Raw genomic sequence first — 1,129,875 nt, 5'->3', positions numbered from 1 at the left:
TGCCCAGGAAGGCATGTACTTACTTCCAGTAGTGCTGCTGGTGCTTTAAAAAAAAAAAAAAAAACAACAAAAATAGGTATTTGGAACTGCTTCTTGGAATTGTTTTGCATTTCTTTTTCTTTCTTTTTAAAGATTGTATTGACTTACGTGTTGTGGGAGAGAGAGCGAGCACACAAGCAGGGGGAGCGGCAGCCAGAGGGAGAACAGACTCCCCGCTGAGCAAGGAGCCTGAGGCGGGGCTTGATCCCCGGATCCTGGGTTTGTGACCTGAGCTGAAGGCAGACTCTTAACCGACCGAGCTTCCCAGGCGCCCTTGTTTTGCGTTTCTTCAGTGGTGCTCAGGAAAGCCTGACTTGGAAGCCGTTCCTGTCATGGGGTTGGGAAGGAGAGAGAGGGAGGCAGAAAGACCGGTGAGAAGTTCTTGCAGGAGCTCAAGGTTGGGTCACTCCAAAGTGATGAGGGTGGGGGCAATGAAGACAAGCATCCAAGGGGTTTTCTGAAGGTAGAATTAAAAAGTGATGGGACCTGGATATGGAAGCAGAAAGATAGCGCTGGGTTGGTCCTCTCTGACAGAAGATGGTGAGGGGAACTGATTTTGGAGAAAAGATGAAATGTTCACTTCTAGTGGAACTACCAAGCGGCCTTGGGTCTGGAGGTCAAAAGGACTGTCATCCCCAGAGACTGTACTAATTCATGAAACAAACACTGTAAAGTGCTTATAATAACAGCTTGCATTTAGTAAGCACCTGTCATGAGAGGGAGAGTGCTAAATCCCTGTGTAGTAACTTAATCCTCACAAAACCGAGAAGTGTAGGCGCTCTCATATTCTCATTTGATAGACGGAGGGAAAATGGTTCCAGAGGGCAAATTATACCCATTTCTCCCCCAGTTAAGACTGAATTAAGTGAGAGAGAGTAGGAAACAAGAAGAAATAAATGAAAATATCAACGTTATTACTGATGAAACAGGACTGGAAAATAGGGCATAGGTTTGTGCTAACAGTGGCTTCCTAGTACTTTCCCCTGCGCAGCACAGCCCCCTGATGAGCCAGGGCGAATTTGTGGAGGAGATGCCTTCACTCAGACTGCTGCCTCTCTGGCAGAGACACTGGTCTCTGAGGGCTCTGGTCCTCTGTATTTGAACGGGTCTGGCAACTTCACGAAGTTCTGTTGATTGCTGATGGCCGCAGGTCCATTTATAAAGCAGGGCCGATTTCCTAGAAGACAGGCTTCAGGATGATCATTTCGAGAGAACCTAGCCTTCAGCAGGCAGAGGGGGCTGGGGGTCAGGGCACTGGAACCATCTGCTGCCTCTTCTCGGTGGACTGTCTCCATGGTCTTCAGGAGCATCATGGCCTTAGGCGTCACTACACCAAGGGTGGCCTCTGCACCAGTGGCTTTAGTATCACTAGTTCCACTGGATGGGAATCTGCATTTTAACATGGTTCCCCACATAGCGTGCATGCACACTGAAGTTTGGGAAACTGCTGAAACTGTACCCAGGAGCTGCCTTATCCATGAAGGAGAAGCTTGTTTTTCTCCTGCTTGCTCCCCACTCTCAGGAAGCCTTGATTAATATTCTCCTCCCTGCAGAGGCCTTCCTGCTCTGAAGGCTGCCGACCACCCCTTCCTTCGATCATCATGATATCAACAATTTGTCTGTTATTTGGGAGCAGTGAAAAAAGCCTTCTCAAAACATGCCCTGAAGCTCATGGGGCTTATGTGATAACTTACTCAAACCAACCTGATACTTACTTCATTTCCCTGCATAGTCCACTCCAAAGAGTTTTTAAAAAGCAATTTTCTGAAACCTTTGGATAGGCCATTTGTTTCAGTATAAGACTTTTCCCCAGAGGGATTTGTGATTATAACTGGAGTGAGAAAACTCTGTTATTAGAAATAATATTTGGTCCTAGAAAACTCTAGAGACCTTGGGTTGAAGGGAGGGTGGTAGAAAGGGCAGGGGGAGTCAGGGGTGAGGATGGGGAGAACAAGGACTCTTGCTGTATCCGTAAGTTGCCGTTTTTGTACTTTAACAAAGAGGCAGAGAAATCCAAGGAAAAATAAAGGTTCAGAAAAGTGCTGGTTCTAGAGCTACACTGTCCAGTATGGACATCAGCTACATATAGCTATTAAAATGATTAGTTAAATTTAATAAAATTATGTTCAGTCATCCTAGCCACATTTCAAGTGCTCAGTAGCCATATTTCCACCATCAAGGAAGTTCTTTTGGGCAGTGCCGTTCTAGAAAGTCATATAAGGTTGACATACTGGCTGCTGGCATGTAGTAGTAGTTTTTTCTTTTTAAGATTTTATTTATTTGAGAGAGAGAGTACAAACAGGGGGAGGGGCAGAGGCAGAGCAAAAAGGACAGGGAGACTCCCCACTGACTTAAGGTTCGAAGTTGATGGCCAAGAAAGCACTTTTGAGACATCTTTGGTCCAAAAAGGGTGGTTTTGTGAAAGCACAGGGACAGGACCTTTAGGCAGAAAGGCTGCACTGGGGTTATGAGGAGTGGCCCATTATATACCCCCAAGTTGGGAGGGGGTTAGGGATAGTATAAATCTCTAAGGAATTTGGAAGCAAGGTTTCCAGAACCTTGAGGGGGCTGGCTACTGTTGGGAAAAGGTCATTTATTACCATCTAATAAAACCTTAGTCATGAGACCCTTCAGATGTATATCAGTGGGCCATATATGCTTGGTGGATGATTGCCAACACTATCTTGGGGGGCTTAGAGATAAAGGAAATTTATAAAGGAATTTTTGTATGTTAAAGTAGACTTACATGATCCTGTCCAGGAGCAGGAGGCCCAGCAGTTTGGGCTAGCATTGCCTTTTGCCCTTAGCAACGTATTGACATTGAGGCAGTTGAGTCCCTAGAGAAATGTCACTCTGCCTGTTTCAAGGACTTGCCAATGGGCAGTAGGTAGTAAGGAAATTTAAAAATTTCTCTTTTGCCTTTGTTTCCCATATCAAGGACCTGAGCTGATATCAGACACTTAACCAGCTGAGCTGCCCAGCCCCCAGTAGTCACTTATTTCTAACTCAAAACTGAATTGTACAAGAGGAGATCTGAAGGTCTGCATGGTCTTCCCTCGACATGGTGGGCTAAGTGTGCCCTTCAGCTCTGTGATGCTCAGAAGACAAAACAAGGGCATCTGTGCTCATTTCGTTGAAGTGATAGGGAGCTGTGGGCCTTGTACTGAGCTCAAAGACCTGGTTTCATTGTCTTATGTCACACCGTGTGTCATACACACACAATAGGGAATGCGAGTGGTCTCATTATGTAAGGACAGTCACTGACTGGGAAGTGTGCTTGGGCACCGGAGAGAGGGAGAGAGAGATGGTGTGGTTCTGGATTAGGCATAGGGCTTAGAAATTGAAAACTCATGCATCCTTACTCAGTTAAATGCAGCAGCAGCAACAAAAGCAAAGACAACAGTAACAAAAAATGCGCTCTTGTCTCCCTGCACTTTCTATAACTTGCATATTATTCTCTCTAGAAGAAAACGGGCATGGTGAGCAAGGCAGAGGTGAGTGCGTGACTTATTTATTTTAGCGAGCACGTACAAGGCGGGGAAGAGGAGGAGAGATAAGCAGACTCAGCGCTAAGCATGGAGCGCAGTGCGGGGCTCGATCCCACCATCCCGAGGTCATGACCTGAGCTGAAATCAGGAGTCTGACACCTAGCCGGCCAAGCCCTCCAGGCGCCCCAGAAGTGAGCTCTCTAAACTGTATTAGAATATGAAGCTGTCCAAGTTTAGCATTGCTTTTGAGGTTCAATTTTAACGGGTTAGAAACTAATCTTGAGGTAGGCTGATTTACATAACAAAATCTTAGTCTGGCCTCTCAGCAAAATGGGATTTTCAAACATGGAGGTATTCCCTTTCTTCTGGAGCTCAACATTTTATGTAGGGGTTTGCACATATAAAATGTGTCTGTACATTGCCTGCCTAAAATGCAAAGCACCTTGTCTTTGCAGTTTTTCTCCTCTGTTGCTAAGCTTTTTTCTTTTGACTCATTTCATAGCCCTGTTGGTTGGTTCTCCTCGCACACAAGTACAACAGCATCCCAGAATTCACTCTGTGCACGGGGCTTTGATAGCCTTTTTCAGTGTATTTCAAACTCCGTTGAGATCACGTGGACTCGGTGTGCTCCCAGGTGCAAACTCGCTTACTCAGCAATACTGAAGTGGATGGCAGAGAAGGAATGCCCACGTCAGGCTCCGCAGCGGAAGACGAGATTAGGGTGACGACAAGGGTTATATGGGGCCTTCACAGTGCAGCCTACTTTTCAGTCTCGTGTCTGCTTAGCCATCTCAGGCCCGGGGACATGTAGATTGCTGCCAGAGGACAGTTTTCAAGCGAGCCCAGCAAATGCCAATCCATCCGACAACCTGGATATTTCCCTGCAGCGCATCAAAGAGAGAGTGATTGTTCTCTGTATTTGAGAGTCCGGTGGGGCATGCAGACCTGTCTAGGTCCCCTAGGACGTTTGAAAAGGGCAAAAGAAGCTCGTAGACCTTAATTTCTACATTTTCTCAACTACACGATCAGGGGACATACCGTATCGCGAAGCTGGAAAGCAGCAGGAGGGCAGTTCTGGAGCTGTCTCAGCACTGGCAGGAAAACAACACCCAGTCCTGCAGTGCGGAGTGGGGTAAGCATGCCCACACACTGCTCTTTGAGGGAGCAATCAGACAGCTCTAAGATTAACCGCCTACGGCTGCAGCCACAGCACGGGGGAGGTTCTGCGCCATGCTGTGTCCCGGGGCCGGCCGAGATGTCCACATACGGATTCCAATCATCACAGCAACACTCACACCATGGAACACTGTGTGGGCCTCTGTCCTGCCCTCTCACCCCTATTTCGGGCTGGTCTTGTCTTTGTCCTCTCGCTGGGCCCCATTCAAGTCCAGCAAGGCCAGCTTCGGCTTGCCCTCCTCCACTCAGCCCTCCTCTGTCCTCCGCGGTGCTGACACGCATTTGATTCATGTATTCCAGACCTCGTTTCTGCCCCTGCCTCCTCTTAGCTCCTCAGCTAGATCAGGAACTTCTTTGAACCACGTCTTCTCAGGGATCTCCTGGGAAAGATTCTTGTGTATCTAAGTATCTTGCTCACTCTTTTTCTTTGGATCTGAATCTGTTTCTCTGTCTCTGTGGGTCTCTTTCCCTTCTCCCTCTTGTCTCCTGGCCCTTCTGACCCACCGACACCAGATCCCCTCGGCAGTCCCCACTCCTGACCCCCACGCCAGCAGATGAGCCTTAAATCTGGAAGTCACCAATGACTTCCACTGCGCTGAACAGAAGGGGAGGGGAAGGGGGAGTCATTGAGGAGAAATTTCCTGGGAATGAGAACAAGCTCTATTCCTAGAGTCACAAGTCCTGGCTTGGAGTTCTGCCTCTGTATACTGTCAGGCTGTGTGACATGGGGCAAGTGACTTGATGTCTCTGAACTTCTCTGTGTGAGAGGCAGCTGTTCTGCTCTTGTGGATTGTCTGGAGAGTCTGGTTCGTGTGGCTTCTGAACTCCTGAGCACCCACAGCAGCAAGATGCCTTATCACCCATGCTCTTCACGACTTCTTGATCGTGGTTCATGGAGAAAGACACTGGAGAAAGCCTCATGCCATGTTCAGAGCCAAAATATTGTTCTGCGGAGGAAAAGGGGCCTGGGGAGGGGGCGGTGGGGGGGGGCTGTGGGGGAGGGCCTGCAGATTCATCCTTCCACAGTGTCTTGACTCAGAAGTCCTTGGCATTGGTTTGTATCTGAGTGAGTGGATGTGCTGACTAGTTGTCCTTGGTGAACCAAAATACGTTCCTTTGTGGGATTTAAACAAATTAACAGGAAGAGCAGTGTGGGGGATGAGTGTGGAAACACATTTCAGTTTGCGTTTTCAACCCTTTACACATATGTTCTGAAAGTCACGCTCCAAAAACGTGCCCCTGTCAACCGCACAGTTAGCTGGGTGGTGACCTTCCTCCCTTATGCTGATGGGGGAGATAAGGGGGAGACATCTGTCCCCCGAGGGGCAGGCCGCAGAGCAGGAAGAGTTTTGGATTCCTGCTGCCTCTACCACCAAGCAGCTGGGTGACCTTGGGCAAGTGACCTACCTTCTCTGAGCACTAGTCTCTTGTCTTGTAGAGTGGGGGCCTCCTGTGAAGATGAAATGTGAAGTGTCGGGGCCCCCGCAGGCACGGAGCAGACCTCCGGTCCCTGGTAGGTTTTATCGTCACTTACCACGCCCAGAATCGGGAAATGGGACCAAACCGCTGTTACTTCGGGGTTTTTCTCTTACAGCTGAACTTAATCCTGACTAATACACTTACTTCACAAATAGATTCCCCACCTTTCTTAGGACAGGCATCCAAAGTTACAAGCCCCAAACTGCCTACACGTGGCCTAGCCTTTAAGCCTGTTTTGTATTTTTCCAAAATAACTCCCACTTTCTCAGTGAACATTTCCAGCGGGAAGTTTTCAAGTCCACGTATCAAAGACCCATCTGTCTCGGTTTGGGCCTGTGGGACTCAAACAGAAATGGAGGTGAGAGACGAGTTCTTTTTATTTATTTATTTCACAGAGAGAGACACAGCAAGAGAGGGAACACAAGCAGGGGGAGTGAGAGAGGGAGAAGCAGGCTTCCCGCTGAGCAGGGAGCCTGAGGCAGGGCTTGATCCCAGGACCCTGGGATCATGACCTGAGCTGAAGGCAGATGCTTAATAACTGAGCCACCCAGGTGCCCCAAGAGAGACGTGTTCTTAAAAAGAGGTCACGTGTCCCTCTTCCCTGTTTCCCCACTGTTTTTACTCACAGCACTTAGGACACCAAACGTATGGGTTTGGTTCCCCACACCAACCAACTGGCCCCCTGTTTTGACAATTTGCTAGAATGGCTCACACAACTCAAGAAAGCACTTCACTTATTATTACTGGTTTATTATAAAGGATATGATAAAGGCTACTAGTGGACGGCCAGAAAAAGAGGTACGTAGGGTGAAATCTGGAAGGGTCCCGAGCCCAGGAGCTTCTGCCCCCGAAAGGTTGGGGTACCCCACCTTCCCAGCATGTGGATGCATTCACAATCTGGGAGCTTTCCAAATGCCTGTCATTTAGAAGTTTTTACGGATGTTCTATTACGTTGGGTGGCGTGATTGATTTGATCATAACTGATTGCATTCAACCTCTAGCCCCTGCCCCTCACTGGAGTGTGGGGGGGTGGGCTGAAAGGTCCACTCCTTTAATCACATGGCCGGGTCCTCTGGCAACCAGCCGTCCACCCTGAAGCTATCTAGGGGTCCACCAAGAGTTACCTCATTAGCATAGACTCACATATGGTCTAAAGGGGTTTGCTATGAATAACAGAAGACGCTTGTATCACCCCTACCACTCAGGAAGTCCTAAAAGGTCTTAGGAGCTTGTGCCAGGAAGTGAGGACAGGGCACAGTCGCCACTGTGCCGCAAGGAGCTGCTGAGCAGGGAAGCCGGGCTGGCAGAGAACAACATAAGAGGCTACTAGGTCCCCAACACCAGGGAAGGCTACGTTAGCCCCCGTTTGACCACCTCTGGACTTCCCGAACATGCAGAGATAGCTTTAAAGAGGCTGATGATGTCTCCCAACGCACTACTGAGGAGGTCTGTAGGTATAACCAGGCTTCAGCACCCGATAAGGGTGGGCCAGCTGTGAATGAGCGAGAGAAACAGGAAGAGGAAGTAAGACTTATGGGCCAAATGTAGCAACACGGTCCACAAGATGAGGCCGGGTAGTGGAATTCCTGATGTGGGTCCCATACACCAGTGGCCTCAGTATAATTCTCACTGCAGGGATTGTGTTGAGTTGTGCATTTGGGGGCAACTGGCCATCAGCCAGAAGAGACTCAAACACTGCAGATGGGAGAGCCAGTTGAGGAAAGAGCTGGTCGGATGGGACAAAATGAGGCAACAGCCTTGTGTTAGTTTCCCAGGGCTGCCAAAGCCAAGTTCTGGCCCAATAGAAATGAATTGTTGCACGGTTCTGGAGGCTAGAAAGCCAAGACTGAGGTGTTGGTAGGGTTGGCTCCTTCTTCTGTGCCTCCTCACTTCTGGTGATCTACCAGTGATTTTCGGCATTCCTTGGCTTGTAGACACATCAGCCCTATCTTTGTTTTTATCTTCATATGGTGTTCTCACTGTGTCCAAATCTCCCCCTTGATGAGGACACAGCCACACTAAATTAGAGCCCATTCCACAGTGACCCCATTTTACTTGCTCATCTGCAAATTCCCAGTAAGATATTCACCAAATAAGATATTCCCAAATAAGATATTTACAGATACTAGGGGTTTGGACTTTAGCATCTTTTTTGAGGGGGAATACAATTCAACCCATAACACGTCTTCTTCTAATACTTTGAGGGTTGTCACATGAAAGAGGCTTTTCACCCCTGTGACCTCAAAGGGCAGGAAGCAGGCTGGGGTGGCTGTTCCACGGAGACAGATGACAGAGGCGCTGGGCTGTGCCTCAGGGGTTCTGTGCCTCTGGCTGTTCTCTGGGTAGCTCCATGCTTCCCTCCGCTCCTGCTGGTACCCGAGGGCCATTTTCTTCCCCACCCCTGGCCCCATCTAACCAAAAACAAAGATGCAAATAAATTATTGGCCAAATAATGTATCATCTGAACTGGAACATTTCTGAGCAAGACGGTGATGTGCGTGGTGGGAGCAGTCGGCAAGGAGGTACACTGACTCAAGTATGAAAGTATCAACAGCAACAACAAAAGCAAATAAAGACCGGCTTTTCACGATCCCCGCACACGTCGGTAATAAGTAATTCCAAACCATGGCAGTGATAACCTATTCCTTGAAAAAATGTTTTGTTGGCTTAAGTCATAAACAATTGCTAGGTTACTACTGTCGTAACATACACGTAAGCTTCAAATTAGCTTATCTTAATTTTTATCCTTTACTGTTTTTTAAAGATTTTATTTATTTGAAAGAGAGAAAGAGAACCAGCATGAGGGGCAGAAGGGGTAGCAGACTCCCCTGCTGAGCAGGGAGCCCGATGTGGGACTCGATCCCTGGATCCTGAGATCATGACTTGAGCCAAAGGCAGACGCTTAACCAACTGAGCCACCCAGGTGCCCTAATTTCTTCTCCTTTAAGAAATAAGTATTATATTCTACCTGGAAGTTAATTTGGAGAGCATCCTGTTCTAAGGTTGGCCTCCGACCCATGGGGACTCAGTGGACACATTCATTTGGAGAAGTTTGCAACTACTCAGAATCATTCAGGCTTGGTGAGCCGTTCATGTCTCCAGCCCCTGAGTGAGCCCTGCTTTTATTTATTTATTTATTTATTTATTTATTTATTTTATTTTTATTTATTTATTTTTTAAAAAAGATATTTATTTATTTATTTATTTATTTATTTATTTATTTATTTGACAGAGAGAGAGAGATCACAAGCAGGCAGAGAGGCAGGCAGAGATAGAGGAAGGGAAGCAGGCTCCCTGCTGAGCAGATAGCCCGACGTGGGGCTCAATCCCAGGACTCCGGGATCATGACCTAAACTGAAGGCAGAGGCTTTAACCCACTGAGCCACCCAGGCGCCCCTATTATTTTTATTTTTTAAAGATTTTATTTATTTATTTATTTGACAAGACAGAGATCACATGTAGGCAGAGAGGCAGGCAGAGAGAGGAAGGGAAGCAGGCTCCCTGAGTGAGCAGAGAGCCCGATGTGGGGCTCAATCCCAGGACCCTGAGATCATGACCTGAGCTGAAGGCAGAGGCTTTAACCCACTGAGCCACCCAGGCGCCCCTATTATTATTATTTTTTAAAGATTTTATTTATCTATTTGACAGAGAGAGAAATCACAAGTAGGCAAAGAGGCAAGCAGAGAGAGAGGGAAACAGATTCCCTGAGTGAGCAGAGAGCCCGATGTGGGGCTTGATCCCAGGACCCTGAGATCATGACCTGAGCCGAAGGCAGAGGCTTTAACCCACTGAGCCACCCAGGCGCCCCGTCCTCCTGCTTTTAAACAATAGATTTGAAATGGACAATGATAGTGTGATGATTATAAAGACAAAGAAACAGAACTTGAGTCACGTTAAGTCTGCCATTCTTCAGAATGACAGAATAAATTAAAACATCTACTCTCTTTGATTCATTTGTAGCACAAATGGTTCATCAAACACATCTGATAATTTCCAAATTACCTGTTCACATTTAGGAACTGTTGGTGTGGGCTCGTGTTCATTGTGGCCGACCCTCTCAAGGTGATGCTCCTGTCTGGGCCATGATTTGATGCAGGAAATGGCATTAAGCTCTTCCAGCAATCTGTAATCTCCCTATTAAACTCCCTAAATTAGGTAACTTGTAGCCTCCATAAATGAAAAATCTTTCTGAATGTCTGTGATATCATAAATGATGCTGATCTCTTCTCAGATACTGCTAACCTAACAGCAATTAAACATTTTCCAGGCCTTATGAAATTATCTGAGCTTTCTATATATTCCATACCTTTAATTATTCACAACATCATTGAAAATTGTTCCTTGGAAGGTCATGTTTAGTTAGGTCAAGTCCGATGTTGCGGGCAGATGAGAATTTGGGGGCGGCTTGCTTGGCTGAGAGCGTGGGCTCTGTTGCCAGACTGCTAAGTGTGAACTCTTATTTCTATTAATTACATTAAGATTATTCATCCCAGTGATGGGCTGGGGCTTAAGGAGTTTTAATACACGTTCCATTCAAAGGAGGTGAAATTCACCAGCGACTATGGAAGGAGGGACCTACACCCTACAGATCTGGGCATCCTATATCATCTCCGCCTTCCTCATGGGTGCCCACTTCTCCCGTCTCTCACTGTCGGTCCCTCGGAGCCTGCAGTTCCTCCATGTGGCCATGGGAGGGCAACTCCAGATCCTTGGCAGTGGGCAAGGGCAGCTAGCTACAGCCTCTGAGAGTGGAGCTGGGGGCTTGTGGCTTCCATGCGGGATGGAAACCCCACTGACATAGAGTTCAGGCTGCTGTGGCCGAGGAGGCAGGTGGGGATGGCATCATGCACCGGGGAGCTCCAGAGAGCTGACAGAGCAGGAACCTAGATTCCCCAGGCCCTGGGCTTTGCCAAGTGCTGACTCTTTAGGTGCTGGGCTGTGGACAGGTGCAGGAGTCCCAGGTAAGAGCCCAGGGCAAGGGGTATTTGCCAACCGCTATACAAGAACTTCAACTTTCTGCAACCAGTACAGTTGGGAACTGCCCCAATACAGATCCCTGTCACAAATCTCTGAGCAAAGCCCAACAGGCACGATCATCATGGTTCATACCTCGCAGTTATGTTCCCTAGAAAATGAACAATCCATTTCAGTGTGCTGTGAATATGAGTGCTTGGTATTGTTCTCTCTAATCTTTTGTACTGAATGAAAAAAATTCTCAGAAAGAGAAAAGTTAGACCATCTGAAACATTTCTGGGAGATTCGATTGTGTGTCATCTTTTTAAAAAACAGCAAAAACAAGTACACCTGCTAAGGGGTCATTTGGCACCAGTGGGTTTTTTAGAAAAATTGCAAATTAGGTAAATTTTATTTTCAAAATTCCTCATTCCAGTTTCTTTCCCCTGTTACCTCTGTCCCCGTGGTCACTTCCGTTCCCCACTGTCTGTCCTCGACCACCCCTGACCTTCTGTACAACATGGCAGGTGATTGACAGGTGTGCCTTGTCTCTTCCTCTTATACCCAGACTTTGGCTATCTTATTTTTACTTTGAATTGTTCCTTCCTTGTTCCTTGAAGGAACAATTTTCCTTGAAGATATCTGAAGGACATGAATATCCAAAGTTTTGCTCTGTAATAGCAAAGATTTCTTCTTTTGCTATGAATTTAGTGGCTTTTCAGAAATTGACAAAAGTCAACACACTACATTCATAAAGGCTCAGCAGCTTGTAGCTCTGTTTTTCACACACCAAGAAGTAAAAAATGGAATTCAATGAGCATCTTTTTTGTTACTTTCTGACCAAATTATATGTTGAAATTGACTACATCCAACTTACATGGAGTAATGAATTTATACATTGCCTGAGTCCAAAACTGATCAGAGAAAATGATACCGAATGAGATGATTCAGTGAGCAAAATAAAACGCACGCTAGGGTCGTAAATAAAAGTGTTTCAGCTCTCTGTCTCCATGCTGCCTGTGAATCACACAGCCCATCTCCCTTTCTCCCAGCTCTTTTTCTCCTTTTACTCTTCATCTTATCTCCTAGACCGGCTGCTTTATGGCTTGGTTCCTCTGATGTGCCTTCTTTGGCCCCCTCTGCCTGACACCACCACCTCCTTTCCTCTTCCTGATAGGCTCCTGGAAACCCTCCAACGTTATCCCTTCCTGGAGTATTTATATTATAAAAGGAGACAGTGAGGCAGCTGGAGAGGGCAACGTTCCAAAGAAGTGAGGACTACGGTATAATGAGCACCTCCTGGGTGTTGGGGCACAAGCATCACCTCATTTCATCTCCACAACAAATGGGTTTACCTCCCCACTTAACAGGTAGGGAAGTGGAGGTTTGGGGGCTAGAGCAGGTATAGTTACTGGGTTGAGGACACAGAGCTGACAGTTCTCTGGTGGGGCTGCTCTTTAAAAGCACATTTGGTAGGATCTCAAGCCCTGGCCCGTTCTCAAGACCGTGCCCCTTCCTCTCCCCACCTCTCTCTCCCTCCACCTGGGAGCCAGACCCCTTGTCCCTTGCCCACGTTGCCCGGGCTGCGGTGGGCGGCAGAGGAAGGGCTCCCCGGGCCCAGCTGCCCATCTGTGGCTTGAACAGGAAAGAGACAAAGGTCCCATTTGAGGGCTGCTGTCTGTTTCCATGTCTAGTTGCTGAGCCACCAGGAGGAAAAGCATTTGAGGTATTTCCACGGGAAATGGTAGCCAACAAAAGCGCCGTTGGGTGGTATTCTAGTTAATTGCAGGAAGGCGGGCAGCCCTCCAGGATATTACCTTTCTTGGGCTGGAAAGTGTTTCTTTGAAAAACGTTTTGGTTCAGCCGAGGCCTCCTAAGTTTTTGCAGATTTGCTTGTTCATAACTACGAAGAGAGTCACCAAGTCGGTCCTTCGGGGACTGGGAGGGGGTCCAGTGGGAGGCAGAACTGGGCGGGAGAAAACCATTCTGATGACAACTTTCTGCTAAATGATGGCTGGAAAACACTGGATTATATTTCCCAGCCGGTATCAATTCCTAAAGGGGGCCCATTCCCCCGAGGTCCGCCTCCCCCAGACGGAAACAGAATCAGCGACCCTGAATGAAATGAATGAAATGTCTCATGGCCCCGTGAAGGGGAGAGGGCAGGAAATGAAGAGAAGCCATCACTCTTCTTATACACACTATATATATATATATGTATGTATATGTATATATACATACATATATATATATATAATGAAATATATAATGAAAAGAAAAGCATTTGCAAGGGTGCATGAATCCAAGTGTGTTACTCCTGACACATTGGGTTTCCGTGTGCTTTTTGCCTTTTCGGGGGAATGCTTCAGTTCACAGCAGCCCCGGGAAATGAGCAAGGCCTCCATCCATCTCTGCACCCGAGAGATGAGGATGCCACGTTCGTGACTCACGGTGCTGGTCGCCCTGCACATTCCATCAGTCTGTCATGACCGTGCCCTCCTCCTCTGTGCCCCGCTCTGGGCTGCTGGTGAGGACTTTGAGGTGGCTGCTGTCTAGCCGTGGGTACACACTCCTCACTTAAGTGGAATAGTCCAGAACAGCCCAAGGTGAGCTGGAGCCCACGTGGCGCTCTGAGAAGGGAGGGCTGAACGTGGTTGGAGTGGGAAACCTGGCAGAACCTCTTGTAGGAGGTGACCCTCCTTCCCCCACAGGGCTCTTTCCATCAGAGTTCACTGAAGTCTAAGGACTGTTCCCAAAATGGAATACATGCATTCTTGTCAGCGAGTGTACCTTTCCTCTGCGCTACTTGTTATCAATTCCAATGTGAAGGCAAAGAAATAAAAGTCAACATGTCATTTCCCTGACTGCCTGCAGTTCCGGTCCCCCGCCCCCAAGATGAACACTCAACATTTCAGGACGTTGCTTTGTATCGTTTGGGACATTTTCATCTGTACACAACCTGTCTGATGTCTTCCCTAAACACTCCTCCAGGTGTGTGCCTCTCCTCCACCCTGCTGTGCCTCTCTCTGCCCCTGCAGGGCACTGTGAGTGCGGGGGTATTCACTCCCTGGCTAGCTACCGCTCTGCCAGGTGTCTCTGCTCCGGCTCACAGCTCCTGTGGGCTGCTTCCCCAATTCTCTGCATTCCCACCACGGCCTCTTCCCTCTACCTTAGAGCAGGCGTGCGCACGCGCTCAGCCTGGGCGCATCCTCGTGCCTTGCAGATTCCCTCAGCCCTATAAAGAACCCTTTTTATGAAATCCCAGATCACCCCACTTCAGGTTGTGTAGGACCTTGACTGACAGTAGGGACGTATATTGTTTTGCATCCTGCATCTACAGATGGATACGGATGTGCGTGCGTGGGCAAAACGTAGCAGTGTATCTCTCTGTGTAGCTGTCCCTCCTGATTTTAAGGTGAGCACAGTATATCACTGAGTGGAGGGGCACTGTTTATGTCATCAGTTCCCCCCCCCCCCCGATAAACATTTAGGCTTGTGCTCAGTTTCTCTCTGGTATCATAGCATCCCCAAATATGTATATGACTTCTTCCAGGAGCTTAAAGCTTGGCACAGAGTCACTCCACTTTTTGGCGCCTCCGTTTCCCCATCGGTCCATCGGGGACAGCCTACTGTATGGATCCTTGGCGCTGCAGGCTGGCGATGGCCGTCGATCTTGCGGCCTCATCTGCGTAGCGAGCGAGGCCACGGGGGGCGGGGGAGGGCAGGCGGTGGCAGCTCCTCACAATGCTCATTCCCTGCGAAAATAGTACTTTCTGGAAGAAGCCCCGAAGAGAGAACCAGCTCTAGAACTGAAACAGACGAAATGAAGATGCAGAGAACTGGATGAATCTCACAGTTCGGAAGTGTTCTGGGGGAAAGGACGTGTTCTTGGGGAATCTGGGGCGTTCCGAGGGGCGACGGGGCCGTCGGGGAGGGGGCGTAGGCGGCTAAAGGCCCCGCGCTGGGTCCCGGCCCGCAGTTCTCGCGGTTCCGGGCTGGGGGAGGCCGCGCCTGCCCGCCCCAGGGCCTGCCATCCGCTGCGGGCGAGAGCGCGGGGGCTGGGCGGGGATTGCTGCGGCGACGGCGGCGGCGAACTGCTGTCTCGGGCCTTCGCGGAGCGCGGCCCCAGCTGCCCCGACCAGCAGGTGTCGCTGCTGCCCCAGCGGACGGCCGCGCGCACAGCCCAACCGCTCGGCTCTGCCGTCCGCAGGCAGAGGGTCAGAAGCCCCCCACGCCCCGACTGCCGCCTGCGAAGAGGAGTGGCCCCCTCTTCCTCCTCCCAGCCAAGAGGCTGGGAAGGTGCTCTCAGAAGAGAATTCCGTGCAGGTCGGCTGCGCGCTGCGGTGTCCCTCGCCCACTGTCCAGGGCCTGTTCTGCATGCGGGGCCCCAGGGCACCGCTGCTGCGGGGCTCTGCATGGAGCCGTCGGGGTGCTCGGATGAAGGGTGTTACGGACTGCAGAATCCAGCCGGGGGATGGACAACTTGAAGGGGAATTTGCAACTGTAACAAAGAGGGACCTAGCCTGGGTCCGACAAGCCCAGTCCATCTCCTTCCTAGGAGGTTTTTCTTGACTCCAGAGGCTGTACTAAGTAAGAGTCTGTTCTAGGTTTTCAATCATTCCTTTGAATAATAGGAGAATAGGAGAAAAGGAAGTAGTTCACCTGAATGGGGTTAGAGGGTGACTGATGGTGTTGTTTCCTCAGCACTTGGGAGGCTGCTGGGATGCACGACTTTGGTGCTAAACCCTAGGGATCCCTAGGCGGCTGAGAATACCTTGGTCATCCTAATTGGGTACCAGCCAATGTTCAGGCTTTATCTCATTTAGTCCACAAGGGTGGTAGTATGGTTTTCTCCATTGTTCAGAAGAAGAAACCGAGGGTCAGAGAGGCTCCACAAGCTGGCCAGTGTCTCCAAATGGGGAGGGAAGAGCTGACATTTGATTGAAAGTCCCTTTAACTGGTGTTCTTTCCATGGTACTCCATGGTCTCCTGGATGCCTCCGAAGTTGGGAGTTGAGAAGTGACTTTCAAAGGCAAATCTGGGAGGCCCAAACAGTAGGCAGCTGTGGGTCGTGAGCACAGATAATTATAAACTGTACTGCGGTGGTTGCCTGAGCTGGGGCAGCAGCCCAGGAGCTCCTCAAGGGCTTGGAGTTGTGAGGGAAGCAACATGCTGGAAAGTGGGGGGAGATGGGGACTTGTCAGCGAGTGCACAGGTGGCAGAAATGTTTGCAGTGGGCCAGGCCAAGTGGACACTGCTGGGGCTGCTGGGGCTGCTGGGGCTTGTGGGGAGGTAAGACCAAGGTAAGACCAGGTTATGTCAGCTGGAGAGGGGGCAGACCACACCACCGAGAAGGCCTTGGTAACTTCATCTACGTCCTCAGTAGCGCGGACAGTTTTTGGAAATATCCTTTAGTTTTAGAACAAAAGCCCCAAGCCTGGTGGGCTCATGACTTCTGTGTGCTGAGCTGGGCAGGACCAGGTGTGTGGGCAGAAGCAGATCCCGAAGGAAGGTCACCATCCTCTTCCTTGTGAGGCTGGTTACCTCCATGGCTCGTCATGAAATGATGTCGGGTTCTGACAGAGAAGCTGGGAAAACACTCGAGCTTGCATGAAAACCCAAATGAAATGATCCATAGGGTCCTGGGTCCATCCAGTAATGCAACTCTTGTCAACCCAGGCTGAGTGCTGTGCTCAGGACCGGTGTTACAGACAGCAGCCCCGGCTTTCCCGTCTCTGTCTTTGAGAGCTCCCAGTCCTACAGCTGACAGACTCCACAGCAAGGCACTGCAAGCAGGATGAGTGATGAAGGAAAAATGCACCAGAGCATAGCTCTCAGCAGCACTGCTTTGCAAGTTCAGACCCCACAAACCCCTTCAGCTGGGTGCCTTTGTGCAGTGTGTAAACTGCACCACTGTGCATGGCTGTCCTGCAGACGGAACCCTGTTTGCATCAGGGACTGAGAAGCCCTTTGGGAGAGAAAGCATCAAGAAGGAGGAGAGTGACAGGCAGGAGTGGGTTCAGGAGTGAAGCTGGAGTGTGCTCAGAGTGGTCATCTCTGCTTGGGAAGTGCCCAGGAGAAGTTACTCAGGAAGACAAGGAGGAGGGGCCTCCTGGGCAAAAGGAATAGCATGTGGAGAGGCACAGAGGCATGAAATCTCCAGGCTGCCTGGAGGGTAGGGTGCAAGGTGGGGATGGTGGGTGACGAGATGAGCCAGGGCCAGACGGCAGAGGCCTGGGTGTCTGTGCATTGTTCTGTAGTTGAGGATGGGGTGAGCCGGACTGCAGAGAAGGGGCAGCAAGGTGGGCGGCAGGGTGGGGAGGAAACACTTTTCTGTAGGCTCCCTTCATATTTAATCACATCCCACATAAATGCTATGCCCAGAAACCTCCAGCCGTAGCTCTGAGCTCCACCTTCTGCCCATCGTGCCTGCTCCTACTGGGAGTCTTGGGAATAAAAGCTGGGAACCTGACTCTCAACAGTAATGCCACGTCCGAGGAAGAGTTCTGATACCACCCATGTGTCTGCTGGGAGTAACGGGGGGGCAGAGAGTGCCGGGCGGAGGGTGGTGCTTGGAAGGAGCCCGCCCGGTGCTTGGGCTGGTCTGGAAGGACTCCTCGTACCTGCCCATGGCTTGTGTAGATCTGGCTGTGGGCACGGTGTCCACCCCTGTGGAGGGCCCCGGGTTCCCCCCACCTGCAGAACAGTCCAGCAGCTCGCACTCTCCCCATGGCCAAGGCATACGCTTTCCAGATGTGATTATTTACCCTACCTCCTGGTGGGCAGCTGTATCTCGAGGACCCACTCCTGCCTCTCGCCCACGTGCATACCAGCTTGGACCTAAGTTTGGTTTTGTGTAGCCAGAAAATTTAGCAATTTTCTTTTTTCTCTTGTGTTCTGGCTTCTCTTTTGGAAGGCATAAGAAAGAGGCTGGAAAGGGCCCCTTTGACTGACGCAGATCTGGAAGGGCTGAAAGTATGCAGACAATGGTTGGTGGGCCAGGCTGGCTGTGTCCCACAGGCCTAGCCCCATGCTGGGCTTCTCTAATAAGAACTTGAACTGAGGGGCACCTGGGTGGCTCAGTTGGTTAAGCCACTGCCTTCGGCTCAGGTCATGATCCCAGAGTCCCGGGATCGAGTCCTGCATTGGGCTCCCAGTTCTGAGGGGCGTATGCTTCTCCCTCTAATGTTCTCCCATTTCATGCTCTCCATTCTCTCTCTCTCTCAAGTAAATAAATAAAATCTTAAAAAAAAAAAAAAAAAAAAGAACTTGAACTGAACCGAACCATGACCCCCAAATTGGAAAACACTGCCCTGATTCACTGAACCCAAAACCGAATCCAAATATTATTATTTTTCGACTGAACTCTGAATTGAACTGTTTTTTTCTTAAATACCTACCCAGCCAGTTTGAACTAGACACAAACATGTGTGTTTTCTGAAACTATTGAACCTGAACTTCAAAATAATCTCCTATCCGAGGGCGAAGTGAAACTTATTTGCTTGGGAGTGTCCTGTTCCCAGCAGGCCAGCAGAGTTTCCCTTATGGCAAGAGTCGCGCTCATTTGTTCAGCATTTTAACCTTATTTCTCAACTTTAAATATAGTGGAACGTACAGATCTTAAATGTGCAGCCTGATTGGTTCTGACAGATGCGAGGACCTGGACCCAGAGGACTGGTACCCCGGTCGAGAACTGGAGTGTTTGCGTCTGCCCAGAGATTTCCCTTTGCCCCTTCCTGGTCCATCCCAGCCCTATCAAACAACCTCTGTTCTCATTCCTGTCTCCTTCTGCTTCTCATTTGAGGCTTAGAAATATCCCCCAGCCCCCGCCATCCTCACCATCCTGGAAAGACGGAAAACAAGTAAGATAATACCCATTTTATGGATAAGAGAACTGAGGCTCAGAGAAATGCAAATGGCTTGCTTGAGCTCATGGAGCTAGGTGGTGGCAGAATTCAAATAACCCACGTTTCCGGTTTCCCAGCCGAGTGCCCCCACCTTCTGTTTCCAAACAGCTGCTGAACTGAGAAGTGGCTTTGGTGCCTCCGTGGGCTTCCTAGGGCCTCTGGCTTCCAGGGCACGGTGGGAATTGCTTGCCTCACAAATAGAGTGGTTTCACCTATTTTCAGAGATCTCTTGGCAAAGAGGACCCAGCGTGTCTCAGCCTGGGGTTGGGCTGCCCCTGCACATAGGACCTACTCGTGGGGCTTCTGCATTCCCCCCGCGGCGGCTGCATGCACTGGGGTGCCTGTTCCCTGTCTCCAGCCTGCCTGTGTGTGGCTGGCTGTCGGTGTCTCTGGCTACGGGTGTGTAGACGAGCTATAGCTGACCCCCGAGGAGCGGTGTCTGTCTCCTCCAGCTGTGGAGCTGGAGAACATTGACCAGGTTCCCAGGCTGGTTTTCCTGGGGAAACATTCTCCAGAGCCTACAACAATGTTGCATTTGATTTGATTCTTTCCCCCCTTTGCAGGCCGATTGTGTGGTTTGGGGTGTTTTGCTCCTAGTTATAATCCAATAAAGAGCAGCTGCTGAGATTTTTCCAAGAGGGCTGCTTTCAACCGCCCTCGTTGAAAATGCTCTAATTTATTTCAGTCGCTTGTGGGAAAAGCAGGCTCAGCTCAAAACAAAGGCGTCCTGTGCTGATGTAATTGCCCCGTGAGTCTCTCGTCAGGGCTCCAGGCCTGCTGATGGTCACTGAGGCGGCCCAGCGAGAAGCCTCCTTTCTAGATGGTGGCCGTTATCTAAAGGAACCTCTCTTCCGAGCCCTTCAGGGGGGTGCAGGCCCCAAGGTGTTTTCCGTGGCTTGCCCATGTCCTGTGGCTCACAGGGGTCCATTTGCGTGTCCGTCACACCTTCATGTGAATTAATTGGATCATTTTTCTTTCTGCTTAATATGCAGTCAAGCCTGCCCACCAAGGGGCTTTCTCTTGGGAGAAAGAACAGATTGAGAGAGGGAATTTCAGCTAAACAGACCTGTAGGGGGGGCCCAGGTGGTGGCACCTGTGGGAGGGCATTTTAGGCACTTTGGTATGTGGTGGGGAGGGAAGAAATGCCAAGGGCAGGGGTTCGACTTCAGGGGTCCACCTTTTCTCAGCTCTCTGAGCTGGTCTGTTCTGTCTCCCATTCTGTCCAGGCGCCACCAGACCCCTGGCTAAGATGATTACAGGCCACCTACTCACGGACTCGGTCCGACTGGGCGTGCATTTCTTCTTGTGAAGCCCAAGGGCCTCCTGGACTCCAAAGGCCAAAATGGTGGCCCCCCTGGCGGAGTGATGTGTGAAACATTTGTTGCTTAGTCAGCTCATAGATAAGACTCTGATTGAATTACACTGGGTTGTGCCACCTGTTTGGTGATAACTGTGTTTCCAAGGGAGGGACTCTGGGTACGTGCTGCGGGGCTGGCTGACTCAAGGGCCCTGTTTTCCATTTTGTTTGCAAAGCGATTTCCATAGAGCCACAGAGCTCTGTTTTCTTCAAGTTAGAGGAAGTCACATGCTGGTGAGCATTTGCCTGGGAGGTGACCTTCCTCCCCGATGGGCCCCCCTCTACCCTAAGGCCACTCCTTCCCTAGAACCACCTGGAAGGGCAGAATGAATCAGGTGGGCAGAGACGTGCGCAGGCAAGCCCTCTTCCCGCCACGGAATCCCAAACACTCTACAAGTACGGATTTCCAGGATTCACAGACTTTAGAGATTCTGGTTTAGTCTACCTCATGTGGGACTGAAGCATTTTTATTTTTATCTTAAAAAGTATGTAAGTGTGCATGTTCATTTGAAACCTTTAGAGAATTAAGAAAATCTCAACCCATAAGGTTTCCATCTCCTCCAACAGTCACATCGAACAATTTTGCAAACTTTCCAGTCTTTCTCCTTGTCCATACCGTTTTATCTGGAGAAGTGCCACACCCCCCACTTTGGTGTCCTTTCCCTTTTGCGCATCACGAGTATTTTCCCGTGACATTCAGTGTTTTCTGAAAGCATGTTTTGTGCGGGCCACACATAAGGGAATCTTTGTCTGCATGTCTGCTTACTTCCGCCGGCTGGGTTTTGGGTGTGTGACAAAGCTCAAGAGTTTGAAATACTTAGCTTTGCGCGTTCCCTTGTGCTGGGTCCCACTTCCCCCAAATCACCCACCATCAATGGGGTGCATTTGCCCATTTATTTTCGTAGTTTTAACATCACAAAAGCAGTGCATGCTCAAGGAGACCAAGTCCAACAGTGTGAAGGTGTGTGAAACCAAACACCCAGTCCTTGGGTTCCCCCCCGCTGAGCATGTCCCCCCGCCCCATGAGGGCCCCTGGGTTAGGGATGCACCTCTCATTTTTAGTGTTACTAAGTTCCCCAGCTGGTTCTACTCCATGGGAAGATGGGGAGCTATTGTGGGGGACAGGGTAAGCTGGGAATCTGAAAGCTGAGTTTCTGTCTTGGCCCCATCACTCACCAGCCCTGGGGATGCGAGCATGGTAAGAAATCCTGGACCTCACCTTCTTCTTTGCAGTGGAAGCGTGTTGACATCCTTGAGGCCTGCCTGTGCAGAGATTGTTCTGGAATTGGATTTAGCCCCACTGAGCAAGCAAACAAGCAAACAAGACAACATAAAACCCAGCAAGAGGCCTAGTTAAATTTGAATTGCAAATGAACCATGAGTAGTTATTCAGGAGAGATATGTATTTCATTTTATTTTCTCTGGCAACCCTACCTGGGCTGGAGCATGTGGAAGTGAGTTGGAGATAGGCTCTGGCAGGATGATTGCTCAGGGCCCCAGCTGGCCCTGTCCTTTTGGGTCAAGAGGGCAACTTTTTCCCCGGGAGGTCAGGGCTCATCCATCCTTGGACTTGAGACAGCTCCTCTAGCACTGACAAAGGCAGGAGGACAGAGGCCCTGGAGCAGCAGGGATAGGGAGGGCGCCCTCACACAGGATGTACTGTGTGCCAGGCAGGTGGTAAACACTCCAGTCTCCACGTTTACCCCCTGTTTGTAGGTGTGAGCCCTGCTTCTGACTCCCTTGGCCTCCCAGACCTCACCTGCACCCAGACCCCATTCGGGCCTCATTAGGGAGTATATTTGGAAATAATTCTGGGGCTTCAGCCATTGGCTTTCTATGCTTGTTTTCAGGTAAGCCCCGGGTCAGGAGTGGTTTTCCCCAAAGGCCTTACTTATCCAGCCTCCCCTTGTCTCCTCGGATCCCACTGAGGCTCAATCTTTTGTGCAGGTGTGAGTGGACAGCAGCAGGGCTGCCATTTGAGAAGGCTTTGGACCCCAATCTTTATCTTCCCTTCTTGGGTGACTCATATAGAACTGACTTTCCTGGGCATCTCCGGGCAGAGGCTGGGGTCTGCCAGGATGTTCTTCCTCTCCTGGGGCCCCTTCCTGGGCTGCCCGGGCATGGCAATCTCCTGCAGTGCCCTTTGACCCCTCCATAGCCTGCCTGGTATCCCCCAAACACCCCCACAGACCTCCTACCACCTGCTAGCCACAGCTGTGGGGCTCAGGACATTGTGGAACCCCGTGAGATACAGATATATTCAAGTCAGAATGACAGAGTACCATATAATTCTGCTCTAAACTGGATGCCGTTTTAACCTGTATGCTCTTAGAGACCGAGGATATTTTAGTAGAAACAAGCGCACAGGGAGGGCAACACTTATATTCGGAAACATTCTACACTCTGAGAGTTATTTCACTCAAGGGCAACATACCTGATCCCAGGAGCTAAGTCTGAGAACCTCCTGGAGCCTCACACTGTCCCCACAGCCCACTAACCCGTGGAGGTTAGTAATGCAAAGGAGAGAACAACTCTCTGAATGTGTTCTCTCTCCTGGGTAACCACTGTTACTTCCATCCCATCAGTACTGATGGTAACAATACTTTAGATTTACACACATGGTATATTTTTTCTGATCCATTTTATTTTTTAAAGATTTTACTCATTTATTTGGGGGAAAGAGAGCACAGATGGAGAGGGAGAAGGAGAAGCAGACTCTTCTCCGCTGAACAGGGAGCCTGATGCAGGACTCAATCCTGGAGCCCTGGGATCATGACCTGAGCAGAAGGCAGACGCTTAACCAACTGAGCCACCTAGGCACCCTTTTTTGATCATTTTAATATTTGAAACAACACTGAGGAAGCAAAAGCCTCTTCTCTGCCCCCCGTTTGGTTCCTCTATTTCTCTGTTATCCACACAGAGCAGTTTGGGTTATAATTTTCCAGACTTTTCCATCTGTACATAAACATGTCTGGGTGTGTTTTGTTTTTGACCCGGTTGGCATCACACTACACATATCGCAATTCTGCTTTTTTCACTTAGCAAACAGACAGCGAGCCCATAGACCTCGTTTATCCTTCTCCAGGGTCTGTCCTGCCCCGTGTGGCCTCAGCTCTGTTCCCGCAGCGGTCCTCTCCCGGCTGACGCTGAGGGTACACTCAGCTCTGTTGCTGGCAGGCACCTAACTGGTCACAAGTTGACCTAGAGAAGCTCTTTCCCGTCTAGCATCTGATGGGCGGAGGTCAAACATCATTCCTCTTCTTTACAGACATAAAGCCACAACACAGATGTGCCAAAGTCCTGGGGCCACGCAGCTAGTAAGGCACAGAGCCTGCGGGCCTTGGGTCCCTGCCTGGGGCCCTCTGGCTTGGAACCCTCTTCTCATGGGTCGGTGTGCATATGTATGCCCTGGGGATGGTGTGACGATGGGGAGTCCGATCCACTTGGTCTGGGGAGGGCACCTCTCTTGTAAGCTCCCACGTGGTGCTCACGCTACCAGTCTGGACCGCTCTTGGAGCAACGAGGCTTTGGTGTAGGGTAGCTTCAGTAGTGTCCAGAAAACATTTGTTGTGTGGGAGCCTTTGCTGACATCCTGTCTGGTGGGCACTTGGACCACAGTCACTGTACCCACAATGTTAGTGCTGGAAGGGCCCCAGGAGACCAGCTAGCTCAGAAGACCGAGGCTCAGGTTGGGGAGCCAGGGCTGGGCCACCTGCCAGGACTCAGGATCCCACGTGGGTCTTTTCTCCCCAGGATGCTAGGGACTGGGGACTGGCATCTGGTGGCTGTGGGATCCCAGTCCCCGTCCCCTGAGTTCCTTCTTCCTATGTCTCACCATTGTGGCAAAGCTTGGTTTGAGGAACTGACCAGGGAAGATGGATTGGTTCTTAGACAGTGAAGGTGTCGGATGTGGCCCTTCTATGCAGAGAGGTTCTCTACTGGGCTTTTTTTTTTTTGAAAGATTGGTTTGGCATGTGATGAGCACTGGGTGTTATACGCAACAAATGGATCCTTGAACACTACTTCAAAAACTAATGAAGGGGCACCTGGGTGGCTCAGTGGGTTAAGCCTCTGCCTTTGGCTCAGGTCATGATCTCAGGGTCCTGGGATCGAGCCCTGCATTGGGCTCTCTGCTCGGTGGGGAGCCTGCATCCCCCACCCCGCCCCCCTGCCTGCCTCTCTGCCTACTTGTGATCTCTCTCTCTGTTAGATAAATAAATAAAATCTTAAAAAAAATTAATGATGTACTATATGGTGGCTAACTGAACATAATGATTAAAAAAAAAGACTGATGTGAATTTAATGACAAATATTCCATACTGATTGCTGATCTACTAGAATGCCATCCACTGCTTTTCACTGGGCCTAACTTCCAGGCCTTGTCCATAGGAGGGCTGGCCACTCTCTGTGTTTGGCAGTCAACGTTCCTTCATCTTGGCTGCACCCTCCCAATCGTGGAACCAGCCATCCATCCATCTATCCAAAATATATTTTGCTTTCCTACTGGGAGCCAGGAATGGTCCTATGCACCATAGGGAGATTCAAAAATGAAAGAATCAGGTCCTCACCCTCAAGAGAGGGAGAGAAGTCAAGATACAGATAACTCTAAGAACATTGCTCTCACTGTCCCAGTTTCCAAATCATACTCACGTCCTCCATTTCATTTAGTCTTTAAAATCAGAGTTTGGGCTCTTGGGAGAGAAGGTGGCTGGCTTGGAGCCACCTGCCCCCAGCAGTCATGCCCCCATCACCTTCTGGGATTTAGTTCTGTGTGTGGAGGCCCTGAAGGCCCTAAGTGATTGGGGCCCTTGGAAGCAGGAGGGATGATGGGACATGGGGAGCTGGTGTCAAAGGCCCTGTGAAGGGTTCAGGTTCAACATGGGAAGAGGCTCGCAGCCCAGGGGATTCAGGATTCTAGAAACATGGAGGTCTTTCTGTCTGTCCCTGGGCAAGTGGGACTGAAGAAGATACTGACCCAGGGTCATGCTGCTTCCAGGGCAGAGCTGAGGCAGGCCCACTGCTCCCTGCCCCGTCCCTGTCCAGCTCCTTCAGTTGTGGAACCTGAAGGTCCCTGCTAGACCCTGGTTGGCAGACCCACGCTGGGCTCGGCAGGCCTCTCCTGGCTGGTATCCTCCCGCTCCTCCTCCTCTCGATTTAGACTTCAATTGCTTTTTTAAGCCATGACTTTGGGTTAATAACCTTAAACGAGTCAGGTAAGGGTTCAGCCCCTCACTAAGCTGGTGGCTACTCTAGTAAAGTCACTGAGGGCTTTGAGGGGGAGGGGGCGACTGGCCATCCCATTAAGGTCCACATGGATGTCTGGGCAACCGGGGGCGTGAAGATGCAGGCTGAGCATGTTGAAGGGTGGGCGGCTGCTTAAATGGCATGTGCCAGGTGTTGGCAGAGGGTGGTGCTTGCCCCAAGGACGTGGGTGTGGTGAAGAGAAAGGGGGTGCCCCAGAGCAAATCCTGCTCTCCTCACGCACTCCCTGCGGCCATGCATTCAGGCCTGCAGGTGGGGGCTTGTCCAGCGGCTTCCGTGGGAGGCAGTAGGGGGTGAAGTGGTTTCTTCGTTGGTGTTGACATCCCACCTCCCACTCCAGCCTGTGGAAGCCAGGGGTGGTGCTGAAAGGGGTCCCCACCTGTGGTGCTGATGGGTTCCAGCTGTGCCCCTGACTCTGTGAGCTGCCAGGTGGGGCTGGGGGTCGGGGAGGCCTGGCAGACCTTTGAGTTCTCATGTGCCGTGTAATGAAAACCAACACTCAGCCCATCCCAGAGTTTACCCCAGGCCTCCGGCCTCGCGCCTCCAGGGTTGCCAAGGGTCTCTTTAATACGGACGTTTCGCCAGCAACCCCTGGGAGCGCCACCTGCGGTAGGCGCACAAGCCCCGTTCCAAGGGCAACACGTACCTCCCCTTGCTGGCTGCCCCCTGTTCTCCAGATGAGGAAGGTGGGGCTGAGGGAGGCCGAGGGTCACGTGGGGTCTGCACGCCTGGAAGAGGCAGCTGGGCACCGTGCAGTTCCGCCTGACCTCGTCAATGCTTCCTCTACCGTGGTCAGATTTCTCTCATTTAGGCTGGCGGGCAGGAGTGGGGAGGGATGCTCTCACGGTGATGCACGCGGTATCGCCTGCGCAGGTTCCTGTCTGGTGTCTGTAGCCATTCCGTAGCCGATGCCCATAGTCTCTAGGCCTGGAACGGGAGAAGGGAAATGTGGAGTTGGGGTCGCCTGCTCCACGTCCCCTCCCGTCTCTCCATTTCCGGCTTCACCAAACCTTGGACTTCTGAGAGGGGAGAAAAGAGGGTATTACCATGGGTGACTCCCTCCTGCTGCTCAGGTCCTGCTGCTTTTTCACACTGGGGAAACAGGGGCGTGGGAGGGGGTGGTTTGCCCCAAAGCAGCTTTCAGAAGAGTGGCGAGAAGTTCTAGCTCCATGGGAGTCTTGCCTGATAACTATGTATCTGGCCCCAGTCATTCCATGCTGGTTGGGTTATTTGGTTTACTTAACCCGTGTGTGTGTGTGTGTGTGTGTGCGTGCACGTGTGTGTTGACATGGGCATAATATGTGTACAAGGGTGTATGGCGCCTGAGGACTTGAGCTGTTAATGTATCTTGGAGCAGGTGGGAATCCTTGGGAATGAAGGTTTCTTGGAGGCAGGAACTTAGCTCTGAGTTTCCTATAGCCCTGCATCGTGTCTGGACAATGGGCTCACTTGCCGTAGCACAGATGTGCATCTAAAACATGTGTGTGTTATTAGGTTTCCTGAATGCCCATAACTTAATGCACTCGGGGGAAAAGGGATGGGGTTGATTCCCCTGCAAAGAGAGAGATCTCTTTTGTATTTGGGGCTAGCCCTTCTCTAAAGTGATCTCTACAGGAAACACTTGAAAACTGGACGTCCTAAAATGAGAGGCATCGTGACAATAACAGGGCGTCTTGTCATTATGGGTGCAGTGTGGACTCTGGTGAGGTAGAAGTCCTGGGTTTGGGGCCGCGACAGTCTTTAACTCGGGGTGAGTTGTGTCACTCTCGGGGGGCTCAGGCCCAGTGTGTCCTCTGAAGTGAGGCAGTGAAGCCCGCACTTCCCAGATTTTCCTGTGCACATCAGTTCCCTGGGGATCCTGATGAAACGCAGGCTCTGATTTGGTAGATCTGAAGGGCTTGAGAGCGTTTCTAACCAGTGCCAGATGAAGCCACTGCTGCTGCTGCTCCACAGGCTACACTTGGAATGGCAAAGCTCTAGAAAGTTGCCAAGAGTCCTTTCTTCTCTTTTTTTTTTTTTCCCCTAGGGAGGGGAGGGGCAGAGGGAGAGGGAGCATCTCAAGCAGGCTCCAGGCTGAGTGCGGAGCTGGACTTGGGGCTCGATCTCATGATTCTAAGATCATGATCAGAACCAAAGCTAGGAATCAGATGCTTTGCACTTAACTGACTGAGCCACCCAGGAGCCCCAAGAGTCCTTTCCATGTGAACGTCCCAAACTGTGGTTTTGAAGTGGGCAAGAAGAGCTGGGGTCCCCCCATTTCAGGGGTTTTCTCAAGCACACAGCTCTGGACTCAGACGTCACACACACACATCGTAGGAGCAGAGACAAAGGCAGTAAGGATGGAAAAGCGGGCGGGGGGCACTGTGTGGCCAGATGCAGACACAGGGGGAGAGACTTGGACACAGAGTCAGAGAAGGAGGAAAGCCTCAGACAGCACAGGTGGGGAGCAGAGGGAAATGGGGGCATGGGGAGAAGGGGAGGGTCCCAGCTCTGCCTCCTTCAGGGGTGGAGTGTGCTGCTCCAACCTCCTGGTCCCCTGGGGAAGGGGAGGACACTGCTTCCAGCTCTAATCACGGCCGCTCGAAGCCCTGAGGGGGTCCCATTATTTTATTTATCATGTTTGTATTTGAAATGAGATTTTCCCTCCCCTGCCTTTCTCCTCCCCATCATCAGACTCCAGCCGCTATCCCAGGCCCAGAAAGGAAGGACCGACACCCTCCTCCGCCATTAATCAGAGCTGAGGCCAGCGGTGCAGTGGTGAGCACCGGGACTGCAAGCTACTGTCTGACTGAGCATTAGTCATGCTGCACGTTACGTTCTCTAATGAGAAAATTATTCCAAATTGCCTCGAGGGATGGTTGTGATTAAACTATTTGCCTTGACTTCCTCTGCTAAATTGAATGTGCATGAGTGCACACACACACACACACACACACACACACACTCTCAGAGTCACCCCAGTCAGAGCTGCTCACCCAAAGCCTTGGAATAGAGGAGGTATAGCCTCTGAATTCCAGAGGCTTCCGACTCCCAACCTGCTCGCAGCTTGCCTGCTACATTTTGAAGACAGCTAGGCCCGGAGGAGGGAGGGGGAACATTCGTGAGGCCGTATCATTACAGCAAGGCCCCAACTGCCCACATTCTGAAGGGGACTCAGTTTCTTTGGGTGAGCTTCTCCTGGGTGTTAGATGTCTGTCTTTTAAAAGGAGAGTAATTTTTTTGGGGGTGGGGGCAAGAATCTGGGGCTCTTTTCGGATCCCTCTTTATGTTCTTGACTCTGTAACTCCAATTTTATTTGGAACTCCTTCTGATGCACAAGCTGGGCCAAGCCATTAATATGCAGTCTTTATTTGCTGTTACAGGTTTTTGAAGCATATTTCAAAAGGGAACCAAAATGTACCATTACATGAGTAATTCATAGGAACTAGAAAGTTTTTATACAGAATTTGTAACATAAAAAATCTCCCCAAGACTATGCGTGGTCTTGGTTATTGGGACACAAACATACTGCTTCTCCAGTTGCTTCCTCTTTAAATCCCAGCCAGATTTCAGGGTTTGGCACAAATGTTCCCTTCTTTGGGGTCCCTCTCTGACCATCACCTCAGTCACAGTTGAGCACTTCCAATTCTGGGCTCCTACCACTTTGTCTTTAGTTGATAGAATTCGATGAAAATTTACTGAGTACCAGATAAGTCAGCTTTTGCTAAGTTATAGTGGGTCAACTGACAACCCCAACTTCTTAGTAGTTCATTCTGGGATCCAGGCTGAAGGAACAGGACCAAGAGGGGGAAAAAGAGAGCAACCTTGGGTGGTTCTTAATACTTGTGTTCAGATTGGCACACGCGACTTCTGTTCGCCTCCTGTTGGCCGAAGCAGGTCATTAGACCAAGCCTGAAGTCAGAGGGATGGGGAGGAAGATTTCGTCACGCCAGGGAGTGCTACCACAAGCATCTCCATTTATGAGTATGATGTGTCCTGGGTATACCAGGAAAAATTCAGCTCCCTCAGACTTATCTGGAGTAGTTTTGTGTCTGTTCTTAGCATTCTATCAGAATTCCCTCACCATGATCATTATCACATGTAGCAATTCTTTTTTCTCTTTTTTAGACAGGTTGTGTGCTGGCAACATACGATTCTGTCAACCACTCTCCTCTCTCAGCTTCTAGAGGAGTTTTCTCCTGGTTCTTTCCATGCCTCTGGACACCTCATCTCTGTCTCTCTGGACCCATCTCTTCCCCTTTTACATTCCTTGTAGTGTTATGTTCCCTTTGGGTTGGAAAGTCTCTTCCTTGGAGGTGATGTCAACTTCCTCTTCTATCTCTGTGGCCATAAACTCTTTTTCCCTGAGAAAACTTGGTCCTCCTCTTCTGTGGCACATCCAATATGGCCACACCTTCTTTGTAGCTCCTCTTATCAAGAAGTGAAATCTACTTCTCCTCCCCTTGAATCTGGGCTGGCCTTGGGACTTTGTAAGAGTCTGAAGCTGAGGCCTGGGATAAGCCAGCTGCCAGGTGAGGAAGCCAGTCTAGCCTGATGGAGGGTGCAAGGTGGGGGAGAACCGAAGTGCCCCAGCCGACAGCCAGTGCCAACCGCCAGGCTCAGGGGTGAGGCCAGCTTGGACTTTCCAGCCTAGAACCTCTTCCAGCTCATTATGGCTGAATGAGTAGTTCAGACAAAGCCAGCAGAAGATGCATCCAGCTAACCCCCAAATCACAAGCAACTGTAAATCTTTGTTGCTTTAAGTCCCTAAGTTTTGGGTGTCTGTTATGAGCAGTAGATAAGTGAAGTATCCTATACCCCTAGATTGGGTGGTGGCAGTGCCACCCAACCAGCCTTCTAACCTTAAAACCTGGGAGTCATCCTGTCACGTCCCGTCTTGCTCAACTCCACATCCAGTAGGTCAATAAGCCCTACAAAAGTGATCTGGGTCAGGGGATGGGAGTTGTTCAATGAGTACAGAGTTTTAATTTTGCAAGATGAGAAAGTTCTGGAGATGGCTTGCAGAACTATGTGAATATGCCTAATCTATTGAATTGTATACTTGAAAATGATTAAGATGGTAAACCTTATATGTATGTATTTTACCACAAGTTAAAACAGTGATTTTAAGCATCTTCTGGTCTGCCCCTCTTCTCAATCCCCACTTTCTGTGCTGCCTTCTTCCTGAGATATGGCTCCAGCCCTGACACTTACTTTATTTTTTATTTTTTTCCTTTTAATACCTAATGTATTATTTGTTTCAGGGGTATAGGTCTGTAAATTGTCAGGCTTACACAATTCACTGCACTCACACTTACACATATCCTCCCCAGTGTCCATCACTCAGTCACCCCATCCTTCCCCCCACTGACCCCCAACACCCTCAGTTGCTGGGGTTTTCTGAGATTTCCTGAGTTTCCTGAGATTAAGAGTCTCTCATGGTTTGTCTCCCTCCTGATCCCATCTTGTTTCATTTTTTCCTTCCCTACCCCCCATGGCCCCCCCACCCTACCTCTCAAATTCCTTATATCAGAGAGATCATATGATGATTATCTTTCTCTTATTGACTTATTTTGCTTAGCACGATACCCTCTAGTTCCTTCCATGTCCTTGCAAATGGCAAGATTTTGTTTTTTGGATGGCTGCATAATATTCCATTGCATATATAGACCACATCTTCTTTACTCATTCATCTGTTGATGGACATCTAGGTTCTTTCTATAGTTTGGCGATTGTGGACATTGCTGCTATGAACATTTGGGTGCATGCCTGACACTTACTTTAAAACCCAGTGTCTCCCCCTCTGCCTTCAGGGCAAAATCCACATCTGTACCAGGAAATGGAAGATTCCCTGTCTGCTCTCATGTCCTTTACCTCCTGCTCTTATTAACATCCTCCTACTGTCTGGGTGTGTTCCAGGCCCTTCTTTACCTCCATACCTTCAAGCCTTTCCCAAGAAATTCCTTCTATTAGCATGTCCTTAGTGGTTTTTATTCAACATTAACAACATCTCTTAGGTCTTCATAGGGTCCTGTTTTTAAATATAAGTGAAGTTACCAATGTATTCCAACTCTGATTTTTTTTTATCCTTTGGCCTAATATTTTTAGTTCTGAAAATCTAACCCATGGAAATAATACCAGTGCCAAACAACCAACAGATACCTTGGGGTGGATGGCTGGGAGTAGATGAGAAGGAAGGGACTAGGAGCCATGGTTTACCATGACAATCATGTGTTGTCGCAGGAGATAACCTAAACTCATGCTGTCATGTGTCGCGTCAGCAGGTGTCAAATGTCTGCCTTGCAATGGTGTCTTGTTGAGCACTTTGAGTCAATATCGCTCACCCTTACCACACCCCCTGAAGGCACGAGGTATTGCTTACTCTCACCATGTTACAGATGAGGAAGTTGAGGCTCAGGCAGGAAAGGTAGCTCCCCCCCTGGTTTTACTGAGCTGTTATTGACACACAGCACTGTAGGAGTTTAAGGTGTTCAGTAGAATGATCTGAAAAAAAGGTAATTTTGGAAAATAAACACTTATGGAAATATACATACAGAGAAGTGCACACATCGTCGAGAGAGAAAGCTGTCATGAGAGAAGAGATTGGTTGAGGAATCATATGCTGCCAAGACGTCGAGCAGCAGGTAGCACTGTTTGCTCTGTTCTAGAAAAAAAAAAAAGAAGAATTAGATCTGGTGATTGAACACCTTGACAACATAGCACAAAGTAAACACATCCATTGACCACCACCCAGAACAAGACATAGAACACTGCCAGTGCCCCGGAAAGCTTCCCCCTGTTCTCCCCTGCTCTCCTTCCCAAAGATAACCATCATCGGGCTTCTACCGCACAGGTGAGGTGGTTGCTCCCTGAATGAAGGGATCGGTGTCTTCCTACTGCCTATATAACATGAGCCCTCAAAGCACATAGCATTCCTGTGAGGGTGGCGACAGCGGGGAGAGGCCTGACTCACAGCTCTGCTCCGTCCTGGCCTTGAATTTGCTGAATGGAGGCACAGGCATCTCTGTGTCTGGGGAGAAGAAGGGCCTGTCAGGGGAGCAAGTCTCTTTTTATCGGCCCCATCCAGGGGCTTGTCTTTTCGGCATGTGCATGCATGTGTGCACGTGCACGCGCGCGCGCGCGCGCGCGCGCGCACACACACACACACACACACACACACACAGAGTTCCTGGTGATCTCTATAGTGTGAAGTCCGCTTGCAACTGCAAACCTTCCTGATAAATGTTTGATCTCCCCCGGAAAGCAGTTGTGAACTCCGTGTAAGGAAAGCTTTCATAGTGACCCACCATTTGAGCCTGGAGTCAAAGCCTTGTGTGTTTTCTTTCCTTTTTTTAACTGGAAGGTTATGTGTTTCTTAGCTACTGGTCAGACTGGATGAGACTGCCAAAAAGCTTTCAGGGAATTTCCTCACCATGTTACAAATTTATGAGTCATATGAAAAACTGGGAAAGGCTTCAACCAGCTGCCTCTCATTGACTCAGAGCCTTTTTTACAACACCTTGGTGCTGGGGCCTTGGATGGAGCCAGGAGGAGGGTTTATTATAACTACAAATGGTCTGACATTGCCTGGAAGGAGGTTGTGTTGAGCTCTCATCTTATCTCCACTCTCCTGTCCTCCCCAGCAGAAAGCTATAAAAGTTCTCTCAAAAGCTTCAGACTGAAAGGCCAACCACGAAGGCTGGGCAGATGGATAGGCGGGTGGCTGGATGGATGAGGGCAGATCTGGGGACCTTCTCCTTCACTTCTGCCTAGATGATAATGGGTTACTCAAACTTAACCTGCCTGAAACCGAGTTCTGATCTCCCCCCAACCCATGCTGTCCTCCCCATCTTAAAAAAATGCTCACTTCCTCTGGGCTAGACCGTATTTGCCAAAGATGGCTTTGAAAATGTCCCCAATGTGCCCACCATGCTCTTCCGTGACGTGACATTGCTGCTCTTTCATCAAGAGATAGAGTTCATTTATCACCCCCTTGAAATAGGCAAGGTTCTGCCGCTGTTTTGAATACTAGAGTGTGGTAGAAATGACACTGGGCCAGGTTGGAGCATAGACCTTAAGTAGCCTGGAAGCTTCTACTTCCTGCCTTGCAGGAGACAGCCACCATGTAAGAGGAGCAGCTACCCAGGGACTGCCATCTGTGAGAAGAGGAGAGAGAGAAGAAGAAGAAGGAGAAGGAGGAGGAGAACGAGGAGGAGGAGGAGAAGGAGAAGAAAAAGGTGGGGGAGGGATGGAGGGGGGAGGAGGAGAAGGAAAAGAAGGAGGAGAAGGAGAAGAAGGAGGAGGAGGAAGAGGAGAAGGAGGTGAGGAGGAGTAAGGGAGAGGAGGAGGAGAAGGAGGAGGACGAGGACGAGGAGAAGGAGGAGCTGTCGTCATTTTGGGCATAGATCTGCAGGCCTGGTCTCCCCAGCTGCTGCCACACGGAGCAGAAACAAACTACCCAGCCAGCTTTTTCCTAAGTCCTGACCCATAAAAACATGGGCAGAACAGATGGCTGTTTCAAACCACTAAGTTCTGGGGTGGCTTGTTCCACAGCGGTGGGTAACTGAAACACCATCTTCCTGGTCGCCAGACCAAAAACTTCTCAGAGCTGTTCTTGACTTTTCTCTCTCTCTCAGATGCATATCCCACCTGGATGCAAATTCTGAGGGTTCATTTTCAGACTATACCCAGAATCTGACTACTTTTCATGACTCCTTTACTGTGTCTCCAGGCCTCACTGTCACCTCATTTCCCCCCTAGATGATTACAGCAGGCTCCTGTCACCCCTCTTCAGTCTCCTCTCTGCACCATGGCCTGGAAGGAGCCCATGAAGTCCAACTTAGACCATGTCTCTCCTCTGCTCAGGATCCCCAAGGTCCCCACTCTACTTGGGCTCTGCTCCCTCTGGCTACCTCTCTATCATCATTTCCCTTTTCCCTCCCCATTGCTCGCTCTGTTCTAGAAGCACTGGCTTCCTTGTTGCGTCTCCGTCCAGTGTCAAGCCTGCATTTGTTGTTCCTTTTTACTGGAACGCTCTAGTCCAGATGGCTGTGTGACTCACCTGCCCCCTCTATAAAACCCCGCACTGGTTGGCACTTAGGGATGCTCCTCTCTGCCCCCCATCCGTCCATATACCCACCGCTACTCCTTCCCTGCTGCTCTTTTCTCTATGACATTTGTCACCTGATGGCCGCAGCACTCCAGCTGTTCAGTTCTGTCTCTCTTCTCCATGGGGTGTGAGGTGTTACCCCATGGGGGCAGGTTTTTGGTTTGTTTGTTCACAGACATTTCCTAGAGCCTAGAACACTGCTGGGCACATCGTAGGAGCTCAATTTGCCCAATGCATGAGTTGAACTTCTGTGAGCCTGAGCTTCTTAACTCCAAAATGAGGAAAATTATAGGTGCTTTTAGAGGATTGGGAGGACAAGTGAGGAGGTTAAGCACAGTGCATGGCATTGAGGCTGGGGCAGAACAGTGCTCAGTAAACCTCAGGTCCTTTTACCCACATTCCTACTTATCCCAATAGCCAGCTGCTTTAACTGTTCTATTCTAGAAAGGCTGGGAAGAAATTGTATGGGTGTAAACTTGTATTCATTAATAAAAACATATTAATTTGTAAAATATTAATATACTAAAGTATATTTAAGATACATATTATATATGTAAAAAGATATGGGTAAAATCCAAATCTATTTATAGTATATTTAACTTTCTTTGTCTAGCATTGTTTTTGGTCTTTACTACCTTCTAGAATGATCTCTTCTGTAAGTTAGCAACTATGTGATAGAATGTGTTCTCTGGGATCTGTCAGTCACTAACTCTTGTCAGTGAGTCTGGCTGGGTCTTTTGTCTGTGGTTCTGGCTGGAGCAAATATGATTGGTCCAGCTTGTGTCAATTGTTTGTGCCTGGTCCAATCAAGGGCAGTTGGGGGCAGGGAAGCAGGATTACACACAGAACAGGTCCCATTTAAGCCATCTTCAGCAGATGTTATGGGCGGGGCAGTGCCCAGAGAACAGGGCTTGGGTGGGGCAGAGACCTTATGATGTGTCATCTGCACAATGCTTCCCCATAATTGTCACAGGCCTGGGTCCTGCTGATGGGGGCATTTCCCCCAATCTCATATTCTAAGGTCTGGGAACAAGTCTGGTGTCCCCCAAGATCTGCCCTTTGTAGGCCACTTCCTGTCTCCTTTCCCCTTCTCCCTCTAATCTGGGAGGCTCATCTCTTTGGTCTGCCTTTCCCATCAGAGGCCTTTCCCTACATTTCTGCTGGAGACTGGCAGCTCACTAAGAGCGGGACATTTAGAAGAGGGTTTATGGGCAAAGGTGGGGGTGTAGGGGACTCATAAGGGATTGTGCCATCCCCGCAGATGGCATAGGCTGAGCTGTTAACACTCTTATGTTCAAGGGAGGCAGGAGGGTTGGTTACTGGTACTTGAAAGGACAGCCATCTAGAGAAGCAGAGGATTGCAACCAGCCAAGGTGGGGATGCAGGGAGGGAAAGAGGTGCATGGTCACCCCAGCCTCACTCTCTCCTGTCCTCTGGCTCCTGCCAGGGCCCCTCATTGGTTGAATCCAGAGGACAAGTGGGTCATTGATGTGGTCCCTGGGGGGCTCCTGGGGGGTTCCTAGAGTAGGGGGAGGGTGGAGGGTAGATGGGTTGTCATAAAGGAAGGCCCAGCCACTTCCCTCTGTATTTCTCTGGCTGTCTCCAAGTGTGAGTCCTTCCCTGTACTGAGTGTTGCAATACTCAGATAACGTCCACCCTTTGGGGCAGAGAATGCTCTTGCTGTTATCTTTAGGAATTCTTGAGTCATAACTGATGACTAATTCATTATGCAAAGCATAGAGTTTGGGTCATTCTTCCCTAAGCATATGCTTATACTCGTTCCACTAAAACTCCAGCTACACACACATGCCGTGGGACCCCTTCTGTGGTGTTGTCCCAGTCCTGGGAGGTTGTAGGCGAACAAAATGTTGTTGCCAGCAGAGACCTTGGAGCTAATTTCCTGATAGCCCAACGGTATCATTCTCCTAGTAAGAAAACCAGAGCCCAGAGAAGGGAAGTGGCCTGCTATCAGGAAAAACTACTTACTGCACTCATACTGCTGGTCACCAAATATGTGGATGTTTCCCCACACCCACTGATTTTTGGACACCAGATAGGTGTGTGATAATTCCAGTTTTCAGTTCTGACTCTGTCTCCCTGGAGTCAGCATCAGGTCCCACAAAAGCTCTGTCCCACAAGACTGCCTCCACTGCAGAAGCCCATCCCAAGCCCCAGGCTGTCATCTATGCTTCTGACTGACTGGCTTTATATCAGGGATCCCATGATCCCATCCTTGGGTTCAATACTTTGCCCCAACAGCTCAAGGGACTCAGGGAAACACTTCTGTTTGTCAGTTTATTATGTAATAAAAGATGTGCTAAACGCTGATCCAGAGGAAGAGCCAGAGGAAGAGACATGAAGTGTGAGCTCCAGTGAGGGGGTGCAGAGCTCCTGTGCCCTCGCTGGGTGCACCACTCTCCCAGCACCTTCATGCATATAGCAACCTGGAAGCATTCCGAACCCTATTCTTTTGGGGTGTTTATGGAAGCTTTATCATGTAGGTGTGATTGATCATTGACTCCATTTCTAGCCCCTCTGCATCTCAGAGAATGAGGAGCAGGTCTGGAAGTTTCAGCCTTGGGATCATGGTTTGGCCTTCTGGTGACCAGCTCCCTACCCAGGAGCCCAGCAAGAACAAAAGACGCTCCTATCACTCAGGGAGTCACAAGGGTTGTAGGAGCTCTGTGCCAGAAACTTGGAGGAGAGACCAGTTATATTTTTGCTATGATGGCACACCTGTACAAAGCCACACAGCCAGGCTGGTGGCAGAGCTGGGACTTTACTGCAGCCCTTCTCCATGTCTCTGTTTCTTTCTACTTTGCCCAGTTGTGTGGGGATAGAATGCTATTAGATAGGCAGAGGACAGCCAGGGCCATCTTTCCCTTGTCCTCTCTGTTCCTTCCTTGTTTTGTCTCATTTGTTCATCCAGTCACATTTCCTAGGACCCAGTGGGTGATTGGTATGTGTCACACACTGGTTCAGTCAGGGATCATGGCAACATTACCAGTACCCAAAATAGCCAGTTCTTTTCTCCTTCTGGGCTCATGGAAGACTCACTTCCCACTGAGGAGGTATCCAGAAGGGAGGAGCAAGCTTGTATGTGTTAAGGCTGAGAATGGGGGGCTGCTTGGTACCACAGAATAAGCCATGTCAACTGATACACAGCTCGTGTTTGGAAGAGGAGAGAAAGACATTTCTTTTTTTTTTTTTTTAAAGATTTTATTTATTTATTTGACAGACAGAGATCACAAGTAGACAGAGAGGCAGGCAGAGAGAGAGAGAGAGAGAGAGGGGAAGCAGGCTCCCTGCTGAGCAGAGAGCCCGATGCGGGACTCGATCCCAGGACCCTGAGATCATGACCTGAGCCGAAGGCAGCGGCTTAACCCACTGAGCCACCCAGGCGCCCGAGAAAGACATTTCTAATAATGGGATAGAATTATGGGATGGTAGAATAATGATAACATGGAGGCAGGAGTGATGGACCCCACACAGTCCACAGAGTAGCCCTGGGCAGCAAGGCCAAGTCAGATGTGTTTCTCATGAGCAGGACAGTGCTCGGTCTGGACTATAGCCCTAGCTCAACCGCCAGTCTGCTCCGTGACCTGGAGTGCACCACTTTCCCTCTCTGTGCCTTGTGTATACAATGCTGGGGTCAGACAGGATCATCCCTAAGGTTCATTACTGATCAAAATTCTGTGTTTTGGAACAGATCTAGTGAGTCAATTTCCTGACATCCTGGTCTGTGCTTCCTCCCTCCAACTGGCTCGGGACTGTCCCCTTGTGTGTCAGCGGGGTCCACGTTGCCTCATGGGGATGAAGACTGATGGAACAGGATGCAAAGGGAAGGAAATACTTGCTGTTCAGGCTGTTGACTTCCAAAATAATGGTTGTAAAAGCTATAACTAGGGATTTGCTGGCCAAGCTTTGAGGAGAGAAGGAAAGGCTCTTGAAAATCCTCAAGGGGAAGTCCTGAATGACAAGTAGAGAAGCTCTCTCTTTCCTTCCTTTACCTCCTTTTTGCCCTGCACAGGCATTGTCCCTACTTCCCTTCTCCAAGCCATCCCCACCACTTACTTGCCAGATGAGTTTGAGTAAATGATGGGTTCAGAGGGCCTCAGATTCCTTCTTGGCTAAATGGGGCCATGGTAACTTCCTCCCCGCTGGCCCAGGGCATCAAGTGGGGAGTGGGCACAAAGCACTTGACCCAGGCATACTCCACTGTGGGCACTCACCAGCAACAAGTCCAGACCCTGCCCGGTACCTGCCCTCCCCCAGGGCGGCCTCCATGGAATTTGGTTCCTGTAGATCACCAGTTCTCCCAGGTCCCAAATATCCCACCTTGGTTCCAGCTACCACTCCCTACAAGCCTTCACCATCCATATATCATTACCACACCCACTGGGACTATGAGGTGCTTGCTTTCAGGGTCACGCAGGTGCACAGCCTGAAAAAGGAGCACCTCTTTACACGTTGTGTCCCTCTGGCCTCACCCTCCACCTGGCCTGTCCAGCCAATGTGTGGCTGGTCTGGGGTAGACAAGAAAGCCTCTAATGCAAGGGTGCTCAAACTTCAGTGGTCAAGCACCTGGAGGGCCAGTTAAAGGGGTTTCGTTAAAGCATAAATTGCCAGTCCGAGCCTCAGAATTACTGATGCAAGAGGTCCGTAGTGAGGCCCTAGAATGTGCATTTCTAGCAAGTTTCCAGGTGACACTGAGGTTGCTGGTCCAGGGACCACACTTGGAGAATCTCCAGAATTGCAAAGTGGCACCAAACTCTCTTGAGGCTGCATGGAAAATTCAGGGATGAGCCACTTCCCTTGACGTGTTGATCTAGTCTTCCTGTTCTCTGGATTTGCTGCTCTGGCTGCTGTTCATTCTCCTGCAGCTTCAGAGCCCTGAGATGTTTGCCTAATTTATGGGACTTGGCAGACACTCAGAGGCTGAGGGAGGACAGAAAACTCCTAACGTACAGCACATCTGACTCTTGTGTTTGGGTGTTTTTTATTGCTCAGTGGGGAGAGCGTACACGTGGAAGGCCTGTTCCCCAGTTTGCCATAAAACTTGGTAATGGAGTGCAACAGGGTGGTTATGAGTTATTCAGGGGGCTGCGCCCTTGCCCACCCTGGAGCAGGCAGGAAGTCCTTCTGGACTCCTTCATCGAGTGCTGGAGCTGGCAGTCGATGGCGATTGGTGGGGATTTGTTTGCTCTGTGGGCTAATTAGTATCATTCCCTTAGAGGGAATGGAAGGCACGTGCCTTCTTCTCCTTGCTGCCTGCATCATGGACATGATGGGAGGCCTTCTTGATCATGTGAGTGGTGGCCACACTCTACAGATGGCAGAACAGCGGATGGCAGGGGCTGGGTCCTGGTGAGCACAGGTGCCACCCCAGCTCAGATTTCTACTACAGAGAGAAACAGACGTCTACCCTGATGTTTAGGCCACTCTTGGTGTGGTCTCTTTCCATTGCAGCCAAGTCGATATCTTAAATAATAGGCCACTTGCTCACAAGGAGCACTGCCTTTCCCTGAGAGTCATTCTTCTTCAATCTCCCCAAGCCATTGGAGCACTGGAGGTTAGATGAAGTCCTCCTCCTTTCCACTGTATGGACACTCTGAGTATGGATTTGAGGGGCACGTCCAGATCCTGAGCAGAGCCAGAGCAGTGATTTTCAAACCGAGGCATGCATGAACACACAGAGGTTTGGTTCCTACTCCACATCCAAACTGGACAGGTTAGGATTTTAGGGCATGAGACCCAGAAACTGCATTTTAATAAGCTCCCCAAGGTGACAATGGCCTCAAGATTTGGAAACTGATTGGTTAAGTTTATTTATGCTTCAGGACCTCCTAGCCAGGGTTCCTAACATGGCCTGGCTCACTGTATTTATTCAACAAGTATTTACAGAGCACATTCCTATAATATGCTAGGCACTGTCATGGAGCTCACGTTCTAGTATGAGAGACAGACAAAGAACAGCTAAACACACTCACAGGTAATTTCATGTAGGGCTACCTGCTTTGAAGCAAAAGAAGACAGGGTAATTAGGATGATTTAGGTTGGTTGAGAGGGAAGGCTTCTCTGACCAAGCGCCATTCAGACCTGCCTGAGCAACAGGAAGGGGTGAGCAATATGCACAGTTATAATGTTAGTTATATAATGTTATAATTGTAACTATATAATTGTAGTTATATAATGTTAGTTATAAGCTGAGCTGGCATAACAGATAGACTTCCAAAGTCAAACAATTTAAAGAGTAAGATATTTCTTTGTTTCTCACATAATCCTTCAATTGGTATTGGTTGGTATTCAGGCTGGTGTTCCTTTATACAGTCATTTGGGGACTAAGGCTAATGACTGCTCTGTTATCCTCAAATTTTGACTTTCAAGGTCTTCCTGGTATCACCTTCCCATTTGGATAGAAGGTCAAAGAGCTTGGGGAAGTGTGTTGGGAGTTTTCTATGGGTCAGTCTGAATGGAACCGACATTACTTAGGCTCATGTATGACAAGTACAAAGCTGGTCATGTGGTCATCCCCACTGCAAGGGAGCCTGGGAAATGTAGTAAGGTCATGTGCTCGGGAACCAGGAGAAGATGGATTTTGGGGGGACGGCCAGTGGTCTCTGCCAGAGGCAAGGGGAATGGAAAGTGCAAAGGCTCAGATCAGGGAGTGAGTTTGGCAAATTCAGGGAACAGCAAGGAAGTCCATGTAGCTGGAGTAGTGAGGTGGGAGGAGGGGGAGAGCAGATAACAATGGAGATGCAGGCAAGGCCTACTGCCAAGGTGTTTTTCCTCTCCTCACTATAGTGAAGCTTTAAAAATGACAGTCTTTTTGAGCATAGCATCATTCCAATGTACACAGAAGTAAAGAGAATCACATAGTAGACTATGGTACTCATAGTACCATAGTAGACCAGGTACTCATCAGCTTATCAGTGTTTGGCCAAACCTACTATAATTTAAAAACAATATACAAATTATCCTCCTCTCTCTCTGCCTGCCTCTCTGCCTGCTTGTGATCTCTGTCTGTCAAACAAATAAATAAATAAAATCTTAAAAAAAAAAAAGGGGCGCCTGGGTGGCTCAGTGGGTTAAGCCGCTGCCTTCGGCTCGGGTCATGATCTAAGAGTCCTGGGATCGAGCCCTGCATGGGGCTCTCTGCTCAGCAGGGAGCCTGCTTCCTCCTCTCTCTCTGCCTACCTCTCTGCCTGCTTGTGATCTCTGTCTGTCAAACAAACAAATAAATAAAATCTTTAAAAAAAACCACACACACAAAAAAACAAAAAAACAATATACAAATTACTCAGGCAGCAAGAAGAGGGGGTAAGTCTCTCACCCCTACTTACCTCACACAATCTCTCAGGGAAAATTCTGACAGATATTTGGAAGCATTTTGGATCTTAAAAAGAAAAAAAAATACGATAATGATCCAATCATTATTGTCATCTTTATCAGAATTTCTAATTTTTAATATCAAACAAATCAGGTATAAATTTTTAAAGGTGGAATTACCTATCTTTACTGTGCCACAGATTACCTCAAAGCGAGTGGCTTAAACTGACCATAGACATTTATTATCTTTCAGAGTTTCTGTGGTCAAGAATACAGGAGTGGCTGGGCTGGGTGGCTCTGATTTGGGGTTTCCCATGAGCATGCTCTCAGGATGCAGATGAGGGCTACAGTCTGATAAAAAACCTGCTCCTAGATGGCTCCCACACACAGCTGACAAGCTGGTGCTAGCTGTTGGCAGTAGGTCTTAATTCTTCACACAAGACTTTCCCTAGAGCTACTTAAGCGCCTTCACAAGGTGGCAGCTGGCTTTCTTCAGAGTGAGTGGTCCATGAGGTCAAGGAGAAAACCACAAGGCCTTTTGTAACCTAGCTTCAGAAGGTCCACACCACCCTTTCGTGGTATGCTGGACTCACGTGAATCACCTGGTGAAGGGAGAAGTATAGGCTGGTGTGCAGAGTAGGAGGCAAGGACCACTGCAGGCCATCTTGGACGCTGGTGACCACTGAGGCCTAAGTTAAGTTCTTTCCAATGATCTCTTGAAGCCATAACCCTTTCAGTGAGCCCTAGAAGGACCAGTTTTGGAATCAGTGCCTAGATATGAATAAACAGAAAGATTTCTGATGACTAGCTGAATAGAATAGGGGTATTTTCTAGCTAAGAGGGAACTTAGAAGTGATGTATTTCTACACTCCCATTTTACAGAGGAGGAAATTATTTCCAGAGAGACAAAACGGTTGTTTCAGGCTAGAGGGTGAATTTGTGGTTGGATAAAGATGAAAAGATCCAAGCTGTTAACGCCTGGACCTGCAGTGCTTGGGATAGTTAAGGAACCTTTACATTTGGAGTCCAGAAGTCTGGCCCAAGGTCTCCACATGGGTGTGACCCCTTGCCAGCCTCTGACCCTGAGCTTGGTCATTGTCTAAACAAAAATGTCATCTTTTTGGGACAATGTTTAGGGACAGTGTCAAATATTCTCAATAAAACTCAACATGCCCTTTAAAACATTGGGTTGGCTGATGCTTTGTATAGCCCTATTCTTTTAAGTTATTTTGCCCCAGTCAATGGTGTTGGGGGATTTAAAGCCATATAACTTTATTTAGTCAGCTTCCTGGACCTCTCAGACATGCTGTCCATGAAGCAGCAAACTTGGGGCATCTGTGGAACCCCAGATTTGTGGTTCTCTTATGCTTTTCTTTTGTTTTATAGTTGCATGCAACAGAAACCTCACTGACTAGCTTAAGTCAAGGAAAAAAGCTAATTTGTTTCAAGAGACTAGGGGATACCTCACAAATCAAAGGAAGGCTTGAACAAGTAAGATCAGGAATAAAATGGGGCAGCCCTGAATGGCTCAGTAGCAGGAACCAGATCGTCTTCTCGGTTGCTTCCCACTGACACAATCCAGCCCCAGAGATTTCTAGACCCTCTGTGTTGATATGGATGTCAAAGTCCTGGGAACCAGAATATCTCTGATTGCCTTAGGGTCATGTGTCCTTGAGGATCAGTAAGCTGTGGCTGGTGGCCAGGATCAGGTAAAATAGACATGGCCTTTGGGGCCCACCTTGAAATGCCTGGCTGTGTCCACTCCTGAAGGGGGAGTTCCAGAGGCTACCAAAGAGGTGTCTAAGGTACTCTGTGAAATTCCACCATGCCACAGGGCTTAACCTTGAATAGTGTATAAAGTCATTCCTACCACTTTACTAGGCAGGAAACCAGCATCCTTAATACCACTATTAACTCACTTGTTTTCACTTATTTTAAGCTCAGAGCTTTGGGACTCAGGCCAATACCCTTTCCTTCTTAGGATTTAGCTTTTCATCTGTAGTGCGGGGTTTGTCCCTTCAAATTCTAGTACAACCTGCTGGCTGTACCACTCAGCAGCCCTTTTATTCTGCCTTGCTGTTGGAGATTCCCTGGTTGGGCCTCACACTCGCATGTGAATACGTACAGATCTATGTGTGTGAATTAGGTCTCTGAGAGGGTGTCGCCCTAACTGTGGAATCAGGTACTCTCTAAACTACCCTGGTGTATATTCTCTTAATGAGAATGGATCAGCTCTGGGTTGAGATAATCATGTGACAAGGGGGAATCATCTGGATGGATTGTTACATTTTCCAAGCAAGAAATTCAAGGGCTCATGTATCTCTCTTTACAATCTATAATTGTTGGTGTAATTTAGGCTAGAGCTGGAATTAGAAGTTTGTCCAGGGTTTGACTGATGAGAACTGCAGCAATAAGTGAGGGATGGGAAGAGGTAAGTGGGTTTGGGGTAGAGGCTGTGGGTAGAGAGAGAGAGAGATTTCAGTAAGTCTCAGAGGCCACTTAAGTGTTCACAAATTCTTGGACTTTAATGAATAATCTTTGACAAGCTTATAGGAACCCTCCAATCTTCGACAATTGGGAAAACTCAAATCTACCTTATGGTTCATACAGGGTTGTGTGGGTGGTAATGGAAATGGGGGTGAGGAATGTGTCCATGGAAAGGATCCATCTCCAGCAGGGAAAAACCTATCACCAGACCCCACAACCCCCAACTTTGTCCCCACCCATAACGTGAAGTCCAACTCAAAGATGGGTCCTGAACCATTTCCAACCTTTCCTTGGGATCCCAAGTCAAAATCTTAGAGTTACATAATGATGACCAAACAAGGCTTCAGAGATAATAGCTTGATCCCACTACTTTCTTTTCAAGTTCTCCCAAACCCCCAAGGTCATGTCTTTGGCAGGTCTACACTGGTAGGTAACTTTCCTCTCTGGGGTCACTAGTTTTTCCACTATGTTAGCTGCTGAGGAGACAAGCGTCTCACCCTCACACACCCAATCACATTCAGGGCTCATCACTTTTATCATGGAAGAGAATCTTTCCCAGAAGTCCCCAGCAGAACTTTCTTTTTGTTTAATTGGTCAGAAGAAGTGGGTCAAATGTCACTCCAGATTCAATCACTATCAAAGAGCCATTCAATTGCCTCTACCAGTTCAGACTTATCCTGATTCGTCCCCTGGGGCCAGAGGTTGGGGGGCAGGCAGCCCTTCTCTAAGCCCATGGCTGCTCACTAGGTGTGTGTACAGTAATATAGTAGGTAGACGTGTGCAAGGTGGGGACACTGGAGTGGGGACAGGACTCTGGTGGCACCCAGCTTGGCCATCTCATCTATATTTGGGTTCTTGAGTGACCTGCCTGTAATTGCAGGTAAATCGGTCATGGAGGGTTTTTTAAATAATTTATTTCTCTCTCTCTCTCTCTCTCTCTGTGTGCACATGTATGTGACAGAAAGAGAGTTATGACCTAGGGCCTTATAATATTCCTTCCTTAATTAGATTGCGGAAATGCACCATTTTGCTTTAAAAGAAGTGTAATGAAGATGGATTATAGTTCAGAGTCTGATTGGAAAGAACTAGGAACTAAGATTAATTAGCAGCAGCATGTGGTTTATTTTCAAGGTCATTTTTACTCAGCTTCCGGAAATACTGGCTGAAAATCTTCAAACTCTCACTGAACTTTTCATGTGCAATGGGGTGGAGGGTTTTGTGTTCTTGTTTGATGGGGATAGGTATTTGCCTTCCTGGAACACTCTCTGGGAGGCCAGCCCCTGTCACTTGCCATGTTGGGATGTCTGTGGATGGCCATCCCAAACTAGACCGACCCCTTCCCATTCCTACCCTGTATGACTTCAATGTGAAATGCTTTCCAGCTGACATTTATCAGAAGGCATGTGGGCGTCGGATCTGGGGGTGGTTTTTAATTGTACAAGCTGTTTAAAATCTCCTAAAATTCCTCAGCATCCTTTTTTTTTTTTAAATTAGTGCTTAAAATTCTCAAGGATTTTTCAGAACTGAGAACTTTAAAATAGCCCCATTGTTACAGTTTCTGTGCAATTTGGAAGGTTTAAGAACTTTATGGATAATTCTTTGGTTAGCTTTCAGCCTTTATTTTCTTCCATGACACCTTTGACTTCTCCTGAAAGGCTACTTCTTCTCCTTTCTAGTCAGGGACTATCACTACCTCATAAGCCCATTAGTAGATCCCTGTTTCTCTTGGGATAAAAGCTGAACTCCTCACCATGGCTCACAGGGCCTGGCCAGCTCTGCCCTCAGCCTCTCCCTTCCTCCCTTTATCCCAGGCACACTGGCTTTCTCTGGATTCCTTAAATAAGTAAATCTTTTTTTTCTGTTTCAGAACCTTCACACATGCTGTCCCTTGTGTATGGAACGTGCTTGCCCCTTGATCATGGGACAATTCCTTTTTACCTTCCAGGTCTTGGTTTAAATGTGACCTGCTCACAGTGACCTTCCTTGACTTTCCAAACGAAACCTCTCCTTTAAGTACAGACCACACCATCCTGTTTGGGTCTTCCACAGCACTCATGAGTTTGCCATTACTGTGCCTATTTCTGGGTGTACTTGACCGAGAGCAAGATCTCAGCAGCATGTTCACCATTCTACCTGCAGAACAGAGCTCTGTGGGCTCTGGGTCAGAGGTGGTTGATCAGTGAGTGAAATCCTGCCTGCCTGGGCAGCTTTCCTGGGGCCACTCATCTGAGGTTGCCCCTTTTACAGGAATGGCTCCTTGCCCAGACTGATCTCTGAGGTCACTGGTTCCAAGGATATGTCTTTATACTCCTCCATGCCTCCTGCCTCTGCCGTCAACTTAATAAAGAGTTATTGATTGATTAATTAAAAGAACTCTCTTTCCAAGCAAGAGTCATCTGCTTCTGCCAAGCTAACCACTGTGAAATGAAGTAAAAAGTCATCGCTTAGAGATGTAGATTGATTAGGATACATTTGGCTGCAAGTAATAGAAGTCTTAACTTTTGGTGGTTTAAATAATAAAGATACTTAATGATCTCACATGATCATAGCAAACCCTTATGTCTTACTTACTGCTTGCCAGCCTTTGCGCCGTATGCTTTCTTTATATGCTAAGTCCTAATATCCTTCCTAAGAGGGAAATGCTACATGGTATTCACATAACAGGTGAGACAACTGAACCTCAGAAAAGTTAAGCACCTGGTCCAAGTTCAAGTGAGTGATAGAGCAAGGACTTGACTGTTTCTAAGTCTCTATGGCTCTGGGGTTGACATTTTTCTGCTTTGTCCTGGCAGGTCTTGAGGTCTTGAGGTGTTATGTAGGAGCTCAGGGACATCAGCGTGCTGAGTCAGTGTCTCTGTGATTCCCTTGGCCTTCCTGTCATGGTTCCTACAGCTCTGTGCCTCTCTCTACTAGACAACAGTGTCTAGAGCAGGAAGCTGGGGGCAGTGGACACAAGCACTCTTTCTCATACTACCCTCACCTGTTGCCAGGGAGGAAAGTCTCTTTCAGAAGTGATTAGAGAGTTCCTTTTGCATCTCATTAGCCAGGACAGAATCTCATGGAATCCCCACACCAACCCTGGCAAAGGGAAATGGGGGGGGCATGAATGGCCGGCTTCAGTTGACTGAGTTTTCATCTCTGAGGACTAAATATGCTGCCACCTGAATAAAATTGGTTCCGTGAACTGGAAGAAATAGGGGAATGGATGGTGGGTAGACCCCACCAAGCCTAGCCCATCATGTGTGCTTTATTGAGGGAGTTGGGAAAGGTATTCAGGATCAGGAACCCATCCTTGCCAGAGGCAGGGCTTGGGTGACATCCAAGGGTGCCAATTTCCTTTGAATCTTAATCCTCAAGCAAGCCCAGTGTTATTCCAGAGATGTGTGCATGTGTTTGTGGGTGTGTGTGTATACACGCAAGGGGGTCCAGGGCCCAGGCAGGGGACCATGGTTGGTGGTGGAGAAGGAGCCCAGCGTGTTCTTCTTCCTTCTCTTCTGGCCTTGCTGGACATGCCATCCTGGGATTTCAGACTTCACTGACAGACAGTATATATATATGTATGTATATATATATAAAATGAGTGGGACATGGTAGGGCCAGCATCTTTCTGCCTAACTCAGGCCCTTGGTACCTGCTTGGGTGACCTGAGAATGCCTATTGTGTCCTTGCTGTGTCCTTGCTGTGTGTCACTTGTACCCATATCTCAGTTAATCTTCACTACTGCTCTATGAGATCAATGCTGTTATTATCCTCCCCAGTTTTCTATCATGAGAAAAATAATATTCCTTGTTGTCTTTCCTTGTATTTAAAAAAAATTTAAAAATATTTTATTTATTTATTAGAGAAAGCAAGAGAGAGTGAAAGAGAGAGAGCACAGGGAAGGTGGAAGGGGTAGAGAGAAAGGGAGAAGCAGACTCCTGCTGAGCAAGCAGGGAGCCCGATGTAGGACTGGATCCCAGGACCTTGGGATCATGACCTGAGGTGAAGGCAGATCCTTAACTGACTGAGCCACCCAGGCACCCCTTGTCTTTCTCTTTAAAGGAAAGGCAGTGTATTAGTCTGGGAGTGAATTTAGAAAGAATAGCATCATTCTATTAAGAAACAGACACAACCTTCAAGCTCATTTCATCCAAAATTCTTATTTTATGGTGTTGAAACCAAGACCCAGAGAAGGATAGCAGCATGCCCAAGGCCATGCGGCATGCCCAAGGCCATGTGGTCAACTTACTCATTAACCATTGGAAGTTCCTATTTGCTACCATGGAGAATGAGAACACACTAGACTTCTTGCTGGGAAGGCTTTATAAAAAACCAAATCAATATGCTTAATATCACTTTTGTTCATCTCCTTGAAAAATGCAATGTGGCAGTAATGTCCACTGTCAACATTTTTATGAACTCTGTGGAAAATATGATGTTAAAGACTTTTGGGAACCACTTCATTAAACTTGGCTTTTTCTAGGCCACCATAAAAGGTAAATAAACCCTAATGAGTAATACACCCAGTCTGAGATCCTTTAAGCTGTACAAAGAACCAGTGCCTCAAAACACACTCATCTTCCCACCCCACGCCCCAGGGGAGTCTGAGAAAGGTGATACTAGCCCTGCACTGTGCACCAAGACCTTCAGACAAAGACTTATTAACCCGCAAATTAGATACTAACTAAATAAAGACAGAATTTCCATAGACTGAAAAGAATTGCATAGCATCAGTAATACTGTAAAGTTAGCACTCTGCCAACTGGCCTCCCATCAAAGCAGAATTCCTTGGTAACCAGTACACAGAGATTAATGGGGGCTGCTGGGCCTAACAGTGACCCCAGGCCTTACTCTTTCATTCCTCTTGCAAATTCTATGCTAGATGTTGGGGATTCAATAGTGATTAAGACAAAGTCTCAGCCCTCAAGGAACTCATTGTTTTTTGGGAGGAATTGCAGTACAAGGAAACAGACTATAATCCTGGGGTGCAATGGGAACTTGTAGAAGGAGTAACTACTCCATATTGGGGGAGCAGAGCCAAATCACTTCCTTGGGCAGACTGCAATGTTGAAGGAAAGAGCTCCTTTATAAAATATGAAGAACTTGGGTGTGTTTACAAGATTATGGGAAGGAGCCACTGGAAAGAGAAAGGATTGAACTCAGTTATTGGCCTGACATTCCTAAGAAGGTGAAAAGGGATGGAGGCAGGTGGGAAGATGGGCCTTTGGAGGAAGGAGAATCCTCTCTGTGAAGCAGATGAGGAAGGGACAAGGGTGGACACAGATGCAGACAAGAGTGTGGGGGGAAATAGGAAGATGCAGCTGCCTTGACTGAACACCTTATGAGTACATGAGGGTTGGTGGGAAGGTAAAGGGCTTCAAGAGAGTGGGAAGTTTAACAAAACTTCTGGGTAGAACACCAGCATGGCTGATTGTGTTGCAGAAGATGTCTAATGGGTGGTGATGGGGGCCAGCAGTTGTCAAGGACCATGGGAGAAGAATAGTACCAAAATGAGTGGTTGGTTAGATTTCCCCAGAAGTACTCAGCATTATGAATATAGGAACAGTGAAGGTGGAACTCAGTCTGGGATTAGTTTTTTCCAGGTAGATCTAAGGGAAGGAAAATGGGGCAAAGGGATTAAGAGTTTTCATAAGACAGGCTGAAATAATTGATCATGGGACATAGAGAAGGGAGTGGAGACAGAAGGAGTTCATATATTGCAAGAAATGAAGAAGTCAAAGGTCTGGAGGTCTCAAAAGGTTAAAAAGAGATGCTGTGAGGTTAGTAGAGGAAAAGTGCTGGAAGATACAGGGGATTGTTGATGGAGAATGGACTATATGAGAACTTTGCTTCCAGGTAATGGTGAGTTAGTTTAATTAGACTATCCTGCATGCTGGAAACAACCAAGAACTCTGGATAAAATACAAAAAGTCTTAAAAATGACAAGAGCTGACTAGATCGCAAGGAATTATAAGGCCAGCATTTAAGGGGAAAAGGAAGTCAGAGAGGCAAGTGAGCACAAGAGAATTGTTTTTGTTTTGAGGGAATTTCACATTTTAGCAAATCTGAACTTTTGTTTTGTCTACCAAAATTGAAGTCAAAGACCAGCACAAAGTGCAATGTTGAGTAGGAATCTTTCCTCACTATAAGCTGGGCTTCCTAAGAAACCTTAAAGCAGGATGAGCTAAATTATTATTATTATTATTATTTTTAATTTTTTTTTTTTTTATTTTCAGCATAACAGTATTCATTGTTTTTGCACCACACCCAGTGCTCCATGCAATCTGTGCCCTCTCTAATACCCACCACCTGGTTCCCCCAACATGTCACCCCCCACCCCTTCAAAACCCTCAGATTGTTTTTCAGAGTCCATAGTCTCTCATGGTTCCCCTCCCCTTCCAATTTCCCTCAACTCCCTTCTCCTCTCCATCTCCCCTTGTCCTCCATGCTATTTGTTATACTCCACAAATAAGTGAAACCATATGATAGTTGACTCTCTCTGCTTGACTCATTTCACTCAGCATAATCTCTTCCAGCCCTGTCCATGTTGCTACAAAAGTTGGGTATTCATCCTTTCTGATGGAGGCATAATACTCCATAGTGTATATTTTAAAGACTTTATTTATTTATTTGAAAAAGTGAGAGAGAGAGAGAGAGAGAGAGAGAGAGAGAGAGAGAGAAGCAGGCTCCTGGCTAAGTAGGATGAGCTGAGTTAAACCAACTGTGACATGATCTTATAGTGGATTTGTACCATTTGGGTGATTCAGGAAAACTCAAGCCTCAATTTTGGATTAAAGTTTGGTTCTAGACTAAGGTTACCAGACACATATCTCTATAAATAATTTTTCAAATATGATGACTAGTACAGTGTCGAAGATAACTATAGCATGGAAAAAATAGAACATGTGTAACCTGTAGGTGTAACAGACCCATTGACTTCAGATACCTTTATTATCAGACACACGTTATGAAAAAGCTATTTTTTTTCTGTTTAAAGAAATACAAATTAGCTTAAAAATATCTGCAGGGAATAGGAAACTACAAACAATGGCATAGATTGGAAAATCAAACAGAATTCTTAAAACTGAAGAATACAATAATCAAAATAGAGAATGTTCTACCTTCTGAGGTAGAGCAGTTACTCGTGTTGACATTGTCCAGAGGGTGGCCATGAGGAGCCTGAGGCTAAGAAGGGGAGGAGTTCTTCAGAGGGGTTGATGTGATTGAGGGTCTGAGAGGCAGGGAATTGGGTGGGTCATTCATGTGACCTGTGAAGTCATCCAAAATTATGGCAGGACTTGGGGTGGAGGAGGGTAAGTGCCAAATATATTACAGGATAAGAAGAACGTTAGGAGATGACAGAGATGAAGAGATTTAGAGTGGTCTTGCCAGATGAGATTGAAGCATCATGGTACAAGGGATTCTAACAGGAGTTAGAAGAGGTGATCTGGAAGTGGCATTGAGGAGTGCAGAGATGGAGGTCACCTCTCTTTCAAGAACTGTGCAAGAACTGTGCAGGATCTGCTAATTTACCAGTCAGCCTGACACAGTCTCATGTATGCTGGCAGAAGAAAGTCCTGAGTCAGAGGCAAGTGACAGTTTATTACTTACAGCACTTTCATGGATTCTTTGAGCTTCAATTCCTACAGAGTGATGCAAAGAGGTTCTGGTGATATATGTGCAGGAAATAGGTTATATTTCAGGAGAGGAAACCTGAGTTTAGAGACTCTGACTCTTTTATAATGGACAGTAAGGTGGCCTGCCTTCTGTTCTGAAGAGAGACACCATCTCTATGGTTCAAGCCCAGTTGCTCTACAAACACTTTGACAGAAAGTCCAAAATGAAAGTAGTCAATGCATCTGCTGGCAAGATATATTGAAATGTGAAAGACCCTTGGAGATCTGTCAACACCATCAAGCTCCAGGTCCACTGGATGTGAGGACGAATGGTTTTTTACTTAAGTCTCCAAGGAAGTGCTTTCAGTGGCCAGAAGGATTTTAGCTAGGGCTAGGAGGTGAAGCATGTTATGAACTTCTTTGAGGAAGCTAGGGATTTATGGCATTTCTTCCTACCCAGTAAAAAAAAGAACTGCTTATTGGATCATTGAAACTAAAATTTTGAAAAAAAATGAAATCAAATTTTGTACTGGAATTATGGGTGGTATATCATAACGTACTACAACATTGTTTTGCAGTGTGATCAAGAAAAGTTTCTCTGGGGGAGGGGCTGGCACTGGACCAGGAATGAGGACATGTGGATGGTCCCATGGGAACATTTCCCTCCCTGGTCAGCATTTCCTTATCTGCAAACTGAGAAAGAAGGAGCTATTTAATAGTTTGGAGATCCCTTTTTAGCTCTAACAATCTATGATCTCCATACTGTGAAAATTGGGAACCCAAATAATATCACACTTAAAGAAATTCTCAATTCACTAGAAAACCCTACTTTCCAGCCAGGCTGGGGACAGAGTTTGGTTAAAAAAAAAAAAAAGATGATTAAAAAAAAAAAAGCATGTGGTGATAGAGGCAGTGATGACAATGACCATGGACTAGAAGATGGAAGACGTGGTCTCCAGGCTAGTGATGTGCTTTACCTGGCTTTGGATGCCAGAAGAATCCATGGATATTACGTTGCCTAAGGCAGTCAATTTGTTTGAACTTTCTGGAGAGGCTGACTGACCAACTCTGATTTCCTAATGCAGGCCTAGACCTTTAGAGCCTCAGAGAGGCAGTATGCGTCAGAGAATGAATGTGGGCTTTGGAGCCCAACAGACCCAGGCACCAATCCAGCCTCTTCCACTTACTGGCATGAAACCAGAGTGTGCTATTTTGTGGCCCGCCCACACCCCTGTCTTTTGGGAGCTGCACACCCACTTTCTGGAGATGGCCCATATCCCAGCTCTATCCACGTGGTTCTGCCCAAGTGGCACAACTCATAGGATTCCGTCTTCTGCCACAGTTGATTGGTTAAGGGGTGGGTGTCTAGCCCAAGCTGAGCCAATCAGAGTCTTTCCCTGGGACTTCTGAAACTGGAACTGAGGAATGGTGTCAGTCCTCCTCTGCCCCAGGGAGGCTGTAGATGCCGTCCCAGTGGGAACTCAGGCAGACTCACGGCCTGCCCTGTGCAGGTAGCCAGTCTGCAGTGCCAGTGGAGGGCCAGAGAGAAAGGTCTGGCAGGATTCGAGCCCCTCCTGCTGGTTGCTCTGAGGCCTGGTTGCTGCTTGCTTTCCTATGCATGCTTTGCTTATTTTATTTTATTTTATTTTTATTTTTATTAGCATGTATTGTTGGCTTCAGGGGTCCAGGTCTGTGAATCATCAGTCTTACACAATGCACAGTGCTCACAATAGCACATACCCTCCCCAATGTCCATCACCAGCCACCCTATCCTCCCCCACCCCCCACCAGCAGCTTTGCTTCTTAAACACTGCTGCATCTTAGGAACCCCAGAGTCTCTTCTTGGGTAAGATTGGCTAAGTTGGCCTGAATCCTTTGCAACTAAAAGATGTCTGACTCATGTAGGACTCCTGGGCAAGTGACCTCACGTTTCCTCAGTGTCCTGATTTATAAAATGGCAACCACTGGGACAACATACACAGTAGAGCTGCAGGACTAGCCATGCAGATTAACTGAGATAATTTAGGAGAGCACCCGGCACCAGGCCTTGCCAGTGGGGGATTTCAATAAATGTTATTTCTCTCCTCTTTGGTCTCACGGGCAGGTAGGGTGCTATTTTTTTTAAGCTAACTTTTATGGAGCCCTTACTCTGAGCCGGACAATGTACCTGGTGCATAGAAGGATAATCTCCGTTAGCCCCCACAATGATCCCAAGAGGTAGCTACTGTTTATCGCCATCTTACAGATGAGGAAACAATGGTGAAGGGAATGGATCTGGAACAATGAATCCGTTGTTCACTGGAGGTAAGGCCCTCCAGCCCCAGGCAGCCCTGCATTTTATTTTTTTTATTTTATTTATTTATTCGACAGACAGAGATCACAAGTAGGCAGAGAGGCAGGCAGAGAGAGAGAGAGAAGGGGAGGTAGGGTCCCCGCTGAGCAGAGAGCCTGATGTGGGGCTCGATCCCAGGACCCTGGGATCATGACCCGAGCTGAAGGCAGCGGCTTAACCCACTGAGCCACTCAGGCGCCCCGAGCCCTGCATTTTTTAAACCTCAGAGGGGGTGGATTTGGACCATTGAAACATGGGGGTGAGGGCAAGTGTTGAGAATTTACTACCTTGACGAGAGGTGTAGGCTGGAAGCAGAGATAGTTCCAAGAAGGCTTGGCTGAGGTAACCATGAACAGGAGAGCTGGGGCATGCAGGGCCCATGCCTTTGGAGCTTTAACATCCTGGAGGAGACACTCTTTCCCTCAGTGGATGGAATCCTTAGCTCTCCCTGTGGAGCACGGCGGGTTCTTCGGAGGTCTGCCCACAGCAGGAGGGAGGGAAGGACCTACATTCAGTTCCCGCTGGTGCTTAAGGCTGCCCTAGGCCTCAAGCAACAGTCACTGAGCTTGGGCCCAGGACAGGTGGGGTGGGGAACCAGGGAGGAGGCTGGAGCAAGTTCCTAGGGAAGATGAGGCGCTGAACTGGGCTAGCCCCCGGCATGGTGACAGGGGGTGGGATGAGAGCTCTTTTAAAGATCTGTCTGGACTTGGTGACCAACTGGACACAGGAGGTGAAAGACAGTGAGAGTCAGTGGGCTTACCTCAGCCTTGAGATGAGGTTGTTTCCGGGAAAGACTGAGGAGGATTACTGAATTTTCCTACTGTTAAAAGGGAAGAAAGAAAGAAAAAAACTGTCAAAACAAAATATCCATTACCGGCATGGGTAAGAAATGGTCGTCCTTTTGGACTTTGGAGGCATAGGCTGCATCCCCGTCTCCTACCCGCCATTTGTCACATCGCCTGCACCCATAGCCGGTTCTCTTCAGCTGCTCTGCCATCCCTGCAGATGCCAAGGAATGAAAACCAGCCTGGTGTGGAGGGCTGGGAGGTAGGAACAGGAGAGACTGGTAGCAGGAGAGCCGAGTCCTGGGTCTGTGTTCCAGAGGCTCTAGGAGCCGGCTGTGTGAGCACAAGCAGCCCCTCGCTTCCCCCTGGCCTGTGCGATAGCAGCTTCCCCGCTTCCTGGTGCTGCCACAGGCCTGCTGAGTGGGCCTGGGGCCCTCCCTTCCCCCTCTGCCACAGGCTTTCCCCTCTGTCTGATACCCCAAGGTCTGGAAATAACATTTCTTTCTTTTCTTCTCTTTTTTAAAAAACAAGTTTCTTTAAACCAGCGGAGGAGACGACATACTTCAAAGTTCTTCCAGCGTTCACATTTGTGGATTCTCTGACCATGTCTGGGCCTCAAAGGATTGTGGCAAGAGCTACATGACTTCATCCTGTCCTAAATTGGGGTGCCCCCGTGGGAGGGCAGGTGGGCATCAGTGCCAAAAGGCCCCGGATGCGCTGACCTGGGCAGGCCCGGGGTTTCTGTCTGCATCTGGTAACCATTACCTCGGCTCTCGGGGCTACGCGCTCCCGGGGAAGCCTCCGCCTGCTGCTAGGAAAGACTCGATTTCGCTTTCAGCAGAATAATTTAGACATCATAAGGTTTAGAGTTACCTGAAGGAGTAAAAGGGGAGGAATGTCATCTGAAATCGAGATTCTAATCATCTCTGGTGGGTTTTTGATGTGTTGGTTGGAGCCTGGCTTTTGGCCCAGCCGGAGCCCCTGGGGGCAGGCCCCGCCCAGAGGTGCACAGTGGGGAGAGGCTACAAGGGGCTTTTACTTGGGTTCCTGGCTGGATTTGGAGACATGGTTCTCTCCAAAGGGGGGTGCCGCTCACTCATCTGTCACAGATGGTTCAGTCCCTCCTTCTTGCCCAGTCTGGCGACCTTGGCTGGGTCTTGCACAGTTTGGCTTTCTTACGTCGTGGTCGTGGACGTGATGAGCTCTCCCCTCCAGGCCACGCCCACCTTCATTGGCGTCGCTGTGTCCTGTCCCACCTCCCCTCCCACCTCCCCCTTGGTCTGTGGCCCCAGAGTGTGGCCATCGCCGGCTCTGCTCGGCCCCTCCTTCAGTGCCCTGGCCCGACTTCTGTGGGAAAGAAAACCACAGGGTCATGGTGTGCCTCCTGTTTCCTAACTCACATGGATGGACAAGCTTGAGGTGAAGCCATCTGGGATCTCAAACGCTAAGGCATCTTTCACAGCAAAGGCACAGATCCGTGGCTCAGAGCCTGTTTCTCCTCTGTTTAATCAAAACCTCCAGAAATAGTCCCTCACCATTTCCCCGTTTTCTAATGAATTAAATGCACACCTCTCAGTTTCAAATTCCAGACCCTTTGCAATCTGGTCCCAATCTACTTTGCCAGCCTCTTCCCTCCTCCACCACCGGCTTTGCTTTGAGAAGCCCGCAGAACCCTTAGCGTGCCCGCACCCCCGCCCCAGGCTGGCCTTCCCACGGCTCCCGCTCTCGCTGTCTGAGCGGCCACCTTCCCAGCCAAGGAGGGGCTAAGGCCACACTTCAGGAAGCTTCCTGGTGCCTGACATGCTTGAAGCTCCTCCTGTCTCCCTTCCTAGTCTGCATCCTGGAGGGCAGGGAAAACTTCTCTGTCCTCCCTGTGTCAACCGGTGCATAGAAGGGGGAATCAGAGTTTATTGACTAAGAGGAAATGGGAAAGGGGACAACAGGTCTGGCCTTGGAGTGGTGGGAGAAAGAGGCCGAGAATAGGATGAAGTTTCAGAGGACCCTGAGGGGTCTCCTGGACCCCTGGACTGTGGTGCTCTGTTTTCCACGGTATGTCCCGTCGTTAAAGCATGAAAGCAACAGTCCCCAAACTCATGGCCACCACAACAAGTGGCATTATTAAATTTTCTCCCCCATAGGCCATAGGTTTGGGAATATTTTATCTGCCAAATGAACTACATTTATTTGCTAATTTATTTTCCAATCTTTGTCATTCCGAGACCCACGTAGTGCCCCTTAGAGCTTCCGACCAGACGAGCTGGCCTGAGCCACTGTGATGCCACTCATGGCCAGAGCAGGGGAGCTCCGCACTTTCAGTTTCCTTCAGTATGACTTCATCACAGACAAATACAGACTGTCTTCCGAGTTCCAGAAATAATGACATGAAGAGCCCCTTCATTGCCTTCCTGAAAGCTTACTTGGAAATGTCTGGCGTAAGGTTCCTTGTTTTCTGTTACAATGAAAATCCCCTGGTTGGAGTAATGATTTAACATTGGTTCTTACCCGCACCTTAGTGAATGGGTTTCTCAGGTCTTACCAAGAGCAGGTTGTGTGTGTGTGTGTTTAAGATTTATTTATTTATTTTAGAGAGAGAGAGCAGGCGGAGGGGCAGAAGGAGAGAATCTCAAGCAGACTCCCACTGAGCATGGTTGATCTCATGACCCCGAGGTCATGACCTGAGCTGAAGTCAAGAGTCTGACCCTCAACTGATTGAACCACCCAGGCAATTTCAAGAGAAGGTTTTGATAAGGGAAGTGTGTGTGTGTGTGTGTGTGTGTGCGCACGTGCGCCCTCAGGGACAATGTGGGGACAATGTGGGGAGACTGGACAGCCCAGGAAGATAAGTTTTGGAGATCTTTCCTTGTACCCATAACTGGCCTTGACTGGGTCCACACACTCAAATGCAGGGTGAAGGGATTCTGAAGTCAGAGATTGGCAGACTCTGTTGGTCACACCCAGCAGCCATCTTCCCTTCCTACTATAGAACCCCATTTTACTCAAGAATGGGGTGTGGGTGTGGAAGCTAGCTCTGGCCGAGCTCACACCCTATTTTTCCCTGATGAGAAGAGAGGAGAGACTTCCTTTTTCCCTCCAGCCTGCATCACACATCATCATGTGAAGGTGTAATGTTTGGATAGTGATGGCCATCGGAGACCACCAAGAAAAGCCAAGAGACTTACACAGAAAGGTCTGGAGCTCACTGGAGGGCTGAAAGAACCCAGACAAGAGCCACTCACCTCTGCATCTTTTTTTAGGAGAGATTATGAATCCTACCATTTAAGCAACTAAGATTTTGTTCCTTGGACCATCTTAAATTTTTTTAAAAGGATTTTATTTATTTATTTATTTGAGAGAGAGAAAGAGCACAAGCAGGTGGGAAGTGAATAGGGAGAGGGAGAAGCAGGTTCTCTGCTGAGCAGGGAGTCCGAGGCAGGGCTCTATCCCAGGACCCTGATATCATGACCTGAGCCAAGGGCAGATGCCCAACCTACTGAGCTACCCAGGCACCCCTGGACCATCTTACTTTAAAGCTTGTGCAGGCGTTATATCGAGTACAGTCCTCACCGAAGGGCCTGGCAGGATGGGAGAAAGAAAGTCCTTGTCCCCAGTCTGTTGGTTCTGAAGGCAACCCAGAGTGGGCAGGACTGTGTGCTCCACGAGGTGGATAGAGTCCTGGGGCTCTGAGCCTGGTTCTTCGTCAGCAGAACAGAGCCTGAGCTTATCTTAGTCACATCTCTCTCACCAACCTCTACTCCCACTGTGCTCTTACCAGGCTCCTTGAATGGAGCACAGATCATGGTCTTTTCCATGACAGTTTTGCACCTTCCTCCACTGGTCCAGGCCTTCTTTGCAAATGGCTTTCACTCTTGTCTAGAATTTCTGGTCTTCGGTCTGCATCTCGAAATCTACACATTTCTCCAGTTGGCTCAAATTCCCACCCCTCACTCCTGCCCCTCTCATGTCAGGGCTCACTGGACCCAGGGGTCTCACAGGTGGTAATGAGAGCTGAATTTCCATTTGGTCGCACCTGTAGGGGATATGGCTGATGTCTTGCCCACAGCCCCTGGCACCGACCATTCTTATAAACCAGAGCTGACCTGATACAGCCCCTGTGGCTTGTGTCTGACAGTTTGGCTAGAAACACTGGGGCTTTTATACTCCAATGAATAGCCCTCCATTGATGCCAGTGGGGTATAAATCCCCCAGCTCCCTTGCTCCTCTGCTGGGACAACTTTGAGGCATTTTCTACTCAGACTCTCAGAAGTCCCAGTGGCATTGACCCCCAGATGCCCTCAGTGACAACGTGCTCATTACTACACCCCAGATTGGCCTCCTTCTCTTCCCTGTCTCCCATCCCTATTCTCTTACTGATGGATCTTGGGAAGCAAGAAAACAACTTGGACAAAATCCTTGTCTCAGGCTCTGTTTCTAGGAGAGTCTGGCCCAAGGAATACATTTTTCTCACTGTCCATAGGATCAAAACCCAAATCCTTCACCTGCCACATCTCAATTCCAGCCCGATAGTTTAGGTCCTTCTGCAAAAGGGCAAACTGGCTAAAAATCGTTTTGCCCTGGCCTCTAGCCTGATAATTAATGCTGTCTCCCACTTGCCCTGTACCTGGTGTGTGAACGCAGAAGTATTTGCCTCACCTTGACCATGAGCTTTTGAGAGACAGGGTCTAGATCCCTAATTCTTTGTGCTCGTTGGAAGCACCTGCTCAGTCAGGGTAGATCAAGGTCCAGAAAATTCTTGTCTGTGATTCAGCAACCTCTTAACAAAGAGGAGACTGATTTCGAGGGGAGGTAGACTCCAGAGAATGAAGACCAGAGTTGCGCAGGAAGGCGGGTGGGCGAGAGAAGAAACCGAAAAATGTGCAAGTCATCAAGCCGTGGGGAGCCCTGCAAGTCATTAGATAATTAACCGAAGTGAAAAATCAGAAAGCCAGCTTGGGATGCCATGCAGGGGTGCAACTGCTTTTGGAGTTGGATTGAATAAAGTATTTTTATTAACTTCACATTTTGCCTCTAATGTTCCCCTGTTCTATCTCATCCTGGACCCCTTGAGTTCCTTGACTCCCAGACATGGTGATAGGCAGTGGCAGGAGCCACCCTCTGGCTGGCCCTGCACCCCTCCCACACCCACCCTCCTTCCCCCCACCCTTCCCCCCAGGCTCCCTTAGCTCTGGCTCTGGTTTGGCTTTCTCTGTGCCCCGAATCCCCACAGCTGCTCCTCTTCCTATCTTTGCTCCCTTTGGGGCTACAGAGCCGTCCGAAGGCAACTCCTGAAACGTGAAATTTCCCCAACCAAACTGTGTTCAGAACCTTCCAGACCCTGGCACCCAGCCCAGGCAGTGAATGGTGTGTTGTGTGGGGGGCCATCCTGTGGGCAGAGTGGGTAGGCCAGGAGCCCCTTTCCTCAGTCTCTACGCTGTCAATGTCACCCTTGTTTCACACGGTCTCAGTTTCTTGGTCAGGAGCCTGGGACGACAAACACCCAGTGTGTGGAGAGCACAGAAATCAGCAATGAAAGGTAGTGCGCCTTTCCTGCGTGCCTGCACCTATTGCTGGGTGTTGTGCAGCCACAGGGCTGCCTAGTAGGCACCGGCTGAAGAGGGAAGGAACATAGACCAAAGAGATCAGCGGATGTGGGAGTTCATAAACCACCCCGGGGTCCTGTCTCTAAAATCTGCCCTGGAGTAGAAACCCTGAAATACCGCAGCCCTGCTCCCCAGCTGCCTCGCTTCAACCCACTTCAGGTCTCCCTCATCCTTCTCTGCCACCTGCATTCCTTCCCCAGAAAACACCCCTGTGTGTATGCTCCTCTGTCCAACCCCCCTTAAAACCTCTCTATTGTCCAAGAACTGAAGTCCGGAGAGGGCTCTTGTGGTCTGGTCCCTCTGCCTGCCTTACTGGAAAGTCTCCCCCGTTACCTCATGATCCCCTCTACAGTTTTCCACCAGGTCTCCTTTCTCTGCACATCTGGGAGGACCCCATAACTCGGGGTGAGGACCCCCACCCGATAGCTCTCTCTCCTCTGTGGACTCTCTTCTCCTTCCACGCTCAGTGCCATCCATATCCGCTCCTGTGGAAGGGCTCCCTGGAGAGCAGACTCTAAGGCGGGCTTTGGGCGCGGAGTGTTTAGTGGGGAGGGCCTCTGGGGTTGGGGTGGGGGCGAGGGAACTGTCGTGAGCAGAGGCAGAGGGCAGGCTGCCTTGATGGCCCACGACAGCCTTGGCGGACTCTACAGGGCTCTGCAGCAAGTGGGGCCCAGTCAGAGTCCAGGTGCAAGGCAGAGGGTCCCTTGGCCTCTGCCAGGGGGAGCTGGGGCTGGCGACCACACAGAATGCATTTAGTCCCGAGAAGACACGGCAGGAGCCATGGCAGTGCAGGTCGCTCAGAGCCAGCGTCCAGTGAGACCCTGGTCCTTGTAGGAGAAGCTGTGGAAGCTCTGGGGGTGCCAGGCATGCCCCAAGTCAGAAGAAGCCCAGACTGAGTGCTCCTCATATCCTGGCAAAGCCCAGGTGGGGTGGGAGTCCCTGGCCCAAGCCTCAGAGCCTCTCCAGCCTTCCGTTTCCTCTGCCTTCCCTGCCCACCCGGCTGCGCAAGGGCCAGTCATGCACTCAAGGGATTCCTGTGTTCCGTGGCTGCGGTGTCTGAGCCCCAGTCCTGGGACCCATGGCCTGACAGAGACAAATATGCTTTAATTAGCTGACGTATCCATGTGGTGTCAACTGAGGAAAACCATGAGGTCCTCCATTCCTTCCTGAGAGCCTTCCAGGCAGGAGGGCACCCCCGTTCACTAAGCCCTCGGGGACACAGATGGGCCAGGTGAGCTAAGAATTGTGGTGTAAGAGGTGAGGTGGGGGGGAGGAGAATTCTTTTTTAGACCGGGTTTCTCTTTGAAAATTTTCTGGGCGAGCTCGAGCCTATAGACCCTTTTCAGAGCAATGTTTTCAAAAGCCTAAGTTAAAAAACCAAGGATTACCAAGCAAAGCAATTGCATTGACCTAGTCCGAAAAACCGTGCTGGGGCTGTATGTGCGTGTGTCATTACTCACACACAAGGCAGGAAGATCTAGCCGCAGGTCCTGGCGACGCCATTTTGAAGCTGTGAGGAGTATGGGCAGTATTTCCAGGTTAATGTTCAGAAAGAACCCTCAGGTGGAAATCTTGCTACAGCACGCAGAGTCCCGGGTGCTGGCTGCAGGGCTTGGGGCCCACCGTGGAACGAAACGCTAGACTTCAGGCACAGGTCAGGGAGGAGGAATCGTGCTTCTGGCTATAAGCCAAGCCAGGTTGAGAGTCTCTGCCTAGTGCCTCGTGCACTTGTTGCTAGCTGGGGACTGAACAGGTGTAAGTCAGCTTTCAGAGCCTTTTTTCTCACCCGTAATGTGGGGATGGCCACACTGACAAACTCAGACTTCCGTGAAGGCCAAAGGAGATGCCGTGTGAAGAGGCACAAGCTCCTGGATGCTCAGGCCAGAAACCGACTGTCACCCTGGGCTGTCCCACCCCCAGCCTCCCCAAGGGCCCCCCACACCCTGTTACTTCCACCTCAGCACTGTCTCCGCCAACTCCCTTTCTATTCCCACTGCAGCAGCTCCATGCAGCAACAGGCCCCCAGCCTTCAGCCCGCCATTGCCCCCTTCAGATCCAGAACTCTCTGTGCGGTCAGAGTGGGGATGCTCACACTGGATCACTCTCGCTTCAGACCTTCCTGGGCTCCCAGGAGGTTTCAGGGTTGGGCCCAGATGCCACGGGAAGGTTCTATGGCATCTGGCCTCCACCTGCCTCCGTGCCTCCTGTGGGCTGCCCCTGCCTGTCCTGTTGGGTCCAGTGGCACCGTGCCTCCTCACCTCCAGGACCGCCGCTCGCTGCTCCCTGCCTCAGCACGGAGCCGTCCTCCCTTCTCCTCGTTAACTCCTCCTCCGGCTTCATCTCAGGTGTTGGCTTCTCTGGGGAAGCCCTCACCGGCCCCGACTCCTGGGGAGTCATCCTGCCAAGCCCTTTTGTGGCATCTGCGAGTATTTCGGTCATGGTCACTGCTACACTGTGTGCACTGTGTGCCTACTCTGCTCTGCCTCCTACCGTGGGGTAGGGGTGGATGCTGATGGCTGCAAACCACGTTTCCCAGGATCCTTGCTAGTTCTGGCTTCTGGTTAGGTCCCATCGATGGGAAGCAATGACAGGAGGTTGGGAGCAGTCAAGGTATCTCTCAGCTTCTGGTAGAGCCTTTGGCAGGGTCCCATGGCCTCAGCGCCCCCGGCTGGCTCTGGTTCTCGGCTATTGCTAACTGGGATGCCTTGCTGTCCTCTGGGGTCTCTGTTTCCCTGACCAGACCCTGATTCACCTGGAATGTTCACTTCTCTCTCCCGCTCCAGACTGTGTATCCCTCACCTCGGAATCCTCAGCACCAGCCAGCGGAGGCCGAATCTGCGGGAGGCCCCCAGGCTCCTCTCTGTCCCACAAGCACCGCACACCCGTTTCTGCCTTTGTGGTTTCATCTCAACATTTTATGCTCCCCATTCCTCTTTCCTTCCCAGGCCTGTCTGAAGTCTGCCCTTCAAGGCCCCTCTCAAATGCATGAAATGCCCCTTGAAGCTGAAGTCCAGCTTGTACTGGTTCTGGTGAAGTCCAGCAAGGAGGAACACACAATTTGCTTTTGTTTCAAGGCATGTTCATCTGTTTCCCTGGAGACTGTAACTCTTGTTGGCAGGAGGAGCATGATAATAGAGACAATAATAGCTAAAGGAGGCCCAGAGACACTACATAACTTGCCAGAAGTCACAAAGTGACAGAGCTGAGGCAGAGTTAGAGCTGCCTGACTCTGAAGACTGCGGGCGCACCACTCTGCTTTCTCCCTGGGCCTCGGCCCCATGGTGCCCTTAGCAGAAAGCACCCTCTGGGTCGCTAAGTTTGGGGAGTTTTCGTGAAGGGGACTGGAGGGGTATTAAAAGGTGGGCAGAGTGGCTTGTTATGGGTCAAACCTCAGTTTCTCACGCCAAGGTACTTGGTCACCAGGCCCCTGAGGTCAGACCTCATACTCCCTTTTTTCTTTTCTTTTCTTTCTTCCTGTTAGCCCAGCACCCCCCAAGAACCGGCTTCATATCTCAGAAGCTCAGCTCAGAAGTCCCTCCAGCCGTTTCTAACAACTTGCTGCTTCACGTGAAACCCCATCCAGGTAATTTTCCACTTCACACTGCAAAGAATAATAGCCAGGGGGCTCTTTTTGTAGGAAAAACTCAAAGCTGAGCAGCTTCCACTCCTGGGCAGACGGCAGAAGTCGGCTGGGCGGCGGGGGCCCGAGGAGCTGGAAGACATTACCTCTGCATATAGATTTCCACCCATCCCTCGCTCCGGCTCGCCGTGCTGAGTCTCGATATTTCCTGGCCATCTGAATCCACTTCTGGCTCTTTAATCACAGGTCCCTGTGAGTCTTTGGACCCTCCTGCCTGGCCTTTCTGGGAACTAGGCGTGGGGTGTTCTTGGGGGCTCTCCTACCCGCTCGGAGGGATTTAACTCACACCTGCCTGCACACCGCCTTCCCCTTAAGCCCACTATGCGTCATGCACAGTGCTCAGTGCTTTTAGATCATCAGTTAAAGTTGTCACCATCTCCGTAACAGGTTGGTTTGTCCGAAGCAGATGCTGAGATGGGGTTTGGTATGCAAGATGTTTATTAGGGGTGAACACCTTGGGAATGGTTTGGGGAGGATGCAAGATGCAAGTTAGGAGAGTACAGTGATGTATAACATTTGTTGCTAGAGTGACACTTCAACGTGTTTCCTAGACAACAAGAGAGAGAAAATCTGTTTTTGATAAACAGGTAACAGGCAACCTCGGACAAATTCTAGACCCCAAATGCCTGGCATGGAGCTTCGCCATTCTGGAGGCTGGCATGGTCGTGGAGGCACAGGGACTCTAGTGATCTTGGAATTTGTCTAAATGGAGGGGAGGGAAAGGTATTCTAAGGAGCAGGTATAGTGGGGTATAAAAGGAGGTGGAAGTCAGAATTGACAGGGCCTGTGTAGGGAGCGTGAGCCAACTGGCCGGGTCTGTGCAGAATGGAAGGAGCCAAAGAAATGAAATGGAAATGGGGAATATGAAATTCAGCTTCCTTCTCTTCCATTCCACAGGCTTCTTTTGAGTACCCACAACATGCCAAAGCAGCTCTCAGGCCAGATAGGCCTGGAGGGAACAGGAGGCCTCTCCCCCTCATCTGGCTGACAAGGCCTCAAGCATCAGCCTGTGTGCTGTGTTTTGCAATAGGAACCCAGAGGCTAAGCCGGTAGTGTACGTGCCCTGCCTGTGGGCCCCGCTGCCGGAAGGCTGGTGAGGTCAGCCCGGCCTGAGGGAACCCGCTCCTCCTGGGGCCAGGCAGCCGAGCCTTCTTCCCCTTCAGGTGAGAAGCCCGTGGAAGAGGTGATGGAGGAGACCTTCTCTCCACTCTTTACCTGCCATGGGAGTTTGAGGGGCTATTCATGCCCTTTGGGTCCCCAGGGAGGACAACAGTGAGGCTGACACCAGCCCTCCCTCCTGCGAGGTCCCCTCAGCGTGAGGCCTGGCTGGGAGGGGTATGGTCAAAGTGGGGGTCAGGAGGTGGGAGATAAGGTCAGGCTGGAGTAGAATGGGCCCCTCATCCCATGTGACTGGTACTCTTATAAAAAGATGAAATTTGAACCCAGAGGAAAGGTGAAGGGAAAGACACAGGGGAAAGGACCTGTGAAGGCAGGGGCAGAGATGCGGTTTAAGCCGAGGAAGGCCAAGGATTGCTGGCCCCCACCAGAAGCTGGAAAGAGGTGAGGAAGGGTTCTATGCAGAGTCTCACAGGGAGTGGGGTCCTGCGGGCACCTTGATTTTGGACCCTGAGCCTCCAGAACTACGAGATGATCAATTTCCGTGGTTTTAAGCCACATAGTTTGTGATCCTTCGTTATGGTCCCAGGAAACAAACGCACCCACCATCTAACATCACCCGTGTTTTGGATATTCTAACTCCCAGAGTGGAACTGACAATTTCAGGATACCCTCTGAGTCGAATGCATTTAGCTTTATGCAAGATCTACACTGGGGATATAGTTCTTCCCTTTCATCTTGGACCAATGATGGACTTAGACTAGCTCCTATCCGGAACTGGTGCTTATGCGCTGCTGCTGTGTGAGGAAATGGGTCAGGCTGCAGCCACTGTGGTCCTGGGGGGTCCTCACCCATCCTCCAGCCTTCATGACCTTGGGGGTTGGTCCCTCCTGCCATTGAGGCTGGGTGAACTGCCCTTAGGGATGGCTGTCCAGAGGCTCAGGTGTCTATAAAATGTTTCTCAGTTACTTAATGGCTTGGGAAATGTACATCCAAAGCTATGAGATGTCCCCAGACCTGGGAGGGGGAGACTGGATGTACTGAGGACAGCATGAATGATGTTTGTCTTCGTAGGACACTCAGAGGACACAGTGAATACTGTACAGGCTGAGACAATGACCACCCTGTCTTCCAGGGCCCAGGGAAGGTTACCATTTTGGCTTTGTGACAGTGTTCAAGTGTGTGCGCCTGCGAAGCATTGAAACAGGTGGCCCACTAGTGCATCTGTGCTGATGTCACTGTGACCTGTGCAATTTTAAGCTTCTAGAGCTGTGCTTCTCAGAGTGTGTTGCGCAGAACCTGGGCTCATTGTGGTGTTAATAGAGGTTAGGCAGAACAATGATTTAGTGGTAATATATTCCCGAGATATATTGGATCCCACAGCCTTACACAGATTCATCTCCTGCAGGACATCTCAGAGCCTTCTATGCTAAAGGACATTAGGCATTGTGCATGCGTTTCCCAAATTCAACTGGTGGGGGAATTTTCTTCCTCTTATACATGGTATATCCCCTGGGACTATTTTCTGAAGAGTACTCCTTGGGGGTTGTTCTTCTAGAAACTATGCTAGTGGTCAGGTGACATCAATGATGGTGATGATGGTAAAGATGAAGATGATGGTAAAGATGAGGTCATGGTTCTGGTGGTGACATTCCTGTTTAGGACATTGGTAATGCGGGTGGGTAGTTTGGTGTAACTTTAGTAATCCCCTAAAGGAGAAGGAACTCCCAACTCAGGCCTTCTATATATTGATGACACTATTAGGCTTTACGGAGTTAATGATTCAGGCTAGTAGCAAGGAGATGGTGCCCCAGAAGACCAAGAATGTGCAACCCAGGGGGAGTCAAAGGGCCCAGAGCTAATAAAGCACTTAGCAACATGGGAAGCCCACTGAGGGTATATACCTTTGTTCCTGGAGCCTCTACTGACATGAATGAATAAGAAGAACATGATTTGTGTGACCACAGGATTCTTAGCATGGTGAGTGGGTGGGGAAACCTGTGAAGACTTGTGAACCCACTAAGCAATGATGCTGAAAAGTGTGTTTGCTTCTTGTAGGCTCTGTCTCTTTGGATGGCCAGTTCATAGCTCAATCCTACTGGAAACTATAAGATAACTTATGACCCCCCAAAGGGGCTGAGGGAATTTTGAAGGCAGCAGTGAAGTGGCTGCAGGAGTTTTTGACTGTGACAGTGGGGTTATTGACAATGAGAGTGGTGGGCTGATGGTAGGAATGATAATGGTGGCGGCAAAGTCATGGTGAAGGTGAGGACCATGCTGATGATGAGGAGAGTGGTCATGGGCATGACAGAGGCCATGATGGTAGGGCTACAGTAGGTGGTGGAGGCTGTGATAGGGATGTCCTGAGTTGTGATATTCATGAGTGTTGGGGGAATCACGGTAAACACCATGCACCAGTTAGACTCTAAGTGACTCTGGGTCCTCCTGCCTCATTTCCTTATGGGTAGGTCAGACTTTGTGAGATGCCACCCAGTCTGAGAAGAACAAGACCTTGCTTCAGGAGGCATTCCGTCGCCTTCCGTGTAGAAAGTGGCCCTTCACTTTGTCCATAAATCAGCCTCATAAACTCTCCATTTTGCAATTTGCAGGTTGTCAACCCCACAAACCACTCCTGCCTGGGATACAGAGCTTGAACAAATAAATCACACTTATGATTCATGTCAGTAGCAATGTCATCATTGCATAGGGTCCAGATCCAGGCTGACCTACCCAGGGGACACGGGCAGCCCCCTTCAATATTGTTCAAACCAAGCACACTATGATTCAACACTGAATTTCTAGACAGAGGCCCTTATATCAAAGTGACATTTAATAGCGCACTTCTCCCTCATTGGAGTGGGGCCTCCCACGGGGTGGTAGACATATAGCATCCCTGGGAGAAGGGGGAATGACTCAGAGGCAGGCTCATGCCCTTCTTTATGAGAAGACCACTGTTGGGTCCCCAGCCTATAATTCACCCAGCCCGACCGCTGATGTGGTATTACTCTATGTAACCAGAGCACAGCTCTGCTCCCCTCTTCTTGCACATGCCCACTGCACCTGATTTTAAGGAGGAAATACGGCTCTGCCGGGGCCTGTGTCAGGGTGGCCCCCTATCTCAGAGGTGGTGAGATGGGTCACGGCTGCCTGGAGGTAAATGTTTTGCACCCACATGACACATCCTGGCAAGGGCTGCCCATTGATTTACCTTAGGCTCGCTCTCTGTGGGTCCTTGCTGTTCCCTGAGGGGAGCTCTTGGTCAAGGCCTTGCCCGCTTCTGGGTGGCTAGAGATTTCACAGCCCTCCACGATTTCCCTGGCACGTGTTTGAAGTCATGGGAACCATTCAATGGAAGCCATTTCCCCTTGTTCCCTCACGTCATTATGCAATGGGGAGAATTGACAGTGGGGTTGCCCTTTGGCTCTTTTCTGGAAGGAATTATTGGTTTTATTTTATTTTACATATTTATTTTTGTTCTTTTTCTTTTTTTCCTCTAGGCATGAAATAACATTTCAGCCAGCTCTGGAAAACATCTGAGCTGGTTAGCAGTGTTAAAGCAGGCTGAACATTTCATTTGTAGAGATATCAGATATTTTCCTATGACCTTAAATGGTTAGAGTTCCAATTAGCTGGGGTGTGGGGGTTGGGGAAGAAGCTTCTGTTTTTGGCATTCTAGAAAAGAAGGTCTTGAGAGGGGGAAATGTCTGTGGTTTAGCAAATTAAAAGTTCTAGAACACACTAGAATTTGATATTTTTGGTTTGGAATATAAATATATAATATATAGAGAATATGTTTTGGATCAGAACTTGTATATATTTGGGATTGCAGTGCTAAGGGATGCTTGCTATGGTTTCAATGATGCCGTAAGGAACAGGTGACTCACAAAATACACAACCATTCTGAGTGATTGAGTTCCAATTTGGCTTTTGCTTTGAAATATTTCTTTTTTTTTAAGATTTTATTTATATATTTGACAGAGAGAGAGAGACAAGCCAGGGGAGTGTGAGAGGGAGTAGCAGGCTTCCCGCTGAGCAGGGAGCCCAATGTGGGGCTCAATCCCAGGACCCTGGGATCATGACCTGAGCTGAAGGCAGACGCTTAACTGATTGAACCACCAGGCACCCCATGCTTTGAAGTGTTTTGAAATGTAGTATGCTGAGAAGTGAAGTTATGACAAGATGATTTTTAAAAGATGTTATTTTATTTATTAGAGAGAGAGAGCAAGTGGGAGGAGGGAGAGGGACAAGCAGGCTCCAAGCTGAGCAAGGACACAGGGCTCGATCCCATGAACCCAAGATCATGACCTAAACCAAAATGAAGAGTTGGACGCTCAACCAACAGAGCCACCTAGGTGTCCTGTGACAAAATTATTTTTTAAAGTTTTTGTTGTAGGAACACTGGTTAACTTCCCGGCATCCATTACACCCCAGATGGTTAAGCAGCCTAGGTCAGTCATGCTAATCCCATGCCAGGAATTGACTCAGCCCCAAGAAGGTGTGAGCCAATTTGGGCCAATGAGATTTAATGGGTGGGGGTGCTTGCTCGGAACTCCTGGGAAAGAGCAGCCAGTTCTCCTCCTACCTTTCTGGCTGTGAACAAGGCAGCATGGGCTCCAAGAGCTGTTGGCAGCTATCGTGAGGCCATGGTGGTGGGGGGTTGGTATTAGGATGAAGCTAGCACAGCTGCTGACAGAGCAGAAAAGTGCAAAGAACGTGGGTTCTGTGGCTGCCCTACCTCTGGACTTCCTGTTCTGTGGAATGATAGAAGCCATGATCGTTCAAGCAAGGCTGGGAGAGAATTTCTGTTGCCTGAAGAGGTCCACCCTTCTTGTTCTTCAGAGTTCTCAAATGTAGGTTAAAGAGGTAAAATGCACAAAGTAGGACATGTAAACTTTTAAAGAAAGATATTCTGTGGCAGGAGTTGGGCAATCCTTCCTGTAAAGGGCCAGGTAGAACATATCCTCCTCTTTGCAGACCATATGGTCTCTACTGTGGCTACACAAGTCTGCCATTATAGCATAAAAGCGGCATAAGCAATAACTATATGAGTATGAAAAGAACAGATGGCAGTCCAGTTTTGGCCTATGACCTTAGTTTGCTGGCCACTGCTCTGGTGGTTTATAGAAAGGAGATATCCATAGGGACCGGGGTCATGGGAGGATTCCTGGAGGATGCTGAATAGATAGAGAATAGATAGAGATAGAGATAGAGATAGATAGATAGAGATAGGTAAAGAAGACATGGGTCAGCCATATTTCTGCATGTGTACCTTTAATGACCATGCCCTTCTACTGTCTGATGTGATTGTGGAAAAGGAAAGCTAGAGTGCATGTCAAGGGTACACCTGGCAGTATCCTTGGAGATCAAACCACTTCTGCTGTGCCCACTCCCCAGTCCTCAGTGATCAGCCATGAAAAGATCAAATATCAGAGGGCCACACACAGAAAGATGTCCCACCCAGGTCTGCCTCCTACCTGGAGAGCCCACAGTAGGTCTAGGCATATAGAAGCTCATAGCAAACAGCTTGAGGAGTATAGATGTGAGGGTCTTCAAAGTAGAGAGTTGAGACACCAGTGTCCAGGTACACTTGTGGGTCTCCCGTGACTCATGTGAAGTGAGATTTGGACTTTCTCAAAGTCAGAGGTCTCCTGGGACTCACCTATGGTGGGGGTGGGGGGCATAGTTTCTTGGAGAGCCTGGGCCATGATGGCAGGCTGAGAGCACTGCCTGCTAAGGGCAACCCTGAGCCTGGGTAGGAATGGTGACTATATGGGCAGAGGGAGCAAGAAAGAAGAGAGGCTCAGAGAGAGAGGGAAGGCAGGTGATTCTTTAGGACTGAGTGCTAGGCCATCCAGAGAGCCTGGTCCACACTCCAGGGGTACAGGGAGTGGGTAGCTCATGGGGAGGAAAGGGGTGAGTGGAGGAGGCTGGAGTTCACCGGGGAAGGAGAACCTTTCTGAAATGTAGGAACCCACATACTCCCCACCCTCCAAGGCTACAATTTAGAGACTTAAAAATACTCCCGCCATGTTTTCTCACTTTGATGTGTGAACATGAGGCGATCTAGTTGGAGAGAGGAAAAACAGAAACCAACCTGTTGAGTAATATCCTTCTGAAAAGAAATACAGACTTTGAAAAAGAACTGGGATGACTTGTGGAAGTCTTCAAAGGTTCTTTTCTTCTTTTATTTCTTTTTATTTTTAAAGCAGGCCCCATCCCTAACATGGGGCTTGAACTCACAGCCCTGGCATCAGGAGTTTGATGCTCTACCAATGGAGCCAGGCAGGCATCCCTTTTCTTTCCTTATTTTTCAAAGGCCAAGCAAGGATTTTGGTGAAACCTTTGTCTCAGGCTCCAGAACAATTGAGCATATGCATAGCTTCAGCTGGTGGCTCAGGGAGACAAAGGAAACCCCCAAATGGCTTTCTTTCTAGTAATTGTCCCCAAACACTGTCCAGGGCTGGTTGATGCCTACTCCCCTTTGCTTATTAATCACCACTCTGGTGCTGGCACCTGCCCACCTGCCCCGCTGACCACCCTTCCCAGCAGGTGCTGCATTTGCTCCCCAAACCCCTCATCTGTTCCACCATCTTCACGCTGCCCTGGCTCTGCCTCTGAAGCTGGGCTTTCAGGCCAACCTTGCATCTGGTTTCTCTTTGCTTTTTTCTCCCTTTGTCTTTCTTTGCTTTTAGGAGGAGATGGTGGTTTTTATGACGCCCCTCTTTCCTGCTCCCCCCAGCAATGACCTCGGCCTCTCACTTACCTTCATTCCATTGGGCTCCCTGCGACCTGCTCCCAGCAGGGCCAGCTGCTCCTTCAAGCTCGACTCGGGCCCTCAGAGATGTGTGGCTGCCATTTCTCTGGGGGGAGGTTTTTAATTTGTTTTGTGTTATTTTTTCTTTTTTCCCTTTTGTGTTTCTCTGTGCAGGATATCAGGTGTTTATAAACTTCTCTGGAGAGCTTACTTTTGAAATGAGAGGGTTGCTGTGGAATTTGGGGGGTTGCATGCTGAGATAGGACTGTCTCGAAAGGCCTGTTCCCATGAGCAATAGGCTGCATTTCCTCTCCCTCCTTGCCTTGTTGGGTCACCCTCTATGCGGGTCTCCTCCTGGAGAAGAAAGCAAATTCAACTACCATTTTATCTGTGCAAACTTACTCCCTCAAACCTCCTTCTTTTTAAATTTTTTTATTTTTAAGTAATTTCTGCGTCCAACGTGGGGCTCGATCCCACAACTCTGAGATCGAGAGTCACATGTTCTACCAACCAAGCCAGCCAGGTACCCCCAAACCTCCTTCCTTAAACTTAATAAAGAGATACCACAAATGATCAGAACATGGAAGAAATAAAAATTCCCAGCTGTGTCACAGACAATTCTTCACCAAGCGATTAAAATATTGCAGTTGTGTGACACAGATTAAAAACATGTATTGCTCTTAAAACTTATTACTAACCCTCTAAATCTTTGCTTTCACAATGTGGTTCCTGGACCAGCAGCGTCAGCGTCTCTAGGGAGTTGTTTAGAAGGGAGGATGCCAGTCTCACTCCAGACTTACTGAACGAGAATCTGATTTTTTAAAAAAAAATTATTTATTTGAGAGAGAGAGAGAGAGGACATGCGAGTGGGGGGAGGGGCAGAGGGAGGGACCGAGAGAGAATCCCAAGTAGACTCCCCACCGGGCGTGGATGGAGCCTGACATGGGACTCCATCCTGGGATCCTGAGATCATGAAATCAAGAGTCCCTTGATTCAATCAACTGAGCCACCCAGTCACTGTTCAGAATCTGTATTTTAAAGAGATCCCCAGGTGATTCCTGTACACATTAGCATTCAAAAAGTCCTGCTCTAATAACCTTTAAAAACATTAAATGGCCCATTTTACTGAACAAAACCAACCAAGTACTTAAACAATCACATGATACAGTGTGAAGACCATGGCCAAAATACCTCCCTTTAGCCTCTGCTCACAGAGAAGCCACTGAGCTGACCTGGCCTCAGTCTTCCATGTGCCGAATGAGATGGCAAGAACGCCCGCCTGCCCTCTGCACCTCTCAGGGTCGGTGTAAGGAGTTTTTGGATAAAGATTAAGCAAAACCAATGGGTCAACGCATTTTGTCAAGCACCATAAGTGGGCACCAGTAACTCCTGTCTAGGGGACACCTGCCAGTTTTTTGCCTTTGACTAGCATCTGAAAATCCTTCCTACAACTGGGGAATTTCCTCCCATATGGGCCTTGGTTTCTGAACGTTCCCTGTAATTTGCTGAGATGCCCAATGTCTTCTTGATAAACTGTTTTTTTTCTGATGAAATCACCCTAGTTGGTTTCTGTCACCAGCCACCTAAAAGCCTGAGTGATAGCGCCACACATCTTACTGGCTTGCTGAGAAATAAGGAGACAATACTGTTAGCAGATGGCACTTAGAAATGCCCTGTTGGGGGCGCCTGGGTGGCTCGGCGGGTTAAAGCCTCTGCCTTCAGTTCAGGTCATGATCCCGGGGTTCTGGGATCGAGCCCCGCATCGGGCTCTCGGCTCTGCGGGGAGCCTGCTTCCTCCTCTCTCTCTCTCTCTGCCTGCCTCTCTGCCTGCTTGTGATCTCTGTCTGTCAAATAAATAAATAAAATCTTAAAAAAAAAAAAAAAAGAAAAGAAATGCCCCGTTGGTGGCAGCAAGAATAAACAGTGCATCCACTTTTGTTTCAACCTGATAGAGCCCCGTTCTTGGATCAGTGAATTACAAGCTGTGGCTCCTAATTCATGGGGAGCTGGTCATCTTTACCTTCCCACGGAAAGGAGCTCTGTCTCCTCAATGCTCTTCCTCTGCCCTTGGTCAGAGGCTAACCACGTGTCCTCATCCGCTAAGGTCAGAGCTAAGATCTAGCTCTCTCTTACTAGCAAAACCAAAGGGGACAGGTTCTAAGACTTCTCCCAAGGTTTTATCCAATTTGCCCATCGGCCATTGACCCTGAAGCTCTTTAGGAGTGTTTAAATTTCTTTCTTGATATGTCAAGAGGTGGGTTCCCAGATTCCCTCTATTATCCCCCCAGATTGAATGTAAAACAAATGAATTCATCAAAGCCACAGTTCCTTGCTTATGGTCAAAGCTAACACGAGGGGTCCTCTTAGGAAACTAGTAGGATAAGTTATGTGATTACCATTATTCGGTTAGCTCGTGTCAAAATCTGTCACGAATAGCCTTATTTCCCCTGTTCCATTTCTTTCTTTCTAGGGCCATGTGCTGGTGATTACCAGTCTTTGGGGGAGCTGAAATACTTTGTCATTATTTCTTTGATTCCAAGGCATGCGTCACTCTAACAAAAAAGGGAAAAAAGATCACAGTGTGCCATTTATTTATTTTTAAAAAGGAAGCAAATGAAAATTAACTTTGCATTGAAATCTTCTGAGATGTCAGGTTGTCTCTTGAAAGGATGACAGCTTGACATTGAGAAGCACTGCTTTAGAAACTCCTAATTATGTGAGAGAAACAGTTGCTTAGGTCCATCATTTGTTTCTTCTTCATAAATTGGCAGTTTTGTGCAAAACGTTAATTGATTGATTGATTGATTAATTTGTCTGGTGGTGGGTATTAAGGAGGTCATGTATTGCATGGAGCATGGGGAGTGGTGCATAAACAGTGAATCTCGGAACACTGAAAAAAAATAAAATTAAATTAAAAAAAAGAAATAAGAAAATAACAACAAAAAACCGAAACAATTTAATCTCTGACTTTTTCTTCCTCAGTTAAACCTGTGACTTGCAGAAGACGGGCATAAAAAGCTGCGATCTTTCTGCCTCTTGCCATCTGCTTGCTTTCATTTGCCTTTCCTTTTTTTTTTTTTTTTTTTTTTAAATCCTGTAGCCCCAGGGCACCTGGATCGCTCTGTCACTTAAGCATCTGGCTTTTGGTTTTGGCTCAGGTTCTGATCTCAGAGTCCTGAGATGGAGCCCTGTGGCAGGTCCCCGCTCAGCGGGAAGTCTGCGTGTCCCTCTCCCTCTCTTCTTCCCTTACCCCTGCTCTCCCCGTCTCCCATCACTCCATAAATAAATAATCTTTTTTTTTTAAGATTTTATTTATTTGTTTGACAGATAGAGATCATAAGTAGGCAGAGAGGCAGGCAGAGAGAGAGGAGGAAGCAGGCTCCCCACTGAGCAGAGAGCCTGATGTGGGGCTCGATCTCAGGACCCTGAGATCATGACCTGAGCTGAAGGCAGAGGCTTTAACCCACTGAGCCACCCAGGTACCCCTCATAAGTAAATAATCTTAAAAAAAAAAATCCCGTGTCCCCAACCTTCCTTTGCAAAATGGAAAAATGTCAACCTAACACCTACCTTCTGCTCCTTTTTTCCCCTTTTCCCTCTTCCTAAGGACCTCCCAACAACTGTTGCCCCAGAGAAACTCCTGAGCATGTCCTTCTGGAAGCCCGTACCTAGTGGTACTGTTAGTAATTGCAAGACTGGAAACTCCAATGTCCCGCGATAGGAAAATGGACAAAACATTGAGCTCTACCATTCACACAACAGAGGATGACACAATCATGAAAATGAATGAAAACACCGTTGGCTGCCACAGCATGGAGAAATCGTACAGAAATGGCAGTGAATGAGGAAAGCAGGCTGCAGAGGACTGAAAGGGGCTTGTGCTGCTCTTGGATGGAAGCATTTCATTGCTATGGAGGTGACTTGGGGGAGGCCTCATATCTAGATAGTGGTACCCCAAAAGTCAAAGCATCCTGGACTGGAGTTGCGCCATCAGGTGTCCTGGAGAGCCAGAGGGACCTGACATAGGTTTTGCTTGAGCAGGAAGAAAACCTCCGATGACGTGCTAAGCAGCTGGGATTTTAGACAGTTTTGTGACCGCAGTGTGACTTAGCTGGCCCTGGTGCGTGTAGACACGCACAAAAGCTGTGTGATAGGTGAGGCGGATAATGACCAACACACAGCTCAGGATATGGCTGCTTCTGGGGGAAGGGAATGGGTTGGGAACAGGATAGAGCACACAAGGAGATGCACTTGTGAAAGTGATGTTCTCGTGTATAAGTCAGGCGATGGGTTCACGGGTGTGCATTTTATACTTAGGCTTTAGAATTTATACATGTTCATGTAAATGCCAAATATGACATAATAGAAAAGTTTAAAGCACTCTAAAATAGTTTAGAAACTCAGCAGCATTAAAGGCAGAATCAATGTGGCAGGTAAATAGGGGGTTACGCTGAAATTCTCTCAATTTGCTGTACTGTTTGAAATTTTTCATAATAAAATGTTGGATAAAAGCCCTGACTGGCCAACAGTTACATTAAGAACTTTTGCAAAAAGCTACCCCAACACAACAATATTTTGATTTTTTTTCCAGCTCTTGTAACTATGCATAGTGTTTTCCTAGATGTGGTTGTAATGGATGTAGTATTTTATAGCTTGCTTTTTTATTTAATAGTTTATTATCAACATTTCTCTGGAATTCATGGTTTTAGTGAGTACATGCATATTTGGGGGAATTCCTTCTATACTATGCAAATGCAGGTATCCCTTTCAGACCCCCATCACACTCCAAAAGCCAAAGATAGTTTTTAACTCAGTGGTAGGAATAATTAGAGCTCAAACATATGCTACTTTGTCTGAAGTTGCCTTAGGTGATGCTGTGTCTATCTTCCAACTGCTGTTTTCTCAAGATGAAGGAAAACTGTTTGAGATTAAGACACATGGGTCTAGTAATAGCATTTCCTCAGTTCATTGTGGTAGGCCTACTATGTGTTAGGCTCTGGCTGGAGAAATCTGTTACCTTTCCTTCTGGACTTCCCTCTTTTAGCCTCTGCTACTTCTGCCCCATCACCATCTCAAAACAGCAACTGAATTAAAGTCTCCATGGGTAAAAACTTATCCTCAAAACGACAAAAACAAAAACAAAAACAAAAACCCCCAAAACAAACACACCAAACAACAACAACAACAAAACCCAAACCCACATATGTTTGGAAGCATACCTCTTTTATTTTTTCCTGGTTATAAAAGTTATTCATGTGCATGGTAGATAACCTAGAAAATACATGGACATAAAACCCACCCGTCTTTCCACCACCCAGAACATGACTGCTGCTAGTGTTTTAGTCTTTTAAAGCAATGTATTTTTTTTTAAAGATTTTATTTATTTATTTGACAGAGAGAGATCACAAGTAGGCAGAGAGGCAGGCAGAGAGAGAGGAGGAAGCAGGCTTCCTGCCGAGCAGAGAGCCCGATGTGGGGCTCGATCCCAGGACCCTGGGATCATGACCTGAGCCGAAGGCAGAGGCTTCAACCCACTGAGCCACCCAGGCACCCCTAAAGCAATGTATTTTTTAACAGTCTTTCTGCCTGAAGGAGAAGTGTTAAACTACAACTATTCTATTTGTCCCATTTCTACCGTGCACCTGCACAGCCATAACCCAGATGAAATTAACACTAGTGCCGTATGGTCCACAACTTTTTACCCACACGGTAGCTGTAACAAGAAGTCTTCCCATCATCATTAAGATATGATTTAATATGTCGTCAAGTGTATAAAATCCTCCACTCAGAATAGCAAACAGCTGTTCACCGTCTCCAGTGAGCCTGGAGCCAGACGAAGGAGACTGAGAGGTTGGGGCTCTGGGCAACTTCTGGCCCAACAGGGGGAGGGCAAAAGTTAGTTCCTGGAGGGTTGGGGCCAAACCCTATTTAGTCCCTGTGTCTCCTGAAGTGCCCAGCTACTGGGGCTTGGATATTTGGGCTTGAAAGTATAGAACAATTACTTGCTCTTTCTATATCTTTCTGACTTTTCAGGACGTCATGGTTGGTGGTTTGTTGTGGGAGGGCTGCGGTTGTCCAGTTCTTTCAAAGAAGCCTGTGTTGTCATCTGCAGTCCAAAGTGGGGGGGATTTTGTGACCCGTGGGTGTTCTGTTCACACAGATCTGACTTTGCCATGTCTGCCGTCAGCTTCCCTTCCCAGAATTCAGTTCTCTTCTGCTCACCTTCTGCTGGCTGCCATCTTGCCCGCTTGTCCTTGCCAGCTCTCGGCAGGAGGGCTGAGTGTCTTGCTCCACCACCTGGAGGAGTGAATCGAGCGTCTGACTTGGAGCAGTGCGTATCTGTTTAGTCCACCAACCTTTGGGAATGCCTGCCATGTGCTCTACATAGCTCCAGGGGACAGAGTAGGGGACTCTAAGGCCATTGTAACAACCCTCCTGATATTATAGATAAAGAAGCCAAGGCTAGAGAGGGCACATCACTAGCCAGAAGTCACAGTAAAAGAAATATAAGAAAAGTTACTGCCCTAAGAGATTTTGCCACCTGAATATATATTATGCATGTCTCAGTAGGTTATACTGCATATTCATTGGGAGCTGGAAGATTTTGCCTACAAGGAAGTGCAGGTAGGAACATCATGTAAATAGAGGCCCAAAGCCATCAGAAACCCATACAATACTGTGATGAGAAAGATAGACATTTACAGGGATATACACTTGCTAGCAGTACCTCATTCATACCCTTTGGTCCTCATTTCAGTCTGCACCAGGAGGATGCTATCACTTTCTTCTACAAGCACCTGCACCTGAGGGGCTGAAGGCTTTTTCTTAACCTGCCTGTGCAGAGGATTGGAAATTTCTAGGAGGTCACATACCCAGGAATATCCTTTAGTCAAAGATAGATGGGGGCTGGAGAATAAATACCCCAGCTCCCTCCCTTCTAATGTGGGTGGTTGAGGTGCATTCTATAGTTTCCCCAAATTTCCTGGTGGGATCGCACCACTCAGTTGTTACCAGTTGCCTCCTATTGTAACATGTACATTCACACTCCCTTCTTTGGCTTTATTCCCTTCTCTGTTTCACTTCCCCACTCCCTCATCAGTGTTTACTGGGATGACCCCCCAAATAAACTCTTCACACTTCAACCTTGCTCTGGGTCAGCCTCTTAGGGAACCCAAACTAACTCAGGAGGTATCATCACCCACAGCCTCACTGAGTGTTTGCCCAAGACTGTGCCTCCATGGGAAAAATGGTTGTTAACACACAGAACTCAAAGTGAAAACCTATAGATGATAGTTTGTGTATCTACTCTGAGCCAAAATAAACTGGGCATGTGCCCACACTCCTGTGTGTAAATGACTTTGTCTTGCAAGGGGGCAGGAGTGGGTGAGTAAGGAAGCATTTACTAAGCACACATTGTATGCCAGGCTGTATTAGGCTGCCATATGCATGAGCCCTGTGAGGTGGGTGCACATTTAATCCAATTTTACAGATGGGAAAAGGGAAGTCAAGCAATTTGCTGGACAGTCACTAAATGGTAGAGCTCACATTTGAATCTAGTGCTATCTGACTCTAAATATGGTGCTTTTTCCAAGCTCTCATGCTGCAGCCTACAGCTTACAAATATGCCCAGCAGCCATGACGCTGGACTTGGGATGCCCTGCTGCTGGCAGTGGAATTCTTAACCATATCCTAAGCCCATAAACACTGCTCCTCTCCCCATTCCAAGACAAGCCCCCAGAGCAGTGATCCTGCACTCTCCCTTCCATGTACATATACCTCAGGCAGCCCTTCTGGGGCTCCATTTTCCTCTCTGTTTCAATTAAACCTCATGGGTCCTGTGTGCAGATATTCCATAGCAGGAAATGAGGAGGGCTGGAGGTGAGGAATCCTAAGCTCTCCTCAGGGAGAGCTTGGTCATTAGCCAGCCTTTAGTTGCTTCTAGCTGTGCCTGCAGTGTGGTCTGTGGACATGCAGTGGGTTAATGCTGGTCAGGAGGTGGCCTCAATGGCTGTACCTTGACCAAGCCAGCTCTCCACACGTCTCCCCTGCCATCACATCTACCTTGTTTTAGGCACTGTCACCTGAGTCTTATTTCCCCTCCAGTTCCTGGGGGACAGGAGCTAAGTCTACTTCACTTTTGTGCCATCAAAGAAGCTGGAACATTCCATTAGCAACAATAGACATCTGCTGAATGAATGGCATGGCTGTTTTCTAGAACCAGGCTTCATGAACATGTGCCTTTAAAGACTGAGTTTTTGATTGCTCTTAAATTTTGTTGACTATTTTTTAATGAAAATAGTCAAACTATCATAACTGTGTAATGAATATTTTTGAACATAATTAATAGTGTAATGATGCCTTTATGAACATCACCAAGATGTAACAAGTAGCATTTACCATATCTGATGTAGCTCCCAGGAGGCCAGGTCTCTTATCTGCTCCAATGGTGATAATGACCCTATCTTGCACAAAGACATCTTGTCCAGCACTTCACAGAGTGCATACACAGGAAGTAAGCCTCAGAACCATCCAAGTTGACTCTTCACCCAATTCCACACCAGTTACTGAGAGGCCACCGTGGGTCAGGCCATGTGGAGGGCACACAGTGACCTCAACTTTTTAGATGAGGAAGCATGGTTCCCAGGCTTGAGACATTCACCAGAGTCTAGAGAGGGCATAGACATGTAAATAGATATTGCATGATGACATGCTAAGTCTAATGCTCCATTTTAGAGAATGACAAACTGAGAACCCAAGAAGTCTGCAGTCTCATCTCTAGTGAACCTCACTAGCTCAAAGGGGGGAAGCAGTGGCCAGACTGGGGCCTTAAGCTCTAACTTTCTTGTTACTTAGCTGTGTGATTCTTACCAAGTTTCTGTCCACCTCTGGACCAGTTTTCTCCTCTTAAATTAAAGAGTCAGGCTGGAATCTTTCAAAGGTCTCCCTTCAGCTTTGAGTTTCTAGAACTTTCCACAGTGAAGTATTTAACCAGGCTTCCTTCTTTTTCTTATATGCCTGTAACCTTCTCTTTGAGCCAGAGCCTGAAGGGATTTCCAGCTTTGCCTGGATTCCATGATGGGTTCTAATTCCACCCTCAAGTTACCCACGCCAGGGCTAATTCTCCCAGTCAGGAACTCCTCTTGTGGAGCTAACCCATGTCCCTATTGCTGCAGTTTCCATGAATTTCCTTTGACCTGTCCTTGGGGGAAGCTCATGATTACTGATAATTCTAGTTAATCCTTTAACTAGGAAAAGGAAACTAACCATCTAATAGGCAGAATGAGGGAATAACTTGGCATGCCATCTGCAAAATATAAACCTAAAATATTCCAGAATGTTCTCTGAGAGGCCACAGCCATTAATGCCTGCGAGCTGGTTACTGCAGGGCCTTGTCTCCCAGTGGTGGGCACACTTGTGAGCTGAGCCAGGAGCGGGCACGGGCGTTGGCAGCTCCTGCTGTTTTCCCTCTCTGCGTGTTTGTGCCATAATAATTTTACTTGCTAAGGCAGAACAACTCCAGCTCTGTAAAGGGCTTTCTGACATCCCTCTGAGCAGCTGGCCTTCCCTCATTTCAGAAGATGTCATGGTTTATTAATTCCTTGCAGAAGCAATAAGAACTGGGTATTGGCTTAATTTGGGGCCAATTTACCGTTATGGTAGAAAAATGGGGCCTGTCTCCTTTGATTCAACACAGGGGTCGATAGTCCCTCCCTTAAGTCCTCCTGTGCCAAGCTCTCCCCCGACCCAGTTTTAACTGTGTCACCTTGGGCCCATTATTTACTTTTTCCAGGCCTCAATTTCCTCAATATGGAATTGGGGTAGCCAGTATGCATTTCACAGGATTGTGTGAGTGGATATTTAGTTATTGAGTTATTTTAGGGTCCCTTCTACCAAGAGTTTCAAATCAAAAGGCTATTTTTGAAAATCTGGGGATTTCACATAAAAAGACAGATTTTCAGTTTTTCATAAATAAGTGGAAGCCATGCCAACCTTATGTTCACATTCCCGGGGGAACAACTGTCCGGAGCTGAATAGAGGCATCCCCCTTTAGGAAGGACGCCTGGGACATGCCGGGGTCTTTGGGACTTCTTGCCCCAGTCTACATGGCCAGGGCCAGGGACTTCCTTCATGTCCTGTCTGGCCCTGAGGCCTTGTGTCTGTGGCCTGATGGGAATTTGGGGTGGGTTTCCGGGTCTTCCACACATTCTACAGGTAGAGGGCATAAGGACTCTATGTGGCTCTGTTTTCAGCTGTGTGGTGCTGGTCAGAGTGAGTGATTTCGTCATCTGTGTCACCATGGGGTGCCACGGTGCCTGACACCTGTGAGGCAGTCAGCACAACCACGTGTTCGTTAGCTGAACCATGGAACAGTGACGCTTCCAAAAGGATTGTCTTAATGACATGTTCATAACTTCAACCTACCTTATAATGTACCTGACAGCAAGGAAAGGAATAGAAAGGAGTCTTATGTATCTTAAATGTGAATACTCTTTTAAAAACATTTTATTATTTCATGCATTATACAAGTAATGAATATTTACTGTAGAAAAAAACAAATAAGGAAAAAAAAAGAACTTTTCAACAAGGACGTGATGGAACCATGGATCTAAGCAGATCTAGAATGTTGTGGAGCTCTCAGCTCTCTTTCTCTAGCATCAGACCTCACTTCTGTATTCTGATTCTGATTCCCATTCCCTGGTTGTTGGCATCATCATCTATGAAGGAGGGAGCCCCAGGAATGAACAGTTCCCAGCATTTAATCTTATCATTTCAAGCACAGCTCAGGATGGGGGTGCTGAATGCTAGCTGTTTAGTTCAAACGCATCTTCCTGTTTTCTGGAAGAGTGAAACTAATGTGTCATGGGAGACCTCTGCATGCCTGGCATGCTCACAGTCATTGTCTGATTCGGTCCTCACCAGTGCTCCCCACCCAGTGGCATCTGGGGCTTGAAAGAACCAAGCAGGTTGGCTGTGAGTCAGGACTATGCCCAAGCCATTCCAGACACCACCTCGGATCTGTCCTACGTCAAGGGCCTTGAGCCACTGGCTCAGAGCAACTTCCATACATTTGTCTCCTGCTGTCTTGCAACACCATGAATGCACAGCCCTGAAACGAAATGAAACGAAACGAAACAAAACAAAACAAAACATCAAACAAAGCATCACCCAATACTTGGAAGCTTAGCTCTATGTGCCGTGCAGAGCCTGGCAGGCGTGGGTTGGAGGACTGGATTTACCCATTTCCGGCAGTGTGATCTATCATGAGACTGCTTCTCCTCTCCTCGATGAGCTCTCCCTCAGCAACTCAGGACCGTCTTCTGGCCTTACCTGTTCGTTCTCTGGGACACGGTGCAACCCAAGGGAAGGAGAGATGAGTGATCTATGGAGGGAAAACAGCACGCAAGAACATTTCCTTTCCATGTGAGTGAGAACTTGACTTAGCTCGGCCCATTCCGGGATAGACGGCTTTTTCTTTCTGTCCTTGGCCTTCTGCATCTTGCTTGTGTTTCTCCCCACCCCGGGGCCCCCATCGCGACTCCCCAACTGCTAATGTTCACTTCTGCGGAAAATGATAGGTGACAGGTTGCTCCCTGAGATACCCACAATCAGATAAGCCAGGAGGGGAAACGAGTTCTTCGGGAAGAGAAGCAGACTGTACTTTGGAAATTAAATATTCCTTAGAGGAACACAGGAAACTTAAGATTCCAGCCCCAGGTTTCTGAGGACAGCTCAGCAGAACGACTGCTCCCTCCCTGGGGCGAGGGCTGAGAGGGGTGGAAGCTTTGCTCCCCACATCTGCAACTGTCATCTGGGGCCAGGGGCTGGGCTCGGCATCCGCCCCCACGCAGCCCAGGCTATGGGCCCCTACCCCCCTCCTCACCTACCCCTGCCAGAGCCCAGGCTCCGTTCCGCTCACTCAACATTACGCCTTGCGCTTTCCAGTTTCAGTTTCTTGATGCTCACTTGAAGCAGGGATGTGAGAAGCAGCCTGTTACCGCCATTCCCTATGTGGGGAAACTGAGGCACAAAAGGTTGATCAGGAGCCCAAAGAACAAAAGAGCTGAAGTGTGAGTGACCCTCTGACCAGAGCTCCGAATGTGCTCTCCTACATCCACCCTGCGGGTGCACGTACACACACACACACACACACACACACACACACACACACACGCTGAGTTTTACAGCTCTCTACAATTTACGAGGAAAGTTGAGTACCCAGAGATCTCTTAATTAAGCGGCCTTCCCGTAGGAGAAAGGAAATGGGCTTCCATATTCTTAGCACCGACATCGGATTGCATGATTTATTACCCATGGCTTATGCTTCTCCCCAAATCAACTCTGTACTACAAACATCTATCACTTTGAAGGCTGTTCAAGTGCCACCTTCCTCTCACCCTCCCCCTTCCCTAGTACCCTCCAGGCCGCAGCATTTCCTCTCATCTGCCCCTTTACCCCAAAGTTTCAGGGTTAGGCTGGAGTCCCGATCAGATACCCTGGGTCGCCAGCCCTGGGAGAGAGGGGAAAGCCCCAAGTCCAGGGCTGGCACAGGGTGCCACAGGGTGGATGGGGGGTGGCTGTGGGCTGCCCTAATCTGTGTGGGGAGGGGGCAAAGGGGGGGGGTGGGTGACTGGTGCCTGGTTCGGAAGCCCACTACGGCCACTGATGGCCGCCATGAAGATATATGGGTTTAATCAGGCCCCTGACAGGTAAAGACCCTTAACAACGAGGACAGTTTGTTCTCCCAAACTGTTGAGTATCTAAGCCCAATGTTTACTTTGGAATTGAATGAATAACATTGTTCTGGGAAAGGAAATTTTAAAAAGCAGGCTTGTAATTTACAGTAGAGAGGAGAGCCGATCTGGAGGTCTTGTTCCCCCCTCCCCTTCACTTCCCAGGCCCAAGCCCCCCTCCCACAAACCATCTCTCTTTTTGCTGTTTTAAACTTCTAAACACACCACAACCAACAAGCTCATCTTCTTAAGCCCTGGTCTCAACATTGCCAGACTCCCTAGAGCTGCCAAGAGAACTCAGTGCTTCAAGGCAAAGGTCCTGGCCTGCACCCCCCTAACCTTTTTAAAAAAATCAAAGCAAATGCCACTAAAATTCCAAATGCTGGGAGACGCATTCAAAATGTGGAATGAAGGGTGAAGATCTGAGGTAGGCCAGAGGTTCACCTGCCCCCACGTCAATAAAGGCAGGGCAAGCACCCTGACAACGCCCACCCCCATCCCTCCCCCGCCTCCAACCCAAGCTAAGCCTCGCAAAATGCACCTCTCTCCTGGGATTGAGGAATCCCTTCATAAGGAAGGTTGATTTGTTTTTAAAATAAATAAATGGAGAGGGGCACCTGGGTGGCTCAGTGGGTTAAAGCCTCTGCCTTTAGCTCAGGTCATAATCTCAGGGTCCTGAGGTGGAGCCCAGCATCGAGCATTGGGGCATCGGGCGCTCTGCTCAGCAGGGAGCCTGCTTCCTCCTCTCTCTCTGCCTGCATCTCTGCCTACTTGTGATCTCTGTCTGTCAAATGAATAAATAAAATCTTTTTATAAATAAATAAATAAATAAATGAATAAATAAATAAATAAATGGAGGGACAGAGGGAGTGAGGGATCGTTCCTTTTTACCCAGCATCTAGAAAACTCTCAGGGACTATTTTTTGAAGAGAGACCAGTGGCACCTCTTGTCTGTGCTGAGGCGTGGGGTGTTGGTTTGCAGCAGTGGACATGCTGGTCAGCCAGGGGGTGCTCCAGACCAGTCTGTTTACTTCAAACAGACATCTCATTTCCAGATGATGTATTCCTTGACCCCACAGAGACCAGCTCAGAGCCCTCCAGCCATCTCTCTTTCTGGAGTGCCCCTCAGTTAAGACAGAAGGAAGGGACCTGTGTGCTCTGGCTGCTGAGCTGGGGGAGGGCGTTTCTCCAGAAGGACCCCCAGCTCCCTGGGTCTGGCCTTAAGCTGGGTCCCAGCTTAGCCTCAGACAGGGACACCTCCCTCCCCTCTTCTCTTCTAGAAACGAGGGCCTCGATGCCCGCCTGCCCGCCTACCTACTTCGGATGCCTTGGATTAGCTAATTGATGGGGTGGGGGGGTGCTTTGAACATTTCAAGGCCTGGTCAGAGGCCAAGTCTCATTACTTTGCTTCAAAGTCAGAAACTCCATAAAAAGTTCATTGGTGGAGCTGATTGTTCCAGATTGTCCCAACGGAACTGAACCCACCACAGCACCCCAGGCCTCATGTTTTAATGTGGGGTGAGAACATGTGTGTGGTACTGGGCTATGGCGGGGAGGGGGAGGAGAGTAGGAACCCCCAGCCCAGCTTGCATTTTTTTCTCCTTTCAAACACTTAAAAATTACAAAAGAACTATAAACTCATTAACTAAGATTTGGAAAACGGAGAAGAGGAAAAGAAAATATTCCAGAAGCCCACCCCTTAGTACAATAATAATATTTCTTCTAGGCATTTTTCATATGTATAATTTTTATACAGTACAAGTCAGCATATGCATATAAAATGGCCTGGGTTTTTTCTTGCCCTTTTTCTTTCCTCTAAGCATTAAATCATAAGCATTTCCCCCCACCTCTTCGAAGCCAGTATTTTAAGTGGCTGGGTGATATTCTGTTCTGGAATGTGGAATAATTATTATATGTTGAAGTTGTTTATAGTTTTACATTTTTATAAATAACACGAACATCGGCATATTTCCCCCGGGATTGAGTCTTGAATTTCTTTTTTTTTTTTTAAGTAACATTTTTCTGATTATAAACATCACCCATATTTATTTTTTTTAAAGTGTGGAAAATCTGGGAAAGTATGAAGAAGTTAATAAAAATCACCCATAATTGTGTGCCCAGAGAGAATCGCTATTAACTTTTGAGTGTATTTCCTTCATATATATATATATATATATATATATATATATACACACACACACACATATATGTATATATATATTAGAAACAGGATCATGCTGCACAGAAGTTTTGTAGGTCCCTGGGGCCGGGAGAATAAAATTGGCAGAGGAAATATTATTTCCAGGAGAGATTCAATGTGTGATATGTGTGGTTTTGAACCTGGACACATGTTCCTTCGGACTGTGGAGGCTGGGCCAAACCTGTGCCCAGCCATGGGGCTGGGAGGGTGCCCTGAGGGCTGCTAGCCGTGCAGCTTTGTCAGGGTCTGTGGCCTCGCTTTGGGGATGGGGTCAACTGCAAGGCCATGGTGGGTGCGAGCAAAGGCACTTTCCTCATTTCTTCTGACAAGCGCTGCAGAGCTCCTGATTTATGGCCACACTTCACGGGACACTAGTAAACGTCCCATAGTGTATTTTGTAAGAGTAATGAAGTCTCAGTAACCCCAGCCCTCCCTGCAGCCTCTGCTAATAAATTTCCTTCTGGGAGAGGGGTGTGCCTGCCAGGCACTTGGCAGAGTCTTTGGGGCTGCGGATTAGCAGCCCCCTGCCCCAGGGCTGCTATTGTCCCCCCAATCTCACTCCAAAGGAAATGGGGGGCTTCGCTGTACCCCCCCACCTCCAGCCACCCCTAGAATGCAGAGCTCTCAAAAGGCAGGAGAAAGATGAAAAGTGAGTCAAGGAGCTGGAAGAGGAGGAGGAGAAACCCCAAACCATAATTGCTCCTTTCCTTCTGCAGCTCAGATTACTGGCCAGGGGCTGAGGGGCACGGAGGACTGTTTCTTTTTTGACTACTGTTTCCCTTGAGTTGGAAGATGAACTATGGGATGAAAGAAGACGGAGGGGCCATTGAGATGGGCTGAGTGGGGGTGGGGCTATGCAGGGTTATCACAGAAGGGGAATTGGGGCGGTGTGGGCAGAAGTGGGGCTCCAGAAGTCGGGTGGGGGAGGGGGGAGGGGGCCTGGGAAGGACTGATGGTACTCACGCCCCACCCCCACCCAACACAGACACTTTAAAGGGCTAGGACAGAAGAAATATTTGTCCCTTCATAGAATAGCTGCCCCCTTGCGCCTCCCCTCCCGTATATTTGGTTTGGGTGTTTTTCTTACTCATTATTTGAATTCAACTTTCCATTCAGCCAGAGCCTGCTTGGTCCCACATGATGGGTTGGGGGTGGGGGTGGTGGTGGCTAGGGACACAAAGATGGGTAGATACAACCCTCGTGGAGGTAACGGGAGTCAGAGCTCATACTTGGTGAGTGCTTACTGTGTACTAGGCACTATTCCAAGCCCTTTACATGTATGTATCAATTCACACTCCTTACAAAACCCAAACTCATAGGCATTTAATTATCATCACTTCCGTGTTACTTAGGGTTGAGTGGCTTTCCCGAGATCTCTCTGGTCTTTGAGTCCAGGATCTCAGGCACCCCCGGAATCATGAGCACAGAGAGGGCAGGCCACCTAGACTTTCTCCCCAATAAGCAGGTTATTCTACAAACTAGGACCTTGAGGCCCAGAGAGGAGAAGTAACTTGCCCAAGGTCACACAGAAGGTGGCAAGGCTGGGGTGAGAGTCCTACGGCAGGACCCCATGGCTGGAACTCTTGTCACTGTCCTGCCAGCTGGCCGTTAGCCGTCTGATCTCCCTCATGCATATTCTGAGAAGACAGTGAAGTGCGAATGCTTTTCTGAAGTCTGGAAACTTTCTGTTTGCAGTGAACGACGCTGAAGACCCACCCAATGGACCTGGAAGGAATCACGAGGAAGGCTGGTTAAAGAAAGGTTAGGAACTCCAAACCCACAGGCTGGGGAACATTCTGGTATCAGTGGGGGTGGTGAATGAGTTTTGAAAGTTCAAGACTGATGTTTTAGTGACTAGATATTTCCCATGTGTAGAAACTTCCCATATGATATTTACCAATTCTCCCACGAAGACTTGCAGTCCGTGGCATGATTGCCTGGACTAGGGTGTCCCGTGTGAACATCCAGAACAGGCAGACACTGGTGCATAAGGGAGAAATGGCCTGGGATTTGTCGGCTGGGTATCAGAGCCTGAATGGCTGTGTACATCGGAGACTCGATCATGAGATGATTCTGGTGCCCCCGCAGGAATTCCCAACCCTACCAGCAATTGCCAAGTGCCTGAGACAGACCTTATGGCAAAGTAAACCTCACAGGTAAAATCTGGGTTTGGACGCACTGGATTTGGGGAAAAGTAGAACTGGGTGGGAACTGCAGTTTTTCACTGCCCTGAGTTATGTCTCTGTCTCTGTTGGTCGTGGTGGCGGTGTTTGCTTCAGCCACCTCATTTGCAACCAGGGGATCACTGTAAATATTCTTTTAAGTTCTGACCCACCATTCTGTGATTCTCCATTGAGGATGGATCATACTTTAAGCAGAGCCCAGAGTGGCTGAATGTCATTTATAGCCCAGTGTCGCTCAGAAAATCAAGCATTCCAATTCACTCTCAAAAAAACATTGCAGGGACACCTGGGTGGCTCAGTCGGTTAAGCATCTACAGCTCAGGTCATGATCCCAGAGTCCTGGGATTGAGACCTACATCTGGCTCCCTGCTCAGCGGGGAGTTTCCTTCTCCCTCTCCCTCTGTGCTCTCTCTCAAATAAATAAAACCTTAAAAAAAATTGCAGGCTGGTTTCATAGCAGGACTGGGGAAGGGCCATCAGTTGGGTGACATCAGTGTCACCAGCCAGCAGCGGTTCCTCATGTCTCTGTGATTTGGATGCAAAATAAGGGCAGGGAGCCATCCTGCAAAGTACAGGGGGAGGTGGGTATGGCACAGCCCCACTATCCCTGATCCTCACCGCACCCCTGGGCAGCACGTGTGTTTATGGCTGTTTACAGATGAATGAGCCAGACACTGAAGGTCTCGGAGACTCACAGTGCTTGGGGGGGGTAGGTGTGAAATGACACAGGCAGGAAAGTAAAGTAGTGCAGAAGACCGCAGCTATAAACTGTCTCCACTAAGTGGTCTAGCACGCTGAGGGCAGACCTGTGTGTCCAATCTGTGTCAGTTCCCTCCCTGTTTCTCCTTCTCTAGGGCAGGGGACAACCGGAGGGGCTACGTGGTGGGGTGATGGAACGCTGGATTGTGAAGTTTTGGGGGGCCTTGGTTCGAGCACCGGGCCTCATACACTGCAGGCTTCAGTGAGTATTTGTTGAATTGAGCTGGGCTCCTGCTGGGCTCCTAGAGATGTTACACTGGCTGGATCACCCACCCGATCAGATAAACTGGGGAGGATGAAAGCTATTCCTGAATACAGAGGGAGGGCTATTCGTCTCCCTCAGAAGGAGAATGGTGAGGACCCAGGAGAGGGGCTCGCCCCCTTCTACGCTCCTTGCGAGGACACATGGGAGTGGGCAGCATGCCCCCAGCAGAAATAGACACATTTGTGGGATTTCTCAGCCTTTCAAATCTGGACCGCCTTCTGATGAGCATTAAAGAATCTCATCCCCTCTCCTGCTGCTTTTTTGAAATTTCAAAATAAATGAAATAGTGACTTTAGAAGAAAATCAATGACAGTTTCAGAGCACGCTTTTATCCCCCAAACTTCTCATGTCCCTTGGAGAGTCTGATGAACACGAGGCAGGCAATGATATAGGTCATTTTTCACTCCAGGTGGGTTTGGAAATTGAATTTATCAGGCGCTGCCTGGGTTTGAGGTCAGAAAGAACACTCCTCTCTTTGCTGCTTCTCCTCTCACCGTGGGGTTTGCAGGACTGGGTACTGTGAGCGTGGCCTTGACCTGCCCTGGCCAGCAGTCCTTGACCAAGGTGGCAAAGCTCTGTGACAAAATAGAGTGCCACGCAATGTACATTCTTGCTGTCGTTAATGATGTGCCTATGATTATTTATGATTCTGGGCTTTTCCACTGGACCGCGCGGCCGTTTAATTTTGGCTTCACCTTCTCAGCAGGAGTGAGCCATGGGCAACTTAGAGGGTATCTCTTTGCTCATCATTTATTTTGTTCATGGCTTCAGGCTCACCCGTGGCTGTTTTTTCCTCTGTTCGTCACTTTTCGAGCCTGCATTTCCTGGGTGTCCACAGGACATGAGAGACGCTCAGAAACACCTCCCCCCCACCCCAAAGGAGCTTAGGCTGGCCTACAGGAAACCAGACAGAGACCCGTTGTAGGTAAATGATTAGGTGTCTATGGTTAAGTGCCTTAAAATGCAGGCTTTCTGTCCAAGGTAACTATTTTTCCAACATTCTCTTCCATTCTCTAAGGCCAGAACAAATCTGGCCTAATTACCAACTCGGGCAACTCCTCTAACCTCTTTGAACATCAGTTGACTTGAAACCAATGTTGAGTGAGATGGTGTTTAGACCCCTTTCCTGGTCTGCCCAGGGTCTGGGGGACTCCTGTCACCACCGGAGTGAGGCCCATTGCCCTCATGATCTGAAGATCCCCTGTCCCCAAAACCCTCCGGTCCCGCCCTGTCTGACTGCTCTCCAAGGCACTTCCCTGCTCATTACCTGGCTCCTTTGCTTTTCCGACTCCTTGTCTTTTTTTCTTCCATCTTTAAGGAAAAAGTGAAAATAGGAGAGCTGGCATTTCTAGGACATTGTGGGTGGCCTATAAGGGGGACGATGAGGTAGAGGGCTGGGGGGAGGGGCACACAGTTGACTCACCAGATCACCCTGAGGAGCCAGTTCCCATCATCATGGCCCTGCTCACTGCCAAGAGACCATTACCATGCTCGTGGTGGGCTCGCTGCCAGCTGACTGGTCCAGGGCCATTGGGAGGGCTCCAGGGAGCCCAGGGTGAGTGGAGACAGCCACTTGTCCAAGAGATGTGAAGACACTTCATGGGGTAGAGAGCCCCCTGAGGGCTGTGGCTCTTCCCAAGCTGCAGGAAAGTGGCCCAGAGAGCCCTTCTTCCCCTCTGCCCACTTCACCTGGCCCTGCAGACTCAAACCCATGTCCCATCCTAGCATGTACTGGGTATGCAGAGTGAGCGGCTGCTGCTTAGCATGGCTCCTGACCGCATGGCTGGTAGGTAGCCAGTTGAGGTCAGTTTAATGACCGACTGCTTCACACCCACACCATATTAAGCTAAAATAGTTATGCAATAGACAAAGGACTTTTTACATGTCACTTATTTTCTTATTAGGATTTAATTAGATTTTCCTGTCCAGCACTCATTGTTTTGAAGACCCAAGGACGATGAGGTACATTTGAACTGAGAACAAGAAAGCCTGGATAAATCCTCCACCTCCCTGTGCCTCCATCATCAGACTGCCCAGACAGTGGTGAAAACAGCATCTGTAGCCTCCCTGGCAAATCAAACCCACTGGTGGAGGGGAAGGATCTGGGGCAGGTACCAGTGGCTGTGACAAGTGGGAGGAGCTGTCACTGAGCTGTTTCACATGTACAAGAACCCCTAAGAAGAATGTCCCCCATTCTCTCTGATCACTGGGTCCCATACTCCACATTCCTGGCATCATCTGGGAAGGCTTTCACCCCACCTAATACTACTGATCTTGCCACAGATGATGTGATGCTGAATGAATGAGGCCGGTTTCCCTAAGCCATCCAAGATGGTGATTTCCTTGGGTTTTCTTCAGGACCTTTGCTTAAATGCCTCCCCATCCTTTTCTGAATCAGAATCATCAGAATCCTTTTTCTGTAAAGGCTGAAGGGGTGAATGGAGCAAACAGTGTCTGTAGGAAGAGAATTCCGGCAGAGGGGCTAGCAAGGGACAGTTTGGCTGGGCTGCATGAGCAGGGCAGGCAGGGAGACAGCTCAGATAGTGGCCAGAAGCCAGGGTGCATTGAGTCTTGCAGACCCTGAGGAGGACTTGGGATTTTGTTCTAAGTGCAGTTAGAAGTCATTGGTGGGTTTTGAGCAGAGAAGTAGCAATGATCTGGGAAGGAGAGAAAGGTGAAGATGGAATTTACTGGTGGACTGAGTGTGGGTGTGCGTAAAGGAGCAATCAATGACAACTTAAAGGTTTTTGGTCTGAGTAACCAGATGAATGGGCAATCCGTCCTCTTGGAAGCCATGTCCCAACCACTATATTTCGCAGAATCTCTTGTTCATTCCTTTCTGTTTCTTCTCCTGCTACCTTGTTCAAACTCCCATCACGCCTCACAGGGCTTCCTGTGGTAACCCCTCACTGCTAATCAACAAATGGTTGATTAGATTTAATTATTTCACTTTCATGCCTGAAAACTGTGAGGGCCACCTGGATTGATTACTGAGTAACGAGTTGCCTGGCAGCTTAAAACAAGTATTTATTATCTCACAAGAATCTAGGTGTATCTTAGCTGGGTCCTCCACCTTAGGGTCACTCAAAGCCACAGTCAAGATGGCAGCCAGGCTGTGGTCTCATCTGAAGGTTCAGCTGGAGGAGGACACACTTCTAAGTTCACTCATGTGCCTATTGGCAGGATTCTGTTCCTCACAGGCAGTTGGACTGAGTGTGTCAGGTCCTTGCTGGCTATTGGCCAGGGACATCAGTTTCTTGACATATGGGTCTCTCCCCAGGGCAGGTCCCAACATGACACTGACTTCCTCAGAGAGAGCCAGTGGGAGAGTAAGGGAGGGAACCCAAGAAGAAAGCTGTAGTTTTTTTTTTTTTTTTAAGATTTTATTTATTTATTTGACAGACAGAGATCACAAGCAGGCAGAGAGGCAGGCAGAGAAAGAGGAAGGGAAGCAGGCTCCCTGAGGAGCTGAGAGCCTGATGTGGGGCTTGATCCCAGGACCCTGGGATCATGACCTGAGCCAAAGGCAGAGGCTTTAACCCACTGAGCCACCCAGGCACCCCAGTTTTTTTTTTTTTAAGATTTTATTTCTTTTTTGGTGAGGGGAGGCAGCACAAGCAGGGGGAGAGGCAGGCAGAGGGTGAAGCAGGTTTCCCACTGAGCAAGGAACCTGATGTGGAACTCAGTCCCAGGATCCTGGGATCATGAACTGAGCCAGACAAACGCTTAACCAACTGAGCCACCCAGGCATCCCACCTGTAGTCTTTCTTGCAAATAATTTTGGAAGAGACATCTCATCACTTTTGCCATACTCTCCTTGTTAGAAGGGCTTCTAGGTCTAGTCCACACTCAAAGGGAGGGGATTATACAAAGACAGGAATGCCAGGAAGCAGGGATCTTTGGGTGCCATGTTTGAGGCTGCTTACTACTCCTGGCCCCTCTCCTACATCTTCTGCATCCACCCCTCACTTTGGTCATGTCACCTGACTTGCTGGTCCTGAAAGAACTGTTTTTCTCCATTTTCTGTGCCATTGCCTTTTTCTGGCTGCTGTGCACTTTTTGGCTTGAACTCTTATAGATTTTCTTTTGCTCATTATTTCAGGCCTAGAAGTAATACTTTGGGCCATAACCCCTCTCCACAACTTATTTATACCCGCTATCATAGTCCATGTTCATATTTGGGCTCTGTGACAGGACTGAGTCTTATTCATTTGTGGGTTCCAATTGCCAAATACGGTATATGGCACATAGTAGATACTTATTCAACTCTTTGTTCAGTATGAGTGACTTTTTAGTTAAAGTAAGAGAAGAAAATTCAGGAAGGTAAGCTTATGCATAGGGTGGAATTCAAAGGTTTAAAAAGGCTATAATATGATGACCTGTTTTGGATCATCCATATCTAGCTTCCTCTCTCCAGTGGGAATTCCTAAAAAGAAACTATTCAATTGTTCCTGCAAGTATTCAAGTTCCCTCACTTTGGGCCTCTCACAAACGTGAGACAGGAAGGCCAGCAATCATTGGACCCATTTTATAGACGCCAATAGAGGCTCAGGGATGCTAAGTGTCATGACCACAGCTGGATGGCTAGTTCCTGGTTCGGTTCAGTTCAGAACGTATTTATCAATGTCTGTTATGTTTCATAGAGAAAATGCCAAAAAATTCATATTGAAAAGTAAGATATAGTCACTGCCCTCAAGGAGCTCACAGGTTCATTATGGAGACTGACATTTAACAGACCATTCCCACTCAGTGGGGAGAGCCCCTAATATGAATTTCCTACCACATGAGTTGCCTCTTAAATGATTCAGGTAGTAAAAATATGACAGTGTAAGGTCAGAACAGTGGACCCAAAACCTGATGGGTCTGTGGAACCATCTAGAGAGCTTTTAAAAAACACAGACTCCAATTTATAGGTCCCAGATGGGACCCAGGAAACCATGTTATTAAAAACCAGGTGATACTGATGGGCAGGCAGGTATGATCCCCTCTGGGCTAGTGGGCTTGGTCTTAGGAGAACGATCAGATCTGGAAGTATCCAAGTTGGAAGAAGGGGAATTTCCCACTAGCTCAGCCCATGAGAGCTCCAGAGGTATTTCTCTTTCCTGGACAGCCCCATCTTGGAATGGGCTTCTGGCCCTGCCTTTCCCCTGCATGGTCCCTACTTTGCTCCCCTGAGCCCCAGTCACACCCTTTCCTCATATTTCTGGTCACACCTCAGCCAAAAGCCCACCTGACTTAGGCATCTTGTCCAAGTTTCAGGTAATAAAGTGTTCTCTGGGAACAGTTCCAAGATGGCGTGCTCTCCTGCTGGGCCACAGTGGGCTGTACCAGCTTCCTCTTCTGAATTCCTAACACCCTCTACTCTGGCACTTCACAAGACATCTCCTGTCATAGCCATCTGTAAACAGGCCTCTAAACTCCTGGAGGGCCATCAGTGTGGGGTTTAAGTTTTGACCCTTTAATCTCCTTCAAGGCTTGGTCAGATGTTACCTTCTTAGTGAGGCCTTCCTGACCTCCCACTGAAACCTGAGTCCTGCTTCTTACACACCCAATCTCCCTGACTGCTCAAATCCCCCCATAGCATCTATCACCTTCTAATTCACTAAATTATTTATTTATTCTTTTTTCTCCTCACTTTCCTGACAATAGAATATGGATTCCAGGAGAATGGGTCTTTTCCCTCCTCTGTGCATGGATAGATCCTCAGAACCTAACACAGTACCTCACACAAAGTAGGTGCTACAGAAAGATGTTTTGGCTGTATGAATCTTGAGTAATGCCTTTGCATGCAGTGGTGCTCTCTAAATGCTATTTGTTTGTTTGGTTGCTTGGGAAAGCCAGCCAAACTGGGGCAAACCAAACACCTTCTCTTCGAGAAAAGGCCCTGGTTAGACAGCCCAGGCGGGGGGGACTCTCATTTCTTGAGGTTGATAGAATGAGCCTTGTTGAAGCTGTCAGGACCTTCCCAGCTGGGCTGAAAAATGTCTTTGGAATCAGATGCCAGGGAGGCAGTAGGCCAACTCCAAGACTTCCCAAGGAGCTGGAGTCAGGGCTGGCTTGACATCCTGTTCGTCAGCCCCAGCACACAGAAGAGAGGTCTTCAGCTGCCAAGGACTTTGTTTTATTGTCACTGCAGTTGGCTCTCCTGTAGGTGGGAGCTGCCAGGGTTGCAGCCATCAAGCCCTGGACACTGGGCTGGGGTAATAATAGCAATTCCATAATTCTCATCAGAGCTGCCGGCGAAAGGAGGAGCTGCTGGAGGGGGCTGAGAAAACAGGAGCCCAGCAGCAGTGGGAGGAGGAAGAGCTGGTACTGGCTGTTCTCTCTCTCACTTCCTTACAGACCTGGACTTGGAACGTGGCTCACGGACCTACTTCCAGCCCAGTCTCAAGTTCAGTTTTTCCAAAGCTTGTCACAGAAAGAGGGCCAGGATGTTATTCTTAAGCCATATGGACGCAGCAGAGAATTCTCAGGTAGAAAACCTGAGAAAAATTCTCAGGTGATACCATCTTGTAGACCCTTCCATAGACAGCCTGCATCCCAGACAAGAGACCTTGCTGCTTGAGAAGCATTTGAAATGTTACTTCTGTTATTTGTACCTTCTGGCTTTTTGGAAAGACAGGACATCGGGTTGAGAAACTGTACAAAAGTGTTCTCACTGCTCCGGAGCTGGGAATTCTGCCATGTGTGTGGGATGATAAACCTTTGCACCAAGCAGATCTGAGATAGCCCTGAGTTCTGGCCCTGGAGTAGGCAGGCCTAACTACAATGAGTGGCAGTTTGGGAGTCTCTGAGCTATTGTGTATACTCTTGTTCCTTATTTAGGAAGAGGAAAGAACAGATGTTCTGGAACCTGTCTCTCAAAGAGCCTCCCTGGGACACCTGGAGGTAAAGCCAGAACTGAGAGCCCAGCTTCTCCAGCCTGAGTGTCTATCCAAGGCACTAGGCAAGGAAGTGAAGGTGAGTAGACACCAGCCTCAGAGAACAAAGCTCATGTCATTATCAGTCTTATAACTGGATGCAGTTTTTCCCTCCAAGACCAGAGTTAAGGCTCAGTGACGTTTGGTCTCCCCTCTAGCATCTGTTAAGAGCAGCCTTTCGTGAAAACCACTCCCGGGCATATGAAGCCTGGCACCTATAGTCTACTGGGAAACAGAACTTGATGATGAGCTTCTAGAAATACTAAGGTTTGGCTGGACCTACTTGACATCATTCGGTCCAGGGTCCCATGGGATATTCATTTATGTCCCTATAGTCTCCCGGTGAGGCCTCCTGGACTGTTAGGAGAGCACAGGATAGTTTGAGCTTGCTATTAGAGTCAGCAGCAGAGCCCTGGAGTCTGGACAGTTAAGCCTCTTCTCCAGGTTGTTTTCAGATGGTGGAGTGTTTCTACCAATCCTTCAGACCCTAGCAAGGTTAAAATTACATATAGGCTTGGCTTTAGACATCCCCTCCCTCCTCCTTTTTTTACCACTTCCTCTGGCCACCTTCTCCGGTGCTGTGATCTGCCTACCCTGCCAAGACAAAGCAATGGTCTGGTTAATGGACTTTGTTTCCCCTTCTTTCATCAAAATGTCCCCTCTACCTGAAAGGCAACCAATTGTCAAATCATCCAGTCTTAATAATATGACATTTCCCCCCTACTGTCCTAATCCTATAGCTCAGTGAAGTTAACAAATAATTATCATAATTTACACTCACAAGCACACCTTAATCATTATAGATTTTTCTACATATTATTCATTCAGTGGAATTTATTGAGCATCTATGACAGACTTTATCAATTGTGCCCACATTCTTTATTGGGTACTGGTAACACTGCAGGTTGAGAAAGAGTCATAAGAGACTAGCTGGAACATCATAGTGTTGTGTTCCTGACTGTGGGGTCAGCAGGAAGGGAGGGTTTGCCTCTCTTGGATCAGGTAATGTTCAATGCAGAAGGTGATTGGCTTACCAGGGGGGCCCAGGCTCATTTAGTTCTCAGGACAATCCTAGAAGTTTGGCAGAATTGGCACAATTAACCTTATTTTTCCACCAAAGAGGTGAGTCCCAGAGAGAGGCAGAGACTTGCCTAAATTCATTTTGACAACCAGAAACAGGACAGGAAACTGAACTCAACTCTCCTGACCTCATGTCTCTTCCTTAGCTACTTGGGACATCAGGGCTGTCCTCCTATGTGAAGATGGCTGACTTTTGTGGTAGACATTTTTTTTTAACTTCTTTTCTTTAATTCTTTAATCTAAAATTCTTTTGTAAGTCACCATACAGTACATTATTAGTTTTTGATGTAAAGTTCCATGATACATTGCTTGCATATAACATCCAGTTCTCTATGCAATACATGCCTTCCTTAATATCCATCACTGGGCTAACCCATTCCCCCTCCCCTCTCCCCTCTGAAACCTTCAGTTTATTTCCTGGAGTCCATAGTTTCTCATGGTTCATCTCCCTCTCTGATTCCACCCCCCTTCATTTTTCCCTTACTTCTCCTAATGTCCTCCATGCTATTCCTTATGTTTCACAAATAAGTGAAACCATATGATAATTGACTTTCTCAGCTTGACTTATTTCATTTAGCATAATCTCCTCCATTTCCATCCGTGTTGATGCAAGAGTTAGGTATTCATCCTTTCTGATGTCTGTGTAATACTCCATTGTGTATATGGACCGCATCTTCTTTATCCATTTGTCTGTTGAAGGGCATCTTGGCTCTTTCCACAGCTTGGTTATTGTGGACATTGCTGCTATGAACATTGTGGTGCATGTGGCCCTTCTTTTCACTACATCTGTATCTTTGGGGTAAATACCCAGTAGTGCAATTGCTGGCTCATAGGGTAGCTCTATTTTTAAATTTTTGAGGAAAATCCACACTGTTTTTCAAAGTGGCTGCACCAACTTGCATTCCCACCAACAATGTAAGAGAGTTCCCCTTTCTCCATAACCTCTCCAACATTTGTTGTTTCTTGTCTTGTCAATTTTTTCTATTCTAACTGGTATAAGCTAGTATTTCAATGTGGTTTTTATTTGAATTTCCCTGATGGCTAATGATGATGAACATTTTTTCCTCTATCTGTTAGCCATTTGTATGTCTTCTTTGGAGAAGTGTCTGCTCATGTCTTCTGCCCATTTTTTGAACTTGATTATTTGTTTCTAGGGTATTGAGTTTGAGAAGTTCTTGAGAAGTTTTTGTCTGTAGAGTCATCTGCAAATATCTTTTCCCATTCCGTGGGTTGCCTTTCTGTTTTGTTGACTGGTCCCTTTGCTATGCAGAAGCTTTTTATTTTGGTGAAGTCCCAAAAGTTCATTTTCATTTCAAGACATTTTTTTAGTAGTTTATAAATATTCATTCCTAAGCACTGCACTTTAGTTTTGCCCACATCTTTGATATATCTTTTTAAGTCTCTTTTTATATAAAATTTCCTTTCCCCCTTTTTGTTCCCTGCTATGTATTTGTTGAAAAGCCAGGGTCATTTGACCTATATGGCTTTGCACAAACTAGATCTTGCCAATTGCATCCTCATGGTGTTGTTTAGCATGTTCTTCCACCTTGTGCATTTTTAATAAATTAATAGTTGGACCTTGAGGCTTGATCACATTCAGGTTTCATTTTTCTCCCTAGGTGATAGGTAGTAGTGTGCTGTTTCATCAAGAGCCACATAAGGTCTGCTTGTCTCCTTTCTTGTGATGTTAGTAGCGGTTGATCCTCAATGCCTGGATTGATTAATTAATTCATGCTTTGTTCTGATATCTCCAGTTTCTGCTTCAATGACTTGCATCTCACTTTGCTCAGCCTCTGGAGAGCATGACTATTTTTCTGGTTTCCCAGGGCCCTGCCCTTTCAACCGACACATCACACTCAGTCTCCTGTACCAGCTCAGGCTCTCAGAACATTTTGTTGTTGTTGTTTTGTTTCTTTACAAAATTTGGGTATTTGCAGAATTCTTGTGGGACCATCTTGAGTTGTTATGAAAGGAAGGATCCTGCTCAGACTCATCTCACTACTTGGCTTTCAGATCTGCCTATGAGCCCCTTACATACAGATATACTTGTAATAAATGGCCAGGGAGACCTTTCTGAGCTTGGAGGAAGGATGACAACAGGACAGCTTGGAAGCATCATAAAGATTTTGTCATCATGGAAGCTGAATTCTGCATCTTCATAGTTTCTGAACAGACTGCCAAGTTCTTCGACAAAAAACATTTCCTGTCTCCTGGCCACAGGAGGCTTTTGTCCCCTTTTTTGAGTAAGATGTGTCCATTTGACTGAGTTCTGGCCAATAAAATGTAGCTAAATATGTCACTCAGGACTATCCCATTAACAAAAACTGAGTGATTCCATATCCTTTCCTTTCCATCTCCAGGCTGGATGGATAGGGTCCAGCAGAGGACTAAGAGTCTTAAAAGTACAGCAGACAAACAAGATGGAAAAACCCTAGGGCACTGAAAGACCACATGAGAGTCTGCCCACTGGCTTGGAATATGTGCGTTGGACTTTGTGGGAGACAGTAATGAATTTTTATTGAATTAAACTGTTTTAATTTGGGGGGTTGATATAGCAACTAGTGTTATTTGCCCTGGCTTATACAAACTCTTTGGAGAGTGAGGAAGTGTCTCATGATGAAAGTAGAGGAAATGAAAGCAAACCTTGAAGAAGTTAAGGCAAAATAATTGGGGCTTGATCACATCTAAGTAAGTTCCATGCAGTATGATGTCTTACTCAATGTGGTATCACCTCTACTCTAAATAAATTATTTCTGAAAGTCGTGGCTGTCTGAGTTACCTGAGTACACCTCAGGTGTGGGGTGCTGTCTTTGTAGAAGACAATGAAGAGGCAATGAATCAGTAATTGTAGAAGAGGCAATGAATCAGTAATTGAGTAATGCTAGACCTCCTTCTGAGGTTGGAGAGATGTTTGTGGAAAGGGAAGGGCAATAAAATCATGGCCTCTCCACTCTAGGAGAAGAAAGTTGATAGGGACCCTGAGCCACCAATGGGGCAGAATCTGGGCCAAATAACGGCAAAAAATCGTTGTATTAATAGTTGTGACAAAGAAAGGAATAACCTTAAGATTTTAGAGGAAGGACTAATAGAAATCATCACAGATCCGAAACCCTAATCTTAATGTTGGCTGACTACATCTGACTCTGTATGTTCATTTGGATGTGTATTGGGCAGAGAACACTAGTAACATCTCAGAGTTGACCAGAAGATGTCTGCTAGTTTAGGCAGCATTTTCTCTTTATGGAGTTTTCTTTCTTCCTTTTTACTTAGGAGACTTTTGTTTTTCAGAACTTTATTAAGATTCCATCTCCTTTCCAATGGCATTTCAGTCTTTGGAGATCAGATAGATATTCCGGCCTTGGTCTTATTTCATCATCATTACTCTTTAGACTTTCACACATCTGATGACTTAAGTTCACCAGAGGTTGGCATTGTGGGTCCTTATTTTGGTTAGTTTCAGCTGCTTTTTATGACACATACACAGAGGCATTCATCTCCCCAAAGTTTTCAAGACAAGAAATTGACTGTGGTAGTCAAGAGAGGCCTCAGGGGTGCCAAGATTATTCAGTGGGAGGGGGAATAGTCTTTTCAACAAATAATGGTGGAACAACGGGCATCTGATGCAAAAGAATAAAGGTGGACTTCTACCTCATAGCATGTCAAGACCTAAATATAAAACCTAAAACTTTAAAGCTCTTAGAACAAAATGTAGGAGCAAATCTTTGTGATATTGACATGGGAAAGTCCTTCTTAGATACTCCATCAAGTGCACAAGCAATAGAAGCAAACAATAGTTAACTTGGACCTCATGAAAATGAAAACTTTTGTGCTTTGAAGGATACCATCAAAAAAGTGAAAAGATGACCCACAGAATGGGAGAAATACACTTACTAAGGGACTTGTATCCAGGAGATATAAAGAATCCCTACAACCCAACAATGACAAGACAATCATTTTTCTTAATAGGCAAAACACTTGAATAGACATTTCTCAAAGGAAATACACCAATGGCCAACAGGCACAAGCAAAGATGCTCAGCATCATTAGTCATTAGGGAAATGCAAATTGAAGTGAGATATCACTTCACACTCCCTACAGTGGCTGTAACTAAAACAGTGGGAAATGTAAGTGTTGGTGAGGATGTAGAGAAACTGGATTCTCCATACATTGCTGATGGGAATGTAAAATGGTGCAGCCATAGTTTGGCAGTTCTTCAAAGAGTTCAACATAGAGTTAGCATGTGACTCAGCAATTCCACTCCTAGGTATACCCAAGAGAAAAGAAAATTAGAGATGTACAAAAACCTGTACACAAATGTTCATAGCAACATATTCATAGTAGCCAAAAAGTAGAAACAATTCAAATGCCCAGTCAATGGATGAATGGATAAACAAAAAATGGTATATCTATACAATGAGATGTTATTTGGTTATGAAAAAGACATGAAGTACTGATACATGGTACAACATGGGTGGATCTTGAAAACATTACGCTAAGTGAAAAAAGCCAGTCACATATATTGTATGCTTCCACTTACATGAAATGTCCCAAACAAGTTAATCCATAGAGACAGAAAATAGATTAGTGATTGCCAGGGGCTAGAAAAAGGAGGGAATTGGGAATGTCTACTGACAGATATAGGGTTTTGATTTTGTTTTTGTTTTTGTTTCAGAGAGGGAGTACAAGAGAGTGCAAGTGGGGTGGGGAGAGGGACAGAGAGAGAGGGAGGAAGAGTCTTAAGCAGGCTCCATCCCCAGTGCAGAGCCTGATGTGAGGCTTGATTCCACAACTCTGAGATGATGACCTGAACCAAAATCAAGAATTGGATGCCCAGCCGATTAAGCCAGCCAGGTGCCGCAATAGGGCTTCTTTCTGAGGTGATTAAAATGTTTTGGAATTAGTGATGATAATTGCAGAACTCTGTGAATACACTAAAACCCACTGGACTATATGCTTTAAGAGAGTTAGTTGTATGGTATGAAAGCTGTATTTCAATAAAGCTGTTTAAAGAAGAGAGGGAGGTCAGTCTCTGGAGCCAGACTGAGTCAAATCCCAGCTCTTCTGATTACATGTGTGATCTTAGGCTATTCATTTACTCACTCTGTGTCTCAGTTTCCCCATCTGTAAAATGAAGATAATTATAGTACCTGTCTCATAGGGGTTGTGAGGATTACATGAATTAAGAGAATGGCTTCTGGCACAGAGCAAGGACTCCATAAGAGTTACCCTTTTCTAAAAAAAATTACTGGTGACTTATGTCATCATGTACAATGATGCAGCCATCTGTACAAAAATCAAGGGCTAAAGAAGGCTTCTCAGCAGGGAGGGCCTGGTCCAGGTTGATGGCCACAAGCAGGACCATGGCTTGGAGAACTAGGTAGCTCCCACATTGAAAGAACCACACACAAAACTTGCAGAGCCCTTAGTACATCCAAACATACATAAATACAGAATCTGGCTCAAGATTTTTGGCCAGAGTCCATTGAGAGTTATGAATCCCTCTTTGAACAATGGCAGCTATTATTAAAATCTTGAGACTTTGAGTTGGATGCTTTCTCTCGCCCAGACACTGATTCAGAGCTGCAACTTCTAAATAGTGAGGCTAGAAATTGATGCCGTTTTTGAGCTGATTTATTGAGAGGTTTCTTGATTTGGGTCAGGTTCCTGCAACATTTGGAAAGTGACGACTATAGCATCATTATTTCCCCCAAATGACCAAAATTATAGCTGGTAACCTGAGGCCAGTAAATTTCCCTGCAGCAGATGTTAAACTCTTTTAAAAGATGATTAACAATGGGAGACTTGGCTCCATGGCAGAGCAACCAATCGGAGGGCGTTGCTGAAGTCAACGTGTGAGGTAAAGGGCACATCCAGAGCCCCAAGGCATGGTGGGGAGCCCCGGCTGGAGACAGCAAGAGCCCACGTGTTGTGATGTAAATCAAGCCTGTGGTGCTGTGTGGCTGGACATGTGGTGCTGTGACAAGAGACCCAGCCTGGTGTTGGATCTTGGGTGTTGGGAGACTAGGGCTCGGGGTTTGTTTCTGCCCGCAGTGTGACTCAGGGCAAGCTCTTTCCTTTCTCTGGGATACAGTTTCCCCATCCTTTAGAATAAGGAAGGACCACAGTCAGTGGTCTCTAAGGTATTTTGTGATTTTTAGACTGATTTGTTCTATTACTTGAGAAGAATGCAGATACATCATTTGCTAACCTCCAAAAAATCTGTGATTTTTAGGTGAAACAAACAAAAGAGAACCACGATAGGTTATCCAATTATAGTGATGCTTGTTTTACATCACTACCACCTCAGAGTACAGGAGTGAAAAGGCATGAGGCTGGATCTAGAGATGCCATCCCTGGGAACCAAACTATATCACCAGGACTAGACATAAATGTTTGCTGGTTGAGGACAAGACTCCATCATAGTCCCCCATGGGAAATGCTATGCAGCTTTTGCTCATCTTTCTAGGAGTGAAGTTCTTCACCTGTTCATCTCTCCTCCCTTTTCTGAAGGTTTGTCCTCTATTCATGAGATTTGTGAATCAACTACCCAACATATACACTTACATATATGCACACATACACGTATGTGTATATAATCTTGGGTGGAGTGAGTGGTATTCTGATGAACCCCAATGAGGGTGTCTTGGGGTCCCTTCTCCATCCATTCCAAACTTTACAAATTTGCTCACAGTGTGAGATCACTGGAGATTGGAAAGGTACCACTGAAGTCCTTTAGAAATTTCCCAGATGGTCTTTGCTTCCCCCGCATCCTCAGGGAGAATTGGCCCAGAATAGAACTTGAATTATTCCAAGATTTTCCTGCTGTATTATAAGGCTCAACACAGGAAAACTCTTAAAGAATCATGTATGCATTTATTCAACAAATATTTACTGAGAACTTACTTATTCAGGGTCAATTTTGGCGCTAGCTCTGGAGATACAGTGCTGAACCAAGAGAGGAGAAAGCTTAGGATGTTCTGAGAGATGAAAGAAGGTCTATGTGAGGAGGACTTTGGTCCACTTATTCAAGCTGCTATAATGAAACACCATAGACTGGGTGGCTTATAAACAACAAACACTTATTTCTCTGAATTCTAGAGGCTGAAGCCCAAGATCAGGGTGTCAGCATGATTGGGTCAGGGTCCTTTTGGGGGTCACAGACTTCTTGTTCTGTCCTCACATGCTGGAAAACTAGGGAGCTCTGTGAAATTTCTTCTGTAAGAGCAATAATCCCATTCCTGAGGGCTCACCCTCATGCCCCAAGCACCTCTGAAGGCCCCATCTCCTAATACCACCATCTTTTGGGGCATTAGGACTTCAGCACATGAATTGGGGGGCAACAGTCAAGTCACAGCAAGGAGCAAGGTAAGTGAGTGGGGAGAATGATGTAGGACAAAACTAGAAAGGCAGGTGGGGATCAGGTCATGCAGGACTTAGGTGACTTGAGAGATCAATTTGTTCATCCACAGTCCTGAGGGAGGTGGCACACAGAGAGACATAGTTAAGGGAGGCCATGTGGAATTGGGGTAATCCATGACATTTCTCAGATCTATCAGATTGAATTCTTAGGTTATTTTTAAACACAATGAAAATTAGCTTTTTAAAGAAGTGAATTATTGAGCATACATGAGAAATGCCTGGAGCAGAAAAGAGAGTGTAGGCTTTAGGTTCAGACCTGAATTTGATTCTGGGCTCTGATGATTGCTGGTTGACCCAGGGCGAGCTCTCTAACTTCTTTGACTTGGGTTTCTCTTAATGAAGGCAGCGGTATCTACCTCATGGTCTTCACAGGAAATAATAGATAATGTCATGCCTGCACTATTTACAGTTCCTGGCACATAGTTGCTACTCCCTTCTCCACCAAGCTCCATTCTACCATACACACACCTATGTACTATGGGTCTCAGCTGCAAGCAACAGAATCTACTCTGGCTAGCTGAGGCAACAAAGGATTGTACTAAGAGATAGTGACTAACTCCCAGATTTGTTGGAAGAATTGCAGAAACACACTCAGGACTAAGGTTCCAGGAACACTCCCAGACCACACTCCAGAACAAACCCTGTCTGGAAGCTTCTTCTCTCACAGATGACCTAGAATCACTCTATGTCTGCCATCGCCCGTACCGGTGAGAATGGAAATCCCCAAGCCACTGGAGTTTCTGGCATTTTCCTGGTGACCCGTATATTCTGTTCACCCAGCAAGAAAGGCCTAGAGCACCCCTGCTGTTTCTAGCCACACAAACTTGAGCTACCGCTGTTTTCTCTTTTCAAGCTGGGTCATCTGATTCTCCACAAGCTTAGTGTGGGTTGGTACATTCTCTGACCAAAAAAATTTATTTTTCTGTACAACTGATTGATGTCAGTCTGTCTCAGAAATCCTAATAATCTTCTTACTTTTTCTAGCCTCTAGCAGGGAACAAAGATTATTCCATTTGGGCTTTTCTGCCCCCCCAAGCAGCAGCTCTCTCCCCCTGCCTCTCCCCACATCTTCTGTTTCTCACTCTTTGTTTTTCTGTCTTCTTCATTGCTTTAAAACCAAACAAAATCACACTTATTTTTTAAAGAAACCTTTTAGATCATAGAGTCCAACCCCATATATAGCCCAGAGTGGGGTTGTGTCTCATCTGAGATCTAGCTGAAGCCCCTTGTGACCTGAGGAAGTAGAATCAGGGGCTTTGGATTCTTATTTCAGCCCAACCACTAACACAAGGTGAATGAACCATTGACTGCACTTCTTGTTTTAGTCAGGACTTCAGGCTGTAAGTGACAGAAACTCAACTGGAACCAACCTTAGCAAAAAGGGACTTTAATTGTTCATGCACTCTGGAAATGCAGGAGTAGGTTGGGACTTGGAGTCACTCCCTGTTGCTCTGTGGCTTTTCTCTACTTTCTCCTACCTGAGGTGGGATTTCTACAGGCAGTGGAGTCTTGGCTGCAGGCTGCTCTTAACTCACATTTCCCAGATTTATCACTGAAAAGGAAAGGACTTCTCTCTTAAGCCCTAGCTCATAAAATCTCAGGAAAGATCTTTGGTCATGTGGTCCACCCTTTGGACCAATCATAGAATCCAGCCAATTGTGATTGGCTGAGTTTGACAATAGCCATGACCACGGAGTCACACAGATATGAAGGGAGAGGAAGGAGATGCAGGTCCTCTGAAGAAGCTGATGGAGTGCACAGACATGACCATAGACCCTCACTGCGGGCCATCCAGCACCATGATTTGTGTGGTCTCCACTTTCTTTCTCTGCATTTGCTCTTCAAATCCCTCTGTGTGGTACTATGGAAGGAAAATAGGTATAAAGTAGAACGAACAGAATTTGCTTGAAGAGAGATTTCCTTATACACGTTTCCTAGGAAGAAGAACATGTTAATGCCCAGTTGTCCAATGGACACAAGCCTATTCATACTTGTCACCTGTAAGAGCAGATTCTGAGGGAATGAGACACAGGACTGGTCATTTTCATGGTAGGATAAGAAATTGGAGTGGTTGTCTTTGGGTGAGGTGGAGTAGTGGGGGCACAAGTCTGTATTTTCTCCTGCCAGCACGATACCCAAACCCAAATCCACGCCCTGGTCCTTGAAGTTCAAACTCATTAAATCATACATTCTGGCTTGATGACGGCCTCTTTAAGGAAATAACAGCATCAGACTTTTGGCTTTTTGGCTCAAGCATCAGACTTTTGGCCCAAGAGTCTTTTTGTCATTGTTATTTTTGTTATTTAAAGCTTGGTAATGAAAACATAGCTTCAGGGGCCCAAAGGGGTTTTGCGGCATAATCCCTAATCCCTGATTACCTTTCAGGTTTAAGGAAAGGGCTTTGTTTGATTGAATCTTCTGAATAGCTGATTTACAAGACAACATTTTTGTTTGAAATTTTAGGGATGAAAATCCCGCTAGAAGATATCAGCCCTTGTCCCTATGAAGGGAGGCAGCTCCAGAAGCAGCAAATCAGAAGTCAGGTATAAAGCCATTGGCTCATTCTGAAATTCATCTTTTGTCTATTTTCTTTATAATCTGATCCAACTCTGCCTTTGTCATCTCCTCTACAACTTCTTGACTTTTTTATAAAAGGTAAAACTTTATTATCTTATGAATCACTAGCCATGAGGAGTTTTCTCTCTTGGTGGCTCTATTTTGCTTCTAAAGTGTGGAACCTGCCACTGCTCTAGCTTTGTTCTGGATCTGTTTCCATGGCTGATTAACAGAGGAGCAACTGTCCCTGCCTGTGAAGAGCCAAAGGCAGGACTCTGCTGAATTCCATCTTGCTGAAATCTGGCTGTGACCTGATTTCATGTCAGTCAGTCATCCTCACACATTCAAGACAGTGCATTGTGGGGCAATGGCCCCAGAAAGGAAGCAGAATTGTGTTTAGTTTATCTTTTCCACAGTATAGAGAAGTTTTTCATTGTTCTCCTCAAATAGCCAAAAAATGTCTGTTTCAATAGATTTTGCACTTGGACCCTCCCCCAAACACAACATATCTCCTTGAGAGAAGACAAAAATGTAAAGGATATCTATACGGTGTGGTCCATGCAAACCATCCTTCATGAATGATGTGGAGGATGCTGGGTGTGATGGCTGGGTGGTCCCCATCCCCATTCTGGGAGACCTGGGACTGGGTTTATGGAGGTTGGAGTTTTGTGGGAGGGGGAGTCTCAGCTCATACATTTGTCTCATTCACTTTGCAGAAGGTGTGGCCTCTGATAGTGAGCACAATCAATTCTTTGTTTAAAAAGAGTTACTCAGAGATAGAATTATGAACATAAATAATCACTTAAAGGAATTGTTGAATTTGGGCTGAATGTGAGCTGATCCCAGGGTTTATTCTGGAAGCTGAGCTTTTAAAGAAAGTGCAGATGATTTCTTTCTGAGAGTGTAGACATTGTATGATCTCAAGTTCTGGCTACCTGTGGTTTTGCTATATTGATACGTTGGAATGAATGGGGGAGGAGAGAATTTGGAGTGCGTTGTTGTAGAGCTAGATGCATAGGCACAAGCAGGTGTAGACATGACTAAGACCAGACTTGGTCTTGACAATCTCAGACTCCTTGGGCATGGCCCTCTGCTGACAACCTACCCTTGGTTGCCTTGGGGGATGTTGCATTTCACAATTCACCAGCTGAATACACTACACTATCCATCTGAACCTCAAATACCCACGGAAAAGAACTTCCTTTAGAAAAATAAAATACAGAGGAGTCCTCACATCTCACTCAAGGCCATCTAGGCCCTAGACAGAGCACTGTCATGAATCAGGAGGAACTTGTTGCCCCAGGACCAGACATCTACAAAGCTGGCTTTCATTTCTCCATCAGGCAGAGGGGAGATGACCTCATGTGGATAAACTCAGCTCCATGTGTTTTGTGGAACATGGTACATTAATTTGCTGTTCTGTTTTGGAGGAGAGGGCTACCCTTGCATGGTCATAGCGGGTGGACTTCTATTGTGCCATCTCCCTGTCCAGATGTCCTCCCATTACACAGACCTTTTGAATTCTTCCCATTTCAGACTGTTCATCAGAATACTAAGCAGAACATAATTAATACTAAGGCTCCACTATGGAGCTTTCTGGGACTCCTCAGCTCCTATATTGTTTTGTCTCATACTGTTTGTACTTCCAGATTCTTCTGGTTAGTATTTGATTGATGTATCTTTTTCTATATATTTTTTTTACTTTCAAACTTTCCATGCCTTCATATTTTAGATGTATTTTTATAAGCAGCCTATTGTTGATATTTTAAAAATTCATATCTATTATCCCTGTTTTTTAAGTGATGAATTTAGATTTTTTACACTTACTGTGGTTGCAGACATATTTGGGTTTATTTCTGTCATTTTACTTTGTACTTTTATTCGTCTTGCTTCTTCTTTTCTCTCCTTTCTTACTCCTTCTTTTTGGATTAAGTTTGTTTTCTTATTTTATTCTCTCCAACTTCTCATTAATTTGCATGTGATACATGCCTTCTATTCTTTCACTGAAATTTCATGATGCATATTAAACAAATTCAAAGTTAATATTTTAACCCTCTTCCCAGACAAGACAAGAAACTTGCAAGACATTAACTTTTGTGCACACCTTCCAGACTTACATGCTTTTATGTTTAGTTTTTAGTTTTTTTAAAGCCCCAAATAGATATTTTCATAATTTCTGTATATAAAATGTTTGGTTAGATTTATATAAATACTTACTAATCTCTTTATTCCTCAATCCTTCCTGCATCTTGGACCTTCACCTGGAATCATTTTTCTTCTTCAGTTATATTCTTTTGAAGTTGTTATTATTATCATTTTTTACTACTGGCTTATTTGGATGCTCTTTATTTTTATTTTAGAAATTGTATTTATTTCACCCAAGTTCTAAAAGATAATTTCTTTTTTTCAGGTACACAAATGTAGATAGACAAAGATTTGCTCCAAGCATTTAAAAAATGTTTTTATTAACATATAATATATTATTTGTTTCAGGGGTGCAGGTCTGTGAATCATCAGTCTTACACAATTCCAGTACTCACTATAGCACATACCCTCCCCAATATCTCCAAGCATTTTGAAGATGATTTCCATATTTGCCCTTGAGAATTATATTTTCTAATTTTTATGCGCTTTTTTGGATGATTGTTCTTTTTTCAGGTTGCTTTAATATCTTCTCTTATTGTTGGTGTCCTGTAGTTTACTATCATATATCCAGGTATATGTATGTGTTTAAATACTTTTGATATATTTTGTGCTTCTACCTGATCTTCCACCATTTCTAGAGAAAGAGATGCCACTTTCTCTTTGACAGTTGCCTCTTCTCCATCGCCTTTTCTCTTTCCGTCTGGAACTCTGATTAGAAATGCTAGCCCTCCTCATTCTATCTTCCACATCTCTAAATGCCTCTGGTCCCCATTGGTCTTCCTTTGCTTTACACTCCTATGCAACTTCTAGTTTATGTTGTGACACTGAATGCAGACATTATTTCTTTTGCCATTCCTTGTTTTAGTTCTGTCTCCCTAATGAGACTGGAAGCCCCTTGAGGACTGTGCTCATGTTTCATGTGCTACTTGTAGTCCCATGACAGTTGGCTCAGCGCTTGTTATAGTAAGTGCTCAATGAATATTTCATCATACAGGCCCATTATTTCATGGTCCCCAACTACAACGTACCCTGAGGATCACACATGTGAACTCTTAGGAGACTCACGGGTGCCCTGGACCGGGAGCACAACTATTCTTCCTCTATATGCCCTTGCAGGGTCTAGTGCTCTGTTCCATTGGCCTCAGCTGACTTCCTTGGATTGTACCTATTACCTCTTTCAGCCCAGGGGACTCACCTGCATCATTGGAACTCAATTCTTATCTTTCTTCTCTATCTGGTCTTTTTACACCATCCCAATTTGTCTGCCACCCACAGTCTAGAAATGCAATTTCAAGGGCAGGCCTTGAAAATACTTGGGAATGAGTGTTGTTTCTAAACAGCAATTTAGGATTTGATATCTACCTCCACTGGCTGTGTGGGCCTGGGCTCTGAGCTTTAGTTTCTTTACCTATAAAATAGGAATGGTGTGGTAAAAGAATTTGAGATAATGAATGTTAAAGTGCTTTCCAAATGTTGGGCATAGTTATTGTCTGCAAAACAATATCAAATGATGGCTGTGACCATGGGACATAGGAAACAGAAAAAAAATCTATATATTTGTTTTGGAAAAATAAAGTTAAACTCTATTATTCTGTCTTTGAAAAGATTATTAAAAAAAAAAAAACCAAAACTCTACCAATCTGACTTCAATGAGAAAGTGCTGAAGGGGGGGGGGGGAATCCAGATTTTTTTTCTGGACTGCAAAATAAAAAATTATTAAAAAAAGAGAATTGAGTGGTTTATTTAAAACTCTGAGCATCTTGAACCTATCTGAAACCCTGTGTCCCCTTTAAATCACGTTGCTCCTGAGTTAATAGGTAAGATTACAGCCAGGAAGAATAGGGTAACAGGAAATAAGGGAAAGGATTTAAAACATAAAAAGTGTCAGGCTTCAGAACTTTAAGAATGCTGAATCCCATCTTGTCCCAGCATCCTGCCTTGTAAGGCTTTGGAGAGGCCACTGATTTGCAAGGATCCCCTTGTCTGCTGCAAACCACTGGAAATCAAAGCCACATGTGAGCCTTACACTCCACCCTGTGACCTCCCTCCAGCTCTGCATGCCAGTTCCTGCCCTCTCTGGGACTCAGGGACCCTGGAATCTTGAAGACTTTGTAAGAAGCAACTTCATCTTTGGACACTCTTGTGGCAGCAGAGAGAGGGATGTCACTACAGAGTCCCTTGTCGTTTTCTTCTTCGTTGTCTTCTCCTTATCCTCCTCCCCCTCCTCCCCCTCCTCCCCCTCCTCCCCCTCCTCCCCCTCCTCCCCGTCCTCCCCCTCCTCCCCCTCCTCCCCGTCCTCCTCGTCCTCCCCGTCCTCCCCGTCCTCCTCATCCTCCTCCTCCTCCTCCTCCTCCTCCTCCTCCTCCTCCTCCTCCTCCTCCTCCTCCTCCTCCTCCTTCTTCTTCTTCTTCTTCTTCTTCTTCTTCTTCTTCTTCTTCTTCTTCTTCTTCTCTTCCTGGTCCTCCTCCTCCTCCTCCTCCTCTTTCTTCTCCTTCTTAGTCTCCTTCTCCTCCTCCACCTCCTCCTCCCCCTCCCCCTCCTCTTCCTCCTCCTTCGTCTTCTTCTTTCTCCTTCCCCTCCTTCTCCTCCTTCTTCTTCTTTTTTAAATGAAAAAGACATGTTACAAACATGGATCATTTCTTTTCAACCACCCAGTGCTCTGTGAGATGAATAGAAGAGACCAAATTCACATCTTATAGATGAGAAAACTGAGACTTGCTCCAAGTCACAGGGCTTTAAATGGCTGATATGGTATGACAACCCAGGCCTCCCTCTATTATTCTTCTAGTACTGTGTGGGGCGGGGCTAGTGACAGCACCACCACATATTAGAAATGATCCTAGGATCAGGGGCTTGCCAGCAGTTAAAAAAATAAAATGCCTGTTAGAGAAGCCAGCTGTAAATCCCATTTCATCAGTGAGAACACTAAGGGCCACCTACCCATGGGCCTACACAGAGGGGTGCATTTCAAACCTGGGTTTTGTGAATTTTATTCCACACTTAAAATGGATTTAGTGTTACGGATTCTGATTCTTTTAAAAAGTGGAAATCTGGGGCGCCTGGGTGGCTCAGTGGGTTAAGCCTCTGCCTTCAGCTCAGGTCATGATCTCGGGGTCCTGGGGTTGAGCCCCACATCAGGCTCTCTGCTGAACGGGGAGTCTGCTTCCCTCTCTCTCTCTGCCTGCCTCTCTGCCTACTTGTGATCTCTCTTTAAAAAAAAAAAAGTGGAAATCTATATTTGCTGTTTATGTCAGCTAGAGGAATTACAGTTGACCCTTGAACCACATGTTTGAACAGCATGGGTCTACTTAGATGTGGATTTTTTACAGTATGGTACTCTAAATTTATTTTTTTTCCTTATGAGTTTCTTAATAACATTTCTTATTCTCTAGCTTATTGTAAGAATACAACATATAATACATATAACATCCAATATTTGTGTTAATCAACTGTTTATGTTATCAGTAAGGTTTCAACAGTAGGCTATCAGTAGTTAAATTTTTGGGGAGTCACAGGTTATATGTGAATTTTCAACTGTGTTGGGGGTTGGTGTCCCTAGCCCCTGTGTTGTTCCAGGGTCAACAAGCTCTATTGAAACTAGAGCTTTCAGTCACTGAACTTTCTCCATTCCATAAAATACTTTCACATCCTCTGTCTTATTTGGTCCAGAAACCCCAGTGTCGAGCATGGCAATTAACTAGGACGATGCCCATCTCCGTGGAAGCTGGTGTTCTCTGGGCATTTCTACAAGCTCTCTCATTTCGTGGGTGGAGAAATGGAGTCACAGAAAACTTGACCCAGAAGTAGAGTTGCACACTTATCACTCTAAATCACCCACAAATTGTGCCACTTGACTCTCCTAGTAGAAACATAGTTGATGAAAAGTTCCTTGATTTGAGATGCAAGAGACATGGGTTCAAGTCCTGCTGTTGATGCTAGCTAGCCAAGGGACCTTGGTCAAGCTACTTTCTTTCCTCTAAGCCACTTACTGTTCTCATTTGTAAAATAGGGGGAAATAGTACCCACTTCAAAGAATTTCTGAGAAAATATAATGTGTACCAAATTCAATGTTTGACACTTAAAAATGTGATCAGTAATAAGATATTAGCTTAACTGGAATTCTTCTAGGATTTAGTTTTCTTATCAGTAAAAGAGGGATAGTAATCTCTGCCTGCCTTCTTCATAAGGTCATGGAATGTCCAGATGAGATTGTGGATATAAGAAAACTTTCAGAAATAATGTTAAACACTGTTGCAATTTTAAGAATGTTATTAGTTATAACTGTGTGGAAGTTGTTGACATCCCTTTACAAGTAGGATCTAGGTACCCATTGGTTTCTGCTCATGCCCTTCTCAAAACCACAGGGTATGATTAGCCCTGTTTTGTAGGCAGAGTTACTGAGGAGTGATTTGCTGGTATCAGCACAGAATGTGGAAATGGATTTGGACATGGGAGCCTGGCATCATAGATAAGTGCCCAAAGAGAGGCACAGGGAGGCAAGAGACTTTGTGTTCTCCGTGTCAGAAAAGGCTCACAGAAGGGCAAAATCTATGTTGAGTCGGGACAGGTGGCTAAGACTGGGGAACACAGAAATAGCAGAAGGCACTATCAGACTCCAGTACACCATTTGGGTATAGAAGGGAGATGGGAAGTCATGGCCGATGCAGGACAGAGTAAGTCCCTTCATTTGGCAGGAGCAAAGGACTGGGGAAAATGGAATTGATCAGAAAGTGCCTAGACCAAGAGTCCAGCCTCTAGACCACCAAGAGAATGGACTAGAAGGTTCTGGCATGTGATAGGAAGAAAAATTACACTCAATTCCTTGTGGGTGTGGGACGGAAGCCCAGATCAGAGCTTTAGAAGGCATCTCTGCTAAGGGTGAAAACTGGGAAGACATTCATCTGTTTTAACAAAACAGGTGGGTGGGTTTTCCTGTATAATCATTACTTTTTTATTTTTTATTATTTTTTTTAAATTTTTTTTAAAGATTTTATTTATTTATTTGAAAGAGATAGATCACAAGCAGGCAGAGAGGCAGGCAGAGAGAGGAGGAAGCAGGCTCCCCGCTGAGCAGAGAGCCCGATTCGGGGCTCGATCCCAGGACCCTGAGATCATGACCTGAGCCGAAGGCAGTGGCTTAACCCACTGAGCCACCCAGGCGCCCCTAATCATTACTTTTTTAAAATAATTTTTTATTGTGTTATGTTAGTCACCATGTAGCACATCATTAGTTTTTGGTGTCGTGTTCCATGATTCATTATTTGTGTATAACGCCCCATGCTCCATGCAATATGTACCCTCCTACATACCCCTCACTGGGAATCAAAATGAAGGTTTTAGAGGGGAGGAGGTGGGGGATGCATGAGCCTTGTGATGGGTATTAATCATTACCATTTGTGGTTAGGTTCAATAATAATTATGTCCAACGACAGTCAGATATAGTAATATTGGTTGCTAATATTTATAGAGCATTTCCCATGTGCCAGGCCTGGTTTGAGTAGTTGTATTAATTTCCTAGGGCTTCCGTAGCAAGGACCACCAAGTGAGGGACTTAAAAACAAGAGAAGTTTATTCTCTCATAGTTCTGGAGGCTAGAAATCCAAACTTGAGGTGTTGGCAGGGCCCTACTCCCTCCGAAGGCTCTAGAGAAGAATCCACTTCTGCTTCTTCCAGCTTCTTCTTCTTCTTCTTCTTTTTTTTTTCTTAAAGATTTTATTGATTTGACAGAGGGAGAGAGATCACAAGTAGGCAGAGAGTCAGGCAGAGAGAGAGGGGGAAGCAGGCTCCCCACTGAGCAGAGAGCCCAATGTGGTCCTTGATCCCAGGACGCTGGGATCATGACCTGAGCCGAAGGCAGACGCTTAATCCACTGACCAGGTGCCCCCTTCTTCCAGCTTCTATGGCTCCATGTTTCCAGGAATTTGGAACCCTTCCGTGGCAGGAAGGAGGAAGGTGGGTAAATGATGTTTAAAGGGAGAGAAGGTAAGATGTGGCAAGTGAGACAGGGCTCTGACAGGTAGGAGAACAGATGCAGCCAAGCAGAAGGAGGACAGCCCACAAGACTCCGTGTGCGTGTTTGTGTGTGGTGGCTGGACGGTCCTCTGGAGCAGTGAGGTGTTGTGTGTGTTCCTGGGTTGGGCTGTCTCCCCTTCAACTGCCAAACATAGCAGGTGTGGATTCATGGAAGCTTGGGGAAGGGAGGAGGAGTTATGGGATCACACAGGATTGGGGAGAATGGACAGCAGCCACCGAAGCAGAGACCTGGAGGATGGACACGTCCCAGGAGTCTCTGGATCTTGGGGTCAAAGGTGCTTACCCACATTTGTGTGGGATGAGTCTGGAACTACTTGGCTGTTAGAGGAGGCCCAGGATGGTCTGCATCCCAAGAGGTTGGAGAGGGTCACCTGGGGCATGGAGGGAGGGCACATTTCCCCTCCGTGGCTAGGAGAAGGTGCCCCCCACCCCCGGAAGCATGGGGAGGATGTACCCACAGGAGAGGAAGCAGTCCCTCACAGCTGGCCATGCTGGGGGCAGCGAGCAGCTGCAGGGAGCTCTGTGGAGGACAGAAAGATGCCCCTCTCCACCCATTTTTTCTTCCTCCCCCGTGCTATTCTGGGAGGGAGGGGATGTGAGGACTAGAGTTGGGAGGGCAGAATTTGCCTTGTTTTTTCACCCCGCAGCTCTCTGACTTGCTGTTTTCCTGTTTTTTGACCTCACTGCCATGGTGGCCTCAATATGAAAAAGTGACCTTCACAGAGCAAGGCGGGGATCCCCTAGCAAAGGACCTCCTCCTCCCAAATCTCTCCTGGCTGGGTCCTCCCTGAAGGCTGCCAGAGGCTGTCCCTTATGTGAGTGCCTTGGAATTTTGTGGGGAAGAGAAAATGAGACGACATGTATGACAGCCCCTTGGGGAACACATGGCCCCACATGAATGGCAAGTGGCAAGGCACCTCCAACAGCTGGATCCATGGAACCATCACCCAGGAAGCTAGCATAGACTGGGGCTGAGGTCATCAGAAGTCAGAGGTCAGAGAGACCCAGCTGCTTTTTCTCGCTCTGGTCCCCGTGGCGTTGTCCCTTCTGAGCTGGTTCTTGGGGCCATATACCTCCACACATGCCTCCCTGGTGGGGCGTTACCCCAACCAGGGCAAATTAAGGGGCTCATCCAGGCCCCACACTAAGGCATGAGTCTCTGCCACTGCCCTTTCCATCCACACCTCAGCAAAGCTGCCCTGGCTGCAGGCGAGGAGCTCATGTCATCAGAAGGGTTAGTCAACAGGGCAAACTGGAGATTTCTTTGGACTTATTCATTATCGACATTGCATTTTCTCATGACTGCTGCTTAGGTCTCAGGACAGAAAAGGTGGCAAAGCACAAGGCAAAGCAAATATTCGAGGTGCTCCTGTGTATTCCTCTCAACCTCTTGTGTGGCAGAGGTGGAGTCATAGGGCTCTTTCTGGTGGTGGGGGGGCACACAACCCCCCTCACCACCCCCGCTTCCCCTGTTGCAGCAACCCTGGAGACCACATGGTCTTGAGGCCTCAACTGTTGGATGGAGTGAGGCTTCCCAACCTGCCCGGGGGAAACTTCTGGAATGGGAAATAAGCCACTGAGCTCTGGGGGCTTACTGTGGGATGGCTCACATTCATTACTTTGATGAATATAACCCCTTATGTCAATACAGCCCCTTCAGTTATATACCACAGGCTTTTCCCAGAAACAGTGTCTCTTCTTATGAGCAAACTGGAGCAGGGACTTGCCCAAGGTCACGCAGCTAGAAAAGAAGCCAGTGGGTATGTTGGTAGTTAAGCCAGGTACAAAGAGGGCAGTAAGAGTGAAATGAGGGGGCTGCCCCTTCCTTGGTTTACAGAGCCAGGCAGGAGGCCAGAGCGAGAAGAGGGTAGAAAGAAGGAAAGAGGGAAAGCTTCCAGGAGAGCACACACCCCTTAGCCTCATGGCTGGTGTGGTGGCCGGCAAGGTGGTGTCCTGCGTGAGGCCCTCAGGGCCAGAGAGGCAGAATCATGGAGATGTGTCTCTGGGGACTCCAGTGCCTGGATGCAGGTATGCTCTGCATGGGAGCATGAGTGGTGGTGAGGCCGCGGAGACTTGGCAAGAATGAAATGAACAGGATGGAGATGTCCGATGAGCACTCTGCCCCAAAGCCGCCCCTCGCTCTGAACAGGCTATCATTGCTCAATGCACTTTTGGGCCCCTCTTTGGGGTGTGTCTGTCTCCTAGCCACATCCTTTGTAACTAAGCCACCAAAGTGCTGGTTCTGTTTTTCTCTTTCTGGATCATTTTAAATTTATTTTTTGAATAGATAAGGTCTATAGGGTTCAAACCCTTGGAATTGTTTAAAGGTCTAGAGTAAAAAGATGAACTCCCACCTTGGTCCCCACTATGCCCAGTTCCCAGGCCATCTGACAGGGACTCATTGTTGCTGGTTCACTGTTTCCATTCAGACTTTGTTTTGTAAATTTGCAAGATAATTTTATTGTATTTTATTATTTTTTAAAGATTTTTAAAAATTTATTTATTTGACAGAGATCAAAAGTAGGCAGAGAGGCAGGCAGAGAGAGAGAGAGGAGGAAGCAGGCTCCCTGCTCAGCAGAGAGCCCGATGTGGGACTCGATCCCAGGAGATCATGACCTAAGCCAAAGGCAGAGGCTTAACACACTGAGCCACCTGGGCGCCCCTGTATTTTATTTTTTTTAAAAAGCTTTTATTTATTTATTTATTTGAGACAGACAGAGAGAGAGAGAGAGAATGAACAGGGGGAGTGGCAGGCAGAGGGAGAAGCAGACTCCCCGCTGAGCAGGGGCCCCAACTCTGGGCTCAATTCCAGGATCCTGGGATCATGACCTGAGCCAAAGGCAGATGCTTAGCCACCCAGGTGCTCCAATAATTATATTATTTTTGTCCTTGCTTTTCTCATGAATGATGTCACATTATACTGCATTTTGCTTTTCTTTTCTTTTTTTTTTTTAATTTATTTATTCGACAGAGAGAGAGAGATCACAAGTGGGCAGAGAGGCAGGCAGAGAGAGAGGGGGAAGCAGGGTCCCCACCAAGCAGAGAGCCCGATGCTAAGCAGAGAACCCTGATATGGGGTTTGATCCCAGGACCCTGGGATCATGACCTGAGCCGAAGGCAGAGGCTTTAACCCACTGAGCCACCCAGGTGCCCCGCATTTTGCTTTTCTTAATACGTCCTGTAAGTATTTCCATACCATAATAAAGAGCCCAAAGAATCCTCTCTTTTCAACAGATATGTAGGGTTCCAGGAGGGGCTATGAATGATTTAACTAGTTCCCCCATTGCTGTGATAGATAATAAGGCAACATCCTTCACATGTCATTTTGCTGATATTCCAGTTTACCTGAAGGATGAGTTCTTAGAAGTGGAACTGCTGGGTCAAAGGTAAGGTGTATTTTACATTTTTTTTTTAAGATTTTATTTATTTTGTCAGAGAGAGAGGGAGAGAGAGCGAGCACAGGCAGACAGAATGGCAGGCAGAGGCAGAGGGAGAAGCAGGCTCCCCGCCAAGCAAGGAGCCCGATGTGGGACTCGATCCCAGGACGCTGGGATCATGACCTGAGCCGAAGGCAGCTGCTTAACCAACTAAGCCACCCAGGCGTCCCTGTATTTTACATTTTGATAGAAGATGCCAAATTGCCCTCTGTGGGGGCTGGTCGTGCCAATTTTTATTCCTCTTGGGAATGTATGGGAGCACCATTTTCTGAACAATTTCACCAGCAGAATGTGTGTTCACACTTTCAGAATTTAATCATTTTGATAAAAGAAAAGTGGATAGTTTTGTGTTATAGTATCAGGGGTGAAGTTGTATATATTTTCAAGTGCTTAAGAGATCGTTGTAGTTCTTTTTTAGAAATTATTTGTTCCTACCCCTTGACTATTTGTGTGCTGTGTTGTTGGTCTTTTTCTTATTAATTTGTAGGAGTTCTTTATTTATTATAGAGATCAGCTGTTCCTTACCAAGAATAAGTTGCAAATGTTTCTTCCTAGTTTGTCTCCTAAAAGGTTTTTTTTTGGTGTGTGTGTAGGTTATTTGTTGTTTTTGTGTTTTGCCATGCAGAAGTTTTTGATTTTCGTGTGATCAAATCAGCCTTTTATTATATAATATAGATAATCTGTTATAGTTAGGTAACCCTTCTCTACTACAGGTCTTTAAGGAAATCTTCCAAGTTTTTTTCTAGTACTTTTATCTTTCTATTTACCTCTTGTCTACATCTTCGATCAATTTTGAGTTTTTTTTTTTTTTAGAGAGAGAGCACGTGCACACGTGCACATGACCGTGTGTGGGGAAGGGGCAACGAGGTGACGGGGAGGCAAAGGGAGAGGGAGAGAGAAAGAATCTTCAGCAGGCTCCACATGCAGTGTGGGGACAGAAGGGGGGGTTTGATTTCATGACCCTGAGATCATGACATAAGCCAACATCAAGACTCAGAGGCTTAACTGACTGAGCCACCCTGGGTGCCCCAATTTTTGAGTTTTCTGGTTGAGTCCAAGCTTATTTTTATCTAGCTTATTAGCAAGATACTCTAATACTGCTTATTCAGCAATCAATTTTTTTCATCAATGGTTTGAAATAACACCTTTATCATAACAAAATCTTATATTATTTGGACTCATTTCTGGTCTTTCTATTATGTTTCATCGGTTTGTCTATGTCTGTGCCAATATTACCCTTTTTAAAAAAATATTAAACATGTTTATATCTGGTAGAATATGACCTTCTTATTTCTCTTCTTTTTCGAGTTGTCTGGGCTATTTTTTTGTTTGTTTGGTTGTCTTCTCCATACAACATTTAAAATCGTATAATCTGGTTAAAAAATACGTGTTAGTATTTTTATTGGAATTTTGTTAAATCAAAAGAGTAACTGAAGAATGATTGATGGTTTACTTGGACATTGAGTCTTCTTATCCAAGACTGTGGTGCAGCTTTTGTTTGTTTGAATCTTTTTGCCTCTCCATCAGTTCTAGTCCTGTTCCCAGATGGGAGACCTTGGGGAGATGCAAACATTTCCAAATCCACAAGCATTAGCTGTCCATAATACAGCAACAACTAAGCACCCTGCTTGGTCTCCTTGCATCTCTCTCTGGGCCAAAGCTCACTCACCCTGCCATCACCCTGGTGTTTGGACTGGGGTTTGCGGGAGAGGGGAGGATCTGCCACCAACAGATAGAAAGGGAGACAGGGAGGGGACATTGGAGCTGGGGAGGGAGACACCATCTGGGTATCCAGAACTGAAAGTTAGCAATCTTGGACAAAGATAGAAAGGGGCAGGCGTGGAGGACTGCGGGTTACCGGTAGGTCTGCAGGAAGGTGGGGAGGAAGAGAAACCAGAGGGTGGGCAAGAGCAAAGTGTGGGGGAGGAGGAGGTGGAGGAGAAGGAGGAGTGGGAGGAAGGGAAGAGAAGGTGGGGGCAAGAAGAAGAGGGTGGGGAGGCATCTGGGCAGGAGCATGGTTCTAGAGAGGCCCTGAAGAGATTGTGACCTCTTCAGGGGCTGGGACAATGTCTTCAGTGTTAACATCTTTTAAAATATGTAATAAATAATATACATATATAAGTGAATAAAACATAGTTCCCCTTCTTACTGAATGGCTATGAAGTCAACTCCCTTTCCACCACCACCAGGTCACAAAACAGATTGTTTATCACACTCCAGAAGCTCGCCATCATGTGTCTCCTGGAGCTGACTATTGTCCCAATAGTTTATGATCAGAAGACAATTGCTATTATAATAAAGAAAAAAATGTTGGCAAATTCAAGAACAGGGCTGAAATGCGCTAGAAAGAGGATTAGAACCTAGGCTAAGCAGAGAGACCTAAAGAGCAAATCAGGAAACTGAGGAGACAGTGCAGCCCCAGAGCAGAGGTCTGGGAGCAAGGCCACCACTCAGTGGGGATGTGGATCCCGGCATCTGCTTGGCCCCCTAGCTGCTTGGCTCAAAGCATGCTGCTTGGATCGGTCCAGGAGCTGGGCCAGCAGCTAAGTTCACATACATTTAAGGCCTGGGGACTTGGACTGCGCAAGATTATCTTAGTTTTTAAAAAATTTTTATTTATTTATTTGAGAGAGAGAGAGAGAGCAGGAGGGAGGGGCAAAGAGAGAGAGGGAGAGAGAGAATCTCAAGCAGACTTGCACTGAGTTTGATGCAGGGTTTGATCCCATGACCCTGAGACCATGACCTGAGCCAAAATCAAGAGTTGGATGCTTAGCCAGCTGAGCCACCCAGGAGCCCCAAGGTTATTTTGATTTTAAGGAGCAGGAGCTGACTTTAACTAACCCGAGTAAGCAGCGGGGAGCTTGGGCACTTCCTAGCACCGAGGCCAGCTCCTCCCAAGACTCCATTAGGGAAATGAAGAATGCTGATTTCTTGAACTTTCTGTGGGCTACTGATCTCCCTGTTCCCTGCTTCTCTTGGCTTCTTCTCCCCAGCCCCCACCCCCACCTTGCTTTCTCAGGGCACTGTCTCCTCTTGTCCAAGGCCCAAGAGAACCTTTCTTTCTGTACCAAGATATTTTCCAGTTCCTGCTTCCTATGCCTAGCTCCCTTCCCCAAAGGAAGAAGTCTAACTGCTCCCCATACGTGGGTCCCACCCTGTGTGGTGCCCTGGGCCCAGGCAGTCCACCTCATTTCTAGGGAGGGCACCATGAGTAGGGCTTTGTGCAAATTGTCTATGTGGCTCTGTGTGGCTGGCCCTTGGTGTTCATGGATAGTTCTGAGGTTTGATTCATCCCTGAAAGGTAATGAGGCAAGTTGCTGAGACTTGAGTCTCATTAGACTCTGCCATAGGGTGGCATGGGGATGAGGGTCACGTGAGCAGCCAGAACCCCCTTCACCCATCAGGGTTGCACCTCAGGACTTTGCTTCTTGGTGACAGGAGACTTTCACAAGAGAAAATTCCTGGTGATCTAGTAGCTGATTTTCTTAGAGTGGAAAGATAGATTCAGAAAACGCAGGATTCTCAATGTCTTGGGCCTATACAGACACTTTTATTTTTTGGAATTGGAGTATTGGTGAATGTTAAGAGTGTCTGGGCTTGACTAGTCAGGAGCAAAAAAGGGCATGGCCCACACTAGTTTCTATCATCAGGGAGCATGAACTTGGAAGTATGCCAGGCCAGGTCAAAGGTTGATGTAACACAGACAGCAGGAAGTTCTGGAAAAAGTGTGTGCAGGTGGGTCACCTGCTTGTGTGTGGCTGGCTCCATGCTAAGGGGTCTGGCCGCTAGGACTAAAGACACCTGGAAGGACAAAACAGGAGCCTATGCTCTCCCACACATGGGCATTTAGGAACTCTGTTGCATACTTTTAGAAAAGGGAAGCATCAAAGTCATTCAGTCCCTTCATGTTTCCAAACAGACGAGGCATTATGAGCAGACAGGGCCTTTGAAGAATCTTTTTGGGGCCCCTTAGGCCCCCTAACATCTCTCCCTTGCCTTTTTAAGATCTGGAGAAGTCTACCCAAAGGGAAGTCTTTGGCTTGAGAACATTGCTAGAAAGTCCATAACAAACCATGCCCATGTTCAAAGCACACTTCGGTGAGGTCCATCTTGACCACCTATTTATTTATTTATTTAAATTTTACTTAGTTAACATACAGGACAATATTAGCTTCTGGAGTAGAATTCAGTGGTTCATCACTTACATACAACACCCAGTGCTCATCCAACAAGTACCCTCCTTAATGCTCATCCCCCAACTAGCCCACCTCCCTCCATCAGCTCTCAGTTTGTTCTCTATTGTTAAGAGTCTCTTATGCTTTATTCACTCTCTCCTTCTCCCTCTTCCCATATGTCCATCTGTTTTCTTTCTTACATTCCACATATGAGGGAAATCATACAGTGTATGTCTTTCTCTGGCTGACTTGTTTTACTTAGCGTAATACATTCTAGTTCCATCCACATTGTTGCAAATGGCAAAATGTCATTCTTTTTGATGGCTGAGTAATATTCCATTGTATATATATACCACATCTTCTTTATCCATTCAGTCAGTCAGCAGACATCTGGGCTCTCTCTATAGTTTGACTATTGTTGGTAATGCTGCTATAAACACTGGGGTGCATATACCCCTTCAAATCTGTATTTTTGTATCCTTTGGGCAAATACCTAGTAGTGCAAATGCTGGTTTGTAGGGTAGCTCTATTTTTAACTTCTTGAGGAAACTCCATACTGTTTTCCAGAGTGGCTGCACCAGTTTGCATTCCTACCAACAGTGCAAGAGGGTTCCCCTTTCTCTACATCCTTGCCAATATCTGTTGTTTCCTGTGTTGTTAATTTGAGACATTCCAACAGGTGTGAGGTGGTATATCATTGTGGTTTTGATTTGTATTTCCCTGATGATGAGTGATGTTGAGTATCTTTTCATGTGTCTGTTAGCCATCTGGATATCTTTTTTGGAAAAGTGCCTATTCATGTCTTCTGCCCATTTCTAATTGGATTATTTGTTTTGGGGTGTTGAATTTGATAAGTTCTTTATAGATTTTGGATACTAACCCTTTATCTGATATGTTGTTTGCAAATATCTTCTCCCATTCCATAGGGTTCCTTTTAGTTTTGTTGATCATTTCCTTTGCTGTGCAGAAATTTTTATTTTGATGAAATCCCAATAGTTCATTTTTGCTTTTGTTTCCCTTTTCTCTGGCAGTGTGTCTAATAAGAAGTTGCTATGGCTGTGGTCAAAGACGTTTCTGCCTGTGTTCTCCTATGTCTGGATGGTTTCTTATCACACATTTAGGCCTTTCATCCATTTTGAATTTATTTTGTGTCTGGTTTAAGAAAGTGGTCCAGTTTCATTCTTCTACATTTTGCTTCTAGTTTTGCCAACAATATTTGTTGAAGAGACTGACTTTTTTCCATTGAATATTCTTTCCTGTTTTGTTGAAGATGGGTTGACCATATAGTTGTGGGTCCATTTCTGGATTCTCTGTTTCACCACCATGTTTAAAATCACATTCCTACCACCAGAATCTTCCAGATTTCCTTAACCTGCAGTATTTTATTTTTATGGCACTTTTTACCTAACATATAATACACTTCTTATTATTCTCTGTTTCTTTCTTCCAGGATGTATCCTCCAGGAGGGCAAAGGTTTTTGTCTGTTATGTTCATGGATACAACTCCACTGCTTAGAAAAGGTTCTGGCATACAGTGGACACCCAGCACACACCTGTTGAATGAACTGCATATCTATAACCCCAGGATGCTAAGATGGGGATGGGAGGTTATATAATATTTTAATCTAGGATTCCCAACCTTTTTCAGCGAGAGGTCCTCTTTTAAGTTCAAACATTTCATGGAGATATATATGATATTTGCTATACTTGGAGAGTATGAAGTGCTTTGAATTTGTCCTTGAAAGTGAATTTGAACTTTATTATATATACTTTTGAGAAAGAGTATCTAATGTTCTCTATTCTTATCCATTTATGCACTATCCCAGCACTGCCTGACACACATGGATTCACAAACTGCTTGTAGTAACTCTGAGGACACGAGGGCCTGTAGCCCACAGGTCAGACTCCTGTTTACAGATGGAAAGTGTTTGAATAGTGACAGCAACAACTAAGGGCCCCGCTGGTCTCCATACGTCTCCCTCTAGGCCAGAGATCACTCATCCCACCCTCAACCTTGTGCTAGGGTTGGGATTTAGGGGGAGAGGGGAGGATTTGTCACCAATAGATAGAAAGAGAGACAAGGGAGGGGACAGAGGAGCTGGGAGGGAGACATCATATGGGTATCCAGAACCGAAAGTCAGCAGTCTTGGACAAAGATAGAAAGGGGCGGGCATTTAAACCATTTAATACCATTTGCAACTATGGAATATTGAGCACTTACTAGTTTATTGGCTTTTTAGTTATCAGAGAGCTAGACTCAAAAGGTTTGGAAAGGGGGCACCTGGGTGGCTCAGTGGGTTAAGCCTCTGCCTTCAGCTCGGGTCGTGATCTCAGGGTCCTGGGATCGAGCCCCCCATCGGGCTCTCTGCTTAGCGGGGAGCCTGCTTCCCCCCTCTCTCTGCCTGCTGCTCTGCCTACTTGTGATCTCTCTCTCTCTCTCTGTCAAATAAAAAAAAAAAGGTTTGGAAAGGCTAACAGCTAAGTTTTGCATCGGGCAGAGTAGGAAAGAAGGGACTTAAGATGAACATGAACTTTGGAGCTACGGAGTTGATTTCCAGTTTGTGCTCTGCCCAAGAACATCTGGGTGACCTGACAGTTACTTTTCTCATTGCATTTGGGCCATGGAGAGGAAATGGAATGGCGATGCCAGGTACTTAGTAGTGTACCTGGAGCATCTGGGTACTCAGCGAATGCTTCTTCCCCCTAAAGTTCTGCGGTAGAGGGCACTGTCTGGAGAGCCATGTCCAAAAGGGTCCTGGGCATGTGAGGGAAGGACACCAAAGTTGGAATACGGGGCCAGGGCGGCAGGGTAATCTCCAATGTCAGAGAGTTAGGGCTCTTGGGGGGCTGCCGGTGGACAGTTATTGCTTGGTCCCTGCAAGCACCCCCTTTGGATGGAGAGGTGGAGGCCCTGTGCCTTTGTAGCGGGTGAGGGGCACTGCCATCCCCGCAAGTGGAAACCATGTGTTCCTTGCTGAGCAGCTGATTAGCTGCAGTCCCCTAATTAAAGAGAGTCCTGCTTGAGCCTCAAACTGAGACTCTAATTCTAATCAACCTTTTAATTCCAGTACATTTGGCAAAATAAAAACAGCTGTGAAGAGAGCCAATGAAAAAGACTAGGGTCCTCATCCTTGCCTTCCAGCCCTCCAGCTTTGGGACACACTTGGCCATTTCAATTGATTTTCTTCTCCTCCTTCCCTTTTAGACTTCCAGAGAACATGATACCCGCCAACCAGCATATACTTCCATCTGCTGACCCCTGGAGAAACTGCCTGGGTTCCTGATGAGGGCCGGCCCTCTATCTCTGCATGGGTGTCTGTCATTTCAACTGGGCTCTGTGGCAGGACCAATCACACAGATGCAAGCCACAAGGATGCCAGTGGGTCTATTTTCAAGAGACGGGGCTGTGAGCAACTCACAGACAAAACCAAAGAACACAACCCATTGTCCCAGAGCACCACTTTTCAGTTCCCAATGGGTCTGGCCTCTGTCCTCCCTGTTTTTGTTGGTAAGTCGAGAAGTGTCCACTTACATAGTATGTAATTTTAAGAGCTCCAAGATGCCCAATTCCCCTTTGGCCTGAAATAGAAATGCTCCTCCTAGGAGCATGCCTTCAGGTCAAGAAGGCTCCTGTCAAAAAGAAATAGCTAACCCGAGAGGGGGAGCCTCATTTACCCATTAGCAGGCATCTATACGAGAGCAGGCTCCTGGTGTTTTGGAGAGGGAGGGTCCATGGTGAAGGGAACGTAACATAGGACAAGCACCTTTGATATGGAAGCAAGTACTGGAGAATATCTGTGGCCAGGGCAGGAAGTCTGTAGTGGGAGGAGCAACTTGGGGACCTGGCATCCAGGGAAAGTGTAGTGAAGAGAGCAGAGGCCATCAGCCTTGATTTTACTGACTTCACTGTCTTGGATGACTGACTGGATTCAGGGACATGCTCTAGGTCCAAAAGTTCATGGAACTAACAGTTCATTCATGAGTCTGCCAGTGCTCTCCTTTTATTCTACTATGTTCCACAAGGGAAGTGGAGATCCTGCTCCCACCTCACCCAGTTCAACCCAAACATCAGGGAAAGCCCTAATAGTCTTCTAGAAATCGCCAAGCTGGAGGACAGGGCCAGGGCTTTGTTACTTGAATGCACCTTCAGGGGAGGGGGTGAGTCAGAGACATGCCCATTTGTTAAGCTCTATGGTTGATGAAGGAATTTGCAACCTGGTTTTATTGGGTCTACCAGGAAAATTAACGCAGTGCAGAGAGCTGAAGGTAGTTTAGGTGCAATAAAGTAGGACAGGCTAAAAATGAAGGTTGTTTCTGTATTTGGTTCAGCTGATAAGAGAGAAGTAAATCCATCAAACAAGAAAATATTTAATGTTCTCAATATTTCTGATGTGCCAAGTTCTGTGCTAGCTCCTGAGGGGGAGACCGCAGGAATATAAATTGGGGAACCACACTTCCTATTTTCTAGGGCAGTCTTGGCTCATTCTGATTTAATTCTTATCAGCTCCCCTTTTTAATCTCAGGAGTGCCCTGATATGGACAATACATTATAGATTTATCTTCGGTATAAAAATGCGGCCAGTGGGAAGCCTGGATGGCTCAGTAGGTTAAGCGTCTGCCTTCAGCTCAGATCATGATCCCTGGGTCCTGGGATGGAGCCCCACATTGGGCTCTTTGCTCAGCGGGGAGTCTGCTGCTCTGCCTGCTGCTCTGCCTGCTGCTCCCCCTGCTTGTACTTTGCTCATTCTCTCTCTCTAGCAAATAAATAAATAAATCTTAAAAAAAAAATGCCGCCAGGGAGCTTACAATCAAGGTAGAAAAATCAAGCAGCTCATGTTTTTTGGAATAAGCAACATGAGATAAGGCTAGATGGTATTAGGGAGCAGCTTATGGGAGTCCATGCATGGTCAAAGGGGAGCCCCAAGTTCACTTCCATTTGCTAGTTCGGTTCTTGTAGTAGCTTGTAGTAGCTCCAGGTGGCATGGCTGTGGGGCATTAGTGCACCCATCCCATGTCGGTAGCACCTTCTGGAGACATCCTTAAGGTCTACAGTGTGAAGGGTTCCCCTTAGAGTTGTGTGTCATAGCTCTGTGGGTCTTGGGTTTGGAAAGGGCCAAGGGATTAATGTCTTATTCCAGTCATTCACTCTCGGCTGGGAGCTTGCCAGCACCCTGAGGCCAATGGTCATGTCTTGTTTGTCTCCTCATGCCTTGGCACAGATTTGTGCAGCAGAGTAGTTCTCTAATACATGTGGGCTGAACGGAGTTAGATTTAGCCATTGACACCTAACACAAGCTCTTCAAAGACCTCCACAAAGATGGTCTGACACAGTGGTCCTCAGCCATGACTGGGGAGACACTCAGATGACTTGTGCACCTGAGCCCTTCATAGGTGTATGGCATTGGCATCTGAGTAGTGGGGCTTGACATTTGTGGGGTTCTGCTGTGGGGGCTGGGATTAGAATTTCTGGACTCTCCTCTCTTGGATCTGGAGTCTGGGTGGTGACAGGAGGGCAGAACCTCCTAAAGGGCTAGTTCCACATTGGGTGATTCTCACAGCCTGTGGTTTCATGATGCCCATGTGCTGGGTTCCCTTCAGAGGTGCTGACTCTGGTATAGACAATTAATCCAGGCTAAGAGCCTTCTGCTGGAGGCAGGTTACAATTCTGGAAGCTGTTAATGAGAGGGGAAGGGTCTGATCTCCAATCAGGAGAAGGGGTGGCTGGGAGCAGGAAGGGGGCAGGGTGTGGTTGTAATGCTCACTGAAGTCCACCATCACCTGATTAAAATGTCCCCACCTTAGACCTCTCCAACAGAGAGGGCTACCACAAAGGCTACTAAGGGAAGGCCAGAGGGAAGAGGTCAGGGAGTCCGGGTCCCCAGACATTGCCTCATACGGGACGTCCTGGGGCTTGGTTGCAGCAGCTTAACTTCATGACTGGCAGGGCTCACTGATCAGTTAGCTGGGGCAGGGGTGGTAAGAGAAGAAAGAAGGGGAGATAAAGATAAGCATATCTGATCCTACGAAAGTCTTGGGGACATGAATAAAGGGAGGTTCCTTGTGTAAGGACAAGTGGAATTTGATACAGTGGCCTCATGATCCCCAGTTTCTGCCCAAGGTGACAGGGTTCACCAGGCAGGGGTGGGCAGGGCAGAGAGCAGGCAGGGAACAGCACAAATGTGCCTGGTGGCAGGCCCAGACTCCCGCTGATGGCAGAGGTATGTCCAGGACACCAGAGTTCTCCCCAGCCAGCCGTGTGCACATAGCTCTCAGGGAGCCCCAGGGAGGCATGATGGGTGGGGCAAGAGGGAGACTTCTGGAACCAGCTCTGATGTTTCAATCAACTTTTAAAAAGCTGATCGCTTTGATTCCCAACGTGTCCCGGGAGTTGTTTCTATTTGCACTGTATCTTTTTTCAGTTGACAAGACAAGAAAAAGACAGTGGAAACAGATGAACTTGGACAGAGGGATTTCGGTTCCCTGTAACCTGACCCACAAAAGTGACCCTTAAAGGCCTGTGGCCTGGCTTCTGCTCTTGAGCCAAATAATGAACTGTCTGATTCCAGTCCAGTCATTTTTTACCTGGATGGCCTCACCTCCCTGAGCCTTGCTCTTCTTAGCACGATGAGCTGTGTGAGGGTCGAGACGATGTAGGTATGGGCTGGGTGCCAGCCACATCACCAGTGCTCAAGAACTAGTGGCTGCTAGCGCTGGTCTGCCTGTGTAATGACAGAAGCTCTTACCCAGTGCCTGCCATGTGTCAAGAGTCCCACTAAGCACTTTGCACACCCCAGTCCATGTATCCCTTCGGCCCACTTCCTAGGTGAGGAAACTCCACTAAGATACACTGAGGTTTGATCTCTGGCTAGTATGGTAGAGCTGGGATTTGAACCCAGGCAGGCAGGCTTCAGAGTTCAGGCTTGTTCTACTGCTGTGGTCCATATCAAGACCAGAGAGAAATCCTATCTTCCTTGCCCCAGAAAACTTGTGTCATTGACACAGTTCACCATGGAGTCCCTGTCTTCTCTCCCTGGACTGTCCCTTCCCTTTTGTGATGGCCCAGAGACTTAGAGACCTTCACCTTTTCCATGTTTCCACTTCTAGGCTTTTGTGTGCCTGATGTAGTTTGAGGCCCTCTGATTACATCTTCTTATCAACTCCTTCTGGAAGCTCTAAGAAGATCCCAATTTAAGGAATGGAAAATGGTGCTCCTTGGGTCACCCAACGTGATCCTCCCTTCCTCAAGAGTCCTGTTTCCCAGGGGGAGTGTTCCAGGAAGGGAATGGCATGAGCTCTGAGGCACCGTGGCCCTTTAGGGAGTCTGCTCACTTCTATGTGGTTGGTGCATGGTAAGAGGAGGACCAGTGGAGAGAGAAGGCTTGGACTATGCTCTCTTTGCTCAGCCTGAGCCTAGAGGGCTGTAGTGACCCATTAGTCCTCATACCATCCTCCCAATGGCACCTCATGCTCCTGCCCTGATTACAAAGCCTTCCCATTACCTCTGGGTCTGTATTGAGAGTAGGCTCAGGGATACCTGCGATCCCATGAGTGGTGATAGGAGAGCCTAGGCCTTGTTTTCCAGCCCCTCCTGTGGGCTAAGTGGGATCTCTCAACTTCAAGCGACACCATGTCCTCAGCTATCAAATCGGTGTAGGTGCAAGGGTGGATGTCACTTTGTTTGGTAAGGAAGGCAGCTGAGTTAATGGGAAGAGGCTTCTTGGGATGGGGGTGTGTGTCCAAGTAGCTTCCAGGAAGAGGCTGGGCTACCTTGGGGGCAACTTGGAGGCTCCCAGAGATACACTGGGGAAAAAGAAATTTTGTTTCTGGGTGGGGAGGGGTAGGATTCTGGCAGAGAAAATGGGGTGGTCACAATGCCCTCCTCACTTCTACTCCTGGGTCAACACACTGAGTGAATCCAAACCAGCCAGTTCATCCCACTTAGCTTCTGCCTGAACTTGTCTCTGGCTTTTCTTTCCTGGCTTTTCTGAACCTTCCTGAACCCTCCACTGAGAACCTGTGTGGTCGTGATGATGCCCTTACCTTCTGATTCTCTGAGAATTTTTGCCTTAGTGAAGCAGGGTCAGTACCATACACTAGAGTTGTGGTTCATAAACCTGAATTTTCCAGGAGATTTCTGATTGCCAATCCTTTGCTCTGAGGCAGAAAAATCTATAGATTCCACACTTTTCCAAGATGTCCGCAGCCACACTCCATCTTCCACGTCCTGAGTGGACATGAGAGCCAGAGGCTGTGACTCCAGTCCTTGTATCTCAGTTGGATGAGGTCTGTGTTCCCAATTCAAAGAGACCCTGGGGTTCTGTATCCCAGAATTTCTAAGAAAGTCTTGATTTCCAATAGCCTGCCATTTTGGAAGACCACATGTCAGGCCAGTGCCAGATGAATGTGTCCTGATTTTTGTTTCAGAAAATATGGTCAGCATAAGTGGGGAGAGAGAAATTGGAAAGGACGGCAATTGGAGCCTGGTCCTGGGCATGAGATGGAAACCACAGAGAGGCTCCTTTTCAGTTTGCTTAAGCAACAGTAGCTATCACAGCCTATCAGGTTGGAGGGGCCCTCAACGTCAAGGTTGTCTGGTTCAGCCTCAGTCTTTCCATGAACATGGCCTGGCAGTGTTGAGTGCTGGCTAAAAGTCAGATTGATGCAAGTTTGAATCCTGGCTGTGCCACTTCCCAGTTGTAACCTTGGGCTTAACTTTGATCTCTAGTTTGTAAACCTGGAAGAATAATGGTACTTGTGTCCCCAGGGTTGTTTTTAGAATTAAGTAAACAAATGAATGGAAACTAATTAGTCCAGCACTGGCTCATTGTGGTCATCATCTTCCCAGTCCTCCTCACCATGTGTCTGGTAATGTGCTAGACGTGGGGACACCAGGGTGAATAAGTTATAGGTCCAGCCTGAGATAGACACTGCTCGTTGCCTGCTCTTTATCCAATCAGTCTCCTTTCCTCCCTACCTCTCTCTTCCTTCCTCCTCCCTTCTTCTGTCCCTCCCTCCCTTCCTTCCATGATGAACCCTGGCTTATTCAGTGTGGCAAAGTGTCTCTCTAAAAAATACCGTGTCCCAATTTTTTTTTCTTTTGGCTGATAGAGGTGGTCATGTGATATGATCTGAGCCAACGAAATGTAGGTGAGAGTCATTGGTGGAATCCAGAAGGTTCTTTAAATGGAGATGATGTTAGATGTGGAGTAGTCGTCATGACAGTATTGGGGCAAGCATGATGACAAAAGTCACATGCTAGATAGAGCAGGGCAGCAAGAGAGAGAAGGAATTAAGTCCTCAATAGCACGGTCAGCAAAGTAGGAGCCATTGGTTAAACACAGCCTGCCATCCGTTTTTGTCAATAAAGCTTTATTGGGACACAACCATGTCCATTCCTTTATGCATTACCTGTGGCTGTTTTCATACTACAATGGAAGAATGGGGTAGTTGTGACAGGGACTGTGTCCCTCAAAGCCCAAACTATTTCTGGTCTGGCTTTTGCAGAAGAAATTTGATAACTCCTGCTTAATGGGATCAGTGTGTCCTATACCTACTCTGCAGTGCTTATCCCCAAATGTCTTAGCAATGGTAGCATAAATCTTTGTGTAAATCATTTAATTCTGTGGGTGTTTTGCTTTCTGACTCTCTGATGCAATACTGAAACATGTATTGCCCTACAACATTATTGGTTCTGCCAAGATGTTGCAAACTTCTGCTGGAAGACTCAGGGGAGGGTGTATCTGTGAGGGGTCATAGGCTGCAAGCAACAGAAACTCCCTCAAAGTGATCAAAGGAGAAAGGAAAGTTTTGGATAGACCATGAAAGGTTTGAGAAGTGATCTGAGGTACTAGGCAGTTTGAGGAGCATCAAAACTCAGTCTCTCCCAGATGGAGCTCTTGGCTATGGGAGAGCAGCACCTCCATGAATAGCTCCTTCAGACAGCCCTGTGGGATAGATGTTCATTCCCAAAAAGGATCAAGGAACTATTGGAGTCAAAGTGGTAAGGGTCCAGGCGCCTGGATGGCTCAGTGTGTTAAAGCCTCTGCCTTCGGCTCAGGTCATGATCCCAGGGTCCTGGGATCGAGCCCTGCATCAGGCTCTCTGTTCAGCAGGGAGCCTGCTTCCTCCTCTCTCTCTGCCTGCTTCTTTGCCTACTTGTGATCTCTGTCTGTCAAATAAATAAATAAAATCTTTTTAAAAAATGGTAAGGGTCCATCTCTGAGGGGAAAATTCCTACCTATCTTTAAAAGAACCGAGTCATCACTGTGCAGAGTGTGCTGGTTGCCAGTGCCCAGTATCAGTTCTCCCTTCCTCTGCCCTGGTAATAGAACCTCCAATTTTTTTAGCAGGTTGCAAATCCAGCCAGAATATCAATGAGTTTCCCAGTGTCCTTTGCAGCCAAGTGAGGGCATATCACCATGTTCTTGTCATTGGGGTGGGAAAAGAAGTGATTTATGTAATCTCTGGGACGTGAACTTATAGGCTGTGCCCCTACCCCTTCCTGCTCTGGGATGTGGATATGGTGTTTCTCTATCTTGTACCATATGAGTGAGAGTACCAACCTAGAGCAAGCAGCAGCTCAAGGGAGAGGGAGCCTGGATCCAGGACATTATGGAGTAGTCAGACTAGTGCTGGATGGTTCCTCTCCTCAGTGTATTTACCAAGACAGAAAAGACACTTCTCTCTTATTTAACCCACTGTTTTGGTCTCTGTTATTCCTAACTGATATAGTCACCACCTTCCAGGAAGCAATTACTCATACTGAGTTGAGTGTTGAGTTCCAGTAGCTTCCACCCAGCAGATCTCCTCTTGGAACTGTATACAACACTTCTGAGGTCTCATCCAACAGACAATCCATCAAATATTTCCTCTAACCCCACCCAATCTCCACATAGCCCCTGTCTTTTCAGCTCTAGTTTCTGCCCTGTTCTCTGTGGGACATGTCAGTCTCCTTTAGAAGCGTCCTGCTTTTCTGTATTCAATATGCCTCACACCATAAATGTTCAGACCAAGACGGTAGACTCAGGAAGACTGTCTTTCAGACTCCATTTTCAGATTCTCCATGCCAGTTTCTCAGCCAGCTTTTATAAATGGCCAATGAATCAATATATACTCTGAATGCTATCATTTTAATCTTTTTATTTAGCCCCAGTGAGTTATATAACATATTATATTAGTCTGTTGTGGCTGCTGTAACAAACTGCCACAAAGACAAATTTAAAAGAACACGCATTTATTATCTTAAGTTTTTGGAGGTCTGAAGTTTGGGATGGGTCTCCCTGGGCTACAAACAAGGCGATGCAGGGCTGCGTTCCCTTTTGGAGGCTCTGGGGGAAAATCTATTCCTTGCCCCTTCCGGCTTGGCCACATTCCCCGCTGTCCACATCCCTTGGCTCATGGTCCTCTTCTTCCGTCTTCAAAGGCCAGCAGCATGGAGCCAAGTCTTGTCATGCTGCCGTCTCTCTGGTTCTGACTCTTCTTCTGCCTTCCTCGTCTACCTTGAAGGACACTTGGAGTTACATAAGGAACTGATCCAGGATAATCTCCCTGTTGTAAGGTCAGCTGATTAACAACTTTGATTCCATCTGCAATCTTCTTTTTGCCAGGCACCATAATATGTTCACAGGTTCCATGGACCTCTTGAGGGAGCCGTTATTCTGCCTACCACACATATCGATGGTGGGAACTGTGACTACCACTGATTGATGCTTCCTGTAGGCCAGCCATTGAAGTAAGTACTTTATAGACTGTGCCTTATTTAATCCCATATTAAATTTTGGTTGCAAAATTCTAAGATCGCTCCTAAGAGTTCTGCCCCTGTGTACATGTCCTATATAATCCCCTCCTCATGAGTGTGGGCAGGACCTGTGAATATGATGAATGTCACTCCTGTGATTAGGTTACATAATACGGCAAAGATTATGAAATCATTAATCACATGATTAGGTTATATAAGACTTCATTTTAGCAGACAGGGAGAGAGAGATTCTCCTGCTGGCCTTGACGAAGTGAGCTGCCATGTTGTGAACTGCCGATGGAGGGGGCCACATGGCAAGGAGCCGAGGGCAGCCTCAAGGAGCCAAGAGCAGTCCTGTCCAACAGCCAGCAAAAAAATGAAGACCTCAATTATACAGCTGCTAGGAGCTGAATTCTGCCAACACTTGGATGAGCTTGGAAGCAGAATGTTCCCCAGAGCCTTCAGATGAGAAGGCAGACTGGCTGACACCTTGGGAAACCCTAAAGAGAAGGCCTGCCTAGATTCTGACCCACAGAAACTGTGAGACAATGACTGGGTTTGTTACGACCTCTGTTTGTTGTAATTTGTTAGGCAGCAACAGAAAACAAATACATATCAATGTGAGAGACTGGAGCTCCGAAAATCTAAGAAAACTACCAAGGTCAGAGAGCTAGTAAGTGGCAGAGCTGGGATTCAAACGAAGGTCTAGCTCCAAATCTGAATTTTTTTTTTTAAGATTTTATTTATTTATTTGTCAGAGAGAGAGAGGGAGAGAGAGCAAGCACAGGCAGACAGAATGGCAGGCAGAGGCAGAGGGAGAAGCAGGCTCCCTGATGAGCAAGGAGCCCGATGTGGGACTCGATCCCAGGACGCTGGGATCATGACCTGAGCTGAAGGCAGCTGCTTAACCAACTGAGCCACCCAGGCGTCCCCACATCTGAATTTTTAACCGCTACTGCTTCCCAACTGACAAACACGTATAACGGATTTGGTGTTATTTTTTAATTGTTAGTACTTCATTTGTGCCTGGTTGGAAAACAATTTCCTTTCTAGTTTTGGGAAATGAACTTATGGCTTTTCTCTTATCTGCAATGAGGTACCTTACTTGTTCTATACCATTTGGGCATGTCAAAGCTTCTGCTGGGCTTCCCATTATAAAGTGGTGCCCTGGTTTTGAACACGAGGGCACCAAAATTTAAATTCTGAAATAAGCTTAAGGTAGAAATTTATTGTTTCAACAGAATTTCAAGTTGACAAAAGCTATAGAGCAGTGCCAGTGAGTTCATCAAATGAGCCCATGAAATAAGCAAGCCCATGTTTTAATCCAGACGAGAAAAATATTGATAGTGCTCCTAAGCACCCAACGGATGTAGGTCATGTTGTAAAGGGAACGAATGCAAATCAATTGAAAAATGTTACTGAAATTTTAATAGTTTTTTATCTTTGGGAATGTTCTCTATCACAGATGTAAAAGACATCACTCCTATCAACAACTTCTACATTAAAAAGGGGGCCCTCCTACTTGAAAGAGGGTCATGGAAACTCACCTCTCCCCACCATGGCCGGTAGCTGTGCAGCAAATTTGTTCTTGTTCTCCTGGGTGCTTCACTCTGTGGCAGGTGGCCTTTGTCAGAGGCCCTTTTGATATGAACACCATCTCACAATTTTCTAGAAGGGAACTTTGAGTGAAGGGATTGGGTCATCCTGAGTGATTTGTGGTTCATCCGTTGGGGTGATTTAGAAGATTGTGGTAGAGCAAAATTCCTTAGCTGCTGACTGTTGAACCCTAGTAGGCAATTAGCCTGTGCTCTGGGGAATGGTTAATTAGTAGTTTCCCACTTAATCTTCTGGGCCCAAGAAAGGGTGGGCCTTGAATAGAGGTAGTTTAGGTGAACTCTTCTGTTCTAGGGTGCAGTCAGCTGAACACTACAGCTAAGAATGCTGCCTGCAGGCCAACCAGTATGGGATCAGAAAATCCCTGTGGTCTCGCTTGGACAAGTCAATGTGCCTCACAAGCCCAGTTTTCTGGTGTATAACGTGGATTGCATTTTCCTTACAACTTGTGGGGAGGATCTCATAGAACTGAAGTGTTTAGTTTTCTATTACTGCACAACAAGTCACCACATACTCAGTGGCTAAGAAAAATCTTCTCCTTATCTCCATTTCTGTGGGCCAGGAGTCTGGGCATGTCTTACTTGGATCCTCTGCTTCAGGTCTCGCAAGTTTACGATGAAGGTGTCAGTTGGGGCTTAGTCTCATGAGAGGCTGTCTGAGGAAGGATCACTTTTGTTAGTAGAATTCAGGTCCTTGCAGCTTTAGGACTAAAGGTGTCACTTTCTTCCTGGAGTCTATCCTTGAGTTATTTGCCACATGGGCCTTCCAACAAAGGCAACCCCTGACATGGCGCCTTGCTTCTTCCAAGCCAGCAAGGGAGTGAGATATTCCACCAAGGTAGATGTTATGATTGTATAGAATCCTATTATCACATACATGTAATTTCACATAATCTGTGACATTTTTAATATTCACTGGTTAGAAGCAAGTCACAGGTCTCAAGCTCAAGGACTGGGGCTCACACAAGGACATGAACACCAGAAATCCAGAAGCACAAAGGATGCCTTAAGAGCCTCTCTGCCAGAGCTTCTAAATCGCTTCAAACCAAGAAGTTTGTTCAAACACTGAACACCCTTTCTTCCTGCTGAAATCATCAGGTCCCCCAAGGACACAGTCAATGATCACCATAGCCTATTCATTTGCTCATTCCCTCACTCCACAACTAGTTGAGAACCTGCTATGTGCCAGGCAGTGAGTAAGGCACTGACCTTCAACTCCTTCTTCCTTCCTAAACTAAATGTTGGTCAGAACTGAGGTCAAAGAATTTGGGGACGAGATGAGAAAAATGTATCTTCTTATGGCAATAGAAACTACAATATAATGTATGCAATTGTCTATCTTGAGAGCAACCTACCATTAGATATAAATCGAAGATTGGGACAACCTGCAAATCTTGAAGGAAGACACAATCTAAAATATGACTATTATAAGATAAACCATAATTGATTGCATACTAAATGGGCTCAAATGAAATGATGAATTTTTTAGAAATGATGAAAAATTACTCGCACTAGATGATCTTTTTGTTCCCCCTTATCTACTCTTTGCCTATAAGAGGACTGTATATCCCTGCCTTTTGCCATGGGATTCACAGTGCCCCCAAGAACATACTTTTTGCTCCTGCTGGGCATGGCCAGGCAACTTGCTTTGGTCAATGGAATGTGGTTAGAAAGGAGTGTATACCATATCTGCTTGGAAGCTTTAAAAGCCATGGTGACTTTCCTTCTGCCACAAGAATGGCATGTTCCAGATTGGGGGGGGGGCGGTTCCCCTTCACTCTGGGCCCAGAATAAAGACACATGGATCAGAGTCACACCTCCAGGTGCATAAAATGTGAGTGAGAAGTAACCCTTGTTGCTTTAAGCCACTGAGATTTGGGGTTGTTTCAACTACACATACCTCAGTGAAAAATGACAAAACGTAATGCTAAACCAGCTGTATTTTCTGTACATGTAAGAGGGTGCTAGATGGTGCTGTCCCTGTTGTCTGAGTTTCTGCTGGGACCCTAAAGCAGAGGGGAGGAATGGAAGTTTGAACTACGGAGACACTGACATTTTGATTTATATTCTCTGGACTTCCTAACCATTTCAATTGAGTCATTTTCAAATGAGACAGAGAGGGTGGAGGGGTGGACCAAATAGGTAAAGGGGATTCAGAGGCACTCACTTAAGACACGGGGATGTTTTAAGTGGGGAATGTGATCAAGCATGGAGCAACTTTGTATGGTGACAGATGGTAACTAGACTCATTGTGGTGACCATTTCATAATGTATATAAATACCACGTGATTATGTTGTACACCTGAAACTAAGACAATATTGTATGTTGAGTATTCTTCAATGAAAGAAAAAGAAAATGAGACTGTTACACTTGCTAAAGGGGGCAAGGAAAGCTGTCATCCAGTCTTGGAGAAGTCAGACCCAAGAGCCTGTGATCGAAGGCAACAGTGGTGACTGGAATGGAGCTCTTGCCTGTTGGTACCCAGACAAGGTTGGCCCATTTTGTAAGTCTGCTACTTTATTTTATATGGATCTCCCTCCTGACAGAATCTGAGGCAGCTGTGGTACCCAGGAACAGGTATCTGGTTCTAGAGAGAAGCACTAGTTTTCTTAGAACAGGAATCTGAGAATGGAAAAGACTCTAGAAGCCATCAAATCCAACCCCTTTACAGAGGAGGACATCAGGATTCAGAGAGTTGAGGCAATCTGTTTCCTTTTCTTTATCCTCTGCTCACTTAGACAACTGGGGTTTTACTTTCTAGAGTGGACCTCTAGATGACGACACCAGTTCCCCTGCCATGTAAAGGGCACACGGCATTCCCTTTCACCCCTCCTGTAAGTTAGTGATTATGCCTTGATTCCCCAGGTTCTGTGTGTCCCAAGTGTCCTGACAAAATCGAGGTGTGACCCTGACTGTACCCTCAGCTTGGGGCTCCCCCAGGAAGCAGCTGGCAACACACCCGGAGGAACGGGTCACGGTCCTTAATCCGTTTGGCTCCATTATGTCAGATCTTCCAGCTTCTCTGTTTTACTTCCCTTGAATGCTTTGCTGTGCTTCCCATAAGGATGCTGGCATGGGAGAAGCAGTGCTGAGACCCAGGCCATCCTAGGTGGATTTTTCTGGAGGACCCCACCCAGATCTCATATGGCAGAGACATCAACGTCTGTGGGTCAGGGAGGACCTGTTGGAAGATTTCTGCCACCACACACAAGCACCCGCAGGAACAGTCACCCTCTGAAATGTCTGATGATGTCCCCAGAGCCAGGGCTGTAATCATGGCCCTCCCCTCCCCACACCAGCACCACAGTTTAGTTGGCTTGCCTGCGGGTTCCTCGATGACATGTCGGTCTCACCAGGACTGAGAATTAGAATGTCAGAGGTAGAGAAGCCTTCAAAGAGCACGTCCTCCATTGCCAGATTTCACTCTCAACTGCTTAAGTTTTAAGCATTTTGGGGGTAAATCGACAGGAATGAAGACAATGTGTGGAAATTGTTGCCTTTGGTAACTTCTGTCTCTGCATCCGTGTGACATATCTGTCACTCTTCTTTGCAGGGTGGGCTTGTTTACTTTGGAGCTGTGCACGATTGAGTTCCTGGGCTAAGTCTCCGAGGGTAGGCCGGGGCAGGTTACCAAGGCAGGCCCGGCAGGAAGCTCTCCTGAATGTGCGAGGCATGCAGTAAGTGCTCAATAACCCCCAGCCCGGGGTAGTAACAACAGAGTGGAAAACCCACGTGAAGACAATAGGCCGGTCCTGCACTTATAATACGGGACGGACATGTTCCTTTGGGACTTGGGGACACCAGGCATAATTAAGGGACCCAACCCAGCTGACTTCCCTTGATTTGGTTCCTCAGTTTAGAAATGCCATGTTTGTGGCTTCAGATACATCAAGAGAATTGAACCTGAAAGATAGGCAATTTGGCCTGGTTTCAAAACCACTGAAAGCTCCAGCTCTAAATTTAGATGTGATCTGGAAACTTGAGTTTCAAGTTCCCCTTGACTTGGACAAAGCCTGAATTTCAAACTACTGCCCATTTGAATGTATCCATTCTCATGTCAATTTCCACAAACTTCCTCTCTTTCCGCAACTCATCTGGTAGTCAAATCTTTCCTTTGGCCATTGGATGGCTTCCTCTGCACTGTTGTCTGTCAACATGACTCAGACCTTACCGTGCATCTTGGTGCGGTCTTCTCTCCTAGGTCAGACTGTAGCCCCCCCTGTGGCTTGGGGCTATGCCCAGACCTCTTTTCTTCCCCCTCAGTGACACTTGCACAGGGTCCAGCCTGTCACCAGTTCCAGCTGAAGCCTGAGGGTTGCTCAGTTGTAAAGACAGAAACCAGGTGAAGGTGAGTTCCAACCAGATTTTCAGAGCCTTCTGATTTGGTTAATTATTCTTTGCAAGTGAACAAGTAAATAAACAGGCATGTTTCTGGAGAACAGTGCTTTGAATTCAGAAGCTTGCACAATTAAAGAAAAGTCTGGAGAAAACCAAGCCATGTTACCTGGCAGAATTCAATCAATTGTGAATAGCTTTCCCTCATTCCCTTCATGTGGCTACTGCCTGACTTGTTTGTCTCCATTTTGTTGGGGGAATAAAGGAGTAAAAGGTTAGAACTTGGCACATGGGGCAGAACTAGAGTTCAGAGCACATGCATCTTTTCACACCTTCTCTCTTCTTTTTGCAGAAAGAGGCATTATTAGTTTCCAAGGGTTGCCAATGAAATACCACAAACTGGGTGGCTTCAACCACAGAAATTTATTGTCTCCCAGTTCTGGAGGCCAGAAGTCTGATCAAGGTGTTGGCAGTGTTGTTTCCTTCCGAAGGGTGTGAGGGGAAACCTATCCAGGGCTTCTCTCCCAGCTTCTGGTGCTCTGTCATCGTTGGTGTTTTCCTGCCCTCGTCCTCACATCATGCTCACTGTTACATCTGCAGCAACCCTATTTCCAAATAAGGTCGCATTCTGAGATCCTGGAGGTTTGGACTTCACTGTGATTTTTTTGTTGAGGGGGCGGGGGACACGATTCAACTCATAACAGAGAACATATTCTTCTTGTTTGAACTTATTGTTCTCGAAATCTGGGTGTACCAATTTGATTCAGTCTGTGCCACACTTGTGAGTTTGGGTGAAAAACGTTTGGAAGAAGTTAGTGAATGGTTTCTTCTGTCTCCATACGGTGATACATCCTTTCATCTATCCGTTGCTCTCTCTCTCTCTCTCTCTCTCTCTCTCTCACACACACACACACACACACACACACACACACACACACACTTTATAGAGCTAGGACTTTGGGATTTTGTAGTTGAAGGTCCCTGCCACACCGGGGGCGGTATTTGGAATCCTATTTGCATGTGTCCTATGAGCTACCTCAGAGGAGGAAGGCCTGGGTTCAGAACCCAGCCCTGTACCTACCAGTTCTGTGATCTCAGTGACTTCTTTCTCTTTGAGCCTTGGGTTCTTCATTTGTAAGGCAGCAACCACGGGTGCAGAGCCTGCTGCCCCATAGATCCTGGAAAAATCTTGGTGGCCATTAACATTGTTACTTTTGTGTGGAGAAAGAGTGGAAGCATGGTCCCCCAATTTCCAGGAGCTCAGCATAAGACATTCCCCCAGATGGATTCCCAGGCTCTGTAACAGACACCCCTTGTCTGGTTTGTCCTTACAACAATTCCAGAGCTGTGGTTCTTAACTATTTTGGGACCTGGATCCCTCTGAGACTTGGGCACTCTCTCCCCCACAGAGCAGGTGTATGTGGGCTTTCTACACAGATCTGCTTGTGATTTCAGATGGTATATGGCTCCTCTCCAGCCCACCCACAGAGGCTAAGAACCTTCCCGTAGGAGGGAGCAACCTTAGAAATTCATCTGTTCATTCAGAGACACTGACTGTGTGGCTCCACATTCTGGGTGCTGTGAGAGGGGGCCAGGGAGTAAGGGAAGGTGGGATGGGAGAACTTGCCCAAGTTGCTCACAACCATAGAGTACCATAATCAGAAGCAGAAATGATTCAATCTTATAGGAGAAGTGGAGCAATACTTACATGAGAGTTTAGAGGAGGGATATTGTTTCTTTCTTTTTTTTTTTTTTTAAGATTTTATTTATTTATTTGACAGACAGAAATCACAAGTAGGCAGAGCAGCAGGCAGAGAGAGGGGGGAAGCAGGCTCCCTGCTGAGCACAGAGCCCGATGTGGGGCTCGATTCCAGGACCCTGGGATCATGACCTGAGCCGAAGGCAGAGGCTTAAACCACTGAGCCACCCAGGTGCCCCGGATATTGTTTCTACTCCGAAATCATGTGGTTCGGTGGAGGGCAGGACATGGGAGTTGGAAAATGAAGGATGAATGAAAGTCTGGCTTCACATGATACGTTGCCCCAGGGGCCCTCCCCATCAGTCCATACAAGTGTGGGGATGTCAGTCTGTGGGCATTTGCCTTGTCCTGAATGGAGCCCATGGGTAGATTCCTAAAACGCAACCCTCTGCTAAGAAGCCCAATAGAATTCACATTGTGCTCATCAGATACAGTCTTCCTAACTCAATACCACCTCCGTAACACAAGTACTTGTACAAAACACACAAGACATTGACATTCTGCCTTCTTCAATCTTCACCTTTGTCAGGGGGTCTCTGGGCCTCAAGGGGGTCATTGTCGTTGAGGTGGGGGAGGACATGGCTCAGGTTTCTGTCCTACCGCATACACATGAGTCTCAAATGCCCTGATGGGGTTTCCAACAGGGAAGAGCCCATCCAGGGGTAATTGACCGCTAATTTCTACTTTCTCTCTACCAGGAGAGAGTTTCTTTCTACCCATACTCCCTCTCTTCTTTGTCCACACTGCACTAATGGCCAAGAGCTGAAACTTCTAGAGGTCAGAGAACATTGTGAGATGCCAGGTTCTGTTCTGCCTCAGCTGCTTTGAAAGCATATCCGTTTGGTTCTGGTTCATAAGGCTTCACTAGGAATTTTTCTGCAAGACTTCAGTTCCTTTTGTGGTTCAGTGAAAAGACTGGTGTTTGGGTTGGGTGCAGCATAGGGCTAGGCCAGGGCTGAGGCTCATTCCGGTTGGGGTTTTGTGGGGTGGTCGTTTGCGAGAGACCCTTATCTCAAGCTTTTTCAGCTGGAGTGGGCTGGGGCATGTGGCCTGGGAACCCACTTCGGACAGAGGGTTCACGAACTGCACTGAGAACACAGCGTGCTCCTGGCTGAGTGCCGGCTTTGAAGAGAAGCTTTAGGTTCCCGCCATCAGACAGTGTCTGAGGTAGCGAGAAGTTGGGAAAGTGATTTCTGGTTCGGACGTGGGCACAAACTTGCAATGTGATCCCAGGTCAATTAATTCCCCTCTCTGGGACCTGCTTTCCTTATGGGTAAAATAAGGAAATTGGACTAGAAACTAAATGAGGGATAAAGTACCTTTCAGAGCTCCAATATTAGGATGCTGTAAAAACACCTTGATTTTAAATTAACTGCGTCTCAGAGGAAAAGATGTGATATGTCCCTTCCTCTGTGACCCGCCCACTTCTGCCCTCATCTACTTCCTTAACACTATGCTTGGGACAGAACTCACTTAAGGGCATTAGCAGCCTTCCTGACACCAGTAACGTGCTCACAGAGGCCTTGGACGTCATTGCAGGAGGCTTCCCCGGTAGCTGGGGCTGGGTGGCAGCCCTGGGGGCCCGCAGGTCCAGGCCTTCCCTCCCCGCCTCACCCCTTCTTGACTTGCGGTAGACCTGGTGTGGAGTGCTTCGCCTGCACCAAACCCCGTGTTGGGGCAATTTGGGGCACCCTCCACGCAGACGGGAACACACCTCTTCGGGGTGCTCGGGGCACTCCTAGCACACCGAACATGTAATTCCTCAGATCTTGTCATCCAGCACTACAAGGTGTCCATGTGGGCATTTTCTATGCTTGAAAATCACCTTTAAATAGTCAAAGACTCTCATTCGTGTTAGATACTCCATGGGAATATGTCTGCTTTTGGATTCTTGCTTCTGGTTTCTTTCTAGCGGGGTGTCATGAACACAATCAAACTTTCATCCTAATGGATGTCTGTTGACCTCCCGCGGCTTTTCACAGGTACAGTGAGCAAAAGATACCTCCCTCCCATGGCCCATTTGAGACCCAGTGAGTTTGGAAGTGAAGTGCTCGCCCGGAGATGGGTAAGTGCTTTAGCTCAGAGTAACTATTATTGTAGCGGCCAATGATTAGGCGGTGATAGAGTCAAGGTGATGGATTTCTGCAGAGCAGTTTGCCCTTCCTGGAAGTGGCTCCTAAACGGGCAGGCGCTTCCAATTCTTGCATGTGAATGACATGGTTTCTCTTCCTCTCCCTCATTTGCAGTCCTGTGGCTTGCACCTGCCTGGGGGCGCCTTCTCTCCCTGCCCCCCAACCTTCCTTTTCTTTCTCTCTCCCTTCCTCTTTTCTTGTTTCTCTCTCTTAAAGTTAATCGGGAGTTTGTCATTATCTGAGGACTGCACTCTCATTACAGAAAAATTGGAAAAAGGCAAGAAACCCCACAAATGTAGTAAGAAAGATCATGTCCCCTGGGATCAGAGAAAACCGCGTTTTGGTCTCTTCCTACTTTATCTCTTTTTTTCATAGTTTTGAGTCCTGTTTGCTTATTTTACATGTGAAAGTCATACCATAGATAGAATTTTGTTCCTTGCTTATTTTTAGCTGTAATTATAACATAAGCATTTCCTTATGTTAATTTTATTTATTTATTTTTCTGATGTTAATTTTAAATTCATCGCCAACCTCCTCTACACCGTCTGCTGTAATATGCTGGTGTGGAATGCTCCCTGTAGGGCTGATATTCCCTTCTTTCCAGTTAATTGTTCCTAATACACTGTGGCTAGAAAAACACCCACCAAGCCTGTTAGAACTGTGAGTAAAGTAGAAGTTACTTGGTCCTGTGATCTTACAGGAAGGCAAGAGGGGCTTTCCTCAGGAGACTTTGGGTTTGAATTTTGTAACATATTCTTTAGTCCCTCAGAGACCTCCTTTACTTACGTTTTCAGTTCTCTACTGAGGCCTGAATGGTTGAGATTGTCAAATAATTGACCTCTTTATTTTTTATTTATTATTATTATTTTGGGAGAGAGAAGGAGGGAGCATGTGCGTGGGTGGGAAAGGGAGAGGGACAGAGAGAGAATCTTAAGCAGGTTCTGTGCTGAGCCTGGAGCCTGATGCTGGGTTTGATCCCAGGACCCTGAGATCATGACTTGAGTCAAAATCAAGAGTTGGGATGCTTAACTGACTGAGCCACCCAGGCACCCCTGACTTTTATATATACTTTTATATATACTTTTACTAGTACATTAGTAATTTTACTCTACTCTTTGCCCATTGGAGACAATTTCATATTAAAAAGGTAGAATAATGCAATTGTTAGGAGCTGCCTGTGTTCGAATCCCAGCCCTCCCCCGTCCTCGTTGGGTGACACCAGGCAGTCTCTCTGTGCTTCACTCCCCCACATAATGGGGTGATGATGGTACCCACCTCACAGGGTTGTTGTGAACAGTAAATGAATGAATCCATGTAAGGGGCTTAGGATAGTGGCCAGCATTTGGTAAGCTCTAGTGAGAGTTTGCTGTTGTTTGTTGTTGTGGTGGTCTATGTATGTACAGAGCATTTAAAAATTTCTCTTAAACATTTTGACTACTCTTTAGGCCTTTATTTTTTTTTTAAAGATTTTTAAAATTTATCTATTTGACAGAGAGGTAGAGAGAGCCAGAAAACACAAATGAGGGGAATGGCAGAGGGAGAGGGAGAAGCAGACTCCCCCGAGCAGGGAGCCCAATGTGGGACTCGATCCCAGGATGCTTGGGATCATGACCTGAGGGGAAGACAGAAGCTTAACTGACTGAGCCACTCAGGTACCCTAGGCTTTTTTTTCCCGACTGGATCACAACATAAAATGTTAGATTAGTTTCAGGAGTACAACACACTGATTTGACAATTGTACATGTTACTCAATGTTCATCATAATGTAGTTACCGCCTGTCACCATCCACTGTTAAAATATTACTGACTATATTCCCTATGCTGTACTTTCCATCTCTGTGCTTTATTTATTTTAAACTGGAAGTTTGTACCTTTTAATCCCTTTCACCTATTTCATCCAACCCCTCACCCATCTTCCCTCTGGCAACCGTCAATTTGCTCTATGTATGTAAGAGTCTGTTTCTGTTTGTTTGTTTGTGATGAATGGATAAAGAAGATGTGAGACACATATGCTGTGGACTATTACACAGCCATAAAAAGAACGAGATCTTCTTCTTCTTCTTCTTTTTTTTTTTTTTTTTGCCATAACATGGATGGACCTGGAGGGTATTATACTAAACGAAAAGAGTTCGATAAAGACAAGTATCATATAATTTCACTTAAGCAGGGAGGCTTTTTGCTTTTCTAAAGAGGTTCAGGAGTGGAAGGAGGAGGCAGATCGGAGGGCAGGGTGTGGAGAGAGGAAGAGCAAGGAGGAGGAAGAGGAGGCCTGGGGTACAGGGGAACCAGGCTGACATCTGGGTGCCTCTGCCCCTAAAGCTGGGGAGTGTTCCCCAGTCTCAGAGCCCCTGGAGTATTGCTCAAACTGGGCCAGGAAGTGAGAGTTAGGGCCCAGCAAGGGACGAGGCAGGAGCTGAAAGTCAGAACCAAAAGGAGGAGAGGGACTGGGGTTTGCCCTCCCCAGGGCCACAGCCTTGGAGGGAAGGCAATGCAGAGTCTGCAGATAGAGTCTGGAGTCTGGTGGGAGGGGGGAGAGTCTAACTATAGAATCTGCAGTTTTCCTTACAAGGGCTACAACGCAGTTGCGTTCTGGTAACGGAAGTGAAATTAAAAATATGAGCAGGAAATAAAATTAATTTAAAAATATCTGAAAACATGTATTCTGTGACTCGTCCAACTGGCTGAGCTTGGCTGGCTTGTTTTCCCTCAGACTGACTGATTAATAGGACAGAAATGAGGAGGTGTGAATTTATTTTGGACCCAGGTGGGGAGCCAGGGGGGTTGGCATTAACCCACTTAGGCTAAATCTGCGTTTTAAAGTCCAGGAGAGGTGCCCACATACTGGATGTCCTGGGGGGAGGGGGTGGAGGAGTTGGACGAAAGCATTTCAGACTGAGCTCCTTCTCAGCAAGCTTCTAGAAGCAGTTTGCTTTCTTCCGTCTTTTGAAAATATAGCCGGGTAGGCCCAGAGGCAGCCCTGTGACTAGTGGACTCGGGGGCCTGTCCCCGGCCAGGCTGAGACACAGAGCTGCCCCAGGAGAGGAAAGGATGGTGCAGACATCCAGTCCAAAATGCTCTCTGGGACCAGGCGGGAGGACAGGTCGGCATTCAGGGACATAAAATAAAACCCCGCTGGGCTATGTTCCTCACGGAGCATGGAGAATCATTTAACAGCATGAAAGGTGGTTGAGAAGCAATAAATAATCTTCAAATGAGGAAAGGCCACCGTCTGGGTGGTAGAGAAAAGGAGAGAAGCTGATTTCACTGCAGCTCAAGACATGCATAATTAAAAACAAAGACATCCTTTTTTTTTTTAAAGATTTTATTTATTTATTTGACAGACAGAGATCACAAGTAGGCAGAGAGGCAGACAGATAGAGAGAGAGGGGGAAGCAGGCTCCCTGCAGAGCACAGAGCCCGATGTGGGGCTTGATCCCAGGACACTGGGACCATGACCTGAGCCGAAGGCAGAGGCTTTAACCCACTGAGCCACCCAGGTGCCCCCAAAACAAAGACATCCTTAAGACAGATCTAAGTTGGCCTCCCTGGCCAGCTCCCTCACCCTACAAATCCCCCATGTCCACCCCCACCATCTCCTTTTCCCGGAAAAGCCTGGGAACACCCTCAGGAGAAAAAAAAAATCATCCTAACGAGAGAAGACACGTTCTTGAAGAAATTTTAACTTCCATTTTACAGCTTTGTAAGTATTTCTGTAGAAAGATGTCTCACACTCAGGCACTAAGTCAAGGGCACATGGATGCCACACTAGCCTGCTCTTCTGTGGGATGATTTTTACAACATCTGCAATTAAGTGCAGATTTTCTGCTGCCCGAATCTGACCGGCCGAGGGGCTCTGATGCTTCTGGATCTCAGCACACACGCTCAGGCACACGGAGCTGCATGAGGGCACATGCTCAAGCAGGACATCGCCCCACCCGCCACTCGCACAGGCGGAAGCCGCCCCGACGCATACTTGTCCGGGGAAAAGCTGCCTTTCCCCAAACCTTTTTCATTAGAAACAGATCTGATCGCTTTCTGTTGCTTCATCTTGATAATTGGCATTTTCCTCAAAAGTGTAGGGATAATGACCCTTTAAAAAAAGAAAGATTACTTATTTATTTGAGAGAGAGAGAGAGAGAGAGAGAGAGTGAGTGAGTGCAGGGGAGGGGCAGAGGGAGAGGGAGAAAGAGAGAGAGAGAGTCCCAAACAGACACCCTGCTGAGCAGAGCCTGGGGCTTGATCTCACCACCCTGAGATCATGACCTGAGCCAAAACCAAGAGTCGATGCTTAACTGAGCCCCGCAAGTGACCCAACTTTTTTTTTTTGCAATACTCCAGAAATCTAGAAGAGAACATGATTATATAAATGCATGTATTTTGATCTTGAGAGAAAGTGATTGTTGTCTGTGTGCATAAGTGTGCAGTGGGGGTCCAGGGAAGAAGAGGGCAGGAAGAGCTCTGCAGGGACAAGGAGAAGCATGGCGGGTCTGGCGGAAGGTATGAGGAAGTGCTGGTTGCCGTCCCTGAAGGAGCAATGGCAGGAGAAATGTGAAAATCTGGTGGGCTCTAACAAGCAAGCCCTGTGAACTGACCACTTTGTGGACTTCCTGAAAGTTCCATATTGCCTATCTTCTGGGATGGCCAGTGCTGCCCAGCACTGATTAGGAGCAACGTGCAGGAAGAGAAAAGACGGATGTTTAGTCCTGCAACTACCAGCCTCTGCCCAAGCTTGCAGAGTGTGGGCTCCAGCAAAGGGAGTGGTTCTGCGCTTCCCCAGGTCAGTTTAAGAGGCAGTGAAGGAAGTCAGAGCCACCCTCACATAAGCAGCCAAGCGGGGTAGGAAACAAGCCAGGCCTTGAGTGGCAAGAAGAAGTGGCAAGTCCCACTGGCCAATTTAAGAGCAGTGTGATTCTGAGACCGTTCCTTGACCTGTCTCAGTTTCCACATCTACACATTGGGGCCGATGGTCTCCATGATGTGCAGTTCTTGTGAGGCTATGAGATTATGTGAGCACAGTGGCTGGTCAGAGGTAGGTGTTCAGGGCTGAGAGGCCCACACTGCCCTCTCCCACCGGGTCCTCCAGGCTTCTCTTGTAATGGACTTGGCCGAATGAAGGCTGTACTTCCTTTTAGGAAGCTGCCCCCCACTCCTACACCCTTACTGCCTCCCTGGCTTCCCCTCAGCACTTGGAGCTGGAGCCTGTCACTCGGTTCCAGGAAGGATCTGGAGAAGGTTTTCTGAAAGGGGAAGGAGGAGGAGCGATAGCTCCATCCAGGCAGGGCACGGAGACCAGAGGAGGTGGGCCTGGCTCAGGAGACAAGCTCTTGCCTGCTCCCAGTTTTGCCCGTCTCCAAAACAGCTGGCCCAGATGTCTCCACAGTCTTCTGGAAAGCTTTCTCTGGTTAATTCTGAGACTATATTTGACAACACCGAGCAGTCGCCATGGGAATGGTTCTGATGCTGTCCCTTACCAGTTGGCTTTTTTTCTTTTTAAGATTTATTTATTTATTTTGAGAGAGAGAGAGAACGCACAGGGAGGAGGGGCAGAGGGAGAAGGCGAGAGAATCTCAAGCAGACTCCACACTGAGTGTGGAACCTGACATGGGGCTTGACCCTATGACCCTGCGATCATGCCCTGAGCCGAAATCAAGAGTCAGACACTTAAATGCCTGAACCACCCAGGCACCCCACCAGTTGGCATTTTCAGATGGGGTCATTTGTTTGTTGCCGGGGTCTCTTAGCATCTTGCCTGATTTCTCCTGGAGCCCCTGGGGGATCCACACACATACACGGTTGTGGCAGCTCTGTGAGATGGAAGCCAGCAGTAAGAGTCACCGCCCCGTAACCAGGGAGGAAAGTTACACACAGGTATTCAGGTGAGGTCTGTGGGGTTGAGGTCATTGATTCGGAAGCAGAAAACTGGACTTTCAGACACAGACATTTAATCTGTTGTCAGTTTTAAAAAATTCATTTTTCCACAGAAAAATAATTGAATATAAATCATCCGTCCCACATTTCACCCAGACTTCTCTGAAGTTGGGCCTTGGACATTGATTTTCCCAGCTCAGTATCAAGTATAGCATCACTGAAGATCACCAACTGCTATTTAGACGTTTTAAAGATACAATTTGAGTTCCAGGCAGGGGAGAGGGGTGGATAAAAGAGATTAGATGATAATGATATGGCTGTGGAATCCTGTCAAATAAAGTGTATTTTCTCTGGTGGGAAGGCTATTTCTGGAGCTGTGCATGAGTTGTTACAATGAGAGATGTGTTTATCCTAATGGGAAGCAAGACCGAGCTAGGTCACCGCACCCGGCACAGTTTTTAGAGTCTCAAGATACCACAAAGACATTTGTGGTGTCCAGAAGATGCATTTAGTCTGCCCTGGCCCTTTCAGTGTGTGCTGACTTGGCTCTGACAGGCACAAGAGGAAGGCAAGGAGAAGTCTAACAGCTAAAGTGGGGGAAAGTGTGTCTGTCCAGACCTGCCCAGTAGGATGCTTCTGGATATAAGGAAGAGAAAAGGTAATGCAAACTGACTAAAACAATAGGAAGTTTACCATATGAACTAACAAGAGTCTAGAATCAGGGGATTCAGGTAGGGTATGATCAGGGTGATAACTCTGTTTTCCTGTAATTCTGTCTCTCTGCCCTCTTCTAATTCTTTTCCTTAGGCTGACTTCTTTGTGGCTAAAAGATGGCTGCCACCAGCATCTCTGTCACTTGCTTCTTTGGTCATGTCCAGGGAGAAAGTGAGGGGATGTTTTGCCCTTTGGTCTGAACTGGTCAACTTAAGCCACCACCGGGATTAACAGCAGTCACGAGGCTGACATCCTGGGCTGATTGGTCTACACTAGAGTTCTGAATTCAACAAAAGCAAGGAGATTTGAGTCACCCTAACTGTTGGAATCAGGTTCCCCTGAGACACAGGTATTATAGAGTGGGGGGCAGACTTTGCAAGGAAGGTAAGGGAATGTTAGAAATGAAAGTAGTTCAGCAACCAACAGTGTTCCCAGCCAGAAATGCAGGAGCCCTGTTTTAGCAGAGCTCTGCTGTGGGCTGAGAAACCATCAGTCTGGTCTTTCTGCCTCAAAGAGCCTTCTGGGGTCAAGAAAAATAACAGGAAAGTAAAATTGTGAAATAAGTATCAAAAGTATATCTATATACTTTATATAGTATATAATGTAAAGTATAAAATATATGTATATGAGTGCTATTCCTACTGGAATCACGAACTTCACAGATGAACAACCTTATGGCTCAGTTTCCTCTCCTGTAAAATGGACACAGTAATACTGCCTTATCATCCTTTGCAAAGTGTACCTCAGTTTCAAGTATTAATTCCAGTGCTCTAAGAGATCTGCTCGGTGGACCAGATTGGGGCTTGATTTACCCCAGAGTGGAATGGTGACAACCCAGCCCCCTGGTATTCTCCCCCTGTTACCCCATCCACCCCAGTCCTGGCTGGTCTTGGCAACATTCCCTCTGGAAAGCATAAAAAATAAACTTCCCCAGAGTTGCCAGTCACTGCCCTGCTTACCACACTGGTGACTGGCCCTCCTGGATCAAAAGTTTGATGGTATCTGATCGCAAGTGGGAGCCCACCTCTTTCTAGTAACCTAGGCATGGCTGGTCAGAGCCAGTCCCAGGGATTAAGGCTCGCTGTGCGCCTGTGGGTGTGGACAGGGACGGGGATGGAGCCTGCTGGCTGGGTCCCACATACAGCGACACCGGAGACAGGGACTGAAGAGGGGTATTCCAGGGAGTGAGGAGCGGGGTCTGTTGTGGGGTCCCTGAAGACACAGGTGGTCTTCCATGCTCAGACTAGGACCCTCTGCCACTGCTGTCATAGGTGGTTCAAGTCTCACTGAGAGCTGAAGTCATGGGAGCAAAGGCTGTGGCACCTAGTCTTAGGGCAGCCCCTGGGAAATTGGATTTGATCCTTTCTGCGCGCCCAGCCTTGATTTTCATGGAACAGAAGCCAGCATTTCTCTCTCCCAATATGCCAGCAGATCAGGATGCTCCTCTGTGCCTCTCCCTCTTCCTCCAGGTCGTGTCTTCTCACAGGAGACACTCTGAAAAATGGATCACACGCGTAAGTAGACACGTAGGCATGCACGCACGCATGCGCACGCATGCGCACACAGACAAGCAGGACATGCACGCATGTGCACATTCCCTCCATGGCCTCTCCCGCCTCTTCTGTCTCTGAGACCACTGTAATTGAGAGATTGTATTCCACCTTTGGGCATGGAGGGCAAGCGCAGGAAAGACCCTTCCTTGCCGAGAGGCACTGCCTGTGGGAACATCTCAAAGGCAGAGCAGCGGGGCCCTGACCGCCTCAGGCCCCTGAGGGGTGCAGTTTGAGCAGCCCTCATGTGATTTGAGGGAAGAAGCCGCTCGAGTAGCTTTCCGGGTTTCCCACAGTGCCTTGCGCAAACAGCGACTGCCTCAGTGGCCCCACAGGGGCTTGGGCTCCAGGACCAGCTGAGATTTCACGGAGGGGAGTCTCGGGCGCAGAGAGGAGCTTCCTCCAGCTGCACTGCCGGTCCCCGGGGAACCTGGTCCAGGACCCTCACTCCGCAGGCCGTGTTGGGCAGCTGAAGCCTGAGGGAGGGACTGCCTTTCCAGAAACATGTGGGAGCTCCCCTGGGAGCTTGTAAGTTGTGAAACGCCTGGCGAAGTAGAAGTGGGGGAGGTTTCCGAGGCCCACCTCTGCTCACCACAAGATGGCAACAGAGCTTTGTGCCAGCCCTAGCATTGGGGTGGTGTCCAGCACTGAGGACTGGACCTCTCATTTCTAACCCCGATGGTCTGAGTATTCCTTCAGTATCTTCAGGGCAGGCTGAGAATTCGTTTAACCTGAGCCTTCCTGCTTTATTGCCTTGAATTCCGTTGTGGCTGGCATCCTTTGACGAGCTTTGATCCCCGTCCCTTTCAGCCCTTCTGTAAGCTCTGTGGCAGTGTGGGGGGCAGGACACAGTTCTACTCACAGGACTCTAGGGCTAGTGGGAGGACCAGTCAAAGATTGAAAATCCATTAAACAATAGGCAAATATGCATCATTCAGTGCCATGTGTAGGGCTGAATTTACATTTTTTCATTCTAGGAGAAGAGTTTCAAGTGGCTCTTCCACCTCGAAGCAACGATGTTTGAATCATGCACCCACTCTCCAGTAGTGCCTGCAGACTCCCTTTTGCCTCTGTACTCTTTAGTGCTCCTTCCCATGGGGCTGTGTCTGGCTGCAGTGGGTCCACTGGGGTGGCTGCACTGGGAGGAGGTTGGGAGGCTGGTGTGGGAGAGTGGGGAGCTCACAACACCCCCACTCGGGATCCTGTTCATGCTCCCTTCACTACCAGGGGACTCTCATGAAGTAGCCAACCAGGATGTCTGTGGAGGAGCTCATTCCTGATGTGCTGGTTAAATAGTGGTTTTTAACACCCCAGCTGGGTCCTGGAAAGCTGGGGTGCCAAGGGAGGAAAGAACAAAACACAGCAAGAAGCTGTGCCTTTCAGCTCTGCCCTGGATAAAGGTGCATGGAGTGAATGCTAGGAGGGGAGAAATGTGTCTACTGTATGCAAGAATGGGGTGAGTAAATGAGTGAATGGCGAAATGGAAGTCAAGGTAAGGAGAGGCAAACTCTTTACCATAGGCCTCTTGGCAGCCTGACTGTGCTGCCACCGTCCTGAGCATTGACGATGATGGCCTTGTGGTCCCCAGAAAGCTGTTCGTGGATCCCTAAGAAGTCAGTTTTGTAACAAAAGGAAATAGCTATAAAACAGCAAACTTATTCTCTGCTTTGTGCTGCCTCTGCTCAGTTGGGGGTCCTGGCGAAAGCTTGGCTTGCTTATGTAAAAATGAGCATCTCTACCCATCACAGGCATGGTTAGAGACTGTCTGCTTGTGCCTGAAAGATAGACTTGGGGGCAACTCTGTGGTCAAGGGCAAACATCAAACATATGTATTTTTTTAATGTTATGTTAGTCACTATACGGTACATCATTATCAAACATGTTTTTTATTAAGTACCAAAATAATGTATGTGTGTATATATCTTTGATCATCATTATTCACCAATTCCATATTTGTGAAGTTGTCTGCTCACGAACATTTATTTGTAGCCCACAAATCAATACAGCTGGTGCTTTCACAGCCATTTGTGGACATGGGCAGGGGGGCAAAAATTTGGGATCACCCAAAGGGCATATTCCCCCTCAAGGTCAATGCTTGTTTCGCTCTCGGACTATAAACAAGAATCCTTGTCCCGATCTATTTAGCACCATGTTTTGCTTTTTTTGTTGTTGGTGGTGATTTTATTGTTTAAAATGTCCCCCAGGTGTAATGCTGAAAAGCCGTGTGTGTGCCTAAGCCAAAGAAGGCTGTGCTGTGGCTTGCAGAAAAAGTACGTGTGTTAGATGAGATTCACTGGGTATGAGTTGTGGGGCTGTTGGCTGTGAGGCCAATGTTCCGAATCAATGATACATATTAAATGAGGTGTCTTTAAACAGAAACACATACAAACCAAGTCTAGATATCGATGGCTTGATGAAAATATGACCAAAGGCTCAAAGGAACCTAACTTTGTGTTTCTGCTAGAAGCAATGGTACAGTGTTGGCTAATTCAGTGTTTGTGGTGACTTTATAGAACATAACTGCTGCAAATAACAAGAATATGCCTTATATGGATATATACATATATTCGTAAAAAATTAAATACAGGATGAGTAATAAATCATATAATCTCTCTTTATCCATCCTTCTTTCTCCAGACCTGCTCCTCTTGCTTAGGGTCAGCAAATTTTGTCTGTCAAAGGCCAGATAATAGTTTTGGTTCTGTGAACCATATGGTCTCTGCGACCATTCTATCAAGAAAGAAGCCACAAGCAATATATAAATGAGTGGGCGTGGTGTGTTCCAATCAAATTTTATTTGTAAACACTGAAATTTGAATTTTCTCTAATTTTCATGCATCCCCAAATATTACTCTTCTTTTGATTTTATTTCAACCATTTAAAAATGTAAAAACCATTCTTAGCTTGGAGGAATGACAAACACAGACAGGAGGTTGTTTTGGCTTATGGGATTCAATTTGCCAAAGCCTGACGTAGATTATATGTTGGAGGTCTCTTCCTGTTAATACATGAGATCTACCTCATTGTTTTAATGGCTGCTCAGTATTCTATTACATGAATTTACCTCAACTTATAGAACTATTTCTTTATTGATGGACTTGAAGATTATTCCCAATATAATAATGTACATATCATAGAATATCCTTGTACATAAATCTTGAGGCACATGCATGAGTATTTCTAGGGAATAGAATTCTAGAATTGGAATTGCTGGGTTCCAATTGGATGCGCTTTGAATGTTGAGGCATTCTGACAAGGGAAATGAATAATGAGGGAGGATTTCTGGGGCAGGCTGGGACCTTTTTTCTCAGTCTACTCTCTGTCCCTAGAGCTGGGGTGCCTTGGAAAAAGAAAGCAGTCCTTACTCTCTTCCAGATACTCCTAAATACCACTCAAAGAAGTCCCTCTCACATATTGCTCCATGGTTCCCTCATCACAGAGCCAAGCCAGAAGAGTGGCCACAGCATCTAGTCCGATGGAGATGAGTAAGAAGCCTGGAAATGGGCCTGCTTTGCTAAATTGGGATCTGGGGAGTCCTTGGTGGGAGAAATCATGGGGCCCACTCTCAGGGCTGAGCAGCCCGGAGGAGCCTGCTTCCAGGGTTGCACCAACTGTCAGCCTCCTGGGGAGGGGGGGTGGTGGTGGTGGTGTTTGCTACAGGGCCCTGGAAGGCAGAGGAGGACTGTATCAGGAATTCTTGCCCAGGTTCAAGAGTAAGGAGAGGTCCCAAGGGGCAAGAAAGCTCAGCCAGCGAAGCTGAGGAGATGGGAAGTAAACTAGGATGTCAGGAAAGAGGCTGGGGACCAAGGGAGGACGTTGTAAGCCATGCCTAACAGGGCTTCAGCCAAACACAAGACAGAGGGCAGACAGTCATGAATGGATCATGACGGAAAGCACACAATTCAGGGGTATCCCCCTGAGATCGCCACCTGTGTGATGGCAAGGAAATTAGGCAATAAATACATAGGACACCAGAGCAAGAGATCTCTTTTGACTGTGTACGGGCTGAAGGGACCAGAGCATCAGAGATGGAGAACAGAAACTTCCAGGAGGGAGATCATCAATAGTACTGACTCATCCAACTAATGTATGAAGGTACAAGGAGCCAAAAAGTGCGCTGGGCTCTGCGAACACAGGAATGAATGAGATGTGATCCCCAGTGTCTGGGCCTCTCGCGGAGTGGGAGCAGCTGGGCACGGGAACCAGAGGCTCCACAGACAAGGGGAGGGGCTGGGGAAGCAGATAAGGGCAGGGCAAGCTCTCTGGGAGGAAGTGGCACAGATGTATGGAGAAAGCCTTGTTGTTTTTCTTTTTCCTTTCTTTTCTTTTTTTTTTTTTTTGATAGACTCTTCTAGACCAGTGTTTAGTTCACAACAACACTGAAAGGAAGGTACAGAGGTTTTCCATAGATCCCCAGCCCCACGCATGCACAGCCTCTTCAATCTTCCTGCACCAGAGGGACACGGTGGTTACAATGAATGAAGCTGCATTAACACATCAAGTATCACCCAGAGACCTGAGTTCACATGAGTGGGGTCACTCTCGGTGTTGTACCTTCTACAGGTTTTGACAAATGTGCAATGACACGTTTCTGCCATTACAGTGTGCCATGCATGATAGCGTGGCTGCCCTGAAACCCCTCTGTGCTCCACCTGTTCAGCCCTGTCCTCCCTGCAACCCCTGACAACCACTGATCTTCTTACTGGCTCCATCATTTTGCCTTTTCCAGAATGTCATAACAGTTGGAATTGTACAGTCTGTGGCCTTTTCCAGATTGGTTTCCTTCACTTAGTAACATGCAGTTAGGTTTCCTCCCTCTCTTTTCACGGCTTGAGAGGTCATTTTTATTTCATTTATTTATTTATATTTAAAGATTTATTTATTTTTATGAGAGAGAGAGAGTGTCAGCGAGAGAGCATGAGCAGAAGAGGCAGAAGGAGAGGGAAAAGCAGACTCCTCACTGAGCGGGGAGCCCGACCACAGACATGGGGCTCCATCCCAGGACCCTGGGATTATGACCTGAGCCAAAGGTAGATACTTAACTGACTGAGCCAGGCATCCCTTGATAGCTCATTTTTAAAGTACTGAGTAATATTTTCCATTGTCTGGATGTATCACAATTTATTCATTCATCTCTTTTTTTTTAAGATTTAATTTATTTGACAGACAGAGATCTCAAGTAGGCAGAGAGACAGGCAGAGAGAGAGGGGGAAGCAGGCTCTCCGTCGAGCAGGGAGCCCGATGTGGGGCTCGATCCCAGGACCCTGAGATCATGACCCGAGCCGAAGACAGCGGCTTAACCCACTAAGCCACCCAGGCGCCCTATTCATTCATCTCTTGAAGGACATCTTGCTTGCTTCCAAGTTTTAGCAATTATGAATAAAGTTGCTGTAAGTAGCTTTTTTGGCGTGTTTTGTATGTGGACATAAGTGTTCAAGTCCTTTGGATAGCGAAAAAGGTTTTATCAGGAGGTGCACTTGAAAGGAGCACTGTGTGTTGGCCACCGGGATGAGGGGGATGGGAAAGCCCTACAGGCCAAGAAGACTGTGAGCCAAGGCACGGGTGGCAGGCAGCTGGGCGCCTGTGACCAGCACGCACAATGGAGTGCAGGGTTACAGGGAGCTCTGTCATTAGAGGTGCAGGTGGGCCGCAGGCCATGGAAGGCCTTGTTTAACCAGTAAGGGATTTGGACTCTATCTTTACCCTGTGAGGAGGCATTGGAGGGTTCAGGGTGACCAATGGTCCTGGCTTGCCTGGGGTCTTTCTTGCAACAGTGAAATCCTGCATCCCAGAAACTGCCCCCATCCTGGGCAGACTAGGATAGCTGGTACCTAGTTTTGAGCAGGAGAGTGACATGGTCAGATCTGCTTTGAAAAATATTCATACCTTTTTTGTTGTAAGAATAATTTCAGATTCAGAGAAAAATTGTCGAGATCACAGAGTGAGTGCAGTATGCCCATCACCCAGCTTTCCTTGTTGCGAACATCTTTACATACATATGGTAACGTTTGTTGACACTGCGAGATTAACATTGATACATTACTATTCACTGGATTTAAGACTCTCTTTGGATTTCCGCAGGTTTCCTACTCATATCCTTTCTCTGTCCCAGGGTCTATCTGGGATCCCACATTTAGCAGCTTTGTGTTTAGAAAGCTAGACTATAGCTGTGGTATGCAGAGTGGACTGGAGAGGCAGGGTCTGGAGCCCAGGGGATTGGAGGGAGCCCGGTGGCAGGTGCTGAGGTCAGGAATTCCAGCTGTGGCAGGTGGAGGGGGTGGCTAAGGCCCTTGAAGTTTAATGGGGTAGACTCAGTGGGACTCAGGATTCACATTTGCTAAAGAATCCCTCTAAGAGAGGGAAGTGGAATGATACTAGGTATTGCTTGCTCCTACAATTGTCCAGTCGCCTATGCAGCAGGAAATCGGGGAGCACCTACCAGGAACTGGTCACTGACATCCTCTGGACGCATGGCTGTGGGTTCCACCTGCCACCCTCCCACATCTCCAGCTCCAGCCTGGCTTTCCCATTTCATGGCATCCCCCTCTCCTGACTTCTGCTGTCCGTGACTGTGCTAAACCCGAACCCTTCTTAAAGGAAAAAGTCCGACTGAAGGAATTTTCACAGCCTGTCCTTATTGCTACCAAGAATATATATTACCAATTTTTCAGTGGAAGCTCAAACGTCCCTTTGTAATAACCTGGTCTCTGAGCACTAAGTTTGAGGGTCATACAAGCTGGGACTATGACTCAGGGACTAATGCTGCCCAGTGAGAGGTATGTGCGTGTTGGGGGATGGGGAGGCAGGCATGAGGTGGTGATGGGGTTTGAGACTCAGGGGATCTGGGTATATAGTCCCTTGGGTCACAGCCCAGGGTTAAAAAAATCTGGAGAAATCCTGGTTGGCATGTTTCTAGCCCAGATGGAAGAGAAATAGGACAAACTGCAAAAGGTGCCAAAACCAACACACGAGAAGCCCCCGCTGCCAGCAAATTCGAGGTATGTTGGCACACGCAGCAGAAGAGAAATGTATTCACTCTGTTGGAAAGGGGAAGACAAGAAGACGGACGGCCGTTGAGAGAAAGCAGGTGCTCCTTGCCAACTGCAAAACTCCAGCTCGGGGAAGAACGGCGGCTTCCAAACGACCAAGCAGGATTGGAGCAAGCCAGGGGAAAGGGGCGCAGACAGCCAGGCGACAGGCATCTGGAGAAGTAGGGCTCGGGCTCGCCAGCCTGGCTCCCCCGAGCAATGCCCTGGGCCACTCAGCCTGCCTTTTGGCACCAGCGGGGAAGCATCCCATCCCCACATTCTTTCTTGCCCTGGTCCCTCCCTCAGACTGCTCCCTCCTCTATCTTCTGCTTATTCACACTCTTCCCATCTTTGGCCGGGGTGTGGGGCAGTTTTCACCTCGGGGCACATCTCCGCACACTCTCCCTATGTCCGCCGTGAGTCCCGAATGAGAAATTCTGCGTCATGAAGGGTGATGCTAGGAAGCTCGCATCTCCAGCTCCTGTGGGGTGTTCTGTATGTGAAGTGTCCGCAGAAGACGTGGTTGGAGTCAGCACACCCATGGGAGGAACAACAAGGGAGTCACAGAGACTTGATTCCTGAGGTTATAGAAGGGGTGGAGCTTTTGGCTTCCAGTGCAGAGGGTCCTATGTGCCTAGTGGCTGTGGAGTGTTCTCTAGGAAACTCCTTTGGGTGGTTGGGCCCTTTATGGCTAATGGCTTCAGAGTCTGGCTCTCCTGGACATTTGTATACTCTCCAATAGTCTTGACTAAACTCCCTTCCCCACACCTTAAATGAACAAGAATGGGTTCTGTTGTTTGCAACTAAGAATTGCAACTAGGTGATGGGGATTAAGGAGGGCATGTGATGTGATGAGCACTGGGTGTTACATGCAACTAATGAATCATGGGACACTACATCAAAAACCAATGATGTACTACTATATGTTGGCTAATTGAATTTAAATAATAAAAAAGAAGAATTGTGACTGTCACACTATCTATCTTAGTTGTCTGGGGCTGCTCTAAGAGGATGCTATCAGCTGAGTGGCTTAACCAACAGGCCCTTACTTCTCAGTTCTGGAGGCTGGGAAGTCTAAGAGCGGGTGCCTGCAGGTCCAGTCTTGGGAAGCACCTTCTTCCTGGTTTGTAGATGGCCATCTTCTTATATCCTCCCATGGTGGAGAGAGATCACCTCTGTTCTTACCAGAGCACCAATGCCATTCGTGATGGTTCCATCCCCATGACATAATCACCCGCCAGTGGCCCCACCTCCTAACACCATCACAATGGGGATAGGCTTCAACATACAACTTTGTGGGGGACACAAGCATTCAGTCCATAGCATTGTCCTTCAAGAGCAGCTGAAGAAATGACTTCTCTACCACCCTGCCTGGGCCCTTAGATTCTGTGCCTGTCTTTATTGCATCCCCCCCTTTAACCCTGAATTGCCTGTCGTCCTCTAGCATTTGCTGCGGTGGGGTCTGCTTCCTCACTGGGTTGGAAACATCAGCAGGCAGTGAGCCTACCTTTTCTTCTTTTTGTTTTGCTTGCTGCATCCCACAGCTGGAAAAGGATAGGGAGCATCTCAGCCAAGCCCATTTTCCACGTAAGGTGGTGCTCATGTCAGAGGCTGGTCATGTGACCTCCCAAGTACTGGAGGGGGCAGGAGCAGAAGACCCATGTCACCTCCCATCACATGGGCTGTTTATGTGGCAGATGCATCAGGACAGCAGTGAATTTAAATAGGGCCTTCTGAGGAGTTCAAAAGGCTTCACCAGGGCGCCTGGATGGCTCAGTTGGTTGAGCGGCTGCCTTTGGCTCGGGCCATGATCCTGGAGTCCCCAGATCGAGTCTCACATCAGGCTCCCTGCTCACTGGGGGGTAGGTTTCTCCCTCTGACCTCCCCTCCTCATGCTCGTTCTGTCTCATTCTCTCTCTTTCTCAAATAAATAAATAAAATCTTAAAAAAAAAAAAACAAAAACGCCTTCACCAACCTCCAGCTTGTATCATTTATACTCCTGGGAAGTCCACAGATAGAAGGAAGGCTTTTCTATTTACAGGAGGTGATATTGGGGTTGCGAGGAGCTGAAGTGACTTGCCCAGGATCAGCATCCAAGTTTGGAGCCTCAAGTTCCTTGGATTCTGGAGTCTGTTTTCAGGAAAACCATAGCACATGGTTCTGGTAATTGAACCACTTCCCAAAATGCATTTGGGGCTGCCCCCTGACTGATGCTGAGTCTTCAGGGGTTCCTTGGAGGGGAGAGGATGGAAAGTGCCTGAATGAGGTATCTATTGCTCTTAACATTTTGACCCAAATCGTAGTGGCTTAAAATGATACTGGTCATTTATTACCTCTCACAGTTTCTGTGCATCAGGAATGTGGGAGGGGCTCAGCTGGGCGGTTGTGGCTCCATGCCCCCCATGATGTGGCCATCATGAGATGTTTGTGACCAGGGTCCTCTTGAAGGCTCCTTCACTGACCTGTCTGGTACTGGGCTGGGAAACTGGAATGACAGGCAGCTCTCTATTTCTCTGTCTCTTTGTGGTCTCTCCAGTAAGGTGGCCTCAGGAAGCTCAGGGCTTCCAAAGTGTGTGTCCTGAGAGAGAAGCAGGCTTAGCCTCAGAAGCCATGCAACACCACCTCCACCATGCTTCATGCTTCAGTGAGTTAGAAGTGGGTCATTGAGCTGGCTGTGTTCAAATGGAGCGGAACTGGGCATCGCCTCTTCATGGGAACAGTGTAAAGAATTTGCACACATATTTAAAAAATGCCCCAGGTTATATGGCTAATGGCTTAGCAGGACCAGGATTGGAAGAAGAGATCCAATAACTCATTATCTTCTTAACGACCAACACTCAAATATTAAGGAAGAGCCAGTTTAGGGGGTCTGATTTGGGGGGTTTTCCTCAGGGTGCTACTTCATTTTTAAGCTGTTGTAAATCCTTGGGGAAACAAGATACCTGAGAGTAGCTAAACAAAGAAACAAGCAGACAGACAAACCCACCCTTACTGAATCACTACTAGTAATAATTCATGACGCCCCTTCTGTTTGCACAATACTTGGTCCAGATCCACACTGAATGACTTGTCGAAGATCAAGTAACAGGTGAGATCAGAAGCAGAAGCAGACCCCAGGTGTCCATATTCTTGTTTTCCCTTTGCTCCGCCTCATTGGCAGAACTCCCTGGATAACCTGTCTACCACTTTAGGAGAATATTCTCATTTCATCTCTCCTCAAAGTAGCAGCGACTGTATCCATCACTGACTCGTGGACAGGCTAACTACGGGGCAGCGTGGCTCTGGCTGTCACTGGGCAGGGCAAGGCTTTGCACAGTTAGCCAAAGTGCAGAGGGCTGTGGGGATAGTCCCTGATCTCACAGACCCAGAAACTGACACAGGCAGGTGGGTGGGATATTGCTTGGGTCCTTTGACAACTCATGACAAGGCTGCCATTTATGTCCAGGTCTCTTAATGTAAAATCGAGTTTGTTCCCATCCCCCCAACCTTGGGTTCCTGTGTGTTTCTGAAATGAAAAGAAAACTGGTTTTGAAAAAGTTGCTTGGGATTAATTACCCATCGGTGTGCTCCTTACAGATACCGAGATACTCAGGAAGCTTACCGATTCAATGTGCAATTACCAAGGACTCTGTTTACCCAGCATTGTGCTGGGATGTCACTCAATGTAAAATCTCAGTGCTTATTTACCTAGTTTACAGGGGTGGTTCCTGGCATCAAATAACTTTATGAGCCAAACCCTCACAGAACATGCTATTTAACCAAGTATCAATCACCTAGACAACACAAAAAAGTATGAATTCACAGAAATCGCACCTTTACCCGTACTTTCTAGGAAAAACAAATAATTAATAGTAGTGTGATTTTATTAAAAAAAAAAACACACACACACATACATATGACGGCAGAGAACTTAAGCACTATTGGAAAATTTGAAATGTGTGGCAGCCTTCTAATTAAAAAGATTATTTCCTGCAAACTCAGATGGAATAACCTTCCCCTGCTTCTATTTTTTTCCCATAAAAAAAACTCTCTGCGAGCAATGTGAAATTTATTATGAGAGGGAACATGCTCACTTTCCAAACATCCCAGTCAGTCCAAGGAGACAAGGCAGTGGTGACTTGGAAGACACCTTCCTTTACGCACAACCCCTTGGCAGGCTCGGACAGCAGGGGGCATGTCCGGTGAATCAGAGAAATGCCGACTGAAATCACCTACTGGGTCTCCCGCTCCCACCACCAGACTAATCCAAATGCCAGCTTTGTCTCTTGTACGTCCTCCACGACTTTTCCCAGCCAAGGCTTCAATGACTCAAGTTCTACCATGTTCCCTGGAGGGGCGATACTGCAGCCAAATAGAACGAATTCACCATTTGGAATTTTCCCCCTTTTATTGGCTCTAATTTTTCCTTCCCTTGTTTTCCTACTGTCATGTTCTTGCTGGATCCCTTTGGACCACCCACGATGCCTGCTCTTCAAACGTATGGACTGGAATTTCCCATCATTATTTGCTCTATGACACATTTTTGAATTGTCAGCGGTCACGGCTGTGGCACTGGGGTCCCGTCCCTTAGATTCGGACACGCTGTGAGTCTAACCTCCTGGCTAACCACACTGTTGATTCTCTGTTTTGTACACATACAAGCATCACCTCTTTGTGCCAGGGTCCCATCATCCCTGCGCTCAACCTCCTGAGTCAAATTTAGCACAGGGCAGCAGGAAAATCCAGGATGTGGCAAAAGAGGGAAAGTATCTTTGAGACCCAGAAGAAGGTTAGCCTGGCCCAGCTGAGGATCTCTGTCAAATAGAAATCTAAAAAAAATGAAACTCTAACCCACTTTCCTTTCTGCCTTAGGCGTTTTTACTCTTTCGTATGACATTCTTGCTACTTTAATGTGAATTTCTAGTTTCCAAAATTCTTTTTCAAAGCGTTAAGCCAAAAGCAGCCGTGTCTAATTACAGGCAAATAGAATCCTCTGGCTGTTTAATTCAGTCATAATATGGGAATACCAGAAATAAGTCTGATAATAATAGTCACCATTATTGATAAGTGTACCCAAACAGAGACCTTCTCCTTGCAGTCCACGAGGTGGCACAGAGCCCATCTTTCAGGTGAGAAAACAGAGGCAGAGAGATTTTAATTAACTTGTGTCAGTCACAGGCCTGGAATCGGAGCTTGGAGGAGCAGGATCACAGACCCACTTTCCACACTGCCTTCCGCTTGCCAAACGCACTCATCTTGGAATGACTGAGGAGGAGGCAGAGATGGAGGGGGTGGGAACCGGACACACACACCCCCCATTTGGCAATGAAGGCTTCTGTCTGCTGTTCCTCATCCCACGTAGAACATGATGAGTCAGACCCATTTGCAGTTCCCAGTGACAGCTGTTATGTCCCTATCCACTATTCTGTGTGTCCCTCCCACCAATGTCATGACGCAGTCTCAGCCAGGTCTAAGTCATCAGGTATAGATGGTCATGGGTGATTAGGACCTTGCTTGAGGGCAAGGCATTGAGGCCCAGGAGAGTCTATTGTACAACAATGTCCTTCTGTGGTTTGCTTTTACTTTTGAAAGTCTCCTCATGGCTGACAGTGATGCCCATGACTCCAACCATTGCCAAGGCTGATATGCGAAACACCAGGGGAACCAGAGTATCTGTGTCAGTTACCCAGAGACACCTGCCCCCTCCCCCTACCCCATGGGATCAACAGCAAGAACTCCGATCCCAGTGCTGCCACTTAACTTCTTTTAGAACTGTTCTCTGTGCCTTGATTCTCGAATCCATATAATGGGTACATACTATCTCTTCTCTCCGTTTCTCAGAAGGATATTGCTCCCAAATGTCAAAGCAGAACTATCCTGCTGTTCTTCTTACTTCATCCATGAACAAGGAAAGTGTTCCCATTGACCTTGACCAGGAGGACAGGCATAGCTCAGTGCTCCTCATATGCCTCATCTCTGAGCATCCAAATTCCATCTTTTCTATGGTCATGACTCAGCTCAAATTCTGAATCCGTGGCTTGGAGTCAGTCAAAAGTTTCTGGGTTATTCTCAGCTATGATACCTTCAGATTGCCTCTGCTCCATTTCCTCTTCCCTCAGCTTTTGAAACTCAGATTAGACGGCTCTTGGACCCTTTCATTCTATCCTGTATGACTTTTAATCTATTTTATATTTTCTACCTTTTTATCTCTCAGGGCTACATCCTGGATAATTTCTCCAGTTCTAGCCTTGAGTTCCCAAAGTATCTCTTTGCATGGTATATGGCTTCTGTCAAATGTATCCACTGAGTTTTTAAATTTCTGTTTTACTTCCTTATTTTCTAGAAGTTCTGTTTTATTATTTTACAACCCTGCTTATCCTCTACTCAGATTTTAAAGATCCCTTTCCGTTCATTGATTCTGCTGTCATTTCTGCTGGCTCTTACTCTTGGTGCCTTGTTTCCTTAGATCTGTGGGGATTTCCAGCTGTGAGCTTCTCATTTTTCTTAGAAATTGATGGGAATTCTTAAAGGCCTTGGGAAAGGTGAATTCTTTCAGAGAATTTTTGCTTCTTTGGGTCTCTGTTAAGTCCTCTAGTCTGGGATCACTTTAATCTTCCTGTCTGGGGACGCCTGGGTGGCTCAGTTGGTTAAGCAGCTGCCTTGGGCTCAGGTCATGATCCCAGTGTCCTGGAATCAAGTCCCAGGAGGGACTTGCTCAGCAGGGGGCCTGCTTCTCCCTCTGCCTCTGCCTGCCACTCTGTCTGCCTGTGCTCACTTTCTCTGACAAATAAATAAATAAAATCTTAAAAATAAATAAAAATAAAAAATAAAATAATCTTCCTGTCTGGTTTTTTCAGATGACCCATATAGACTGAATTTAGGCTATAAACACACAAGAGGTCAGGCTTACAATTCTTAGGAGAGACATTCCCCTCTTGTCTCCAGTGCCAAGATTCAAAGTAAGCAATTTTCCTTGTAAGTGTTACTGGCTCCCCAAATCTGGGAAGGAGGGTTGGCTTTATTTTCAGTCCTTACTTACACTGAGGGTGTGACCCTTGGAGGTTCTAATTTTATGGGACATCTCCTGTGGGACTGTGCACCTTGGACAGACCTGGGTTCGGTCTGCTGCCCACAAACCCTCATAAGGCTCCAAACATGTCCATTCTCAAGTTCACAAGATCCAGAAAATTCCTTCAAGGAATTCCTTCAAATGCCGGCTTGAGTTCTCTTCTCACTTGAGTTCTGCTTTCATTTATTTTTTTGGCCGGTATATTCCCTACTTTTCTTGCTAACTCATGGAGGTATTTAAAGATGATAAAAATATTTCCCCTGCATTTTTAGTTGTCTTGAGCAGGCTGACAGGTGTGGACACCTAGTTTACCACATTGCTAGAAGCAGACACCTCAGTTTAGATCCTAACTTTCCCATAGCCTCTGCAGCTGACAGAGCTTCTTCCTTCTCAGAGCCTCAACACAGTGTAACCAAGTTAGTCATTTGGCATTGGAGACATTTTGATGGCTCCCCATCAAAAACCGGGAGCCCATCAGAGCTTGGATTCTTTCCACTTTCTAGCTCATTGGCAACTCAGAGCTGACCAGTTGAATGCAATGGTAGGCCTCTCGCTCTCCTTTTTGTTTCCTGTGTGCTATAGTTTACAAATCCCTGCCCCTGTGGTTCCTCCCTGTTTGCTTTCCTCTTAAGTGAGTGACCGACACAATGACTGTCACCAGGCTAACACCAACCCCTCTATTCTATTTGGGTCTCAATGAAATATGAGCCTGAGGAGAGCAAAAGCTCATTTTTCTTAACTGCAGGGAACAGTCTCAGGTAGTATATTTAGATACTCACATGATTATAACACAGGTCAGTGTGGAGACCTCTGCGTTAAAGTACAATGGATGTTTCAAGTTGTAAATGCAAAGAAAGAATAGTTTGACAAATATTAGTCTATGTGACGTGAATCACTGTCTATGTAAAAAGTTGTCATTGGATTAGGAAAATGTAAGAGCCTTGTCTGAGATCTTTTCAAGATGGTTAACATTTATTCATTAAAAAAAAATCCATCATGCATCTACTACAGGCCAGACCCTACGTGAGACACGGCGTCCAGTGGTGAGCGAGACAGGCAAGATCTTCACATTTGTAGGGTACTCAGAGCATGGGAGTTGGAGCATAAGGCTGGACCTGGGTGGTTGGGCAGGCGGTGAGGTGGAGTGCTCAACTATGGTTGAGCCATCAGCAAGAGAAGTGGGCAGCTAATGCTTTCTCAGAAGCCTACACCAAGTGGCACCTGGGTGGCTCAGTGGGTTAAAGCCTCTGCCTTTGGCTCAGGTCATGGATCCCAGAGTCCTGGAATTGAGCCCTGCGTTGTCAGGCTCTCTGCTCCGCAGGGAGCCTGCTTCCCCCTCTCTCTCTCTGCCTGCCTCTCTGCCTACTTGTGATCTGTCTGTCAAATAAATAAATAAAATCTTTAAAAAAAAAAAGAAAGAAAGAAACCTACACCAAGCCCCACACCCAGACAGGTTGGATGGCCTGGGAAGAGGTTGTCTGGTTGGTTGGTTGGTTTGTTTCATTTTTTGTTTTTTTAGATTTTATTTATTTATTTGATGGGGTAGAGTGGTGAGCACAAGCAGGCGGAGAATCCAAATCCCATCCTTTCTGTGGGAGCCCAAAGTGGGGATCATGACCTGAGCCGGGCAGATGCTTAACGGACTGAATCACCTGGGTGCCCCATGTCTGTTTTTTCTTTTAAAGCTCCCAGGTGATTCTGATGACTAGCCGAAGTGGGAAACTACTGCTCTAATCAATAATTTGGGATGGAATTTCCAAAAAGGTGTTCTCAGGCTGGGTCACACAGTGCAGAGGTCTTGGTCCACCCATCGCTCCCTGCTGCGCAGGTGTGGGAGGCAGGCAGGGTGCCGGGGCCTGGCCCCACCCTGACAAGCAGCCTCGTCTGTCTGCTGCCTGGGCCATACGAACGTGCTACTTCCCATGTGTACCATTGTGGGAAAGGGTGGGAGATCCTGAATTGGAATATCTGCACCATAGGATTTGGAGGGGATTGGCAGTGTGATTTAGTTAAAAAAAAAAAAAAAATCAAGGATTCAGGGTCAAATAAACTGAGGTTTGTATCCCGGCTTGGCCACAGACTTACTGTGTGAGCCTCAACAAGTTATTCAGCCTCTTTTGACTTCACTTTTCACATGTGTAAAGTGGAAATACCAACTACTTTTCCTGGTTCTTATGTGGATTAGAAATAATGCGTGTAAAGCACCTAGCCCCGGAGTCAGTTCCTACAGGCAGGTGTTTAATAAGTAGTGGCCATGATCACTGATGTGGTTACCATTGTTAGGGAGTTCTGCCCACATAGCCACCAGGCCCAGAGCCAAAAAATTAAGACAGAAAGAGAAAAAGATGGAATTGGGCAGAAACATGGGATATGGTCCCCTAAGGTCTCAGTCGTAGATTGTCTCATGTGTCTCTCTTGAGGGCCTTCGTGGGTTCTAAGACTGATGCAGCAACACCCAATCAAACCCACTGGAAAGTGTTGGTGGAGACGTTTCTGCCCACACCTGCTGCCCCCCGCTCTTCCTGGGACCTCCAAGACTCCTGCGTGTTCTTGTTTCCAAGGCCTGTGGGCCTGTCCCAGAGTTGCCTTGGGTCTTTCCAGGCCAGGCTTCTCGGAGTCAGGAAAGAATGCACGAGAAACTGGGCAGGAGCTGCAGACCTTGAACAGGGCCTGCTTCTCCTCCCCAGGACATGACAGAAGGAAAGAGACACGGCAAAGCCCCTGCTCCAGGCCTGCTGGCAGACTGAGCCTCAGGGTGGCTTCCTGAGGAATGACAGCAGAGGGCCTGCAGACTTCCCTGGCAAGCAGGTCTCCCACCGGACGCTGACTGGAAGTGTCCTTAGGGTGACGATAGCCTGAAAAGTAGAGGTGAGCGTGAACACCAGGACACCTGGCCTGAGCATGAAGGGACTAGATTGTTGTGTCCCAAGAGAGCTATGTCTGCAGAAGGACTCTCTCCCATCACAATCAGATTGGTTTCAGTGCAGCCCATTGAGAAAGTTATTCATGGGTTGTCTTTGTCCTTTTCCCATCCCTCATGTCCCTCCAATCTCCAAGACTCTCAGTTATCTTCCCGATACATCCTTTACCTATCCCTTGCTCTGTTGCTTAATCTGTAATGGAAAGAAGACCAACCCTATGCAGATGCTAATGCACACCCCATTAATAGCCCAGCTGGGGCTCCAGTCCACACTGATGGACCCTGTGACTGTGTTCTACCCAGGCCAGACCTTTCTCTTCAAAAAGACGGCCAGATCCTTGAGGGTAGAGACTGTGTCGCCTGTATCCTGTGCAGGTCTGGGACAGTCTCCTGTTGGAAACAGAATCAACCACAGATATTTCCTACGAGCCTGCTCTTGGCAGGATGCCAAGATGGCATTCGGCCCTTCCCACCTTCATTGAAACCCAAGACTCCTCCTGCCCCTTCTCACAATAAGATTGCTGGGCAGAGGAAGCCCCTTGGGCTGGGGGTGGCCAGGTCGAGTTCCCTCTGTGGAGCACTACTCAAGAAAGGGAGCCACACCTGGCTGAGTCAAGCTCAGCACACCCCACCCCACCCGTGCACTCAGAAGCACCTTCCTATTTCATGTCAGCACCTTGGTGGTTTCCAGGAGCTGATCTATGGACAGTGTGTTTGCATCGTGGCCTCTTCCTGGCCTTTCTCATCCCTCCTCGTCTTCCTCTTTGATGGTCTGAGTCCCAGGATCCACATATGGTTCATTTTGGTATTTAAAAAAAAATTTCCTGGCGGGAGGGTTCTGGCTTCCAGGAAGGCTCTCCCATAGCGTGTGGGAGTCGGAAGCTGACCCAGGGGGCCTGGCTGTGGTCAGGCTGTCTGCACACCCTCCTCCTGGAGGCTGTTTCTCTTTGACTCACCTCTTCTTCCATTGTGACTTATTCTTGCCTTGACCAGCCAGATCACATGGGTAGAAGTCCTGGAGAAGCCCACAGCCTCCATTTGGCTGGAATGGCTCCTCAAGAGGACTTGGATGTGACCTTGGCTAAGACTCCCTCCATACCAGGTCTGTCCCCTCACCTGCCCAAACCTGAGGGTTGGATGAGGTCTGAGCTTCCACGTTGGGTTTGTAAACCATTTTGCCTTCTGATAAGTATTGAAATCCCATGACTTCTGCCATCAAAGTATACGCTGAATGGCTTCACTTAAGAATGATACTTATCTTACATTCGTTTAACTCTGTAGGTAGGGTCTATCTAGGCACCAGGACCACTAGCCAAGAAGATTTTGGAGAGCTGGTCTTTCTGTCCCTTAATTTGTGAAAACAATAGATAATGTTTCATTCTTCCAATAAGATATCTAACGAGTATGGGTGAAAGGTCAGGTGCCCCTCCCTCCCCCTGGAGCCCAGCTTCCTGGAGAAATACTCAGAAGGAGGCCAGGGGAATGGAAGGGAACTGGGAAATGTGACTCTGGGCAGAGAAGAGCCCCATAAGAGAAGCTTATGCCTCCAGGAGGTATGCTGGGAGAGGCCAGCTTGATGGTGAAAAGTCTGGCTGTCCCAGGAGGTCAGATCATAGGCCTCTGAGGCCTGTTAGCCTCCTTTCCCCGCTCCCATTCTGGGACTAATAGGGTCAGAATGAGCAGAGGAGGGCCTGAGCCCCATGTGGGAGGCCAAGAGAAGAAAGAGGCGTCCGGGACCCTGGGTGAGAGAGCTAAAGGTTAACAGCAGCAGGAAGCCGCAGAGGGAGACAAGAGGGCCTCCCACAGCCCTGTGGCCTCCTGGGAAAGAGGATAAGGCTCAAGCTTGATGTCAAGACTTGGGTACATTTGGGACTCCCTGCTCAAGCTTGACTAACAGGAACAAGGCTGATACACCCCTACTTTACGTCAGAGCCTGTGATTATATCTTCTCACACCACATTTTGTTCTCTACCCCTCACACGGGGATTTTAGCATGCCTGCATCCCCCTCCCCCCATACTACACAAAGTCTATAGTCCCAACAGTCTTCGTTCAACTACCTTTGAGAAAGTCCTGGGTCTCCACAGCGTCATTCTTTCAACCACATCACAGTCTTGTTCTCCCCAAGATACATGCATCTTGGTCTCCTTGTCTGCCTCCTTCACCCTAGAAGTACACCCCCTAACACCCACCTTCTGCATGAGCAGCAGCCTTTGATGCAATCACATGGCCTCTGTTCTTTCTTCTTCCCATGAGCCATGGCCTTCGTGCAGACCAACAGAAACCAAGACCCCGAGCCAGATCTCTAACTCATGGTTCACCTCCCTGTTGATGCCCAGGATCTACAATCAGCACCCCCCACCTCCCCAGTCCAGGGCGTCTCCACTGATGAAAATGAACTGAGTATTTGAGCAACAAAATAAATAACATGGTATTGGATTATAAACCAAACTCTAAAATAAATATCCATGAGTCCATACTTGTATAAATAAATGACCGAATAAATAAATCCAAGAAGGAGAAGAAACAAATATTCCTACAGAAAAACTCCAAATTATATGTAGGTACTCAGTCCTCGGGGAGGAGGAGCTCAGGCTCTCCCCTCCAGGGGTCAGGACTACACACGGCAACTTGCTTCCTGGGAGTGGGGCATGGAATGGGGCAGCACTTGACCATGGAGAAACCTTGGCCAGGTGATCAAAGTTGGCCACTAGTGATGGCTCGTGTTGGCAGTACGTGCCCCCAGCATGACACATGGAGGACTTGACCTTTGTGGATTCCTTCCAAACCCAGAGCCCCAGTCTAGCCACGTGAAAATGTCAGACTCTAATTAAGCGGCATTTTGCAAAATACCTGGCCAACACCCTTCACAAGTGTGAAGGTCATAGAGAACAAAGGACTGAGGGACTGTCACAGCCAGGAGTTGTCTACGGAGACAAGAGGACTAAGTAAATGTGCTGCAGTCTCTTGGCTGGGATCTTGGAACAGAATAAAGGACTTTAGGGGAAAAAAAATCTGGTGAAATCTCCATGAAGTCTGGAGTTTAGTTAATCTGAATGTACCAGTGTTTCTTGGTCTTGACCATCATCCCATGGAAATGTAAGATGATAACATTTGGGGAAACACACTGGGTGGGAGGTGTAAGGGAACACTCTGGACTGTTTTGTAACTTTTTCGGGTGAATCTATAATTACTCCAAAAGAAAAAGCTTCTTTAAAAAGAGGAGGTGGGCTAAACCAGAGGGTTCTTTCTTTGTATCTCTGTGTTTTAATTCACAGTTAATATATAAGTACAATCTCATTATACAGAATTCTTACAGGCAGAAGCTTACAAAACAAAACCTGAAAGTCTCTGTTCTGGCCCCTATCACAGCCTTTGATCGCCCTCTCCCAGCCCATAGTGTCAAGTGAAGGCTCAAAACTGGGAACTGCTTTACAGCCCCTGCCCAAATCCACTCCCTCCACTGAGCCATTGAACTTAATCTCCCTAGCGATCCATTGAGTCAGGCCCTGCTAGTCCTGCTTTAAAGACAGAGAAACTGAGGCACGTGGAAATGAAAGTTGCTGGGCCAGGGTAGGGGAAGGGCTGGAGCCAGGTAAGCCAGTACCAGCATCTACGCTGCAGCTGCTTAGAAAGGTGGCATCACTCCCCCTGTTCGCACACAACCCTCATATGCGCGCGCGCGCGCGCACACACACACACACACACGCACACCCCTATTTGTTGGGACTAACACCCATGTTGTTGGCAACTTACTTTTTATTCTACACAACCTCAGTGTGGCTTCTGAGTCAGTTGTGGGCCTATCACCCCCTTCCCTAATTGCTCTGTGCTGCTGGTTTTCAATCGGGGCAGTTTTGTCCCTGGGGGCTATCTGGCAAAGTCTGCAGACATTGCAAGTTGTTGCAAATGGACGTGGGTGCTGCTGGCCAATAGTGGGTGGAGGCCAGGGAGGCCGCTAAATATCCTGCATTACGTAAGACAGCCCCCAAATTATAATTATTCCGGCCCAGAATTGTCTGGCCCCAAATATCCAGGGTACTGAGGTTGACAAACCGGGCTGTATGGCTTTCTGTGGCAAAGCCAGAAGATCCTACGGGGCCCCCAGCTCCCTTATGCCTGATGGATGGAACTGCTGTCCGGTCCGGCACTTCGCAGCTCTCTCTGCTCGCTCCTGGACCGTCCCTTCCTGCCTGGGGTCCCCCCTCGGCTCTCCTCACAGAACGTGGACATGTCCCCAAACCACACTGTGTGGCTGCTCCTGCGAGACACCTCCCTTTTTCCTCCACGGAATTGCCCGCTCTGACAGAGCAGTAACGGGGTCCATGGGGCCCTGCACTCAATGTCTGGAAGGGAGAGTCAGACAATTGTATCTCTCCCGTTCCTAGGGAAGTCTAACTCTTCAAGGCAATATCTCGTCCCACGACCTCCCAGCCCCGACCACACAGTAGAACTAGCTGGGAGCTCTAAGTCAACACTAATGTTCGAGCCCATTCCCAGATGCCAGCTGAATCACAGTGTCTTGGGATGGTCCCCCCACATCTGCATTTTTTAGAAGTTTCCTCGGCGATTCTAATGCACAGCCCGGGAAGAGAGCCCCTGGGCTGGCGAGGGAGCCCTGTGGACTGACTTATCACCAGCATCTGAGCCGGCTTCTTGTAGTCCTTAAGATAACGCCTGGTGATAAATTCGTGTCAAAGAAGGGGTCACGTCAAGTTCCTGTTCTCTAATCCAGGGCTTTGCAAACTGTTTTGTGCCCATGAATCACCGGGGATCGGGTGAAGGGCAGCCTTGGATTCTGTAGGTCTGGGGTACGTTTCTAGCAAGTTCCCAGGGGATGCTGATGCCGCTAATCCAAGGACCACACTTGGAGTAGTGAGGCTTCACACATAGTTTCAGCAGCTAGGGGTCTTCAGGCTGCCCCACTCCCCCCTAGACTTAGGCTCTGAAATCTTTGCTTGTTCCTGGGTCAATCACCCAGTCGCCCTTTCGGAAAACTCCAGTTGAATGGAAACAAAAACTCTGAGGAGGAATGGCAAATGTTTACCGGGAGGTAGAAAATAAAAGCAAGGAGAAAGTGGGAATGTGGCAACTTCCAAAGCTTAAAAAAACAAAAACAAAAACAAACAAAAAGCCCCAACCCAAACCCAGAGCAACTCCACCAGGAACTTCGGGCCTCTTCCTGCTTTAATAGTTCCGACCAGCGTCCATTAGAATGTCAGCTAAGATCCATCAGGAGTGCAATTTCCTCCTGCAGACCAGGGACCTTGCTTTTTGCTGTTCTAGCTGCACTCTGTTCTCCATCAGTGGGATTTACGCATATGGAACCGAGTGTGGAATTGGGCCCATTACATTTAACTTCCTATATCTGACATATTTAATACCTACTTTTCAAATAAATGAAATCCCTGTTTAGTGCTGGCTGGGAAAGGATTAGCTGGCTAAGGGGTTTCTCGGGAGCAGTTCCGTCTGTATGAGGTGGTTCTGTCGGACCCAGCAGCCTCTTGAAGAGCATGCCCAGGGTCTCCCAGAAATTGGGGGACAGAGTTATAAAATAAAGAAATAACATTTGTAAGATATACGCAAATGTGTTTTTTACAAGTCTCTCTAAAAGAAGAGCTGCTTTATGTCAGAATTACAATTACTTATACTTAGAAACGCACGCCTCAGAATTGGGATGAGAGAAGCCTCCAAAAGGCACCAGATCTATGCACCTACTTTTATTAGTGCCATTCCAGAGAGGTTCATGGGTCCTGAGTTTGTGAAGTGTGATAGTGGGGTCACAAGTTGGCCCGGTTTTGACTGATTTTTCGGTGCCCACGAATGTTCTGAGCTGACCATGAGTGACTTAGGTCAGGGGACTGGGAAGTGGGCAGCCGAGGCTAGAGGTCAGCACCCACCTACACTCCGCCCTTACCAACTGGCTGCCTGGCCAGTGGGCATCGAGGCTGACATACCACAGGGGATCTGGGCTGGGCCCATGCTGGCGCTCCAGAAACTGGAGCTTCTGGAGAGAAGAGTAAGGCAGCCCCATCCCCTGCCCACCACCCCCCCTCCCCCAGCAAAGACCCTGTGGTAAGAGTTCATTTGCATAGGGTCTCTTGGTTAGGGGCTGATGGGGAAAGTGGCATGTGTACCAGTCAAGGGTTATCCAAGTGGAGAGAAGAATAAGAGAACGAAGGGGATGTTGTGTGTTTCCTAGTCTTGGTGGAGAGAAGATGAGAAGCTCTGTTCCAGACCTGTTCTGGGAGCGTCCAGGGTCCAAGCACTGCTGCTTTTCAACACGGGGACAGGATGGTGGTGGCAGGGTCAGCCATTTTCCCCTTTCATTTACAAAACCCGACCTTCCTGTCAGTTCTCATCCTGCTGTTGCAGAAAGTAGGTTAAGGCACAGACTGTCTTTACACCCAGCCTTGGGGTTTGAGGTCCTGGAAGGGGCCCAGTGGGCGTGTGGACTGGCTGGTGTGCCAGCAGGGGGCACTGTGTTTGCCCAGTTCTGTTCTTGGCTTTCTAGTATTCCCTTTCAGCCACTGACCTCAGCCGGGCACAGAAGAGGTCCCAAGAGAACACCGAGAAAATCCACAAAGAGAACCTGGAGAAAAATCCATCCTTGTAGATGTTGCTGCTATAAATGTCCTCAAGGCTCAGGTCAAGTTCAGGGCTCCACCCACTTGTCATCCAGTCTGGTTCTCCTATCCTCCCACAAGGTTCCAGCGTGCCAGACCACCTGCATGTCAAGAGTGAGGCCGCGTTGGTCCTGTCCTTGTTCCTTGTGTTGCTGTTACTGTGGGAGCCATCTGAGCAGCTCCTGACAGAAGACAGATGGATGCCACGCTCCTCTCTGCCCCCAGCCCCGCCCCCATCTCAGCCGACACAATAACAAACAGCCCTGTAAAAAGCACTTACATTTATGAACTGTTTATAAATTTACCGACGTTGATTTATGACCCTTGGCTGGACCCGACTTTAAACTCTTTCGGGGTATTTCTTTCTTTCTTCCTTTCTTTTTGGGATTTAAAAAAAAAAAAAGTGTTAATGTTATGGTTCACATTCTTAATATAGCCACACGCCAGGAATGACGCGGAAGACAGCTGGGAGCCCAACCAATGACCCATGGGCAGGAGCTGAGACTTGATTTATGCCTGGGACTGGGGCTGGTGGAGAAAAGCCCTGCTGATTGGTTCGGGGATGGGCTGTTGCTCCCAACGAGCCCCAAGAGGCCAGCTAGGCTGTGAGGGGCAATTGGAAGAAGCAGGAGGAAGATACAGTGGATTGAGGGCTGTGTGGACCTCTCCACTTTCTAGATGCGTGACCTTAGGCAAGTGATTGATCTCTCTGGGCCCCAGTTTCCTCATCTATGCAATGGGGACAGGAATATTGACCTCAAAGTATGGTTCAAGAGTGCATGAAGTAACACTTGTCACTGTACCTGGCTATGCCTCGGGGATAGGGATTATGATGTATAAACAGATTAGCTTGGGGGCACACTGGGATCTGGAGAACCTTCCAGATGAAGTTTCGTCAACAGTGACTTGCCTTATTACATATGAACCTGTTTGGTGGAAAGTTTGGAGGGAAGTCTGTCACTGGTCTCTTCAAAGGTGGTGTGACCCGGGACTCTGCGCGCCTCCTCCCAGCCACGCAAAGACTCCGGAGGGGTTGGGAGGAAAGTGAGAACACAGGAGGTCCCTCTGCCCCTCAATGCTTTGCCCATCCTTACACACGCCAGGAAAAAGAAATACCATTCTCCCTGTGTCATTACACCTTAATTACTACCTGTATCATTATGTACGTCTCCCTAGTCTGCTAAGAAAACAAGGCACTAACAGGTATTGAACACCTTGAGTTGTCAAGATCGTGGCAGGACATCTCTCCCTGCTCATCTCACACCACCTTCTGCGGTGGGGGTTGTTCTTTCTTTTACAGATAAACTGAGGTTCAGAGAGATGACAGTAAGTTGCTCATGATCACACAGCTAGTAAGTAGCTAAGACTCCTAAACTATCCATTATCTCCAAATCTTTCTTCTCTCTCTCTCTCTCTTTCTATTGAAAATAAAACAAAATACCTACTGAGCGTCTCTGAGCGCTCCTTGGGACGTGTGAAAACCAGCCCAGAGCACAGCATGTCCCTCAGACCAGGGAACGTCCCAAGTTAGCTTGTGCCCGCCCAGTTGCAGTAATGGACACAGACCCCACCTTTCACCACTGAGCCTTTCTGGGCCTAAAAAAGAGCAGGAAAAACAAAGGCAAAAGCGAAAGAAAACCTGCGTTCTTTCCGTTAGGCCAGACCCTCTTCCTCTGGCAGTGACCCTCTTGGACACCAGGTGGCGCCCGAGTAAGGCCAAATGGAGAGTGTCAGGCTGGCGGGATTTCGGAGGGGAACGGAGTCCACAAACTGTCAAAGAGAGTAGCTAAAGGGAACTGCCAGAGAAAAGAGAGGTGTCCCGGCTCCAGCTCTGGCAGGGTAGCATTCTGGTGTGAGACTACATGAGGACGCCCTGTCTCAACGCTGAGCCACCCTGGCTGAGGTCCTGCTGTGGTCCAGGCAGAGTGATGAGCAGAGTCTGGCTGCAGGGCCCACCAGGAAGGCTACAGGGACAGGACTTGGAAGGTGTGGGTGGGAGGACTCCTGTTTATCTGAGAGGTCCTCCTCCTAGTGTCCTCTCAAAGAGGACCCCCAGCTCTGCGGGGTACACCGCGGTACCCTAGGTGGACAACAGCTGATGTCAGTAGTTGCATTGGAGAAGTCCTCCACAGACCCCAAGCTTCTAATCGCCGTTGAGAGAGGAAAGGAGAAGAACTCTCTGAGGCAGCAGCTTCCCCTCAGATGCGAGGCGCTTCTGGAGCACCTGGGTGGCTCAGTTTGTTAGGCATCTGCCTTCGGCTAGGGTCATGATCTCAGGGTCCTGGGATTGAGACCCGCTAAGGGCTCCCTGCTCAGCGGGGAGTTTGCTTCTCCCTCTCCCTCTGCTGGCTGCTCCCCCTGCTTGTGTTCCCTCTCTCTTTTTCTCTGTCACGTAAATAAATAAAATCTTAAAAACAAAAAACAAAAAACAGGCCCTTCTATCCATGACCTTGTCCCCTCTACCATTGCCCACGGAGCCTTGATATTTGATTTCACGGTGGTACAATGTTAGAGTAAAAATATGGACATTTGGAGTCCAGGGAACATGAATAAGCCGGAAACCTTAGCAGAGTGGCCAAGTGGACAAAGGATGACTTGGTACGTCAATGTCACTCCACAAACCTTCCCAAAGCTACTGAGACACTCTCAGCTCTTCCAGACATCCCAGTTTTCTCATAAATCATTGAAAATGGTCTAGAAAACCCAATATTCAACATGGTATTACCCAAATAGCTTGTCTAAGCCAGAAGTGCATCAGAACTCTGTCAGGCTAACTGTTTTGGGGATTGGTTTGGATGAAAAGGTCACCCATGTGCATCTTATCTCCCTAAGGGATGGGGGCTGTTGGGAAGGGGAGATGGTTCTCTTCTGCTCTTGGAGTGCCCACACGGACAGGCCCCCCTGCCATGCAGGCTTCCAGCCTGGAGACCCCTGTATTCTTCTCCATCTCTGTGTTAGATTCCAAAGTCCAAATCTGCTAGTTCCATAGAGACTGAGCTCACTCAGCAATTCATTAATTACGTGCCAAGGGAAGGAAAGGAAGAAAAAGCTGACAAAATGTTCATTCAAAGTTAATTGCGGCCCGTAGTCTTCCTAATTGAAGTAGCTCGGTTGGTTTGCCCTTTTGTACCTGTGTTGTGTTTAAAATGGGATATCGCACAGTGTAAACTAAGCCACATCCCAACCTAACGATCTGGAAAATCTTGGTGTAATAAACAAAGCTGGCTTTGAGTTACTCAGGAGAAATGTACATCCGCCTGTGCCCACTGACACATGCATGTGCACAAAAGTGCGTGTGCCCGCGCACACACGCACTTGCAGGCGTGCACGAGCACACACACACGTACGCCTACACACACACATGCACCCAAAACATCAGGATCTCAGACCTTCTGTTCATGTCTTTTCCTCCCTAGTTCAAATTAAACACAGTCTCAGTCTCTTGCTCTCTCTCTTCCTCTCTCTTTCTCTTATTAAATTTATTTTTAACAGCACCTTAAAAAAATAAACACACCCTCTGTGCCACTCTTATACCAGGTGCAGCCAGGGGCAAATTTTTACAGCTGAATTACATGACCTGAAAAATACAGAGTACATAATGAGGACATTGAGAGACACCCATCCATAGCGTCGGGCCAGCGCTGGTGTAATAACATTCCTGGAGAGACCAGTAGCCCGAGCAGCAGCAGAGTCAAGGCTGGGGACCCTGACTCAGCATGAGGAATTATATATATCTTGGAACCCTTTCCCGAACCTAAACATTATTGCTAAGGAAGGGATAACCGTGCGAGCGGCCATGGCTCTCCAGCCCGGGCTCACACACCGCTGCGATTGAGTCTCTCCCAGATCCCGCTCTGCCCAGGTCCCGGACGCAGCCGAAGGCCCGGGAAGTTTGGACGCAGCAGTGGGGTAGAGCCACGGAAGGACTCCGTTTGCTGGAACCGCTGACTGGCCTCACCCCAAAACCCCCACCTCTCTGGAGCTCAGACGAGAGCCCCCTCAAACTCGGCCAGTGGAGGCCACAGCAAGAACCAGGAGGAGTGGCTCATCCTAGATAAATTTTTCTTTTTGAGGTAAAATTCACACAGAGTAAAATGAACCATTAACCATTTTGAAGTGTACGATTCAGAGGTAATTAACACATCCACAATGTTGGGCAACCACCACCTCTGTCTGGTTCTAAAACATTTTCATCACCCGGAAAGGAGGCTTCTTTGCCATTAAGTGGTCACTCTCTGCACCCCACCAGCCCTGCCCCATCAGCCCCAGCTCCTGGCAACTTCCAGTCCATTTCCGTCTCTTTGGATGTATCCATTCTGGATGTGTCATACAAACAAAATCATATACTAAGCAGCTTTTTATGTAAGATAGAGATTTTAAAACCTTTCGTTCATATCAATATGCATTTGAATTGTATAGCTTGACCAACTTTCACAGACTACATCAGTAACCACAGTAACCACCGGCCAAATGAAGCCCCAGAACATGGCTGACTCCTGGAAGCCCCCCATACCACCTCCCAGTCCGGCTCCTCACAGAAAGCCACTCTCCTGACTTTGGAGTCCTGAATGCCTTTTACTCGTTTTCGTCCTGTTGTGTGTGGTTGTAGTTTGTCCGTCTTCATTGCTGTGTAGTATTCCCTTGTGTGACTCTACCACAACTTATGTGTCCATTCAGCTGTCGAGGGACATTTGAAAAGTTGCTGGCTCCCAAGCTATGTAGTTTGAATTAACATTCAAGTTACACATGTGTTGTGTGGGTTTTTTAGATAAGAGCAGATTAAAAGCATCAAAATAGAAGAAATGAGTCCTATTGGGTGAGGGGGGTTGGACTGAACAGTCCCTGAGGTTTTCGTGGCTCAGACCATCCTGTGACTTGAGGCACAGTGAGGGAAGGCAGAGCAGAATCTAACCACCTCTGCATGTACTCTTCCTGAATAACATGGGGCCCTTTCGGGGTGAAGGGTCATGGATTCAGAAAAGCTCTGGCCAGTTTTTAAGATTCAGAGTCACCTGTTCTTCGTTCCCCATGTTGGACCCCAGATGAAGAGCTGCTTCCTCTGCCCACAAGGACATGCCTCAAGGCCAACCTGACTGTCCCTTCCTCTGGAATTTGTGTTGCGCAAAGGGAGAAGTTCTGTCTGGAGAGTCGGCCATCTGGCGGCTGCCCCAGCCAGTTTGTTAGGAATCCAGGCTCGCCCAGGGCTCACGGTTCAGGAACCTGGTAAGCTCCAGCTTGCCCCAAAACCTGGCCACTGTGGAGAGATGACACATCTTGAGCCCCAGTGTCCTACTGACCTGGGCCAGACCTAGGAGAAAGATACAGGAAACCTCCAATACGCCGCTTTACAGTTTGCCTGAGGCCAATTCTCCAATTACGCCTCTTAAGAAATCAGTAACACATTAAAATATATTTCCCCTTCCAAAAGTTGAATTGTACCTTTTCCTGTTACACTGTCTATCCCCCTTTTCACATAGCCAATGCAGGCTTCGTCATCTGGAGAATCGGCCTTGGGTGACCCCATGCATTTCTGGAATGAAAGTCTGGGGTGACCACTTTGAAAACAAAAGATTCAGGTAAAAGAAATGCAATCATGTGGGCATCCAGACATCTTACCTCCTGCTTTCACGCAGCTAAGCTCAGGGCATTCCTGATGTTTTCACTTCCATCCTCTGTGTTAAGCACAACCTGTGTGGGGGAATGGATCAAACCGCTCCTTCACCAGGAAACTTCCAGATATCCCTTTGGTGGGGAGAAAAGATGTCTTTGAATGTAGATTTCTCCAGCTTCATTTCCTTTCCCATCGTGGATGCTGTGAGAACCCTCGCTGTCTAACCTCCCCGTGGACATTCCCTCACTGGGGAACTGGTTTAGGAATGGGGACATGCTTGGCAAAGAAAATGGTGGAGAGGAATAAGGGGCTCACTTATCACCTCCATGAGCAGAGAGAGAGAAATCCAGAGCAGGGCCCTGGTTTCTGGGTGCCCTCGTCTCTTCTTGCTGTTTTGTTTACTCTGCTCCTCCTCCAAGGTTCAACTCAAGTCTCCCCTTGCTGTGGAAACCTGTTCTGACCTGCCCCCTTCCTCCATGTCACCCCTACCTCCAGCTCCTGAAGCCCCGCTGTCTGCCATCACCCACCTGGCCCTTGGTGTTGCTCTGTGGTTGGTCCTTCCTCTGTAACTTCCCCTCCCTACCAAACCATAAGCCCCTAAACCATGGGAGGAGAGGGTTTCATGGCCCACGCTTTCTGCCTTTACCCCAGCCCCCACCAGCCCTCAGCCATCAGCAGGGTCTCCATAACATTTGGTTGCTAATAACAATGGTACGAAGTACTTTCTTTACCTTTATCTTTCTCTATTGATGTATTCTTCATCAGGCCTTTTTTTTTTTTTCTTAAACGCAGAATTCTGGGAAATGGAAGACGAGAGGTGATAAGTATGTTTGAGGCAAGCATCCGCTCCCTCTGATGGACTGTGGGTGCCCGGGATCCCCTGAGGAGTGTACCAGGAGTGGCTGGGCTCGGAGGGGCAGGGTGCTCGGATCAATTAGCAGTGTCTGTCGTGGGCAGAGAGTGGCAAGGAGTAGCAAGCGGGCCACAGATTTGCCACGCTTGATCTCCTCCAACTGCTTCATCTTACAGTGGAGGAGACTGAGGTGCGGAGAGGGGAAGTGACTGTATCCAAGGAAAATCAATTTCCTAAAAGGACTCTGCACTCCGGGCGATGAGCTAACACGTTGGCACGGTTAGCATGCGGCTGTCTTGAACACGGTCTCCATAAGACCATCTTCCGCTTCCTTTGAGGTGGTGGAGTTTGACACGGGAAGACATATTAGGGAAAGGCATGAGTCAGATCTTCTGAAGCCGCTAAAGAGCATATTAAGCCATCGACAGCTTTTTCTGATTTTCGGTTTCTTACAGTAGTGGAACTCATTTTTTTTTCTTTTTAATGTAAACAGACTTTCCCCTCTGGAGCCAGCCAAGTCCCCCCTGGTGCATCTGTTAGAGTATGGTGGCTTTTATGACTTCACGATGGAGAGAGTTGAAAAAAGCAACTGGATGTCATAAGAATTTGTGCTGCTTTTTCTGAGATCAGTCCCCAAGGTTTTGGTGGGGACTTTGCTCTCTTCGTTCCTCAAAATTGGCCATGCCCTGTCGCGTCGCTTAGAGTTGACTTAGCATTCACTTCATTCTGAATTAGTTTCCCATCAGTTGTTGAACGTCTCTTGCCCTTGTAGACAGTGGACTTCACAAGGGCAGGGACCATGACTTAATATCACCACACCCCACCCCCCTCCAGCCTAGCAGACTGCCTTGAACATGGCCTACTCATTAGTTCATTCATTCCTGTATGCCCACCCACGAAAACCATTTGTCTTCCCAGAACTCATTATGGAAGGCACTGCTTGGGCAAGCTGGGTCATGCAGTCTTGACTATTAAAACTCTCATGGAGCAAGGACTCATCCCAATATGACTTTTCTTTGCCTTCTAGGGTGGTGAACACACTGACACAGGGTTCCAGAGGGTCTGATGAAAGGGCAGGCTTGAGGGAGCTAGGGAGAAGTTGACAGCAGTCCCCCCAGGAGGAGAAAAAGTATCTCCAGCTTCAGAATCTTACCGACTATTTCCCTTCTTCTATTCCTTTTCTTTCCTTTTACATATTTCTTATGTGAAAAATTTCAAACATAGGCAGAAGGGCATAATGAACTCTGTGACCCTTACCTTTAACTCAGGCCCAGTCTTGTTCCATCTTTGTTTCTTCCCTGTCCCTGATTACTTTGAAGCAAAGCCCAGAATCCTATGTTTCATTCATATGTCACAACACGTATGGCCCAAAGATAAGGAATTTTTCAAAAGATACTCATAATGCCATCACACGTCTAAAAACGAACAACTCCTCAATAACATCCAATATACAGCTCTGGAACTATCTCATCCATGTTCCTTTTTTGTTTTTAAATGGTTACAAATTTACTTGTCTGATTCAGTGGCCAAATAAAGTCTGTGTGTTGTGCCTGCTTGCCTCCCAAGCCTCTGTTAATTTCTAGCGGAAATTCTCATCTATGGGGCAGTTGTGTGTGTTTTTTTTTTTTAAGATTTTATTTATTTATTTGACTGAGAGAAGACAGTGAGGACAGGAACACAAGCAGGGGGAGTGGGAGAATGAGAACCAGGCTTCTCGCCAAGCAGGGAGCCCAATGCAGGGCTTGATCCCAGGACCCTGGGATCATGACCCGAGCTAAAGGCTGACGCTTAAAGACTGAGCCACCCGGGCACCCCAATGGGACAGTTTTGCTCCCCAGGGGCACTCGGCAAGGTCTGGAGACAATTTGGGGATTGTTGCACGTGGGAGTGGGTGCTGCTGGCATCGAGGGGGCGGAGGCCAGGGACACTGCGGAACATCCCACAGTGCCCAGGGCTGTCCCCATGACAAAGGCTAATCTACGCTTAATATCAAGAAAATTGACATTGAGAGACCGAGACCCGGAGGTGCCCCCCTCTCTGTTGTTCTTGCATGTTTTGTGTTGAGGAAGTCAGAGTGACAATGTCACTGCAGAAACCCCCAGCTCTGGATCTTGCTCTTTGTACCTTCATGGTGCGTTCAGCATGGCCCTCTGCACGCTGGACTTCCTGCAGTGTGAAGGTTCCATTTGCCCACGTTTCCCTGAGATCTCTGTGGCTGTCCCACATGTACGGGCATTTTCCTCAGTGGGCACACCATCTGCCTTTAGCTGGGTCCTCCTGTCGCCGGCCCACCTGCCTCGCAGACAGTGCGTGCCTGCAGGAAATGCAGCGGGAGCCCTGCTGTCACAGGAGAAGTGTTTCTGGAGGGCACGGACTCTCCTGGTGGCCCCATTTGGCCTCCCTGGGCAACCTTCCCCCAAGAGGGCTAGTCATCCTCCAACTCAGGAAAAATATCTATCCTTCTGTGGTTTTGAAGCTGATGCTAAGAAACTTGACATTTATACAGATGCGAGCTTTCAAAGCAGGTTCCAGGAATTAAAGTTATTCTTAATCAAATTAGCCCTTAAAAGGATCCGGAAGCTCTGGTTTCGAGCAGCTGGCATGTGGTCCATCCACATTCCCAAATCTGCATGAGGTATTTCACACACACTCCATGTAGTGTCCCCCATCACTTGCCCAAAAGCCAGATTCCTGCCTCTCCAATGGTTCAGGATGAAGCCACAGGCAAAGGTAGGGAATAGGACTCCTGCGTGGTGAGGAAAACAGCTCAGGGCTCTGCAATTTAATTTGTAGGACAGGTGAGCCCTTGCCCAATAATTGTTCATAAACTGAAACACGCAGTCAATAGCGAGAGGTGAGACTAGATAGCAGAAGAACAAACAGAAGAACTATTTAAAATAGGGTGGAGAGAAATAGCTTTACTCATGTAGCTCTAGGGTTTTAATTACTACTGCCATCCTCAGTCTTATGGATAGGAAGGCATCATTTCAAGAAAGGAAGGAAGCTGGAGCCTCCGTGATGTGGGGTTGACTGCTCATTGGCGGCTGCTCTGGGTGCCAGGGAGCAAGAGGGAAAAGGTACCCAGAGCTCCAGAGGTTCACGGGGCACACAGAAGGGGTTTGGGGCTGTGAGGTGGATTCCACGAAATGAGGGAACCCAGGGCAGGTCAGGGGTGGACGTGGGAGGCAGGGCTGGCCGAGAGGCTCTGTGTGTTCACAACTGTTCTAGAGCAAGCCGGGGAGAGACATAGTGTGATGTAAATTTTGGAAAGGTTGTTCTGGCCAAAAACGTCAGGAAGAGGAAAAGAGAGGGGCAAAACCAGGTTTCCTGAGTGGTTGGCACTGACCCAGGCAAGCGAGGGAGCATGTGCCTGAAGGCAGTGGAGACAGAAGGGGATGACAGGATTATCTCATTTAATCCTCCCCGCACACCGAGGTCAGAATCATCTCTCTTTGCGAGGCGGCCAACTCCTGGCACTGTCAAGGTCATAGTAAGTAATGCGTCTGGATCTGAACCCCGCTCTGACTTCCAGCTCCCAGCCTGTTCCAGGCCACCAGAGTCATCCTTCAGTTTCTGTCTTCAAGTTAAATGACGGTCAACACAATATGCAGGAAATAGGGCGGGAAAGCCCAATATGTTTTGGAAGGATTTCCATAGAACAATTAGAACATCAAAGAGTGCGTTGTCTGGGGAGAACCTAGTAGCTCAAGAAGCCCGTGTTCCTATGCTAAGTGGAGACTGCAAAAAGTCCAGTGTTAGACACTGGGAACATAGGCTCCCAGAGAGACCCCTCCTTCCTGGGGGGACTCCAGGGCAGTGGGGTGGCCTCCCACAAGGTCACGGCTGACTTAGAGACTCATAGACAGGTGAAGAGCCTTTGAGCGAGGACGGTGTGGGTGGCCTTTGTGGAGAGCACAGACCCAGAACTGCTCCCTTGGGCAAAGGACACCTACTCACATCAGACCCACCTACAGTCTCCAGGGGAAGAGAAGAATGGAATATTTCAGCTTCCCCTCTCTTTCTCTCTCTCTCTCCCTTTTGCTTGCTAGCACTCACACACACAATTTTTTAAAATGTAAAGAGCGAGGGGAAAAATGTCTATTTGCACCATCTGGCTTGTTCTTTAAATAGCTCATTCCAAGAAAGAAATATGTTCTCCTTGCCTTAATTTATGTTTCTACCTTTTTCTTCCAATAAACCTGCAGAAGGAAATGGGGGATGGGGGTGTGTGGGGGGGTGATGCAGTTCGGATGCCTTGCAAGGATTCGGCCACGGCTCTGGTATGCTGCTGCCTACACAGCAGTATTTAACCCAATTACAGGATAATAGGGGCTCAGACAAATTATCTGCAAACAGATATGTCTATATGTAAACCCTTGTATTTGGAACATGCATCTGGAGCCAAAGAAAGTTAAGCGCTTCGCCAGAGAGGGACTGAGCTCACAGCTTTTTTCTTTTCTTTCTTTCTTTCTTTTTTTTTCCCCCTAGCCCTGTGCGTGGAGATCCTTGAGTTAAATAAACAAGAAATCCCAGGTACGGACTAGATGGTCCTGCTATGAAGCTGTCCAGATGGAGGGCGTGGTACTGGGACCGTGCGCATCTAGGGTCTCTGTTTGCCCAGTGACCCAGGGGACACTGAGGGGGCTCTGCCTGTTTGGGCGAGGGTGGGCCTCATGCGACTGCTGTCCCCTAGGGGCATGTGCGGCCACCCTGCTCCTGCTCCCTCCCAAAGCAGCAAGGATCGAGCTCTCTGGAAGAATGCTCACAGGTTGGCCCAAACCGCTTCAAGCCTCATCAGCAAGGCAGGAGGCTGGGTGGGGAGGACAAGAGGGCACAACAGGAAATGACCAAAGAACCAAAGCTTGCATTTTATGATTCTAAACCACCCAATGCTGACAGGGCTGGTTCACTTTATAGCAGAGGAGGAAACTGAGGCCCAGGGAGAAGGGACTTGCTAAGGCCACCCTGCTGGCTAGTGGGGAAAGCTAAGACAGAATCCAGGTGCCCTAGCCTCTGGCACAAGCCCCTCTGAAGGGCCAGCGCTGTACTCATGACCAGGCTGGTGAAGGAAATGATTCTTGGCCACAGGACTATTCTCTGAGAATACAGGTTTTTTTTTTAAACACTTTATTTATTTATTTGACAGAGCTCACAAGCAGACAGAGAGTCAAGCAGAGAGAGAGAGAGAGAGGGGGAAGCAGGCTCCCTGCTGAGCAGAGAGCCTGATATGGGGCTCGATCCCAGGACCCTCTGATCATGACCTGAGCCGAAGGCAGAGGATTAACCCACTGAGCCACCCAGGCGCCCCTCTGAGAATACAGTTTTAAAAGAGAAACTGGAATTCATTTTCTTTTTTTCCCTAGGAGTTTATACCTTGAGGGGGGAACAAAAAACACCTTTAAAATATGAGGTCTATAATGTGTGCAATGAAAGTAGAGATCGTGTGATGCAAAATTCCTTTGTTGCCAGTGTGGGGGTGCGCACGCGGGCATGCACTCGTGTGTGTGTGTGTGTGTGTGTGTGTGTGTGTGTGTGTGCTCACACAGGAGTGTGATGGGGACCAGCTCTGGGGGTGGGGAGGTGTCCCTCTTTGGCGCAGCACAACAATGTGTTAACCATTCTGTTGGTTCGACAGCCACATTGGGAGCACTCCATCTGCCCCACCAAGGCCTGCCATCCATGGCTGTCCTCTCTCTGTCGTGAGGCCCCGCCACATTGCACAGCGGCTTTCTTTAGACAAGGTGCTCGCTGTTCTGTTTGGGGCAATGGATACCAGCCTGCGTCTAGGCCTCAGAAAATAATTTTGGTTCCTGGGGACAGGGAGGTGGTTCAACTGCAATTGCTCTCCCAGCGGCTGGGGCAGAGGGGGGGTCTCCTATGAGGCCGGCTGGAGCACCTTTAAAGGCAGTCCACCAGCCACCCTCCCCCATCATTGCCAGGAATTTCTTACATCAGATTGAACATCTGCTGGGCTCTGAGGACAGTCAAGGCAGGGTCCAGGAGAGCCTGTTGGAGGTAAAGGAGGGGGCGAGGAGGGAGAGGGGAACAAGGCCCAGGGCCCCGGCTGCAAAGCTCCCTGTTGCAAGATGCCCATGGTCTGCCCAGGCCTGCTCCTGTCTGCTTCTTCCACCTGTTTTGAGTACCAGGGCTTTCAATCCCTTTCTGTTGCCATGGAGCAGGGGGCAGGGCAGGGAATGGTGGAAAGACCAGGGTGTTGTTTTTGTAGACAGGAGGCCTGGTTTTTGTCGGGTGTGAGGAGATACCCAGGTGTTTTTCTGTAGCCCCTAGTGCAGGGCCTGGCCTGCTGGAGTGGATTTCAATTCTCCTCTGCCAAGCTACACTTTCAAGAGGTGTCAGATATCGAAAACCTCTCCCCGGAGCCAAAGCAAGCATTTGGGGAAGGGGAGGGGGAGGAGAGGTCCAGAAGGGGCGAGAGACGGTCCGAGAAGATGCTGGTTTAAAAAGGCAAAACAGAAGCAGTAAGAAAAGTTCCTTCACATGGTATTCCAAGTTGGCTGTTTCTTTTTCAAATAATTGGTTAAAAACCCGTGCGTCAAGCCAGGTAAGTCTGTTCTGCATTGCAAAGGAGCCTGGGCAGAGACCATTCTTGGCGCAGGTGGGATTTTGGGGGAACAGAGCTTGGTGAGGCGAGGGAAGGGGCCGTGTCCGGTGACCCAAAGCGACCTGTCCCTTAAGGGACACCAGGGGAAGAGCAGAAGTGACAAGAAAAGATGTGAGGGGAGTATGGGGAGGAAGGGGAAGGAGGGAAAGACAAAGGAGGAAGGGGAAGTCTAGCATGGGGCAGGGCTCCTCATTCCAGCTCTGGCCGGCAGAGCTCAGGGCCCCACTGGTGTTGTCTCGTGTGGGTCTCCTGTCCTGAAGTATCAATAGCTGTCTTGACCTCTGCCCCTTCCATAGGGTTCAGAATTCTCCTCTCTAATGACTCATGAAAGCATAAAATTAAGATATTCTGGGAAGCCAAAGGAATCTGGTTGAAAATGTGTGTTTGGGGAATGGAAGGCATTAGAAGAATGTTCATGTCTGGACGATTCTGTTGTTTTCGTCCCCTGTTTTCTCTTCAAATTAATGAATGAGTCACGGTCGTCTTTAGGCCTGTAAAGTGCTCCAGAAGGGGAGGCGGGGAAGGCCGGGGAATCTGACAATCTCATTTTCTCTGGCTTTTTGGACTGTTCAGACTTGTTGGTGTTTTTCTCTTCCTCTTTCTGTCTCCAGAGAAAGGCTCTTTCGCATCAATAAGGACCGCAACTTGAGTCCCTTTCTCCTTCCTCCCTCCTCCCACCCAAAGGCAGAGACCGCCCACCTTGAATAAAATCCAGCCAAATTAGGGGGATGTGCAGGCCGGTTTCCCCCAGACCTTCTCCAGCAGTGCCTGGAGCAGGTCAAGTCGGGGCTCTGCCTTCTCATTTCAGATGCAGACCCCAGTATCTGCCTTGGGTCAGCTCCCAGCCCACGGGCACACCCTGGGCGGGAGGAGAACGAGCCCAACCATCAGAGGGTTAAAGAATAATCCTTTCGCTTCCAGAAAGCATAGAAGACCCCCATTTTGTTTCTGGTGCTTCCCTCCAGTATACTCAATGGACCCCCTCAATCTGGAGTCATTGTCTAGTCTCTTCTCCAAGTCTGACCCCTGGCTCGTGGGCATCACCTTGCCACCAGGAATTCCAGAAGTGGCCCACATTCCATAATATTTCTTGAGGGAACCCTTTCTTTCCTCTACCCCGACAAATCACCTCTTCCCTTAGTCCTGTTATGAGGAATTACTCTGGTAGCAGAAGGAGGGGAAGGAGAAGGGTCTGACGTTTGAACAACTCCACAGAGGACACTCCAATGGAGCTTTCCCAAAGCCCTGGGCAGTCTCTGCTGCCTGATGAAGAAATGATAGCCTGCACCTGCCACCGTGTCTGGTGCCTCTGACCTTGCTTATGGACTTGGATGGCTTCCTAGCTTCCCGGGGGGGAGAGAGGAGACAGGGGACCCCAGACTTGTCTCACTGAGCACCTACGATGCGCCAGGAGTGGTACACCTCTGCCCCACAGACCCTGTGACAGCCTCATGGAGGCCGCTGAGATTGCGGGTTCATAACCAGCCCAAGGCCCCAGGCCGGGTCAGCACCTCGACTTGTCAGCCTACAGGGCAGAGGCCACCTGCCTCCTGGGGCCCCAGAAGCATCTTCCCAAGGCCGGGCTCATTTTTCTTCTGCCAGACGACAGAACTGGCAGCGTCCACGGCCCACTGTCCTCAGATCCCCGGCTTGGCATCAGGAGTGCCTCTTGGCTGAAGGCCGGGCAGACTCCTGTGCCCAGACCTATTGGGGAGGGATGTCGGAGTGGGGAGGATTGGGACCCCAAACCCGCACCCATTCCTCCCTCTCTCTCTATCCCAGCCAATGTCCAACATGTTTAACGTTGTGGTGCCAAAATTAGGCGAGGAACACACGTGCCTTATTCCCAAGCCACATGGCAACAACTATATAAATGATTAAATATGTATCAGATTCACTTCGCTCTAAGTTTGATTTAATTATGACACTAAAATTCTACATACATATGTTCTGTTTTTATAGGTTTTTGCTTGTTGAGTATGGTCATTTGCTCAAAGTAAATTGAGGGAACACTGTTTATATATGCCAGTTTCAGAGCCAGGAGAGAAAAGCTGATGTTTATGCACGATGTGATTATAAAATAATGACTGTGTTTTTTCAGCAAACAGAGTAGGACTCCAAAGACATTCCACTGGAAAGCTCCATCGTCTTCCAGGGAAGTTGCTGTTGCTCAAGGACCTGTGGCTTCTCTTTTGAATTGCCTTCAGAGTCCGTTTGTGTGGGCCACATGGAAACAAAATAAACCACTCCACCCCACCTTGTTATTGACCGAAAAATCCTATTACCCAGTTTGATTACTCACCTAATTCCCTGGGATTGGCCTCAAATGGCTTTCAAATGCTTTTAAATATCAGATCAACCCTCCAATGATGAGAACTAGAAACCTCTGAAGAACATTTCCAAGAATGCTGAGCAGGCTCTGGGAGCAATTCCAAAAGAACTGAGATCCAGGGGGGTTGGTGGGTGAGGTGTGTGGAGCGGAGCCTTGAAGGACAGGAAAGCTCGGAGCGATGATATCGAACAACCTACACACTGACCAGGGCTTCTCCCACCTAGTCTGTCTTTGGAGTCTCCCAACAAGGCAGGCACAATAGAAACTGAAGCCCAGGAGAAAATCATGATGTCCTTGTCACACAGCTAGCAAATACCTAACAGTGTGAGGACTCAAAGTCAAGGCGTTGTACCCCTGTGTGCACAGTACCCACTGTCCTCCTCCTATGTCACATAGTATTTCCGGAAGTAGAAGCCAGTCACTGGGCTTCCTGGAGGAGAGGATTCCTATACAGGAGAGGTGAAAGCCAGGCTGAGTGAGTAGGTTGGGCTAGCTTCTGGGAGACCTTTGGAACAGATAAAGGAGTACGGAGGAGATGATGCTGGGGCTACTGGCCATACTCTGTCACCTGAACCAGCATCTCGGCTGCTTGATGGCTTGCTAAACCCATGCCCCAACCCTCCTTTCTGAGGGCTGACCACTGGCAGCTGGAGACCTGATGATGGCCGGGCTATACCAAGCGGTGATCCTATGTGATGTGTGGAATATGAGTGAGCAATGTAAGGTGATGACCAGGTATGGGGGGACATCAGATCCCCTGTGGGAGGCATTTGTTGACTCTGCAACCATTCTGACTGGTCCCCAAGATCACAGCTGTGGAGTTGCTGCTGAAATTGTCTTGTGGCTTGGATGGGAGTTTCTCCAAGCTGCATTGTTCCTGGCGTGGTTCCCTGGCCTTCCAAGAAATTTTACAAACTCCCCAGTAGTCTCTAATAATCCCTTTCATGTAAATTAGTTAAAGTGGATTCTGTTGTCTGCAACTAAGACCAACTACACACTCTGGTCAACTCTCCTCCCATCTGTTGCACGGACACTTTCTTCAAACAATGTATTCGGTGTCAGAATGTGTCAGAATTTGTGCTGTGATGTGCATTTTTCTTATGTCCTATGACAACTGCCTTGTGACAGAATTATACCCACTTAGTGAGAGGTTAAGAAACAACTCAGGCCACACATTTAGAATTTGGGAACATTTTTAATTTTCCCACCCCTCCCTGACCTAACACTTTCAGGACATCTCTGCAAGGAAGATGAACTGGAGAAGGGACAAAAGGCATGTGGGTCTTTTAGAGAGAGGAAGCTCGGCATGCTGGTCTGGGGGTATTTTGAGGGGCCCTGGCTCCCTAACTTTTAGAAGGATTAGATGCCAAGGCACTAAGGGAGGCCCCGGAGACAGGATGATTCAGTTCATTCTCCCAGGGAAATCCTCTGAAGATTTCCTGTCCTTGGCTGTGCCTTGTTTTCCAGCAGTGATGGTTTTTGTAACATGGGGACCAGAGTCCTGTCAACTGACCCCTGGTTTGGAAATTCTTTTTTGTCACGGAAAAAGCCTTTTGCAATTGCACCATTCCCCCACTCTTGGGAATTCCATATTTTTATAGATGGAGTTTGGGGAAGGTGGGGCCACGTCCTTCCCCTGGACCCTCACCCAAGCTCTTCCCAGCACTCTTTGGACAAAAGGCTGAGGCAAGAGAAGTGGGAGCATTTTAATCCTCCAATTTTCCTTCTCCTTGAAGTAGGTGAATTCTGCGGTGTAGTTCTCTGGAACCAGGATCTAGAAAACCCTTGCTTCCTCTAATTAAGTGAAAAGGAAGTGAAAACATGGAAGGCAAAGATTTAGGTCAACAGGAGCAGTGTTCTCAGCCAGGGACCCCTGCCCCAGAGCAGGCAAGGGGTTGGCCAGCAGCCAGAGGGGCACTTCCGGAAGCCAGCTGGCCTCGGACAGCCCTTGGGAGGGTGCCTCCCTCATTCCTCTGCTCCCTCACTTCCTTACCTGCTTCGGTTCCTAAGCCCCTTCCCTCTCCTGCCCCCTCACCTCCCTAACCCTGCCCTCTCTCATCCCCTTCTTCATTGCTTTACCTTTCTTTCATCATCTCCTCCCCCCGCTCCACATCCCTACTCTCCTTATGTCTCCTATCCCCTCACTCTTCGGACCATTCACTTATTCACCCCCCCCAGCACCCCTCACTCTTCACCTGCTCACAGCCTGCTCCCTATGCTACCCAGCACCCTGGGCCCCCCATACAGCTCCTTCTCTATTCCAGCTACAATCTTCTATTAGAAGCAGTTGGATTTGGAGAAAACAAACCCAGGTCAACTTCATAGGAGATTCTGGGTGAAGATAGTTTCTATGGCAATTCATAGAAAATCCAGCTCAAAAATGACCTGGGCACTAAGGAAGTACTACGTTAGGAAATGGAATTGGAAATCTAGGACTGCTTCAACCTTCAGGAGTGGTTTGATCAGGGCTATATCTTCATTTCTTTGTGATGTTCTCAGCTCTGCCGTTTGGGTTGGTGGCCTGGCTTCCTTGCAGCCTGCAGTCCCAGAGAGTAATCTGCTGCAGAACAGCATCAACAGTTTCAGGCCTCACATCCACATACCGCGCCTCCGAGAGCAAGAAAGAGCGAGCTGTCCTGCTTCTCTCCCACCACGACCATGTTCTACAGGAGCTCTCTGCCTCACTCTGATTGGGCTAGCCTGAACCAATCACCACGGCCAGGAGAAGGCTGCTCACTGATTGGCTGGGCTCATTCCCGTTCCAGAAAAAATCACGGTGGCGAGGAGGATGAGACTGTGTTGATTGGGTCTGGGGGAGGGATTAATTTCTCTAAACCAGCACTGGTGCCCCACTGTGGGACGGGACTGGAAAGGAAGCTGGAAGGCTGTCGCGTTGTCCGCTTCCCCAGGGAGCCGGTCTTTGGTCTTGGATACAGTCTGAGCCCGGGGTCATCTTAGCAGGAGGATGGGCTTCAGGTCCTGACAGACCCAGTTTGGACCTGTGGTTAGCCACTCTCAGGTTGGAAGCTGTAACAGATTACTTAACCTCAGTGAGGCTCAGTTTTCTCAGCTGTAAACTGAGCATAATTCTACGGGTCTTCCAGAGGAGTAATATATGCAGAAGAGTCTGCATGATGTCTGGACACCGCAGACAACTGATGGATGGTAGCAAGAGCCGTGATGTGAGAAGTTTTAACCCGCCAGCGCAGGAGCAGGCTCTCTGTCCCCCGTCCACCCACCTGTGCCCCCTACTGGGAGGAGGAAACCCTTTTCACTGCATCTGAGCCAGAGGACAATACAAAGGTCTCAGGTGACCGGAGGAGCCTCTTCCCGGACTCTGTGGCAGTAGGTGAGTCAGGGGCCATGGAGATGCTGCTTATCGCCTCATCCACTCCCCCAGGGAGAGATTATTCCAGATGACATAGTAAGGACTGGCAGGCACCAGGCTTTGAAAACCTTGTTTGCTTCCAGAGTACCAAGCAAGATTCTGGGGACAGTACGACAGTGTTGACTGACCCTTGTCATCGGTGTGGAGCTTTAGGGGGTGAGAAGGGCTTTGGAGTCAGATAGATGTGGTTCGGAGTGCTTCCACTTAGGAGCTGTGTGGTTTGCCCCTCTGAGGAATGATTTCCTCACTGGTAATAAGAAAATGATAATGGGACTAACTTCAAGAGTTTGTTGTGAGGATTGAGTATAACAAACCTTGTACTCAACCTAAGACTGTGTCAGGGAAAGAGGCTTATCAATAAATGTTATTGCCATTATGATCAAATGTCAACAAAATATTTGTATTTGGAGAATCTTTTTATTTCATTTATAATATTCTGGGATCCTTTGATTGGCCCAGGGGTTCACTAAGATTAATAGGATGCTCATGTTATCCTCTCAGTTAAAGTTGCATCAACCTACTTCAGCCAATATTTACTGAGCACTTAAGTGCCAGGAGCTGCAAATGGGCTGCGGTGTGTGATTGTATAGGTTGTGCACAGCACAATTCCAGGTGTCCCGTAACATCCTAACCTTTGAAAATGAACCCCATGCCCTGGAATATTATACAGTGCACCTCCTGCATGACCACACAAAGTGCTCTACCTGCTCTCTTCTCAAACCATCCCACTGTTATGTAATTGAAAACTTGGATTTGTGTAATGTGGAATGTAGTATGGTGAGATTTTTATCAAAGGAGAGGCTGAAGCAAGGGCCAAACCATGCAAGACCTTCTTGGCTGGGTTGAAGATTTGGATTTTTATTCTTAAAGCAATGAGAAGCCATTGGAGGACTTTCAAAGGGGAGCAATACGGTCAGGTTTGCATTTTTAAAATATATCCTCTGACTTCTCTGTAGAGAATAGATTATAGGGGGAAGTGTGGAAGCAGGGCGTCCTCCATGTGGCTTTTATGGGAAAGGAATGGTCATGGCTTGGACTAGGGTGGCAGGAAAAACCAAAGGAGGAACAAATTCAAGAGTTAACAAGTTCTGAAGTGAGGAGAGGAAGGACTGAATGGCCACTGGTGGGTTTTCGGAGGGGAGGAAGTTCCTGTTTGCTCAGACTTCGTAACAAAATCTGTGAAGGCCTTTGTGGTGATTCTTCCACTTCCATGCATTTGGACTCTTAGAGTTTCCACAGCAGCCCCAAGAGTTGAGCTCTAAAGGGCAAGCAGACAAGTCGAGATGGAGAAAGAAAGAGGTTCAGGTGCAGAACCCCAACTCAACAGTCCTGCTCGGAAAGATGCTACAATCTCAGTGAGAAGAGAGCCATGTTTTTGTTGTGAGCTGTGCTGGGAGCCTCAAAACAGAGCAGTGAGCCTCACCCGCAGGGGACAGCAAACCCAGCATTTGAATTCCCCAAAGGAAGGAGCCTTTATGGAAATCTGCCAGAGACACTGGAATGATGAGTCAATCTCAGGCACCAGAAGTCTGGACGGATTGAACCAGCCTCAGAAGTGTACCTGTTGGAACACCTATTATTAGACCTCTCAACTGCCTTAATTCAACCCACAGAGGTGCGCCCTACCTGTATGTGAATCTTCTTTCCACCCTTAGTCACCCGTGTCTCCTGGCTCCCAGTCGTAGTCTGCTGCACGGAAATTACTAGGGTAGGCTTGGCACCTCCATGGGCAAAGGTCCCACACAGCCTCAACTGTTTTGCTTCTTTACCACAAGACTTGACGGTGGCCACTGCCCTGGACCTCCTTCTCCTGGAGGACTGCTGGGCCTCGGAGCCCCTGTCTTTCCAAAGTTTCATTATGAAAACCTAGACCCAAGCCTAAGAGTTGGGCCAGGGGTAGGGGACACACTGAGGGCTAGATAACCCAGAGGATGATATTTCCAAAAGGGCCTGCCCTCTGACACCTCTGGAAAAACAAACCCCAAACAGCTCCAATAGGTCAAAGCCAGTTTGATCAAGTTCGGGCTCTCAGAAAGAATGACAGTGAGATGGAGGCTTTCCACTTCAAGATTCCAAAGGATTGTCTTTCATTGTGTGCAGCTTCGCAACATGTTCATCCAGAAAGTGTGAGCTGGGCACCAAGTATGTGCCAGGGGCTGTATTGGACCTGGGGGAGGAGGAGGGGTGTGCGGGGGCAGAGGGGGGTGGTCTAAGAGAGCACAAGCACCACCCACAGGGAGTTTACAGTCTAGTACGCTGGGACCAAGCAGTCCCACTCTGACTGAAGTCTGAGAACATGTGCCCGCTGTCTCGCTATGTCCCTGATGCTGTCCCCACCCATGAAAAAAGGTGTATTTTTCTGTTTTAAATAACCAGCACTGCCCCTGAGTATGACAGGGGCACCCTGACATACTCACCCTGACATGACAGCCACCCAGCAGGAACATGGGATATTCTCATCGTACCAGGCAAAGAAGAGAACAGCCATGATCTCAAGCTCCCATGGCCACGATTCTAGAAACATTCTTTTTTTTTTTTTTTAAAGATTTTATTTATTTATTTGACAGAGAGAGATCACAAGTAGACAGAGAGGCAGGCTGAGAGAGAGAGAGAGAGGGAAGCAGGCTCCCCGCTGAGAAGAGAGCCCGATGCGGGGCTCGATCCCAGGACCCTGAGATCATGACCTGAGCCGAAGGCAGCGGCTTAACCCACTGAGCCACCCAGGCGCCCTCTAGAAACATTCTTAAGGTGAGGGCTTTGTCAATGCCTGGAGAAGCAAGTCATAATGAAAATAGCCAGCAGCCGAGCTTCACTGGTTCCTTCAGTCTCATAACCATTGCACGAAATGGGCGCCATGATGAGTCCTACTCTACAATTCCTCTACAGATGAGGGTGTTGAGACAGAAAATGGGTGGCTTGCCTCCCGAGAGCCAAACAGCCAGTGGTTCCTGAGGGCCCAGCTCCAGAGCCCATGCCCTGACCCCCACCCCCCACCACAAGTCCTCTCCAGGGAGTGCCTCCTGGAGAGGAGCCTGATTCACTCGGAGCAAGTATGTCGGTCTGTCCATGTTACCTTCCCTGAAGGGGTTCCAGGATGGGCACACGAAGGAAAGACGGGGAAACTGTTTGGCCAGGACTGAGGACTCTCTCTGTCCACAGGCCGGCACAATCGGGTAGGAGACTGACTGAACGAACAACTGTATCCAAGGGGTGCCGTGACTGGCTGGGTGGGTATCATCCTGGAGGGCACTTTCTAGAGAAGCACATTTTCAGAATGTTGGAATCAAACATTCTGGCAAAGCTGCCCTCGAGCTCGTGCTGTTGAGCGTTTTTGTGGGTGACTTGGATGGATGGTGAGCAGCTTGCTGGCAGAGGTGGGCTGGCAGGCCAGCGGGGGCATGCAGAGCTCTGTCTTTTAAGGTGGTGGTCTCCCTGGAGAAGGAGGAGAGGAGGTAATTAGAGCTCTGATGGGTTGACTTCTAGGAAACAAAAACAATCACCACTTAGCAGAAGGAGGAGCTTGCTGGCAAGACAGCCCAGGCTGGATCGGGTGGAGATGTTGGTTTGTGGTCTCCTGTCCCAGTTCTACACACCCTGGAGCCCTGGGTTCAAATCCCATAAGCCCCTGGCTGAGTCAGCCCAAAGGGGTCCCTCACTCAGGCTGCTGGCAATTTCCTGGGACTGGATCCCTCAGAAGTGACATCATTTGTGAAGGGTGCAAGCAGAGGCAAAGGAAGGGACAGGAGTCAGGTCTCTTGGCCTGGCCTGCACTGTCACCCCAGGATACTGTGAGTGTCTGGGGTCTCCTATTCAGTCCTCTCCAGGACCTCAGCTAGAAGACATCGCCATCACTGCCACTCATACAGGAGCAGGGATTAGTTCCTTGGTTTCCAAGCCAAGGACCAAGAGGAATAGAACAGAGATCAGATAGCATTTTCTTCCTAAGTGGGAGAGGATAAGGAATGAGCCGGGACACAGGATGCCACGCAGGGCCTTGCAAAGCCAGCAGTTCCCATTGCTGCTGTAACAAACCTGAGCTGACCTCTTCTTTCTTGTCCATTTTTTCACTGGGCCAGCCACCCCTCGTCTATACTACACATGACTCACTGTTTCAGAGAGATGGGGTAAGACAGATGCCCTCAGTCTCCTGTGAGCTGGCAGAGTTCCCCTGGCCCAGCCTCCTCCTGGCTTCTTCTCTTATCTCCATTCCCCTAAGCAGAGGTGAAGGCTCCATCCAGTTCCAGCCCCTGCCTATCCAGAGTGGCCCTTCATGCAAATCAGGCATCAAGATGAAGGCTATTCTAAGCGATGAAGTCATGTGATTCCACTTAATGGGGTGTGCTGGTTATGAATGGTCATGGCTATACATTATAAGTTCATCTGAATTTTAAAAAGCTTGACTCATAAAGACAATTAGCTTACAGAACAAGAAGCCCAGATAGGCAGTCCGAGGGCGTAGTGGCCCAGTAATGTCCTTGAGACTCCTGCTTTTCCCAGCATCCCATTCTGCCCTTCTGGCCCTGACTGCTCTGGGTTTCCTCCACCTTGTCACAGGATGGCAGCCATAGCTCCAGACATCACATCCTCACACAAAACATTCAAGCCAGATAGGAGGGTGTGATATATGGGCCTTCTTTTCACATGGATTCTGTTTCAGATCTGAGTCTGCTTCAGTCTAAGATCTCCTATCAAGCCCAAACAACCAGAACTGTTTGCTACAGTACACAGCCTATGATTCCTTGGGCTCTTTGTTCCTATGTAAAGAGGTTCAGAGCCAAGTTTGGATAAGCCCAACTTATCTGCCAAGGAACATCAGTGTTCTCTTTCCTATCTGTTCTCATCAGCCACTCCTGTCCCTTTGCCTCTCACATGCCTATTCCCATGATTCCTCTCTGCCCACATCTCTATTTGGCACTCCTGAAAGTCTACTAATGTCATGCAATGGGTCAGCAGTCCCAGAGCCACACAGGGCAGAGGTGGGAGTCAAAGTGACCCTGTTAAATATAAAAAGGATATTTGTGGTTCCTCTGTTTCTTCATTCACTTGTGCCTTTATTCAGTAGTTACACAGTGCCACTGCCTTTGGAACAGACACAATCCTGTCTTCCTGAAGCTTATCATCTGGCAGGGAGGCTGACGGTAACAAAACACTACCAGTGTATCATCCCGCTTCGTGATAGATGCTCTGCAGGACAGTCCTAGAGTTGCAGGGACTCTGAGAGCCTCTGACCTGGTCTGGAGTGGGGCGGGGGAGTGGTGGAAACAGGCCAGGGTTGGAACAGAGGTAGGAGTGAGACAGGCAAATGGGAAGATCACAGGCAACGGCGTGCTGCATCTGACCCACTAGAGCCTCTTGTGCTCGTCTTGTTCCAACTCTGTTCAGTGGTTGCATATCGGTGGCTTTAAACAAGCCATAGTGGGTATATTTACACTGTAGAAATTGGAAAGCACTACAAATTAGGGCTTCCTTCCCTGGAGAGCCAGGGACATTTGCCAGCATGCCATTGGGAAGAAGGGTGACTTCTGAGAATCCGCAAAGATCAGGTGCCCACAGTCATCATCTAGAGCAATTTTTCACACACTCCTGCATGCTTGCGCCAGCAAGGTACACATTCTCTCCTAGTGGATGCACCATTGAACCATTCTGGGTCCCACCACAGTTAGGGCTGTGGGGCTGAGAAGGAGTGAACTAGCATTTAATACTGATCGGCATGATGATGGTAACAACCCTCCCGGGAGGGTCTTGGACCCACAAGGCACCTTGCTGGTCTCCCCACAACTCTCCTCCAAATTCCATCACATAGCCTCTCCAAGCACATCTCAGGCCATTCTTTTCTTTAGACCATCTGCTCAAAGTAAAGCAAACCCAATTCCTTCCCTACTTGACCCTCACTCCCATTCCTGTTCCCCTGCTGCCCAGATCCTTCCTCCTTTTGAGACTGGTTCACATCTTCCCAGAATATAGACTTCTCGTGTCTCCGACAAATGGGTATATTGCATCCTCTAATACTTCCTTGAAAACCTACCTCCTCCAGGAAGCCTTCCCTGATTGCCCCAGCTCCATCTGGATGCCCTATTGTTTGGGGTACCTTAGCAGCTGGGCTTTCATTTTCCATCTGTGGGGTTGTTTGCTCTGTAACCAGCCTCTAGCTGACTTGTAGATGTGCCATCAGACTTGCCAATAGAGAATAAGCTCATCAAGGTCTCAGTGTTGCTGTTATTATTATTATTATTATTTAATTTGTAACTCCTAAAAAAGACTAAAAAGAGGCTGGGCCCTTAGAGAAATGACCCAACTGTGACTGGTCAATTACTGTAAAGAGGTAACAGTGAGTTCGAGAAAGGACGTAGGAGGGCGGGCGGTGAGAGCTTACTTGTTACCTTGTCCGGAGTGAGACAGGACACCGGGGGCAGGGCTGTTAAACTAAGGTCAAGCACAGGCTTTCCAGCACCTCCAATGACAGCTGTGTGACCTTGGGCATATTATTCCGATCTCCCTCTGAGCCTTGCTTTCTTCATCCCCAAACCGAGGACAGCGTGCCCACCTCTGGGCGGAAGTACACGGGAGCCGCACATGGCCGGGCACACAGTGTGGCAGACTGGCTGTGACTTTGTCCCTGATAGATGGATCAGAAGGAGTCTGTTTCTTTGAACCCATAGGATGCCTGGTTGTTTATTCTTGGACTTCCATCTGTTTTGCTCATTGTTATTTTCCCAACCTCTAGACCAGACTCCACACGTTTGCTCAGAATATCTGTTAAATACAGAGGCCAGTCGTGGCGTATCCCCAGTAGCTGTTGGGGGATCCATTATCTATTTTCACACGTCTGGGGAGGTTTTCTGGTAGCTGCCCCCATGCCCTCCCTCTGCCTGCGGTAGCCTATCCAGCTGGGTCCCATCATCCGTCCTCCCCGTTCGCTCTGTCTCCCCACTAGCCAAGAGTGCAATTACACCCCAGCCCCGCTGACTCCTTGCGCAACCCCACTGTGACAGGCCGCTCTTCTAAGGCTATGCAGATTCTCGACCCTGCTCTCTAACCCAGCCCTGTGCCTGCAGAGTCACCCTGCGGTTTGCTGAGGGTCAACCCTGATAACTCTAGATTTTCTCAAGTGGAACCTGAAAGTCATCAGCTGAGGGGGCTCATGAAGACAGTGGCTGGTGGATCGCATTCAGAGCTCTGGCTCCTTGCTCCAGCTGGGGCTCACCCCCACCCCACAGATGGACTCATAGGCACGTAGGGTTGAGGGAGGCCCCTCACCTTTTATTTTTTGCTTCAGCTCAGTTGTGTATCAGCTGGTATCTAGATTGGGGAAGGCCAGTTTGGGCCAGCAGACCTAGATCCATTTGCACCCCTCATTTCCCCAGAAGGGAAAGGGGAGCCATTAGCAGAGGTGGATCCCTTCCTCACAAACTCTGTGACAATGTCCTCGGTGGTGAGCGCAGCTCTGTCCACCGTGAGGATATGCCTGCTGGGAGCTCCTTGGCCAGAAGTCAGTGATGGGAGCATCCCCAGCCTCAGGATTCACTGTGGATCTCGGCTTCCCTGTCCATGGGACAGCGGTCACCCTTCTCTGGCCCTGAATAGCTGGCTCCAGGGAGAGAAGCCAGGGCACCGGTCCCAGGCTCCACCCAGGTTCCCGTGTGTCACTGCCGACACCTCCTTTGCTTTTTTGTCATTCCTTCCCTTTCTCTCTCTTGCCTCCCTCACTCCTTCCTGCTCTCTGGCTTTAAGGCTGTCCTACAGCCATACGTCTGCGTGGGGACCCGATGACCACGTAACTGAGGTCAACTCCGGGCAGTTGTGACACCGCCCTTGTTCTAAAAACCTCTCCTTGGTTCCTCTGACAAGTTCACATCCACTTCAATGTTTGGCTCCAAAGCCACCGGTATCCCTTACTCCATATTACCGAGGAAGACCCTTTCATGCTCCCCAGTGCTCCCCAGCTGCTGAGGTTGATGGGGGTTTGGGTAACACAACCATCCCACTGTTCTGGGGGAAAGGACAGGGGCACATGATGCTTTTGGCTCCTTAGCGCCCCTCTGAGGAAATCCCTGCAGCCTGAGTGTTTCTCAAATCCCTTCTAAACATGTTCACATTTTCAAAACATAGAAAGCAACAGTGACCTTCGGCTGCTCTCGGGCCACGTTGGGAGGAAAGAGGCAGAACCCACGCCGTGCCGCTTACATCCCTCCTGTCAATGGGACCTGGTTTTCTGCCAGGAGAAGCTCATCATTCTTTAAGTAATAAGGTTCATGCCATCGGATTCTTGGATGCTGAAGTTTGTTCCTTGTCTTCAGGGAAGGGGCCAGTAAGGCCACAGGAATAGGAACGAGACCGCATTCCTGCAGCTCAGAACTGGGACAACCCTGCCCCAGACCCCTCTCCCAGCTTCTGCATCACAGTCGTCCTGGACACTCTGTGACATCTTCTTGTGTCTAGGCCACGTGGGTCTCTGGCTCCGAGACTGCTGCTCCAGAGGGAGACTGGTGGTGACTCAGTGGTACTTTCCCTGAGGCTTCTCCTCCTGACATTGGCCAGTCGTTCCCAGATTGCCTCAGTTTCCAGCACACTCCCAGCCCTGTCTCTGAGTGCTCATGGACCAGAGCCAGTAAAACACCCTCACCACCTGCCTTTGACAGTCCCAAGGTGACCAGCCTTGATCCCATGACACAGTCATCTTTCTCTCCCAGTCTCCCTTCTTTGGAACTCTAGCCCAGGCCCAGGTAACCTGTGTCAGAGTGCTTTGGCTAAAGGACTGTGCAGAAGGAGAGGGTGATCTGTGTTGTACACATTCAAGTTATTTGGAGACAATCCCTGCCCATCTGGAGATAACCCATTGTCCTTCATCAAGCAGAAGCATCTTTAACCTCTCTTGCCTTCAAGAGGTGGCTCTCAAAGGTGGTCAGGTAGTAGGAGCACTTGGGGGGATTTCCAACCCTTCTACACACACAGATTCTAATGCCTCCACGCTGCATGGGTGGAGTAAACACTGCTGGTTGCCTCCTGTGCCATACTGACAGTAGCTCCTTGCCCCCAGTCAGGCCCACATCTCTTCTGTAATATAGGGGATGAAAGCCTGGGAACTACATTTCCCATAATCCACTGCCAGCAGGCTCTGATTTAGACTCCCCAGTGAGAACTGGGAGTTCCCTCTGTGAATAACCTGCCTCAGGACTATCAATGGTTCTAGGACTAGCAGCTCTGGAAACAGTGGTGGTTTCCTGCAGTAGTGAGTTCCCGATGCCCTGAAATCTCGCAGTAAATCTCAGAGCTAGCACCAGCCTTCCCTTCTGTTGCCTCTGTTAGTGCTTTCTATGGTCTAGCAAGACTCAAGTCTCTCCCTACTAAAACTACATGAATTGGGTTCTGTTTTTTTGACAGATACACACGGACTACCCTTCATTCTTTCTTCCTTATGAATAGAATCTTGGTTTCAGAAGGCCAGCCATTGGCCCAGCTAAAATGTCCAGATGTTGTCACAGGGACTGACAAACCACAGCAGAAGTCTACCAGGAACTTGGAGGAAACATTTTGCTTTTCTGATAGCAGCATGGCCCCTTCTTTCCTGCTCTTAATTCCTCTTTTCTACTTTCTGGCTGGAATTTGGATGTAGTGGCTGGAAATGCAGCAGTCATATTGTGACCATGAGGGAAAGGCCAAGGAAATTGCAGAGACTTTGGCCTTGGAATTCTTAAACCCCTGAAGTAATAATAGGAACTTCCTCTCCTGGACTTCTTCCTTTATAAGGGAAAAAATTCTTAATTTATGTTAAGTACCATTTAGTCATGATTTATGTTACTTTCAGCCAGGAGCAGTCCTAACTAATTCAGTATAGGTGCCCATCCGCCTCACCTCTTTGAGGAATCACTGTCGTACTGAGCCACATTACTGCAGGTGTGTTAAGATAGAAAACTGGTTGCAGACTTCTGCATGAAGGATTCCCTCCCGAGGCTCCTTGGCCTCTCATGAGAATACAGTCCACTCCAGCTGCTTCAATAGCTCCCAAACATGTCCAGGCATGTCTGCATCCACAAGATTTCAACAAGATTTAAACATCTTAGGCAAACTTTCCAGCATTAAAGATGTATGGAATTTATCTAGAATCTCTTAATCAAACAAACTCAGTTCTAAAACGTAAATTATCTCTCCCATCTCTAAAAAGCCTCCCTAGCAATCACAATGTTATATGTAATGAGGGTCACAAATTCACACAAATAGTCCCCGTTCCCTCAAAAAACAAAAAAAAAAAACCAAAAACCAAAAAACCTCTCAGGTCTCACAACTGGGCTACACTGGAAAAAGTTGTAAGTGACTGAGGCCATGCCAGGAGTAACAGTGACAGAGAAGGGCGTCTGCTTAGGTGAAGTTAGTGGGTGGTGTTTTTGCTTATTAAGGAGAAAAGAAAAGTGAATTTTGTCCTAAAATAAAGAGGTTGATTGTTTCAGATCTTGAAAGAAGACAGTGAGGGCTACAATCTCCATGAAGATAGGAAGCAGTAGAAGCTTTGTGGAAAGACTTTTATTTGCCTTGAATTATAACACTTGCAAATAATGAGTCTCAAAAAAGGCAGAGAAATGTCAGATGTAAAATTTTCCCAAAGCTGGCTAAGGTTTTATGGGTTTATTAATAAGATTTTTTAAAAAGAAATCTATTTAACATTTACTGCCAAATATTATGTTAATGCAAAAGTCAGAATTTTGTTTTCTTTCTACTGAAGGACCAAATTAGTCAGTCTGCTCTTAATAAGTCGTAGTAAAAGATTTTTCTTTATTAGATCACAGAGATTCTATATTTCAGAATGTCTTTCTGTGCTTTGTGCCATTTTTTAAAAAATTATTTTTAACATAGAAAACTACAAAACTTTCTTACTTTTAAAAAGGCTAAGATTCTGTAAGAGAGTTTTTTCCATGGTCTCGAGACCATCTTTGAGTTTGCAACAAAACCTAAAGTGGGTTGTAATTGCAGCCAAGGTTTATACCAGAAAAATAGTATAGAGCAAGATAGCAGGAAAAGGATTATTATTATAAATTTAAGATATTTTATGGATCCATAAAGATAGGCATAACATGTAGAAAACAGGGTAACGACTTTTGTCCAGTAACAATGTAAATACATTTTGTTCAGAGGAGATAAAATTACCATTGACCCTTGAACAAGGGGTCTCGGGGTGCTGACCTCCCTACCCCCACGCTATATAGTTGAAAATCTGGTATAACTTGTGACTCCCCCCAAACTTAACTACTCATAGCCTACTGTTGATGGGAATCCTCACTGATAATATAAACAGTGTACATGGATATACATTTTTGAATGTTATGTGTGTTATATACTGTATTCTGACAATAAAGTAAGACTGTGAGAAGAAAATATCAAGAAAATACTTTTTTAAAAAAAGATTTTATTTATTTATTTGACAGACAGAGATCACAAGTAGGCAGAGAGGCTGGCAGAGAGAGAGAGAGAGGAGGAAGCAGGCTCCCTGCTGAGCAGAGAGCCCGATGCAGGGCTTGATCCCAGGACCCTGGGATCATGACCTGAGCCGAAGGCAGAGGCTTTAACCCCCTGAGCCACCCAGGCGCCCCAAGAAAATACTTTTACAGTATTCTCCTGGATTTATTGAAAAAAGACCGCGTCTAAGTGGATCTGTGCCATTCTAACCCGTGTTGTTCAAGGGTTAACTATATTTGTCTAATAGAAAAGATAACTCCAAAGGTTACAGTGTTATCACTCTCTAGGATATTAACTGGTTCTAGATCTAAATTAGCAATCCTATAAATAGTTTGCCATTTATTTAATCAGTATAGTTGGCTCATTCCAAGTTCCTTTGAATCAGTCTTATCATTATGCTCCTTCCACCACGATACGTGCTCACTTAAAAACAAACAAAGCCCTGAACACTCAGAATGAAAAGAACATCATCGTTGAGATCAGTTTCTTAATGTTCCTTTTAAAATATCATGAATGTTAATCTTCTGACTTTGCAGGAAAACAAAGAAGAGATATGATATTAATCATCAACCGTAGCATGCAACATCTTCCAACACCATATGCAACAAACCCAGACAGAATGTCTTATGACTCGGGGGAAGTAATGGTACAAAACAAAGCCCAAAATTCTATTTCTGGAATGGAAAACAATTTACAGATTGATAATTTCAACAAAAACATGGACGTGTGGGATGCCAACAGTGTTTAAAAACTCTGTCATCAAAATTCAAAGTGCCAAATACTTAAATACGTTATCTAAAAGGCAAGCCTGTTTTGGTGAAGTGCATGGTCCAAATAAAGAAATTTGCTATCGTCAGTGACTAAAAGATTATCAGGAGTTAAGTTTATATATAAACCAGCATTTGAAATCATTGGAATTTATGGGGCACCTGGGTGTCTCAGTCGTTAAGCGTCTGCTTTCAGCTCAGGTCATGATCCCAGGGTTCTGGGATCAAGCCCTGTATCAGGGTTGTTGCTTAGCAGGAAGCCTGCTTCTCCCTCTCCCACTCCTCCTGCTTGTGTTCCAGCTCTCACTCTGTCTCTCTCTGCCAAATAAATAAATAAAATCTTTTTAAAAAGATGAAATCATCAAAATTTCTGAAAATATTATTTATTAATGTCAATAAAGAAATTAAAAACAATCAAAGTACTATTAGACTTGTAACAATATCAAGTGGTTAGTTTAAAAAAACAGTATTTTTAGATATGAAATATTTAGTAAACTTCAAAAAACAATAATTTCAATATGGGCATATTATTATAGTCTAGATTTTATTATAAAGCGTTTATCTACTACAATGTGAAAATTGCTTTTTGGAAAACATACATCTGGGCTATAAAATGTGGACCATTAATAACAAAGCTTGAACTATTTAGTATTGAAGTATTGTTAATAATTTACCTGTATATAAAATTCAAGACTTTGAAGATAATTTAATAGATTTTTGTTTACCTCGTGGAATGAAGTAGTAACATTTGATGTAATCTATTTTAGTTTATCATCAATGCTTAAGAAAAATAATTTTTCACTGAGAAATGTTTACATGAAAATCTCATTGTACAGAGTACCAGGATAATGCTATGGACAACATCTGAGATTTCCACCAAAATTTTAGAAAACCCTCCAGCTGTTTTAATTTGACGTAGTCTAAGCCATTGTGCTCAGTTGTCTTTGAAAGAGGCAATGGAAAATGTAAACAAAGAAAATCACTTTAAATCTTTCTTCCAAAAATTTTGTATTTACCACCATTCTTCAAATAAAACACTCTTGGGGATTAAATAATACATTTGAAGAGATCAGAATTTAAATAACACCTGGAAGAATATTGAGACCTCACGAGGCAGCCTTCAGTGTAACAGCTACAAAAGCAGGCTGGAAATTGTGTCAAGGTTTGGATATTTGTTTTAACAGAAATAATGAATAGTAATAGTGGAACATTTTGAAAAATAACTTTTTTTTTTTAGAGATTAGGTTTTAATAAATGATATCCTAACAAAAATATCAATTTTTTCTTGTAAGAAAAAACATTCTATGAGAGTTAATTTGGGGGACAACGTACAAGACTAAGTCTGGGAAACTACGGAAGAGAAGCAGGAGATGTTATAGAGACAAAGAAATGGAATGTATCTTCTGTTGGCCCCTGGGGACCCTCTGTCCTCTTCTCTGTTCTACTCTCTGTCCTGTCGAAGCTGACTTGTGTGGGCTCATCAAAGGACTCCCTGTACTTGGCCTGCCAAGTGGTTTTAGCAACTTGGAGGATCAGCAAAATGTCCCAGAAAGGAAGGACTCTGAGGTCAAAGTGATTAGAGCCAGGCTATAACTCCCTGCTGGGAGTTACTGCCCACCTGCCTCGTGACCCAGGGCCTGCGAGGCTGCCTGCCCACAGCTCTCTCTCCAGACTTGGTAGAACTTGCTCCTTCTCGGCTGGGCTGAGTGCGGATTCCCTACTGTTCCTAGCCCTTGGGTGCTGCGCTGTCGCTGGCCAACCTTCCTCTCGTCAAATTACCTAATTTGAGTGTGCCATCTATCTCCTGCTGAGACCTTGACTGATTCATATACCATTTGAAAGAACAAAAAATAGGATCTACTCCAAAAACAAAAACCAAAACCCTACTAGCATTAAACAAAAAATGTTTATTGACAATGCTAAAATGAAAAATATAATAAATGTTTATGTTCTTTTAACTTATTTAATCCTTTAGTAAGACAAACAACTTTTGGGTTAAAGGTGAACAAAATTAATAAAGTTGGGCCAATTAATTAAATATGACATTTGAACAAATGATTTTGTATGACTTCTTCAATGATGGAGATGTGGGATATATAAAAGGCAGTATTTTAATTTGTAATATATAACAAACGGGTGCGTATTTTTAATGGTGGCCATGACCTCTACCATAATAGAGGGTGCTCCTAATGTGAATAATGAACAATAGATGGTAGAAACCCATTAAACTACGGAGAACTTAAATTAAAATAACACAATCCAGACTTTATTATAATTTTTTTTTTTAACAAAGCAACACTCAGATTTCTTTTGGTCATTGTTTGAGGTTGAATCATAACCACAGTTTTTCATAAAATTTAGAAACGAGTCGAAGGAACAGGACCCCTGATTTTTTGCCAAATTTCCTGGGCAGAGGCCAGGGGAGACAGAAGTGGGCTCCACACCTCAGCTGGGAGCGGAGGCAGACCCTGACTTCCAGCCTGGTGCTCTGTGGTAACGACAGCAGGTGTCCCTGTGTAGCAGAGAGACGACCCCAGGGAGAACACTTACAGTCTGTTCCCTGGGCCTCTGGGAGAGAAAACTGCTCCACAATCAGTATGAATGGGAGTGCAGGCTTTTCCTGAGGGGTCCTGTCTCTGGGGATGGGGGCTGTGCTCGGTCAGAGGCAGGCCGTCCTCCAGCTGTGGGAAGGTGGCCGGCTCTCTGGAGGCAGCTGTTTGTCTCCAGCTCCCAAGCTCTTGTCCGCAGCCCCATCAGACTTGCCAGGGGGCCTTGTCAGGCTGGAGTGAGACCAGCAGGAATGCAGGTCTGCACCCCCCTTCCTGGAGACAGGGCATGCTAGAGGCTTGTCTGCAGTGATCTCATGAGGCTTGGCTACACCTGCTGGAGCCAAGAAAGTTCCCGAGCAAGAGAGGGGTTCTGACCCCTGGAAGCTCCTGATACATGTCCAGTGTGGGAGGAGCACACCAGGGGTGGAGGTGAGGGGTGGGAGGACCAGGGCCGGAAAGGAGGATTCTGGGCCAGCGTGCTAAGAGGGGAGGTGGGCATACCCCTGCCAGCTTGTCCCAGCTGTGCTGGCCTTCAGGCCGTGGTGGGCCTGCGAGGCTTGTCTCCAGATGTGCCTTTGCTAATGGTCTCTATTGGACTATGGATTCCTTCATGCTGGGGGATCACGGACAAGAGATTTTGAGAGAGAGAAAAAAGTACACCCTGGCCAGGCCCAAGAAGTGGGCAGGAGCCTAAGGAGATTGCACTCCTTGCCTCAACCCTTTCTCCCACTCCCTGAAAACCCACTCTGGGAGACAGGAGGGATATATTTGGTATATTCTTGGCTTAGAGTCACACACACATGCACACACACACACACACATCAGTCACGCTCCAGTTTTGAAAATGTCACAATTTTTTTAATGTGGCTGCGATGATGACATCCTTACACACTGGGAAGGGATTCTCCAGGGGCAGAGGCAGCGGGAGGCGGTAATAGGATGGGGGCAGACGGTTATAATCCTCCTGTGACTCTCCAGAGTGCACAGAAGAATCTGTCAGCCATTTAGGAAGCACAGTGTCAGGCTGTGGCTGCCCCAAGAGGAGGCTCCGAGACAGTTCACGCCATGGCGGCTGAAGTCCGCGGTTTGGAGATGTGTCTCAGCTAAGCTAGCTGTCGGCACCCAGCTCTGAGCCTCGAACAGCCTTGAAGGTGGGACGGAGGCCACTTGGGATGCTCTTCTCAGGTTGCTAATTCTGGAAAGAGAGTCAGGCAGGGGCAGCCCGAGGTGCAAGCTGCAGCTTCCCGGGTGTGACTCTCCTGGCCACTCGGGGACTCCACCTCCTCAGGGCAGGGAGCTGGGTGGTGGGCGAGGTAGACAGCCACCTCCACTTCTGGGGGACAACGAGGAAAATGAACACAGCTGCCTTGTCTAGTGCGTGTAGAGGACAAGCATAGAGCAAATAGAAACACCTTCTCTAGCTGTGTCCTCACCAGCCAGGAAGGCTGGCCTTCCTCCTGGTGGCTGTGATAAGTCATCTGTATGTTCTCCCAGGACCATCACATCCTTCCCCACAGTATAAGCCACCATCTTAGTGATGATCACAATTTCCACCACCCACACTGTGAACCACCAGTTCGTGTTTTTCTCCTCTGCCCGGTCTACTCTCACTCTGCCCATTCTATTTACTCAACACCTTTACAAGCTTCCATTATATACCACCCCCAGTGCTAAACCTGGAAAGCTCATGAATTCAGAAAGATGTAGGTCCGAATTCCAGTTTGGCCACTTACCAGTTGCATGACCTCAGGTGTCACTTAAACTTCCTGAGCCTCAGATCTTGTAAAAGGGGGACAATTTCACATGCCTTAGAATGCAATTGGCCAGAATTAAATGAGATGATACCTGTAAGGTGCTGAGCACAGTAGCAAGTACCCTAACTCTTCTTCTTAGCTCTGCTTCCCTTCCTTGAAGGTAGAGGTCTTGCTTGGTACTTCCCCAAATGCCCAGTAGCACCTAGCACACAGTGAGCACTCCAGAAAGATCGGTTGGGAGACTCGACGTGTTGTCTGGGGGTAAGCCTTGTGCTGGACGATCCTGCTGTGCCCTTCAGCTCTGGTTTACAAGACTTATGGCTGTAGTTGTCTTAGAGACACTATTCCTCTCCCGACGGTCTCATTTATTTTTTTTCTCTCTTTTGTTAGCAAATGAGTGAACGAAGACATGAGAGGTGGCACCTTGCCAATAGGGAAGCTGAGCAGTGGAATGAGGGAGCATGCTGGGTGGAGCCAAGAGATCTGGTTCAAATCAGAGCTATGTCATGAACCACATGTGTGCTGCTGTTAAGGCTTTTACGTTCGTAATGTTCAACTCTGCCTCCTCCAAAGTCATGTGGCTCATCCCTGCCCCATCTACTCTGTAAGGTTGCTGGCAGGGACTAGGGCCTCACATAGGCATGATTAAAAGGATATGGAGGATGAACAGAAATTGGGCAATGGGAGCTCTCACTGTTACTGCTCATTAAACCACATATACCTTTGTGCTAAGTGAAATTACTGTCCTGCTGAAAAGAATAGGTGATGGGATTGCTGGAATTTAGGTTTCAAATTTGGACTTAGCTGCTAACTTGTTGTGTGACCTTGAGCATCTCGTTGCCCACTTGGCACATCCAGAGTCTGTGTGAGCTCATCTGTTACTTCCCTCCAGGATTTGAAGGTTGAATACCATGAACAGACATTAACGACTTTGAAAAGTAGCAAGCCCCCTCCGGCTCTCGGTGCTTTGGAGAGTGACGATCTGTTGACAATGCACTAGCTGGCTGCTTGAGGCCAGACTCTCTTGGCGGTCATCCTGGGAAGCAATACAGGGCGGCCCAGACCATCGCCGCAGCCCACGTGTAAGGCAGCTGTGAGGTTGCAAGCACATATTTGAGAGGAAAATAATTTTCCCTCAACAATAAAATGGGCAGCTGTAGGAGGTGTGGCTCCCCGGCACTGGGGTTTTCCAAGCCCTGTCAGACTTCTGACTCCCACCAAGTGGGCTTTCACCTGAAAGATGCCTGGAGGGGAACCTTTGGATTCATCTACTCGCAGGCCCAGCATTTCTCTAACAGGGCCCTTGACACACAGCCAAGCTGAGCCCATCTTTCAGGCCTCTTTCCACTGTTTTGTGCTGTTTTGTCTCCCCTCTCAGTAGTCCCACATAATATTCCAACCCTGTAGGGAAGAAATGGGGAGCCCCAGAGCCTCTGTATTGGAAGAATTTCAAGAAAACTTGACACCACTTGATGGTCCTCAAATCTTGTCAGTAGTTTTGTCAAGAGAAAATGAAATCACCCAAAGTGGTGCTTTTTAAAGGTCAGTTTAAAAAAAATTTATTTATTTATTTATTTGACGGACACAGATCACAAGTAGGCAGAGAGGCAGGCAGAGAGAGTGGGGGGCGGGCAGGCTCCCTGTTGAGCAGAGAGCCCGATGCGGGGCTCGATCCCAGGACCCTGAGATCATGACCAGAGCTGAAGCCAGAGGCTTAACCCACTGAGCCACCCAGGTGTCCCTAAAGTTCAGTTTTAAAACATTGTCTTATGATAGAGCCAGTAAATGAGCACAGAGATGCTAGCTTAGATGGACCTCAAAATTGGAAAATTCAGAATTAGGAGTGACAGTTATAATCACATTAACATCGGCAATTTATTTCTGCTTTTGTTGCTGTTGTGGGTCATTAAGAAAATGAATAGCTGCAAATGGTAATCCTTTTTAACTAGCTTGCGATCTTGGGAAATGCTTTAATTAAATAGAGGTGGCTAAGAAACATCATTTGAGGTCTGTTTAAAAACAAGCTCACCTGCCCCTTTCTCTGGGAGTTAGGATGCATTAGCAAGTTTAGAAGTTAGCAAGTTTAGAAACCACAGACAAGGTTAGTCAGTGTCATGGAACATGGGTTCCGCATCTGTGCACCTCAGTGCCCGGCACAAACTTTGGCTCATAATAAGAACTTGAAAAGTGTTTGTTGAATAAATGAACAAATGGTCAGTTTACTTGATATTTTAATCTTGAGTCTGTCTTCCTGCCAACCCTCTACCATATTCTCAATGAAGATGGATGGATGGATGGATGGATGGATAGGTAGATAGATGGGGATCTAGGAGTGTCTCAGAGTCATCATAAGAAGAATGAATTCTCTTGGGTGCCTGGGTGGCTCAGTGGGTTAAAGCCTTTTCCCTTGGCTCAGGTCATGATCCCAGGGTCCTGGGATCGAGCCCCACATCAGGCTCTCTGCTCAGCAGGGAGCCTGCTTCCCTTCCTCTCTCTCTCTGCCTGCCTCTCTGACTACTTGTAATCTCTGTCTATCAAATAAAAAAAAAATCTTTAGGGGCGCCTGGGTGGCTCAGTGGGTTAAGCCGCTGCCTTCGGCTCAGGTCATGATCTCAGGGTCTTGGGATCGAGCCCCGCGTCAGGCTCTCTGCTCGAAGCAGGGAGTCTGCTTCCTCCTCTCTCTCTGCCTGCCTCTCTGCCTGCTTGTGATCTCTCTCTGTCAAATAAATAAATAAAATCTTTAAAAAAATATATATTTAAAAAAAAAAAGAAGAATGAATTCTCATTGTACAGTTCTCTGGATGGATGGCCTATATACATATACCTATATCTGTATCTATCTGTATCTATCTATATCTATCTTTTTAAAAAGTAGGCTCCATGTCCAGCATGGAGCCCAACATGGGCTTGAACTTACAACCCTGATATCAAGACCTGATATCTTGATACCTGAGATCAAGAGTGGGATACTTAACCAACTCAGCCACTCAGGCACCCCCCACATTTACACTTTTATACAAAAACCTTAATTCCTGTGGTGGCAGACATTCACCTTGCTAATAATCACACTGCTCAGCTTCCCATAGCAGAGGGGGACGGCTACATAATTAAGTTCTCACTGGTGGAACGTAAGCAGAGCCGAAGTCTGTGATTTCTGCATCACTTACAGAAAATACATGAAAATAGACTGCCTCCATTTCTCCTCTACCTTGCTCCCTATGAGTAGGGATGCTGATATGATAGTGACCCAGCTTTCTAGAGAGCACAACTCTCTAGAGGCCAACAGAGAAACAAAATGGAAGGATCCCAGGTGCCAAGTGACCAAATGAAGCAGAACTTCCCTGCAGACTGGGGACACTTAGCTCCAGGCTATCACATGACAGAGAAATATCCTTCAGCCTGATTGGGGTCTCCATTCCAGCTGCTTATACAGTCTACATCCTAACCACTACACCAGTCTGGGATTTACTCCTCAATTATAATCACTTTTTGCACAGGGTGTATTTGGCTGAAACTATAAAAAGTCCAAGGTCAGCATGTTGTATGTATGAGAATCCTCTCCCCCAGCACTCACCTCTTCAGGGACATGTGTAAGGGGACCAATGTGGTGAGATAGCAGCAAAAGAAGGGGAGGTTCTTAGAGATGTTGAGGCAAGACACCAAGGCGGTCTTCCATACCCTCTAGCTCTTACCACTCCTCCTCAGTCCCAACCAAGTTTTGACCTCAGAAGAGTAAGAAAAGCCTTTCAAAGAAGCAGTCTTTAAGTCCTTATCATCTCAGGGCTCCTATCTGACCAACTTTTCCCTTTTTATGTGGAGTCTGTGTGTGTGCACACGCATGTACACATGCATGTGAATCGTGAGGGCTAGAGAGTGATGGAGCTGAGAATTTAAATAAGGTCCCATCTAAAAAGCATGCTCTAACTTCTGTCCTGTGTGTTGTGCCAACTGTCCAACTGGGATGGATTGTGACTCTCATGCCAGGCTTGGCCTTTTCTCTAGACCTTACGGTACAACCATCGCTGGCTTACGCCCTGTGGGGTGTGGGTCCCCCAGCCCAGGAAACAGCTCCTCCTTGGCCTAGGCCTTCCATCTCTGACTACAGAAAATGCAAGGAGCTAGTAGCTTGTCTCACTCACAGTTGCTCATGGCTGTTCATTTCCAAGGGCCTCGTCTTTGTCTCTTTTGATCATTCGGAAGCTGACACAAAACCCCAGGACTGCAATAGGACTTTGATCCGAGTAATGGAATCAGGCAGAGGGAGAGACAGCAGCATATGCTGCAAAGCCTTTTCGGCTGGCTTTGGGCTTGGATGTTTAATGAGAGCAAATTCTGGAAAACCCGGGAAATAAAAACTGAAAGATGTAAATAGGGAGAGATTATCGCTGAATTCTTGTAATTGTCTTACAAGCCCCTCTGGAGGGGCAGACAGTGACTAAGAAGGGACTCCACCATGGGATGACGATTAGGGCTTGGCAGGCAGAGGTGCGGTTTAGAGTTGGTCCTGAATGAAGCTAAATGTTCCAATCTGGGTTTTTTCTATCACTGGTTTTGTCAGTTTTCCTCCTCCTTTCCCCACCCGGCAGGCTTGTTAGGCATGAGTCAGGAAGAGGATGCCGAGGATCTAGGGAAGTGGCGGGTTCCCTCCGGTTTAGTGGATCTCCACTTGGAAGGGCTGGATTGGCCCCAGCTCTGCCCTAACCAGTCACATGAAGGGACAAAATTGTCTTTCACTTCTCTAGGCCTCTGTCTCCTCACTGGAGGTGTGGTTCCATGCACCTCTCACCACCTCTGTCAGCCTGTGCTTCCCTTTACCTGTGCATCCATTCCTTGTGCTGGTCTGCAGCTATGGGGCCCAGGGAAGGGGGGACCTCAAAAGGCCAAGCTTCCTGCTGAGGCTATGAGGCTGAAAGTTGCAGAAGTCCACTTCTTTGGAGCTGGCCTGGCTTCAGCTAGCTGGATGAACTTGGACTTGTTACTGAGCTTGTGGTAGACATTGTGCTAGGTAGATAAGCTAGACAAAGACAAATACTGCATGGTATCACTTACATGTGGAACAGTAACAAAAGAAGAGGTCAAACTCCCAGAAATGGAGAGTAAAAAAGTGGTCACTAGGGGCAAGGGCTGGGGGAGATAGAGAGAGGTTGGTAAACAGGGACAAACTCCCAGCTGTAAGACGAGCAAGCTCTGAGGAGCTAATGAATAACGTGGTGACGATAGTTGATGCTGCTGCATTGTAGACTTGAAATTTGCTAAAGGAGTAGAACCTAAATGTTCTCACAAAATATATGTAGATATACACACACATATATATATAAGGTGATGGGTGTGCTAATTAACTAGACGGGAGGAACCCTTTCATAACGTACGCATATATTAAGTTACCGTGATGTACATTATAAATAGCTTACAATGTTATTTTTCAGTTAAACCTTAATAAACCTGAGCCAAAAAGGGAGCTGTGAGGGCTAAATCCAATGTTCCACGTAAAACGTTCTGCATAGCGCTGAGTTCAAAGTGAGTGCACACTTCGTATTTACCGCTACTACTATTATTTTCTGACTTCTCCTTGGGGCAGGACCTTCTTGCCGCAAACCAGACTTGACCTCAAATTCTTCAGTGTCTCCTTGGCCTCAGACTCTGAAACACAGAATGCTGACCTGGGTAAAGATGGTGTGACTCACCCATGGTGAGAGAAGCACATCCTTAAAAGATTTTCCTCCAATCAACAGGTACCAGGCCCCGCAATACAATTTTGTATACTCATTTCTGATTCTTCCAGTGTTCTTTGGTTTTCTTCATTTTACAGAAGAGACTGAGTCTCAGGGAAAGTAAGTGAATTGACCACAGTCACACACTTAGAAAGTGCTGGAGCCAGGATTATACCAGTTGGGTCTGGTGCCGAAGCCCACAAAACACCATCCCTGCCATGGGTACCAGATGGGCCCTTCCAACTTCACCTTGTCTTCTGATGAGGTTGACTTGGGCCAAGTGAGCAGGAAAGGGGCTGAGGGTTTAAGTGTACACAGTAGGCCAAACACCTGATTCTGGCAGCTAGAGCATCACACTCCAGCCAATGAAGCCAGACTGCAGGTTGGAGCTCCCCTCCCAGGGAACACTTGTGAAAGAAAGAAAGTTCTGGTTGGAGATATCCAGCCATAGACTCACAGAAAGATAATGGAACCCCACTGAGGCAGAATTTTATTTTATTTTAATTAAAAGATTTATTTGAGAGAGAGAAAGAGTATGCACACACACACACAAGTAGCAGAGTGTGAGGGGAGAGAGAATCCCAAGCAGACTCCCCACTGAGGGTGAGCCCAACATAGGGCTTCATCTCACGACCTTGAGATCATGACCTGAGCCAAAATCAGAAGTCAGACACTCAACTGTCTGAGCCATCCAGGCGCCTTGAGGTCGAATTTTACATGGGACAAGAGCTGGCAATGATTGTGTCTCATTGCTATCTAGGAAGAAAGAACTTGCCAAGCAAATTAATAATGTAAACAGGATTTCCCAGGAGAATCTTTAGTCCATGTAATCCTGTCTAATCCAATAAACATTTCCTAAGGGTGCTGAAGATACAGAACTGAATGACTCTTTCCCTTTCAGAAGAAGCTCCTAGGCTAGCCCAGAAATAAGCATCTAAGTGCTTATACAACAAACAATAAAATTTAAAAATAAAAAAAAAAATAAAAGTTCAGCATGAGCACAATGGTAAGAGGGAGGAACTGGGTTTGCCAAGGTCTAAGAAAGCTTAAGACTCAATCAACTATTTTGGAAACATACTCCCTTCAGAAATATCTCTAGTTGGAAAGATTAATTTAGTAATTAGTCAATCCCATCAATTTATTAAAGCAGGATATCAAAGGGCTGATATCACCTCAACTTTGGTAAGTCTAATTGAAACCACTGTATGAGTTTTCAAATAATAAGATTTCCCCCCTTCTAGAGACATTCTAGAATTTAGTTGTACATTTAGTTCAAGTGCATGTTCCTCTCAGTCCAGCTTCTTGGTCCAGTGGGCCATGTGTGAACAGATTATGTTTTCCATTTCTTAGGGGGCCTCAGAGTGTTTTTGCAATGAGCATTTTCCAGAAAAATGTGCAGAATAAGGCAGAGTGGGATTCAGAGCCAAGATAAATGGAGAGCACATAGGATGGTACCAAAGGGATGGGACCTGGACCACAGACTTGGTATTTCAGCAGAATTCTTGGGGAAACATAAGAGGAAGAATGTGGGGAAGGTGTTAGTCAAAAAATGGCAACGTTCAGAGGCAGAACCGGCACGAGGCAAGAACAATGGAGTGAGAGGCTTTGGGCCTGAGCGGTCTGCTTTGAAAGGTGGTTGGGAGGCTGTGACCCTCCCTGACAGGAAGTCCGAGCCATGGGAGGTCGACAACAAACAGTGGGCACTCTCAGTGGTTGCAGAGCCCGAGTTGGCTCAGTCGCACGCCCCCTCTCTCAAAAACCAACAGCCCTCCCTGAAAACTCACCCAAGTCCGACTACACTGACTCAGCAGGCCCGGGAAGCACCGAGAAACCCTTTGGGGGAAATCCAAAGCCCAGATCTTATTCTGAGAACCTCCCACCACCGGAAGGAAGAAAAGATCATGAAACTCAGCACTTTCCAGCTTGCCATTCCTCTCCACCGTGGTGGCACCGGCCAGGGGCTGGTGGCTCTGCAGCTATTTTTACCCTCAGATTTCCGGAACTGCCTACCGATACTGGTTAGAGGTCACCACAGTAAACACAGCTCTGTCCACAGCAGTCACAAGAAGTCTAAGCCACAATGCCCAGCTGTGCACAGCCACACTAATCCATACCCCCAGAGACATGGGCCCTAAAACCAGAGTCCAATGCCAGGGCCCATGCTGGACGGCAAGGGGACAGCTCCCTCCGGCTATCCAAGGATCAGACGTGAGGTGATGCACGTTGTGGCCGGCAGCCTCTGGCCCACTGGAGGAGGGCACCCAAGTTCACAGTTCGTGTTTTAATCCTTCGAACGGCCTCGAAGTTGACTGTTCCTGTGGTCTGTGGTGGACGTAGGCCAGAATAGCTCTTTATAGCCGCAGAGAGCACCCATGTGGAGAGCCGTCTTGCTCTAACCCTGTGTTAATGGTCACCAACTTGACCACAGTCTCTCTCCTCTCCCTCGGAACCCCTCACCTGTGAGCCTCCAGGCAGACTTACATTTTGCTTGCTATCTTCCATGTGTCTTTCAGTCTACAGACTTCTCTCAGGGGCTTGGATGCTGGTGTATTTTAAGAAAGAAATACTTCTTCATCATGTAGATAAATAAATAACGTCAATTCTGGAGAAGTCTTCTACACCAAGATAGGATCTTCTTGTGCCCAGCATCCGTGTGAACAAAGCCTGCGCACTGTGAAGCCCCACTCCAGGCTTGCTCGGGTGTGCCGTGAGGAGGCTGTTGAAAGTTAGTGAAAACGACCACTGTGTTCTCTCCTTAGCGGCAGCTAAGGGCCTTGGGTTTCTCTAGAAACAGCTAGAAAATGGGCAATGACAAACGACTTAAAAATTCTTGTTAATAATGGCAATTATCATTGCTGTAATGAAGAGAATGCTGTCTGCGGGCCAAAGAGCCCCTCACCCTTCTTCTGGAAGGGGGACTCTACACTGAAGATTTCTAAGTCCCTGTGATCCAAATGTTGTCAACTGAAAGCAATCAAATGTCCAAACTACCATTTTCAATCCTTTTACTGACCAGTTTTTTAGACCTCTAAACACTGAATTATAAAGTCTTTTCCCATCGGACTTCCCTCAGAAAATTAACTTGGATCAAGAAGGATTCAGTGTGGGTTGGCCTCTAAATCTGCCCAGCTCTGGGAGCTCAGATGTTGGCTCCCCGCCCCTCCTTCACAGGTCCCGGCTTCCGGTGACCGCCCGGCAGGGGATTTGCAGCCCCAGCGATTTCCCATCTCGGTTATGGGGCTGTGACTCCACAGCTGCAGAGTTGCAAGCCCACCGGCAAGGCCACCACCCGCTTAGAAGGCCAGGCTGAGGGTGGGGGGGGCAGAGGAAGGAGAGCTGTAGAGGGGGAGGGCAGAGGGAGAGAAAAGAAAGTTACAAAATGACGGACTTGCTAGGCCTACAATTTCATCATGCGATATTCAAATATTAGACCCTGGCCCCAAATAGCTGCTCACTTACTGCCTTTTCCCTTTGTGTTGGCTCCAAGAAACACGAAGCAAGAGGTAGCTGAACAAAATGCCCCATTCATGAGAGTCTGGCGGATGCAAGCGAGTTCATGACTTGATAATCCCTGACAGCCCTCATTAAATCAGGGAGCTGCAGGTGTGAAGGCGGCTGGGGGTGGGGGCTGCGATCCGGGCCAGGGGACCGGAGCTCTGTCGGTTGTGGGACCTTGTCAGGGCAGGGCAGCTTTCCAAGTTGATAAGGGAACGGTGCCAACTCAGAATGAATGCTTAACGCAGAAGTCTCTTTTCATGGCAAGAAGTCAGAGGCTGTTCTCTTCATTTGAAGCGTGTTTATAAATGCCTGGTTTCTCCAACAAGATGGAGCTCTAGAGAGCTCAAAACTGGCTAAAGGGGTAGAATCTCCTGGTGGTTCTGGAGTTCGTCCCTGTCCCGGTCCTGACTCTTGTCCCTCAAAAACCATCTTCCTTTTAGGCATCCATCCTAACTGCTGTTTCCTGCACACGGACTGCAGGAGACAGCCCTCCTCTGCAGCCGCAGCACGCCACGTGACTCCCCAGCGCCGCCATACTGGGCTTCCCCAGTTTGGTCATGGAGTGTGGCTCTCTGTGGGGAGGGCGGCTTCCCCCTGGGGAGCTCTCCTTCCTCTTCCACTGGGGAAGTGAGGGTATCGCAGGGCATGTTCCTGACAGAGGAATGGGTGTGGGCCCGGGGCAGGATTAGCTGCCGCCATTGTAGTGGGATTTTAGGAGTGCTTTTGGGAAAGTCTGAGGTCGAAACATTTCTCCCATACTGCCTTTCTGTTACTGATCCCTGAAACCCCTCAGTGGAGGAATTTGCTAATTTCAGTAAACATCTTGTTAAATTACAAGGACTGTTGAGAGTCATAATGCATAATGCTGTTTCCTGTATCACAAAGTATCAAGAGGAAACATCAAGGAGTGAAAGAACACAGGTCCTGTCCCCAGTGACTCGACCAGCAAACTCCTGAATGGCAACGCAGAAGCACGAAAAGGAAATGCGTGGGCAGCTCCGGACAGCCTCTTTGATCCTCAGTTTCTCAATCTGTGTAAATAAGGGGAGTGATGGTAGAAACAGCACCTGACTCCAGAGGATTGTTAAGAAAATGTAATGACGTCCAGGAGTCTGTATGAGCACCTTAAGATTATACCAGTCACGTGAAAGCTTCCCATTGTGCTATTTGCCAGAAGATGGGAACTAGGGAAGTGCAACTCTCTTAGATCCTTCCAGGTAGTTTTGCTTATGACCCAGCAGAGGATATGCTCTCCAGGGATGGAGGCCGCGGCATTTACCCCAAAGGCTTGGCCTCGTGAGGTCTCAGAGTCAACTGCTCACAGAGGAAATTGGAGCCTCTGGGTCTCCCGGTACACAAGCTGTCTTGTATCTGTGGGAGCATCAGGTTTTCAACTTCAGTACGCATAATGAAGCTTAGTGAAAATACCTATTAATAGACTCATTCACCTGGTCACCTAGATAACCACTAGTATTTGAGGAATCGGGAACAAAAACACCAGGAGTCATTCAAAACAATCCAAACCATTGAAATTCAAGCACCATGTCAACCAAAACACTTTGCAAGCAGACAAGAAAAATGTAAAACTAAAGCTAGTTCTAATGGCTTTTGCTAAACAAAATAAACCTGGAGGGGAAAATAAAAGTATTTCTTCCAACTGGAGTTTTTACAAGAGGAGAAAAATCAAATGCTTTCCTTAAACTCTACAAAGCAAACAAAACCCTTCAAAAGTCCATGAGAAATGGAGGTATTTAGGTGATTAACTTTGAGTGGACATGCAAGAAATGTTTCTGGAACAGTGTGGGGCAACTGGCCGGGGCAGTGCTTGTCAGAATCATCAGAATTTGACCGTATTAGAAATGCAAGCCTGGAGCTACAAACTTGAAACCTGGGACTTGGAAACTGAATCCATACTTAACTTCCTCCGCCCCTCCAAGCTCACCTCCCAGTAGAATAAAACCTCAATGTCTTCTGCAAGCTATAGTTGTGGAGGAATAAAAGGCAAAATATTTGAAATCATTAACGTTTACAGGGACCTTCCTTCTGCTTTTCTAATTGGCTTTTCTCTGTGTAGTTTGCTAGGGCTGTCATAACAAAATATGACCGACTGGGTGGCTGAAACAACAGAAATTTATTTCCTCATAGTTCTGGAGGCTGGAAGTCCAAGATCAAGGTGCTGGCAGGCTTGGTTTTCCCTGAGATCTCTCTCCTTGGCTTGAGGATGGCCACCTTCTGTGTCTAAACACGGTCACCTTTCTGTGCGTACACATCCCTGGTGTTGCTCTTTGTGTCCAAATCTCCTCTTTGCATAATGACACCAGTCGGATTAGATTGGGGCCCACCCTATCAGCCCCATTTTAACTTAATTGCTTCCCTAAAGACCCCAAATACAGTCCCATTTTGAAGTACTGGGAATTAGGACTTCAACATAGGAATTTGGGTGAAGGGGGTGTGGCCACAATTCAGCCCATAATACTATTCTTAAGCTTTCCATACCTTTGTCCTGGGAAGATTCTGCTGTGGGCTCTTTTGTTTTTAGCTCAGTCTGTCTTTGCTTCCACCCCGGTACCTCTCTGTCTTTCTGACCTTCTGTATCCACAGTTCCTCTGTGCATCCCAGTCTCGGTATCTGTCTCCCACCCTCACCCCAAGCCCTCTCACCCACTCCATTCTTCTGGTCTTTCTCCAAATACCTAATAAGTAATTTCTATGTGCCTGCTGTAAATGATGGCAACAGAAAAAGGCTGTCCCTGTCCTTAAGGCACTTTTATTCCAGAAGTTCAGAAGAGATCTGATCTCAAATAACTACATGTAAAGGCAGACTGTGGTAAACCCCATAGAAGACTAAAGCAGAGGTTGGGCCCACAGCCTAAGGCCACGACCTGTTTTCATAAAATTTTATTGAAACACAGAATGCCATTTACTAATGTACTATTTATGTCTGCTTTTGCAGAGTTGTGACATAGATCATATAGCCCTCAAAGCCAAAGATGTTTACCATCTGACCCTTTACAGAAAAAATTCACTGGCCTCTGAAGTAAAGTCAAATTTTTTACGAGATGAGAGGCAGGAAGAAGCCCATCTGACTGTTATCTTCTGGGATATGTCACTGAGCATGCGTGATTTAAGCTGGGCTTTGAGGGGTGAATAAGAGTTCAGGAGGTGGAAGTGGGTTCTAAGTAACATCAACAGCATGAGCAGATGTGTGAGGTGGTAGGAATTAAAGATGCCGTTGGGGCTCTAAGTGAAGGCCCTCGGACGTCAAGATAAGAGCCTGGACCTTAATCAGAGGGCTCTGGAGCATCTTGGAGGGCTTTTGCGCAGGAGGTGACACATAATTAGCACATTCTATGTGAGAGGCACTACATGGAACACACAGATGAGTCAGACCCAATTCCTGCCATCAAGGAACCTATGAGTTTATTCAAGGGAATGAGACAAGTACCCAAACAATTACTTTTCAGGGCGGAATAATGCTTCCCTGGGGGAAACTTAAACCAGAACAGTGATCAAAGAGAGTTTCAAGCAAAGTCAACGCTGACGAATGGGTGGAGGATGGATTACTGCTAATAGCGATAGTTCAGATTCACTCAGGCTGTGGTGCGAGTCAGGTCCTCGGCTAGGTGCATCACACACATTGCATCTCATTTAATCCCCTAACAATCCTGGGAGGAGATACACATATTATCCCCTCTTAACTGATAAGGAAAGGGAGGCTAAGTCTGAGCAGGGTTCGAACCTAAGTCAGATTCTCCCGTACTCTGTACATCCAAATTAGAGCCTCCATATTCTACACATCCAAGTTAGAGTCCCCCCGCCTGCTCTTTACTGCTCTGCTGAGAGGGGAGGCAGGGAGGCTGATCAAAAGACATTTGCAGAAGTCTATCATCTGGACAGAAGCAAACAGCGAGATTCGGGATTCATGCTTTACAAGTTAGTATTTGAGTTGGTTTTAATTTTTGAAAAGATTTCCAAGCGTAGAAGGAAAACTGATAAGCCTCAGGATGTGTACTCGGCTCTGACATGTGGTTTGTGAAGCCATGACATCTGCCTCCGTTTCACAAATGGACCATGGGCCACAGTGCTTCCCGAGAGATGGGCAGAGAGCAAAAGCTTGTCTTTCTAGGAGGGAACTCTAAAGAGGTATTGTTCTCAATACCAGGCCAATAATGTTCGTTTGACCACACCGTAGTATTTTGTACTGACATTTAAATGAGCCATAATAATACTCAGAGAAGCCTTTCTGGGCCCTCCAACCATCCTCCCACACCAGCCACCGCTCCGGCTCCTAGAGATGCCTCCTGAGGCCGCGTGCTACTGAGAAGTGTGGCTCAGACCGCAGCAGGGCAGAGGACCACACGACCAAGCAGGGAGCCATCCTTCGGGGATAAAATCGAGGCTGTACAGTCCTGATGACCAGCAGGAAGACAGCAGGGCTCGTTGGTTACGTGGGGATCCTGAAGGAAAGGTAGGGAACTGGCAGCAGGATCCAAGGGAGCACAGAGTGGGCTGAACACAGGATCGTGGTAGCTCTTGGGTCCCCCCTCCACCCCCGCTCTGGGATCCTCACATACCACTTGGTCCTAGATGACAAGCTGCAATTAAGTAAAGTGCTAAAGTTACAAGTTGTTCTAAACACTCTTCAACAAAGACTATTCTGTGAAAAGGAACCCCAGGCGGTTATAAACCTTTTTTTTTTGCTGTGTAGAAACCATAAGGTTTGCATCCAAGAATGTGCTGTCTGTTTGAGGCTGGCCTTTATTCTTTCAGTCGGGTGCCAGTGGCATGCATTTCAAATGAGCAGTTGTCTGTGGCCCCAGAGTCTGTGGCCGGGGCATATCTAATCAGGTTAAGCAGCCGTTCATCCCAGCTGTCAGCTCTCTGGAAATCAGAACAGTATCTGCAACCACACACAACTCAAATAGAAGGTTGGCACATGGAGACCTGAGTCTCCGACTCCTCCCTGACCTTACTGCGGTGGCCCCTGGTTTTTCTTTTCCTATGTGACTCCATACAACAGTAGCAAAGCTATTTTAGGGATTCAAACAGCTAATTGCAGATTTCCATCAAGGCCAGCCACTCTGAACGCAGGTTTGGAGAGCACGTTGGTGGTCTCTGCTTGTGGGGATGGTTTTGGCTTGTTTGCCCTGTGAAGTGGCTCATCCACACCCCGGACCCACAAAGCTGTTAATTGGAGGCTCTTCCATGTAGGCCGCTTGGTTCTGGGGGTGAGGGATTTGGTGGAATTTAGTGTGAAAAAAGCACGTGATGTTTTCTTGGCCCTAAACGCATGGCTAGAAGGGCGTTTAAAAGTCATCGAGTTGGCCTGCTTGCCGAACAGATGAAGAAACCGCAGTTTCTCAGAGAGTCCCATGGCCACAGAGGCAGAGGTGGGATGAGACTCGGGGCATCCAGACTTCCTTCCTGGTGCTCTGTGTTCTGAGATGTCTGCACAACTCCATCGTGTTGTTTAAGCTTAAAGGAGGCACTAAAAGAGGCCTAAGGCCAGGTTTAAATCCAGCTCCCCTTCCCCAGCTTTCCGACACATAAGGCCTGCCTATCAGATCGGTCAAGTAATTACACTTGCATAGCTCCTGACACTTTGCAAGTGTCCCCTTGACACTGCTTGATGGGCCTGTTCCTAATTAACAACATGCGGCTCCTTCCACTGAAGGAGGTTCTGCAGACTGTCCCCCTGGGAGGAACTGCGCCAGAAGCAGATTTTCATGCAGTGACTCCCTCCAGCTTCCTAAGTACTTCCTGGCATTTCTGAGAAGCAGTCTCCCCAGGGTTAGTGGGACACAGTCCGGAGAAAGCTGGGGACATAGGGGGATCAGAGAAATTCAGGAGACAGAGATCTGATATTTTTCATCAAGAGACTATAAAGATCTTATATTCCAATGAAAATAAGAACCTTGAATTATGCTTCTCCCTTTCCTTTAGAAAAGAGTGGATGTGCAAGTTAACATGCTTGCCTAAAGTGGCTTGCGTGTCTCTATCTCCAACTCTGAAGGTATGCTGCCCAGAGCAGCCCGCAAGGGCTTGTGAAGGTCTTTCTTCCTTCCTCCAGGGAAAAGTGTTGCTTTCATGAGAGAAAGGACAGACTCCTCCCTTGCTGGCTCCAGCCTCTTCCACTGACATGGAGATGTTGGGATGAAGAGTTTATCCCTTTGCCCAAACAAAAACCGGCCTTCTAAAATACGTGGGAAAAGTTGGAACTTTGTGGCCATTTTGCCAGATCTTTGAGGAAGATTAAAAGAATGAAACATGGGGCACCTGGGTGGCTCAGTGGGTTAAAAAGCCTCTGCCTTCGGCTCGGGTCATGATCCCAGGGTCCTGGGATCGAGCCCCGCATCGGGCTCTCTGCTCAGTGGGGAGCCTGCTTCCTCCTCTCTCTCTCTGCCTGCCTCTCTGCCTACTTGTGATCTCTGTCTGTCAAATAAATAAATAAAATCTTAAAAAAAAAAAGAATGAAGCACTACATGAAAAGAAATGACAACTGAGAGAAAATCATGAGACTGATTATTTAGAGTCAGAGTTGGAAAAAAGAAAATTTGGTGACTTAAAAGATTTTTCTCCCTTTTTCTCTCTTTAACTTTTGTCTTAGTCCATTCAGTCAGCTCTAACAAAAATACCATAGTTTGGATACTTCATAAACATCAAATATTTATTTCTCACAGTTCTGGAGGCTCGGAAGTCCAAGACCAAGGCGCTGGCAGGTTTGTTGTCTGGTGAGGCCCCACTTTCTGGGTCAGAGATGGTCATCTTTTTGTTCTACCCTCATATCTCTTGGGCCTCCTTTATAAGAGCACTAATCTCATTTATGAGGGCTCTACCCTCATGACCTAATCACCCCTGAAAGCCCCACCTCCTAACACTATCAGCGATTAAGATTTCAACATGTGAATTCAGAGTAGAGGGAGGCCGTAAACAATCAGACCATGGCAGGGTTTCTCTCTCAAAGAGAACATTAAGTCCAGTTAATACAGTAAATGTCTTGGGGCGCCTGGGTGGCTCAGTGGGTTAAGCCGCTGCCTTCGGCTCAGGTCATGATCTCGGGGTCCTGGGATCGAGTCCTGCATCGGGCTCTCTGCTCGACAGGGAGCCTGCTTCCCTCTCTCTCTCTCTCTCTCCGCCTGCCTGCCTCTCTGTCTACTTGTGATCTCTCTCTGTCAAAAAAAAAAAAAAAAATACACCATCAAGGGGTGCCTGGGTGACTCAATCACTTAAGCTTCTGACTCTTGATTTTGGCTCAGGTCATGATCTCAGGGTCATGAGATCGAGCTGAACACTGGAGTTACTTGGGTTTCTCTCTGCCCTTCCTCCTGCTTACACAAGTGTGCACGTGCATGCACACACTCTCTCTAAATAAATAAAACCTGAAAAAGAAAAAATGAGGGCAATTGTGTGGCTCAGTCAGTTAAATGTCTGCCTTCAGTTTTGGGATCTAGTCCCCTGTAGGGCTCCCTGCTCAGCAGGGAGTCTGGTTCTCCCTCTGCCTTTCCTCCCACTAGTTCTCTCAAATAAATAAAATAAAATCTTTTTAAAAAATTTTAAAAAGGGAATACACCATGGAAGAAAATGAAAGTTCATCTAAGAGATGCCAAAGAAAATGTAAATAACTGGGAAAGATAGTCCATACATTTAGATGGGATTGCAAAACATTATAAGGTTGAAATATCTTTCCTTTTTTTTTTTGAAATATCTTTCCTAAATAATCTGTGAATTCAGTACAATCCTACTATAAAAATCCATTGCATATTTTGAGAAACTCAATATATTTATTTAAAAAATTTTTATGGAAACACAGAGGTCAACAAATAATTTTGTTAACAAAACACAAGCAAAAAGGAGAAATCTATCTTACCAATCATTAATATATATCAGTAAACTTTACAAAGGAAACCCAGATAGGAAAAAAAGGGGCAAAGGATGTGAATGGACAATTTACAGAAAAGGGGACTCAAATGGCTGAGGAAGCCATTGGTCCATGTGGAAATATACTCAAACTCAGCAGAAACCAGAGGAATCCAAATCAAATCAACAATAATGTATCACTTCACTTCACTGGGATGCCAACATTGAAGAGCTGGATAATGCCAAAGTCCCATGGGTCTGGGGAAATAGGGAATTAGTGTCCCACTAGTGGAAGCGCAGTTAGGTGCACTCATGCTGAAAAGCTACCTGGGAATACTCAGCCAATGAAACGTGTTTCTGCCCCAGGTCCCAGCCGTCCCCTCTTTCACCTGTAGCCCAGTGAATTCATCCTCTAGGCCCATAAGGGAGTAGATAGGAGCATGCTCACCACACATGGTTTGTGGGACTGGGAGGTAGAGGAAATCCCTGTGTAGACAATGAGTGGAAATCTTGCTATGGAGTGCTGTGTCACTGAGAAGCATGGTGTGTTGTGATATATCTTAAGAATATGGCGATTAGTCGGGGGAGGGGGTGGAATAAGAAAGAGAATAAGGTTCATAGGGCCATGTCATTTATACAAATATTTGCACCCTTAAATATCACACTGGTACTTAGGAGTATATATACAAATAAAACACATTAGAGTGGTTGCCAATAGGGAGAGAAGAAGGGGGGCAAGAAGTGGGGCATCAGCGGAACCAGGGCTAGGCCCTGCAGACTGACCAGTGACCCAGTGCTGTGAGCGGAGCATTGTGCTCTGCAGCTGTAGTCCATGTAAAGGTGTAAGAGCAAGAGAATTCACCGCCTATAAAAGAAAGTTCTATGCCTCTCATCTATTTTGACATTGTACACATGCAAATTTGGGAGTGATTTATTCTACCGAAGAGATGTTGGTGCATCTAGGAGGATTTGACACATTAGATCTGACAGATTCTGGCTATGATTAACTATGTCTCCAGCACTTTGCCTGTTTACATTATGTTTTAGGGAGAACTGAGGCCTAAGGTAGTTTGAGAGTTGGTAGTTGGAAAACAATGCTTTGTTAAGCATAAAATTTATAGCAAATGTTGGCCATTTTGAGAGGGTTTAACACCAAACAGGTAAATTGGAGAAAGAAGTAGAAGTCCTCACTTGAAGACTGCTACAAAGGAAAAAGAGATAAAAGAACAATAATAAGAGATATAACACTGGGATGGACAGAAATTTATATTGTTCAAGTTTTACTGATCTTAAAATTTTGCCCTGGAGAAATACTATTTCAACATTTCTTTCTACATCTTGTTAAGTTTCTTTCCTGTAAAAGGAATTATCCTTACGCTAATTCATTTCATTCTCTAACAACCCTATGAATGAGATATTGTAAACTTTACAGAAGAAAAAACCTGAAGCACAGAGAGGTTCAGTTACTTTCCCTGAGCCATGAAGGCAGAAAATAGAGAAGGACTCAACCCAGACATGGCTGGCTCTTTCCAATGCTATATACCAGAAGGTATTTGAGATTAACTATGCTTGTAAAGAGACTTTTGACATTATAGTATGGTATGCAGGGTTCAGTGCAGGAAAACAGAAACTACTCTGTATTTTTAAGTGGAATGGGATTTAATACCATGAAGCTGTTGCTTAGGAAATCTTTGTAAGAGTTGGAGGGGCAAGCTCACAGCTGGATGACCAGAAAGCACTCCCAGAACACTGTAGAAATGAACTGCCAATCAGGAAGATGGGAGAAGGTAGATCAGAAGGTCAGAAACCACGTCAATAAGGGAACCAGAAATCAGGAAACCAGATCAGGAAGCTGTTATTATCACCAGTATTGTTTGTAAACACCCAAGAATCTAGTTATCAGACAATGGAAAGCTGGTTTCAGCCGGTGCAGTTCTTTGAATGGTTTTCCAAAACCATGTAAATGGAATTGGACCCTGTATCTTTATAATCTTCCTTACCAGCAGAAAACAGCCAAAAGCTTCTGGAATGAGGCATCTGTCTCATTTCTGCACCCAATGATAGAGTTTAACTGTCATCTAAAATCTGCCTGAGAGGGAGTCTTGGAAATGAAGTTTTTGGTCTCCCAGACTTTGTAGTATGGGACATCCACTAGAAAGTTGCATTATGGATGGTGAGTCCAGCAAAGGCATAATATTTATTTGAAACTCAGATGTCATGCCACTAGAAGTAAGAAAGTCAATGAACTAACTTCTTAAACTCAAGAATGTACTCCCTGCCTGAATCCTGTAAAACCATCATCATCTATTATCACCTGCTAGCAACATATCAAATAAAATAGACTTTATCAAATAAAATAAAACAGTAAGTAAGAAAAAGTCATCCTCAGTATTGATCCAAGTGGAACCTCTAGAAATAAAAAGTACAGAAGTATAGTCATTAGGGAAGAAAAAAAAAAAAAAAAAGAACCAAAAATCTAGAACCTCAATGATTGGTTAGACTGCAAATTAGATACAGTTGAAGAAAGAATTGGTGCACTGGGAAATAGGTTGAAGAAATTACTCAGATTGGAGTCCAGAGACACATGGAGTTGGAAAATATGAAAAAGAGATGAAGAGTCATGGAAGCTAGATGCCACATGTAGGAGCTACAGAGAAAGTCAACTCAGAGGATGGGGGAAAATATTTGGAGATAATTGCCAAGTTATTTCTAGAATTTATTAAAGATATACATGTCCAAGTAAGCTAGCTAAAAATAAATCCATTCCCCAGGACACCAAAGACAAAGATAATATAACAAAAATAACTGGAAAGAAAAGATAAATCACTTTTAAAGGAGTAACGGACTGATGGTAGACTTCTCATCAACAACAATGAAGGTCAGAAAAACATGCATTAATAGTCTAAATGTGTTGAAGGGAAATAACTCCACCTAAAATTCTATTATAAATTATCATTTAAGGAAGAAAACCATAGATTTTTCCATTAATGCACTAAGATAATTTAAAACTCACAGAGCCTCACTCAATAAAAGATTTAAAGGACAGACTCCAGGAAGCAGGAAACTGAATCTATTAAGGAGAGGAGGAGACACAAATAAAAATGGTACACAGGAAAACCTTTGTTCAATGTGTCACTCAGCAGGTTGAAAAAGTCACAGAGCAGGTAAAGCCCTGAACTCAGCCCTCTGCCTGGCCTGTGGCCACCTCCACAGCCCTCCTCCTCTGGGCCCTGGCTGCCAACTCAGCTTTAGCCCGTGTCAGCTTTCTGAGCTGGGGCTGGGGCTGTCACACCGCCAGCCCATCTGCATCCCAGCTCTGGCTCTGCCTTGCTCTTGCTGGGACCTTTCGCAGTCCCAGAACTTTGAAATTGTCCCTGCCTCCTGTTCAGCTCTGGGAGCAAGACCTGCCCCTGCCTTGCCACAGGCCACCTGCCGTGTCCTGCTGTGTCCAGACAATATCTTCACGTGGCAAGAACTACCACTTATGGAGCATCTGTGAATCATCCTCATGTTAGACATCTTTGGGCAAATTACTGAACCTCTTGGACCTTGGTGTTCTTAGCGATAAATGGGGCTAACAATAGCACCAAATTTCTAGTGCTGACCTGGGGCTCAATGAGTTACTGTATGTACAGCACATACAATAATGCCTAGCACAAAGCATGCACAACGTAAGTGTTGGTTAAACAAGACTTAGTTCTTTTTTTTTCATCCTTTTATTTTGATATTGCACTTTTGATTTCACATTTTCGAGAAATGTTCTGAGAAATTTTGCAATAGTAAAAAGCCACTTATTGTTATGGGGGATATTACCACTTTCTTCTGCCTTGTGTCATTCAAAAGTATTAACAAGAGTTAGTTCTTCTTAGCCCCATGTCACAAGGGGGGGGAACCAAGGCCTAGAGAGGCTCAGTAACTTGCCTGAGGCCACACAGTGAGTGGGGTGGGCCTGGCACTCTTAGTGGCTAAGGCCTGTGTGCATCCTTCTTCCTCTGCAGTGATGGGCACAGTGTCCATGGCTCCCTGTGCCCCAACGTTATCATGCTCAATGAGGCCAGTGCAGACTCCAGCACTCACAAATGGGGCAGTGACTCCTAAACACAGCATTGTGCCAGCCTAGGAGGGGGTCTTGTCCCAGGTCCCAGAGTTTTTTGGAGTTTTCTATATCATGTCCCCGTAACTGACCATGTTTGGTTTGGGGAACAAGCGTGGGCTGAGCCACCACAATTAAATGGCAGAAAAACCAGACAAAGTGCTCCTACCAGACTGGAATGCTCTCTCTGAGAAGTGGGAGGAGGGGGATGTCTAGATGAATTTAAGATTCAGTGGGCGGGGGGGTTACCCTGTGACAGGCAGCAGCCAGTCCAGCTGCTGAGCAATGGACTGTCCAGCAATGAGGTCATTGGTTTGGCTGGAGTCCTGAAGCAGGCTGCCCACCTGGAGAAGGGGCAGTGTCCACCACCCTGAGCATCCCCTGGGGCCTGGAAGCACCAGCTGGGGATCTCCCCTCAGCCCGTAGGAGCCCCCCCTCACCCCCTGGCTCATTTCTATAGGAACTTGACTACTACCAAAGAAGCAGCTTGAGCAAATGAGCAAGGTGCATGAAGGTACTCCTCCGACATGCTTTGAGGCCTGGGGGTCAAAGACAGGGTTTGTTTAAATTACCCTCTGCATGACAGCCTTCCACAAGGGCCTCCGGGGCCTCCAGGATTGAACCCTGGGCTCCTTGGGCGCTGCTCAGGGTCGACCATTCTTGGTTTACAAGTAACACTCTGTGTGAAACATTCTTCATTCACGCCTCACCACTTGGCGCTCTGGGCTCACTGACCGCACTCAAGTCCTGCTCCTCCGCTCTTCCTGGTAGACTGTCTCAAAGGGCTTTGTGAGGGATAAAACACATAAAAACATGCAGGTGTCCCAGAACTAACAGCTCTTATTACTGGGAGATGGGCAGGATAAAGCAGTGGTGGTTATGAGCCCGTCTTTAGAGTTGGGCAGTCTGGGTTTGAATCCCAGTTTTTAATTCTCAAAAAAAAAAAAAAAAAATTGAATCTCCCAGTGCCTCAGTCTCCTCATCTGTCAAAGGGGGATTAAAAAAAATGCCTACTCCCTGAGCTTGTTATGAGGATGAAGTAAGGTAAGGTGAGTAAAGAGCTTAGCACCAAGTTGGCACAGGACAGCCTCTGTACATAGAGGGTATAGTGACAACGGTGATCACGTTCCTTGAGGAAACTGAAGCTTTGGGAGGTAAAGTAACCTGTCCAAGGTCACCTGGTCAGTAAATGGCAGAACTGGGACTGGAACCAGGTTTCCTGGCTCTCCCTTAGGAGTTCTTACCCAGCTCCTGGCCCCGGCCTTAGAAACCCCTACCTCCTCTCATGCCCAATGCCTGAGAGCTTGGTCTTTGTGAGGATAAGATGCATGGACCTGTCTGGCATCCTGAAGACCTCTTACTCTGAGCCTGTAGAACCCATCTGCACCCAGGAGGCAGCATCTTGAGGTCGTTTCAGAAGAGTGAACTTCCATTTGGGGGAAGATACCTTGCAAGAGAATTGGGTCTTTAACGGGGAATATTCTCTTGAAAGGATAATGTGACTAGAAAGAGAAGGGAGCTGCAAGGGGGAGAAACAGAGCAAGCCTCTGGGCAAGGTGCTGACTGGTGTGGGGTGGGGGGTGGCTCGAGAAGGAGCTGGAGGAGGCTTCTTGGCCCTGGGGCAGAGGCCGGGTGAGGGGCTCTGTGCTCAGCCACCACTCTAAGAGACTATCTCCTCACTCTCGGAAGCCAGCGGAAAGCTCTACCTGGTCTGTGCTCCTCGGATTGTTTCCAATTGCCATGTGGAACTGCCAACATTTTCCACATTAAGAACAAATCAAAAGAGATTTTTCACTGAGCATGAGTTAGTGGAAGGGAATGAGAGCAAATCAAATTCATACAAAAATAGAGGAAATTAATTTTTAAAAAGCCCAACCAAACACCCTGTAATTTTCAGTGATTTCCTTTCAGGGAAACTGACCACTGTCACTATAAACAAAGCAGAGAATAAATAAATAAAAAGGAAAAGAAGGTTGTGCTTTTTTCTTTTTGCCTCCCTGATGGATGGTTTATAGAGGCCTCAGGATAAAAGTCAGCCTCTAATTGGTCCCAGATGGCGCCCGCCTCTGCCCCTGCTTCAGTGTTTCCCTGTGCCTCAGTCCAGGCTTGCCAGACATGCTGGTGGTAATGGGAGCTGGACCCTCATCCCCCGGCGGTGGCTGTGGCCAGAGGGAGATGGGCCATAGAAAGTCAGGGTCACAGAAACCTCGTTACCACCATGGAAATGACAGGCCGCCGGAGCCGGTGCCTGCGTCTGGCCTAGGACGGGCATGCCTTTCTCTGGCGGTCCCACTGCCGAGGAGAAGGCCTGGCTGGGCAAGGAGGTCTGGTCCTTCTGATGCCCCACTGGTATTGTGGGGTTGGGAGCAGCTACTGGAATCGGGCTCCCACCCTTTCTGAAATGACAGGGGTTTGTCACAGTTACAGCAACCATCTCGTGACATCTCTGTTTCTGTGGGATTGGGGATGAGGTCGGCACCGACTGCCCTCAGCTGGCATTGCTGTCTCAGCCGGCACGACACCCCTCTGCTGCCTCTGGCTTCCCGAAGCATGTGACCAGGGCAGTGGCTCTGGAAGTGTCTTCCCTCTCCTTTCCCCTCCCCCACCCTCAGCCCAGGAATGAAGCCCAGAATGCCATGGGAGTGGGTCCCCTCCAGACTCCTCGACAACTAGAATTTAGCAAAAATGGGGGCTGGACATGTAGCTAGATTCTAAACCTCTATTCTCACCATCTTGGCTTCTCTACTGACTATATTTTAGGGACTCTGGTATTTTCTTTCTTTCTTTTCTTTTCTTTTTTTTTTTTTTTGCAAGAGCAGACATTCTATTTGTACATGAGAAGACATAAGCCTTTCTCTATGAAGAATTTGAAAATAACTTTTCATTGCTGAATCCCTCTTGCAAAACAAATATCATGATGAGTTGGGGTAAATGAATCAGAAACAGATGGATAAAATTTATCTGCAATACACAGAATTCCAACCCAGAGGGAAGGGGTGGGGAGGGTAGCCTTTGGGGTTTCCATGATCCCAAATACAAGGAATGGGGCTTGAGCCACTTGACTGATCCAACTAGCTAATCTGGGGGCACCCAGTCCAGCATCAACAGAGACGTGTGTGCAGCTCTCCAAGGAGCACGGTTATCAAGAACACAGAGCTGCTATCGAGTTTCTAAAACGTGGCTTCTGAAAATAAGCTGTTCTAATTTACAGTATATCTTCTCCTAACTACTCCCCTGGAGCACATGGCTCCATGGAAGATGGAAATTATTTTGGAGATAACCAGTTGCTGGGTTTGGCATCCATTCTGCAACAGTTACATGTGTGGAAAGAGCCCCTGATTGGTGGGGTGGGCGTGTGCTGGGTAGGGGGTTGAGGGGGGAGTGGGGCAGGGGCACACATCAGTGGTTTCAACAAGAATGCAAAAATACTATATTTTGTGACAAAGTTGCTCCAGGGAAAGCAGATTGTTCACAAATCGGTTACAGATTTCCCTGAAATATGTTGGGACTTCCATGCAGAAGAAAGGGAGTTTGGGGACCAAAGGCATTTGGGGTTTTGCTGAGCTCAAAAACAGGCATGGAGCTGGAGACAATGACTGGTCCCAGCAGTGGCCCCTGGGCCAGTCCTCACCCTTCCTACACGCACGGCCATGCTAGTCGCATGTCTGCAGGGTGGCTTTGCAGGATTCTCAAGAGAGACCACTGTCCCCTGTTCCCCAGTCTGCCCTGTGGGGTTGTTAGTCTTTCCATAACCAATCTGCACATGTGAATACCACTGCCATGTAGCTATCTTCATCATTCTAAGGAGGAACCTGCTTTCCAGTTTAGGACATGGTGTTCTGAAAATGACACCAACATGAAAAGTGACTGGAGATCAGTTTGTCCTGACTTTAATATTCAACCAAAAATTTTTGATATTCAATCACAGACCCAGCTGTGCTACTTCCCAGAAAGTCAAAGGCATTAATTAATTTATTAGTTCACCCTTAACACTTCTGAAATGGGACTCTGCTTCTATTTTGATATCCTTAGTTTGGCAAGGGGCAGTGGCATCTACTCAAGCTGGATATCTCAGGTTCCTCCTTGAACGTTCCTTCTTTCTCGTTCCTTAGATCTGGTCCAATGGGAGCCATGGAGGATTAAGTAGAATCCATATACTGCCACTGTCTCCCTCCAGGCTACCAACATCTTCTGTGTGGACAACCTTAATCACCTCCAAGATGATCTCCACTATTTCCACTCACTGCCCCTCCTGTCCTTTCACTCCTCCATCCTCTACACAGGTGCCCCAGGGACCATTTTCTTCTCAAAATGGAATTCAGATCATGATGCATTTTATGCATTTCTCTGCATAAAACTTAGTGGCTTCCTACTGTAGTTAAAATTAAATCCAAACTTCTCACTGTGACCTTTAAGACCCTGCACGAGCCAACCTTTGCCCCCCTCAGCTACCTTCCATGTTCCCCTCTGCACTCTGCTCCATCTTCCCTGGAGTCCAGCTCCACAATCCCCTCTCAGACCCCTGCCCCCATTTCAAGTCCCTCACAGACACATATCAATGGTCCCTTCTATTGCTGCCTTTGAATCTCTCAGCTTAAACGTCTTCTCCTATTTGCTCATAGATAATGATCCAAAACCCCAAGAGCTTAATGTAAGTTAGCCATCAATTAGAGTAGAAAATAGAAAAGTTTTCTGGCTCTAGATCTGATGTTCAGTCTCTGACCCTTGTTAACACAAGGATGAAGACTGGCATGTGTGAGCACATACATTAACACATACAACACATGAGTTAACACCTCATCCTGGCAAGGACTTTGCTGGTGAAGAAGGGCTGATAGGAACAGGGCTGGAGTTCACGAACAAACCCTACAATGAAAAAAACAACTATAAATCTGGACCCTCCTAGCCCAGGAAACCCTGCCATGGTGGTCCTGTGAGTAAGGGCCTCTCCCCTCTTTCCTGACAGGAAATAGGGGAGAACCCTGGGACACCTACTGGGCTGGTGATACGTAAATTGGTGAGCATGAGCATTTCACTGCACCAGGTAGGCAGCACAATGACAACCAATCCAGACTGATTCTCTGGAGCATGAAGAGGAGTAAAAGCACACCAAGAGGAAGGTCTTATTTAGGACACAGGAGGGCAGAGGGGGGGCTCTTAGGGCATTTGGGTCTCTCTTCCATTACTTATCCCCATTACACAACAATGCAAGCTCTCCTGGAAACTTTTAGACATTATAGAAAATTTAGATCTAGAAAGAACAAATCTAGAGTACCCTAATGTAAAGACAACTATTGCTGTATTTTTTAAAGACTGATTTATTTTGGAGAGAGAGATTGTGTGCGCACATGAGCAGGGGAGGGGCAGAGGGAGAGGAGAGAGAGAAAATCTCAAGCAGCCTCCCCACTGAGCATGGAGCCTGAGGCAGGGCTTGGTATCATGACCCTGAGGTCATGTCCTGGGCCGAAATCAAGAGCTGGACACTCAACTGACTGAGCTACTCAGACACCCCAACTACTGCTATTTTGCTGTTTTTATTCTGGCCTTTTCTCTGTGCAGGTTTTTGGTGGTGGTGGTGGTATACTCTTACACAGCAGTCATCATACTGTTATCTATAGTTTTCTGTCCTGCTTTTTCCATTTAATCTAAACATTTTCAGGTTTTACCTACTCACTGAGAAAATTGTTACTAGAGGAATGGATATACCTAAGATTCAGTTTGTCTTTCCCCTATGAGTGGGAATTTATCTCTAATAGTTATTACACATAAAGCAATGACTCACAACTTTTGTATGAAAGATTTAGGACAACTTGTCAGGATTAGATGGATTCTGTAAGATGGGCTAGCTACTTTAACCTACAACTTCACATTTATTTAGTTCGTTGTGGTCTGTAATAATTTTTAAATCTCTCTTGATCTCCTTTTGTTTTCTCTTAGATTCTCTATCAAGTCACTTCAAATAGTTGCAGGAGTTTTCATCAGTCTGTAAGTGCGATACCTATCACACTTAGGGCAACATAAATCCTTTCTCCCATTCTTCCTAGGCACACAACCAAATCCATTTCCCGGTTTCCCTTGCTGGGAAGATGTGCCACATGGTTGAGTTTTATTCATTGGAATATGAGATGAAGTGAGCCACCCTGCTTCCAGGCCCGGTCATAGTCTCCCATGTATGATTCACCACATTTTTGTCTTTCCAGCAACTGGATGAACAGGCTGTAGAGGATGACAGAGCCATGAGATAGTAGGAGCCTGGGTCCCTGAATGACAGGGAGGAGAATCACCCTGCCTTTCTGAACAGCTGCCCAGAATTATTTATGTGGGTAAGAAATAAACTTGTATTGGGTCTATTTTTTACAACAGTTTACTCCATACCCACAAATACAGGGTGCAAATACAGCCTCACCAACATTAATATCTCACTTTGTTCCAAGTCCCTAACAGTAGGAGTGTAGGACCTCATCCCCCTTGCCCAGGTATTTCTGGAGGTCCTGGGCTTATGTGTGCACAGAAACAGTTCTGCTCACCCCATCCACCAGCCTCACCAAAGAATCCTCTCTCCTTTTGCATGGTGAATAAAGTACAAGAGCTATTGGCCCCCCAGGGGTGTGGCCTTGGAGCTCACAGTTGGGAACGTTCTCTGAGTTCCTCAGGGCTAGGTACTATCAAAGGCTCCACCTGGCCATAGGGCTGAGGCACCTCACGTGAGCTGTCCTCTGGGAGGGGGTCCTGGGCTCAGGTAGAACCCACGGGCAGCTAGATGGAGCTAGAAAGTTCTGAAGGGCATTGCCTAAGGTAAATGCAAGGATAATCAAAGGAGAGATCTCCTCCTTAAGCCTCCTTATGGAGAGACGTGGTATGGAGAGCAATGACAGCCAGAGATAGCTGGCAGGGGAGCAGGGTGAAGCAAAGGTGGAATGGCACATTTTGAATTTCTAGGAGCTCGAGAATAGGGCCTCTGGTCCTGCTCATGGGGTCTTGCAATGTGCCAAATCTGTTTAAATATGTGCTACAAAATTATAAGGCCTATTTCCTGAGCTGACTAATTAAGGGGGAAAAAAAACCCCACATCAATGACTGGGTCATAAAAAAGCTTCCTCTGTGCCACTGTTCTTGGTAAGGAGCCTCTTGCTCTGTGATGGTCCCACCTGGATAGCTCCAGTCTGCCTCTGGCACAAGTGGAGGTACAGGGAAGCGGGTACATCCCAGCTCCAGCAGCGCAGCCAATCCAGGGCTAATTCCTCACTTCCCTGGGCCCTCGAGTTCTGCTCTGTGATAGGGACAAAAGTGGAGCCTGTCTCAGAGGTCCTGGGAGGACTGAATGGATGACAGCCTCAGTTACATATGCTGGACGATAGCTATTCTTGTAAGATGTAGGCTTCCTCTGGCTGAATTGCGCAGTGCCACATACATAGACTATGACCTTATATTTACCAGACACCTGAACCAAGTACAACAACTGACCAATTTGGAGAGCACTTTTATGCTTTATTTTTATTCCATTTCAGGGTTTTTATTTTCATTAAAAAATGTATACAGGTCCAATTATTTTTTTTCAAACGAGGACTTTTTTTTTTCTTTTTTTCCTGGGCTTTGGGAAAAATCCCTGGTTTGGTTCGCGACAAACTTTGAAAACTAGCATTTGGGTTTGGTTTGGCTTTTAGTTGGAGAGAGCAGCTTGGGCTGATTTGGGTGCACAGTTTGGCTCAGTTCAAAGCCTGCCCGTGGAATTCTGATTCTCTCTCTGCTGTTCACCAGAGCATGCACCGGGGAGGACAGTGGTGCCCCGGGGACCAGCACATCTGCATATCTTGCAAGCTGCTGTGCCTTTGGCTCTGCATCGAAAAGCTACTTGAAAAGAGTGGCTCACGAGCATTTTGCATCGTGACCATTTTAGAGGTCTCAAAACCAAGTAGTTCACATCGCAGAACCCTGACAGAGACAGTTTTGTTTTTGTTTCATAGGCACTATGTAAGTGCTTTACCCAAAGAACCCAGAAGCACTTGGAAGAGACAGCAGCAGAACCAGGTTGCAACCTCAAAATTCAGCAGATTTCACGCTAAGTTCATGTCCACTAATGAATTCTAGCTTCCGGCCTCACACTGTTCGAGCATCACTGAATTTGTAGAAGATGTTGATGTCATCCCCTGAAAAATTTCTTTTAGATCTATTTTCCCAACTACTTTGAACCAGAGAGGTTAAGTGAATTTCCAAGTCACCTGATAGCACATGAGGGAACAAGAAATACCAGTGAGACTCCCGATGTCTGGTGTCCTGCTTTAGCCTCCAGAATTTCCTTATCTTCAAGAGGGTGTCTATGTATCTGAATGGGATCCTTCGGTTCCCTGGTAAGTCCATGGCAATCCAACACTCAAGTGGATAGTGTTTTCTCATTTTGTTTTGGGTGTCTCAAAAGCTGAACAGAGATTCAGGTCCATGACACAGAACAACAGTTCATAAATGAATGCTCTGTGATTTTATTTACATAGCTTCTTCAGGGATAATTATTTCCCCCCTGGGAGCCAAGTTTCCCCAAGCTCCAAGTACAGAGGGAGGCCCATTACCAGTTAAGAACCCACAACTCGGTTGCTCTTGCTTCTGCCTGTTCAGGGAAGAGCTTGGTCCCCCAGGTTTCTGGGGGTCATCCCCAGAGACACAGCCCATGGTCTGTGGAGAAAGAGCTCCCTCTTGTTTGGGGCTGTAAAAGGATCCTACTGCTCTGCTGCCTCCAGATTTTGTTAGCAAGACATCTTCTGTTTGCCCTCAGCCTTCTACCTTCCTAGGTCCCACCACATAGGAAACCTTGTGCATTTCAAAGGCGGCTGAAATCAGAGTCATAGCTTTCGAGCTCAAACCCTCTTCAGAACCATGGATTCCCTCTGACCCGGAGGGAAGATCTCCTCCTCCCCTAAACTGAGCCAAGCTGGTCCCATGGGACTTTCTTGTCTAGGGAGCTGTGCTCTTCCAGGTGTTCTTTGCTCCTTTGGTTGCATGTTTCTGGCAACCCTGTCTGCAAGCTTTCCAAACACATCCCAAGGAGTGCAAATTCCAGTTGAGGCCTCCTCTGCTTGTCTTGATTAAGATAAATGGTGGCTGTGGGTAAACGAAGCTATCATGAACTTAGAGCTTAAGCTATCAGTTTATGAGATAGAGTTAAATCAACCACATTAAATAAGTAATGAGAAAGCACACTGTAAACTCTAAGTGCTCTGCAGATAACAGACTGATTTGCCAAAAATCAGTTTGCCACATAATCTGCTTGCCGGTGTTTCCCATTTCACTGCAGTCCTTATTTGGAAGGGGTTGGAGGATCTGTGGCCCACTCCTGCCTTTGATCAGGTTGGATTACCTACCAACCAAAATCGTGTTTCTATTAACTACTTATAATGCTGACAATAATTCACACTGCATGAAATGGTTTCCACAGCCTTTGAGGGTTTTTTTCTTGTTTTCAGTTCTAGTTTTGCTGAGGCTTTCTAAAGCCAATCCCTGAGCTGGCTTATGGGGTTCCAGAGATCCTGCTTTCAGAGCAATAGTGGTATCCTCTCCTGCCTTCATCTTGTCCCACAATTGCCCTGTGTCCTGTCCTCAAAAGCCCCTGGGAGCAAGTCCTCAACACATCCTCTCACACCAACATGGAACCTGCCAGCTTGGAGTGCAGCTGTCATTTCTGGAAAGTTCCAGGGATAAGATTTATTCTAACTGGGGTAGGCTGTCTGCAATGTCAACAAATAATTTTTAACAGCCCTGAAGGTAGACTCTATTCTTCCACCACTTGAATCAGGATTTTGTGGAAGTCATCAGGACATTCTGGAACTTCTGAGCTCAGGCATTAAGACAGCTTGCAGCTTCTGCTATCCTGAAACTCATCAGCTACCCCATGTCAGTCAGACTCTCCTCCAGGGTGAGAGGTTGCATCAGCTCTGGGCTGTTCCAGCAACAGCAACTGAAGGGCCATCCAGCCTTGGTGCAGTCTCCAGACTGTAGAACCAGAAGCAAATACATGGTTCTTGTTTTAAGCCACTAAGTTATGGGGTGGCCCATTGTATAGCAAAAGATAACTGGTACACCCTCTGTAACAAGCTGATTGATTACTCTGGAATTCTGCAAATGATTGACTTGAAACTTACTGGGAAGATGTGAGCAAATCTGCATAAGGAATTCAGAGGTCTTCTGGGAGAAAATAGAATAAAACCTCTTTTTCTCTTCCCAGAGATTTCAAGTTGTGGACATTAGCCAGGGTGGATCTAAAGCCCAGACTAAAATCCAGTACAATAGCCTCCCGGAAAAAACCCAGTAGAGCAGCTGTGATCGGAGCTCAGCACACTCATTAGCAGCCATGGTGCTTCCTGTACTAAGACAGTAGCCTGAGGCAAAGGGACTCTAGTACTCTAGATAGCTCGTTTCCACTGAGAACAGCCAGACGGACATACTGGAGTTTCCTTGACCCTTAAGGAAGGGGAGGTGAAGGGAAGGAGGGGCCTCAAGCATTATCCTCTAAGACAATACTGAGGGAGAGGTTATATTTTGACTCCCAGACTGTGAAGACTGACATTCCAGGTGTATTACTATTATAATCTACTGGTTAATTTCCCATCTTGAGATTCTGAGGAGGAAAAATTGTTGGGGGAAAAAAAAAAGCAGTAACAGAAGTCATAAAGAAATACCCTCCCATTCACAAGCAGTGTCGGTCTTTCCTTCCAAATACATATTGTGTGAGGCAAAACACAAAGAAATAATTTTTAGCATATGAGGAAAATTGTTCATAACATTCCCACAACCTAGTGTTTGAAAATATGTTCTTGCCTTCACTGAAGATATTAATGGTTAAAATATTGATTTCTTTTTTCAAACAAAGGTTCTAAAAGGTAAATGATTTGGCTTTTTGGGGTTTTTTCCCCCAAAATCAACAAATCAGAATACACCTCCACCTTACTGAACTTGAACTCTAAACATGTGCTTAAGGGAGACAGGACTGACAGCCCAGGGACTTGAGGGTCCCATTAGCAGTCATCCACCCCCATTACCCTGTCTCTCTGGATTTCCTTTCATGCCACGGTTCTAACACTCTTTGCAAAGAGAGCCGGCAGACAGATTCTGAAATTTGCATGCAGATCCTTCTTGATAAAAATGCTTCAAGATGTGGCTGGGAGGGCTGGGTGGTTGACTTCTGGGCTTTGAGAAGCCCTTCCTGGCCTCTGCCTATTTCTCATGGTGGAGTGTACGCTGCGCTCCAGACAGAGGGACCCCTCACCTCCTCTGCAGCAAGGGGTTCCCAGGGGAGACCATGTGACCCAGAGAGTGACGTTCTTCAGAGCATTTGGAGGTCAAGGCTCAGAGAGGTGGGGACGGGCAGTAAGATACTGCAGAAGCCAGAGTGTGCGAACATGATAGTTTTGCAAATCCTGTTCAGTGACTCTCATCATGGCTTGAGTTCATCTAATGACCAAGGCTGGACTTGGGGTGAAAGGAAGAAAGTTCACTGGGATGGTTGGAAGCTGGGCCTACAAATCTGTCAGACCTTTTCCTTTAACTTGACAGGTTTCTAGGATTCTTCCATCAGACATGTCGCTCTAACACCAGGTTTACTTAACCTGGAGTGATATTTCAAGCTGTCTGTGAGTTAGGGTGAGGAAAAAAGTACATTTCTATTTTTATTCACCTCAAACTGAAATTTAGCATTCGTTTTTTATTGAGATATAATTGGCACTTAACATACCAGTTTCCGGTGTACAACATAATTTCCTGTTTGTACATATGGTGAAGTGATTGCCATAGTGAGTCTAGCTAGTATCCATTACCACAGCTAGTTTATAAAATCTTTTTTCTTATGATAAGAACTTTGATTTATTTTAAAGATTTGTTTAGTCATTTAAGAGAGGGCAAGCACAAGCAGGGGGAGGGGTTGAGGAGGGGCAGAGGGACAGGGACAGGGAGAGAGAATCTCCAACAGACTCCCTGCTGAGTGTAGAGCCCATGTGGGGCTTGATCCCATGACCCTGAGATTAGGACCTGAGCCAAAACCAAGAGTCAGATGCTTAACCAACTGAGCCATACAGGTGCCCCTCTAATGAAAACTTTTAAGATCTACTCTTTTAGCAACTTTAGCAACTTTCAGGGGATAATACAGTGTATTATTAACTATAGTAACCATGCTATACATTATATTCCCATGACTTACAGATTTTACAACTGGAGGTTTGTACCTTCTGACCACCATCACCTGTTTCACGCACCCCTCCTTCCTCTTTAAACAAAAGCTTTATCATCAGTATAACTCAGATATATAAATATTTTTTATTTATTTGAGAGAGAGAGTGAGCATGGGGGTTGGGGGAGGTGAACAGAAGGAGAGGGAGAAGCAGGCTCCCTGCTGAGCGGCTGGATCTTAGGACCCTGGGATCATGACCTGAATCAAAGGCAGATTCTTTTCCTTGAGTCACCCAAGCCCCCCCCAAAATCAGTTATTTTCCCATTTATAGTTGCATATGTAACATTACTTAAGCTCATCACTAAGTCAGTATTATCACAGTCTTCATACCTACTACTAAAGCTTGTTATTTAAGGTCTTTTTTTTTTTTTTTAAAGATTTTGTTTATTTATTTGACAGAGAGAGATCACAAGTAGGCAGAGAGACAGACAGAGAGAGAGGGAGAAGCAGGCTCCCTGCTGAGGAGAGAGCCTGATGTGGGGCTCGATCCCAGAACCCTGGGATCATGACCTGAGCTGAAGGCAGAGGCTTAACCCACTGAGCCACACAGTTGCCCTGTTATTTAAGATCTTAAAGGAACACATATAAAACTATATCACATCCTCATATACACTATGATGGTTCCTATCAAAAACAAACAAACAACACCAACAACAGCAACAAACCTGCTTGAGGGAACAGCACTGATTCCTAGATAAATAAGGATGGCCCCTGGAAAATCAGTTTTACTCAAGGGTCACACCTTTCAAATATTTTTATACAAAGCAAAATATGGAAATATTATGGAGTAGAAAGCAAACTTTCCAGGGTGTTTTGGGCCAAAATATGAAATGTTGAATGCATTTTGTGTATGTGTGGCTGGTTATTAAGATAGGACTTCAGCAATTCCGGGGTTCACAGTGCCCTGCCCCGTGTTAGGGACAGATATGTCCTTTACAAATTTGAGAGGTGCTTGAGTACCGCGGAGGAGGAAGGCCTCTGGTCCCTCTTTGGCTCAGGTCACTTGAAATTAGGGAGGATGCACAGAAAGGTTCAAAGAGCAAACATTTTCACAGGAGGTAAACTTGGGCTCAGATATGAGCTCTGCCACTTATTAGCTGTGTGACTCTGGGCACAGTACCCTGGCTCTGCATTTCCCTACCTGTAAAACTAAAACAGCAATACCCACCCCACCACATATATAAAACACCCAGTCCCTACAAGGGGCTCAATACAATCGAGTTTCAAAAAAGTGCATCCAAGTTCTTTTCGGTCTGTGGACCCACTCTCCTAAGGATTTCATGGCCCCAGGCCCCAATTTTCATCTCACCTCCAGCACCCCAGTCCAGTCTGGAGGGACGGATCTAGAAGACAGGCTTAGGTGAACCAAACCTTCTTCCTCTTTCTCAGTCTGCGCCTGGGGGTCTCCAGTCTTTCCAGCTGCCTCAAATGCTTCCACTTCGTCCACAAATCTGAGCGGGCTGATAACAGTTGGGCGAGCTCGTGTAGGGTCGCTGAGCTGAAGCTGGGTCATCCCATCGGCACCTCAGAGAGGCCTGCAATCCCCTGGCTTCCACCCGCACGCCGGGATCCCAGCACCCAAAATCCACGGCCCTGGTCCCGAGACGACACACGGCCAAAGAGGAGGCTGCCACAGAAGCCCAGAAAAGCATGCAAACCTGTTCCCAACTGGTGCACATGAGGCATGCACGGCGCATGCATAAGGCACGCAGGGGGGCACACAGAGCGCATGCCCGAGGCACCCAGGGGGCACGCAGGGGGTGCGCACAGGCAAATAGGGCACACACACAGCGCATGCCTGAGGCATGGAGGTGCTAGGCACAGGCACGTAGGGGACAGGCACCCGGCAGGCTCTCCTGCTACTCCGGGCTTTCCAGGAGGCTTGCTCGGGGATAGTGGGGTGGTCGGGGATCCAGTAGAGGTGGGAGGACCCAGGACATTTTTGACAGGTCCCAGGAGGAAGGTTCGGATGGTGGAAGGGAAACCAGCAGCGTGAGCGAGTCTGGAATCCGCTGCGTGCCTGGGACAGTGGTCAGGTCAGGCCAGGGAATTGGGCCAGGTAGGAGCACTGGAGGACAGTAGAGCAAATGGAAGAGCCCCATCTCCTCTCTTTTTCTCTTCAGACCTCTCAAAGTCTGCATTAATGTCGTCCCAGGGGACATCTTGCTTCTCACTGTTTCCCTATCATACTCTCAGCCCTAGACATCTCCCTTGGAATGGGGCAGGCCCATCTGGTAAAAATACCCTGGAATGAATGTCCCAAGTCTGGTCCTGCCCTCTGGAAAGGGCTAAGCGATCTTGCCAACTGGGAATAACTGTCCGGCCAATTGCACACCGGCTGGGATTCCCACTTTGCTGTCAGCTACTTCCTTCAGCCATGACAGTAGTGAGAATTCCTCTAGGTAAAGTATTGTGCTTCAGGGGAGAGAGAGCCCTGGACAGGGAGTCAAGGCCTGGGTTCTTTCCTGGCCCTGCCCCATCCTGGGCTGTAATGGATCATTTACTCCTCAGTTTCCTGCCCAGGAAAATGGGTCTGACTTTATGTCTGCCTGGTGGTAGTGAGAATTGAAAGAGGAAATAGAATCCAAGTCTTTGGACCCTGCAGAGCTGTGTAAAAGCCATTGTTGTCATTTGCTCTTTTGTTGCCATTGCCACCATGCCACCTTCTGGGGAGCTTTCATAATCTAGAACAGCCAGTTCCCCACAGTGGCTTTGCTGACTGCCTTGGGCCTTCTGTTGGCAGTCCCCCCACAGATGGGGAGATGGGGAGAACAGTGTGCAGCGCACCAGTCCAGAAAGGGGGAGGCTCAGGCTCTTCCTCACTGAGGTCAAAGGATGGGCTATAATCAACACATTTTGGATGTTTCTCAAATAGGCTCAGTGACCTAGTGTTATTAATAGTGCAGAGTAAGAGTATAATGCCCAATATTTGTGCTTCCAAGTTTGAAAAGCCTTTTCATCAGTATTTTTTAATTCTTACAGCAACATTATGGGGCTAATATTATCCCTATAAAATTATTCCCATTTACTGATGTAGAAACTGAGGCACAGAAAGGTTAAGCAACTTACCCAGGTCACTGGGTTTTTTTTTTCCCTGTTCAGATTCCTGATTATAAGAGCCTCTGTAGTTGGATAGGGGTAGGCAGTAAAAGAACAACGACTGTGAATGTCACCCATAGATAGTGTCTGGTCCAAAAGTGAGGGTGTTCAGTTTCTTCTGAAAGCTTCCCTGGTTGATAAATGGGTCTAAACTTAATGAGACCTGAGTTGCTGGGGCTGGTGTGGAGACCTAGGACCATGTGAGAGACGAGGCTGGGGGCCAGGGTCGTGCTCAGAGGAAGTCCTCAGTGGCCCCACACACGTACCACTCTGTCTGTCAGCAAACCAGCCTGATGTCCCAGCAAACCCTTCATTGGTGTTTTTGACCCTGTGATACCCAGTATCCCCTACCCCCTGCCTCCTAGAGCCCTGGGCAGAGAGGAGACTCGAATTCAGCCATTCTGAATAGGGTGGTACAGGGATGCGTGGAGGACTACAACTAGTATTTAGTAAGTGAGCCAATGGATGCCCGACACCCTGTCATTCTGCAGGAGATTGTAGGAGATGGTCTTATAAAATGAGTTGTCCCACAGCCCACACAATTGTCAAATGTCCAGCTTTTACAGTAGTTTCTGGAGGTGAAAAGCCTGCTTTTACTAGAACCTAATAAAATTATTTTTGCATGGTTTTATAGTACATTAAATTTTCCCAAGAATGCAACCAATACATAAATTAAGATGGTACTTCAACAAGTTTCATGATTTAGTTAAAATTTGTCCCCACTAGAAATGCTGCTGGTGGTTTTGGAATCCTAGTACCACTCACCTGCATCCCTCTGTGTTACTGGTGTAACTGGCACAGGGGTCCATTCACAGGTGCAGCTGTGCTCCCTTGGGGTTTTCAGGAGAGTCATGCCTGGGGATTTGCCTATGGCAATACCCACTAAATTATCATTAGTCGCTTCCTTTTTGTTGGAGTTGAGTTGCTGACCTTTAAAAATTTTGTGTGTACATACATAGTACCTTTTCCTTTCATTTCAGGATAGTAAAGGAGCATTATAAAATATTTGAAATACAGAGGAGGCGTTGCATTGGAGAAGGTTGAGAATCCCTGCTCTGAGCAAATAGCAGTTTGCTTCTTTTGCTGAGAATCAGTATTTCAGCATTCAGAGACCTTGACGGTCACCAGTCCCATCCCTGCCTCCATCCAGTGCTCAAATCCGTGAGGTTGGAGTGAGGGCTCAGGACCTTCACACACCTCTGCCTCCTTTCTCCCTCCTGTAGTGTGACCCCTGTGGGGTTCCGGGGTGGGGCAGAGCAGAAGATGGGCCTGGAGGACGAAGGACCTAGTGAGCCTTGTGGATGTTGGCATGAGGCATTGTAGATGCTAGGGTCCAAGAGCCACTTCAAGTGACCCCTTAAAACTCTGGGCACTAGCTCGTAGGAAAACTTGGACCTGTATTCCAAGTAGAAATACTCTCCTAGCAAAGGCTCAGTCTGTATCAGGGATCCCAGAAATCTGGGCTCACCAAGCAAGTAAACAAACATACCGCATCTCAGAACATGTCCTGGTGTTGGAGTTCTGAATGACTCTGTGGGCATCTGATTGTCATGAAGCAGGGGGCTAGGTGGAAATCAGTACATAGAGGCATTGAGGTCAGCATGGAACTCGAGAGCACCTAAGCGAAAATGTCTACTCTTGGTGGTTTCTTCCAGAGTCCAGGGTCTCTGGCTCCATATTCTAGGGTAAAGGGATTGTCAGAAGGGTTGCTTTAGCCAGGGTTGGCCCATATTTCCACTGAGTGTCCTCAAAACTGCCTTGACAAAGAGAGACAGGAAGTCCAAAACACTGGGATAAACTCCCGCTTTGGCATTTTAACCCGGTTGCTTTGCCGCACGCTGCTACCACACTCTATCCTTCCCACTGCCCCCTCCACCTCATGAGCTTGCAACTCCCTTGTCCTGTCTTATGCCCTATGCCCTTTCCGCTGGGCGCTGGACAGCCTTACTCCACCTACTTCCCGCCTGCTCCCCATCCCCGGCTGACACAGAGCCCTCTGTCTTCCTGTGGAATGCAGTAGCAATCCTGAGCGTGGTGTTGGACAAGGAGTCCAGCTCCCCCTATAAACTTTTTATAGCTTAGGAAAATAAACATGTGGTTTAAGGTCTTTGCATACGCAGTGCTCACAGAGTGTGAGCTTGCTTTACAGAACGATGAAAGAAAATATTGGTAGAGCTAATAAATTTCTGAGCCAGCCAAGGGACAGTCTTCCAGAAATCTCAGGGCGGCTTTGATGGTTTAGGAGATAAAAAGAGGAGTTACCTTTCCAGCTGCCATGCTGCTCAGAATGGACCGCCTGATGCAGCCAGCCTCCTGAGTTCCCCCGGGGTGGGGGTGTGGGGGCGGGGGTAGGCATTTCCCTGCTGCTGGAGGGCCCTTGGAGATCGCTTTCCAGATGAGGAAGCAGGGTCCAGAGAAAGAAAGTGGGGAAAGTGATGCCGGGTCACACAGCTCATTAGAGTTGGGGGCCAGGGTGCTTTTCATTTAAATGGCTCTCAGGTGTCTGCTGTGCCCTTGCTGGGGAGATGGGGGGAAGCAGAGAGCATATGCGCATGTGCAGCATGAAGCAGGCAGGGGGAGAGCTTTTAGGGGCCATTTCTGAGGTTTACTTCCTGGGTTTGTGGAGGAGCAGAGACTCTGGGAGGAGGGTGGGTGACTAGAAGGTTTCCAATTGGAGCACTGGGTAGTAACAATAAAAATGATAATAAGCATCGCTCTTGCTACTGTTTATGAAGCATTTACTCTGTGCCAAGATAGGAAGTCAACCCACTGAATCCTTCCAGCTTGGAGAGACCAGAACCACCATCCCTATTCTGCAGCTGAGGAACATTGCATGCCACTTTCCCCCAGTCGCCTGGCAGAGCGGGGAGTCAGACCCACGCTGTGTCACACCTCCCCCAGGGTCCCCCCACCAAGGCCCCCGACACCGTGCATCTGCTCAGACAGCCTGCAGCAGCAGGTCACGGGAAAGGCAAGAACAGGTGTAGTTCAGGTGAGTTTGAGAACCCCACGGAACTGTCAGGCAGGAGATGGGCGTCATGTGCTGGAGGGTAGATTCTAAAGCCAGAGGGGTGCTGGAGAGTTGGGTGAAAAGCTGGAACACAGTAGCAGCTATGACATATGGGAGCTCCCAGGACACTGACGGTGGCTCTGCCCTGGCTTCTGCCAACCGGAGGACACACCACAGCTTGCTGTCGCTGCTCAGAGGGTCATAGCTCTTGAGAGATGAGAGTCCTTGCTCTCTAGGGAGAGAAAGGCTCTCCCATGACCAACAAGGACACGGGAGGGCACACACATGTCCCTCTGCCGCTGTGCTTCTGGAGGGACTCATTCTTTCTAGAGTCCAGCAGTATCTGAATCAAACCATCCTAAAATGCAGCATGCTTCTGGGTCCAGAATTTCCTCTTTTAGGAACTGATTCTGAGGACACAATCAGGGACATGCACGAAGATAGGCATCACACCATTATTCTTATTTGTGAAAAAGTCACAAATCATATAAATGTCTCACTATAAGGGACCAAATAATGAAATACATGTAGCCAATAAGATCAAATCGTTAAATAATATTTATAACCAATAATTTTGACATATTGTTAAATTTTAAGTGACAGGCCATGAACAGTATGAGTAGCTCAAGATAATTTCTTCTTTTTTAAAAGATTTTATTTATTTATTTGACAGAGCACGGCGAGAGAGAGAACATAGCAGGAGGAGTGGGAGAGGGAAAAGCAGGCTTTCCGCTGAGCTAGTGTGGGGAACTCGATCTCAGGACCCTGGGATCACCACCCGGAGCTAAAGGCAGAGGCTTAACAGCTGAGCCACCCAGACGCCCCCTCAAGATAATTTCTTGTAAAGAATGGGAGCATATACAGATTTCAGTGCCCGTGCCATGTGGTTTGTTGGCTTCTCTTTGGATGGTGAGATTGTGGATGAGTTCTCTCGTTCTCAGATATTGCAAGGTTGTTTTGTTTTTTAATTGGAGTATATATTTTTTGTATTTTGAAAGAAGTTCTTACTGTAAGGATTCATCATAAGTACCTGGTGGCTCAGTCAGTTAAGAGTCTGCCTTTGGCTCAGGTCATGATCCCAGGGTCCTGGGATCAAGCCCCGAATAGGACTCCCTGCTCAGCAGGGAGTCTGCTTCTCCCTCTGCCCTCCTCCCCACTCATGCTGTCTCTCTCGCTAACTCTCCCTTTCTCAAATAAATAAATAAAATCTTAAAAACAAAAAGTAATATTAGCAAAACTTGCCTGGTACTTATTTCATGTCAGGCACTGTTCTAAGTACTTTGCAGGGATTCCAGAATTGAACTCCCAAGAGAATTCAGGTGAAGGAATCTGAGTTGCTGATCCTAGTTGCCCAGGATCACAGAGCTGGTATGTGGCAGGGCTGGGACCTGAAGCCAAACCATCAGTCAGCAGGGTCCGTGCTCTGACCCCATTCTCTAACCGCCACCTGACACTATCACTCCCCAATGAGACAAACGGGGTCCCCATGGCCCACAAGGATGTGGAGGACATGCACATGCTGCCGTTGGTAGCAGGGGTCCTTGATACACCTCAATCCCCTGAGTGCCCTTTAATGACAACTTAATGACAACTTTAATGACAACAACTTTAATGACAACGCATAGGTGCCATGTTCAGTGAGTGAATGAATGAAAAAAGAATGAATGCACATATGCAAATGACAAGCCCCACTTATTCTCCAGAATCTGAAAATAAGTTCTCACATGCTTTTTGCTAGATTTGAGCATTACCATAATGGTACTCAAGGAACCTTTCCCCCAGCCTGAGAGCAAGAAACTTAACTTCTTACTTCTTCTAGGAAATGTCTCTGATTGCTGAGACACCTGCCCTGTCTTCCAGCATCCTGGGAGAACGAAGTGTGGCTTATGGCTTCATGGCTCTGTCCCCACCAAGGGCATTCACCAGCTACGGTAGATTATTGCCTTGGTAGTCTCCAGTGGACCGTGTGTCCCAGAATTCACACTTTCATGAGTTCCTCGCACATTGACTTGTGTTGTCCGAGTGGCCTGCTTTGGCCACTGAGACATTAGCAAGTGTGAAGCAAACCAAGTCTTCGTAAGTGTTTGCACATCAGGCTTGTCTTCTCAGGATGGCCTCTCTTGGAGCCCAGCCACCACGCTGTAAGGAAGTCCAGCCCAGATCAGTGAGTAATATGAGGCCATGGGAGAGAGGCTCTGTGGGGAAGAGGCCATCTTGGACTTTCCAGCCCCAACCAAGCTCCCAGGTAAATGCAGCTTCTGAGTGAGCCCAGCCAAACTCCCATCTGAGAACAGTCAACCTGGAGATTCAGGAGAAAGAATCCATTGTGGTTGTTTTAAGCCACAAAGTTTTGTGTTTTGCAGCCATTGGTAACTGAAATAGTGGTCTTACTTACTTACTGGATGGCTCTTGGAAACAAATCCACACACCCTTGTTAAGCACTCGCTATGTGCCCGGCACGATGGGCTGATAATGAAAGGTCTCTGATTAAGAATTGTGAACCTGGGGAGATGAGACTGTCGCATGCAGTAAGACTGAAGGAGCATCCAGGGCTAAACTTGCTGCATGAAGAGGGAAGACAGCTGACTTCCCCACTGGTTCAGCAGCAGGGAACTTGCTGTAGCTGATCTATTTGGTAAACAGGGATATCTTGACCACTTACTTCATTATAAAACCATCTTTTAAGTCCTCTGGATCCCCGTGTTGCTGCATGACATTCAGGTGGCAGATAAAGTGATTCTCTGTGAACCATTTGCATGGGCCCAGGGAACAAAGAGGAGAGATGAGATGGGGAACTGAGTGGTGTACTCATTTGTGTGTGGACCATGGGCCCATCACTGCTCTTCAGGGGACGCGAGGGGGATATGTTTGTGCTTCTTTTGAGCCCTGGCTGTGACTGGCCTGCTCTAGAGGGACCCACAGCCTATTACATGGGAGCTGGAGAGACTCAGACATCACCTGACCTGATGTCCTCACTGTAGACAGGAGGAAACTGAGGCCCAGAGATGGGTAGTGCTCACTGGAAGGCACACAGGGTTTCTTAGCTCCTCCATCACTGGCCTTCCTGGTAACCAGAGCTTAACTTCCCACCTCCTGCACGCTCCCTCTTCCTGCCCAGCTCCCCACACGCCATCCTATCCCCACTCAGGGCTGGCCAAGCCGAGCTGGGCTGCAGGGGACAGCTTCAAACAGGGCCCGAGAAAGTCCACCCAGTTGAAGCAAAGCCAAACACATTAACCCCCACTTTCAGTCAATACACATGAAACTGCACATGTGTGGAGAGAATATCCTGGTTAAAACAAATCCTTTAAAGGTATTCTGAAGCGAGTCCTTTAGGAAGCGGACAGCCCATCGCTTTGCTCTCTTTCTTAGTGTGATTTTTTTTTCTGGGTGATGCTTGCCGGGAGCCGCAGTGCGCCTTGCACGCTGAAGGAATGCCAGCAGGGCTTGGAGTCCTACATGTTCCCAGGTGTCCCATTTGCCCCACCTGGCCTGAACGGGGGTCACTTCTTCCTTTGCTTCCTAATTTCTCCCTGGGACCAAGCGAGGAGATCCAGGACTGCATGCAGTTCTGTGACTCAGAGATACATCTGGAATACACGGGAGAGCCGGGGAGGCTAGCCCAGCCCAGGAGGCATCACTGCACAAAGCAGCAATGCAGGCTCTTGGGGTCAGGGGTTTCTCAAGGCCAGGGGCTGCAGAAGCCCTGCCAGGAGGAGACTCCCGGCGAGGCTTCTGGCGGGAGGACAGGATGAGTCAGGCCCTGAGGTGTTTTCCTCACATGGTTTCGGTTCTCAGGTCAGGATCTTGGCGCCCATGGAGAAAGCCTGGTCCAGGCCCTGGGGAAAGCCTCAGTGGCTGTAGCTTCACCCTGCTTGTATCGGGTGTGGCTAGGAGGTGCTTGGTTGCCGATAAGTGATTTACAGCGTGTTCCCTCCTGTGTTACCTTTTCCTCTTTTCATGTCGCAGCCCAGTCTCCAGTAATGGGATCTGCAGAGGCAACGGCTCCCCGCACAGCTTCCTGGAGGAGGGGCCCAAGTGGGGCAGGCAGCCCAGTCCCTGCCACTTGGCCTTGATTTTCACCGTGGCTCTGTGACGTCTCCAAACTCTGTAACCCAGAATCTTTGGCATGACCCCCTTGGTAGTCCTCCCTCCCTCCCTTCCCACTCCTGCAACCCCCAGCCCCTTAGAGTGCTATCTGCAACCACACTGTTCTGGGCTGAGGGTTGGGGAACTTGGATGCCCCAGGAGCCCCAGGTGGGATTTCCCTTCTCGGCCTCCTGCACGTCACACAAAGCCCCCAGACGAATCCTCTTCCACCTGCTGTCTGTCTGAGGATTCCCAGAACCTTTCCACTGGCAGGAATGTCAAGGACATGGCCCCCGTGGAAGACTGTTCTGGGGGTCCTCAAAAAGTTAAACACATTTTTGTTATATGGCCCAGGAATTCCACCCCTAGGTGTATAAGAATTGAAAGCAGGACTCAACAAACACTCGTGTACTCGTCTTCACAGCAGCATGATTTACAATAGCTAAGGGTGGAGAAAAGCGTCCATTGACAGAAGAATGGAGAAACAAATATCCACACAGTGGAATATTATACAGCCATGAAAAGGAGCAAAGTACTGCTAGGTGCTACCACATGGCTGACTGTGGAAATTGTTGTGCCAAGTGAAGGAGGCCAGGCCTTACGTGTATGACATGGATATGAAATGTCAGGATAGATAAATCCGTAGACAGCAGATCAGTGATTGCTGGGGGCAAGAGGAATAAGGAGGGCCTGCTTAGTGGGTTCAGGGTTTCACTTTGGGGTGATATAGAAGTCGCAGATGCACAACCCCATGAATGTAGTAAACGACAGTCAACTGTATACTTCCAAATGTCTTAGTTTGTGTTATGGGAATCGTACCTTTGAACGTTTATTTTTAATTCAAAAATTAAATTAAAATAAAATAAAATTTAAAAATTCAGATAAAAATTTTTTAAACAAAATATTTTTTCTACTGCCTAAAAATCTGCCGGCACCCTAGCACACGCCTACGGCGTTCATCCTCTCCACTGCTCGCCCAGGACTCCAGATGCAGGACGTGAGGTGGTTGGTGAGGTTGTCAAGGCAGGAAATTTGGGATCGGCCTGTTGTGGGGCCGGGGATGGGGCCACAAGGACAGGCTCTTGGCCGGGGCTGCACTAGAGGCTGTCCAGGGCAGGCGCCAGCCGTTCCAGGCTTTCCCCTCTCTCCGAGTCCCCAGGTGCACAGTGACTGCCGTCCCGGGGAGGGAGTCACAATGTGTGATAATGGCGGCTGAGAATCCTTTCTGGCATGCTGGGGATTGTTGTGAAGTCTGGATCTTTGGGGTGGGCTTCTCGGCTCAACTCTTGGGCCCCATAACCCCCTGAGCATCACTGCCAGCCCTTGGTTAGTCACTCTTAACCCCTCCTGCCCCAGAGTCACTCCTACCTCCACACCCTGTGACCCCCCAGCAGGGTCCTTTCCTCTGCTCTCCTTTATGGGGCACTGCGTCTTCCTCAAAGACCACCCCATGACTCTGCCTCCAGGAGCAGTCCCTCCCCAAACTCCTGAAGTTGCCGTATGGGCCTCTACTTCATGTTCATTCTATCCGGGCGCGGCTGTGGGTCGATCCCATGGCACAGCTGTTTGGTAGTTCCCACACTTCGGTATGAGCCATACTTTGCCTCCACTCTTTGAGAAAACTTAGGGCATCCTGTGCAACTGTTTTATCTTTCGTGCTGGGTCGGTATTTCATAAATTACAGTTGCCATTTGAATACGGACTGCCGCATAACTCCCTCCAATCTGACACAACGGTTTCCCTGTGAACTTGTCCGATGGGTGATGGGACCTGGGCCTGCCCCGGGACCGATGGAGGCAGTGTCTTCAGTAGGAAAGCATTTGCCTGCAGGGTTGTGATGACAAAGAAGGTGGAGCAGGGATGCTCCCTGTGTTGGGGATGTGGATAGTGGGGGGATGGCAGCGGCACCCCAATCCTAGCCTGGGATAAGCCCTTCTGGGCAGAGTTCCCAGTCTTCCGGGCCAGACCCACTCCCAAAAGAAACCCTTGAAGAAAAATTGTTTTCCAGGAGGGCTGAGAGCAGAGGGCCCAGTCCTGGTTTCTTCTCTGCTGCTGTGGAAAGTCCCCACATTTCTCTCTTCAGATTCTCATTTATTCTTCCCGTGACTTTAGGCTTCAGGTTGGCAGAAATAAGGCCCCACCATGGAAAACAAGCAGGGAGGCAGGTGGGACCCAGCAAAAGATGGCATCCCCAGAGCATTAAAATAAGACAATCCCCTCGTGTCTTGTCTCTTGCAGTGGTTTTGAAATGGTTTTTCTATTTAGAAGGAAAGTCTTTGGTTCCATTTGAAAAATAACATTAAGGATTCATCTCATCAGGAGAAGGGTTAAGATAGGCAACTATCTTAGCCCTCTTGGGCTCCAATGTTGGGGAAAAGGGGGTTTGCAGCAGGAGAGGGGAGAAGAGGAAGGCGGAAGGGACAGAGACTCTCAGCCCAGGCCTGGTGGCAATCACTAGGCACCCGTGGGGAGAAGACCATGAGGGAGCACAGGACATGGGTTGGCTCAAGAGGAGGGAGACTGAGAACAAAGAAAATGAATACCCACATGGGGAGAAAAAGCAAAAGGATGGAGAGGGGTGATGGGGGTAGAACCCAGAAGGAGGCCTCACGCTCTCCCTCCCCCTTCCTCTCCCCTTCCAGACACTGACGTTCTCCGGGCTTCCCTCTCACATATGGGCCTAATTCAGGTAGAGTGAAATCTTGCATCGCTCTGGGTAAAAATTATTGCTTCGGATAATGAAATCTTTGTCATTGGAAACTCCAAAAGAAAAAAAAGGCCCTTCAAGCTATGACTTATGGGCAGTGTGGTGATGGAAATGAATTCATCATCCCATTTTCCCCGCATTGAGCAGGAGGACAGGCTTGATTCATAACTGGGCCATGTGTGGCTGGTCCCCGTGGGCAGGGTGGCGGCTGGGCCTGCTGAGGAACCGACCCGGGAAGCTCCCAGAATGACTGGTGGGGGTGTGGAGAGCGATAAGTGGCTCCTTGGCAGGCTCTGGCCTCAGGTTTTCCTGAGGATTTGCCTGAGCTGTCAAAACATTTCAGGGCTGTGCAGAGACTGTCTACTTCTACAGAGAAAATCCCACAATAGCTTTATGAAATGAGCCATTTTTTTCTTCAGACCCTAAACCTCATACCCCCATAAAGATCTCCCAGAAAAAGCCATATGACCGTAATGGGTGAGCAAGATGGCTGAGGATCTCCCTCTGACTGTGGCCCTTCTTGTCAGAGAAGCTCAACGTCCTTCCGATTTCGTATTTCATGGCTGCCCCAGCTTCCCTGCCGTGCGGTTCAAGGCAACGAGTGGCTGATCTGTTGGACAGAAGATGAATTTAACTGTGACCCATGGATGTGGGCCCTGGGGATTTGGGAAGGACAGGACAGATAGTGACCACTCTCTCATGCTGGGGGAGGGGCAGACGGCAAATGATAAATGAATAAATGGATGGTATGCCTAGAAGAAAATTCCATAGGGTGAGGTGATGGAGAGGGTCCCAGGGGGCTTCTTTGGATTGGGGGGTCAGGGAAGCCTCTCCACGATAGAAGAGTCACTTGAACTGGGTCTCACAGATGAGATAGGACTTGTTATATGGAAATCTGGAGGACAGTACTCCAGAGCAGGGCACGGTCCTCGAGGTGGGAATGGAAGACCCAATTTACCAACAACCCCAGCAATTGAGTACTTTCCCAGAGTTAACATGGCAGAACCTGGACCCTGGTCAGCCAAAGATGTTTACCTCAGGCTGGGAGTCAGCAATCAAGACCTAACTCGGGTTTACCTGCCTGAGGAACCAGGGGCCCAAAACAGACCCCAAGGCCCCTCATCTTTGTTTGGCTCAGGCAATATGGAGAAGAAGAACAATCATAGAACATAGAGGTAGCCATGACTAATTTGAGTCCTGGCTGCCTGGGGCCCTGAGCAAAATCATCTACCTTATCTGTGAATCTGGGGGGATAACTCCTCTCAGACTTGCTGTGTGGATTAGAAATGACATCTATACATGCTTTAGCGCAGCTCCTGGTACTTGAGGATTGGTAGCTGTTTCAGAGCCTCTTCAACCCTTCCAGACCTTCCTCCTTTTTGTTCTCCCTCTACCCTGAGACCTGTTGCTTGGGAGCCAAGGCCCTACCTTCTGTACCAGCCCCTCACCCCACACCCTGGCCTTGTGGTCTTGTCCCAGCTACCGGCCATAATTCTCGAGATCTCAAGATTGCCCGTTTTCTTCAGACTGCAGGCACTGTTTCTTCTAGAACTATGACTAGGCAGAGGCACGCTTTCCAGACGCCCTCCCATGCAGACCTCTCTCAGAACTACCTGTTCCTCTGGCTGCAGACCTCTCCTGAAGGCCAAGTTCTCAGCCAAGCCTGGAGTCATCCTAGAAGGAGATGAAGATCTGAAGACAGATCTGAGTGAGATCCTACTTCTTCCCAGCTGTGAGACATTAACCAAGCTACTTAGCCTATCTGTGCTCAGAATTCTCATCCCTTTAGGATCGTTATTTAAGAGGAAGATACTATCATCACAACCTTATCCATTTCACCTAGGAAAGGAACAACCTTAGTTTAGGAAAATCCAGGAAGGACACTTGGAGAGGGGAGGGGACCCTTGGGGGAGGCTGGAGGAAGAGGAGGAATAGAGAACCATCGCAGCCCGCATAATAAGGGACCCGGAGTTGGCTGTGGGGGTAGGGCAGGGGGATTAGCAGAGAGAGGGCTAGAGCAATGGGGACCTGAAGCTGCGGGGGAGGAAACAGCTCAAGGCCCCTTCAGAACTTCAAAGTCCACTGTTTATTTTCTCAGCAGCGTGGAGTGAGATGGATGCCTCCTGCTATTGCCCTGAATCTTCAAGGAATTCTCAACACCCAACTTCTATGTCTGATTGTATGCAGAGCCTTGGGGAGTCAGGAAAAAGGGTCATCTCACTTCTGCATCAGCGCTAAGGAGGCATCATAAAAAAGGACAACAAAATACAGAGAGGAGGATAACTTAGCAGAAGCCCGGAATCAGGGCCAGAGGAGGCCGGAAAGGATATAAATCTCAAAGATTTCCCAGAAGTCCTGGAGTGGGCACGAGACATGCCATGGGAGGGGGCTCAAGCCTGTCAACCTGCGCATCTGTCTTCCTGGGGCTCCAGCCACTGCTCCTGCTGGAACTATGACTGGGCAGAATCACCCCTCCATCGTGCTCTCCCTCAATAGCCCAGGCCAGACCGTGGGGTTCTGGTGATTTCTGCAACGGGGAGCTGTGGGGGCAGCTTCCTCAGAGTGTTGGGGGGCTTGGCTGGTGCCTTAATGGCTTCCAACAGCCCCGTGCCCCCACTGCAGCCTGTGACTGACGGTCAGAGCAACCCTCAGAAAACAAACAGCACACACGGAAGCGATCTCTGCTCGTTTCTGCTCTGAGTGCTGGCACGTTCGGCAGACTGGCTGGTTATCTGAGCGAGGAAGGGCTGCCAAGGAATTCCCTCCTGTCCGAGGGTTTGTGAGGCTGGGTCCTTGGGAGGGGAGGTGGGGGGGCGGGGAAAGCCAGCTTCTGAGGGCGAGTTGAGTCACCACACCCACTCCTTCTTGTGTGGGGCTCCCCCTCCACCTCGAGGTGGGAAGGTGGGAGTTCAGAACCTCCTTAACACAAAAACCCAGGTTCTAGGCTTGGGGCTAAGAGGGAAGCCAGATGCTCAGGCCTATCCTTGGTCCCCCTGGGGGCCACTGAACCCCCGGGAGGTCTCATTTGGTGAGAGCTCCTGTGTGATCTAACCTGGGTTTAGGGGGCAGAGAGGAGAGAAAAGCTTGACTCAGAGACAGAAAGAGGTAAGAGAGGTCGCTCTTGGCATAGAAGAGACATCAAACCACATTGTTTGCTTTCAATCAAATTAAGTCTGGCCCTGAGCTCCCATGGCCACTTGTGGGGACCCTCTCTCAGGATAACGTGAGAGCCAGGGGTTTTATGAGGCAAAAAACAGGGGGAGGCTCACCTTCAGCTCCTCTTGGTGGTGGTTCAGAGCAAGAGGCTCTCACACTGGGGTCAGCCGAGACCTCTGCCCCACATGCGGTGACCAGCTTGCCCCGGTCTGCCCAAGGCTTTCCCAGGCTAAGCACTGAAAATCCTTTTTTCTGGGAACGCCTTCGGTTCTGGGCAAACTGGGATAGTGGCTTACAGTAGCTCTTCCCACTTCCCATCACTCAGGTGCCTTGGTGGCCATTTTCCTGAGAGGTCCTGTCCCCTCCATGGGTCGGGGTGCTGCAGGCCCACTGACTTGGGGAAGTCACAAGCTCCTCTGTATAGGGTCCCACCATGTTCTTGTGGCCCTCCCTCCCACCGGGGGACCCCCTTCGGCTTCTCTAGCTTCGGGAAGATGGAGGCCCGGAAGGTGGATTGGTCAGAGCGGCCTGTCCTCCCAGCCTGCACCACGAGCCTCCGCAGAGGCTTTGGACCTGCAACAGAGGGACAAGCCCAGCACACATGAGTATCTCGGTGACTTCCCTGCACCAGTCTGTGTACATCACTTCGCGCAGCTCACAGGTCGGGGAGTCAGGGCTAGTCTGTGCTGCCACAAGAAGGCTTTTCCTGGGACCTTCAGGAGCACAGTTCCTTGAATCCAGGGCTTAGACTATAAACGTGTAACCCCAGAGGGCCCCCACCTCCCCCTAGGCATTTCCCTCTGCAAATGGTGCTTGCTCACTCCAGAAAGGCTTCCACTCCTTTCCCAACGGGAAGTTTCCTCCCAAGGGACATGATACTTTCAATTTTCCGAAAATCAAGACCAGGAGCCTCAGACTCCTACAATGGCTGCTGATTACAGAAAGAGTCCAGGATTTAAGAACGTTCCAGGGCAAGGGGCAAAAGCCAGCCTAACAGACAACGATGCTTGTTAGCCGGGTAGCACCACGGCTGGTGAGAACCCACAGCCGGTGGCGCGGGGGTGAAAGGTGGGGGTTGGAAGTGGCCATAGTCAGGGCTGTGGCCAGTCTGGAGCTCGCCGGTTTCACTCCCTGTGCACAGAAGCAGGGGGTGGAAAAAAGGACGGGAGAGTGTTTAATCTACTTAAGAGAACAAATAGCTTTTAAGTACTTCAGACATGTCTTTTACATGTAACCAAATGATGTGCTAATTCCACTCCATTCTTCCCTGTTGCACCAATGAAGAAAGCACTGAGGCATTCTTCCTGCCAGCAGCCCAGGGCGGGTTCCTCTCTGTCCTCTGAAGGAACAAACTGTATTTCTTCAGGCTTTATTTGATTTCTTTAGGAATAGTCTGTAATCAAGAGTTTTTATACACTGCATTTATTTCCAGTTAGCTCACACACAGTAGGCCCATACGAATTGCCGTCCCGATCCCTCCAGGTTCCCCCTGATTTCCAGCACCAGGGGCAGGCTGAGGAGCAACAGGGCTGGGAGACGTGGTGACATGACCCTCAAGAAGTTGGGGACACTTCTGAGCATTACTGGGTTCCTGACTCAGGGGCCTCCAGAAGTGGCGTGGGTCTTCCAGGAGCTCCTCGACTAGATGAACATGGGCCACACTTCCTCACAGAGGAAGCCACCTTCCTTTTCTTTTCCAGAACTCGCCTCTGCAGCCTGACTGTGGGGTACTTGTGGGCCGCACACAGTTTGCCCGTCTCCATCTGTGACAGGCACTGTTCCAGACGCTGGCTGCTCCATGAGCTGATGGCCAGAGCGACAACAATACAGAACTCTGGGCCAGCTGAAGGACATGTTTCATAATTAAGGAATCGACCTTTTGTTTTTTGTTGTGGGCCACCGAGATTTTGGTTTTATTGATCACAGCATAATCCAATTCACTCTGACGGGTCCTCTCTACCATGTACACTCCTTTGTTTATTGAACAAATGTTTACTTACTGTGTGCCATCCTGAGCCCCAAGGATACAGAAATTAATACAGCTCAGGGCACTGCCTTTAAGGAACTTACCATTCGGTGAAGGAGACAAACAGGGCAAGAGTCAAACGACATTTTCCTTTACCTTCCACCTCATATACATATCTGTGTTAGATGTTAGCACTCTTTGGCACTTTTTTCTTACTGTATTCTGGTGGTTTTTGTATGTCTCCCCTCCAGCCAGGCTCAAAGCCCCTGGTTTGAGGGGTTGGTTAGAGGATGGAGAGATAGATGATGGGTGGATGGATGGGTGGATGGATACATGGAGAGAAGAATGAATGGATGGATGGACAGATAGATGGAGTCAGGTGGAGCTGGTCTGATTGAAGAGACACCTTCCAGGGCCCATCCTGTACCCTCTCCCCACAGCATAGGAAGCTTACAGCAAAAGGGACAAGGTATGGTCCTTCCCTGGCTCTCCTTTATTACCAAGACTGATACTGTTGATTCTAAAAACTTACCTGAGTGATAAGAATACTTACATCTCGGGACGCCTGGGTGGCTCAGTTGGTTGGACGACTGCCTTCAGCTCAGGTCATGATCCTGGAGTCCCGGGATCGAGTCCCGCATCGGGCTTCCAGCTCCACAGGGAGTCTGCTTCTCTCTCTGACCTTCTCCTCGCTCATGCTCTCTCTCACTGTCTCTCTCTCTCTCAAATAAATAAATAAAATCTTTAAAAAAAAAAAAAGAATACTTACATCTCTTTGATGCACCTTTATCAGACACATTCTATAGCCACTGTGCTTTTGAAGGGCCAGAAGTAATTCTTGAACACACAGACCTCAGTTTTGGCCTCTGAACATCTTCCTGCAAGAGCCCCCACCAGTCAAACCCCTGTATCCCATATTTCTCTTTTCCATTTCCTGCTGCCACTGATTTATTAGAAATTCAAGGCAATTCCAGGAAGCCTTAAATTGGTCTTCTCTCCACGGTTGCTTAGAATAGGATGGGTAAGTCTTTTAGGTTGGATTAGCTTGTCCCCATGCATTTTTAAATCTTTCATTTGCTTCTGAACATAATTTGAGGCAGTTTACCTGAAGAGTATTGTTCTGCAGTAGACATTAGACAAAGAACAAAATGCTGAGAGCTCCCGGGGACCCTGGTGGCATAAGGTCAGAGAGAGCTGGCTCGTGGCTAAATTGTGAAGTCAAAATCATGGTCTTCATCTCTGTTTCTGACATCCTTATCTCACTTATGTCTTCTGGTCTCCCCAAACCCAGCCTGGGCCCTGGAAAGAACACCAGGCTGGAGGCCAGGATATCTGAGCTCATCCAGGATCGACCAGGAACCAGCTGGGCATGTCATTTCATGTCCCTTGGCCTCGGTCTCCTCTGTAAGAGTCCAGGGTCACACCTCCGATGCCCCAGCCATGTCCAGAGCACTCAAGTTTTGTGACTCACACACAAGAGTAACATTTTTATTTCAAATGAAATATTATGTATGATTGAATAAGTAAAACAATCCTATGGTTGAGAACACAATACTATGAACAAATGCATAATAAGAAGTCTCATCCTAGCCCACCTCCATGTGTGTCTTCCCCATCAAGAACTGTGAAGGCTCTAAGATTTTATCCCACCTGCAAGCTAGCAACCAAGTCCGCCACATTGTCATGGATACGGGCAGAAGTCAGGTGACAGGGACAAAGGGCTTTGTTATCCATGGCACTGCAAACAGCACGAGCTTGCTGCTCTCATGGGTTCTCCATATCCCCAACTCCCATGGGGAGGGGGGCCCTGTGCGGTGGCCCAGGAGGGTGAGGAGCACGCACAGTGGGGGGCGGGTTGCCTCACCTCAGAGGAACCAGGAGCTTAGCAACTTGCAATCTTTTCTATTGGGCTGAAAACAAACCTCCCCAAACTGTCCTGAAGGGATAGCAAACAAGCAAACAAGCTTGTTTTCTGCACTGGAGGGACCCACTGTCACTATCTTCTAGGGGTATTGCTGTGAAGTCCCCTAGAGAAGGATGGTCTACAGCAAACACAGGCCTCTGCGCAGAAAATTGCCTCCCAGCTGCAAGCATCCAGGTAGCTAGCTGCTGCACTGTTGGGTAGGCAACCGCTCAGACTTTCCATGTGCTGCTGGAAGCAGATGCACACACATTTTCTAACCTTACTGTGTAAGTTGCACAAATGCAGAGCACTATTTTCATCAAAATGCACTTCCTTTTTTTAATTTGACAATGTAAGTTTCTCACATTTTTTTTTTATTTTTTTTTACTCTTACAGAGTTTCCCTTGAATGGATAAGCTGGTTTCTTTAGATAGTCCCCTACAGAAAATGGACACTTTCTGCTCTTTCAAACAGTGTTGCAGTAGATGATCTGGACCTTGAGGGTGTGCCAAATTGGAACGAAGAGGGATTGAGCACCTGGCCGGAGGGTGGTGGAATTTGCAGTTTAGTTAGACATTGTTAAATTGTTCTCCATAAGATAGAACCACAGTCTGGGGGCTTTTACCAACTTCAACCATTCTATCAGTCAAGGGCCAGAGAGATCCTCTCAAGAACAGGGAACAGGCAGGACGTCCACAGGAGGCAAAAGAGGCAGGAGCGAGAGCCTTCTGCCGCCTCCGACCTTGCAGACCCCTTCTAGCGCCCCCTAATGGCAGAGTCTCAGAGGGAGCCCCTGGTAAAGCAAAGGCGTTCTTACAGAGTCCCAGCCCCTGGGGCACAGCGCAGGAGGGACAGGAGTGAGTAGGGAGCCCAGGTTACTTAATAGCCAGCACACCTCAAGGGATGCTGTCAAATGTTTGCCTTCTCTCCATGCTGCCAGGTGAGAAATGGCATCCCGCTGGAGTTTCCACGTGCGTGCGTTTCTTTTATTAGGAGTGTGTTTCTGTCATTTCTGCATGTGTGTTGTGCCCTTTATGTGCTCTTGCTGTGAGCTCACCTCTCATACCCTTTGGCCGTTTTTCAGTTGAGCTGTTGGTCTTTCTTGGTAACATCTTAGTCCAAGGAAGCACACTTAGCTGAATGACTCCCCTACACAGAGAATGTTCATGTTCAGCGGAGAGGCGGGTGGAGAACCCAGTGGAATGAAGCTCACGTGGGGTAGTTTCAGACATGGCGAAACCCAGCCTGGGAGATCATGGGGCCTCCAGGGACCCTCACAGCACATCCTCTTCGCTCAAGCCTGTATTCCTTATGTCACTCAGGCCCTGACCTTGGAAGCCACCTCTGGCCACCTCAGACTGTGGCTTGGATGCTGTTTGCACATCTGTGGTCTCCATGGTGAGCCCTTCCGGAGACCCATGCCAGATCCTTATTGGTGCCCGAAATCCAGGTGGTCTTTGCCAAGGCCACTTCCTCAACTGACTCATGCAAGGTGGGAAATTCTGTCATAGGGCATTTTTTTTTTCAAAACCTGGAAAGTACAGGAGAGTTTTACTCAGATTCAGGGTATGCGGTTTTGGATGTGAAACGCACTTTCCAAAAGGGAACAGAAACCTGCATAAAATGGTTAAATCATGCAACAAGTTGGGAAACCCCTCAGCTACTCTCAGCTGAGGACCAGGAAGGAAGCGGAAAATCCTCGAACATCCCAGAGGTCCCTGTACCAAAGATCTTGTGCTTTCCTGATCAGGTTTAGCCCCTCGGGCCTCCACCGGCAGCCTGCCGCCTCTGCTAGGGATGGGGGAGAGAGGCGTTTGGCTTTGGATTGTGATAGCCACCATGCACCATGCCCTCGAGTGGCACTGACTTGGCAGGTTTTCTTTCTAATGCCTACAACCACTGGTAACTCAGGGTCACGATCCCCATTTTATAGAGGAGAGAAACCGAGCAGGTCACTTGTTGTGGGGCACTGGTCTGGAGCCAAGTTTATTTTTTGGGGTGAAGGCGGAGCCATTGAAGAGAGTCCCAAGATAAGGATGCAGGTGTCCTTAGCCAGCTCCGGAGGATATGGTGGAGGCAGAGACTCCAACCAAGGCAGCCCAGGCAGACCTCCTAAGAAAGGAGGCGAGGCTGGAGCTGGGCCTGGACTGCTGGGAAGGGTCAGGGCAGTAGGGCCCGGCCGGGGCATAGGAATGTGGTGGTCCTGGCACAGTGGGATCCTTCTGGCTCAGACGGGGGCTCACCATCTCTCCCTCTGCAGTGACAGGCAAGGCACCTGCTCACGGGAACTCGGGCTGGATGCGTTCCTGCATTGCCCGAATTAATGCTGTGTGGAAGGGGCTGGGCCTGGACGGTGTGGGAATCAGAATAAGAACTGAGAGGGTATGAGCCCCCACCCCCCTGACCCAGTGCTGACCAGAGCTACAGCTACGGGCAGGGCTGGCCCAAAGCCTTCTGGAGGGCAGTCTCCTGGCCATGCAGCAGGAGCAAGGGCCTTTTATCCCCATGTCCTTGGTGGGGAAATGGAGTAAGGTTGTCCAGGTTATATGAATAGGGAGGTTGAGTTCTTAGTCATTTTGCTAGGCTGTCATCTCATGTATCCCCTTTGTCCTAACTCACCTTCTCATTTGGCAATTTTAAGACTTCCGATTTCCTAGATCAGTAAATATTCTTCTATCACACCCGTTTTAAGGTCAGCATGTGGATGCAGAATTAATTAACTAACTTCTTGTATTTGTTTTCCAATTTTTTTTTTTAAAGTAAGCAAAGGTGCCACGAACATTCTTTCAGCCAAATCCCCATGCCCATCCAGGACTATCTCTTTCCTAGTTTACGAATTGTAGGCTTGAACAGTGTGGGTGTTTTAACCACTTTTGATACAAACTGCCCAAGTACCCACCAGCTGCTTGCAACAATTTATCTTCCCACCTGCCATAGGGACAGTGTCTTACTACATAGCGATGCTGGATTTATCATTTCAAAACATCTTTTCTGATCTGATGAAAAGTGAGGACTTGTTTTAATTTGCACTTTTTTTTTTTTCCTATTCCAAGTGAGGTTGGATTTGCCCCTCAATGTCCCATAGACATGTGGTCCTCACTTTGAAACTCCCTTTGGGTCTCTCTATTTTCCATTTATGATGGAAAGGTGATGACACCAGACCCCTTCTCGGATCAGCAGGAGACTCCGAGGCCCCCTGTCTCCACCTCTCCCCAAGAAAACTCTCTCCAGTTAGGCTCCAAATGAAACGATTGGACCTTTTTTTCTCTTTCTCACCTTGGAGGATTTTTTTTTTCCTTTAATACAAGATGAAACACATTCACTGTTTCTTTTGGGACTTAACCACAAGTTTCACCCAGTGTAGACAGCATCCATTATACACTTTGCTGCAGGAAAGAAGAAGAAAAAGAAAGAGAAAGAGGAAAGCACTCCCTCTCCTCCAAACTTGAAGGGGGTTCTCAAGCCAGGAACCAGTTTGGAAATAGGGCCTCCTCGTCCCCAGGAGAGCCAGTCAAAAATTTCCCCCTCTTCCGTGGGGGCAGGAACAGAGCTTAGGATGTGAGGGTCTAGATGGAGTCAGAGAAGGAAGAGAAAAGCCAAGTTGTCTCTAAAGGGATCCAGTCTATAGGAAAGGCTGAACTCTGCCTCCCCTGGAAGTCCAGATGTGGACAGCTACAGAGACGACTGTTCCTTGGGTACTGCCCAGATGTTTCAGGTTCCCACCCTTGGCATCATCCAGGGCGATGCCAGAGTCAGGTTTGCACCACAGAGCTGGCTCTGGTGGTAAATTCCTAAAGTGGTGTTAATATCTTCCAGCTGAAAAGCAGGAAGCCCGATGGCACTCTGGGGACAGGTTTCCCCCTGACCTCTGACTTCACCCTGGACTGTTCAGTGCGTGGTTGGAAGCTTCTACACCAGCATGATTCATATCCAGCACCAGATCCTAGCCAGGGTCCCAGGGCAGCAGGGATGAAGGCAGCGAACTCCACGGCTTCACGCGTGTTAATGTCAGGGTGAATCCCTCTCTAGGCACTTGCCCCCCTACTAAGCCAGCCATCTGAAGCAATACAGGAGCTGACAGTTGCTTTTAGTGCAGTGAGTTGACAAGTGATTCTATCCAGTAATATTCCTGGTTCAGTGAACAACAGCGGACAGTTAAGAACCCGCTACCTCACCTACTATCTGGGAAATCTCAAGTTATTACACACTCAAATTCCCACGTTGCTCACTTGTAAAATATGAATAATCGAGATTTCTGAATCATATGGAAGTTGGTCATCTCAGTGAGTGACAATTCCGTGCCTCTAGTTTGCTTAGATCAAAACTCCGATGGTCTTCTTGATCCCTCTCTCAGACTCCTTATCCAACCACTCAGCAAGTCTTAGCTCTGCCTGCAAAATATCAAAAGATATGCAGGATCTGAGCCTTTCTCACAACCTCCACTGCTTGCTTGCTGGTGCAAGCCATGTCATCTCTTGCTCATATCATTTTATGAGCTTCTTAGTAGGTTTCCCACTTCTACTGTTGGTTTCCAGGAAGCAAGCAAAAGCTGGAAGGACATTGACAAGAGCGTCAGTGTGAGCCCAGAGTGCCTTGAATAGTCTGGATGCAGAGGAGGCAGCTGGCATGGGTTTAAGGGAACTAAGGAGCCTGTTGTTAGAAACTGAAGGAAGGGGAATCCCTGGTATGCCGTGGCAGCCAGCCTAGCAATAGTGTCATCTATAGTTAATGGAAATAGGAGGTGCCCCCAGCGAAGGCAGTGAGTTAGCTAAGGTTGTTTCCAGCCAGAGTGCTAAACGTCTTGCTGCTTGAACTAAAATGCACCAGGAGGGAGATAAGGTAGAGAAGAAGCTGCCAAACAAAAGGGAAACAAGATTTTGCCGATTTAGAATTTCCCAGCCACTTTAGATGCCAAATGATGATAAAATTAAGAAATATCTTTCAACTGAAGTTCAAATCAAGGGCACTGCCAGGAAAGAAGAGTCCCCATATAAAGCTGATGGTGGCTGTCAAAATTCTTTAAGACCTCAGAAAGATCATAGTGGGTGCCTCAGGGTTCCAGTCAGCCAGATGAAATGCACTCTATAGTGCCGAGGGATGGGGGCTCTTGGGTGGCTTAGTTGGTTAAAGGTCTGACTCTTGATTTCGGTTCAGGTCGTGATCTCAGGGTCATAACATTGAGCCCCGCATCTGTCTCCCTGCACAGTAGGGAGTCTGCTTGTCCCTCTCCCTCTGCTTCTCTCTCCCAGTGCTCGCTCATAAATACATAAATTAATAAACTAATTAATTATAATTTAAAGACTTTAAGGATGTGTCCCACAGTCGTAAACAGTACGGCTTCTGAGAAGCTTAGCATTTAATGTAGGCATTGCAGTAGAAGCCCAATGTGGAGAAGAGCTTATCTCAAACAGACGTGTATGTGTGGCCTATGTCTCATGGAGAAAACCCCAATAAATTTCAAAGGAGAACCAAAAAATGATAAAGATAATTATACACACGCACACAAAATCTCCAGACTGCACTGAAAGGCGCAGAGACAGAACAGGATAAACAGACATTGGGACCTCCAAAACTCAACCGGCAGGAACCCGACTGAGAAAAAAAAATGTGAAGGATGACTCAGGAGATGAAAGCAAGAGCCACAGAGGGGAGCACGAAGAGCCTAGAAGGTAGCTTTAAGAGCAATGGAGAATTATTTCGCGGCAGAAATAAGACTGAGTCCTTATTGCCGAACTTCCACCATTTTCCCCACTGGATTTCAGAAATCTTGTGGGCCAGTGACTCCTGTGTGTTTCCTATTTCCCCCTTTTTGAACAGGAATGACTATAGCAGTTATCCTAGCCATGTCCCAACACCTGATGTTGGGGGCTAATGCGTCTGTCTCGCTTGAAGTTCTTAAACTAGAAAGGTACCGCATTCAAAGAGCTTCCCTCAGGAGCTACACTGCCTGAGCCTCCTTTGTGCCTAGATCTGACTGAGATGATGAGATTCTAGACTTCAGAATGTCCTTTTATGTTCTGTGGAATCTCCACACTATGCGTAGATGTGTTCCTTTTCTCATTCCTAAAATGGTGTGTTTTTTCATGAACCTCTTTCTTTCTGGATTAATCTTGTAAGAGGGTTGTTTTTTCCAAGAAACAACTTTTGACGTTGCTGATTCTATTATTTTCTGTTTCATAAATTTCTGCCTTAAGTTTTATTATTTCCTTCCTTCTACTTTCTTTGGGTTATTATGTTCTTTTTCTAATTTCTCAAGTTGCATGGCTATCTCCCTAATCATGATGTTTTCTTATTTTCTGATGTGAACATAGAAAGCTTTAATGGCCTTCTAATTGCTCTTTGGCTGTAGCTCCCAACTTCTTTTTTTTTTTTTTGGAGAGAGAGAGTTGGGGAGGGGCAGAGGGCAAGAGAGAACCTTAAGCAGACTCCACGCCTAGTGTGGAGGCGGATATGGGGCTCCATCTCACAACCCTGAGGTCATGATCATGACCTGGGCCAAAATGAAGAGTCGGACACTTGACTGACTGAGCCGCCTGGTGCCCAACTTCTGAGAGAATATCCACATGTTGTCTGAGGATCCATCCGCCTCATTTTACTTGTCTGTGCCCCTAGGGATAAACATTTAAGATTCTCCTTAACTCTCCAACACCAAAGCGATGCCACATGAACCTCCTCATAAATACCCCTTTACTAAACGATTGCCAGAACTTGGGGAAACGCATACTGAGTTGTCTTCCATGGCGCAGCTGGCCGTCCCAGAAGGCCGTACCCATTTGTGTCTCTCCAGCAGCTCGTGTGTCCTCACATCTTAGCCCTGGGACATTCAAGCAAGACTAGGTGAGCCTCAGGCGGCGTCAGATTGCTGTGTGCTGTTGTCACTCTGCAGGTTGAGTTGGCTTCTAGAGGAAATGGTCTCCTCCTGAGCGGGGCCACACGTGAGGGCGGAAGGGAAGAACAACCTTTGAATCCCTGGGGTGTAGCTTGAGGTGATGCTTTGTGAAAGGCCTAGAGCCTTGCTTGTGGGTAGAGGGCTCTGTCAGGGGCAGAGAGAGAGCCCCAGCAAGAGGCCCCTTTTCCCTCACTGGGTGCGTCCCAGGGTTCTGTGAAGGGCTCATGGTCTTCCTTACACATCCGGGACCCTGAACTATGGCCCATCTCGCCCCCACCCCTTCCCCTGTCAGCCTCCTTCCTGCTCTGCCATATCACCCATGACTCGGCACTTGCCTGGGTGCCCACGGCAGGGCTGCTGGAGGCCCAGCGGGGGCAGGGGGATGGCTAAGATGACAGGGTTGCACCAGGGACAGCTTCCTGGAAGACATTTTAAAGACAGAGCCTGACTCCCAACCCCAGCCTCTTGTGATCTTAATTTGTGGCTTTGTCTGATGGGATTCGCTTCCTTCTGCATCTTCCTCTGGCTGTTTATTTGGGTAAAGGATATTCTCCTCCCTTTCATGTCTGAGCGGTTTCCTCCTGTGTGTGTTCACTGTGAGGTCTTCTGTGCGCCTCGGCCCCACAGGGAGGGCCGGGTGCTTCTCCTGAGAAGGGAAGCCTTTGGGGCAGTGAGGGCAGACGGAGCCTCCCTCGGGGCTGCCTCCTGGGGGGCCGCCTCTGCCCTGTGGGCAGAGCCTGAAGAGCAGACTGAAACTCTGGGCAGATTTGCTTGGACTTGGGCTAATAAGATTTTTCCTTTAAAAGGAACTTTCCATTGTTTGTTTTAAAAGTGAAATGAGCATTTTTTCCAACCGCAGGGGCGATGCTGAAGGAGCCTGTAATTTCTAGGATCCAAGACTGGGACTTAAAAACAAGAAGAAAAGGAAAATACAAAAAGCCTTCCAATTAAAATGGTCTCTCTCTTCCTTCCCTCGGGCGTTCTCTTGTCTCCGGCTTCATACAGGGCCGCAGAGAGACTCTCGTTTTTGCATTCTACCCCAAGTCTAAAGAGATATGTGCAGCTAAGGAGACAGGAGGCACCGGGCCCAACGGGGAGTGAGCCTTACACTTGGGTGCACACCTACCTGGTACCGTCTAGTCCCCATCAGACCCTGGGCCATGGCCCGGACACTGCTCACTAGGAGCCTGGAGGGAAGATGGCCAAGAACACAGGCTCAGCTTTTCTCCTTTGCTACTGGGGCTGTGATAATCACAGCATGCAGTGGTAAGAGGGACAGCTCATGATGGAAAGGAACAGAGGGGCACAAAGAAGGGCCAGAGCAATTCTCCTTTGTTTCTCTTGTTCTCAGCCCCTTCTAGAGCGAACCAGGGGGTTGGGCACCCACAGGGCACTAGGATAAAGAAGACTTCAGCCCCGTTTTCTGGAACCCATGGGCTTGGACAACAGATTCACTCACCTGTCTGGACTGAGGCAGGTCGACCAAGACTAAGTACCCGGTACCACGACAGTGCTGAGCAGAGTGTCACGGAGGCTGAGGAGAGGGAGAGAGGAGTCTTGACCAGGGAAGGGAAGGATTCAGAGGAGACTAGAAGCTGGGAATCCCATAGGCCTTGGGGGGTACAATGTATTCTTCCTGAAGCAAGCCCAAGGGCAAGAGGGTGTGGGCCTGGGGAGGACACAGAGCACGGATGAGTGAGGTTGGCTCAGAGCCTCAGGGTGCACAGTGGGGGTGCGCTGGGGGGATGCAGTGAGGCCTCTCCCCTCTCCCCTCCTGAGTTGGGGGGCAGGCTGCCAGTCACTGTTCAAAAGAGCTCAGAGCTGACCTGGCCTGAGTGCTCAAGTTCATTACCAGTCTTGATTCCTCCTTCCAGAGTTTGCAGAGTTTGGCTGGAAAGTTTATGAGAACTGGCTTATTCTCTGGTGTCTTGGCACTTTCCCTTCATGTCCTGATTGGAACCAGGGAGGCTGTAAGTGCAAACGTTTTTGTACCTTAGAGTAAATTATATCTGCGTTCCTGGAGAAGGCCGTGGTGAAAGTGTCTCTTGTTTCCAGTGGCCCCACTCTCCCCCCTCAGGAGACCTGAATTCCAAGCCCGCGCTTCTATAAAGTTGATGAATGCATGCCAGGCCCTAATCCAATATGCAATTGCCCTTCTTTCTCCTCTCCTTTCTGCAGGGAAAGGAAGCTGGATTTTTTAATAAGGTAATAGCACCTCTTTTATATTTTCCTTTCATAAATTATAAGGAATTGAAAGCAGAATAAGGCAGCAGCTTGGCATAATGGAAAGATTACTGAACTGGGTGGGGGTGTAAATTGGTACAACCACTTTTGGAGAGCAAATTGGCAAATATCTAGTAAAACTGGAGCCGTGCCTGTCCCGCGGCCTGGCGATCCCTCTCCTGGGAAGTCCCTAGAGAAACCCTCGGCCACGTGTCTCGGAGATCCAGCAGCTCAGGCCGGGATAGCGACACACTGGGGAGAAGGAGTGTCCCAACAGGACGGTGGAAAAGTTGCTTCCCCAGACAGAGCTGAGACATTCATCAAGATGAAGGTAAAGAAATGATGGTAAGGAAAGAAATGACGGTATCCAAGTAGCTAAAAGGATGAACAAGCCCTGCACTTACCATCACGGTTAAGGCTCAAGAACATAATAGCAAGTTGCAGAAAGTCTTCTAGTGTGTAATGCTGTTTATATCAAGTTTAAAAACATACCAACCGATCCTATGTACTGTTTATAGACACATACATCTGCTGTGTAAGTATAGAAACAAGTGGGAATGGTGAATGCCCACGTCAGGATGGGCACAGCCTCTGGGGAGGAGGAAAGAAGGGGAATGGAATTGGATGAGGGACTTTCCACTGGTCATAATGTTTTATTTAGAAATGAAAACTAGGGGCACCTGGTTGGCTCAGTCATTAAGCACCCGCCTTCGGCTCAGGCCACAATCCTGGGGTCCTAAGGATTGAGCCCCACTTCGGGCTCCCTGCTCTGCGGGAAGCCTGCTTCTCCCTCTCCCACTCCCCCTGCTTGTGTTCTCTCTCTTGTTCTCTCCTTCTATGTCCAAAATAAATAAAATCTTTAAAAAAAGAAAGAAATGAAAACTGTCCCATCTTTGCAAATTGTAAAAATTCAGCAGTGTTGGGGTGTGAGTATATTCACTGTGATTTTGGTTTGCAGGGGGCCTGGTTGTACCCCAGCTCTGCCATGAATTCACCACTTCTAACATCTCTTTCGTGGCTCAAAGGTCTGGTAGGAAGTTGAGGCATAATTACGCAATGAGATGCTGTGGGATCAAGGGAAGGAAAGTCAGTACCCAGGGTCTCCTATGGGAGGGGGCCGAGTGGCACCTTCATAGGCTGCTTGAGTCCTCAAACTGGGTTGCAACCCAAGTATGGAAGGAGAAGTGTCACCATTCGGAGGGTTTATTGCTCCACTTTCCTGAGACCAGGAGTAGGATAGTGTGTAGTATGTGATCATGAAGGAGCACTGAACTGGGAGTCTGGAGATCTGGACCTGAGAGACCCAAATCCTATTAACTGGCTGTGTGATTTTGGGAACTCACGTTCCCACTCCTGGCACCCTCATAGGTGAGAACATGAGAAATATGAGGGATCACCCTTGTTCCCCCTAAGGAGGGGGTTTGTGTTGACCAAATAAGACAATGCCCAAGACAGGACTATGGAACAGAAGCTCTCTTACTTTGTCATCGCTCCCTGATGCTCAGATCTGCTTCTTCTTCCATAAACACCCAGCCTAGACTAAGGATTTTCTCTGTGCTCCACTCACTCTCATGTTCTACATATAAGCCACACTTTCTTCTGGAGCAGAAAGACAGCCCCAGCTACATGTAAGCTTGTGGACTGATATTATTGGGGAGCTTGAATTAGATACCCAAATAAAGACATCCTATAAGCATCTGGATCTATCAGGGTAAGACTCCTTGGAGAAGTCAAGGTTAGGGATAGGAGTATAGGATTCCCTGGCGAAGAGATGGTGTTCAGAGTCATCAGACTAGACGTGATCTTCCACGGAGGAGGAAAAGCCAGCAAAGTAGACCAGGAAGAAATGGTCACTGAGGGAAGGGGAAACCAGGCAATGACAGTGCCACTGATGTCCCAAGAAGAGGATGGAAAGGGACAGCGTGGTTTTCTGTGCCAAATGCTACTGAAAAGCTCAGTAAAAAAGAAGAGGACTGACGACCAGATTTGGCAGTGTGGGGGTCACACAAACAGCCTCAGACAGAAGGGGAAGACTTGAACAAGAACAGGTTTGAGTGGGGAGGAATCAGAACACATGTCCCTGTAACCTTTAGGGAGGAAGCTGCAAGCCATGTGATTCCAGCCTTGTGGCCACAGATGGGATACTCAAGAGGAGACACTTTCCCCAAGCTGAGCCAATCAGATCGTCTCTCCCTGGACTGGGGACTCAAGATGCAGTGACTCCCATTGAGTGACCAGTGCCTCTGGCTCTGGAGGGGCTTTTCTTGAGCTAAGTATAAGTGGGCAGGGTTTCACCAGTCTCCTTGCTTCAGGAAAGATACTAGGCCATTCAGTCCCATGCAGAGGAAGGTACTCCATACTCTACCTCCTTCAGTGTATCACTGGTGTTTGGGGAGCTTGTGTTGTTATCATAGATGCATTCAGGATGGGGCTGAGCAATGTCTCAGGGCAGCACTGATGCCAGAACAATCACCAGGCCACATGCAGACTGCTACCAGAGAGAGATACTTGTTGGTTTACTGTGAGACCCCCTAGCTGGCTCCTGGGTAGAGCTATGAGTGGTGGGTGACCCAGGAGTCTGAGGGTGCTGATCTGGCAGTCTCTAGAGAGTAAGCCTACTTCTCTCTCGCCCGCCCTGGACCCTGCCAGTCTCGCTTTGTGACATCCCCTCTGTTTGTTCCATCCACTCCCCAGGCTGGGATCTGATGGTGTCTTTCCTCTTGGAATCATCAAGGCCATCAATCATGGATTAGGGCCTTAGAGCTCTTTAGGATTTTGCCTTTTGGGTTTCCATAATCTGGTTTTTAGAACCCAACAGTCTGTTTCCCTTCCTTTCAGATGTGCAGCCCCAGACTGCCTGAAAGAATGGATGCCACTCCCCAAGTAAGATCAGGCCCAAGGCAAGCAAAGTGTTCAAGATGTTATCCCACTGCGTAAGGAAGACGATGCTGGTGGGCAGAAGTGACAGAGAGAGAAGAGGCTGTGGTTTCCTCTAGGTAGCTAGGTTCCAGTTCTTGTCCCTTATTAGACCTGCCTCACTTACTGCCCTGACTCCTTACACCAAAGCCCCTGTCCTTGAGCCCATTTGAGAGGATGTTTATTTTTTTCCACCTAAGGCAGTGGGAAAGGTCCCTGGGGCTCATCTGGGAGCTCAATGAGGCTGTTGACCACACAAGTACTTTTCTTGGGGGTGTGGGTGAGGCAAATGCCGGATGGACCCAAATTATCCTCCTCTCCAAGTTAAGTCAGACCTCACAGTCACTTCTGCCACCAAATGAGTGGGATTTCACTGAAGTTTCAGTGAATAGCCTTGAGTTCTGCCATCTTTCTGGTTTTTGTTTCTGTTTCTTTCATCAGTGCCAAGCCTTTCGAGCATGGGTCTAGAGCGAGTGATCAGTGCCACAGCGAACACTCAAGAAATGTTCAGTAAGTGGATTTTTTGTTTGTTTGTTTGGTCTTGTTTTCCTAGAGAGAGTCCTTTACTTCTGGTTCAGTCCCCACAAAGATCATTCAGCATCTGATTGGTGAGTAGAAGTCATCTCACTAACTCATATGACGTGTCACTTTTGCTGGTCTCAGACCAGAGACCTGCAGTCTCATGCCGTACCACAAACTGCCCTCCCACCCTGTCCTTCAAACCCTCTCTTTCTCCCCTTGCCTGCTCCCCACTCCCCCCATTTGTTTTTAAAAAATCTTTTTATGGTGGAAAATCTCAAACATAAAAGTAGACAGAATAGTGTGATGAATCTCAAAGTACCCATCTCCCAATTTCAATCGTTACTGGTATTTTTCCAATATTTCATCCATTCTCCATGGGTTTTTTTTTTCTTTCCCTGAAGTATTTTTCAAACAGATACCATATGCATTAGTTTTCTCTTATTGCTGTAAAGAATTACCAAAACCTGTGACTTAAGACAACAGATATTGGTTATTTTTTAGGTGTCTGGAGGGCTGGACTCCTTTTTCGAGGCTCTAGGGGAGCATCCATTTCCTTGCCTTTTCCAGCTCCAAGAGGCTGCCCACATTCTTTGGGGTCTGGCCTTCTTCCTCTATCTCTTATGTGATTAGATTGGCTCACCCAGATATTCCAGGCTATCCCTCCAGCTGAAGATCCTAATGTAACCACATTTGCAAGAATGTAACCATTTTTGCATATCAAGTAATGTATTCACAGGTTCCAGGGATGTAGACATCTTTGGAGGTCATTATTTTGCCCATCACAAAGGGATATCATTTAATTTTACCCTAAATACCTCAACAAAGTAGGTTTAGAGGGAATCTACCTCAACATAATGAAGGCTGTATATGAAAAACTCACAATGAACATCATACACAATGGGGAAAATCAGAGATTTCCCTCTAAGGTCAGGAAGAAGACAAGAATATCCACTCTTACCACTTTTATTCAATATAATACTAAAGTCCTAGCCACAGCAATCAGACAACAAAAAGAAATAAAAGGCATCCAAATTGGTAAGGAAAAAGTAAAACTTTCACTATTTGTGGATGACATGATATTACATATAGAAAACCCTAAAGACTCCACCACCACCAAAAAAAAAAAGAAGTACTAGAACTGATAAAGAATTCAGTAAGTTACAGGACACAAAATCAATGTGCAGAAATTTGTTGCATTTCTATATACTAATAATGAAGCAGCAGGAAGAGAAATCAATCCCATTTATAATTGCACCCAAAATAATGAGATACCTAAGAATAAACCTAACTAAAGAGGTGAAAGACTTGTATTCTAAAAACTATAAAACATGGATGTAAGAAATTGAAGATGACACAAAAAATGGAAAGACTTTTCATGTTCATGGATTCAAAGGACAAATATTGCTAAAATGTCTATGCTACCCAAAGCACTCTACAGATTTAACGCAATCCCTATCAAATTACTAACAGCATTTTTCACCGAATAGAACAAACAATCCTAAAATTTATATGGAACCACAAAAGACCCCAAAGAGCCAAAGCAATCTTGAAAAAGAAAAGAAAAGCTGGAGGTATCACAATTTCAGACTTCAAGTTCTATTACAAAGCTGTAGTGATCAAGAAAGTATCGTATCTGTACAAAAATAAACATAGATCAATGGAATGAAATAGAAAGCCCAGAAATAAACCCATGATTAACCTTTCAATTAACCTTTGACAATGCAGGGAGAAATATCCAATGGGAAAAAGTCTCTTTAATAAACGGTATTGGGGAAAACTGGCCAGCTACAAGCAAAAGAATGAAACTGGACCACTTTCTTACACCATACACAAAATAAACTAAAAATGGATTAAAATACCCAAATGGGAGAACTGAAACGATAAAAATCCTAGAAGAGAGCACAGGTAGTGGTATCTCTGACATCGGCTGTAGCAACTTCTTGCTAGATGTATCTCCTGAGGCAAGGGAAACAAAGCAAAAATAAACTATGGGGATTACATCAAAATAAAAACCTGCACACTGAAGGAAATGGTCAACAAAACTAAAAAGCAACCTACAGAATGGGAGAAGATATTTGCAATCTGATAAAGAGTTAGTATCCAAAATATAAATGATAAAGAACTTATCAAACTCAACACCCAAAAACCAAATAATCTGATTAAAAATGGGCAGAAGACATGAACAGACGCTTCTCCAAAGAAGACTTTCAGATGGCCAACAGACACAGGAGAAGATACTTAGCATCACTCATCATCAGGGAAATGCAATCCAAACCACAATGAGATAACACCTCACACCCATCAGAATGGCTAAAATAAAAAACATAAGAAACAAGAAGTGTTGGTGAGAATGTGAAGAAAAAGGAACCCTTTTGCACTGTTGGTGGGAATGCAAGCAGGTGCAGCCACTGTGGAAAACAGTATGGAGGTTCCTCAAAAAATTAAAAATAGAACTATCCTAAGGACACTACTGGGTACCCCCAAAATACAAAAACACTAATTCAAAGGGATACATGCACCCCTATGTGTATTGCAGCAGTATTTACCATAGCCAAATTATGGAAGCAGCCTGAGGGTCCACTGATAGATGAAGGGATGATGATGTGGTGTATGTATCCAATGGAATATTGTTCGGCCATAAAAAGAAGGAAGTCTTGCCATTTGCAATGACATGGACGGAGCTAGGGAGTATAATTCTAGGTGAAATAAGACGGTCAGAGAAAGACAATTACTGTATCATTTCACTCGTGTGGAATTTAAGAAACAAAACAAACAAAAGGAAGAAAGAGAAGGAGGACGAGCGAGGAGAGGAGAGAGAGAAACCAAGAAACAGATTTTTACCTACAGAGAACAAACTGATGGTTACCAGAGGGAGGTGAGTTGGGGGGGATGGTTGAACTAGGAGATGGGGATTAAAAAGTGCACTTGTGATGAGCATTGGGTGTTGTATGGAAGTGTTGAATCACTGTATTGTACACTGAAACTAATACAACTCTGTATGTTAACTACATTGGAATTAACATTTAAAACAATAATTTTACCCATGATAATTAGTGTGTATCTCTAACTATTTAAGTGTATCTCCATGACATTGCCCTATCTTAAAAGTTTAAAATTAATTCTTTAATATCAGCAATAGCCAGTCCCTATTCAAAGCTTTCTGATTTTGTCTTCCTGATTTGCTACATTTGTTTGTTCAAATCCCGGCATGTTTATACATTGCATTTGGTTGTTGGATTCCTTATTCTTATTCTTTAAAAACTCTCCCATCCACCATCCCCTGTCTTTTAAATGCCATTGCTTTGGTGGAGAAATCAAGGTGTTTGACCTGGAGGAGATCCCACGTTTTTTATCTGGCTGATTGCTTCCTCTTTCTCTTCTCTGATGGCGTTTCAGCAGAAGTGTGCTCCCCTCTGCCAAAGATTATGAAAAAAAAAAAAAAAAAAAAAATCTGGCCAGGAATAGACTCACCCAGGAGACAGGCAAAATACTTTTCTGGAGGAAATCGGAGGAAAAACGAAAAAGAACCGAAAGACAGAGAGGGGATGGAACATTTGGCTTTTGGTGATTACTGACTGTGGTAGGAAAAAGAAATCCTCTGAATCCATGAGAGAGTTTGAGATAATGATGATGACAATGAAGTGCTGTCCTATGAGGACCCACTTGCCGGGTGCGCTCTTGGCGCTGCCTCAGATCCTGCTGGAGAGGAATTCTCACCTCCATTTTACGTGGATGAGAGACTGAAGCCCAAAGAGGTCATTGTCATGCCCCAGAGCAGACAGTGGACCAGGACCAGAACCAGAACTCAAAGCCCAGGAGGTCCTTACAAGTTCACAGTGCCTTTATGTCCAGGAAAGTTCGGCGAGCTGTGTTAGGCAATGGGGTGGGACACTCCCACAGCTGGCTGGAAATCTGCCCTGAGCTGAGCTTCTCTCCGTTTGACCAAGGAAACACTGTAGAAGTTGCAACCTCCATGGGCTGCTGTGTGGCCCTGGGCTTGGCGAGTTGAGGGCTCAGTGAATGAATGAAGCAAGGCTGTTTCAGAGGGTCCTGGATGATCCGCAGGAAGCTGGAGAGGGTGTCATGTTTGTGCACACAGCCCTGGGAGCCAGGGCTGGGGCCAGCGGCCTTGTTGGCTTTATGGCCTGGTGGCCAGAGAGCAGTTCATTGTTTCAGAGGGAAGGGGAGAGTTCCAGAGCGAGTCACCTGGAGGCCACTTAGATCCACCCTGGGAGGTGTGGTAATGCAGGTCACCCTCTTCCCTTCTCCATCCAGGGCAGGTAAAAATGTTAATGTGCCTCCTGGTGCCATCATGTCTGATTTCATGAGAGCTGGACCCATAAGAGAGGGGAAACCTCTCTAGGTTCAGTTTCAGCACAAATTTAAGGCCTCGATTTTCTTCACCATAACTGATAGAGATACAAGCTCTCGGCTGAGCATTTCTAAGCCCCTCGGGGAAAGGTCTAGAACCTTGCCTAGGTCTTATTATTTCATTGTCTTTTGGCCATCTGAAAGTAGACAGACTTGCTGTGATTAGTTGTTTTAACTTTGAGTTTTTGCCTCCATAACTGTTCGGAGCCCTGTTTTCTGTCTAGAATCACATAAGGATCTCCAATCCTCTCCTTGGTTCAATCTCTGTGCCCTCAAACCCTTCTGCACGTCAGATTATCATCTGTAAAAAAGAAGGATTTGATTGGCTGTAAGGATTGAAGGAGAGAGAAACATTCGCATATGTGTGTATATTTCAGATAACGGCATGTGTAATTTCGTGAGTCCTTTTAGTTGACTTTCTCTCCCTCATTCTTCACTACAGAAAGTTCTGTCCCATTCTCTGATTTCCTTTCTCTTACCATCATCAGAACACAGATGACAGGGATCAGTCGAGACCTGGAACTTCTCGTTCAGAAATCCCACCTCGAAACCACAATAGGGAGAGACATTTTCCTCTAGTTCCAGAGACAGCAAACGAGAACCATGCCTGCAGGTTACTGGAGCTTAATTATTAAATAGAATTATGTATTTATTATATGTACATGTTTTTATTACTTTCGTTTTGCCCTAGAGGGGAGCAAAGGACTTCATTCTCTTTCCGTTCTTTTCCTGATTGGCCTTTGGCGCTCATTGACTTCCCTGCCTGTTTACTGCTTCTAGAACGTCTCTCAGGTGCTGCAAGCTGGGAGCAGAAGGCACAACTCGAGGAGAGCGAGGGCTCCTGTGGGAAGCAACAAGCGGTTGCTAAGGAGGGCTGTAGAGAGCGAATTTGTTCAACATCCTTATTCCTGCCTTGTCGAGTCCAATGGCATGTTATTTCCACTGGGTGGGAGCCAATGCTGAGTTCCTCCCCGTTGTATCCAACCTTGAACATTTCTCAGCGATTATGTTTCATCCAGGGATTAGCAGAATGCAGAGGGGAAAAAAACCTGAGAAGGTGTTTGGCACGGGGGCTTAGTGCTGCGTTAGCACAATCTGTGGGCATTCTCGGCTAATTGGAGAACAGCAACAAACAGAAGGGGCTTGGGAGCTCCCAGGAACGTCTCGTCTTTGGTTACTGGAAATGGTTTATTTATCAAGTGTCAGCTTTTTTGTACGTTTTGTTTGTTTTTTAGAAACACCCCCCCACCACCACCAAGAATGCTGCAAATAAGCAAAGGGGTCTCACCCCCTCGTCCTGGCCACACCATCGCTTTGCTATCAGGGAAGTCTGGGAGCGGTGAGTGAGAGGCTAAGAATTCTTCTTTCAGACCTGCCAAGTCTCATCATTCTTGAGCAAACCTTGAAGAGACTTTTTTTTTCCTTTTATAAGGGGACACCCTTTCACTCAGCTGTTAAAACCAGAAGACAGAGCAATTCCCATAGACACTCCACCCATTCCGGTCTTGTGGGCAGAGTCGGGCCGGCAGGTAGTGTGTGTGTGAGGCCAAGGGCAGTGTCCAGAGAGACCTCTAAGTGCCTTGCACCCTCTTCTCTTTCCCCCAGACCTGGCCTGCCCTGCTGTTTCTTGAGCATACAGTACCTCGTGAAGAGGATAGGCTGTCATGAGAACAGGAACATGCCAGGGAGGAAGTGTGGGGAGGCTGGCTTGAGGAAGGCTGTCCTCTCCAGGCCCAGGAGCTGCTGTGCCACAATCTGTGTCCAAACCCTCAGAACCCCAACGTTCTACAATCCTTCTGTGGGACCAGGGGGAAGTGACACCCCAGCAGGCACTGAGCTGCCACCAAGTTGTTCCAGAACTGGAGCTCTGGGTCAAGTTTCTTATTAAAACTCCAAGGCCAGTGATTGCATTTAAATGGTTTTCAGCACACTTGAGGAGTGTGGGAGGTCACCAGCTTATCCTACAAAAACTGGAGGAGGGCCAGTGTCCTGGGAAAGAAATCAATAAGCCTTAGATGTCAAGAAGACCTCCAGAAAAGGGGGAGAAGGAATTCAGGGTGCAAGCAGCAGTTCTGAGGTTGGGATATGCAGCCAGAAGTTGAAGCATGACAGCAGAAAATAGACAAAAGGGCTAAGATGGGGCTTAGCTGGAAAACCCGGATTTAGAAAGAAATAAGAGAATTTGAGTGAGCAAGAGTATTAGAATCAGTCTTTAATGAAGTGTCCAAGAGTGGTGTGTAGAGTACAGTATCTTTCCAGGATTATTTGGCTTGGGGATTCCAACACTGTGCTAAGGGGACACAGAGACCAGGACCATGGAGTCAGGCTTGATTTGGAACAAAGAGCCTCACCCCCAGCTCACTACATGTCCACACATTTCTTCCCACACTGTGCAGGAAATTACTTTTATAAATGCATGCCACCAGGCCGAAGGGGATCTTCTGAGTGGAATATTGGAAATGGCTCGGAACTTGCCATCGGAAAACATGGATTCTAGTCCTCTGCTGCCACTTACTAGCTCCAGGCAAGGAACTGAACCTGCAAGAGCCTCTGGTTTCCTTAGCTAATGCGTTATGTAAATCAAACAAACAAAAAAACTGAAAGAGATTTAGCATTATAAAGACATGCAGTCCGTTACCTACATTTAGAATTAAGAAAAGAAAAGCTATTTACAAATCTTTGGTAGATTGATTGCACAAAATATCCATAATTTGTCACTCTTCCCTGTCCACACCATTTGCAAAGTCACTTTGTAGTTAAAGAAATAGAACTCCCCCCGCCACCCCCCACCTTTGAATCTGGGCAGGTCTTGTGATTTGTTATGGTCAGTAGAAAATGGCAGAAGTGACATGGTACCGCTTCTGAGCCTAGGACTCAAGAGACCTGGTGTGCTTCCTCTCTCTCAGAGATTCCTGCCAACTTTCTATGATCAGCCTAAGGTTGGAGGGCAAGACCATGGAGAAGAGGCCAGTGGTCTCAACCATGGCCATCCTACATCAGATGTAGTCACTTGACTCCCAAGTGTCCAGCCAAGAAGAACACAGCTGCTTACCAACCCACAGCAAACCAGAGATGCATGAGGGAGCCAGCCAAGAGTAGACAACTTCTGGACTCATCAACAATAAGTGCTTTACTGGGTTAAGCTGAGTTTGGGAGTGTTTGTTATGTGACAGTAGCTAGTAGATACAGAGCTTAGCCAAAAATTAATTGGTTGGAACTAATCAAGGGTCAGCTCGATATCTCAGTGAATGGAAATGGCACATGCAACTGGTCACCGAGAAGAGCAATATGGCGGCCAGCCCTGAGGGGCTCTTCTCCAGGCCACATTCTTGGGCGGGAAGATGGAATGTCACATCAAATGGTGTCTTGTTCAGATCTTAGGTGAGTCTGTAATATAAGAATAATATATTAGTGTGTGAGAGGCAGTCTCCAAAAGGAAAACCAATATTTATTTGAGGTTTATAAAAACATTATTGTAACAAATGAATTCTTTCTGTGGAATCTGTTAAACTAATATGCAGCATCATAAATTAATAGTGTGAAGTCAGAATCCCCATTCGTGATTTATAGATTTACCAAATTAACCTGCCAAATTAATATCCTTCTTGCAAAGACAGAGGGTGGGTTCAAATGCCATGTGTCGTCTCTAGTGCAGCCCTTGCTGGGAGGCATCTGGGACTTCGGTGGGGGCTGAAGGGCGGAAAAAAGGAATCAACAGATGCCTGGGGCTGGTGCTAGCAAAACTGAAAGGAGGGTAGGGCTGTCTCCACAGTCTTAGAGATGGGCACTAGTCCGAATCACCGTCCAAACAGAGCTCTGGGCTGGGGTATCTGTGCACAAGTCTGAGCTGCTGGAGGGCCCTAGCAGGAGCCTCTCTGCAGAGGAAACAATCAGGAGGTTGGCTCCAGGGTACTTCTTCCACCAAGCTGAAGCTGGATCTCAATCAGAGGATGAAGAGAGTGGAAACAAGAGTGTCCTGGGGGGAGGGGAGTAAGGATTGATAGAATGGGTTCTTGTATCATCTCAGTGAACTAGAAGGGATCCCTGGAAGCCAAGGCAAAAATGCAGAGTCCTTTAGCACTGGTGAGAATGGATGTCATGTGCTGGCTTGGTTGGGACTGGGTCAAGGACTGGACTAGTTCCTTTGGAAGCCTCTGGAAATCATGGATGGCCAGTGGAGAGGATCTGAGGCATCAAATCCTTCTCTGTGAATGCTGGACATCACTGGGTCTTTGATGGTAGAAAAGCTTTCCCCAAAGGACTTGTGGAAGGAAGTGGAACACCAGTGGGTCTGTGCCCAAGAATCAGAATCCTCTCCCCCCATGAAGATCTAGAGCACCAGAAGTGGGGAAGAATGGATGTGGGGGGAGAAGAAGGCTCGGGGACTGAGGCCAGTGAGGGACAGTGCCTCAAGTTTGTGGTCCCATCTTGGAAAGTGGCACCTGGACCTTATAGGGCTCAAGGCTTCTTTCTTCTCTAGGCCCCAGTGATCCCATGGTTTTATGGCAGATTGATGGAGAACAGCTAGGCCAACCAAACTAGTCTTGAATCTGAATAGAACCAGTTCTCTCTGTAGAGACGATTCTGCAGGCTTTAGGCTGAATGACAATGAAAACAGCCTCCTCCTGAAGCTAGGGGTGATCCTAGAACTTTGAGAAGTTCCAGACTTGCTGTCTGGGACAAAATAACTTCTTCTGTAGCACTTTGTCCCTAGAAGTGATGACACCATTACTACTGACGGTCGACCTAGCCAACACATAAGCCGCGGAACTCTGCCCCCTCTGTATGTTGTGGCCTCATTCCTCCAGGTCCAGTTCCAGGGCTCCTGCGAGTATGCACAGAAACTTGATACAAACCAGAAAAACGTATCCTGTCCGGGTAGAAGAATGACAAGAAGTGCCTCCTCCAGGTAAAGAAATAAGAAACAATGTTCCCTCTGAGTGAAGGGACCTTGCTCTTGGCCGACACAGCTGCTGTACCAGGACACAAGGCTTGGCAAGTGAAGCCCGAGCTGGAAGCACGTGCTCCCATGAACCCCCTGACCTGATACCCCATTCATCCCACTTGCTGCCCAGAACCAAACTTCCTGACACCTTGTTCCGCTAGGTCTAGTGCCCCCTTGGGTCTGGAGAGGGAGGAGCCGAATGGTGAGTGGGGCAAGGAAGTCTGGAGAGAGGCCCCGGGGGTGTGAGTGAGGACAGAAGGAAAGGCTACCTTCAAAGACCCACGTTCTCCCGCCCTGCCAGACTTCTCTGAACTTCTTGCCACTTGCTAATTAAGTGACCCAGGGGACTCAGGTGAGTTAGAGGGAATTCCTGTCTTGCTCCAACAGCTGGAACAAGGCAGTTATTTTCTATCACACAAATGCACGTAATGAACAGAGAAAGAGCCAGCAGGCAGATCAAGTTCCATAAAACAACAACAACAACAAAATAGCAACACAACAACAACAAACCCCCATGTGCCAACAATGCGCCCTTCCATGACGCAGGGAAGATGACAAACCAGGTGTGTGAGACGGGTCCCACGCAGGGACGTATGTGGTCCTCGGAGCAGTGGGAAAAGGCATAGTTCGGCACAAACCGTCCTCAAGAGCAGTTTCATTTCCCTTCTGGTGTAGCTCTAGACCCTGCGGGCAAATGCGGAATTCTACAATTCCTTGCTTCTCAGCACCAATGACATCACCACTCCATAAGGGAGGGAATCACAACCACATTTCAAAGAATCATTCAGTTTTCTCATTAAGAATCTATAGGATCCCCCCCCTCCACCCGCCCAGCAACAGCCTTGCCAAAACAATGTTAAAAATAGGCCCGGTAATACTTTTCACATTTGTAGGCAGTCATGAATGTTTAACAGTGTATATGTCCAGCAGACGCACATAACTTTAGAATTAGGCACTGAATTATATAGGACATATATTTGCCAAAAGGATTAAGAAAAATGAAGCAAAGAACAAACCTTGGGTTTGGTTTACTGAGGGGAAGCAAAACCCGTACTCAACTTCATTTTCTCGAAGGAGGGTGTTTGTTCAATATGTAGGCTATTTGGGGGTAAAATATATGTGAATAAAAGTCAAAAGGAGTTAAATCTGGATAGTTTGACTTCATCAGCTCATATGGTCAATTCTTCAAATTCAAAGGCCTCAATGCTGGCTCTCAAGGTATAGAATTATTTCCGAGACAGACAGCATGCTATGCTTGTCTGGGCCCGTGCCGCTTAGGAAAGGACACAGTTTGGGTTCAGCCGGAAGGGGTTAGGGTCAGAGGGTCTCCCCGCTGCAAAAACGTACTCCGTTTGACAGCCTGAAATGTTAGGCAAGATAAGGCATACAGAAAATGAGACGCTACCTAAAAAGAGGTAATGAAGTAAAATATAATTATAATGATTATAAAAGTAAGGACCACGCATGAGTAACTTTATTTGGGGAGTGACCTGAGTGAGTTCTAACTAAATCACCGGCTCCCAGAGAGGAAGGGCTGCAAAACTGGCCCAGTCCCCCTCTAACGAGTCCTTCCGCAGCTGAACCGACTCAGCGTTTTGGAAGTATATCAAATGTGCCTCCAAGCATTTGAAGAAGGAGAGGTGGATGTCTCCTGAGGTCTCAGCTCTACTTTTTGTTAGTAGTTAAAACCGATCAACAGATGAAAAGGAATTGATGGTTTTATAAATACAGCTCTTAGGTGTAACCATCATAACTTTCTGACTAGCCTGGGCTAGGACTTCTCCATCTCCAGCGGTACATCTACAAATGGAAGTTTTCTTGCTTTTTGGTCAATCATGGGGGTGAAGGTTAATCCTCTTCTGCCCCGAGGCCCGAAAAATTATTTTGACCAAAATGTTTAAGTCAGGGGTTTCATGTAGACACAGCTTAAATGAGTCATTAAGAATTTTATTGGTTAAAGTAGGCATATTTTTTCCCTAGTAGACATAATGACATAACAGTAATAAAAATGTAATATTCAAGTAATTGCTGTAATGTAATTATAGTCTGGTCATAAAGTAAGATTAGGGGTCTGGGATGGCTGTTTTGTGGGTGTGTATTTTAACGTCTGAAAGCAGTCTCGGAGGTGCTGCTCCCGTCCCCCTGGAATGCAAGAACCTTCCATCACATAACCAGGTGGCCACGAGCCCAGCTGGACCAGCATTATCTAGGCGGCCTGCTTACCCCGGCTGCCCTCTCTGGACCCCAGCATCCTGCCTGCTGCAGATCCCTAACCATCACCGTAACTGAAAACAGTGTTCTGGTCTCCCAGAGACCACAAAAGGGGAAATAAAGAAGGCCAGACTCTTCACTAGGGGAGCAGAGGGAGGTCAGGTGCCATCCGGGCATAGGCCACTCTCTGCCCCCACAGCCCGGTAGCTCCCAGTCTCCCTCTGCTCCCAGGCCTTGGAGTTCTGCTTCTATCCATCTACACTGTGCCGGCTGCAGAACTAGCCTCTTCTGACTTTTGGAGGGGAGAACGAGTTCCAGATTGAGTCTAAACAGAAAGAGCTGAATTGGGCATTTACCCAAAGTATGTTTTATCAAAGGATTTGTCATCATTGGACATATTCTTTGAACAGTTATAAATGAACTTCTGTCTGTGTTTCTTATTTAATGGCATGGCCTGATGACAGAATTAAGGCAAACGAAGTGCTTAACCATTTACGAACCAAAACAATACAAACATATTTTCTTTTCTTTTTTTTTAAGATTTACTCATTTATTTTAGAAAGAGAAAGAGAGAGTGAACATGAGCAGGGGGAGGGGCAGAGGGAGAGGGTGAGAGAGAGAATTCTCAAGCAGGCTCCGTGCAGAGCAGGAAGCCTGTGGAGCTCACTCAATCCCAGGACCCTGACATGACGACCTGATGGGGAATCAAGAGTTGGATGCCCAACCGACTGAGCCATCCCAGTGCTCCAATAAAAACACATTTTATTTAATCTATTTTTAAAAACATTATTTATATATTTACTTAAAAGCAAGAGAGAGAGAGAGAGAAGGAGCAGGGAGAAGGGACAGAGGGAGAAGCAGACTCCCCACTGAGTGGGGAGGCTGATGCGGGGCTTGATCCCAGAACCCCGGGATTATGACCTGAGCTGAAGACAGACGCTTAACTGACTGAGCCACCCATGTGCCCCTAAAAACATATTTTAATTAACAGTATCTGCAATTGGGCAGAAATCTAAGAGGAAACCAGCCCCTCATCCCCAGTAATATGGATACATCACACACTATGTCAATTACAGTCTGGGCAAATTGTTAAGCTACTTAGGCTTTTCTTCCTCTTGGCAAATACCGGTCTCTAAGCCCCTGATACCTTTCAATGTCTGCTGAACTGTGGTTCAGTCACACAGCGGCAATGTAGAATGTTTTACAAACCTATCTTCTTGCCAGTATCTGTGACTTTAAATATCGCTGTCTCCTAATGCCCTCTTTTACGCACTTTTATACATCTTGAGTCTGTGGTCTGGATTTCCACAATGGTGAGTGCTGAGTAGAGGCCTCAGGAAGGCGGGGGAGCCAGCTGTGCTGAGCCCGAGGGCGGCAGGGCCGGATGGACAAGAGTTCCTCTTCAGATCCTTCCAGTGAAGTCAAGGGAAAACAAAGTGTGGGGTCTGACTGATCCAGGAGGGGTGTTGGCTTTTACTTGGCATCCACACCCTTACTGCTTGAGAAATGTTATTTTTTTCCTTAAGCTTCTATCTCATTAATCTTGTGTTAAGAGTGGTCTAACCCTATTAGTTGGGCAGCCTGCTTCTGTTCCAATTAGCATATATTTCCATAAGTGTTGAGAGGAGAAGGGGATGGAAGAGGCAGAATTTCTAAACTATTGACCCGGAGGGACTTGTACGAAGGTGTGTCTGACATGAGCATAACACAACCGAAAAAGCCCTAGTAAATGGTAAATTATGGTTGGCTCTGATGATTTATGCGAAGCAGAATAAACTATGATGGAAACATAAAATATTTCTAAGCTTACACTTTAGTCACTCAATACATATATAACTCAATTTTCTTCCTTAAAAAATAGATATTTTGAGCACAGAGACTTTCCAGAGGAAATCCGCTTATTTGCTATCTTTGTGTTCACTCGCGTCACATGTTCCAAGCTTAAAAGTTGAAAATGTTTTGATTTTCTCAGGAGAAAGGGACTGTGTGATGCCCCCACTTAAATATAAATCCCACGATTATATTATCCCTACCATTACATTAAGTGACTTTCCTCTCTACCCGCAGTGTGAAGGGGTAATGTCAGAACAAGCCTTCAATAACCAAACTCATTGTTCAAGTATTGACAGCCCAGTCGCCTAACCAGAAAACGCAGAAGTCATCCAAGGGAGCTTATTTTGGGGATCAGGTTTGTCCCACCTACCATAGGTAAAACCAGGAGATAAACAGGAAGTGCTGAGTGGGCTTGGTTTACTCCTACAGGCACGGAGAGAAATAAAATCAGTGTTTACCAAATGGAAAAGCACAAAGTTGGTACAGAGAGCAATGCTATTTTCATGCTTCTAAAAAGGTATTACAAATAACACAAAGTTTCAAACCTATAATTAAAAACTATTTTAAAAAAGCTTTGATTAAATTCCCTTCAAAAATAGACCTCTTAGGCTAAAGCCAATTTCTTAAAGGGTCTGCCTCCCATCTATGCTGCTTTCCCCTAATCCATACTCTATAAATGTCCCTCTTAAATAACAGACTTCAATGGAAAAAGCATGTCTTAGAGTCATCTAACAGAAGTCCAGCGCTCCTGGGGCACTTGGGTGGCTCAGTTCGGTAAAACATCCAACTCTTGGTTTCGGCTCAGACCATGATCTCAGGGTTGTGAGATCGAGCCCCATGTCAGGCTCTGAGCGGGCATGGAGGCTGCTTGAGATTCTCTTTCTCCCTCTGTCACTGCTTGTGCTCTCTTTTTCTCAAAATAAATAAAATCTTAAAAAAAAAAAAAAAAAGTCAATGCTCCTACCTAACTGAAGAATCCAAGGCCCCAAAGTGAATTTATCAAATACCACGTAGCAAGAGGTAGAGCCATTTAGAAGCAGGGAGAATTTAGGATCCAGGCAAAAGTTATAGATAAACTGAATTTCTTAGTGCCAGACCTAAGGACACAAACCCTGTGGGAAATGGGCTAAATGCATTGTTGGTGTCATTTTGACCAGAAGCTGAAAGGCTGGTCCTATGGGTCCAAACAGGGGAGAATCCCCTCCTCCCAAGTCCCTGTCAGAATCTCTGGACAAGACCCTTTCTTCTTCTTCTTCTTCTTTTTTTTTTTTTTTTTTAAAGATTTTATTTATTTATTTGAGAGAGAGAGACAGAGACAGAGAGAAAGAGCATGAGAGGGGAGGTCAGAGGGAGAAGCAGACTTCCCATTGAGCTGGGAGCTTGATGTGGGACTCGATCCCAGGACTCTGGGATCATGACCTGAGCTGAAGGCAGAGGTTTAACCAACTGAGCCACCCAGGTACCCCCCTTTCTTCTTTTGTGTTAATAGCCTCAACGGAAAACCAAGGGGATTTGCAGTTCTAATGTTGTGAATCTAAGAAAAGAAAAGGACTGAAAAAGGTGACGATCCAGGGAAATAAAGAATAAACGAATGGAAATGAAGATAGATTATTTTGGGCAAGAGTAAGTAATAATATTTAAAAACCCGGTAGGGTTGTCTGAGGTCGGTTAAACTTTAATAACCCAGATTTCAGACCAACGTCAACACTCAAACCAAGAATAGCCGAAGAAAAGAATGGGCAAAGTGCAAGATTAGGCAATTCAAAAAAAGAACATCTAGACATGGCCAATAAACACATGAAAAATGTTTGGTCTCAATGGTATTCACACATGCAGGGAAAAAAACCCTGCGACAATCAGACTTTCCCTGTCTTTAAACTGCTAAAGGCTAAAAAGGGTAATGACACCCAGTGTTGGTGAAGGCGCAGAGAAATTGATTGGTGAACACCGCTAATGAGAATGCAACCTGGCAAAACTGAATGGAGGGACTTTTGGACACATGTCAAGTTTTTAACATGAATATCCTGGATGCAGCAGTGCCGATTCTGGAAATTTACCTTAGAGGAAATTTCCATGACCGGTTTAGTGGATTGCCAATGGGCACAAATTCTTTGCTGCTCCTCTCAGCAAGAGGGAGAGGGTATTTCCCTTCCCCTTTAATCTGGACTGGCCCTGTGGCTAGCTTTGAGTGCCAAATATAGCAGAGGTGGTGTTGTGGGACTTCTGAGCCTTGCCTTAAGAGGTCTGGTGGTTTGTATTTGATCTCTGTTAAATGCCAGTTGCCTTTTAAGTTCAATTACCCTGAAAACTACCATGTTGTGAGGAAGCCAAAGCTCGTCACAAGGGAAAGGAGAGATCACTGAGGCTCAAAATCTCCAAATCTACCAGCAAAGCCTTTTGATCCATCTGGTCCAGCTCAGTGGCCTCCAGACGATGCCATGTGCAGTAGTAGGACCACCTAGTGAAGACTGCATGAACCCTTGGCCCCTCAAATCATGAGAAATAATAAATCACTGCTGTTTTAAGCCACTGAATTTTGGGGTGGTTCATTGCGCAGCAAAAGAGCACTGAAACAGAAATAGGAAGGGTCACCCCATCAGGAAAAGCATTCCAGCTCAAGTGTCTACTGATGAGAGCAACAGGAATAGAGATTGGCCAGCGGAAGAAGGAAGTCATAAATACCAGCTATGACCACTGGACAATTAGGAGTGTTTCTTTCTTACTTTAGTATAATACAGGGATGCCTGGGCAGCTCAGTTAGCTGAGCGTCTGACTCTTGATTTCAGCTCAGGTCATGATCTCGGGGCCATGAGATGGAGCCCTGCATCACGGAAGCCTGCTTAAGATTCTCTCTCTCCTGGGATGCATCAGTGGCTGGGTACATTAAGTGTCTGCCTTCAGCTCACGTCATGGATTCCAGGGTCCTGGGATTGAGTCCCGCGTTGAGCTCCTTGCTCAGTGGGGAGCCTGCTTCTCCCTCTGCCTGCTGCTTTCCCTGCTGGTGCTCTCTCTCTCACCAATAAATAAATAAAATCTTAAAAAAAAGATTCTCTCTCCCTCTGCCCCTCCCTATCTCTCAAAGCAAAAAACAAACAAAACAAAACAAAACAAAACAAAACAAAAAAACCAAAAATCTTTTGTATAAATACAGCATATTTGCTTAGGTATTAAAGACCTCTTTTTCTTTATCTCCACCCCGTGCTCACCTTCCCATTCCCTTGTTAGCTAACATAAGAGGTATTAATAGTGGTTAGCCATGGATCTTTGTATTTAAGTTACAGGATATCAAAGGGGAATTATAATTTAGAGAAAAGAACATTGCCTCCAAATGAATAAATCTTTATATTCTATTTTTTAAAATAAAGTTTTATTTTAGAATAGTTTTACATTTATGGAAAAATGGCAAAGACAATACAAAGTTCCCACATATGGGCCTACCTCATTTGATTGCATTTCATTTTATTGAGATTTGCGGATATTGCGGATTTTACAAATTGCTGGTTTGTGGCAACTTTTCATCGAGGAAGTCTACCCATGCTACTTTTCCAACAGCGTATGCTCACTTATCACATATCTCCATGTCACATTTTCGCAATTCTTGCAATATTTCAAGCTTTTTCATTATTATTATATTGTGATGGTGATATGTGATCACTGATCTTTGATGTTACTATTATAATTGTTTTGGGACATCATGAACCCTATTCATATAAGATGACAAACTTAATCTGTAAATGTTGCGTGTGTTCTGATGTTGATTACTCCACTGAGCAGCTGTTTCCCCGTCTGTCTCCTTTTCCTTAGGTCTTCCTGTTCCCTGGGACACAGTGATACTGAAATTAGGCCACTAAATCCTATGATGGCCTCGGAGTGTTCAAGTGAAAGGGAGGAGTTGCATGGTCAACTTCAAGTCAAAAGTTAGAAATAATACACTTAGTGAGGAAGACATGTTCAAAGCCCAGATCAGTGGAGAGCTATACCTCTTGTCCAACCAGTTAGCCAAGTTGTGAATGCAAAGAAAAAGTTCGTGAAGGAAATTCAGTGCTGCTCCAGTGAACACAAGCTTGGTAAAAAAAATGAAAGAGCCATACTGCCGAGATGGAGCAAGTCTGGTGGTCTGGATAGAAGATCAAACCAGCCACAACATTCCCTTAAGCCAAAGCTTGATCCAGAGCAAGGCCATAACTCTCATCAATTCTGTGAAGGCTGAGAGAGGGGGGGGAAGTTGCAGAAGAAAAATCTGAAGCTAGCAGAGGTAGGTTCATGGAATCTAAGGAAAGAAGTCATCTCCATAACATCAAAGTGCAAGGGTAAGCAGCCAGTGCTGGTGTAAGAGCTGCAGCGTGTTCTCCTGAAGATCTAGCTAAGATCATCCAAGATGGCAGCTATGGTAAACAACAGATTTTCTGTGTAAACAAAACAGCCTTCTGTTGGAAGAAGATGCCAGACAGACAGAGAGAAGAGTCAATGCCTGGTTTCAAGGCTTCCAAGGACAGGCTGACTCTCTCGTTAGGGGCTAATGCAGCTGGTGACCTTAAGTTGAAGCCCAATGATCATTTACCATTCTGAAAATTCTAGGACCCTTCAGAAATGCTAAATCTACTTGCCTGTGTTCTCTAAATGGAATAAAGCCTGGATGACAGCACATCTGTTTACAACATGGTTTACCGAATATTTTGAGCCCACTGCTGCAACTTACTTCTCAGAGAAAAACATTCCTTTCAAAATAGTACTGCTCATTAACAATGCACCCAAGAGTTCTGATGGAGACGTACAAGATTAATGTTGTTCTCATGACTGCTAACACAACATCCATTCTGCAGCCCATGGATCAAGGAGTAATTAGGACTTTCAAATCTTATTATCTAAGAAACACATTTCATAAGTCTAGAGCTGCCACAGACAGTGATTCCTCTGATGGATCTGGGCAATGTAAATGGAAACCATTCTCAAAAAAATTCACCCTTCTAGGGGCCATTAAGAACATTCATGATTCATGGTTAGAGGTCAGAATATCAACATTAACAGGAGTTTGGAAGAAGTACTTGTGGAGGACTTTGAAGGGATCAAGACTTGAGTGGAGGAAATAATAGCAGATGTGGTAGAAACAGCAAGAGAACTAGAATCAGAAGTGGAGCCTGACGATGGGACTGCATTGTTGTGATCTCATGACCAACCTTGCTGAGGAGCTGTTTCTTATGGATGAACAAAGAAGGTGGTTTCTTGAGATGGAATCTACACCTGGTGAAGATGCTGTGAACACTGTTGAAATGACACAAAGGATTTAGAATATTACATAAACGTAGTTGATAAAGCAGTGGCAGGTTTTGGAGGGACTGACTCCAATTTTGAAAGAAGTTCTACTGTGGGTAAAATGCCATCAAACAACATCACCTGCTCCAGAGAAAGCATTCATGACAGGGTCACTCAATGTGGCAAACCTCATTGTCATCTTCTTTTAAGAAACTGCCACAGCCACCCCAGCCCTCAGCCACCATCACCCCGATCAGTCAGCGGCCATCAACATGGAGTCTAGACCCTCCATCAGCAAAAATACAGCTACTTGCTGAAAGCTCAGATGATAAGTAGAATTTTTTAGTAATAAAGTATTTTTAAATTAATGTATGTATATTGCTTTTTAGACAAAACATGATTATACATTTAGTAGACTAAAGAATAGTACACACATAACTTTTATATGCACTGGGAAATCAAAAAGATCATTCAACTTGCTTCATTGTGATAATTCACTTTATTGTGGTAGCCTGGAACACAACCCATAGTATCTGTGAAGAATGCCATATTCCACAGGGAATTTCTCCTATTATTAATATTTTACATTGGCATTGTATATTTATCAGAATGAATGAACCAGTTTTGATACATTACCATTCACCAATGCCCACACTTCATTCAAAGTTCCTTTGTTTTTACCTAATGTCCTTTTCTCTATCAGAATTGCATCTAGGAAACCATAATAAGTATATGTCGCATCTTCTTAGATTCCTCTTGGCTCTGATAATTCCTCAGACTTTCTTTGTTTTTGATGGCCTTGACAGTTTTGAGGAATACTAGTCAGGTCTTTTGTAGAATGCCTGTCAACTGAGAGTCATTTGATGCTTTTCTCATAATTAGATTGAGCTCCTGGGTTTTGGGGAGGAAGCCCACAAAGGTTAGCATGCAGCATGTTATGTGGAAGTATTTTGCTATTGTTTTTATTTGGAGGATTTTAAAAATATGGTTAAAAGCGATATGTATGGGTGCCAAATCGACAAAGCATAGACTGTGGTCACCAGTACTACGTCAACTTGGTGAAACGGAAACCCTTTTTCCAGAATCCCCTTCCCTCTATGGTTCTGAGTTAGAATTGGACAAAGAGAAACTTATGCAAGATTTGGAATATGGAAGTGAAGCAGTTTCTAACCTTTGAAGTTTCTTGTGGTCGGATACAGTTAGAGATGCAGAAGTACTGATAGCTCTAGCATGTTCTCCCTTTCCTCCATTCTGGATGCAGTTCTTCTTGACTGTTGACCAACAGTTGCTCCAAAGTTCCTACCAGACACTTGGTGGTGAACTCACAGGGGTGGTAGTTATACAGAAGCCTGGCTTCCTCCACACCTTCCCAGAAGACATCACTCTGCAGCCACTTTTGGCAGGTGGTTGTGCTTTGCTTCCCAAATTCAGAGGTTGGTGACTTTTTCTCTGATCCTCCAACTTCCTTCCTAGGCTTTTATTTTCCCAGCTCCTTCCACAACTATGTCACATCTGGTTCCTATAATAAAATCTTTACCCCATAATGTACATTAGTTCTGATTCTGTGACTGAACTCAGACGGATACATCAAGATATGGGCGACTAATCCTTGACCTGAGAACAATTATAAAAGCTAGCAAAAAAATAGAAAACAATTGTGTAAGAGTCTTATATGCTGCCATTACAAACTGCCACAAAGTTAGTGGCTTAAACAACACAAATGTATTCTGTTGCAGTTCTCCAGGTCAGAAGTCTGGTATGGGCCTCACAGATTAAAATCAAGGTGTTAGGATGCCTGAGTGGTACTGTCGGTTGGGCGACTGATTCTTGGTTTTGGCTCAGGTCGTGATCTCAGGGTCGTGGGATCGGGCCCTGCACTGTGCTCCATGCTCAGCGGGGTCTGCTTAAGCCTCTCTCTGCCCCTCCCCCTCCCCCACCCTCTCTCCCTCTCTCTCTAAAATAAATAAATCTTTAAAAGAATCAAGTCAAGATGTTGGAAGGCTGTGCTCTTTTCTGGAGGCTGTAGGAGAGAAGCAGTTTCCTGCTCATTCAGATTGGTGGGAGTATTCAATTCCTGGGCTGTAGGACTGAGGTGCCAGTTTTCCTGCTGACTATAAACAAAGAGGCGTTTCCCAGACTACCACCTGTCCTGGATCACAGCAGCCTTACTTCATCTTCAAAGCCAGCCATGTCAAGTCTTTGTCATGTTGCAACTCTCTCACCCACTTTTCTGCCTCCCTCTTTTGTTTCTATTTTTATTTATTTATTTTTTAAAAGATTGATTTATTTCAAAGAGAGAGAGAGAGAGAGAGAGAGAGAGAGAGAGTATTAGTGGGAGGGGCAGAGGGAGAGAGGGAGAGAGATCCCAAGCAGACTCCCTGCTGAGCGTGGAGCCCTACCTGGGGCTTGATCTCACCACCCTGAGATCATGAACTGAGCCGAAACCAAGCATTGGACCCTCACCCAACTGCACCACCCAGGTGACTCTCTCATCTGTTTTTAAAAGCTCATAAGATTAGTTTGGGCCTACCTGGATAATATATAATAAATTTCCTACGTTAAAATCTGTTGATTAGAAACCTTAATTCTATCTCCAACTTTAATTCGCTTTTGTTATGTTATATAATGCATTCATAGGTTCTGGGGATTTGGGTCTGGATACCTTTGACAGGCCACACTTTATTTGTGGCATCAGAAAAAGATCAAACTCATCAGGATTTAAAAGGATGTGAAATTTCCTCCTCTCAGGACATTTGCCACTTAAATGTGAGAGGAAAAAAAGCCATGGAGGAAGCAGAGGTTTAGGGCTTTTCATAGTTTCATTGAGCCAGAGGATGGAACATGAGGCTGCCAATAGCTGAGGGACCAAGATCTCAGAGAGGCGGAAACTCAGAGAAGTAAACCTATAATTCTACATGAAGTTTCTCCTTGAAATACATGTTAACCCCAAAGTTGCATGTGGGTAGGTTGAGAGCAGGAGCTCAGAGGCTAAGGAGGTAAGCAGAAATTTCATCTATCCTGTGGGTGACTGGAGCCAGAAACTGGATTTCAGAGCTTACCAAGGTTGAAGGGCTTGGCAAACAACACAAAACTTTAGCTGAGACCCTAGAGATACTTTCCATGAATAGGAGCAAAGCAGAAATAGATCAACCTTGATTTGACTACACCCCCTTCTATCTATCAGAAATGAAATCCTTTTGGGAACAAATCATCATCCAGAGCTTCTGTACTTTTTCATATACAACGTCTGCCACTCAATAAAAAAATCCTAGTCATAGCAGAGGATACAGAACTAAATGACTGAAAACCAAGAGGAAAAAAATGCAGACAACAGAAGCAGATCCACAAACAACCCAAACCTGGGTGTAATGAGAAAGGGATTTGAACTTTTTCTTTTATTTTCAAGAATCAAACGGTGATTATATAACTAAAAAATAATAAAGAACTGAAGTTGAAAATTCAATACATGGGCTTATCATCTCCATGACTTATTTATTTTATAACTACAACTCTATACTCCTTAATGCCCTTTATCTGTTTTATTCATTTCCCCATCTAATTCCCTTCTGGCAACCACCAGTTTGTTCCTTGTATTTAAGAGTTTTTGTTTGTTTAACAGAATTTCAGATGCAGCAAAAGAGAAGGTTAATAGAGATAAAATGGGTCAGGAAACATCCAAATTGAAGCACAGATAAAAAAACATGGGAAATACAAAAAGACCATAGGAGACATATTGTATGTCATGTAAAGTCTGACATACATGTAATTAAAGTCCTAGAAGACAAGAAGAAATATCTGAAGAAAAGTCACTGGGAATGTTAAAAAATTGATGAAAGATATCAAACCACAGATTCAAGAAATTATACAAACTCCAAAAAAGATACTTACAAAGAAAACTACACATAAGCTAGTCATACTGCAAGGGCTGAAAAATAAAATAAAATCTCAAAAGTAGCCAGAGAAAATTAGACACATTACTTTCACAGGGGGCAACAAAAATGCTGACAATGAAAGTGACAGAAGCCAAAGACAAAGGAAAAATTATATGTACAGGAAATAATGTACATTTTATAATGTATAAAACTTTGGGAACATAAATACATCCAACAATAAGATACAATTAATTAATAGTAAATCAGCCATAGTATGAAATATTCACAAGTAAAAAAATTGGTATAGGAAAGCATTATAACAGGCTACAAAGAAGTATGTACTATATTAATGTAATTTGCATGTGGGTATAATAAAATGTCAAGAATGTTTAATCTCAATGTTAAAGGGCTGTGGATAATTCTCCTGTATTCTTTATGCTTTCCTGAGTCTTTAAGGTTTTTGTTTGTTTGCAAAATGTGTATTCTTTAGGTAATTAAAGAGAATTATAATGAACAAATTAAAGAGTTACAATGGTAAAAATAAGTTAAAATCAAGGAACACAAATTAGTAAGTTAAACAGTTATGATGAGGACAAGACTATAAATTTAAATGCAAACATATCAATAATTAAATGTAAACAGTCTGAACACCTCAGTGAAATGATAAAGATTATAAAACTGGGTGAAAGACCAACTTAATTATAGACTGTCAATGAGAAAGACACTTTAAATATAGAGAAATAGATAAATTAAGAGAATGTTAAAATATACTCCATATAAACATTAATTAATACAGTGAAGTAAATTTACTAATATCAGACCTAGTACACTTTGGAAGATGAAAAATTGCTAGGGATAAAGTGGACATTATTTGATGCTAAAGGAAACAATTAATTAAGACATGTCACTCCAAACTGTACATGCAACTAAAAACAGAACTTCAACATATACTGAACTAAAACTAAGAAGACTTAAAAGAGAAATAGACAAAGCCTCAACATTCTTCTATCAGTCATTGATTTTTTAAAAAGCAAAAAGCCAGAGAAAGTGGACACTATCAATCAACTTGACCTAATTGACATTTATAGAACACCCAACAACAGCGGAATACGTTTTCAAGTGCACATGTACATATTCTGGGCCATAAAACAAATACAAACTAAAAGAACTGTAATCATATAAAGTATGTTCTTCATTATAAAATTAAACTAAAATTTAAAAACAGAAAGATACCTGAAATATTCTCAAAAATTTGAAAACTAATGAACACATTTCTAAATAAGCCACAGGTCAAAGACACAAACAGAAAGGAAATTAGGAAATATTCTGAGTTGGATGAAAATGAAAACACATCAAAGCTTCTGAGATACAGCTGACGCAGTGCTTAGGGGGAAGCACATAGTATCAAAATGTTTATAGAAAAGAAAGATCTCAAATGAAAAAAAAAAAGAAGAGTGAATTAAATTCAAAGCAGCAGAGGGAAGAAAATAAAAGGAAGATAAAAGCAGACTGACATTGAGAACAGAAAAACAAAAGGGAATAATCAATGAAACCAAAGGCTATTTTGAAAAATAAGTACAATGGATAACTCTATTCAGACTGGTTGAGAAAGGAAGGAGAAACAAATTGCCAATATCAGGAATTAAAAATAGAAGCATCACTATAGATTCCATAGGTTTATAAAGAATAAGGGAATTTCATAAATAACTTTCTGCCAATAAATTTGTTAAGTTAGAGGAAAGACAAATAACCTGGAAAGATATAAACTACCAAAGTTTACATTTATTTATTTATCTTTTCCTGTAATGTCTTTTTTTCTGGTTGTTAGATTAGATGATGCTGTCCTCATAAAATGAGTAGGGAATTACTTTACTTTTTTATTTTCTGGAAGAGTTTCTGTAGAATTAGTATTATTTTTTTTCTTTTTCTTTTCTTTTTCTTTTTTTTAAGTTCAGAGGAACTCACCAGTGAGGCTACCAGGAACCAAAGTTTTCTTTGTAGGAAAGTCTTCAGTTATGAGTAACCTTATATGTAAAGCTATTAGGGTTATCCTTTCCTTTTTGAAAAATTTTGGTAGTTTATGTCTTTCCAGGTTATTTGTCTTTCCTCTAACTTATTTTATATGAACTTTTTATCCTACAATATTGTTGATCTCACTTATTACCTATAATAGGTTGTTGTTTTGTATTGCATATTCTTTGGAGCTTTCTACATAGATAATCATGTTATTTACAAACAGAAAGTTTTATTTCTTTCTAATTTGTATGCTTTTTATTTCTTCTTGTCTTACTGCAGTGACTAGGATCTCAGGTACAGTGTTGTGTACAAGTGGTGAAAATATCCTTGCCTTTTTCCTGATTTTATGGGTATTCAGTCTTTCACCCTTAAAACATCTGTAAGATTTTCTTAGATGTTCTTTATCACATTGAGGGAAACTTCTTTCTCTATTCCTAGTTTGCTGAGTTTAGTGAATGGATGTTGAATTTTGTATTATTTTTCTACATCCTGGGATATCTTACAGTTTTTCCTTTTATAATGGTACATTACATGGATTGATTTTTCAATTCATTCATTTCAATTCATTACTGATGAACTTTTCAATTCTTTACTAGGATGAATGCCACTTGGTCTTGATGTATTAATCATTACAGGAAAATTCCAGATCAGTATCTTTCATGAACACAGATACAAAAATACTTAACCAAATACCATGAAATCAAGTCCAGTAATCTTGTTGGACTTGATTTCATGGTATTTGGTTAAGTATTTTTGTATCTGTGTTCATATATATATATTTTTTTCTTTTTCTTTTTCATATACAGAAACAGATTTTATTGGTATATATTGGCAATGAACCAGAAATTAAAATAAATCTTAAAGCATCAAACATAAAAATCCACAGATAAATCTAACAAAATATGTACTAGATCTATATTCTTAAAATTATAAAACACTGATGAGGGAAACTACGAAAGAACTAAGTAAATGAAGAGCTATACCATATGTGCTGATTAGAAGGCTTGACACCATTGTCAATTTCCCCCAAACTGAGTTATAGATTCAAAGGAGTTCCAATCAAAATCTCAGCACACGAGGGGCACCTGGATGGCTCAGTCGGTTGAGTGTCTGACTCTTGATTCTGGCTCGGGTCATGATCTCAGAATCATAAGATCAAGCCCTGTGTAGGGCTCACGTGCTGGGCATGGGGCCTGCTTAAGATTCTCTCTCTTCCTCTCTCTTTGCCCCTTCTCCCCTTAAAAAAAAATAAAATCCCAGTAAATGTTTTGTAGAACTATTGAAAAGCAAAGAACCTAGAATTTAAAAAAATAATAAAAGAAAAAGGTTTGAAAAAGAAAAAGCTGAAGGATTCATAAGACCTGATTTCATGATTTAGGAATAAAGACAGTCGGGTACCAGCCTAAGCATAAGCATACACATCAGTGGAACAAAAGAGAATCCAAAATAGACCCATGTATATATGGTTTTAGATAAATATGTCAAGATAAATAAATGAAGAAAGGATAAATCTTTTCAACAAATAGTTTCGGAACAATCAGACATCCATATGGAGAAAGGAAAAAGAAAGAACTTCAACCCTCACTTTGCATCATATACAAAAATAAACTCAAAATGAATCAAAACACCTAGATGTAAAAGTCAAAATTTAAAATATGAAGATGAATACATAGGAGAAAATCTTTGTTGGCCTTAATTCAAGATTAGATAAGACAGAAAGTATAAGCCATAAAAGAATAAAAACCCAAAATTGGACCCCTTCAAAATTAAAAATTTCAGCTCTTCCAAATATACTTTAAGTCAAGCCCCAGACTCAGAGAAAATATGTGGAAAACATATTTCTGTATAAAGACTATAAAAAGAACTCTTATATTTTAATAAGAGAAAACAACTGATTTTTTTAAGTGGACCAAAGATTTGAACACTTCAATAAAGAAAAGCTACAGATGGCAAATGAACATGAAAAATGCTTAGTATCATTAGTCTACAGAGAAAAGCAAAGTAAAAGCACAGTGAGATATTATTACCTATCAGAATGGCTAAAATTAAAACAAAACGAACAACAGAATGAATCATATTCAAATGCTGGCAAAGTTATGGAGTAAGTAGAAATCTCACATTTCTGGAGGGAGGGCCCATAGGTTCAGACGCTTTGGAAAACACTTTCTTAGAAAATTAAATATTTACTTACCATATAACCCAGTTATCCCACACCTAGGTATCTACCTAATAGAAATGAACATGTAAGTCCACAAAAAGCTCTGTCCATCCATGTTCATAGCAGATTTATTCTTAATAGCCGGAAATTGGAAACAATAATAATGTCCACTCAGTTACACAGATAAGCAAACTGTGGTCATCCACAGAATGGAATATTACTGAGCAATAAAAGGAAGTGAACTACTGATACACGACGACATGGGTGAATCTCTAACGCATTATGCTAAGTGAGAGAAGTTAGACACAAAAAAACCTTAAATCCAAACTTGTTTAGAACTATTTAAATTTATTTGCTATTACGGAAAAGTTAAAAAAAAAAAAAAAAGAAATCAGATCAGCGGTTGCCAGGAGTGGTGGGTGGGGACCGATTACGAAGGAACATGAGAAAACTTTTTGGCATTAATGCATCTTGATTGTGTTGGCAGTTATATGGCTGTGTTTATTTGTCAGAAGTCATTGACTTGTACTGTATATCTAAAAAGGGGTTATTACTGTATGTAAACGATACTGCATTCAACTAATTTTTTTTAAAAAGAAATATATTCTATGTGTCCTGTCTAAAAAAACTACTGCACTCTATGAGGTCATAAATAAATACACCAAAACCATTTGCTAACCTGGAGTTTTGGGAAAAAGAAAATTTGAATAAGTAGGGAAATAAATATATCAAAAAGTTTTACAAGACATTAAATGAAAACCTAACTATGTCATAACTCAACTCTTGCTTGTGGTGGCCAAACTTCTCGTTCCATTGAAAATGCACTGGGATTTGGAAGTCCTAAAACATAGACCTTTTTTAGAAAGTTGTGCTGACGAACACAGCTGAGGAAGTTCAGAGGACTTGGGAAAGTCAGGGGGAAGGAGGGGAGAAAAGGACAGGCCAGGCCAGAAGTGAGAAGGAACAGTGCAAGGCTGGAGGGCAACCCCACGGGTATGGCGTTGCAAGACTTTGCAGAATTAAAGACTGAACGATGATTTGTCCATCTAGTAAAGCATTGACTGGCATATAGTAGATACTGGGCCTGGTCTAAGAGCTGGAGGCAATGGCAGCAGACAGTCCGTTCTAGAAGGAGGAGGGAATGAACAAACCATGTGAGTATATGAAATGGTAAGCAGGTGTTAGGGTGACAAAAGGAGGCAGGGAACAGGGGTATGGGGTGCTAGGGCAGAGGTTGGGGTTTCAGTATGTGAAAGGTGGGCAGAGAAGACCTTATGGGAAAGTGGTATCTGACAAAAGACCTGAAGAAGGGGAGGGAGCCGTGAGGAGAGGTCTAAAAGTGGGTGCTTTCCCACACTGAGGCCTCGTGGCCCTACTTGGCTCACATCCGCCTACTTTGCTGAGATCTGTTTCGCTTCCATAACAAGGATATAAAAAGATACCATTTAATGCAATCACTGGTTAGGATAGTTTACAAAAATGATTTATGGAATACATATAATCTTCATTTCACCTGAACAGGAAACATTTGAAATCCAACTAAAAGAAAACATGCCTCAATTTCTTTTTAAGCGCTACTACCACTCTTTGAGACCTGTCTCTCTTTTAACATTCATTATACACGATTCTGGAAAAGCTGAATGGCACAGTTAAGTATTAATAAATTTCTGAGTATTATTAGCTGGGAAAAGGGGTTGGGAAAAACCAGGAGGAAATAGCCTATCCATATGAAAACAATAATCACATAGTATTTATTGTCTGGGATTGAAATGTTTCAAATACGCAAAGCAATAAAATGTCAGGAAAAGCGAAACGTCCTAATGTTAAAAAGATTATAAATTTTCCTCAAAATAAGACATATTAAAAAAAAAGGTTCAGGTGATACTTTATGTCACAGGAAAAATATACACTTAAATCTAAGTTACAGCAGCTCAAAATCTTCAGAAGGCCCAATCCATTCACCACAGGACAGAAGAGCCCGACGAAAGTTACTGTGAGAGCACAGAAAGCAACAGCTTTTTTTTTTTTTTTTTTTTGAGCTTGAGAATCACTTTTTAACACAAAGAAATTCACGGACCCATGCATTCTGTAACTTGTACTTTTGTTAACCCTTGAATGAAAAATCATATGTCATGTCAAAAAGTTACCAGGATTTCAGGATCCCTTTTAAATGAATCGAATTTTATAAAACACATGAGCACATATGTATATATTTAAAACTAGAGTGGCACCTACATGGGCAAAACATGTTTATTTAATCTACAGGTAATTTAATGTAGGTGGCCTCCCAGGTCCCTTTCAAGAATTGCACAGGTCCCTGGCTCACTGCTTGGGAATTACAGACTTTACGTTGATTTTTCAACTTTCAAGGGTGCTATTTTTTTTTTTTTTTACATGATGGAATGACTGAAGGGCTGACCGACTGAATGAATGAATAACAGAGACAAAAAACCCAGATGTTTTAATTGTAAGCTAATCTTGGGTGATAAACTGTTGCTTCCAGTTCACAAAAATCTCATTATTTTCAAGCTAAATAGATCTTCATATTTGCTTTATGTTCAGTGGACATATTACTGCTGTTACCTTTAGGGAAATGTCATTGTAGAATGGCTCACTGTCTTTAAATAAACCAGTAGGAGAACTGGCACATTTTCAAAGATGTTGCTATATGTAAAAATAGCAAGTATGTCTCTAACTCCTTCCCAGGTATGTACAGATGCAGATGGAACAAAAATGTTCCTAGGTTTAGTAGTACAACTGTGAGTGAGGTGACCTCTCTTTCCGAGGTCACTAATCCCTTCCAATAAGACTGAAGTGACAGTGACCTACTCATACAGGCTCCAAGAAGCCCCATGCCCAGAGGGCTCTGGTTTCTCCGAGACACTGCATTTGTCTTTAAGAAAAAAGCTGTGATCATCTACAGTTCATGAGATTTGAGCCAAACAAGCATCAATACAAGATTAAACACATTTAACCAAACAACAAAAAAATAATTCTGTGCTTATGTTTAAATGAATAACTTTGTTTCCACCAACCAACCAACACATGTTTACTGAATACCTAATATGTGCATGTGGGGATTTCAAGGGGGTACATGCTCAAGACTTTGCCCTCAAGAAATTCTTAATCTGGTGCAGGCTACGAGACACACAGAGAGACAATTAGTGACACCAAACAGGAAGTATAAAGAACAAGAGGGCCATAATTAGCTCAGAGGAAGCAGAAGGTAGCATGCATGGAGGCAACCTTTATGGGAAAGAGCTAGGGAAGGAGGCCACCATGAAAACCTAGGAGAGGGGAGGCAGATTTATTTTTCATGCTGGGAACAGCATGTCCTACATACCGTGGGGGAAACACCTCCTTTCGGAAACGGGTGCCAGCTAAGAGACGGCTTGCCTGTCATTTAGGCTTGGCACTGCATGGTAGACCATGGTAAAGTACCCCAACCCTCATGTCTGGTGTCATCTGGGCCCCCCTTCCTGGAACACAGGATGTTGACACCATGCTGATCTTGCCTATGTTGCTGCATAACTAACAAACTGCCTAATCTGTCTGGGCTCACTGTCTCTTCGCGGGTCAGATCTATGGAAGTGTGGCCAGCCAACCCACCAGCCACACACACTCCCCGCTGCTTAGGGACACCTTGGCTAAGTGACAAGAAGTGGCCAATGTGCTGGCTGGTGAACTAACTTCTTGAAGTGGTCTGAATGAAGTCAATCCATGCCATTCAGAAAACAACGCTGCAGGTAGTCTGGTCCGTTGCTAGCTGGGAATCCTAAGGGACCTAAGTCAGCAAGTAACTTGAACTGAGGCAGAGCAGACCTGGGGTTGAATTAGAGAAGCTGCTGACTACAGAGAGAGGAAAATAATCGTTTCTGATTCATATCATGCTCAGCAAGTTTCTTTCCACTTTCTTCTCTCTCCCTGTCCGCCATTCCCCCCAAGCACATGCACAGCAATCCCTGGCCAAGAGAAAGAATGACTATGTCATCATTAATAAGCAAACAACTAAAAAAGGCATTTGTACAAAGTTTCAGGGGTTGTCATATGTACCTCTGTATCTGCCACTGCAAACACGATGTACACAAGATGGGGATTATTTTATAACAGGACAAGCATACCTTGCATGAAAGCATAAAACAGTAGCATAAGTAGTTAGAGCCTTCTGGAGAAATTTGATCTTCATAAAGGAGGCTTTATAAACATGGATCTTGGATCTTTGAGGGATTTTCTTATAATTTGTATAGGGATTCTGAGTATGTGCATTGATCATATGTATTTATCTTTGGATTTAAGACATTATAGAGGACTTGGCATCATTCAACGTAACTATAGTCTATGGCATGTGATATGGTATCCCATTATATACCTAGTACTTGGCCTTAGAGAAAGAATATTCAGTTAAAATGGAATTTTCTTGTAACCAGTTTTCTGGTATTGAGAAGTGCTTCTAGGTTCAGAGCAACAATTCTCTTTAATACATTATTAGAAACCTATACTTGAGCATGCTCCATGTGGTGGAACAGTGGCGAAGGATATGGGCTTGGGGGTCAATGCGTTGGGTACAAATGCCAGCTCCACTGGCTTCCTCTCTGCTACCCTTGGGCAACGGAGGGTGGGGTGGGGGGTAACAGTGCGCATCCTGCAAAGGGGCTGTGAGTATCTAATGGAACAGTTCGGACAAAGTACTTGGTACACAGGATGGCACATGGAGTGCTGTAATTATTATGTCAAACTTATTCTTAAAACGCTGGTACAACATAGCCTCATTTTGATAGCAAGCAAAGCGTTAACCTGGTTTGAGTAAAATTAAATAAGCGATCATCTTGATTCTTGATTTTTCCCAGAATTTTTTGATTTTCCCAATATCCCAATAAAGAATTGCCAGTAATTTTTTTTCCTTTAAAAAAATGGAATAGTGAATATTAGGTGGCGATGAGCAGAAGGAGGAACATGAATATAATGCTCTATACAGAGTTACAGTGGTTTCCAACAATGAAATATTGTATGTAGGTTTTTTGTGACTTTCTAGGAATTGATTGTTTTAAAACATGCTTCAATTGCCAAAGCTCCAATGACTTATGATGGCTTGAATAGCTGATATTTTGTTCCAGAAAACAAATGCAAGTCTCGTTCCTTGTGTTGGCTTTTTTTTTTTTTTTTTTAAGTGCTACAGTATCACTCCCAACACTGGAGACTTACTTTAAGAGATAGGACATTTTTTAATATTTGAGTTTTGAAAGGCATCTGGCCTTTATTTGGCCATCACATTCATATCTAATTCCTGCAGGCATGGTTTTGTTGTTTTAAGTTTGGCTTCATGCCCTCTGTGGAAAGCCTCTGCTTTAATGAACACAGCTCCTGGAACACTGTTAGAGTCCCGCGCCTACCTCCACCCCTCTCCCCTTTACTCTAAAAGCACAGAAAGTTTTATCTTGGATTTTGAATAAGGAGATAAAAATAAGAAAAATACATTGCTGGAGAATCAGCTTTCTGTGGGAGCCACTGCCGTGACACAGTCATTCAGCTTGATGCCCTCCTATTATTTGCAGAAGTGTTTATGTACTATGAAATGTTCAGCCAGAGCATACCGGAAACCATAAAATATTTTATGAGATGTATACATGGTTGAAGGCAGAATTTTAAATGCAACCTGGGAAGGTTCTATCTAAATTCCAGGAGGGTAGAGGAGGGAATATTTCTCTGTAGTGATTCAGTTTTACACAAGGGGTTATATGAACTGGAAAGAAATACCTGATTTGGGAACTATATAACATTTTTTCATAAAATTAAACCTTCTAATTTCTAGACAAGTAAACTTGTCTTCTTTCAGACCAAGAATCGCCACTTATGTGTATTTGTCTTCTACGTGGTAAAAGCATTCATGTGGATTATTATTTTACAGAAACAAAGGACAAACAGTGATAAATGAAGAATTTTCCCCAGATACAGGAATTATATACACCATTTTAAAAATATTTGTGCTTCTGATGGTTTTTATTTTTTTTTAATTTTTTTATTTTTTAAAGATTTTATTTATTTATTTGACAGATAGAAATCACAAGTAGGCAGAGAGGCAGGCAGAGAGAGAGGAGGAAGCAGGCTCCCCGCGGAGCAGAGAGCCCCATATGGGGCTCTATCCCAGAACCCTGGGACCATGACCTGAGCTGAAGGCAGAGGCTTTAACCCACTGAGCCACCCAGGCGCCCCTTTCTGATGGTTTTTAAATAAAAACTCTTGGTTCTAAAATTGGAACATTATTTCTGAATCTTAACTATTGCAATATGTGAAGGCAGGAAGGTTAATGACATGGCCTCAAAACGGCATGTTCGGAACGTCACATTCCCAATTTAGGTGAAGGGAGAAATATTTCTATTTCCTTTACCCTCAAATCTTCGAGGCCCTGTCAATTTCCCATAAGAGGGGCTATTTTTACTGATTTGTTGGGTTTTACTTATTTTTTTCAGATTTGATCTCCAAAACACAAGGCTACAAAAATACAGATTATTTTGTGTATTCACATTTGATTTAGAAATGAGCCTGATGTAGTTGTTTTTGTTTCTGATTTCTATCTCATGAAATCACTGTGAAGATCAATGAAATCCCAGAGGTGAGGTTCCTGACAGAGTTGGTGCTCAAAGTATATTAGTTCCCTCTCCCCTGCTTGCAGACCTTTTTTTTTTTTTTTTTTTTTTTTTTTAAACTGATATATAGGGGCTCCTGGGTGGCTCAGTCAGTTAAGCGTCTCCCTTTGGCTCAGGTCATGATCCCAGGGTCCTAGGATCAAGCCCTGCATTGGGCTTCTTGCTCAGCTGAGAGCCTGCTTCCCCCTCTCCCTCTGCTGCTCCCCCTGCCCTTGCTTTCTCTCTGACAAATAAAATCTTTAAAAAACAACAACAACAAAACAACCAAAAAACTGATGATAACTGACATATAATACAGATTATTTAATTTTACCATGTCCCTTTGAAGATTTTAATGTAACACTTACGCTTTATAATATGCCCAAACTAGTATCATTTAAAAATAAATGTAGGTTATCATCTAGGATAAACATGCCATAAAATTCCATGTGACTTGGGAGTATCTTATGCAAATCCAGTATGGTGGAGCAAAATGGTAGCCTGAGAATTAGGGGCCATGGATCTGGTCTCTGGGCCGTCACTGCCACTGCTGAGTGACCTTGGGAAAGTTAACTTCCCTCTCCAGACTACATACTTTCCTTGGGAAAATGAATGGTTGTTTGCAATGATTTCCAAGACTCTCTTCTGCTCTAACATTTTATGATTTTACCTAACATTTTAATCGTGAGAGAGCAATTTACTGAAGTCACATTTTCTGAGATTTTCCTTCTATACATTTTTTTGTATACCCGCTGCTTAAGAAAATTTTATTTCATTTTATTTCACTGAGTTTTATTTCAAATTCAGTGTTGCTGAAAGAGTCAGAGAAAGAAGCTAAGTGTAGAAAAGAAAAAAAAGAATTAAAAATATTAATATTGAGCAATTATGGGGACATCTAGGCTGGTTTGGGACACACATAAATGACCTTGTTTTATTCTAAATTCAGCTCACTGGCTTATGATGAAAAGTGAAAGGTTATTATATGGACTTACTGGGTAAAACCAGATTTTATAAATAATTACCTGTCAGACTGTTCAAGATAGACAAACATACGCCAGACCAACAAAAACACAGACCTGTCATATTTCTGAGAGAAATGTACGTTGAGTCTTCCTTCTCTGGGACTATAAGGAGATCAGGTAGAATAAAATGAAGGGAAAAAAACCTAAACCCTGTGTTTTTTTGCCTTGTGCATACTTTAAAATATATAATGTGGGAGAGCAGGAATTTTGATGTGAAAAATTAGCCCCTGAAAATTTTATACATCTATAAGCCCGGCAGATCGAAACCAAATACAATAAATGCTGTCGTTTTAGAAGTTAGGCTGTTTACTGCAAGCTTATAATTTTCCATGATTAGGGATGCCAAGAAAAATAAGAATGATGATAAAAAGAAAAGTTTAATCATACATTTCAACAAGCACAGATGGAACATCAAAACCCCTTGGCAATTTTTTGGTATTATATATCTGCATTTTTTTGTTCTTGACATGAAGATTTTTTCCAGAAGGACTAACACAGAACAGGTAAATGATAGTTAACAAATGTCAACAGTATGGCACAATCATATTAATGGAGACTCACGATCACTTGGTCACAGGAGGAAAATCTTTCATGCTTCTTATTTCTGTTTTTATTAATGCTTTACAAAAGGCTCTTTCGGTTTGTGCAAAAACCACGATAAAAATAAAATTGCACAGAAGTCCTACCAAATTAAAGAAATAACTTCCTTTTTTGTAATTCAAGTTGAAGCAGGAACTGTACAATTACATCTGCTACATTTTGATTTATTCTCAAAAGTTTGAGTTCCTCATTTAATGGAGAAAAGTAGAGACACCAGAAGGGTAGCTCAGCTGCTATTAGCAAGAAATTACCCAGTCCACAATCCCAGTGTAGCTGTGGGAATGCTTCAGAGGGAGAAAGCAAATCACTCAACTGCTCTTAATCAACGTATTCTGATTATTTTGCTTCTAAACGGCTGTGTGTGTGTGTGTGTGTGTGTGTGTGTGCGCGCGTGATGGGCCTGGGGACTGGAGGGACAGGGGATGGAGAGACGTGAAGAAAGGGAAGAGGGCCTAGAGGAGGGAGAACACACACAATAGGCAGATCCTCAGGAAGTTCGGGAAGAAGGCACGACAGATAACACGTACGCTGCAAGTGGGGGCAAGGGATGCGAAGATGGGAACAGATAGTTCATCAGATTGATTATGTCTCTGATTAGTGTGAGCTTATAAAATGACTAGTGGTCTTAGGATATATATGTAATCAGCAGATGTTGCAAAGTGAAGTTGGTGGGACGGTGCCAGGGGAGAAGTGACTGTCCTTTTAATTTTGTTTCCTTTGTCCCAAACCTGGATTACAAAATGCATCAAATAAAACACAGACTAAACACTGCGGGGGGGCGGGGCGGGAGACGGTGGTGGAGAAAAGACACTGCTTTTAAGATATGTGAGCTGACGGCAGTAAATCCATTCCAAATTAAAATTTCAAAATTGTGTGATCTGCATTCTTGTCCACCTACACACTATCCCAAACATCCTGCCATTAATTAGCTAAACGGCCCAGCCAGTAAACAAGACGAAGCATTGAGAGGGCTGGAAAAAAGAGCTGCAGTCAGCCAGTTGATAGTCACAACAAACCAGCCCACTCCTGAGGATACAGAGAAGGTAAACTTGTATTTTATTTTGTCCAAAGAGGGGAACAGAAATCACCTTAATATAACATTGCCTTTCCTGTTGTTAGAGTCACAGTCCCATCAGCAGGCCAGAAAAGCCATCCCATTCCTGCGGTAGGCACTCTGTCAAAGAAAAAGAAATCTGCAATGAATTATCACATCAAGTCAAACCAGGAAAGAAGGCAAAAAAGCAAGCAGGGCTTTCTTCCTGTTTTGTAGACCCTGCTGCCTACACTGTAACTGGGTGCTGGATCTGAACACTTCTGGGGCCATCACTCTGTCTGGTAGAAAGTCAGTGTGGTTAACAAGTGGTGAGCGATTCTATTTTGGGGGGAGTGGGAGATATGCAAACTAAGAGATCCCATTTTGTTAATTGATTGGGTTTGGTTAGGTCAGGGACATGTTGTGTTGAATCTGTTTGTCCTTTATAAACATGTGTTCTTGATTGGATATGCTCAAGAATCACTTCTAATTAACTGTCTTAGTAGTCTATAAATTACTGACTCGTTAGAGCCTTCCCAGGCCTCATTTATAGTCTCTGTGAAAAGCTTGGAAACAGACACTAGCAGAGGCCTTTCCTCCTCGCTAAAATACAGTGATCTCCAAGGAGTTCTGTACACTGCGGACGTTACAGAAAGCTTGAAGCTTATATAATTTTATGTACATACACATGTACATATAGAGTGTGTATGAATAACCATAGTGGGATAAAATACTCCCATAAAAGAAAATGGGAAAATGGATACTAAAACTGCATGATTTTTTCTTCCTGTAAGATACACTCTACAGCTCAGCACGAGAAGAGCTGTACGACACAGGGCCTCTTGTGACTTGCCTGAGTCTCATAATGAAACAGAACTAAAATCCAGGACTTAGGAAGAAAATTACCCTTTTCACCACATTTTTCATTATTTAAACTAGGACTAGTCATACCCAAAGAATTCATAACCCTCAATTAGATGGATATTTTTCTACAATCTGTTTTCAGAAAAGCAGAAAAATGACAAAATCTTCTATTAAGGATTTTTTTCCCCTTTAGGCTAATAACTTTGATGCTAGAGTTTGCATACTTCCAGTCCAATATATTTACCTTCAACAGCCACGTTATAGGAAATACAGAGTAAGTTTTTATGAGTAAGATAATGCTGTGGAGGGGCCGAAGAGTTTACATCTAAAAATGGTTAAATTACATTTAAAATTACACCCAAAGAGAGAAAAGTGGAAGCAAGCTTTTCTGAAAGCCCTCTACCTACATGAGGCGAAACAAAAACGGTTTTCTGCATAACTTCCTGTTCGTCATAAAATTCAATTCCCTTCAAAACCTCTCCTCCAAACATTCAGTTTATTCAGGATTTACTACGGTTGTCAGGCTTTGGGACGCAGGCTGACATTTCAGAGGCTGGTCGTGTGGCTCTTCAGCTTGTTCCAGATCAGCATTTCAAGGATGAGAAAACAGTGGCACTTTCCACGTTTCCTTCCTAAGAGCTCTGTCTGGGAGCTCACTCATTACCGTCAGACCGTTTGTGCCACTGGATGCTTGGATGGAAGCAAACATTCTAAGAAGGACTAGAAAAGTCCAGCTTTCCTCCTACAAGTGTGCACTGGAGAACAGCATTAGATGAGCTCCTCAGAGAGCCGCAAATAACTTGCAGGAATGGATAGAGTGTCTTCCCACAATCGCAGGCAGGGGAGCCTCAGGTCTTGAAACAGCACCGGCACCCCCCCCGCCGCCATCCCCCACCACAGTTGCCTTAGAGAGGCTTATGCCAAAGTCATACTTTCAGGTTCTTGACCTTGATGTTTGAAATTTTACAACCACAGTGACAACCTTTAACATAATATTGAAAGCAGGGGGGATGGTTTACATGGAGATAAATGGACCTGGGAGTCAAGCTGGATTCCTCATAAAGGTAAATGGTTGAAGTGAGTCCTGCTTGAAAAAGCAGTTTTGGCTCAAGGGAAGACGGAGTCTTGGCTGAGCACCCCTGAGAAATTACGAAGTTTCATCTTTCCAGGTTGGGCATGTGAAATGGTTCTGTCGAGTACTGAAGAGGTTACTTTTCAAAGATCAATTCACCTTCACAGATGATTTGTCACTATTGTTTGCAAATGACTACAAGACTAGAGAGACTTCGGGTAGCCACGTTTAACAAGAAAGCCAGAGTTTAGACCTGCCCCAGATTTCTGGAATAAGTGCTTCCTATTCCAATTCTAAAATAGAGAAGGGACAAACAAGCATGTGATTAGTGAAGAGCAATTTCGGCAAACCAATCCCCTGGGGTCCTCCAGCCTGAGTCACAGCTTTTTCCTTTTGATGTACAAAGGATGTATGTTGTCTGTGGAGGGTGATTATGGGAACATCCCAAATTTGGCATCCTTTCCCGATTAAGCAACTTTAAAGGAAGATGGATGAAGACAGCTCATCTTTGTGTCAACTATGAATTTCTCTCTGTTTGTGTTGTGAATGCTGAAACTAAATTTAAACACTGCTTGGTGTGAGGGCCTTCCAGAGGCCACATTCTCATGAACACTTTGTATCCTGCTTACTCTCCACTGTCAGATCCTATGAGTGACTCCCTGCTTCTATATCTTTACAGATACTCCTACTTAGTAAAAGTCAGGCCTTGGCAGGGAAAAGCTGGGACCACCTCCCCCACTACTAAAAATTAATCAATAACGCAGTCATCTTCAACCCAATAACCCAGCTTCTATGTGATATATACCACTTAAACTTTCTTATTTAATAAAGCTCTGTTCTCAACTATGAGTTGCTCCTCTGTGAATTTGTTGAAATCCTTAGACATGCTAGGATCTCTAAAGTTACCAGCAAAGACACTCTTTTTTTTTTTTTTTCCAAAGACCAATTGCAGTTTATAGGCTCTTTGTTTCTCTTAAATTGAGGATCAAACTAGCTCCCAATTTTACACATTCATATATTCATTCAGTTCCAAATTACGGCCTACTACCAGAATGTCGATCTAACTGGATGAGCTGACACATATTCTCCCTACTGCATTATAGGCACTGATGGGTAGAAATTAACTCATAAGTTTTCGTTTTTGAAATATGGTTTTTTTTCTTATCTGCATATAGACAAGCTAGAGAAAAAATTTAAATCCTAAACAGGTTTGTTGCTTCTTTTTTGTGGGCCATGATAAATCGTACATTTTAAGGAATAGAAATCAATATTAAAAATACACTACAAAACATGACCTATGCTATTTGCACCATTAACTTGATTAGCAAAGGTTTAACTATAGATAAAACTACCCCTTCCACCAGTTTGGATTTATACTTATTCTCCACTACTAGCTTTCCTTATTCTTTTCCACTTTCTCAAACAAATGAAATAAAACAAAAATTTCACTGTAGGGACTGATATTGGCAAGATGGCTGGCTAAGAGGTCCCAAAGCTTGTCTCCCCACAAAAACAGTGAATAAACAACTATAAACAGACAAACCAGCTCTGGGAAAGCTTAAGACTATAAATAAAAAGCAGCGGAAGTGGGGCGCCTGGGTGGCTCAGTGGGTTAAGCCACTGCCTTCAGCTTAGGTCATGATCTCAGGGTCCTGGGATCGAGTCCCGCATCGGGCTCTTTGCTCAGCAGGGAGCCTGCTTCCCTCTCTCTCTCTCTCTCTCTGCCTGCCTCTCCATCTACTTGTGATCTCTCTCTGTCAAATAAATAAATAAAATCTTAAAAAAAAAAAAAAAAGAAGCAGCAGAAGCCCTGTAGGGCTCAAATACTGAGCACAGCCTCATAGAAAAGTCTAAGAAGCATTTTACCTGCTTCATTCCATCTCCCAGCCCAGAGGAGCTCAGTGCAAAGAGGAACCCCTTTGGAGGGATTATACCTGATGGGAAAAGGAAAGGAGCACCCAAGTAACTCTCATCACTGCCATGGTCATCTGTAGACTTTGCCACCGAGCACTCCCAGTCTGCACCAACACTGAGTGTCTCCTCCCTGCTGTGTCTCCTCACCAGGGACTTACTGGAGTTACTGCTGTGGTGAGACTGCTGTGGTTGATGCTGTGCCCCACTCTCTGGGACTGGGATGCCACAGCACCTTGCCATTTGTGAAACTAGAAGTGCCATTGCTTTCTGTGCCCTGCCTTCAGGATTCTAAGTCATGGCTTTGATCAGCCATCACTGGGGCTGACCTGCTGCTTTTCTGTGACTGATCCCTGGAGTCATAAGCTGTGGCTTTCACCTGCCATTACTAGGCTGTGATGCTGCTGTTGTTGCTCTCTGTTCCACCCTCTGGGTCCTAAGACTTGCCATGAGTGGGTTGTAATGCTACAGCTCTGTGCCACACCCCTTGTGTCTTGAGTCACAGCTTTGACCCACCATCCCCAGGGCATGCTGCTGCTACACCCCTCATCCTGGGCCCAAGTCACTGCTGTATCCTGTCATTCCAGAGCCTGTGCCACTGCTGTGTGCCCCCACCGTGGGGTCCAAATCACTGTGGTGATCCCCAGAGTCTCTGATCCTGGTTCCTGGGAGATCTGCCCATGCATTCTCATCAGACATTTGAACTACCATCAAAACAAGTGCACCTGGGCCCCAGGACCCCTGGTTTCACTTCTGTACTGGGTGCCAGTTCACCAGAGCTGGTACCAAGAGGAATTCCCCTTGGATAGAACTCCCTGCCACAGGAAAAAAAAAAGGAGAATAGGAAGACCACATCAGTCTCTTCCACCTAGAACCCCAACAGCCCTAGACACTGTTGCTGCTTATAGGATCTCTGCAGTCTTGGTCAAAGAAGAACCCCACAGTCTTTGTCAATGTTGATCTCAGTTGATGTAGGTGTACAGATTATGCTGTGTGCCCTCTCCAGACCCAGAGACACAGCACCCTACTCAGCCAGAACCCTCACAGCCATTTTCTGTTGAGTCTTTCCCCACCAAAATCAATCTAAAAGGCTGGAGGAGATGACTCCTCTCTCAAATGAGCAAACATTAATCCAAAGGCACAGAAATGTGAAATAAGGAGACATAACACTACCAAAGGAGCTTGATAGTTTTCAAGTTACTAACCCCAAAGAAATGGAGATCTGTGAGTCACCTGAAAAAGATTTCAAAACAATTATTTTAAGGAAGGGCAGTGAGATTTGAGAGTACACAGAGAACAATATGAACTTAGGAAAATAATGCAACAATAAAATGAAGGGTTCAAACAAGAGAAATCATAAAAACATTTTGAGGGTGAAGTATACAGTCAATGAAATAAAAAAAAATGCAACAGAGAGTTTCATTAACAGGCTCAAACAAGCAGTAGAAAGAATTTGTGAACTTGAGGACAGATCTCTTAATATTATCCATATGGTGCAGAATAAAGAAATTAAAATGAAAAAAAAAATAAAGAAAGCCTGTGTGAATCATGGAACCCCATTAAATGAAACAATATTCATGTTATAGGAGTCCTAGAAAGAGAAGAGAGGGGGAAGGGATCAGAAAATGTAAAGAAATAATGGCTGATAACTTCCAAACTCTGGGGAGAGATGGCTAGCCAGATACATGAAATTTAAAGATCCCCAGATTCAACCCAAAGAGATCTTCACTGAGACAACATAATCAAACTCTTGAATATCAAAGATAAAGAGAGAATTCTGAAAGCAGCAAGAGTTTAAAAAAGAATCATCGCATACAAGGGAACCCTGGTAAAGCTATCAGCAGATTTCTCAGAAGAAATCATTCAGACCAGATTACAGTGGGATAATATACTCAAAGTAGTCAAAGAAAATAAAATGCTGATCAATAATACTTAACCCAGGAGAGTAGTTCCTGGGTAGAGATAAAGACTTTTCCAGACAAATAAAAGCTAAGGGAATTGGTCAACACTAGACCTGCTTTACAAAAAATGCTAAAGAGAGTTCCTTAAGATGAACAAATGAATGCTAATTAGTAACATGGAAACATGGAAGTATTAAAATCACTGATATAGGTGAATATATAGACAAATTCAATATACTCAATATTGCAATGGTGGCATGCAAATCACTAGACTCTAGTATATAAATTAAAAAAGTGTTAAATATAACTATAGCTACAATCATTTGTTAATGGTTTTACAATATGAAGAAATGTAAATTGTGACATCAACATACAACTGGGAGGCAAGTAAATGTGTAGAATTTTTTCAGTCAATGGGAGTTAGGTTGTTTTCAACTTAAAACAGACTGTTACAAGATTTACTATGAAAGCTTCATGATGATCACAAAGAAAAACCTATACAAAATATACAAATGATGAGAAAAGAATCAAAGCATACCACCTTAAAAAAATAATCAATTTTCAAAGAAAGACAGCAAGAGAGGAAGAAAAGAACCAAAGACTACAAAATAATCAGAAAACTTTTAACGAAATGGCAATAGTAAGTCCTTACCTTTCAATAATTGCTTTAAATGTAAATGGTTTAAATTTTTCAATCAAAAGACACAGAGTGCTTGAATGGATTTTAAAAAAAGACCCAACTATATGGTGCCTATAAGAGACTCACTTAAGCTTTAAAGACATTCATGGGCTGAAAATGAAAGAAATGCAAATGGAAAGAAAAAAGGATAGTGGTAACTATTCTTATAACAGAAAAAAATGAACTTTAGGTCAAAGGCTGTAACAAGAGATAAAAAAGGTCATTCTGTAGTGGGGGTCAATTCATCAAGAGGCTGTAATAATCATAAATGTATATGCACCCAATATCAGAACACCTAAACATATTAAGTGATTATTGACAGATCTGGAGGCAAAAACACACTGATGCAAAAATAGGAAATGGACTTCAATATCCCACTTTCACAATGGGCAGATCATCCACACCTAATATCATTAAGGAAAGAGTGGACTTGACCTACACTTTAGAACAAATGGACTTAACAGACATATATAGAGCAGTCCATCCAACAGCAGAACAATACAAAATATTCTCAAGTGCACACAGAACATTCTCCAGGACAGATTATATGTTATGTTATAAACTAAGCTTAAAAAACTTAAGAAGATTGAAATCTTATCAAGTATCTTTTCTGGGCACAATGGTATGAAACCAGAAATCAGTAACAGAAGGAAATTTGGAAAATTCACAAATACATAGAAAATAAACAATGCATTTCTTTCTTTTTTTTTTAAGATTTTATTTATTTATTTGACAGACAGAAATCACAAATAGGCAGTGAAGCAGGCAGAGAGAGAGGGGGGAAGCAGACTCCCCACTGAGCAGAGAGCCTGATGCGGGGCCTGATCCCAGGACCTGAGCCGAAGGCAGAGGCTTTAACCCACTGAGCCACCCAGGCACCCCAAACAATGCATTTCTGAATAGTTAATGGGTCAAAGAAGAAATCAAAAGGGAAATAAAGTATCTTGAGGCAAACCAAAAAGGAAACATAACATACCAAAACTTATGGAATGTAGCAAATGCAGATCTGATAGAGAAGTTCACAGCAGTAAATGTCTGTACTCAGAAAAAAAGAAAGATTTAAAATAAAAAAATATAGGGGCACCTGGGTGATTCAGTAGGTTAAGCCCATGCCTTCAGCTCAGGTCAGGATCTCAGGGTCCTGAGATCAAGCCATGTATTGGGCTCTCTGTTCAGCAGGGAGCCTGCTTCCCCCCCACCTCCGCCTCTCTGCCTGCCTCACTGCCGACTTGTGATCTCTGTCTGTCAAATAAATAAATCTTAAAAAAAATATAATCTTATATTTCTTGGAACAAGAGAGAAGAACAAACTAAGCCCAAAGTTAGCAGAAGGAAGGAAATAATAAAAATAACAGCAGAAATAAATGAATAGGAAAACAGTAGATAGGATCAACAATTAAGAGATGGTTTTCTGAAGAAAAAATTAAGAAAATTGACAAACCTTCAGCTAGACTAAAAGAAAAGTGAGATGACTCAAATAAAATTACAGATAAAAGAAGAGACATTATAACAGATCTCACAGACATTCAAAGGATCATCAGTGACCACTATGAAAATATGCAAAGAAATCAGGTAACTCAGAAGACATGGATAAATTCTTAGAAAACTGCTACGAAAACTTAGAAAACTGCTAAAACACTTACCAAGACTGAATAGCAGCAATGTCCACAATAGCTAAACTATGGAGAGGCTAGACATCCATTGACAGATGAATGGACAAAGATTACACACACACACACACACACACACACACACACACACACACAAACACACAAACACACAATGGAATACTATTCAGCCATCAAAAATAAGAAATCTTTTTTTTTTTGTTTATTTGTTCTTCAGATTTATTTAGGTATAAGTGACAAAATGTTTTAAAATTTAATTTCTTTTCAGTGTAACAGAATTCATTGTTTATTTACCACACCTAGTGCTCTGTGCAATACATGCCCTCCATAATACCCACCACCAGGCTCCCCCAACCTCCCACCACCCGCCCTTTCAAAACCCTCCGATTGTTTTTCAGAGTCCATAGTCTCTCATGGTTCATCTCCCCCTCCAATTTCCCTCAACTCCCTTATGTCCATCTCACCCTGTCCTCGGTGTTATTTGTTATGCTCCACAAATAAGTGAAACCATATGATAATTGACTCTCTCTGCTTGACTCTTGCCATTTGCAATAATGTGGATGGAACTAGAGGGTATTATGCTAAGCAAAAAATTCAATCAGAGACAGACAATTATCATACAATCTCACTGACTTGTGGACTTAAAGAAACAAAACAGAGGACCATAGGGGAAGAGAGGAAAACTTTAATAAAACAAGATGAAATTAGAGAGGAGACAAACCATAAAGGACTCTTAAACATAGGAAACAAACTGAGGGTTGCTGGAGGGAAGGTGGGTAGGGGGATGGGGTAACTAGGTGATGGACATTAAAGACGACACATAATGTAATGAACACTGGGTGTTATGTAGGACTGATAAATCACTGAACTCTACCTCTGAAAGTAATAGTACATTATATGTTAATTAATTGAATTTAAGTAAAAATTTAAAAATACAAAAAAGATGAATATAAAATCTGAACAGACCAATAACGAGCAGAGAGATTGAATCAGTTATAGAAAATCTTCCAACAAATAAAATCCCAGGACCTTCAGAAGGCTTCATTGATGAATTCTACCAAACGTTTAAAAAAGAATTAATACCAATCCTTCTCAAACACCCAAAAATTGAAGAGGAGGAAACACTTTAAAACTCGCTTTACAGGCAAGCCTTATCTTGATATGAAAGCCAAACAAGGGCACTTTAAGAAAAGAAAATTACAGTCTAAGACTTTGGTCACCAATTCCGATGTGGTTTTTATTCCACACCAACAAGCAATTCTTGGACACCAGTTCAGTGTCCTACAATTCAACTTAATTCTGACAAATCTACCGGCAGAGAGCATCAGACCCCACAGGTTAAGGACTCAGTCCTACAAAACTGCTGCCTCCCTGCCCCCCACGTGTTAGATGCCAATCATAAGTCCAGGTTACCACCTGTGCTTCTGACTGACCAGCTGTAGACTTGAGGGTCTGATTAATTTGCCAAAGTGGCTCACAGAACTTAGAGGAACACTTTACTTATAAGATTACTGGTTTATTACAAAAGTATATAATTCAGGAACAGTCAGATGAAACAGATGCATAGGGCAAGGTACGAGGTTAGGGTGTGGAGCTTCCATGCCTTCTCTGAGTGTGCCACTCACCCTGAATCTCCATGTGTTCACCAACATGGAAGCTCTCTGAACCCCAACTTTTTTTTTTAAATGGAATTTGTTACATAAACAAGATTGATTAACTCTTTGGTCACTGGTGACCAAACTCAATCTCCAGGCTCTCCTCCCTCCTGGGAGGTTGGGAGGTAGGATGGAAAGTTCCAACCCTCTAATCACATGATTGGCTCCACTGGTAACCAGCCTCCATCCTTAGGTGCACTCTAGAGATCACCTCACTGACATAACAAGAGATACCTGTATAGCCCATGAGAAACTCCAAAGGCTTTAGGAGCTCTGTCCCAGAAACAGGGATGAAGATCAATACATATTTCTTATCATAAATCACAATATCACATGGGCCATGTCCCTGCTAAACACAGATGCAAAAATCCTGAACAACCTACTAGCAAATCAAATTCAGTAGCACACTAGAAGGATTATACACCATGATCAAGTGAAGTTTTATCTCTGAGATACAAGGGTGATTAAACATACACAAATCAGTAAACATGACATACTACATTAATAAAATAAACAGTAAAAACCATATGATCATTTCAGTAGGTACAGAAAAAAGCATTTGACCAAAGTCAACATCCTTTCATAATAAAAACTCTCAACAAATTATGTGTACTAAGAACATGCCTCAACATAATAAAGGCCATTTATGACAAACCCAAAGCTAACATCATGCTTTATGGTGAAAAGTTAAAAGTCTTTCCTCTAAGATTGGGAACAAGACAGTAGTGCAAGTAGTGAAAGTCCTAGCCATAGCATTTAGGCAAGAAAAAAAAATGGCACTTAATTCAGAGAGGAAAAAGTAAAATTATCTCTGTTTGCAGATGACATAAACTTAAAAAAAATTAACATATCATGTATTATTTGCTTCAGGGATACAGTCTGTGATTCATGTCTTACACAATTCACAGCATTCACCATAGCACATACCCTCCCAATGTCCATCACCCAGATGCCCCATCCCTCACACCCTCTTCCACTCCAGCAACCCTCAGTTTGTTTCCTGAGATTACGAGTCTCTTATGGTTTGTCTCCCTCTCTGGTTTCGTCTTGTTTCATTTTTCCCTCCCTTCCCCTATGATCCTCTGTCTTGTTTCTCAAATTCCTCATATCAGTGAGATCATATGATAATTGTCTTTCTCTGACTGACTTATTTTGCTTAGCATAATACCCTCTAGCTCCATCCATGTCCTTGGAAATGGCAAGATTTTGTTTTTTTCGATGGCTGCATAATATTCTGCAGATGACATAATCTTATACATAGAAAGCCCTAAAGATGTCAGCAAAAAAAAATTGTAGAACTATAAATTAATTCACTAACACAGGATATAAAATCAACTACAAAAATCAGTTGTGTTTCTGTACACAAACCATAAACCATCTCAAAGGGAAACTGAGAAAGCAATCCCATTTATAATAGGATCAAACACAATAAAGTCATTGGGAAAAAATTAACCAAGGAGATGAAAGATCTCTACCCTCAAAACCATAAAACACTGGTAAAGAAGTTGAGGAAGACACAAATAAATGGAAAGATATCCTGAATCTGTGGGCTGGGAGAATTAGTATTGTTAAAATGTCTGTTATTACCCCAAGCAATCTACAGATTCAATCATATCCTATCAAAATTCCAATGGCATTTTTTTTTTTTTACAGAAACAGAAAATATAAACCCAAGGATGGAACACAAAAAATCCTGAATAACAAAAGCTATCTTGAGACAAAAGAACAAAGCTGTATGTATCATATTTTCTGATTTCAAACTATGTTCAAAGCTACAGTAATCAGAACAGTATGGTACTGGCATAAAAACAGATATAGATAAATGGAACAGAATAGAGAGCCCTGAAATAAACCTACATGTATATGGTCAATTAATTTTTGACAAAGGAGCCAGGAATATACTAGGTGAAAGGACATTTTTTCAAATAAATGGACAGCCACATGCAAAAGAATAAAACTAGACCTGTATTTTACACCTTATACAAAATCAGACACAAAAATCAATTCAACCTGGATTAAAAACGTGAATCTAAGACCTGAAACTGCAAAGGTCCTAGAAGTAAACACAGGGAGTAAGATCCTTGACACTGGTATTGGAAATGATTTCTTGATCAGACACCAAAAGCAAAGGCAACAAAAACTAAAATAAACAAGTGGACTACATCAAAAGGAAGAGTTTCTGCATAGCAAAGGAAACAATAAATTGTAAAGGCAACCTACAGAATGGAAGGAAATATTTGCAAATCATATATTTGACTATATATGATAATTATAATTAATTATACTTTATAATTTGGTTCATACCCAAAATATAAAAAGAACTCATATAATTTAACAGCAAAATAGCAAATAATCCAATTAAAAATGGGCAAAGGACCTGAATAGACATTGTTCAAGGAAAACATACAAATAGCCAAGGGGTACATGAAAAGGTGCCCAACATCACTAATCATCAGGAAAATGAAAATCACAGATACAATGAAATACCCCCTCTTACCATTTAGGATGGCTATTAACAAAAAGATAAGAGATAATAAACACTGATGAGGATGTGGGGAAAAGGGAACCCTTACACACTGTTGGTGGGTATATAATTCACTATAGTCATAGAAATCAGTGTGGCAGTTGTTCAAAAATATTAAAAATAAAATTATGATAGTCATGACTCAGCAATCCCATTTTTTGGTATATATCCTAAGGGAAATGAAATCAGTATCTTAAAGAGGTATCTGTACCTCTATGTTCACTGCAGCATTCTTGACAATAGCTAAGCTATGGAAACAACTTAAATGTTCTCTGATGGATGAATGCTTCAAGAATAGTATATATATAGTATATATATATATAATATATATATACATATATACATATACATACATACACATATATGTCTGTGTATATATAAAGAATATATATTATATATACAGATATATTTAAAAAATATAAATTCTTTATATAAAAATATATGTATATACACACACATACAACAGAATGTTATTTAGTTGTAAAATAGAAGGAAATCCTACCATGTCTGCAAACATGGATGTTTGGAAACAGAAGAACAAAACCCTCTGCTTTTATCTAGAATCAAAGAACAATAGAATTTTGGGATCTCTTCCAATTCCTAATTTAATAGATGAAAAAAACCAATACCCAGAGAGAGAGAGAGAGAGAGAGAGAGACAGACTCATCACTGGTCAGCCCAGGATTCCTGACTCAGTCTAGGGCTCTTTATGGATGGTTCTCATTCTGCCCAAAGCTATGTGTTTAGCATCTCTGACCCTGATGGGGAAAACAGATGTAGGGAAAGAAATTGTTTTTCCGGATTAAGAGCCCTGGGGATCAGAACAAAAGTGAAGGGATTGAAGTGTGTGTGTGTGGGGGGGCGGTGCTTAATGATGTCTAAAACAGGACAGCTGAGTAGTTAGAACAAGGCAGGTCATTATAAGCTTTTCATTCTACTTCTGGCTCTTCTGCTATATGATTAGCTCCTCCTTGGAGAATCACTTAATTTCCCTAAGTGCCCCAAAGAATAATTTTGATAAATGGATGAAATATCAAAATCAGTAAGAGAAACGTGACTGAGAGGTTCCATGGCCAAAGTATGCATCTTTGGGACCTTCAGGGGGTGACAGACCATGTGTTCCCACAGAAATTTTACTAAGGCTCTGCTCAGTGTCTGATTTAAGGCTGAGCAATAATGCGGCCCACCTGGATCTGTTTGGAGTGGGCCAGTTGGAGTTAACATCCAGTAGTAAAGAGGACAATCAGAAGATTTGGAGTGTATATTTGCCCTTTCCCAAGCTCTTCCTAACTCCCAATTAACTAAGTGTAGGGGAGACTCTTTGCATTTTAGGTGATCTGTGGGCCCCAGGAGTTGCCCTGGTTATCAGGGTCCTGGTGGTTTCCCGTGTGTTCTCCTCTACACCACAGGGACAAAGAGGCACAGAAGGGACAGGGGTCGTACATCCACTAGCTTGGCCTTGCTGGAGGGAAAATGTGGAAAAGGAGTGGAGCAAAGGAGAAGTAACAGGCTAACCCGAGTGTTTGCTTAATTTAATTTTATTTTTTTAAAAGATTTTATTTATTTATTTGACAGACAGAGATCACCAGTAGGCAGAGAGACAGGCAGAGAGAGAGAGGGGGAAGCAGACTCCCCACCGAGCGGAGAGACCGATGTGGGGCTCAATCCCAGGACCCTGGGATCGTGACCTGAGCCGAAGGCAGAGGCTTTAACCTGCTGAGCCACCCAGGTGCCCCGAGTGTTTGCTTTATTAAAAGAGCCAGTTGAGTAGGGGCAGAAAAGTAGGTATTTTTCCGAATTTCTTGTATGAATGCTGTTTCTCAAGACTGCTAAGTTAGCCCTCCTTTCTGCCCCATCCCATTCCCAAGTTTTACCAGTAAAAACCAGTTTGTTTCCATCTCACCTTTTTCTACCTCTTTACTGGCAGCAACACTGGAGACGGTATCAAGTTGCCTCCAATTCTACTGGCCCCAGGTGCCCCAGTTCAACCCTGACCGTGGTGGGGTCTCTGGATTCAGAGTCCAAGCCCTCTCCCAACCCCTCCATTTCCCTTAGAAGGTGACTGTACCCCAAGAGACATGCTGTTTTGTTTTAATGCTACAAATCTTTGAAGCTCTGGAACTTCATAGCAAAGCTATGTAGTAGTTTTTTAAGAGATAAAATATGCCCCCCTTTTCTTGTTCCCCTTGTGTCTGCGTGTGGGCAAGAGATTTAATTACAATGAATAAAACTGAATGGTGGTCCAAGACTCTTAAAATCAAAGTGGTAACCGTGACTGAATTTCATTAGCAAACATAAATACAAATAGGCACATCTTGTTTGTACCAATGCCATGTGACTTTCCCCCTTTTGATAATTTCATTCTAACTCTGATATTTAAGAGAATCTAAATTGAACCATATGATGTATAGCGCTGTAACATGCAAAGCTCTTCATTAAACATTTTCCTTTTTTGTATACTTCCCAATGTTATAAATATCCTGTGAAAATCATGGAGGGCAGTTTGTCAGACAGCAGAGCCCTGATTTAAGGAACAGTGGAGGGAGCCCTGCCCTTCAAATAAGAGGTCTTGTCTGGCTGGCAGAATGGGAAAAAAGACATAACATTAACTCTCATTCTATTCCCAGTAACAGGGAGCCTATAAATCTTGAGGAACTTGTCATTTTATGCATGGTTTTCTCTAAGTGTGTGTCATATTCTTCTTATTACCAAGTCATTTCAGCATCCTACACACAAACATCTCTAGATTAGAATTTAGTTATTAAAAATTATCATTTCCAGGGGTGCCTGGGTGGCTCAGTGGGTTAAAGCCTCTGCCTTCAGTTCAGGTCATGATCCCAGGGTCCTGGGATCAAGCCCCACATCAGGCTTTCTGCTCAAGCAGGTAAGCCTGCTTCCCTTCCTCTCTCTCTCTGCCTGCCTCTCTGCCTACTTGTGATGTCTGTCAAATAAATAAAATCTTTAAAAAAATTATAATTTCCAACTAAGTCATCCCAATCAAAGTATATGAGTGATATGTTAATTTTTGATGTTGTTAAGCAAAATAATTAAGTGACTGATAAATACAACAATGTATTTCAGAGAAAAGGTTTTTCGTGAATGTCATTTTTAGCAATTTTATGAGACTAAAAGTATGCCATTTCCACATATAAATTATTCTCTCCATGATATTGTGTGTACTCAAGTACATCTATGATTAATAGTAACTTTTTAAAAAATTTAATTTTGGGGCACCTGGGTGGCTCAGTGGGTTAAAGCTTCTGCCTTCAACTCAGGTCAGGATCCCGGGGTCCTGGGATCGAGCCCTGAATTGGGCTCTCTGCTCAGCAGGGAGCCTCTCTCTCTCTGTCTCTGTCTCTCTGCCTGTTTGTGATCTCTGTCCATCAAATAGATAAAATTAAAAAAATTTTTTTTAAATTTAATTTTTTTTCAGTGTTCCAAAATTCATTGTTTATGCACTACACCCAGTGCTCCATGCAATACGTGCCCTCCTTAATACCCACCACAGGGTGGGTGGGAGGTTGGGTGAGCCTGGTTAATAATAATTTAATGCCAATAGTAAGTTCTTCTTCAGCTACTTTATATTGCAAACAATCAAAACACAGATGTCTGAAATTATTCCAAGTTGCAAACACACATAAGAATATGTGTAAACAGTGTCACATTGGCAGGAGTTAGTAATCAAAATCTCCATTATGGTGGGGGACTCAGATCTGATAACATTTAATTCTCATTTTTCTTGATTGACGTGTAGCCTCTGGAAGGCAGGGAACTTGCTATTTTATTTATCTTTGTATGTCTAGGGTATAATCCAATGAAGAGCCCAATAAATAGATGCTCAATAAATAATTACCTATTGAATGAATGCATTTGACTAGCAAATAGCTTTGCTCTGCACAACAATGAGAAGTGTTAACATGTGTTGACCATCAGAGCCGGGGCTGGGCTAAGCTCAGCTCCTAAAAATTAGGCTTAAACCACACACTTATCATTTCACAAGATAACCATCAGCAGCAGTTGTTATAAAAAAAGAAATTAGTGACCGTAAGAATTCGTAAGAAATTCGCATTTCTGGTCTTCTCATTATTGTTATCTGCCAGGAGTAAAATCTTTTGCACTGATGAAGCCAACTGCCTCGTTTGCCAGAAAAAAGAATCCAAATCATCTAAAACAATACTGCTAAATTGTTTTGTTGTGTCTAAACATTTCAAGTCCAAATATTCTGTTACTGAAAATTATAATTAAGAGAGAGTTTATAGTAGATAGTAGAAAATAATTTCTTTTTTACAATCTTGGTTGTGTGGCAATGTTACTTAATTGCCTTTTCCAAGTCTTCAGCAATGATACAAGCCAAAAATAAAAAGAAAATACCACCTCAATGGCCTTTACCACATCAAAAAATACAACACAAGGAGTAAGAGCAAGGATGGCAAGAAGTGTTTACCAGTAATCAAGACACCAATTTAGAACAGTAAGTACATTATAATTAAGGCTCTTAAGAATTTTTTGAAGCTAATGAGTAATAAAATTATGACAGAATAATCAGGACACAATAGTTAATAATATCCACCGCATATGGTAGCCACCTGAGAAGGCATATTTCTATACGACCCTTAAATCATTTATTTATTTATTCAACAATACAGAGTGCAAAGTGCAATGGATACAACAGTGATCACAGATGTGGTTCCTCCCCTTCATGTTGAACAGTTTAATGGGGGAGACATATTGAATGAGAAATGAAAGAAGTGATGGGAGTTACAGAATGAGAATAGGGTGTAATAGGACCATATGACAAGGTGGTAGGGGTGGGTGGTGGTGATCAAGGAGACTTCTTGAAGGAAAAGATATTCAACTGAGACCTGAATTGGAGATGAGAGGGGAATAGGTAGTAGGTGGGTAAGACCCAGAGGAGAGAGAGCTTGACTTACCTTATTCCCAAATGGCAATCTTAAGCTAGGCTTGTCACAATAAATATTAAATCTGATCCACACTACCTACCACTGAAGTTTCTCAAAATTCTGGTAAGAAATGCTTATGTTAAATAAGCATGTAACCAGTTTTTTTTTTCTGAATCTTTGCATTAGGGCCTGATATAAACTCTTCATATTAAATTGGAATAATCTGAGGACTTCCAGTTCTGGTCTGGCATGTAATCAGAAGCTTGGAAGTTGCCACTCTGTCCTAACAATAACTAAAAGCTGAACAAATTGGAAAATCAATAACTCTTCTTAGATCCAAAAGAGAAGTGGGGTCACAGGGAAAACCACTTCTCCTACATTCAGAAAGACAGATAGGAGGATACAGGAATCAGAACTTAATGAGAATACAGATTGAATCACAAACCTCCACAGGAACCTGTGCCAGAGTAGAGAAACCTGAACTGTATGTAATGCACAAATTGCTAGAAGTTCGTGTGGACAAATCTGGGAGATAACGCTCTAGGTGGACTCAGTCATGGGGGGACAGGGAAGACGGCCCACACTTCTATGAGTTTTACCTCCTGGAGCCCTACCAGGTTCTCACAGTGAATATCACTGAAAAATCTCCCATGTTTTGGGCAGGGAGAGGGGAAAACATTTTGAAATATGCCAGAGCATTCTGTTCTTCTCAACAAGATCTACCCTGAGGGAAACTATTTAGCCACAGCCTGGGATTTTATCACAGTCTAACTGACCTGGGAAAAGGGAAATACCCAACTTGTACCCACTGTGGCCATCCTGTTCACCTAACAGGGGAGTGATTGGAAAGGGGAAGACTAAAGAGTACTTGTAAAGTTCATAGTCCAGAGGTACACACTTGCTAAAAGACTAACACCTAATCACACTAGTATAGAATGCTTCCCTGCCCCTGCCCACTCCTCAACATCTTACCACCACATTAATAAATGCCTTTTTATAACAGTTCCTTTTACCCTGTGCATCATGCCTGACTATTAAGACAAAATGGCAAGGCATACTGAAAAGCAAAAAAACAGTTTGAAGGGACAGAACAAGCATCAGAACCAGACCCATCTGTGACCGACAAGCTGGAATGAAGAGACCATGAGATTTAAAGCAACTATGATTACTATGCTAAGGGCTTTAGTGGACAAAGTAGATAGCATGCAAGAGCAGATCAGGAATGTAAGCAAAGAGATGGAAATTCTAAGAAAGGATAAAAAAATAAATGCTAGAGATAAAAAACCACATAAGAGAAATGAAGAATGCCTTTGATGGGCTTATTAGTAGACAGGATACAGCTAAAGAAAGAAACTCTGAGCCTGAGAATATCTCATTAGAAACCTCTAAAACTGAATAGCAAAGACTAAAAAAATTATAAAAAACAGTGCAGAATATCCAAGAACTGTGGGACAGCTACAAATAGTGTAACATATGCATAATGGGAATACCAGGAGAAGAAGAAGAAGAACAGAAGAAATATTTGAAAAAAATAATGACTAAGAACTGATCCAAATTAATGACAGGCACAAAATCACAGATCCAGGTAGCTCAGCGAACACCAAGCAGAATAATACCCACGCCTCCCTGCCAAAATACCCAAAACCAAAACCAAAACAAACAAACAAAAAGCCTGCCAAAACCCCAAAACAAAAACAAACTCAAACCTAAGCATATCATATACAACTACAGAAAGCAAAAAAATATTTAAAGATTCCAGAGGAGAAAAATACCTTATCATAAAGGAGCAAAGATAAGAACTACATTTGACTTTTCTTCAAAAGTCATGTGATTAAGAAAAGCATGGAAAGAAATATTTAAAGTGTTGAGAGAATAAAACCACCAACCTAGAATTCTATACCCTGTGATATAATCCTTTAAAATGAGAAACAGACTTCCTCAGATAATAAAAATTGAGGTTTTTTTTTTTTTTCTTTTTGCCAGTATCACTGCTTTGTTGGAAACAAAAAAATTCTTTAGAGAAGGAAAATGATATAGGTCAGAAGCTTGGATCTACATGAAGAAAGGAGGAACAATGGAGAAGGAATAACTGAAGGTAAAATTAAAAACTTTTACTTTTATGCTTAACTGATGTAATAGATAATAGTTTGTTCAAAATTAAAGCAATAGTATAATCCATTATGTTGTATATATACACATGTTTATGAATACTTATGTATAAATGAAATGAATGACAGCAATGATAAAAACAACAGAAGGTAGGAATTTATAGGTTATTTTGTTCTTATAAGGTACTCACACTTTCCATCAAGTGGTAGTATTACTGGAAAGTGGAGGTTGATTAGCTGTAATTGTGTATCATGATTTCTAGACCAACAACTAAAACAAGTTAAAAAAAAGGAATATGCAAAGAAAGAAAAGAAGGTGTAATCACATAAAATGCTCCATTAATATGACAAAAGGCAGAAAAAGACTGAAGGACAAAAATGGGGACAAAGAATGAGGGCAACTAATAGAGTAAGTAATATGGTAGATATTAATCCAACTATATCAATGGTCACTTTAAATGCCATTGGCCTAAATGTACCAATCAAAAGTCAGAGATTATCAGGGTAGATCAAAAAATAAGACCCAATGATTTATTGTCTATAAGAAACCAACTTTAAATATAAAAACACATGTAGATTAGAAGTAACTGGATGGAGATACATATACCATGCTAAGAGTAACCAAAAGAACAAGGGGTAGCTACTTTGCTTTCAGACATGGAAAACTTTACAGCAAGAAGGTTACAACAATCCTTAACAGGTATACACCTAAAAACAGAGCATCAAAATACAAGTGGCAGAAACTGATAGGACTGCAAGGCGAAACAGATGTATTGACTTTTACAGTTGGAGACTTCAAAACCTCTCCATCAGAAATGCAGGGATTCAGCGCTCAGAAAATCAGAGCACATGGTAGAACTCAAAAAACCATCAAACAACTGGACATAACAAGCATCTACAGATTACTTCATCCAACAACAGATTACAAATTCTTTTTATGCTCACATGGAACATTCAACAAAATAGACCACATTTGGGGCCACAAAACATACTCCAATAAATTTAAGAGAATAGGAATTATACAATGTCTGTTATCAGACCACAACAAAATTAAATCAGATAGTTGGAAAACTCTAAAACACTTGTAAATTAAACAGCATATTTCTAAGTAATATATAGGCTAAAGAAGAAATCTCAGAGAAGTTAAACATATTTTGAACTAAACAGAAATGAAAACACAACTTATCAAAAATTGTGGGATGTACATATGGAAGAGAGCCTCTTTTCTCTGTCAAAAGGATTTTCTGTCATTTCCCTATTCTATCCTCTACTTAGTACTGCTGATAAAGTGGTATGATGCATTCAGCGGGATGCCTGGGTGGCTCAGTTGGCTGAGTGGCTGCCTTCGGCTCAGGTCGTGGTCCTGGTGTCTTGGGATTGAGTTCCACGTCAGGCTCCTTGCTCAGCAGGGAGCCTGCTTCTCCCTCTGCCTCTGCCTCTGCCTGCCACTCTGTCTGCCTGTGCTCACTCTCTCTGACAAATAAATAAAATCTTAAAAAAAAAAAGAATATGCATTTACAAAATTAGGGGATGTGACAAAAGCAGATTAGAAGTAAATACATAACATTGAGCGTCTATATTAGAAAATAAGACAGATGCAAAATCATTCATATAAGCTTCCATGCTAGGAAACTAAAAAAGAAGAGCAAATTAAAATTGAAAATAAGCAAAGGAATAGAAATAATAAAAAATTAGAGCAGAAATCAAATTGAAAACAGGAAATCAATAGAAAAAAAAAAAACCCACAACCAGTTCTTTAGAAAGATCAATATGATCGATAAACCTCTAACCAGGCTAAGAAAAAAAGGAGGACTCATATTACTAATACCAGAAATGAAAGAGTAGACATCACTATCCTTTGGACATTAATAGGACAATAAAGGAATATTATGAAAAACTTAAACTCAGAAATCTGATAACCTATGTAAATGGACCAATTCCTTGAAAGATACAATCTGCTAAAAACTCAAACAAGAAGGAACAAACAAGATAGGATCGGGAGGGAGACAAACCATAAGAGACTCTTTTAATCTCACAAAACAAACTGAGGGTTGTTGGGAGGAGAGGGAGTATGGAGAGGGGGGTTGGGTTATGGACATTTGGGGAGGGTATATGATATGGTGAGTGCTGTGAAGTGTGTAAGCCTGACGATTCACAGACCTTTACCCCTGGGACAAAAAATATATTATATATTAATAATAATTAATAAATTAAAAAGGTGAGGGTGGGAGAATATAGGAGAAGGAAAAAAAAAAGAAGGAACAAACAATCTGAAGAAACCTGTATCTATTAACGAAGTTGAATTAATAGTTAATAACCTAAAGCAGAAAGCATCAGGTCCAGGTGGGTTCACTGGTGAATTTTAACAAACATTTATGAAAAAAATTATATCACTTCTCTACAGTCTTTTTCAGAAGATACAAGCAGAGGCAGTTAGGCCTTAATTTATTCTACGAGGCCAGCATTGCCCTAATACCAAAAGGAGACAGAGACATTATAAGAAAACTACAGACCAATATCTCTCATAAACACAGGTACAAAAATCCTCAACAAAATATTAGTAAGTTGAATCTGGAAATGTATAGAAAAAATTATATGCCATGATCAAGTAGGATATAGTCCAGGTATGCAAGGCTGGTTGAATATTTGGAAATCAATTAATGTAATCTATCACATCAACAGGCTAAAGAAGAAAAGTCACATGATCATATCAATGGGTGCAGAAAGAGCATATGACAAAACCCAAAACCGATTCATAATAAAAACTCTCAGTAAACTAGAAATAGAGGGGAGTTTCTTCAACTTGGCCAAGAATATCTACAGAAGTCCTATCAGCAACATGGCAAGAATGTTCCCTCTCACCACTGTTTTTCAACATTGTACTGGTAGTACTAACTAATTCAATAAGACAAGAAAGGAGATAAAAGGGTCATAAATTGGGAAGGAAGAAATCACACTGTTTTTGTTTGCAGATGACATGATCATCTATGAATAAAATCTGAAAAGAATCAACAAAAGCATTCCTGGAACTAATAAGTGAATATAGCAGAGTTGCAGGGTATAAGGTTAATATACAGAAATAAACCATTTTCTTTTCTTATATGCCAGCAATGAACAAGTGGAATTTGAAATTAAAAACACACTGCAGTTTACAATAGCACCCCCACCCCAAAATGAAACACTTAAGTATAAACTAATAAAATATGTACAGGATCTATGTGAGGAAAACTACAAACCTCTGATGAAAGAAACCAAACAAGAACTAAATAAATGGAGAGATAATCCATGTTCATGGATAGGAAGACTTAATATTGTCAAGTGTCAGTTCTTTCTAACCTGATAGACAGTTTCAAAACAATTTCAACGAAAATCCCAGGAAGTTATTCTGTGGATATCAACAAACTGATTCTAAAGTTTATATGGAGAGGTAAGAGACTCAGAAGAGCCAGTATAATAAAGAAGAATGAAAACAAATTTCGATCACAGACACTACACAACCCCAAGACTTACGAAGTTATAGTAATCAAGACAGTGTGGTATTGGCAAAAGAAGACACAAATAGATCAATGGAATGGAACAGAGATCCCAGAAATAGATCCACATAAATATAGTCAACTGATCCTAGACAAAGGAGCAAAGGCAACAAAATGGAACAAAGAGAGTCTTTTGAACACTTGGTACTGGAATGACTAGACATACATGTGCAAAAAATGAATCTAGTCACAGATCTTTAACCATTCACAAAAACTAACTGAAAATGGATCGCAGACCTAAATGTAAAATGCCAAACTCTGAAACTCCAATAAGGTAACAGGAGAAAATCTTGACAACCTTAGGTTTGGTGATGACTTTTTAGATACAACACCAAAGTCATGAACCACGAAAGGAAAAATTAGGAAGCTGGATTTCATTGAAATTAAAAATTTCTGCTCTGCAAGAGATACTGTCAAGAGAATGAGAAGACAAGCTACAGACTGGGAGAAAATATTTGCAAAATATTAAGACTATTATCCAAAACATACAAAGACCTCTTAAAATTCAACAGTAAGAAAACAATCTGACTAAAAAAGGGGCCAATGACCTCAAGAGGCAGATCACCAAAGAGGATCTATGGATGGCAAATAAGCATCTGAAAAGATGCTCCACATTATATGTCCTCAGGGAAATGTAAATTAAAACCGCAAAGAGATATCACCATACACCCATTAGAATGGCCATGATCCCAAACCCTGAAAACGATACATGCTAGGGAAGATGCGGAGCAACAGGAACTCTCATTCATTGCTGATGGGAATGCAAAATGGTACAGCCCCTTTGGAAGGCAGTTTGGCAGTTTTTTACAGAACTAAACGTACTCTTACCATATGATCCAGCAACTGCACTAGGAGTCGAACACTCAGGTCTATACAAAACCTACACATGGATATTTCTTCATACTTTGCCCAAACTTAGAAGCAATGAAGATGTCCTTTGGTAGGTGAATAGATAAATAAATAGATAGATAAATAAACTGTGGTACTTTCAGACTATGGATTATTAATCAGTACAAAAATAAATGAGAAATTAAGCCATAAAAGTACATGGAGGAAGCTTAAATCTGTACTACTGAGGGAAAGAAGACAATCTGCAAAGGTTCCATGCTGCAGGATTCCAAATAGATGGCAAAACGATGGAGCCAGTAAAAGATCAGTGGCTGCCAGGTGACAGGGCTGAAGGGAGAATGAATCAGCAGAAGACAGGATTTTTAGGGTAGTGAAACTATTCTGTACGATAGATAGTACGGTGATAGATACATGTCACTAGACATTTGTCCAAACCCCTAGAATGTTCAATGGAAGCTTTGCCACTAGAACATTAGAGTGAAACCTAATGCAAACTGTGGACTTTGGGTGACAATGATGTGTCACTGAAGGCTCATGAAATGGAACTAATGCCCCATTCTAGTTGGGGATGTGGATCAAGGGGAAGGCTTATGCATGTGTGGAACAATGGGAACTCTCTGTACCTTCTGCTCAATTTCGCTGTGAAACTAAACCTGTTCTTTAAAATAAGTATTTTTAAAAATGGGGATACTTTCTCTTGACCTTTATTTCAAAACTGAACTGCTGTATTCTGACAATGACAGGCATGCCTCCACGCTTTTCCCTAATTGGGTGTTCTTGGACATATTCTTTTACCTCCTACATATTATATACCTCTCTCTCTCTACCAGTGTTCTATTAATGGAATCTGCCACAGATATTTATGGTTTGCCTTAGCCATTTCAAAAATTTATCTCCAAAATATCCCCAATAACCAAAGTTTGTCCTCCAATGTGAAAGATTAAATTGAATACAGATATCCTATTAAATGACTAAACTCCTGAAGGTATGGGACTACCCCAAGTCAGGTATATTATTGGTACAGTAGTGACAGTTTCATTTTATTGCATATTATTCTAATCAAGCCTAAAAGGCAGACTATTTGGGTCACAGTAACTCAGATGTCCCACTTGCTCAGATCACCCCTATCACATGCTATCATTCAAATCTACCATTTCCTGGTGATATTGTCTCTCAAAACCAGTGAGAAGGTTTAAATTTCACACAGTAAAAAAGTCACAGGAATAAAAGGTACAGCATAGGGAATATAGTCAATGGTGTTGTAACAGTGTTTGCATGGTTACAGATGGGAGCTACATTCACAAGCATAGGAACAAAGAGTAATGAATCTGTTATTACCCCAAACCAATGTAACACTGTGTGTCATCTGCCCTCCAATAAAAAAGTTCTTAGTTTCATGTTTAGCAGAAGTCATTACTATTAAAATATTTAAAAAAAAAAATTTTATCAGTCAACTGCCAAATTTAAAAAATAGATTTTTCGAAGGCCTGTGAAAAATTCAACACCCATTCTGACCTAGAGAATTAAGAAAGCAGGTGACATTCTTGTGCCAAAGTGGTTGGCAAAAGTTGAGATCAGAGTCATCCTTAGGAAAGAATGTTGTATTTCAGTAACTCCTCCCATGACTTCTTGAGGAAGGGCTGAATGAAGTCTACCTTTATGTATGCTACTCACGTAACACTCAAATGAAATGCAAGCAAGGCAATCTAAAAGTATAGCTTCAGGATGTATAATTTCTGCATTGAAATTAATTCAGTGAATCACTTCAAGTAGGCTTTAGGAGAAAGAAAGGAAAGCTATTTTGCAAATGAACCTCTCTCTGCCTGTGTACTCCATGTGGGGGTGGTTGCGATTTGAGCAGGCAGGTCCCATCACTCTCCGGGACCGCTGGCCGCCCAAGTGTGTAGCCAGCCTCTTGCTTCCCACAGCCACAGGAGGTGACAGGAGGTAATGCAATGCGTTAGTAGCTACCAGGAGAAAAGATGGGAGGGGGAAGAAAAGCTAAAGAAATATAGTATTTCAATCAAAGTCTGAAATTCGTAGAAGTGGTTTTGGTCTCCATATAGTAAAAATATTTATCTAAGAAACTCCTACTCGGGTGTGAACATCCTACTTCTAGTGGGATTTTGTTTGGCAAAGGGCTGTGAAAGAGTGGGAGCTAATACAGAACATGTCTATAAACAAATTTATTTAGTTAGTACAGATTGACACATTCACTAGAGGATTTCAGCAATTACATGTGTAAAACTATTTCCTCCAGTGGTTTCCTTTTGTGATTTTGCTAATTTATTCAATCTAGGTCATTTTCATGCATTGACTGCTAAAAGCCACGTGGCCGCCCAGGCTGAAATGAACATATAGAGACTCGGCCTCCTTTTCAATTTTTCATGTAAATATAATTATATGGAGATATTAAAGAGCCAAACATTAATGAAAGAAAGTCAAGTAAGGTTGTAATACCTTAAAACATGATGCTGTAGTCTAACTTGAGAGAAGAGCGATTTTTGAAGTTTGGCTATGATAATGTACACAGAAGTATTCAAGAAAAGGCAAACCCATGTCTGAGGGTAAGGTGTTTGGATCTGTATTCAGTATGTATTTTTTTTAATTGAAATTCAATTAGCCAACATACAGTACATTATTAGTATCAGATGTAGAGTTCAGTAATTCATCAGTTGCATATAACACCCAGTGCTCATCACATCACGTGCCCTTCTTAGTTCCAATCACACAGTTACCCCATCCCCCTACACACCTCTCCTCCAGTAACCCTCAGTTCGTTTCTTCCAGTCATAACAACGTACGATCAAATCATAAGCTTTTAGAATTTTAACTTTAACAAATATATGTTCGTTAAATTGCATATTCTCAACTCTGGAAGCACTTTGATTATAATTATCTAGTAATACATATTTCTATTTATAAATGTTGGATAACTCATTATATTAACTAATTAAATAACTTCTTCTTTTAAAACTCTGTTTCAGCCATTATTAGGGCTTCCATGCCTTACAATTATATGCTCAATAAATATTTGGTAAATGAGTAAAGACTATTCAAAGTTTGGCTAGTCCTCATGGAAGAAAACCAATATGGATGAATACTAATGTTTGCAAAATAACTTATTTCACAAATTGAGAATTTGTCAAACATATTTTGATATATTTATCAAACATATATTATTTTCAATTATATTTTTAATTAAGGAAATGAAATGCAGAGTACCTTTTCTTAAAGGATTATAGAAGTACTATCATGGGAAGGGGGTAATTGTCCATAAAATATATTTATATGAAATAGCATCCAAGATGACTGGGAATCACTGGCCTTGTTCCAGGGCGTGGGTGGTCTATCCAGGTAGGGTATGGTGGGGTCTTGGCATTCAAGGTAAAGGGGACTTGGGAGGGTTGGTCCATTGAGTAGTCTAAGTGACAAGCTACTAAGATCTCCAATATGGAGTCTCAGATCACTAGGCTACTTGAGAGCTCTCTGTGCTGGGTACAAAAGGAATTATATTACTTCATTTTTCCAAAGTTAGGTTGTAATTATACTTTTAAAAAATGTTAAAAATCCTTATTAATAATGGAAAGGTAATGATGGTAATTTTTATTTTTTATTTTTTTATTTTTTTACTCCTTAAAGTGCCATGTTGAATTTCTTTTGTTCCTTCCTTTCTTTCTTTGGTCATTTGTTTCACCACAATAAAATCAGCAATGTCATTTCTATGGGTCTTACACTGGAGCTAATTTTATTTACAATTACCATCTTGATATAATGGCTATTGGATGGTGTTACTGGTTAAACTGTGTCCTCTGAAAAGATAAGCTGAAGTCCTAACTCCTGGCATCGGTGACTGTGACCTTAATTGGAAATGGGGCTTTTGCAGATAAAATCAGGTTAAGATGAGGTCATTAAGATGGGCCCTAATCCAATATGATTGAAGCTCTTTGAAAAAGAAGAGATAGAGACGCACAGGGAGAAAACCACATGAAGACAGAAGCAAGAGATTGCAGTGACGTATCTACAAACCAGAGAACACTGGTCATCACCAAAAGCTCAAAGCCCTCAGAGGGATCCAGCCCTGATGACACCTTAATTTCGGATTTCTATCCTCTAGTACTGTGAGATAACACATTTCTGTTGTTTTATGCCATCCAATTTGCAGGACTTTTGTTATAGCAGTCTTAGGAAACTAGAAGGTTGGTAACCCACATCTTTGTAGATCTGTATGGTGTGGAAGAAGCCAGGCTCTAAACAGACAGTCTGGAAACTAAGGCCACTGCTAAAGTCCTCACAAACCTAAGCAGTCTAGGAAGTAGAAACAGCAGCTTCTGTAGTCACTCATTTTCTGAGCCAAAGGGGTCAAATGAGATTAGTTCTGCTTCTAGCTCAGGAAATTTTTCTTTCTGGGTTTTATAGCAGGTACAGGGGAGCTACCGTTGGCTGAAACGAAGACTGGCCCCAAAGTGTATTTTAAGCAAAGCTTCTTCCTAAATGATAAATCTAGAAGGTAGGAAACTTAGGGTAATATTCTCAAGACTGGCATTTTCATTGTAAGTGCTGTGTAAAAACATAAGAAAAAAAGGACTCTTAAGGACTGGCCTCGAAAGGAACAAATCTGAGATATTTTAAAAGCCAAGTTGTTGCTAATGACCATCACACCACAGTCCCTTGCTTTAAGGCTAACCTAAGTAACTAAGATCAAGTTACTTTATTTTTGACCTAGCAAACCTTAGGATCAGTAATTCCCATCTTCTTAATGTATAAGGGAATATTAAAAATATAGTATGGTGAAAAAAATCTGTGTATGGGGAAATAGAAAAATTTAAGAATGCTCACATGGGAGTTGTATTTCTGGTAGCCACCGACTGAGAAAATGTTAATGATCTAAATCCTTTGATGATGCTTTTAAATGAATTCTACTAATCACAACAGTATCTACACAGTGTTGAAAACATACCAAGATGCATCAGTTATCCTCTCTACACACAATGTTCAATATGCCGTTGGGTCTGAGGACGTCCCAGCTAACTCTAAGGCTCTTGGAGAATGCAGGCTCACAGATATGAAAATGGCCCTCTGCATTTATTTATTCATTCATTCCCCAGTATTTACTGAATGCTTATGATGGGTCATGCTCTGTTCTAAGTGCTGGGGATGTATCACAGATACTCTGGCTCTGACTTTCTAGTGGGGTGGGAGAGTCACTAAATAAATAAGTACTCAGTCTACAAGATGACAGTGGTGATAAGTGGCATAGACACTAATAAGGCTGCGTGATGGAACAGAGAGAGGCGGGGTAGGACTGCTGTCTCTCTGTCAAGGTGACATTCAGAGGCCTGAATAAAGTGAGGGAGAGAGCACTGCAGACACCCACGTGTGGATGGCCTCTGAACCCAACAGCAGAGTGTGGGGCGTAAATGGAATCACACTTAGAGGAAAACCCTAGTGAGCTCAGGGGAATACCGAAAACATCCTATCTTCCTCCCAACCTTTTCCTGCGTGTACACTGTGTGAAAGGCATACAGTGTGTTCCAAGGAGCAGTAAAACAGTTATTGGGTTCTTGTTACATAAGGGTCAGGGGGCAGGGAGAGGGAGGAAGTGATTCACGCGTGCGCGTGTGCGTGCATGTGTGTGTGAGTGCCCATACACACATGTACACAGAAAGCTATCAAAGAACCTTTCCAAGAATGATGGTCATAGCCCCGCTCAGTCCCATGGGAGTGACAGAGCCATAGTTTCAATTCAAAAAAGGAAAATTATCTGATTTTCAAAAGTCCATTCTACCACTCATTGGCAAGCGTGGAGTGTGAGCTCTTTACTAAAATATTTGCAAAAAAACCCACAAATCATCTCCTAATCAATTTTTCAGTTTTCTTTTTTCATCTCTAAATTTAGTTCAAGCAGTTAAAATATGTTTCCTCAGAGAAGGTTAGATCTTAGTGAGCGTTTCCCTTACAAAGTCCCCTAAAGCAAGCAGCGCCCTGTAGCCTGTGAACATCTGTGTGCCGAAAGGGAGAAAGTGCACCGAGCCAGCCCTACTTTGAAGTCATCTGGGAGGAAGAGATGGTGTGTATTTGGGGCATATAATTGCAACACAGCAGCATACGAACTTAAATATAGCAGCATACAAACGTAACTCTGATGAAGATCTCAAAGTACATCACACATGACACATGACCTGCCACTTCTTTAGTTCCGAGGTCTTACAGGGAGCTCATTTACCCATTGCCACCAACCCCAACTCTTTCAAGAGACACTGGGGGGTTTTAGTAGCTGCTGAGAATACTAGCCATGGATAAAGGCCTATCTACAGTAGCCTGGGTTGAGAAATAAATGGAAAAGTTCTGCTTTCTCTCTAACAATAGTACCAGTTTAATAACAAACCGACCAGGGCATGAGATCATGAGGCCGGTCAGGGCTGCCCAATTGCTTTGGGATTATTTCAGTATAAGAGAATGAACAGAAAGAGGGAGAGAGAGACATTACCAGCCACAAATCATTCAAATGTTTTTCATGCGTTCATGGATTTATTAAATACATATCAACAACATTTGGATGATCTATAAGGATAAGAAAAATTATTTTTTTAAATGCCAGGGATAAGGGCAGCTTGATGGTCTGTGCTTTGACATAAGGGGAATATGGCTGCTGTGTGGTGACAGCCAGGCTGTTTTTACAGTCTCCTGTAAGACAGGAGGGGTCATTTATCACATGACCGTACAGCAAGTTGGTGATAGTGACGAGCATGAAAGCTTACATCAGAATAAATCGTCAAACGTTCAGTGATGTCACTTGCTTTTGGTGGGCACAAAGACATACCGCTAGATGAAAAAGACTCAAGTCTGGGGCACCTGGGTGGCTCAGTGGGTTAAAGCCTCTGCCTTCGGCTCAGGTCATGATGCCAGTGTCCTGGGATCGAGCCCCACATCGGGCTCTCTGCTCTGCAGGGAGCCTGCTTCCACCTCTCTCTGTCTGTCTCTCTATTTGTGATCTCTGTCTGTCAAATAAAATCTTAAAAAAAAAAAAAAGACTCAAGTCCACTGACTTTTGAAAAGAAATGAATTGTTATGTGGAAGGGAACTGTTAACCTGGGCACAGTGGCCACCTGGATGACAAGGTGGATTAGGTAAGAAAGTTTCCAATATTGCTAGACATTTTAGAAATATTAAAAAATGAAAGTCTAGTTTCAGGACAGATACACTTTGGTGTGCTAACAGAAGACCTTCTTGGTGGCAGAAATTACTGTAAGTGTATTGAATGGTATATGTGAAAAAGCGTTAGAAATTCCAAAATGAGGCATACACATATACAGATAAAGATAGGCTAAAGACAATGGTGTTCCTTAATCTGATAAAGGACATGTATGAAAAACCCACAGCTAATATGAATCTTAATTGTGAAAGGCTCAAGATTTGCCCCATATGATCACAAATAAAGCAAGATACCTACTCTCATCATGTCTATTCACCATTAATACCAGTGAAATCAAGAAAAAAGAAAAGGCATACAACAAACTGGAAATGTTGAAATAGAGCTGCCTTGATTCACAGACATTTGTCTACCTAGAAAACAACAAAGAAATCTAAAATAGTTAGTAGAACTAATGACTTTATCAAGGTTTCAGAATATGAGGACAACATAAAAATTAATTTTATTTATGTATTCTAGTAATGAACAAGTAGCAACTGAAATTAAGGAATTATAGAAACATGAAAAAACATGATATACTTAGGGACAATTTTAACAAAATATATGTAAGACCTATACAATGAAAACTACCAAATGTTGATGAGAAAATTTTAAAAAGATCTAAGTGAGGGTGCCTGGGTGGCTCAGTGGGTTAAAGCCTCTGCCTTCGGCTCAGGTCATGACCCCAGGGTCCTGGGATCAAGCCCCACATCAGGCTCTCTGCTCAGCAGGGAGCCTGCTCCCCTCCCCCCACCTGTCTCTCTGCCTACTTGTGATCTCTGCCTGCCAAATAAATAAATAAAATCTTAAAAAAAAAATAAAAAGATCTAAGTGAATGGGTAGGTATACTTGTGTTAATGGATCCAAAGAAAATATTAAGATATTCTCCATAAACTCATCCATAAATTCACTGCAATTCCTTTCTAAATCCCACCAAACTTTTCCGTAAAAAGCAACAGATGGATTCTAGATGAAAATGCAAAGGGCTTGAATAGCCAAATAACTATGAAAAAGAATGAAGTTGGAGGATATCTATTGCCTGATTTCAAAATTGAGTAGAAAGCTAAAGTAATCAAGTCAGTATGGTGATAGCATACAGTCAGAGATGGAGGTCAATAGAATGGATGCCAAAGCACCAAGACAGACTCACATGTATGGGGTACATTTATTTTCAGCAAAGGTGCCAAGATAATTCAGTGGAGGAAAAGACAGTCTTTTCAACAGATGAAGCTGGAACAACTGAATACTCATATGCAAAAAGAAAGAGATAAAAAGGAAACACCCTCAATCCTTACCTCACACCTTATACAAATATTAAGCAGAAATGAATCACAAACTGAAACATTAGAAACTATAATACTTCTATAAGGACAAACAGGAGAAAACCTTTGCGACCTTATGATAAGAAAAGATTTCTGAGCTAACATACTTACACCCAAAGGAAAAAAACTGACTAATTAGACTTCTTCAAAGTAACAAACTGAAGAGAAATGAAAACATGCCTCACAAAGTCTACTATGTGAATGTTTATATATCTTCAACTTTACTCATAATTGCCCCAAACTGGAAATAACCTGAAATGTCCATTAACATACATAGAGAATGAACTATTGATACATGTAACAGCACAGATGAATTTCAAATGCATTATGCTAAAAGAAGTCAGACTCAAAGGCGTACATGTGTATGATTCTGGTTATATGATATTCTAAAGGCAAAACGATGAGGTCAGAAAACAGATCAGTGGTTAACAGGGCTGTGATTGGGGAAAGACGACTATAAAGGGGCATGAAGACTTTTTTTTTTTTCAGTAATGGAAATGCTCTAAATTGTATCTAAATTGTAATGGTGGTTATAGGACTCTTCGTATTTGTCAAAATGCATCAAACTACACACAAAAAGAGTGAATTTTATCATATATAAATTAAACTTCAGTAAAACCAAAAAATAGTTAAATGCTTTTCTTGGGATAGTTAGGATTTGTATATCACAGACAGGAAGAATATCTGTACATGAACAGTGCTAGGAAATGAAAAACAACACTTAGTTTCCAAGTTGTTGGTTTTTCACATGGCAGCATACTATGTTTTCATAAGAAAGACCCAGTTGAATAGAAAAACTATATGGCTAGGGGAAAAAAAAATTTTTTTGACTAGGAAGATTTTATTAAACTAAAGTTAGAAGTGTATATATTTATAAAATCAATTCAACTTGTCAGACGTTTATTGAATACCCACTATGTGCCAGGCACTGGACAAGGCACCTCAAGGGAAGAAGACAGATAGATCCCTGAGGCATGCAACAGCATCTCCAGGAACTCACGATGTAGTGGATCTAGGCCACCTTTTCACATGCCATTGCTGGAAATGATGAGGAATTAGTAAAAGGATTTGAAGTGGCACTTCCCTGTGAATGCCTAAAATCGAATTCTGGAGAACTGTCCTTTGATAAGAGCGCATGCAGTAGCAGACTTTGAAAACTGTTTTGGGACCATCTCTGACCCTTGGTGCCTTTCATCCCTTTGCTTTCCAACGTTGCTACCCTTTCGCACTGTAACTTTAGACTTGAAAATCATGAACTTCTCTGCAACTTCATGTGTAAGTCTCATTAAGGACCGAAGTGGAGGGGTTCACTCATCTCTTTAAGAGCTGGACTTCTAAATATTCCAACAAGCTAGCCACAGAGGTAGCGACAAGAAGCTCAAGAGTAGTACAGACACCAGAAAGCCTTGCAGGGCAACTTCAGAGCCCTTCACTAAACCACATGCAGCAGACGATAAAAGAAACAAAGAGAGCTTTTAGAAGGGAAAATGCGGGGAAAGGAGGTAAGACAGAGACAGACATGTATATTGCCGGGAAACTGAGAAGGATCTTTGGAGAGAACATAGGAGGCCTGACCTTTCTGAACATTTTTGTCTTTTTCCCAATTGAAAATATTTTTTGAAGATTAAGAATAACTTTCCACACTAGGAATGGAGTTTTTAGCATTAGAGTTCATATGACTTTCTCGGTTTTTTTCTGTGTTTAAAAAGAGAACTTGAAAACACAAAAATGTGACTTTTTCTTGGTAACTGACATTAAGGATCGGCTTGAACCCTTGGGCATAAATCAGGACAATGCTCTGGCAGCTGGACTCTGAGTACCACAATGAAAGGCTAATACTCTGTTTCCTGCATTTTATTTTGGGACTGTGCTAAGTACTATATACTTTTTCAATTGCTGATACAGTTATTTCGCTAAGCATAAAAATGCCACTGTCTTTCTTGCAGAAAGATTTTTTTTGGCGGGGGGAGGGCGCATTTCTGTAAATGACCTGAGACTACAAGTCTGGTGACAATCAAAGTGTCTGCACATTAAAGGGAACCAGCCATGATTAGTTATAACAACTCAGATTAGCCGTTACATAAATATTTACTGCAGGGAATGAGAATTGTGAAAATAACACTTAATGCTCATGTTTATGTATACCTATTGCCACTTGACTCACTCTACAGCTCTCAGATTACTGGGTGGAAACTCATTTTCAAATGTAAACTCTAACAATTATGGGAAGGTTTTTGTAACCCCCTCTGTCTTTTCTTCTGCTTTTCTTTTTCACCTGGTGGGATGTCAGCCCAAGCTACTGTAAGACTATCCAAGCCCTGTGGGTGCCACCAATCTTCTCTACATTCATGACACACATACATCCTTCTACTGTTGCCAGTTATCTCTTTGTGTCCATAAATTCTATCTTTATCATTAGACTTTTGGAGGTCTTTTTTTGATCTTTTTTTTTTCTAAAGGTTTTATTTATTTATTTGAGAGAGAGAGAGAGTGCATAAGCAAGAGAACATGAGCAGGGGGGAGGGGCAGAGGGAGAAGCAGACTCCCCACTGAGCAGAGAGCTCCACAGGAGACTTGATCCCAGAACCCTGAGATTAAGGCTTGAGCCAAAGGCAGATGCTTAACTGACTTGGGCCACCCAGATGTCCCTTTTTTTATTTTTCTAGCACAGCGATTTTTCTCAACAGTGGTTGACTGTCCATTAGAACTACTTGGGAATCTAAAAAATCCTGAGACCCAGAAGGTACTCCCAGGTAATTAATTTCTGAAAGTGGGGCCTGGGCATCAATCCCTCATTTGTTTTTTGGGGTTATTCTGAGTTTTAAGTCCCCACTGCCTTTCTCCCCTGTGCTAGGAAACATATTACAGTTCTGTTCTGCATACATGTGTTATGTGGGTATCTGCAACTGGCCTTCCTACTCAGGGCCTTCTGGTCAGCCAGCTTAGACGTGAACCTTTCCTAGCAGAGACAGATATTACAGAAGTCCAAACTGCTTGCTCTTGAGACAGTTCCCTTGATTTACTGTCATCATTTCACTTCCGCTGGCTGGCATAGTAACAATCTATTTTGTGCTCATGTTTGCATGGTAGCTTATGGTTGACAAGGACCTCTAGAAGCACTCTCTCATGTGAACCTCACCATAGTTCTCGAAGGCAGGTGGGGTTATTACGCCCACTTTAGAGGAAACAAATGTGGTGCAGGGAGGTTAAATGACTTGTCGATATCTCTCGGAATGCAGTGATAGAGGCTGGACGAGGAGCCAGAACATCCGACACCAGGCACACTCTCCACTCCTTTCTATCCAACTTTCCTCTGAAGGAAAAGAGAGGTGAGACATGGTTTTCTTGTTACCTTGTGACGATTTCAATTCAAATGTGATGTTAAAGGCTAACCTATAGCTGAAGCCTTAGATACCCTACATGGAATCAGATTAATGTAATTTAATGATGTTCCTGGAAGATGATATATAGTCCACAATTATCTGTGGAATGGATGAATATGCAAAATCTTATTTTCTTGTGGCAATATATATGACCCTTCTATGGAGGAAAGCGGGAGTGACTAGCACTCCAAATGAACCCCAATTTCCATCCTGGTTTGATCTCTTATAATGATAAGGGCCCGGAAAAAGGATCAAAAAAAGTAATTCAGTATTGAGGCTAAATGAGTCTTGGAAGAGCATATAGGCAGACGGACAATAAGACACAAAACATAGTCGTCGATTCTTCCTGTCTGGAAGAATAATCTCAGGAAGTCACTAAACGTGTGCAGGAGAAAATATTAGCTGACAATAGCTTATAAGACCTACATGTTAGATGAAAACCACTGAGCAGGAAAAATACAGGAGAGCACTTCCAGGAGATGAACCAGATGTATGACTTGAACTCCAACTATCGAGGCTGTAAATTTATACATTTAGAAAAGTGAATTCATAGTGTTGGTGATGTATTTAGCTGGGAAGAAGCCAGTTACTATGTATTTGTAATCATGCTCCCAACACACCTGGTCTGAGGACCACCACTGGCTGACATTCGGAGCAAAACACAGACACCACTTCCTCTTTAGACGTTCAAGTCTGCGTAGTTGCAAAGTGGTTCCGAGGCCAAGAATTGGTTAGACATGATGACCAGATTCTGAGAAACAAAAATTCTAGTTAATGGTAGGATGACTTCCAAGAAACCGCATCAACAAGTTCCAAAAACTCTGAAAGAAGGTACTAATGTTCGGATTATATTTTAATGAAACAAAACTAAACAAGATTTAAAGAGGCCAAAGGGATGATCTCATGGTTGAAAAATAAAAACTTGAACCCAATAAACAAAAAATGGACTCACAGTCTCCACACTCTTTTTCCCCCCGCTTCCTTTCAGGTTCCCGAGTCTCTCGATGATTCCCTGGGGGGGGGGGGGGGCTCTCAAGGGACACACACTTCTTGACATATATTATGCAGGTCAAATCCAGATGTATGTTTTTTGAATTAAGATGGCTTATTTAAAGCAATAAGAAGCTGCCACAGAGTAGCCAAAATTACAGATATTAAGGATGGAAAAGGCCTATTAGATCATCAAGTCTGTCCCTCGGGGCCAGTGCCGGAGAAGCAATCGAAATAAAATGATCCACTTGCTCCAACTGTTCTCTGTGGTTAGCAAGACAAAAACACTCTCAAACAGAAATGAGTCTTGGAAATTTATGACTGAAACGCTGAACTCTCTCTTTTTTTCAGATATTTGGCTCTTTGTCAGTCAGGGTCTGGGGACGTTGGCCTTACTTGGCAATAGTTTCTATATACAGTATGTGTATGTGTATGTATCTATCTTTCTAAATGTACCTGTATTTGCGTGTGCACCAAACACAGATGGATGCTGTGAGGCCACTTATCGTGGCTTGCAGTCACCTCCTGCATAGTCACATTTATATTCATGAGAAGCTCCCGATTCATCTAGAAGCACAGATTTAGATTATATCCAAGATTTGCCAGTGTAGGAATCACACTCACAGACCAAGTCTCCTCTTTTCTGAGAGCTCAATATGTAATAATGACTCTGTAACCACTGAGAGATGGTGTATGTGGACACTGAGTTTAGTTCATGGGATGGAATTCTCGATAGAAGCATTAAGAACTTGAGGAATTTTTCTGTGCAGAGACCAGAGAAAGCGAATAGATTTTAGCTTTCCTCACTGGAATAGTTTCAATAATTTTGAACAATACCTTTCCATGACATTTTTTAGTATATTTCTTGAATTATTAGTATATAAAATTTACCTAAGTACAGGCATAGGATAAAGCCACATCAGCATGGAAGGAATAAAAGGAGTTTTCCAAACTGGCTGGGATGAATAGAACATGGGTATACAAAAGATTCTTTTTCAATGGTAAACAGACTGCCTTGGAAAAAGACACAGATGTGACTCACAGCAGTGAGCACGCCTGGGTTGGTAACCAATGCAGTTATGACGGGCAGCACAGATAGACTTATAAGGTGATTACGAGGAAAGGAATCCAACCTCAAACTGATCTACCAAAATACTCATTCTCTAAAGCCGTGTTGGCTATGGTGGAATTAGCAATGAGAAAAAGCATGATTTCTTTATCAAAGAGTCATCATTGAGTGGCCCTATCTCTCCTTGAAAAAAATGGATCAAAATGTTCCCCAAAAAGCCTTGTAAATTTCCATACTAATGTAGACAAATGGTTACCTTCTAGTTTCTTCAGATTAAAATGTGAGAAAAAAATTTAAGATGGTTCCATAGGGTTAACTATGGCCTTACAGTAAAATTACATAAACGTGTCTTAAGTTATGAAACACTAGTGTACCTTCTTTTATTGATTTCATTGATGAAATCTTGGTATTGAGTTATTTCTATAAAAAGCTGAGCATCAAACCCTTGGTCATGAATATCAACTCCTTAACATAGTTTTTATGGGAAACGTCACAATTGACTCACATCATTTTTACTTGTTAGGCCTTTCCCAGGAACTTAACCTGCCAAAGGGATGAAGATGGACTCCTCGTTTAAAGATGAGGAGCCCCAAAGGTGCTCCCTATATATTTGGGTGCCAAAGGAAATGGAAAACCCAGATCTTCAGACATTCGAAGACCGATTCATGGGAATGATACCACAGCTTCCATTTTCCAGCTTTGGGGAAACCTAAAAGAATTGTGCTCCTAATTTTTATTGTATTCTAGTAAGGATGGAAGAGGCTCTGAATCAGGTACTTAGAAATATTTATGGCAGAATTAGGAAAAGGGGCACCTAAGATCAAGTCATTATTGGTGCCAGTAAACAAACTCCTCATTCTAGTCGCCTTTTCCATTTTGCTTTCTCCCACCTTTCACCTAATTCCACTTTTCTGTTTTCCCCCTAATTATGCACTGTGCAGGGCTGTGACAGGCTTAGACCCTGCCCAACTTCATTAACTTTGCTGAAAAGCTACATCATGGACCTGTGGACATTTATTGCAGCACTGACCTAAAAAGGGGCAAGGGCAAATTCAGCAAGTCTTCCATTTTACATCTTCTTCTTCTTCTTTAAACTGTGTGATTATAAGGCCATTGAAGGATTTTGTCCTTTGGAAAACCCAGTGCAGAAGGAGCTATCTGTTCTCCCATGCCTCTGCTTCCTTTTCCTACTCCTCTTCCAACCCCACACACAAGAAAGAATATTCACAGGCATTAGAAGGGAGTGGCAATGTTTAAAAAATTTATGCTCTATTTGTCCATTCTTCACTTTGGAGAAGAGACTATTTTTATAGTCCAATAGCTACAGTAAATTCTCTGTTTTGTACCTTTTAGTGTTTTTTTTTTTTTAACAAAAGACTATCTGCACACAAATAGTCTTGTTCTCCCCATAAAATTAGCAGTGAATTTGCAAATAATGAACGCTACCTCTTACATACTTGTCTTTGTGAGCTAACCATCCAGCAAAGGCGGAAGGAAGATGTATTAAAGCAGTAACTAGGCAACTATCTGCTTCCACACTCTGTCTTCAGGAGGTTCCCTTCCACCACCTGCTTCAAAACAATTACAAACTGAACCTTTAAAATGGATGCATTTCTAAATGATGTCCTAGTGGCTGTAGGAAGTATTTTACCTAATGAGTGCCTTGTTCCTTTGGAGATTAAGAGAAATAAGGTTTTGTTTTGTTATGCCCCAATAATGGGTCCGTGATTAAAGGAGCGAGACTGATACAAAGCGAAGGTCAAGCAAAGCTTTATTTTGCGCCAAGCATCAAGAATCTAACGGAATGTTCAGGGACGCACCTCTTACAAGAGAGGGCGACTCTTCTCTGTTTCACAGACTAGCTTTTAAGGGCAAAGGCCATGCGGTCGGGCCTGGCCATGCACAGGTGGCCCATGAGATTGTAACACACACAGGAAACTTCACAGTGATGCTAGGTGACCAGTTGAGTTACAATTTACCCTAGTAGACATTTGAACCAGCCTATTACACCTTGATTGGGATTGGCGCCCAAAGGGCGGGGCCCATACTCCTTGGTAACCAGGGAGACAGTATGCATCTCCCCACTTACGGGATGTCTCCACCTGGCCGGACCCACCTTTGTATCTGGGCTTTGTTACCTGAAGCTGGTTTCGGGACTTGTCTCCAAGTAAATCCCCTGGGGGAAGGTGAGCAGGGACAGTTTCTAAATAGGTCCTTACAGTTTCTTTATGACTATAAAGGCTAACAGACGGTATTGACTCTGCCGGGCACTGTTCTAAACACCTTACGTGGTGTTTAGAACACCTTTGATTCTTACAACAATCTATGCAGTGGGTGCTGTTAGGAAGGCTGTGTAATTTGCACACGGTCACATAACTACTAAGTGGTGCAGTCGTGATGGGAATTGAGGCAGTCGCTCTAGAGCCCATGTTCTCAAGCTGTATATCACCCTGGCCTTGGAATCTCTGATCCCCTTGGGACGCTCTAAAAATCATCACCGGAAACATGCACTCAGTGAAAGTATGCATGTAATAAATGCATGCTAGGTGCTTCTCTCTACCTAACTGTGCTGTGCCCTGGAGACGGAAGCATGAACGACACACAGACATCACCATAATGGCTTGCTATATTTTAGACAAATGAATAGTTGTACTATGTTTGGGTCTTGGAAATGCATGTTGAACAAAGTACAAAGGTGGAGAGCCTGGGTGGCTCAGATGGTTGAATGTCCACCTCTAGATCTGGGCTCAGGTCATGATCTCATGGTCCTGGGATTGAGTCCTGCACCACCCCTTGCTCAGCGGGGAGACTGCTTCTCCTTCTCGCTCTGCCTCCCACTCCCCCTCCCACTTGTGCACTCTCTCTGATACATAAATAAAATCTTTATAAAAGTACTCATATAACAGATAAATAGAAACCTAATATGCAGATAATTTTTACCTTCTAAGGATTTTCTAACGGAATCTGGAAACACGATAGCTATCTTCAAGTAGGAGGTCTATCTCATGAAACAGGATTAGCTCTATGTCTGAAGTTCCAAGAACCAACCCCTCCAACCCAAGATAAGACATAGTATTTCCTTATCTAATAAAAGGAAAAGGAGGAAGCACCATGTGTGTTCTGATGGCGTCCCTGTGAGAATAGACACCATTGCAGAGTTCATTCTTTTCCATTCTGTTCTGGAAAGTGAAGTTTCTTGGTTATCAAACACCAGTCAGACTTCAACGAGGAGCCCATGTTTTCTGATTTCAAAGCTTGTCAGGCTCCTTCCAGAGAGAAAGAAATTCCGTCACATGGAACTGTACATAAACATGTTGCACTTTCTAGAGACTCCGCCCCCCTCTGCCAAGGTCTCAGCCCTGAAGAAGGAGGTGCCGAGGGGCTTGAGACCCATCGCTCGGGCTGGCGGCTCTGACGGGCAGATGCTTCTACTGCGGCAGCAGGTTCTCATCCCCCTCAGCTTTCTGGCCTGCACTGCAACAGATAAGGGGTAGCAGACATCCTGCCTCTCATTGCCCCCAGAAACAAATGCAAACTAATGCAAAACAGAACCAGAAAGTGCGGTTTTTCTTATTTTGCTCGCCTAATGAAAGGGGCACCTTCAGTCCCAGAGCCCTCCATGCCTATCTCGCCGCTGCTCCTGCTGTGCTGACACAGGTACCAACCTGAGACGCACTGTGTGTTTTGCCCCTGGTCAATTCCAGTTTCTTGACTACTGCAGGGAATCACAAGTTAGTATACAGCCAAGGCCACTATAACAGAGGTGGCATGTGCATGGTTTTCTGAGTATGTGTGTGTAATGCATTCATGCATGATGCACATCTGTACACACCTGGTAGATATGGGTTCAGTTTTTTTTGTTTTTTTGTTTTTTGTTTTTTCTGTTTTGGTTCAAGGGCAGCCGCTGGGTTTCCCCTGCCCTCCTCTGAGCAGGGACATTTCTGACTGTCTCAGAGGTGGCCCAGCATTTACGCTACCATTACTCTTATTAAATAACAGCAAGCCCGAAAAGTCACCACGCTTATTCAAGCTGACTGTCTTTTAACAGCTTCAGTGAAAGTTGTGCAAGGAAATGATACTGTACGATCTCGGGTCTCCAGGGAAGGATGTAGTCATTCCCAAGGAGAGCGGGCCTTTGCTGAATCTGCTGCTTTAGAAGTAAAACAGGAAGCTTGGGCCTCTTTTATTGTACCTTTCTCATTTTTGAAAAGCCTCTCAAATAGTTCCAAGTAGAGTTGAAGCAAAGTTATTAACGTCAAGAAGCCAAGATCTTTCTCCATGGTTTGCTGGCTTGAGGAAGGGAGAAAACTCTTTGTACTCAGCTGTCCTTTGCCGCTTCTGTGTGAGCCAAAGAAGCAGGAAGGAAAGGGATGGAATAAGCAAAAAGAGATGGTGTTTATCTCTGCACAAAATCACAATGTTCTGCACTCAGCTCCGGCAGTCTGATGTGACCCCTGCATCTCTAAGACAGATAGTTCCTTCTGGGAGAGACCACGCACTAATTATAGTGCTTCTGCCAGAGAGAACTCACACATGCAACCTATTACGGAAAATGTAATTTCTTTGTCTTTAGGAAGACTCAAGATCATTAGACATGGTTTCCTCAATGCAAAAAAATCAGACAAAAAAAAAAAACAAACAAACAGTTTCAAGTATTTGCAACATAATGCCCGCATGTATTTATGGAAATATAGTAGAAGTGCCCTAAAATGTGGTTTGATGTTTCATGCTGCACTGTTTTTCTATCTTCCCAATTCTCTAACATGTGTCCTCTTACACTATCTCACTTGAGTTTTACTGTATTTCAAACTTCCACAGAGCAGTAGCCACAGTGATTCCCAAATAGTTGGGCTTTCAGGGAGCTAATGACCCACAGGAAGCAGACCAGAAGCTTATTGTAAATTAAACAAACTCCTTGTAAATTAAACATGGTAACATATGAACACAAAGGTAGGGCATGACAACATGACATAACTTTTAAAAACAGCAATTAAATGTAGAGCACTGCTTTCTCTAATGATGTGCTATGCTAATTTAAGGCTAAGGTGATGATTCTGTTGATTTAACAGTTTAACATGGAACTCATAAATGGTAATAAAGTCTGTAATAAAGAAATCGTGGGGACTTTAGCATTTATGAGTATAGAATTAGGTATGTTATTATATGAGAGAAAGATATACATTTCAATCCAATCAATTTTCTCTGTCATAAACTAACCCAAGACATTTAGGCTGAACAGTAAGCAGGCTTTTTAGAAATTGGAAGAAAATACATCCTTTCATTAAATATGCTGATTCTAAATGGGATATTAAGTGATAAATTATCTTTTTCATTTCTGTTTCACGTTATTGTCTATGTTTTGCTTCTTTCACAGGTTTACCCTTTTAACCTGTTTTTTTGGGGGTGGCAGATATTCTGAAGATACAATAGAAATGTAAGCCATCCCTTATAACCCCCTTATCAAACATAAAGTCCTGTAAAGGATGTACAGGTTCCACTGTAGTAAGAGGACAAAAGCAGAAAGAAAAACATATCCTCTGTACAGGGTTTTGGTGAAGGAAAGGGCTGCTCTGTCTGGGGGGGTCAGCCTCACCAGAAGGAATGTGTGCTGCAATCCTTTGCATTTCCTGGTTTACTTGGCTCTGGAGCAAAACAATCCTCATCAATCAGGTTGATTTCTAATGTTCATGGTTAGCTCAGCACTAACTGGCTTTGTTTTTGAGATAAATTCTGATACACAGGTCATCAGCTTCTACTGTCATATTACTATTACTGTCATATTACTATTGATACCATTGTGAGGCATTATGAACAGTTTTCCTTTAAATCCTTTTTTAATTCCAGAGTACAGATTTTTGGAATCCCTTTTTTCCTATCTAGAACCTTTGCCATATAAAAATCCCTTTATAGAGTAGCTACTTCTGCACAGGACAGAACCATTATAGTTAGAACCCCTTGGTCAGCAGCTACCAAGTTATCCAAATTGGCAACTGGCAATACTCACTTGATTGTATTGGTGGAAATCACGTACATTTCTGCTTTAGTGGCAACAGATGAAACCTGCGGATGTTATGGGGTAACAAGTGCAGAGCAGGAGGGAAGTAATGACTTCACGTTTTGTTCCCTGCTCCTGCCACAGTTAGCCACTTGCAGGTCTTGGAACACACCATGCTCTCCCTTCCTCGGGCCTCTATACTTCATATTCATGCCAATGAGACTGATTTTTCTGGTCCTTTCTGCTTGACTGATTTCATTAGTCCTTTAGGTCTCTGTTTATTTTTAAAGATTTATTTATTTGAGAGAGAAAGGGAGAGAGAGATTGGGAGCACACAGAATGAGAGGTAGAGGGAGAAGCAGACTCCCCGTTGAGCAGGGAGCTCGATACGGAACTTGATCCCAGGACACTGGGACCATGACCTGAGCTGAAAGCAGACACTTAACTAAGTGAGCCACCCAAATGCCCCCTTCAGGTTTCAGTTTAGATAATACTTCCTCCAAGAAGCCTTGCTTCTATGGTTAGGATAAAGTAAGGCTTCACCTATGTGTCTCCACGGTATCTGTTGAACTCACACCAGCAATGACTACACTACATTATAATTTCCATACACTTCCTTGTAAGCTCCTTAGGGTAGAGAATATAGCTTATTCAGAAATTTGGTCCTACCACCTGGCACTCAGCCTGCCATACAGTCACATGCCCACAATTATCTGTTGAACAGATTAGTAAGGTGTTGAGAATGATGAGAATGCTGGGGGTGCCTGGCTGGCTCAGTCATTAAGAGTCTGCTTTCGGCTCCAGCCATGATCCTGACATCCTGGGTCTGAGTCCCATATTGGCCTCCCTGCTCAGTGGGGAGCCTGCTTCTTTCTCTCTAGCTCCCTCCTGCTTGTGTTCCCTTTCTTGTTATCTCTCTTGTCATAAACAAACAAATATCTTAAAAAAAAAAGTGATGACAATGCTAATGATGCCTAAATTTACTCAGTGCTTATTGTGCACCAAGCACCGTCCTAAACCTTTACATTTAACCTTCACAATAGCCCTATAAGGCAGGTGCCATTCCCATTCCCATTTTATAGATGAAGAAACTGAGGTACAGAGAACCTTCAGTACCTTTTTGAGTTGCTTCATTTTGAAAATGGCTTGTCAATTTAGGTGAACTTAGTTTATATGCCAGGAACTAAAGTGAATTGAAGGGTAACTATTAATTGATAACAGATTCAAATTACTAGGTTGAATCATACGAGACTGTTGATATTCGATTGGTTTTGACTTACAAATATGGCAATTTCATCCATTTCAATCTCGTATACTGAGTTCAGTTACAGCTCAGTCTTTACCCTTGTTGCCTACCCCATTCACCCACAGCTGGAAAACATACCACAGTCCTACATATTGTCATGCTAAAGAGTGACAGGTACATGGATAGGGACCAGAGAAAGCATTTATGCATAGAATTCTTTTTAACTGTGTCAACAGAGCCTTGTTTCTATGGTTGGCTAAGACTTAATGATCTCTTTGCCATATATAACCCTTTTGTGAACAATGACATTGATTGTAATGTGTTCTGCCTATGTAGACCACGTCTAGGGCCCCAGAAGAGGTAAAATCAGTAATAACATGTTTTTCCATAGTTTTAACTCATATATGATGACATAAAGCCAAAGGTAAAAGGAAAAAAGAATTTGGAGTTGAAAATTATTTAAATTTGCCAGTTCCCAGCACTTCTGGAACATTGCCAGGGTTAATTTGGATTGGGCCTTTCAGAGTCTGCACTGCTCTAACCTGATGTAGCCTAAAAAACCTACTTGATATAAAGAGGTTAAAAAAAAAAGTCCACCTAACTCAACACAACTGACAGTCTGTTCTCAGGTTGCCTAGTCCCGCACCAGAATGTTCTATTTATTTCATTCCAGAAGAGGGTGATACTGTGTCTCTTAGTGAAAGGTATTTGTGATGAGAATAACTTATAGGCTCATCCAAAGCTACGGAAGGCAAATGCTCACAGGAGGGAACAGGACTTGTTTGCAGGCTGGAAACATTTTTAGCATTCGCTGGAGATTTTTATTTCAAAATCTCCAAATTCAACAATTCTTCAGCCTCTGTAAACTTTCAGATGGAAAGCTCCAATATTTAGAGTAAATAATGTCTAAGCTTCCCCTTCCCAGCAAGTTTTCTTTTTCTCCCCTGTCATAAGAGTGTTATATCCTGGCAACTGAAATACAGAAGCTCTTTGTAGTCAAGCTATCATACTATAACCCTCAGAATGTGTTGCTAATGAGGTTATAGCTTACTAGAACCATAGAAGGGCACTGAAAAAAGAAAATACCCTGACAAATGTGTTGACCAAAGGATGCCAACAACTCTCCCAGGGTCCTGTTTTCCAGGTCCGAAATTCAAGGATTTACAAAAAAAAAAAAAAAAAAAAAAAAAAAAAAAGTAAAAATGAACTTTAGTGTATGTGAAAAATCATAACATTGAAACATAAGTCCATTTATCTTTTAACTATTTTTCTAGCTCTCTTCCAAAATTTTACTGGTTATTAAAACACTGCTGTGTAAATACAAATGTTCTGCTTTATAACTCACCCCCTATTTCTGGTTCTTACAATATAATAATGTCATTGTTTGTTGTATCACACTTATTCTTAAAGTAATAGGGCTTGATGTGAAGGACTTTACATAGCAGAGTGAGGAAGGGCTTCTGCACCAACAGGAGATGGAGGAATCAAGTGCAGAATGGGGAGTTCAGAAAAGGACTCTGAAGGGCTTCTCTAGTTCTGAGAGTCCTTAAAGAGTTTCTATACCATGATATTCACTGAGCTAAGTCAGCAGCGCTCTTCATAAACATCCTCCTGTTCCGGAAGCAGGCTGTCCAAGACTGGACTGTCCACTGACAAGGTCACGGGCAATGTACTACCAGAATTTCAGCCAATCCATTTGAACTCCCAGACTGGGAGTTTAGGTGCAAATAAATTTCACTAGCGTATGCTAATTAATATGCTACATTTTATTAGCATACACCCTTTGCCTCGATGAGTAAATGAGCAAATGCCCACTTCTTTTTTTGAGAGATTCCCAAACAACTGCTTCACGTAACCAACTATCTTGAGGCAGGACCACCAGAACTGAGAACTCTCAGCAGTCTTTAAAACATCAACACTCTCAAAGATAAGATACCATATGTGCTGTAATTAGAATCACAGACTGTAGGGGCCGGAATGGGCCTTTGAGGTAATTTAGTTCAAACTTCTCATTGTACATTGAGCTCGAGTGACTTTTCTGAATGTTATTCAGCCAGCTAATGGCTGGCCTGGGAGTAGAACCGGGTCTCCTGACTTTTATTCCACTGCTTTTGCCATTATAACAGGCGTCAGCCATGATATACTATTTAGACAAGGTCAGTAAACTCAGGCTCTATCAAGACTTGATGGGGACGGAGTCCATTAACAAGAGGCCTTAACAGAAAACTCCCTGTATCTAATTCCTAAAAATTCAAGTTGAGGGAAAACTTGGTACTCTGTCAGCATGAAAAGTCAAAGGGAACTATATGAACTAGGATCCAATTCTAATGAATCTGTTAAAAGAAAAAAAGACCTGCATAAAGAGTTAGCATGTATTAAATGTAGAAAATTTACTCTAACTTGGGCATTTTCTTTCTTCATTTCTTCATTTCATATTGTACCTGTAATAGGAATGAAGAATTTCTGTTGTGTGAAATAGCCAATTTTTTCTCCAATGACAGAATGTTACACTGGGGGGGGGGGAAAAAGCACTAAATTGGGAATCAAGAGGCCTGGTTCTATTCTGGGCTTTGCGATTAATTCATTGGGATACTCAAGCTTTCTTAGCCAGTTGCCTAGTTCATAAGATGAAAGGTTTATTTTTTAAAAGGGTGCTCAGAAAAGCCGAAGAGGTTCTGTGATGGTGTCCCAGGAGCTGACTAAAGGGGCCAGGAGAAGGGCAGGGGAGGCCATGCAGGAAGTTTTAAGTTTTCTACCCCAACCTCAACAGGGCAGTTCTGCTTTGATTTGATTTTGATATCAAGCTAATATGTAAGATTTTGTGTGAACAACAGCTATGTGGTAAAGTTTCAAAACCACCAAAAAGTTGAAAGTGCTATATTATTCCTTCTACGTCTGATACTCACTTGCCAGCTTATAGGTCCTCGGTCAACAGCCTGTCAAAGAATAAGCTCCTAAACATGGCGTTCTCCATGCTTTAGCCCCCACATCTCCAGGAATTCTGCACCATGTACTTCATGCTTTACTAATTTCCAACTGTTGGCAATCTCCTGACCAGGCAATGCTGTTCCTCCCTGCAACTCTACTTCTGCTCATGTTCCCTCCGCAGCTCTTCCTTCCCTGTTCGGCTAACTTCTTATCCTTCGCAATTCAGCTCAAGCAATCCTTCTCCCATGAAGCCCTCAGGACCCCGGAGTAGGTAAAGTAGCCTTCGCTTGCTCCCACTTCCTCCTGTGAAGGATTACCAAAGTAGTTAAAGAGTATAATGAGATTATATAGTTTTCGACTATCTCTTTCAACTGGGCTTTAAGTGTCTTGTGGGCAATGCCTTTCTCTTCCATATTTGTTAAAATACTAGTTTCTGAAAGTTCAATAAACATGTATTGGAAGAGGGAATAAATAAATCAGAATTAGGATCAGAATTAGAATAAATAAATCAGAATAAATAAATAAATAAACAAATAAGAATTAGGATTAAATCAGAATTCGGTCAAGCAAAACTTGACCTAAAAAATTGATTTTAAAAAATTCTTAAAAAGCCCTTGATGATGTACAACTTATTTATTTGAAGCTTTATTCTCTTATTGTCCAAATCTTAATTCTAAACTGGATTAAGAAATGATTCTTCTCAGCAAGGATTTGCCTGTATCATTTGATATCTATTTATTATGAAGCAAAAGGAAGGTGTAACCAGAAAAGAGCAATGCTCCATTTAAGCACTGTTTTTAAAAATACCTGCATAGGAAAAGACCCTGAAAATTCACTGATTAAAAAAAAAATACCCCAGGGGCACCCGGGTGGCTCAGTGGGTTAAAGACTCTGCCTTCGGCTTGGGTCATGATCCCAGAGTCCTGGGATTGAGCCCAGAGTCGGGCTCTCTGCTCGGTGGGGAGCCTCCTTCCTCCTCTCTCTCTGCCTGCCTCTCTGCCTACTTGTGATCTGTCAAATAAATTTTAAAAAATCTTAAAAAAAAAAAAACCCTAAAGCAACAAAAGAACAAAGTTAACCAGAGAAAGGGTTAGTATATATTTGCAGGATATTTATATATATATATATATATATATCTTTCATCCATTCACTAATTATTGATCAAGTGCCCACTACTTACCAGCCACTAGCAGAGGTGCTGGGAACGCACCTGTGGGCAAGAGGCAAAGTTTGTGCCCTCAGGCAGTATCTTACACAAATATACCACACAAATAAATACACAGTGTGGCAGGGGTGACAAGTGCTCTGGGAAAAGACAACAGGGACTGTGGAGGGGGGATGGAGTTAGTGGCACAGGTAAGCTGTCAGGGAAGGCCTGTGCACAGAGCTAACACTGGATCAGGGAGACCTCTAGGAAACAAGGGAGTAAGCCATGCAGATTTTTGCAAAAAAAAAAAAAAAAAAAAAAGCAAGCAAGCTAGAGAGACCTGTAAGTAGAAATTCCCCAAGGAAGGAGCCTAAGTGGAGTATCTGAGGCACAGGAGAAAGGCCATCCTGGCTGCAGCAGGACAAGGAAGAGGGATGAGTCTGGAAAGGTTGTCAGGGGCAAGACCAAGCAGAACGTTAGACAACGTAAAGACTTGCAATACATCATCCATGCGAAGTAGTAGTACGTTCTCCAACATTCTGAGGAATTCTGCTGTCAAAGGGCAGTAATAGTAACAGTAAGCTGAACCATCAAGGACAGGATTTAGGATGGCCGGGGGGGGGGGGGGGGACCTGAATCTGTTTACATACAGAAGGGAGGGGAGATCGGAGGGAGAAGGGGGTGGTCAGGCACCTGCCCAACAAAGCCACGAAGACGTCTTCAGAAACAGGTCCAAGAGAGACAAGAAAAGTAAACAATAGGCATTTTGAGGTCAAGAAGAAAAGAATTCAGAAAGCCTACACTGGCCTTGGATTTTTTTTTTTTCTTTTTAAGCAAAGTAGACCATCTAGCTGAGAGTCATGGAGCAAAACGCGGGGCTTGGGAAGAGTTAACTGTTTTGCTCTAGTTCCTACAGGGATACTAATGATCCTCCCCGCTCCCTGGCTTGAAGGGGAGATGACAAAAAAAGGTCTGCATGAATTGTGTTTTATTGTTCAACTGGGGAGTTGAGAAGAATGGAGAGATTAAAAATGATGAAAGCAGAAGGCTCTCATAGACATCGAGTGAGGCTTAGTCCTTTTCTGCACCAGCCGGGGTGACAACTCCTTTTCTGGTCGAGGGCCTGCACTGTTAAGACCTGAAACCATTCACTCGACTCATGTCCTAGAGAAAGCTCTGGCTACACATATTTATTATTCCCCATTGCCTTCAGTGGCTGCTTAAGTGGAAGTTCTAAATTATTCTTCAGCTGGTAGAACACTGGCTCGCAGTAAGACAAGCAGGAAGGAGTGACCAAAAGCAGTATAAACACAAATCATTACTAGGGGCTGTTCTTAAGTCAGAGGAACAGCACATTTAGTTAAGAGCCATTCCTGAATTATAAAGAATACCCAAGCCCTAGATACTCCTAGATATAAGGGAGAGAAAAGCAAAAGGAAGCCTCAGCACTGTATTTTAACTGCAGTTGTTAAATTAGTAACAACTAGAAAAAAATATCCTATTTCTCCAATGAAATGAACTAAAAACAAGCACTGTAATTCCTGAAATTTGGGTTTCAGGAATGGATAATCCAATCTTCAAAGCACGTTTCAGATAGTTGCCTGTACAGGAAGATATGACTTATTAATGAAATTCATGTCATATAGAGGGCTACTAAATCGTCGACCTTCAATTCAGAATAACGGAAAAACCTTCTACTATAAGTATGATTGGCTAACGTCTAAGGAAGAATCAATAAGTTGGAATCCCAACTTCCCTTGCTGTCTCTTCCACCAAGTTCTCCCTTTTTTTTTTTTTAAAGCAGTAATAAGCAATCCCACCCAAAATGCTGATTTACAATCACAGCCTGCATGTGTAAGCCCATAACAAACGTGCCTGACACATGGTAGAATCTCACTGGTTTACACCCCTGTGAAAACCACAACCCCTCCCAACCCCCAGCTTTCAATAAAGCGAAGGCCTCTTTACCTAAGTGCACATTAGCTGCTGGCTTAGCTGGGCTGTGTGACATGGCGGCCTCCCCAGTGGGCAGGCACACCACAGCAAGGCACTCATTAAGCTATAGAGTTTCATTCCAGTAACCGTTCAAATACATTCTTCATTGTACCAGAAAGTATGTTTGTTTGATGCTGGAACTTTGATTTCCCCCCCTACTCCCATTCTCCCTCCATACCCCCTCACCCCCTCACCCCTGTTTTGGTATTTGTTCCCATGCTAACATATTCACAAAAATTCAGTAATTCTCAATGGGTCTCTTGGTCATTAGTGCAAATTAGTGAGGTTTTACTGAATATGGTCAGATTTGATTTGCCAAGTTCTTTTCCCGTTAAGGTTTTAAACCCATGTGTATTTCAAGGGAAATCTAATTTGTAGGTTTCGGATTCATTTACACTCAACTCACAAACGTGGTTCTGTGAGTGCCTCCATAGCTGATGTACAAGAAGCCACAGGAGCTGGTTTCCCTTCCTTTTAACAAGTTCTTGTTAGAATGTTTGCTTTGAAGTAGGTATTTGGACCGTGCTGGAAGCAAATAGAACTAAACCCCAGGAAAATGTAAAGTAAAATTTAAAAACCAAGTTCAAAACAGTTTTCCTTGCCCCCACAATTATACCTTTTAAAGAAAAAACTCCAACCATGGAACCATCTACTTCAGCCTTTTAAGGATGATGTCACCTACCCGCCCTGCCTACACGAGGCCGCATCTCATAATGCTTTTGTCTTGCAGGGTGACAAGAAAATCATCTGTGAGAGCAGGCTTTGTCTGCTGGGGCCCTGCCCTGTCCACTTGGTCATTCCACTCTGTTCAGCTGCTGGGCCACCCACCATTCCTGCCAGGGCCCCACTGTTGGGATTCTTTCAGGTGTCATTTCTGTCCGTGGCTGGTCTCACACTGATTCGTGCCCGTCTCCCCTTCTTTGGAGTTCTTCAGTGTTGCCTGCCAGCCGGTAGGCCTGACTTCACCATGGTAACCACTTCCGGTGTGGCCAGATGTTTGCTCCAACCTCCTGGTAAGATGGAATCTTTGTCACCTAGCCACAGATGCCCAGTGCTACTTTCTAGTGGAGACCCACAGCTGCACACCAATGCAATCTCTGACCCTCACGCTTCTTCCTCCAGGCTGCGCTTCTGTGATGATGACTTCATGGGAACCTCTGCTGGCCCAGGTAAGGACCCACTGCTGATTCAGGCTGCCCTCTCTCACTTTGGATTGCTCTGAGTCAAAGGGGTCAATCTCACTGATGTTCTATTACCCACTGCCACAGTAAGTAAAGTAAGCAATTCTCAGCGCTGAGAATACATTGCTTTGTCTTTCTTCCCCCTCCCAGAGTGCCTGCCTGGAAAGACAGATAGTATATCACACCCCATCGACTGTGGCAATACCAAAAAAGCCCTTCTTTACCAACTGCAGCCTACACAAACAATGCCTTCCAGTGCTTGGGAGGGAAACAGCCATGGATGCTCTGAATGCTGGCATGACTCATGAAGACAGTGGTGAACTCTGAGCGGAGGACAAAGAGCGGAGAAGAAACCACTAAGAGCCGCTTAAGGCTCCAGTGGACACAGACCGACTTTAAACTACAACTGCTCGAGAAATCTACGACTAATTCAGGGACGAGCAAAAGGGGTACACTGACCAGTACTCCTGGTAGGCTCAGACAATGTCGATGTGTCTGTATATATAAATACAAATACACACACACACACACACAGAGCTATATTATATAATTATATTTTTATATATTACGTATACAAAGACAAAGAAATCTAAACCAGTTTTGCACACCTATGCATGAGTAAGCCCTTTTCTGACCTGCCTGGAATCTTCTAACACCTTTAGAGAGAGCTGCACACGATCCATTAGAAGATCTAGCATAATTATCTCATAACCACCACTTAAGGTGTCCCTCCCTATTAAAGGACCACTGACTGCTAAGGATAGTAATTCATTCATCTGCACTCACCAAGGAATGTTTAACAAGGGAACAAGCATGTGTCAGGAGCCACGTGAGATTCTCTCCAGTTAGCTGAGAAAAGATTTCTGGGGATGACAGCGGAAAGCAGAAACATCTTTTTTTCCCATCTGCCTGTCCTCAAACTTGCAAGGCAAAAGTAGAAAGCAAATCATTCATGTGTGTTCATACAAAGTACCCAGAGGCCTATCACAAGTCTTTCCTGATATTCTGCTATATTTACCTTCTTTATTTAGTTTTTTTCAAATTTGCCTTTTTAAAAAATTTTTATTTTTTTTTTTTTAAGAGAGAGAATGAGCGAGCACAGGGGTAGGGGCAGAGGAAGAGAGAGAAACTCAAGCGGGCTCCATGCTCAGCTGTGTGGAGCCCAGTGCAGGGCTGGATCTCATGACCCTCAGATCATGACCTGAGCCAAAATCAAGAATCGAATGCTCAACTAGCAGCGCCACCGAGGCGTCCCTTCTTCTTTTCTCCTTCTCCTCTTCTTTTCTCCTCCCTCCTCCTCCTCTTTCTTCTTTTTAAAGATTCCAGTATTTCTTTTCATCTCCCCCCTCCCACTTCCCAGCTTTCTCCTTTTTAGTGATTGAAACAATGGTGATTTTAACAACTAGTATTAAGTTATAAATAGCTTCTACTAACGGAACTGTGTCCTTTTCTCAATACTCTTTCCTTTACTACGTATATAGAACATAGTAAGATTTAAAATAGTGATCTAAAAGAATTTTATCAGAATGCTACACTTAAGAATTGTGCATTTCATTGTACAAAAATTTTATCTTAAAAGCAGAAAGACTGGACTTTAGCTCAATGCTTAAGTACTGATGTCTGCAATCTACTTTGAAAGGCCTAAAAAAAGATAGTTGACAGATGAATGGAAGATGGATAGATGTGAAAGAAAACAAGAATAAATTATTAAGTGAGGATACAGGTGGTAGGTATATGGGTATTATAAACTTCTACCAACTTTTCTATGTTTGTGAGCTTTATGTTAAAAGTTTCCATAATAAAATATTGTGTAAAAGTTTCATCAAGCTACCATTTCCATTTCTAATCCTTTTACACATTTGTTGATAATGTATTTATTATTTATTTTTCTGATTTGGGAAGCTCAAGAAACTTCAGGCTTCTTAACCTAAAAAAGAGGAAAGTCAGTACCAGCCACCGGAATGAAGAGAGGATCTAGATATTGCTAGAACAAAATATCTAGGAGAGCTGCTCTGTTCTCCCAAACTTCATCTGTTGAAGCCACAATGCCCAATGTGACTGTATTTGGAGACAGAGTTTTTAGGAAGTTATTAAACTTAAATGAGATCACAAGGGTAGGGTCCTAATGTGATAGGACTTGGCAGCTTTACAAGAGGGAGACAATGACCTCTCTCTGTCTCTCTCTCTCTCACCATGTTCTCCCATTAAGAAAAGACATGAGGACAAGCAAGACAGTGGCCATCTGCAAGCCAGGAAGAGTACTCTCACCAGGAACTGAGTTGGCCAGCACCTTGATCGCGGATTTCCCAGCCTCCAGAACTATGAGAAAATAAATGTCTGTTGTTTAGGCCACCCCGTCTACGGTATTTTGTGATGGCAGCCCAAGCTAACATAAAGCCTAGAAGTTAAACATCTGTGGGTATTTAGGTAGTCTGCATGCAAATAACACACAGGGAAAAGAAGATGTGAACCAGTACATTCAGAGTTAGAATGATGAGGGATGTTATAGCTCGAAGGGGTTGTCGTCAAAACTCTCATTTTACAGATGAGCAAACAGAAGCTCACAGGGGTCAAGTGATTTGTCTGAGGTCCTTCAGAGAGATTAGTGGCAGAGCCAAGGACTTTTAAGTCCGAGTCTCTTGATTTCTGCTCTTTTTAAAGCCACACCACGCAGCTTCATTAAATCAAACCCCTTGAGCCAAGGGTTAGCAGCCAAAAATCTAATTTCTTTCCCTTTACTGAAATTTCTTTGAAGAATTCAGCTCCAAGTTTTTCTGACTCTGTACTTTTCTCTCTACTCAATTTTTTTTTAAAAATCACAAATCAATTTACCCATACAGGATAAAAACCAAATCAGAGTGTTCTGAACAAATACACAATGTCTATAAATATACAAAAAGGTTAAGTATAAACACAAAACTTACACTTAAATTTGGACAAATGTTAACTCAATTATTCATTTTGGCATGCACGCCTAAAGACAGCATATGTGCACATAGAAGGCATCTTTCTTCCTAATAGTTGCCTATTAAAACAAAAAAAGGCATTCTAGAAAAATAATAAAAATGTATTTGTTTTCCAAATTAATCATTTATAGTCTAATTTAGTACAGTATTACATCTTTATAACACTTAAAATATCCATTTTGATAAAACATTCTCATAAATAGACCAAGAAAACCAGGTTAATAAGCTTGTGTGTTTTATAGGGCAATAAAATAATACATTTTTATAACATTTAAAAATAATATAAAATATAAAAATTGAATATAATTATTGAACATTATTTTGTTAAAAAGTGTTCTTATAGAACGTTTTATTTAACTTTTCCACTAGGTAAACTTAGAGTCTATGAAGGTAAATATTCTTAATGATGTTGATACAGTGGAAAAGTGCCAGTGACATCCAGAAATGGCAATAATCTATTATTACCAGTCAATACTTAGACATTTTTCTTTAACATTTCTTTAATTTTCTGCATCAGTTTAGCTTCACTATACATAGTGGCTGAGGAGCCACAAGACAATCTTTGCCATAATTTTTCTTTTTCTGTCAGTAGTAGTTTGAATCTACAACCATAAAGTGTGTTAGTAAAATAATGTGATTGGTGTGTCACCACTGAGCCTCTTCAAAAGAATGTGTTGCAAGTTCTAAAGATAATTGCTAGAGAGTAATTTTAAAAATATTTTGAGTAAAGGCAGCACTGTTTGGAATTGTACAGACATTCAAGGACATTTTGTTTTGAAATACACAACCTCCGAGAAATGATGTCTGGTTATATTTGAAAACAAAACAAACAATAAGAACAGTAAAAGTAATCAGATTACTTTCCAGGGTCACCTCGCTTTTAAAAATGGCTACAATGATGTATGCACTGTCTGTGGTCATGGAGCATCCCAGTGTAGTAACCACACAGGCGACAATGCAATTTTGCTTGTCGTGTGGTCATCTGAAGCGGAATCACGACTAGTGGAGAAGACTGGAGAGCTGGAGGACAGAGAATCTATTTTACTTCATTTTATTTTATTTAGTTGTTAAAGATGTATTTATTTGAGAGAGAGAGAGAGAGAAAGAGACAGAGTGTGGGTTGGGGGGGCAGAGGGAGAGAGAGAGAGAATCTGAAGCAGATTCCCTGCTGAGCGCCAAGCCACATGCAGAGCTCAATCTCAGAACCCCGAAAGCATGACCCGAGCCAAAACCAAGAGTCAGATGCTCAACCGACTGAGCCACCCAGGCGCCCCCAGAGAATCTATTAAATTCATACTATTATCTACTGCTTTAATAGGCTTAACTGTGTACAATGAAATTTGTTCTCTTTCTCTGAATAAGTGAGAAGCATCGAGACATGACTAAGGCAGGGTAAAATGAGTGATTACCAGCAGAACTAAGGCAGCCACAAGAGTGCTTGGGAACTAAGTAGAATTCTCTTCCACCCTCCTGGGGGGTGATGCCCTGTTGGAACTTGGTTTTGAAGGAAGCACTGCCATATGTCCCATGAACAATCAGAATCATGGGGATAAGTAACATCCCATCTTCTTCTTTCTTTCCTTTTCTGTAAAACAACCTTGGCAGAGAGTGACTGGGTGGGTTGGGGGGCTAGCTGTTTAGATGCTGTGATAAGCAACTGTGTATTTCAAGGTTTGAAAGGTGTATGTGCCAATAATGTGGTTTACTAGAAGAAAGGAACTCAAGTTCCAGCTCTATGACTTCAGAAAATACAATCAGCTCTCATGAGTCTCAGCCTTCTTGTCTGCAGTCATCGTCTGCATTGCTGACACTGACACTGCTTACCATGTTCCAGGCACTATTCAAAGGACTTGATGTACTTGAGCTCATTTAATCTTTAACAAGCCCATGAGAAGGCACTATGCTTAGTCACATTTTCTACCTGAGGAAGCTGAATCCCAGAGAGGTTAAGTAACTCGCCTGACAATAAACCTTACTCAGGGCTCTTGTGAGATCAAATACAAAATCCATGGGATGACTAGCAATGGAAGTGATCTTTAAGATCATCTAGTCTTAAACTCTGACTGCAAGTATGAGGCATCTAGGGTTTGTGAAGGAGCTGGTTACCTGAAGACACTGAACCTCTTCTAGATCTTATTCTAGGGGTCTTTTAAAAGAATCTTTTTCCTATTCTGCTTTTCTTTAAGTTTCATATATCCTTTCACTTATGTGTATAAAATTCCTGTAGCGTAGAAAAGTGGGAAAGAGTGGTCTTGCCCAGAAAGAGTGGTCTTGTCCACCTTTGGAAAAAAAAAAAAAGGTTAGAAAACACAGGAAACCTCAGAATCAGCATGTGGTACAGCTGGACAGAAACTCAAAGTCAACTGCATGACGGTGGTAATGACGGCACAATTAGGATGGCTATAAAACTGTTTCATTGCATCCTGATTCTCTTTCTCAAGCATGGTGCCAAAGCATCTTTTCTTTTCTTCCCCCCAAGATTTTCTTTGCTCTTCTTTTCTTTTCTTACTTACTGACTTAATTTATGAGAGAGAGAGCTCACGCATATGTGTGCACAAGAAAGGGGAGAGGCAGAGGGAGAGAGAAAATCTCAAGCAGACTCTGCACTGAGTGTGGAGCCTGACAGGGGTCGCAATCTCATGATCCTGAGATCATGACCTGAGCCAGAATCAAGAGTCTGACGTTTAACCACCCAGATGCTGCTCTGCAAAAGCATATTATGGACAAAATTGCATTTAATGCTAAATCTACCTTTGAGTGTATAACTTAAAATGTTACTAGTTTTAAAATCAGAGAATGGCTGAGTCTGAGGTTTAAAAATGCAGACTTTCTGGAGTCAAGATTCCAAATCCCAGTTGTGTTGAGTCAGCCTTAGGTCCTACTAAGAGGATAAAGTGAAGGCCAGGTAGATTAGTGAGTGTGGGGTTGGGCTAGACATCGAGAAGGGAGGCCTTCCCTCTACCAAGTGGACACAGACAGGCCCCTCAGTACTTTCTGAAAGAGTGGGGGTTAACCTCAGCTCTTTCAGCAGAGTCTTGGGTTTATTTGCCAAAATGGATTTTTAAAAACAATGGCTGAGGGGCGCCTGGGTGGCTCAGTGGTTAAGCCTCTGCCTTCGGCTCAGGTCATGATCTCAGGGTCCTGGGATCGAGCCCCGCGTCAGGCTCTCCGCTCTGCGGGGAGCCTGTTTCCTCCCCTCTCTCTGCCTGCCTCTCCGCCTGCTTGTGATCTCTGTCTGTCAAATAAATAAATAAAATCTTTAAAAAAAAAAACAAAAAACAAACAAACAAACAAAAAAAACAATGGCTGAATTACCCTACAGTCCTTAGTCATCCTATAGAAATCTAATGTTAGAAAAATGTTCGCTTAAGATTTAGTGGCGGGAAAAGACTGAACTATGTTCAGCAGTTCTTGGCTGTGGTCCTTTACTCAAAAGAAATTTCCTCCTTCAAAATTATTAGTTACTGAGTGTAATACAGTTTAATCTTCAGCGTTCGTCCTTACGGAGAAGAGATGAAGCTCTTGACTTCACACTATGTTTTCTAACTGAGCCCAAACTGATCTTTCCCTAAAGACTATATCCTGCTTGAGCTGCTGTGGTAGCTAGTTTCCAAGCTGGTCCTTGATAACTCTTGCCTCCTGGTACTAATGCCCTGTGCAGCTCCTTCCCACACTGAATCAGGGCTGGTGAAAGTGACAGTATGTGACCTTTGGGGCTAGGGTACAGAAGGCACTGTGGTTCCCACCTTACTCTCTTGGATGGCTTGCTCTTGAATAAGCCAGCTGCCGTGCTGTGAGAACCCATCTGTAGCCCCATGGAGAACAGAGGTCCCCAGCCAACAGCTCACACTGACCTGCCAGCCATGGAAGTAAACCACCTAAGAAGCGCATCGTTCAGCCTCAGTGAACACTCGACTGACACATAATTGACTGTAACCCTCTTGGGAAAGCATAAGCCCAAACTGGTCAACCATGCTGCTCGAAAATTCCTGGTCCACTGCAGCCATGAGGTAATACGTGATTATGGTTGTTTTAAGACACTACGTTCTGAGGGTGCCTGGGTGGCTCAGTAGGTTAAGCCTCTGCCTTTGGCTTGGGTCATGGTCTCAGGATCCTGGGATTGAGGCCCACATCAGGCTCTCTGCTCAATGGGGGGCCTGCTTCCCCCTTTTCCTCTGCCTGCCTCCCTGCCTACTTGTGATCTCTCTGTCAAATAAATAAAAAATCTGTTAAAAAAAAAAAAAAAAGACAGGAGCGCCTGGGTGGCTCAGTGGGTTAAAGCCTCTGCCTTCAGCTCAGGTCATGATCCCAGGGTCCTGGGATTGAGCCCCACGTCTGGCTCTCTGCTCCCTGGGGAGCCTGCTTCCTCCTCTCTTTCTGCCTGCCTCTCTGCCTACTTGTGATCTCTGTCAAATAAATAAATAAAATATTTTTTTAAAAAGACACTACATTCTGGGGTTATTTGTTACAGATATGACACCACAGATCAAGAATATTGCTTCCAACCTTGAGAGCATGAAGCAGCCTACTGTGATTGTCTTACAATCCATAAGCCATCATCATTCCATCACTTCCTACAGAGTATGTACTGTTACTAATGATCACAGTCGGCCCAAAGGCCAGCAGCTAAATCACTGTATCCTGCCTTACATTTCGTTGTTATGGCACGCGTTGTTTTGAGAGCTGATTTTTCCAAGCTGATGATAAATACATCAAGGCTGTCTCTGTTTCTTTATGCTGATTTTATGGACTTGCAAAATTTCCGATTTGATGAAATTGTTGGCAATATATGTTTAATACATTTCTCCAATGTTAAGTTAAACACAAACACTTGCTTAGTTTACTTTTGGAAGGCGCATTTTGATGTGGCTCTGTCTGTGGTGGAGAAAGGAACTGTGGGGGACCCAAAGAACAAGGAGAATCCGAAAAAGCTGCAAGACACAAATCTCTCCGTTGACATCCACCGCAGTGGCTTTCCAAAGGAAGGCATTTTAACAACTCCCCATGGGTCCAAAAGGCTTCATTTCAACCAGTGCAAAAATGTAGCAAGATTTTCAGGGAGATAATTTTTTAAAGCTAGGGAACTGGATCTCAATTCTAAACAGAGAAGAAATGTTACACATGAATTCATGGAATTTGCCTGCTGCCCAAAGTTTGATTTACCCATGCTGGTACTATGGGGGAAAATATTTAAGGGGACTGCCAACCATGCGATCCTGCTTCCTCAATTAGACCCATTTTATAGAAAAGGAAAGTTACCTCATGTTCCAGAAAGCTTTTATGACAAGCCAGCTCTGTGCCTAGGACACGCAAGGACTTGCAGGAAGGTGTATTTCTCTAACTCCCAATGTACTAGATACTAAGACGCTATAATACCTGAGTGAAAAGTTAAAGCCATCACTCAGATATTTGGTTAACAGAACTTCCCTTGATTTTCACTTACTTGGAGCTAATATTTTTTTAAGTATTGAAATAGGTGGTATCTGAAATGGGTTTAAAACCCCCAAACTATAGCAGAGAGAGTATTAACCAGTAAAACTCCCTCTCATGGCTGAACTAATGCATCAACAACCACTTTTACCAGTTTCATACGGGTCCTGCCCGATAACTCTACGTACACACAAGCATATGTAATCATATGCATGTATGTGTACAGATACACATGTATTGATAGTCTCATAGTACTGATAGTCATGTATTGATGACCCTTCTTAATATAAATGACAACATAATATAACTTTCTGTGGTTCTGTATCTTAGTGTTTTTTGTGTGTTTTGGTCACCAATATATTTCGGAGATTTTTTTTATCTTTATCATATATTACATTCACTATATTTGGGTGTAATTCTGGTCTTTCTAGGTTGCTCAATTAATCTAATTACGTAGCAACATCAAACTTTGAATTACTATAGCTCTGTAACATGTTTTAATATCTGGCCTGGCTACTTAATATTCCCTCTCCCTGTTTATACTTTTTGAGAATTTTCCTGGCTCTTCTTACATATTTGATTTTCTACATGAACATAAGAATTGCCTATTTAAGTCCTTACCCCTGCCTCAAATTACAACTTTTAAAAACTGGAGTCAGAAGTGATGCACCTTGGTTTTAGTCTCACAAACCCCACACGGTGGTACGCAGGCTCAGTCTTCCCATAAACTATACTAATAGAATATACTCCAATTAGCTTAAACTTTACATTTATCTAGAATTTTTATTACGTATGAATGTTCACTTTTATCATGTCCTTTAATATTCCCGACCACCTCAGGGCTGAGCAGGACATTCATCAGGACTCTCACATTTCAGATGGAGAGACTGAGAGGCTCATGAATGTATCCTTGAGACTGGCACCAGGAGACAAGGGCTCGGACACTTGGCTCAGGGCTCCCCTCTCCATACCAAAGGCAAAAAGCACTGTGAATCTTTAAGAAATATTTTAAAAACAAAGATTGTTTTCATTTTTTTGCAATGCTACCTTTTAGAAATGCTGGTAAACTATCAAATTATGATACTTTTAATGAATTTCAAAACTTAACAGCAACAGTGGCAAAGATACAGTGAAATCTGAACTCTCACAAATTACTGGGGCAGGGAGGGGGAGTAAACTGGCACAGCCCCTTTAGAAAGCATTTGGGCAACACATACCAAGGGTCTGTTTTAGAGGAAGAAGAAAATTGCTGCTGGGATTTCTGGAAAGCCTTCACTTCCCTCCGCTCATGAACTTCCATTCTTTGCCCGGGTTGGGCCGGTTTTCTCACTGTCTTCTGAGTGCCTGTCTGCATCTCCCTCCTCCATCCGCCTCTAGACTCTGAACCCAGAGACCTCACTGAAGGCGCCCCCACCCTCTTCCCCCATTTCCCATCCTCTTCTCCCATTTCTGCATCAGCTTCCAATCCCCACATGCCACTCTTCCCCTCACAGTCTGGTAGCTTCTCCCACCCTCTCGGCCACACACCCTGCTGGAGACAAGGCTTACTTCTTATAGGTTACATTTCAAAATTAATAAATATTGCTAAAAATTGAAACTTTCTTGAACAAATCATATCCCCTCACTCACCCCATGGAATTTAAGTGACTTTTCCAGAAACAACAACGAAAGCAATAAGAGATTCTTAGAAATAGTTCTCTTAGAATAATACACCTTGATTTAGAATGACCAGAAAATATACTCTATAGAGATTAGTTTTAAGACTGTGAAACTTCTCCGTAATTAGGCAAATGTTCTCATTTCTTGTTTGAATCTTCCTTTGATTTAGAAAGACTATTTTCTCTTAAATTGAAAGAAAATGTTAACTTCTTTCATAGGTGAAATAGCCAAGCTTAGCTATAATTTTTTTTGGTAAGTTTCTGCTAACATTATTGGTAACAAACAATACTTCACATTAAGTAACTGTGGGGAGCACAATTTAAAATTGATCTCATTTTCTTCCAATGAGCTTGGTTTATTCCTTATTGGAGAAATTTCTGTTGTTCCTATTCTTTTTAGTTCATCTTGTATCTTCTCAAAATTAAATCTAATCACTTTAACTGTGTCTAGCTAGCATTCCTACCATGTGTGTGACAGTGGTTGCAAGGGCAAATTTGCTATCTATTTCAGCAAGATGTTCCTTCTTTGGGCAGATCCAGAAAATATCATAAATAACCTTCAAATTGTTCCAAAGGATGTCATCACTATTGGCAGAGTTGTGACCACAACTTCTAGTAACAAACTCAAAAGATGATGCATTGCTCAAAGCACAAAAAGTACCTCTTGGAATTTTTGCCAAAATTCTAGCATGTATACCTCTTCCTTGGCCAACTGTGTGAGTACTACAATGATGGTTTTGCCCTTGAGATACTTTTAAATGATTTCAATGAGGCTAAAATTTTATTTTAATTTCACTGAAAATTTAATGTACTCTTATTAAATATTTTTTTTTTATTATTATTCATTTATTTGAGAGAGAGACAGTGAGAGAGAGCATGAGTGAGAAGGTCAGAGGGAGAAGCAGACTCCCCATGGAGCTGGGAGACCGATGTGGGACTCGATCCCGGGACCCCGGGATCATGACCTGAGCCGAAGGCAGTCGTCCAACCAACTGAGCCACCCAGGCGTCCCCTCTTATTAAATATTTTTATAAAAAATAAATATTCACAATGCTAATGTCTAATCCCCATCTAGTTGCTGATTTGTGCACTTTTCATCTAGACCTAAACATACACAACATGATACGTCACTGCAGGTGGATACTCCTATTTCAGCTCCCATGTGCAACCGCTGTGGGTCCGGAGTTAATTTTTGAGTGTATCCGGAACCTTCACTCGGAACATGAGAAAAAGGGCTGGATGAGTTACGCTGCCCTTTGTCTTACTTTAAAGCTTCTCTTGCTCAAACCTTCCCCCTCCTTCTACTCAGGCAATGTCCATCTAAGACTCTGGTTGTAGCACAGCCCGCACCCCTTTATGGCATTCAACAGCAAGTGGCTTCCTTGGGGGTTGGGGGGAGTGTAGAATATATATGAAATTTATATATAAGATGTCTACAACATTTTGCAATTTTAACCATTTTTAAATGTATAATCCAGAGGCATTAATTACATTCACAATATTGTGCCACTATCTTTCCAAAAAAATTTTAAGCTTTTTTTTTTTTTTAAAGATTTTATTTATTTATTTGACAGAGAGAGATCACAAGTAGACGGAGAGGCAGGCAGAGAGAGAGAGAGAGAGGGAAGCAGGCTCCCTGCTGAGCAGAGAGCCCGATGCGGGACTCGATCCCAGGACCCTGAGATCATGACCTGAGCCGAAGGCAGCGGCTTAAACCACTGAGCCACCCAGGCGCCCAATTTTAAGCTTTTTGAACAAATGCTCTGTACCTGTTAAACAATAATTCTCCCTCTTCCCTGCCCCTGGAAACTTCTTACTTCCTGTCTCTCTGAATTTGGCTGTTCCCGATATTTCACATAAGTGAAGCCATACGGTGTTTGTCCTTTTGTGACTGGTTCATTTCACGTAGCATTCTGTCTTCAAGGTTCATTCATACTGCAGCGCGGGGTGGAACTTCGTTCCTTTATTTAGCTGAATAACGGTCCGCTGTATGTGCAGACCACATTTTTGTTTATCAGTTCATTAGCCCTTGACTCTTGGTGAAAGGCACAGTGTGGATAAGTGGGGTCTGAGTGGTGTTTGTTATAAGAGGTTCCCCGCACAGCGTGGGGCGTAGGACAGGAGTCCTTCCTATCGGGGTCTAGGAGAGTGCTGCTGCCTCACAGAATTCACCGCTGGAGATTCTCCATTACTCCAGCTGTTGTGTTTCCCTCTGTCTCTGAATTCCTGAAGCAGGCGCAGTCAGTGAACTTTAACATTTACCTCCGGTGAGCTCCTGTTGCCCTCCCCACAATTAAACTCCGAGTTCCCTTTCTGTCTTCAGGTGTCCGTGTTGGTCAGGGAAGGAAATGAGGAGTGGTGACTGTGCCAGGTGGTGGGGGGCTCAGGAACATTCACAGTTTTCCTTTCTCTCCTTTCCAGTGTCTCACCTGGCACTAACCACATGCCAGGAATTCAAAATGACTGCTGATTAATTATTTGGAAAACAACTTCATCCCAACAAAATAAATGAAATGCTCATGACCTTTGTTTTTCCTTGCCCATCAGGGGAACAGACTTCCTTGGCCAGTGAGAAGAAGTAAACCATACCAGCCCTCAGGAACCAGAGAGAGAGAGGCCTCAGAGAATTTGGTTTCCTGATGATACATGGGGCAGGGGCTTTCTTCTCTTTTTCTTTCCCTCTCCTTATTTCCATCTGCCTACGGAGCAGAATCACCATCCTTCCAGCTGACACTGTACATCAAGACACATGTCTGGGCACTAACTTCCCTTTGTCACCCTTCTGAGAATTCTTCTGTGTTTTCCCAAGGAAAGCAGAATCAGCGTCTCTATGATGTCTGCTTGACTTCTCTTACAGCTAGAAAACATGTAAAGCCCAATCTTCAAACTGTAGCTGTCCAGTGATTTTACCTGGCCATATAGCACAGAATACCCTATGTTGGGAATGTACTTTTTTTTTTTTTCTTTAAAGATTCCATTCATCTATCTGACAGACAGAGACCACAAGTAGACAGAGAGGCAGACAGAGAGAGAGAGAGAGAAGGAAGCAGGCTCCCCGCAGAGCAGAGAGTCCGATGCGGGGCTCGATCCCAGGACCCCGGGATCATGACCTGAGCCCAAGGCAGACGCCTCAACCCACCGAGCCACCCAGGCGCCCCGGGAACGTACTTCTTTAATGAAGCGAGAGGGGAGCTCCTCACTGAGAATGAGGACAACTACCATCTGTGTGGGACCTGACATATGTATTTCATGGCAGTGTGTGAAAGGTGTTAACTAAGAAGAAAACAGTTCTTCTAAATTTGAAAACAAGACATCTAAACTCTTCCTCACTGATGGCCAGGCATAAAAACGTGTCTGAAACGGCACAGGAGCACACCACTAAGAAAGAGACTTCTGTCAGAAAAACTCTTTTGTGTCTATGAGAACACATAAACATCTAACAGATAGACGTGTCTCGATATCCAAATAATTTTGTTATTCTGGGTTCCTCAGATCTTGTTTTCCAAGTGGTTATATCTGGTGCCCAAAAGTCTTTCTGACGAAAGCTTCAGAGTGGATTGTGATGATTCGGTGCCACCTCTGCCACAGTGTGGTTCCATATTTATAACTGCTGTCATTTCAAAACACTTATTAACTATCAACTTTGGTCCTCACTGAACGTTTTCAGTTTGATAGCTCGAAAAACAGCCACGCTGACTGGAACCTGACTTCATCGGGTACCATCACAAACAATAATTTTCTATAACAAGGCTACTTCCAGAGCCCAAGAGTTGGATATTGCTCTCCTGGATAAAACAAAAACAAGAACAAAAACATACGCAACAATAACTTGCTATCAAGAGGAATTATGAAAACACGATTGTTTCTGTGATAAACTAAAACTGTGTGGATTCAATGTTTTGTAAATACTATCTAATTTCCTAAATACCACTCTGCAAAATGATCCAAGAGTGATCGAGACAGATCAGCTCTGGAGCCTGCAGCTGATAGCAGAGTTCTTTCTACCGGGTGAGTATGTGGAGCTTCGTTCTCGGTGCTGAAATGCTGAGTGTAAACAAAGGTCAATCCAAGCAACAGGTGCATGTTAACTCCAATTATGGTTTCAGTATGACGCTAGGAGTGGAAATTCATACTTTTCCCAATATGCTAAGATTCTACAGTATGTTTGGTACAGAACTCCACACTGAACATACTCATTTTAGAACAGATACTGCTCATGAGATGGCTTGGGCATTATTCTGCCTTAGATTATAGAGCAATCAATGATAAATGCTGGTTGGTAATACTTAACCAGCCCATCATTCCTTTTTGCCGCCCTGCAGTGATCTATAAGTTGTTTAATCACAGGAGTGGAGGGTCAATTTACACATGGCACACCAAGTTCAGGGGACCTAAAACTGATCAAGGAGATTAAAATTGGAAACTTTGTCCATTGTTAAGTTGTTCTCTCTTAAAGATCATCATCCTGTCCATCTGATCAACCACTCATCCATCTTTTATGTTGAACTCCAAATAAGCAAACCAAACAAACAAAACACAAAACCAAACTAACAAAAAACACTGTACTTTGCTGAGGGAGATGCTAAGATGGTTAAAACATGGGTCTCACTGCTCTACCTGATGATAGGCCCTCATTAGGTTTGGATCAGACCAGGAAATACAAAGTATCTTAGAGGAAGTGCGTCAAAGTTCAGGACTTTGAAATGAAAAAACAGTTCTGAGAAAAGTCAAGGAAGTAAGAAAAGATGGGATCTGGACTCCCACAATGCCCTACATCTCCAGGAAATCCTTGGGCCTACATTTACCTGTTTCTTTCCTAGAAAAAAGGAATTTTTCCTCTAGACTTTTCCTCAAAAGAACTATGGACGTTCCGAAGCTATCTCAAGATTAAAGTGGAGATAGTGACAAAATTTTCCTAAGAAGTATGTAAGAAGTACTGTTACTAAAATTAGGAAGGGCCCCAGAGAGTTCATTCATATGACATTGTAATATTTTTCTTTCCACTGAGAGGAAATAAAGAAAAGCATTCAATTTAGGCTCGAAGAAAAATGTTTAACTATGGGATGCTGGAATAACCTGAGACTAGAGATGTCAAGTTAAATTCTTAGGAGATTTTTGGAAACAATAAATTCTCATTTGCCTTGAATAACTGAAGTAAGATCCTGCTCAAATGGACTAAGAGAATGGACCAAAGATCATACTACTGAGCATCTTAAGGTATCATCACCAAACAATTTTGTTGAATTATGGATCCTTTTACCTAGATATTTGAAATATTACATTTTCTCATGTGTATAAAATAAGAGGACAATGACTGTCCACTAACAGAAGTTTAGGAATCGTTAAAAGTTGGAGTAGGAAATGTTTGTGGGGAAGGGTGCTTCCCTGACCCATGAGTTGGGAACTTATAATTAAAGTCCATCTGCAATGTACTACATCTTTCATTCTTTCCTTTCAACCTAAAGCTTCCAACTTCTCTTAACTCCCATTCCTGGAAAAGCTTTTGGCAGCCACTTTTGCAACCGACAATTTCTGTGGCTTTTCATCTTTTCACCATATACTCTTTTGGCATCTAAGCCTTACTGCCCATATGTGGTCAGTAATGCCACCACCACCGGAAGTAAAACAGTCCTCAGCTTGGGCCTGTTTGCCCACACAAGGGCAGAAATGTGTGGCAGGAAAGGAGTCTAGCATTCATGGATCTCAAGATATTGCGAAACTATAAAGTTACGCATTTTATACATGTGGAAGTGGAAAAAGAGACATTAAGGGATTCTCTGAAGGCTACAAAGATGGCCAATCAGTGTTTGGGTTTCCATTCCACACTGAGAGGTCTTTTGAGACTCCTTTTCCAAGGAGTCTTAGTAAACTGGCCTTCTTCTTTACTTTTGAATTCTACTAGGATAATAATGATTTTAAAAGAAAGCATTCTTTGCATTTTTTGGAGTATGCTTTATATTTTAGCACTGTGCTACGAGCTTTCATGTGTTATTAATAAATATTTACTAAAAATTGTTAATTTTTAGCAGTGATTAAAATGTAGCTCAGGCAAATCATCGGACTCAAAACTCTTGAAAAGCCATCAAAGATGGTAGAATGTTAAATGATGCTTTACAGCAAACAGCATCAGTGAAATTTTTGGTTCATTAAAGACATATTTATTTATTTATTCAGGATATTAACAATATATTAATAATAAATAAATTATTATTTATTCAGGATACTAACAATGGTACCACCTTCTGGGGTGCTGTAATGATTAAATGATACACATTTAAAACCCTTAGAAATCTTTTTAAAAGGGACCCTATAGGGCGCCTGGGTGGCTCAGTGGGTTAAGCCGCTGCCTTCGGCTCAGGTCATGATCCCAGGTCCTGGGTTCGAGCCCCACATCGGGCTTTCTGCTCAGCAGGGAGCCTGCTTCCTCCTCTCTCTCTGCCTGCCTCTCTGCCTACTTGTGATTTCTCTCTGTCAAATAAATAAATAAAATCTTTAAAAAAAAAAGGGACTCTATAACATGCGTGTGTTTGCATGTACACACACATACATGTACGCACACACCTTATAACTACCTAAAAGACTCTATATGTGTGTGTGTATTATTTTCTCTTTTTAATAAAAGTGCCAACTTAATGCAAATACCGTGCCCACATCTCTGATGCTGACTTTCTCTGACAACAGCAGTCTTACCTGTAATGCTTCCCTGAAAAGCACGTTAGTACCATGACTGTCAACCATTCGAATATGACAGACACATTCCTGAGACACCTTTCACCTTGATGGAACACAGGGAGTTCCAAATCAATTTTGAGGAGTATCAACGAAGTCTGTTGGGATATATACCTCCAGGTTTAGTGGGACCACAGCCAAGCAGCGCAGAAGTTCTTTCCTTTGCTTATAATAGTGTGTGAACTATGATACTGAGATCTGTATGATCGTAAGTTGTTTTAAAGGCTTCCACACCATTGCAAGCACAATCACGAAACAGAAAAATGTTCCTCTACCACCGTATAGAACAGAAGAAGAGCAGATCTTTGCAAAGCTGAAGTGAGATATTTAGAGTGTTTAAAACCTACTTTAAAAACTGTATCAATCATGTCATGCTCTCTGAGCACAACACTGACTTCCTCATTAGCAAATTCACTCTGAGTATTAAGGTTACCCTCGGTGGCGATAACTGGTAGCCTGTTCCACGGCCAGTGAACTCCTAGAAAATGAGTTCAAAACAACGCATCATTTTGTCCAACGCTCTTAAAACTTAGCTCTTCAGAAATATGAAACCCCTCAAAACCACTACCACAAATAGCCCACATTTGAAATAACTACCAAGCCACCTGCTTTTCTCCAGAAAACACCATAAACCTCACAAATTAGTACAACTATGGAAAGCCTACCAAGCCTCTATCTTTGTGATGAGGTTTGCTTGTTTTGTTTGAGACTCTATTTCCCTTTTCCTGAGAAATGAAAAGTCCCCACCACAGACTCTGCTCAAGGCACAGACTTATTTGCAAGACAAAAAAAAAAAGTCTCGTAGCAGAAGTGGATGCCAAAGAACACTTCTTTGTCACTTTGGTCTTGACTTGGCATTGTGTTTCAGGTGGTATTCATTTGGAACAGAGAGATCGATGACATAACATGCCCAATCTTCCCCTCTAAGTGGCTTTACTCGAAGTGGGTAAGGGCGGACAAATATAAATTCATCTGTCCATAGGCAACCAAAAACATACCAACTCATCTTGGAGTAATTTAACCAATAGGATGATTTAGAGGACAGTGCAGTGGCACCATTTTTGGAAGGTAAAAGCTTAGCAGAAGGAACATAAATCAAAGGTGACTGGCAGGTAAGGGATATATGCAGCCTTCAGCCAAACCATGTGCACACTGGCACAGATTCAATAAGATCATTTATAACATTTTCAAGGCAGGAGTACACAAAAGGGGGTCTGGTGCTAACTAAATCCACAGATAGCTTACATGCCACTGAAATAAACACTTCCAGATGCGGTGTACAAAAACCTTTCAGAGAAAGAAATGTTTTCTTTCATAAATCTGAAGGAGGGGCTCTTAGCGAGGAAGGGCTGAAAGTCTGAACTTGAGACTGGCTGCTTACAGCCTGGAAGTGCTTGCCGAGGTGGAGAAGTGGTGTGGGCAAGGCTGGGCTGCACACGGCTGGTCTCCACAGAGAAGCATTCCCGTGCCTTTGGCGAGTCTGCGGAAAACACGCCAACAGCGTCCCCCTCCATCAGTCCTCCAAAATCTGGTGTCTGAGTCAGTGTTGTGCTCCTTCCTTATAATTTCTTTTGGGGGCATATGTGTGTGGTGGTAGAGACAGGTTTACATGGAGATGAAACCGCTCATCAAAGTTTAGAAAAATGATGCTTTGCATCTCACACTAGTGCAAAGCTACTGCGGGCATGGCTTTCATGACGAAAACATTTTTGAAATCTGGTTACAGTCATCCTTCAGGAATGTGTGACCAAATTCATTAATGCTTAGAGAGTCAATTTGTTCATCAAAAAGGCATAATAATATGTGGGACTTCCTGGTCATACTCCTATATAAAACACTCCCAGAAGTTCAAACAGAAAGCTAGAATTTTTTTTATTTTGTTTTTTATTTTAATTTTTTTTTAAGTTCAGGTGATCTACGCATTGAGCTCCCCACCAATATTCCTGAGAATACTTTTGTCTGTTTTATGCACTGACCTAAGTTATCAGTATGTCATCTTTTATACTTTCATTCAGGGTCTTGTTCTATTTATTCTTGATTCCAAATATCTCTTGAGTCTATCTTCTCTGGTGTTAATGTCATTGCCTTAGCGGAGATTTTTCTGGATTCTGGCTTATAACACCTAGTTGGCCTCTGTGCCTATTCTACTCCCTAACCCTAGACTCTCCTCTACATCATCATTTGAGTTATTTTTCTACTGTATGGATTTGTGCATATCAACCCCTTGCTCCCAAATTTTCAAATAGCCCCTTGGTGACCGTATTAGTTGTTAAAAAGACATCTTCCAAACAAAATCTTCCTAAGATCCCAATGTATATTTTTATCAGAGATAAAAACTCATCTGTATTATTTAGAGAAAATGCTTTCTTCCTTGCACTACGCCTGCATGATAACCTGGAGTTTCTGCAGAACATAGTTAGGTAAGTGTTGGCCTACATCATAAAGTCTAGCTAAACCGGCTTGGAATTCAAAGTCCTCAAACTGTCATCACCCTGCCTTTAAGGCTTCATCTCCCCTCAAGGTACTCCAGACTCGGTTCCCCACCTCTGCCTTAACAGACTGCTTTCATACATCTAGCCTCCCTTCACACCCCATTTTATTTCTGCTCTGTTCTTTCTTTCTCTCTCTCTCTCTTTCTTTCTAAAAAGATTTTATTTATATATTTGAGAGAGAGTGAGAGACAGAGCATGAGCAGGGGTGAGGGAGAAGCAGACTCTCTGCTGAGCAGAGAGCCCGATGCGGGACTCGATCCCAGGCCCCTGAGATCATGACCTGAGTGGAAGACAGAGGCTTAACTACTGAGCCACCCCAGGTGTCCCCCTGTTCTTCTTCTACCTGAATTATCTTTTCAGAATTCTTAGTTATTTCCATTAGCTCTGTTTCATAAGCTCAGTTCAAATGTTAATGGCCCCCCACAGCTTCCCTGACTTCCTCAGGCAGATAGTGCCCTCCTCCTCTATACTTGAAACACTTTGCCCAAACTTCGGTTGCAACACCAGTCACATGCACATCCCCTTTGCCTTCGTCACATCCAACACCTGTGTTGGAACACCTAGTTATCTCTGAGTTCCGTACCCCCACTTCAACAGATTTCTGATACAATACTTGGGAAGTGTTTATTGAATGAATAAACAGAGATATCAGATCTGTAGGGGCCTGAGGACATGTAAGGATGTTAATACTGGTCCTTCTACTTCTCAGTGGTGAGGAGTTCAACTGTACAAACACAGATTTTGCCAAACGGTCTGTTCTACTTAGTCCAAACTCAGAGGGCAAGTGCTCTCCTTTGTATGTGAAGTGTGTGGTCACCCTGGCAGCAAGGCATGTGCTCTGAACTGGTTTTCCAGCAATGGTGGGTGACAGATGGACTTGTAGTGGTACAGAGTCTTGCCTTACCTCCTTATTCATTTTTTTTTTTAAACTTTAACCATTTGTGAGCTGGTTGTGTGAGTGAAAGATATTGCTTGCCATCGAAAACTGAAGGCAGTTTACCCACATGGGGACCAACCCCTATTACTGTTTTCTTCAGACAGTGACTCAGAAAAAAGCACATGGTAGACCCCAGGCTAGTTTTCCTTTCAAGAGAAGACTCCTCTCTCTGTCTCTCGTACACTGAAGGCTTGCTTGGATGAGAAGTGCTTGTCAGCTATAACTTACATTTTGGGCTCTTACCTAATTAGTCTAGAATACAGGAATAGGTGTTTTAGGTTAGATCAGGAATGAAGAATTAAATCAGAGCCAGAAATGTAGTTTCTAACTTCTCTACTGGAAACTATAAAATCTGCACAAGTGTTTGAATTGGAATTGACAGGAACTTGTAGGCCAGGCTGTGAACTTCTGGAGCCGGAGAGTCAACTAAAATCCTCCCTCCCTGGTATTTCCATCAGGGCACAACTGCCCAACTGTCACCTTGAATGCACCTGGGCAAATTCAGAGCCTGACACTGGGCTCTGCCCTCGTGACCTCTGCCAACTAATCAGCCAAAATATTTCCAGATCTGGAGAGCCTACTCCACATTTTGGGTATATGCCCAGAACTGCAAGTGCACTCCAGTCAGGTGGGAGAGCCTATCCAGGTGCCAGGGCAAGAATTAACATCTGACTGACATATGGGCCGTGAATTTTCTCTTCTCACAGCTTGGGGTCATGCAGAGGCAGTGTGTGGGGGTGGAATATTTGATCTGTGCATACATAGCCTAGGGGATTTGGTTTAAATCAAATCATAATTAAAACACCAGTCAGGAAAACAAGGCGTAATTTTTTTTTTTCCTGCATATTTTTCCTACTTTGGATATAGCCTTAAATACACGTTGGGTACAATAAAAGCTAGGTATCTGTTTCGTTTTGGGAAGGTGTAAATTTTCCACTTAAAACAATCCACTTATTATGTTGTGGGATTAACTCTGCAACTACATCAGTAAATTAAATGACAGTTCAATGATTATATTTGTAAGACTAAAGTACGTAACACTATTTAAGAAATCATCAAAAAGTAAATCATCTCCAGTTCAACAGGCTCTCATCATGGCTGTGGGAGGGGATTTTGGTCACACTATCAATAAAACAGTACACAAATGTTTCACTTAAACAAAACACACTTATGAATTTTAGATGTTTCTGGCAATGGTCAATAAGCAATGTATTTTAATAAAACCAGTGTGCTCCTTTCTAATATTCACCCGGTCAGATATAAAATATTCACTGAAAATTTAAATAGTATTTTTGCTAGGTGAATGTAAACAACTTAATTTACTGGAGCTGTATGTCTAACTCAATATATATAATTTTCATATTTATTCACAGACTTAAAAGAAGATTCTTGCCATTTTTAGAGTATAATTTTTAAGTTTAGAAATATGTCAGCTGAGGTTCATTCCTCCCAACTTTTGCTGCTTTCATGAATATATGAGTTAAAAGAATCCATGATTTTTTTTTTTTTTAAAGAAAGAATAATTTCCTTCTGGGAGTCACTCTAAATATTTTCCCACTCTCTCTCCATTCAGAAGACTGCAAAACCTTAAAAACTACAGTAATACAGTCAAATCTCAAGATCTCATCCTTTTAGAATATTCTACTCAAGAAGTTTCTCTTTGTTGTCAATCACTGCTCTTTCCTTGCATTCATGTTTGAATTTTTCCTCTATTATTCAAAATACAGCTTGCCTTTTACAATAAATAGAGATATGTTAACGTCTTGAACTACTTCAATATTTAAAAATCTTTGAAGGACACAAAGTTGGAGAAAATACACCGGGCTGGTTAGGGTTCTCACCTTTCATTTCTATTTTGAATATGGCCTCCATTAGGGAATACGGGTTTTTGCCTTTTCACGCTGTGTTCCTGAAAACTCTAGGATTCTTTGAAGGATTTTCAGGGGCCTCCTGATGTTTGATTTGAACATCCATTTACAATTTCTGTGCTATTCAGAATAAAGGTTCTGTCATCTCATGTTTTATATTTAAACTTCTTTTAATGTTTTATTGATTAGTAAGTTATGTCTTCGAATTTGTGTTTTGTTAGTTTATTTTTTGATATTTAAAGTAGACCAGATAAATATTCTCTATCCAGCTGTGGAAATTTGAGTACATCACTTTAGGATCTATACTACATGCCAACCCAAATTCGAGGTCTTTACTACTAACATAGAAGTGAAGGCAGAAAAAAGCAAAATGTGTTTGAATAACATCTATTTACTAGAGACAACCTTGTTGTTAATGACAGTAGAATTTTCAAATTGGAACTGGGTAAGTTCTTACAAACAAATTCGCTGGCTGCCCCAACTTAAGATATTGCTGTAGATGGAGGGGTTCAAATGAGAGAAGATCTTGCTTTCCTCCTCCCCCATTTCTGTCTGATGATTAGGAAAAATTAACTGAACAGTTTTTACAATAGAATGGGGCGGTGCCACCTCTATCTGGCAATACAAAATTATGATGCTATGCTCACAATAGCATAAACAGTTTCATTAATGAAGTTCACCAAATTTGGATTCAACGGGCAAAGCAAAATAAATTGGACCCTGAAACTTTAAGTAAATATCTGTCAGAGAAGAGATGTCAGGTGACTGAGATTTTCTTTATGACACTGACTTGCTTATCATATTTTAAGAAACCTTAAAATATTTTCCAGAAATCCATGAAGAATTACCCTTGATTAGAAATCCATATTTTAATCTTTAACATTACCAGTTTAAAAATGTGAGCACTTGTTAGGTATTATTAGTGAAACAACTTTTAAACAAAAAATTCTGACTATTTTTCTTTTGGGCCAAACTACTGCAGGTCTGTTTAGAACATTAGTAAAAACTGCTATATTTGTGAATCAAAACTTCTCAATACTGAATAAATAAAAGAAAATATAAAGTAGACACTGTGATGGATATATTACAATGTCACCTGTAACTTCATTTTTGAAACAGCTTGACTTTTCTTTTTTTTTTTTTTTTAAAGATTTTTATTTATTTATTTATTTATTTATTTATTTGACACAGATCACAAGTAGAGCAGCAGACAGAGAGAGAGGGGAAAACAGTCTCCCTGCTAAGCAGAGAGCCCGATGCGGGGCTCTATCCCAGGACCCTGAGACCATGGCCTGAGCCGAAGGCAGAGGCTTTAACCCACTGAGCCACCCAGGCACCCCATACCTTGACTTTTCTTAATGAATGAGATTTTGTGTGGATCTTCTAGATATAACACACAGATTTTTTGAACAATCTTATGAAGAAACCCTTTTCTAGCGGAACACCTTTTAACACCTCTTGGAACACTTGCCTTCGACACAATGTAGTTTAGAAAATATGATCGCGTGTTTCCAGGCTAAGACTACTTAAAGAGTTAAGAACAGAGACCATTCTGCAAAGAGGAAGTTTAATGAGTAGGATGAGTGAGACTTCACTGAAGCCCATGGTCCAGGGAACCACAAAATATTCCTGTCCACAGATAGAGCTCTGGGACTTACTATGTAATTTTAAGCTAGCTACTTAATTTTTCTCTAAATCTCAGTTTTCCTACCTAGAAAGTGGGGATAATTAACACTCATCTTGCTGTGTTGTGAGGATAAATAACATAATGGAAGTGAAAATTTTCTTCTAAAATATTACGAAAATTATTATTTGATCAACCAACACTCATTTCAGATTTTAATGATCTTCTCTGCCAAACTCTTCCAACTTCTTTATTTCTAAATTTCGAACATTCTCTCCCTAATTAATTCTAAAAGGAACACTGTGTTAGTTGAACCATATAAAATTCCTGATATTCAACTGTTTCTCACCTAGAGAAACTGTAATTTCATATAATTTGACATAATGAATTTCATCACTGCAACCCCCCACCCTATTTCAAAATTAAAAACAACTACATTAAAAGTTTCACAGATTTTTCTAGAGAACACTGACTTTTAGGTTATTCTTATATGATAAATACAACATATGTTAATTTATTTCTGAGAATCAGTAGCCCACAACCATAAAATGGTATGTGGCTCCAATCTAGAAGGATAGATTTAGTACTTCCAAAAAATTTATTGAGAAGATTTTTGCTTCCAGTCAAAAACACAAATATTTAAGAATTCTTACCCGATTTATCTTTGGTATTTACATTAGAAAATTATTCTAATATTTTGTGACATTTCATTTTCCAGTTTGAACAAATAAAATGCCAGCAAATCTAATGTAATTATGACGTAAGAATTATTGATGAATGTGAAAGTCTAGATCAAAATAGTCAAAGCAATCTGCTATACTGCTTTTTGTTTTTTTAAAAGCTTAATGTGAGGCATTCCTAAAGGAAATGTTACATTTTCGATACCTCTGTGTCTATTTCCAACAGTCCTCAAGAACCAAAGATATGAGAGGATCCCTAGCATCCATAACAGATCTCCCCGCATGAAAGTCAATGGCCAGAGTGGAAGAGCAGTCAACGGAGAGTAGGGAGGCCGGATTCCAGGGTCAGCCCTGTCACTCCCTCGAAAGGTGCCTCTGGGTACACTGTGAAGTTTCTCTGATGCTGAGACTCACTGGCTTTTGCAAATCTCAGCCGGTTTTAAAATACTGTGATTCTGTCTGAGAATTTAAGGCAGCTAATGGACACTGAAGCACGACTCGCTTCTAAGGACTTGCTGAAGGTATTTTATAGGTTAATGACCACACTTAAAAAAAACTTTACTGTCTCCCTATTCTAGTGCAATAGAAAAGCACCTGATAACAAGCAACCTCAGAGGGGTTAACATGTTTTTCTAGGTGAATATCATTCAGGAGAAGCTAAAATAGGTTTAGGCATTACACGCTGGATTACGTCATCTCACCCAATGAACACAGTTTCCTTTTTCTGGCTTTCAAAATTATACACCTGATTTTATATCAGCCATTTAGAGCACTTGCCATAGAGAGCTGGATCATGCTTAGAGTAAGTAAACCATGGGCACCATTCACTGCTTGTGAACAGCAAGGATCTAGATAAAACACATGTCTGACCTTCTTCTGCATGATAAACAATCAGTATACTGGGTAACTCTTTGGAGTATTATTTTCCCTGAAAAACACTTCATTCACAAAAATTTTAAATGCATAAGGAAATTCTAAGAATATTTTTAAAAAACCATTACCAAAAGCATTTTAATTTTTAGGCTGAGAGAAGAAATACTCTTCAAACAATTAAATATCAAATTTTTTTTTTTTTTTTTTGTAACACAAAGGTCCAGGGACCCTACCAGTTTGTTTTTCCCCCAATCACTAGAAAAAAGACAAAAAAACTCTGCCTCCATACTTAAGTAATCTGGAAATAAAGAAACAGGAGACTATTGCGACAAACCCAGCACACTCACCCAAGACTGTTTGCCAAACACTTTGCTAAATTAAGAATGAACGTTGTCCGACAATGTACCAAAAATGCGGGGTACAGAATTCTAAAGAGTTGCTGGTATGAAGAAAAGAAATCATAGTAAACTTTAATACTCCAAAGCGGAAAAAAATAAAAACTGAGATCTATTGTCGCTAAAATCAAACTCTGTTATTGGAGACAACATATTTTAGCCCCCAAAGGGGTGCACCGTTCCTGGAAGTACTGCAATACCAGGTCGATGCGTGGAGTGGACGGAGCAAGCTCCTATTCCATCTCCCTGCTCCAAAAATCCATTTAATATATTGTCCTCGGATAGAGGACGTATCAGATATTAAACTGATAAGAACAGATACTACACTTGATCTTAGCCAAAAGGCCGAGAAGCGATTAAATATCAATTTCTGATAGGACAATTCATTTAAAGCTTTTGCTATACCTTTTATTGGGATGTGCTGATATCCTTCGTAAAGTAAGTTTTATTTGCCCTTCACTATTATATATTTTCTTAATTTTCTAACAAACCAGCACTACTTTCAGTAAATGAAAAAATTACTAAAGAAATGAAGAAATCGGCACCATGAAAAAAAAAATTTAAAAACTGAGGGATGAACAGACATGTCTCCAAAGAAGACATACAAATGGCTAATAGACACATGAAAAAATGTTCAACATCACTAGGAACATCACTAGTTCAACATCACTATTTCCCATCAGGGAAATACAAATCAAAACCACAATGAGATACCACCAATATCTCATTACAGCAGTCAGAATGGCAAAAATTAACAAGATAGGAAACAAGTATTGGTGAGGCTGTGGAGAACAGGGAACTCTCTTACTTTTGGTGGGAATGCAAGCTGGTTCAGCCACTCTGGAAGTTCCTCAAGAAGTTAAAAATAGAACTACCCTACAACCCAGCCAACTGTACTACTAGGTATTTACCCCAAAGATACAGATGTAGTGAAAGGAAGGGGCATGTGCACCCCAGTGTTCTAGCAGCAATGTCCACAATAGCCAAACTGTAGAAGGGCCAAGATGTCCTTCAACAGATGAATGGATAAAGAAGATGTGGTTTATATATACAATGGGATATTACTCAGTCATCAGAAAGGATGACTACCCACCATTTGCATCAATATAGATGGAACTGGAAGGGATTATAGTTAGTAAAATAAGTCAAGCAGAGAAAGACAATTATCATATGGTTTCATTCATATGTGTAACATAGGAATAGTGTGGAAGACTACGGGGGAAGGGAGGGAAAACTGAATGGAAAGAAATCAGAGAGGGAGACAAACCATGAGAGACTCTGGACTCGGGGAAAGAAACTGAGGGTTACAGAAGGGAGGGGGTGGGGGGATGGGGTAAATGGGTGGGTATTAAGGAGGGCATGTGTGGTGAGGAGCACTGGGTATTATACTCAACTAATGAATCACTGAACACTACATCAAAAACTAATGATGTACTACTATATGTAAGCTAACTGATCATAAAAAAAAAAAGCTTCTATCAAACAAGATCTTTCTTCATGAATATAGAACTGCTTTCCAATGTATGCGTGGATGCATAAGGGAATTACCAGATACTGAACTCCAAGAAACATGTCTAGATAGAAAGCAACTTTCCCCCAATGTCTTCCTTTATGAAAACGTAAGCGTTTTTTCAAAGGATGAGAGAAAAAAAATGAAATAATTTAAAAAAATTATCACCAACTTTAAGATACTCATCAGTCTCTAAAATTTTTTTCAATAACTTACACAAATATACAAACTTATATAAGTTGAATTGGATGAAGCTTTATAAATTTGAGACCATGACATTTTTTTCTTCAGATTTCTGTTTTATAAGAGCTAGTATGCAAAATCTAGCTAGTATGCAAAAACAGAGTGACAACTATGCAATTCAGTTCTTGAGACCTTATTTTTAAGGTGACAATGTCATTAATGTTCTTCAACCACTACCAATCCCCAAAGTAAAAATCAACACAGTTATTCTCAGGAATAATCATCTTTAAATGGTATTTAAATTTTAATGGTAAAAACAATTAGTCTGATAAGAAATCCCATTATTTTTCTGAAAAAAATGGATGGTACTTTGATAGGAATTGCATTAAATGTGTAGATTGCTTTAGGTAGCATAGACATTTTCACAATATTTATTCTTCCAATCCAGGAGCATGGAACATTTTTCCATTTCTTTGTGTCTTCCTCAATTTCTTTCATGAGTACTTTATAGTTTTCTGTGTATAGATTCTTAGTCTCTTTGGTTAGGTTTATTCCTAGGTATCTTATAGTTTTGGGTGCAATTGTAAATGGGATGGACTCCTTAATTTCTCTTTCTTCTGTCTTGTTGTTGGTGTAGAGAAATGCAACTGATTTCTGTGCATTGATTTTATATCCTGACACTTTACTGAATTCCTGTACAAGTTCTAGCAGTTTTGGAGTGGAGTCTTTTGGGTTTTCCACATATAGTATCATATCATCTGCGAAGAGTGATAGTTTGACTTCTCAAGTTTCGGTTTCTTTTTTTTTTTTTAAAGATTTTATTTATTTATTTGACAGACAGATCACAAGTATGCAGAGAAGCAGGCAGAGAGAGAGGAGGAAGCAGGCTCCCTGCTGAGCAGATAGCCCAATGCGGGGCTCAATCCCAGGACCCTGGGATCATGACCTGAGCCGAAGGCAGAGGCTTAAACCCACTGAGCCACCCAGGCGCCCCTCAAGTTTTGGTTTCTTCTGGCATCACGAAGTGTAGCCTCTGTGTTTTTGTGTGTGTGTTTGTGTGACTGGGTGGTGGGGGGAGTGGTTTCTATTTCAGTCTGTTTGTATTCCTATTTCAGACCTTTCAGAAAATATACTACAGCTACTACTACTACTACTACTACCACTACTATTTCCACTATTCTTTTTTTTAAAGATTTTATTTATTTATTTGACAGAGAGAGATCACAAGTAGACGGAGAGGCAGGCAGAGAGAGAGAGAGAGAGGGAAGCAGGCTTCCTGCTGAGCAGAGAGCCCAATGCGGGACTCGATCCCAGGACCCTGAGATCATGACCTGAGCCGAAGGCAGCGGCTTAACCCACTGAGCCACCCAGGCGCCCCATATTTCCACTATTATTAGTATAATTTATTAAGAGCTTACCACATGTCACCCAAAAAACATATTATCCAGGTAAGAAATGGGCAGAAGACATGAACAGACATTTTTCCAAAGAAGATATCCAGATGGCCAACAGACACATGAAAAGATGCTCAACATCACTCATCATTAGGGAAATACAAATCAAAACCTCAATGAGATACTACCTCATACAGGTCAGAATGGCTAAAATCAACACCACAGGAAACAGCAGATGTTGGCAAGGATGAAGAGAAAGAGGAACCTTCTTACACTGATGGTGGGAATGCAAACTGGTGCAGCCACTCTGGAAAACATTACGGAGATTCCTCAAAAAGTTAAAAATTGAGCTACCCTATGACACAGCAGTTGCACTACTAGGTATTTACCCAAAATACAAAAATACTGATTCCAACGGACACATGCACCGTGATGTTTACATCACCAGTAACAGCCAAATTATGAAAAAAGCCCAAATATTCATCAACTGATAAATGGATAAAGATGTGGTACACACACACACACACACACACACACACACACACACACAATGGAGTATTATGAAGCCATCAAAACCCCTCAGAATCTGACAATTTGCAACAACTTGCATAGCACTAGAGTGTATTATCCTAAGTGAACCAAGTCAGTCAGAGAAAGACAAATAGGACAATTATCATGTAATTCCACTCACGGATAGAATTTAAGAAACAAAACAGATGAACATGGCGGGGGTGGGGGAGGAAGAAAAGGAGAGGCAAACCAGGAAATAGACTGTTAATGATAGAGAACAAACAGGGCTGCTGGAGGGCGGGGGGATAGGTTAAATGGGTGATGGGTTACGTGGGTGATGGGAATTAAGGAGGGCACTTGTTGGGATGAGCACTGGGTGTTGTATGTAAGTGATATATCACTAAATTCTATTCCTAAAACCAGTATTACACTATGTGTTAACTAACTAGAATTTAAATAAAAGTTTGAAACAAAAACAAGCAAAAAGAGCTTATCGCACATCAAGTTCACAGTACTCCTTAAATTCTATCATATGTTCTATTATTACATCTATTTTACAGATGAAACTGAACCATAGAGAGCTTAAGAAACTTCCTTAATGCTACTTAGCTAGCAGGTGAGAGAGGTGGGATCTAAACCATGGTCATTCAGCTCTAGGATCAGCAGCCAATCACCACACGATATAACTTCTGTAAATACCAGCTACTCTGAGTGCAAGGACAACGTAAGATGACGAGCATCAAAGTCACTTAGGGCATCTGAGGATGCATACATACTGTAAAGTAACGACTACAAATCACACTTTCGGACGTGGTTTTCAGAGTCATAGGAAAAATAGGCAAAAAGTAAGATTAGTTTTTAAAACCGTTCTTTACTATGTGTGCACAGAAAGTCAGGTATATTGGGGTGGGGACAGCTGGAAAAATGTATTGAGGGAGCAGATTCTGGAGCTGGGAGTTTTAACCTTGGTTCCATCAGTTAGTCTAATTAATAGCTTAATGTCAGAAAAATTATTTCAGTCCTTTAGGTATGATATTTTCTCTGATCTTCTGCATAGGATTGAGAATGAATGAGAAAAGGGAAAAGAAAGCAGTCATTAGCACTGTGAATTGTGGAAGACTGATGAAGCACAGACCTTTACCCCCGAAACAAACATTATATGTTAGTAAAAAAATTAATTAATTAAAAAAAAAAGAAAGCAATCACCAACTAAAACCAATAAGCTAAACACAGTACTGCTCTAACGGGGTGAGTGGAGATGGTGGTTTACAAGTGTCTCCACCACACGCACATCCTCACAGCCAGGCTGTTTTGGCTCTCCGTCCCTTTCCTCTCCGTGCCAGCACCTCTTCTTCCTCCCCTCCACCTAACAGGGCTTCAATCATTCTTTTCTTCTATCATTCCAACTAATAACCAAGGTGAAGAACTCATAATTCTTTATGCAGTGAACTGCAGTTTTGAAATTGATCAAGTTGGGATTTTGTACAAAATTATATCAATAGTCATAATATGGTGGAAGACAGGATGATGACTCACTAAAAACAGATTTTTAACGCTCTTTTGTTGAAATTGGAATTAAATTTCTGTGTAACCTATTGGTTGTTACTTTAATTCTCTAAATCAATTTCCAATTACTGGGAATTCCTACATCCGAATCAAGTTTGGATATTCTAAATTAGATATCACATATATATCTACACCAGACAAGCACTTCACATTTGGAATGACAAGGAGCACAGACAATCTCTATGTTTCGTATACATAAATGAGTTGTTCATGAGTTTACACAGGAGGTGTTATGCTGGAGGTACCTGAGCTCAGCCTTGCTGTATGAAAATTTAGGTCTCAACCTAGGGTTACTATAGAGGCAGTCAACATGCCTCCTCTCTTCTTACAAGCTGCAGCTCAAAGCCCAGGTAGCAAAGAGTCCCTAGTGCAGCATGAAGTATTATCTCTGGGAATGGGCATCAGGGAATGGGACATCAGCATCCCCCAACATCAGAAGCAACTCCTTTGAGAAAGTGAAGGTATGTGGGAGCCATGGCAGATACAGATACACAGTCTAGGTATGATAAAATCTCTCCCAGTTTAAAGTGAATTTTTAACTAATTTAAAAGGCAGATTTATGAGTGGTACACCATGAGGAATATAGTCAATGATATTATAATAGTGTCACACGGTGACAGATGGTAGCTACACTTGTGGTGAGCAGAGCGTGATATACAGGGAGGTGGAATCACTATGCTGTACGCCTTAAGCTTATGTGTGTCAACGATACTTCAATAAAAATAAAGGGCAGATTTATGTACTGTAATGTATACCATGAAACTGTATTTCCCTGATCATATTAATCATGATATAAAGTAGAGAAAGCACATTCAGTCCTGCAGCCTGGACAAATTAGTACGGCCCAAGGTAATGAAGCAGACCTCTCAAGCTGGGTCCTTTCCAGGGGATGATAAACATGCAGGTGCCCCTCTCTGATGATTTTTTTTTTTACCACTTGCTGTGTTCTGGTAGTAGTTCTATTTTTCCAGATCTATTTAAATTAAGCATTTAAAAACTGTATCATTAACTTAAAAATCATATTGGTTATATGCTTATTAGATAAAAATTAGCTTAAGTTGTATCTGAACTAGTTTAAAGTACATTTTCTGACCATATGCCACAATTTTAGATTAGCAAAGCAACCTTGCATGGGTAACAGGGTACCAGTTAGACATGAGGGAATGAGTACGTGTACACACACACACACACACACACACACAATGGCATCAACCAAGATGGTTAAGTGATCCGTCCAGTGTAGTTAAGTATAAAAAATGTGGAAGAATGAAGAAGCCACCACCACCTCCTTTTGAGGAAATACCAAAGACTTTATGAATGGAAGATTTTCTCCTTATATTAGATACATGTTCTGTTACACAATTTTATCCATTATTTTAGTTACCATTTTAGGTTTTTTTCTCAAAACACCAGCTTTCCCTTGATACTCTCTACTTCTACATTATTATCAACACTACCTTTTTTTCCTTCTCTCTCCACTCCAATGCCTCAACCTTTTAGTTATTATTATTAGTTGGCTCTTAAATGTGGACTTGATATGTTTAATCCTTTGTCAGAAGACAGCTGTTTTTAAATTCTATCAATCATCTTCTATTTTGTAAATTTCATCTTTCTTTTGACTCATCACTAAAAGTAGTCTCACCTATCATGGAGAAAAAAATAAAACAAGAGATGCTTGATTTCATTCTGCCCTTTCAATTGTGATCATCTAAAAACATGCATACAGAAGGATATAGTGCTTTCATCAGCAGTATTGAAATCATGTTCTCATAAGATAGAAGACAGATTCTAAATACTAAACAAAAGTGAAAATAATACTTATCATTACAAAAAGCTTCTGAAGACATACATAAAAGGCTTCTGATACATGCTTGCTATAACAATGAGAATCCACACAATTAACTAATGACAATAAAGAATGGAAAGAAAGCATTCCCTTTAAAAAATGGGAAAAACAGATGATCTAATGAAGAAGAAATCATGATTTCTATCAACAGGTCACAGTAAAATCCAGGAGAAAATTTCTCTCTCAGAAGAAAACATACACTCTGTTACATTTACGTATGCATGTATGTATATATACATACATATTGTTATATGTATATACTCTGCTTTGGTATAGTAAAGCAGAAGGGAATAAGAAGAAAGCAAACAGACAATAAATTCTACTGTTACTCAGTCTTAAATCCAACCTCACTTTCTGAAAATCAAACCAATGCCTCATAAACAAAGACTTGGAGAAAGTTCTATTAACATGAATAAAGGTTTTTTAAAAAGGGCCACAAGATGAGCACTTAATTAAAACACACACACACATGCATGAACACACACACATACTTTCCTTAGGCTATTAAAATATAAAGTCTTTAATTCTCCATTAAAACAACAACAACAACAATAAACCCTGATTATAAGTTTTAAAACCATCTGAAGATGTGAAAGAGTATCTGCATTTCAGCCTGCTTCAAAGCCAGTGACGAAATCATTTCTTCTTCTTCCAATTCAGAGTAGGTTTAGGAGCAGGACATCTGATAGAAGTGGTATTGCCAATCTAACTGATTTTAAAATATAAAGTGCTTCTAGCAATATTTGGAGACATATAATTTGACAAAAAAGTTTTATAAACCTAAGCTTTGAAAAATAGAAAATATAAGCCCCAGCAAAAAAAAAAGCATAATTTGTAATTGAAAGAAAATAATATTTTGTAGAAAAAAAAATTCGTCCTTCCAAAAAGAGACAAAAATGACTAACTTTTATTTCCCAAGAGAATTATGCCACTTTTATACAACAAAATTACAGCCACCACAAATTGCTTTCAACAATTCCATTGCTTCTTCATTTGACCACTTGAAAATCAAAATTCTTTCAGATTATAAATATAACTTTTTATAACTCTGTTATTACGTACTGTGAATGGGGAAAGGGGGCCAATCTTGTGGCCATAGCGTCGAATGGCCTCTCTGATGTGGCAGGGCTGGATGGCATCGCTGTGAGCCTCAACACCACAGGCCGCGGTGCTCTGTGACAGAAAAACACATAAATTGTTACTAAATCAAAAACACACAACAGAACTACAGTGTGTAAAATATGAAAATAAACTTTTATAAAATGGATGTTCTCCCCCCCCCCTTCAGGATGCACGTTCCTGCTGCCGTACAAAATGTTTAAAAAAAGATTGCGTTAACAAATCAAAGATGACTTTGACGTGACCCCTTCGTAGCAGACCTACCAAATGCAATTTTTATGCCCACAATATTTCACCTAGGCCCGCATGTCAAGGTCCAGGAGAAGAGAGCCACTCGTGTGCAGATGAGAATTGTCATGGGGGATTGCTGACAGAACTGCAGGAAGCTGTTTTTTTTAAAAAAACACTTAAACATTTATTATTATAAATGTTTCTTGGGAGCTTGTTGGGAATATTTCTGAAATAACTTGAGGGTCATCAATTTTAAAATGAAAAATATGAAATTGCTATATATTTATTTATAATACTGGAGCTGTCACAGACAATCATTTTAACTTGGTTTCTAATTTTCTAGGTGTCCTCAGGGCAAAAATAAAATAAAACAAAACCTTTCTATTTTAATCTGCCTCACATGTAAAACGCAGGTCTGAAAGTATAAAAAGACACATGGAAGAAAAGGACTATTTGCAAAGATAGTATGGATACCAGCTTAAGAAATGTATGTAATACGATTTAAATATGATGAGACTGGGTGTTATCCTGGACTAATAAATCACTCAACACTGTACCAAAAATTAATGGTGTACTATACCTTGGCTAATTGAATTTCAATTAAAAAAAATTTAAAACGTCAATAGGAACAAGATAGTCTCATGGCTCACTTGCAGGCTCTGGTTTCCCAAATACCTGATCCAGAGCCTATCTGTTACCAGTTCTGTCAGGTTATATAATATCTCTGCACTTCGGTTTCCTCAACTGTAAAATGGGGATAATAATTATAATTGCTTTCTACTGCAATGGATGGCAGATGCCAGTCATTAACATTACAGAATCAAGAGAAAGAAATAGTGTGTGTATAACTCTAACTGTATTCTAGAAGTCAGTCATGGTCACATAATCATTACTTGTTTTTCTGATAATTACTACAATTACCAATTTCATAATTCCTTGTAGGAGTATAACTAATAGGACCTTTATGGATAGTAATTTGGCAAAATCTTATCAAGTGAAAATGTACAACCATTTTGACACAATTTCACATCTAAGAATTTATCCTACAGATATATTACACAGTTATAAAATTTTATATGCCTATAGGTCTATATCTATATATCTATCAGAGTCACACACACACACACACACACACATACACTCACTGCAGAACTCACTGTATATACACACTTAGGATTGATGAACTAAATGTTCATCAATGAGAGAACACTAAAATAAATTATGGTATATCCATTTAATGAAACAGAAACTATAGTAAGTACCAAAAAGAACAAGGGAGTTCCATAGATACTCCAATGTAACTATCTCTACGATGTATGGTGTGAAAAAATGCAAGGTGTCCTACTGGGTGGTACTATGTTACCACTGATTTTTTTAAAAAGCTGAACACTACATAATTATTCAAACATAGAATATTTTTTGTAAGGGTATACCAAAAATCAGGAATAGAATACCTTATCTCTTGGAGTCTAACTGGGTGTTTAAAGGACATGGATTAGAAGAGACATTTTTCACTGTATATCCTTCTGCACTTTTCAAATGTGTTTTCTGTACCTTGTGCACGCTTTTCCTATAACTAGTAATAAAATTTGAAAATTCCGATTAAATGAGAGCATTGGCTAATTATCCAAGCTGAACCTGAAATAAGATGTGAAATATAAAACAAAGCAGATCTTGATTATTTTTATTATTTTAACAAAGATACTGAAAGAAGTCAAATAGGAATTTACTTTAGAATATCTTTCTCAATTTCATTCCAACAATACCCTAATAATAGATCTGCAATGCCCACAACAACACAAATTGTTAACTTAACCCTTCATTTGGCACTGATACAAAAGTACACAGGATTTTTTTTTTTTTTTTTTTTGAGTGCTTTCTTGGTTCTTATTCCAAGTACTTTGTGTCAGTTGGAAATGCAATTATCAGGTACCTGATAAAGGCATAGGCTCTTCTCTGTGTTCATTTGACCCCAAAAGATAAATAGGACTAATTAGAGACTCATTAATGGTTGAGGCATTCTATCCATTTGTGGAAATGAATGCAAATATTTAGCTGGATCTAGAGTTAAGTTTCCCAATGGAAATTCAGAAGAGAGGTGTCAAGAGGGTCAGTATCCTGCATATTATGTTGGGTGGGAAGTTCCTCTATGGCATCTCCTTTATCCTTGCAACTTAGGTTTGTTTTTTATTTCTTTCCTCCATGGCCAGTGTAAGATTCTCCTCTTCCTTACTTTCCCCGATGAATTTGGTTTTTGTCAAAACCATAGAACATTTAGGTCAAAATCTCTCAGAGTCTCTGGCATGGTAATCAAATAGGATTTCAGAACATGGAAGGAAGCATAAGCTAGAAATTTATAGCTGAGTCGTGCTCTTTGACAAAAAGGTGAAGCTAACATAAAAATGGAAATATCCAATTTTGTGAAAAACGTTAGATTTTCTATTTTGCTAACTTCAGGTTTATTTGCTAGAATTAAGTAACTGTAAATAGCATGCAGTTACCATACACACTCCTACATTTTCTTGATTTGCCCACTGAGTTCTTTGAAGGGAACCCTTAAATCCGAAATGATGTATTTCCAGTGTTGCTGCCACCTCAACTGATCTCTTCATATTTCTGCCAACATTCAGGCCTTCACCAAGGCCTTCACTTTTAATCCATTCAAATCCAAAATTCATACCAGGTTGAGAATTTTAACTTAGTAGCGACCCTAGTATTTTATACAGAAGTTTCAATAGAGCTTTCTTGGACCACAGCTGAGAGTTCAAACTACTGAGACATTTTACTTGGCATCAGCCAGCAAGGGTAAGTAGAGCCATGGTGCTCAAATCCAGGAATATGGAGGATTCCATAAGATACTTCACCTTCCTGTACCGAGCATCAGCTTTTGGACGAAGAGACATACATAAAGTGGAAGAAAGCAAGAACAGAGTATGAATGCAGGCGAGAGGAAGAGGACCTGACATCTGAGGAAGAACTTTACCAGGCAGCCTGTACTTTGCTCAAGGAAATAGTCTATTTTGGCAGAGATTTCAGCACTCTTCAGACAACAGGATTCAGTATTTTGTCAAATAGATTTCATTTTTGAAAATTTAAACATAAAGGATATCATAAAGTGTTGGCACACTCAGAATGGGAAAGATGAATTGGTAAATCAAATGTGGTCCAAGGAAGCTATATTGAAACTTCTGTCGCTGCTAGATCTCTTACACATGTCTGTACCTGTCCTGACTTTTTAAAAAAATTGTTGCCAAGTTAAATCATCCTGTCCTTTCTCAGCTTTTCCCTTGTCAGGGAAATCCAAATTTAAGAAGGACTTGGAATCTCAGATAATTGCCACTTACTTTTTCCACATAACGGTGGGCTAGATCTTTTGTTAAACTTGAAACATTCGTTCTTACAGAGTAACACATATCTCGGATTAGAACAAATGAAAGGTTAAACTACTATTACTAATAATTTTACTACTCATTGACCACAAAGGCTGATATATAATCTGACTGGCAAGGCAAGTGACTTCCTTCTATTCACTGTTGTACACATAGCTTTCCCAGAGTTTTATGTTTATGGAGGATGTCTTTTTGGATGAAGGTGGGCCATTCTTTGGCCAAAGGTTACAATATTTAGTATAGTTAATTTTAATTTTAATTTAATTAAACAGTTAAATTTAATTTTAATTTAATTAATTTAATTTTAATAGTTAATTTTCTCATTTCAAAGTTTAATTGAGATGTTAATTGTTAAAACTATAGTTCTAGGGCACCTGGGTGGCTCAGTGGGTTGAGCTGCTGCCTTCGGCTCAGGTCATGATCTCAGGGTCCTGGGATCGAGTCCCGCATCGGGCTCTCTGCTCAGCAGGGAGCCTGCTTCCCTCTCTCTCTCTCTCTGCCTGCCTCTCCGTCTACTTGTGATCTCTCTCTGTCAAATAAATAAATAAAATCTTTAAAAAATAAACAAACAAACAAACAAACAAAGAAATAAATAAATAAAACTATAGTTCTATATAACTAGAAAACTCTTTTCTTTAAGGAAATTAAAACTAGAAAAAGTACTTAAGGAGAAGACAAGAGAATCACTAATTTTAAAGATTCGTACATTACTAAATCTGGAAGGAATGTAAGGTATCATCCATTCTAAACGTTTCCAAGTTCCACCCCATTTTATAGATGAGAAAGTAAAGATAAAGGACTTGCTCAAGATTATAGTGACACGATCAGAATATGGCTAGCCATCAGATTTCTCGGCTTCTAGGACACACAGTTGTTATATAGAGGCTTTCTTATTTTGTGTGGAATGAATCATACCATGTTACCACCATAGTGGAAGTTTCCAAAGAGTAAAAATGAAAACACAGCAAGAATCTGAATGTAGAAAGATGGGGTGAATGGAGAAATAATTAATAGCTTTAAAGTGGGACATTATTCTGATGTCACGGATTAATGCAATAGCTTTCAACAAGATTAGGAGAGAAATGTTTAAATATTTAGGAGAAAAAATACTTCTTTATATGTCTTTGAGAATTCTTGAAATTTTTATATACAAATGCATGATTATATCAGGTTAATTACAACTTCTTCTTGCATACTTCTTACATACAACTTCAGTCCACCAAAGAGGTCTTTTAGGTAACACTTTGTTATCCTAGTTTTAGTTACTAAGTAAGCTGAAGGACTATAGCCAACGTTCTCTAAAGCTACTTTACAATACGCATAAATTCCTTATAGTTCAAATTTCCCCTTAGTAAATAAGCACTGAGCTCTGTTGTTTTGTAAATGGAAGAGGAAACCAGATATGAGGCTAAACTTAAATGTGCTTACTATCATTTTAAAATTATATCTTGGTATGGTTCCACTACTTATAATGGCAAATGGTTCTTATTGTAGCAACTGAGTTTTAGATAAAAAGTATCACGTTAGACAAATTATAAAAAACAAGAACATGAAAGTGATAGAGATTGATCAAAACCAGGCAGAAACTGGAAAGGGGAATGCCTATATTTACAAGAAGAGAATGGCAGTGGCTTGAGTTTCCCGTTTTTACTCTTTTAGCCTAAGGGCAGGCCCCAGTCAGGATAGGAGGCACACAGCCTTAGAGACTCTAAGAGATATATGCCAGCGGTCAGGGCATGCACAGTAGGTATAAAGTGAGGAAGGAAATACCAAAAAAAGGCAAAATCAAAGAAGGAAAACCCCAAATTCACCATACAAACTTTACCCAAATCTATCTCTCTGTGGTACTGAATTCAAGAACCAGTTAAAGCTAAATGAACTGAGGAGAGATTCTAAGCTGCTGTCAATGAAGAGGAATTTGGGTTTGAAATTTAGAGTTGATTGTAGAATAGTAAACTGCATGTTTAACAGACATGCCCACATCACCACCACTATTAACACCAACAATTCTTCAAAGGAATAGAACAGAACAAAAAATCTCTACCATATATTACCTGTGACGTCCAAGATACAATTCAAAACTACTAGACATGCAAGAACTGACCAAAAGAGGAGGCATTATTTTGGCCTCCACTGAGCCTAACCAAGTCTCAAAGAAAGCGTGACTTATACTCAATGGAGACTAAAATAATCCACATATTAATTGATCAAAGAAGGGTTTTATTTTATTTTAGGATTTTTATTTATTTATTTGAAAGAGAGAGAGAGACAGTGATCACGAGAAGGGGGAGGGTCGGAGGGAGAAACAGACTCCCCGCCAAGTGGGGGGCCTGATATGGACTCCATCCTGGGACCCTAGGATCATGACTGAGCCAAAGGCAGACATTCAGCTGACTGAGCCACAAAGAAGGATTTTAAAGTAGCTATTATAACTGTGCTCAAGAAGATCAAGGAAAATAAACCTGTAATAAATGAGAAATAAAAAAATCAGATAAATAAAAACTAAAAAGAATTCAAGTGGAAATTATGAAAGTATAAAATAAAATATCACAAAGGAAAAAAATTATTGGTTGTGAAACAGACTGGAGCTAACAGAGGAGTCTGGAACATAAAGCAATATTAATAGAATTTATCCAACCTGAAGAACAGAGAGAAAAGATTGAAAGAGAAATTAAATAAGTACCTGTGGAACAATATCCAAGTAAATAACAAATAAGCCTTGGAGTCTCTGAAGTGGAGGAGAGACAGTGAATGAAGCAGAAAAAAATATCTGAAGAAGTAATTGTTGAATATTTCCCCCAAACGGTTAAAGTCATAAACCAATATTCAAGAAGCTCAATGAACCCTAAGTAGGACAAATACAAAGAAAATCATGTCTGTGGATAGCATGGTCAAACTGCTGAAAAGCAAAAATAAAGATAAAATCCTGAAAGCATCCAGAGAAAAATAACACATTACAAACACAGAAACAATAATACAAACTACTGACATATGATTAAAACAATAGATGCCAGAAAACAGTAGAATGATATCATTAAAGTACTAAAATTAAAACTACCAACCCAGAATTCTATGTCCTGTGAAAATATCTTCTAAAAATGAAAGAAAAGGATATTTTCAGAAATATGAAAACTAAGAGAAACCATTACCAGCCAAAATGCACCATAACAAATCCTAAAATAAAATTTAGTAGAGCAAAATAGGAAAGTAATACCAGAGGCAGTCTGAGCATAAAAAAGAGAGAAAGAGAGAGAGAGAGAGAGAGAGAGCGCATCAGAGAGAGGGAGAGAGAGAGAGAAATGAAGAACAGTGGGGATGGTAAAGTTAGTCTATTTTTTCTCTTAGTTTCATTGAGATACATTTGATTCCTTAAGACACAAATAATATTATGGTTTATAACATACGAAAATGTAAGATGTATAATGACTATAGCATAAAGGAAGGACAAGAGTAAAGTACATCAGTCTTACAAATGTAAGTGTCTCACATTTTATGTAAGTAGTGCAGTAACTGCAAGTACACTGAAAATTTAAGGATATATTTAATCCTTAGCATAACCACTGAAAAAATGATGTAAAGAGGTATCACTAAGAATTGAGTAGATGAATTAAAATGAATTTCTTGAATAGTAAACAATCCAAAATAAGACAAGAAAGACAAACTGAGGATCAAAAATAGACTAAGCAGAAAACAAACAGCAAAATAATTGAACTATATCTATCCATGTCAATAAATTCATTAAATTTCAAGGAAATACAAACTCAAAGTGTAATGAGTCACCATTAAATATCCATTAGAATGGTTAAAAATAAAAACAATGATAACACCAGGAGTTGATGAACATGTGAAACAACTGGAACCTCACATACAGTGAGTGGAAGTATAAAATGAAACATCCATTTTTGGGGGGGGGGGGGAAGGTCTTAGAATTTCTTTAAAAACCAAACACATATACACTCTATGACTCAGTAATTTCATTTCTAGCTATTTACCTAAGAAAAATGAAGGCATTTGCCCATGAAGACTTGTACAATAATGTTCATGACAGATTTACTCCTAATACCTCAAAAACTGGAAACAGCCTAGGTGTCCACCAAAATGAGAATAAATACGTTGAGGTATTCATACAATGGCACATTACTCAGCCATAAAAAGGAATAAATTATACTTCTACTGAAAAACAAATTTCAAAAACATCCTGAGTAAAAGAAATTTCACTCGAAAGAGTATATACTGCATCTTCTTTATATGATTTCTAGGACAGAAAAAACTAATCTATGATGAAAAAATCAGGACAATGATTGCCTCTCTAGAAAGCAGGAACTTTCTAAACTGATGATAATGTTTTATGTCTCGAGGACTGAGAAAACAATAGGTTTATAGGCTTGTCAATACTCATCAAATGGTAACTGAATGGTTCACTGTGTATACATTTTACCTTAAAAAAACATAAAAATTATACATAATGAAGTATTAAGCCAAGAAGTGTACTAATATCTGTAGCTTACTTTGCAACATAGCAAAAAAAAAAAAAAAAAAAAAAAAAGATGACTTGACAGATGGACAAAAGAATAATTAGATGTGCCGATATAATGAATGTAAATACATAAATATGTAGATAATACAGCAAATGTAGTACAATGTTCACTGTAGAATCTAGATGGAAGGTCTATGGTATTAAGTCTATAATTCTCTTATTATTTTTGTATGTTTGAAAATTTTTATAGTAAAATGTTAGAAAAAAATCAGTATCTTGCTTTATCCAGAAGAAAGCTGTTAAAAGAGTTAGGAGTAGAAGTCATTAAGTATGGTTAAGCACAAACTGGCTGTTTCTAAAAATTTGAATTATGAGAAAAATGGAGCAGACTTTCCATATCTCTGAAGCACATCCAACTTCATCCATTCTGCACCAGGAAAACAAAAAAAAGAAAACCAAAACAAGATAAAACTTATCACTGACCTTTTTTCTTTTCCTTTGCTTGGTTTTAGTTGAGTCTTGCCCAGCACTCCCGTTCCCGAGGGATCCCGATGTGGTTTTCCCTGAGTGCTGTGATCCAGACGAGGGGGCAGTCGGTGTGGGAGGAGGTGTGTTCTCAGGAGACTCTGGGTAGGACTTCATGCAAGACCCCTGCCCAAAGAGACGTGCCTTTGAAATCAAGGGACTGGGACTTCTACTAACATTCAATTATGTTCGAGATCTCCTGAACTCAATAGTTCTTGAAGCTTACAAATATCGAAACTCAGTTCATTATCCAGTCCACAGAAATGATGCCTCATCTTACCCCTATCGGTTTAGATACGTTAATTTTTAATCTGGCTGTCATTAAGATAAAATCAGGATTTCTCAGAGGCAGCCTCCAAAATTTCTGCCAATTTTGTCAGATACAGAGATTTCTACTTGCAAGTTTTGTTAGCGCGTCAGATTTACAGGTCTCAAAAGGCACCTCTGCATTCTCCAGCAGACTGGATGCCGTCCAGACAGTATTTGCATCATTGTGACCAGCCTTCTGTAGTGACTCCAACTCAATGCCTGGGGGTCACTGTGGATACCTTCAGCTCCTTCCATTTCTAGTTCCTTCCTTCTTTCGGAACAGCCCTCGTTTCTACCTGGTTTCTTTGGCTATGACTACAAGTCTGTTCTCCTCCATGTGGATGCACTTCAAATATTTGAGGACTGTGATCTTTCTCAGCCTCATTTCTTTTATAGGTCAAGCTGCCTCAAATTCCTTCAACCACTTCTTATGAGACATGTTTTCAGGTTTCTTCATCCTCTAATCACTCTCCTTCGGACATTCTCTATTGTGTCAATGTCCATCCTCTAGGATGGTGCCTAAACACCAAATAAGACAAAAAAACCCACCTTTTTCTTATTAGTAGCATCACAATATTGGCTCCTAAGGAATTTACAGGCCAATAAAAGTCTGTCAATCTTTTTCATATATGGTATTATTAATCGACATTTTCCTTATCCTACCAACTATACTAAACTATACTACCTGCTGGCCTACACTTCTCTATGATGTATTTGTATTTATAAAAAAAACTATGCCAAACTTTGTAAAATATTTGGCTGAAATGCACATATTGGTTTCAAAAGTATATCTGTATGTTGTTCTTTTGGGAACTGTATTATTTATTTAAAGTTAAAAGTGAACATGTTTAAGGGAAGCTGATAAAGAACATATTGGAACTCTGTAATATCTCTGCAATAGCTCTGTAAATCTAAAAATTATTTTAAAATAAAATGTTTTTTAAAGCAAAAAAGTATTGCTTTGATTGTCCTGCCTAGGAACATTATTAAAAAGAAGAAATAAGCCAAATTTGGCATGGATTATTTTTAGAAAAAACAAGATAATTCCTACAGATCACGATCCCTATGCATAAACCATATATTAGAAAAAAACTTTTTTTTTAATTAACTCCAGTTGGGGCGCCTGGGTGATGGTAGTCGATTAAGCATCTGACTCTTTGTTTTGGCTCACATAGTGATCTCAGGGTCCTGGGATTGAGCCCTCTGTCAGGCTCCATGCCTAGTGTGGAGTCTGCTTGGGATTCTCTCTTTCCCTTTTCATCTGCACCCTCACCACCATGTGTTCTCACTCCTTCTCCCTCTCAAATAAACATATAAATCTTTAAAAAAAAATTACCTTTAATTAATATTATACCTGCTAATCTGAGAACCCAAGCTTAACTAGCTTGGTTTCTCATATGTTTAGCACTCAAAAACGACAGTCATTGAAAGAAAATGTATTGTGTATTAGCTCCATGTCTTGAGAGCTCCTGATTCCAAATCCATTGTACATAGCACCTTCCTTTGGATCTTCTAAAACATTTGAACTCATCAACCTTTAGAGGCCAAGAAATCTTCAACTCTTCCTTAGGTTCCTTAAGAGCCTAAGGCTCAATTTTCTAATCTGACTGCCTCTTCCTCCTCAACTAATCCTTTGCTTGAATATTTAAATCAGAGTTTTGCTTCTCCTTTGTACAGCTATGCCTATGCTGCCTCTGAAGCCTGGAGCACTCTCTCCACTTTTACCATCTCATCAAAGTCCCGGCTTCCTTCAATGCCAGCGTCCTTACTCAAGTTCTTTGCTGTCGGGGCTTGTTTTTACCTCTGCGCTTCTGGTCTATACCACTCATTTGGAAATTAGCATATAAGTAATCTTGAATTGTCTGTCTTTTTGCTTGTTCTTTATTTCCTTGTTTGTTTTCCAGAATGTTCTATCTCCCTGAATATAGATCACACCAGTCTTTGGAGTCCCCCGTTTGTACCCAATTTGGTAAGGCCCTTAAAAAGGGCCCATGACATTGGTTGCTGGTTTGTAATGTCAATTAGAAAGAATCCTACTTTACAGTGGCCATTTCATGTTTTGTCAGGTAGTAAAGGGCAGGAAGATTTCCAGTCCCTCTGAATGTTCATTTTGACCACCAGTCGCATAGGAGGAGGGTGTCTGGAAGGCCAGGGAAACGCTTGCCGCTTTGCTAACATATTTCGTCGGGATGCTTTCCGACACTCCTGTCCCGCCTCCCAGAGAGCCCGGGAAACCCAGTACACACAGGCCATTTTTCTTAACTGCTGGGGAGCTGGGAGCTGCAGCTGTGGTTGCTGAGCAGTTGCCCAGGGCAGCTTGGCCACCCTGGAGAACCAAGAAAGGAGGGGAATAAAGAGTTTTCCTAGCCATGCAAGCAATTCCTTGAATGTTAAGGGAAAACTAGGCTTGTTATGTTCACTGTAAATTTCTTCAATTAGAAATGTTACAACAAATTTGTCTGATGTTAATGAAAAGCATACTTATACACATATTCATAGGGTGAACATGTACCAAAGATATTTTTAAAGGGTGTTCTTTGACATCGTAATTTGGGTTTGTAACATAAAGAAAACAAAGTGTTTAATCAACTGGGTAAAGCTTTAGGGACTTATAAAGCATGATGACTGATAATGATGTATGATCTTTTCTAGGAAAAAAAAATGGATTTTAATGGGCATAAACATTTTAATTTCTACTTGGGTTCCAAGCCAATCTGATTCTCCAAGGAGCACAAAAAGATGTCAAACTTTTGGCTTGAAATAAAATATATTGGTTTATATCTTTATATATTTTCTAAGTATCCTAGAGCAGAGGTACTTAAATTTGGGGTCCATCCCAGACTGCTTAGATCCAGAGAATGATTTCAGAGGGTCTCAGAACATCCTGAATTTTTTTTTTTAAAGATTTTATTTATTTATTTATTTGACAGACAGAGATCACAAGTAAGCAGAGAGGTAGGCAGAGAGAGAAGGGGAAGCAGGCTCCCCATTGAGCAGAGAGCCCAATGCGGGGCTTGATCCCAGGACCCTGGGATTATGACATGAGTCGAAGGCAGAGGCTTAAACCCACTGAGCCACCCAGGTACCCCAACATCCTGAAATTGTATGCAAAATTTGTGAATGTGCTTATGAGAGATGATTTATAGTTTTGGTCAGCTTCTCAAAGGGGCTTAGAAATTTTCAGGTTATACATTTTACCCAGCTTGATCTAAAGCTCACCTGACAATTACACATGGAGATGTCAAGCTAACCTCCTTGCAGCCTTCTCTCCAGTTATTAGATGAAATTACATGAAATTGGTGTTTAAGCCAGGAAAAAGAGTCAAATATCAGCAAATTCATTCAACAGGTGATACTAAATTTCTAGTTTGTAGGCACATGCAGCTCACAGACAAGCTCATACTACAAGTGGTACACAGTTATTGCATAATCCCTTAAAGTTGGAAAGACAACTTTATTGCCCCCCACCCCCTGGTGGAGGTCCCAGTAACATAAATGCGATCAGAAAGGATGTGACCCTCACATGATAGGGCCAGTATGGGCACAGAGAATAAATGGAGCCATGCTTTTTTAAACCATGTTTGGAGATGGATCAATAACTGGGAAATAAAATGATGAGTAAATGTCAGGAGTTATTAGGACATGAATAATAATGATTCTCTTGTCTTTGAGGTACAAAGAAATAAAGACCTATTATCAACACTGTTCAGTTGCCTGAATCAGTTTTTCACCTCCCATGGAAATGAGGCATGCTCTCCAACTATTCCTCTTTCACTGAAGGGCTAGGGAAACTAAATAAGGTAAGAAATACGTGAAAAAAAAAATAACTGTATTAAGTGAATTGTTAAGGTGTGGAACATCGTCGGTGCTCAGGAAATATTTGTTTGGATGTTGAGCGTGTTAAGACTCCTGATTGAAGGGCGCCTGGGTGGCTCAGTGGGTTAAGCCGCTGCCTTCGGCTCAGGTCATGATCTCAGGGTCCTGGGATCGAGTCCTGCATCGGGCTCTCTGCTCAGCAGGGACCCTGCTTCCCTTCCTCTCTCTCTGCCTGCCTCTCTGCCTACTTGTGATCTCTCTCTGTCAAATAAATAAATAAAATCTTTAAAAAAAAAAAAAGACTCCTGATTGAAGGCTATACATTCCTACATTGCCTTTTCCAAAGAACTACTAATGTAAACACCAGACCCAAGAAAAATCCATAGAGGCATCAAAAACAGATTTTCTGCTACTCACCTCAGCAGAGTTGTGATACTGAATGAACGTTGCCGAAATGGCATGGCTGAAGGGGTCTCCTGCCTTGGTTACCATGTCCTGCCTCACAAGAAGAGCCAGGTCCACTAACTAGAAGATCAGAGTAATAAAAATAAAGTTAACAGAACAGGAAATAATCAATTAGCAATATCACTGAAGTGGCAAAACTAAAAGCAAGACATTCCAAATGTTACTGATGATACAGCCCGTGTAAAAATCTGTGTTGTGGACACGAGCATATGCTTTTGTTGGTAAGCAGACCTTCCCATGAATATAAACAATATATTCTGACTGTCTAGGGGAGGGCTTTTCAAAGTTTAATTAATAACCACCAGTGAAGTGTTTTAAAATATAGGTTTTAGTGCTCTAGACCCCAAGATTCTAATTCGATAGGTATGCTCTGGGTTACATTTTCAACAAGAAGCAAGGAGAAGCTGACGCTTGTGGTCAGAGGACTGTGCTTTGAGACGCTGTCAGAGAGCAGTGATTCTAGACTCGGGTTTTGGTAAGCACTCAGTAGATTGTACATAGCAAGAAAGGTATGTTTCAAAGTTCAAAAACAATCTCTAAGCAAGGCAGAGGGGTACTGAGAAGTCAATGTTGAGAAAAAGTATTCAGGGATTACAATTCTGGTTAGGATTGAGTTGCAAGCAACAGTCACTTTCATGCTAACACCCGCCAGGGCTGAGGATACAAAGAAACATAACTGAACTAAATTCCAGAAAACTTAAGATTGTCATTGGATAAAACTCATGGCTGTCCCCATTCCTGGTAGAGTAGCAGGTGGGGGAACTTTGATCATGGACAGGGGTAAGAAGAAAGGGATGCCTGGGTGGCTCAGGACGTTTAAGTGTCTGCTTTCAGCTCAGGTCATGATGCCAGGGTTCTGGGATTGAGTCCTGCATTGGGCTCCTTGCTCAGCGGGGAGCCTGTTTTTCCCTCTGCCTGCCGCTCCCCCTGCTTATGCTCTCTCTCCCCTGCTCACTCTCTGACAAATAAATAACTAAAATCTTTAAAAAAAAGGAAAAGAAAGTGGTCATGTATGGCCTGCTATAACAGATATTATCATTCTTACCTGTGCCACAGTTTCATACGCTAAATATGCTAAAATTTCCATTGCGACAACATTGGGTTTTATCTCCATACTGCTGCAGTCCAGCCAGTCTCGAAATTTGGAGGCCTTTTTGGCTAGCCATCAAAAAAAAAAAACAACAAAAAAAAACAAAACCCAAATATGGAAAATTTAGTTTTTGGAGTGTTTTAATACTGCATATTACCATCAAAAAATGAAAAATAAGTCTCTTGAAAATTGCATTTGAAAAATAATGCATATAAAATGCCATGTTTTTGAAGTTTTATTAGTGTCGAGATATTCAAGCCCCAATAAATTCCTTATGCATTTGGGTCTTTGATTTTGTATCTGTGCTACATAACATGGTATATACTAAATGACTTAATATTCAGCACTTCTCACTGTATCTGAGTAAGTTACCATTGGCCATAGCTTAGGTTTTAACAATAGTCAGAAGGGTTGGTTGATATAACTTTAATTTATTCTGGTGGAAAGGAACTCCTGCAAGAAAGAACCCATGGTGGAGAAAGAACATACAGAAATTGTATTTGCAATACATTGTCCAATGTGTCTATTGCCTGAATAGGTTCAAAATCATATATTTAGAATACGATAGGAAAAACGTAGTCCTGCAGTTACGTTTTCCTGACTACAAAGATGTCCAAATTCCTAAGCCAGACTCTCAGAACCCTCCAGACTGATTTCAACCTGTCTTCCTATTACTGCCTCCTGAAATGCTACCTGGCTTTGAGTCTAGTGCTCTCTTAGTTCACCCCTGCTCCTTGCCCTCCAGAGAATGTCATCCCACCTCTCTTCCTCATTCACAGGAATCCTGCCTGTCCCATGTACTTCCCCACACTAGGCATTCACTGAACTCTTGTATCATCAGATAGCCTTTCAATTCTACTTATAATTTTTTGAACCATGTTAGAAACACCATGCATTATGTCTCTAACAGTACCAAGCGCATGTGGAATCTTCTGGTAGATCTCTCCAAAATGCCACAGTGCTAAACAGAGTCTAACTACATGGAGGGCCTTTATTAGATACTAATAATCTAACTAGTAATCCACAGGGAAGAGATTGATGGTAAAGATTTTGTCATATCTAAAACATAATAATCTTTTAAAAAATCCACTGATTATTCTTTTGGTTAATCCAGTCCCACAGGTCTATTAAAACACTTCACAGTCACTCAAAGCATGATATTTTGATCCTTAGAGATGTGGTCTTCATGGATTCCATGTACAGAAGAGTTTGTTTCTTTTGTTTTTGTTTTTTTTTTTTTTTCCAATAAATCACAGAAGACTTGAAGTCTTGCTATGGAAGTGCATGTCCAAAGCTGTCAACTGTGGCAGAATTATGATAATCCTCTTAAAGCTATCTCCCTAAAGTAACCAATCTTCCACATACTCTCTGACAGGCAACATTCCATCTAACTAGTCAGCTGTATTAGCTCACAAACACTTGTTCAACATCTGTGGAATACTTCTGAAGTCAAAGTTAACAGGAGGTAATTTGGCAAGATCAATAAAATGTACCTTATTCACTTCTCCCTTTGACAGGTTGTTAAGAACACAGAAACAAGGTATATTGTAACTATGCACTAAACGATTTATTTGAAAAGAGAGGGAAAGGATAGTTCTTAGTATTCTGTAGGATCTGTCCACCCAAGCAACAGAATTTGTAGCTCCCTCATGAGAGGTTAAGCACTGAGAATGCAGGGATAGGACCGGCTGTCCACCACTGTATCCCCAGCACCTAGAATACTGCCTGGCATCAGCAGTCTCTCAATAAATATTTCCAGAAAAAAAAAAAAGAATGAATAGATGAATGAAAGCTACTTCTTTAATAAAAGGGTAGGGTCTCAACTATTCAGTAGCAGGAAAGGTATACAGAGTGTTCCATGAAACCACTGTGAGTTACTGCTATTCCAGCAACAGCTGAACATTCCCTGAGATGATTCCCTGTCACCTGCAGAAAGCCGGCTTCAGAGACAGACCTTCCCACAGTATTGCTCGTTCCAGCAAATAAGGCACGGGCGCTCCTAGTCATGACAGTAGGTCTCCATCGAGACGTAGGGGCACCAGAATGAACGAGTTCCTTCATCTTTATGGCTCTTCTCAATATATCAGGAGGAAGGATAATCAGGGAAGTAGATCAACAATTAAAATAGAATCCTTAACAAAGGTCAGAAGTTCCTAAGATTATCAGCCTTCTGACACTACTTGGTTTTTCAGCTTGTGCTGGGATTAAAACAACTTTATATAATAACTTCATATGGGAAATTTAAGGTTACTTAATTCTCATACACGTTTATTTTCTCATCATTGACCGTTAGTAAAATTTAAGTTTCTCTCAATATCCAATTCTCACATCTCTGGATACTATCTCACTATTTCTACCTCATCCCTCTCACCCGACTTTCTATTCCTGATCCTTCCCTCAGGCCCTCTGTAATGCTCATTCCACTCTGAAGAAATTCTTCCATGACTTCAATCTCTTCAAAATTACTGCTATTTGGATTAATTGCAAATACTCCTTCTCAGAGGGCATGGTTTTCCCTGGAGTCTTTTATGGTAGAGGTTCCTTATTTCTTTCCTTCAGTACGTATTTATTGATCAGTCATTGACTGCCAACCTGTTTATTTCCCCATACACCAGAGGGCTTGGGGGGTCACATCTTCTGCTCTTAGTTTCTTCCACAAGGAACATACAGGACATGTGGACAGAGACTTCTTACCAACAACAGAGGCTAAAAAACAATGATATCCTGTTTTAACAAATAACTACTAGCCCACAATTTCCTACCCAACTAAACTACCATTTAAGTATGAGGGCAAAATAAAGCATTTTTAAGACAAAAATGAGTGCTTTAGGCACTTACAGAGCCTTGGAAAAAAACAAAATTAGGCTGACAAGGCATGTGTACTAATTACCAAGTTAAAAAAATTAAAGTCAAAGACACATATTAAAAAATTAAGGATAGCAACTAAAATAATAGAACTAAAATATACACTATACAAACTGGTTGAGGAAAAATGGAATGAAGAAAATCCAATGAATCCAACAGAACAATGAAGAGGAGGAGGAAAAGCAAATAAAAAAGGCACGGTAAATTTAAAACACAAAGACCAAAAGCTAAAAACAACAACAACAACAACAACAACAACAACAAAAAGCCCCACAAAGACAGCACATATAAACCCAATGTATAAGTAACTGAACAGACATAAATTAAAATCATCAATTAAAATACAAAAAGACTCTCAGAATGACTAAAAAAGAAAATCTATGTATTTGTTTACAAAATCCACATAAAAACAAAAGGCTGAAGGAAAAGGCTTGGAAAAAGATTTAGCAATTTATAACTAAATTTAATCTTCGTGAATTAATATGAATATCAGGTTTTAAAAAACTTTAAGGGAAATGACTATTAACTTACATAAATATAAAAACAAAAGTCTGGTGAGTTTGATCAGTATCCCAATTCTACAACTTACCTTCAGTGTATAAAGTCACACGCTCATAAATTTTAAAATGCATCAGTAGTCTCAATCAGTGAATGCTTTGATCAAATATTTAAGAAGATATATACAGCTGAATCGTCATTCCTATACCCTGGTAATTTATCAGAAGGGGAGAAATGAAAAGAGCCTAACATTCTGACCAGTTGTGGGTATTAGTTCTGAATTTGCTGACCCACTTGGATTAAGCATTCCCAACCACAACATTTTGGCATATAAAACAGATTCTGCCACTCGGATTTCATAATGAAGCACGTATGGGCGTCAGACAAAAAAAATATTTTTAAATGCCCAAATCTCTCTTCTTTAAAAAAAAAAGTAAGCATAATATACTGTTTAAACTATAATTATTTTATATAGAAAGGGAAAGTAATTTTTAATTTATTACATTTTATTACTGAGTTATAAACAAAAAATTGAGTTGTTAAAAATGTGATTTTCGAACACAAGATGTATTAGGACCTTTCAGTGACTATACATTTTAGTGTGAAAACAGCACTTCTGTTCCTTTAAGTGAATTACATTTAAAATATGATTTTAAAAAATAGTTGAATAGCACTAAATGTTACTTTATAAACTGGAGATTTATACTTATAAAAGACTTGAATGCCATTTTTAAACCTAAAAATTACAATACAAAAACCTCTCATTTGCTGAAATTGCCATGATCTGAAGTGTCATTTACTTAATGCTTCACAGATGTACGATGCCAAATTGTTAGTCAGACTGCAAAGTATATTTAGTTAGGAAAAAAGGCTTCCAAAACATGTTTTCCTATATTTTACTGACATTTACATGGGGCACTATTTGAAATGTGTCATTTATTTGCACTTTATGATCTATAAATGAAGCTCTCATTTTCTTTTTTCAAATCAAATACATTGTGATTATGACCACAGAACAGTTTTTCCATTTAAAGACACCATTGTGTCTATCATCCCTCAGACCAGGGTCATGTGCTTTTCTGTCAGATTTTTCACTGGACTTCTCACCACAGTTGCTCTTTGACCTTTCCCCTCAGAGGCTTAGTCATCATTGAACTGTTGTGGTAAGGATGTTCGCTACACAATCGAGCCCACTATTTATCACGAGCCTTTACGCACTTTCAGTAAGCCTCTGTGCAGTGATGGGACAGTCCTAATTTTATCACTAGGTTATTAGTGTTACAAGAGCTGATGAATATTACAGACTGATGAATTTGGCTAACACTGAATGCTTGTCACAGTAGGAGGTTACAGACAAAAATGGAAGAGACTATTGATATGTTTCCTTGTGGTAATATGAGTATGCATAAATAAATGGAAAGCTTGGTATTTATTAATATTGGGGGTTTTTTAATGACACGACTGTGCTACTAAAGTCCATTAGGGGTTAAGAACGATCAGCCATACTAGTGTCAACAGGATGAAGAAACTGAAAAATAAAATGAGAATGTTAAAGAAAATGGAAATATTTGGACTAAAAGTAATGCAAATAATTAACATGGCTCTCTGTGTCTTACTTTAAAACCTCTTTAGATTATTCATTACAAACCAGTAGAGTGGGGTAAAATCTTTTGTAGAGTTCCCTACAATGCAGGGGCTGTTTCTAACAGTTATAACTATGCATATGTTAAATTCACCTATTTCTAAGGAACGGAGATTGTGCCATACTTTTGTATATCTGTAACACGTGATCTCTTAACATATAATGAAGCAAAATTAAACATTTACTTACAGAAACTTAATTGTCGACTTTCACAGAATTCTGCATATTGGGCTGAATCCATAATTCGAGTCTGTCTTTCTGCTCTCTGATAGATAAAAAGACACACAAACAATATATCAGAGTAAGTAGACCATTATCTATGTCTTTGTGACTAAAATGCAGAATTGAAATTCCATTTTCCTTTCCTGACTTTAGTAAACAGTTTCGTACTACCATAAAAATCATGAAACTTGAAATTATGATAAGTAACAGTAGTTTTGCAACTTGAGTCTTTTGGAAGTGAAGTTTAGAATGCCATTTTCTTCTGTTATTGTCATTACAGTGAAAAAACTAAAGAATCTTACTTCTTAGACTGTGTACCAAATTTTCTTAATTGTACCATCCTTTTAGGGGATAATAACAAATCAAACAGAGAAAACTGTTTATCATTATTGCCCAGGTACTAACTTAAAGCTGGGGATTTTCATTGTTAAAGTCAGAGTCAATGAATGGAATCTACTTTCCCTCAGAACATGGAGCCAGAGCTAACAAGTCCATATTTTAAATGGCAAAGAAAATAAAGAAAAAGGTAAACACAACACAAAACCTTTCATCTGAGTCCAGGTATGATTCACAGTTTAGTATAGTTTCACTCGTGGGTTTCTGATTCAGTATAGCAGATGTTTGCTGCTTCATTGTCCCCCAGGAGGTAGGATAATTATAATTCACCCATAGTTCAGTGGGAAAGAATATGACCGCTTCCGCTTCCTTGGCAAGGGAAACATTTTGAAATGAGACAGGCTGGTACTTCTTGGAATGAGATTCTGGCCAGGAAAGGAAAAAATTCCCTGAGATTTTAATTTTTTTTTCTGCTTTGAAGGACTTTCAGTAAGTTTTCTTTATCATAGTTGTGGAGTACTTAAGTACAACTAATGTCTGGATATTTTTACATTTTTTTTAAACTGAAATTATTCTTTCTTCATTTTGTTTGATTTGGGTAGTGGTCAACTTAATTCCGATGATATATCTGTTGATAGAATGAATAATGGTACACTAGCTGCTGCTCAGTAGAGGAAAGATAGATGGGGTGGTGGGAGTTAAGGTAAAATTTACTAACTCCTGTGGTTTCTTCTAAGGTCATTGACTATTTTTCCCTTGCTTCTCTTCTACTCTGTCCCTCCCTTCTTTCCTTCCTAATCTCCTCCTCACCCCATAGATACAAACACACATGTGTGCTGACATAAACCCAGACTTCTTTATTTACCCTCTAGGTTCAAGTATCCTTTTTGAACATGTATCATCTACGTAATTACATAATATACATACATACACTACATAATACACACATATGTGCATGAGGATCCTCTCTGCAGTGTATCTGAAACATTATGTTTCCTAAAGGGTATATTATTGGGTGAATTTTTATATACTTTGAGGTATTTTTTAAAAGGATTTATTTATTTTAGTGGGGAGGGGCAGAGGGAGAGGGAGAGACTCCCCAGTAAGCACGGAGCCTGACGTGGGGCTCAACCTCACAACCCTGAGATCAAGACATGAGCCAAAAACACGTCAGATGCTTAAATGACTACACCACCCAGGCACTCCTACTTAGAAGTATTTTTTGATACGTGAATGCATTATTTAGTTTTGCCCTTTTTAGTGTATCTGATACATAACTCAAAAGTGTATGCTAATGGACAGTAGCAAGAGAGAATTTTGAACATCACAAATCAGTTACTGATGTGTTTATTAAAAAAAGGTCTAAAGTTAACAATGTATCATTAATATGGCTTTGTCTGACTATATCAGGGATCTCTCAGATTTTTTTTCTAGCTCCTAGAGAATTTCTGACACATGGTAAATGAACAATGAAACCTCCGTGGAATGAACAAATGCTACCATTTTAGTCTACAATCATGGCGGACTATCATCACTACCATCACCATAACGTGGCTAGTTCTTGATTATCTATGCATTCCTATAAGTCTTCTCCGCTGCTCTCCGGCCAGGCAGCCTCATCCCACCCAACACATGCGAAACAGAAAGGACTTAGATAAATACAGAAAAAGAAAATTCCTAATGGGACTTTTCTTCCACAAGTTGAACAATTGATATTTGGTTTCTGCATACATGCTTACATGGTTCATGTATCTGAGTAGTATTTCTGGAAGTGAAAGTTAGGAAAACTCATCCCAAGAGGTTCAGGCTGTCAGGGTTGCCAGTTTTAATCAAGCAAGGCATTTAGCTAGATGGGAATCCTGAACCACACTTAAAAGACACTGAAGGACTTTCAGTGATGCCAGCTAGCTTCATTCTTTTCAGATGCCCGACTAAGTGTCTATCATCTTTTCTTCATCAAGCATTGTACTTAGGTTTCAATTCCTCTAGCATCCAAACAGTGGAGCCCCATGAAGATGGCCCTAGGGCACATGCGGGAAGCCAGTGATCAAGCTTCCAAACAGTAAACGCTCAGGGAAGAGCAGCTGACTTGACAGCAAAGATGCATAGGCATCTACAGAACCTGGCATGTCGGGGTACCCAGGTGGCTCCGTCATCTGGCTCTCAGGGTTGTGAGATCAAGCCCTGCGTTGGGCTCTGTGCTGAGTGTGGAGCCAGCTTAAGAATCCCTCTCCCTCTACCCCTCCCCCTGCATGTGCATGCTCTAAAAAAAATAAACAAGAAGAAATAAATCAAAACTACAGCCTATCAGAGCTGGAGGGTGATTTCAAGTTCATCTTGTTCAAACCCCCTCATTTTAAAGATAAGGAAATTGAGGTTCAGAGAGAAGTGATTTGCCAAAGGTGATCCAAGTTAGCATGGAAGTCCAGGACTCTCAGTTCCCAAGCCAGCTTATTTTCATTATGAGAAGCTGTCTTCGACCTACAGTAATGTTTTTACTCCAATATTTTTCTTTGGAATCCTCTAAAGTCTATACATTCCCTACTAAACCGTAACACACGGCCGCCATAGTTAACGTGCTCAAAGTGTTCATGGCCAAACAAAATTAAGTAAGGCCCTGGGTCAGCGAAGAAGGCACAACCTGGGGGTAATTAAATGCAGGGTGTTCCAAATGTAACGTAGCTGACAGTGCACAGGTGTGCTGCAAATACATCACAGGTGTGCAAACACACTGTAGCCCCAACCACCTTTTCAGTGCTGCACAAGGTTGGGGCAGCAAAACCCCCGGGCTGGTACCTCATGATAAGCTGCCTTGTTCATTTACCTCAGTGTGGCGTAAACAATTTCATTTTCTGTGTGTGCTCTGACGTGGTGAGGTTGGGCAGCAGTTCTACGAACACCAGCAACCTTGATTATTACATGACACAGCACATGCGTGCTATTCACAGCATGGTCAAGTGCACTCAAAATGAGATCAGAGACACGGATTGGCAGTCAAGGATGCCGAGGATGATACAGATATGGTCATCATGCTAATTTCTGTTGACTTCTCTCTCTTCCCCATGAATTATTTCAAATAACCAAAGGAAAGGGACAGAAGTGGCCTCGCAAAAGGATCCAAATCACTCAGCATCTGATTATATTATCTCTAGTCTGTACACTATCACCTCAAAGTTGGGAAAGGCAGGAAATATCTAACCATCATAGGCTCTGTGTTCTTTAAAGATAGTAACTATGTTTTCCTTCTCTAATCTCAGCACTGGCCAATTTTTGGCTTGGATTTACCGGGGCCCCAGTAGATGTTGCCGGGTTGCTCAATGAGCCAGATGGGTAGATGGATGGAGGCAAAAGAAATGCGTATAAATCTCTGTTGTCTGATCTAAAAATCAGGAACTGTAATATTTGTAATTAAGTTGTCCAAATTCCAGAGATGGTAGGCAGCTTTTTAAAGACAAAGTCTTTAAAAAAGCTTGGTTCCTATTTCCTGTATTATCCTGATTCCACTTTCCCTTCCGCCTCGATTCAGATCACCCATTCCAATCCACACGGAAGTGCTCACTGACAGTCCTTTTCTATTCCCGGTACGGTAGGAAATCTCTGGAAAAGATGCAAGGGGGAAAATCTTAAGCCTCATAGGACAGCATGGTCACAGTGACAATGCTGACAATGCCTATCTATTCTTTTCAGAGAGCAGCATAATAACCTTTATTTTTTTAAAGATATTATTTATTTGACTGAGAGAGAGAGAGACAGTGAGAGAGGGAATACAAGCAGAGGAAGTGAGAGAGGGAGAAGTAGGCTTCCCACGAAGCAGGGAGCCTGATGTGGGGCTCAATCCCAGGACCCCGGGATCATGACCTGAGCCAAAGGCAGAATCTTAACGACTGAGCCACCCAGCGCCCCACAATAACCTTTAAAATAAACTGTTTTAACAGTTCCATTTTACAGTTGAGGACACGGAGATTTCAGAGAAGTAAAAAAAAAATTTTTTTTAAGACATATAGTTGATAGAGAGGCCAAGCTAATAAATAAAACTTGGGTCCAAATGACCTCTCCGAGGTGTGTCACTGAATAATCATGGCAGACTAACCACAGCTTCTGTTCCTACTGGATGTTCTCAAATTACACAATGGACTGCCACAGGAACGAAAGGTCATCACTGGACTAGTCATGCTTTTGTATCTGCAAGTCCAGTTTGTTTTCTTCTTATCTGTTAATTCTACCCATTCTTTGGTTTCATTAGGTATTAGTACTGCTCTTGGAAACTCATAAAAATATGGTGCACACCCAGAGGCTTTTTAAAAAATTAAACCTTACTAGTATTACAATATAAACAAAGTATTACCATATAGGGGGATACAAGGAAAACTCACTTTTGGAAGAATTATTCCTAAGATTTTCCAAGCACCCAACGATATTATCAAAATTTCATTCGAATGGCTTTCTAAAAAGGTAAGAGAGAATAGTTATGCTAATAGTCATTCATCTCACTACCAAGAAGTTACAGCTTTTTCTGGTTATTGTAAAACAAACTCAGAAGGCAGAATTCCATGCCAGATGAACTCATTTTTTGGGGGGGTTCTACCTAAATGAAAACAGGGAAGGAAATGTCCCAACAGATGCATTACCTAGTGTAGTCCGTTCATTTGTTTGATACCTTGAACACAACAGACTCCTAGTATGGATTTGTTAATTTAAATGTTCAGTACCATGTTTTCATTTCAATTAACATGAAACTGCTTGTGTCTTGGAAAAATACTTTCAGCAGTGACAATCACCATTTGCCTCTATCTCTACCAGTCTGAGGCCAGATTACTTATGCAGCATACAGTTTCATTTAAATTCTCCACATGCTTTCACTGAAGCCTACGTAAAGGTTAGAGAAACTATGTGCTGGCATTATCTCTTGGCGGCTTCTCAAGACACATGACATTTATCTTTCTCCAGCAATACGGAATCACAGAACATAACTTTTAAACCAAAATGAAAGTTTATCTGTCTCACTTCCACCTTGGATTTAAAAAAAAAAAATCTTACTTTGATTACTCTTAGAAGTCCCATGATTGAAATGCGAAGTCCCTTCTGCATGGAAAAGGCAAAATGCCAACAGTCATCTGCCAACGACCTCATGTTAAACAGGAATCGGCTGCTGAAGTCGAAAACCTCTGATGGAGTGGGTGGCGGCGGCACCCAGCAATGTGAAAGCGTGCAAATTACGGAATGTGTATACATGTTCATGTATGTTGTGGTTCATCTGCAGAATGATACTAAATAGATCAGTAAACACCACAGACTGCTCAAGAAACTTAGAAACCATATCCCTGGCTCCCTGCAGATAAAGAAGCTGAGGTTAAAGGGTTTACCTGGATTGCTGCGGGGTCATCTTGGTACCCAGGTGTGTGCTCATTCTGCTTGGGGATCGGTCTGTAATTAAGTGGATTCTCCCACCCAAGAGTCAAGTGAGTCTCCCTCCAACCATCTGGTATGTTTTCCTTGCTTCTACACCCAACTACAAGGCTCATCAGTTTGGGCCTGGAGTCCTGCAACCGGTTCCTGGCTGGTTCCTTCCAAATATTTTAACTCTCCCAACCCATCTGGGTATGACAACTTTAAATAAAAATAGAGAGAAAAGGCCGTGGCACATAGCAAGACCTTACCATATCAGGGCCTCCTGGAACCCCCCACCCCACTTTCATTCCTCTGCTTCATAAACTTAAACAAATGGCTCTCAGCTGATCACTGCATCAAATCCAAGCTCCAATGCTTGGCTTCCAAATGCAGGCACAATGTGGCTCATTCTCTATAGGCAAGCAGTGTTCTCACCAAACCTAATATCTTCTGTGCTTTACTCAGGTCACCCTTTGTCACATCTGCCATGTTGCTGTCCCGTGTCCCTCCCCCATGACTGTGCTGGCCATCTCCCTCTCCTCCACACTGTATTGAACTCCTTCCCCTTCAGCATAGGTACCACCTCCTTTAGGAAGTTTTCTCTGAAGTTCTCAGGTCACCCTGATTTCTCTTCTGGAACATTTGTTTTTCTAGATAGATTATACCCCTGTACTTTTCCATGTGTCCTACATTTATATCCCCTTAAAAGTTGTAGTTCTAAGATTATTAACTGAAAACGGCAGTTGAGAACTGGGATCTTTGTGTCTTGATTTATGATTAAAACACACACACGTGTGTGCGTGTGTGTGTGTGTCTGTGCAAATGTCCAGAAGCATGCATGGTATATTTTAATAGTACATATCTCTGGGGTTAGCATTTCAGGGAGGTTTTAGTTTTTCACTTTCACATTTCAGTGATGTTTTAACTTGTTCTTAGGTGAATTACATTAAGAAGAAATATTTTTAAAAATAAAAAGAATCTAGGGGCGCCTGGGTGGCTCAGTTGCTTAAGTGGCTGCCTTCGTGATCTCGGGGTTCTGGGATCGAGTGCAGCCCGTGTCTGGCTCCCCACTCAGCAGGGAGTCTGCCCCTCTCCCAGGCCATCCCCTCAAGTTCTCGCTCTCAAATAAATAAATAAAATCTTAAAAAAAGGAGAGAGAGAGAATTTAAAAGTAAAGAAACTCCTCTTGAATTAACTTTGCTTGACTTACAGGAGGTCATTAAATAAATGTCCACACACACAAATAAGCAAAGCTTTTATCAAGAGGCACAAAATCACAGAGTAACAGCACAGGTTTGGATATACGTCCTCCCAGAGTGAGAGAGTGCAGGCGAGAGAGGGGGAAAAGAGAATGTTACTGTATTATTTAGGGAGCCAATGCAATCCTCACTGTTTCTGAATCATACAACTGAATAAAAAGAAAATATATTTTCTACTTCACTGCCTAAAAAATAAAGCTTTCCACAGGTGCTTATTTGTTTTCCCCACATGATTTTTCAAAATAATCAATTTTGTGTGTCCAAGGTATTAAGAATATATTACAATAATCATAGGAAGTTCCCTAAAGAAGTAGTTATAGACTCTAGGAGAACATTCAAGGGGTTTAAAGGGAATTTTGTGCTAAAAATAATGAGTAATTCCCAGAAAGTACAAAGCAACAGTGATTGAAAAATACACAAAAGGGCATTTGTGATAGTGGTTCATAATAGAGTTGTTTCAAAATACTGAATTTTGGGGGGTCGATAATGGGTCTAGATATATTAATTAATATGACTACAGGAGTTTTTTCTATTATATTCTAAACTATCAAGAATGAGCATGAATTGGTCACATAAGGAAAATACAGTTGTTACTTAAATAGTACATTTAAAACTGTTTCAATATCTATTAAAATTTTTAAAATATGAATTTATTAAGCTAGTAGTGGGGAAGATTACACACAACAAATTATTTCCAATCCTGGAAGAAAATGTGTGCTCTCTAAGAAAAGTATAATTTTTTTCCTTGTAATCTAGTACCACGCAACCACACAATTCCATGTTTAGTTGTAAATCCTCATAGAGTGTTAGTACTAATTTTTACTAACGTTTCCCTGAAACTGTAAACATGCTCTGGAAAAACTAGGTTGGCAAATAATATAAAAAGCTATGTGAGCTTCTACCCAAACTAGTTCTTTAAAGTAATAGAAGAAGACTGACCTCTTTTTTATTTTTCTGATTGAGGATGCTGTAACCCTTTTTTGTGGCTTTTATTTGGCTGCATATCCAAAAGTGCACGTACTGAATTAATATATGTAAGCTCTTTAGGTATTCCGAATAACATTCCTAAGCATTCTCATTGGTTTATGTAATATCCAGATGAGTCGACATGGCTTTAGAGTCTAGCAAATATAGGAGGACATAATTAAATATTTTAGTTATTTGGGATAAAATTTTACAAAACTGCCTGGAAAATATGCATATAAAGCCACTCCTGCACAAAATGTAGTCCATATTTTCTCTTTAACCTTGAGTTAGAGTTGTAGACCTTTCCATTTTCATTTAGAAAGATCAAATTCTCAAGCAGTTTAACACACATATCGAATGGAGGCTGGCTTCACTTACATAGTGGGAAAATCTGGCACCTTTAAAATAAAATCCTATGGAGGAGGAACCTTGTCATTGCAACATGGCTCTCATTATTCTCTTCAAGGATATAGATGGAACTCTCTAACAGAACAAGGGAGTTCCTGCTTGGAATCTCCCTTTGTTGCTACTATGGGATACATTTAAGTGTTTTTTTTTTAAAGGATTTTATTTTTGCATGTAAAAATAAAATTTTTATCTTATATTACTTCATCAATTAATTCCCTCTAAGGCCCCTCAGCCCTACCTTTAAAAATATATCTAGAATAAACCATTCTTTATCACCTTCCACCTTCGCTGCTACTACTCTGGTTCAAGCCATCATGATCCTCTCTTTCTAGATTATGGCAACAATGGGTCTTCTAATGGGTCTTCCGGCTTCCCCCCACCCCTGCCAGTCCATTCACCACACAACAGCCAGAGGGAGCCTTTAAAAGATGAAAACCGGGGCATGTCATTTATGATCAAAACTTCCAATGGTGTCTCATCACGCATAGGATAAAAGTCAAAATTCTCAGGATGGCCTAGAAATCGCTACACAGACTTGTTCCCTGTTACCTCTCTGGTCTCATTTCCTAGTACTCTCTCTCCTCCTTACTCCGCATCCCAGCCACACTGGCCTATCCTGAGGTTTCTCAAGAATGCCAAACACACTCCCATCCCAGAGCCTCTGCATTTGCCACAGCCCTGTCCCAGTGATCTTCCTGCTGCACCACTGTCTGGCTTGTTCACTCACTTCCTTCAGGTCTCTGTTCGAAGATCACCTTATCAGAGAAGCTGTGTATGACCAGCTTCATATAAAACAGCAGCTTCTTGCCGGTCATTCTCTATCTATTACGCTGCCTCCTTTTTCTTCAAAGCTCTGGCTATCATCTGCCACACTAACATATTTATTTGTTTATTGTCCCTTTCCTCTGAACTAGAATGCAAAGGTACTTGAAGGCAGAGACCGTGTCTATTTTATTCACTGCTAAATCCCCAAAGGGCTGGACACACAGTAGGTGTTTCATAAACATTAGCAGAATTAAATACATATTTATATTTATATTCATTCTACATTCTGTATGTGGAAAAGCTAAAACCTCGAAGGCGGGGTTTCTCAGCCTTGGCACTACTGATACCTTTGTTGTGGGGACTGTCCTGTGCATTGTAGGATGTTCACTGAATTCCTGACCTTGACTGACTAGATACTAACAGCTTCTACCTACTACTTCCTGGTTTGTGAACACCAAAATGTGCCCAAGTATTGCCAGATGTCCCCTAGAGGGCAAAATCATACCCAACTGAGAACCACTGCTCTCAGGGGAAGGGGACGACCCCTAGTTGACTCAGTACTATGTGTCAGGTGCCATGGTTGGTCCCTTCCAATATCTCTTTTAAGTCTTCTAATAATCTCAAGGGGCACATGTGGTTCTTATTTTTAAAATGAAGAAGCTATAGCTCAGATGTTAGGTGACTTGTCTAAGGTTGCTAAAAAATAAGGTTACTGCCATCTCAAACCAAATCTGTCTTATCCAAAGTTTATGTTCTTTATTTTTGCTATGAACCCTCATAAATGAAATGGCCAAGAGAGATCCTTTGATAGAGGCAAGAGAAGCGGACTTAAGAGTCCTCCAATTTTTCTCCTCCTCTGAAAGGTATTCCCCAGTGAAACACCAAAAATCGTAAGACAGAATTTGAAAACCATTCGCTCTCCTACACTGTCTGCCCTACAAGGAACAGGCATTATGCTTCTGTATCTGGTTTCAGAACTGAGGCCATTTTGGACATGAGATTCACAAGATGTCCACGATACTGAGGGAACAATTAAACCCCATGTGTCAGTCTGGGTGATCTTTAAAAATGTAATCATGTTGTGTCATTTCAGTTAAATCCCTCCTTGGTTCTGACACCATGGTCTATTGCAAAAATGACAGGTTTATCTGTGGGGCACATAAGAAAGAGTGCTTCTAAAATTAGGACCAAAACACATGTTGTTATTTGGAACGCTCCTGAGTCAATGCGACAGAGCCCGTGCTCACCTTGCATTAGAACCCTCCTCCCTGGCCACAAGCCGCACTATTGCTACCAGAAATACCCAGCAACAGCCCAACTAGCTGGCTCAGTAATGGATAAGAATGATCAGTTTAGTTGTTCTGTTCAGAATTTATGTTGATAGTTGTATATACAACATTTTAAAAATTGGCTATTCCTAGAGTAAACCTTAAGTATTCTAACTAGGAAGATAGCTTAGTACGATGGTCAAATGATTCATTTAGGAATTTTCAACTGAAGGAAAATATTACTGTAGACCAACTTTGATATGAATGGGGCTATCAAAAAACATGCTTTAACAGTAAATCTGAATCACACACACTTTAAAAATTCATAAAGAAGGAAGACGAAGTGATGAGAAGATGAATAATGAAGACTACTACATTATACCCCAGTGAAGAAATGAAGTCACCAGTCTCTGGAAAATTCTCAAGGGAATGTATTATAGAGGAAAAAAATAGGCTTTTACAACTGGGTACCATCTGAGGTAAGATCAGCAACAAACCAAACCAAATTAAATTGTTTATTCCCTACTGAGAATGCACTTCATCATTTTACAGCTGAAGTTTCTTTTCTCATAACTGGCTGAGTTGTTTTCATGAGTCAGAAGTGAACAAGTTCATCAACAGAAATAGGCCACAGACACTGATGTAGCTGAAAGCACGAGTTAACATAAAACAAAGGAAGAAAATGATTTCCAGAGTATGCCAAGTTTTAATCACTGAAAAGCACCAGCAACAGACTTGACCAAATATGGCTATAATGTGAATACAACAGTAATCATCATAGCTATCGAAATTGCTTTTGTTTCCAATGTAATACATGAAAATTCCTAAACATTTAACAGGAGAAAGCAGAAATGTCTACACATTCAGAAAAGGAATGTCTATTTTCACCTCTTATCTTTAAAAAAGTCTACCTACTGAACTTAGAAAATAAATGAAACCAGACACCATCTTTAAAATCACTGTGTTTTCAAGATCTCTGAAAGATTAAGCACTGGAGGGATTTATCTCCTGAAGAAGCCCTGGATGCACTCAGATTCGGTTTCCAGCAGCCCGAACACTACGACAGCCTCGTGGGCTTCAAAGACTGCAGAGCAGCAAAATCCCCTGGAATCATAAATGTAAAACCTATAATTATGGTTATTTAACAAAATGGTTTCTGTTAAGATATTTGATGATGAAATTCCCATCCTCAGATGTCAGTGCCCAAATTTTAATCAGCCTTTACTCATAAGTAAATGTGTTCTAACTGTTATTTGATTAAATGTCAGTGGCCATTAGGCCCAGTTCTTAAGCAAGAAGGCTTACAGCAGGCATGCCACAGAGAGGGTGTGGAATGGATTATGAGGAAAGATGAAGAAAGGAGAATTGTTTTAGCAACTTGGTGATGTGAGGCACAGTTTCACCTTAAAGCAACCACAAAAACTTGAAAGAAGCAGAGGGCAACTTTGGCAGCCGGCACAAGGGAAGCTCAGAGGTGGTAAAATGGGTGAAGTCAAGTGAGGAAGAATCAGAGCACAGAACAGCAGCATTTCTAAGTTTCGTGTATATTGTCTCACTTGCTGGTTCTCTCAACAACTGTGAGAAAGATCTGCTGCTAGCGACATCTCCATTTTAGAGACAAAGAAACTAAAGCTTGCTTACTCTCTGTGGCTTTTTAAAAAAACTTGTTTTGAAATAATTTTAATTTACAGAAAATCTGCAAAATTTAGTACAATTCTGCATCTTCTTCAGCCAGCCTTACTACCCCAATCTCTCCTTAACCCTTCTGATCTGAGAAGACAAGCCGAGTCGTGTTTAATACTGGGATTAGAGTTTCTGTGGCTTTTCATAAAGGCAGGACATATTGCTAGAAAGACTTATGATTCCTAATCCAAACCTGTGCTCTTTTCACTGTATCATTGACTCCTTTAACAAAGCTCCTTATTTAAATATAGAATTTTCTTTCTGAATATAGACAGGACTATCCAAGTAAGTTTAACCCGAGTGAAATTACTCAAAGGGTACAACTGTACTTTACTACTCTATGTTACCATTCTACATACCTATAAAGTGTGCAGTATTCTAGAACATTCTACCTGAAATGTTCTTTAGTGGCTCTAGTAAGAAACTGGTTTAGTTTTTACGGAAATGAAAACCCTAAAACTTGAACTATGTGCAGTTTTGACAAGATCTAGAAATGCATTCTAACATGAATATTTAGTAAGATATAAGTGAACAAATGTCACAAAACTACAGAGTGACTTCTGAAGAAGCACACTGAATTTTCAGCCATATTGCTGGAGGAGAGCAGGCAGTGTTAGATAGCCCCAATAATTTGATCTTTCACAGATGCTGTAAATTCCTTCACTGATTCTGATTGTACTCATTATGAGAAGAAGGTTGTATCTAAACTCAATTCCATTTGTATGTGTACCCTGGAAATTTTGCCATATTGCACATTTTTATAGAGAAGATGTGGTGTGAGAAGATAGCTACTACTTGTGGGTGTTGGGTACTGAGCTAGGTACATTATATTTGTTACCACAAATCCTTCCCAACAGTTCCAAGAGGCAGGTTCTGTGGAAGAATTTGAGACTCGGAAACATTAATTTGTCTAGGGTAACAAGGATACCCTGGTACAAGAAAGGGTTTCAACTGTGATTTGAACACCGAAATCTGTCTAACCAAAGCCAGTGCTCTGGTTAGAACACCATGCAGTCTAAAGAGAACATTAGAAGGAAGACAGACATGCCATAGTTTCCTGAAAGAGAAAAATAATTCTGTCATTCCATAATAAAGGCTTTATCATCTTTTGTGATGACTGCACCCATCCTTGATTAGGAAAATGATGCCGGAGAAAACATATACTCAGCACTGGAGAGCAGATGTATAATACGGTGTGTGTGGTGTGTGTGTGTGTGTGTGTGTGTGTGTGTGTGTGTGCGTGTGCGCGTACAAGCACGCACATGTGTTGTCAGTTTGTAGCTTTTAGGAGGGAGTGCATTACTGTGACATAAACATGGTCTCATCTGTCTGGAAAGGTCATCCTCTTTGAAGGAGTAAGAAATAAGGAGGGAGGGCAGCGTGATGTGAGAGTGGGGAGAACAGAGTTTAGTTGGCTGGTCACAGCCGTCCAATAACCCTGAAGGTCACTGGAGCAACAGCCTTCGTAACCAGATTGACTGCAGGTAGGGGCATTAAAAAAAACAAAACAAAACAACAAAAACAACACAAAACACACCATGTAGGCAACACTGAAATGAATGGTGAACATGTGATCTTGCTAAAATAACAAATTAACATTCTTCATAGCATAAAAGCCAACTTCTTAGAATTCTTTAATACTGGTGCTTTCCTGGTACATTTACAATATGATGAGCTAAAATTTGATTTCTACACAACTTTTAAGTGAGACTCCTTCTGTACCAAATCAGGTATCCCATAAGTACAGTGAAATGAAGCATGCCCCGGTACTTTGCAGACCCTCTTTTGCATAGTATTCTTTAGAAAAACATACAGCTCAAATGAGACTTATTTTCTCTGGCACAGCATTTTAATTTCTTAAGTATCAGCATGGGTATTTTGATCATCAACAACAACAACAAAACCTAACATCAAGTCTTTTTTCCTGTTTTCCTCTGGAATGTAAGAGAAAGTAAATCTAATAATTGCTGAATGATTTCTTCAATCTTTCAGGGTTGGGAAGTCTGGATTAACAAAAAACCCTTTAAATAATACAAGACTTAGGCTGAAACTCATTAAGACATTAACACTTGTCCTGTAAGTAGGATAGTTCCTTGACCATCGTAGCCACATGACAAAATATTCCTTTGATATAAAAAAATCAGACTTAATGTGTCAATAATCTAAGAATTAACAAGAAGGAAAAAAAAATAGTGTCTGCTTTGGAGCGGACTGTGAGAGCCCATACAGAAGCCTGTGGGAGAGGGGCCAGGACAAGCCACCATTTTATACTCTCCTTGACACATCAGAAGTGATGAGTTCACAGGACAGCTGAGAATTATCTGCTCTCATCATGAGGCACAAAGAAATTTTGTTTCACAACTTACGAGTTCATTTCGCTGGCATAAACTGGGCCCTGTCTGAGAGAACCTGAATTTCTACTAGTGTCAGGCAATACAGAGTCCAACTGCTACCAAATGGAATGCAACTGTCAAATGCCTTCCATTTATGACTTGTAAATAAAACTATCTGTATGCCAGACCAGGCCTATTCTAGGACATTAATGACTTTCTTGAAGCTTATTCTCAATTTTATCAACCTGGGCGGGGGCCTCATCTCCAGGTTTCCCTAGTTAAAATAATTTTGGTTGCATGCAATCTGATTCAGAATTACAGTTACTTAAGCAAGACACTGGAGATTGTCTCCAGCAAGACAATAAGCAAGATTCTGGAGATGATAAGTTCAGACTTGACATAACCCCTCACTGAAGTCATGAGGACCTCAGTATCTTCCAGCATTAGATCTGACATTTTCCTAAGGTGTGGCTTTTTTTTTCTTTCCCATTTAAAAAGTCAGTTATCCCTTTTATTGAGATATAACTGACATCTAATAATGTGTAGGCTGTAACTTTGTCTTCGCGATTCAGAATGGCTTTTAGAGCTCCAGAAGTTACATCTGCACAAAGCCATCAGATGTAGGAAGGTAAGAAAAAAACGTGAATGCACTCCTGTTTTAAGAAAACTAACAGGGTGGTTAGATAGAGTATTTCAGGCTTATATTTTACTGGCCAGATCTCCATAGTATGATCAGACCTAGTGGCCAGGTAGGAAGAGGAAGGCCATATTGTGTCGGGAGGGCAGTATCACCAGCCACAAATCAGTTTTGTTACAAAGGAAGAAACGAATGCCTATTGGGTGGTAAGTAGCTGCCTCTATCATGTTGGCACAGGACTGCGGTAGGAGTCATCACATTTACGTGATTTAGCATACCTATTTCCAGGCCTGATCTGTACCAGTCATAAGAGCTGAGGCTAAAGAGTAAGGATTCTCTCCCAACACATCACTCACCAACTTTAAAAAATGCATTTTATATATTTTTTAACTTCATGGAGTGTTCTCAGAAGATAAGGAAAGGACAACACTAAGTCACACAAATAACCAGGAACAAGCCTATTCCAAAATGACTGAGATGCTCTGTCTAGAAGAAATCGACTTAGCTGCATTTAATCTCTTCCTAAGTCAGGGGCGGCACAACAACTACTCAGTGAAGGTGAGTGATATGAAAATGGGCTTGGCAAATGATTCACTCCAATGGGGGCTAAACGCCCTGCCATTTTTAGTCTATATACTTTGCATAAATGCTGGCTGGCAGGGTGGGAACATTGCTCTTGACCTGTTCTCTTCTTACCTTTTAGTGGAATCCTAGATATAGTCAATGAAAAGCTACCAATCTCAAACTTCATCAAAGAAAGAAAAGATGACTGAAGTAGACTGGAGTGGGAAGGGCTGAAGTGATCCCAAGAACAATGAACTCGAATGCGACAGAGAATAACTTCAGCACTGGATATCAATCAGTGCGGGGTGAATTTTAATAAAGAGACAGGCCATAGTATCTAAAAAACACTTCTTCACTTTTTAATGACAAACTTAAAATTGCAAAAAAGGCAAATATTGCAAACTTTTCAAGAGGTCCTACATTGATGCACTGTTTTATCTTGGTGAGAAAGAGAATAAACAACAAGCGAATGAGATGCCATTCAAGATGTATCTGAAAAGGAAAGAAGAGGGTACATCAAAGGATTCATACAATTACACCTCTCTCTATATTCAAAATCAACAGTGCTAAAGAGTAATGGTGGAGTCCTAATCTTAATCTAAAGCTGTAAAATATTCTTACATAATTCTGAGGGTCATCTACATCATCAGGTGAAGGCTGGAGTGCCCAGTGAAGACGATGCAGACCTGGGACTCAGAAGACCTGCACTTTAGGTCTTGGTTTTGCCTCTACACAGGAAGGGAACCATTAGGCTGGTTGCTTCCTTGGTGGCTGAATTCTCTCTTTTTGAATACAGCTATGATGATCTGTGGTTCTGTGGTTCCCTATCCTAGGGAGGTCTTGAAATGTTTAGAAATACTTCAGAACTGTGGGCCCTAAGATTTAAGAGACCAGACAACCTGTTCAAGTCGATGATGGAAAATAGTTCCAGTTGGTTTGCAATGATTCTGATTTAGAAGAGAAATCACTGGGAGAAACCAATGGGTTCCTAACTTCTGGGAAACAGCCAGGTATTTCAAAACCCTGGAAGTGTGTGTGCACCATATCGCCCACAGCAATGACACAGCCCTGTCACCCACTATATTAACTTCCCACAGGACTCCCATTGCTCACACAGAAGGGCACTGGATTTAGAAAATCAGAAGGCGCTGCGATACTGAACGGAACAGATACTGTGGCATTTATAAGAATCTGAGCTTTCGTAACAGAGGGAGAGAGGAAGAAGAATTCTGGATACTCCCCCCAGCCCCCCGCCCCACTCGCAGGAAGTTAAAGGACAGGAAGATCACTATCCCTGTGGCTTCCAACACCTCCCCCTCAACATGCTCCTTTCTGGAGAGAATTAGGTCTGATACAAGAAACTTAACTAGACACACTGATGAACTCTGCAAAAGGTACAAACTACTACGCAACTCATATGGAAGCTGAATATCTCTTTTAAGAGTAAGTAAGATATATGCTGAAAGTTTTTAGCAATCAGTTTTTTTCTTAGAGAAGAATATCAAAGACACTGTAATACTCAAAGGCACGTAAATGTTCTCTGAAATTAAGAGCACATTTTCAAATGACTGTCTGAGTCAGATAAACATATTGCGCCCAAGAAAAGAGAAACTTTGTAATCGAATAAGGTTATTTATAATTCATCAAAGCCCAATACCGGTTCATTGTACTAGTCTATACACAGAGTCACTTAAGTAAACTTAAATAAAACTGGTAAAACTAGTCTTTGGTATTCTGATTATAAGAAATTAATAGTAAGGCTTCAAAAATGAAGGTAAATCCAGGAGACACATTTTAAACTTCCTTACTTCCTTTAAGAAAGTTAATGTCTATTTTCCAATAACAAAGGTGGAGGGTTCCTTTAGTAGGCAGTAATAAGAACATACCTTTGCATATTCCTTAAGAGAAGCATCTCCTGGGCCATTAACTGAAGAGGGAAAAAAAAAAGAAAACCCCACCATGTCCCTATGAAAAAGAAATCAGATTTGGTATGCTTGTGACACTTTAAAGAGCATATTATGTGGGAAAACAAAATAAACATTTGACCTGGCAAATGAAAATGGATTTGGAGTTTCAATATATTTGGCAGACAGGTAGAATTAAATTCAAGTCAAGTATGCAGAGAAACTAATATAGTATTTAAATATTTGCTTAAGTAATGCAGTATTTAAAATAACATATTTGAAGACATGTTTTTGTTGAAATGTTTTACAGTTTTAGTGAGGATATTTTTTGAGAAAAAGCTTGACTGGAGCATATTTCACTTTCTCTCTTTGTCATTCTGTGAACTTCTGTGGGATTTCTATATGAGCCATTTTCCTTTAAGTCTCAGATAACTATGTAATATCCCCTGTAGCTTTTAAAAAGAAACTAGATTTAGATTACGAAAATGAATCTTGGAAGTGAGATACCGATGGGCTCAAGAGCCAACTCCAGTGTGTTTATGGGCATGCTATACGTGATGAGGGGACGAATGGATGAATGGTCTGGGGCAGGAAGTGGCATGGGCGTGGTCTGCCTACTCTTGCTGCCCCCATCGCTGTAAGGCTAACCTTCCAAGCCTCCTCATTAGAGTGGGGCAGGAGGGCCCTGCCTTTCAGCCACATTGCCAGGTCTAGGCCTGGACACCCAACACAAGCTGGGTCAAACAGAGACCACTTCCTTGACACTTGATACTGGTAATCCAGAGAACTGGGTCTGGCTCTCTCTAAGTGATGAAGCTAATTTGGGAGCACCTGCTGGCAGAATGTTACCTACCACACACAGAGAGAGAAGAAAAATTTGATTTCACTGGTGTCTGGGTTGTAGTTCCTGCGATCCAGCTGTATGTCTACCCTTTGGTTGCTTAGAAGACATACATCCTTACAACATGAGAAATTTGTCTATTTGTAGAGTTCACTATTTTTCTAAGCAACCTATCAAACAAATCATAAGTCAATATTTTATAAATTTGTCCTCCCTAGTCTTTACATGAATCCGTGATCCTTTTTAAAAAAGATTTTATTTATTTATTTGAGAGAGAGAAAAAGTGAACACAAGCAGTGAGGAGAAGCAGACTCCCCGCTGAGCAGGGAGCCCTACATGGCACTCAATCCCAGGACCCTGGGATCATGGCCTGAGCCAAAGGCAGATGCTTAACTGACTGAGCCACCCAGATGGCCCATGAATCCATGATCTTTGTACTGTCTGTACAATCAGAGAAAGAAGAGTTGAAGTATAACTCCCATGGCACCTTTCCTTCATCATCCTGAAAAAACTGATGTCTTTCCTATATGTAACCAAACTTTCTTTTATTCAATAGCACACTGAATTATATCTACATTATGAATTCACCATTAGGACATTGCCAGTAGCTTGGACATACATTACATAAAGGCTTAAACACAATCATCAAGTCCTTTACTCAGGCAGAAATATCTTCCTAAATAACCTTGTAAGAAAGCAGGTTGAGGTACCAAGTTTCTATTCAATACTGGTTTCTAAAACTAGTAGTTTTCTGTTTCCAGAGAAAACAAGCTTGATAAGAGAATTTCTAGAGATGACAAGCAGTTCTGTGTCACTGAAAATTAATGAACATGTAAAGGTTTATAATTAAAACTAAATTATAGAATCCTCCAACTCATAAATATATCTTAAAAGTGTTTTAAGTTAAAAATGTATCTTCTCACAGAAATACTGTCTTAAATGGTGGTTAATTCCCACATAATCTTTAAAAAACTCTCTGATTCCTATGCATCTGGATTATATTCAGTTTATGTAGGGATCTGAAGGGGCATAATTAGAATTTTGTCCCCTTCCCATATGGATGAATACTGTTCAAAATTCTGAAAACATGAAGTTGGTATTTGATACCTTCTCACATTATTTTTGAAATCTCAACTTCCTAGCATCCTTCTTTTGAATTTTCTTCCCCACAAGCACACAATATAGCATACTGCTTAACGTTCTTTACTCTTTAAATTGTCCTACGGTTCAAAACTGCCTTTCTCCTTACTGACCAAAACAGTTTAGACCAAGTCCCTTTCAGCTAGTGACTGAGATGTAAGCAACATGATTCACATCAATATATAAATAACCAAATGTCCTTGGCCCTTCATGTATTTTCAAAAATTGTGAAAGAAGACACAGTAATCTCTTACCACTATTTTGAAAATTTGTGGATTTAAGATAACAATGATTCACATTTGAAAAACAAGTATGATAAATCCATTATCTTTTCAAATCTGTGATTCTGCTCAGAAATACCTGAAATGCCAAAGAAAAGCAAAAATAAAGCAAAATATCTTTACTCAGCCTTGAAATTAGGGAGGCTAGTAACTATATACAATCAAACCCAAGGAATTTCTTCCAGATAAAAATCACTGCTTTTCTTCTACTTTCCTTTTCCAGATAATCCACACACTGGTTTTCCTTCCTAGCACTTACAGTTTTTAACTGTGATCCTACACAAGGTGTAATCTCTGTACATCATATAAGAATAGACTGTACCACACGTACACTGTGATACTAGCTAATACATAGACTAGGGATTAGAACAGTGTCCGGCAGGTAGTAAGTCCTATACAAGACTCTGCTGTCATTACTACTTGGTTATTTCTATGTTATGCTACACATTCTGTCAAAGATATAGCTATTTTATGACTACTACTCTATATCCCCAGGATTGAGTAGTAGTAGGCACTAAGTAGGTAATCAAAGCATATTTATCAAATGAAAAATACTAATTAATTTTTAAGACTGATAAATTGAGACACATAGGTTTAAGTTTCCTCAGAATTTAAAAATAACCACCAAAAAATTTAAACGCAGGGAGACTCTGAAGTTACAAATAAAAGACAAAGAAAACAGGGAGGGAAACAAAAAGGACAGGATAATAAGATAAAAACATATTTTATGTCAATAAGCAATTGAAAGAAATTAAAGAAAAAAATCTTAAGATTTGGGGCAAAAGTCAAAATTCCACTATATATGCTGCTAATAATAGTTACATCCAAACCAACTGGCTCAGAAAGACTGAAAGTAAAGACAGGCAAAGATCTAACAAGCGTAGGTATTAATCTAAACAAGAGGGTCAGTTTCTACTAACGAAGGGTCCACCAACAATGACAAAAAATGCTTGAACTTCTCCCTCCTAATATAGGAGAACTGGACTGTATACAGCAAAAATAGCTGGAAATTAAAAGAGATATTTATCACGGCAGTGAAAGACTTACTTTTACTATATCCCTTGGTTTCTATTTGATTAAGCAGGGAAAAAAAATAAGGGGTGCCCACAATGACCAATTGGGATGTGAAAGAAATAGTCAAACACCTATTTATACTTATTTTTAATTTAAAAAAATCGAACACATTTTACATGGACTGACATTTCTACCCTCAGTCAGTCCACAGGCCCAAGAATTGCGTGAGGTGGTTAAAACATCCTGAAAGATGGCAGTGCTCACAAATGGACGGACTAACCGCGGCACAATCATGAGTCTGTACAGCGTGAGGACAGTGCAATTTATTTCACCTTACTTGGAACAGGCGGGTGTCTTCACTGTGTCAATTAAAAAAAAAAAAAAAAAAGACCACCAGTAGTAGAATCTCCGTAGCATTTTGAATTAAGATGCAGCATGAACATAAAGGTCTTTTGTATCACCCACCCAAAGTCTCACAGTTTAATCCCAGCTAAGTAAGTAAAAGTGTTATAGAACTTGAAGACAAGGGGCACCTGGGTGGCTCAGTGGGTTAAAGCCTCTGCCTTTGGCTCAGGTCATGATCCCAGGGTCCTGGGATTGAGCCCTACATTGGGCTCTCTGCTTGGCAGGGAGCCTGCTTCCCTTCCTCTCTCTCTGCCTGCCTCTCTGCCTATTTGTGATTTCTATCAAATAAATAAAATCTTAAAAAAAAAAAAGAACTTGAAGACAAATGAATTTTTTTTTTCTGTTTAGAATATAAGTGTTATAAATTTGCTGAACTTTTCTGATGACCATTGGATGCTACCAATAGATATTTAAAGTGAATAAACACAACTTAAGTTTCCCTTTCAAGGTCAAAGCAGTAAACTATAAATGCTTTTGTATGGCTGTTCCAAATGATGGAACATCTATGATTTATGGATGTTTAGAAAATTTTCATTGTTATTGCTTGTTTATATAACATATATTTATATATGAGCACCTATTATCATTATATGCTATTGTGGGCACTGGAGATATTGCAGTGGACACAACAAACAAAGCTCTTGACCTTTTGGAGCTTACATTCTCTTGGGGGAAGACAGTAAACAAGTACATAAAAGAGTGAAGATAAGTGCTACGAACAAAATGTAGTAGGAAAAGTGGACAGAGAATGACTGGGTAGGGAAGGTATTATTTTTGTCTTAATTGCTTGGGCTGCCATAACAAATGTATGGTGGCTTAAACAACAGAAACTTACTTCTCACAGTTCTGGAAGCTTTAAGTACGAGGTCAAGGTGCTGGCATGGTCACATTCTGGTGAGGTCTCTTCCTGGCTTGCAGACAGCTACTGCCTCCTGTGTCCTCACATGATAGACAGAGTTCATTCCTCTTCTTGTAAGTGCATTACTCCTATCATGAGGGTCTTACCATTGACCTCACCAAACCTAATTATTTCCCAAAGGCCCTATTTCCAAATACCATCACATTAGAGGACTTCAACATACATATTTATGAGGGGACACAACTCACTCTATAGCACCTTCCTATTGGAAGTCTAGGGCAGGTCTCTGTGGCGACACTATCGGAGCAGGGTTCTGAGGGAAATGAGAGGGCTAGAGGAGAGTATGTGACAAAGTCTGCAAGTGACAATGTGTCTCTCTGGTTGAAAGCCACTGAGAGTGGACATCTGGAGGAAGATGGACAACTGACCAATGTACCCCACAAAAATGGAGGTTATTGTGACCTTAACAAGAGCAATTTCTATAGGACAGTGGGAATGCAAATGGGATTCAAGTGGGTTCTAAAGAGAATGGAAGGAGAACAAATGCAAACTCTTTTGAGAAGTCCTACTCTAAAGGAGAGCAGAGAGAGTAACTGCAAATACTTTTGTGGGAAGGCAGAGAAATTACAGCACTTTTCTGTGCAGATAGGAATTAATAAAGTGTACTGGTGTTGTGGTGGGAACTTTGGAAGTACTCCTCTCATTGCTCCTCTTTCCTCAGTGAAACAGGAAGCCAGGTATCAGCTGAGCAAGGAAGTCAGGTACTAGAGGTCCAATGAGACAAGTTTAAACAGTTACTAAGGGTAGTGGGAGAATGGGTACACTAGCAACATTCTAAAATTGCTGGGCAGCACTAAGGCCAAGTTGAGGCTCTTAGTTATAAACTGGAAGTGACACTAGTTAACTTGATTGGGTTTTCCTCTACTCAAGTTCTGCTGCTGGGACTGAGGCATAATGTAGGTATAAAATAAACAAAGAACTGGATTTAACCAGGATTGGGTTTTGCTAAAGGCACATGTATGTATGAGCTTCAAGTGTGAATAAATTCTTAGTGCTAAAATAATCTACCAATATATCTAAGTAAATCTCAAATTTTTGCTGACCAGGGTTCTGGGAACAAAAAGAGTTCACAGACTAATGATAAACAGGAAGTGAATATTATTAATAGTGATAATGTAACAGACACGTAAAAATCTCCCTACCTTGTCTATGGATCACTTACAAAAACTCATCACATATCAAAATACCAAGTAAATTCTAGTAAATTCCTAAGACTAAAACAATATATCTAACTAAATGTTAAAATAATATATCTAAATATATCTGACTACTATGCAATAAAGCAACTAAAACACCTAAGAGGGTCAAAACAAACAAAAGATCCAGCCACTTGGAATACATATATTTTTAATATTCTCTTATATGAATTGGGCTAAAAAGTGATTTGAAAGTGCAAAATTAAGTATTAATTATATAACTATACTACAATAATATATTATAAATAAATATTAGTATTAAAATATTTACAGGTAAATTTAAATAATAGAAGTAATAGATATTTTTAAACTCTATGGGCTATATCAAAATCTATGCTAGGAAACATTACAAATGTAATATTTCTATTGTTAAACAAAGATTTTACTAATATAAATAGCAGTGAACATGTTTGAATTTTTAAAAAAGTCTTTGTTCAATTATTTCCTTAGGACAGTACCTAGAAATGCAATTTCTGGATCAAAGGACATAAAGGTTTATTTTTTCTTTTCATGTTTTTGACAGATAGTGCCACACTTTTCTCCAGAAAGTTTTATCAACTTATGTTCCCATTAATATATGAGATAGTCAGTTTCTTCACAACCAAGTAAACCCCTGAATAATTTTTAGTACAATTTAAACAAAATACATTTTCAAGTTGAAATGAAATGTGATTTTTCCCACCAGCTTTTTTTTTTTTTTTTTTTCCCTTTTATTGGGGTCAGGGGCAGTGGAAGTAGGAGGAGGTATGGAGATGAGATTCAATATTATTAAAATTATTAAAATTTAAATTACTAAAATTATTATTACAAATGATTTATAAATTTTCTCATAGCTATCTCTTGTCCCAGAGAATCCAGAGTTCTTTGAATAACTCCCCAATATAACCAGCTGGCCTATAGTCATCATATTTGAAAATACCCAAGTCCCACACAAATGGATGGAATGATTTAAAAGAATTCCAAGAAGAGAATTTTTTATAAGAATTTATGAGTTTGAGATGACTGATATCCCAAAGCAATAATATCCAGGCAACCAAGATCACTCTTTGGTTACAATAAATTAAAAAACCTTCACTGGGAGTTTCTATGATTCACAGGACAAGTTTAAGCAATATTTAATTATACAAACAATGTACTGCATTTTTCTACTTCAAAACCACGTAGTGGGTTATCAATAAGAACTGCTTAAGACAATGAGAAAAAATCTCCTAAATTTCACTTGAAGCATTTTTGTTTTAACAGAGAATAATAACTGCCTTATTAGGCTATTTTATTTTATTCTATTCATTGTAATGAATTCATTGTAGGGCCACAAGGAACAAGCCTTCCAGGACTCAAATATCCTCCCCACTAAACCTAGATGGGTAACAGGAACTCCACACAGAGCTACTCCCTGGGAAAAAAGATCGCAAGTTTTTCTTCTTTTTTTTTCTCTTTTTCCTCATTTCTTTCTTCTTCCCTCCCTCCCCACCCCTCTCTTTCCCTTCCAGTCTTTCACTGGGATAATTTCCACGGATACAGCAGTATTTTTTGGAGATAGTTGTATATGTACTGAATTTTGGTAAATAGAGTCTAATTTCAAATTATTTAAAAGCTCTGCTTGAATTAATTGATTATTGAACTCTATTGAACTCTACATAGGAAACTAACGATGTACTATATGTTGGCTAATTGAATTAAAATAAAAAAAGAAGTTAGTTGAAAAAAAATTCACTAGACCAGAGGGCACGTATTGCATGGAGCACTGGGTGTGGTGCATAAACAATGAATTTTGGAACACTGAAAAAAATTTTTTTTTAAATTATAAAACTTAAAAAAAAAACTCTGCTGGAGTTTTTATATAATAAGGTATTTTTTCAAAATAAAAACAGTGGCTTCAGAGATTTTAGATTTTTCTGTAGTGTGTTTTCCCAAAGGTGGTCACTTCTGTACTTACAGCTTTTCCCTATCTGAGAACAGATCAATAGAACCATTATCAATGACTGTCTTCTATTTGAGGTGCAGAGTAATTAAAAAAACCAAATGTCTTTTCTTCAAGGACTTTTAAAAGTAAGATTTATTAAATACTTTAAAAGAAAAAGATAAAATGTCCAAACTGTTAATATTTATTTCTTATTTTAAAAATTAAACATCATGCTTAAAATAGTTTACTACCTGGCTATATTAATTGGGGGTATGGCTAAACACTGTCTTTTGCAATTAAGTATAAAAGCCAGAATAGTGGTGGTAATAATTAATGAATTATTAAATAAAAAATCCCATAGTTTATCAATATAGTGCATGAGGCAGATAAATTCAAAAATAACTTTTGTGAATCTGGTGATTTGTTCATAAATCATTCCTTAGTGTTAGAAGGACTGAGTGAAACAACACTTTCCAAGTATAGGAAGAACAATGAATGGACAGGCAAAATTTTCATGCCACAAAAAATCCAACAGTTACCCAAGGCACCTGCAAATTCCAACTATTTTCTAACTATACATCAGCCAATAAATAAAGATTTTCCAGAAGAAGTATTTAATGGATCAGAGAAGTGAGTAATGTTATTACTTGAAGATGCTAAATTATAAAATCTTATAATAGCAAATAAAGGAGAAAAGACACATAATCTGTGTTGCCAAATGTGAACTGGCCAGCTAGGTAGAACAGACTAATAGTCACAGATAGTACTAGTCTTTTTTTTTTTTTTTTTAAGATTTTATTTATTTATTTGACAGAGAGAGATCACAAGTAGATGGAGAGGCAGGCAGAGAGAGAGAGAGAGAGGGAAGCAGGATCTCTGCCGAGCAGAGAACCCGATGTGGGACTTGATCCCAGGACCCTGAGATCATGACCTGAGCCGAAGGCAGCGGCTTAACCCACTGAGCCACCCAGGTGCCCAATACTAGTCTTTTTGAAACAAAATCTGCTGATTGAAGCTGTAACTGATGCTCAGTGGCAGTTTCAGACATATCTGGGACACAGTAAAGGTCAAGGCTGAAGCAGTAGGGTTAGAAGAACTTCTATAGCTAAAACTGGAAAAGCCACTTTTATTATAATTTGAACAGGAAGTTATTTGAGCAATGAAAACTATTAGCAACTGAAAAGCACCTGAAAAAGATTTGTTGGAGAATTGATAGAAGTTCATACAGGTACATAATATCCTTTTTGCAATCCTACGTAAGTCAGAAGAAAAGACTGGTTTTTTATACCCGGAAACTGCATTATTTAAATAATACAGAAAAAAAGTGTTCAGATCATCCAAAGGAGAGATTAATAATATTCACATATACTGGCTACAAGATCACACCTATTTAAGTTACCTTACTTGGGAAAATATTTACTGAAAGTTTATAATGTACACAGCACTGTGCTAGGTACCAAGGATCTGAAAGTAAAATAAGCCCATGCTCTCAAGGACCTTATTTGGTAAGTTAAACTAAGGAAACACAATGAGTTATAATCTATCACATACTAAAATACCTGAACTTAGATGTTGCCAGATGGAGAAGGCTCAGCAAAAGGAAGAAAAGTGAACAAGTGGTTTAGGGGAACTACAAGTTCAAGGGGGTTCCTTAAGTAGCATGTCTGTGTGTTTGTGTGTGTGCATGTGTAAGTGTGTTATGAGTGTCCACATGCATATGTTGGGAGGGAATAGTAGAAAAGAGGAGGATCAGGAATGGTGAGAGATGAAGATGAAAAGGGTATCTTAGGCAAGATTAAAAAAATGTATTCATATCATGCTCAGAAATTAAGACTCTTAGGGGGAAAATGGAAAGTCAAGAAAAGCAGAAGGCTGGCAAGATCCAATTTGCCTTTGGGACCAGCCCTTTATGAAAAGGAGAGTTCTCAGCACACATCCAAACACCATAGGTTACAGTGATCACTAAATAGTTATAGTTTCGTCCAGAACTCATGTCTAAATGAGAAATGCAGTATCAGGGACTAAGTGTAATTGCGTTAAACAGTCTGACTGGCATGATGTCATGAAGTGGCAGCACCAGTAAGAACCAAACTGAAGACAGCTTCTCAGCACGGATGCAAAAAAGGAACAGAGGGAAATCATCTATACCAAACAAGCAATGATCTGTTAATTCCACTAAATAAACTACAGCATTAAAAAGACAAAAATCTTGCCGCAGAATACATTTATTTTCATATTCAGAATGACTAACTTGTTGAGATTAAACCAATACAGATAAATAAAAGCCAGACTATGTAACAACAATCTGCCCACCTACTGTGGGGAATGTGGGTGAAGGAAAAAGAATAGGGAAATATAATCCACAAAATATTCAGGGCAAAAATATTTTGGTTATTATAACAACCACAATTTGAGAACTATAAACATTAAATGTAAATTAGTGGTAAGTCTTGCGGTGTTCTTAAATTTGATGATATTTTAAAACTCTTCTCTGCCAAGGTGTTTTATAAACAAGTTGGTGGACTGATCTCTAAGAAAACCCTTGTAATGTATCTCTTAAAAGAGAAGGATATCATTTTAAAAAGAACAAACTGAAATTATTTGAGAAAGAAAATATTGATTGATTCCATAAAAACCTAATTGAACAGTATAATCAGATGTGTTAGTCAAATACCCATTTATGCAAGACTAAACACAGCAGCCCAGCGAGGCCCTGCACACATGCATTACCACTGGTAGACACAAATGTTTAGTTTGCAGGGCTGGTGTGTATCTTTACCCTCAAAAATGGTTCTCTGTTTTACTAAAATTGAAACTCCTTGATGTGGGGAAGGTGGAAGTGAATGGCAATCATTGTTCCTATATTTTACTACCAAGTTCTGATTTAAAATATTCTAGCCCTGTAACAAAAGATACTTGTGGACATTAAATCAGAAATCTTGGTTTGGATCAGGGAAAGCATGATTATTATGAGGATTGTTTCAATGCTGTCACCATGTGTTTAGCTCCCCAGTAGTCTAGGGAAAGGTCAGTGAGAAGAAATCTTTTCAATTTCACCCAGAGACTAATAGTTAAAAATTCTAACTAGGTCTGACAAAATGGGAAGGATACTAAAATTTTTACCATAAAGACAGTAGTGATTTGGCTAATCGTGCTCTAAATTTTTTCTACAGCAAAGCATAAACCAAGAGATGAAACATTCTGTTACAACAGAGAACAATTAAAACAACAACACAACCCAACTACCTCTAGTTTCACACCGGATACGTGAAGTGCTCTCATCAAAGCAGAAGTCTGTCTCTACCCTCAGTTGGAGCCCATAGTTCACACCTGGTTAAGGAAAGCCTAGAAGAATCCCTGAAGAACCATCAGTCAAACATGATATATTAAGCCACAGAATGATAAGGACCTGGGTAAGTTAAGGAATGTTCTATTTTTATAAGATCTGTAACTTTTCATGTCATTAATTGGAAAATCTCATCTCCAGAAGATACCTTTCTCAGGTTTAGACAAGCTTTTATGGCAATGAATATACAGATCTTTACAATTACGTAATTGGAAGATAGATCTAGCTGTGGCTACAGAACAATCTGACAGAGTCTATAAGGATGCAAATGGAAATCAGTTTCAGAGCGATGCATTATTCCTAACTTTGGGTTCTCCTGAAGTCATGTAATATTCTCTGTTCTGCTGTTTCTAGGCCAGAAAAACATGTACTAAATTACATTAATTCTGCTCTGTGTAGCTGGAATTACCAAAGATTTTTTTTTCTTTTTGGAGGTATTTCTATTAATATTTCCTGAAGAATGATTTCACAGAGCATTTTTCTTTTTCTTTTTTTTTAAGATTTTATTTATTTATTTGACAGAGAGAGATCACAAGTAGGCAGAGAGGCAGGCAGAGAGAGAGGAAGGGAAGCAGGCTCCCTGCTGAGCAGAGAGCCTGATGCGGGGCTCGATCCCAGGACCCTGAGACCATGACCTGAGCCGAAGGCAGAGGCTTAACCCACTGAGCCACCCAGGCGCCCCTCACAGAGCATTTTTCAATTATTTGATCAAAAATTACCTTCAAAAGAATAAACAGACATACTAATGTGTTCTTCTGATGAGTCTCGTCAGAGTCTAGCCCTGACATACTATAGTTTCATGTTTTAAAATGTACCCTAGTTCTATTCTATCTCGTGCCCTCTTTGGCAAACCATGCTGATCCTAATTCTATGGCCCTGTCTGAGGCTAGCCATAATAATTTCTTGAAAAAGTAATGTGCTTTACCTCAGAATAAACTCAATTTTAAATAAAAGAGCAAGCAAAACAGAAAATACACGGCTCCATCACACAACCAATAATCTACCAAGAAGGTTCAAAATTCAAGACCAAATAACAGAGTGGTAATAACAACCATTTATTGAGCCTGTATTCCCCTTAACAGGGCACATTGTTATCTCTTGATCTGCCATTTATTACTATAGGACTGTGAAGGCAGAAGCCATATTCTGTCTTTTTTATAGACATAACCTCACAGGTTAGGTAGTATAATGACTTACAGAAGAGTCTCCAAGAATAAATGCCGAATGAGTTAAAGAGTGGAAGGAGGATGGATAAGTTGGTTGAACCCAAAGAAAATGACTTCTACTCACTATACATGCTGTCTCTTAGGGAAAACTTCTTAGAAATCTGAGGAGACTCCAGGCTGTCATGCATCACTCTACCCATCTTGCTGTCATAATGTATGATACTCTACACTTACAGACTTTTGCAGCTGTCTGTCCAGCATTCGTACATTCTTCCTAAAGCTCCAGGGAACCATGCCTTTGTGAGGGGCTGACTGCACCTTCAGCTTTAGGGATGGTAGCCCATGAATTAGGCCAAGCCAGTAAGAACACGTCATCCTACTAGCTACTGTGGGTGCTAGGGCTTTCAGAAGATCCTGTGATATAAGCATTTTCAGAGTTAATCTTGGACAAAGGCATTCTCTCTATCATGACCTGGAGAATTAGTGCTCCTGTGAGGTCAGTCAACCAAAAGATTAGGCCAAAAAACCAGAAAAGGGCAGGAAAGAGTGAATTATAGGGAAATGGAGCTACAAATCCAGTGACATATTGTAAACCTCAATATCAAACGTTGCTAGAAGCCAAATCCACCTCTGGTTGTTTACCTGAACCATTTCCCTAACTGCTTAATTCATTTGAAATGGGCTTTTTGTTCATCGGAATCATGCGAAAATGTTAACTGTTTTAAACTTCTTAGATCATTAATACCATTCTGAATATAGTCTGTGCCACGCTGTATGGTAATATTCTCCCACTCCTCAATTATGTAATATGAACCTAATTAATTTGCTCACGAAGCATATCCTGGCAGCACCATGGATAGACTAATACTTCTGATGGGGAAAACATGAAAACGTGAACTGTGGAATCTTAACTGGAGATTAAAAGAAACAACATAAATGATAAATATGTAAAATCAAAACAGCATACACTTACACATACAATTCACTTATAATCTCATCACCTGATGAGAGCCACTGTTAGCATGTGGGTATATATCCTTTCAGTCTTAATTTATGTGTGTGAGGGACTATACACATTCCCTTATCATTGGATTGTAGTGTTCTCTTGTCCCATTTCCACTGTTATAAACAGTGGATGAACAGCCTTGTATATAAGAATATGCATATGATCAAAATTTCAGATTATATCTTAAAGCGAAATTACCAACTGTGGGTTACTGGGTTGAAGTAGATAAATGCCTCTACTTGATATTTTAATATCAATTTGATATTAAAAAGAAATTTGATTTCTCTCAAACTTCTTTTCCACCAGCAGTTAATGTGTACCCAATTCCACCTTACTCCTGACCATTTTTTTTTTAAGATTTTATTTATTTATTTGACAGACGGAGATCACAAGTAGGCAGAGAAGCAGGCAGAGAGAGGAGGAAGCAGGCTCCCTGCTAAGCAGAGAGCCCAATGCGGGGCTTGATCCCAGGACCCCGGGATCATGCCCTGAGTCGAAGGCAGAGGCTTTAACCCACTGAGCCACCCAGACGCCCCACTCCTGACCATTTTTATAAGCAAAAATGGCATTGGTTCATTACAAGTTAGCAGATATTTTGCATGCTTATTATTTTTATTTCTCTTCCTATGATTAGTCTATTATTATCTTTTGCCAATTTTTCTACTGGAATGTTTTCTTATTGACTAGAAGATCTATGTAAATAAATGATACTAATATTTTATCACATTTACATTAATTTGTTTTTCAATTTTGCCTTTCTTTTTCTGACATCTACAAGTTATATAATTTTTATGTCATCAAATTTAACAGTCATTTCCTTTGTGGTTTGTCTCCAAACTGGGCTTTCTTTTCAGAAGACTTTAATAGATTCTATTTCCATTGCTGAAAAATTCACAATATATATTTGCATACAAAAGCCTCTGAAAGGTCCTAAAAGGAATCTCTTCAATTTCTTAGTTTAGGATTTCACAAACTAGGTTGAAAATAGACGTCTTCCCCATCCCCATTCCCAACAGCGCACCTGTTAACATCTTGAGGAGCAGTTTTTTAAAAGTTTGTTTAGAAAACAAAAGCCTGGAAAATCCTTCCACATCCCCAAATGGATATTTACCAGTGTCTATTTCTATTTTTTTAAAATGGCTTTACTTTTCATACCTATTGTTTCAACCCACCTGAATTTATTCTGATGTAAGTATAAGGTTAGGAATTATCTATTTTTTTTTCCCCAAATGTTATCCAACTGTTTGGCGTCTTTCTCCCATTAATTTCTAAAGTTACTTTGTCATCACTAAATTATGCTCTCTACACTTATGTCACATATTCTCTTTGTTGGTATGCTTATTGGATTTTACACCAGGACCACACTATTTTGATGACAGTAGTTTTATGAAATGTTATATCTGGTAGGATAAACTGAACTCTGCCCTATACTCTTTTTTTTTTTTTTGACATTTTATTTATTTATTTGAGAGAGAGAGAGAGAAAGGGAGAAGTAGACTTCCCACTGAGCAGGGAGCCCATGTGGGACTTGATCCCAGGACCCTGAGATCATGACCTGAGCCAAAGGTAGACGCTTAACCAACAGAGGCACCTAGGTGCCCCAGCCCTCTACACTTCTTTAAAGAAAATTTCTTTGCTTATCTTTTTTTTTAATCACTTAAAATAACCCTTAATATCATTTGAGAGTTTTGAAAAATTCTTCTCAGATTTTTGTTGAGGTTACATTAAGCTAATAAACTAATTTGGGTAACAATGGATACATTTATAATATTCCATCTTTGTATCTAGTACACAGTATTTCTTCACTTACGCACTCCTCATATTTCAATACATTATTAAATATTACTTTCATATTCTCTTACATTTCTTGTTAATATGAAGTTCCCCTCCAAATAAACTTCATCTTTCTGTTATTTTGATTGAGATTGTCTTTATAATTTTTATCAAATCTTATTGAAGTATGGGGGAAACTACTGATTTTTAAAGTATCTATATGATTTAATGAAGGCAGTAACTGGTTCTAATAGCTTTTGTATTGATTCTCAAGGATTACTAATAAAAATTATATTATCTATACATAATGATAAATTTTGTCTCTTACCAATAGCTATGCCTTTTATTGCACTGGCTAATGTTTTCTGAACTCTGGCAAGTAAAAACGATAGTATGGGCATTTTAGAATTTAATGGATCTCTGTTTATATTTTTCAAACTATAATGGTCTGTTCAGTGGAGTGAGGTAGTCTTTACATTGATATGGAGGTACTTTTTTATTTCTAGTTCACTGAGAATTTCTAAAAAGAATAGGAAGTTAATTTTGTCCAATGTCTTTTTAAAACTTAATTTTAAGATTTTATTTATTTATTTGATAGAGACAGAAAAACAGAGCACAAGTAGGTGGAGGGGCAGAGGGAGAGGGAGAAGCAGAGGAAGGCTCCCCACTGAGCAGGGAGCCTGATGTGTGGCTCGATCCCAGGACTCTGAGATCATGACTTGAGCCAAATGTAGACACTTAACCTACTGAGCCACCCACACACTTCTGTCTAATACCTCCTAACCTATGGTTGCTTTCCTCTGACTTAGTTATTGGGTATATAACATTAATGTATTTTCCAATATTAAGCATGCTTGAGTTCACGAAAAAAATCTTATTTGGTCATGGCACATTTCTTATTATATATACTGCTAATAAAAATTGCAAATATTATAAGATTCCTGCATCCATTTCCTTCATTCCTTTCTTCCTTTCTTTGAAGATTTTATTTATTTATTTGACAGAGAGAGAGAGAGACAGTGAGAAAGGGAACACAAGCAGGGGGAGTGGTAGAGGGAGAAACAGGCTTCCTGCTGAGCAGGGAGCCTGACATGGGGCTTGATCCCAGGACCCTGGGACTTAATGACTGGACTTAACAACTGGACTTAACAACTGAGTCACTAAGGCACCGCTGCATCCATTTTCATAAATGAGATTATATTATGATACTTTGTAAAATTTAATGAGTTTTCCTTACTTTCTTTACTCTGACATAGCTTATATAGCAATGGTAATGAACTGTTTTATGAATGTTTGAAAGAGCTTTTCCATAAGCCATTTTGGATTCATTGACTTTTGAGGACATAATTCTTTAAAAACATTTAGCATGTCTTCCAAGTTTACTGATCTATCCAAGTTTTCTACGATCTGTTGAGTAAAACTAATCATTTATGTTTTCTTAGGAAGATACTCATTCCATCAGGCTTTTCAAATATGTTAGTAACAGAGTTATGTGAATTGATTTCTCCAGTCTATGGCTAGATCCCCATGCCTTGCTAATTTTAGCAGCTATCTTTTCATTTTACTTATTGAGACTTCTTACAGATTCATTTCCACCATTTTGTTCTTATTTTTGCAAAGAATTCTTAGATTGGTAAATGTAATTATTTGTTTTCTAAGTTTATGTATTTTTGTATTTTCATTTTTCCTGTTTTCTCTTTTCGATGTAAAATTTTATTCTTTTTATTATATGTACTGCTGAAGTGAGCACTTTTTTTTTTTTTTTTTTAAGAAAGAGAGAGAGAATGCGCATTCAGGAGTGGTGGGGTAAGGGCAAAGGGAGAGGGAGAGAGAAAATCTTAAGCAGACTCTATACTCAGCATGAAGCTCCACGCGGGGCTCAATCTCATGACCCTGAGATCAGGATCTGAGCTGAAATCAAGAGTTGGACATGTAACTGACTGAGCCACCCATGAGCCCCTTAATGTAAAATCTCTAATTTTAGTTGAATCATTTATTTTCATTTTTCCTAATTTAACAAAGGCTTAAAAGCTAAAAGTTGCCTGTGTTTCAAGTAAAGTTTTGTCTGAATTTTGTAATTTTTATGTGGACTATTCTTAGTGCTCTTATTACCCAAAGAGTCAATGGTAGTAATTTTTAATCTGTTGTGGGTCCATTAGTTGCTCCTATTAGTTGTTGGGTTTCTTCTTTTTAAATTTTCAGTCAATTAGGGTTTTTTATGTTTAACTTTTCTTACTACTTGTAGGTTTTCTTTTTTTGCTCTGGTAAGGTAATGGGCTCTATCGATTTGTACGTTTTTGAAATCTGTTGACTTTGAGAGACAGAAAGACTCCGGTGACGTTTTATAATGATTTTTGATGAAAAAAAAAAATAATGAAACCCCTTCTTTACTGATGATATACAGATCCAATAAGTCAGAGATGTTCTTCTGACTGAGGAAGTGTGGGCGGAGAAGGGAGGCTAGAGACTTAACAAACTTCTCCTCACCTTCCCTAAAGAGCACTGTGGAATCCTTAGAGTTAGCTGAATAAGATTTAAAACTGCTGCTTGTTTAAAAATGTGTATATACATCTACAGATAAACTTAAATTTTTATTATTAAAAATTTTTCCCTCAAGTCAATCTGCTAAGGACTGAGAATAGTGTGTCTCAGGCTCAGCAAATGGATTTCTCTGACATCTCCCCATTACTGGGAGCTTTTAGTTTGTGTATTTCACTTCTCTGGAATTTGATGATTAACATTTTGTACTTACTCTCTTTACCACAGGCAGCATCACTTAATAACATAAAATTACTGACATTGTTGTCTTTTAACGCTTTTCCCCTCTAATATTCTTTATTCTGAAATAGTAATTGCTCTTATTAGCATCTGAGTTTGTCGGATATACCTCTGATTGTTCTTTTACTTTTACATGAAAAAAAATCTCGACTATAACTATATTTCTTTTTTTTTATAACTATATTTCTATTCTTACAGAATATACATACATAGGCATAATAGTATGCATGTAAAGATATATGCATTTCTATATATACCATCTGTATGTACGTACATAAACTATATCTTTCCAGTATATAAACTCTGCATTTCTTAATCTCATGTACACTTAAATTTTAAAATTTTCTCTGGGCCTCATTTTTAAACTCAATGTTTTTATTTTTTTTCATATTTGTAAACATTTATCTTACTGGGGTTAGCCTTTTTTCTTTTATGATGAATCTTTTTTTTTTTTTTTAAAGATTTTACTTTATTTGACAGACAGAGATCACAAGTAGGCAGAGAAGCAGGCAGAGAGAGGAGGAAGCAGGCTCCCTGCTGAGCAGAGAGCCCGATGTGGGGCTCGATCCCAGAACCCTGGGATCATGACCTAAGCTGAAGGCAGAGGCTTTAACCCACTGAGCCACCCAGGCGCCCCCTTTTATGATGAATCTTATCTAAGATATTTTTGAAAACTTAGTCTTATAGGCATTTTATTTTACTATTATAATTAAAAAATAATAATAATAGAGAAGGGGAATGGTAGAAAGAACAGACTTCAAAATGAGAAGATGGAGAATGTTTACAGCAATCCACATCTCTGGCTTCTTCAGTGAGTTTTCCAGTATACTTAGCTCCACAAACAATAACACTGAGTTTCAACTTCCCTAGGGATCATAACCTCATTATGCTCGGGGCACAACTGAATGTGAACCTGATTTCTCCAATCATTCAGCTTTTATGAGAAACTTTGTGTTTTAAATCTATGGCCAATCACTTTAAGTTAAATTTAGATGGCCACCTGGAATGTTATTCAATTTTAAGCCAATTACAAATATTTTTAAGAGATCTTAAACTTTATGTATTCTACTCTGCTTTATTTCTAGATTACAGTATCAGTCCTTTGAGGTTTTAGCACCCTATTTTTTTTTAAGATTTTATTTATTTATTTGACAGACAGAGATCACAAGTAGGCAGAGAGGCAGGCAGAGAGAGAGGAAAGGAAGCAGGCTCCCTGCTGAGCAAACAGCCTGATGTGACCCGAGCTGAAGGCAGAGGCTTTAACCCACTGAGCCATCCAGGCGCCCCTTAGCACCCTATTTTATTTAAAGGCTTGTCTCTCTGGTAGGCTCTAATCTTTGCTTTCTTGTTTACTTTTAAACAAGAAAGTTTAATCCTCAGTTTGAGGATTAGTCAGAAGGTAGAGTTCACCCAACTTTTTGCACATTTATTCTTTACATCCCCCTCATAAACCTAGTAGTTTATTAGACTAGGTATTTTACTTGATTGATGATAAACTTGAGCTTCTCAGGTTCCTTCACAGTAGAGCTGTGAGTGACCATAGTCACTCTGTTAAGAAAACCCAAAGATGGGGCACCTGGGTGGCTCAGTAGGGTAAGTGTCTGACTTTGGCTCAGGTCATAACCCCAGGGTCCTGGGATCAAGCCCCACTTTGGGCTCTGCGCTCAGTGATGAGTCTGCTTCTTCCTCTCCCTCTGCTTCTGCCCCTGCTCATGCTCTCTCTCTTAAGTAAACAAATAAAATTAAAAAAAAAAAAAAAAAAAAAACAAAGCTATTTGCAGTTTTTGTGCCACCCTCTTGGCCTTTGGTTGACACAGTCACATTTAATTGATTGATGCTCAAAAAATTAGAATGTAAGAAACAGGATTAACAGTAAAACACACCTGTGTCATTCTGGGGTGGGGGTTAAGTGGAGGAACTCAGAGGAGTTGTGAACATTCAAATGTTTTTTATTATGTTTACCAAATCTGCTCTTTCCTAACCCTCAAAAGTAATTTTGAACATTATTTTAATCTTTATTTGATAATTTGTAAGGATCTTCAGAGGCAATGGATCATAGATCTCTACAATACATATATACCCAAGTGTTAAAAATTTGGTGCTGGAGGAAAACTAAAATAGGGTAAGAGTTAGTTAACTGTCATGATGAAGGACAGGCAAGTAGAAATGGGAGTAAAAATCTAGACTTTTTATATTTCAAGTCATATAATCTTTAATAGTGATGAAGTAAATGAGCTCAAAAAAAAAAAAAAAAGCTAGGAACACACAGAAATCACCTAAAAACAACAGGAAAGAACTCATTTTTTCTTGTATGCTTGCTCAACGTTTTGAGAAAAAGCTAGGATCCCAAGTGGGTTTTTATGTCTATAACATTTTTTTCTCTTCTAAATCACATTTAAGAAAAAAAAGAAAGAAAGCAAAACAATAATAAGCTTTGTTGGTAGGCCTATACCATTTTCATACATTCTTGGGAAGGAGGTAGCAAACAAAATTTCTGCAACAGTAAGTGATGCTTAGAGAAAAATGAAATCACAGAGTGATGCCAGGACTGATTACCCCCCTGCACTTGAAAAGCAGAGATTGCAGTCTGCGAGTCCAAAGTGGTTTCATATGGACTGCTGCCATTGTGGTTTACGCTTGAAACTATAACCTGTCAAATTAGAAGCAGGCAAGGCCGATGCTCTTAACAGTCCCACTTTCTACTGTCTACAGTTACGTCTAAGTTCAGCACTTTTTATTCAGTTAAACTCTGTTATTTGGATGAGTAGAATCTCAAAACTGCTCTCTGTTCTCTTGCTTGGAGAAGATTTTAGTTATGATATAAAGCTTAAAGACCTGCCAATCTGATTTTTATTACATAGATGAAGCTGACTGCGTTGTAACCATTTTCACCAACTATTGCTATTTTATTATCCTGGTTACCACTGTGTAATATATAACTGCAGGGAGGAGGTATATAAACTGCATCAGTTCCCATGCTTTTCCTCTCCTGCCTTTCTGGATACTTTATTGACTTTAACTTGTACCTTCCTGACTCATCAATTTTCCAAGCCTAAGGTAGCCTGTTATTATTAGCTTAGTGCTAAAGCATGCTCCATTTCTTCTCTTCTTCCTGATTGTGGAATGCCCTTTCAGGCAGCGGGCTTGGTTGACAGAGATTTTCCCATCAAAATTGAAAAGCTACTTGTTCTATTTCATTAATGTTTCACGTATAGTCCTTCCTTCATGAATCTTTCTTAATGTCCATTAGTTTAATATAAAAATGTTTTTTTAAAAAAGTATAAACAATATTTGCTCTCTATATAATGCATCATAAGTGAAACCATGCCAGTAAACGATCATATCCTGTTTAGGCCATAATGACATCAGAAATATATGTTTATCATCTGCTTTGGACAACTTAGCATGATTTTGGCCCACAGCGAAGTTCAACTAAAACCATTTGCAGTTGCCCCAAACCAAGATAACCACACATTTTTAAGGTAATTGATACCTAAAGAGACCATTGCCTTTAGATCACAGTTCATGATCTAAGCATACTAATTCTTTAAAGAAGGTTGTTAAAGTTTACAAAGCATGCATGTCTATTGGACTTCCTCCAGAATTTAACATGAAATAATTATATTTTTAGCATGCATAGAGATTATTAGCATGGTCTTTTGGAGTTCTGGAATTACCTCTCTTGCCCAATTTAAAGAAAAGGGGAAAATGGAGATTTTTTTTTTTTAAACTGTAAAAGTATTATAATAAGGGCGATAAGAATAATGCTTTGTATTTTGGAAGGCACTCAAATAAAATCAGTAATTTTTATTTCTGAATAAGTATTTAAGGAAACAGTAATTTTATGAATAGATAGCTTAGGCAAACAGAAAGCACACAATTTTCACATGTATTGTGAAAACATGTCCAGGGAACCCAAACACATGGCACTAACTTTGTATTATGGGTCTGGAAAGCACATACTTGCCCTGGATACTACCTCAGCTAGTTAGTCCATTCAGAGCCTGAAAGATAGTTCTTTATGCCATATGCCAACACAAAAGTGGGGAAATTACCTTTGCCCACAAAGATATATGGATGATTTGGAACAAAAAATAAGTTTGGAATAAAATAGTATCAGTAAAAGTTAGGCCTAGCAGGAAGCTTAGGGAAATCTACTTGTATTTAGAAGAGAAAGAGAGAAACAGAACACTGAAGTTGTCTCCCAAAGTCTTGGCTGAAGGCAGAGCTGGACGCCCGTACAGGGCGACTCCGGGCACCTTCAGACATGCAAACACCGTTCTGGGCAATTCAGATAACAATTAAAGAACATAAAAATAGAACCACATAGCATAAGCACTGCAGTAGGTATTCTATTACATAAGAAGGAGAAGAGTGTACCGTACCTCCATTCTTTCTTGCTTAACTTCATCGATCTCATCATCTTCAAACATTGCCAGGAGTTCTCCTGTTTGGTCAATAGAGTTGAGAAAGTCTTGGGCGATCTTCTGTCTTTTGTTCGCATTATTGCTGCCACTCAGTTTGTCTTCATGAACATAAGGGAAGGAACAAAATGTGCTTAACAGGTTTACATCAACACTAATCACTACATGTATTGAATACTACATGTGAAATTCAGAATTGGGAGTTCTCTCAAAATAGTCTTTAAAGGGAGAATCTTTGCATCCGAAACAAAACCATAAGCCATGCAGAATTAAATCATTTACTCATGTCAGGAGTAAAGTTGAGACAATAAAACACCAAATTGTCAATCAACACAGTAACTGCAAAGGGACTGTTAAAATTCCTTAGGAAAAAAAAAAAAAAAAGAGTCCTCGCATATTTAGAAAAAGAATCCTGTATATATGGACCACATCTTCTTTATCCATTTTTCTGTTGAAGGGCATCTCTGCTCTTAAGGAGGGCATGGATTGCATGGAGCACTGGGTGTTATACGCAAACAATGACTCTTGGAACACTACATCAAAAACTAATGACGTACTCTATGGTGACTAATGTAACATAATAAAAAATAAGAAAAAAGAAAAGAAAAAGAATCCGCTATAACAAGCCTAATTCAGAAAATAAATAAAAACACTTAAATAAAAAACATCAAGACTGAGATCTGAAATTAAAAGGAGAGAATATTATGTATTTTATTGTGGCAATGTATTTGAAGCATAAAGGGACAAGATCTTACACTTTTTCTCTTAAGAGGTAAAACTACCATACATATCTAGAAGCAAAACATAACTTTAAAAAACTATTGCAAAAGATCAAGAAGGAGTGTAATATTACAATAGGCAATTAATAGTTTAATGCATTAATATCAGTGTGGAATAGGGACAAAGAACTAAATTATTTTTTAAAGTGATAAAGCAGATACCAGGTAAAGAAAACCCAAATATCTTAGGGTGAAAGCATCCAATTTTTCACCATTAAGTATGATATGAACTATGGGTTTTCCATAGATGGCTGTCCTGGTCTATTTACAGCACAGACAATAATAAATATTTAAATATATCACAGATGGGATGGCTTAAAACAAATACTTATTTCTCACAATTCTAGAGGCTGGAAAATTCAAGATTAGGTGCTGGCACACTTGGTGTCTGATGAAAGCCTGCTTCCTGGTTTGCAGATGGACGGTCTTCTCCTATCCTCATATGGCAGAGAACAAAAGCAAACTCTCCTGTGTCTCTTCTTAGAAGGGCACAAATCCCATTCATGAAGGCCCCTCCCTCATGACTTAGTTGCTTTCCAAAGGCTCTATCTCAAAATACCATCACGTTGGGGATTGGGCTGCAAAATACCAATTCTGGGAGGATACAAACATTCCATTCATAGCAATGACCTTTATCAAGCTGAGAAAGTTCCCCTCTCGGTTTTTTGAGTGTTCCTCTCATGAAAGACTTTTGAATTTTTTTTCAAATAATTTTTCTACATTTATTGAGATGATCATGTGATTTATGACCTTTATGATGTATTATATGAAGTATTTTCTAAATTTAAACCAATCTTCCATTTGTGGGATAAACCCCATTTGGTCATGGTATATAATCCTTTTTAGATGTTGCTGGATTTGGATTACTGAATATTCTGTTAGGGATCTTCACATCTATATTAAAAAAGATGTTATAGCATCCTCCTGAATGGCAAAAGATATTTGTAAATGATATATCTGCTAAGAGCTTAATATCTAAAATATACGAAGAACTTACACAACTCAATAACAAAAACCCCCAAATAATCTATCAAAAATGGCCAGATACAGATATAGTGAAAATAAGGGCCATCTGTACCCCAATGTTTATAGCAGCAATGGCCACAGTTGCCAAACTGTGGAAAGAACCAAGATGCCCTTCAATGGACGAATGGATAAGGAAGATGTGGTCCATATACACTATGGAGTATTATGCCTCCATCAGAAAGGATGAATACCCAACTTTTGTAGCAACATGGACGGGACTGGAAGAGATTATGCTGAGTGAAATAAGTCAAGCAGAGAGAGTCAATTATCATATGGTTTCACTTATTTGTGGAGCATAACAAATAGCATGGAGGACATGGGGAGTTAGGAGAAGGCAGTTGGTGGAAATTGGAAGGGGAGGTGAACAATGAGAGACTATGGACTCTGAAAAACAATTTGAAGGGTTTGAAGAGGTGGGGGGGGTGGGAGGTTGGGGGAACCAGGTGGTGGGTATTAGAGAGGGCACGGACTGCATTGAGCACTGGGTGTGGTACAAAAACAATGAATACTGTTATGCTGAAAATAAATTAAAAAATGTTAAAATAAAATAAAATAAAATAAAACAGTTCCCCCCCCAAAAAATAAAAAAAAAATAAATAAAAATTTTAAAAAAACTGGCCAGAGGACTTGAATAGATATTTTTCAAAGAAGATATACAGATGGCCAACAGACATGTGAAATGATGCTCAACATCACAAATCAGGAAAATGCAAAACAAAACCACAATGAGATATCACCTTACACCTGTGAGAATGGCTGGATTTAAAAAAGGCGAGAAGTAACAAGTGTTGGTGAGATTGGTGAGATGTGGAGAAAAAAACCAAAAAACGAAAAACAAAGCCTTGTGCATTGTTGGTAGGAATGGAAACTTGTGCAGCCAGTATGGAAGAAGGTATGGAGGTTCCTCAAAAAATTGAAAGTAGAATTATCATATGATCCAGTAATTCCACTACTGGGTATTTACCCAAAGGGGGAAAAAAAAACACTAATTCAAAATGATAAACACACCTATATGTTTTTTACAGCATTATTTATAATAACCAAATTATGGAAACAACCAAAGTGTCCGTCAATAGATGAATGGATAAAGAAGATGCACACACACACACACACACACACACACACACACACACACACACAAACACAATGGAATATTACTTAGCCACACACACAAAAAACAAGATCTTGCCATTTGCAACAAAATGTATGGACCCAGAGGGTATAATGCTAACTGAAGTACTTCAGAAAGAGAAAGGCACATATCTCATGATTTCACTCATATGTAGAATTTAAGAAACAACTAAAGAAAAAAAAGGACAAATGAAAAAACAGACTCTTAAATTCAGAGAACGAATAGATGGTTGCCAAAGGGGAGGTGGGGTGAGGAAACTGGTGAAATACATAAAGGAGCATAAGAGAAACTTCCAGTTACAAAACAAGTAAGTCACAGAGATGGAAAGTACAGCATCAGGAATACAGAAAAGCAATGAATTAGTCTTTAGTTTTCTTTTTGTCTTTGTCTGGTTTTCATATCAGCATAATACTAGCCTTGTAAAATGAGCTGGGAAAAGATTGGTGTTAATTGTGCTTTAAACAAGTGGTAGAATCCATCATGAGGTCATTTAGCCCTGGGTTTTTCTTTGGGGAAGTCTTAAAATTATTAATTCAAAGAATTTACTTGCCATAGGTCTACACACGTTTTCTATTTCTTCTTGATTCAGTCACAGTAGTTTGTGTTTTCATAGGATAAAAAGCAGGTATTTATAGAACTGGTTATATTAACTATTGTATTTACCGTTTGTTATCTTTTCATTTCTTTCTGTAATTGGAGAAGCCATCTTGTGTCACTCCTTCCTCCAACACAGCTTTGTTACCACCCACCTAACTTATGTTGTTACTGTCAAATATATTGTAATATATAACTACATGTATCTACATGTATATATCTACATGTTATAGACTTAACATTACAATTATTATATTGTTTCATACATTGTTTTTTAAATCACTTAAGAGAAGAAAGGGAAAAAGATGCAATTATATTGTCTATTTTACTTACATAATTACCTTTACAGGTACTTTTGTGTGTCTGTATGTATGTGTGTGTATGTGTATGGAATGAAATTATTGTCTGGTGCCACTTACTTGAGCCATAAGAACTAACTTTCCTATTTTTTTTTGGTAAGATTTCATTTTATTTATTGACAGAGAGAGGTAAAGCAAGAGAGGGAACACAAATTGGGGGAGTGGGAGAAGGAGAAGCAGGTTTCCTGCTGAGCTAGGAGCCCAGTGTGGGGCTCGGTCCCAGGACTCTGGGACCATGACCTGAGCTGAAAGCAGATGCTTAACAAATGAGCCACTCAGGTGCCCCACTTTCATATTTTTTAATATGGATTTGCTACCAAGAAATTCACCCAGTTTTTATTTATGTGGGAATATATTTCATTTTGTCTTCACTTTTAAAAGATAGTTTTGCTAGATATGTTTCTTGGTTAACAGGTTTTTTTTGTTTGTTTTTGTTTTTTAAGCAATTTGAATATGTCATTCTATGGCTATTCTGACATACATATATACATAAATATATATTGTTTTTTAAATCTATATTGTTAATGAGAAATCAGCTGTTAATATTGCTGGAGCTTGACTGGATGTGAAGAGGTGCATTTCTCTTGCGGCTTTTGTGATTATCTCTTTGTCTTAGTCTTCTTACATTTTTAGAAGAACATGTGTGAATGTGGATCTCTATGTGATTATCCTAATTGGAGCTGGCTGACCTGCTTGGATGTAATGATTTTGATCAAAGCAGAGAAGTTTCAATCATTATCTCTTTGAAGATTTTTTCTGCTCCTTTGTATCATTTTCTTTCCTTCTGGTAGTCCCATTATGTATATGTTGGCTCATATCATGATGCCTCAGATTTCTCTGTTAATTTTTCTTCATTCTGTTTTTCTGTTTTTCAGATGGCATAATCTTTAACAATCTGTCTTCAAGTTCAGATTCTTTCTTTTCACTTCAAAGGTACTACTGAGACTCTTTACTGAATTTTTCATCTTAGTCATTGTGCATTCCAACCCCAGAATTCTCAATTGTTTCTTTTTTATGATTTGTCTCTATATTTTATTCTTTTTTAAAGTTTTTAAAAGTTATTAAACTTTTTAAAAGTCTTATTGTATTATTTATTAAATTTTAGTTAACATTCAGTATAATATTAGTGTCAGGTATACAATATAGTGATTCAACACTTCCACACAATACACAGTGCTCATCAGAACAATTTCTTAATTTCTCTTAATCCTTAATATCTTTTAATTGATATTTTCTATCTTGTGAGACATTGTAATCATACCTTCCTTTTGTTCCTTAAAAATGGTTTCCTTTATTCTTTGAACACATTTATGATTGCTACTGTGAAGTTTTTGTGTGGTAAGTCCAACATCTGGGTCCCCTCAAAGGCAGTTTGTGTTGTCTGCTTTTTGTTCATTTTTAATGGATCAGATATTTTTTTTTCTTTTTTTTGCTTGTCTAGTATTTGGTGGTTATCATTGGTGAAAATGGGTATTTTATCTTGTAGCAACTCTAAATAATAATTCCCTTTTCTTCCTGGGGCCTGTTGTCATTGTTTGCTTGTTTAGTTATTTGTTTAGTGATTTGGATAGACTGGTTCAATAAAATCTTTTTACCTCATAGCATGTGGCCTCTGAAGTGGTTCCCCAGAGAGCACAACTGTGAGCATGCAACTGGTCTCCTCAGTTACCAGGGATACTGTGGTATTAGTCAGTTTCTCTTTGGCTGTCATTTTTCCTGATCTCTCCATTAAGTTTCAGGCTGGTTTGATTCCACATGGGTATCACACACAGCTGTTAGCTTCCACTGACTTCTGGCTGATTGCTCTATTGTTTTTGATAATACTCTTGGGCATGTTCCACAGATTGGTCTGAATGACGTCAGGCCCCTTTGCAGAGTCCAGATATTACCAGCCTTTACATTTTTCTCTGACCCCAGAAAGATTCTTCTTAGCTGTCTCTTCCATTTGTTTCCTCTGTCAAACCTTTAGCTGACATCCTGTTTTATTTGTTGTCACTAGTATCACATAGCTTCCAGCTTCTCCTTAATTACTCACAATCAGGATTTCCATAGTTTTTTTTATAGCACCCTTAGGTATGAACTTCCACATGCTCTGTTCTAAAATGTCAGTCCTCATAGAGAAAGCTGCCGAGCTCTCTCTTATCAAAGCCTGTCTCTCCTTCTGGGCTGAACCTCTGTATCACTGTACTGGCTTTTACTAGAAAGATTCCTAGATCTATAAGTGGAGAGCTAGGCAGGGATGGTAGGCCACTGTCTTCTAGGCTTCTCCCTTCTGGTGTGGAGCTTTACTTCAAGCTAGGTTGGGGCAATCAGGGCCCAGTACTCTTAGCCTGTCATGTCTGGGGTAGAGCTTTCCTATGAAGAGAGAATGGGTGGAAACTCTGGTCCTTTTAATTGTGCCTGCATGGAATAGAGATTCTGCAACATGGAGCCAGAGGAGATGAGAGATGCCAACCTCCTAGGGAGGAAACTGTTGTCCTCCACTAGTAGCTGAAAGAATCATGTGTCCAGTGTTCTTGGAAACACTTGCTCAGAGTAATGCTTCTACCATACTGAGCTGAGGTTCCAGGAGGAAAGAGGAGGGGTAATGGGAGCAGGTCATGGCTCAAATAAAACACACTCTCACTGTTCTTAATGAGATTTGGATTTCCTTAAATATGTACCTCTCCATTTGCTGTATACCCTTAATAACAACTTACAGAGACTTCATGCCATTACTTTTTAAAGCTTTCACCAGTAAAATGTGTTTTACTGGGAAAAAAGTCTATCCTCATATGGCCATTCTCAAAGTCCCACCTCAGTATTAGATACATTTTACCGGAGTACTTTATCTTATTAAGTTATATCAATTATTTTAAAACTTTATGTGATACAAAAAACTAGAAAATTTAAATGAAATTAAAGAGATGAGAGCTGAAATAAATAAGGAGGAGAGGGCATCAGACAGATATGATATTGCTAGTACAACTGAATACTACTCTCACCACTCTGAGCTTCTTGTGTTCTGAGTTTGATATTAACAGCTATCATTTATTCAATCTCAGGGATGTATCAGGTGATTTTCATACATTATGTTAAACTCTCATAAGAACTCCACTATGGTGAGTGGTATAATTTTTGACTTATGAGAAAAATGATACTCAAGTTCACATAGAGAGAAAGCAGAGAACTGGGAAAGACGGGAATTCAGGTCTGTATTCCTTATGCTCTTCAAAAAAGGAAGCATGTAAATTCAACTGGAGAACTACTTATCAGAAATTAAATTCTATGAGAATTGCAGGAATATTAAATAGGCAACACTGATTAAACATTTGATATGAATTTGTTTGTTTTTTGCATGGTAATTACACTTACTTATTTATTGAAGTTATGTAAATCTAAATTTACTTCCAAAATTTATTAACTCTTCAGTGGGTTTTAAGTAGTTTTCTGAAGTTCTCAATCCAAAAGAGTTTGTTTATTTATCAATGTATTTATTAGCAATGGATAACCACTATGCAGTGACCATATTCAACACAAATACATAAGTTATTTTATAGAATGTATTTATTTTGACTCAGTAAGTATTGTTTAGTACATTTCTGTTTTCAGCTTAGCACTGCTTGATTCTGCAACATTAATATCTTTTTCTAAATATTCTGAAATGGAATTGAGTTGGAAAATCAGATAAGGAAAATTTTCTACCCCGTGTTAGGCTGTTGGTAAGATTTCAAATAGCACAGTAATAACACACCAAAATGAGGTGACTTTACATCATACTGTGTATCAGATACTTTCTATAATAAATTAAGAAAAACCCATATGTGAATTTCAGAGATCTATAATAACAGTTCTGGCTTCCTATACCCACAACAGAAAAATTATGCTTGCTAAGATCAATTATGTTTTGAATCAACACGATTTTCTCAGTTTCATGACATTCTGATAAAAAACAGGCCATATGATTAAAAGAACTGACATAGCAGATTACTGTGAAGCCATGTAAATAGAAAATCACAAGATTTAGCTGCCAACTAAATAGCTACTTGGATAATTTCTAAGCTACATTGTTTAACAGAAGCACATATATTTCACTGTGATGGGAAAGTCCATACTGACATTTTATCAGTGTGTCAACCATCACGCATGTCACATTGCTCTCAGTGTTTTTTGGGTTACCTTCCAGAAGGTCATCCTCATCTATACCCTTGACAATCTTGGATTTGTAGTCTCGGAAAAACATGTACTTTAGCAGTCTTCTAAGCTTTTTCTGTTGAAAATATGAAATAAGAAATCTTATACATTATTACATTCACTTACTGTTTGCAGAATACTATGATAACTAAATTTAATAAACTTGTATTCTAGGATCACTGGGAAAAATACAGCAATCCTTACCATGATACTATGGAATAATAGATGTCATCACATTAAACATAAAAGCTAAAAAACAAACATTTTTTTTTTTTTTGTACACAAATGTTTAATAGCATTATTCATAATAGCCAAAATGTGGAAACAATCCAAATGTCCATCAACTGATGGGTGGATAAACAAAATATGGAACTGCCATACAATAGTGTATTGTTTGACAGGGAAAAGCAATGAAGTACTGATACATGCTGTAACATGGATGACCCTTGCAAACATCATTCTAAGTGAAAGAAGCCAGTTGCAAAATATCACATAGAATACGATTCCATTCATACGAAACTTCCAGAATCAAAATACAGTGCAAAAGTAGATCTGTGGTCTCTTTGCACTTGGAAGAATAAGGAATGGGAGAAAAGTAACTGAAGGATAAAGAGTTTGTGAGGTAGTGAAAATTTTCTAAAATGTACTATGATAACAGTTGCACATATCTTTAACATACTAAAAATCACTGAATTGTACACTTTAAAAGTGAACTTTATGGTATGTGAATTGTATCTCAATAAATTTGTTAAATACCTATAAAAATCACTGAATTGTACACTTTTTTTTTTTTTTTTGGTAGAATGCAGCATTTTTATATTTTGGGGGATGGGGGTAATGATAGAACTCTTCTAAAAGTTTCTTATGAATATTAAGCAGAAATCCATTAACAAATGATTTGTTCTGTGTCTTCTTTAGGTTTCTGGTCACATGGGTGGTATTTACATTTTAAAAAACAAACATTTTTGAAGGCACTTTTCATTTGTAAGTATCCAAATGTTCCAGAATTACAATGATTGCTTTTTTGTTTTGTCTTACAAAAAGTTTTAAATTCTTCCTGAAGACTGTGATATCACAGTCTCCAAACTAAGATAACTATAGTGATTTATAAACATCTAGACAAGGATTTTATAACAACTGCTTTAAAAAAGCCAAGCAACTTTCCTTTTTATTGTTTTTTAATCTCTGGAAATCTTTTATTTTTTTTTTTAGAAGAGTTGGTTTATATTTTATATTTCTGAAAAACATTCTATAATCTGAGAAATATGTTTTAATGTGACTCAAAGCTGATGAATGATAAATGGGTCTTGATGGTTTTCTTTAGGTTTTTTTTTTTTTTTTGACATTTTTTTCTTTGTTTTTATTTATTTTTTTTATATTTTCTTTGGTTTTCCTTAGGTTTATGAGAAGACCTTAATACTGCTTAACTTTAAAGGTAACTGATAATACTCTGTAATTTGTTGTGTGCTTACACTTGGGATGTATTATAACTGGTTCCTGACCTTCAGGTTTGAGATTCCTAATTATGGCTGAAACATAGTACATTTTACAAAGCTCTTTTACAAGCACCTTATTTGATCAACCCTGAAATACAGACAAATAAAATCATCTCCTTTTTATATACAGGTAAACAGGTTAAAAATAGCTTTACAACTAGAGCTTAGCAGGGCCAGAGGTAGAACATAAGCATTGGAATTCAGTTTCTTTATTTACGATTTTAAGTAAAGTGCCTACCATATAGGACCACTGGGATGAATAAATGAAAGAAAGAGTGAAGGTGCCTAGAGCGAGATAGCAGACAGTCAATGAATACTGCATGAATATAAACTAGAATTAGGAAGAGAAAAAACACACACCTGTAAACAGTTCTTCTGCTACCCTTCTTTTTTTTCTTTGCTCTGATTGCATTCAATACTTGAGATTTTATTTTGTCTTATATTACACCTCTATAAACTACTTTAATTTTGTTTAGAAGATGTCGCATACAAATACAATTATTATTTTCAAGAGAAAGAGGAGAACTCTGGCAGCTCTCATATTACAGCTATGTTCTCAGCTGATGAAAGGATTCTGGTTAAGAGTCCTACTGGACAGTAGAGGGGCCCTGTCAGTTAGTGTATATTCCTATAGTTTCACTATGATTTTAAATGCAGACTTTCCCAAAAGGCAGGAGAAAGTGTCAATGTGGACTATTTTTTGTGCTAGCCTCTTTAACTCTGTCATGAAAAAGACTGGACATACTCTGTAAAGTACTAATACTAAGTCCACTGTTCTCTAGCGGCCTTCATGAAGGACCTTGGCTCCAGGTCCTCATTTTCTATCAGTGCTAGCTCCTTCCTCACAGCACCACTGCTGCCCTGTGCCTATTACTCATTGGTCCCTCCAAGTATAATGAAGTCACCAAATCCTGCATATTTGTACTCCTTACTATCTCTCTGAAATCCACCTACCTATCCACTTCCAGTGCCCATCATATTTTGCATGGATTACTGAACCAGCATCTTGGCTAGTTCCTTTGCATTTGGTCCATTCTACATACAACTGCATGAGTCTCAGACACCTCTACTTCAACAAATCCTTCAGCCTCTCGACTAATGACACAACTTTGAAATTCTGCTTCTTCAACTAAATCAGACAGGTTTCCTACCAGATTATAGCTTCTCGATAGTGAAGACATTTCTCTTCTCTTCCTTTATATTCCTCATATAAAGAGTTAATGAAGTAAGAATTTATACAATTTAATATTAGATTGGTCATGGTGTGGTTTGTAGGTCTCTGAATCTTACTGTCTGAAGAAGAGAAAATACTATATCTAAGTTTAAGTTGACCTTCAGTCAATTAGAATTAAAATATTTCACAAATATAAAGGAATTGGATATTGGAAAGGATGTTAACAAGGCTATCCAAAAGGTTGATGAGATGTTTTCTGATTGAAAAAACACCCAACCCCCCCCCCAAAACAAAACAAAAAACCAGCCACAAGCATACAAAAATGGTAGAAGAGGAATGGGTACGTGTAATGAAGAGGCCAGGGAAGAACAATCAAGAAGAGAAAAATGGACCATCAGAAACCAAGCCTGCTCACTGGGGACAATAGCTGCCATAACTTGGCCAGTTTTTTGTACATGTAACATTTAGATGACACTACTAAAAACATGTAAAACATTATAAAATATATTTGTTTAGATTTTTAGAAAATTATTTTATTAAAGTATAATGTACTACAGAAAATACAGACATCATGAGCATAGAGCTCAAAAAATTTTCCCTATTTTCAACTAGCCACTCATGGGAGATAGGACAAAATTAGACAGGTAAATATCACCCTAAATATTTTAATTACCAGAGTTCAAAGAGTAAGAAAGGTAAAACTTTACCATAAAAACTCTGGACATTATTATATTGATGCCACTGAAAGACTCATCTCTATTGACTCTTTTCCTATAAATGGTATATCACAGAATAAACCTTGAAACAAACCCTGGGAAAACCTATAATCTTGTGTAAAATTAGAAGAAAAATAAACATGCCATTCAGTTCTATCTCACTTATCTGAACAAAGCATACGATTGATACTCAGTGAATATTATGTAGCTGTGAAAATGTTGAAAGAGATACGGAATGATAAGTGAGAATTAGTTGGTAGCATAGTTCTAGGTCGGTGCTCTGGTGCTGTTTGAACAAGTATCTATTCTCTTAGAGCAAACCATTCTGTGCAAACTATGAAGAATAAAACATCAGTTTAATAGTTGTATTCCAAGGATATATAACAAGGATACAGTTCCTTAAATAAGCATAATTGAATACCAAACATGGCATGTTAATACAATGAAAATGCTGTATATTACCTTATCTTTGCGCATCAAAAACAGAAGGTCTTCGGCAGAGATTACCCTTGCTCCCCGGAGCTGAGAAACTTCAGCAGCTTGCTGTAACTAACAACAAAGAGAATTTAGAATTTTTTCCCCTCCATAATCTGAATTAAATATACTACAGTCATGATGTCTCAAGAGAGATGAATATACTAAGAGTTAAAAACCTTTGGGAATAATCTGGCAATCACATTACTTCTTTAAAAAGTGAAATGTCTTATGTTTGAAAGTTAAAAAAAAACCCAGCAATTAAATTAACTCATAAGCCCACCTGTAACTGATACAATAAACAGAAATCCTTGATTTCTTTCATGCAAAAGAAAAATCATGTGCAGCTTCCAGAAATGCATTAATGCACCTGAAAATAATCTTATGAAATTTTATCCTCATATCCATGTGAGCAATGGTTTCACTCAGTATCACTAGTTGAATAAGTATATTATTAATCTGAGCTCCCATGCTGGTATGATTTGAAATAGGCCCATTCAGAACTTTAAAAGATCAACAAAAACAGTAGCTGTTTCTAATATCCAAAGGAAAAAAAATAGTTTTAGTTTTGGCAAGTCTTCAGTGGGCAAAGGATTCAGTCCATAAATCATAATACTGGACTGCATTAATTTTTTTCCACACTAATCACATGCACACAAAAAGTTAACTGTATCTGGAATGCACAACACAAAACATACTGCATGAAAAGTTAGATTCCCCCTGCAATGTTCATCTGGGCCCTTATATCTACAAAGTTGAGATTTTTCTGGAATTCAGAAGTCCTAGAAACACAATCTTACTTGAAAATGACCTGGAAAATAAAAGAATGTGAAAAATGATAGTTCTATTTTTTTGGCAAAGGCGAAATCGGTTTCTTATTTTGATTAGTTGGAAGGAACATAAAATACATCCAGATGAAAAAAATAAAGATGCTGGAGAAAACACTACAAATATGTGCCTATAACTTCTTCCAAATTTGATCAAACCGTGGTGATTGCACCACACCATCTCTGTCCAATATTATAAAAATATTTACATATAAAGGCGGTTCCTAAATGCATTCTTCTTTGAAAGGAATAAATCTAACATATTCCTGAGAACTAATCTTTAAAAAGTGACATACTGTTATCTTAACAATTATAAGGAATCAAATAGTGCATTTATTCTAAAGAAATTCTGCTCAAATGTTTAAGCGATTTTGCTAAGTAAGCTTCAAACCTTGTCTAAATACACAGACTACAAAATAGACTATAAACTCCCTATGTGTCAGCCTTACCACTGAATTTCCTGGATACTGGTGGTTGGTATATAAACATAATTCTACCTAAATATAGAAATTTAAATTTAACTGTGAGCCATTTAAAAAGAAATCTTGGGGGAAAGGTTTTAAAAAGATGATGTATCTACTCAGAAACTAAAAGTTTTCAGCAGGAAAAATTTGAACATATTTTTCTAAAAACTGGAATAGTGTCAGGGAAATGTTTTTTTCAAATAAAAACATTTCTATCACAGTATAAAATACACACAATCAGTGTGGAGAAGAACATGGGCCCAGTATCCATTTAAATGTGTGGATGTATCTAGGGAACCAGGAGGCAGCCTTGTCAAGTAACTTCGTATTTTCTTTCACGAAGGATGGTGAGGATTTGACAACTGTAAAGTACTATACAGACAGAAGTAATTTCACCTACGTTAAGAAAGGATCAGAAGTATATATCCCAGAAGAGTTTTCCCAACTAATCATTTACAAATACTATGTATCAATAAATCATCTGTATTTATAATTCTCTTCAAAATGTCAGTTTACAAACACATTAACCGGGAAAAGACAGAAAATGGAAAATAAAGACATAGGAGAGTTAGACATTTAAAACACCTATGAAAACCAGTAGACGATGACTGCAGGGATCTGGAACTTATGTCGTGGTATGTGGTCATAATTTTCAGGAAAATTTAACTTTAGTTTTCACCTATCTGCTGCACTAATTTCCTTCACCTAACTTCGTGCCCTTACTAGCACTGGCACTGCTGGAATTCTCCTAATATGCCCTGGACTTTCAAGAAGTGATTCCTTAGGACTGAATGTGATCACTGTGTTACTTCACCAAGGCTACCTGCCTCGATGTGCCTCATGCTCTAAAATTAGCCCTCCCAAACTCTGACCTCTACAGAGTGAGGCGAGCAATTTTATCAGCTAATTGCAGTGATCACACTGTAAACGTGTGTATTATGCACTGGCTTCCTTCTAGAAATTTTTGTCCATGCCTACCCGAAAAGAAATTCCTCTTTAACAATATAAAGCTTAAAAAGCTCAAAAAACAGATTAGCAGCTTGTCAATCCAGTTCCACAGAAAGCTGAGCTCAGATTTGGTCTTTCATGTGAAAGCAATTCTCGAGTCAGGAAATCAAAATCATAAAATATTCCTAATAACTTCCGTGTTAAAAAAAATTGATTCTATATTCTATGCAATCCCTCGACTTCTCAATCTTTGAAACTAAATGGAAGTTGTACTTACTTCATTACTCACTGTTGCATGTTAAATATTTCTGGTAGTAAGTAGAATAACATGAAATAATGGTATACTTCACAATTTTTTATTTATAATGAAAATAATATACATTGAATTGTAATATAAAATATGCAAGAAATAATGGGGCACAAAAATATTTTAAGACAAATCACTAGTAGAATGAGTATACAAACTTCATTTTTTTAACTTCTTTTCAGTGTAATAGTATTCATTGTTTTTGCACAACACCCAGTGCTCCATGCAATCCGTGCCCTCCATAATACCCACCACCTGGCTCCCCCAACCTCCCACCCCTTCAAATCCCTCAGGTTGTTTTTCAGAGTCCATAGTCTCTCTCGTGGTTCACCTCCCCTTCCAGTTTCCCTCAGCTCCCTTCTCCTCTCCATCTCCCCATGTCCTCCATGCTATTTGTTATGCTCCACAAATAAGTGAAACCATATGATAATTGACTCTCTCTGCTTGACTTATTTCACTCAGCATAATCTCTTCCAGTCCCGTCCATGTTGCTATAAAAGTTGGGTATTCATCCTTTCTGATGGAGGCATAATACTCCATAGTGTATATGGACCACATCTTCCTTATCCATTCGTCCGTTGAAGGGCATCTTGGTTCTTTCCACAGTTTGGCGACCGTGGCCATTGCTGCTATAAACATTGGGGTACAGATGGCCCTTCTTTTCACTACATCTGTATCTTTGGGGTAAATACCCAGTAGTGCAATTGCAGGGTCATAGGGAAGCTCTATTTTTAATTTCTTGGGGAATCTCCACACTGTTCTCCAAAGTGGCTGCACCAACTGGCATTCCCACCAACAATGTAAGAGGGTTCCCCTTTCTCCACACCCTCTCCAATACACGTTGTTTCCTGTCTTGCTAATTTTGGCCATTCTAAACTGGTGTAAGGTGGTATCTCAATGTGCAAACTTCATTTTCTTAACTATATGGATAAAGGTATAGTAATGTAACCTTGAGTTATTTATTAGCAACTTAGTAAAATATTGTGCTACAAGACATTATTATTTTACCACAACACCAACTCATGTACAATGTTTTTTCTGATAAATATTATTTGTTCTTCAAAGTAAACAAAAAATAATATAATTTATAACAACTGTTCTTCAAAGTAAACAAAAAATAATATAATTTATAACAACTGTTTAAAAGACAAAAGTGGGGCGCCTGGGTGGCTCAGTGGGTTAAAACCTCTGCCTTTGGCTCAGGTCATGATCCCAGCGTCCTCGGATCGAGCCCCGCATGGGGCTCTCTGCTCAGCAGGGAGCCTGCTTCCCTTCCTCTCTCTCTGCCTGCCTCTCTGCCTACTTGTGATCTCTGTCTGTCAAATGAATAAATAAAAATATTTAAAAGACAAAAATTTCCTTTGTTTAAATCATCATGTTTGCATTTTAAAATATTTTATGACACTTTATTTGGAAGTTGGGCATAAAAAGTCCTTAAAAATTTACATGTCATCTTAAATGCCTCATCTTTGATCCCGCAAATAAATCTCTTCTTAATTTCTCATTGTTGTTAATGACACTAACATTCAAACTCATTTTGTTTTCCTCCCTCTACTACCTTTCCACTAACCTCTGTTGATCTGGTTGTTTTGTTTTACTCTGTTCATGGTCTTGAATTTGCTCTCTACTTAGTATTCACCCTAATCTAGGCTTGTGGGGCTATTTGCATACTGGTTTCAAAATTTCAATGTCTCCAAATTGTGATGCAACCCAGATTTAAGTGCTAAAACGATCTTGCTCAAATATAATGCCCGTAATTCTTTTTCCAGGATCTATGAGAAGTCATGATTATCTAACTTCAGTGTGGTCTTTAAAGCCTGACTGACTCACAGATTTTCACTACACCTTCATTCTCATTATATTTCTTTTTTCCCGCTCATATTATTCTACAGTTAAACTCCAATAATTTCAATTATATTTTCATACTTTTATGCATTTTTAATGATTAATTTTTTAAAAAGATTTTACTTATTCACTTGTTAGACAGAGAGAGAGTGCACAAGCAGGGAGAGCAGCAGGTAGGGGGAGAAGCAGGCTCCCTGCTGAGCAAGGATCCTGATGTGGGATTTGATCCCAGGACCCCAGGATCATGACTTGAGCAGAAGGCAGACACCTAACCCATCGAACCACCCAGGCATCCTATGATTAATTTTATGTGTCAACTTGACTGGGCCATGAAGTGCTCAGACATTTGGTTGAACATTATTCTGGGTGTGACTATGAGGGTATTCTGGGATGAAATTAATATGTGAATAGGTAAAATAAGTAGACTGCCCTCCCAAATGTGGGTGGACCTCAACCTATCAGTTGAAGAACTGAATAGAACATTATCACCTCACAACTATCAGAATAGCTACAATCAGCAACACAAGAAACAACAGGTGTTGTCCAGGATGTGGAGAAAGGGGAATCTTCCTGCACTGTTGGTGGGAATGCAAATTGGTGTGGTTACTCTGGATAATAATACGGAGGTTCTTCAAGAAGTTAAAAATAGAACTACCCGGGGCGCCTGGGTGGCTCAGTGGGTTAAGCCGCTGCCTTCGGCTCAGGTCATGATCTCAGAGTCCTGGGATCGAGCCCTGCGTTGGGCTCTCTGCTCAGCGGGGAGCCTGCTTCCTCCTCTCTCTCTGCCTGCGTCTCTGCCTGCTTGTGATCTCTCTGTCAAATAAATAAATAAAATCTTTAAAAAAAAAATAGAACTACCCTATGATCCGATTGCACTACTAGGTATTTACCCAAAGGATACAAAATACTAATTCCCAAAGGGACATATGCACCCTGATGCTTATAGCGGCATTATCAACAATAGCCAAATTATGGAAAGAGCCCAGGTGTCCTTCAACTGACGAATGGATAAAAAGATCATATAAATATATATATATAAAATCTTATACACATACACGCACATACATAGAATGGAACATTACTCAGCCATAAATAAGAATGAAACTTTGCCATGTGCAATGACATGGATAGAGCTAAAGAGTATTACGCTAAATAAGAAAAATGAGTCAGTCAGAGAAAGACAAATACCACATGATTTCACTCATATGCTGAACTTACTAAAGAAAGCAAACAAGCAAAGGGAAAAAAGAGAGAGAGAGGGGCAAACCAGGAAATAGACTATTAACTATAGAGAAGAAAACTGATGGTTACCAGAGGGGAGGTGGGTGGGGGGATGGATGAAATAGGAGATGGGATTAAGGAGGGCACTTGTTGTGATGAGCACTGGGTGTTGTATGGAATTGCTGAATCACTATATTGTACACCTGAAAGTAATATTACACTGTATGTTAACTAACTTGAACTTATATAAAAACTTAACCCATAAGCGCCAAATAAAAGGGAATGGAATGCTTTCTGCCTACCTTAAAATGGAACATTGGTCTTTTTGAGAACTTCTTCCTTGGACTAAAACATCTCCTGTTTTTTAGGCTGGACTCAGGCTGGAATTATATTTCACCTCTCCTGTGTCTCCAACTTGCTAACTACAGAACTTGGGACTCCTTAGCCTCCATAATCATGGAATCCAATTCCTTACTACCTACCTACCATCTTTCTATCCATCTATCCAACCACATACACCTTCTCCATACACACACCCCCCTTATTGGTTCTGTTTTTTTCTGGAGAGCCTTAATACAGAACTATATTCAAATTATGAGACATTCTTGATTCTTTATGGGATACAGCACTTTATTCTTGAAAATATAGGTTTTAAAATAATTTTATTTTAAAAAATCTGTGATTATCTTCATACAATAGTGTTTGTTACCTAACCTAGGTGTGAAACTCATATACCCAGTTTATAATATGTTGATTATACTTGTCAATGAGTTTCTTCTTTATCTTCCTCACCCAGTTACTTAATATTTTCACTTCCCAACTACATTTTGAATAAAATCTCCAGGTCCAGGATCACCATTCCCCAACAGGCAGTTTTTAAATATTTGTCAAATGTTGGCAGCCCAGTTCCCATTGACAACTGTCAGTTTCTCCTCTTTGATATAAATGAATTGGACTAGATGAAGTCAATAAACTCTGCATCTGTCTGGGACCCATAAAAATTCGGCAAAAATGTTTCCTCTAAAGTTCCAAAAGGTCTTAAAAGTACAGCAAGTTTCACAATTATTAACATCCTGAAAATATTCCATTTTAACCACACTTCTGTTGTACCTTTTTCCTTTGTGTTTTAACTAAATCCCTGGATCTTACCTTTTTGAAGATACATAGTAAATAAATAAATAGTAAAAGGCAAGAGTTGTTGAAAGCCATGTTATGAAAAGCTAGGCTGTCCCCTGGCCTAAGATTTATTTGTCTGTCTTTCTATCCATTGGTTGACCACTCACTATTTACCAGGCCAGATTCTAGGTCAGATGATGAAAGGAAGCTCTGCTTACAACTGTACTTCTCAGCCACCAATTCTCTCTGAGTCTCCATGTTGTGACTGAAAGCAGCAGGAGTTCGGAAATCTGGATTCCAGGTCTAGCTCTACTACTCACATATTCACATAACTGTGAGATCAGATATATCAATTACTTCCCTAGATTTTTCAGTTTATAAATATATTTTTTTCTATTTGAAATGGGTAACCAATGGTTTTAATGACTACTAGGAGAATTAATAATCTTAGCAGTAACAATAGCTATCATTTATTGAATACCTAATTTGCACCAGGTACTGTACTGTGTGTTATATTCAATTTGCTTAAACATTTTTAAAATTTAAGTTAAAATGTAAATAACATTAAAAGTCAAACTATACTCTAAGTTTTTAATGACAGACATGACTACCTTATCAAACTTCTTTCCTGTGGTTCTGCTTCAAGAGGCAACCACTTTCAACTTGCTTAGCTTGTTCTACTGTTATTCACCTACCTCCATATTTGAAATATGCTTATAATATGCTTCTTTTCTTTATTTTTCACCTATAAATACTCTCAATTCTACCACTGAAGATAAAGAAGACACAGTGTTCTCAGCTGCCTCTTATTTAAGCATCTCCTTCTTCCCCTCTTGATTTTATCTACAAAATGTAATTAAAAAATTAATATCCAGTGTTTATATTTTTAGATTGTATAAACACTATTATAGCTTGGCTGCTATGAATGAATTTTTTTTATAATTTATAAAAAGATTTTTCTTGTAGTTAATATTTCCTTGATTTGTTTCTTTGCTTCTTTTTCTGTGATCCTAAAACTGTTTCATCCCAAACTCTTTGAGAGATTTGAAACATATAAGGATTTCTTTTAGTTTCTTTGTTTTTATTTTCCTTCAGAGACATCTCATCTGGAGTTCTCCAACTCTTCAGCTATTCCTTTTGGATTCTTCATTTCTTGATCCCATTTCTTGCTCTATCTTAGTTTACATCCTTATTTTGGTAGTTTTTTTTTTTTATTCTTGAGCATAGTTATATAACAGCTGCCTTAAAAACCCCATTTGCTAATATCAACACCTGGTCATTTTGGAGTCAGTTTTCATTTTGTCTTTTCTCTGGAGTATGAGTCATGTTTGCCTGTTACTTCATATTTTAAGGAATCTGGAATTTTAGCTGAGATACTGTGATTGATACCTTACAAAGACTCTGGATTCTGTTATGTTCCTCTAAAGAATATTGATTTTTTTTATTTTTTAAACAGGCAGAATGAAAACTAGAAAACTAGAATGAGCTCAAACTTCAATACCTTTCTTCCTCACCCCGTGGTGGGGCTATAGTTGAAAAATACCTCTGGTAGTTTGCTGAGAAGGGGTTTATGGGAAATAAAATTTTAAAGATCTAATATTCTGAAAATTCATTTAAGCCACTCTCACATTCAGTTAGCAAATGGGGTATGGAATTTGAGCTTAAAAATAATTTCCTTCAGAATTTTAAAGGCATTGCTCCACTGTCTTCTGCTTAAAATATTGTTGTTGAGAAGTTAGCTATTGTTGTTGTTTCTATTCTTAAGGCTTTGTGTGACCTTTTTTCCTCCTCTGAGAAACTTTTAGTGTTTTTCTTTTCATACCTAAAATTCTGAAATTTCATGGTGCAGTGCCTTGGTGAGGGTCTTTCTACATATATTTTTTTGGTACTCACAAGGATACTGTAACTCATATATTTCTGTCCTTCATGTCTGGTAAGTTTTCTTGCATCCCTCTGAATTTTTTTTCTTTCTGTTTTTCTGGGTTCTTTTTAGAACATCTATGGTCTTTGTGCCTAGGATCTCTAATACCAGAGTTTGTTTTATTCAACCTCTCCAGAGAGTAAGCCTATGTTATTTTTGCCAAGTGGATAAAGGATAGTTGACTGCCTATATGGCTTTGACAGGGACTAGGATCTTTATACTTTCAAAAAATCCTCTTGCTTTTCACCCAACCCAAGATTTCTTTCTTCAGAGATACTTTCAATCCTGATTTTTTTTTATATTATTTCTTTTCAGCATAACAGTATTCATTGTTTTTGCACCACACCCAGTGCTCCATGCAATACATGCCCTCCTTAATTTTTCCAGGTTCCAAGGTTTCATTTTTCTTAGAATTTTTAAACCTCTGGCATTTCTATCCACCTTTAAGCTTCCACAATTTTTTTGACAAATTTCATCTGTTATTTAATCTTTACCCATTTTGTCTTCGTAGGTTTATGCCTCTTTAAATTATTTTGCTGTCCTTTAGTGTGGTTTCAGAATGGTTGGAGATAAGCACATGTTATCATCCATATTTAAGCAGAAAATGATACTTTTTAAAAATGTTAACATTTACTGAATGTACTATCTTGTGCTTCTTGTCTTCTATATATTGCCTCTTTTAACCCATATGGAAAACCTGAGAGATGTTCAGGTACAAAAAACTGGTACTAAATAATAAATGCTTAACATCAAGCCATTTATCTTTCTCTCCAAGATTATTAATTTCTTATTCACAATACAGGAAGTTATGATCATTAAATCAAGCCTTACATTGTATAGAAGCCTACCCACAAAAACATTTATTTGCCTTTCAAAACATTTTCATTGCTGGCAATGAAATGGTTGCCAAAATAAAAATGGTTTGGATCAAAACATCCAAGCCAGTTGCTTCATGCAGACATAGCTTAAGGACTGAGGACTAAGCAAGTGTTTGAAAGGAAATGGATTTGTAACTAAATACAGTTAACATTCAGGATACTATAAATGTAAGATATATGACTTTGTATTTTCCTATCATATGATCTCCTTATTCTTTGTTAGTGACTGGTCTTCCACTGTCTTAGCCATCTGAAATATAAACAAGTATATAAATTGATAAAAGATGTGCCTAACTTTTTAGAGTTTCATTTTAACTTTTCTTTTTAGAATAGTAAGTCAAAGACCGTTAAGGCAAATTTTTAAAAAAAATATGATGAAGCTGTAATTATCAGTATCTCATGACTAAAAAAATTCAGTTTTATTTCTATACATATTTTAAAGAATTACCAAGTCACAATCAATATAAGCCTGCAAAGTTTTAAAAATGTCCATTAAACAATGGTTGCATTTATTGTATAAGAACAGCAAACTTGACAAGGAACTAGTTCTTTGGTTACTCTTATTTAAAATATGAAATTAGGAGAAAAACAACCATTTGTAAGTTTTCTTTTAAACTATTTTACATAGAAGTTATTCATAAGCAACTTTTAAGTCTAAACACATCAAGGTTTGCAAGTACACAAAAGGATATGTTGGAAAATTTTTAAAGCTGAAATTAAAGTAATAAACTAGGTCATAACACAGAGGACATTGGGAGAGGGAGAGGAGAAGTGAGTTGGGGGAAATTGGAGAGGGAGACAAACCATGAAAGGCAGTGGACTCTGAGAAACAAACTGAGGGTTTTGGAGGGGAGGGGCATTGGGGGGATGGATGAGCCTGGTGGTGGGTATTATGGAGGGCACGTATTGCATGGAGCACTGGGTATGCTGCATAAACAATGAATTTTGGAAGTCACACACACACACACACACACACACACACACACACACAAATTAAATTTAAAACAATAAACTAGGTGATAGTTTAAATAGCACACTATTCTGGATTACACCTTAACTACCACACTAAACTGGATTATAGTTTATTATCTGTTTATTTTTAAAGATTTTATTTATTTATTTATTTGACAGAGAGGGACAGAATACAAGCAGGGAGAGTGGCAGGGAGAGGCAGAAGTGGGCTCCTGCTGAGCAGAGAGCCCCATGTGGGACTCAATTCCACATGGGGTTATAGTTTAAATATTATACTTAACTAACTATAGTTAGTACTATTTAAAATTTAATTATTTACTATTTAATTATTAAAACTAGAATACCATGTAACTGCTTCAACCAGCACACAGAAACAGAGAAGGAGGTAAACCATAATAGATGCTAAACTATATGGAACAAACTGAGGATGGCTGGAGGGGAGGTGGGGGGGGAGATGGGGTAACTGGGTGATGGGCATCAAGGAGGGCACTTGATGGAATGAGAGCTAGGTGTTAACATGCAACTGATGAATCATCAAATTCTACCCCTGAAACTAATAATATACTATATGCTAACTAAGTTGAATTTAAATTAAATATAAAAATTTAAAAAATAAACTAAAATACATTAAAATTGTAGAAAGATGGTAGATCTTGACTTTGCTCTACATAGCAGTTGTTGTTACTCAATAATTAAAATGATATAGTGTAAAGATCTAAGGTTGTACATATTATTTGCATTTCTTAACATTTTAAAAGTGTAAACATTTTGGTAGATTACAAAATGTGTACTTTTCTTGTCTACAATTAATAATGACTCTTTTTTTCTCTGCTTATTTCAATGTCTGTGCTTCCCTCCATATTTCCTTCTGTTCCCAGTCTTCCATAAAGGTGTCCACTCAACAAGTTGTGGCCGTTAGTTATTTCTTCAAAGAACAAAAATCTAACAGGTAAAAGACTGAGTTAATTGCTTTTCTTTGAAACCCTGCTTAATTTTTCACATGATAACCTGATTTCATTTCGCCCCAGAATGTTTAGGAATAAACACAGGTCTTGTACTAAATCTTCGTGATTAGGTCAGGTTATTAAAAGCACTGAACTACAAGACCACACACAGACCAATGTAATGACTGGAAAAATCACCAAATGGAAAGAATAAGGTAATCCTAAAGAATAATCACAAGGAATGAAAAAAAAATGGATTGCTAATTTTATCTCTATTACTATTACCCTTGTTTTGGCAAAAGCAATTTTATAATTTGGTCCTTTTGTTGAGAAAATACATGGAAAAAGTGCCAACTTTAGAATTTTAGAGTTCTAACTGCTGATGCTGGGTCTTAAAACCTGTTCAATGCATGGGGGGCAACTGTCTGCTATGAAACTCAGTTAGGGTGTGGCTTCCTGTCAGTACTGTGATCTTGAAGAGTGTTCCGGATCATTTAGATTATTACCTCCTTTTATTGTCTAACCCAGTAGTTTTCTCCATGTGGACCACTGATTTCACAAACAGTTTAATCGAAAAGCTTTAAAAAATCACTAACTTCAAAAAAGTTTCCAAAACCACAGATTGTTTTCCCTTTCATGAAATTTTTAAAAATGCCTCTGGTTTGATGTTTACATTAGGCATTGTCATGCAGCATACAGTAAGCCCTGAAAAATTGCTACCTACATTTATTCAGAAATGAAAATTTAAATTTCAGGGTCATCATAAAAAGGTTATCATTTCCAGTATTCACAAAGATTAAAGATTATTATTGAACTACTGATTAGCACTAAGGACTTATTTTACCATAAACAAATTTAGGATATAAAAAATTTGTTTGGACATATACATATATACACACTATATATATATATATATATATACCATGTATATACATATGTGCATATACATGTATGTGTATACATACACACATACATATGTATTTCTATGTATATAGAGTGTATATATCACTAAAATCCCTCTCTTAACAAGTTTTAAAAAAATAACTCTCATCTGAGGTTAAAGGCTATAGAGTTCTTCAGATAGAGAGCTAATGGCTTCTGTAATAACTTGTCATGTTGAATCACCCTAACATGAAATATAATGCATGCCTTAAGGTGCATACATTCTTGAAGCTATAGTTTTAAACAGAAGAGTGGCTCTTTCTGGTCCTCAGTTTCTTCAAATGGGAACAAAAGAAAGGTAGACACCAAATGAGCTCCAAAGGTGCTTTTGGCTTTTACTTTCTGGTTCTAGTTTTTAACCTTAGGAATGGTTTACTTTTGGCTTCATAATTGAATGCTTGTATCACTGAGAGAAGAAATAAATAAAAAAGAAAACCTCTGGGGCGCCTGGGTGGCTCAGTGGGTTAAGCCACTGCCTTCGGCTCAGGTCATGATCCCAGGTCCTGGGTTCGAGCCCCACATCGGGCTTTCTGCTCAGCAGAGAGCCTGCTGCCTCCTCTCTCTCTGCCTGCCTCTCTGCCTACTTGTGATTTCTCTCTGTCAAATAAATAAATAAAATCTTAAAAAAAAAAAAAAAAAGAAAACCTCAAAGAGGTGAGGAGCAGGAGGGAGTCAGTTTTCAAAAAAAAAAAAAATCTACTTGGTTAAACCAGTAGAAATAGCAACCAATCCAATTAATTGTGTCAGTGGATGAAGTATGAGGTTGGATCATTATTTAGCATTAATGACTTATTTTACAACAATATTCCCCATGGTACACAAATCAGCAGGTGAGAGAGTTAATTATTCCAGTACCCTACCCAGTAGTTCCAGATACATTTGAAAGCCAAAGTCAGTTGCAAAATGGGATTAAAGCAACGCAATTACCAATACATAATTAAGATTGGTCTGTACCTGATTCTAATCCGCTCTTTGCTTTTATCATAAGATGAACATAGATAATTTGTATATACTTCCCCCTCAGTCTGTCAGAGAAAGTAGCCCTATTCAAATTTTGTATTCAAACTTCGCTTGCATAGGAAAACCAATCTATGTTGTATATAGTATTTGTCAAATTAGAAGACGTATATGTAAAACTAAATGAAAAGTCAGGTTTCCTGGGCTCAGATGTCAGTCCCATATTCTACTGAAGAATTAAAAAGGTTATTTAAAAGGACTCAAAAGGTTATATAGTACAAATCTTGTTACACTCACAGGTCATTGTGAAGATCAAATGAAATAATGTTGTATAGGCACCTGGACTTTAAGCACAACAGAAGCATAATGTATTGCTTAGGAATGACCCATTCTTGGTTAGAGGATTAAAAAAGTAATCTATATAAGGAAAGGGGAAAAAAAGTCTACTGATAATTTGACCAGCAGAGAAAATGTTTTAGATTTGTTATTTAAACCCAAACCAGGATATTCTTAAGAGATTCCTTGACATCAAGCTAAAATGGTACCACCATCCTGCAACACTCCCACGGTCACATTCTGAGAAAGCAGACAACATAGAAAAGACAGAGTTCCACATTCTTCAACAAATGCAAGTGACATGCCACAGCCTCTCTGAGGTCTCCTCGAACTCAAGCACAGACCGAATCACCCTCTTCCCATTGTTTCTGGGGACATGGTAAGACTTCAGCCAGCTAACCACTTATCACCCTACTTTGTAAAGATCTCTTTATAAAAAGGCTTCCCTTCAAGAATGCAAACTCCATTAATGTAGTCTCCACAGACCACATAAAGGCTATGAATCTTAAGAGAGACTCAAAGACATTGCTACAGATTATCTGAAACATCTAAAGAAAATCTGACTCATCTGGAGTTAGCTCAGTTAGATACTAGCCATTGTGAATTTCCAGCCAAAAGGCAAATCAAGTTGTGCCTCCAACTCTAATCAGGATTTGTAGAAAATCTCAATTTATATAATTTATCTGGCTGAATCTCAGCTAACGTATGTGTGTCTGGGGTAACTCTGGGGATGACCCATACAGGAGCACTGGTATTTACCTGAATATACCAGTCAGTTTACTGGTCAGGAGCTTGGAAATAAAAAAGATAACATAGTTAAACTGGGAATTTGGAGAGAGTTTACCCAGAAACTATTTATGAAGATGTGGGGAAGGTTTAGGGAAACCGCAAGGGGTAGTGTGGCATCCTCCTGGCTCTAAGAGCAACAGAGGCCATTATGAACCCTAGGCTTAGAGGGGGAAGGGGAAGGTAGCCACCACCTGAGCCCGGAAGCTGGTGAAGCCCACCCTGCCAGGGATACAGCTACCTTTGGCCTTACGTTCATTCATCCCACTCTCAGCAATCCTGCTGGTGCCTCTCACTGGCCAAACTCAACCAGAAGTCAGACGGCAAGAGAGATCTAAAGAGATGAGCCTCTCAGGGTACAGAAAAGGCGGAAGGGTGAAAAGTGAGTCTAGAAGGACAAACATTAGATGTCCATTATCACCTGAGTCTTCAGCCTTACTAAGGCTACTTTCCCCCTTAAATACCAGAAGTAGAATAGTTTTCATTTCCTTTTAAAATCTTCTGTTCAGACAATTTAAAAACAGAAATGGGTGGCAAGTGTCCTCCTCCAAATATACAATGTGATCTGGTGATGGAAATTATAATCCTAGATTCTAAGACTTAATTTAAGGAACGATAGCACCAATAATACACAGAACAAGAACATAAACTAGCACATAATGTATACACTACAAGATGACTAACGTATTTGACATATTTTAAAAATTGTTAGTTTTTCTAATTTTTGCAAAAATCCTATGAGTTAAGGGATATTAATATTTTAGTTTTTTTCATAGATAAGGGAACAGCAGCTCAGAGCATTTATATGACAAAGATATGACTAGAACAAGTCTTTTAGACAATAACTCCCTGTTTCCGTTGTATCCCATGGCTAGTATCTTTTCTATGGCAGCTAACTTTTCCATTTTCCTCATGTAAACTAATAGTTAATAGTTTCCTCATATAAACTAATATTTAAGTATGTAAAATTCAGTAACTTGACCAATCAGCATTCAACACTTTACAGAATTTAGACAGCATTAACAGTTTAATATAATTTTCATGGAGTTTTAAAAGTCTCTGATACAAATTTCTGGAAATATTCTTGTGTAAACATAGCTTGGTTTTTGGAGTAGAAAAAATTTTTTCATATGGTCCATAACAGATCTACTCTTAGACACATAGCAATTAGTTTAGAAGTCTGAATGTGCCATTAAGACTTTAATTAAGGGGTGCCTGAGTGGCTCAGTCGGTTAAGCGTCTGCCTGAGGCTCAGATCATGATCCCTGGGTCCGTGATCCTGAACCTCAAGTCAGGCTCCATGCTGAGTGGGGAGCCTGCTTCTCCCTTTGCCTCTACCCCTCCCTCTGCTCATGCTCTCTCTCCCCCTCTCTCTCTTCCTCTCTCAAATAAACAAATAAAATATTTTTTAAAAGAACACTTTAATTAAATTCAAAGTTAGCAGTTAATGTTTCAGCTCCAATCCTGGGTGTATGATCTTGTGCCAAATGATTAATGTGTCTTATCTTCAAGTCCCCATTTTTAATATGGATGTAATGATACTTGCATCTTGGGGTTGTGTAAGGACCACGTTAAATTATACATGCAAAGTGTCTGGCACAGATTCTCAAGAAATATTCATTCCTGTTGTACTCTCACCATTTTCTGTCCCAAAGGATGTGTGTTGGAGTTCATGTGAAAAGTGTGAGCACAGAACCTGACAAAAAGTCCTTCTCTCTGCCTTCTTGTAGGGAAGGGTATAGAAGGGAAAGGGAATTTTCACCAACTAATTTTATTCAAGTGTCATATATTTATAGATTCCAGTGTTGTCCCATCCCCATCAGTATTTGTGCTCTGTATTGTTTAAATTATTTAGTTATGAATTGTCACAGTCATAGCTATGAATTAATTAGAAGGGGAAAACTCCCCGAAATGATTTACTTTTGTGATAATGGCAGTTAGTGAATAAATGTAAATAAGTACTACAAATACATAAATAACTATAGGTAGAATACTCACTTTGCATTTTTACTTCTCTAAAGCACCTAACCTAGTATATAGCACAGGTAATTAAGACAAGAAATTAAAAGAAAGGATATATAATTTGGATGGTTAATTAATAGAAGTTCTAGAACAGAATACGGAGGGAAAGGAACATTTGAAGAAATAATTCAAGAAAACTTCCCAGCACTGGAAAACATAAGATGCCAGACTAAATCTATCAATTGTTCAATGCAATGGATGAAAAAGCGCATACCAAGTCACTTCACACTCATTCATCCACAAATATTTATTGAGAACCTGGCACAACTCTTGATGGCAGGGATAGAACATTAAACAAAATAGTCAAAGTCCACACTGCTATGGAACTTATATTTGCGGGGTCAGAGACACATAATAAACTATTTAGTATGTTATCCTAATCCCTATGTTACCCCAAAAAGAGTAAAAAAAAAAAGTTTAAGAATGGAAAAAAGAGTGGGGGCATGTGGGTGGCTCAGTGGGTTAAGCCTCTGCCTTTGGCTCGGATCATGATCTCAGGGTCCTGGGATCGAGCCCCGCATCAGGCTCTCTGCTCAGCGGGGAGCCTGCTTCCCCTTCTTTCTCTGCCTGCCTCTCTGCCTACTTGAGATCTCTCTCTGTCAAATAAATAAATAAAATCTTAAAAAAAAAAAAAGAATGGAAAAAAGAGTAAGCAGGATCAGGTGTGCTGGAGAGATATGTGTGGGGTGTTATTTTATAAGGGTAATCAGGGAAGTATTCATTAAAGTAACACCCGAGCAGAAACCAACAAGAAGGGGGTGAGCCACATGGATATGTGGGAGAATACTTCACACAGGGGTAACAGGAAGAATAAAGGCTCCGAGGTGAGACCATTCTTGGACAAGATAGAGGAAAAGAAAGGAGGCTAATCTGGCTATAGAAAAGACAGTGGTTATAGATTAAATCAGAAAGGCAGCCAAAGTGGGGTGGGGTTCATGTCATGTAAAACATTCTAGATATATTATTGTGAAATTTTGGAATTCTGAGGACAAACAGGAAGTACTAGGAACTTACAGAAATAAAGGAAGAAAACAGTTCACATGTAAAGGTTAAATAATTAGAATGTCATCTCCACAATGACCTTTAACATCAGAAAGTAATAGAGAAATGGCTTCAAAACACTGAGGTAAATAATTTCTAACCTAAAAGTTTTTGCACATAGGCAAATTGCCAGAAGTCTCTAAAGGTAGAGTAAAATTTAAGACAGGCAAATTATATAAAAATTCACCTCCATGGATGCTTTCTTTTTCTTTTTTCTTTTTTTTTTCTGACTTACCTATTTTTGAGCATGGTTGATACACAATCACAAATTCTTCCTCAGAAAGCTTAATGAACAAGGTATTCAGCAAAATAATGGAATAAGGAAAAAGGACGAATTTTCCTTGGCTCACTTCCTTGTAGGAAGTAGTGTAAGACGTAAGTATGCTACAGAGAATGAAATAAAATCCCAAGACATGAAGGCAGATACCCAGCATGGTAACGAGCAATCTCTCTGGACTTGACAGAGGGGTCTAGGAAAGGTATTCTAAAAAAAGATGAGATTACAGGAAATATCTTTTTTTATTTATATCCAGAGGAGATTCACACTTAATTGAGAGCTGGGTATGAATTACTGGCAGATAAATAGAGAACTAAGCAAAAAGGCAAGACAATTGCTGCAAGGAAAATACAACAAAACTTACAAGAAAGTACAAATACGATACTGCAGAACTCGGCTATGGATTCAGGTGATCTCAGAGTCAAAACAGTGTAAACAATAACTAATGAATTAAGTGAAAATTAGGATATAACTGTATTAGGATGTTAGAGCAGGAGTGGCTGCAGTGGAAAGGGATGGTGGGGGAAGGGAGAAAATGAAAGATTGAGGAATAAAAAGGAAGAAAAATTAGTGGGATAGTAGATGAATAGGATGAGAAATAGATAAAAATTTGACAGAAGAAAGGGGCAGTTTATTCCAGTGGGAAAAAAGAATTATTTAATCAATGGTTTGATAAACAGCTAACTGAAGAGAAAAAAAGTAAGATTTCATCTTATGCCATACGTAAAAATAAATTCCAGATAAGTCAAAAACTTAAAATGTAAAAGATGAAATGATACAAATCATGAAAAAAGATCCAAGGCTTATATCTACAATCCAAGGATGCAGGAGACCTTCTCATGCATGGCTAGATGTCTACAAAGAAAACCTAGGCCTTGTGGGAGCTAGTCTCTAAAGAAGACCCCAGCGAATGGTTCCTTGTATTCATGCCCTTAGAGTTCTCTCCCACAAAGTGAATCTAGGCCGGGCTGTGACTTGTTCTACTCAACAGTCATAGAGGAGGTGATGTTCCAGGACTTTTCTGCCTTGAAAATAAAAGTTGTTGCACCTCCTACTTTTGAAATTTTTAGAATATGGTGCCACGAAGTAAGACTCTGCTGGACAGATCATATAAAGGGACCAGATGGAGAGGAGAGGCACTGAGTCTACATAGGGAGGGAGGGAAGTCCAGCCTTCCTAAGAACCCTGGTAAAGATTCCAGATGACAGGGGCGCCTGAGTGGCTCAGTGGGTTAAAGCCTCTGCTTTCGGCTCGGGTCGTGATCTCAGGGTCCTGGGATCGAGCCCCAGGTTGGGCTCTCTGCCTGTCAGGGAGCCTGCTTCCTCCTCTCTCTCTCTCTCTCTGCCTGCCTCTCTGCCTGCTTGTGATCTCTGTCAAATAAATGGATAAAATCTTTAAAAAAAAAAAAAAAAGATTCCAGATGACATAGCTCTAGGTCGTATCTGACTGCAACCAAGTGAAAGACTACAAGCAAAAAACAAAACAAAACAAAACAAAACAAATAAACAAACAAAAAACCCCCAAAACCTAGATGAGCCAAGACTGGACCACAAGAAATAATAAAATGATTCTTTTAGAGGGAGTAAAGGGAAGAGGCAGAAGAGAGAGAGAGAATAAGCTCTATGCCAACTGTGGATCCCAAAGTGGGGCTCGATCTCACAACCCTGAGATCATGACCTGAGCTGAAATCAACAGGTGGGACACTCAACCAACTGAGCCACTCAGGAGCCCTAAGTGGTTTTTGCTTTTAGTCCTACTATGGTTTGAGGTGGTTTATTAAATATCAAGAGACAATAAAAATCTTACAAGATGATCTAAGACACAATACATATAATCAAGTATTAGAGAGACATCCTTATTCAATGCTGGAAGTTTAAAAAGGAAAAGTATAAATACTTATGATTATATAATATTTTAAAACATTTTCATGGATTATTTGAAAAAATTCTGCAATGCAATTTTAAGACATGTAATGACTTAGTAAATGTTTTTAGTAATTTATAAGAAAGAAACCCATTAGAAAAATGTAGGAACACGCAATTCATAGAGGAGCAAATCCAAATGTCACCCAACATAATGACGTTCAAAGTCACTTGTAGTCAGGTGGCAAATTAAAATGAGACATTCCTTCACATTCAGTATTTGAAAACTAGAAGGAGCTACAACTTTTATTGTTAGCAGGCATTGGAGGAAAAGCATCTGACAATATATATTAAGATTGATCAATTATGATGAAAAAAGAATGCTATAGATAGGGAATGCTATAGATAGAGAAAAGGTAAATTATATTCCACAGCCACAAATGCCCATTGACTCTTGAATGGATAAAGAGGTGAGATATCTCTCTCTCTCTCTCTCTCTCTCTCTCTCTATATATATATATATATATATATATATATATAAAATGGAATATTACTCAGCCATAAAAACAATGAAGTCTTGCCATTTACAATGACATGGAGATGGATGGAGCTAGAGAGTATTATGCTAAGCAAAATAACACAGTCAGAAAAAGACAAATACCATGATTTTACACTCATATGTGTAATTTAAGAAACAAAACAAACAAGCAAAGGAAAAAAAAAAAACGAGAAGACAAACCAAGAAACAAACTCTTTTTTTTTTTTTTTGGTTAAGATTTTATTTATTTTACAGACAGAGATCACTAGTAGGCAGAGAGGCAAGCAGAGAGAGAAGGGGGGGAAGCAGGCTCCCCACTGAGCAGAGAGCCCGATACGGGCTCTATCCCAAGACTCTGAAATCATGACCTGAGCCGAAGGCAGAGGCTTAACCCACTGAGCCACCCAGGTGCCCCTAAACTCTTAAATATAGAGAACAAACAGATGGTCACCAGAAGGGAGGCAGGTGGGGGATAGGGGAAATAAGTGATGGGGATGTAGGAGGGCACCTGTAGTGATGAGCACTGGGTGTTGTAGGGAAGTGCTGAATCACTATATTGTATACCTGAAACTAATATTACACTGTAAGTTAACTAACTGGAATTTCAATAAAAACTTTAAAAAATAAAAATAAATAAAATGTTAGGCCTAAAAATTGTCAAAAACTAAAAACAAAGAAAAACAAAAAACCACAAAATCAGAAGAAACTCCAGAAAGCAACATAACAGAGTTTCACTGATTGACTTAAAGAGAATTCAATGACATATCTTTTAGCAAGAAAAACAAGATGGAGTTAAGTATGTATAATATAATCCCATTTTTATAAAATAAGTAACAATGGGGAAAAAAACCCTATGCATGTTGATGTTTCTATGTATGTACACTTTTACTTATATACGAATATTAAGGCATGGAGAAAAAAGGGAACTAAAAGGGCTTCATGGGTTTAGGGATGCATAAAGACCAGCCAAACAGAAAAAAAAAATCTCCTAAAAAAAGGTACTTATGTTATGAACACAGTGACACATTCAATTAAAATTATTTATAGGTACACCTGTATACAGAGATATAACAAAGTTAGATCTTTGTCTCATTCTGTATATCCAAATAAATTACAACTATGCAATTTTAAATGTAATAAATAAATAAAGCTTAAGATAATGAATGGGGATATTAATCAGTTCTCAAGAACTTTCTAATCATAAAAGCACTACTGCTGAAAGGGGGAAAAATCAGTGAAATGGATTACATTTACAATGCAAACTTCTGGCATTAAAAAAAAACGACGTAATGAAAAGATACATGCTGGAAAAATGTTTCTAAAGGAGTTCATAAAATTTTACTATCCTAAATACATAAAAAGCTCATGGAAAACATTCAAACCCTAAAGGAAAAATGAGCAAATGATATGAATAAAAAATCCAGATTAGAATACAGGAGGCTAATGCGATCATAAATACAAATCAGAACAACCATAAATTATTATTTTGCATTTCTAAAATTAGCAGATTTTTAAAAATGCTAATGCTTTTTGGGGACAGAATTCAGAAAACAAGCTAATTCACTGCTAGAGAGACAGAATGTTCTGGAGGGCAGTTTGCATGCTAATAAAGTTAATCCCCTTTGATCCTGTAATTTTATTTCTAGATATTTGTCTTAGAAAATAATCAGATACAAGAATTTCTGAATATGGATGCTATTTGGCACATTATTTAAAACAGCAAAACACTGGAAAGGCACACGCTTCTACTGACAGGAGACAGCTTCCTCACAATGCCATGAGACTCTGCCACAGGAAATGTTTTTATGGATACTCACTAGCAGGAAAGAGCCTAATGATAAAATGTTAAATTTAAACAGCAGAATGCAAATCGGAAGTGCAGTAGTGATAACAATTTTTTCAAAGTAAAATTTTATTAATAGAGACAATAATACATACATGAAGACACTAAGTAGTTTTATATATACAGTAAAATCCTGTGATTTTTATTTTAGTTTCTATTTCAATATTTTTCAAATTTGCTACAATTAACTTTATCCCTTTTAGAATGATACAGTTAATATATTCAAATTGCATTTTTAGATTTAAAAGGTAAGGGACTGTTTAATCAGGTAAATATTCTGTGGCTGAGGAAGTTTATCTTGGGGCTTTTGAACTTTCTGAAACTGTATAAAATGTTTAGATGGGAGGCTATCTATAATTTCATCAGATTCCCAAAGACAACCAGGACAAGCCACTAAACGACAGCATCTTAAAAAATTTATAGATAAGTAGCCTGATAAAAATATCCAAAAGTCATTTTGTAAAACTACCCGAGTTTTTACTTATAGTCTAAAACTTGTCTTCCTGGGCCTAACAGAGAAGCAGCTTGTTGTTCCAATATTCAAATTAATTCTTCAAGCCCTACCCCCCACCCTCTCCCTTCTCTGCTTCCTCTCCCCTCACGCACTAATCCAAATATTTTCTTGAATATACAGGTTTTACTAGCATTAAAAAACATGTATGACAGGTTGTAAAACTAAAATGAAAAGGGCTGAATGTTTAATACCCACCAATAGCTCATACATAGGTATAGAAACCATTAAAGAAAATGAAATGCCCAGTGATTAGACCAGTTATTTATATTATAAAACTGCTTTGTTTTTGTTTTTATGTCACTTTCCATAATAGTCAGGAATGAATATTTCACCAGGATAAAAACAGTCAAACCAGTTAATAATTTCTACCTCACTGTATTTAAAAACACTGAATGACACTGCACCGGTGAGAAGTGCCTGAGTTTACTTTTGGCTTTAAATATACACAAAACAGCTATCACCAGTCTACGCAAATATGAAAGACTCCTCTAGTTGTATTTCATCTGAGGCACCAGGACTTCTTTACTCCCAATCTGCCATAATGTTTTATAATGCTAACAGAAAACTATTTCTCAACATAAACAAGGTAAACGAATATAGCATATAACACACAAATATAATTTGAAGAGAAGGTATGATTATTTAAAAGGTTCTCTTAGTATAAAAAGTAAAACTTATTTGATAAGGACTGAGTTGGCAATGAGTTTAATTATACTTTACTATGTGTATCTATTTTAAGGCACTGGTTTTTATTTTTTTATTTTTTAATATTTCGATATTTCCTTTTTATTTCCACTTTGTTTTATTTTATTTCTTTTCAGTGTTCCAAAATGCACTGTTTATGCACCAGACCCAGTGCTCCATACAATACGTGCCCTTCTTAATACCCACCACAAGGCTCACTCAACCTCTCACCTCCCCCCCTCCCCAAACCCTCAGTTTGTTTCTCAGAGTCCACAGTCTCTCATGGTTCGTCTCCCCCTCCGATTTCCCCCAACTTACTTCTCTTCATCTCCCAGTGTCCTCCATGTTATTCCTTATGCTCCACAAGTAAGTGAAACCATACAATACTTGACTCTCTCTGCTTGACTTATTTCACTCAGCATAATCTCTTCCAGTCCCGTCCATGTTGACACAAAAGTTGGGTATTCATCCCTTCTGATGGAGGCATAATACTCCATAGTGTATATGGACCATATCTTTATCCATTCGTCCGTTGAAGGGCATCTTGGTTCTTTCCGCAGTTTGGCGACTGTGGCCATTGCTGCTATATACATTGGGGTACAGATGGCCCTTCTTTTCACTACATCTGTATCTTTGGGATAAATACCCAGTGTGCAATTGTTGGGTCATAGGGTAGCTCTATTTTTAATTTTTTGAGGAATCTCCACACTGTTTTCCAAAGTGGCTGCACCAACTTGCATTCCCACCAACAGTGGAAGAGGGTTCCCCTTTCTCCACATCCTCTCCAATGCATGTTGTTTACTGTCTTGTTTATTTTGGCCATTCTAACTGGTGTAAGGTGGTATCTCAATGTGGTTTTTTATTTTAATCTCCCTGATGGCTAAAGATGAGGAAACAGTCAACAAAGCAAGGAGGCAACCCACAGAATGGGAGAACATATTCGCAAATGACATTACAAAGGGCTGATATCCAAGATCTATAAAGAACTCCTCAAACTCAACACTGAAAAAACAGATAATCACATCAAAAAATGGGCAGAGGACATGAGCAGACACTTCTCCAAAGAAGACATACAAATGGCTAACAGACACATGAAAAAATGTTCATCATCATTGGTTTTTAAATGACTGAATCATTATTAAAAAATCTCAGCATTATTTCCAGAGGAGCATCTAATTTAGATTTAACCATCAGATTTTTCTGGGAAAAATGTTTCTGTATTTTTTAATTAACATTCATTTCCCAAGAACACTGATTTGAAAGGGCTATTTCACTTTCTTTTAGTGCAGAGAGAAAGGATCCCATTTAAACTTAGGAAGGCATGGAAGAAATAAACAAGTTGGCCGAACATAATTTCCCATTTATTCCTTTTGAAAAGTTATGAAATAAATATGAAATATAAAATATGAAAAGTTAGGAAAAAGTTAGGAAAAAATCTATTTAACTACATTGGATAAAGAAACAGGAAGAAAAAGATGCATTTAAGTTGCAACAGCCATAAAAGAATAAATTATTATGCTTCCTCTTGGAAGAAAAGTGTTTTAATATGTGGATGGGCATTGTCTAAACATTTCAAATCTACTTTGCTAAGGTGTAAAAGGTTTCAAATAAAAATCAGCAATAAAATGGCAAATGTCACAATTGAAGGAATAGAAAACCTATTTGTTAGGACTAATTTATGGGTGTTTCTGTAACATTAAACTTAGTTTTTGCTCTGAAGTCTGCTTCTATCAGTTTATTAAACATCATATATACACATACAATTTTGATAGGCACAGTTAAGAAAATTTTATTAGACAAGTAGGATTTATCTTTGCCATGCTTGAATAAAATTTCCAAGATGTTCCACATTGAATATAATGGTTATAGAAATAAGAATAAAGGTTTTCAGCTCTTTTAACCTGCAGCAGGATTCCGGAGTTGGTCAAACTCTAGCAGGGCACAAAGAGGGTAACACTGCCTCCGTATGCTCTGCAGTAAAGGTTAACAAACTTTTTGTATAATGGGCCAAATAGTAAATATTTTTAGCATTGCAGGCCATACACTTTCTGTCACCTCTATTCAACTCTACCATCATAGCGTGAAAAGAGCCATACACAATATAACAATGGATGAGTGTGGCTGTGTTCCAGTAAGATTCTATTTACAAAAATAGGCAAAGGGCCAGATTTGGCCCACAGGCCATCATTTGCTAGTCTCTGGTCTCAAGTATTGTGGAGAAAATATGAAAACTATATTGTGTCAGAAGAAAACGTTATGGTATAAAGTGAAGCAAAACAAAACAAAAAGACAGCACTCAAAACAACATAAACTGAAGAGTTGAAATGTTCAGCCATTATGTACCCGTAGCTAAAGGATAGTTGGAAAAACATAGGATTAGTTATACTAGCTGTTCACAAGTTTTGTTCTGACCTTTTAAACTAAATTGTGAAAATAACATTTTGAACTTTTGACATTTATCTGTAAGGTATATCCTTGCAAAGTCCTATTTTCTCCCTAGACTTTTACCCTTACAACCAGACTACAGTCTCCTCAAAAAAACCAAAACTAAACAAAACTTTTTCAAATAGAAATTCATATTTTAACAATACACTAAATTTATATTTCTACTGTGTTCTCATTTACTCTCAAATAGTGAACTAGATTATACTGATTACTGATAATTTTGTTGAATGATAGAGAAGAACCATAACTTTAAGATATATAATTAAATGTTGACAGTGATAAGGAAATCTAGACTACAAACCCACTACAAGCCCCAAATTTGTTACACTTAATTATTCCCTCTCTCTTAAGACATCTTTCCCTTTTATATATGTGTGTTCAAACAACCTCAAATTCTTGTTATGCAATTAATTTCTTCCCTTTCAAGAGTGAGTTAGTATTGATTTTAGCGAAAATGACAGAGAATTGGTCACTATTTTTTGTCTTATTCTATAGAAGCAAGACTAAAGCAAGTTTTGGCTTTTAATTTGTCTTCATTTATGTATTCAACAAATGTTTACTGAGTACCCACTATGTATTATGCACGATGCTACGAGTTAGGGTACTGTATTGAAAAAAAAAACAACAAACAGAAAGCCATGGTCTCTGCCTTCAATAATCTTCCATTATGACAGTAGAGAAATACATCAATAAATGAAAGTTTTACAAGTCATAATAAGTGATATAAAAAAAAATCCCAGGTTGCTGAAATAACCTATAATAGAGAAGGCATCTACATTAGGCAGGATGTCAAGGAATGCCTTTCAAACCAGTGACATTTTAGTTGAGATTTAAGACCACAAGGAATATAGGGCTCTAGTCATTCAAAGTGCACTCACTGGTGGGGAGAAAGCAGTAGAGAGTTGCACACCAGGTTGAAGGAAGAACATGTGCAAAGACTCTAGGACAGCTAAGAACTTGGCTTGAATGAGAAACTGAGAGATGACAATAGTGAGTTAAAGAAATAAAAATGAACAAATGAGGACAGAGACAAGGGCAGCAATCAGTTCATTCATTGCAGTGTTGGCCACTATAAGAAGTCTGAATTTACTCTAAGTGCAGGGGAAGCCACTGAAGAGCTTTAAGCTGGTGGACCATGATTTATCTAGATTAGGACTCTGTGAGTGTAAAAGAGTGCATTATCAGTAATCGCACCTGGATAACTGGCTTAACCCAGAATGCCCTGGAGACCTATACAGAAGAGTGGCAAGGTCTGACTGCATTCTGAGAACCTTCTGCTGTTGTGAGGAGAATGGACTGAATTAGGGGAAGACTAGATGCAGGAAGACCAGTGAGTTTACTACTGTGGTTCTCTAAAAGAGAAATGGGTAGTGCTTGATGGCATTTGTAATGGGAAGCACTGGATGAAATGAAGATATACTTTGGAGGTAGACTCAACAGAACTCCTTGACACTCATCTATAAGTTTATTCAAGGATAAGATTGGTATATTGGCAAGTAAAGTGCTATTAATGAAGTAATGTACGGGATATATTGACTTATTATACAAAACTTAAGATACTAAGCTGTACACCTGGAACTTATGTAACCCTGTGTCAACTATACTAAAAAAAAAAAAAGAAGAAGAAGAAAAAAGAAAAGATTATGACTCCACAAAATACTACAGAACCATAAACGGGTGCCTGGGTGGCTCACTTGGTTGAATGTTCAACTCCTTGTTTTGGCGCAGGTCATGCCCAGCATGGAACCTGCTTAAGATTCTCTCTTTCTCTCCTTCTGATCTTCCTCTTCTCTTTCTCTCTCTCTCTCTCTCAAGAAAAAAAATTAAGTTAAAAAAAAAAAGTTTAAAAAACCCATAAAAAATACATGCATACCATCTTCAACAATTTTAAGTAATCCCTTCTGTACTCATCAAAAGTAATGAACATTTATGAAAAGTGCTAGTAAATGTTGATTTTAAAAACTATTTTAAAGAAAAGTGATATTCTTATGTAAAGTTAAACTCAGGTTTCTGGGATATTTATAGTTCCTTAGTTTACACAGACCTATATAATCAATAACAGATAAGGCTTTAATAGATTTTCAATATTTCATTGTTTTACAAGTCTCGAAGTTCAACTCACATGCATTTCTTTAAAATCCTTCAAAATTAATGAATAGTTAATGTAAAACTTGCCAAGTGAGAAATCTTTAGGAAATGGAAATTCCTAAGCAGAACACAACATACAGAGGAAACACGCTCATTCTCACCTATCACCTTATAAAAAATCATTTCCTCCTCCCTAATCATAAGTCCTCAAACGAGGTAAAATTGTCTTGTGCCAACAGAACATTATAAATATGTTTGTACATTCTCAGGATGCAGCAATTTTGTCCTTCTGGGCCCCACTTTCCTCATGTAAAATGGGAGACAGTAAGAATTTCTTAGGATTATTAAGATGAATATGGCTTCTTCTACAAGGATACACAGACACCACTGTATGCAAGCCTGTGTCTTAAGGTAAGATATGCTGAAGAAGAAACATGCAGCACATCTTCCAGAAGTGTTGACTGAATTAGACAGTAATTAAAATAGTGTGTTTATGTTGAAATAGACACAGATATATTATGACATAGAATATAAAATTTGAATTAAATTTCATTTTTAAAAAAAATTTCTTAAAAGTCATATTCAAAAATCTATTTAGTCTAACTTCTCCTTAGAGGGATGAACATACACAACTACCCAGAACATGGTAGGGCTATTTACAGTACTCCTGGAATATGGAAGGCACTCCATATATGGCATTTGTAGGGAAAACTAGCTTTAGTGCTTATGAAATGACTGGTATATAATTATTTTTATGAAAGAATTATCTCTTTCTCAACATTTTGTTCAAAAAAAAAGGACCCAGTAAAATGGTCCTCCTTTTCCAAATATTTAATAAAACAGTGTGGCATTCAGTCCACCAAAAAGGACTCTTTTTGGTCTCCCTGGTGATTTGGACTATCCTGTAAAACACACACCTTTCTGAGAGCCTTACAGCTAAAAACAAACAAAATCAAGGCAGATTACAAAGAGAATGTAAAAAATTTTACTCAATTAATTCTTACTGAATTTCCTTTTATTATCCATAAATGAGAGAGGCAACAATGCACACACACAGACAGAGATAAGGACTTAGATGTTGTCAGTTCTTTATCCCAGTCCTTTGCCTCAGGCTATACTCCCACACGGAACAATAATCAGACGTACATGTAAGGTAAAAATCCCTTTCTGACAACTCAACATTTGCTCTGTTCTCTGTGCAGAACACTATATTACATGCTGTTTAGAGTTGCAAGTAAAACAAGAAAAAAAGAGTAGAAAAATGGAGAGCAGAAAGTCCCACCCACATTTAAAGAGCCTATCCCAGTGCGGGAGACCATACGCATATCTCAAAGGCTGAAAACAAACATAAACTCATAAATAAATATGACCCAGTTAAAGCTGTGCATAACTACTATTGGATAAAATCACATCACTTCAGCTTTCACTAATTGCAAATTTGTAATTGTTAGGCTATAGCAGACATGGGAATTCAGCTTTGACTCATGAAAACTGACCAAATGCATTGAAGCTGCAAACAATTCAGTCTTCCAAATAGAAGGGCTTTCAAGAACTATTCACTCCCTTTCTAAAAAATGAGAAACTCAGAAATATGCAACTTAAAAACAATTTCTTCATTTTAGGTCTGTAAGTCAAGAAAGGTATGTTTCCCTCTACTTATATTTGTAACCAAGTGAGCTAAATTTGCTTATTGCAAATTGCAAATTGAAGTAGAGCTATTACAGTTCCCTCTTAATTCACCTAGCCATCTAACATGATAATACTAATACTAACAGCAGTGGTAGTGGCAGTGGTAATATCCATTTATTAATTGCTTAAGGCCCTGTCCAAATCAAACTTCTATCTTCATCTCCCACCCATCCCCTACCCCTGGCAGCCAAAAGCTCTCCACACTAGTCCTATTGTACTGTGTTTGAATCTGTTGTTCTAGTAGGCTGCAATAATCTTTCGAATTCTGTCTCTCTAACTCTTACTCAATTTTTTAAAAAGATTTTATTTATTCATTTTGAGAAAGCGAGTGAGCACAGGGAGGGGCAGAGGGACAGGGAGAGAGAGGATCTCAGGCAGACTCTCTACTGAGGGAGGAGGCTTGATCTCATGATCCGGAGATCATGTCCTGAGCCAAAATTAAGAGCCTGACCTTTAACCAACTGAGCCACCCAAGCGCCCCTTGTTTCTAACTCCTACTCGATTTTTAAAACTCAGCTTGACCACATATCCTCTAGGAAACTGTGCCCAATACCCTGTTCCCAAAATACCCGGAGTACTACTGAGTAAGTGCTGGCATATACCTGGTATAACTGGTGTACCTGGCACCAGAAGGGAAGATTTCCTTTTCTATCTCTACCACATATCTGGAGAATTCACTTCAAGTCTGAAATCACATCTTTCCTTATTATGGATCCAGAGCACCCAGCATTACAGACACTGAAAATACATTCCATTAAGTGAATGAATGTGTTGGGCACTATTCTAGGAATTTATATTTCTACACAGGAATTATTCAGGTCTGAGAACTATGTCAATAATACTAACTTCAGATTTGGGAAAGAACTTGATGAAGCTCTCAGAATTACCAAGTGATGGAGTCAGGAATGATTCCAGGCCTGTTGGGTTGCAGCCCAGGTAACTCTATGCTGTCAACTCAAAATATTGTCTTAAGTTCCCAGATCTTTGGTTCCTGGATGTGATTTCTTCTCATATTGAAACTTGAGCTATCACCCTCTGGCCAAATGAAGAGTCATTTTAAAGCATGCAAACTGGGATTTCAGTGAAAAAATTCTGTGTTTCAAATCGCCACTGAAGGATTTCTCAAAGCCTTCACAGTCATGTGAACAGATATCTCTAAGGTAGTAGTTCTCAGTTTCATACAGTGGATTATTTCATGAGAGGAAAAAAGAATGAGGGACCACCAACTCCGCCTTACCCAGTTGCCACTGAAAAGAAACCTCACCATTACTCGTGGGAAGAATGGCATCTGAGAAAATACTTTAGCAATGTCATTAAGTAAATTATTAATCCATGCCATAAAAAAGACTACAGACACTGTCATATTATAAATTCTAGAAGAAACCAGCTGGCAGACCACCCAGAGACTCCTAGGAGCCCATCAGTGGTCTGTGGGGACCACACTTTGAGAACCACTGTTAAAAGAAATGATACGGCTTCCTCCTCAGTAATTCAGGAACCCATGGTTTTTGTTTTTTTCTAGGGGAACACACTGCCCTTGTAAGCCAAAAAAAATCAAAGCAGTAAGGCCTCTAAATTCTTCTAAAACACTGTCATAACCCCAAACTACCTTGTTTACGGGATGTAGTCATGTAGGCAATGAACTTCTATATTTGCGTCAGTATATATATATAAAAGACTAAATACATATAAACACAACTCTTATTTAGCTTTTTAAATTTCTTCTTCTTTTTTAACTGTGGAATCACTAGTCACTCTGGAAAAATAGAACTTGCTGTTTTTCTTCTTTAGGATTTTACATTAAGTGAATGAATGTTATCAGACATACCGAATACCAGTATCTAAACCAAACCAGACCACTATGTCATTTCAAGCACGATCAGTCTGTCTATGTAGCTGGAGTCTGGGTCTATAATGCTCTCATCACTCAGACTAGTTTGCAGCTGCCTTCTCAATCAGTTTACGAGCCACAAAAGAGAGCAGTCTTGATACTTTGCAGTGAAAACACATTTATTGGTCACTGTCTTTGTGCCAGGAAATATTTGAAGAGCTGATGATACAACAGTGGAAGAGAAAGGAAAGGAAAACTCTAAAATCATCTTTATCACCTTAGAATTTATATTCTACTAAGGAGAAGGACATAAATAAGGAAAGGACAGAAGTATGATAGGTAATCAGAAGAGCTGTCAGTGGGAGGGAGGAAAAACATCGGTACTTTATTAATAGAGTATTCAGAGAGTGTGACTTGTAGGAAGTAGGGGAGCAAGACAGGCAGGTACCTAGGGAAAAAAAATGTTCTAGGCAAAGGAAGTGGCAAACTCAAAGGCCCAGAGCCAAGACACAGCAAAGAGGGTCATGAAGCAGAAACGCAGATGAGGAAATGTGGTGGGAGAGTAGATCTTGCAGGGCCTGGCAGGGGACTGAAAATTCTGGCTTTTACACTGAGTGAGATGAGACGACAGTGAGGGGTTTTGAGCAGAATAGTGACATTATCTGACTTACATCTAAAATGATCACTCTGCTCTGTTGTGATTAAACTCATCACATCAGGACACATCAGCAGCAGAGACCCTAAATACAAGCGCTACTGTACATTGGAGATACAAGTCTGGAGATCAGTTAAGAGATCTGGGTTAGAGCTATAAATTTGGGACTTATCGGCATGAATCTGCTACTTGAAGCCAGCTCCTAGAAAAGATCCCTGGAAGGAGTGGAGACAAAGCCAAAGAGTGCCAGGGACTGATGTCTGATTAATTCCAGATTGAGAACAACAGCCAGCAAAGGAGGCTCAGGAAAGTGAGGCAAAGGACAGTAAGAGAGTTTAATGCCCCAGAAGCCAAATGAAAACATTTCATGGAGGAGGGAATGTGTGACTGTCAAATACTGCTGAGCAGTCAAGTAAGGTGAAGACTGAAAATCACCACCAGCCTCAGCAACACGGAGGTCTCTTGTACCTCAGTAATGGCAGTTTCAGAGAAGTGGGGAGGGTGAGATCTGACTGAGAGAGTCTAATGAAAACTGGACTCAAGCAAAAATGTAATTAGGTAGCACAAATACATAAGATTAAAATACCAACAGCTTTTCTCTACACACAATAAATGAAAAAGATACTAGAAGAAAATACTTCAGGAATAAACATCACAAAAATGTGCAAAGCTTGTATGAGGAAAACTTGTAAATAAAAAAAAACTGCTGAAAACTATTATAGACTTGAACATATGAAAAAACACATCCCTTATTTGTAAACAGGATGACTCAATAGCATATAGATGCCAGTTTACATAATTTGTCAAGTCAAGGAGATCCCTCTAAAAACACCAGTATGTTTTTCTCTAGAGCCAGAAAGTTTATTCTAAAACTCATGTTATTTTTTTAAATGGCATTTTGAAACCACTGGGGATAAAGTGTAAATTATTACCTCCATTTAATAAATGGATTGGGACAGACAGTCATCTAGAAAAAAATAAAATTGAATCTATATTTCCTCTCATACACAAGAATAAACTCAAATTTTTACCTGGATTGTTTTTTGGAGGGGTATTGTATTTTATAAGTTCTTTATAGATTTTGGATACTAACCCTTTATCATATATGTCATTTGGAAGTATATTCAGTTTTATTGACTGTCTCCTATGCTGTGCAGAAGGTTTTATTTTGATAATGTCCCAATAATTCATTTTTGCTTTTGTTTCCTTTGCCTCAGGAGATATATCTAGTAAGAAGTTGCTATGGCTGATGTCAAAGAGGTTACTGCCTGTGTTCTCCTCAAGGATTTTGATGGTTTTCTCACACTTAGGTCTTTAATCAATTTTAAATCTATTTTTGTGAATGATGTAAGTGGTCCAGTTTCATTCTTCTGCATGTGGCTGTCCAGTTTTCCCAACACCATTTCTGGAAGAGACTTGTGGTGATGAGCACTGGGTCATGTATGGTACTGTTGAATCACTGTAATATACCCCTGAAACTAATATTATACTGTGTGTTAACTAACTAGAATTTAAAAGAAAACGGAAAAAAGGAGAAACAAGTGTTTGGAAACCTATGGGTACAAACGTATGGGAATAGCTATATGCTTTCCTCATTGAAAGCACACTGTGAATAAACCTTCTTTCAATTAAAAAATGAATAAATACCAAATGGATCAGAGATACAAATGTAAAAATATAAAACCATATAATACTTTAAGAAAATATGAGTGTTTTTCATACAACCTGAGTACAGAAAGATGTTTCCAAACTGTGATTTTAAAATACAGCTACAATTAAGGAAAAGATGGCTATATTTGACTCTACAGAAATAAGAATCTTCTGCATGCAAAATTCACTATTAGCAAATCCAAAAGAAATGAAAAACAGGGAAAAATACTTGGCAAACATGCAATACAAAAAAGGGGTTAATATCCCTAATTTATGAAGAACTAAAAATAAAGGGGAAAATAAAGGGGAAAATAAATAAAGGGGAAAAAGGTTACTGAAAAAATACGCAAAATATACTGATAGCTCATGAAAAGAGATATAGAACATTATTTCAACCTTACTCAAGATCAGAGAAAAACAAAACTGCACAGAGATATCACTTCTTACCTATAAAATTAACAAAAATTCAGAAGCTTGAATTTAAAACCCCCAAAATCAAGGGGCAAAAAGTATATCAAATATACTATCTTTGTGAAGAAATCTGTTATTATATCTGTGCCTATAGATACACATGTATGTTTGTAAATATGTGTATATGTATATGTATTTGTATACATACATACATACACCTAAAAGAAATGGATTTTCCTGAGAAAATTCTTTAATATATTGCTGACTTCTGAATCATTTTAATGTTTTATATATTCAAGAAATCACACTGAATCAAAGAGTATGTATGCGGTTGGTTGGGGCAGAAATGAACCAAACCACATTATTAATCGATAACAAAACACTCAGAAGGAAAAAGTACCCAAATACATTTTTGAAGAATTAATTTTACTAAGATATAATTTACACATAATAAAAATACCCATTTTTAAGTATAAAATCTGGTAAGTGTTGGCAAATGTATACATTCCTGCACTAACCCCCACAATCAAGATCTGTAGAACATTTCTTTCTTTCTCTTTTTTTGAGAGAGAGAGCGAGCGAGCAAGCGCACATTGGAGTGGGGTGGGGCGGGTAAGGGCAGATGGACAGAGAGAGAGAATTTTAAGCAGGCTCTATGCCCATTGCAGAGCCCAGCGTGGGGCTGTATCTCAGGACACTGAGGTCATGACCTGAGCCAAAATCACAAGTCTGATGCTAAACCAGTTAAGCCACCCAGATGCCTCAAGATCTGTAGGACATTTCTATAACCCCCAAGCCCCTAGTCAACCAACAATAGGTCTTCTGTTACTATGGATTAGATTTCTCTGTTTTAGAGCTACATATGAATGGAATCGTACACCATATATTCTAGTTTGAAGTCTTTCATTCATCTGTGTTGTTTGTGGTATCCTTAGTTCATTTTTAAAATTCTTGAGTAGTATTTTATGACTACTCCACAATTTGTTTATCCATTGAACTTTTGACAGATATCTGAGTTGTTTCCAGTTTGGAGCTATGATGAATAAAGCTGTTTAAAGCCATCATGTAAAAGTAATTGCATACACATTTTCTTTTCTCTTGATTCTTCATTTCTTTTAGATAAATACACGGAACTACAGAGACCTACGGTAAGAATATGCTTATAAGAAAATGCAAAACTCATTTACAAAGTGTTTGTGCTATTTTACATTCCCATCAGCTCCTCATCCTCACCAACAATAAACATTTTCAACCTTTTCATTTTTATCCATTGTAATGGAAATATAGAAATATCACATTATGGTTTTAATTTGCATTTCCCCACTGACTAATGATGTTGAGCATCTTTGCATGTGTTTATTGGTCATTCACAAATGTTCTTTAATGAAGTGTTTTTATAAAATTTTTTGTCCACCTTTCACTGGATAGTTTGTCACATTATTATGGATGGATCAGTACCTTATATATTCTAAATACAAATCCTTTGTCTGATACATATATTGTTTCTATCTACGCTGAGGTTACAAAGGTTTTCTCCGATGTTTTTTTTTTTTTTTTTTTTTTTTTTTTTTTTTTTTATTTGACAGAGAGAGATCACAGGTAGGAAGAGAAAGAGGGGGAAGCAGGCTCCATGCTGAGCAGAGAGCCCGATGTGGGGCTCGATCCCAGGACCCCTGAGATCATGACCTGAGCCGAAGGCAGAGGCTTAACCCACTGAGCCACCCGGGTGCCCCCCTCCGATGGTTTTTTAAGAATTTTTACAGGGGCGCCTGGGTGGCTCAGTGGGTTAAGCCGCTGCCTTCGGCTCAGGTCATGATCTCAGAGTCCTGGGATCGAGCCCCGCATCGGGCTCTCTACTCAGCGGGGAGCCTGCTTCCTCCTCTCTCTGCCTGCCTCTCTGCCTGCTTGTGATCTCTCTGTCAAATAAATAAATAAAATCTTAAAAAAAAAAAAGAATTTTTACACCTTTAGCTTTCATGGTAATGTTTACATAAAGCATGAAAGAAGGGTTGAAGTTCATTATTGTTCTATGTGGATATCCAGTTGTTTCAGCACTATCTGTCAAAAATACTACCCTTTCTACCTTAAATTACTCACTCTGTCAACTGAAATGCAACTGAATATTTTTGTGGCTCTATACCTGCATTTCTTACTCTGTTCTGTTGCTCTCTAGGTCTATCCTTGTGCCAATACCACTGCTTTGACTACTGTAACCTTGAGACAAAGTAAATCATCTCATTTGTTCCTTTTCAGAAGTGTTTTGGCTATTCTACATCCTGTGCATTTCCATATAAATTTTATAATCAGCTTACCAATGTCTCTAAAATAGCCTACTGGGCTTTTAATTGGGGTTGCAATAAATCTATATGTCAAGGAAACCCAACAAGATTGATTTTTCCAATCTACAAATTTTCTCTCTTAATACATTTCAGTCTTTTAACGAAACAATGTTTTGTAGTTTGGGGTGTACGGTTCTTACATACAATCTGTTCAATTTATCCCCGGGTACTTTATGTTTTTGAGGCTATTTCAAAGGGTGGTTTTAAAATTCTAATTTCATAATTAGTATAAAAAATACAATTGAAGGGGAGGTGAACCATGAGAGACTATGGACTCTGAAAAACGATCTGAGAATTTTGAAGGGGTGGGGGGTGGGAGGTTGGGGGCACCAGGTGGTGGGTATTGTAGAGGGCACGGATTGCATGGAGCACTGGGTGTGGTGCAAAAATAATGAATACTGTTATGCTGAAAAAAATTAAAAAATTAAAAAATATATATATATACATAAAAAAAAAACAATTGATTTTTGTGGATTGACATTGTGTCCTTGACCTTGCTAAATTTGGTTATTAATTCTAGAAACCTGAGTTTTACATTTTTTTTTCATTTGCTATGCTTTTTGATTTGTATCTCATTTTATGGCATGGTTAGGGTATCCACTATTACAACATGATCAAGATACATAATACAAAGAGCATCCTTGCCTTGGCCTCATTCTTCAGGAAAAAGCATTTGGTCTTGAACTTTACTAAGCAGGTTTGTTTCGGTAGAGATCCTGCTATAGCAATCCTGCCATGCATATTTTATGTATTAGAGGATTGACCAAATAAGTACATATATTGAGGCTGTTGATAAGCCAGTTCTTTTTGTGAAGGAAAGGTGACTAAGAAGCAAGAATTTGATTGTTAGGAAAAGAAAACAAGGAAGTAGGAACTAGAGATGACCCTAGCAACAACTTTTTTGAGGAATTTTGCTGTTAAGAAAAGCAGCGAGAGGGGCACCTGGGTGGCTCAGTGGGTTAAAGCCTTTGCCTTCGGCTCAGGTCATGATCCCAGGGTCCTGGGATCAAGCCCCGCATCAGACTCTCTGCTCTGCGGGGAGACTGCTTCGTCCTCTCTCTCTGCCTGCCTCTCTCCCTACTTCTGATTTCTGTCTGTCAAATAAATAAATAAATAATCTAAAAAAAAAAAAAAAAGAAAGAAAGAAAAGCAGCTAGAGAAAGAAGGTCCAAAAGAAAAGGCGGGGGTGGATTTCAGACAGAAATCTCTTCTTCTCTCTTTATACTCCCCCGTGGCAACACTTATTTAAGTCATCCGACTGGATTCAATGTGCTTTTGTGTTTATTTCATGATCTGAATTTGCTTGAGTGCCTGTTATGTACAGAGTAGTAGTTAAAAACATGCATTTTGAAGCCAGTGCATGCCTGGCTCTTTAAATTCCCAGGAGGATCTCTAGTGCACTGGGTACTACACTAGAGACTGGGAATGCAAAGATAACTAAAACGAAGTCCTTCCCTGTATGAAGGTTGTATTTTAATGGGGAACTCAGACCAGGAAAGGAGGGTTTGGGGAAAGAGTATGAAAGAGGAAAAAAGCATTCCAGGAAGAAGAAAGCCTAAGCAGGGCAGAAGGCAAGAAAAAGACCTGTGTGTATTTGGATGAGTGAGCAAGGTAGGGGCAGACAGAGTGGTGGGGAGAGAAGGGAAAGAAGAGAGAGAGAGAAAGGGAGAAATTAAGAAGTCAAGGATGACTTTATGGGGTTTTAGTTTTATTAACTGAGTAGAAGGCAGTATCCGTACATGAGAAATATAACATTTGCAGGAAAACAATAATTGGAGGTATAAGTAGAGGAGTTTAGTTTCTTATACACATTCAAGGTGCCTGCCCCTGAGTGTCAAGACTAAGTGGACAGGCTCAGACCCACCATAATACAGATGGTATTAAAAAAAAAAAAAAAATGCAAGCATGGTATGCAAAATGGCAGCCCAGCCTCTGAATAATGTTCTATGTGACCTGTACTGAGTTACTGAAATTTTAAATTATTTAAACATCAGATCACACATAAAGATCCATACTTCCCGACTTCTCTTGAAACAACAAAACAAACAAACAAACAAAAACCCGAAAAGCAAAAAGATAATACTAGATCCAGCTGGCAACAGACCACTGCTACTGAATAGCAATATTTGACATATCTTTACAATTCAGTGTTTTATATTCCCCCGTGGCAACACTTATTTAAGTCATCCGACTGGATTCAATGTGCTTTTGCGTTTATTTCATGATCTGAATTTGCTTGGAGTGCCTGTTATGTACAGAGTAGTAGTTAAAAACATGCATTTTGAAGCCAGTGCATGCCTGGTTCTTTAAATCTCAATTCTGTCACTCCCCAAACTGTGTGACATGGATCAAAGCATTTAGTATATCCTTTCTTCAGTTTCTTCTTCTATAAAATGGGACAGTATTTATCTGAGGATTATGCTGAGGATTAATGAATTAACAGATGTAAAATGCCTAAGACACTAGCACAAGGTAAGCACTCAAAATGCTTACTGTTCCACTAGAATGTAAACTCCATGAAGGTGAGAATTTTTATTCATTTTGCTTGCAGTGAAATATCTCAAGCCCTGGAACAGTGTTTGGCATACAGTAGTTCTTAATAAATATTTGGTGAATGGATAGGTGAATAAATAAATGAATAGCAATTACTCTCGCTATTGATATCAAAATAACCAATCTTCCTTATATTACACTTGGACACCCAGAGATATGTACATAGCTCAGTATCTCAAAAATTTAGGTGTGCATTACTTAGTATTTCAGAGATCATATATTTCATTCTTTGAGAGAAAATGCATTATATATACAAACTACTGGGTAGTTTCTGATGTAGTTTGTTATCCCTTCATACATTTCTTGAGAAAGTGCTGGGAAATACATCTGAGCAAACTTCTGCAATCAGCATGCAACAATCAATTCTACTAGCTATTTCTCTCTCTCTCTATTTTTTTTTTTGAAATTTTATTTGTCAGAGACAGAAAGAGAGTGAGAGAGTGAGTGCGTGCGTGCACACAAGCAGCGGGGAGCAGCAGAAAGAGAGAGAAGCAAGCTCCCCACCGTGCAAGGGCTCTGGGATCATGACCTGAGCTGAAGATAGATGCATAACCAATGGAGCTACCCAGGTGTCCCTAGTTATTCCTCTATAGATTATAATGATATTCTTATTTTTTTTAAAGATTTTATTTATTTATTTGACAGAGAGAAATCACAAGTAAGCAGAGAGGCAGGCAGAGAGAGAGGAGGAAGCAGGCTCCCTGCTGAGCAGAAAGCCCGATGTGGGGCTCGAACCCAGAACCTGGGATCATGACCTGAGCCGAAGGCAGCGGCTTAACCCACTGAGCCACCCAGGCGCCCTATAATGATATTCTTGACGAGAGCTTCACTTAAAAAAAAAAATCCATGAAGAACAATCTGCCATCTCTCACACCTATCTCTGACTGCAATTTTTCATAAGAATTTGTATTGCAAACTAACTTCCTTGCTATTTATTTTACTAAAGATGTTTTCTTCATTAAGCCTTTATAATACAAAGTGAAACTAGGGGGCTAGTAATACTCTTTTTCAAGGTCATGTTAAGGGACATCAGTATTTCCTAATATCAAAAATAACCCATAGGATCTAAGGAATGATGGGAGAATCATGACACACACTGTCCCTAAAACAAAAACAAAAACAAAAACAAAAAAGAAAGAAAGAAAGAAAGAAAGAAAGAAAGAAAAAGCAGAAGAAAAACTGGCCATATCATTGTGAACAAACAGTTCTGAACTCTGGAAAATATGTTTGGCTAAATATATATATATATAAATATATATGTTTGGCTAAACATATATAACAAGCTGAAAAGCATTTCTCCAAGAAAGATGACTGAACTGTGGTAAGCACATTGGGGTGTGTGGTACACTAATGTGAGGGTCAACACCTTTCCTTCTCCACACTCCCACCACTTCCAAGGCAGGTGAAGCAGTCTCTTAAGCATCACATGACTAGGAGCTCTGTGAAAAAGCTTGGCTCCTAGGGCACAGTAAAAATAGTAGTAATCGGTGGCAAGTAATCAGGAATACCACCATCAGAGATGTCTAATACAGCAAATGTGGCAAGCAAAATTCAACCAAAAATTTAAAATGGAGTCCTGAAGAACAAGAAGAACAAGACAGCCATAAGGGGTTTTGAAAAGTATGTACACATTCCTGGGGATTTGGAAGGTTTATCCAGGCACACTTAGTAAGCCCAGGAAGGATCCCAGTTATCTCCTTATCCACTGCACACAATGAAGCCCTCTGTGTATGGAGCTACTTGTAAACCATCCACCCTTCGAATGTGTGTATTACTACACACACATCTCTCAGCAAAGATGGAAGTCATACTGACTCATAGCTTTTAAAGAAAAGTGACCAGTCTCTGGCTGACAGTTAAGAAGAAAGTGTGGCCACACATGGTAAAAAAAGAAGAAGAAAAAAGAACAGTCAATAGAAAGTGTCCTTGAGAGGGCTCAGATGTTGGACTTAGTAGGCAAAGATAAACAGCTTTAGATAAACTATTATAAACACAGAACTGAATGAGGCACTTGTAAGTATTCCACAAAGCTTCAAAATAAGAACTCTCTTCTTTCTAGAATCCAAGGAACTTTTTAATGATTTAAAAGAGACTTCTTAGGGAAACACTGAAATTAACCCTCAAAAGGCTATTTTATTTAAATTACTAAATGGGAATGCCTGAAAGTGCTTCTTAGCATTGAAAATAAGGAGAAGAAACAACAAAGTTTAGCTCATTTCCTTTGAGAAGCTTTTTCCATGTAAAATCCTTCTTACTACAGACCCAGCCTTTGACCATTTCCTCTTAAAGACCAGGTATTTGCACCATATTGCATAAGTTGAAGACAATTGTTTATAGTAGTCTTCCAAGTACTCTCTACACATATTTAAAACTATAGTAAAAATTAAATGCAGCTAAATTTTTAGGAATGTTCATTTAGAAAAATCAATTTTTTCTTAAAAAAAAAAAATTGAATCATAAAAGGTCTTGTGATACCACAAAACTAACCTTCCAAAGTGGAAGATAATAAAATAAATGCCAAAACTTTAAGCTTTAAACTTGTATCTGAGGGAGTGGGGACTGAGGGAAGGAAGAGATGAGTGTGGCTAAGGGGAGAGAGGGATGAGATAGGAGAGAGGCATGGCAGTATTTATTTTGCCTCTCAGTATAACTCATTTGTTTTTTCAATAGTCATGTATTTCATATTTGGAGATAAAAAAAGAATATTCAGATAACTGGTATCAAAGAGCTAGCAAGGCTTAGAATACAAAGTTCAATTATTAGATCTGTGAACAGAGACAGAGTTAACACTTTTAAAGGCCTGATTTGTGAACAACTCCCAAACTACTAGGAAAGCCATGGTGGAAAAGAGAAATGTGAATTTAGCTAATCAATAGAATCAAATTTAAAAAAAAGAAAGAAAATGAAAAATCTAGGAAAATTTATTTAAATAAACTGATAGAGAGGCAGTTCTAGATAGAAGTTATGTATCATTGTGATAGCTCCTTTCTAAAAATATTTCACTTGAATATAGCTTGCAAAGCCTGACATGTCCTTAACTTTAGTTACTATGTGAAATAATGCCAGTTAGAAAGTAATCTAAGTTAGTTATCTAAATTAAAATTAGCATGAGAGAGACACAGAAAGTACAGCAGGAGGTGGAGAGGAGGAGAGAGAGAATCTCAAGCTGACCCCATGCTGAGCGCAGAGCCGGATACAGGGTTCGAACCCAGGACTCTATGATCAGGACCGGAGCCCAGTCAAGAGTTGGACACTTAACTAACTGCGCCACCCAGGTGCCCCATTCACACTCACTTTTTAAACTCCTTTATTCATTCAATAAATAGTTACTGAAATTCTTCTGCATTCTAGGGAATATGCTATGCACAAACTTGTAAGGGTTAGAATAATGGGTGCAAAGTACTTAGTATAGTGTCTAGAATGAAGTATTGTACTCTACAGTGTGATTTTCCATTTTACAAAGGTTATATTAGAAGTACCTGTGGGGCTTTTGAAACCTCGCACATAGAGATACCTTTATATTCTCCCTTTTCCCACTAAGAGGAAGGCATAACTATCATTGAGAAATACTGCTTTATAGTATGACTTCAGCTACCTTTCCAGTTTCATTACCTTCTTGTTCCTCAACATTCTTAGCTCTACACAAACTCATTATTCACTGTTCACTAGTTTATAAAGTTGCCCATATGCACACATTCAGTTATCTGTTCTCCTTGGCCTTGAAGACTATCCTCTGTGCTTATTCATCTTCCCACTGAAATACTATTTATCCTTGGAGACACATCCCAAAAGTCCAAGTGCTTTATAAAGCTATTTCTGATCTATTAAGTAGATCTGATTTCTCCCTTAGTTGAATATCTAAGCACCTTATTATTTTAATGGCACTTATATTAATGATATGTCACAGATATGAGACAGGAAGCACCAGGAGGGCAGGATCTGTGTTTTGTTCATCTTTGCTTTGCTTCCCTTTAAGCATTTGGCATAGTGCTCTTTGCACAATATAGAATTAATTATTTGGTATACTGCATCAGAACATACCTTATTCAGAAATGAATGAGTGTTTTCTACTTTTAAAACCAGAATTTATAACAAGGTAGATCCATAATTTTTATTCTTTTGAGCTTTTGCAATGTTATGTGTGCAGCAATTTAAAAAATCCATTCTATATGAGTATATAAATCAATGGTAGGTTAATATTTTAAATGATATTCATGCCTAAAAGAATTTTAGCCATGCTATCTTTGAAAAGGGCATCAACGTTCTGAGTTGTTAAATTCAGAGTTATGTTCCAAAATCAATTGAAGTATAGTAATTTTTTTATCCAAAGGGTGTTTTTTTGGCAAAGACTCAAATTCAAATTAAAGGGGATTCAACTGGGTAATAACTTGTTGTATGGACATCCATACACTGTTAAAATTAACATATTATACCATATCCAAATTTTCTTAAACAATTTGGACAGTACCCAGAATCAATTCACTTGTAAATACAAACTAAGCAATTTTCTATATGAATATGCATCTTACCTACCATTTCTACTGGAATCTGAGAGGGTAAATGATACAAATGCCTCTTTTAAGCTAATCATTCAATGCAACTCCTGATAAACTCAAAGTGGTTGTAGCACTTTGGTGAAAACTTGAAGTATATACTTGCAAAATAACTTTCAAAATACAAAGTAAAATAACACACACAACATTGTACAACACTAAAATAGAACTATGGATTCTGTACTGTAATAAATTCTATTTCTTCAAAGATTTTATTTATGTATTTATTTGAGAGAGACAGCGAGAGAGAGAAAATACTTGCGAGTGGGGGGAAGGGCAGAGGGAGAAAGAAAAAGAAAGAGAGAGAGGCAGAGAATCTCAAGCAACCCTGATACAGGACTTGATCTCACGACCCAGAAATCACAATCAGAACTAAAACCAAGAGGCAGATGCTTAACCGACTGAGTCACCCAGGTGCCCCAATAAATTCTAATTTTAAGAGCATAAATCAGAGCATGATGGTAAATACGGTAAGATTTTAACACTTAGACAAATTCCTGAGCAGTATAATATGAGATACAAGGCAACATTATAGCCAGAAATTATTAAACTGAGCTTCAAAGCAGCTCAAACTTCTCAGGAGTGTATCTTATTACTTCCATCTGTAATTCCTCCATGCACTTTATAGTACCTAGAGCATAGCAGAGGGTCAGTAAAGGTAGAATATGTAAATATAAAACACTGAATTAGAAGATGGGGGATAAAGAGAAATACGGATCCTGCCACCAAAAAATTATAAAGGCAGTAAAAACAAGGTAGCAAATAGGAATGGAACAATGACAGTTCAAAGAAAAGGTACTAGAAGATCCCAAGCAGAGAGGTGTTAAACAGCATTCTAGGATTCTGAGTTGGGGTTGAGGGAGGAGTGACATGATAAAAGTTGACTTTAGGTATTAATAGTATGTGCTAGAAAGGGAGGAGACAGGAGGAACTAGTACTGAAATCCAGATACCACCACATGGATTAATTTTATAGTTATAGAAAGAGAGTGAGAAAAAAGGATGGATATGTGGTCCTAATACTACTCAGATTTATAGGCCCCTATAAATTGGTACAGCACATTTGGCTTGGTTTAGAAAGTTCTGGAGAGAAAAAAATATAAGTATGATTCATAGACGTATATGTAAACTAATGGAAGGAAACAGGGTATTGGTAGATGCCTCCGTATTTCCCAGAAAGTTCCAATTAAGAGTTTTAAAGATTAACTGCTCAGCACATGACTGAAAGTATCTCAGATATATGAGAAGAGTGGGAGGAAACCACCAAAAAATCCATGTTTAACAAAATTATATTTTGCAGAGAACCCTTAGTTTTTTTTAAAATGTCACTGAATTAGTTTTATATTTTGAAAAATATTGAATAGCAATTTTGAGCTACCTTCTCCTCTGCAGCTCTTAGGTAACTACTCCTCTGACATGAAGGAAAACACATTAACTCCATTCCACCGGTATAACTAAACCTAGAGAGGAAACGACCAGAAGCTATTGGTAGGAGCATTTGTAACTGCTGGGAGAGGACAATGACTCTGCTCACTTCAGCAGCAAAGTGGCCATATGTGGCAAACCCATTAGATTAATGCAATGTGTCAATACATCATGATTTATCGGTAGTTCCCAAAAAGGATTTCTAACAAAAAAAGCTTCCCAGTGCAGAGAAGAAAATCTGGACATTTTAACTGGCTGTGAATCCAATAGCATATCATTATTACTTTCATATAATCTGGAAATGTAAGGGGAAAAGGCCACTGCTACCCAATAAACCCATGTTATCCAAAGAACATTCTCTAATCAGACTGGAGTTAAAACACACTGAAATTCATGAGAAGTTACAGAGCTTTCAGATAAAAAAGTAGATTTCCATTTTTTTCAGATCACCCCAAAGCCAGTCTATAAACTATAGAATTCAATCTATTCTTATTCAGTGTTCAGAGATACAAGTTTCTGCTAAAGGGGTTGTAACCATGGACAACAGTTGGGAAAATGAAATTCTTTCATCTGAAAGTGGAAGGAATTTCCTTTAACAAACTGGAGTGCTGATCTGGAAGCAACTCTCACTACGAGTATAAAGTAAGTAGCCCATATCACTGGGTTTTAAACCACCAATGAAATCACAGGAAATAAAAAGGAGATATATAAGCAACAAACATCTAAGACACAAACCAAATTTCCTATTCCTTGTAAGTCTTCTGCCATTTAGTCCCATCATAATCAACATTTCATTCTACTTAAATGAAAATAAATATGATAAAGAATAATAAGCCCTAGACCAAAAAAGAAGTTTCTCAGTATTTTGTCTCTGTCTCCCCTTTTGCAAAACGTAACATGAGAAAAAATGGATACAGTAGTAGAAATACATGTATCTTAATTTCAGGCAAGTTCCTGTTTGGCAGAAGTTTCAAGTTTGTTGAGAGATAGGAACAATGAGGCCATGGTTAAGAGACATCTGGGAAACCCAAATTTTTATTCATCCCGTAAGACGGTGAATCAAGGATTTCCTAGGAAAACAAAGAAGATCAAATCTATATTTTAAAATCATTTCTCAGAAACGTTTTTAGAAAGCTGCAAAAGTCACAGGTGAGGAACCAACCCAATCAAATCACTCTTCATTATTTTCTGGTCTTTGCTTTGCCGCCTTTATCCATGAAAGATGATTAATCTGCAAATTCAGTCCTTCCTAGGCATGCAGCCAATAAGAATGAGTCAGCAGCCAGAAAGGGCAAAAGAAGAGTCTGCAGTTTTAGTCTGATATCCAATGTGCACAGGAAGTTCTTAAATGTTTATGTGTCAACCAAGACAGAGGTTTCCCAGAACTCCAACATGTACGCCATACCTTCCTACTGGGTATCTCTCCCAGTTATCAGCTTGCGCTCCAGTTTTCTTCAGGGGCTAGAGTCCTGTCAAGCAACAGTCTCTTCGAAGTTGAGTCCTCATGTTCCAACTTAGCTTTTATCAGATCCCTTTCCCTGGGAAGGCAGATCTTGACGTTTTATCAACTGTTTACTAAAGACCAACTTTGACCCATGGAGAATCCCTCCTTCAATCTGACAGAGAGCTGATACCCAGACTTACCAAAAGAAACACACAGGTATTCCCTTAATTAAATCTGAGTTTATTGGTCCTTAACAGCCACCTTTGTAAGGAAAGGTAATCCTTCCCCAACCAGACCTGCCATGCTAATTAACCTCTCTACAGTGGCTTGTCATTGAGTTCCTAGGATAAAGAGTCTGGGCGAGAATGACAATATGCTTTAACATATATGACACTCCTATTATTATGTCATGACAAGCAACTTCTGTGCATTTTCGCAGTCATCAGAACAATATTATCTCCATTTTAAAATGAGGAGACTGAGGATTACAAAGGATATGGGACTTGCACCCAAAGTTAACTGGCCGTCTGACTCCAGAAACTCTGCTTTTAGAGAAATTAAGCAATATACAACAAATACTTCATCAAACCTCCAATACCATCAATACCATTATTTTAGCACTAAAAAACCCCGCAATACCTGCCAATTAAACTGATACAATGCTTTCTTATCAGCGGTGCTCAAAATGTGTGCCAGACCACAAACTGTTGTCAGTCAACAAGATAAGAACAGATAATAGAGTGTTTAGAAATTTTTATGACATTTTGATAATGCTATGATGTTTTAAATTGTATTTCATAAAAGTGGTGGAGTTCTAACAAAGCAAAAACCCAAAACTGGACCTTTACTTCAAATAGTTTGAGAACAACTGAATTGGAATTTTGACTCTTCTGAATTTCTTGACTTGAAGTCATCAGTATTATTCCTGTTTCTCTGTGTTAGCACTGCTGCTCCACAATCAGCTCCTGGGTTTTAATCTGAGACATGGACAAGCACTTTCAAACTCTGGGGATACTGACCCTCTCTCTATATTACCAGAAGAACTCAGAGAATGATAGCTATGTCAACACACATTCAAATATCAGAAAGCTAAAAAGTTCTAAAAAATCATGTTAGATTCCATAAAACAATGGTATCATTTGTTTCCCTGTCACTTCTAAAATTTCTTGATGCTCTCTACTATTTACCCAAAACACAAACTTAAAAGGTACTACTTTTCCCCATATAGTCTGGTTTTTGTCTTGTACCTATACTCATACACAACATTTTGGCTGATATTTTAGCAGACAGTCTTCATTATTTATACAGAAGATATGTGGTTAGTCCACAAGCAGTATTAAATATACAGATCTATATAACCCAAACAATTTAACTAAAGACACCAACCTGAAAACATTCTAGAAACTCAATTTTCCCATCTTCTATTTATATGAACTTGAAAATTCCTTAACCAAAATACCCTGATATCTAAATTTGCCGTGTTAATTAATTAGGCTTTGCCAAGAGTTTAGAAAATGTATTCTACTTTGGGGCATCATACTAATGATCACACTAGGCTCCTCTTTCTTTCCTGGTTATAAAAGCAATGCATACAGGTTTACCATGGGAAGCTTGGAAAATATTAAAAAGGATAATGAAAATAAAAGTCAATTTATAATCCAAAAAACAAATTAGTAAATGGGCCTTCCAGTTTATAAGTGTATCTACTCAATAAAATAGATTATTTAATTTGAAAAACTACAAATTAATGTTTTCATGACTTCACGGATCAGGACATTAAAATGTGGTCCTAAGATGAACACAGAACCCTAAGAAATCTTACATGGGAGAGGCACTGGATTTCAGCCCCTACATTGCACTACCACACCTATAATATTGTAGGGGCATCACATTCTGAACACTCAACTAAATAGTTTTTTTTTTTTTTTTTTAAATACTTAACATCTTACGGCTTGTTTTATGAAGTACTGGGGCTCACGTCTTTACTTTTAGGTTTGGGAAGACCAGGAAAAATAGATGAGTTAAGATACTGAGGAGGGGGGCGCCTGGGTGGCTCAGTGGGTTAAGCCGCTGCCTTCGGCTCAGGTCATGATCTCAGGGTCCTGGGATCGAGTCCCACATCGGGCTCTCTGCTCAGCAAGAAGCCTGCTTCCCTCTCTCTCTCTCTGCCTGCCTCTCCGTCTACTTGTGATCTCTCTCTGTCAAATAAATTAAAAAAAAAAAAAATTAAAAAAAAATTAAAAAAAAAAGATACTGAGGAGGGGTGTAAGATAGAGGTTGGACACAAATTCACAAGGGTTACTCCACTTTGACAAACAGAAGTAATTCATCTGTGAGCATACCTCTGGAAGAGAACCAGAATGCATGATGATACCAATTTGTTGAAAAGCTATGGTAGATAGAATTTAGTGAATTCTCTAGTGGACAAACTGCAATAAAGTCCAAAGGAGCTAAGAGAAGAGAAAAGGTGATGAACTGTCCAAATTATCTGAAGTCACAAGGTCCTTTATCCAGACCCAAAAACATGGCTGAAACATGGTTAACAAATGTTATAACAACTGAACAGAGAAAATAAGCTCCAATATTTATCTCAATTCATACATACAAATTAATTCACTGTGGATCACAGACTTGAGGATAAAATCCATAACTAGAAATACCAGAAGGAAACCTATAAGAGAATCTTTATGATCTTGGTGTACACAAAGATTTACTGGACAAATAACCCAGTAAAAACAGGCAAAACATTGAACAGATACATTACAAAGTGAGATATATAACTGGATAATAAACACATTAAGAGGTGCTGATTATTATTCATCTTTAATTAAATAGAAATAAAAATTCCAGGGAGATAGTACCACACATGTTTAGAAGTGCACAAAATAAAAAGATTAACAAACCCAAGGAAGCTGGACACAAAAGAGTACAATCTATATGATTCCATTTATATGAAATCCAAGAACAGACAAGCTAATCTACGGTGAGAGAAATCACTTGGGCGGCCGTGGGGGAGGTTGTGACTGGAATTTTCTAAAGGAATGGAAATATCATTCTTTGGGGTGGTGGTCACCTGGGAGTGAAGAATTGTCAAAGCTCCCTGAACTGAGCAACTGAAATCTGTGCACTTCTTACGCTACCTTTGTATATATGACTATGTATATTTACATATACATATTGGGTGTAGAAGAAGAAGTATTAAACTTATCAAATTAAGCTCTCTTTGTACAACGAGTAATTTAATAAACATACATATACTTAGCATGTGCTAGGCACTCTAAGTCATTTGTTTTTCTGTTAAAAATTAACATAGCTGAAATTGACTTATATGTTCCAGTACAAAGATTATGATTAAAATAAAACACACACTTTAATTTCCCTCCCAAGGAATGATAACTTGTTAATTCCCAGACAACAATATAATTCAGTGTCTTTTTGGCATATAAAGTATCGCTTATTTTTTAAAAACAGAATATGCCACTGTTTGCAGAAATAAAAACTATAATTATGGTATTTGAAAAATTATTAATGTTTATTATCAACAAATTTCCATGTATGTGCTTGTATATTTTTGAATACCTTCCTAAAGCTTATAGTTAAGCCTAAGAAAAGCACCTGTATACCAGTGGACACTAATACCAGACATGGTTACATTGATGTTTTGCTATACTTGGATGGTCAGAACTGTCCTTGGCTTTTTCGCCTACATGGTATTTGTGAGCAACACTCAGGCTTCTCTAGCCTAGAACATTTCCAACCAACAGTGTTAATCACTTGCAAAACAACCACTGAATTTCAAAATATTTCTTTGGGAGAGAAATGCTGACTGTCTTCCAGATTGTTATGCCTGAGTCATTACATTATCTGGTGCAATTTCTCATTATGAAATTCCATCTCATGATAGCAAATCCTCAATACTGTTGTTACAGATCATTCAAAAGTATGTACTCTTATGAATTCACGTTTCTTTGTGACTTCAAAATTGTTATTTATATAACAAGTGCAAGTTCCAGACAGAAGAAACTATTATGATTTCACATACACAATGTACCAACAGTATGCAAAACACTGCCCAGAATGTTCTGATTCTTCCAAATTCCATATTTCTTCTAAATTCAATTAAGGAAAGAAAAAAAAAAAGTCTTCCTGATTTAAAATTGAGTCATTTTTTATCATAAATAATAATGATCTAAAATTACTATGTACCAAGGATTATAACAAATGCCATGTGTCAAAGAGAGTATTACTAGAGTAATTTTCAATATCTATAGAATTAGTTCATATAACATATTTAATGGTCTGTTACATGTTTAGCTGGCAAGTTTCTACATTTACTAACCCCATAACTTTAAATTAGAAAATTATATTTCAACCTACTGTTTTTATTTTGAATGCATCCAAAATATATTAATTGTGGCACATACAGTCAATAAATGAGCCATTATTTCTCGAAGGTGTGTAAAATACATACATAGTGATGCCAATTGCATTAAATTTTCCTGCCAAACAGGGAAACATTTAAAGTTGTGTTAACTATAAAATCAGGATTACATTAATTTTAATAAAAGGAAAATATTTACCTTACTTTTTTTTAACTTCAGACATGCAGTTATGTGAATGGTAACCTAATGCTGACTGTATAAAATATGAACTATGCAAAGGTTTTACAGCTGGTTTTGATCAGCTTCCTTTGTTTAACATTAAAAGTTAACTTCCAGAAGACACATACAAGCTACAGGTAATGGTTACCAGATGGAGATGTCCTTACTGTTATTCTGTCTGATATAAAGAATATGCTGCAAGAAGGGAAAAATAACTTGGGCAGTGATTCTGATGTTTTCTGTGGTACAAACAGACTCTTCCCAACTTATGTGGGTGAGCAAAGTCAAAAACTCTATATATCAAAATGCTTCTGCACTTCCATAATAGTTAAAATAGGGTTATATTTAGCATAGGTGGCCTAACATTTAAAAACTTAAATGAACAACAATAACAAAAAACCTTAAACCAACATTTTTAATTATCAGTTCCTTTAATCAAAATGATTAAGCTACATCCTAGTAATATAAATGTCTTCTTATTCATAAACAGCTCAGAATAAAGTGTTTGCTCCCCATTACATATGCCACCCCTTCCACTCTATGTCCGATAACTGTCCAACCTACTCATAAGCCCAGGGAGAATCAAGATGCCCAGTTTCCTAGCAGGGCCCCCAGCTATACTGTCTCTGCCCCAAACTATTACATGTACTGATATTAGGTTATCATCTAGAATAGCAAGTGCAAAATAAGCCTAAAACTTTACAAGACTCTTAATTTCTATTAATGTAGTCTAGCATTATTAAATTTTTATGACCTTTTGTTCCTCTTCCTGTATGCTATATTCCCCTCAAAATGAACTACCTGTTTTTTTCTCAAACTGTTCTATGTTTACCTTCCATTATATAACTTCAAAATTATTTCTAATCTCTATGAGATCAGAGATCTCTTCCTTGCCCAGATAAAAATTATTTTCTTCATGGGGCTTTCCTTGATTCTTTGAGGAAAAACAAATTTTTCCGTTATGGAACCACTGTGATATCTCATACAGCATTACATCTTCATTAGCGGTATATTCATTTCAGAATTTATCACATAAACTATTAAACTATAACCTTTCTCATAAGGTAGAAATCAGCCTATATGATACCTAGAGTAGGATTTTGCTTATGGTTATGATGTAAGAAATGTTCGAGAATAAATAAATGAACTCCGGATTTCTGCAGGGCCAAATACAGTGGTGGTATGTTAGACACTTAGAAAAATCATTTATGTCATCAAATATACTAATACCAAAACCCACAAAGGACAGAAATGTAAAAAAAGATTATAATAAAATATGCATGTTTCAAATTTTCCTTTTGCATACAACTTCATGAAATTTTAAAAATGTATATGGGGGGAGGAAGAATACATCAAAAACAGCACTGGAAAAAAAAAAAAAGAATGGCATTAGTGGGCCAAAACTTTGAGAAATTTCCAAGACATAAAAATTCAACAGAATGAAATGGAAGATTGGTTGAGAAAAAAAAAAAAAATCAAAACAGAAGAAAGAGAGGACTTTCCAGAAGGTAGGAACAATCCCTGGGAAACTCCAAACTCAAGAGAAACAAACAAGAGGGAACCCTGAGACAATAATCTGGGTGATTAATGGAGGAGCAACAAGAGACTTATCAAGGAAAAAAAGAATGAGGATTTTCATTAGCTGGGTTAAGATGAATTCCATGAAGAGCAGAATCCAGGCAGACAAGTATACACACAGCCTGTCTTCCACACCCTAGAACCTTACAATTTCCTGTTCATTTTCACACCGATTACTTCCAAGACATGCCAGGGCTCTTCACAGGGTATGTCTTCTTAAGGTCAGATCGTTCTGTGACTATATGCATCTCTAAGCTTAAGGCTGAAGGTAAGGGCTGAGGTAACCCTATATATGTATAAGAGACCCTGCATCACGGAGCCAGAGTTCAAAAGAGAGGGGTTATACTGCAGGGTGCCACGACTTTCCACTATGAAACTCTATGTAGTCAGATAATTCTAAATTTGAATGTGACAGTCCAGGTTGTTAGAAAAGTATCTGTCAAGTTAGGGATACATATTTCATATAAAAATTAGTTAGACTGATTCATAATTTAAAAAACAAAACGGATGAACATGGTGGGGAGAAGAGAGAGGCAAGCCTTAAACAGTCTCTTGACTATAGAGAACAGACTGAGGGTTGCTGGAGGAGGGGGGCAGAGGGATGGGTTAGATGGGTGATGGGTATAAGGAAGGCACTTACTGTGATGAGCAATGGGTGTTGTATGTAAGTAATGAATCACTGAATTCTACTCCTGAAACTAATATTACACTGTATGTTAACTATCTGGAACTTAAATAAAAACTTGAAATAAAGAAATTACACTAAAAAAAAAAAACCCCACAAAAACCAAAACACCAAATAATGTAATCCACACATTGACTAAGGAAAAAAAAATCATATGATCATTTCAGTAGATGGAAAAAGAAAAAATAGATGAAAAAAGGATTTGCCAAAATCTAACACTCATTCATGACCAAAAAAAAATGTCAGTGAATGAGAAACAAAAGTAGACTCCACCACCTGATAAAAATATCTACAAAATACACACAGCTAACAGCACACTTAATGGTGAGAAACTAGCTTTCTCTTTAAAATCAGGAACAAGGCACAGATGTAACCTCTTACCACTGCTTGTCAAGATCCTACTGGAAATCCTGCTAATGCAATAAGACAAGAAAAAGAAAGGGGATAGATATCAGGAAGGAAGACATAAAACAATTATTGTTCACAGATGAAATAATCACCTATGTAGAAAATCCTAAAGAATCAACAAAAAGTCTCCTGACACTAAAAACCAATTATAGCAAACATTTAAGATACAAGATTAATATATAAAGTCAGTTGCTTTTCTATAGACCAACAATGAATGAGTGGGATCTGAAATTAAAAACACAATACCATTTACTTTATCACCCCCAAAAATAAAACCCTCAAGAATAAAGCTAACAAAGTATGTATAATTTCTATATGAGAAAACCCACAAAACTCTGATGAAAAAAACCATGTGAGAACCAAACAAATGGAGAAATATTCCACGTTCATGATTAGGAAGAATTATTATTGTCAAGATTTTAGTTCTTCCAACTTCACTTACAATCTCAATGTAATTCCAACCAAAATCCCAGAAAGTTATTTTGTGGATATCAAACAAACCAATTCCTAAGTTAATATGGAAAAAGACCCTGAATATATCAATACAATATTGAGAAAGAATGTCAGAACTGATATTGTCTGACCTCATGGCCTACTATAAAGCTTCAGTAATCAAGATAGTGTAGTACTGGCAAAAGAATACACAGATCAACAGAAGAGAATAGAGAAATAATAAATAGACTCAAAATATACTCAACTGATATTTGACAAATATAATAGCGAAGGTCACAAAATATATAGCAAAGGTAATAAAATGGGACAAAGACAGTCTTCTCAAAAATGAGAGTGAATTTATACACAGATCTTACACCTTTCACAAATTAACTCAAAATGGATCTTAGACATTTATGTAAATTATAAAGATAACATAGGAGAAAATCTAGAAAACACTGGGATTGGCAATAACTTTTTAGATGTAACACCAAAGGCATGATACATTAAAGAAATGATAAGCTGAACTTCACTGAAATTAAAAATTTCTGCCCGGTGAAAGGCAATTAAAATTTAAAGACAAGTCACAGAGTAGGAGAAAATACTAGCAAAAAACACAAGTATAAACATAACATAAGGGACTATTATACAAAATATACAAAGAACTCCTAAAACTCAACAGTAAGGGGCTCCTGGGTGGCTCTGTGGGTTAAGTCTCTGCCTTTGGCTCAGGTCATGATCTCAGGGTCCTAGGACTGAGCCCAGCAGGGACAGCAGGGAGCCTGTCCCCTGGCCCTGCTGCTCTCCCTACTTGTATCTCTTTCTCTCTCTGTCAAATAAATAAAATCCTTTAAAAAAACAAAACAAAACAAAACAAAACAAAACAAAAAAAAAACCAAACAACAACAACAAAAACTCAACAGTAAGAGAACAAACAATCTGATTAAAAAATGGGTCAAAGACCTTAACAGATACCTCACCAAAGATGATATACAGGGAGTTCTAGTCCAAAATAGGAACACAGGAGGCTCCTGAATTCAGTTCCTCCTATGAACACACAGAATCTATAGCTACACATGGAGCAAGTCTCTCTGAAGGAAATCTAGAAACTAGCTGAAGGACTCCTACACATTGGGTGAAAAAATAAAATATATCAAAACAAGTTAATGGCACAACTACTAGGAGCCACTAAGAACAAAGAAGGCAGATTAGGGAATCAGAAAGGTATGATACACAACCAAGATGTGCCAGGCTGAATGACAAATTTCATCTCTTATTCAAGGTTATTCCATCAAGACTGGGAAAAGTGGCTCCTTTTTCTAATGCACAGAAATCAAAAGAGTCAAGGAAAATGAAGAAAAAGAAGATAATGTTCGGAACAGAAGAAGAAAACTCTAGAAACTGATCTTAAGGAAATGGAGATAAATGATTAACCTGATAAAGAGCTCACTTTAACAGTCATAAAGCTGTTCATCAAGGTCAGGAGAACAATGCATGAACAAAGTGAGACTTTCAACAAAGAGATAGAAAATACTAAAAAGTACAAGAGAGAAATCAGAGTTGAAGGAAACAATAACCGAACTGAAATATTTTAATAGAAAGATTTACCAGCAGTCAAAATGAAAAGGAAAAAAGGATTAGTGAACTTGAATACAAGGTAGTAAAATTTGTTCAATACAATGGGTAAAAAGAAAAAAGGATGAAAAAGAGTAAAAGGGGATTTATGAGACACCATCAAGTGGACCAATATTTGCATAATAAGGGTCTCAGTAGAAGAGAAAGGCAAAGGGAGCAGAAGCTTATTTGAAGAAATAATGGTTAAAAAATTCTCTAATCTGGGGAAATAGACATCCAGATCCATGACATGCACAAATTTCAAAGAAGATGAATCGAAAGAGACCTACATTGGAGCACATAATTAAACTGTCAAAAGTTAAAGATAAGGAGAGAATCTTAAAAGCAACAAGGGAAAATCAACTTTTTATGTACAAATGAACCCCCATAAGACTGTCAGCAGATTTTGCAGCAGAAACTTTACAGGCCAGAAGAAGATGGCAAAATATATTCAAAGTGGTGAAAGAAAAAAAAAAATTGGCATTCAAGAATAGTCTACCTGGCAAAACTGTCCTTTAGAATTGAAGGAGAGAGGAACAATTTTCCAGACAAGGAAAGCCTAACGAATACATAACCACAAGAATGGCCCTGTAAGAAATGTTCAAGAGACTTCTTTAAGGTGAAAGAAAAGGCTTCTAATTAGTAACAAGAAAAAAAAAAGAAAGACAAAAACATAAATCTTACCAGCAAAGTTAATATATAGTTAAATTCATAATTCTCAAAAAAATTCTTAATTCTCAAATGTTTTAATGGTGGTGGGTAAATCACTTGTAAATCTAGTATACAGGCTAAAGGACAGCTATAACTATAATATCCTATTAATGGATATACAAAGTAAAGAAATGCAAATTAGGACATTAGAAATATAAAATGTTGGTGGGGGAGTATAATAATGTAGGGCTTTAGTATGCATTTGAAGTTAAGTTGTTATCAGCTTACAATAAACGTTTCTAAGATATTTTATTTAAGTCTCATGGTAACCACAAAGGAAAAACCTGTAGTAGATATATAAAAGATAACAAGAAAGAAATCTAAGCATATCACAACAGGAAATCGTCAAATCACAAAGGAAGGGAGTAAAAAAAAGGAACAAAGGAACTAAAAAACAGCCAGAAAACAATGAACAAAATGTCAATAGTGAATTCACACCAATCAATAACTTTAAATTTAAGTGGACTAAATTCTCCTATCAAAAGATATAGAGGGGCTGAACAGATTTACAAAACAAAAAACAAAAAACAAAACCAAACCAAAAAACACAAGACCCAACTATACTGTTGTCTATAAGAGACTTGGTTCAGAAGTAAGGACACACACAGAATGAAAGTGAAGGGATGGGAAAAGATACTCTACGCAAATGAAAATCAAAAGAAAGCTAGGGCAGCTATGCTTATGCAGACAATAGACTTTAAACCAAAATGTAATGAGACATAAAAAGATCATTATATAATCAGGGATCAATTCAACAAGAAAACATAACATTTATAAATATTTATGAACCCAAGATAGAAACATATAAATGACAGACACATGTCATTATACATTTGTCCAAATCCATAGAATATACAAACACCAGGAATGAACCCTAAAGTAAACTTGGGGTCTAGGTGATAATGACGTGTCAATGCAGGTTCATTAGTTTCAACAAATGTACCACGGTGAGGGGTGATGCTGATAATGGGAAAATCTATAAATGTGTGAGGGCAAGGGGTATATGGGAAGCTGTACTTTCTGCTCAATTTTGCAATGAACCGAAAACTGCTGTATATATTAAAGTCTATTCAAAAATAGATTTTACAAATACTTTTCTTCCTTTTTTTTTTGTATTTATGAGATGATGAAGGTTAACTAAACTTACTGTGGTAATCATTTCACAAAATATGTACACCTTGAACTTCCACAGTGCTGTATGTCTACTATATCTTAATAAAATTGAAAAAGGAAACAATTAATTAAAAAAAGAACTTTGTGAAATACAATTATAAAAACATATTATGAGCAACTATACACCACCAAATTTGACCATCTGGAAGAAATGGATATATTCCTAGAGATGTATAAAGTATCAAAACTGAACCAGCAAGAAACAGAAAACCTGAACAGACCATAACCAGTAAGGAGATTGAAGCAGTCATCAAAAAATCTCCCAACAAACAAGAGCCCAGGGCCAGGTGGCTTCCCAGGGGAATGCTACCAAACATTTAAAGAAAAATTAATACCTATTCTCTTGAAACTGTTCCAAACAATAGAAATGGAAGGAAGACTGCCAAACTCATTTCATGAGGCCAAAATTACCTTGATCCCAAAACCAGACTAAGACCCTATCAAAAAGGAGAATTACAGACCAATATCCTTGATGAACACAGATGGGAAAATTCTCACCAAAATACTAGCTAAAAGAATCCCACCTACATTAAAAGGATTATTTAAAGGGACAGTAAAAGGATTATTCACCACAACCAAGTGGGATTTATTCCTGGGCTGCAAGGTTGGTTCAACATCCACAAATCAATCAATGTGATACAATATATTAATAAAAGAAAGAACAAAAATCATATGATACTCTCAATAGATGCTGAAAAGCATTTGACAAAGTACAACCTCCTTTCTTGATCAAAACTCTTCACAGTGTAGGGATAGAGGGTACATACCTCAATATCATCAAAGCTATCTATGAAAAACCTACAGCAAATATCATTCTGAATGGGGAAAAACTGATAGATTTTCCCCTAAGTTCAGGAACACGGCAGGGATGTCCACTATCACCACTGCTATTCAACATAGTTCTAGAAGTCCTAGCCTCAGCAATCAGACAACAAAAAGAAATAAAAGGCATCTGAATTGGCAAAGAAGAAGTCAAACTCTCACTCTTTGCAGATGATATGATACTTTATGTGGAAAACCCCAAAGACTCCACTACAAAACTGCTAGAACTTATACAAGAATTCAGTAAAGTGTCAGGATATAAAATCAATGCACAGAAATCAGTTGCATTGCTATACACCAACAGTAAAACAAAAGAAAGAGAAATTAAGGAGTTGATTCCCTTTACAACTGCACCCAAAACCATAAAATACCTACGAATAAACCTAACCAAAGATGCAAAGAATCTGTACTCAGAAAACTATAAAGTACTCATGAAAGAAATTGAGGAAGACACAAAGAAATGGAAAAACGTTCCATGCTCATGAATTGAAAGAACAAATATTGTGAAAATGTCTATACTACCTGGAGCAATCTACACATTTAATGCAATCCTTATCAAAATACCATCAATTTTTTTCAAAGAAATGGAACAAATAATCCTAAAATTTATACAGAATGTTGAAAAAGAAAGCTAAAGTTGGTAGCATCACAATTCCAGACTTCAAGCTCTATAACAAAACTGTAATCATCAAGACAGTAAGGTATTGGCACAAAAACAGACACATAGATCAATGGAACAGAACAGAGAGCCCAGTAATAGACGCTCAACGATATGGTCAACTAATCTTTGACAAAGCAGTTTGTCTATTGTGGACATTGCTGCTATAAACAATAAATAAACCATATATAAAAGAAAGAACCTAGATGTCCATCAACAGATGAATGCCTAAAGAATATGTGGTATATATATACAATAGAATACTGTGCAGCCATCAAAATAAATGAAATCTTGACATTTGCAATGACATGGATGGAACTACAGGGTATTATGCTGAGTGAAATAAGTCAATCAGAGAAAGACAATTATCATATGATCTCTCTGATAGGAGGAATTTGAGAGGTAAAGTTGGGGGGCTTGGGGGGTAGGGAAGGAAAAAATGAAACAAGATGGGATCAGGAGGGAGACAAACCATTAGAGACTCTTAATCTCACAAAACAAACTGAAGGGTGCTGGGGGAGGTGGGGTATGGAGAGGGTAGTTGAGTTATGGACAATGGGAAGGGTATGTGATATGGTGAGTGCTGTGAAATGTGTAAGCCTGATGATTCAGACCTGTACCCCTGGGGCAAATAATATATTATACATTAATAAAAAGAATTAATAAAAAAGAGCTTTGTTATAATAGATTAAATATGATTAAAGCTAATGGGATATTGATAAACTATTATAGATTCTTGAAATGGAAGAAACACATTGCCAGGAATAATGTAGAATTAAAAATACTTAACTCTCTCAGTAAAATGTAGGAACTCAGAGGAACAGAGAAACAACAGTGTTCTAAATGTTACTTGGGACAAGGTAGAACAGAAAAATAAAAGCATTCTTAAATATGGGGAATGGCAGAGGAACAAACTATTTTAATGGGAGCAATTGTGGGTATTTTGTTTTTAAGTGGTGGCAGGACAATGAAATGGCAAGTGACAAGAAGGGAAAGATAACTATTACTGGAATGTAAAATATAGGAAAACTCAAGAAGTAGTAAGAAGAAAACTATAAATGGTAACCTGATAAAATTAACAACTAAGGTTAACATAGAGAAAACACGAAAAATCAATAATCATAAGATTTTGAAAAAATAGGTTAAGATTTTGAAATAGGTGACTACTTTTGCTAAAAAACAGACTAAAAAAATAAATGTATATGTTATTTAAAACAAGTATTCTTGGGGTGCTTGGGTGGTTCAGTCTGTTAAGCATCTGACTCTCAATTTCAGCTCAGGTCTTGATCTCAGGGTCTTGAGATCAAGCCTTGCAATGGGTTCCATGCTAAGTGTGGATTCTCTCTCTCCCTCTCTCTCTGCCGCTCCCCCTCAGCTCATGTACATGTTCTCTCCATTAAAAAAACAAAAAGTTCCCCCTAAAACAAAACAAACAAGTATTCTGTATTCTGAAAGCTAAGAGATGAATAAGGAATATAAGGAAATCATAAATAAAAAAGATAGCAGAGGGTGCTTGGGTGGCGCAGTTGATTAAGTATGTGCCTTTGGCTCAGGTCATAATCCCAGGAACCTGGGATGAAGTCCTGCATCAGGCTCCTTGCTAAGTGGAAAGTCTGCATCTCTCCCTCTGCTCCTCCCCCTTTTTGTGCTCTATCTTGCTCTCTCTCTTAAATAAAATATTTAAACAAAAAGCAGATTTCAATGTTAGCAAAGGAAATACAAGAGTTATACAACATTATAAGCCACAATTTATGAAGATAAAACAGATATATAAAACTGTACATTCAAATAAGGTAGAAGTTAACCATAAAATATAAAATACTAGAAATTCAAGACTTAATAAAAAAATGTTTCTTTTTTAATTAAGTTTTCCATACATCTCTCTCAGAATTGGCCATATCTACTAAAGATACAGGTGAACTGAATATTGCAATCATGTATTTTATGTATATGGATATGTAAGTGCTTGCACACACACACACCTCCATCTGTTCTTAAATCCCTTGAGTTAAAAAAAAATTCCAATTTTTTATGCCCCCAAAACAAATACAAAATGACCACATATTTGGCTATATGGCCACACAATTTGAACAAATATACAAAACATAAATATATAAAACGTAAAGCACATATTCTCTGTTCACATTGCAACAAAATTAGAAATAAAAAAGGATTGTTAAAGTACTCAAATAACTGGCACACTCTCCATGGAGCAAAGAAGAAATCAAACCTCTTACTGAAAATTACATGGATAGCAAATGAAAACAGGAAGCTATGGGTCAGAGTTAAAACTGTAATTACAAGAAAATTAATGGCCATAAATCTAGTTACTCATTAAAAAAAAACCTAGTAAACTTAGTCCTAAATTTAAGAAATTAGGGAACAAAGAACAATTAAAAAATAATAATGAACCAGAAAGAGGGACAAAGATAAAAGAAGAAATTAATCAAAAGGAAAACAGAAAAAATAATGTAGACATAACAAACCCATCTAAGTGCTAATTCTTTCAGAAGACTGCTAAAACTGATAAACTCCCTTGGAGATTAATGAAGGAATGAAAGAGAAAAACAGGCAATTTAAGAAAGGACTATTCCACAGATGTGGAAGGAAAACAATTATTTCTTTAAACCTTCATAATCTGAATGGAGGAAAAAAATCAATAGGGATAAATTTTTTAATAAATCTCTATCAGAAACTCAGAAAAAAGCAGATTCCAACAGCATGGTACCTTTAGCTATATGAACTTCCTATATGAGCTCTATATGAACACAATCTGAATTCAGGAACTGAATAGATGTGAGCATCAAGGGATGTTCTTGTATTAAATGCAAATTTGTGGCTATTGTGTCAGTCAGGACTGGTTCAATTGCACATCAAAGGAAACCCCAAAATAGTATCTTTTAAACAATATGGAAGCTTATTATTTTCTATAAAGAGAAAAAAGAAAACAGAAGTCCCAAAGAAGGTAGGCCAGTGTGGCTATAGTAGATCTGCACAATGTTATCTACAACCTCCATCCCGCTCCCCTGTCTTGGTGCGTGGATGTGCGCACAAGTCATTTTGAACATAGGGTAGCTGCTCCAGATCCAGCCGCCACTTCTGAATTAAGCAGCTTGCCCCCAAAACTAAAAGACTTGTCCCACCATAATATGAACCATAGGTCTGGCTAGCATCTGGAGTCTTTTGTTCCGGACAACACTGTGCCAAAACACAGGAGCTGTTACTAGGAAACAAAGTAAGAATGGACGTGTGCTTAAGCAACTTTTAATAGGTGTGACTATAAAAATTTGAAAACCTAAAGAAAAATAAAAGTTTCCTAGCAAAACATAAAATAGAAATTTAACCTCAGAAGTAAAAATCATAACCAGACCAATTATCTGAGAAGATTCTGTGAACTTTAATAAAGATCAACCATTTCAAAAGACCCCAGTGTCAAAAAATCTTCCACCTTATTTTGATCTAAACTTTAAAAAGAACAAATATTTTCAATTTTAAACTATTCCAGACTCAAGGATATAATGGCTCATTTTGTGAAATCAGAAAAACCTTAAAAATTAATACCTGATAAAGATATTAAATGAGAAAAAATTATAAAACTTTTATAAACTATTACAAACAGAATCTGGGAATAAACCAAAAGAATTACATGCTGTGATCAAGTAGTTCTAGGAATGCAAGAAAATGCCAGTTTTCAAAATTAAAAACTTCAAACATTTCAAGAAAATTTCAGAAAATTTGTCATTCTGAAACATAAGATTAGAGGGGGGAAAAGAATCATATATATAAATAATGAAACAGAATTTGATAATATTCAGGAGTCCTTGCTAATAAAATCTCCAAGTCATATAAAAAAAAAAGCCAGCTACCTAAATATAATAAATTCTGGTTAATGAAAATTATAGGGAACACCATTCTAAACAGAGATGTGGTAAAGCCATTTGAAAATGAATCATCATTCAAGCAGGTAACAAAAATATAAAAAAACATTTAATAGAAAAATGGATGAGGCTACAAAGAGGCTATGTACAGAGCAACAAATGAAAGTGATGAAGATGAGTAGAATGTTCTTGTGCTGTGTCTGTAGAAAGGAAAATGCAAATCAAATGCTGCAGTGGGGCAGCGCTGTAAATCATCAGACATGCAAATTACACCATGGTCACAACTTCTAAGGGCAAATAATACCAGTGCAAATAAAAATAGTTAACAGTATTTCTTTCTTTTTTTTAAGATTTTATTTATTTCTTTGACAGAGATCATAAGTAGGCAGAGAGGCAGGCAGAGAGAGAGAGGAGGAAGCAGCTCCCCGCTGAGCAGATAACCCAACGTGGGGCTTGATCCCAGGACCTTGGGATCATGACCTGAGCCGAAGGCAGAGGCTTTAACCCACTGAGACATCCATGTGCCCCAAGAGTATTTCTGAAGAGATATCTAGTAATACCAGGTAACATGTACTTTTGTTCAGCAATTCCACTGTGGGGCCGATGACACAAAAGGATATATTACAAGGATTACATGTAGGAGTAGCAAAAATTATAAGTGAATGTCCATCAACAATGCAACAGCTGAACGAAATATGGGATAATCTCACACTCTAAGAATATTATAAAACCTTGAAAGGGAATGAGGGAGTAATATGGTAAGTATGAAAAGCAAGCAGAAAACTAGATGCAGTTTAAGTAATTTATGATCTCATTTTTATAAAACAATGACAAAAGACCACTACTATAGCTGTAACTTCTCTCTAAATATTTATGGAGAAAGTATAGAAAGCTATATACCAAGGCATTTATAGTAGGTACTTGATAGGAAGAGATTAAGAAAGGTAAAAAAAAAAAAAAAAAGATTGTTCAGAATCTGTTCATATAATTTATTTCTTTTAAATTACACACATCTATGTGTGTACATATAGGAAAAGAAAAGTACAACAGGATGGTGAACAAAACAGTAATAATTATCTCAGAATGGAAACCAATTTGAATTCAAATGATCTTTCCTTTCTCAGTTTTTCATATATTATTACAGTGAACATGTGTAAAAAACAAAACAAAGAATAGGTGCTAAGGGAGTTCAGAAGACAGAGTGAGAAAAAAATCAGTGAATGAGAGAAGTTATTGAGAAAAAATTGCTCACCAAGTTCAAATTTGATTGGCTAATATATATTAAATAAAATTCAAATGGTTTGATTTCAGGTTCTCAATACAGTGACTTTGTTGTCCCATAATATTTATGTTTTTAGTTAGGCTTTTTAACATTTATGTTTTTATGGTTTTTATGTTTTTATATGTTTTTTAAGTTCTAGCTCATGCATTTACAGAAAAGACTTGGGCGGATGAAGTTATGGTCTGGAGGTACAGAATGAAATAGCTTTTTAGCATTTCCTGGGCTGGGTCAGTCCTTACTATTATTTTCATAACTTTATTCCCAGAAAAATAGCAGAAAACATCAGATGCATCCATATTGTCACTGATAGCTACAACTGCATTCTTAAATTAAGTACAAATGATTTCTGAGTTGCCTGCCATTTTGGATTAGTCCTCTTTCTAGAGAACAAGAATTGTTATTAAATTTCAGATATAAAATAAAGTGAGCCGCTACTTTAAAAATATTCTTTGCAACAATACTGTATACTTAAAAAGGTAAAAACATAAATTGAATACTTTATACATGACATATAGATACTATGTTCTACCAACTCCTGGCATTTCTCCCTCTCTTTTATCCTTCAATTAAGATTTTATAAAAGATGAATCTAACTTGACATAAACTTTTTAAAGTGGAAATACAAGTCATTAAAAACAAAAAAAGAAAAAGATAGCAAAAAGAAAAGAAAATACCTCTAAGGGAAGAAATTGATGTTTTCGGCTTCATTTATCTAACTAAGCTCACAAAAGAAGAAACTAAGTCACAGACTCTCTCACAGGTAGAAGAAATTCACGGTCTTGTTCAATATAAGGCCAGGAAAGTTACCTATAACATGTGCTTTAAGGAAAATTGCTCTTCCACATTGTAATACCACCTCTAAATCCTCCAAAGTTTATCCTCCTGCCCCAGAAGTCTCTAGTTGAGGAGGCTAAAGAGGTATGTCAAGAACTTTGAGTGTGGATCTCTGAAATCCACCCTTCATTGTAATCCTGGAGTAGATATGGTTTTAGAAAGAAAATCACAAAGTGTTCCGCATTTTCATAAAAGACATGAGAATTTTTGTTTCACTTAGCCTCACAGCTGATGTAACAAGTCCCTCCTCTATAAAGAATTATCAATTACCTAAATGAACTACTGGTTTCCATTTTAATACCGTCATTATTCTGGCAAAGGAGAGATTAGATCTGAGTGTAATGCAGATGGTAACACTTCCAACTGCCTATGAAGACCCATTATTTCCAATATGGACAGGATTGTAAAAAGGCATAACTCTAATTTTACATTTGCATTTTAAACACTTTAATTATAGTGGAGTCACCTGTTTAACAGCAGAATTAGAGGGCACCTAATGATCTCAAAATCATTTTGTAGAAAACTACCTACCTCACATTAAGAGTATTAGAAATGCAAATGACACTATATTAAATAATGTTAATGGAGTTAAATAATACTAATACACTAAATTGTACATTGAGAAATAGTTGAGAGGATAAATTTTGTGTTACATATATTTTACTATAATAAAAAATATATTACAATATACATACCCACCAGAACAACTAAAATAAAGAAGAAAGGCGATACCAGTGATGGCAAGGATGTGAAGTAACTGAAAGTCTCATACACTGTTGGCAGGAGCATAAACTGATATAACCACTCTGGTAAACTATTTGTCATTATTTATTAAAGTTGAACTTTTGCATACTACATGACAGAAATTCTGCCCCTAAGTACATCCAACAAAAATCAAAATAACTTGTTCAAGAATATTCATGAAAGCATTATTAGATGATAGCTCTAAATCAGAATAAGTCAAATGTACATAAAAGTAAATTTGATCAACTGTTACAAATGTACACAATGAAACGCTACCCTGCATGAGTATAAACTATTGTTACACATAACAACAAAATGAATCACGCAAACATGATGTTGAGTCAAAGAAGCTAGACTCAGAAGAATACGCACTGTAAGATTTTACTTATATAAAGTTCAAAGTGAGCAAAACTATATTTATGGTGTTAGAAGTCAGAATATTCTGTTAAGAAAAAACAAAACAAAACAGACACAGATTGGGATAAAATATTTGCAGATGACAAATCCAACAAAGGACTTGCATCCAGAACAAAAAAGGAACTCTCTAAACTCAGCAGTAAGAAAACAAACACTCCAATTAAAAAATGGTTAAAAGACTCGAACACTCCATTAGACAGGATAGACCTATGGTAAATAAGGGACAAAAATATATTTAACATCATTAGCTACTTGGAGAGGGCAGATGAATATCCAAAGAGATACTTCTATACACTGATAAGTAGGACTAAAAACTACCGGCAATATCAAATGCTGGTCAGTATACAGAAAAACCAGATCTTTCATACACTGCTAATGTGAATGCAAAGTCAAAGAGCGTCTCTGGGAACAGCTTGGTAGTTTCTTTTAAAAAATTTAACTTTTGATTTTAACTTTGAATCTAAAACTTTCCCATATAACCAGCAATCACAAATCCATGGCATTTATGCTAGAGAAATGAAAACTATGTCCACACAAAAACTTGAATGCAAATGTTAGTGGTTTTATTTGTTTTAGCTCAAAACTAGAAATAATTCAAATGTCCTCAACGGATGAATACATAAAAAAAAAAACACAACAACAAAAAACCGAGGTACATCCAGAAAAGGACATACTACTAAGCTATAAAAAGACCATACTATTGACTCCTGCAACAACCTGGAATGATCTCAAAATCTTTATGCTGATTTATTTTAAAAGGCAATCTCAGAATATTAGTCACTTTATGATGTTGTTTGGAAAACTGCAGAGGTGGGTAACTGATTATCGAATGCCAAGGGAAGGAAAGAAGAGAGTTAGGGGAACAGCTGCTCAGATATCAAGGAGCAGCAGGAATGAGTCTTTTTGTGGGGTGACAGAGGAAGTGCGTATCTTGACCTTGGTGATGGTTATACAAGTGTTCAGATGTGATACAATGACATAGAGCTACATACACACATGCATGTCTGTATGTAAAAACTGGAGAAATCCTAGTTGATAGTGTTTTACTAATCTCAATTTCCTGGTTTTGGGTAAGATGTTACCATCAAAAGCAGCTGGGTGAAGGGCTCCCAGGAAGCTCTGTGTTACTTCTGCAATGTTTTGTGTCTACAGTTATTTCAAATTAAAAAGTAAACAACGAAAAGAAGTCATAAAAGTGGTTGTCCTTGGAAGGGAAGTAGTATCTAGAAGGAGTCATGAGGGAGGTCCCTGGGTGCTGGCCATGTAGTGTTTAATGAGCCGTATGCTGTTCAATGAGTGCACTCACTCCGTGGAAACTAATCAGGCTGCTAATGCTCATGATCTATGTACTCCTCTGTGTCTCTGTGTTGTGTTACACTAGAGAAGTTTACTAAAGAAAAAGTAAGCATAATCTTTATTAACCTATAGACTTCCCAGGAAAGTTGCACTAAACACTTAAAACAGTACAATGAGTAAACCATGTTCAGGCATGGGAAATACACAACAAAAGTGACTAAGTGGAGCACAGTTGCTTTGTCCTTTTAGTCAGAATTTAAAGTCTACAGCATAACTATATTGTTAATTCATTAGAATAACACTTATAGGTTCAGTAAGATCCTCTCTTAATGCCACATCCTCTCCTACATTTTTGACTGTAGAAATGGACGTAATGCTGGGATCATGCTGGGATCATGGCCATAAACCAGGACTTCTTGAGCAAGCTGGGACATATGTACACACGATTTTTAGAGCAAAAATTCTTTAACAGATTGACTGTCATTTTTGCCTTCACGTTCTCATCTCCAGTTCTCTTTGTGATTAATTCTAGAAAGTTTTTTTTTTGTCTCTATCACTGAATTGGAACTACTTTTGCCAAATACTATCAAATTCAATAATCAACTCCTTGTCCTCCTTTGCACCTCCCAACAGGATGTGAGACACATTCTTTACCCGGCTACCAGGATACCACACTCTGCTAGTAACACCCATGGCAAGGGCTTATGTCTTTTCTCCAAACTATGAATGCTGGAATACCTCCAGGGGCCACTCTCCAGTCTTCCTCTTTCCTTCTCCTCAGTGACTTCAGACTATCTTACGACTTTAAACCCCATTTATATGGTAATGACTCCAAAATTTTTATCTTTAGCACAAACCTCTTTCATGAATTTAAGTCACATATTAAACTGCTGACTTGACTCCCCCACTTACATTTATGGACATCTCAACTTTAACACAAATAAATGCTAATTTTTTTGCTATAAAACTACCGGTCATCTAGTTGTTCAGATGAAAATTTTAAAGGTGACCCTTGATTTCTTCCATACCTTCACATCTAATATCAACTCTATCAGAAGTCCTGTTTGGTGCCACCTTCAAAACAAAGCTAGATCATCTGGCCGCCAGCACCACACCAGTGCAAGCTTTCCACAAACCATGACAGAAGCCTCTTTTTTTTTTTTTTTTTTAAAGATTTTATTTATTTATTTGTTAGAAAGAGAGAGAGAGAGAGGGAGCGAACATGAGCACAGGCAGACAGAGTGGTAGGTATAGGCAGAGGGAGAAGCAGGCTCCCCGCTGAGCAAGGAGCCCAATGTGGGACTCGATCCCAGGATGCTGGGATCATGACCTGAGCCGAAGGCAGCCGCTTAACCAACTGAGCCACCCAGGCGTCCCTGACAGAAGCCTCTTAACTAGTTTCCATGCTTCCATTCTCAAACTCCTACAGCCTCATCACCACAGAGCAGCCAGAGTCATTTTTTAAAAGCTTTAAATCATACAGGGGGTTCTGAGGATCCGTTACACAACATGCACCTAGTTGAAAATATGATACTGTACACTTAGAAATTGTTGGAATGGTAAAAAAAAAAAAATTAGTACATTTCCTTTGCTTGGATAAAGATACTTCTGACTCTTGTGTGCTTTTGCCTCAAAGTCAAACTCTAAAAAATTAAATTTAAAATAAACCTTGTATCAGAGCACAAATCAGTCCCCTATTAAAAATTTTAGTAGTTTTATCAGACTTAGAACAAAATTCAACTCCTTAACATGATTTATCTGTCAGTGTAAATCAAACCATTGAAAAACTTCTTACCCATACAGAGTGAAAGTGACAGAGAGAAGAGATACAGTCCCCACGTAATCCAGCCCTTGTGTACCTTTTATACCTTATCTCCTACCATTTGACCCCTCACTCATTCCACTCCAAACAATGTTACTTCTCACTGTTTCTGAAGCTCATTCCAGTCTGGAGGGCTTTATACTTCCTGTTCCCTCAGTCTGGAATGCTCTTCCCCTAGATCAATGCATGGTAATTCATTCTTTAATATTTTGCTCAAATATCATCTCAAATGAAGTGATCTAATTATACCTTTCCCTTTCCTTATCTCGCATTATTCATTTATTTACCAAAATATAAGCTGCATGAGGGCAGGTACTTTATGTACCATTATATCCCCAATTACTGAAACAATTTTCAACACCTGTATCAATAAACACATTTCCTGGATGGAACCAGATGACGGAACTCCTGGGGGGCTAACGATCCCATCTGACCTAACTCTCCCTCTTGTATATGCAGTGTAATTTAAGAGACAGGATTTTATTTTATCAGAATTCACACAACTAAATACTATTCTTAGCAGGATTCTGCTTTGAGGGTAGCAATACAAAATTACAGTAGTTGCAGAATATTTCACTCTTGGGCCTGATAAAACATTAAACCAGACACTATTCTAAAGTAACTGCCTGTCTCGGCCCATTCTTACACCTGTAACAGAAAAGTAAAACAGTCAGGAAAACTTTCACTCAGTTATATGTAAGTGTGATGCCTTTAATTTTATTTGGGCTTCTAAACAAGAAAAAGAATTTGAATAAAATGGAAGCTAGTGAACTTACAAATAAAAGAAGGTGCATTATCAATGCATTTTCAGTAAGTGCCTGGGAAAACAATGCAATCCGAAGGTTTCCTGTTCTGCCTTATAATAAGAAGCCTTAAATATTTGATAATTATTTTGAAGCATCTTACACACAGAACCATAATATTTATGTACATTATTTACTACTGCTCTGATTTTTATTGAATATAAATGTATGCTGACATTCCAAATTAAAAGTTTCAACCCATTTAGGCCAAAGAAAAACTATGTGCTCCATAACTGTTACCTACTTTATTACTCATTTTTGATAAATTCTTTTCAGATCTTTTATGTCAAATGTGCTACAGTGTAACTAAAGAGAACAAAAGAATCTTGAAAATAGTAATTCAGAAACACACTGAGATCCAACCCAGAAAAGAATCATGTGAGAAATATACTAGAAATTAAAAATGAAGAAATGGTAATCAAAATTCTTCTCTAGGGATATCTGGGCGGCTCAGTCGGTTAAGCATCTGCCTTCATCCCAGGGTCCTGGGATCGAGCCCTGCATTGGGCTCTCTGTTCCGCCTGCAGCTGGCTTCTACCTTGCCTGCTCTGCCTGTTGCTCCCCTGCTTGTGCACCCTTTCTCTCTGACAAATAAAATCTTAAAAAAAAAAACCCAAAACAAAATTCTCCTTTAATTTTTTTACATTTCTTTAGTCTTATCTTTTCTGTTAACCAAAATAGCATGAAGACTTCAGTAGACATCTACCTTCTGCATCTAAAATAGTGCTTATCAAAGAGCAGATGATAAATAAGTAATGAATGGGTTAAAGGAAGGATGACCAAATGTTTTTCCTTGTCTTGGGAAAAGATATTACATAAATTATAAAACAATAGCTTATGACATAACGTTCCCCTTTCAAATTTCATAGATTACCTAAAACACTATTAACACCATTAATATGAAATATAATTCAATAATGATTATCTCCTGTATCTAAAATGTTTAATTTTTAGGTGTGAAAAACTCATACTCCACTGAAAGACATATTTGGATATTCAAATACTCTGAAGTTTGCAGCAATTTTATTAGAGATGACTTGGAAATTAGTCTTTGTTACTGACTTTGTAAATCCTCAAATGTTCTACCTAGGTTAAAAATCTTCACCTTACTAAAATCTTTCCCCACTTTAATGAAAGACAGAAACAATGAAATGAATAAATTTCATTCTGTGCACTGGCCACCTGGATTTCTGGTTTAATAACTGCTTACTTTATAAATAAATTTTCTCTAACTTATATATACATTTTCACTTAATTGTAGGTAATCTGATTATTAATCTAGATTTTTAAACTTTATTACCAGAAAAAACTGAAGCACTTAAATCATCCTTAAGAGTTCACAAGAAATAGGAAACATACAATATCATAAGGGCACTCTTTTAAAAAATAAGAAATTCTCAGTGTGGTAACTATAGTTAATAATACTGTATTGCATATTTGAAATTTGTTAAGAGAGTAGATCTTAAAAGTCCTCATCACATGAAAAAAAATTGAAATTATGAATGGTGATGGATGTTAACTAGACTTATTGTGGTGATCATTTTGCAATATATACAAATACCAAATGCTATGCTATACACTGAAACTAATACAATGTCTTATGTCAATTATACCTCAGTAACAAAAAATGAGAAACAACTCAATCTTGCTTCACTCCCCACCAACTAGCAATATCAAATCTTCAATGCTTACATGACTAAATGTGCCCTGTTACTTCTATCATCAGGAACCAAGCTCATATAAACAAAACACTCACTTGGACTTGTGTGAGTTGAAGGAACTATGTGCCTACATAATACAGCACTGCGATCTTAAGACTCTTGGTTTTACAGTCTCCCTTGAGGTCCTTCCATCTCCAAAACTCTATGCTTCTTTGAGTTTTGTTGTGTCCCAAATAGCCTCAGCAACTGATTCACAATGGTGTTATTATGTAACTAGAAAAAGTGTGTCTTACTTGGTGTTGAAAATAGGAGTAATTGGTCTGTGAACAGGTGCACTGCTAAAAAAAAGTTTAATGAAATTCTAGTTCCATAGCTATTAATAACTAAATTTCAATATGTAAGATATCAGGAATAGTGAACACTAGGTGTCAGTGTAAGAAATGGAAAAATATTTTTAAAAACTTGTTTCCAATCAGGTGTATAACAAAGAAATCAAAAGCAGCTGTGACCACATTTACTTATAATTGCATAATTCAGTTAACAAGCCAATCTTTCTCTCAAACAAAAATTCCTGTTCCAAAACCATCAAGAGTTTAACATCAGATTAAGCTGATTATTAGAAGTTACAAAAGACTTGTAACTTTTGTAACAAGTTTTTTGTAACTTCTTTTGTAACTTCAGCTACATAAAACACAGCATATTAATTTTACTTTTAAGAATAGATGTTTCGAAGGATGGTGTTAAATACAGGTATAAATCTGGAAGTATTATGTTGCATATTTTTAGTTGGTGGAAAAGAATTATTTTCACAGTAATAATGTTGGATGATTAATAAGTGATACTGAATTTTCAGATTTGCCCTGAACAGAAATATGAAACATGAAGGCATTGGAAATCACAATGCTTAAAATGTCAATTCACAAATGAATACATGACCTTGAGAAGGATGACTGACTCTTCCCTCAAATTCTGGTACCTAGAGGTTATTTCTAAACTATGAATGCTAAAACTAATACTAAAAATAGCATCTATTAACTATCTGATAAAAAAGCTTTCTGTATAGACTCTTCAGAGTAAAGACTTTTAAAACAGGTTTTAAAAAGACATTAGCAATAACACTAAAAGTTAAAATAGTGCCTCATATTTTACAAAGTGGATTCATAAGAAATACCTAATTTAAGCCCAATAATACTAATGTAATAAATCTATATTCTTTTTAGCACAGCATCATTTGGGGAGCTTGAACTCTCTTCTATCTACTGAACTCTCTCACATACCCACTTGGCCATTTTCATGTTCCATCTCTCAAACTCCACATCATTATTTACTTATTTCATCTTTCCATATGTTTTTCAAGCATGTTGGGAAATTTTTCGTACAATATTCTGCAAGTTGCTCATTTGTAGAAATGGAACAAAACTAAATACAGTAGTCATCACTAGGGTACGAAGTGCTGTGACTCAAAATTCTTTTAGGAAAATATTTAAGGATTTGCTGGAGAGAAAGAAGTGCTTTTAGTTAATTTTGTACTCTTGTTTCACTGATAGTTAACTTCTATTCAAATTCTAATCGTAAAATGAGAAACTATGAAGTTTATGGAAAAGGTTTCCAAGCTTGAGGATTGAAGCAAATTAACAAAGGCAATTTAGACCACTCTGTGTAGGTTTCTTACCAGGCACATAAAGTCAGATGATGACAGACAAGGATGGAATAGGGAAGTTCACATATAATACATTATCTAAACTAGTATCTATGAATTTTAAGATATCTTAGCATATCAGGAATAAGAAATAGAACTGAAACTGAGTTAGCACTATATATGATATGACGTTCAAAGGCAGGAAAGTGCCCCAGAAATACATACAGTATATGTCTCTCCAAGTTTTCTTTCTGGCTCTTTAGTGTCTTTGCCCTTGACACTGTGATACTCCAAACATATAGATTAATGCTTTAAACTTTTGGTGTTATTAATCAAATCACATTTTCATTGACAAATAGTGTGGATCAGAGCTGGGTCATTTATACACATTATCTTACATATGAGGCAGGTAAATTCCTGCAGAGGAATAAACCAAGACTCAGAGAGATGAAGAAATAGGCTCCAGGTTGCATAACTGGCAAGTTAGGAGGCCGAGATTCAAACCTGGGGATCTTGTCTGCAAACACCTTCTACTGTACTGCTGTTTTCTAAAATAAGCTCTTGTGGGTTTTGCAAAAGTAACCAGGAGAGTCACTTTTAGAACAATGATTAGTAAGTGAGAATATGTCAAACTGGTTGATCTAAAAATGTACTAATAACAACTTAGTGTTTCCATCAGTTCTGCAAGCAGGTAGACACTAACAGATGCTATAGTGGGTATGACCGTTGCATCATTTTGAATCATTTATTCTTGCTAATCCACGATTTACTATCACGGACTATTGCTCACCCACAGCAAATAAAGTTCAGAACTTGTTACCATCTAACTTGAAGCTGGTAATATCTCTTGCCCTAAATACTTCAGTATCCTTCCTCTAGTAGTTCTCTTCAGAAGTGGCATCTTGAGACTTTCAACGTCGTTTTTAAAATAGCCAGGTTATTCTATCCACCTTCCTCAGTTGCCATTTTCTGACTTTGCCCCCCAGCAATCTACAGAACAACAAATAAATTCCTCAGTTTGAAATTCAATGACCTTGAACATCCAGTCCAAAGCTGCTTTCTCATCCCTTTCTGTAATATAAATTTAGGAAAGGTTGTTTACACTACAATTGAAAATCTACATGGCTTGATCAGAGGTGATTTCATATAAACCAATGTCTAAATTTGATTTCTTGGCATAAAATGCAAACTCTATGTAATTTATCTGACATTTAAAAATAGGACTTCTACTTCTGACAACATCATTCAAACCCATTCTGAAATCTATACATAGTTTTCATTACTAATGGTTACTAAGTGGCTTATTATCCAAGCATAAAGGCTTAGCTAAAACAGAAACAATTGGTTTTAGAACTCAAGTGTAAATAAGAGATTGATTTATTAATTATCATTTCCTCTTTTAGAGAGTAACCATACGGTCTTTAGTACTGACAGAGATAAATAACTTTTTTTCTTGCTTACGAGACAAATTCATTTCCTGGCTAGCATAAAAAGAGAACAAATATAGATAGATGTGTTAGGGGGAAAAAAAAGCTTCTAAATTCCAGTATTTTAGTTCCACAAGAGAGACATTTGCAAACATTAACTATATCACCCCCGAGCTCTGATTTATATGAAAATGCAGTGGCTTTATTTTATACTCACCATGTTAGAAAATATAAAACTTTTTTTTTTAAGAGCTAATACTTCTGCTTCTAAATGGAAAAACAAACAAAAATAAAAATACCGAGTTCCAACTAAACATAAGGCACCCACAGCAATCTTATTCTTACCAATGAAATTAAATGCATGTCTATTTAAGAAAAGAAAAATATTTGACTTCTTTCACCCTGCCATAGACACCATGATTGCACAGAATAAAGCTGAAGCTTTTAAGAGGGGAGTAAAAATTAATACAAGAAAACACTGAATAAAATTATTACTTTTTTTATAACATGTGGACCACAAGAAATTTGTTAGGAATACTGTGAGGCATTTTAATTTTCATATTATCATAAATCTTACTTGAAGTCTAGTGATCTTCTTAACAAATCAGGCTTCAGAGGGACACCAAGAAGCAACTTAGTCTCAATGGCAAAGGCTTCACTACAACTTTCCTTTTTGAAGCCTATTACAAATGCAAGCAGCAAGAATGTAACTTTCTAGAAGATTCATGCTTTACATATCTTATTTCAAGTATGCTTGAAGTTCTTCTTTTGTTTACATTTAATTACTTTGTCCAGAGATCTATCAAATGATGCCCACTTTAATTTTATAAAATTACCCACTGTGCGTAAATGTTTTGTTTGTTGATGCTAAATGGTTGTTAAGACCGTTTCTCATGTTGAAGGATGGTTTTCTCTTTACAAACTTAAAGTGTGATGAAGCCCTTATCAGAGACTTGATATTGAATTTGAATGTTCCATACCAAAAGAAGATTTTCCTGGGGCTTCTCTTTTTCAAATAATCTCTTTTTGTTAACAAACCATCTGTAAAATATAAATCCTATTTTGAAAACACTACTCCTTACTTCAGAAAACCCCAGAATACTCAGAATTAGGAGAGACCTTAGAGATACAGAATAAATTCAGCCAGACAAGTATCCATTCATACCCATAAGTCAGCATTTTTCATTCTAAAGATTCCCTAAACTCTCTAGAGAAGAATTTACTTAAATTCCACATCTAGGGCGCCTGGGTGGCTCAGTGGGTTAGGCCGCTGCCTTCGGCTCAGGTCATGATCTCAGGGTCCTGGGATCGAGGCCCGCGTCGGGCTCTCTGCTCAGCAGCGAGCCTGCTTCCCTCTCTCTCTCTCTCTCTGACTGCCTCTCCGTCTACTTGTGATGTCTCTCTGTCAAATAAATAAATAAAATCTTTAAAAAAAAAAATTCCACATCTACTACTTATAAGGTATGTGACTTAGGGCAACTTGCTTAATCTTTCTGTTCTTCAGTTTCCAAGCCTAAAAAATGAAGACAGTATATTCTAACTCTTTAGATTCATTATAAATATTAAGTAAAATGACTGTTATTACAGATGCTCATTCTATCAGAGTCCACATATTGGAAGTTTGAAAAATAAAGTATTTTAATTTTCTTAAGGACATCTGCCCAATCAAGGCAACTTTACATAAAGTTTTTGGTCTTTTATATACAGTATGCTATATTGTATATAGAGTATAACTAAATTTCCAGATTAGAAAAGATTAAAGGGGTGCCTGGGTGGCTTAAACCCAGTGGGTTAAAGCCTCTGCCTTCGACTCAGGTCATGATCCCAGGGTTCTGGGATGGAGCCCCGCATCGGGCTCTCTGCTCCGCGGGGAGCCTGCTTCCTCCCGTCTCTCTCTCTGCTTACCTCTCTGCCTACCTGTGATCTGTCTGTTAAATAAATAAATAAAATCTTTAAAAAAAAAAAAAGAAAAAAGAAAAGATTAAAATTTATTATTGAGAGACATCTTACTAAATGTGTCACACACTATCTTCAACTTCTAAAGAGCACCCTGAATTTAACAACTTTTCTAGTTGTTTTAAACCTTCATATGAATATCATTCATCATATTTTGTTAATGTACATATGACGGTCTCTTCAACCAGAGAATTTTATTAACAGATTTTAGATATTACCATACACACTTTCTGGAACATACTTTGTAAATTTTACTGCTGGATCAACTAGATACCTTTAATTTTGGGTGTCTGTGTTTTCATAAGCAATTATTTTCTCTTGGCTCCTTCACTCTGACAACCTCTTACTGCTTCTTATCAGTGCCTGCCTTTGTAACTAACTGTCTTGTCCTCACTATTCTGCGGCTTCTATTCTATTGCAAAAAAGAAAAACAGATAAATAAACTTTAAGATTAAACACACTCCCAGTGACAAGCATGACTTTTACACTATCTACTGCCTTTTATTGCTCTCTGCCAGATTCTTAGCTGGACTGAAAGTACAAAGTCAGTAACATTTTACTGATAATGTTTTGAGACCAATATTTAAAATGTTTTAAGATTTTTTAAAATCCTTTTCTAATTCACAAATTTATTTAAGAGACCTTATTTCTCTTTCCATTCCCTTTAAAAATCTGAAATCAAATTTATATCATTGCTTCAAATATAAATAATAACTTGAATTTCAGATTATATACATCAATTAGAACTTCAAAAAACTTATTCTAGAGAAGGACTTAAGGGTAGGTAACACATACTTAGTAAACTAACAATGTGATCATAAATTCAATAAGAGACAGGAAAATGACTAGAAATATTTGAAATCATCAGCATAAACAAATTCTCCCTATCACAATCAGTAAAATAATACCTCTAATAAAACAACAGGATGGAAGTAAATACCTAAAGGCTGAAACACATTTTTTTTTTAATTTTTTTTTTAAAGATTTTATTTATTTATTTGACAGAGAGCGATCACAAGTAGACGGAGAGGCAGGCAGAGAGAGAGAGGGAAGCAGGCTCCCTGCTGAGCAGAGAGCCCGACGCGGGCCTTAATCCCAGGACCCTGAGATCATGACCTGAGCCGAAGGCAGCGGCTTAACCCACTAAGCCACCCAGGCGCCCTGAAACACATTTTTAAAAAGACTTATTATATATTCTTCAAGTATAGGATAATAATATGCTGAGATCTGAGAAATAAAGGTTTCTAACTATATATATAATACATATATAAAATATTAACATACATAATAAGTATATTATATATATATGTAAAACAAAGCAATGTTAAACTGGGTTAAATTTTTATACATTCAAATGCTATACAGAAATAATAGTTATTTTTTTAAACCTGGAAAATGGTCTATATGTGTATAATAAAACAATATATATAAAGTCTTTAGCAGACTGGCACATAGTAAACATTTACTAACTTTTATTGTCTTCTTCTCTGTATAATCTGCACATGAATCAGGAGTAATAGCAACACTGGTAAAGGAGATACAGAGCTATGCATATATAAAAGAGTGTTAGAGATCTTAGAAAGGTACTGAAGAATAGGAGTTTAAAAACAATCTCTTGGTTCAGATACAGTGAAGAAAAAATTTGATGAATGAGAACCTGGGAGACATTTGCCAGATTAAAAAGCATTAAAGGTAAGAACAAAGAGAAAGGGAAAAAGAACTCAACACCTGCTAATCTAGATAGGAGACTGGACAATCCCTCTTTCGCATATGTTTGTATTTTATTTTAATTAATTAATTAATTAATTAAAGTAAGCTCCATGCCAAGCGTGGAGCCCAATATGCAGCCCAAACTCACAACCCTAAGATCAAGACCCCAGGTGAGACCATGAGTCAAATGCCCAACAAACTGAGCCACCCAGGCACCCCTGCATATGTTTATTTGTTAATTAAAATAATTAGAAATTATTAGAATAACTCTGAAAGTAGATTCACATAATGAAAACATAATTCAACAGATTGGCTTCCTAGTTGCCTGACATATTCACAGAAAATCCAGTATGATTTTCAAATGGAATGATAGATGATTATATTCTATAATAAAACAAACAGATTGTTTTGGTAGGTTTTGTTTGATAAGTTTCAGTGAATGGAGAAACAGAAGTAGTCATACAGTCATCACAGATCATGATGGTTTTTAAACTTCACTCAAAATGGTTATTATCAAAAGAATGTTATTGACAGCATTATCAATTCACCCATACAATTTCCAGTTCCAAATCTCTACCTATTTTCATTAAATGATGCAACTCAATCGGGAGAGTGAGAATTCTATGGAAAGTCTGCATCTCTTTGGTAAACCTGAAATTCCTGGAAAGAGTGCATTAAGCATTTTTAAGAAGTTTAAGCCACAACTCAAACTTTCAGCATAGGTCAGAAATACAAGCTCGGCACAAGTCGTTAATAGAGCTTAGCTTAGGTCAAGTGACAGGATTCTAGCAGACCAACAGGAAGAAAGTGAAGAACCCTAAAGTAAATCCTTGACACACATGGAAAGGTGGGGACTTGGTGTTTTACATCTATGCTAAGAAAGACAAGGAACCTGAGACCCTACTTAAACTTACTGGAACTGTAAACACTTTATATTGAGACTGTCTTACCTTGTAAAGTTGAGTAACTGATTATGAGAGGGATGTAGTGCAGCAGGGAAAAAAATGCTAAGAGAGGGGGAAAAGCATGGAAATTCCTTCCTTGTTGGCCCTTTAGGTTATGGCTGTGGCAAACTACCTAGGAGAGTTGGTGGGGAAATGCAGCTGAAGAGGCATTTTGCCTAAATATGCCCATTTTATGTCACAGTTTAAAAATTAAGCATGTGTCAACTACAATATAAACTTACTATTTTTTTCAAAGATTTTATTTATTTCTCAGAGAGAAAGAGAGAGGAGAGAGAGAGGCAGGCAGAGGGAGAAGCAGGCTCCCCACTGAGCAGAGAGCCTGATGTGGGGCTCAATCCCAGGACCCTGGCATCATGACCTGAGCCAAAGGCAGGTGCTTAATCAACTGAGGCACCCAGGCGTCCCAAACTTACTATTTCTTAAAAAGAGGCTATTTAAATAGTATTTCTTGATGCATGAGGTAGTAATATCTGAGAGAAAATAAGACTAATTAAAAAGAAAATATTAAGATCAATTAGAAACAAGTGCTATTCAAAACTCATCAAATTTCCACAGCACATTCATAAGAAAAGAAAGTTATTAAGTAAAAGTCAAAAAAAGTAACTGTTTTTTAGTGACATACAGTGTTCTGTATCTTAATCCGTATGTATATGTGTGCACTTGTATTTTCCACAAAGCAGGTGTGTTTTAAGCTGTTTATAATAAATATGTGGTAATTGATTTACTCCACAGTAGGAACAGACAAAATATGCCAAGAGTTTTTTTCCCAGATGTTATCTGTGAACTCCTTTATCCCATTCATGTAAACACAGAGTGTGTTCCGGTTTGCTGAGTTACATATATGAGCTTTGACTTAGTACAAAGTCTCAATGTTTAGTTAGCTAGAAGACTGTTTCCATTCCGTGATTCATTAAGTCCCAGTGGTACCCCTACTTCCTCTATTTTATGCAATCACAAATTATATTAGTTTGTCCTATTTTGATAACCCCTTACAACTGAAGTTCTGCACAGCAAACTTTATTACTGTTTTAAGTTTTTATTTAAATTCCAGTTAGTTAACACAGAGTGTAATACTAGTTTCAGGTGTACAATACAGTGATTCTACACTTTCATACAACACCAAGTGCTCATCATGAAAAGCGCTCTCCTTAATCCCCTTCTCCTATTTAACTCCTCCCCCCCACTCACTGCTTTTCTAGTAACCATCAGTTTGTTCAATATAGTTGAGAGTTTCTTGGTGTGCCTCTCTCTCTTTTTAAAAACATACTCCCTTTTTTGTGGAGCATAAGGAATAACACAGAGGACATTGGGAGATGGAGAGGAAAAGTGAGTTGGAGGAAATTGGAGGAGGAGACAAACCATGAGAGACTGTGGACTCTGAGAAACAAACTGAGAGCTTTGGAGGGGAGTGGGTGGGGGGGTTGGGTGAGCCTGGCGGTAGGTATTATGGAGGGCACGTATTATGGAGCACTGGATGTGGTGCATAAACAATGAATTCTGGAACACCAAAAAGAAGTAAAATAAAATGAAAAAATAAAAATAAAAACATACTCATAAACCATTACTGTGGTGGCATAAGTGAGGGCCTCACAGAAATGGTAATGAGGCTCAAACAATGCCTTACATGAGCTCCTTCTATCAAGGAGATTAACTGCCAAATTAAAAAGCATTAGAAGTAAGAAGGCCGGTAGAGGGGTGGTGAGGAGATGGACGACTCTGCATCTGAGTGCACCGTGAGAGATTTAAGCAATCGCTCTTTGCACACATAAATTTACCAATTTAGAAAGACTTATATCTTTAGAAAGACTTATTTATTTTAGAGGCGGGGAGGGGCAGAGGGAGAGAATCTCAAGCAGACTCCCTGCTGAGCATGGACCTGGACATGGGCTCAGTTTCATGACCCATGAGATTGTGACCTAAGCAGAAACCAAGAATCGGACATGTAACTGACTGAGCCACCCAGGCACCTCTATCAGTTTTCATATTAAAGACTGTCTGATTAACCCTGTACTGGTTCTGTGTGAAAGCAGTAGGACAGATTGAACAGCTTACTAGTTGCCTAATAGATGAATACCAAGAAAGTGCAAAATGATTTTGAAGTGGAATGATAATTATATTCTATATATGAAGTGAAGAGATTCTTCTGGTCACTAAGTTTGAATGAAAAGAAAAATGAAAGCAGCTATATAGCTAGCAGAAGTTGTAATAATTTTAATCTTGAAAGGATAGTACCATTATTATTGAGAACATCATTTAATAGCAACTCATCACACCATTTCAAATTGGCACAAACCTCTAGCTGTCCTCAAACTGGAGATGCAGCTCAACCTGGGGAGTTGAGGGAGAGGAAAGCTTAGGACACGAAAAGATTGGCATCTCTTTGGTAAATGTGAAAAGAGCATTTCATTTTCCAATCCATTTCTAATCTAAATCAGGCCATCAAATAGTCCTCTTATCAGGATTATTCACAACATTAACCACTTAACATTAGCATTACTATAACTTGGAGAAAGGATGCTACGCCCCAAGAATTTCATTCACTACTACCTTTACATACATTTTACCTAATTTTTATAACCCTCTATAACCACTGTAACTATTAGCACTGTCATTTTACAAAATAAGGACATTAAGACTTTTGAATACCCTCTCTCTCTAGTGGCAACTTCTAATTTGTATTGGACTGAACCATGTAAAATTGGCAATATTCAACCATTCGTGATCTATGAAAATGACAATTCCATTTTGATTCAAAACTAGACAACTTAAACTTAAAATAATTTCTGAGGTGTAATTCAACTTTAAAATCCTATGATTTTAATATCATCTCTTGTTCTTTAATAACACTGAAAGCCTTATGTAGATTTTAAACTATGTATTTTCATTATTTAACATATCCTGTAATCCTACAGAACTCCAGTGAAAAAGAGTCAACTGGGGCCTAAGCCAGATACAACCTAACAAGTAGAACAGAGCAGACGAAGATCATGCAGAAGGAAGGTGGTTCTGGCTGAAATACTACTGATTAAGAATCGGGGGTAGGATTTGGGGTAAAGGATGAGAGGGTAAAGGCCAACAGGTTGAAGAAACTGGCACAAAAGAGGAGATTTGAGGAAAACTTCCTAATTTGCTATTCTTACTATAGCATTTCCCAAATGAAACAAGAAGCAGATACTGCCAAAATAATCCCCAAACTGCCCACCATTATTAGTATTAGATACACAGATGATGTTCAACAAAAATCTGCATTGACTGACTGAACAAGAAACACATTTAAAAGAAAAATCAAAGTATACCACATAAACTTGTCAAAAACACAGCTGACCTGCTTTAGGACGCTATATTCCGTGCGGCTATCTGTATGTCAAGAGAGAATACCTTGAAACAGTGGACAACACAAAATTCTGTATGGCCTATGACAGAATGCAAATCGACATTTAAAAAAGGGCTTTAGGATACAAGGGGTAATACAATATACACTAGGTATCAACTTGTGTAACTTGTTACCTCACACAAAGTAAAATGCCGAAAATATAAACAGATTCAAGACTGATTTCAGAAATTCCTGACTGAAACAAGCTTCTTCTTGGAAGAAGCTATCAGTATTTTGAGGTAGATATTTTGTTCACAGAGATTAAACATTGAATTAAATGAATATTTTCCTCTTGCTTATATTCTTTGTGCTATACTATTATCTAAGTATAAACTTGATGATTAAAATTGTATTTATATCTATCATTGCCCTCTGTTATTTCTGTCTCTAAAATGAAGAAAATGGCACTGTGTGCGTGTACTTACATATGTGTTAATCATTTAAACTATTCCAATCACTTTTTTTAAGTACAAAGTCTGTATTTTTCCATTTAATTGTCACCAAGCATTTCAAGCCTTAAGAGGCATATGCCTACAAAGACACACCTTTAAGAAGCTCCATCAAAGAGGCCAACTCACGCACAAATACCCGAAAGTACGGTGCCTCATACCCACAGCTCCTCAACAGAGTCAGCAGGAATGCTTTTTTTTTAGGGGCACTCACACCCAAAATAATTCTTCCCCCAGAACTTTTGATTGGGCAGATAAGGAGTAGGGTGTGGTATTGTCAGGTTTTGATGTTGTTGTTGTTTTAAAGAAGATGGCTTTAATGTGAACTCCAAGTTGAGAACTACTGCTAACTGCCTTGGGATAGATGATATAATCAACTACCCTATTCATCAGACTTTTCTCTGAATGGTTTTACTGACTTTAATAATCAAGATCAACCAAAATTGGGTAAACAAACGTGATGCTTTGAGTAATGTCTAGGGTTACAGAAACAATTTTATGGCATCTTAAGGAGATCTGTTTTGAAAGTGAAAGCATTTAGGTGTATTAGGGTGTAAAGCAAAAACAAATTCATTAAGTTACAGTTAGACTCTGTATATACTTCATGGTTTCAAGGAGTAGCCTCACCTGTTCACCTAAAAGTTGTCTGAAAGTTCAGATCATGTTTTTACTTTTTCAAAAATACTGGCAATTTTGTTGCCCAGCCCTGGTTACAAACCACCAGCCTATAAACTGGTTTCTCAAGTCTGATTCTTGGACTACTTAGATTACAAAGATCTTGGGATTTTATTAAAAATACAAATTCTTGGGGTGCCTGAGTGGCTCAGTGGGTTAAGCCTCTGCCTTCGGCTCAGGTCATGATCTCAGGGTCCTGGGATCGAGCCCCCCATCGGGCTCTCTGCTCAGCAGGGAGCCTGCTTCCCCGGTTCTCTCTGCCTGCCTCTCTGCCTACTTGTGATCTCTCTTTCTCTGTCAAATAAATAAATAAAATCTTTAAAAAATATATCAATTCTTCAGCCCCTCCCGAGCCCTCCTGAAAAAGAATCATTTGGAGAGTATAGATGAATAATCTGAACTTGCTTATGTTTTGCAGTTAATTCTTAGACAACCTAACAACTGACACTGATTATATACTTAAGGAGACTCTGGGTTTTGCTTTTTTTTTGAGACTCTGGGTTTTTATAGTCCCCTATAATGACTCAGAATATTTGTGTAACTGAAGAACTGCTAGGTAGCCTGAATAAGTATCAGCTGCGTGCCTACTCTTTCATGTTTGAGAGTTCAGAACAGATATTTTAAAAAGCCAAGGGATACTGGCAATAGTATTGAACTTCTATGTTTTCCTTTCCCTTTAAGTTTTAGATTAAGTTTTATTAAATTTTAGCTTTCAGCTGCAGAAGGAAGAACAATTGAGTTGCTGAAGTCCTAGCTCACTGTCCCAGTAGGTAAAGGTGCTTTCTGACAGGAGACACAGCACCACAGAAGCTGTGATGGTAGAATGCCCCTCCTCACTTCTACACAAACAGTAGCAAGAACCTAAATGCTTCCTGTTGTTTCAATGATTTTTGTATTACCTTTGACAGATCACTCTTCCATTAACAGAGCCAAGTTACATGGGTTAAAAAAAAAAAAAAAGTAAACTCTCAGGAAACAACGTTCTTTATTATCTTTCTGAATTTCTACAACCTACATAACAACTGTTCCCACAGCTTTTAGGGGAAGTAAAATTTCTTTTAAAGTAACGAAATTTTCTTCCAAAATTCGGTTTCTTGAAAAGTGAAACTGGGGAGGACTATGGCCAAAATGAGTACCATATGCTGCATAACTCCATCAATACTCAATACTTTCCTGGTTAAGTCAATGAAGCTGGTCTGGTTTACCTCCCACAGGTAGAAGTAGCCACTGAGCAAAGATTTCCATGCTAAATTCAGGCCTATGTTGTCTAACATTTCAATTTTAATGTTTCAAGAGAAGCCCCAAATCCTGTTTTTATGTAAAACAAGTCCAATTTTTAAATGTTGGCAATTAAATTCACATCTTTAAAAATATAGGCCAAGTAAAATAAAATATGCTTCCATGCTACATCTATGCAGAGGTAACAGTTTATAATGTCTATTCTGATGCTTACTTTCCTCAATTTAATACAGTAAATATGTAGATTCCTATAAAAGATTTAACATATATTTTTATATAGACAAGTATATACCAACGCATGATGAACTCCAGGTTGGATACCACTTGTCAAAACCCCCATCACTCTTTATGCATATTAGCGTTACCAGCCCTCACGTTTTAAAATTATTTTCGTACTCCATTTACTCAGTTGAAAAACAAAAACAAAAACTAGCATAGCAGTTTCTCCACATCCGTACACCTTCCACCACACTACTGGCAACCACTATCCTGTTCTCTATATGTATGAGCTGGCTTTTCATGTTTTTGTTTTTAGATTACATATGTAAGAGAGATCATACGGAATTTGTCTTTCTCTGTCTGACTGACTTAACTAGCATAATGCCTTCTAGATCCACCTGTGTAGCTGCAAGTGGCAAGATCCCGTTCTTTTCTGTGGCTGAATCATATGACACTGTGGATCTGTATCACAATTTGTTAATCCAGTCATCCATCGATGGACACTTAGGTTGTATCCCGGCTATTGTAAATGGGGCTGCAACGAACACAGGCACATCCACCTTTTTGGATTAGTGTTTGTTATCTTATAATAATACCAAGAAGTGGAACTGCTGGATTATACGGTAGTTCTAGTTTAAATTTTTGTGAGAAATGTCCACACTGTTTTCACAGTGGCTGTACCAATTTGTAATTCCACTAACAGTGCACAAGAGTTCCCTTTTTCACATCCTTGCCAACATGTGTTCTCATCTTTTTGATAACAGCCATTCTAACAGGTGTGAACTAGTATCTCACTGTGGTTTTGATCTGTATTTTCCTGATGATTAGTGATGTATAACACCTTTTCATGTACCTCTTGGCCATCTACACATCTTCTGTGGAAAAATGTCTATCCAAATGTTCTGCCTATTTTTTAGTCAAATTTTTTTCCTATGAACTGTGTGAATTCTTAATGTATTTGGGATATTAATAACTTAGCAACTATATGATCTCCAAATATTTTCTCCCATTCAGTAGACTGTCTTTTCAGTTTGTTGATGGCCTCCTTTGTTGTGTGGACATTTTGTATAGTTGAAATAGTCCCACTAATTTTGCTTTTGGTATCAGATTAAAAAAATCATGATGAAGACCTACGTCAAGAAGATTACTACCTATGTTTTCTTCTAGGAGTTACATGGCCTCTCTGCCTACTTATGATCTCTGTCTGTCAAATAAATAAATAAAATCTTTTTTAAAAAATGATTTAATTCAAATATCCAGTAGGTTAAGTTGGAGTAAGCATACTCTGCACTGCTTCTCCCAATGAATACAATAAAAACCCTGGATACAGGGCATGCAACAACTATTTTAGAATTCTGAATAATAAATGGTAGGAGGCAGAATCGAGAAGGAAATGAGAACCTGAAATACAAAAATCTGGCAGTGAGTTTCATGGGTTTTATTTTGCACTAGTAACTCCTACCTTGGACACAAAAACCATGTAAATTTAGGTCTGATTACCAGGCACATACAAAAAGTTATGAGACACTCTCTCATGGAAACCTCAAGGAGGTGGAAGCTTGGGATAAGAAGAGGAGTCTGAATACAAATGGGTAAAACAAGGGAATTTTGTGGGGGGGAGTGATGTAACAGTATTGAATCTTGACTACTGTGGTATTTATAAGATTCTGTACATCTGTCACAGAGCTGAAAAACAACAAGAAAAAAACATGGGATTTTGCCATATGTAATATAAGCAAAACACTTCAAATACAAAAAGTCAAAGTAGTAAGAAAACATAATACAGCACAATGTGTAGTTGCTGCATTGTATTTTAAGTTAAGGAAGTATCAATATTTAAACAACTTTTTCCTATTATGTTTTCTTTTCCTTTGAAGAGCAGAAATGCGTTGAAATGCACAAGCTCACAGGAGATGCAGAAAGGATGAAGCCAAAAAAGCAGTAGCAGAAAGTTGTAAGAACTTAGAAGAGATGTGAAGTGGCTCATAACATGGCAGAGTATTTTATGTCCAGGCAAGTTACCTGCCAGCTAAAAGAAAAACAGCCAAAATTTTCAGAGGCGTCATAAGGGTATGTCATCTACAATATCCACTTTTCAAACAAAAATTACTAGGGATGCAAAGAAACAAAAGGAAAACTGAATAAATAGGGGTGTCGATGGTAATGGATTCCAATGTGATCCAAATAGTGAATATAGAAGATAAAGACTTTCAAGGAGTTATTATAAATATAATTATTTATAATTATAATTATTTATATTATATAATTTATTTATATATTTATATTATTTATATTTATTTATATTATATAATATAATTATATTATATATAATTATTTATAATTTGGATTATAAATATATCCAAAGAATTAAAGGAGAGGAGACGCCAGTTAAGAGCTCCCATTCTTGCATTCACCCTCAGCAACAATAAAATGTGGCCACCATCCACGGACAAAAGGGCCATGTGTGTGCTTTAGGATCCAGGTAGGAGACTATGAAAGTCCAGTGTAGTCTGAGGCTGACAAGAGTTGTTTTGCAACTGATGCAGTGAACATGGTACTGGCTACAGACCCAGAAATAATCCTGTACCCCTGAAGGCTAGGTTACAGCCCTGTGTGGCCACCATTCCATTACCAGCCCCACACACCAAAGGATCTGGAAGGAGTCATGCCCACCTGTGGCTCAGATAGTAGAGACAGAGCTCAGTCCCAGTTGTGGATCTTGAAATGGTCTGTGCACTGATTCCAACCCCCTTGGCCGCTGTCCAGAAGCCTCCACAGATAAGCCCACCAAACTTGGTCTTTCTGTGGATTCTGAAAGGGCTCTATAACTGGGCTCCAGTCCTTCCCAGCTGTTGTCTCAAGGAGTCCTACTGGCACAAGAACCAGGCAGGAAACATTTCTGTCTACAGACTGAAATCATAAATCAAGTATTTTTTTTCTGACCCCAATGGTAAGGAACTAGAAATCAATAATAGAAGGAAAACTGGAAAATTCTCAAATACGCAGAAATTAAACATACTCTTCTGAATAACCAATAGATCAAAGAAGAAATCAAAAGGGAAGAGAGAAAATAACTTGAGACAAAAACAAAAGCAGAACATACCAAAATTTTGGAATGCAGCAAAACCAGTTTAAGAGGGAAGTTTGTAGCAATAAATGCCTACATTAAAAATAAAGATCCCAAATATACAACCTAACTTTATACCACAAGTATTAAAAAAAAAAAAGAACAAACTAAGTCCAAAGATAGCAGAAGGAAATAATATAGATCAGGCAAAAATAAATGAAATAGAAACTAGAGACACAATAGAAAAAAAAAAAAAAAAACAATGAAATGAGGAATTTTTTTGAAAATATAAACAGACTGAAAAATCTGTAGCTCAACTAATAAGGAAAGAAAAAGAGGACCAAGTAAACAAAATTATAAAAGAAACAGGAGAATTACAACTGGTATCACAGAAATGCAGATCATAAAAGGATGCTATGAGCATTACATGAAAACAAAATGGATAATCTAGATGAAATGGATAAATTTCTAGAAATATACAGAAATATAGAGTTTACCAAGACTGAACCATAAAGAAATGGAAAATCTGAACAGACCAATACTAAGAAATTGAAGCGGTAATCAAAATCTTCCAACAAAGAAAAGCCCAGGATCAGACAGTTACACTGGTAAATTCTACCAAGTATTTAAGGACAATCCCTAAATTCTTCCAAAAACTGAAGAAGAGGGAACTCTTCCAAACTCATTTGTGAGGACAGCATTGAACTGACGCCAAAGTCAGACACGGACACTATGAGAAAACCACAGGACAATGTATCTGATGAATACAGATTCAGAAATTCTAAATACAATTCTAGCAAACCAAATTCAAAAGTACATTAAAAAGATCATACACTATAATCAAGTGGAATTTTTCCCTGGGATCCAAGGTTGGTTCAATATACACAAATCAATAAGGATGATATGTTACTTAGAATGAAGCCTAGGACTCTCATAATAGATACAGAAAAAACATTTCACAAAATTCAACACCCTTTTATGATAATAATTCTGAACATATTATGTAAAGCAGGAATATAACTCAATATAATAAAGGCCATATATGACAAGTCAATAGCTAGTATCAAGTGAAAGATTAAAAGTTTTTATTTTAAAATCAGGAACAAGACAAGGATGCCCATTCTCACCACTCTTATTCAACATACTATTGGAAGCCCTACCCAGAAAAATTACGCAGGAAAAAGAAAAAAGTATTCCAATTTGAAAGGAAGATATAAAACTCTGTTTTGCAGATGACATGATGTCACATGTAGGAAATATAAAGAATCCACAAAAAAACAATTAAAACCAATAAATTCAGTAAAGTTACAAAATACAGAGTCAAAATACAAAAGTCAGTTGCATTTCTATACACCAGCAATGAGCTATCTGAAAGAAAAATAAAGAAAAAAATCACATTTACATTAAGATAAAAAAAATTTAAATTTAACTAATGAGGTGAAATATCACTACACTGAAAACTGTACAATTTTAAGGAAAGCAATTAAAGACAACACAAAAATTGGAAAGATATCTTGTGCTCACAGATTGAAAAATTAGTATTACTTAAATGTCCATATTACTTAAAGCCATCTATAGACTCAATGCCATCCTTATTAAAATTCCAATGGCATTTTTCACAGAGATAGAAAGACAATGCTAAAATTTATATGGAACTACAAAAGACTCTGAATAACTGAAGCAATCTTGAGAACAAGAAGAAAACATTCACAGTCTGATTTTGAACTATACTAAAAAACTATAGTAATTAAGAACATGATACTGTCATAAAAATGCACACAAAGATGGATGATACAGAATTAAGATCCCAGAAATATACCTATGTACACACAGTGAACTAATATTTCATAAGGGAGCCAAGAATATTCAATGGAGAAAACAGTCTCTTTAATAAATGGTATTGGAAAACTGGATATCACATGTGAAAGAATGAAATTGGATCTCTATCTCACACTACTCACAAAAATTAACTCCAAATGGAATAAAGACTCAAATGTAAGACTTGAAACCATAAAACTCTTAGAAGAAAACTTAAATGAAAAACTCCCTGATATTGGTCTGGGCAATGGTATTTTGGATAGGACATTAAAAGCACAGCAAAAACCAAACAACTGAAGAGTACAACAAATTAAAAAGCTGCATAGTTAAAATCACCATCAGTAAAAATGAAAAGGCATTCTATAAAATGGGAGAATATATTTGCAAACCATCTATCTGATAAGTTAATATCCAAAATATTCAGGGATATATACAACTCCTTAGCAAGAAAAGAGTATTTTTTTTTTTTTAACTGCATAGAATGAGGGACAGGAGGTCTCAATTCTGGTTCCAATCCCAGCACTTAATAAGCCTGTGTCTTGGACGAGCTATTTCTCTATACATGGACATTCAAATTGGAACATATCCTCTGTTTTCCCCCTTGAGATTTAATGCTTGTCAAATAAAACATGAACATAAAAGATGGTTGGCAAACTTAACATTGGGGAAGGATCTGAACAGACATTTTTCCAAAGAAGATACACAAATGGCCAAAAGGTAGATGAAAAGTGCTCAATATCACTTATCATCAGAGAAATTCAAATCAAAACCACAAGAAGATATTATCCATGCTAGAAGGACTATTATCAACAAGACGTGAAACTACAAGTGCTGGCAAGGATATGCAGAAAAGCAACCCCTTATGCACGGTTAGTAGCAAAGTAAATTGAGATAGACTCAATGGAAAACAGTAGGAAAGTTCTTAAGAAAATAAAATTAAAAACAAAACAAAACAAAACAAACCTGCCATAAGAGCCATCAATTCTACTTCTGGGGGTATATCCAAAAGAAATAAAATCTTTGAAAAGATATCTGCACCACAATATACATTGCAGCATTATTTACCATTGTCAAGACACAGAAACCACCCAAATGTGGATCATGGATGAATGGATAAAGAAAATGTAGCACACGTGCACGTGTTTATGTGTAATGGACTACTGGCCACTGAAAAAACGCTTGCAATCCCTGCCATTTGTAGTAACATAAAATAAACCTTGAAATCATTATGCTAAGTGAAATAAGTGAGAAAGAGATCTCATTATATGTAGAATCTAAAAAAACACCAAACTCACAGAAACAGAGAGTCGACTGGGGGCTGCCAGGGGCTTAGGGGTGGAAGAAATGGGACGATGTGTTTTAGAGTGTATGAATTTCCAAATATACAATGGATCAGTTCTGAGGACCTAATGCACAGCATGATGACTACAGCTAATGATACTGTATTGTATACATGAAAACTGTTAAAGAGTATAGATATTAAATGTTTTCATCACTCATGCAAAAAATGTTAAATATGTGAGGTGATGGATGTGTTAACTAACCCTAACATGGTCATCATTGCACAATATAAACACAGAAAATCGTGTTATCGTACACCTTAAATTTATAAATGTTACATGTTAATTATATCTCAATAAACATGGAATAAAAGAATTAAAGGAAAAAACTAGTCTTAAGAATTAAAATGGAGGTACCTGGGTGGCTCAGTTGGTTAAGTGGCTGCCCTTGGCTCAGGTTATGATCTCAGGGTCCTGGGATTGAGTCCCACATCGGGCTCCCTGCTCAGCGAGGAGTCTGCTTCTCCCGCTCCCTCTGCTCCCCCCTCCCCGCTTGTGCTCTCTCTCTCTCTCTCTCAAATAAATAAATAAAATATTTTTTAAAAAAGAGTTAAGATGTATAGAGAATTATCAGATGGCAGAAAACACATAGACCTACATATTTTGTCATGGCTGCAAATATACAATGCTAAGAAAGGACTAACTTTAAAAACATTTCTCTATTACTCGTTTTCATCTGAAGAACTCATTCTAATACATGCCTTGATATGGCAGAAAAAAGCAAGATCTTCCTCTAGTAAGTGAGATTTAGTGAGATTTGGACAGGGTCAATCTTACAAACATAGATCAAAATTATTATCCAAATAATACACAGATTATTACATATATATGTAATAATAAGTCCTAAGCAAATTCTTCTTCATATACTGCAATGACCATCATGAAATAACTTCTGTAAGTAACTTGGAACTTCTATATTTGAAATGAAAGAACAATATAAAAATGTGTCCATAGTTCAAAAAGATACATTATAGCACAATAAGATACATTTTCACATAGTGTAATAGAGAATAAATACTATGATTAAAATGAAAAATACAACAAATTGACTAAATAGTAGATTAAAGACTACAGAAGAATCTGTGAAGTTAAAGATAAATCAGTAGAAACTACAAAGCCAAACAAAGTAACAGCTAAACAAAGGGGAAAATTTTTTTAAAAAAGTTTAGAGGTTCTCAGAGATTTGTGAAACAATAGCAAATGGTTCAGCATACTTGTGACTGAAATTGAAGAATGAAAAACACAAGCAAAAAATAATGGCCCAAAACTTCTGCAAGTTGGCAGAAAACAGTGGTTTCCAGATCCAGCAAGATCAGCAAACTAGCAAGAAAGATAATCATGAAGAAAGTCTGTCCTCCATACATCAAACTTCTAAGATCCAACAATAAAGAGAAAATCTTGAAATGAGCCAGAGAATGGTAACATGTTACAAAAAAGGGATCAAATGAGTAACAGATGCCCTGCATCAGAAACCAGTGTATGCTGAGAAACACTAGAGTGGCACATTTACACAGCTGGAAGGAAAAGATGAGCAACTAGAACTTCACATATAGAAAAGATAGACCTCAAGAAAAAAGGTGAAAATAGGTATGTTCAGATGTAGAAACTAAAGATAATTCATCACTGGCACACCAGTACTATTAAAAATTTCAGTGTTTTCAGGCTGAGGGAAATTATTTAAATGGCAACTCATACTTATAAGAACAAATGATAAGCATAGAAAACGGTAAAGTAACTATGTGGGTAAATGTAAAAGATTATACATACTTCTTTCTGTATTTTAATCGCTTTAAAAGACAGAGGACTCTAAAGGAAAAGCTACAGGACTGTGATATGAAAATAAGAGTACGTATAGATTTGATACACTAAATAGTAAATGTCTGATCATATTTTTAAGGTAAAAGGACACAAAGAGACACAGGAACAAAGGAGAGAAGGCCACGTTAATATGGAGTCAGAGAAAAATAGATGCCAACCGAAAATTCTATACCCAGTACTTTAAAACTTGTACTTCCTTCTAGTCTCCATGTTTTCTTTTTTTTTAAATTATTTTTTTAATTTAGATTTTAGGTAGTTAACATGCAACACAGTACTGGTTTCTCAAGTAGAATTCAGTGACTCATTACTTACAGCAACACCCAGTGCACTTCATTCCAAGTGCTCTCCTTAATCCTCATCATTTATCTAGTCCATTCACCACCCACCTCCCTTCATCAACTCTCAGTTTGTTCTCTCTCATTAAAAGTCTCTTATGGCTTCTTTCTATCTCTCTCTTTTTCTTCTTTTCCCCCTCTCATATGTTAATCTATTTTTTTTTTTAATTCCACATGTGGGTGAGATCATGTATTCGTCTTTCTCTGACTAGTTATTTCACTTAGCATAAAACACTGGAGCTCCAGGGACGCCTGGATGGCTCAGTTGGTTAAGCGGCTGCCTTCGACTCAGGTCATGATCCCAGTGTTCTGGGATCGAGTCCCACATCAGGCTCCTTGCTTGGCAGGGAGCCTGCTTCTCCCTCTGCCTCTGCCTGCCTCTCTGCCTGTGCTCGCTCTCTCTCTCTCTAACAAATAAATAAATAAAATCTTAAAAAACAACAACAACACTGTAGCTCCATCCATGTCATTGTTGCAAAATGGCAAGATTTCATTTTTTTGATGGTTGACTAATATATATATATATATATATATATATATATATATATATATACCACATCTTCTTTATCCATTCATCAGTAGTATATATATATATATACCACATCTTCTTTATCCATTCATCAGTCAATGGACATTTGGGCTCTCTCCATAATTTGGCTATTGTTGATAATGCTACTCTAAACATCAGGGTGCATATACCCCTTTGAATCTGTATTTTCATATCCTTTGGGTAAATATCTAGTAACACAATTGCTGGATCATAGGGTAGTTATATTTTTAACATTTTGAGGAACCCTCATGTTGTTCTCCAGAATGGCTGGATCAGTTTGCATTCCTACCAATAGTGCAAGAGTGTTCCCCTTTCTCTGCAACCTTGCTAACACCTATTGTTTCTTGTGTTTCTAATTTGAGCCAACCTGACAAGTGTTAAGATGGTATCTCATGGTGATTTTGATTTGTATTTCCCTGATATGAGTGATGTTGAGCATCATCTCATGTGTCTGTTAGCCATCTGGATGTCATTTGTCATTGTCATGGAAAAGTGCCTATTCATGTCTTTTGCTCATTTCTTAACCGGATTATTTATTTTTGGGGTGTTGAGTTTGATAAGTTCTTGGTAGATTTTGGATACTAACCCTTTATCAGTTAAGCCATTTGCAAATATCTTCTCCCATTCTGTAGGCTGCCTTTTAGTTTTGTTGATTGCTTCCTTCACTGTGCAGAAGCTTTTTATCTTGATGAAGTCCCAATAGGTCATTTTTGCTTTTGTTTCCCTTGCCTGAGGTGACATATCTAGTAAGAAGATGCTATGGATGACGTTCAAAGAGGTTTCTAGGATTTTGATGTTTTCCGTCTCACATTTGAATCTTTAATCCATTTTGAATTTATTTTTGTGCATGGTGTAAGAAAATGGTCCAATGTCATTCTTCTGCATGTTGCTGTACAGTTTTCTAACACTACTTGTTGAAAAGACTTTTTTTTCCATTGGATATTCTTTCCTGCTTTATCAAAGATTAGTTAACCATATAGTTGTGGGCCCATTTTTGGGTAGTCTATTCTATTCCATTGATCTATGTGTCTCTTTTTGTGCTAGTACCATTCTGTCTTAATGACTACAGCTTTGTAATATAGCTTGAAATCCAGAATCACAATGCCTCCAGTTTTGTTTTTCTTTTTTAGAATTGCTTGGCTATTTGGGGTCTTTTGTGGTTCCATACAAATTTTAGGATTGCTTGTTCTAGCTGTGTGAAAAACGCTGGTCGTCTTTTGATGGGGATTGTATTAAATGTGTAGATTGCTTTGGGTAGCACAGACATTTTATCAATGTTTGTTCTTCCAATCCATGAGCACGGAACATTTTTCCATTTCTTTGTGCCCTCTTCAATTTCTTTAATAAGTGTTCTATAGTTTTCAGAGTGCAGATCTTTTATTCCTTTAGTTAGATTTATTCCTAGGTATCTCATTGTTTTGATGCAATTGCAAATTAGATCAATTCCTTGATTTCTTTTTCTGCTGCTTCATAACAGTTATACAGAAATGAAACAGATTTCTATGCATTGATTTTATATCCCACAACTTTGCTGAATTCATGTATGAGTTCTAGCAATTTTTGGTGGAGTCTTTCAGGTTTTCTGCATAGAGTATTATGTCATCTACAAATAGTGAAAGTTTGATTTCCCTTGCCAATGCAGCAAGGGAGGAAGTGTCCTTAACCTACAAGGAAAGACAGATCAGGTTCACAGCAGATTTGTTCACAGAGACTTGGCAGGCCAGAAAGGAGTGGAAGGAAATACATTCAAGATGATGAATGGGAAAAATATGCAGCCATGAATTCTTTATCCAGCAAGGATATCACTGAAAATAATAGGAGAGATAGAGTTTCCCAGACAAATAAAAGCTAAAGGAGTTCATGACCACCAAACCAGCCCTCAAGAAATTTTAAGGGGGACTTTGAGTGGAGAAAAAAAGACCAAATGCAACAAAGACTAGAAAGGACAAGAAAACATCACTAGAAACACCAACTCTATAGATAACACAACGGCACTAAATTCATATCTCTCAGAAATAATTCTGAATGTAAATGGAATAAATGCACCAATCAAAAGATATAGGGTATCAGAATGTTTTAAAAAAAGAAGATCCTTCTATATGCTGCCTACAAGAGGCTCATTTTAGACCTAGTCTCCATGTTTCTAATGAAAATTCTGTCTTGCAGGTCATTGTTCCCTTATGGTAATGAATCTGGGTGCTTTCAGGATTTATATTATGTCCTTTGTATTCAGCATTTTAACATGCATTTCTTTGGGTTTACCCTGCCTGGAGTTGGCTCAGTTCCTTGAATCTATAGATTTATGTATTTCAGTTTAAGATGTTCCATTTGCAGTAATAACAAAGATCAAATACAAAGGAATAAATGAAATAAATATGTGAAGCCTATAGAAGAAAATTTTAAACACTCATGAAAGACAGAAAAGTGGTTTTCAAAAAAGGTAAAGACAATTCTCTTTTCTTAGATGGAGTCAACATTCTTAAGATGCAGTTTTCTCTAAAGTGATTTATAAATTCATGAAATTTCAATAAAGACACCAAAAAGGTATTTTATGGAGCTAGAAAAATCTAATACTAACGTTCATATAAAAAAATAAACATACAGAAATAACCAGGACCACACAGAAAGAAAAATTTAGGAGTCTAGCTGTAACAATCTTTAAAATATACCATTAAAACTTACATAATTTAAAATGTATTATCATATGCATAGAAAAATACAATACTGGTAATAAATATATAAATATAAAACCATAAATATAAAATATAAAACCATAAATAGATCCCAAATATACTTATTCAGTATATGATAAAGGAGGCATCTCAAATCATTAGGAAAAGCATAGGCTTTTTAATAAATGATGATGGTATAACTGGGTAGTCCTTTGGATAAAGATAAAATTAGATCCACATCTCACATGGTAACAAGAGTAAACTGCAAACGGATTAAGGACCTAAACATTTAAAAGGAAACCATACAAGTCTCAGAAGGCAACATGGGTGAATTCCTCTTTAAATTTGGTATAAAGTAAGTCTTTCTAACTATGTTTCAAAATTCTAAGACAATAAAAGGTTGATATATTTGGCTTTGTTGAAATTAAAATATTTGTATGCTTAAAAAAATCGTAAAAACAAAGTCAAGAGATAACACACACACTGAAAGAATATATTTATATACTACATGGATTGATATCTCTAATATATATGGGACATAGGATCAAAACCCTAATGGATGAATGGGAAAAGGACATGACAATGTAACTAATGGCCAACATTATAACAACTTAAGCAATACAAATAAATAATGATATAACTGCTGAATGATTTTAAGATTAAATTTAAATATACTTTAGTCCATACAAATACATATTAAAAACTGAATAAATAAATGGTGATAAAGGATAGATACTCCTTTAAGAATAATTGCAATTAAAAAATATAAAAAGGAAAGCAGGAAATAGAAAACCACTATTAGGCAAATACCAACAGTCATAACGGTCTCAGACAAGATGCACTGACAAATGGTAAAATAAATAGGCAAAAAGTTTTAGAGAAGGAAAATATTTGCAGAGTCACAAAATACCTCCCCCCCAAAAAATACCTCCCCCAAGTTATGTATTACAAAATGAAGAAACTTGTAATTTCATTATAGTGAAAAAATTCAGCATATATTCAACCTTAAACAATTTATCAAGGTTAAAATCATAAATAAAACATCAAGAACATGACCATGTTGATGTGACACACTGAAAAGGACCCATCACTTCCACGGTGTTCTTGGCAAAAATGTAGAGCCACGTTCTAATCATAAGAAAACATCAGACTGAAAAAAGAAGAACGTCTTATAAAACAACTCTCTGGCATGTTTAAAAAGGTGTCAAGGCCATAAAACAAGGAAAGATGGAGGAATTATCCTAGGAAAGGGCTGACTACAAAGACAAGGTAGCTAACTACATGTGTTACCCCAGACTGGATCCTGAGACAGGAAAGGAATATTAAAAAGAAAACTGATGGAAACTGAATAAGGTCGGTAATTTCTTTAAAAATATTATACCAACATTGTTTCCTGTTTTTGATAATTGTACCGTGGTTACAGTTAAGATGTTAACAGAGGAAGATGAAAGGTATCTGAGAATTCCATGTACTATTTGTGCAGCCCTTTTATAAGTCTAAAGTGCAATACAGGAAAGTTTTGAAAAGCGTTTTACAAAAACCGTCCTAATAGTGACAGAAAGCAATTCAGTGTTACCGGAGGGTCAGGGAAGCAGGGAAAGGACTAACTACCCAGGGGCACAAGAGAACTGTTTTGGATGTTGAAAATATTCTATATCACAATTGTGTTCATAGTCACAGGACAGTATTCAGTTGCCAAAACTCACTGAATTACGTACTTAGAGTGGTAAAATTTTGTTTTATGTAAATTACACCTCAATCCAGCAGACAAAATAAAAAATTTCATATATAAATACAATCTTTAAAAACACGAGTTGGGTTGCAATTGCAATATAAGCAGAATGGAGAAACATCAAGTAAGATTATACATGCTCTTACCAGATTAATTAACTGTGTGTGTACCACATCTTCTACCAAAAGTGCCGTTTCATGAAGAGGCCTCCTAGCATCACCTAAAGAAAACCTGTCAAAAAAAAAAAAAATTAAGCATACCAATATTAACGACTGTAAAACTAAGAAAGGCAAAAAGTGAAAGATATTGATTATCATAATCTGTTAATAAAGTACAAATTTTTCTCTCAAATAACAGAGTGGATGTACAATTTTCTATGGACAAAGAATTACATCTCTCCCAAACAAGCTACAACTTCCAAAGAGAATACAGTGTTAGCTATGCTATTTCTTGATCTCTGTAGTCATTTTTAAGGGCACTTACTCTTTCAAATGGAAAATATTAACAACTACTTCATAATATTGGCCACTAGAAAACCATGTTACTGTATCTAAAGTACTAATAAAGTAACATACTAATAGCCATTTTGGAAAATTATAAAAGCATGCAATGTAATTAAACAAGTAATGTAATTAAAATGAAAAGCTTCTTAGAAAAATGTATGTAAATGCCATAATTTATCATTTCTAATTATATACAAGCAGATTGTCAAGAATGGATTATTGATCTTAAAAGTACTTTTCTCAAGTTTCATATGGTAAACCAGATGTGCAGAGAATCCCTTCCTGGTAAATGACATTTGAAAATGCACAATACTATATTAACAAATTAGTTTGCTTTAATCAGTTTGCTTTAACCAGCAGTGTGGGAGATAAAACAGAAGTCTGATAAGATGAGAAAATCAGTTTCCCTGGATACAAGAGCCCTAGAGCCAAAATTTATTCTGAAGGCATCTAATTATTCATAGTAGTCAATAATCTGGATTTTGTCAAGTGTTGTATTCAAGATATAGCAAAGAATGCTGTGACCACAAGCAAGGCAGAAAATCAGTTTGAGGAACCAAATGCACAGTGATATCTGGTATGTGTGGAAGCACTTTGCCTATCTTGCCTGAGGCTACGGGTGAAAGAACAAAAAATGTAATGCTGGTCTGAGGACAGACAAATGGAACAGAATAGAGAACACAGAAATAAAACTTTATAGTATGTACAACTGATTTTTGATAAGGGAACAACCAAGTTGTAAGAGAGAGTTTTTTCAACAACTGATTCAGGGAAACAAGATATCCACATGCAAAAGAATGAAGTTGGATTCTAACCTTGTACCATATATGAAAATAAACTCAAAACAGATCAAAGACCTAAATTAAACAGCTAAAACTATAAAACTCTTAAAATAAAACTGGGAAATCTTCATGACCTTGGATTTGGCAAAGGTTTCTTAACTAGGACACCAAAATAACAGGCAACAAAAGAAAAAATAAATAAATTGGAATTCATCAAAATTACAAACCTTTTATACATCAAAGGACAAGATGGTGAAAAGACAACCCACAGAATAGGAAAATATTTGAAAACCATAGATGAATAACCAGAATATATTTATAAAACTCTTATAACACAACAATAAAGAAAAAAATCCCAATTTTAAAATGGGTAATAGACTTGAACAGATACGTCTCCAATGAAAATATACAAATAGCCAACAGCAAATGAAAAGATCCTCATATAATCAGTCATTAGAGAAATGCAAATCAAAACCACATTGAGTTGCTACTTCAAACCCAGAAGAATGGCTATTACCAACAAAATGGAAAATACTGGGGCGCCTGGGTGGCTCAGTGGGTTAGAGCCACTGCTTTCGGCTCAGGTCATGATCCCAGGGTTCTGGGATCAAAGCCCCGCATCGGTCTCTCTGCTCAGCGGGGAGCCTGCTTCCCCCTCTATCTCTGCCTGCCTCTCTGCCTACTTGTGATCTCTGTCAAATAAATAAATAAAAAATCTTAAAAAAAAAAAAATGGAAAATACTAGCTAGGATACAGAGAAACTGGAAACACTGTACATTGCTGGAGAAAATGCAAAATGGTACAGCCACAGTGGAAAATAGTTGGGTGGTTCTGGAAAATGGTAAACACAGAATGAGTTTTTGACCTAGCAATTCCACTCCTGAGTATATACCTCCAAATAAAAATGGAAAAAAAGGATTCAAACAGGTATGTGTACACCAATGATCATAGCAGCTACATTATTCAGAATTGTCAAAAGGTAGAAATAACCAAAATCTCAATTAACCAATGAACAAACAAAATATATACATACAACGGAGTATTATTCAGCAATAAAAAGGAAAGAGGTTCTGATACATACTCCTGCATGAATGAACTTTAAAAATAGTATGCTAACTAAAATAAGCCAGACAAAAGTGACAGCTGTTGTATGCTGTGACTTACATGACTTATCTGGAATAAGAAAACTCATAGAGATAGAAAGTAGACTAGAGGAACACAAAGAGATTGGAGAGTTTTTGCTTAATGTGTAGAGAGTTTGCCTGGGATGAAAGAACTTCTAAATAATAAACAGTGATGATGACAGCACATTTTGAATGTATTTAATGTCGGAGAACTATATAGTTAAAAATAAGTAAAGAGGTAAATTTTAAGTTATGTATGTTTTACCACAATAATTAATATGGATGAAAAAAATTAACCAGACTAGATTCAGCTATAAAGATAATTAGGGTTCAGAACAGCATATCTTAGGAAATTACCCATAACACATCGTGGGTAATAACAAAATACCATGATCAATGTTGTGCCAAATATGATGATACTGTGGTGAAATGAATAAATTTCTAAAAGAAAAATACAAATGGTCAAAGCTGACTCAAGAAGAAATAAAAAACCTGAATAGTTTTATAAATTTTAAAGAAATTAAATCAGTAGTAAAAAATCAAAACCCAAACAAAACCAAAGCAAACAAAAACAAACCACCTTACCTCATCTGTAATTTTGTACCCAACATGCAAAGAATAGATTATTCTAATTTGATACAACTTTTAAAAAGAACACAAAAAGACAGATACTCCCTAATTCATCTATTTAGGCTAGTATAACCTGGGTTTCAAGAGTAAAAAAGGCAGAAAAGAAAGTAAAATTACACATATATTTTACTCATGAACATAACAGAAAAAAATCATAATTAAAGGGCTTGAATAAAACAAAAGGTAGAATGAGGGAGAATTCACTTTCCCTCCTACCCTGCACCTATGACCTCTTGGGAGCTCTTTATGATCAATTAACTGAAAAAAGAAGACTCAGGCCCTGGTTTACATACCATCCTGCATGATATGCAGGCACCATCCAAAAGTTAACAGCCTGGAGCACTGCAGTCCCCTTCTGGAACATCACTTAAATATAGCGGCGAAGGGAAATTTTCCCAATGGGAAGAACTCCCAATGGGAAGACTAGAACCCTGTCATCATTCAATGGGGCTCATGAACAAAGTGGTCATGGTGGGAGTGCCTAGTAACATGGACTTCCACTAATCAATGCCATCATTGTTATAGCCCCTGCTGAGTGCCCATCTGTCAGCAGCAAAGATCAACACTGAGTTTCTGAACTGGCTCCATTCCCCAGGGTGATCAGCCATCTTCCTTGCAACAAGTTGATTACATTAAGACCACTCCCATCCTGAAAATGAAAGGGTATGATTCTTACTAGAATAGACATTTACTCTGGATATGGATTTGTTGTCCCCACATGCAATGTCACTGCCAAAACTACCATCTGTGGACTTATAAAATGCCTATCTGGTGTCATGGTACTCCATATAGCAATGTTTGTGATCAAAAAACACTTTCAGCAAAGGATGTGGTGTACTGGGTAAGTGCTCAAAGAATTCACGAGCACTAGTCTTAATGTGTTCCCCACCATTATGAAGTAGCTGGTTTGACAGAGTGGTGGGAATGGCTTTTGAAAATCCAGTTACTATGCCAACTAGGTGGAAATACCTTGTAGAACTGGGACAAGGTTTTCCAGAACACTTACACATCCTGTGAATCAACATCCAATATATGGTGCTGTTTCTCCCAGCACAAATCCAGAAATCAAAGAGTAGAACAATTGTGGCAGCATACATTATTACCTGTAAAGACCACCAGCAAAATTTTTGCTTCCAGTTCCCATGACCTTATGATTTCCTGGCCTTGAAGTCTTTTCCAGAGGGAGGAATCCTTTCACATTTATTCCACTGACACAACAATTATTCCATTGAAATGAAACTTTAAGACTGTAGCTCAGTCACTTTGGATTCTTCATGCTTCTGAGTCAACAAGCAAAGAGGGAGTTACTGTGCTAGCTGGGATGAGTGATGTTGACTACCAAGTGGAGACTGGACTGGTTCGCCACAGTGGAGGTAAGGAAGAGTATGTCTGGAATACAGGAGATCTCTGAGGCTACCTCTTAGTATTACCATGCCCTGTTATTAAAACCAATGGAAAATTACAACAACCCAAACCAGGAAAGGCTATTAAAAACCCAGATCCTTCAGGAATGAAGGTTTGGGTCATTCCACCAGGTGAGAAGCCACAACCAGCTGAGGTGCTTGCCGAAGGCAAAGAAAATACAGAATGGGTAGTAGAAAAGGGTAGTTACTTATACCACCTAGTCACATTACAAGTAATAAAAACAAGGACTGCAATCATTATTTCATTTTGTTATAAAAACGTGTGTGTGTGTGTGTGTGTGTGTGTGTGTGTGTGTGTGTGTGACTACTGGGCAAATATTATTGTTTCCTTCCCTTCCTTTTTCCCTTATCATGTAACATAAAATGTACTGGATTAATAACATAATATTTAAATATTATTAATTTTACATCATAGTAAATGTAAATACTTAAATTTAAGTTTAAATTTAAGAATTAACCTCATCTTCTGGGAAATGTGTTAACATATTTTCAGTTGTACAGTGGATAACTATATCAAGTTTGGCAAAATTATGACCTTGTTATTGTCTTTATTTGGAGATCAAGAATAGTTTAAGGAGATGTATATGGGTGTCAAGGTGACATGGGGTAATGTTTAATTTTATATCTTAACCTGATTGGGCTAAGAGTACCTAAATATTTGGTTAAACATTTATCTGGACATGTCTGTGAAAGTATTTCTGAAGGAGATTAGTTGCTTGAGGCAAACTGCCCCCTCCAATATGGGTGGGCTTCATCCAATCTGTTGAAGGCCTGAAAAGAACAAAAGGCAGAGTAAGGGAGAAACACTCCCTCTGCCTATCTTCAAATTGGACCATCAGTCTTCCACTGTCTTTGAACTCAGACTGGGACTTACACCATCAGCTCTTTGCTTCTCAGGTTTTCATACTGTTTACTCCTCTGCTCCATTTTGGTTTTTGAATTTCACAATGTACATCTTTTTACTTTATGTATTATTAACAAATTATTATGGTGAGTCACTATTTCTACTACTTTTGTCTTTTAGCCTTCATACTAGATGTATAAATGATTTACTTACCACCAGTGAAACATTTGAGTACTATGAATTTAACTGGTGGGATTTGTACTTTTGTATGTTTTCCAGTTACTAATTATTATTCTTTCATTTCTGCTTGAAGGAGTCTCTTGAACATTTCTTTCAAAGCTAGTCTAGTGATCATGAACTCCTTCAACTTTTGCTTCTCTGGAAAACTCTATTTCTCCTGCAGTTCCTAAGGACAACGTTGCCAGGTCAACTATACTTGTTTGCCAATTGCTTTCTTTCAGCACTTTGATTATATCATGCCACTTCCTTTGGGTCTGCAAAGTTTCTGTGAAAAAAATTTGCTAACAGTCTTGTGGGGGTTCCTTCATATATAACAAATTGATCTGTGGGTTTTAAGATTCTTCCTTTGTCTTTAACCATTGACAATTTAATTATGATGTGTCTCAGTTTGGGTTTCTGGATTCATCTGATTTAGAATTTGGTGGGCATCGTGAATCTGAATATCTGTTTCTTTCCCTTGGTTATAAAATTTTTCAGCCATTATTTCTTCAAATAAGCTTTTTACCCCCTTTCTCTCTCTCTTCTCCTCTGGTACCCTTATAATACAAATATTGGCCTGATTGATGGCATCTTCAGTTAAAGTATCTTTACTCTTTTTTCTTTTTGCCCTCTGATTAGATGAATTCCACTGCTCTGTCTTAAGTTCACTGATCCTTTCTTAGGGTTCATCTAGTCTGCTATTAAATCCCTCTATTGAAATTTTCAGTTCGGTTATTCTATTCTTTAACTCTATGATCTCTGCTTTGTATTTTTTAATATTTTCTATCTCTTTGTTAAAATTCCCACTTTATTAATGCATTGTCCTCTTGATTTCAGTGAGCACCTTTATGACCATTATTTTGAATTCTTTATCAGGTATATCACTTATATCAGATTCTTGGATTTTATCTTATAATTTTGGTTAGAACACATTTCTTTCTCTTTCTCAATTTCCCTTCATTCTCTGTTTTGACTTCTATGCATTAGATAAAATAGCCACCTCTCCCAGTCTGGACAGAATAGTCTTCTGTAGGGGATGAACCTTATTATTCAGCCCTAGTTCTTGGTTGTCTCTCTAAATATAACCTTCTTCGTTCTTAGAGACTCCTAGTCACTTAGGTAGGCCAAGAACTATCAGTGTCCCATAGAAGAAGATCTCAGTCAGCACACTGATTTAGGCTGATTGGAAGCTGGACCCCGAGGCCATATATTTTAAAGTATTCAAAGAGCTTCCCTTAGGAAATGACTAGTAGATATGTGTTTCTCTCTGTTCCCGCTGTGCTGAGCCCTGCGGTGATAGCTGGTTGAGAAATATTTCCTTGCTTGCTAAGGTCCCATGGAAACAGCAACTCAAGATCTGTTGGCCAGCACTATCAGATCAAGAGATGCCTCCTTTAGGCAACAGGCACAAAATCCAAGTCACCAAATGTGTGCAAGAGCTCTTTGCAGGTTGATACTCTTGAATTAGATCTGGCCAGAGGGAGAATGCAGAAGGCTCCCCTGTCTGTGGGGAGGTTCACAACCAGCCCCTAGATATGTACTAAATTAGAAACCTGACCTTTAATCAGTAGTTTTTAAGATATGCAAATAAGGCCTCTTTCCAGGAAAGATGAGAAATGGGCATTTCTAACTGCTGTCTCTGTGCTGACCCCTGGGGGAAAAAGTCAATTAAAAACTTTATTTTGGGGGACCCAGAAATGCAAGCCCCAGTGGCCATCAAAGCCAGCATGTCCTTTAGATGGCAGTCCGTATTGTGGTAATTATTTCACAATACATGTAAATACAACCTTAAACTTATACAGTGATGTATGTCAATTATTTCTCAATAAAAATGGGGAACAAAACCTGTAGCCTGAAGATCAGGCTTCTCATTTAGCACATGCCTGCGGTATTCCCTCTGCCCCACTGTGGTTCACCAGTATCTCCATGAAAGGAGCATAAGCACATATCTAGTCGTCCAGCTTTTGTGACTGCCATCTAGAGGACACACAAAAACAAGCAACCCAAAGAGGTCTGCACCAAGACATAAGGTAAATAAGATGGCCGAAAGTAGTGATAAAGGAAGAATTTTAAAAGCAGCAAGAGAAAGGAAAGAAGTGACATACAAGGGAAACCCCAGGGACACCTGGGTGGCTCAGTGGGTTAAGCCGCTGCCTTCAGCTCAGGTCATGATCCTGGGGTCCTGGGATCGAGTCCCGCATCGGGCTCCTTGCTTGGCAGGGAGCCTGCTTCCTCCTCTCTCTCTCTGCCTGCCTCTCTGCCTACTTGTGTGTACTCTCTCTCTCTGACAAATAAATAAATAAAATCTTCTAAAAAACAAACAAACAAACAAACAAAAAAAAAACAAAACAAAAACAAGGGAAACCCCATAAGGTTATCAGCAGGTTTTTCAGCAAAAATTTTGCAAGCCAGAAGGGAGCAGCATGATAAATTCCAAGGGCTAAAAGGAAAAAAATCTACAGCTAAGAATACTCTATCCAGCAAGGCTTTCATTCAGAATAGAAGGAGAGATAGAGGTTCCCAGAAAAACAAAAGTTAAAAGCAAACTAGCCATGCCCCTGTCACACATGCCATCGGCCTATGGATCCCAAATTCACAGTCCAGCCGCCCTCCTGCCCTAGTGAGCATGCATGGCCTGCCACCTGCTCAATGCCAAGTCAACATGCCTTCACCTCAGATTGATGAGAACTCAAACTGACACTCTTTCCCTCAAATTCCACCCCTTGAGCTCGTTTGTGCACAAAAATGGGCACAATTATAATAGCAGAATGAAGCAACCCAGTGACACTAATTTTATGGAATATATAATGGAGAAAAGGAGTATGCTAGGCTGAGAACATTTCCAACAAGCACATCAAAGGACAATACATAGAGCATGATTCTGGTTCCTAAAAGAAACAAACCCAGAAAAAATAAAACGAGGCGAAATCAGAGAGGGAGAAAACCATAAGAGACTCAAACAAACTGAGGGTTGCTGGAGGAGAGGCGGGTGGGGGATGGGGTAACTGGGTGATGGGCATTAAGGAGGACACATGATGGAATGAGCACTGGGTGTTATATGCAACTGATGAATCACTGAACTCTACCTCTGTAAAAAGTAATACACTGTTAATTGAATTTAAATTAAAAAAAATGGGGACGCCTGGGTGGCTGTTGGTTAAGCAGCTGCCTTCGGCTCAGGTCATGATCCCAGCGTCCTGGGATCGAGTCCCACATCGGGCTCCTTGCTTGGCGGGAAGCCTGCTTCTCCCTCTGCCTCTGCCTGCCATTCTGTCTACCTGTGCTCACTCTCTCTCCCTCTCTCTCTGACAAATAAATAAAATCTTTAAAATAAATAAATAAATTAATTAATTAATTAATTTAAAAAATGGAAACCTCCCCCCAAAAGAATGCAAACAGGCACCTTTCTGGGAAAGGCTGGGAGACAGGCCTTTCTGTCTGCTGCCACTGAGCTGAGCCCTGGAGGAAGAGCCAAGCTGAGTCCTTGGGAGTCCTGGCAACCCAGTTATGAACTGTTCTTTTTTTGCTATCATCTTGTGGACAAAACCCCACTGGCTTTCAGAGTTAGTTGCTATGGGAGCCCATCCTTCAGGTGGAAGTATTGAAACTTGGGGCACTGGATATTGGATCCAAATCTTTTGCTCCTCAGGGACAAGCTAGTCTGAATTCCTACCTAATTATGCATCACAGCGCCAAGACAGGGTTTATAGCGAGTATGTCTCACCCATTCCTTCCTGTTTAAAATAGATTTTTTTTAAAAATCTCATTTGCGGGGCACCTGGGTGGCTCAGTGGGTTGAGCCTCTGCCTTCGGCTCAGGTCATGGTCTCAGGGTCCTGGGATCGAGCCCCACGTCAGGCTCTCTGCTCAGCAGGGTGCCTGCTTCCCTTCCTCTCTCTCTCTGCCTGCCTCTCTGCCTACTTGTGATCTCTGTCTGTCAAATAACTAAATAAAATCTTAAAAAAAAAAAATCTCATTTGCTTAGCATACGGGAGTTCCTCAACTGGTTTCTGAATTTTGTTCAACGGGAATTTTTCTGTGTATAGTTGCGGATTTGGAGTGTTCATGGAAGGAGGTAAGTTCAAGAGGCTCCTGTGCCACCACCCTAGACTGGAGTCTTGGAATTCTCAGGCTTTCTACTGACACTAAAATTTATACCACTTGTTTTCCTGGATCTCATGCCTCTGGATTCAGATTGTAACTTACATCATCAGCTCTCCTGCTCCTCAGCTCTTTGGACTTGGACTGGAAATACCATTGGCACTCCTGTGTCTCCAGGTTGGTGACTACAGATCTTAGGACTTCTAGCTGCCATAAGTGTACAGCAAATTCATTCTAATAAATCACTTTCATACACATATATACAAACACACATGTACGTACACTGGTTCTGTTTCTCTGCAAACAGGAAAATATGCCCAAGAAAACAAGAGTGGAACACATGTCTACTAATGATAATAATTAACTAAAATATGAGAAGAAAAAAATTATCTGATCATCTCAACAGATACAGGAAAAACACTCAACAACTATTCATGATGAAAATTTTAGCAAACTTGGGCTAAAAGGCATTTTTTTTCATCTGATTAAGACAATCTACCAAAAACCATACAGGAAGCAATATACTCAGACACATTCATACTCTTTGAAATTCATACCAGTATAAGGACTCCTACTACCCTACTTTCATACAGGTATCACATGCTTCTCAAAGGTTTACATTACACCATTTTGCTTATACAAAAGATCTATATTCATACCTATTTTTGCTAATTTAGAGAAATCCAAAGAGGAAATTTGAGTTTATGACAAAGTAAAATTCATGTTCAGCATCCAGTTTACAATAGACTGTTATAAATGCAGGGCACACCCCAAACAGTGAGAGTTACACCATGAAGTTCCTTTCCCAGAGACTACACTCAGCATCTCAGCATCAGGCTGCCATAGCTTGGAACTGTATCTATGAGCATATGTTCTTTATCTGGACTTATTTTGTATATTCATTAGTAAAATGTATTCAAAGATATTAGAAAAGCCTAAGTGAGGTTATTTTTCAGGTCTGGGAAAACTTAAAATGTTTTCCATATAAGTTAACGGTAATTATGTCTTACTTTACACCATTTTGGCTTAGAAAGGTTTCAAAGGAACACTCTACTTTTAGATTGGGGGGTTGAGGGGAACTTAACAATATTTAAGACTGTAGCCAGAACATTAAGAGAAGAAAACGTTTAAACTACATAAAGATTTAAAAGAGAATAAACTAAACCACTCTTATTTACATATAATCTGGGTATCTACACAGAAAATAAAAAATAATTGGAAAACAAACTATTTGATTTAATAAAGGAAGTTATTAGTATGTCTTTCAAATACAAGATCAATTCACAATTATCAACATCAACACAAAGGCAGAATGAACTCATTAATACAGACAGCAGAGTGGTGTTTATAGGAGTCAAGGGTGAGGGAAATGGGGAGATGTTGCTTAATGGGTACAAACTTCTAGTTATAAGATGAGTAAGTTCTAGGGATGTAACATACACCATGGTGATTATAGTTAATAATATTATATTTTACACTCAAAAGTTGCTAAGAGAGTAATTTTTAAATGTTCTTACTTCAAAAAAGCAATGGTTATAATGTGACATAAGGAAGGTGTTAGCTAAAGCTATGTAACCATTTTACAATTATTTGCATATCAAATCAACATGTTGTGTCCCTCAAATGTACTCAATATTATATGTCAATTATATCTCAATAAAGCTGGTGAACTTTTTTCAAAATGCAAAGGCAGAAAATGCAATTAAAAAGAAATATAAATCGGTTCTAAACTTTTTATGAAAGAGCCAAGAGCCAAGAATAGTCAAGACACTTTTGAAGTGGAAGGATATGTCCTACCAGACTCATTATAAAGATACAGAATTAAGATGTATCTGTAACTGGTACAAGGACCAACAAATAAACCAACAAAAACGGAAAGGAAGTAAAAAGCCCACATTAGAAAGTAAGCTCCACAGTGGCAAAAATCTTATTTTCATTGATATATATTCAGTAATTAATTCTTTGAAAATCTAAACAAAGTTTCCCTTCCATTATTTAAATTATTTAATATTTCACTAGACAAAAATCACAAAGTTACCTAAGTGAAATTACTGACTCAAAGATAAACAACAAATTCAATTCACATCTCTAGTAAAAAGAACACTTTTAAAAATACTCCTTGTATTAATGTACATAAAATGTACAAATAATTATCAAATTTTACCTCATAAAAGTTAAATTTTTTCTACTTGAAATCATCATTAGCATAAACATGTAAGCTACCTAAAACATGTCAAGTGTCTAAAACTAAGGATGGGATTTGATGAGCACTCTATTTTAATTTTCAAGGTTGTTAGTATCTCAGCTTTAATTCCACAGTTTTTCTCAATTTTTTTCCCACACACAGAAAGCTAGACATTGTCCTAGTGATTTTTGGAAAACCACCATACCTAGCTAGCCACAGTCACTTCCTTTTTGCTCTGTAATGTATATAATATTTTAAAGTCACTTAAGGACAAAATCCAAGTAACTGACACTTATAAAAATCTTTTGATTTTTTTTTTTTTTCCATTAAAGACCTACCTTACTATTTCCTGATGCCTTGACTGACTTGTCCTGGGTCTGGTTCCAACAACTAGAGCCTGATACTCCATTCCTTCATATACTGCCTAGATGCCTCTAATAACACCAGTACTCTAGATCAGCCTCCACTAAACATCTTTCAGGAAATTGTCCTAAAAAGGCTATCCCTGCCCCAGTCTCCTGCAGTAACTTCACTGCTCTAACACACGAGCCTCCATTTTAGGAAAGACAGAACTTTAAGAACCATGGTCACAGCAAGCAGTTTAAGTCCAAAGCAATCCTGCTGGACTCTACCTGATAATGATAGTGGCAGAGTCACCTACAGCCTACTTTCTCACCCAAACAAGATTGGTTTGATTCAATTCCAGGATCAGATGCTTCAGTGAGCACTAGCTCATGCAGCTAGCTCTGCAATTCCCTCTTTTGAGTGCATAATGAAAGTACAAAATAAGCAAATTATTTATGATGTAAAGTTGCAATCCTTATTATGTACATTTATACTCAGATACAGGAGGGTGTATGCTGAACAAAACCATAGGATATTGTTCCAAAAGGAAGAAGAGCTTAACACTCAGCCTTTCAGTATTTTTGTTATGTGTATGCCCAACGCAGTCTACAGTTGGGGGCTATCCTTCAAACAGACATCTATTAGAGAAAAAAAAAAAACCTACTAATAGAAAGCATGTAAGAAGAACTAGTTGCAGAGACACTTCCAAAACACAAAAAATACATTTTTAAAACTAGACATTGACTATTACTATAGTCACTATGTGTTTTGAAAAAATATGCTCTAGGTCAGTAGTTTTTGACATTAATTTTAAAAATAAGTAAAAAAACAAAAAAAAAGGAGGGAAGAAAGATGCCAGATATTTGTTATCTTACTCTAAGCCCCTACTTGACATTTTGTTAGTAATTCATGCCAAGATGCTTCCCAAGTATATGTTTCCACTACCTCTGTAAATTCTAAAGCATTATTCAGTTACTAAAATCTTTAGCTTAATTCCAAATCCTACATAAATGTATACATCTGATTATGTCCTCATAGACCCATAGTCCTTATACCCACTTACCCCCAACAGTGAAAGGCAATGAACCCCAAATTCTTTTAATGGTTTTAAACAAGAAAAAAAAAACTTTTTGAGCAAGCACATACCATATGAAATACTTCTCTCTTTTTAAGACACACACACACACACACATAAATATATATAAAATACATAACATACATAAAATGCTTGTGTATATATATACACACAAGCATTTCAAAGAAGGTAAAAATAAAACAAAAGGTAATTTTAAAACAAGTATTATTTATTGACATGGGAAAACTTTTTTGCCTTGATTAAAAATATATGTATTTTTTTTAAGATTTTATTTATTTATTTGACAGGGCAGGGGAGAGAGAGAGATCACAAGCAGGGTGAGCAGCAGGCAGAGGGGGAGGGAGAAGCAGGCTCCTTGCTGAGCAGAGTGCCTGACCTGGGGCTTGATCGCAGGATCCCGGGATCATGACCTGAGCCAAAGGCAGCCACCCAGGTGCCCCGAAATATGTATTATAGGCACCACAGACACTTGCAATTTGCCTAGGACTAAGAGGTTCTCCAAGTTATTCGCTACCAAATAAATCAGCTTAATTAATACTAAAAGGTCATGACATGCTTCTTACAAAAAAAAAAAAAAAAAGCCAGAAGTTCATTTTTTTTAAGCGAATGAATGAATAAAGAATAAAACTTGTATATTTACTTTCAATTACCCTAATTATTTCAGTACTTGGGTCCCAAAATAAAGAAACAAATAGCACATGGGAATCTATCCCTCCATTTGGAGATAATGCTTTTCCATTCATGAAGCTGAGGACAAAGTTCATGATGGGGATGAGGCACAGTTCCCCAGCTAAATCTCACTGTAGTCCTTGCCTACATGCAAGAAAATGAACAGCATCTACTGAATAAGGGGCCAGAGATGTGAGCCCAGAAAAACATAGTTCAGTGTCCATTATCAAACTAAGAAGATTACAGTAATTGCAGAAGTCCCACTCCATCCTGGCCATCAGCTGCAAAGAAGAGGAAGTCAGTTACAATGAAAAGAAATCAGTCCAGAAGTCTGACGGCCTGGTTCTAGTTGACACTCTGCCACTAAGGAGTACTGTAACCTTGGGCAAGTAACTTTTCTGGACGCCTCACTTCCTTGACAATGAAAGAATAGATTCATTATAAAGATGCCTTTTCAGGTATTTGATTTTGGTGTATGAAAGTAGCTGTAAACCTTCCATCATAACTTATTTCTTTAAGAATTATTAAAAATTATGTTCTACTTTGTAAGAAAATGATATCTTACTAAATCAAGTAAATTGGATAAAAATCATGATATGAAGAAAGAAGAAATACATTTTTTAAATGGGTAGCACAGAATGAATTAAAAGAATAAAGCCAACTGGAGGAAGGGCAATAAGGCTACAACTTATTCCTTGTCCTGAATGTGGAAATCGTTCCCAAGAAATGTTCCACTGCCTCCTAAAGAAACTGGAAAACAACAACAACAACAAACCCCCAATGCTAAGTAGTCTTCGTATTTAAGACGTATTATTCTTCTTCAGTATATTTAATGAGATTCACTTTTGAGTCTAAAATATTTATGTTCAAATTTTTAAGCCCTGATTAAGAACAGAGTGGCACAACTGAATAAATTTTAATTAAAGGGACTGTTTAATTAAAAAGATCCTTTCACAATGTATACGTGTATCAAGTCATCATACTGGGCATTTTAAATATCTTACAACTTTACTTGTCAATTATGCCTCAATAAAGCTGGGGCAGGGTGGTGGGGAAGAGATTGTGAAAAAAGAAATCAAAGAGGTAATTTTTGGTGAAGATCTGTGACCGAGAGACTGCTGGCCAGTGCCGGAGAACATGAGACCCATAAGCAGATCAGCTCATTAAGTATCCAGAATCAAATATAAAAGAAAAGGACAAAGAGACGTTTCTTAACAGCCCTGTGTGCGTCTTCTTGGATGCTGAGTTGCTTTCAGTACTTACCACTGGCTGCAAACTCTAATGTGGTTAAATTATTCTGGATGCTGTGGTTAAGTAATTGCTGTGGTCTTGGGAGCTAGTTATTTTTTTTTTTTTATTACTTCTGGTTTTTTGGACGTTTTTCTAGCTCAGGTAATTAACGTTACTTTGGAATGGACACTGTGTGACTACTGCTTGGTGTAAGAAGGCCCTGGGTGACTTTCTGTCCCCAAAAGAAAGTTTCCTTTTTCCCTTCAAACCACTTATTTGATTATACTTTTATAGGGTAGGTATTACTATAATACCCAGGAATTTCTCCTAACTGGAATTAGAGTGAATAGCAGGCTACAACCCTAACATACACTCTAGTCAGCTAACCTGGCACTAGACAGCACATGCAAACACAGACATCATACTGTTTATGTCATTCTTACCCAATATTTGTTGAGACTGATTTACCCACTGTCCAAAGGGGGGAAAAAAGTGCAGATGTTTGACCACGAGCAGTCATTTAAGGCAATCAGACAATCATAAACACATGCAAATTATCCTTACTCTTCAATTTTTAATACATCTAACCTTCCTAAACTCTATAATTTTATCTACCTGTTTTTCAAAGAAATGAATTCACTTAACAACAGCTCTGAGAAATCCAAACTAATGAAGTAAATTAAAACATCAAACGAATACCTAAGACAGTTATTTTAGCAGTGGTTTTTCTCATTGCTTGCTCGAATTTTCATCAATTTCTCCACTCCCTTCACTATAGCATACATTCATATATCATTTAAATGAACTTTGAGAATATTATTAGAATTTTATAACACTGCATGAAATAACTATAAATATTTGAAGATATAAGAAAAGCAAGATTATAAAATTATTTGTGATGTAAAATTTACAATACCAATGTGAAAAAATATGGGAATTTTAACTATCTTTGTTTAGAATAAAACAAGAGTTAAAACTTAGAAAAAGCAAACATTTAAATAATCTATATGAATTAATCCACAAATTTTTACCAAGTGCCTATTATGTGTCAGGCACTGTTTCTAGTTGCTTAGAATACAAAAATGAATGAAATAGATTAAAAAAAAAAGTGGGGTTTATATTCCAATGAGGAAAGGATGCAAGAAACACTATTTATAAGAAGTTTCCAAATAAAAGATTTGTACATTAAAAAGACCACGTAGGAAAAAAGAAAACATCGAATCAGGAAATGGGAAGTGAGGGAAAAGGGAGGGGAGGTAGTGTGAAATATTAAAATGGACATTTCATTAATTTTTAGTTTTTTACTGAAAGAAATGGCCTTAAAAATGGGAAAGTGAAAAGATAAGTTAGAAAACTTTGTAAAAATCAAAGACTCACCTAGGAAAGCTAATCTAGAATTACCAGAGCACAAAACATGGAATGTAGATCTGAGAAGTTCACAAAAGCAGCATAATATCCCTACAAATTTCTTCTAAAAATTCACAGAGTCATTTCTCTTATATATCTTATATGTTTTTAAAAATTCTTTTATCTGACTATACCTGACACACAATGTTACATTAGTTTCAGGAGTACAACACAGTGATTCAATATCTCTGTATACATTATGCTGTGTTCACCACACTTGTCACCATATGACACCTATTATAATCCCATTGACTGTATTTCCCATGCTGTATCTTTTATTCCCATGCTTATCCATTCCAGAACTGGAAGCCTGCATCTTCCACTGATATATCTTATATTATTGAGAAGGAAATATCCCAAGTTCAAACCCTAATGCATAAAGCCAATGTTGATAAGCACTCCTGACTTGAGGAACAGGAAAGATAATAAATGAGAAGTGTATCAATCACTGAATTTTAGGTCAGGGCAGGACCCAAAAGATTATTTAACCCATTCTCCTGTTTTAAAAAGAAGGAAAATCTTTTTTCCTTCTTTTTAAAGAAGGTCAGAGAGGCTAAATAACCATCTCAGGGTCACAAACCACTCACAGGCAAAAGCCAGGCCTTTTATTTTGTCCAGAACTCTTTTTCCACAATACCATGTTAAATGTGCAAAAACTGTAACAAACTAGACAAATTAACCTTAAATGCCCATTTATCAAAAATTAAGATTAACAAAATAATTTTATAAAGGGAACCTGATGCAATTACTTTGTCTAACTAAATAATTTTTTAAGGCTTTTAGAGAGATACATCATAGCATCAAGAAAGTTCTTTTGGTCCCTGTGGCCCTGAAAATATTTAATAATACAAGGACTTTATCTCATTATTGCTGAAATTTAAGTCAAAAATTAACATTCTATAACATTGGACATAGACACACTATAATCACAAATTTCACCCAAATTTTCAAGCATATTTCATGGACTGGGAATCAGAGATTCAAGAAAGTTAAGAGATTTGCCCATGGCATTAGCAAATGGTAAGCTTCAGAATTATATGCTATGATGTGAGACAGTCACTTAGAGATAGGTGAATTTGCACTACACAGGTATTTAGAAAATTGGCAAAAGGGATAAACATGTATCAGCACTTCCCAAATTGATGTTGGCCAGAAAAAAAAGTATTCTGTAGTTACAGGCATTCAAGAAAGGGCTGATGACTTATTCTTCTCTAGATTTGCAACACATTACATGAAATACTAAGAAATTCTGCAGGAAAGAAACTTTTGGTTTTCCACGTACTTACTGTGTACACAATCATTTTTCTAAGCCCACTTAGTTATACACCTCTGAAAATCATTTCAAGAAACGCTGACATAAGCAAAACAAACAAACAAAAATCTCCAATGTGACTGAAGAACTTTAGTGATGGGATTCCAAATGAGCTGCAGCCTAAAGTGTTAGGAACTTCAAAGTTTTCCAGTTTTAAACAATGAGATGATGCTGGTGGAGATAATAAAATCATTTTTTAAAAAATTGTTTACTGGGGTCGCCTAGGTGGCTCAGTGGGTTAAGCCGCTGCCTTCGGCTCAGGTCATGATCTCAGGGTCCTGGGATCGAGTCCCGCATCGGGCTCTCTGCTCAGCGGGGAGTCTGCTTCCCTCTCTCTCTCTCTCTTTCTGCCTACTTGTGATCTCACTCTGTCAAATAAATAAATAAAATCTTTAAAAAAAAATTGTTTACTTACTCACCAGGTATTTACTGTGTGTCTTTATCATGTCAGACACTGAATTTTATAGTAGCCAAGAATTTCTAAAGTCCCCACAAATTAAGGATTTTTCTCTAGCCACGGTAATCAGCCACCAGTATTAAAGCTTGTCAGGGGAACACGTGACAATGGCAGCTCCCCACTGTGAAAGCCAAATCAAGAAGAGACTTACTCCAATACACTTGCCTCTTGAGAGCCAACTAATCCACAACAATCCCATCCGGGTAACCTGTCTTCTACAGATGATGTCAAGCTCTAGAACACCACTGCTTCCTGAAAACTCTACTTAAGATCAGCTGTCCCCCCTGCTGAGAGATTGTGCCTTTCCTTTAGGATAAGAAACAAACAGTTATCTCTACTTCAGGCATGGAATGATGGACCTACTACGCTTTTACACAGCATCTGAGGAAGTCTGCTCTCATAAGCCTGTGAGTCCGAACCTCCTCCTTTTTTCCCCTCTTAACTTACTCTGGAAGATTTCAAAATCAACAGAAATCCTGAAATTAACAGTACAAAGGACACCTATATAGCTTTCACTTAGAATCACCAACTGTTAACATTTTGGCACATTTGCTTTCTCTCAAAATTATACATGCACACAAAATTTATATACATATAAACATATACATACATACTTGTTGGTTTATCTATATTTTTCTTTGAACAGCAAACTTTTTTTTTGAGTGTTTCACATGTGCCTGGTGTACTTAGATGAATTATATCATTTAAACTTCCTAAAACCTCAGTAACTCAGTATCACTATGCCTGTTCCTCCCCGTCTTAGAGAGAGCTATTGCATTAAAGTAAGTGAAATTCTGCTTGTTAATTTCCACACATTGGCCTAGTTTTGCCACCTAGACCTAGGTGAAATATCAAATCTACATTTTACATGATAGGTCTTCAAAAATATGAAGAAAGCTTGCTTAAAAACTTTTTAAACAATTTCACTGAGGTATTATTTATATGCCATAAAATTCACATGTTTAAGGTGCACAATTCAATGATTTTTAGTAAATTTAAAGAGTTGTGCCATCGCTACCACAATCGAGTTTTGGAATAGTTCCATTATCCCAAAAAGATGCTTCATGCCTATTCCAATCCCCAGCTCAGGGTGACCATTAATCTACCTGAAGAAACCAGGTACCCTCTCTAGTCTTCCTCCAGGTTAAAAACTCCCCACTTCTTATCATTTAGGTCTCTAGTTGAACAGCATATCCCTGGAAAAACCTTTTTCCAAGTATTACTGCTTTCAGTCGTCACTTGAATAAGAGTAGTTCAGCATTAACTGGTGAATATTTTATATATTGAGGTCCTGCCCAAGATCTCATTTGAAGAGAAAGACTCTAAAACTTTTAAGTTAAAAAAAAAAAAAGAATGAAAACCTGTAACTTAAGTGTTGAACAAGTCATGTAGCAGATACAAAGCCCTGTAGCTAAGAGACACCCTTGAGACAACAGATCCACTAACCAATACTTGTGGGCTCAGAAAGGGTGAACTAACCATCACGCTGCCTCTGTCAGAACTTAAATTCTCCATCTCATCCATAAGAACATTTTGCTGCCATTTTGTATTCTACTGTCATGGCACTACTCTTCAGAAAGGGAAATTATTATACTCTGACATAAATTGAGAATTGATGTATGTTCCTACTAATTACAGATCCCAGAATTTTTGTTGAGATTGATGTCAAGTTCACCAGGGTATAATGACTAGAGCCTCCCTTCCCCCACCATCATTTTTTAAATGAAGCAAACTCATACCAAAGTTACAACTTAATTATGCTTCCTTAAATAGCATTCTAGAAAAACCACCTGGTAATAATTAATACCACTGTTATAAATAATCTCTCTCCTAACGAATTTTATTTCCAGAATTTAATTTGTCACCCCAAACAATAGTTTTAGTCTCATATACTATACTATTGACTGACTAAGCCTATAAATTAAAAAATATGGAAAACAGTATGAAGTTGTTATATTACCAATTAAGCAACTAGGAAATTAATTGTGCAAATATTCATGACTGCCAACAGAAAAATACATAATATATTCCAGTTGTAGTACATAATACATTCCATTTGCTCTTTCACAAAGGGCTTCAGTTTCAATCAGGAAGTGTACAAGACAATTGTCTTTCTAGAATATGTAAACTGGACAATGATCAGTCACTTTTGTTCTGAGAAAATGAAGAAAAAGTTTATCTCCAGTCTCCACAATGTTCTTCAAATCAAAATGGAATTTAGTATGCCCAGAAGAAATGCATTTTAAGTCTATTCTCAAGAACATGGATAAAAAAGTGATAACATGAGAAAGATGTTAAGACTTAATTACATATAACAATTCTACTGAGAATAAACACACAGGATATAATGAATGATCTCTTGGTTTTACTATAGATTATACTCTACAACTTCAAAATTTTGGCATGTATAAATAAGAATCTTTTCTAGATGTTTATCCACACTATCGCTGAAACTCATATGTTAATCTTTATACTATGAAAAGCTTAGTCTGTATTTCTAGTGACTGCAATGAATAACATGTGCAGTCTTCTAAGTGTACCAAAAATATTAATATAAACACTAAGGAAGTCTATAAATTATGTACCTACCACCTATGCACCTACCAACTATCAGTCTGTATATGATTATGTATCTTCACAAGGACTAGTTGTGGTAGCAAATAAAAAACACTAATAATAATTAACATCAATAAAACAGTGGTTAACACCTAGCCTTAAAACCATGACAGAATCCTACAACTTCCAAACTCCTTTTGAAATCTGGCTTTTGCCTTTAATTCTAACCTTATTCCCTGCCATGCATCCTCTGTTCCTGTTCCTGTAGTTAGCTGACGACACAGGTTTCCCATCTTCTGGCCTTTGTATGTGAGGTTCTCTCTGACAAATATGGCCTTTGTTTTTCCTTCCATTTAACAAATTCCTTCAAAATTTAGTTCAAGGGTACATGTTTAAGAACTGTTCCCTAATTCCCAGTTTAATGTAGATGTGCCCCTGTGGTATATTGCACCGATGGCTCTAATACTCTTTACCACACACCAGATCGACTCCCACTGCCAAGTAATTTTGAGTGCCTTCACACTATAACTGACAGCAATCATGTCATATGCTTTGGCCAATAGGTACTGGCACATGTTAGCAGGCAGAGGCTAAGAAACACTGAAGCATTTCCATTTTGCCCTTGTATTCTGCCATTGCCATGAGGAAGTGTGCCCAGGCTAATCTGCTGGAAACTAAAGACAGAGGGAGCAGAGATGAGTCACCCAGGTTCTCCCAGTTGAGGTATCCTAGATCAGTTGAATCAGCTGATACTCAGACAGTTGACAAAACCCCATCAAGACGGCAGAGCTGCCTAATATACTATCCTAGACACATACACAAAAATGCTGCGGTTTTACTATTGAGGTTTTATGACTTTTTGTTATGTAGCATTATTGTGGCAATAAATAACGTACCCACCCTCCTAGATGCTCCCATAGCACTTACCTATCATCACATATGTTATGTCATACTTTTATAGTGACCCACTTATTTCTCCTCCCCTGGATTTTAGAGGAGAAAGCATGTCTTATTAAAATCTGTATTCTCAGCACCTAACACAATGCCAGTTGCCTGTGGGCACGAAATACATGATTGTGGAGAAAAGAAAGAAGGGAAGGGAGGAGAGTGGGCAAAAGGACGCCGGGGGGAGGACAACAAAAAGAAGGGAAGATGGAAGGAAAAAAGGTGAGAGAGAGGCAGGCAAGGGTCAAAAGGAGAATCACGTTATACTTGTGATCTCTCTGTCAAACAAATAAATAAAATCTTAGGAAAAAAGAAAACAATCACGTTAAAAAGAAAAACACTGTTAAGGAAAACATACAGGTGATGAAGAAGGGCTGTATTTGGATAGGATTCACCTCCCATCTGATTTCACTGGGATCTGAGATTCTTTTTTTTTTAAGATTTTATTTATTTGACAGACAGATCACAAACAGGCAGAGAGGCAGGCAGAGAGAGGGGGGGGAAGCAGGCTCCCTGCTGAGCAGAGAGCCCAGTGAGGGGCTCCATCCCAGGACCCTGAGATCATGACCTGAGCTGAAGGCAGAGGTTTAACCCACTGAGCCACCCAGGGGCCCCGGGATCTCAGATTCTAAGGAGGCTTTCCCACGGTGTACAATTTCAGTGGGCATACACAGTAAATACTGGTAGTGCAGATTAAAACCTTAAGGCTGCTCAATGGAAAAAAAAAATCAATTCATAGGACTTGTTGAAATAGTATTAGCAAGAAAGAGCCAATAACTGTAAGACTCTGGCCAACAACACTGGGTGGCATTAGGCTATGTAGTAGATACCAGGGCAGAGAATCAAAAGATGTATTGTTAGAAATCTTAACATTTTAATATACAGAGGAATAGGCAAAACGTCAAAGATGCAAAAGGAAAGGGCCCCCATTTCTGCTATAATTCCATACACATTTCCCATACCTCACTGCTTCTCTACTTTTGCCTCTACCTAGAAGGTTTTGCTGTACTCCCTCAGTCTGCTACCCCCTTCCATTACCTGTTTAATACCAGTATATCTTTTAAGGTCTTGATCAAATGTTTCCCCTTCTATGAAATCATCTCTAGTATCTATCCCAATCTACCCAAGAACAACTAATTATAGCCTCGGAAATACATGCATATTTATTAGCAGTAACTGAATGATAGTAAAGATCCAATCGTTTTCATCTTTATGAAATGAAACAGCACATAGTGGGAACTAATAGATTTTTACTGAATGAAACAAAACCTTAGGGGAAAAAGCACTAAATTTTATTAAAGTTGGTATGTTTTTGGGGACAGGTAAATTATTCAAAAGGTACCAGATGAATTTTTTTTAACAGCAGCAGAAATTTAAAAAAGGAAAAAAAAAATCCATGAATCTGAAAGGACCTAAGATTTAAAATCACTATAATAATAATAAGTTATGAGAAAATGACAGAGAATGATATTTTTAATGTATACTAAAGGGTGACTATTTGTTAGATACTACTGAACTGATTTAAATGTTGAGACACCCCTCTGAGGTAGGTACTGCTATTATTTCCATTTTCCAAGATCTCATATTCAAAGAGTGACAGAAGTAGAATTTCAATTCTCAACCAATCTAACTGCCAATTCTAAAAACCAACACCCTGACTACACAATAATCTTGTCTTTCATAGAAGCTGAAGGAACCTCAGATAGAATTTATTTCAACTTCCACTAAATTAAAAAAAAAAAAGAAAAGAAAAATTTTCAGACCATACAAGCATGTATCCAACTATAGAGTGAGTGTAGTAGAGTATTGGTGGGCAATTGGATAAATTATGAACTTTTTTTTTTAAAAGATTTTGTTTATTTATTTGACAGACAGAGATCACAAGCAGGCAGAGAGGCAGGGAGAGAGAGAGAGAGGGAGGGAAGCAGGGTCCCGGCTTAGCTCAATGCTAGGCTAGATCCCAGGACCCTGGGATCATGACTTGAGCCGAAGGCAAAGGCTTTAACCCACTGAACCAGCCAGGCGCCCCTACAAACAACTTTTTGACAATTGAGTGCAGAATATGAAGAAAAGTAAACCTATATAAAAAGGCTGCAATAGTTAAGTTTACACAATTAAGAGGAAAAATTTGGAGAACTGGAATTATCAAATGTTTTTTGTATCACTAGCCAGAAAAACAAAACAAAACAAAATGAAACAAAACAAAAAAACAACTCTACTAGATGAATGAAAAAAATCTTCCAAGTCAAATGTAAATAAATGGCTTCCTCTCTAGTCATTCAAATAGCTGAGTTTACCACAAGAGATTCACCTTTTTAAGTCTCAAGAATTAATTGTAAATATTAAAACTGTGTAACTGGGAAAAATCCATGTACCTTTATACATAAATCACATATACAAATACATAAATCACTGGGGTTCTGGAACAAAGTTCAAAAATCACTCTACTAATTAAAGTTAAAATTTCCAAAGATAAAACTTGGCAAAAAAATATGCTTTAGTTTAACAGAAATATCAAAATAGTAAGTGTAGTGTTAATTTCATCATATAACATAGAATACAGATGTGATAAAGAGATTAAAATAGATAATTGAGAACATGTTAATTAAGTATATAATTATTATATTCAGTGTGAAATTTTCTTTGCAGCATAAAGACACCAATATCATTCCATTAAATATACAGAGAGTTTAACAGAGAAAAATCTCAGCTCAAAAAAATTTGGCTTCCCCATATAACTCCAGGAATCCAGGATCTCTAATTTCTATAACTTTGGGTTCCTATTTAGCTTTTATAGACAGACTCCTAGGCAACCCTGAGAGGGGAAAGGAAAAGTAGGATGCTCTATACCTGGGATCCAGAGGTTTACAACATTCAAATAAGTGTAAACAATTCGACTCTCTTCATATTGTTAAGTACTATGTTTTAGATCCACAATCTGAGTTGTCTCAACTTTAAGGAGCTCCCCCCTTCCCCTCACTTCAAAAATTCAGAAAGCTATGAAATTATGTTTAGATGATGGTTAAAATATACATTTCACACAGATGGATGACTCAAAGTAATATTTAACATTTTAAATTAAATTGTTCCTATGGTACTATTCTTCATTAAATGCAGAGAGCTTGTTTTTACTTACGAATGTGTTCTTAAAAAACCCTAAGTGAAGAAAGTTAAGTGTAAGAGAGAGTTCATTTTCAAAACAGAAAGAGGAAAATAAAAGAGTGCCAGAGTGAGGAAATACTATTTTCTCTCTATATAAGCTTTGACTTTAAAAAAGAAGATGCCAAATTACTCTGTTTACCCTTCATATAGGTGTCATCTTACTTACTTTCTTTCTTTTTTTTAAAAGATTTTATTTATTTATTTGAGAGAGAGAGACAGTGAGAGAGAGCATGAGCGAGGAGAAGGTCAGAGGGAGAAGCAGACTCCTCATGGAGCTGGGAGCCCAATGCGGGACTTGATCCCGGGACTCCGGGATCATGACCCGAGCAGAAGGCAGTCGTCCAACCAACTGAGCCACCCAGGTGTCCTCTTTCTTATACTGTTATAATGCAAAGTCTACAACAATCTATTCCAGACATGGGGTGGAGGTGAGGTGGGGTGGAATGAGGCATAGTGAGGGAGTAGAAAACAAGTTTGTAGCACTTTCCGCACATGGTTTAACAGTAATACATAACAGAAAAACCTTGGTTCAATCAGTATGACTATCTCAATTTTCTTTCTTTTTTTTTTTTTTCATTTTATTTCTTTTCGGTGTTCCAGCATTCATTGTTTATGCACCACACCCAGTGCTCCATGCAACTCATGCCCTCCATAATTCCCACCACCAGGCCTCAATTTTCTTAAAATCACACACCTTTGTGGTTAAAGCACTTATAGATTTCTTCTCCAAAAAACTTAATTTAAGAACAATTTGGTGTTCTTTGGAATAAGAAAAGTATATTTACTTATATTTCTAAAAATATTTATATTTTTATTTTAAACATTTATAAATATTGATATTTAAAACATCTCTTTTTAATCTATTTGCAAGAAAACAAAACAATGGACTTTGAAAGGGTGCTAAATTTACCATCATTACTTTTATTTTGGTAACTAACTTTTATCCTAATGTCTTCATAACAAAGCTAAGCCTTAAGGCTAAATGGCCACATAGTTCATTAAAACAGAGAAGATAAAAAAGAAGGTTACTCTTACCCCCAGAAAATAGTTGTTTCTAATTTTTGTGAAAAGGAAACAAATTGGGAGTATCATTGAAGAGGAGTCACATCAGGAGATATTTTCACATTAAACAAGGAGGAGTACCTCACATGTATTTTCTAAGTTTAAGTCACACAAAATACTGAACTCTCAGATCCAATCAACACAAATAAAAATCACTTGCAAATTGCTAATTTTTTTTTTATTTTGGACTGTATAGTATATTGAAGATGAGAAGTGAAAATTTAGAGTCATATATATTCTATTTTCAGCTTTATCATTAATATGTTGGAGGACCTGGGGTGTATCTCTTTATAACAGCTAAATATTCTAAGTATGCTATTAGTTAATAGAGGTTATTCATTTCTACCCAACACACACACCTTTTTAGATATAAATTTAATTCACCTCAACCATATTCATTTAACGTCAACCAAAATGAAGGCCTCTGTTAAAGGCTGAGGAACACAAACATGAGAATGACCAAGTCCTTGAGAATGCCAAAAATAATGTATAGCATAGTGATAGATGTGCATACAATGAAATGAGTAAAACTGTCCCTATTAGTCAAACATAAAGTTATATTGATTATCTACCTTTTGAAAAATATATAGGTGAGGTAGCCTAACAGGTTGGAAATGAACTACTGGTATAATCCAGGATCAGGAAACTTTCTATAAAAGGTCAGACAGCAAATATTTTCACCCTTGTGTGCCATTCAATTATGCAACTGCCATGTGGCCCCAAAGCAGCCACTGACAATCCATAAATGAATGAATATGGATAGTGCAACTTTATTAGTGGTCATTAAAATTTGGAATTCACGTAACTATTAAATGGCACAAAATACTCTTTTGATTTTTTTTTCAATCATTAAAAAAAGTAAAAACCATTCTTAGTACATGATGTATAGAAATGGCTGGCTGTCAGGATTTGACCCTCAGGCCATAGGTAGCCAACCCCTGTTATAATCAAACATCAGTTCCAAATGTTACATGGATTGAGAGTGACTGTAGCATGTATCCCCCATGACTGCTACTGGTATTCAGAGAGAAGAGGGGAGAATATGTTAGAATAATCAAAAAAGACTTTGAATGAAAAGTACCTGAGCCAGGGTTGATCTAAGTTGATCTAAGGATAATGAGAACTCAGTCACTGAAGCTACTCTCTAGTTAGTTAGCACACGCAAAAAAAAAAAATCGTTCTACCAGCTGAAAAGAAAACGAAAATGCTATTTTGTTGAAACATGCAGCAAACAATGAGCAATGAAGCATCATGCTGTTATTTAAGCTGTCCTGTACAGCTTACCAATTTTCGAAATATTGTATATTTGCATTTAAAATGACAAAAAACAGTCATGGGATATGGAAAAAGATTAAGTCGAAGTTCTAACTCATCATACCTCAAAAAAATGACCTTTGGAAATCGGGTCTTTAGAGGGGTAAAGACGTTAAAATAAGGTCATAAGGCCTAATTCAATATGACTGATATTCATAAGGAAAGAAGAAATTTGTACATAGACACAGACACACACACAAAGGGAAGACCACATGAAGGAAGAAGAAAGCAATGTGAGTGGAGTGATGATCTAGAAGCCAAGCAACATCAAGGATTACCTGCAAACGTTAGAAGCTAGAAGAGACAAGGGAGGATTCTTCCAGAGAGACTTGAGAGACAGCATGGCCCTGTGAACACTCCGGTTTTGGACTTTTTGTCTCAAGAACTGTGGAAAAAAGTTTCTGTGGTTTTAAGCAACCCAGTATTTGATACTTTGTTACAAAAATCCTAAGAAATTAATGCTTAAACAACAAAGATTAGGAATTTTTTTCTACTTTGTAAGATAGTTGCTATATTATGCAAATAACATGACATAATTTAATAAACAAATAAAACAAACCATGCTAAAATTGTCAAGTTAAAATTAAATTGATTTTCTTTGCATGATATGGCTACCAAGCAAGTCATTCCTTGTCTTTTTTCTTCAGTTCCTCAAAGCTCATATTCTTTGGCTAGGGAAGAGCTAACAGGCAGAAGGAAAGACAGAATCATACTTATTTATCTTGTCTCTAGGTGTCAGGTGGAAGTTACCTCAATGAAGCAAATGGTTAATAATTAAGTTGCTGCAATTAGGGGTCCTGGGGTTCTGAATGATCATATGGTACATCTCTGCTCATTAAGCCTGTGTTCCTGAGTAACCAAGAAAAGATCACTAAAGCTACCTTCTTTCCAAATGGTGGTAATGTAAGTATCCAGGGAAATTCCTTTGGATTTATGTCAATTTTTTTTAAGATGGTGCCTCACGTTAAAGAATAAAAGAAATCATATTTTATTAAAGCAAATAAAAGCATATCTACTTTTCACAAGAGTCCTTTCTGACAGAGGTTATGCTCTAACATTGCCATTAAATGGTCTATTAATGGTTTAAATGTGATCACAACCTTACTTCTTTAGAGGTGAGAGCAGAATTGGGGCATTGTTTTGGATGGAGGCCACTCAGAAAAAATAAAGTCATCAACACTAAGGCGACAACAGAGTTGTTATATTGCATTTTTTTTAAGAGCATATATCACTTATTTTAATTTCTACAATATAGGATATTGAAGTGTATTAAGAAAGTCTCAAATGGTAAGATATTTGTCATCTTCATTCTGTGTTTTAATAGAAGATGTCTGAAAATGTGAGTCTACTAAGAATGTTAAAGAGAATTTACCCTTAATTTGAATATCTTTACATTTGCCTAGAGGAAGCTGACTGATGTAGGCCATATTTAGCTGCTATAACTCCTTATTTTGTTTTTTCTTCTCAGGCCTCCAATTTATACAAACACTTTATCTGGAATCTTTTCTAATCTTTTTTCCCAATGTACTATTTTCTATAATGTGTAGAATTAAAACAAGGTGGTAGATTCTAATCCAAGACATTAACCATAGTCCCAAGATTATAATGAACTATAATGTACTAAGATAACAAAAACTTCTTTGGGCAAAAATTACTTAGAGTTGGAGAAATGTATTAAAAGACCCTTTTGGTAGTAAATTAGTAGAGGTATACTAGGTACAAATTTGGAGACACAGATTCCATTTATATTTAAAGTAGAAGTTGAGATTTCTACAATCAACCAATTAAACTTATACTTGGGTTTAACAATATTACCTTAAGATGTGGCAAGAGAGAACTCTACTCAGAACCTAAATGTCACAAACACAACAACATCAATACTCATCACTGACACATAACCCAAATCTGTCATTCTTGTTACCAACATCATTTAGGCCCTTAGGGGGAAAATTCTCTACATTTCTCATAACAGAAGGCTACTGCATCAGAATGCCATGAAGGTTTGTGGGTTATGTTACTACTCACATGGGAAATACACACTGCTCTGGGGAGTTGGGAGGATTAAGTGGTAGAAATTCTGAGGTTCTCAAATCTTCCTCAAACAGCATGAATGCACAAGATTACTGCATTTCAAAGTACCATTTTCAAATAGTGCCAAAGATCCATTTTCTTGCTTCCCTCCTTCTGATGTGTGATTTCAGGAGTATTTATGATGACATATGGTACACCGGTCATCATTTAAATTCTTGCTCTTTGCCCTACAAGTTTTGGGGGTGAGCTTGAATAAAACATGAATCAGACATATTATAACTCAAATAAAATATCATTTCTATCTCATTTTTAGCACAGATTTATTTTTTGGTAGTTGAAAAAAAACTGCATGTGTTTGGAATTTTTGAATTAAAAATATTAAGAACTATTGACCCTAACCTACTCCAAAAAAAGTGGACATCTTTCCTGTTTTTAAAGATTTCCAGTAAAATAAAGTCCAAAGCTGCATTCAACTGTTTATGTTAAAGTTTCCATTTTCAGTTTATTTGTATTTCATCCATTAAAAAAATGTTTTGAAAACCGAGATTCGCATAGAATGTTGGCCAAATTTTCAAAGAGTTCCAAACATGCTCTCTCAGAATATGAACCTACAAATTTCTTAATGTCTCTGAACTCAGATTTGTGCATTTCAATGTCATCTGGGTGCCCAAATTTAAATTTCATGGCCGCTTATCAAGCACAGTAACTGAAAACTTGAACTAAACTCACAAGTGCCCAAAGAAGTAAATATCCATTGGAAAAAAAACCCTGATTTACAGGGTGGCCCATTTAAAACAGTTCCCGTTTAATAATGTGGCTGTGTACAGGGCCTCTTTTAAATGGGCCACCCTGTATGAAGCTTAAGTCCAAGATAAAAAATGTCCTCCCTTGAGAATTTTTAAAAACCAAAAACACTGTAGGTTTAGTGGTTATTTTTAAGGTTTTAGATGGTTTCTTTGGACTCCTTTAGAACTGAAAAAAGATGGATACACATTTTAAAAATGAAATGTTACAACCACACATCTGTAATGAGAACCAGTGCCAGTGGATATTTTTAAAGCAAATTAAAACGGTCAACTTTTTTTAACTTGGGCAAACAGCTGCTACACACACAGTGCACAGTAACTACTTTTCAGCAAAAGTTCAGAAGGAATTTCCTAATGAAGATTTATAGGATGTTCTGGGATTGATAATTAAAGGTTCCCCAAAAAAGATATGAATGACAGCATCAGAGATGTGAGGGTTAAGGGCACTGAGCATGCCTGTCCTCTAAGGGAGGGGCCTAGAATTTAGAATGAAAAATACACAGAGGTTACAACAAAGGGAAATTCGGATGAAGCAGACATGGAGCAAAGTTATAGACTTCAAAGTCTTTTTGTAAGATTCCAAAGCGATTTCTAGTGTTTAAATACCTCTGTAATTTAGTTCTTTCTGTAAAAAAAGTAACGGGGAGAGAAAAAAGGGAAAAGCCTTGCCTAAAAAAATTGCACGGTTAAAGACATTATGGGCTCTGAAGATTCTGACTTCCACTGTGTTCCTGACAGGAGTAATGCTGTTTCCTTCTAAACACAATGGTAGTAGTAATAATAATGATAATAATCCTAATCATAACAGTAATGACTATGAACCCCCACCCCCATCATACTTGTGACATCTACTCTCCTGGGAACTTGGCATCAGTAAATTATTTAACCCCTATAATAATACTATGAGTTTGGCAATGTTATTTCCATTTTCAGGTAAGGAAAATGAAACACTAAGAGATGAATAAAGTAATGTGCTCAAGGTCACAGACATAGTAAAACTGCCTTCTGAGATTTAAGCTAAGATTCAGTTTCCAGGGTCAGTGCCCTGAAGTATTAGGCTATTCTAGATGTTTAAGAAGAAGAAGAAATCACAGAATTCCCTGAAACTCTCATTTTGTAAGGATCATGTGCTGAACACGCCACGTGCACCCTTACAAGTGAAGCAGGCACATTCAACTTCATTCTCCAAGGTAGCTCATTCATTCAACAGATATTTACTGAACACATGATTGGGACAAGTATTGGTCTAGGCACTGGTCATAAAGGAACGAAATAGGCATTTTACTTTACCCTAACAGTCTCAAAACTTGGGTCATAACTAATTGGGTACAATGCCTAACCTAGAGGGATGTATTTAAGGACAAGCCTGCAGACAATGAGGTAGAACAACAAAATAGCTCTGCTCTATAATAAAGTAGTAATGATATTTATTCTCTCAGAAAACCGACAAAGTCAACAGGAAGGAGGACAGGTGGAAGTAAAGAAACATAGAGGGAAGACAATAAACTCAAGCAATGGAGGAAGAGAAGCCCAAGTAATCAGAAACTGCAAGACAGAAAAAAGGGAGAAGAGGAATATAGTAAAAGAGAATAAGGCAACAGCAAATGCAGGGAGAATCAGAGAGATAAGAATCTCAAGAACAGGCAGTTTACTGAGTGTAACTGTATCTCATTAGAGTGACCTATATATTTCCTCAAGGCTAATACCATTCAGCAGTTTTCATGTGCTAATCAGCCATTTCATATGCCTTCCTTTGTAAAATGCCCAGGGTTTTGCCAATTTTTTATTAGTTGGCTTAACTTTATATAATTGAAGCCTAATAGCTATATAGATATCTTTTACAATTCCTTTCTCAAGCATAGGTACTACAAACATATTCTATTAGTCTGTGGCCTACCCAGTCATTTTCTTCAATATAAATTTTCAGTAGATCCAGCACAGATAGTCAAAATGGTATCCATTCATCACTGAATTACCTGGCATCTTCGCGATAATAAATTGGCCATTTCTGTGGGTCTATTTGTAGACTCTATTCTATTCCACTGAGGTAGGTCTATCCTTCTGCCACTACCAACTGTTTTGAATACCATAGCATTTCACTTTTTATAAGAAGTCTAGAATTCAGATAGTGTAAAGGTTCCAACTTTATTCTTTTTAAAATCTATTTTCTGTCCACATAAAAATTTCAGAATAGGCACGCCAGTTTCTATTTTTAAAAGACAATTGCTGTGATTTTCATTGGGATTGTATTCAACTATAAATCAATTTGGAGATAGATTACAATAAATTACAGTAGCATATATCTCTGTTTATATTTTGATATTTTCTCTCAGAAGCATTTTATAATTTTCACTGTACAAACTTGTTATATTTTCAGTTTATGCCTACTGTATGTTTTTAAATCGTATTATAAATGGTCTTGCTTTTAATTTCATTTTTAAATGATTTTATGAGGTATGACTGATATACAAAAAGCTACACATACTTAATGCATATAATTTGATGAAATTGGAAACACGTACATATCCATATCCATGAAATCATCATCACAATTGGTGCCATAAATATAGCCATCACCTCCAAACATTTCCTCTGGCCCTCTTTTATTATTTTTTGTGATAGAATTATTTAACATTAAGATCTAGCCTCTTAGCAAACTCGAAAGTATATAATACAGAATTAACTGTGGGCATTATGCTCTACAGTAGTTCTATAAAATTATTTGTTTTGGATAACTGAAATTCTGTACCCTTTGACTAATATTTCCCTGTTTTTCCTTCCACCTAGACCCTTACAATCACCATTCTGTTCTCTACTTCTAGGATTCTATGTTGGATTTCTCATATAAATGGTATAATGTAATTTTTCCTTTGTGTCTGGCTTATTTCACTTAGGATAATGTCTTCCAGGTTCATTCATGTTGCCACAAATGACAGGATTTCTTTCATTTTTAAAGCTGAATAATATATCATTGTAGGGGCACCTGGATGGCTCAGCTGGTTAGTATCCAAGTCTTGGTTTCGGCTTGGGTTATGATCTCGGGATCATAAGCTCAAGTCCTGCATTGATCAAGGCTCTGTGCTGTCTCCTTGAGATTTCTCTCCCTCTCTCTCTTCCCCTCCCCCTGTTCACACATGCCCTCTAAAACAGATAAAAACAAAAACCTTAATAAAAAAAAATCATTGTATGTATATCCATACACCCATACACACATAAATGGATATTTAAGTTGCTTCCATGTCTTGATAATAGTGAATAACAAATTTTAGTTACTAATTTTTCACTGCTGAGTTATAGAAATACATTAATTTGTTTATTAACTTTGTATCCTATGACCTTGACAGATTCTTTTACTGGGTCTGGTAGTATAATCATTTTGGGCATTTTGCCTATACAAGATTCTGTAATTTAAAAATAGAGACAATTTTACTTCTTTCTTTTCAACTGGAATGTTTTGTATCTATTCAGCTTGCTTTCCTGCACTGTTTAGGACTTACAGTACTATGCAGAAGGGAAATGGTAAGAGCAAACACCAAGCCTTGTTCTTGATCTTCACGTGGAAAATGTTGTCTTTTTATGTCTATATTATATGTAGGTTTGCATAAGTGATCTTAATCAGCTTAGGCATATTTCCATTTATAGTATTCTGAGAAATTTTATTATGAATAGATACTGAATTTTATCACATGCTTTTTTTATATCTCTAAGATGATTATGAATTTTACTTTTATCATGTTAATGTGAAGAAATATATTGATGGGTTTTTTAAATGCTAAAATAAATATGTATTGCTGAATAAATTCTTCTTAGTCTTCATGTATTATCCTTTATATATACTGCTGGGTTAGGTTTGCTGATATTTATCTAAAAATTTTCACATTTTATGTTCATGAGATAGTGATTTGAAGTTTTCCTGTAATATTTTGGTTTGGGTATCAGGATAATGGTGGTCTAATAAAGCTGACTGGAATTTATTTGTTATGAAGGTTTTTAATTAGTAATTAAATTTATTTATCTGGGGGCGCCTGGGTGGCTCAGTGGGTTAAACCTCTGCCTTAGCTCAGGTCATGATCCCAGGGTCCTGGGATGGAGCCCCTCACTGGGCTCTCTGCTCAGCAGGGAGCCTGCTTCCTCCTCTCTCTACCTGCCTCTCTGCCTATTTGTGATCTCTGTCAAATAAATAAATTAAATCTTAAAAAAAATTTTATTTATCTAATTACAGAACTACTGAGATTTTTAAATATATTATTGTCTAAATTTTGGTGATTTGCATTTTTAGGGAATTTGTCCATTTCATCTAAGTTAGCAATATTCCTTTATTATCCTTTTAATAACAGTGGAATCTACAGTGATATTTTCTCTTTCATTCTTTTTTTAAAGATTTTATTTATTTATTGGACAGACAGAGATCACAAGTAGGCAGAGAGGCAGGCAGAGAGAGAGGGGGAAGCAGGCTCCCTGCTGAGCAGAGAGCCCGATGTGGGGCTCTATCCCAAGACCCTGAGATCCTGACCTGAGCTGAAGGCAGAGGCTTTAACTCTCTGAGCCACCCAGGTGCCCCCATTCCTAATACTAAATACTGTTTTCTCTTTTTCTTGATCTAGGTAGGGGTTTATCGATATCTTGATGTTTGTAGAGAACTGGATTTTATTTTCACTGATTTTTCTCTATTGTCTATTTTCTAGTTTACTGATTTCTACTCATCTTCTTTAACTTTTTCTACTTACTTTGGTTCCATATGCATTTCTTTTTCTATATTAATGTGGAAGCTTAGAATATTGATTTTCAACCATTTTCTTTTCTTTTCTAATATAAGCATTTAGAGCTATAACTTTCCCTGGAGTTATTGCTTTAGAATCCTGACATGTTGTGTTTATTATCATTATACGAATTTTATTTATTCCTTCTGTTTTTTCCATTTTATTGTGTATATTTTGAAGCCCTCTTGTTAGGTGCATACATATTTAGGATTATCCTTTTTTCTTGAAAAACTCATACTTTTTTTTTTTTAAAGATTTTATCTACTTATTTGACAAAGATCACAAGTAGGCAGGGTGGGGGGGGGAGCAGGTTCCCCGCCGAGCAGAAAGCCCAATGCGGGGCTCGATCCCAGCACCCTAGGACCATGACCCGAGCTGAAGGCAGAGGCCCCAACCCACTGAGCCACCCAGGCACCCTGAAAAACTCATACTTTTATCATTATACTCCTTTTTTATCTCTAGACTTTTTTTATCCTGAAATCTACATTGTCTGATACTCTCTATAGCCATATTAGTTTACACAATCACTGTGATTGGACCTTCCATGTTTAAGAAAAGCAAATAAGCTTTCTTAAGGAATAAATAAACGAAAATAACTCATGAGCTCATGAACTGTGACAAAATATGAGAGTCTTAGAAAATCATGAGTCCAGTCTCTAGAACTAATAATTGCTTTCTATTGAAAGATTCTTTGCCACTTTTAACCATGGATTTGCAACAAACTTACCAATTTATCATTTCACTGATTTCTTTAGTAAGCAAAAGATTTTTTAAAAGATAGAACATGTTTATATATTCATGTATAAATTGCATTATAAATTTTATTTTTTTAAACATTTTATTTATTTATTTGAGAGAGAGAGAGACAGTGAGAGAGAGCATGAGCGAGGAGAAGGTCAGAGGGAGAAGCAGACTCCCCGTGGAGCTGGGAGCCTGATGCGGGACTCGATCCTGGGACTCCAGGATCATGACCTGAGCCGAAGGCAGTCGCTTAACCAACTGAGCCACCCAGGCGCCCGCATTATAAATTTTAACAGAGCAAAAAATATTTATAGGCAGAACTTAAATTATACTCTGCTTAAAATAAATGGAATACAGAATAGAAAAACAACTGAAAGGATGAACAAAATTTTAGAGATGGATCATTTAGAGTTCCTTTAGATGGATCTCTAAAAGGATAAACAAAATTGACACATTTTTAGATAGAATAACCAAGGCAAAAGAACCCCCCACAAAACAGGAAACAAATTAACAAAATTATAAATGAAAAAGAAGAAATTACAACTGATATCAGAGAAATACAAATGACTTTAAGAAGTTACTATGAACAACTAAACAAAAATAAACTGTACAATCTAGGAAAAAAATGGAAAAATTCTTAGAAACATGCAATATGCTAAGATAATTAGGAAAAACTAGAAAATCTGTAATAAATGTATTACTAGTAAAGAAACTGAATCAGTAATCAAAAATCTCTCCATGAAGAAAAGCCCATGCAGAAAAGCCCATAGTAAAGCCAGAGAGCAACATTTAAAGAAGAATTAACATGAGTTTTTCTAAAATTCTTACAAAAAGTCAAAGAGGAGGAAACACCCCCAAAATTATTTTATGGGGCCAGTATTATGCTGATACCAAAAACAAAAAAGGACACTAAAAAATAACTACAGGCCAATCACAAATGAATATGAAGATTTTTTTTTAAGACTTTATTTGAGACAGAGGGAGAAGTAGAGAGCAAGAGAGCAAGCACAAGCAGGGGGAATGGCAGACAGAGAAGCAGACCCCCAGCTGAGCAGGGAACCCAATGAGGCCCTTGATCTCAGGATCCTGAGAACATGACCTGAGCCAAGGGCAGACACTTAGTGAACTGAGCCACCCAGGTACCTCAAACAGAAAGATTCTTAATAAAATAGTAGCAAACTAAATTGAGCAACACATTAAAAGGATCACTCACCATAAACAAGTGGGATTTATCCCTGAGATACAAGGATATTTCATATTTACATATGTAAATTAATAAATGTGATCCATCACATTAAAAGAATGAAAGGGAAAAGTCATATGATCCTCTCAATAGAGATGTAGAAAAATCATTTGATAAAACTCACATTTCATGATAAAGTCCTATACCAAATAAGATGTAGAAGGAAAATACTTCAATATAATAAAGAACATAAATGATAAGTCTACAACTAACTTCATATTCAATGGTGAAAAGTTGAAAGCTTTTCCTCTAAAATCAAGAACAAGACCAAAGTACCTGCTCTCATTCAACTCCTATTCAATGTAATCCTGCAAAGAGAGAATAATCAGGGAAGAAAAAAAAAAAAAAAAAACATCAGAACTGGAAAAGCAGCAGAATTAGTCCTATTTCTAGGTGACATGATTTTATGTATAGAAAATCCTACAGAACCCACCAAAAATCTGCTATATCTAATCAGCAAATTTAATAAAGTTGCAAGATAAAAAATTAACACCAAAAAAATCAGGAGTATTTCTACACAATGACAACAAATTGATAAAGAAATAAAGGAAATGATTCTATTTACAATAGAATAAAAAAATAAAATATGTAGGAATAAATTTAAAAGGAAATGAAAGATCTCTACACGGCAAACTAAAAGACATTGATTAAAGAAATTTAAAAAGACATAATAAACATAAAAGTATCCCATGTTCGTGGATTAAGAGAATTACTATTGTTAAAATGTCTGTACTACCTAAGGATGTCTACAGATTTAATGTAATCCTATCAAAATTCTAATGGCATTTTTGAGAATAGAAAAAACAATCCTAAAATTTTTATGGAATCACAAAAGATGCTACCAAATAAGCAAAGTAATCCAAAGAAAAAAAAAGGAAGACGCATTACACTTCCTGCTTTCAAGCTATATGATAAAGCTGTAAAAATGAAAACACACAATATTGACATAAAAACAGATACACAAACAAAGAGCTGAAAATAAAAATATGTGTATACAGTTAATTGATACTTGACAAAGGAGCCAAAAAGAGTCACTCTAGCAAAAGTCTCTTCAATAAATTGTCCTGGAAAAATTGGACATTCACATGTGGAAGAATGAAATTAGACCTTCATCTTACATCACTCAAAAAAATGAAGCTGGAATGAATTAAAGGCTTAAATATAAGATCAGAAAGCATAAAACTGCTAGAAGAAAATAAAAAAGGAAGCTTGACAGATTTTATGGATGTTGATTTTAGGGATACAAGCAACAAAATAAAAAATAAATGAGTGGGACTACATCAAACTAAAAGGCTTCTGCAGAGCAGAAGAAATTATCAACAAATGAAAAGACAACCTATATAATAGAAAATAATATTTCCAAACCATAATTTAGGTAAGGGGTTAATATCCAAAATATATTAAGAACTTATACAATTCAGTAGTAAAAAATTAAAAAAGAATCCAATTTAAAAAGGGGCAAAGAAAATAAATAGATATTTTAATAAAGAAGATATATGAATGGCCAAACAGACATATGAAAATGTGCTCAATATCAGTAATAATTAGGGAATTGTAAATCAAAACCATAAAAGGATATCACCTCAAGCCCACTGAGTTGGCTCTCATCAAAAAGAGAAGAGATAACAAATGCTGGAGAGGATGCAGAGAGAAGGAACCTTGTGAACTGCTGGTGGGACTGTAAATTGGAATAGCTACTAAAAAAAACATTATGGAGGTTCCTCAGAAAATTAAAAACTGAACTAGCATATGATCCAGCAATTCCAATTCTGGAAATACATGTTAAGGAAACAAAAACACTGTGTCAAAGACATAACTGTGCCTCCAGGTTGACATCAGTTTTTATTTACAATAGCCAAGACATAGGAACAATCTAAGAGTCCATCAATGGATGAATGGGTAAAAAAGCTGTGGAATACACACACACACACACACACACACACACATATATAGACATTGGAATATTATTCAGCCACAAAAAAGGGAAATTCTGCCATTTGACACAACATGTATATATCTTGACTGCATAATGCTAAGTGAAATTAGTCAGAGAAAGACAAAGTGATATCACTTAAAAGTTGAATCTAAAATTTAAAAAAACAAAGTCCTAGAAAAAGATATCCAATTTGTGGTTACCAAATGCAGGAGATGAGGAAAAGATAAACCAAATAAAGGTAGTCAAAAGGTACATCCTTTCAATTATAAATTAAAAACAACTAGGGATATAATGTGCAACAGGATGACTATAGTTAATATTAACATAGAGAATGTCTGAAAGTTGTTAAAGCAGTAAGTCCTAAAAATTTTCATCATAAGAGAAAAACATTTTTTTCTATTTCTTTTTTTTTCAAATCTATATGAAATGATAGATGTTAACTAAACTTAAGGTCATTATTTCTCAATAAGTTTAATTCAAATCATTACACTGTGTACTTTAAATGAATGCAATTCTGTATGTCAAGTATATCCACAAAACTGGGACGGGGGAATCCTCTGCTCAAACACTGTAATCTAGTATTCTACTAGGCAGAACCCTTCAAATTCATTCTCTTTACACTGTTATGAAAACTGCTATGTAAAAGACAACAGAAAAACTTGCTACAGATAAATGTTTTAAACAGGCTTTGTGGGGCAAAATGATGCTTTAGTGTGGCCATTTGGACAATGGTACTCAATAATAAACAAGGCTTAGTATAGGATAATAAAGACCTGGAATCAAGTCCTTGTCTGCAAATCCTATTTATGTGACCCTCAAATTCAAATTCGTGGGTTCCTTGTGTAGATATTCAAGCACCAATTTCATCTTTAAAATAGGGGAAGTGTGACACTAAACAAATCTTATTGAAAGCTTATTCTGTCCTAGACCAGTGTGGACCAAATGTCACCCACTTAACCACTATCTTCCCAAGTTGTGTTGTTTTTTGTTCTGGTTAAGCTGTCATCTATTACTTTCTTTAAGTTAATATATATTTCTACTTCATAAATTTATTTGAAAAGAAACTTCCTATCACAGAAAATCAGTGTCATATGTCAGAAAGAAAAGGTTCCTACTCTTGATGGCAATTAATAAAACTCTGTCTGATCACCCCTTTTGGGGAAAATTTCAATGGGGAAGTAAGGAAGACATGGAGAGAAATTTAGGAAACAAATGAGAAACAAGCAGAAGGGAGTCAAGTCACAAAACTGACAAGTGTTAAGATTGGAGTAATGAGTAATGTGTCATACCACAAGACAACTAGGTCTTCAGATTATTCCAAAAATTATTTTTAACAGTATTGAGATATAAATAACATTACCATAAAATTCACCTAATTAAAGTGTATACTTAAGTGGTTTTCAGTATATTCACAGTTGTGAAACGATCACCACAATCTAATTTTAAAACATTTTCATCACCTAAAAAAGACCCCCTCTCTTATTTACTAAGAGCCATTCTCCATTTCTGTGTCCTCTCCTAACCTTTACTCTACCCCAGGCTACACCAATCAACTTCTGTCTCTATGGATTTACTTATTCTGGACATTTTATGTTTGTTTCCAAAGATATTCTTTGATCCTTTCATGTCTTTCTCTCTGTCATGGTTTCTTAATTTTCTTTAGGAATATATGTGATTTTTTCTCTTTATTCTTTGCATATTTACTAGTGGTTTTTGATATATGGTTACCATTGGGTTTGTATATAACCTCTTCTCTATATAGCATTCTCTGTTAAGTTGATGGTTGTACAAGCTGGAACCAATTCTTTACTCCTCTATTCCCACATTTAAGACTTATGGTATAATATTTCACATTGTTTTATATTTTTAGTTCCCTGACTGATCTTTACAGAAACATTCATTTTTACTGCTTTGTGTTTACTACCTTTATACTTTCACTTTTGGCCTCTCTTTTCCAATCAACGAGTCCCCTTTAGTATTTCTTGCAAGGCTGGTTCAGTGTTCATGAATTCCCTTCATTTTTGTTTGGGTAACTCTTTATCTCTCCTATTCTGAATGAAACCCATGCTGGAAAGAGTAGCCTTGGCTGCAGATTTTTCCCATTCAGCATTTTAAAGATATCATGCCACTTCCTTCTGGCTTGGGAAGTTACTGTTGAGAAATTCCCTTCTAGCCTTATGGGTTTTCCCTTATAAGTTACTGTCTTCTTTTGTTGCTTTTAAAAATTTTTTATCACTATATTCTGCCAGTTTAATGACAAAATATCTTGGTGTAGATCTGCTTTTGTTCACTTTGATGAGAGTTCTCTGTGTCTTCTAGATCTGAATACCTATTTCCTTCCCCAGATTATGGAAGTTTACAGCTATTATTTCTTCAAAAACATTTTCTACCCCTTATCATTCTCTCTTTCTGTGACTCCTATAATACAAATGTTAATACTTTTGATGGAGTCAGAACTTCCCTAAATCTTTCCTTGTTTTGTATGATTCTTTTTTCTCTCATTTGTACAGCTTGATTACTTTCCATTACTCTGTCTTTTATATCATTACTTCATTCCTCTGCTTCTTCCAGCCTGTTTATTCCATGAAGTGTGTTTTTCATTTTGTTTACCAATCCCTTTATATTTCTCTTATATTATTCTTTATCTCTTGTCACATGTCTCATCATGTCTTCCACTATTTTCTCAAGTCCGGTGACTATCTTTATGAACATTACTTTAAATTCTCTATTAGGTATGTGGCTTTTATCTGTTCTGCTTAGGTCCCTGGCTGTGGCTTTGTCCTTTTGTCCTTTCATTTGGGATAAGTTTCTTGGTCTTCTCAGTTTGTCTAAGTCTCTGTGCCTGTTTTTCAGTGTTAGAAAATTCAGGGACGCCTGGTCGGCACAGTCAGTTAAGAGTTTTACTCTTGATTTCATGACCTCAGGGTCCTGAGATTGAGCCCCATGTTGGGCCCTGTGCTCAGAAAAGAGTCTGCTTGAGAATTCTTTTTCTTTCCCTCTGCCCCCCCTCCCACTCAGTTCTTTCTCTCACTCAAATAAAGAAAATAAATCTTCTTAAAAAAGAAAGAAACAAAATTCAGCTGTCTCCTACTCTTGGGAGTAGCAGACTTATGAAGAAGAGGTCCTGTAGTGCTCTGATGTGTTGTGCTCCCTGTTCCCCAGGGCCTGGGGTTTCTGGAAGTCTTTCTAAGGTGTGCTGTATGTGCTCTACTATTATATCCTTGCTGATTTATCCTTAAAGCCAATCCTCTGCAGAAGCTCTCCTTGCCTGTTGTGGGCAGTATTTGGTCCCTGGCCTGAACGTGGCACATTTTAACTAAGTGTGCTCTGTTTGTGAAATGAGACCTGTTGCCACCACCTCCAGAACCAAGGCTCCACAAAACTCCCACATCAGGAGATGAGGTGTGAGAAGGGGTGTGGGTAGCCTTTGGGGGAGGGATCCCACCATGCTGGGACTGAGGCATGCATGAATGAGAGGGGTAGTTTCACCTTAGTGGGGGTGGTGGGCAGGTTAGTGTAGGCAAGTCAGGTTATGAATGTCAGTACTGCGCTGGTTCCTAAGGGCAACCTGTGCTTATGCTGAAGGGCAGAAGAGGGAAATGGCACCAGCCAATTCCTTTCTTCCCAGAGTTCTCTCTATTAATGTGGTCTATCTGAAACACATTCTAAGAGAAGCAACTAACCTCCCCACTATGTGCCCCAGGTGCTCTTTAGATCGCTTTTGCATGCTGTATGTCCATGAGCTGTTTGCCTGCCTTTTGTGCAAGAGCAGCCCCAATGTCCTCTAGGCTCTCCCCAAGCCAAGCCTGCTGACTTTTAGAACTCTAGGCTTTTTGCCCTACTGATTTCAAGAATTCACAAAATTTGGGACCTCTCACTTTCCAAGCCAGTTGCTATGGGGGTTTGTTTTCCCTGTGTACTCTCCTGTGTGCAAGTCTGTCTCTTGCCCTTTTCCTCTACAATAGATACCTCTCCACTACAGTGGCCATAATCTGTTTCACTCCTAAACCTCATCCCTGCATGTCATAACTTCTTCAACGTATCCTCTTCCTATCTTTAGTTGTGGAGTTTGTTCTGACAGTCTTCAGGTCAATTTCTGGGGTATCTAGGATGACTTGATAGTTATTTAGTTCTATTCACTGGACAATACAATGATCCTAGGATTCTTCTACTCTGCCAAAATTTCCCTAAGATCAAATTATACCATTTTATCTATAACAAAACTCACCTGATGGACATTTTTCTCCACATTTTGGCCATTATAAATAATGTGGTTATGAATGTTTGGGTACAAGTTTAAAGAACTTACTCTGTAGCTGCTGGGATAGTGGGTCTATTTGTCTGTACTTCCTATTTGATTTTTACTGTAAATTCATATGATCTGAGGGAATCCCTTAACCTTTCAACTTGAAAGAACCTCAATAGTAGGAATATACATTACGTGAGGAAAAAGAAAGTTAAAAAAATAGTTTAAGTACCAAAAAAGAGCAGTGGACTAAAAGTCCAAAGAATCTGAGTTGTCTTTGCAATGCTATCTATTGTTATCAGCTCCATAATCCTGATTAAATTACTCTCCCTCTAAGGATCTCAGTTTCCTCATCTGTGAATAAGAGTTGTTGAGTTAATAATTAAAGTTGGGGGGAGGAGTCAAGATGGCGGAGAAATAGCAGGCTGAGACTACTTCAGGTAGCGGGAGATCAGCTAGATAGCTTATCTAAAGATTGCAAACACCTACAAATCCAACGGGAGATCGAAGAGAAGAAGAACAGCAATTCTAGAAACAGAAAATCAACCACTCTCTGAAAGGTAGGACTGGCAGAGAAGTGAATCCAAAGCGACTGGAAGATAGACCACGGGGGGAGGGGCCGGCTCCCGGCGAGCAGCGGAGCAACGGAGCACAAAATCAGGACGTTTAAAAGTCTGTTCCGCTGAGGGACATCGCTCCAGAGGCTTAACCGGGGTGAAGCCCAGGCGGGGTCAGCGCGGCCTCAGGTCCCGCAGGGTCACAGAAGGATGGGGCATGTCTGAGCGTCGCAGAGCTTACCGGTATTAGAAAAGGGAAGCCGGCTACAGAGACAGAGCCGAGGAGTGACTCTGAGCTCGGGGTTACCTTGAACCGGTCGCAGGCTTGGTCAGCTCAGAGCGCGGCCAGAGGCCAGGGTGACAGGAGTAACTGGGCGCTGTTCTCTGAGGACGCACTGAGGAGTGGGGCCCCGGGCTCTCAGCTCCTCCGGGCCGGAGACCAGGAGGCCGCCATCTTCATTCCCATCTTCCAGAACTCTACGGAAAGCGCTCAGGGAACAAAAGCTCCCGAAAGCAAACCCAGCAAACCCGAGTGGATTACTCAGCCCGGCCCGGGTAAGGGCGGTGCAACTCCGCCTGGGGCAAAGACGCTTGAGAATCACTACAACAGGCCCCTCCCCCAGCAGATCAACGAGAAACCCAGCCAGGACCAAGTTCACCTACCAAGGAGTGCAGTTTCTATACCAAGGAGAGCGGCGGAATTCCAGAGGAGAAGAAAGCAAAGCATGGAACTCATGGCTTTCTCCCCATGATTCTTTAGCCTTGCAGTTAATTTAATTTTTTTTTCTTTTTCAATTATTTTTCTCTTCTTCTGCTAAATTTTTTTAACTTTTACCGTTTTCTTTTTTAACGTTTTTTAAATGTTTATCTAATATATATATATATTTTTTTTCTTTTTATATTTTTTATCAGCTTTCTTTTTTTTAATAGTTTCTCTCTCTTTTTTTTTTCTTTCTGAAACCCTTTTTATCCCCTTTCTCCCCCCTCACAATTTGGGATCTCTTCTGATTTGGCTAAAGCATATTTTCCTGGGGTTGTTGCCACCCTTTTAGTATTTTACTTGCTCCTTCATATACTCTTATCTGGACAAAATGACAAGGCGGAAAAATTCACCACAAAAAAAAGAATAAGAGGCAGTACCAAAGGCTAGGGACCTAATCAATACAGACATTGGTAATATGTCAGATCTAGAGTTCAGAATGACGATTCTCAAGGTTCTAGCCGGGCTCGAAAAAGGCATGGAAGATATTAGAGAAACCCTCTCGGGAGATATAAAAGCCCTTTCTGGAGAAATAAAAGAACTAAAATCTAACCAAGTTGAAATCAAAAAAGCTATTAATGAGGTGCAATCAAAAATGGAGGCTCTCACTGCTAGGATAAATGAGGCAGAAGAAAGAATTAGCGATATAGAAGACCAAATGACAGAGAATAAAGAAGCTGAGCAAAAGAGGGACAAACAGCTACTGGACCACGAGGGGAGAATTCGAGAGATAAGTAACACCATAAGACGAAACAACATTAGAATAATTGGGATTCCAGAAGAAGAGGAAACAGAGAGGGGAGCAGAAGGTATGTTGGAGAGAATTATTGGAGAGAATTTCCCCAATATGGCAAAGGGAACAAGCATCAAAATCCAGGAGGTTCAGAGAACCCACCTCAAAATCAATAAGAATAGGTCCACACCCTGTCAACTAATAGTAAAATTTACAAGTCTTAGTGACAAAGAAAAGATCCTGAAAGCAGCCCGGGAAAAGAAGTCTGTAACGTACAATGGTAAAAATATTAGATTGGCAGCAGACTTATCCACAGAGACCTGGCAGGCCAGAAAGAGCTGGCATGATATATTCAGAGTACTAAATGAGAAAAACATGCAGCCAAGAATACTATATCCAGCTAGGCTATCATTGAAAATAGAAGGAGAGATTAAAAGCTTCCAGGACAAACAAAAACTGAAAGAATTTGCAAATACCACACCAGCTCTACAGGAAATATTGAAAGGGGTCCTCTAAGCAAAGAGAGACCCTAAAAGTAGTAGATCAGAAAGAAAGAGAGACAATATACAATAACAGTCACCTTACAGGCAATACAATGGCACTAAATTCATATCTCTCAATACCTACCCTGAATGTTAATGGGCTAAATGCCCCAATCAAAAGACACAGGGTATCAGAATGGATAAAGAAACAAAACCCATCTATATGTTGCCTACAAGAAACTCATCTTAAACCCGAAGACACCTCCAGGTTTAAACTGAGGGGGTGGAAGAGAATTTACCATGCTAATGGACATCAGAAGAAAGCAGGAGTGGCAATCCTTATAGCAGATCAATTAGATTTTAAGCCAAAGACTATATAAGAGATGAGGAAGTGCACTATATCATACTCAAAGGATCTGTCCAACAATAAGATCTAACAATTTTAAATATCTATGCCCCTAACGTGGGAGCAGCCAACTATATAAACCAATTAATAACAAAATCAAAGAAACACACTGACAATAATACAATAATAGTAGGGGATTTTAACACTCCCCTCACTGAAATGGACAGATCATCCAAGCAAAAGATCAACAAGGAAATCAAGGCCTTAAGTGACACACTGGACCAGATGGACATCACAGATATATTCAGAACATTTCATCCCAAAGCAACAGAATACACATTCTTCTCTAGTGCACATGGAACGTTCTCCAGAATAGATCACATTCTTGGTCATAAATCAAGTCTCAACTGGTATCAAAAGATTGGGATCATTCCCTGCATATTTTCAGACCACAATGCTCTAAAGCTAGAACTCAATCACAAGAGGAAATCTGGAAAGAACCCAAATACATGGAGACTAAACAGCATCCTTCTAAAGAATGAATGGGTCAACCAGGAAATTAAAGAAGAATTGAAAAAATTTATGGAAACAAATGATAATGAAAACACAATGGTTCAGAATCTGTGGGACACAACAAAGGCAGTCCTGAGAAGAAAATATATAGCGGTACAAGCCTTTCTCAAGAAACAAGAAAGATCTCAGGTACACAACCTAACCCTACACCTAAAGGAGCTGGAGAAAGAACAAGAAAGAAACCCTAAACCCAGCAGGAGAAGAGAAATCATAAAGATCAGAGCAGAAATCAATGAAATAGAAACCAAAAAAACAATAGAACAAATCAACGAAACTAGGAGCTGGTTCTTTGAAAGAATTAATAAGATCGATAAACCCCTGGCCAGACTTATCAAAAAGAAAAGAGAAAGGACCCAAATAAATAAAATCATGAATGAAAGAGGAGAGATCACAACGAACACCAAAGAAATACAGACAATTATAAGAACATACTATGAGCAACTCTACGCCAGCAAATTTGACAATCTGGAAGAAATGGATGCATTCCTAGAGACATATAAACTACCACAACTGAACCAGGAAGAAATAGAAAGCCTCAACAGACCCATAACCAGTAAGGAGATGGAAACAGTCATCAAAAATCTCCAAACAAACAAAAGCCCAGGGCCAGACGGCTTCCCGGGGGAATTCTACCAAACATTTAAAGAAGAACTAATTCCTATTCTCCTGAAACTGTTCCAAAAAATAGAAATAGAAGGAAAACTTCCAAACTCATTTTATGAGGCCAGCATCACCTTGATCCCAAAACCAGACAAGGATCCCATCAAAAAAGAGAACTACAGACCAATATCCTTGATGAACACAGATGCAAAAATTCTCGCCAAAATACTAGCCAATAGGATTCAACAGTACGTTAAAAGGATTATTCACCACGACAAAGTGGGATTTATTCCAGGGCTGCAAGGTTGGTTCAACATCCGCAAATCAATCAATGTGATACAACACATTAATAAAAGAAAGAACAAGAACCATATGATACTCTCCATAGATGCTGAAAAAGCATTTGACAAAGTACAGCATCCCTTCCTGATCAAAACTCTTCAAAGTGTAGGGATAGACGGCACATACCTCAATATTATCAAAGCCATCTATGAAAAACCCACCGCAAATATCATTCTCAATGGAGAAAAACTGAAAGCTTTTCTGCTAAGGTCAGGAACACGGCAGGGTTGTCCGTTATCACCACTGCTATTCAACATAGTACTAGAAGTCCTAGCCTCAGCAATCAGACAACAAAAGGAAATTAAAGGCATCCAAATCGGCAAAGAAGAAGTCAAACTATCACTCTTTGCAGATGATATGATACTATATGTGGAAAACCCAAAAGACTCCACTCCAAAACTGCTAGAACTTGTACAGGAATTCAGTAAAGTGTCAGGATATAAAATCAATGCACAGAAATCAGTTGCATTTCTCTACACCAACAACAAGACAGAAGAAAGAGAAATTAAGGAGTCCATCCCTTTTACAATTGCACCCAAAACTATAAGATACCTAGGAATAAACCTAACCAAAGAGACTAAGAATCTATACTCAGAAAACTATAAAGTACTCATGAAAGAAATTGAGGAAGACACAAAGAAATGGAAAAATGTTCCATGCTCCTGGATTGGAAGAATAAATATTGTGAAAATGTCTCTGCTACCTAAAGCAATCTACACATTTAATGCAATTCCTATCAAAGTACCATCCATTTTTTTCGAAGAAATGGAACAAATAATCCTAAAATTTATATGGAACCAGAAAAGACCTCTAATAGCCAAAGGAATATTGAAAAAGAAAGCCAAAGTTGGTGGCATCACAATTCCGGACTTCAAGCTCTATTACAAAGCTGTCATCATCAAGACAGCATGGTACTGGCACAAAAGCAGACACATAGATCAATGGAACAGAATAGAGAGCCCAGAAATAGACCCTCAACTCTATGGTCAACTCATCTTCGACAAAGCAGGAAAGAATGTCCAATGGAAAAAAGACAGCCTCTTCAATAAATGGTGTTGGGAAAATTGGACAGCCACATGCAGAAAAACGAAATTGGATCATTTCCTTACACCACACATGAAAATAGAATCAAAATGGATGAAGGATCTCAATGTGAGAAAGGAATCCATCAAAATCCTTGAGGAGAACACAGGCAGCAACCTCTTTGACGTCAGCCGCAGCAACATCTTCCTAGGAACATCACCAAAGGCAAGGGAAGCAAGGGCAAAAATGAACTATTGGGATTTTATCAAGATCAAAAGCTTTTGCACAGCAAAGGAAACAGTGAACAAAACCAAAAGACAACTGACAGAATGGGAGAAGATATTTGCAAATGACATATCAGATAAAGGGCTAGTGTCCAAAATCTATAAAGAACTTAGCAAACTCAACACCCAAAGAACAAATAATCCAATCAAGAAATGGGCAGAGGACACGAACAGACATTTCTGCAAAGAAGACATCCAGATGGCCAACAGACACATGAAAAAGTGCTCCATATCACTTGGCATTAGGGAAATACAAATCAAAACCACAATGAGATATCACCTCACACCAGTCAGAATGGCTAAAATTAACAAGTCAGGAAATGACAGATGCTGGCGAGGATGCGGAGAAAGGGGAACCCTCCTACACTGTTGGTGGGAATGCAAGCTGGTGCAACCACTCTGGAAAACAGCATGGAGGTTCCTCAAAATGTTGAAAATAGAACTACCCTATGACCCAGCAATTGCACTGCTGGGTATTTACCCTAAAGATACAAACGTAGTGATCCAAAGGGGCACGTGCACCCGAATGTTTATAGCAGCAATGTCTACAATAGCCAAACTATGGAAAGAACCTAGATGTCCATCTACAGACGAATGGATAAAGAAGATGTGGTATATATACACAATGGAATACTATGCAGCCATCAAAAGAAATGAAATCTTGCCACTTGCGACGACGTGGATGGAACTAGAGGGTATCATGCTTAGCGAAATAAGTCAATCGGAGAAAGACAACTATCATATGATCTCCCTGATATGAGGGAGAGGAGATGCAACATGGGGGGTTAAGGGGGTAGGAGAAGAGTAAATGAAACAAGATGGGATTGGGAGGGAGACAAACCATAAGTGACTCTTAATCTCACAAAACAAACTGAGGGTTGATGGGGGGAGGGGGGTTGGGAGAGGGGGGGTGGGGTTATGGATATTGGGGAGGGTATGTGCTATGGTGAGTGCTGTGAAGTCTGTAAACCTGGCGATTCGCAGACCTGTACCCCTGGGGATAAAAATATATGTTTATAAAAAATAAAATTTAATAATTAAAGTTGTATTATGTTTTAATATATTATGATTTAAAGTTAAATGTCTCATCCTTCCAGATATAATGAACTAAAGTAACAGAAAGAAAAAGTTTATATAGTTTTTTCCCTCAATATTCTGTCAGATTGGGATGCCTGGGTGGCTCAGTTGGTTAAGCAGCTGCCTTCGGCTCAGGTCATGATCCCAGCGTCCTGGGATCGAGTCCCACATCGGGCTCCTTGCTCTGTGGGGAGCCTGCTTCTCCCTCTGCCTCTGCCTGCCACTCTGTCCGCCTGTGCTTGCTCTCTCTCTCTCTCTGACAAATAAATAAATAAAATCTTTAAAAAAAAAATATTCTGTCAGATTTATGGCACAAAGCCTACAATAAAATAGGAATCTATTCTTTCTCTAATAACATATCTTATTATCTAGAAATCAGCATAACTTAATATATTTTCAAGCTTATGTGTAACCACTGCACCTCAAGTACATGAGGGCTTTTAATAATATGGTCAAAATAAAAACACACATTAATATCCTACAGATCCGTTCTGAAAAAGGAATCCATTAAAGTAATATATACACATATATATAAGCCACATACATGTAAGCCAAACCCACAAATAGTTCTACTAAATTTCGCAGTCTTTTGTTTTTTTCAAAAAGTCATCCTTGAAAGCTACTAACAACCTAGACATTCAAGACATAAAATAAGAAAAAATGAATAGGTAATAAAATTACCAACACACTGGTCACAAGAATTAGTTTAACACACACAAAAAATTTTAAGATAAAGCAGTTCCTTAATGAATATGCTAAATTTCAATTGCACTGAAATATAAAATGCTAATTATGATCCTGCATGAAGTAATGAACAGATATTATTTCCATGGTTTCTTTAATATTTATTTCTTTTGTCTTTCTATTGATTTTATATTTCACTTTTTCATAATATATTTCATTTATTACTAAGTCTTATAAAACAGTTTGTGACTGCAGGTGGTTTTCCTCAATAATTTTTATGAGGGAGAGCTTATATACTGTCTTCTAATTTTTCAGATGAAGTCATTAAATCTGAGAAAAGTGTAAATGATTCCAAAAGTTTAACTAAGCTACTTCATGATGCTGCTGCCTCAGCACCCATGTTGTGCAGCCTACAGAGACCTTCAACTAACATTAGCCCCTTCATGCAAGCATATGCTCTACACAGCAGCTTCAGATCATAAGCAAATATAAATTCCTGATACAAATTCCCCCAAACAACCCTTGTGATCAAGAGTCTCCCCTGCCTCCCAGCACCTGTATCCTTTTGCACCCCTTAGGAAGATCCTTATGAAAGTAGCCAAAACCCCATTCTTTGGGTTTGAAATTATCTATCTGGCCATAATCCAGGAAACACAAAGCAGTCTACTCTTGGACCCTAATAAAAGCATGGGCTCCAGATCCTGACTTTCTCTCTTTGTTAGGCACTCTGCCTTTACCTGCCCATGTAGGACCTTGAAGTATGCCAGGTACTTCCTCCAAGACCTGTGATAAATGCCTTTATTTCAGTTTTTCCTGCTGTGTTATTGAACCACATCTCACGATCTAGAATCCTGTGCTCCACTTTAAAAATGTTAATTTCACAAAGTCATAAAGAGTGACTTAGCCAAGATAATTTGCCTCATGAGAGATAAAATAAAAATGCTGGTCTTTCAATCACTAATTTCAGGTGTATTCCATTAATAAATGAATAAAAATATTACTTCAGCCTTGATTTCTCATTTAAAAAAACAAACCAAACACCTGCCTATCTTACAGAACTCTAAAGTTTGTACTGCTACGTAATCTGCAAGGGGTTCTACAAACATTAACTTCTTTCATCATAATGAAACATTCGTTGTTTGAGGATAAACAATACTGAATAAATATTTTACCAAAAAGGGGGGAAAAAAGCTTATTTTCCCATTGTTGGAAGCACCTCACCCTCTGGCTAAAGTGACTTCCAGGGGATTTAAAGAGCTGGGGTTCTTTCCTTCTCCCCCACCCTTCATTTTTCACATGTTTCCCCTTTCAAGAGCCAACTTTTAAGGACCAGGAAATCCAAAAAAAATTCTATATGTAGAGGAAAATTTAAAGTGACTGAATGGCTAAGGAAAGTTTTAGAAAAGACATCAGAAGAAAAATGAACAGAATCTAAAAAACTGAAGGGACATCACAAAGTCAATAACATACATATTGAGAGAGTCCAAGAAGAACAGTGACAGAAAGGAGCAGAGGGAATATTTGAAGAAATAATGGTTGAAATCTTCCCAAATTTGATAAAAGATAGGAATATAGACATCCAATAAGCTCTACAAACTCCAAGTAAAATGACTTCAGAGACCCACACCGTTACAATAAAACTTTGAGAGACAAAAAGAGAATTCTAACAACAGCAATAAAGAAGGAAATCATGATATACAGGGGATCTTCAATAAGATTATCAACAAATTTCTTATCAAAAACTTTGAGCACTGGCACTGAGCACTGGGTGTTATATACAACTAATGAATCATTGGACACTACCTCAAAAACTAACGATGTATTGTATGCTGGCTAATTGAACATAAAAAACAAAAACAAAACAAAACAAACAAACAAAAAAGAAAAAACATTGGAGGCCCAAACAGAGTGGGCCAATATGTTCAAAATGCTAAAAGGGAAAAAAGAATTATTAACCAGGAAACCATTATCCTGCTAAACTATCTGTAAAAGTGAGAAAGAAATGAATATATTCCCACATAAACAAAGGTTGAGGCAATTCATGACCAAAAGGCTTGCCCTGCAATAAATGCCCAAGGGAGTCCTTTAAGTTTAAAAGGACAATGGACAGTAACTCACAGCCATATGGAGAAATAAAGATCCCAAGAATGGTTGATACATGGAAAATCATGAAACTAGCATTATTGTAGCTATACTTTTTTGTTACCTACATGATTTAAGAGACTAATTTAAAGAAATAATTAGTGTGAACTCAATACTACTGTAACTTTAGATTTTAACTCAAAATATTCTTTTCCATATAACTTGAGACTAATGCATTTTTAAAAATTATTAGTTTATGGTGTTGTGCACACAATGTATAAAAATGTAATTTCAAGACATGAACAACCAAAGGGGGTATGATGCAGCTGTAAAGGAACAGAGTTTTTGTAAGTTACTGAAGTTAAGGCTGTATAAATTCAATTACGAATGTTATTACTTTAGGATTTTAAATACATTCCCCAGGGACACCACAAAGAAAATAGCTATAGAACATACAAACAGATTTATAAGTTTCACTACAAAAAAATCTACGAAACACAAAAGAAGATATAATGACAAAAACAAGGGCCTAAAGAAACTGAAAAACATTTAGAAAGCAAACAGCAATATGACAAAAATCCCTACTTAACAGTAATCACTTACCATGTAAGTTTATTTTAGTCTCCAATCAAAAGACAGAAATTGGTAAAATGGATAAAAACACATGACCCAACTATGTGTTTTCTATAAGAGAACAGCAGGAGATCTAGAGAGACAAACAGGTTGGAAGTGAAAAAGATATTCTACGCAAATAGTAACCAAAACAGAGAAGGGTGACAATACTAATTTCAGACAAAATATTTTAAATTTTTAAAAATGTTATAAGAGTCAAAGAATAACATTATATATTAATAAAAGGTTCAATACAGCAAAAGACTATAACAATTACAATCAGAAAACGAGAAGCAAAAAGTGACAGAACTGAATGGAGAAATAAAGAGTTGTACTACAATAGTTGGGAGACTTCAATATTCCACTCACAACAATGAACAGAACAACCAGACAGAAGGTAAGTAAACAAACACAGGACACTGAACAACATAATAAAGCAAATAGGTCAAAAAGATATTTGCAGAATACTCTATCAATCAAATAATCAAATACAGAATACACATACCTCTCAAGTGCACACAAGGACATTTTCCAGGAGAGACTATATGTTAAAACATGAATTATCTCTCAATAGATTTTAAGTTGGAAAACAATAGTGAAAGGAAAACTGGAAAAGTCACAAAATAATGCAAATGTAATAGTACAATCTTAAATAACCAATGGATCAAAAAAGAAATCACAAGGGAAATAAGAAAATAATTAGAGAGGAATATAATGAAAATACAACATACCAAAACTTGGGAGATGCAGCAAAAGCAATACCAAGAGGGAAATTTATAGCTATGATGTAGACATTATTAAAAACAAGAAATATCTCAAATCAACAATCTTCTTTTACAACTTAAGCAACTATAAAAAGTACAAACTAAACGCAAAGCTAGCAGATGAGAAAAAAATAATAAAAATTAAGTCAAAAATAAATGAAACAGAAAATGCAAACAGAGAAAAGTCAATAAAACCAAGGTTGATTCTTAAAAAAAAAAAACAAACACACAAGAAAACTGAAAAAAACATTAGCTAGACAGACTTATAAAAAGACTGAAATAGTAAAATGAGAAATGAAAGTGGAACACCGCTACTGATTCTACAGACATAAAAAGAATTATTTTTATGTCTTTTTATGTTCTTTTCTAACACAGTACTATGAACAATAGTACACCAAAGATTAGATAACCTAGATGAAATTTTAAAATCTTAGAAATATAAAACTTACTAAGATGAAGTCATGGAAAAAAATCAGAATAGACCTCTAACTAGTAAAGATATTAAATCAATAATCAAAAAATTTCCCAACAAAGGAAAGCACTAGACCTGATGAGCTTCCTGGTGAATTCTACCCATTTTACATAAAGAATAATTATTTCCAATATTTCCCAAACTTCTCCAGAACTTTGAAAAGGAGAAAAATTTCCTATCTTGTTTTATGAGGTCAGCATTACCTTGATACCAAAGCCAGTCAAAGACACTACAAAAGAAACTACATACCTATAAACCTTATGAACACTGATGCAAAAATCCTCAAAATAGTAGCAAACAGATTTCAGCAATATACGGAAGGATTATATATCATGATGAAATGGGATTTATTCTTGGAATGCAAGGATGATTTACAAACAAAAATAAATCAGTGTGATATGCTACATTAACAGAATGAAAGGAAAAAACCCACAGGACCATCTCAATTGATGTAGAAAAAGCCATTTGACAAAATTCAAAAAAAATTTTTTTAAGATTTTATTTATTTATTTATTTAACAGACAGAGATCACAAGTAGGCAGAGAGGCAAGGCAGAGAGAGAGAGGAAGGGAAGCAGGCTCCTCACTGAGCAGAGAGCCTGATGCAGGGCTTGATCTTGGGACCCTGGGATCATGACCCAGGCCGAAGGCAGAGGCTTTAACCCACTGAGCCACCCAGGCACCCCAAATTCAACATTTTTATGAAAAAAACACTCTATAAAATAAAAATAGAAACTACCCACCAAATAGAAAGGAAAAAAAAAAAAACTACCCAACAGAAGAAACACAGCAAGCGTCATACTCAATGGTGAAAGTTTGAAAACTTCCAAGTTTGAGGCTAAGACACCACTTCTATTCAACACAGAAGTTGAAGTTCTAGCCACAGCTACTGTGCAAGAAAAAGACATGATAAGCATCCAAACCGGAAAGCAAGGAGATGATTTCTGTTTGCAAATATGATCTATCTGTAGAAAATCCTAAAGATACCATACACACACAGACACACACACACACACACACAAATACCTCTTAGAAGTAATAAATGAATTTGGCAAAATATCAGGACACAAAGTCAATGCGTGTGCACATACACACACAGACACACAAATCACACTTCTACACGTGAACAAAAAAGCAATTGAAACAAATTCCATTCACAATAGCATCAGAAAGAATAAAATATTTCAGAATTATATTAAGCAAGTGAAAGACATGTATTAAAATACAATCTAAAATACTGCTGAAAGAAATTTTTAAAAATATAAATAAATGAAAATATATCCCATATTCATGCATAGGAAGACTTAATATTGTTAAAATGTCAGTACTAACTAAAGCAACATGTGTTCAAAGCAATTGCTATAAATCCCAATATTGTTTTCTGCAGAAATAGAAAAACTCATTCTAAAAATCATAAGCAATTTCAAGGGACAGTGAACAGTCAAAACAAACTTGAAAAAGAACGAAAACTGAAGGACTCACACTCCTGATTTCAAAAACTTACTACAAAGCTACAGTAATTGAACAGTATGGAACCGGCATAAGGACAAACACATACACCAAAGGATTAGAAAAGAAAGCCTAGAAACGAATCCTCACATACGTGGTTAATTTGAAAAGGATGCCAAGACCATTCGATGGGGAAAGAAAAGTCTTTTCAACAACTGATGCTGGAAAAATGGGATACCTACATGCAAAAGCATGAGGTTGGACCCAAACAACAAACCTTATACAAAAATTAACTCAAGGAGCACCTGGATGGCTCAGTCATTAAGCATCTGCCTTTGGCTCATGTCATGATCCCAGAGTTCTGTGATGGAGCCCCACGTCAGGCTCCCTGCTCAAAGGGAAGCCTGCTTCTCCCTCTCCCACTCCCTTTGCTTGTGTTCCCTCTCTCACTATCTCTCTGTTAAATAAATAAAAATCTTTTTAAAAAATTAACTCAAAATGGATCAAGGATATAATTAACAATTATACTCTTAAGAAGACTTGGGACAAAAGATTCACAACATTGTATTTGGCAATGGTTTCTTAGACATACCCAGCAAAAGCACAAGTAACAAAAAATGTAGAAAAATTATTCCAGGAAAATTAAAAATTTTGTGCATCAAAGGACAATATCAATAGGACAGTATTTTTTTTTTTTTTACTAAAGCCACTCACAGAATGAAATAAAATATTTGCAAGGCATTTACTTGAAAAGAGATTAAAATCCAGAACATATAGAGAACTCCTAAAACTGAAAAACAAAAGCAAACAAGCTGATTCAGTTATAGGGAAGAACCTGAATGGACATTTTTCCAAAGAAGATGGAATGCCCAGTAAGCACATGAAAAATACTCAATACATTTAGCACTAGGTAAATCCAAATCAAAATTATGATACCACCTCACAGCCATTAAGAGAGCTAATATTAAAAAATGAAAACAGGGGCGCCTGGGTGACTCAGTAGGTTAAGCCTCTGCCTTCGGCTCAGGTCATGATCTCAGGGTCCTGGATCGAGCCCCGCATCCGGCTCTCTGCTCAGCAGGGAGCCTGCTTCCCTCCCCCTCTCTCTCTGCCTGCCTCTCTGCCTACTTGTGATCAGTCTCTCTGTCCAATAAAAAAATAAAATCTTAAAAAAAAAGAAAGGAAAACACATACATACACACACACACACACACAAACAATAAATGTTGGAAAGGATATAAAAATATGGTACCCATATGCATTACTGGTGAAAAAAAATTTTAAGATACAGCTGCTATGGAAAATAGTATTGTGCTCCCAAAAATATTAAAAATAGAATTGCTATCTGATCCATAAATTCTACTTTTAGTATAAACCCAAAAGAATTGAAAGCAAGGTCTCAAATATTTGTATACCTATATTCACAGTAGCATTATTCACCACAGCTAAAACTTGGAAGAACCCAAGTGTCCATCTATACACGAAAGCATAAACAAAATGTGGTACACAGGCATACTTCGTTTTATTGTGCTTTGCTTCATTGTGCTTCACGGATACTGAATTTTCAAAAAATTAAGGTCTGTGGCAACTCCATGTCAACCAAAAGTCTACCAGTTTCCCAACAGCATTTGCTCACTTCCTGTCTCTGTATCACATTCTGCTAATTCTCACAATCCTTCAAACTTTTTATTATTATTATATTTATGGTGATCTGTGATTAGGACAGATGATGGTTAGCATTTTTTAGCAATAAATTATTTAAGGTATTACACATTGTTACATTGTTTTTTAGACATAATGCTACTCACACGTAATAGACGTTATAGTGTGAACATAACTTTTATATACACTGGGAATCCAAAAAATTCATTTGACTCACTTTATTGCAAAATTCACTTTATTATGGTAGTCTGGAACCAAACCTGCAATATCTCTGAGGTGTGCCTGTAGATATACAGTAGATTATTATTATTATTATTCAGCTTTAAAACGGTGGGAAATTTGGGGCACCTGGGTGGCTCAGTTGGTTAAGCAACTGCCTTCAGCTCAGTCATGATTCTGGAGTCACAGGATTGAGTCCCGCATCAGGCTCCCTGCTCATGGGGAAGTTTGCTTCTCCCTCTGACCCTCTCCCCCTCATGCTCTCTCTCTCCCTCTCTCATTCTCTCTCTCAAATAAATAAAAATCTTAAAACAAAAAAAAGGTGGGAAATTCTACAATATATGCTACAACATGGAAGAAGCTTAGAGACATTAAGCTAATGAAACTAGACAGTCATAAAAAGACATATACTGTATGATTCTACTAATTATGAGGAACCTAGAGTCATCAAAATCAAAATGACAGAAAAGGTAAAAGTGATTCTGGGGCCTGGGGGTGGGGGGTAGAAAATGAAAACTTGTGGTTAACGGGTACGGACTTTTACAAAATGAAGAGTTATGTGGACAGATGATGCAAATAGTTGAAAACAATGTGAATGTATTTAATACTACCAAAATACACAGTTAAAAATAGTTAAGATGGTTTTACATTATATGTATTTTACCACAATAAAAATTATTTTAAAGAACAGAAGAAAAATATAAGAAATGAAAAACATATGTTTTTGGATACAAAGCTTTATTATTACAAAGATGTTGATTGTCAGAAAGTTAATCCAAAAATTCAACACAATTTCAACAGGAACTAATATAAATTTTAAAACTAATCTGGAAAAGAAAGTAAAACTAGCTAAGAAACTATGTAATAGAATAATAAAGAGGGCACTATCTTACGCTATACTTAAGAAAATACATTCAGGAAAAGATAAATATTTTATACTAAGTTTTCATAGAATCAAACACCTCTCCTCTGTGGCACTTATAATACTAGTAATTTTTTTAAAGATTTTATTTATTTATTTGACAGAGAGAGAGATCACAAGTAGGCAGAGAGGCAATCAGAGAGAGAGGAGGAAGCAGGCTCCCTGCTGAGCAGAGAGCCCGATGCGTGGCTCGATCCCAGGACCCTGGGACCATGACCTGAGCTGAAGGCAGAGGCTTTAACCCACTGAGCCACCCAGGTGCCCAATACTAGTAATTTTATATGATACGTAAAACATTTATTTCATGGCTGTTTCAACTAAGGTATTCCCACTTTAAGATAATGCCTGATACAAAGTAGGTATTCAAGACCAATTTGCTCAATGAATGAACAAATGAAATGAAATAGAATACAGCAACATCATCATTTATATATAAGAATAATAGATATGCTCTCACATCAATGAGGAAAGAATGGATTATTCCATTAGTGATACTAAAAAACTAAATAGCAATCTGGGATACAAATGTTAGCCCCCAATCTTACATCATATATAAAAACATCTTCAGATTGCTGGAAGATAATGCCAATGTAAAATTATGGGTAAAGAACAAAATCTAATACTCTTCTTAACTCTTCACTTTTCACTACTGTAATCTAGCTAAACATAAAGAATATTATTTCCAAGATGTAATGTGAAATAGAGAAGAACAAGTAAATTACAGCTTTAGTTGAGTATTATTTCATTGTAATTATGTGACCAGACATTTTAGGATGGTGGGAACAATGTTGTCTTTATGTTTTCCATCCCAGATACTGGCAATTCCAAATATCCTATAAAATTGGCTCTCTCTCTCTTCTATGGAAGCAGTCCAAATGGAGAGGTGGAAGTTTTGCCTCTTTAGATTGTTTGCAAACCTCTCATTAACTCTGATACACAGATTGAAATAGTAAGGCTTTTTTCAATTCCATTTTCCTACTTAAAATTGTTGTAGAAGAAGACTTCAAATGTCTCCATGTCTAAATCTATTACACTCTAACAAAAGCATAAGAAAATGAGGGACTTCACCTACTTTATATGTTTTACATAATACCTGATAGCCTATTCCAAAGGAAATGAATGACAGGATAGCAAAGAAAAAGAGATCTCTTTTTTCATTTCTTACATTTTTCTTTGACTCTTGGACCTTTCCTGAGACCAATCATCTTACATATTAAATTATTTGAAATACAGTGTGTTAAATTTTAATTGAAACTTTCACTAATAATTCTACAAAAGACTTAGCAGATATGCATTTTTTTAAATTAGTGATTGATCATGGAGAAAAAAAAAAATCCAAATATACCAGTATGCTATTTTTAGAACAACCCAATGGAAAATGACCCCTAAATTCATAAAAACAAATCTTCAAGTGGTATGTACTATAGTTCACCCTAATTCATAAAAGTAAATAAAGTAAGTGATTTTATTTTTCAAATGATTACATGCCTTATTTTATTATTATCTATTACTGCAAACTGATTTAAATTATCATTGATTAGTTTTGTAAACTTGTTTTATTTGAGTATAGTTGACACACAATATTACATTAGTTTTAGGTGTACACTGACTGGACAAGTTTATACAATATGCTATGCTCACCACAAGTATAGCTACCGTCACCATACAATACTACTGTAATATTACTGACTATATTCCTTATGCTGTGCCTTTTATTTCCATGACTTACTTATTTCACAATTGGAGACCTGATGTCCCATTCCCCTTTACCCATTTTGCCTAACCCCCCCAACCCTGCCAATTTCCCTCCCTTCTGGCAATGATCAGTTTGTTCTCTGTACTTATGGAACAGCTTCTGCATTTATTTGTTTATTCATTTTTAATTCCACATATGAATGAAATACGGTATTTGTCTTTCTCAATCTGACTTACTTCCCTTAATATATTGCCCTCTAGGTCCATCCACATTGCAAATGGCAAGATCTCATTGTTTTTATGGCTGAGTAATAGTCCATGTATGTGGGTGTGTATGTGGGGGTGTGTGTGTGTGTGTGTATCAGATCTTCTTAGCCATTCATCTCTACTGATGGGCACTTGGGTTGTTTCCATATCTTGGCTATGATAAATAATGTTGCAATAAACATAGGGCTGTAATATATCTTCTCAAAAGTTTTCTTTGGGTAAATAGCCAATGGTAGAATTACTGGATCATATGGTATTTCTATTTTTAATTTTTTGAGAAACCTCCATACTGTGTTCCATAGTGGCTGCACCAATTTACATTCCTGCCAACAGTTCATGAGGATTCCTCTTTCTCCATATCCTTGTTAACACTTGTAATTTCTCGTCTTTTTCATACAAGCCAATCTGACAGGTGTAAGGTGAAGGTGATAACTCATTGAAGTGCTGATCTGCATTTCCCTGATTAGTGAGGTTGAACCATCTTTTTATGTGTCTGTTAAGAAAGTAAAAGCTAGAGGCATCACAATCCTAGATTTCAAGATATATCACAAAGCTGTAGTAATCAAAATAGTATGGTACTAGTACAAAAACCAAACACAGATCAATAGAACAGAATAAAGAGCCCAGAAATAAACACATGCTTATATGGTCAAGTAATCTATGACAAAGAAGGCAAGAATATACAATGGGGAAAAGATCATCTCTTCAATAAATGGTGTGGGAAAACTGGCCAGCTACAAGCTAAAGAATGAAACTGGATCACCGTCTAACACCACACACAAAAATAAACTCAAAATAGATTAAAGACCTAAATGTGAGGCCTAAAACTGTAACAATCCTAAAAGAGAGCACAGACAGTAATTTCTCTGACATTGACCATTGAAACATTTTTCTAAATATATCTCCTATGGCAAGGAAAACAAAAGCAAAAATAAACTAGTGGGACTACATCAAAACAGAAAGATTTTACAGAACAAAGGAAACTATCAACAAAACAACAGGGCAACCTACTGAATGGGAGAAGATATTAGTGATGATATATCTGATAAGGGTTAATATCCAAAATATAAAAAGAAGTTCTCAACTCAACACCAAAAAAGGGGGGGGGTCAGAAGACCCAAAAAGACATTTTTGCAAAGAAGAAATACACGTGGCCAACAGACACATGATTCTTTTCTTACAGAAATCTACTTTGCAAAATGATTCAACACTGCTACTTAGAGAAATGTTGGTCTAGATATTAATAGAATTCTAACAATGACAGATATGATAGAATTCAATTCCTATAGAAAACATAAAAATGATATTACTGTTATTCCTTTACACAAGGAAAATTGAGACTTACACTAGTTATGTAATTATACAAGGACACAAAGATGGTAAGTGTTAGAATCTGTATCTGATTCCACATTCTGAGGGGCTCTTAACCAGTACAAGCATCACATCCCACAGGTAATAAAGGAGTGAGATAGAAGAGTAATCTCTTGAGAGTAAATACAAACACATACACTGAACAGTTGTAATCTTCACCTGCTTACTTTCAGATCAGTTCTACTTAACTGCTCAGCCTGGTTCGCATAGGCTCAGCTTGAGGAGGCAATATCAAAGTCATGAACTTGAACAATGAATGATTTGACACAAAGTGCCTTTCTTCTTGCTAATACCCTCTATACCACTTGTTCAGATATTCAACCTGTGTATTTTTTTTTAAGATTTTATTTATTTATTTGACAGACAGAGATCACAAGTAGGCAAAGAGAGAGGAAGGGAAGCAGGCTCCCTGCTGAGCAGAGAGCCCAATGTGGGGCTCGATCCCAGGACCCTGGGATCATGACCTGGGCCAAAGGCAGAGGCTTTAACCCAATGAGCCACCCAGGTGCCCCCAACCTGCGTATTTAGTTTCCTGCAGTCCTAACCTCAAAAAAATGTTTTGAAATGTGAATTAAGGGAGTCCTTTTCTTCCACAGTGGAATTTTTTTTTCTCAAATACAGAATATTCAGACAAGGGGAGAAGATAACCACAAAAACCTGAATTTCTGATTATCTGTCATATTTGAACCATTTTAGTTTAGAAAATAAACTGAAAATAAATAAATAAAAGAAAATAAAACCACATACTTTAACACAAATGCAGATGTACTCCTGCATGATAGGAGGGCAACAAGTCCCCTGCCACCATAAAGCTCAATGCAACTGTCACAAACAACCATTTTGGCACTCAGAAAATCAACCAGAGGCTTACAGCAAACTGAGAAATGGTTATTAATAAAAACCATTGAACTCTGAGTGAAAACAGCATCAGTTGATGGCGACTTTTCCTGGGGCTTCTGACAAACCCAGCTCTGCGAGTGCAGTTCAACTAGGGCAAGGCATCATGTGATAACTGCATGTTTGGCTGCTGTCACTTGATTTGAAGTGTTGTCATGTCAGTTAAAATGGTGATTTTGGTGGCACATGGGACGGGGGGCACAGCTTCCATCTGTTTCAAATATTGGGTCTTTTTCAGGCAACCAACAGCCTGGCAGGCAAGTGAGAAACTTAATAGGTAATTCTGGGAGGTGAGACAGCCACATGGGGCCAGATGAGATCGCCAACTATCCTGCATTGACTGAGGTTGGTATATGTGCAGCAGAGACTGGAGTGGGTGCAAGCCACTCATACATTCTTGGAAAACAGAACCTGAGCTAACACACAGAGGAGCTACAACAGAGCCCAGTGGAAAATAAGAACCAGGAAAAACCTCAAATAGCCTAAACACAGAATATGCTTCCCAAATCAGCACAGAGAGAGGAAGCCGTACCAGCTCCAACTACTTAAGCACAATCTCTGACCAATAACGATTAAAGATGAAGCTAAGCAGAAACAGAGGAAAATACCTAAGAAGTGAGGCTTAAAAATATAGTTAAGAAAACAAAAGCAAAGGGGTGCCTGGGTGGCTCAGTGGGTTAAAGCCTCTGCCTTCGGCTCAGGTTATGATCCCAGGGTCCTGGGATGGAGCCCTGCATCAGGCTCTCTGCTCTGCAGGGAGACCCCTTCCCCCCCCACCCCCCCACCCCCCGCCTGCCTCTCTGCCTAGTTGTGATCTCTGGCTGTCAAATAAATTTTTAAAAATCATAAAAAAAAGAGAAAGAAAGAAAGAAAACAAAAGCAAAAACAAAAACACTAAACAGAGACAGCAGGGGCCACACAGTTTGGTGTTTAGTCTAAATAATTACTAACCACACAAAAAGAACCACAGCAACCCTTAGGGGGACAAAAAATCAGAATCTAGAATTGCTATAAAATATTATCTAAAATATCCAGTGTTCAACAAATTATGAGACATAAAAAGAAATGCAAAAGTGTAACCTACTGACTCAGGAAAAAAGTTGAAAAATTGAAACAACTTCTGAATGTCTTTTTATGTTGGATTTAATAGATAAAAACTATAAAACACCTATTATAAATTAATTCAAAGAACTAAACATGTCCCACCATGTCCAGAGAACTCAAGCATGATCTACTGAATGGAATATCATACAGAAATATTATTAAAAACATAAAAATTTTGAAGTTGAAAACTATAATAACCAAAATTAATGATTCACCAGTTTTCCATTTTAATCACATTGTTACTGACTTGTATGAGTTCTTTATACGTTTTGGATATTAACCCTTCATCTGATATATGGTTTGCAAATATCTTCTCTTACTGAAGAAAAGGTTGCCTTTTCATTGTGTTAATTGTTTCTTTTGTTGTGTGGAAGCTTTTAAATTTGATGTAAGCCCACTTGTTGATCATGTCACCTCCCTTTCAATCTGAAAGATGTGCTTTGGTATTTCTCATAAGGTAAGTCTGCTAGCAGCATCTCCTCTCAATCTTTGTTTATCTGGCACATCTTTATGAAAAGTGGTTTTGCTGGATATAGATTTCTTGGTTGGCAATTTTTTTTCCATCAGCACTTTGGACATGGTATTCCATTCTTCTTACTTTTACTTTTTAAAAAAAAATATAAAGTTATATGTTAGTGTTATTGTGGTTCTTTATATGGGATCAGTCATTTTTCTTCTGGTGCTTTTATAATTTTCTCTCTTTTGGGGGTGCATATAACATGTCTCAGAATAAATGTCTGAGTTTATTCTACTTGGGGTTTGTTGAGATTGATGTGTTGATTAATGTTGCTTTTTGTTTTTAAATTAAATTTGGTTTTCAGCCATAATTACTTTGAATATTGGTTTCTTCTTTCCCCTCACTTTTTCTGGGACTCTGTTTATACTTAGTTTGCGTATTGTAGTTCCTGGAACCACCACAAAAAATATTTTTAAAAAACAGCCTACAAAATGAAGAGAGAAACTGAAATGGTGAACTAAAAAATATTTCACAGAAAGGGAGACAGTAAGGAGGCATGGAGCCAGAAAAAAAGACATGAGACAGAGAAAAACCACAAAATAGCAGGGGTAAATCCCACCATAACCACCATATTTATATTAAATGTGAAAATATTAAACATTCAACTCACAGGACACCAGCAATAAAAGACAAAATGGATAAATTAGACTTGATTAAAATGGAAAACTTTTGCATTTCAAAAAAGACAACATTAGGGAAATGAAAAGACAATTCACAGATGGGAAATATCTACAAAAATATATCTGATGGACTTGAGTTCAGCATTCCTAAGGAAGTATTCTTAAAACTGAATAAGCTGATGAACAATCCAATTAAAAATGGGCAGAGGGTCTAAGTAGACATTTCTCCAAAGAAGATATACTACTGGACACCAAGATAATGAAATGATGTTCTATAACATTAGTCATTAAAGAACTCCAAAACAAACCCATAAGGAGAGATCACTTTATACCTACTCTAGCACAGCCATAAACAAAAAGACAGACAATGACAAGTGTTGGTAAGAATGTGGAAAAAAATGGAATCCTTATATAATGCTGATAAGAATGTAAAACAATACAGCCACTTTAGAAAAACAGTTTGACATTTTATTAAGAATTTAAACATGGGGGCGCCTGGGTGGCTCAATGGGTTAAAGCCTCTGCCTTCGGCCTAGGTCATGATCCCAGGGTCCTGGGATCGAGCCCCGCATCGGGCTCTCTGCTCAGCAGGGAGCCTGCTTCCGCCTCTCTCTCTGCCTGCCTCTCTGCCTATGTGTGATCTCTGTCAAGTAAATAAATAAAATCTTTAAAAAAAAAAAAAAGAATTTAAACATGATCTTACCATACAACCCAGCAATTTCCCTCCAAGGAATCCATCCAGGAGATTAGAAGACACATGTCCATTCAAAGAACTGCATGTATATGTTCATATCACACTGTTCTTAAGAGCCAAATGTAAACATAATCTAAATGTGCATCAGTTAGTAAATGGGGGGAAATGTGGTATGTCCATAGAGGGAAATATTGTTTAGCAATAAAAATGAAGGAAATACTGATCCATGCTACGATGTGAATGAACCTCAAATACATGCTGTATGAAAGCAGCCACATGGAAAATACTCCATGTATGTGATTCTATTACATGAAATATCAAGAAAAGGAAAAATTACAGAGATAGAAAGGAGATCAATGGGCCTGGGAGTCAGGCTGCAAACAAAATCTAAACAAGTTTAGGGGGGATGGAAAATATTTAGAACTCAAGTACAGTGATGGTTATATATTCCTATCAGTTAATGAAAAAAAGCACTGAACACTTAAAATAGTGACTTTTACACTATGCAGAATATACTTCAGGGGCACTTGGGTGGCTCAGTCAGTTAGGCATCTGCCTTCAGCTTGGGTCATGATCCCAGGGTCCTGGGATCCAGCCCCATTCTGGGCTCTTTGCTCAGTGGGGAGCCTCCCTCTGTCTCCTGCTACTCCTGCTTATGCTCTTTCTCTCTCTCTGCCAAATAAATAAATAAAATCTTTTAAAAAGTTCAAGAAAAAAAAGAAGGTATGGATACTACTTGAAAAGTCTGAACCACTATAAAATGACCACAAAAAGAATACAGCCAGTTGCAACAGTGATCTACTGAAGGGGCATCCGTTTTATGCAAGGGAATGTGTTCAGCAGCTGCTGAAACAACTTATCAGGGAGGGACACTCAGTTATTAAACAACTATGTTTCCATTCAGAGGGAGAAAATAGTCAGAAAAAGGACTTTATAGAATCTGTGAATCAAGACCTACAGGACCTTTATTCCTACTTTTGAAGGGTAGGAGGAAGGATGATCTAGAGTGAAGGAAGGGGGAAAAATCCCTGAAATTTAACAGCAAGTTAAGACTGGGAGGTAGCAGGGCCAAGAGTAGAGCCAAGTCAGTCTGGCTCCAGAGACTGTGTTCTTAACCATTACAATATATGGCCAAGATATTTAAAAAAATTTTTATCCTGGCTGTAGAAAATAAAGGAATGTGAAGTTAAGTGAAACAACAAATGATGAAAGCTTGAAGTAAACAACTCATTAACACTGAACCCAGGTGTTCAATTCTGTAAAAATCCTGATCTACATATAGCTCAATGTTCAGACTTTCTTTCCTTTGTTTATTTCCCTAATATTTTATTGAACATCTGGTATGTGCTAGATTCCAAAGGGTAACAAGAAATAAAAAATCTCCAAGCATAAAATGTTTAGACTTCAATGACTCCATAATTTGGAAAGAATTATCATCCAGTTTAATTGTTGTGGAAGGGATATACATAAAGAGTGGATAGGACTGCCACAGACAGATACACTCCAGGCATCTCTAGCAACTTCGGCAAGAATCAGATCATTCAGGATGGCTGCAGTGTGCAATGTTATAGGAGGAGATGGCTGGGAGAGAGGAGAGTTCTGAGCAAGCAAATGGGAGGATCACTTTGTCATTTTGGCAACAGTAGGGAGGACAGATGAATTGGGGCCATGGAGAAAGAAGGTACATCTTAGTACCAGGAACAGAGAAAGAGGCAGAAAACAGAGGGAATTCAATTTTATTATGGCAATACAAAAGATAAAAAATTAAGGCCTCAACTGAAACAAAGGGAGTAAAGGAAAAAGGAAAGAAGATGAAAGATACAGTGTATATTAGCTAGCAGTTACATAATTATACTGTTTTAATAAAGGAATTTATCATTATAGAGAAAATTAGGCAATAATCTCATGTTAACTTTCTACCATGTACTCCCACAGGAAAGCAAGGCATTATTGCTTATAACAACTGAATTATAGATATAGACTTAAATCATCTATAAAAAGCTAAATCTGTATATCTACATCTATATCAAACTAGAGAAATAAAATCATAAAAACATATATTTTTACATTTTTAATTTTTCTAGATAAAGATATTTCTAAATAGAAGTTATAGGAAAGTCTTCAATTTTTAATAAATATTCTTTCCCCAATGAGCATGAATCCATTAACTTACCCCTCCCCCAAACCCTATAAGGTGAATACTATTATCCCTATTTTACATAGGAGGAAATCAAGGCCCTGAGAGGGTAAATAATGGGCCCAAAGTCACTAGATGTTAGTTCTGCTATACAACTTCTTTTGAAAATGTAGATTTATTCCAGTGCAATTGATAAAATTAGGGAATAATGGTATAACTCAAATTTTACATTTCTCATTTATGAGAAATTTCATCCACAAGAAACAAGGTGAATGCAAAAAAACAACTCTGCCTAGGTGAAGTAGGAATGCATGAAAAGCACACACTTCAAAACAAAAATCTACCAGCTACCTCACTGTGTGAGGTGTGACTCACATCCATTCACATCTGGTGTTACAATTTTCCTTCAGATTTCAGTAAGCCTCCTTGCATCACTCCACAGAAACTCACAATCTTGCAAGGCTTTCCATACCCACTTCCACAAGGGAATAATATATTTTGAAATATAAAGTACCAAATATATTGCAGTATTTATTTGTTAACCACTTAACATTTATGATCTTTTAAAAAAATATGTCACTAACAAGTTTTTGAGAGTATTATGCTGGAATATCATTTTCCCATAAGCCCTATCGTTTTCATTGTGTATTTTTGCATAGCATGGTGCTTTTTTAGCAACAAATGCTTAAATTAATAGCAGAGCTCAGTTGTGGAGTGGTATGTGAGTTTTCTCATTTCAGAGCCGGTTATAGGGTCTCCCACTTTTACGTATGTACTCATTCCAAACTGTTTGCACACAATGTATTTTCTGAACATCTTAAACTTCCAGTTCTCTTTTACATAAGTTGTATGACTATATATATTCATTCACCCAATTCTTCAACCCAAAGGCCTTAGAATCAATTCTGACTTCTTTCTTTTTCTTATATTCCAAATCTGATCTATTATAAAATCTTGCTAACTACCTTCAAAATATTTCTACAATTTGATCACTTTGCACCTCTCCAACTGCCACTGCCCTAATCCAAGTTGCCATCTTCTCTAGCAATGCTATGACAGTAGCCTCCAAGCTGATCTTTCTGCTTAAATCTTACACCTTTGTCTCATGGAATGTCCTTTCTCTATATGGCAGCTACAGTAAGCCTTTTAAATCTAATCATGTCCCTCCTTTAATCAAAGTCCTCCAATTAAAACATATACATATATTCAAATAAAAACCTAACTTTTGACCATAGCCTGAAAGGTCTCACTTCTCTGCCCTTATCTACTACCCTACCAAACAGTTTTTGCACTCTTCCTTGAACACACCTAATACATTCCCAACCAAAGGTTTTAACATTCCCTATTCCCCCAGATGGGAAATTCTCTCCCCAGACACTGACATAATTTCACTCAAATCTCTGCCCAAACATCACCTGTCATATTGGCTTTCCTTGGCCACCATACTGAAAATATCAGTTTCCATCATATTGTATCCCCTAAACCTACTTTTTTTTTCATCCTAGGACTTATCACTATCAGACATATTGTGTATCTATTTGTTTACTGTCTGCCTCTGCCATTAGAATGGAATGTAAGCTCCATGAAGACAGAAATTTCCTCTTGTTCACTATTGCTCTCCCAGTAGCCATTAGTTCTTAACAGAAACATTAATGAAAAAATAGGAATTAGTCAATTAGTAAGGACAACAGACATTAGGCCATATTTCTCATGTTCATTAAATAACTTTCAATAGTAAAGTAAAATGGATAATGAGACAATGAAAAAAAAAACTGGTGACTAAACCTACATAGAAACTATATTATTAAATATTAAATGGAAAATGACTGTGCATATTTGTGTTACTAAAGACAGGTCTAAAGTTATTGCTCAACATTCACAAAGTACTATATTGTTAGAGTTGCCAAGTCAATAGTTCCATAATTAAAATAGATTTTAAAAGTTCACTCACCCCATTAGGTTTAGTTTATTTCTTACTAATGTAAGATGGGGATTTTTCTACAACCCCACCCCATCTAACCATTATTTCCATGAATCACCCTCTAGCATACAAAATGTACTCATACAATTATGTATAAACATAAAAATCCTTTATATAGTTCATCTATTTGTTCTTTGTTGACAAAATATGGATGACTGTATCTGTCATATAATTTATATTTCTAGAAAAATTCACTTAGACATCTTCATATTTAGAACCATCTCAGGAAAATGGACTTTTTGAGAATCAGTGAAGGGGAAAAAAGAGACTTTAAAGATTATCCAGAGAAGTGATTTAACACTGTGTTCTTTTCTTTGTTTAAGCAGCTGGAATTTTGTCCTTAAAATCTTATATGAAAGCCCATTAAGTAAAACTTAAATTGATCTATTTTAGGCATGGGGGTGGGGAGGAAAAAAAAGGTGGGTCTACAAAGAAGAGGGATCCTGAAATCTTGATGGTTTATTCCTCAAGGGAGGAATAAATCCTCCCATTTACTATGACTGTCTCTAGGAAACTCCAAAAAGGAAAATGTCCATTCTAGTCAAAGTGCTACTCTACAATAAGGCAAGAGAACAGAGGTTCAAATATGACTGTGGGAGTTGACGGTCTTCAGTTAATAGTGAAGATGAAATTCAGTTCATAAAACAAATCCTACTTCTTGAACAAAGCCATTTTCTGGGATGAGAGTAATTTTTGTTTCCTTATTTACAGAAAAATTAAATGTGAGGTTTTATTTTTTGTTGCTGGAGACAAATTCACCACGGTAATATATTCTAGTGACAAGATATCCTACTTTCTCTATGTACATTTGTACTTGTCAATTATGTCCTGGCACTTGTTCTGTAAAAAGGATCACTTCATCTGTAACGTGTTTGAAAATGATACCTCATGTGTTATCCAACCCTCTTCTAGTTCTAAGAAATTAGTTTTAAATAAACATAAATCAATTAACCTCACAGCCAGTTTTGCTGGTCATAATATATTATATGAGAGATCTCTATGTGATATGTCTCTCTACCCAAACACAAAACAAAGTGAAGTGCAAACCATTCAGAGAAATCAAATTAGGGCAGACATTATGTATAAATACATGAGTAATGGAGAAGGAAATACAAAAGATTACAGATTATGTTTACTAGCTTTATCAAGAACTCACTTAAATTTAATTGAGCTAAAGAGGATTTTAAAAGAAAAAACCTGTTTCAAATAATCACAAATGTGATCACTATAAAGCAAATAATTTTGCTCGTGGCAAGATCAGTTTTTAGACACACATCTAATGTTTTCACTTAAACCTTTTCTTTTAGGGCACCTATGTGGCTTAGTCAGTTAAGTGTCTGCCTTTGGCTCAGGTCATGATCCCACGGTCCCGAGATTGAGTCCCGCATCAGGCTACCTGCTCAGTGGGGAGTATGCATCTCCCTCTGCCTCTGCCGCTCTCCTTGCTTGTAATCACTCTCTATCTCAAATAAATATAATCTTTAAAAAAAGATAAACCTTTTCTTCTAATGATTTTGGGCACATATGGCCTTAGGAACTTTATCTCAATTTATTTTTTAAGTAAAGGCGTTAGCTGAAGTTTACCATTAAATGTCTTAAAGTTGAGAGAAGTGCTGTGTTTTTCACAATAATTTGGTCCAAAAGGTATTAAAACACATATGTTTAGTAATTTAATAGCATGTCTAAAAGCAAAAGTCCTAAAGTGTTTTTAAAATTCTTAATCATCAATGCTTACATCACTGGAATAGCTATATTTACATCAGAATAATAATATTGTTGACAATCTGTTCTTTCTGGGATGCAAACCATGTAAAGACACAAGCGGAAGCAGAAAGAATTACAGCCTACAAAATTCTGAGTCTAACCTGAGGAAGCAGCTTCCTTCCTAATTTCAGATGCATAAGAATCCTAAAGGTTAATACCTTGTATGTTGCCTTCTTGTTTACAAATGACAGGTAGCTTTATATCTGATTCATTCATTCATTCAAAGATTATTTACCTCACATCCATTATATAGAGTTATGATTCAGGAATGGTTAGAAACAAAGTAAACAACATGGTCTCTGCCTACACAGAGATTATAATGAGCTCACAGTAAAAACGATTTTGAAGTTCATTTTCTCCTGCATTTGGGCACATCCCACCTTGCCATTTGCAAACAGACAACTGACACCCAAAGTGATGAGCACTGGGAAGACAACCTTTTCACTACAAACAAAATCCCATCTTAACTATGTGACTACTTGACAGCCTATATTGTGCAAACTCCTCTTGCTGTATGTGTGAAGCTAGTATTTAAAAAAAGGCTGGAGGATGACCAATGAGGGAATGACAAAACAATGGAAAAATAAAAAAGAAAGTTTACAAAACTGTCATCAGGATTAAGGATAACTTATGCCAAAATGCCTGTACGAGGATGCTGAATATATGACCTCCAGGAAGGAGGCAGTTTCTGATCCGAAGTTTCGGGCGTGTAATCCTGACCAAATTAGAAAAAAGGAAGACAGGGGCACCTGGGTGGCTCGGTGGGTTAAGCCTCTGCCTTTGGCTCAGGTCATGGTCTCGGGGTCCTGGGATCGAGCCCCACGTTGGGCTCTCTGCTCAGCAGGGAGCCTGCTTCCCCCTCTCCCTCTGCCTCTCCCTCTCTCTCTGCCTACTTGTGATCTCTCTCTCTCTCTCTCTGTCAAATAAATAAATAAAATTAAAAAAAAAAAAGAAAAGAAAAAAGGAAGACAGGTCTGGGAAGGATGGCACATTAAAATAAGTATGAAACAAGTGGAAACTAAACTTACTGGGGTGATAAGAATCTTGACTAAGTTGGAACTTCCTATGATATATAGGTTGAACTGTAAGTTTTCTCATATATGAATTTCTCAAGTGAATGAGAATGTTGTTTTTTAATGAATAAAAGCAAAGTAAGGAAAAAATCAAAAGACTAAGGGGTAAGACTGAGATTTAAGGGTGACTGTGTTAAGGACATGAACCCCATGGATTAGGGCAATGGTGCTAGACGCTAGTGTAAGGCATTCTGCTGAAGAAGGAAAAAGCTCCTTTATACATTCATAGGCCATTCTTCCCAGCAATTGTCAATTTTTATTTTTGAAATACACATTATAACAAATAATCATCTGATTGTCAAATACTGTAAGACTGATGCTAAACACAGCATTTCGATCCTAGAGTAAGCAATGTATTTGTAATTGCTTAGCATAACCCACATACACTCTAGGAAAAAAAATAAAACAAAAACAAACAAAAAAGAAAATAGCATGTCGCAAAATGCCCAACAGAACAGATTCTGTGGCCAATAATGATGCTATCACGCTACATGCCCCTTAAAAAAAAAGAAAAGCTCATTTTGCATACATAACTTGCTTCCCTCGGCAAAACCAAAGGAACCCACATCCTAAGCCACAGAATGGAGCCACCTGGCCTTGTTCTTATCACAGGATGACAAAATTATTTCAATCCCCTAATGTCATGCAGATATCCTCAACATTTGTATAGTGTTTTTTAACTAACAAAACTGTTGCATCCTTCCTGAGTTATAGAATGGTCAGAAGGTTCAATGTAAACATTCCTTCAGATAACCTTTGCTGCCACATTTAAAGGCACAGACTGACTGACTGACATAAATTTCAAATGCTTTCTTCCTTTTTCTTTCCCTGTTCTGTTCTGCTATTTACATGATTAAATATGATTTCAGAAGTTTCTGGGAACTTTCCTTCTAAAAATGTTTAAATCAATGCCAGCTTTGCACTATTCATCTGTCAATCTAGAGAAAATGTGAACAACTTTATGAGCACAATAAGAAACAAATTTTTTTAATGCAACAATTCCATGACAGTAATTACAGACAAGTATGAGAAAAAAATCCTGTCACATAGAAAAGTACATAGGCCTTCTCTTAAAATACATATATCTTATAATAATAAAATACTGTTCTTTCAGATTTTATCATGAAGATTTTTTGAATAACTAACTTGAAGGGTAATTTATAATATTTTTAGTTAAAAAACCTGAGAGTTAATCCTAGGACTTTTTAATACCACTATTTTTATAGTGAAAAAGGATGTGGGATTCTGATAATCTAGTTAAACTAGATACATGTGTATAAAATTTAACAGACACCACCACTTATATTGACCTCCACTGATCTGACGAGAGAACATTAATATGTAAATAGAATGCCACTGTCAATAATTTTCAATGAAAATGCAATCTGAAATTAATGTTTCACCAGAAAAAAAAAAGCAGTAGCATTTTTAAAGTATCACTTTACTCAATCCTTGAACGCACACTATAAATTAGACAAGATGTGGTTATCTTTTCTTCATTGTAAGAGGTTAAATGGCTCGCTTAAAATAATGTGGTTTCTGTGGCCAAATTAGAAACCGTTTTCCTTTAAACTCTCTATTGACAGAATTTCAAAGAGAAAAATGAGATTTACCAAACAATAATAATTTGCCTAAGTATATGTTATGGATTGAACTATGTGTCTCCCCCCCAAAAAAGATATGAAGTCCTAAACCCCACTAACTCAGAATGTAATCTTATCTGGCAACAAGGTCCCTGTAGATGTAATTAGTTAAGATGAGGCCATACTGCAGTAGGGTGAACCCCAAATCCGATGTAACCAGAATCCTAATAAAAAGATAACCACAGGGCACCTGGGTGGCTCAGTGGGTTGAGCCTCTGCCTTCGGCTCGGGTCATGATCTCAGAGTTCTGGGATCGAGTCCCACATCGGGCTCTGTGCTCGGCAGGGAGCCTGCTTCCTCCTCTCTCTCTCTACTCTCTCTCTCTCTCTCTGTGCCTACTTGTGATCTCTCTCTGTCAAATAAATAAAATCTTAAAAAAAAAAAAAAGATAACCACATAAGGACACAAAGATACAGGGAGAATGCCACGTAAAGATGGAGCAGATGTGAAAGGATCCATCTAAACTCACTAATCCCAAAGGCTTCCAGTAACCACCACAAGTTAGGAGGCAAAAATGGAAGAGAATCCTCCTCAGAGCCCTCGGAAGGAACCAAGCCTGCTGACACCTTGATTTAGAACTTCAAGCCTCCAGAACTGTGAGACAAGACAGTACATTTGTTTTAAGCTACTGGGTTTTTATGACACTTTGTTGCCAGCCTACAAAACTAATACAGTATAAATATAGTTTGTGAAACTACAGAAAGTGCTTCATTATTTATAAAAGAGGGAAACAATTTTTAAAAACTTAAGGATAAAAAGATAAAGAGGTAAATGACCTGGATCCTGGTCCCAGCTATACTTGATGATTGTGTTTCTGTTGTTGTGAAGTTGTTGTGAAGATAGCAAGATTCTTATACACAATCCACAAAGTTATTAGATATAATTATCATAATGTTGTAAATCACTCTTATTCCATATAATATCCTAATACTTATAAACTGTCTAAAGAATTACATTTGTAATCCCCACAGAACCCATAATAAGGCTAAGGAAAGATTAGACACAAAATATTTGGTTTAAATTAAAAATCAATTCACAGCTTTTACATATAGCTTATCCAGCAAACTATATCTAACTCCCTATCTATTTATCTATCTATAGTGGGAAGCAGCTCCTACTATTTTACAATGCTATATTGATAGACCCATATTGTTTTGTCTATTTGTATTGTATTTTCTCGATCTGTAGTAACTTCCAAGTTTATTTTAAACAACATACACACTGAACAGACACACAAGTGGATTTACCATGAAGTTAATGAAGTTAAGCTTCAGGTCTCCTCACTTGTATCAGATCTTGCCATGGCCCTGGAGAGGTCTAAGATACAGGGTCATATGGTGCTATTTAAAAAATCCACAAAAATAAAGCATCTTCATTAGTCGGTTAAGAAAGCTGTCTTCCCTCCATATGCACTTTCTTCTATCATAGTTCCCTCTTACTGAGTAACTTTGGAGTGACTGCCCAAATAACTTTGAAGAATCCTGCTAAGGGAAGGAAGAGCTGGAGATATATCTAGATATAGCTAGCACATGTGGCAGATTTAGTTGTTAACAGTCACTTCCTTGTATGGTTATTGCTAGCTGTCATGGTATAGGAATGGCTTCCAAAAATATTCCTAATTCCCCCGTATTGACTTACACGTTTTATGCTATGAAGATGCAGAGAAGAAGGTCTTATCCTGATATAAACACACTGTGCAGGTTCTGGCATCAAGAATATGTAGATAATGAGAAAACATCAATACATACCCTACCACTACTGGGTACCCTGAGGCAGATGGCCCCTACTAGTGAGTGGGGCTCTCTCACTGGGAAAGCAGTTACAAGATCAAAGAAACAAGAAAGATCAAAGGGGATCAAATCCAACTGGTAAGGAACAGACCTCTCATAAAGCCCTGTGCTAGAGGTCACTGTTACTAAATTGGCTGGCATCATTGGCCTCACCTAACTTTCTTCAGAAAGGAGTGTCAGGTAGACTAGCTAGAAACATGCAGATTTATCCATAACCCACAATTTATCTACCTAGTTTCTGAATAGTCAACACTACTGCATTTTAAATAGACTATAAATTTTTAGTTTCTACACAACTCTATCATAAATTTTAGAATTTGTATTTTTTCATTTTTTAAAAAGATATTACTTATTTTAGAGCGAGAGAGAGTGAGTGTATGCGTGCATGAATGGGGGCAGGGAGTTGCAGAAGGAGAGAGAATTCCAAGCTGACTTCGCACTGAGCATGGACCCCAAGTGGGGCCCAATCCCATGACCCAGAGATCACAACCTGAGCCAAAATCAAGAGTCACTCAACTGACTGAGCCACCCAGGTGCCCCAAATTTTGATAATTTTTAAAGTATTTTGATTCTTTTATTTGTTTAGCTATTAACAGTAAAATTCATATTTACTTAGTTGCTATTATTTGTTTTGTTAGTTTGTCTTGCGCTTGAATTATTTCATGTTCTGTTTGTTTCAGAAATATAAGAGTAAAATACTAATAAAAATAATCAGTTCAGTTATGTTAGCAATTTTCAAAAGACAATTATTAGTCTCAGATTCTTTCTGGAAAGCAGAAATTAGAAGCCATAGTTTAAACACAAACACACACATACACACACACAAACACACACCCCACACACACCCCACCATCACCACCACCAAGATGGCTTGTCCAACGTCTCAAAAATTAATTCTAGGTTATAAAATAATGTCGGGTCCAAATGATTAGCTTATGTTGTAATCACCAGAGAAATGAGAGCGAACTGGAAAATACCATTTGAAATGTAGGTATCTAAGGGCTATCATAAAGCCTGGCATTTACTTCTCAAATGGTTAAACCAAGATCATCAACATATCAACAATGTGTTTTTCTTAAACAGCCACTTAAATGAGATATAAGTCATTTATGTTCTTTACAATCAAGATACAAACTCACTATATCATTTATTTATTTATTTATTTATTTATTTATTTAAAGATTTTATTTATTTATTTATTTGACAGACAGATCACAAGCAAGCAGAGAGGCAGGCACAGAGAGAGGAGGAAGCAGTCTCCCTACTGAGCAGAGAGCCCGATGCGGGGTTCGATCCCAGGACCCTGGGACCGTGACCTGAGCTGAAGGCAGAGGCTTTAACCCACTAAGCCACCCAGGCACCCCACTATATCATTTATTTTGAAAAATTGTTAGAATGAGGCCCGTCTCCAAACAGAGCAGTTAAAAGTTTCTGGAATGCTAAAAGGAACTTTACAAAAAGATAGGTCTATGACAAGTACTCAAAGGAGTAGCAAAACAGTAGGGCTTCGGAGTAGAAGAGAAAACATTTTAAACGCATGACCAAATGTTTTCTTGAAAATTAGTCTAAAATTAGATGACCAAAGTCTAAGTACTATGTCTACAGTCTAGAGATGTAAAGATTTTCCATAAAAATGAATCACAACACACATAGATTCTGCAAGCATAGCAAAATCTGAAACTAAAAATATTGTTTTAGCTGGTTAAAAACATTTTTTATATGTAAGTGAATTATGGTGAGTTTCCTAACTGCCTGAAATGAATACTGAATTGAAACAAAAAAAAAAAATCTGTAAAATTTGTATGTTTAAATGAGAAGAGTAGAGTAAGAAAAGTACAATAAAAAAAATTAATGAGTATAGTAAAACTACTCATAGAAGCAAAGGAAGTATAATTTGTAAGAGAAAAACGCTTCTGTTATACAGAGAAAAATCTGGATATCCAAAAGGTCTATTCTAGGTCTTGACAGAAGCTCCTTCAATGAAATCTTTTAACCAATCCATAAATTGTCCTGTCTCTGAAATAGGGTAATGTTTAACTGACAAATGATAGTGACCAGAAGGAAGCATTACGGGGAGCTGGCTATAAAAGCCACTCTTGGGCCACAGAAAAAAGGAACTCTAGTTCACAGCCATGTTTTAAATTCTGGGTTGACTCTTCCTATTTCAGGAGCCCTGACCTCTATGCAAGGTAATATTTTTCAAGAACAAAAGTCTCTAAAAGGACAGACACCAGAGAAATCTCTCCATTGTCTGAACTCTTAGTACGTTTTCCCTTCTCTACAATGAAATACAGGTGAACCAAGCCACACTTTTTTTTTTAAGATTTTATTTATTTATTTGACAGACAGAGATCACAGTAGGCAGAGAGGCAGGCAGAGAGAGGAGGAAGCAGGCTTCCTGCTGAGCAGAGAGCCCGATGCGGATGCGGGGCTGGATCCCAGGACCCCGGGATCATGACCTGAGCCGAAGGCAGAGGCTTAATCCACTGAGCCACCCAGGCGCCCCCAAAGCCACACTTTTTTAAAGCTTATTTGGAAGTACCACTGAGCTCCATGAAGGCAAGAATGGTGGCTGGTTCCCTCTCTGCCCGAAAGCTACTAACCCTCAACACACACAAAGCAGGTCTTGGTACCTTGATCACAGTTGGCAATCAATAAGCAATTAATGAAGACTTACTACACTATCAAACTCTTGGGGTTTTTTTCTTTCCAGTATCACACAGGTAGACACTTTATTTTATATTACTTTATTCTAGCAGTGTTTTTGAACAATTTAATTCAAATGCCTTTATCACTCAGTAAGACTGTAAGACCAGGGAGGTTAAGGATTATGTCTTTTGTTTCTTTTGTATGTCAGAGTTTTATTTCTATCTGATTTATTTATTTCTTTGCTTATTTATTTGTTTTTTTAATTCAAGTATAGTTTACACACAATGTTACATTATTAGTTTCAAGTATAACCACAATATCCCATGAAAATGTACAGACTGCATGTAACTTTTCAGAATGTGTTAAAAACATGACACTGACAAAGGGAATGGTATAGTTTGCTTTTAAGGGGGATAGACACATTACTTTTCTCAACAATACAAAAATAGAGAGGATCTTTGTTCTACAGACTTAGATATGATTACGTAATCCACCAAAATAACTCTGTATTATGTGACTTGCCTATAATTTAATGAGACCCATTTTTTAAATGAAACATTATATCTAAATAAAAGACAATTCAACAAAGCAAGTGGGAAAAGAACTACATATTATAAAGCCCTGTGCTGGAGCCTGTGGATATAAAGATCAGTAAGATATGGTTCCTAACCTGAAGGTGTTCACAAACTACATAAGGATCTATCCGAGGACTTGCCCAGGTAGTTCAAAGGATAAATCTAGCAACAGACCCCAATCCCAGTCCCTGGATGCTCATTCTCTGAGAATCAGGAGACTTGTTCATAGAAGTAAATGATATATAAGTTATTTTTATTACAAGAATAATGATCTGCTTATCATGATCAAATAAGAGGAAACTGTGGGTAGAAGAGGAGATTTCCCTTAACTGTAAGATTAACTTGACAACCTAGGCAGTAAAAGGGTAGGGAGTTTTCAAAAGACTATCTTCATTCAAGATCTTTAGGTTGTAAACTGAAAATTCCTCTCTTATTTTGATACTTTTTTAAAAAATTTATTTGACAGATCACAAGTAGGCAGAGAGGCAGGCAGAGAGGGAGAGAGGAGGAAGCAGGCTCGCCGCTGAGCAGAGAGCCCGATATGGGGCTTGATCCCAGGACCCTGAGATCATGACCCAAGCTGAAGAGAGAGGCCTTAACCCACTGAGCCACTCAGGCACCCCTCTTATTTTGATACTTAACATTAAGTAGACTATAGGACTAGTGATGCTCAAGGTCTTTCGCTGACCTATGAAATTACAGAATTATGCTGGAAGAGAAGTGGGAGAGATGAGGTGATTATGTATCTTACAGATAATGATCAACACAGAACTCTTTAGCACTAGTGCCTGTATTTCCAATCCTTCTGGGTGAACTACGGATCTAAGTGAAAACAATAAGCTCTGTGTTGCATTACTAGTGATTCAAAGTTAATAATGTCACCAAAGCCAAAGCTCAAGTTAGTACAATTCATTTCACTCCTATTGCTTTGTTGTTGGTAATTGTCAAAGAATATGCCCTAAAATACCACACCTGGGGGCGCCTGGGTGGCTCTGTGGATTAAAGCCTCTGCCTTCGGCTCAGGTCATGATACCAGGGTTCTGGGATCGAGCCCCACATCGGGCTCTCTGCTTAGCAGGGAGTCTGCTTCCTCCTCTCTCTCTCTCTCTCTCTCTCTCTCTCTGTCTGCCTTTCTGCCTACTTGTTATCTCTGTCAAATAAATAAATGAAAATCTTAAAAAAATAAAATAAAATAAAATACCGCACCTGACTTAGCATGTGTTACCTAAACCTAGCCATGAATAGAGCCATTTAAAATAAACTTTTATCTAATATAGTATATAAATGTCACATAGATAAAGCGATGAGCATAATCAACCACCAGTAAGTATGTTAAGTTCCTATGTTTCAAAAAAGAAAAAAAAAAAAGCCCTACTGAATATAAAAACGAAAAAACTAAATTATTGGCTATCAATCAAGACTGCATTTGGTTCCAAGTAACAAAAAGCTTAACTAACAGTGGCTTAAATATGTGCAGGGTAATTTTGCTCACTTAAAAGGACTGAGATAGACAGCTGTTAGGACGGGTTTAGCTGCTCATCAGCCACAACCAAGGAACATGATCATTTGGCCTTCACAGTGCTGTTTTTCATCCTCATGCTTGTTACCTAGGAGTCAGAGATAACTGCCACATTTTCCCAATTAGATCAACATTCAAATCAAAGAAAAGGGTGATGCAGCACCAGTCACTTTGTGACTCTTATCAAGAAAAGCAAAGCCCTATAGCACACTTCTACTTACTTTTCATTAGCTAGAAGGCAATTACCTACTTACCTCTAACTACTAGGGAGATTGGAAAAGTAAATAGAGTTGATCCTCATAATTCATGAATTTTGTATTTCTGAATTTATCTACTCACTAAAATTTATTTGTAATACCAAAGGCAATATTTGCAGTATTTTCATAATTATTCATAAATGTGTGCAGAGGGGCAAAAAATAAGAGCTGGAGATACATGAATTCCCAGCTAAGGTATAACAGGGTGACAATCTGCCTTCTTGATTCAGCTCTCCTACAGAGGTGACCAGAAGATGAAGACTGTAGGAAGCACAGCAATGTAGGGCAAGAAGTTCCTACTCTAGGGCTAGCTGTATGCGGTTTGGATCTCAACTCTGATGTTGCAAAGACAACAAAAGCAAGCATAAACAACTGGGTCTACATCAAACTAAAAAGCTTCAGCAGAGCAAAGGAAGTCAGCAAAAAAATAAAAAGGAAACCTAATGAAAAACCTACTGAGAAAATATTTGCAAATCATATATTTGATAAGGAGTTAATATCCAAAATATATAAAGAACTCCAACAACTCAAGAGCAAAAAACCAAGCAATCCAGTAAAAATATGGGCAAAGGATCTAAAGAGGCATTTGGGGGGCACCTGGGTGGTACAGTTGGTTAAGTGTCTCTTGGTTTTGACTCAGGTTGGGATCAGGGTTGTAAGATCAAGTCCCACATGAGCCTCCACACTCAGCATGGGGTCTGCTTGAGATTCTCTCTCCCTTTCCCTCCACCTCTCCTGTTTGTGCTCTCTTTTCCTGTCTCTCTGTCTAAATTAAATAAATAAATCTTTTTAAAAAATAAAGAGATATTTTTCCAAAGAATACATAAAGATGGCCAACAGGTACATGTAAAGATGTACAACATCATGAATTACCAGGGAAATGCAATCAAATCACAATGACATATCAGATCACATCTGTTAGGATGGTTACTATCAAAAAGACAAGAAGTAACAAATGTTGGAGAGGATGCAGAGAAAAGGGTAGGACTCTATTACAGCATTAGTAGGAATGTAAATTGGTGCAGTCACTATGGAAAACAGTATGGAGGTTCTTCAAAAAAATTAAAAATAGATCTACCATATGATCCAGCTATTCCACTTCTGGGTATTTACCCAAAGAAAATGAAAACACTAATTTGAAAAGATACATGCCCCCTTATATGAACTGTAGCATTATTTACACTAGCCAAGATATGGAAACAATGTAAGTGCCCATCAATGGATGAATAGATAAAGAGTACTGTTCAGCCACAAAAATAAAGGAAATCTTGCCATTTGTGACTGCATGGATGGACCCTGAGGGCATTATGTTAAGTGAAATAAATCAGAGAGAGAAAAACAAATACCATGTGATTTCACTTATATGTGAAATCTAAAAAAATAAAACAAAACTTATAGATTTGGAGAATAGTGGTTATTATAAGGGAAAGTGATTATCATAAGGGAAAGGTGTTGAGGGGTGGGCAAAAGGCTGAAAGGGGCCCCTTGGACAGATGGTAATTAGACTTACCGAGGTGATCATTTTGTTGTGTATATGAATATCTGTGAAATACATAATAATTATAATACTTATACCTGAAACTAACATAATGTTAAATACCAATTTACCTCAATTAAAGAATGTGGCCTAACATATAAAATTGGAATGCCAGAAGGAGAAGAAATAAGTCACATACTGAGGGAAAATACTTGTAACATACCTACTAAAGACTTATATTTGAAATATATAAAGGAATCTCATAACTCAATGATAAAAAGACCAAAAAGGCAAAAACCAAAATAAAACAAAAAGCAATTAAAAACTGAGCAAAGGGTTTGAATAGGTACTTCACCCAAGAACCTATCAAAAGGCTAAAAGCCCATGAAATGATATGCATCCTCATTTGCCATCAGGGAAAAACAAATTAAAACCACACTTATGTACTGTTACATACCCACTAGAAGAGCTAAAATCTAAAAGGCAAAATAATAACCACTGCCAAAGATGTGAAGTAACCAGAACTTACTAAGTGCTGGTGAAGAAGTAAAGTTGTATAAGCACTTTGGAAAACATGTTGGCAATTTTTTTTATGCAGTTAAATGCATACTATATGACCAAGCAATTCCACTCTTAGGTATTTACCCAATAGGGTAGCCAAATCATTAAAAAAAAAAAAACAAAAAAAAATAGTCTTAAATTTCACATCAGGATCCCTAAAAAGAGACAACCATGCAGTTTAAGATTACCGTTTTGGATTCTCCAAAACGGTTAAAAGCCTTGAATGGGTAGGCACTGTGGCAATAGAAAATCTAGCTAGCCAAAGCCATTACTTCCCTTTTATCAGAACTCAATGCTATGGCAAGAACAAGGAAGGATGACAACAAAAGTGAATTCTGTGGGTATTCTTCAAAGTCTGATACTCTCCTGGAATTTCTCTTAGAACTTTAATTCTCGCTTCAGTGTTCTCAACGAGCTCACTAAATAGTAACGAAAGATCTGTCTTTCCTGTGAAGCTGCTAGAATCCTTTTACTCCATTGAAGTGACTGGGATACAGTTAGTTAAGAAACTATTTAAGGGTCAGTGTTAGTATTGTGGTCAACAAAAGGGGTAGAGGGAAGGCCTAGTGGATTTTTTTTTTCTGACCTTTTCTGTCTTTGATCATGTGTTAAATTAGCTGCTTTACATTTTTAAAGTCTTGATCCATCTGCATCTTTTGGTTAGACTCAACAGTTATGACTTGAGGGATTTTGGCATTCAATTAAAAATCCAAGGAAGGAAGAGACTGGTGATTTTGGCTGATTTTTTCGCTTTCTGGCTGGAATAAGGAAAACTAAGAAGATGATGAAAACACTGAGAGAAATATTTACTGAACTTTTGATGAAACATGGCAATAGTCTGACTCAGGTCTTGACTCTGACACTGACTGTTAAAGTTCACTTCTCACATCATATGAAACCGTATCTGTGATCACAGTATTAACAACATCTTTTGATTTTAGTGTGCAATTAGAGTACTTACTTGTGTTCCCCAAGAATCTATTGCTTTCTAAAGCTTCTATAATTTATGCTAGGGAATACTTCTTTATGGCTGAAATTATTAATCATAATCATAATTGATCATAATTATTATCATAATCATAATCAGCATAATTAACAACCTGAAAAATTTTAGCCCCTTGTTTCTCAAACTGCAACAGAGGCACTTCTATCCCCAAAGATGACAGAAAGCCATAAGATAAAAGTAGCATATTTCAATGGGCATCAGGTTTACTTCACGTTACATTACTTACAAAGAACTGTTTTAAGCCAGATTTAGTGAGGCATAATTCCCATACAGCAAAATTCACCCTTTTTGAATGTATTGGGTTTTGACAAATGAATACAGATGTGTAAATATAACCATGATCAAGATAGAGATCATCTCCATCACTCCCAGAGTTTCTCTGAGCCCTTTTTCTTTAAAGATTTATTTATTGGGGCACCTGGTTGCCTCAGTCACTTAAGTGGCTACCTTCAGCTCAAGTCATGATCCCAGGATCCTGGGATGGAGTCCTGCATCAGGCTGAGCAGGGAGACTGCTTCTCCCACTGTCTGCCACTCCCCCACTTGTGCTCTGTCAAATAAATAAAATCTTTTTTAAAAAGATTGATTTATTTGAGAGAGAGAGAGAACATAAGAGGAGGGGAGGGGCAAAGGGAATGAGAATCTCAAGCACACTCCCCACTGAGGGCAGAGCCTGACATGGGTTCAGTCCCACAACTGTGAGATCATGACCTGAGCCGAAACCAAGGGTTAGCCGCTTAACCAACTGAGCTACCCAAGCACCCCTCTTAGAGCCCTTTACAGACACTCCTGCCCCTCAACTCTGCCAACTACTGATCTGTTCTCTATTCCTGGTTTTGCCTTTTCCAGAATGTCATCATAATAATGGACTCCTGCTCTGTGTATTCTTTTATGGCTGAGTTTTGTCATGTGGCATAATTCTTTAAGATATATTCATGTTGCTATGTGTATCGATAATTTGTTGCTATTTACTACTGGCTAGGATTCTACTGTATACATGTGCCATAAGCTGTTTATTCATTTACCAGCTGATGAACATTCAGATTATTTTCAGTTTTGAGTCACTGTGATGAAGCTGTTATAAACACACACTTCCCTCTGCTGCTATGCTATCCACATGTCTCATTCGCTTAATGTTCTTTGGGACTCTGTTCTAAATGTCATCTAATCAGAAAGCCCTTCTCTGCCTACTGCATTTGACTTGGTGCTTTCCACCACTCTCCAGGCCCCCAACTCCTGTTTCATTTCTTCAAAGTGCTTATTAGTATTACCTTCATTTACATTACACATTTTATAAGAAAGATATATAGAGATTGTATTAGCATTCTCCAGAGAGACAACAAGATATATCTTTAAGAGTGAATAGGATATATTTACATAATTTTAGAGCTGAAATCTAAACTCATTCATTTATAGATGGAGGAAAGTTAAAGCCAAGACAGTAATGTAATCTAGTCTCATATTAAAGCCCATTACTCTTTTTATTACTCAAATGTGATCTAGTTCTAGAAGTAACTACTATGCTACTATTATACATAAAGCAAACAAAACAATTATTTCTAGAAATATAAAAATACATTTCAAATTATAAGATTTATTTTAAATTATGTGGAAAATGGAATTTATACTTAAATTGCAGAAAAGACTCCCTGAAGACTGACTTATTCAATAAATATTGTTGAACCAACAATATTGGCCATGAACCAAATATAGGTGGCACTAAATGCTACCTTATTCCAAATCAGAGCTACTCGTTAAATAAACATTTATTGGGGCACCTGGATGGCTCAGTTGGTTAAGCCTCTGACTTCCGCTAAGGTCATGATCTCAGGAACCTGGGATCAAGTCCCACCTCAGGCTCCACGCAAAGCATGGGGTCAGGCTGTCCCTCTGCCCCCAACTCATGCTCTCTTTCTCTCAAATAAATAAAATCTTTAAAAATAAACACTTTTTGAGTGCTTATACTAAAAGAACTATGTCAAACAGGGTTCAGAGGTTAAAAAAAAATTACTATATTCTGTCCCTGTGTTGAAATCACTTATAATTTAATATTGGAGCCAGAGTCTTTAAGCATTTCACACAACCACAATCTCACATGTCTGAAAGAAGTGAGAAAAGAGGGTTTTCCACTAGTAGTATAAATATCCAAATTAGAAGATGCTTTAGATAAAGTGGGGGGGAAAAAAACATGGGATTTGAGGAAGGAGACCAGAATCCATTCCATCAGCAATCTCTGGGCAAACCTTCCTGAAACAGTAAGATGTTGGGTTTCAGTAGTTCTTCACTCTGAATGTTGATCAGCAACTTTATAAAACTGTGCCATGCATGGAAACCAATTCAAAACTACCCAAACAAATGATCCAGGGAAATGTGTGGACAAGTTCTTCAGATTGTTCTGCTATGGTTCCCTCATCAGTGATCTCAGTGATCTAAGATTGTTTCTAACAAGCTCATTCTGTGAAATGTAGTGCTAATACTTTCTAGTCAGAACAAGAGTATATCTGAAATCTCTTTCCCCCTTTAATAGGAAAGAAGACTTTTATAGGAAAGAAGAAAGAACTGCAGTCAAAGTACATGAAAAGTAACAAAAGTCAGTTAAAAAGGATAAGCTGCTTGTAATGGAATTTATTTTTAATTTACAAAGTTAAACTACAAGCCAGTATACAAAGAAGATGTGAAACGAAATTACTGACGTTGAGTCTGGCAACTCAAAACAGACCCACAACGCACAACCCCAGTAGGTGGGAATAGGAAACCAGACCGTGCAGCTTGCTTTCTCCCTCCTATCTTTCAGCATGGGAAGTTTAACAGTTGCTTCACTTTCACTTAGGAAAGGTGACAGTTTGAAAAGCAACTCATGGTAGGCTTTTAGGTAGGAAATTGACTTTTTAAAAGGATATACCAGCAATTCTTCCATTAGTTACAGAGATATAATTATTGATCCTGGGATTGATGGAAGAAGGAAAATAGCATTTTTAAAAGTAATCCTACCCTGGGTACAAATGTGAGCCTAGCTGAATTAAGGGCAATGGAGGACTTTAGGTGGTACTTTTGTGTTTCCTTGAATTTTTCTGGATTAGAACAAGACTTAGTATATGAAATTTTCCTCAGTCTCCCTATGCAGAGCATTTCCCTTCTCTTTTCTACAGGAAAACCTTTCTGCCCTTTCCAGCCAAATGAAATGTTTATGTTTGTTGACTGTTGACTAAGTCCACAGATCCCTTGTAGGCAAAATGAGTTCAGGGAAACTGTGTTTAAGGGATCTAAAATACATCTGTACAGTTTATCATAATCTTTAATATGGATTTTAATACATCACCACTACCTTTAAAAAGGCGTATTTAAACAGCATCACTACAAGGAAAACTGGTATCTTGGTAAGTTTTCATTTTGTCTTCCTTTAAAATAATGATCTATAGTTCTCAGTTGGTTCTGCATTCAGAATGTGAATATAATTTTCTTTCACTTAACTTGGATCCTATTAATTACTTTCATTTTCATAGGGCCTAACAATCCACAGCATCTCTATAGTTGTCATTTCTGACTAGTAACCTAAGAATGCTGCCTTAACTTCTGCTAAATTTTTCCCCCAAATGTAATAGAAGATCATATGAAATAATTCTAAGATCTCATGAGTCCAATATTCATTAAGATTAATTTTAAAGTTAAGACATTTCTTTGAGGAATCTGGAAAAGAATATGGAATCTAGAATCTTACATCTTGGTGGTGTGACTTTCTAAGTGCTAGGATCATGGGCAAGTCAATGAAGCCCTCCCAAGATAGTAACAGCCCTTCAACAAATTGATGATAGGATCAAGAGGATATCCTGTACCTACATAGCTGTATAAATAGTTCAATATTACATACATGTTAACTGCTGGTATTTTAAAACTTATGTTTCAAAGTAAATCTATAAAAGCTTCTGTCTCTGGCTAATAAAGATGATCAAGAATAGGCTCTTACAGATTTGCTTCAAATCTCAAAGGTACCCAAATAAGCCCACTCTGGTCACATGTGAATGGACTGATTATGAATCCTGACTACTCCAGCAGAACAGTTTATGTCTATAAAAACCATTTTAATTTCTAAAAAGTATTCATTTTCTGTACCTACATTAGTTTTAAACATCAGCTTTAAGATAACAAAAACTAAGAAATTTTAATTAATCTTAGGGCTCTAATTTATTAGGAGAAATGTACAGAGAGAGGCAAAGGAAAAAAATACTTCTCTGATGTTCTTTGCTAAAATGAATACCTTATTTAACATGTTATAAAATGTGTATGTATTTACACCTTTAGTTTTGCTTTTTCTGTTTTATAACACAAACAGGACAAAAATACACTTAAGAAATATTTGCTAGAAATAAAAGTAATACCAACATTGAATAAATGTAAACAAATATGGTAAGCACGCCTACACAGAAATCAGCACACTCTATTTTTAATCAAAACCCCAAACCACCATGGCATTTTTACAGTTTATAACTGAAGAGGACCTTTCAAACCAATGCCCCCAACTTGAACAGTGAATCACTTCAAGACTGATAAAAGTAAGATCACAATCTAATGTAAGACCAATACCTAGCTCTTAAAAATGTAGACAACTCTTTGAAATCAACCCCTCCTGGGTAAGGCATTCACAAAAATTCCACTTGCTTTTTAAAGTGTTGAGATGGGATTCCAACAGAAATGGTTTATTTATTTTCTTATTTCTGTTATATTCAAGATATTATCCTTAAGTTACCCTGTATGTATTTGTACCATTCTTCTTCATCTCATATTTTAAACTCCTTGAAGCCGGGGGTCACAACTTTCTTATGATTAGCAATGGATCCAACATATTTCAAGAAGGAAAAAAAAGTCTTTACATAAAAGAAAATTTAGCAGTGAAGCAAATGTACTGGCAATCCTTCAACACAGATAGAAGAAGCAATCTAAAATTATTAATGAAACAAAAAATTTCTTTATCAAAAACTTCTTGGCCCAATGATGTGATGGGAGAAAGATATACACAAAGCATACAGATATCCAGTAAACATAAACAAATACTAAGACATCCTGAGGCCACATAATGAAGAATTCTATGGGTAAATTCTTTGTGGTTTTCTTAGAAAAACATTGTTTAATATCTATTTACAAAAATAGAACTGCTCTTAATTCTCATTTTTTCACATATGTTTAAATTTATGGTTACTACTGGAAATATTATTGTAACTCTACATAAACTTAAATAAAATATTTTTCAACTATTTTCAGCACAAATTGAGTACCAAAGTCAGATGTATTAACATTATATTTTCACAATTATAAACACAGTTAAGGTAAGACTCACCAACTACTAAAGCAGATAATGCGGTACTCAGTACTTACCCAGGCACTACGCTGAGATCTTTATTAAATATAATCTCATTTAATATACAAAACAGTATAGTACAGTACCCTATTTTATAGAAATTATCTCCTTTTTTCATCACCACATAACTGCAGGATCCAGATTCAATCAAATCAGTCCTACCTGATTTCAGAGCTGAGCTCTTATCACTATAAAAAAAAAAAAAGGCTATTTTTCATTAAATATCACTATCATGGTTGTCTGTCACCTGTGGTGCACATAGATTTTTTATGCTTTTTAATGGTTCCAACAACTGTAAAACATACTTCCTCAATTGGGCTTGGAATCTTAGGAGGCTGGAAAAAAACCTTTGTCAGCACAGAGCAAAAAAAGATTACAAATGTAATTCAGAAGTCCTAGAGGTAGATATTTTCAAGACATTGATGGCCCTGAGCAAAATGCAGCTTAGCCGTCTCCTTTTTGGGGGACGACATCCCTGATGTACTACTTGTATACCCAAAATTACTTCAATCACAGCCTTAATCATGTTGCACTGTCACTATCTACTTTGTTGTTTTACTCCCCGCACTGCCTTCCAGCCTTTTATCTTTGTGCCCTGCATACCCATACAATTTACTAGATAATAGAACATGTTTATCATATTATATGACTCCAATGGTTAGAATGGGGATGGGACTGGATAATTCTTGTATCAAGGGATAAACTGGGTCCATTAGATTTCATTCTAGATCAGCAACTTGATTTCAATGTCAAAAGGGAATGAATAAGTCTGGAAGAGCTTCCAGGAATAGTCCTTCCTTGCTCAGGTACTGGATAGAGATTCAGAGTTTTAATCTGGGTTCCACCATGAACTTTCTAGTGAGTGACTGTGGGCAAGATTACCCATTTCTCTATCCGCAGGTTTATCAGTACACAGTAAGTATATGAGGACATATTATAGTTACAAAGTAAGAGTTTAATATATGTTAGATTTTGTTTTTCTCTAAACAAATAGAATAAGAAATTAAACTTTTTACATCTCTGGAACTTCGTTTCTCCTATATAATAAGGGCATGCAAGTATATTATTTCAAAAAGTCTGACCCTTTTCTTGCTAATCTATAATGTATGCTCAAAATCTAAGAAGATATACATCATTAGCATTTTAAGATTAATCACCTGGCATAAAAAGGGAGACAAATAAGCAGAAAACTGAGCAATCATGAACATCAACTTCCAGAACAGTGTGAAATAACTCCTTAAATCGGCTTTCACTTTAAGGAGCTATAAATCAAAACAGTACCTTTGCAAAATAAAAGAAGAACATATGAATGGTTTATAATATCAGGCTCTATCTAAAATGAACATATACAAAAATGGTTTTTACATTATATTTTACCTTTCTTGTGTTCTGAAACAATTACATTTTCCAAATGTTTTGATGAACTAACTTTTGAAAATATGGATATTTTAGAATACTGAGTTAGGCACAGTATAAGGATAAGTGGTTGCTAGGAACTGTGGAAAAGGGAAGGAGGAAGGGCAAAGGATGAATAGGTAGAGCACAGGGGATATTTTGGACCGCGAAACTACTCCAAATAACACTTTAATGGTGGACTCATGTTGTCTTTTGTCAAAACCCATAGAATGTGTACCACTCATCAATGTAACAAGTGTAACACAGTGTTGTAAAATGCTAACAAAAGGAGAAAGGAAAGGAAGAGGTACCTGTGAACTTTCTGTACTTCCCACTCATTTTTCTGTAAACCTAAAACAGCTCAAAAAAATAAAGTCCATTAATTAACAACAACAATAAAAAGTTTTGGGAATGATAGTTCACAACACTGTAAACATAATCAATGCACCAAACTGTATACTTAAAAGCGGTTATAATGGCAAATTTTATCTTCTATATATTTTACTCCAATAAAAAGGGTCATAGATGCTCCTTGTTTTATAAGAAAATAATTCTGTGGTTCTAGAAACAAAAAAGGCTGACTGATAATGAATCAATCCAATGTAGAAATCAATGAAAATCTTCATGGAAGAAGTTTTCACTAAAAAATACTCCATTGTAGCAAGAACATTTAATTTTATTTATAAGGGCTTTCATGTTAACAAAAACAGTATCTTGAGAGACGTGGTTTTGGCAAGATGGAAAGCCCCACAGCTCTTAGGTCTTTTTCTCTCACAACTAAAAATCCCTAGCTACAACGTGACAAAGAAACACAGGAAGTTTCTGAAAGGACAAAGACTGGATACCTATGAAACTCACAGCCTGGGGGACAACATGGCAGAGAACACCCAGGACCTCCTTACTGCCTCCTATAGACACCAGCCAGCGTACTACAGAAGACTCTCTGTGAAACCACCAATAAGCAAAGACCAAAAAAAGCTCCAAGAAAACCTTGTTCCCTGCTAATCACAGGCAAGGAAAAGACTGAAAGGACAGAAAATATTTTTTGGCAATAATCTTCCCACTCCAGGCAATCATCTGTGGAAAAACCTCATTGTCCCCTTCACACAGGTCAAATAAGAAGTTACATTTCTACCCCCAAATCTTCACCCTACTTTATGCCTGCACACACATAAAAAGACAATCTAATTCCCCCACAGTTAGCAAATCAGACAGTTTGGCAGGCTGATTTTCCATTTCCCACCAGAGAGAACTAACAGAATTCCTCCGATGGGATTATTGTCAGTGGGCAAAAAGAGATCATTTTACATTCCCCTATGTTGCTCATTCTCCTTCACTGCTACAATTCCCCCACCAAAGTAGCATCTGCAGAGTATGGCAAAAAGTTGAGCCACCACCTCTACTCAACAGTAATAAGATTTATTAAGAATCTTAAGCAGTCTGTTCATCTGTTGATGGACATCTGGGCTCTTACCATGTTTCGGCTACTGTGGACATTCCTTACTATAAACATTGGAGTGCATGTGCCCCTTGTGATGTGTATACACACACACACACAGGAATATTACTCAGCCATCAAAAAGAATGAAATCTTGCATTTGCAATGACGTGGATGAAACTAGAAGGTAATGCTAAGCTAAACAAGTCAGTCAGAGAAAGACAAATACCATATGATTGCACTCATATGTGGAATTTAAGAAATAAAACACATAAACATAGGGGAAAGGAAGGAAAAATAAGATACAAACAGAGAAGGAGACAAACCATAATAGACTCTTAAATACAGGAAACAAACTGAGGGTTGCTGGAGGGGAGGTGGGTGAGGGAATAAGGTAACTGGGTGAAGGTAACTGGGAGGGCACTTGATGGAATAAGCATTGAGTGTTATATGCAACTGATGAATCACTGAAATCTACCTCTGAAACTAATAATATACTATTGGTTAAACTGAATTTAAATTTTAAAAAAGTAGTCTGAAAGAGAGCTAGTCACCACTCATGTAAAATCAATGAGACTGACCAAGATAATAGAAGTGGGAACTCGTCCCCACTCCACCATCCCCCTTCCTTTAGAATCACTGAGGCCAAGTGGGGACCTGAATCTCCATACCTACACAGCAGTGCCAACCAGGGCTAATCAACACTCCCAATTCCCCACATCCCTGGTGTCAGCAGGGCCCAGGGGGAAGTAGAGTACCAACCCTCCTTAATGAGGCCAAAGGAGGTGATGTGATACAGAGCTGGATATCACTCCCTTCCCATTATCGCTCCCCTGGTAGCAAAAGGTTCAGCAGGAAATTGAAACTACAACCCAAATCCCCAAGACAGGATGGTGAATATCCAACCTTCCCATCTGCATCAAAGCAGTAGGAGTTCTGTTTTTGCTGTAATTGTTCTGGAGTAATACTGGAGGTAGGAAGGGGACCTAGTGGGTTTCTAAGCAAACACACTCATCCAAGCCTCATGTTACACTTCAATGCGGGGGCCTGGCTGACTTAAAAAAAATCTTTAATAGGATCTAGAGTCTCATAATACCCAGAAAATAATACTTAAAAAATGCAGCTATACCAAGAACCAAGAAAGCAGAACATGCATGAGAAATAACAACCACCAAAGGTCAAATCTAAGATGAATCAGATGTTAGAACTGTCCAACAAGGATTTTAAAGCATCTATCATACATCCTTCCACAAGCTATTAAAATTCTTTTAAAAACAAATAAATAAGTTTTAAAACAACCAAACATAAATTATATAACTAAAAAATACAATTACCAAAATAAACTCACCTAGATGAACTCAATGCTAGAATGAAAATGATAGAGGAAATCATCAGGCCCAGATGGTTTCACAGGAGATTTCTAACAAACATTTACTGTAGAATGAACACCAATTTTATACAATCTGTTCCAGCAAGCTGAAGAGAAGGAAAAACTTGCCAATTGATTTTATGACTAGTGTTTACCTGATATCAAAACACAGAATAGCACAAGGAGAACAAAGTATAACAAAACGAAAGTACAGTTCAAAAAAAAGGGATGGGGAAATAATTATAAACCAATATCTCTCATAAATTCAAATGTAACATTCTCCTATAAGATATTAGCAAATGAAATCCAGAAATATATAGAATTATACACAATAACCACTAGAATTAATCCCATGTACACAAAGCTGGTCCAATATTTGTAAATGTAACCCAAAATATCAATAGACTACAGAAATCATATGATCATGTAATTTGATGTAGACAAAGCATTTGACATAACCCAACATCATTTCATGACAAAATTCCCAGCAAATTCTTTCCTCCTAAGATCACGAAGAGGGCAAAGAGGTCTATTCTCACCACTCCTACTTTAACAGAGTACTAAAAGTTCTAGCACTGCAATAAGACACAAACAGGAAAGGAAGAAATAAAAGTATCCCTTCTTTGCAGATAGATGATTCTCTACAAAGAAAATCCCAAACAAATCTACAAAAAAAAAAAAATCCAAAAAACAAAAAATTAAAAAAAAAAAAACTAGAACTATTCAGTCAGTTCAGCAATGTCACAGAATACAAGACAAACACACAATAATTATATTTCTATATGGCAAAAAGGAACATGAAGAAACCAAAATTAAAATAAAATATATTTATAATCACACAAAGAAAATGAACTATTTAAGTATAAAGTTAACAAAATATGTACAGGATCAACATGCTTAAAATTAGGAAACACTAACAAAAGAAACTGAAGAATACTCAAATAAGATGGAGAAATACCACATTTTCAGAGATTATAAGACTCAACATAGTAAAGATTTCAAATATCCCCAAATGATCTATAGGTTCGGTGCAATTTCTATCAAATGCCCACCAATGTTATTTGTAGACATACAAACTAATTCTCAAATTCATATAGAAAGGAACAAGGCCCAGAATAATATTAAAAAGTAGTAAAGTGGGAAAAAATCAACTTCACTAATCTTAAGATCTATATTAATCAAAACAATAGGATTTTGGCAAAGAAATACATATCAATCAATGGAACAGAAAATAAACCCAGAAGCATACACACAAAAATATGCCTAACAAATTTTTGACATTTGCAAACATAATCCAATGGAGGAGCAGCTTTTCCAACAAATAATGCTAACGCAAGTGGGGGTCCATTGGCAAAACAAACTAACAAGTAAGCCACCTTGAAACTAAATCTCAAACCTACACAAAAATTAACTCAAAATGGGTCATGGATCTTAATGTCAAACTAAAACTATTAAACATTTAGAAAAATAGGTATAGAAGAAACTAGGGCTGTCAAAGAATTTGCAGATTTCACACCAAAAGCATAACTAATTCATAAAAGTAAAAACTGATAAACTGGACCTTATTCAAATTTCAGAACTTTTCTCTGCAAATGACCCCGTTAAGAGAATGAAAAGACTGTACAGAACTGTGACAAAAATATTTGTAAATCACATATCTAACAAAGGACAAGTATCCATAAAGAACTCTCTAAAACTGAACAGTAAAACAATCTAATTACAAATGGAAAAGGACATGAAGAAGCATTTTACAAAAAAAGAAATACATGGGAAAGAAGCACATGAAAAAATGTCCTATATCATTAGTGAAATGCAAATAAGTCATCATACATCTAGCAAAATGCCTAAAAAAAGAAACAAAAAAAACCACGATAGCACCAAATGCAGGCAAGGGCAAGGATGCAAAGGAATTGGATAGCTCGCACATTGCTGATTGGATTGTACAAAGGTACAGCCATTCTGGAAAACAGTTTTGTAGTATTTTATAAGACTATTCAGGTATCTAAGTTCCAGGAAAGATGGCAGAGTAGGAAGACCCTAAGCTCACGTCCTGCCAAGGATATACCCAGATAACACCCACAACAGTGTAAATAACCTAGAAGACAACCCAAACACTGAAAGAACAAACTCTCCTACAGCTAAATATAGAGTGAGGTCACATTAAAAAGGGTAGATAGGATGGGAATGGCGTGGGAGCTAAACAGACCCGGAGGACTGTCCATGGAAGGGAGGGACACCACAGGAGTGAAAAGGGGAAACAGACCATCTCAAGAGGCGCCCTTATCATAGATAAGAAGAATCCCCAAAACATTTGGCTCTGAAAACCAGAGGAATAAAATTTTGCAAGTTCTTATAATCAGTGGGGCTTAACACCTAGAAGTTTAAAAATCAGGAGCTTCTGCTCTGAGAGAGCAGGGAGGATGAGAGGAAACTGAGTCCTCACCCTTAAAGACACAGCACATGAACAGCTTCACAAAGATATAGCATAGATGCAACAGTTTGAAAAACCTCTAGGGTATAAGGAAGGGAGATTAATTTACTACTCTCAGCTCATGTGCCAGAGGAACAGGGATCCCTGTGAGACTTCCCCAAGAACAAAAGAGCCAGTGGGCGCCATTTCCCTCCCCCGCACCCCCAGCCTGTACACAGGGATATGTGAAGGAACCTGCACAGCACCAGCAATCACTACCTAACTTGCTAACAGCCACACCCAGCCTGCATTCTCCTGTGGACACATTTCCTCCAGGTCCTCCTCCAAGGACTGGCTCCAGGTCCCTTCCCACAGCACATCAGGGAAATCCTTGCTAAAACTGTGTTCCCTAACCCCACTGTCCTATGGACCTTCCCCTTCCAATAAGTCCGTGGCGGGAGCCCTTCAAAGCAGTGCCACAAGCCCAGCAGGACGAAAGCAGCCCTGGCAGGGAGCAGCTCTACTCCAAAGTGACTCCTGAGGAGAAGGGAAAATAACCAAACAAACCAGGCCCACTGCAGCCCCAGCAGTGGGCGGGGGCACACATCTGGTCTGATAGCAGGCTCTCCCCAACAACAAAAGCTTCTCAGGGATAGCACAAGGAAAGCACCCTGAACTTTGGTGCTATTTCAACTCTGGCAAACACCTGGTCTGACTCAACTCAAACTCAAAGCCACATCATATTGGCACATTAATGACACAGGGGGCGAACCTTGCCCATAAGAGGCAAAGATAGCCATTACAAGTGATTAAAATACAGGCAAAAGTGTCTGAGCCACAATATTTAAGGAACACCCAACATACATAAGAGACACACACGAAGTGCCAGCTTCTAGTGAACAGGGGACACGACACTGCATTACAGAACACTACTGGACTTCTTCATAAGCCAACTCCTTTCAAGAGCAGAAGATGTAGTTAACTTTTCCAACACAGAGAAACAGATACAGAATTAAAAAAAAAAAAAAATGAGGAGACAGAGGGGTATGTCCCAGATGAAAGAACAGGACAAAATCAGAGCTCTATTTAGCAAGAGAGCTAAACAGAGGTAAGTAATAGGCCTGACAGAAAATTTAAAGTAATTGTCAAGGGGCACCTAGGTGGCTCAGTCAGTTAAGCATCTGACACTTGATCACAGCTCAGGTCTTGATCTCAGGGTCAAGAGTTCAAGCCTCTCACTGAGTTCCACACTGTGTTTGGAGCCTACTTGAAGTAATGGTCAAAAAGATACTAACTGGACTTGAGAAAAGAGAGGAGAACCTCATTGAGAGCCTTAAAAAAGATATGGAAAACATAAAAAAGAACCAGTCAGAGATGAAGAACACAATAAATGTAACTAACAACACAGAAGATAGAATAAATGGATTAGAAAAAGCAGAAGACAAGATCAGCGACCAAGAGGACAAAATAGTGGAAAGCAATCAAGCAGGACAAAGTAATGGAAAGCAAACACGCTGAAGAGGAGTGAAAAAAATAAAAAATTAAAATAGAATTTAAGAATTCAGCAACACCATCAAGCATAACATTTGCATTATAGGGGTCCCAGAGGGAGAAGAGAGCAAAAAGGGGGAAAGATATTTCAGCTGATATTTAAAGAATTATCAGCTGAAAGCTTCCAAATGTGGAGAAGAAAACAAAACTCCAGATCTAGGAGGCATAGCAATATTCCAACAAAATCAACTCAAGGAGGTCCACTACATGACACATAGTAATTAAAGTGATAAAAGTAGTGAGAAAGAAAAATATTAAAGCACCAAGAGAAAAGAAAACAGTTACATACAAGAGAAACCCCATAATACTATCAACTGATTTTTCAGAAGAAACTTTACAAGCTAGAAGGGAGTGCCATGATATATTCAAATTGCTGAAAGAGAAAGAACTACAGCCAAGAATACTCTCCCCAGCAAGACTGTCATTCAGAATAGAAGGAGAGATAAAGAGTTTCCCAGACAAACAAAAATCAAATCACTAATTTTAAACTCTTAACAAATGAAAGTCCAGGACCAGATGGCTTAACAGGTGAATTCTATCTAACATTAAAGGAAAAGTTAGTACACTTTTTTTTTTTCAAACCAATCAAAAAAAAAAAAAAAATATATATATATATATATATATATAAGAAAAGGAAAGCTTCCAAACTCATTCTAGGAGGTCAGCATTACTCTGATACCAAAACCAGATGAAGACACTACAAAAAAGGAATTATCTAATGAACACAGACATAGAAATTCTCAAAAACAAAACAAAACAAAACAAACAAAAAAACAAAAAATAAAAAACTTAAACAGAATCAAACTATATTAAAAAATCATTCACCACCATCATGTGTGATTTACTCTCAGGAGGTCAGGATCATTTACTCAAATTAATCAATCCCATATTCCAAAATATACTACAAAGTTCTAGGAATCAAATTGTATAATAATAGCAAAAAAACAGTCATGTAGATCAACTGAATAGAGATCCCAGACATAAACCCACAATAATGCTGCCAATTAATCTTTGACAAAGTCAAGGATATGCACTGGGAAAAAGTCTCTTCAAAAAATGGTGTTGGGGGGGGGGAGTCAAGATGGCGGAGAAGTAGCAGGCTGAGACTACTTCGGGTAGCGGGAGATCAGCTAAATAGCTTATCTAAAGATTGCAAACACCTACAAATCCAACGGGAGATTGAAGAGAAGAGGAACAGCAATTCCAGAAACAGAAAATCAACCACTTTCTGCAAGGTAGGACTGGCGGAGAAGTGAATCCAAAGCGACGGGAAGATAGACCGCGGGGGGAGGGGCCGGATCCCGGCGAGCGGCAGAGCAACGGAGCAAAATCAGGACTTTTAAAAGTCTGTTCCGCTGAGGGACATCGCTCCAGAGGCTTAACTGGGGTGAAGCCCAGGCCGGGTAAGCGCGGCCTCAGGTCCCGCAGGGTCGCAGAAGGATCGGGGGTGTCTCAGTGTCGCAGAGCTTACCGGTATTAGAACGGGGAAGCCGGCTGCAGAGACAGAGCCGAGGAGTGACTCTCAGCTCAGGGTTGCCTTGAACCGGTCGCAGGCTCGGTCAGCTCGGAGTGCGGCTGGAAGCCAGGGTGACGGGAGTCATTGGGCGCTGTTCTCTGAGGGCGCACTGAGGAGTGGGGCCCCGGGCTCTCGGCTCCTCCGGGCCGGAGACCGGGAGGCCGCCATCTTGATTCCTGTCCTCCGGACTCTACGGAAAGCGCTCAGGGAACAAAAGCTCCCGAAAGCGAACCCGAGCTGATGACTCAGCGCGGCCCCGGGTAAGGGCGGTGCAACTCCGCCTGGGGCAAAGACGCTTGAGAATCACTACAACGGGCCCCTCTCCCAGAAGATCTACGGGAAACCCAGCCAGGACCAAGTTCACCTACCAAGGAGAACGGCGGAATTCCAGAGGAGAAGAAAGCAAAGCACGGAACTCATGGCTTTCTCCCCATGATTTTTTAGCCTTGCAGTTAAATTTTTTTTTCTCTTTTTCAATTTTTTTTTCTTTTTCTCTTCTTCTGCTAAATTTTTTTTAACTTTTACCGTTTTCTTTTTTTAACGTTTTTTAAATAGTTTATCTAATATATATATTTTTTCCTCTTCTTATATTTTTTCTTTATCGGCTTTCTTTTTTTTAATAGTTTTTTTTTTTTCGTTCTTTCTGAACCCCTTTTTATCCCCTTTCTCCCCCCTCACAATTCAGGATCTCTTCTGATTTGGCTAAAGCATATTTTCCTGGGGTTGTTGCCACCCTTTTAATATTTTACTTGCTCCTTCATAAACTCTTATCTGGACAAAATGACAAGGCGGAAAAATTCACAACAAAAAAAAGAACAAGAGGCAATACCAAAGGCTAGGGACCTAATCAATACAGACATTGGTAATATGTCAGATATAGAGTTCAGAATGATGATTCTCAAGGTTCTAGCCGGGCTTGAAAAAGGCATGGAAGATATTAAAGCAACCCTCTCGGGAGATATAAAAGCCCTTTCTGGAGAAATAAAAGAACTAAAATCTAACCAAGTTGAAATCAAAAAAGCTATTAATGAGGTGCAATCAAAAATGGAGGCTCTCACTGCTAGGATAAATGAGGCAGAAGAAAGAATTAGCGATATAGAAGACCAAATGACAGAGAATAAAGAAGCTGAGCAAAAGAGGGACAAACAGCTACTGGACCACGAGGGGAGAATTCGAGAGATAAGTGACACCATAAGACGAAACAACATTAGAATAATTGGGATTCCAGAAGAAGAGGAAACAGAGAGGGGAGCAGAAGGTATATTGGAGAGAATTATTGGAGAGAATTTCCCCAATATGGCAAAGGGAACAAGCATCAAAATCCAGGAGGTTCAGAGAACCCCCCTCAAAATCAATAAGAATAGGTCTACACCCCGTCACCTAATAGTAAAATTGACAAGTCTTAGTGACAAAGAAAAGATCCTGAAAGCAGCCCGGGAAAAGAAGTCTGTAACGTACAATGGTAAAAATATTAGATTGGCAGCAGACTTATCCACAGAGACCTGGCAGGCCAGAAAGAGCTGGCATGATATATTCAGAGTACTAAATGAGAAAAACATGCAGCCAAGAATACTATATCCAGCTAGGCTATCATTGAAAATAGACGGAGAGATTAAAAGCTTCCAGGACAAACAAAAACTGAAAGAATTTGCAAATACCAAACCAGCTCTACAGGAAATATTGAAAGGGGTCCTCTAAGCAAAGAGAGACCCTCAAAGTAGTAGATCAGAAAGAAACAGAGACAATATACAATAACAGTCACCTTACAGGCAATACAATGGCACTAAATTCATATCTCTCAATACTTACCCTGAATGTTAATGGGCTAAATGCCCCAATCAAAAGACACAGGGTATCAGAATGGATAAAAAAACAAAAACCATCTATATGTTGCCTACAAGAAACTCATCTTACACCCGAAGACACCTCCAGGTTTAAAGTGAGGGGGTGGAAAAGAATTTACCATGCTAATGGACATCAGAAGAAAGCAGGAGTGGCAATCCTTATATCAGATCAATTAGATTTTAAGCCAAAGATTATAATAAGAGATGAGGAGGGACACTATATCATACTCAAAGGAACTGTCCAACAAGAAGATCTAACAATTTTAAATATCTATGCCCCTAACGTGGGAGCAGCCAACTATATAAACCAATTAATAACAAAATCAAAGAAACACACTGACAATAATACAATAATAGTAGGGGATTTTAACACTCCCCTCACTGAAATGGACAGATCATCCAAGCAAAAGATCAACAAGGAAATCAAGGCCTTAAATGACACACTGGACCAGATGGACATCACAGATATATTCAGAACATTTCATCCCAAAGCAACAGAATACACATTCTTCTCTAGTGCACATGGAACATTCTCCAGAATAGATCACATTCTTGGTCCTAAATCAAGTCTCAACCGGTATCAAAAGATTGGGATCATTCCCTGCATATTTTCAGACCACAATGCTCTAAAGCTAGAACTCAATCACAAGAGGAAATCTGGAAAGAACCCAAATACATGGAGACTAAACAGCATCCTTCTAAAGAATGAATGGGTCAACCAGGAAATCAAAGAAGAATTGAAAAAATTTATGGAAACAAATGATAATGAAAACACAACAGTTCAGAATCTGTGGGACACAACAAAGGCAGTCCTGAGAGGAAAATATATAGCGGTACAAGCCTTTCTCAAGAAACAAGAAAGGTCTCAGGTACACAACCTAACCCTACACCTAAAGGAGCTGGAGAAAGAACAAGAAAGAAACCCTAAACCCAGCAGCAAAAGAGAAATCATAAAGATTAGAGCAGAAATCAATGAAATAGAAACCAAAAAAACAATAGAACAAATCAACGAAACTAGGAGCTGGTTCTTTGAAAGAATTAATAAGATTGATAAACCCCTGGCCAGACTTATCAAAAAGAAGAGAGAGGACCCAAATAAATAAAATCATGAATGAAAGAGGAGAGATCACAACGAACACCAAAGAAATACAGACAATTATAAGAACATACTATGAGCAACTCTACGCCAACAAATTTGACAATCTGGAAGAAATGGATGCATTCCTAGAGACATATAAACTACCACAACTGAACCAGGAAGAAATAGAAAGCCTCAACAGACCCATAACCAGTAAGGAGATGGAAACAGTCATCAAAAATCTCCAAACAAACAAAAGCCCAGGGCCAGACAGCTTCCCGGGGGAATTCTACCAAACATTTAAAGAAGAACTAATTCCTATTCTCCTGAAACTGTTCCAAAAAAGAGAAATAGAAGGAAAACTTCCAAACTCATTTTATGAGGCCAGCATCACCTTGATCCCAAAACCAGACAAGGATCCCAACAAAAAAGAGAACTACAGACCAATATCCTTGATGAACAGAGGCAAAAATTCTCGCCAAAATACTAGCCAATAGGATTCAACAGTACGTTAAAAGGATTATTCACCACGACCAAGTGGGATTTATTCCAGGGCTGCAAGGCTGGTTCAACATCCGCAAAGCAATCAATGTGATACAACACATTAATAAAAGAAAGAACAAGAACCATATGATACTCTCCATAGATGCTGAAAAAGCATTTGACAAAGTACAGCATCCCTTCCTGATCAAAACTCTTCAAAGTGTAGGGATAGACGGCACATACCTCAATATTATCAAAGCCATCTATGAAAAACCCACCGCAAATATCATTCTCAATGGAGAAAAACTGAAAGCTTTTCTGCTAAGGTCAGGAACACGGCAGGGATGTCCGTTATCACCACTGCTATTCAACATAGTACTAGAAGTCCTAGCCTCAGCAATCAGACAACAAAAGGAAATTAAAGGCATCCAAATCGGCAAAGAAGAAGTCAAACTATCACTCTTCGCAGATGATATGATACTCTATGTGGAAAACCCAAAAGACTCCACTCCAAAACTGCTAGAACTTGTACAGGAATTCAGTAAAGTGTCAGGATATAAAATCAATGCACAGAAATCAGTTGCATTCCTCTACACCAACAACAAGACAGAAGAAAGAGAAATTAAGGAGTCCATCCCTTTTACAATTGCACCCAAAACTATAAGATACCTAGGAATAAACCTAACCAAAGAGACTAAGAATCTATACTCAGAAAACTATAAAGTACTCATGAAAGAAATTGAGGAAGACACAAAGAAATGGAAAAATGTTCCATGCTCCTGGATTGGAAGAATAAATATTGTGAAAATGTCTATGCTACCTAAAGCAATCTACACATTTAATGCAATTCCTATCAAAGTACCATCCATTTTTTTCAAAGAAATGGAACAAATAATCCTAAAATTTATATGGAACCAGAAAAGACCTCGAATAGCCAAAGGAATATTGAAAAAGAAAGCCAAAGTTGGTGGCATCACAATTCCGGACTTCAAGCTCTATTACAAAGCTGTCATCATCAAGACAGCATGGTACTGGCACAAAAACAGACACATAGATCAATGGAACAGAATAGAGAGCCCAGAAATGGACCCTCAACTCTATGGTCAACTCATCTTCGACAAAGCAGGAAAGAATGTCCAATGGAACAAAGACAGCCTCTTCAATAAATGGTGTTGGGAAAATTGGACAGCCACATGCAGAAAAATGAAATTGGATCATATCCTTACACCACACACGAAAATAGACTCAAAATGGATGAAGGATCTCAATGTGAGAAAGGAATCCATCAAAATCCTCGAGGAGAACACAGGCAGCAACCTCTTCGACGTCAGCCGCAGCAACATCTTCCTAGGAACATCACCAAAGGCAAGGGAAGCAAGGGCAAAAATGAACTTTTGGGATTTTATCAAGATCAAAAGCTTTTGCACAGCAAAGGAAACAGTGAACAAAACCAAAAGACAACTGACAGAATGGGAGAAGATATTTGCAAATGACATATCAGATAAAGGGCTAGTGTCCAAAATCTATAAAGAACTTAGCAAACTCAACACCCAAAGAACAAATAATCCAATCAAGAAATGGGCAGAGGACACGAACAGACATTTCTGCAAAGAAGACATCCAGATGGCCAACAGACACATGAAAAAGTGCTCCATATCACTCGGCATCAGGGAAATACAAATCAAAACCACCATGAGATATCACCTCACACCAGTCAGAATGGCTAAAATTAACAAGTCAGGAAATGACAGATGCTGGCGAGGATGCGGAGAAAGGGGAACCCTCCTACACTGTTGGTGGGAATGCAAGCTGGTGCAACCACTCTGGAAAACAGCATGGAGGTTCCTCAAAATGTTGAAAATAGAACTACCCTATGACCCAGCAATTGCACTGCTGGGTATTTACCCTAAAGATACAAACGTAGTGATCCGAAGGGGCACGTGCACCCGAATGTTTATAGCAGCAATGTCTACAATAGCCAAACTATGGAAAGAACCTAGATGTCCATCTACAGACGAATAGATAAAGAAGATGTGGTATATATACACAATGGAATACTATGCAGCCATCAAAAGAAATGAAATCTTGCCATTTGCGACGACGTGGATGGAACTAGAGGGTATCATGCTTAGCGAAATAAGTCAATCGGAGAAAGACAACTATCATATGATCTCCCTGATATGAGGAAGAGGAGATGCAACATGGGGGGTTGAGGGGGTAGGAGAAGAGTAAATGAAACAAGATGGGATTGGGAGGGAGACAAACCATAAGTGACTCTTAATCTCACAAAACAAACTGAGGGTTGATGGGGGGAGGGGGTTGGGAGAGGGGGTGGCGTTATGGATATCGGGGAGGATATGTGCTATGGTGAGTGTTGTGAAGTGTGTAAACCTGGCGATTCGCAGACCTGTACCCCTGGGGATAAAAATATATGTTTATAAAGCTGTAAAAAAAAAAAAAAAGAAAGAAAGGATGAATCCCCAAGTTTTGTAGCAACATAGACGGGACTGGAAGAGATTATGCTGAGTGAAATAAGTCAATCAGAGAGAGTCAATTATCATATGGTTTCACTTATTTGTGGAGCATAACAAATAGCATGGAGGACAAGGGGAGATGGAGAGGAGAAGGGAGTTGAGGGAAATTGGAAGGGGAGGTGAACCATGAGAGACTATGGACTCTGAAAAACGATCTGAGAATTTTGAAGGGGTGGGGGGTGGGAGGTTGGGGGCACCAGGTGGTGGGTATTGTAGAGGGCACGGATTGCATGGAGCACTGGGTGTGGTGCAAAAATAATGAATACTGTTATGCTGAAAAAAATAAAAAAAAAATTATAAAAAAAAAAAATGGTGTTGGGGGGGCGCCTGGGTGGCTCAGTGGGTTGAGCCGCTGCCTTCAGCTCGGGTCGTGAACCCGGGTCCTGGGTTCGAGCCCCACGTCGGGCTTTCTGCTCAGCAGGGAGCCTGCTTTCTCCTCTCTCTCTGCCTGCCTCTCTGCTTACTTGTGATTTCTCTCTGTCAAATAAATAAATAAAAACCTTAAAAAAAAAATGGTGTTGGGAAAACTGGACAGCAATGTGCAAAAAAATGAAACTGAACCACTTTCAAACCACCCATAAAAATAAACTCAAAATGGATTAAGGATTTAAATGTGAGGCCCAAAATCAGAAAAATCCTAGAAGAGAGCACAGACAGTAATTTCTCTGACACTGGCCATAGAAATATTTTTCTAGTTATGTCTCCTGAGGTAAAGGAAACAAAAGCAAAAAATAAACTACTGGGATTACATCAAAATAAAAAGCTTCTGGACAGCAAAGGAAAGAACGAAATGAAAAGGCAAACTACTGAATAAAAGAAGATATCTGCAAATGACATGCCCAATAAAGGGTTAATATCCAAAATATATAAAGAACTGATATAACTGAATACCCAAAAAACAAATAATACAGTTTAAAAGTGGGCAGAAGATATGAACTGACTTTTCTACAAAGTAGACATGCAAATGGCCAACAGACACATGAAAAGATGCTCTACATCACTCACCATCAGGGAAATGAAAATCAAAACCACCATGTCACCTCACACTGTCAAAATGGCTAAAATCAAAAAACATAAGAAACAATACCGGCAAGGATGTGGAGAAAAAGAACTCTTGTGAACTGCTGGAGTGAGCTCCAACTGTTGCAGCCACTATGGAAAACAGTATGGAGGCTCCTCAAAAACTAAAAATAGAATAACCATATGATCCGGCAACTGCACTACTATTTGTCTAAACAATAATAAAAATACTAATTCAAAGGGATATATGAATCCCTATGCTTATTTCAACATTATTTGTAATAGGCAACTTATGGAAGCAATCCAAGTTTCCACTGATAGATAAATGAATAAGGAAGATGTGGGGTGTGTGTGTGTGTGTATTCCACTATGTATGTGTGTGTGTGTGTATATATATATTCCAATATATGTATAATATTCCACCATATACATATGGTGGAATATTACTCAGCCATAAAAATGAATGAAATCTTACCATTTACAAGAACATGGATGGATCTACAGAGTATAATGCTGAGTGAAAGAAGTCAAAGAAAAACAAAGACCATGATTTCACTCATATATGGCATTTAAGAAACAAAATAAATGAACAAAGAAAAAAAAGACAAGCCAAAAATAGACTCTTAACTAAAGAGAACAAACAGGTGGTTACCAGAGAGGAGGTGGGTGGAAGAATGGGGGAAATAGGTGATGGGGATTAAGGAGTGCACTTGTCATGATGAGCATTGGGTGACGGACAGAACTGCTGAATCACTACATTGTATACCTGAAACTAATATAGCACTATGTTAACTAAAATTAAATTACTGTTTTCAAATAAAAAAACAAGACAAAACAAAAACTAATCATGCAATTAGTTTGTGACAGCATTCACATTTTTGAGCATTTATCTAAGAAAAAATGAAAACTTACATTCACAAAAAAAAAATTCTGTACAAAAATGTTCATAGGAACTTATATATAATGGCCCTGAACAGGAGACATCCCAGATATTTTTCAACAGATTAATGATTAAATTAACTTAAGTAAACTAACTTAGGTAAAATAAAAAGGGGGAAAAAAATCTACTGAGCAGGGGCGCCTGGGTGGCTCCGTGGGTTAAGCCGCTGCCTTCGGCTCAGGTCATGATCCCGGCTCCTGGGTTCGAGCCCCGCATCGGGCTTTCTGCTCAGCAGGGAGCCTGCTTCCTCCTCTCTCTCTGCCTGCCTCTCTGCTTACTTGTGATTTCTCTCTGTCAAATAAATAAATAAAAAAAATCTTTAAAAAAAAAAAAAAATCTACTGAGCAACAGCTCCCGAAAATTATGGTGAATGAAAAAGAATAATCATAGAAGTCACATAGTGTGTGCTTCTTGAGTTGGTAAAACTGTAGAAATGGAGAAGATACTAATGTTTGCTGGGCTATGAGGGAGGAGGGACATGTGTGTACCTATAAAAGGGTTAGTAGAAGGGTCTTTGTGGTAAAAGAAATGTTTTAGACTGTCATGGTATTTGTCAATATCCTAATTATGATATTGAAATACAATTTTGCAAGATACTACCATTAAGACTAAATGGGTAAAGTATCTCTCTATATTATACTTTAAAACTGCATATGAAATTATTACTATCCCAAAATTAAAAGAGCTTTATAATAATATTTGGGTCTTAAAATTAAAGGGCAGGTATTTTAATTATCATAGAAATAATTAGCAGAAAAGCTAATCTAATTGGCCAACATAAGTTAGCTGTGAAGCTAAAATTAGATTGAAAGTTTATAAGCAAGTCTATTTCTAGTATTATTTTACCACATTAATTTCTAAGTCATAATTCAAGTGTAATATAGTTCCACAAAATGCATGTTTCAAGTTTATATTCTGTTAATAATTTTTTAAAGTGTTTGATATAAATACTACCGAAAATATTAGGTGTGTGCAAAATGTGAAGATCTCCAATTATATTTTAATGAGACTTATTGTTACTTTTAAATACATGCCACTAAAATAGATAATGACCATTTTTTTTTTGGTAAAACTGTATTTATTATTTTTTTGAGAGAGAGAGAGAGCATGAGCAGAGGGAAGAGGGAGAGGGAGACGCAGCCTCCCCACTGAACAGGGAGCCTGATGTGGGACTCTATCCTAGGACCTCAGGATCATGACCGGAGCTGAAGGCAGATGCTTGATGGACTGAGCCACCCAGGCATCTGATAATGGCCATTTCTCCGTTTATCTGAGACACTACTGATTTTAAGAAATCGGATTAGTAAAAACGACTAAAGAAAAACAAGAAAGGGGCACCTGGGTGACTTAGTAGGTTAAGTGTCTGCCTTGGCTCGGGTCATGATCCCAGGTTCCTGGGATCAAGCCCTACACTGGGCTTCCTGCTCAGCAGAAGAGTCTGCTTCTCCCTCTCCTTCTGCCTGTTGCTCTCCCTGCTTGTGCTCTCTCTCTCTTACTCACTCTCTCAAATAAATAAAACCTTTAAAAAAAAAAAACAAGAAAAACAAGAAAGTATAATTTTCAATATACTAATATATTGAAAATATTAATATATAAATATAATATATTAATTATTATTATAATTATATATTATTGTAATTATAATTAATCAATAATATTGATATTAACAAATATTAATAAATATAAATTTAAGAGGTATCTCACCCTCAGAAAGGTAAAACACATATATTAGAATCAAGGATGTCTGCTATTTCACAAAATGCTATAATCATAGGAGTGAAAAAAACTATGCTATTCTCTACTCCAGCCAAACCTGAAACTCAAGTAGGTTAAGCCACCTGCCCAGTAACAACCAAAAATCAATTAGAGGGAGCAGAGGAAGATAGTGGATTAGGAGGTCCTGAGTTCACCTCCTCCCACAGACATACTAAGGCAAAAGACACATGCACTGCAACTCTAAAACAACATGAAGACTAGAAGAATCAATCTTCCACAGCTGAAGACATAGCGAGAAACCACATCAAGAAGGGTAGGAAGAGCAGAAACATTGTAGGAAATTAAACCCCTACTGTGTTACCAACAAGAAAGATGGATATCACAGGCTCAGAGGAAGGAAGAAGATCAAGCCCCACACCAGGCACCCCCTGCCCTAGGTATATGCACTGGGGAGCTCAGCCCCAGTGAGGTGTGGCTTTGACAATCAGTGGGGTTTCACTCCAGGAACTTTGAAAATTAGCAAGGTTTAACTCCAGGACAGATGAGGGATATAGGAAACTGAGTCTATGGTTTTTTTCAAAAAAAAATTTTTTTTAATTTATTTGACAGAAATCACAAGTAGGCAGAGAGTCAGGCAGAGAGAGAGGGGGAAGGCAGGCTCCCTGCTGAGCAGAGAGCCCGATGCGGGGCTGGATCCCAGGACCCTGAGATCATGACCTGAGCCAAAAGCAGAGGCTTTAACCCACTGAGCCACCCAGGTGCCCCTGAGTCTATGGTTTTAATGGGCCAGTTCACTTTATCACTTTGATCAGAGATGCAGCACAGAAGCTTTGGTTTAAAAACACTGGGGTTATATGTAAAGGAGATTTATATGTAATTTTAAGATATGTGCCAGGGAGACAAGGATTTTGTCACCGCTTGTGTTGCATTCCTTTAGCTTAGCTGGCAATAGTTCTAGGGGAGCCAGTTTTGAAACCTTCCATCTGCCTTGCTAGCACTGCTTTCACCACACCAGTGCTCCCCTGCAGATCTGCCCCGCCCAACATTCCTGCCCCAGCAGGTGCCTCTCCAAAGTAGCTCCCCCACATGACCACACTGAACAAGCATCCTTAGTAGGAACCAGTGTCCCTCTAAAGTGACCACCAGTTTCACCACACCTAGTGGGCAGCCCCAGCCAGAGCAGCACCCTCTGGACTGATTCCTGTCCGGGGGAGAGAAAGCAGCCAGCCCCACCTACTAGCCTATACGTAGCAACTGCAGCCCCACCTCACAACCAGCACATGAGGGCTAACCCCTGCCCACCAGTGTGTCCACAGCAGTCACAGCCAGTCATTGGAGACTGTTGGGTTAATGGCCATCCCTGACCAACAGCCTGCAGGCAGCAGTAACAGTCCAGCTGAAACAGTAAGTGGCACATAGCCCATACAGGTAGCACCCCTAAAGCTCCTGTCCTAGTGTCCAGGAAAGACTGAGCAACAGGGAACCATAGGATGCCTTCTACGTAAAGCCACTACTTTCAAAACCTGGAAAGACAGGTGACCAACCTAATACACAGTAACAAACACAGAAAGTAAGACATAATAAAAAGAGGAATAAGTTCCAAATGAATGAACAAGACAAAACCTCAGAAAAATAGCTACATGAAATGCAGATAAACTACCTGATAGGGTTCAAATTAATGGTCATAAAGGCACCCAACAGACTTGACAGAACAGTGCATGAATCCAGTGAGAATGTCAGCAAAAGACAGAAAGTCAGTGTAAAAGAATACAATAGATAAATGAAAAATATACTAGAGGAAATAAACAGTTGATTAGAGGATACAGAAGAACGGATTAGCAATCTCAAAGACAGGGTATGAAAAGCAACAAATCTTATTAATTACTCAGAAAGCTAATACAAAGATTAAAAAACAAAAGTCGTAAAATAAATTACATCTAAGATAATTATTCAAGGAACACACAAAATAAAAATATATAAAATATGATATCACATGCATAAAATGTGAAGGGGCAGCAATGATATAGCACTTTACAAATATGTTTGAAATTAAGCAAACATTAACTTAATATAAACTGATATCTACAATAGATGATATATATGAACCTCATCATAACCCAAAACCAAAAACCTAGAATATGAACACAAAAAACAAAGAGAAAGGAATCCAAAAATGACATAAAATAAAGTCATCAAATCACAAGGGAAAAAAGCAAGAGAATAAGAAACAGATAACTTTGTTTTGTTGTACAAAAACAATGAGACAATAATTAACAAAGTGACAATAACTACATACTTATCAGTAATTAATTATAAATAAATACTCCAATCAAAAGACACAGAGTGATTGGATGGATAAAAACACAAGGGCTATCCATATACTGCCAAAAAAGACTCACTTCAGACCTAAAGACACACAGAACCAAAAGAGATGAAAAACCACATTCCATAAATATGGAAATAAAAAATAGTTGGGTTAACAATATTTATATCAGACAAAATAGACTTTAAAAAAAAGATCGTAACAAGAAACAATGTAAGACATAACAATAAAGGGATCAGTATAGCAAAAAGATATAAGAATTGTAACTGTCTTTGCACCCTATAGAGGAGCACCTAAATATGTAAAGCAAACATTAACAGACATAAAGAAAGAAATAAACAGTAATACAAGTAGTGAACTTACCATCAACAGATAGATCATTCAGACAGAAAAGCAATAAGAAAAAAAAAGTGGCTTTGAACAACACATTAGACCAGAAAAATTATACATATATATATATAAAATATATATTTGAAACTTTCCATCCAAAATCAGTAGAATACACATTCCTTTCAAGTGCATATCAAATATTTTCTAGGACAAATTACATGTTAGACCACAAAACAAGTCTTAATAAATTTTTTTAAAATGGAAATCATATCAAATATCTTTTCTGATTTCTAGAAATCAGTTACAAGAAAAATGCTGGGGGAAAAAACCCCAAACATGTGGAGACCACTCAACATGCTACTAACAAACCAATGGAACAATGAAAAAAGTGAAAGAGCAAATCAAAAAATACCCAGAGACATAAGAAAATGAAAATACAATGGTTCAAAATGTTTGAAAAACACCAAAAACAAGTCTAATAAAGATGTTTATAAGCAATATAGGCCCACCTCAAGAAACAAAAATTCTCAAGTAATCAGCCAAACCTTATACTTAAAAGAACTAGAAAAAGAAGAACAAAGCCCAAGGTTAGTAGAAAGAAAGAAATAATAAAGATCAGAGGACTCAAATTAAATCAGAAATGAAAGTGAAGAGATTATAACTGACACCAGGAAAATACAAAGGGACTATAAGAGATTACTATGAAAGAGTATATGCCAACAAACTGTAAAATCAAGAGGAAATGGATTAATTCCTATAAACATACATTCTTCTAAGACTGAATGAGGAATAGAAAATCTGAACAGATCAATTAATAGTAACAAAGTTGAATCAGAAATCAAACACTCCCAAAAAACAAAACTCCAAGACCAGATAGCTTCACAGGAAAATTCTATGAAAAGTTAAAAATAAAGTTAATACCTATACTTCTCAAACTATTCCAAAAAATTGGAGAGGAACAAATGCTTCCAAATTTAATATGAGGCTAGAATTATCCTGACACCAAAACGTGATGAAGACACTACAAAACATAAAATGACAAACATCCCTAATCAACAGATGCAAAAATCCTCAACAAAATATTAGTAAACCAAAACAACAGTAGAAGGATCATTCACCACAAACAAGTGAGACTGATTTAAGGGATATGACAATGGTTCAGTGTGATGTATCACATTAATGAAATGAAAGATAAAACCATATAATCATCTCAACAGGTGCAGGAAAAGCATATGACAAAATTCAACATCCATTCATTATAAAAACTATCCACAAATGGTATAAAGGAAAGATATCTCAATATCATAAAGGCCATGTATGATTAAACTCATAGCTGACATCATACTCAATAGTGAAAAGCTGAAACTACTCCTTCTATGATCAGGAACATGAAAAGGATGCCCACTCTTGACATAGCTTTGGAAGTCCTAGTCACAGCAAGCAGTCAAGAAAAAAAATAAAATGCATCCAGATTGGCAAGGAAGAAGTGAAATTATCACTATATACAGATGAGATAATATTATATATAGAAAACTCTAAGACTCTACCAAGAAAATATTAGAATTAATAAATCAGTAAAATTGCTGGATACAAAATCAATATGCATAAGTCTGTTATGGTAGAACCACAACTATCAGAAAAAAAATTAAAGAAGCCTATTTACAAATGCATCAAAATAAATTAATTAATGACTAGGAATAAATTTAAGCAAGGGGGGTGAAACACATGTACTCTGAAAACTGTAAGACACTGATCAACGAAATTGAAGACAACACAAATAAATGTAAAGATACTCCATCCTCATGAATTTTGGGGACAAAAATAACATGTCTACAGTATGAAACGCAACTTAAAGATTCGATATGATGCCTAGGAAAACACAAATAATATTTTTTATAAAACTAGAATTATCCTAAAATTTGTATGGAACCAGAAAGGATTCCAAAAAGCCAAAGCAATCTTGAGAAAAAAGAAAAAACTGAAGTATTACAGTCCTAGATTCCTACTACTACAAAGCTATAGTAGTTTAAACTGTATGGTAGTGGCAAAAAAAAAAAAAAAGACAAACAGATCAACAGAATAGAATGAAGTCCAGAAATAAACCCGTATTTATACAGTCAAATAAATCTATGACAGAGGACAGAAGAATATACAATGGGAAAAAGACAGTCTCTTCAATACACGGTACTGGGAAAACTGGACAGTCACATGCAAAAAATATGAGACTGAACTAATTTTCTTAAACCATACACAAAAATAAACTCAAAATAGATTAAAAACCTAAATGCAAAACCTGAAACCATGAAAATCCTAAAAGAAAACATGTGCAGTAAACTCTTGGATATCAGTCTTAGCAATATTTTTCTGATCTGTGTGCTAAGGCAAGAACAACAAAAGCAAAAATAAACAACTGGAACCATATCAAACTAAAAAGCTTTGCACACAGAAGAAAAACACCAACAAAATGAAAGGGCAACATACTGAATGGGAGATAGTTCCAAGTGATATGTTCAATAAAGGGTTAATTTCCAAAATATATAAAGAACTCATGTAACTCAACAGCAATAAGTAATCTGATCAAAAATAAGAAAACCTGGGGCGCCTGGGTGGCTCAGTGGGTTAAAGCCTCTGCCTTTGGCTCAGGTCATGATCTCAGGGTCCTGGGATCGAGCCCCGCGTCGGGCTCTCTGCTCAGCAGGGAGCCTGCTTCCCTTCCTCTCTCTCTCTGCCTGCCTCTCTGCCTACTTGTGATCTCTCTCTGTCAAATAAATAAATAAAATCTTTAAAAAAAAAAAATAAGAAAACCTGAATAGACATTTTACAAAGAAGGCATACAGACAGCTAACAAATGAAAAGACACTTAATATCACTAGTCATCAGGGAAATGCAAACCAAACCCACAATGAGATAATAACACATCATACCAGTCAGAATGTCTAAAATAAAAAAGATGAAATATCTAGTGTTGTCAAGAATGTGGACCAAAGGGAACCCTTGTGAACTGTTGGTGGGAAGGTAACTTGGTGCTACCATGGTGGAAAATGGTATGGAGGTTCCTTGAAAAATTAAACACAGAAATACCATATGATCCAGTAATTCCACTATTGGGTACTTACCCTCAAAAATGAAAATATTAATTTGAAAAGATACATGCACCCCTAGATTTATTGCAACATTGTTTACAACAGCCAAGATATGAAGTAACCCAAATGTCATCATTAAGTGAATGGATAATGAAGATGTGGTATATATATATAATGGAATATTACTCAGGTATAGAAAAGAAAAAGACCTTGCCATCTGCAATAAGATGGACGGACCTAGAGGGCATTACGCTAAGTGAAATAAGTCAAAGAAAGACAAATACCACATGTTTTCACTTATATGTGGAATATAAAAAGAAAACCATCTTTTAAACACAGAGAACAATATGGTGGCTACCAAAGCGGGGGTGGTGGTGGGGGCAAGCAAATTATACAAAGGGGATTAAGAGATACAAGCTTCTAGTTATAAAATAAATAACTACTGAGATGAAAAGCAAACCCTAGAGGATACAGTCAATAACATTTTAATAATGTTGTATGATGACAGATGGTGACTAAACTTACTGTGATGTAAGCACTGCATAATGTATCGAATAGTCAAATCAGTATGCTCTACACCTGAAACTAATATATGTCAACTATAATTCAACAATAAAAAATTTTAAAGATGTGTTACATATGCACAATGAAATATTATTCAGCAATAAAAAAGGGTATGCTGCTATTCGCAACAACATGTACAGACCTCAGGGTACTAGGCTCATTGAAATAAGTCAGAGAAAGATAAATACCATACGATTTTACTTATACATGGAATCAAAAAACCAAAACAAATGAAAGCAGACTCAAAAATATAGACAGCAAACAGGTGGTTGCCAGAGGGGAGAGGGTTGGACAAAACAGGTGAAGGGGATTCTGAGGTACAAATTTCCGGTTGCAAAATAAATACCATGGAGATGGAAATTATAATATAGGGAATATAGTCAATAATACTATAATTGCTTTGTACGATGACAGATGGTAACTATACTTATTGTGGTAAGCATTTTATAATTTATATAATTTTTAAATCATTACATTGTACACCTAAAACTAATATAATATTATATGTCAAATGTACTTCAAATTAAAATAAAACAAAAAAATGAAAAAATTAAAAATCATAACCCAAGCATCTTGGCTCCCAGAGTCCAAAAGAAAAATTTTTGTATGAAACAAATACTCATGAAGGTGTATCTTTAAAACAGTAGAACATGTGATCTTAAAGTACTTCCCAGACTATATTTGTAGTGACTAAGTTATATTAAACACCCTAAGGTATTTTCTCTTGTTCTTTTTAACAGACTGCTTAAGTCCACACTTCAGCCCAGGCTTGAAGATTGTTGTTTTGGGTTTTTTCAAAACTGTTTTCATATGAAAGATTTTTCCCCACCTTTATTGAAAAATAACTGACATATAATGCTGTGTAAGTTTAAGTTGTATAACATGTGATTTTATACACTTATATACTGCATAATTGTTACCACCGTTGTATTAACTAAAACCTCCATTTCACACAATTATCACTTTTTTTATTGTGGTAAGAACACTTATCATTTACTCTCATGGGCACTTCCAAATATATAATACAGTATTATTAACTATTATCACTATGCTAGATATTACATTGCCAGAACTTACTTATCTTAAAACTGAAACATACTGTTCCAAATACCTCCCCATTTCCCTCTACTCCCCAGTCCCTGAAAACCACCATTTCTGTCTGTTTCAATTACTTTAGCTATTTTAGATTCCACATTTAAGTGATATATGGTATCTATCTTTATCTAACTAATTTCATGTAGCATAATACCCTCAAGGTCAATCCATTTTGTCAAAAACGACAGGATAAACATCTTTCTCATGGTTGTATAATAATCCATTGCAGCAAAAAATGTTATATGTATTTTTATATATGTATATAAATGTAATATATATACAAATGTATATGTAACACACTTTCATCCATTCATCTATTGACAAACACCAAGGTCTTTATAGTGTCTTGGCTACTATGAATAATGTAATGAACATGAAAGTGCAAATAATCTCTTCAAGATCCTGTTTTCATTTCCTTTGGATATATGTCCAGAAGTGAAAATGGTTGAACATATGGTGGCTCTATTTTTAATTTTTTAAGGAGCTTCTAAAGTTTTTCAATGTGGTTACACCATTCACATTCCCATCAACAGTATTCTAGGGTTCCCACTTCTCTACCTCCTTGCCAACACTTGTTACATCTTGTCTTTTCAATGATAACAATTTTAACAGGTTTAAGGGGATACTTCATTGTGATTTTGATGCTAAGCACCTTTTTATGTACATATTAACCATAGATGTCTTCTGTAAAAAGATGTCTATTCAACTCCTCTGCCTATTTTTAATTGAATTTATTGTTCTTAAGTTCTTTATATATTTTGGATATTAATCCACCATCAAATATATCATTGCCAAATATTACCTCCCTACTAGAACTGCTTTTGCAGCATCCCACAAATTGTGGCATGTTGTATTTCCATCTTCCTTTGTCTCAAGATACATTCTTATTTCTCTTTTGACTTCTTTTATGACCAACTCATTCATAACAAGAATGATAGTGTTCACATATTTTTTAATTCTCCAGTATTCCTCTTGCAGCTGATTTCTAGTCTCATACTATCATGGTCAGAAAATACTTCATAGAATTTCAATCTTTTCAAATTTATAAAGACATGTTTTGTGGCCAAACACATGATCCAGGAGAATGTTCCATTGAGAATGAGAAGAATGTATATTCAGCTGTTGAGTGGAATGTGCTATAAGTGTTTAATTCCATCTGGTCTAATGTATATTTTATATCCAGAGTTTCCTTACAGATCTGGATGTTCAGTTGTTGAAGTGGCATATTAAAGTCCCCTAAACTTGTATCATTTATTTCTCTGATCAGATCTTTAAATATTTGCCTCATATATTTAGGTGATCTTATGTTAGTTGCATAAATATACAAAACTGTTATACATTTTCCATAAATTGATCCTTTTATCATTATATAATGAACTTCTTTGTCTCTTGTTATAATCTTTGGTTCTGTACCCATTTTTCTAATGTAACTACACAGCTTTCTTTTCATTTCCATTTGCATGCAATATCTTTTTGCATCCTTTCACTTTAAGTCTATATGCATCCTTACATTTTATGTGTGTCTGTTATAGGTAACATATAGTTGGGTCTTATTTTCTTTCTTTTTTTTTTTTTTTAATTTTTTTAATTTATTTGACAGAGAATACAACTAGGCAGAGAGGCAGGCAGAGAGAGAGGGGGAAGCAGGCTCCCCGCCGAGCAGAGAGCCCAATGCAGGGCTCGATCCCAGGACCCCAAGATCATGACCCAAGCCGAAGGCAGAGGCTTAACCCACTGAGCCACCCAGGTGCCCTATGGGTCTTATTTTCTTAATGTATTCAGCACTCTGTGGCTTTTGATTGAAGATTTTAGTCCATTTACATTTAAAGTACTTATTGATCTGGGTTTACTCATGTCATTTTCCTGTTTTCTGTTTTATAGTTCTTTTGTTCCTGACTTTCTCTTTTTCTTTGTAATTTTATGACTTTTGTGGTATGCATAAATATATTTCTCTATCTTTTCCAAACTTACTATAGGTTTTTGCTTGTAGTTGTCATAAGGTTTACATAAAACATAGTTCTAAGAGTATTATTTTAAGCTCATAACTACTTAATTTCAAATGCATACAAAATCTCTATATTTTTATACTCTCCCCATCATAATTTGTATTTTTGATGTCACAATTTACTTGGTGTATCCAGTAACAAAATATGGTCATTATGGTTATTTTTTATACTGTCTTAACCTTCAAGCTAGGGATAGAGTACTTTATTACCACCATTACAACATTAAAATATTCTGAATTAAATTATATATTTATCTTTACTAGTACTTTTATAGTTTCATATGTTTTCCTGTTACTAATTAGCATTCTTTCATTCCAGACTGAAGACCACTCTTTAACATTTCTTCTAAGGTCAGTTTAGTAACGATGCACTCCTTCAGCTTTTGCTAGTCTGAAAAACTCCATTTCTCCTTCAATTGTGAAGGATAACTTGGCTGGGTAGATTATTCTTTTTTTTTTTTTTTTAAAGATTTTATTTATTTATTTGACAGACAGAGACCAGAAGTGGGCAGAGAGGCAGGCAGGGAGAGAGAGAGGGGGAAGCAGGCTCCTGTGAGCAGAGAGCCCGATGCGGGGCTCGATCCCAGGGCCCTGAGATCACGACCTGAGCCGAAGGCAGAGGCTTAACCCACTGAGCCACCCAGGCGCCCCTGGGTAGATTATTCTTGATTGTCAGTTTTTTCTTCCAGCACTTAGTGCCTCAATCAGTTAACTGGCTGCCTTTAGCCCAAGTCATGAATTCAGGGTCCTGGGATTGATCCAGTCCTATGTCAGGCTCCCCACTCAGCAGGGAGTCTGCTTCTCCCTCTGGCCCTCCCTCCAGCTTGTGCTCTCTCTCTCTTTCTCTCTCAAATAAATAAAATCTTAAAAAAAAAAAAAAAAAGAATTTATTTGTTGCTACAGTCCTGTAGGGACCCTGAATGCATGCCCCAATGGATATAAGATCCAGGTAATCTGGAGGCACAGCACTCTGGCATCATGGGCAAAAGCTTGAGTGTCAAGTGTGTCTATAAGATCCTTCCAGAAAGATGCCAGTGACTTAGAGCAGACTAAGGGAGGGAGAGGACAAGGGAGGTGTCTGCCGCCTACCTTGTTCCCTTGGGATGATCACAGTCATCCTTTAGATGAGTGCCATTTCAGCATGGGTATTTCCTCATTCATCTAAAGTACAAGAGTTATGAAGCTAGTTTCTGGATTTCTTTCAGAAAGGTAATTGCTCTGTGTATAGCTGTATAGTCAATGAGTCTGTGAGAGGGAGGTATTTCAGAATCCTTCAGTGTTGCAATTTTTGCAGTCACTGTCCCAATTTTTCTTTTTCAAATGAAAGATTTAAATCTGTAGTAACAGCAGTCTCAGAAATAGGGAATTACAAAGTTATAAAATAGAATGAGCCTAAAACGCTAGGCCATATAATATAGACAAAACTTCACACATATATCAGGGCAAAAATATAAGACATTTGCTCATTGCAAAGCTACCTATCTTCTCAATCATAACAGAGAAGCCTTGATCTAAGAAAGGACCCTGTAGAACAATGGGAGAGGTTTCATTAGAATGACCTGGCACTCATCTTTCAGCTGTTGGGAGCAAAAGACTTTTGGAAAATCTCAGGATTCTAATGTCAGGGTGAGTTTTTTCTTTAATATGACATATAGCTTTTACTTATAAACAACAGCAATTCAAATATGAACAAAGAGAAAAAAAAGCCTCTGTTAAGACTATACTATTGTTGTCAATTAAATACACTTCAAAAGAAAAGAATAGAAAGAATACTTAACATATTTTTATAAAGAAGTTGAATTAATGGATTTCCTTTGGCAAGCCTACTACATATAATAAATGAAAAGGTAACTTGATATGAAACATAAAAATAAAAGGAGCAGGATAAGATCATGTTAGGAATTATGTACATCTAGCCATTTATTTAATATGCAATAAAAACCAAGCAATAAAAACTTCAGAAGTTAAGGCTTCAAAGTTACCAACCAATTATGAAAACCCAGAAAAAAATTCCCAGATCTACTGTTTAAGTTTTCTGTGTTATCAGCTACATCAAGCCTTTTCACCCTGATAAAAAGTAGGAAAATGTAACATCTACATAAAATCCATTCTCTACTGTCATAATTTTCAGACCCACCTATATAGTACTTATAGAAATATTTTGTAAATAGCAGTATAACTGAACATATCTATTTTTAGATAATTTGCACTGGGTAATAGGAAAGCTACATCATCATATGATTTCCTAACAAAAAGGAAAGGGTAACTTCTAAACTGGGAAAAAAAAAAAAAAATATATATATATATATAGAGAGAGAGAGAGAGAGATGTTATTCAAACACAAAAACCCTACAAGAGAAAGAGAAGAAAGGGCATTAACATGTTTTGAGATACTATAAGTGCCAATCATGAAACTTAGTAGTTCAAAATGTCTTCTTTGTATCAGTATAAAAAGCCTGTGATGAAAATGTTAAATTATCTTAGTACCAAACTGGTTGGATCATTTATTAGCTCTGTGACCTTGCACAAAGCACTTACCTCCTCATATGTCAATTTCCTCATTTGTGTAATGAAAGGTAATACCACTATACCTCAGAAGATTATGAAAATTAAATGAATTAATATAAAGTACTTAGAATATATCTTCATACATGGATTTATTTAATAACTGTCAATAAAATGATGATGCTTAAGTATTTTCCCCAATTTATAGATAAATTGATAAATGGAGGAAACTAAGAGTCAAGAAAAGAAAAGCAACCTGTCCAAAATCACAGAATGAATAAACACCAAGATTTAAAGCCAGGTATATCTGACACCAAAGTTCTTGCTTTATCCATGAAGTAAACACCTAGAAAACACTTTTGACATTCTAAACCAAAACAATAAAGAAAAGCAAGCCTTCTAAAATGCTTTCTTAAAAAAATATTGTGTATGACAGAGTGTGTTTAAAGGTTAACAAAAAATGTCCTGTACTACAAAAAATACTGCACTGCAGTTCTTTGAATGTTTGATATTCAATACATAAGTCTTTATTAACCAGAATATTTAATTTATCTTATCAGATCCGTAAGATACAAAATGTGTACACAATATGAAAGGTTGGATATTAGAAGCCAAAGAGAATAAGATGAGTGGACACACTAGAGCAGCTTACAGTGTGTTAGTGCAAAATACATGCAAATATGACTACAATAAAATAAAATACTGCTTAGTACCACAATATTAACATATTCAAATTAGTAAACTGAGAAAAACAAAAGATTTCATACATGAAATGGAAGCAAAGGAACTACATCACATATTTTAGAGATATGAAAACTTCAACCTAAGATTTTTTTTTTTAAGATTTTATTTATTTACTTGACAGAGACAGAGAGATCACAAGTAGTCAAAGACGCAGGCAGAGAGAGAGGAGGAAGCAGGCTCCCCGCTGAGCAGAGAGCCGGATGCGGGGCTCGATCCCAGGACCCTGAGATCATGACCTGAGCCGAAGGCAGAGGCTTTAACCCATGGAGCCACCCAGGTGCCCCCTTCAGCCTAAGATTTATCAAAATTCCTCAGTTCAATCATTCAAAAGCTATTTATGAGCTAGACAACAGTCTAGGGCCTTAGCAAAAAGCAAAGAACAAAGCAGTGGCTCTGTACTCTTAGCTTACAAAGAAAACAAATTAAAAAAAAAAAAAAGCAGTGGAAAGCAAACAGATGTATGACATAATCACAGGCAGCAATAAGGGCAGTGAAGAAAAATAAAACAGAGCAGAGAAGAGAAGAAAGAGAGGGGAGTGCTAGTTTTGATGAGCTGATGGCCAGAATAATAGTAATCACAAAATGGGTAATATTAAGAGAGACCTGAATAAAATGAGGCAAATACTGGAAGGAGTGGGATAGGAAGAAAATTCCAGGAGAAGGAATCAGCAAGTGCAAAGGTCCTTTGGGGTAGTATGCTAGATGTATCTGAGCATCTAAAATCCAACTTTCTTACATTCTGGTTCAGACACCTTTTTGTTGTAGGATACTATACACTTCAGAGCTTAGCACCATTAAACTGTGTTGTTCATTCTTGCAAGTCTTTTGAATTCACTCCAGAGCAGTCTTTTTATTCTGTCATATGGATGGAAAATTGTTCACCTTATAGAAGCTCTTTTTAAGGTGGCTAATATTATTGGCACTTTCTTAGAGAGGACTTTAGAAAAATAAATGTCAGGGATCATTTGTCTGATTTCCCAAACAAGTAAATTTACATTGGGCAAAAGCAAATTTTCTATGTTAAATACACTGAGATGGAAAATAAAATCCTCCAGATAATTACTCTATCACTGAAAACTCTTACACGGTAATACCCATTCTTCGTTATAAGAGGTTGAAATAGTTTTCTCCATTTCCTCCTTTAATTTTAAGAAATAACAATTTTAAAAAGCCAATCAGTTACAAACCATCCTTAACTATCTCCTATTTGAAAATAATGAAGCAAATAATTAATATATACTAAAAAACTACATAGCAAAAACAAATATTCAAAGAAAGAGAGTAAGTACTTTAAGGGAATGCAAAGAACACTAGGTAGAAATTTAATCTGAAAGTTTCAAAAGCATAAACATTTTAATTGTTGTTAAGACAAAGGAAGATACTCTTCTTTTATTCCTTGCCATTTCATATATCATAACTTGGCATTAAAGGTTCAGGGTCTTCAATCAGAAACAAAATCTTTGAAATATCAGTCTCTAAAATAAAAAAAAAAATTATGTGAAAATATTTCAGGTTCATTTCAGTTCAACTAATGAAAAATGTTATGGTTCTCATAATCCAAGATTTCAAGGAAACATGGTTCCCTTTTAAAAAAGTAAGCCTCAAAAAAGTTCATATGCCAATCCTACTCGTTTGGTCACATCACAGAGGAAATCACAGGATGAGATTTGAATAAGAGAACTACACTGGCTATTTATCAGAAAAGGTAACCAAGATTTCTATATCAATCCCCAGGCCAAAAGACCACCCAAAGACATTTTCACTGGTCAAATCTTATAAAACTCAAAGAGGAAGTCCTCACCACCAAAGAAAACAATACTCCTTCCAGAAGAATTTATTTGTAAGACAAATCAAAACCCTTAAGATTGGGACTCTTTTTATACACAAGAGCAAAATGGTTTTATTTTGATTGGAAAGCCATTAAGTAATAACCTTGGTCCTTGATGTCACAAGCTCAATGTAACACAACTGGCCACTTTTAATAAGTAGAGAATTGGAAACACATTTAAAAAGTTATCACAGAAAAATCCCTTTATACTCATAGTGAAAATTAAACATTTTAACTTCGTATCTTCCCTGTGGCAGTCGGCCAAGGGAATTCCCCAGGGCATGCAGATTTAAGGCATCATTTTCTCCACTACTGTTCTACACCATGGCATTGTAAAACTTGTAGTAGATGGTCTAAAAGAAAAGGTTCCATCGTCAAAGTTTTCTGGGACCACTGCAATAAACAAGTAATATGTTTCTTTACAATAAAAATGTGTTTTTAAAGCTTTAATATACATTGCAAATCTCCAAGGGGTGGGGAAAAAAGTATGAACTATTTCCAAACTCTTGTGACTAAGTGACAGAGAAATTAAAATTAGTGCATAAAAATCAGTATACATCTTAAAAAATATTTAGATTCCATGAAATATAGTTTGAGAGACACTATTAGAAGTGCAAACTATGATAGATGAGCGATTCTAATCAGCTCACAGAAATCAATGGGTTCAATGCAACGCAAGACACAGCAAAAGCCCTGTACTTTCAAACCTGACATTAAACTTTGATGAATGATTTTACATATTTAAAATCCTGAAACAGGACAATTCTTTATGCTGAACTTTGTGAAATAATACTCCACTACTTAACTAGGTAGTGGAAGACTTTCTTGGGTCATTCTCAATAAATTAAGAGTAGATCCTCTAGGTCAAAATGAAAACAGAGATTTGAAAAATTTGTATGGTCTATGAGGGTAGGGTTTTTGTTTTGGTTTTATTTTTGAGGGAAAATTCTTTTTTTAAATGAATGTTCTAAGACAATGAAAAAACAAGCCATAGACTGGATGAAAATCTCTGCGAAACACATACCAGATAAAGGACTGCTAAATAAAATAAAATATACAAAGAACTCCCAAAACTCAACAGTAAGAAAATAAACTCAATGAAAAACTGTGCAAAACAGTCTGAACAGAAATCTCACCAAAGAAGACATTTAGATGGCAAGTAAGCATATGAGAAGATGCTCCACATTGTATTTCATCAAGTAACTACAAATTAAAAGAACAGGATACCACTATACACCCATTAAAATGGCCAAAATCCAGTATACCTGTCAATGCCAAATGCTGGTGCAGATATAGAGCAATAAATCTCTCATGCTGGTGGAGATGCAAAATGATACAGCCACCCTGGAAAACAACTGACCATTTTCTCACAAAACTAAACATACTCCTACCATATGACCTAGCAATCACATTTCTTGTTATTTAAACCAGTGAGCTGAATACTTATACATACACAAAAAGCTGCACACAAATGTTTACAGAAGCTTTATTCATTAACTGCCAAAACTTGAAAGCAACAAGGTTCAATAAGTGATTAAACAAACTGGTCTAACCAGATAATGGAATATGATTCAACAATAAAACCACATGAGCTATCAAGCCATAAAAAGACATGGAAGAACCTTTGATGCATCTTATTAAGTAAAAAACAAAGCCAGTCTGAAAAGACCACATACTAGAGAATTCCAACTACATGACATTTTGGAAAAGATACAACTATGGAAATAGTAAAAAGGTCAGTGATTGCCAGGGGATCACAGGGAGAGAAGGTATGAAGGCAGAGAAGATTGTTAGGGCAGTGAAACTACTCTGTAGGATACCAAAATGGTAGATACGTGTCATTACACATTTATCTAAATCCAAACAATTTACAAGACCAACAGTGAACCCCCAATGTACAATGTCAATAATAAATATTTTATCAATACTAACTCATCAATTATAACTGAAAAGGAAGGGGCGCCTGGGTGGCTCAGTGAGTTAAAGCCTCTGCCTTCGGCTCAGGTCATGATCCCAGGGTCCTGGGATCGAGCCCTGCATCAGGCTCTCTGCTCAGTGGGGAGCCTGCTTCCTCCTCTCTTTCTCTCTCTGCCTGCCTCTCTGCCTACTTGTGATCTCTCTCCCTCTGTCAAATAAATAAAATCTTTAAAAAATAACTAAATAAAGCAACTGAAAAGGAAGGTGAAGCAGTAGTGGTACAAGGCGTACAGAAGAACCCTCTGTACTTTCAGCTCCACTTTTGATTAAGCCTAAAACTGCTCTTAAAAATAAAGACTGCTGGGGCTTCTGGTGGCTCAGTGATTAAGTATCTGCCTTCACCTCAGGTCACGGCTCCAGGGTCATGGGATCAAGCCCCACATCAGGCTCCCTGCTCAGGTGGGAGCCTGCTTCTCCCTCTCTCACTCCCCCTGCTTGTGTTCCCTCTCTCGCTGTCTCTCTCTCTGTGTCAAATAAATAAATAAATATCTTTTAAAAATAAATAAATAAAGACTGTTATACGCAACTAATATATCAGTGAACACTACATCAAAAACAAATAATATGTTGGCTAATTGAATTTATTTATTTTTATTAGCATATAATGTATTATTAGCCCCAGGGGTACAGGTCTGTGAATCGCCAGGTTTACACTTCACAATACTCATCATATCACATACCTTCCCCAATAACCATGACCCAAGGCTAATTGAATTTAAATTAAAAAATAAAAACTATAAATTTTATTTTTTTAAAAGGTCTATTTATTTTAGAGAGAAAGATAGAGCGAGCAAATGGGAGGGCCAGAGGGAAGGAAAAGAAAGAATCCTAAACAGATGCCCTGCTGAGTGCAGAGCCAGACTCAGGGCTCAGTCCCAGGACCCTGAGATCGTGACCTGTGCCAAAATCAACAGTCAGATGATTAACCAACTGAGCAACCCAGGCACCCCTAAAAACTATACATTTTCTAACAACAGAATTAAATTTAAAAATTAGGAAGGGGCATCTGGGTGGCTCAATTGGTTAAGCATCTGACTCTTGGTTTTGGTTCAGGTCATAATCTCAGGGTCCAGAGATAAAGTACCGAGTGGGGCTCTAGCTCCAGGCTCAGCAGGGAATCTGCTTGAATCCCATCATCACCCTCTACCCCTCCCCTCACCTCACTCATGTGCATGCTCAAGCTCTCTTTCTTTGTCAAATAAATAAATGAACAAAATCTTTTTAAAAATTAGGCATCTTAAGAGGAAAAAGTAATCTACATTCAAATTTTATGAATGTGTTGTTTTTATTGTATCACAAATTGCATAGTAAGACCAATTTTTTTTAAATATTTATGTCATGTACTCCAGAAGAAATGAAGAGGATATTATCTCAGAACTTACAGTGTCCCTGCCTGAAATAATTCAGGTCATGAAAGTAAAAAATATTAATATACCTACTGTATTAATTTATGGCACCAAATTTACCTCATATTCACTTATTTTACTGAGAAACCTGATAGACTATTATGTCCAAGAGGGCGCCATTAATTCACAGGTAATCTATGACACAGAAGTAAGTTCACTCTTACTGCATACTCCCGGTCTCTATATACCTGTATATTTCTTAGCAATTGCTCTTCCCAAGATATTTCTAATAATGTTTGTAGATAGTCATTTGAACTCTCAGTCTATTTAAATTCTATTAGTCTTCTGATGAAAGGAGAAGTCAAGACTCTAGTTCTGGCATTATAGATTCTCATTCTGATACTAACTTTGTGGGGAAAAACAATCAAAGTTTAGAACAAATAGAAAATAAAATAACAAAATAAAAAATATCTCTCACATAACAAAACAAAATTGAAAAGCAAAAATCTGGCTAAACATAAAAATTACGTACTTTGAGAAAACAGAGTTGAGATCCTATGAACTTCAGTTATTTAAAGAATAATTTTAAATTTATTTGAGAATTGGGGCGCCTGGGTGGCTCAGTGGGTTAAAGCCTCTGCCTTTGGCTCAGGTCATGATCCCAGGGTCCTGGGATCGAGCCCCACATCGGGCTCTCTGTTCAGCTGGGAGTCTGCTTCCCCCTCTCTTTCTGCTTGCCTCTCTGCCTACTTGTGATCTCTGTCTGTCAAATAAGTAAATAAAATCTTTAAAAAGAATTTATTTGAGAATTAATTTTATTTTTTAAAGGGGTATATTTAACTATATTTCAAATAAGTCAATTTAACAATAGTGAAAATTAGGTAATTTTTTTAGTTTCTCATTTAGTTTATTAATAAACTATAACTCTTTAAATAAGTGTTCTTAATCTTAGGTCTCAGGAAAGAAATATTTTTGCACATTTTATGAGCTTTTATCACACAAAAAAGCAAAACTCATTCATTAGTTTTGTGACCTAAAATTTCTAATCAGAGCAAAATGGTGATCCCTGAGAATAAAAGATATAATTAACTTAATAAGTTGTTATGACCCATCACATCACATAAGTTAGAGCTCTACTGCAGAAACTTAGTGACAACATATTAAGTCAGAAATACAAAATCCCTTAAGGTTTAAGGTTTAAAAAAAAAAAAAAACCCTCAGACTTTTAGTATCCAAAAATATAGGCAGAGACAAGTAATGTAGGTATTTAAGAAAATGTATCCCATTCTTTCATTCTTTAAACTATAATAAAAAGTTTTTGTTGTGATCGGCTCAAACATTCTAGATCTGATGGCAGTACTTACTATAGAAACCAGAACAAAAATAATACTGATAGGACTCCATAAAAACTGCTTTGATGGTGTTTTCAAACACTGCATGTTATAATTCATTAAGGTACTATAATTATCAATTTTAAAAAATGAAATATCATTTTAGGTATGTGTGTAGCTAGAAACAAGTATTGCTCTTTGAAAGTTCTTATGCCAATTCAGAGACACCCCCCACAAATAACATACCTACATTTCCATATAAAAATATTTTACATTGGTCCCTAATATGGCTGAATGGGTAAAATAATAAGACCCATCTGTACACTTCTCACAAGAGACTTACTTTAGATATAAAGACATACAGACTGAAAGTGATGGGATGGGAAAAAATGTCCCATGCAAATGGAAATGAAAGCAAGCTATACTTCTATCAGACAAAACTGACTTTAAAAACAAATACTGTAATTAGAAATAAAGAAGGGCACTACATAATGATAAAGGGGTCAACCCCACAGTAGGATATATCATTTATAAATAATTATGCACCTAAATATATAAAGCAAATATTAACAAGCCTCAAGGAAGAAATTGATACTAATATAATAATAGTAGAGAACTTTAATACCCCACATAATTAATGGATAGATCATCCAGAAAGAAAATCAACAAGGGAACAGCAACCTTAAATGACACATTAGACTAGAAGGACTTAACAGATTTCCACAGAACATTCTATCCAAAAGCAACATAATACATATTCTCAATTGCACATGGAACATTCTCAGGATAAATCATACATTAGGACACAAAACAAGGTTTAATAAATTTAAGAGGACTGAAATATTATCAAGCATCATTTCCGGCCACAGTGGTATGAAACTAGAAATCAATTACATGAAGAAAACTAAAAAATTCACAAATGTATGGAGATTAAACATGCTACTGAAAAATCAGTGGGTCAAAAAAGTAATTATGAGAGAAATTTAAAAAGTATCCTGAGACATATGAAAACGGAAATGGAACATACCACATTTATGCAAGTCAACAAAAGCAAGCCTAAGAAGGAAGTTCACAGCAATAAGTACCTATTTCAAGAAACAAGAAAAGTCTCAAATAAACAAGCCAACTCTACAACTCAAGGATCTAAAAAGGAACAAACAAAATCATAGTTAGTAGGAGGAAGGAAATAAAATTTGGAGCACAAAGAAATTAAAAGTCTAAAAAGGCAATACAAAAGAACCATGCAACTAAAAGACAGTTCTTTGAAAAGATACACAAAATTGAAAAACCTTACCTAGATCCACCCTTAAAAGAAAAGGACTAAAATAAATAAAATAAAAGATGAAAGAAATGTTACAACCAATCAGAAATACAAAAGATCATAAGGACAGCTATGAACAATTTTATGACAACAAATTAGACAATACAGAGAAATAAATTCATAGAAACATATATCTTACCAGGATTAAATCATGAAGAAATGGAAAATCTAAACAAACCAAAAATTAGTTAGGAGGTCTAATCAGTAATAAAAAAAAACCCTCCAAACACACAAAAGCCCTGGACCACATGGTTTCACTGGTGAATTCTACCAAATATTCAAAGAAGAATTAATACCAGTCTTTCACCAAGTCTTCCAAAAAATAGGAGAAAATCTTCCAAAATCATTATACAAAACAGCATTACCAATTCCAAAACCAGACAAGGACACTACAAGAAAGGAAAATAACAGGCCACTAACCCTGAAGAACATAGATGAAAAAAAAAAAAAAAAACCAACCAAACAAGAGCAAACTTAATTCAACAGTACATTAAAAGAATTATATACCAGGATCAATGGAATTTTTTTCCAGGGATGCAAGGATGGTTCAACATCAGTAAATCAATGTGATATACCCCACTAATAAATGAAGGATTAAAAAGCATAAGATCATCTCAGAAGATGCAGAAAAAGCATTTCACAAAATTCAACACTGATTTATGGCAAAAACTCTCAACAAAGCTACATGGAGAGAATCACCTCAACATAATAAAGGCCATACAGGACAAGCCCACAGATAATATCATACTCAATTGTGAAAAGCTGAAAGCTTTTCCTCGAAGATCAGGAACGAGACAAGGATGCCCACTCTTATCACTTTTACTCAACATAGTATTGGAAGTTTTAGCCAGACCAAGCAGAAATAAAGAAATAAAATGCATCCAAATCGGAAAGAAGGAAGTAAAACTTCCACCATTTGCATGTGATTTATAGATAAAAACCCTAAAATGACTCCATCAAAACACTATTAGAATAAACAAATTCAGTAATGTTGTAGAATACAAAATCAATACACAAAAATTTGTTCTATGAACTAAAAACAAACTATTAGAGAAATTAAGAACAATCTCATTTACAATTGAATAAAGAAAAATACCTAGAAATAAATTTAACCAAGGAAATGAAAGATATATATAATGAAAACTGCAAGACATTAAGGAAAGAAATGGAAGAAAACACAAATAAATGAAGAGCTATTCCATGCTCAGGGACTGAAAAATATTGTTAATATGTCCATATCACCTAAAGCAATCTGCAGATTCAGTACAATCCCTACCAAAATTCCAATGGCATTTTTCACAGAAAGAGAACAAGCAATCCTGAAATTTGTATGGAACTAAAAAAGACCCCAAATAGCCAAAGCAATCTTGAAAAAGAAGAACAAAGCTGGAAGCATCATGCTCCCTGACTTTAAATTATATTATAAGGCTAAAATAATTAAAACAGTATGATATTAGCACAAAAACAGACACAGAGATCAGTGGAACAAAACAGCCCAGAAAGAAACCCATGCATACATGGTCAATGAACAAAAACAAAGGAGCCAAGAATATACAATGAGGAAATTCCAATCTCTTCAATAAATGGTGTTAGGAAAACTGGACATTACATGCAAAAGAATGAAACTGGACCACTGTGGTACACCATACACAAACATGAAATCAAAATAGATTAAAGACCTGAATATAAAACCTGTATTTCATAAAACTCCTGGATAAAAACAAAGGCAGTAAATTCTTTGACATAGGCCATATAGGACACCAAAAGCAAAAACACCAAAAGCAAAAATAAACAAGTAGGACTATATCAAACTATAAAACTTCCACACAGCAAAGGAAACCTTCAACAAAATGAAAAGGTAACCTTCCAAAAGGGAGAAAATATTTGCAAATCATATATCTGTTAGAGGGTTAATATACAACATATACAAAGAACTTATATATATAATATATATGTGTGTGTGTGTGTATATACATATATTCTCAATAGCAAAGTAATCTAATTAAAAAATGGACAGATATGAATAGACATATTTTCAAAAACATACAGATGGCCAATAGGTACACTAAAAACGTTCAACATCATTAACCACCAGGTAAATGTAAATCAACTCAAATACGGCATCAGTCAGAATAGCTAGTATCAAAAAGATAAGAAATAGCAAACAATGGCAAGGATGTGGAGAAAAGAAAATCCTTATGCACTGCTGATAGGAATGTATTCTGGTATGACTACCATGAAAAACAGTATGGATGTACCTCAAGAAATAAAAAATAGAAATATGATTCAACTATTCCATTTCTGGATAGTTATCTGAAGAAAGTGAAAAGACTATATAAAAAAATAATATATATTTGTATATGTATGTATATATGTATGTATGTATATACTCCCCTGTCACTGTGTAGTACTATTTACAATAGCCAAAATAAGGAAAAATCCTAAGTGGCCATCAATAAATGAATGGCTAAAGAACATGTGCTATATATATTCAATGGAATATTATTCAGTCATAATAAAAAATGAAATCTTGCCATCTGCAATGATATGGATGGACCATGAAGGCATTATACTAAATGTCAGACAAAGACCACATGATCTCTTACATGTGGAATCTTTTAAAAAAATCAATCTAACAACAACAACAAACAAGCTCCTAGATTTAGAGAACAGACTGCTGGTTGCCAAGGCAGGTGGTGGAAGAGTGAGATAAATGGGTGAAGGGGGTCAAAGGGTAATAAATAAGTAAGTAGGTTAAAAAATGCAATGAAGTAGTCTTTAGTTGAAAAATGGGAGAAATCCTTCACCACTCAAAATTCTTATTTCCCAGTAAATGTCTTAATTTAAGGGTGCCTGAGTGGCTGGCTCAGTCGATTAAGCATCTGTCTTTGGCTCAGGTCATGATCCTGGAACTGAGCCCCACATAGGGTTCCCTGCTCAGCAGGAAGTCTGCTTCTCCCTCTCCCTCTGCCCCACCCCCAGCCCGTGCCCTGGCTTGTGTGCTCTCTCTCTCTCTCTCTAATAAAATCTTTAAAATTTTTTAAAATTTTGTTAAAAAGTCTTAATTTTCCCTATAGAGAGATTGTTCAGATATATATGGTATAAAAAACAGTGCAAGCTACTGATGACAGCATTATAATAGGAAAGTTTTATTTAAGAAGTGTTTTATGAAGCATTCCTAAAGCAAAATTACAGGCTGTTTCTTGAAGAGTACAAATGAAGTATCTTGTACTTTATGAAGACCAGAAGGAACTATGACAGCATGGTTGCTGGATTCTTTCTTTTCCCTCTCTTCTGTCTCCGCCTTTTTTCTAAATACACACACACATACACACACACACACACACACACACACAGAGCATACTATTTACCAAGAAGGACGTTAAGAAGCTAATGTCTAAGTTACAATTTATAAGATTTGCAAATGAGATAAAAATCTCATCACTTCGTAACAAACAAAAATCAAACTTTTTAACTGAGTAAATTATTGGGATTCACGTGACCTACATACACACACACACACATTAGCCCTTAATATAAAATATATTGTTTGTAACCATAAGTGACTCTTAATCTCACAAAACAAACTGAGGGTTGCTGGGGGGAGGGTGGTGGGGTTATGGACATTGGGGAGGGTATGTGCTATGGTGAGTGCTGTGAAGTGTGTAAACCTGGCGATTCACAGACCTGTACCCCTGGGGATAAAAATATATTATATGTTTATAAAGAATAAAATTTTTAAAAAATAATAAAAAAATAAAAAATAAAGGAAACCCACACTTAGACACATGAGTGACATACTGAGTAAGATGAGTAAGAAGCTTTCTTCCTCCTAACTGCAAACCCAGAAAACCCCTGAAAATCTAGGATATGCAGTTCACAGGGAAATGAACTCCTACTTCTCCAACATTATAACACCAATTTCTGGCAGAGTGGGTGTTTTTTCCCCACCCATAAATCTTTAATAGCAAAACATTTCAGGAGAGCTGTCAATATGTGCTCTCTAACATGCCTCAGATCTTTCTCTCTCAAGTAGAACATACCTTGAATTCTTAGGATAAAACAAAATAAAATTGGCAATAAAAAAAATTTAAGGCCCTTTATTTTAAAGTCATACTCAACCTAAAATATTTTGTGGTTCTATTTTCACAAAATATTGAAATTCCCCTATTCATATTTTTGTAATTATTTAAAATACAACCAATGTGCATCCAAAGGCATTTTTAAAAATCCATTGTTGTATAGGTAATTTCAACTAGGACTCAATTTTTCTGGGAAAAAAAAAAAAGACATAAAATGGAAAATGTTATGGAAGATTATGCATTTTCATTCTCTTCATGTTCTCTTTATATTTTTGAACATAAATGTTATAAGTCAGCCTTTAAAAATATATATATATATTGTTTATAAATAGGCCATGACCAGAAAAACCTGAAGTCCTAAATAAGGATGTTTTAAAATGCAATTCTAAAGTTTAAGATGGATTTTTTTCACTAAGAACCTTCAGCATTCTTATCAAAGATATCTTAATATTTCAAGATTATGTCATGGAAAACAAGAGCTAAATATCAAATTAAATATTAAGACACTGCATCAAATTCATCTTTATAGTTCCAGGGACAGGCAAAGAGTAAGAGCTCTTGCTTATTGAACAAAACTGAGTAAGACAGTGCATTTCTATTAAGCTGTCATAGAAAGGCTGTTATCAATAGGTCACAGGATGTCATAACCTGTATGTGGAATTCAACCCACAGATTATCACACAGAATTTTTGACATGAGCTCTCAGACAGACTAAAAGACCCTGACAAACATCAAATTATTTTCAGTTCCTTAAGCTAACACATAGCTTTAGAAATTCTAATTATTTTATCTATATATATAAATTATCTTTGTTTAAATAAACATTGAATAGATCATATAACAGTTCCACATCAGGAATTTAAAAATATCAGGTTATGCATCAGGGTTTTCACCTTCCTTTACCAGTTTACCCATGAATTAGAAACGGAGCATCAATCCCTGGTGATTATTAGCAGGTCTGTATACAGCCTGTGTTGCTATTTGACAGCTGACATGACCTGACTGACAACCAAAAAGATTCTGTCAAAGTTTACATTTGGTAGCTTTTTTTTTTTCATTTGGTAGCTTTTATTACAAACATAATAAACATAATTTTTCCATCTTCTAAATAAGTAAACCACATTCTGATATTAGCCATATTTTCCACTGTATCCACTACACACATACCCCTTCTCTCCAGGAGAATCATGTTTTATGGCCCTTATTTGACAAGGAAAAAAAAAATCAGCACTCTGAATGGTATTTCGAAGTCCTGTCAGCAGTATGGGGGGAAGAAAACACCTCTATCATTTATTTGACTTTACATATATATGTATATCCTATTTTAATAATCCAATTGTTTATTTAAAATGAAATCCCAAAGTTACAACTTTAAAGTAAGTTACTCAAATACTTGTTGTATTGGTGATAATTATTTTTCACCAAAAAGGAAAAAAAAAAAGAATGCAGAGTAAAACTGTCATGCATAACTCTGTAACTAAATTATTAAAATGAAATGTTTATTTTCTAATGTCTTTATCAGTACATTTGCTTAAAAAATAGCAAAAACCACTTTATTTAAATACACACATATATACACAATTAAAATCTGTTTGCCAAACTGGCATCAAAGCTATTATGAACACATATTTTGGTTCTAGAGAAAATATACTATGGTTGTTAAGCAACAAAAAGAATGCAGCTGCAGTAAAAAACTCATTAAATTGCATCTGCTGTGATTTTTTTTTACTACAGTGACTTGTATCAACCAAATTTAAGCATAATCTCATCCTGAGTAGTAGTCATCTAATCTCATGCTGTTTAACAATTTTTATCCAAAATAGGTTGGCTACTCGTTTAGCAAATGTATATTTCCAGGATACCAAGTCATAAAAGACATAGAGTATTAAAATGTTTAAACTACTGTAAAAAGACCTGTAAATACCAGAGTAGTTTCTCTAAATTGAAGATTGTGGACCTAGTTCTTGGGAATTCGAAAGTTTTCTGTAATATTTCTGGCATTAAATTTTTGTGTCAATAAAAAATAATGAATCGGCATCAGCGCCTATTCACTGGCAGGATAATGGAAAGTCAGGGAGAGGGAACAAGTAGTGATACTAACTGAATACACAAATAAATGGCCAAATAACGCCAAACTATGCCATAGACGGATTTCCTAATAACTAGAATGAAGTCACGGGAAATTGAGTTATCACAAGGAAAAATTAGCTATGATGAGAGCTTTCCAACCTACGTCCCTTTAAAAAAGCCACCAACTGGGTACAGGTGAAGAGATATTGGTCCCCTCAGCCTGTGAAGGAGCGAGCTGGGGTTGGGGGAATTCAGGGTCTCCCTGGCCTGTTGTCTCCTGTCAGGAGCAACCTTGTGCTTTTATATCCCATGGCCTACTGAATACTATCATTTGTACTTGTACCATGATGTGACAAAAGATTGCAAACCACTGGAAAGACATAACAAACTCTTACACCACAACAGTCACACTGAGGAAGGGGATTTATTTTCAGGTGTAAAAAGTCTGTCACATTAAATTAAGATAAGTAATTCAATTGTTATAGGTATTATGGATTTGTCTGTAATTTCCAAATTTGTTTGATTTCATAGTTTCATTAGATTTAAATTCATCAGATTAAACAAGTAGTAAGTTGCTATCTAGATGTTTATGTTTATTCATAATTCAGTAACCTTAACACAAAACGCTCTAGGTTAGAATGGGGTCTATGAGGAATTCCTTCCCCCTTTTAATGGGACCTATGCAAAACGCTGGAAAACACCTGAATTGGTTGTGGGTGTGGGGTTAGAGTATTCATTTGAAGCTCAGGTCTCCTCCTTAGAAACTCTGTGACCCTGGGTTACTTCCTTTCTCTTTAAGACTCCACTTCCTCAATTGTAAGATAAGGATAATGACAGTTGTGATCCATGGAAGAGTCTACCAAGCGATGATGCCCACTAGCTGGTATATAGTAACACGTGCAGATAAGCAAAGGGAGGTGACTATAGGAGGCTTGGGAGGCTAAAAGCATATCTCACGTCTAACAAAAGCATACTTGTAACTTCACTTATTTAATCCATCTTAGATAAAAGACACTGGGAACCTGACTTTATATATGTGACCATAATCCATCTTTAAAGGGGGTGGAAGGTAGTTATATTGCTTTAGGAGGGCTCCTACCATTCTAAAAATACTGTCCCGCAGCTGTTTAAAATTTATTTTTTTTAGACCATAGCACCACTGTTTGGTTGTTTCCAATTTCTAAACCACAAATAGTAAAAGTGTACTCAGTCTACTGCAAACATAAATAGCAAATGCACGCTTCAGCACTTTTTAAAGGATATGGAAATTGGCAACAAAAATGCAGTTCATGTTGAAAATTTATGACAGCCCTGCCATATTTCTTCAGAAATACAATCAGGTAAAAATTAGGAAGATCTCTACCAGCTGGGTGGTATTTTTATGTTTTTTTACTTATATTTTCACTAACTGAAAGACTTTCATTATGCAACTTCTGGCACTTGATAAAATAGAGCAATAGTACCTTTGCTAAAACCACAGTTTCTTTGGTTATGTTTAGCATTACACAAACATCTTTCACCTTAGATATCCTTTTGCATTAGAGTGTTTAATTTTAAATTGACTAAAGAGAATTTCTTTTTACAGATTATGCTTTCTGGATATCATTAAGCACAAGAATTGTATTTTCATAACTTCTCAAAAGGTTACGTGTGTGTTACAATTATTAGGCATTTGGTTCCATAAAAATATTGTGAAAACTACTGCTAAAAGATGAGAATAGAAAAGTGACTCAGGGAAACACAAAGAAGAGTGATTTACTGTGATGCTATAAACTGAAAGAGAAAAAGCCCTGTTTTCTAAAATATGTAAAAAGGAACAACATGGATTTAGTGTCCCTTTCCTGATGCAGTTTCTCTAAAATAACACATTCTCAGCTTCTAAGGAGAAGAAAAAAACATCCTGGTACAGAGGTTGAAATAATTTTTACCAATAAACTCAACAATGGAGAAACAAGTTTTATCATTAGGAATAATTCTTCAATACTCTGTTTCTTATGATTGCATTAAAATTACTACTGCTATATGTTATAACTGGTTTTTAAGTATCAGGGCTAGCAAGACTCAAAGATTACTTGTTAATCTTCTGATGTAATCAATGAAGTTTTTGAATCTACACCGAACAAGTGATTAGATAAGTAGAGGAGAAAACGGCACTTCATCATTTCAGATGCTTTTAATGAGATTTTTTTAACTGAATGAATCAAAAGTTGACGAACTATTATTTCATATTATGTCCTAAATACTTAAATGAATTGAAAGGAGACTAAAACTACCAAGGAACTTTCAACGGCTACTGCTTTTCATGGTGGTTCTTAATATGCATTTTTACCAAGCATGCTTAACTAATAAACATTTTCAAAGATTCACTAAATATACACGTATTGGATTGGGTGAAAAGTTTATAAGTATAACATATGCTTTCATAAATAATAAAAATAATTTAGGAAAGAATTCAGATTAAAATATCCAGTGTAACAAAATGTAGGTAAACTAAATGAAACACAAAAGTTCTGGGGTACCTGCAGAAAAATTAACTGGCTATGTTATATTTTTTAGTCTACTGAAAAGAATAAGAGAGTCAAGACTATCAAACTATTATGCTTTGTATTTTTAAGGCCCTATTTATGTAATGTAAACAGTGCTCTTTTCCCATGTCTTGTAACAGGCACCTGATTTTTGCCAGATAACTGCTTTCCTCTGAATTTACAAACAAGAAAGAGAATCTAACTTCTAAGCAAAATCTCTAAGAACACCAATTACATATCATACGTTAAGAAACAAAGACATTTTTCTTATCTACAGTTAGCATCTAATCAGAATGTGAACTTATATATGCATTCAGATTTAATTTCTTCCTATTTTGAAACCTTTTAAAATAATACAAACTTGATACCACTGCACTACTGCATTTCTAGAAATTACCTAAAAATTCCTCAAAGTTCTCAACTTTTATCTTGTTTGCTGAACAAGAAATCATTTGAAAGTTCCACTGCTTTGAACTGCCCATTATAAAAATGATACTGAATCATATTTTCCTAAAATAAGAGGTAGTCTAATCAATATGAAAGCTAGAAACAAAGTAGCATTTTTAAAACAGCTTTTCAAATTAGGAATATATATTTTAGTGATGCGATTTTCTGATTTGAAAGAGGATCACTTTTACAAAAATTGAGTGGGCTTTCTGTATTCAGCAATAGAAAAAAGAGAATAAAGGTATAAATGTTTATCTCATTTGCTAGAATCATAACTTCTAAGATGGAAAGAAGAATTAAACATTAGCAGTTTTTGGAACATACAAAGCTTGCAATTTAAAACTAGAATGTTTCCTCTTAATAATTTAAAATAGCTTCTGGTTCAAGCACTTTTTAAAAAATAATTAGCTATAAAATATGGAGAGAAAAAATATCCATCTCTAATATATTACGATCATTTGCTGAAATTCTCACATCTGAAAACAAACTCAAGTTTCAGAATTTGGGAATCACCACAATAATGAATCAATATGTCATTTATAACAACATTGAGATACTTAAAAGAATTTCTATTTGGTTAAGTTACAAAATAACTAAAATTCTGAGGAAACTTAGTTTGATTCTAAGCTAATTGTAATAGCTACCATGACTGTTTTTGACCATGTGAAGAGCTATAACTTTTTAATTCTATATACACAGTCCTTGAGTTACTGTGGGTTAAGTCACACTACCTGAAACTGTACCATTAGGAACACTAATGTCATTTATTTAAACAGTTACCTATTCTTTGTAGTAGACACATTAACTTCTAATCATATCTGCTATTTTAAGCTCTGAATAACATGGGACTAAATCATGTGATTTAGGGTATAGAAAAATGTAAGAAAATAGCTACAAACAGACCGATTATAACACTTCATTTCCTGTACTATTACTTCCTTTACAAATACTTGTGTTATTTTATAACATTTTAAACTCTTAAGAAAAGAAATAATTACACCTCTACTCTGTTATCTCTAGAGATACAGGCTCCTTAAAATTAGAAGTACATACAATTTTATATTTTAAAATGTATTAACCCAAAAATAGGAAGATATATCTGTTTAAAAAAAAAAAACTATTTTGAATGCTGCTGTTATGTTGGACTAAATTGTGTCCACAGTTCACAAATACCTCTAATACAGAGTTAAGTCTAATTTTCCTTGCCAGAAAACAAAAATCAAAAAACAAAAACAACTTAATTGTAGACTATTTCATCAATACCATTACAAACATATGTTATGTACAAATAACATAACCTGAGACCTACTCTGGTCATCTGAGGAATTACAAATTAAAGCATGAATCTTCAGAGTCCAGCACCACTTTAAATAATCTAATGAAAAAAAAAATTATTTTTTGCACATTTATTCCTTCACCACATGAAAATCATTTCCTGGGCTTCTTACAGTGAAAAAAGTCACTTGTTTTGGAGCACAGTATATATCAAAAATACTTGGTAATCCAATAGACTATTTTCCCTACATTATGGTCAGGCAACAGACCCCACCAAATACTGAAGATTGACATTTGTAGGTAATTCAATAGTTAGATGATGATTCTTCAGTAGTTTCACAGTGGCACAATTTTTCACATTACTTGAAACCACTATTAAACCTATAACACATTTTCTGCTTTGCCATGGGTATTTTTTCTATCTTTAACCCTAAAAGGAATATCTTTTATCTGTTTGCAGTACAAAAAGCATTCATAATTCAGAAATGTTTTCCTTTTTTGCAATGCATGACTTTGAACTCAAGATTTTTCAAAGATCAGTTAAACATTATGTTTCTTTAAGACCAGAGCCTTATTTATGTGAGTCTGTGGCTTAACTAACAAGAATTTTTCTGTTCCAGGGAAAGTCAGTCAGTTTGTATCTTAAAAACCGTAATCTAGTTTCAATCCATATAGACATCTGCAAGGGAAGACACTCAGTCAAACGTTATATCCTCCAGCAAACCAAATCACAGACTATAAGAATAATTTCTCTACACAAGAGGCAAGAGAAAACCAGAACGCAGAATGATGGGAGGAAATAAAACATTTGTAAGTTTAAAAATTAATAAGCAACAACACATTTATCATTTATGTAGCAGTACATTTATGTAATACTTTCTATTCAATTCAAATATTTAATAAAACCCCAACATGTGAACATAGTGAGTGCTGTTTTATTCACAACCTGGCTGCAAATTTGAGTCAATGGAAGCTTGATAAAGTGCCGATGGCAAAGCCCCATCCCCAGATGTTCTGACTCAGTAGGTCTCTTTCTTCCGAAGCTTCTGCTCCTCCAACTCTGGTATCCGTGGCAGCAGCTGCCCTTCTCTCCCCAACACGGAAGAGCCTTATGAGCTCTTCCTTATGAGCCCCTAGAAATTTGTTCTCTAATTGTATTATTGTACAAAATATTGTCTGTGTAATCACTATGTATATTTTATTGTCAATTTCTAAAAATTACCAATATTAAATGACAAACTGCCAATGTTACATGAAAATTAGTATGAATTAATGCATCAGTGAAAAATGAAACCACAATCAAAGTGTCTGGCAAAATAGACTCTTTTTTTCTGGCAAAATTGACTCATGTTTTTTACTGTTTTTTTAACTTAACAAACTTCCAAGATTCTAAAATCACATACTGAAGGGCAGCTAGTATAATAATCTCACATGTACAATATGCTAATATCACTCATTATATGAAAGCTACTATTAGTAAGTACTTTATTTTATTTAACTTACTTAATGCTCAAAATACCTTCCACTTTATAGATGATGAAAACAATGCTCAGAGGGTTAAGTAACTCACCTGAAGTCACGCAGTTATTAAGTGGTAAACAATTTGTCTCTAAAGTCCATGTTCCTGTCTACCCTTATAAGCATCATAGTGAAATGTTACTTTTTATATCTGAAAAAAAATGTGACATTCACAGACTTAATGTCTGGATCAAATATGTAAAAGATTATTATATGAGCATACATAAATATCTTAAGCCTTATGTAAAATTTTTTTACTTGTAACAAATGACTGTTCTATCTTATTTGTTATCTTCTTCACTGAAAGGAATGAATCAAGTTAGTGGTTACCTAAAGTATGAATAGTCTTGATGTGAATTAAATAATCACATGTGCACAGTGACACTTGTCACAAGTATACTACTTCCTTAAGGGAACAATATGAGAATTTCGATACAATTAATATGAAAATGAAGCACAAAAATATTTTCTGATAATTAGTAACCTAAAAAGTAATATAAACACACATTAAACTGTATTTTACTTATTGAAATTTAATATTTAAGTTTAGATAAGTAATATGTCACTTATTTTACTTTTACTGTGAACTATAAGTTAGACTTTTAATTTTAATTATTCTCATTTTAAAAAACCAAAGGCCTCAAATCACTATGTTGTACACCTGAAACCAATGCTGTATGTCAATTACACCTCCATAAAAAATAAACCAATAAATAACATAAAAAACTAAAGGCCAGTCTAGAGTTTAATATAAGAACTGATAAACGTAAATAATCTCATTCAGCAACTTTCCAACTTAAAATGTAAGAACTCACTTCTAATTGCTTGGGGTGTTATTCACCCAGGTAAGTTTATTTCTTTTCCAGTGAATAATGTTTGGTTAAATGCATAAAGAGTTATACCATCAATGGAATGTGATTATCTATAATGAAAGTAAGTTATTCCATATTCCCATTCTGAAAAATAAATGAATATATCAACATACCTTATAATATAATATTTATATAAACTTAAAATAACAGCTAGCTGAAAGTGAACAGAACATACAATCGGGATAATTTCATACCGTGCATAATCATTCCTCACAGCATTTTTATTATGCAGTATGGAATGGATTACAGTAAATGTATTTCACACATGCTATTTCTTATTCAAAAGGAAATACAGAATAGGATATAAAACAGTTCTACCCAAATCTTCATTCAAATCCAACCTTCATGGACACCACTCTAATTGAAAGACATTTCCAAACAGATAGCTGTGGACCTCGTTTTCCTTTAAAATCATATGTCTTTGACATCTGTTCCAACTAAAACATTCATGTTCTTAAACTTTACCAAACTGTCTTATGCTTAGTTTTTAAAATATTGTAGTTTTATTTTTGTTTTATTCAATTTACAACTAGTTATGCTCATAAAATCATTTAAACTTTCAAATTATACTAACATGTTAGAAAAACTATATAGTATGCATAACTAATCAACATTGTACATCAGTGATTTCCAAAGTTTCTGAAACTTCACTTACTTTTAACTGACCTTCATGCAACTCCTTAAAATGGGATAAAGAAAATATTCTGTCATTTTAAGATTAATGTGAACTCATGTTTTTAGTGTGAATTTTTAATTTCATTTTGAATATATCTTCCAAAATAAAGAGTCAACGTCTCCAAGATCAGACATCAAAATGTATACTATTAATTTTCAATACTGCACTTTACTTTTGACCTACTCAATAATAATAAATTAAAAATAAACATGAACTATTAAAATATGACAAATTATAAAAATCTCTGACTTGATGATATTCCTTGAAGCTTCTACAAAGTTAGAAGATTTCATATAATGAGGAAATGAGTTAAAAGAAATTTCAGATCTAGAGTATATTAAAAATAACTCTAAGCAAAAATGATAAAGAAAGGAAAAAAAGAAGAAAGGAAATTAGTAAAGGCCTTATGCACTTCTCGATGAAATATATTTAAAATGCAAAAATCTACAATAGCAAAAATTAAGGATTAGTATTTACCTAACAATAAATTCAGAAGCATTTATAAAGCTCATGGAAACTTAATCGGACTGGTTTCTACCAATGATCTTTTGCATAAAGTAATCAAATGAAATCCAGTTTAGGAAGACTGCCTAAATAATTTTATCCACAAGCCTTTCTTAATAGGTAACTTCAAAAAATCTCATATACTATTGTCACTCTTCCCGTCAAAATCCCTATTTTAAAATATCTTTGCTGATTTAGATTATTTACCTAGAACAGGCAATCAATGGTTCTCAACAAAAGAATGCAATATTTGTAAATATAAAATTCTATTTAATGTACTGAAGAATGAATTAAAACAACAAAGAGGTACTTTAACTTTTTACTGATTTTCAGTAAATATTTTCACGTGCAAACATTCAAAACACAGAAGGGTATTACAACATAAATTGGGTTCATTCTATTAATGTATGTACCTGCATATAAAAACAGGTAGAGAACAATTACAAAGCAACATCAAATACATGATGGTTAAGATACAGATTATACAAAAATACCAATAAACTATAAAGGTAATGTTAATCAAGTGTGAGATTACTGATGGCTGACTCCAAGAAGGAGATTCTGTACCATGGTTTTGGATAAAGGTTTCAGTTTCATTTAAAATACAAAAGTAGGCAGTTATTTTAAGTCATGGAATAGATGGTGATGAACAAAGGCATGAAGGGGGCAGAACAGAAACTGACAAGTAAAGGTAAAATAAAAACAAGTTTTAAAAAAAGGAAATACAGGTCATGAAGTTAGTAAGTGGCATTTACATTTACCAACTATTGAGATCAAAATCTGAGGTGTCATCTCTGATATGTTCTCTCCCTTATATTCTGTAGCTTGTTTAATCACCAATTCCTCTTAAGTCTGCCTCCTAAACACAGCTGGAATCGGTTTTCATCTCCAGTTCCCTAGTAACACCCCCAGAATTCAGACTAACCATCCCTCACCTGAACCTCATTTTGTGGTATCAAAGGTAGTCTCTGTGAATCCCCTCACTCCCATTTCCATCTCACCCTAATGTGATACCAATTCTCTGCCAGGTTGGTCTGTTTGAAATGTAAATGAGGTCAGGTTACCCCTCACTAAAAAACTTTTCAGTGGATCACCAATGTTCTCAAAATAAAGCCTAGAATCTTTAACATGACATTATTGATTTGGTGCTTACCTTTATTTCCAGTTTCACCTTGCACTCCTCTAACCTCATGTGGAGCCTTCTGCTCTGCCCATAAAGAACTTCTCTCTATTCCTCAGATACAACCTCCTCTCTGTGTCTTTATCTCCAGGTAATCTCAACTACAGCTTCCCCAAGGAAGTCCTCTTTGACCCTCCTCTCTCTCTCCTCAACGCCCTCTGACTAGGCTAGAGCTTAGAAACTCAACAGGTACTTCTCTACGGCAGCACTTTTATATATACTTAAAATTATTTGACAATCTTTTATTATGCTTTAAATGATGGCTTTCTATTATAAACTACAAGTTCCATAGAGGAAGGACTATATCTTTTTTGTATTCCATTCTCTAGAACCATTCCCCAGAACCTAGACAAGAGTCTAAAATAATAAATATTTGCTGATGGAGGCAAGAAGACACAGGAATACGTTGCTACCCAGAAGATTCACAGGATACAAAAGACTCTCAAATCACCAAATATTCGATCTAAGAGAGCACTCATCAATGATCAACTTCAGTGGTTTCTGACTATATTAATCAGAGCCCTTGGAGAATGGACCATAAAAGCAAGATGTCGGACCCATCTACTATGTACCTCTGCCCTTGCTCCAACTGAATCAGCTTCATTTTTTTGTGTGTTTTAACATACTGGTGCTTTACATAACATTTCATTTAAAAAAAGGAAAGAAGTTTGAAAATCTCCATGCTGAATAATTTCCAAATCCTGACCTGCAGTCCATCTGTTCATGTAAGATCCTTTCCTCCTGCTATCATTCCTAACATACTGATAGAAACCACCCTAGTGACTCTGCTACACCCAAAATCATCTTAATTTTCTGATCCCTTGACTCCTCCACATCTAATCAGTTACCAGATCCTGGTATTCTTCCCCTTTCCCCATTTCCTCTGCTGCCAGGCAAAAACAGATTCAAATCCTTTTGGTTCTTGGAATTACTATGACAGCTTCTTATGTGGCTTACTTAACTCCAATCTCCCCTTCCTTAATAACGTCCATGTTGGACCTATCTTTCTCATATTCTTTCTCATACAGGGCCTTCCTTGTATCCCTAATAAAAATCTTGGGCAGATTCCAGTTTAATATCATAAAAAAAACAACTGCCCCTCTCTGGCTTTTAAAACACTCCTTCGACAACCTGCCCAAACCACCTATTCAGCCTATTAGGCTTCCTTCTTTGATCAGTTTTCTCCAAACTACATCATAATCATTCAAGCCGGATCTCTACACCTCTCCTCTGTATCTATCCAGACCACAAATCCAAAGCTGAGAGGCCTAAGTTACCGAGGCAAATCAGATATGGTAAAAAAGAACTCCGTGTTCCCAGTTTGACAAGTTTAAACTTTAAGAACCATCTTTATATCTGCTGCACTCTCTGTCCTTCTTCAGTGCATTGGCATCAACTCCCACAATTACACAATATTAAATTACTGAGGTTATGAAAGACCTTAGATAATATAGCCCACAACTTGCATTTTATAGATGAGGAAGTGAAACTCCTTGTTCAAGGTCACACAGCTAAGTTAATGGTAGGCCGAGAACTAGACTACTAGTCCAGCTCAGCTCCTCCGTTTCTGATAGTCCAGCTCTATTCCAACTCTCTTATTAACAATCATGAGATAGGACTAGACTCAGGCTGCTAGAGTTTGAGTAAAGGTCACAATGTGTACCTGAAAAAAATTGTGATTCTCCATAATATTAATTTTTAGCTACTTGTCTTTCCGGTTGTGCAAGATGCTAAGACTCATTCATTTAAAAAATACTCTTTGAACACCTACCATGTGCTGGGAATATAGCAGTGAAGAAAACTGACTAAAATATCCATCTTTAGGAAGAATACACAGTAGTTTAGACGAAACTGCTAATATATAATTATTATGAGGGCACCTGGGTGGCTCAGTGGGTTAAAGCTTCTGCCTTTGGCTCAGAGGTCATGATCTCAGGGTCCTGGGATTGAGCTCCACATCGGGCTTTCTGCTCAGTGGGGAGCCTGTTTCCCCCTCTCTCTCTCTGCCTGCCTCTCTGTCTACTTGTGATCTCTGTCAAATAAATAAATGAACTCTCTGAAAAAGTATTATGAATATTATGAATCATTTATTCAAATGATTGAATGAATAAATAAGTTAAATATTTACAGTGTTGGGCAGTGATAAGGTCTTTAGAGAAAGTTAAGGTAAGGCATGGTATACCCCATTGTTTAGCGACCCAGGGGATGAGAAGCAACTCATGTCCAAGAGGTGACAAAAGAGAAAAAAACCAGAAGAGTGAGGTTTGGAAAGGCAAGTGAATAAAGTGTTTTAAGAAGGAAGGTGAGCTGCTATAAACATTCGAGTACATGTGCCCCTTCGGATCACTACATTTGTATCTTTAGGGTAAATACCCAGTAGGGTGATTGCTGTCCATCAACAGATGAATGGATAAAGAAGATGGGGTACATATACACAATGGAATACTATGCAGCCATCAAAGGAAATGAAATCTTGACATTTGCAACATGGATGGAACTAGAGGGTATTGTGCTGAGTGAAATAAGTCAATCAGAGAAAGATAATTATTATAAAATCTCTATGATATGAGGAATTTGAGAGGCAGGATGGAGGGTTTGGGGGGTATGAAAGGAAAAAATGAAACAAGATGGGATCGGAAGGAGACAAACCATAAGAGACTCTTAATCTCACAAAACAAACTGAGGGTTGCTGGGGTTTGCGTGGGTAGGGATAGGGTGGCTGGGTTATGGACATTGGGAAGGGTATGTGATATGGTGAGTGCTGTGAAATGTGCAAGTCTGATGATTCACAGACCTGTACCCCTGGGCAAATAATACATTATATGTTGATAAAAATAATCAATAAAGTATTAAAAAAAAAAAAGAAGGAAGGTGAGAAATTGTGTCAAATGCTACTGATAGATCAAGGAAGATGAGCACCAAAAAATGACCACTAGATTTAGTAATACAGATATCACCAGTGACCCTGCGAAAAAGCTTTGGGTGAGTGATGGAAGCACAAATCTGAATCAAGTAAATTAGAGATAATGGAAAGACAAATAGAGACAGAACAGACAACTCTTGGAGTTCTGCTAAAAAGGGGAGCAGAATAATGAATGGTAAATGGAGAGTGATGTGGGATCAAGATATGGTTGTTGCTGCTATTTGTTGCTTACAATGGGAGAAATTTGTGCAACTCTATGTGCTATTAATCCAGTGGTAACAGAAAACACAAAGAAATTCTGGGGTAATGTCCTTGAGGAGGTGGGAGGAAGATATTTCATCTATAGGAACAGTCAAGAAGTGGGTACAGATAGATGCAGGTAAGTATCTGGTGATGGGAACATCTGTAAATTTTTGACTGACTCATTATATCCTCTAAATGAAATAGGAAATAAAGTCAGCAACTGAGAGTGAAGATAAGGGAGAAGGTGCTGAAGGTTTAACGGGAAAGGAAAATGTATGAAATGGCTGTCCAACACAATGAGTGAATGAACCCCCCTGTCATCAGGGGGATGTGGGGGTGGGGTAAGCCTAAGAAGAAGTAGTAGTAGTAGTAGTAGTAGTAGAAGTAGTAGTAAAATTTGCAGGTAGTGATCATGGTTCAAATTTGTGCTGAATGTTCCTTTAGAAACACTGACTTGTGCTCTGCCACAAGAGTAGGCAAAAAGTTAATCCAGGGAAGGAAGAGAGAGGAGCAAAAGAACAGAGGAGGAAGAAAGAGAAAAAGAAGCTCTTTTATTGTATTTGCATTGTGACGATTATACTGACAAACTCTAGACAACAGGTGGGTAAAAGAAGGAGGTGAGGGGCACCTGGGTGGCTCAGTGGGTTAAAGCCTCTGCCTTCGGCTCAGGTCATGATCTCAGGGTCCTGGGATCGAGCCCCGCATTGGGCTCTCTGCTCAGTGGAGAGCCTGCTTCCTCCTCTCTCTCTCTCTCTCTCTCTCTCTCTCTCTCTCTCTCTGCCGGCCTCTGCCTACATGTGATCTCTGTCTGTCAAATAAATTAAAAAAAAAAAAAAAAAAAGAAGGAGGTGAGAATTCAAGATGGCAAGAGGATAAAAAAATGGCCCAGACTGGGTGCCTGGGTGGCTCAGTCATTAGTGGCTACTAATGCAGTGGATACTAATCAGTAGCTAAGGTAAGGTAAGGGACAAGATATTTAGATCCAACAAGTACCCACTTGCAATCTCAAATTTCTAAACAAATCTTCACACCTAACAATGCCCTCTAAACCTTCACAACCAGGAATTTGGCCTGGACCATGTGTTTTTTTTTTTTTTTTTTTTTAAAGATTTTATTTATTTATTTGACAGAGAGAGATCACAAGTAGACACAAAGGCAGGCAGAGAGAGAGAGAGAGAGAGAGGGAAGCAGGCTCCTTGCTGAGCAGAGAGCCCGATGCGGGACTCGATCCCAGGACCCTGAGATCATGACCTGAGCCGAAGGCAGCGGCTTAACCCACTGAGCCACCCAGGCGCCCCTGGACCATGTGTTTTTAAAAGTCCCACTGTGGCCTTCTTCTAGCCATGCCCAGCCTGCTGGGGAAGAAGTCCATGGGAGCAAAGAGGACTTGCTTGATCCAAGCCTGCATCCTCCTCTCCTTAGAAAGACTATGTTCCAGGTCCCAAGACCCTAGAATTCCCTCCTCCAATGTCCAAACTCCAGGTTCAAACCTATGTGAACTTCCTCCTCAGGTCCTCCTTCCTGAGTACTGACTGTACAGCAAGTTTAAGCACCCTTAAATCTGAAGGAAACCCAAGAGGAGATACAAGGGTAGGCAGAGTTTGAACATGTGAGCTGGAATATCCATATCTGTGCAAACAAGGTCCCTCATGATTGGGAGTGAGAATAGAGGGAGTGGGCAGACAGGGAGGGAGAAGCAGACTCCCCACTGAACAGGGAGCCTGTCGCAGTGCTTGCTCCCAGAACCCTGGTATCATGACCTGAGCCCAAGGCAGACGCTTAACTGACTAAGCCACCCAGGTACCCTATAACCTCACAAGACTTTAAAAAAAAAAGGGAATAATTATTATTTTATGATTGGGGACACTAAAATAAAGGAAAGGTAGGAGACTTGACAAGTTCACAAATATGACTAAGTGGATAACATAACAACCTCATTCTTCAGTTACAATGCAATTAAATTTGAAATAAAAATGCAACCCAAACTTTCAAATCTTGGGAAATTTAAAAATACAATGCCAAATAAATTTTTCAAAGAAGAAATCACAAAAGTTATCAGAAAATATTTAGAACTGAGGAACACTGAAAACTGATATACCAAATGTGACAGTTATTTATAATAAGATATACATATATTTGATCTTCACCCCAGTTCCCAGCAAAAAATTCCTAAAAATCATGGAATATCTGAAGTGATTAAGGCAATAAAGATGTCATTTGTTATGCTAATGAGATGACATTTGGACCGCCCATAGGTAACCTAAGATAGGGGCTTTTGCCAGAGGAACTAACCACAGAATTAGAGGGTTGGAACTTTCACTCCCACTCCCTTAATTCCCCCACCTCCTCTCCATAAGGAAGAGAGCTTAGAGATTGAGTTCAATCACTAAAAGCTAATGATTTAATCAATCATAACTATGAAGCAGAGACTCCATAAAAACTCAAAGGACCAGATTCAGAGAGCTTCTAGTCCGGTAAAGAAACAGAGAATCAGGGCAAGTGGTGCACTCAAAGAACATGGAAGATTGCACCCCTCCCATATACTGTGCCCCATGTGCCTGGCTGATCCTGAGTTATAAACTTTCATAACAAACTAGTAATCTATTAAGTAAATGGCTTCTCAGAATTCTGTGAGCTATTCTAGCAAATTAATTGAACCGAAGATGGGGGACTGTAGGAACCATCTACAGCCAGTTAGTCAAGACCATAGGTAACAACCTAGATTTGCCATTGGGCACATGAAGTGTGTGCTGGTTGCAAATCTTATAGGCCTGAGCCTTTAATCTGTGGTATCTGGTTTGGTGGTGTGGGGGAAAAAAAAAATCAAACATTGGAACGGCTGTCAGAATACCAAGACATGCAAGATACAGCTAAAGCTGTAGCAAGACAAAAACAAAAACAAAACAAACGAACAAAAAACCATACTTAGAAGACAAAATAATCAATGTGTTTGGTGTTTAATGTTGCAGAGGTAGAATAAGTCCAAAGAAAGGCAAGGAAAAGAAACCATACTTATAAGGCCAGAAAACAATGAAATAGAAAACACTGAAAAAAAAAAAAAAAAAAACAGTATCAACAAAACTAAATGCTACTTCTTTTAAAAGAGTTACCCAAGATGAATCAAGGAAGAAAGACACAATATGGGAATGAAAAGGACAACATAACCGCATAGAGAGAAAATACTATAAATACCTTCACTGAGATAAATTTGAAAAGATGAACTGGTTAATTTCCTAAAAACTCGTAACTTAGTAAAAATAAATCAAAAAGAAATAACAACCCTAAATACACCCATGGCTATTTAAAAAATAATTTTGTAGTTTAAAAAAACTCTCATTCCCTTATACACACACACACACACACACACACAGTTATACAGCTATGTTATATAATACCATCCACAATCAGATAATCCTGACCTAATATCAATGGTTCTAGAGAGGAAATAAGGGGGAAATTACTCTTATCTGGTAAGAATTGCAAATGGCTGTTTAAAACAGAGACCCAACAAGAGAAACTTAAATACATAAGGGTTTTGGTTGGTTTGCTTTCATATAAGAGGCAGGTAATTGCTGGTATTGGCTTTAACGGCTGTATTAGTTTTCTGTTGCTACTAAAACAAATTACCACAAACTAAGAAGCTTAAAACAACACAACCGTATTATCTTATAGCTCCAGAGGACAGAAGTTTGAAATTGGTTTCACTGGGCTAAAATCAAGGTGTCAAGAGGGCTGCAGTCCTTCTAAGAAGGTCAAGTTGCCTTTTACAGATTCTAAAGCTGCCTATGGTACAGTGTTGTAAAAAACAGTATATGCAAGCTCATCAAAAAATTTAAAACAATTATCATATGAACCCAACAATTCTATTTGTGGGCATATACCCATAAAAATTGAAAGCGGGGTCTCAAAGAGATATTTGTACATCAGTGTTCATAGGTCCATTTTTCATAACAGCTAAAATGGGGAAACAACCCAGTATCCATCCACAGATAAACAGATAAGCAAAATGTGGAATATACGTATACTGGAATATGAGTCAATCTTAAAAAGGAAGGAAATTCTGACATATGCTATGACATGAATGAACTTTGAAGCCATCACGCTACGTGAAATAAGCCAGTCACAAGAAGACAAATAGTGTTATGACTCACTTAGGTGAAGTCACATAAGGGAGTTAAAATCAAAGACACAGAAAAAAGAATGGTGGTTGTCATCTGCTAAAAGGAGAGGGGAATTGGGAATTATCATTTAACAGGTATAGAATTTTAGTTTTATAAGATTTAAAGAATTATGAAAATAGATGATGAAGATCATTATACATTATGAATGCCATTTAGTACCACTAAACTGTACACTTAAAAATAATTAAGATGGTGAATTTTATGCTATGTGGATTTTATCACAGCAAAAAAAAAAAATGGGAAGGAAGATAATTAAAATATATATGTATGCCAGCTTAGCCATACAAATGCCACTCCCCCCAGTTCTGCAAAATAAGAGTCAGAAAGAGAAAACAATTACGCTTGCCACACCACTCAGTTAGGACATGCCCTGAAGAGAGAAACAAATCAATTGTTGTCGCAGCATGACTCAGTTCCCCCGTGTTTCATTTAGTTTGAGCAATCTCATCACACTTAATGATTGGAGACTTTGATATCATTTTTCAAACAAGAGGGCCCCCAAAAATAAGCATTCAGGTACTCACCTGAGTCTAAAGTAAAATGGTCTATAAAGAATGCAACATATATAAGAAAATGGGTTAGTATCTATAACATATAAAAAGCTACTTAAATTTAGTATGAAAGGAGCACCTGGGTAGATCAGTCTTTGGCTCAGATCATGATTCCAGCGTCAAGAGATGGAGCCCTGTGTCAGGCTCTCTGCTCAGCAGGGAGCCTGCTTCTCCCTCTCCCTCTGCCTGCAACTCCCCCTGCTTATACTCTCTTTCTCTGTCGAATAAATATTTCAAAAAAATTTTATTTGAAAAAATCAGTGCCTCCAAAGAATGAAATGTTTGTAATTCACAGGACAATAAATATAAATGGCCAAAACCTTTGAAAAAATGTTCAAATTCACTAAGATAAATGTAAATATTAAATAAACCAACATTCTACCCTGGTAATGAACAAACCAGCCAATACAAGTGTTGGTGAAACTGTTGGAAAACAAATATTCATAGCCATTGTTTTAATAAGAATATAAACTAATACATTCATAAAACAATTTAGTAATATTACTCACAACTCTAAATGACCAACCCTGTTGAAAAAGTGGTTTCACTTTTAGGCATACATCCTATGATAATAAATTTTAAAAGTTATTAGGAACAAAGATGTACAACAGTTGGCTAAATATTTAAAAGCTGAAAACAATCCAAATGTCTACCAACAGAGACTGTCTATAGTAAATAAAAGAAGTATGCTTATATAAGAATAACAAAGGAGGGGTGCTTGGGTGGCTCAGGCAGTCGAGTGTATGACAGTTGATTTTAGCTCAAGGTCATGATCTTGGAGTCATGAGATTGAGCTCTGTGTGGGGCTCCACACTGGGAATGGAGCCTGTGGAATTCTCTCTCCCTTTCCTTCTGCCCCACCCCCATCAGGCAGGCACACTCTCTTAAAGGAAAAAAAAAAAAAAAAAAAAAGAACAACAAAGGAGACTTAAATGTACTGACACAGAAATATATCCACAACATATAACAAGGTTTAAAAAGGTTTTATGCCTTAATTTTCAAAATAAAAAGTTTTAATCATCTTTCTTATTACAAAAATAATTCTGAACTCACACTGAATATGGGTATAATAATGAAAAGTTTAAAAAAGAAAAAGAAAAGTACCCTCAATCCTTTTAGCAAATAATCCTCCCAGGCCAGTAGGATTTTTAAGAATCATATAGAATTTACTCCAAATTCAGAATTAAGATAATAGTCTTTAGTACAAAATCCCTATCATTATAATCTATAGATCTTTTAAATGCTCATACAGTAACCAATATACTATGGAAAACACTAAAAGTTAGTTCTATTTTTTTGGTTTGGTTTTGTTCTAAGTTGGTTCTATTTTTTTGTTGTTTGTTTGTTTGGTTTGGTTCTAAGTTGGTTTATTTTTTCAAATATTAATTTTATTATCATTCTCTAAATTATTTTTTAAGTTTTTATTTAAATTCCAGATAATTAACATAAAATGTTAATATTAGTTTCTGGTGTAAAATATAGTGATTCAACACTTCCATAGAACACCCACTAAATACAGTCCTTCATGTCCCTACTCACCTTCCCTCTGGTAACCATCAGTTTGTTCTATATGGTTCAAGGTCTATTTAAAGAGGATTTATTTCAACATCCTCAAATGTACTTAAATTCACATAATTTACTACTCAAGTTTAAAATTCAAGACAATTAAGTACACAACTATGCCCATACAATAGCATTCAAAAGCCTTCTCAGATTATAAAACTAGAAAAGAGAAAAAAAGTCAATAGACTGAAAGCAATTAACTCCAGGAAGAGATTAAAAACAATAAAGCAATGTATAAATGAACAAGCATAGCTCACAGCTACAGTATCAAACGATTCAGTGACCACCCAAGTACGTAACAGCTCAGAAGGAAGAAATGGGTTTTCTACGACACTTTATGAAACAAAATCAAATATCTGACCACACACATTCCCAATCCATGTAGTTACAGAGGAGGGGAGTAACAGGAAAAATAATATAAAAATGAAGAGAAGGTATAAATTGTACCATATGGGAAAGTGATTTGATTGACAGCATTCAAAGAAATGACAATAGCAAAAGCTAGTGAAATCAGCATTACCTGAAAGAAATACAGAAAGTTCTGTCTAATGATTAATTTGCCCTATTATTAAAACATTAAAAATGCATAAGCATTTAAATCTGGATCATAAGCACTATTTCAAAATAAAGGTTAAATGTTATTCCATTCCAGATGTTTGCAAATATACAGAAAAACACATTCGTCAGAACATGAGTGGTAGCCAATAATAGCTGTTTATAAAACTGAACAGAAGTCAAATGCTTCCACATAAAAGTTGAGTATCAACAACTTATATATTCTGAATTTATTTCAAGGTACCAAAATTCATATGTAACTATTTACAAAGTTAACAGCCAATAACTTAAACAGGTATATTGTCAAAGTAACAGAGCTCCAGTTAATCTAAGAACAACTTTTTTTTTAAAAGATTTTATTAATTTGACAGAGAGAGATCACAAGTAGGCAGAGAGGCAAGCAGAGAGAGAGAGAGAGAGAGAGAGAGAGAGGTGGGGAGGAGGAAGCAGACTCCCTGTCTAGCAGAGAGCCCAATGCGGGACTCGATCCCAGGACCCCAAGATCATGACCTGACCCGGAGGCAGAGGCTTAACCCACTGAGCCACCCAGGCAGCCCTAAGAACAACTTTTTGACATCTCAACTTGAAAATACCACTTTCCTTCCTTTACGATATGAATCAGTGTAGGATGTTATAGATTGAGTAGGAAATGTCTATATTGTTATTAAGATACTATTACTAATACAGATCTCAGCAGAGATAAATATACAAATCTGAGGGTTAATTATAGCAGTTTGATATTCCCTTAAGGTTAAAAAAATGTATGGCAAACACCTCCTATTCACTGTTATTATTTCAAAGCATGGAAAGTCTAATCAGATATGTTCTTATAACATATTTTTATAGTCCAAAGATATTTTGTTTATTCTCACAAAGCACAAAATATCCCTTTTGTATAAGAAAATGTCTTAATGTTCCTTATATCCTAAAATATATAATGTCTTTAGTACATTTACATTTACTCCAGAAACTTAATCTTATGAATAAATGAATTTGTCCTTGAAAACTGGCTAAAGAAACTTTGTCAAAAATAAATATAATGGGGGCGCCTGGGAGGCTCAGTGGGTTAAATCCTCTGCCTTCGGCTCAGGTCATGATCCCAGTGTCCTGGGATGGAGCCCCACATCGGGCTCTCTGCTCAGCAGGGAGCCTGCTTCCTCCTCTCTCTCTGCCTGCCTCTCTGCCTACTTGTGATCTCTGTCTGTCAAATAAATAAATAAAATCTTTTCTAAAATAAATAAATAAATAAATAAATATAATGAAGGGGTGCCTGGGTGGCTTAGTCACATAGAAGTCCAACTCTCGATTTCAGCTCAGGGCATGATCTCAGGGTTCTGAAATCAAGCTCCATGTCTGGCGTGTAGAGCCTGCTTAAGATTCTCTCTCTCCCTCTCCTTCTGCTCCTCTCCTTCTGCTCCTGTCCTCCTCCCCCACTCTCTAAAAATAAAACAAATAAAATAATTTAAAAATAAAAGAATTTTTTTTTTAAAGCACAAGGAAGAAACAGGAAAAGTAGAAATATGGGTATATACAACAGACTATCACTTCCCCAAGTTTTATAAATCATGTTTGATAGCTAGAACAAAACCTATAAAGCTATCTGGTACTAAAGTTAATGATATTTTAAAAAGAGAAAAGTAAAGGGACCTATATAGAAATAAGCCTTTTATACATCACTTGAAGTGAAAAAAGATTGATACTATTTTAAGATAGCTCACATATGTATATTGTAATACTCAGAGTAATCACTATGATAATTATACAAAGTTCTATAATGTAAACACAAAAATACCATAAAAAAATAAGATACAATCCTTAAAAAAAAAAAAAAAAAAAAAGGCCCAGTACCCAAAGGATGGCAAGGAAGAAAAAAAACAAAACAAAAAAAAAAAACAAAAAAACCCCAGAGAAATGAGAAAGTAAAATAACAGAAAACAAAAACTAAAATAGGAGACAAGCTATAGCACATTAATAATTAATGTCATTAGAATTTAAAATAGCATGGTTTGGCAGAGTGGTTAAAAACGTAATTCTTTGAAGCATAATTCTTTAAAAACATAATTCTTTGAAAACAAAAGCTTGCGAAAGACATAACCATATAAACATTAATCAATAAAAAGCAGGAGTGGCTTTACTAATATCATATAAAGTAGATTTCAGAGCAAAGAAAATTACTAGAAACAAAGATATTACATAATGATAAAAAGATCAATTCACTAGAAAGCCATAACAACACTACAAATGTTCACAACCAAAGAATAAGAGTCTCAAAATATGTAAGGCAGAAACAGAGCTGGAAAGAAAAACAGACAAATCCACAATTATAACTGGGGACTCGATAAGTCATTCCCAGCAACTAACAGAAGTATCTGTCAAAAAACTGTCAAGGAAATAGAAAATCTTAACACAAACAACAGGATTCAACTGAAATATATAGAATACTCCCCCCAACAACAATGCCCATGGCACATACATCAAGACAAACTATATAAATCCTAGGCCATAAAACAAATACCAATATATTTAGAAGAACTGAAGTCATACAACGTACATATCATGTCACCTAACCACAATGGAATCAAACTAGCATTCAAAAATGCAAAGACAGGGGCGCCTGGGTGGTTCAGTCATTAAGCATCTGCCTTCAGCTCAGGTCATGATCCCAGCGTCCTGGGATGGAGCCCAATATGGGGCTCCCTGCTCAGCAGGAAGCCTGTTTCTCCCTCTCCCAGTCCCCCTGCTTCTGTTCCCTCTCTCGCTGTCTCTCTTTGTCAAATAAATAAATAAATAAATAAATAAATAAATAAATAAAATCTTAAAACAAACAAACAAACAAACAAACAAACAAAAACCAAAAGCACAAAGACAATAAGAAAATGTCTCTGGGCACCTGAGTGGCTCAGTTGTTAAACCTCTGCCTTTGGCCCAGGTCATGATCCCAGGGTCCTGGGATCAAGCCCCACATCAGGCTTCCTGCCCAGCAGGAGGCCTACTTCTCTGTCTCCCACTTTTCTGCTTGTGTTCCCCGTCTTGCTGTCTTTCTCTCTGTCAAATAAATAAATAAAACCTTAAAAAAAAAAAAAGGAAAAAGAAAATGTCTAAACACTTGCAAACAAAACAGGATACTTCTAAATAATTGAAAGATCAAAGAAGATGTCACAAAGAAAAGTTTCAAAAGTTTCAAATATATAATACTGAAAGAAAATAAAAACAAAACATCAAAAATAAGTTTGATGCAGCTAAAGTAGTGCAGAGAAACAAAGTAAATGCTTATATTATTAGAAAAGAGTGATCTCACATAAATGGTGTAACTTCTTACCTCAAAAAACTAGATAAAAATGAGGAAATAAACCCAAAGAGACAAAAGGAAAGAAATAAAGACATAAAACTGAAAATAAGAAAATAGAGAAAAATCAATAAAACAAAGAACTGGTTCTTGGGGGGAAAAATCCATAAAATTGATAAACCTCTAGGAATACTGACAAAATACATAAAAGACAAATCACAAACATCTGGAATGAAAAAGAGGTCATCACTACAAACCTTAAAGCCAGTAAAAGAGTAATAAATAAATATTACAAACAATTTTATGCTTGCAAATTTGACAATTTAGCAGAAAAAAACTAATTCCTTAAAAATCAACACTAATAAAACATAATCAAGATGAAATAGATATGTCCTATAACAAAGAAAATGAATTCAAAAGCTGCTCCCCTTCTAAAAAAGTCTCCAAGCCTAATTATTTTCAATAAAGAATTTGAGCAAATATGAAAATATGTAATGTCACAACCTGTTCAAGAAAAAAGAAAAAAGAATGATTCTTATAAGATTAATTTTATCTTGATACTAAAACAAGACAAAAATAATACCCAAAAAATGTAGATCACTTTCTCCCATGAATATAGATGTAAACAGATAAAGAAAACAAAAACCCTCAACACAGTATTAGTGAATCAAATTCAGCTATGTATGTAAACAATTAAATATCATGATGAAGTGGGATTTATTCTAGGGTTGAAAAGCTAGTTCAACATGTAAAAAAAAAATCAATGCAATCCATCATATCAACAGGATAAAGAAGAAAAATATATCAATCAAGGTACAATAAATTTGACAAAATTCAACATCATTTCATGATTAAGAATTAGGAATAAAGGGAAACTTCCTCAGCATGATAGAGAATATCTACAAAAAACTTAGAGCTAACATTGTACACAAAGATAGAATTATTTCTAGAGTCACAAAGAATTCTTTTTCCCTAAGATTTAGAACAAGACAAAAAGGTTCACTCTCATAACTCGCCATACTACTGGGAGTTCTGACTACTGCAATAAGGCAAGAAAAAGAAACAAAATGCATATAAATTGGAAAGGAAAAAAATAAGTGTCTCTGTTTGCTAACAATATTTTTTTTGACTAAAAAATCCCAAGGAATCTACAAAACAACCTCCCAGGACTTAGTTCATTAAAATTGGAGGATACAAGGTCAACACATAAAAATAAAAAATCAAGCTACTTCTAAATGGGAAAAATGAACATGTGGAAATAGAAATAAATTATAATCACTCCAAGGAAACTTAAATACTTAGATATAAACTTAAAACATGAACCAGAGCTGTATACTAGAAAGTATAAAATGTTAATAAACGAAACCAAGGAAGACTTAAATAAATGGAAAGACAAATTTTGTTCATAAATTGATAGACAGCATAATAAAAATGTCAATTATCTCAAAAAAAGGTAAGTTGTTTGTAGACATAGAGAATCATAATGTACACTGTAGCACTACAACAGATAATACAATCTTTAAAAAAGAATAAAATTGTAGGAAGCTAACTCTTCATGATATTAAGGACTATATACAGCTATAGCAATCAAGAAAGTGTGATACTAGTAAATGGAAAGACACACAGATCAATGGGATGTAATAAAGAACCAAGATATCAACACAAACAAATAAGGCCTACTGATTTTTGATAGTTTCAAATGTAATTCAATACAATGGCAAAAAAAAAAAAAATACAATGGCAGAAGTATAGTCTTTCTACAAATGGCAATGGAGCATTTGGACGTGAAGAGCAAAAAAATATACCTCAACAGAAACCTCACATCTTACATAAAAACTAACTCAAAATGGATCACAGGGCTAAATGTAAAACACAAACATTTTCAGAAAATATAGGAGAAAATCTTAAGGATTTTGGGCTAGGACTGACACCAAAAGCAGCTTAATTCACAAAAGGAAACACTGATAAACTGGACATCACGAAAATTATTTTTTGCTCTAAAAATACTCTAAGAGGATGAAAGGACAAGCAACAAAAAAGTGGAAGAAAAATATTTGTAAACCACGTGACAAAGGACTAGTATGTACATCTATAAAGAACTCTCAAAGCTCAAAGAGTAATACAATAACCCAATTAGTAAATAGTAAAAGGCATTAACCAACACTTCACAAGAGGATATATATATATATGTATATATATACACATATATATATGGCAAATCAGCACATGAAAAGACGTTCAACACATTAGCTATTAAGCACCATAATAAGACTACCACTACACACCTATCAGAATGTCTAAAATAAAAACAGTGGCAATACAAAGGTTGGCAAGAATACAGAGAAAATAAGACTCTCATGTATTTCTGGTGACAATTTAGAACAGTACAGATAACTCTGAAAATGTTTACAAATTTCTTTAAAAATTAACATACAATTACCATATGACCTAGGAATCATGCTGTTTGGCATTTATTTCAGAGAAACTAAAGTACACACAAAATCCTGTATACAAACAGTCGCAGAAGCTTTATTCAAAAGAGGCAAAAACTAAAAACTAAAACTAAAACTAAAGATGTCTTTTGATAGTGAATATTAAACAACCATGGTACAGCCACACCAATGAATACTATTCTGCTATAAGGAGTAATGAATTATTACTTAAAGCTTTTACTTATTTATTTGCCAGAGAGAGAGAGAGAGAGAGAAGGAGAGAGATAGAGAGCACAAGCAGGGGGAGCAGCAGGCAGAGGGAGAAGCAGGCTCCCCGCTGAGCAAGGACCCCCCCCCCCCCCCCGATGTAGGACTCAATCTCAGGACCCTGGGACCATGACCTGAGCAGCCAAAGGCAGATGCTTAACTGACTGAGCCACTCAGGTATCTGAGCAGCAATGAATTATTAATATACACACAACAACTTGAATGACTTTCCATGGAATATGCTGCATAAAAAAGCCAATACCAAAAAGATTGTAGACTATAAAAATCCACTTAACTTCCTTAAAATGAAGAATTATAGAAATAAAAAAGAGATTTGCTGTTGCCAGATAAGGATGGGGGTGGAAAGCATGGGAGGGGGCCACAAAAAGGCAATACAAGCAATTATGTGGTAGTGGAACCATTCTGTATCTTGACTATAGTAACAGATGCATGGAACTATGTTATATAAATGCACACACAAGTGTACTACTTGTGATAAAAATACAAACACACCCATACAAGTGGGTACAAGTAAAACTGTAGAAATCTAAACAAGATCAATGGATTTTATCAATGTCAATATCCTGATCATAATTGTGTACTACACTTCTTTGTATACTACAATTTTCTAAGATGTAACACTGAGGGAAACTGGGTAAAGTATAAACAGTATCTCTCTGTACTATTTTTTATAACTGGTAATGAATCTGTAATATATCAAAATAAAAAGTTCAATTTTAAAGAAACAACACACCAGAAATGATATAATACAGTATTATAAAAGTCTAAGGATTCCTGAATTCATATATAACAATTCCAATCAGAGTATCAGAATCTTAGAATTAGAATTATCAATTATTTATCATACTTACCTTTTTCTTAGTTAGATAAATCATGGCCCTATAAAGCTATAATTTTTTTTAAAAGGATTTTATTTGTTTATTTGTCAGAGAGAGAGAGTGTGTGTGCAAAAGCAGGGGGAATGGCAGGCAAAGGGAGAAGTAGGCTCTCTACTGAGTAAGGAGCCGACCTGGGACTCCATCCCAGAACCCTGGGATCATGACCCAAGCCAAAAACAGACGTTTAACTGACAGCCCCCCAGGTGTCCTGTATTAATCTACATCTTACATTAATTTATAATAATCAAACTTTTTCTTAATTTGATATATCTCTTCAATTTCTTTCCCTCTTAAAACATAAAGCTAAGTTGTAGGCTATCTCAAATTCCAGCAAATTCTGAATAAGTGGAGTCTAACAAATATTTTAAATGATCTTTAAGGATGTATTTGTTGGAATTATTGCACAAGTATATTAATGTAATCAAAATCAGAATTCTATTTAAGAACTTCCTATAAAGCTCAAAATTCAAGTTTAAAATTTTTATTCAAAAACACGACTAGAACAGTAATTTAATGATGTTAAATTACAAGTTATAATCCTATACATGACACACTTAGCTAGATTAAATTACATAAATCATAATAAAATATGCCTAAGTATCTGAGTTGAAATATATATTATATATACATTTTAAATTTAGGTTTTATAACTGATAAGCTGGCAAAAACAAATTTACTGAATCCAGTTCCATGAACAAGCAAAGGTGGTATTTTTTTTCAGTTAGAATTCATTTACGGAATCCAAAACCAAACATAATGCACTGCCATATACGGGCATATCTCATTCTAGTGCATGTAGCTTTACTACACTTCACAGATACCACATTTCCCACAAACTGAAGATCTGCTGCAAGATTGCATCACACAAGTCTATTGGTACCATTTTTCTTAAAGCATTTGCTGACTTTGTGTCTCTGTGTCACATTTTGGTAATTCTAACAATATCTCAAACTTTTTCACTATTTTATTTGTTATGGCGATCTGTGATCAATGATTATAACTCACTAAAAGCTCAACTGATTTTAGCAATAAAGTAAGAAATAGAGCAGTTCTTAGCAATAAAGTATTTTTTCATTAAGGTATGTACTTTTTAGACATAATGCTATTGCACCTTTAATATGCTACAGTGTAATGTAAACATAACTTTTATATGCACTGGGAAACCAAAAAAATTCATTTGCTTCGCTTTACTGTGATATTTGTTTTATTGTGGTGGTATGGAACGAAACCACCAATATCTCCGAGGTATGCCCGTAAAATGTAAACATGTCATCCTAAAAATAATCAACATCATTCTTACCATCCACTATTCCTGAAGCTTCCTGTCTCCATTATATAGTCTACTTAAAGATGTCATTACCCATATGTAAGTACTCCTCGTAAGTACCATGAAATTCTCTCAATGGGATTATTAAAGGATCTACAGTACTTCATGGTTTGAGCAGAACAAACTATGACATGCTAAAAGAATGTTCTCTCTGTGTGGTTCTGCCACCACCCACACACAGTTTATTATTTAAAAAAAAAAAAAAAAGGACTGGCACTTGACACTATACATCATCTTAGTACCAAATAATCTCAAAAAAATTGTATCCTATATGTTACCATCTTTTGATAAAAGGACACATAGGGATGCAGCAGTTGATTTAAAATTACACCAGATTTTTTAGAGCATTAATAAAGGCTACAGAATTTATTTATTACATCATCATTAATGTTAACAATAAATTTTAAATGAGGAAATAGCAAAAAAATTCTTAGAATTATACACCTTTTTGAACATATACAACTTCCTACCTAGTTTATTATTAAACACTTTTTACCAATTTACACTGTGAAATGGGATTTTTACTTTCTTTACTATCAAGGCCAAAATAACATTCAGGCAAAAATAGCTATCCCATTTAATCTACATTTTATGTAATTTCTTATATGTCTTTATTTTCAAGGTTCAGGTTTAACACCAAAGCATATAGATAGCTATTACATCATACTGTCAGAATTGACCCCAGCTGTGACCTCTACTAAATTTCTTACCACTAATTAAAATTCAAACTTAGAAATGTTTCTATCTATTCCACATATGGAGAAATTAGCTGGTTGGAATTTACTGCTTTCTTTCTTCTTCTCTCTTCCTCATCACTAAATAGGTGGTTAACTGGTGTAATTTTTTTCAAACCTGAAAATGTCTTCAAATTTTGTCTCAGGTCCTTCTTTAAGAATACATAATAAAAATTCTCTTTTTACCAGAAATCACATTGGAATTAAAGATAGCAATTCCAGTAAATTTAATTTTCACCATATTTTTATATATGTATGAAAAGTTCACTATACCCACATGTCAGACACATCCCCAAAAGACGAACAGACATACAGCCATCGCCCTCCCTCTTTCCCAGTGCTCATGGTGGTTTATTAGTAAAACTAAAATACAAAATTAAACCATTCCCTAGTTTACGTAACAGGTGACCAGCATAAAGCAAATTGTTTAGGACAATTGGCAAAGGAACATAAATTCATTAAGGATAAAATAATTAATATAAACATGGTCATCCTTACAAGACTTCAATATACCAAGGTGATCTTCAGATATGTAAGAGTAAGTATCAGATTTATTGAGTACTTATAGGCATTATACCCCTTCCATGTATTAATTAAATTTATCCTCTCAATAATCCTACATATTATTTCTACAATTTTACAACAGACACAACATAGCCAGCAAATAACGGTATCTTTCAATGTGCTAGAACTATAAGTTTTATTTCAGAGAAATATTTCTATTTTAATGCAGTTAAATTGTTTTAAATAATTTTCTGCCACCTTTGGTTATACACTATGAATCTATATATTTATATATATATATGTATATATATATAACACACACACACAGAAAAAAATTAAATTGTAAGTCTGCATAATAACTGAATATATTGGTAAAACAGGCTCACTAGATTTTCAGATTTGTAAGTTCTTTAGGGACTTTTACTTTATGAAATGAAAGACTACTGCAAATACTCTCCACTTACACTACTCTTCAAGCTTATTTAGTTAACTGAAAAGAAAACATGAAAGAAAATTCCCATTAAAAATAGAGCAATCTGGGGTGCCTCCATGGTCAGTGGGTTAAGCCTCTGCCTTCCACTCAGGTCATGATCTCAAAATTCTGGGATTGAGCCCCGTGTTGGTCTCTGCTCAGCAGGGAGTCTGCTTCCCACACCCCCGCCCCTGCCTGCCTCTCTGCCTACTTGTGATCTATCTCTCCGTCAAATATATAAAATAAAATCGTTATAAAAATAAAAATAAAATAAAAATTAAAATAGAGCAATCTGAGAACCAAGGACAGTTCAATTTTCTCTATCCATAGTTACTCCCAGAAGCCAAAGTTGCATAGGTTCATACTATAATTACATCAAGAAGGCAGTTCAATAATTAAAGGGGACAACAATGATATCTTTATAAAAGAATTTCTAGAATTAAAATAATTATGAAAAAGAATTTATATTAGATATCAGATGTAAAAAAAAAACTCTCCTCTCAGAAACTCAGTATTTGTAATATATTAATTAATCTGATGAATTCCTTAACCTTAGGACGTTTCTGTGCTTATCCCTTCATGACTGTGTTTACCTTCTTTATTTCAATTCTATATCTCAGCCTTAAAAATACATAAATGATTATAATAAAACAAGATAGTGCTCATTAAAAAATAAAATTCATGCATTGTCAACTAGCTTTTCCTGCTAGTTTTAGGTTCCAAGCTTCCCCCCACCAAAAAAAATTATTTATACTTCGGTTTCATTTTCCATTTTATGTTTCAGATGTGAGACTTACATTAAGTAAGAGACAGATGAACTGGACACTCACTGCATTCCCAAATATAATGGTTTTGCAGAGAGATAGGATACCCAGAGCCACTTGGCAGGTGTATGCTCTGAGCAATGGAGACAAAGGTAGGAAATTTAAAAAGGACAAAAACATGGGTTCTAGCTATTTCACTGAGCAACTCAACACTAACTATTCTTCAATGTAACATTCTGTCTGCCCAGGGAAGAAAGAAAACACAGCAAAGTTATAAAGCACTGAGGGTAATAGAGCTAACATTTACAAATGGGATGGTGGCAGTTGGTGGGAGTGAGGACAGTAGTCCAAAAAATAAAAAATAAATAAATAAAACTAAAGCAAAGCAAAATATCTATACACTCAAAGTACATAATAACTTCTGAAAATTTGAAAACACAAAAACAACAATGCGATGGCAACAGCATATATGGAGTAACCTCTACAATTAAATCAGCTCACAGCTGGATTGAGTGAAAGCATAAATGGAAAAAGTTTGATTTCATTTTCTGCTCAACTTCCATGATGGTTAATTTTATGTGTCACTTTGACTGCGCCAGGAAATGCCCAGATATTTAAACATAATTCTGGATGTTTCTCTGAAGGTGTTGCTGGATAACAACATTTAAATTGCTAGACTAAAAAAAGCACATGGCCCTCTACAATGTGGTGGGTCTCATAAAATCAGGTGAAGGCCCAAAAGGCTGACCTTCCTGCAAGTAATAGAGAACTCTATTCTCTATTACTCCCACCTGATAGACTTTGACTGGATTGTAGGCCCTTCGTGCCTGGCAGCTGTCAAACTGAAACATCATCTGTCCCTGGTTCTATAGCCCCTTCCAGCCTTACTTGCCAGCCTCCATAATCAGGAGTCAATTCCTCACAATACATCTCTTCACCCATATATCCTACTGCTTCTATTTCTCCGGAGAACCCTAATACATCTCCCAAAAACAGATTCTTTATAATCAATTCACCATCAGGTTTATTAAGATTATAACACTGTGATGAGAGTATTCCTGCACAAATTCATTTACATTAATGAATTAACCCTCTAAAATGTGCTATGATGAATACTAACATTTATTTTTTTAAACATTTTCTTTTTTTTTTTAAGATTTTATTTATTTGACACAGAGAGATAGATCACATGTAGGCAGAGAGAGAGGGGAAAGCAGGTTCCCTGCTGAGCAGAGAGCCCGATGTGATGCGGGGCTCAATCCTAGAACCCTGAGACCTGAGCTGAAGGCAGAGGCATAACCCTAGGAGCCACCCAGGCACCTCTGAATACTAACATTTTAAAATATCATACAGAAAATCAAAACCATGGCCTCCTGTTATATAAGTTGTGAATTTTTTTTAAAGAAATAAGCTTTTAAAAGTAATACTGCTAAAAAAAAAGTAATACTGCTTACAGTTTTTTATTACTTTTATGTATTATTGCAATGATCATTTTCACTGAGTAGCTTTTTTTTTTTTTTTTTTTAATGAACTTCTCGGGACTCTGTATCAATGCAGCAGCTAAGAGCCTTTAAACTCGTTATTTTTCCCAGGAGAAGTAGAAGTCAGCTTACACTAGGAGAGCAGTTTTCTGATTTAGCTGGGTTTTCCCATTCTGAGAGGGAATACTGCCTCCTTAGCATGTAACACACAGAATATGAGCCATGCTTTCTGCAACACCAAAATACCATACCAAAAATAATATTGGACACGTACTGAGTACCATGCTCCAGAAATGGCACTCTAAATACTTTTCATGCATTATGTCATTTACTCCTTCCAAACAGCCTTTATCACTGATAGAATTATCAGGCACATTTTGAATATGAGGAAACAGAGGCGCTGAGGCCTCCACTATTCCAGGAACACCTGACCAGTAAATGGCTTACTCTCCATTTGAACCACTGCACTGTACCAACAGCCACCCTATAGGAAAATGGTTTACCTTCTGGTACATCTTTTAGAATTGTATGGCTAAAACTATAAATTACATTCCAAATAACTTCCCTTAATTGTCAGACTCAGACATGTTCCTAAAAAAATAAAATAAGTGGATTCAATCTCAAAGTCTTAATATTCAAAAAAAATTTGTTGACCAATTCTTGGAAGATATCCACTAATGTACCCAATTCGGAATCAGCTATGATGCTGTAACACATATTCTCTTTTAAAGCTATTAAAAATCCCAAATACCTTCTTTTAAACTGTTACCTATGTATTTTGAACTCTTGGATAAAATACATTTGTGAGTGAATAATAATTACTTATTCAGTTATTTAAAATTATTTAATCCCTTGGTAAGCCACATCAACGTTGTTGAAGAAAAGCAGAAGACTTCAATTTCTAATGTTTTACCAGGCTGAATACTTATTTTCAAGTTAAACAATTACTGAGTTTTTTTAAGTCTTTGGTGGAAATACAATATATGTTTTCTTTATTTACCTAATTTAATCACTATCCCTACAGCATTACAATTTAAAATTATTATACTTGAAGACTTTGAAAGTGTAAACAAATTATAGCTAGATATCAAGTTACTACACCTTTATATCCAATTTATAATTTTCTTCAGTTAAATGACAAGTACTCCAAGGAGATCTCTGTTGATTGGAGGCTCCTCTAGGGTACAATGGATTTGTAGAGAACTAAATAGTCTCATGCTCTTAAAACCCCTAGAAATACTTCAGTAAGATACAAAGCCTTTCTTAATAAAATGAGACAGCCAAATAAACCAGACATCATGCAAAATTTGCCCTAACTACCCCAGTGGGAAAATAGCTCTCTTTGGAATTTTTTTTCGGATTTTAAAAAAAGGACACAGAAATTATCTTAGATTAGAAAAAGAGAAGGGAAAGAAAATTAACACAAGGAAGAAAACCTGTAACAAAGATCATCAAAGGTTTTATATAGAATTATGAATAAAATATTTTATATTGCTGTTAAGGGGATAAAATTACACACACACACACAATCTGAAACAGATTTTCCTCAGTCAATAAAGGAATTTTAATGAGCCAATATTTTAAACTAAATAGCTGAAAACTAAAAACTCCTGTTTAAAAATACTTATGAATAGTTGTAATATCTTAGAATTTAAATTATTGTTGAAGAACGAGCTGTATTACATTCTCTATAAATGTCTTCCATTCCACCAAAAGTACCAAAAACCAGAATAAATTCTCTTATGAAACTTTGAATGCTCAAGTAGCATTGCTAAGAAACAAGTGGGTAGATACTAATCCAAATATTATTAGGGGAAAGGAGAAACTTCTTAGAAATAGTAATTTATTTTTAATTTTTGAGGAACCACCACACCATTTTCCACAGCAACTGCACCATTTTACATTCCTACCAGCAATGCACAAACATTCCAATTTCTCCACATACTGGTCACGGCTTTTTATTTTCTGTATTGGGGGGTTGCTGTGTTGTTGTTGTTTGGGTAACAGCCATCCTAATGGGTACAAAATAATACCTAATTGTGGTTTTGACTTGCATTTCTCTGATGAGTAATGATGTTAATCATCTTTTCATACTCTTATTGGCCATTTGTACATCTTCTTAGGAGAAAGGTCTACTCAAGTACTTTGTCTATATTTCAAATGGATTACTTTCTTCTGTGTTGTTGAGTTGCAGGAACTCCTAATATAGTCTGGATATTAACTCCTTATCATATATATGACTTGTAAATATTTTCTTCTACTCTGTGGGGTATATTTACATTCTTTTGATAGTGTTCCTTGGCATGCATAAGATTTAAAATTTTACATAGTCCAATTTATCTATTTTGCTTTTGTTTCTCTGCTTTTGGTGTCATATGCAAGAAATCACTGCCAAATTCAATGTCATAAACATTTTTTCCTAGTTTTCTTCTAAGAGTTACATAGTTTTAGCTCTTACATTAAGTTTTTTTTTTTTTAAAGATTTTATTTATTTATTTGACAGAGAGAGATCACAAGCAGGCAGAGAGGCAGGCAGAGAGAGAGGAGGAAGCAGGCTCCCTGCTGAGCAGAGAGCCCGATGCGATGCGGGGCTCGATCCCAGGACTCTGAGCCGAAGGCAGCAGCCTAACCCACTGAGCCACCCAGGTGCCCCTACATTAAGGTTTTTGATCAATACAAGTGAACTTCTGAAACATAATCATTCACAAGTAGGAAAGAATCATTAACTTCCAAACCAATATTATATTAATATAAACTTATATTAATTATTAATGTAAATATAATAAATATATAAATATATATTTATATATATTAAAATAATATAAAATTATATTAATATTATAATATAATTATAACTTACTTTGCTATAGCATAAAATATTTCACTGTAAGGTCAAGGCTGGAAAAAGATACTAGTCTTTCCAAACACAATAAAGATAAGGAAAGTTCTGGGGAAGAATACACATCACAACAAGATTTACACTGCTCATCAACTGTCAGTCCACATAGTACAATGGCTCCAAATCACCTTCCTATGTGGAAGGTCTGGAAGCATGGTACTCCCATTGTGACTCCTTTTGGTTATAAAGCATGACAACTAAGGGTAAAACATATATTCAAGATGTAACATTCAGCAAAAATGTAAACTTTTCTGTCTGACAAATTTCAAATAATTTTCTCCAAAAGACTATTTCATCACCAAAGGGAAATGTGTTAAAGTGATAAATTGACATGAAAATATTATCTAAAAAATTTTTTCTCAAATATATCTAAGATCAGAACAGGAAATAGAGTGTAGCCTTGCAACTAAGTTAACTTGCTACACTGTTAATTTTCTCCAAATTATGAAATGCATTTACTCTCAAGAATAAAGAAAATATATTTACTTCTACCAGGATATAAAAAGTAATGTGGGGGCGCCTAGGTGGCTCAGTGGGTTAAAGCCTCTGCTTTCAGCTCAGGTCATGATCCCAGGGTCCTGGTATCGAGCCCCGCATCAGGCTCTCTGCTCAGCGGGGAGCCTGCTTTCCTTCCTCTCTCTCTGCCTGCCTCTCTGCCTACTTGTGATCTCTGTCTGTCAAATAAATTTAAAAAAAAATTTTTTTAAAGTAATGTGGATTTTTTTTTAAATTTATTTATTTATTTGTCAGAGAGAGAGAGAGAGAGAGTGCACAGGCAGGAGGAGCCGCAGACAGAGAGAGAAGCAGGCTCTCCACCAGGCAAGGAGCCCAATGCGGGACTCAATCACAGGACCCTGGGTTCATGACTAGAGCCAAAGGCAAACACTTCACCCACTGACCTACCCAGGCATCCCAAAAGTAATGTGGCTTTAAAATAGAAAAATATGATGCTATTATTTGCTATGAAACCCAACACTGAATTTAGATCTGAGCATGGACCACCACTACCATCACGTAGTTTAGAAAGGAAATGTGTTATAGCAAAAAGAACAAAGAGTCATAAGATATGGATACTCCTCCTAACTCTGCCTCTACTCATTGTCTTTAATTTTTTAAAAAGTAATGAAATGTGATTATCTCAAATGTCCCCCTGACTCTAAACATCTATGATTATTTTAAACAGCAAATGGACAAAAGCTTCCAGATATCCAAGGTTGCACTCTCCAGGGAATGAATGTAGACAATATAATTTTATTTCACTCACACATTGAGTCCATCATTCAATAAACAAGGAACTATGAGCATATGCCAAGCACTGTTTGAAGCACTAGGAATTACATACAAACATATACAAAGTCTCTGCTCTCAGGAAGCTTACACACTAGCAGAGAAGACAAGGAAAAAACCAAAGGACAAAAGACATTGCCAAATATCATTCCATATAATGATAACTACTGTAAAGGAAAATAAAGAGGGATGAGAATAAAGAGTTGTGAGGAGAGGGGAGAATGTTTTAGATGATCTGAGGTAGAAATAATGATCGCTATGTTTAAAAAACAGTAAAAAGGACAGTGTGCCTAAAATGGTATGAGCACAGGGAAGACAGGCAGGAGGCAGATCTGAGAAGTAAACAGGACCAGCTCATGAAGGATACTATAAGAAGTTTAATTTTTACATGTAGAATAGGAAGCCACTAAAATGTTTCTGAGTATAGAAATGAAAAAAATATAGTTTATATTTTTAAAGTAAAACATGGTTGCTCCTTGGAAAAGAGACTGAAGGGAATAAGTATATTCTTAACTAAGTAGCACTCTTCTAAGAATATTATAAATATTCTTTAATTCTCATGGCAATTGCTTAAGATATGTATTGCATCACTATTTTGAGGTGAGGAAACTGAGATACACAGAGGTCAAAAAGATCACACACACATGGCAAAGATCACACAAACCAGAATACTGCAAAACTAGAATTTTAACCCATGTAGTCTGACTACTTTGTCTGTGATCTTAACCATTATTTTCTGTTGAATCTTACAAGAAGCAAATATTTATAAATAGAAACTTCTCAAGTTAGAAAATAGTACCGTGATTTAAACATATCATGAAAATATGGGTGAAAGGACTTGCTGATAAAGTAGGTATAGAATATAAGGGAAAGAAAATAATTAAGAATTATGCTAGGAGTCTGACATCAAACAGAGATGAAAAAAGTAGGAAAGAAGAATGTTTAGTAGATGGAATCATGGATGTTATTTTAAACTACTGAACATCCAAATGAAGATATCAAGTAGGCAGCCAACCCATATCACAGCATATCGGGAAAGAAGTGTGGTCTAAAAATATAATTTGTCTTCAGTGTATCAATCATATTTAAAGCCATTTGAAAGAATGAAATAATATAAAGATTACAGATAATTTACTTATGCACAGCCTTGATAAAAATTCTAGACAAAAACCTCCATAATTATTTCCCTAAACAATTAGTGCACAACCCTGAGATTTGCATTTGAAAGTCTAAAGTTCCATTTCCACAAACACACAGGTGAATATTTGTGATCATGCGCATATTCCCAGAAAAATTAGTTCCACAAAACTGTAAGATATGTATGGGAGTGCAAATGAAAGAAAAAGGATATAAAGGCAGACAAAGGTTCTGAGCTGGACCTAATGTGATTATTTTAATGGTAACATAAAAGAGGTTACAGTGCACTAATAGAAAAAGAAAAAGTTGTGGGTTTCACATGACTTTTATTTGCTACTAAAAAAATCATACCTCCCCAAATATCTACATATTATCCATTAATGATGTTAGCCTTCCTGCTGAAATTCAAATTGTCAGCGAATGAAACAGTCCTGAACCTGAGCAGTGACAATGCTTACTGTGATTAGGAACCCCAGAGATGGAGAGTGCTAAAGAAGTTTTACCCAAAGTCTGTAACCAAGCCTCAGAAGAGACTACCTGATAACTGCTCTCAGAGGAGTTTTCTGATCTTTTTATTACTTTCCTGGACACTGTGGTCCAGTGGTACAATCCAATTACAACCACATCTTAAAATAAAAATCCAGTGACAACCTCAATTCCTGGTTGATCCCAAAACATTTCTTTTTACTTCAATTATGAATACAAAAATACAAGTTTCTTCCTAGTCCATTCAAGTAGATAAGGGCATCAAAAAGAAAGACAACCTACTTTAACTAAAGTGATATAGATTAAAAGTAAATAGACAAAAAAAAAAGATATAACATTCAAACACTAATCAGAAGGAGTAAATGAATATCAAAACAAAGAAAATCACAAGGAATGAAGAAAAACATTACTTCATCATGAAGATATAACAATCTTAAATGTGTATGCAACTAATAACAGAGCATCAAAACACATAAAGCAAATACTGACTGAACTAACAGGAGAAAGAAAGAAATATGGACAATTTAACACATTTTCATCAAAATAATAGAACAAGTTAAGAAAATCAGCAGGATATGTAAGACCTAAACACCATAAAACAACTTGATCTAAAAGATATTTATAATACATTTATTATATACTCAACAACAAAATAACATTTTTTCAAGTACAAATGGAAATTCACACATACAAACCACATTCAAGGCCATAAAACAAATTTTAGAACGTATTGAAATCTTACAAAATATTTTCTCTGTAAGTAAATTAAAGTAGAAAATAAAAGAAACATAACTAGAAAATATTATCAAATAATGAGAAAACAAATTTCTAAACTACCCACGAGTTAAAAACGATATCTTAAGGAAATTAAGAAATACTTTTTAAGTTATTTTTATTAACATATAATGTAGGGGCACCTGGGTGGCTGAGTAGGTTAAAGCCTCTGTCTTCGGCTCAGGTCATGATCCCAGGGTCCTGGGATCGAGCCCCACATCGGGCCCTCTGCTCAGCAGGAAGCCTGCTTCCCTCTCTCTCTCTGCCTGCCTCTCTGCCCACTTGTATCTCTGTCAAATAAATAATAAAATCTTTAAAAAAAAAACAACCATATAATGTATTATTTGCCCCAGGGGTACAGGTTTGTGAATTGTCAGGCTTACACACTTCATAGCACCCACCATATCACATATCCTCCCTAATGTCTATAACCCAACCACCCTCTCCACAAACCCCCTTTCCCCAGCAAACTTCAGTTTGTTTTGTGAAATTAAGAATCTCTTATGGTTTGTCTCCTTCCTGATCCCAAGAAATATTTTTAACTAAATGAAAATGTAAATATAACAAACCAAAATTTGTGGGATACACCTAAAGCAGTGCTAAGTGGGAAATGTATAGGGTGCCTAGATGGCTGAGTCAGTTAAGTGTCTGCCTTGGGCTCAGGTCATGATCCTGGGGTCCCAGGATCGAGTCCCATATTGGGCTGCCTACTCACTGGGGAGCCTGCTTCTCCCTCTCCCTCTGTTGCTCCCCCTGCTTATTCTCTCTCTCTCGCTCTCTCGGTTAAATAAATAATTTTTTTTTTAAGTGGGAAATGTATAGCATTAGATGCATATATTTGAAAAGAAGGTCTTAAGTCAATAATCTAAAGATTCCATCAGAAGAAACGAGAAGTAAACTGAAAGCAAGCAAAATAAAAGATACTATAAGGAGCAGAAATCAATGAAACTGAGAACAAAACAGCAACAGAGAAAAATCAATGAAACCAAAAACTGTTTCTTTGGAAAGATCAATGAAATTGATAATGCTCTTGCCAGTTTAAACAAGAAATGCAGGAAGAACTATCATAATAGAACTCAATAAAAGGATAACTATCATAATAGAACTCAATAAAAGGATAGTAAGAGAATACTATGATCTTATCTATGAACATAATTTTGACAAATTAGAAGAAATGGACCATTTCCTTAAGATAAACAAACTCAGTCAACAGAAACACACAACAGAATAATCCTATAGTGTGCAGAAAAGAGTTAACATTGCAGGCCTGATGCTGCTATCATGAGACGGGCCTGACTGCAGAACTGGTGTTTGGCTAGAATATCAAACTTTGGGTTTGGGGATATTCTCTATATAGCAAACCTGTTTTATCTGCTTGAGGCATTGAGCCCTGCTGTACCAGCTTGCATAGACTGTACAAATATCATGAGTTAGGGTAAAAATCTGCTTTCCTTCTTAGAGTCTGGAAATTGGGAAGCTGTGGCTACATGAGCACAACTGGCATGGCTACATGAACAGTTCTCAGTAAAAATCCTAGATTTTGAGTCTTAAGCAGGCTTCCCTGGGCAGAAACACAGCCTATGTGTCACTGCAATTTACTGCTAGAAGAATATGTTTCTTATGCCCTGTGCTCTCAGAAGGGAGAACTTTAAAGGTTGAGTCTGGATGCCTCCAGACTCTCCTTGAGTCATTTTCCCTTGCCGATCTGTAATAAATCATACTTATGAGTAAAAATATGATGAGTGCTGTGAGTCCTAGCAATTCACTGAATGTGCACATGGTCACTGAAACCCTGGAATACATAGCAATTAAATAAATTACATATGTACTTTAAAATCTTTCTGAAAAAAAAAAGGAAATTCCAAGGCTCAGATGGTTTCACTGGGCAACTCTACCCAACTATACCCTACATATAACACCAAATCTACACAATTTATCCCAAGTAACAGCAGAGGAGAAACACTGCCTAAATTCATTTATGTGGCCAGCATTACACTGATAATAACATAAGAAAAGGATAGTACAAAAATGAAAATCACAAATCAATATCCCTCATGAACATAGATGAAAAATCCTCAACAAAATATAAGCAAATTGAACTCAGCAATATATAAAAAGAATACTACATAACAACCAAGCACAATTTATCTGAGGAATGCAAGGCTAGTTCAATATTTAAATATCAGTTGATATAATACACCATTATAACTAACTGAGACAATTATCACATGGTCTTTATCAACTGATAAAGAAAAATAACAAAAAAATTCAACACCATTTCATGATAAAAAACTCTCAGCGATCTAGAAATGAAAAGGGAAATCATCAAAGCAATGAACCAGATCTACAAAAGACATAGCTGCCATCACATTTAATGGCAAAAGAAAATGCTTTCCACACAATACTCAAACAAGGGAAAATGTCTCTTCTCACCAACTCATTTTCAACACTGTACAAGAAACCCTAGCCAATGCAATAAGACTAAAAGGGAGGGGGGAGAGAGAGAAGGAGGGCATAGAATTGAAAAAGAAGAATTAAAACTGTTCTGATATGCAGATAATTGTCTATAAAGAAAAGCCCAAAGTATCTATAATAAAGCTCCTAGAAATATGTTGTTTACCAAAGTCACAGGATACAGCTTACCATACAAATATAAATCAGATTTCTATGTAGTAGCACTGAAGAGCTGGAAACTAAAACTTTTAAAACAGTACTATCTGTAGTATCTCCACAAAAAATTAAATACATGGGATTAAATCAAAGTATATGACCTCAGTGCACTGAGAACTACAAAACTCTGATGGCAAAAATTAAAAAAAAAAAAAAAACTAAAAATATAAAAAGACCATTTTCATAGGTTGGAAAACTCAAAATAGTTAAGATGTTAATTCTCTTCAAATTGATCTATAGATTTAAGGCAAATTCAATTAAAATCTCAGCAGGATTTCTTGTAAACAAGACAATTTTAAATTGCACAGAGAAAGGTAAGAACTACAATAGCCAAAGCAATTCTGTAAAAGAGAAACAAAGCTAAACAACTCATTTTAAGAGATTTTCAGACTTATTATAAAGCCATAGTAATTAAGACAGTATAGTAATAAAGACCAGACTCAAAGATCAATGGAACAGAAAAATGGGTCCAGAAATAGAACCACAGAAGTACAGTCAACTGACTATCCACAAACATTCAAAGACAATTCAACGGAGAAATGACAGACTTGTCAACAAATAGCATTAGAACAACTGGACATACATATACAGAAAGAAAGTATATCTTAATACATACTTTGCAACTTACATAAAATTCAAAATAGACTTAACTGTAAAACAAGAAAACTATCAAACCCTTAGAAAAGAAAAAAAAAAAAATCCTTGTGACCTTCAGATAGGCAAAGAGTCCTTAGATACAATACCAAAAGCATAATACATAAAAGGAAAAAACTGATAAACTGGACTTTATGAAAATTAAAAACTTTTGCTCTACAAAAGATGCTGTTGAAAGAATAAAAAGACAAGTTATATTTCTGGAGACATGCATTTCAAATCATATATCAGACAAAAGACTTCTGAAGGACTGGTATCCAAAATATATAATTAACCCAAAAAATAAGAAAATAAGAAAAAAATAAGAAAACAAATTAATACAGTAAGAAAAAAATAAGAAAAAATACAGTAAACAAAGAGGAGACGTTGGGGAGACATAACTTTTATAGATGGCAAATAAATACATGAAAAGATGACCAACATTGCTAATCATTAGGGAAATGCCAAGTAAAATCACAATGAGCTACCACTTCACACCTATGAGAATGACAAAATTAAAATAAAACAAAAACCTGGCAATGCCAAGTACTAAGAAGGATGTATAGGAACTAGAACTCTCAGATACTGCTGATGGGAATTTAAATAGCAGACAGCCATTCTAGAAAACAACTTGGCAGTTTTAATAATACTAAGCATACACTTACCATATGATCTGGCAATTCTACTCAGGTATTTGCCACTTCGAATTCATACACTATCCTTTCTAATATTCTATAGCAACAAGAAAGGAATTGAACAGTAGTAGGTATTCTTTCTCAAGTATAGGGTATTTTATTTAAATAACTGGTGTGTTGACTAACATTCAAATATTCTTTCCTCATTCTCTGATTTTATTAACTCAATCTTGAGAGATTTTCATCTTTACTCATTATTCTCTCATTTTGCTTGTAAGTCTCTTCATATTTCATGTTTCTGTACCATGTAAATGAAACTATACAAATATTACATGCTCCATCATAAGAAGGAAGTGGCATGTCTATTTAAATAGGACATTTACCTCTGCTCTATCCTGAAAACAAAAGAGGTAAAAATTTTAGTCTCTTTACCTTAGTATTTTTACTAAAGTAATACAAAAATGAAAAAGGGAAAGGAGATAACAGACTAGAATATTCATAACACAATGGAGGCTACAAAGGAGACAATGAAGTGGAATCCTAAACCTAGGGTGAGTAAATTAGCAAAAATCAAGCAGTTTTCTGCTACAGAACTAAGATGAAGTTTGAGAGCTGAAGGAATGCATGGTGGGACTGAAAACCAGAATATGCTGTAGTTTCCACAGGGAACAATTAGAACCCCAAATCTCTTTTCTAACCTCATACAAGTGATGCCACAATTTCTGTCACCACTCTTTCAAAGAATGAAGGTTTCATCTTTGGGAAGACTAGAACAGCAAAATTCTGTGCTTGTGAACACCAAGCCTGTTGAGGAAGGAGAGTCGGGGGAAGTGTCTGATGCATGACACTGAAAAAAGAAAGACTAAGGCAAATTCTACATTACTCAATTAAAAGAGACATGCAGCCTCACCGAACCCCAGGCTCCTTCTTCGGATGAGATACTGAAATCCTCATAATCAGACTCAGAAACCCTAGGCAAAGGATTCACAGGTTCCTCCTTGGAGAAATTTGTAGTCTAAGAGAATAGAAATCAATAGTTGATAGTATTCTTGAGGGATGTCCCACAAAAATAGTCAGATGAATATCTAATCACCCTACGATAAAGTTCTACTTCACATACATCTTGGTGCCTTGGTCTTAAATTTTTAAGCAGCTAAAAATCACCAGATGATAAGAAAAGACTCTAACATAAAAGATGTTAAACAGAACAAAGTGATTAAAAAGGAAATAAAATGAAACAAAGAAAATAAAGGGAGTTTAAAAAAAAAAGCTTCACACAATCACAAATCTTTTTTTTTTTTAAGATTTTATTTTTGCGAGCGAGGGAGAATGGGCATGCACGCAGGACTGAGCATGGTGCCCATGCAGGAGTGTGGGGAGGGGCAGAGGGAGAGGCAGACTCCCTGCTGAGCAGGGAGCCTATCCATATGGAGCTCAACCCTGGGATGGTGACCTGAGCAGAAGGCAGACGCTTAACAGACTCAAGACACCCAGGTGCCCAATCACAAACATTCTTGCGAAGATATTACATCCACAAAAAGACACAGAGGGCTTTTTTTTTTTTTTTTTTAACAAATAAGTAAAAGAAACATTCAGAAAACAACAGCAAAAAAAGCGCTCTTGGAAATTAAAATCACGACTGGAAAAATTAAAATGAAAAGTTTGGAAGAGAAAGTTAAGGATAATCTCCTAGGAAAAAGACCAAAAGAATCAAAGTATGGTAAATGGATAGAAAGAATAAGAATGTTGTAGGACCAGTTCAAGAGAACTAACAACTGAATAACGTCAATTCAAGAGAAAAGGGGGGAAGGAGAGATAGACAGAAAAGTATAGATGGATGGAAGGAAGGAAGAAGAAAGAGACAGAGAGACAAAGGGAGAGAGAAAGAGTGGGAGGGACAGAAAGAAAAGAAATTATCAAAGAAATAATTCAAGAAAATTGCTAAGAGCTGAAAGATAAAAGTCCCCAGGAAAGGAGATGGAAAAAGACCCATACCATGATACCATAAAATATGAGAACACAACTGATAAATAAATGATGCTAGAAATGTCAAGAGTAAAGGGGAGGAAATGGTCACATATAAAGGGTCACTGATCAGATGGCAAAGAATTGTTAAAAGCAACAATGGTAGCTACAAAATGGTAGGAAAAAGGCTTCAGAATGTTGAGGGAAAATGATTCACAACCCAAATCTATTGTCAAATGATATGAAATTTATATACAAATGATCTGAAATGTATGTGTATGTATTCTATTCATTACGCTTATCTTTAGAATTCATGTTTATCTTTCAACAATAAACATTTAAATTATGTTTTTCTAAAATCAATGCTGAAAATAATCTCTTCATTAAGTGCATTCACTAAATGACTGAAAAAAAAGCTTCCTAGAGAAATGTTCAATGCCAGCAGAAAGCCCGAGTAAGATTAATAATTGCTGTGGGTAATCCCCATGTAGAGTTCACTATAAAGAGACTTATGCTGTCAGTTTCAATCAGAACAGGCTAGTGACAGAATTTTGAAGTCCTAAAACAAAACAAACCTCTTTTAATAAAGAGTAAGGTAAAATTGGGAAATTAAAAAGACAGATGTGATAGAAAAAATGAATTTTTCAAAGGATGTACCTCAATAAAATACCACTACCTGATATTTGCAAAACTTAATTATTTTTCTAAAGAGATCATACCTCACATACTGGTAAAATGAAGTCAGTTCACTGTTAAAATGAATTCTAGCTCCATTTTACCATTGACAAAAGCCCTGTTAATTGCATGAGTTGTCCTGATGACAAACTTTTATGTTTCTTCAACTAGGTTATATGGTCTCCAAAAGTTTAGACAGTAATTTTTCTCCCATATAAAAGAACAGGGCTGCAAGAGTAGTACACTTATCTTGATAAGCACTGAGTAGTGTATGAAAGTGTTGAATCGCTATATTATATACCTGAAACCTATATAACACTGTATTTTAACTATGCTGAAATTAAAATTTTAATACTTCATAAAAAAAGTTATTTAAAAAAAAAAAAAAAAGAACAGGGTCCCGAGATAATAAAGATCGTCTTAAAAAAAACATAATCAGGCCACTATATCAAATATTCAATTTTATAAATTGTGTTAAATAAAGAAAAGATTATAAAAGGGGAAAGGGCAGGAAGTAGAAAGAAGGAAACCGAGCTGACTGGAAAATGAAAAAGCATGCTCAAAGCTAGCTCTATGTCCCAAATTAAAAAGAGACTGAAAACATGTAAACATTTATTGATTCTCAACTATTTACCATATATTGTATTACAGACATTTCCTTCAATCATCATCAATAAAAAATATTAGTTCCATTTTATAAACAGGAAATTGTGCTGAGAAAGGTTAAGTAATTTGCCCAAGATGACAGTTAATAGGGAGAGGAAGGCTGATTTAATTCTGTAGTTAATGCTGCTCTAGTGAAGACTGATTTTTCACAATTATAAAAAGAAATTTTATACATTAACTTGAATATACATTTCTCATGATGTGAAGACCATGAAAATTCTACCAAAATAATGAAAAAGTACAGATTCAAGGAAAAAAGTATCTGCCAATACTGTCCTTTTGCTCAATCTGCTTATCAGGTTTGTTCAATATTTACTCATTTCCTACTGTATGAAAAGTACTGTTCCAGTGCTCATATTTCTCACCAATAGAAATTCACACCCAGAAACAGTGGATTAAACATCCAAACACATAAGTTAGAAAGGACTAAAAGTTCTAAGGTGTAATAAAAATAGGTGTGCAAAAAAGAAAGGGATGCTCTCATAAAAAAGATATAACAGAAGAGGAGACTCCTACAGTTCATGAAGTTTATTCATTCAAAAATATTTTCTACAGTCCTCCCTATATATACATATTCCAGTCATATTTAGTGGTAAGTAATAAGATGGACATGATATAGTTAGAGACGTGAAAAAGAAAAGAAAATTAGAACATAAGAAACAAGGCAAAAGAAAACATTCTAATTCCTATGGATTATTCCTAAGAGAACTGGGTTCAAGGTCTATTAAGCATTAAAGCAGACCAAAAATGCAACATTGAGCCGGCCATCTTCAATGAGCTCTTCTTATTAGCTAAGACAGGATGATTTAATACCACTTCTACCAAAAGTATTTACCAAACATGACACCAAAGCTAGAAAACCACAACTAAGACTGTTATATGTGACTTATATAGATTTTAAAACTTCTGGATGAAAATAATATGATAAATACGTAAATTCATTTCAAATAGTAAACTAAGAAAATCTTGCAATACAAAAAACAAAGATTTAAAGATCTGGTCTTAATATATAGAGGTTTTTATACAAATATAAATATCTCTATCTCTTAAAATGAGTAAGAAATAATGGATAATTCACCAAGAACTAGTCTGTGTGTAGCACAAGTGGGGCTCTAGAAGTCACAACATATTCTGTGCTCAGAGATAATTTGCTGATCACCTAATCACCTAGATCTACTGGGAATTTGACGTGCACTCCCAGAAAACAAAGTGAACAATTTTTAAATTTTATTTAATCTATTTATCCATCTACCGCCATGCCATCCTCAACTCACAATCAAAACTAAGTATACGCACTGAAAACAAAAAAATATACACATACACACACATTTATATCTATACTTATGTCAATATTTAAAGCAATATACATCAAACAATACAAATTTTTTTTTGAAATGTTGGGTTTCCTGGTATTTCATACTTTTAAAAAATGTTTGACATCTGCTTTTTTTCACTAAGTCAGCATGTACTACATTTATCATCAGGAAGGCAAAAACAGTGAGTCCCACTTTTTAGCGACTGAGGTGAAGGCCTAGGCGGGTAGCTACTAGCATTTTAAACATTGTTCTACTCCAGGGGGCGCCTGGGTGGCTCAGTGGGTTAAAGCCTCTGCCTTCAGCTCAGGTCATGATCTCAGCATCCTAGGATCCCTGGGATCCGGCTCTCTGCTCAGCAGGGAGCCTGCTTCCTCCTCTCTGCCTGCCTCTCTGCCTGCTTGTGATCTCTGTCAAATAAACAAAATCTTTAAAAAATAAATAAATAAAAATAAAAATAAACACTGTTCTACTCCGACCAAAACTGAAATAGGAACCCAGGTTGTATTAAACTCGCAGAGAGACTCCAGTCATAAAGCAGTGAGAAGCACAAGACCAGAACCAGAAGAGAGGAATATCAAACAGCAAGCAAATTTTGGATTATGCCAACAAAACCTAAATCACAACCTTTCCCTTCTTAACAAATGATTAACCAGCTAAGATTAGCAGGCACAGTCCTGTGCTCAGCAAGATAAAGGGCCTTCAAATTTAAAACAGAGCCCAAGCCCTCCAGAAGTTTTAATCCAATGATAACATACTAAAAATAAACATATACGCATTAATATATACAAAGAACAGAGGTGATAGAACCTCTGAATAAAAAAATTAGGAGAAGGTGACACCACATATGCACTGAAAAGGAATCAATGAAACCCCGGAAGAAAGGTGCCTATCAGCAAGGTGCCTTCAGCTGTAAGAAACAAAACTCCCAAATCAAGGCAGCCTGTTGGGAGTCCTTCACATGCTAGGACCTTCCTTCTCCTGCATACTGTTTCCTCACTAGCTACGCTCAAGGCCCTAATTAATTTTTAGCATATCTGCCATTATTTGAGTGCTTGCTATAAGCCAAACACTGTTCTAAGAACTTTACGCTCATTAATTAATTTCTTACAATAATCTATAAGGAAGATACTCTTAGCCCCATTTTTTAAACAGCTTTATTGGAATATAACTCACATACCACATAATTCACTCATTTAAAGAGTACAGTTCAATGGTTTATAGTATATTCACAGATATGCGTGACCATAATTAGTCAATTTTAGAATATTTTTGTTGCATGAAAAAGAAACAGTAAGCTTTAGCTGTCGCTCCCATATGCCACCCAACTACCAGCCACAACTGTAAGCAACCAGTAATATATCTTCTGCCTATAAATTTCCCTATTCTAGAGCTTCATACGAGTGGAAGAATAGATGTACATGTGGCCTTTCGTGACTGGCTTCTTTCACCTACCATGTTTTCAAGGTCCATCCACATTGTGCATGTATCAGCTCATTTCATTCTTTTTTGTGGCCAAATAATACCTCATACCAATAAATTATATTTTGCTTATCTACTTCTCCAGTGATGGACATTCAAGTTGTTTCCACCTTTTGGCTATTATGAATAATGCAGATATAAACATTTGTGTACAAATCCCTGTGTTGATGTACGTTTTCAGTTCTCTTGGATATACAGACACACACCCACCCAGAAGCGGAATTACTGGGTCATATTTAATCATCTGAGAACTACTACACTACTTTGGATATACTACTATATCCCAAAGCAGCTGGACTATTTTATGTTCCCAACGGGAGTGGATGAGGATTCTGATTACTCCAAATCTTCACCAATATTTGTTGTTATCTGACTTTTTTATTCTAGTCATTCTAGTGGCTTTGATTTATACTTACACATTTTCTCAAATGTGTATATTAGCCCCATTTGTACGGTCAGGAAAACTGAGGCACAGAGAAATTAAATAAACTGCCATGGTTACAAAGCTAGTAAGGGAAGCACTGGGATTCTAACATAGGCAACCTAGCCCAAAAGCTTGTATTATAAAGCTGCAGCACTTCCAAGCATTTCACCTACAAGAGGGGCAGCCTTCTTTAGGTAATTTGATTTATCAGTGAGGGAACCTTCCCAGAGGCCATTCAGACTTCTCACATCTCATAGACTAGATCTGAATCACTGACTCTTCCTAAGCCAATTACTGAGAAGAATAGGGTCACCACAATGGGCTAATATTATGCAGGATTTCTATGCATATTCAGGGCTCTGCTAGAAAGAAAGAAGCTAAGTAAGAATGTCTGGCTTGGATCTGATCAAATCAAAAATTTTTGCTACAGGTGTATTTGGGAAAAAAATAAAACTGATTTTCTTGCTTCTACCATCTCAGAAATGAGAGAAGTTAAAAAGTGTTAAGCAGGTACTACTACTGTGCTAGCGTTGTCTGTATGAGTAAATGAGTAATTATAAGGTCAATCAGTCAGTAAAAAATTTAAAGAAAGCAACCATTTCAGTAAGGCAAAAAAAAAACAAGACTTGCATTAGGCTGAAATCTGGCTACGGAAAATTAAGCCTTGACTATAGGAGAAAAGCTTTAAAAAGGAACATTTATTTGTACATTTTCAAACAGCAGAAGTATAAATTAACTGCAGTTTATTTAAAGCTGGAAAATGACAAAAAAATCATCAAAAAAACAGCATTTTAAGTTATAAGGCTTTAAAGAATCTCATTCAATATAACATCATTATAACAAAATTTTTTATCCACTTTAAGTTTTGTGGGACTTAGATAAGCTCTCCTTAGGAATGTAAAGTTTATTGTAAAATCACTCTAAGTGCTAGTTTATACTACTTTAGAAAGTATACGAGCAATCAGATTTCACAAACCATATTTTAAGCGCAGCAATAATTCATAATGGACAAATGGTTTTCATTTTCCACACTTTTTATAATATATTACTTGTAAATTAACATGTGTGCTCCAAAAGTGATATAACTCATATTAGCATTTGCTTCATGGGAAGAGATTAGAAAATAAGATGTTTACCAATCAATCAAACATGTATTTGAAATGCTTTCAAAGTATCTACTTTGGTCTCTCATTAAAATAAAAATGTCAAAATTTTAAATATGTATTTTATACACACACACATATAAATATAAATATATATTAAGATGGGGAGGCAACTGAATAAATAATTACAAACCAGGCCTGACTTTAGATAGAAGGTTTATCATGTAATTATAATGCTGATCATTTCAAAGTATCCAAATGTCTCCAACATTTTAAAGAGCTATGCAGAGTTATTTTTAAAATCAAACATATGTGCTTTTTCTGTTTATGTCTTTGGAAAGAACATTCTGTATAATGAAAAACACAACCAAATTTTTCACAGTACATCACTATAAACCCTATAATTGACTTTTGGGGTTGGTTTACTCTGTATCTATTTTTGACCACGTAGAAAACAGCAATGATGTGGTGGAAAGCCCGAAATGTTAAGTCCCATTGCAGGATAAGACTCCATCCTGATTAGTAAAGAAGTATCATATTTATGCTGGGAAATGTGCCCATTTTAGAAGGAAAATTTCAGTGCATAGGAGCCTCCTCTCTGTTAATCAAGCCATGTAAAAACTAGTAACTCCAGTGCCTAGCCTGGACCTTGGTTAGAAACTGCGTGTTATAAACACTGTACCCCTCCATCAAAGGCAGCATAATGTTGATGTTCAAAAGTTATGTTGTGAATAACTAGTTCATTTCTATCAGCTAATCCAGTTAAAAGTAACATTGGATATTAGGGTTTAGCATTGTAAATTGATCTCTAAAATATGAATTAATAATGAATAGCTACTTTTCTCATGTCTTAATACAGATGAAATAAAGAACTTATTCATTCTCTAAAAGCTCTGAGCTTACTCAATGACAAAACTAATTTGTCATTCCTATCTAAGCACAAGTCTAAAATATCTCTGAATGAGCCCTCCTGGTTTCATTAATAAAATTTGCCTGTTAGCAAGTTTATAAATAAACTAAAAGAGAGAAATGGCATGTGGTATAAAAATCAGCCCTGTGACATCGAGCATAGATTTATCTCCCGCGAGTTGACTCAACTGTTCCATCTTCACAGCAAATAAACCAAATTCCATGCAGGGTACAGTGGTAGAGTTTTTCAAGGACCAAGTGAAGGAATATGTTTTAGATAGAATCTTCCAAACTGACAGCCTGCCCATTTCTGGTAGGTATTAAAGGGTCCACAGGACTTTATGAATTAGTTGTGGTTTACCTAAAAAATAATGGCCAAAACAGCTACAGTCACTGCATGCTCAAATTATTCCTATCAGAAATCAATATGCCTTAAAATTTTTTTTAACAGATTTAGAAAAAAATCAAGCCAAGTGAGATAAGTGACAGCTTTCTAGTAGCATTAATGATTGAGTGGCAATCATATCACTTTAAAACATATAAGAACATTTAATGATTTGTCAATATTTTTATCAATATTTAGGTCTTTCCTAATGCAGATCATTATCATTTATGCCTACATTTTAAATGAACCAATGAAACAATGAAATAACATTAACTGCATTAGGATATTTGATATTTTTTTAAAAATTATTTAGTTATTTACTTGAGAGAGAGAAAAAAGGGAGAGCAAGCACACAGTGGAGAGAGAGGGGAAGAGAATCTTAAGCAGGCATCACAGCGTGAAGCCCCACAAGGTGCACCATCCCACAACCCCCAGATCATGACCTGGGCTGAAATCAAGAGTTGGATACAACCAACTAAACCAACCAGGTGCTCCAAGAATATTTAATAGCTTTTGCCAACTTCTTGGGGAGCAGGGATTCAAAGATTTTCATAGAATCCTCACTACTTAATGAAAAACAAAAACTCCTGAAAATCCTTACAAGAATTACCTATTTGAAAGTCACCTAAATAACAGAGGAATTTTTTACCAAGGTGACCAGACAGCCAAATAAAATACCACACTCAAATATCTACTCTTGCAGTAAGAAACACATGAAAGCCTTAACTGAGCTACATCAAAGTGTCAAGATGAGAATTAGTGTCAAGGACTTGACCAAGCTGTGTCACAGTCCTAGTCCTGTTCCTTGCAATAACTCCCCATCTCAACAGATGAGACTATTACCTGCATCACTGTATGAGCCAGCCTTTATGAAAAGTGTTCTTATATACATTTTTCAATTGTTGTGGTGAAGGAAAATAGGAAAAAGTTCACCAGCTTTTTCTTCTCCTTTGCTAGCTTTCCCAAGAAAATTAAGCATATGTTGAAGAAAGAAAAATAAATTACCATTTCATTAAATGATAAAAGAAGAGTAACAAGTGGAGCTAAACAGTTCCTTCAGAATTCTTGCACTGATCCTTTTACTGGAAAACTTTCCCACTACAGTACTGCTATGTTTGATAACTAAAATTTTACTATGAAGCTCAAATTATTAAGATGTTATTAAGTCTAAATTAGAGGCCTGGAAATGTCTAAATTTCCAATGGAAAAAAATTAAACCTAACTGCTGCGAACTTGTAATGATACCAAAACATTTCTGTTTTTTCCATTACTCTCCCAGGTAAGTCTAAAGTATTCAAAGGGTAGGCTAAACCAGAACAGTCTGGTGGGGAAGTCCTCCCTGTCACCTCCAGCTGACTGTATACTCTTCTAGAAACCACCATCTTAGGTAGAGCACAGAGTTCATTTGGGTATCCATAATCATTACCTGCTGTGAGACTTGGAATACATAACTCCACACCAGAGCTGTTGTTACCTTATCTGTAAAACAGGGACAGTGATAGAACCTCACAGCAATATGGTAAAGAAACAGTTAAATAATTCAATTCATTCAGTGAATTTATAAGGATCTACCACTTTCCAAGCACTGAATTAGCCCCCCAGGACTAAACATCACAAAAGACACCTTCTTGGGCTTCAGAACTGTTAGGATACAGTGGAGCAGGAACCACACCTATAACTGAAGGACAGAATTACAAGGAGAACAACAGAGCCCCATAATTGAAGGTATGGGAAGGCATCTGGGAAGAGATGATGACTGACTAACGTTTTGAAAGTAAAGAAGAGGTTAATTCTTAAAAGAGCAAAATAACTTTGATAGCCTGACCAAAGAATACAGTGAGGAGCAGCAGCAGGTAAAGCCAAAGGGGGTGTGAGGGAAGAAAAACACAAACATGCTCCGCAAGCTGTCACAAAAAGTATCTTATACAGATAGACAGTATTATTATATCTCAACTAAATCAGGACTCACACCATATTATAAAGATACACTTACATATCTGCTGCCTGAACTAGACAGTGAGTTAAAAAGTTTAATTGGTAGTAAGGAGATCCATGCAGCATTGATCTTTGTATCTCTGATCCTTTCCTGCCCTCAAAGAAGCCCAATTTTTTATTTAAAAATATTTATTAAAATAAAACCTAGCGGTAATACTTTTCACTGAAAAGTAACCAAAAGGAAACCTACTGTGCAGTATACTTATCGCTTATTTGCTCTTTCCATTCTTGCTTTTGAGATTGGATCTAAAACCACTCTAACTGTTCTCTCCTAAACCTGAGAATCAGAAGACCTATGTGTGGATTCAGGGTTTCTTACTTAATAGCAGAAACACACTGGACAAAACACTAAATCTCTTTTGAACTTCAGTTTTATTTATTTTACAAAATGTATTTATTATTATCTAATGTAAGTCTCATGGGGTTTTGATAAGGTTCAAATGAAGAATCAAGTTAGACATGTACATTAACAGTTAGTTCATGAACTGTAATGAACTTTGCAAATATAAAATATAATTCTCCAGAATGATACCTGTGGGAGGTTCCTGCTCTTCCACACTCCAGATTAAACAAAATAACCAATTTATTACCCTCTGTCAACTAATCCTATTCTCCCTAGTGAAATGAAAAACGATATCAGTGTGGCAAAATTGGTGACAATCAGGGCTCCAATGGGAGTACAAAGTTCAAAGTCTTTTGCAACATCGGGGCAGACTCTAGTTATCTTAATATCCTCACTCAGGTTCAAAACACACACACACACACACACACACACACACACACACACACAGAAATCCTGTCGGAGTTTCTGTTTTGCATGAGTGAGTAAAGCTCACAGTCACACTTTTGGATGAGCCAACCACTGCACTGGAAACTGCCAGAAACAGTAAAGAAGCTCTGCTGGATGTTTAACATCACAGAGAAATAAAGTCACCATCATAAAAAATGTGAAGGGGGGAAAAAAAGGAAAGATGAGCAATGTCAAACAAAGCTGGAGAAGCATTCTATAAACTTTACCCCAAGAATGAGATAACCAAGAAGATTCGATTTCCAAAAACATGCATCTTCTTGAGGCGTTCCTGTCAGTTAATGGTACTATAACTCATATCATTTTCAAAGGCAGAAGTTCTGAGACCTTCAAGCACATTCCCAACTTTTCTTCTCTCAAAGGCTAGCATTTGATGGTCTTGGGTAGAAAATGTCTTTTTTTTTTTTTTTTTTTTTTTGACAGAGAGAGAGAGATCACAAGTAGGCAGAGAGGCAGGCAGAGAGGGGGAAGCAGGTTCTCTGCTGAGCAGAGAGCCCAATGCGGGGCTCGATCCCAGGACCCCGAGACCATGACCTGAGCCGAAGGCAGAGGCTTAACCCACTGAGCCACCCAGGCACCCCCCCTTTTTTTTTTAAAGATTTATTTATTTATTTTAGAGTGAGAGAGAGAGCAAGCAAGCAAGCGGGGTGGGGGCAGAGGGAGAGAGAATCTCACGCTCAGCTCCCTCCTGAGCATGGAGTCTGAGGCAGGGCTCGATCCCACTACCCTGAGATCATGACCTGAGCTGAAATCAAGAATCAGCTGCTCAACTGACTGAGCCACCCAGGTGCCCCTAGAAAATGTCTTTTAACAGTTGAATCTTCCCAAGCAGATTTTTATTCTGCCATGATAGAGCCATCATCTCATTTGGCTCTCTTTCCACCTTATTTTCTTACTTTGTCATTATAAAATCTCAAGACTCCACAGCATTCACTCCCACTCTTCCTCCAGGCCTCTGTGCAAATGTCTCCTTATCAGTGAGGCCTTCCAGGGGATGGTCAGCCTATCACAACTAGCAAACCTTTCAACAAAATATTTTTATCTATTATTCTATTTTTCTTTATAATACTTACTAAACCCAACATATTGTACAATTATTTACAAATCATAATTGGCTTGTCTCTCCTAGGATATAAGGTCCAAGAAGGCAGGAATGAAGGTTTCCTTCACTCATACATAACTAGAACCCAAAACACATAGTACATGTGTTTTGTTGAATTAATAACTAAATCCTTCACTCTCTCTTCTCTTTAACCTCCAAATCCTATTGGTTCCATCTTGGTTTTACACTTGCATTTATAACATGTACCTTCCTCTCTTCTTCATCAATGTTTTATCTCTTTTTCATCCACACTGCCTTTGGTGGAAGATCAAAATGACATCATCTCTCAACTACTCTTAAAGGAGTCTTCAAACATGCATTGCCATGCAGCTATCCTTAGTCTAGTTCAACCTCCATCTGCCCAGATAGCTTCCTTCCAAAAATATAAAAAAAAGTCAGTCACCTGCTTAAGGCGCAGAGTGGCTCACCTATGCCTAAGGTCTTCAGGATGATACCCACAATCCTGAACTCCATGACCTCAGTCTACTCTGCCATCTAGATCTTCTTATACCCCTCCAAGTCACACTCAAGGATGCCCACAATAAAATCAACATTTCTTGGACATGGACACTTTCACAGTTCTTTCCTTGTCTCCCTTAACCCCTCACTAGATTTCTCCTCTTCCTTTTGCCTAGATCAAAGGTCTCTTTATGAATGAAACATTTCTAGATTTCTATATGCAAAATTATGCCAAATCCATCTTGAAAACACATTAGGCATGCACTTCAAATACTGTACTTGCCACATTATAGTTATCTCTCACTGAGTCTGTATATAAATACAAAAAAGCCAGGTCTTATACATTATCTTTTTAGATCTTTCTACCTGGAATGAAAAGCTCTAATGCAGACACACTGTGCCCATTCATTTAATAAATACTTAATGACTGCCTAAACAGTTCTCACTCTGGAAATACAGAGAACAAAATAAACAAAATCTCTACATTATTGAAGCTTTTATTATAGTGGAGTAGATAGGCATTGAATAAGTGTCTTGATTTATCATATAACAGTATAAAGTGTTATGGAGAAAAATTACATAGTGATATTTGGTGTACAAGAAGGAAAATGTTGGTTGGGAACTTGTGATTTTATGGTGAGGGAAAGCTTCACTAAGAAGGTAACATTCCAGTGATAGCTGTGAACTATGAGAATCTAAAGGAAAAGCATTCCTCTAGAAAAAGCAGAGTAAATGCAAGGGGTCTGGCATAGGAATAAACCTGGCATTTTAGAGTAACTATCAAGAAACTATCATGAGAACAGCTGCATGAGGGGAGAAAAAGTAGAAAGGGTAACAGGAGAAATATCATGTGATATTTTTTACTTCCTACTGTGAGAATATGAAGACACTGAAGGCTTTAAGCAAAACTCCATGTCCTCACCTTGTTTTAAAACATTTAAACATTGAGAACATTTAAAGAATGGCTGCTGCTTGCACACAAGAACACAGGGACAGCAATGATAAAAACTGTGGGAAAAGTTAGAAGATCTATTTAAAAAATAACAAAGCAGGAGATAATGAGATCAGAAATTCCCATCAGCAGGAGAGTGAGGTCACAAAATCCTCTTACAAACTACACAAAACTGTCAGAAATGATATCAGCATTGTGGAAATCAAAGGAAAGGATACAACAAACTGATAAGCATGTATTTGTGAAAAATAGAGACTTTCAGTGGAAAATATCCATCCACCAAAGCCCTATGAACACAGGAGCTCAAGCAGGGGAAAAGAGATTACGAAAACCACCAGCTTCTCTGCTGTTGCTGAGCTGAAGTGGGTTCACCTAATGGGGAGCACTATGAGGCAAAGTGGTGATCCCAGTATCACTAGAACAGGGATGACCAAAAGTTCAGCACACCTCAGGTTATGACTGCGTTTAAAACAAGCAATAAGGGGCGCCTGGGTGGCTCAGTGGGTTAAGCCGCTGCCTTCGGCTCAGGTCATGATCCCAGGTCCTGGGTTCGAGCCCCACATCGGGCTTTCTGCTCAGCAGGGAGCCTGCTTCCTCCTCTCTCTCTGCCTGCCTCTCTGCTTACTTGTGATTTCTCTCTGTCAAATAAATAAATAAAATCTTTAAAAAAAAAAAAAACAAGCAATAGGCACAGGGGCTTGCCAGAAGGTAACAGAAAGTTAAAGGTGAGACAGGCAAACAGGAATTACATAGAAGAGAATAGAGGAAATCCAAGTCACCCACACCGTCATGACTTACAGTATCCACATAAATGCATAGCAGAGACACTAGATATGAATAAAGGAGTAAAAAGGGGGCAGACTTTAAAAGAGCCAGCCCACAAACAAATCCACAGCAATCCTCCTTAAAATATCCCATCACTACCTCTAACAAAACAATGACTGAGCAATCATCAATGTAGATAAAGGAATGACCCCTAGGCTATCACAGATAAACAAGAAAAAAAGATGAGAAAAGATATAAGCATTCTCACATTGTGAAGGAAACAGATTTCACAAAAAAAAAAAAAAAGGCATTTGATAGATTATCTCTCAGAGTGTCAATATTAGACTTAGTAGCAAATCACTTCAAAGCATCAATTTTAAATATGTTCAAAAAAAGTAAAGGAAACCATATTTAAAGAATTATAGAAAGGTATGGTATCAATAATTCAAAGAAAACAGAATCTTAATAGACAAAAATTAAACAAAAAGGGAAAATGTGAATACTTGACTAATGAAAAATTCACTAGAGGCAATCAAAAGCAAATTTGAGATGGCAAATAATTACCAAAGTTGAAGATAATGGAAATGAGGAACACTCACTCTGAAGAAGAGAAAAAAGAAAATTGAACATAGCCCCATAGATCCTTGGGACAAAATCAAATGTATAAAAGTGCAGTGATAAGAATGAAGAAAAAAAAAAGGAAGAACAGATGATCAAAGGAATGGCTAAAACTTCTTAAGACAAGAATATTAATGAATGCAAATTAGGATATAGAAAAAGACACACACATGTAGGCTACATCATAGCCAAGGTGCTGGAGGCACCCACCCCCCAAAAAAGGACAAAGAAAGGCCATTGAATTCTTAAAATCACTAAGAATTCTTAAAATCACTAAGAGAAAAGTGAATTTTCACATTATATGGGAACATCAATTAGATTAAAAGCTAACTTATTAATGAAATGAACATAGGCCAGAAGGCAGTGGGATAACATATTCAAAATGCTCGAAAAACAAAACAAAAAAACTGTTGATCAAGATTTCTATATCCAACAAAACTATGCATTCAAAATGAAGTTACAAAACAGAAAACTCCTTGCTAGTAGATCAATCTTGAAAGAAATGCTAAGGAAGTAGTTCCATCTAAATGGAGATAATAATTCAAATATGCAGGGGAAAAAAACTGTTAAAATATAGTAAAAATATGGACAAATATAAAATTCTAAAAAAAATTCTTATCCCAAATCCCTAACTTCTGTAAAAGATGTAAGAATGGATATGCAATAATTACAATAAACTGCTGGTTTATAGCAAATAGATGTTACATATCTAACAATAATAGAACAAAGGATGGCGGTAAAGAGTCAAGGAAAGTTATTTATCACAATTGAATAAATATCATTTTGTACACTGTGGTCATTAGAAAATACTGAAATCCCTAAAACAACCACTAAGAAAATACCTATTAAAAACAGAGTAACAAAGAACTCAACAGAAGGTTCAAAATAAAACACAGTTAACATAAAACATGGCATAAAGAGAGAAGGCATAAAAAGACATGAGACAAATGGAAAACAAAAATGTGTATATCAACCCACTACTAAAAATAATCATTAAATATAAATGCAATAAACCCATCCAAAATGCAGAAACATCAAACTAGAAAAATAAATAAGATCCAAGAATATTCTGCTAACAAGAGATAAACCTCAGGTTAAGTGACAAATACAATGAAAGTAAGAGGATGGAATTAGATACCATATAAAAACAGAAGTAATAAGGGAGCTAGAGCGCCTGCATTAATATCAAACAAAACAGACTTAAGAAAAAGAAATGTTTTTAGAAACAAAAAGCAACACTTTATATTGATAAAAGGATATACGAGGAAAGTATAAATGTATATACAAAACAGATGAGACAAAAAAATGACAGGATCAAAAAAAGAAAAGCACAATTCAACAGCAATAGCAACAGACATAAGAGAGAACAAATTCACAAATATGCAAAACAATGAAAAACAAAAATTAACCAACTTGACTAACATACATTTATAAAAATAATATTATTTCACCAACTCAGAATATAGAGAAAGAAAGAATATTTAAGAATTCATTATCTGAGGTCACAGTTACGTTGACGCCAGAGAAAGACAAAAATATCATTAGAAATGAAAATTAACCCATATATCTATTGAAAGTAATTCCTTAAAAAAAAAAAAATTAGCAAACTGGAGTGACATCAGTGAAAAAGTAAAGACAGTATCTTCAAAATTCTGACCTTCCATAAAAGCAATGAAAGAAAAAAATGTCACGGTCAATTTTTTTTATGATTCTGGAGATTAACTAAATGAGCAACGGGGGAGCATCTATATAAGAAAAATGACTGTATCTCAGTACTAATTGGGATCTTTATAGTATTTTAACTTAGACTAGTACCATGTGCCTCACCCAAACTCAGAGATAACATTAGAAAATATTTCTAGTAATGAAAAGAGCAAAATAAAGCTTAAATTCATTCCAACCTCAATCCTAGGACTAGTAACTATTTGACCTATCTAGTAGTATTCCAGAAGGCCTTCACTTTAAAGGCTTATGTTTACATCACATAACTCAAAATTCATATAGAACAAAAGCCTCTCACAGCAAGAGTAGGTATTTGTAGAAAACATATTTTACAAGCAAATGTTTTTAACACCACTACTGAGATGGTAACAGCTGGGGCAAACCATAAACTAACCAAAAAGATTGAAAGGAAACTTGAGGAAATGAGATTGTCTACAGGGACTTTGAAAAACTCCATTATTCCTGGTAATCTAAAAACTCATACATACGTGAGGTGCTATGCACACACTCAGGAAAAACTTATGGCCTAAAGCTCTCTCACCTCTAGCTAAACCTGAGTGTCTGTACGAGTGGGAAGTAAATGTTAAGGCTTAGTTGTAACCTATCTTGCTTAGTATTGAAGACATCACAGCACATATAGTCCTTAGAGATTTTTTTTTTTTTTGGACATTTAAGAAAATCTCTGCCCAATCATTAGCTGAGCATTAAGCTTATAACTGAGAAATCTGTGACCACACATGACAAATACAGACTTTTGTTTAGCTCATTAAAGTCACAAAGCAAACTAAGATAACACCGATAAACTCCAGGGAGAGAAAGTAGTAGGCTGATTTCCATACTTGCCACAATATTAAAATACACACTTTTCAAAACCTTTAAAAAAAAAAAAAAGGTGAGGAATTCAAAGAAATAAGACCCATGCAAAAGAAAAAAAGCAAAGAACAGAAACTGCCCTCAGTCAGATAACTGACTTATGTGACAAAGACTTTAAATAAAATAGTTTAAATATGTTCAAAAGCCTTAAAAAAAAGTCTAAAGAATAAAAGGATAGAACTATGAGAACTATATCTCAACAAATAGGAAAGATCAGTAAAGAGAAAGAAATTATATAAAACAAACAAATGTAAATTTAAGAGTTGGAAAGTTTAAGAACTAAAGTGAAAAATTCACCAGAAGGGCTCAAAGGATATCTGAACAGGAGACAAAATCAGCATACTTGAAAAGAGATCAGTTTAACCAGCATGAGATTATCCAGCATGAATAACAGAAGAAAATGAAGAAAACAGAGGCTCAGACACATATGAAGCACCATCAAACTTACCAACATTAATAGGAACGCCAAAAGGAAAAAAGAAACAAAGGAGACAAAAAAATATCTCAAGAAATAATGGATGGCAACAAATTTGATGAAATAAATTACACATCCAGGAATCTCAACAAACTTCTAGAAAGATAAACCTAAAAAGATCCACACATACACATACTGTAATTAGACTGTTACAAGACTAAGAAAAAATCCTGAGAACAGCAACACAGAATCAAATCATCATGTATAAAGATCTTCAAAGAGATTTCTCATCAGAAACCATGGAAAGAAAAGGCAATGGGATAACAATAAAACTGCTGAAAAGAAAAAACTATAATTAAGAATTCTGTATCTGGCAAACTATCCTCTAAAATGAAGGAGAAATCAAGATATTTCTAGGAAAACAAAACCTTTGTTGCTAGTAGACCTACCCTCCAAGAAATACTAAAGGGGATCCTTCCTGCTGAAATGAAAAAACAGAAGAGGTAACTGGAATCCAAATGAAAAAATAAAGACAACCAGTATAAATCTATATTAATCAAGACAGTGTGGTACTGTGAAATAATAAAGAGATCAATGGTTCAGAACAAGAATTCAGAAACAGACCCACATAAATATAGCCAACTGACCTTTGGTAAAAAAGCAAAAGCAATACAATGGAACACATGGCACTTGGACAAATGAACATTCACATGGAAAAATAAATGAATCTAAACACAGACTTCACAAAATGAACTCAAAAGGGATCACACACCTAAATGTAAAACACAGAACTGTAAAAATTAATAAAATACTTTTAAAAACCCAGATGACCTTGGGTATGGTGATGATCTTTTAGGAAAAACACTGAAAGCATAATCCATAAAGGAAATAACTGAAAACTATACTTCATTAAAATTAAAATTTTCTGGGGCGCCTGGGTGGCTCAGTGGGTTAAGCCGCTGCCTTCGGCTCAGGTCATGATCTCAGGGTCCTGGGTTCGAGCCCCACATCGGGCTTTCTGCTCAGCAGGGAGCCTGCATCCTCCTCTCTCTTGCCTGCCTCTCTGCTTACTTGTGATTTCTCTCTGTCAAATAAATAAATAAAATCTTTAAAAAAAAAAAATTAAAATTTTCTGCTCTGGGAAAGACCATGTCAAGAGAATGAAAAAAACAAGCCATAGAGTGGGAGAAACTATTTACAAGTCACATTTGATAAAAGACCATTATTCAAAATACACAAAGAACTCTTAAAACACAGTAAGAAAGTAAACCATCTAATTTAAAAGTGGGCAAAAGATCTTAACAGACACCTCACCAAAGAAGATATACAGATGGCAAATAAGCATCTGAAAACCTATTCCACGTCACACAGCACCACAGAAATGCAAATCAGAACGATGAAATATTGCTACACACCTATTAGATAGAATGGCCAAAATCCAGAACACTGACACCCCCAAATGCTGACAAGAATATGGAGCTACAAATTCACATTCATTGCTGTTAGGAATACAAAACAGGAGAGATGATTCAGAAGACAGTTTGGTGGCCCCTCACAAAACTAAATATATTCTTACCATAAGATCCAGCTACTGTTTACCTTTGTATGTGCCCAAAGAAGTTGAAGATTTATCTTCATTCAAAACCCTGCAAAGGAATGTTTATAGCAGTTTTATTCCTAACTGTTAAAACTAGGAAGCAACCAAGAATCCTTGCATAGGTGACGGGAAAAAATGAACTACAGTACATTTAAACATACTTTGAGATGAATAAAAATGAAAACTCAATACCAAAACTTATGGAATGGAGCAAAAGCAGTACTCAGAAAGAAATTTACAGCTATAAATACTTACATTTAAAAAGAAGATCTCAAATCAATAACCAGTATCACAACAGTGGATTACAGCTGAGAGAGCGCTAAGAAACAGACTTACGCTTTAGGAGTAATAATGAAGCCCAAATTCAAAACAATACAAAAACAAGAACAGCAGAAGAACTTGAAATCTCTGGTACCAACTGATAAAGCAAACATTAAATAAAGGCCAGCTCTCAACCAGATTGATACAAATCCTTACAGTAAACATCTAATTATCTCAGAACCATTACCAAATATGACAAGTCTGTCTGTCGGCAAAAAAATTACAAGGCATGCCAGAAGACAAAAAGGAATACAGAAGAAACAAAGTAATCATCAGAAACACATTAGAATATGACAGATTTTGGAATTACCAGACAGGGAATTCAAAATAACTGTAACTAATATGTTAAGGACTCTAATGGAAAAATCACAACTTGCAAGAACAATGAAAGGATAAAAAAGGAAGTTGAAATCATTGTAAAGGTAATGAAGAATCCTGTGAGAGAACTGGCAGTAGATTCAACAGGGCCAAAAAAAGGAATCCAGGAACTTGAACAATGGTCTATAGAAACTTCCCAAACTAGTATTCAAAGGGGTGGGGGGTAGGGGAGCATAAAAATAAGAACAAGACAGTACACCCAAGAAATAATACCAAATGAGAGAACATGTACATAATCTGAACACCAGAGGTGAAGAATCAACAGAGAAATAATTGTAGTCAAAATGTTCCAAAATGTATGACAGACAACAGCCATAAATCCAGAAAGCTCAGAGAATACCAAGAAAAATAACACACACACACACACACACACACACACACACAAAACTAGGCATAGCATACTGAAACTGGAAAACAAAAATCAAAACAAAGAAAAAAAGGTAAAATCATGAAAGAAGCAAGAGAGAAATCTTACCTACAGAGGTACAAGGATAAGAATTGTAGGTTTTCTCCAGAAACCGAGCAAACAAAAAGAAAAAAGTGAAATATTTAAAGTGTCAAAAGAAAAAAGAAATCCACAACTAGATTCTATATCCAAAGAAATTATCCCCCAAAATAAAAAAGAAATAGACTCTTCTCAGACAAACAAAAAGTAAGGAAATTCATCACTAGCAGAGTTACCCTGCAAAAAAAAATTTCTTCAGGCAAAATTTAAAAAAAGGAAAGAAGAAAGGGGAAAACTTTAGGTAACACAGGGAAAAAGAAGAAGAAAAAGAAAGGAAGAAAGAAGGAAGAAGAAGAAAAAAGAAAAAAGAAGGAAGAAGGAAAAAGGAAAGGGGGAGGAGGAAGCGAAGAAGGAAAAAGAAACAACTGTGAAAAAAGATGGTACATATCAAAACAATAAATGTAAATAGGATAAATTTGTCTACTGAAAGAAAAAAACCATTTTAATTAGATTAGATTGAATTTCCCCTAAGAAGTGTTTGACTGAGAAGACATCAGCTATAATTAAAGTTTTCCTTGGCATATACATAATTACTTCAAGACCAGAACACTTCCTCAAGAGAATCTGAATTCTTCTGATTAATGCAATATTTGTTGAAGCCAATTAAATACATATGATACAGAAGAGCTCATGAGAGAACACCTAACATTATCAGTTTATTTTAAATGATTATAATACATACAATACAGACTTAGTAGTTATTCCTGGAGGAATTACTTTACAATTGAAAATGCTAGAGGTTACTGTAAGAAAAAATGTTAATGTTAAAAAAGAATTACATTAGTACCCCCTTTATCTATGGGGTACACATTCCAACACTCCCGGTGGATGCCGAAACCAGACAGTACTGAACCACCGTGTTTTTTCCTACACGTACGTACCTATAATAAAGTTTATAAACCTATGATAAATTTATGAACTAGGCATAGTAAGAGATTAAGAACAACAATAATAAAATAGAACAACTGGGGTGCCTGGGTGGCTCAGTTACTTAAGCGTCTGCCTTCAGCTCAGGTCATGATCCTGGGGTTCCGGGATCGAGCCCCATGTTGGGCTCCCTGCTCAGCAGGTAGGCTGCTTCTCCCTTTCCCACCCCACTGCTTGTGCACATGCTCTGTCAAATAAATAAGTAAAATCTTGAAAAAGAACAATTACAAAAATATACTGTAATAAAAGTCATATGAATGTACTCTCTCTCCCTCAAAATATCTTACTGTACTGTTATTCACTCTTCTTCTTGTGATGATGTGAGACGACAAAATGCCTACATGATGTGAAGTGAGGTAAACAAGGTAGGCATTTTGACATAGCATTAGGCTACTAAACACCTTCCGATAGGTTGGAAGGAAGACCACCTGCTTCCAGACCACAGCTGAACAAGAGGAACTGAAAACACGGACAGCAAAACCATGGAGAGAAAAACTACAGATAAGAGGGAAACGCAGCAGGTCGAAATACTTAACATGTAGATATCATAAAAAATAAATAAGTAATTTTCTAATTACTTTATTAAATTATGATGTACCTCAATCAAGAATGAATAAAGCTCATACACCCTAGAAAACTGTTATCTTCAAAACAGCTCCAACATGGACAGACACTCAAGTCAGGTTCATGTGAACAATTTGAAAGATTCATGAAATTTAAATGGGCAAAACAGGTAATTAATATTTTTTATGTAATTATTTAAGTGTAATGAAGTTAATTAACTATTGTGCATAGACGTTTTATGATATTTACCTCCCTAACAGTTCTCATGTTCAAGTAGGTATAAAGTTTTTTCAATCCTCTCATCCAGCATCTGGGAATCTGCCTTATATTCGGGGGCACTAAAATCATGCATACACAGCAACTTGAGAGCATGAGAGAAAAATATTAAGAAAGTAGCTATAATGAGAAACCTTCTTTATTAAAACTGCTGACACACTTGATACACCAGTATTAATGAAAAGGCTGACCATGCCACACATATCTCAGATTCTAATTTATAAAAGCCCTAGAGAATATGCATTTTAAGACTTAAAATTCATGCCCTTATTAAAGAACTAAAATTGATATCTAAAATACCTTATTTCTTCGATCTATTCCTTTTAAGTACATAGAGTGAAAACAAAGTATTTTTTAAATTTTCCAACAACCTTCATACACAAATACATATGCAAACATGTATGCACACATGACTATAAGAGCAGTGTTTTTATTTCGAGCTTTCAAACAATTCTAACATTAATTTGTTGTATGCCAGGGTAATTAACTGACATTTTTCAATTAAAAAATTGATTTTAAAAAAATGAGAGATTAGAGGATGATGATTTGGGAATTTACTTAATATTTAATCACTCAGTGTAACTGAAGTGTCTAGTATCTTTCTCTTTTGACCTCTCAGATAGTGGTAGGTTATAAAACGGGCTCCATGTCTTCATCCATGACACTGCCATGGTCCCACTGTATGGGTTTGTACTCCTCTGCCTCTTGACTGCAAATTGGCCATGGAAACGTTTTTTCACCAAAAATGAATGGCAGAGGCTTTCTCAAGATTCTGCCAACAACCAAAAAAGAACATTCCCTAGGTAGTCCCATAAAATAGAGAGAAAAGTCAAGTGGAACAGAGCTACCCAGCCTACCCATACATCGGCAGTGAGAAACAGAGCTGCCCAGGAAAGCCCAGCCAACTAATAAACAGGCAATACATAATTATTGTCCCTGAGTTTTGAAGCACTGTCACAGAAGCAAAATGAGTTATAGGTTGATTATTCTCCTTGACACCAGTTTTGAAATAGCAACAATATAAAAATAATTCTCTTTACATAGTGAAATGCCATGATCTCCAAACTTATAAACAAACAAGAATAAAACCATTAAACATGCCATTAAAAAATTAGACTTTTCCTTTGACTATTTCTTATAATTATATGCAGTCATAATCCTGCTACTGTGACCAATGACAGACTCAGTGACCCCAATAATTTCTATTTTAGAAGTTGCAGTGAGTACTTTAAGAAATAAAAGAGAAACATGAGGATATTGTAAATCATTCAGAATATAAAGATTCAATCAAATTTTAAGGATAAATGATGCTTTTTCCCATTGCTTAGCATTTAAACAATGGTTTGTAAATCTGGCTAACAAAGTAAAGAAAAAATACGTATCCAATGTAAAAGCACAAGAGAAAATCCTTAGAATACCTTTAAATGAATAATTAAGGTTAAACTGGAGGTGATTTAAAATACAATCACCCAAACATAATGATAACATAGTCTTACATAAGTCAATTGACATACACAATTTTTTTCCTCACTCTAAGCAATTCTACAAATGTATAGTTCATCTACTTTCAAAAAAGGACTTAAAGTAAACTACAAGGAGGGTGCAGATAAAAAAACCAGAACTATTCAAAAATTATAAAGGTTATTAAATAATTAAGAAGGTAGTTATGGAGGCACCCGGGTGGCTCAGTGGGTTAAAGCCTCTGCCTTCGGCTCAGGTCACGATCCCAGGGTCCTGGGATCGAGCCCCGCATCGGGCTCTCTGCTCAGCGGGGAGCCTGCTTCTCCCTCCCTCTCTGCCTGCCTCTCTGCCTACTTGTGATCTCTGTCTGTCAAATAAATAAATAAAATCTTTAAAAAAAAAAAAAAAGAAGGTAGTTATGACAGTTTCAAGAAGAAAATTGCTTCAAATAACCTAGGCCGGATTGATTCATTGAACACGTATCTGTTTTGAACTTCATGTCAGCCAAAATTAAAAGAAAAGAATACTGGTTTATATGGCTCCCACCATCTTCACAAAATGAGACACAAATAACAATTTGTCAGGAAAATGTAACTTTTTTTCTATCTTCAAAAGTAGAGTGTCCTCCTGGGCTTTTTGAAAGAGAAAAGTGAGCACTGTGACTGAAGGTACCGTTCTGCAAAGTCACTCATCTACATACCCAGATAAGTAAAGTCCGGGTATATCGTGCCATCTTCAAAACAGCTGGTAAAAAGATGCAGAAATCAGAGCGGTATGGATATGTGTTTCAGGGAACATGAACTGCAAACCCTGTTATCCGTTATACTGACAACAGAAACATGTTGGACCACTAGCTTTGAGAAACCAAGGGTTATACAAAATCAGTTTATCATGGAACTACCCTGAGCCTTAATATAGTCCATTGGCTGTTAGGCACCAAAAATTCCACTTTCCTCAAACTGAAAATAAATTCAAGTAAGTACAAAAACTATAAAAGCATATATAATATAACCAATATCTAGAGAAGAAAGCTGTTCACTGAAACACTGAACTATTCATTTGTTTTGGTTTTTGATGTTTAAGGGTATGTGAAGTAGATTGCAAAGAGGGCCCCAATTGCTTACTCCTCCCCATATCTGGACCTTTTCCCTTGTGACTTTGCTGTTCCTCCCACTAAAGAGATTACATCTATTTCCCATCCCTTGAACTTTGCTGCTCTTGTGAATTCCTTTGGCCAATAGATTAAAATGGAAGTGAAGGTACACCCACAACAGTATCAAGCTTCCGAATGTACTGCAGTTCTTGTTCTGTATCACACTTCCGCCACCATCATGAGAAGTACCTAGGGCTAGCCTGTTGAATGCTGTAATAAGATTAACGGAATCACTGAGCACCAAGGCCACCCTAGAGCAGCAGGGCTGCTTAAGTGGCCATCCCAACAGAGGAGCAACATTTACTGTCCTATACCACAGAAATCTGGGGGGTGTCTGTGATACATAGTTACTGTGGCAACAGATAATTTATACAAGATACTTAACTGTTTACTACTCTAACATCAATACTTTGGGTGCCAGAAAACTGTATTTTAATTACAATACATCTGAAGATAGAACACATTTCTGTTTCCCATAAGAGTTTCTTACAACTTTATATTAAACTCTTTAATCCAATGCGACATTATTTAATAACTGCTTATGCTTGTTTTGTGATTCTTATATTAAATTCTTAAGTGCGAAACTGAATCTAGTTTGAGGCTCTCCATTTTAACCCACTCACCTCAAATTAATTCTTTTTGTTTTTTTAAGATTTTATTTCTTTGAAAGAGAAAGACACAGATAGCAAGAGAGAGCATGAGCTCTTCCCAATGCGGGGCTCAATCCCAGGATTGTGGGATCTTGATCTGGGCCAAAGGCAGACACTTAACTAACTTAGCCCCAAGGAGCCCCTCAAATTAATTATTTTAAAGATAAATTCTAATGCCTTATATAGTTTTTTAGTATGCCTCAAATAGTTTTTACTATCAGAAGTTCCTTTTTAAATAATATATAACTATTTCTGTATTACTGTATAACACTATAATAATTATTTTTCCTTTACAAAAAAAAAGACACTAGATCAGATCATCATTAAGTATTCTAAATTAAAATCAGCCCTTCTAATACATATGGAATCCTAAAGCTAAAATAAACAAACAGGTTTATATGGTCTACAACCCAGAGGAAAATAAAATTCAGGTACCAGTAAAAATGGACAAAAATGATTGGATAATTATTCCTTATTTCTACTACCCACAATTTTCCATGACAGGTGGATCTGGTGGGCCAGACACCGTAAGAAAGAGTGATATATGACGCAACAACAAGAAGTCAAGCAGGTACAGATCAGATGGCTCTGATTAGAACGCCCACCTACAGGGACAGAGGAGACACAACTCTCAGCAGAATCCATACTGTATGTGCTAGATTTACACACCAAATACTACACACTACTTGGCTCCCTTACTATGAAATATAAATTAATGGTATTTCAAATCTACAGAGGTCTTTTTCTAACTCTAACATAAGACACAAATCACACACTGGCCATGTTAAACATAAACTGTTGCCTTTCAAAAGTTCCATCATTATCTTATTCCATGAAAATATTACCAACTATGAAAATAAGTGAGTCGGAATGTGTAATTTGAAAATATTTGGCCAAAGAAAAAGCCCACTATGACTAAAACAAGATGGCAAATGACTTCATCTTCTTTTGGAAAATGACCTCATTATGACAACTAGCTAACCAGCAAGCTTCCAAAGCCACTAACAGTAGCTTACAAAGTCACAGCTGTTACTTTTTCTAACAACTGAAAGTTGATTTCATGTTAAATGTCATTTCCAAAGAACTGAATGATTTCTTCAAAGTACTACAACTTATGAGCAAGAATTATATTGAGTAGAGCACAATGATAAGTCTGTGACTTATTCAATAAAGATGATTATAAAGAATGACAGAACAAACAGTTAAAAAACACTTCATTGTGGCATTCTTGAACAAAAAGCAGACATATTTAGGAGAACTGTTAATCATTCATGAATAAGACAATGAATACATAAAGTGCTTACTTTGACCTTTAAGCAATATAAGAATCATTTGATAGAGAAGGTATGATATAAATGTTTGATAACTAGTTTCTTTCAAAAAAAAAACCAGATAAATATATGAATAATCTTTCTGGAAAAAATATTCAAATAATTCATGAAATTTAAAACTTTCAGATCCCAAGCACAATGGAAAAACTGTCACCATTAAAATTCTTGTGGAATTCTGTTTCTCCAGTTTATTACCATTTTCGTGATTAAAACACCCTGTGTGATAGAGTACCTACTCTGTCCTCAACTCCATCTTCTACTATATTCCCTGCCCCACCGCTGCTCAGTTCATTTAGACAGATGTATACAAAGACAGACAGAGTGGCGAGTAATTCAGATTTCAAGGCAGATGAAGAAAACTGATACACAAACTACCACCCTCAAAGCAGTGGAGGATTTGGGGATAATATAAGCATGGTACACAAAATCTTTGATTCTCTAAATGCATCTACTTCTTAGCCTCATTGCCCACGGATCTTTGCCAGCCAAGTGCTAAGTATAAAACCTGCAGTTCCCTCAGGGGGGCTCTGATCTCTCACCAGTCTACAATGTTGCATAAGATGTTCCATTTTTTTGGAATTCCCAAACTTACTTCCTTTAGTGTCCCCACAACTACCAGCACCTGTGCCACAATCTTCTTTCCTATCCCAATGGTGGGACTCCATGAGTCCTGAGATATAATGTACCAAATGGTTAAAAGCATAGATTTGGGGGCCAAACTGACTAAATTTCAATCTTATTCCAAGCTGAACTAAATTCTGTATCATCTTTGTAAAGTCCTTAACTCTCTCTGCCACAGCATCTTTATCTATAAGCCGTGACAGTAATCATAGTTACCACACAAAGCTGTTGGGATATAAATGAGGTAATGTATGGAAAGCCTTAAAAGAGTATCACCCATACAAGATATACTTTAAGTGTTAACTATAACTACTATCTTAAGATTCAGCTTAAGTATCATATCCAACCCAACTATCATCCCCTCAAATTAAGTTAGGTATACATCCTCGGTCATCCTTGTAATGTTTTGTTCATCCACTTATCACCTAATATGCTCTCCTGTTCTTTATCCGTTCTCTATCCCCAGCACTAAGCACAATTAGCACCACATACTGCAAATCCAGAACATTTAATACCATGAAAGAATGAAAAAATAAAAGTAATATAGGATACAATGATTCCAAGGCACATGATTTTCACTACAAGATATAAACAAGCAGCACTATCAAACATGGTTAGGGGATTCATACACTGCACAAAAACACCTGGCTGAGAAAGCAGGTCAAGATTGAACTGCCCAGTGATGCATCCTGGTACAAGGCCAAGTATACCAGAAAAAGGAAGTGGCTGTTTTTGCTTTTTCAATCCAAAGATGCCATCTTCTCACCATATGTACAGTAAAGGTGTTTTAGCCCAGAAAGGGAGTCTTCTTTCCTTTTTTTTTTTTTTCTTTAAGATTAATATATTTGAGGGGCACCTGGGTGGCTCAGTGGATTAAAGCCTCTGCCTTTGGTTCCGGTTGTGATCCCATGGTCCTGGGATGGAGCCCTGCATCAGGCTCTCTGCTCAGCAGGGAGCCTGCTTCCTCCTCTCTCCCTGGCTGTCTCTCTGCCTACTTGTGATCTCTGTCAAATAAATAAATAAAATCTTTAAAAAAAAATTATTTGAGAGACAGTGTGTGTGTGTGAGAGCACATATGTGCATGAGCGCACACAGAGGTTAGGAGCAGAGGGAGAGGAAAGAGAGAATCTCTGACTCCACGCTCAGCACAGGGCCTGATGCCGGGCTTGATCTCACAACCCTGAGATCACAAACTGAGCTGAAACCAAGAGTTGGAAGTTTCACCCACTATGCCACTCAGGTGCCCCTGAGGGAGACTTTTTCTAATTAATCTCCCCAGAAAGAATGAATCAAATGTAGTATATACATACTACAAAATGTAGTACATGCATACAATGGAATTCAGCCTTAAACTGGAAGGGAAAATTCAGAAACACACTACAAAATGGATATATACACAATGGAATACTATGCAGCCATCAAAAGAAATGAAATCTTGCCATTTGCGACGACGTGGATAGAACTAGAGGGTATCATGCTTAGCGAAATAAGTCAATCGGAGAAAGACAACTATCATATGATCTCCCTGATATGAGGGAGAGGAGATGCAACATGGGGGGTTAAGGGGGTAGGAGAAGAAAAAAATGAAACAAGATGGAATTGGGAGGGAGACAAACCATAAGTGACTCAATCTCACAAAACAAACTGAGGGTTGCTGCGGGGAGGGGATTTGGGGGAGGGGGGGTGGGGTTATGGACATTGGGGAGGATATGTGCTATGGTGAGTGCTGTGAAGTTGTGTAAACCTGGCGATTCACAGACCTGTACACCAGGGGATAAAAATACATTATATGTTCATTAAAATAAATAAATAAATAAATAAAATTTTTTTTAAATGGATAAATCCTGAAGACATTATGCTAAGTGAAAAGGACAAATATTTTATAATTGTACTAATACCTAAAATAAGCTCAAGAGAGAGAGAAAATAGAATGGTAGCTCCCAGGGGCCAGGGAGAGGGAGGAATGAGGAGTTGTCATTTAATGCATGCTAAGTTTTGATTTGAGAAGATGAAGAAGTTCTAAAGATGGATGGTACAGATGCTTAGAAAACTATGTGAAAGTACTTAATACCACCGAACTGTACCTTTAAAAATGGTTAGAATGGCAAATTTTCTACTTACAAACAAATTTAGATCAATTTTTTCTTATTTCCAAAAACAAATGCAGCTTCCTAACTTTACATGATTCCTCTAATAAATACTTGTGGCAAGTTATCACACTTGTGTACCTTGTAAACTTTTAAAAAAATGTTAAACATTACTTTTTTATACTAAAATAATACATTATTCAGTTAGACATGCTGTACACTACTTTCCTAAAACTTCAACATATTTTTATGGCTGAGAATAGCTAATAATTAATCTGCTTTAAAAAGTAACAGGACTCTGGTTATGCTTTTATTATACAATATTATGGGGCCTCATGTACCCTTTCCCTACTCGAATTTACCTAATAAAATTTTTTAAAGAGAATACTGATGCTGCCATCAGGTAATTTCTGAGCTCATCTCCCCTATGTAGTACATTTCACTTCCAGATCTCAACTTTCACAATATGATGTCAAATCTATTCCAAGTCAGGGGCACCTGCGTGGCTCAGTTGGTTAAGAGTCCAAAGCTTGGTTTTGGCTCAGGTCTTCATCTCAGGGTTGTGAGATCAAGCCCCAAGAGGGGCTCCGCACTGATCAGGGAGTCTGTTAAGAGATTCTCTCTCTCCTCTCCCTCTGCCCTTCCCCCTGCTCGCTCTCTCTCTCTAAAATAAATAAATCTTAAAAAAATCTATTCCAACTCAACCCGAAAGCATAAGTCACCACTAAATTGGCACCAAGAAGAGCTGAAATCTATGTCTCTTTTAAGAATTATCACTGAGAGCAGACAGTGACAATATTTTTTAAGAAGATACTTAAGCATATATAATTTGTCAATTCAATAAAAGTGGTATCCACTTTTGGTCAGGATATTGCTTTTTATTATATTAATAACTCATACAAATATAATAACCATGCTACATTAATGAAGAATATAGATGACCAAAGCCATTAGGCATTCGGTAGTGTTTTTAAACGTACTTGTGCTTTATTAGCCACAAAAATATGTGCGGATACTAGAGACATAGTAGGATGTGTGCTTAAGAAAACATTTTAAGGTCTACAGTCAGTATTTTCTGAGTGCTATTTATAAACCCATAGATTCCTTGCAATCATCAAGCTACGAGATCCTTTAAGCTACTCTTAAGATCCCCCTCTTGATAAAGACCAATTATTAGAAAAAGCGCAACTTTTTGTCTATCCTCTGTTCATCAATCCTATTTCCGCCTACCATTCCTCTCTTCCACTCAACTGCACTTTGGTATGACAATATCAATCAATTTCAAAGCATAGTAAGAGACAATCCTCTGCGTGTACTCCGTGTATACGGAATATTGTATAGACAATACACAGGATGAACAGGAAAAACTACTATAGGATATTTATATCTTATATATTTAAATCTACAGAAGGGATTTCTAGTCTTAGCACCACTAAGAAAGAATGACTGACACACTTCTGTTAGCCTTACAGGAAAGTGAATCTTAAAAGTTGGTGCTTCCTAATTAATCTCTTTTCCATATCCCACCTCTAACAATTCTGCGTATCAACATACTATCACACTCCTATATACTGAATATTTTCTTCAAATATCAACTCTTGTTTTACTTAAACAAATTTTAAAGGGAATCTTTTAATTATTATATAAATAAAAATCGAGAATCATTTACTATATATGAGAACTGAAAATAAAAATGAAAATAGTATTCAATTTTAGTGCTATACTGCTACTTGCTTTTTATTAAAACTTTTCATGTAGTTTTAATTACAAATTACTTTTAAAGCTGGTATATTATTACTGAGAATGTAATATAAAGTCACCATCACTTTTTTTTCAAATACATTAGGCGATACAGCTGAAATCCCTTTTCCACTAACTTCCCTCATGCTCTGTCCTTCCCTTCTCAGAAATAACCACTGCTCTATAATTGGTGTGTATCCTTCTCATTTGTGTTCTGGAATACTTTTGTTATGCACAGTAAAATAGTATAGTTTTGTTTTTAAGAATCTGCATCAGTAATGTCACTGCTATACTGTTTGTTTCGTGCTCAACTTTGTTCTCACAATGTACCCATTCATATTCTTGAACACTGACTTTGTTCATTTTAACTGCCCAAAAGCTACTATTCTATGTATTTGTTTCTACTATCCATTCCCTTCTTTTTTATTTGGATTGTTTTTCGTTTTAGATATAAGCAATGCTGCAGTGCTTTAGGCATATTTCTTTGAGCTCAGTTTCCTTGTCCTATGTGAGAGGTTCTTAGGTATATTAATTATTTTGGGGTGGAGTGGAGGATTTAGAAACTGACAACCCAAATTTGCATTCAAGCTTTACTGAGAGTAGTAAACACAACAGTACATTTTACGTACAAACCTGACTCCTAAACACTATCCTGTTTTCCTAACTTTATATTCCATTTGCCTCCTTTTATTACCCATTCTTAATTTATTACATCTTGCAGCACAATTTCTACTTTTAAAAGTTCTATTAAGTTCTTTGTGCAACAAGGAAGGGTATAAATAAATAATGTGTTTCTCATGAAAATATCAACCAAAATCTCAGATCCAGTTCTACATCTGGGAATTACAGACACAATGGGACTTGAAATCAATCAATCATGGTGTCTTAGTGAGCCTCAAGGACCTCATAAAATGGAGGAGAGGGGTGTATAATATTTTGTTTTCACAACTATCATGGAAATTTTAAGAAAGTGAATTATGGGGCACCTGGGTGGCTCATGGGTTAAGCCTCTGCCTTCAGCTCAGGTCATGATCTCAGGGTCCTGGGATCGAGTTCCGCATCGGGCTCTCTGCTTGGCAGGGAGCCTGCTTCCTTCCTTCTCTCTCTCTCTCTGCGTGCCTCTCTGCCTACTTGTGATCTCTCTCTGTCAAATAAATAAATAATCTTTCTAAAAAAAAGTGAATTATGAATACTATATGATCCTTGGGTGGTATTATATTTTAAAGATATCAGCAGAACAATAATTTATTGAGAAGTCAGCTAATACTTAACAGACTTCTTAGAAAACACATAAGCATAATCACCTATCTTCTCAGTTCCTAAAACAGGTAAATATAAGAATCAGTCATCATTCATACCTATAGTATGTCACATGCAGTAAGTCTCATAGTTTAGGGTGAGATAGTTACTAAATATTCTTGCTTAATGAAAGATTTTAAAGAAAAATCTTATCTAAGTCAGCTGTTAACACCAGTACAGAGTAGACGAAAGTATAATTTTTTTAACCGCTACAATTTCTTATGTGAATATTAAAATACTGTTGTCTTCCTTTGGACAAATTCAATCTAAACTTACAAATTTGGGGGCAAGTCAAAAGGCTCTTGCTTTCACTTGTGGGCAAAAGGAAGATAACTACTGAGCTAATATGACATAGAACTACCTGGGAAGAAGTGAGACTGGGATTGTCTACCAGGCCAGCCTATACATTTGCAGCACTGGAGTGAGTTCTGAACTGTACTATCATAGGACCAAATGAATCTCTTCAAATAAAAGAAGGCAGTGAAGACTTCAAGTAAAAGGCTGGAAGGGGGAATAGGATGGGAGAGAACGCTAATATTCATTTCATATTTACTCTTCTGTGCAGTTTTAAGTATGCTCTCCTTCAAACAGCACAAGTCCTGTAAGGCAGGTCTTATGATCTCTTTTTTAAAGATAAGAAAGAAAACTTAAGCTTCTAAAAAGTTAAACTGTTCAATAAAGTCTCACTCAAACCTAAAAAGTACAAAGAGCTAGACCACGTGCCAGGTCCATGCAATTCCAAACTCTTTTCATACTACTTACTGTTTCTAATATCACATAAAAACAGCAGCAAACACCAAACAAGTTCTTACTATATAGACTACAGCAACCCAGAGTATTGTATTACAAAGTCCTGTTGAGATAGATGCCTTGCTACTTCCATTTTGCAAATGAGGAATCTGAAGGCCAAAAAGTAAAGTACTTTGCCACCAGTCACACAGCAAATAAATGGTGAAGCCAAATTTCAAACCCAGGAAGTCTGATTCAACTATTAGACTATAAGCAAAACAGAGAAAGTGAGAAGGCTGACCTTGAGAAGATAACATCCAACAGAGATATAACAACTGTTTTCCAGGCTACACCCCACCTAAGACATTACTATACAGAATTCTGGTCAGCAACGAGGGACAGATACACATGGGTTCAAAACTTAAATATACTACTTCTCAGCTGTGTGAAGTTGGTCAATTCAAGTAAGCTTTCTCTGAGCTGTTTTTGCATTTGCAAAATGGAGATAAAAACAAAACCTCAACAGCTGATGAGTAAGTGAGATAATACATGAATGTCTTACCTACTTTGAGCTAAGCATGATAGAGGGAATTAGTCTTACAATAATAGTCTTTCAAGATATATTATCATCACTTTTAATGTTTCAGGATAGCTTCTCAAGGTTATATGGTTTACTCAAAGTCACAACTACTAAGTGATACAACAAAAATTTAAATTATGCCCTTCAAAATTCAAAGATAATGCACCCTACTCTTATACCAATGATATTACCAAATGTAATAAAGAGTTCTGAAAATGTGTACTTACTCTCTTAGAAGTTAATCTAACTACAATGAGATTATCAATTCACCTGACCTTTTAGCAATCTAACAGCAATTCTAGACAAGCAACATTCCTCCAGATTCTCTAGGCCATCCACAAATACCACTGATACACAACTTCTCATCCACCATAACAGCCAGGGAAAATCCACTGTGATTCTCTCCCCTTGCTTATTCCCATGTGCAACAAAGATGTGCATTAAAAACAACAGTGTCAAAATTTTGGTGAGACCAGAAACCACAAAGTCACAGAGGGCAGTGAGAGGGTAGGTGCTTTTACTGCCATTAGTAGTAATCACAAGACTAGGATTAGTCATTTAAGCTTTGTGTGCTTCCATTTCCTTCCATTTCCTTTCCTTTCCACTTTTTTTTGAAGATTTTATTTATTTGAGAGAGAGAGAGCAAGAGAGGAAGAGTGTGAGAGCACATGAGTGGGGATAGAGACAGAGGGAGAAGCAAGCTCCCCACTAAGCAAGGGAGCCTGATGCGGAGCTCAATCCCAGGACCCTGGGATCATGACCTGAGTCAAAGGCAGACACTTAACTGACTGAGCTACCTAGGTGCCCCATGGTATGTATTTTAGACATAATGCTACTGCATACTTAATAGACAATAGTATCATGTAAACACAACTTTTATAAGGACTGGGAAACCAAAATAACCATTTGATCTACTTTATTGTGATAGTAACTTCACTGCAGTGGTCTGGAACCAAACCACCGTGTCTCCGTACACCTGTACTTTGTGTTAATATAACTAAAAAGGAACTTCAAGTATAGACAGTTTCCTTTAACTCCGTATTTTAAATGCCCTTTATTCATGTGGATTTCATTATTTATTGTAGAAAAGTTGCATAAATCTGCTACAAGGCAACTGACTGCCCATACACCACAGGTCAGGATCAATGACAGACTAGAGTCACTCACATGAATTGGATGTGATGTAAATGGAAAAATAATATATACTTTTATCCATTTAAATGAATAAATACCAACATCTAATAATTACATTTCTCTCAGAATAGATTAAAAGACATTTAATACTGTTTTCTACAGGAAAATGTTACAAATAAAAATAACTTCTCTCTACCAACCCATCCAAATTAAAGAGCTCTAATTCTGAAAAAGAGCTTAGCACTGTGAGGAATTTATTTTAAATAATTTAAAGGAAAGATAAATTACCACAATAATTAGTCAATAATTATGCTGAAAAAGAGATACATTTCACTGTAATTACATCCAAAAAAACTAAACTTATATTCAGTTTTTCCACTATTTTATCATTATGTTTGGCATTAATGATACCATTTGCTATTGCGAGTATTCCGTTGCTCTAAAAGGCTAGTATCATTTTCTTAAAACTAAATAGACTATTAACAAGAACTATTTCAAAGCCATACCAACAGACCTCAAAAAGTTTTTTTTTTTAAATTTCCTAACAAGAAAGGCCAAGGAAGAAGGTAATTAGCAGTGAGAAAATAAAAGAAATAATATCCAAACCAAGAGCAGGAAAACATAAATAGAAAAGCTTCCGAGATGTTTTTCAGTTGCTGAGTATACTAACAAAATCATTTTAATGGTAAGAAGGTCAAAAAGATCTTAGAAAGCGAATGAACAAAGCCATTACACCTAGTTTTCTTTTTACTTATTTTTTTTAATGTAACCAATGGTACAAAATCATTACAAATCTATAACATACTTACCATTAAAATGCACCTGAGTGCTCAAGAACAAAATGGCAGAGGAAGTCAACAAGCTGAAATTCTTATTCCTTATTCTTATTCCATTTAAAAAACCCAACTGAAACACTGAGAGCAAAGGCAGTGTGGGTTCTATTACTACTAAATCCATGGTCCGATTTTCCTACTGTCAACAGCAATGTGGCTAATCATGGCTCATAGATATTTCCAAACTAAGATTCAAGGCTACCTCCATTATTTAAAGTAAGAAATACCAGCTTTTAACTATAAATAAGAACAAAAGCAATCGCATTAATGGAACATAATTCATTTTATCTCACCACCTGCATTTATAAATAATCTTTTTAAAAAACACAAAATATCAGGGTCTTTTCATACCAGCTCCAATATAACTGCAATATTTGTTGTTTCCATGCATTATTTACTGCACTTCATGATTTAGTGTTATGACAGAAGTATATCTGATTTGTCATTTTGAATTTATTGAGTAACAAAAACCTTTTCACAAATATATTCACCTAAATTCAGTTAGATAAGTCTATTCTCACAATGCTTAACAAAATGTGCACTCTGTCAATTAGTTTATGAACAGAACTGCATGCTACATAAACTATCAACTTCCATCAATGGTTTTTAGAGTTCACTTTCCTTCTATCATTTTGACTGATTCAGGCTTCTTTAAACTACAAAATCCTCCTGGTCTCCTCTAATAATACATCCTCCACACTGCTACCAGATCATCTACACCTATATCATGTCACTTCCTTCCTCAAGAATATCTAATAATGGTTCCCCTAAGTTTTGAACATAGTGTTCAATCAACTTAACTAGTTTAACAAGTAAGATCCTTCCTGATTAACCTCTACCTGTCTACCTTTCCAGACTCTTCTCTAGCCATTTTTGCACCCAACTTTTGCCCCAACATCTTAAAATTGAGTGCAACTCACAAAATGCTGCATGTTGTTCCATGTGATCTTGGCCCTTAACATTCCATTTCGTATTCCCCTCCTCTTGCCTTTCCTACCTACAGGTGTTGAGTCAACTCCTAAGAGTCCTTCAAATTCCGCTAATTTTCACCCATTCTGAGTAACTTTCACTGAATCCTGCAGTCTGACTGAAATTATTTTCCACCACTACCTAGCACCATGTTTATGTGTCACAGTATTCAACACACAGTATTACATTCAAAGACTTCTTTGTGTGCTCCAAATAGTTTCTTCAATATAAATTTGTTTCACTTGCAAACTATGCTTTAACTCTGTAGTCCCAGCACTAACACAGAGCTTAATACCCTTCCTCAAGATAAGAAAAAAGCTAAACAAACTGAAAATCAACCACTCTTCTTAAATCCATCAGAGAATTGAGGTCACAGGGCAAACCAGTGTGGTAAACACCAGAGGAGACAGACAAATGAACACAAAGAGTTACAGCTTCCAAGAAGCAGAACCCGTAACTGGAACCAGGTAGGAACACTTAAAGGGTAAGTATTCATTAATTGCTAAAGATTAAGCATGGACTAGCAAGAAAGACAGAAACTCAAAGTAGTCCAGCCTCGGGGCAGTGGGGGGGGGGGGCGCGGGGAGGGGGGACATTGGCTAGACTGCTGTGTTTTACCTTCCACAAACCCACCATGTTCTCATGGTGAATACCAAGGAAAAATCCCCTCCAGGAGGGGAAAGAAGAAAGTAATCGTTTTTTTAAAAGTTCCAGGGTACGTTGTTCTACTGAACAAAAGCCCTTAGAGGGAACTATTTACCAAAATCTAACCAACCTGCATTACACCAAAAACCAACTCCCCTAGAGAAAGGAAAACACTCAACATCAGCATCCACTAGAGATTTTGGAATGGGAGAAGGGAAATATTCAACTCCAGCCTCATCTAGCCTTACATATGGGGGAAAAAATACTCAACCCCTATTCCTCTAGCCTTCCGATTTAACCCAGTGTGATGTGAGGAGAGAGGGGATGAGAATAAGAGAAGCACTTACGAAAGTCACAAGCTCACTAAAAGACTAAAAACTAAGCACAGGATTATACTACACTTCCCCTCTGCCACCCCTTCTACCACATCAATCAACTTCTTCCACAATAAGAGTAGAGCTGTAAGACCCAAAACTCTCAGACTCTACTTAAGAAGGAGTCTTGAGGGGCGCCTGGGTGGCTCAGTGGGTTAAGCCGCTGCCTTCGGCTCAGGTCATGATCTCAGAGTCCTGGGATCGAGCCCCGCATCGGGCTCTCTGCTCAGCAGGGAGCCTGCTTCCTCCTCTCTCTCTGCCTGCCTCTCTGCCTGCTTGTGATCTCTCTGTCAAATAAATAAATAAAATCTTTAAAAAAAAAAAAAAGAAGGAGTCTTGAGGGAACCCCAACAACCACAGGAAAAAGAAAAACAGGGACACTTGAGAAAACTTTTGTCTTTGACACTATGGCCACATCAACAACAAACAGAGCCTAACTCCTAGCCAGATAAACAAAGAAACTTCACACTGAAGGCCTACCTACCCATTTCTTTTATCAGATATATCACATCTGACTTTCAACAAGAAAATTACAAGACATTCTAATTAGGCAACACACCAATCTGAAGAGTTAAAGCAAGAATCAGACATAGACTCAGATATGGTGGAAATTTAAAAATCATAATGAAATTTACATTAACAACGACTAGTATGCTAAAGGCTATAATGGAACAAATGGACATCAAGTGAGAACATGGGTAATGTAAGCAAAGAGAAGAAAACACTAAATAAATAAATAAATAATTTTAAAAGAAAGGCTAAAACCATAAAATCAAACCACTGTAAAAATAAAATGAATGGGCTCACCAGTAGATTAAACATGGTAGAGGAAACAATCACAAAGCTTGAAGATATGTCAAAAAACTTAAAAAATTTAAAGGTGAAAAGGTAAAAGAATAAAAAAGACAGAAAAGAATATTCAAGAACTGTGGGAAAACTGCCCATAAAGTAACATACATGTAATGGTACTACCAAAAGGAGAGGAAAAGTAAAGAAACAGTTGAAGTAAAAATGGCTGGGAGTTTTCCAACATTAAGGAGGACAAACACCAAACCACAAATCATCGAAGTTCAGAGAACACCAAGCAGGATAAATACTGAAATACTGACACTGAGGCATATCATATTCACACTGTAGAAAATAAAATAGAAACTCTTGAAAGAAGCCAGAAAAATAAACACACACGCACACACACGCACAAAAACACAAAAATCTTATCTATAGGTCAAAGTAGGAATCACACTGGACTTCTCTTCAGAAACTAAGCAAGCAAGAAGAGATGAATGAAATATTTAAAGTGTTGAAAGAAAAAAAAAAAAAAAACTTAGAATTCTGTGTCCAGCAAAATTATTTTTTCAAAGTGGCAAACTAAAAACTCTCTCTCTCTCTCTCTCTCACACACACACACACACACACACTTGAGGGAATTCATTACCAGTAAACCTGCCTTGAAAAAATGTTAAAAGAAATTCTTCAAAGAAAATGAAAATGATATGTCAGAAACACAGATCTATATAAAGAAACAGTATCAGGCAAGGAATAAATAATTATTAATTATTTACTGATCTAAAAAGTAACAGCTTGGTCAAAATAACAACAACAATATACTCAATGATTATAGCTTATAGATAAGTGAAGTGAATGACAACAAAGCTTTATAGAGGAGGGAATAATCTTTCATAAGGTACTTGCACTACGTGTAAAGCCACATATAGTTATTTCAAACTGGAGTTGGATTAGTTTTAAGTGTATATTAGAGCAACCACTAAAAAAAGCTTTTACAAAAAGTAAAGAAAAGTTTAAATGAAAATTTAAATTAAAGTTTAAATGTTAAAGGAGAAAAGAAAATGTAATCATATAAAATGCTCAATTAACACTAGGAAAAAAATTTAAAAGTGGGAAAGCTACAAGGGCAATATTAGACAACAGCTACAAATAGGGCAGATCTTAATCCAACTATGTCAATAAACACAAGGGCCAAAGACAAAGTCTTAAAAGAAGTTTAAAAATATTTCAGACTAAATGAAAAGGAAAATAAAACCCATCAAAATTTGTGGATGCATAAAAAGAAGTGTTTAGAGGGACTGATCACATTGTGTGCATATATCAGAAATGAAGAAAAATCTAAAATCAATAATCTATGCTTCCACTTTAGCAAAATAGATAAAGGACAACTTAAACTCAAAATTGGAAGAAGAAATAATAAAATTTCAAACCAAAATTAAAGCAATTGAAAATGAGAAATCAATAAAACTGATGAAACTAGAAGCTGGATTTTTGAAAAAAAAATAGTAAATTTATAAACCTCTAGCCAGATTAAGAACCAAAGAAGATATAAATTACATGGGAAATGAAAGAGGGAATATCACTACTTATCCCATAGACATTTAAAGGATAACAAGGGAACACTAAAAACAACTCCATGCCCAAAATTTGAAAACGCAGACAAAACAGACCAATTCCTTGAAAGACATAGCTACCAAAACTTAAAGAGAAGCAGATAACCTGATTAAGTCTATATATTTTTTCAGAATTGAATAAGTAATAACCTTCCAAAACAGAAAGCACAGGCCAGGACAGCTTCACTGGCAAACAATTCTCTACAATTCTCTACAGTCTCATCCAGAGAGAACACTTCTTATGCATTCTCTGAGGCTAGCCTCACCCTTACACCAAAAGCAGACAACAACATTACAAGTAAGGAAAAATACAAAATAGTATCTTACATGAACAGGGATGCAAAAAAAAAAAAAAAAAAAAAAAGTCCTCCAAAAAATATTAGCAAGTCCAATCCAATAATGTATAAAAAATAATTATATGCTATGATGAAATAGGATTTTTTTTCTAGGCATGAAAGGCTCATTCAACATTTGAAACTCAACTGATATAATCCATCACATTAACAGGCTAATGAAGAAAGAGCATATGTTCCTTTCAATAGATAAGGAAAAAGCATCTGACAAAATTCAACACCATTCACGATAAGGAACATTGGCAAAAAACGTACAGCTAATGTCATACCTAAAGGTGACAAACTAGATGCTTTCCTAGTAAGATGAGTAACAAGGCAAGAATATCTCTTTCACCATTCTTATTCAACATCATACTAGAAGTTCTGGCTGATACAATAAGCCAAGGAAAGAAAATAAAGGGAATGAAGATTGGAAAGAAATAAAACTGTCTCCTCACACATTACATGAACATCTATGCAGAAAATCATAAAAAAAACAACAAAACACTCCCAGAAACAATAGGTAATTAATAGCAAGGCTTTAGAATACAAGATCAATATATGAAAACCAATTACTTTCCTAAATACCAGCAATCAATAACTGAAATTTGAAACTAAAAAAAAATTATACTGGCCTAAAAAATGAATATTTAGTTATTAATCTAACAAAAATACATAGAAGATTCAAGGAGGTAAACTAGAAAACTGATGTGTGTGATCAATTTAAACCTAGATCTAGTTAAATGTTTTCCGTGACCAGAAGAAAACATCGTTAAGATGTCAGTTTTCTGCAACTGGATCTACAGATTCAAAGCAATCCCTATGAAAATCCCAACAAGTTACTTTATGGAGAACCAATATTCTATCACTGTAACATAATAAAGCTATATTATTCAAGCCAGTGTGGTTTTGGCAAAAGAGCGGATATCTAAGTCAATGGAACAGAACAGAGAGTCGAGAAAAAGATCCACATAAATACAGTCAACTGATCTTTGTCAAAAGCTTGAACAACTGCTGGAATGACTGACCAGTCAATGTAAGAAAAATTAACAACTCAAGTGTCCATCAACCAATATCTGTATAAACAAAATGTGGCATATACAAAGAACTCTTAAAGAACTGAATATAAAATAATAAATTAAAAATAGAAAAAATACTTAACAGATACCTCCCAAAGAAGATATATACAAGCAAATAAGCATATGAAAAGACGTTGAATATCATTTGTCATTGAGGAACTGCAAAATTAAACAACGAGGTGGTACCATTATACATCTATTAGAATGGCTAAACTCAAAACACAACAGCCAACGCTGACAACAATGTGGAACAGGAGCTCTCACTCATTACAAGTAGAACTGCAAAATGAAACAGCCACTTTGGACAATTTGACAATTTCTTACAAGGTTAAACCTTTGGTTTGGTTAGGTCTTACCAAACAATTTAGCAATCACATTCCTAAGTATTTACCCAAAAGAGCTGAAAACTTTTATCTACACATAAACCTGTACTCTTTATTCATAATTGACAGAAACTAGAAGCAAACAAGATGTCCTTCTATAGTTGAACGGATAAACTGTGGTACATTCATACAATGAAGTATTATTCAGCAGTAAAAAGAAATCAGCGATGAAACCACAAAAAAGACATGGCATCTTAAATTCATATTGCTAAGTGAAACAATCCTGTCTGAAGACTGTATTCTGTATGATTCCAACTATATAATATTTTTTTAAGATTTTATTTATTTATTTGACAGACAGAGATCACAAGTAGGCAGGGAGGCAGACAGAGAGAGAGAGAGGGAAGCAGGCTCCCCACTAAGCAGAGAGCCCGATGTGGGGCTCAACCCCAGAACCCCGGGACCATGACCTGAGCCGAAGGCAAAGGCTTTTAACTCACTGAGCCACCCAGGCGCCCCCCAACTATATAATATTTTGAAAAAGACTACACACACTATAGAGACAGTAAAAAGGCCAGTATCTAAAATGGATAAGATGCTAAATTTTATGTTATGTGTATTTAATCAAAATTTTATGGAGATTTTTTAGGAAAAACTATTCTGTTGGATACTATAATATATATATAATGTAATATACACAAAATTACGCATTTAATAAAACCTATAGAACTGCACAACATAAAGAATAACCCCTAATGTAAACTACTGAATTAACAAAAATGTATCAGTATCAGTTCATTAACTGTAACAAACACAGAATACCAATGTAAGATGTTGATAGTAAGGGAAATGGAGCTTGGGGAAGGAAAGGGGGTATATATGGAAACTCTGTGCTTACTACTCAATTTTTCTGTGAAATTGAAACTGCTTTAAAAAAAAAGCTATTAATTTTTTTAAAAGTTTTTTGACACTTTTCAGTATTAAACTTGATAAAGATTTCATGCAATAAATGACTACAAAGAAATGCTGCCACATGTATCAGTAATACTGAATAATCCATAAGTTATTTCAGAAACATGCAATCTTTAGGATACTTAATTTGAAAAAAAAAAAGATAGCTAAAAAACAAAAAAAAGTCCTTGATATTTAAAATAGCGCAAAAGAAATAGCAAAATATAATAAGTAATTCTTCATTTAACCACTACTCCTTAGGCCAGGTTTTATTCTTCAAAGGTTAATTTTCCTAATAAATGCATATTATGATTTTAAATGACAAAACTATTTTTTATTAACTTTAGATGAAAATCTTCCCTATGTAAATTTTAAATATTTATCTTTTTAAATAAAGTATACTTAATAAAATGTTCCTCCTGTCTATTAGTTTATGAAATTGCTGTAAAAACAGTATTACCTTTTAAAATCCATTAAGGTAAACTTCATTAAAAAAATAATAATAATAAATAAATAAAATATATTAAGGTAGATAGGACAGTATGAACTCACATTAATGACCCTGGATGATGCTTTTTGAGTCTCTAAATATCGAATTTTTATGCTCATTGCCAGATAGGCTATTCTTATTACTTATAATGATTTGTGTGTCTTTTTTATAATTAAGTATTGGAGAAAGGGGAAAAGTGTAAAAGCAGTCATGTTAAAACTTTATCAAAAATGAGGGCAAAGAGGCAGAATCCCTGTTTATTAACTAGAATAGCATAGATTCAGAGCTTCTTTTAAGGAAGAAAGATGGGTGGAAGGTTGCTCCTTTGTGATGAAATTATATGAGGTCTATGTAATAATAATTTTTCAACTGTCTAATCCTTAGCTATGTGTGTAATAACTGGAATTGCTTAAAATGCTAATGTATAAAATAAGGTATTCAACAACTGAATTGCAAACTTTTGCTTAAATCTATCTCATTTCTTTTTTTTTATTTTTTTAAAGATTTTTATTTATTTATTTGACAGACAGAAATCACAAGTAGGCAGAGAGGCAGGCAGAGAGAGAGGAAGGAAAGCAGGCTCCCCACTGAGCAGAGAGCCCGATGTGGGACTCAATCCCAGGACACTGAGATCATGACCTGAGCCAAAGGCAGAGGCTTTAACCCACTGAGCCACCCAGGCGCCCCCAAAGCTATCTCATTTCTATACAGCTCATTATTTAAAACTTAAAATATTAATATACTACAGGTCTCAAATTCAGATCAGAACACGGATACTTTTGCTCCTTATCAGTTTTTTAAAAAGGTACTTTTCCTGTTCAGTTGTCGTAATCAGCAGGAGCGGCCAATAAATAATACTCAGTCTACCTAATGTACATGAATCTTCAGAAAACTAATTTACTTTGGATATTATGTCCAATGATGGGTGCAATGAATGTTCTGGAGATTAATGCCAAAAATAATTAAGTCCTTTTCTACTCAGATTTAAATTCAAATATAAATGGAAAACAGGGAAAATAGCACATCACAATCACTAATAAAATTACTTCACATTTTTCTTATTAATAATGAACTGGATAAATTAAAATTAAGATTTATGATAATTTGGAAATAGTCTACAATCAACATTTATTTGGATTCCAACCTTATCCCTAAAAAGATCTCAGGGTGCCTTATAAAACTATTTCCAATACATAATGATTACATGACCAAGATGAAAATGCAATGCTCAATTCAACACAGTTCCTAAGACCCATACCTGTGATCTTAACATAATAAACTAAAAACAGAACACAAAAACAAATTTTTATAAACAGTTTAAGAAGGAATTCCATTATAACATGTAAATTAAAAGTCTGATCATTATTTCAAACTTTTCTTGCCTGTTTTGCAAGAGGCTCTCCACTGGCCACAGATGCATGTCTACAAAGCATAGGCGGCAGGAGTGAGCAAATCTGGCACACCAGTGCCTGCTTATATACAAAGCTGTACTAGAGCACAGCCATGCCCATTCATTCACTTACTGTCTAATTTACTTATCTGCTTTCACACTACAATGCAGAGTTGAGTAGTAGACAAAAACCCTATGGCCTACAAAGCCAAAAATATATTCTCTCTGGCCCTCTACAGAAAAAACATACAGGCGCCTGACAGGGTATTAACTAGTATGACACAGACTCCAGATAAGTAATTTGCATATAGAGATAACAGGCTTCTGCTCATTAAAATACTTCTTGACAGAGTATAATTTAATAGCATAAACAAGTTAATAAGTCAGTACTTTCAAAATACCATTTCCAATTTATATTTTCCATGTATAAACTTGTGAAAATTAGTTTTTTTACTGTGAATAGCATTTAAATGTAAAAAATAAAACTATAAACTAAAATCTTAAAATTGCTATGTATAGCCCAGGCTATTCATACTGACTCATTTTTTAAAAGGGACTATACAAATAAATAAAATTTCCCCAGCTATTTGATTCCAACTTGAAATCAAGTCCCTATACAACTTTTCCACAAAATGCTTCACCTTTCAGAACTATTTAAGGTGAAAGATAGTAAAACGAATGCCAGTATACCCTTTGCCTGGATTCACCAATTGTTAACATTTTGCCACATGTGGTTTGTGTATTTATTCGTGTTTGACATGAAAATAACTCATTATGCACCTCTATTAAGAATAAGGGTATTTTCCTATATACACGCAATAGCATTATCACACTTTAAATAAATATTCCATAGTATCATCAATATCCAGGCCATACTGAAGTTTCCACAAATATCCTACAAATGATTTATAAAGCTCTTTTTTAAACCCAGCATCCAATCAGGATCCACACACATAACCAATTGCTGAGAGGAAAGGGCCAAAGTTTTCTTTAAACAATCTTTTTGTGTATACTATGTTCTCTCTTCGTTCTATAAACTTGTTCTCTGGAAAAGCTGTAGGAACAATTTCCCCAGTACTTTCCTGGCAGAACCATTCAGCAGTGAAAGGGTATCGTGATAATAGTGGGAGGAAATTAAATTTCCAGTTATCTTGGTAGATGCTATTTTCCCTATGAAAATATCTAGAATGAAACAGTAATCTTACCTTATAGTTGGTTACAATTTTTGAATATACCTAACCAACATTCAGTGATCATCAAGTCAAAAATCTTATGACCAATTACCTGCTAGGACTCAAGAATTTTTAATATTGTCTCTAATAATAAGAATTATGAGTAATTATCCAAATCGCCATTTTATAAAAAGAAATAACATTTTATAAAAGTCTAAAAGAGTGCTTTAACTGGTCACTTTGTTGCCAGTTTCAGAAGACTAAACATACTCTTTTGTAAATGTATAGTCAATTTTATATAGTTTACTAAAATGAATAAAGTTTTAATCATTCCATAAAACTAGATAGCTTACATATTATGCCTATGCATTTAGAAGCTGACTTTTGGCAATTTTTTCAATGCTTTCAAGCTTTTACTAAAGTGTAAAACATTTGAACAATGCCTTATTATATCAATATTATAAAATATGTACTTCTGAACAACAAGAACCACAAATTTTTTCTTACTACTAACGTAATTAAGGTATATGAATAATTTAAGATTTTTCCATAATTTATTTAATCTTAAAGTTCAAACTAGAGCAATTTTTGATTACCAAACTTTCTGAGAAATTGAGATTTCCAATGGGAATACTGTCAAATTTATAAAAAACAAAACAAAAAAAAATCAGTATTCTAAGTGATCCATTTTCAATATATTTTCTACACTGTTAATTATGGCTGAATGCAGGAGTATTTTCCAGTGTAAATTACACACAAAGCTTAACAAAGATAGATCTAAATCTACAATCGCCTTTACTGAAACCAATGAAAAATCTATACACAGCAATGAAATTGGCATGCAAATAAAAGAACTGTCAAGACAAGTATCCCTAAAAATAAGCCTACAATAACTATTTTAAAGACTGTGTGTGGTCTCACCCATATATTTTGGCAAGATGCACTTTCTCCAACCGCAGCTAGATTCATCCAAAAGCAGTGGCACTGGAGAGCCTCTGTCTCACCTGTCAAAGTTGAAGAACGTTGTTCCAAAGACCACCATGCGTCCATGGAGAAAAGCCACAGTACTACAGCTGTTATTGATAAGCCCTCTCTAAAGGAGAAAATACTAAACAATTAAGCAAATCATCCTTAACAGAGATGCAGAAAAACAATTTATTAATGTTCAAATGATGAGAAGACAAATACCATGCCCAGTATGAAACAGAGACAATTTCATACACTGGAATACTAAGAGGGGATCTTTCATAAGTAACATTAGCTTGATAGTCTATTATCTCTCTCTGATAAAATTTCTATACATTATCAATTCAAAACCCTATTATGTTCCCATATTTAAATCTTACAAAACCTCCCTTATAAAACCTCCAAATTCATCTAAATTTCTAAGGTCCTAAATCCATCAAAATTGCTAAAGTCTGATAGCTAAGAGCAGAGATGATTAAGATTTATAAACAGAAACCCTAAGTATATTGAAACCTGATTTTTTAAGAAGATATCCTAATATCTTTATCAACCACATTATAAAAGCAGTTTACATTTTTGCTTTAAACTAACCTCTCTATGGGAAAGCATATGGACTGATCAGGTAAGCTATAGGTAGGTTAATAAAAAGAAACAACAAGAAAAACAATTACTTTGAAAAGAAATATGCCTCAGTGGACAACTGAAGTCCCAACCTGGCAATAAAAAAACAACTTAAAACAAAATGTAAAAAAATACACCTGGTTAGATAAAAAGTTTAAATAATCATGACAAATATATCTCATAATTAACTTATTTTTCCTACTAGATAATGTCCTTTTAACCCTTTTTAATACGGCAATAACTCAATTGAAAAAGAAAGCAGGTGTCGTTTTGTGCCTTTTTCAAGAAAGTTAATACCCAAAGGTTCTCATTATAAGACAGTTTCACCTACAACCAAGTCTCACTGCACAAAGGCCAAGTTACCACAGGGCTCCAATGTATTATATGATGTCCCACGGTTTCACTTACTATATTCTCCAAGTACAAAGGTTCCAAAGAGATTAGTTTCACTTTTCCCTAGATATATTTAGTGCATTAACTAGTACAGTTGGGATATTATTTTTCTTTGGTTTTGTCAGTAGCATGTTTGATATAAATTTTATTAAGTGGTAGTATATGTAACATTGCATTGTGGGTAGTAGTTTCCTGCTTTAGCCTAGCCACATCCTCAGCTGTCATATGAGCATATTTCCCATATTTTCTGCGGGTTCTCGCCTTTTTTTTCTTCTTAGAAAAATGACAGCATTAGAGAAGACAAACTGATCTAATAATTATAAGAAATATGAATTATTTATACAACTATATTAAATGTAGTATGGACCACTCTATACTTCAAAGAACAAAGGGGGGATAAGGAATACTCATCATTAAAGTGTTAAACTCATGTGAAACAATGAGTCACAAGTAAATTAACACAGAGGAAGGAATTAAAAACTGTTAAAAGAAAGAAAACCTCGAATCAAATGCCAATACCACCCAACAAATGAGGTGTACTATATCGGTATAGAACAATGATTTGCCTTGAATGCTAGAGGCTTCAAAGTCACCAGGTCTTCATTAGTTTAATGTCAGTATCCCCTACTAGAACCTTAAGAATCTACTTTGAGACTTTGTAGAAATATCAAAACAGAGAAAGAGAAAGCAAAAAAAAAAAAAAAAAAAAAAGAAAGAAAGAAAAGAAAAGAAAGAGAAAGAAAGAAAGAAAAGCCTGGAGGAGAAAGGGAGGAAAGAAGAGAGAAATGAGGGGAGAGAGAAAGTTAAGTATTTTCTGTTTTGGGATCCAATTTCCACATAATTTCCCTTTAGACAGATAGTTGCTAATACTAACCAAATGAAGTTGTTCAAACCATTATGGACATGGTATTGCTTTGGGTTTTTACATAATTTAATAAAGACAAACTGAGGAGGGGGGAAAAAAAAAACAACAGAAAAAAATACTCTCATTACAAAAAGTACCACAAAATAACACCCTGTACAAACACACAAAACCATACACATGCATGAAGTTGTATACACGAACATATACTTCCATTAAAATGAGGAAGTGAAATTAATCTCTCATAATCATAATTTAAAGCATTAGTAAAATTATACATACCTTACTAATATAAAAATTTTTCAAACTATCAACATAAGGCCCAATAAATGTTATGTAAAGTTAAACAGCTATACATCAGATCCAAAAATAACTGTCAGAAAAAAATGATCACAAACCAACTTGAAACAAGAGATTAAGAAAGTTCCTTATAAAACCACACAATCAGTGAGAACATTTTAAGCCAAATCAGGATTTCTATAATTTACAAAATTCCTACACCAAACCATTTGCTTCTATTGTTTTCAATTAAAAGAAAAATAGAGGAGTAGTAAATAGAAGTTTAAAACAATCTCCCCCCAAAAAACCACACACACACACACACACACACACACATAGAAATGAGCACAAGAGTGATATTAATAAAACTACTCTATTAAAATAGGATAGTTCAGAAAATAAAAAAAAAATTCAAAAGTATCAATGAAGATATATGTAGCATTTAAAACACTTTTACAGCATATAATATAAAAAGTTCAACTTATGTTGACAAATTTATTAAATACAAGGTAATAGGGAAGCAAGATAATTGCTTTACTTTCTGAAACTGAGATTTCAAGTTCAAAGCTGTATTTCATTTCCATGGCATTAACATATGTAATTTATACAACCGACCTAAACTTGTTACTTACTTCAACACAGCAAATACTAACATAACCCCAAAAAGGATGGAATTTTGAAGATCTACAGTTTCCATTTCTAATTTTAAGCATAGTATAAATCCATAATCAAGAGCTTTACTTGCAGTACCCTATGAGTCAGTCTCTTCATCACATGTAGTATTATTTCTAATGAAACAAACTGTCAGTTATCAAATGTGCACCAGTTACCGCTGTTGTTTAAAATGTTTACCACAAAGTAATATTTGTTCTAATGAGGATATATTTTAAATTTAGGGAAAAAAGCATGTGGATAATAAGTATACCAACTTTAAAGCACATGACTTCTCTTTCTCCTGCCAGAATTTGATGGACCTCATGGGAAAAGAAAGGGCATAATCAACAATATCTATTAAACTCTTATGCAATAAGAGCATCCAGAACCAAAAAATTACATACAGGACAGTTACCTGCAAAAAGAGAACAAGCAGTTAAAAGACACACAGATGTTAAAAACTGTTCAAATACATATAAGTCAATTTGGAGGGCCAAAGTTCGCTTAATAAAAAAAATAATAATAATAAGGGGCAAATACTTAGCAAAAAGTTGGGGTTATAAGATGTCAAAGAAGCCTTCTGCAAAAACTAAAAGTTCATTCTAAAAGAGGAAAAGCATTTACTTACCACACACACTATAACAGCTACCTAAATTTTTTTCAATTACCTGATTCTGCTATTGTATGTGCATATGGCACTATGTTTGGAAATTCCACAAATTATACAGACAAATCCCTCCTTTAACATTCTCTGGAAATTAATTCAAAATATAGATCACACTGGGACACCTTACTTATGAAAGAGAATAACTGAGTAGCTTACACATTAAATGAAAGTTTTTACTTTCCAATGTAAAACCTGTTTATACACACCATGAGGCATAATAAATCTGTTTTAAAATACACTAAAATGTATTTCTCGTTTTCTATCACTAAGAGTTTATTATGAAAAAGTTCTGGGCATTTGAACAATAAAGGACTGAAGTCATCTCTTGTCTTCCCAGTATATTCTGGGCACAAGAATTTTTTGTAAAGAAAGTTATGAATGTGTTTGTACATTTATCTTTATCTAGTAAAAACCAAAAACAGATAATGAACTCTGCTAAGAAGATCAGAAGCGGGAATATTTTGGCTGTAACACCATCCTTAGTGTTTTCCAGCCCCAAACCCGTTATACACCCCAAATAATGTTTTGTAATTCTCTGTCTCCGCCCACCCTCCCAGTCATTTACTTCACGCCACTCCTAGTTACTATCACACTAGGAAGAAGTCTAACATGCAAATTCAGAGTGGCGTGGATAAATGGAAAAAAAAAAAAAGAAGTCTAGAAAATTGGTCTGTTCGGCTTTATAATTTTTGTTGAAAAATACCCCATCACTCTCAACTGATGAAAACAGGAAGCTCTATTCATAAATATGAAATTCTCTGCCTATGATATATAATCATCCTAATAAGAAAATGAGTTCTATACATACATGTCCAAAGGGGCAAAAAAGGAGATAGTTTCCCAAAGATGTTTCCAATTTTCTTCTGAATCAGAATTAGCAAATCGAGACGACTAACATACTCTGTCTGTGTGCATTATTCCTTACTACACACAGCATTTTGTAATTTATTTCAAAGCTTCCATTATAAACAAAAAATACAGCTTCTGTTAACCCACTCCATTCTGAGCTTATAAAGCCAATAACATTGAACAATATAAGTTACAACATAAGAATTTTACTTTATAGATGTGTAAGATTTGCTATCAAAGGCTCTGTTAAAGTTAATATCCAAATAAAGTATTTAAAGAATTATATAAAATGAATACATTCCCTTGAAAAATAAAAATTACAAGCATTAAAAAAAAAAACTAAGATTCGTCCAATAAATTATGTCACAGTTCTTGCCATTCACTTTTATAAGATCCTCAAACTGGTCATGAGGTAAACATATACATAATACAAAAGCTACTAATTATATTTAATCTTCATTGTAAGAGCTGGCATCTAATATTGATCATACATTAACTAGACAGACATGATTTAGTATTTGTAAAGGAATCTCCAGACTAACACTTTCATGACAGCCAATTACAGTCGAGCCCAGCAAGCAGTTTGCAACCAGACCTTAAGGAAGGTAAACTTTTTTACAATGAGTTACAGATTCACAAGTTTAAGGAGACAAGAAAAAGAAAAACAGAAGGACTCCAATCACCCAGCAAATATGAAGCAGACCCCAGAATGTGATATAATCCAAAGATGTAAATTATTGTAAATCATCACTGTTGTTCAGAATTTCACACAGCCTCTTGAGCCAATTTTGTTCTTTTCCACAGACACAATAATGAACCAAATAAAAGGAGGAGGAAAAAAAAAGAAAAAAAAATGTGGGGGTCGGGGAATAGAAAGGAAAACCTTAACTGCAGAGTTCTGCTGTACAAATGCGTAACCTTACAGGAGTTTGGGTTCCTTCAGCATTTGTATTCTATCCAAATCCTCATGAGTCACAAAAATTAAAAAGCTATATCCTTCTGGATGCCAGGAAGGGCCTTACCACAAGCCTTTTGTCAGAGAGAGAGAAAGAGAGAGAGACAGTGAAAGAGAGAGAGCAAGAGCAAGGGGGGAAAAGCCACAGTGGTAGGCAGTCCCACTTTACTTTGAGTACTGTGAGGTCACAAACCACATGATTCTGTCTCTCCAGTAATAGTGCTTGCAAAAAAAAGGAGTTTTAAAGCTTTTGCTTTTTTGGATTGTGTGAATGCTTCATTCGCCTCACAAACAACCACAGAACCACAAGTGCGGTGCAAACTTTCTCCAGGAGGACAGCAAGAAGTCTCTGGTTTTTAAATGGTTAATCTCCGCAGGTCACTACCAGCCACCGAGACCAACAGAGTCAGTGAGTGCTCTCTAACCACAGTCTATGCAGTAATAGTAGGTCCTTCAAATATTTGCTCATTTTCTTTTTGTTTTGTTTCCTTGCTTTTCACATGTTACCAGCTACATAATTTCTTGACAGAAAAAAATAAATATAAAGTCTATGTACTCCAGGCATACTGTAAAACTAAAACAAGGTTTGGGTATGGTTTGTATTTTCAGTTTAAGGCTGCAAGCAGAATTTACAACAGAGTGTACAAGTTCTATCTGAAAAAAAAAGGAGGGACTATGGCATCAAACAGCCTCTTCAGCACAGTGACACCATGTCAGCAAAACTTCTTTTGGGGTAAGTGTTATCATATTTTAAAATCCTATCAGAGATGAACCTGTTAAACAAAAAGGTATGTTTCTTGGATAAATTGCTAGCTTTTCCGGGTAATGTTGTAGTATACTAAATATTATGATGATAATGCTATTTTGTTGCACTGAAAAATGAAAAATGAAAATGCTGTACTTATTTGCATTTGGCATCTGTAATTTATCTGCTTCTCGGAGTAATGACTTGAAATAGAAAAAAATGACATTATGTTACAGTAGTCAAAATGTTTTCTAGAGCTGTAGAAATGAGGTAGTTAAAAACAGTAAAAGAAAGTTTTAATATTCTCATTAACCCTCACTGCAATAAAATGAGACACTAAATTAATCAAAGTATTATGAAGTATTCACCCTGGCAGCTCCCAATATTTGAGCAAACTTCAAAAAGGAAGCAATTTTACAAAATAACAGACCACAGAATTATCTCGACATTATGCTCTACCATTATGCTCTAGTGCAGAAATAAACCTGAAGTACAGTTAACATTTTACCCAGCTCAACTAAAAGAAATCTATTTGTAATTTTAAACTGCATCATAAGATAGATGCACAAGCTTGTTTCTAAACAACTTTATACAATTGAAGCATATATTCATATATAAACTTATAAACATGTGATAGCCATTTTTAAAAGATCTTTATAGTTATCCAGGACATCCAGGATATTAAAAAGTCCACAGAAGTCTTTGAAAACCTACACGCAATTATATTTTTCTATGTGATTTTAATTTTACATGTATACACTATTATCCACATGGAAAACTTGTTATAAACACACGGCAAACACTGAAATGTCTAGGATTCTTTTAATCATATTCTCGGACCTACCAAAATGAATAGCGTTTAGTCTCATGAAAAATAAAACTCTGTAAGGATACCCTGCATGATTTTAAAAAGCCATACCTATTAAATCATGCTGAACTTTGAAAGAAAACAGGCATAATATAGTCCCTTAATATTCAATTTCAAATTAGTGTTGATATACAAAAGTAAACTACTTCAATATTCATCAGCTGACACAGTATTATAGTAAAATATCTAAACACTTACAAGATTTTCTTTATGAGGTCCAACATGTTCCAACTACAAGGCAAGTTTATAAAATTTTCCTTTATCCTTTAAAATAAATCCTTTTGCTCTGTATACCTGTATTAACTTTGCTTTATAACTTACAACTAACGATTGGAGTTTCCTTTACTCCTCCTACTTCACACATTTTAACTGGCTACCAGAGGATCAGTCTTAGTTTAGGTCAAAGAGAAATAATTAAACCTGAAGGAGAAAAAAGGTTTCTCTTAAAAAGGTGAGGAAATGCAGTTTGTATTTTACCAAAAAAATATAAAACTGCTGTAGTGACTCCCTCAGTAGTTGGACATGGTCCCCCCCCGCCCAGTTACAACACATACAATAATCACTGATTATTTTTTTGAAATGTAATGATAGGTAATAAACATTACTCTAAAAATTTCTGACTTAAGGGGCAAAACATACAAACAACTAGGCTGCACTACAGCCCCTACTATAATTACAGCTTATACATGGTAACTTTTGCAGTTCCTACGTAAGAGATAAGGAAAAAAAATGGTTAAAACTATTGTTATATGAAGGAATAACTTGAAACAGGCATCTCAAGCAATTAACTTATTCTTTCACAATCTTACTGTTTGAAAAGCAATTCATTTTTCTAACCAGATGGGGAATCATACAAGTTTCAAAGACTACTTCAGCATTAGAAGCAAAGACATTAACACTCTCACAAATAATATGTTAAAATGCTCTTTATCCTGTCTTATGAAGGGTCTTATATTTCCTTTGACAACCTTAATAACTATTTCTACAATAAAATTTCTAAAACCAGACCAAGTTTCTAAACAAGGCAGAAGAGTAAGCGAAATAGATAAAGATCATCTATCACATGTCATATATTTTTAGACATTGTAACTAATTCTTCCACTTCTAAAAAGTGGGATTTAGTGTCTCCCACCCCCAAATAGTACTTTAGCACCTGGAGGACAATTTAAGATGAACCCACTACACCAAACTAATTATAGGTGTGTAGTGAACATTATGTATAGGTTGTCATCACACTGCAAACATTTCCTCAGCCCATAATCTATCTGAAGTCTAAAACTTCACTTCAGGCCTTAAATTCTCATAAATGATTATCAAAACAACCTAATGAAAAATCAAAGGTATGTGCTCTAACATTGTAAAATAAGTTTTTTGAAGTTTAAGCTTTCCCTAGGTGAAGGACAAAATTGGCTCACCTCAGTATGAGTGAAAAGTGTGTGTGTGAGAGAGGGAGAGAGAGAAAGAGACAGAGACAGGAAGATCTTTCAGTGTCTGTCCTCTCAGCACACCATTTATCTGGAATTGAACAAGAATTTTCAATCTGCATTATTCAAAATCTACCCATTAGTTATGATAAAGTTTATTAAAAATGACAGATCTGACTCATGGAGTTTCTTACAATTAAGAAGTTAATTATGACAATATATCAGCTGATTAAATTTCTAAATAAAGCCTTTGTAACTGACCATAGTAACTGAACATGATGTGTAAACATTAACTTCCAAAATAATAGCTGTGGTCCATATCAATAACTTCATAGTTTCAAGATCTAATAATGAAGTGTTAGAACCTGCTTCTAACAGCTAACTTCCAAAAGCCAGGGAGACAATTTAAAAAGTCAAGATCATACACAGAAGACCACTCCAACATATATTAAAAGTTAAAAATGTCAATGCAATTCCCAAAAGACTCATAATACAAATTATTTTGAATTATAATAAATAATCCCAATTTTACATGAATAGCTGTTAAAGATCTCACTTTTAAAATTTTAAAAACATTTTAAAATGCAAAAATTTAAAAGAAATCACAGAAAAATATTTTGTTAGTCTGTATGAACCTCTGGATAGTCTCCAAATCTCAAGAAAGGCATAAAATATACATGATAACATTATGATACATTTTAGTTATTTTAAAAGAACAAAAAATTAATCTATTCAATTACACCCTTCAAACTAATCATTGATAGTTTGACTTGTTTAAATCAGTCATGCTAAAGTTAAATTCAGTAAGATAGAAATGTTCCAGTTTGTTAAAAGAACACTGAAATATTTGATGGTTAAATAAACTGCAGAGGGAGGAAAAAACTAACTCATTGAAGGCACTAAGATTTTATCAAACACACAGAATTAATCTTTATTGAATAGAACCATTCACAAATCAAAACTCACTGTACTTCAATACTTTCAAGCAGCGCTAATCAATTACAAACCTTTTCTAGTGCTTCAAAACTCATGTGCTTTCAATTTTATACACTGGTGGTCTTCAAGTACTGTATTGGGGCTGAGTTAAGACATTCTGTATCACAACTTTTTTTTCAACAAATATCCTTCTAGAGGGCTTTTTTTTTCCTCTCTAGAGCTGCTCAAATGAAAACTGTGGTAATATTTTTATACTGTACTTCTTTGTTGAAGCTGAAGGTTAGGGGTTACCTAAATACCTCAACTGTATATACAAAAAAGGGAAAAGGTAAGTATTCATATAAAAAAATCCAATGGGACTGGATTATTTATTTTTGCATTTCCTATGATTAATGATGCACCCGTACCTACTTGAAAACTGATGGCAAAACAGGGTAACATCTCAAATTCCTGTCCAAAGCATACAAATATCAACCTCCCATACTGTTCTAACCCTTGTTCCAAGAGACGAAAATGTGACAATCCTGATAGTGAGGTCATGCAAAAGCTCCTCAAAAACATTAAGATCACAAATGCTATTACCTAACAAAAGACTTTAACATAGAGGGTTCACTGAGACAGCCTACCTCTACAGTGTCTCTTTAAAGACATTACACATATGGTCAAATAGACAAATACTTTCAATATGAAAAAATCCTTCCTGCAAATAATAAAACTGTAAATGTGACAAAGTATGACTATTTTTTCTAGTCATTTACTATTCAAGACTTATTAAATGGGAGCTAGTAAAACCAAACATAATTTAGGCAGAGACATCCCAATAGGCTATCTGAATGCACTATTTTTTTCTCTTATACCAATGAATTCCACTGAAAAAAACTACCCCCCCAAAAAATCTGTCCCTGAACTCCAGTAATAAGAATAGCAATAAAACTCCAATAGTATTTTCTAAAGAGCAAAATAATCAAAGCTGTCTCAAGTATTAGGTAATTCTTCATGAAATCTAAAATGTTTACTATTTTAAAACAAATATTTAGAAAAGGAAGTCTCACATCATGAAAATATACACCTTAATACAATATACTGCCATTTCAAAGATTATGGAGTTCAGTGATTAATGTGTTACAATTCCAAAAAGTAATGGGGATATTCTATACCTTATTCAAAGGGAGTTTCCTCACAGTTGTCACCACAGATGACCACAAACTTTTGTCCATTCAATAGCAAACATATAAAACAGGCTATACATTCCTATATAACTTTTTTAAAAGATTTGTGCAAAAACTGAGCTTAAATGTTCTTTTATTACAATGTATGTAATATCTTCAACTTACATTGAATTCTTAGGCATTTTCCTCCCTTTATACTATTTTTTTAAGAACATGGATTCAAGGTTTGGAACAGTATTAGATGAATGTAATTAACACCGTATCAACATTTCAGGTGTTTGTTGTGATTACTGAACAGGATGTTAACTCTAAAACATTTTTTTCATAAATATGCTTTCTTTTGACTAGAAAATAAAAATCCCATTATTTACCAGGATATACAAAACAATTTCCAAATAAAATTAGGTGTAGAATTAAGAGTCCTTTAAAGGCTAATTGCTACATAAGCATTTAATATTTGCACTGAAAAAAATTCATTTATTAATACATCTCCTATAAATACCCTACATTCTCATTAATATTCATAAATGTAACATCAAATATATATTCTAGGACCAAAAATCATACCAAATGTGATTTTGATTCTATTAAAAAAAAAGGAAAAATGTTAGTTTATCTTGATTAAGTGCTTTTCATTTTTCAAATTAATTGCCCACAAGGAATTCTGCACCATATAGACATATTAAGTGAATCCAACTTTTCATAATACTTAAGATATTTTAAAATTATTTTATTGATGACAGAAGATTTGCCAAGTTAACATTATTCTCAGACATGTATTTAAGATTATTGTGGAAATTAGCTTAAATGTTCTGTTATCTGCATTATTTCTATTGCCATCCCTTAAGAAATCACACACAAGTTACATTAGAGAAGTGACATTCTTAACAAGGTACAACTAAATATCCTGTGCAAGGCAAACAATTTTTACCACAAAATCAAATAAATTTTATTTTACCTTTCATTTAAACTGGCTTTTTATTTTTTAACACCTATAGTAGCCACTAAAAATCATTATGCCATCAACTACAATTACATAAAAGACTAAGTTTAAAACTCTAAAATTTATGCATTTATAGGTTCCTCTAAAATTTATATGGACCATGAGTGTGCCACGCCATTGTTTACATATTCCTTATAGGCAGATGCCTTACAATTAAATCCATTTTGGTGGTTCAGTATAAGCAAAAAATAGTAGTAATAATAATAAAGAACAAATGCTAGCCAAAGCACAATTAATGACCATCAGTAAGGTTTTAAAACCTATACACGCACAAACTCTTTGGAAAAATGAGAATAATGGTGTTGTGCTATTCCACACAACTTTATATGAAGTTGGACATACTTTTATACAGAAACAAAATATATAACAAAATATAACAAATCTCTTTCAACTATTAGTCTGCTCAAAATCTTAATACAGTCTCTGCATTTGCATGTGCATACAAAATCACACAAATGAGTGACTACAGAACTTACAATAATAATTGTAAACAAAGAGAAAAACAATTATAAATTATGTAACTGGGGTATTGCTTATAGTTCTTTTGTGAGAGATAACCAATTCCTTTTTGCATGTATACTAACAAAGAAATGTCGAACTGTAAAACCATTAACAGACATCAAGCAGACATCCCAGTCTACCCGGAAACTCAAGATAAAAATAATCAAAAACTACGCCTGTAAGATCTAAGGACATTATTTTCCAGTTATAAACTTAAAATAATTAAACAACGATTATCAGTTAAACAAATTATTAGTTCACAAAGGTAAATATGAGTGTAACCATTGTGTGAACAGACACCTATTTAGAGACATTCCCTCAAACAAGAAGTCTGGCTTGGAGGTAAACAGGTATATTTTCTATATATATATACTCACTGCCTATATAACCTGTGAAAACAATTTAAGTTAGGTATTGTGATTTTTAATTTGCTTATTTTGCTTTAGCCATAATAATTATAATTAATTCTACTTTTAACTTCTCTACTGAACATCTCAATTTAAACTTCAAATTTCCAGGATAATCTTTACATGAAAAGGTATTATTTCTATCAAATGATTAAAAATTATTTAAATGAATCTAAACAAAGTGAATTCATTGTGAAGCTAAAAGATAATAAAGTGCTACCTTTTATAATCAATATTTTAAACCACTGTTTTTACTGTACTGCTGTAACTTGGTCCTAGAAAATAGACATAAAAATGTATCCAAAAGATACAGGGTGCAGATTCCCTTTCATCAATAATATTATAAGATTTGTTTGTAAATATTGCTCAAAGGTAACTTAAGTGAATTCTCAATTTCATAAAATTTTACCACCTTACAGAAATCTGCAATATTAGATATATTATATATATATTACTGTATTACATATAGCATAGAAAAACTTCAATAACCTACATTATATCAATCAGTATGTTTTCCATAACATGAGTAACTGTAGAAGTATGTAAGCATTTCATACTAAGGACACCCAATTTGAAATATCAGGACAATATAAGAAAATATCTGAGAAAACTTCCATTAAGACAGTAACATCCTAATATTAGGCATAATTGGTTATAAAAGGTAATCTAGTGAGATTAATTTTTATTAATTAACCTCTCATGAAATTTGTAAAGCTTTTAAAGTAATTCGACTTCTGACAAAATGCAGAAAATATTGCTATTGCTCTTTCAAATAATTCAACACAAAAGGAAAATATTTAAGAAGATAATCCATAAAGCAGATAGTACTTACAAAAACAATGTACTATAGTACCTTTGTAAAACAATATAAAGAGAAAAGTTAATGTAATTCAAACTTTTGATCATTAATTCAACTTCCTCTCCATAACAGAAACTCTTATTTTTCGTATTATTAAAACCTGAGTGTTCACACAGAATTCTTTACATTCCCCAAGTTGTTAAACCTAAACACATACAGTATGTTCTCACTCACTCTCTCTCTCTCCATACCCCACTTCCCTCCCTCCCTGTCTCTTTCAGTCCCTTTATCTTAGGAGGAAATCTCCTAACATTTTCAAAACATTTTACCACTAGTATCTACCTCATTTTAAAAATGTCATTATCTAAGCTAGATAGTGACAACTGGTACTGTCAGAAGAACACTATTCGTGATTTAGCACTAAAAGTTTAACAATACATTTCCTTTATAATATGCATAAGCATAGTGCAGAATGTTTTAGTGCACCAGCAAGACCAGAGAAAACATATAGATTTTTTTAAATTACCATTCACAGGATCCAGAAAGAAAACAGAGCCATATGCAGATTAGGCTTATTTTTATTTTCATAAATATTCTTATTTTTTAAAATATAATGACAAATCAGAATATATCAAGGAACACTTAGATAACTTTTTTATAAGAGTATATAATTTGGCTTATATTGCCAAATTATTTAATTACTAAATGACTAAACCACTCTATATTTATACATTTATATATGCAAAAAAATTCCACTGAGGCATGTTCAAACCATTTTCTTGGCTACAAAATAAGATCATGTGCTCCAACAAATAACAAAATATTTCTCATTAAAGTATTTATTTAAAAAGTTATTATATACTACATGTACAAAATGATGAGATTTTCTATAATGAAATTACATTAATATACATAACTCAAATTTGCCACCTTGATTTAAACCTTAATCAGCCAAGAGCATGATCAATTCATTGTGCTTCCATTATCCAAAAAATTCTAATACCCAAAGCCATTTTAAAGCAAACTTTAAGAAAAATCTTATTACTTTTATAAGCTGACAGATATTTTTTGAAAAGTAGCTGTGAAAATAATGTGATCTGAAAACTTACATATAAACTTAAATAAACTTACATACTCAAACATATTAAATGAACAAGAAGACAGCAAACACATGGATGAAATAAAACTCTACCGAGCAACAGTATCATAGTAAAAAGCCAATCCTAATCACAAGAGAAATATATATGCTTTTTAAAATACATGCTCTAAGTTAAATGCTTTTAAATACATGCTCGTCTTTCGAACTGCTCAAATGAACAGATAACATCCCAATGACTACAGAACTTTCCTCTAAACCGGCAAAACCAAAAAAAAAAAAGAAAAAATCTAATTCTTAATTTTGCAATTATAATGTGTGACACTTTCTTTAATCATAAGAGTACCATTCATTCTAAACTGGCTGGAAAGCTTGCCCATTGCATTTTTCCTGTACGTACCTCTTCCTTATCAATTATGGTGTATCTTCAGCACTCGGAGAAGAGGAAAAAAAAAAAAAGGCTTCAAAACTTTAACTGAGTTTAAAACACATCGTTAAACCAATATACACAGGGCTACTTTAAAAATATTCATTTCTAGAAGGCCAGAAAATCTTACTTTTTTTAAGCTGATGCATCTACACATAGAAAGCAACTTTTAGTAAGTTCTTTTGCTACGCCATAATGATCTGCTCCAGGAACTCAAGGGTACCTAAAACAACGGACTACCTGTTCTAGCCATGCTTAGGAATGTGTCCAAATCATTTTTATTGATTTAACCTTTATAGGAATGCTACATATCCTCAGAGCAAAACATTTTGAACGTATTTATAATATGACACACTTTGAGAAACCATGAAAAAGAAAGCTAAAAACAAATCTAGATACTCCTCCACCCTTGGTTGTTATGGGTTTATTTTTTTTTTTTAAACACTATCAACAGACCTAAATATTAAATAATTCTATGTAGGAAAACTTACTTTGGAACCACTGTAAGTAGAAATAAAAATTTATTTTGGAAAAAAAAAGGTGCATTTAAATAAATTCGAACTTTAAGAAATAAAATGCCTGACTTGCCAGTGATGTCACATCTACAAATTTTAGCAGACTCTAAATACTCATTTTCATATTCTAATTACACATTAATCATGGAACCTACAAACATATAAAACTTAAAGAATTCAGTCCTTATTGAATAAACTAAGTTGTACTCTAGTTTACATTCTGAGAGTTTACAGAGAAAGTTCTGTGTTACCTATCTCTCCAGCTTTCTACAAGTGGTACTTTATTAATGGCTTCAGCAGCTAATGCCTGCATTAGTTATGTTTGCCAAATAATAATTCACAATATTATGCTTCCTCATATTATGGTTCATCATTCGTTAACTTCAACCTCACCTCTAAAGAAGTTATACTTTCACTGCAAACTGTTCTCTTAAAAAGGCAAACAACTTTTGAGCATTTCCAGATGTAGCACTCAAAAAAAAAAAAGAAAAACCATAGGCAAATTCTCAAAGAATTCGAAAATTATTAATAAAAATGTAGTAAAACTCGAGTCACTACTTATTACTTCAATGACATCCATAAGTTTAAGAGCTGAATGTACTATATATCAAATTAAGAAGCTTATGATAGATTTCAGGTAGCTGCCAGTAGATAAAACAACCAAGCACATTTCAGGGTGAGACAGGATTCTACTGAACCGGAAGTTCCGAAGCTCTGACAATCACTGAACATGCAAGAATAAAATGATAATGTTATCTTTTTCAAACAGCTAACTTTTCTTCTGCGTAATGTAAATTTGGGTTTGGCTACATTATTTTCATTTTGTCATTAATTTTTTATAAAACATCCAAGCATGCATGTGATTATGCTAAGCCAAAATTAAAATAATTTATATGCAGCCTACTCTCTGGAGCAGGGCTGGGACTAGAGTGAGGCAAGCAGGCATCTAGGGCACAACATTTAAGGAGGTACTTACTTGTGCCCAACCCTGAAAATGAGCACCTCCTTAAAACGTTGTGCCCTAGACACTGTTTGCCTCACCCTAGGCCCAGGTCCTGCTCTGAAGGCACACTAGAACAACCATTTCATGAGACATATCCTAAGGAGGATATCATAAAACACATATATATGGTAATATAAGAATAAGAAAATGAAAAATAAGAATATTTACATGTTTATCAGCCTATCTGATTTGTACTTTTCTTAAAAAAAAGAACCCACTCGGACTTATATGCAAATAAACATTTAAAAAAACAATCATATTATAATGAGTAATTTGAGTTCAGAGATGGCACAGTTGACATATTTTTTTACAGGAGCCTCTTATTTGCCGTACCTATCTTTATTATTTGACCATATGCTTTAAAAAAAAAAAAAGGATTGAGCAAGTATGTTCTATTAATGGGCTCACAGGACGACATAGGACTTGCTACAGCCCAGTGGCATCGACATCAGACTGATTAACAGAATCACCTGAGGAAAAGGTGTTGAGGAGGAAGGGGAAATGAGAGGGGAATTTTTTTTTTTTTTAAACAAAGCACTATAAGTAAATTAACCAAGTTTGGGGACCAAGAGAGACAACTTTTACGTTCAGAAATAAACCAAAGACAAGACAGATACACAAAATATGTACATTTCCAAATTGTTTCTCCACTAAACATTTGTAAAGCTATTCACAAGAAAGCAAGCACTAAAATTTCAGTTTGTTACTTTACTTCCCTTCCTTCTAGCAGACATGTTACTCAGTGAGGATGTGTCCAACAAGTAATACCAATAAAGAAGGTCAGAAACATAATTAAGTAAGATGAATACAGCCAAAAATACTAATATTTTTCTTTTAGGTTCAAATAGCTATTCCAAGTATATAATCAATCTATTCTAAAAACTTAATACTTTAAACTTTAAATATATTTAATTAAGCTCATCTTAATGTATTTTAAAGAAAATATATGTGCCTAACATACCTCCCAAGATATTTAGAGCATTCCTTAATTGAAGCTATATTTTGTTTTTGTTAGCTTTTCTTTGCTGACTGTTTATTGTGCCAGGCTCTGTGCTAAACCCTTTATAAACGTTATTTCCTTTAATTCTCAGAACTCCCTTTTATGAAATGGGAGTTATAATTATATACAGATGAGAAAACTGAAAATGAGGTAATAAAACGTGCCCACGTTTTTCAAACGTGAAAAACAAAGATTCAAACCCAAGCTTTCTCACTCTCAAATCACCACCTTATAGTGGTATACACAACCTTCTTGAAGGTACCTCCTAATCCCCAATTTCATCAATAAAGGTATCAATTCTCAGAAACATCATTAATGTAAAGTTATTAAACTGACAAAATACAAAAAGAAAGAAAATCTCTGAGACTCAAAATTCTCCCGAAGTATGAATCTTTAAGTAATACTGGTCAGTGAGAATCAAAGAGATTAAGGAAAAATAAAACTGTAGAGTATACCAAGGGATAAGATTTAGGTCAGGTTTGATCAGAAAATGAAGATTCCAAGGAATTAAATAATTCTTAGCCAATCATCATAACCAGTAATATTATTCAATGTCCACACCACACAGTATATCTACTTCATGTGACATGAAAATACCATTTAGGAGCTAAAAATTACCGTTACATTAAACAAAAGGAATTTATAATCCTCCGTATTTGTAAAATTTTTAAAACAATTATGATTTCAGTCATGACCTTTATGTCAGTCAGATCTGGAGTCAAATCCTAGTTTCTGTAATAATCTATAACACTCCTTTTACCATGGTCTCACTGTCCTACCTAAAAAGGGTTATACACCCACACTCATGCTAAGTGAACAAGGCGGCCTTAATTCCTAAATCTTATTTTCTAATTATAATTGCTCAAATTCTTAATTAAATCTTTGCTATTCCCAAAGATCCACTGATAAAGGTATATTTTCTTTGCCTACCAAAGAAATTATGTACCTAATTCTAGAAAGTAACTCTTCAACATGTACCATCTCTACCAATTTCATCTACAACCATTTTCTCCACTATTACTAAAAACAAAAATTCTTAGAGAAGCCACAAAAGAGTTCTAGCTCCTTTTTTCTGGCAAAGGATAGGAATAAAGCTGTGAGATTATATTACTCAATCTGTTTGGATCCACTGAGAAAAGATGTCCTGGCCAGGAGCCACAGGTGATGGTAGGTAGATGAGACACGTCATCAAAGAATAAAAAAACTGGAGAGAAGAGAAAGCTGTTTAAACATCTGCAAATGTCAACAAACCTCGCCAATCATTTTTAATTTGGTACATAATGTTTTAATGATCACACCAACAACTTCAATAAGGTAGAGAAAGAATCATTCATTAAAATGAAGTAAGTACATATGCAGGTATGAAATCCTAGATACCACATTTTAGAAAAGTATGTAAACTTGTACCCTGTCTGGCAATGGACAAGAAGACAGAAAAAGATCTGGTTAGATATAAAAGCCGATAGAGGAAGATGCTTCATGGGTGTTAGCTTCAACTCCCCAAGTGTTCATGCTTATTTCATTAGAAGTCACTGAAAAGATTTGAGAAGAAAAAGACAAAGATTTTACGTACAGCCAGAACAATCAACCAGTGAAACCGAGAATAAATTTAAGAATGACATAGTGATTTGCTAGTTGTTAATTTAGTAAGAAAAAGCTGGGCCCAAACGTGAAAAAACATGGCTAAACTGAAGAGAGATTACAAAGAAACCAGCAGCAGAATTTGGCAGCCATCCTTGGGAGTAGCAAGGAAAAGGTAAAGGAGATTGCAGCCTAGGGGAAGATGGTGGTGTTGCTGCTGGTTAGGAGAAAATTAGGGGAGGGTAAAGTAGAAAGAGTTTTGTCTTTCATTATTAAAGCTGTGTTGAGCGGAAGAAAAAAAGATCCTAATTATAAACAACACAATCTCAATTTTTTGTTTAGTTGTACAGGGGTGAGCATGTTATCAGAGAAACTCAAAATGGTAATAATCACTATGTTTGGATAACAGTAGAATTATAAAGGATTTTTTTATACTTGCCAGTATTTTTCAACTAAAATATATTTATATTTATATAAATATATATAATAATATAAATTATTATATATGTAAAATATATGATATATATAACAAATGCTTTATATATATTATATATGTATCATATATAATATATGTAACAGTTTTAAAAATTTAGTGGACAATATGTTTTAATGTTTAACATCCCATACAACAAATTTGGTACTGATAATGATGTTGCTGTTTTTAATCCCATTCTCAAGTTGAATAGTGCAAATTCTTACAATTAGAACTATTTTTATGGGGGAAAATCAGTTTCACAAAAATCATAGAATCTCATAAATATGATAGACCCAGCAAGGGTTTTAGTGTTAAGCTGAAATCCCACTTACACCATTAATTCTTGTTGTGAGAGGCCAGATGATGTATAGAAGTGTTCAATCACTATATTCCTATACCTAAAACTAATATAATACTGTCTGTTAAGTAAGTGGAATTAAAATAAAAACTTAAAATATATATAAAAAATAAAATTAAAAAATAAATCCCAGTTACATCAATTTTAAAACCTTGAGCAAGCTATTTAAGCTCCTGCGTCTCAATTTCCTCATCTGTAAAGATATGTATGTCCCACCTTGAAAATTTTCTGTGAAAACTAAGATAAACACATGTAAAGTGTCTACAACCCAATCAGGAAAAACCACTGCAGTTATTACATATATATTATCAACTTCCAGTCCTGAAATCCTCCTAAGAGTCTAAATCTGTCTATTCATAATGTGGTCCACAGACCAGCAGCACCAGCAGCACCTGAAAGTTTGCACAAAAATCCCAGACTTTGAGAATCAGAATCTGCATTTTCACAAGATCCCCAGGAAGAACAAAGTTTGAGACGCCCTGTTCAAAACAACACTGAAGTAAGGGAATGTCCAGCTTGTCCACATATTACCAGCTCCCTGAAATCATCCACTTCATCTCTGTTCCAGAGTTCTCTTTGATGCTGAGTGAAGAGCAGCTGGTAGTTTACTCCTAATTCGTAATTGCGAGACACTTTCAGGAAACTGACACAAAGTCCAATCTACTACCACTTCCAAAAGACGACATTTCAAAAAACTAAGAGAACTCCCATGTTCACCCCTCAGTCTATCCACTTTGAACAAGAAACAGGGCCCTGTGGTGCCTAACTCTCTTTTATAAAACAAGGTCTTCGATAATTTGAGACATTTTGTAAATCATTAAACTGTACAACTGTATTAACTAGGTACCAGTCTGTTTACCCATGTTGTCAATGATGTCTCACCACGAACTTGTCAAATGCTTTACTGAAATTTAAAAACGCTGTATTTGTCCTATGTTCTTGAGACAGAAATCTAGTAGAGCCCTGACAGACCACAGAGTTTGGAAGGCATGGTTACAACTGAGTGAAACCACAGGGCTTCTGGTGCTCACCTTCTATGTGTCTCACAAATCCTGCCTTTAATAACCCATTCTAGAATCTTAGCCAGCACAGGCCTCAAGCAGACAGGACTTCAGACTTTCATTTTCCAACTAATTCCCCTCTTTGAGATTTTTATACTAATTTTTTACTCTTACGTACTGTATTATCACAGATGCCTAGTCCTGTCTCTTTTCTATTCCATGATGACTATACTGAATAAATAGGAAATACAGAAGACAACTGTCTATATGAAAAACTAACAATCAAATTTCCTAATTTGGAGAAATAAAAGATGGCATGAAGTAGATAGGACACACAAAAAAAAAATCTGCTAGACTCCATAGTATACTAAGAGTTTATCAGAGCTCCAGTAAGTTTATCTCCACTGAAGGGATTTCTTAGACTGCAGAACTTTCAACTTCCTCTTAGTTGTTATACAGTTGAGAACTTTCCTCTTACCCGTATATACTAAGGACATGCCCTTACTTGCCCATGCAGGCACTATTCCCATCTTTTCACTCATATCCATATGAGCACTGCCTTAGATTCCAAACCTCCAGTGGAGAGCCCCCAGCTGTAGATCTGAACATCATCTATATAGTAACATGATCAATTAAGCTGTAATTGCTTTATGATGGGCACATCAATAATTAAGAGCCTACAGAAAGATATGCTTATCACAAATTTTAATTCCATCGAAGATTAAGAACAGAGAAAAGCATATCAACTTTTTTTCTGCAAGGAAGTTGTGTATGAACCAGCACTTTATTCTTAGCTGGAAAGACTTGGAGAAAAAAACACATGACTATGAAAGGTAAATTGGCCTTAAAGACAAGCAGAGGAATATACCTATGGATGGAGAAAGGGAGACCATTTAAAAAATTATGTGATAAGCCAAAACTCAGGATTAGGACAGGGAGATAATAAAACAAGTGGCAGGTACAGAATTTTTAAATCTCTTTGGTATAAGGAACTACATGTAAGAAGACTGGATTAAGAGTTGCCATCTACTATTCTTCAAAGCAGGCTTCATTCTTATGAGTTTAGGAATGTCTCTACCACACATAATGAAATCAAAATCTAGCAAACATATATTTGAACAAAGGGGCTGTACTAATGTTAAAATGTTCCTCATGACCACTATCTACTTGCTCACAGAACCTATTTAGTAGATAGCTCTATGACAGAAACAAATTTAAAAAAGAAAAAGTATGATAGCCAGGAAATCAGAACGTTTTCTAAATGAAAGACTGATGCTATGAAGAATGTTCAATCCCCAAATCGCTATTTCAATTCCTAGAGATGAATACAGTTTATTTTCTCCTTGTTCTCTGGGTATACCACATGAATGTGCATTTATTGAGACCTCAGTACATTCTGAGAGAGATGTGCTGTCTTATCAAACAAAAATCAAACCTCCTTTTTTGAGCATCAAAAAATAAAGATCGAGTTTGATGAACAGTATGTTTTATTTTTAAAGTTGTTAACCTTTTAATTACTGGTTTTTAATGGTTTGTTTCCTGTTTAATAAATCCTTGCCTACATGGTAAGAAGTCGGGGAAAAAAGAAAGATTAGTTCTACTCACAGAACATAGTCTTAATAAATTATTCCTCTGGATTTTTTCACACTTAGTTTGCTGGGTTTTCTCCAAGCTTCCCACCTCACCCCAATTCTTTCTAGTATTATAATATTAGACTTTCAAAGGACTGAGCTTCAAGTCAGGAGACTAAGATCTATTTGCAGTTATCACGTTATAAAAAGACAAAACACTTTTCTGAGTTTCAACTTACCAGTACTGAATTACATAATGTTCTCTAAGGCTTTTCAAATACTATGATTCTGCCATATTTACTATTGCGGGTAGAAGATTATTTTCAATTGTGTTTGCTGGTCAGCATAAGGTCACCCAGAGCAGACCTGAAGGCATTTTTTTCCCACGGAGACTCTGTATAACCATAATCCTTCTCAGCTCAGGTCTGCAGGGAGCCACTGACAACCAATAGGAAATTTGCTAACGAGAAGAAAAATTTTTACCATCTGATTGCTGAGTAATCAGCATTTTCATTCAAAATTCAATGTCTTCTTCCTGACTTTCTTCTAACCATGCTTATTTCCACTGAATCCTTGACATCCATCTTCTACTTTGGGTCTTTGCATCTGCAGCCCTAGATCCATGTTTTAAGAATGCATTCACAGAGCAGTGATAAGAAGCACAAAAGGTTACGAAAAAGGCAGAGAAGTGGAAGAACTTTGTTCTAGAGCCCTTTTATTCTCCTGCATGGCTTTCCTCATCTATGAAATAAGAGAAAAACTATGCTCGCCCTGCCTCACAAGAAGGTTTTGAGATTTAAAGGAGATAAAGTTTGTCAAGACACTATGAAAAATCTCAAGTACACCCAATATATGTTATTATAATTTAGTACTACAAAAACAAAGTTTGAACTTCCATTCACTTGACTATAAGAACATGCTTGTGCCTTTAGATGGCAACATAAAATAAAAACGAGCCGGGTTTCTTACCAGAGAATAAAACTATAAAATCTTCAGCAAACCAAGTAGTTTTGAAGGCTAAACTCTGTGAAATAATATTCATTAAAAATTATCTCAAAAGTTAGTCTTCTCATTCCTCTAGCTCAGCTCACTTTTTAATATAACCCATCAGTAAAATACACATGTGATGACCACAACTGTTATTTGTTTATAAATTATATATGTATATATATCTGTTATCTTTCTAACATATTATCCATTTTATAAATTATTCATGAAAGTTGAAATTTTAAGGAACAAAAATGTATAAGTAAAAGTCTTCATATTGTTCCCTAGACTCCACTTTGGAGACCATTGCTATCAGTCAATGGTTTCCAACTTTTTAAAGCTCTGTTCAAACTCGTTCAAACACCAAATTTTAAAATGCAAACCCACTCTATAAAAGAAATAAATGTAGAGCTGCTCTGATTTTTTTTTTAAGATTTTATTTATTTATTTGACAGAGATCGCAAGTAGACAGAGAAGCAGGCAGAGAGAGAGAGGGAGGGAAGCAGGCTCCCAGATGAGCAGAGAGCCGGATGTGGGGCTTGATCCCAGGACCCCGAGAACATGACCTGAGCTGAAGGCAGAGGCTTAACCCACTGAGCCACCCAGGTGCCCCGAGCTGCTCTGATTAAATGGGAATAGGAGAACAGGAACCTGGAGTTCCATGATGAAACTCCTCTGGCCCCAGAAAGCACAACTTAAATCTACTGATCTGGAGATCAGACTTTCCGTTAGTCTCTTTATAAATAAATAAATAAATAAAATGTACTTTTACTTCAGAGTGATGCTTCCTAAGCTTGAGGTCAAAGATGTTGAAAATTCAACTGAATACTTGATGCTATTTTACTAGAGATAACTGCTGACTACAAAATTAAGCGGCCCAACAGGCTTTTATGAAGGAAAATTCTCACAGGCCTTCTCACCAAAAAATATTATACTCCTAACTGCTATGCACAGACTGTGAATCTGCTTTGCTTCGAGACAGTATAATACACAGAATTAACGCTTTCCTAGTTGCTAGGAAGCTAAACAGTTACACTCTTGCCCTACCTCAGCAACCAGAGAGTACCTTTATTCGGTGCATCTCTGCATTTTTACCTTCTGGGTTAATTTTGTATCCCTACTCCTTTTAGGCTTCATTCTGATTTCCTGTCTTTTCTATGCTACTATAAATACTTGTGATAAACTCCTCATATCTTTTTGGAATCACCTAAGATACAAATGATAAATCTCAACACTCAGAATCCCTACTTGGCACTCCAGTTTCCCTTTCCTCCAGGATAGAAACCTTGGAATCACCTCTGATAACTAATTCACACCCAACAATCCAGACTTCGCATGATCGCTTATACTTGGTTCCTAGCCTTCATTCCCACTGCCAGTACCTGGACTGCTACAGTAGGTTTTCCCTCAGCCAGTCCATCTTACGTGCTGCTTATAATCAATCCTCCTTAATCAGTATCAACACATTTCATAACTTTATTTTTCCAAACACTTTTTAAAGGTTTCCCACAACCTACGGCAAAGTAACTCCTTAGGCATTTAACGCTTCCCATATTCTGACATCAATCAACCGTTTTGTCTGTATTTCCTATAATCCAGTTTCTCTCCAGACACATTAAACTATTTGCAGATATGCCTCATCTTTGCCTCTAGGTCTTTGAACATACTGTTCCCATTACCTGCAGTGTTCCCTACCCATCCTCACTGTTACCCTCCCCCTACCTTCTACAGTGCCAAATATTACCTTAGCCCTGACTCAAATGGCATTATTTTCACAAGCTTTCATCCTCCAAATTGAAAATGCTCTTTCCCATCTCTGTATTCCCACAGTAGTATATTTATAACTCCTTTTACATATTTATCTTCAGCATTTCCTCATATTCATCTCCTGGCATCCTATTTTGCTTTCTGTATATGACACCACCTCTCTCCTTACAAACTTAGGTTAAATGTATAAAAATTTCGAACCAGTGAAATGAAATCTTAAGTGAAATCTTAAGTTTTTTTAACCAGTGAAATCTTAAGTTTTTTTTTTTCCTTTTGTTGAAGCTTTTTTCTTTTTAGCTGCAAAATCCATTTTCACTTGAAATGCTAGAGAAAGCCCAGTAAGCGAAATGGATTTTTAAAGGAGACTCTCTTGTTGCATGGGAGACAGACTGAGAAGATAGCTCGAATCTCACACCCTCTCCCAAGCAGCCCAGCAGCATCTTCACAAAGCACAGAGAACACTAAACCATACACCCCATGAAGACCAGAAGTGTACTTTATTTACCTGTCTCCCATAAAGGAAAGCAAACAACACTGCAAAATCAGATATTCTTGGAGTCAAATCATAGTTATGTCAGTTATAAACTATGTTCTCTATGCAAATCCTTAAATCTCTCTGAACCCAAGTCTTCATTTGTAAAATGGAAATGGTAAAATCTATTTCCATGTGACAACCCCACAAGAAAAGGTACGTAAGTCATACTTCATAATGTTGCTAGAATAGATAAAACGGAATTCCCATTCCTTCTTTCCTCCCCTCTCCACATCATCTAGCTAAATACCTAGCATATAATAAAAATTAAATAAACATTTCTTGAACGAATTATTGAATGACTAGATGGAGAGATTAATGAACAATCATCTAAACAAAAAATAAAAGGACAGAAAAGAGATTTGGTAACAGGTACAGAAAAAAGACATACTAAAGAAATACTATATGAAGAAAAAGGAAAATACTTTAAAATAACTTTTATGGCTGGAAAAGAAAAAAAGATTGCACCTTATATATTTAAAAACTGGAGACATTTTCAATAAAAAATTACTACCATAGAAAGAACTAAGACAAAATAATTATTTACACACATCATTTTAGGGCTTACATGTGAATAATATGATACCTGGCTAATATCTAAACTCAATTTATATTCACCAGCTTTAAAATAAGAGTTAAAGTAAATTAAACTACAGTGAACAATTATCATGCTTTTTAAAATGAATTTTATTTCACTGATTTATGTATGACTGTTATGGAATGGCATTCTGATTTTCTTCTTAAAATGTGTTTCCTTGTTTCTCAAGTTACAAATGTAAAGTTCTGCAATTGTATTTAAAATCTTTTGGAGGTAGATGTGCACAAAAGAAATACCTCAACACAAATCACTGTGACAGATAATGAACCCAAAAGGAATAGGCATATATCATTTAAGGCAAGATGTTAAGTTTGATAAAAACAAAATCTGACCTTTAATATTTTTTAAAATTGGTTAATAAACATAAAATGTGGCAAGGATTATATTCCACATATTTTTAAACTCTTCTGGCATCCTTGGGGTCTGTCTACAAAAGCAAAGGCATAGGTACATGGTAGAAACTAAAAAATTCAAATGAAAGAAACAAAATCCTGTGGGAGTGGGACTGTCATTTAAATAGAAGGCTGAAATCCAAATGGCTTATTTTTCTGTACACACAAAACTGACTTCATGCAACAGATGAAAATCAGTTAATGAAAAGTAATGGCATAAAAAAAATAGTGACACAATTAGTACAATATTCTTGAATGGTAAACTACAAGTCAAGATTAGGTCTTACTCTTTAAACTTATTTATAGTCCTTAAAAATGAGAAAAACAGAACAGAAATTAGATTATAAATATCTCTTATAAAAACGTCACTCCATCAGATCAACAAGGTTAAAGAATGATTTACCAAATTTGACTCCCAAAGAGGACTACTATAACAGAATGCCTTTTATTTGACTTCATGAAAAGTGTGAAACCTCTTCCTTCTCACTACTATATGAAGGCCAAAATCAGTATTTTATGAAACTATTTTAAAAAATTTACTAGGGGTGCCTGGGTGGATCAGTGGGTTAAAGCCTCTACCTTCAGCTCAGGTCATGATCCCAAGGTCCTGGAATCGAACCCCGCATTGGGCTCTCTGCTCAGCAGGGAGCCTGCTTCCCCCTCCACCTCTGCCTGCCTCTCTGCCTACTTGTGATCTCTGTCAAATAAATAAATAAAATCTTAAAAAAAAAAAAAATTACTAGATTCCAAAACCAGAGAGATTTTGTATATTTCATTTGAACACTGTATGCCTATCAGTAAATAATTTTGTATACACAGGCTGATTACAATTTAAAAAATAATAAATGCTGGGGTGCCTGGGTTGCTCAGTGGTTTAAGCCTCTGCCTTCGGCTCAGGTCATGGTCTCAGGGTCCTGGGATCGAGCCCCGCATCGGGCTCTCTGCTCAGCGGGGAGCCTGCTTCCCTTCCTCTCTTTCTCTGCCTGCCTCTCTGCCTACTTGTGATCTCTGTCTGTCAAATAAATAAATAAAATCTTAAAAAAATAATAAAAATAAAATAAATAAAAATAAATAAAAAATAATAAATGCCTAAATACTGAAATAAGCATAATAAAATGTCAGTATGGTTATCTGTGAATCATGAGATTACTTCCTTCTTTTGCTCTTCTAAAGATTCCAAAATCTCTCAAATTTGTTACTTTTAAAATCAGAAAGTTAAAGTTATATAAACATAAATATGTAGGTATATATGCAAGTGTGCACACATTTATATATCTTTAATATTTATGTGTACATACCCTAAGCGGCCTACTTAACTCTAATTATAGAACACAAGGCTCTGGTGTAAAAATGAGAAAAAGTAAAATAGGAAGATATAACTTATGTTATTTAATAATTAAGAAAATATTCTCAAATCTCCCTAACATAACATGGCAGTTAAAGCTTTGGCTGTGGAGTTGGAAAGACCTGATGAAATCCCAGCAGCACCACTTAACAGCAGGGTAGCTTTGAAAAAGTTAATGAATTTCTTCAATCCTCAGTTTCCTTTATCTTAAATTTGGGAATAATATTATCCAACTAACAGGGCTAGTAAGTGGAGTAATATACGGAAAGATGTCAGTGCACAATGCCTATTTAGTGATGGTAGTATACTTCCTCTTCCTGTAACTCCTTGTGTAGCCTAACAATCCTTCAGGTTTCAGCTTAAATGAATTTCCTAAGAGATTCTTTCCCTAAATTAAGTTCTCACATTCCCATTTCCCAGTACCTTCTACATTTTCTTTCACAATCCTTAACACAATTTATAAGTATTTACTTAGGCAAATGTATGTACAGTGCATAGTATACCATATGTACTTAGTAAATTATCACTTAATGAATTTATAAATAAAGATGTTTATATTTATTATCTTTCCACTGATACCATAAAATTTTGTCTCTACATAATCAGTGTGAACTTGATTATAAATGTTACTGACTGTAATATAAATGGGGTTTCTAAATTTGAATTTAGTACTTCTGGGGACAACTGCACTCAGGGAAAAAAAAAAGGACCTATATTAGTCACAATGATAGAAGCACAGTAATTCTCTACATCTCCTCCCTCATTCTTCCATGACTGAGTCTACTAAAAACAAACGTTAAGAAAAAATGTTAAGTTTTTTGGCTTTTAGTTTACCTGCTGAGTTTTCTTTTAAGCACTGTCTGCTACAACTGTCATTAAATCAATGGTTTACTGATAAATCAGGGAGTCTCTGCTATCTGCTACCTTTTTTAGCATTTGATAAAATTCAATTCCCTTTCATTTTCTTTTTTAAATTCAAGAATATTGAACTATATATAATACTACTTCCTCAAAATGATTTAAACTATTTTAAACCAAAAGCCAACATCATACTTTCTAGTGAATATGAAAAGCATTTCCATTAAATCAGGGATAAAAATTCTACTATCTTCACTGTTAGTTATTAATATTTCAGAAGTTCTGATTTAAGAGAGAAATAACCATTATTTATGGATAATATAATTCTATACCTAGACTGAGGAGAATCAACTTAAAAATAAAGATGATTAAATTTAAAATGTTCTTACATCTTACACTAACTACATGTAAATATCCACAATTAAGTCAAAGGTTCAAGAGCAAAGAACTGAACTACAAAAATAGTTCATTACAAAAACAACAGAACTTCTGAGAAATGAGAAATAGTAATGTTATTTCTAACAGAACTAGACTGCAAGCCCCATGAGATGACAGACTGTTTTGTTTTATTCACTGCTATATTCCCAAAACCTAGAACAGTATCTAGCACACAGTAGGCACTCAACAGGCATTAGCTGAATGAATAAATTAAAAGCACTGGCATATAATAATCCTTCAGATCAAATGTGGTCTGCCAACAGGTGATAGTCTAAGAATGGTTTATTACAAGTCCACAATGAGAGGAGTCTGCACCAGAATGAAAACCAATGGCATCCAATGCACACTATTTAACTCAGCTTTTTTCACAGGAAAATGAACTCAGTGAAGGCCACAGGGGACTGGTTAACAATCTGGCTCAAGCTACTTATCTCATAAAAGACCAATTATACACAGTTCACATACTAGCTACACTGGGTGGCACTGCTTTAAACTAAATGTTGGGAGTTGATGAGAGGAAAAAAAAAAAAAAAAACTAGCTTTAAACCAAAGAATAATTTGTAAAAGTAACATCTGGCTTTTGAAATGTGGTGATATTTAGGTCAGTGCATTTTTTTTAAAGATTTTATTCATTTATTTGAGAGACAGAGGAGTGGTGAGAGGGGTCAGGGGAGAGGGAGAAGCAGACGCCCCACTGAGCAGCCCAGGACTCCTGAGATCATGACTTGAGCCACAGGCAGACCTTCAACCTACTGTGCCACCCAGGTGCCCACCACTGGATCTTTTAAAGGAAACTTAAAACACATATGAAAGCAAAAAGGATAAGCTCTTTTTGTCAGTTAAAAGTCAGGTTCTAATCAGGAAATTTAGACATCCCAGGAGTATCTAATGAATGAAGCCTTACACTTACTGAGCCATTAATAGTAGATGACCCTGAAACCCAAAACTAACCAACTACACATCCTAAGCCAAATCACCTCATCCCTCTCTGCTCTTCAGCTTCTTTACCAGTCAATCAAGACCGCCTTAAACATTTTCTAAAAACTCTCAAATTATCCCTACAATCTAAGTAATGGACATTACCAGATTGCTTTGTTTCTGAATGAAGGCAAACAGGTGGTTCTACAGATATTTGCCAACATTAAATGCTATCTGTAATCCTACAGAGTCAAACTGATTGAAAAAGCAGACATTTATAGAGAGATTTGCACTGAACACCTATTCATCTCCTATATAAATGACTTACATATATGATCTAATTCACATGAGAAATCTGAGAGATTGGATGTTATCATACAAATTTTATAAATAGTAAAAATCTCACAGCAATCAAAAAAAAAGGAGGAAAAAAAAAACTAAAAGGGATTCACTCATATCTGTATGACTCCACCAGACCATACTTCCTTCTACAAACCAAACACTACGCTGATCTTACAATTTTCTAAGGGCACAGTAGAGATTTCAAGTTAATCAGAGATTTTCTAAATACAGAATGTTATACCTAAAAATGTGTTTCATGAGGTAAAGATGAAGAAGAAACTAAAGTTAGTGTACTAAGAGAATAATGGGAATGGTAAAACTTCAATTCCAAAATTAGTAAGGAAGCAAAATAAATACCTGGTACATGATATACAAATGTTCAAAACCTTAAAAAATCAGGGGACAACCAAAATAAAGCACTAATTTGAATTTCTAATATGAACTTACAGTATGAAGATAGATTACCCATACCCCCATTTCCTGTCTGTTCTATTTTGAAGACTTCCAACCTCTTCTTAGCATTAGCAACTCCCATTGAAGACTGTCCTCCTAAACTACCCACTATGAACAGGACTTCCTCTTTATTCTATTTAACACCTACTAGGTTCCTCATAGGTACCAGGGCACTGTAAAACAGGCAAATTAAAGCAATCTTTGCAGTCATAAAGCTTACAGTGGGGAACAGAAACAGATAAGATCCCTAACATACAACGAGGACTTTGGTAAGAGTACAGTATGAGGGGCCACAGCACACAGGAAGGCAATTAACAAGACCCAACAGGCAAGGAAAGCCTTCCTAGAGGACGAGATGTCCAAGCTGATACTTCTATTTTGTTACATTTTCTATTCCTTCAGCTCTCATAATTACTACTTTTAATCTACTTAGTTTAAAACCTCACTGAAATCTCCAAACCCTTTTCTCCCATTTTTCTACAAATTGATCAATTCCTTCAGATTTTCTGTTCCATCCTGCCCACCAGCCAAGACTCAGGGATCAGAACCTCTAACATCTTAAACTACAATATTCTCCTGCTACATCTGCCCTTCACATCTCTAAAGCAGTCCAATCAAGCCTCTTTTCCAGTCCTATGTCCAGCAGCTAAGCACTGCTATAGAAATTATACAACCTCACTGTTAGAGCCCCCATAACTGCTGACTAAGCTCAGCGGAGTCTGGGACAACTTAGGCAAGACTAAGCATATTCCTAATTAGCTTTCACTCCCTAACTCCCCTTACCATTACAAACCTTCACTCCTCCCCTCTAGTTTCCCTACCTCCCGTCCTCACCAACCTCAGCCAGTGGCCTTGCCTACTTCTTCAAAATAGTATGAACAATAATTAGATATAAATGATTACTTTAAACATTTTTTGTGGATTAAAAAAAAAAAAAAAGGTTGTGTGTACTGAACTAACCCAGCAGTGTAACTAAAATTCCTCACACTGTTTCGTTGAGAAAACAGATTTAGTCCCAAACATAGGACTTACAAATAAACTTTGACCTGCCATCTGACAATTTCAGCTAATAAAAATATAGCCAAAACCAGAACTAAGAAGTAAGTAAACTCAACTCTCAAAATTGATACTAAGTTTATGCACCAGTGGTCATATGATTTTTCTCAGAAGTAGTGCCTCAGGCTTTCCTAGCTTATGAACTCTTATTTTCAACACTGGCTTAAATGTGACTACTAGTCTATCACAGACTGGAAGCAGTATTCAAAAAAAGGGGGGAAGTGAAACATTACCAGAGTGTGGCACACTGATAGCAGCAAAATTAGCAGCTAGGGAGAGGCGGGCAGCAGGACATAAAACTCTATAAAAATAAATACAATCAAACAGCATAGTGAAGCAGGGCCATTTATCATAGGAGCAAAGTACCTCTGTCATACCCGAGGGCATCACCACAGTACAAGTGGATCGCAACAGATGATACTAACGTTGAAATTTCAGAGTAAAAAAGAGTAATTATACCTGGTATTCTGCTTATACACAGTAATAAATGTCATAAATAAACTATAAAATGTTCATTAAAATGGTCAACACCCATCTGATGGCTTAAATGAGCTCATATATTTATATGATGAATATATTAAATATCTCATTTTCTATAATTTATATTGCATAGACACCCTTATATATAAGTAATTCTGTTAGAATACAGTGTGGGGGTTCCTCAAGAAATTAAAAATAGAACTACCCTATTGAATTACTGGGTATTTACCCCAAAGATAGAAATGTAGTGAAAGAAAGGGGCACCTGCACCCCGATGTTCATAGCAGCAATGTCCAAAATAGCCAAACTGTGGAAAGAGCTAAGATGCCCTTCAACAGATGAATGGATAAAGAAGATGTGGTCCATATATACAATGGAATATTACACAGCCATCAGAAAGGATGAATACCCAACTTTTTCATCATCATGGACAGGACTGGAGCAGATTATGCTGAGTGAAATAAGTCAAGCAGAGAGAGTCAATTATCATATGGTTTCACTTACTTGTGGAGCATAAGGAATAACATGGAGGACATTTGGAGAAGGAAGAGAGAAATGAAGGGGTGAAATTGGAGGGGGAGACGAACCAGAAGAGTCTGTGGACTCCAGGAAACAAACTAAGAGTTTTAGAAAGGAGGGGGGTGGTGGGATGGGTGAGCCAGGTGGTGGGTATTAAGGAAGGCATGGATTGCATGGAGCACTGGGTGTTATAAGCAAACAATGAATCATGGAATGGAATCAAATATGGTGACTAATATAATGTAGTAAAAAAAAAGAATACAGTTTTACATACCTATAAAAAGTTAAGCTAGTCTTTTGTTTCTAATCATGCTCATCATTCAAAAATAAGATAATAACTGCATAATTTAAAACCAAGGGGATAGTTTGGCTGATTTTTATATACTACAGGCACAGCACAATTCTACATTCAAGCAAGAAAAACACATATTAAAGAAAATGGAGACGTTCTTCAGAGTCTCTAATCCTGCACTAGTAACCAACTCATTCATTAGCCAGTTTCTACCCCAGGTTGTTTCAAATAAACTTTCTTTTTTTTTTTTTATATATATTTTATTTATTTGACAGACAGAGATCACAGTCAGGGAGAGAGGCAGTCAGGGAGAGAGGAGGAAACAGGCTCCCTGCCCAGCAGAGAGCCCGATGCAGGGCTCGATCCCAGGACCCTGGGATCATGACCTGAGCTGACGGCAGAGGCTTTAACCCACTGAGCCACCCAGGCGCCCCCTCAAATAAACTTTCTAACTGTAAAATTATTTCATTAATCAACTTTAAAAGTAAAAAGAACTGCAAAGACCAATGTTTGAAATCTGAGTATACAGCAAAAAGCATAAAAAGAAAAAAAATGAAACTGCTTAAAATTTGCACTTAGAATTTGTTTTGGAACGTGATAAAATGATTCCTAAAAATTCATCTGGAAGAATAAAAATAGGAAAAGAGACAAGAAATATTTTAAAAGGAAAAGTTATGCGGATGACCCTGAACTATAATACCAAATTTTAAAACATATTAAGAAGCTATAATAACTAAATTAATGCAGTACTGGCAGAGGAAAAGACAATTCAATGGAACAAAGCAGAAAACTCAAAAATAATAATTTATTATCTGATAAAGGTAGCATTTCAATTCTGAGGGAAAGGAAGGCTTATATAATTTGTGGTGGTTAGACCACTGGCAAACCAATTTAAAAACTGTTTTAACTTAGAACCCTTCCTGACACTATACAATAAAATAATGGATTAAATATTAAACTTGAGAAACTAGAAACTTGAAATGTAAATATCAGATGATATATATAAAACTTGATGGTAGGGCTTTCAGTCAAAGGCAGAAGAAATAATAAATAAATAAATAAGACTGATTTTAACCACATTAAAAATGAAAACTTGCATATTGAAAAGAAATCATGCACTATAAACAAACCTTAAGGAAACCAAAATATCAGACACACAAACACACACCACAAAGTATGAGACCCTGTGTTGGTAAAAGATTACAGATTGCTTTTATTTTCTTCTTTCCGCTTATCTGTATGAAGATCTTATTGCCTCTTCTGAGTTAAGTACGTCATTTAGAAGTTGCCTCAGTTTCCTTGAAAAGATACATGCACCCCTATGTTTACTGCAGCATTATTTACAATAGCTAAGGTATGGAAGCAACCCAGTGTCCACCAACAGATGAATGGATAAAGATATGGTACAAACATACAGTAGAAGAGTACTCAGTCACAGAAAAGAATGTGATCTTGCCACGTGCAACAAGATGGATGGACCTAGATGGTATTATGCTAAGTGAAATAAATCAAAGACTGTATGATTTCACTTATCTGTAGAATCTAAAAAACAAAACAAAAGAGCAAGCAAAAAACCAGACTTTTAAATACAGAGGAAAAACTGGTGGTTGCCAGAGGGGAGGTGGACTGGGGGATGGGCAAATAGATGGAGGGGATCAAGAGGTACAAACTTCCAGTTATAAAAGAGTCATGGAGTAAGAGTACAGCATAGGAATTATAGCCAGTAATAATGTAATAATATTGCGTGGTGACTGATGGTACCTACACTTATCTTGGTGAGCACTGAGTAATAGAATTGTTAAATTATTAAGCTGTACACCTGAAATTAATATAACATTGTCAATTTACTTCAATTATATATTTATTTACATATAAATAAATGAAAACATATGTAATTTATGTATAAATAAATAATACATGTCACATTACTCAATACTGGCAAGGTATATACACATATATGCACTTCTGGTGAGACTGCAATTCATTAAAGCCTTGATGAAAGGTCAACAAAAACCTTAAAAGAACTAATCCTAATGAAATATCCAGTCATGTGCTCAAAGATACACATATATACACACACATACACACACAGTAGAGAGAGAGAAAGCAGGGGGGGAGGTGAGAGAAAAGAAAAGAGGAGAGGAATAGATCTATATATAAAGGAAGTTCATTACAATCCTATCTGTAACACTGAAATATTAGAAACGTATTTAACAAGATTGCTTAAAGACAAGATAATGGAATATAAACTATCATAGCCTTAAAGATAATACCACATATTTATCAAAATGGAAAGGGTTTATCGTATTATACAAGTAAAAGCCCAAGTTATATAATAGCAGTTATAATATGAGCTTTTGATATTTATTTTTTATATGCATTGGACAGAAACTAGAAAGATAAATACCAAAGCATTAATATTGCTTTAAGCCAATGAGTTTAAAGTATTCTTTATGATCTTTCATCTCCTGATTTCTTTTTCAGAAAACAACATGAACTGAAAGACATTTAATTTTGAAAAAAAAGTTAATATAACAGTTCCCCTATCCATAACATTTTCTTGGTTTTAGGGGTTTTTTGGGGGGAAGGGAGGGAGTTATTTTGTTCTTAACATAAAATTCACCAATGCAGAAGTGAACCAAGATCTTCTGGTTGCAAATCTACAATCCTTTCCACTGTATCATGCTATCTAAATCATTCATATGTGGCATTATTGCCCTTTATATTAACTTACCCTTTAAAATATTCATATTTTATTATAAATTTTAGAGAAGTAAAGTTTTACTGTATATTAAAAGCAAGTATTATCTCTGTTCACATCCTTCCAAAGGATTAGAAGATACCATCAAACCCAAATTCTAAGTTGGAAGAGACAGAATAAAAAATAAAGTACTTGACTCCTAGTTTGACTGTTTGGGAGTAATTCCACACAAAAAGAATGTTATTTTTATTGTAGAAATAAGCATCAACTGATTGCCAGGTCACCCCAAAAAGATTAATTTAAACTTGGCAGAAATATACTACTAGTGTATTGTTATCCCTATTAAACACACATTACCAACCTACAAAAAACAGAAATAAGGGAGAAACCCACAAAAGGCTAGGAACACCCTACCAGCCATGGAAAAACATGGTTCTTTCAAGACAGAAATCCATGGAAAAAAGGAGGAAGAAAGCAGTCAGTCAAAGATAACAGATGAAGGATTATTTCTCACTTCTCTTCCTAAGAACAGTGGTTTGTGAATTCTGTGTTCTGTCCCAGGAAAAAATGTTATGCCAGTTAGAAAAACCTAATGACTACATTGGCATATGATATTTGAAGATTTTAAAAAATATTTATGCAGAGATGTCAAAAAAGATACATTTGCAAAAGTAGCACACTCACAACAATATATATTTTTGTGACATATTTTAGTACATCAAAAACATATACACACATATTAATATATATGTTAACATGTTAAAAATACATCACAGAATAAATCAATTCTCATTTCTTTGGATGTAATACAAAACACATATTAGACTCATACCTACAGAGAATTAGAACTGTCCTCAGCAAACTTATAAATGGTCATGAAGCTTGGACCCACAATTTGTCAAAATAAAAAAAGATTCATTCCCCTATATTAAAAATCTACTATTGGGGTACCTTCCAGGCTCATTCTGTAAAGCATGGGTCTCTTGATCTTTAGGTTGTGTAAAGAGTCATTTACATTCTTTATTTTTTTTTATTAGCTTTTTTTTTTTTTAATTTTCAGCATAACAGTATTCCTTGTTTTTGCACCACAACCAGTGCTCCATGCAATCTGTGCCCTCCATAATACCCACCACCTGGTTCCCCCAACCTCCCACCCCCGCACCCCTTCAAACCCCTCAGACTGTTTTTCAGAGTCCATTGTCTCTCACGGTTCACCTCCCCTTCCAATTTCCCTCAACTCCCTTCTCCTCTCTAACTCCCCTTGTCCTCCATGTTATTTGTTATGCTCCACAAATAAGTGAAACCATATGATAATTGACTCTCTCTGCTTGACTTATTTCACTCAGCATAATCTCTTCCAGTCCCGTCCATGTTGCTACAAAAGTTGGGTATTCATCCTTTCTGATGGAGGCATAATACTCCATAGTGTATATGGACCACATCTTCCTTATCCATTCGTCCGTTGAAGGGCATCTTGGTTCTTTCCACAGTTTGGCGACCGTGGCCATTGATGCTATAAACATTGGGGTACAGATGGCCCTTCTTTTCACTACATCTGTATCTTTGGGGTAAATACCCAGTAGTGCAATTGCTGGGTCATAGGGAAGCTCTATTTTTAATTTCTTGAGGAATCTCCACACTGTTCTCCAAAGTGGCTGCACCAACTTGCATTCCCACCAACACATTCTTTATTGATAGCATTCACTGTTAGGAGGCAATCAATATATAATGGTAATATTAAATTTTAATCTCCAATCCAAAATTACCACTTTTTGATATATTTCGGTATTAAAGAATCCATTTTTTTCTAAGATTCTATTAATTTATTTGACAGACTGAGACACAACAAGAGAGGGGACACAAGCTGAGGAAGTGGGAGAGGGAGAAGCAGGCTTCCGGCCAAGCAGGGAGCCCGATGCGGGGCTTGATCCCAGGATCCTGGAATCATAACCTAAGCCGAAGGCAGATGCTTAATGACTGCGTCACCCAGGAGCCCCTTGAAGAATCCATTTTTATCCACATTTTTATCCACAGTTTTGAGATTTTTTTTTTAAGTGGTCTTTACACAACATGGGGCTCAAACCCACAACCCTGAGATCAAGAGACACACACTCTACCAACTGAGCCCGCCAGGTGTCCCCATCCACTACCATTTTTAAAGATTAATTTTGAATTTGGCACATTTAAAAATAAAAAGTTTTTGAAATACTAGCATGTTAAAAATAACAAATTAACAAAATACTACATAACATATTGCTAACTCTCTAGCTACCAGAAATTCTACAAAACTAGCTAAATGAAAATGAGAACCCAAACTCACAATGCTGTTACATATTCAATTACATATTCAATTACCCTGGCAGAATAATCAAGTACAATACAATATGCTCAGAGCTATAGTGGTGGGACTTTTAGTAAGACTAAACACAAATATATTATGTAAATTTACAAAGGAACATTTTTAAGAAACACACTTCAGTATTATCTGTGCTTTCCAAAAAATGGAACATGAAATATAATATTAAACCTCCCAATCAAATCTTACCTGCCAAAGTAACCAAAAATTAATATCCCCAAATCTTTAAAGAACTGTGCAACAATGACAGCCAAAAGAAAGGAAGCAGCAGAAAGTAAACTGGTGACAGCACTTATTTATTTACTTAAAAGTAAATAGTAAATTAAAAAAATGATGTAATACATATATGTATTTTCCCAATTTCAATAAAAATATAAGAAACCGAGAAAAGAAGTAGTCCATGTATAATTTATATTTTCCATATTTCTTCTGTGTTGTCAAACAGGTAGCTACTTGCTATATGTGACTATTTAAATTTAATTAAGATAAATGCAAAATTCAGTTGCTCAGTTGCCTAGCTCACTTAACGTACTCAGTCAGCACACATAGTTAGTGGCTATTATACTGGAGAACACAGAAATAGAAATTTCCATCAATGCTGAAAGTTCTACCGGACTGCAGGTTACAAGGCAGACAATTCATTTTTTATCTGTAATTATAAAAATTCTTCCCATGAAATTGCATGTATTTCCCCCTGCACTTGAAACATTTTTATAAGCTTCCTAACCAGACATTGATGAGAACCACTTTTTTTAAAAGATGATGGCAACAACTAACAGGACAGTGCCTACTATGCACTGGAAACAGCAACTATCTGCCTTGACTCAGAATCTCATTTCATCTTCATATAAACCCTGTGATGTAGATGCAGGTCTACGGTCCCTTCTCTGAGAAAAGTATTTCAGAATTCCTGGGTTTTCAGGTTTTAGAAAGTTAATACTGAACATGAAGCATATGCTATGTACCACCATAGGCAGTCTAGGTAAGCACTCAGGAACACAGTGGAATGTATGTACGAGAGGTAAGTGAGTTCTAGAAGTACCCATGAACCAGCTAGTCCTGGTTCTGCCAGCAAACTGGTTCAGAACTGGTATTCCCATTCTCCAGTGAAATACTTTGCAACTATATTGTACTTTTGAATGACGGATCTGTGAACTGTCACCTATTTTTCCCCACACAACGGATTTTCATTAGAGAATTACCAAAATGACCATCCCCCTGGACTTGGATTCATTCTAAGACTGAGCAACATATTTTTCTCCCTGGTAATTACAGACATACTATCCTAAACTTGAAAGCCTTGTTTAGTTTCTTTTCATGAGATAACTGATAGAGATATTTCAGTACAAATTCAAAACTGTATTTTGTACCATTTATAAGACGACACTTTTTTTTGGTGCAAGCACTTAATTCAGTTGGGATCTAGCAACTTAAACATTTCCTTATTTCATTTCTGAAAGGAAACTAGGTAAAACCAACTTTCAGTTACATACCACTTTTTAGGTTCTCAATCATCTTTCACAGATTTTCTCACTTTCAGGAAAGACTGTGACCAATTTTAAATAATTTGAAAATCTTCCCCATTATTATTGTATTTATAAACCAATGTATATCTTAAAATATTCCAAATAGATGCATTCCACAGAAAGTACAAGGATAAGTTTATCACATATTTTAGTGTAAATTTATCAAGAATTAAAGGAAAATATTAATGGCAATAAAATATAACATTTAAATATTCAACAATGTAGCTATGTTTATATCCAAAATTATGACATATCACAAATATGAGCATCCAATAAGGAGCCTATAAGTAACAAATACACAATTTCAACAAAAAATTACACTTTCTCTTCGTTATAGACATGGCCTTACTTAAAAAGATTTGGTGATTAGGCATAGGAAATTAAAATAAATGCTATGATAATATGAAAATAACTTCATCCAATACTTATAAAAAATTAGACCTCATTGTTAATGATACTAATTAACAATAATTATCCAGCTTTCACATTATTTCATTTGAGTATACTACTCACACATAAATTGATTCATAAACTAAATTTTCTAAATCAAAATCAAAGCTTGATTGGCTGAAATGTAGTTTAGCATAATATGTCAGAAGTATGGACTCTGAGGGAGTTAGACTTCCTGGCTTAAATATAAGGTTTTGCCACTTACTCTAATGGCAAGTTTTTGTAAGTTACTTACTTTTGTGTCTCAATTTCCTCATCTAATCTTTAAAAGGGGAATAATAGGACCTACCTCACCAGGTTGTGTGAAGGTTAAATGAAACGGTGCATGGAAGTAGTTAGGCAGTCCAGCATTCACTACTGTCAGTAGTATTAAAGCACCTCTGAACTTGGAATGAATTGTTAGCACTATTTACCTTTTAAGAATTCTTCTCCAATTTCCTAAAAAACTTAAATGCACCAAGAAAACAATATTTGAAGGAATGCTGTGTCAGCTGAATAAACATCTAATATTTACACATGTTTACGTATCAGGTCTCTTTAAAGTCAGATTAACATGAGGCTAGAACTGGGAACATGACTCTTTCACAGCTCCTAACTTCAAAATGCTAAATTATAGCCAAATGATGCCATTTCACATACACATCTATGCCCTCACCTAATGCAGCAATGAATGAATAGTTGTTGCTATGTGCCCCCAGAAACTCCTAGGAAAAGAAGCAAATCTTACTGAAAAAATTATTAGTTCAGTTTTGGACATATTAAATTTGAGGTGCTCATAGAATACTGCAGGGCGTTCCAGGAAGAAGTCAGAAGTAGAAACCTCAGGAAGCTTATTCTCAGAAGTTCATCACTCTTTGTACTACCATGGAATTAATTTTTCATGTCCTATTACCTGATAGTTATGTGTCTCCACAAACCTCTATGGCTACACTAAGTCGAAGGCTTAGTCGAAGGTCCTGCCATGTAAAGGGTCAATGTTGATTTCTTTAAAAATAAAAAAGTTGCAGAACTATACAGTTAAGAGAGTAAATTTTATCATATACTAAAAAAGCTAAAACAATTTCTTTTCAATCTGTGAATTTTAAATAAGGATGAAATTTTCATTTAGAAGAATTCTTACAAAATAAAGTAAGTACCTACAATGTGAATTTAAAGAGATTTCACTTTGTAATTTACAGAGTTAAGTAAATTACTTGAGTTCAGTGAGTTAAAAATGAAAAGCCTCTGGACCCTCCCAGCACATATTATTCAAAGAGCTGTGATAAGAAGCATGTAGCAAACGTGCTGAGTTACTTGCTCTAGGTTAAGGGAAAGCTGCTATCATCCCCCATGCACCAGCAACTGTCTGGTAATCCTTTAGTTTAAAATCTACAGAAACACCTCCTAAAGAATGCTTCACTGTACTATTCACAAGCCAAACTTAAAATATGGTCCATTCTATCACGGCTCTAACAGTAGTACAGACCAGCTAGCCGCCAGCTCTGTATTTAACAGCAGATCATGACAATTTCATTTGTGCTTGACAACTAGATGCCTTTCATTGAAACTATCCCCTGGAAATGACACTATAATATTGTTACTTATTTAGAGGGCAGGGAGCCAGGAGAAAAAGAGCCATTTATGGTGAATGGGTGTGAAAGACAGTAACAGTAGAGGATTAAAAAATGGTAATACAATATAAACAGGCTTAACAGAACTGCGAGATGGGGATACACAGAATGGAATTTCTACAACACAAAATAAACACGAAGATTTAATCCTGCACTTCTCATCAGAAATAAGCAAGAATAAATATATACTGCTTCTTATATAATCAAAAGCCCGAAAACCTCATACTGATATTGGTAAATTTAAAAGGATTCCCCCAATTTGGGCCCTTTTTTCCTGTTCTATGAAGCAATTCATAAGGGGAAAAAAATAACTTCAGACTATAAAATATGATGAATGTAACTATTAGGAGTAGCCTCTCTAAGAGGTCTGAAATAGAAGGAAAATGTACATTTCTTCCAAAGCTGTAGCCAACAATAACTTTTGCATTCTGAATCCAGCTTAAGCATATTAGTTGAGAAGATGTTTGCAAAAGTATTTAATAAGAAAGTGCTGAATTTAGCTTTTATTTTTTTCTGTTTTCTTAAGTGGCCTGCAGTCTATCAAATGCACTAAGAATCTCCCCTAAGTGTAAATGACCAAAAGGAAATAAAGCTTTCCCCTTATAGAAAGCTGTTTCTATAGATCAGGTAAACCTTTTCTGTAAAGGGCCACAGAATAAGTATTTTCAGCTTTACAGGCCATATGGTCTCTGTCACAAAAACTCAACTCTGTCGTGTAGCATGAAAGTAGCGACAGGTAACAGATAAAATGAGTATGGATGGGGTCCAACAAAACCTCATTTTCAACAACAGATAGCTGGTCCATGGGACCATGACCATAGTTTGCTGACCTATGCTATAGACCTTGTTTTTTTACCTACGACAAATATATTGTTTTAATAAACACCACCAACTTTGAAATATGATGTCTGTGATTTGCTTTAAAATATTTCATAAAAGAAAAGTGGAGAGTAGGTTAAATGAGACTAGCAAAACACAATTATTGTTAAGGTTGGATGATGGATGCATGGAGTTCATTATCCTATTCTCTGTAACTTCATGAGTTTGAAATTAAAAGCTTTTAAAAATACAAAGTAAATCAATGAACCAGCTCTACATGAAAATGAATTTCTTCACTTTAATGTAAACCTTCTAAAGCACATTTATTATTTTGAAATATAATTAACATTATGCAACATAAAAAATTCTTAATGTAAAGCAACAAAACTAAAATGAAAAGGCTTATTATATGAAAGTGTATACCAGCATAAACCCTTAACATTTTCCATAATTTAAAACACAGGCTCCCCCATATAGCTCCTAAATATATTAAATTTATTCTCATCTTATCTAACAAAATATTACTGATTTTTTAATATAATTATTTTTATAGGGCACATTTTATTTATGTTATTTTCCAAATAAATTAATATTTTTTATATTATTTAAATTTAGAGTCCTAAACTCTAAGAAATAAGTATTCATGGATACAACCTACATAAACAAATGCTTAAGGTCTTCAACAACTAAGAATGTAAAAGGATCCTCCGACCAAAAAGCTTGAGAACCTATGGCCTAAATGTTCTCATTGTTGTCTAAAGTATGTTTACCAAGCATATGAACAGCATATGTATTTGAACAATCACATAGTAAAGTTAATCCACTAAGAGGACTATCAATATACACCAACAAGAGGAAGATACTTAAATCATCAACAGAAACATTCTTTTCAACTTGCCCTGTATGTCATAAATAACATACCCACAGGAAAAGAAGAGCTCTAATGTGTTGTCCCACTTATGCAGATAATTGTCTCCTGAATTGTGTCCTGAACTCCTGAAGAAAAATATATGCTAGCAGACATCTCTAATAAGAGCGCTATCTCCTACCAAATCAAGCTAAGCCACGTCACTCAATGCAAAAAGCTAGAACTCAAGCTAAACAGGGCCTTAGGAAAGAAATCTTAATGACTGTACAATTTCTCAAAAACAATAAATGTGTTTTTTAAATGTTCTAGATTTTTTCTCAACATTTAGCAATATAATGATTTCAAATATTATCAAAACTAAAAAGTATTTAAATTAGGCTCATGGAATTATGATATTTGTGAAAAACTGAGAACCTCTGTGAAAACAAGAATATAATCAATCTCAAAATTCTCTAAATCTAAAACTAAAATAGGAATAAACAATCAGTAACACAGATTTGAACAGATAATAACCAGAGCAAAAATATTCATGTGATTGTCCATTCTTTTATAAAGATAAACCAATTTTTATTTTTCAAATACAGTACCACTCTACTATTTTTAATCACTTTTGCCCCTTTTGTATATGGCTATTTAAACTATTATCAGACTACTTCATTTTTACTTAAGTACGCATTTCCAAGTTAAGTTTTAGAAATTTTATTGTTTCTGTTGTCTTTTATCAACCTGAATAAACTTAATATAGTAATGTGTGATGCAGAGACATACTTACATCATACTCTGTAACTCTGCTGCAAAGCTTACAGACTTCCCTGTACTTCTTCCACTACTTGAAGTAGCAGTAGACATGGGGCTGGCTGCAGTATTATTCATCTAAATAAAAAAGAAATAAAGCTTACAAAATGTATTTAACTATAAATAAATGCATCAAAAATGGAAGCAATTATAAATTACTTCAAAAAGTATAGAAAATTTTAAATTTCTAGTTTGTTCATAAATCTGACTTGTCCATACTTAATGTTCTTTATTAAAATGAAATAGTAAAGAGGGGGCACCTAGGTGGAGTAGTCAGTTTAGCATCCAACTTTTGGTTTCTACTCAGGTCATGATCTCTGGGTCCTGGGATCAAGTCCTGCCTAGGGTTCCACTCTCAGCATTGAGTAGGCTTGGGATTCTCTTTCTCTCTCTCTGCCCCTCCCCCTACCCATCACACTCACATGTGTGCTCACTCTTTCTCACAAATAAATAAATCTTTAAAATGAAAGAGTAAAGAAGAAAAACCTGCTTAGTCAAATACAATATCAAAAAAGTACTCACTTAGGCGATAAACATTTTATGGAAGAAAAAGATTCATTAAAATACTTTACTAGAACCCCATGATTTTCAAAATGTGTTCCAGGGAGCCCTAACGTTCACAGGCAATACTTCAAGGAGCTTCCAGTGGTCCCAAAGCACACCCTCCCAGTTCCATCCAGAATCAGAGAACAACTCTGATTTTTCTATTTCATGTATTGGGGTTCCAAGTAAAAGTTAATATAAAGAGTTGGACAGCTGTAAAATATAAAATTAGAAAACCACTGCATAATCTAATTCCTATTTGAACCAAAACCTAAAATATAAATAATAAAGTCAATCAGTAGATCAGAAATAAGCATTGTGATATTTTATAATCTCATGGTTAAGAAAATCATCAATTTAAAATGTGACTTTTTCCCAATAAAATTAAGTTGATGCATAAGGGGAAAAGTAGATGCCAATCCTAATATATGCTATTTTATTTAATGCACGTGGTAGTCCCATAAACAAGAATTAGTGAAAATAATGTTAAAATAATGAAAGTAGATAAAAACCTCAATTACTCAGTAAGTGCTCAATAAATGTTAGCTACTATTTCATCTGTCCATATAAATTTTGCAATATAATTTTCCTTAAAAATGATCTGCAGATTTGAATATATGATAAAGCAGTACTGTAAACCTTAAGTATACATATATATATATAAAAAACTTTAAGTAAGTAAAGTATAACTTTAAGTAAACCAGAAGTCAGGAGTCAGACTGTCTAGGTTCAAATCCCAGTTCTGCTACCTTACTAGGACTTTGGGCAAATTACTCAACTTCTTTGTACTCCAGTTCCTTCATCTTTAAAATGGGAATGATAATCCCACATTCTTAGGGTTGTTGTGAGCATTCAATGAACTAATCTGTACAAAGCATTCAGAACAGCTCTTAGCACACAGTAAGCATACAATGTTAACTTATTATTGTACAGAGAAAGAATTCTTTTATTGGTCAGCTAAATGCTTTTACATGACAAATTGAGGTTACTCTTTCTTCAGAATTGCAAGTCTCAGAAACTTGAATATTTTCACTAAACAGCCTTAACATGATTCAACAAATATTAAGTACTTAGTTTCCTTGTAAAATATTTTTCAGTACTGACATTACTACAGCTAGCAGTCATCCTAGCTCAAAAATCTGTCTTTGACTCCTTCTCCTGCACCCTATAATTGAAAAAAAAAAAAAAAAAATTCTACTTATGTTCTTACATCCTCCCCATCTTGTTCTACTGTTATGGCCCTCTCTATAAACACTATTTATAGCTTTTCCCTTTCCATCTCATTCATTCTTCACCTTGCTGCGAAATTTATCTTCTTAATACATCCTCTAACCTGACAGCTTCTGTGGGCAATGGAGGCTGAAACTGATATAGGAAACCCAAACCCGGCTATTTACCAAGCTCTGAGAGGGAAGGACTGGGCTCCATGAAGATGACTGAAGGGAAGAAAAAAAAAAAAAAGCCACCAAAAACAACAACAACAACAAAACTACTATAAACCACTGCCTGAGACAGGCCATGTATGAAACGTTTGAGAGAAGGCAACAGGACAGAGGCCTAAGATGAGCAGCACACTAGCAGGTTGGCTAGATCTGGAATATCCCAATATCCTCCTGTGGCAAGGCCAATTATCTGCCAGCGTTAAGTCCTGGTCTAGTATGAGGTCCCTAAGCGCCAGAGCAAACGAAAGAGCAGAAAAGGCAAAACCTTTTACTCAAATTGAGCCTGAAAACCAAAATTCTAAAACACATAAAGAAGCTAGTGCTATGAAAGACCACTGACTTTTTTTAAGCCTCATTTTTTTTTCACACAGACTTTTAAAATAAGTACTTTTTTCTACAAACAATATAGGAAAAGAAGTATCACCATTAGAACTCAGGTTAAAAAGAAAAATCACACTGCCAAATCCAAGATTGGGGGAAGACAAACAGGAAGTGTCTAGGAACAGTCCTACAGAATCAGGACAGTGATAAAAAAGGAACCTGGCTGTCAAGGACCTTCAAAACGGTTCCCCTCATCCCACCAGAACCCTGGCAAAGATACGATGTCCCAGAGAAAACGTTAAACTCAAAGTTCATGTATTAACCCCAACCTCCAAAAACAGTTATGACTTAAGGTGACTCATCAGACTGGAAGACATGCCAGTGTGTGGCACGATCCTGTGGCCTAATGTCCCAAGACACTGCGGGAGCAATCTGCCCCTTTTTCATTTTGCAAATCCAGTCACCCTACTTTAACACTCTGAAGAGGAGACACTTCAGAAAGTAAATCTGTATTAAAACCACAGCTCTCTTCAGTTGTCCCCCTACTGCAAATGTTTCACGTCAAGGGTATTTATTGGTAAGAGGTAAAAGGTCCCAATCGTAGTTTATTATAACCGCGATCATCCTTTCACAGTGAAGTTATTTAATTTTTAAATCAAACAGGTGAATAACATTTTTCTGACATGATGAGCTGATAGCTCATTAGAATCTTTAAAAAATTATTTCCCATACCCGCATTTCATTTGATTTAGATAATTAACTTCTTTAGACATAACTTCTTTACACATCAAAGTCCTATCATCCCAATGCTTTATTTCCTTTCTCCTAGACATTAAAAAAAAAAAAAGTCAGTTAAAAGCAGAAGCACTCAAGTCAATTTTCTCTAATAAATACAGTTAACATGGAACTGAAAACCTACTGTAATCTTCTCAATGGGTTAATGTCCTGCAGTTGTTTTAGCTTTCAATTGAAATGCAGCTGTTTGCCATATTTTACAAAATGAATTCAGATGTGCAGATGGAGACCTAGATTATTTCAACATGCCACAGTTTAAATGTGAACCCGAAGAGTAAGTTCATCTCTGATTAATACTTATATTTAAACCTGATCATTAAGCCAAGAGCCAATACTATGTCACACCTGTAAGATCTTATTCTGGAATAAGTTGACATCTTTTATTGACATCTTTTATTTCAAAGTGATGGAATTTAAGGATATACCTTTTCCCATAGTGTAACAACAAAAAAATTTTTTTAATTGTAGTAAACGTATACATTAAAATGTGAATTAAACGAAAATGTAATGAGCATGCTACTGGGTTTCTAATTATAGCTCATATTTTGGGTGCTAAATGACCAAAGATGAAATACCATGAAACATATTTGGCTTAAAGTACCTCCAAGAGTTGAAAACTTTATTACTAGTTATAGCACCTCAAAACAACATAAATATCTGGATTGTGAAATCCATCAGTCTACCCATTTATTAAGACAGTAGAATGTTTGATCATTTCTTCTACTACATCACTGCTGAAGAAAATTAAGTCAGCAGATCTATATACTGATGCTGAGCATAACAGTTCCAATTCCAATCACTCATAAGCTGAACATCCTACATAATATAAATTAATAGAAAACTGTTACAATCAGAACAATCTCATCTTCATAGAACTCCAAAGGCAGGAAGCAATTATGGTTAAGCCAACACTATTATACACTGCATTCTGGTTCTGTTGTTTAAAAAAAAACCTCAAGTTACATCATGATACAAATTTCTCCTGCTGTGAAAAATAATACCAAATGATCATTCAACGACCGAGAATGTAAAAAATAAAAAAACGTTAAGTGTACAAAGTGTTAAAACTTCTATACCTAGTATTTGGGATAACACAATGGTAACTCCAATATATTTATATATGCCCCATTTCAAGTGGACTTCAGAAGGTATAAAGCTCAAGAGTCCATACAATTACCTGCTAAAAGAGAAGCAACATACCATGAATAACTGAAAGAACAGATGATTCACATATAATTTTTAACTGTTTCAAAACCAACTGCAATTTTTTTGAAACTGCTAATTGTATTTTCATAACTAAAGATCATTTGTATTCACTTACCCCATATCAAATGAGTTCAGGACCTAAAATAAGATGCATCAGTCACAGCACTTCTCACACTACAGTGTTAACTATTTCCTTGTCATCAACCTGCTAACTGCTTAATGACAGGACACTGCTTATTCTGTAATTTTAATACCTAATATACTGCCTACCGCTGCTGACGCTCAGTAAACGTTGCATGAATGATCAAATTACTGAGTGGTGTAATAAGGGAGAGAAAGATAAGAAAGACGTATCTGTACCATTTAGTAGCTTATAGCTTACTGAAGTTAACAGATCAGATATATTCAATGGAATGAGTTTAGATAAAGCACAAGATCCTCTTAGACAAGAGGAGCAGCTAAGACCCATTCAATTATTATGGGAAAACCGTCCTGAGATTTAATACTTGTAACAATCTGAAGATAAAGCATATTTAACTGCATTAAACAAAAACAAAACCAGGTAAGTGAACAGCACATCTGAACTATCCATGTCACTGGATTACTATAAAATCAAAGTGCAGAAGTGAAAGTACGTTGAAAATTATGAAGCACCATAAAAAGCAGTATGATAGCAAATATTCTTCCTTACCATTCAGTGAGCAATTATTTTTCTTAAAAACTACTAGAACAGGAATAAGTACTTCCTAACCAAAATTAGTTTGATTCTAATTAGTACGGGTAAGAAGCTACAAATTTTCGTAAGGAACAACCGATGATCAAAATGACAAGTTATTAGCTATACTATAAATAGAGAATCGCCATTTTAATATAATTATCAAAGTCTTCATATTTAGACAGAAAAACTCTCCTCTGTAATATACTATTTCCTGATATATTTTCCCCCACCAAACCTGCTTCCCTGTTCAACATTCCCAGCTCTATTAAGAGCAACACTACTCTTCAGTCACAAAAGTTCAAAAAGTCCAAGGCATTTTTGATTCACCAGCTCCTCTCCTGACAACATCCACGCAATCTGCTCCTGGCATATTTTCTTTTAATAAAGCAATTCTAATGCAGTCTCTTCCTTTCCAATTTCACCTTAACAAATACACTTACTACAGCACCTTTAAAAAACATCTCCCACCTTTTTTTTTTAATCTTTTTAAAAGATTTTATCTATTTATTTGACAGAGAGAGGCACAGAGAAAGAGGGAAAACAAGCACGGGTAGGGGGAGAGGGAGAAGTAGACTTCCCGCTGAGCAGGGAGCCGGATGAGGGCCTCCGATCCCAGGACCCTGGAATCAGGAACTGAACCGAAGGCAGCCGCTTAATGACTGAGCCACACAGGCGCCCTCCCACCTTTCTAATTAATTCTGTACACCATCTCCAAAGTACTCATTCTTATTTAGAATTATTTGTTACTCATCTACTCAAGGCATCCAGTATTTCTCCTTCACCTGGAGGATAAAACTTGTCTAAAATCAGTCCCACAGGACCTCTGCAGCCTCCCTTCCCACAGCAGTGAAAGCAAATATCCAGTTATCTCCCAGACCATCTCAGGTTCTTCTGAGCCTTTAGCCTACAGTTCTTCCTCCTTGCAATACCTTTTGCTTCCTCTCCACATCCTAGCTGCCTAGAAAAGCCCAACCTAAGCTCATTTATCTCCAAGAAGACTTTCCAGACTCATTATCATCAGGAATTCTCCTTTCCCTGTCATCTAATGTTTTCATTTATTAATTCTTTTAACTTTAAATATTTCAGTGCACACACATTACTTTAGTTTTATTAATAAAACAAACTTCCCAACTGTTGGCAGATGACTGCACCTGTACCTCCCCCTTCACAGAGAAACGAAAAGCCTTTATTTTCTAACTCCCTCCACTCCCCTCTTTCAAAACCACCATACCTTTGCCTAATTCCCTCTTCTTACATTCAAGGCACCTCCATAGTTAAAGCCAATGCCCCACCTGTTCATCGGCTTGATCCATTCCTAACTATTTAGTGAGCACCTACTCCAGGCCAAACACTGTTGTAAGAGATCTGGATATGGTCGTGACTGAGCTAGAAAAAAAAAGATGTTACAATGCAGGAGATGAGCATATAAATAAAATGCCAGGTAGTGACAAATGCTATGAAAACAAATTAAACAAGTTGTTTTCAGCCAGGAGGTGACATTTAATAGAAGATATGAATGAAGCCCAGGAGGGAGCTCTGGAGAACTTCCAGGCAAAAAGAACAGCAAAGTACCAAGATCCTGAGGCCAGTGTGGCTCAAGTGAAGAGAACAAAGTGGATAAGCAGTAGAAAATAAGAAGGTCTGAGAGGTAGCAAGAGGTCAGATGATATAAAGCCTTCTAGGCCATGGAGGTTAAATTTCAGTTGGATATAATGTAAAACTACTAGAGAACTATAAAAAAGGAAGAGACTTGAAATATCTTAGGTCTTAAGATTTATTTATTTTGGAGAGAGAATAAGATAGCATGTGTATGCACAAGCACAGCAGGTGGGCAGGACATAGGCAGAGGTGGGGACACAGACACGGACACACACACACACACACACACACACGATCCCAAGGGGACTCTTGACTGAGTGCAGAGCCCAACAGGAGGCTTGATCTCATGACCCTGAGATCATGTATTATCCCGCTACCGATGAGGAAGGGGGGAATAAAAACTGGGTAAAGAACTTAAGTCTAACAAAAATCAGGCTTTGATCCCAGGTAGCTGATAACTTGAAATATTCTGTCCATGTACATTCGTATTTTTACAAAAATTCACAGATGTCCCATTTTAGTGCCTTAGTTTTTTTCATCTGTAAACAATGCCAATCTCCTTTAACATACTAAAATAATGTGAAATTACTGAGAAGCTGTACACATAGTAAGCAGTCGAGGACTTGTCATTAAGTTATCTCAGAGACTGATGACTTCAGAAATTCTTTGCTTAAAATTAAATCTTAGGCAAATGGATAAACCATTATGACAGACAAAACTATAACTACACAAATTGGTGGGAGTGGGAACCAAAGACAGCTAAGGTTCAGAACTACAGTTTGAGAAAAACTAATTTCATTCAAATCCCTCATTTTTCAGGTGAGGAAACTGAAGTCCAGAGGGGTTTCTTGAACTGCCCAAGGACACTTCACTATTTAGTGATACAGCTGGGACTAAAACTGAAGTCCCGACTTCTGGTCCAGAGTTCTCTCTACTATCCCACAAGGAACATACAAATAAAAGTTGATCATAATTAACTCACAAGACCTCCACAATGTGTTTGTCATAGTGAACTTTGTTGCAAAGTATCTGCCTACACTGAGTCAGTTTAGCAGTAAATAGCTGGGCTCTGGAGTTCAAATACAGGCACACTTACGACGTGCTCTTGGGCTAGTCACATCACCTTCCTGCCTCAGTTCCCTCATCTTTAAAATGCAGGTTAAGGGGCGCCTGGGTGGCTCAGTGGGTTAAAGCCTCTGCTTTCGGCTCAGGTCATGATCCCAGGGTCCTGGGATCGAACCCCACATTGGGTTCTCTGCTCAGCAGGGAGCCTGCTTCCTCCTCTCTCACTCTCTGCCTACTTGTGATCTCTGTCAAATAAATAAATAAAATCTTTAAAAAATAAAATAAAATGCAGGTTAAAAGCGTACTCCCCTTGTAGATTACATGAAGCAATATTTTTAAAGCACCTGGGACAGTGCCTGGTACGTAGAAAGCACTCAGTTCATTATCATGATGATGAAGAAGAAGAAGAAGAAAGAAGAATCCAAGCAAAATTACAGTTTCTTAAAAACATTTCACAAAGCATTATCATTAAACATACATATTCTCAAAGAAGGAATGCTATGATTAGGAGTAGTCCTTTAAAGATCCAGAAGCAAATAATATGAATGAAGTGAAACATACAATCTTCAGTCATAGAACCTCTATGGCATTTAAAACAGCAAGAGTGTACTCGGAGATTTTAAAATAATTTATATTTGTAGAGTATTTTCCATTTATAAAGTACACTCAAATTATTTCAACTTACTGCCCTATGAATTACATGAACAACCATTTTTCCAGCAGCTACTACATACCATATGCCAGACAGCATGTTTTTTTCATATTCAGTACCTGATTTAACCTTCAATATCTACTAACTATCCACCAGATATTATCAGAGGCAGTAGTACAATGCCAAAAAACTGACAGATCCATTCCAGAAAGTAAGAGCCTCTTCGGTATCACCTATTAAGTGGGAATGACATGTTTGGATAAATAAATGAGATACAGCATTTTGCACAGTAGATGGAATATATCAAAAGCCCATTAAAACATTGGGTCTCCCTTAGCGGTAATATGGAGTTGTTTTGTGTAGAAAATATGTCACAGGTGCCTGGATGGCTCGGTCGGTTAAGCATCCACTCCTGGTTTCACCTCAGGGCCCTGGGATCGAGTCAGGCTCTGTGACTCTGCATTGTGGAGTCTGCTTAGGATTCTCTCTCCCTCCCTAACCCCCCCCCCCAAATAAATAAATCTTGGGAAAAGAAAATATTTGCAACCAGTTCAGCAAAGTACCAATACCATGATTTACAGTTTTGTTAAAAAGAGCAACCTTGGGTAGTGCCTGATATACTTTATACAGTTTCACAAATAAAAATATACAACAATTTTTGCAGATTTAAAGTCAGTCTCTACTAGAGGTAGTAGGTTGACAAGTTGAGACAAAACCAATTAAATAGTGAAATGTCTGTAAAGCATTTAATGTGTTTCACCCATAAAACTGCACAAAGCTATTTATGCCAGTCTCTTCTGAAGTCTTCGACAATCCTGCGAGAAGGCTAGGACGAGCTGAGATACTAATTCCATTTTACAGAAGAAGAAATTGAGGCTGAGAGAAGTTAAATACTTTAACTGAAGTCACAAAGACAGAATGTGGTAGGGAAGGACTAAATTTGGGTTTTCAGAATTAGATTTAAGTACTTCTTGGCAGTTATCCACAATGTATCTCAGAACATCAATATCTCCTCCAGATCCTTTATTCAATAAACTTAAGGGGCGCCTGGGTGGCTCAGCTGGTTAAGCAACTGCCTTCGGCTCAGGCCATGATCCCAGAGTCCTGGGATCCAGTCCCAAATCCGGCTCCCCCTGCTGTGCAGGGAGTCTGCTTCTCCCTCTCCCTCTGCCTGCCACTCCCCCTGTTTGTGCTCTCTCTCTCTCTCTCTCAAATAAAACCCTTAAAAAAATCAATAAACTTAAGGCTAAAACAGCTTATATTTATTGAGCACTTACTTCTTATGTGCTTTGCTGTACACAATGTATCACATGGATTACATCTTTTAAACCTCAGCAGAGTAAGGACTCAAACCAAGTGTGTTTGACTTTCAATAAAACATTTATCTACCACAGTATAAATTAATACAATAGTGCATTTGGCTGAAGTATTTTTCTTTACTATATAAGTGAACTATAAACAAACTCCTTTAACATCCTTAATACATAAGAAACAGATTTCTGACCAACTTCACTATTTAACTTCACCATAAAATAAAATGGATATTATTTTCAACAAGAATACTCAGTCTTCTGATTTGATTGGCATGATCTGACTTTCTCTGTAGCCTCTTATACCAGAAGATCTTTTAGGTAGAAAAAACAAAAATCAACCTGCCCAAGAATTCCATTCAATATAAGGAGAGAAGCAAAAATGTGTAATTCCCAGTGGCTTAAGTGGACAGGTCACTTTCTGGCCTCATTCCAGATAATCTATTATTTAAGCATACAAGCTCTCAATACTTCAGTACATTTGTAAGACTGTAACATGGTTAATCCTCCTAAAATTACATATTACAAATTTCAACAAGAATAAAAGTAGGGTGATCACATTTTTATGTAGTACCAACTGGGACATTTTTTATATGAGATGGCCTCTATTAATAATTATGCCACGAGAAACAGGCCCTAAACAATGACTGTCACAGAGAAGACAGGGTATATAATCACTTATATGAAACAATCCATTTTGACTCGTATGTTATAGGCTATTCTCTGTATATGCTAAATCCATGAGCTTTAAGTTTTTGGCCCATATCTAACGATTATCTTCAGCCTTGAGATCAAGAACACCATTTTACAGACACCAGGCCAGAGTTAAGGGTGCTATCTATAAAAAACGTTTTTTAAGTTTTATTCTCAAACTTAACTTTATAGACATCTGCTTAAAAAAGAAAAAAAAATCTACATATTTCAAAGAAAGAAATCTTACAAATATCACCAAGTTTCAGACTATCTCTTCAAAAGTTTTGAATACCAATAACTGCAAAACTACTTCTAAAATGGCCCAGTGCTGGGGCACCTGGGCGGCTCAGACAGTTAAATGTAGCCTTCCACTCAGGTCATGATCTCAGGGTTCTGGAATCAAGCCCAGGATCAGGCTCCCTGCCCCATAGGAAGACTGCTTCCCCTCTCCCTTTGCTCTCTCCCCCACCCCCTTAGAGCTCTCTCTTAAATAAAATGTTCAAAAAATAAAATAAAGTGGCCCAATTCTCAAAAACTATTAGAAACTATCAACTCACTTTATTATACAAAAGTTATAAAACAAAAAAATACCATGTTTCAAATGGGAAAAAAAAAAAAAACCTTCAGAAATAAAAATGCTGAGAAGTTTTCACTAAACCTAGCCAAAATGATAAAAGAATAGTGAAAATCCACGGTCACAATACGGTACAATAATGATTAAAGGAAATGCCAGATAGTATCGCTATCCAGATAGGATAGTATGGCTCTCCAGATGAATCTGGCATTAGCTGTACAACTTAAGGAGTCAAAAGAATGATCTGCTTTAATTTGTCAAGGCCTAAGTAAGTACTAACAGAACCATGCACTGAACCATAATATTTGAGCAAAAGGCCTTATTTGAATATAATTATGATTCCCTAAGGCAATAAATGTTCCAAGAGTTGTCTTGTCTTAAAACTCAACCAAATCCAGAATTGGGAGGGATCTCGGAGTCTAAATTCTAAGCTTATGCTGTCCAATAAGGCAGTGACCAGCCACTTGTGGTTACTTATACTTAAATTAAAATAAAAAAATTTTTTTAAAGATTTTATTTATTTATTTGACAGACAGAGATCACAAGTAGGCAGAGAGGCAGGCAGAGAGAGAGGAAGGGAAGCAGGTTCCCTGCTGAGCAGAGAGCCCAATGCGGGGCTCGATCCCAGGACCCTGGGATCATGACCTGAGCCGAAGGCAGCGGCTTTAACCCACTGAGCCACCCAGGCGCCCCAAATTAAAATAAAATTTAAAATTAAGTTCCTCAGTGCACTACCCATATTTCAAGTGCTCAAGAGTCACCTAAGACTAGTGTATACCGTATTAGTACAGCAGAGATTACAGAATATTTCCACACGGCAGAAAGTTCTACAATGTTGGGCATTGTTGCTCTAGATTTAGGCTGCTTTAGATCTTTGCTTGAATATTCCCAGAGATAAGAAAGAAGTGCAATGAAGTGCATTCTCCTTTTGCAAAGTACCATCAAAAAACTGTTCTCATACTCAGTCAAATCCAGTCTCTCTGAAACATCCACCAGAAATTCCGGGAGTTCCGTCCTCAGTTTGGTCTTCAAGTAAATCTCTGCACGGCTAACTCAATTCCGTTTCCAAAGTTCTGACTCTTGACATATACTAAAACCCTAGGTCCTTTCCTCCCAGATAAATACATAATTTCTTTCAAACGAAACAGTTTCAAGTTTGTATCAGCCTCACGAAGGTATGCTAATTTATCCAGTGGACATTAATAACACGTGTTAGTGTCGTCTCCGAGCTTCAGATATCACATTCCTCTGCTCCTATAAATCTACTCTCACTTATCGGACCTTCAAGCGTCTTGATTTTTAATTTGGAAAACAGGATCACAGTCATTCTGAACTTCTCAAAACATGGAGACTGAAATTAATTATACTTAACATGTAATCGATCGGTGTCTGGTGCTGTATGACCTTATATAACCCTGGCAATTCTGAGCTAGGCTATTGCTTCCCCCATCTACAGAGCGTAACTACCAGCCAAAGGCAGGCTAACTGATTTCCCCAGGGGTCACAGATGTGGGCCCAACCCCAGAGAACAGAGAGGCGCTTTTCGTTTTCCCGGATGCTACACGTTTCCCAACGCTTCTTCCACCCTGCCCGTAAAGCAATTTCCTTCTGTAAAGATTTTTCCCAGCAAAACTCTAGCTACATGACGCGCAAAAGGTGCCTAACACACCCCAGCCACGCCAGCTCCCCTCGCCCCACGCCCACCCGCCGACGGGGAGGAGTCAAGAGCCGGCTAGCTCCACGCTCGGCGGGAGGACCGGGTGCCGAGCCCGGACGGTGCCTCACACGACCGTCCTCCCTAGAGCCCTAGAGCGCGAACGCCCATTCCTCCCCCGCGGCCGCCCTTGGGCAAGGGCCAAGGCGGGGCCGGGGCCCACAGACGCGGGGCTCGCCAGGAGCCGTCCCTCCCGCTTCGCAGACCTCTCGCCGCCCGCCCCGCACCGCCCCCCGCACCCCCTACAACCTCTGCTTTAAGAACACTTGTAGGCACGGCTGCGCGTCCCGCGTGGAGAATGTGGGGAGAGATGGTGCGGTTTCTGCTGCGGCGGCCCGGGACACGCTTGGAAAGGGGCGGGGTGGAGGGCTTAGAGTGTAGAAAGGGAGAAGGTGGCTCCGCCGGGGCAGGGGTGGGGGTGGGGGGGCACAAAATGGCGTGAGCCCGACTCTCCGTGGGGCGGGGGCTGCGGAGACGGAGGAGGGAGTGCAGTAGACGCCCCCACCATTAGCTGCGCGGGCGCTGGCGCATGCGCGCTCGGCCAGGTGGCCGTGGTCTCCTTTCCCGAGCAAGCCACTTCCGCCACGCTTGCCGGGGGCGGGGCGTCGTGGAGCTCCCCGGCCGCGGCTTTCCCAACCCCGGGCTACCCTGGTCCCGGCGGCGGGCCTCAAAGCGGGGCCTGCCGCGAGAGGAGTGGAGTTGAGCCGAGAATCGAAGGGCGCTGGAGGGCCGGGCCGTTCTTTAAAGCGTGGGCTGAGAGAGCTGGGGTGTTCGAGCGGTTGGGTGACCTACACTGGAAGTTTGTTTTCAGCTTCAGGGCAGAGATTGGCCTGTGTAAGCTTCTGCCTACGAACTGGGGTGAAGCGGGGTCTTCACCGGATTGTGCTTTTAGGATGGGGAAGGGAAACGGAGAGAGCAAAAAGACCCGCTCCCACAAGGTGCTTCTGGGACCTTGAGACCACCACTTCCGCAGACTCCCTAACACCACCACTCCCAGCCCTGCCTGTTGCAGCAAAGTCATTGGAGAGGCGGTGGGAGATGATGGTCTCTAGTGAATATCCCTCACTCCCACCGCCAGACTCATTTTACCAAGTTCAGGCATTTAACGATTTCAATTTTTATAATTGAAACCTTTTTCTATATCAAGGGGTGGTTGGTTTGTTGTTATGGTTGTTGTTGGGTGATCCTATTTTTATTTTTCCTTAGAATTTTGGCCTGTTCGTAATTTTTAAAGCTTGCACCCCCACTGTTGAGCTGCCTGTCTTGTGCTCTCAGTTTGAGTGATATAGATGGACTTCTTTAATACGATAGTCAATTACTTAAGTATAGGAAGTCTTATTATGTATATTTTTAACATTATTTTCAGCTGTTTAGGAAAGAAAACTGCGTTATCATCCATGCTTACATTCAGTCCTGTGACATCAAATATCATAAAGTATTTCACAGAAATTCAACTACTAACCTTCATCAAGTTTTTGTGGTTTTTTTTTAAGATTTTATTTATTTATTTGACAGAGGGAGAGACAGCAAGAGCAGGAGCACAAGCAGGGGAAGTGGGTGAGGGAGAAACAGGCTTCCCACCCAGCAGGGAGCCTGATGCAGGGCTTGGTCCCAGGACACTGGGATCATGACCTGAGCAGAAGGCAGAAGCTTAACCATCAGAGCCATCCTTCAGATGCCCCTTCATCAAGTGCCCCTTGATCAAGTCTTTTAAAGCATTATAGCTTCAGTTATTTTCTTGCCTATGAATATTTGTGTTCTGACATAATCTTTTCTTCTTAACTGCTTGCTTTTTTTTAAAGTGGCAACTTAAGAAAAATAAATAAAAAAATAAAGTAGCAACTTATTTGAACATTTCCTCTGGGTCATAGTTGAGTCTGCTATTAATTTTGTACTTAGTTCTCTTTAATCTTCCCCAACACTTCACTATTTGCCAAATACTTACAGTTCCTAAATAATAAATATATTTAAGATGTAAAAGCTCATCATAATGTGTAAGTCAGGGCTTAATGCAATGCTGGGCAAAGTTTAGAGAATACGGAAAGGAAAGTAACAGAATTGTCGTATTTCTTACAAAAGAAAACTGATTTATACAGTAGTTGAAAAGCCCTTTCAAGTATGCTACCAAGAAAATAATTAGGAGAAAATGAAGAGAAAAATTGATATTACATCTAAGGAAATATAACCCCAAGCAGATCATTTCAATTAAAATTACATTCAGTTAATGCTGCCCTAGTACTTGCATGGGAGTTTTACCTGCATCACGTGGAGGCCAGATTTGACCTAGCTTTTCAGAATAGAACCCAGATCTTCTTACTCTCAGTCTACTGGTGTCTAACCTACATATAATCACACACAACAGGAGTTAATGAAAGTGAGCCATGGAAAACGGAAACTGAATTAAACCAGGCACTGGTAGAAGGAACTCAAAAATTCACTCTTAGGAAATTGCGAATTGTGCTGTTGGCAGAGATCTTAGCTTTGAAGTTACATGAGTTATCCTAGTGTTCCTACCTCCTGGAATCTATTAAAATCTATTTTAAAAATTTGATTTAGCCATAATTTTGTTTGTAGTTTGAGAGCACTGCTGTACACAAAGGGTCAAAATATCTTCTCTTATTTTAATATCAAATATCTTAAACTATTGAAGCTACTAGGGTACCTTAATTAAAACAAAGTTAAAACAATGAAGCTGTTGCTGTAATTAAGACATTCACAACTACCACCTCTCAGAAAAATACATGATTTCCAAAGCATGTGGAGAAAACGCCAGGAGACCAAGTGAATGCATCACACCACAAAAATGTCTCTATCCCTCAAACAGAGCTGTGAAAGGAAAATGAAGCATTGTTACCATAGACTTTCACATTCCTCTGGCATAATAACCTTCATATAGAGTTACTAGTGCAAAAAAGAAAGTGCAGATATCTAAGTAAAACTACCTAAAAATGATTAGGTTAGATAATGAAAGAAACCCTAATTCTCCAGATGCCTATGCCTAATATGCTATGCCTAATATGGAAACATCTCCATGATGAAGAGGTCTCTTCTCATGTAGATGTCATAAGGACAGTTCACTGCAGGTGACCTGCAAATTCTTACTCTTTTGTGATCCATGACTCTTATTTATTAGGATGCCTGAAGGAAGCTCTTTCTTATTTATCAATTATTTTGTTCTTTGCTCTCTCTGCCTTAGATTTCCAAATAGTGACTTATAAAGTCACCATGGAAATAAACGAGGCAGAACTGCATATTGTTTAGAACTACAGATTGCGATTGTTGCCATATTCAATTAATTTGCTGATATTAAGAACTATTTTTCAATTCCAGCTTGCTTTACTTTTAGAACAAGTTATTCTGACCAAAAGGATTACTCAGTCCTCTGGTACCTGGGCAAGTGACTTAGCATTGTTGGGCCTCCCATTTTCATGTCTATAAAATAAGATGATCGAACCAAATGAATGGAAACCTTGTAGCTCTAAAATTCTATGCTTCTTTAAAAGGAATGACCAAAGAATGGATGTTAAAGTGACAGAAAATAATTTCAGCATTCAATATATTTGTGCTACCCAAAAGTATGGGATATTCAAGGCTCTCGGCTGTAGGCTGACATGGATATTCCACTGATACTACGCACTTCAAAAAAAAAGACCAACAAGAAAAACATACACAAATTATATCTGCTGAAATACAGGAGAGGGGGGTGCATCACATAATTTTTCAAGGTGTAATCAAAGTGGCTTCCCATACCTTCCAAATTACATTCATAGATTTCAAATTAAGAAGAGCAATACTGTGGGTGCCTGGGTGGCTCAGTGGTTGAGCCTCTACCTTCCTCTCAGATCGTGATCTTGGGGTCCTGGGATTGAGTCCCGCAGGGAGCCTGCTTCCTCCTCTCTCTCTCTCTCTCTGCCTGCCTCTCTGCCTATTTGTGATCTCTCTCTGTCAAATAAAATAAAATATTTTTTAAAAAAGAGCAATACTGTAATGAGAGAAGAAATGTTGAGAATTCCAAGCAGCTTGTAGAACTGTCATCATGATCCCTCCTTTTAGGAACCTCTCATTGCAAATTTAACACTCCAGGATCTTTTAAAATTAGTCCTTGGCTGCTGAGAAAGTGATCATATTTTGAGATTTAGAATGGGAATGGGAAAGGAATCATACACTATCAGGCTCTTCAAAGAGTCTCTAGACACATGGAAACTTCGCTGCTTTCATTCCCATGGAATCCAATATATAATCCTCTTGTTCTGGAAACAACTTCTACACTTCTCCCCTTGAAGATAAGGTCTATTTGCTGAGTTTAAGTGATGGGTGCTTATTAGTTCATTCATTCAACAAATAATTATTGTAGGCCTACCTTGTGCCTGACATTATTCAAGAAGCTGCAGATATAGCAATGAACAAAACAGACAAAAATCTATGCCATCATCAAACATAGTAGTAGTTGAACAATAAATGAATATTTAAATAAAATAATGTGTTAGAAAGCCATGGGTGTAACAGAACAAGGGGATATTTTTATACACCAGGGAGGGGATAAGAAATGAGACAAAGCATAGGGGGAACAGGAGAATTGTTCATTTTTGAATTAGGCAAGTAGGGTAGGCCTCACTGAGAAAGTGGCATTTGAATAATGGCTTGATGAGGTGAGGGAGGTAGCTGCAAATATCTAAAGAAAGAGATATCTGCAGATATCTCCAGACAGTGAAAACAATCCACGCTAAGGCCCCCCGAATTGGGAACAAGCCCAGTAAGTTGCAGGAATGGCCAGAGGCCTTTTTACCTGAAAAACAGTGGTCCAGGGGAAAAAAAAAAAAGGAAAAGAAAAGAAAAGAAAAGAAAAAAAGAAATAGTATAATGTGAGGTCACAGTTACTAGGCCAGATGCTAGAAGGCCTACATGCCTAAGGCAGGGAGGCTATTAGTAGAGGATTGACATGATATGGTTTAGGTTTTAAAATAATTACTCTGGCTGCCAGGTTAAAAATAGTCTATAGAGCACAAGTCTTTTTGCAATAACCCAGGCAAGAGGTGATGGTAGCTTACACTAGGGTCATTACAGTAGACTCCATAAGACATGGTTAAATTCTGGATATAATTTCAAAATCAATATGATTTCCTGACAGATATTGGATTAGGGGTTCTAGAGAAAGAGAGGCATAAAGAATTACTGAAGTGTTCTGGGAAACTGGAAAATGAATTTACCATAACTGAAATGGGAAAAAGTGGGGATGGATATGTTGGGTAGGTGTAAGAGATCAAGAATCACTTTGAGGGGTGCCTGGGTGGCTCAGTTGGTTGAGCGACTGCCTTCGGCTCAGGTCATGATCCCAGACTTCCAGGATCGAGTCCCGCATCAGGCTCCCAGCTCCTTGGGGAGTCTGCTTCTCCCTCTTACCTTCTCCTTTCTCATGCTCTCTCTCACTCATTCTCTCTCAAATAAATAAATAAATAAAATCTTTTAAAAAAAAAAAGAATTCACTTTTAGGTATAAATAAGTAATTAGGTACAAAGTTTGTATTATCTATTGTTTTGCCATCAATAAGTAGAGAATAAGTAAATTCTTACGGAAATGAAGAAAATTTTCATCTGTAAACTTCTTTTTTTTTTTTAAGATTTTATTTATTTATTTGACAGAGAGAGGAGACACAGCCAGAGAGGGAACACAAGCAGAGGGAATGGGAGAGGTAGAAGCAGACTCCCCACTGAGCAGGGAACACAATGTGGGACTTGATCTCAGGACCCTGGGATCATGACCTGAGCCATCTGGGCATCCCCCCATCTGTAAACTTCTTTAATAATTTTTTAATTAGGAGTTCCTGGGTGGCTCAGTCGTTAAGCATCTGCCTTGGGCTCAGATCATGATCCCAGTGTCCTGGAATTGAGTCCCACATCAGGCTCCCTGCTCAACAGAAAGTCTGCTTCTCCCTCTTCTACTCCCGCTGCTTGTATTCCTTCTCTCTCTGTGTGTCTCTCTCTGTGTCAAATAAGTAAATAAAATCTTGAAAAAAAATAATTTTTTAGTTAATTTCAAATCCTGCCCAGATAATAGAGACCCACCTAGACTGTTATAATATGTCTCAAGGAATATCTTACTTTTGCTTTAAGAAGATGCAAAGCCAGCTCAACATTCCCTGTTAAAAAAAAAAAACAAAAACAAAAACAAAAAACAAACAAAAACCCCTTTCTTTTGCTGTTGTTTTATCAATACCTGACAGCAAGGTGGGAAATTCAGTTAACACAAATATACAGAACATCCAGTTCCCCAAAGTATTTTCACTGAAATATTCAGATTTAAAATGGATCTATCTCAGTGAATTATTTGAATAACTGCCTCCATTTGCTATTACATATATACATTTATTTTTCTTTTTTTTATTATGCATCAAAACAGTGCCAAAACTTAATCAGTGCCATGAGTGAAATATACCGCAGCATATCTAATGCAACTTGCTATTCCTGGTTCACACTCTGAAGCTGGATGCAAAAACCTATTTTGATTAAGGAATGCTCAGAACAATTCTTAGTGACCAGGAATATACCAGCAGATTGAATCAAGTTATTTTAGTTTTAGTTTTAGTATTTTATAGCTGAAGCTTGGGCCATATTTTCTCTTTCTAGAATATATTTAAGACAACTTCAATAACTCAGTGCAGTATAAAATATGTGGGCTTTGATGCCACTTACAAGTTATGATGCCCTGGACAAATTACTCAGCTTTCCAAAAAATAAGTGTCCTCCACTATAAAATAGTAATAAGGATATCTATGTTATAAGGTTGTTATCAGGATTTAAATGAAAAGTTCTGGACACTTTGAAAATATTCAGTAATTTATAGTTATTGTTGTTTTCCAGTTTTTAATGAGCTATTGAGTAATTTTTATGATGTTTATATTTTTGATGTATTAGACATGGAAATAAATTAAACAGGAGATCCTATCTCAAGTATTAGTGGTTTATTTTTTCTGAATTCAATAAATACATGTTAGTATGACAACTATTTTTTTAATAAACATTTATTGAGGACCCGTAAGTACATGGCCATTGTTAGTTCTTGGATATACAACGACAAATAACACAGAGTTTCTGACCTAATAAATTTAGGAGAAACAAAGTTGTATGAATAAGAACAAAGTCACGGTGATAATATGTAACACAAATATTAGCTGAGATCTCCCTGACTTTTTTTTTTTTTTAAGATTCTATTTATTTATTTGACAGAGAGAGAGATCACAAGTAGGCAGAGAGGCAGGCAGAGAGAGAGGAGGAAGCAGGCTCCCCACTGAGCAGAGAGCCCGATGCGGGGCTCGATCCCAGGACCCTGAGATCATGACCTGAGCCAAAGGTAGAGGCTTAACCCACTGAGCCACCCAGGCACCCCTCTCCCTGATTTTTAAGCCGCAGATTAAAACTGGATTGAGCAACAATTTCACCCAATTTGCAAGCCCAGTAGCCAACTCATAGTCTCTTCATATTTTTGGAGAGCTAATGTTCTCATGGTCCTCTCTTGCTCTAAAGGTGCATTTATGCTAAATTACTGAAGTTCATGGAAGAGCTTCCAACCGTCCTTATTCCACAAACAACCACTCAGATATAGAACTTAGCCCTTTTCCTAGATTTCACCCAAAAGCATTTTCACAAAAGCTTGTGTGGGGACAGCAGACAGAAGATGACAGGTAGGAGAAATAGTAAAGGAGTAGAATTTATAGGACTTAGTGACCAGTAACATATGAGGATGGAAGTAAGGCAAAGAGCAGGAACTCAAAGATGATTCTGAGTTTTCTCAACTTACTAAGTGGCAGGTTGAACATTTTGAGATTAAAGTGATCATATAAATTTTCCGGTGGCGACCATCAACACTAAACTAGACTATTCAGATACATAGCAAAGATAGAAGCTAAAGTCTGGAGCTCAAGAGAGTAAATGATCTTTTAGACTTGGGAACTAGTAGCCTACAGCATACAGCATTCCAGACACATCACTTAGATGTGGAATTTAGCCCTTTTCCTAGATTTGGCCAAAGAACATTTTCTTAAGCATCTCTGTGGGCACAACTGAAGCCGAGGAAGACAATGAAATACCCAAGAGAGCTTGCATAGAGCAAAGAGAAGTGAGTCAAAGATTGGATTCCAGACACCCACATTCAATGGGAAAGGGAGAGTAAGAACCTACAAAGAACACTGAGAAGGCAGGGGTGTCACAGAAACCAGGAGAGCAGAGAGCTTCAAAGAGAGATATGAAAGGCACTAAAATGAGAATTGGTGTTAACTGTGCTCAGCCAGTTCAAAGTCAGCATCAATAGAGTGCTAGGATTAGAAAGTTGGTTGTAGTGACTTGAGAAGAATAAAAAGGAAGTTGAGAAATCAAGTGTGTTATTCTTCCCAAGAATGTGTCCTGTGAAGAAGAGATTGGCTAGAGAAATATTTAGGGTCACAGGATAGATTTTCAAAAATCAAGGACTTGGGCTTATTTACAAGCTTTGGAGAAGAAGTTGGTAAGGAGGGAGAGTTGGAAAACTTGATATAGAAGAGGGCCAATTACAAAATCTCTAGGAAGCAAAGATGGAATTTGATCCTGGAGGAGACAGGATGGTTTTTGATCAAGAGTCCAGGAAGTAGAAGTGAAAATGGAAAAGAGATAGAATGGAAGAAAGAAATAAGAACCTGAAGCAGTTCATATGCAATGACCCAAATTTTCCCTGTAAGTAAGAAAATGGAGGCACTGAAAAGTGGGGATGATTCTATAAGATAGGTATGAGGTGATAAAGTTTTGTTGGACCTCTGTGGGGAATAGGAGAGAAATAGCCAAAGGCCTGTTAAATTTAAAATAGACCAAGGTATAGAACAGAGGGTCCTCAAAGCATGGTTGCAGTATCTACTTTTTGCTAGAAAAGCAAATTTGGGCACCACTCTATTCCTGCAGAATCAGAAACTGGAAGTGGAGTTCAACATCAGCCTTTTTAACAGGTCCTCCACCTAATCACCTCCCAGGGATTTTGAGATTCCCTAACATTTGAGAACAACTTCTTCTTTTTTTTTTTTTTTTTAAAGATTTTATTTATTTATTTGACAGACAGAGATCACAAGTAGGCAGAGAGGCAGGCAGATAGGGAGGTGGAAGCAGGCTCCCCGCAGAGCACAGAGCCCGATGTGGGGCTCGATCCCAGGACACTGGGACCATGACCTGAGCCGAAGGCAGAGGCTTTAACCCACTGAGCCACCCAGGTGCCCCTGAGAACAACTTCTATAGAACTTGTGACTTCCCTCAATAAGCCAGCAAATGATAAGGCACAAATTACACTATTTGACCACATTCTCGTAATCTTTGGTCATATTCGGTATTATGGTAAAATACATACAAAACAATATCCTTAAGGATTTAAAAAATTCTGCTGGTTTCTCTTCTGAAATAGGTGCCTTATAAGATTTAAAAATCTGAGCAAAGAGAATCTTTTGTTTCAAGTTTTGCAGAGCAAATACTGTAAAACATTTTTGCCTCTGTACTCCACTTTCACATTTCTAATAGAGAAATAGTAAAATGGCTGTTTGCTGCATCAAAAATACTCACTAACTCGCTGTATAACAGCAGTTCTCAAATTATCCTCCTGCACTAGTATCATCCCATTCTAACTAAATAATGGTAATCATTTCTCAGTTCATGTGAAGAAACTTAATGACTTAAATCCTTAATTTTTTAAAAGATTTTATTTATTTTATTTTATTATTTTTTTGCAAGGAAGAGAGAGAAGAGAGTACAAGCAAGGGGAGGGCCAGAGGGAGAAGCAGACTCCCTACTAAGCGGGAAGCCTTATGTGGGGTTCGATTCCAGGACCCTAAGATCATGACCCAAGCCGAAGGCAGACGCTTAACCAACTGAGCCAGCCAGGCGCCCCTTAATTTTTTTTAATTTTAAGTTATGCTCCAATAAGGTGGTACCTGGGTAGCTCAGTCATTTAAGCAAGCATCTGCCTTCAGCTCAGGTCATGATCCCAGGGTGCTGGGATCAAGCCCTGTGTCAGCAGGGAGTCTGCTTCTCCCTCTTCCTCTGCCTCTCCCCCAGCTTGTGCTCTTGCCCATACTCTCTCTCTCTCTCAAATAAATAACCAAAATCTTTTTTTTTTAATTATCCTCCAATAAATTTTTCCTAAATCTTTGGCCCTCACAACAACTAATTTTGCAACAAATGCTAATAGATTACAAAATAAGTGAACAAATAGTCAATGAATATTAATGAAACTTTAAGTTAGCTAGACATGGTTAGTTCAACAGTTTCTCTGTAATTGGACACATGTTCATGACTGATTTCTATATTACAGACCACTCGTACATCTATTTTCTACTACCATTGTTCCAACAATGTTGTCTTTGCTCAAATAATTTGGAACTATTTTCAGGGTCTATGGGATATTCTTTTGAAAACCCTAAACAATGGAAAAGCCAATAATCATGGTCCAGAAGGATCGTAAAGATTTATTTTATAGCCGAATAGGCGAGTGGGTGATCAGGTTGATTGATCCAGGTGTGCCTTGCATATTTACAATCCATAAGTGCACATGAGACACTCCCCAATTATTTACAGATAAGACTAACCTCTGAAAGTTAATTGTGCAATAAGCAAATGATGAGTCACAGAAGGGATATAGATCCAAGCCAACAAACCTTAATTATAACCTGCTTAAAATACTGTGGAAATAAGGAGAGAGGTTGGTTAATCACAAAGCATAGAAATAGCAAAATTAGAACAAATTAGCATAGTACATTCCTATGCTGTGTTACTGAGTAGGGAAAAGATAAATGGGTCAAGATATCAGTGTCCTAATATCACTCAAGAATTCAAATTAGGTAGGTAACTCCCCTTATCCCGATTCTATTGTGACGGGCAAACTTTACATATTTTGGCTTCCATGAAGCTTCCCAAACACTATGATGATCAGGCTGATAGGAGGTTCATTCCACCCAACGGTTAGTTATATTTTCCTCATTGCCAATCAATACTCAGCATTTTGGTTTTTATGCCGGGTCTCTTCTGAATTAGAGTGAGTCAGCTCTGAAACAGTGATAATGTTGCCTATTGAGGGTCAGGAAGCCAAACCCCACTCTTCAACTCCAACTCTGCGGAAGCTTAGACAGCTCTCCTTGGCAGCCCCCCAAACTGAAAACTTGCCTTTTTTTTTCTGAACAACTACAGGAAACAGATCAATTAGCATGTGTTTATTCACTTCATAAAAGAATCATTTGCTTTATGAAAAGATTTTCAAATACAGGGAACTTAGAGTGGATGAGAAACTGAGAAATGACTTTTTAATTCAGTCAGAAATTCTTTTTTTAAAAGATTTTTATTTATTTTAAGTATTTGACAGAGAGAGACACAGAGAGAGAGGGAACACAAGCAGGGGGAGTGGGAGAGGGAGAAGCGGGCTTCCTGTGGAGCAGGGAGCCCGATGTGGGCCTTGATCCCAGGACCCTGGGATCATGACCTGAGCCAAAGGCAGCCACTTAATGACTGAGCCTCGCAGGGACCTTCAGTCAGAAATTCTTTAAGCTTAGTCCAATACATCTTGATGGTGGTGGCAGGGCTGTGAATGGAAATGTATTGAACAATCACGTGTTTGAGAAGCTTAGCAGTTGAAGGGAGGAAGGAAAGAGGCAGAAGGTGGAAGGGGTGGTTGGGTAAAGGGAAAGACGTCCAGTTGTTTGTTGTTGAGTACCCCCTATGTATCAGAAAAGGACACCAGTCTATGGGAAACAAAGAGAAGGAACCAATGGAAACAGATATGAACGTCCTTGGGTAAAAGGGGTTTGAGTGGGGGTCCTCCCCAAGAAGATTGGGTTTGTGGGACAAGAGATTGCATCTCTTTTTCTAGGGAAAACTCCTTCAAAGATAACTCTGAAACACAATGGGGCACCTGGGTGGCTCAGTGGGTTAAAGATAACTCTGAAACACAACATTTTGGCCCTTCTCTCAAATGCATAGCTTTATTACTGCAGAAAGCCTTCAGACTCTCTTTCTTCTGATCAGTTATCTCTCAACTTTTTATTTACCAAATATAAATTAAGTGCCTCTCACAATTAAAATAGGAAGAAAGATGTGATCCATGGCCTAGAGGTGCTTATGATCTGACGGGAAAAATGGGCCTGTAAACAAATCACTGTGGGTCTTATATGTGCACCACATGCTGTGAGGATATAAAAGGGAAGAGTTTTGCTTTTTTAAGTATTTATTTATTTTTATTCTTTTTAATTTAACTTTTTAAAGTATTAAAATGATACTTTAAAACTGCTTAATCCATTTGATTGGTGGCTTATCTCTTCACCAGGTCCTAGTTCTAACCGGCAAATTCTCGTATAGTCAGGCTTTTTACACTTGCTTCCAATCAGTTAAAACAACATGCATTTCATTGGATTATACAGTATAAACAGCACTAGACACTCCAGGGAATTCTGAATTCAGAATCATATAATATATTATCCCTGCCTTCAAGAAATTTGCAGTCCATTTGGGTACATAAAGCTAATAGTACATCTTATTTTTGTGATTTATATTTTAAAATATAATATTTTCCTTGTTAAAGGGGGGGGGGAATAATTAGATGTACAACTCCATGGAACAATTCTAATAAGTCCCAGAGAGGAGAGACTTTAGGTTGGGAGAGTCAGAAGAGAAAGAAGGTAGACCAAGAAGTTGTAGTATTAGTTTGGAAAAAAAGCCAAAACACAGAAACCCCTTTACACTTTGGACGCCTGCTCCATTATCGCCTTGATTTTCTGATTTTGGATGTGCCACGATATGCCTACGGTGCAGATTTGGGGGGTAATTTTTCCATTTGGTGATCTCTGAGCTTTCTGATCTGTGGTTTGGGTTCTGCAGTGAATTTTAGAAGTATCTACATCATTACTCAAATGCTTCTACTCTCTCTCTCTTTCTCCTCCTGCTGGTGTTCCCATTACATGTATGTTACACCTTTTCTAATTGTCCCACAGTTCTTAGTTATTCTGTCCTAATTTTTTCACCTTTCTCTTTGTTTTTTGGCTTTAGAAGTTTCTATTGACATGTTTTCAAGTTTGCCTGTGTCCTTTTACTGATGAGCCCATCAAAGGCATTTTTAATTTCTGTTACAGGGTTTTTATGTCTAAGATTTCTTTTGGATTCTCTCTTGGCATTTCCACTTCTCTGCTTAAATTATCCATCTTTCTTGCCTTGTGGTCCAGTTTTTCCATTAGAGCCCTTAACATAATAATTACAGTTATTTAAATTCCCAGTCTGATCATTCTCCAAATTCTGCCATATATTAATAAGTCTGTTTCTGGTGCTTGCTTTGTTTCTTTGGATTATGTTTTTTGCCTTTTAACATACCTTGTAATTTTTGTTGAAAGTTGGACATCATGTACTGGGTAAAAATAACCGAGGAAGACAGACTTCCCATCTGAGGTTTTATGTTTTTCTGGCTAGGAGTTTAGACTGTTTACTGTCGCTGTAGCCATAGTTCCAGAAGTGAAAATTTCCTCTGATGTCCTTGTTTTTTGTCACCACTTGAGATTCCTTCTTGAGTGGGGTCTGAGACTTATAGGTCTTTCAGCTGTATGGTTATTATACAACTGCCAGATTGATGTGGCAGTGAACTACGGGCCAGGGGAATCCTAGGATTAAGTCTTGATTTTTTTTTAGTGAGCCTGTGTCCCTGGCCTGTGACCTTCACAAGTGCTTCTCATCTTTTCCTCCCTACTCCCCTCTACTCTCTACTAGGCTGGATAGGACGGTTAGAGGGATATTTCTCTTCACCCACATGGAAGGCTAGAGCAGATTGGAATTGGATATGTACCGTGCCCCAGGTTAGTTAGGCTCTGGTAAAATAATTTCTTGAGGGCAGACAAAGACACAACAGAGAACTCTGGGTATATTCAAAATAACTATTGTTCCCATCCCCCTGAGATGTTCCGGGGTAACTTCCTCTGCTCTACAACCTGAAAACTTAGTGGAGTTCCTGGAGATAAAACTCAGGAATGTAGGGGGCCCTCTTATGGTTGGGCCCCCAGGAATTTTTCTCTCTCAAGCTGGTCCACAAGCTTAGTCTCCAGGAGTTAGTCAATTCCCTTTGAAGTGTTCCTACCAGGTTCCAACAATGGCTTCTACTCCTAGGAAGCTGTGATTGTCCGTATTACTCTGTCTCTCCACTGTCAGGGCAGTGGTTTGCCCTGTAAACTTGATTCTCTGATGGATCTTTAAAATGGTTGATTTTCAATTCATTCAGCTCTTCTCTTGTGTGAGGATGGAAGTGGTGACTTTTTAGCTCTTTACGTGTCTTACTGAAAACTGGCAGTCCATTCCAATTTCTTATGGAAAAATAATCTATAAATATTAGAATCCTAATATCTATCAGTTGAGGCTACTCTAGTCTTCAGTGATAGGATTACACTGTTTTATGCTCAGATTTAGTTGCTAAAACCTTGGGTGCCAGTTTATTTTAGTTCCATCATCTAACTCATCTAAGCTTGTTTACTTATTTGTAAAATGAGGGTAATACCCTTTCTTTTTAAATTATAGGCTTATGGAGAGAGTAAACTAAAAATATATGAGAAAACATTTGAACAAAGAAAAAGAACTTCTTGAACAAGAAGTGTCACAAAAATTCAGTGAGAAAGAAGACAATTTCTATGGTTCTTTACCTTATACTAAGTTGTATAAAAGTAAACATTTCAAATGAGTCGTGCATTATTTAACCAAGATATTTTCAAATCACCATATTAATTACAAAAGATTCTTTGCTCTATGAAAATATTCCTTAATTGAGTAATAGTTTTAAAATTAAGGTGATTTAAATCTGAGTAGGTATGCGCTAGTGACAGGTTTAATTATAAAGCTTTATTATAGAAACTTCCCTACTAGATATTAGTGAATACATTTGTTAAAATAAATATTATATAGAACAGAAATTAATTCCACATTAATAATAATAACAAAAATATCTGAGATTTTTTGGTCACACAATTGTCTAAGATCTTTTTAAAGCTTTTTGAAGGTTTTAATTTACATGTCATAAAATTCACTTATTTTTATTATATAAGTCAATGGTTTTAGTAAGTGTACAGAGTTGTACAACTATCACCATAATCCAGTTTTAGAACATTTTTATCACCCCAGTAAAATCCTTTATGTACATTTACTATTAAACCCTGCTCCCATTCCCAGCCTTAAATGACCACTAATTTTTTTACTGTCTTTGTGGATGTGCTTATCTTGGACATTTCATACATGTAGAATCATATATGTGGCTATTTGTTTCTGGCTTTCTTCATTTAGCATAAGGTTTTCAGAGGTTCATTTATCTTTTAGCATGTTGCAGTATTTCCTTCCTTTTTATTGCTGAGTAAGTAACAGTATCCACTGAATGAATATACCCCATTTCGTTTAACCATGCACCAGCTGATGGTCACTTGGGTCATTTTCACTTTTGGGCTATTATGAATAATGATGCTATGACTCATACTGATACATACCTATGTGCCGTTTGTGTGTGTGTGTGTGTGTGTGTGTGTGTGTGTGTGTGTGTAGATGTATGTTTTTATTTCTCCTGGGGTAAACCTAGGAGTAGAATTTCTGGGTCATACAGTAAATTTGTATTTAATTTTTAAGAAATGATCAAACTGTTTTCCTAAGTGGCCATACCATTTAAAATTCCTACCAGCAGGTGTTTGAGGCTTGTGGTTTGTCCATATCCTTGCCAACATTCGTTACTGTCTGTCTGATTATAGCCATTCTAATAGATGTGAAATGGTATCTCATAGTGGTTTTAATTTGCATTTCCCCAATGACTAATGATGCTAGACTTGTGATACTTGTTAACATTTTAAGAATAGCATATTAGCCATTTGTATACTTTTTTTAGTGAAATGTATATTCGATTATTTTTCTAGTCATATAATATTCTAAGGAATCAAAATTAAAGAATTACTTATAGGGGCACCTGGGTGGCTTAGTGGGTTAGGGCCTCTGCCTTCGGCTCAGGTTATGATCCCAGGGTCCTGGGATCGAGCCCCGTGTTGGGCTCTCTGCTCAGCAGGGAGCCTGCTTCCTCCTCTCTCTCTGCCTGTTTCTCTGCCTACTCGTGATCTCCATCTGTCAAATAAATAAATAAAATCTTAAAAAAAAAAGAATTACTTATATAGTTAATTTCAACCTGATTTTTTTTATTCAAGAACCGGGCATATGCATTAAATATAGGTGCAGTGCAATTAATTATCTTTAAACTTATAACATTATGTGAAAAGAAACCAGGGGCACTGGGTAGCTCAGTCAGTTAAGTGTCTGCCTTCAACTCTGGTCAAGATCTCAGGGTCCTGTGATTGAACCCCCTGTCCATCCAGCTTCTTGCTCAATGGGGAGCCTGCTTTATCCTCTCTCTCTCTGCTACTCCCCTCCAATCATGCTTTTTCTATCTCCCTCTCTCTCAAATAAATAAATGAAACCTTTTAAAAAAATAGAATTTTTTAAATTCTATTTTTAATAAAATGATTTTTTTAATTCTATTTTTAATAAAAGAATTTCAGTGTTGACCTGTTAAAGCCCTCAAGGCAGGGATCCCATCTCACCTTAGCATTCCCTGCATCTCACAGTGAAGTCTAATTCCTGCATCTAACATTGTGCCTAAAACATTTGAGAGTTCAATGGATTGTTATTTAAACGGGATCAGGGTTGGAAATCCAGACTGTGTGATGTTATTTTTCTCCTTAGAACTTTGACGGATGACCCACTGAACTTCCTCCTTGGGTCTGGGACACAGAGCTATATAATGTATAGGTCTTCTTCTACTTATGATGGGGTTACATCCCAATAAGTCCATTGTAAGTTGAAAATATGTTAAGTCCAAAATGCATTTAATACCTTAAACTACAGAACATCTAGCTTAGCCTAGCCTACCTTAATCAAGCTAACAACCTTACCTTAGCCTACCGTTGGCAAAACCGTAACATAAAGCCTATCTTCTACTAAACTGTTGAATCTCTCATGTAATTTATTGAATACAGTGCTGTACTGAAAGTGGAAAACAGAATGGTTGTTTGGGGACAAAATGACCATTAAGTGCATCTACTATTTACCCTTGTGATGGCGTGGCTGACCGGGAGCTGTGGCTTGCTGCCTCTGCCCAGCATCACGAGAGAGTATCACGCAGCATATTGCTAGCTGGGGAAAGACCCAAATGCAAAATTTGAGGTAAGGTTTCTACTGAGTGCATATCGAATCCATGCCATCGTGAAGTCGAAAAATCCTGTCAGGAACCATCTGCAGCAGCTAATGGTGCAAGCTGACCAGTCAGATCGCCTAGCCTCACTGTTTTCTAACTGTGAGCACTCCGAGAACCTTACTTAGCCTTTTACAAGGCCCTCGCTTCCTCATCTAAGAGCCATACTTGCTGCACAGCATTATACTGAAGAGTAGGTAAGGCTCTCCGTGCAAAGCACTTAGCCCGGTCACAAGCTCTTAGCTTGGTCACAGTCCCTGCCCCATACACCTTAGCTATTCTCATTATGGTTGTTAGAGTCTGAAAAGCCAGACTTCAGCTATAGGCTTGATTAACAGAGAAGTAGGTTAGTTGCTTTTTTCCCTCAATTTTACCCAAAATGTGTTTATATGTGTATCGCTTTCTTTCGAAAGAGACATTTAAAATATTTTAAACATTTTAAATATTCAAAAGATGATATGTAAAGAGCAAGGTTTTAAACAGATTGGTGACTAGATATAATATGGTATCTTTATTATTCATCCTTAAATATTAACAATAATTACTTTATCACATTCTAGCATCATCCCCAGGCTTGTATAAATCATTTTTTCTAACTCACCTTAAATCTTTATCCCATTTTTCTACTGACCCCCCGCCACCATTTATTTCTTCCACTCTTTGTCTATATCTTTATTTAGCAAGATCAGCACTGGAGGCAGAGAGAAGTGCTCAGATCCCAAAATGACTCCCTTTTCTCCTTTTCCCTTGTTATCTTTCTATCTTTCCTTTTTTCTTCCTGTCTTCTGTTTTTCTCTTTCTTTTACCCTCCAAAGAATGAAGGAAAGGAGGAGGGGGGGAGGAAGGAAGGAAGGAAGGAAGGAAGGAAGGGAGAGAGGGAAGGAAGAAAAAGAGAGGGAGGGAAGGAGGAAAGGAGGGAGGGAAGATGGAAGGAAAAATAATTATAGAGGCATGAGGATTGGAGAAAAGAGGGAGCCATTGGCAATGGCTGGGTCTTATGTTTTTTTTCCTCTCTTGCATGCCTCTTTCCCATCATAGGTGTTGTCTCCAGGGTTAGAACATCTTTAGCTCCCATAAATGAAATCTGAGAAAGATGTGGGAATCTGCTTGTCAACTGGTGTTTGCCTGGTCCTTAAATGATCTAAGTAAGAAGGGCTAGAATCCCTACTCCCACCTTGTGTGAAATCCAGTGCTCTTCCCAAGACTTCTCTAAATTTTAGGGAGTTTATAGTTTTGTGGTCACCTTTAGTTCTGACTTCCTGATTCCACTAAGTTTGAATTCTTCACTCTGTCTTATACACTCTTTTTTCTCAATTTCTGAGTCTATTTACACTTGGAACTCAGTCATTTGTCTTGATTTCTATTATTTTTTAAATTTTATTTATTTATTTATTTATTTATTTGGGAGTGGGGGAGGGACAAGCGGACTCTGTGCTGAGGGCAGAGTCCAATTCGGCACTTGATCTTACAACCCTGAGATCATGGCCTAAGACAAAATCAAGAGTCAGAAGCTTAACTGACAGATCACCCAGGTGACCTCCCATTCCCCCCACTTCATTTTCGTTATTTAAAAACACCATTCTCAAAAAGCTTCCTTATGTATAGTGAGCTTTACTGAAGGTAGGGGGAAATGCAAATTTATAGTGCAAACAGAAACAACCTAAGATGGAATACAACACATCCTTGTTTTAAAATTCCTGCACTGGTACTTATGCCTGCAATTTACTTAGAAATTAATTTCTTAGAAAGATGAATTGCTGGAGAGATAGAGGGATGATAGATGTACAGATATGTGTAATAAAGCAAGTATAATAAAATAACCATGTAGAATCTAGGTGGTAATGGATGTTCATTGTAAATATTATTTGAACTGCTATTTCATGTTTTTCATAATAAAATATTGGGAAAAACAAAAACAAAAACAAAATCCCTCTGTCCCTCTCTCTGAGAAATGCATTAATTCTCAGCCATCTCTCCAACTCTCTCTCTGAGATTCTGGATCATCTGTACTGTGGGGAAACCCTGACAAAACTTCCTTTCATTTCTAATGAACACAGTTTAGCTTTCTTTGCTCCATTATCTCCTACTGATCATACCTTTGTTGTCTTCACACCCAAGCTGCTTAAGATCTTCTTGCAATGACCTCCTTAAGAATTCAAGAGCAAGAACCACCTTATACATATTTCTATGTTTTTTTTAATATTTTATTTATTTATTTGACAGAGAGAGATCACATGTAGGCAGAGAGGCAGACAGAGAGAGAGGAGGAAGCAGGCTCCCTGCTGAGCAGAGAGCCCAATGCGGGACTCCATCCCACGACCTTGAGATCATGACCTTAGCTGAAGTCAAGAGGCTTAACCCACGGAGCCACCCAGGCGCTCCTATTTCTATGTTTCTTAATGCATTTAACAATGTCTTGTCTATAAGAGAGATAATTTACATATATATAATTATATATACTTTCATATATAATTATACATATGTCATATATGTATAATTAATGATACTTAATAAAAATTAATTAATAATATACATACTTAAGGGCATACATTACTGAAAAAAATTGATTTAAGTCCTGGATCTCCCAGTAACTGTGTGACCTTGGACTTGCTGACTGACTTCTTGGAGTCAATTTCCAAGTTTTCTAATCTGAAAAAAAGGTATGATTTTAAAAAATGGCTACCTCACAGGATGATCATGAGTTTTAAATTGGATAATGCAGGCTTTTAAAAACTCTAACCAGTAATTGAACAATTGGATAATGAAAAGAGGGCAAAACCTGTTTATGTGATTGACTGTTGGGGGTCCCTGCCTTTCTGGCTAATGAGCAATAGGCATTCAAAAGCCAGTACCTTCTCCTAATGGGGAAGCTCAACATCTTCCAATGGTCTCCATCCTTCCACTCCCTGTTCCAACCCTAGTGGCAGCCTTCTTAAATAAGCTGCTGTCAGGATGGTCCCACTACTGCAACTTTCTGCAATACCCATTTGATCCCAAACAAACCCCTGCCTCCTTGTCAATCCGAACAGTGGTGTTGTGCATACTCAACTTCTCTTTGTCTTCAGCTTTGGGTCCTAGTGTCTTGGGTTCAGTAGTTTCTTCTGGAGCATCAAGAAATGTCCCGTTCAGTGTTCTGTCGACTATGAGAAAGCATAGATTAGATCATGCAAGGGGGGAGAGGTGTTAGTTAATTATGCTTGTAGGACATAGAATAGTATCTCACTGTGAATGTTCGCTCACCTTCTTCTCCATAAATTTTCTTAACCATTTAAAAGTTTCTTTACTCTTGGCATCAGGGAAATACAAATCAAAACCACAATGAGATATCACCTCACATCAGTCAGAATGGCTAAAATGAACAAGTCAGGAAATGACAGATGCTGGCGAGGATGCGGAGAAAGGGGAACCCTCCTACACTGTTGGTGGGAATGCAAGCTGGTGCAACCACTCTGGAAAACAGCATGGAGGTTCCTCAAAATGTTGAAAATAGAACTACCCTATGACCCAGCAATTGCACTGCTGGGTATTTACCCTAAAGATACAAACGTAGTGATCCGAAGGGGCACGTGCACCCGAATGTTTATAGCAGCAATGTCTACAATAGCCAAACTATGGAAAGAACCTAGATGTCCATCAACAGACGAATGGATAAAGAAGATGTGGTATATATACACAATGGAATACTATGCAGCCATCAAAAGAAATGAAATCTTGCCATTTGCGACGACGTGGATGGAACTAGAGGGTATCATGCTTAGCAAAATAAGTCAATCGGAGAAAGACAACTATCATATGATCTCCCTGATATGAGGGAGAGGAGATGCAACATGGGGGGTTAAAGGGGTAGGAGAAGAATAAATGAAACAAGATGGGATTGGGAGGGAGACAAACCATAAGTGACTCTTAATCTCACAAAACAAACTGAGGGTTGATGGGGGGAGGGGGGTTGGGGGGGTTGGGTTATGGACATTGGGGAGGGTATGTGCTATGGTGAGTGTTGTGAAGTGTGTAAACCTGGCGATTCACAGACCTGTACCCCTGGGGATAAAAATATATTATATGTTTATAAAATATAAAATTAAAAAAGAATAGCTAATTCCTAAAAAAAAAAAAAGTTTCTTTACTGCTTCACTTTATTGAAAATAGTTTCAGAATTCCTTATCCTCTTTTAACTCGTGTACTTCCCTAGCTGAAGCTAATATAAATGGGAATTTAGCAGTAATTGGTCCCTTAGCAACCGGCAGATCTTGCAGTTTGGCTCCTACTGAGCTTGGAGTTGCAAAAGTCCGATGCCACAGGCTGAATTATGAAAGATCAGTCGACGTCGGGATGTCTTCCTGATATTTTGAAACCAACATTTAAACAGAAGAATACAAAAGATTTTAAAGAGCCCTGAGATGGTTTCACTGAAGTTTATTAAATACATAATAATATTTTACATGTTTCCAAGTGAATATTTTGGGAATTTTTATAGGTCTTCTTAGAAAATGCCAAAAGATAATAATCTGTTATTTAAAGCAAGTATTAAAAGTCTTGGATATAACAATCAATACTTAAATATCTATTTAATAGTCGTTTTGGGGGAAAGGCACGAATGTAGATTATTTTTTAACATATCTTTACCACAATGTCTGAAAAACGTTTTGGCAGACTTTTGCAGTTTGAAAAAGTAACCCACACTCCCAGGACATTTTTCTTCTTAGGACTGTAAAACACTTGCAAGGATATAATCACAAGAACCTTGTAGCAAGGACCCATGTTCCTTGTATTAACTGTGACATTAACATAAAAAGGGTTTGAGGATTTCTTTTGTTCTTCTTAAGCAGTGGCTTAAGCTGTTTTCTTCCTACTTAATCATTTTGATTTTCCTTATAATCAATAGAAGCATGTTTAATGTAGCCAGCGGGTGCTGGAGATATAGTCTATTCAAGGTAATGGAACATCTCTGCTACATTTGATCACCTTCTTCATTTTTTTTTTGTATTCAAACTAGTATTCATCAAATTCCTATGGTGTATAAGGCACTGTTTTAGGTACTGGGGATTTAGCCATAAGCAAAACAAACTTTCACAGTACTGACATTCTAACATGTGAATTGGGGGGAAGAGAAAACAGATGAAAGCAGATTAAAGCAAATAAAGAGGTCAGTATATACCAAATGATGAACTGTTAGAAAAACGGAGAAAAATAAGGCAGGGTAAGGGGCATCTGGGGGAAGAATTGCTATTTCATATACACAGTCTGGGAAGGCCTCACTAAGAAGGTGACACCTGAAAGGATAAGGGGGTGAACCATGTAGATATGAAGGAGGACAGTGTTTCAGGCACAAGAAACTGCAAGTACAAAGTACTCACCTTCCTGAAACTCTCTTCCCCTCTAAGATGTCTCTATCCTCAATCCCTGCCTCTCGCTACCCCCTTCTCTGTGTCCCTCATTGGTTTTCTCCTCCTCCTCCTTAGTTAGAGAAAAACCTGCATGAAAACTTCTTTCTGCTCCCCTCCTTCTAATTATTCCTTGTTGATTTTTGATGATGTTGCTGTCAATTGACCTTTATTCATTGATTCTTGAAAGTATCCATGCAATTGAACAGAATTTACAATTCTCGGGATGTCTGCCAATGACAGATTAGACATCAATAGAACAGACCAAATGATTGATTACTTTAGTTTAGCAAAAAAAGGGATACGAAATTCATATTTTAGCCAGAGGAAGATTCTAAGCATTCCAGAACCAGACCATCACATTTTGAAAGATTAGATTTCAATGCTCTCTTCAACTAATGCATTTCTAGAAAGGCAGTGATAGAAATACAGTATCAGAAAGGCTAATGATTTATAACTATAAGAACTAGAGAATTGGGAAAAGATTTTAAAAGGCCATCTGGTTCACCCTCCTGCCTCTCAGCAGATCAGTGTTGAAACTGATCCAGGTTGCTGAGAAAATCTTTGATGAGAAAGGTTCTATAGTTTTTCTTTGTAGTCTGATTTAGTGAACTGAACTGATTTTAAAGAATGTTAACTCATGTAAATTATTTTTTGTTCATGTTCTTGCTCTTGTTTCCTCTCTACCTATGCAAATTCTTCAATGATTTAATCATCTTCAATGATTTAATAACTTATTAATTCTCCATAAAATCTTACCTGGCCATTGAGGTCAGTGTTATTTTTTCCACCTCTAAACAAATATGTGTAACACTTCTTTGGTACTTAAATGTGAACTATCATTCCTCTTATGGAGTTACATATATGCGTTATTCAATATTTCATGACTGTAAATATTGTCTCTCCACTCATACTGTCACTATCATAAGGGCAAGCACTGGAGCTTGAACTTTTGTTTTGTTTTAGCATAGTACTGCTTGTATACAATTAGCACTAGATAAATCTTTGCTCAGTTTTGCACTAGAGTTAACTCCTATCAGCTTGCTAGAGCCAACCATACATATCTTTTTTCAGCCCAGCATTTGGTGACATCATGTTGGTAGCTTAAAGTCAACTGTGATGGGAATGTCTTCACCATAGAAATTGGCAGAGCCTACAAATCAGTAGCCTGGGTTTATATCTGGCTTGACCATCTTCTTGCTGTGCAAAATTTGGTGAGATACTATGCCTCACAATTTCTTCATCTGAAAACATAGATATTAAATTATCTACTTCATAAAAGCGTTGTTTGGAGTAGATGCATTTATGCATGTGAACTATTTAGAAAAACCCTTAGTGTGTAGTAAATCTTCAATAACTGAGAGTTTAATTTTTGTTAAATTATCCCTCTACTTTTTTCATATATTCTCAACTGCTCTGTGAAGCTTTCACAGAAGTCCGCAATATGACCATGCTTGATTTATACAACATTATTTCCTATAAAGAATGATACAGATATCTGTATACAGGTCATTATGTGAACATAGGTTTTCTTTTCCCTTGGGTGTCATTACTGTGCTCTATGGTATTATGTTTAACTTTTTTTTTTTTTTTAAAGATTTTATTTATTTGTCAGAGAGAGAGGAGAGCGAGCGAGCACAGGCAGACAGAATGGCAGGCAGAGGCAGAGGGAGAAGCAGGCTCCCCACCAAGCAAGGAGCCCGATGTCGGACTCGATCCCAGGACGCTGGGATCATGACCTGAGCCGAAGGCAGCTGCTTAACCAACTGAGCCACCCAGGCGTCCCTATGTTTAACTTTTTAAAGAAACTGCCAAATTGTTTTCCATGGTGACTATGCCATTTTACATTCCCATCACTAAGGTATGAAAGTTCCAATCTTTCCATATCATCTCCAGCACTTGTTATTGTCCATTTTTAAAAATGATAGCCAACCATCCCATTGGGTATGAAGTGGTTATCTCATAATTTTGATTTGCATTTCTCTAATGACCAGTGATGTTGAACATCTTTTCATGGACTTTTTGGCCATTTGCATTTCTTTTTTGGAGAAATGACTATGCAGATCTTTGCCCATTTTTAAACTGCAGATCTTTGCCCATTTTTTTAAGTTATAGGGGTTCTTTATACATTTTGGATTCTAGACCCTTATCAGATATAGGATTTGCAAATACTTGCTCCCATTTTTGAGTTATCTTTCCATTTTCTTGATAGTGTTGTTTGAAGCACAAAAGTTTTTTGTTTTGGTTAAGGCGAATTCATTATTTTTTCTTTGGACATTATTTTTTCTTTGGTTGCTTGTCTTTTCGGTGTTATATTAAAAAAAAAAAACACTGCCTAAGAAACCACTGGAATTGAAAAGGTCACAAAGATTTATATCTGTGTTTTCTTCTAAGAAATTTGTCATTTTAGCTTTTACAGTTAGGCTTTTGATCCATTTTGAGTTATTTTTTGTATATAATATATGGGAGGATCTAACTTCATTCTTCTGTCTGTTGCTCACCCAATTTTAGGTTCACATGTATGCTGGTCACTTGCCTCCTTCCCTCCCCACTTCTACCCGCCCCACCTCCACCCCCTGCCACCATTTCTGCTGTATATTTCAGGGAAATATTTTTCTAGTCTCCATTACCAATTGACTCTCAGGTAGGGTCAGTCAATGGAGACACTAGTAGAAGATCAGAGGACAGATGGAGAAGAGAAGCCATGGAATTTCTTCCCTCCTTCAGCCACAGGCATTCTCTCCAGCAGTTGCTGTATGGCCTCTGTGGCTCCATATTACACTAAATGACTCTTCCCTCTGCGGTTCCTAGATCTGCAGGGTGGTCCCATCGTGCTTCTGGCTCCTAAATGGTCCTGCTTTCTGAATTCTGGTACTAAAAACCACTCCTTTTGTTTCTATAATCCTGGGATGAGTGCTACTCCACTTGTTGCTAACCTCTGGATACTTTTGTATTCCCTGTTGATTTCTAAACTCTTCCATAGCTAAAAATACGTTTATTAAATTTCTTGTGTTAAAAAAAACAATACCTGGAAATGTTTCTATTTTCTTTCATTGGACTTGATTAATAAAATATCTAACATTTTTCATTCTATCTTTAAATAGTTGCCAAAGATGCCATTTTCAGCATATTGTAATTATTGGCTTATAAAAATAAAACCTATATATCACTCTTTCAGATGTATTTAGTGGAAGCTAAAACCATAGTGATTTGAGACCACCTATATCCATTATAAAATACATGAGTAAGGCCTCATCAGTCAAAAGTTTTACATTGTTTCCATTCATTTCAGTTCTATTCCACTTCCTCTACAGAAAGTGTCATAATATATTTTTATGTTTTAAATTCTTCTATTAGTCATGCTAGGCTATTTCTTGGAAGCAAAAATAGGTATATTAAATGAAATTACAAATTGTTAAGCTTTCTGGGTCCACAATGTCTGTTAAAATACTTCTTCTAGTTTGAGTTATTGTAATATTACCACCATAGCATATACTTGCTGAAAACAACATTAATAAACTATAATTTTTTTATAAATAGTTGTTGAACATGAGAGTTAAACTTTTTTGGGAAATCTATCTCTTAAGGTGTTGACTGAAGTGGTGCTTTTGGCATCTTGATAATGGAGGTTCTCTGTTGCAGCCAGATTTTTTTTTTTTAAGATTTTATTTATTTGACACAGAAAGAGAATGCAAGAGAGGGAACACAAGTAGAGGGAGTGGGAGAGAGAGAAGCAGGCTTCCCACTGAGCAGGGAGCCCAATGCCAGGCTCCATCCCAGGACCCTGGGATCATGACTTGAGCTAAAGGCAGCCACTTATCGATTGAGCCACCCACACACCCCACAGCAAGATTTTTTTATACCATGCGGCAAAGCACAATAGGAAGGAGAGGTGGCCAGGAGGTATCCTTTCTTTTGTGAAGGGGAAAAGAGAAAGGATAGGAAATGGGATCCCACGGAGATCACTTTTAGCAAGGAGTGTATATGACTTTGAGGGTTTAGAAATTCTTAAAACTGCATGCGCCCTTGGAAAGTTTTCATGTCCTGTAAGGGTACATGTAACTCAGCATTATGTGGGAAATTATCCTGATGCCAGAGTAGCTTCTAAGAACACTAAGACAAGCTATTTGCCACTAAACAAAGGCTTACAGACCACACTGAGATTCTTGAATCATGCAGTTTATTGAATTAATTGAAAACAGAGGAGGAAGCAAGGGAATAGAGATGGCATAGATTAATACACTTAGGACAGAGGGCAAACAGAGTTGAAGGAGTATATTACTTAGATTCTGAATTATGCAAAGTTCATAGGTCTTGTCTCTTTCTCTGATGTATCACACTTGCCCTGATGTTGATGTGGATATAAGCCCGCGCTGAGGTTTGTGCAAGAGTGCTTTGCAGAAGGAAGGTGCTTAGAACAAATACACACCTGTTTTAGGATACATCTGGCCATAACTGTAGCTTGCCTATTAGATTGAAGAGCAGCCATAGAGTTTACTGGGGAGAGGACACATGGGTCAGAAATGCTGTCAATAATGGGATACCAATTTAAGATCTGATAAATATTGAGTACCTCATGTATATTTAGTGCGTCATGAATATTTGATGCTCTTCATCCTTCTACTCCTTCCAATGGATGTTAAGCATACATATCTAACATGTCTCATAAGCTACTAGCTTTTCTATATTTAGTATCGTTTATCATCCTTATTTGTTTCTCTTATTTTCTAGGACATAATAAATATTCTTTTTTTTATTAGTTCAGTTAGCCACTGTATCATACATCACTAAGTTTTGACGTAGTGTTCAGTGATTCATTAGCTGCATATAGCACCCAGTGCTCATCACAACATGTGCCCTCCTTAATAAATATTCTTAAATAATACAGCAGACCACACCACACAAGGTTTGAAGGCCACCACTACAGCTCAAGTGCAGAGATTTTGATCCTTGAGCATTCAGGACACAGTGTGGGTTCCGGTGGCTGGAGCTACTATCCCTTGCCTCCAAGCACAAGTCTCTCACTTCTTTATTCCAGTATAACATACATAATATTATCTCTCGTTATGTGTTTTACAGCTAGGGTAGATACTTGGGTGTAGAACTGTTAAGTCACAAAGCATATGCAGTCAACTTTACGAGATATTGCCAAACTATTATCCCAAGTCTTTTCCCCCAGTTCGCATTCTTAAGAAAACAAGAAAGTTCCAGTGCTCCACGTTCTCGTTGATAGTTGATAATTTCAGGCAGAAGCATAGAATTTAATAACTTGGAAAGTTCTTATTTTAAAGGGCATAAAATTCAGGTCTAAATGGAATTTTAAGTAAGTATTCATTAAGTCACTTTAAGAAATAGTTATAGTCAACTTACTGTATTCTAGTCATTGTGCTAAGTGCTAAGGATAAAAAAGGAATAAAACCAATTTCTGCCCTGAAGGTACTTACACTCTGTTTGGGAGACATTGATGTGAGTAGAGAATTCAGGTGATGAGTGCAATAATGGAGGGAAATGCAAATTGCTATAGTACTCATGAGGAAGAGAGAGGAAAATGTGGCTGAGTTCGAGAGGACAGATATCAGGAGATGTGTGGGTTGGGTTTTTTCATAAGATACGTTTGTTTTCAAATTTGGTTTCACCTATAAGCCCTGTGTTTGCGGTTCAGGGATGGCAACTTGAGAAGGCAGATCATGAAGGGGTTTGTCTTGTATGAGAGAAGATACAAACCACTGAAGAGTTGTAAGCATTGCAATGCCATGATTGAAGTCGCATTCTAAAGAAAGAACTCGGATGGACTGGGGTTGAGATGGGCATGAATGGAGGCAAGGAGACGAGCTAGAAAGCTATTGCAGTTGAGGGCACCTGGGTGGGTCTGTTGGTTAGGCGACTGCCGTTGGCTTGGGTCATGATCCCAGAATCTTGGTATTGAGTCCCATGTTGGGCTCCCTGCTCAGTGGGGAGTCTGCTTCTGTCTCTCATCCTCTCCCCTCTCATGTTCCTGTGCTCTCTCTCAAATAAATTTTTAAAAAAAGAAGAAGAAGAAGAAGAAGAAGAAGAAGAAGAAGAAGAAGAAGAAGAAGAAGAAGAAGAAGAAGAAGAAGAAGAAGAAAGCTATTGCAGTTGAGATTTAAGATGGTAGAGCCTGGGATGAAGGCAGTTGTGTTGGAGAAGGAAAGAAAATAGGTAGCAATGATATTCAGGAAATAGCATTAATAAAATTAGGTGATAGACGAAGAGAGGAAAATGGTGGGGATGATTAATTTATCATAATACCTGGGTTTCTGCTTCAGGGGGAATAGTCATTCATTCAAGCAACTTTATATATATATATATTCATTCAAGCAATCAATGAATATATAAATTCACTCAAGCAACATACATATATGTATGTGTGTGTGTATTATTTTATCATCCATGTGATAAATATATATCACATACCATATGTTAGACCTTGTGCTAACTGTGGGGGCTTGCTAGGGCTACCATATCATACCACTCCAAGGACTCTGTTTGCATCGTGTACACATGGTATATAGTAGGGATGGTGTTTCCTGGATTTCTTCAGTAGTGTGGCTCCACCTTAATTGTGAACCCGAGAGACATAGTACCTACCATTACGGAACTCACAATCCTGTGTACAGTGATACTATTGCCTAGGACAGAGTAAAAATAAGTGCTGTGGACTGTGGGCCTTGGGAAAGTAAATGTTGTCCTTTGCCTCCTTTTCTGTTTGAAACAATGGCCTGAGTATATTGGATATTTTGACCTTGAGGGATTTACAGAATAAATCTTCAGGTGGATATTATGAGAGGCTGTAGGACATGTTGGTCTGGAGCCCTTGTTCAAAGTTTTATAGGGTGTTAGTTTAAAAGATGTCCCAGTGCACTTCCATTTTGCAGCTCTACCATTTCTTCTAAGATGTGCTGAGAAGAAATATAGTTCAAATATGGTCCTGTTGCTCTGCTCCTGGAAAGGAGTTCAAAGGGAAGAAACCAATCTCCAATCCAATATAAACCTTCTGAAAGTTTTTTCTTTCAGTAGCTCCAAATTGCAAACTCTCCAACTGAGAAGTTCAGAAAATTGAGCACTTCATTAAAATGATCAGGGCCATGTAGGTTTTTCAAATAATACAGCAATTTCAAGGATAAAGTGAATGAATTAAAACTAATTTTTCTTCTCATACATGTCTAATGGCAATTACTCATAAGTTGTTTAGACTTTATTTAGATATATGCCTCCCCCTTTCTTCAGTGATAAGTGCAACGCTACTTTCCAACTATTTTTCTTCTAGTTTTATAATTTTCAACACCGACAGTAAGAAATCTTCTTTAGAATGTTTGGCTTGGAACTTAAATGCTTTTGCCAGATCTCTGCCTAGAAGGAATTGTGATTGAGTTTGTAGATGCTTGCAAAACAAAGTTAAAAATTGAAACACTTAAGACTTTCAATTTTCAAGGTTAACTATGAGTTGTGGTTCCTATGGATCATACTTCTAGTAATTCTCTCCTTATTATTACTCTAGTTTTCACAGTTCAAGTTTTATCACAGATATGTTGGAAAAGGGCATTTATTTATTTATTTATTTTAAATAAACAAATTTAAATTCCATTCAGCGAACATATAATGTAATATTAGTTTCAGGAGCAGAATTTAGTGATTCAGCACTTACATATGACACCCAGTGCTCATCATATACAATACCCATTTAGCCCATCCACCCACCCACCTTCCCTCCAGCAACCTTCAGTTTATTCTCCATAGTTAGGAGTTTTATGGTTTGCCTCTCTCTCTCTCTCTCTTTCCCTATGTTCACCTGTTCTGTTTCTTAAATTCCACATATGAATGAAATCATATGGTATTTGTCTTTCTCAGACTTACTTTATTTAGCATATATACTCTAGTTCCATCCACATTGTTTCAAAGGGCAAAATTTCATTCTTTTTTATGGCTGAGTAATATTCCTTTGTATGTATATACCACATCTTCTTTATCCATTCATCAGTCGATGGACATTTGGGCTCTTCCAATAATTTGGCTTTTGTTGATAATACTGCTATAAACACTGGGGTGCACGTGTCCCTTCAAATCAGTATTTTTGTATCTTTGGGTAAATACTCAGTTTTGCAATTGCTGGGTCATAAGGTAGCTCTATTTTTAACTTTCTGAAGAACCTCCATACTGTTTTCCAGAGTGGCTGCACCAGCTTGCATTCCCACTGTCAGTATAAGAAGGTTCCTCTTTCTCTGCATCCTTGTGAACATCAGTTGTTTCTTCTGTTGTAGATTTTAGCCATTCTGATAGGTGTGAGGTAGTATCTCATCATGGTTTTGTTTTGTATTCCCCTGATGATGAGGGATGTTGAGCATCTTTTCATGTGAAGAGACATTCATTTTTGCATGAACCAATACTATCAGCATGAACGAAGCCATGATTAAATCTTGAATGATGATATATAATAAGTTGTAACACCTCTAGTAGTTTCTATTTCTGCAGTTATGGACATACCATAATAATATCCTTCAATAAGGATAAATAGCAGCAAAGGAAGTTCAAAATGGAAAAAAGTCTATAGTCAATGAAAAAACATAGATGCAACCCACATTTCCGGCAATCTTGGAGAAGACTAAGCTTTAAACTAAGCAAATCAGAGTGCCTGGGTGGCTCTATTGATGAAGTGTCTGCCTTTGGCTCAGATCATGATCTCAAGATCCTGGGATTGAGTCCCACATCAGGCTCTCTGCTCAGCGAGGAGTCTGCTTATCCCTCTCTCTCTGTGCTGTCTCTCAAATAAATAAATAAACAAACAAACAAATAAAATAAACTAAGCAAATCAGATGAAGACCTGGAACATTTAATCAGTTTCTTTCTTACTTGATGATAATGAGAATAGTATCACCCAATAGGATTTTAGGTTTATTGATTAGCCACATACATATAAACCTGGACTAAATGTTGAGGTCAAAATCCCAATTAAGACTTGCTAAGAAAAGAGTTAAGGAAGGCATTTAATTTTAAGGTATGTGAAAAATCCCTAGTTCAGAACACCTAAGAATCAACATGTCGTGGTTAATTCTCATGCCTGGTAATTGAAAACTGTAGAGGTTTTACTTAGTGTGTAGAAAAAAATATATTCTCTGGGTAAAGATGTGAAGTATCAGAAAAAGAACTGTATCAACAGAGGAAAGAACACTGGCCAAAGAAGCTTTTATTGGGACTGGGTGGTGGGGGGGTTATATATATATTTTTTTACTTTGGTGAAAATTTACTTTTGTAGTGGCACAAATAGAGATTGTCTCATAAAATTCCTATAAAGATTAGATAATGGAATCCATTTGATTTATTACAAGAATTTAAGTAACAACACCAGAGATACATATACATAAATGAAAGATAATAAGGCTCTAAGTGCATTAAGTTCGCAGCATATTTTATTTAAATAAAATTGGAGATGGTTCTTCTAAAGTAGAATTGGAAGCAGGTAAGAGAGACAGTTAAAAGGCCCAGATCCATTTTCACAGAGCAGGTAAAAAAGGATGACTTTGGACCTGAGAGGCAATAAGTTGATAATGGCACATCAAGGGAAGAAAAATCATCCTTAAGAAAAATCGTGACATATGGGAATGTGATTGAAGAACAGATCCCTCCCCCCAAAAAAGATAATTCAGGAGAATCATTTGACGTCAAAAAAGATAAAAGAATCATTATACATAGAATTTGATCATGGCTAGAGGGTAAGAAGAAAGTACTTTCTGACTATGAAATCCTGAGGAGCAACACACTTGGGATAATAACTTAAACCCAATCTCACCTAAGGACTGCAGCTAATGGAACCAAGCTGGACTCTTGTTGTTGTTGTTTTTTTTCCTCTTCTATTTTCCCTACCTTTCTAGTTTTTTTGTTTTGTTTTGTTTTTTAGAGAGACAGAAAGAAAGAGGGAGAGAGTTCAAGGTGAGGGTGGGGATGGGCAGAAAGAGAGGGAGAGAATCGTAAGCAGGCTCCAAACCCAGCACAGAGCCCGACGAAGGGCTCGATTGCATGACCCTGAGATCATGAGCTAAGCTGAAATTAAAAGTCAGATGCTTAACCACCCAGGTGCCCCTGTACCTCTCTAGTTTTTAATTTAAATTTCTCACACTGCAGAAATGATTCTTGTACTTTGTAAGATGGACTGGGAATGTTACAATGTGCATTTCTCACCCTGATGGCAGGGTATGGTGAGGGAACAGATGGTTCAGACCATCCCAAAGCATAAAGTGAAATTTTAGGAATCTGGGCAGTGGGAATAAAACTGGACAGCAATGTTGCTTGGTGCCTTGGAGGTAATACACACGCATATCAAAAAAGAATGGCTACATTACTACGGAACCATTAATTTTAGGGTATACTTAGGTGTTTCATCACAGACTGCTGTAAACTTTCACATAGACTATTCCGTTACTTCTGCTGCTGCCACAGGACAATCGCCAACTCCAAAATACCAAAGGGCAGACTTGGGAAAATTAGTTTTATTTTTCTTGACTCTGGGGTAATAAGTTAGACACTTTTTAGAAATTATGTTGGTCTCTTCAAGTAAATAGGGTACCATTTAGTAGGTTGGTATTTTTTTAATAATTTTTTTAAAGATTTTATTTATTTATTTGACAGAGTGAGTTCACAAGTAGGCAGAAAGGCGGGCAGAGAGAGAGGAGGAAGCAGGCTCCCCGCTGAGCAGAGATCCTGATGTGGGGCTCGATCCCAGATCCCAGATCCCAGATCCCTGGGATCATGACCTGAGCCGAAGGCAGAGGCTTTAACCACTGAGCCACCCAGGCACCCCAGTAGGTTGGTTTCTTAATCAAACAAAGTGTATGCTCTAGTCAGTGCCGTTCCTGAAAAGCAATTAGACAGATGCTCCATAAATGTTTTTCTGAAAGATCACATGGCGAGTGTCAGCCTTTTTTGTGACAACACCTGAAAATGACCTGTGGGAGGGCTAACTAGAACAACCAGGAAAGACTTCTGATGCTAAGCTCTCCACTACCAACATTTCATCTGTTGTTATAGCCATTCAAACTATTAGACGTCCACTGACAAAGGGAAAATTTTAGTGAGCTTAGGAGAGAAAATATAGAATTTAACTATAAAAAATTGAAATGGAAAAATATGTCCAAAAGCTTTGGGATCACTTAAATTATTAAGTTAACTGTTTTAAAAGTATATATAGGATTTGTGTAAATATTATATACCAGAAAATTCTTGGTAAGCTCGTTTATGTTTCTTGTGTAAAATGGATGGAATAAACCTATTAAAGTCTTCACTGATTTTTTTCATGTTCACATTCCATGAAAGTTCCTTTATTCTTTTCTCATCTATTCAGTTAATGGGCTCCCACGCTGAAGGGCAATAGAAGATACTGGTATAGAGACAGGTATAAACAATGGTTCTTAAGGGGCTCATGGAAAGGCACTCCTCATTCTTTTCTCTGTTTTGGTACATGCAAAATTATTAAGTGGAAAAATAGTCTAATTGATTAGTATTTTATACAGAAAAGAATTTTTTTCACTTAAAAAAAGAAACTAATCTGGACCTTACACATGTTCCACCCTGATGCCCTCTTTTTACTTACTTATTTATTTGTTTTTATCAATGCCTTCTTTAATGTCTACTCCCTTCTGCTGTTCCTCCCACCAGGATCCTGCATCCCTTTCATTTTAGGATTGGTGAACTTTCTCTGCAAAAAAACAAATATTAAACATTTTAGGCTTTGCAGGCCATACAATCTTCATCACAGCTACATAACTCTGCTGTTTTCGGTGAGGGCAGCTACAGACAAATATAAAACCAGATGAATATAGCTATGTCCCAATACAACTTTATTGTTGGACCCTGAAACTTGAATTTCATATCATTTTCATGCAACGTTATTCTTCCTTTAGTTTTTTCCAACTATTTAAAAATGCAAAAATTGGTCATAACTATGGATTATACAAAACTAGGCATCAGGCCAGATTTGGCCCACGGGCTACAGTAAGGCCATTCCTGGTCTAGCCCAGTAGTGCTTCTTCAAGGGCCAGGGAGCATTCACTCAATCAGGGTCCAAAGGAAAACTCCCTAAAGATGGTTCTGTTTATAAAGTTTTCCCACAGAATGCAGTTAAAAATTTATGGATCAACAGTATGTCCATGATTTTCTAATACACATCTGAAAGTTTGTCCCACTTTATTAGATGGTCCATTGAAAACCATTTTAAGGTTTTACAGTGACTTTTTTACTTTTCATCAAGAAAAAGTATGTATAAAATAACATATAGGGCTTATAAGATAAAACCCGAATGAAAGAAGTATGGGTTATGTTCCTGGTTTGGGGCATTCAGTTCTTTGACTAGATAAGTAACTTGACTGTTTTATATCTCATTTTCTGTGTCTGGAAAGTCAGAATTGGTGGGTCTTGTTACTAAAGAGTTATATTAAATATTAAAGGAGATGAAGGGGAAAAATATGCCTGTATCTTCCGGAGTAGCCACGTGTTCAGAAAGAAAAAAAAATATGTTCTTTTATATGTTATAACATACAGAAGAAAAGATGACTATTTCTGAACAAGAATGGAAATCTAGTGAGTGAGTGATTTTTTTCTGAACATTTTGGGGTAGAAGAAAATCTAAACCCAAGGGTGAGATCATGCAAACTATAGCAGAAAATACACAGATGAAAAATCTCCTGGTTTTCCTACGTGCCTACTATTACCAGGAGTGGTTTGGTTTAGGGGTCTGTAAAAATGTTTTCTTCCTTTAAATAAAATGCTCTGAGCCAAGACATCATCAGTTCCAGGCTCAGTGCCTTCCAGCTGAAAGTGTGAATGTTCAGCAAGAGGGTATTTTTGAAAGGAGACTGAAAATCTGCTGTGCCAGATACCTGAACCGATGTTAGGGTATTCAGTGGAAAATTTCATTTCCACATTATAAATAACTGTAGGATATTTTAAGGGATCCAAGACCAGGAACTTCCAAGAGCTGCTTATATTAGTTCAACTGAAATGTAAAATGAAGGGAAGATGCCCAAGGAAGGCCATAAAAGCTAAATCACCGGACGTGATTAATTAAAATAAAGAATTCACCATTGATTAAATCGCCCTTAAAATCCCCAGGCACCCAACCACTGAGGCCTGCATACTTCACTAGCCTCTGAGGAAAACAAAGACAGGACAGAACAGAGATGGAGAAAGAAAGGAAAATTCCCCAACAGGATTACTTAAATTCAAAAGTGCCCTAGAATTTTTTCTTTGAAAAAGCCCATCTGGTCGCCTATATTTGAAATATTGACTTAGCGTCTTCAAATTTTCTGGGAGTTCCCTGTTTGGTGGACTTCCTGGGAGGAGGAGGACAGCCCCAGAGACGACAGCATATCACCTGCTACGGTCACAGAACCCTTGTCTCCATTTGAACACAGAAAAGATCCCGTTCCTATAACTTTTCCCCTCCTTTGTAGCCCCTACACGTTTAAAACCCAAACAAGAAACAAGTGAGAGATCTTTGCTAGACAGTGGTACAACATACCCCAAATAAAACGGCCCCGCGAAAAGGCAACCAAACCAAACCAAACCAAAATAAAGCAAGCAAGCCTGGTTGTGTGTGTGTGTGTCCCCGAGTGCCAGCATGTGGCTGTGCGAGAGCGTGTATCCGAGTGTATCTGAGTGGGTGTGTAAGGTAGGAGAGTAATGAATGCAGTGTGGTCTCTCTCTCTCTCTTTTTTTTGGAGGGCTTACGGCCGCTTGCGGCTGGGGAAGACTCGACCCTGTGCGCGCAGGCTGCGAGCCGGTGCCCGGGGTTAGAGCTCTCCCCTGTGACCGAAAAGATAATTAAAAATCGCACGCGCAGGAGATAGCTCAGTTCCTCGCTGCGCAGCCAGATCGTTGCGATAAGTGGGCTCCCTCACAACCTCTGGGCGCCTGGGTCCGGAGGCCAGTAGGCCGGGGGCGAGGAGCAGGCTGGGGAGGGGGTTTCATCGCGGATGAGACAGAATGGGGCACCCAGGGTGGCAAGCTGCGGTGGGGAGGTCGGAGAGGCGGGAAGGGCGCGGGAAGGAGGCGCGCGTCTGTGGGGGGATTTTGGGGAAAGGCGAGAACGTGGAAAGAAAACTGGGAAAGGGTAAGACGCACGAGGGAGACGGTGAGGAGAAGGTGAAAACGAAGCCCCAGAGAGGAAGGACAGAGCAAGGTCCCCCGTGCCCGTCGTGACCCCCACGAGGGCGCACGCTTAAGCACCTTGGCCCCTCACGTCCGCCCCAGCAGTTGGAGGCCCCTCTGCCGCCCGCGCCTCTCTTTAAGAGGCAATCCTCGTGTCGTCACAGTCACATTACTACAGCCCTCCACGTTCACCGTGCACTGGAAATGGGCTCCAGAGTCCGTAACTGGCACCGGGTCCCCTCTTCCGCGCTCCCAAGTCCTCGAAGCCCTTCCAGACCCCTTCAAAGGCGCAGACCCGGTGCGCCTACTCAGCGAGTGGAAACAAGGCTTTAAAAACCCACAGGGAGGGTCGTGGCAGGTCGCTACCAGGGTGACAGAGGCATTTGCGCTGAGTGAGCAGTAAAAACGCCAATTAATGGGCACGTGAATTGCTTTAAATAAGATGGGGGCGGGGGAATGAGTGATGACTCAACTATCTTTATTCCTTAATACTCCGAGGGCGAAGCGTTATAATTTTTTCATTTATTTTATAAAATCACTTCCTATGGTGTCAACTACCCTATTACGAATCTTCGAAGCTTTGGCAACTCTGTTTTTGCAAACACGTTTTCAAGCTTTGAGAGGTTTAAGGGAGTTTAACGGTAAGCAAGGAACGTAGCAGTACACAACAAGGAGGGAAAGGGCCCTGTGTCCCCTTTTTGGGGGTGCAAAGCCTCAAGCGGATTTCCCGGCTTCTGCGGGCGCCGCACATTGTTTTATTTGTTTTGAAGGTTCCGAGTTTGAGGCTGGTCGGAGACACCCACGTGCTTCTTCTGACTCTCATCAGCGTAATGATCGCCTTAGCCAGAGTCGTGTCTATATAAACCACAAAAACCTAATCATTAGAAATCCCAGCCTCCAAAAACCACATTTTAGGTAAAACTGCCGCTTTTTTCCCGCGCTCCTTCATCCTCTAGACCACAACTTTTTGGGGGATCCAAAGTTGCTTTCTTAACCCACATTGGGAAATAAATACATAAATAAATAGCCAATGAGGCATTTTGGATATTTTATTTTGTATTTTTATTTTTTCCCCTGGGAGTGGTGGGGAAGAAAGTTAAGATATTAGACTTAATTTTAGATGCAGAATACACTTAATAAAAGATTTAAAGTCATGGAAAACTGCTGGGGTTTTTCCTCAGCAAGGTTTTTGCAACTTATTTTAATCATCCAACTGACAGTTTATCAGTCTTTAAAAAAAAAAAAAAAGCAGCAGCTCATCCTTGTTCTCTAGGAACGATAAGTTTGAGTATAGAAAAAGTGTCCAGCCACCCACTTGAGGTTCTAAAAACTATTTAGCAAGTGTCCCCTTCACCCCATTTTTTTGTGTTACTTAAGACAAAAAAGCACCCAAACCCTGCAAAATCATTTTTTCCCTGGGAGCCGCTCCGGCAGAGGTGGGGGGTGGGGTGGGGGAAGGGGGAAGAGTGCCGAGAAGTCAGCACAGACGCTCAAGAATTTTCCTTCCTCCTCTCCTGAAGTTACAACGAAAAATAACGACAGTCAGTTCAGCCCGCGGCTCTCTGGCGTCTCAGCTTCAACCTCGTGCGACCAAGAGGGGGTTCCTTGTCCTGGGTCGGGGGAGAAGCGAGAGGACGCGATCAGGCGAGATTCCCCTCGACCCGGGCCGGCTCTCCGGCTTCGGAAGCTGCGCGCTGCGTCCGGGGGCTCCTGCTCTTGGCCGGCGGGCGGCGGCAGCGGCTGCGGTTCGCAGGCTCGAGAGCTGTTGCCCCGAGATCCGCTGCCCGCGACTTACCTCCTGGCACCTCGACGCGCGAGGGTCAGGGAAGCTTTGCAAAAAGCAGGAGGGACTGGATGCAAGGAGGTGGCCGTGAGAAGGCCAGAAGAGGAGAAAGGAAAGGAAGGAGCGGAGCCGGGGAGCCGGGCTGGCAGCCGCCGCGGGAGGAATCTGAGCGTGCGGCCGGCGCGGGGGGAGCGGAGGCCGCCGCGGAGGAGGCGGCGGCGGCGGCGGCGGCGGCGGCGGCAGCAGCGCGGGAGGGCGGGCGGCGGCGCGGACGCCTGCAGCTGGGTAGCTAGCTGCGCGCGCGGCGCGGCGGTGGCGGGCAGCGCGCGGCTATGCTGGCCGCGGGGCTGGACTTCTGAACCCACTCGGAGCCATCGCGGGACTCGACTTGGGAGGGGGCGCCAGCGCACCCAGGACGCAGTGCCCCAAGGGACCCCACTCCAAGCTGCGAACTGAAGCCCCCTGCCACCCCAGGACACACACATCCCCGCGCCGGTTCTCCGCTGCCACCGCCAGCGTTCCAAAGGCTCCGGCAAGATCTGTGCCTCTCGGGTCCAACCCGCCAACCCGACTGCTCCGCAGCGTCACCGCCGGCCCCCGTCCGACTCCTCCCGGCAGTCGGCTTCACCGAACTTGATTTCTCACCTCCTCGGCCCCATCACCTCCATCCCCTTTCCCCCCGTCTCGCCTCCACCCCCCCAATTTCCTCCTCCTCGCCCCTCATTTCCACCCTCCTCCCCCTCCCCCGGCCACTTCGCTAACTTGTGGCTGTTGTGATGCGTATTCCCGTAGATCCGAGCACCAGCCGGCGCTTCAGCCCTCCCTCCAGCAGCCTGCAGCCCGGCAAGATGAGCGACGTGAGCCCGGTGGTGGCTGCGCAACAGCAGCAGCAGCAGCAGCAACAGCAACAGCAGCAGCAGCAGCAACAGCAGCAGGAGGCGGCGGCGGCGGCAGCGGCGGCGGCGGCAGCAGCGGCGGCCGCGGTGCCCCGGTTGCGGCCGCCCCACGACAACCGCACCATGGTGGAGATCATCGCTGACCACCCGGCCGAGCTGGTCCGCACCGACAGCCCCAACTTCCTGTGCTCTGTGCTGCCCTCGCACTGGCGCTGCAACAAGACCCTGCCCGTGGCCTTCAAGGTAAGAAGCTGCGGCCGCCCCCCGCCCCCGGCCGGGCGCCGCGGGATCTGCCCGCCGGCGTCTCCATGCCCGCGGGGGCCGGGGCCCCGACGGCCTCTGGGGCCTCCTACCTTGGTGGCTCTGACCCGAGCCCCCCCTCTCCCCGAGTGACCCTCTTCCTCCGGATCCCTCGGCGGTCTCGGGACGCTGTGACCCCGCGAAGATCCCCTCTCCCACCTGTGCCTGCAGCCAACCGCCTCAGTCCCTGACCCCTTTATCCTTTCATTACCCCTCAAGCCTCCCGACCAGCGTTCTAACCCACTCCTCTGAGCGGTCTCCCCTCCCCCTAGAAGCCCCTCGGTGCCCACTCTGGGCGCCGCTACCCCGGGTTATTCCACCCCGCCCCCATTCCCCCGGGGTGAGGAGCCCCGGCCTTCTCCCCCAGTACTCCCGCGTTCTTCGGTCTGGGCATACCCACCCGCCCAGCAGCGCGGGCTGCCGGCGCCACCCCTCCCCCGAGTCCCGCGCGCTTCTACTCTCTCCGCTCCAGTCGGACCCCCCTCTGCCCGGCTTAGCACCCCCTTCTCTAACCCGCCTGAACCTTGGCGGCCCCGGCCCCTCCCGGGCTTGGGCTCGGGGGCCAGTGTTAGTGGGGTGCCGGCGCCGGGCATTAGCGTCCGGGGCGGGGCGCGGGGTGCCCGCTGCGGAGCGTGGGCCGCATGACCCGTGTCCAAGAGGGTCTCGGGCAAACCTAGGGACTCTGGGAGCTAGTGACGGGGAGACAGCACGGGGGCGTCCGCTTGGCTCGCAGACCTGCGCCTGTTGCCGTTACCGGGGGGAAGGCGGGGCCGCCAGGGTCGCTGCGCGCCCGGAGGCGGGGGAGCCCCGGAGCCCCGGGCGCTGGACCCTCGAGTGCCGGGAGGTGGCTAGTGGAGAGGGAGGGGGCGGGGGCTCGGGCCGCCTCTTGGAGCCGGGACCCAGCTCCCCGCCTCACCCCACCTGGGAGGGATAGGGGAAACCTGTGAAATGCCTTTGGCTCGCCCGCCTTGAAAAAGGAGGTGAAAGTTTGAGGATTTCTCTTATTGGTACTTGTGGAGGACTTGAGTCCCTAAGGGCCCTCCTTCTGAAAGGTCGTGGGAGGCTCCGGCCGGTGGTCTGGGCGCGGAGGAGCGACCCCCGAAGCCTGAGAGCGCTTCCCGCGCACCGCGGCCTCCTCCGCTCGCCCGCCGGGCCCGTTAGTTGGAGGGCGGGTGTCCGCCGCGGGAGCCGCAGCAGCGGCCCGGCAGGTTGCGGGTGCAGAGTCTGGAGCCTCTCGCAGTAGCCGGATGCGTCTCCACAGCGCGGTCTAGATTTCCCCGGGCGGACCTCGCCAGGGGGAGACGCGGAGCCCCCAGGGCCCGGCAGGCACTGGGCTGATGGGGAAACAGGTTCCCGGGGCAGTCCACACTCCCGGGACTAGACTCCAGGGATGGAGGGGGCGGTGAGCCAGACAGGGAGAAGAGCATTCCCGGGAAGACGCTTCCGGCCCTGTCTGGCCTCTGAACTGGTGAAGGTGGGCCTGGGTCCTCTGGGTTCTGGGATCTGTGGAGAGCAGGCTAAGCGAGGCCCGGCGAGGTAGGAGGAGGAGGGAGGACTCCTGCCAGTTCCTCCACCGTGGACCCCGGGGCCAAGCTCCTACAGGCCACTGGCAGTTCCCAGTTGTGGATCACAACCCCCCACCACCACCCCACGCACCAATTCAGATTCCGTGTGTGGGTGGGGTGGAAAGAAAGAGGAGTCCAGGTCAATTAGAGCTGGTTATCTAGCTGGGTCTTGTATCAGAACAGAAATCAGAATGAATTGTTCAGGAAAGGGGATGTTGCATTCTGGGGCAGGTTTCATTTTGCAGTTGGTTCAAGAAGTGTGTGTGTGTGTGTGTGTGTGTGTGTGTGTGTGTGTGTTTTAACCGTCCCATTTCTCCTTTTATAAACCACCCATTTTGTAGGTTAACGTTTTCCTCCTTGAAATACGAAAAGCTTAGAATGTATGTGAATTCTAGAAATTCTAATTTCCACACAAGAGCTATCTTTTACGACGTTCACCGTCCCTGGACCCAGAATGTTCTAATTCGCCTTAAGCGAAGAGTGGAAATTTGTACCCCTCCCAACCCTCAAAACACAAACAAACAAAAAAAAAGCCTGGATGAAAACAGCAAATACAAATAGGTATTTTGTCTATAAAATGCCATGTCAGGCATTCCAAGTCAGGATATATGAAAAATAAAATGGTAGGTGCCTATGTTTTAAAAGATATCACTTAGATATTTGGCGTTCTACGTTCTGTTTACTCTGCTAGACTTGTTTAAGGTATAACTGTCTTGAACTATTCTCATTTATGGTGCTGAATTGATTTTGAGTCTTGGTACTTTGGATAGAAATGAACTTTTTGGTGCAAAGATAGAATGCAGTGTGTTTGAGCTGTTCTCAGATATTTTGGTTATCTTTAGGTTTTCTCATTACCACCCTTTTAAAATTATTTTGAAAATAAATTGTTTTCTTTGCTATTTACCATCCTTATTATTAATTACAGAGCAGTTTGACTTTTAACCAGTGAACAAAACTATAGATTATACATGGCCATATTAGATTAAGTATTTTAATTCATATTAATTAAAAAAGAGTTAAGACTTGATTCGCTGTGTCCTTCCGCTCCCATACCTGTATTTAAGAAAATTCAGACAGATGGTGATAGCTGAGATCCCCTCAGGATTTAAGTTTTGTCTCTGTTGAAAAAGATGTGCAGAGATGTGGAACATCTAGATTTTGACAACATTTTTTATTGTTTTCATCTGAATGTTAGTAAAAACAATCTCTCTTTACCTTTCTTTTGAGATAAAAGCCTGAGATCAGTAGACTTTCTACACCCTTGTAACATAATCAAATACATATGCAGCGGAGAAATAATATGAAGAAGTCTCCGTTTTAGAAGTGGTGACCACAATTTGGCTATCATATTTAGAGCCATGTACAAAGTAAGTTACAGTGTTGTTGGGTAGATAATATGTGGGTAAATATATTTAAAAACACAAACACACAGAACTTAATTGTTGAGAAATCTGGGATTCAAATCAATACAGTATTTATTGAACCCATATTTTATGTCTGTGACCCTAAACTCAGCATTGAAGAGCAACAGAAGTGAGTTTAATATGTAGTGTTTTGATGTGTTAATTTAAAATAATGCTTCACGATGATATTGACAGTGTATAATATTTAAGACATAAGCAATGTATTAGTGTTGTTCATCTGATCTTGTTTTGGGATTATACAAGAATACTTATAATTTGTTTATACTCGGCATGTAAAAACACAAAAACAACTAGTATGTTTTAAAATATGCCAAGTTTTTTTATTGGTATTATATTTTTAACAAAGTTCTGCAGGTTTGTAGTGTTCCGTCCTTCCAGGTGTCAAGGAAATGGAAATAAATATTTTTAACATTTCTTTCAGGTGTATCTTACTGAAAGCTTAAAATAGTTAAGGGATACTATTAGAGGATCCCCATGCCCTTTCTGTCTTAGATAATTCTTGTGACAAAGAAAGTAAAAAGCAATTTGCAAATTCATTTCATTAGGTAATGGTCTGGTAGAAATAGGGAGAGCACATGTCAGCCTGGCATCCAGTAGCACCCTTAGAGTCAGGGGTCTGTCAGCCTTTCCACCATGAATCCTGGTGTTCAGGGCTTATAACTCAGTCGCTTTAAATAGCTTCGAGCTGAGACACTATGCAGAAATTTTAAGTCCAGATGTATATTTTAAAACTAAAAGTGGTGCAAGGCTATTGTGCTGTTTTAAGTTAGAGAACACTGGACTGTATATTTGCCAGTATCATGTTTTTCTGGCAATGTTAAAGAAAGAAAACTCATTTTTAGACATACGATCTATTACTCATAGTTAATTCTGCATGTTTGATGATACCTTTCAGTATTTCTCATGAATAGGGTTTCAAAATGATGGAGTAATTTCTATTTGAAAATAATTTTTTCGACATCACTGGCCATTTTCCTCTTCCAAAACAAGTATGCAGCTAATAAATATTTGACATTAGTGAGTTGTGTTTTCATAATGTATGTAATGATCAGGTTTTATGTTTTTGTCTTTTTGAATGTAATTATACCCCAACAAAGAAAAACAGATTATTGAACCTATTAAAACCTTATTGAATCTACTGTGAATTGTTATGCAAAATTATGTAGATCACAGTAGATTTCAGATTGTGTGAGGATAGATACATTTTTGTGTTATGCCTGTAAGTGCAATAAAAATTAAAGTTAAAAATTTTAGAACTGAATATTTAAAAGGTAATTGAAACACACAATTTTAGGTGGAAAAAATATTTAAAAAATTTTAAGAAAAACTTCTATTTGGAAAAAGATATGGTTAATATATCTTTCATTATATTCTCCCATTTGGCATTGCTGTTTGTCTCTTTTCAAAATTTCAGAACATCCACTGTTAGATGATCTAAGCCAGCTTGATACATGGCACATAAATTCCTGGCTTACATTGAAATAATTTCCATCAACTTATTCTTTGACATATATTTTTAAAAATTTAAAATGGTATTTTATATTGCATTTATTTTTTTCTCTACAATTCAGTTGGATTTTCCTAAATCCGAGGATAAATGCTAAAAATAAACTGTAGCATTTGTGAAACTTTTTAATAGTTTATTTGATGTTATCTCTAGATAACTACCATAGGAATACAATTTTCCCTTTTTACAATTGCTCCCTTACATCTTTTTATTCCAAATAAGGATTTGATCAGATTTTATCTTGAGAAAGAATTATATTTCAATTTTGCTGCAAGTACAATGTGCCAAATGATATTGGTCTGCAAGAGTAATTGACTGGTTAAAATTAGACTTCTGTCCACGGAAATGTCAAAGGCAATTTTAATTTCCATACAATAAGACCACAAAAACAATTTTAAGAGTCTGAGCTAGTTCTGTATTGCTGCTCTTTTAGAGTATTTCACAGATTTAGTCATAAGGAGTCTCATACAAAATTTCAGTAGTTTATAGGGTTAAGTATCCTTTTACCTTATTCTGTACAAGCTATGTATCATGTGATTTAAATGCTAGTTCTATTGAGGTGTGCTAAATAAAGGAACTTCTTTCTCTGTTCTGAAATGTTAGGACACAAAATTACTTCCCTCTTCTCCCTTAAGTTTCTTGAATTGGTAAACTGTATATTTTAAAAACACCTAGAAATGTAATTGTTAAGGTTTCATCACAAATTGTTCTTTGCAGAACGGAACTTTTGTGTTGGGTATTATGGAAATAACTTTTAATGTGTGCTTGTCCCTAACTAGTTAAAAGAACGGTTTTTGAGTGCTCTCTACCCCTTAAAATGTTTTCCATTGCTTGGGTTTGGTACAGATGAAATGTGTAAAAATTTCTTGATTCTTTTGGTTTTCTTTTAGATAAACACAGTTGAGAATCTCCAAGGGAAACTTTTTAGCTTCAGAGATCTATTTTCTTTAAAACCCTCTGACATATAATTATACTTTTGATTGATATAAAATCAAATACAGTACTCCCTCTCTCTTTTCTTTTCCTCAGAAAAACATTAGGCATTTGATTTGGTAGAGTGAATAGTAGAAAAAAAACCAATATATTTAGCCATTAAAATAGAGTTCAGCCATAACAGGAAAAGTTGTCACCACATTCTGTGAGCATTTCGTTTTTAGGCCAAGTTCTAAGCCTCCTAGAAGAATCACACAATTTGTGATTACCTATTTGTTTTGTTATTAAGTGTAATACGTAAAGCATACCAATATTTAACATGGTCATTATTCTGTTGCTTAAGCAAAGAAAAGTGGATTTGTGTATTTCACTCTTAGGGATCTTTTCTTTCATATTTTCCCATATTGAATCAATTTTCCTTTTCTTCTAACTAAAAAAAATCCATTATGTTAAAAATATGCAGTAAAATAATAATGTCCCAGAGCTCTTGAAAATCTTTATATTGGGACAGATTTCTTCATTGTTTTTTAAATTTAGCCAGACAGAAGTGAAACCCATCAGCAGTCATCCTTTATCTCTCAGCAACACCAAAAAACATCTCAAGACATGAAGTAAAGAATTACATGTTCAATTGAACCCTTTCAGGATGCTTATAAGTTAAAGCCCATGTTTAGCACACAGCGGACTTGGAACCAGAGTTAGTCTCCTCATCTTACAAAAAATACATCATTGTAATTACACTCTACTTCTACAGTATCTTCTACATTATACAGACTTAAGAAAATTATTTCCAATTTATATTGGAAAACTGTGGTTCCTAGAGATGAAGTTATTTGCGTGACATCATAGCAGATGTAAAAAAGAGGTGGGAAAAAAGAAGGGCCTCTTAATTTTTGGTACATTCATTTTCTTCTGAGCAGTACAAACTTCTCTGCCTTCATTAATATGCTTACCGGTTCCATCTTTACTTTGACATCAAAAGCCGCACGGCAGGTGCTAAAACACAATATGCTGAATATAAAAGAGGTCAGACTTTCAGATGCAGAGTCGCCAAACGTGGTGAATTATTTCAGTGTTTTCAGATGCTCCCATTTTTAGCCTTGTGAATTTGAAAAATCGAAAAGCATATTGTCTCCAATAGGAGTAGGACATTTACCTCTATTCAGGAACCCCTTGAAGCACTAGATAAAGTATGCAGGGAGGAAATCATGTTCTGCTGGGATTTGCCCTTGACCTGGGAGACTTCTCAGGTTAAATAGAGTCACCCATAGGGTAGTCGGCAATTCCCTCTTCTCTGGGATGGAAAAAGTTGTCAGAAACCTAGTTTGGTGCAAGAACATGTTGTTTACGGAGGGATGCTGATTCAGCCTTTAACAGGTTCTCTTCCTTGGACTTTTAGCTGGTACCCTTGCAGACTATTGGCTGTGGGAGGCGTTGCTCTTTATGGAGCACTTCTATCTATTTATTTCAAAATTATTTATCAACACTTACTATGTGCTAGGTACTGTTTGGGCGATGGCATATGGTGGTGAGCAAAGTCAGTGAAGGCCAATCTAATATAATCTAGTCTCCTGGGAGTAAGCCTAATAACTTTGGACTAGTGTGTCGAAAGCAGTAGATGGATCACTAATATATGTACATGGAAATGAGGATCATTTGAGTACAGTGGGGTGCTGGGGAAGTGAGTTCTGTAAGGAAGGCTATAGGATTTTGAGCTGAACAACAAAGTGCTAAGGCAGGCATGGCATTGAGAAACAGCCTAAGAGAAAAGCCAGGGCAAAAAAAAAAAAAAATTTTTTTTTTGACGAGTTTTTTTTTTGTGTGGTTGGTGGTTTGCTTGCATGGAACAGAGGGTATGTGGTAGAGGAGGGCTGAGGTGGGGGTCATGAGTGGGGAAAACTCAGCCCTCAAGCATGGTTACAGTGTCGGTTTTATCAGACTATAAAAACTTGCTTTAATGAGAGTATGTACAAATTGTATTGGGAGTCTGGAATCAGACTTAGGTCTGCCTTGTGGAAATCTCGACAGAGGGGAGAGCAGCCCTAGGCATAGAAGAAGAAAGATCAGTGGGCTATTGGCTAGACAAGCAAGAGCACGTGGGCGTCATTATCAGAGAGCAGTGGGCTACTCTCACTGGAACCATTGCTTAGTCACCACAAGGGCATCTGGAAGTGGAATGAGGAAGAGATGGAAATAATCTGAAAAGAGGATCCTGGAAGTTAGTTGAGAAAAATGATATGTTCAAGAATGGATCAAGAATAGTGTGTCTATGTGGCCATGTGGCCTCTGCACCAACATTCCCTCACCAGCCTTCCTGTGAAACAGAGGTACCAATTTGCAGGTCAGCTGACCTCGGTTAAAAGTGTGACCCCTAGCCTTGGAGCAGTGAAAATGTTTGTGGACCTCAGAGAGTCTCAGGATCCTTACTTGACTGAGTTAATCTGCTGCCGGTTAGCTGTTGAAGACTCAGGAGACAGTGGTGTCATTTCAAAATGGCGGACGGGACAAGACAGAATCAAGTTTGTCCAAGGGCATATTTTTTTTTTATCTCTACCACTCATTGGTCAGTGACCATTTTCAGCCCATTCTAATCCTTGATTCTGCACCTAGACTTTAAGTTTCTCGAGAGCTTTGTCTATATTCCACAGTAGGGTGGGCCTTCAGAAATTATTTGCAGTGTGATTAAAAGCTGAATATGTAGCCCAAAGTAAGGAGATGAAATGTAGTGTTGGATACCACAGCCTATTGAAGCTTCCATATCATCAGGAACTCTAAGATTTCACCTCAATGTCTTCTCCCATAGAGCTGACCATACTTTCTTTTTTCAGCCTGTGATCTGGATGAGACCACACCTCAGGGCCTCTCCAGGCTGCAGACAGGCGGTGCCTTCATATGTACAATGCAATCTGCAGATGAAGCATCAGCCTTCCTTCTGTGGCATAATTCCTATGGACAACCTAACATGGGGATTTAATAAAAATGTACATGTATTCTGCAAGGAGTCCCAACAACAAATGAAGGAAACTCTTGCCTGCCTTTGAAATGGGTGGACCCTGAAACATGGGTCTGTTTGAAGTGGCATCCTGAGCAATATGCAGATGCTTCCTTCCTATCTGCCATGACTGGGCTAGAGCACTAAATCCTGATAAGACACATCATTTGCAATGGGAATATGTTCTCAGTGTCTAAGCTTTTCTGATGTGCCCTTATTGCTGCTGTGTTTCCTGTTTTATGTAGGTGGTAGCCCTCGGAGAGGTACCAGATGGGACTGTGGTTACTGTCATGGCGGGTAACGATGAAAATTATTCTGCTGAGCTCCGAAATGCCTCTGCTGTTATGAAAAACCAAGTAGCAAGGTTCAACGATCTGAGATTTGTGGGCCGGAGTGGAAGAGGTAGGTGTCTGGTTTTTAATATTGATAGTGGAATAAACACATCAGGATCTCCTGTTGAAATGTAGGCTAGTCTGTGTACAAATCAGCACCTTCTTGTGCTGAACAGAATTGCTTAAGCTTTTATTTAAATATGTCCAGATGAAGTTGAGTGTTTTTCTGTGTGCTCAGGCCTTTTTCATTTGTTTTATGATACTGAAAATTCAAACAGTGTTTTCTGAAGAACTAGTCCCTAATTTCACTGGGCGTGAGCACCTAAGGTGGAGAGAACAGTTGGAGGTTCAAATTCTGAATTATGAGGAGCCAAATAACTGAGTAAATTGAGTGGCAACGAGGAAAGAAAAAGGAAAGCATTGGATCAATTTCCTGATAATATCAATTTTGCTCTAAGTTGCTGCAAGGACAGCCAGTGTAACGTTCTTCACTTAGCACATAGGTTACCTCAGTATGATTTAACTTACTCTTGTAATAAGAATCTATTTTAAAAAGTCATAGTTTTTTACAGAAGGCTTCTTATTTGAATTGGGGAATGATGTGTTCCCTATGTTACAGTGACTATATAGAGTGGCCTAGACAGATGAGTGATTAAGATTCTAAATAATTTCCCCCTCCTGCATCTGTCTTCAAATATTGGGAGTCCTTAAAAAGATCATAAAATAAAAAATAATTTCTTTTAGGGTTTTCATAGCTGTTTCATAAAGGGGATTAATGTTTTTTTAAAAAAGTCTCTAAGGAAACCAATATTTTGGCTTTTATTTACTTTCCTGCCTGTGAAGAGACTTTTAATGGTCCTTCACAAGAAGTATGATGCTCATTTATGCATTTATTGAATCTGCTATTTCCATTTTAAGTGTCTCGATAAGAGGAGAGAAAATAGACCACTTTAGGACGGAGGTGAAATAAATTAGAATGACCTAGGGAGTGACTTCTATCCAGGTTCGAATTAGGAAATGAGAAGCATCAATTTTTAAACCATGTCCGATAATTGCTCTTTAGTTTGGATCAGATGTCATATTATTACCATTGTAAAAACTTGATAAGGGAAATTCAAGCAAGGCTGTTTCCGATGAGTAGTTTTAGTTTACTTTCTAGGAACAGGGCCAAGAAGCTGTACTTTTTAACTTAAAAAAAATGATGCATGCTAATGAGATACTGTCACTGAAAGGTTGTTTGAAATAAAATGAGGCTCAGAGCCTCTGGTAGACTCAAAACTAAAGGGGTTATCTCTGCATCAGATTTAGTTTACTTTCATTAAAAGGAAAAAAGACACATCCTATTTCACTGTTGACTGATTAGGTGTGAAGTGTGTGCATTCTTTTTTTTTTTTTTTTTTCCTGTTATTGGTGCAGGTCCACAGTACAATTAAAGTTTCTCTCTTTTCTAGTAGGAATCAAGAAACATTTGAGCAGGATGATTTACCTGCATGCTCTGAACTGTATCTTTCTTCTTATGTGACATTAATTTTGTTTTTAATTGGAGTAATGAATTTCAGTATTTAGAAGACTGGAACTACCTTACAGAGTCAAGCTAGTGTTTCCATTTACCTTGCTTTTGTATTATATAGATGCTGCATAACTTTTCTCTGATCAATTTGAGTAGAAACTATGGCAAAGTGATAGTGTCCTTTGTAAACCCTCAACATATTTATTTAAGAAACTTCAAAGAGAAACAAAGGGTGTGCACTGTTTTACTATATTGGCTTTCTGAGTTTTGGCTGGTTTCCCAAATAGCAATTTTTATATTTAAAAAAAAAAAAAAAGACAGACTTAACTGCTTGCAGACTTTTCACGCATGGAAGATGAAGAAAGCTTCTTTTGATGAAGTGTAATTATGTCCAAACAGAGCTGACCCCCTCCCCCTATATTTCTTATGATCTTAACTGAAGAAAGTAGGATTTTTCCTTTGAAGCAGCCGGGACTTGGTGGAGGATCTGAAGTGCTACAGTCCTCTGCCAGAGGCAGGATGGAGAAATTGGTCCAGACTTGTCTTCGAGACTTAGATTGGGGGCGGCGGGGGAGTGGGTGGAGAGAGAAAGAAAAATTGATTTATCGCTAATAATAGATTTTTATATCATGACATTAATGTTATATGAAAGGAAGCAGTAATATCAAGCTGAAATGGAAGAGGATGAAAGGAGAGAGAACACTGATAAGAGATACCATTCTTTGGGGGGAAAAAAAAGAAAAAAGGTCAGTTTTTCAGTGGCAGGAAACCCTTTAACCTACCTGTGTACCTGACCTGCTTTCTAAAAACAAAACAAACAAAACAAAACAAACTCCTTCCAGCTTCCTCTCTGATTTTTACACTTCTACATTTCTCTTAAATGATGAAGTCTGGATCATCACATCCCTACCATTGTATCCCCCCCACCCCAGCTATTTACAATTTTCTATTTTGAGTAGCATGAAAAAATAAAGAATACCAAATTTCTCAAATGTTAACACTTTTTCTTTTCAGTGGTAGAGAGATAAATTCTCAGAAATCGAAAAACAGTTTTAGATATATAAAGGAGTTATTTCACTACTTACTTTGTCATAATGGGTTAACTGATGACTTTTGAAAGTGCTTTGAATTAAAAGTAGAGCATCTGTGAAACTTGCATCAAGTTAGGAGTGGCTTACCTTTTTTTGTTGTTTCCCCCCCCTTTTTTTTCCTCCTTTGCATTTTAAACAGAAGTATTTGTTTGCTATTTCAGCAGAAATACTTGGTCCTTAAGTTTTCGTGCTGTGTGTCCACACTTCTACATCAAACATGCTTCTTGTGGTCTACAAGCAGTTTGAAGCACCTACAGTTTACAGAGCTTGGTACTATATCAGTCCAAGATACAATCCTTGCTTGTAGTTTTATCCTATCGACTGTCCCTGATAGCCTCTCGAGTTAGGTTAGAATTGTCTTTCAATGACAGTGCCTGTATTTATCTCGGAGAATATATGACTCCAGGACATATTTTGGAACTAGTTTCTAGCTGAAGCCAAGGATGATATAATTAGTTGTCATTAGTGCTAGCTAGCTAGCTCCATCGGTAGAAGTCAGCATTTTTATCACTTCTGCAAAGTAGTAAACAATGGAATTTAGAAAAAGGTTTTTTTTTTTTTAAATTTTAAACAAAATTTAAGTAAATTATGAGTACTCAAATAAACATTTGACTTAGGAGATGCATTATTATTTGTGAGGTGAAAAACCAATTACTCAGTTGGGTAGTAGTTTCTGGAAGTTTCTTGAACACTATGTTCATGTTCCTTCTGAAGGGGCAGTAAGAGGTAGAGGGAACCTCCTTAATTTTTATTTTAGTTGTCAAAGTACATCTTGATCTTCAGGATTTGATTTTAGAAGATTGCACTCATACTTCAAGGACTGGTTTCCTCTCCCCCAAACCCACCTCTTTTAAAAAGGAATTTTTACTGCTTCTGCTTTGAACATTTAGGTGCTTTATACTTACAGGGTAAATTTTATAATGGCTTTTGTTCTTACACAAGGTGTTTGAATTTGGGAGAAGCATCGATGACTTTTAATATCCGAACGAAGATGTGAAAGCCTGAAATAGAAATATTCTCAGAACAGGTTTCGATAAGTTCATGAGTCTGAATAATACTAGCAGGTCATTTAGACTTATTTAAGGACAAGTGAGACATATACATCCTTGCTTTGTTAAGATCTGTGCCAAGGACGACAGCTGCCTTGCTAACCAGCCTTGTAGAAATACAGTCCTGGCTCACAGACCACTGATCTGACCCAGAATGGCGTCTTGTATGGTTTAATCTCACTTACCTTTCAATCTAGGGGTTCAGCCCATTCACTCCCCGATGTCTGTACATTGTTTTGAGGTCTCTATCTGGATTCGGTGGCTTCCTCTTCAGCTTTCTGATCTCCCATCCTGTACACTTGGAGTTTTCTGTAACTAGTTCAGATTGCCAGCTGCCTTTTTCTTCCAGTTAGCCCTAATGTTTATAATAAATCCTCTGGTTCCTACCCAGACAATTGCATTTCTTTAAACCCATGTAACATTCAGTCTATAATGGATGAAATATGATCTATCAGTGACACTTTAAAAATAGATGCTTTCCTCCTCCTGGCGAGATACTATGCTAGTGGATTTATATCTACTGTTTCTTGGTCTTATAGAGCTGATGGGGACGCATGTAAAAATAAATGATCTGTTAATTTTTAAAAAATTTCTCTGACAGTTTAAAAGAAGAGCACTCTCTTTAAGGCCTGGAAGACCTGGGTTTGGACCCTGATTTTTTCCTCTTATTAGTTGTGTAGTTGACTTACTAAGCCTCTCTGGGCTTTAGTTTCCTCATTTGTGAACTGCAGGTGATGAAGCTAACTGGAGAGGACTAGATGAGATATGTGTGAAGTGGTTGACAGTTAGTAGTTTTCTAATCAGTATTCATCTTTCCCTGTCTGCTCCCCTCCCCCCACTTGCGTCTTGTCTTTTTTTTTTTTCTCTTTCCTTTTCTTTCTTTCTTTCTTTCTTTTTTTTTTTTTTTTGATACTGGCCATGGAAAAGTATAGCGAAAGAGACTTAAAACTATATACACTGAGTAACAAATGATGTGTGTCTTAAACATATTTTAGGAACTTACATGGTCGGGGTTGAAAAGAAAACCCATTCACTAGATTTGACAGCCAAAGACCTGTTCTACATTAAGCCTCGTGTAGAACCTGTTCCACATTAAGCTTTGAGAAGATTGCATTAAACTCCGCATTGCTACATATTGTTTAAGATTTGCGTTTTGATTTAATACCCTCAAGCTTTCAGTAAAGGGGAAAAACAGTCTCTGACCAAAAAAAGCAAAGCAAAACAATATGAGCTGTTTCAAGGTCTGGGACAGGAGCAGGCCAAGTGCACACTCTGGCCCGAGATTGCCGCGAAGGTTTTATTGAGTCACTGTTTCACGCCCACCTTTTCCTGTCTTGTAACAGTTTGCAGTTTTGACTATCTGACATGACTAACCGTTGCAAATCTAACTGATTACAACTGTCAGTGAGTCTGGGTAGCAGGGTCTGGGATCTTCTTCTGGAGAAGGCAGACATCCGAGTCTGCTCCCAGACTTCTCCCTGTCTTCTTTCCCCCACCTCTATTCATCACCTTTACCTCATTAATTTGAAACATCAGATGTCGTGTTTCAATGAAGCACACCCTAAGCTAAAAGCAGCAATTCTCACGTTGGGAGACATTGTGTACATGGAGTGAAGAAGTCACTGTCCGGGAGTTAGTTCAGGATTTAACAGCAAGGTTGTATGTTCGGGCAGGGGTGGGCAGGAAGGAGAAAAGCTCTGTTCCAGTAATGATGAAATCATCATACCACAGGCACATTAAGGCAGGACAGGAGACACCGGCTCCTGTTAAAATGATTCCCATAAGAACCTTCCTCTTTCATCTTCTTATTGTAGTGCAGTTAAATAAATGAAATGTTAAAGCCATGTGAAGTAAATAACCTAATCAACAGTGATTTACTATTGTTCTCTCATGGGGTCATGACCTAATCCTAAATAAAGACTTCTAAAATTGTCTGTGTTTGGATGTGTTCCTGATGTTGTTGGAGAGGACTGGAAGGAAGAGAATCCTCTTGAAGTGGGCCAGCGTTTTTGTTTTCATTACCACTCCTTGCTACTGAGCTGCATTTTTTTTTTTTTTTTTTTGGGAGTCGGAGCCCTCTTGTAGAGCACTGCAGTGAAGATGGTCTGGATACTCAGCGAGTTTAATCCTTTCCCAAAGTGGCCATCGGAGGCTTTCTCATTGAGAATAAAGAGCCCTGTCTCTTGCTTTTGTTTTATTACCTCCTCAGACATGCTCGAGTGCAATCTGGATATCTATGCTGTTCTGTTATCCCTGGTGCTGTCTTTTTATATTCACTGTGGATTTTCCCCTTTTACATCTGCAGGCAAGAGTTTCACCTTGACCATAACTGTCTTCACAAATCCTCCCCAAGTAGCCACCTATCACAGAGCTATTAAAGTTACAGTGGATGGACCCCGGGAACCCAGAAGTAAGTACTCGCCTTCCTGTTGGAAATGGTAAACAGGGTGTGTGGGGGACCCTATGAGGAATGTGTCCCTGAGCATTAGGACTACTTTCATGTAAACGGTTTCTTTGCCAAGTATGCTCTCTGCATGTATGTGGACTGAGGGGCAGTTAGCAGAAGTTCACAGTTAGTAGAAGATCAAATTACACTGGTCAACTTTGCCACAGAATTGCTAAGGCTTACCTAACTTGGGGGACAGGAGTGGAGAATCACTCAGTCACTGTAGGTGCGGGCTAAGACATTCTTCTCATGTGCTGTACACACTAGACAGGGCCGAGCAGACCCATGAGAGCTGAGGAGGAAAACAACAGACTGAAAAATCTTGAGCTTAGTCAAAAAGCATGTGTGTGTGTTTCCCATGGTCTAAGAATGTGTTTTAACTTTTTAGCTCGCCCACTCAATTCCCTTTATAAAGAGCACACTGCTTAATTACAAAGAATTTATTTGCAAATGATAACTTGCTTGATTGTTACAACACTGTTGTTTGGTCATGTTCTGGTAATTGTTATAGATAGTTTCTTTTAACAGATAGAGTCAAACCACGTCTAAATCCACCTTGGTGGGTTTGTCTGTCTGGACATCCAGAAGGTTGATCGGGCATTCGTTTAAGAAGTACACGTAACCCATTTGGGCCAATATGCATTTTCCTCCCAAATGTAAATAGAGATAGGTTTTCTCTCCATTCCCACCCCCAAAACCGATTTGATCAAACTTGGTACAGCAGCATTTTTAACTGCATTTAGGGATTAACGATTATTAGATATATATATGACATGAAAACTAATGTGCCAATGGAAACATATTGAACTCTGCCTTTGATGAGTGAGTACATGGGAGTCCCAGCCATTGGGTTTAGAGAGTTTAGTTTGGTTTGTGGTGGAGGTACGGCTGGCAGAAATATTTGTTACACAAGGATACACCTGCCTGGACAGTGAGAGTGACCGATCTTCCCCTAAACCAGAGAAAAGGACCGATTTTTTTTCCCCTCCTCCAGTAGCATATCATTTAGCAGCAGGAGCGTAGGGTGCCTTCGGTTCCTCTTGCCGCTGTCTCTTTTCACCAAGGCTCACTGCTTGTCTGAAGTAGGGAGGTTTCCTGCCTCAAAAGCCGGTCTTTGAAGTTTTTCTTTTCTCCTCCTTTCATGTGTATGGCTTCTTCTAGGCTCACAGTGTTGGGTCAGTGCAGGCTCCATTCAGGTTGAGAATGTTCTGTTAGGCAGTGTGTCTCTGGTCACCCTGAGTCTCTGGTCACAAGAGCCAGTGGTTATGCAGTGCAGGTGACTAGACCAGAGCAGGACTGTCTGGTCTGGTGTGGAGCTTTGGCTGAAGTTCCTGGACTGCCATAAGTCAGGGGAAGATGCCTTGCGATGGAAGCCACATGTTATCTAATTAGCCCTTGAGTTCCTGAAAAGGCAGGGACATCCATTTCAGTCTTGTGTAAAGCAGGACAGTAGTCTTTTAACATTTAGCACTACTAATACTTATCTTTTAAAGATGTTTCCTGCTGATCTCAGCAGCTCTTCTCACTTCTTGGAAAAACCATTATTGTGTGTGTGTGTGTGTGTGTGTGTGTGCGCGCACGCACGCGCACGCTTCTGTTTGTGTATGTGTCCATACACTCAAGAGTGATGGTTGTGAGAGGAAATAGGGAAAGGTGGGTGGGTGCAGCCCTGTTCTTAAAGGGGTGACAGAAGGTGAGGAAATGGGGTAGCTTTGGGAAAGTCACTTCTCTCAGGTGAGGATACCATTTCCTCATTCCCAAGAGGTTATTGGCAGAATTAATTGGCTGATAGGCTTGCTGCCCTGTAAAGGCAGAGAAGTGCTCTGAAAGCGAGGAGAGTCCAGGATAGAGGGGGCAGGTGGTGTATATGTGACCTGAGTTTGGGCTCTGGGTGCCGAGGGTGGGAGGGGGAGCAGATGCAGATTGTGAGTGGCAGACCACTGAGTAATAACGTTTTTCAAGGACCAGAAATGTATGTGACAATGTGATGTCATGATGACATCATGAGGGGGGTGTACCAAACTCAGTGCCTGGACACAAGGATGGATATGGTATCAGCAACATCTTAATCCTATAACCTTGAGTCTCTATACGGGATTATTGCCTTCTGCTCTGCTCTTGGCCATCTTGGGCATGGAGAGCATAGCACTCTTCTCAGTATTGTTTTTTAAATTTTCACATCCCAGGTGTGAAAAATGCCCGGCGTTTTCCATTTTCTTCAACTCTAATAGGATTTGGAATGATTGGTGCATATATACTGTTAAATGGAGAATCCTCCAGAATGTGGATTGGCAAACTTTTTCTATAAAGTGCCAAATAGGAAATAACTTCTGCTTTGTGGGTTATATCTTCTCTGTCACAAGGACTCAACTCTGGCAATGTAGCTCAGAACTAGTCTCAGCCAATACATAAATGAATGGTTGGGGTTTGTATTTCAATAAATCTTTATTTGCAAGAAAAGGTGGTGGGTCGGTCTGGCATACAAGTTGCAATTTACCAACCTTTGCTTTAGATTTCAAACTGGCTTATGCTATTAACCCTTGACAGAGTAGGGCTTTAGAAAAGGGCTTTCCTGATGGGAGAGAGAAAAAGACAATGCAATTGTCTGAGCCGTCTCTCCAGTGAAATTATAATTCCTCAAATGGTGGTTGTCCTAGAAATAGTATCCATCTGTTTATTATTGTAATGGTTTGATGGAGTTGAGGATATTATACCATTGATTCCCATTAATGGAATTTTACTGCTTCCTCCAGAGATCAGAATATGTATTGAAAAGGCTACTTTTGGTAGATTAGCTATTTGGACAAGGACAAGTTCTGGGTCAACTGGCTGGGTCTTTATTCAGCCTCACATAGTGATTAAGGGTGTGGCTTTGGTGTCTGACTGTCTGGATTGAAATCCCAGCTCCACCACTGACTGACCCATTAGCTGTATGGTGGTAGACCAGTCACCTGACTTTCGTTTCCTCAACTTCCTCATTTGTTAGAGTGAGACTAACGATGGTATTTTCCTCATCGGTTGCTGCCAAGATGTTAAATGATGTAATGTCCATAAAATATGTAACACAGCGACTGTCATGTAGTAAGTGCTCATTAAGTCTGAGTTGTTACTGTATCAATTCCCTTCAGTGTCAGAGGAGTTTGCTGTAGAGTTTTGCTTCTCACACGCTTCCAGGAAATAGATACCATCTAGACTCTGCTCCCTCGTGTGTTACTTATTTTTTTTCTTGCAGACAGTTTTACTAATTTCTGCTCATTAGTAAATGACATTAATAAGTGTTATAAACTGTGCCTTGAGTAGGTAGTCCCGCTGCCTAGGGACAGCTGTGCAGAGATGATGATACACACAATTTGTTGGCCGCCAAGAGAAGTCCGAAAGAGGATACAATGGCTCTAGTGCCCCCCTCTGAGGCTCTGCTTATCAGCACATCTGCCAAGACTTGCTTTTCACTCAAAAATCAGAAAGGTTTCATCCTTGTGTGTTCTCTGTCTCTGGCAGCTGAACCGGTGCTGTCAGATCACAAACAATTTCTGTCCTTAATATACACATCTGGCGTTGGCAGTTGGACGAACTTCATAAGAACACATGATCATCACTCATTACAAGATTAAAAAGTACCCCATGGCATCATTGATGTTTTTTCACTTTGATCTTCTGCAGTTGTGATTCATCTCAGTTATAAAACTTCCCTTGAAAGGAACATAGCCGATGACTTATTAGAACCTTCATCTTAAGTAGCGTAAACATGAAAACGGTGCACATCTTTACAAAATGCCATTTGTTTTCTCTGCCAGCTTATCATTTTAAGACATGACATCATACCTAAGATCCCAAATTTGTAAGTCCCGTGTTTAGGCAAGGCGTTTTGACCTTCTGTTGGCAAGTGAGCTAGAACGACTGCCGTATGTTCGCCAGCAGAAGAAGTCAGTGGAGCCGCGGCAGCTACGGTAATATGTTCGGATGCCTGACTCTTTCAAACATCAGTTTCTATTAGGATCCTTTGTTCCGTATGTGCCCTTGGTTCCCACTGCCGTCTGAGTGAGAGAATTTCTACAGGAAGGTGAAAACTTCCCAATGTCAGAGTTGTGGTTCTGAGTTAGGGAGGCTGGCTGATGGTAAAGGTATTACCGGCCATGCAGAGGATGGAAAAAATAAATCACCCTACACAGTCAGGATCCTTTTAATTCTCTTGCTGTTTTTTCAGTTATCTATTGCTGAATAACATACCATCCCAAAATATCATGGCTTCAAACAGCAACCAGTTTATAATTCTTCAGGATTTGGTGGGCTGTCCGGGGTTCATCTGGATGGGTTTTCTGCAGGTTTGCTTGGGGTCTTTCATTGGCTGCAGGAAGATGGCGGCTGGTGCTGGAACATCCGTGATGGGTGCATTCTTATGTCTGCTGCCTTGGCGGGATGGCGACAAGGCTGGGCTTGGCGGAATGATGGGACAGTTGGGCCTTTCTCCCTCTCTCTGTGGTTCTAGAGCCTTTCCCCCTCCACATGGTCTCTCCATCCAGTCTCTCCAGCACAGTCTAACTTCTTCCATGGCAGGTCAGGTCTCCCAAAGTGCAAGAGTGGGAGCTTTTAGTCCTTCTTCTGGCTTTTAAGACTCAGAACTGTCGTGGAGTTACTTCCTTTATATACTGCTGGTTAAAGCAAGATACAGTTCAGCCTCGATTGAAGGGTAGAAAACCCATAAAGACATGAGTGATGGGGACACTGGTTCATCGACTCAGCAATTCCATCAACCTCCATAAGTGTTTAGATGGCAAGTGTCATTGTTGCCATGGAACACAATGATATTTTTGAGGTATCCTCTTCTGAAAGATCTCTCAACTTTCTAATCTGGAGGATGTTTAAAGTTCTGCAAGGTTTTCTGTCCAAAGTTTATAGGATGTGTGCAACACTCACGGCGGGGCAGGAAAAACGAGGCTAGGCATCAGGTTTGGGCACGGTTCTGTGATGCCTTATTATCAAGGGAGGAAGTAGTTCAAGTCCTGTCTGCTTCTTACCAGTTTTAAGGAGAGAACTGAGTCTCCAACCCAGGCCCTCTAGTTATATTCACAATCACAGAGACATTCTTTCCTGCCAAGTTCCATTCAAGAACCCAACCATCAAAATCACAAAAAAAATTACCCTACTTTCCCACCCACCCCATTTTCTTAAAAAAAAAAAAAAAATTCTGCAAGGTGACTCACTCCCAAGTTTTAATTATAGTAACTTCCTTTCGAATTGAAGATATTTGGTAATTATCTGATGAATTAAGGGTGAGTGTTACCTTGGGGTGCTTGGTATTAGCAGGTCAAATCAAGGTGCACCAGATCAATACTTGAATGAGAGAAGAACATTTGCTGTTTGAACAGAAGGAGGTTATTAGCCTGGCCTGGCAACATGGCCAGTCTGAGGCGGAAGTATTTTATGACTCCTCAGTTGGATAAGCCTGGAGGTTTTATAGTTTCTATCGCCCAGCTTTGGAAGGTTTCACTTGCCAGCACATCTGTGAACCTGATAACCTAACACACATGAGTGGGTGTCTAAGAGTTTTTGCGTGCTGTGCCCTAGGGAAGTAAATCACTGCTACTCTGGTCACAGATGACCAAAGCTGTCACCTGTGTACTTATGGTTGGGACACTGCTGTTCCCTGTGGACCAGCTAGCTACCTGTCCTGACCCTGTGGGAGAAGGAAGAAGCTCGGCTTCTTCTTTCATGTTGACTGAACTCATTTCCTGCAACACTGCCCCGCTTGGCTGCATTTTTAAGAAAAAATTATTTATTTACTTATTTGAGAGAGAGAGAGAGCGAGAGCGAGAGCGCATGCAGGAGCATACATATCAGCAGCGGGAGGGGCAGAGGGAAAGGGAGAGGATCCCAAGTGGACTCGGCCTTGAGTGCAGAGCTCATCTCGAGGCTCAAACCAGGACCCTGAGATCATGATCTGAGATCACGACCTCAGCCAAAATCAAGTCAGTTGCTTAGCTGAGCCACCTAAGAGCTGAGCCACCAACCCCTGCTTGGCTGCATTTTGACCTGAGTAGGGACTGGCCCTTAGGGGAGGGAAGAGGCAGTCTGGAAGTGCAGGGTGATGTTTGTATTCCTCGGACTGCCTGAACCCCCCTGGGCTCGCTCAGCTCTTCAGGCTGAGGTCCTCAGCCAAACCGGTTTCTTTTCCTGCTTGGGCCTTCTCACCTGGGCATCACACATTTATAATCCTTCAGACACTGTTCTGTTATTCCACCTTCTTAAGGCACTTTCAGCGGCAGAAATTTTACCTTAGGAACTTAAGGTAACAGGCTGAAACAAATCAGGGTGGTCTGGGGCTGCCATCATTTCTTTTTTCTCTAATTCTGTTCTACCTGGGCCTGTTTGCCAGCCCCGGGAAGGGTGAGGGCGTGGAGGGCTTGGCCTTTTCTCTTCCTCATTCCAGTTGATGTCAGTGGCAGCTCACCTTTATCCTCTGCTACTCTTCATCCCAGTTGGGTGAAAGAGTAGACATTTTTTTTTTTTAATGGTGGTCAGCCCATGCCCTCTGCTTATTTATAGATGGTGGATGCTTATGTAGAGCTTGGCCACATGGGAAAGGCAGGGAGAATGTAAAATGTGTTGGATGGAGGGCTAACAGAAGAATTTTTTAAGGCCATTGGACACCTCTGGACTTCAGTTCTTGCATTCATCACCTTCTCTCTGTGCAGATAATTTGGGAAAATCTTGCTAGTTCCCGTACCAAACTCCTGATGCCACAGGCCTGGATTTTAGTCCTTAGTGCAAAGCATCAGTAGAAAAGCTGGTTACTTCTTGCCTTGCAGAATTTCCCTGGTTCTTCATTGTCTCTGAAGTGCCCAAGGAATGGAAATTACACGTAAATGCCATACTTTGATATTGACAAGTTAGCAACCATAAGCGTGGTTGGGTTGTCTTTAATACTAATCAGTCCCATCATTAGTATATAAAGCGTTGTTGAAAAATCTTTGACTATAGGGAATAATAACAGGTAAAAATATTCAAATAAGTTTCCCTTTTTCCCTTTCTTGAAGAAGGATGGGGCAGGGGGGCAGTCAGAAGGGTTGGTAGAGGTCATGTCTGGTGGTGGGTGGAATGTGCTCTTGAGAAGAGCAGTTTTAAATCTCTTTCAGTCCTTTTTTTTGTTGACTGACTGTCAGGAGCTGGGAAGATGGCCAAGAAGGAAATGACACATCGAGAGGCATTTTGTGTTGTGCAACGTTCTGTGGAACTGATGCAAGGATATATGGCCTGTTTACACATTCCTTCGCGAGCAGACTGCATGGCAGTAATTGACTTCAGCAGCACATGGCAGGCTGCAGCAGGGAGCTCTGGCCTTCGCGTCCTTTCATGGCAAATTATCACAGCCATTAAAACACGCTCATGTCCCTCTTCTGCACTTTCCCTCGGCTTCCCAGCTCTCACGGGGCTTCCTTCTTGTACAGGACTTGTGTTCACAAGGAGCTGAGGCTCTCATAGCAAGATCACGTTTTCCACATGCATGTGTTCCAGTTGATAGATTTACTAAATAGTCTGGCAGGTTTTCAAGTGATATGTGTCCGAGAAACACACCTCTCCTCGATCCGATGTGTCTGGACTTTGTGTTTTGGTGCAAGTCAGAAATCATTCATTCTTAAAATAGTGTTAGGAATGTGAGAGAGAGAGAGAAAAAAAAAAATTGGGGGGGGGCTATATTGAGTAATTGATTAGTAATTGATAAAAAAAAATTTTTTTTCTTTCCCAAGGAAGAAAATGCCTGATAGATCACTGAACTACCTTACTTCTATTTTGTTTGTGCTGTAACATTTTCTTCAAGGAGGACTGGACCAGAGGAGAATAGTGTACTTAAAGAGAACAGAGGAAAAAGCCTGTGTTGCTGTTTAGACTGTTTCAATTCATACTCGTCCCTACTTAGCATATTTGTAGGATGCGTGGATGATGTCCGTGAAAGCCCACCCATAGTCCAGAGGTAAAATTTCCAAAGTCTTAATCTAGGTGGGTATGGAAAATCATTGCTCATGTTTTTCAAGTAACTTTGGGAAATTGAGGGGGCATAAAAGCTAGTTAGGTCTAAATTCAAGGTCATATACAACAGTTCAAGTAGGAGACTGTACTTGGGGTGTTGTTCTTTAGTAGCAAAGGAAGGGCCCCCTGTTTCTCCCCCAGTGTCTCTACCATTATGTCCTGGTGACTAAAATCTATCTGCTAATAGATTAGAGCACACTTTCAAATTCATGTCTAAGGCTTAAATCCAGACACGTCCGGAGATGGTAACTTGGACTTAAATTCATATTAAGTCAGTAGAAGTGATCTGGAATCCTGTTTTGGGAGCAGGTTTTGGGAAGTAAAGGGAGAGCGGTTCATGAAGTCGTGGGCCCCAGAAAGTAAACAGTGACTCAAGGGGACAGGCAGGGTCTCCACCAGCCTCAGAGGTGGTTGCTGCCAACTTGAACCCTTGCAAACTTGCTGCAGGTCTGCACTTGCAGTGTGGATTTCTGACGCTTTTCAGCTCTGGCTACTCTTAACAAGTGCAGGACTCTACTATTTTAAGGTGTGAGTTTTGGTTTTTATATTTCCATATTTCCTCCTCTTGCAAGTATTTCCCATTTACAGAATGTTTCCTCATTCAGTTTTGTTCTAGGTACGTGCTGGCTTTCCTCCTCTATTGTTCGAAATATACCATTTAATTTCTCTGTTTCTTTTGGTAGTTATCCTCACTGTTTTAACCCGTATGTTTGTCCTAGTAAAATTAATCATGATCTCTGTCTGCCTCTCGGATAATATAATAAGACCTTTGCCATACTTTAAACTGCCGTCACTTCCTCTCTTCTCCTCAGTTGTCTGATATTTTTTATCCTTGTTTTATCCTCCCCAGATTAGTCGTTCTCAGTGTTTAAGCTGTACGTTTATCAGTTTGTTTGCTCACCGTTCCTTCCTGCACCTCAGTTCTTCCTTCTGGATTCAGTTTCCTTTTTCATGATACAGATCCCTTCGTGGTTCCTTCGTGAGAACTTGTTAGTGGTAAACTCTCAGTGTTTGTTTTTGAAAATGACAACATTTATGTAGACTGGCTGCTGTGATATGCAGGGCACCCCACTGAGAGTCTGTCTGCTCTTGGTGCACCCTCTTACCCATGGGGGATACGTTCCAAGATCCCCGGTGGCTGCCCGGAATCATGAAAAGTATGGAACACTATAGATACTTTTTTTCGTTTTTAATTTTTTTCCTATACATATCTACCTAGGATAAAGTTTAATTTATAAATTAGGTACAGCATTAATAATAGATTAACAACAATTAGTAATAAATAAAACCATCATAATAGTATGCCCTAATAAAAGTTATGTGAGTGTGGTCCCATCCTCTCTCTCTCAAGCTCTCTTGCCCTTCTGTACTCACGCATCTTCTCCGCTTGATGATGTGAGTGGATAACATGCCCACCTGGTGAGGTGAGGGGAATGATGTAGGCACGGTGATGTAGCGTTAGGCTGCTGTCTTGACCTTTTGAGGATCATCTGCTTCTGGACTATGGTTGATGGCTGATAACTGAAACCGTACAACGTGAAACTGTGAACGAGTGGGGGCTGCTGTACTCGTCTTGCTTGGTGCTAAGACTTTCAGGCCCTTGTTACCAGGCTTGTTAGAATAGGATTTAAGGGACTAAAATACAGTACAGCTAGATTTTCATGGAAGATGGATGAAGGGAAATGGATCTGGTGCCTTTCACCATGGGGAGCTGTGAAGAGTCCCGAGCCAATGGTGGAGAGGAGGTGGGAGGGAATGTTCCGGCAGAGGGGGAGAAGTTGAAGAAAGAGGTATGTAGGGAGAGGAAATTAAATCCCTTACTTCACTGTTTTGGCTTGGGCAGGGCTGAAGTTGCTTTGGAACTCTCGACCCAAATTTATGTTAAAAAGCTTCTCTGTTCTACCTGATTCTCAGAGGTCATTTGACTGTTGCTCATTGCAAAACCAAGCAACATTTTCTAGATGTTGTTGTCCACACATTTCCTGTCATTTTGTGAGAGTACAGGTCTCCAAAAGAGGCTTCTTTTATACGGTAATTGAATCGCTGAATGAAGCAGAGGGAGGAAAATAGGCGAGTGGGTGGAGGAGCATGTTTTAAGAGAGCTGGGTACCATAACCTGGGGTGGGACTTCTCTAGGCACAGTGGATATAGGGTGACTCCGGGGTTCGCTCTGTGCACCTCTCACTGGCGTTGTGCAGGAAGTGGCTGCTGGGGAGGAGGTCAGCTCACACCAAGGCAAGCTGGTACCTTCTGTCTTTCCATTAGCTCTCAGCCTGCACGTCACCTTCTTGACGCTGATTTTCATGATCTGTAACTTGGGTAAAAAATGCTAGTATGCCTTTTGGCTGGGCAGTACTCAGGGTGATTTAACCAGGCCTCTGTGCCCCTTTAGGTTTGGCTCTGGAAATTATTAGTAGAAAAATACAGGCTCTTCAAGGAGATGAGGAGGGTACCCAAACAGGGTGTTGTACTTACCGGAAGTGAAGAGAAACATGGATGTGTCAAAAGGGGGGGTGACTGTGAAGTCAAGGTTACTAATTCTGGAACTTTGGTTTCTGTTTCAACCTCTCACCATTCACGCAACCCTGCAAAAACAAGTTGCAACGTTTTCCATCCTGTGAGGGCTCTTTCAGAATAGCTTAATGGAGAGTTGGTCCGTACGGGCAGTTTGGATTTAAGATGTGGCTTCAGTTATGGTTAAAAGAGGGGGAGGACCTGGAATTCCTTTGGTGAGACCACAGCGCCATGTTGGTGACCCTCGGCAAATCACTCAAACTTTTGTCCAGCTCAGTTTCTTCATCCTGAAAGCAGAAATAGGCGTGAAGACAACTTCACAGTCGTTGGGAGTAACTCCTAAGGAATGATCATAAAGTACTTGGCGCACATGAAGGGCAACTTAAATACCAAATAGTAATTATGTAGCGCCTTTCTGCCAAGGAGTTCCAAACACTTAGACATTACCTCACTGCATTCTCTTTACACCCCTTTGAGGGATGTATTGTACCTTTTATAGGTGGGTAAACTGAGGCATGGCCATTTGAAGACTCCTTTGCTCCATGTCACTCTGCAAGTCCGTGGATGATTATGATTTGCGGAGGTGGGCGAAGAGCCCAGGTCTGGTCCTGCTCAGTTACTCCTAAGACTCCCTGATGCTTTGTCATTAAAGTTGTGGAAGCTCCTGGTGTTGGCCCCAGGGCTGATGTTATGAAGTAACGTTCTTTACGAAGAAAGCCTGTTGATGTAGTTGCGTTGCTCCATAGTAAAGAAATCGCAAGGTATAAGGCCTCACACAGGGAAGGCATATATGTATGTATGTGTATGTGTGTTTGTTGACTGAATCGAATTCACTCAGATGAAAGTGTAACTGAGCTGAGAACACTGGATTTTGCGAGACGAAAATAAGGTGTGTGAGTTAACCCTCAGTAGAATCTCACTTCAAATACCAGTGAGATAAGAGTTAGCACTTGAACAAAAAGTTAATTTTTAGATTTTATTTATTTATTTATTTGAGGCGGGGAGGAGGAACAGTGGGAGAGGGACAGGCATACTCCATGCTGAGCAAGGAACCTGATGTGGAGCTCAATCCCACAACCCTGAGATCATGACCTGAACCGAAACCATAAGTCCAATGTCTAACTGACTGAGCCACCTAGGCGCCCTCCAAAAAGTTAACTTTAAAAAAGTTACATGAAGGGCACCTGGGTGGTTCAGTCTGTTGAGCACAGGACTCTTGGGTTTCAGCTCAGGTTCTGATCTCATGGGTCCTGGGATGGAGCCCAGGGTGAGGCTCTGCTCTCCTCGGAGAGCCTGCGTATGGATTCTCTCCCTCTGCCCTTCCCCCCACTCATGCTGGCAAGTGCGGGTGCTCTTTCTCTCAAATAAATGAAAAAAATCTTTAAAAAAGTTGCATGAGAAGAAAATGGAGGCAAGTACATGGTAGAAAGAGTAGAAAGTAAAAATTAGTTAAGAGAATAAAACATGTTCATAATCACGTCTCCAAAGACTGCCACTGCTCATGTTCTGATCATTCTAATCGCCTGAATGTTTTCTTGTGGTAATGCTGGTCCTTTCAGGAGGGGACAGCAGGGAGGAAACAACATCGGGACAATGATGGAATGCTGTTAAATGGCATGCCTTTGTTGAAGCAGAACAGAGAATAACTAGAAAGGAGATCAGTTGCTTGAAGGAGCAGGAGCGGGACAATGGGACGGACAGCAGTTTCTAGTTAAGGTCTTGGAAGAGGCAACAGCTGTCTCTGGATTTGGTGGGCTGGCTTCTCCTGAACAAGACTGGATGAGTCTGAGGAGGAGGACCCCTACCCCTTCCTCCCACTACTCCATCCCACCACTAAAAGCTCCTGCCCCCTTTATAATAGCTAACAGAGCCCCCTTTTAATGATAGAGATATGCTTTAAAATGTAAATATCTCTAGCAGCGGGGGCACGTATTCATTCAAAAATTATTTTTGAGCGGATACTGTTAGCCAGGTGCCAGGCTCATGAAGCATAGCAGGTAGGATCCCTGCCTTTGAAGAGCCTGCTTTCTGAGGGGAAGATGGACGAGAAATGAGTAAACAAACATTCATATTTAATTGCGTCTAACTGTAAATTGTGCTAAGGGTTGTAAAGGGAACTGATGTAGCAATAAAGAATGATGGGGCATCAGGGGAGGGATAGGAACGTATTCTAGAGTGTGCAGGGAAGGCCTCTTTGAAGACATCACATTAGAGCTGAGACCTGAAGGGTGAGAAGGAGCCAAATCTGGGAAGGGCGGGAGAAAGGCTTCATGGTAAAGGGCATATCACGTATCAAGCCCTGCACACGGTCAGTGTCAAAATCTACTGTCTGATTTTGATAGGAGAGAGCACTAGGAGAATGCCTGTGTAATCAGGGAAAGTTTTGCAAAAAGAGGTGACCAGCCTCACACACCTCAGAGCGGCTTGTTTTATAATTCTACCCATGGCCTCTGTAGCATAATTTGAGGAGTGCGGAAGGATTCTTCATGTCCACCCCCACAGGCCCGAAACCTCTCTCATGGGACTCTAGTCCAGCTGCCTGACATTCTTCTTTGAGTTAAGGCTTTGAGGACAAGACCCTCAGAGATGTTATCTGCAATGGAGAACACATTTGAAGACATTTTTGGTTAATAACTTGGTTTACATAAGTGGATCAGATCAGATTAGCTAGATACTCATTTTATAATGGGATCATTTAGGGAGAGTAAGTTGAGAAAGAGCTCTGTCTGGCGAGGGAGACTGAGTGGGAGTTGGGGGAGGGGAACGGCTTCTCCATGGCCAGCGCCCAGTAAGAACACTGGGTCCCGAAGAACGTGTTTTTTTCTGCTGGAAGGAGCCCCGGGAGCAGGTTTGTACCCAAAATAACCCAAACAAAGCAGCAGGTTATCCACTCAAAGAGAGTCTTTGGGCTTTTGTGGACAGCGAGAAGCAATTCCAAAGGTGAGCTGGGTTTCAAAGCCTAAGAGCAACATGGAAAACTTCAGAATGTTTAGCGCAGAGCATTGATGATGATTAAAGGATTGTAAAATTGAACCTAGAAGGATAAGTTGAAAGACATGGGATTATTTAGCTTCAAGAAGAGGAGACTGAAAAATGACTTAATAACAGACTTCAAAATTATGAGGAGTTATGAAGCTGTGTATGGTGACCAGCTGTTCTGTTCCTGGCACGGTCAGAGAAAGAACAAGTTTTAACTGAAGCAGGAGAGATTCAGGTTAGATTTAAGGAAGAACTTCTGGACTGTGTGAATTGTCACAGGGGACGAGTTGCCCAAGGCTAAAGGTTGAACCTGATGGCTTTCCATTCAAATCCCTTTCTCATTGGTGATTTTCTGTGTGTTTATGAAGTGTAACAAAGCGCCACCGTTCTGCTTGTAAAGTCAAAGGCATGATTTCTGTTTCCCATTATAATTCTGAAGCTTAAGAGTTGCAGAGGTTTGTAGACACAAATGAGGAGGGCAATTTGTCTTGCTTCAATGGCCATTAGAATCTTTAATTGAGAAAAACATGACCAAATAGAGGAACAGCTCTGCTGTGTGATCAAAAATTGTTATTGATGATCAGAAGAGAAGATAGATTATCAAGAATGTGGGGACTGAGTGAGGCTTTATTTTTGGAAAAACTCAGGTGTGTTTGACCTATAGATGCCAGAAGGTGGGGTTTTATGGAGTTGACTGCTTTCTTTCTGGTCCCTTCCTCCTGGGAGAAATTAAAAGCACTTCCAGGTCAAAGTTCACATCTCCTGGAGCCTGAGAGATGCGATCGGCAGGTCACTCTCAAGGAATGTATCAGCACAGAGGAGGAAGGAGAGAGGAAAGAGGCAGGATTTATTTCTGAAAACAGAAACCTTCATGCATGTGAGAGCTGGCGGAGCAGGGGTGAACCCAAGGAAGAACTGAACGTGCCCTCCTTGTCCACTTCAGAGCGGGGGCGCAGGGAAGCAAAAAGCCTTGTTTCCGGGGTTCACCTCTCTCAGTGGAGCCCAGCGTCATTTTTATTTTAGATTTATTCTTGAGTCCACTCTTTTGCTTCTTAAATACCTGTCTGTGCAACTGGTATAATAGCAGACGAGCACGCCTGCTGATGGGCTGCGCGGAGCGCTCCTGATAGCTCTCTGCCCAGACTGTGGAAAACAAAGCACACGTATGTAGCATTCTCAGACGAGTTCTTTGTTTTCGGCTAAGTGGATACAATTTTCTCTAAAGAAAAGAAATAATCAAAGCGACTCAAGAAGCAGACTTTGAAACAGGTGACCCAACTGGGAAGAAAGCTAGGCGGGTGTGGTGCTAAGCAAGGGGAAAGGAAAAATACTCAGAAAACATGTTTTTCTTTCCTTCCAAAATACCTTGGGCTCGTTGGTCCATTAAGCACACTTAGACCCTGGAGCCACCATACTTGACCTTTCCAGAGCATCGTCGCTGCTGTCGAGCCACTGGCAGCCCACCGTGGGCTCAGAAGTCACAACCCACTTCCTCTTACTGGCCTCCTTTCTTGCTCGTCAGTCTTATTTTCTTTGTGGCCTTGGCGCTTTGGGACATCATTCATTTATTTTTGTGATGTCAACGTTTGGGTCTCCCCCACCCTCAGATGATTTATTTTTAAGACCCCTTCGAAGGATTCTTAAAAACGACAGGTACCTTTTCTGTAGCAAAAGTTAGCCTGAAGGGGATCAGTGGCTCCTTCTCTTCTGCTCTTGAGGTCAAAAGATTGAGAGAGGGAAGGAAAAACAAGTGAAAAGAGGTGTGGTTTACTCCTGTTATAAAATGGAACTCTCTTCTGAGGGCTTCACTACAGGAAATGTCTCTTCATGATTCCCCCCAACCCCCCAGATGGTTTTGTTGTCTCCTGAGCTCCTTTTTTTAAATCTTGAGGGCTTTACTTAAGACTTGAAAACCAGCATCCCTTTCCTTTAGAGAAACTGTGATAGGGATCAAGTGAGAGCGGTCAACAGCCAGGGTTTATGGGCAGGTGGGACACCTGGCTGTGAGAATGTCTACCAGGGAATCCAGAAGGACAAAGGTTTTCATAAAGGTCTTGAGGTTTAAAGGGAGCAAGAGTGGATGATTCGGGTAGCATGCTAGTGGAAGGCCCTGTGCCTTGATCACTTCTCAGGGGATTCCCACATGGACTCCCCTGGGTATTTTTAGAAGTCCACATTTGTGGCACACATCAGACATAGCAAGAAAGTATGCTGGGGCTGGGGCTGTAGGAATTTATAGATTCCATAATTAGGAAACCATAGATGGACCAAAACATAGGATATGTGTCTATTTTATTATTTACAGAGCATGTTTTTGGCTTTCTTTAATATAATATATATTGATTTTATATATTGTGAGACCTGATGCCGCATTTTCTTGGTAGAGCTAAGCAAGAGAGGTGTCTTTTCTCTTTGCTGTCATCCAGGCTGTCTAGGTGCTATGCTGAGGATGTGGTTTAATTGTAGTTAACTTGTCTCATCCTAGCCCAGCGGTGGATGTAGGAATAGAAGTTAGTTCCCAGGGAAGGGACTTGATGGGATTTAACTGCACCGAACACCCATTTTTGCTAAGGGCTGACTTTCCATCACCAGTTACAGCTCAGGAGAAATCCTGAGGGGAGCGGAGTAACCACTTCATTCCCTTTTGTTAGGAGAACAGAAGTCTAATGAAAATTTGTAAGGGAGTTGGAAAAAATCTGACATGGAAAGATGAAATGTAGCTTTTGCAGCATGAGATTTGTGGCACAAACTGACCAGAGGAAGGAAATCTGATGATCTAGATAGATGCTTCTGGTAATTACCACTTTTGCTGTGTGGCCCTGTGCTAGGACCTCAACAGGATGAGTCAAATATTCACTGTAAATAAAAACTTCATGGGGAATGGAAGATCCTAGTGTTTGAAGGAATAGGTGGCTTTTATAAATGTCTCCTTTCATTCTCTTCAAAGCTGGAATAAGTTGTACTAAAAGTCTACTGGAAGAAAACCGTTTTTAATTGTTTTAATTATTTTATTATTTTCCTGCTACTGCAAAGAGCTCCTGAAACTGAACCACGGCTGAATTGTATTCCTTATTCTAGCCCTGGTGCTATTTGGCATGGATTTTGGTATGGATTTTGGTAGTTTTTATGTCAAGAAAATATGGTCACATCAATCTATTATCTTTTCATTTGGTCGCAACTCTCAGGCAGTTGGAAGACTCATGGTTGTAAATTATTTAAGATATGTTTTAAAAAGATGATTATTTATGCATTAGGATATTAAATCCCAAGACCTCTACACACCTACAATGTACCTGTAAGCAATTCCACGGAATTCTGCTGTTGATACTCAGGTCCTTTTGGGCTGGGTGACTTTGGTCAGTAAAATAGGTTAACATCAGGAAGAAAAGTCAGCTTTAATAAGATATCTGTGTCCCCTCTTTCTTCATTAATTGGGCACACGGATCTAGGAGGCCTGCTTTGTGTCGGAGCCTCTGATTGTTGGGTGCTGATGAACTTTGTGAAGCTAAATTTGGAAGAGACATAACAAAATCGAGAATAAAGCCAAGTCCAGTCATCAGTATTGTGCTGAGCCTAGCAGGACACAGAGGGCTTAATCTGTAGGGAAAGTGAGCAGGGTCCCTGCTTTTATTTTAATAACTTCTGAAAGTTTATGACTAGTCAGTCCTACTTTACTGGGAGTTGTCTCTGGCCACACCCACATCTCCTGACAGATTTCGGTCCGCCTGTCCCTGCCACACCTGCTCTGTGCCCTTACTCAGGATTCTGTCCCATCCACTGATCGTGGCAGGGTTCTCTCCTCTTTTTCGTCTGTCAGTCACCAACCAGGTCTCCTTCCTTACCGGTGCCTGTAAGCTCTCTTGCTCTCTCACTACTCCCTTTGCCCAGAGTAGGGGGGCACTTCTTTGCCTTACGGAATGGGCTTCCAGGTACATTTTGATTCGAAGAAGGGTGTCCAAAGCTAAGGAGAGTGTAACAAAACTCATCCAGTTTAAAGAGTATGTTTGCATGGCCGGGGAGGAGCAAAAAAGCTAACATCATGCTTTCCAGCCATTTTCTCCTCTTTTACAAATGAGGAAACTGAGGCCTCAAGAAGTTGTGTTTGCCAACCTAGTTCCTTTTCCATAGCAAGGTGAACTCTGTTTTCTGGCTTCAAGTGCCCACTTTTGCTGCTGTTTGATACCACGGGCTTTGAATTCATGTGAGTAATTTGTAGAGCGAAACTTTAAAGAATTTTATATCAGAGGTTAAGGCAAATCTAAACCAACTTAAGTCTCAAATATGATTTGTAGTTCCTTATTTGTCCTGAGTGCAGTGGGAAGGTCTAGGGCACAAAGTGAGGAACCCGTCTAGAGAGAGGGTCTCATGTGACAATCCGCAGTACAACCTGGGACCCCTCTGGCTCTGGCTCATCTTTGCTGGGCCACCTTTTCTTCTTCGAGAAATTGAAATTATTATCATTCATTTACTTACTGCCTGGGATTTGCTTTTTCCTGTTAACCTTATTGCCACTGTGTACCAGTGCTCTGTCATTGTTGAGAAGTAGCACTACTTCTCTTTTTTGGTAGTTTAGACTATTTGGAAAATACACTGTGTTGGTGAACATGTAACATTGGTGGGACTAGTAAGAAAACATATGTTCATTCAGTGCTACCCATTTTTTCTTCTTACATTTTGAATACCACTCATTTTCAAGATGTAATTTTTTTAGAGCAGTGAGGTGTACAGCGTAATCAAGAGGAAGGTATGGACTCCTGTGTCCCTTGTCCCCCCCAATGTGTGCGGGCTCCCCCCCACCCCGCTAATCATCAGCAGCTCCCACCAGAGTGGTACATTGGTTACAACTAATGAATCCACTTTAACACATCACGATCACCCAAAGTCCTTATTTTACATCGGAGTTCACTCTATTTGTTACACATAATATGGGTTTGGACAAATGTATAACGACATGTAACATATGGAGTGGTTTCAGTGCCCTAAAGATTCCAGCTCCACCCGCTTATCCCTCCCCCCACCAAGCCCCTGAAAACCTGAAAACGTATTCACTTTTGTAGAATATCGTATTCATAGAGTTGGAATCATAAAGTATGCAGCCTTTCCAGATTGGCTGCTTTTGCTTAATAATGTGCGTCTAAGTTTCTTCTATGTCTTTTCATGGTTTGAGAGCTCATTTCTTTTTAATACTCAATAATATTCTGTTATTTAGATATACCACAGTTTTTCCATTCACAAGAACATTTGTTTTCATTTAATTACTACATAAGAAAAACATGGGTTGCAAAAAATTCAGGAAACTCGGGGACCCTGGATGGCTCAGTCGTTAAGCGTCTGCCTTCAGTTCAGGTCATGATCCCAGGGTCCTGGCATCGAGCCCTGCTTCGAGCCCCTCATCCTGCTCAGTGAGAAGCCTGCTTCTCCCTCTCCCACTCCCCCTGCTTGTGTTCTCTCTCTCACTGTGTCCCTCTCTGTTAAATAAATAAAATCTTAAAAAAAGGGGCGCCTGGGTGGCTCAGTGGGTTAAGCCTCTGCCTTTGGCTCAGGTCATGATCCCTGGGTCCTGGGATCGAGCCCCACATCGGGCTCTCTGCTCATTGGGGAGCCTGCTTCCCCTTCTCACTCTCTGCCTGCCTCTCTGCCTACTTGTAATCTCTGACTGTCAAATAAATAAATAAAATCTTAAAAAAAAAATCTTAAAAAAAAGTTCAGAAAACTCACAAAGCATAAATAAAGAAGAAAGTAAAAGTCACTTGAAACTCAACACCAAAGATAATCCTAGCTAGTATTTTGATGCATTTCCTTTGAGTATTTTTCCCGGGGGGATATTTGTGTGTATGCATAAATATTAACACATCCTTTTTATCTTACCCAATTTTGCCTATATCTTCTAAGCTGATTTCATTTCTTTGTGGGAGGAGGGGCAGAGGGGAAGGGAGAGAGAGAGAATCTCAAGCAGGCTCCATGCCCAATGCAGAGCTCAACACAGGGCTCAATCTCATAACCCTGAGATCATGACCTGAGCCAAAATCAAGAGTTGGATGCCCAACCAACTGAGCCATCTCCCTCTTTTTTTTTTTTTTTTTTTTAATTATTAGAAGGAAGTGGACAAATCTCTAGATGGTAAATCTTCTATTAGGTAAAGATAAACTTTTTGTAAATTAGTTTATAAAAATTGGTATGAAATTTCTTATTCTAGTTCCTTTAAGATTACTCTAGCCCGTGGGGTTATTTACTTCCTGATATAGTTGCCTGCCTCACAATATAGCTTACATCAATTGTACATCCTCCTCCTTGCTATTCTTCTTGTCTCTTTTTTCCTTTCACTTTATTCTGTTTGACAGGTGCTCACTTGATGTCTGGCATGTGAAACGGCCAAGTGTGTGCTGTGCTGGGGGCCGTAATCACGCTTTGAGGAGCTCTGTGGCTCTCCTTCACACCTCTTTGAGGCTCCATCTTGTAATGGTTCTGTGTGCCTTCCCTTAGCATTCTCAGAGCTGCCTTGGAGAAAACATTCTGTATTGGTATAGTTTACAAAGTTTATGTTATTCTTTGGACTTCAGAGTAACCCTGTGAAGTAGTCAGAGAAGAGACTTTTACAAGCGAGGAAGAAGCCTTGAGAAGTTAAGGACTCACCCAGGGTCACACATCTCTATTAAACATTTCAGGTTTAACAATGGTTTTATATGACTCCAACCAAATTCAAGAAGAGAAGAGGTTCCAGCTGAGAATTTAAAGAAAGTACAGAAAATATTATTACCACAGCCAAAATTATTTCAGGTTACTCTAACTGGAAACTTACTGATTTTTATGTGCTTTCTGTTTGTTTGTTTTTTGTTTTGCAAAAGTAAGTAGCAGGAGCACCTGGCTGGCTCAGTTCGTAGAGCTTGTGACTCTTGATCTCAGAGTCGTGAGTTCAAGCCTCACATTGGACATAGAGCTTGCTTAGAAAGAAAGAGGGACAGAAACAAGAAAGTAGGGATCAAGTACAAGTGAAGAAAAAAAAAACAAGTTAAATTAATTAATCAAGCAAAGAAATGTATATAGGAAAAAAAGATTGTCTCTTCAGTGTAGCTGCTGCTCACTGATTACTGGGGAGGGGAAAATAGGACTTCACTTCTCCCAACAGAAAAAGGCCGTGGCTCAGGGATAGCTGAATCAAGGGGTAGAATAATTCCCTCCTGATCCATAGAGGATAGGGTGTCTGGTGAAGGGCCAGTGGAAGGAAGACCCAATGCCAGACAATAGCTTTTCCAATTTCTGGAGGTCTAGTGACATGAAAGATAATAGAATACAGATTCAAGATTCTTAGGGAACCCTTAAACATAAAACATCCTCGATGCATGAGGATATCTGGAAAATCAGAAGCATCCTATTTGGCAGATACTTTATTTTAAGCTGTTTAGTCTACCAGGAAAGGTAATTTGAATATTATTATTTTTTATTCAAAACTTGCAAAAATGAAACCAGCTTTTCTAGTGTCTGACTTCTGATATCCAGGGGGCTAAGTGAAGTAGAGGAAAGCAGCAGCAGCTCCATGGAGGAGTCTGCCCCACAGAACAGGGCAGAAGAACTAAGCCCGGGCAGTGGTGACTGGGCTGAAGAGAGTCTGTGACTGAGGGGAACAATCAGAGACTCGCTCAGTCAACTCTCAAGGTCAGAAGCTCTACAGCAGATTTGCTGTGGTGGTTCTGAAGTGCATTTTTCCCTGTTAATAAGGCAGGGAGGCATGTAGGCATAGACTGGGATGAGTGGGGATGCTCTGGTCGTGTGGAGATAAACAAATACAATGGTGCGTTCTGGGTAGGAAATTAAAAATGGTAACAGTGTGAACTTACAGGCAATGCAGATTATTTGTTGAGCATCTTAAAGTCTTGATGAAACTACCTAGAGTTCACATTTCACTTTTGTGACGTTGAAAAATCAGAAGGAAATACTGAGTTTTTAAGGAGCCAAATGTGATAACTGCCATTGGATTTGGCATGGTGGAAGCCATTGGCGATCTTGGCAAAAAGAAATGTCAACAGAAGGATAGGTTCAAGAGGTCATTTGGCGAAAGTTAAAGAGAAAATGGAGGATAGGAGGTAGGGAAAAGGAATTTAGAAAGTGAACACACTTTTAGTGTGTTCTCTGAAAAGGCATTAGAGACATGGGTGGGTAACTGGAAAGGGGGTATGGCAGAGTGGAAAGACCACTGAGACTTTGAGATACAAAACTGAAGGCTGAAGTGCTGACCCTTCACGAATGAGCATCCTTGACAAATCACTTTGTTTCTCAGGACCTTGGCATCTTCAGTAGAAAAATGGGTATAATGAAACCTACCTATAATGGTGATTTTAGAAGATTATGTATAATAATAGTTTTTCACTTGTAAGTGGCAAATAAATGTAAAAATCTCATCCTTTTTAGCGTGTAATAGATATTCTCAAAGAAACATATGATCACTTGGAGGAAGCTGAGTCTGGAAGAAAATAGAGATGAATGACTGGATGAACTGAAGACCTTTATTAAAAGCTCAGGAAGAGGAAGACCATAGGATGTGTAGGGAAAGGCCAGATTGGAATAGAAGATGAATGTTGGAGAGAAGAGGAAAATCAGATTGGATAGGGGGAACTGGGCTATGGATATAGGACTGTAGAGGCCATTCAGAAGAGTCTGAGTTGATGGGACAGATGTTAGGGTGGCCCTGTGGGTTCTCCAGCAGGATAATTGGAAGTGGAAGGTGTTGCATTTCTATATAGCATGGAATTACATGGATTAGAGCAAATTCTACCTTTGTCTATAGAAGACCTCCAGTGTTGTAATGCAACTGGGATATTTTAGTTTGGTGGAGGAAGCAGGAGGAATCATATACAAGAAGAAATAGGAGGGAGAAACATGAAGGCAAGGAAGCCAGCTGGAAAGGTTCTTCTCCAACTCAAGTATGGTGAGAATCAGAATTGAACCTTATTGTTTGGGGGATTATGTGGCATGAAAGTCAGTGTTAACATCCTGGAGAAGGAAAGTGCAAAAGGAAGGAGTGTCTCAAGAGGGGAAACATTGATGAAATGAGTCTTAGGTCATTCAGCCATCAGGTTATTTATTGAGTACCTACTATGTGCCATTGCTGTTCTTGGCTGCCTTCTGGGCACTCTTTCAGGCTCTGTTCTAAGCATGGACTACAATACCCTTAATGGCAGGAAGTGTGTGGGAGGAAGCCAAACTGTGACAAAACTAGGCTTACATTTCATTTTCTTTTCTTTTTTTCTTTTTGTCTTGTGAGAGATTACATCTTGCAGCATTTTCTACATCATCTTGTGCCTATTGCGTAGTTTGCTAAGTGAATTTGTAATATTTTGTGAGTTAGCCGTATTAATCTGTTGCTGCAATTAAAAAAAAAAAGCGATTTGTCTCTACACATTACTAGCCTTAAAAATGCTCCCAGGCAGCTGTGGTTAGAACTCATGACCAGATTTGGCTTGTCTAACTGCAGAACACCATCAAATTCAGTTCCCCCAGCCATTCATGTGATACTCATATAAATAAATAATCAAAATAGAATATACTAAGATAAATAAGAACAAACTTACAGAGAAACAATGATTTAAAATAAAGGGGAAAAGAACTTCATTTCTGACTATATGAAGGAAATTGGGTTAGCGTATTTAAGGGTTTAGGATCCATTAATTGTGGGGCTGGACATTTTGGTGAGAGTAGACAGATGCATGGATAAATGAGCTCTCCCATTGGTTCAAAACTACTCTGAAGCATGAAATCATGATTGCTAACTAATTTTGAACTATAGCTTCATGTAATTCATCAGGACTAGGACTTTGGTTTTAGTGGTCTGTGCAGTGAGCTAGTCACGACAGAATTTTCCCCAAAACGGTATCTTTGTAATTGATGGCTTTAAAAGGGTAGACTTGGGTTTGAGTCCTAAAGCAGATGTTCAGTGGTTCAGATTAATTTCTAGCAATGGTTTTGGAGGTTGAAACCAAGATGTGTCCAAGAGCAAACATATCTCTTGCAGAGCAAATAATTTGAACGAAACATCAGCAAGTAGGCACCAGCTACAAGTTAATTTTGACACAGATGTCGGGAAAGCATCAGCAATTAGCATACTTTTCATCAGAGCCATAACATATTATTGTCTCTCTGTGCTCGTGGAAGGAAGGAAACAGGTTGCTTTTTGACGCCCGGACTTGTACTGGCTGGCCAGAACCTGAGGCTGAAGTCATCCCCTTCTGGACCTGGGTGAGGGATGCAGGCGTTGGTACAGACAGCCATTCGTGTCTGAACTGAAACAGGCCCCCACTGCAGCCAGTCTCTTTTCACCAAATCTCCATCAGGGTCTTCGAAAGTGAAGGGGTCTTTCCCAGATGGCTTAGTTCCTGGGTCAGTGTGTTGTCTTTCTCTCTGGTCTTAGGAGCACGGGAAGCAAAAAGCATGCTGATAGTTTCTCAAGGAAATAAAAGGTTCATCGTTGCTTTCCAATAGAAATAAAACCTTTCCATAGAGAAATAAGAGGAGGAGTCTGGACAAGGAAGCATTTATATCATCCTCAGGCATATTAAAAAATGAGTGAATTGACAAAGACATAAACCAGTGAAGTAAGGCTGTAAGGTGGGCGGCGTGCTAAACGTGCTGACGTGAAGGCATTGTTAGTTCCCTTATTTTTCCAGAAGCGTGGAGAAATCTCTCCACCTCCATCTCTCCCCTTTCTAGCTGGGGAGGGAACAAAAAGCAACAACAAACCTTTCCCATATTAATCTTTATTTCATTTGGTAAGTGTTGTTTTTTTTTTCTCTTTTATCTTGTCAGTAGAGTTAAAACTGATGGATTCCCTAGCTCTTAAGTGTCATGGTAGTCAACCAAAGACATTCATACAGCGATGCTCACATTTTTGTAAATGCTCTTTTTGAAAACATTAATTTTTCCTCCTCTTAGTTTTGTTCTTTTTTCCCTTCAGTTTAGCTTTTCGGCAAGAATGGGGTAGCTCAGTTCATTCGTTATTTTTTTTTTAGCTGGATCATATTGCTTTGAGACAATACAGTAAAATTTTTGCATCCAGACCACTTTATCCTGGAAATAAGCACATTAATGGGAATGTTTCTACTTTTATTAATTGGTGAGCAAGACCAACTAGACAATGAGTTGGACTCATTGTCGACTGGTTTCAAAATTTTAAAAATGGTCGCAGCGATGGAGGTAGCTGTTCTCCTGGATGAACGTCCCCAGGTTCTCTATCAGGGCTTATGTCTTTCCCCACCAAGTTCAAGTTCCCAGCTTACTACCTGTCAGGTCCTAGTGAACAGTAAAATCTTAGAATGAGTACACGTACTGCTAAGTGATTGCTAAATCCGAGAAGCATCCTAAATAGAATTTTCGCCCCTTTCATGGTCTCGGATGATGATGTGAGAATAATATAAAATGAAATATGAACCTTTGTTTCATTTTGGGAAGTGTCAGCGTTCTAAGGCTGTATCTCCGCTGGCCCTTGAATGGCATCAGCTGCCGCAAACCAGATCATTGCCTCTTTCACTTTGTTCTCTACAGAGCTGGAAAAAAACAGCCAAGACCAGCGACAGAGCCTGATCCAATACTTACCTTCCTACAGGGCTTCCTCCTTCAGAATCTGGATATGATCGAGCACATAGATAGCCTGCTCACCAGCTTCTCTCATTTGAGCCTAATGAATATCCTCATATCACTGGTTATGTCAGAAGACATATCCAGAGATAGCTAGAGGCCCCTAACTGTATCCCATTCGGGTTTATGGTTCTTTAAGTTGTCTGGACAAAGCCTCCACTCCGCATGAATCACAGTATGTTTCGTTGCTCAGTGGCACCGTGGCAGCCTCTTCAGTATGTGGGACCTTGGTCTATGACTTGACTACATCACTGCTTTCAAACACAGGAGAGCTCTGAGGGGAGGGCACTTTGGTACCTGAGTGTATAGGATTTTCCATCTTCTTGTGCTGTGTAAGGGAAACATTTATACGTTGGACGCAGTGTTTCAGAATTTCCATGTCTCTTTCTTTTGTCTCTACTGTAGTTCCTTCTAATTCTCTCAGGGACTCTGGGGAGAGTAGCATGCTTTTGCGATACGGTCACCTGTGGTGTCACATATTTATAAGCTTTGGCCAAGCCATTGCTTGTGGGCATTCCGTAGACACTCTGAAGACCCCAAGTGCATTTGACACTCTCAGGGGCTCTTTCAGAAACACTCTTCAGCAGTGTTCCCTGGCCCTGAGACAAACACACAGGTCAGATGTCTGCGACACCTTCTGGTGGGCCCACTGCCCAGCCTGTTGGGCTCTTCCCTGGCACCAGATCCCAGATGCCCTTCTCTGCCCCCAGCCTGAGCTTACCTGGTGGGTCAGGAGGGCAAGGGTTCAGGGACCCGAAGAAGGCAGTGGAGTAGAAACAGGACAGCGTTTAATCCATTCTTCTGAAATGGTAGCTTTTCGTGGTTAATTATATATTTTCGGCTTTTGCATGACATACTCAGCAACAGATAAATATTACTGGTCACAAGAGTCTTATTCTTTTTTTTTTTTTTTAAAGATTTTATTTATTTATTTGACAGAGAGAGAGAGAGAGATCACAAATAGGCAGAGAGGCAGGCAGGAAGAGAAGGGGAAGCAGGCTCCCTGCTGAGCAAGGAGCCCAATGCTGGGCTTGATCCCAGGACCCTGAGACCATGACCTGAGCCGAAGGTAGAGGCTTAACCCACTGAGCCACCCAGGCGCCCGACTCTTCTTCTTAAAGGACTCTAATTTTAGAACCACACTTAACCTTGTACAATGAGCATCAGTACTTACTTGGTCTGAGCTGGTACAGACTACTTAGTCCATAAAGAATCAGCCTGGCCTAGTTGATGTAGTCACGGTGTTGTTAGCTGTGAAATTTGCCTTCTCTTCTGTGTCTGTAGCAATGTAGGAAAGCCCTGTCATTTCCCCAGGCCTCAGGTCCTTACCTGGAAAATTGCAGCAGTAACTGTAATGTGGAGATCCCAAGAATATGGATACTAATACCTTGCGTTTAGAATATGTATGACAGCCCTGTGAGATAGATGCTGGGATCTCTCAATTTAAATGCAAAGGACAAAGACATTGATGCTGGAGCCCAGCCCTTGCCAGTCTGTAGCATTTCCCGGGTGGTTGTGTAGCATGGTCATCTGGGCCCCAGGTAGGGGGGCTGGTCTGGCTCTGATAGCTCTTAATGGAAGGGCTTGGTGATCACCCCAGGTGAAACATTGTAGTTTATAATAGGAGCCTAGTAGGACTGGGCAGTTTATTGTTTTCCCTCATTAAAGCCTGTTTTCATTAAACAGGTGCTTTAGGGTGCTTTATTTCCTTACCAATATAATTTGTACATCTGAGTGGCTCATCATAGAATCTTCAAGTTGTCACAGAGACCACTGGGGCTCCGTTCATTTATGAGACAGACTATTGGCCAACAGTCCCTGGCAAGTTTTGTTGTTTACTTCGACAGACTTAGTGTCCTAAGAAGTTCTTTTTTCTTTACTACTCCTTTGAGCTGATATCTTATTTCTCTTCTTCCTAACCACCAAACTTCTTGAAAGAGTTGTGTAGACGTGTCATCTCCACTTCCTCACACCCACTCACTCCTAACTCCTCGCAGTCTGGCTTCCGCTCCCCAGCCTGACCGAGTCTGCTGTCTTGAAGTTTGCTCATCATCTCCCTTGGGTGACCTCGACCCTTCAGCAGCAATAAGCCTGTAGATGCTCTCCTCTCCCTCAGTCCTTGGCTTCCGCCGTATCGTAGTCTGATCTCCTCCCGCCTGTCTGACTGCTCCTCTTTCTCTTTTGATTTATTTTCTAAACATCCACTTACCTCCTACAAGTGGACATCACCTTAAGTTCTGAACTTGGATTTCCTCTCTCTGGGTCCTTGCTTGCTTATGCAAGGCACCATCACAGGGACAATCACCCTGGTTTAATGAATAGCTCTCAGATCTTTATCTTTAAGCCCCACCATCTTCAATTTCCTCATCCTCCTTAACCCTAAAACTAGTAGCACAAAACACTTTTGATCTTTGATCTTTAATCTCTGTAAAAGCTATCCCTTCTTTACCTCAGTATATAGGGAACTAGCCACGAGCCGGGGTTACTAACTCTTGTTCCAGCCACCAGTACCTTTCTCCTTAAAGTTCTCTTTACACAGCTGCTGTTCTGTCTCCCTGAGGCTGAGCTTTGATCAGGTTAATGTGCGGACCTCATATCGCAGGGTACTATAGCCCTACGTGCCACCCAGTCCTTTGTGGGCTCTTCAGGTGGCTTCTGTAAGCCCACCATCCCTTGGCTCCATCTTATCTTTACATCTCCAACTGCTTTTCTACACACATTCTAGTAATGTCACAGACGTGTTGGAGCCAACCCCCCCTTTAATAACAAATACCCAATAATTGTCCCTTACGACCCTGAAGTGAAGTCATCGGTTTTCTCTATTTGTCCGTATAACTTCCAAAAGATCAGTATATTGCCATGAAGTAGCATAAAGGAAAATAAAGAAACTTAATTACAAATAATATTGTTGTGTTAATGTATTTTAATGTCTAAATACTCGGAGAAGAATGTCCTAGAAAACTTAATGAACCTAGCCAGCTGCGTGGACAGTGTAGAATCATCTTGAATGTGTTGGTGATAAATCGAGCTTTATGCGGACGTGTGTTAGTGGCTTGATACCAAAAGTGACATTAGTGTTGGTGAAAATTTTCTGGATTCTTGAAAAACTCTTGCAAAAATTACTAGCAGAACAAAGTAGGCCCTTTTGATTTCTAAGTAGTTTTATTTCTAGTTCTATTCCTAGAAGATTCAACATTTTATTTTTTTTATTATTATTTTTAAAAGATTTTATTTATATATGCGGCAGAGAGAGAGCACAAGCAAGGGGAGGGGCAGAGGCAGAGAGAGAAGCAGGCTCCCCACTCCCCACTGACACCACTCAGCTCCCCACTGAGCTGGATGTGGGACTCCGTCCCAGGACCCTGGGATCATGACCTGAGCTGAAGGTAGATGTTTAACCGACTGAGCCACCCAGGCGGCCTAAGATCCAACATTTTAAAAACCATGGAGAGAAACCTTTGTTTATATTTAACAAATATAGAGCTTTGGTTCTAGGCTCCAATAATTATAACCAAGATTTTTTTCATCTACTTGAATGTCCAGTGGGTTTTCCAAAAGTCATAAGGAGCATGGGTGGTTGAGTGGTAGAATTCTCACATGCCAAAAGTCATGAGGGACGTGGAGAAACTTTTCATTGTGTGGGACTGTCCCATGCATTGCAGGGCACCTAGCATCCTTAGCCTCTGCCCACCCTCTGTACCTACAGTCATGGGACAGTCAAAACCTCCTCCAGGAGTTTCTGAAACCTCCCCAGCCGCTGGTATTCTCTGTCTTGAGAACCACTGCTCTAGCCAAACTGTTCTCATCATTCCCTAAATGTGCCTTGCCTTTCCTGAATCCCTTAGATGTTTTCATGCTGTGCTTTTGCTTGCAAAATGTGTCTTCCATTTCCATCTCTGGAAATCTTAGCCACCTCTGAAGCTTAAGAGGTACCTACTTCATGATGTTTTCCATGAGGAGGGGTGTCTGCCAGTCTAAAATCTTGCAGCACTCTGGCTGTACTACTTGAAAGTGCTGGAAACACATCGTTTTACGGTAGTTATCTCCTTGTAAGATCCTTGAGGATATAGACCATATATAATGGGAGGTTCTATTCCCCAGTGTTTCTAGCAAAGTGCCTATCAGATGTTTATTTGTGAACAAATACTTAGCTTTTAAAGAATATTTGTGGAGAAAAACAAGGGGGAAGCTTGATTTTAGCATGTAAAGTGATATTTATAGTTTATCTTCTAGTTGTATACTTCTGATAGTACAAATTCATATCAGAAAAGCAATTAAAAAGTCTATGGGTCTCTAGGCTTGGTCTCTCTCTATATATTTCTTTTGTGTATTCTCTACCCATAACAGAAGTTTGGAACAAAATTAAGCTAGCCTTCAAACACTGTGGAGGACATGTGGATAAATGTAGTTAAAATGCCTCTTTTTTCATTTAGTTCTGTAACGTAGAGATAAAATCACCTTTTGAAGTTAATCAGGATGCCTTCGCAATTTCCCTGTTTTCCTCCTTTATGTGAAAACCTCAAAATCGCTCTGGGTAATTCCCTCAAGATTGGCTTCTAACACGTCCAGTCTGAAGAGTGAGCACAGTTTCCAAGAACCGAGGCCTTGCAATGTTTACTCTTTATACTCCATTCGAGAGCATCTCTCTCCAGTGACACGAGCTGTAGGAAAGCCCAGGGCTCCCTCCACCCACCTTTCATCTCTAACTAGAGTAGCATGAAGCGTTTGTGCCGTCTCCTCTTCCATGGCTTCATTTTCTGTCATCTTAACTCCATCACCAGTCCTCAGCCTCCTAACGACATCCGTATGAAAGAAATCAGACCCCTTCCACAATGAAAAACACATTGAAGCTACTGCGTACCGCCATTGCCACTGGAGAAGTAGGTATTACTCTTTCTGTCAATCCAACCGCAGCACAGTGGCGACACGTAGTTTGGATGGTCGTGTTTTCATGCATCTGATAATTAGTCAAGCTGTGGGTGCTCATCGACAAAGTATTGTTACTGTTTAGGATGATGGGATGCTTAACGGCTCTGGGTTTCTGGATTTTTTTCAAGTAGGAAGTATTTGTCTTTGAATGTGGAGACCGTGTAAAGTGATCCAAGAAAGCGATATGGCCAAATGACACTATTAATTTTCATTCCTTTTCTTTCCATCTCTTTCCTCAGATGCATTTGAGCCTTGCCCAGACCCCAACTTGATAGGAAAAAGCCCAGACTTTGGGACAAATCCGTCAATTAAAAACCAGCTTTTCTTGTAGTTTGAGAGACGGGTAATGGAGTATAAAGATGTGCTCTGCCTCAGAGATTTTACTAGAGGTGGGGAGTTTAAAAATACCTTCCAGAGGCGATTACAAAAAGTGTATGATAAGTGTCAGGTGAGTGATACGGATAGAGGACCACAGGTTTGAGGGATGAGATCATTGTGGACCCTGGCCCTCCTTCTGAGTCCAAGATTGCCCTTTGATCAGAATGTCCTTCTTTGGTACCCCAAACTCTTCTCGGTCACTGTGAGTTTCCCTTGAGGCTCAGAAACCGTGCCTTCAGTAGCACGGAGGTTGGGTATTTTAATGTCCCACTTGCAGGCCAGTTTCCCTTTATAATTCACTGCCTTTTTTTTTTTTTAAAGATTTTTATTATTTATTTGACAGAGAGAGCAAGAGAACACAAGCAGGCAGAGCAGCAGAGGGAGAGGGAGAAGCAGGCTCCCCACTGAGCAGGGAGCCCGTTGTGGGACTCTATCCCAGGACCTTGGGATCATAACCTGAGCCGAAGGCAGTTGCTTAACCCACTGAGCCACCCAGGAGCCCCTGTAATTCACCTCTAGAAGACACCCTTCCAACCCTGTTAGCATGAGACTCTGGCAGGTACTGCGGCTTTGGGGAAGGCAAAATGTTTCCATAAAAATTAAATAGATTCATCTTAACTCACTCCTACTACCACCTTGTCCTAGGGATATTTTTATAGACTTTGTGAATTCAGGTTCCACAAATTGAGCTTTAACCCAAAAAACCCCATAATAATGGTATTGTGGTAATTAAAATGGTATGGCTATTTAGTTTTGCCCATTGAAGCCAAGGATAATAGAAAACCGAACCAGGAGCCATGTTAACATGCAGGGACACTGTGGGGTGGAGAGTGGGTATAGGAGATTACCGGGTCTTCCGATTCTTTTGAACAAAAATGTCTCAACTTTTAAAAAAACGTGGTGGAGTAATTCTCACTCATGGGCTTCGCCAGGTTTGTAACGTCAAAAAGCAGGTCCACACCAGAGGAATTCCTGACCGTAAAGGGTATGGATAGCTTTCGTTCAAAATGCTAAGTGTTCAGGTGATGTTTAAGGATATAAACCTGGGAATTGTTCTGTTTTTAAATTCCTAAAAAGCAGAGCTTATGTTTTGTGCCTTTTTTTTTTTTTTCCTCTGCAGAACTCAAGCAATACCCATACTCCTCACCCCAGGCATCTTCAAAGCTATTTAAATTGAATAGAATTGTTGAGAAGATGATATCCTATTATTCTGTTGAGATTGGAAGCTAGGTCTTTTGACAGTTAATTTTTCAGGTTAACCCTCCTTTTCTCATTGAGCTGACTTTTTCCTTTGAAGGGCACAGAGTAGTGGCTGGTTTTCTTTATTTAATAGAGCTCTGTTCCTGTTTTACTGTTTTAGCAGTACACTGTCGAAGTAAAACTTTGGTACTTGCTAATGTTTTAAGAGAATAAATCTGATAAATGATGGGAAGTAGAATTATTTTTTAATCAAACAAAGTTCAACCAGAACCTGCTTGGCAACATAGTTCTCATGCATGGCTAAGCAGTTTCCAGTTGTTTCTGTTTTTAAGAAATTTCAAGATTTCCAGTTTGTTTTTTATTCAAACATTCCCCTGGATTGTTAGAAACAAAAATGCCTTAGTGTTGGCTGGTGCAAAAAATGAGATGTAAAAGTATTCCTGGGAATGAAAGTGAGCAGAGACATTTCTCTGGCCGATCAGTAAGTACATATACAGAAACAAATAGGGAAAGTGAGAAACAGAATTTAGGTCCAAGGTATCAGCAAGAGAGGCAAGGTTTTAATCCAATGTGCATGATGTTGGAATTAGATTCTCCACCCCTCCCCCCCCCCCCAAAAAAGACCATCCTTGGGTTTTCTCCTATTCTGCCAAGTACTCCCTCCCAAGCTTTCGCTATGTTCTATGGGCCACACACACGGGAGCAGGGCTGCCTGTCATAGAACCCAGATGCCCGGCTGTGGAAGCGATTGTTTCAGCAGCATCGTCTGTTTCTTGGCAAGACTTTCAGGCAGTCTAAAGAAAACAGTCCTGGAACAGCCTTTGGGCCTGCCTTGTGGTTGATGCTGTGCTGCTGTGTATCTGGTTCCTGCTCTGACCTTGGGGGCCTGGACGCTGCTTTCCCTGAAGTCTCTCTGTCTCTCTTAAAGAATATTTGCGATTTTACTTTGATTTTGTGCAATTCCTGTGGACGTCTAGAGAGGCTTGGCTCTTTTCTGGGGGGTTGTTTCTCTCACTGATTCTAAGAGACATGGGTAGGCATTGGAAGGCACAGATCTTACGGGAGGGCAGGGATCCTTCTGCAACACGCCAAGTGCGCTGGCAAAATTAAAAAGTCATTTTCATGGGTTTATTTTCAAACTCCGCGATCTTTCAAAGTCGGAAAAGGGAGAGTTAGTTCAATTCATAGCCAACTGCTATAATAAAATTCAGGTTCAGGGGCAACCTGGTGTGGGTTGGCGTACTCTGTTCTTAGGGAATATTCTTAGACTTAAAGGGTGGTCTTCTTTGAAAGCACTATTTAATGGTTGTATTCTTTGGTTTAAATCTTTATTTTTACAGTATTTGTGTTCAGCTTTTGCACTGGAGGGATTTTATTTTCCTATTCTGATTATTTTAAGGTTAGCAATTGAATGTTGTTAAAATTTTCTCGTTACCCTCCCCCCCCCCACTCTTCCCTCCCCCAGTCCTCCTACCTGCCAATTGTGTCTGAAATAATTTCCCAGCAGTGCTGTTGACTTTGGGAGATGCAGTATTTCTGGTTCTTGGTGTGTGTATGTGTGTGTGTATATGTGTGTTTTCCCTAATATCTGGCTGGTAATTAGTTGTTAACTCAACGTGGAAATCTGTTCATCTCTCTCCTCTTGACCCACTCTGAGAATTAACATGTGGTAGTCAAAGTAGGGGTGCCTTATACATGATGACAGGTGCTAATCTTCAAGGAAATTTACCTTGCATTCCACCCATTAAGGGTATGGTACATAAAAATGGCTTAATGTCTCTTTGAAGGTGTCAGTGGGCATATGTGGACCACACAGAATGGGTTTCACTGCAAGTAATAGAGTGAAATTGTCTGCATAATTATTTTCGTTGGATTGAGAATCAGCAGCCCTCGTTGGGTTCAGGAAATAAACCTCTGTTAAAACCATATGGCACTATTCTCAGAAGAGACATTATTACAGGGCCACTTCCCTCTGAAATTTTGAGTCAGGAGTTCTTGAAAGGAGTCACATATGTTTGAGAATGAATGTCAAATTTTCTTCTTCCAGTGTCGTTATGAAAGTCAGATGTTTTCTTGCCTTTTTCATGAATGCCACCGTGGTCAACAGGTACAAGGTGCTTGGGAAGAGGCGGGCCACCTCAGGTGTACACGCGGTGAATTATTAGCTGGCCAAGGGATTTGGTTCTTAAGAGAAAAAGGACTTTTAATTCAGTGAAACATGTGATTTGTCAACACTGGAAACACATCTTGAGGTTAGGATAATTATATTTTGTCTTCCCAGGACCTTCATGCAGATTCAGTGGCTAGAAATTTTTGTAACTGCTTGTCATGGTACTCGTGTGGCCCAGAGAGAGCTGTGTCAGAGTGAGAGGTAAAGTGAGGGAGTGCAGTGTGCACACCAGCGGCTAGGGAACATTTTGGGAAGAGCTAAACTAGGTAAATATATTTAGTAACACCCACAGTAGTTTTATGTTCATATATAATATATACATTTCTATATATATTTAAGTTTTTCTGTGTGTTTAAGTACTTAAGAAGACAATACAGTGTGTACATTGTGATGATTCATTACGCATCTCACTTTTTGCGGGGGGGTTTGCAGTCTAGTTTATTAATCTTTCCTATAGAGGGACTCTAAGCAGAAGTTGATTTTGTTCATTTCTTTTAATAAGCCTTGAAAAGGATCAGGCTCTGTAGAGCTTACTCTGACTGTGCCTAAAGCTAGGAAGTTCAAGTGTCTCTTTGAGTGCCATACTCTTAGCGAGAACTTACTAGGTACTAAGTCTTGCTGTTCATTTCAGACTGGAGAGCAAGAGGGCAAGAGAGCTGTGACTGAAAGGTTAGAAGGCTTTTCGGTTGCCTTAGGTGTTTTTATCATGAGAATTGGTTTTTACTAGGTGGACAGGCTGCTGGTGTATGGATTCCGTCAACCACTGACCCGCATTCTAGACTCACTCATATTTATCCCATGAACACGTACTGGGCATCTACCAATTGTGCGTTCAAAGGGCCATAGGAATTCAGCTGGACGTAGTCACATGAATGGCTCAGGGAGAGGCCCAGTCTTGCCTCTTAATGACTAGGACCATGTGACAGACGTGATAGAAAATGAGAAAGGGCCCAAGAAGGTGGCAGAGCCAAAGTGACATGGAAGTTCAGAAGCAGTTTTACTTCTTTCTAGGGGTTTGGAAGGAAGATTTTATTGAAGTGAAAGTACTTGAGCTGAATCTTGAGTTATCAGTAATTCAACTTACTGGCAGAAATCTTGAATATTAAGTTCTAGGTGGACAGATGGTGACTTCCAGGAGACTAATGCTGAGTTTCTTTTATTTTTGTCATAAAAAGTCCTCCCAGCCCTCCCCCTTGATCTTGCTTGGCCCCTTTGCAGGTCAGCTGATGGAAGTTTTAGCCTGGTCCTTCAGCTTTAACTATTGTCTGCTCTGTTCTCTATTAATCTGGAGCCTTCGCCGCGGTAGAGGCTAAGTTCCAGTGCTACTTCTCTAGTACACTAACAATCCTGTCTTTCCTTTTTTTTTTTTTTTAATTTTTTTTTTTAAATTTTAGTTCTGTAGTTGTTGACGACTTCTACTGGACCTACGCTAGTACCAATGGGATAATATTTTTGCACGTTGTAGATACTGAGTTGAATGTAATTCAGTAGAACAAAGTAGATCAGATAATTGAATTAACTTCTTAAATGTATATTGAAGTTTGTGTTCAGGTTAGGATTAAGGAATAAAAATTTATACTGTGAACTGTTATGTAAAATGAAAAGAATAGCTAAGGGCCTAATTTTGAATGAATAGAAGGTAAGTGGAGAAATTAAACCAGTGGAGGTGATGATCGTATTTCTTTAATCGTAATTCTAAATTGTTTTAGATTTTAGCAACTTCTGGAGTTCAGCTTTCATGGAGGGAAAAGGAAGAGGCCTAAAAACCTTCAGGCCAACGTGGTGGCTGAGACTTTCCTTTTTTTCACCCCAAAGTCCTTTTATGGGCGCTTATTAGTCAGGTTGCTGTTCTATAAATGATATCACTCGTGCTGTTTGCATTGGACCCCTGCCATATCTCCATCCATAACAGATGGATTCTTTTTTTCCATCCCTGTATGGATTCTTTCAGGGCTTGTTACTTTCTGATGGACAATGGGAGTGAGCACAGAAAGGAGGAGGGCGGAGATGAGGGACTGTGTTTGTTTTATTTTATCTCCCTATATCTCCGGAGCGCCAATGGCACAACAAGAAGCACTCTCATATGTGGCTCTCTGGGGATCAGGAAGGAGCCTTTCTAAGAAGATATGCTGGGAAAGACAGTTAATGGTAGAGTTTTGCTCTTGATCCCTGTTTTCCTCTGCTCTCCTGCATCTTTGAGGTTGGCTCTAATTTTGGCAACTCTGGTGTCATATTTAGACCACAACAGATTTTGCTTATTTGCTGATGTGTGCAAGTTTAAGTACAGAGCCACAGTCCTACTGGGGACTTGGCCCAGAAAGGGCTGAGTATGGCCCATGGGTGCTTCAAACTGATGTCCCACACAGTATCTGGGGTTCCCCACCTCCACTTCCACCAAACTTCTCTCCTCAGATAGGGACCCCCTTGGGTTTTACCAGTTTTGAGGGCCCCACAGTTTACCTAGGTGACTGAACCAGAGACCTGAGACTAACCCTCTCTCCATCTGATCGTTCTGTTATACTGTGCTCTGTGTCTCTGCTGTGCATCTCACCCGCATTCCCTTGTACCCATTAGCACCACTTTCTCTTGGTTGTCCCTCTCAGTGTCATCTCCTGGCCTATAACACAAAAGCCATTTCCTCTCCAGCTCCATACCTCTAATGATACTCCCTTCTCGATCTGTTTTCCCCTTCAAGTAGAGTGGTCTTCCTAAACTGTAAATCAGCTCATGGCACATGGTGCTGCGAATACCACCGAGGTCCCCCGGGACTTACGGGGTGAAGTTCAGACCGTGTGGTGTGGTGGACAAGACCTTTCGGCGCTTGACCTGCCCACCTACCTCCCACCCACCCCCTCGTGGCTGAGCTCCAGCCAAACTGTTTCACTCCACACTTTTTTAATCTTTTAGTCTTTGCACTTCCTGTTCCTTCTGCTTGGAATGTCTTTTTCTTCCACATTTGCTTGATTGAATTTTACTTATCCTTGAATGCCATCTCTCCTATAAGCCCTTTCTGACCACCCCTGGAAGTTAAGCATGAATCTTTGTTCCCCTTTGCCTGTTAGACTTTGATTATGGTGTTTATCACGTCGCTGCAGTGATTTGCTTACACGATGCCTCTCCCAGTATGTCATGAGCCCCCCAGTGTAGCACAGTTCAGGGCACACAGAAAATTTTAATTGATACATAGATGGCATATTTGCATAGTGGTTTTACCCGTGTGGGGTATTTTCACCTCTATCAGTTACATTCCGTCCGGGTGACATTCCTGCGTTGCACATACTTTGATCCTCATTTGACAGATGAGGAAGTTGAGTCACAGAGATGATAGATTATTTGCCCACAGCTCTGCAACCAAATTAGCAGCAAAGCTGGGAATAGACTGCAGGGTTTCTGCTTGTGTAGTCAAGCTGGATTTAGATAAAGGATTCTCCTATTTAGTCACATACTGGCTGGGTCTTTTAGTGAACTTTTTTAATAAGTTCACTAATTGTGTGTGTGTGTGTGTCTAGGTGTGTGTGTAGCCCATAGTGACAGGTGAGACACCCATAGCATCATCGATTCTTAGAACTGGAAGTTAGGTAGTCTGTTATTTCACAGACGAGAAGATTCTGTACCGGAGAAGTTCACAACTTAACCATCAGTGGCAGAACCCACGCCTCCTGATGTAGGCATGTGGTACTTTTCTTACTCCTTGTGGGGCAAGTTCTCTCAGACAGTGTTTTAGTGTTCAGTGTCCCTGGTTGTCAGTAGGATTTTTTTGAGCCATTAGGCCAGTTAACTCTTGGGAAGAGCCTATCCTGGGAGGAGAAACAATATCCTTTCTGTGAATATTCTCAGTGAAAAGTCCATGAAAGAGATAAAACCCCGATGAGAAAGGATCAGAGATGCTGTGCTTTTATTGGTTACGTCCCTTTTCAGACTGCATTACTTCTTTCCCAGTGAGTGTCCTAGATTCCTGAGCATGTGCCATTTTGAAAACAAAACAAAACAACCAACCAGCAACAAAGGCATCTCATTAGGCTGATTCAGAAGAACACCGGGTTGCAAGGAAAGGTGTGTTCCATAGTGGGGAGGGATTGTGGTGTGATGGTGTAAACAGAGTGTAAAGCATGTTGAGTCTCTCGAGAACAGCATTCCTCATCAGCTGAAAAAGACCTGAAACTCAGTGGTATCACCTTTACTTCTACCAGTGCTCCTCTCCTTCTCTGCACAGTTATAGCTAGATAGAGATGGATGGAGATATATGATGGAGATACCAGTGTACGCATATATAAGGAAAAGTCAACACTTCATACATCTCACACGGACAAAAGAAAAGCATTCGCCAAACTGTCATTGATTAAATAATTCAGCATGAAGCTGCTAGACAGAGCTCCTTCAAACTTAACACCACACTTGCTTTTGAAAAACAGAAAAGTTTTCATTTTCATCCCCTGAAGTTTTTTTTTTTAATATTAAAAAAAAAAAGGACTCTGGAGCTAGCGTCTCCATAGTGTTCTTCCCTTGAGGGAGGGGTGTGAGAAAGCCTGGAAATGGGCACCAACCCACTTCCTTTGGATTGAAAAGAATGCATTTTTCTCATCTGTGTCTGAGAAAAAAGGTTAAAACTTGCTATCTCTCAACTCCATTTAGCAGTCCTTTCGATTCCCTTTATATAACAATAACTTGATCCTACTCAAAATACTTGGCACCTTCCGTGACAGCCTGGAATGTAAGAACACTTTAGCAGACCTGAGTGTGAGTGAACTCCAGGAGTTTTGGAATGAAGAGGTAGAGTTCTCAGTTCCTTATTCAGAGTTCACAGAAGAGAAGAATACCAGGATTAACACAATAGACTCCTTTCATGTCCCTCGGGTGAGGAAAGCAATTATCTGTCTATCAAGACTCTAGTAAGTGGTGCGGGAGCCTTAAGGAAGGGTGGGCGGACAGGTGGGTGAACGCTATGCCATTGGGAAACGGTGCTGAGGTAGGAGGGGCGTCCTTTGCATTTAACTCCTTAACTGTTTCTTTTTGGAGTTTATATCCTGTTTCCCTTGCAACTTAGAAATAATCTTTTTAAAAATATATATGTATATAGTCAATGGCATTTTTCAGTTCCTTACCCATCTGAATTTTGTTAGGGGGCTTGTTTCAAAGACATCTCCTGTTTAATCGTGTTTAAACAATCTGTTTAAGCCCGTTGTGTAGATGTAAACACAATAGCCCTTTAATGTAGTAAAACAGACTTCTGACAGACACGGCACACAACAGACATCCTTCCATTATTGCTTAAGCCACCGTTCCTTCCATGCCTGACCTGAGAGGGTAACCACAGAGCTCCGCTGACAGCCGTCACTGCTCAGAAGACCCTGACTTGCCCATATTAATGTCTAGTGAGCCGAGAACTGCAGAACAGCAGACAATCAGAGAGGTCTTAGACTAGATTAAAGCTAAGTACCTTAAATCTGGTTTAATGGCCGTGTTTACATCTCCTTCTTCTTCATTCCTTTAAAAAAGTAATCAGGTTTCGCAAGCGTTAAGAAAACCACCTCTTCTTGCCAGCTGGACTGGGTCCAGCTGAAGCAAGAAAATCCCTCCCCCTGCCCCCCCGCCCTTTCTTTTTCTGTCTTTTTCTTTTTATTTCCTCTATGATCTTCACTGCCATTCAGCACAGCAAGACGGGGCTGTGGGAGCTGGCTGAATTTTTCTCGGGTTATTACTTTTTAACATTTTCTTCCTGTTCCAGAGCTGGGAAAATGGAAAACGATGTTCTCCTTCGGTCTTGGCGTGTGTCGAGGGACGAGCCCTTCACACTTTTCAGTTACTTTTACGTACCGTTTTCTTTCTCTGCTTCAGACACACATAAGGTTACGTAACATATGTCTAGAACCATAATAATGAAAGAAAAAGAGGGACGATCGCATGCTAAGGACAGTCAGTCAGGATCCAGGAATTGCGTGATGGTCTGTAGGCTGGTTGTCACTGGCCTCTTTGAAGAATAATGCCATCCATGTTTAGCCGGATTATTGGCAAATAAACAGTGATGCTTTTTGTTCGGCTATGGAAACTACCATTTCCATTGCTTAAAACGTTACCATTAAAAAAATCTTTACATCTCTCAGTGAGGTCTCTACAAATGCTAGTGGTGCAAAACTGATGGGTGTGTGAAGTATCTTAGAGTAAAAGAAGGCAAAGGAAATGTTTTCAGAAGTAAAACAAGTTTTATTGAGTTTGGGGTGGGGGGGCTAAGTGTAAACATAGAGAAAGAGATCTTTTGTTCATTTCCCAGAAACTGAAGGGAGAGATGCAGTTTCAGATGGCCCAGGATGGTTGTGGATGTTGGGTTGTGATTAGTCGGAGGACAGGAGGAATGGTGATAAAACGGGGTTGGAAAGATCAGGTATAATGTAATGAATTCTCAGAAGTAAGCTTCTCAGCTTTTTCTTTCTTTCTTTTTCCTTTTGTAAATTTTTATTTATTTATTTGACAGCGAGAGAGGGAACACAAGCAAGGGGAATGGGAGAGGGAGAAGCAGGCTTCCTGCTGAGCAGGGAGCCCAATGTGGGGCTCCATCCCAGGATGCTGGGTTCATAACCTGAACCAAAGGCCGGTGCTTAACGACTGAGCCACCCAGGTGCTCCTTCTCTGCTTTTTCTTATTCTGTTCTTTCTGGGCCTCTATTTCTCAGCCTTTACCCCCTCTCCTTTCCTTTCCTTGTATGAAAAGGAGGGCTGATGCCTGTCAGGGGACTGGCTTCCAGTGTCACTGCCTACCTCCACGATTTCAAACAAGTCACAGGACTTTTTCTGGGTATCAGTTACTTTTCTAGAACGAAGAACATGGTCTAGAAATCCCTATTCTCTCCCAGCTCTGAAAAAGTCTCATTCATGTAATCTTGCTTTGAAATGGGAATAAAAAGGAAAGAGCATCCCTTGGAAATGACAGGGGGGAAGAAGTCAGGGAGAGCAGGAAGGGAACTGTTCAGGGCCAGAGAATCTGGAGGTAGAGGGGCTAAAGAGATGAGGGATGTTTTAGGACCTGGAAGCGGGGCTACGGCGAAGTCAGCCAGGTTCTCTGGGAGCTCTTTTTTCCCCCTGCTTGCAAAAACTATTACATCTCCCCTTGTGTGTTTCCATTATACTTTCATCTGGTCTTTCTTTAAATTTTTTTAAGCCTTTTTCCCCCTTCTTGCCTCCCGTGAGTTTCTTTTTCTTTAGATGTCTCAAGCTTTTTGAGTACATTATTTCAAGAAAAAGGATTACACTCTAAGCATATGTTTTTTAGAAGCTATCCCCTGATGTGTGACTGATACCGGCAGAGCCTGATCTCCCCTTCAGTCTTTGATGGTCATGATTTGCCACAGCCTGAAATCCAAAAGTTTTATAAAGGAACTCGCAGTTACTATACATGCATGTTAATATTTCACAGTTCTTTCATTAGTATATTTATTGAAAGATCTTGAATTCTTGAGCCTTTAGGAGCCTAGATTTTGAAAGAGGCTGTCCTTCAGTGATCTCTCTCGTGCATCCAGTTGCATTTAAAAAATAAGTTTGGGAGAGTGAACTTTTTACTCACTGATCTAAACTGGCGCCTTTCGTTATTAAAATAAAGCAAATTCAGTTTTTAACATTTTTTTTTCTATGAACTGGAGTTCCTAGAATATTTCTATGGAGTCTATGGCTTAACTATGTAATTATGTCTCTTGAGTAGATTATGTTTTTTCTTCCCATAATTATGTTTTTACCCGAGAGACTGGAAGGCTTCAGTCCTCTCTTGGGTGAAATTGTTCTTCCTCTCCTCTTCCTTGTTAAACTTTGAATTCTACATGCCTGACTCTGTTCAAGGGCTGAAAGGGAGCTCTTGAAGCTATGTGGAAGTGATTAGGAGGTTTTTTTTTCCCTTCAGAAATTGGTTTATATATTAAGAAGGGCCCTTAGAGAGAAGCTCTGTTAGTTCATTTTTGAAATGCCATCAGAGAAGAATCTCCTGGAAGGAGATTTGTTTATGATCTGTGGTCCTCTGTCTGAAGCCACACACTAACATGGCTCTAGGGCTGTCTCCTCTCACGAGCTGTCTTTTGTGAGCTCTGGGGCTCCCATACACATGTTCTGTCGCTTGGCTGCTCACTCCTAGTGGCTCAGAGGGGCTAGAGGCTTCTGAAGCATGAAGGCAATTTCTTAGTTCGCTTTACTGTTCTAGTCCAGAAATAGTTTTTGACCTGAACCAGACAGCATACTCTTAGCAAAAAGATGACTCAGCAGCCTTTCCCAGCAAAGATTATAGACTCATCAATTTTACTGTGGGAAATGTTTCCCAATGACTAGCTCTTTTTTTTTTCCCCCTCTCCTTTCTTTTACTGGATAAAAGGAGAGGTAATTCTAAATTTACCAGTGTTCTTATTTATTAATTCAGTAAGCATTTGTTGTGGGTCTTCTTTGTACCGAGGCCCCAAGTTAGGTGCTAGACATGGGACATGACACCCATCCTCAAGGGGTCCCTAGTCAAGTCCAGAAGACTCCCAAGATAATAGGGTTTGAAATTTTGTATAAATATTTTGTATCAATTCAGAGTCAGTTAATGCTTACTGAATGCCTACTACACTTAAGTACAACCACATGTAGTAGACAAAAAACAGTCATAGCTGTTTTCGGCTTGCTGACATGGAAACCAGAGGGAGCATGGAGGCCCTAGAGACAGAAAAGACCAGAACAGTGTGATGGCCAAATGGAGATGATGGGGTGAGGGTATTCTGAGCTGGGGGAGACAGTTTGGGGAAAGGAATGGCGGCTCTTTGAAGAGCTGTGGATAGTCCAGTGTGAGTAGAGCCTAGGTCGGGAGAAGTACAGTTGTAGCCATCGGAAACGAGAGTGATGATGTGTGTTCAGAACCTATTTTCCAAGTCTTTGCTTTCCCTGCCGGGCTCAGGGAACTCTGTTTAATTCAATAGACAGTGTTAGACAGTTGAGAGGTTTTGAGCAGGTGAATCATGTTAGGTTGTAGGGACTGAAAGACGTTAGAAATTTTGGAAATTTTCAGCAGGTCCAGAGATTTCCATTAAATCTCTTCCTGTGGTCGGCCGTCAACTTGTGGGTGTTCTTTTGTTTACTCCAGCCTGCTTCTCTGGTGGATTAGCCACAAGTGAGAGGTTAGGAGTAGTTCTGGTGGGACTGGAAAGTGGGGGTCCCTTCTTGCAGAAACTAGGAATGGCCTTACCCAGATGTTGGGGTCCAGGAAAGAGAGGCGGCAATGGTATAATTGGGCTGGATTTTGAGCCTCGGAGACTAGAAAGTGGTGATATTAACAGAAATAAGGAAATTCGAGGAGAAGCTGGTTGGAACTGTTTGTACTGGGGGCAGGGGTGTGTCAGGGAGAGGTGAGGGCTTAATGAGACATTACAAGTGTCATAAGAATATAGGCCTTTGCTTTTTAGACTGTGACAAACCACCAGTGAAATGTAGTCATCTGAATGTAAACAGAGAGGAGTTTCACTTTTCTTAGTAGTATTTCCATTTTCACATGTACATAGGAATGCAGAAAATCAGGGTTTTCCATCTGGAGCCTCGATGGTTACAAAGTATTTGGATCCCAACTTCGCATAACTCCCCTAAAACCTCCCTTGAGTCTGTGTAACCTCGACCCTGTCACATTGATTTTGCTGGAGACTATGTAATCTGAGTTCACTGAGATGAACGAAGGCTCCTCCTTAGTAGTAGAATTCCAAGTAATTTCATTTGGAATAGAACTAGGACTTGAAAATTCGTCACCCTGTTCCTATGCCCCTCCCTGCACACTCTCCTTCATGGGTCACTTTCAGGGTAGAGAGATTGGAACCACGGCTTTGTTTTTGTTGGTTTTCCAGACCTGCTGCGGAGTCCCAGCTCTGTTGCTCTCTTGCTTTTTTACTCCAAGGATCATGGTCAGAACATCTGAAGTGGGCATCTCCTGGGGTTTGAGCCCTCGAGTACAGGACCAGGTCTCCTCCTCTCGCATACTTGCTGACAGCAAAATTAGCTAATACCTCCCCGGTCGCCCCGTCCTCTGGGGGGAGCCTGAGTGCCTGGCAGGAGGAGGCTCTTGGCCTGCCAAAGGACCGTTTTGTTAGGGGATACAGAGATCTGTCTTAAAAGGGTAGGTTCCCATCCAGATTGCAGAGTTGAAAAGAACTAAAGCACTGTTGAGAAACTAGAGGCATCAAACAATTTGAAGAATAGCGTGCTTCTGTTGAGATTGTTATCACCTATGTGTTCCACACTATCTTCTCTCACAAGATCATTATTATTGTGTTTCTGTCATTCGTGCTCCAGGGAGCTTTCCTCCCTTCTTCTCAGCTTATCAAAATCCTATTTGACCTTCTAGGACACAATGATCTCATCAGTGAGAGCTTCCTCTTTCCTTTTAGTCAATACCATTGGCTCTCCTGTTCTTTCCAGAACCATTTATTTTGAGGTTTTTCTTTAATTATGAAAAATTTCAAACATATTAAGAGATTATATTTAATAAAATCCCATATACCCATCACCTTATAACTAATAACATTTTTCCATATTTACTTCATCTGATATTCTGCTGAAAGGTTTTAAAGCAAATGCCAGTCATCAAGACACTTAACCCCTGTATATATTGGTTAGCTCTTCTAAAAAATAAGGGTATATTCTTACGTAGTCACAAAAAGCACCACTTCCTTAATATTTTAAAGTAGTCTGTACTCATATTTCCTCAATGGATCCCCAAACATAAGCATTTTCGTGATTGTCCTCATCACAACCTTCTTGAGTTATACTTAATGGTTTGTCTTTCTTCCCTACTAAGCAGTGAACTGCTGGAGGAGAAGAACATTATCATTTTTTTAATTTTTAATTTTTTATTAACATATAATGTATTATTAGCCCCAGGGGTACACGTCTGTGAATCATCAGGCATACACATTTCACAGCACTTACCATAGCACATACCTTCCCCAATGTCCATAACCCAACCACCCTCTCCTACCCTCCCCGCCAGCAACCCTCAGTTTGTTTTGTGAGATTAAGAATCTCTTATGGTTTGTCTCAAGAAGGACATTATCTTGAAGAAGTCTCTCTCCTCCTCCTTGCAGTGCCTGGGGAGACTCGCACATGGGCAGATGCTCCGCACACACACACGTGGGCTGGACTAAGCGATCCAGATGTAGATGTGGTCCTGCTTCCTGATTGAGGGTCCCTTGCACATCTGCCTTTTTGCCTTCTTTCTCCCTTTCTTTCTTTCTTTCTCTCTCTCTTTCTTTCTTTCTTTCTTTCTCTCTCTTTCTCTCTCTCTCTCTTTCTTTCTTTCTTTCTAAGATTTTATTTATTTATTTGACAGAGAGATAGAGAACACAAGTAGGGGAGCAGCAGGCAGAAGGAGAGGGAGAAGCAGGCTCCCCACTGAGCAGGAAGCCCAATGTGGGGCTCGATCCTAGCACCCTGGGATCATCACCTGAGCTGAAGGCAACTGTTTAACTGACTGAGCCACCCAGGCACCCCTCGACTTATTTCTTTTATGGTGTTATCATGATACCCAGAATGAAAGTAGATATCCAATAAGAGAAGTTAGAACTTAAAATCGACTTAGAATACCAGTGTAAAAAGGCGAGATGCCCAACATCATGCCCTGGTGATCCATGAAATGACCCGCCTGCGCCCCACGAGAGCGGGCCTGGTGTGACGTGGTGCCTTGTTGAGGTGGCCTTGTGTTTGAAAGGTGCAGTCCCTTGGAGGCACTTTTGGGTTTCTTTCAGGAGTCCATCTTTCCTTTTGGGGGAAGATAGCTGATCAGCTGTGAGTACAGGGCATAAAGTATGACGGTCTGCCTGGGGGCCCTCACAGATTTCCAGTTCTCAGTCGACTTTTATAAAAATGCGCAAAATGAGCCCCATCCCAGACGCAAGTTTGTTTTCATAGTTCATACGGCACAGTTTCCAGGTCTTCACGTACCCCTTTCAGCTGTGTGATCTTTTAAGCAGCAATCCTAATGGCAGTATTCCTAACTAGCTTTTGTGAGTGTGGGCCCCTTTCACTACCAGGGCTGCAGGGGTCGGGGGAGGGAGGAGACAATCAGTGGCAATCTTGCTTAGGGACCTAACTGTTCCTCAAGCGTCTTTGCTCTAAGGATGTGCGAATGCTGTGACTTTTGGATCATGAGTTCTTCTCCTGCCCCTGAGTTTATTGCAACAAAAGTCATATTCAGCCAAATACACTCGACTTTTTGAAAGAAATTGTTTCTGAAAATTACTTTTTTTTTTTGCCATTTTAAATTCACTTTTGACCATGATTTCTCCTGATGCTGCAGTGTTATGCTCTGAAATAAGCTGGTTGGCAGTGGGAGGGAAAAGAGCCTGGGGCCAGCAACCGGAAACCTTGAGTTCTAGTCCTGCCACCAACTGTGTGATTTTGGGCAAGTCGCTTCTCCTCTCAGAGATTCAGGGTCCTTATTCATAAAAGAAGTACAGTGGTCTGAAGTGCAATATAAATGATTTTTATTGCCCTTTTCAGTGCTCTGATTCTAAATGACTTGCAGCAATGCTGAAGACTTAGAAAGAGGGCTTCTTCAGAAAGCAAGCGAGCAATTAAGCATTTGCTTAAATGAGTGTCCTTCAGGGAAATTATATTTTACAAAGCTCGCTCGAGGATTTTCTTACCCAGCTGGGGTGGAAGAACCACTGCCCAAGGGAGAAAGTTTCCCATTCTTTATACCTTCCTCCTGTTTGGAAGATGCCCTCTTTGGCCCTTTGGCTGACGTTCAGTTCTCCCTTTACTGCGGCAGAGTCCCCTGTCTTTGATTTAATTCAGTGTGCCCTAGTCTTCCATGCTCTCGATTTCTTACAGGACTCCTTGAGTGCGGAGGATTGGAGGGCGTCTTCTTCCAGCCCGTCATTCACATGCTAGCCCTGATGTGGTTTAGCGGTAGCGGTGTTTGTCATGGTTGAAAGATGAAGAGCCTGTTCGGCTTTTGTTCTTCCTTGTGCTGTAAGAATTTTGTTGTGGTTGTGGTGGTGGCTCTGAAGGGGCAGACATCTACAAGGAGAAATGCATACTTTTGTTTGGTGTATGCAGCCACAGAACCATATCTCCTGGATTATGCCAGGTGTCTGGAGATACTCGGTAGCTCGTGTTTGAAGGTAATTTCCATAAGGTCATTGAAGCTTTTAAAATTTCACCTGCTTTTCCATTATTCATACTTCTCAGTGCCACTTCAGGTCCTTTAACCTCGCCTACAGCCTCTTGTGGCTTTCCTGAAGCCCTGGGCTCAGAGGAAATAAGTGGACTCACCCATCCACACGCCGAGCTCATATCTCATATGGTCTCCAGGAAAACCCAGGGAAAAGGCTGTAGAGAGCAGAGGCGAGACTTTCTGAAGTTTTCTTATGACCTGTAGCCCACATAAAGTCCCAGTGTTTAAAGGAACCGTGCAAGATCTTGTAGCCCTCTCCTTAGCCCTCAGGGAATCTGCCATTCCAAAAATACGGCCCTATTAAAAAATATAACTTCCAGGGATAATTCCATAAGCTCTTTTGTTAACGTTTATAGCTGTAGCAATACCACACCGGTACTTTTGTGTGTGTGTGTGTGTGTGTGTGTGTGTGTGTGTGTGTGTAACAGAATCCATGGATCTAACTGTGAGAAGTACTATATAATTCCTTAATTGTGAAACTGGTTAGATAGAGCAAGACGCTCTGATGGGAGTTTGTGTAGGGTAATGGGTGAGCTATTACCTTTGTCATGGAATCCTCACTGCTGCTTCAGCTTGTGTTGAAATACCGGCCTTGGCACCACACTGGGCTTAGTTCTTAGGTGGGTCTGTGTGTCGGTGGGGGACATTGTCTGTCTTCCACGGTAGCCGTGAGACGGGGGGAAGATAAAGCAAGAACACCAGCATTGATGGTGCCTCATGATGAGTGGGAAGCTCGGTCAGATAGGACAGGAACCGTATACCGTCCAGGCTGGGCTGGCCAATGGCTGAAGACCACAGGCTAGTTGTTTGACCTCCACAGGCCATAGTGACTTTGTCTGTGGGCATCTTGCTCGCTGGGATCTGGGGGCTATTTGGGGTAATCTCTAAAGGCCCTGTAGAGTTCTAAAATCTATTCATAATCTGGATAAGGAGTCCTAAACAACAGGGAAAACAGCATAAAAAACAATGACTTTCCCTGATCACTTTTTCTCTTGGCCTTCGTCCCTCGTTCCAGCAGATGCCCCAAACTGACGCTGGCAGGAAATAGGGTGGTGGGTGCATTTCAGTTAATGGGCCTATTTGGAACATGTTTGGCTGCAGAGACAGCTACACTCATATTACCAAGCCTTGGCTTCCTGTCTGTTTTCTTTGGGCTGGGTAGGCAATGAAAAAGGAGATAGGAAAATACATTTTGGGGCAAATAAAATAAGGAATTTGTCTTATGAAGACAGCTTATAGCTGGGAAATTCTCATGTTCACCTTAACCCTCTCCTCATAGATTCCTCTTGTCCTCTATCAAGAGGAAGATGAGGTGTTCCTGTTGCCCTCAGTCTTGAAGGCTCTTAACAATCCTCCTTCTGGGTTTTTTTTTTCTGTTATGGATAATAATCCTGATTCCCTCAGTTTTTCTTCAAAGAGCAGATTCTGATTCCAGTCATTATCTTAATGGCTCTTTTTTTCCCCTTTTTTCCTTTTTTTTAGAGAGAGAGAGAGAGAGAGAGAGAAGGAGCATGAGTGAGAAGTGGGGGGAGGGGTAGAGGGAGGGGAAAGAGGGAGTCTCAAGTAGACTCCCTGCCCAGCACAGAGCCCAATGTGGGGCTCCATCTGATGACCCTGAGATCATGACCTGAGCCAAAGTCAAGAGTCAGAGGCTTAACTCACTGGACCACCCAGCCGCCCCTTAATGGCTCTTCTTTGAATCTTCTTTCCGGTTTCAGTTACAGTATATTGGGGTAACATACTAGGGCCTCCTTCTGGCACTGAATATGGAAGAAGGAATCTACAGTGTATTTCCATTCACGTATGAGGCGTTATTGTGCTCGTACACTACTGGGCCACTCCACAGATGTGCACTGAACTTACATAGCACCAAGATTCTGAGGTTTTCTGTTATACTTGCACCAAGACTTGCTGAGAAGGAGTTCATGATTTTCAAGAAGCCTTAGAACCTTAGTTATATTAATTTGTGTATTTCTTTAATATCTAGAATTTCCTTAGATTTTAGACTTGAACAAACTAGAAGAGAGACAAAGCTATTTTTTTTTTTTTAAATGATGGCTTTTCACATTCACATGGTAACCCAAAGGGTATTTTTCAGTTTCTTATACAGAATCATAGTACTAGATTTGAAGTCAAAAAGCATTCTGTGATTTAGCATAGTTTATCATATGCTTTTACATTTTGGGGTCTCACAAAATATCCAGATTCCTCTTGTGAATTTGAGTTTCCTTGCCTCTACTTCCATTTGTTCCTCTTAAAGGGGTTCTAGGTTTGAGTTTTAATTTTTCGGAGAAGAGTCATGGTGAGGTATAGTTGTAACATAAAAAAAGAAAAGTCGTGTATGGTCATCTTGGAAATTGCCCTTTGACAAATGTGTTTGTCTTTGTTTCTGCCCCAATTTTGGGAGAGGATGTGCGACATGCACAGACTCTCTGAACTACGGGGAAGCTCCTTCATGAAACAAGCAAACATACCCCAGTCCACAACCACCTTCCCCACCGTCACCAAGAGGGTCAGGGGAGGCACGCAGAGAGTCTCTCCTGAGTTCCAGCGTCAGGCCCTCGCTGCTGACGCTCGACTCCAAGTCACCCTCTGGGACCCTCAGCTCTCCATTTGTAGACCAGGAGTAGGAACGCTTGCCACCAGATGATGCTTATAAAGCTGCTTGAAACGGAAGGCATTATAGAGACATTTCATTGTAGATATCAGTATTGATGACCCCTTGGCTTGTAAACCCCCAGTATGTATGTTCACATATCTATTTAGTATGGTCGATTGTTCAGCTAATTAATATGCTTTTATTTTATGATTTGCTGTTTCCAGGGCACAGACAGAAGCTTGATGACTCTAAACCTAGTTTGTTCTCTGACCGCCTCAGTGATTTAGGGCGCATTCCTCATCCCAGTATGAGAGTAGGTGTCCCGCCTCAGAACCCACGGCCCTCCCTGAACTCTGCACCAAGTCCTTTTAATCCACAAGGACAGAGTCAGATTACAGGTAAGACAGACTCCTAGGTTTCACCGGCACACGCTCCGGCAGGCTGGGGGTGAGGGGCTACCACACGAGACGTCCTCACGGCAATACTCCTGGACTGTGAAATGGCTTTATTATGAACGAATCAAGACGTGAAGATCTTACGGGCCCCCCCCTTTTTAAAAAACTTATTTATAAAACACAAATTCCGGTATGCAGTAACTTTGGGATAAACTTTGGGGGAAGTTGCTGATAATGCTGTGCCCTGGGGCACAGTCGTTCTGCACACTGGTGGGTGGTAATAACTACGCTCTACGGGAGAATGTTTGCTATGAGTTTCTGGACTGTGCCCCGGGGGCGCAGGGGAGAGCATCACACCCTCGCTATTAGAAAATTAGTGTTACCGTCTCAGATTTGGGCTTAAATTTCTTACATGTATAACTGTTTCATTAAGTGTGTTTGAAGATTGCCCAGGGCTAACAGGAAGCCTTAATTGGTGGGTATAAGGCAAGGTCAATGAGCCTTATCAGACAGACAGAGAGTTTGCTGCTGATTCACATTTAGTTCTGGGTCCTAATGTGACATATGTCTTGATACCATATTCTAGTGAGCTGCTTACTACCTTTCTTAAAAATTAATGCCAGTGTTGCATTACAGACTAATCATTCACATTTGGTGCACTGAGAGTCCCAACTCTCTCTATATATATATATTTTTCTGCCCAACTCATGCAAAAGCAGATCTTGTGTTTAGCACAGTTGCTTTTAGGTCATGGTGACAGAGGAGCATGTCAGTCATCATAGATCCTTAATTTGCCCATCACAAGTATTGAGAACTGATGTCACCTGGTCATGTCATCTAGTTTCTGTTGTTGGCAGGGGTAGACTACAATGGAGGGAAAATAACTCAAAATGTACAGTAAACTCTTAACATGGATCTATTCTAATGGTTAGGTTATGTTCGATAGTAGTTAGGTGCTGAGTGTCCTTAATGGTTTATAAACACAATTGTTTATAAATGGAATGACTTCCCTCTCTTTCTTTCCTGATCATGTTAGGTATATGTCTTCTTGGGTGTTTACTTAGAGTAGGATTCTGTGGGTATATGTATATTAGTCTGAATATAAGGGTATGCCTGAATATATAGTTAAAAACAATGCAGAATTATAAAAATACAGTAAGCACTAAAGAGAACCAGAGCCCTGCATCAGGGAAGAACATTAGAGCTCTATGAAGAATAGCCATGTATTAGCCTAAATAAGTCTCTAAATGTTGATATGTAGGAATCAAAAGGTTAGTGCCTTTACTAGACATGTGTCCTTGATAAAAATGCAGGGGTGAAATTCACACTCACTTGTGATTTTGAAGCTCGTAGCTATAGGTGCTACTGCATTTAAAGTAGTGGGCTTTAGATCTTTGCTTATGGTCCATAAATAGCTCTCCTTTTGTCTTTATAGTAATCTTTAGACCATATGTGTGTATGGAAGCATTTGGATACATATATAAAAGCGTTTATATGTGATTTGTAAGGGACGCATGGTGGCTAATAAAATATATATGAGAGAAATACATGTTCTAAGATTTGGCAATCCCTGGGTTCTTTAAATGTTTGATTCCTATATTCTCACCCTTAACTGCCAATTATGTTTTGCGAATGACAAACACTTTCAGAATGGCCTTTGAAAACCAGGTGTTGCTAGATCCACTTAAAAAGATGCTTTTCTCAAGGCTTTGACCCCAGACTTAAAGATGACATCATTACAAAAAGAACCAGAGGACGTTTTAGAAAGTGAAGGTAGCTTAGATCTCATGAAGCAGAAGGCTGGCGAGCATGGTGAAGGGAAATCTACCTTTTAGCAGCAGGTGTAAATGCAGAGTGATGCTCTGAGCAGGGGTAAGACACATGGATAGAGCTGGGGCAGGTCAGCGTTGTGATCATCTTCACAGACGGGGGAGCTCAGCGCTGCCTATCACCCTCCTCCCTGTGGGGTCACTCGGGAAGGTCAAACTTCCTGTCTGCAGTTCTGCCTTAAGTTCAGTAGCAGGGCAGAATTGGGGCTCTCAATTCCTGGGGCAGTATGTTTTTTCTAATACAAATCATGCTGCCACACCATCACCAATAGTTACAAATAACATATACTTATTCGCTGGATGTATTTCTAAAAATGAAAATATAAAGCAGTCGTATTTCTAGGTACCAGTAGCTTTCTGGAATTAAGCCATTATTAGCTCTGCATTTGGGATGACAGCACCAGTATAATTGATTTCTAGATCAGTTGTCTTATTTTTCTAACATTCACAAGGTATTGGGCCCAGCAAATTTCTCCAGCCTTCCTGATTTGCACGTTGTCTCACACAAGCACACACGCATGCGCACACCACACCTACCCACTCCCAGCCATGTGCACTTTGTTTCCATGCCCCTGTGTTGTCAGTGACATAATACAAGGTTCTACTGGTAATCAAGGGTGTGCACGGTTCTACCATGACTTAGATGAGTAGGAGAACCAAGAACATCCATTGCAGCAGCAACTTCCAAGTGAGTTGAGTTGATTTCAGTTTTTTTTTCTCTCTGGGCTATTTTTCTTATTTATCTAGTAAGTATGAATTAGAGCCTACCCCATATAGGGAATTGGGTCTTAGATAATATGGGACTTATTGGGACTGCAGGGGGAAGCAAAGTGCTCTGTCCTTGAGTTAAAGTCTAATTGAAGATTTAGCCATCCTTTCCAGCCCTTGCACAGCCACATCCTGTCCCCAGACAATAATGTCGTTCCCAGAGGACACGTTGTCTTGTCTGTACCCCCTTCCTTAGGCTGTTCTACCTCTGGTAGAACCTGCTGGAAGTTGCCATCTATCCTTCACTGTTAGCTTCTTTAGGGGAGTCCTGGCCTCTCTGTCTCCAGGCTGCCTATCCATCCTCTAAGCTTTAGCTGGGATTGCCTTATTTTACAGCTTCTGCATGTTTGTTTGTTTTTTTCTACCCTGCTAGATTGCACATTCTTTGAGGGATTTATTACAGGGATTTATTTTGGTTTGTGCCTAGGATAGTGGTAGCATCTTGTAAAATGTTGAATGAATGAAAGTTTATTTTATTTTTTTATTTTCTAAAAAGATTTTATTTATTTGAGAGAGAGAGAGGGTATGAGAGAGAAAGTATGAGTTGGAGGGAGGAGTAGAGGGAGAGGGAGACACAGACTCCTCACTGAGCAGGGAGCCTGACGTGGGGCTCCATCCCAGGACCCTGGGATCAGAACCTGAGCTGAAGGCAGACGCTTAACTGACTGAGCCACCCAGGTGCCCCTGAATGAATGTTTAGATGAGAAGCTATCCATACAAGAAGGGCTGGGATGTCATGCCTTGTTGGAAGTAGCTGTTTCTAATTTCCTGTTCCAGGGTGCTCTTGTTCCCTGGTGATGAACAATAATGGCAGAAACCACATTTCAGTATAATACTTACATAGTTAAACCATTTGGTTTCATCCAGTGTAGTATCTACATAGTTGCATGATTAAATTTAAATTCTACTTACGAGCCTTACCTATAATGGATTTTGTAACTTCTTTGAAGGATGTCATCTCTGCATTTTAGTTCATGGAATCTTTTCGATAAAGATATTTGTCACCTCTCATTGGCTCAGCCCCCTTGATAGCTCAAGCTCTTAGCTCAAGACTGTTGATGACGATTATGGTTGTATGGTTACTACTGGTTCTCCCACTTTGCAACAGAAAAGGGGTGACATGAAGTTAGAAGCCCTAAACGGAGGAAGTGATAGGCATTTAGTGTTTCATATTCATGTTCTACAGTGTCTCTCGGAGTTTGTAGGGCTAAGGGTCCCAGCTGTGCAGTGGGCTGACTTCTTTCCTGTGCTGGTTTCATGGTGTCATTCTGTCACAGTCATGAATGGCTGATGTTCTCTCTGAAGCCCAGGGCCTCCTATGGCTTTGCTGAGGAAGTTGCTTCCTTCCTCTGTACCTTTTTTTCTTTCTTTCTTTTTTTTAATCTTTCAGACATCTGATGCCTATCTCTGAGTGCTAGGAAACACCTAGTCTTGTCATAAATGTCTACTTCTTTGGATCAGAATGTTGTGATAGCAGGGCCATAGGCATATTCTGTTAGGAGATATTACTAAAGATAATCACTATTTTAAACTCAGTAACTTGTGGGTGGGTGAGCTACACCTGAAACAAGCAATGAAAAGCAGACTTAGGCCCTTGGGTTTGGTGGATTGGGACATTTGTCTAACCTTTGGGTGGGCATTCTGCTCTTCTGTTATTCATTCATTCAAAAAAAATTTGGGTGCTTACCGTCTGCCAGGTAAGACAGAACCCAGTTTCTACTGACAAGGAGCTTACATTTTTGTGCTAGATATAGTCTGTAAATGGATAAATAAACATACATACAAGATAATTCCAGATAATAACACCATGCATTGAGTAATGGAATAGGGTAATACATTAGAGAGCAACTTAGGGAAGGAAGAAGGTACTTTTGATTAGAAAGTTAAGATGGGGTTCTTTGAAGAACTTGAAAGACCATGAGGAACAGCATTTCAGGTAATGGAAAAGTCATGCAAAGGCTGACCGTGGTGGGCTCAGAGGGCAGGAAGGTCCGTGTAAGTGGACATGGGAAATGATCCAGAAAGGCAGGCAGGGAATGGATTAATTCAAGGACCCAGTAAGGAGCCTGGGTTTTGTTCTGATTGCAGTAGGGTGCTCTTGAAGGATGTGAAGCAAGAGAATGGCGTTATCTAATTTATATGCTTTTTAAAAGTCAGTTTTTTTACTGTGTGAAGAATGGATCGTAAGGGCAATGGTAGAAACAGGGACATCATTCGGGAAGCTGCTGCTATAGCCCAGAAGAGAGCTTTCTTTCTTCAAGACCCAGATCTGAGGCCAGCATCTCTGTCAAGCTTCTTCCAGCCTACCCACGCTGAGCCTAAGGCTCCCATACTCCTCGTCCCCTTTGTGACAATTTCCTGTTTACACATCTGTGTCTTCATCGGACTTTGAGCTTTTAAAGTTTAGCGCCATGTTTTATTTACCTTTGTGTCCCCATTGTCTTACACAGTGTCTGTTACTTTGATAGTTTAGTTTGGTGATGAATGAATGAATGGGTTATTGACTTCTTCAGGAAGTGTGACCCTTTATTATCCTTGCCCTAGTACCTGCTTGATTGAATTATTATGAGCAGTCCTTTACTGAGTGCACATTGTGTATTTGGCATTGCTGTAATGAAGTCAGTCTGTATGTTTCTTACCACAGCTCTGGTGAGGTAGGCGGCATTATTATGCAAAGCGGAGGGTCTGAGAGGCCAGACGCCTTAGATACCTTGCCCAAGGTCCCATGTACCACTAGGCGGTGGTGAATGAAGGAACAGAAGCTGGATGTGCATTGTCTCAGGGCACCTTAACCATGCTCCTTAACCACTGTGCACTCTTGGGAGGCCAAAGCATGCTTCTGTCGTGGCCATTTCCCCCCATTTCTCTACCTACCAACTTTCATTTATGCCACTCTTCTCCACTGGCAAACTAGTCATGCATGAAGTTCTTCTTAAAGCTTTAAAACGATTCTATAAAGGACATATCTTCCATGTGGAAGAAATTGATTCTTCGAGACATGACTCACTGAAAGCTTCTTCAGCCATTATAGTTGACTGCGAGCTCCACGTTTTTAGTCGGCGGTCTCCCTCAGCCCTACCAAGTCGGCCATATTGCTGACAGTCTAAGTGATGTGTGTCTTAAGGGACTAATTGCTTTTTCTACTCCCCACTGGGTGGTATTTAGAATCCTCAGAGAATGCTGTTTTCCTAAAAGAGACACATTAGGAATATCTGAATTATGCTTTAAAGTGCAATGAAATGATTTTTAATGATTAAATTACAGTTATGTGAGTAGGTATTCAAGGTAACTTTTAGGAATATCTCAAAAAGCAACTTGACCAGGCATCATGTAGAAGCATCATCTTCTCATCAGTTACGGTGACTGAAGTGCAGTAGTGTCCACCCACCTTCGGTCTGATTCCCTATTCCCTTGGCCACCAACACGCCTTTAAATGTGAGGAGGATCTCAGCCAACTGGGCCTGCTGAGCTTGGGCCGTGTATGTTTGGCTGTCCTAGGCCTGAGTCCACTGTGCTCACACTGCAACACTGACTAGCATAATACTTTCCTTTTAATGTGAAACAAGGTGGGATCTGGTGTGGGCATGGGGCTGGGGGGTGGCAGGTGCTGGCTGTGAGTGTGAGGGAAAGCGAGACTGGAGAGAGGCCCAGTGACCATTACCAGGAAGAGTGACCACAGGTACATCACTGTGGGAAGGTGGTGGGCTGTAGAGGGTGGGCGAGGTAAGCGAGGTCTCATGCTTTATGATCACCAGAGTCTTAGTCACCTGTAGGCATCTCATGTCTGAGGAACAGAAATCACCACGTTCAAAGACAGGCTGTTGATAGTACTGTTCTTTTACTTTTGTGGTGCTGTTGTTTAATTTCTGAAGTTTCCAGAAAGTTCTGTCCCATATTCTTCCTGTGAGAGAGTTTGGGCAGGATAGCTGAGTCAATGTGCTGCTGTTGTGCACATCTGTGAGCTGGAAATCTCTTCAGAGGAGGTCACCGGTTACAGTCCTTATGAGAAAATAGTACAAATGATGTGTAATTGCCCATCCATTCAGCTCTGGCAGCTGCCTTATGAAGAAGAGCAGAATTCAGGTTCAGCCTGTGCTGGCTTTGAAGACTAAGGCTCAGGAAGACCCCATGGAAAGCTGGTGGTCAGTATGTCATGCTGTTCTTAGCCTGTGAGCAGTGTCCTTAGATCAGCTTCATGAAGGGTTCTGGACTTGTCAGTAGGAATTCCCTTACTAACTGAAGATGCTTGGGCTTTATTATGCTTTTAGAAAAATGGAGAGGGGCAGTGTTCCAAGAAAAATTAATTTCTTGAGTTCCAAAAACTTGCCTTTGTAATTTCCTCCTATCTGGACTAGAAGATGCATAGTTAATATCTAATTGTGATAAGAAGAATCCATCTACATAATGCCTCGCTTTATCCTTCCCCAAGACTGCTCTGCTTCTGGCCTGTCTTTGGGTCTCTGCCCAGAGGAAGTCTGGATTTCTTTCTTTCATTCTTTTTCAAAGCATTATCTTTTTCTGTTTGGTTTTATATCTGGTTTTAGTCTTTACCTACACACATATATGTGCATATGTAATACAGACATACAGAGACATGTACATATGTATGTGTGTACACAGACATACACATGTCTTTCCTCTTCACTAGTTGCCTGGGGACCTTTCTTGGCCCTTTTTACCTTTTGCAATGGACTGTAGGCAAAATCATCAGAATAGGAATCTAGCTTTGAATGGCATATTCATCCTACAGGGCCAGTCCAGGAGAGGGGCTTGTCAGGCATGCGATTTGACATAGTGGATACTCTGATGGTGGATTTGATGTTTAATCATTGATGGGCACCCAGGGCTTCACACTGAGAATGGGTGTATATTGTACTGTGCAGTATTAAAGTAACAACAGTATCTTACAAATATTATCAGTTGAGAAAGTGTTTTGATTCCATTTCTTCATTTTAATATGTGCAGAAATACTCCAGGAATAAAATTGTATGTCCCTTCTCCCATGTAAGACCTTCAGATATTTTTCTAGGACTTTGTTTATTTGGATAAAGACTTGCCTTTTGACTGTTTAAAAAATGTTAGTGATAGCAGTCTTTGAAAGACAAATATCACTGAAGAGTCCATATTGTGAAGCCTGTTTAGGGAAGAAGAAAACTTAGGTACCAGGAGATTTTGGAAACTCTCAGAGCTAAAGTCAGTGTCCCAGGAAGGTGAAATCTGACAAGGTGGTTGTAGAAGGAGGTGAGGGGAGAGGGTTAAGAAGAATAGTAAGTGTTTGGAACAGTCATCAAGTGAGCGATGGGAGAGGAAAATGATTTTGGGTGAGCATCGCTGAGGAGCTGGCTGAGGATAGAGGTAATTGGAAGTGCCAACCAGCCTAGTTATGCCTACTTATGTGCTTCCCTCCTGCACTGGTTGTGGTTTGGTAACAGGAGTGGGTTGTGGTGTGGTGGATCATCACGGAGAATGACAGTCTGTCCCAGGATTTGGTAGGACTTGGTACAAGTCAGGGAAAGAAGGAAGATGTTGAGCCAGTTACCAATATGGAGGAAGGTTCTAGAGGTCGGTAGGTCATGGTAAACATGGAAAGACTTCTAAAGAGGAGTTGGCTCATCTCGTGACCTTGGAGAATGAGCCAAGTGGAAAGGTTATCTGGGGAAATCCAAGTTTCAGGTCAGGCAGGAGGTAGGAGTGTCCTATGGAAAGATTGAAGGTAGTTGGGAGCTCTTGGCCTTTCCTTTCAACTATTCCTCATATGATGGCTGGAGGTTCCATCTGATGCTGCCTTGAGAAGACACAGTCCTCTAGCCATGTGTGACCAGGGCAGTAGGGGTCTTCTGGTACTCTGTTCATGCATCCCAAGGTTGTATTAACTTTTTGTCATCCCGTCACACTGTGTCTTGCAGTCCAGGAAAAGCTCTGCTCTTAGGGGAGGCTTCCGCCATCCTGTCTTGGACTTGACTGAGACAAGGATGTGCTTTCTTTCTTATTCAGTTCCATTATGTCACTTGCACTCCCTTTTCCCATCCTTGAGGGTTATTTTATAGTTCTGATGCTTCACCCAATGTGTTGGCTGTTCCTCACAACTGTGTCTCATCTTGCAGCTTAGAAAGGTTGTTTCTAATTCTTTAAAGACTTTCACGAACATGCTGGGCATAACTAGGACTATAATCCTTGAGCCTGCCACTGCATGTCTTTCTCCAAACCGACCATGAGTCATCTCAACAACCACTTTCGGGTAGGCCTTTTAAGTAGCTATAAATCACATTGGAGATAAGGTGTATATCTTGCTGAGGTCAGGATGTGCAATGGACAGGTGAGCTCTCTTCTAATCCAGTGCTGTGGTAACCCCAGGAGACAGGTTTTTAGTGAACCTCTTCTGCTTTCTGGTTGTCACTGTGGAGCTCTGGGGTGAAAAGCTCATTGTCCACAGGCTGCTGAAGGTGACTTAGTGTTTTCCGTGGACTGAGTAAAGGCTCCAAAAAACTAGTTGACATTTAAATCTTATCAGTAGTAGTACTTTTCTCAGAATAAGATGAATGGAGTCAGCGAATATCCAGCGATCATCTAGTAAAGGCATTACCTTCAAATAATTTCAGGACTCTCACGTGGTAGAGGAATGCCGGAGAGCAAAGCTGAGGTTAGTAGTGAGTGGAGTTACGGGGGAACAGGCTTCACTTAATATAACTTTGGAGCCCCGCTCTGTCAAATAAATGACAAAACAGGACAAAAAGGGCAAAAAAAAATATATATATCCCCTTTTGGCCTACTGGTCTCCACAGTTCTTGCAATATTGTGCGGTATAACTCATCCAGGAACAGAACCTTGAATTCGTTTAAAGTACAAGTCTCGGGGCGCCTGGGTGGCTCAGTGGGTTAAGCTGCTGCCTTCGGCTCAGGTCATGATCTCAGGGTCCTGGGATCGAGTCCCGCATCGGGCTCTCTGCTCAGCAAGAAGCCTGCTTCCTCCTCTCTCTCTGCCTGCCTCTCTGCCTGCTTGTGATCTCTCTCTGTCAAATAAATAAATAAAATCTTTAAAAAATAAATAAATAAATAAATAAATAAAGTACAAGTCTCTCTCCTCTGTCTTCTTACCTCTCCTGGGCCACAATGTCCTCTGAAGCATGTTTGTTTTGCTCCTTCTATTTGGAGATCATTCTTCTTGATAGGGAAGATTAAATCAGAATGGCGTTGGGTAATTTTCCTTTCTGACTGTCAGCAGTAAAAATTATGCCCATTGTTTTCAAACTGTGGCGCGGATTAGGAATCACCTGGGGGAGCTTGTTAAAAGGGCAGGTGCCCAGGTTCTACCCCTGAACCAGAAGGTGGGAGGTGGGGCCTGCTCAGATCACAGCAGCAGGCCGAAGGGCCCTGACTGCAGGTCTTCCTGCTCAGCCCAAGCTGATGTGATCCAGCCTCAGGCATCTCTGGGATGGTGTGTGGAGGCAGCTACTGGCCCAAGGCTATTTGCTGGCTTTCCCGGGCTCCTCCCCTCTGCCCATTTCAGCTGCTGTTTGCCCTATACACTCTTCTCTGTTTGCCCAGTTCTAGACTGGACTTGTGCCCTGTTTCTATTATGATGCTGTCGGACGGAGATTTTAAAAATGCATATCTGATTATGTCACCTCATACTTAAAACACCTCAGTGACCTTCTGTTGCACTTAGGATAAAGCCCCGAATCTCTGGTGTGGCCTAGCAGGTTCTGCTTGCTCGGACTCCTCCCCCGTCCTCCTCTCAATGATTTTGAGCCTTTTGTCAGTAATCCACCCACACTGGCTCTCTCAATTCCTCCAAAAACGGTACTGCCTCTGTCCCAGGAACTTGATACACACTGTTCTCTTGGCCTAAAGCCCTTTTACGTTTACCTACTGATCTACTGGACTCTTGCTTGCCATTGAGTTCTTGACTCAGTTATCATGTCACATCATTAGACCCCCAGGCATGGTTGGGGTGGCCCACTGTGTGTTGTCATGGCGCCAAGGACTCTCCTTTCTAGTACTTATCGCAGTTATGTGATGAGTTGATTCATGTCCGTGTCCCCGGCGAGACTGTAAAGCCTATGAGGGCAGGGATTTGGTCTGTCTTTATTTGCCATTAATATCTCTAGTGCTTAGCCCAGTACCAGAGGAGGCCACTCAGTCCATATTTTTCAAATGAATGAATGAATGAATGGTTGGATACGTGAATGAATGACCAGGAGATAATCCTTAGCACCATGGATACCATGACCCATCTGACAACAGGAATCACCAGGCCTGGGGACCTTCTGTGATGCCCTAGCTGCTGTAGCTGCCTCCTGGATGTTGACATCAGCCTGACTTGACCTGACTGACTATACCCACTTCGGGATGATGATTTGAACTGAAGTTCACTTTCCCTGGCCAGCCCCACATTCCAGTTATATTTCAAGTTCTGTGTGTAGCTTATTCCCATCTTTCTGCTGGCTTCTGATGGAGGTCCAGGGCATGCCAAGGCTGAGGCCAGGTTAGGTGTGACATGTGGTAGAGACTCTTGTTTCTTCTCTTAAGTTTTTTTCTAAATACAAAAATATTTTTCATATTTTTATGAAACAGTTCATATTTTTATGAGACAGTTAAGAGTTCCATTCATCCAGAAGTTGGTGATGTTTTGAAGGCACTTCTCACGACTTTATCTTAATTCAACTTCCTTCTGTTTTTTTTTTTTAACCTTTTGTTGTGGCATATGACCTCTCAGACTATGCATATCATTTCTCATTCTCTTCCCTGCTATTGTCTCCTAAGAGTGACTAAGTCCCTCTTCTCCCACTGTTTGCTTTGTGACCTCACTCATCGTGGCCGGTGTACCCTACATAGCATCCAGTTTTATCCAAACAGTGTGCTGCTCTTTTCTCCTCAGATTTCAGTCACAGCTCTGTGAATCAGTTGGGTTGGTCTTCTGCCAAATGAATCTGGTAGCCATCTTGGTCTGTTTGGGGAAGTCCCAGGTGGGGACAGGAGGGGGATTCAAGAACCCTGCTCTTAGGGTCTTTTCTGCTCTGTGAGGAGGCTCTGTGAGGGCCACATGTCACCGACCTTTCACAACCAGCCCAAACCTGCTCAACACACCGTCAGTAATTTTAGTGACAACTACTGTCTCCAGAAAGGACTGAGGCTAGGGAGCTTGCTTTCCTGAGTAGTTAGTATCGTAGAGAAAACTGAAAATCATCTTAGCGATAACCCATCTGTTCTCATCTCCTCTTCCAGGTGCAAATGGTGAGACTCAGAGAAGGTAAATCAGTGGTGCACGGCTGCACAGTTGGCGCCAGAGCAACCAGTCCAGGGCTCTTCCTATGCTGGAAGAGGAGCTTGTTTGTTCTAAGAACCATGTGTCCTACTAGTCAAGAGACCCAGAAGTGAGTGGGAGAGCTCATTCTGAAAATCCAGTCTAGCTAACAAGGTTATTAGAGAAGACAGAATTTAAACATTTAGTATTTAGTGTAAATTATTTTGAAATGGGAATTAATGTACATATGAACGTGAGTCTATTTGTACTGTGAATGATAGTAGCACAACAAACATAGTTTAGGGTAGAAAATTGTAAACCTGCGTCTCTCTGTTGAGATGACTGGCAATATTTGACCCTGGTAGCAATTGACAGGGCACAAGTCATAAACTATTAGACTCTACACAGTTCCTTTTAAGTACCCTAGTTTTCTTAAGAAATATTTGAGGTTTACACAGGCTGATGTGAGTGCTGATTAGAGTAAAAAAATGGGTGGAGGATAACGGTGGGAACGTGGAGCTTTCTAACTCTACCGTGTTCCCCAAATAGAGAAGGTGCTGCCACAGGCACACGGAGCTTTGGCAGAAACCGTGGGCTCCTGTCGGGTCACATTACACAGAAATCTGCTGGCACCACAAGCAGGAAGAAGCCTTTTGTGCGCTAGTTCGGGCTTTGCCCCTGTTAACTTGTTTCCTCCCATCTCTGCATGAAGTTCAACGTCATGTGCGGGTGTGCCTTGTTATGAGTGATTCTTAGGAAAGCAGGCCCTTCTTCACACCTACACACGTTTAACTGAAGTGTTTACGAAAGGAGGCCCGCTGAGAGCAACCATTGATTTTCCTCGTTACCTCTCGCTGGACTTTCATGCAGCTCTGTTCCCCCTCGGCTCCCCACAGACTCAAACTCATTCAAACTGAAGAGAAGACAGACGTCTGCATATTTTCTTAGAGCCAGTTCATTTTCCTAGGGTGGCTTTTTTCTAATGCTCTGCCTCCTTCCTCTCTTTTTTTGTTGTCCCCATGTGTTTGGAGTTCAATTATGCAGACATGGAATTCGCTTTCTAGTCATTTAAAAGTATGGATCCTCTCGGAGCCATGACTCAGTACCATTTTAGGAGATGAATGGCCACTCCTTCCTTTCCCCCATACCGGTGATCGAACTTCAGAAGCTGTGATGCGACTCAAAGAAGAGAGCTTGCTCTTCTTATGTTCACAGCTTTAAATAGATGGTTGTCTCCATTTTTGCCTGGCGCTTAGACACCTTGAGACATGGGAACCACTCTTCCCAAGTTAGGATTTGGAAGCATCGCTGGGGTATGTCGTCTTCTATACTTTTTGTTTTGGGGAGTTTCTGGAACAACCTCCAAGTAGCCCAAGCAGAAGAAACAACCCTCTAGAAAGAGAACTTAGGATATCTGCTCTGTCATTGATGCCTCATGGTTCATTTCTATCTTTAGAGCATTTTTTTAAAAGACACAAGAACATACTCTGAACATTTCTGAATTAATTGTTTACATCTTTCCATTTTAACTTCCCCAACTGCTTGCATAAGCTTCTTCAAGGCAGGAAAGCTCTTTTGTGTCCTGTCTGCCCCTTAGACCATCCCACTGGCCCATGGGCATACAGGCATACAGAAGCTGTTTATCGCAATAAAAATTGATAATTTTTTGGTTCATCAGAACACCATGCAAGAACTTCTCTCCCCCTGCCCCTCAAAAGCCCTGTTAAGGTGGCAGTAATGACCATTTGTACCCCACAGATGGAAAAGGGATGGCTAAGAAGAGCCTTGCCCTTGACTTAGTGAGTTGGGAGAGAGACAGTGAAGTGTACGCTGACGTCTGGGCTTCTAGTGTCTTTTTAAAATATAAGCTATATGGAGGAGCAGCCCCGCACACTGTTGATAGTAGCAATGTCTCTGACAGACTCTGCCTCAGATAAAACCAACGCTGAGGGATTCTTTTTATTTTCCCCCAAGTTTTTATTTAAATTCAAGTTGTTAGCATATCACACAGTATTGGTTTCAGGAGTAGAATTCAGTGACTCATCACTTTTGTACAACACCCAGTGCTCATCAAAACAGGTGCCCTCCTTAATGCCCATCCCCCATCCAGCCCATCCCCCTCCACATCCCTCCAGCAACCCTCAGTTTGTTCTCTACCTTTAAGAGTCTCTTACAGTGGGGCGCCTGGGTGGCTCAGTGGGTTAAGCCGCTGCCTTCGGCTCAGGTCATGATCCCAGGTCCTGGGTTCGAGCCCCACGTCGGGCTTTCTGCTCAGCAGGGAGCCTGCTTCCTCCTCTCTCTCTGCCTGCCTCTCTGCCTACTTGTGATTTCTCTCTGTCAAATAAATAAATAAAATCTTTAAAAAAAAAAAAAAAGAGTCTCTTAACAGTTTGCCCCTCTATTTTGAAGGGTTCTTTATGTTGAATGACTGGTTCCTTTTTATTCAATCTGAACTCTTAGTAGCTAGAATTGGTCTGTTCTCACAAAGGAAACCACAATTTCTTCGGGAAGGGTGTAGTTATAGATTTGAGGTGTCTACTAAGTAGCTTGACCTTATGTGCCTGGTGGTGGTTCTTGGCATGCTTGCACGGTTCAACCTGGTGCCCATCTTCTCGCTGGTTTCATCTAGGCTCCAGGACCTCTTTTGCTCCTAGGTCCCTCTGCTGCTTTTACTCCTCTCTCTCATTTAGTCATTTTGCTTTGTCACTTCCTGGCTGTGAGTACGGCAGCCCTCATAGAGGGAAGACCTGATTTTCTCTCACGTTTATCTTATAGGTTAAATTTGATCACGGGTTCCCTTTTAAAACCCCCATTTTAGGTGAGAGCAGAGAAGTTTCGGGGAGAAATAGGGTACAGGCCTATTTAAATGCTCATGTGCTGTTTAGGATTTCAGATTTCTCAGGCACTAAGGAGTATGTGCACATTAAAAAAAAAGGCAGCACTGAAGGTTTTGTTTTTAAATTGTACCATCTGTATAAAAACATATGCCGATCCTTTGAATTTCTATAATATGGTCATAAAAATAATATCGATACTGTTCCTGAAGATTCTCATGTGAAAGTAGTGAATGACGGTTTTAAAAACACCATAAAATAGGGCGCCTGGGTGGCTCAGTGGGTTAAGCCGCTGCCTTCGGCTCAGGTCATGATCTCAGGGTCCTGGGATCGAGTCCCGCATCGGGCTCTCTGCTCATCGGAGAACCTGCTTCCTCCTCTCTCTCTCTCTCTCTCTCTGCCTGCCTCTCTGACTACTTGTGATCTCTCTCTGTGAAATAAATAAATAAAATCTTTAAAAAAAAAAAACACCATAAAATATTTAAAGCTCAACAGCAGTTTTCATTTCTTTCGAGAAATTTCTGAGAAAGGAAGTTTACTTATCCTCTGAAAGCTCTTGGGTGCTTATGTGTAGTTGCTTATAGGTAGTTGCCTTTATCCTCAGAGACACAAAATCGAGAATATTCTCATTTATGTTGGAGTGGAGAACACAGTACCTCCCTCTGTTCCTGCAGAGTCAGAGGGACAAATAGTTTGCTCTAACTCTGGGCGGGATGGACTGAAGGAGAGGGTTCTGTCAGCCCCGTGGGACCTGAAGTCAGGGTGCAGACCGTTTGTTGTGTGTGAATGGCTAATTAGTAGGTTTGTCTCAGAGCAAGGCCCTACACCCTTCCCCGGTAGCAACCTTAGGATTGAACAGTGATGCCTGAAAACCTTATCTGTCACCTGCTCTGACTCACCCAAGTTCAGAGCGAATCCCAGAAGTCTCAAGTTTCTTCAGGAAGTTGAGTTCCAAAACTGCTAATGAGATCAGGTTAAGGTGACTTTTCTGTACTGTAAGCATTAATAATTGTCCATAACAAAGCAAATATGCTATAATTGTATATTTAAGATAGGATTATGTTTTCTTGGTGATGGGGCATTTAGGAAGTCAAGATATTTTATATATAGCTCTTTTTTCCACTACGGGTTTGAAAAAAGTTAAGGTGTACGTATTAAAAAATACACTAAACTGATGAGGATTTCTCGGTCTGGGAGAAACCAGGACTTCGAAAGAACGCGGTTAAAGGTAAATGATCATAAAGGTTATTGACATGACCCACGTGGATATATTCTCCAAACAGTGGACTTCAGAACTTACAGGAAGCTTTCTAAAAATTGTCCTCTGCTAGGATGAGAGATATGGGCTGGAAATACTAACGCAGAATGAAGGTTCGGGAAAGGTAGAGGTCTTAACAGTGGTGAACATGTGTTGGGTTCTTCTCATGAGCTCACTCTTTACTACTTTATCTCGATTGATCTTCCCAACAACCTGAGGAGGAAGGTCTTCTTATTTATCCCCATTTTACAGACTAGGAAGCTTGAAGATTGGATAGATTGTATGATTTGTCCAAGATCACACAGGTCAGAAACAGTGGAGTTGGGATTGATGACATCATTCACAGCATATTAGAGAAGGCCTTGGGCTATTGGAGACTGTTACTTTTTTTTTTTTTTTTAGAGATTACTGTGTCTTTTAAAATTATTTTTATGACCCTCATGTGGCAGTTCTTGTGTCTTATTTTTTTATAGCAACTCTCTCTCCTTAAGTAGGTCATTATCATAGAATCATAAGGTGGTCACCCTGAAAAAGATTGGCTTGGCTCGTCAGTCTGTCCTCTCGGACAAAAAAACAAAAAGAGAGACCTCACTTGTTAAGGATAGTGAGAAGTGATTTTCGCTAATCTCGGAGATCTTCAGGTAGGACCTCTGGTAAAAGCAAAACTGTCCTTTGTTAGACTGTTCTGGTGTATATCCTGGAACTGGAAGTCAGGGACATGATATAAAAACTAAACGCTCACTGATACAACTTCTTTTATCACCTGAGGGGAAGTTAGAGGATGACTAATTACTACTTCGTTAAAAATTCTTAATTCACTCAAACCACCCGGGGAGGTTCCTTGATGTTTGCTTATTCAAGCACTTACTATTGTGTTGGGTCTGATCTTAGAAACCTTCAAGAATAACACGAGACAACCCAGCCCTCCTGATGGTTTGAGTCAGATTTTATTTTTTTGAATGATAATGATTTTGCCACTCCCTGTGTATTATTTAGTCCTTATGACAGCTCTGAGATGGTATCATACCCATTTTACAGGTGAAGCGATTGAAGCCCAGCAACATTAAGAAACCCAACCCTTGTCACACAGCAGGGCCTTGACCACGTGAGCTCCTAAAGAAGAGCAGTAATAATTTTAATATAGCACTTGACAGTTACCGAATGCTTTTACTTACATTATCTCATTTACTTTTGTAACAAAAGGTAGCTGTTGTTACAGTACTCATTTCACAGCTAGCAATAATCACTTATATTTATGATGTACTTAATATGTACCAGGAATGCCGGATGACTTATCAGATAAGGCCGTGTTCATGGAATGCTCCCAGCAACCTTAAGAAGCGTCTTTATTCCCATTTTACAGATGAGCTGTTGAGGCCCTGGAAGTTTCAGTGGCTTGCTCAGCACTGAGGGGAGCTTGTCTCCCCTCTAAAATTCAGAGAGTTCCCTACCACCACTGAAGCCATGCAGCTTATAAATCATAGAGCCAAGGTTCCAACTCCTATCCTTCCACTAGAAAGCTCACTTGTTCCCCCTGGACTGGGCTGCCCGCCTGCTCCAGGAGAACTGAAAGGCTGTCCACATTAAGTTCCCCGATTCCTCAGTGATATGTTTTAAACATTAATACTTCTAGTCATTCTTTACACTTCTTTGTATTTTTTCCCATTTTTAGGCAGGGAGCCCTGTGCTACTGCTAACAGCGAGTTACAGTAGAGGAAAAGACATGCAGGTTAAACTGCTTGCTTCAGAAGGCATCTGGTCAGGTTAGATTAGAACTCAAATCCAGATCGGAATCCTGTGTGCGCAGCTCAGTTATCTATGGGATTCTTGTCCTTTTTGTCTATTGAAAACGTGGCTTGAGAGAAGGCCTTGCCTTTATGAGATCGCCTTCGGGTGCTGTAAGGAATGCATCCTTTTCCATCTGAAGGTCATTTGTATTTACATCTGAAATGTAATGAATTACATTAATGGTTAAAACAAGGAAGTATGTTGGTATCAGATATATCACAAGGACCACTCACTCTGATTTGAAATGTTGCCAATCTATACAATCTCAGCCTTGAACATTTTAAAGCACAGAAGTTCATTACTTTAATGACCAAGTTCCCTTTAGAGTTCTGAAGGAAAAGTTTGTTAACCATTTACAGTACCATACTTTTTTTCAAGTTGCAAAATCCAGTAAATGTTCCCTAAAATTGAGCTGGATGAAAATTTCCTATGTATCTGTTGATACAGTAAACATCAGATAAATATCCAGATGTATTTCATTATTTTGACTCAGTATGTCCTATTTAGACAGCCTTTAATAAATTGTTTCTGAATTGAACAAATAAACAAGAAATAGCTGAAACTACTGGCTTTGATTGTATGGAAAAAACCAAGAGGCTTTAAAGGAGGGACCATTTCAGAAATACCCATGTCTTGTTGTACTCATTTTTATTTTTAGAGATAGGCCTGCATTGACTATTCAAACATATTGTTTTAAAAACTTAAGCTTTTCATTTTCAGAGGCTGATAGGTGTTAGGAGAGTAGTTTTAAGCCTGGTCCAAATGTGTTCTAGCCAATTCAGATGTGTCCTAACCGTGGGACTATTCTTGTTTCACCGGGAGGTGTTTTGTTTTTGTTTTGTTTTGTTTTTTTGTTTTTTTTTTTTTTAAGATTTTATTTATTTATTTGTCATAGAGAGAGAAGCGAGAGTGAGCACAGGCAGACAGAGAGGCAGGCAGAGGTAGAGGGAGAAGCAGGCTCCCCGCCAAGCAAGGAGCCCGATGTGGGACTCGATCCCAGGACGCTGGGATCATGACCTGAGCCGAAGGCAGCTGCTTAACCAACGGAGCCACCCAGGCGCCCCTGTTTTGTTTTTTAAGATAAGAGTCAATACTTACTGGGTGCCTCCTTGTGCTAGTCCTCTCCATATGGTTTTCTCTTGTGAAGACATTTTTTTTTTTTAGATTTTATTTATTTCTTTGACAAACAGAGATCACAAGTAGGCAGAGAAGCAGGCAGAGAGAGAGGGAGGAAGCAGGCTCCCTGCCGAGGAGAGAGTCCAATGCGGGGCTCGATCCCAGGACCCTGAAGATCAAGACCTGAACCGAAGGCAGAGGCTTAACCCACTGAGCCACCCAGGCGCCCCCAGTTTTCTCTTGTAATTTTTACAAACTGTGATTTGGACATAACCCGAGGAAACCGAGGCTCAGAGTTGCTGAGTAGTTCACACAGCTAGAAAGTAGAAGTCTTAGAACTTGACCCCATTCCGCTCATCACAAAGTCCCTGAATATTCTAGTATACAGTGCTGTCTTGTGAACAGCCTGGTGTATTAGAATTTTAAAACTAGCAAAACATTTGGAAGTAGCAAAAAAAAAAAAAAAAAGTTAAGAGAAATTGCTTATGAATCTGATTAGCCTTCCAGTAAGAACAAATTAATTTGAAATGCACACTGGAAATATATGACAAATTTACGTTTTTTTCTTCTGTAGACTGAAACTCTTTTGATAATGTACTTGGCCTTGAACTTGTGCCTCCAGGAAACCCATAGAGATACATCAAAAGATATTGTTAATGCGCAGCAGTTAACCCGAACAAGTTGGCTTGCCTGTTATTTTTATTATTACAGTGACGGTAGGTAACACTAGGCTGTATTCCAAACATGTGGCATCTTTAAAACAGATTCCAGTAAGATTAAAGATGTGTCCTTGCTCTTCTGTTTTTGGGTCATTTTCTGTCAGAAACTCATATGCTTAACATTAAAACTGGATGGTGATGAAGCTTTCCAGTTTTTTTTGGTTTGTTTGTTTGTTTGCTTTTAAGTGGGGGGTGGAGGGAAGAGCTGAGGGAGAGGAAAAGAGAGAATCTTAAGCAGACTCGACACTCAGCACAGAACCTGACAAGGGGCTTGATCTCACAACTGATCCTGAGATCAGGACCCTGAGATCATGATCTGAGCTTATCCCTTTCTTAAGGGTCATTTTCTGGAGTAGTTCTAGCATGAGAATCCTGTAACTGACTGTCCTCCTCTCGGTTTTCTCACATGCTGCTCCCTCTGTTCTCCTCCCAACCCCCAACCTCCTAACCCTCCCTGCTAGAAAGTGCCATCCATTGACCTGCCTGGAGAGAAAGCGAAATCATGGAATTCTGCACTTTAAAACCAAAAGACACATCTGAAAGATAGCAGCTGGGTACGCTGCAGGGAAAAGTACAGTGAACCTGTTCTTTAGCTAAGTTGGTTGTTAAAGAAAATCTGACTTAAAAAAAAAGTTTGAGAGTTATAAAAAGTGTTCATGGAAGTAATATGAGAAGATACAGAAAATAAATAAAGTAAAATTCAATTTTGTAAAGATAACTGAAGCAAGTTGTTTTTTAAGTATCCATTAGACTTTCCAAATAGAAACACTTAATGTGTGAGAGAGAAATAGTCGTTGTGCACAATCCATTTTGTCACTCTGAAACTAGAAAGTTGTGTGCCACACAGGGCCTGAAAGGATGGGGTCAAAGGAAATTAACACTTCCTTATAGAGTGTCATTTTACTCTTGCTTTCTCCTTTCTCAGTTTGGGGTTGCATGTTCGAAGTCCACAAGTGGCCAGTACACTAAAGATTTTTCTTCTTTTTCCCAGACCCCAGGCAGGCACAGTCTTCCCCGCCGTGGTCCTATGACCAGTCTTATCCCTCCTACCTGAGCCAGATGACGTCCCCGTCCATTCACTCCACCACCCCGCTGTCTTCCACACGGGGCACAGGGCTTCCTGCCATCACCGACGTGCCCAGGCGCATTTCAGGTAAAGACCACACTTTAACTATAAACCCACTCCCGTGCAGGTGTGGGGCTGGGGTTGTAGGCCGGGCCGAGGCTCACAGGAACTCTCTATGAGGGGTGTGTGGGCCACGGTATGACAGCTGGCAAACTGGGTCCTCTGAATAATGGGGTTATCAAGTCCTTAAACATTTTAAGTTAAAAGACTAAACACCCACCAGAGCTGGCATCATTTTCTTAAAATGACATTGAATGCCACCCAGCATTAGCCCTGCTGAATTGTGGCTCCTTTGGTGGGCACCGTCTCAACTGGGGCCTTCTCCTGAAGGTCTAACACCTGGCCTTCCTCTGCTTGCATTCCTTTCCTTCTCAACATCCGCCTGTAAGCCAGCTTACAGACCGATGGCACAGCCTTCCATCTCTAGAGCCTCTTAACCCCCTGAAGACCAAGCTGGCTTGTTCTGAGACAGGACCCCGGCAAACTTAAGATCCTTAACAGAAGCTAGTCATTTGAAGTGTGGCCAGGCCTGGAAGAGTCTTAAGAGGCCATGTGTGGCCCCGGAGCGGCCGATCCAGACTGACGTCGCTGCCTGTGCACGAACCGTCCAGCAGCCGCAGACTCTCTCAGCCTGGCAGTCGCAGAGTTCCCACAACCACTATTCCAGAGGCACCGCAGAGATCTGTGGCTCATGGTGGAAGTACACGAGGCGCACGTTCTGGCCTTCTCTCGCTATCACGAGAGAATTCATGGTAGAGAGCCTGAAAAGTGTACACAGCCTTCACGCTGGCAGTTAGAGAAGAGTTAGAGGCTCTCGGCCAACCGTATGAGTCCTGTGAATAAGAAAAAAAATCTCTCCGTGAATCTCAGGACAGCCCTGACACGCAGACCAGAGCACGGCCCCCCACACAGAAAGGCACACACAGTTGGATCCTCCGTGTGTCACACACTCTGCTCAGCGGTCGCGCTCCGTGCACCTGTTTGACTCCTGGCCAGCTTAATGCCTCTCTTTCTTTCTCTTTGTGTTTCTGTCTCTGTTTCTCTCCCTCTCTCATTTTCTGCAAAGCTCGAAGCCGCTACTCACTCCGCTGAGTTGCATCACTGACAAGCTGAAACTCCACCAGGAGGCTTGCAGGTTTTGATTAGCTCAGACTCCTTTATTTCTTTCCACTTGGGAGGAGGGAAGGCTTTGTTTCTCAAGCGAATGGCAGGAAAGGGCTCTCTGGTCCTAGTGCCTTCACATTTTCTACAGCAGATGGACTCCCGCAGGGGTGAGTAGGGTAAGAAGAGGGGTGGAGGGAGAACCACAAGATTCTTTGGAAAACTATGTTACCCCTTTGACCCCTTTTCATTATGACGGCTGTTACGATTTTTATGAATCACGTGGTATTTCTTGGGGGAATTGCGCAGAGTATTAAATTTTAGTTATCACTTCCCTTTATAGGAATTACTGCCTCCTTTAGGCAAAAATCGGTTAAAGACACGGGAAGGGATGAGTGAGGCACAGGGGGAGAATGAGGGCCGATGTGGGATCCGAGGCACGGGGCTGGACGGTGTTGAATTGAGTTCTGGTCACTACTTCTGTATTTTTCTGCCGAGTCTGTTTTGTTTCACATAGGGCCAAATGATGCTTGGCCAGGACAGATTGGCGCAAACTTGCTTCTGTTTAGGGTCCTCTGGGGCTTCTGTCTGTCCAACCCTCTGTGGCTGAAGCAGATTTGGCTGTTTGTCCTCTGGCTGTACCTAGAGGACAAAACCTCAGGGAGTGATTGCAGCTTTAGGGACACTGTTCTACAGAGGTTCCTCACCCAGGTGCATTCTCAGAAGATTGAATGGGAAAACCAGGGGAAAGAACACTGAAAACACGCCGCGTAAATGCAGAGTCGCTATTGTTCACCATTTATATGTGTCATATGGGATTGTGAGATTGCTTTGAGTCCACTGACTGAGGCTTATTTAAAACCTTTCCAGAAGCCAGTACCACACAACTCTTTCCGTTTCACAGGAGAGGCAGTAGGAGCAGAAGCAGGTGAATTACCCAGCCATAGATTGATCGGAGGCCAAGGGTACAAATGAGCCTCTGCTCTAAACCTAGTTAAAACTGAGTTTCGTCCAGTTTTTCCTCCTACCCCAAACATTTCTCTGAGTCATTCCTGGCCAAGTAAACGTGGTCCCACGGTGGGAGGTTCTGTGTAAACATTAAAGGGAGGAGAACAGAAAATCCCTCTTGTCAGCATGTTGGGAAACAGGAAGAAAGAACTAGATGGGGACTGTCAGGGAACTGGAGGAGCCCTGATTTATCTGACCTTGCTCTTGGGCATGGGGCTATGCCCTTACCCCAGAGTGCTGCCTGGTGGGCTTGGGGACCAAGTCACCTTGGCCCCAGGGAGTGCCACTTTCGCTTCCCTGGCGGCCGGTCCCAGGAACATCCCAAGAATAGAGTCTTTCTCTTGGGTTTCAAGTGCCACGTTGCATATTTTCTGTCTATTCCCCCCGAGATCTAAAGCCTAAGGTCTAGGATGCTTTCTCTCCATAAGATGGGCAGCAAAAATATTAAACTTCTTCTCCATCTCTAGGCAGTCCTGTATTCCCTTTTTGAGATGCTTTCCAGAGCAGTTCGTGCTTTTGTGTAGAGAACTCAGTTCTTATCTCCTTATAGGAAGGAGCACAGAAATACCCTCAGAGGCTTATGGGTGAGAAAGAAGTCCTTACTTGTATGGTAGGACTGAAAGTTCAGACCCAGGCTTGAGTCCCAGCTCATGTACCTGGTGGGCAAGTTCCTTACTTCTCCGAAACTTAGCTCTCTTATTTGTAATTAGAAGACATAATATTAATCTCCTATAGAGTTACTGTGAGGGACCGTGGGATGCTTTATATAAAATACTGCCACACACTGCACACACGCTACGTGCTCCGCAGAGGGCGGCTGATAAGTATGAACAAAGTTGTTTTGTAATAATTGCTTATCTGTATATAATATGCAGGCAAGCACTAGCTTAATGAGTCAAGCGGATAAAAATCTGAACTCTTAAAGGGATTATTTGCTTTGTAGAATGGATCCACCACAGAGCAGAGGTAAAGCAAAACAAACAAAAATTTAAATATTTAGGTGAGTGGATCCTCAGATGGCATTCATAAGGCACTGAGCACTGTGCCTGGCCCGTAGAAGTCCTCAGTGTTTGCTGTCATTATTACTGTACAGATTCAAATGATGTGTGTAACACTAAAACGCAGGTGGGAGCCATTCACAAATGGTCAATAACATACTAGGAGAAAATAACTATTTCATTACAATGTTGGAAGAATGTTGTGATCATGTTCTTTTCTAAGGGATCATAGGAATAAGAGCAACCAGAAAGATCTTTCAGGAAGTACCGTTCCTAAGGAAGTTCCATTTCATCCTAAAAGACCATTCCAAAGGAAGATCATCATTTAACGTACTTGAAGATCTTCAGAGAATCCGATTTTACAACTTCCTTTTGGGTATCTCCCCACCGCCACCCCGAGTAATTTTTCATGTGTAGCTACAAATGCTAGACCTTTTTTTTTTTTTTTAAAGATTTTATTTATTTATTTGACAGAGGGAAATCACAAGTAAGCAGAGAGGCAGGCAGAGAGAGAGGAGGAAGCAGGCTCCCTGCTGAGCAGAAAGCCCAATGTGGGGCTCGAACCCAGGACCTGGGATCATGACCTGAGCCGAAGGCAGCGGCTTAACCCACTGAGCCACCCAGGCGCCCCACAAATGCTAGACCTTAATGAATTACGAGAATGACAGTGATGGATGCTATATTGTGTTGTCCCTGCTGTGGCCCTCATGGAGGCAAGGTATAGAGAGAATAAGATGATAAACGTACGTTACCTGCAGTCCCTCCTTTACCACCAATAAAGATGCAAAGCCAGATGTCTTGAAGTTCACGAGTACAAAACAAAGATTCAGGAAATATTTCCTTAACCTTGAATAGCCTTCAATATTATAACAAAAACAATAGCAGCAGTCATGGGTTCATGACCAAACAATAAATTACTGTCGTGTAATTGATCAGTAGGGCTTCCTGTATTGTAATGAGTTTAGTTCCTATTCAGCAGAATGAGAAAACTCAAATGCTTCTTATCAGAAACCAGTCTGGAGACATTGGAGGGCAGGATGAGGCCCACAGGGGTTGGTTCCCCTCCCCTCCCATACTCACAATGACAAGCATGGCCTTATCACCTTACAATCAGTATTTAAGTAGCATCCTCCACCCCTGAGGGATTTTTATTCATTATCTCATTTAATCTTATAAGATCCTAAAAGAATATTCACTCCACAGAGGTTGCCAAAATTGTTTCTCACTGATTCTGTCAAAGAGCAGGGTGTGGCAAGGTGAGGACAAGTAAGCCCACAAACAGCCCAAACCATTGTGTGTCTTTATCATTGTCATAATGTTATCACCCCTGGCATCTTTGATGTTCAAAGCACTTGTGAGGCTTGGCACAAAGATGGTAATTACTTTTCTGTAGGTCATTACAAAATATTATGTAAGTAAATAATTACAGACTTTCAAAAATGTATTTTATGTAATTATCCGATATGAAAAGAGACACAACTGTTTCTTTGACTTGTGGGTTAGCGTAGCGTAGGAGCTATCTATCGCTGGTCTCCGAAAGGAGACCCTCCATAAGTTTATTCCCTGCTGATAACTCCTCTCCTGCCCCACCCAGCCGAGTGAAGCAGCTTAGACTGACCTAAGTCTGTCCCACTCTTTGGCATAAGTGAAGTGAAAGGGACTCATACAAGCATTTTTCTGTGGTCTTGGTTGTTGTGCCCATGGACCTCTGTGATGCTTTCGAGGGGTCTCTTAGAGAGTTAAGATACGTGAATTAGAGACGCAAGGGTACAGTCATACGTGTTGTCCGCCTCTGTTACTCTGGGAGAGGCCCATGCAGGTTGTGTGCATGATTTTTTTTTCTTACATGAGACAGAGTTAGGAACTGTAATCTCTTTGAAGGTTACATATTATTTTTTTGTTTGTTTCAGCAAATGGTCTTGATTTTCTTCTTTCAAAATATTTAAATATCAAAAAATTCCACTTAATCAACTGTGCAGGACTAGTCAAGATGTCTCTGTTTTTATGACTCTTAGTCGCTAAACTATAATATTTCCAAAGGTCAGCAGAATTGGCACTAGTCTAATAAATAAAGTTACTAAAAATTATTTTATTACTACCACAAAATCGAGAAATTGCCAGTGGAAAAACCCCATTTGATCATTCAGGGCTGATCGGGAGGGGTGATTTCGTGTGATTTCAAATGGAGCAGTGTTTGCTTCACTTCATCTTTAAATGTCCCTTATAACCGAGTTTCTGTCAAGTCCCCCGAGTCCGGTTTTGAAACCGGCAGCTTCAGTAATGTGCCAAGTATATGTGCACATTTATTTTCACTGGGCCACTCTTAACTCACAGGAGGGAGTGACGCCTTAAGAGAGGTTAAAAGGAAAACTCCAGCAATTAATACTAATAAACCAGAAAGTTAAAGCAACGATAATAAAACACTAGAACATCTACTTTTTTTTTTTTTTTTTTTACTACAGAACCATTTCTTTATTAAGAGCCACCTGTCGAGTAGACACACCTCGACCACAGCAGCCACGGGCAAGTAATTAAGTTTAATAGGAGCCACTCTTATTTTGAAGAAGTTCTCTGTTTAAAGCCACAGAGGGGGAAGTTATTAAATTTAATAGACCCTAAACAAAGGCAAGCCCTGTGTTACCAGTGGAATGTTGTTCCGTATTCTTCTCTGTGTTATCGACAGCGATTGGTTGGGTTATTTTGCTTTCTAGAAGTGAGAATTCATCTTGCTTTCTCTAAAGGTAGGCTCTCTTCTGATGCGAGCAGTTGAGGTTTTTATCTTCTTGCTGGGGGGAGGGGCAGGTTCAGGGCATCCTGGGACCTCAGTTTACCGAGAGTTCTGAGCGCCGGGTGCTAAGGACCCAAGAAGTGGTTCCACTCCGACCAGATCAGTCGGTTAGTTGGGCCTGCTCACAGAACTGAGGGGACTGGGTTGTATGGTATTTGCTGTTACTTGTAGTTAGACTGAGGTACGGAAGCTCCCCATGAAGCCTGCGTACATGGCCTGACTCTGACTCCACACATGGTTCTTGTCAGTTGTTTTCGTGAGGACTGGTTTTTTGGTCCATGTGCAACCACCCACACATGAGGAAAGAGATGTAGAAAATGAAGGGGCTCGTGCCTATTGCAGGGATGGCAAAGACATGGCTACAGAGTTTACTGAAAGATTGCTGCAGTCCCTTTCTCTTCATAGGAGAAAGCTTGTGAGCTTGAACCTCACTTCACTAAAAGTATTAAAGTTAATTTTTTAATGACACGGTGACTTCTGGGGTTCCCTGGGATCCGAGGAGAGGGTGGAGGCAGTGTGACTGAGGGAACCCCCGAGTTTTGGTTTCATTGTCACTGAAGATTCTTTGTGCTGTTCTCAGACATGTCAGTTAATTCCTTGGGCTCTGCTGGCCCGGTGAACAGATTACTCAGAATTGCCCGTCACGTGTCTCAGAATTTTGTGCAAGGAGTGAATGATGTCTGCCCGGGATTTGTTGTTCTTAGGACTTCTAGCAAAGAAAGCTTGCCTTACCTGATAAAAACCAGTGCAGAAAGTAAGTTTTATTGTGAGCTTCAAAATGTAGAAACATACTGTTTTATGTATACATATATTATATTGATACTTTATTTTTTAGAGCAGTTTATTTAAACTTTCTAGAGAAGTTTTAGATTTACAGAAAAATTGAGGATAAAGTAGAGCTGAGATCTATCCCCTAACCCCATTGTGCCCCCCCAAACCCCCGCCATTTTGTCTTGTTATTCACAGCTTGCATTTGTGTGGTGAGTTTGTTACGATTGATATACCAATATTGATACATTATTCTTAATTAAAGACCATAGTTGTTGTTAGCGAGTTCGAGTTCGCTCTCAGTGTTGTGCTTCTCTGGGTTTTGTCAAATATATAATGCCATGTATCTACCACCACAGAGTCCTTCAGAATAATTTCATTGCCCTAATATCACCCTGGGCTCCACCTGACTATCCCTCCCCACCAGACCCCACAGCCCCTGGCTGTGATCTTTTACCTGCCTTGATAGTTCTGTCTTTAGTTCTGTCAGAATGTCGTATAATTGGAATCATACAGTCTGTAGCCTTTTCAGACTGGCTTCTTTCTCTTACTTTGCCATGTGCATTTAAGGCCCCTCTCTATCTTCCCATGACTCGAGAGCTCGCTTTCATTTACCACTGGATAGTATTCTATTGTAAGGATATTAAGTCTGTTTTTTAAAACATCAAGGCTGCTCTCCCTCCTCCTGGGAATACCCCCACCCCATTTCCTTTTGTCAATGACTTTGTCAGTGGTGCTTCTTTTTCAGAAAGCGTTGCATGCATTCCTTCCTGGGGAAACACTTCTGCTGTCATAGCAGTTGTCCCCAAATGGTCCAGATTATGGTTTTCCATACCTTTGGTCCATTTCTTAATGAAGATTTTTCTTTAGCTTTTTCCATTGACTCCGGATTAAACATTTACATTGTGGTGATGATTCTTAATTCAAGTACAGAACAGACCCAGGTAAAAATAATAACCCACTTATCTGGCGACTTCGCTGCTCTCCTAGGTAAAGGATGGTCCTTTTCTCTAAGAATGCCTGGCATTCCTTATGTAAGCTGCGCCAGTGTCCCACTTCCACGCAGGCCTCCAGCCCTCTCCTCCACGCTGCTGGCCAGGGCCCTGTTCATCTTTCTCAGCCACCTTTTTCCCCAAAGGAATCCCTTCCCCGACTACCACTTTCCTCAGAGTTTATTCCTCTGCCCGCACCCATCCATTTCTCATATCTGGCTTTGGACACACTTCTAACGTGATACATACCTTCCTTTAGTATCATCATTTGCTCACATGCCTTTCGCCTTCTGCAGAAAGTGAGCTGCTCAAGCATGGTGACTGTGTTGTACATACTTGGAAACCTTACAACTGAGCACAGTTTTGGGCACATAGTATATGCTCAGTAAATCTTGAAGGAAACAAATTATTAGTAGGAAAGGTGATAGAAAAGTACAGAAAGATAGGCATGTAGAAGATATAAGGGAAGAAGACAGGGAAAAAGAAGAAAGAAGATTTTGTTCACCTGGAACAACAAAGAAGGGACAAAACAAGAGGAACTTTTTATTGCTGATAAGGACAGGAAATAGCACAGTGTGAGTGTGCATAAGCAGCATATATTTTTATCTCCAAGCCTTTCTGCAATGTGTTTCATATTTAGAACACATAGCAAGACTGCATCTGTTTCCAGAACTTGCTGCTAACAGTTGGTAATAATGCCAAAACATACTTTAGTTCCAGCTTGAAACCAAATGATCAAATAGAATTTTTGATTTCTAATTTAGAGTCTGACATTAATTATAGCCATCATGTAATAAAGTGTCAAAGTCTTTTTTGAGAAAATAATAGAAATTATATTAACTAAGCTGTAAATTGAAGCAAAACTACTCCTCTAAAACAAGGCAAAAGATCTGGTTTTGACAACATTTTTGACAAAGTCTTACCTTCTCCAGACTGGATTTCTCCTGTTCTCCCCATCCTCCCTGCCCTTGCGGTATGATGGGGTTTCCTGTTACTGTCCAGGTCTGTGGTTTCTGGGCACATCACGCTTTGTCAGTGTCCCACTTCATCCCTGGCACCCAGAACCAAATTTCCTTACTCTTGGCCTCTGTTAGCCTAGGCTAACGTGACCTTCGTGCTTTGGCGACCATGCTACACTGTCCCCTCATGTTTGCCATTTTCCAGCAAGCTCCATTACTCCCTCTTTTTTCTTTCTTTCTTTTTTTTTTTTTAACTTTTACAGTTATTTGTTCAGATCCAATAGGATAATTTACAGTTATTCCTGTTTGGTTTTTATCTTACTTAATTCAAGTAATAGTTCCTGCCTGTCAAGAATTTTTTGGATTTTAATCACTTCATCCAATATAGTAGTAGCCTCTCAGCATTCCTTCCTACCTAGGATGTCTTTCTTCAGTTGATTCCAGTCATCTCAAGTCAGCTCGGCAAATCCTTGGTACATAATTGTAATGTGCTTAGGCAGCCAACAAACAAAAAACAAAATCGAAGACATCATCTGTACCTTCAGGAAGCTTTCAGTCTTATTTAGGAGCTGACACATGCAAATAGGACCCAGTGACACTGTGATGCTGGCTCAGGGAGAAACCGGAATGTGCAAAAAATGCTCAGGGTTTTAGTGGAAGGTGATTTCTTTGCCCCAGTGCCCAAGCAACTTAAAACCTTCTCCTTAGGAAATTAAAAAAAAAAGAAAAATCACTTCCACTGTACTAGATTATACTTTTACTCTGAGTACTTCAATGTCAATTACATTTTCAGTTGGAAAAAAAAAAAATTCCATTTGTTGGCCTGTGTGGTTTCATAATGTTTCTTAAGATAGGACAAGAACATAGAGAAGATCTTGTCTTTTCCCAGCTAGATTGAAAGTTCCCTTAGGTCAAGGACGTGGCCTGCTAAGTACGCTTTGAGGTCTCTCTGTGAGTCCTTGTTTTATGCTCTGTGTGTAGATGCTCATGGAAGTACCTGCCCAATGCAGAAAGGTTTGTCCAATAATGCTGCATGCTTTCAGGTCCCTTATGTTGTATCTGTTGCTAGGAATTGCTAATAAATCTAGACGTGGGGCTGGAGGAGACCAATGACAATTGTCATTTACTTTAATGTCTTATTTCATAGGCACAAATACGGTCCTAGCGTGTGTTTATATGATAGAATTTTTTATTTTCTCTTTTGAAGTCAAGCAACATTGTTAACTCTATGCCATTACATATGCACATATGTATGTACTCACCTGTTCACTACTCTTAGAATGAATATACATATAAGTATTCTTGACAGGTCTATTATTTGTCATGTTAGTAAGTATCAGCCAAGCTACTACTTGAACTTATTTCCGGAAAAATAGGAACCATTGAAACCCATCATGTCTTTGTATTATTTTGTTACTTCAATGAGCATTGATTTCTCAGGAAATATTAAGTGATCACTGCTGCTAGAAAGGGGGAAAGAGACACTGCGTGATTATTTTGTTTGTTTTTAGATTTTGTTAACATGGAGAAATAGTTATAAGGGGAAAGTTAGAAAGATATAGTTGAAAGAAGTAATTAAACAAGTAAAAAATTTCCATATAACTAAAGTCCCATATGATAAAATGCAAATGACAGCCCTTTTTTTTATGTGATGCTCCAGAAATTCACACATCTCAGATTCATGAGTCTCATAAATGAAATGCTGCTCAGGCACTAGTGTCCTGAATATCTGAGAGGATTTCTTAAGCAGGAAGTTGTCACCTTTTCCAGAGAGATTTTGGCCTTAAGTGATAAACTTGGAAAAGCAGTCCAGCATGGTAGACTGGAATAAGACTGATGTTCCTATATCCAGAGTTCATCACTCTCTTGCTAATCACAATGGTCACTGTTCCAGCTTTCTGTTGTAATTAGTAATAATGCTATAGTTAATGGAATAATAATAACAAATATGATGATGGTTATAAACACTCCGCCCTGGGCCAAGGAGAGCAGTGACTCATGATAAATCAATAAACCCATTGATGTGGTCACCATAAATCCATACCTAATTAAGAAGAACCCTTTATAAATAAAAACCACCAAGGAAATAAAAACAGGCTTGGGAAAAGAGGAAAAAGTCTGAGAATAGTGATGTGGTGTACTCATCATTAAAAAAGGAAAAAAACAAACCCAGAAGCTTGCCAACTACACCTGAGGAAAACGATACATTCTCAGTGTTGCTTAAAGGTACAGTTGTGAGTTGACCTAAAAGATCCCAAAAAGGAAAGAGTTTGGCTCTCTGGACAGTTCATACAGAAAGTTCAGGGTTTCATGGGTTTTTTTTGTTTTTGTTTTTGTTTTTTGTTTTTTTTTTTGTTTTTTTCTTTTTTGACCTCAGAGTCAGAGTGGGCAGGTGTCACAGGTACAGTACCTTTGAAGAATTCATTGGGTCTTGGTTTTTGGTCCACTCTGACGATCTCCGTCTTTTAACTGGTACATTTAGACCATTGACATTCAAAGTGGTTATTGATCTAGTTGGATTAATGTCTATCATATTTGTTACTTTTTTTAAATTTATTGCCCGTGTTCTTGATCTTCCATTTTTTTTGTCTTCCACTCTTTTTCTGCCTTTCATGGTTTTTGTTGAATGTTTCATATGGGTCCATTTTCCATCTGTTTTTCAGTTATACTTCTCTTTCTACCCTCTTTTAATGGTGACCCCAAGTTTGCAATACACAGTTACCACTACTCCCAAGTCTACCTTCAATAACACCGTAGCACTTCATGTATAGTGTAAGTACCTTATAACATATGCACAGCTGTGTGTACGTTTTATGTGGACATAACTTTTCAGTTTCTTTGAGTAAATGCCAAAGAGTGCAATTGCTGGATCACATGGTAAGAGTATATTTACTTTTGGGAGAAACTGTCAAACTGTTTTCCCAAAGTGGCTGTACCATGTGGCATTCCGACCAGCAGTGAATGCGAGTTCCTGTTGCTTTATGTGATCTCTGTGTACATTTATATTTAAAGTGGGTTTCCTGTATATAACATACAGTTGGGTCCTGTTTTCTAATCCATTTTAGCAATCTCTGTCCCAAATGGTGCATTTAGATCATTGATGTTCAAGTGATGATTGTTGGATTAACTAATATAGTTGGGTTGACCTTTGAAGGGTTATTAAAGCCTCAGATGATCTGTTTAATCAAGCAAATGATTGAAGCATTTAAATTGGGACATGCATCCCCAAAGGGCAAAATAGCAGTTGCTCAATAAAATTGTGTTGTGTTGGTTTATTAGAAAAGTGTTCCTTCCAAGGTCCAGGCATGCAGCATGGTGATTAACACCCCCAGCCTCCCTGGCAGCGTGTGGAAATAGCACTTGGCTGGGAATTGAGGAACCTGAGATCTGTTTTTAGATGAGCCTCTGAGTTCTTGAGCAGCTCGCTTAATCTCTATGGGCCTTAGGTTCCTTACGCACAAAATAAGTTAGTTGGGCTAGATATTCCCCAAGGCCCATCATTCTGAATGTCTAGGATTCTAAAATAAGGCCTGCACGGTTAGGTTTTCTCTCAGAAACATTTAGCAGTCAGCACATCAGAAATCTAAATACTGCCACCCATAATAACAATAAAGGCTAATGTAGTATTTGACTTACGAACTGAATTCTTAGGAAGAACTACCATAGATGCTAAGAAAAGCTTTGTCTTGTGCCTCAGTTGATTCTGATGAGGAGCAGTCTAGGATCAGGTTAATTACTGCCAAAGAACTATACATTCAGACCTTGACCCTTGACCATAACTGACTTCTGTTCAAGGTGAAGCCCTGTATATGTGCATGCGTGTCCGAGTCTGTAGACAGGTTTTGAAACCACGGCTTTATTAACATCAAAAAACTTTATTTTATTGATATTTTACATACTTTGCATGGTTTTATGTAACTTAGCTATTTTACACCCTCTTTCCCTGAGAATGGTTATAATGAAGTGTAATTTATCTTACTGGAGAATTGAGAATCTTGTAAGTTAAAGATTATGAAAACAAAATAATAGGTGAATTTTATTAATAATAGAATAAATGGGGTCAGAGGACCAGATTATATATATTAAAGAAAGTATATATTTAGAGAAAATATTATTAGAATTATAACAAAGTTCCTTTTAGTGTGAAACATTGCTATCATAGTATTTTTTTTAAGAGATTTTATTTATTTATTTGTCAGAGAGAGTGAGAATGAGCATAAGCAGGGGCAGAGGGAGAGGGAGAAGCAGAATCCCCACTGAGCAGGGAGCCTGATGTGGGACTCGGTCCCAGGACCCAGATCATGACCTGAGCTGAAGGCAGATGCTTCACCTACTGAACCACCCAGGAGGAGCTCGTTGCAAATCATAGTATTTTATGACCACATGATAAAAATCTTCATTAATACAAATTACTGTCGACATTAAATTTACTCATTTATTGAGACTGTTCTAGTCATTGGAGATACAGTGATGGGTAAGACAGAAAAACTCAGGGGGCTTTTTCCCCTGACATGTGATATCGTGATTAAACACTCAGGCTTTGGAGCCAGACTCTCTGGGTTTAAATCCAGGCTTTTTTACTTACTTGCTGTATGATCTTGGGAATATTACTGAGCTTGTCTGTACAGCAATTTCTTCATCTGTGAAATGGGTTAGAATACCACCAACCTCAATAGGTGGTTATAAGGATGAAAGGATAAAGCATGTAAGGCTCTTAGAATAATGCCTGGTAATAAATGGTAGCAATTACTGGGGAAGGGCAGGCAAGTGAAAATGAGAAAGTATTATCTAGGGGAATGTACTGTAAAGAAAGCAAAACGGAGCAATGTTATGAGGAAGCTGAGCTCTAAATTTACAAGAAGGAGTCAGCCCTGTGTTGCTCATTGCAGGCAGTGGGGAAGGCGGGTGCAAGGGCCCTGGGTGGAAAGAAGAATGCCTGGTGGCTAGACCATGAAGAAGATGAGCTGGAGGCTTCAGGTCCCCGGGGTCCTCTGCCCATCAGGAGCCGAAGTTTGGGTTTGCTGGTCCGCGCAGTGAGAAGCCATGGACAGATTTCAAGCAGGGTCCTGATATAAATGGATTTCTAGTTTCAGAAGGGCACTCTGGCTGTTCAAGGGTGAATTGTGGAAGAGGATGTGGGAGCAAGCGAGAATGTCTGGGAGGACAGGGGCTCATGCTTGCCTGGAAATTGTGGGGATGGAGATGCGTGGGACGGGAGTCGGGCTTTTGCCTCCATCATTAAAATGTTTTAGCGGTGCTTTCCCCCAGTTGTTAGTCTACTTGAAAAAGAATAATATTACATCTTCTAAAATGTTAGTTAACCTTTAGGCATTGTTCACACATCCCAGAGTGCAGCAGTAATTCAGGAATCGCTTGATTTATTGGGTGAATGCAGAACTAGCAACCTGGAAAATTCAGGCCAGAAATCCATTGTAAGAGCTGAAGTGCTCAGTTTGGTAGTTTTCATTGACACATTAATCTGATTATTTCCGGGAGCTCCCCTTCCTTGGCACCGCGCAAAGACAGATTTCAGTGCAGTGAAGCACAATGAGGAGATTAATTTGGGAGACTGACCCGCATTGTGTGTTCTCCTCAGCCTCTTCAACTATTGGCGGCACATTTTTAGGTCTCTTGTAGCCTTTAGATACTCTAATTCCATTTACTGCTTTTAAGCTGGGGTGACATGAACATGGCCACACTGGTGTGAGCTGGCTGGCTCTGCAGGTGCTCATCCCGGGAAGCGTGTGTAACAGCCCTGAGGTGAGGAGACCCCTGAGCAAGCCTCAGTCTTGCATGCCTCTATTTTGCATTTGAGCCAAGTAAAGCTAGATGAGGCACGGTTGCTTGTCCTCCCTGTGAATGGAGGAACAATCCAGAACAGCTTTGTCCCAGAGGACTGAGAAATGGGGGCATATCTGAAATTGGAAAGAACTTAAATTGATAAGGGAGGAGGAACTTGTTCTAAGTCAGATTTTGTAAGCAGAAACTAAGGGTCAAGGAGGAAGTTTAAACAGCTGAGATGATTAGTCTAAGTGTGTAGTCAGCTATCACTGCCTTCTCAGGTTCTTTCCATACCCTGTACCTTAAAGAGACCCCCTCCACCACCTCTCCCCAACCAACCTTCAGTTAGTGGCTCTTGAAATTAGCTTGAAGACCTTGTGAAGATACAAGTAGTTCTTAACATTTCCTATTTGAAAAGTAACAAACGTCCTGCTCTCCATGGGCATAAGCTCCTTTTCTTCCTGGCATCCCAAGGTGCAGAAGTATGCATGCTGCAAACCCATATTAACCATTTTTTTTTAAAGATTCTATTTATTTATTCGACAGAAAGAGATCACAAGTAGATGGAGAGGCAGAGAGAGAGAGAGAGAGAGAGAGAGGGAAGCAGGCTCCCCGCTGAGCAGAGAGCCCGATGCGGGGCTCGATCCCAGGACCCTGAGATCATGACCTGAGCCGAAGGCAGCGGCTCAACCCACTGAGCCACCCAGGCGCCCCCATATTAACCATTTTTAAAGAAAAGAAGGAAAACAGTATAATCAGTATCTTGGGAGCAGTGATCTAATCTACTTAAAATTTATTTGATGGATCTGTTTTGAGTTTTAGAAACCCAAAGGACTCAAAATGAGATACAATTCAAAGAGTATCATCCTCTCCTAGGATGGGAAAGGTAGAATGATTCCCAGGGCTCTAAAAACTTTACAGATTAGAACTCTGGGTAATGGATTGGCTGTTTCTTGGGCTGTCAGACCTAGTTTTTAACCTTTCTCCCTGGCTTTGTCCTTTAGAATAGAACAGTAATGAAGAATAGAAGTCAAAGAAACAATGTAAGGAAGAGACAAATCTAGATTGAGGAGCAACAGGTAACACCACTGGGAGGGGCGGGGCGGGGGAAGCTACTTGTGAAAGGAGTAAAATCGAAGGACAGTGTGCTCTTCTAGGAAGAGGGGTATTTTCTTCCTAGGAGCCAGGAGTTCCAAATCTCAATGGTACAAATGTGTGCAGTTAATTCCCTTCCTCTTCAGAGGAGGGATGGTCTTGATTGTCCTCATCCTTAAGGCTTGGCTACTGTTCTTTTTTGCTGCCACACTGCAATATAATATTGAAACTCACCATAGAAGTGGTAACCAGATAAAAGTAGGACCTTAGGACTAGAAACCTGGAATCTACCATGCTCTCCTTCACCATGTTGCCTGATGCCTGAAAGAGAACAACTATTTCACCAAAGTGAACCCCGCCCAAGGGTCTGCCTGCCAGCATTTTAATAAAAAAGTAACATCTCAAACTATAAATAGTAGAACTTCTAGTTAAATGCTTTAAACAGATCTTCCTGAAAGTTTATAAAAATCCAATAAGCAAGACCACTTAGGGTATGTAGAAGGCCCATTGGAGCCATTCACCTTGAGGTAAAACTCTTCAGTGACGCACAGATGGGGCAGGTGAGTTCTAACACAGATAATAAACAAGTGAGTGTTGAGGGACATGGGATGAGTGAAGAGATCTGTACAAATGAGCCCTGAGAGTTAGGACCGTGGAGTCTCCCCACAGCATCATGTGGGATGTGAGGAGGCACACAGCCTGGTGCAGCTAGGTGACAGGTGGATTCCAGCCTCTCTCTGAGGATGCTGGCCTGGAGGCTGGGTCAGCCAGGAGATGGGAGACTCGGGCAGGTGCCACGGGGCATGTGAGAAAAACTGAGGGCACTATCAGGAAGGAGGAAGCCTCCTCATAGGGAAGCTTGATTTCTTCTTCTGCTCTAATTTGGGAACTCCAGAGAGCAAGGAAGTTGAAAAGATTCAGGACAACCAGGTCATCTGTGACAGTGGCTTTTCTGATGGCAGAAGTGAAAGCTTCCGGATAAACAACACCATGGATTCCAAGACAAATCAGGTGCTGAGGAAAATGGGGAGAGTTAAAGCAAAACTAAGTCCAAAGGTGATGGTAAAAACTTAACATTAATAATAATAATATTTAGATAGTGTTTTTTTTTTTAAGTTTTATGTATTTTAGAGATGGCTTGAGTTGAGGGAAGGACAGAGGGAGAGGGAGAGAGAATCTCAAGCAGACTCTGCACTGAGTGTGGACTCCAGTGTGTGGCTTATTCCAGTAAGCCTGAGATCATGACCTGAGTTGAGATCAAGAGTGGAACGCTTAATGGACTGAGCCACCCAGGCGCCCCTAGAAGAATTTTAAACGTACAGAAAGCACTCTCACAGATACGGTCTCATTTAATCTCCATGACAGCTCATTGGAGTGTAGATATCACTATAGCCTCTATTCTGCCAGTAGGAAATTAGGGCTTGGAGACATTCAGAGACTTGGCCTAAGTCACACAGTGAATGAGCAGGAGTGTCAACCCCCAACCCCGAGTCTTTTTGTTCCAAATGTGCTTTCCTCACTACGCTTTGGTCATAGGGGTCTCCTCCTGTCAGAACCAGACTTTGCTACAGAGCCTGCTGGGTGTCATCCTCAGAGGGAGTTTTACCGCACTGGTCTTTCCAGGTGACACGTGGGGGACAGAACACCAGCAATCCTTAATAATAGCCAATGTTCATGCTTTATAAAGGTCAGAGTCCCAAAATAAAGTAAAAGTCACCAAGTTCCTGCCAGAAATAACAGTGGAAACAATCTATCTTCTCCTTTCATAAATCTGAATTTTATTCTAGAGATTAAAATTGTACATATTAATGAAAGCTTAGAACCTCAAAGTTCATATTTTTATATGTGGAACGGGAAACTGAGGCTACTGGAGTGAGGCATAACAGTACATCCTATCCTGCAAAAGTTGGAAAGGTTGGTGTAAAATATTTATTGTAGCTTCAGCTAGTTCTGATCAATACCACTTAATTCGAAGAACCCAGAACAAGAAGGAAAGAGAAATAGCTCACATTCTATTTCCCATTGAAAGTGTGAGCCTAGAGCTAATTTTAACCTTCTTTACTGCTCAACTTAATGGTGAAAAGCTTTCGTACAAGGTATGTTTCGTTCCCATTTTCTTTTGGCTTCTGTCGCAAACGGTTATTAACAATTACATTTTTTCAGTTTGTGGAAAAATATTCTAGATTTTCTAATTGGCATTCATATCTGGAGAGAAAACCTGGGTATTTCATGCACAGTGCATATGCCTCATTTAAAAAAAAAAACTGTAATACTATTTTTTAATGAAGGTACACCTTTCATGGAGGAACAGTATTTCTAATAGAATTTTTAAAGAAATTTTTGCAGTTCTCAAGGTTGCCTCACATGTAACGGAATCAGAATTTTGAAGCTGGAAATCCATGGGGACGACTTAGTTAAATCCTGTCATTTTGCTGACAAGGACGAGGGGGTCAGAGAGGGGAAGGGACTCCAGGTGGCTGTCCTGCTTGTTGGGGACAGCGCCGTGACCAGAACCCACATCCCTGGCTGATAGTCAACACGCTAGAATTGTTTTCTCCTGCTACATTTCCAGTAGGGTGCTGACATTTTTTCTGTTATTGCTGTACATGGCCCCTGTGATCTGAAGAAGAAGAAAAATGCTACCCTCAAATTATCTCCTCCTCCCTTGCCTCCTCTTTCCTCTTTTATCCTAAAATTAAATCCTTATGAAGAAACGGAATAGATTTTGCCCTGGATGTGGACAGCACCTTCTCTTTTGACCAGTCATTGGCTGTTTTGGTCCACATCTGGACCATCCTCAGTACACTGTATGCTCAGGCTGAGAAAAATAGGGCTGGGGTTTGGTGTGTGTCAGGCCGAGAACTTCCACTGTTTGAGGAGGAGCTCCCACTGGACTACTGTTTGTCCCACAGCACACTGTGCAGACCAGGCTGGCTTGCGCGCGCGCGTGCTCCCTGTCTCTCTGTCTCTCTCTTTTGGTCATCAAAACAAGTAGCTCTTCTCAGACACCTCAATACATAATTAGGTGTGTCTGTTTACACTTGGGAGACAGAGGGCTTCATGTCCTAAAGCAATACAGGGGATCTGGGAGCAGCCACAAACAGATGTTGGAAATGTCCATTTGTGGTGAGTTTATTACTATAGCACCAGAAGTAAACACTGAGGATGAAACCCCTCTGAAGGGGTGTGTGTGTGTGTATTGAGAGGGGAGTGTTATCGAGCACAGGAGAAAGTGAAAGGAGGTCCTAGTTTTCTTTCTTTTTCTTTTTTTTCTTCCTCGATTTGCTCTAGTATTTGTTTATCTCCTACAATAAGGAAAAGTTCACTCTTTGGCTTTGGCTGTTTGAAGGCTTTTGCCAAATGCTTAACAATCTGTAGGGTTTGATTTCTCTCAAAAAACCACTTTGAGAACAAGGCTCTATGTAACTAAGATGTGTTTGTTTTTGTTTAAATCACTCAGAAGAGAAATCATCTCTTGTCCATTGTTAAAAGAGAGGTTTCAATCAAAGGAAAATTCTACATATTCTAAAATATACAAACAGCTCTTTGAAACTGATGCCAAATCAAACTCTAAAAGGGACGTTTCTCTTGCAGAAGTTTTGAGTTAATTCCGTGTGCAAAGCTTGAGTGGAAAAACTCTGAGACAGTCAGAGGAATGAATTACTGTAACACTGAATTTTGGATTCGGAAGTCCTATGAGGAGCATTGTCTCGGGATAGCATGGAGACTCTTGGACATGGTTTTAGGCTAAACTCTAGAAACAAAGCAAAGAAATGCTCTGCGAAGTGAATCAGTTTTTAAGTTAAATAAAAGTCAGTAGTTTGTTTTCTGGTGTTACTGAATCTAAACCTCCAATGTGAGGAGGCATGCCTGTCCTCACTTTATTAAAAAATTCAACTGAAATGTTCCCTTGTTGTTAAAGAAATGCCATCCTTTCCCCTATTAGGATTCCTATTAGGATGAAAAGTAGTAGATGTTAATAAGACAAGCTCAGTGGGGAAAAGGGGCACAAATTAGGAGACCCAACAACTTCATTTTGGTTCTGCCGCTAATTGACTTCATGAAATGATTCATCGTTTCTTTGATGGAACTTCATGATCAGTTGGTATCCGTGACGCCTACCTCACAGGACCATTTTGTGAAGGTAAAGCCAGATGTACATAAAAGCAGGGACAACTCAAAAGCAGTGTGTGAATTTGAGACATTATTTCTTTTTTTTTTATTACTTTTGAGGGTAAATGTTGATGTGGCACAAGCTACTTTGCTTGGGCTGAAAAAAGAAAAAGCTTTCGCTTTTAGGATAAGGGAGAAAACCGGGGAGCAAGGTCTAGAACAATAGCTGCACCCCAAAACTGGTGGTCAGAGCATAGCTGCACCCCAAAACTGGTGGTCAGAGCAGAGTCGTGAGTCTGGAACTAACCTAAGCCCTTGAGGTCCTGGTAAGCACAGGGATTGTAGTTCAGGAAAAGCAATTGACTGAAAATGGGCAGGCAGAAATCAGAAAGCAGACACAAACCCCACAGTCAGAGAACTGGTCACTGTCTCTTCCTCCCCCACCCCCACACTTAAACATTTTCTGTGTGTCACTCTGAGAAGAGCCACAGTGACTTAAAGATAAGTTGAACAGAGCCTGTTCTCAAGGAATTTATAGGCCAGTGGCAGTGAGAAGGCAGTGAGAAGGACTGCTGTCTGCACCCTAGGAGAGATAGGAATGGAGAACTGAGTGCAGAAGGAGAGGTCCTTGTGGGCTAAAGCAAGAACATGAGCAGAATCTTTGAAGCAGAAGTGGATTGTGAGGTCGACTTTATTTTTTTATTTTTTCAAAGAATTTTTATTTATTTATTTGACACAGAGCACAAGCAGGGGGAACAGCAGATGGAGGGAGAGGGAGAAGCAGACTCCCTACTGAGCAAGGAGCCTGATGTGGGGCTTGATCCCAGAGCCCTGGGATCATAACCTGAGCCAAAGGCAGTCACTTAACCAACTGAGCCACCCAGGCACCCTGGTGAGGTAGACTTTAAAGGCTGCTTAGAATTCCAAGGGACTGAGATTGGGGGTGGGGGGCTGGTGATCATGTAAACCAGGGCAGGAAGTGACAGTGGGGGGTGGGGAGTACAATAAATGGAAGAGGGTCCAGTCTGACTGTTTTGTGAGTTGATGAAGTGCAGTGAGAGACAAGACCAGAAAGGTAAGTTGGGACAAGACTGTCATTGCAGCAGATGTTTGTCGTGTGTCTACAGAGATCTAGAAATGTATACATACTTAAGTAAAAGGCATGACATGAAGTCCCAGAACATGTAGGCAGCAATGAGCAAGAAAATCCTGAGGACCCAGTAAGCTGCACAAGACAAGGATTCAGGAACCTAGATAAGCCGTGTGGGCAGAGGATCCAACACACACACAAAAATAGGTCTTGATTCTAAGGCAACCTTCTGTCCTGACCAGGAAGCCCCTTGTATTTTCCTCCCAGGGCAGGAACCGTGCCACAGCATGAGCAGCTCAGGCCTAGCTCTGGGAAGCAGGTCAGTGTGTACATCTGACTCTCAAGAGAGAGATGGCAAACATAGGCTGGGTCCTGGCAGGCTACAGCTGGAGGCTCGAGCCTGTGGCTTTGATCCTAGTATTAATATGGATGGTGTTAGGTCTGTCATAGCTGTACGCCTTGCAGCTGACACAGACTGAATAGTACTGTGGTGATCTGGTTCAAGTTCTGGGTCTCGAGGCCTTGGGTGGTTTGAGTCAGGTCCTTTAAGGTCCAGGATGGCCTCAGGGCGTTGGAACATACCAGGGTGCTAAGCGTTTAGAGGGGAATGATATTTGAAAAAGCTGAGCTCCTTCACTTTTGAGTGGCACTGCTCCCTGGAGCTGACTCTTCCTTTCCCTGGGCCTCTCGTGCTCTGTGCCGGACTTGGAGGCAGAGTCTGAGACTGGATTGGTGCTAGACTGAAAGGAGCAGAGCTCTTCCTATTTTAGGAGGTGGAGGATTGAAGCTCAAGCTGAAAGCACAGTGTGTACATCATGGGCTGGTGGAATGTGGCCTCTGTGGTGCTGATCTGCTGTCCTTTTTTACAGAATAGTTCAGTTGGGACTGGAGCTGGGTGTTAGGTGGGGTAAATGGGGACTTTCGGGATAGTGATTCTCAACTCATGTCTTTTCTAGTTTGGACCCAATCTTTTCCGTTTTCTTTTCTCTGGCTCCACTAGTTCAAGTGGTACTGGTAGGAAGGGATTTCCTTTCGAGATGGAGACATTTGCTACTTGCTGTGTCCTTTTGCCAGGTTACACTTACAAGGGCGTTATCCGAAGAGAGAACCTGACGAATAGAAAACAAGATTTCTTAGAACATTAGTGGCAAAGACTACATGAGAATCTGGGGGCTGAGTCAAGCGTGGCAAATTGGTGGCAGGTATTAGCCTCCCCGTTTCACATTGCATCACCATCTCTATCCCCATCTCTGTCCCCATCCTCATCATCCCTGTCTCTATCCACATCCCCATCTCTGCCCCATCCCCATCTCTGCCCCATCCCCATTCTCATCCCTGTCCTCATCCCCATCCCCAGGGCTATCTTTGACCTTTGATCAGGCCTCTTTCCATCACTGCCCTTCAGGTGGGTGTGGCCACGCAGTTAGAATTGCCATGAAAATGACACTGATTCCCTGCTTGGAAGATAAGATGGGGTAGCTGAGCTCCGCAGGTCTGAGTCCAGGTCCCGGCCACCCATTAATGGTCTGCAACTTTGAGGAAATCACTTCACTTCTCTGAGCTTCAGTTGGTCATCACAGTATGGGGTCAGTGACACAATTCTACCTCACAGGGCCAGGGGAGGATTCAGTGCCGTCATGCAGGTAGGAGTGTTTCAGCAGAGATCCTCTGCCAATCAGAGCCATCTGCTCTCAGTTATCTGGTTAGCCAGTCCTTCCTCTCAGGAGAACCGGCCACGTCATGGGATACCATGACTATTAAATCATGTATAGGATTCCTTTGGTTGGAGCGGAGCGAAGACTGCTCTGGGAAGCAACAGCCAGTGCCGTTCTCAGCCCATCATCAAGCAACCTGGAGTCAGAGCGCTCCTACACGATGGCTTAGGCTTGCTACCAAACTCAAGAGAAACTCTCCTCAGATGTTTCCACTGAGGTACCCCAAAGGGCAGAGGAAACTCCAGGGTTCCTTCATGGCTCCTGCTCTCCCCAACCTGTTGAAATAACCCCAAACAACCCCAGCTCCTGCAAGGAGAGCACTTTCACGTTTCTCATTTTATCTTAAAATTCATGTGAATTTTACTCCATACTATGCCTGTTTTTTTGTTTCGATACAAAAATAATGTTTTAACTTACTAATACTCAGTTATAGGTCCCTCTTTAAAAACCCTCCCCCATTTGTTCCTTTCTTGTATTTCATGCCCTCCTATCAGTCAGGCTTTGGTGTCTAATATAGAACATCTCAGCCAGTTCATAAATTTCTGCTTTTAATATAGTCTGAGTTACCACTCACGCAGGCCACAGGAAAATACCAGGCCGTCCCCTCTGCATTCAGGCTTTTTTTTTTTTTTTTTTGAAAGATTTACTTAGTAACAATTTATCATTTAGTTGCAATTTTTAAAATAATCTTAATTGGCCACATATGTTATCAAATAAGAGCGGGTCTTGGAACCTCCGCCTCCCTCTACATCCTTCACCGGCCCCTCCGCCCCGCCTTTGCCCCGCTTGCGCATGCGCACTGCCTCCTGCCCGCTGGAGGATGAATCCTGCCACTGGAGGCAGATATTATCATAGGAAAGCCTCCGCGTGATTGGAGATAAGATTACCGATACTGAAGCTGTTATTTTTAGGAGGGGAAGACTACTGCTTTTAAACCTCTTTCCCTCTTTTTCCTAGTGTGTCCTCTCTTAATTGTGGCTCCAGGTAGCCATAAGTCATTAGTGGTTTTTAATTTCTCTGAAACTGAAATAAGGTCTGAAAGGGTGGATTTGTCCTTTTTTTCCCTACTTTTACCCCCCCTTCCCCCCACCCTTTTTTTTTCTGGCTAATCGGAGGAACGCAACCACATCTGAAGCCACTTGGCTCATTATGAATTTCATGGAAACTGATTCTCTGAAAGTGTTTCCATATGTGTGTTCCCAATATATCCCATCCTCTCTAAATGGGAGCACAGACGTGTGCATGGGCTGGAAATGGCTTCAGGATGTGACAGAGCAGTCATATGACTGCCACGGCACCGTGGGTGGCCTCTTCTGAAAGACACGGTGTCCTGGGTGCTGGCCTCCTTCCTGCAGCGGATCTGGTTTCAAAGACTACCCACCCTTCCTAGCCTTTAAAAAGTTCTTAATCAAGGCCCAGCAAGAAGATCTCTCTCATTTTTCCTCCGTTTCTCTGCCCCCCCCCAACCTTCTGGTTCCTTCCTTCTCTCCTACTCTCCCTCCCTATGTGTATGCATGTACACTCCCACATCTCCTACCGCTGGCCTCCTCTCCCCTCAAAAGAGGAAATATGTTATTCCAACAATATCCTCAAAATTTGGGTGGGTTTAGGGAATGGCTGAAGTTTCTGGAAACTGCCAGGTTGTTGTTTCTTTGTTTTTTTCCCTCTCTCTTTCCTTCAGCATAACATACTTTCTTAGCCTTGGGATCAGCTGGTCTTCCAGATTTTGTAAGCATGCAGTGGAAAAGTACAATTCATTACAACACGGAAAATAAATATTTATCCTGGATAGTTGAGGCACTTTTCCTCTCTTTTGCAAAACTATGGAGTTTGCTAGTCTGACCTTTCATTATCTTAAAAAATTTGGTTTCACATTCTCCTTTTTGCTGGTTTCTTCTTCATCGGTATGATCTATTACACTTCTTCCACATAGGGTATATTTTTCCAATTATTATCTAATGTAATTACAAGTAAAACTAATTTAGAGATAGATACTGGGTCATTTTAGTGTGAGGGGACAAATTCAGGGAAATTAAGAAAATTGATGGAAAAATCCTTTAAAACCTCAGTTTGGAAAATGCAAAGTACTATTCTGCATATAGTCTAAAATTGATTTTTGGATAATATTTACATAGCATTTCTGCTTCTGTCCTATTGCCTGTTTGAGACTATGTTAGTCATTCATCTGTGAGGCACACTTTTTGGAAGTACCTGTCTTAGCATCATACTATGTAGGTAGGATTTAAAAGAATACATGGTTCTTATCCTTAATTTACTTTCCTTCAGCTGGAAAATGAAAATACTTCTCTAAAAACAATGATAAATACCTTAAAATGCATGGAGCAAAATTTACGTGCAAAAAAGTTCAGGAGGTATATGATTAAAAAAAGATGATGAGACTTTGCATCCTGGGAAGTTTTAATGTATGGGTGAGCTTTAAAGATGGTGCCTGCCCAGACTTGGTCTGGCAGAGAGAAGAGTGGGGGGCCATGAGTCTGGGGAGAGCATGAGCAAAGCTCCTGTGAGGGTCCTGAGTGTATGTCCTGCTGCGAAGAGGACAGTTCATACTGAGGAGTAGTGGGACATGACCTTGGAAAAGTAGAACAGATGACTCTGAAAATATGCCAGTAGCCTCCTCCTCATTTCCTCCCCTCCATGGCTGAGGTGTCCCATCATGCTTTGTGAAAGGTGGCTGACCTTTGCCTGGGAGGGGGTGGTTGTCAGGCTCTGCCACCTGTGTGGCCTGAGAAGGCGATGTGCAAGCAGGAGGTTTCTCCCTGTCCCTATGCATTTCTACAGAATGCAGATTTAAGAACCCTCGAGACCGATCGATCCTCCACATTTTCCCACTGGCAGGCTGAGTCAGAGCAGCAGAGCCAGAAGAACCTCAGATTTACCTTGTGTCTAGGCTTCTGTTTCTTCCCCTGTAAAAGTCACCTCTGATTCTTGATGCTTCTCACGTACTTGCTCTGTCTACTGGTCCAGAAATTCAGACAGAGTGTGAGTTTTACCCTCTGTCACCTTTTTACCTACTCCACATAAATACCACCACCTCGATGACAGCAGGTGCCCTAGGGTCCTGCAGCAGAAGAGTGGGCTCGCTCCCCTCCCCTCCCTCAGGTCCCGTATTTGTGGCCTGGCCCTCTTGCTCCCTCATCTCTTCTCCGCATGGCGCCCGGCACGGACTGGTACCCGGATCCTGGCTCTGAGGGTACTGGGAATGACACCAGCGGAGAGACAGCAGTATCTGTTCACTAGTGGGGATGGACTGTCCGAAACGTGAGGTCCAGTGATGTCATGACACTCAGGAAGAGCTTCGACCACTCTTTAAAGAGAGTTTTATAAGGATGGATTCTTCGGAGTCGTATTGGGATGCTGTTAGGTCTGATGTCAGTATTGCTTCAACGCTTTTTGTATCTATTTTTTTTTTTTTAAGATTTTATTTATTTATTTGACAGAGAGAGATCACAAGCAGGCAGAGAGGCAGGCAGAGAGAGAGGAGGAAGCAGGCTCCCTGCTGAGCAGAGACCCCGATGCGGGGCTCGATCCCAGGACCCTGAGATCATGACCTGAGCCGAAGGCAGCGGCTTAACCCACTGAGCCACCCAGGCGCCCCTGTATCTATTTTTTTAACTTGTCAGAAATGTATTAACTATCCTACAGAGTTCCTGACTCCCAGACTGATTTACTTATTCACTCATTATCTCCATCCATCCATATACATACCCTAAAAAGCAAAAACCAAAACACTTAAGCTCCTGGAGTATAGAAGCAATATGAGAGGAAAAGAAATCATGACCTTTACACCCAGTGCTTTATAGTTGGGAGAGAATAGGCTAAGAAACAGCTAATAATTCAGTAGAGTAGCAACTCTTAAGGGCCCAAAAGAGAGATATGGGAAGGAACTGCTCTTGACACCACAGGGAAAAAAGGAATTATAGAATAGAGCAGGTGGGGCAGGGCAGCCAAAAAACATTGTCGAAGGGGAAGAAGATTCTTCAAGAAAGCAGCTCTGTGGCGAGTTGAGGACTGTACGTTTCCAGAGGAAGAATGCCACGAAGGGGTCAATAACAAGTTCTTGGGCTTTATTCGAGATTTGTCGAAGCAATAACTCCTACCATTTAAAAGGCCCCAATGAAGCTTTGAAGTTAACACCTCATTGCGGGGAGGCATGATGGCTTTTCATTCTGTACACGGATGCCTTCGCGTTGCAGAGGAGGGCAAGGGACGCTGCCTGTGCCAGCTCTGTTCCCCTGGCTTCAGGGCCCCTCTTCCTTTCCTGTGCCTGACCTGTCGCCTCCGCTGGGGTGTGACAATTCTGCTTCAGGCGCGCCCAGTGTTTCCCAGCTGACTGTCCCAAATGGCAAGTGCCCAGTCTGTTACTGTTCCCAGACTCCTGTTTTCTTTCATTCTAGGGATCGCCTTGCCCATTCTTAACCAACCCTGATTTACTGAGTATCTAGTCAGTGAGAAGGTGTATATGAGAGTGCTAGGTAAAGGCCTAGAAATGTCCAGTAGTATTGTGATTAAGCACTGAGCGGGAGACAAACAAGGATTAGACAAATCCTGTCCTCAGCAGCCCACTGTTGAGTGAGGAGTCAGGGATGAGCCAAGGTCACTGGCACTAGAAAGCAATGTGTGAAAGATGCTGGTGGGGGATTGCAGGCCACAGGACCCAAAGATCAGGGATTCTCTTTTATTCGCCCTTGTCTTTTTGGTTTTACTCCTTCCACTATGCTTTCTGCTTGCCCTGATGACCCAGTGGGTAAAGAGAGGCTATTTCCTTTTTCCCTGTAGACCTTGGGGAGGCTGGGGGAGGAAGAGGCAAGACTTTAAAAAAATTTTTAATATTGATTTTATTTCTATTTGAGCTTCCTGCGCATTTTATTAATATAGTCTCCTCATGTATATTAGGTCTTGCTGCTGCTGTGTTAATGAGCAAGGTTCTTGCCACTCTCTTTATGAGAGCTGCATTCCTTCGCAGGCTATCTGACTGTGGCCAGAGGTGCAGATAGCAGAGCCGGAATGAAACACGTCTGTAGGAAACCAGCAGGTCCTACGGGAATCAAACCCTTGACCTCGATCTCATTCACATTATGCCACGAGCGACTGAACTAATTGCCCACGATTTAGCAGATTAGCTCCAACGAGGCCTCAAAGAGCTGTCAGGATATCCCAAAGATAGTAACTAACGCTCCCGGGGGTAACACAGAGGCTCCAGAAGAGCCTATGGACATACTCAGGTCAAGTTAGATTTTCAAGGCAAGAAATGCATGGACCTGTGATTGTGTCAACCACATTCCTTACAGGTCACTATTGCAAAGAGGTCATGACTCTGCATCTTTCAGGCTTTACGATCTGTAGTGTACACTGCTCCCCTTCTCCGGATCTCAGCTTGCCCGTGTGTTAATGGGTTAGCTTAGAATTGCTTATCCAAGCAGTAGGTGAGGGATTTGGACATTGCCATCAGATACCCCAAGCAGCAGAGGAGGGTAAATGGGTGCTATAGGGAATCTGGAGGACATAGTCTAAAACTTTGTAAGTACAAAACTTTGTTCAAGTCTCTTTTAGTTTGTTTACCTAAAAATTCACCCAAGTGTTCTATTCCATACATATCCCATTACTGTCCCATATGCCCTGTCTCCAAGCCGAGTAAAACCAGCCCGTTGGGAAGATGCCCCATGTTTATCTTGGGCTTCAAGCAACTCCTGGCAGTACTGGCTTTATTTAATCAGCCAGTTGGAGGCAGGACTTTTAAACTGGCTCGGGGGAGCTCTGTGCGACAAGGCACCTCCCTGGGGCAGTTACTAAGTTTTGTTTTCACATTTATAAAGTTAGATTGAGGTGTTAGTACTTTTAGAACTCTCCAGGCTTTTATCCGTGACCCCTCAATAAGTAGATAATACATTTTCTTTACCGTTGTTGATATAATATCCAGGTCTTTTTTTTTTTTTTTTAAGTTTATAGTTGTATTGAGGCTAACTAGCATAGTTTAGTAGAAGTAGTAGAAGAAGAAGTAGAAGGCCATCTACAAGGACACCGAGTTCACATAAAAAACAGAGATTAAAATTATGGATGCAACCTTATTTAGTGAAAGGAAATTTAATTATATCATTTGCTTCTGCAAAAATGATTATAAACTGAAGATTAGGAAGGGCTTTATGTTTTTCTTTTTAGAATTCCGTCTCCTCACCTTAGGTTATTACATAAAGGATCTCCTGTGAAACTGTAACGAGTTGTTAATGTCTCTCCATGCAGAACACACTGCAGTATGTTTCAGAAACATTTCTTGGTAACACAACATGATTAAGGGAATTCCAGAAAATCCCATTTTTTGTTAGTTATAAAAATGACTGTATAATCCCTTTAAAGTCCACATTAGCTCTCTTTGCCCAGAAGGAGTTAATCCTCAAGACATTACAGTCTCACATGACTCAAAGTGATTGGTCCACATTCTGTCAGCCTAGCAGAAATTTGTTGCATTGTTTTCTATAAACCACAACCAGAGCTCATTAATTGAAAAATGAATGTCAATTTCCATTAGTTGGCATCTATAAACCAGAAAGGTACAGTGATCCTGGCATGTGATGGGTAATAAAAACATCAGCAAAACGTCTCAGGTAAAATAGAGAAGGTGAGGGGGTAGAGGAATAAATTCAAAACCATATTGGAGTTTACTGGCAGGGCCCCACATCAAGGGTTTTAATGAGGCTTCTGCATCAAAATAAGGGAAACCACATGGAATGTTAATTATGACTACAGCATATTTTAAGTACAGATACCCACGAGAAGCATTTCTTTTTTTTTTAACATGGACAAGCCTGTCTGTGTGAGCTTCGTGCTTCTGTGGGGGGCAAATGGTGGTGTTTTCAGTGTGACTTCTTTCTGTTTGCGATTGTCCACATTATTCTGGTTTCTCTCACATGAGCTGAACACTGAACTTAATCTGTACAGAAGTGGCCTGCCTAGAACTATTCGCGGCGCCAGCACTAGTTCACCTAGCTGCTCTGCAAGGAAAAGGCCCGCCGAGGAACATCTGGGGCCCTCACGTCGTGCGTGTGGCTCCTTCCGCAGAGGGCAGGAGCACGGGGCTTGAGAGACCCTACGCCTCACCTGCTCCCGTTTGCCCTCTGTCAGAATCACTCGGCCCACATTTGAACACTGGAGCTGGTTAGGATTTTGCATCCGGGAGGGGTGAGGTAGAGGCCGTTGGAAGATAGAAGACTTTGTAGAGAGCAGAGAGTAAACTGCCCAGAGTGTGTGAATTTTGGTGTGTCATCTTGAAAGTGTTTGCTTCTGGTATTCGAAGCTGCTCACTAGCTCTTTACCCTCTGCTTGGGGGCCTGCGGATTCCGGGAAAGCACTCAGGAGGGGTGGGAATTTCTCTGCCTCCTCCTCCCCCTCAGACTGTTGCTTCTTCTCCTGTCTCGGAGTTCCCGGTGGTGATAGAGTGGTTAGAGCTGGAAGGGAACTTAGAGTTCATCCCCCTCATTTTACAGATGATGACACTGCCACCTCTGACTTCTGCCTCTGGCCTTCCACTCTCAGTAAGAAGAGCCAGGCAGGTGAGACTTGTTATTAACAATTGCTGGGGGGGGGCTGGGCGGGGCCGGCTGATTGGTACTGTCCGATTTTTGAGAACAACTTTTTTTAAACTAGGTATTGCTTTTTAAATTGTCGCTTTTGATGACAAACGCACATCCTGGCCCTTATGAAGATCCCAGGCAGTGTGCATTTTAACAAAGATCCACAACTCTCAGTCAGTACCTTTAAGGAAAACCATTAGGATCGTCCCTTTAATAAACACTGTAGCATCCAAGAACAAGAGTTCAATAAAAACGGGACTGAGGATGTACCTCCTGACAGAGGCCTTGATGGAGCACTAAGTGCTTTCCCTTACGGATGAAAACTGTAGGAAAAGCAAACACGGCAGACGCAAAGACTTGGAAGGTTTTAGATGTGACAAAATCTTAAGAACGCTGTGATCATAAAAGGCCTTGTCCTAATTCTGTCAATTTTTGAAAATCATAACCCAGTCTTTAAAGATCACCACTCTTAATTTTTCAGGCATTTCAGAACACTGATTTCCACATGAAGTGCTTTATGACTATGGTTTTATAAGTTTAAGCACCAGAAATAGCTACAAAGGAGCCACACTGTTGGCTTTAGAAGTTAAGGGACTTTACATTTTAGAGCAAAACAAGCTTTGCCTCCAGGTACCACTTGGAGTTAGCCTGAAGCTAATTCTATAGGATGTGGCACAGGGGCCTGGTGAATGGATGCTGAGGGAGGCGCCCTCTTCCTTGTCCGCTTGCCTGGCATGGAGCCTCTCACAAAAGAGGCTGTTGGCACCTGGCCTGAATAAGCCCTAGGTCACCCATCAAGGCTCGAGATGCAACTTCTCCCCAACCTACTTATTTAGTTTATGACCCTCAGGAGAATTTCTAAGGGCTAGACTCTCCCCCACTGCCCCAGAAAAATAAGAGAGTTCCAGAATACATTGAAATCTGGTATGATTTTTTTGGCATCCATTACTAAGATGATGAATAAAACAAAGACTATAGGTGATTTTAAGAACTGAAAAGAAGTGATAGGAACATGTTAGGGTATCTTTTTGGAGTTCCTTCATTGACGAAGGGGCCCTGCCAAGAGTACCGATAGCAAAACTGATCATTTTGGGATTTCTTTATATTGGGTGGAGAAAAAGAAACTTGTCCTACTTAGTAAAAACATCTCTTTCAAATACTTGAGGTGCAACGAGAAACAAAAAGGGGAAAAAAAATCAATGAGGATTCAGTCTTAAGTCTGGTGAGTGAATCTGTGTGTTGGGTTGGTTTACACATAAGACCTAGCACACGTTGGGGTTTTTAAAACCCTTTGGGATTCTCTGGGGGGGGGGGGGGTGAAGGACTTAAGTACTGTAAAGTGAAAAAACAAAACTGTGTAGTGACCAGTGCATTTGAAGGTCTATTTGTGGCTTGCTGTTCCTTTTTGGGAAGCTAAAGGTTTTTTTGTTTTTTTTTTTTTCTTGTAAAAATTTTCTCATTATTTTAATTGATATTTACAGATTTTTTCCCCCCATCTTCTGTTATAATTTTTAGGTGCTTCAGAACTGGGCCCTTTTTCAGACCCCAGGCAGTTCCCAAGCATTTCATCCCTCACTGAGAGCCGCTTCTCCAACCCACGAATGCACTATCCAGCCACCTTTACTTACACCCCGCCAGTCACCTCAGGCATGTCCCTCGGTATGTCCGCCACCACCCACTACCACACCTACCTGCCACCACCCTACCCCGGCTCTTCCCAAAGCCAGAGTGGACCCTTCCAGACCAGCAGCACTCCATATCTCTACTATGGCACTTCGTCAGGATCCTATCAGTTCCCCATGGTGCCCGGGGGAGATCGGTCTCCTTCCAGAATGCTTCCGCCATGCACCACCACCTCGAATGGCAGCACGCTATTAAATCCAAATTTGCCTAATCAGAATGATGGTGTTGACGCTGATGGAAGCCACAGCAGTTCCCCAACTGTTTTGAATTCTAGTGGCAGAATGGATGAATCCGTTTGGCGACCATACTGAAATTTCCTCAGCAGTGGCCCAGCGGTATCTGGGAGCCGCATCCCAAATGTATCAATATATACATATATAGAGAGAGTGCATATATATGTATATCAATGAGCTATCTACAAAGTGCCTATTTTTTAGAAGATTTTTCATTCCCTCACTCAGTCATGATCTTCCAACCGTTAAGAGGGTAGAGATACTGAGAAGCAAAAGGCCCGAGAGACACCATCCTATCTAGGTTCCAGGTTGTTTTCTACTTAAAATGTACTTTTACAAACCAAGGAAAAAGGTATTTTTTTGTTGTGTTGTTGTTTGGCCTGTTACCACAAATCATCTGTTCCCATGGCAAGTCAGAGAGGTGGACTCCAGGTTCAGGAGGAAGAAGAGCAAAGCCACTTCCTCTCTGTGCTTTGATACCACACACCCTCGTGGTGGCGGCTATGTCTGGACCCGTGCACTCTGCAGACCAGCTTCCAAAACCGGTCAAGGTGCACATCAAGGGCAAAGAGGGAGATTGGATTATTCCATCACAGTACCATCCATTCCGAGTCACTGTCCCAAACTTTGCTTTCAGACTTGCCGTGAGTTCTCATCTGAACTGTTTGGTTCAGTTTTGTTCTTGGTTTTTTGTTTTTGTTTTTTTTTCTTTCCTACTTTAAGAAAGTGACTTCAAAAAAATACTGATTGGGATAGATGATTTCATTTTACTTTTTTATACTTTTTTTGTTTCCTTTTCCCATTTAACCAAAAAGAAATCCCATCCCTCAACACCACCCCTGCCCTGTCCCTGCACCTTTCTCCTTTTATGCAAAACTCAAAATGGCAATATCTTATTATAGCCATAATGGTATAGATAGTGTTTGCGTTTGGCTGTGTGTTGTTTTCTTTTTTTTTTTTTTTTTTTAAATTATGAATATGTGTAAAATCTGAGGTAACTTGCTAACGTGAATGGTCATATAACTTTAAAGATATATTTATAATTATTTAATGACATTTGGACCCTTGAAACATTTCTTAGTGTACTGATACGTTGACTTCGGTCTCTAAAAGTGCTCTTTATTAAATAACAAATTTCTTCAGTGGGCTAGAGCCATATCTGAAATATTGCTAAGCAATTTCAGTTCATCCAGGCACAATGTGATTTTCAAAAATACGTCCATCTCCAAATATCTTAGATGTAGCTTGTTTTTTGTGATGTATGAAGGAAATGTTATGCTTCGTTCTTTCAGACCTTGGATTGCCTCTGACACAGCTTTGCCTTCTAAAGCAATAATTAGGGATTTAAAAACCAACTCTTAGCCCTGTATCACTCATGTTGCCCTTTATTAGCATGAAATGCTGGAGTGATGTGGTTTCCCAGTTTCTTTTGAATAATGGTAACTCTTGTCATATTAAAAAGACAAGCACAAATGAATCATTGAACTGCAGAAAAATGTTCTGTAGTTTCCTAGTTAAAGCAAAACTCTAAATCTCCAGGCTTCATAGTGAAGACACAGCTTAAAGCCACCCATGTGGCTTAAGGACTGATCATGATACACATAGGACAGTAAAGCCAAATTGCACCGGGGATTCTTAACTAACCTGCCTTACCAAACAGTAAGTCAGGAGAACCCAGATCTGCCTCACCTGAGGCCCCACTGGCAGCTCTCTGCAGAATCTGCATTTAAAGGAGCAGATTTAGCCATTGTCTCATGGGAGCCCTGTCATCTGAAGGAGCTGGAGACTTCCAGCAGATAGCTGAGCTGAGTTAATGTAGGGCCTTGGGGACCCATATCAAACCCCTTGGGGTCAAAGGAAGGCAAGGCCATGTGGAGTTTGGTGTCTACTACTGTGTATGAATTTGAGCAGAAGCCCTCCTGTAGGATGCACTTTGGCCACTCCTGGCGACCACCTGGCAAATTCTCAGCGTGACCTTAATCCAAGCCAGGATCACTCCATGACACCACTGGGCAGATCCCTGCTGGCTCCCTCACAGGTCCGGGGGACCCCTTTGTTTCAGTTCTGTGCCCCCACTGAGCAGAACCTTGTAGAGATTTGTCCCCCAGCCTCTGGGGACCCTTTCTCTGTAGTCATTCCCAGGCCCGCTTCATGGGCCGTCAAGCCTGGTGGGACGGGTGTGTGTTGTGGGGGCATCTGGCCCTGTGCTTCTGCCTGGGGGCCTCCCTTACGACCACCCTGACTCCTCCCAACAAAAGTCGAGGGCAAAACAAAACAAAACAAAACACTGCCTTCTAAAGGTTGTATACCAAGTATGCTTAGATAAATAAGCCACTTTTCTATTACTTAACTAAGATGGAAGTAGTAACTGATACTATTTATTGTTTGTGTGTGGTAGCTTGAAGCACGCCACTGTCCATTTATTTGTTAAGTGTAAAATATGTGTGTTTGTTTCAGCAGCACTTAAAAAAGCCAGTGTCTGGTTACACATTTCAATTTTAATTAATTGACATAAAAATGTTACCGCCAGTGCCAGCTGTACCCTATTTAATAAAAAAGGTACTATATTTGTACATTATTTTTTAATGTTAAAAGGGCTTTTTTAAGTTTACAGTACACATACTAAGTGACTTTAGGGATGCTTTTGTGTTGAAATGTTATTATAGTGGCTGCAGGCAGCAACCCAGAAACACTTTAAAAAGTTTTTTTTTCCTTGGGAAAAATTCAAGCACTTCTTCCTTCCACCCTCACTCCAACCACTCCAAAGGGGGTAAGTCACATTTCTTGGATTGAATTCTGCCCTTTTTCAGCCTGGGGGTTAAATATTCCCTCCCCCTCCTCTTTTTTTTTTTTTTTTTTTAAACCGAACCCTTAATTTGCACTGGGTCATGTATATGATCTGTGATTTCAAGACCAAAGCAAAGCCCGACTATTCCTCCTACCACGGAACCGCGTACTAGCCAACACTCTGTATTTCCTTCAGGTTCAAAGAGCACGGTTCTCTTTGTAGCACAGACATTGCTGGAGTTTTCGGCGTGACCAGCTCAGTCGTTTTCTGTCTGTTTTAGTTGTCTCACAAAGTGTGACCAGTGTCAGGGTTCCAGAACATACCACAGTGTTGGTTTTAGATGAGTGAAATGACTTCCAGCCTGGAACTGAGAGACTCGACCAATGAACTATGGTTTGCTCTTCAGACAGTCTCACCAACCCCCACCCTGCCCCCAGGGCCTTTTAAAAATGAGCAGAGAAATCCACACCGTTAGGGACCATCCATTGCAAACCCAGAGGGGAGGAGATGTGTGTGCTCCTTAAGAGTTCCCTTCGTTCCCAGGAAAGGGACTGACTCAGAGTCTAGGTTAATACATGGAAACACAAAGCATGAGTGAAGACAATAACGACTTTTATGACATTCGAAAGAACAATCATAAATAAAGAGGACTCTGGCAAACCTTGAATTTGTTGTTCTTCAAAAGAGAATGCATTTAAAAAATATTTTCTGTGTGAGAATTTTTTAGATGTTTGTTTACTTCATGTTTACAAATAACTGTTTGCTTTTTAATGCAGTACTTTGAAATATATCAGCCAAAACCATAAGTTACAGTAATTTCTTAGGTATTCTGAATAAAATTCCATTTTTTTTTTTTGGATATGCTTTACCATTCTTAGATTTCTGTGGAACAAAAAAATGTTTGTAGCATTTTGTGTAAATACAAGCTTTTCATTTTTGTTTTTCCAATTGCTGTTGCCCAAGATCTGCTTTCCCTGCACATATTGTACAAATTCTGCTTTGTGCCACAGGCCATGATTGTGGATGAGTTTACTTTCAACTTCAAAGGGACTATTTGTATTGTATGTTGCAACTGTAAATGGAATTATTTGGCATTTTTCTCATGATTGTAATATTAATTTGAAGTTTGAATTTAATTTTCAATAAAATGGCTTTTTTGGTTTTGTTACGTGTGTACTTTGGGTCTTTTCTCAGCCGCGGTTTCTTCTCTAGTCTGACGCTTACTCCTGCCTACACCTGGGCCCTTCTTGGCCCTAGGACTTGCCAGGGCCAGAGGAGAGCGGGGTTCTCTGTGACTGGTGAGAGGTTAAAACATTTCGCTGAGCACTGCCTTCTTGGTTTGTCCTACTCCTACAGAGGTGTGGGTGAAGGATCTAGCAGTGAACTTATTTCCTTGTCAGCCTGTGTCTGAAGGAGAGCGTGCCCACCCCATCCTTGAGTAAAGCCCCTTTACTCTGACGAAGGGACCAGACTGGATATAAAAGATAGTGGGCTCCGCAGTCCAAGGGTTCTAATCTCTGGGCATGTGAGCAGTTGCTGGCGAGTGAATTTCTTCCTGGCTAGGGTCAGAAGATCTCAGGCAGCCCTGCCATAGGAGATAATCTAGCTGCTTCCCACATCTCGTTTGGGTTCTTAAAAACAAAATCAGTCAAAGCTCAAGGGTAAGTAAAAATGGACCTTGGCCTGGAGAGCTGTAACCTCAGAAAAATTCTACTAGGCAGCAGGACTAGGGTTTGGAGATCTGTTTGTTTTTAACGGGCTATTGTGTATTTTTGGTAAGTCCCTCCCCTTTGATAAGGTTGAGGGCCTGGGGTAGAGTGGCTGCTCTTTTTCTGTCCTATGCTATCTGTCCGCCTTGGCTTAACACAGTTCTAAAAGAAGGACCAGAAACCGTGAGGTGGAGATGCTCAGGCGCGGGCCAGTGGACCACGTGACGCTAGAGAGAGAGGCCTCCTTTGAGATCTGCTCATTCTTACCCCTTTGGCATCGTGTTCTGAGAAATCTTGGAGACCGCTAATTTCTAAGACTAGGAGACATCCTGAAATCACGTGGGTGAGACCTAGGCCAGTGAACTTGTTTGCAGCTCTTTGAAGATGTATATTTATTTATCCTTTTTTATTAGACATCTGTGTAGCTTTCAAAGGCATTGCATGGGAGGTGGGCAGAGTGGCTTTTCCTTTCTCTCCAGCTTTGTCCAGCAGCATGGTTCAGGGCAAATGGCTTTACTCCTCTGGGTCTCAGTTTTTTGGCATATGGAGAGGCATTGGGCTAGACCTTGGATTTCTTGACATTTCAGCCTGGAAAGTTCTTTTGTGTGTGTGTGTGTGTGTGTGTGTGTGTGTGTGTGTAGGGTGTGTGGTCCTACACATCGTAGAAGGTTTAGCTGCCTGTCTCTGACTTCTACCCACTAGATGCCGATAGCACTGCACCACTTGTGACAATGACATGTCTCCAGAATGTTCCCTGGGAGGAAAAGTCGTCCCCAATCCAGAACCAGTGGGCTAAAGGCTCTCTCTCAATTCTTCGGTCAGGCTTTCTTGACAGAACTGGTGTGAAAATACACTGCTCGTTATAACAGGATAGCCAGGGGGAAGACCGAGGGCCCTCCCCGGAGGTGGACGTGCATCATCCTTTTCCAGCCCTTCACCTGCTTGTCTCTCTGAGGTTGGGAGGTGTCATGAGTGGGGCTCCTGGCTTTTCTGTCCGCACGTCTCTTCCTCCTCATGTCCAAGGGAACGGCATAGCTGGGGAGCTTTGTGAGGCCCGGATGGCTTGGCCATGTTCATCATGGCTGCTTCAGTTCTCAATGGAAACAAAAGGCGGAGGAAGAGAGACGTTTGTCCAGTGTGTCTGACCCCTTGTGCCCCCTGCCCCCCATAAACCTTATCATCAGGCACTGCTTTGAGAGTGGGCATTTCCTGTTAACTCAATCCCAGCCAACAGTGGCCCAATAAACACCTCAGCTCTCTGCTGCAGAGTTTATTTGGCTGGGAAATGGGTATTGTCATGTAAACAGGAAACCCCCTGAAGTTATTATCTACAGATGCGGTTGAAGAGCCACATGTTTATATTTATGGGATTTGAAAACAGTCTGAAAAGGCAAGGGAGGAGTAGGGGAAGACCTTGTTCATAACCAGTGAGTGAGAGCAGGGCCTACAGATCCTCACAAGCCGGTTTCTCCTTCCTCTGGAAATGGGTGGCTAATAATCACATCACAGCCAAAAGCCACAGCTTGACTGATTCAAGCAAACAACCCTACCGCGAGTATCAGGTAAACTGTACAATCCAGTCACTTGGCTTCCCTGCCCCAATCATTTGGAAATCATTTTAGAGACCAGTCTAGGAAACAATGGTTTGGGGGCATCTACAAAGGTAGGGGGCTTGGGAGAAGATGATCATGTTACCGTCTCTAAGTTTTTCTGGGGACAACTCAACTGCCTGCCAGTTTTAGTGAGCCCAGGCCAGCTTGCCTGTGGGATGGCAGCAAACTCCTCAGGGGCCCCAGGAAGGATGTCTTCTTGCCAGAGCTGTCCAGGTGTTGGTATAGGGAAAGTGCAGGTGGTGAGACAGCTGGACTGCCCACCAGGGCTGGGTACACTGGGTTACTCCAATTCCTTTTCTGCCCACCTCTGCTCTTCCTTCGTTGGCTCTCCCCTCAGGACTGCAGAAGGTGCTAAGCAAGGCCAGGTAGGAACCAATGTGTGGATAGCAGATGCTCTGTATTTGAATTCTGAGCTCTGAGCAAAGGCAAGGGAATCTCTCTCCTCCTTGTCTCCATTTCTGGGTACCCTGATAAGTCTCTCGGTGACTTCCCAGTAGAGGGTACTCAACTGGGAGTCCTTGGGAGTGAAGATGTTAAGAAGCTATGAATTCAGTTATGAATGTAACAAAAAGCAGGGTCCACCACAGAAGAAAAGGGTACTACACTGAGGGCTGTGCGCATGTGTGTGCCTCAAGGGAGGGAGCGAGGACGTAGAGGGATGGAAAGGGATGCCTGAGTAGCCATTCAGGGAAAGCTGAAGTGCGCGCACGCACACATGTACACGCACATATACTCCTCCATACAGCATTTACTTGTCTCAGGTGTTTTTCTTGCAAATCCTACAAAAGAGTACCTCGTTCCATAAGTGGTGAAGAAGCAATTCTTCTCCGTATAGGTTATTTAGACAGAACGAGGGACACCGGATGTTCCCTGAAATGTCGGGGGTACCCTGAAGCTGACATTTAAGAAGGGGTTGTTACTTTTGTGAAGCTTTTATTCAAGAGCTTTTTTTGTGTGACGCAACTGGCCCTGCTGTTGAGACATGCACCACTCATTGGAAAGCAGAAGGATCAAGTTTCTGGAAGCCCACTTAACTTTTGCTAAAACTTATTTTGTTTTGTTTTCTTATTTTGTGGCAATGATGTCTGGCCACTTAGGTTTTCTGGAAAACCTGCTTTCTGTTTTTAGCCAATGCAGCTCACAACTTGATGGCTTTTTTCCCCCCACCCAAGGTCATTCTGTGCCACTCTGTAGCCAGTAGGGAAAAGGGAAGAATTGCCCACCCACCCCGTCCCCTTCATTTTTATAAGGAAATCAAGACCATACAGCAAAATGGTAAAAGAAAGAAAAAAAAAACTGAGGTGGAAATCTGGGGGGCAAGCAAAGGTTCTTCCACACAAGCCCCTCAAGAAGTAGTTTTGTCTGCACAACATTAAATGAGACCAAAACCCAAAATTGTAACCGGGTCTCAGGTGGCCTGTACTCCTTAAGCCTTAGACATTTCTCCTGGAGAACCTGAAGTACTAGAGTGAACTGGGATGTGGAAAACGGAAGCGGGATACAACAGGCTGTGTGGAGTGAGGCGGTTCAGAATCTGGTGGCTTTGAGGGAGAGGAGTACCGGGAACTCCCAGCTGGATGATGGACTGATGTAAACGTGCGAATTGATTCCTCGAAAAGAAGCAAGAAAGCAAGCAATGAAACCCCGCCACACGCATCATCGTGGGAGAATTAATACAACAGTTTTATGTTTAAATCTCCTTCGACATCATTTCCTTCCTAAATGAGGTCATTTATTTATTTTTTTTTTTTAAGAATTCCATCCACCCCTCTGACAGAGCAACAGCTCAGGCGAGTTTCACTTTCTGTTTCTGAGTTTCTCTGAATTCTTCTGCTCCCCCCTCCCAAAGCAGAGGAGCCTTCTGTGGCATCCTGACATCTCCGGGGCGGGGGTGGGGGGGACACCTCAGCCCCATTCTGTCTTCTCTAACACTCATTTCATATTTCAGTCTTGAAAGTCACCCTGACCTTTCCTTCTCCTCAGCCATGTGTGCTTCAAGAGCCTTTTTATGTGCGGATTTGGGGGGCGTAGGGAGTCTGAGTCCTTATCAAGATCTTATTAGTGGTTTCACAGATGAGAAGGGCAGAGATTATCACTGACTGTGACCCTCCACCACGGCTTCTGGAACCTACTCTGTGCTATCAGATTGCGTAGGGCAGGATGGAGGGGCCCACTTTCCTGTCTTGTGGGCACGAGAGGGAGCGAGAAGGACCGGGAGGGAGGCGAGTGTGGAACTTTCTCAAGGAGTTAAGTGGTTAATAGGAACTCAGTTTTTTTTATTGGCTAATAAAACCTCCCAGGGTTTTTTCATATTATATGTTTCCTTCAGGCTCCCAGCCCGATGCTTAAAAAAAGAAAAAAGTCGCAAACAACAACAAAAAGCTGGAACCTAACTACCAGGGCCGTCCCAGTCGTGTTTACTTTTTCATTTCCGCAGTTGTAAAAAAAAAAAAAAAAAAAAAAAAACACCTCCTCTGGTAGTTCAATTTTATCACACGGCAGGAGCAGATCAGTGTTTGAACGGCTCCCGGGCTCCCTGCCTCCCCGGGTGAGGAAGAAGCCCACTTTTGGTCTGGGTTCAGGGAAAAGAGGAGGGAACCGCGAGGCAAATGATGGATGCGTCGGGGAAATTTGGAAAAGGGGGTGGTGGGGGGAGGAGGGAGAGCAGATATTGAACTGCGATACATCTCTGGAATCCTGAATGCAAATGATCTCTGTCCTTTTATTGCCAGTGGTACTGTTCTCCCAACAGAGCAGGATGTTCTTGTTTTTAATAATAGCCAGACCAGATGCTAAATTCTCCTCGGCAACGTGCTGTATAAGTGAGAAGGCAAACAGCTGATTCCTGTTAAGATGAACACCAGGAGAATAAGTCAGAAAGTATGAGAAGTCTCTGGAGGTTTTTGCTTTGTAAACCCCTGTTTGGCAGAAAGATCACAGAACCCGGGCTGAAAACACAGTGTGTTCCTCCTGCACCCGTTCCTCATCGGAGCCGCTCGCTGGGGGCCTCCGGGGCCTCCTGCCTCCGCCAGCCGGCCCTCGCCTGAGCGAGCCAGAGGACTGGCTCGCAGGTTCCCCCAGAGGGGAAGTCGGAAGCCCCGAGCCCTTTGGCTTTCAATGACTGTAGAAAAATACGCATCAATAGGAGGAATTTTTTACTTGCTCCTTGCCATAGAAAATAGTGAAATCCTGAACATGAGCCAATAACTTTAAAATGGCATCTTTGTTCCATCTTTTTCACTCCCTTCTTCCCCCTGTCAGAATCTATAAAACCTCTCAGTTATTATTTTGTTTTAGAATATGCCACACATGTAAGATGCTGCTTTCTTCTCTCCCAGGGAGCTGCCAGAGCCAGAGGCGCTGTGGGGGCTGGTCGGGGGGCGGGGGGCCCGCTGACCAAAGCAGGCAGAGACCAGGCCTTGCCCTGCTGCCGCTCAGGCCACCTCAGGAGGCCGGCCTGAGGTGGCTTCCGCGAGAAAGTGGGGTTGCCCTGAGCGGGGGGACCACACAGAGCCCTCTGACCGTCTCTCTCTGGGGCTTTGCTCACAGGCCTGCAGGAGAGTGAGGGAGAGAGAAGAAAGGGCTGCGGGGAGCAGGTGGAGAGGCGCGTTGTAGTTCTAGAAAGTCCCTTTGCTCCCCTGGCCTCTTGACACCACCCTCCTGAGCCCTCCCCTGCGATTCACAAAGGGGCACGCTAGCTCCCCCTTCCTCACTGTTTTCTTCTTCCCTAACTGTCCTGGAGATTCACTTGGCCCCAGCCTCCCTGAGATGAACATCCTGGGGAGAAAGGAATGGAGGCAGATTATTTACCTCCTTCCCCCTTAGGATGGCACTGAAGGCCATTCTTTTAATTTCCTTTTGGGGGAAAAGTTGGATTTGGTACTGGTGGCAGGATCAAGTAATAACAGTAAGACTCAATACTTAATTTTCACAGCACACTTGACTATAAGCCTGGTGCTTTGCTTGGTATTTCACGTGCCTTGTGTCAGACTTCCCAGGAGCCTGTGAAGAAGTTAGTACTGTTTTTATCCCTCTGTTTCGGATGAGGAGATTGAGGATCAGACTGGCCCAGGGTTATACAACTATGAAGACTCAAGCCTCCATCTTCCCAATTCCAAAGACTACGTTCCTAAGCTAAAACTTGACACGCCATCTCAGTTATCATCCACATAGTGAGAATTAAATGAGTTAACGAGATAAGAAAATGCCTAGCACATAATAGATAGATGGAACCCATTATTATTACTCATCATAATTAAGACAATTATATTAAAAAGTGTAAATAAAATTTTCAGATAGTGTGTGAATCACCAAAGAGCTGGGGCACCAAGTGGAATGACTTTTTAGAAACTATTATTTTAGATGGCTCAGTCAGTTACGCATCTGCCTTTGGCTTGGGTCATAATCTTGGGGTCCGGAGATGAAGCTCCACCTCAGGCTCCTTGCTCAGCAGGGGAGTCTGCTTCTCCCTCTCCCTCTGCCCACCCCCCCCCCCAATAAATAAATAAAAATCTTTTTAAAAGAACCATTATTTAAACGGTTTAAAAAATGTCACTCTTTGAGAGAGTAAAGTTTAAGAGAGAGAGAGAAAGCACAAGAGAGTATAAGCGGGGGAGGCCAGGGGAGAGAGAGAATCTTAAGCAGGTTCCACACTCTGCATGGAGCCTGGCATGGGGCTCGATCTCACAACCCAGAGATCATGACCTGAGCGAAAATCAAGAGGTGTACACTTGACCGACTGAGCTACTGATAAAAAAGTATTATGGAACTTAAATCGGCAGTATTAGCCTCACGTAATAGGAGAAATATCGAGGCCAAGAAATTTCTGTCAACATCAACTCTTACCTTTCCAGGAGTGGCTTTGGGGTCTGTCTCACCACCTGACAAAGGGGCAGCACTGAAGGCCCCCATATCTGAACTGGCATCACTAAGAGGCAATGCTGTGTAGTGGAGACAGCTGATCGGAGGCCCAAGGCTTGAGGAAACCCAGCTGCAGCCTGAGATAGGACACTGGTGTGTGTCAAGCTTTGCACACACGTGTCCAGCCTGGAGGATCCTGGGAAGGGGGCATCCTTGCTCCCACCCCTAGATTACTTCAATCTCTTTTGCTGAATAGGTGGGGCTTCTCCAACTTTCTTAGAGCATTTTACAAACTATTTCCTTAAGTCCACCTGATATGAAATTGATATCCCATTTTATTGAAATCCTAGAGAACAGAAGTGACCTCTCTCCCTGTCGCCACTCTGCTTCATTTTTGCAAATATTTACTGAACCCCTACAATGGGCAGAGCAATAGGCTGGCAGGCTCCCCTCCACTAAAAAGCATATCGGAGCGGGGCGCTTGGGTGGCTCAGTGGGTTAAGCCTCTGCCTTCAGCTCAGGTCATGATCTCAGGGTCCTGGGATTGAGCCCCGCATTGGGCTCTCTGTTTAGCAGGGAGTCTACTTCCCCTGCTCTCTCTTTGCCTGCCTCTCTGCCTACTTGTGATCTCTCTCTCTGTCAAATAAATAAATAAAATCTTTATTTTAAAAAAAAGCATTTAAGAAGACATCTCTGTTTAATTTAATGCCTCCCAATAAGAGGTGTTTGTCAGGGTCTCTCTTTATGTAAGCAAAGTCGTGAGAGCTTCAGATTACCAACAGAGATTAAAAAGTTAGCAATTGGTTTCTAGATAGAATTTAGATGGTTTTGATTTCTGCTTATAGCCAATTTCATTTCCCATTTCTCATTTCCGAAAATACTCAACGTATTTATAAGGTACTTGGCATCTATATTTAGTCATACAAGCCTTTCATTTCCACCACAATATATGGGAGGCTTGGTGTTTAAAGAGTGGATGATTTTCATACAGGCAAAGGGAGAGGGGCCGCTCTTCCATTTTCTCTTCCCTGCCGTAACAGCCGCGCAGCCAACCATGCGTGGAGGGATTGAGGTATGTTTTGAAAGGGGGAAGCAGAGAGTGGCAAAAAGATCTGGGTTCCAGATCCTTAACCCCTACGAACTAAATATGTGACCTTGAACAGGCCACTTAACCTCTCTTGACCTCCTCCTTAATAGTGGACAATAATATATTACCTGCTAGACGGCATGTTAAGAGACTATGTAGTAACTCTTACCTGTAGATGAGGAGTGGTTTCTAGAACACAGAAATTATGAGCAGTTTTAAGAGGTGCAGCTAGAGTCTGCCTAGCATTAAGAGAGAATGAGGTCCATTGTTTCTCACAGAATTGGCAAAAGTGACCATTTTGTAGAGGGTGAAGAGATGGAATCTCAGAGAGGTCAGATCACTTACACGAGGTCACCCTGAAATTGAAGAGGGGAAGCCAAGGGTTGGACATCTACTTCTGAGCAGCTCCCATCCTCATTCTCTGAAGAATCTTCGCTCCTTTATGATGGCAGTGTCTTCCTTATTCTCTTCATGAAGCCCCGACGCTTCATTACTTTTCTAGTTTTTATGAACCGATTTTCACCTGACAGAAACTCAGGCAAGCTGATTCTGTTAAAAACTTCGTATACTGACGTAAATAAACTTCCAGCATACTGATTCCATACCATGCTCCAGCTAACCATATTGAAAGATACCTGTTATATATTATTTCAAAAACAAAAAAACGATAAAGTTGTATACCAGGCCTGACTTAGTGAGTGGGACATTAAGGCTAAGAACATCCATGCCGTTCCTTCCTGGACAAAGATGACCCATCCCTTTAGTGGACAAGTAGACAAGTGAAGGATGGAGGTCCTGGCCTTGCTGTGGTCAGGGTCTTTTTCTTTGCTGTTTCATGGTCTGGCTGTAGGGATGGGGCCACACTCTTGACTTCTTTAATGTGGTATCCAAGGCCTCTCAACAAATGAAAGCATGGCAGCTAATCTTGAAGAAAGAGAGAATTTTCATCTCAATTTCACCTTTTATTTGCTTATTGACTTCCCTACAACCAACCTCTCTCCTCTTTGCAAGCTGCAAAAGGAAACCCCATGCCAACAGGGCAATGATGGCGCACACAGGTCTCGATATCATGTTAGCAGACAAAACTGAGTGGTTCACCATCTAACCCCTGATTCAGGGTAGACATAACCATATTTTGTTGGGCGATGGCAGCTCAAGCCATGTGCAGGGCAGGAGGAGGCGGAGGGCTGAGAGGAGGGAGAACTGGTGGCCTCACTCTGTCCCTTGCTGGAGAGAATGGTGAGAGAGCATCTTTGCTTTGCCTCACCATCGGCAACTGTCATCTGATCTTCAGGGAGGGGCTGCGTTTATATTCATGCAATAACCACTGGAAATGATAGAAATGATAATGAGTGAGACATACCCCTATCCTCAAGAAGCTCACCACCTTCTCAGAGAGACAGAAAGATAAACTCTTAAGTGACAGTAGAGTGGAGCAGTGCCACTGTGGAGATGTGAATGGAGGCCTGGCTTCCCACCCTCTCCCCTGCCCCCACAAAAGGAGGTAGTGACTCCTGGCCAAGGCAGGAAGATGACACTTGAGCTGATTCTTGGCCATTCTGGGTCTGCAGCCTTGCGGGGTTTGGCCCCACATCCACCCCGGAAGTAGGCAGACCGCCCCCTCCCACCATGGAGATCCTGCTGACAGTTCTCCAGAGAGACAATGAGACAGTGCCCCTGGGCTCTGTGGTGTTCCTTAGCATGCCCTATCACACTTCTACCCTGACGATGAGCAAGAGGGATTCTCAAAGAGGTTAGATTTGGGGGGGGGGTGCGGTTTGGGGTGAGCGGTGTCAGAGCCTCTGTGGGGTATGAGTTATAAAAATGTTGAGAGGGCAGCCTGGGTGCTCATTCGGTTAAGGGTCTGACTCTTGGTTTCTGCTCAGGTCATGATCTCAAGGTCGAGAGATTGAGCCCTATGTGGGCTCCATGTTGGACGTGGAGTCTGCTTGGGATTCTCTCTCTCCCTCTCCCTTTGCCTGTCCACCGCTAAAAAAGCTTTAAAAAATGATGAGAACTGACAGCATAAGATATCAAACTTTCAGAGTGTAGGTACATTTTATCTAACTGCTTGTTCACCGCCGATGACCATGTGCAGTGGAGTCTGGATGAGTGAGGGTGACTTTGGTACATAGGGCCCGTTGACATTCAATAGGGAAGGGTGACAAGTACAAATGGGTGGGCTTAAGTTTATGCTCTGGATGGTCACATACTCAAAGAAAGGAGTGAGAGCTAGGCCTGTGACTGACCCTATGCTAAACTTTAAAGCAGGATCTTGGGGTCTTCTCCACCCACACCTCCAGACGTCTCCTTTGGAGGCCAGCCCTTGGCTCTGTCTCTCTCCCCAAGGCCACACCAACTAACCCTGCACGGTGGACCTCCCCTTTTCTAAATGAACTTGCCCTGACCCTCACTTTTGAGCAGTCAGTGTATTTGCATTTCAAGGGAAGTTTTCTGGAACCACTAAAACCTCACTTCCAAAGCCACATACTCTGCTCGAAGGGCAGAAAACCTTCCTTGGGAAGCTTTTTTGACAACCCTCACATCCCATCCTGGGGGCCACTGCTGCCTTCTTGTAGGCTGCTCTTCCTTGTCCAGCTAAAAGCCAATCCTCCTTTTCTTAATCTCTCTTTCTCTCTCTCTCGCTCTCGCTCTCCCCCTTTTTCTCAGCCAAATACCTTCTCCAGATAGACGCTTTGAGGTAACAGAGGGTTCCTCCTGTCCTCAACCACCACAGGTGAGAGTGAAATGTAAAAGAGTTCTGGTTCTACCTGAAGCTCACTTGAGGAACCCAGCATTTATTTCCTTCTCTGCAAGCGACAGTTTATTGATTAATGGAATCTTTATTAGGGTTATTAGGACACATAAAACACACGCACATGCACATAAATCCATCTCTACCCCTCCCGAGCCTCTGGCTGGCAAAACGAGTTCTATTTCCAGCCCTGACATCTTGCCAGTTTGTCAATCTCCGTCCTGGCCACATCAGCTTCCATCGGGTTTGGGTTTATTGGCTACACAGTGGAGTTTATGTTGTCATAGAAATTAGCCTTGATGGACAGGGATATGGCTGGGGGATCAGGAGAGGTCAGCAGCCTCGTGGTGTTGGCATGGCTGAGATGCTAGGGTGCCTGGAGCCCTCTCCAAGAAAAATCAAAGCTGGCTCTCGGCAGTAGCAAACAAGCGCAACGAGACCCTCCTGAGGGATGGGAGCTTGGACGTGATTGTGAGCCGTCCAGTTCCCACTCCACCCATCCGCCCTCCCCGCTTCCTCCCAGCCCTCCCGGTGCCCCCCCCCCCCCGGGTGCCAAAAATCCTTGCAATGGAGGCAGGGCCGGGAGGCTTGAGGTTAAGCCTCTCTCTTCTCCAGTTCGTGGTTAGCTCTCGCAGGCTCTTGGCTGTTTGACAAAGTTGGATAATAATTCAATATTTCTTACTGAAATACTTGACCCTATTGTTAGTTTTTGTGACAAGGGGAATTTAAAGGAGCTGCAGAAATGCAAGCAAGTGCGGCTGAAAAAGGCCAGGGTAGGCCACTGAGCAGTGAACAGTTTCTTTTTCTGACATCTATAAAATTTAGGTGAAAACAGGTCAACATTGATGTTGGCAAATGGGAAAGCCAGTTCTATTGTTAGCAAATGAACTTCAGATAGAAATGTAAGTCTGGTTCAATCAAAACCACGTTTGGTTTTAGACACCAGCGATGTGCTTTCTATTAAAAAGGGGGGGAGTCATTTATAGAGACACACCACGTAAAAATATTTTTTGGCCCAAAGGATCATTTTCTAAATATCAAATCAACTTGTTGAAGTACAAGATGAGACCACTTTCATTTTCTTCTTAAATTTGTAGGGCACATGCTCCCAGAATTCTCTCTCCTCTTTATTTTGAATTGGCAAGGGCTGTTGAAGATTAAAATCGTATATTAGGAAAACCCGGCATTGCCTGACGTCGGGACTTGCTGGAGACTGCCAGCTGGTGGCTGAGAAAGAAATAAAGTTATAGGATTCAAATGTATGGCTCCCTGGATTTGGCCAGAGTATTAGAATCCCTTTTATAGGCTCCACTCAGGAGTCTTATAAGATAATGTTTGAGCTCACAGAGGAGGGACATAAGAGAAGTTCAGTCCTTGCCAAGTCCAGATCATGGAAGGTCACTTGATTTTAGCCTATAGGGCAGCTTGCTGATCTTACTTTCTCTCTGTCCTCAGACCATCTGAGATCCTTGTCCTGCTGGGAGCTGGAACAATCGTCGCAAGGCAGAACCCCTTCTTGTTGCACAGTCTCCCACCAGCAAATGAGGAGACTGAGGTCCAGTGTCAAATGTAGTTTGGTCGACAGGATTCTGGAAGTGTTGACCCCTTTTTGGGGAAGCTTTTTTTTTTTTTTTCTTTGAATCGAGGTGAAATTCACATAACATAAAATTAACCATTTTAAAGGGCCCCATACGTGGCCTCTCTGTACACTCTCAGTGTTGTACAATGCTACATGTCATCACCCCAGACGGAAGTCTTGTACCCATTAAGCGGTGGCTCCTTGTCCCCACCTCCAGGTTCATGTTTGAGTACAAGTTGGTTAGCTCTGTCCCACAGAGCGTCATTTTAGGGCTTCACGATTTTAAATAAGGTTCGGCTGTGTTTCTGGAAAGGCAAGGAGAACAGAGAGAGTTTCTGGTGGGGAGGGGCGGGGAACAGGAGAGACGGGGCGTCTGGGAGCACAGGGTCCCCCAGAACCGGAGACTCGCTGAACTGGAGCATCTGTTAGGGGAGCTGCTCTCTCTGAGGCTGAGTGTCGGTCTCCTGCTGAGGTGATGATCCCTTTAAAATTCTCAGCATTCTCACTTCCCCGGCCGCCTCCGTCTAGGAGGCATTTTCTTCCTTTAATTTGTGTTGGTAGGCATCCAAGTCTGGCACCAGGCAGTCCCCACTCGGGAAGCTGGGAGGTGGTGGAGGCTCACCCAGGTCTAGAAAGGGAGCTCTTGCCGGGATGCTAACTGCAAGCTGTCTCCTTCAATCCACATCATCCTGCAGGATAATCATTTTCAAATGGCAAACAATAATAAAAGCTTTCCTCTATTTTGCTTCCAAGCGTCAACGTATCTACACAGGCTGTGTAGATGTGTGTGTGAGTGTGTGTGTGCGTGCGTGTGTGTGTGTGTGTGTGAATTGTCTGTCTAAGAAAAAAAAAAGGCAGTTTGGGGAGCATTTGAGGATGTTGGGCAAGGCTGGAATTGCTTCGGGTGGCTTTCCAAACACTGTGGGAGGCTGACCTGAAACGTGGGTCAGAGATAGAAGAACTAGATTGTCATGTGACTTAAGTTTTCAGCCTTCATCTGGAGGGAGACTGCGGGGTCTCTCCAGGATTGGGTCCCTTGTGACCATAGGGGCAGCTCACAGCAGAGAATGGGATAGAAGAGGGGGAACCCAGGGGCCAGATCTGCCTGCTGAAGATGTGTGACTAGATCCTGAAAGGAAAGTCCCAAATCTTCAACCTCAGCAGGTGGGTAAGCCTGATATCCCCTCAGGATGCCTGTATATTCTGGGGCTGCACAGAGTCCCAGGTCTCATTTTCTTGAAGAGTTTGGGGTAGAGTGAAGTGAAGTCATTTAACTGGTAAGTAATTTCAACCATTAAAAAAAATATTTATTTATTTGAGAGAGAGAGAGAAAGAGAGCATGAGCAGGGGGAGGAGCATAGAGAGAGGGAGAAGCAGATTCCCTGCTGAGCCGGGAGCTGGACATGGGGCTCAATCCCAGGACCTGGCATGACCTGAGCCAAAGGCAGATGCTTACCTGACTGAGCCACCCAGGCTCCCTGATGTATTTTGAGATAAAAATGCAGATGAATAAATTATGGAATTCAATACAAAATTCAAAAGAGTTGTAAAGCTAAAGCAAGACTTCAGAGAAATCTTCTACTTATAGTAGGTTACTCTGGGCCAGATTTAGGGTTTGCTTTCTGTAGTCAGGTGACTAGAGTGAGAATAATTGAGAAGTCCTGTCAGTGTTCGGGGCATTTTTCCAGAGGCCTGTGGAGTAGCAGGATCTTATAGAATTTTCCCTACCCACACCCTGCCCTTTCACTTGTGCAACTCTCATAGTCTCTGAAACCCCAGGGCCCCCTCCCTTATGAGGACTTCTTACCATTCGTCTTGACGCAGCTGTGCAGGGCAGGGGGTGGGGGTAGCCTCTGTTGTGTGCACCACGAGGTTGGTGCTCTAACTCTCATACTCTTTCAGTTATCTGTCTCTGCCTAACAAACTGTGCCACAACTTAGTGATTTAGACAACAGCCATTTTATTGCTCCTGGCTCTGTGGGTCAAGAAAGCAGGTGGGGCTCCACAGAGTGGCTCTGGAGGGTAGCTTGGGCTTCCTCACAGCATGGCAGTCCAAGGGTAGGCAGAGTCTTCCCCGAGCTCTTAGAAGAAGCACACAAGTGGAAACCGCGCATCGCTGAAGTTCTGCCTTGGAGGGGCGGATGGCAGGGTTGCTTCCATTGTGTTCTGTTGGTCAAAGCCAGTCACAGGGGCCAGCCCAGAGTCAAGGGGAATGGAAATAGACCCCCAACTCTTAAGAGGAGAAGAGGCAAAAGATTTTTAGTTGTCTTCAAATGATCACATGTAGCTGACGCTGGCTTTGATGCTTGTGATCCTATCTGCTCTGCAATCATCCCTCTTAGATTTCCTGGTTCTTGATGGTCCCTCACGGGGCCAAAGGCAGTGGGCCTTTGTCAACCCTTGGCAGTTATTTTAGGCACCAATAACAGGAGTTTGAGAGGAGATTTGGGGGCGCGAGGCATCTCCACATAGGCAGACCCCTCTTCATCCACACTTCTCCCGAGGTGGAGAAGTGCATGTCTGGCAGAGAAAGATGAGACCCCAGTCTTTTGTAGACGGGGTTGGCATAGGCTTCCTCCAGTGCTGGGATGGGTCAGGTGTATGTCAAATATTCTTGTTAAAGGGAAAAATAGAAGCTCACACCAGCTCAGCAGTTTCGAGATCTGCATGGGAGAGCTGGGTGGCAGGATTCCTCCAGACTTGCCCAGGGCACCTGGGGGCAGTTGGGCTGGGAGGGCAGCCCTGGTTGCCACTGAGACTCAGCAGGGTCCAAGAGCCACCCTTCCAGGAAAGCAGAGAAAGAGGGTATTGTTTCCTGCCACTCGAAGCTGCTGATGACAGTACAAAGGAATGCAGTGGGGACCCTCCCTCTACACTGGGGAGGATTAGAGACTGAAGAACCAGACTCTCGGCCTCTGGGCACAAGGTGTGGGAAGCACTGTGGGGGCACAGAGGGGTGTGAGCATTCCCTGGAGGGGGAGCCTTGTGGGTTCTGGAATTGCATCCCTTCACCTCCCAGCTTCTGACAACTCCATGGACATGGTTTCCTCATGTACAAAATGGGGACGCTGGTTCTCAGGAAAAAAATTTTTTTGACGATTAAATAAAATAAATAGAAGGCCTAGCATGCTTCTTGCCACAGGGTAAACACTTAATAAGCATGAACTTCTTCCTCTCTAAAATGTTAGAAAATGGATCCTAGACATCATTGAATCCCATTTGTGCATGACCCAGCTGAGGCCTGGAAATGTTGAAGTGACTCGTCTAAGTGTAAGCAACACGTCTGTGAGTCCCTCTGTCCCCCCCTCTGCTCAGAGCTCTCCCTTCTGCCCCACCGACATTTAAGCCCCTCCAAGGACATAGAGAACTTTTCCTCACAGCCACAGTGCAACTCAAAATGGCCACTTTTGCCTTTATTCTTGGGTAGAGTGCACATTACCTTGAAGAACATAGGGGTGATCAGAAAATGCTAGCAGCACATTACAACAAAACAAGAAAAACAACAACAACAACAAAAAAGCCACCAAAAAACCTAACGCACCGCACACAAGTTCAACGCAAAATTCTTTGAATAAAACCATCTCCTGAAATCACATTAGTAAGTCCTTGCTCCTCTATCAATTTTTTTCCACTTAAAAAAGTTATTATAAAGATCAGAGTCTGGACATTTTGGTCTGTGGAGTTCAATTTCCTGGAGCTGGGTAGTCAGGAGGCTTGGGGATCTGGGGAACACAGAACTGGAGCCCCATCATCTATTACCGAGCAACATCACCCCCAAACTCAGCGTTGCAAGAGAGCAACATTTGATTATGCTCACAAATTGTGCAGAGTGGACACAGCAGGTCTCCACTGCAGATGTGTGTGGCCTCCGCTGGGAAGGCTCGAAAGGCCGGGGGGTCTCTGCTGACAGGCCAGATGCCTGGATGGTCTTCACTGGGATTGTCTCCTGGGGGGCATCTGTGTGGGTCTCTAGCATGCTGGCCTTGGGGTAGTTAGGCTTCTAGCTTGGGTGCTGGGCTCAGAGAACAAGGGTCCCTGCCGAGCTGGTGGGGGCTGCCTGGCCTCTGGCAACAGAACCTCAGAGGTCACATGGCATCACCTTCACCATCTTCTATTGGTCAAAGCAGTCAGGATCCCACCCAGATTCAAGGAGGGGGCCCCACCCTTGGGGATGAAGGTCAAAGAATAGGCAGCCATGTTGTTAAGCCCTCCCATCTGGAGATCGTGCTTTCTGGAGGCTGACTTCCCGCCATCTAAAGGATTTGGGTGCCATTTCTGAAAGAGAAAGGCAGTCTAAGAGGTGAGATTGGGACACTTGATGAAACATGGGACCATCTTGCCTAATCCTGGGGAAAGTAAGCTTTTTAAGCAGTTTGTTTAACATTTTCTTCTGCCACACTGGAGCTGTGAGACAAGAGCACCTGCGTTTTAACTGGAGTGGGACTGTCCCAGGGGACACTGAAGCCTTCACCTGGGGGCCAGTGTGGCAATGAACTAGACTTTGCATTTTTATTTTTTTCCCTACTGACAGCAGAGGAAACACCAGTGTGGGGAAAATCTGCCCCCCAGAGCTGAGCAAAGGGAGTTGTAGCCCTCCTTTGAGAGGTGGTTGGGCCTCACCCTCCAGCCTTCCCCCCACCTGTGTACATATCCAGAAGGAACATCGTTTGTATTGAATCCAAAGAGGAGTCTTTGAAGCCCTCAGAGATCTTCAGAGCAAAATGCTGGGTGAGGTCAGGGCATTCAGGAGGCCTGAATGAAGGGAGGGAGGCTGGGTGTGTGCCAGCCCGGGGCTGCTGGAGGCTGAGTGGAGCTCCAGTGATGCCCTGCTCACGCCTGGCAACCCAGCTGTGGTATGGTCTGAGGCCAGAAATGCGAATCAGCACACTTTCCCACCTCTCCCCCATTTGCTTGTGCTCCCGACAGTTCAGAGTTTTGCTCTGGGCTGGCAACTGTGTTAGTCACTTTGGATGACAAACCTCTCTCATTTCATCCTCGCCATACTCCTGTGAAGTAGGCATTATGGTTTTCCTACTTTACAATTAAAAGACTGAGGCTCAGAGAAGTTAAATATCTTTTATAAGGTCACACAGCAAATAAGAAGGGACACTGGAATCCCCAAAAGGACAGGGCCTGTTTGCTTTTCCAAAATCAGCATGGTCACTGGGTGAAGAAGCCTTCCTCTTGTTGTCCTCCAGTCTTCACTCCATTCCACACTTTCTTCTGTGCTGGAAACCATGAGATTTCCATCACCAGGCTTCTTGATGCTTGCAAAGCCCAATCCCTTCACAGTTAGGGTCAGGAGGGAGTTTTCTGCAAAATGGATTTGAAGAAATGCCTTAGAGCTGTGCTATCCAATACGGTAGCCTCTAGCCACACGTGACTGTTTAAATAAGATGAAACAAAATTAATACAATTAAATAAATGTAAAATGCAGTTCCCCAGACATGCTAGACACATTTCAAGGGCTCAATAGCCACAGGTGGCTAATGGCTTCTGTGTTAGATGGCAAAGGGGTAAGATATTTGAATCATTGTGGACAATTCTGCACAGTACTGCTTGAGAGACTACGTAGAGGAAGAGCCACATTTTTTTATACCTGGCACCATTGTCAGCTTTATTAATACTTTAAATGGTACTCGAGGCATTGATTTATCCCAAATGTTTTTCAGAGGTAAAATAATAGGCCGTATTTTTATGGTACTTTATAGTTTACAAACTGCCCTCCTGTTCTTACTCTCATTTAACGCAGCAGCCTTGCAAAGTATGGTAGATAATGACGTGACAGGTGAAGTAACAAAGGTTCAGAAAGGTCAAGCAACTTGGCGAAGGTTCTATAAACAGTAGATGGTAGAGCCAAAATTTCAACACAGGTTTTCTCATTGTGTGCTTTCCACAGGGAGAATTTGGGCATATGACGCCTGAAATTATCCTCAGGCAAAATTATTAAGTCAAAAGTAATTTACCAGGGTTCTTGTGGGGAGAAGGGTGCTTGTCAGTTTTTCTTGTTTGGACCATCAGATTTTTCATTAGGTCTTGCCACTAACAAATGCCTTTGTTTTCTTTCCAAAGTTGTTAGCAGCTTCTATAATTATTATACCATGAGAACAGTTTACACTGGTGTATATTTATTAATTGGAAAATTACCTTTTTAAATTAGTTTATAATGAGAATGATTATGTTTACTGTCACTTAGACAAGTGGTAAATAAAAGAGAATCAATAAAAAAAGTTTGCTTTTTTTTTTTGCTTTGCTAAAAAAAGTAACTTTCCAGAACTAGGTGAGATGGAAGATAGATCTACATAGAAAGATAACCAACAGGGGTGCTGGGGGTTCAGTTGGTTAAATGTCTGACTCTTGGTTTTGGATCAGGTTACAGTCTCAGGGTTATGCGATCAAGCCCTTTGTTGGGCTCCGTGCTTAGTGGGGAGTCTGCTTGAGATTCTCTCTCTCTCCTTCTGCATCCCCGCACGTCCCTGCTCTCCCTCTCTGAAATAAATAAAATCTTTAAAAAAAACCCAACAAGGTAACCAACAATACCTGGTCAAGTATGATGTGTGTCAGATTAGCATATGAACAACAGTTAGTTTTTACTCGTTTTTAAATATAATTTAAAATATGTACCATCCACTGTTCTAGATGCTGGAGGTAGTAACCAAGACAGATGACCAGCAATCCTGGAATAAAATACATAGCATTAAGACAAGAGTTTTGTGTAAACAAAAGAAAAAGGGGGGTGGGATAGAAAGTGATGCAGTGGGTGGGGATACTGTTTTAGTTTGAGTATGAACACTCCCACCATGGCCAAGTTCAAGCTATCAGTATGACATCACTAAAACGAGAGTTGAGATGCAGTGTCCACAGTGGGCTCTCACGGGCTGGGGTGGGCTGTCTCCACCACATGTTTTCTTTCCATCTCTGCAAAGTGCCTGGGCACCTTTTCTATAGGATCTCTGGAGATCCTGGTCCCCTCATACTTTCTGAGGGCAAGTAGAAACCACAAATGCTTTTTTCTCGGCTAGCCCTGGGAGCAGCTTATGATTTGGGGCTATTTTGCCGGAGTTGGAGGCTTTGTTGTTTCAGGTTTCTGATAATTCCACGCCAGCCTATCTCTGTTCATTGGAGTGCATGTGCCGGGTTGTCATTGCAAATGGTCACGAGGTCTGTGTTCCTGAAAGGACAGGCCTGATTGTAAGCTTTAGCAGTATGATGAAAAAGAAGGAGCTAAGACAGTGGTAGAGGAGAAAACCTGGCTTATGGTAAAAGTTCTTGTGCTTGGTCAAGGCCATTTGCAGAAATCATTTCCCCAAGAAAACTTGATAGCATCGTGGAGAGGTGTTGAAATGAGGGGACTGGGATTTGGATCCCTCGCTGACCTTGGGTAATCATGACACTCTTTGAGCTCAGTGTTCCTATCTCCTGTGTAGGGTCACGGTGAAGATTAAGTGAGCTAATGTGCAGGAGTGTGTGAAGATACATGCAAAGTGTCTAGCATGGTTTCCAGAGCAGGATAGGTACTTAATTCATGAAATTTCCCAGGGAAGAGCAACAGCCATGGGTATACAAGGAAACGACCCTAAAGCTATCCTCCTTGGGAGAACCTGGGAGGATCCAAACTGGAAAAGGTGGATTGAGGAAGACCCACATGTGACAGGTGCTGGAAGGACAGAGGAGTGGGTGGAATTGTGCCTCCAGTCCAACAGCTGAGACTCTAACAACTATGAAACTGGGGCCTTATTCGCCATCACTGTGCCAGCTGGTGGCTCTGGATTCCTCATTAATTGAATGGTGACAGTGGTAGTGCCCGATGGTTGATTTCTCCAGTCGTACTGGGGAGGTTGGGAAAGAAAAGTCCCTCTGAGTTGCTTTGTTTGCAAAGTGAAATATAAACTAAGAAATATACATTAAGAACATTGCCTGTAGCATCGGTAAATCGCTGGAGAGTTGTTGGCCAGAATTTCCTATAATCCTAGAGTCTGTAGATGCTAATCATAGTTTAGGGCTTCTCTTTGATATTCTGGGACTGCAGTCGAATTGTTAGAGGAGCTGCATTTGACTTAGAATGAAATACGACATTTCATAAGCCAAGCAATGCAGAAAGAGCAGACAAAGAAGTAGAGAAAGACAAAAAGGGTGAGCGGGGAAACATCCCTTGAAACATGAGCCAGGGAGGATTAGATCATAACGGACAAAAGATCTGAGCTCCCAAGAATCCAAATGTTGCATTAAGAGCTGAGGAGTAACACAAGCAAGGAGGCTGTGGGGCTGGGGAGGGACATCCATGAATAATGGAAGGTGGTGGTCTCGAGACAGAAAAACACCTTTCCTCCCAATGCAATCCTAGGGAACCCAGCATGTCTGGGACCAGGACAGACTTGAAGCTGAGCTATCAGGACCTGTCTCATAGCACACCCCTCAAACCGTGCTGGCTGGACCCTGAGCACGAGCCTCCCCAGTGAGCTATGGCAACCTGCTAGGGTTCACACCACCTCTGGTACTCCTTGCACGCCCTGTGGCTCAGGGAGCTTTGCTCCCTCAGAGTGAAGGAAATGGCCGGGAGGGTGAAGGGGGCAAGGAGAAACCAAATATCTAGGAAACTGTCCTCTTCTTCATTCAGCCTGGTGAGTCAGTCCCTGAGCACCAGCTGCAGACAAGTAATAAGGGAGTGCCAACAGGTTAAGGAGGAGGAGAAGAGGAAAAGACAGGCAGGGTGAGCTACAAAATCCCCCGAGTCAGTGCAGGAGACTGAGTGGAGAGCCACATTCTCTGTGAGGGCCTGGGTTCTTCACGCTGCTCTGCCCTGGCTAGCCATGCTAACGAGGGCAAGTCCCTTCAGTCCCTTCAGCTTCAGCTTCCATAGTAATAAAATGGCGATGCCGGTAGCCCTAGATGGTTTCCAAGTTCCTATCTAGTCCCCTAATTCTCTTCCTTTATCAAGGCCAGTGTCAACGCTGGCTTCTGAGGGGTGCAGGTTTGGGCTGTGGTCCATTGGCTAATGTGGATGGGATCCAGTAGCATCACCACCTTGGGGTTCCAGTGTTTGCCCTTCTCTTGTTAGGTCCAGTGGAGACTGGCTCTTGCTTGGAATGGTCAACACATGGCATTCACGGGGCACTTGGGTGGCTCAGTCAGTTGGGCATCTGCCTTCGGCTCAGGTCATGATCCCAGGGTCCTGAGATCGAGTCCTGCATCGGGCTCTCTGCTTAGCAGGTAGTCTGCTTCTCCCTCTGCCTCCCCCTTCCCCCCCCCCCCAGCTTGTTCTCTCTCTCTAGCTTACTCTCTCCCTCTCTCAAATAAAATCTTTTAAAAAAAATACATGGCATTCACATTCTGTCTGCCACATCATATGCTAACAGCGTGTGTTGTTAAATAACCCATGGTTTCCCACTGCTTCTGGGTTAGATGTCAGGATGCTTAACTGCATTGTAAGTGCCATTGAGACAAGGAGCACCTTATCTGGACGTCATGGCCGTGCTCTTATATATGGACTAGGCATAGAGGACTTTGAGAATTTAGCCTGGGAAGGACTCCTGATCTTCTGAGAGCATCTATGACGCTCAGGATAGCTTTTCCACCTGCTCAAAGTATCCTTCTCATGGGACACTTAGCTGTTTATCAACTGACTCCTAGCTCAAGGGACCAGTCAGTCCTGTTACAATGTTGCTTAACTTGTAACGTGGAAATAATAATGGCCTCCTTGCCTTCATTTTAGAGTTCGAGGGAAGTGCTTGGAAAAATACCAAGTGTGAGGCAACTGTACGATTATTAATAATGTTGCTATTATATGTTTTGATTGATGAGACTTTGATAAAGGGAAAGGCTCTCTGCCCTCCCCCCATTCATAAGACCTGTTCCCAAAAGTACATCTCAGTCCACACTCCAAAGACATTTCTTGGAACCACATCTTAGTGTGGTTCACCCAATAAAAAGCCCCTCTGGCTCCAAGTGGGCATGAAAGTTCATCGCAACATTTGCCATCAATAAAAAACAATTCTTTCCATATGAAAAGCATTACTGCTGTCAAATGGTTATTGAGTGATGATACCTGAATATTGGGAACACAGGAACAGGGAAGCGTGCATACAAAGGGAAACTTCACAGGGCCGCCAAATTGTAAAGATAGAAATGCCAATATCAGAGGGAATTGGTTTAGCAGAGCAGGGTACGTTTGCCTTCACCGAGCAGGGACGATAAGGGGAGAAGGAGTGGTGGGAGGTGGGGAGAAGCAGCAGGGAGGAAGGAGAGAATCAGAGCTGCCTGGTAGATGCGTCACAGATGAGGGGGACATGCAGAATAACTGTGACAGCCCACAGACCATGCTGCCATGTGGCTAACACTTTCAGTTCAGGAATTTGTCAAAAATTATCTTCTAGAAAATATGGTCACAACAGCTGTTGCCTTTATAATCAGAACTTCTTTGAGGCCCCTTAAGAAGGTCATCCGCTTTCAGAAACTCAAGCCATTACCTCTGAGCCTCCTGGCCAGGACGTCCTGCCTGCTCCTTCATGCCATTTTCCCCTCAGCCACTCTTCTGTTCCCGTTCCAGTTTTTCGTTCTGCCACGCATGCTCACTTGCTACCACTTATCCCTGTGGTTATTCCTGGCTGGCCAGAAGAATGTGGGTCCATGTGGTGGATGGGGTTGAACATGGCTTTATTCACTGCCCAGCAGGCCTGGGGCGAGTTACTTAGCTTTTCAGCCTTACTCACTTGATCTCTTCAATGGGAATGATCCCATTGTCTTGTGGTTGAGGGTGAGAAGCAGATATAATCCAACAGTGAATACCCCATGGAAGGAGCTGGACACATGTGAGGTTGAGTGACCATATTCCTGGTTTGCCTGGGACAGTCCCTGTTTAGAACTGTTGTCCCTGTGACATCAGTAATGGGACCCCATTTCATTCTTGAAAGTGCCATGGTTTGGGTGATAAATTATATCACCTTGGGCATTGTGATTACCAACACATGGAAATATGGAGGGTCTAAATGGGACTGGGAGCTCTCCAAAAGACCCCCAGGTCCTTAGAATGTGTGTCCCTTCCTCCTCTGTCCCAGAGCAGAATTTCATGTCTGTGCGTCGTGATTGACTTTCAAAATTAAAATTCTTCAGTTAGTCCATTAAAAGAAATAACCGCCCTGTTTTAATTTCAGCAACGGCCTTGGGATGAAAAGACTACTAATTACACCAATTAACCAAGCACATTAAGTGCACATGTTCAAACGAATATTAACATACCATCCATCTTGGTCCTGAAGTTCTTGAGATGCTGGGATGCGTAAACATTTGGTGGAAGAAATTGTGACTGCAGAGAAAACACAAACAAAGCCGCCTGTTTGTTTGTGCAACTGTCTGCCTAGGGAGAAACAACCAAGACACATGGAAAGACATGAGGGTGTTCCCAGTTTATGTTTCCAATTATTGCCCAGAGGAGACAGAACAAAGAAACTCCTATTTATAGCCAAAGTCTAAAGTGGGAGGTGGCAGGGGTGGTGGGGAGGAGAAACTTCATCATGAGAAAATACAATCTACTATTGGCATTAATAAAATAAAATATAGTATAATAAAGCTGTAGTTTACCAAAAGAACAAACCATCTTCGGGGAAAATAAATAACCCCTTCCATGTCTTGAGTCCATGTATGATGTTCTCTAAAACGACTTTACTTACCAGGAGTGAGAGTCAAGGTGGGAGTGGGCTAACACCACTGGAGTGGAAGAGCTTTGTGGTGGAAGATGGGGCTGGTACCCAAGCTTCAGGCTATGACGCACTGTTATACCTATAACCAGCAAGGCCAATGAAGGCCATGTTTCTTTGTGCACACCACTGTCCTGTCTCAGGGCTCAGACTTCAGGAAATGCTCACAGGAAGCAGAGGATGAAGCTCAAGGGCAAGCTTAGCTACTCAGAAAGAATTCTGGGTAATGTACAAAGGGCCACAAGTCTCAGGATCTAACATGTCAGCCAGGGATGCCACAGTGGTACCTTGCCTGGTATGCCAGTTCTTCTGTCACAGCCTTGGAGGAGGGCACCTGCCTTGCATGATTATGGTTTGTCCTTTCTTCTTCCTTCCCTTACTTCCTCCCTCCCTGTATCTTCTGTTTAAAAAATTAATTTAAAAAAATAAGTGTTAAGTACATACATGGGCCACACACTGTGTCAAGTAATTTTCTGTATCATCATCTCATTCAGCCCTCATAACAACCCTTTAGAAGTCTGTTGTTACCATCACCAGTTTATAAATGAGGAAGTTAGGGCTCAGAGAGGTGAGCTAAGGTGCTCAGGTCACACAGTTGGAGTTCTAGAAGGCCTGGGAAATGGCCAACTTGGAAACGATCTGGAGACACCAACATTGATGAGGAAAGTGCCTCCATTTCCAGGGTCTTGGTTCCTTGCCTTTTGGGGCTTCAGATCTCATCCCGAAGCACTGGAAACATGGCTCCAGAAGCACCCTGGTCTAGAGCACAGAGGATGCACCTGCCAGCCCCACGCAAGTGCCCATGGTATGGTTGATATACTGCCCTCTCCCTTCTAACATCTTATTTAAAATGTCACACTCATTCCAGATCATCTAGTGTTGTGGACTGGGATTAGGAGGGTCCTGGGAGAACATGCAAATGAGGGGTTTTGTTTATTTTTTGCATTCTAAGCAAATTGGCTTGTGTTTTTGAGGCTCTGAAGGCCATAGTGGTATTTCCTCTTTTGCTATGTCAACTCCCTTCAAGGGAAGATATCAAGGAAGGGTTTCTATTCTATATAACCTTTCTGAATGTCCAATGAGTTGAGTCTTTTTCTTTCTCAATCAGAGATTCCCTGAAGCTGGCTCAGGCTGGAAATGAATCCTCCCGCAGGAACAGACTAGAATAGGCATTATCATCACCATTCATTAAGTAATTTTTGCCTCTTCCTTCATCTTTAAGTACTCAATTGCTCTTACTTCTCTGGACCTGCAGGAACAAGAACAGTAAACAAATTCTATCATTTCTTTCCTTTTGGGTTTATCCTTTCCTTCCATCCCACACTTATTACATCAGCTCAGACAATCATTTTAGTTGTTCCAACTTATCTCTGATTCTAGTCTTTGTCTCCTGATCCTTCAATTCACCTTGAAGTCTCCTTTCCAAACAATGTTCTATTCTCAGACCCCTACTGATGCAAAATTCTGCAGTACCCCATTGCCTATTTTTGAGTTTTTTTTAATCACAAAAATTGCCCTTATGATTTCAAATTCAAACAATACAGGAGTGTATAAAGGAAGATAACCAACTCTTTTGTTTTCTATTTATCTTCAAACTAGAGGATTGTTATTTATTTTGAAATTGATTCCTCTTAAAATGTTTTAAAATGTTTCTCAATAAAATCCATGCATATGCTAAACAAAAATTTATTCAAATCATAATAGAACTCTTATATTGAAAAATAACAGACTCCTACCCCACACTTTTCACTAGCACAGCCTGTCAAATCAAAATAAAATGCCTCAGCAAACATTTCAAAATTCTATGTGCCACAGTGCTGCTGGGGTTACCTTCCAAACCTTATTTCCACTCCTCTTCAGTTCAGACCAACTACTCCCTCCAGGTCATGCTCTCCTCTGATAGTCTGCCTTTTAACTGGAGAGTTTAACCCATTTACACTATTTGTAATAACTGAACTATTTGGATTCATTTCTTACTACCTTATTTTGCACTTTCTAGTAATATTCATCCAGATTTTTCTATATTCTTTGCTTTTTTCTTCTTTGCTTCCTTGTTTTGAATTGCTTGGTTTTGTCCCCCCACCCCCAATTCCAGTATTTTCTCTGCATTCCAGTTCTTTTAGGGGTCACTCTGGAAATTTTTGTATGCATATTTAGCATAATAGAATTAAAAGTTCATCCATGTATTTAAGCTCTTTCTGAACAATAAAAAAGCAAAGAACTTTTGAATTATGATTATTCACTGCCAAATTTTATATGCAGTTGTCCAGATTTTAATCTTCTCTTGATTTTTAAGAAAGATTTATTTATTTATTGGGGAAGGAGAAAGAGAGCACGCAGGGCTGGAAGAAGTGGCAGAGGGAGAGTGAGAATCTCAAGCAGACTCCACACTGAGTGTGGAGCATGATGCAGGGCTTGATCTTAGCACCCCAAGATCATGACCTGAGCTGAAGCCAAGAGTTGGATGCCCAACCAACTGTACCACCTAGACACCCCTTCCATTGATTTTTTAAAACCCAAAGAATCCTTGGTTTTTCAAAACTCTCTTGATTTCATTTTATACTATCGATTTCTATTTCTATTTAATCCTGTTTACCTTAAATTAAATCTTTGTGTACTGATCCTCCTACATTTTTTCAGACCTACCTTCTGAAATCGTTTTTTTTTTTTTTTTCCCTTAAAATACATGTCCTTTAGAAGTCCCTACAATGAGAGTGTTCTGGTAGTAAATTCTCTGTGATAGTTTGAGATTCCTTCTTTGTCACCCCCTCCATTTTTGAAAGATAGCTTTCCTTGTTTAGAATTCTAGATTACTAGCTATTTGATAATAGTTGGTTGATATTAATGCATTTGATTTTCCTTGCCGTTCTTGAGAATTCAGCTGTCAGCTTGTCATTTTCCAGACACTCTGCTCATTCTCTCTGATTGCTTTTAAGATCTCTTTGCTTTTGTTGTTCTGCAGTTTCACTATGATATGTTTAGGAATGGCTTTCTTTTTACTCATTCTGTTTGGGATTCTCTGGGCATTCTTTAATCCATGCACTGATGTCTCTCATTAATTCTGGAGAATGCTTAGCCATTATTAGTTTTAATGTTGCTACCTTCTGTTTTCTTTATTGTTTCCTATAGAATCCTCTCACCCTATTTTCTGGGTTTGTTGAACATTTTCACATTGTCCATTGCTATTTCCTTCTCTACTACAAGTTTGTGTAATCTCTTCAATATCCCAGTTCAGCAGTTTTCCCTTTTAGCCTCATCACTGAAATTCTAATTTCAATGTTTTTCATTTCTGGCTTCTAGTTAGTCATTTTTCAGATCTGGCCAGTTATGATAATTCTTTTCTTCTTTGCTATGCTTTCAACCTTGTCTGATTTTTTAAAACCTATTAATTATACTAATTTCATATTCTGTGTTTGATTAGTTTTGGTATCTGTGGTCTCTGTAGATCTGATTCTAGAGTTTCTTGTTTCAGTTAACTCTCACTCAGGGTGGCTGATTTCCTTGTGCATTTAGTGATTAAAAAAAAAAAGAAGTTCAAGTTTCCTTGTAACTCACTGTGTAAGAATTCATTTTGAAGTCCCATTTAAACATATCTTCTGCCAGAGAAGACTAGAATTTGCTTCTGCCAGGTGTCTGATGCTATTATCAAGTAGAACCAATTTAAACCAAATCTTCAGAGTTTTCTTTCAGCCATAACAGTTGTGTATATTCAGATTCCAAACCCATGAAAGTCCAGATCTGAAATTAGAATTGGAGTGCGAGTATTTTTTTCTTTTTCTTTTGCTGTTCCACTCAGAGCCAAGGCCAAGCTGGACTTGTATCTTTATCTTCCTGTTCTCGTGGCATAAGCCTTTTTTTAGTTCACTCACTGAGAGTGTTGCCCTTCATTATTCTCGGCTTCATTTATGGGGTCCCCACTTAGACCTTTTGTTCATCGTGGGCTTCGGGTTTTGTCCCTTTCGTGTGGGAAATGCTGATTCAAACACTTAATGGCTGCTCTGGATTTGGGCTTTCTGATAATTTCTGGGGCCCAAGTAATTACTTCACTTTCTAGCCAAATCTGTTACACATTAGAAAAATGTTTTTCATATTTTATCTAGTTCACTTAGGAATTCTATGAAAATCTAGTTTTTCCTATTGTCAGAAAGAAAAGGCTCTGGGTTTTAGTTTGTTTCACTGGTGAAGTAGTAATACTCCCATCATTAAGATTTTTGTGAGGATTAAATAAGATACTGGGTATACTTCTATGCGGAAGCTTACAAAATGATAGCCATTACTGTTCTTGCCACTCTTCTGTTACTACTACTACTATGAGTACAACAACGATTACTACTAAAAACACAAAAGGGCCTATTATTCCATGGAGAAGCAAAGAATTAGATGGTTGAAAGGAAAATAGTTGATTTTAAAAACAGTCAGAAATTAAGCTTTCTAAACATATTTCTCATATATATTACGTGTGAGGGCTTTTTTTTTTTTTTTTTAAACACTTTCCTGAAGTAGCTAATAACAGATCTCCCTGTAGGACTTGAGCCCTGTCCCCTGAGCTATAGCTTTGATAGGGGTACGTGTGTGGGCTAGAGGCTAGGCTCCAGTCAATAACCAGTGTCAGAGTCCACAGTGGAAACACTTCCGCTCTGTGCAGCGTGGGTGGGCAAGCTGAAAGAACGCCATTTATTGGAAGAAAGGTGCTACACATATACAACGAGGTGTTATATTTATTATTATTTCTATTTTAAATTATCCATCGGAGAAAGAAGACATGGCAAGAATTTTTAATGAGGCCCAAGGTCAAATTGGGTTCAGAAGCCCAAAGGAAAACACGGTAGTGCTCTGAACAGGATGCACGTGACCTTGGGCAAGTCAAATAACCTCTTTGCGTCCATCCCCCTTGGGTGTGAAGCAGAATAGTGGAGCTGTATGGTTTTAGGAAGCTTCTACATCTCAAATTCTGTGACTCTCATCTCTTCCCAACTCATATCCCCCGGGATCCCTAGTTCACCAGCTGCTTAGACCCACCACCATGGCTGTGCTAAAGAACACCGTTTATCCGACAGTGTCTGCCTGGAGCTCCCCTTTCTCTGATGTGAGACACAGAAATCAGAGCCACAGTAGAAGCAGAATCCTTCATGTGGCTTTGGCCTCTCCCCCTTCATGAGATGCTCATCTGTTTCGGATGTGTGGTTGGAATGGGAGGAGCTACAGCAAGGTGCCATCTAAGGAAGGAAGTAGTTGGAACAGATGCCTGGGAGTGAGGTGAGTGCTGTGCAAAAGCAGACCACACCCAGAGACAGTCTGTAGATGTGTTTTAAGAAGACTTGGGTGCCGGGGCGCCTGGGTGGCTCAGTGGGTTAAGCCGCTGCCTTCGGCTCAGGTCATGATCTCCGAGTCCTGGGATCGAGCCCCGCATCGGGCTCTCTGCTCAGCGGGGAGCCTGCTTCCTCCTCTCTCTGCCTGCCTCTCTGCCTGCTTGTGATCTCTCTGTCAAATAAATAAATAAAATATTTAAAAAAAAAAAAAAAGAAGAAGACTTGGGTGCCTGGGTGGCTCAGCGGGTTAAGCTGCTGCCTTCGGCTCAGGTCATGATTCCAGGGTCCTGGGATAGAGTCCTGCGTTGGGGGGGGGTCTCTGCTCAGCAGGGAGCCTGCTTCCCTCTCACTCTCTCTCCCTGCCTCTTTGCCTACTTGTGATCTCTCTCTATCAAATAAATAAATAAAATCTTAAAAAAAAAAAAAAAAAGAAGACTAAAGCAACAGCCTGATCCTGCCCATGGCAGGGGGGCTTCTCCCTAAGTCTAGATGTCACCACCACAGCAGGGGTGCACGACCCACTAGGAGGAGGGTGGCTGAAGCATGGTGGTGTCTTGGAAGAGTCTGAATAATGGGTGGCTGGAGCAGGTGTGGATAGCATGTCCTGAGAGAAGGCAGAGGGGCTGGGGAGAGATAGAACTAGGTTCAGAACTTGGGTCTACTACTCTTCAGCTTCGGGGGCCTCATCTCTGACTGGAGGCTGGAAGCCAGGACATGGGGGCTACTGTGTCATCATTTCCCAAACTTCGGTCATTGGAAGGCCACATCAAGATGGTTGTTGGGGCACCTGGGTGGCTCAGTGGGTTAAAGCCTCTGCCTTCAGCTCAGGTCATGATCTCAGGGTCCTGGGATCGAGCCCCACATCGGGTTCTCTGCTCAGTGGGGAGCCTGCTTCCTCCTCTCTCTCTCTGCCTGCCTCTCTGCTTACTTGTGATCTCTCTCTGTCAAATAAATAAATTTAAAAAAATCAAGATAGTTGCTATATTCACCTGCCACCTGTCCTATTATTTCCTCGTATTTGAACTGCAGTTGAGTTTCTTTCTTATTGAAGTGTTTGCTTTACAGGGAAGCTTTCTGTTACTATAAGAGATGGAAAACCAGTATCACGTGTCACAACTGCAAGCTAATCACACATGCGCACCCCACAGTGAAAACAAAACAGTGTTGTTAAATCATAGCTCGGTACTACTACCTGTGGAATTCTCTGGGCCGGAGGTTTCTCTCCTTTTGCTAAAGGGCAGACTAGCCATTTGTAGGTTTACCAGTACACCCTACTAAGACTTTCTTTCTTCTTGATGTAATGAAGAAGACTGCCAAAGGATAGCAATAATGGGTTTAATTCATTGAATCCCTTCTTCTGTGTATTGCCACCAACACCTCCACAATCAGGTGAGACAGGTTCTCCTGTTATTTACATGCCTTTTCCAGCTGAAGGCACCAGGGCTGAGGGATACTAAATCACTTGCTGAAAGCACGCAGCTCGCTGGGGGTACGGACACGATGGGAACCCTAGTGATTTGTCTCTAGAACTAGAATCTGGCACCGCAGGGCTGTTTCTTCCCTGGCATGGTGAGTCAATATTGTTTACTGCTATGGTTTCATGATGTCCAAGAGCATCTTGGATGCTGCCTCAAGGCATTTCCTGCATCATGAGTTAGAGGTGTCTCATACATGAAGAGACCTTGAGAGCCTTGTGCCTGACACCTAGAAAGAGCCCAGTAAGGCTTGGTCCCTTCTCTCACCACATCTCCCATCCATGCAACAGGGGATCCTAAGCTCTGTTCCAGTATTCAAAGCTGCTTGAAGAGCAATGACCACTTTAAGCTGTCACATCTTAAAGGCACTTGGCCATCACTCTCTGATGATGCCGTAACTTTAGGCAGCCTTCCAATGGTGACTTGCTTTCCACAGCAGACCTTCTACCTGGGAAGAGAATGGACCAATCTACTGACAGCAGTGCTCTCGCTTTGGCTCACCCGTGTACCTCAGCGACTGGCGCAGAGCACTCAGAGTATTTGCTGAAGGAGTGAGGAAGTGGCTGGTGCTTATATTTCTGATCCTAATACTATTAATGATAAAATGGCCATGTTATGGAGCTCTGACACTATGTCTGACCCCAGAGTAAGTGTTTCTTCCCTGTGTTACTTGATTTTTCGTCCATAACCCTAGGAAGGACATACTATCGTCCTGTTTTACAGATGAGGACACTGAAGCTTAGTTTGATTGCAAAGCCTGTGGGGACTTCCAATTCGAGCAGAAACTGCTCCCACCAGAGTTAGCCAAGTGGCTTTGAGTTCTGGTGAATTTGGTGGATGACGGCCAGGACTTTGAGCACCAACTCTGACTTTACTGACCACCCTGGCCTACAGACCTCTCAGTGTGTGTGTATGTGGGCAGGGGGGTGTGGTCAGAGGCACTGACTTTGGTCTCAGACAGGCTCACGTCCAAATTGTCTTCTGCCCACTATGGGCCAAGAGATTTGGGGCAAGCCACCTAATATCCCTGGGCCCCGATTTCTTCTTCTCTGAACAGAACACTGCAGAAGGGAGCACTCAGCACAATGCTTTTAGTATGAGCTAGCATTGAGTGAAAGGTATTTATTACTACAGAGAGGAAGCGAAGAGGGCCTGGGCTGGGAAAAAGAGGTCATTTTAAGAGGAAAAGAGAGTTGGAAGCAAAGTTATTTCTGTTTCTCTGTGACTTTGGTGGGAGTGTTAGAGGAGGCCTCGGAGTGCTGATTTCCTTCTTTTCTTTGAAACACCCCAGGTGAGCAAATGGTCCCACCCAAGTGCCCCTAGAATGTGTCTTCAGCACCCCTAACTGTTGGCTACACATTGTCCTGAGCCACGTGGACTGCCTTGCTGCCTGGTCTTGAAACGGCCTGCTGAGGCTGTGGCCTTCTAGGAAATTAATTCCCTCACACGGCAGCCAGAGCCAGGAGAACACCCAAAGAAGCCCAAGGCCGGGGCAGCGGTGATGATGAAGTGAGTGTGAGCCGGGCCTCCTCAGGAAGGAGCAGGCTCAAGCTGCAGGGAGCAAGGGGAACGAAGGCCTGGCCCGAGTTGGGGCTCCTTCTCCAGCCGGGACGCTGGTGGGCCCATGCCTCTCCCGGGGCCTCAAGGGTCCCATCCATCATGGCCCCGGAGTTCTGCACTGGAGGAAGATTCTGTCAGTAAAATATGCCCTCTCTTCCTCATCCATCCTCCCTACCCCACCACTCCGCCTTCCTTCCAATCACTGCACCAACCCTTACTCGCCTGTTTACTTGGTTTTGTGGTTTTGACTTAGATGTGGTTGGAAGGGGTGGGGCAGAGGACAAGCTTCCACCCCACCGCTTCACCTCTCCCTCACACACAGAGATGCCTTCCTTGGTCTCAGAGACCCAACCTGGTATTCTTGGCATAGCAGATGGGGAAGTTCTGAGTCAGTTTCTCTGGGGTGGGGCTCAGGGATGGGCATTTGTTAAAGGCTCCCAGGTGGTTGTAATTGAGAGCCACTGGTCTAGCGATGGAAAGAACCAGATGATAGCTGTCCTTGAGAAGGCAAGTCTCGGGGGAGGAGTTGGGCCTGGCCATCATGAGAGGTAGTATTGCTGATTCCTGCATAAACATTAGCTAAGGATGGTTTAATTATCTACAGTCTTTTGAGATGCCTCTCAAAAGCTTACTCCCAACATTTCGTGCATGTGGACAAACAGCTCGCTTGATGCCCACCAAAAATTGGTCCTCCCCGCAAACCTCTGAGAGAATGAGGGAATCATGGCATCAGTGATGATTTAGCTCAGGTGGCGGTGGTGATAGTAAGTGGGACCAGCCAAGATCGGAAACCTCTGGTGCTCAGGTCATTCTAGATCCCTCCAGATTGAACTAGTAGGTGTGCCCTAAAATAACGAGCCCCATCCAATTCGATCTGCTGGGTGCTGGAGGCCATCTTCAGCCTGCCAGGTTAACCTAGAGAGCACCCAGGCACAGAGAGAGGGGAGATTGCCCCCACTGCTGTTTCCAACAGATTTATAGTAGAGATCATAGGCTTAGAGCCTCAGCGAGGCTCTACAGGGGAGTTTTAAGGAAGGAAAGGTTTCCTTGGTGGGTGTGATTATGTGGCGAGATAGGGTCGTGAGCGTGGCAGTGGTATGGGGTCAGGAAATATGAGGTTCATGGGAAGCAGGCCTGTGGGGGTCTCGGTGATGAAGAGCATGAAACACACTGATCAGGCGCACAGATATGAGAAGGCTCCTCAGCCCCGCCCCACCCCGCCCCAGGCTTTTCAACCTCAGGTGCAGACCTGAATTCTGTGCTTGGTGGCACAGTGATCTACAAGAGGGTCCTCTGTTCTTCCACTTACTTTCCCCTTCCCCAGCCAGATTGCCACAGTCAAGATTCATCATGCACCAGCAACAACCAACTAGGAAAGGTGATAGAAAACCAGAGCCTGCTCACCGTGCCAGCTAAGGCCACAGCACATCTGGGAATTAACCTAACAGAGGATTGCCCAAAACCTTTTTGGGAAATCTTAATTACTCTTTGAAAGAAGGGAAATTAAAGAGGGATATGATACCGAAATATCTTTAATGTAAACTGAAACGCACATACTCCATTTTTTAAAAGCATATAGACATATTCAAGGTCTTATAGTAAGTAAGTAGGTGCCCATAGAGGGAGGGCATGAGATGGGGCTCACGGACATAGACACATGTATATTATTTAACAACACTTCAACACATTTCCTCAGTGAATAATAGCTGCTCTCTTGAATACTCAACCTCAATAGGCAAAATGTGCATATTGTCACCGTCATTATGCATGTCCTTATTTTTAAACTACCAATTTTAGATTTCCTGGAGGGCAGGGATCATTTCCTGTATTTCTTTATATCCTCCGTGGTGCTTAATGGAGGGCCTTCTGTGTAGAAGCTGCTGTATACACATTTTTGTAAAATATCCATGAAAAATAACATTTATACATCATCGGACATTTAGAACACGTGCATTACGGAGAAAATCTAAAAGAAAATCTCTATTTTGAAAATTTAGAAAATGCAGCTAATCAAAAACATCATAAACTCACCCGTAATTCTTAGAGATAAACAACGTAAACCTTATGGGTATATTTATTCCAGATTTCAGTTGGAGTATTTTTTTTTTTATGATTGCTCGATGGCTTTTTAGTTTTTACATCTAATAGTTTTGCCATTTTGTAGTTGGAATGAGAAAGCATTTAGAAATGAATTCAATGTACAAACTATGCTTTGCAAGGAGAAGTGTGGAGTGAACAAGAAAGGAACCGTTAGTCCTTAGGATGATCTGAAGGAAGAGGAGGGGCTGGCCAGGCTCCACGTGGGTGTGTGTGTGGCCAATGAGGGCAAATAGTGCAGAGATCAGCCAACTTTCTCTGTCGAGGCCCAGCTGGTGAATATTTGTGGGTCACACGATCTCCGTGCCAGCTACTCACTGATGCTGTTATACCGTGAAAGCAGCCATAGACAGTATGTACACAGATGAACGCGGCTGGGTCCCAATAAAACTTTATTTATGGGCGTTGACATCTGAATTTCATACAACTTCCTCAGCTTTCGGAGGGAAAAGAGAAAGCTCAGTAAATCTGAAGAACCGATAGAAGGTTCGTAGGGATCATCCATCGGGGTTGGAGGGGGCAAATGCACCTGCAGAAGCTTCAGCCACAGACAGCTGGGTTCAGTGTGCCCCTAAGGCTTGCAGGTGGTGGAGGGAGATCAGCTGGAAAGAGCTTGAGAAGAAGGACCTGTTCAGGGATCGCAGGGAGACTTGAACCATTGCTCAAACGCCAGGAAGTCTGCTTCCAGGTTTTTCTGCACTCTCTCAAGAAGAAAAAAAAAGCAACACCCAAGAAGACAGTGCCTCTCCTTGGGAACACCCAAGATTTAATGCAACTAGCTGACCCTGGAGTTGGGTGGGAGAGATGTCCGTAAATCACTACATAAGCAGGGCAGACAGTCTGTGGGATCCTTGCAAAATCAGCCCAGCCAGGGTATGTCCTCCTCACTGTTTTTATTATGACACTCCTTGGTACACACCTGTCATTTCCATGTTGCAGGCCCACTCCTACTGTGTTCCCATCTGTCCCAGCCACCTCATCCCCAACTTCCCTGATGATAAAACCAGATCCCATTTTCTGTATGCCCCTTGTTCCCTTCTTGATCAGTTTCATCCTGATTTAAGTGCTCCTTTGAAGCCCCCCTAAACAGAGCTTCCCTCCTCCCTTGGTTATTTTTCTCCTGCCTTCCCACACCCCCTGACGACCCTGGGCTGTGAATGTATGCAGTGACCTTCGCTGGACAGAGGAAAGATTATGTTTATTCTCATTTCATTACACTTTGCCGAAATTAAATGCGTACCTCAATGAAACATGACACATCACAAAATCTAAGCAGATTGTTTTTCTACAGAATGCCCGATCTCAGCCCGATTCCTTGCACCTTTTTCCAGATTTCCTGGATGTGGTGTCTGGGGGGCCACACCTGTCCACTTTCACTTCATTGCCCTCCCAACTGCAAAAAGGCTTTCAGCGTCTGGAGTTTGAGATGGGATTGCCTAACCAGGGGAGACATTAAGAAGTGATCTCATGGGCAAGATTTGCACCTTACAAAGTTGCTCAGAATTTTGAGCAGGATTTTTTTTTTTTTTTTTTTTTTTATGGACTTGCCTCACTGTCCTGGTTTGCAGGCCTAAATGATGAAGTAGTTAATATACAGCACATAAAACTGTCCAGTCTGTTTGTTCTCGCTGTCATATCGTCAGTAATGATGGCAGGAACTAACTAATGAGCCGGCCCAAGTATCTGTGTACACAGAGAAAGAGAGAGGAGGCCAGGGGGCACGCATAACAAATAGAACTCCTATTTCTCTAAGAGAGCAACTCTTCATTTCCTAATGCTTTTCTCGTGAATAGTTCAGGTCTTTCAGGAAAAAAGAAAAAAGAAAAAAAATCCTTTATGAAATGTAAGCTCCGTTTCTCATTTCATTGAAAAACCTTTAAGAAAAGCCATTTTTCATACTTAAGACTTTTCCAAATCTCTCGTAACCAGTGACCCTCTGCATTGTATCTTTCAGAGCTGGCAGTCTTCCAGCGACAATCCTTAAAAATCCCTTTACAGTTTTAAAGGAAAATACAAGCTCTCATTTACCACTGGATCGAGTCAGAAAATAAAAGCTTAATGCCTTGACAGGCCTGGCTATTTTTTTGAGGCCTAAGTCTGATTTATGGCAGTAGCCAGCAAAGCAGGCTGGTGAGATATTTGCTGCTGCTCCCAGGGATATGGAAAAATGAAGTGTGAAGTTCTGGGGAGAGCAGGCCACAGCCTTCCAGTCACTAAACACTCCCACCAAGTTGGCAGGGGAACAGAGCCTCGGGCTGCAAGATGAACCTCAAAGGAATAGAGGAGGAGAAGGGGACCACGCACTGTGTCAAAATACTGCCAAGGCTTACCGCTCGCCATACATTTTGTGACATGGGGTGGGATGTTTATGAGGGGGTTTTAGGGAGGAAAGAGAAGAGAAATATTTTCTTCCTTCGTTCTTTGTTTTATTTTCTTTATAGCTTCCCTGTAGAGGTTTCACTCTAAGTAGGAGAAATTAATAGCAACAACGGCAATGTAGGAAGTTGCTTAAGCTCCCACCATAAAATCGTTCAGATCGAAAAATATGATTTGGTTAGAGAGAAAGCACGGACTTGCCCTGGGCTTGGAGCTTCAGGGCAGGAAGACAGACCCACTTCCCCGCGCCAAGGTCCCCGGATCTGAGAGCGTGGGAGCCAGGATTTTCATTCCCATGAAAAGGGAATTTCCTAGAGGTAAAAGTCAGGTGCCCCCCGCCCTCCCCGAATTTTCTTGAAGTGAGTCATCACAAGTGCATATGCCAGGTGATGAAACGCTTGGTGGTTTTTTTTTCCCTCCTTTTATTTAAAAATAAAAAAAAAAAATTAACATCCACTGTTTAGATCTATTTTTAATTTCAAGTTTCTTAAGTTTCTTAAGAGTCCTGGATACCCAGGCTTGTCTCAAAGGGCTTCCTCTCTACCTGGTATTATTTGCAGCAGAGATAGATGGAGCCCCTGGCAAAGCAGGGGTTGATGTTCATTGTCTTCTTAAGCGAAAAAGCCCTCTTCTAGGTGGTATTTTTGATAAAGGCAGGAAAGGGCAAAGATGGAAAACATGCAACTCATTTTCTCGCCATACAAACTTATCTTCAGAAGATCATTGGCCAAATCTGATTCATTTGAGAGCTAAAATGCACCCCTTTATTATTTTTAAGTTTTAATAATGGCATCTCTAACCGCCAGATGGGGATTTACGTTCCGGTAAAGTCTCTGGGTCAGTTAAAGCAGGCACGGTAATTACAGAAATGTTTATGCTCAGGCGTAGTCGTCCCCTTGCCTCTCTAAATCACTAACGAACACACCTACTCTCCCTCAGACAGACTCTCCCAGGCTCACTTTAACACCCCCACAAAAACGGCCTCCCTCATTTACTCCCTTATCATAAAGCCTAACTTCCAGATAATTCCACTCAATAAACATTTATTGGTGCCTACCATGTATTAGGTCGTGTTGGGCAACTGAGGGGGCTTGGGAGGTTGGGTAGGCTATAAAAACAAGACTCTGCTCCTACACTTCAAGACATTTGCAGTTGGATGGAGGGAGAAACTCATCTTTGATCCATTTGCCTTTCAGTAAAATTTACCCCTAGGAAAGGCCATCAGAAGCGCTTTATTTTTTCCACGTTGGCAGAAGAAGAGAGCAAGGGGGCCTCCTAAAACTGAATGACTTGCCCTGTGCCACCAACAGTAATTGCAAATATGGTTGAGCTCTGTTCTGTGCTGGGCACTGGGCTGTGCACTCCCTGTGCCCATCTCCTTACATCCTCGACACTCCTGGCAAGGCTCCTGCCAAGGAGGAAACCAAAGGAGACGGCGGTTAAGGTCAGAGGCCGGGAGCACGTGGCAAGGAAGGATGGGGCAGGGACTTGCAGGCCCACGTAGTCCCTCCACAGAACTGAGCCTGGAACTCCTCTCTCCTGCCTCCTGGTCCACATTTCCCCACACTTGTCTCCAATCCCCATACCTGTGAGGCGGAGGTGGAATTTTAAAGGAAAACACACACACCAACGTTTCACCTTTGTGTTTATTTTGAATGGCTTTGGGGTGAAGAAACTAAGGAGTGCTTTGCAAACTATTTTTGTTTATTTGGAAACACATAGGTTTCAGCCTTGAGGAGGTTTGAAAATACTTGGCGAACATTGGAATAGGGTCATTTTTAAGCTGTACTTCTTGAACAAAACGCTGTTAGGGGAAATTGAAAAATCCAGGGCTCGGTCCGTGGCGACCAGACCTCCAGAGTGGCCACCCTGTGTTCGGTAGGTGACACACTGAAAGAGATGATGGAGCCCTGAGTTTCTCCACTGGTGACTACCACACACACACACATAGGCTGATGCATGCACCCACAGTTCAAATATTTTGGCAAATGTCCTGGCTTCCCTCCACCACTAAAATGAAAGTGAAGGTGAAATCATTTGGGGGCCACTAGAGTAGAATTCTCACTCTTGATAGCTGGCCATAGATTTAAATGTCTCACAGGAGGCCCAATTAAACATTAGTGAGATCCCAATTCACTGAAGGATCATATTTTCTGGCCATTTTCATCACTCACACTTCCCAGCAAGTTAATAATGAGTTTAGAATAGGACTTCTTCCCTCAGGCCACCTCTATTTTATTTTATTTTATTTTGAATCTGGAATCTAGTGGGCTTGGGTGTCGGGAAATGCCATGGGCAGCTTTTTCTAACCAAGAAACCCGTTGCTCTCGACACACAGCCTGGTTTTGTTAGGATACAAAGTTATCTCAGTCGTGGGCTGGTAGGAATCTCTGTATGTCGTTGGTAGTGATTACTTAAGAGGCTGCCCGGGATAGGGTGCCAAGGGGACATACAAAGCACCCACCGTGCCTCACACAAAGAAGATGCTTGTTGAATGAATAAATGAGGAAGGGAAGAGGGGATGCCCCTTGCTTGTGGTGGCTAGAGTAGCAGGGCAGACTGTGGTACAGCAGGTGTTTCTGCTTGCCCTAGAAGGCTTCCTGTCTTGTGTGCTCAATCATGAACAGCCACCTTCCCACTGTGGTTTGCATCCTTCTGGGGGTACCTGGAGATTTTTGAGGGGCTATGCAGATGCATATGGCTTTCACGGCATTGAGTTTTAGATTCTTGACTTCCCCTGCCCTCTTTTCTAGAGCTCACCAGTCTGAGAACACATCTCTGATTTTCCTTTCCCACCATCACTTTACAGTTGCCCCTCTCACACTTTTATAAAATAAAGCCTTTTTAAATAAAAGGCATCCTCTCACCCACCCCAATCTCTCTGTAGAGCATTGCCCCCAGGTCTAAATATCTTCCGCATATCTGAGTGATGAAATACTTTGAGAAGGCATTTGGCCCAAAGAAGAGTCCCAGGAGAACAGAGGAAAGAGAGCCTTGGGAAGAAATCCTGGAAGGGGACAGAGCTCTGTTTCATCCCATGACAAACTCATGGCAAATGTCTGTGTACTTAAGTATCTGCCACGATTATCTGTCTACCCACTTACCCATCTATTACAATGACAATTGAGAAATGAATTAATTGCCACAGGGACACATATTAACATAACTTATTGGAATTGAAAGATGAAGTTAAAATTTCTCTGTGAGAAAGTGATCCTGATTTGGCCAATGAGATTGGCCATGAGACTGGCATCACCATTAAGGTTTTAAGGCAGACATTTCCCATAAATGGAATAACTGAAATCTTTTGCAAAAAGGATTTTGATGAAAAATAGCTAAAGCTCAAATAGAATACACATGGCCTTTATAACCATTGAAACATGTGATGCTATTTAGATGTCATCTTAAAATGCAGTTTAAAAAATTCTCTTAGTGGGGGCGCCTGGGTGGCTCAGTGGGTTAAAGCCTCTGCCTTCAGCTCAGGTCATGATCCCAGGATCCTGGGATCGAGCCCCACATCGGGCTCCCTGCTCAGCAGGGAGTCTGCTTCCCTCCCCACCCCACCCCCCCGCCTGCCTCTGTGCCTGCTTGTCATCTCTGTCAAATAAAAAGAAAAAAAAAATTCTCTTAGTGGGAGTACACACACACACACTCACACACACACACACACAATTACTTGAGGACCCCTGGTTTAGAGAAAGTTGGAGACATAGACAAGGAGGACACTCATTAATAAAAACGAGTCTGAAATTAGAAAAAAATGCTGTCCAAATTGCAGAACTCTAAGAAGAGGTGGAAAGAGAGGTATTAAGAATGAAGAAACCATGGGAGAGAAGATGGAGGTACCTGTGCTTGGAGATGAATTTGTCTGACATTTGTGTGATATTGGCGAGCTGTCTCTTTCTAGAGAGACACATACCCATACCACTCAGGTTTGTTATATGCATCTGAACACTCTGGAATTTCACTTCCTTCCCGCCAAATTTCACTTTAAGAGAATCAGACAATCAGAACACATGTACAAATATTGTAAGCTTACTTGTTTTTTTGGTTTATTATTTCTTAGCTAGTTAGTAAGAGTACTTTATTTTATTATTTATTATTTTTATTTTTAAATTTAGATTCAATTACCCAACATATCATTACTTTTTATTTATTTATTTATTTTTTTAAAGAGAGAGAGAACACAAGAGAGGAGGGGGAAAAGGAGAGGGAGAGAGAGAATCCCAAGCAACTGCCCGCTGAGCTCGGAGCCCACTGCAGGGCTCCGTCTCAAGACCCTGAGATCATGACCTGAGCGGAGACCAAAAGTCAGATGCTCCACCAACTGAGCCACCTGGGTGCCCCTAGCGAGAGTTTTTCTAAGTCCTACTAAAAAGCCTTTGCTGTTACAGATACATCTGGCTATTCATCCAATAACAGACCATGACGATATATAACATATCATTAAGTAGGTGATTCTGAAGTAGTCGGGGCAGTGGCGTGGTGAATACTAGCAGGCTGAGCTCTCCACAAAAGTATTTACGCCGAGGTTCCTTACAAACAGAGCCCCTCATAAAATGGACACACTTTCAAGTAGCTATGAGAAGTGGCCGAGGCATTGCAAAAGATGGGCAGACTGAGTGCTGATGTTACACCAGAGATTGCTGGGTGAGCTGCCTAATTTACTACTATCTGGCCTCTGCCACACCCCCATTAATCTGTCAGCTGAATGAGCTCTAATTACGCATCTCGTAACCTGGTGTACTCTAGCACCCTGTGTTCCAGCGGGGATAGATCTTCAAGATTTACTGCGCATATGCCCATAGTCTCATTGGGTCTCTAAGCTGGGCAGAGGTGGGGGGCTAGGGTGCACGCGCTTCCTCCCAATTACCGAGAACACATTAGCGGTCAAGAGGAGCAGATGGGCATGGCAGGAGCTGCTGAGGATTTAACTAGGGATTCAGCGCACTCTTAACAGCCTGATGAGATGCCAAATGCATTTCGGAGTGGTGCTTTCACGTGCATGGGCAGTGTGTAGCCCGGAATACATAGTATGTGTAATCAGCTTCACCCCACCCACTGCCCAGCTGGCTGCCTTGGACTTTCTGCCTCCATCTGTGGCTGGCCCATTTTCTAAGTGGATACGGCAGTGAGGAGAGGAAAGTGATGGGTTTGGGAGGGAATTGCCTTTTATTATGGATTTTTTTTATGACCTCTTCCTGAATCCTCATTAAAATCCAGTGACGTATATAGTGTAATCCCTATTTTGGAAGTGAAGCAAACAGTCACAGGGAGGCTCAGACTGTGTGTGTGTGTGTGTGTGTGTGTGTGTGTTAGGGGAGGCACGCAATCCTATTGCCCTTACTCTTTGGCAAAGCTCAATGCCTCTGATTTCCTTTGCCACCAGCTTGCTCTCTCTCAAGCCTCAAACTGGCATTGTGGGTTTCTGACTGGTGTCCCAATCTGTTCTGCCGGCTTCCCCTCACTTCCCTCCAGCTATCAGAAAGTTGGGGAGATAAGTCAGATAATGCTCATAAAAGGCTTTTTATCCCTTAGGGGAGAGTTGTCCACACACAGACACTGTGCCCTATCAAAATTGCATGTGTGTTGGTTGCCTCATCCATCCCCAGGGACCCAAATGTCCCCAACACCCAGCTGCTGTGGCATCCACTCCTCCTGAGGTAGACAGTTGCTCTGGGTTGACTGGGCACTGCCATGTCACCCAAAACATTTTCGCAAGAACCAAGAAAAAAAACTTTCTGTTTCACAAACACTTTGACTGACTTTTCCTTTTTGTTTCTGTTTTTCGTATCCTTTATCCATCCCTTCACCAGTCATAGCAGGGATTTTAGATGTTGTGAGTTGGAATTTTTTTTTTAAAAGGCCACAGTGTGGGTTTATTTTGAATTTTAATCTTCAATCTCATTTGCTTGTAACCTAATTTCTTTTAGGCTCATCTTGGCTTTGCTGGCATAGGAAGCAAACAATTTCACTTCATGGCAATTCCATGGACTAAATAAAAAAGACTCAGGCCCTGGAGTCTGGTTGAGACTCAGGTCAGGCCTCCAGACACTGGTGGAAAGGAATCTCTAACTGACCCCAAACCTGTAGGACTTCGGGTTTCATGGGCTCCTCTCCAAGTGTCTGCCAGCAGCTCGCTGAGCAGCTTTCAACCACATTGGAAGCTGAGTTCTGAAAAGAGAAAACGTAACCATGATAAGTTGTGTCACTTGGGTGATATATCTCTCAGAATATTATAAACTGGGTAGCTGAATTTTTCATTGCCTTAGAGACGTCCACAGCCAGAGATCTAAGGATAGAGAGTTCATGTCTCTCTCCATTAAGAAGTTTAATTCACATTTTACCCAGTCTTAGCCTTTGATTAATATGCTGGATACATCATACAGCAGTCCCTGGGATTATGAAAAGTGATTTGTCTAATCTGCATGTCAGTCTCCTTTGGGGCCTCTGCGGGAAAAAACACACACACAAAAAACCAACACTTTATAGCTATTGATTTCATGGCATTTGCTTAGTGTTTGCCTCTACATTCCGGCCAAGTCAAGTGGATAAAGAGCAATTTGATCCATGGAGTGTGGTGGGAGTGTTGTCACCGTCTACAGAACCAATTCATCTGGAGGATTTTGTGCTTGCATATATCAACACTGGAAATGGGTTTTAATGAAATTTCTAGCAAAATGAAGTTAAAATAACAGTGAACGTAAAAACATATGCTTATGGTTCAGGCAAGGTTGCAGAGGGGTGAGGTCCTCACTCCAGGCTCTCAGTCCCCAGGAATAAATTATGGATGTTCTGAGTCAAGGCTGGGTTGAAGGACAGTTGTAAAGGACAACTGTTTCATGCCACTGGCCTTCACCAGTGTTCTCTGAATGTGAACTCGCCCTCCTCCCCACTGGCTTTTTCCTTTCTCAGGACCCACTTCTCCCCCACTCAGTTCTCACTTCTCCCCCAAGGCAGAAATTTCAACCTCTCCCCATTTTGGTCCACAGATGGAGCTTTCCCTGATGTAAGTTGGTAGGTCTCAGAGTCAGTCCTTCTTTTACAGGAATGATTGGCCTATGGGATGTGCACATTCATTTAAGTAGATGTGTCCAAGAAGATGCATGTGTTCTATCTGTTCCATTCTGGAGACTGTGCCTTCCCTCAATGTATTAAATCAAGTGGAGGATTTTCATGTCAGATGGTCAGAAAGATACGCTGGAGCAAGTGGGCCTTCTACATATGTCTGTGTTAGAACTTGCATGCTAGTGGCCTCTTTTTTCCAGATAGGGATTTGGCCCTGCCTGGGAGCATGTAGCATGCAAGAGTCTTGCTTTAACTCGTTATAGGAGAGAGATGTAGAAGCACCTAAGACAAACAACATATGGAACCCCGGCACTGGTGGGGTTGCATGGAGAGCCAGTCATTCTAATTTGGGAGGTGCGTGCAGGGCTGTAAGAGGCTTGGGCAGTCACCCCCTGCCCTGGTACTTGAAAGGAGACTTGAAAAACAATTCAGTACTGCAGAATGAGATCCTGTAATTTTTTGGGCAACAAACTTGAACGCCTCATGAATCCTTGAAAGAAGCAAGGTTTTCCTGATGAAATAGAAGTGCTCTTCCTGTTGTTTTGTTTTGCTTTTTTCCTTAAGTGAAAGTAACAGTCTAGTGCTTACTAGCAAACACTGATATCACTTCTTCTATTAAATAGTGTTATTCTATCATCTTTCTATATCAAAAAATCCCAAATATTAAATTTCTGTCTCTCAATTTGTATTTCCAAATCTTCCATTATTCTTATGAATTTTCTCAGGGCTCTTTCCACATTCCCCAGTTTATTTCAGCTGGATGATATCCCAATTGAAAGAGAACATTGCACTGTGTCTGATACGGACCTGAGTGTCTGACGTCTGTGTTTGAATCCTACCTCTACCCCTTAAAAACTGAGATGTTTTTTTCTGAGTCTCAGTTTCCACATCTTCAGAATGGTCATGTCTAGGCTTCATTCCTTCCCAGCGTTGCTATTAGAATTAAATTTGAAATGTGGTAGAAAATTTCTTGGCTCCTGGAACATGGGTTGTATGTAATAGATACAATTTGTATCTGTATCATGACCAAAATAGACAATGTCACCTGAGCTATCCAGAGGATAGTGCTGACTCCTAATCTTATTTTTCGAGATGTATGAGGTTCTTTAAATTGCTGGCATCTTGTGTCTTTAAACACTCAGGGAAGATTTAGATGTAGGTGGAGAACCTTCTAAACATTGCACTACCTTTGAGAAATATGAGTAATGACTCTCAGTAAGTTATTTAACTTCTCTGAAACTCAGTTTCCTCATTAAGAAACTGGAAATAAAAATAACAACATTACCTGATAGTATTGTGGAGTTGAAATGAGCTATAATATGGAGATTGATGGAACTTTTGGAACAGTGGAATGAGAGGCTTGTCAAACACTGTCTTCCAATGCAAGGATGAAACTAGGGGGAAATGACTACAAACACCATTTAAGACTCTGAAAAATCAAGTAAAATGTACAACAAACTGAGAATCACTTATTCAATATAAACTACTAAACCCTGGTTAAGAACAAAGGGATCTGTGGCATTTTAGACTGAGGCTGCTATCATCCTCCCCAATCAGTTCCACCAGGCCAATAGTTCTTCCAGGCAAAAGTTGTTATGAAAGCCAGGAGGTTCGCTGCTGGAAGAGGTGGAATTGTTTTGAAGTGGAGTGCAGGCAAACCTTATGGGAACAGTAACCATCTTGGTGGCAGATGAATAGGGAAGGCCAATGTTGGTAGCCATCCTGAGACTGCAGTCCTGACTGGGGCAAACCACAGATAGGCACTTTTCCCAAAAATGAACAGGGAGTAAGAGAGGCATGGTGGACATTGATAACATCCTTAGAGGTCTGGAAGGTTGCACACAGATACAAGGCTGTACACATACTCAAGTATGACCAATTGTCCATACATCTCTGGCTGGACATAAAGTGCAGGGAACCAGACTTTATAAAAGGAAGGGGAAAAACACCAAACACCTGAGCAGATATATCAGTGACCACATACTACAAGGGGATAGACTTCACAGAATTAGTACAAGGAAATCACTAGACAATCAAGAGAGCAAATAAAAAAACAGCAGCAACAGCTCTTGGGGAAGGGAAATCCGAATTCAGAATTGCTATAATATATTAAATGAAATGCTCAGTTTTCAACAAAAATTTATAAGACATGCAAAAAAAAATCGGAAAAGTATGACCCCCTACATAGAATTAAAAAAAAAAAGATAGCTAAAATAAGCTGTCTTTGAGAAAACCTAGATTTTGGCAAAGATTTCAAAGCAGATATTATAAGCACTCAAAGAACCAAAAGAAACCATGTTTAAAGAATTGAAGAAAATTATGGTGATGACATATCAAATAGAAAATATCAATAAAGAAATAAATTATATACAAGACCCAAATTGAAATTCTAGATTTAAAAAGCATAAAACATGAGATGAAAATTCACTAGAGTCCCTCAAAAACAGGTGTAAGATAATGGTAGAAAGAATCAGCAAACTTGAAGTTAGATCAACAGAAATAATCCAGTCTGAAAGAGGGAAAGAAAATAGCATGACAAAAAATGAACAAACTCTCAGAGATCTGTGGGACAGCATTAAGCATACCAACATATGGGTGATATGAGTCCCAGAAGAAGCAAGAGAAAAGAGGCAGAAAAAAACATTTAAAGAAATAACAATTTAAATTCCAAAAAATTGATTTAAAAATACCAATTTAAACACCTAAGAAGCTCAACAAACTCAAGCATAAGAAAAAAGGGAGTTACACATAGACACATCATGCTGCAACTATTCAAGGACAGAGACAAAGTGAAAAACTTGAAAGCAGCAAGAGAAAACAGCATATCACATACAAGGAACAACAATATGATTGAAGTTGAAATTTCTATCAGGAACATTTAAAATTAGGTGGCAACAGACCACATATTCAAAGCACTGGAAGAAAAAAAAGTCAACCAAGCATACTATATTCAACAAAACTGTTCTTCAAAAGTGAAGGTGAATTAAACACCTTCCCCGGTCAATACTGAAAGAACTCATTGCTAGCAGATTTGCTTCACAAGATACATTAACAAAAATCCTTTGGGCTGAAAAAAAATGAAAAGAATGACTCAAGTGAAGAAATAAAGGATATTAGAAAGGCAGTTATGTAGGTAAATATAAAAAATGCATCATTTATTTTTGTCTTATATCAGATTTAATATCTTATATCAGTGTTGCATGAAACAACACTCACAAAGTTGTATTCTGGGTCCTATAGCACATAAAGATGGAATATATATGACAAGAATAGCAGAAAGGAGGAGGGATATAAGGGAGTTATATTGGAGTAAACTTTCATTATTGTACTGGAATTGAGTTAGTATTAATCCAAAGTGGATCACAATAAATTAAGATTTAAATGCTAATCCCAGAGTAGCCACTAAAATATAATTAAAAAACCCCCAAAAATGAATTAAAATGGCACACTAGAAAATATCTATTCAACACAAAAGGATATGGTAATGGAGGAAAAGATAAAAGGAGCATGAAACCTATAGAAAAAAACATAGCTGACATAAACTTAAGCATGTTGGTAATTGCATTAAAAGTAAATGGGCTAAACACACCAATCAAATGGCTAAGATTTTTGGATACAAAACAAGATCCAACTATGTGCTATCTACAAGAGATGTACTTTAGATTCAAAGACACAAATAAGTTGAAAATAAAATAATGGAAAAAGATATGACTTAGACACAGTAACCATAAGAGAGCTATGTTCAAAGACAAAATAGACTTTAAAACAAAAAACAATTATTAGAGACATGGAGGAATATTTCATACTGATAGTTGTTGGGTCAGTTTACCAGGGAGATATAGAAGTTAAAAACTTATACACACCTAAAAACAGCATCCCAAATATGTGAAGAAAAAACTGATAGATCCGAAGGGAGAAATAGATAATTCAACAAATTTAACAAAAACAGTTGGAGGTGTTAATACCCCACTCTTAAGAACTGGTAGATAACCAGACAGGAAATTGGCAAGGATATTGGAAGGTTTGATTAACACTAACAGCCAACTTGGCACATTCTATAGAACATTGTGCTCAATATCAGAAGAATATGCTTTTTTTTTTTTTAAAGATTTTATTTCTTTGGCAGAGACAGATCACAAGTAGGCAGAGAGACAGGCAGAGAGAGGAGGAAGCAGGCTCCCTTCCGAGCAGAGAGCCCGATGCGGGGCTCGATCCCAGGACACTGAGATCATGACCTGAGCCAAAGGCAGAGGCTTTAACCCACTGAGCCACCCAGGCGCCCCAAGAATATTCTTCTTTTCAGGCATACACAGAACATTCTATAGGACAGACCATATGTGAGGTCATAAAGCAAAGTGCCAATAAATTTTTAAAAATATTTAAATAATATAAAGCCATTTCTCTGAATGTGATGGGGTTACATTGGAAATTAACAACATAAATATGGGTAACCTCCAAATATTTGAAAATTAAACAACGCATGTCTAGATAACCCATGGGTCAATAAGAAATCCCAAGAGAAACTAGAAAATATTTTTAACTGAATGAAAACAAAAACATATCATTAAAATTTATTTGATGCAGCTGAGGTACTTAGAAGGAAATTTGTTTATAAACAGCTTTATCGAGATGTACTTCACATACCATAAAATTTACCCTTTTATAGTGTACAATTCAGTGGTTTTTAGTATATATCATAGTTTTGCAAACCCCACCACTAATTTTAGAACATTTCATCATTCCAGAGAGAAACCTTATACCCATTACCAGTTATTCCATATTGTCCCCTTCCCCCATTCTCTTGAAAACACTGATGTAATTTCTGTCTCTATGAACTGTCTGCTTTTCAGATTTCAGTCAAATGCAATCATATGACATGTGGCCTTCCATGTCTGTCTTCTTTCACTTTGCGTGTCTTAAAGATTCATCCATGTTGCACCATGTGTTAGTATTTCATCTCTTTTTGTGACTGAATAATGCATTGTATGGATACACCACATTTTGTTTATTCATCAATTGAGTTGATGTCATCATTAATTTAGTTTAGTCATCAATTGATGGACATTTGGGTTGTTTCCACTCTTTGGCTATTATGAATAATGCTGCTATGAATATTCAGGTTTTTGTGTGGACACAGGTTTTCAATTATTTGGGGTTATACTAAGAGTGGAATTGCTGGGTTATATAGTAATTCTATGTTTAACTTTTAAAGAACTACCAAATAGTTTACAAAGCAGCTTCACCATTTTATATCCCTACCAGTGATAAAGGGCATCTAAGGCAAACCTAGAGCTAAAATAAAACTTAGTTGTGAAAGACTGAAATCTTTATCCCTCAAGTCAGGAACAAGACAAGGTTATCTTCTCTCACCACTTCTATTCAATATTGTACCAGAAAGTCTAGCCGGGACAATTAGGCAAGGAAAAAAAGAAAAAAAAAAAAAAAGGTCACCCAGTTGGGAAGAAAAATAGAACTCTATTTTCACATGACATGCTGTTGTATTTAGAAAATCTTAAGGAATCCACAGAAAACTTTTTAAAAATTAATAAACAAATCCAGCAAGTTTTCAGGATACAATATCAATATATAAGAATCAGTTGTATTTCTATTTACTAGCCACAAACAATCCAAAATGAAATTAGAAAAATAATCCCATTTATAATGAAATCAAAACCAAGGAATAAATTTAACCAAGGAAATACAAGACTTATATATTGAAAACTAAAAAAAAAAAAAAAAAAATTGTTGAAGGAAATTAAAGAAGATCCCAAATAAGTGGAAAGATAGCCTGTGTTCATGGATCAGAATACTTAATATTGTTAAGATGATAATACTCCCCTTACTGATCTACAGATTCAGTGCAATCCCTCTCGAAGTTCTAACTTCCTTTCTTGCAAACATGTGAATGCTTATTCTAAAAGTCATTAATAGTCCTTGGATTGTTAACAAATACCCCCCCCCCCCAGAATTTGATTTTGTCATTTTTGCCAGTGTTCTTGTTGCTTTTATGGAGAAGCTGATTTTCACAGGTCCTTACTCCACCAACTTATAGTGCTTCTAGAGGGAAATTTATAGCTTTAAGTTCTATATTTGAAAAAATGAAAGATCTCAAATACTAACCTTGGCTTAGAGTTTAAAAGACTGGAAAATGAAGAGTAAACTAAACTCAAAATAAGCAGAAGGAAAGAAATAATAAAGAGTGAATATTAATGATCAAAATAGAAAATAGAAGAAAAATAGAGAAATTCAATGCAACAAAAGTTGATTCTTTGAAAAGATCAATAAAATTGACAAACCTGTAGCTAGACTGACCAAGGAATGAAGAGAAAAAACACAAATCAGCAAAATTAGTAATGACTTTGCAGAAACTAGAAGAATTAAGGGGGGGTACTATGAATAATGTGCCAAGAAATTAGACAAGTCCAATGAAATTGATAAATTCTTAGAAGGAATCAATATCAAAACCAACTGGAGAAGAAATAGAAAATCTGAATAAATCCATAACAAGTAAAGAAATTTAAATTGGTAACTAAAAATTTTCCCATAATGATATATATATATAAAAGGCATGTGGAAGTATGTGACATGGAGTTGGCCCCAAATAAATGTGAGTCCATTCCCTCTGGCCCTTCCAACAAGGTATCAAAACCTAGCAAAATTTCTTCTTTCTTCCGTTAAATTTTATGGATACCTGCTGTATCCACTGACATGATTTGAAGATCTAGAAGTCTGTTATCAGTGAGAAACTCATCTTTGGATTCATTTGGGGTAATAAATGCTGAGATCACAGATGGGGCAAATCAAGACATCTTGACCTCAGTCAGACCCCATCATGAGCAAGGATAGTCTTTAATGATGATCACCAACAGTATCTTGCACACACAGACAACTTAAGTATAGGTGGCTCTTTTCTTCTTATGCCTCGAATCTGGGATGGTCAAAAGAAGGGTTTTATTTATAGTTGATAGATGAAGAAACTAAAGTAGAGTCAAAGATAATATGATAGTATGGAGGAAAACTTCATGCTTAAACACTTGCCACTTGGTTTTCCATTTAAGACAGCATACCAAGGAGACAGAGGACTTAGGGTCTAGGTCTGACACTGCTGCTGACTTGCAGTTGATATTTATCAAACTACTTCTCTCTCTGGCCTAAATACCCTCATTTTAAAAATGAAAGACTAGACCTTGAATTATCATGAGGACCCCCACAGGAGAGACGTGTCTGATCCCAGCCTGCTGGCATGCTATTTCCCCATATTCTTGTAAGTGAAACTGATCCAAGAGAGACTTAATGTGGTCTGTGATCATCTGGGTGAGAGTCGACATTACAACTAGAGAAGAAAAAAATCTTTACCTCAGAGAAGGAAGTGTTCATCCTAGGAAGTTGGGAGAAATGCAAGATTAAATGTAAAGAAAGCAGAAGGAAGGGAAAGATAATAGTATGCACATGACTTCAAGAAATGGAAACAAAGATTCAAGAGGGATTTGCTGGAGTCAAAATCCTGTCCTTTGGAAAGACAAATTCCAAGCAAATTGTGGCAAATTCAAGCAAGATAGAGCTGAAGGCATGAATAAATCAGGAAAAAAGGGATAGAATTATAAATAAGGTCTATCTTGAATAATTTTATGGCATAAATTTGAAAATTTAAATGGACAACTTTCTATCATATTACCAAAATTAACTCAGAATAAATACAAAATGCAATGGATCTATAACCACTGAAGAAATTAAGAAAAAAAAATTAGTGGCTTGGCTGGACTCATTTTAGGAAGTGACTTCCAGCCCTGGTGGCCTCCCTTCCTTCTCTCTTTTCCCCTCTTCCTCCACCTCTGTCTCTTTTTTCTTTTCTCCTCCATCTCCTCTCCCTCCCGCTTCTCTCCATGTCCTTTTCTCCATCTTTCTCTTCACAAGAATGTTTTAAACTTGCAGATTCAATGGTAGAATTCATGTGGGGTGACATCTTCTGGTGCTCTAGCAGGGTGTAGGGCATGGCCACACTTGGGTTTTCATAGGAGCAGGTCCGGCTCCAGTTAGCTCCTAAGTCTTGAAATGCAGTGGAGAGAAGAGGGGTGCAGAGGGACTGTGCGATCAGAACTTAATGTGCATCTCTCTAGGACATGCACAAGATGGCTCCTGAGCCTACCAAGGACCCCAGTGTTTGAGTACCGAGTCTGAAATCTCTCAACTTCTACCCCATGCTGCAGGCTCAGCGAGAATGAGTATATGCTACATCTGGTCTCACATTGTGTGGCCCGCTGACTCTTCTCAAGTCTTTCTGTAGAAGGGCAACCTTAGGGGAATTTTCTAGGGGCATACAATGCCACAGTGGGACCAAGTATCCATGGCGAGAGGCGAGGCCTTTAGAGACTTTCTGTTCCGTGCTGGAATGGAGGGGGGAAGAGGGAGGGTATACCCTGAATGGGTGGACCACAGCCTCTTCCTTAGGGAGTTGGAGACAATATTATACATCTCCCCTTTGCTTTAACTTACCCAGTCTCTGTGGGCTTGCACGTGCCCCAGATACTGAAGTGAACATTTCTGAAGTTCTGTTACTTATTGGGAGAACAAAAAGAGATCTACTTTTCTGAGAATATGTTTTATAGGAGAGAAGGCAGTTTCATTAACCAGATGCTGGGCTCCTTGAGAGAGGATGGGACTGACTGGGAGGATGACCACAAAAGGGGGCATGGGCCAGGTGGCAGGGAGCACTTTCTTCTCACTTAGGCGAGGGCTGGCCTGAGAAACTGTTCTGCTTGCCGAAATGTTCCCCGGAAAGGTGGCTTGCCAAAAATGGATCATAGACAATGTTTTAGTCCAACTGTCGTTTTTCAGGTTAGGCAAGATGGATTTCATTTGATTGCTTTTTGCATTTTCTTTTTATCTTAGATGAAGGGTGTGCCTGGTTTTTCTGCTGTGAACAATGACCTGATTGTTAGAAACCTTGCTTACATGTATATGTGTGTGTGTGTGTGTGTGTGTGTGTGTGTGTGTGTGTGTCTGTGTCTGTGTTTTGCCATGACTCCTGTGTTTTGGAAGTCTTTGGGGACAGATGATATTTATGAATGATGTCCCAAGGGTATAATCAGTATGACTCATTCTTGGAACCAGTTTCATCCGTTAAGAGATGCCAGCTGCGCCCAGTTCACAACTGAACATACTTGAGATAACTTCCCGCACTAACCTGCTCCTGGTCTGGGGTCAGAAGGGCATATTTTAGAGGCCTTTCTACTTTTCCAGGGATGATTTAGTTTCCCATGATGGAATCGTGGGGACTTTCTGTTGAGTGTTTTGACAAGGTGAAGACTCTTACATAGTTGAGAAAATATTGTGTTTCAGAATTTCAGAAAACATAGGCAGTTTTACAAATTTCATCATCATAATAACAAAGTTTCCTATTTATTCTGTCTTTCTTGAAGTAATTCAGAAGAATGTCCTGATGTTATCATCTTTGTATTTGTAGGACATCAGGCAGGCAGGCAGGCAGGGTGGAGATGACTGATCATCTCTTCTATGCTGCCTCCTGCCCTCCTGATAGTCACCACCAAAATGGGGAAACAGAGGTTGGCTACGTAATGCTCAGAAGCTCCTCCAATAAGGCTCGCTCAGAATTGGAGGCTACCGTCTTGGGCTCTAGATTAGTGAGCTTCATTATAACTTCTACCCCCTCCAGTAAAGTCCAAGTTCCTGGTGACATCTAAGACTTAGATACTGAGATGTGTCCCACACATCAGACAGACCCACCACGACCTTGACAGAGGGCTGGTCTTCAGGTTTTATTGGTGTCTCCCCAACACAAAGGCAAATTTCAGTTCTTGAGGTGTCAGTCATTGCCGCTTGTGCTTTCCTGACTTTTCCCATGGCCTGGGGTCCTAGAGCCCTTGGATATGCCCAATTGTGTTTTCTGTCTTTTCTGCTGTGTTTTCTGGGGGTTCTTCATGACCACAGATTAATGAATCCTGAGAATTTCACTGTTTTCACTCTTTCCACCCACCTCACCCAATCAGACATGCTACCAGCATAAGGGGTAGGCATCCCCCACCCTCAACACCCACATACTTTTTGACTCATCTTTGAAATAGCTGTCTGATCTCGTCTCTTGGAGAGAAGACATGTGGAGCGTCGAAACACACTTCAACCTGCACATCTGGCAGGCGGGCGGGCAGGCAGGCGGGTGAGAGTGGAATTCCTGGATTGCTTCCTTGGTTTGTGGTCTCTGGGGATTGCTTGTTGAATAGCTTCACATCACATCACTTCACAGATAAAGAAGATGTCATCCCCACGGCATCTCTGATTTCGGCACAAGCTTCAGAAAACCCCAAGCAGCTAATCTAGAACATGATGTTTTAAGCTGCTATAATCACCAGCCGAACTTTGAACATGTGCCGTGCACATGACGGCCTTCTCTTCTCAATCTCAATGACAACACTCAATTGTGGGACTACCTGAGCGGACTCTTTCCCTGTTCTGGTAGAAGGTGCTAGAGCTGAATGCTGGGGAGATAGCACCCAGCCAGGGGCCTACGTAATGCTTGTAGGCTGGAGTTCTGGAAGGCACTGGGCTGTGACACCAGGGCTTCCTGGAATGGGCACTGAGGAGAGGTCAGTAGCCCTTGATTCAGTCATCTCCCTGGCACCAATGCTTGTGAGATCATAAGGAGGAAGATCCCTCTCTGGGTGTCGGTTTCCATATCTGCCAGATGGAAACCTGTCTTATGTGTGAGGCTGAGAGGGAGCTTGACTATTTTGGGAAATGGAGACAGGATCCAATTGAGGCAGGCTGGACCAATAGGTCAAACAAACTAACAAAATAAAGTTTAATAGGAAGAGATTTAACATTCCAGACATGGACTCAGAAAACAACTGTATTAGTCAGGAATCAGGAAGAGCAGAATAGGCGGAAATAAATGTGGGACATTTAAATTAACTGCAGTGAAGAAATGAGGATTCTGAAAGGACAAGCGGAAACATTGGCTGCGGTGGTAGAAATACAGTTCTCAAAACAAGGGAGGTGATAATCATATGGGCCAGACCAGAGCTGGAGAACTGTGTTCTGTTCGGGGCCTTATGCTTAAGAGGACTGATACCCTGGCACATATTTGGAGAAGACTGGCCAGTATGGCAAAGGGTACAGGAGCCCAGGACATCCAGGGATCAACAGAAAGAATGGCAAATGTCCTTTTCCATTTCTGAGAAAGGGTCCGGTTAGCAGGACCCGATAGATAGTTGCCCAGAGACTTGGGACCAAAAAGCAAAAATCTTCAGGGAAGCAGAGATTTTGCTCAGCTTAAGGAAGAAATTATATTTCTTTTTAATCTCAAACTGCCTCCTCTTCCCCACTGCTTCAAACATTGTCTCCTCACAGTAACCAGAGAAACCTCTGTGTATTATATAATGTATTCACATGGTTCAGAAACAAACCAGCCAACCAACCAACCAATGAAACAACCAAATAATTAAATGAATAACCAACCAACCAACCAACCAACCAAACAACCAAAGAAGTATAAAAACAAATATGAATACAGGCAAAAGCCTCCCTTCCACCCCTGCGCTCTGGTAGGAATAGTATAGCATGGTCCTTAAGAACACAATATCTGAAATTGTGTGGCAGCCTGGGTTTGTATCCCAGCCCTGCTGGTTACTAGCTGTGTGACCTCAGACAAGTTCTTTACCCTCTCTGAGCCTCAGCTGCTTCATCTGAAACAATAAGGATAACAGTGTAGGCCTGTTGTGAGGATTCAATGAGTTCCTTTATGTAAAGTACTTAGAATAGTCCCTGGTATGTGGTGACTTCTCGTACATGTTAGCTCTCATTACCTTCTGCTTCATTCTCCCCTTTCCCCCATAAATAGCCATTATCTTAACAAGTTTCTTGTGTGTTCTTTCAGAGTTTCTTAGTACACATACAAGCAGACATAAATATCAATTCTTATTTTTCTCGTTTAAAAAATCCCCAAGTTAGTGTACTGTACACATGGTTCAGCACCAGTTCTTGTTTATTTTTTATTTTTTTTTTTTGTTTTCACTTGATGGTGTATCTTGGAGATTTTTCCACATCAGTACAAAGAGAATTTCCTCATTCTTTTTCACAGCTGCACATATAAGGAAGGACTTTCTAACAATCAGAGCTTGTTTGAAAAGAAATCTGTCACTGGGTGCATTCAGGTGAAGACCAGACAGCCGCCTCTCAGGAACGTTGCCTCAGAGACTGATATGTTGGGGAGGTGGTTGGGCGAGAATACTTTTAGTGTTCCTCCAGCTGAGATTACCCGATACTGTGTTAAGTTTTCCGAAAGAATTAAAGAACTGGTCAAATCACTCTAGACAACAACGTTTTGTTCTGTGTCTCTGACCGGGTTCTGACTTGGGACTCAGCCAGCCCTGGGAGAGTCAGACTCCAGAGGGGTTTCTTGAGGGGCTAACCTGTGCCATCTCAAAACGCAGGGAGCTCTGAGTTGAGGTCCTGGCTCATCCTCTAGCTCTAGCCCCTGTAGAGCTGATGTGTCCCCAGCATTATTTCCTAGAGGGAAGAAGGATCCCATTCCAGGGGGACTCCAAGTCACCCTTTGGCAGGCATGGTTTCTCTGGAGTGTGTCCTTCATAGGACATTGGGTGTGTTCCCCACTTCTTAGCCTGGAACTCACCATTTCAGGTGCAACTTTGTGGTGGACAGCACTACTGGGTTTCCAACAAGCAGCAGCATTCCAGGGCCTTCCCACCACCTGCTCTTTCTTGAATATTTAAGTTGAAGGGAGGTCAGAAATTAGCTCAGCTTCCTTCTACCAGCAGACCAATAGCCAGAGAGTAGAGGTCCCCTGACTTGTAATTGCAGAAGGTGAGAGGTGATGGCAGGCAATTGCTTCATGTGGTAGAAAGGTCCCACAAGCCCTAATAGAATCTGAACTGTCCCCTCTAGGCGTGAATCTTTTTGGGTCTTTCTGTTCTATAGATCTATAAAAATGTAGGTCTTGTTGAGAGAAATAACGACAAGCATTTTTCAGGCACTAATTCCTCAGTGAGACTAGATGAGAACAGAGCTCATCACAGGGCACTCAGACAAAGTGGCCAGGAGGAGTGAAGATAGGAGAGGGCAGAAGAATGCTAGACAGAGGTGAGAAGCCTGCTGAGGGTTGGCCCTGGTTTTGGGTGGTATGGGACCAGATCCTAAAAGTAATCCTTCTTCTTTACTTGGTAGGATTCTTAGCAGAGTTAACAATAGCAGCAGAGCCCCATAAGCCTCCCTCCCATGAACACCCACAAAACACTCAAAAAAATCAACAAACAAAAAACCCCCCCCAAACCACTCAAACAAACATAAAAGCCCTAACAGTTTTTTATACAGACTCAGTTTCAAGATAAGTGTCAGGAAGTACCCTGTACTATTTTCTTTTTTTTTTTTTTTAAAGATTTTATTTATTTATTTGACAGAGAGAGAGATCACAAGTAGACAGAGAGGCAGGCAGAGAGAGAGAGAGAGGGAAGCAGGCTCCCTGCTGAGCAGAGAGCCCGATACGGGACTCGATCCCAGGACCCTGAGATCATGACCTGAGCCGAAGGCAGCGGCTTAACGCACTGAGCCACCCAGGCGCCCCCCTGTACTATTTTCATCCATTGGTATCCTCCTTCACCCCCTGTTCTATAGAAACTCTGGAGCCACTGTCCATTGACTGGTGTACAGGGAAAGCCACAGTGAATCTTGATTACACAATTTCTATTGCTAGTTCCCTAAGGTCAGGTGCCATTCCTTGTACCTCCTTCCTCCTTCTATTCTTCCTCTCCTCCTTCTCTTTCCCTTCCCCACCTCCACTTCTTGTTTTTAGTTATAACTGACAATAAACCACATGTTTAATGTATGATTTGATAAGTTTTGACATATGTATACACTGATGGAAAATCACCACAATCAAGCTAATGAATATATCCACCACCCCAAAAGGTTTCCTTGTGCCCTTTTATCATTCCTTTCTCATGGTTCTCCCCATCCCCCTCATTCCCAAGCAATCACCGATCTGCTTCTGTCACTATAGATTAGTTAGCATTTTCTAGAATTTTATATAAATGGAATCATACAATATATACTCTATTTCTTGTCTGGCTTCTTTAATTTAGTGTAATTATTCAGAGATTCAACCATATTGATGTGTGTGTGTGTGTGTGTGTGTGTACAGTTACCTATTTATCTAGTTTTATATACATATAGTTATATATATTTAGTCAATTCCTTTTTATTGCTAAGTAGTATTCCATCATATGGATATAGACATCTGTTGCCTTATTCGATTGATGATCACTTAGGTTGTCTTTAGTTTTTGGCTATTACAAATAAAGCTGCAAGGAACAGTCCTATATAAGTCTTTGTACATACTTTCATTTTTCTTGGGTAAATGCCTATGAGTGGGATGGATTATACAGCAGGTGTATGTTTGACTTTTTGAGAGAGTGCCAAATTGTTTTCCAAAGTGGTTGTATCATTTTGCTTTCCCATCAGCATTGCATGAGACTTCTAGTTGTTCCATATTCTTGACAACATTTGTTATGGTCAGTCCTTTTATTTTAGACATTCTAATAAGTTTGTAGCAGTTAGTGGATTCTCATTATGGTTTTAATTTACATTTTCTGAATAACTAATGATGTTGAACACCTTTTCATTCATTTATCCATTTTGGTGAAGTATCTGTTTAAATCACTCACCCATTTTTGTATTGGGTTGTTTTCTTTAAAAAAAATTTTTTTTATTTAACATATAAAGTATTATTAGCCCCAAGGGTACAGGTCTGTGCATCACCAGGTTTACACACTTCACAGCACTCACCATAGCACATACCCTCCCTAATGTCCATAACCCAAAGGTCGTTTCCTTTGTTACTATTAAGTTTTGAGAGTGCTTTATGTAATATAGATACAAGACCTTACTCAGATATATGATTCGCAAATTTTTTCCCAGTGTGGAGCCTGTCTTTTTCTTCCTTCCTTCCTTTCCTTCTTTTTTTCTTTCTTTCTGAATGATGCCTTTAGAAGAGCAGAAGTTCTTCATTTCGATGAAGTCCAATCTGTAATTTTTGTTTGTTTGTGGATGTACTTTTGGTGTCATACTTAAGAAATCTCTGCCTAACCCAAGGTTACAAATACATTCCCTCATGTTTTCTTTAAAAGTTTGGTCATTGTAGGTTTTAGGTCTGTGGCCCATGTTGAGTTAATTTTTGTTTGTGGTGTGAAGGTAGGGATAAAGTCTCAATTTGGGGCATATGACTATTTAATTATTTAAGCAACAGTTGTTGGACAGAGTTTCCTTTCTCCCCTGAAATGCCTTTGCTCCTACATCAGAAAGCAAGTTGGCCAATGTAGCTGAGGGTGTGTTTCTTTTGTACTCCTGTGCCTCTGTCTTTTGTAGACTCTGCTCAGGGCTAATACACGGCAAGTGTTTAATAACTACTCGGGGATATAACTTGAGTCCAGCTGTCCTCAGAGTTTTCTCCTTAGATCTAGTTGAATGTTGCTGGGCTTAGGGACAGTAATGCAGTAAGAAGTTCAGATGGTGTGAAGTCACAGCCATGTGCTGTTGGCCTTGTCCTAGCACATGCTGGCTCTTGTTCATACTGTTCTTCCTAATCAGCTCTAAGTAAGTTGGGGTTAGCCTGAGATCCTAAAAGATTCTATGGGAAAAACCTCTCCAGGCTGCAAGTTTCCGAAACCATACCTCCAAAATGCCTCCTCCAGCAAAGATTATCCTTGATTCTGGGTCATTCTCCAGAGCACTGGTGTCCAGTAGAGAAATAATGCAAGCCACATCTGTACTTTAAGATTTTCCAGTAGGTGTATTTAAAAAAAGAAAAAGAACAGGTGTAATTAATTTTATAATATATTTTTTTAAACTCAACATAAAATATAATCAACATGTTGTCAAGATGAAAGTATTAATGAGATATTTCATATTTTTTTAACTAGGTCTTCAAAATCCTGTGTATATTTTATGATTTTAGAACATCTCAATTCAGACTACCCACAGTTCAAATGCTCAGTAGCCACATGTGGCTAGTAGCTATGATGTTGACAGCATGGCCTTTGAACTTGCCTTAAACCGATAGCTTCCCTTCCCCACCCCAGCCTTTCCTGTCACTGGGAAGCCAAGATCAGAAGAGGAGGAGTGGAAGAATGTCTTGAGGGTGGAAGATATAAAAACAAAACTGAAATCCAGGTCAAACAAAAACTCAGGAATCAGATTCTGCTTAGATGGCACTGGAGGAAGAGTGGCCGAGGAAAATCCTGTGGTGTGTGGGAGCTAGCTCACTCATGCTGGCTCATGAGAACCAACCGATGACTTTTTAGGAATTTTGCAAGCTAATTGCTAAACACAACCATGAATAAAAATTAAACTTACAAACTTTGCATTGAATAAATCATATTTAAAACATAAGTAAGAGGGGCACCTGGGTGGCTCAGTGGGTTAAAGCCTCTGCCTTCGGCTAGGGTCATGATCCCAGGGTCCTGGGATAGAGCCCTGCATCGGGCTCTCTGCTCAGCAGGGAGCCTGCTTCCTCCTCTCTCTCTCTCTGCCTGCCTTTCTGCCTACTTGTGATCTCTGTCAAATAAATAAATAAAATCTTAAAAAAAATAAGTAAGAAATACACAAAGCTTACTACTCCTAATTATGACCCTGCATTTCACTATTATCCGTGTTCTTGAGGTAACTTGTGACTATTATGTCTGAATGGTAGAAACACTATGGGATGTTGTGCTCCTGAGACCCTTTCTAACTCGGAGTTATTGCTTGAATTGGTAATATTTATACCATAGAAAAATGGCAGATAATACAAGTCAGGGCTTTACCCTCAAACTTGCCAGTTGTTAAACTTTACAGTAACAACCTTGAGAAGGTTCTTAGAAGATACCAACTTGAGGTGCCTGGATGGCTCAGTCAGTTAAATGTCTGCCTTTGGCACGGGTCATGATCCCAGGGTGCGCGGATTGAGCCCGTTTCTCCTTTTCCCTCTGCTGTTCCCCTTACTTGAGCTCTTTCTGTGAAATGAGTAAATGAAATCTCAAAAAAAAAAAAAAAAAAAAAAGAAGACCTCATCTTAATGAGATGAAGGATGCCTGGCACGTTGTAAATGTTCAGTAAATGGTAGCTGTGATTATCATGATTGGAAGTCTGACCAATTTAGGTTAGAAGGCTGTCCCTATCCCTTCCTCCCCCTGCTCCCAGCACAGGGGAGGATGTTTTGTTTGAAACAGCCTGTATCATTTCTGTAAGTTTTTCCACACACCCCTACTCTCGGTTTTTCTGTGTTCAAGATTGTGGTTAAGACCTAGAAGGTACAGCTGTCTCTCAGTAGAGTCTTGGTAACAAAGTTATTCTCTAAGTACTCTCTTCCCCATTGCTCTGAAGGACTGAGAGGGAGGGGAAAAAAAGGCTTTCAAGCTTACATGCTAGATATGCGTAGCAATTCTCTCTAGGAGCTAGGAGTTTTTCTGATATTTATCTACATTTCATAATTTTTCTATAGTAGTATCCCTAGTTTTAAATAAGTTAATTTTCAAAGCAGCACATAAGAATTTTAAAATGTTTTGAAAGGCCTATCTGGGCATAACAGGCTCATGCAAAGAGTGGGCAGGGTAGAATTAAGCATGGAAGGGTTTCAGCTGGAATGGATGAGTCTCCCTGGCTGCCCAGCATTTGGGGATGAATCAATTAAAAGGAGGTGAAACAGGAAGGCAGCAGACAGGTCTTTATAAACCCTGGAGTCTTTCTGTTGCTGCACCCTTTCTCCCACACCAGAGCTGCCATCCATCCTCGTAGATGACATACGGGATATCTATAATGAATATGGATTTGATGTGATTTCATCTCTCTGCCAAACTAACTCACAGAACTAATTCCACTGTAGACTATGTTAAATGAGGTTTTAAAAAGTGTATTAGGGGATAACTTTTGAAGTCTCTAAGCTAGATCAAGGGGTGCATTTGGGAGAAAACTTTGGGGACAACTCTTTCGTCATGTCCACGGTTGGAGCCATATTTTGATGTCTTTGATTTATAAAGGTGAGGGACTGTAGGGATCTGTCTTGAGAGAGTTTTGACTTTGAAGGGATTCAACTAGTTGAAACCTTATGTGCATTTGGAAATAAAGCTCTTTCATATCATAGAGTCTAAAAGCTTGAAGGTGGGGTGGGACCTTAGAGGTCAGCACTCTAAACCTCAATCAGATGCCTGAGTCCCCTCCTTTAAGTCTCTGCCCGGTTTCTAGCTTTGCCCAACAGCCTCCCAGGGCGGTTCTGTCCATTTCTGGTGCAATCCATAGAGAGCTCTGCTCACACTGACCCTAAACCCACCTTCCTGTGATGCACACCTGTCATTCCAAGGTCTGGAAGGTGCGGGCAGGGACACACACAGGTACAAGCTAGTGAGATTTATATAAGGAAGAAAGACCATTTTTGTAGTAAGTTAATTCAACATGACCAGCACTAACTGAGCCATCCTCTGCATACGAGGCCCTGATCTTGGCCCTGTGGGGATATAAAAATAAATAAAATGGAGGACCCACCCTCAAGGCACACTTTAGTGTGTGTCTGCAACAAACTCTAATATAAGGCAGGAGATGATCTGAAGAAGGAAATGGAACCAGTATTTGTTAGCACCTTTGATGGGCCAGGCCCTGCTTTCCTTGTCATGGGTCTCCTATAATCCTTGCGGGCTTGAGCATGAAACTCCCTGAACTCCATTTTCCTTATTTGTACAATTTGATGTTGGCCTAGATGCCCTCTGAAGTGCCTTCCGCCCTCATATCCCATGATTCATCCCCCCTTTCCCGGTGGCCCCAGGCTTCTCTCTCTGCTGGGCTGGGCTGGCGAGGGAAATGGATGGGCAAGAGACATTTTTGTTGTTATTGTTCTTTCTCTCCCTCCCTGTGGGATGTATTGTGGACTTGAAAGCAGTTTGAACAAAGCACTCAGGAACAAACCACAGAGAACCATCTAGAATTGGCAGAGGATAACCCTGTGACCCCAGAGGCCTTTTCCAGTTCTAATTTTTATGATTCACTAATTTGCCGCACCACACTCAAGTCTGTCCGGGAATCCAGAGTTCAAAAAAGATGCAATGTAAATTGCTGGAGGTAATGAGAAGGGCTGTAGGCACAGCGGGGCCAGAAGCGTGGTTTTCAGTGAAATTAAATACAGGGAGATATTTAAGGAAGCCAGAGACTGCTCTTTTTTTCTTTCTTTTTTTCCCTGAGTCTCCCTTTTTAACGTGGGTAGGGTAAATTTCAGGGTTTTCACCGCCCCCCAACAGTGGTCTGACTAGATTTTTGCTATGTTATGACTCCAGTAGAGCTGCTTATCTGTTTTATAACCTCCCTCCAAAAAAGCTATTGAATGCAGACGTGGTTGTCTAGCAGGGAATTCTGCCACAGTTTAACAGAATCACTTTTGAAGTGGGAGATGCTATAGGAAGACCAGTGTTCTATAAATATGTATGTCTTTGCTGAGAGATTTGCTGAGGGCAAGGAGCACTAATTTGGTATTTGGTGAGTCTCATGAATTTTTAGTGCTTTCTACATTTCTCCAGCTTTTGAGAATCTTTATGCCTCTTGACGGCTTCTTTGCAGCTCTGCATGAAAATTAGGTAGTGTGGATAAGATAGAAGTAGGATAACTCTTCCAGAACACAGTGTTGCCGGAGGTCAGTAGCCTCTGGCATGTATTCAAGCACAGTGGGGGTTGGTTGAGTGGAGCAATGGGAGGAAAGGGCTGACAAGCCCTGTGCACAGCTGTGTGAGAGGATAATGACCCTCAGTCACATCTTACCTGGGTCCATGTCCTGAAGTCAACTCTAAGGTACACACCATACATGCTTTCATAATTGGCGAAAATCCCATCCAACCGGAGGCTGGCATACATTCAGATGATTTTTCCTTTATGTTGGATCATAATGCTGTTTTTGCGTGAGGCACTGGATGAAGAGGTGGGCTTGTGTTTAGGGACCATGTTCTATTAAAAAAAAAAAAAAGTCTTTAAAAGTCAGACTTGCACTCCAAACACACACTTCCCAAAGCACCTGAGGCTGAAGACTAGAGGAAAGAGGAGATTTATTTCCTCCTTCTCACATGCTCCCTGTGGCAGATGCCTATGGAGAAAAAGATCAGGCTTAATTCCCCGCAGAATTTAAGTAGTTTTTGGGTTTTTTTGTGTGTGTGATTATTATCTTTTTTTCCTCTCATTTTCTTCTTTCCCCAAATAAGGAAAGTTGGATCTGCAGGATAAATGGGTACCCGATGCAAACAAACTATATGAAGATTGATGTGTTTTATCTCCTTTGCTTTTCACAAGAACCCAGCCAAAGTGAGTGGCGAGAGCCCATTTTGAAGCTGTGAAAACTGAGGGAGGTGATGTGACTAGCCCACGCCCGGCTAACGAGTGGTGGTGGAATTTGAGCGATGGCTCCAAAGTCTGTGCTCCTTTTTCTATACCTTTCAGACTGGATTTTTTTTTAAAAAGGAAGGTGAGAAAAATATAAGGCGCATGAAGAAAGGAAGGAGCAGAGAAAGGCCTGCAAGCAAGAAATGACTATTCATTGCGTGTCTATTATGTACCATCTATTACGGTAGGCATTTTCACATCCCTTGGCATTCTAGACTGTTAGTTTCTCATCACTGCTGTCATGAATGATCACGAACGTAGTAGCTTAAAATGGTGGGAATTTAGTCCTTCATGGCTCCGGAGGCCAGAAGTCTGAAGTTAGCCTCAGCCGGGCTGAGGTCAAGGTGTCAGCAGAGCCACACTCTCTGTGGGGTATCCGGAGGGAGAAGGACTTGTTTCTTGCTGCTTCCAGCCTCGGGTAGCTGCCAACATTCCTTGGCTTTAACCACATCCCTCTAATCTGTGCCTTCTCCTCTTCTGTGTGTCAAATTTCTCTCAGCCCTCTCTTTGCGGCAATTCATATGAACCTTCATTTTTGCTCTTGGCGTGATGTTGACCTTCAGCATTCAATACCTAACCTATGGCTGCCCTAGGCTGGGGTGTTTTTAGAAGGGTGCAACCTGCTCGGTGTCCACATCTTCAGAAAATACCAGGCTCACGCTGAAGCTGAGAGGGGTGGGGAAGGTGTGCAGAATCACAGGGTGAGCAGATCACAGGAGCGAGCGAGAGGCCGATGAATGCTTCTGAACCTGAAGGGGGTGCAGCTCAAGGAGCTTTGAGAGGCTTTCAGAGACTGAGGCTGTGGAACAAGAAAGAACTCGTTAGCACGTTCTGTGACCTCTGCGTAGGAGACTACAATTTGGGGAGGCAGTATACACACAAGGAAGGGCTGATGACCCCTCACAGTCCTCCTGTGTCAGGAGAACATGGGCGCCATGATGTGGCACGTGCAGACTCACAGGTGCCAGCCAGCCTGGCTTGGGCACAGGAAGTGCTCCTTTCCACGGGAAGGACAGGTCCTGCCTCTGACCCAGAGATGTGCAAACCCGAGTGTGAGGCATCTCTACCAAGGGCTTGAAGTTCTCTTCTGACTTAAAAATTAGACGCAGTTGGGGGTCCCTCCATCGCTTCAAATCCAGGTTTTTCCCCACTCCCTTGCCTAAACCAATCCGCTCTGCCGATGTGCCATTTTGGACATTTGTGCCAGCATTCTCAGCCACTCGGGACTGGGCCCTTAGTGTCAATACCGACTCCTCATTTTCTGAGCTTTCCACGTTCCTCAGTCCCCGTACTGATGAGACAGGTAGCCTAGTGGACAGACCATGGGATCTGGAGTCAGCTGGGAAACCAAGAACACAAACTAGGTTGGCAACAAGCTCTTCTATTTATTTGTTTTGTGTCTTAAGAGCTGTTGTTCAGTGTCTGAAGACTTAGGATAATGCAATAAACCTTACCCCATAGGCTTATTGCAAAAATTATATAAGATAATAATAGTTATTGTTGCTATGGTTCTTTTTCTCAGAGCTCCCACTTCAGTTCAGGCCTTGATCACCTCACATCAGAACTTCAATAGATGCTTTTAAGTCAGTAATTTTTGACCCACAGTGAAAAATTTATTTTATATCATGACATCACAAACACATCTACAAAATGAAAATAAGAGTTTTATAAAATATTTTGCTATTTTAAAAATTCTTTTCTCATCAATGCATACTAAATTTTGTTTTAATCTTATTAAATTGATTTTACAGCCCACCAATGAGTGAAGACCCCTTGTTTTAAAAAACACTCCTCTAGAGATAGTCCTGACTAAAGTTCCCCCCCCCCAACTCCAGCTCAGGGACGATCAGATTCTCAAGGGGAGGCCACTCTCTATGTTTTACAATGTAACACCAGTACCCACAGCCCCCACTTACATCACACTGTACAGCTCCAAGACTTTTGTGTACAGATCTCACTTAATTCTCTCCACCGACCCCCCTCTGAAAATGCGAGCTTCAGCTTCACTTCAAAAATGAGCACATTCCAATTCCAGGTGGTCACGTGCCTTGTTCAAGATCACGTCCCTGGAAGTGACTGAATCAAGATCGAATCCCAGTCTCTTCAAACCCCATCCAGGTCCTTTTCTACAAACAATGGGTTGAAAGAGGAATTCAAGTTTTTAAGACTAAGTAAGAACACAAATGGATTATGGTTATGGCCAAATCTTCTATTATATGCTCTCTTTCATAAAAAAAAAAATGTGTAGGATGATGATTATGCACTTTCCATAAGAGAGTCACTTAGTGGCCCTGCCACATTATTGTATGCCCATTCCTTCCTCCATTCATTCATCTGCCCACTCAACAAATTCATTTGTATATTCATTCAAGGAATAGTTATTGGGTGCCTACTATGTGTTGGGCACTCTATGTGGATACCACAATGAGCATAACAAATTTTTCAATTTCCCTCTCTTGTATTAACACATAGGTGGTGCTAAGTGCTATGAAGGAGAAATAGAGCAGAGTGAGGCACAAAGATGGTCGGGGGTGGCCTTTTCAAATAGCACGATCAGGGAGGATTTGCCGGTAAGGTTACCTTTGGGCTGTGACCTAAATGAAGTGAGGGAGCAAGCTAAATGTGTATCTGAGGAGAATTTTCCAAAATCGGGGTAGAGTCAATTAAAGAGGGATTGGGTTTGCTGAGGACTGGGGAGGAACCAGGGAAAGAGGAAGAGGAAGTCAGAGAAGGGGTGTGATAGTGTAGAACACTGAATCCATAACAAGGCCTTTGGATTTTATTTAACTAGTTCTTTAGAAAAGAACTGTATGCAATATTAGAAAACAACAACAAAAAACCTTGTTAGTTAATTTTTCTTTCATACTCAAACGTCTTTACGCTCCAGTTGCTCTTGGGCTGAGCCCACATCATTGTCGTTGCCCACAAAATCCCAAGTTGTAGCTTGAGAAGAAAACACCCCACCCATTCTATCCCCATTCCCTCTGAGCAGGGTGGGATCCCCAGGCCTCAGCTGACCTCTCCTCTTGGGGATGATTTAACTTGTGAAGAGCTTTGGCCTAACTTTTTATTCTTAGCTAAAAAATAACTCAATGGTCAAGAACCAGCAGCTTTCAGAATGCAGCGTGAGGATCACATCTCACAGGCGGTGGAGAGTCTCGTGCTAGCCTAAGTCTTAACCTGGCATTTGGCAGGGGATGTACTCAGAGCACTGGTAATTTGGCACCTGTGGCTTACTTGGGGTTTATAAATAGAATCCAGGCATGTCTCTAAGGTTGATCATTGAGCAGAACTTGCTTTCCCATTTTACGTGGTGTGACACTGAGACCTTGATGCCTTAATGCATTTGTCCTATTGAAAGGACACTTCCTGCTCTAGATGCCTTCCCCTCTCTGGTTCAGGCTGAATTCCTCCCTAGCATGGACAGGAGCCTACCTCCATGAGTATTTAGTGAGGAAGGTTTAACATGTGCTATTAACATGAATCCATGCTTTTAATCCTCGAAACAACATGCATTATTGCTTTAAGTCCTCAAAACAACCCACGGAGGTGGATACTAATGTTAGCCTTTTATAGAGGAGGAAATCAAGGCATCAAGAGGCTAAATCACTTTTTTGAGAGGTCGAGTCTAGATTCAAGTTCGGAACATTCTCTTTCTGCTCGATTAACTACTGGGCCACATGCCCTGTGGTATATTTAACTAGCTTATGGCAAAGGGAAGACCAGTTGAGCGAAATTGTGAAGGAGGTAACCTCAGCCCCACTACCTTTCCTTTCCCTTTCTGCTTTTTTTTTTTCTTTTCTCGATGGCATGTTTGAGTTCATTGGTTTATGTCCTTCTCTCCTTTCTCTCATTTTCTCCCTCCTCCCATGGACTAAAACCCAATTTTGAGAAAGAATCTGATGAATGTAGAAGGATAAGCTATCTTAAGGTCTTAACTGGCCAGCAGGCTTGTGGGTGGGGCGAACACATCTGTTCATCAAATATTTGGAGGGCGCCCCCTACAGGCAGTCCTCCAGGTTGTGTAATGTTAATGATTCAGTAAATTGCTTACTCCCCTTCATGGCCTTCATGGGCTCCACGAGGAACCAGAGAGGTAAAGGAACTCCCTAGGGTCACATAACTAGGGGATGGCAGAGTCAAGAGGGAGATAGAAGCCCTGATTCTCAGTGCATGGGCCTCCCCACTATCTTATACTGCCTCTTCCATTCGCTGTTTAATGTACATCACAGTGAACCTCTAAGAGGCCTTGACTCAGAGGTGGAGGGTTCTTAGAACGACGGGGGCCAGCAACTGTTTGTTTTTCAATCCCCATTGTGCAGGAGGTGACTCACTCCAGTTATTTTTAAGGGTTTCCCTGGAAAACGCATTGACAGTGATTAATGATCATCTCCTAGATGGGTCGGGAAAATTTGCGCATTTTGATGGGTCAGAAAAATAAGAGGTAAAATTCTGGAAATGGGCAACATAGTTCCCTATCAGCGAAGACAATGTATTGGGAATGCCTGGGTCTCTCAGATGCAGAGAGGGTCCAGAGAACCTCGTGGGAGAGGAAGATTTTAGAACAAGAGCTGAAGAAAAGTCCACTTCACAGTTGCCCACACTCGATCAGTATTAACTGACACTTTCATCATTTGGGTCATCTTCCAGTAGCCAGTTCAACGTCAAGATAATAGGTCAGATCGCTGCAGAACTGAGGTAACCAACCCCTCAGATTCCCATACCGTCCTCTCCGCCCCCACCCCCAACTATCCAAGTGCTTTTAACTCTCCAGGCGAAATTCACTTTGCTCCTGGGCTGAAACACACTGGGCACATTCTTTTTTTTTTTTTTTTTTTTTCCTAAAGATTTTATTTATTTATTTGACAGAGAAAGATCACAAGTAGACGGAGAGGCAGGCAGAGAGAGAGAGAGAGGGAAGCAGGCTCTCCGCTGAGCAGAGAGCCCGATGTGGGACTCGATCCCAGGACCCTGAGATCATGACCTGAGCCGAAGGCAGCGGCTTAACCCACTGAGCCACCCAGGCGCCCCCACTGGGCACATTCTTGAACAGAGTTCAAACTAACAGGATTTCCCTAAAACAAGCAACTCCCTGGATGCCCTGGGAAGCACTGTGACTACCGGGAGGATTAGCATAGCCAGAGCAACGTGGCTCTGGTCCAGAAAGAAAATGTATGGGCTCAAGAAAAAAAAAAAAAAAAAAAAACTGGCGCAGAGTCTTGGGAACCCCATAATCAGAAGCATACTCATTCTGACAGTTTCAAAAGACCCAACGCCCACCTCAATGCGACCTGGCGAGGGTTCAGAGAAATCCTCCCCCTCTTTTGTCTTTTGGATGGAATGTAAGAACCATATAAGACTTCCTGCCTACGAGGCAGAAAAAGGGCAAACCTCTGCCACCCTGTCTGAGCAAGGTGGGGGGACAGTTGGAGGCCATCCTTTGGTTCATCGTTGGGTGCTGTGATTTCATCTTATGGCACAAGGCTTTCTGGGTTAATTCTGCTTGGCGCCCAAGTCCCTACAAACCTATCTAGTCTTCAGCCAGGGTTTTTACTGGTTTGTATTTTGTTTCATTTGTCTCCTGGGGGAGAGCTACTCTCAGGCTCGAGTGTGGGTGGCTCCTGTTAGGACTGGACAAGCAGAGATGGAATAGGAATTGAGACCAGGGGTCTGCGGGCTAAGAGTGATGAGCTTAATGCTCTCAGAGGTCAGGAGTAAGCCTAAGGCCCAGCCAGTGCATTATTCATGGCAGGACAGGGAAAACATGTCTTGGAGGTCAAGGCAAGCAGTGTCAGGAACCCAGATGGTGAGGTACTTCACAAAAGCAGTACTGGCTGGTAGAAAAGTCATTCTGGGTCCCAAGAAGGAGCTGAGTCACTGCTGGCTTCCTGATTATTTCCAGTAGGCTGGGTACAAGTCTGGGCCACAAGGGAATCTACCTTTTACCTTTAATGAGCGAGAGACCAACTTTGAGGTCTGGGAAAAGGGAGAGTCTCACAGCTACTAACAGACACCATCCTGTGGTCTCTAACTTACACTATTCAAAGAACGTTTAGGTGTGCAGGTTGCTTTGGTAAAGGAGAACAGAGCCTCCTGCCTGTGGCCTGCTGTGATCCACATTGTCTGCAACTGGAAATGCCAGCGGAAGATTTTAAAACATTGGATCCACACCGAGCCAGGTTTATGGGGGGGGGGTAGGTTGTGGAGGAGACTCCGCAAAATGAATGCTTCGAACATTTCCTTAGAAATTTTGGTTTTCTAGAACAGCCCAAATCTTAGGACAAAACTCGTTTTGCAGGTCTGGTCACAGCAGCCATCCTGCCTCTGCACATCCCGGTTCCGGTCTGTGCCTGGGGATGGGCACAAACCTTACTCCTTATTCAACCTTATTCCTTATAAGTCTTATTTCAGGCATACAACTCCAGGGATGATCAAGAGTGCATGTGTTACTGCATTTAAAGCAAGATGCTTTGTAGACAACTCCTAGTTAACACATCGGTGGTTGCTTCCCACTCCAGACTAAACCATGCACCCATGCAGTCACGCATTCAACCAGCAAACACTTACTCAAGGCCTTAAATTTGTCAGAATCTGTCCCGTGCTGAGGAAAGATACACAGCTGATTAAAGAAGGAAGAAGGGGAAGTGTGGTCTAAAGGGACTGTAAGATGGCAGGGTCAGCTTCTCTCTTGGAGAAGGAGGAGGAAGGAAGCTAAGGAGATCTTTTGAATAGGTAGGGTTAGACAACCCTTGAAAGCTTAGTAGGTTAGACTGATACACTGTCAGAGCACATAGGGTAGTGAAATGAACCACAAGAATGTTCAACCCCAGAAAAAACTAGGCTCTAGACTTTGAGAAGAAGGACATGGTTTCCTTCCTGGGGGTGCATGTCACCGCTGTCCTTATCTGAATGACCTCAGTGATGGGTATGGCTGTGAGGATGAGCTTGGAGAGTCCTTCCTTTGGTTGGAATACCTCTATGCAAGTGACTTCCAAGATTTTAGTCTATGGTGAATTCATCTGGCTGGTTTGATTAGAGCAGGACATGCTAAGCCAATACCCCAGCCTCAGTCCTATGAAGCCAGTTAATTTCCCTTTGTTTTAATGGCAAGAGGTTATCCTAGAATGGGCTTGCATGTGATCATACACTTGTCTACTAGACCGAATGCTCCTTGAGGTTGGTAGCATTTTTGTCCATCATATATCTCCAATGCCTAACATGTCCCATGCCAATGAATATATGAACGATGTGAAATTTGGGTAAGTGTAAAAATCCATTACTATGAGGAGAAACCCACTGCCATCACTTGAGAATCTCATCTAGTACATGTCTGCTCTTGCTAGATGAATAGGAAGACTTGAATCAATTTTTTACCCCCCACCTCCACTCCAGAGGCTGGGTGCAGGGTTACCATTAAATTTTCCTTCTCTGCACCACTTGGTGTATTGTTGCTTAGAAGTAATTTTTTTAAAAAATGATGTTAGGCCAGGAAGTTTAGAAATCAGGAAGTCAGTTTTGGCAAATTCTAAGCCCCAGGGTCGAAAGCATCTGTATCAGCCAGCTTCTATAAAACAAATAAACAAACAAAACAAAACAAAAACAACATGGATCAATTTAATAGAAGAAATTTAATGCAGAAATTAGTTACAAAGATTTTCAGAAGAGTTGAAAGAGCAGCCATGCAAAGCAAGGCAACCCCAAGATTAGCAATTGCAGAAAGCCATTGCTCCCTCTAGGGCTGGAAGAACAGGGATGTTACCTGAGTGCAAACACCTGGGTTACCTGTTGGAATCTGGTTCTAGAGGATGCCCAACTGGTAGTGTGCTGAATGGGGAAGACACAGCCCCAAGTGTGGGGTGGAGTGGAGGTGAACACCTGGCTTCTCTTTCTCACTCATTCTTCAGTTTCCTGCCTGTGCTTCTCCCTGGCCAAACTGAGCGGGAAAAAGTGGGTAAGGCAGCCTTGGTAGTTTCCTGGGGTCATCCCTTTTGAGTACAGAGAAGGGCAAGGAAGTGATGGGGACTGGATCTGAGGGAAAACAGGCAAATGACAAGTAAAGCATCCATCCATCCATACTCCCCCAACACTCTTCCTGGTGTTTGAGGGAATATGGCTGTACCTACCTTAGATAAATGGTGGCCCCTTGAGAGGGTTGTACTGACCAATTTCTTTTCCCTCCATATTTAGTCTTTTTCAGAGAATTATGTAGAGTGTTTGGTGAAGCTGCTGCACTCCCCAAACTAGCTCTGCAGTTGAGACTGAAATTTACATGGGTGGAGTACCTTAGAGGCAGCTCCTTGTTATGTAAGCACTTGACCTGTAAGAACACGTGCTGAGCGCACTGTGTTGCCCAGTCTTTGTTTCTTCGATTACCTTACCAGGGGGATTGGAGTGTGTAGGAGGCAGAAGAGAGGACTGGAAATGTGCTCTTGGATTAGAATTCACATGTACAGGTCTTCTGAGTCCTGGTTCCCAGGGAAGGAGGACAAACAGACCTACAAGAGAGAAACGGGGGACATTGGGAAGCCCATTCTGACTGTGGGTGTCATCCTACATACCTTGTAGGCTTCCAGGGGATGAGACTCCTGGCTGGGGCTCCATTTTGTTTGGAGGATCTATGATCCCTTAAGTAGTCAGGTGGTCTCTGTCAGTGAGGGTTTGATCAAGGAAGTCAAACCACTATGAGTAAAATGGGAAATAAGAGATCTTCTGCAGGGATTATCCTTTGCACAACTGTTGGTGAAGAAGTCGATGAGAAGCTATTGCCTCTGTGTCTGGTGGTGAGCCTGAAATCACTGCAGGTCAGTGCTGGTGACTGGGAGGAAAATCTTGGATAGGTGAAGCAGGGGAGAAACTGAAGACACACTGGAACCACCTTCGAGAAGCCCAGGAAGACAAGTTGGAACCTGGGTGAGGAACTTGTCACCTCTAACCTGAGCAAGATGGATGACTGGTGGAAGCTCTTCTCCTTGGAACCACATGCATGGCTGGCCTGAGTCTCAGAAAAGCTGAAGGAGATCCTGCAGGATCTGTGAGAGCTGCAGGCCCAGCTCTGCTCTCCTCCAACAAGTGGGTTCGTGGACTGGCGGCAACAGGTACAACTCCCAGAGGCTTCCACCGTCCCAGCCCAATGGAGGCTGCTTCACTTCCACCTCCTAAATCCCATTCTTGTGGCCAACCTTCACCGGAACCACAGAAGGAAGGGAATTCTGAGAATCCCAGTTACAGCTTGGGCAAGTTGACACTGAACAAAGCCAATGCATGTTGCAAGGATACTGAAGACTGATGGTTGGAGAAGAGATCTTTGTTTGGATACAGAATGAAATTTTATCACTGCTGAGAAAGAGACACTGTGTCTTTCAGTTCCGAGAAGTGGTAGCCATAAGCTGGTGGCCCCCCTTCTGGAGAGCTCCTGTACCCAGGGGACGGAAACCAGGAAGTCTGAAGTGGTTGTTGAGCCAGGGGAGCCCTGGCTGACCAGAGTCTGCCAAGGATTTGTATCTCTGGAGGCCTCTCTCTCAGACCTAGGAAAGGTGGAGCCTTCTTCAGGCCATCCCATCCCCTCTCTCTAGCACAGATATAGTCACACCTCCCCAACAAGGGTATTTTGAGGTTTATTAATGAATGACAGGGAAAGAGTGAAGGTGACAACATTATAAATGGTGTCATAATGGCAGCTTGATGCCCACATCCCAACTTGCAGACACTTTGCTGACTAATCATAGAACTCGTTGGAGTTGGTGGTGACCTTTTCTTCCCATTACATGTCTAAATATTTTGGCTGTCAATTGTAAACAAGCCCATTTGGAAACAAAAGCCAGGCTTGCTATTGGTGCTCTAAAAGTCATCCCTGTACTTTTGAGCATTTCTGGTTAATTTCTCTCTCTCTCGTTTCTCTCTGGTTAAAGATGGCCAAACGAGGTCTACTTTGCTTCTGCCTTTACCTAGAGAAGAGCTTGGTGATGAGACCATTTCACCCAGTTTACCTTCACACTCATTTCTGACCAGGTGGACAGGATGTCAAAGCTTTGCATCAATTTCAGCAATGTGGCAAACATATTAGACATGTGGATTCCTTTTTTTCTCATGACCAGAAATAATTGGTCTTTTCTTCTCAACTGTTGAGATCATGGAGGTCGTGCTGCTGTTTGCATTTCTGCTCTTTTCACCTTCCTCCCTTTCTTTCTCGTCCCAGCTGCTTCGACATTGTAATCTTCAAGTATGCCACAAGGACAAAGGTTATCATCACGCTCTTGGCCTTTCCCCTCATCCAGTTCTCGGAGGAAGGAATCCCTGGGGAGATGAGGAAAGGCTTAAGTGGCCTGGGGGCTCAGTCAATACACGTAATAAAGAACAGAGCCCAGAGCCCTACAGGGAGCAAAAAGGAAGCAGGCAGAATGGAGGCATTAGGGAGCGTCTGTGTGTGTGGGGGTAAATAGGTGTTTTGAGGGAACCCCTGAAAGGTATAGAGAGAGAATAAAGGTGAAAGCCATCTAAAGAAGCTTGTCTGTGTTTGCTCAGGCTGCCGCCATCTAATGTCATAGCCTGGATGATGACTGAAACAACCCAAATCGATTTTCTCCCAGTTCTGGAGGCTGGAAGTCCAAGATCAAGGTGTGGGCGGTTAGGTTTCTCCTGAGGCCTGTCTCCCTGGCCTGCGGATGGCTGTCTTCTCCCTGTGTTGTCACGTGGACTGTGCTCTGTGCACATGTATCCCTGCTGACTATTCCCCTTCTTACCATGACACAGCCTTATTGGATCAGGGCCCACCGTCATGACCTTCATTGCCTCTTTAAGGGCCCTGCCTCCAAATGCAGTCGCATTGCGGGGTAGGACTTCAACATATGAATTTGGGGGGGGGCACCTTTTCATCCATAACAAGGGTTTTAAGATTATTTTTATTGTATTAAATATGTGTCTCCCCACCCCCGGCACGCCCAAATTGGTATTTTTCTAAACAACAACAACAACAACAACAACAAATGCAGAAAATTTTAAATTGTTTTCTATTATATTTACATTTTCTGTTGAATTGGTTTTGATACAGCATGCAACAAGCCTGGGTCCCAGGTGTTCTGGGTTTATAGGGGTTGTACATCGGTTTAGACAATTCTCTGTTACCCAATTTTCGAGAAACTAGAATGTAATGAAATAGTCTTGATAAGAAAATTGGAAGGCACCTAATCAAATCTCTCATTTGTAAGTTCAAAGTCTTTGTTGGAGTGAACTTACCCTCAGTAAGGACATAATTACCATCTGTGAAAAGCCAAGAAATGTTTGTACTGTCGAACGAATGAATGCCATATAAAACTTTTAGCTTTGGTAGGTATAAATAAGTATTTGTAACTACATGTAGGTCTTTGTAGTTGCAATGCAGATTTTCTTTTGCTATTATGAAAAAGAATTATAGCCTCAAGTCTGCTAGTTTCATTTTGACAATCATCTAAATAAAACTTGTCATTTAGCAACTGCCATTTGGAACTATCAATAACTGTTTGAAAATAAGCAAACCACAATCTGGATGGAAAAAAAAAAAAAAAACCCTGTCCTCCAATACCATGTTCTGCTTCTCTGATTTCTGCTGGGAGCAGCCGCTGAGGCACATAGAAGGCCCCTTATCCAGGGCTCGGTATGGCGGCTGAGAAATCTGGAGCAAATTTTGCAGAGACTGCAGACACATGTTCTATGTCAAATACACGATGCTTGTCAAGGTGCCGTTCTAAAGGATTGGTGGCCTCCTGTCTTCAGGGAGATGTGTGTTGAGAGCATGGAGAAGCATGTGAGTCATGTTCCATGGGGAGTGAGAGCCTGTCTGTGGTCATCAGACATATCTGAAGTCCTGCGTCACCTTGAGACATTGTTTGGGGGACCTAATCTTAGACCATCTGGCTGGACGATGCCCCAGAGCAAATATGTTAAAAGTGGGGCTGTGGGTGAAGGGCTGGGAGAAGAGAAGGAAAGAGAGAGAGAAAGAGAGAGAGAGACATCTGAGTCCTATGCTAGGTATGCATAGGAGATGATACACATCTCTTCTCTGTCCAGGAGCAATTTCTAGCCAATCAAATCCACACCATAATGAGGCTAGTCTGGTGCCTGCTTATACAGGAGGATGGGCATGAGATATAGGTCCAATATTACAAATACCATAAAGTCCATCTATGTTTCCCTGGTTTGGGCCTGGTGGTATTTTTTTCGGTCATTATTATTTATAATCCATTTCTATATGGAAGACGATGGTTCTTTATGGTTTGAATGATTTAAATCTGGGCCTTTAAAGCCATGTATGATTTATTTGCACAAGGAAATCATGTTTTCTTTGGAGCTTTTCAATGGAGGCATAATTACAGTGTTGCAAATACAGTGCTCTATTTAAGGGTCTGTCAGCATTTCCATAATAAACCTCTATTTTCAGGCGTCCAGAATATTGCCAGACACGCACACACACACACACACACACACACACACACACACACACACAGAGGGACAGCGAGAGAAAGAAATCCTTCTAAAATACAAGATTGGTGGGTCCACCTGGGGATTTTCTTTTTAATCCAAATCTGTGTATGTATCTGCAATGACACATTCTTCTTTATTTGTGTGGTGGTACCAGTAATGTGCCAGGCATCTCTGGGTCCCGTCCAGTGGGGCTTTGGCTGTAAAGCAGGATCTTCCCCGGGAAGCAGCAGCTAGCGCGTTGGGTGGCTGGCCGGCTCCCTTTCCAGACCCCAGCAGATTGCCAAGCTGCATCTCAACTTTACGAAAAGAAAAGCATTTTTTTCCCTCTTGCTTCTGGTGTGTTTGTTTATTTTGGTTAATGTAGGCATATGCTAATTTGGATCTTGACTAATGATAATAATAGTGGTATTATCATTATTTCTAACAACTATATGAAGTACAGCCTAAGTGCCTTGGATGTATCTGGCACTTTCTGAATATTATTTACAATTTCAGCCATCCTGCAGTGTAGAAATTATTAGCCCTGATTTTCAGAGCATGGAAACCAGCAGGGGTGGGGGTGGTCTGGTGGAGAGCCAGGAAGCAGATTTCAGGGTAGCTAAGGTCAGAGTTGAGATGGCCTGTTGCTGGGCCCTACAGTCTAAGTGCGGTAGGAGGCATTTCTCAAATTGGAGTAGCTCGTTTAGTTTAGAGAGTGAGGCTTAGAGTGGCGGGTGGTCTCAGAGACCACATAGGTTGGGAAGTGACCAGTCAGTTGGGAAGCAGAGTCCCGAAGCCCATTCAACAAGTCCCAGAGCATGGTTTCCTAGGTAAGTGTGCATCTGGTTGAGCCTGGGTAAAACCATCTGAATAGTGTTTGGAGGCTCCCTGTGTGGCCAGCTTGCACTCTACCTGGGTTATCTCCCTTATTTCCCAAGCTTAGCAATGAGGAGAGTGAGCTTTATGGAGATTGGAGAAAATGCCAGGATTATATAACCAGGAAGTGGCGGAGTTCCCAGGTCTGGAATCCTGGTTCTTGACCGTGATGCTTTATGGCCCCAGGGGAACCAGTTTCCCTCCCTTTGGAAGGTACATTGGCTGAAGACAGGAAGCTGAAACTCAGGATTCTCTTGCCTTACGTGGGAGAGCCTGCCTTGGAATTGCTGGTGGACACTTTCCAGCAGTTTGTGTGTTGGCATTTAACAGGAGGGAAAGGTAATATACACCCCACTCACACAGGGGGGACGAGGGGCAAGCGGTGGAGGGAAGACCACCCTCTGCACTGTGTTCACAGCCAACCACGGGGAAACTATTTGGTAAACTCCTGATCCCTTGTGGGTGGTGTGATTTAATTCTTTTTCCTTCTCTTTTCTGGGACTGCTTTCGGGTTGTTCGTTCCAGCTGAGACCAGAGGTGGTAATACACATCCCAGGGAGAAGCAAGAAAAGGAAGCACGTTTTTCATTAAGAGAATGTTCTTCCTTCTTTTGCAAGCAAAATCAGGAAAGTGTATGGGGGTTATTATTCATTGAGGTTATCTTCTGCTCTCAAAGTGGAGGTCGAGCCTCAGAGTTCCGAAGAAAGGATTCAAATTACCATTACAAAGCAGAATGCATGTATCTTATTGGAAACAACTCTTAGAGACTGTAAATTCTGTTCAATATGTATTTGTTGAGGGTCCTCTAAGGGGTTGGTGTTGGGTGTTGTTCTCTCTGAGGGAGGTGGCTTGATTGGCATGGAACATCTGACTCCAGCTAGTGTTGGCAGTGAAATGGTAGGGAGGCCACTCTACGTGGTCCATGCCTAAGCACTAATTTGAGCAATCACTGCAACAGTGCTCCTGGGAACAAGAAGCAAAGTGACCAGTGTCCATTTGGAACCAGAACTATTTATTTAACCACCCAGTATTTACTGAGCATCTACTATCTGCTGGGCACTGAGCTAGGAGCTGGTGATTTGATGGTGAGCCAGACAGATGTCATTCCTGCCCTCATAGAACTTAAAATCTAGGGGGATAGAGACATGAAACAGAAAATTACACTAATAATTAAATAATTTATTTATCAAGTCATTACAACCGTAAGTTCTTCAGAGGAAAATATAAGGTCCTATAAAAACTGGTAACAGAGGGACTAAATCCACTGGAATGCATTCAGCTCTAAGTAACAGAAAACCCATGAGACAGTGGCTCACATAAATTGGCCTTATTTTTCCCCCCATGACAAAGAGTTCAAAAGCCAGCATTTTCTAGTGTTGATTCATTGATGTCATCAAAGATCCAGGCTCTTCTATGCCTACCCCCCGCCATCTTTGACATATGAGCTTTTCAATCTTGGTGTCCTCATGGTGACAGAAATGTTGCTGTGGCTCTAATTTCAAAGATGGGATCCAAGGAAGAGGGTATATCAGAGAGCTCTTTTCTCTAACACAAATATATTTCAGCAGCAGCAAAATTTCTTTTTCGGGAAAACTTTCAGCAGACTTTTTACTAATTCATTAGCCCGAACTGGGTTTTTAGTGAAGACAATAGAAAAGACAAAGTAGTCAGCAATTATGTATGTATAACTGTAGGTCACATTTGTGGCATGTTGTACAGACCACATTCTTATGTATTAAGTTGTTTGATTCTCCCATCAATTTTATGACAATAATCAGTTTCTCAGATGAAGACATTGAGGCTCAAGTGAGGGGCTTGCCCAAGAACTCATAGTCAGGCCTCCTTTGGCCAGGGGTCCTGGATCCTTCCTGGGGGCTGACACTGCGCTGGGTCTACCAGGTTTTGGAGACTGGGATCATCTCCTAAGCCCTAAAAACACAGGACTTCCTGAAGAGACAGGCAGGCATATGAGAATTTGCAAAAGGGTGAGGGTTAGCTTTCTGAGATGTTTGCTTGGGGGCCCCAAATTTAGATTATCCCTCTGATGTTTTCCTGTGATCATCCCCAACACCCCCCTCTCCCCCCCCACCCCCTGATTGAAAGTCACACAGTGGGACGGCAGGCTGACTGGGAAGAAAGAAGCCTTCTGGTAGCAAAGTCAGAATCTCACAGTGGAGCCTTCGGGATCCTGACTTGCCAGGATATAAAAACAGGTATAGAAAATAGCATCTGCGTATGGGACTGTGACCTCCTTTCCGGAACACTTTGGAAATATCACTTTTAAATGTTTTTGAGTAAACTTCCCCAAATCCTGGCACCTAACCCAGGCAAAAAGGTGGTGTGTTTAAGATCTAGGATACATGAAGGAAGATTAAAACCACAGGTTCTTGTGATATTTTAAAGGCACCCCGAAAAATGGGTCTGCTAGTCACTTGGACCGCCGTGTTCCACACCCCTCCCTTAGCCTCCCGGCATGCTGTGCATGCCGGCCGGTCACAGCAGGAGAGATGTCCTTGGCCCATTCCACTCTCCCTACCACCTTCCTAGCCTCCGGGATTGGGGCCATGAGGTTGTCTGTTGTCCGTCGCTGGGCTGGTGGAAGGTAGAGACAGACCTGTTGGCTGGGGATTGTCCCATGAAAATCAGGGTGGGCAGGGTGCCCGGAGACGCACCAGCAGCCTTGAGTTATGCCAGTGGAAACAAGAGTCATGTACCCTGTGCTGGAGAATGTGTAAAATTGACACCGTTTACCAGATGTTCCAGGGTTTTATGAGCTTTACAAGGCCTTCTGTTAAGTAACACTTACTTTAAAAAAGTAAACCTTGCTTGCTCTGAGTGGAAAGTTTTGTTTTTGGATTTCTTTCTTTCTTTCTTTATTATTTTTTTTTTTTTAAATATTTTGGGTGAACTCTGTAGCACCTGTTTGCCCAGCAGAGCTGTGGCCACAAGAAGCTGCTTCTGGTGAATGACAGGAAGGGGGGCAGAACGTGGCAGGCAAGCTGGTGGTGATGTTAACAGCCAGACACCAGAGGCCCGCGCGTTAGGGATGCAGACACCCACCCACAAACAGGGACAAAGATGTGCTGCCTGCCTTTTAACACGGTAAATCTGCTTCTGAAATTTTGGGTAAAAGTCACTTATTATTGTAGTCCCAAATAGCATTTTCCTTTCCTATGTAACCAGTTGGTTTTTAAAGACTTTATTTATTTATTTGAGAGAGAGAGAGAGAGAGAGCACATGAGCTGGAGGAGAGGCAAAGAGAGAGGGAGAAGCAGACTCCCTGCTGAGCGGGGAGCCTGACTCAGGGCTTGATCCCAGGACCCTGGGATCATGACCTGAGCTGAAGGCAGATGCTTACCCAATTGAGCCACCCAGGCACCCTGCAGCCAATTGCTTTTTATCTAATAACTACCATGTAATTCATCTTTAGAGTACACTTAAATTTTCAAAAGATAGGTTTGGTTAAAACGGCGTGCATTCTTAGCGCAGGCTGTAGGATGCAACCCCTTATGAAGCAGTCATTTGTCATGTGTGGGGTCTCGAAGACACCACGCAAGATGGTAAACTAATGTCATGTATGAACAGGCACAAAGAGCTCAGTGCAGAATATGGTGAATCCAATGAGGGGAAGGGCAGGAAAACCAAGGTCTTGTATAATCAGATGAGAGAAAGAGAGAAAGGAAGAAGCTGCTCAGTGGGAGCAGAGGGGGATCCTGTTCAGAAGGATGGGGGAGGACCTTCCAACCGGGGACGGGTTTGTTGGGAGGAGAGTGCAGCCCTGAGAAGGCTGGCAACAACCTGGTTGGGTACTGTCCTGCCCAAATCACTGCCACACCCGGAGGACCAACTGAAGTCTTGCCTAAAGGGGCTTTGGGAGTGTGTCCAAATCCACACAGAACCGCCTTTACCTTATGCAACTTAGTTTTAGGAGGAGGAGGAGAAAGAGGAGGACTCTCTGAGGCTGTTCTGTTGGTCCTACTGGTATCTTTTCAGTAGAACTTGGCTATGCAACTGACTCCAACAGTCCTTAAAATGATAACATCACATCCAGCATCCATGGGGCCTAGGTCTTCTGACTTCTTCTTCTTTTTTTTTTTTTTTTTAAAGATTTTATTTAGTTATTTGACAGACAGAAATCACAAGTAGGCAGAGAGGCAGGCAGAGAGAGAGAGGAAGGGAAGCAGGCACCCTGCTGAGCAGAGAGCCCGACGACGCGGGGCTTGATCTCGGGGCTTGATCCCAGGACCCTGAGACCATGACCTGAGCCGAAGGCAGAGGCTTAACCCACTGAGCCACCCAGGCGCCCCAAGGTCTTCTGACTTCTAATCAGAGCTTCCTTAATTGCATGTGCGGACCTCCTTCTTTGTCCCCAGGGGCAGCAGGGCTATTCTAATGATCCACAGCTGTAGAACTCAAAGAGTAAAGAGCAGTGTGGAAGGAAGCACATGAGGTAGCATTGGTTTCCTGGAAGGGGGACTGTGGAGGAGGGGGAGGTGGGAGACGAGAACAAAGATCACAAGAGAGAGGGAGGAACACACCATACAGAACACAGTATGCGTGTTCTCCCAGTTATACAGAAAGTATGTCTCTGTTTGTGTACACAGCTATGAAGAGATGGGTCACCAAAACGGGAATGGCAATTAACAGACTAGTGGATTTCAGGTTATTTTTAGTTGCTTATATTTTTCCAGAGTTTCAGTGTTCTGTACTATTATTTCTAAATCAGAAAGCAGACTTTTTTCAATGTAAAAATAAAGAATAGCAACAGTAAGACAATAACAACAACACAGGCATATATTTCAGGGCTCAGGGTGTCCTTCTGTTCCTCTCCATGGAACCCTGACTACATTTTGAAATGTGGCCTCTGGGAGAAATGGGAAAAAAGATACAGGATGTAGGTCATGTACTCTATGGTTGGGGCCTCAGATTGGTCTCTGGAAAACCAGGTGTTAATTCCAAGGTGACTATCTCAGCAGAGCATTGGCAACATGCCTGTAGAGGCTGGGTTTGCAGATACCCCTATGGTTCCAGAAGCAAGGCTCAGTCTTAGTTAGTTCCCCCCATATTTCTCTTTCCAACAGGTAACAATCACCAAGAATGTAGGTGTTGTCAAACAAAGTCAGGTTGATTAATTTGCTGCAGCAAGGGAGAACATACCCCAAAAGTGGGCATCTCAGATGGAAAGAATGGGGAAGGGCTTTTTTATGATTTGGACTCATACTGAATAATTATGAGGAGGGGCTTGGAAAAATGAGGTCTTCTCTGGATTGTATGCCAACACGAAGTAGGGGCTATTTAGAAATTGGGAATCTCAGCAATAGGCAGGAGGAAAGAAGCAGAGCTGGGGAAGGCATTGACAAAACCATCCCTAAAAATGAGGAGGAGGCTGCCAAGTCGTCGCTTGGTAGCATGGTGTGGCCTTGGGGGAAACACTGATTTTGTTGGCCTTGCCATGGGGCCTGTCTTCATCTGATGATGTGCAGGGCTGGTTTTCATGGTCTTACTCCCTGGGCCCCAGAGTTAGCAGTCATTCCTGGAGAGGGGTGCTTGGGGGTGGGGTCTGATGGAGCCAGCTCTGTGCACAGGCCTGGCTTAGGTGAGTGAGAATGGACCACACGGTGCCTTAGCTGCTGTCCAGGACTTCATCCTCCATGTGTTGTGTGGGCCTTGGAAGTTAGTGGAGGGGACTGCTCACCAAGGTCGGTGAGTTAGGTCCTTCACCCCCTGATGTGGAGGCTTTTGGAGACGGATGCTTAAGAAACAAGTACAGATACCTCCACGCAAAGGTCTTGGGCCATGCTGGGTGGTGGGGCTTTAGGCCTGGCCTGAGGAACCCTGCCTGGATTCCTCCAGATTCACTTCTTTATCTCAGTGTCTGTTTTCTCACTTGCAAAGTGGGGGAAATCATACCGAATTCTTCAATAAGGCTAGGGTGACTTTGAGTGGAACCCACACTGTATTCTCTGAGAACTGGCTTCAAAGAAAAAGGTGATGTAGACACATGTCAAGATCTTAACATAGAGTGGATCTTCCTTCTGTGACCAGAAGCCAACAGTGCACTCACCAAGGACAGTGCATCCCTGCCTGTTGGCTCTGGGTACCCTCACGAGTTCTGATGGTGGTTGCCTCCTTCTCCCCTTCCCTTCCCTTGTTCACTCTGCATGGTGTCTTTCAAGCAGACCCCTCTGAGCCTTGGCTTCCATCCCTGTCTCAGACCTGACTTTTCCCCTGCTTCTGGGGCTTCCTTGTCCTAATTCAGCCCTGGTCCCCTTCTCCAGGTAGGAGGGTGGAGGGCCTGAGGCCAAAGGGTTCAAGGAGGAAGGTCTCTGAATCTTGGTCTTCTGACTCAGCCCATTGGGCTGCCCTGTGGCTGCCCAGTGCTCAGGCATGGCCTCTGTCCCGGCGCCTGACCTGGACTTACTTTTTCTACCGAGGGTCAGAACCAGCCTTATAGTCCACTGACAGGAGATCTACCTATCACGCAGGGCCAGTTCATCCCGACCAGATGTGCGTCTGGGTATACAGAAAACAACAGAGGCCACCTCAGCCAAATGGAGACCTTCCCTTCGCTCACAGCTGTGGTAGGCAGACATGGGAAGGACGACGTATTTGTCTGTGACATTAGAAGAAGATTGGTAGTGGTTTTGGGGGGCTGGGCTCCAGCAGGCACTTGAAGAACACCCCAGAACAGCAGACGAAGCCCTGAGGTAATTTCATGGGGCAATTCCAGCATGGGCAATATCTGTAGTCTAAAGAAATAAAAAAACATGCTGGTGGTCTGGGAGCTGGGTGGGGTACACACTCTGCACATATTTGAGATGACCTTGTGATTGGGTGACAGGCCTGCTCGATCCCCGCCTCTAGAAATCAGTTAGGATCTACCAGAGAAATAAAATAACCTAAAAGGCCCTGAGTCCCCCCGCTCCTCTGGCTGTCCCCTTTCCCCCTTCTCCGCTAAGAGCAAGGATTTGTTGCTGTTGGTGTGACCCCCAGGAGTGACTTGTACTTAATTACCACACTCCAGACTTTTCTGTCCTGCACCGGAAACCTGAACCAGCTTCCTCTTCACCTCTTGCTCTGCAATAACATGGCTCCCTGTTCACGATTACCACTGTAATTTGGGAAGGTCTATGGTGTACACCGTGTACAGCTCATCAGTTTGCTTTAATGAAGCTTCAAAGGACAGTACAAGCCTTCAACTTATTTCCAGTTTGCTTCTTCCTTCCTCTTCCACAGTCCCTGCTGAAGACGGGAAGTCCGGCCCATGCTCTCGGATGGAGGCCCGACCCTCACGGTCTGGGCTAGCCTCCCCGGTGAAGGAATTTGCCCAGGGAGCTAATTGCCAATGTTTGTCATTACTCCAGACCCAGAAGGAAGAGAAAGGGGGTGCCAGAAGGAAGAGGGGGGTGCCTGCAGCCAGCTGCTGCTGACCCTGGCACCCAAGAGCTCCTAGCAGCAGGCCTGTTTGCCACAGGACCTCTGGAAAAGCCAGGTTGCCTCAAGTGAGGGGCGGCCTACTGAAAACAGGTCTCCCACCCTGTACTTTTGTAGAATTTTCCTTTTAAAACTAACACGGGGGCCACACGCAGCAGCTTTTTGTCCCAGCTAATGACCGGATGGAATTCTTACTTATTTATTTATTTTTTTTTTACATCCAGCCACCAGCTTCTGAGGTCCTCAGAAAGAACATTTGTAACCATGCATTCTTTATGTGGTCTTCGATTAATAAACAGGAACCCACCTTTCTAGACGGACAGAGAAACATTTTTTTTTTTCTGTTTGCTGCTCCTGTGTGTAGGGTCCATGAATGGGGGCTTTGAGAACTGGCCCTTTCGTGGCCAGATATCAAAGTGCTGCTCACACAGACCAGTCGACCGCACGAAGGTGCGGCCCTGGGCCGCCGCCCCTGTGGCTGCCCTCTGCGGTTCCCCGCTGGCCGCCTCATCGGGCCACAGGGCCAGGCTTGTGATGGCCCCATTTTCCTCCCTGGAATGAACACCGACCCACCAGGAAGAAGGGGGAGACCACCAGCATCCATTCTCCATCGAGTCCTAAAATAACTATATTTATAATTATGTGTATGTGTTCCCTTTTGTGGCCTTCCTCCCCTGGTCACATCCCTCTGTTTGGGAAGAGAAAGTTCTTGTCTAAACGTTTCCTGGCCTGATGTTCTTTCCCTTCTCTTCTCCTTTCCATTGCTCCCCCTTCTCTCCTCTCCCCTTCTTTCCTCCCCTTTTCTGTAGCCCCCTTCCCTCTTGTCCTTGGATAGTGTGCCCTGATTCTCCCACGTGACAGGTGGGGGCACTCCTGGAGTCTTTCCCTGGCTGCCTCAAGCTGGGAGCTCTGATGGGTTTTGGGGGGCTTCAGCGAAGCAGCAGGACAAGCAGCAGTGACCACGGTCAGGTCCCTGCAGACAGCAAGGGTGTGCGAAGGACTGGGGCTTTGTCTATGAATCCTAAAGTCTGAGATTGGGCTGATGAAAGCTTCAAGTTAAAGTCAGAGGATCAAGACACAGCAAGAGGAAGCACGTTGAGCCTCGTCAACATGCTGGTGCTCTGAGGGCTCTTCTACCTGGGGAAAGTCATCTGCTAATCTTCCATTTGACTCACGTTGGGCAAAATGCTGGGAAGCAGCTTTGGGGGATCCGTTACTGGAAGCACAGACCTGGCAGTTGGCCTGGGCTTGTGGGGAGGAGGCAGAAATGAACCCATCCTAGTCTCTCCTGCCTTCTCCCCTCTGGTCCTGTCCTCTCACTCCATATGGATCTGTCGGGAAGATGGAGGTATGGCTACCCTGGGTGAAGTCATCCTTACTCTGCCATCATCTTTGAGAGCTTCCCAGGGAAGGCCTTGCAGAGGTGAGGAGACACTCAGGTATAGTTAGAGCAGGGTAGGTGGTCAGGGAAGGGAGCTGGAAGCTGTCTTTTCTATTACACAGCTTGTCCCAGGTGAGGCAGTTCAGGGGACCCTCACCATGTAATTCTTTAATTAGAATCTAATAAGGTGGGATTTTTAGGTCTCCTGTGCCCTCCTGTATTGGCGGAGAGGGAGTCTGGAGTTGATCTGCCTGGGGAAGAGAAGCTGAGCTGCAGGAATGGCAAGTTGTGGGAAAATGGAGGAGAGACTCACCCTTGGTTCTCTCAGTGGCCCCCTCCCTGCCTTGAGTCTCAGAAGCCCCTGTGAGATGAGCCAGGAGGGAACCATGATGCTCCTGTTACAGGTGAACACGCTCCTTTCATCCCTGGCCCCCGTATTCGTGCCCATGGAGAGAAAGAGGAAGAAGCATGAGCCGGCCTGAAGAAGCTTGCTGTGATTCTTAGAAACCTTGATGGCTGCTCAAAGGATGTCATCTGCCTGCTTCTCCTATAGTCCCCAGCCCTCTCTGTAGGGTCAATGTCTGGGGGAAATGAGGAAATGACAGGAGTCAACTCTGGCACCAGGGATGCTACTGTGAATGGCTGGAGGTATAAAGATCCTTCCCCAAGTGCGCTCTGGTTTTCCACGTTTCATTGCTGATGGCACACTGTGGAAACCTTCCTGGCTTCTCCATACACCCTGGTCCTGTCCTTGGCTTGGCTCTGACAGTGCCTCCTACCCACCCAGGCTGCCACTCTCTAAGATTGAGATCCCTAACATCCCCAGGAAGCTAGAAGACCATTCCTCTCTTCCCCCTGATCTGAGAAAATGAAATTGGGTCCTTGGATGTATGTCTAGGCCATAGGGCAGGTCAGAGGCTTCCAGAACAAGGGCTCAAGTCCCAGCTCCTTGTCATCTGGATCACCAAAATAAGCCCCCCGGGGTGGGGGTGGGGGCAGGAGGTGAGATTTGATTAGTGAGAGGTTCAAAGGAAGTTAGGCCAGGTCCCAGAAGGCAGGCAGCAGAAGAGTTAAGAGTCAACACAGCCCAGTGCTAGATCTGTACTTTTCTAGGCTTTGCAGTGCTTTTGTGGCCCTGATGCTGGATATTGATGGTGGTCAGCAACTGAGGGGTGTGGCTTTTTCTAGGGTCGTGGCTTTTTCTGAGGGTCTTATTGTGAAAAGAACAACTTTGGATATCGCCTTATTACCTAGGTTGAAACACACCCTGGAGCAAAAATTTGAGCAAGTCCCTCATTTGCCAAATGGCTTCTTCCACCTGGGACAGCCTAGGGTTCTGGAAGATGAGGCCAGTTCTGTTCTCTGGTTTGAAGCAAGGCAAGGATATTGGTCTTAAGTATCAGGCTTTTCCCGATCCTATGCTGGGCACTGAACATAATCCAAGAGAGGAGCCAATGTCTCCTGCAGCCTTGGCCAAAGTTATCAGTCCTTCAGAATATTCCTCCATAAAGGGGGCTTTGAGGTAGAGTAAATATGGAAAATTCTGAATTCTACATCCCCCTCAAGGATGATTACCATGCCTGTTATCATGTTAAGGTCCTGAGAAGTCCTGCAGTGAGGAAACCATTTAACTTTGTTCAGCTCAGAATGGGTTGGCATTACTTGGAAATTAATGCAACCGAATTTTCATGGATCTCCATATCGTAGCCCATGGGAAATGTAAGACACAGTAAAATAAACTAAAATATAGGTAAGGAGGACACAGTAAGTTTCTCCCCAATGCACAAAGGATTGGGATAGGAGACTTTGGATTGTACGGACAGACGCAGAGAGAATTTAACAAGCCATGTTTTTCTGATTTGGTTTTCAAGTCTGCAAAGATGAGTAACACACTGTTGGGGGTTGCTATCTGGCCGTTTAAGACAGACTTCTTACCCTTGTCTTGTTGAGGATGCAACGCGCATACACACATACACTCAAGATAACTACCTATCCTTGAGCAGAGAAGCAAGGGTAGACTGGAGTGGAAATGGCGCCCGGCAGAAGAGGAAGGAGTGAATCTTGGTGGCACTAGGGAGGAGCTGGTGAAGGAGGGCCAGGAGGAAGGTACCCGGTTCTGTCCTGTCCCAAGCTCAGGCCTGCTTTTGCTCTCCCTCTCTTCCTCATGTGGTTCTTTCAGTCTGAGGGGAGCAGAGAAGTCGGGGCCTGACCGAATATGTGGGGTGAGCAAGCTTTGTGGGGTGGCGGTGGCGGCTCACTTGTACCCTACACAGAGTCAGTCAGGAAAAGGTCCGCTGTGGCCTTCTCTGGAGATACTTCTTTCCCCACAGGGTGGCCAGGGAGGTGCCTGTAATTTGAGGAGCAGCTCGAACTTGTTCAGTTAGCCACAGGTTGAGGGGGGTGGGCAGGGGAAACGTGACTCTGGGTGCTCTTTGTTGCCATGGACTGCCTTGTGCTCAGAAATTTCTGTGGCCTTGGGCCTGGCAGTGGGGAGTAGGAGAGAGCCCACAAGGATGCCCCTGATCTGGGGTGCATTTCTGCGTGCCCAGGGAAGGATGGGACAGATGTGGGCACACCCCGCCGCCAGGCAACACCTGTTGAGGAACCCAGCTGCAGTCGGAGCAAGGGGCATTCTTGGCCCCTGCCTCACAACCGCCCTGGCAGCTGCCCGGGTGTGGCTCCACACTGCACCTGTGACACCACTATTGCCAAGCCCCGAATGGGCAAGACCTCCTCGGGCCGCAGGGCTCTGTGCCATCACCGCAGCGGTGACCCATACCTCTGGCGGATCCAGTCCCCTATCTTGGCCGCCAGTCTGAGAAGCAGAAGCAGATTTCACAGCCAAGGGCTCAGAGTCAAATTTGTTTTAAGTCATTAAAACATACAAGTTATTAAAAACTGGAGGTGGGGCGCAAAGGCAACTAGAGCCAGAGATGAGAGACCAGGAGAAAACACCAAGATGGGAATGGTCGGTGCATTTCCGACCGACCGGGTCCTATGCTGATAATTATCCACTAGGAGGAAAAAGCTTTTGGCTGCAAGGAACCCCCACCTCCACCCCCAACAAATAAAACAGAGTAGAAGAAGTTTTTTTTTTTTTTAGGTAGAGAAAAGTAGGCCAAGAAATTACTTAAAGGCTTTCTGATGACCTCATAGTTCATGATCCTTGTTCCAAGTAATGTAACACACAGGGGAGAGCAGTGACAGGAAACAGGACAACTCAGCAGAATTCCACACTGGAATCATTCGTGCGTTTTCTCGTTAACCGCTTTAACCCGAGGACCTTAAACAGTTCACAAATTTACAATGATCAAACCTCACGGCCCACCTGAGGGAGGGTAGAATGTTGTGTTGCTCATTTTATAGATCGGTGGACTCCAACATGGAGAGCTTGAAAGAAAATGTCTCCAGAGCCCGCCAGTAAGAGAAGTCTGCCCAGGGCTCTGAGGAGAGCCCTTCCTCCTGGCAGGCCTGCCCCTGGGGCCTGGACCTCAATTGTCTCCTCCTTTCCTGTTGGTTTAAAAATATGTCTATACTTAAAAGTTACAATAAAAATATCTTCAAAATAATATATATAGGAAAATATGCAATGTATAATAAAAATTTGCAAACAAAAAAACTGTAGTTTGCCAGGATGGTGTTCCTTTTTACCCAGTGACCTCCTTGTAGTCTTTTGTTTTGCCCTCGCAAGTCAGTGGAAAGGCAGCAATTCGGAAAGAGGTTTTCTTTTCCAGAAGGAGAAGGAAATGGAAGAGTTGCTTTTTTTTTTTTTTTTAAGATTTTTTTTTTTTTTTTTTTTTTTTTTATTTGACAGAGAGAGATCACAAGTAGACGGAGAGGTAGGCAGAGAGAGAGAGAGAGAGGGAAGCAGGCTTCTTGCTGAGCAGAGAGCCCGATGTGGGACTCGATCCCAGGACCCTGAGATCATGACCTGAGCCGAAGGCAGCGGCTTAACCCACTGAGCCACCCAGGCGCCCCACAAGAGTTGCTTTTTTAAGATGAAATGCTGTGAGATGATGGAACGAGGATTGGGGGAGGGGAAGAAGAGGGGTGTGAGAACTTCGTTCATCTTGGTTGAAAGTGCCCCAGAAAATATTTATCTTAGTTTACCTCAGAAGGGCAGGACGTGCAAGAGCGCTTCGAGCTTTGCTTGCAATTGGGATTTTCCTTCCCAGCTTAGGCTTCCTAAAACTGAGGATGTTCTGTTCTCACTCAGGGACCTGGGCTAGAAGGGGGCCAAGGGGCCAGAGCGGCTCTGACTTTAGGGCAAGAGGTGTCTCCGTTTCCTCAGTGTCTGCCCAGCTCACTTGGTGTCTTGCCCTTCATTCTCTCCATTTGAAGGCAAGGAATAAAGATGTTTGCCCCAAGATTCCCAAGGATAATAGCTACTCTATGCTACGTTTATAAGTGGTTTTCATCTTTGGTTCCACAGTAGTGTGTTATGCACGCAATCATGGTAATAGCAACACTTCCTTGCTGTTTGCATAATGTCTGGCAATTTGCAAAATGCCTTAGGGAGCTTACATATGCTCCCCAAAACCTCGTGTGAGGCCAGGCTCTGCAGATAGTTACCAGTCTCCTTCGAACACTTCTGTTTTAATTCCGGGATCTTTCGAAGGATGTCATTGAACTGACCACTTGCCCCAGACTCTCGGGGGGTAATTATAAACCATTTCTAGCAGAGACTGGTTCTAGCTGGTCCCCATGGACAAGTGATACCCAGTTCTGGGAGTCAGACAATTCACTATATGAAGCTGGAATTTGTCTGCTTTGTTTGACTATTTCAGATTGAACATCAATAATTAGATAAACATCAGTAAATTTGGTCCAATAATTCTCCTTCCCTCCCTCCCTAGTCCAGTGTCCTTGGGCCTTTCAGGGAGTTCTGGGTTCTCAGATCTTGTCAGGACGTTGTAGATCTGAGTTATTCTCAATTCTCCCTTCCTCCTCTCATGCCCACTTCCAGCTTCTAAATCCCCCAAATGTCATGACCAACAAAAATCGTACAAGATAGTTTAATTTTGAAAGGAGGTGAACTGCCTCAATCAAGATCTTTCTGGAGAATATTAATAACCTAACGAAATATGGTGTAGAGATAATTCTCTCATCGGCTCTAACTGGGAGCCAGCGTGGAGGGCAAGTTGCGGATGGCGGGGGCCTTATGGATGTTGGTCTTCCGTTACTCAGCAGGGAAATGCTTCTTATGGTGTTCCAGAAGGGAGGGGGAGTCACGACAAGTCATACCATGTGTCACAGTGCCTCACATTGACTCACGGCCAGATCTTGAGAAAAATTCACAGCAGTCAGGAAATTCCCGGAGAATGCTCTCATTTCACCCTCTGCTGACCCTGCGGTGAGAGCATAGGTAGTAGGGTCAGGCTGGAGGCCGTTTTTAAAAAGGGAAAATCAAAGCAGTTCTGTTGTTTCTGCATGTCTCTGGCAAGGCAGAGTCCTTACGGGCCTGGTTAAAAATGCAGGATCAGCCTTGAGCCCCCGTGCCCTGGAGGCAGCCGGCTTGGGTCTGTTCCTTCATTCTAGACTTTTATTTTTGCACAACTCCCTCCCTGTCCCACCCGGCTTTGTTTCCCTTTGGGGATCAGCATCATTCCCTCTGGGCAAAGCAGGATGCCCATGACCTCGTCTTCCAATGGATAGAGCCAAATTTAGAGTTGGGGCTGCTCATTTGAGCTTTGTATATAATTGGGCCTGGCACAAAGGGTTATCATTAGGAGGAATGGCATGAAATGAAGAAAAAAAAAAAAGGGAAAGCTGGTACTCAAATTAGAAAAGATTTTCTGAGGAGAGACACAGTGGTAAGGCTGAAAGGTCTAATCTCAGAGGATTCCTTAAGAGAAAGGATAGAGTATTAAAAATGCCCAGATGGGACAGTTAGAGAAGCTAATATGGCCATCTCTTAGGATCACTTGCTTCCAAGTGTGGCAGGTGCAGGGGGATTGTCATGATAGGTGGCAACAGACACCGGAAGCATCCATTGTTAAGAGCCAGGGTCTGCTCCCGGGCGGCAGAGAACAATTGGAGAAACAGGGCAATCCACTTCATAGATGTTTGCCAAGCATGTCTGGAGCTGGGCATTGTCACTTCAGACTGATTGACAATAGAGGGTCCGGGGGGATCCTGAGCCCTTTGCTCAGCCATTGGCTTAGGGAACACCTTTGTCTAGAACCTGGCTGCTCGTTGCCTTGGGAAATGGGACCATTACCCCTCCCTCCTCTCCAGCTGGGGAGCCCAGTGCTTCCTTCCTTACTCAGTGTGGGTCCAGGGGGCACCATGAAGCCGGTCAAGGAGATGCTGTCACCACTAAGCTGGCGGGTGGATACGTGTGTGTCCCCCCCGCAGGGGTCTGGGGCTCTGTCGTATGAAGAGGACCCAGGGGACCCCATGTGGTGGGCCCAGCACTGCTCTGGTCCAGCTCTTCCGGCCCCTCCAGCTCCACCTATGGACTCACATGGGGGGGAGCTGGCAGCCTCTCGCCAGACTGTCTCTGCTCCCCGCATTCCTGGTGGCGTCCCAGCTCTGCGTGACCTCGGGTTCTAATATTCTTGGGTTTGTTCAGACTACCCAGCTGGCTCCGCTCCGGGCTTCCTGGCCTTGTTAAAACCAAAATGCCGTCTTTTACAACCCGGCTCTTTCCATCAAGTTCATCAAGCAGCCGCTCTTTTACAAGCGAGATGGCCCCTTTGGTGAGCTCTTCCTGGAGGGGGTGGCGGTCGTGGGCAGGGAGCCTGGGCTCCAGCCGGGTCTGGTCTGGGCTCTATTTTTTAATGATAATTAAAAAAAAAAAACCCAAAACAAACAAAATGAAGTTCGAAGGTGAGTGACCCTCCAAGAGGAAAGATTAAATGGGTTGATGGGAACTGTTCAACCCTGGAGGCATGGCTAAGAAACGTAATCTATTTTGAATTTTTCTTCACGAGCCAAAGTTGGTTATGGTGTGGGAATAACTTTTTCATTTTGTCCCTCCCTTTCTCCATGCTACAAAAATATTCATGGCAAGGAGTATACAGGTTGTGTAAACATCCCTTCAAAAAAGCACATAAAGGGATTATGTGTAGTCAACTTGTGTCTCCCTCCAAATGGGGATGTTCACAGGGACACATAGAGATATCCTTCACACCCTGGATGTGAAAAAATAGCCAATTTAGAATTTGGCAGAGCAGCCCGGCCTGAGCGAGTAGAACAGCTTGGCTTGGGGCTTAACAAACAATCCCATAAAACACACACTTGCTTTTATTGAATGGTGATGCATGAAGGACCGAGGGTGGCCAACTTGAACGAGGACAGGAGCCAACATTCACAGTATTGTCCATAAAGGGTGGCAGCAAAGTTTCTTTTCACTGAAATTCAATCTATTCCTAGAAAAAAAAATGCTTCTCGTACTAGTTGGCTGGGCTCCACTCTGGTGCGTCTTTCTGCTGTGATATCATTTAAGTGCCTTCAAGGTTCAAGATGCAATGTCTTTTGCATTTGGTCTTCTTGCCTCCAGCCTCACCCCTTCCAGGTCAGCCTCCACAAGGCTGGCTGCCAGAGTAATCTTTTTAAAAATGCAAATCAAATCTATCACTCTCCTACTGAAAACCCTTCAGTGGCTCCCCATTGCTAAAGTTCAAATTCCTTAGCTTAGTGGACAAGCTCTTTAGTCATCTGTCCGTGCTACCTTTTAAGCCATGTCACTCAGAGTCTCCTATCCCTGCACACCCTACACTCCAGCTATTTCAAACTGTCAGGCCATAATCTCCAAGCCTCAGGCATTTGCACATACCATTTCCTCCACCGGGACTGCCCGGGGACGTGAGTTGGGCTCCGTGACAGCATCTGCTGCACAGGGCAGGGCGGGGGACAGAAGGCTGATGTGGGGGAGGGGGAATGCAGGTCATACTTCTAACTAGGGTATTCAGAAAAGGCCTCTTGAGAAGGGGACTGAGCAAAGGCAGAAGGAGATGAGGGAGATGAGGGAGTGGGTCATGCAGATAACCAAAGAAGGAGCATTCCAGGCAGAGCAAACAGTAAGTGCAAAGGGCCTGAGGTGGGAATGTGCCTAGTACCTTCAAGGAATAGTTGGAGCAGAGGGGATGAGGAAGGTGTGGGGCAGCTAGGAGTGTGGCTGAGGACGGTCGGGATCTTTTTTTTTTTTTAAGATTTATTTATTTATTTTGGAGAGAGAGAGAGAGTACATGAGCAGATGAGCAGGAGGGGCAGAGGGAGAGGGAGAGGGGAGAATCTCAAGCAGACTCCTGCTGCGTGCAGAGCCCAACACAGGGCTCAATCCCATTTCAACTCAAGGAGTTGAAACCAAGAGTCAGACACTTAACTGACTGAGCCACCCAGACACCCCCATGGGGCTCTTGAACTGAAACAATTCCCACCTTTTCTCCTGTGGCCAGTGGTGCTAGTGAGAATGCATGACCCTGAGAAGCCAGAGGCTTGGCTGGGAAGTGCTTTGGAGGGTTGAATCACTTTGCTTATGGAAGCAGAATGGGTCTAAAAGTAGGTGCAAGTGTCAGGCTCTGGACTCGATTTTCTTCCAACCTATGTGTACCCAGTCTCCACAAAGCCATTTTAGAATTGTTCACACTGGTGCTTGAAAAAGGAAACACCTTCGAAATGCTGCAGTCTTGTTTATGTCCCAGACTGAATAAGTGATCCTGGTCCTCAGTGGACCCTCAGTGGGGGGTTTAACCCATGTCTGACCTATACTATTCCCAGTGGCAATTTATTTTATCAGTCCTTCCCCATTCTTCCTTTACAAACAGTCTGAGATGTCATATATGGATCTTCTCTCAAGCCTTTGGGTAAAATTGTGAATTAAGGTGTCACACTCTCTACCCCCTCTCCCCGGTTCCCACTCCATTTTTATTGTGGCAAAATAATTAACATTGACCATTTTAACCATTCTGGGGCATGAAGTACCTTTATGGTGTGGTTAGTCATCCCCACCATCCATCTCCAGAATGTCCTCATCCTCCCCAACCGAAAAAAGTCTGCCTGGTTAAACACTGACAGTCCCCACTTCCCCCCTCAGCCCCTGGCAGCCACCATTCTCCTCTCTGCCTCTGTAAGTATGACTACCCAGGGACCTCGCACAAGGGGAATCATATAAGATTTTGCGGATGGGCTCCTGCGGCTGGTTCATTTCACTTAGTATATGGAATGTCTTCGAGGTTCATCCGTTCAGCAGGTGTCAAAATTTCCTTCCTTTTTAAGGCTGAATAATATTCATATATAACATATATGTATATATGTCTGTACGTACACACACACCCTGCGTTTTTGTTTCCCTGTGCATTCATTTATGGACCTTTGGGAGAATAACGATGCTGAGATTATGGGCATATAGATACCTGCTTTCACTGCTTTTTTCCCTCTCCCTTGAAGGTACTTTTTGGAACAGGAACACCTCTTGGCTTGCTTCCTGATTCCGTCTCTGTGGCTGCCTTTCTCCCTTCCCACCTACTTTGCTTTATGAACTTGACTGAGGATGAGCACTCCTCTTTAGCTCAGCCCTCAGCCACTAGGGAATTAGAGGCTGAGTAAGTCACACAGAAGTAAAAGGGCATGACTTTTCTCATATCACTCTCCAGGAAGTTACTAACACTGCAGGAAATAGGGACCATGTCCCCGGGCCTGGGTCTTCTGATCCTCAGAGGCTGGGGATGATAAGGGACTAGGCAGGGTTCTTCCTCGGAGAGTCAGTGCCACATTCCGGCCGGGGCCACTGGACATCTCTTGGGAGGACCTCGTGTGTTGGCTGTAATAGAACCTGGATGAAGGCAAGGCCATGGTTTCAGGGCTCCTTGGGCCAGTGCATTTCATTCCGTGGCTATAGATGGCACCTGTTACTATTACTTTGGGTCGCTGGCTTAAATAGTGCTTGATTTTGAATGAAAAAGATGCAAATTGCAAAACAAATTGTACGTTTTAAAAGTTCGCTTCTAAAAGAGAGGAGGCACAGATAAGAGGGAGAATGGAATCAATAGGAATGAGCACTCCCATGGGAGTCTGCCAGATACAGGTGAAGATGAGGGTCTTATTAGCCCTGGGCTTTGGCCAGTCTGTCCAAATTCTGTGAGCTTCGGTTTCTCTATGGGCAAATGGGCAGAGCTTCATTGTTGGGATTAAATGAGAAAATGGATGAATAACCCTATCTGCATATTAGCATTACAATCACCTGGGATGCTTTTTTTTTTTTTTTGAAGATTTATTTATTTGTTTGAAAGAGGGGAGCAGGAGAGCATGTGCAGAGGGGAGAGGCAGAGGGAGAAGAGTCACAAAAGAGTGTGCTGAGGGGTACCTGAGTGGCTCAGTGGGCTAAGCCTCTGCCTTCAGCTCAGATCAGGATCTCAGGGTCCTGGGATCAAGCCCCACATTCAGCTCTGTGCTCAGCAGGGAGCCTGCTTCCCCCTCCCACCCCCCTACCTGCCTCTCTGCCTACTTGTGATCTCTGTCTGTCAAATATATAAATAAAATCTTTAAAAAAATGGGGGGGGGTGACATTGCCTAAAATAATGGATTCGTTGATATTAAAAAAAAAAAAAATTGACCCTGAGATGAGGACCTGAGCTGAAACCAAGAATTGGACGTTGGACACTCAGCCAACTGTGCCACCCAGGCGCCCCTCACCTGAGATGCTTTTAAAACATAGGCTGCCTGGATGCCCTCCCCAGAGATCCCAATTTAATTGGTTGGGAGCATCAGTGGTTTTTATAAAGCTCCCCAGGTAACCTTAATATGCAGCCAAGGTGGCCAATCACTGGCCTCAGGTGTAGGAGACTCTCTGCGAATGTGGGCCCTCCTTCTCAGCTCTCCTAAGGCTCTCCGAACATACCGGAGCCTTAGTTTCCCAGCACAGGAAAATGGGATTCAGAACAGAGTCTGCCCTGGTTTTCTACAACCATGGAAAGAGATACCAGCTTTGCACGTGGCCAGATGCTAGGAAACAGTCCGTAAATGCTGGCTTTTCTGGCAAACGTGGTGAGAATGACAGTGTCCTCTGCACTGTGGCAAGCCCTCCCCACCACCCCCAGAGCAGCTGACCATCCTCTCGCCTGCCTGCCGGGGCTGTCCAACTTCAGCTCCCCTGCTGAGCCATGTTCCTGGGAGATGCCTGGTGAGAACTTGGGATCAGACTGAGTCAGAGGTATTTGCAGACTTGACTCACCAGGTCTTAAACCCAGAAGACTGCCCTGTGGGTCTTATGACGTTCCTGGAAAATAAAAGAAGTGAATATTATTGGGTTGAGTTCATCAGACACTCACCCTCCCTTTTGTGTGTCGGGCTTTCTGAAAGGAGCAAAAGCAGCAAGCAGCAAGCCAGCCAAGTCTGAGCCATCAAAGGAAAGCGCCCGGCTGCAGGGCTGAGAGAGACGTTGTTTCTTCTGCAGACAGGTTCAGCCTCTTCCCACAGACTTCTGCTCCTCTGGCTCCCCAGGGCTACCCCGTTTCTCCTCCCTCTAGGCTCCTGGGAAAGTGTTCCCAAGGGCTGCCTTTGGTGAGGTGTGTCAGAACTGAGCTATGCTGGAGGGCTGGGTGTGGGCTGGGAAGGGCCATCTGGACTCCAGAGAACAAGAAAGTGGAAGTTCTCCTTCTGGAGTGAGAATTTCTTCGAACTTACACTTAAGCAACAGCAGGTAGGGCATCCATTTCTCGGATGCCTCCTTTATCCCTGAAGATCTTAAATCCTAACATTTCCACATTCCGGCGGTCTCTAGAAACTGCTTCTCCGCATCTCTAGAACTGCCACTTTAGCAATAACCACTGCCATTTTGTAATCTCTTACCCAGAGCTGGGAACTCCTAACTGGTGGTCCCGTTCCTACTTTGTCTACTCCTTGCCCAACACAGCCGGGTGATCTTTGCAAAATGCAAAACTAATTATATCACACACACACACCCTTATGCTTAAAACTTTCCCAAACCTTGCCATTGCTCTTAGGATAAGGGCAAAACTCCTTAACAAGTTCAATAAGACCCTGTGTGTCAGGATTTGGTGAGGTTGTGAGGATAGAAAACCCCGTTTAAAAAGGGTTTAAACAGATAAGATTTTATTTTCTCACAAAAAGTCTGCAGTGGAACCAGCTAGGATTGGCATAACAATTCCCCAAAATTATCAAGAACTCAATGCTCTGCTCTGTCATCCTTAGCAGATGGTTTCCACGTCGTGGTCCAAGAGGGCTGCTTGAGCAGCAGCCATTGCAACCAAATCCAGGCAGAGAAAGGAAGAATCGCACACAGCACCTTTACTGGCATCTTTCTGCCCAGAATTTATCTACTAGCTACAGCTAATTGGAAGAGAGGCTGGAAAACGTACTCTTTAAGTGGTCATGGGCCTAAAAGGCAGGAAGAGAAAAACGGATGTTGGGCAACACTGGGAGTATATATCATACACTACATTTCCTGACCCCTACTCTCTTCTTGAGCATCATCTGGTCTCCTGCTTCCTTTCCCTAGCTATTTCCATTCCTGTCAACACTGGCTTTCTCTAGAAGTCCCCTGTATTTGCAACACTCCCTCCTGCCACAGGCCCTTGCTCAGAATTCAGCTTTCTCCCCTATTCTGATTTGACTCTAGAACTCTGCACAAGCAGCATTTCCTCAGGGAATCTTCCTTGATTAGGTCAACCCTCCCATTTAGATGCTTATCGCATGCATGTCGATGGTATCATCGTTGCAATTACACATTTATTTTATGCAGTCATTTGATTATTTTCTGCCCCCACAATGAGGTCAGAGTTTAGGTCTGGCTTTGCACAGCATAGAGCATTCTGCGGGGCATACTGTAGGTACTCAATAAATATTTCTTGAATGAATTAATGAATAGATTTAGCTATTATCTCACACAAAGTAAGAGAGGCTGAGACTCAGCAAGAGATTTTCCTAGGTGAGTGGTGGTGGGTGGCCAGGAGGACTGGGGAGAGGCAGTAGAGCTTGGGGACAGTTCTAATTGACTGTCCCCCTGAGAAGGGGAAGTCAGAGAGAAGAGCACGGTTTAGGGAAATGATCTAAAGGGTTTATTTGCAAATGAATGGCAGGTTCTCACAGGCAGCCCCAGGCTTCATCTCTCCCCCAGGGGCATCCCCAGAGCAAGGGTGGCCCCAGGCTGGTGGGTGTACCCGGTGGTGACAGGGAAGGCCAAATGAGTGCAAAACAGATTTAAAAAAGGGTCAGCCTTTCAAGGTGGCTAGTTGCCAGCCAAGAAGTGATTCAGTCTGACTCAGCAATAAGATTGAAAAGAAAGTGGTCAGAGGACCTTGACCCTGTAGACTGGGTAGGAAGCCATCACTTTCTGCTAAAGGTCAGTGACCAGGGAGAGGGAAAGCATACCCATGCGCTGTCACTGCCAACATCTTTGCAACGCTGAAAACGATAATCCCATCACATGCCTAGCATTTTTGTGTACTTCCTCCCAGTCCTTATTTTACACGTTTTTCTATAAGCAGTTGAACTCCTTCACAAAACATGATTTGGCAATTTCCTTTCTCACTAAACGAAGCACGTGTTTTTAAATTGCTTTCCGGAGAGGATGTATTGATGTACTCTACTACAAACAATGTGCTAGAATGGCCTCTCTCCTGACAATCTTTGCAAACTTTACCAGTTAAAAATAGCAGTTTATTATTCCTAATTCCTAATTATTTCAGTTCATTATTCATTATTATTTTAATTTGTGGTTGTTTCATGTCTAGAGAGAATGAATGCTTCTCAAATGCTTCTTAGTTATATATATATATATATATATTTTTTTTTTTTAAAGATTTTATTTATTTATTTGACACAGAGAGATCACAAGCAGGCAGAGAGGCAGGCAGAGAGAGAGGAGGAAGCAGGCTCCCCCCTGAGCAGAGAGCCCGATGCGGGGCCAGATCTCAGGACTCTGAGATCACGACCTGAGCCGAAGGGAGCGGCTTAACCCACTGAGCCACCCAGGCGCCCCTATATATATTTTTGATAATATATATTTAAATATATTTATTTTTCAATCTATATTTTTCAATCCATGTATTTTAGTTCATAATCCATTCTTTTAATTTTCAATTCTTTCATTTCTAGAGAGAATGGAAACTTTCCAAGTGCTTATTAGTTGCACAAAACTGACGTTTTTCAAAACTGACTTTTGCACAGTTTTTCTAGGATGGTAAATGGGAACCAGAAATTTTTCAAATGCTTATGATTTATACATATTTTTTCAAAACTGACTTTGGCAAAGTTATTTCTAGGATGGTAGATAGAACCTTTCCCACCTCTAGCAGTAGCATCTCCCCCAAATGGTTGTGTGTGAGGAAGATGGGGGTAGCGATGGGGAGAGGAAGGAGTGCTGTGGCAGAAAGTTTCGACTCCGTGTTTGGGTGACCCTGGCTCCCACGCCAGTCTCCAGCACACCTTTGGAAGGATGAGGCTCCAAGCTTTCTCAGCAAACCAAAACTCACTAAATAGATGGCGGATATTTGCCGTGCAGCTTTTTTGGATTGCTGCCCCAATCTGATCCACTGGATGGGTTTTGATATCCACTGGGAGGCAAACTGGGAGCCAATGGACCAGGGGAGGGACTGTGTCTCGTTGGGCTATGTCTCCAGAGCCCAGTAGGTCACCTGGCACGCGGTCATTCCTCGGTACAGGTATGTTCTGTGGCTGAATGATGGGAAGACTGAATGAATAGTTGCTAGGAGAGAGGAGACCCTGTCCCTCTGTGTTCTCAATTCTGTTCCGTGCTAGGTCAGGAAACAGCAAGTCCCTGTCTCGCACAGACCTCCATCTCCATACCTTTGGGAGTTAATCCAAATAGAAGCAAAATTCCTTCTGACTCTGAAATTCTATGAAAACGCCTAAGCTGTTTTGCTTTTCTTTTTTAAAAGTACCCTCATCTATGAAACCAGATGAAAATGTTGACCTCCCATGGGGTTGCCAGGTAAAATATGGGACACTCAGTTACATCTGAATATCAGATAAACAAGGGATACTTTTTTAGTGTAAGTATGTCTCAAAAAGTGCATGACTCTGAAAATAACGGAAGCACTGAATGATACACAACATCCAGCTGGATCAGTGCATTGCACCTGGGCTAGTGTTTCTGGACTGATGATGATTACTTGGCATTCATTCAACAAGTATTTATTGAGCATCTAGTAGATGCCAGACATGGTTTAAATTTAGGCCCTGGTACACAGCAGAGAATAAAATAAAGCAGCGTCTTTGTTTTCACATGACTTACATCCTTGCAGACAAAAAAGTACATAAAATATCAGGTGGTCCTAAAGCTCAGAAGACTAATAAAGCAGGATAAAGATCAGAGACCATGTGAGGGGGGGAGGGGAAGGAGGGACTCAAGCAGTCCGATGACCCTGACCTTCTCCACCTGAGAGCCCCTGACCTCCATCAAGAGTTGTGTTTGTAACAGTAGGACCCTGACGTGATTTTATAGCAATTAGTGAAGCTGCATGAAAATGATGTCATTGATCCAAAGGCACCTGTCCAAATCAGGGATAAAACGGTCAGCTGCAGGGATGGAAGAGACCTATAAATCATTTGGTGCAGATTTTAGCTGAGCTGGGGCTGCAACCAAGTTCCCTGACAGCTGGGAAAGAGTTCAGGAAGGTCAGGTACTTATTAAAAAGATGCTTCTGTTTTCAATTTCTATGTGGCGGTCAGGGTGGATTGAGTCCTGACAACTTGATGTGTTTTTGAAGTTTTAGCTGGAACAGTAGGGAGGGGTTTTCCTTTTTAAGAAGTCTTTATGCTGGGGTGCCTGGGTGGCTCAGCTGGTTAAGCGTCTCCCTTTGGCTTATCGAGCCCCTAGTGGGGAGGCTGCTTTTCCCTCTCCTCCCCGTTCATGCTCTCTCTCGCTCTCTCTCAAATAAATAAATAAAATCTTTAAAAAAAAAAAAAAAAGTCTTTATGCCCCCTGGAGGTTCAAGGCTGGGCTGGGGACCGTGAGACTCACTGCTGGAGAGGCCACCTGTTTTACTCTCCTACCAGCCAAGAGAGGTCAGTCATTAGCACCATCACTGTTGCTATCTTCATGATCATATCACGCTTGCAGGTGGTTCCCCGACCCCTGGTTAGTCAAGTTGCTATGGTCATGAATCCTACGTTTTATTGCTAAGCTGTGTATTTGGTCTACACCTTTGCTAGGCAAGGTGTGGTTCCCAGGCCAGCAGCATCCCCATCATCTGGGAGCTGGCTAGAAATGCAGTCTCCGGCCCCACCCCTGACCTGCTGAGTCACAGCCTGTCCTTCAAGAGTGTCCCACGGAATGGCATGCATGTTAAAGTTTAGGAAAGATTGTGCTAGAACATTCTGTGTGCTTGTGTCCATTGCATTTCATACATTAGACTTGTATTTGATTTAACATACAGGCTTCTTATCTGCTGTGAGACTTGGATGTGTGGGGCTCACTCATGTCTTCCTCAACATCAGTTTGTAGAGTTCTTACCATTTTTCAGCTCACAGGAGTTATACGCTCAGATGTGTCTACAGATTCTTGGTTTCCAAAGGAAGATCCTCATGGAAACCGGAAGAAATGAAGTTTTGGTGGAGGAGGGGCAGTTCTTTGAAAACCAATAGCAGAAGGTGACCAGGAAATTTCTACCAGAGAAGTTTTTAGGCATTCTTGTGGCTTCTCTGCAAATTGTGTTCCCCGGAGGAACAAGAGCCTCTAGGCCCATCAGAGGGGATTCCCGACTACACAAACTGGCCCACTGGAAGTCTGCGGCCTCTAGGGCCCTGTGAGAACACCGTGGGGGACCAGAGTCAGGATGCAGGAGGGAACAAGCTCTCCTCTGGTGATCAGGGCTTCTTTGAGCCCCAGCCAGGCACAAGTGAAGGGACAGCTAGCCCGTGAGGGTGCACATGTTCACCCTCCAGGGGTATAGGTTTACTCGTGGGCTTTCATCATAGAGCCCTTCCCAAGATAACAAGCTGAGGGAATCAAGCAAGTTCTACCTCTGAAAGGCTTGGAAATCCTGAAGGGCAGGGCGTAAAGGTGGGCCCTCAAACAGACAACGCAGAAAGCCAAGAGCAGACACACTCCAGCTGGAACTGGGGGCGAGGCCTCAGAGACTTGGTCCCAGTAAAACTCAGAACTGCTTCCAGAGTCAGCACGGACCATCTCCCCAAAGGCAGCAAACAGGGTGGCTGAGACAGCTGAGTTAAGGGCTTTTGCACTGATGTGGATCCTTTGATGTGAACTTGGTAAACCTCCTTACCAGACCCAGTCACAAAGAGCTTTCGCCCACTTTTTAACCTGGAGGCTCAAGGGATTAGGGGTAGACTGGCAAAGGTAGGCTTGTCAAGTGCCTCCAGGGCCTTGAGTGAAGCTCACTGTGAACCCAGATCAATGCTTCAAGTTGAAGATTTTTGAAAGTGGGCTGATCAGCCTTGGAAGGGTCTGGGTGGTGGGGAGGGGTGGGGAGTGTCACTGGACCCAACATGTACAACTTGTACAGATGGGAAAGTGAAATCAAGTCCCCAAGTGGGGAGGGGAGGATGGGACTGGCCCAAAGTTCCATGGCATTTTCTGTGACGATTAGTGCTACAGTCATCTGGCTCCTGGCGCAAGATTCTTTCAACTGCCCCCTGAGAGCCTGGCTTTGGTGGGACAGTGAAGGAGGCCATCTGTTTAACACACTTCTGCTTCTGAGAACAGTGGGGAAGGGCCCTCCTTTCCATCTTCACCCACTGTCCTTGGCAAGACGGTGTCAGCCGAGGCTGCAACTCTGTCCCCATGCCCTCACTATCTTCATGGGAGGGCCACTTCCCTAGACTGCAGGGGACAGCCTGCCCCACCTGGATGCCTTGTTGAACTCCATTATCCTCCCGCCTCAGAATTCCTATGCTCAGCCCCACACCGTTCCCACTTGGTTCTTGGGACATTTACTGCTCCTACAACCCACTCTTCCTTACTACTCTGGGGTAGGAAATGAATGTCCACTGTCTCAGTTCCTAGAGGGCCTTGCACGGAGCTGGGCATACAGCTGGCACTCCGTGCATGCCCTAGTGACTCTTTCTCCTTTCTTCCTCGACAGATTCTGAGCCCAGTACCTTGGATTCCCAGTCTTCGACCACCCTGTTCCTGTCCTCCGAGGAGCCGGGCCCTTCCACGGCCGCACTGCCCTCTCCCTCTTCCTCCTGCGAGCCCCAGGCCTTCTCCCCGGGGGCCTCGGTGCTGCCCCCGCTGCTGCTGCCGCCCCCCACTGCCGCTGCTGCCCCCACGCCCCCCGGCCCTGGTGCCCCTGGACGTGCAGGTCTCTACTCCGTCGTCGTCTCCTCCCCCGACGGAGCCCCACGCCTCGGCGACTGGCTGCCTGGTGGCCCCGCGGCCACCCCTCCCGGCATCTGTGGGGATGAGCGGGAGCGGCCCGCACCCACCTCGCGTCCAGGAGCAGCGGGCAGGGAGGAGGGTGCCGAGGCCCCGGGAGCTTCCCCGCCGCTCTGTGCCCGACCCGCCGCGCCCACCAGCCTGGAAGCCAGCGTCGGGGACATCCTGGTGGAGCTGCGGACCATGAACGGCCACCTGGACGTCATAGCGAGGGCCCTCACCAAACTCGCCTCGTCCCTGGGGCCTCCGCCACAGCCCCTGCCCGAGGCCCGGGATGCCAACTGATGCAGGAGCGGACACCGGGTTGGGTACTTTCGAGGGATCCCCAGTGTGCTGGAGCGTCCCCGCCTGTCACCTGTCACCCACAGGGGTCCAGCGAAACCAGCAGAAGAGAGCATTTCTCGGCTCGGCCTGATGGAATGGACCTTCCCTGGCCGCTCAGTCTGAAATGACGGTGCTTCTCACACTGTCGGGCCAGGTCCTTTCTCGGCCGTCACCGCTGCCCCCACTCCCCGGGGCTCTCCCGGATCTTCAGATGTCCTTCTCCTTGTTTTGGAAAAGGCCTTGAACTCTGGGGAGGAGACGTGCCCTCAGAAGCTGGTGGAACCTTGGGCGAGGAAATGTTGGAGGAATCGTTCTTTCACATCCCACAGTTGTGACTCCTGAGTAGTGTGGCGAGAAGGCAAGCCCGCTCCAGCTTTTCTCTCTGACTTGTTCATGGTCTATCTGATCTTTGGTGATGTTTACATATTTCTTTAAAAAAATGTTTTTTGCATAATTAAATTTATTTTTTCTCATTATAACCCTATTACAGGAAGTTTGGAAAATAGAGACGTGAAAAAATCTGATGTATTTGGAGAAGGGGGTATTTAAGTCTTTCTTATGAATAAGAAAGTATTTGTGTAATAAACAAAATTTTTATGTGTACTTTCTGGATGTTGGCCTCACTCAGCTCCCTTTTTTTCCTTTGCATGGGCCCCTGTTCCTGACTACTTGTCCCGACCTTTCTGTACTCCTTCGGATCTTATCTCAACACTTCTCATGCTTGTGAAGAATAAGCTTCTAAAATTCTCATGATTCTTTTCTAAAACTCCCCTAAATTTGGTAAATCCACCCCTTTCTTCTGGACTGGAACAGAAACTGAGTCACAGAGTGCCTGGACAATGTGGAGGAAGCCAGCATCCTTGGCCTCTAGTTTTTAGGTGCCAGTGATACTGCCCTTCCCCACTGTGACAACCAAAAACATCTCCAGGCTTTGCCAATGTCCCCTGACTGAGACCTAGATGGAATTTCAGAAATCTGGGATAATTCCTACCCTCCAGGATCTGACTTCCCATAAGGAGCCAGGGCTCTTCTCACTTTCCTATTTGAGTTAGAATTAATTTGTCAGAAGCAGATACACTGCTCTTTTCCTGGAAACAAACCAAGAGTCAGAAACCACACTGCACAGAGTAAAAGACCGTCTCTGGGCATTTGCAGGACACGCAGGTGACGGGCTGAGGCCAGTGGCTGCCTGGACTCTATAGCCCTTGGCATACCCAGCACATCTCTGACTTCAGCATGCATGACCCACCTGGAGAGCTTTTGAAGGTGCCCATTCTGCTTTAGTGGTTCTGGGGTGGGGTCTGAGACTCTGCATTTCTAACGAGCTCCAGGAGGGTGTTGATACTACCGGTACAAGACACGTCTTGAGTACTAAGGGAGTAGTAAGGGCTTTTTCCACTTTGGGATTCCTGCTGGTTTGGGTTGCTTGTCTTTGCATCCTCCCGTGGCCAAGATGCCCCCCAAGCTCTTAACAAAACTTTCACTGCCGTTCTGGAGGACTTCTTGTTTTATTTTTTTATTTTTAAAGATTTTTTAATTTTTTAATTGAGAGAAAGAGTGAAAGAGAGAGAGAGCAGGGGGAGGGGCAAAGGGAGAGGGAGAAGAGGACCTCCCCACTGAGTAGGGAGCCCGATGCTGGACTAGATCCAGGGACCCTGGGATCATGACCTGAGCTGAAGGTAGACACCTAACCGACTGAGCCAGGGTGTGGGCTGCCTTCAGCTCAGGTTATGATCCTGGGGTCCTGGGATTGAGCCCTGTGTCAGGCTGTCTTGCTCAGTGGGGAGCCTGCTTCTCTCTCTCTCTCTCTCTCTCTGTGTGTGCGTGAAATAAATAAAAACTTCAAACATTTTTAAATAAAAGCCAGGGTGTATTAGGTCTAGCCACCCACTTCTAAAGAAGCTCTACTGGAGTTCAAACCAATTCAACATTTATTGGGTGTCTACGATGTTGGTGCCTGGGGGACACAAAGATGAATAGAGTAAGGGCCCTGCCCTCCAGGGGCTCCCAGCCCGGAGGCCCACACAGGGAGGGATCAGCAGTTCCCTCCAGTAAACAACTTGAGGAGGAGATGGGAGAAGCTGCAGAGTGTGGTGAGAACGGCAGTCATTGAGGTCAGGCTTCTGGCTTTGACTTTGGGAGGATTATCCTCCTGCCTCAGTCTCTTGATCTGTGTCAGATGGGGATGATGGCATCTGCTCCGTCATGGCCCAACAGAAGCAGACTTGGATGTTCTGGGGGCTTTGCATTCCAGAAAGTGCTGTCCAGATGCCCTTAGATGGTGAGTGGGTGTCATTACCTCTTCTCTCCTGGGTCCTGTGGCCGGAGGCACCCTGGAGAGGGGGAATCACGCACTCACATCCAAGCTGCCCCTCCACCTCTGACTGACTAGGCCCTCCCCTTTCTTTCTTTTTCTTTTTTTTTTTTTTTTTTTCAGGAAAAGAATCCATGGCCCAAAGTGACCGTCCTTTGTTCTGCTCTTTAGCTGAAGAAATGGCTAAGCTGGCATTAACCACAGTGGCTGGGAACATCAGTATTGGGTTCTGACTCAGATGCTCTTTCAGTCTTCTGTTCTCATTTTGAGGGGCTTCTTTGGTATCAGATTAAAAACAACAAAAAACTAAATCTTTTGAGAACAAAGAGGGACTGACATATAAATCCTAAATTCAGATACAGGGACTGTATCTGACTAAATTCAGGGACTAAATTCAGATACAGGACTGACTCCTTTGGTCAGAGCCCCGTATGCACACATGAGATTGAAGTTGGGGAAATCAGAAGGAATGGCTGCTGTAACACTCATTCCATCTAGGGGGAGCAGAGGAAAGTCTGAGCGCCTGTCCTGGGTGCATGGGGTCTCAGAAAATGGGCCTCATCTAAAGTTTTTGGAGATGGGGCTGAAGGGGGATAGGAGGGGCGGGATTTGCAGAAAGAGCAGCCAAGGCAATGGAATTGCGTTCAAACAAAGTAACAGTCTGAAGGGGCTGGGCGGAGAAAAAGAAATCTCATCTTGTAGATTGTAGGTTGGAATTTCCCCCGAATGACACCAAACTGTCCTGATACCTCTTCTCCTGAGGCTTAGGTGTCCTTAGGGTTGGTACAACATAAGACGGCGACATGACGGTTCAAGGTGGCAAGCTGAAAATCGGTCTAAGACTTACGGTAGCAATAGAAGGCTTAAGCCAGTGTTGCATGTACCAGCCATTACTGTAGCTCGTCTTTGTGAGGTAATGAGGGGCCTGTTTTTGAGGGCATTCTAGCAGAGACCAGATGAGGAGCTGCTGATGCTGAAGCAAATGGGGTTCTACAGTGTAGAGCAGTAATTTAATGACCCTCTCACTCTAGCATTGACATAAGCCTTGGCTCCTCTCTCTCTCAAGCCCATACCCAATCCAATGTCCAGTCACATGGATTCTATCTTCGAAAGAGTTCAATCATCCAACCACTTCTCACTGCTACCACCTGGCCAAAGCCACCATCCTCTCCTACCTGGGTTATCACAATAGCCTCCTAACTGGCCTGTTGCTCCCTCCCTATTCTCTCAGAGAAGCCAGAGTGGTCTTTTTTTTTCTTCCTTTTTAATGTTTAATGTGATTCATTAGTTGCCGATAACACCCAGTGTTCATCAGATCACAGGCCCTCCTTAAGCCCCATCACCCAGTTACCCCATTCCCACACCCACCTCCCCTTCTGCAACCCTGTTTGTTTCCCAGAGTCAAGAGTTTCATATGGTTTGCCTCCCTCTCTGATTTCTTCCCCTTCAGTTTTCTCTCCCTTCCCCTATTGTCCTCTGCACCATTTCTTATGTTCCACCTATGAGTGAAACCATATAATTGCCCTTCTCTGACTGACTTATTTCACTTAGCATAGTACCCTCCAGTTCCATCCCTGTTAATGTAAATAATAGATATTCATCCTTTCTGCTGGCTGAGTAATATCCATTATATATATGGACCACATCTTCTTTATCCATTCATCTGTTGATGGACATCTCCACTCTTTCCACAGTTTGGCTATGGTGGACATTGCTTCTGTGAACATTGGGGTATAGGTGCCCCTTCTTTTCACTACATCTGTATCTTTGGGGTAAAGCAGAATGGTCTTTTAAAAACATTTCTAACCAGGTCACTCCTCTGCACACTCTCTAGTGGCTTCCATCTCACTCAGAGTAAGAGCCAAAGTTTTACATAATTTGGTCTCCTATTATCTGCCCAATCTCATCCCTTATCACTGTCCTCTATTCTAATCCCACCAGCCTTTGGGGCTTCTCCCCTGCACTGGGCACGTTCTACCTCAGGGCCTTTGCACTGGCTATTTATTCAGTCTGGACCACTCTTCTCCCAGATAGGTAACATGATTTGCTCCCTCATACCTTCAGGTCTTTGCTCAAACCCCCTTTGAAAAGTTGTAACCCCCTTCCTAACCTTAACCCTCCACACCCCAGATATATTTTTTATTCTCCTTTCTTGTTTTCTTGTTGTCGTTGTTGTATGTGTGTGTGTGTGTGGTTGTTTTTGTTTGTTTGCTTGTTTTCTGCCTTGCAAAAAACCACCACCCCACACACTATATGCTTACTTTATTTTTTGTCATTGGAATGTCAGCTCCATGAGGAAAGGACTTTTTGCCTGCTCTGTTACCTCAGCATACTGCCTTTGAAAAAATAGAAGTCTTTTGTAAAAGGGACACATCAATTGTAACAGTTCAGACCATACAGAGGGGAACAAAGAAGAATACAAAACCCACCCCAAAATCCACCCCCAAGAGATAACTACTGTCAGTATTTTGGCAACTACTATTTGAAACATCTGTGTCTACCCAAAATGCATACATATGTGTGTACTTGAACTTAACTGTGATCACCCTAGGCCTGCTGTTCTGCAGCCTGGTTTTGTTTTTTGTATTTTTTTAACTTGACAATGGATGAAAATTTTTCTCCTTAAAAAAAATATACATGTCATATATGAAGCAACACTTACTTAGTCAGTCCTGTGCTTTGGTTTCTAAGCAGTACTGTCATGACCATATCTGGGGCATACCTGTTTTTGCTCTTCTGTGTGTTAAGGTAATTTCCTGGAGGTGTGATTTCTGGGTCAAAGGGCACACATTCTTACTTCTTGTTTTAGGTTGCCATTGTGGCTTCACCGAGGTTCAAAAAGGGGAAGTGAATGAATGAGAGGAGGAATTCAGTGGCCTCGGGGTGGTTCCATTCAAGAACCTGGAGAAAGGAGGAAATGAAAACGGGACCGCCTTCTGAAGGTTGAAATCGGAGCACAGTGGGCCAGAACAGAGTTGTGCAAAGCCACCTTGGAGGGAGGATCTTGACCGTCCCTCAGATGGTGCATAAGTCTGGGTCTGATCAGGAAACAGAAGCCATCTAAGTTTTGCCCATCGAGGGCCTCTTTCAGGGATTGGAAACAAGGGTGTTGGAAGGGTCTGGAGGAGCATGGAGGGCAGGTTCAGGTGGCCCAAGATGAGTAAGTGCAAGAAAGCACTACCAGCCCTGGGCTGGGGCAGCCAAGGGAGTGCAGGACCCCAGTGATCCCCAAGTTGGGACAATAGAGTTGAGCTGCCTCAGCAGGAGATTGGGAGTGACACTGCCAGGGCTAGGCCGTAGGCCCTGCCACTGTCACTGTCCCCTGCGAATATCACTAGTGCTGTCACCAGGGCCTAAGACCCCCATTAGAGAGCAGCAGGAGGAAGGGAGGGAGTTGCTTCTCCCCTCCCCCTACCTTCTGGCTCTCAGCCAGTGCCTCCCTCTCCTAGAACCTAGCTGGAAGCTCCCATTGGAGGGAGTCTGGGAAATGCAGACTATAGGCCCTTTGCCCTGATGACACAGGACAGAGCACAGCTGACACCAGATAGGCCAATGACAATGCTAGCAGCAATGTGAGTCAGAGCAGTGGTATAGTGAAAGAAAGCAGCTGTCTCACAGTCAGCTCCATTGGCCTTGGGAGCACCGGGAAGCAGGCCCCCTGGAGACCCACATGAGCAGAGCCCATGCCAGCCGGAGAGGGATGGATGACCCTCAGGACCCAGCCCCAGGTGGGCTCAGGCACCCTGGCTCTCTCACTGGATACTACTCCCCAGTATGGGGGTACAATTGTGAGACTGTCCTCGAAAGACAGACAGGATGGGTTTTGCAGCCTTCGTTGGGTCTTGGATAGTAGTAGGTTAGCGATGAGCATTGCCACTCTGGGAGACAGGAAGCAGCCCTAGGACTTGCCCTTGGACGTATTCCTTTATCTAAAGGACATAGGCACTAACACTTACTGGGCTCCTATCATGCACCAGCTCTGTGCTGGGTACTCTATCTACAAGCCAGATCTTACTCACGTCTCATAGCAACCCTGTGAGCAAGGTTGGGAGCGAGATCCTATAATACTCATTTCATTGATCAGAAAATTGTGGTACAAGGAGATGGTGTGACTTGCCCACGGTCGCACAGCTGGTAACTGTCAGAGCCAGGATCTGTCTGTCTCTGGGGTCCCGGCCCTGCCACCACCTAGGGCTGCCTATCACATTGATTGGACCTCTTCCTTTCAGAAGTATGTTAAAAACCCGGGGTTGCTGAATGGCCTTTGGCTGGTGAGTCTCCCCCAGAGTGACAGCCGAGTTGCTCTCTGGAAGTTATAGGTCCCTGGACAAGTGAGAAAATGCCATCACTGGAATAATAAACCGGAAAGCAAGGGGCTTTCCCCTCCCCCCACCCCACAGCACCAGTGGTGTCATACATCTTGGGCTTGGGAGGAAGAGGAGATGTGGGAGGACAAGACTAGGTACAGGGAAGAGTGGATGAGGAGAGAGACCGGAAGGATTGTGCCAACTTGGTGTCTCTGAAGTACCTTTAAGGTCAATGTCATTAACTATATTGCATGTACAGGTGACTTAGCTTCAATTGTATTTTGTTTACCCCGCTCCTTACCCCCTTGGGCCACCTGACTGAAGCAAACAATGTGCTTGGAGGACCAGAAAATGCGAGGATTTCCATAAGCCTCTCAGGGGCCAGTATTAGCATCTCAAGTCTCAGGGGCATTTTTTTTTTAAAGATTTTATTTATTTATTTGACAGACAGAGATCACAAGTAGGCAGAGAGGCAGGCAGAGAGAGGAAGGGAAGCAGGCTCCCTGCTGAGCAGAGAGCCCGACGCGGGGCTCGATCCCAGGACCCCAGGATCATGACCGGCTTTAACCCACTGAGCCACCCAGGCGCCCCTCAGGGGCATTTTTAAGCCTCCTATAAAGCAAGGACCCTAGCACGCAGCAGGCAGGCTGACTCTAACCTTGGCTCTCACGCATGAGGCTGGCCAGTACCCAGTGGGCTCAAACCATTTCCACAAAGCAAATGTGCAAAGCCTCTGCTGAGAGGCCACCAGGAGCATCTCCCAAGGCTCTTGGCTCCCATCTTCCTCCAGAACGCACCCAGTGTTTTCTCTACTACCCACATGCTCTCTGGAGGGCGCTCTGCTGGCCCGGCCGTCCCTTCTGGAGCACGCTGTATCCTGCCCCCCACCCCCATCCCCACTATGACCAGCACCCTTCAGACCCAGAGCTGGTGCTCAGCAAATGTTGCTGGAGAGCTCCGCTGTGGGAGGGGGAGCAGTCCCCGGGGTCCAGTCCGGCAGTGTGGGGGCTCCACCTCTCGCTTCCTGAGCACTGCCTGCCCCGCCTGGATGGAGACGAAGACCTGTCCGTCCGCCAGTCTGGTGCTGGCCCAGGAGGGAAGGTCATGACGACCTGCCTCCGCTGTAGCTTCCAGGCCTCGCCTTTGCTTGTTTTCTGGGAGCCTCGGTGTCTGCCCACAATGGCATGGCTCACTCAGCTGCCTGGATTCTTGGCGCAGCGCACGGGCCGCATAACTTGTTTCCGTGGTGAGCATGGCAGAGGTGGTCGGCGCTCCCAGGCCTGGCCTTCCTCGTGGTCTCCCCCGGCAGGGAGTGTGCCAGGCAGCTGCTCCCAAAAGTGGGCTTTCCGATGGGGTGGGGCGGGGGGCGTCATCTCAAACTCGGCCGTGCTTAGAGCTGAAGTGAACAGATCTAACAGATTTTATTTGTTCCTTCCTCCTTATGTCCCACCTTGTTCCCCAAAGTGTTTGAGAGAGCTGCAGGGAATACCACATTTTGGGGAGCGCTTGGACGGCATCTGGTCTGACCCCCTCAACCTGTTGGTGTTTTGCTCGGGGCTGCCCAGAGATGAGCAGCTGGGCTGGGCTGGCAGCTACCGTCTCCTGATCCTGTGTCCTTCCAACCACAGCACTTCCTGGCTTCCTGAGTGACTCTTCCCAGGGGTGAGATGGGACAGCCCAGAACAGTCCACTTCCTCCAACGCCCTTGCCCCTGAGGCTGGTTACACGCTTAACACACACATGTACGCACATGCAGGATGGATCCAGAATTTTAAATGAAAAAACAATTTTTTTTTTTTTTTTTTGTAAACCAGGGGTCAAGCCAACTATGGCCCATGACCTGTTCTCATCGGCCCGGGAGCGAAGGGTGATTTTTACGTTCATAAATTGCAAAAGCAGCAGCAGCAGGGACAGCAGCTTAGGTGACAGAGACCGGATGTGCCCTGCAAAGCCAAAAATATTTCCCATCTAACCCTTTGCGGAAAATGTTTGCTGATCCCCAGTCAGGACAATACATTTGCCTTTTCCCCCAATGACAGTAAACAATCTGTCCAGGAGACTGAAGACTCCTCTTTTAGAGGCCCACCTATAAGGTCCTCTCCATAGGGTTCCAACTGTGAAATTGAGAATTTGCAGCTTCCTCCCTTTACCCCGTCAGATGCTTGTGACTTCTCCGAGTGGTCTTTCTGTGGCTTGTTTCCTGTCTTCCCAGGATGAACCAGGAGGCGAACCTATTGTCAGGAGACATCCGGAGGTGAATTAGGGGGTCAAGGCCTTTCCTGCTGGTACCCACCCTGGGTCGCTCCTGCGGGGCCCCAGGAGGATTGACTGAGGGGGGGCCAGAGAACAGACTCCCAAGAGCGACAAGGAAAATGTCTTTTTCCTCGAAGAGAAGCACGGAGCTGCTTGTGATCTGCCTACCTCTGTTTCCTCCCCACCAAGGCAGGCTTCTCAACTAGTTCCTGTTTGTTCGGGCCGCTCATTTCTTTAGAGTTACTGAACCAGAGTAACCACAACTTGAGCCGGAAGAGCGCGATAACCCGCTGAACTCTGCGTGGCCTTGGCCGGGCCTCTCCCGGAGCACATCGGCCCGCCGGCTGCCTCTCTGCTGAGGCAGGGAAGCCAGCCAGGCTCTGGGCTCCGGCTCCTTATTGCCAGAGTCGAAAGAAAGGGGGGAGGTGGAAAGTGACAGGCGGGCAGAACTGGGAACATTCAAAACCGTCAGAGCTGTTCACGGTTGTGAAAGATTTACGGGCAGGCAGTTCGGAGTTTAAATACGAAATGACATCAGAAGCCTTTAATGTAAAGAGGAGCTTTAAGCCTGATCTGGGAGCAGAAAATAGTCTGTGAACTCCCCGCTTGGAGATCTTAGAAGTCGTGTGCTAGTGAATCCAGGCAGGGCCGCCACCGTGGTGCACTTCACGGGCTCATAAATATAACATTATTGGACCCCAAAACCAATCCTTCTCCAACTGATTAGGCCCAGATTGGTCAACCCATAAATCAACACTGAATGAGAGCTATAAAGTTGTGAATCAATGTGTCCCAGACCTCCAAACCGGAATGAAAACCTTGGAATAAAATGGCTGGAGCCCTTCCAAGATCCTTCTTCTCATCCCTCCTCCCACCAGCCCCATATCCTACTACACTAATTTTAAAAGTCCTTTTTCTTTTTTTCTTTTTCTTCACTCCTTCTCCCCCCCCCCCCCCGCCACCCTTCTTCTTTTTCTTTTTCTTCTCCTCCTCCTCGCTCCTGTGTCTGGCCACAGACAGTGTTTCAGGGCAGGAAATTTGGTCTAGAAGTGAGGGTGGAGAAACAGAAGGTTGACCTGTTGCTCTGAGACTCCGCTGTGCCTCCCCAGCTGGGAGCTCCACCTGCGGCGGAGAGGTGATGGCATTTGTCATCCACATCGTGGAGCCAGGAAGGGAACCAAACAACCCCGTGGCCCACGGTGAGTGACCTGCTCCTGTTTGATCAATGAGTGGATATTTAGATCCAATTAATTTAAGGGCTGTAAACCCCCACATGGAATTACTAAATATAATAATCCATTCACCTCTTGGAACTGCACGTCAGGTTCAAAAATGCCGTGTGGCTGTCCCTGCCTGACGTGGTCACCCTTTTGGCCTGGGAGCGGAGGCTGTCTGCAGGGGACATTGCCCACACATATCACAGAGCGTTCCGTGTCCCAGTGCCTCTGGAGTTCTAAAGCAAAGCTTGTTTTCTGAATCCCGCTTCTCCAAAATATACCCTCCCTGGGTCCCTTGCCTCTCTCTTGGACACAGCAAACACAACCCCCTGCCCCTTCTAAGTGCTTATTGTTAAGTACCTGCTTCCCAGGGCTGGGAGCTCTTCTTTCCCAGTCATCCGGATGCCAAGCTCGCCTGCCATCTTCTTCCCCTTGGGGAGAACCCATGCACGATCCTGTACAAATTCCTTGAGCGGCTGGCTTTCTGGTTTTTCCCAGACACAGATTCAAAAGGCTGGAAGGGACCTCCATTTCACCCAGTTCCAGCAGCTCATTTGGGGAAACCAAGGCCTAGAGAGGGGTTCTCACTTATCTAAAGTGAAAATCAGGCCTCTTACAACCCATTCCACTTTACCCTAGTGCAAAGCCCTATGCTGACTGCATTCTTGTTCTCCTCTGTAGAGAAAGAAGGTCCTTGTCAGGTTCTCCTGAAGCTGGTCTTAAAGCACCATTTCTGTACATTTGGTTGTTTCCTTTGGACACTTTTATTTTCCCCCGTGTTTTCCTCTCCTTGCTGGGACTTACAAGACCACGAACAGACTAGCGCAAGACCCCAGAGGAGAAATTCTCCCCTCCAGTCTGTGCCTC

General features: G+C 40.9%; 3 protein-coding genes and 1 non-coding gene across 10 annotated transcripts; 2 read left to right on the top strand and 2 right to left on the bottom strand.

Moving 5' to 3' along the window:
• Positions 1 to 286,271: 286,271 nt before the first annotated feature.
• SUPT3H (SPT3 homolog, SAGA and STAGA complex component) lies at positions 286,272 to 853,040 on the bottom strand. The gene is made up of 13 exons (XM_047733198.1): positions 852,832 to 853,040; positions 839,928 to 840,028; positions 570,611 to 570,695; positions 471,723 to 471,809; positions 467,860 to 467,950; positions 459,773 to 459,912; positions 420,076 to 420,151; positions 414,837 to 414,949; positions 413,744 to 413,851; positions 409,161 to 409,328; positions 400,524 to 400,634; positions 314,784 to 314,869; positions 286,272 to 286,549 (listed from the first exon to the last, which is right to left on the bottom strand). The coding sequence occupies exons 2-12, from the start codon at positions 840,026 to 840,028 to the stop codon at positions 314,828 to 314,830; spliced, it is 1,122 nt and encodes a 373-aa protein (XP_047589154.1). The 5' UTR covers positions 852,832 to 853,040; the 3' UTR covers positions 286,272 to 286,549; positions 314,784 to 314,827.
• On the bottom strand, positions 392,619 to 392,809 carry LOC125103463 (U2 spliceosomal RNA). Its single transcript, XR_007128445.1, has one exon. It is a non-coding gene; the product is annotated as a U2 spliceosomal RNA (small nuclear RNA).
• Positions 801,214 to 847,670, top strand: LOC125102234 (runt-related transcription factor 2-like). Its single transcript, XM_047733199.1, has 3 exons — positions 801,214 to 801,378; positions 801,579 to 801,702; positions 847,394 to 847,670. The coding sequence occupies exons 1-3, from the start codon at positions 801,241 to 801,243 to the stop codon at positions 847,549 to 847,551; spliced, it is 420 nt and encodes a 139-aa protein (XP_047589155.1). The 5' UTR covers positions 801,214 to 801,240; the 3' UTR covers positions 847,552 to 847,670.
• A 38,861-nt stretch (positions 853,041 to 891,901) lies between the features above and the next one.
• On the top strand, positions 891,902 to 1,119,443 carry RUNX2 (RUNX family transcription factor 2). Of its 7 annotated transcripts, none has more exons than XM_047733192.1 (7): positions 891,902 to 892,280; positions 901,004 to 901,160; positions 907,046 to 907,150; positions 956,997 to 957,170; positions 977,714 to 977,875; positions 1,007,756 to 1,007,821; positions 1,009,358 to 1,013,712. In XM_047733192.1, exons 1-7 carry the CDS (start codon positions 891,918 to 891,920, stop codon positions 1,009,834 to 1,009,836), a joined length of 1,506 nt encoding a protein of 501 aa, XP_047589148.1. In that variant the 5' UTR covers positions 891,902 to 891,917; the 3' UTR covers positions 1,009,837 to 1,013,712. The 7 variants fall into 7 exon arrangements, with proteins under 7 accessions (XP_047589148.1, XP_047589152.1, XP_047589147.1 ...); XM_047733196.1 differs by lacking the exon at positions 1,009,358 to 1,013,712 and adding an exon at positions 978,915 to 978,983 and having other exon boundaries at positions 1,007,756 to 1,007,824; XM_047733191.1 differs by lacking the exons at positions 1,007,756 to 1,007,821; positions 1,009,358 to 1,013,712 and adding an exon at positions 1,118,301 to 1,119,443.
• Positions 1,119,444 to 1,129,875: the final 10,432 nt, after the last annotated feature.

This window comes from Lutra lutra, chromosome 6 (assembly GCF_902655055.1).
Source record: "Lutra lutra chromosome 6, mLutLut1.2, whole genome shotgun sequence".
NCBI lineage: Eukaryota > Metazoa > Chordata > Mammalia > Carnivora > Mustelidae > Lutra > Lutra lutra.
Note: the sequence above shows the minus strand (reverse complement) of the source record. Positions and strands in the feature narration are given on the sequence as shown.

Bases quoted from the DNA above. Each gene is read 5' to 3' on its own strand.
- RUNX2 (XM_047733191.1), top strand. From the start codon at position 891,918: ATGCGTATTCCCGTAGATCCGAGCACCAGCCGGCGCTTCAGCCCTCCC. The intron at 907,151-956,996 runs GTAAGTACTCGC...TGCTGTTTCCAG, and splicing joins TGGACCCCGGGAACCCAGAA to GGCACAGACAGAAGCTTGAT. The intron at 957,171-977,713 runs GTAAGACAGACT...TCTTTTTCCCAG, and splicing joins AGGACAGAGTCAGATTACAG to ACCCCAGGCAGGCACAGTCT.
- SUPT3H (XM_047733198.1), bottom strand. From the start codon at position 840,028: ATGAATAATACTGCAGCCAGCCCCATGTCTACTGCTACTTCAAGTAGT. The intron at 409,329-413,743 runs GTGAGTAGCAGA...CTCTTTGGGCAG, and splicing joins AGTATCACAACTCTGCTGAG to GGGTCTTGCATGAAGTCCTA. The intron at 400,635-409,160 runs GTCAGTGATAAG...TTTCTGTCACAG, and splicing joins AGCAAAGGAAAAGAAAAAAG to AGCACCGCGGCCTGTGGTGT.
- LOC125102234 (XM_047733199.1), top strand. From the start codon at position 801,241: ATGCTTCATTCGCCTCACAAACAACCACAGAACCACAAGTGCGGTGCA. The intron at 801,379-801,578 runs GTGAGTGCTCTC...TTGTATTTTCAG, and splicing joins CACCGAGACCAACAGAGTCA to TTTAAGGCTGCAAGCAGAAT. The intron at 801,703-847,393 runs GTAAGTGTTATC...CTCATTTTTCAG, and splicing joins TCAGCAAAACTTCTTTTGGG to GTGAGGAAACTGAAGTCCAG.